At 36.5% G+C, this 1,108,299-nt stretch overlaps 9 protein-coding genes and 5 long non-coding RNA genes across 94 annotated transcripts; 8 read left to right on the top strand and 6 right to left on the bottom strand.

The window, feature by feature from the left end:
• The first annotated feature begins 65,463 nt into the window (after positions 1–65,463).
• LOC147653052 (uncharacterized) lies at positions 65,464–105,592 on the top strand. The gene is made up of 8 exons (XR_015287042.1): positions 65,464–65,878; positions 76,780–76,973; positions 78,570–78,687; positions 80,124–80,197; positions 81,114–81,328; positions 92,319–92,412; positions 98,948–99,144; positions 103,703–105,592. It is a non-coding gene; the product is annotated as an uncharacterized LOC147653052 (long non-coding RNA).
• A 125,382-nt stretch (positions 105,593–230,974) lies between these two features.
• Positions 230,975–659,746, bottom strand: SPOCK3 (SPARC (osteonectin), cwcv and kazal like domains proteoglycan 3). 7 transcript variants are annotated; one of them, XM_086890368.1, is made up of 17 exons: positions 659,505–659,746; positions 646,192–646,253; positions 623,899–623,974; positions 618,816–618,907; positions 412,960–413,110; positions 412,261–412,382; positions 395,634–395,704; positions 393,977–394,159; positions 333,910–333,955; positions 322,059–322,173; positions 296,637–296,763; positions 279,693–279,807; positions 252,600–252,719; positions 242,042–242,263; positions 235,476–235,538; positions 234,163–234,300; positions 230,975–233,137 (listed from the first exon to the last, which is right to left on the bottom strand). In XM_086890368.1, the coding sequence occupies exons 8-17, from the start codon at positions 394,157–394,159 to the stop codon at positions 232,968–232,970; spliced, it is 1,299 nt and encodes a 432-aa protein (XP_086746494.1). In that variant the 5' UTR covers positions 395,634–395,704; positions 412,261–412,382; positions 412,960–413,110; positions 618,816–618,907; positions 623,899–623,974; positions 646,192–646,253; positions 659,505–659,746; the 3' UTR covers positions 230,975–232,967. The 7 variants fall into 7 exon arrangements, with proteins under 7 accessions (XP_086746494.1, XP_086746499.1, XP_086746496.1 ...); XM_086890373.1 differs by lacking the exons at positions 412,960–413,110; positions 618,816–618,907; positions 623,899–623,974; positions 646,192–646,253; positions 659,505–659,746 and adding an exon at positions 538,011–538,249 and having other exon boundaries at positions 393,986–394,159; XM_086890370.1 differs by lacking the exons at positions 412,960–413,110; positions 618,816–618,907; positions 623,899–623,974; positions 646,192–646,253; positions 659,505–659,746 and adding an exon at positions 538,011–538,246.
• ANXA10 (annexin A10) lies at positions 635,200–659,263 on the top strand. Of its 3 annotated transcripts, none has more exons than XM_023924923.2 (12): positions 635,200–635,248; positions 635,342–635,410; positions 642,004–642,085; positions 644,009–644,103; positions 648,221–648,334; positions 650,164–650,254; positions 650,631–650,710; positions 653,391–653,444; positions 653,575–653,668; positions 655,037–655,132; positions 655,756–655,814; positions 656,863–657,141. In XM_023924923.2, exons 2-12 carry the CDS (start codon positions 635,393–635,395, stop codon positions 657,058–657,060), a joined length of 981 nt encoding a protein of 326 aa, XP_023780691.2. In that variant the 5' UTR covers positions 635,200–635,248; positions 635,342–635,392; the 3' UTR covers positions 657,061–657,141. The 3 variants fall into 3 exon arrangements, with proteins under 3 accessions (XP_023780691.2, XP_086746503.1, XP_023780692.1); XM_086890377.1 differs by lacking the exon at positions 635,200–635,248 and adding an exon at positions 657,780–659,263 and having other exon boundaries at positions 635,306–635,410; positions 656,863–656,985; XM_023924924.2 differs by lacking the exons at positions 635,200–635,248; positions 642,004–642,085; positions 644,009–644,103 and adding an exon at positions 657,780–659,263 and having other exon boundaries at positions 635,306–635,410; positions 656,863–656,985.
• On the top strand, positions 659,706–671,553 carry LOC111927893 (uncharacterized). Of its 4 annotated transcripts, none has more exons than XM_086890356.1 (9): positions 659,809–660,388; positions 660,485–660,640; positions 662,454–662,540; positions 662,729–662,962; positions 664,287–664,309; positions 665,175–665,320; positions 665,887–665,978; positions 666,075–666,170; positions 667,261–671,553. In XM_086890356.1, exons 1-9 carry the CDS (start codon positions 659,834–659,836, stop codon positions 668,896–668,898), a joined length of 3,027 nt encoding a protein of 1,008 aa, XP_086746482.1. In that variant the 5' UTR covers positions 659,809–659,833; the 3' UTR covers positions 668,899–671,553. The 4 variants fall into 4 exon arrangements, with proteins under 4 accessions (XP_023780694.2, XP_023780693.2, XP_086746482.1 ...); XM_086890357.1 differs by having other exon boundaries at positions 659,811–660,388; positions 665,175–665,308; XM_023924926.2 differs by having other exon boundaries at positions 659,706–660,640; positions 665,175–665,308.
• Positions 671,554–672,818: 1,265 nt separating this feature from the next.
• Positions 672,819–684,797, bottom strand: LOC147653051 (uncharacterized). Its single transcript, XR_015287191.1, has 4 exons — positions 684,642–684,797; positions 676,686–676,804; positions 675,421–675,526; positions 672,819–675,244 (listed from the first exon to the last, which is right to left on the bottom strand). It is a non-coding gene; the product is annotated as an uncharacterized LOC147653051 (long non-coding RNA).
• On the top strand, positions 684,558–870,902 carry PALLD (palladin, cytoskeletal associated protein). Of its 10 annotated transcripts, XM_086890293.1 has the most exons (24): positions 684,788–684,941; positions 685,578–685,730; positions 688,720–688,953; positions 691,867–691,940; positions 692,066–692,913; positions 749,548–749,726; positions 752,019–752,085; positions 752,667–752,772; positions 753,741–753,815; positions 755,084–755,225; positions 756,772–756,795; positions 765,228–765,347; positions 766,121–766,433; positions 831,847–832,542; positions 846,139–846,274; positions 848,624–848,725; positions 850,573–850,794; positions 855,659–855,808; positions 859,648–859,742; positions 864,771–864,903; positions 865,886–866,093; positions 866,805–866,970; positions 867,712–867,845; positions 868,806–870,902. In XM_086890293.1, exons 5-24 carry the CDS (start codon positions 692,117–692,119, stop codon positions 868,976–868,978), a joined length of 4,038 nt encoding a protein of 1,345 aa, XP_086746419.1. In that variant the 5' UTR covers positions 684,788–684,941; positions 685,578–685,730; positions 688,720–688,953; positions 691,867–691,940; positions 692,066–692,116; the 3' UTR covers positions 868,979–870,902. The 10 variants fall into 10 exon arrangements, with proteins under 10 accessions (XP_086746418.1, XP_086746420.1, XP_086746419.1 ...); XM_086890292.1 differs by lacking the exon at positions 688,720–688,953 and having other exon boundaries at positions 684,558–684,941; XM_086890295.1 differs by lacking the exon at positions 688,720–688,953 and having other exon boundaries at positions 684,854–684,941; positions 691,867–692,075; positions 692,179–692,913.
• Positions 760,128–762,403, top strand: LOC147653050 (uncharacterized). Its single transcript, XR_015287193.1, has 2 exons — positions 760,128–760,174; positions 760,430–762,403. It is a non-coding gene; the product is annotated as an uncharacterized LOC147653050 (long non-coding RNA).
• LOC147653049 (uncharacterized) lies at positions 863,921–864,865 on the bottom strand. Its single transcript, XR_015287194.1, has 2 exons — positions 864,749–864,865; positions 863,921–864,308 (listed from the first exon to the last, which is right to left on the bottom strand). It is a non-coding gene; the product is annotated as an uncharacterized LOC147653049 (long non-coding RNA).
• Positions 870,903–879,851: 8,949 nt separating the features above from the next.
• On the bottom strand, positions 879,852–887,608 carry CBR4 (carbonyl reductase 4). 5 transcript variants are annotated; one of them, XM_023924933.2, is made up of 6 exons: positions 887,587–887,608; positions 884,417–884,558; positions 883,741–883,861; positions 883,134–883,270; positions 882,397–882,531; positions 879,852–881,026 (listed from the first exon to the last, which is right to left on the bottom strand). In XM_023924933.2, the coding sequence occupies exons 2-6, from the start codon at positions 884,556–884,558 to the stop codon at positions 880,848–880,850; spliced, it is 714 nt and encodes a 237-aa protein (XP_023780701.2). In that variant the 5' UTR covers positions 887,587–887,608; the 3' UTR covers positions 879,852–880,847. The 5 variants fall into 5 exon arrangements, with proteins under 5 accessions (XP_023780701.2, XP_086746504.1, XP_023780702.2 ...); XM_086890378.1 differs by lacking the exon at positions 887,587–887,608 and adding an exon at positions 886,431–886,543; XM_023924934.2 differs by lacking the exon at positions 887,587–887,608 and adding an exon at positions 885,893–886,287.
• On the top strand, positions 886,122–902,000 carry LOC111927896 (uncharacterized). The gene is made up of 6 exons (XM_086890380.1): positions 886,122–886,619; positions 892,922–892,970; positions 893,696–893,773; positions 894,257–895,737; positions 897,387–897,467; positions 901,181–902,000. Exons 1-3 carry the CDS (start codon positions 886,122–886,124, stop codon positions 893,698–893,700), a joined length of 552 nt encoding a protein of 183 aa, XP_086746506.1. The 3' UTR covers positions 893,701–893,773; positions 894,257–895,737; positions 897,387–897,467; positions 901,181–902,000.
• Positions 902,001–903,481: 1,481 nt separating this feature from the next.
• Positions 903,482–987,535, bottom strand: SH3RF1 (SH3 domain containing ring finger 1). Of its 3 annotated transcripts, none has more exons than XM_086890360.1 (12): positions 987,070–987,535; positions 984,982–985,464; positions 935,697–935,972; positions 934,871–934,966; positions 928,762–929,064; positions 927,835–927,945; positions 920,110–920,264; positions 917,537–917,707; positions 917,114–917,373; positions 913,574–913,932; positions 911,598–911,932; positions 903,482–906,110 (listed from the first exon to the last, which is right to left on the bottom strand). In XM_086890360.1, the coding sequence occupies exons 2-12, from the start codon at positions 985,360–985,362 to the stop codon at positions 905,942–905,944; spliced, it is 2,616 nt and encodes an 871-aa protein (XP_086746486.1). In that variant the 5' UTR covers positions 985,363–985,464; positions 987,070–987,535; the 3' UTR covers positions 903,482–905,941. The 3 variants fall into 3 exon arrangements, with proteins under 3 accessions (XP_086746486.1, XP_086746484.1, XP_086746485.1); XM_086890358.1 differs by lacking the exon at positions 987,070–987,535 and adding an exon at positions 986,784–986,945; XM_086890359.1 differs by lacking the exon at positions 987,070–987,535 and adding an exon at positions 986,447–986,746.
• Positions 986,961–991,965, top strand: LOC147653048 (uncharacterized). Its single transcript, XR_015287192.1, has 2 exons — positions 986,961–987,065; positions 989,839–991,965. It is a non-coding gene; the product is annotated as an uncharacterized LOC147653048 (long non-coding RNA).
• A 12,436-nt stretch (positions 991,966–1,004,401) lies between these two features.
• On the bottom strand, positions 1,004,402–1,046,774 carry NEK1 (NIMA related kinase 1). 50 transcript variants are annotated; one of them, XM_086890343.1, is made up of 36 exons: positions 1,046,530–1,046,654; positions 1,046,068–1,046,132; positions 1,043,363–1,043,511; positions 1,043,186–1,043,282; positions 1,041,956–1,042,009; positions 1,041,127–1,041,224; positions 1,039,529–1,039,612; positions 1,039,071–1,039,138; positions 1,038,868–1,038,954; positions 1,037,742–1,037,796; positions 1,036,175–1,036,375; positions 1,033,640–1,033,700; positions 1,032,517–1,032,674; positions 1,030,199–1,030,258; positions 1,030,020–1,030,067; positions 1,029,856–1,029,927; positions 1,026,688–1,026,869; positions 1,026,474–1,026,605; positions 1,023,060–1,023,162; positions 1,020,045–1,020,128; positions 1,019,384–1,019,467; positions 1,018,800–1,018,892; positions 1,017,637–1,017,732; positions 1,016,979–1,017,152; positions 1,015,471–1,015,539; positions 1,015,160–1,015,388; positions 1,013,955–1,014,110; positions 1,013,092–1,013,274; positions 1,012,383–1,012,503; positions 1,012,098–1,012,180; positions 1,010,971–1,011,188; positions 1,010,165–1,010,319; positions 1,009,090–1,009,301; positions 1,006,927–1,007,060; positions 1,006,515–1,006,647; positions 1,004,402–1,004,580 (listed from the first exon to the last, which is right to left on the bottom strand). In XM_086890343.1, exons 6-36 carry the CDS (start codon positions 1,041,199–1,041,201, stop codon positions 1,004,567–1,004,569), a joined length of 3,624 nt encoding a protein of 1,207 aa, XP_086746469.1. In that variant the 5' UTR covers positions 1,041,202–1,041,224; positions 1,041,956–1,042,009; positions 1,043,186–1,043,282; positions 1,043,363–1,043,511; positions 1,046,068–1,046,132; positions 1,046,530–1,046,654; the 3' UTR covers positions 1,004,402–1,004,566. The 50 variants fall into 50 exon arrangements, with proteins under 50 accessions (XP_086746469.1, XP_086746429.1, XP_086746431.1 ...); XM_086890303.1 differs by lacking the exon at positions 1,041,956–1,042,009 and having other exon boundaries at positions 1,046,530–1,046,754; XM_086890305.1 differs by lacking the exon at positions 1,041,956–1,042,009 and having other exon boundaries at positions 1,013,955–1,014,107; positions 1,046,530–1,046,754.
• On the top strand, positions 1,045,791–1,107,994 carry CLCN3 (Cl-/H+ antiporter 3). 6 transcript variants are annotated; one of them, XM_086890363.1, is made up of 14 exons: positions 1,045,791–1,045,937; positions 1,056,883–1,057,058; positions 1,084,645–1,084,802; positions 1,085,732–1,085,831; positions 1,087,411–1,087,598; positions 1,088,238–1,088,360; positions 1,089,678–1,089,884; positions 1,091,430–1,091,510; positions 1,092,746–1,093,291; positions 1,097,269–1,097,455; positions 1,098,486–1,098,884; positions 1,100,639–1,100,855; positions 1,103,155–1,103,230; positions 1,104,887–1,107,994. In XM_086890363.1, exons 2-14 carry the CDS (start codon positions 1,056,899–1,056,901, stop codon positions 1,105,043–1,105,045), a joined length of 2,601 nt encoding a protein of 866 aa, XP_086746489.1. In that variant the 5' UTR covers positions 1,045,791–1,045,937; positions 1,056,883–1,056,898; the 3' UTR covers positions 1,105,046–1,107,994. The 6 variants fall into 6 exon arrangements, with proteins under 6 accessions (XP_086746489.1, XP_086746491.1, XP_086746488.1 ...); XM_086890362.1 differs by lacking the exon at positions 1,045,791–1,045,937 and adding an exon at positions 1,046,778–1,046,916; XM_086890365.1 differs by lacking the exon at positions 1,103,155–1,103,230.
• Positions 1,107,995–1,108,299: the final 305 nt, after the last annotated feature.

Below are 1,108,299 nucleotides of genomic sequence, written 5' to 3'. Positions count from 1 at the left end.
CACTGTTAGTGATATATTACTTTTTCAATGCATCCTTCATATTCTTTAAAAATGCTTTAAGATGTACTGCTTTCAGCTACCTAGGGAACAGTTAGATGACTAATTGCATTGCTTAGTGAATTTTTCAAACAGAGAACTGAAGACAGCCTAAGAAGTAGCTTGCTTTGGTTCCTAGTCACGTATTTCTAGAGTAACTACCCATTTGTGAGAGGGGTTAATGTTTTGCTATAGCTCTTACAGGTATTTTTTTTCCTCTCTAGCACTATCAAGTTTTTCTGCTCTAAACTGTATACTTGGGACAACATTTTAATGTTATTCTGCTTGATCTAATTCAATGAATCAAAATAATAAGCAGCTGCTTAATACTATTTCATGGAATCAGGATGAATGAAGTCTGATTAAAACAAAAAGAACAAAGGAAAATGCATTTTGCAAGTTATTCCTTGTTATAAAATATTCTCATTTCCCCTGATTTTTCATTCTGAGTTCACAAAGAAAATAAGATGTGGCAGTGGCAAAAAATATTTACGGTACAGTGGTATTGGGTGAACAGCAAAAGGAAACATTACCAAGGCTTGAGTCTCTCCATTTGGATCCCATTTCTTCAATTGTTTTCCCTGGTTTTTATTTATAACCCATCAAATCTCATAATAATGCAAGATTAAGTGATATGACAGGCAAAAAGACAGATGGCAAGGGTTTTTTGTGTGTGTGAATGTCTTCAGTGGCCTTCAGATGTAGTAATTCTTGTTGTGACTGCTGAAAAGGATCCCTGAATTTATGCATATATGTTAGAGAGTGTTTACCATGTGATAGCAATATCTGAAATACAAGGAATGCTAATAATCATTAGGAATATAAAATCTTTCATTGGCCATGCTCAATGACCTTTCTCTCCTTCCACAGCAGTGTTTTCTAGGGACGTGTCAGGTAAGTGTCCACACAATGAAATGCAATGAAAGGAAGTTATAGTGAAAAAGGAAAGATGATAAAGACATTTTGGCTCACATATGGCATGTCTTTCGCATGGAGTTGAGAGAGATTGTTTAGAACATATTACAAAAATATAAGTAGGAGTAAAAAAACAAATCTGAACAATACAACATTTAAGCTGAGTGTCAGGAGACCTCTTTAGTGTTAGAGACAGAATAGCCTCCCAAGGATGATAGTCCCATCTCTCAAATATCAGGAGCTATATCGTACAGAATGTTGTCTAAGGGAGAGAGAGAGCAATACCCAAAGGCACCTTTCAGTTATGAAACTCACTACTCAAATTTGTGGAAAACATTTGCTGTATGTTCAATTAATTTAATAGTAATAGCAATACATCTTGTAATTGAAAGAACTGTAGCTAGTGAAGAGGAAAACACTTCCAGAACAATAGAATACAGTAATGACTCATATCTGCAACCTGGACATCTTGAGTAATAATTCTCAAGTAGAATATTAATATATAGCAGGTTTTGACAGTTGTTGAGATGCCTTTATGGAGTTGATGTTCCAAAGAGCAAAAGCTGACTTTGAGACATCTTTCCTAATATGCTTGCCTTTCTTATATTGTTGCTCTTTCTTCTGATGCTCATGAGACAAACAATTTTAATTATTAAAATCCATAGCCTTGACTGTGTTATATGGGAAGACCATAGAGAGCTGAAAATATTAGCTATTGATAATTATTTACTTAAAAATTCTTAATGTCATTATGTCAGCAAAGGCAATGTTATAGTGAAGACACTGAATCAAACATCAAATATTTCCAGGTAATCACAGTAGTAACTCAGTTTTATCCTTTTAATGTGAAACTTCCTTGAGACTGCTGCATCATTGACATAATACTTTTTAAAATTTGCATTTAGAGTAGAAAAATCCTGAATTTTCTAAGTCAGTTTGCCCTGTAGGACATAAAATTACATTAGTGCTAATTTTAATTTACAACTGTGAAAAGTATGGGCTGATTCATTATATCATTGGAAGGTGTTTGGTTTTTTCATTAATGCTATAAAGGAGGTTCTTAACATTTGGGAAATTTAGTGAGTGCTAATTGAAATTGGAGTGTGGTAACCTACTGTAAGTCCTATTAATGGTGAGGGAGGGAGAGATGCAAGCAGGGAGGGGCAGCTCTCAATGTTGTTTACACAAAATCTGGCTCTCAAATTCTCTATTGCAAAGGACACGTTAGTGTTATGTTTATGTATAGCCACAATGAAAGTTCTGCTGAGAATGTTTCAAAATACTTTTGTTTCAGGAAGCTTCCAGAAAATACGAATTCCAGTTAGCACAGCCATATGAATAAAGATCAGACTTTTATTATTTAATTTTTTTATAAATTTGTTTTAGAAGCATTGATTCCAAGTCTTTCTTAGTGTTGGTTTGGCAGAACTAAGAATGAGAGGCTATTGGGTTTGCCTTTCTGAAAAGTCCTTGGCCTGAGGATCTCCTTTCCTGAGGAGACAAGCAGACTAGATGGTTAGCTTCCCCCTTGAAAAGACAGTTTGCAATCCCTGCAGTTGCTGTTCTTCACCCAAAAATCTTGGATTGTTTGGTGGATTCAGTGTTTCACCCTGGAAACAATAGAAAAAATATAAATACAAATTGGATTAAATTTGTTTACTTTTTACTGAGGCTACTTAAAGTTGTAACTTGTAGCAAAGAGATTTGTCAGAAGTAAGATCACATGTGTGCAGTTGCCTCTCTTTGTTTTCTTGATCACAGCATATATCCTGTCTCTTCTGGGAAGCCACAAATTCACTGCTTTTATTTAAAATCTCAAAGCAGATGACATTGCAAGAGCAAGTTGGAGAAAAAAAGGTTTTGAATCTCTAAGCTTCAATTGCTAAAAACAATTTGACATTGTCACAATGTGTGTTCATAAGGACCTCCTGAATCTGAAAATAGGATTTGACTACAGTGTAGAATGACTGAGGGAGAACAGAAAAACTGAAATATTGTTATAAAATATGGTGGTGTTATTGCTTCTGCACACAAGGGAAGTTCTTTATTTTTTTATTTTTTCTTTTGGTCATGATCTTCACAGCAGTTTTCATACAAATACAGAAAATACCCCAAATGTGTCCTTTAAAATCCCTTATTCTGGGTGAAGTTGTTGAATGAAGAACAGCTGTTTGAGTCCTAAGTGAGATTGATTGTTTCAACTGAAAAAAAAGTGTCTCTGGAAATAGTGTTCAAATGAAAAATGTACGCTATTGCCAACATCCCCAGTGCTTGATGTCCTTCCAAAAAGAAGGACTACAGTTGCCTGTTATGGCACCTCATTAAATACTATGTTCTGATACAAGTCACCTGAGGAATACTTCAGAATTTGTTGTTCTGTTTCCCACTTCATTTATTCAAAGTGTAAGAAATACAGTGGAAATCAGACATGACTTCGCAGCAAAATTTATGGTAGGATAACATCAGGATTTCATTTTGAAATAGATCCCTGGCATGAACAGTAGAGTTCTGAAAGAGACCTACAGTTACCCCAGCCTGCATTCACATCTTGCCTGCTTTGTATTCTGTCATATTTCTTCACTGAACTAAATTCCCACCCAGAAAATCGTTTATCAAGATGCTTTTTAAAAGTTGGTTTCATCTTTCCCACTGGAAACTTCTTTTGAGGGAAATTGTCTCTTCTAGACAATCATAAGTAACTGCTCTTTAATTAGGCATGAGGAAGAGAAAGACTTTGTTTATACTAATTTCAGCTAAATCTTAGTGACTAGCATGGCATAGTTTGTAACATTGTTTCTGTTGATTATTCCCTTATGGACTCTGAAATAAATTGTGAGTGCTTTGAAGAGGATATGTTGGATGGACTGAATAGGAGTGAGCTATGTTGGTTAGCTGGCTTCTTTTATTCCATTAAAATGCAGCAATTTCCATTCTGTTGATCATGTCTCAAATATAATTCAATGCAAGAGTAGATCACCAACTGCTCTTTCATTCTCTAGCATGCCCCTGCCTTCACACCTAGCAGTACAAGTTGCAAATGGACAGTCTCACTATCTTGTTTCTAGGATAAAGGCTCTGATGTGCAGAGTCTTCAGTAACCACACAGTCACTAAGAAGAAGCAAAAATTAAATAAAGAACAGGATTAAAAAGATAATCTTTCAGCAGGATTTTGCAAGGAAAAGAAGGCCAAAAAAAGAAATAAAAAATTAACCCGGCGTGAGAGAAATCTAGTGAATACATGAGGAAATGGAAAATTTCCTAATACCTGTCTTTCTTAAACTGGTCCTTTTCTGTTGCAAAGAATATGTGAATGAAAGGATGAAACTGAGGCTGAGAAAAATGTCAAGAGGTTTGTGGTGTGTTTAGCTATAACAGAGTTAATTTTTTTCCCAGTAGCTGTTTTGGGGCTCTGTTTTGGATTTGTTCTGGAAACAGTGTTGATGACACAGGGATGTTTTTGTTATTGCTAAGCAGGACTTGCACAGAGTCAAGGCCCTTTCTACTCCTCACCCCAGCCAGCCAGTGAGGAGGCTGGGGGTGCACCAGGAGTTGAGGGGACACAGCTGGAACAGCTGATCTCAACTGACCAAAGGGATCTTCCATGCTGTAAGACATCATGCTGAGCAGTAAAAGCTGGGAAAAGGAGGAAGGGGAGGACATTTGCAGTGATGGCTTTTAAATTCTGCACCAAGGGAGCATTTCATGGAAAATGGAGATGGGAAATAATGGTTGTGGCCAGGCACTCCACAAAAGCTTCAGTGACATTTATAGAGGTAAAAGCATTTCATGGAGGTTTCTTTGAATGTCAGTCATGTTGTTATTACTCACATTTTTCTATTGATCATAATATATCACCAGACTGCATTTGGCTCAGATTGGTGGATGAATAGCAAACCTTTCCAGTTTTGAAAAAAACTTTATTGTCAGTTTTTTTTTTTTCTGTACAGAATGGATTTAGTCCTTTTTACCTTATTTTTATGATATCTACAGGCTATACCACTCTTCTCATGGGCTGTGCCAGGACCATGTGTCATTCATTTTGGATCACGTGGTCAATATAGGTAACGTCTAGTCTGATTTATAGAGCTGATGATTGCTATTAATAAGCATCAGGCCTAAACAGTAACTTTATTGCTGTATACCATAGCAGGGCCTAATGGCCATATCCAGCCAGTTTGTGGTTTTCTAGGGTCTGTTTTTCATCCTACAACCTTATCCAAAATACCTGTATGTGACTCAAAAAAAGAGATAGTATCAAATCATTAATTAAAGCTTGTGAGAAAATTTGTTCCTATAACTTAAGTGATTTGAAATGACTTTATTACGTGCTGCAAAAACATAAATAAGATACAACATTTTTCCTGAAATGCTATTAGCTTTTACTACTTTGTGTGATGGATTTAGCCCAAAGATCATGTGGAATTTTGAATTTTTTTGCTATTCTTTAAGAAGGCATGCCATGTCTAAGAATAGATAGACACACATACAAAAATGGGATAACATCTTGACATTTTGACATCTATGGAAGTAAAAAATGCAACACCACCTTCTACTGGATTCCATATTTGTCATATCTATTCTAAAATAAATCACAAGCAGCTTTACTTTGGAATTTTCTTTGACAAATTCTGGACAGAGAAAGCACTGCACATTTGTCTTTAAAACTCGTATCAGAAGGAAAAATAATTTTTTGTTTGTACGTCAAGAAACGTAAATGAATAAAAAAGTGGTCATGTGAGTTTGGGGGTTGTTGGATTTTTAAAATTTTATTTCCTATCAGGCAAAATTTCAGGAATATTTCCTTTAATTTTCTATGTTTCAGCCTGTCAGTTCATTTTTTCTTTTTTCCAAAATGCAGTTTATCCATTTGTATCTCTAGAAGCAAAAACATTTCTCTTATGGGGAGCCAGTCTGTCTTTCCTCCAATTTCACTTGCATACAGTTTTCAAGGAAGACATATTTTTATCTGAAGAGCAGCCTTTTCTAATCTGAATTTAGAGCACTTTATGATTTAGCAATTTGCTTTTCTCCTGTCTTAAATATTTATTTAATCTGAAGATTTATTAATGTTATGCCTTTTATTCTTAAGCCTGCACTTAACTTGGACTGCAAAAGGTCTTTCTGGTTTTCTCATTTCCTCTAAATTCAAAGATAGTCCATATTTCTTAGAACTCTACTTCCTTATTTATCTGCCTGTCAATCATTATGTCTCTTGGGACCACTAGGAAATCAGGTCTTTTTAGCTCTCTGTGCAGCTGAAGTAATGAAGTCCTGCTCTGGGGTTGTGCAGGTCAGAATTTGACCCTTGCAGTTTATCACCCAACATCCTTCCGGAATGAAAAGACTTTAGCACCATTTATCTACTTATTTTTAACACACAGATCAAAGTTAATATAAGGCATCTTTGAAATTTAGTGTAACCTTTAAGTCCTAAAGGAAAAAAGATGGCAAGCCATTTGCAGATGGCACTTAGAAATGCATTAGTAGACTCAAATATATACTTGACTGAGACAATAATCTTCCTTATGTTTGAAGGAACTCTTCACCTCCTGTATCCCATTCCCTTACAGTTCCTTAAACAAGTTTTTATACAAGTGCCAATAGGCTGTGTGTAGACAGGGTGCTGGAGTAGTCTTGGGGTATCAGTGATGTGGAAGAATGAGGCTGAGGTGGGAAGGGCTGTTTGAAGTCCACCATCACTAATGGGAAAGTGAGAAGTTGTCATTACACCATTGCATGGAGTTCTCATTCAAACTTCACCTTTGTTTACTGGCTGTCCTGGTGGAGGGTTGAGAGAGAACAGCAGAGCAGTGCCTGCGTCATGCTGGATGCAAGAAGTGAATGGGATTGATGCAGCCTCTTTTCTTGCTGCACTGGGAGGAGACCATACAAAGCAGAAAATGAACTTCATGTGGTTTAGCTGTGGAGCATTGCCTCAGTTCCTTGCTACCTTTCTGCATCTGACACAAATGAGAAATCCTATATTCCTGTACCATTCTTGGGCCCCAGCAGCCTGTCAGGAAAGGGGCTAGAAGGTACAAACCCCTACCATTTATATAAATCAACACCTACAGCAGTGTATTTGGAAGAAAGGACAAGAAAGTAATGTCCCAGGGTGGGAAGGGATTTGAAAGGCCATATGGTAAGGATCCAAAGGGCTGTACAGCTTAATCCATGTAGGGAATTGGCAACTTGACTCAAAATCCTTTGCCAAAATAAAGTAAAAGCCAACAATGTTGACTTTTGTGGTCTAAGCCAGTGACCTGAGTGCTATGCTCCAAGGTGAGTAATTTTAATTTCTAGAGGGATTTGTGATTGTATCTCATCTTTAGTTGCTTTAAAGTTCTGGGAAAATGAATTTGTACTAATTAACTGCAATTTACTCTCTTTTAAATTACTAGATAGGGTGAGTTGCTTTCTGCATGTTAGTCCAGCATCTAAATGCACTCTTTTCTCTTTAGGATTGCATCGTAGGTTTGATGCCCAGTGTAAAGAATTTTTGTCCCCGTGTTCCTGCTTAAGAGAAATTGCTCCCTTTTCCTCTGGTGAGGAAGATGGTGAGATATCAAGTGTACTAATCTTCATTTTAATGTCATTTCCACCTAGTCCTTTGGACTCTAATGACTACAGGAAGGGGTCCTCAACTCTGATGGCCAGTGGCCTGTGGGGCTGCTGATGTGTTTGGATAAATATGAAAGGAAGAGAGAGGGTATTATGAATCACATCCCCACAGGAAGAGAAAAATTAATTATAAGACTCAAGGACACCAGTTACTGAGTTAAACATCTGTTTACACCTACGCACAAAGGATCAACCTTTGGCTCATGCTCATATAGCCAAGGGTCAGGGTAGGAAGATAGTGGATTTTGTTCTGGAGCATGAGATGAACAAATGAACACAACTAGTGTTCTTGGCTGGATGTTCTGTTTGGATACACAAAGAGAAAAGGGAAAATTCTTGTCAGGAGAAAATAATGACATAAAGCAAGGATTAAGCTGTTCAAGAGTGTTCCTCATTTTTAAAGAACTGAGAACATCAGCACAGATAAACCTTGTTGCACTGTTGCTGCCTCCTTAGGCAAACTGCCTTTGCCATCCTAGTGAAGTGCTTTCCACTCCTTCTAGTGTCTTCTCTCCTTTGATGTCTCAAAGCATCCTACACTACCACTCATTAAAGGGAAATCCCTTTCAGAAATGGCTTTTGGGTTTTGGCCTTATACCAAGGCAAGGTGAAAATAAAAAAAAAATTTTTTTAATGATCATATTAATCTCAGGATGATTGAGATCTATTTAAGATTATTTTTCCCTGGAAGGTGTTGCTGACCACAGTTGCAGACCTGCCATAAAGAACAAATATTAATTTACCAGTAGATGTTGCTCTTATTTCAGCAGCGGATTGCCCTCAGAATATAAAAACTAAATCAACGTTTACTTTTGCACAACAGTCAAGTAACTTTGGTAATGACAGAGTCTGAAAATCTTGTGTGCTCTGATAACAGGAATTGCTCCTTTGGCATGCCACCCTGAAAGCAAATACAAGTCATCCTGTCACCTTTTGTAGCACAGTGACAGTCAATATTTCTGTTAGACCTGCAGTATTGCCTGAACAGGTAACCTGGCAGCCAGCATCTCAACTCCATAAGCTGTATAAGAAAAATAAATGAAGAAAGACCCACAATGGTCAGATAGTCAGATTCCAAGAAATAATAAGTACATCTTCCAAACACATAATTTTAGACCTTCCTTTGGTAGCAGATATTTATTGTGATACAAAATGGAGCTGGTCAAAGAGATCACCAGTCTTGCATTAATTGTTTTGTGATGATGTGGGTTTTGCACATTGAGTCTAATCTAGACAATGGCAGAACTTTACTACTCGTTCTGTAGACACAAATTAGATCAGTGGATCACTCCCAGAGGTCATCAATGAAGGTAGAGGAAAAGCCATCTATAAATGATTCATTTCAAAATAGATAAATGCACTGCATTAATGTGGGGACTTTAGGTGGGATTTAGGCCACTCCATGATAGCAGCACTGGTCTCCGTTTTGTTCTCAGTGGAAGTAATATGAATTTTACCATTGAATCAGTGCAAAAGATTTGAGTCAACTTATGAATAAACAAAAATGAGAACAAGTTTGCAGGCAGTCTTCAGATGACTGCAGTCTATGTTTATCTCACATATTTGTAAACAGGATAGTAGGTTGAAGTGCAAGTTTATAAACCTTGGCCTGAGGTATGTCATTTTCTTTTTACAAACATCTCTTTGGCTACTGAAGAAGAATAACCTAGGTAATTTTAAAAAAAGGACTTGGAAATTTTTGTCCCTCCATCTGTTAACCACTTAACTCATAATCCTGTGTGTAATGCTATTACAAATGCATAAACAATCACTTCAGCCTTAAGCTGCGAGCACTGCTTAAACAATTTAGGAATATATTATTTCCCTAGCAAGGACTATGGCTTACAAAGCACATACAGAGCTGCAGCTTCCTATTTCTCTTCATTACATATGCTGACAGCCTTCAGATAATAAATACATTGTTGTCATCTGTGAAGCAGGCAGCATTAAAATGAGTAGTGACTTCCCCCTTCTCCGTGTGCGGCTGTTTTGGACAAGCTCCAAATGGCCTGGATGCCCTGCTGTTCATGTCTAATTGTTTTCTGTGGGGAAAGCAGTTTGTTGAGGGCATTTCAGGAAAGGGGAGCCAGCAGCCAGTGGCTCAATGACTTTTACACTAGACAGCATGTAGATGAGCTAACAGTGTTGGCTGGGTTAAGAATCACTAAATATTGTGATCAGCTGCTGCAGGCATGAAAGGGATAGAAGAGCTGTTGTGAATAAGATAAAAACTTTATTTCTGATTAATCCCTCTCCCCTTCCTCCAAATCAAAAAGTGTTTCCCATATTTACCTAGGGTTTTTTATGACTTTGAAATTTCAGTGGTGATGGATTAGAAATAAAGCAGTGCATGTCTACTGAAATTAATTGATATACAAGTATTTCAGTTCTGGTTTCAATCTTGCTTTGTGTCTTTTAGATAGGAGAAAGTAAAGAATGTCATTTATTTTAAGTTTATTTTTGGTATTTCATTTCAGACTACATTTGGATAGCATTTACCCAGGAGATGAAAGTGCTTATGAGTTATATGGTGTTTTTATTAGTCATTTGAATCTACCTTAAATATGTCCAATACTTGAGAAGAAGCTAAATTTTGAAATGAAATGCTATCTCTAATCAATTAATTGTTGTTTCTGGTAAGTACATACCCAGCATTTCAGAAGTAGCAGACCTTTTCAGCTATCACATAATTTTTATTCTACTATTCTATTCTCTTCCTCTGCATGAAGAAAACAACCCTTGCTCTTTTTCACCTCCTAGATGGTTTTCAACTTGAGCAAATGAGCTATTGAACTGAAATAACCGGATAGCAGAAGGAACTGCTGGGGCTAAAAGCTAGTTTAACACTTCAACAGACTCTGCTTTAAGGTGATTAGTCAGTGTCTTCCTCCAACTGAGCTGCTCTGCTTCCCTCAAAGCAGTAGCAATACACTGTTGCACGTACAGATGTATTTTTTAATATGTAATACCGGACTTAGAATTTTATGAGATTTGCTCTAAGTTTATTTCTTTAATCTTGTTTTCTATATGGAAAATGTAGGCCCTAAACAGTCTCTCCTCTCTTTAGTTTTAGAGCTGTAAAAGCTGTTGCTGTCCTTTTTTGGTAGCATTTTTGTGGTCTAACAGGACATTGGTGCTAGAGCATGGTGTTAGCTGGAAAGCTTCAGTATTGCTCTTTTCTTTTAAGAGGTGACTACAATTTTGACTGAGGCTTGGCAAGCTTTATTATCACAAGGATGCTGCTTAAGTTGATGCTCTACTGAGGTGTCTGTATGCCTGGCAGAAAGCAGTGCTCTTTTGGTCAGTGCAGTGCTAGGTGATTTGTCTCCCCAATGATCAGAAGGCACAGGCTGACCTAAACCTCCTGTGCATGTGACCTAAACCACCTTCCCTGCAGCCCTCCACGAGCATTGGTCATGACCTGTCCTCTGATCCTCATGTTCACATTCCTCCCTTATCCTTGGCCATGCAGCATCCTGTGATTAACAAGTTGATCTCAATTACTTACTTTTGACAGGAGTGTGTATTTTGTAACATTCTCCTGACCTTGCTAGCACTTTCATCTTGTGTAAACAGTTTATCTATCAGTCACAGCTCTGTGCAGTCCCTTTTGGCCAACACTTGAGGCAAAGGTTTTATGTGAGCAGTGGGTGGTCTGAGCTATGTTCCAATGAAACTGATACCAGTGACACAGAAGTGTACCCTAAAATGGGTGTTGTAATTATTTAGGATGGTAAAACTTCAATTTAAACAGCAGTAAAATAATGATGGTGTCCACGAAGTAACTAGAATGCTTTCTTTTCCTTAAAAATCTAATGAAACTGATTTCCTTATGGTGTCCAGTTGATATAAAGGGAATGTCTCTGTTTGTCATGTCTATTAAAATATTATCTCATATACCTCCAAGTTTGAAAATATCTGTTTATCAAAAAATTTTGTGATAAGACAAATAAGAAGCTCCCATATTGATGATTTATTTATTTTATTGGTGTTTGGCAGTATGGTTGGCTAAACACCTGAGACACAATCTGAACCTGATTTTTTGAGATAGAAAGGTAATTAAAAAATTTAACACAGTTTCCTAAAATGCCCAGATAATTGCAAATATTTTAGATACCCTCTGCATGTATATAATATATATATTTTTAAGAACATACATAAGATTTTAGTAGAAAAGTGTAGTGGAAACCATCAGACTTGGCATTTGAGTCAGTAATATTGAATTGCTGCTTTCCCCCTCTCCATTTGCATGTGCTTTTGGTTAAACCCATAATTATCATGATTACTGGTCTCTTCCTATTCACTGCCAAGAAGAGAAAGTCCTCATATCACGTGTGTGACTTTTTGGTTCCCCTGTGCAATCCAACACGTATTTCCTGTTCAGTTGTTCCCTGAAAAGATTTAACAGATTTCTTCATGATCTACTTCTTCCATTTCATCATTTTTTTTGATTGGAAGGACTTTTGCAAGGATGACTTTTTTTGAGCATATCTTGTGCGTTCTCCTTTAATAGGAAGCAAAACATAGCTGTATAAGGGAAGTAAGAAACTATGGTGTGTGTGTGTGTGTCACACACTCCTGTCTCAAGGAATCTTGCTTCTGTTAGTGATTAAAGGTAACCAGCAGCCAGCCCTTCAGCAGTCCCAAACAGGCAGGGGTAGCAATTACACCCTCTTTATGTTCTTCCTGGCCAGATGAGCAGAGTTAGGTGGTTGTGATGAGAAGCAGAAAAACGGAAAGAGGTATTTTATTTTTCAGGGAGGGGAAGAGGCCATCAGGTCATTTCATGGTTTAGCAGCCTGCACTGGGTGCAGTTGAGACTTCATTGATTTACCCGTTTCAGACTTTTGCAGTGACTTGTGGTGTCCTATAGGACTCGGGGCTAAATTCCTGTGTTTAAGACAAGTGCTCCCTTTTTCTTTGGATTTAGAGAAGTAAAACATTGATCCCATGTTAACAGCTCAGAAGAAATTCATAGTTTTGAGATATGTGTGCTTTTCCTATGAACTGAGTTGCTTTAGATAATTTTAAAATAAACGCAAATAAAGAATATTTAATGAAGGAAAAAGACACATTTTACAAGTATAACTTCTGTGAACACTGAAGTAAATATATTAGAAAGCTGATGAAAATTTTGATTCTTTCTGTGTTTTGTTGCTTGTTATTTATTTGTTTGGGAAGTAAGAGATTGCTCACATTTTTAATGTTGGGAGTGACCTTTGTGATTTGAGTTAAAAACAAATGGAGCAGAGCAAATTACGAGGGCACCCAAGCATGTTCTCAGCTTTGCCATACTGAAACATTTGCTTGTTCTGCAGGGGCTTAGGATTGCAGCCCAAAGGCTTTGTGAGATTGAGGACCATAAAAGATGGAACAGGTGGGAATGCCTCATCTTTCCCTGTAGTAACTCTTAATGTGCTACTGCTGCATCTTTGGGGCATTTTTGTAAAATATGTGCATGCCAAACCAAAGAAAAGTAATGTAGGCTGTATGTCAATGAGATGGCAATACAATTACTTGTTGCAGATGATGCTGAACAGTACTGCATCCATCTGCTCCTATTAAGTGAAATGAGATGTACTCCATTCTCTTTATGGTTAGATGACAGCAGAACGCATAACCAGGCGTGTCAGAATTATTGGTTACCAGAGGCATTATTCAGATTATTCTATCTTTGTTCTTCCACAACTCCATTCTTTTCTGGCTTTCTCTATACACATCATATCTCATGAATTCTGCAGTCAAGAGCACACTGTTTTAAAATAGCCCTAAGATTAATGCCCATGGGTTTTCAGCAGCCATTTAGAAATACTTTTTTTAAAAAAAAAAGTCTTTGATATCACTTCAAGTGCAACAATTGGACCACAAAGTAAAGTAATATAAGAAATCTTACAAAGTGTTTTTTTTATCTAAGCTAACCAAATTAAATCTAAGATAATGAAATTATTAATGTGGTTTAGGTACTTCTGTTGAATAAGGTTCCTCAGCTGCGTGCCATGTAATATTTATTACTTCTAGCTACTCTTAAGTTTCTGATCACAGCAGCTTTAGTTGCTGAAGCAATCTGTAGCCCTACCACCACTGTAAAATCACAAATGAATGTGTTCTGAAAACAGGAGTGCCTGGATTTAAATTGATGTAGTATAGGTACACCTTCAAAGATTTTTTTTCAGATGAACTTCCAATGAGATTTCAAACCAATCTTTAAACTGTGTTCTTAATCTTTTTCTGATTGCAGGTTGAGGTGCCTCACAGCATTGGCTGGTGCTTTGTACATATAGTGTTATGTCAAGGAGTACTGAGGTGTGAAAAACTATGCAAAATTATTAATGAAAAATTATGTTATTCTTAATTTTTTTACCCATCTCTACATGTCTTTTCAGGTACAAATCTTTGAAATACCAGATTTTACTTTTTTATGTGACAGATTGAGATTCCATTAAATGAGGAAAATTCTTTCATTGGCCTGTGAAGTGCTATAGAGATGGGACTGAAAACACAAAGTCTGAAGAGTCACCTTACCTCACTTCACTCTGCAAACTGTTATTTGGGATGATTCTTCACTGAGGGTTGTAAGTATGAGCTGAAGGCAAACCTATTTTATTTCACTGGAAGAGACATTAATTTTCAATCTTTTCAGTTTTCACTTTCAAGTTTTCAATTTTTCAAGAGCACCTGAATGTAAGTTATCTAAAATATATTCCAAAATTAAATAGTTCCCATGGGGATTTGTGTTTAAAACCTTATAAAAATTAAAATATAAACTGAAAGAGTGAAAGTTTAAGCCTACTGTTTAGTTACTGCAAAAGGGAGATAACTTAATCTGCTTCTGATCAATGTAAATTGGATCTGCTTCTAATTCAGTGTAAATTTTATTCCATATTACCAGACTTTTTTTGTTAAATATCCATTATGGAAAACTAGTTCCTTCTTTGAAGCCTTAAAAATTGCTAAATATCTTTAGGTGATAACCTTTAGTTTTATGATGCTGTACCTCTAAAGTCATGCTGGTGTGGGTGTGCTGAAGTCATTTCTTAGGACAGGAAGTGTTAGAAAATCGTAGTCAAGAAAACAAAAAAGTCAGTGTCTTTTAGCTGTCATGCACAAATGCTATGGAAGCAGACTCATCTACCCACCACTTTTAAGTCTGAGTTGTTCATACTAAGTTCAGTTGTGTCATTTATACATTCTCGGTGGGTTTGCTACAAATGTCTGTATTCTCTGTTCCATTGCAGAGTACAAAATTAAATCTACTATGCCTGTGACTTCTCTTTGTGGAGAGGCTGGAAAAGAAGGTGAATACAGTATGCTGTATATTTTGCATATTTCTGCAAATCCAAGGTCCCAGCTGAACTCCATGTACAGAAAATGCCTTAAAAGACTTTATTAGAGCTCACAGTGGTGAGACTATGCAGACAACCATTTTCAATGACTGGTTGAATTTAGAGACAATTACTTACTCTAAGTTATTGGTCTGTAAAACAGCCCTGAAAAAAGGAAATTGTTTCAGAAACAGACTGCAGATGGAAGAACCAGGCGTCTGAAGCATCTCAAGACCAGTAATCCTTGTGTAAGGATAGAGAAGACAAAACAATCTCTCAGACTTGGTACAATATTTAAAACCTTGGCTTGTAACTGAAGGCCAAGACCAAACATAGAACGTGAACTAAAAGATGCAGTTACCCTTCCATATCCAAGAAATATTTTTCCCAATGAATACAGCTCCAGCTTCAGGTCAGACAAAGTGTATTGCTGCCTCATAGGCCTTTCAAACCACCTTTCACACTGCTCTTGAATAATGCAAATAAGCCAGGTGCAATTTGCTCAGAGTCATGCAGAAGAAACATGGGCAAAATTGCAATTCTTTGAAAAACATTTATGCCTTAGACAAACAAAAATGGTACTGGAAATTCGCCCAGGGCTGGAACTATTACACACTCTTCAGTTTCTTGATGGGGAGCAGAGTTCACACAGGAGTTTGTAGGAGGTGGACCTGCTGTTGCATCAAATCCCATAAAAACAGCCAGTCTTCTGTCAGGAGCTAATTCCCACAAAAGTCTCTCTCTCTTGACTGGCTCAGAAATGTGTCAAAACCTTGACAAAGTATGTTTTAATCCCCTCCTGGATCATTCCAGCCATTTTTTGATTAGAGATACAGAAAGTCCCAGTGAGACCTGGTGTGGCTTCTGAGGACAGGAGGCTTTGGGGAACACATTCTTCACAAACGTTTGAAAGTGTAGTGAAACAAAGTAAGTGTTATAAGAAAATGCTGGATGGGAAGAGGCAGGTCAGCGAGTACCTAAGAAGATGAAGACTATTCAACAATGGAATATGACTTCAAAGAGCATGTGAGGATGAGAGGTACACAAGAAGTAAGAAAAATAAAACTGGTTCTAAGTGCAGCTAAAGAAAAAAGCAGCTCTTCAGTTCTTTTTCAAAGATGTGAAGATAAAGTTCCATTTGAATTAGGAGGTGAAGAATCTGTGGGGATATGGCAGTACCAGGATGATGAAGGAGGAGACTGAGTACAGTAACTTGCCCCTGAGTCCCCAGTGAGCTGCTGACAGGACTTGAGGCTGTAACTGCAACCAGAGATGAAGATGATTTAGAGAATGGATTTGTGCCAAGCAGAGAAATCTAGCACAGACAGCTGAGAAATCAAACGATATGTAATATGACCATAGAAGAGGAAAGAGATTGTGGCTGCATTCTAGGATCACATTAGAGACTGAAAATGATGAGAAGAGCAGCTTTTTCTGGTTTAAAGGCATTCAGGTACATACTCTTAATCATTAACCAAAATCATACTTGATGGGAGAGTCTACCTTTTAAAAAATGTAAGAAGTTCAGACATAACAGGACTCAAAAAGTGAAAGCTTTAAAAATCAATTATAAAAGAAAAAAAAAGTGAAAGCTTCAAACTCAGAAAAAGTTGAGGGGCCCATACAAGGTTTCATGGTTCCTGCTGAGCATAGTTTTAATAAGTCATGAGCAGGGAAAACAGACACAGTGGTGAATTCAGGGAGAGAACACTTGGGGTTTAATTTAAAATTTCTTTTGAGGTGAAAGTTCTGGCTGAGGTGAGAGGTTCCTGCCCAGCTGGCAACCACGTGTGGGCAGGATCTGCTGTCCATGGGAGCAAGCATATGTCACAGGCCTCCTGTAACTGTGATTTACTAGCTCTTGCTCCATTGAAAACATGTGATCTGGTTTTGGTTTGGCTTGAGACATGGGATTTTAATAACTCAAGTGGCAAACCTGTCAAAGTGTAATAGGATCCTTTCAGTCAAAAATCTGCTTGACTGTATTTATCTGATTTTTTTAGGCTGCTTTTGTTAATTTGGCTTCACATTTGTGACAGCCCATTTGTACTCTGAGATGATGAGTAAATATGTGATTCCTCTTCCCTATGTTATTGATATACTTCTCTTTTATTCTCTTGTTAGTTTCCTCCCTAAATTAAGCATTTCTAATCTTTTCTTGACTACAAACCTCCACATGTCACTGAATAATTTTTTGCTTGTCCCTTGGGCTGTTCTGGTGCTTTTCCTTGGCATTTGTTGATGTCTGGAAGCAGAATCCTCACTGGCTCAGGAGAAGGAAGCCAGCCTTCATTGCTCCTCATAAAAACACAACCATTTTCGTAAAGGTCTTATAGGCTGATTTGCTTTAAGTTATTAGGTGGTGAAAAAGACAATGGCAAGTGAGAGATAAATTTGACTTTTCTGTCTTGCTTCCAGATTTGAAGGATTTTACACCATGACTGAATAATAGAACAGAATTCATAACTGTTCTAAACAATTTAAAGCAATTAGTTTCCTCGCAATTCCAGACCATGATTCAGTCGCTTTGGAGTTACTATACCGTAACTCTGACAGAGTAATTGTGACTTTGGAAAGTCTGGAAACTTCCCTGGCATAGACACACAGAGTCAGCACCATCATTCTGGAAAATGTTGGGTTTACTGTGCACATATTACACAGTGTGCTCACACACAACTCTCCTTGAATCTACTGTGCATATGCAGTACGTCATCGTGTTCTCCATATTGGAGTGCCTTGAAAGAAATAGAGCAGTTCTAGTTTTCTTTTTCTGGATAGATAGTCTGTCTCCTCCTTTCTTGAGCCACAGGGATCCAAGATGTTCTTTAGCAATCAAGACTGACAATTGAAGACAGCCAGGGATACTGCAAAAAAATACAAATGTCTCTAGCATGACTAAGGCACTTCTTGACTGTCTTCCTTAGCAAAGTGGTCACAGTGTGAAGTGACTAAGCCACTGTAAAATCACAAGTGAGAGAAGGCTAATTATAATACTAAATATAGTTTTTATTTCAGGGTAACAAGACCAGATCTATTTTGCACCTTCACCCATGATTTATCTCAAGTAAAACTGATATTTAGCCAACAGGAGCTGAACAAATGCGATCAAAGCACTTAATCCTCTGCTATACTATTATTAAAATGCCTCAGCATTATCAGCTTCATTCTTGTTCCTTTTGTGCCATTTTCACAGCAAATAATAGGACAGTGTTGTCATTTTTTGCTTTCCTCATTTAACAGAATGATTAAATACAACTGAGCAAATGTTCCCTATTCAGACTCACCAAAACAGTTTTGGTTTTGTAATGCTGGTGGCAGATCATTCTGAAATTTCTGTTGGGTCTGAAATGGAGATACAATTAACTTTCTTCCATCCTTTTAGGCAGCATTATAGGTAATGACCAATAAGAATGTGAATTTTGAATAACCAATTATAAAAGCTTAGGGCCCTATTTTTTTGTATGAAAACAATTGAAATAGCACAATTTATTTAATGTTGTCTCCCATATTTATTTCTTCTCCCCCACCATATTGTTAGACTGTTTCACTCCTAAGACAATATTTTCATTCTCTCTTTTAGCTACCCATATTTCTATTTAGCTTTCTCCTTTTCCTTTGCATAAGAGGCACCCAAGGTCAGTGACCCTGATAAAAAACTGTCTGTCAGGACCACATGGTGGGTCCCTTTTTATTTAAGAGCACATCAGAACTAAACAAAAATTGCATTTCTTCCTTTACAGTTTGTTCCTCTTCTGCGTGGTGTTTATCTTTTTTTGATGGACCAAGACTTCAGAAATTAACATCACTGTGATAAGATGTAGCATCAATAATTCATGTAGTAAATTTAATTTGCAGAAATTTGACTGGCAATGACTTTTGCCTCAGTACTTGAAAAAATGAAAATAAGCTACCAAAGCCATTTCTGGGCCCTGCCATGCAACTTTATTGCACTAGATGTCAGTGTTATACTTCTTAAAATAATGGTGATCATACAAATGCCATACAACCTAATGCTCAAAGGCTCTTAAAAATCTGCTGTGTATGAGAAGGTGTGACCAGGAAAGCATTTAATAGCATGATGCTTCTTAAAAGTACTCTTTTGTTTCGATTTGTCTAAGCCACTGTTCCTGAATACAGAATGGAAAACATTTCTTCTCTTTACAGCTAAAGACACTCTAATTGCTGTGGATGTGAATGCTTTTCAAATAATTTCAGTGCAAATGCTTTTCAGTCTACGAAAGCTGATTTTTAGCAGTGAATGTTACTGAGAAATAGCAATAGCATAGTATAGCAATAGTACAGCAATTTCCATATTGACTAATGAAAAGTAGAAGCTTATCTTCATCTCTCTGCTTTTTAAAAGAAAATGCAAAAGGAATGCAAAGCCATTATACTGACAGAAGCTAGTAATATTCAAGTAGATGAGTACTCATACCTGGCTTCCTCTTTGACTTTCCTTCCACATGAAGGAGTAAAAACCTAGTAGATGTCAATCCAGGATGAACATTACTTCCAATATCTGAGAAACATTATTAGATTTGTATGTTAGGCAGCAATTGACAAGATTAAATAGCTTTAAGGTTGAAGTGTCTTAAGTTCAGAGAAAAAAAAAAATTGGAGGATGTAAACAGAGCTGCATTTGACTGATGTGTGCTGTCTTTGGGTTCTCCTCAACTGGAGGTGCATGTCACCCCTTTAGAGTATTTAAAACCAATATCAACAGCCTCCTCTCTCTTTTTTTCCCAGCCTGTTAGTCAAGCAGATCAGATGGTATATCAGTTCTGTGAGTAGGTGATGAGTGATCTCTCTACTTCTCAACAGGCAGACATCAATTCATTTTGGCATGCCAAAAGAGATGAGATAAGCTAGGACTAGCTAGATGTTGAATTTTGGAGATATGAGCTATATCAGTCAGCCTTTGCTGTCCAAAATTTCTTACTCTACAGTATGCATAGCAGAGCCACAGCCCCTTGCCTCTCAGGATGTACTTCCAGAGAGCAGCTTACCTTGCCTATGCTTAGACACAGCAGAGCATCTCTGTGGGTGTGTCCCATATGTGTGAGAGAAAGTATTTAATGAAAGTAAGATGTTGATTTTTCCAACAAGGTCTGAAACAGTATTTCAGTTTATGCTGCCTTTTCTCTTTGTACATTATACTGACAGAAAATCAGGGAGAACAAGCAGTTCACATGCTTCTTGGAGCAAAGTTACCCCCAAACACCTATTTAGATTTCTTACATGCTTGAGATCCTGCATATAAAAATTGTCATTGTCTTTGTATATACACCTTACATGACAATCTCCAGCCACCTTTTCTGTCTGGTTCAAATTTACCTGAAGCCTTTGCATCTGCTACTTCATTAGCGTTCATATGTGAACTGCATTTTTAACCACTGCTAGACTTCGCCTTCAAATTCCTTTTTTCCTTCTTAGTTCAGCAGTTCACATGCAGAGAAAACTGATCTTTAGTGTCTTTAGGTAGATATCCAAAATCAATATTTAGAAGGAGAACATAATCCCACTGAATTATTCATAGTCATTTAATTGTTCCATTTTAAAGAAAAGAAAGCAGTTTGTACATAGAAGAAATTAACAATGTGAGAAATATTTACTTGCTTGCCTAAACTTTCAGGGAATCTTGCTTTGTTTTCATCTGAGCAAAGGCATAGGCATTTTTAGCTTTGATCTTTTCTTATAGTAAAACCACCCAGGAAAACATAAAGACATTATCTGTTCCACCTGTTGGATAACAGGTAATTTGTATTTGAATTTGTAATATCCTTGAACTTTAGCACCAGACAATCTAGGCTCTACTTCAGCTAAAAAAAACCCCACTTATTTTAAATGTGTATTGATCTAAATTATAGAGAATAATATTAATTATGTTTGACTTTGTTTAAATTGGAATTACTTCTACAGTTAACGTTTCACAAAATAGGCTTTTAAGAACATTTTCCATCCTTATGTGCAGTGTACAGCAGAGTAACTGCATTCCTAGTGAGAAATAAACACTTTTCCTACAGGTGTTATGCCATCCTAGCAATTACCTTGAACCAAAACGGGCTGCAGAGAATTAAACTCTATCTCCTCCTCATGTGAATTCTGAGCTGCATGTCTGAACCATTAGAAAAAGGCAAATCTTTGCAGGCAGACAGTCTATTATTCAGCCAGCTGAGTGCACAGGCCAGAGCCAGAGGGCAAACTTTCACTTGACTAGGTCACTTATTTCATCTTTACCATATGCAGTGTTTACATAAGGAGGAGGATTTTTTAAAATGACTCACTAATTTCCTAGCTCAGTTGGCATGTGATTTCAATTCAGGCTGCTCCAGGAGTATGAAAATCCATAACTAACTGCAGCAAATTTACAGCTCCAGTATTCTGTGAGAGAGGAAACCTTTTTGTTGATGGTTTTGCCTCTGTGTTTAGACAGTTTGATTTTCTCACTTAACAATTTTGCCTTTATAGACTGCTAAATCTATGACAATCTTGCAATAGTGTAGAGAGATGCAGATTTGGAGGTCTGTTTTTTTTACCCAAATATCATACAAGCTAGAAGTCCTTCTTGATTAAGTCCTGTCTTACCCCATCTCTGCTGAGGGAAACAAGTGGGTTGTCACTGGAAGTAGTTCATGCTGCTGAAGACTGTGTATGCCCTTGTATATGTTTATTCTTTCCTTATGCCCTGATACCAGATGACTCCTGAAACAATCAATTGAAGAAGTTCAGTATTTTTGATCATATTTAAAACAAACCAACCACAGCAAAATAAATAACATGCTGCTAAATATTACTGAGGAAAGCAAGTAAATGTGGTGCACATTACAGTAAAATTATTTCCAAAATGTAGTATGAAGGTGTCTGTCCCAAAAAATGTGAAATTTAAGTTGCCGAAACTCTGAAATTCCTCTATAGAAGAAAATAGTATCTTCCTGTCAGCTTACAGTATGCTTGTGGTCCAATGCTACTTTTGCATTATTATATAATTTAAAATATCCTCAGGAAACTGTTAGGAAAAATTATGTCTGCTACGAAGAAATGCTGACTAAACTAAATGCATACAAATATAAATATATCTATATATATATATATGTACATTTTTGCCTTCAAGTAAATCCAAACTCCTATGTGAAGTAAGAAAATTTAGTTCTTTTCTTAAATGCAGTCTTACTGGGTTCTTAGGTTGGATGTTTTCAGATATAAGAATACAACAATCATTATGATTTATTAAAAGCTATGTCTGTGGGTGTTCTTCCTAAGATTGATAAAATAGCGGAGCCCCTACATGAAGAGAGATCACAGGAACATTGGTGATTCTGTGGAGTTCTGATTAATAACAATCATCTTGCAATTATTCTTCAAAGACAACATATCCATGTAGCATTTGTGTTTTGTTTTGTAGACAGCAAGTAGCCATTGAGGAACTCAGTGAAACTTTGGCATACAGTTAAACATATGCATAGAGATAAGGACCTTGCCAAATGATCATTTTTAAGGTGTGCAGATGCTGGCATGTGATTTGGCTAGCTGAGAGAATCACAAGAAACTGCTGGACATAACATGAGAAACTGCTGAGCATAAATAACAGAACAAGAACCTCACAAAATTGAATATAGGACCTTGAGGGAGGACAAGATTTCACAACTAGTTAAGTGGGAGTGATATGAGAGACTGCCATAATTTTAGAGGAGCTGTGGGGACATTTTGGAGAGCTCACTCTTGCAAGGTCAAACACACCAAGGTGTAACTGCTTAAGGTGACCTAAAGAGGGTTTAATGTTGATGAGAGATGACCCAGCAAAGAGCTAAAGTGGATAAAAGAATTTAGTCTCCTGCCAGTAAGATGAGAAGCATGCTCACCAGGCTGAGCCAAATGCCTGATCACTGGGGGCTTTTCCTATTGCTATTGTCCTATTGTTTTTCACTCTCTGCACTTTCATGTGTAGGAAACATTTAAGTGATCCAAGTGTCAGAAACTGGAAAAGGGGCCACAGGTAGACCATGTGTGTGTCTATGTGTGCTGGTTTTAGCTGGGGTAGAGTTAACTTCATTCACAGTGGCTGGTATGGGGCTGTGGTTTGGATTTGTGCTGAACATTGGTTTTGTTATTGCTGAGCAGGGCTTGCACAGAGCCAAAGCCATTTCTGCTTCTCATACTGCCAGGCTAGGGAGGAGACACAGCCAGGACAGGTGACCCAAACTGACCAAAGGGGATATTCCAGACCAAATTACATCATACTCAGGATAGAAAGAGGGGGAAAGAAGGAGGAAGGGGACAATATTTAGAGTGATATTTTTTGTTTTCTCAAGTAACCATTAAATGTGATGGGGCCCTGATCTCCTGTGAATGGCTGAACACCTGCCTGCCCATGGGAAACTGAATTCATTCCTTGATTTGCTTTGCTTTTGTGTGCAGCTTTTGCTTTCCCTGTTAAACTGTCTTTATCTCAGCCCATGAATTTTCTCCCTTTTACCCTTGTGGTCCTCTCCCCGATCCCACTGCAGAAGGAGTGAGCGAGTGGCTGTGTGAGGCTTGGCTGCTGGCTGGGGTTAAACCACAGCTCCCTGTCTGTGTGTGTTTATTTCTGTGTCATTCACTAGGGAACTTCAGCCTGGACTGGGTGGGTGAGTAGAGGCAACCTGCACCTGGAAAATCTCAAGCTCTGAGCCAGTGACAAGGGCCCCAGTGGTCAGGCATGGATAGGGGATTACATGAAAGCTAGAGAGGGACTTTATACACAGACATGATAGGACAAGGGGAAATGGTTTTAAGCTGACAGAGGGCAGGTTTAGATTATATATTAGGAAGAAATTCTTCACTATGAGGGTGGTGAGTTGCCAGAGCTAGTTGCCCAGGGAAGGCGAGGTTGAATGTGGCTTTGAGCAACCTGTACTAGTGGAAGTTGTCCTTGTCAGTGGCAGTGGGGTTTAGTTCTAGATGATCTTTAAGGTTCCTTCCAAGCCAAAACATTCTATAATTCTTTAATTTTATGATTAGAAGGAATTTAAGCCTTTATTATCCATAAAAAATGTGGCAGTCTTAGACATCTAGAGAGTGAAGCTGGAGAGGTGATACATGCCTTGGCTCTCTGTGCTTACATGCCTTGGCTCTCTGTGTGTAAGACTGGGTTTAATGTGGATGCTGGAAAAGGCACTGCTCTGCCTGTGTTAGCCTGTGTCTGCCTCTTGCTGCTTGACCAGACCTGCCCATGGGAAGAGCAGAAACTGCATCTGTCAGGCTGGGATGGGAGAAACCTGGATTTGAGACTTCACAGGGCTTAGCTCTGGTGGGTTGAGAAGGAGGGATGGCCAAGTTCCTAACGTGCATTTGATTCAGCCACTTCCTATCAGTCATGAAGTCCATCTTCAGACTGATGCTAATACACCCTTACCAGGATTAGCAACAAGAGACAAATATCAAGAACCACTTGTCATATTTCAGAGGACTGAATGGATGTGCCTGGAAAGGTAGAGGTCTCTGGAAAGATAGAGGTCTCTTCCTGCATTCACAGTATTTATGGTGCAGCTTTACAAGACTTCACCAACTCAGAAAAAGACCGATTTTTTTATTTTTTTATTTTTTTTTCATTTAATTCTGAAGGAAAGAATTCTATGCCTAAATTATCAGTCTACCAGAAATGGGAGAAGTGCAACAACAAACACAGCCAGTTCATAGTATTTCTTTGGCACTTGATTATTTATATTTTGTTGTCTTGTTCTTTTTTATTTGGGTAACAAATATTTATTGCCTCTAGCAGAATCCATCTGCACAAGAAGGAAAGATTATCAGTAAATGGCAGGAAGGAAGTCCACAGGTTTTAGATACATTTGTCTGGGGATCTGAAATTGTCTTCAAAGGAAAATGGGACCCAGAAACATGTCAGGGTCCAGATTTCTCTTTAGTGATCCCATTTTGCTTTTTTCCCATTATGTTTCACATCATTCATTAAGGAATTTATTACAAACTCATGCCTATGACAGAAGACTGAGGAGAAGAAATGGGTGTTAAGTTACAGAACATATGCACAGTATATGAAAAATTGAAATTGTAGAGTAGCACATTTCTGTCTTGTGGCTGAAACAGGTAAATGTACAGGAAATTAACAATGCGGAGCAAACAGGGATATTATTTTTTAAACCAAGTTACCCCTTGTTTCCATTTTGCATTTCTTGTATTGGGGTTTACATGTCAGGACAATGATGGGAAATTACTTGATGCAGAGAGGGAATAGAGTGCCTAATAAAGGGATCTGGACAGGCTGAATCAATGACCAGTCATATTCAATAATACCACTGCCAGGTCCTGCCCTTGGGTCACAAAAAAACCAAGCAGACTACAGGCTTGGAAAAGAGAGGTAGGAAACCTGCCCAGCAGAAAAGGAACTGGGAGTGCTGGTTGATAGCACCAGATGCCAGTGGCCTTCTTGCCCACGAGTCCCATCCTGCTGAGCTGCTCTCAGGACACTCTACTCCAAGGCTGTACGGGGTTGTTGCAGAACAACAGTCCTTTCTTACATGTGCTTCTTGCCTTCCAGAACTGCCTTTAAATGATATTGTGACAAGCACATTGTGACACAAGTTCTGGGGAAGTTTTCCTCATCTTGCTGCTTATCCATCCAGCAGTTCTGCCTCTCTTAGGTGCAGAGGCAGTGCAGTAGTTTCCAGCAGTGCCACGAGAGCTCCCACGACAAAAGGAATGAACTCAGCTCTGTCCAGGTAAGAGTGGCCACATAGTTTTCCTGTGGAACCCCTGCAGTCTCTTATCTGTAAGAAGAGAGGGTGGCGTTGTGTGAGTCCTCCGCATAGAGCACAAATTGGCTAAATTCTAAAAGCTACAATTCAGTGGTGTTTCCCAAATAATCAATTATGTCCTACCGTTAAAACAGAAAAAATCTTTGCAAGCTCACAAGGACTTGAAGGCTCAGGGGTTGAAGGTGTCTCTACCATGATAGCAGGGAATAGGTTTGTGGCAAAGAGGCCTCACAGAAACAGCTGTGTGATAAATTAGAAAAATCAGTACCTACTCTGAATACATACCAACAACTAATCAGACATGAACTGCCTGAAAGCTCTGCAAGCGTACCTATGAGACTTAGTGTGGCAAATGCATAAATAAGATCCAGGGTATCCTAACTTGAAGGTTACTTCTACCTTAATGTTGTCCCACAGCATGTACAGCTGTATATATAAGGGTCTTTTACTGCTTGCCTAAGTTTTCCCTCTCCTTTTCTACTGTATCTAATCCGTGTTTTAAATTCTAACCACCTGCCACCAGAGTTCCCTAAGTGTTCTAATAATTCAGTGCTGAGCTGTGGGAAATAGAAAGATGTAATTGAAAGTTCTGAATAATCTGCTACAGAAAGTGCAGGTCCTGTGCTTGGCTAATTGTCAGTGCTAATTGATAATGGTAATATTGTCTAAGCACAATTCGGTCTGGGGGAGGAGGCAGGGGCTCAAAACTGTAAACTGTGTGCCTTTTGCCTATTACACTGCTAAACTTTTTAAGCTTGTGCATGGTGTAGAAGGAAAGAGAATACTCAGAGAAGACACAGAATTTTTCTTAAGAGGTATCAAAAATAGAGAACTAAGATTTTGAAAATAAAAAAAAAATCCTGGGCTGTATGCTTTAAACTGGAAAAAGAGTCTGCTTTCTGAAAATTACTCACATTGAAGATGGACATGTTTTTTTATTAATTGGTAACATGCAATACATGCAGTTTTGAATACAAAATCTTGTAGCAAGAACATTTATCTGAGTTAAGAAATGTTCTTGCTTATTTGTGGAAATAACAATAACAGCAAGGAGATAGGTTTTCTCATACAGAAACTTTCTACCTTATGACATATAAGAGAGTCACAAATAAAATCATGTTATCCTTGCAGCAGAAGCATTCAGTGGAAAGAAGAGCTTTCTCTTTCATCAGTGTCAACCATATCGTAGCAACAGCCTTTACTCCCCACTTGTAAATTTTTTAAAAGCTACCCTTAAACCTTGACCTATGATGCATCTCCTTCACTGGAGATGTGTCATAAATAGCCACAAAGCTGCTTCATTATAATCCTTAAAATTCCCTTCTACTCACAGAAAACCTTGAACAAAAAGTGTTCCTGATATAGAGGGATGATTGTTAATCCTGGTCAGTAGAATTCCATTTCTATCTAATCCAGGAATCATTTATTTGTCTAACCAGTAAACAGAAAGTTCTGGTTTTTTGAAATGTCCATTATTTTTTCACAGTATCTACCTGTTATCTACGGTCTGTCTAGTTGTGGAGTCTCTGCACCAGAGTCTATTTTTCTAATTTGTGTTTGTGCAGACTCTTGCACATTATTGGGTTGGTTCTTGACAAAGGATTTTTTTTCATAGAGACAATATAAGTCCAAAATAACAAAGTAATTATGTTACTTTATTCTGCCATGTTCTATTAATTGTGACACATAGTCTTTAAGACCCTATCTTCATTCTTGGGGGGCTGGGTAGCCAGAGAAGAACTGGTTTTACTATTAAAGACTGAAGTAAAGAAAGCACTACGTATCTCAGCCTTTTTATCCTCTTCTGTCACTATGTTCCCCTGGCATCCTGGTAAAGGATGGAGATTTTCCTTAGCCCTCTTCTTGTTACTGATGTATTTACAGAAACATTTTTGTTGTCTTTCAAGCAGTAGCCACATACATTTCTAGCTGATCTTTGGGCCTTTTGATTTTTTTTAACCTGCATAACCTCACAAACATCCTTGAAGTTCTAAGTTGCCTACCCCCTTTTCCAGAGGACATCAACTCTTTTTTTCTTTTCCTGAATTCCAGCCAGTCCAGTCTCCTTGCCTGCCAGCTCATCTTTCAGCTCATGGGGACACCCTTCTCCTGCACCTTTAAGGTTTTCTTGAAGAATCTCCAGCCTTCTTGGACTCCTCTGCCCTTCAGGACTGCCTCTTAAGGAACCCTGCTGGCCATTCTTCCAAACAGACCAACACATACCCTCTGAAAGTCCACAATGGCAACTCTGCTACCAGAAAAATGGAGTTCAAACTCTGGTTTTCTAGGCTTTTGCATTAACCTTTCCACCACAGTGCTATTCTAATACACAGGAGAAACTCATGCAGGCTCTGTAACACAGATAAAGCTTAGTTATTTTAATGCCCATGGGATCAAAAAAATCTTTCAGTAAACGTGACTAAGCTAAAGGAGATGGCTACTCTTGAAAAGAAAACAAAATTATAAAGATGCTATCTAAACACAGGGAAAAAAAAGAGGTAGGATAAAGCAGGAGATGGAGAGCGGCAAAGGAAAAGGTCCTGACATGCAAGTAACTATGAAAGAAACCTGTAAATATGTGAAGCCATCAGCTTCTTTGAAGTAACCTGCTCTTTTGAGACAAAATCATGGTGGTGTTTCCTTAAAGTTTCATAAGAAAATGTAAATATAAATTTATTGTGGAGCTTTTTATACTTTTTTTTTTTACAAAAACTTAAAATGAATTTTATAAGTCCCTGGACTTATCCAGAAAAATAAAGAAGGTAAATATTGGACAGACTATACTACCTTGCTGATTTTCCTAGCATACTTGTGCTGTGTCAGTGGTGAGAAAGATGCCAGATCCCTTGTCTTACTAATGCTTTATTTTTTGCATCATATATAAACCTTGTTCAGAAGTTGTTCTAGTTCCAAAACAATTCATTCCTGAAGAAGGAATGCATTAAATTTTAAAAAAAAAAATTAAATATTACTGCACAGCCAAGAATGGCAGCTGAATATTCAGACTAGATTATGTTTGTTATCTATCATGAGACATCACTAAGCACTAAGTTATAGCAGCAAGAGGGAATGTGCCACATTGATGTGGCCCTAAAATTTCCATTGCATCCATCTGAGACCAGTGGCAAGTTCTGAAGGGAGTTAAACTAACAGCAGCATCAGAACTGGAGAAGAGGTACCGGGTTTGGGCTAGCAAAAGAAAGGAACATGGCTATTGCAGAGCTGCAGTGTTAAAGCTGATTCATGTGAGCTCTCAGTGCAATGTCTATTCAACTGTGTCAGGTGGAGCACATGCAAAAGCTCTGAAGTGTCAGACTTTGATGTTCAGGAGACAGACTCCCCTTTCAAGCTGAAGTGCAGAACATAGGTTTGGTGGTAGAACATGCAAAAACTGAGCAGTCTGAGAGTGGTGATGACAGGTATTAAGCGGCCTGAACATTGTTGAGTAGTAAAATATCACTCAAATGTTTTGGCTTTAAAAAGTCTTAGAAAGCAGACTTGACATAGCATTGATATTTCTGTTTATATCTATCAGCAGGAATTCTGTCCTCAATGATACCAACAACTAAAACACAAATAATGTCTTGGTATTATATTAGATTATATATCTAGAGATCTACATATATCTATATATGCAAATTTTAATGGAATTTGCTGTTTCGTATAAGCGATGCATAGTTAGAATATTTGCCCTAAGAAATTGCTTTTTTATTCCTGAGGGTTTTTTTTTCAAATACACATGTGAAGCAATTTCATGGTAATTGTAGACCATTGAAAGTTTAATTCTATGATACATGCTCCAAAGAGATTAATTTTGCTGTTTTATCAGGGTCACCCCAGAATCTTGTATTGTTTTATTAGTGTAGCTTTAAATGTAATTTTCCACTTGCTGCTAGGATCAGTTTGAAAGATTCAGTCTTGTTTCTTTGTCTTATTATTTCATGAGCAGTTGAATGTCAAGCATCTCCTGGTGTCACTAACAGGAGCTGCTCCCTTAAGTTAGTGAGAAAAGTAATGACCCCGTAAATCAATTTATGTCTGAGTATGTACTGCTGTGTATTCATGCTGCTACCTGATTGATTCTGGTTGTGAAAGTCACTGGAGAAAATACTTAGCTGTCATTACACATTGACAGGAACAATTGCCATAAACACAAACATCCCCAAGCCCCCAGACAGTTTTTAGAAAGGTCCTTATTCTTTAAAGGTAAAGCATTGCATTTTTAATACTGCAACACTTAAAAGCATGTCTTTTAAAACGCTTCAAAGCAACCTTCTCTCAAAACGAACATGAAAGCAAGCACAGAGGTAATTTAATATGTGTGAAGATATTTGATGGTTAAAAGGTATCACTTAGAAGAGCACAGCAACATTTTTTGGGAACACTCAGCATCAGCATTCATAGGGCATAGAATGTTTCTCCTTTTCTTAAAAAAAAATTATGAATGCAACATTCCTGACATTAAGAACAGCAGACAAGACATTCAGCAGAGGGCAAAGGGACAGAAAGTGTGCATAGTGTTTTGATGAAGCAATAAAAACATAGATCATACAGAGGGCTGATAGGAGTCTGAATAAAATGGTAAAAATCATGTTGATGACTGAAAGCCATGGCACAAATTACCTTGATTAAGATATTGTCAATGGCTTCAGTAGGGACAGAAAGATGAAGAAAATTCTTGTGATGATATTGAGGCTCTCAGCTGTTTGTGGAACTAGAAGACTATGGAAAAATAATGCTTAATCTAGGAAAGAAGAAAGAAAATTTTATGTGTCAAACTATAGCTGTGTCCTTTTAAGAGGAGGAACAGGTGGGAGGGAGTGGAGAAAAGGACCTGTCTTCTGGGTTATGCACAAAAAGGACCTGTCTTCTGGGTTATGCACAAGGCTGGAGATGCCCAGAGACTTGGTGAGGGAAGGGTTTGTAAGGGGTGAAAGGACCTGGAGGAGAAGACAGGCCAGCAGCAAGTTGCTCTGCCTGGAATGATATGGTGGTTCTGGATCAGACACAGAAATACTTATTGTTTCTGCATCCATCTGTCAGATGGGCTGGGGGAGCTAGCAGGACCTGGAAGTGGTAGCTGTTAATCTTTGCTCTAGAGGGCTGATGGTTTTGGTCACTGCCCTTCATTCCCCTGGTGCTTAAGGAGACCTTTTGCCAAGAGTCTCTACAAGCCATAGAATCTGTTGAGAGCAACCACAGTGGCAAAGTCTGCTTTTGGGCCACAGAGAAAAAGTTTGGGCTCTTAGCTATTTCTAGAGTTGAGTAGCATGAGTTTTAGAACTGACTCCGTCAATATCCTGTAGATAGTTCATACCTGTGTTGAATTGAAAGAATTAAAGCACTAGGGTAAGATTTTTTGCTGCAGTTTAGCTACCGGAGATGAAGTTAAGGAGAAGAAAAAACTTACTTTCACAAAAAACAATTTATAGGCCTTTTTATTTTCCCCTGTCATTTTGAAGTTAGTATTTTGAAATAAGTAGATGTATTTCTTTTTTTTTTTCTAGGAGAACTGTGAACAAAAAAAAGGACAAGCACTAATCACACAAATGTCTATTGCCACTGAAAAACCACTTTTTCTTTGGAAAAGCCTTAATCCCAGAAGAATTCATGTGACAGAGAAATGGTAAAAGTAATGAAGAGAGTCTATACATTTGGATTTCTTCATACAGGGACCTCATTTGATGAATATTAAGGAGGCTAAATGAAAATTAAGGTATCTATGAATTAAGGCTGTTGCATGCCTTGCAACATGAATTACAATATCATAAGGGCTATAAAGATTTGAAATAATTTCTGCTTCACTCATACTAAGATACTGACCTATCAACACTAAAAAGCAAAGCAGAAGGCATAAAATAAGCAGGTATTTTTTTCTCTGATTATAGCAATATAAATTTCAGCTGTTGTCAGAATAAAAGTTGCATATTTTCTTTGTATTGCTAAAATTCTTTCCAAAGCACACAGGAAGCTTTGAACTTTGAATGATACTTGTGTTTAGAAGCTATAAACTCAGGGGAGTTGATCATGATCATGGCATGTACTACCAACCTTATAAAGAGATCTTGGATGGTATTTGGTTCTCGATAGAAAATGACCAAGCTGAAAGCTGAAGTAGAAGAAATTAAACTCAAAAGAAGGTGCAGGCTGTCAGTGGTAACATTATTTTGTTTATCAACTTACCTAGAAAAGTATTGTTCTATCAATAATATCTTGGACCAGTGGAGTAAAAGAGTACAACTCAGGAGTGCTATAGCTCAAAACAGTATTCAAAGTTGTGTATCTCATTTGACTATTGTTTTCTGTAAGGCACGTGAAGATGAGATAGTTTCCATTCTCCTCTTTAGATTTAACATTTCTGGCTTTATAAGAGGTGGCCAGACTGGCAGCCCTGGAGCATGAGCATTTCCCTTTGTTTGCACAACAGGGACCACACAATGAGCTCCAGTGCACACATCCTTTGTAATAATCCCGAATGCTTCCCGTAGGGTCCAATTCTGTGGAAAAGAGGGTGATTTCTTGAGATATATCCATCCTGCAGGGGGACAAAAAGGTGGAGGCATGCCAAACAAATCTAGAATACTCTCTATCTGTGAAAGGGAATAATTTTACTAGGATTTAGACAGAGGACTAATTCATATAGCCACTAATAGTCAACAGATGGTAATTACTACTGGCTACTAAAAGCTAGGTCAGATTTGAGCTCAATGACCCAGAACTAAATGCTCCATATGCCATCACTGTGCTGTCTGGTATGCTCACTAGTTCTGACCCTCCCACTGAAATAAGGCCTTTCTCTTCAAGCAGGAAGCTTCAATGTTCTCAGTTAGATGAAGCAACTGCTTTGACATTTCTGCTCTGCTGTTGGTTTTAACTCTTGCTACATGCTGTTTATAATGCTTTAGTTTTAACCTCGGGGTGACCAGGGAAAACAAGACACTGTGAAAGAGAGGAAGTCATGGAAAGATCATAGGGCATCTCCCTAAATCCCGGTCAGCCTATGAACTAGAAATTAGATTAGAGTTTTTTCCTTCTCACTGTGCTCTTCATGGCCTTTTCCAAGGCCTCAGGTGTTAACTAATTGTTAGCTGATATCAGTCATCTTGGGTGGTACATCTAATAACGTATCTTTCGGTTAACTTAGACTGAAACTGTCTGGATTTAATCAGTTAGGTATAGCCTGGTAAAAATCTAGCTGGGAGTTGTTCATCAGCCACATAGTGATGAGCAAAACAGCTTGCTGTGTCTGGAAAAATATGAGTATTGCTTATTCTCAGGACATACAGGACACATAGCAAATTTACACACCCAGTAAGTTACATGATCTTCATCACTACAGCATCTTGTTTTTTATTTTACATGTACATAAAAACTCACAGTGCTCTCAGGCATTAATTTTCAGCAAATTAAGAGTTTGAAGAAGTTGCTGTGTAGTAAGGATTGAAATGTTGCTCCTTTAAGTGACAATTAATAGGGAGGGAAGTTTTCTGTGTGTAGGAGATACCATGCCTCCTCTGTTTTTAAGTTTCCTGTCTAACAAAACACTGTCTCTGCTGCCTGCTGTAACAGCCAGAGGGATTTTAGAAGTCCTGACCTAGGCTTAAAAGTCACTATTAATTACACTACAGTACCAAAGTCATACATTTATTAATGCACGGGTTCTTTTCAGTCTTCTCAGGAAATGGCCCTGAACTGCTATTGTATTTATGATATGCCATATACATGATTAAGAATTTCCCTGGTAGGAAGCCACATGTCTTCAGCTGCAGATACAGGATTTATTTGGAATCAGATCTGCTGATTGTGGGCTTTCTGAAAAACATGTATTGAACCTTTTATATAATTTTTTTCTGCTAGCTATTACGGTTAAGGAAATACCTGAAAATGCATACAGTGTTTTCAGGACATTGCTTCTTTCTTTGACTGCTGCAGGGCAAGCACTTCCATTTTCATTACTATGGCCTATTTCATTATAGTATAAACCTCAACCTCTTGGAAAAAACTTGTTAGCAATTACATAACAACACTGATGCTGTATTTTATTTTTCTAATTTATTATGTGTAAAGTCCTGTAGCTATGTGTTAATAGTTCTGTGTTTCTGTGTGGCAGCTAAATAGATAATGTGAAATTTCTTTTTTTTTTCCCTTATGAAGCTCATAAAATATCAACTAAAAGGCCAATATATGCATTAATAGAGAAACAGCATAATGTTGTATCAGCAGGTCTTATTTCAAAAATTAAAACAAAGGAAACCAAACAAAACTCTTGTAATACCAGATCACTTTTAGATAATGCTAACATATGAGATACAGCAAATAAACTGAAAAAATTGCAGTTTTATGTATGAGGAAGTCAGCAATAGGATAATAAGCCACAGAACTATTAAAAAAAAAAAAAGAAGAAAAAAGAAAACAATGAAAAAACCCCAAAATATTTTTATAAGTATATAACTCTAATTGCAAGAAGATGCATAAGTGTTTAAAGTTTCCAGAAAAGTACCATAAAGACACATTGGATGGTGCAGAAAACAGAAAACTCAATTTGTGACTGTCAAACTAAAGTGTTGAAATTCCATTTTCTTCTCTAGAGTACCACTGCAAGGCATGTGCTACATTACTTACCCCTGCCTTATTTTTTTCCACAAAAAAAAACCATTACCAACCGGTGCGTATCAGCAAACAAATTAGAATTAGTGGCTAAAGGATGTATAATTAAATGTTTCTTGTATTTAAGTATTTTCAAGTGGGTTTAGTATCTATAAGTGTGGAGAAGGTCTGTGCTGTCACACTGCTATGATATTTTGCACACCTGCTCAGTGGTAAAATATCTAGGATAAAACCCTTGTCCCACTGGCATCAAGTAGATAAACTTCTGAGGATAAGACTAAGATTTGCTTCTCATTTGAAAATTCCCTTTGTTTTATAATTTTAGATACTTAAGAATCCAGAGCAGTCTGTATTTAGCATGAAAAGATCTCGCTGGGTTTTCTTTTGTTGAAGAAAAGAAACTCTTGTATAAGACTGATTCATATGTCTGATTAGAATTCTTCATTGCGGCTTGTCACAAGTACTCTGAATGCATCATCCCAGAAACTGCTCAGACAATATAATAATTGCATATGTGTTTTGTGTGAAGTTGGAGGCTCTTGAAATGCAGCTCATTTTTTTTTAAGCAGAGCTATTTACACCTTTCTTCTGTTAGATTATGCAAGAATTATTCCCATCAATCATTAACCAACTTCAGTTTCCACAGCAGTAAACGCTCCTCCTGCTATCTGTGGCATCACTTTGTATCTTGTTATAGGGTATCTTGGGGCTGATGTCTCAAGCAAGGCAATTGTCAACAGTTACCACGAGCCAGAAAAACTGAGGAGCAGTAAAATAAAGTGTTTGATTCTTTGAAGGAAATTGAAACATGCAGTCAGGAAAAAAATAAAGTAATTAGAATATGTTAAAAAAAACCCCTCCACCCCCAACCCCACACATGTCATTTCAAATGACACACAAAATATTTTACTAAGAAGACTTTGCCTTTTCTGCCTTTTTCTTCACCTCTTATTTTTTCACAAACCAACATTTTAAGTAACATTAAATCAATTAATAGGAATGTCAAAGTAATCATTTTCTATCTGTGCATACCAAACATCAACTGAATCACAAAAGACTTAGCTGTCAATCAGCACAGCTAAAACACTAATGGGTATCGTAATGCAGAGCATAATCTTCATGTGCTACAGCTGGGTCTTGTGCATGGGCACAAATTGATGGTTAAGTTAATGCTAGATTTCCAGTCTTTCACTGATGTCTTAATTCCTCATTCAGACTGAGGGATAATTACTCTTTTGCATGTCAGCTCATTCCAAAGCTGCCCCGAATTCTGGACGAAACAGAGGGAGAAAAAGGAGGGGGGGGTGGTGTGTGCTGTGGCTTCTCTGAAACAGCAAAGGTGCTGAGTTGAAATTGGGCATCCACAATGGAAAAAAATATGAACAGAGAATAATTAAAGATGGCATTTTGGGGTTACAACTGTAGAGTGTCTGTTCTAACCAAAATAAAATTAAATTAAAGCTGAAAGAAACAGCTGCACATTAAGCCCTTTTTAATGTTGATGCTAACTGAAGTATGGATTTGAGTGAGTCCTTCCTCAAGGTCCTTGCCTTGTATCACTGCCTTATTGTATAATAAAAAGGATTTCTATTTAAAAAAACATAGTGATCACTCATGTATATGTCCTCACTGTACTTCGAGAAGGAAAAAGTATTTTTCCCATTGTAAGGCTCTTACAGTGATGCCAAAATAGTTAGAAAGGCTCCTTCAAAAATTAATATATAGTCTCCAGAAGCAAAATACCCTCTGTTTTTAAGTGGAGGAATGACTCTATGTGGTATACTTTAAAAGTAAAGAATTATATTGAAAATCATTTTAACCAAAGCTGTTTTCTCAGACATATTAATTTGTTCCACATATATTAGCTTGTTTATAGACCTCTTTCTTTTTCATTTAGTCAGTTAATACACTTAGATGGTGAAGGACCTTGTCCTGACAGCTTTTCTTATTGGAAATCTGATATCCAGGTTGTTAACAAGAAAAATCTTGTCCAGGAGTTACTTGGTACTGAGTGGTATGTATTTAAATCAGAAGCCATTGCTTTGCAGAGATCTGCATGTACTCCCTAAAAGAAATAAAGCAAACACGTTGTCCTGAAAATAATGAGAACCTTTCTCCTTACTGCAACAAGAGAGGAAATTTTTAACTAGATTTATTGATATTGGGTGTTTTAGTTGGTATTTTCTATGGCTTTGCCATCTTCCCTGTGTTGGTCATCAGGTTAAGACAGTACTTTTCACAGCACAGTTTCAGGTCTGACTTGGATTTCTCTTTTACTCTATTGGTTGTCCTTGTAATGATGATGAAGAAACACTCAATTTTACCTGCTGTATCAGTTGTGCTTAGATTAGCACTGTGTTTTCAAATCTAGTCTCCAGATCAGCCACACAACCCATGCTTTGCTGTTACATCAGGGAAAGTTGATTGGCTGCATAAATCTGATCCCTTGAGAGGAAAATGTGCTTCAAGTCCTGCAGGGCAAACCCACTAAAATTACCAAGTGTTCAATCTGCAACACCAGCCACAGCCCAAAGGTGCGTAGCTGAAATGGCCATTAGCACCATTTCTGTTGATCTTTAGATCCAGTCCTGATGAGCTGCAGCTCCTGTTAATGTGACGTGGCTGTTTGCTGGCTTGTCAGCAGCCTATGCAGACCAGATAGAGCTGCCAAGCTAGAGACAGAAAGATGCTCTTGATGAGTGAACTGCTGATGAACTATCTGGTATCACAAGGTGAATGAAAAAGTCATGGCAACATGCATATTTTTTCTCACACTATCAAAAGGAATAATAGTAAGCAATTATTTCAAATGTAGCTTAATTATTCCGTTAAATTCATGGAAGTCATAACGACAATGTTTCTGCTTGGCATTAATGACAGGGTGTGGCCTTTGGATATTTTCAGGAAAGTCAAGTAGACTTTGGATTAAGGTTAAGAGATACTGCCCTTGAAAGTGCTTCTGGACAACTGTCAGTCACATCCTTCCCTGCTCAACATGACTGCGAAATCACTTTGATGATTATTAAGGATGACATTGGCTGAATTTGCTGGGAGAGTAAGACAGTATTTGGATTAAAATAAACTCTGAGGGTTAACCGCCTTAGGCTCTACCCAAAGTACATTTCAGTACATTTGGTACACTGGAAAAAGGAAAATAAGAACAGATTTGTATTAGATCTTACAATTAAGGAAATGAACCCATGTTGGTGGTACAGGTTCAGAGCATACGTGTCACCGCATGCCTTGCTACAGAGTAGTACATGTACTTTACCAGTCACAGCTGCTAAAAGACTACAAGTTTCCCACATTAATTAGTTTTGCAGGAAGTATTCCTGTCCTGGTCACTTCATTAGAAGAATATACCTACTTACAGAGAGAATAGCCTGCCTCTAGGGTTCACTGACAAATTTTTCTGCGTGACCCCTCTGCCTCCTATACCTCCTGTGCAATGCCAAGACTAATAATTAATGAATTATTTTTTAAGGAAGGAAATTTCACTAATGAATGTTAAAGTATTCAGTGCTAATGTGTCACCAAATACATTGTTTTAACAATTTTCTAAAATATTCTGGCTTTGAGGAAAATTATCTTCCTTCCGCTTTGTGCTTTATTTTCCAAGGCATCTAGATTTACATATGTTTAAAGACCCACTGAAGCTAAGAAAGAGATAAAGCAATGCAAGGTATTATTTTTTCTGTTTTTGCCTTCTATTGTCTTTGAATTCCATTATTCTATTTTCTAGTGGTGTTCTGGATTTTTTGGCGCTCATTAAAATTTTATAAATAAAAGAAATAACCCAGTGAAACAATGAAAATTCTCAGTTATGGAACTAAGGTTAGTCTCCTGACAATAGAGGCAGGTAGCTAGCCCTTACTTTCACTGTGCAAATCCATTTATTTTACATAACAAATGGAATCTTGGTCCTCTCTGCTCGTCTGCCTGTCTCATATTGATATGTAAGGGAGTGCTTATAAGCATTTCTTCAAACATTTTAGGGAAAATAATCTGGGTTAGTATAAAAAACTTTTATAAATTGTGAAGACTAGCCCAGCCGATTTTGGTTGAGGAAATCTAAAACTATTCAAGTGTAGGGATGGAATCTTCAACAGCAGACTGGTAGACAACTACTAGAGGGGAATGCCAATAATAAGTTATACACTGGGAATTTTGGGAGATTTATATCGTAAGTAAAAATTTCAAGGTTAGTGTGAAATATTTACTATAAGCTTTGGTTTGTGCCACACTATTATTCTTTTATTATTTGTATTTTATTATTTTCTAACTAAACTCTGAGGGTGATTAGACTTAGGGGATACTTATTTTCATTGAAGGTGATCAAAATGTCCCCATCCTCATGTTTCCTTTTCAGTCATTTTTTCTAAAGTATGTGTTTGCTGCTTGTAAAACCTTTTAGAACCCTTCAGACATCTGATGTTTTACAGAGCTCTCCATTCACACACATCTTAAAAGGGGTGTTGTGGTTTAGGTAGAGCTTCCATTCGTGGGATACACAGGAGAAACATGTTACTGAAAGGAATCCAGGTGGATAGCTACACTTTCATGAGAGAAAGAGGGCTTTGCTATGTAGGACACTTAAGACTCTTGGAAATCTATTATAAGTCCTTTCAAGTTCCTGAGCCTCAAGCTGCCATTTTACAGGTAAATGTACTTCAAAGGGACAATGAGGTCAAACAAGTGCTAGAAGCTAAAAATCCCTCAGATGTGATTCTGCCACCACTTGCAATTTGCTGTGTGAAATTCAGTGAGTTGTTCGTCTGTGCTTGAAATTATTCATCCTTACCACAGAGATAAGAAAACATACAACTTCCAGATGATGGAAATATTCCAAGACTTAATTAATTGTGCAGTCCTTTCATGAGAAAAATTGCCTTTGCATAAAACTCCAAGACCCTATCCCCACCTGGAATTAGTCAGAGACGCTTACAGGAATATTTTCAAGGTAAATCAAACTAAGAGCAAGCTGCTTCCATTCCAAATAACTAAGCTTTGGCCTATTTTTATGTATAGACAAGCAATATAAACATCAGTTTATAATGTTCTATTATTATAAAATGATCTGCAATCAATTATTTATATTCAGAAATATATATTTTTAAGAAAGAGGCATTGAACAGTACTATTGAAAAATCATATTAAGGAAGTTCAATGATTCCTGTTGAGATTCCTGTGATTATACATAAGCTAAGCAGAATTCAGTCTTTTTTCAGAAACGTTAGTTTAAGCAGTGACTGAAGGGTCCTCTGGACATTTGTGTTCATAACCTACTTGTATACATTGTGCTTTCATTACTAAATATTTTAAACAAAAAACTGTTAGTCTGTCTTTAGGTATCTCTTTCAAAGTCCTTTCCTGAGAAAGAGGTGCCAGCAGACTAGGTATCAGGTTTCGGGGTTTCTAGGTTCAGCTTTTTGGAGTTCTAGGCTCAGCTTTTTTGGGTTCTAGGTGTTTTCCTCATTAAATAATCCAAACCAAAGTCAGTAGTTACATAGGATTCAGATTTCCTTCCTCTCCCTGCATTTTAGAATAGTAATAAATTTTGGTAAGTGATACAATATGTAAAGTATGGTCTGCCACTCTTGGTCTCCTGAAAGCCTTTTCTGTGATAAATTGAACATTGTATCATATCTCAGCACAATCAGTTTCACAACCAGCAATGTTTCACTTTATCATTTATCTAATTTTACCATAGTACTTTAGGTCCTAAGATATTCTGTGATTATTTTTTAATATTAGTAAAGAGTATATTGAGGATTAATTCAATTGAGCTCTCACCTATAGGCACATTTTGAGACATTGTAATTTCAAACTTGGAAGCTCCCAGAGAATGTCAGACATTTTCTGCTCCTGTCCCCTCCACCTTTTAGAAAACTTATTTTAGAAAGCAGTCATTTACCTGGAGTTTTAAATATATGAAAAGAGCCTTGCAAGGATTTTTTTCTAGCTACAAGATTAATTTCTTTTGAAAGTAGTATTGTTCTATGACAATGTTCTCAAACAGTTTGGGAATGGGAAGAAATACTTTTTTATTTTTTCCTGACTGATTTGAACCCTGATCTTTGAAATGCAAATCCGATTTTATATTTTAGGTGGTAGAGGCAAATTTGGGTTGTTTTTTGTTGCATGTAGGAACTCTTTCATGATGAGCCAGCATAATGATCATATTTGGATGCAGTAGCACAGCATAGATGAAACTGGGCTCCAGGGCAAGGAATGAAATCTTGTGATTTGTTCAAGAGGGCTTGATGCTGATCTTCTGCCATCTTCATAATCTGGCAGCTGGCTCTGGCCTGTAAGCCCTCAGAGAGGAGTTGTACCACACACAAGAGGACTCATTTCTTTAGGTTAGTGTGAAGGGGAGGGAAAGGTATAAGATGCATTTGAGAATGTTTTCCCCTCTAAAAGATTTTCCTTAACTTTTAAGAGGCAGGAAAAGGAAATCTTTAACTGGTATGAATTCTTATGGCTATAACGGCTGCTCTTCTCTGGTAAGAATTTAGTCGTTGCAACAAACACTGGGTTGCCGCGGAACAAAGAACAAGAGTGGTGCAAGAACACAAATGGCAGGGAGAAAACATAAAATCCTTCTCAAAAAATAGCTGCAGAGTCCTTTGTGACACAATGTATATACTCAGACCCAGTTTATGTACTGTACTGTATTTTGTCACTTATAATTTTTCTCTGCATTAACCTAGTCAGTCCCTTGGTTCTTGGTGCTGCTAGCAATTATGGTTGCTTTTACAGCAACAACAATAACTTGCAGTCACTATCAGATTAAATATTAGCATTCTCTTCCTCAGAGAGTTTATATTTGCTTTTGATGTCAAGACAAAGACTATCACTGATCTGTGATGTCTTTACAAAGACTCCAGTGGAGACTTTGAATGTCAGTAGACTACACTGGGTGGGACTATAATGAATGTAGAACACAGAGCCTTGATTGTTTTAGTTAATCTAAACAGATATGCTGCAGTAACATTTATGTTTTCTCCTGTCATTGCTGTGTGGAAAAGGTAGGACTCAATATCTCCTAAGTGCGTAAAAGTACAGCAAGGTTCAAGCTCAGCATCAAAGTTGAATTGTCCAATTTCAGCACTTGCAGATGAAGGTGTCTGTTGTGTATCATGAAAAGGACTGTCCTTTCGGGAATGTGAGCAGAAAGCAGTAGCTCTGACAGTTCTGTTCATTAGCATTTGCCTGCGGGTAGTGATCAAAAGTGACTAACATGACAGAATGGATATTTTCTGCACCAATTTTTTGGTTTTTAGCACTTCAGGCATTTTGGAATATTTCTTCAAATGTCCTGAAATCTGGACTGCAGTTGCACTAAAGTGAACTCAGCGGTGCAGATGCTGAGGGGATAAATACATATAATTCATGGTTGCTCTGAAGCTGATGATAACATGCTGTAAAGCTGAAGATAACAGATAATATTTCCAGGGGACTGTCAGCCTTGAATAAGCAGAACAAGGTATGCTCCAATCTCCTTACTTTCTAGCTAACATTTCTACAGTTAAGAACTTTGCCATGCAGAAATTGCTGTCTGGGAAATTTGGATCTGCAAGGTGTCTCATTCTGCATCAGAGAAAGGAAATAAAAATCCTTCATTATCTCTTCCTCTCTCTACACCAACAAACACAGACAAAGCTCAAAGAAAGAAAAATAAAGAGAAAGAAGGAAAAAGAATGAAAGAAAGAGAATCACCAGTCATTTCCTATGTTTTCTTTGGATTTCTTCTTTTCCCACTCTCTGGTCAGGTGTATAATAAAAAAAACAATATAGGGGAGTAGTGAAAATTGGGTTATGACCTGATATTAATCATTACAGGGCACAAGCTAGTTTTTCATTTCCAGGTTATAGTGATGCTGCCTGCTCAGCTGATGTGATATAACAGTTATTCTCTTCTGCTTGGCTGCAGAGACTTTGCTGTAGAAAGCTGGCCACCCAAAATATGCTTTAGGGTGAAGAGGTCTGTCTCTTTGTGCCAATTCTGCATGTGAAAAGGTATCTGCAGTGCCTATTTCAGAAATATGTCTTTCCTCCTAAAAATCCAGCTGTATTTGTCATCATTTTGACAGAAAAGCTGAAATATTTGTCAAATGACAACTCAATATTGATGCTAATTAAAGGATGTTGAGAATATGATTGCAAATTCCCATTACTGTTCTCTTTTATAACATCAAATCTGTACATTAAGTTACCAAGGACAAGTTTTTCCAAGGAAATAAAACTTTTTGAAATGCTGACATAATAATGCTAGGGTTCTTACTATCATCCAGGGAGTCACCTGCATAGACTAAACCAGCACAACACATAGAGAAAAAGCTTTTCCCTGATAACCTCACTTTACCACTGCATCTTCACAACCCTTCTTCAGTCTGGCTCTTGTGGGTTGATTAGACGGGGCCATTTCTCTGTTTTACATTGATTTATTCTGTCAGGAAAGAAAAAAACGTCTTCTGTCCCAGGAAGGTGAAATGGAACTTGGAGAATTTTGCTGTTCCCTTATGTTATAAAACGTGAATCACCATCATTTTGCTCAGCTATATTTTCTTTCTGAGCAATTTGTTAGGTTTTTGTTCAGTCCCTTTCAAAAAGTTTTAAAAACTGCTTTCATACTAGGATATGAAGGATCATAGGAACAACTTTACGAATGTTTTTCTCTCTAGTGGTATAAAGAAAATTCTTGCCACATTCTTTGTTGAATTGTATTTGGGAGTTATAAATGTAGACAGAACTATCTGTTTCAAAATTTGGACAAATAGTCATGAGGTTTAATCATGAGTAATATTAATAGGTTAATAGTAGGTTTTTTTGTTATTCATAAAAAGCAGGAATACTATGGATTTGTCTGGTCAGCCATGTTATGTTAGTTCCAGACAGCAAGTGTGTAGTCAGCTTCTCTTTTACATTTCCATTGATATGTAGGACATTGGTAGTGTGAATGGGTGGAGGATTTTTATTTTGCCATGACTTCTTGGGAGACACCTAGAATCCTGGAATATAAGTTTATCAGAAAAAAAATAATTGATTTCCAAATATTTTTATATTACCTAATATTTACTAAGATAGAAATCCATGTTCACAAAAAGAAACTCAGCATGGCAGTTAATTCATGACCAACACAGACTCTATTACAAAGACCAATTGGTCTAGTAAAATTCAGTTAATGAGTATAAATTATTTGTTTGCTAAAATAAGAGAAAGAGTATTTTCAGAAGGATTAATTTCTCAATCTCACTGAAAACCTTGGTAAACCACTTACCCAGGGAACAGCAGTTTCAATCCATGACTGTTCTGGAAATAATCTATAACTATGATGATTTGTCTAGACAAAGGGAGATTCTTAGTGAGGAAATGTTACTGTAGATATTCTGGATATTATATACCAATTTTCTATTATTTAGGCAGTAATTTATGTCTGTCTTAAAATTTCATTTCTATATTGGCTTTCAAATATAAATCCATACAAGAATTTTATGAAAGTAATATATTTGTGACATAATACTTCTCTGAAAAGTGCTTCAAAAATCTTTTGCAGATTATATCATCCTGGCACTTTTGTTGAGCATTTCATCACATATCCTCTCTTTCTAAAAAAGATTCTGTGTCTGTAACAGTAACCAATCAGTAAATAATGAAAAAGAGGAGAGGGAGAGGGAGAGGGAGAGGGAGAGGGAGAGGGAGAGGGAGAGGGAGAGGGAGAGGGAGAGGGAGAGGGAGAGGGAGAGGGAGAGGGAGAGGGAGAGGGAGAGGGAGAGGGAGAGGGAGAGGGAGAGGGAGAGGGAGAGGGAGAGGGAGAGGGAGAGGGAGAGGGAGAAAGAAAGAAAGAAAGAAAGAAAGAAAGAAAGAAAGAAAGAAAGAAAGAAAGAAAGAAAGAAAGAAAGAAAGAAAGAAAGAAAGAAAGAAAGAAAGAAAGAAAGAAAGAAAGAAAGAAAGAAAGAAAGAAAGAAAGAAAGAAAGAAAGAAAGAAAGAAAGAAAGAAAGAAAGAAAGAAAGAAAGAAAGAAAGAAAGAAAGAAAGAGAAAGCCAGCCTTGATAAAGTAAGAGTTGTTGAGGGGAAAAATTATTTTCAAATAATATTTATTCTGTAAAAAGGGAAGAGAAGTTTGCAGCACTTCCTTTACCAAATTTCTCTTACTGTGCAAACTGATCTGATTTTCCTGATTTTTCCTGGGAGGTCAATCTAAGTGGTGATTAAAGATGCACAATTACTTATTATTGCCCTAAGCAACAGGTTCTACACAACAAAAATTGGTACTTAAAAAAAAAAAATATCTTCTATTCCTAAGCTTTTCTACCTTTCTGATGACTTTGGATACTAAGACTTCTTCCAGTGCTATTAGTGAATATGTAGAACCAGGTCTCAAATGTTTAGCAAGCTCCATTCTACCACTTTGTCCAGGTACATTTTGGGTGAAGTAACAAGCCAGAGTAGCTGTTATGAAAAAAGATGGAATAATAGAAGTAATGAGTGAAGGTCCAGAATATTTCACTATAAAGTTAAACACATTTATTATGATAGTTCAGGTACAGATGAACAATATTTGGCATCAATTTTCATGCCATTACCAAATTACATGCTAACCACCATTAACCAGCAGTATGCTTCAACCTTTTCTTCATGATCAGACATAAATCTACAGTTTTGTATCTATATCAATTATTGTTTTTCTTATTTCCATTTTTTGAAGCATTGCCTTGCATATTTTTTTGTTCCTCATTTGTACATGGGTATGTTAAAAAACTACCAACTATTCAGTTTTTTAAAGTACTCATCATTTTTCTGACTGAAACATTGATGACATTGAATTCTGACATTTGTGTTGTTAACTACATTGACAGTGAAAATGAGGTTCCTATCTTAGAAAATGAGTGATGATCCTTTATTTCAGTATTTTTGCCAGACCTTTGCATCTTACTTTAAACCAGACCAGCTGTAAATTGTTGGATCATATAATTTTAGTTGAAATACAGTAGAGGAAAATGAACAAATATACATGCCCCTTTTCAGATGAATATCTCAGCAATATGCTCTATGTAGGTAGCAATTGTGATGAGAGCAGCAAGTTCTGAGTTCCATGTACTGCTAAACCAAATTCTCCAAGGAACAACTGAGGTGAACATTCTTCCAGAACTCTATCACACAACCACTATTGTTAGTTAGGGTTGTTTTAAATACTAATACATCTTAATTTTAAATTACAGTTAAATTATGTTAGTGGAAAAATAAGGCTAGAATTGTACTCGCTATTCAACATTGTACTGATCCTGGGCATGCATTTTTCAACAAAGGGTGTATATTTTTTTTCTAATTAGAAAAAATACCAAGCAGTCCAGAAAATTCATACTTTAAGTTTTAGAAAGCTCAGACAAAAGGCAAGAGCCCATTGACCAAAATCTACCAAGAACAAAAACTGTGGTGTTAGAAAACTGTTATACAATTATTTTCATTTGGTTCTGAATTTCCTATCACTTGGGAAATCTTCTAGAAGCTGAATTTTTTCAGCTTCTATTAAATCTTAAAAATTAGGATAAAAAAACTACCATTAATTCCTTGCAAATTGGATCATGTCCCTACTGTGTTCCTGTAAATAATAGTAGGTTTTCAAATTAATCCTGTCCAGGCTGGGAGGTGTATTCCAATAATGTGTCAGATTTATTATTTTGTGCTGGCCATTATCCAGACTATTAGGGGGTAGGGGGAGGCAGGAGAGGGGAAGGAAGTTATGGGGGACCAGGAAAGGAGTAATTTGCTAAATGCATATTTATGTCTTTACAGGAAAGATCAAATAAATTGGGATGGGTGCACTGATATGCAATGCAGAGGAAAAAACCAAAATTATGGAAGCTTATGTTACTAGTAATGGTGAGTAAATCATACAGTGTATATATGTTTAGAAATTGAACCTTAAAGAAACATCAGAAAAGATGGGAGTTTTCTTTGATAAACCCTTTCTTAATGACTTCACTTTGTAGTCACATGGCTATTATGAAATAATGACAATATTTTCATTAAGTTTTAGTAGCTAGAACTAAGTTGCTGCCAACATTCTGAATATGTTTTTTCCACAACCTGGTACTTTATATTTTATAACTTTTAATTTAAACCAGAAAAAAACAGAATAAGCTTATATATAAACTTGTGTATGTTATGTACTTAATGTGGAACAGACTTTCTGAATTGAAGTCTTATATTTGATGTTTATTCAATGAAATGTTTATTTTGCCAAAACATGAGGTCTCTCTCTGACTCATAACATCTTTTAGAACACAAGATGACAAAACATGTTTCCCTCTAGTTTTTCCAGCAGCCATCATGATCTATGTGATCAAATGCAAGTACTTGAAAAGTTGTACAGCAGAATAAAGGTGAGGCTAATACTTAATGTAATCTGACTCTTTTCTTGAAGAGTCTGCATGAGCTATCAGACAGTTGAAGCACAGAAAGCGGAAGTAACATTTCATTTTGAACAGTTAGCCTTTCATTTCTAATTTTATTCCATGAAGTAGGTTTCCATTATTGATATAAAAGACATTAAATAATCATATTAAGGACCAGTTTAATTACACACTGAGAAAGAACTTGAGAAAATAGCTTGCACGTTCTCTCTGTATGGCAAGATAAATTCTGTATGTTTCAGAAAGCCAACTTTATCTGATGGATGGTTCTCTAAACAGAGAATATTAACAAGCAAACCCACTCATAAAGCAGTTGAACTTTGATGGGAAACCTATCTGAGATTTAGTACTGTGCCTCTTAATACTGATGCTCCAGTATTCTGATGCTCAGCTTAAAAAGTGAATAGGCTTTTCAGAAATACCTGTGGAAAAGGCCAAATCTTGATTTTAGTGGTTTTACTGACATAGGTCATGATAGTCTTATGGCCAGAGAAATATGCATGTCTCAGAATTGTCCAGAGCATTTTTATAAAACTCACAGGATTTGAAAAAGAGAGTAGTCTTTTGACTACCTTATATTTTGCTTGATACCCCTTTCCTAAAAGATTATTTCTTCTGGTTTAGGATATCATCTTTAATGCACAGTATTTGATTATCTCATCTGTTTCTAGACAGATAAAAATATCTTAGTAGATCTGTGCTCATTATCACTTGATATCAGACATGTTTGATGAACAGCACTGGTGCTCATTCTTTGCTCACCTTTTAGACAAGCTTGCAATGTACAGAGCTTACAGCATAAGCACTGATGCTTACATTTAACACTATTTAACTTCAACAAAGCCCCCTAGCAATCATTTGGCATTCTGGACTTCAGGTAGCTATTTCAAAATGTGGTTAACATGCTGTAAAAACTGCAGAGGTGTGATTTGTTAAGCTATTTCTGATCAGTCTTGAAAGAGTTGCCATTAAAGGAAATACCGGAGGAAATCACAGTCATTGTGTCATACTGTGTATGACATTAACAGTCTCATTAACAGCATATATGGAATCCATACATACGTATCTTATCACATGGAAGAAACCAGATAATTCTGAAATTAGTCATTCTTTTGTAATCATACTTCATTTAAGATATTTAATAAAAATAACCTACTTGATAAAGAGGTTCAATGACGTATGGCCAGACCAGAACCTCTGCAGGCTACTGCCTAAGCACCCTGAAATACTTGCGTGTGTTCACCACATGGACAAGCAGACTAAGAGTATCTATATCCTTAAACATTAATATTTATTATTTGTATGCACACACTCTTGGGATTTTTGTGTGATTTCTAGAATTACATTTTCCAGATTACTTCATTTTCTAGATAAGAAAAACCATAAAGTGATGGTAAACAGAATGTCACTGTCAATTATTTGTGTCAATCACATCTTCATGGTAACCTAGCAGGAAGATTCAGGAGGGCACATAACTTGTCTATCAGTTCTAACCATTTCTAATTTTTATCCTCTCCTTTAAATTTGCATTGTAATTTACATTCTCTTTCAACTCAGAGGTTCCTTTTCCTTTTGAATGGATATCACTAAAAGGTAATAAAGAATATGTAAATCTGCTGTGCTGTTTTGTCCTAGGATCTTGGAGTGTAGAATAAATCTAATTGTTATTACTCTTAAGATTTGTACTGAAAATATTTGCAATGTTTACTTCAGCTAAAGAAAGTTGACATGACTTATGTAAATTAGTTAAGAGAATGTTCTGTACAGCTCCTCCATAACATCTGTATTGCTAGCTCCCCTTCTAGACCTCATTTCACATGTATAAAATTTAATCAAAGTTCTGCAGATTAAAAATTAGGCATGGATGAATCTCTTCCAAATATAAGTTTCTAAAAGTTTTTCTCAAAGTAATTCTCAGTGAATTGAACCAATGTCCCTTTCTCAATTTTTTCTCTGGGAGTTTTTGCATTCCTCTCTAAATTGTCTTAATGGCCTTGAAATTATCATGCGCTCATCACAAGCCTCTAAAACAAACCGGCAAAAGGGTCTGTAAATGCTGATCTGTTCTCAGTTTTTGCAACTTCACTACTGCATCATTTAGAAAATACTGTGGCAAAGCTGCTAACAGGGATGTAGATATGATGTTACAAAGAGGTTCATCTCAATGCAACACATTAAGATGAGCTCTAATTACGATCAACTTTGAGGGCAAATTTCTCAAGGGGACTTGGTTATTAACTGGATCTCTGCAGGTTTGCTTCCAACTTTCAGCTGTTTCTGATGGTTGTATAATGTCCATGTAGCTGCTAAGTTTAATATTCAGATGCTGTTTAATATTCAGTGTTTAAGTTTCTGTCAGTAGATTCCTACTTACCTTCTACCAGCTATGCATTTACATGCCTGGAAATATTTAACTTTAGATGTTATTGGGAATGTTGTACCACATCAAATAAGCTTTGGGTTTTGGACCCCAGACAGGAATCCAGAAGCCTGGTGTTCTGTTTGTCCAGATGTTTAAACTGGCATTTTTCCCTTCTGCCCTGAGTTGCCCCAACTTGATTTCTGTTCAGGATTGGCAGTCTAAAGGCAATGCAGTATGTCCTTAAACTGAAATGCACTATCAGCAGGCTACAGTGTGGGACACCTACTGCAGATTCTCTTCGCGATAAAAGGTAAGCATGTTTCAATGTTCATTTCTCTTTCCCCTTCATTTACCTTCCCTTTCCCCTTCTAGCTTTTGAAGGGATACCCAGGCAAACCACTTCAGCTGTGTTCCGTGAAACCATTTGCAAAAGAATAGTGAATTCCTTCTTATTACAAAATACAGATATGGATATGGAGCCATGAAGACACTAACTAGCAGACTTTAGTCATGCCATTCTCTAGAAAGCAGGCAGGGCTGTATTGCAGCACCTTTCCACTCCAGAATAATCTTTCTGACAAGGTAATTAAACAGATGAGGGAAGCGGCTTTATGCTGGATCAAGGAATACTTTGCAGAAATACACCATAACAGTAGAAGTTGATTAGCTGATCTCAGTTTCTTTTACAGTTTTCCTCTGCTGTTTTCCATCTGAAGTACACTAGATACTATGGAACAGTTGCTATGGAACAATAGCAAACAAAATGACAACAACAGAGTCATTTACATGGGTCTAAGCATCCTGATGTCCACTGGTGCAGTAAAGAGCCAATTTATTTAATGGTAGGAGTATACAATATGTATTTGGGAAACACAGAACAGGAGATGGTAGAATAAAATGCAAAGATGTCAAGGGTCCTACTTTTCACCTTGTAAAGGAAAGAAAGTAATGATCAAATCTTATCAGAAAAATTGCCTGAAATTAAATATCAGGTGGAAATAAACAGGAAACAGTATTGTCCTGTTTCCACAGGTCAGTATTGTCCTGTTTCCACAGAAATAGTGCCAATATTTCCTGTGGGAAGAAGGTATTCTACTTTTGCCATCATGCTGTGTCAAAATGCTTTGCTTTTGGTAAACTCTCAATGGCATGTTTTTCCCAGGAGCTTGCCTCATGGTGTTAAAAGTACTTCCACAGCCAGATCTACACTGGTATGTTGCTTTCAGTTGGAGACAGCCTTGGTATATTCTTAATGCTATTTGGAAATATAAATGGTGGAAAAAAGTTACTTCCCAAATCACCTGTACAAGGATTCTACCAAGAATTCTTACTGGATTTGTCTGCATCATTTGCCCGCTTAAGAATTTTCCTTTCATAAATCATAACATTCTGTTTGTTGATAAACACATAGAAATGATGCTGAAATACAAAGAATCATTGACCAGAATGTTATGGTAGGTCACATAATAACTCTACCAGATATGTGGTCCAGAGCTTTTTGAACATTTAAAAACTATTTTCTAAGTGTATGTTAGTAGGGTGTCTCAGTTATAGCTTACATATGTTTTTGCATGTAATCTCTTAATTTAAAAATGTAGGCTGTTGCTCAGGTTTATTTCTTCATAGAGTTTATTGTCCAAATTTTTTGTTTCTATGCTCTTTTAAGTATGAGATGGTTAACTTTTTATGAATCTTGAGTTGTCTAATAGGTCATGTAAAAAAAAAATGTTATGATTTAATTTCAAGCTTAAAAAATGGGGAAGAATTAGAGGATAATAAATTTTCACTACAATAAATTATTAAAAAACATATTAAAAATTATTATAAATACAGTTCTAAAATCTATGCGCTAATCATTTAATATGAAGGGGCCAAGTAGAGTTTAGCACAAAGTTCCACTGAAAAATTAATTTTTGGAGGAATTAATTGTAGATTCATAGGACATAAAATACCAGACTTAGTATGTAGGATGAGGTTTCTATTCGTGAAAGAACCTCCAGATGTAAATTCATTATGTCCTGTTAAGGAAAAATTGCAGGCCTTGTCATTTATATGATGAACTTTGACTTCATAACTGTTTTCAGAATTTGGGCAATTAGCACAGTGAACTTTCATCTTTGCTTCAGTTGGATAACACACATTTGAAATAGCAACTTATTTGCATTTCATTTGAAAGGTTACCATTTGATGACCCAGCAAATGACACAGGTCTGCTTTCCAAACTGTTGATCTCTTTCAAGTACATTAGCTTCAGATGTTCATCCATCTGTAGATTGTATTCAGCTTATTTACATTGCTGGTTTTATGAGAGGGAGGGTAAGGATATATGCGGTGTTATGACATATGAATTAGAGAGAATGCTAAAATAAAGAATGCTTTTAAAGAATTATTAAGCTTGCTAATATTACGGAATACTAAAATGAATATAAACCCATAAGACTGCATTTTAGACTGCATATTTTATACAACAATTATAGTACATACTTTGATCTGAAGTCACATAAAGATTTTGATTTAATTTAGTCCTCCATTTAATGTACTGTAAGTTCTTTCTCTTTAAGCACATGTATTTAAAAAATCAGTTTTCACTTTACTGGCTATGTAAGTTTTTCTGTCAGTTTTTCTCTGTTTTTGTCAGTTGTTTTCATCATAGCCACTACTGTTTCATCTCTCACCTATCAATATCTCATCTTTTCCATATGCCTTAAATGAAATTTCCAATACCTCCTACTATGCCCGATTATATTCTGTACTGTTATGAGTGAAGTCCAAGACTGTTAATCCTCACTCTCTGGAAGATCACCTTTAGGCAGAAAGACCAGTGTCAACTCTAAAATTCTGATCAGATGGTCTACAATTAACAACATTTTCTGTAGGATACCTAAGGCTCATCAAACAGTTGGGAGTCCCTTCCAGACCGTTGCATTATTTAGAGAATAATTCTCTATTGGGACTGCATTAACAATTTTAGACTGAAAAATCTTTGCATTAGGACAATTTTCATTTACATCTTCTGTAGTACTGGACAGATGGTCATTTAATAAATTATAAGGATGCATGAGAACACAGCAAACTTTTGTTGTAACCCAAACTGAGTAAAGCTTCATGTGAAAAGTAGCTCCTCTGACTGCAGCAGGAAAAGAACATAAGATGTCCTTCAGTGCTCAAAGATCAGCTAGAAAAATTACTTCAGATCTTAGCACTGGAAGCTCAGGTAAGCAAATTCCAAGGAGAAGAAGGATATTCTGTGACAGAATCTTGGATTCAGACTGAATGAAAGGAAGGAAAAACCCAGTTTCTGCAACATGTTGAACCACTCAGTAGGTATTTGAGATAATTCATTTTATATGGCTCTTTATGTGGACTATTAAATGTTTTCCTTTTATATCCAGTTTTCCAAATTTCTTAGATGCATGTCATTTTATTAATGGATGGTGAAAAGCATTAGTCATTTTTTTTTACAGTACCTAGTATGATTGTTGAAAAATACATTTTACCTTTTAAAGAAAATACCTTTCATGACAGATTTTTTTTTTTTTTAGGGAGGGGAAAAGGTAAAGTTACATGTGGTGTCATTTCATGTTTAGATGGAGTTTGAGTGACTGTAGTCTTTAACATATGTAGGGGCATTAAAAGTAACATATATTTCCAAGTTAGCGAAGCAAAGTTCAGGTTTCAGTTACCATCTGGATAATTTCTTTGTTCCATGTCTTCCTTAGAGGATACACCAAGCTTCCTCAGTGTTCCTGTCCCTAAGATGTGCAGGCAGTTTGTCCCTGGTGAGCTATATCCAGTGCATGAACTCCTTGTATAGCAAAAGCTGTTCTTATATTTTGCATTTATTTTTTATCTTGACAGATATTCTGTTACTATTTTTATCAAGTGCTCAGATTTCAGCTGCTGAGAGAGATGTGCTAAAGGTTACAAAGCAATTGAAAAGCTGACAGTTGATTAGGACATCTTGTAAATTCAACTATTCTGCTGTTTGCTGTGTTATACAGCAGAATTTTATATTGTTAGTCTAGGATATCATCAGATAAGAAAATCTTCAACTAATTTGTTGATACTGAAGATTTCACATCTGCTACAGAATATTACACCATCAACAAAACACATTCTTGCAACTATTAGCAGTAAAAGCCACTACTGTGTTCCTTATGTGGCAGCTCTTATCTGTGCCATGTCACAGATAACATGACATGTAATTCACTTTTACTGTGTTGCTCAACGGTGGTTAACTGGAATCTCCTATGTTCTTCTTCAGAGCTTGAATTACCTTTTAAATGCCAAGCACAGTGCAAGTAAATATACAAGTACAGATAATGTGTAAAAGTACTGCAAGTAACTATTAACTATGGCATATTAATTTATAGCTGTCAATATTTTCCTGTGTGAATTCCTTGATCCTTGCTGGATCAAGAGAAAGAAAATTCTTTTTAGCTGTAAAATCTGTACTCTAACAGTGACTCCATGTAGGAGGCTTTTATGTGTAATGCATTGACAGAGAATGATCTGCTGCAAAACACAGCTGTGCTCATTAGTGATAACATTTTCAAAACAATGTTCCCAACAACAAAGTTGCTCAACAGATCTGAGTTGCAGTTTACCAGAAACCCTACATTTAGCTTTAGTGTCCTTTGTTTCTTAGATCATTATTTTCTGCAACGATTATGGGACTCATTCTCAAAGAAAGCTCTTCACTCCATGTTTAATTACCCCAGTCTGTAGTTTGATATTTAAGGCAATCGGCTTCAGCAGCTCTTCTAGGGATGAAGAATTGATCTAGATGTAAAACCAAAGGGGCAAGTTCTTTGGTTCCTAGGTTAGTGCTAGAGTGTTTCCATCTTCATCTGAAGCAGGAATCTGTTTCAAAGAGGTTACTTTTGGCCTCATCTGCTCTTAAGGCCTTGATATCATCCACATTTCATATGATTAGATAAAGATATATATCAAAAGAGCGAGATTGGCTACCAGTACATTTCTGGTAAATCCAAAAGTGAATGAGGAAGGATAGAAAAAATGGGAAGAAAATGTGAATAAAGGTAGTCTAAAAATGTTCCTTTTTCTTAGATTCAAAACCTATCTCTAAATGATAGTAGTATTATTCAGTTTCCTTCTAGAAGGATAGATGAGAGAACAGAATATATTATAAAAATTGTAAGCATGGTAAAATAGTACCAGTAAACCCTATATTAATAGCCACAAGCATATACCATAATGCTGGAATGACCAAGATGGGAAAGAACATGAAGAGATTGTTAAAATAGATCATGATTCAAAAGATAAAAACTAATTTTAACAATACATTAATTCCATTTTGAATAAATATTTCTTTTGCTGTGTGTAAGATGTCTTTAAATGGAACAGAAACCAGGGTTGTTACAGAAGAACAATTTAGAGGCTCAGACGTCTACATTCCATTTAATATTGAATTCTAGACTTTCAAAGATATTTATACCTCAAAGATAGTATCTCTTCCTATTGCAGCCTTTGGTCCTATCAAAAGTAATAAAAATGTAAATAAGTGAACAGTGCTATCATAATTTTCAGTTAGGGGCTTTGTAAGTCAAGAAAATCAAAATTAGATTGAATAACTAGTTGAAATCTTTGAATCTTCCTGTCTCAACTGCAAGGAAAAAAAGCCCAAAATATTAAGGTGGTCCCACCTGTTTTTTTTTGTGGTCATGAATTTTTCCTTTTTAATATTAAATGAGTATGTAAAACCAAATTAATTCCTCGACTCAACATTTATTTGCTATATAAAGCTTCAGCAATAATGTGTTTTCCTCTTTCATTCTACTTGAGTTGATTGAAAAGTTTTACATATTTACCAAGCTCACACTTTGCCTGAGTTAATGAATTATGCAATTAACCATGAATGCAATTTCCTTCATTTTACAGTAATAGCTTTAACTGTGAAGTGTGATGCTATATAGAGAAATCTCATTCATAAACTATATTACACATTAGACAATTTCTTATGTGGGTGGGTATTCCTGGGCAAACATCTCAGATGAATATGGTAATTTGTCTAATAAACTATTTCTGGGAAATTTTTATGCAAGGGTAACATTCCTTAGGTACCATATTTTCAGAGGCATTTTCATCAGGTTAAGTATGAGCAGGAAACCAATGCTATATTTATATGTACATTGGAAATATTCTACTAAATTATCTTTTTCTTCCTTATGGTAGGTTTATAAATATATATGGACACAAAGAAAGTGGCAGAGTATGATATCAGTAGGTGCTTAGCTCTTATAATTCTACTGTGAATCATTTAGTGTAGTTATCCTCAATGATGCTCAGATTATTATGGTGGCAATACTAAATTCTTTGTGTTTTAAGATAAGAACTTACTGGGAAGGAAGTCACAAAATTTTTTTTTATTTTGTTACTGAACAATTCTAATGAAGTAATACAATCAGAAATCATTAGTATTTTACTGTAAATTAGTATTTTACCTTTAGTTTGAAACCAATCTGTGATCCCTAAAAAATTAATTGCTCTGGGCACACTGTTTACACCAAGGAAATAGAAAGACAGGCTCATGAAGAACTCAAGAGAGCAGGGAGCTAAGCCATCATGTAACATTATGGAAAATCTTATCTTTCATGTCTCTTTTTTTCTTTTTGCAAACTTTGTAACAAAATGTTCCTGTGTTAATTGTGGCCAGCCAACTTTCTTATCTGTACCTGGCTTCCATTTACTCAGAGTCAGTGTATAATTTATAGTTTAGACTTCAATGGTTTACCTAATTTACCAAATTGCACTTAAGATTATTATCTACAGCAGGCTTCTCTTTGTATCAAAGTGCTCATACGTTCACATCATAGATTCTATTTTGACTGATCTCGTAGGTCTTTGTATATTTTTTGTGATTATTTGGTTAGAAGTGGTTATAATAAATTTAGAAAAATGGACACACTTGTGTTGTGCTTGGAATGGTCAAACAGCCATTTCAGAGGTGCTCCTGAGATTAGCTGTAATGCTGGGAACAGTCATCTCAAAGCAATCTAGTCTTTCATCACCTGGTGTGAGTACAGTCCAGCCTGCTATTCATCTGCCTGGCTGTCTGATTTGCTCTGGGAATCTCCTGCCTCTCTGAGGAACTGGGGACTGGACACCCTTGGCACAGTTCAGAGGCCTAAACAGAGACATTTGGTGTCATTTAGGATGCTCAGGACAGACAAGAAGTCTGCACAGTAGTCAGGCAGATGAGTAGTGGAGACCTCCACGTTTCCAGGTGTCTCACATGACCTTACTTATATATCAGGGGATAGCTGAGTCCAAACATCATCTCTTTGTGAAATACTCAGCAGGAATTTGTGACACGGTGAACTAAAGGGCAGCTAAATGGACAAATTGCGAAGGGACTCTGCAAGATGGTCTTTTCTAAGACCTAGCAACCATGGATGTCCATTTGGAGGCTGCCCCACTGTTTACTTCATCCATATCAGAATCCCTGGTTATTTAGAAAGCTTGTTCCAACTGACATTTCTTTTCCCCAGGCTTCAAACCTCGTTTTAATATTGGCCATTATGTTTTAAGTTATTTTGCCTTTGTAGCATACAAATTGAGCTACAAGTACAAAATTTGCATTGGAAAGAAATAAACTTTTGGTTATAGTTTTTATGCAAGTAATTTCTGAAAATTCCACCTTGTTTGTTTGTTTGCTCTTAACAATATCCTGCTTTAATAATGAAACAACAATTTCCAGTGAATTTTCTAGTAATTTTTCATTTATTATTTAATGGCTTGAGGCAAGACTGAAAGCAGTAGCCATTCTTCCAAAGCAGGGAGCTGCAGTAATGATAAGTCTCTTTGGTATTATTGATGCTATGAGCCATTTTCAAAAGTTTATGATGCAGACATGCAAGCATTAAAACACACAGATATTTTAAGAAATTATATATATACACATACACACACGTATATATAACAACCGTTTCTAAAGTCCTAATGCTTTCCAGCCTGTATCTGAAAACAATTGTGTAACTATTTCATGATTTTTCAAACCTTAGAACATGCTTGTCTTCCTTGAGCATCAGGTATTTTTCAGGCCCTGGATGACTGTAGCAGGAGCCATTTTATTACTTTACCCTTTTGCTTGAGGATGTACCCTTTTGCATGGCATGTACCCCTCTTGTCTTCCTGTAACCATTAGCATTGCTCCCTCTTTCCTCTTGTCTAATTTCAATGTCCAGATGGTTTATTTTAGTTTTTAACTTTTATGCAAGCCGGGCTGACTAAACACTGATTTCTAAAACATTCGGATTTCCAAAACGTAAAGACAGCACCCTGCAGTGTGAAGATCATTCTTAGACATGCTCTTTTTTCTTTGCTTGTCTTTGCAAATTCTCTCCTCTGTGCTTATGTAATGTGGTTTTTAGAAATGTATCAGAAGTTATTAGAAAAAAATCAGCCAGGTGAAACTGAAATTAACTGCTGAAGACTTTAATGCTTCTAACATAGCTGATACCAGTGTAAGCTGTATTCACTTCTTGTTGGATTCTGATGGAACCCAATTTCCTAATACTATCAGGTTTGAGCCTTATGAGTATTCAGTCAGTCTGGACTATGCCTAATTTAGGTTTAGATGATAGATTGAGAGAAACAGCCTGCTGCTGGAAGTGATTTGAACACCATCAGCAGGGCTTGGTTGGTTACCTGTCCCTTCATGTTATACTCAGACTTTCAGTAGTTTTCCAGAAATTAATTATTAGACTCCCAGCAAACTTCCAACAAAGTACTGCAGGGAACAAGCTACCATGTGATGGTATATCTTAATTCAACTTACTTTTATGATCATATATGATAGCTGAGTTAGTGTTCCCAGCATATAGTTTTTAAAGTAATTAAAGTAAGTTGATTAACAGGATGTTAATGTTCAATACTCCTGAGACAGAAAAATATGCACTGAATTACTGAGTAACTGTAGATGAGTAACTGTCATATTTAGTAAAAGTTGTAACATTTCAAAGATTTTTTTTTTTCCACAATATTGTAAAGCCCCTCGCATCTGCTGCCATGCAATGTTGACACCAGCTATCAAGAGTGGTAAAAAAAACCACTCGTTAAAGAGCAAATGTGACCAAAGGAGATTGTCAAAACAGTGAAACTTTTAACATAGCGAGAAAAGGAAGTCATTGTAGAGCAAAGTTATGTTGGGGAAATAGTCGCATACTTCAACATATTCTGCTATTCCCCTATGTTACAATTTGTGACACATCTCTCTAAGCAGGATTCAGTGAGGCAGGTGACAACACAGAGCAAAAGACACTCAGAGATCAATGAGAAGAATGGATGAGCCTGAGAACTGGATGCTCAAGAGTGGTGAGAGTTTTAAAATTTTGATAGCTTAGAAACTTCATCCCTTAGAAGTCAACCTCAACAGTTAATCTTGTATGCCCTGGGCAAAAGAAATTAGTATGCTCAAACAAAGCAACCTAATGTAAAGACAGCTAGCAGAAGCAGTTCTAGAAAGAGCTACAGAGAAACCTTACCAGTCCTGTATTCTCAGTCAAGAGACAGAAGTCATCTGAAGTAGGAGAAATAAAAAATTAAGGAATTATAAATGCAGGGGATGGAAAAGTACCCCTCTGTTGTAGTCTGACCCATACCAATGTAGTGCATAGGGACACCACTTGAATTCTAGAAGTTTATGGAAGTGTTAGTGAAGGACCTTGTAACAGGTAATGATGACATTAACATAAATTAACTTGGTAGCTAAAAAAAATGTAAATTGTTCTCATCAAATAACAGGGAATTACTTATGCCATAAAACTGTGAATCTAATTGATAAAGGGGCTCAGCAAAAGTGTGTGGAATGCTTTCATGTTATAAAAAAACTCAAAGAAACACGTTAGAATGTTTCTCTCTGAATTTTAACTTTAATGATTAATACTGGTATTAATTGTTATTATGGATGGTTAATGCAGTTTTTGGTAGGGAATAATAAGTGTATGCAAGATTTCATAGCAGAAAAAATGGCTTGGGATCTGTAAAACAGTTGGAAATCCAAGTCCTTGCTCTTTCCTCTATATAACAGAAAGCAATCCTGGGGGTGTAAGATGGAGAAGAGATTTGACTTTCAGATTGCACTGTCATGAAAGAAGGCTACTCAATACCCAATCCTTCATTCCAGCTTGTTTTAATAGAAAAAAATGAATTTTTGTTTTGATAATATTCTATCACATTTGTTCCAATCCAAAATTTAAAAAATAATTTAATTTTCAGAAGTTGTCAGAATATAGAAGAGTCATTTTGATTATTATTGCTGCACACCAGGACTCAAAGCACCACAACTTGCAGTCGGGGTCTAGAGGGAATCTGTGTGACTTGCCTCTGTACAACTCCCTCTCCCTTGCTATGCTTTGGAAGAAAACTGCTGAAACAGTTTGGATTCCTTCTAAGACTATAGACACTGCACCCTGGGGACAGCCTGCTCTCAGAAAGCAGAACATTAATTATGCTGTGCAGAAAACATGCGTTCAAGAAGCCACAGAAGTGAAAAGAAAAGTGGACTAGAGGAGGAAGACTCAGTTACCTAGCTAGTTTTCTAGCAAGGATGGTAGAAATCCTAAAATACTTTAAAGCAGTACAGAAACAAGTACAGTGGATTCTGCAGAAGTGGTCTGTGAAGCAGACTGGTCCTTTAGCACTGCAACAGCTAACAGTGAAGAGAACACGAATGAAAATCCACCCAAATTAACTTCCAGGAACTGTACAGAAGTAAGATGCAGACAATAGTGAACAGTAGCACCATAACCTCCACACAGGCCTTCTACTGAAAGGGTCAGCAAGGTGTTAGAATGGCACACTAAAATGGTGACACCTCAGCCATGATTTCTCTGTAAGAATAATTCTTAGAAATAGGTCGTGCATCAAATAGTACCATTTCCTTAAGCTTATAATTTCAATATTTATGAGCTGATTTGAATCCCAAATCAAAAAAGAAGTGCATTTGTGCAGCTGTAGAAAACAACTTATCTGATGCATAACTAATTGCCTACAAAGGTTCAGCTGATTTCCTTGCCTCTCCTTCCCCTTCCGCCTCATTCCCTATGCATATAAGTTGGTAGCAAAGTTTTTAAAATATAAGTAAGTTTTATAAATTCTGCTAAATGCTCACAAATCATTTTCACTTTGAAGAAACACTGAGATATGGAAAAACACAAAATCAGTGTGAGATAACTGCTTTAAAGTTCTTTTCTTTTTCCAAGAACCATGACTTTTGTTTACATTCTGCAGCAGGTCATCTCAGGTCTTGTTCTTTTCTGCATGATTTTGGCTTTTTCAGTTCAGGAGGAGCAATGTTTGTGCTTAGCTGTTTCATTTTTTTGTTGTTTTTGCTTTTCCCCATTGTGTAGCTTTAGCTGGTCCTCCTATCTTTAAAATATTCCAGTGTTTCTTGTTGTATATTTTTCATCTTCTAGGTACATATGTTAGAAAACATGATTGCATCCCTGTGCAAAATACAGGTTCTGTTGCTGCTTGGTAAGTGGAAACAGTTCCGCTGGAGGTGCTGAATGAGGAAAAATGGCAGCTCTAAATCATGATTTTTTTTATTTCAAAGAGTAGGATTTTAAACTCAGGTATTTTGAAGTGACATGTGGCATGATTTCACCAGTATTGTTGCTTTCAAAAAGCTTCAAATTAAAAAGCCACTGCAATGGTCTTCTCTTAACCAGAAATATTTCGTTCCACCATGTGGTGGAAGACAAGAAAAGGTATTATGGGGACTTTGGGAGTGATCCATAGCAATTTTCTCACCTTCTATATTGAGGAAAATAATTATTTAAGATAATTGAATGGATGGATGACAAATATTTCACTGTATGAAATTTCTGTAGATAAAATTCCTGAGAGATTTTCTGGGGGTTGTGCTTTTGTTTGTGGTTTAGTTTTTTTGTTGTTGGTTGGTTGGTTTTTAATTTAAGGATTCAAATGAACTTATATCGGTTTCAAACATCTCTAGGAAGGTAGGACTAAAGAATAGGGGGAAAGGAAACCGTTTTAGTATATTTTGCTATCTACCTCTTAGAGACTTTGAATTGTGAAGGGAAAAGATGTTGCTGACCTTGAGGGAGCAGAAACCAAAATAGTCCTGCCCCTGGTAGCTCCCTGTGAAGAGAGCTACCCTGTCAAAACAGCAAAGAAGTGCCACCAAAACAGACACACTTAATACAAGTGTCAAAGAGTTATTAAGGGGTATTCAATATTTTTTGTGAGGTAGATCTGACTGTGGAAAAAAAATATCATGATTGCCCAAGAAGTTCACATCCCTTGAGTTTGGTGTTTCTGGGACTCTGGATTGCTTTGCTGAGAAAGGTATTTCTCACTTTCTTCTGCAGCAATTTCAATCCATGTTTACAGGTTCATGCCAGATGAAAGACTGTTGCTATTTTTATTTAATATCTTGGCACTCTGTATTCAGACCCAGGTTGTTCTGCAACAACAGATTTTCAGACATTAAAGGAGCCACTGTGATACCCATCCAACCAACTTATTACACCACCCCAAAAGCTCTGCAGTATTTCTGCAATGAATGTTAATTTTTTTGGAGCTTGATAAACTTATTCCTAAAATCCTGCTGACTATGTTAGAGATTCAGCACTTTGATTTATGCCTTGACATTTCTGTCAAAGCATAAGTCCTCAAACACAAAAACACAGAACCAATTATTGTTGATTCACTCATTTACGGTTATTACTTTCTTATAATTTGATCCTTGGCAACTTTTAAAATAATAGCATTATTTAAACACTTCATAGTTACTTAACTCTGGAGGGAAATCTCCAATATACTTGAGTTTCTGATAGCATAATTGTTTCCATGACATCAGTGTGGTAATTTTTAAGTGTTACCTACTGCTGGTGAGGTGGGTAGCCTGAGGGTTAATTAGTGTTTGAACATTAGTTAGAAATTGTTCTTACGTCAGAAAAACCTCATGTCCACGTGCATTATGAACATGAAAAAAATTGTCTTTAAGTTCTATTTTTTTATTCAAACCTTGTCTGTAGCTAATACATAAGTCCAAAGCAGTCACCTAGCAGGTTTTAGTTTTGATAGCCTTCTTTGTAATGTTTTCACAGGTATTTCCTCAGAAGAAAATTGATTTATAATACCATGGATGTCTGGATTTCTGATGAATGTTGGTCAACACTATATGTTAATAATATCGGTCAAAACAGCCAAAAATTAAATTCTCTGATATATGATCAAGCACTCAGTATTAGGGTTTTTTCAGATTGTCTTCAGAAAAAACTACACTTCAATGCACATGTATTTAGAAATCAGGTTTACTCCAGCTTTATGGTAAAGGGTTTTTATTTGTTAGTTTTTAATAGTGGGATTATATTCCTATCTATTGATCTAAGAAAGGAGAAATCCTTTCCTAAATGTCCATCATTTCAATAATCACTCATTACTTTATGTAATTGTTAATTAATGACAAAAAAAAAATTAAGTATACTCTTCAAATATGGAGGACTGGGGTTTTTATTACAAAAACCATAAAAATGCTACAATCCAGGCCTCTGTTTGTAACAATGCTTCTTTTCAGGTTAGATTCCTCATGTTCTGGGGCTTTTTGATGTCCTATTCTAAGCTGACAGGAACATAAGGGTATATAAATGGTCTAGGTTTTATATGGTTATAAGTTTTCTTTATGTGACGTGTTGGAATTCTTTGGAATGTTGTATTTCCAAGAATTAGATTAACAAAGATCACACTTATTGTCATGCAGAAGTGATATGTCTCAGATCAATAGATTTGTGAACTAAGCTATGCCCTCTACTCTGAAATTTCAGAAAAGAATTGCACCTTTTTTGCCATTAATATTTAAACAGAAATATTAAATTTCAAAGTTGCATTCCTGCTGGATTGGCAGTGAGTAGGCAAGTGACTCTGGGAAGGCTTAGCATGCCAAGGAGTTTACAAAGAGTTTGCAGCTTATTTTTTCCAGAAACACACTTCTAACATTAATTTTGCCCTTATGCTCCTCACAGTTCTCTTGTATCTGCATGTAAAAATCCTTTTGTTTTAAGATATTTGCCTCTCTTTAACTTGAAGGGCTCATTATTTCTGCCTTTTGAAATTGCTTTCTGTGTTTGAGGCATTGGAAACTATATTTCACTAGACTACTTCATCCAGAAACAGGTAAATATAAATGTTTTTATTATAGTTCCAGGAACAAACATTGTTTATTTAAATGACTTCATTCTTCTCTGAATATAAAACAGCCCTTTAATGTTAGCTCTTTTGCATTTCTCTGGAGCAAATCTGATTTAATTTATGCTAAATATAATGGGACACCTGTGTGTGCTGGATAAAAGCTGGAGTATATAATATTAGATGGAGAAATTTTACATTCTAAGTACAGAAAACAAGCAGTAAAGCTCTGGAAAGTCTTTTAACCTTTTAATTGTAATTTTGAAATTAAGAAATCTCTGAAAACAAAAATCTGTATGACAGCTTTAGCAGGTAATAGGTGACAGTAAAGATGTAAGAAGTATAAAGAGAAGAATTTCTATGCTGTTTTGCCAAAGCATGAGATAAATTTTAACCCAGTTTCTCATGTGCACTGAAGTTCATCCCATGCAATGAAACCTAATGGATAGACTAAAATATTAAGAATAAAGTAATTGACTTCTGATTATTTTGTCAATCTCACAAGCAGTAAATTGGAAATGTCATAAAATGTTTCACTGATTGTGTTTCAAAGAAAGATTATAATAGAATCATCTGACAGTTTTTAATTTTTCAATGAGAAGGTGATCAGGGGCTTTTTTAAGAGTATGATATTTGATATTTTAAAATTTCTTCATTTAGATGGAAGAAGAAGGGATGTGTGTTAGAAAGGAAGAGTGTTAGAACTGCAGGTATGCCACCAGCTACCAATTGTGCTAATAATGCAGTTGTTAGAAGAAAGGCCTCAATTTTAACTTCCATTTTTTAAGATTTTTTTAAGCCTCCCTTTTTTTGACTTTTTTTGGCTTTGTTTTTCTATTTTTGGGTTCATTATACTGTTGAAATTATATTCCTATATTATCTATACAGGGATACCAGAATACACCTTAGGAGAACTGTGTGTAAAAGAATGGTAATGGATAGAATTTAACAGCTTGAATGTAAGATAAAGTGTAACAATTTATTTAAGAGATGATACCTCAACAATAAGAAAAAAAGCTGGACTTTCCTAATGCATCTGTGAGTCAACAATTTGATTTAGGATGAGAAAAAATTAAATAAGACCCTAAGATATATGAAATGTGAAGTATCTCCACTGAGGACCAGGGACTACAGCCTCTATTAATTATATAGAGCTAACAACATCCCTGTACTAATCATTGCTTCAGAAAAAAGAACGCATAAAATAATCAGCCTGTCTTATAGGGTGAAATTTTAAGCAATAGAAAACTGAGTTTGCAGAACCATAAGGGAGGTACCATTGCTTCTGTAACTACTGCAAATGGATATACATCTTGGAGGATGAACAAAGGCTGCATCAAAGCAAATAAGCATAATTGTGTGAGGGCTGAAAACTGCAGAAGACTTTTCTTCACATCAGAGAGAGAGGTTACAGCTCCAAATAAGTGAAGTAAAAGCCAAAAAAGTTATTTATTTTCAAGGGGGAGTTGAACCAATTTACCAAAGGCAGTATGAGATGTGTTGCCTGTGAAGGAAGCAGTCTGGACTCAATGCAAGGGAGCTGCCTTCGGATCCTGTAGCGGTGGGTCAATGTAATCCTCTAGGCTGCTGTGTACTTCTCAGAAAGGGGGACATCATAATGACACTTACGCAGTTACAGAGGCTTAAGTGCATCAGAAGAACAAAAGTAAGATGTTTTAAAGTGAAAACATTTCTTGCAAATCATTTTCAGCAGAGGAGAAAGTCACTATGAGGAAAAGATGCAGCTTTTCCATGCTTATACTGTTATATGTCTCCATTTTTTCCTGTTATCGTGGCTCTTGGAGTCCAGTTGGTGGAGCTGGCTGTTTGATGCAAAATGTATCTGTTGTTATGGTGAGTATGCAGAACACTATGGGGGAAAAAATTTAATTTCATGTAGGAAAAGGCTGTAATTGCATCTTTCCCTACCCTCTCATCCAGAGCAAAGTTTTATTATCAACTTCAATGAGAAGCAGGTGGATACCAAGCTCATTAGAAGTGGGGCTGCAAACAGCTGCTTTGGAAAGGAAATAGAGAATATAAAAAAGAATAGTGTTGTAAACAACAAACTGAAATATTGTTTGAGTGGGATCAATAGATGCTGGATCCAGCAGTGCTAAGGAGAAACACAGATTTCACTTCATAAAGTTTATTAGTTCTTCATTCCTTTTTACTTCCGAGTAGTAGTAATGGATTGATCAGTTGCACTTGGAAGGATGGATAGAAATGAGCTGGCTTGCCCCAACTTCAGCTGTGGGTGTTTGCAGCAATGAGAATAGGAATCTACTCCAGTTACGGTCTGGTCTCTCACCATCTGGCCTTTTGGCTCTGTAATGTGCTGACACTGCAGCATCTTTGTGAACCAGCTGGCAAACATTGCTTTGGCTTCCACCTTCCTCCCAGGAACAGAGTCTGTCAGTTTCCAGCAGTGACAGGAAAGCACAGAGCTGTACTCTAAAGCCATTAAGATGTGCTAGGACATCTCAGTTCCTAACAGGCTTTCCAGAGCTCTTGAGATGGGATATTCTCATTCTACAGCTCAGCATGTATTTTATTATTAAATATATATAGTAAAAGAATGCTTAAATGCAAAGCCAAAGCATAAGGAAAAGTTTTCATGTTAAAACACAAAGAAAAGGATGAACCTGGAGTATGCACGGTTTTGTGGGTAAGTTTTTTTTTATTTCTGCCAGTAACTCAATGTATGTCTCAGAGAAACACTATGGCCAAAATCATCATAGTAACTTCAGGCATCAAAAGACATAATCTTATTTTCAAGGTTCAGAGCATCTACAGTACCAGTTAACATGAAGATGAGCAGTACACTTTCATTTCCTCAGTAATAAATATCTCATGGGGATATTATAAAGCTTAATTAGTTAAGAGTCAAATTTCCTTCTGTGATTCCCCTAACTTCAAAGTAGTTTTACAATCTGTCAGGAGATTCATAGTTGGGAAGTATGTGTTACTGATAAAACTTTACCAACTGAACCAAGAATCTAGATTCAGCTGGATCCTAGCTCAGAGTAAATGCTTGTTTCATCCTGCCCATGAACAGGATCGTTAGACAATGCTCTCACATTGTCTATCACATGGAACTAGACTTTGAGATGCAGACAGGCTTGCTAATAACACACACAGCATTGTGCTCAAGTACTTCAAGTACTCAGTGAGGACTCTGTGCAATATTTAAATACTGTTGTTGTCATTTCACAACTGAAAAAAAAAAATAACCAAATTTTCAAATTAAGCAAGCATTTTTAGTTCAGACTAAAGGACAATTCTCTTCAGCCTCATCGATGGCATACATACAAATCTTCCTAATCAAGAGTAGTTCCGGTTTTAAAGGGTTTTTCAGGCAAAACCCAATGTCCAAGTTTTACAAAGTTTCTTCTGATGGTACTTTGTTGTCAATTTAGCTGACTAATGTCATTCACTGTATATTCTTTATCTCTATATTGTTTATCATTAGAAAAAGTGTTTTCTATTACATTAGCTAAGTACACAATGTAAATAAACATGTTTAAATCAAATTAATCGAAAGTCTTGGAACATATAAATCTGGTTGCTCAAAAGTAGTGATAACTTTAAGAGGCTGATATCATTCATTGGAATTGAACTCACTAACACAAAGAAACTGAACAATATTAGAACTAGTTGAAACTTCATTGTATCAAAATCTTGATGATGATCCAACGGCTGGAGCACCTCTCTTGGAGGCTGAGACTTGGAATTGTTCAGCTTGGAGACAAGAAGGCTCTAGGGAGACCTTACAGCAACCTTCTGTTACCTAAAGGAGGCTGCAAGAGAGCTGGAGAGGGACTTTTCACAAGGACATGGAGCGACAGGACAAGAGGGGGACAGCGTTAAGATGAAGGAGGCTAGGTTTAGATTAGATATTAGGAAGAAAACCTTTACTGTGAAGGTGGTGAGACACTGGAATGGGCTCCCCTGAGAAGTGATGAATGCCCCACCCCTGGAAATGTTCAAGGTCAGGTTGGATGGGGCTTTGAGCAATCTGGTTTAGTGGAAGGTGTCCCTGACCATGGCAGGGGAGTTGGAACAAGATAATTCTTTTGTTCCCTTCCAGCAGAAATCATTCTATGATTTTATGAAAATACAGATGTCTGTGATAATAAGGAATCTTACAGGCTGCACAACTTATGTGCTCTAGTGGCTGATACACACTCAGTGTTTTGTGCTGTTACACTGGGGGAATGCCTTTCTAAATAAAACCACACTCTGATGTTCTGAAGAATGACTGAAAGGACAAATGCAATGTGTTATGTTGGCTGTAGAAAAAAAGTGGTGTCATAATTGATGTGTGTTATGTGAGGGGGATGTTAAGAAAAGAGTCCAAACTGTACCGTTTTTCCATAATTTAGATAATATTGTAGACATAGCAGAAATATAAGTGCATTTCATGGGAGATTGATGTGACTTTCTGCACAACTGTTTAAACAGGATGTGGCATATTTATCAGAGGCCAATTTACACTAGTAAATATGATTACATTAGAGCAAATTAAATATATTTAAAAGAGGAGAAGAGAGCTTTTTCTGTGACTTTTGAAGATAATCTATTTGTTATGTTGCAATGAGTAACTACTGTGACATCAAAAAATATGAAATAATGCCAAATTTTATCTGCATCTGGGCATGGATAAGTGCAAAACAGATCTCTAGAAGCACTGGAGAAAGCAATGAAGAAACACATGCAGAAAAATATTTTTTCATTCAAAATTTTTGTTCTCACTAATGACTAAGTAAATATGTAAGTAAATATGTTGTTACTGGTGAAAGTATTGAAAAGCAAATAAGATGGAAGTAATAATCCACAGCCACAGCAGGATGCTGAGTCATTTATTATTGATAAAAACTAGCCACAGACAAAATAATTATTTAATAATTTTATCTTTTAATTGATACAGGCTGCCCTCTTCAAGTCTACTACCCTTTACTGTTTTTTTCCAGAGTGGCAGCTCTGAATTCTCTTGGAACATTCTTACCATAAAGTCTTAAAAAAAAATTAATCAACATTTTGCATAAATCAATTATTTTAATGTATTCAGTTCACTTTTTCCTTCCAGATTCTTCAGTTATTCAGAGGTAAATGTTTCATGACAGCTTCTATTTCTTGAGCTCTGTTTTCTGTCTCTGTGTGATAATTGAGGCAGTTATGATATTTCTGTAGAATACTCATTTGGGGTTATCTCTCCCTCTGTATAGTTTATGTATTTATGCTTTTCCTTGTTACCACTGAGTATCTGAAATGGTGCTAATCTGTATCTAGTGGAACAGTATACTTTATATGAGGAAATACAGGCATTTCAGATACATATCTACACTTGACACAGGTTTTCTGCAGCTTGTTTTGGCATTGTATTCCCCAAACCAGAGAGATTCTCTAGATTTTCTTGAACATGAAGCTGTTTTGAAGTCCTAAAAAACAAGAACATTTTTACAGATCAATACCTTGAATTTTGTGCACTATGCCCAGTGAGACCATTACCTGGAGCTCATTTATTTCTACTAAGACCAAGAGAGAAAAACAACAAAAAGAGAGTAAAATCCACAGTGCCTTCCCAAAGTATTCATAAAAGGAAAATTAATGGCAACATCTCACCGGAATCAAATTTATATCTCAGATTCTCTTCTTGCTAGAGAATTTATGAGGAATGTACATGGCTTGGGGGTCTCATGCTGATAAATTATGGATGGACAGAGCACAGAAAGAGCAGCAGATATTATGTTGAGAAATCGGTTTTGTTTGCAGTGTCAAGAGGCTGGGAGTGGGGTGTTGTCTTGTGCTTTTTGGAGGGGACTATTGTGAATAATCATGAGCTTTTAATAAATTTCTTGTGATGTGCAACCCTCCTCACCTTTTTATCAGATACAATTATCAGAGAGAAGTATGAAAAGGTCTGCGGTGTTGTGTGTTACAGGAAATGCATACAAAGGGTGTAGCTACCTAGAGAGTGGAGGGGAGTTTAAGGGAAATAGGACAAGCATGTGCTGACAAACCACTTGAGAAGTGAGAGGATAGGAAGGAGATGTAATTGGCCCTGAGACTCCAGAGTGCTGTACATCCAGCACAGGACATGCTGAGAAATGTAACTGGAGGGAGCCGAAAGAGGGATATTTGTGCAGACTAAGTCCTTGCATTAAGATACCAGCCTCTCTAGGGTTCCTACACGGGGGGAGAGAGAGGAACAGGAACATCAAGAAAGCAAAAGAAGCAATTCTCCTCCAAAGCCTAATTTACAGCAGGGGGATAATATATTCCCTGCTGCACTGTAACTGGCATAAACTAACCACAGTTTGTTTATTTTGATGTGGTGTTTCTGAAATTACATTAAAGTTTTCAAGTGAGTTAAAACTAAAAATTTTCCTCTCAAAAAATTATTCCTCCCAAAAAATTATTACATGTGTGATATTTAATCACACATGTATTTCTCCTGAAATATAATTTTACACAAGGAAAACTGTGTGTTGATTCTTCATGTGGGTATCCTCAGAATGGTAGAAAAATTGATGACCAAACTTCGACAAAGACCATTGAAAGTGTTTGTTGTGAGCAACATGCAGACACCCTTCTGATCCTAAATGGGCTGCTGCAGTCACCTTCTGCTTTCTGTTGACCTGTCAGAGACATATCCCACTATTATTCTCAGGAAAAGACTTATGTAAAAAGTGTTACATGATTTAACTGCACATAAAATTCACCTTGAAATAATTGTCAGGTCCCTAAGGCCAAGCCATAGGTCTGGCTCTCACCATTGGGCAGTGTGCTGCTCAGTGACAGCCTCTAACTTTGTCATGCTCAGGGAAAAGGCGTTTTGCAGGAAAGAGACAAGAGAAAGGGCATATGAAGAAATATCCTGCAGCATTCTTGGAAATGACCAATTTGATTATCTGGCCCAGCTACTGGTAATGTTTGTTCAAAACGGTGAAATATTTTATATCCTTTTTGCTGCTTTTGCATCATAATTTCCTATGGCTTCCGCAGTGCAGCAGCTGTAGCAGGTGGTAAGAAATCTTTAGCATCATGTCTGACTCTTTCCAGGTCATCCTGTAGCAATTTTTAGCAGGGCCCAGTTTGTCTCTCAGATGAAGTTTGGAGACTGAAGGGAAATTAGAAACATCTGAAAATGGATTGTCATGCTTTTCCATACAGAGTAAGTCACCATTCATCAAGTCTGACAAATCAATAAATAAAATAACCTCTCATATTATTAGAATAGTGAGTTAAACATTATTTTCAAAGTGTTTTCATTATGTTCCTACTCTAAATGTTAAAGATAATGGGCTTATATTATTGTAAGAGTCTGGGAGAGAGAAACTCATATACTTAGTGTACCTGAAAAAGCCATGCTGCTGCAGCTGCTAAAAGAAAGATAGGAAGAAGATGTCATGTACACATTTCACTTGTATAGTTACTATCTTATTTCTCCTTTTTATTTAAGAGTCTTATTTAGCTGTGTAGTGTACCCTTCTGTTCAAGACTATTACTTCCTCTTTATAAAGTGATACAAAGACTGCAATCCTAAGTACTCACTGGAAAACCCAATAAAAGAAATATTTTGGCAATTATGTACCATACTTTTTCTTAATTTGCCATTTAATAAGTAACATCATGACAAGCTGTTAACAAAATGAATTAAAGACATATGGTAGCCTCGTTGTATTTAACATATTCATCTGTCATAACATTCTGCTATCATTTAATCCATTATATCACGTTTGTAAAGTCAGTACAAAGTTTATATATATATTATTAATTATAATTTTATAATTTTAAGGCTTTTTACCATCCAGAGTACATTGCCCATATTAATATGTTTTTTGGTTCCCAAGCATTGCATTTTCTGTTACTGATAAAAAAGTCAGCATTTAGTTTTTGGAAGTTTATGGTGTACTTAATTTGTTAGACCAGTGCTACCAAAGCCTTAGAACTACAAATATATGTTACATTTGTATAATGTGAAAAAAGCAGTAACACTGAATTTATTAATTGATAAATATTATCCTCTTAAAATAAGTCAGAGGTAGCTGTGTTTCTTAACACACAGTCCTTTTTTCCTCCACTGGACAAACAAGTCTAAAAACACTATTTACATGAAGAGAAAAGTAAATTCAATTCTTATTTATAGACACATTAGCTAAAAATATAAATTTAAAGCAAATTGAATGATCGTTGAATATAAAGTCTGACAAACTGATTTCTTAAATTTTCCACTTCTCACTCCTCTTCAGTCTGGACTCAGTCATATAGGTGGTATTATTTACAAGAAAGCAAGACAGATATGCTGTGACTCTACAACTTTTCTTTGATTTTTGCCTTTGAATTGCACAGATAGGAAATACAATTTTGAGCCTCTCATTGCAAGAAGGACATTGGGGTGCTGGAGCATGTCCAGTGAAGGGCAACAGAGCCAGTGAAGGCTCTGGAGCACAAGTCTTATATGGATCAGCTGGGATTTTTCAGTCTGGAGGAAAGGAGTCTGAGAGGAGACCTTATCACTCTCTACAACCGCCTGAAAGGAGGCTGAGCCAGGTGGGGGTCAGTCTCTTCTCCTAACCGCGAATGATAGGATAAGGGGAATTGGCGTCAAGTTGGGCCAGGGAAGATTTAGACTGAATATTAGGAAAAATTTCTTCACAAAAAGAAGCATTGGGACAGGCTGCCCAGGGAAGCTGTTGAGTCACTATCCCTGGAGGTTTTCAAAAGATGTGTAAATATGTCACTTAGAGCCATGGTTTAGTGGTGGACTTGGCAGGAGCTTTTAACAGCTGACTTGATGATTTTAGAGGTCTTTTCCAACATAAACAACTCTAGGATTTTGCACAGTGTAATTGATTCAGCACTGAAGTCAGGAAAGGCAATAAAATTACTTTCGTTTTTCTCAATACAAAGGAGGTAGAAGTAATTGTAGTCTTATCATGGTACATATTCATTGTAAAAAACCCTATTAAGACTTGAGATATAAAAGATTTTGAACTTTAGGGTAAAAAGAGTTCATGCCTCTTGCTCTGCAATTGTGTTTATTGGGTATGAATGCATGCCAACTTGAACATTTCTGCCAACAGAGCAAAGACAAGAATTAGAGCACTCTGAATCTCATCAAAGAGGGGTGAGCACGCACTCCTAGTCCTTAGGATTCAGGCTGTTAGTGTCAGGCTGAGTCACATGTTTACGCACTGCCTAACTCAGTTTGAAGCACCACTGACACTTGAACAAAATTAGCCACCATCTGTAGATAAACAAAATATGAAGAACTACATTTAATTTCTTATTCTGTACTCGCTGCCCAAGATGTTTTAATGATGAATGCTCATATATTTTTCTTGTACTTAGTGTAAGAAGAGTAATGCAGCCTATTCCACTAGGTTTATTACTGTTATTCAGATTTCCTCTGGGAATGTTACACTGGAATCATCCCCTAAAATCTTAATGTTCATTGCATCTTATTCTAAGCAACTGCCCAGATGATAGCACACATTTAATATAGGCATATATGTACACACGCACCTATATATTTCTATACTCTCTATATATCTGTATCTATAACTAATACTGGAAACAAATGCATGACTCATTTCTGGTTTTCTCCCTTTAATTCTTCTTTATCTCTTTTGCCATCAGGAAGCTGTTCTGTTTCATTACTGCACTTAGAGACAAATCTACAGCCATTTGATTGGAAAAAGCAGAGTTACAGATCTCTTCTCTCAGTTCTGTCCCCTGGGCTATTTCTGCCAGAAAACTGGACAGCAGCACAGACACAGGACAGACATGCCTGGGACATCAGGGAAGAAAGAGTTTCTGTACAGTCATGGACAGCCACATGAGGGAGTCTGACCTATATCATTTTATCTACTTCAGCATAAATCATGCATTCTTTATTCAACAGCATTTAAATAATGTAGAATACATCTCTGCTCTTGTACTTGCCAGGAAAACCTCCATATAGCATCTCTTTTTTAAAATGTAAGCAATAATCTGAACAGAAGGTGGAAAACAGAAAACAGTAGGGAATGGAAGCACGGTCATTACCTTCCCCAAACCCTCCTTCCTCCTTCAGGAGAGTGAAGAAAAAGCACCTATCATGTCTTTTGTTGACTGACCTCATATCTTGAATATCACACCTCATATATTTTTCTTTCTCCAGTATAGTAAAGTGAACTGATGTTCATTATAAACACGATAATAGATGTGCATATAAATGGTCTGAGTCCTGCAAACACTGTAATCTGCGCTATTTTCAACCTCAGGCTTTTACTCTGCTTGGGGACTAAAGTGTCTAAGTATCATAGATATGTGTGTAGCAAAGTAATTTTAACAAGTTTCTCTCGTAATCGAGATCTGTGCAATTCCCACAGTAACTGGGATCTTTGGGCTGGTAATGCACTTACAGATAGAAAATAAGTAGGGCATAACCGGAAAAGGCTGTGAAAATTAATACAGTGCAGTAAAATGAAAACTTGTGCATACATCTCCTCCTCTTAACTCTGCTTGCTTTGAAGATGTCAAAAGAATTTAAGACTTGTTCCTCTGATCTTGTCGTTCCTTCCCTTTGAATTCCCTTTACAGTACCATGTACCATCTTTTCTCCCTGCTGTTTAATCTCAGTCCTCCTGATATTTAGTAAGTTGCTAGCTAACAACATGGTTCTTACATGCTCAATAGATACTTTTATTCTTTCTCCCATGCTGTCATTTTGGAGCTAGGGGACCATCATGATTATAAAATATGAAGCTGCTTGCTTTCTTCCTGCAAAACTCTTTCAAAGTTCCTCTTATTTGCTTTGTATCCAAAAAGCAAATAATGAGTAGACAAGTGGTGAAGAGAAGCATTTAATTTTATGTGTCTAATAAAACAATAAGGAAATAAATCTAAGGCAAAATATAGACAATGTAGTTAAAAAGCTCTATACACTTCCTTGTGAAAACCTTCTTATATTTTGTTACTTCACTTCCTTCATGTTGATAGAATGTAATCAAGATTCCTTTTTTTATTGATCTTTTCAAAGAGAAGAAGCCCAGCAGTAAATCCTCAGCTTTAATTTGCCATGCCTGCTTTTTCAGAAAGTACCATTTGCTTACATGCCCTGCCTAACCCTGACCACCGCTGACTGTGTGATGACACATCTTCCTTCAGTTTCTGATAATGCAAAAGCAGCCAGTGGAGTCACTGCTGGGAACCACTGGCTGTTTGACGACTACCTGTGTTATACAACAGTCTTTCACCTGACATTCTGGTCAAATCAAACAGGCTGCTTTCTGGCCAAGGAAGAAGAAAGGGCATCATTCTTTTCCTGATTTGACCATTTGCTTTTCCCTTTTTTTCTGCCACAGGAAAACTACTTGGTTTTGTTTTTGGTTTTTTTTATAAAAAAAGCCCAGTAGTGAGACACAGAAAAATATACAAAGTGAATACTAATGGGAAAACATCCGTTCTTATATTTTTAACCACACAAGTTTAATGTTTGATCCACTGTGGTGGTGAGTTCTGTTCTGTGGAAGGTTATTATCTTCTACTGTTTAAATTTAGAGTCACATTCTCAAGCTCAAAAAAGACGAACACTTCAGGCAAAGTCATATGTAAAGCCTATCATTTCTAAGTCTTTATTTTAATGTTTCTAAGATTTCACTTGTAATCACAGATTTTTGAAAAGAAAATAAATATTTGACACGAATACTTAATAGAAATTGAATTCATTACTCTTAGTAACATTAGATGAATGATGACTTATGGGTATTTAAGAACAATAAAGCAACAAAAAAATAAATCTAGAGATTAAGCCAATCTTGCCAAGAAATGTTTATTAATGATAAATAGAATCTGCAGCTCATTAGTAAATGGAACAGCAAGAAATTTTGATGTTATTTCTAAAAAATATTTTTCACTGTAAAATTCTAACATTTTCATTTAAAATTGTGACAGCTGTCTTGCAAAGGGAGGACTGAAGAGTAGATGTAGAAAAGATAATGTCGAATTGCCAAAAAAAAAGAGTTGGAATTGGATGTTAATAGGCTGGAAAAATATTGTTATGGCAGTTCTTATTTTTTATTTTGTTTCTCATGAATCCCAGGGTAATATTTTAAGATATAATTATTTTTCCACAAATATCAAGATACATTTTGTTACATATTTTAAACAGAAGCAAACCGAGTTCTGTTGTAAAATTAGTGATTCAAGGGGATTTTTTCTGCTTCTCTCTGTTAGATCAGGCACACCAGGGGTTTAATGAAGATACCCCAAGGAGAGGAGAAGGCTGGTAGGTACCACATAGAGGGTTGTCAGTAATGAAGATCTGTAGTGGCAGAGGGTCTTTGTTGTTGCTGAGTGTCATCCTGGTGGGCTCTTGGGTAAATCAGGATATTTGGTAACTATTCCTTATTAGCAAAGTCAAGCCATCATCTTACTGGGAACTGACATGGGATCTGACATGCTGCACCTTCTCATACCCTTACTAGGCTCCTAACTGGGAGTGCTAAAGAGGATCTACCTTTTCCACACAGCCTCCTTGAAGGCAGAAGCTATTTCTCTGTTAAGAGTGGACATCTGAGTGATAAGAAGGATTTCCTGAACTTCATGTAGTCATCTTCTACATGCAGACAATGAACTGCACTTTGTGTTAGCTACCTTGGGAAACTGGTGGGAAGTCAGCAAGAATGAGATGTAGACTGCAGCCCTTGGGAGTAGTAATCTAACCCCAAATGTGTCTTCCCTTGCCATTCCACCTGTACTTTTGCGATGCCACAGGATGCATTCAAAAGCTGTGGCAAAATATGGCCAGGGGATTTGGGCCCAATGGTGCTGAAGGAACTGGATCCTGGTGCTGTGGACTGGACACTGGATAGGAGGCATCTGTATCCTTGTTCCTTTGTGGTTAAGGTGCCTTTAACAGGGCCTTCAGGAAGGTTCTTCTTGGAGTTACTTGGCACTTGGATAAGGATTGCAGAATTTTGTGTGAAAAAATAGCTGTGAGCAAACAGTTGATTTTTTTTAGGCAAAAGGGCTGCTTATTTCTATAGGCTGTGGCAAAAGATAGGTATTTGTTTTCTGTTAACATGATATTTTCATGCATATGTTAATAGCAGCCATTATATAGCATTCATGAAGTTTATTCAAAGAAGTGAGAGCAAGTTTTTATAATATTCCTCACTTATATTCAGGAAATACTCAAAATCACATCTCCAGAATAATTTTTTGATATTAAAATTGCGTTTTTACTGAATATTTTTTATTTGCCCTATAGGATAATTTTAGTCTAAAAAAGCCTCATTTTCTGCATCAAATTGCAATCACACCCCGGATTTTCCCATAGGAGAATATTTTTTTCATGTAGGAACAGAACTAAACTGATCAATGCTTTCTAGAGCAGTGAGAACCTCACCCCAGCTTACAGTGAAGGACCATTCCCACAGGCTGGCATGAACAGGCTTTGCTGGTCTGTCGGCCCTAGGATTGCAGAAGAAGCCCTCAGACCTGCTGAAGAGTGCATGTGGAGTGAAGTTGTCTGATGTTGAGGTAGCTGATGACAAATGAATGTCTTCATCTCTGCAGACATTTTCAAGCCTGGCTGTGGGGCTAGCAGGGAAGCAAGAACTTGAACAATCGGCTCACAGCAGCCCCACCAGAACAAAAGACTGTTGTTAGTCCGTCTTTTTGCCTGAAAGAAAAGAGTAACATATTTATCTCAGAAAGAGTCTGAATCAATATGCTTCAGCTGAGTATCCCAGAGACAAAATTCTCTAAAGGTATATGTTTGTTTTTCTATTGTGCATTACTCTGTCAGAGAAAAAAATATTTCAGAAAAGAACAGTTATTTCCTGTCTATCCCTTCCTGCACAAAACAATTATTTTACTTTGTTCTCTACTTTTAAAGAGCTCTACAAGAGTTAATTATAAATATCTTGAAGTACATTTATTGTCATTTGAAAATGCATTCTTTTTTTGGCACTCAGTCCACTGTCAAGCTATAAAATATTAACAGTATGAGCAGTTCTCAATTGCTTTCTTGGCTTTAAGAACATGTTTTTAATTTCTGAGTAAGGGAAAGAAAACAAGTGCAAGGAAAGTTGAAGGTTTTTCCCTTAAAGAAAAAAAAAAGGAAAAAAAGGTCAAGTAAGCCATAGGAGTATCCTCCTATGATTATTCTGACATTTTCTGACTCATAATCTACTGGGTGTTCACTCACCTCTTGCAACTTGAAAGTGTCCTTGAGATCTGTAACTTCATCTACATGCCAGTCTGCCAATTCTATGCTCTTTAAAGTGGAATTTTCATTTATGTCAAGAGCTGAGCTGCATGGGGAGTAAAAGTCAGGAAATATCAGAACTTTAAAGGATATAAAAGAACAGAATTGCCTTTGATTTGACACTAAAAATTAGGACTTGAGCTATGCATGATCTGGGATCCATGGTGGGGGTTTGGACCATGGGGTTCAGGCCAGAAAAACAGAAGTAAGCTTTTTATTCCTGAGAAAATTATGTAATAGAAAAGGAAAGTACTTGTTGGGATTGCTTTCAGCTTTCTGAGTTCCAATCTGATTGAGCAGCAGTAGGAACTAAAGGGTTTAGAGCCTATAGAGTCACAAACCAGCAAGAAGGATGGCTGTGGGTCCTGCTGACCTTCCGTGGCCTGACTCTGGGGGGCGGGGGGGGGTTCTACAAAACTGAAAAATTATGATGAAGGTTTTATTTATTCTCATCCACTCTCTGTCAGTTTGCCTTTCGCAACAACTGCTTTCCTCATGTAGCCTGACTTAGTTGAAAAATTGAATGGCCCTACATGTAGCTCTGATTGCTCACAGGCAAATTATAAACTTATCAACCCAAACACAGCCTGATTAATAAAATTATATTACTGCCACAGATCCTGTTTCCAGAACCTGATCTGCATTAAAATTCAGAGTACATGACTTGGAATCTCTATCAATGGAATAAACTGCAATACTTCTTTGGAGGCTGTTTTCAGTCTTAAATTTACAATATTGTTCCATTTTTCTAATCTTCAGAAAGGTCAGTTATGAATTTGAAGTTATTGATTACACACTGAAATTCAACTCTTGTGATCCTCCCCCATTCAAAGCTTATCTTATTCTTTAAAAGGGTGTCTTTAAGTTGCTTTCATTCTCACAGGCTTGTTGCAAAAGCCTGCTTATTGTCACTGACATATACAGAAAGGTCAGTCGATGTTTGTAATGAAGATGTGCATTTATCAACGTAGGTTCCTTTCACCTCGTTTGCAGGAGGAAGGTAAACACAGGTTTCAGAAGTACAAACATCACCACCCCCAGGCCCCCATCCCCAAACAAACAAAAGTCTAGATTGTAAAATATTTCTCTTCTACAGTTGTCATCTACTGGTTATAAAGAAAATTGATGTGGGCATCCGCTCATATTCAAGCAGTATCTGGAACAGAAGGCAACTTTCTCAAACATTATTGATCCTCAAGGAACTTTGCACAGAGGTAAATAAGTTGAAGGGTTTAAATATTTTAGTATGCTATATTTCATTTCAATAACTTTAAATAACCTTCTAACTGGTCTTTACCATATCTAAACTGCTGACGACTTTCCCTGTTGAGCAATGAAAAATTAAGTTTAATGTAAATTTTAACACATTCAAACACCTGCAAGCACACACTGATCAAGTGTCTGAGAAATCATTTGTTCCTACCACTTAGTACAGAGGAGTATTTAGTCGAAACATAGTGTTACTCTGCACAAATAATTGAAAGAATCAATTGTAAATATCAGTAAGGACAGTTTTAAAATAGCCTATCTTGAGGAGTGGGTTATGTACACATCTGTAGTGGTATTTAAAAGATAAGTGGATGTGGTACTCAGGCCCATGGTTTAGTGGTGTATTTGACAGTATTAGGTTAATGGCTGGACTGGATCTTAGAGGTCTTTCCCAGCTTGAATATTTAAAAATATTCTATATATATGACCATATGAAAATATATATACAAGTCACTGTCCTGCGCATGATATGCAACAGTAACATTTTATGGAACTCTGTCTGAACATGTGACTGTGTTCTCACCCAGGTTTGGCCTCCTTCCTTTTGCTCTACCCTCTGATCCATCACTGCTTTACTTCTAACATTAAACTGTTCAAATGAGCCTCACAAAAACATGCTTGAAGAGTGAAATGACACAAATACATAGAAATCCCGAGATTTTTTTTTGTTTCATTTTCCCCATGCAGTTTTTTCACATCTGGTGTATGTGGAAAGAAATATGTGGTCTGTAACTTCAGTGTCTACAAAGCTAAGAATAAATAGAATTTGATTTTAGACCAGGGCATAATCTTTCTCTTGCCTTCTTTTGGTAAAAAATGCCATGAAATCATTAAAAAGATTCAGGTTCACAGGAACATTTTACCATTTACATTATATAGCTGAACAACTGTGAGGATGAAAAAACATCTAGCAGACTCAAAATGCATGGTTCATTTCCTTAATCTGAGAATTTTCTTCACTGAAATTTTACTTCAGTTTTAAAAATTTACCAGATTTAAGCAAACCTCATAACTGATATGAAACATTTGATTTTGGTTTGCTTGAAACTGCATAGACATGTTTCTATTTTTCTCTCTGTGGTCTTTGTCAGACTTTTTTGATCTTTGTTTAACTTCTAATTATATAGATAATAAAAAACATTCCCCTGAGAAAAATGCCTGAGTTGAATGAGCACTGTTTTATCTATGAAAATCTGCAGACTGTAAATGATGTGGGACAAAAGGAGACAGTATTAGAATAAATGTAACTTTTTGTTGTGCTGTGTCACATGAACTCTACCAAATCAGCATTCTAGAGAAGAAAAGCAGAGGAGACAGCAGTGCTATAATGCCTATTGACTGAAAGAAGAGACCAAAGTGAATTCTTCTGTCATGTTCACAGGGAAATGCTGAAAGAGATCTGGCTTGTACACCTGGGCCAGCATATTGCACAAAAACAAGCCATAAGGCATGAGGGTAGGCAGGCTCCTTATTCCTGTTTTTTTGCATACCACAAAGTTTTTTGAAATCAGGGAACTTGCAAATAATTTTGGTGCTGTCACACCCCAGTGACCTAGATTCATTCTGTTGTCTTTGATACTTGCATCCTGCTGAGTTGTTTTGCCCTTCCAGATCTTCACTCGCTGCAAATTTATATGACAGCCCTGTCTTGATCTGGATGGAGCTTCATCATTTACATCAACAGGGTCTGATAGGTTCAACTTGGACACTGTCATACTTCTCCTGTAACTGCTGCTAAGACCAAGAGGACTATTTGCATAAATAAATATTAATTAACTATTTCAGGGTATGCATCTCCTACTGCAAATTCCAGGTTAGGTGTAACCTCTATGGTTTTGTTGAAATTATTTTGTCTTAAAAGTATTATATATCTGTTGCTGTGAGGGTTTTTTAAGGCTATAGTATAAATATTTAAATATTTATACAACCTCAGTCATTTATCTCCTGTAAGAGTTTCCAAAGATCACTATCTAAACTTGATGAACAGGAGACTTGTACACTCACTGCAGAGAATTTGGTCTCTACTCCTTGAGGTCTGGCTGCTGAAGAAGTGCAGTCAGTGTTGTAGCTCCACCACCAAAGCAGCCAGGGAGAGAGGAAGGTCCGTGCTGGTCCATCTTGGCAAGGGCCATCTGATGTTCCAAGACTGTTTTAAGGCCAGGAAAATAGAAGACAAAGGCCGGAGAGGGTATTGGTTTGTGGAGACAAACAGAGATCTCAGGGAATGCCATTTCACTTGCTTTATTCATCACTTTTCTCAGACAAATGATTTTGAGAGAAACAGAGTAGAAAAGCAGATTAATCATGAGCACTTATTAGTACCCTTAACCTTGTCCTTACTCACATACTATTCCTTTGATCTTTATATCAGTGATATGCCCAAGACTGACTTCTATGCAAGAAACTAGTAAGTATTCACAGAACAGATCACTAGACATGTCAAGAGTCATAATAACAAGAATTTGAAGAATGCCATAAGATGCTGCCTTGAAAAGAACATCCATGCTTGAAAGGATAGACTGGAAACACTGCTGATATTTGGTGACACCATAAGCAGGACGCAGAGGCATGAGAACTTTCTCTGTGGTAAGTGACAAAATGCTCCAAATTGGTATTACTTGTCTAGATTTTTGTCCACTGACATGGCCTTACTTTTATTTCTTGGACAATCTCTAAAATCAAGCTTCTCAGAAATATAAATGTTGTATGGCAATGTAACATCATTAATAATGAATGCAAATTATTGAGGATACTTTGTTACTTAGTTTGAAAGAGAAAAAAAGATCATTCATTCAATCTGCATGACAATTAGAGATGGGCTGAAAAATCACATCTATTAACAGCAGCAGACCTATGGTTGTCAGGAGCAATTATTGTTAGCTTGTTTTCTCTCTTTTCTTTTGTCTTTGACTTTCTTACCAGTTATGTCCTCTAAATGCTATGAAACAAAAGGTATAATTTTCTTGTAACTCCACATTGCACTTCAGCTCAAAATCTAACATAAAATCACAACTTTCCATGACCAATTTCAAACAATTCCACTACCATAATTAGTGTACTTGTAAAGCAGTTAAGAAAAGCTGATGAAAACAAAACCAGAAAGTAGTATTTCCAAGGCAGTGGTATTGACTGATTTGTGCTATGTGTTCATGTTCAGTGTGTTCTTGTTTCTCTGTTCATTTTTCTTCCCTGCTGAAAGTTTTGCATCTATGATAAAACTAGTATATTTAGACCTTGATGACAGACAAAGTGAGAAATGAGAGTAAGAAGAAAGAGGCCTGCAAAAGGCTCTAATTCAGCACATTCACATCCTATGTTAAGGTTTGAAAATTTACAGGAGAATTATTTAGTTTTCTTCCACGAATCTTAAGGAGAACTTGAAATTTTAAAATGCATATATAATACTAAGACTATTTTAATACATCAAAAGCAGTTTATAGGTCAACATTTGGGAAAGCAAACATTATCTTTAATGCTTCTTCATATTCATAGTTTTATCTGGGTTTTTTTATGTTGCTAATGACTTTAATCATCTGAATTTAATATATGGGTTCAATGGACAGAATAACCATATTAGCATAATTAAAGTATGTGTATAATGTAAGAGCTATAATGATTGTGCAGTACCAGCCTGAGGCTAAATATTTTTTTATTAGACATGGTGTTCAAAAGACAGCACTACTTACTTCACAGTAAGCAATCCTCTGCAGCTATTACTGCATTTCATGGACAAACTCATTGACTGTTCACAAGTGCAATTCTTTTGAAAATTATTTATATGGCAGATTGCAATGTTTCTACATTATTGAAATAATTAAATTTATCTAAATGTTTCTGGAAAACCTGGGTGCATTTCCTTCTTTTTTAAGGTGGAAATACTTATAAACTTAGTTCCCATTCCAATGGAGTTCTGATTGTTACTAGTGAAATCACCATACCATCTTGCTTCAAGCACAGAGAAGATACAGTAACACACATCAATCAGGAAACAATAGTTGTCAAAATGTTAGCAGCAAAAAAAATTGCATTCCCTCTGATTCTTCTAGAATCTTGACATTTGACCTTACAATTTTATGATCAATATTTTCTGTTCACCACTGCTTAAAATAGAAAAGGGATGTGATGAGAGCAATGAAAAACAAGTTATAAAAAATTATGTACTGATTAATATTAATATAGTGCATAAAATCACCTAGAATTAAACAGTTTCTTATGGCAAAGCTGTTTTGCCGTGCATGAGAAAGGTCAAGACAATGACTCATTGGGAAACTGGCCTGTCCTGTAACACAAGCAGTTGCACCAACATTAGTCTTTAGTCAAATGCATAATACTCTGTTCCTATCTAATCCAACCTGTAAGACTTTCCATTTCATCTACAAAACATTTATCTACACATTGGTTATGTAGTTTCAAACAGGGCAAAAGTATTGGCCTTCAAGCCAAAGGATTAACTCACAGAAACTTCACAAAAGCCAATCTCACAAAGTTAGAGAAAATTAAGTTCACAGTGTCACAAATATCTGGATCTTTCTGGCACAAGAGACAGAGACAAAAATATCTCAAATCTTCATTTTAAAAAACTGCATTCTGAGAAGCAACAATGCTGGCAAAAATCTGGAAGAACGCTTGAGGACTGGAAGAAGGCAGTGAAGATAAAATCCACATCAGCTTTGGCAAGGGCAAGGAACGGGGACTCAGGGCGCTGGTGTACAACCAGCTTGGTGAGAGCCAGCAGCGTGCTCAGGTGACCAGGGCCAGTGGCTACTTGGCCTATTTGAAGAATAGTGTGGCCAGCAGGACCAGACTGTCCCCCTGTACTCTAGAAAAACATATCCTGTGAGGAGTGACTGAGGGAACTGGGGTTGCTTAATCTGGAGGAAAGGAGGCTCAGGGGGAACCTCCTTGCTCTCTGCAATTGTTACTTCTCTACAGTTTCCATGTTGCTTCCTACCTGAAAGGAGGCTGTCTTGAGGTGGGGTTCAGTCTCTTCTGTCAAGTCTCATGTGAAAGGATGAGAGAAAATAGCCTAAAATTGCACCAGGGGAGGTTCAAATTAGATATTAGGAAAACTTTTTTTTCACTGAAAGATTGGTTAGGCACTGGAATAAATTGCCCTGGGAGGTAGAGAAATCTCTGTCTCTTGGAAGTGTTCAAGAGGCATCTGGATGTGGTGATGTGGTGATATGGTTTAGGGTTGATTATGGTAGTGCTAGGCTGAAGGATGACTTAGGTGATCTTGAAGGTCTATTCAAACCTTGATGATTCTATGATTTAAACTATTTTACATCTTTATAAACTCCCTACTTCAGTGTCTCCATTTCCCTGTTGAGAGAAGTGAGTGTTTCAGTTGTGTGTAGTATCTCTATGCCTGGACAACATTCCTTGTCTGCTAAATATATTTGGAATAAAAAACCCCAAATATTTGGTACTAAAAAGAGAAATCATAGGTGAAAAGAAGTGTTTTTCTAGGATGTAGTAATGGATCAAGATATCACTTTGCCATAGGTCAAGTATAACAGTCTATAGAATTTATAGGTCAAAAGTGAGTTAGGTGTCAATTTCTCTGTAGATTTTTCTTATCCTATACATTGTTTAACCGTGGATTTCAGTCTTGTATTATCTTTAATATGACAGAAAAATACTGAATCCAATAAACTGGCTTAGAAAAGTGTGTGTTAATATCCAATCCTGCTCAATTAAGCCCTGCAGAAAAAAAGTTCTCTTTTAGAGAGAAGATTTTATTTTTTATTACAGATTTTTTTATTATTATTATAGAAACACTGAGATTTCCTTTGGCAATCCCCTATTTTCTAAAGGAAAGCAAATAAGCTACAGACAGAAAATACAGAAGTATTTTCTAAACATCCATGAAAGTCAAGTCAAATTGGATTTGTCTGAAATGCCTATGGTAATTGTGATTAAACAGAATACTTAAAAATAAAAAGAAAGGTGGATTTTTGGTAGAAAAACATTAAAAACACTGCACCAGCACTGTTATGAATGTCTTAATCCCTAGTCAGGGTTTTTTTAACTTCATTTTAGTGCTTTTTTTCTAGCCATGACTCAGCTGCTGGGGATAATATTGGGGTGAAAAATAGTTTATCTGGCTTTGAAAGATTCATTTGGACAAATCTTATCCTCTCCAAAATCAATTACTACGTTTTCTATTGTCTACTGAATAATACATAAGTGGCCCAAATGTAATTCCACTGATGTCTGGTGATTTCTTCATTCCTGCAAAGGAGATTTTGTTTTTCACTTTAACAGCTCATGATTTATATTAGTGAATAGATTGTTTCTTGGTCCCCAAAGACTCTTTACAAACAACTCTGGCCTCTCTGGCCACACACTTCTATCCTTATCTATTGTTACAGCAGGGCATTAACATGCTCAAACAATGGTTCATAGGCACCAGTGTTGCAGCAGAAACGCTTTTATGTGGTTTGGTTGAAAGCTTTTTTCTGAGGGATAATTATATTCCTAGACATTAACAAGAAAGAAAACGAAATTACACTTTATTGAAATACAAATTAAAAAATTGGAGAGAGGTACTGCTCAATAGTAGTTTGCTTCCAATAAAATGTAAATTCTGCTTCACTAAACCACATATTTTCCATAAATTACTGACCCATCCTATATCAGAAGTAGATTCTTCAGGTTTTTCAGTTTCTGGTTAACTCATTTGGTGTCATGGAGATTTCCAAGGATATTGTCTCTTTTTTAGGAAGAGATGCTCTGAATAATCACAGTCTACATACCCAACACTGAACAAAAGATTAATGCTTAGTCAGTTTTCAGACTAATCAGTAAACTGGAATCAGGTGTCACAACGTTGGTGACACTGTGCTTGAACCATGTCTCAGAAGATTTAACAATAGCCAACTTAGACAACTCACTGTGCAGTAACACCAAAGGACATCAAAATGCTGGAAACAACACAGCAATCAAAGGGGTAAGCTAGTTGAAGAAATTTAGTGAAGATGTGGGAGTGCCTTAAATCCTATCCTGCCCCAGAATTTCAGCATCTGCCTCTAGTCTGTGGGAGAGCTGTATTCACTTTCCTGCTGTTAGGATTTCACTAAATAATTATTGCCTGTCATACAGGCAGTACTTGCTTAAACAGCTGGAAGAGTGGGAAGACATTTTCAGTTTCTGTATATATTACCAACATAATCATGGCTGCAGCAAGGCCCATGGGGCTTTTCTCTCTTCGCATAATTTTTCTTTATTAAGACTTATGATACTTATCAGATGTATTGATATGATAACCATTAAGAGCTTGTTAATAGCTCACTAGAGTTATGTTCCATAAGAATCTGACAGAATTATTATTTATTAAAGTGATGCAAAATCCTTGATAATGCAATTTATAAAATAGTGAAATCATTGTCTTTGAGTGGTGGGTGAAAAACAGTGCCAATAATTAAATTCGAAAGATGGCTATCGGAAAACTTAACAAGTTGGATAATTTGCAGCTCCTTGTTAAGTGAAATCCTTGATTAACATTTCCCAGTTAGCTGCCAAGAGCATTTATAAGGTTCATTAGAAGAGGCCATTCAGAGTAAGAATATACTGACAAGCGAACTGGAGAGAGTATCATAGAATTTTGGTTTTTTTTCAATATCTATTTGCATAAAAAAACAGATCTACCAACAATGCAGTACATTTCTGAAAAATTACAGCAGGAATGGAATAGCTCCTCCCATCAATACATGTGTGAACACACACAGAGGAGATTATCTAGCTGTCCTTGTGGCTATAAAATATTCAAGCTTCAATAATGGTTCACTGGAAAAAGATTATACCAGTGTTGTCATGGCCCCAGCAACATAAGAAAATAAGTAGTCTAACTTCTTGTGATTAAGTTTAGGAAGCTGATGTCCAACCCGATAATGCAATTTATGTGTTATGTCCAGAATTTATCTGTCAGTGGATACATGTGTCATTGTAACTGGTCTAGTTTTAAAATAAATGTTCAAAAAAAGCTAAGAGGAAACATCCATTACTTCACCTCTGCCATTACTGCTTAATGTTATTAATTTTCCCTCTAACCAGATTTGCATTGATTTTATGATGGAAACCAGTATTATATCCTTCCTCTACATTTAGTTAAAAAAAAAAAAAAATACAACTTTTTTTTTCTTGTGTTCAAGTTGCAGAAAGAAACTTGGATTTTCTTGCCTGCAGATGAACTAAAGCACATTCTTGAACATCTTCTGTTATTTATACTTGTCTTTATTCACCTGTGCCAAAGATTTAATTTTAATGAAACCTTCTTCATTCATTACATAAAAAATGTTGTTTTAGTGGTTTTCTTTGAACTAAAAGTCATAACCTTTTTTCACTGTAGATGAACGAACAGTTCATCTACATGATAAGCATATACATATAAGCATTCATGGAGTGAATTGCTTATATGATAAGGAAATGGTTTTAGTCCAGTGTCTAAAATGAGACACAAGAAAACAAGAAAATCAACAAAGGGGAAAATCTACTTTGCTATAGTTCCTTTTATTTAAGCACAGAAATAATTACTATAGGAAATATTAATAGCATAACATATCCTTTTGAGAGCTGCTTTATCATTCAGTACTCTGTTTATTGAAGGAGTTGAACAATTTTGTTCACCACATCCAAGCACTTTATCTATGATAAATGAATGAGAGCAGGGGTTTGGTCTCATGAGATACTGACTGAGGCTAAGCCTAACTGAACAGAATGACACTGTTGCTGTCATGTGACAAATTTTATTTAACTGGCCCAAGTGAAAGAGAGAAGTAAATAGGAAGCCTGCACATTTTTCTTTTAATATTTTTTAGTTAAATTACAGAAATCAAAAACAAACCTTTACTTGAATTAAAAGGTTAAGCAAAAAATTAAGGAAGTTAGTAAATGATTGCGTAATGGAAAATGATGTTTTGTCTGAAAGCATGCAACCCTTTTCAGCCGATGACCATGTTCTGACACACCACACACAAGCAAGGGAAACAAGGCAGATTTAGGTTGAATTTAAGCCTGACAAAATAGCATGTGACTGATGGGGATCAGGAATTTGTTCTGTGACCGTCATGTGCTTTCTCTTCTCCATTAAAATTTGTGTCTGACCACGCAAAGTTCTTGGTATATTGTAGAGCCAATGTAAAACTGAACAGCTGAGCTGACAGCTGAGGACTGGCTTCAAAGGGTCTACCAGTCAGAGGTGTTTCAGGAAGCTGCTGCTCTCCAAATTGCTTGTTACAAACTCTCAGCTGGTTCACCAGAGTAGCTGGGATTAGCACATGCTGATAGTCCAGTGTGGATTCATGTCATGGAAAAAGCTGTGAGCTGCAGAAAACTCTCCCAGCACCCCAGACAAACTTTCAGGTTCTGCTAAGAAGGCCGGTGTAAGACAAACACTGTCCTCCCCAGTAACTGCTACAAAGAGGCATGGTTTTCACAACAGCTGTACACAAAAAGTCAGAGGAGGAAATGGGAAAAAATTCTAAGTTATAAAATCTAGATATAAAAATCAGCATTTGAGGCCATAGGAGTGACAAGTTATGTGAAATATTTGGGTTTGGATAAGGGCAAGAGAACTGAAGACAATATCTCCAAGGGCATAATTAAGAGGTTGTGAACACAATGAGAAGTCCTGTAAAACACAGCCAGAGATCCAATTTGTCATCTCCAATTGTCATCTCTGTGGAGAACATATGAGGCAGCATGATTTACTTCATAACAGAGCTTTTGCAAGGGTTGTTTGGAGCAGAAACTTCTCCCAATCCTATTGGAACAAGGAAAAAACACACCTTTCTGTACTCAAAGCCATAAAGTACTGATAAACAGCTCTGCAATTGTTTAGACAAGAGTTGAATTTTGACTGAAGACCCTGCACACCTTGGGGTAGAGGAAGAAAATATTCACAGGTATTGGCCAATAAATCTTTCATGTGTCTAAAGCTGATGGTTTGTGAGAAAGTCTGAAAGAGGGGCTGTCTAAAGCTGATAAAGTGCACTGATAAAGGATTCGCTTCCTATGTATCTAGGAGCTAAACCCAAAAAATAATTATTTCACAGTCTTGAAGGTATCTGGTGTACTGTCCAATAAAATATGATGAAATTCAAAGAGTGAAAATATTCTTTTTTCATTTCACTGAAAGGGAGGAATCACTAGCATATCAAATATGACAAAATGCAATGAATATGTTTAGGAACTGACAGAAATCTCGGAAAAGTATAATGAGAAAACAAAAAACGTGAAAGAATTCTAATAATCTCTCTGGATGCAGGTAAAAAGTTAATTTGTTGACTTAGTGATTAAATACTGCTTTTGCACATTTCATTTGTGGAGCTGAAATTAAATTTTTAAGTATAGAAATATAAACACAAATGTATAAATAATTGTATAAAAGAACTTAGGTTTCAAGAATAATTTTTGTCAAGGCATTATTTTATTCAGTTAATATTTGACTTTAATTTAAACCTACATTCCAATATAAAAATATGATTCCCTGAGGAATTAATATTTTATTTAAAACAACTTCATTAAAAACTAAGATCTTAAATACAATATGTATTACCAAAATGAGAATCAAAATTGAGAAATGCATTATAGTTAGCTAAGTATGCTGAATCACATCCTAACATCAAATTGTCTTCCATGTATTCAAATAGTTCGATTCTACTGCTGACATTTTATGTCCTTTATAAGTTTGGTGAGATTTTATGTCCTTTCTAAGTTTGGTGGGGTTTTTTAATGTTAAAACATACAGGCAATTTTATTTAGTTCACTTTTTTATTCATTGGAAATTAGTTTGAAAAAAATTACTTTTAGAATAATATATCTTTTCCTGGGGCTTAAAAAATAGATCTCAGAACTAATCTGGGTTGTATTTTCTCATCTATATTTGCATTTCCTCTATGTAGCCTTGGGGTTTTTCTAAGGCTGTTGGGAATCAACTTTGATAGACCATTGTACCTCCTATAACCTTTTTGTAGTTTCTGTCAATACAGAATGAAAGACTGGAACTTGTATTACCTTGCACAATTTTAAAATTAGTATTTCAAAGTTAAAAACACCAAGGCAGTTGATATTATAAAATACAATCTACTTTTCCCTTTCAATTAATAGCAGCTATTTTTGAACTTCTTCATATAGCTTTCAGGGTATGGAGTAAATAGATCATTCTCTATGAACTTTTATGTAGAGTCAGTTTTACCTTCAGATGTGAACATATGAATAATATTCAGTGAGACTACTAGTAGGATGAAGAATGCTTAGTGCTAGTGAGGATAGCAAAATTATGCCATAGATATGAACTGGAAATCTTAATTCATGGTCAGAACCACTTTTATTTTTCATGTAATCAAACTGTGCCTGAAATAAACTTGCTGACTAGTAGAAATAACTAGTAAAATCTCCTCATTAAAGAGTTGCTTATTTGCGTCAGTTGCGCTGAGGGTGTTCTAAGGGGCTTTCTGTTTTGTGAGTCAAACTTGAAACATAGCACAAGGGTATAAGCATGTAATTAAAAGACAGTTATGTATTATTTATTGTAAACTGATATTAACTATGAAATCAAACTGAAAACCTTTATATAGATGCCATACTACATTAGGAAATCAAGGGTTTGGTTTTCACAGGATTAGGAGAGACCTAAAAGTACTGAGATACTATGGCAGGAGATATAGTCTGAGTGGTGTTTGAGCTTCATTATCCTGCTGTAAAAAAGTAATTAAGTTTGAACTTCACTACCCAGAAAACAGAGCTAAATGCCTGTCTTCCCCATGCTGTGTGAGAACTGTAACAGATGGAGGAGAAAAGACAGGCAGGCAGCATTCCTCTGAGGCTTCTGACTTTTGTATACAAGCTAGGTACCTTAGTGATCGGCACTTGAGACCGGTGTCTCAATATGGGAAAATCTGAAAATCTTTACCATGGAGAGGTTAATGCCTGAAAATTTTGAGACTCAGTTTTGAATCTGAGTAACCAAGATCCATTTTAAATGGCCTTTAAAATCATTTAAGGAGACAGAAATTGGAAAAATACCCCCAAATGGTGCAGAATTAATGATTCTGGAAATGCTAGTACGCATGAGTAATTGTATTTGTCATCTTTAGAGGACAACAGAATCATGCTTGTGTACAGATGCATTATGCCTATGATTTTTTGTATTCTTATGATCTTAAGTAATCCTTAGATGAAGGTTCAGCTTGGAAAAGGAAAAAGAACATATTTTCATGCAAGAGCTAACACATTCTTGGCTCAAAATGTTGTGTCAGATCAGATTTCACATTTCAGATAGTTCACATGGGACAGTTACTTTTATCACAGAATCTGTTTGTTTCCTTAAAATGTTTCATTCTGTTACCTTACAGTCTATAAAGGCTTTAAGACTTACTGTGACACATCCTTTACTTTCTGTATTCGGTTATGTAATCATTGTTTTTTGCCACTCAAGAAGAAAAGTATTTGCATTTATTATGTAATACTTGTGGTTTTGTTTTGCCAAGTGCCATAGAATAAAATCACCAATTTCTCTGAGTTTAAGAGTACATCCTTCAGTTTAAGAGTAGTTATACAGCTATCACTGTAACAATGTTATAACACCACCCCTAATAAACCCTCACTATAAAGAAACCAATATTTCATTGGTTTTGTTTAGAATATTCTTGTATGTCTTTGCTGACAGGTTACTGGTAGTTGAGCTTCTCAAATTTCCATCTTTCTGGCCAGTTTTGTTTTTTTGCCAAGTCCACCACAGTGTTTGCGTTCTAACAAAACATGGGGAAAAAATTCTTTATTACATGTGTTTGTAATTAATCTTTTTGTCAGATTAGGCCTCTTTGTTTGTACATCTTAGTTTTCAAGAAGGTATTTTCACCTTGAATTAACTCCTATTTAAACATCAATTCTGTTTATATTTTAAATTTCAATTTCATGTGTAACTATGTTTAGCATCCAGAACACTGTCTTCTAAATGATTGTGCACATTGGCATACTTTGAATTATACACAGCAGAAATGAAATTTCTTCATCTTTTCTGGCAGGGAGGTTTTTGCACTCTTTTTTTTTTTTCCACTACCTAGTGTAACTGTCTCTTGTCAGATGTTCTGTGGGAAGGTAGTTTTGGTTGTTATGCCAGATGTGATGATAGTAAATTATGGAATTACAGCAAATTTACATATGAAGAGGAAGGACACAGCGTGTCTTCTTCCTGACAAATTTTCTCCTGCAAATCAAGAAGGTACATATGTAATCTTGAAGTTGTACACAGCTGATGCAGAAAAAAACCTATGGGAAAGGGAGAAAGTGATAGCTCTTTTAAATAACAAAACCTAGCTTTTCAATCCTTTGTGTTTGAAAAAATATTGCATGGCCTATAAAGGAAATTATGCTGCTCTTCAAATAAGTATGCATTTTTTTCTGATGGTAAGGAATAAAATATATTAATTGTGAATTAACAGATCCCTTAGCACAGGTACATTGTAGCTTGTTTTTAACTATATCCATGTTAGCTGTTCCATCACAAATCTCTAAATATTGCATCTGCCTTTTCTTAATGTAAATCCTTATCTGAGGTTTATCCCATTCACAGGGCCTCATATTTTACAAAGACATCCCCTGGAGCTAACCACATCTCTGAAAATCATGAAACCTGTGCCAGTTTTTTTCCCCAGCCACTTCTGAAGGTAAAAACACAAAATAAAGGTTTTCTACATAGTTTAGCTAATTTTAAAATAGCAATGTGATTCTTTTCTTAAACTCATATGAACTTAAATAACTATGTGCATTATGGATGCTGATTGTTGGATGAAAAAACATGTTCCAATGTCAAACTTTCTGTAATAAGTCATATTCAGACTTCCTGAAATTCAGCTGCCTTTTCATGTGATTTTAATTGTAAACATTTTTTACTGTCTCTTCATGTGTACAGATTTTATTTTTGTTCAAGCTATTTGCCATTATGTTCACTTCCACTCTTATTGGTACACTTAAGGAGTGATTATAATTTTAATCAAATAACTGTAATTTGAATAACTAAAATATCATGCATTAATTTCCCTGTCTTATACAGTAAAATAGAAGGCTCAGCTTGAATCACATATACTCTAACTAATTTAGGGCATCACCACTGTCCTACCACTGTGACCCCTGTCTTGTTATTGGGTGAGAAAAGAGCGAGAGACAGGCACTACTAATAGAAACAGTATTCCCATGCATCCCATCCTTATTCCAAACAAGCTGTGAGAACAGGCTGAATGCCACGGGCAGTGGTCATCTGCACAGAATTTGCAACCTTGAGCTTTTCTGTACAACCACAACACTTACTATGTCAGAGCAGGCCAAAGAATAAATCTTATTAGAGTGAGCATACCTTTATTTTTCCAGGAGTGATATGGTCATATGACTCTCAGCATTAACAGAATTATATGTGACTGCAAGATTATACTAAAGAGAGTCAATATTATTTCAATATTATTAGTTAAAGAAAGACACAGTGATGGCCACTAAATCATGCTGCTGTCTCTAGGCTTTATACATATAAAAACAAAAAAATATGTTTTCTTTGCTGGAAGACTTGTACTTCATTAACATTTATAATACTGACTTTAAAAAGCCAGCCAGTTGAATGAATATCAGAAAATGTGTGCATGTATTTCAGGGCTTATGTCTGTATGTTTTACCTCCATATCTGCAGCTTGATGGTGCCTCCTGCCAGGCAGGACTAGATGTGACTGGCAGCCACACTGGCAGAAGAACAGAGCAAAGTGACTTTCTGCCCTCCTTCACATCAGCACAAGTATTTTTGCAAAATTGCTAAAAGGACAGCCACCTGTATTTATGGCCCACCCCAATGACCGTCCATTCATGGATTTTTAAGTTGGTAGGCAGCCAATACCCATCCTTCTTATTTCTGGACTGGAAACCTATCTAAATCAGCTAGCTGTGAATCAAATCTCTGATCTCAACCTCTAAATGTACTTGTCTCACCAGAACAAATCCAGCTGCTGATTCTTTCTCTGTACAAATCCAGTCTATTGCATAGATGCCTTGAAAGATGCAAGACTTTTACTGTGGGAGAAGTAACAGTTTCATTTCTTAAAGTGTGATTGAAATATCAAAAGGCACAAAGCCTCAGGAAAAGGCTTTAACAGCTGCATGGATATTAAGGAAGGCATCTGTGAAAAGATGTAAAACTTGTAATATTTGCTTGCAATGTGAACTGGTGATAGACTCTTTCAAGAAAAGAAATGACATTATCTGTCTTCGAACTCAGTGTCTTGGGCCTTTTCAAATCTGCACCACTTAGAGTAAACCTGAACTGAAATCCAAGTGCTTTTTGCAGACTTTGGAGGATAGTTTGTCATATGCTGATTTGCAAGATATTCTAAATATTTCAAGAAGATCATTCTTAACTAACACAATACTCAAAAAAAGAAAAAATATTCATCTGTTATATTTCATGTGTTGTCTTTTTTTTCAGTTTAAATACTTGGGAGAGTGTTCATGGAAATGAAGTGTAATTGTAATGACTATATGAGGTTCTTAAATAGTTCAGCTGCATATTAACATATAACAAGCAACAAAAGGCATTTATTGTTGCTCAAAATTTTGTGATAAAATCTTTAAGATTACTGCAAACAATTAGCTCTACAAGATTCATATACTAGCATTGATTGCTCTCTTGCTATTAATACAAATCAGAGTTAAATCATGAAAAAGTCTGTGTCTAGTGAAAGCCCAAGAGGTTATTTTGGGGTGGGGTTTTTCCCCCATTTACTTTATACATCTCATCTCTTTGGTTTCAAGATTGTAATTGGATGTTCTCTGAGCAGGCTGGCTTTGTACTGAAAATCTGATAAATATTCTCATTTAGGAAATCAAACATTAATGAAGTTAGCATTTTGTTATTGCTTTTATGAAAGCCAAAGCCTGTGAAAATTTGTAGTAGTAGCTGCTACTGCTGTCTGCTTTCCATGCTTCTGCCACTCACCTACCATTAGAGGAGGATTATCTTCTATTTTCTACATGTAGGTACAATGAAATCACCAACAATTTAGGCCTCTTAGTAATAATATTCTGTCTTAACACAGTACTAGCTTTTCATAAATAAATTAAGCTTTCTTGTCTATGAAGATACCTCTGATTTTAGTCTGGAGTCTGTATGTGAGAAAGAAGCATTACTCCTGTTACCTCCACCATCCCCAGTGTGACATTTGAATAGATGGAGGCCTTTAGGATTTCCTTTCTCTATCAGAGGTTTTATCTGTTTTCTGTTAGCTTTGATTTCAACTCTATGGTCTCATGGCTATTTCTCAGTAAAACTCCAGTCCTTTTATCCTTCTAGTTTATTGGTGAGCACATTCCCTTAGCTTTCTCTTTGTCAGCCCAGCTGCCTGCATCTTCTCCTTTGTGCTCTCCCATAAGCTTCACCTAAATCCCTTTGATGACACCAAGCACATTTTTCCTTTGCCATTGTACTTCTTCCTTGCATTTCCATCGATGACATTGACTATTTCTTTGACACATTTGGAAAGCTGTAATCACACTCTGAGAAATGCTTTGTGATTGTTGTGGTGCAGCTGCTTCCTTTTCCTTTAGATCTCTCCAAAATCCTGATAGGACTCTGCCCTCAGAACACATTCATTATTTTATGTATTTTTCCTGGAGAAAGTAACTTCAACTCAGTGCACCTGAGGCAGCAAGCTTACAAAACACTCTGTAACTCCACGTGAAAATGTAGAACTATGAAGGATGGTATATGTGTGTTTGTATGGGCTAATACGCCTGCCCTGGGGAAGCACCCTTGGAACGGTTTTTGGCATAAGGCATAAATGACACTCAATAATGTCAGAAAAAAATGTTAATGCAATAGCTGTTCAGATTTGTGACTCCTTTTGTACCTGACCAAAGGGACAAACCTTTTTCCCTCCTATATATTACTATAATCCTGTTTCTGCTGAAATTAATAAAACACATGGAGTTCAATGAGGAAAAAAATAATGTGGGGGGTTTTTCCCCTTTTTTCCCTTTTTTTCTCCCAATCACCATTGTTTCTTTTACAGTATTGCTTAAAACTTCAGCTAAATTCAGACTAGGGGCCACATAATTTCTACAGAACAATATTAGTTTTTACATATAAAATATATTCTTTAACATATTTTAATAAAAAAATATAGTTTTAACAGACTTGACTCAATTGGAGGTTTGTAGACCAAATAATGGTTTGTATAACAGTGTGTTAAGACCAACAAAAGCATTGCCTTCACTTTGCTTTTTCTGCATTTTCACTAAAGCTTGTAATGGCATCAAGAAAGATGTTAAAACTTTAGGAAATAGTTAAGTTTTTTGCCTTTGTAGATATAGAGCTATAGATAGAAAGATAGATTAAAGCTGAAACTTTAATCCTATAATTTGGAATACATAGTTTTTGTGATTTAATTTTGCGCCATTAGCTGGTGTGCATCTGGAATGCATTTCCAGATTGAAGTCACCAGAGGTGAGCTGCAGGTGAGGTGTGTCCCCCAGCTGCACTCCACAAACAACATGCATGCTGAAATCAAAGGTGAAGCAGTCTAATGGTTAGAGTGGGATGGTTTATGCATTTCAGTTGAAGCCTTGTATGTTTTTTTTATTTCTGTTGTTCCCTAGTGCCATGCTAGATTTCTCTGTTCACAGTGTGTAATAATTTCCATTGCAGAGTCTGTCAGATTTTGACAAAATCTCTGTCAAGCTCAGTGTAGTTCATGTGACAATAAACAGAATTCCCAGCTTTGATCATAGACTTAGTGGGATATGGTAGTCAACAGCTTAAATAAAGGGAAAATCCTGCCTTAGGGGGAAAAACCCCAACACCTCAGTTAAAAAAAATAACATACTTGAATCTTCTCCTGGATGCAGATAGAGCCTCATTTTTTTTTCTTCCAAAGTGAATAAAGTGACAGTCTCTATGACGGCAGAGCTTGTTTGGACTTTTTAGACAGAGTCTGCATTTTGTGACAGGACAGTGAACTTACTGCTGAGGGAAATGCCTGCTCACAGTTGATGGATGGTTGATGTTCCTTTGGCTGACCAAAGCTGAGAGTTTCAGCCATGGCATTGAGCCCAAGGAGCCTGTTAATGAAGAGGGTTTTCATGAATTTTTTTGGAGAGGGGCTAGCTATAAAAAATGGAAGACAGTGGCTAGTACTGAGCCATTGACAGAGAAAGAAGGGCACAGGAAGGTCGGTCATAAGATGCTGAGATGTACAACATGCTGAAAGTGTGCTATCCTTAAACTAGATGATCTTTTAGATACTGTCCAATCCAAACCATCCTATTCTCTGAAAAAGTCTGCTAGTGACAAAGAGAGTAGAAAAATAACCTTACAATACTGAAGGATGTGGAAAGTAAGTACAGAAATAGAATATAGACTCATAAGGAAGGACAGAAGGGCAGGTGATCACATGGGGTAGAACAGATGCAAAAAAGAAAAAATCTGGAGAAAAATTAGGCTGATAAATGCAGAGAAAAAATGTGGTTGTTCTTTCAGTCCATGTGGCCTTAAAACTCTTTGATGCTGTTTGTAGTACCTTTCTGCATCTGTCTTCTTGAATGGTAGCAGCTTCTAACAGAGCTTGAATATAATTTCTTCCATTTTCTCATCTTCTCCTTTAGAGAAGTCTAGACTTCATTAGCAATCATAAGAAAGAAGAGTATTAGAGATACCCAGGAATGCCATCTAGAATGAAACAGGCAGGTGTGAAGCAGAAATGATTGACAGTAAATCAGATGTAGGAAATTAATTGCCAGGAACAGATAGAAATGGGGAACTGGGGACTGAAAATTACATGGATGTGAGATGGAAACATATTTGTACAATATTTCAGGTGCTATAAGAATAGACAGCAAAATCAGGCTAAGGAAAATCGTAATAACAACATTTTTGAAGTATAATTTTTAAAAGAACAAGAAATTAAAGTATGTTAGACAAGTCAGAGTCTTTTGTAGAGTATTTGCTGCGATAAACACATAAAATATGAGATTTGGACTGCATGTGGGTGGTGAGTTCAGTTATGGAAATACCTCTCCTGAATAAAGATAAGCACAAATTATGTGAAAAATTAAGAAATTAAAATGTCAGGAAAAATATTATGAAAAGTAATAATACCCATAAATAGTGTAATGACTTTAATAAAAATTAATTAATTCTTTCTTAATTTGTGAAAAAAACAAGTGATGAGATAGAATTTTACTGAATCAATTATTTTCTTAATATATGGTTATAACAGACTAATTTTATAGAATTATAAATAACATAAATTAATGTACGTGTGTTGCAGTGGAAAAGAAGATTGACTATTTAAAGCTATCTTCTCAGAATTTGCTTAAAATTATATTTAAATAAACCATCCTTAATAATTGCATAGCTGATGATCGAAAATGTTCATCATTCCAATATAGCTCAGGACTAGGGTAGATTCAAAGAGGCACTCTGTCACACACAGGTGTTGGAACACAGGGTGATTAATTCTGAATTCCTTGTTATCAATGTCACTCAGTGCATGGGGCTTTAGACTGAGTGAGGGGCTACCTAAAATTAGCAAAATTTGGCTTTTTATGGGCCCTTCAGCTTGTCAGTAGGAGCTGCTAATGACAGTCTGACTTTAAATTACTGCTTTCTAGGGTGGAGGTAAGATTTTAAGACTGCAGTAAGGTTTTCCTTAAACTCTGCTGATTTAGGGAGGCAAGAGTAACCTTTCCTTTAGAAACTGAAATGGAAGAGAAATAGGCAAACTCCCTTGGCTCCTCAGTGAAGTACTTATTGCTGTGAGTTGATTTATCAATTGCTCTTTTATAAAAATTTCAACCACATTTCTCATCTCCACAGAGTTATACTATTTATTCTGAAACTGGTCCTAAGAGAGGGACTAGTACTATCCCTATTCCTCTTTTAAAATTGTGTCATTATGCAGAAATAAATTCTGAGATTTACTAGGGCAGAAACTGAGTAACAATCAACATGATTCTATAGCCAAGCAGATAAAGGTGGGAATCATATTCCAATCTAATTCTACTTTTGCAGATTTTCCAATGAGACTTGATTACATCTGTATATATGTTTCCCACCATGAAAAAAAAAACCTAAACAAATTTGGTATGTCTATTTAATTTGGTAATTCTATTTAAGAAAGCTGCAATTTAAACCAGTGAAATTTACTGTAATTCTGTATTTCTTCACAGTCATAGCCCACGGTGTAAATCTGTGCTACAAACTTGGCCAGTCTGTTGTAGATATGACAGATGGACTTTGCTGGCTTTGGACTCAACTCTGGCTCTGCCCGAAGCACAGAACTGCTGCTTTGCTCCCCCAGACAAAGGCTGCATCACGAAAGGTTAAGAATTCACAACCTGACTTCTTTGCTGTGCTCCACTCCAAAGTAAGTGTTTGTCACCAAACCAATATCTTTCCGGCTATTTCCACCTCCTACATACGGGCCACAGTTAAGGACTCCCCTGTCACACTGCTTCTCTCATTGTGCTGCATCTTTGGTAGTTTGGCAGAGACAAGAAAAGACAAATGAAAATATTATCACTTTCCATATAATCTGAAATCTCATTACTAGATGAAGCTACATTTTAATCAATTGCTTGATAATGTTTCAATAATTCAGTATAAAGGGCATTTAATTAACTGTAAATAAAATAATAACATTTTTAAGGTTTCTGAGGATTTAAATTTTAAAGAATATTTCATTCACACTGAATAAGATGCAGAGGACTGTCTGCTATTAAACCCAGAAACTTGACATAAAATCTTGACTACTTTCCAGATATTGCCACAGATTTCTTGATTTCCTTGGGTAAGCTATACATTTTTGTTGTCTAGGAAGAATATTAGTGGAAATTTTCCTCTCTAAAACACAATGCCATCTTTTTCTGTTGTTAATCTCCTGGCCAAATGATTAAATTTTGCTGATACCTCCTGGACGCCTTTGGCTTTATGCCCTTGTATTTTAGTAAGAAAATACTCTTGTCCCAGGAGCCTGAAGCCCCATCCCCCAACTTGCCTTCAAAGATTTCTACAGAAATAGGAAATTCAGAATTTCTCTTTAAATCAAACAGAAAAGTGCATCTTGGCATTTTACAGCCAAGCCACAGTCACTGTTCACAGTCCAATACATCAGGGAGTCATGCAAATGCAGATATTTTGGCATTGATCCTGTGCCAATGTGCCTTCCTTCTCAGTAGGCTTTTGGTCTTCTCTTGGTATACCAAAGAAAACTTGCATCTGTTCAGATCATGGATAAATCAAGTTCCTGTCTACCACCAAAATACTAATATATAATATCAGTAAAAAGTACCCCAGAGTCTTGGTGGACTAGAAGTAGGAGGAAGCATTTCTTTTTCCAATGCAAGGAATGCCACTTCTCCAAGGACAGCAGTAAGTTTATACCTTGGATTTTAACCTAAAGAGTAGATTTATCTTTAGCATACTCCTCAGCACAGTGCCAGTGATAGTCAGGGCACCTGGCAAGGTGTCATAGGAAAGATTCATGAAGGCTTGCAATTTCTTACCCTGGTGTTTTTAAACATCTGTTTTGACCACTGCTGAAAACTGTATCTTTCATTAGACAGACTTTTTCTCCGACCTAGCATGTCAACTGTGTTACAGTTGTAAGTAATTAAGACAATTGATATACCTCTTGGTATACTTTTAAACCCCCAGGTTCCCTGATGATGCTCATTTTTTTCTGCTTGAATGAATTTACATGACGAAGATATACATTTCTCCAGAAATATCTTCAGTCTTGAGCAGTTTTCAGAATTTTTAAGAAAGAATCTTCAAATCTGAGGGCTTATAATTTTGGAGTATCACAATTAAGTCATTGCTCTTTTTGGTTATTTCTTTCTTGGCACGGGAAATTAACTAGGGAAGTCTAGGGAGTGGGAGGTAAAACAGAGAACTTTTAGTGTGTCAGTTGAAGACAGAGCATGGCTAGATTTGCACTTCAGATTGTGAGGGAAATACATGCAATAAAGAATTTATCTTTTCAATTCAGTAAATAACTTTTGTCCTTAGAATATAAAAGTGACCGTAAGAGGTCCCTAGCTGAAATGCAACATTGGATCCCACAGTAAAAAACATAATTAAGGAATACTGGCTATATTACTGCACAACCCTTTCAAGTCTAGATGCATTACTACATCTGAAAAGGACTCTGTTAAATCTTATACCTACATGCTAAGTATTAATCACTTAAGACAAATACATCTTTTTTTACACTTGTTAGTATTGTCTCAAGCAGTTTTCAAGTACTGTCTCTTTATATTTTTAACCAAATACAAAATAAAACAAAAGCTAATTAAGTTTATGCCAAAAGAAAGTATTTTATACCTGAAAACAGGTGTAATACACCTGTTACCTGAAAAAAGAAACAGGGCTATTGCTCCAAAGAAGAGAAAAGCTTGAAAATGTATTTGAAGTTACAAATGGCACACTTACAAATCAATGTTTTTGCTTTGTTAAATGGTTAGTTTCTGAAATTATACAGCTTTTCAAGTGTTTCTCTGTAATTTTATACTTCTCCTTGATACCATTTCAGAAGGTAATTAAATGCATCTTTAATCAGGCAAGATATGTAAACCCATGCTTGACATAGGGAGACGTGCTTTGCAACAGAAGATTGAGACTGAGTGAAACATTTCTGTACATTATACCTGGCAGCTGCATTTTAGTATTTGAATTTTCAGGCATAGGCTCATAATTTAGCAATCCCTAGGTTGTTTGCCCTTGTGGTTATGTCTCCATTCATGAATGGTAAGTTATTTTCTTAGCGTGATACCCTGCTTTTCTTACAGCCCTTTCTGAGACTGTCATACCCCATTGGCAAGTGTATATAGCCCTAACATAGATTGCCACAACTCATGCAATATCACATTCACTGGCAAGCTCTCATAATCACTAATTTTAAAAAGGAGCTTATTTCTTCATTCAGTTTATTATGATAATCTCAAATATAAAGATGAGGGGGAATAAATGAGTTCCAAGTTAATATATTTTGCCTCGGACTTGTTCATTTAAAGCAAATTGAAAAAAACCTGCCCTGTGTGAAATTATTTTTCTTTCATTGTTTCCAGCAGCGGTTTTTGCCTTTCCTATACAAATGCAATAAGGCAATTCTGAAATGTATGTGTATATCTATACATGCACCTGCTAGTGCATGGTTGGAAATATGGTGTGAGGAGGCTTTTCTTTCTTTGAATTTCTATTCTTGTTTTTTTTCTTTTGAAAACTCCTTGATAATTCTAATGTGCATGGTACATTGCGGAAAAATCAATTTTCTTCTGCTTTCTGAACTGTTACATTTATGTAAATAATAGCTCCATTCTCTGTCAAAGGATCAAAGGTTTCAGTTGTATCAGGAACGGTATTTTTTATATATCCATTGGAAGTAGCGAGATATAATAGCTCTTATGCTAATGGTAGTATCTAAGTGAATAATAGGTTTCTTTTTTATTTCACCTCCAGTTCAATTTAAAATACTGAAGAATATGTTAGAAACTAGAATCATAATATACTGGAAACAATCTGCACAAATGAAAGATGGAAAATGTTTTTTAGGACTTCTTAAAACTGACTTATTTCCATCTATTTCCAAATTTCATTGTCATAAACCTAAAAATTAAAGGAAATTTTGAAACAGTAAGTTCCTAAATAATATGTGCTGAAATAAATCATCTGGCATCATTACTGCTCAATCTCTGATTCCACATTTGTTTCTTCCTTATGGGTCCTGCGTCTATTTCCTCTAACAGTACTGGTCAAAGCAAAACTAGATATTGCATGTAAGTTTATTACAGCATCTGCTCCTGGTGAAACTGTTCCTGATGACCTCAGAGAGTCAGCCACTCCCAGGTTTCCAGGGACTTCAATAGATCATGATGCTGAAGATACCGCTGGGTTGGCCTGTCGTTAAGGAGCCCAAAATGCCATCCTGTAGTCAGTACAGCAATTAATTCTGTCCTTGGAGTAAGCTCATGCTTTGATTGAAGTGACCCAGCAAATGTCCTCACAACATCGCAAAGAACCTGCAACAGGACCGAGTCTCTGGTCTGAGACCCAATGTGAGAGAAAAAACCATTCCTGCATACAGCCAAGTACCCGTATGACAGATACTGGATAGCTACAAGGATCTAACACCTGAACGTGTGTGGGATTGGGAATACCTGCCTGAGGCCTTCCAGTTACAGCAGGCAGGATGAATGATGGCTTTATACATCTACCTCCTGCCTTGTACTCTGATGCTCATGCTTCAAAGGATGGATGGAGCACATGAATACTGGAATAGATTGAAGGAAGTCACTACCTCTACAGATAAAACAATGCCTGTCTCAGGGCACCAAAGAGTAGGTTTCTTACCCTGAAGGATTATGTTAGGAAACAGAGCAAACTGCTCTATTAGGGAGTGCAAGCCAGAAGCCAATGGTAACAGCCAGGCTGGAAAGGCAGTGCCCTCACCCTCAGGTTGAAGTCTCTCCTCACAGTACCCCAAGGAAAGGGTTCAATAACCAGATTCAGCTAACAGCCCAATGATGAAGGGGAAAGTCTGTAGTGAGGAGATACGCCTGAGGCCAAGCCAGAATGACAAGTCAGGAAGGCAAGGAAAAATGCAATGCCAGGCACAGCATACCTCCACCATAGCTCAGGCTAGAGCAAGAGAATAAGTGCAGCTGCAGCTTCTGAATTAATGCTCAGGAGGTTGCATGGGTTGGGGTCCCAGCTAAGACTTTCCACAACTTCACTGTTTTTATGGCACTCAGATCTAATCACGCACAGTTTTGCTGTATCACCCAGGCAGGTAAACATCCAGAAGAGGAGAGAAGAGGTAAAGAGAAGAATCACAGACAAAGACAGTTATTAACTGGTATAGTTAATATAGTTAAACACCATTGAGAGGACTATAGCTAATATCACTTCTTGTCTCTTGATCGTAGGTGGTGACAGTTTTCATACCTCACCAGGCTCAACATGCATCTGTCAGCAGCACTGGAATTGTCACCACAGGACTGCAGTGAAAACCTTTAAATGAGGTGTGCAAAGTAAGTAATGAGAGAAGCTTCATGGGATAGGAACTTTAGGAACTTATATACCAAGTAAGGGGACTTATGTGAGATACAGAAGAATTTACAATATCCCGAGCAAGAACACCTGTTTATATGAGCTAAGCATGCTGTTTGTGAACTCCCAATGGATCTGGAGGTTTCTCCAATTTGGTCAAAAACACATGTACTGGATGGCTTTTGGCCTCAAGGGCATGCCTGAGGGCAACACAAACATTGCCTTTCATTGGGTATTGCATCTTGGATCCTGCGTGTTTGTGCAGAGTTGTCCTGTTCACTGAACTAAGCAACCCAATGAAGTGTCATTTGTCCCTTAGCCAGCAGCATAAAGTTCATTATTCCTGCATGATGACATAGAGCTTCAAGGAGAAACAAGAAGCCCTTTGGGGAAAATCCATAGATTTGTAGCTCAGGAGTCTGTTTTGGGATAATACAGTGCTGAACTGGTGTAAGTAGAGACGCCTCAGGTTTTATTTTCTTACAGTTAAATCACAGAGGTTGATGCACAAAACTGGTCCCAAGGAGGATGACAGGTTAGCTGTGGAGGGAAGAGCTGTTGAAGAAGACTGTGTCTTCGATGCTTTTTTGTTATGGGGAGACAGACCTGCTATTTTCTGGGCTCTGGAGAAAGATTGGGATGGTGTGAGGGGAGGAGTTTAGAAGTAAGTAATGTGCATAGTCATTGTCACATTCCAAATACATCTAAAACAGGGATGTTATGAAATGAAGAATGTAAGGAAAGAAAACACTGTGTGGGAAAAAGAGCAGATAAAAACAGTGAATAATGGGAAACCTGAGAGAGGAATAAAAGACATAAAGATGAAAATTGTGTGAGAGAACAAATAAGCAAATACAGAAAGATAAACTGAAGTTCAAGGGATACCTTTTCAATCAGCTTTTAAAAGGTTTTTGAATTAATTAATAGCAAAATTATTTGACACAGAGAGAGCTATCTAAGTGAATATGGTTGGTAGAACATGTACTAGTGTTTATCATTTTGTATGACAGCCATATGAGTTCTTTCATTAATTAAATTACTGTGCATTTTAGTGGCACAATACCTTCTGAAATCAGGAGCAATGCCTAACCCTTACCTGACAGCTTGACACAGTTAACATTTTGGAAAATATTATTAAAGACTGATTGAAATGCTCTCTGGGTAGGTAATATGAAGATATCATAGAAGGTCATACCTTCTAATACCTTCAATGTTTTTCAGTATCTTTACAAAAGTACATATTAAAAGATTGGTGTCTCTCCACATCTGAAATTCAAAAGCCACATATTTTGATTGAGAATTAATTGTCAAATTTTTAATTTGTCTGAAGGAATATTATATTTTAACTAATCAAATGAAAAAGGAAAAGGAAAGATCAATTTTTGACACTGAAGCTCTCCAGTTTGTCAGTGGAAAATGATTCACAGTGGAGTATTATCTATTAATGATCAATTCCTTAAAGCAGTCATGTATTTAATTTTGTATATGCAAATAAACCAGTCAGCTGGTCAATTAGTAATATTAGGCATATGCATATGTCTTTACATATTTGGAGCTTAGTTATTTCCCAATTTTTGCCTTTCAGTTTAAGCTTATTGTCTAGACAACATAGGTTCTGACAGCCCTAAACTACTATAATCTTCTTTCATTTACTCAACAAATGTCTAAACCACTTTTAGACAATTTTTTAAAAACTCTTTCTTGAGAATTTGTACTTCAATGTACATCATTGATATTTCAGCACAATAAAATAAGAAAAAGTGACATGTCTCATATCTTCCATTTTAAAAAATCCACAAAATAAGATCTACATAATAATTCGTAAATGCTAGGTTTCAGTCCTTCAAATTATTTATGCTTATGTTGATCTCACACCTGTGAGTATTTGTATATGTGCAGAATCAAGGCCATTGGTAGGAATTTAAAACTATTTGATAACAGACTCTACTGTCTATGTGGCTCTCACCACAAAGCAACTTCACATTTTATGACTTTTTGCATAATGCCAGTACTGAAAGAGCTATTTTCTTTGTTTTGAATACTAAAATGGTGTAGAAGTTTTCAAAACACTTTGTTGACTGCCATGAGAAAAATATATTCTATAATCTAGGTAGAGTTGCCTACATACTACTATATGTATTTATATATAAAAACATGACCAAACAAAAACCAAGCAAAACCACAACAAAAAAACACAAAAAAAGCCAGTTAAATGCATGGTTGAGATATTATAAACATTATAAGCAGTGTTGCAGAATACCTTTTTTAATAAACTGGTAAGCACTTTTCATCATAGATAGAACCATTGCATTAGGACTTTAGATGCTTAAAATAACATTTCTTAAACTCTCAGGCAAATCAGAAGCACGGTTTTACAAATACAGTGTGACACTCCCACTTTGTTTCATACATGAAACTATTCTTTTGCCCACTAAAAGAGCAGGGTAACCTGGGATTAAATAAATAAATGGAAAAAAAATGTGAGTTTTAGGTTGTTTTCAAAATGAAGAGGTAGCCACATGTTATTGGATAGATAATTTTATATCTTTTCATTTAAGTAAGCTGGATAGTCAAAGTATTTTTAGTCCATTTATGAGTCAAGCAGAAACAGATACATGGAAGCAATTAATTTTGACAACAAACCTTAAGCTTTTTATCACAGTATTCTGTAATGCGTTCCAAGTTCTAAACAGCTTAAATACAAAAATGTCAAGTAGTGAATCTAGTTTGAAATACAAACATGAAGTCTGACTTGCCTTAAGCAGTTCAGATAACATGATGTGCTGTTTCTCAGTAAGAAATGCATTCAAATGTGTTTTTCATCATTCAGATGATGCACTGCCATGGCACTACATTTTGAAGGTATTCTCTGATTTTGCATGCCAGGCTACTGACACATGAGCATCTTTTTCCTGTTCTTTGGCTGAATGTTTGTAGATCTCAGACTCTTGCTCCAATGTTGTCAGATGTCTTTATAGACATTCTTCAAGAAAAAGAAGTTCAGTTTTATGGTTGAAGTGGGCATCACTTTCCTGCCCATTCCTTACCAACATTTTAGTCAGATACTGAATTAACTTTCAATTTCTGTCTGCAGTTTTCTAGTTCAACTTTCAAATGAAGAAACCTTTGGGGTCTTTTCATTGTTTATAAACATTCTGTCATTTCCCCTTTGTAGACAACCATGGGGTTTTTTTCATAATCCTGATTTTTGTACGTTTAAAGCTTTTGCATTGGTATTTTTTCCTTTCTGTGAAGTCTGTATGCTTCCTTGCTAAACACTTGCTCTTGAACTTTGTGCAATCTTTACAGAAGAGCTGTGGATCATCATGGCTAACAATAGCTTGAGAATACTCAATGACGTAGATTCAAACTTAAATGGAGAAATCTGCAGCATATTATTTTTTTAATGCACCGTTTCTCCATTTAAGTTTGAATCTACGTCATTGAGTGTTCTCAAGCCATTGTTAACCATGGTTAACAGGATCCTTTCTTATGTATGAGGATACCATCTCTACAAAGAAGGTTGGTATCCTGTTAAAGCAGTAGAGATCCATGGCAAAGGATAATTAGAAACAATCATTAAACCCACTTGTATGGTGAAGTCAGAAAGTCCCTTGGATTCAATTAGCATAAGTGATCTGATAGTCAAGATGCCTTGGCAGGAAAAAGCAGAGCTTTGAAGATTGCAAGAAAATTGAATCAATGTTGAAATATGAATGTTTGTTTGTGTGTTTATATAATGTTTAACTGAATCATTGTAGTAAAAAATTACTAGCTTTCCTAGAATGGTGTATAAACTTGTGTAGCCCACAGTAAGATTGGATTCTGACCACTGAGTCAGCTGTCCCTGTCTCTCTCCATCGCCAATAATTGGTGCTCACCATGTAAGGAAAAGGACTGGCCTAACTGGCTGCAGTCAGTGTGCCCCCGGAACCGATCGTGGCAGTGACAGAACCACGTCTGGGCCCACAATCACCTGATCAGCTGCGACCCAACAGGTGAGCCAGGGGAGTGAAATTATGGGACAGAACGTATGGGAAGAGAGAGGCGTTAATGAAACCATGCTCGCTCTTCTGTGCAAGCATGGGTCCCCCATCCTAAAGCACAACCTTAAGTCACGAGTCACCATGGGTGTCACACATGTTTCCCAGTGCCACTCCCTCTTCCATTTTTACCCTCTGCTCTGCTCTATGACCTAGCCACCCTTCCTGGACATGAGCCAGAGCTGCAAATGCTCCCTGCTTGGAGGGTGGCCATGGACACGATTTAAAGGGAGGGGGACAGTGAGGCTGCTCGTGAGGCTACCTCTGAGGCAGCCCCAGCAACCATGCCAGACCAAAACCTGCCCAGATCCTGCTCCCTGTCTTTAGATCTATTCAACAACCAACCAAGTTTATATCTTCACACGGGCTGTTTGCCTTCTTGATTGTTGTATTTCTTAATTGCTTAATATTGAAAATGAATCATGACCTTGCTATCATTTAAATCCTTGATATTTTGTCATGATTTCCTGACTCCAAATTAGAGCTGAATCTTTTAAATGTACATGGCAAAATTGTAGCCTTCAGCAAAATGTTTCAGCTATGAATTTGTCAAGTAAGAGAAAACAATTTTGACACATTTAGACCCTTCAACCTTTTATGGATGAAAATGAACAAAACACTCAACAGTACGAGGGAAAAGACTAAAGGAGGGGATACTTGGTAGGTCACAGTTGTCAGCTTACCCAATATATCTCCTTAAGTGAGCAAGGGGAATGACAAAGCCATTTGTAGACATCTGCAATTCCAGTTTCCAATTAAAGAACATATATCAATTCTACATATTATCCTGTCGTGTGTTCAGAAACAAGAATTCATGCTGGAACTTAGAAAACAAGAATAAAACAAACAGCATGCTAGGGCTGCAAAAAATCCATTCAGGATCATGTTTAGTCTCAATATATGGAAAATGTGCATATATATTAAATAAATACTTGTACCTGATCAATACCAAAAAATAATTTTCAAAATTTCATTAGAATTAAGACAAAAACTGTAGATTCACAAAATTATAATGGAATTTCATTGGATTTTTTGTTGTTTTGTTTTTTGTTTTTATTTATTTTTATTTTTCATTTTTTGTTTTTTGGTTTTCTTTGTTTGGTTTGGGTTTGGGGTTTTTTGGGCTTTTTGTTTGGGTTTGTTTGTTTGTTTGTTGGGGATTGGTTTTGGGTTCTTTTTGGTACAAACATATAGCCATATTTATAGGCTTAAATTTGCTACACAGCAAAAAAATAAAAAAGAAATTTGTGGCAGAATTTGCATTGGCCACAAGTGAATTTTAAGAAGACCCCAACTCAGAAAGCCTCTATTCCTGCAAATGAGGATTGATAGGTGTTTTACTCTCAGGCCCCAAGTCAAGGAATCAATAACCTGGGATATGCTCTGGCATATATTCACCTCAATTCCGATATATTTAAACCACAGTAAATAAAGACATAATAACACCTGAATTTACAGACTTAGCTCATTTAAAAATAGCTTTAATATTGGAGCTGGTGAAAATGTTTACCAATGTTACCATGTTCAAATAGGGAACACTATGCAAAATTGTCACTATTTTTGAAGTGGTTTCACAGCAGAGAAAGATATTAGTGCTTACAACAAAGCTGCCTTCCAGGCAAAGGCCAGGGCATTAGTATTCAATAGACAAAAAAATAAAAGGTGCAGGTGGATTCATTTAGGCAGAGAGTAAGAGGCTGAGATGGGCATAGCTCAAAGGAGAGAAGTGGTACAGGTGTGTGCTATACTAAAAGTGAGTTTGTACTCTGCATTTGCAGATCTTGTGCCAAGTGCTTGTATTACTGATATGGAATATAGTGTGGTGTAAATGTGTGAGAAAGGACTCTGTTTAAAATTTTGGCTCCTAAAATGAAAGTCTCACAGACTTCCCAGGGCATTTGGGCCACACAAAGCTGATGTTTCATATTTACATCACAGGCTGTTATGCCCTGAGTGCTTTCTATGATGTTTTTAATGAAGAGAACAGACAAAGGCAGCACTGTAAGTCAAATTCCCCTAAAGACAATGTAACTAGGCCAGCTGACACACTGAGGCCTTGCTGAATAGAGACAAGTGCTGCTCATCCCCCTCTGCACACTAAAAGCTGTGTCAAATACCTAAAAGCTTTGTAATGCCCTTGCAGTCTTAAAATAGCTCATGTCTGTGCATGCACTGTGTGCTTGTCTTTGATCAGATAGACCCTTCAGAAGGTCCAGCTGCTGGAAGATGACATGTACTTTATTTGCAAACTGTGCTTAGTTTTCCCCAAAAGCTTAAAAAATTCCATGAAATGTAGCGTACTTTCAAAGAAATAACTGGAATCACTTCCTCATAGAAACTTTTCTTCCTGATCCTGACCGCAAAATATCTAGTGTGTAATCCTGACCCTGAAGCTGCTATTCCCCTTCTAAGAGATTTGGGAGAAAACTGGGTGAAATGTTAGAGATATCGAACAGCAGACTGCCAGGGATCTCCTGTGTCTGTGTCCATGTGTTGTGTGCATATGTGCAGTTCTGTTTCAGCTGTTCTGAACTGATTAATGAGTTTTCTCAGTTACCAGACAAAATCATCACTCCGGGACTAAAGATGCTGGTTCATTTCTGTAGGGAACAAAATGTGTCACTGAGACTTACCAGAGTAAATGCAGCAGAGTGCAGCAAGGAGTGCACCCCACTGAGTTCACTCTCGGCATTTCCTAAAGAGCATGTATTGTAAAAATAGAAATATACTTTCAACTACCTTGGGTTCTGGTAAGTTCCTGAAGGGTGGGAACTGTGCTTCCATTGTTTTTGCCATCAGCTTCTTTCAAGAACATACATTCAGAGCAGGAACTCTGAAACTAACTCTTTAATTCAAAGTGCACAACTCTTACAGGGCTCATGGCAACATGTTGTACATCTTTAGTTGTAATGAGCAATGTGCTGATTTAAAATTGTGTAATGATTTCTATGATTTCAATGTAATCCAAAATGCTATACTCCAGTTCTCATGGTCTGGCCTGTCCCACACTATGAGATCACAAGTTCCTAGCTGACCCTAGATCTGAATGTAGGACTTCTGCTGACAGCTGCAAAATCTGGTGTAATATATGATAGGACTAAAGACAGAGAGTAGATTTAAAGTGACAGAAGGTAGGTTTAGATTAGATGTTTGGAGGAAATTCCAACCCAGACCATTCTATTATTCTATATTATCTATATTATTCTATAAATGCCCTGATTCGAGCATAAGCAATAAAAGGTAGTGAGTATAACCAATGCAACTGAAAAATCGGATTTGTTTCTGTGGCAGTGACCTAACAGAGTGGTACAGAAATGAATCAATACTAAAAATCTGCCTGTTTATGTATGTATTATTGCATAGAGGATATGCTTTACTAATATCCTTGGCACAATGATAAAGAATTTTAAACTGCAAAAGGGAACTGTATATTCAACACAGATATAAAAAGGAATGGGAAAGTTTCTTTTAAAAGCCTTGGGACAGAGCTGTAAATATGAATAACATCAGCAGGTTAGATGCATTTTAGAATCCAGACTACTGCTGTGCCATGCCTTAACCAAGCAACTTTAAACAATGGAGTTTAGAATCAGAGTTTTTTGAGTTGGAAGGGATGGGAGTTTCAAAGTCTGGAGTTGTTGTTGTAATCAGAAATGGCTTTTTAAAAATTTTTTAGAAGTTGTACATAATCTATCAATTTTACTGGGTTTCACAATGTACCCTAAAGCTCCACTTTTTTATGTAAGCAACTGGTTATATCCTTCTTCATCAAGGTCTATTTTACAATTTTTGCTAGTAGTCTTAAAATTTTCTTCACTACCAGACTCAGATATGACAGGGCTTATGTTCAAGTAAAGCAATTTCGAAGAGAAAACAGCATTATTAACCTCTGACCAATGTGTAGCATTAGAGTAACAAAGATATTTGTAGTTGTATTAGTCTAATTTATTTCTACAGTAATTGAATTCTTAAATTTTCACACTGACAGAGGGTAAGACCTATGCCAACATTTAATCTGAGATTTTCAGAAAAATTGAGGATAAATTTAAACTTTGATGTATCTTATGACATTCCAATTCATGCCCAATATTCACAGCAGTCAAAAATAGCTCCCTAGGACTACAACAGGACAAGTTCCATAGCAGCTGTCAATATTGCATAGCCTAAAAGGGTTTGGCAAGGTGACTGTTCATCACTTCTAGATTGGCACATATTAAGACTCCTGCCAGTGAAATACACTCAATTTCACTAGCTGACAGCATGCCCCTGGTATATCAGCAGAAAAACATGAGTAATATGTAGAGACTTTTCAAAGATTGGCATTGTTTATATTTTCCTTAGTATGTAGTTATTATTTTAAAAGAGATAAAATGCTGGAAAGGACTCAGCAAAACAGACCAGAATGGAAAAAAAATTAAAAAGGACAATAATTTGATAAAGGGAATTACTGAAATTGGATATGTACCATTGAGAGAAAAATCTCTGGGGATATGGGATAAACTACTCTGCCTAGGGTTAGGGTTATGCTAAGGCCTGGGTTCAGAAAGCCCAGAGTTCAAGAAACATTACAGCTGAAAAAGGCATGCCAAAGTGAACACAGGACTGCCACAACATGGATGGAGAGTCTAGGTGGAGACTTGGAGAGTCTTTTGCAGCTGCAGTGTGTCTGGAGCTCTGGGCTTTGTGGTCTTCTAAACCCTAACCCTAGGTGTAACTCTAACTCTAGCCATAACCCTAACCTTATGTATAACCTTAACCGTAGGCTGAGCAGTAACATTAGTATTTACTGTGGCTGGTGCCAAGAAAGTATTGCAGGGAGGCATGTGCTGGCAGTCTTTTTTTCCCCTTGGCATGCCTTTTGTTGCTGCAGTATTCTTGGAGATCTGTGCATTGTGGTTTTCTGAACCCTACACCTAGGTGTAACGCTAGACAGCAGTAAATGCTGCATGGATGTGTGGCTGGTGCCAAGGAGAAAGGTGTGGAGGGAGCCACGATGTGGCAGTCCTGTGTTCCCCTTGGCGCTTCTTTTGCTGCTGCAGTGTGTCTGGAGCTCTGAGCATTGTGGTCTTCTGAACCCTAATCCTAGCCATAAACTTTACCCTAGGTATAACCCTAACCCTAGACTGAACAGTAAAACTAGTATTTGCTAAGGCTGGTGCCAAGAAGAAAGTAGTGGAAGGAGGCATGTTGTGTCAATCCTGCTTTCCCCTTGGCATGCTTTATGTAGCTGCGATTTTCCTGGAGCTCTGGGATGTGTGATTTTCTGAGCCCTAAACCTAGGCCAAACCCTAGACATAGACCTAAGCCTAGACAGAGCTGTAAAATTCTCATGGTGTGAGGCTGGCGCCGAGCATAAAGGTGTGGACAGACCCATACTGTGGCAGCCCTGTGTTCCCCTTGGCAAGGCTTTTGCAGCTATAATACGTCTAGAGTTCTGGGCTTTGTGGTCTTCTGAACACTAACCAGAGGCGTAATCCTAATCCTTGGCAGAGCAGTAAAACTAGTATTGGCTAGTGATGGTGACTAGTATTGGCACAGATGCTGGTGCCAAGAAGAAAATAGTGCAGGGAGGCGTGTTGTGACAGTCTTGTGTTCCCCTTGGCATGCATTTTGCAGCTTCAGTGTGACTGGAGCTCTGGGCTTTGTGGTTTTCTGAACCCTAACCCTAGGAGTAACCCTAACTCTAGGCGAAACCTTAGAAGTAGCCTTGGCTGGTCCAAAGCAGAAGGGTATGGAGGGAGACATGTTGAGGCTGTCTGATGTTCCCCTTGGCACGCCTATTTTTAGTGCTCTGTAGTAAAAATACTTTAGACCAGCCTCAACCAAGGTTTTTTTTAAATACACAGGAAGTATTTAAGGGGGCGTCTAGGGCATGTAGGAAAAATTATGGAGGCCAAAGCTTAATTTGAAATTTTTTTGGCAACTTTTGTAAAGGGTAAGATAAATTGTTTTTATAAATACATCAATGGGAAATGGAAGGGCCCAACCAACCTTTTTTCTCTATTGGATAAAGATGGGAACTTAGTAATTGCAGATGAGGAACAGGTACAAGTGCTTAATGCTTCCTTTGTCTCAGTCTTTAGTGGGAGAATGGCTTGTCCCCAGGACAATGGTCCTCCTGGGTTGGCAGGTGGTGTCAGGGAGAAGAATGTTTCCCCTGCTATCCAGGAGGAGGCAGTCAGAGAGCTGCTGAGCAGCTTGCATGTTCATAAATCTAGGGGTCTGGATGAGATCCATCCATCCCATGGTGATGTGGGACCTAGCAGATGGGCTTACAAAGCCACTCTCCATCATTTACCAATAGTTCTGGCTCACTGGTGAGGTTCCAGATCTGGAAGCTGGCCAATGTGATGTCCATCCAAAAAAAGTGTAGGAAATAAAAAATAAGGGTGGGAAAGAGGATCCTGGTAACTATAGGCCAGTTAGCCTGACCTCAGCACCTGGTAATGTAATGGAGCAGTTTATACTGAGTGCCATCATGCAGCACTTACAGGATGGTATTAGTAAATTTACAGACGACACTTAGCTGGGAGTGTGTTGATCTGTTGGAAGGGAGGAGGGATCTGCAGAGAGAATTGGAACAATTGGATGGATGGGCGGAATCCAGTAAGATGACGTTTAATAAATCCAAGGGCCAAGTCCTGCATTTTGGCCACAATAACCTTTGCAACATTATAGGCTGGGGACGGTGTGGCTGGACAGTGCCCAGGCAGAAAGGGACCTGGGGGTGCTGGTGACAGCCCGCTGAACATGAGACAGCAGTGTGCCCTGGTGGCCAAGAAGGCCAATGGCATCCTGGCCTGGATCAGGAATGGTGTGGCCAGCAGGAGCAGGGAGGTCATTCTTCCTCTGTACTCGGCACTGGTGAGGCCGCACCTGGAGCCCTGTGTCCAGTTCTGGGCCCCTCAGTTTAGGAAGGGCATTGAGACATTTGAGTGTGTCCAGAGGAGGCAATGAGGCTGGTGAGGGGCTTGGAACAAAAACCCTGTGAGGAGCAGCTGAGGTAGCTGGGGTTGTTTAGCCTGGAGAAAAGGAGACTCAGAGGTGACCTTATCACTCTCTACAACTCCCTGAAAGGTGGTTGTGATCAGGTGGGGGTTGATCTCTTTCTCCAGGCAGGAACGGACAGAATGAGAGGACACAGTCTCAAGCTGCACCAAGGGAAATATAGATTGGATATTAGAAAAAAATTTTTACTGAAAGAGTGATCAAGTACTGGAATTGTCTGCCTGGGGAGGTGGTGGAATTACCACCCCTGGATGTGTTTAAAAAAAGAATGGATCACCCAGCCATGGGTGACCAGTCATGGTCACCCAGTGCCATGGTTTATTTGAGGTGTTAGGGAATGGACTGGACTTGATGGTCTTGAAAGTCTCTTCCAACCTAGTGATTCTGTGATTAGAATAATAAGGCACAGTGTGAACTGTGAACAGAATCCTGTCTTCCAACAAGGCACAGTGTGAACTGTGAACAGAATCCTGTCTTCCAACAATGCTGTGATACTTCCCCCCATGACAGTAGAAGAGCACAAGCATAAAATCACTACACTGTATTTATCAAGAGCACCCTGACAAAACAGTGTGATACCTCAAGGGCAATTGCACACGGGTACACAGAGACTCAGATTCTATTCAGAATACTGATAAACTGTACTGCTTAAATTAGAGTCTACAACTATTTTAGCAATCAGGAAATTTGTTGTGAAAACCTTGGCCAGCACATTGGAGCAATATGAAATTCAGGAAGATTTACCAAATTAAATGCTTGGATTAGGTTACTCACCTCAGAAAAAACAAGCAAGTAAAGCAGTAGTACCACAGGAGAAAATTATGGTGGCAGATAAATAATTACCATCATTCAATAGTGTAATATTATAGCACAGAAAGAAGACATTATTCTAAGGTGTGTTAACAGAGCTGCTTTATATAATATATGTCTGAAAATTTCAGAGACTGGGAAAAAAAACTCTTTTCTATAACAGCTCTGGCTTTGCTCAGTATTGAATAAGAGTCAGTCTTCTGTGCAGTGAAAATGTGTTCCTCTGTTGTACAAGTGTCATACAACTAAACTATATACTGAAATGTTATGGAAAATTTACAGTAAAGCTAAACTGAAGATTTCCTAATGGGGAAATTCCTACTTTTCAGGATATAACCCCAGGAGGTCCACTTATTTGTAAGGACTGGATGACATTTTTTATTCAGGCAACAGCACTATATTAATGGGAGAAGTTACTCTATGTAATAAGGACTGAACTATAGTCCAGAACAGTCACTTTCCCAGAGGGGCACACAGCAGCAATGTTTTTAATACCATATAGATCATCATCACAATGTATTAAATAGGTAGTGATGGACTGCTTTTTTCCATAGAAAGACTGTAAATAGGACACTGGAAGCTGACTGTCAATGAGTCAGGAGTCACAGAAAACTCCATAGTGAAAGACAATTAGAGTCCTTGGCTCTTAATTTAGCCCTTATTAATAAATCACATCATAAATTGCCTTAAAAACAAAATTTTAAAATCAAATGTAACTGCTAATGTGTATCTCATTTTATGTTGCAAATGAACTACATGAGTCTAAAGCAACAAGGTTGCAGTTTAGGTGCAGTTTAGGTGAAAAACAGGGCATGATACAGAAAGGCTGAAGTTATCTTTAAATGCTTTCAGATGACTCAGATTGTTAATTGAATGAGTGTTTTGCTGCACATAATTGACAGGACTTTTTCAGAATAATAAAAATAAAGCATTTGAGAGTTCCATAAAACCCCCTCTGGAGAACAGACCTAGCTTTTAATAAATATCTTTGGGGGTTCTTGATAATCAATGGAAATGGGACTTTGGGGACTAACCTCTCTCTTTTTACCTACTGACAGTGTAAATGTCATGCATGCTGCAATGACGTGTACAGAGAATTATGCTAGTGTCTGACACACTTTCCTAATAGGATCTAAGCACGTGGATGAGAATTGTTTTGCTTTCTCAGTCCCAGGGAGAGTAATTATTTCTCACTTCCTGGTCAAAATATAATCTTAAATCTGACCTCCTCAAAGCAGTGACAACAAAGCCATTATAGCTAGCATCTCCATAAATGACATTCAGACAAGGCTTGTTTTGGATCAGGTCAGCTTTCCTTCAACAGACAAGTCAGCCCTCATGGGATATCTCCAATACCACTATGTACACAACTGTGTGTGAGCATTATTCAGTATTAGATAAACAGGATTCTAGCTAAAGTAAGGGGCAGTGATAAATGAATTGAGCCTGAGGGGCAGCTCCCCTCACCAGATGAAGTACAGGCAGTGAAAACCAAAAAATTCTTCCTATAATTCATTAAGTGTAGGGGACAAAGTTTTCATTGTTTTGCTCATTTTGCATGCTGTTGGAAAGGAGAAGATCACTTCCTACACAAGAGATTCAACAGAAATGAACTTTCTGACATGAAGTTTCCCTCTGCATTTAACAGGATTAGGAGCTCCAGAGTATCAGTGGATCTGCTCCATTTTGGGTGTGGCTGCAGTAAATGATGATATGAGAAAAGACTCATACAAAAAAAGAATTTTTGTGGGATTTAAGGTATGTATCAAAACCAGTTTAGGACTCCTGTCTGATATTCTCATAGGCATGTCCACAAGACACAGGTATTTAGATGTTGTGCTTATTTCCTATACCCAAATATAATTCTGCTACTCCTGTAGTGTAGGTACTCTGCCTCATCTGAAAGGATGGTTCACAACTTTAAAGGGCATTATTACCTCAGAAGTATAAACTTCATTATACCTACAGGGACAGTGCCAGAGATATGTGTATTTCTTTTATGAGGTTAATGGTTTCTGTAGTGATTATAAGTACCTAGTACAGCTGGAACAACAAGTACCTAATTGAAAATACACTTCCTGATTAGAGATTCTCATTAGTACACAGGAATCTCAAGTGCAGTGAAGCCAAGCAAGATAGTTGTGAGTTCCTTAAAAAAATAACACCAACAATCTTTTGAATAGCTCAACTGTCATAGGATCTAGTTTCTCTATGGTTTATGAACTGCATTTCTACAGTTCATTTTCACAACACTGCCCATGCTCATGCCAAGCAGATCCTAATTGTGTTGTATGTAAGAGGCTGCACAGCTGAGGCTATTCCCACAACAGTAGTCAGTCTACTGCATATAGGTATCACAAATTATTTCACACTTTCTTCACATTCAGAATGTTGTGTTCCACAGTACTGGATATTCTTTTTAAAGCTTCATTAAGTGGTTAATAATCTTGTAAAAACAAAACTGCCATCTTCGCATCTGTAAGGACCGCAAAAGCAGTACTACTCAGGAACTGCTGTAGGAACTAGGAGAAAGTACCAAAACAAAACATATTTCTTTTTCAATTTCATGACTTTTGAAAGAAGTGCACTGATGACACCTTTAAATAGAACATTTTCACTCTCTAAAATGAAGTACATTATGTGCATATATTGCTGATTCCCAACAGGTGTCTGCAAGTTTGATGGAATGAAAGAATTAAGTCTATATTTAGTTTGGAATAAATATAAAATGCTAGTACATCCATTCATAACTCAAAGAGAACAGTGAGGCTCTTTTGCCATTCAAAAAAACCAGTCATAAATGTTTGCAGATTTTCCAATGCCTTATTTACTTGCCTCATTAAAGAGGACATCTGCTTTTGCAAATGATATTTAACTCTGTGACTGAACATGTGGAAAGAAGAGTTAAAGCAGGAGGGAGAGGAAAGTCTTCCTTTCTCTCTCTCTCTCCTTTCTGATTCCCAACATATCTGGATTAGCAATGGTCTGATGGCAGTTCATACTTTTTGCCAAAGGCAAAGGAACAGAAAGGAGAACAGGGCTCTAAAACTAAGCTTACAATACACTGATAACTTCAAAAAATCTGAAATGACTGGGGAAGGCAGCAGCCTTTAAATGGGATGTCTTGGCAACAACTTGTCCATAAACTACCAGCAGGTATGACCCACCTAAAAGGATATTTATCATGCACTGTCTTCCTCACACATTTCTATTAAACATATACAATTACTTGTTTAAAATTTACACTTTTTCTTAGTAAAAGGCACTGTATGGCTCTACTACTCAAGAAAGATGCCTGGGAAGCTGCTTTCTTTCCTCTAAATCTTCATTGTTACAACCTTTTAAAATGTTCCATGAGGAAACTGGCTGCTGTTTCCCCGTTAGAGATATCCTCCAACATCTGCCTGCAGGGCTGGATGTTTTGTCAAGCTTCTGCCCACCCCTTTCCCTAGTCAGGCTGTGGCTTTTCTCAGCCTTGCAACCTTTACATGTGCTGAGAACATCAAGCCCATCGCATTAGTGTAATATATCTTCTAGTAGAAATTAGACTTGACTGAACAACTAATACTGAGGGATAGTTTGTTGTTCCATTGATACCTAATCTTGCTGTGACTATCTAACAGTCTGCATTTTATTTCTAAAGTAAATTGGCCAGCTTTAGCTTCCTTCTGTTTTATCCCTTTATACTATCTCTGTCATTATTTAAGTACAATAAATTTCTATCAGCTATCTTCCCTTGTATGCCCTGGTTCACTGTGTCCAAGTTATCACCTAAATATTTTATGGCAAATTAAATAAATGAAACTCAATTAGTATTTATGGGACATGTCACTCAGAAGACCTCAGAAAACTCTTCTGAATCATGTTATATTTACCAATATCCTTTTGAAATTGAAGATCTCAGAACTGGATGCACTAATTCTTTCCACAGTTTCTGAAACCTTCCTGAAATGTGATGTCAAGGCTTCATGATTAAGCATCTAATGATCAAGATTGAACCCATAACTTGCATGTAGTTTCTTAGTTTATAGTCTAAGTCATGCTTGTTTAGAGAAACAGACAGCTCTACAATTTGATGTGACAATGTATACATGGCACAGACAGGGATAACCGAGCCAGTCTTAGTCTAGGCTGGGCAACAGTGAAACTGTAAAGAGAGTTGCTCTGCCTAACCGTACTTATTTGTCTTTTGAAACCATGATATGGCAACTTCACAGCTTTTGCTAACTGAGCTGGATAGACTACATTTGGCTTTTCCAGTCTGACTTGATTTTGAAATTTGACTTTTAGAAATAATACTGCCACCACCTTATGCACATTCAGTGAGGGGTAAAAATACTGTGTCTCAAATCACCATGACTCTTTAATTTAGGGATAGGCAGATGAAGGATTATAGAGATGTTTTAACTACACCTTAAAATGAGGCCAAAATGCCCATAAAACCTTAACACTACATGGAAAAAACCGCATTTCTCAATCGCAAAATTTTAGTATGCATAAAGAAGTTCCCTGTAAAGAATTGAGCTTTCACCATAGCTTTGACAAAGGTAGTCACTAAAATCAATCAAATAAATCAATCACCATGTGAATGGTATGATTAAAATAGAGAGATGTCATAGGAACTTGAGAAACTACAAATAAAGCCTTTCAGCGCCTGCCTTTTTTTCCCCTAAGTTCATTTCTTTTTACCTTGTCTTCAATGGTTTCTTTGTTTTAGTATCTCTTTGCAATCCACAGTTCTTTTGTGTTCAGTGTGAGAGATTTACAGCTGCTATATATAAGAAATAAATGCTTAAGCTGCACAATAAGGTCCATTGTTAGAAGAAATTCAGATTTGTACTTCAAAACTAAATCATCAGTGCAGAGGTAGACATTAAGATCAATTATCTGATTGTATGTTGATTTTTTCATTAAATATTCAGCTCTGGCCAAATCCCCTCTTGGACTCTTTCATTACAAATTCTAATTAGTGAGATATTTAATGGCCTAATAAGAATAAGAATAACATTCGGTGATAGAGCTGTTGAGGGACTTATGCAGTACTTACCTACCACGATTCATGATTTCCATCTTGAAATTCTTTCTCCTCCCTAGACCTTCGTCTTGGAAAGCTGAGGAAAGTCTCCATTCTTGATTAATCTACCTAACTTAAAGATGGTTTCCTGATTAGATCATTGCAGGATCTGCAAAATTTTGTGTTTGTATTGTCTTTTATGGTAAATCTTTTGCATTAAAACACCAAAACCAGACCTTTGAATTGATGTGTGGGGACACATCTGTGAGAAAGGAACTTTAGCTGGAGCAAGAATTGTGTACAAGTTTTATACATCTCAATGACATTTACATCCCAGGCTCAGCTGTTAATGTGATGAAATGTCCTTGCTGTGTCTTGAAAGGAAGAACTGAAAGTGCCTTAGGTTGTTTCTTGTTTTTTTAAATAACTTAGGTCTCCAGCTTTCAGATATGGGATGTTAGGTTTGAGGAGAAATGCCTCTCTCATATCCTTGCATAAGGCTTTAGGGTTACCCACTATGCCTCTAATTTCCTAATTGCTTATATCCTGCTATAAATCCCTTCCTCAGGGACCTCATTTCAAGGCATATAGGGATCATGGGAATGTGATTTAGTTTGAGAAACTGGACTGTGACTGACAGGCACCTAAAAAGTCTAAGTATGTAATAATATGAAATTTGAGCAGTGAATACTGAGCACTTTGCTTGACTCCAAAATTAATTTCTCCTCCTTTTAATGAATATGTAATTACTGATATACTGCTCAGCACAGTGTTGTAGGGAAGATTTTGTTCTTCATGGACCCACAGAAATTGTCTTTTGCTGTTCTATAAAATACTGGTTTGTGGAGCAGGAGAATTTTCTCCTATAACTCTAGTAAGTCTTCTTGGAAACTTACAGTTGATTCTGAAAAATAGTGTTACTGAAAATATTCTATTCATTTTTACTGTATAATATACTGTATTCAAAGTCAAGAACAAATGAAAATGAAATTAAAGTATGTCCTTACTTCTGTGAAAAAAGTAGATATATAATGTGCTATTAATTTTATAGCAATAAATACATACAATTTTCTTTTAAAAAAGGTAATTATTTTCTTGGATACATAATTTTATCAATTTTTCAAGTTTTCTCTCTAATTTATTTGTTTCTAAAAAAAAAAATATTGAAACTTTAATATGAAAATGTAACAACATTTCTTAAAATATTCCCCTTTTTTATTATCCAGTGACCATCAAAGATTTCATGAATATGATATCACTAAACATAATAATGCTACTATGTTTTTAATATTATACTTAAGGAATGGAACTGCATAAGATTGTACTAGTACTGCATACTTCAACTTAATTTCAAATTATACTGATATTTAATTAACTCTAAGTTATTCCTGGAATATGAAATAATTAAGTAGTTCAAAATACTTAATTTATATCATATTTAAACAAAACAACTCCTCCTCTGTAGTTTAAATGAAGATGCTGAAAATAAGAAAAACCTGTAAGAAAGATTCAGATATTAAAAAATGTAATAGGAGATCAAAAGTTTTAAAAAATTGAAAGGAAATAGTTTATAGAGTACTTCATAATTTTCTCTTACTATACATATTGACAGGAATAAATAAAAACTTCAGTGCTACACATCAGGAAATTTTAATGCATCAGTCCTTAGAGATGAGTCCATCTAACTGAATGAAGAAAGTTTTGGAATTTAATGACTAAAAGTCAGATTTTTTAGAAAGGAAAACTTCCATCTCATGTAAATAAGTATCAGAAAATAAAGGTATTAATTTCTGAACTTCTAATTTCCCCTATTTTGGCACACCGAAAATTTCCATTTTCAAGACGGAAACAGTTTCCAAGATTGTCATTTGTTGAGGGATCACGGCAGATAGGTAAGGTCAAAGATTAAAAAATTTCATCAGCACCACTGTCCATAATTTACCAAGTCACCAAGGACAGTCAGAAACTATGTTTAGGCTGTGCTGTGTTGGGAAGGTAATGGAGTAGGGATTTTTAAAAGGTACTTTAGGGCCAAGGTATTAACAATCTTGATCAAATGGTACATCAGCTGCACACTTGACCCAGTTTGTCCTGTGCTTTATAAGGAAGATAGGTAACACATATTATGCTCTGAAGCTGTGTATACTTTTCTTCAAATTTCTGGTAACTGGTTTAATTTGTTAGAAATCTTAGAAAAATATTTTTCTTCCCCCCTTTCTTTTTCTTTTTTCTGTAGGAACAAAGGCATTTTTTAAAAATTAAATTTTTACTTTTGAAAATTATGATGAGCCATTTTGCAAGTATAGCCTAATATAAGAACTACAGTTCACAAAAGTAATTTTTATAGGCATCTTTTCTGTAGTGAAAACTTAAATAAGTTAGCTCAGACTTGTTTCTTACTTTAGTAACAAAGACTGATATTTTAAGTAAGGTGAAATAAGAAGCCTTCTCTATTTCAAATTAAAATAGCTCCATTCTTAATGTTTTATATCTGTCTGCTGATAAAAAATAAGGAACATTACATTTTAATGAAATTGCCTTCAACATAACAGCAACTTTTTGGCCTGCAATTAGTATTGCTGCAACTAGTTGATCATTAAAATGCATAGTGATTCAATTATATTTCTTTTGTATTTACAATATATTACATTGATTACATTAGATTAAAGTCAGATTGTATTTCTCTTCTGGAGTACACAATGTAGTCAGGTCACTGTCATGACCTAGTCATCATTTTATGTTTATGTCATTTAGCATTTGTTTGACATGTTTGTACCTTCTTGCTGTCATAGTTTAAAGATGTTCTGCTAACCTTTCTGTTGGTATTTCAATTGAGGAATTCAGACACACTTCATCCAAACAAAAAGAGCCTATAGACCTGTATAAGGTCAACAGAGGAAATAGAATCTCCATGAAAGCAATTCTTTCTGAAAGCCTGAGCTTAGCTTACAGCAAAAGTCCTGTTTCTGCTCAGTTTATGTGCTTGGAATAAGCCCTATTTTTTGGAGCAATGTGCAGTCTGAATCTAAGAGAAAGTCAAATCATTCTGAGTTGGCTTATTTTAACTGTAGCTCAGTTAACAACTTAGCCATAAAAATATATAATGGTAGCTTATTAATTTTAATAATTGATGACTGAAATACAAAAAAAAATATTTCATTATTGTTAAGAATTCCTTCTATTGTTTTCAAATTAAAACACTGGAAAACCCCACAATGGTCTTACTGTAGAAATATACCAGGGAAAATCCGTAGAAGTAGATTTAATGAAATAATTTAGCTTTTCCTTTGGCCTGAAAGAAACAATGCAGCATTAGTTTTCATAATGACTGCTCTTTTCTAAATTCACTAGTGTTTAAATGTGCCTGTGGGGCTCTGGAAACTGGATCAATACCCAACCTAATGAAGTAACTGAAGTCTGCATGTAGGATGAGATTTACCTCTAGAGCTGAAGAGCTGGCCAAAGGTCTCTTTTGTTTAGATGGAACCAAGAGTTTTTTCTGACCCTCCACACTGTATTAATCTAACCTTGAAGAAAACCTTTCTGCAGCCTTCACATTTCACAAGAGATATGTATATTTTACTAAAAAAGCCTCAGGTGAACTCTTTTGAGATTGTATTTCAGGATTTTAATTTTATTTTCATATTAAAATAATTGATAAATTTAAATTCCCATTGAATGAGTTCAGTGCTAATCGTACATAAGAATAAAGAAATTACCACTGAATAGCAGCTTATTTTCTCTCTTTAATGCCCAAGAAATGCTCAAAAAACCCAAAACACCTTACTTTATGGATATGGCTATGAGATGCCCTTGAACTGCACCATAAGGAAAAAATACCACAACGAGCCAACCAACCAGCCAACCAACCCAGTCTGTAAAAAGTCTTTCAAGTGATGGCTCCCTTCACTGTCAAAGTGACAATGGAATGGAAAGTGACAAAAGAAATGGAAATGGCTATTGCATTTGTATTTGTTTGGTTTGTCTCACTTTTCTAACACAAGAGGGCCTTTGCTAATGTGTTGAGCAATCCACCAAAAGCCGTGGTACAACTGTTCCAAAGTGCTGCAGAACTTTTCTTCTGCTGCTAAATGAAGAGCTCATCTTGGCTGTGGCCAATATAATGTTTGTCTGATTGCTTGGCCCCTGACCGAGGCGTACATTTTCCATTCAATTCCACTGATGGAAGAGAAGGCATAAAACACCTTTTCCCTTCATCCACTGTAAACTAGCTGAGGTAGGACTCGGCTCACTCAGCCATGTACATTCCAGCCTAGCATGGAATTGTCTCAGCTTGATGCCATAACTTTGCATGGGAAAGTTGTATTGAGTGTGTAGCTTGAAAAACATGGTTGCATATCTAGAAATACTTTTAAACCAAATATAAAAATATAAAGTATATATTTTATTAAATTAGGCTTGCAAAAAAATCTATAGCTGACAGAAGGGACAATCTATCTGTATAGGCAAAATACTGCATACTTGCCTAAATACAATTTTAATGGTTTTCAGCAGTATATTTACAGTGCTAGTGTAAAACTCAGACTTAAAAGTAGGAGTAGATTGGTCCAAAACTAGGTTCAGAATAATGGACTGTGAAAACCATGAGCCATTATATCATGCTTCATGTAGCCATAAGGAAACGGAGAAAAAAAATAGAGAAGGAAAGGAGAAACTGGAAGAAAGTTATTTCTGGGTAATGGAGTCCTTTGCAAAACAAATACTGTTGCTGTTAAGGTAGCAGGAACACTTGCATTCACCATTTTTATTTAATCAAGGTCCTTGAGGTAAGTATCCTGAGAAGTAAAGAAATACACAAAAAGTGAGTAAGAGGAACATCTCTTCTTTGTATCATGAGTGTATAATACTAAGGATATCAGAGTAAATTAGAATAAAGGACTTTGGAGTAAGCTTATTTAGCAAAAAGGAAAGAAAGGGAGCATGAAAAAAAATTGTGGCCTGAGGTTTTGTTACTCTTAAAGATAACTTTAACGTATATACATGATCATGAGAAGAAAAGATGATAAGAAGGACTTCAAAGGGAACTTAAAGGTGAACTGCAGTGGCTGTAAGCAAACACAACTATAATGAAAATTTCTTTGGAGATTTCAAAGATAAGTATGAGAAAATCATGCATCTTGTTTTCTATGTACTGAAACATTTTGCCATATAACAGATATGACAGACATCTGGTGTGACAAAGTGTTTGACAGCAGCTGAAAACAAGCTGACACTTGAACTGAAGGGCAAAATAATCACCTTATCTTCCTGCTTGAGCTTGTACAAGCTTTTTATTATGTTAGGGACTGAAAATTCTTGTTTGCTTGCTTGTTTGTTTTCTCAGTGAGAAATAGAGTGTGAAAAAATAGGTTAGAAGCAATGCCAAGTGCACAGGCTGTTCAGTCCTCACAGTCACATCTCATGTGGCTTTCAGGATTAGCTCTGCTTGCAGTGTATGAAAGACTAAGTGCCGCTACATCACAGCATAACTCAGGCTGCCAGCCACCATAACCCTGTACAATGAAGCAGTACTATTTACTATTTGCACACCATTTTTTAGATCAATTTCTTTGGAATCAGGAGAAAAACAGTGCCTTTAATAGAACTAAGATGAAATCTTGCTGCAGTAGTTTTCATGACTAGCCCTGTGAATTTTGTTTTTGAGAAGATGGGTGACACTGTGAAATGCTGAGCAGGTTTGGGTAGACAAGTGCCATGTCTGACACCTGTCTAGAAAGTAATTTCCAAGAAGGTCTCCCCTGCTGAAATTTTCTAAGAATAAAATTCAAATAACCATTTTAGCCCAATTTTCTGTTTAACTTTGTGACAGCAAGTATCATTAAGGTAGAGGAAAAACTTAAGTATTACCACATCAGTCTACAGAGACCAAAAAGGTCTGATTTTCCTTTTTTACATGGAAATAAATAGAAAAAATTACACAGAAATAAAAGGAACCATGGGAATGTAAAAGGTGTGCAAGGTAGGGGAGAATTAAAGAGTTTAATTTCGATAGGGCATGGTTATTTTGTTATTGACCCAGTCTTCAAATTGAATGCACTGGCTGTATGACCCGTTAAAATGACATACTTTGCTCCCCATTTTTTTGCTAGATGCCTCCTGGATATTTGTCTTCCTGAAGTTTTGCTATGCCACCTGTTACCTGAATGTTCAAGTGCATCATGTTTCTCTTCCACGACAGCAGCTTGCAGTCTGCTAAGAAGGAGTAAGCAGTCTCAGTTTTCAAGATGGTACAAGTATTTTACTTGGTTCAGTTTCTAGAAAAGGTATGACAAGTATATCTTTTTGCCTCTCTTCTTTCTCCATTCAAGAAGAGGGAATAATCAAACTGCTAGGAATTTTCTTTGTGTTTTGTAAATATTCTAAATGTTTTCTTCTAGTACATATTGCTATCCAATAAAAATAAATCTTTTTTATAAATAATTAGATACATATCCTGGATACAGTTTTTTTCAATTGAATTTCAAATTCAATTTTTGATTTAACAGTTGAGTAGAATCAAAGACTCATAGAATCTTCCTAAGATTGCCTTTAAAAATCTACAAATAGGAAAGTAAAAAGTTAGGGCACAGGCTTACTATTTTTATCTTATATCAGTTGCTTTACCCATTTCTGATATGATTTTTTAATGAAATTTCTAAGAGGCTGTTAAATGGTAACTTCAGTGATACATAGAGCTGAAGAACAGGAAATCATTAATAAATAGCTGGAGCTATAAGAAATAACATTTTCCTGAGCAAAACATGATTCCTCATAATAAAATATAATTTATTTAAATTATAACATTGTTAGTCGATACCAGCAGTGGAAAGAAATGATAGAACGTTGTTAATACCTATGTTTTGTTTCTCTTTATCAAAGACGCAAAAACACATTAGCCACGCTATTTCCGTGGTTCAGATACAAAATGTTATGGAATTTATGGGGCAGAAAATTATGCAGTAAAATGTTAGAATTGTTGTCTTCTGCCTCCTGTGCTCAAATCTGGTGCCAAGTTTTAGCTTTTAGTAATCAATTAGGCTTGAAAAGGCATTATTCGTATTTCTCTGATTGTCATGTAGTTGATTTCTACTAACTCATTTTTAAATAAACGCTGTTGTTCTTGCTTCTACTCTGATGTTTTTGTTGTGCTGGATTTTTATGGTTCCGGTTGTACTTTGAACCTTGATCATACTCCCAGGCTTTTTTCTAAGTTTGTGAGGTTTTTTTCTTTCAAAAAGTTTCAAAGTGCAAGCCCAAAGTGAACTCCTCTAGCAGCAAAAATAATTTTTTATTCTCATTCACTCCAAGTTGTCAGAAACACAATTTCTATCAATAAATTTCCTTCCAGTGTTTCCATTTTGTTTTGTCTTCGTTGCTGACATTGATTTTGAGAGAGAGGGAGAGATATCTCAGAAATTGGTTTAATTATATAAGCATGCCATTTCCTCCAGCAGGACAATTTTGGCTCAGATGGAGATATATGTTTTATGAATAGTTAGTGAAAGAGCATTTGCTTCATAGTGTCTTTAAGCAGAAGCAGAACTGTACAAATAAACCTAGAACAACCTGTACACCCCACCCTTTTTCATGTCAATCTGAAAAGCACCTGACAGGGAGCCAAGAATACAATAGGAGAAAATGGTAATATTAGAAAAAATGTATATATTTCATTGCTAGGGCTTTAGTTAAAGATCTTCTTTACAGTGCACAAAAATAGCTCCTCGTTGAATTTATATAGTTCAAAATAAAAGTTGAGCTGACTCGTGTCTCTAGTTAGTTGGCAGAGCAAAAGAGCTAGAAGAACCACAGCATTACAGGAGTATAAAAATATCTCCCATCTATGGGACTTGCCGTTTGCTGGTCTTGTCACAAAATGTACTTGGAAAAAGGCTGTAATCCAATGATGTTGTAATTACAGAGAATATGGCAAGGCGATCTCCCGCCTCCTAAGAACTGCTATGATGACCACTATGAAAAAGGCAGCAAGAGTTGCAGTGTTGTTTTGTGGGGAAAAAGCAATTCTATGTGGAAGTTGAATCTTTGGCTTTCAAGGCCATAAGTAATGCCATGCAGCTGAGAAAACAACTGCAGTACCCAAACAGTGCAAAACCAGCAATTTTTGTTTTGATCTATTTCCAGATGCCCAGGGATACCAAAAGATTTCTGTACATTTTAAGTTACTCAGTCTGCAACTTCATTATGGTTTAAATAAGACAGAGCTGTAATTGTGGCAATGTCATATCAGAGATGTCATATTGGTTGCCCATGAATGCAGGAATCCAATCTTGCCATTGCAGATTGCATTCCCTACTTATTGCAAGTAAATAATTGCTTCCTCTTCTGCATTCTGATTCTCTAAGGTCTGTTGGGATTCAGCCCTTTCTTGTAATTTTTCATTTCACTCACTAAATGATTTTCAAATGTAGTGCAGTACAGCATGCAAATACATGGGAAAAGTTGTTGTCAAATGACTATATTCACCAAGGAGAAAAGTCCACCATAAAATCACTCTGCAGGTTACTTTATTTTTAATATTTCTCCCTGTAAATATAGTGCCCCAAGACACTGAGGCAGCTGGAAGTAATGAAATGTATTTTTCATACTCTCACTTTTCATTTCAATGTATCAAGCAGCTCCTTAAACTGCTATTTTAAACTATTATGTCTTATTTTAGAAAGCCTTTATAATAATGGTGAATAATTAGAACTTAAAGTGCTTGCTATTTGTAAATGAAAATAAATGCTCAGCCCTTTTTGGAAAAGCCATTTAAAGCATTCTTTTTAAAAAGTCATCAGTTTTGGTTTGTACTACGGCTTTCTTTTATTTTACTCAAAGTATATTCCCATAATTCAAAATGATGAATTATTCAAAGGGCTACTGTAGAAGAAGTAGTGTTATGCAAAGAGGATGTATATATGAAAGAACAGGAAAATAATTTTTCATCTCTATTTTATTCTTTCTTGCTAATGGATGAGCAGAGAAATGAAGGGCCAGATGCTATTCCACTCTTACTCCCTACTATCCATGTAATTTGGGCATTTGTAATATCTTGGGGTGCAAGAAGTGCCAAAGGTTATAGACCAAAGTTAAAAAAACAAAACAAAATAAACCCAAATTAAGAAAAACAATAAAGTGTGAAGTGAAAATGGTCTTTAGAAGAAAGGTCACCAGGAGACAAATTATCCATTGGTAATTTGAGTAAATGTATGGAGATAGTAAAGAACAGATTCAAATGTGCCATTGGCATAGCTCGCCAAATAAACACAGACCATGTCACATTTAGTGGGAAGAGGCTTGATTCTGATCTGAGAAATAAGCCAGCAGGAACATACAAAACTTTCAGCAGTATCTGCTGAAATCCTAGGATAGGTTCCATGCCCTTGGCCTCAGTGCTGCTAGTTCTAGGAGCAGATGTTCCCACACACAAACTGGAGGCCTGTTTGAAGTCTGTTTTTTTACAGGACAGTCAAGCAACTGATACCATGACCAAAGCCATCACTTTATTAAGTAAAAATTTGAATATTTCCTTCTGTCTGGGTGACTCCAGTGGCTTGTACCAGGACAGCACTACAATTCAGAGCTTTTAGAAGAAACTTATGCATATCTAGGTATCAACACATTCTTCAGAGATGTATGGGAAGTAAACTAAATCATAGGCTATAAATTATTAAGGGAAGCCCTCCGTAATTCCATAAAATAAGATGGCCTTTAACTAAATATGGCCCAACAAAAACCAGAGTGATAATCAGAGATAGCCACCTATGTAAAATTTAGAGAAATGCACAATTTATTTTTTTTAAACATAAGAATAGTAAATGTTCTGAAATCTAGACTAAAAGCCATGTGAAAGCCAAAAATCTGCATTTTACCTTGCTCACATATTCCTTGTCTATAGAATTAGTATCTTGGTGGCATGCAGTAAATTATAAATATTCTGAAAATAAAAATCAGGTTTAGGTTCACAATGGAAGTTATTTTAAGATATCCAGTGAAAAACCATAGTGTGGAATGACTGCATACACAATTTATATCATATTTGTAAGGAAATTTTACTGGCATGGTTTTACATTTTCCATGTGTCTTTATTTTAAAGAAGCTTGTAGTTAACATATGAGCAGATCATTGCTGAAGCAGAAATTTTCTTCCAAGAACCAGTGGAAGAGATGTTATGGTACAGGAGAGTTATGAAGCAGTGTATAAATGGTACAGTAGGAGGAATAAAGTTGTCACTGTAAGATTTATGGTTCTAATTCAGGAGAAGTTAAGGCTTGTAAAAGCAAAATTAAAATACGTACCTATGTCCAGTGCAGCATTAGACAGCTAAGTTCTCCAAGCATAGAGAAGCAACTCAGATTCAATCTTCACCAGCTGTGCTTTCAGCACATTGGCTTCTGTAAATCTCTTCAGTTTTTCACTTTTCTGAATTATAGGAGGTCAAACGCCAAAAAATAGTTTGTGAATTGCTCATGGTGTGGCAGGGGCCAGTATTACAACGTCTAAATTCAACTGGTGACTCTTAACACATGCTACGTATCTTTGTTGCTTTGTTTGTTCACTGGCTGCACAACAACAGATCTAAAGATAAGATGTGAGTATGTATATATATAGAATTTGGTCCTCAAAAATGCGTGGCTGTGTAGATAGGTTACCTTAGCTATACTATTTTTTTCTTAAAAGGAATTCACTGGGTAGGTAGACAGGTTTCAAAGCAGGAAAAAAAACTAAAAACCATGGTAATTTGTAGCTCAGTTCTGCACTTACAGAATGACAGTCTTTTCCTAATACAGAACACGAATGGGATTTTTTTTCTCCAGTTGTACCTTACTGAATAGAGCTCTGAGATAAAGAGATTTATTTTTATGGGGTGCCAAAAACAAATTCTAGCTTCCTCAATGGTCCCACAGTACTTCGGCTAGACATTAAAAGCACAGTTGTAGTAAGAAACTGCTTTGCCTTTTATCATCTTAGTTATTGTATTTTTAAGATACACAGTTTAGCGCTGCTACTCTCCTTAAAGACAAGTAAAGAATATAAAAAATAATAAGATAAAAACACAGCTGCGTGAAAATACACAACAAAAGCAAAAATCAGAAATGCTAAAAATGAAAGGACACCTAGAGACACTACCAGCTGTAAGTCCTACACAAAATAAGAGTGCACAGTTATTCCTCAGAAAACTACTGTGAAAACATGTTTCATCAATGGACATTTTAAAGGATTTGCAAGTTGTTAAAGATCATGAGTAAAGATCATGATCCAACTGATCACAGTTGGAATTCCTTGTGCATTTGGAAGTAATTTGTCTATGTCTTAAAATTGTTTCAATTCTCTCCAAGAATTGATTTTTAACCAATTTTACACATTCATAGTAAGACATGTGATGTAAAAGTTAAAAAAAAAAATTGAATAGTTTAATCCCCCTGCACAAAAATTATTGCCTTCTATATTTCCTATCAATGAAATTTATTATATACAAAACATGGGATAATATTAAGCTTAACAATTCTAATCTTGAAAGTTAGAAGACAATATAGATGTACAAGAGCAAATACTATATAAATTTCATATAAATTTGGGTTCTGGTATTGACACAATATAATTTTAATATTTTACTATTGTTTTAGGTAAGAATCCTTTGTAGAAATATTTAAGTGCATTTAAATACGATCTACACTTGGCATTCTGGGTTTTATTTTTACAAAGTTTAAGAAACATTTTGAAATCTCACCTTTTTTTTTATTATTAAATCAGTGCAAGATTATCCCAATGAAAATGCTGAACTTAAGTAAGTAGGATAAAAGGAGTAACTTCTTGTTTTGCCTCTGCTATTACTTTGCTGCAGGCAGTTTTCTATAGAGTGGAAAACTCAAGGTAACTTGTCAATGAATGTAGACAGGTACATAAAAAGCAAGACAAAAATATCCCATGACAGCTTATAAAACTTTAGAGGTGGTAAGGTTTTGGAAAACATTTTAGAAGTTTAAAATTAATTCTTTCTATATTTTCCTTAAGCTTAGACAAATTTCAACCATTCTTAAGAAATTCATTTTTTCACATTCTGTGTTTAAGTGTTAATTAGGCACTTATTCACAGTTTATTGTTATGGGGAAATGACAACTAAGCAGTTTCACTGCTTCAGAAACTTTCAGCCAGTGACAATATTACACATAAAAACTCTACAGAGAGAACATATCTGTTATACAACTGCCATTAATAGTACTGGTACCATTACTAGCAACATCCAGTTGAATGCCCAAGATAGATCACATTACCATTCATTCATTCATTCATCTCAGATATATAGGCTAAACCCAAGACTGACAAATCAAATAATCTGTAATTTAATAAGGACTTCCAGACCCAAACCCATTAAGATTGTTAAAAATGGAAATGTCCCGTAACGTTGCTGTGACATTGTAATGACTAAAGCAGCTACACATCATTGTAATCAAACATTTTCGGTGCCTTTTTCTTCAATCATTGGATTTCCAACTATCTAATTTAAGTGGATGGGACCTGCTGTAGCTATGTCAAGCTATTCATTATTTGAATAATGTCCAAATGGTATAATTTTAATAGTAAGAAGTAGGATATTCACAACAAATTCTACTATTCCCCCAGACATTTGCCAGCACATCTTATGGTAAATACATGTGTAGCGGTTTCAGTTCACCAATTTGAGTTTCCTGGCTAATGCACCAAATAATGTAATGGGTTTAGCTCTGGCTAAAATCACCAGTGCACTTACTAGAACTATTTAGCAATTTCCTGCTATGAGATATGAATTAGGAGGAGGGTAAAGTGGGTTCAAAACATAAAAGGTATAAAGAAAACTTTATTAACAGAACTAAAAGAATAATAAAAATCAGAATAAAACAGTCAGATTTCTTTTCCTCCCCTGCCTGACTTCTTTTCTTTCCCAATTGACAACAAAGAGACAAAACCTGGGACTTTCAATCAGTTATCACCTCTACAATAGTAATTCATCAGTTCTTGTAGGGAGAGGAGTTTTCACGTACCATGCCATGGAGACTTCTCCACAAGAAACAGTTCTCTCATGGCTTTTTAATTTCCACAAATAGCAGCTGTCTGGAAAACCTGCAATTGTGAAGCTCCTCCCATTTTCACAGCCTTCCCACAGCTGAGTTAATGGGCCATGTCAGCTTATGGGGTACTATATTTAAGGAGGAACTGTTCAAAAGCAAGTGTTCTCTTCATCTATCTCTGCGATCATCTTTATCTCTGGGAACAGAGGTCTTCTCTCCCTGGGGGCAAAGGATCTTCACTCTCATCTCTCTGTTCAATCTTCCCATGGGATCACAGCTACTTCAGCATCTGCTTTGCTTCATTACAGATGCCTCTGCTCATGTCTACAGTTTGAACACTCCATCCCCCCAGACTTTTTAATGAATTAAAGGGATATTTTAGTATATCATAGTCCATCTCCATGGCCTTACCAAAAGAACGCTCAGCCCAATACTAAGGCATCTCCTCATTCTCCTTCCATCTGGGACTTGACTCATACTTAACTGAACTTGGTGCCTTCATGTTGGTCCTCTACATGTTTTCACGCTGTCCTTTTCTCTCACTCAACAGAGGATCAAGGTTTTGCAAATTTTATCTGTGCAGTGAAAGAGTTAATATCTTGCCCAGGCCCTGCAGATGGCCATGATGGTTTCTGCTGGGCAGTGGCCGAAGCAGTCACGGTGATGGATTTCAGACCGCGTTGGGGCTGTGCCAAGATCTCAGAATGGCAGTGTCCATTCTGGCTGCATGACTGATCTCTGGCCTCCACTTCCTTCAATTTCAGCAGTCGCCTGGCCGTGCAGGCCGCGGCAGAGAGGGCCTGGCCTGGCCCGGAATCACTCCCAGAGGCCAGCACACCCCAGCTCAGTTTGGGCTGCCAGCAGAGCAGAGCTTAGTGTCAGACAAGATGTTGTAGCTGCAGCCCGGCCCAGCCTTGGCCAGACCCCTGCAGCCTCCCATCCCCTGCCTGGCCACCGCTACAGCCCAGCCCAGCCTCACCAGGCCACACAGGCCGCAGTGGAGTGAGGCTGGCTCGATTGGTGCCCAGATACCTCTTCAGAGTCAGAACCAAGAGAGATGGGCTTGCCTGACTTTAAAATGTCAATCTCACTGAGGTGGACACAGCTTCTAAATGGTTTAATGAGTTGTCAATTCTCAGAGCTAGCCAGCTATTGGTTTTTGCTAGGCACAGAGGAAGCTCTTAGCAGCTTCTCTCAAAAAGATCACTTCAGTGGGTGTCTTCTTCACTCCTCACTAAATATCAATTAAGATAAAACCAGCACAACATGACATTGTTCAAAAATCATTGAGGTGAAGATTAGGATCATTTAGTTTCCAAGTTTCTGAGATTTGGGTATATATGTTAGGTAGGAAACATCATTCTTCTGAAAACTTTCTAAATGTATTGGAAAGGTGCCTTAATGCTTTTCCTTTTTAATTGAAGATAAATTTAGTTTTCTCTAATCTGTAGGTTGAGTAGATTATTGGCTCAGAGAATAAAATGGCATTTTAAAAAGAAAATAAATTAATATAAAAATAATATCAATAAGAAATAAAGGAAGAGTGAGTGATCACCCAATTCATTTCTGCTGAAAAAGAATCTATTTCTGACAGGCTGTCCAATTATGCAAGTGTATAATTTCTTTGAAAGACTTTGCTTTTTGAAAGGTGCTAGCTGCGGCAAGATATTCACCTTAACAACATTCCATTTTAAGATTGAGAATACACAAGAAAATCTGATGTCAATTTTTTTTTACATCATTTATAACTATAGCTAGGAGATCTATTTTCAGAGAACAGGTTTGACAGCCATTTCTCTTATTTTTATCTGCAGTTTGGTGAATACACTTTGGTTTATGGTTACTAGTCATCATTTTTGGAAGAACATTGAATATCATCATATTACTAGTACACACTGCTTTAATTTTGCTTTTATCAAATGAACTAAATAATTTGTTAGTGTTATTTTGTGCAGAACAATAGCCAGAAACAAAACTGAAAATATAAATTTCATTCATGGAAACTGAAATGAGAATGGCAGGATTTGGGTAGAGATTTGAGACAACAGAAATGACACAAGAGAATCAAGACCAATTTCTCCAAAGTCACCCTTGTTAATTTGTCCTAATCAGAGACTAGGAAATATTGATGTAAATTCTTTATCACAGGTGGCCATTCATCCATTTCTGGCAAGAAGATGCATCAAAGAACAAAAAATACAGCAGTAGCTAAAGCACAGATAATGTGATGGAAAAATACAAGCAGAGTGTGCAGTTAAATATAAATGAATGAGGCAACTCTCTGCAGAACTGAGTAGCCAAAGGGTTATCCCACTAGTGCTGCTGTACTGCAACATCTTTTTAGTTGTGCTTCTGTTTTTGGTTTAGCACTGAAGCTGTGCACTTATTCTATGGCCTTGGAACAACTGGCTATTACAATGGGCTTGGAACAACTCCAGAGAATGACCAAATCCTTAAATTCTGAAAGAGGACCAAAATGAAACATATTTACATTCATAAGTATCCACCTACAATAACATTTTGAACAAAACTAAGTGCTTATTGTGAAGTAGGACTAGGGCTAGCACAAAATGAGAGGCCAAGGACATGCTTGTCACATTGAAGGGTCTGACACAAATGCAGGCAGGCACTTCAGTCTTGCCAGGCAACAACTTCGAGGGCTCTCAGGAATTTTTGTGAAGTGAAAAGATCAGGATTTCCCAGTGTATGGGGAAAAAGGCATGTAAAACTTATGAGGTAGTGACAGAGAGTGAAAAAGTCCTTTATCAACATCTACTTGCCTGCCAGTTCAGAGAGAAAACTGAGCATATAGGTGTGGTACACATTTTACCCAGGAAAGAGAAGTCCCAAGAAATAGTTTCCCTTCTCCCATTCCTCTTGTTCTCAGCCATACTCAGACCTTCACCCTCCTTCCTATTCATTCTCCCAAAACTATATTATTTTGGGGCACTGTAAAACAAAGCACTCAGCTGATCTAAATAAACAAATTGATTTTTTGTTGTTGTTGTTTCCAAGCAGGGATAATTTAAATTACACTTTATATCACAATACCTGACAAGTTGTATTAGTAAATACATACACATATATTAGTAAAACATACACATCAATACAGTGAACAGCTGTTGAGAGTAGCAATGATGGAACAGGTCTCCAAGACAAGAGGTAGATGTTCCACCTCTGGAAACATTCCAGGTCAGGTTGGATGCAGCTTTGAATAACCCAATCTAGTTAATGGCGGCCCTTCTCATCACAGAAGAGTTGGACGAAATGAACTGTAAAGGCCCCTTTCTACCCAAATAGTTCTGTAATTCTAAGGCAAAAAGAAAAATAGGAAGGGCAGAAATTTTTCAAGCTATCTTCATTGCTGGAGGTTAAAATGCTCCATTTTTAATGCTTTCAATGCTATATGGCAGCTAGCAATAAAGAGGCAATATTTTAATAGCTTACAATATGGAATATATGCAGATGACCCATGAAAACCTGAGTATTAAACCTTTGAATAAACAGACCCAAATGAAGTAAATTGCAGCAGAGAAACATCAGTGCTGAAATGCATTATATTTTAACTTCTGTACCAAAGAGAGCACAGTTTGAGATTCCTTTGTCTTAATACCTGATACTGCACATAGTATACATATTTTTGAGTAGGTTCCCAAAGTTAATCTCTTTACTAAGAGAAATTATTAAGAAAAAATATGACATGCTCCCAATCATTAATTTTAATTTACCTCCAATTAATTTTTCTCTGGAACAAATTTTCATCATGTGAAATAATTGTAGTATGTTGGCATTTAAACATGTCTTTAACTGCAAATTTAATAAACATAAATCATATTATCCACTATCAAATTGGACAAATTTTCTTTCTGCAAAACAGTGTTTACATGAATTTAACAAATTGTATTTGAATAGTTCTGACTTTAGAGAATTTCACTGTACAATCAAGTTAAGCTTATGAAATTAAAAATATGTTTTAAAATAGATGCTGCATTCATAGAGCAATTTAATAATGTTTCCCAGTCACACATGTAACCTGCCTAGGCAAATATTTTTAAAATATATATATGTTTAAAAATTCATACTGAGAACTACAACATTGAAGCAAAACATTGCAGGAAACAATCCCTACATTTAATAGTAGTAAAACCCTACATTTAATAGACATTTAATGGTAGTTATACGCAAGACAGTAAAACAAAAGACTGGTACGAGTAGTTATGACTAAATTTTTCCTGTCAAAATCCTGGGCTGTCTAGCATTAGTGCTTTAATAATTCCTGCTATGCAAGCATGAGCAATAAAAGTGTGTATGAGCAATGCAATGGGTGTTGACAACTTATGCCATGGCCACCAGTCTGTCCACAACTCCCCTCTAGTGCCTCCATACAGAGAGTGAATGATGTGGGGGACCAAAGCTACCACTCTGTTTCCAGCTACATTTCACGCTTCACACTCAAAGGAGCCCTTTCCTATGTATGTGCAGTTTGTCCCTGACAGATGCAAAAGAAATGAAAGTTCAATGTTGTATTTGCCCAGGGTTTTTGTTTCATGAATTACTGCCTTTGAAAAAATAATATTGATAAAACCTAATGATCTTTAGGAAAAAAAAAAAAAAAAAGAGCTTTTGCTGTGGCCCAAACACCCAAACAATAATGCTTTCTATCATCACTATTACCTCCAGCAGGAAGCCAGGCACTTGGACAGATTGTTCTGTAACATATTTACTTTGATTAAATATCATTTAAACAAAGAAAAAGATTAAAAAGGTGATGGGTGGACCCACATACATTATAAATAGTTCCTCAGTTTCTAATATCTAATGAAGTGATTAAATGTTCTTACTGTGAATGGCTGGTCCTTTTTATTCTGAAATAAACCATAGTACTTGTACTTCGGTTTTCCATGTATGTATTTAAGTCTGAAAGCGCAGAAGGCAGTAATAGATGGGGCAGCAATCTCATGCTTTTTGACTTATGACCTCAGTGCCTTGCAGTCTGCCTTCTTTATGATTTTTTAAGCACTGGAGATGTTTCATAAGATTTCTGAGTCACTCTTCAATTCCAAAGTGTATTCCTACAGGAAATATTTGCACACTCCTCTATGAGTGAGACTCAGTTTGCAGACTCCCCATGAGACTAACAGGAAGGACTGTTAACACTGGATCTATTCTTTGTATTTACACTGTTCAGAACTGCATGGATGATTGAGAAGAACATCTGCAGTTTCACTAAAGCACAGACTTCATTTAGATAGCAAAATTTTCAGTTATTCATCACAGTCACCGTTTTGGATTCATCATGTGCACTCTGTACTGCTGCAGTTTCAACAAATTCACAAATTTATGAGAGGAATGGAACACCTCTCTTGTGAGGAATGGCTAGAATTGGAGTTGTTCAGCTTAGAGAAGGGAGGGGTCCCAGGAAACCTCTTTATGGCCTTCCAATACCTTGAAGGGACTTAAAATAAAGATAGGGACAGACCTTTTAGTTATGCCTATAGCAGTAGGACAAAGGATACTTATTTTAAACTGAAAAAGGGTAGGTTCAGACTAGATATGAGGAAGAATTTTTTTACCATGAGGATGGTAAAACACTAGAACAGGTTGTCAGGAGAGGCTGTACATGTCCCATCCCTGGAAACAACCCCTTTGAACTTTTTTTTTAAACAAGACTCATTTGAATGATATTTTATAGCACAATGCCCCTAACAGTTGCACTAGTACAATATACACAGCAATATCAATGAACAACAGCAAAGAAACTATGGCTGCTCAGAGAGGTGGCACCCCTGAAAACATTCTAGGTCAGGTGGAACAGGGCTTTAAGCAACCTGATTTTTTTGAAGATGTTCCTGCATATTGCAAGGGGTTGATTTAGATGGCCTTTAATGGTCACTTCCAACACAAACTACTCTATGATTCTATGAAGTTCAATTCAAATCAGTAGGAGATGTGGCAAGATTTTGTTTATGTCTCTCAATCTACTTGTTGTGCTGTGAAAATTTTATTTCAGGAGCATTTGAGTAATTTTTTATTTATTTTTTTAGTTGAGGATGACATCTTGTAGGTACAGGAAAAAAACAGGAAGAAAACTAGGAAAAATCACTTTGGAAGAAACGAGAACAGTGTGAACATTGCAGATTGGGACAGGAAGGCAGAACAAGAGGGAAAAGAAATGCAGACTTCCAAAAACTTCCACCCACCCAAACAGCCTAATATGTATCTCACACCCTGACACCTTTGCTAAACCATGCACAGTCAACCCTACCAACTCCTTCTAGGAATTAATTGAACCCACATTTTCTGACTTTGAAGCCAGTATACTAAATTCTATGTAAAGAGTGGAAATCTAAAAACTAATAATTGTAGTAAGTGCCCATGACCTGAGTATTTTCAAAAGACTAAGCTCACTTAGAGAACATGATGTCAGCTCTAGGGTCCTTGTCAGCTTTAGCTGGAAAATTATCATGGAGCTAGGACAGCACATTGGGTCAATCCTGGATCCATGGAAAATTACATGTGTAGGCTTTCAGGGAACCATGGAGCTGAACTAAATACTGCCTAAGGCACGTTCGACCCTCCAGTTTGATTTTGCAACTTATTGAGGCCTTCACAAGTCCTTTTCAGCTTTATATGGTTGATGTCATCTCAACATCCTTAGGCCTCTATATTGGAATGTGACATCTTAAGAAAAACTACCAGCTCTGTATATATTTTCCATTAATATCTGAACTTTTAAATCTCTGAATTACTTTAAAGATTTAGCAGAAAACAATTGGGTAAACCACTGGCATTCTTCCCTCTCATAAAGAAAAGGCACAGAGATTCTCTGAAATGTTTGTCATGTGTTCAGTGAAAGCTAAAGGGTATTCAAGTGTAGACTTCCTAAAGTTGGTATGACTAAGGTAGACCCACTTACCTCATGTCAGCAGCAGTTCTAAGACTTGTCTAGCATTGTGCCAAGAATGTGTTTAGTCATTGTAACCCCTTCAGGACTTTCGTTTGGGAGCTTAGACAGATCTCTTCATTTCTTTTCTTTATCTCACCTCTGAGAGCACATATGGTGTCAAATCTGGGGGAAAGACCGTTATTTCTGGGCAGCAAAATAAGCGTGCAACTAAAAAAAGGTCATAAAAGCTCACTGGCTGTGAGCAAAGCATTTACTAAAGCTTTTTTCACCAACTATACATTCCTTGAGCTCTTAGGTAGCCTAATAGTTGACTGAAAATTAACTCAGAAGGAATTTATTTAGATGATGAAGTCTTAGGTATGTCTATAGCATTCTTGAGAGCAAAAATTAGCATCCACTGTAAAAATCACACTAATGCCCTTCTTCAAATTAAATATCAAGATATTTCAGCACATCATTTTCCACTTGGCTTCAAGAAAACTGGCCTTCACTGTAATCATCCTACTGGTTTAAATGACTTTATTAATGGAGACTTTGGAGACTTTATTAACGGAAACTAATGGACACTGATGAATGACAGTGAGTACCAACTTTCCTAGGTGTCACTGACAATATTCAATGTGAATTAGGTTTTTGGAAGAATATTTTCTGAAAGTGTGTTAATATAGATGGTGTAAAGTCTAACAAAGTACTTTTTGTACTTGTACTTTTCAAATTACCAGCATCTTTTCCCTTGTCTATCTTTTCTATCCTCTGAGCTTGAGGGTTCTTCAAAAATGGGGCATATTCATGCCAATTTTTATTTTCATGTCCTGCTTTTAAGAAGTGAAATGTTTCAAGTAGTTTAAAGTAGATACGAACTCTATTGCTGAAGCAGACGTTGTAACAACTTGTTACAGGGACAGTTGCCGCCTCAGTGAATACACTTATGTGGGTGCTCCCACAAGCCAGTCCCAAATGCCTCATTTGGAAGCTTCACACTGCAAAAAAGATGTGGCACTTGATGCACAGTCATTTCTTGAATGTGCAATATCTATCTTATGTGTGATCATATTTATGTATCCACATAGAATCTCACTCTCAGATATTTGTTCCTCTTGTTCTACAGAGACCGTGGCTCATCGCTGCCTTGTAATCATACATGCAGCTTGTAGGTGCAAAGCACTGGAGAATATGCATGGAACAGCTCAAATCTTGAAGGTAAAATATAGGTTTTTTAAAAAGTGATATATTTTTGAAAATTTCACACTATCTGAAATTATACCAGAGACTGTAACTTCTGCAGATGTTGGACGATTGCTAAGAAAACTGTTTTCTGTCTTCATATTCTGATCTTCTGAGTAAAAGAATCCTTTCTATGATTCAGTTGCATGGAGACAGTGATTTCCATCTTCAGAAACACTCTTGGCTCTCCATATTTAAACAACACGTAATAACCACAAATAATTCAATATACATGGCTGATTCAGTTCATGTGGGTCTTGGTACCCTGTGATACTGTAACAATGCAGGTTGCACAAGCCCTTTCAAAACTGTAGGCCAGAACTTTGCACTATGGTCTAATAGGTATTTAATCTCTAGAAGCATAGTAGTTATAGACAAGTAGGAACTGAGTTACAGGTGAGTAAGCCAATGAATTTATAGGTGTTTCACAGATTCTCAAGAGACAATGATTTGTCAATCTTTTTGTTTCACTTGAAATATTACAATAGTTTGTTAGCAACGAGTGTAGCTGGGAGTAGTAAGAAAGTATTACTCTAGTTTGACTGTATAGATAGAGAAGCTAGCTGTGCACTTCAGTGTACACTAAATTCAAATGCAATGAGGTTAAACCCAAAGCAGCTTAGTGGGTATTAGAGAATGACCTGAGGATGGGTTGCCAGTAAAATAAAGACAACATTATACCTAGACTGAATAAACTGGAGATTCTTTCAAGTCTTCTAACGCAGAAGACAAAAGAGAAACGGTGAGAGGTACAATAACCCCATCATTTCTGAATGGGCACAATCTCAGTGCAGTCAGAGTTTTATGTGGTCTTGTTGAGTTCTTTTGAGTAATTTTCTCAGATGAGGCTCTATTTTTTTTACTATTGCTCTTTAAATTCTGACTACATCTCTCACAACATTTATTTCACAGCTGAGGGAGTCTGCATGATTACATACTTTCATATTTCAGGAACTACAAAACAATTGCCATGAATCTCTACTGTGACAGCCAAAGTCTGTCTTTATGCCAAAAAAAATTACGATTTTTTCTAAAGCATCCTTTTCAAACCACCTTCACCAAAGTCATGCAAAACATGTTTCAAAGATGTAGCAGAAAATAATACACTCATAAATAAAACTCACATCTTCATGCTTTAAAGCAGGTTATAGATGATGACTATAACATTAACAGTGTTGAAAACATTAAGAATAGGGTTTTTATAGAAATAACAAAGTTTGACATATGTAATCTTTGATACAAATGTAATATACCAACAACATATAGGCAGCTATAAATTGAGATAATTTACAAGAAATGTTAACCCATGTATAGATGAAGCATTATCCAGAATACAAATCCACTTGCCTAGCATGTGCATTGAGTCTACATCGATTCACAGTCACACTTGAAACATGTAGATTTTTTTTATGTCATCATACAATTACATTGGCTCATTATTAGGTACCAATTGCACTACCTCATTTATTAATTCCCAATGCTGTGTTCAGCACTGTCAGTTCTCTTTGGATCTTACTACAACAGGAAACCACAACATTTTCTGAATGAACTTAGAGGGGAAAAAGATTTTCTTAGATTGCCAGAATGCTTTCCTTTATACTGATGACTATTCGCAATGACATTTTAATGAGAACTTCTTACATCTCAAAGCCAAATAATCAATAAAGGGAAAACCATATAGAGTATTATTGAAATGAAGAGCTAAATGAACACCTTAGATTATTAAAATCGCTCTTTATAATTTTAGATTTACATATAAATATATATTTAGGTCTGACATTAGAAGACACACTCTGAGCTAAGTTGCAGCCATACCATCCTTTCTGTTTCCTACCCAGTCTGCACACTGATGTCATGAGAAAGGGCAAATGTTAGGGTTCTCCCATCAAGGCTGCAGCTACCTGGGCTCTGGTCATGTCTCAAGCTGTTGAGATACCAGCACTGAACCCAGTGCATGGTAAGTCTGGCTGTACCTTGTAGTACCATGTACCCTCTGTTTGTGCTCTCAGCCATACCTGAACCTAATTTAGAGTCGTTGCCTGGGTGAGAGTAACAGTCCAGCCATGGCAACATGAAGCCTGGGACAACTGTGATGGCAGTGTAGTTAAGGGAGGTAAATTATTCATGTAGAGGTGTTAGAATGCAGTGAGATCTGTTTTTCACATTCTTAGAATGCATTATCTAATCTTCCTAAAATGATTCATGTTTTCTGATGTAAGTTGTAAAGAGCAAAAGCATTGGAACAATGAGTGTCTGTGAAAAAAAATAGAATGAGAAACATCCTCTGAAAAGTAACTTGGGAGAAAGATTTTTGACTCGGCCATTTTGTACATTGAGGAAGATACATTTCTACTACTGTACTAGTTTGAATGGGGTATAAGAAATGACATGTCACTTTTGTCATGAGTCTATCCCATGCCCATAAAATATGTATGAATGAAAATGAAATCCTTACATGGCTGTATAACATAGCTCAGACTGACAGGCTAACATAGTTCTAAGAAACAGCTTTGGCTATCAGAAGGATGAGGGAGAACTTTCCCATTTATGGAACCACAACCAGCTCTGCTACAGCTAAGTAAACATTAGTTTCTCATGCTGTATATTAAGCATTGTCTGTGACCCAGTTTTGACAGTATTGGTCTTTTCTACAGCACAGCATGGTTTCAAATCTCTTGCTGCATAGGACACCAGACATTTCAACATGATAAAAAAATATTATAGTAGAAGTTACCTCATTTTGCCTTTCAATAGTCCATCTGTCCTGCACTTCTGGCTGAAGTACTCAGGAGTTGTCTTTGGCATGAACACCAAGTGTTCCTTTCTAAACTAAAAATAAGTATTTCTGTAAACAAAACATAAATGCTTTCATTAGAGAGATCTTTTCATTAATACAGTATTTAATTTCCAAAATTTTACAACTATTCTCTTTTGACTCAGCAGCCATCTTCCAACTACTAACAGGATTGATAAAACCATTTGCAGTTGGAACAAAACCACGAATTTTTACTCTCCTTGAAAAACCATGAAAATTAAGAAGCTGTTTTTCAGAGATGCTAAAATTTGACAAATTGAACTTTCAATGTACACTTGGAAGACCAAACTCTTGACATGAGAAATAATGGGAAAAGGGATAACTATGCTCTTTCTCTAAGCACCTCAATTATATATATGTATTTCATTTCCTGCATAAACAACCTGATGTCAACTGTGCGGTCTCCGTAAGTTTAAAGGACATTTGTAGTATATGAATTTTTCTATAGCTTGCTTATTGAAGAGAGGGGATATTTGCAGAGCTTACTACTTGGCTTTAAGGTTATTAGTAATGATAACATGCTAGCGTCCAACAAACTGGACTCCAAGGAATGAAAAAAAATAAGCAAGTGTTGTTTGGTAGTATCTTCATTTCTTTTTCCCTCAGAGATTCCTAAATAATACTTTTTTGAAAAACCGTTTTATATTTATGTAATATTGAAAAGAGATTCCATCATTTCCCTGGGTTTTTTTATGGTGCTTCAACAGTTCAAATCATCTGCCAGGATATTAATTTTACTGCAGGAAAATAGTTAGTGCATAGGTTTATTTCTGGTTACTTTGGCTTTTTTCAGAGTATGTTTTCTACAGATCTTAATAGCTTATGACCAACAATTGAATCATAAAAGCAATTTTAGGTAGGTGGGCAGATGGTAAATGGATCCTTCACGAATGTTCCAGAGTCCTTAATGAATAAAATAGGTACATAAACACACATAATGTTTGATGTTATTTCATATTGTATCAGATTTCATAGAATATTAATGATTTCTAAAGCACATTCTATTTTCAAATAAGTAGGGAATCATCATAAGTGCATTAAATAGGAAACAATAATTTAATAGCTATGTAGTTACAATTTGCAAATGCAGTCATATTTTGTAATTTAGTCAAGGTGAAAAGTCTTTTACCACACTTTCATAGAATATAGGTTATATATGTAACTAAAACAGGCATAGCTCTGGCTTACAAATGATATTATTAATATTTTATAGTGGTTTTATTTATTAATGGATTTTTTTATTTGTTAAATGAGAAGTTGTTTTTATTCCAAGGTAAATTTTTTTTAAAAAAAAAAAGTCCCTAAAAGCCATAAGAATGTAGGGGAATGCTTCCAGTATCTCCATTTAAAGATATAAACACAAAGAGTGTTTAAACCCCAAGATTCAAAAGCGTATACCAAGTCTTATGTTTCAGAGAGTGAGATAATTGTATCCAGTTGTTTTGATTAAAGACTTATTAAGTACTGTTAGTAATGGAATCTCAAATACACATCTATATAGATATATTTTGATTGAAGTGCTTCTTCTGTATACATACACACACACACACGATCCTTTTTCAGTGTTTTCTCTATTAAAGAAAGTACCTTCATTTAGTTTTAAATTGCTTCTGGATTAGGTTTAGCATATTTTAAAGGAATGTTTTCAGCTCCACTTTTGCCTGAAAACTACCATGACTTCTGTTCTATTTTTACTAACCAGATAGTTTTAAACATCATAAAATGATTGCAGAAACAGTATTTGTTCTGCTGGCTCATAAATTTTTTGTAACATGACCTTTGCTTAGTGATTTTGTTAAACTGTCCAAAAAGGTACACTATATAGTGCATACTCTATTACTATCTGGATACTTTCTTTCATTAATATCCCATTGCCCTGAAGTATTGCCATCACTCTCATGTAGGATGGTTTGAAAAATTCAGGTTTGTCAAAGCATTTAACACAGTTTCTCCTGGGAGCTCCACTTCTGAACCATGTTAACATTGTGAGAAATCTCAGCTCAAGGAAGATGGGTAGGTTCGAGCACAAGGTTCTCATATTTATTCGCATTCCCAAAACAGAAAGGCAAAACCAAGGCAAAAGTAAAATATAGAAAACACACTTAACCAACTTAAAAATTAATTTCAAAGAGATTAAAAATAGGACATACTACTTAAAATATATTCTTAAAGCTGATGAAAAGACCAGACCTCTCTGGAGTTAAGTACTTAAAAAGATCCCCTAAAATTAAGTGTATATTAACTTAATTTATTAAAATATTGTGAATAAACTGAATCTACAATAGGATGTACTTGGCTCTCCTCTCTATCTAACTTTTAATTTACCACAAGGCTTTTGGCACCCCTATGATACCACAAGTGTAAATTGACATGACCCAAGGAATTATTTCAGGGTTATTATATTGCATCCAAATGACAGTGCAGGCCCACAGACTGTTGTAGTGGTGCTACTGATGGAGTGGCTTTTGTAGCTACAGTGGTGGGATGAAAGGAAGGAGAAACAGCTTCTAAAGGTAAAATCACTGCTAAATTCCCATTGTGAACATCAGAGTTTTTGGAATAATGAGCTGCTTGGTCCACACAATAAAAAAAGATGGGGGCTGTGGAGGGGAACAGGTTAAACAATTCAGTGAATTGATACCTCTTAAAATGTCACAGGTTCAGGGACCTGTATCTCAGAAAGTCACACTGGTGCTCCATTATGGGGGTTAGGGGAAATGGGCAGAAGATGCTGTGCTTGCACAGCATCCTCTTCGGAAATTTTCAATGCTGTAAGAAGAGGAGCCCTGAACCACCCAACTGTGACTTAAAAATAATCTCTGCTTGGAGAGGCAGACCAACCTAACTTTTTAATGCTGCCAAAACCTCTGGTTTCCTCTGTGTAGGTGGTAAATCATCTCCATAACCATAACTCTTTCCGCACCTAGGAAAAACTCAGCTTCATGCTTCAGGTGGACTGGGACTAAGTTTTTGAGTACTTCTGTTCCTAAAACGTTCAGAAAAAAATGACAATGGCCAATTTTCCTTTGTCCTATGAAATCTCTGCTAATGTTTACATGGGCCAATTTGCAGAAAAGGCACACTACAAAACTGTTTGGTCCTTTCTTGGTTATTTGAGTGTTAAAGTAACAGGCAATGGCAGTGTCCATGCACCATTGTGCCTTTGCACTGTTCTTCTATGGATAGGTTCCAAGAGAAAATACTCATCATCTCCTATTCTAAACCAATTTTATCTTTGCAGCTACAAATATATATATATGTATATTTGTGACTATATTTTTTGTCTGCTACATCCTGCCTACTCACACAGCATGGTATTCGTTCTTGCTAATCTACTAAGGTATTATGATTCGGCAAGAAATTTCATGGCTAAAGTATTCATGTTTGTGATGGTTAGCAGAGGACTTGGGTCAAAGGAATTTACTAATTTTCTTATTCAGAATCTATAAACCTATAAGATTTTGACTCACGTACATAGTACACGGCATTTCTGAAAAACAGAAGTCTTGGAGATTATGTCCATCTCATTGCAAATATTGTGTAATACCTAAGTTTAACTTGAGTATACTTTTCTCCTTTCTTTTGAAAGTCCAAACAAACATCAATGGTGTATTTAAACACTTCAATGAGGAAGGCCCAGGCTGAAACCTAGATTATTCATGTCATTTAGTTAATTATGGTCATATATGAGCTCTTCTGTACAGCCTTAAATTCCCAACCCTCAGAATAAAATCAAACAGCTGACTTCTATCAGCAGCTCTCTTGGTTCACTTCAAAGGAACAAGTAATTCAGAGGGTGAGGAAAAGGCCAGAATTTATTCTTCTCAATATAAAACACCCATTTCTGTCAGTATAAAAGAAAAATTTAACGAAATGCCACCTTGTTACATATTCTGTCTGCTACCAATATTTTCATAAAATGCCCATAAATCTGTTTATAGTGCATTCTGCTATCAGCCACAAGTATATGTCCTGTGAGCCACTGAAGTAATTTAAGAAATATCCTGAATCACAAGTTTACAGAGCACATAGAACATAGCTATCAGACTGTAATAAAAAAATTGAAACTGTTTTGAATCTTTACCATCAAGAAGTCAATTGACTCTCCTTTATGGGAGGAAATAGGAGCTTTCTCAATATTCTTCTTACTCAGAGTCTCACATATCTGTGATACATTAGGTGGCATTCCTGTTATGAAACTCCCTCAGACAAGCTATATTGCAGCAGTAAATTCTAGATCTAGCCCACAACGTTGGAAAACATTCCTGAACAGATGGTTTCATTCAATAAAACATCAAAGTACCATAGTAAATAATGCTGTGGAATTTTTTTGCCAGTCATTTTGCAGTGCCACATTAAACATTTCCAGAGGCAGCTGAAAGTGAAAGGGACAGAAACATTTGGCAGTGAACAGAGTGCCATAGGGCTGTTTGACTGGTGATGCTGAGACCAGAAAAAGAATTGAGTATTTGAGTGGCACTTCTTGGGATGCTTTTTGACTTGTAAGGAGCAGGGAGTTCAGGGCAGTTAGGAGGTCATCTGCTATTTCCCTTCCTCTTCCCCACTGCAAAGAATTTTTGGTGCCTCATGCTTGTTTCCTCTGTTGACTTCTTTCTCTCTGAGGTTGGGGAAGAGAAACTTGATGTGACATTTGCTTGCCTCACTTGAGTGTCTCCTTTTGGAGTCAGCACGTTCTACTGCCTGCAGGCATTAGCAGAACACAGTCTCCTCCAAAATCAAATTCTTGAAGATCTGAATTAAATATCACCAAAGTGGAGCCTGATTGTGGAATTAGCTGGCTTGCCCATGCTGTCTATGTGTCTTATAGTTGGTATACTAAAAGTAGAATAGCTATCAGTACTTTGAGAGTAGACTGTATCTAAAGTCAAAGGCAGCACGTAGAGGGAATTATCTAGCGAACAATCCACAGGCTTCAGTGTCCGCCAGTTAAGTCAAAAGGCGTGAAACAGTACATGGCAGTAAGCCTCAGAAAAAAACATAAAATCAGTGCTTGGTTTGTTGTATCCTGCTAATTTTTTTTTACATCTAAAAGTGCATTTTAGGAGGGACCACAATTTTCAGATAATTCTGTGAATTAAAGGTTAGGATGCAACTCTACAAGAAAATATCTCTTAATATTCTTGCAATGGGCACAGTATTGCATAGATTAAACATGCACGCAATTTAGCAGTTGTAGGACTTCAATCATAAAACCAAAATCAGCTAACACAAAACATAGTAGCACTGCCTTGGACTTTTCTGAAGAAGATTTGAAATGTAAAGCTCCTTCCCATTAATATACAAGTTGAAGGCAGTTTTCTTTCTTCCCTCTCTTTGTCCCAAGGAAGAGAAAAAAAAAATTTAATCAGTTGCCAACATAAACTAGCTTTGCTATGGCAGCATTCAAAGCTCTATCTTCTGTTGTATCCATTGGACACTTTTTTTCACTGTCATCTCCAAAAAACACAATTCAGCTGCAGCTAGAGGTACAGCAGTCACATCCCTGCCTGATTCCCAGTAGTTCCTGCACTGGATATGAATTCTCATTATGTAACACACTCAAGCATGGGCCAAACAACTGCTTTTTACAGAACAGCCTGCGTGTGAGTCAGCAACAAAGGCAAACCCAGGTCAAGTGCGGAGACAGCGCGTGTTACTCTGCTACACATCCAGACCCCTAAGGATCTGGACACTGAGAGGCCTGGAAGCTGTAGCTCCTCAGCCATGCACTTTGCCTGGTTTCCATGTCATCAGAATTCCAGTGGGCTAAAGATACAGAACTGTGATAAGAAGAAAGCAGGCAAATGAGAGAAGCATAAAATGATGCAAACAATTTTTTCAGCATTCTGCCTGTATCTCTCCAGGAGAAAAAAAAAAAAGAGAGAGAAAATTAGGTATAAACACGACTTTTTTCTTCTTTACTCATGACACATTTTAATGAGATTTGAAATGAGCACAGGAAGACAGAGCAAGATAACAAGGTTATCTTCAACTCTGAATCTTCACACTATTTATGATGCTAAATTTGCAGGCTATGCTGCTCACTTACATTTCCATAAAGTAGCATAATAAAAGAAAAAGAACAACTAGATAGTAGCAATTTTTCTTCTGAACTGTCCTTTCTGAAAAAATATATACAGTCCTCTGGGTTATGATATTCTTTTTACCTCTGCAGAATAATGTCCCTTTTGTATTTTATCCCTTCTTTGTGCAAAGATAAATAGAATGTATGTACATTCAGACTGCTACTCCCCTAAGTGATATGAGTCATTCACACAAGCATCTGTACCCCTTAAGGGACTGACAATGCCTTTTCCTCTTAACTCATTAATTTTACTTTTCTGTTATACTGAAGAACTGCTAATAAAGTAACTTTTCTCAATTGATATTCAATCTCTTCTGTGCCCCTGCAGGCACCTCTTCTTCTTCAGGACTAAAAGCACAATGTGTTGAACTCTCCTCACAGATGCCATGATGGAGGCATATATCTTTTAGCATTCACTCCATCTTCCTGAAATATTATCTGTTTTGCAGATTGCAAATTAGGACTAATGGCCGGGTGCAGTGTGTGCAACAGTAAGAAGTTTTAAATGCTTCCTACCACCATCCAACTTACACATGTGTCTGCTATAGTACAGCTACAAACTGGCTAGCTATTTTCTAAAGCAATTTTTCCTTAAAGCTCTCAGTTGTAGTTATTATATAAAATCACATGACTTCATTAGAATTTAGATATCTTTCCTCTGTGTTCCCAGGTTAATCTTAGGAGTGGCTTTTAAGCTATGGCAAACTAGAAAAATACATTTCACCAGTTCTATTATAGCTTACTATATTAAAAAAAAATAAAAATGAAGGCACACAAAGGAGAGCATGCCCTTTTTCATTACATTTTTTTATTCTTTGCCACTATCACATTGTTGCTAACGATTCAGTTTTCTGGGCTCTTAATGTGAGGTGGAAGAAGTTACCAGCAGAAGAGTACAAAGTCCATTGTGTTTGACCCAGTTTACACTGGTATGATTTTATATCTTTCCTAGTCTTTCCTATGTTTATTAAAAATGTCAGCATTTTTGCAGGTGAGGGACAAGACAGCTAACACAAATATTAGTTGATTTAAAGGGAGCTTGCAATCATTAATGAGTGACAAATGTATTCCAGAAGCTCCCTTAGCCCTTTCAGAAGAGATGTAAAGGTAGATTATATTATATTACTGAAAACATGACATAGATAATTGTAAGATTAATTGGAAACTCAAGTTCTCTCATCTCTGTTGAATGGAAAACATCCCAGTTGTTTCACCAGTCTTTGATCAGTATATCTGTCTTTGCAGAGACTAATAAGACAACAAAAAAGCAAGTAAAAGTTCATATTTTAAGTAGTTTCTCTAGTGTTTCTGACACTTGTGAAACAAAGGCAGTACTAAATATTGATAATCATGTCATTTCAAAGAGAGATAGACATCTTTTTCTCATGTATTACTCACCTCAATTAATCCCAAGACTAGTGCAGTGTGGAGGAATTCTTTTCTGTGGAGAATCATTTAAAGGTTTAAATAACTGAAGGTTCAGAAACTTCACGTATAGTAGCATGAATCATCATAGCAACACTTTAAAATATCACTTTCTTTGAAATCACTGCTTGCATTTAAAATAAGGCAATAAGCTACTTTACTGAATATAATGGTTTTTAAAAAGACGTAAACTGTGCCGATGGGATGTATCTGATTAATGAAAACTAGGTGAATGTAAAGTTCTGAGACTGTAAAGTGGCTGTACATGTCAGTGCAATATAGTCTGACAGCCTTTTAAATCTCAAGAGGTAAAAAAGAGCAAGGATTAGGAAGATTTGTTTAACACAGTAGGAGTACTTTCTGGTGAACTCATACTGAATCATTTTTCTTCCACTGTATAGAAAGCATGCAAAGAAATATTCTAAGCATCCTACATGTCCGGTCAAAATGGGCCAAGAAAAAGACCCAGTATGTTCTCAATGTAGCAGACACTACATGGTAGCATGGTACAGGCCTGTACATGTAATACTGCCCCCAAAGGACATCCCAGCTGGAGCCTCTAAGATTGAAGGGAAATGCCAGTTCTGCGAGCAGAGCGTACCAGCCTAGTCCACATTTTGAGCTCTATGCTTCTCTTAAGTGGCCTCACCAAGAACACATTTGTTAGGTAATCATATGGTCAGACTGAGGGTCAGCAGATGAGCTGTCAAGAGTGAATGCTTTGATCCAGCTATTTGCCTCCTCTTTCAAAGAACAGATACTATTCTCACTTCCTTAGCATCAGAAATAAAATTATTGTGTCCACATGGTATGACAAAATTCATATTTTTTCTGGAGGCTGTCTCTTACTCCTCGATGATCTCATCAACAAGCACTTGGATATCATCTCATAGGTAGCTCAGATGATAAATAAGGCATATTTGTGTGAATATTACAATGATTGGTATTTTTTATTAGTACTCACTCAGAGGAAACAGACATGATGAAGAGAGTAGCATGATCCCTGGAAGAAAACACAAATGGTATTTCTCAAGTGAAGTTATATTAAAGCAAAACAACAAAATAATGACAATGAAACATAATTCATAAATGAAATGACAATGAAACTAAATTAATAAAATGTATCTGGCACAAAGTAATTTGGTCCCAGATGTTCTTTTGCTTTGGAACCCAGAATAGAAAACATCACTTAAATTCATGATCAATAATCATCAGCTATCATACACTGAAACTCATGCTAAGAAACTAGACAAGGGGCTAAAATCCAGTTTAGGTTTTTATTTTGCTATCCAGGCTCAGATGTTCAACAATTACTGTACATTAATAAGCAAAGAGCTATTAGAAGGGCACCACAAATAAATTATCTGACAGAGTTTTTTGCCTCATTCCTCCCCTCTGATTTTTTTACTCATCTCTATAAAGACTGCTGGAAAACACTGTTCATTAGCTTGTATTGTGTCAAACAGATTTAGATTATTTTATTCTGCTCATAATCATTTGGCTTCCCCCAAATTTCTTTAACAGTGTCACTTCAGGAATTAATTTAGTTTAGTTTTTTTTCTAACTATGACCCATCAATAAAACTTCACTTAATACATTATGTGAGCATTGCATTTTGGTGCCCCTCTGTTTACAATACAGCTTCAACTCTTTGCCTTTCATTATTAATACAGCAAAGTCTAGTGGCTTATATGCCTCTTTCTTATAAATTGTGTTTGGAAAGGAAACATTTGTTAAGAAGATACTTCCACCCTTATAGAAGTAAATATCCTTTGGTGTTTTGAGTCTTACTTAGTTATGTCATATATTTATTGCCTCTGTTGTTATGGCACAACCCAGGTGAAGAATGAGCAAGGTAAGTGTCAGTAGCATTTGAGGCATGGAAGTGCAAATGTGCTCCATCCCTTATTAGAGCTCCGTTCTGTTAGAGGCTGTAGAAAACACCTGTGGTGGTTGCTCTCTCATGAAGGATTTTTCAGACCACCAGCTGAGAAAAGAGGGAAGTATTGCTACACTTTTGGGAAAAAGAAGCATTGGAAGATGAAGGCTAAAATTCATAATTGGCTTCAAATCATATTTACCCTGAGGAAAGAATCAGGCAGAGATTCTTCCTTTATCACTAGCTGAGGTGGCTCCCAACCATTCTAAGTGCCAGGTCAGGTGAACTTCATCACCATTCATTGATGGGGCTCTTTGCTTTTGGGATCTCAGCAGGGGACACTCATCTCATTCTTGCCAAGCCTAAAGCTGGGTGATTTGGGCTGGACAAAGTCTCAGGCTCTTGCATACTGCAGAGGCTGAGAGGCCTGAGTGGGTTCAAGGGACAGACAAGTCAGATAGCCAGTATACAGATTACTGGTTGATGTAAAGATACTTTAGTGGGCTCTTCATTGAGGCACAACATAACAATTCCCTAGCAAGATATAAACTGGTAAATTTTATTTCTACTTTGAACCTTCACAAAGATATGCATCTTTTCTATATGTAGTGCTTATGCTCTATACCTCAGACCCAGAACTCTTAACAAAACCACTATCACATAGCTCACAAGAAAGAGAAGGTAAGCTGACTTGACAGACATAAACTATTGAATCTTCAGTTTTGTAAATGTAGACCAGAAATTATATCAGCACAGATATGCTGGAGCCACTAATGCAAGCTAAAGTTACATCTAGTTTTTCCTTTCTTCTATCAGGAAGAATGACAAGTTTTGAACAAAAACACAAGAGGAAAGGAAAAGTGTGTGTGTATAGGTGTGTAAGAAACAGACTTCCAAACTCACAAGCTCTCTAGTTCCTTTATAGAGCACTTCAGCTATCAGCAATTTACCCTTGGAAAAGGAGCTGTCAAGTAAATGTCTTTCTGCTCACATCATGTGGTAAAAATGTAAAAGGTAAAAATCCTGAGCTGATCTAGGTCTCATGATTGTGCAGTCAGGCCTCTTCCCTGCAATCAGTGTTGATGAAAAACTGATTTTTGTGGTACTGACAATCTGACGGTACTAAAGTAAAATCTCCTAGACCCTCTAGTAATGAAAAATTATCTAAGTGAAAGGAAGAAAGTACAAAAATAATTACAGGCTTCTATTTACCTTTAAAATTGTATAAACATTTTTTTTTCTCAGTAAGTGAATAGTCCTTTTTATTTTTGCTTTCATTAAACATACTTTGAAGGACTACAATGTACTTTACCACAGTGGAGCAGATTGCATCAGTTGCTTCTGAAGAAGGCAAAAAGCCTTGTCAGTGGAGTGTGGAATAGAAGACAATCAAAGTGAAATCAGGTTAAAGTGTCATTCACCTTGTTGAATCAAACACTAACAGAATATTGACATATTCTACAATCTCTTCTTAAATTTTCATTTGGGATGTCCATGGACAATTTCTGAGTAGCAATATTCAGTTACATGTATCTGAGTGGTGGTATCTGTACAGAAATGTAGGAGATGTTTCTTCTTTTTTGTTTTCTTTGGTTTTTTCCTTTGGCCAGAACACTGTTCCAATTTATGATGTCGCAGTGTGCTTGGCCAAGTGGAGATACAGTACAAGGCTGGCTGGTTAAATTTATAGAGTGGGATAGTTTTTCCCTTATGTAGCAGTTTCTTCATAACTTCATCAACATGTGAACAGAACATCAGCTGGTTCCTTGTAATTGTCACCTCCCTTACTCTCTTCTCTAGTTTTCTCTGATAAAACATAGGATAAATCTTTTATTCTGAGGTCCATTTCAATGTGTAACTGAATTTGCATCCCATCTCATCACATTTAAATTTCTATTTAATGATAATTAGTGAGTAAAAGAGGTAGACATTCTCCTAAAAAAAATGAAAGGGTCATAATTCTTGAAGATCATTATGAGTTCCACAGGAGAAAAAATACAAATAATGATAAAAAACCTCATCTCCATTTAATCCTTGAGTTTTTTAAAGAGGAAGTCAATTTTTCCTCCTAGTTAGAGTATCACTGCTGGAGGAGATGGAAATAAGTGTCCTGCTTTCACTTACCAGAGATTTGTACTCAAAGCTCCTTTGATATCATTATATTTTGAAAATGTGGAAGCAAGCTGTTTTCAATCTGTTGCAAAACTGGGGGAAAATTTTCAAGAACCTGGAGGGTTTTTCACTTTATGTGAAGGTCAGACAGATGCTGTGTACTCTGTGGCAGAGGTAGAGTGGGCAGAAATCACATTGTACTCCCAAGGACAGCACTTCAGGGTTACAAACGTAAGACCTGCTGAGAGTAAAAATGATGCTGGAATTTTAGCAAGTACTGTGGCTCTGGAGCCTAAAAGTGGATAGTGGAAATCACAGTCAATTTGTTTTTCAGGAAAAAAAATTCCTTATTCATGGGATTAATCCACACGCAGACCATGCATGAATTTATGCAAGAATACAGAAAGATGTTGAGAATATGTGAAACAAGGAAGTTTTAGCAATTGTGGGGAAATTTTTCCTGAGTTAAAGAAGCCTTACAAATTTATTTCAGAAAAAAAAAAAGATATTGCTGAGAGATACAGTGAATAAGAGTCTAAATTTACTGGACAAAGGCACCCAGAGGCTCCTATCTGGCAACATCTGGTCCAATTCTGAAGGAAAGAAAGGCCCCTCAGCTCAGGCAGCTATGCTATTTCACTTTGTATTAAATGCAGCTGGCATATGGCAGGGTTAGTTATGATTCAGAGAAAGAGCCTTCAATCCTAGAATAAGGATTCTGACCACTGAAAAAAATAATTTAAATACATAATCTTGCTGTCTTCACAAACCTGATGCCTTTGAAGCTTGAAAAATCTTTGTCCTTGTAGTTTAAAAATGCAGCCAACAAATAGAAATCACATGGAACTAAAAGAATCAATAGAATAAATAAATTTTAAGAAGGAAAGAAATACATCCAGCTGTTAAAAAACCCACAAATGAAGACAATTAAATAGTCAAAACTGAGAAAATAAAGTACTTTTGACTACCTCTGTGATTCTATGTGCCATATGACCTTTCATTTTATTATAAAAACAACACATAAATACACAAAGATCTTTTACATCATTGGTGTAAGCCACTGTTACACTGCTTATATATAATTTCCTCCAGAAGACAGGAATTATTATTTATTGAGATAATTATCATTATCTCAATAGTTATTCCACATTAAATCCCATAATGAGTAACTCCAAATTTGAAGCCTGTATTACTTTAAGGAGTCTTTTGTGCATGCCTTACCGAGGAAAAATTTGTAAATTTATCACTTCAAAATAAAAGTATTTAAGATATATATCACTCGAATTAAAAGAATATATCAAATTTGAATGTTGGAGGCTTGCTGCAGATGTTGCAGCACAGCTGCTCGATTGCAATGTTGTCCCAGCATGGGCTGCAGCCTGGCCAAGCTGCACCATAAAAAGCAACCATTTCTTTCCAGATGTTTAGAAACCAGGCTCTTTTTCAAGCTTCTCTTCCTTTCTGAACATCAGTTCACTGCCTTTTTTTCTAAACAGGCATCCACCAGCTTATACATTCAGATGCACAGTCGCAGATGGTTCAGAGACCAATCTGCAATTTACCATAAGAAAGTTGAGCTGATTTAATAATGAGCACGATGTAATGTAAGTACAACCCACGCTGAGTGGATTAAGGAATGGCCAACTGACAGTCATCAAAAGCATCTGTCAGAGGGAACTGTCACAGAAGGAGAATTTTTTTTTCTCATAGTACTCAGACTCTTCAATCTAACCCTTCTAAAAAAAAAAATCACTCCCTGTACTTTTTGTGAATATTTAAAAACTGAAACCTGCACCTGAAGGAGGTCTAAGGTATAATTTAAATGTGAAACCTAAATTATGATACAAACTCCTAATCTTGCTAAGCTTTAAGAAAATCTCACCCTAGAGCATTCCAAGCCACATTTTAACTTCAAAGTTTCCAAGAAATGAATGATCTACCCTTTTTTCAGAATGGACCCTTTCTAAGCACTCTGATATCTATTTTTTATTTTAACTGCTCAAGCTCTAGAAGTCACATATTAAGACACATCACAGCAGCTACAAAGGACACTCAAAAATTTAGTTGCTGACACCACCTAGGCAAAACTGATTTAAAATTGTTTAATGCTCATGCTAGAGTTGCTCACTATCACATGTAAAAGAAAAATTTGAACTTTAATGATTTGATATAATAAATCCCTAAGAGATTTTTCTGATATAAGCCTATCTCAATGATTAATTATAGCTTGACTGTTTTAGAGGTTTACTTTAAGGTAAGGTTACATATTAGCAGTAGATAAATTTTGGGTTTTATTTTTGGTATCTGTGCAATTCTCTTTCACTTCCTGTCCTAACTGGAACTGAGCAAATATTACTTCTCATGCCATTTAAGGGGTTTTGATTTTATTTTAGTTTGCTCCTTTGGTTTTTTAAAATTTTCTAAAGCTTTTCACATCGACACTGGAAAAAGGTTTCAAAGTGATAGTCCCTAATTCCATGGTAGCAAAATCTTAGATACTTCTAATTTGTTTTCAGAGAGCATTTGTTCGACTCTTCTCCCTCATAAAAGACAAATGGCATCACAAACAATCTAATTCTGGGCACATTTTGCTGTTTATTATACCTATGACCTTCAGATATGGATGTTTGAGTTCAATAATTAATGTAATTACTACATAGGGATTTTTCCCTTATGATACTGAAATTTTATCTGAAGTACCTGAATGTAAGCCATTGCCAGAATACATTCTTCATAATGGTATATTATTTTTCAATAAACCTATATCTTCAATTTTTTTTATTTTTGTGTCTGTTATCTCTCCTAAATAAGGAAAGAATAACCAGTTATTGATATGTCTTTGTGTGTTTAATAGTAAACATCAGATGTATAATATATAATTTTTATTTTTATCACTTAAACTGTAGGTTTTTCATCCAGGATGCAATAGGGGCTTCAAAAATATGATTTACTGTCTTTCATTAATCTAAGGATCATAGGCACTTGTGCTTTTTCTTGGATATTCTGAAAATGCAGTTAATAAATATTTTAAGTACAGTTTTGTCATGATGAATAAAATTAAATAAAGCTATCCCAAATAAGGCTTAGAACCAGAAATTAAGGCAGTATTATTACTTACACCATCCAGGGAGGAAAAAACCCCAAAACATACAGCAAAGAAATCAGAGAAAATAATTCATAGCATCTTAGAATCAAAGAATGGTTAGGGTTGGAATGGACTTTCAAGATATCTAGTTCTAACTCCCATGCCATGGGCAGGGACACTTTCCACTGTATCAGGTTGCTTAGGGCTTCATCCAGCCTGGCCTTGAACACTTCCAGGGATGGGGCATCCACAACTTCGCTGGGAAACCTGTGCCTCTCAACACTCTGAGTAAAGAATTTCTTGCTAACATCTAATCTAACCTAAACCTGCCCTCCTTCAGTTTAAAATTATTGCCCCTTGTGCTGTTATTATCTGCTCATGGAAAAACTCCCTCATCCTCTGTTTGATAGACCACTTTAGGTGCTGGAAGGTGGCAATGAGGTCTCCTTGGAACCTTCTCTTCTCCAGGAGGAACAACCCCAACCCTCTGTTGCAGGACAGATTGGGAGCTTCAGATGAAATTTATTAGAGAAACTCTCCCTCTGAATTACAAAGTGCAGAAAGGACCCCCTTATAAACTTCTCAGAAAGGAGCCTAGGGGAAAATGAAGCCAATCTTAGCCTCATACTGTCAATGGCTTAAGTCTAAGAAATTGTAGAGGTTTGCTTGAACCTTGCACAACTTTGTCGTACAGGATTAATAATTGCATCAAACCAGGCATATTTATATAAAAGCTCATTTATATAAATAATTTGTTATGATAAATGACTAGACAAAAATATCTTAATCAGAATTATTTACTAAACTTTATAAAACCTAAAAATACCAGTATAGTATAGTATAGTATAGTATAGTATAGTATAGTATAAGATACTGCACTATATCAAAGTAATTATATTAAAGCCATGCCATTAAAGCTACTAAAAGAATCAATAATTGAAGTAGAGATTGATATACCTCGCCCATACCACTGACCATGAAATCTCTTTCATTCAGCCTGTCTTCATAGAAGATATATTCCCACCTCTTATCACCTTTGTAGCTCTCCTCTGAACCTCTTTGAACAGGTCAATGTCCTTCTTGTGTTGAGGACCCCAACTCTGGATGTAGTGCTCCAGGTGGGGTCACAAGAGAGCAGAGCAGAAAAAAGAATCACCTCCGTTGATCTGGTGGTCACCCCTCTTTTGATGCAGCCCAAGATGCAGATGGCCTTCTGAGCTATGAGTGCACAATGTTGGCTCATGTCCAGCTTTTCATCCAGGAGAACCCCAGCTCCTTCTCTGCAGAGCTTTTGTTGATGCTTTCTACTCCCAGTCACATCTCAGACTGCCTCAACCCAAGTACAGCCCCTTACAATCAGACTTGTTGGACTTCATGAGTCTCTCATGGGCCCACTTTACAAATTTGTCCAGGTCCTTCTGGCTGGCATCCCATCCTTCTGTTGTGTCAACTGCACCACTCAGTTTCATGTCATCTGCAAACATGTTGAGGGTGCACTCGATCCCACTGTCTGTGACATTGACAGAGATATTGAAAAGCACTAGTCCAAAGACAGATCCCTGAGGAACACCTCTCATCACCAGCCTCTGCCTGGACATAGGTGAGGCTCACTGATTTTCCTGTCTCCCCTTTTTAAAAATGGGAGTGATGTTTCCCTGAAAAGCACAATGTTTATTGAGCATTTCATAAATGTTTCCCTTATATCTGTTCCATTCCTCCAGTGAAAACAGCTGCATGCAGCTTTTACTGAATAGCTTAATGATTCTATAATAAATAGTCTGTCTTCAGATTCTATGTAACTATAGAACAAAAAGAACAAAGTCCATAACAAAGGCAAGTCAGAAATACTTCATACTTCACTCTATTAAAAGCAGCACAAACAGCAACACTTTGAGCAAGTTCTTACTGTGTCCAGGGTCTTGCAAGTAGGTCACAGTTTGATACAACGAAAGTGTCTCTGTTCTTTGCCTGAGGCTTGACTCTGATTGTTGATTTAATGTCTTGTTCAAACTTCATGCTTACTATTTGGGAACTGGAAGCACAAGATGGGACCAGAGCTGGGAGACTTTTGACATTATCTACTAGTTTCCTCAGAACTCAGTGGAAAAATCTACTTTCTGATCAGATTGCTTCTAATTTGAAATGGCAAAGTTTGTAATTTATTGCCAGGAATAACATTAATTAGCTTCAAAATTTTGACAGATATTTTTATAGACTTCTTAACTTGTAGTAAATTGAAGATGAGACAAAGAGAGAGAGAAAATAGGTGCTTATTTTGTCCCTGGTTCAATATGTGGTGAGATTATTTCATACTTATGAGCAGCCAGTGTTTTGTTTTGGTGGCTGATCACTGGTATTTATGCAAAAGACCTCTACTGCACGTGATGTTGCCATTCTTGCTGGCAAAGTTTAGAAAACAGTCTAATCCTATAAATCACATTTGTCATTTTTAGTGGTAGGATTATTCTGACCATAGGTCAGGCATGCAATTTTTGTCCAAATTCTAGTTCTCTTTTGTCCCTATTTTTGGGAATAGGATGTCTCTAGGCACTACCAATAGTGAGCTACATATTACCCTGTAATTATTTCTAACTCTCAAGTATTTCAGTGATGCATTTGGAAACATGGTATCTCAGCTTCTATGGCAGCCAGGCTAAGGATGGAGATGAGAGGCTCTCAACTTCAGAGCAGAGTCCCAAAGCTCTGAAACATTGTCTGCAACACTACCAATATTAAGGCCTACCCTTTAATCACCTAAGCTGTGCATATGGCTCTCCAAGCTCTACTTCAGGGAAGTACAATCAATTCCCAGTCTAGGAATGATGCATATTTGTCAGACTGAAATATTTCTGCCAAAATTTTTGTTTGTTTGCTTCACAACAACATCTAAGAGAAAGGAGTTAGGGTTCATTCCACAGAGGATGATGAATAAACACAGATGACCCATGCAGGCAATGTCTAAACTCCAGCTGCAGTGAAGACCTGCTCATCACATCACCAGTGAATAAACCCCCAGTATTTACTTCAGGGTGACTTGAGCTGTTCTCTTGGCTTTCTTGCCTATGTCTACATCTCACACCAAGGGAGGTTAGACACTTGGAAGCAGATAGCTAAACTCAGATGTTTTAATCCTGTCCTTCCCAGAGCAACCTCATGAAACAGAAAGGAAACAGCTGTAAAGAAGCATCCATGGTAGAAAATTACCAGTTTGATGTGTTTGAGACAAGCTATGTCAGCAGCAATAAAACTGCAGCCCCCATTGCTGCCCAGTCATCAGGCCTCACCCATAGCCTAACCTCAAAGGAACTGACTCGGAGGAAGCAGTTTCATTTTCCTTCCTCTGTTCCACTGAGCCTGCCAAACCCAGCCCAACTCTGAAGATGTCTTCATGACTCAGACAATTTTCATCAAAAAGGAACCAGATTTATTATGCTCATTTGGTTATTGCTATCATAAAAAACTGAAGAAACAATGAATCAAATCCAGGCCTGGCATAAGTACAGACTGCCCCAAAATAACTGCTTGGCTTCCCTCTGTAATTCAGTATGCATCCATTCATCAGTAGCCTTTGTCTGGTAGCCAGTTTGGAGCTCATGGGCTGTGTTACAGGCCAAACCAGTTTTGATTATTTATTTTTTCAAATCAGTTGCCGTGAGAAAATACAAAGTAATTCACGAAAGCCACAGTGTTCTACAAATACTCCAGATATACCCTGGTCATTAATCCTACAAACTTAATAAAAGCCACAACAGAAAAGAAAAACAAACAAAATCAGACTGCCTAGAAAGCAGCTTTTTAAAATCAAGCACTACTGCTAACTCAGTGGTCAGGTTTTATTTTTAATACTTTTCTGTTCTTTGAAACTGAGAAGAATGAACATCTATAAAATATGATATCCAGGAACATTCTTTCTTGTCTATATTAGAAGAAATAACTTTCTTGCTTTTGTGTCTGTATGCATAAATTTACAGTATTATGTGAATTTCCAAAAAGAAACTCCATTAGTTCAGTAATATCTCTCCTCTTTCTATAAAACCTGGATAAAAGCATTCTCTGGGAATATTAGATGAATTAGAATGAGATCAAAATAATTTATAAAATGAAATGTTTATTCTCTGACTTCACAGTGTTCATACATATCTAGCCTTTATTTTTTTCAGAAACTACATATTTTTAGCCAATCCATCTTTTCCACTTGAATCTAAAATTATTGTTTCTTCTCACACAAAAACATTTGACAATAACCACTGCTGCCAATTTTGGTCTCCTTGATTTTCCTAAAACCTAGCACTGTTGGATGTGTCTAAATATACATGTGTTTGGCCAGATATATTGCTGTTTTAAGTTACAAACAGGTGTTACAAACAAGACTAGAATTTTCTCATGTTTTCACCATTATTGAATAATCTCCTTTCTTATTTGCCTTGTTCTATATTTACAAAACTTTTATGTATATATTGCTCAGCCTCTTTAAAACACACAAGTTCATTGTTGGTGTAAGCATGTGTTCCCCTGCAATTTCACACATTAAGTTGAGTACACACCCTACCTTGGAGACCGTCAGTACCACCACAGATCTAGGCCTTGATCTTCCTTTGGTCAAGGATGCAGACTGCACTCATCAATCAAATTGTTGACTTACAGGACAATTGGGTAGGTAAGGCATGAGTAGCCATTTCACTTGTTTTGTTAAGGCAGGCAGGCTGTTTACAGGGTAGTAAGAAAAGTCTTATCTGGGGTAGGAAAAACTTTCCAGGAAGACAGGATTTCCCACCATTTGACAGATTAAAGGAAATCAACTCTAGGTAGTAATAATACTGCCAGTAATTACTGGCAAAAGACAGTGTCCTGTCTCCTTTTAGCACAAAAATGTTAAATTTATGTTTTGGACAAGTAATATTTTAGTAATTAATGAAATAAATAAATAAATAACAAAAATAATGGCAGTTAAATTTTCCCCTGTTTTGATTTGTATCTCTCTGTCCAGAAATTCAAGAATGAATTCAGCAATGAAATCAGAGTTTTTAAAAAGTTATATTGGTTTATGTGCTGAACTTCACCTTCCTTTGCCTTCACAGAATGCATAGAGGTGTCTGGTAGATCCAGATTCAGAGAGTGGATTAGGAGCAATGATCTGGAGTTGACTAGCAGCAAACTCTGAGGGTAGGGGAGGACACATAAATACTCCTCTGCTTTTTTTTTTTTTTTTTTTGGTAGCTACATGGCTAAGGATCCATTAACTCTAGAAGCAGTTTTTCAAGTGTCTAGATGGAGAAACACTTAGTTTTACATAACTAGTTCGATTATGTGAATTTCATGCCCTGGACATATATACTCAAATAGTAGTATGGTACCATTTATTGCACATATATCAATGCATAAATACAAAACCACAACTATATGTTAAATACAGATTCTTAAATAGAGCTGATATCTCCTGGAACACAATAAAATAATTACCACAGTGCACCATAATACTAGCCCTGGCAACGTTTGGGCTTTCAACCATGTCTTTCCTTCAGATTATATGCTGAAGGATTCTAGTACTTATATTTATCTTGGGTTTTTTTTTTTTATTGTTTGTTTCTGAAAATGTTAGGTGGAAAAATCAGGCTTTTAACAGCGTGGAAGCCCAGAGTTACATATAGAAGTCTTTAACAGTGTACATTTTTGTTGCCACAGATCTCAATCACCCCTTTGTAGAACATGGATTGGGTCCTGGTATCTTATTTATTCCACACATATAACTGCCACACCAAAGATCAATGTATTTCATGACTCAGTAATGATTAAATGCAGTTCCCAAAATCTGAAGATTAAAAATGCACATTTCATTAATTTTTTTAATAAGTTGATATTTTGGTAATGGTTGCAGACATAGTGGCTGAATGTCAAATATTAGATGAAATAAAAAGAATCTATGTAATTTAAACTCTATTGATAACTGAGTTATGTTAAGAACAAATCTATGCACAATAATCATCTTGCATTCATCTATTAGCCTGTCCATGGATCTGTGTGGCACTCAGACTGCCTTTGATTTTCCTGCACAGAACATTTTTCATTCATGAAGCAGTACAATCTTATTAAAAATTAATTTAGAAGCATGTTTAAAAATTAAACATATTTATGAGTTAGGGCTGCAATGATACAGATCTTAGAGAATAAGTTTTGCTAAGCTGGAAAAAATGAATGTGAAGATCTCTGCTTCTACCTGTTCAGCTGTAAATATTTCTGGTGACACTATTAGCAGACTAGCAGATCTCTTGAACTGAACAAATTACCGCTTTGCTCTTCTTCCTGCTGTGTTTGCCAAGAACCACCTGTGCAGCAAAACAATTACTTTTTGTCACTTTACCCTCAAGACTTTGGGATTATCTGGTATTCTAAAAGTTATTTCTTTGGTAGTTGCATAAATAGGTAAGCAAAAAAAAAGGAAAAAATAAACAAACCAAAAAACTCCAAGCCTTGCTTTCCCTCCCAGTGGGTTCTTACCTTTTTTCCATCAGAAACCAGAAGGCTGAACAGAAAGCAGAACAATGTCAAACCAACCTCAGAAGCTTCCAGCTCTTTGTCATCCTTTGAACAGATGATTTTCAAGCTTAGTTTGATTTGGTAAGGATGGCCCACAACAACAGAAGTGATTGTTTGTGCCAAGTTATGTCATTTACAATTAGCTTGAAATGAGCTGCCTAGACAAAACCAGGCTTTGTTTTTGAATTTGGATTACCCAACATGTAGGACTTTACTTAAGGTGACTTCCACAGAGTACCAAGAATAAAAAAGGTACAGATTTTTATTAGCTGCGACCAATGACAAAATTTTAAATTACCACTGAGATATATAAATTTAACTGAGATGTATATATAACATGATAAGTAATATGGGAAATATGTGATTGTTTACACCAGCAGTATAACACAAGGGAGTGAGGAGCAAGGGCTGATATCCCCATGATGATCATACAAAGTAAATGGTTCTTTGTAAGAAAAGAACAAGAACATAAAAGCCTTTCCAAACTGGAGATTTGGCTGGATTTGATTATTCTGTGTAAATTAAGAATTACAATAACTTTATACTATATTTATACTTTACATTACTTTAAATATGTTAACTCACAAGATTACTTCTGTGGGTCTACACACTCTTAACAGAGTTACATATACAGAGAATACGTGTTCAAAAGTATTACAGCAAAGTTATTATATGAAATATGCATGATAATCATGTAAATGCAGATATTTGAGATTTTTTGTTGCTTTTTGTGTCAGGCTAGAATACAGGAAGATTTATCTCATGGGGATTTTCTTAAAGTAATTTTGATTCCAATCCCATCCAAAAGTTGTGAGGTTAAAGATGATTTGGGAAGGGTGGGAAAATGAGAACAGAACCGTCATAACAGTCTTATACTGGAATACTCAATTCAGAACTATCTGAAAGAACAAATAATGTCTCATGAGATACAAGAATAAATTTCCAATTTTAATTCCTTACAAGAATGATGAGAAAGAGACATATGGTGTCTTCCCTCTGGGCAACATATTCTAGCGATTAGAACAAAATCTTTTCTGGTTTAATCAAGCTTTTTTCTCTAAAAAGTGTAACAGTTCTTAATGAAGGGTGGACCTTACACCACTGTGGCACGTACTGGCTTAATTTAACCATAACATGATTTGAGATGCTCTTCATGTTTCCAAATGAGAAATACCAAAACCTGAGATTTTTCTCCCCAGTGTCTTCCTACAACTGTCTTTTTTTTTTCCCTAAGCTAGAGAGAGCAAGTCCTGACCATAATGATCTCAGGTGACACCATGCCAAATCCTTTCCCAATGTATCTGAGGTGACATGACAGTACATTACACAGTGAAGTAGAAGTTACCACCATTGTGACCTGATGAAACCTAAAAAGAATGCTTTAGCTTTTATATTATAGATTATTCTGACTTTTAGCTAGATAAAAGCAGAATACTTTTATCCAGCATTTTCATTTGCTGTTATCCAGAGAATAATAGGATGACAAAATTACTCCCTAGAATTTTTGCATACCACCAACAGACAAGATACAAAGATATAAAAATATTCTCTGTGGGGATTTTGATATACAAGGCATCTATGAAAGGATTCAAATGCATTGTGAAGTAGAACGATTTATATTTCAATTTTTGCATAAATTGATTGCACATAAGAAAAAACAACAACTTAGTCTTAAATCAAAAAAGCTATATTTTAATCTAATGTGGACATTTTTCAAAGCCAACTCATATTAGTTGAAGGTTGAGCCCTTCAGACATTATCCACCATAGTTAACCTCACAGGCTTTAATGGGATCATTTGAATATGATGACTATTTCAAGGTGAACGGGGGGGGAAGGAGCACGTCTCAGATATACGCAATAAAGTGGACACAAGGAGAAATACTTTAGAATAATTTTGTTTTCCTAATATAAAACATTTTTATATTATCTGAAAATTTTGATTTTATCAGTACTGTTGAACCAGGAAATATATTTAGAACCCTCTATTTCTGACGTCATCCACACTGATTTCCCACCAACGTGATTTCATATAATTTAATTGTATTATTTTTGTTTTTCCTCATTGCAGACAGCCAGATCTAAACCCTTATTATCCCTTCAAATAAATTGCTCATTATTTTAACAGCTTCCTGCAGTCAGAGTTTCTCAGCATGTATCACATTTCTTTTTCTTAAGATAGAAATGTAAAGCAGCTGGGGGTCTGCCTGATTTAACGTCCAGATTTGCTTAGAGGAAGCAAAGATGATTTTATGTTTCTCTGTTCACTGATGATATGTGGTCTTTTAGCTTCTTCAACTATATTTAGAAGGACTTATCAGGCAGCATAAGGCCAAGTCTCAAACAAGGTAATCAAAGTTACTCATGACCTGCTGGGGAGCTTCAGCCACCCCAACACCTCCTGGGAAAGTAGCAGACCGAGCTGCAGGCAATTCAGAACACTCCTGGAATGCATGGAGGATAACTTCTTGAGCCAGCCAACAGACAGCTCAACAACCTCTGCCAGAGGGAACTCAGTGCGGGATCTGACCAATATACGGCAGGTAATTGGGGACATCAAGAGTTAATTGGGGACATCAAGAGTGGAGACAGCCTGGGCTGTGCTGATCATGCTTTGGTGGAGTTTGCAGTCCTGAGGGATATGGCTCAGAAAGGTGTGAAGTTAGACCCCTGTACTTTAGGAAAGCAAACTTCAACTTTTCAAGGATATAGTCATTAAGATCTGCTGGAAGACTTCTCTCAGGGACAAGGGAGTGGAAACAGCAGGTCTTTAAGGAAGTCTTCCACGGAGTGTAAGAACTGGCAATTCTTATGAGCGAAAAGTCAAGTGAGAGACCAGAATGGCTGAGTAGAGAACTGCTGGTCAAAGGAAAGAAATGCACAGGCAGGGGATGCAAGAAAAGGTAGCCTGGAAGAGTATAGAGATGAATTTTGGTTGTATAGAGGTGGGACAAGCTAAGGACAAGCTAGAACTGAACATGGCAAGGGATTCAAAGAATAACAAGGGTTTCTATAGGTATGCTAACCATAAAAGGAAGGTGAAAGAAGCTGTAGTTCCTGAAAAACAACAGTAACAAACAGTAACAGTGGATTAGGAGAAGGCTGAGGTAATCAATATTTTTATGTCAGTCTTCAATGGCAACCTCTCTTTCCACACCTCTTGAGAGGATGAACAGCAAGATGGAGACTGGGGGAGCAAAGATCAGTAAGTAAAGATCAGGTTTGTGACAACTTGAGGAACCTGAATGCACATAAATCTATTACATAGAACTATGAGATCTAGCCCAGAATCCTGAGGGAAATGGCTGATGTTGCCAAGCCACTCTCCATGATATTTGAAAAGTCATGTCAGCCAGGTGAAGTCCTAAGCAACTGGAAAAAGGGAAACACTGTACCCATCTTTAAAAAAGCTTGGATTTTAAAGGTGTGAGTTAAAGCTAATCCCTGAAAAGAGCTATGCACATACTTAATTTCAGCACAAGTAATCCTGCTTAATTAATGAGTATTTGAAATGATGCTGAAATATTTCCACATCAGAAAGGTGAAGGCTGGATGATGAATCACACAAAAATTTAGTATTTTATCCCCTATTTAGAAGACTGTAGTGGTAGCTTATTTCAAGTGTGAAAACAGAATTATAAATTAAAAAAAAAACACAGATGAAAAGGCAGGCCAGGACATTTGGGGAAGAATACAAAAACTAAAAATTTCTGCTCCTAACTACTTTACTTGGAAAACTAAAAATAAAAAGCAAACATAGATCTATATTACTTGAAAACATATATTAAACTTTTGCATATTTCTGGCATAACACAACAATTTCACTTATTAAGTATGGCACTTAACTTATACTTTTTTGTATAAGTTAAGTTAAAGTTAAAATGTACCTTTACATTTTTTAAGCTGTAAGTTAAGGGTACATTTTTTAAGCTGTAAGTTGCCTACTTCCTAATTCTAGAGCCTGTCTAGAAAAAGAAGGAATGATTTTGAATTTCTTAATAAGTGTCCACATGAACAATTTGTCTAAAATAACACCTTCACCTAAGCCAAATAATTTCTGGATTAAATGGAAGTGAAACACATCCTTTCTACAATTAGTATAGGACCTTCTCTTTTTAGTTCCCCATGAAGAATCTCTACTAGACGAATCAGTACACACCATGGAATAGAATCTAATAAGTTCAACAAAGAAACAAGATTATTATGTCTTAACTGGTTTAAAGGGATTTTAAGGGCTCCTGCTGAGCACTTAATACTTTGGACTTAGTCTCCTACTGAGGTATTTTTGTCAGCCAGAGATAGAATGGGAATTGCATCAATGTTTAATTCTATTTTGGTCTCCTTGTTCCATCTCAGAGTGGGTTATGTGCAGAATTTCTTGTAGGAGATACTCTGGTGACATGGTGTATTGATACACTGATGCTATAGTGGATATGGCTGTATGTGTCTGTGAGAGATACACCCAGAGCAAAGGAAGATTAGGGAATGATCTCGCCTGCAAGAACCAAAATCTCCCCTATTGCCCAGCTGTTGGTTTTCTCTCTGGCTTCTGCTTGGGCTCTGCACCTGGCTCTCTCCAGAGAAGTTCGTTTAAAGAAACCTTGCAAAAGGTTATAGGAATTTCACAGCATGAGTTTTAATAGTAAAACCCTCTGTAGTGTAAACAATTATTACAGTTTCTACCTCATCTTGGATAACATCTTGGAGTCTAAAAACCACCTTCACGAAACACCATGGGCAAAGGTTTGATTCAGTTACTTGAATCAGCTTAAAATCTTAAGATTCCAATGAGCTTTGAAAAGAGAAGCCAATCTGGTGTCATCTCTAAACCTTCTCTGGCTTCTGAAATGGATCTGTGTGGGTGGTACACACTGAAGGATAAACCATACACTTGTGCAGATTAGGGGAGGGTACCCTAATAAAGTGGGAAACTTGAGGCTTTCCCAGAAGTCGTGTCGATCTGCTCCAATACCATGTCAGTGAGAAATATGTGATTCTGGGTAGAAGTGGGTAGAAAACACTGGGTAGAAAGCCATTCTGAAGACAAAATGAACCAGGCAGATTATCCCAGAGGCATGACTTTAAACAAAGATAGGTTTTGCCAGCCAAACCAAGTGAAGAAAACAAATGAACTCAAACTGACAACCCTCATGATAGTAACTTCTAAGTTTTGAGACTTAATCATGCTGCATTTTGACAGATCACTGATGAAATCTTTCAGATTTGCCTTGTCTATTTATTAATAGACATCTAATGAATAGCATATAAAGTAGGCTTGTTAAGTATAGTGCTTGCTGACAGTTCAATTTAAAAGTGAAGGGTATAGAAAATTCACTCCAGAGCAATTGTCAGTTTTTCCACAGGAAAGGTCTACTTTGTATTAACAGCATCTACAGGTCTGGATGTTCTCCATCTTCATGACCCTGGCTGCCACAGGGATAAAACAATTTCTTTAGCAAAGAAATGGTTAAGCAGCCAGGCAAATATTACTGGAATTATGACATTATGATATTAATTTCCTTGCTTAGGAAAGATAATTAAAATATACATTCTAAGGCGTATCAGTTATATTTGAAACTGATTTTATTGCAATTTTGTATTTTACTTTCTTTACAATATGACCTATGAGAGGAATTATTAATGTCATTAATTTAAGCTATCTCTTTCCCCAACATAATACAGCATGTAAATAGTAGCATCTAGCATTAAACTTACAAAATAAAATGCATTTTTATGAGATGTTTCCTATTGAATCTGGAAACAAAGTATAACAAAACAAAAAATCCTTGCAGAATGTTCAAACCTTTAAAGAAAGAGAATAAAGCAGATTCAAAGACACATTGTTATTTTTATATTGAAATATTTATCTTCTCACATCCAAATACCTAGGACCATAAATACCAAATACCATAAAAATACATTATACATTTTTAGCATTGCTAAAAAGCTCAGTAGGACAAAATTACTGAAATACAAATAGAAAAGTTTATGCTAAGAAAAGGATAAAGCACTAATTTTTATTTCTTTTAATATATATTCTAAAGGACTATGGTTTTTGTGAAGGAACCTTACAGGTGGCTTTCATTTGCAGTCTCCCAATTTTTTGACCTATGTTTGTTTAAAAAATTAAAACTCAACTAGTTTTACAATTATATCTCTCAAAGAGGATAGGGACAAGTGGGGCAAGAGCAGATCAAGTGTTTTCTGATGGGCAGGCCAGGTTATCACTAAAGAACTTTTGCCTCCTCTTCACAAGATCTTTTTCTATCCTTTTTGTTTTTTACCTGTTACTTAATAAACTTACTATGGTTATGAACTCAGATATATTGCTGTCCCTCATTGTGACCTACGACCATGGCATGGGACCAGACTGGTGAAAGAAGATTGGAAGTAGAATAAAGGCACATAGGCTAAAGGGGGCAAACGAAAAATACAGAATGCATTTCAGCACAGCCTAAAATAGGCAGAAATATAACAGACCATGAGGAGAAGTCATCATTGTAAAGGCACAATGATGGCACTCCCCTGTTGTGTTTTTTAATAATCAGCTAAATTAAATAGTCTACAGTGTCCTTCTAAGAGGATGAGCTGCGCAGTGATAGGAAGATGTGAAGAATACTAATTTTGTGGAAAGGATGAATCTTCGAAAGGTATCACTTTCACATGAGAAAGGAATAAAAAAGGGAGAAATTTTTAAAAGCCTGTAAGGATTTGAAACTACTCTGTCTAGTATCATGTTGAAAGATTCAACACATGCAAAGAGTCCTTATTTCAAACACTGATTCTAGTGGTGTTCCAAAATTAATTAAAGATTTTAATCATGTTGATGTTAATCGTGATTAGTAAAATAAAAATATACAATAGATAAAAAAGGTTTCATAGGCTTATGCTGTTTATATATAGACGTACTCAGGAAATTCTAAATCCAAGACTTTATGTAACTTTAGCCAGAAAGTTATGTCTGAAGTTTTAATATAGATTTTTCCCTGCAGACATAGGGATATGTTGCATGAAAAAAAAAAGATTCTGAGCAGTAAGGCAATAAATACTGCCATATAGAGAATCCAAAGAAATTTCAGCTGTTTCAATGCCCACAGCAGACTAAAGAGTGGTCCCCTGAAAAATTACAGATATGAATACTCCATGACTTTGCAACCTCTACAACCAAAGGTATTGTGTACACTGCTGCCAAATTACACTTCCAAGTTTAAACAAAGGGTGACATTTTATATTCAGGAAGGATATGATGGAAATGTGGCAATTCAGCATCATGGAAGCCTCTTTCTTCCTCCACCCAATCTTTACTCATATAGCAAGAAAATGGTCTTTCTTCATAGCTCTATAAGAACTAAATATAGATGAAGTCATAGCTGTGTCAAGAATTCAATATGTGTACCAATGAAAGATTAATTAATTTTAAGAGGTCTCTTAGCACAGAAACTCCTCAATTTGATAAAGAAATCCTAAAAAAAATATCCTCCCTCAAAAGGAAGATGTTGGCTCTGACTCTACCTTAATTCAAAGGAATCCATCAACACACAGCTGCTCCACCAAGAGTCAATGAATGCTGACCAGAGCAAGATTTCCTATGAAAAAGTCAAAAGACTATTCAGGGATATCTATCTGATGGCTGAACTCATCTCTTGTCTTCTGCAGGACTACCACGTCTGCCTACTGTCATAAAAGGAAACAGGTAAAACACTGTAACAATCACTTATTTCTTTATAGTTAGAGCTGTTTGTGAAAAATATTGTTCCTTAATCTAAAAAAAATAAAGTAAATTCTCCACCATTTCAACAGCAGCGTCTATATCTGACTGCTATACAAATTAGAAGTTCATAGAGGTAATGGCCTGTATCATTTGCAAACCTGTAAGATGAAAACAACAAGTTAAGAGAGATGTGTACTCAAGGGGGAAAACTGCTGTTTAAAATGTTGTTCTAAAAAGAATAAGCAGTGTAAAACAAAGAAGGAGTCATACAAACTTAATTGTACATGGAATTATTTGAAACACTCTGGAAATTTCAATAAATATTCACTGATTCAAACATTTCCAGGAAGAAAGTAATATGCAGAGCTGCTGATCTTGGAGAGGACCAGAAAAGTAACTGTCTAAATTCCTAAAAAAAAAATAAAAACCAACCCAGTAAAAATTACTGTGCCCACAGAAAGATAAAAAACAAATTGAATGGACATCAGCAGCCAATCTCGTAAGTATCCAAACAGTAATTTAAAAATCTAACAACTTCACTGCCTGAGGAGGCTGCCAAAGCACAAAGTCATTTGTTAGAACAAATACTTTAGACAGTTGGAAAGCCAGATCTGTGACAGCTGTGACAGTCCGATGACTTAAAAAAAGGAACAAGAGAGATATGGCACTTAATCAAACTTGCCAAGAGTAAAACACACTTCTCTACTTTGCTACTTTAAAAGGACTAAAGAGCCCTCAAGTTTAATACAGCAAATGTATTTTTCATCCTGAATTTTATCATTCTGAGGGACAAACTTTCAGTCAAGTCTTTCCTTCTACAAATATTTGTTGCACTAAAAAGATAAAACTAAAATTATTGGCTGCTGATGCATTTCAGAATAACAAATAAACTGATGCAGTTGGGGTGGGGGTGGCTGTATCCCATCCCTTCTGAATCAACAGAAGGTCTGAAAATTCTCAACATCCCAGACTGGTGGGACAGCCAAACTCTTTACAGGTCCTTGAGAAACTTGCATGTTCTTAGACATTTGGCTACTGTGACTCCAGCACAATATTTGGGATCAAAATAAATGACAGATTTGGGATAAGGGAGTTTATTTTGGTTATGACCCACTTCAGACAGGTAGAAACCATGGGAGTCACATAAGGATGAAAGAGATCTCCCTCCTGACCTGTCTTTCCAGGGCTCTGGCTCTGACAGCATTGCAGTCTTCTGTGGTGAGCCTGCAGCAGCCCACAGCTCAGCCTTCTGCAGACTGAAATGGCTCAGATCAGCTTAAAACCTTCAGTTCTGTACAGCATGTCCCACAGGTGCAGACTGAACAGTGTGATAGATATGGACATGGCCTGGGATACCTACAGCCCTGGTCTTTGGGATTCCTCGCAATCCTGGCATAGCCAGGCTAGGCTGGTGAAGAAAAGGAGAGTGGGACACACGCATATAAGCTATTGCAAACATAAAAAATATTACTCAGAATATTTCAATTATTACTTCTGGCTCTTGTATGCACATTTCAATTTCCATTTATTGATGGGAAATAATTACTGACACTTATGAGAAATTTGTGCAAAGGAAAACTCTTGAAAAATACTCATTTGGGTCCTTAGGTTCATTGTGGAAGACTTTAATCATTGCTATCACAACTGTGAGGGCTATAAACAGTAAATCCAGTTAACAGGAGCATAGAAGAGGTCAGAACACTGAAAAAATGTTTTCCTTTCATACTTGCCTTCAAACTCAGACCTAGCAGTGACTTCAGGTTCATCAGTTTACAATGGATACCGTAAAAAAAGCTCCATCATACTTCAAATCATTCAAACAGACATAAAAATATAGATGTAGTGGACTATATCAGAGTAAATTACTTTTTGGTCAGTCTCAGCCTGTGATCCCCTAGTTAGCAATAATGATAGTTACAGGATATTTTTCAAGACTTTGTCCCAAAAGTATAAAATTCATATATGTATGGCACTAAAAACACCACATCCCTTTCAGCTTTCACATTCTGCAAATCTTCTTCATGTCTCCATTCTAGTTTGTATCTAGTCACATTTTGGTCACAACAGCTCTGCCAGATAGTTCAATTATTTAAGGAAAGCCATACCAGTGTGTCTACTTTTGTTCAGATTTGTAATCCAGATTTTATTACCTTTTTAGAGGAAATATACAATCACCTAATTTCCCTTTCAGCAGCTTCAGTCATTTGCAGACAACTGTTTTACTTGTGGATTATACCAAACCACTCAAACAAACAGGGCTTTATAGTTGAAATGTGGATATAGTTTTCATGTGGATATTTCCAAGTGGATAAACATGACACATTGTTTCTGGGTTCAGACCTGTTCCTGTCACCATTCTGGTTTATGTATTTTCCTTTCAACAATGAAGTTCAGCTACTTTCACCATGTTGATTGTTTTTCATATTTTGTTGCCCACAATGACAAATGCCACTGAACTATGTCACCATAAAGTTGTCCATGTGGGTTTTGTAACAAAAGCAAAAAAGGTTCAGAGATAAATGATTTAGTCTCTACGGCTCTTGGAAGTTGGTCAGCCTTTGACTGCTGAAAGATTAAAGGAAATGCATCTTTCTCTGAGTAATGAGTGAGGAGGGAAGAATCTATTTCTTAAAACTAAAATGTCACCTAAACTATGGATCAGCTCCAATAGGGGTTTCAAGACGCAGTTTTGTAGGAATTTGATAGATTTCACATCATTGGCTGACCGATTTATTTTCTGCCAGCCAAAGCAATGTTTGTAAACTGCACTACTTGGTGACTGATGATGCCAAGGGCAAACAATGAGCAGAGAATAAGAGAAGAGATGAAAAGAAGCTCTGCTGGCATAATGAGAAGAAATGGTCCTTCATCATCCTATCAGGCCTATGGCTCTGCAAGTTATAAATCACTGTCCTCTGCCTCACAGCCTGGGATAAGGACAGCAAAATAAATTCATTAAACTAAAGTGTTCAGAGTGCTGCATGTATTTTTATGTGGTAACAGGTTTGTTTTCCTGACAGCTTTACAGAAATGCTTCTTTTGTTGGACTTAATCCATGCAGATATAAACTGAGCTGAGTTCATGATATACATTAATATCTATGCAACAAGAAATGTGAAACACACTTTATTTGATAGTGTAAATCAGTTTCAATACCAGTTTGAGCTAAACAGTACTTTTTCATCATCTCTATGCCAGATTCAGAAGACAGGAGCACTCTACTAGGTCTCATTTCCTTTTGAATAATTCAAACCAAATGAAGATTGGTTTATGGTTTGCTGCAGTTTGAAACTCTCAAAGTAAGTTTAATAAGAGAGTTACTGACTTCAATTGTTTGTTTTGCAATCAGGATATTATTAAAACTAACTGTAAAGAGGGCTCTGAACCTTTGATTTATAGTATTAGAGAAGAATTGCTCTTTGATGTGATTCATATAACAACATCATATATAGATACATATATATTTTTTTTACAGCCTCTAATGATTTTTTTTAATTACTGATGATAATGAATGGCTCTTCATTGAATGTTGTGTATCAAAACACTTATCCTCCCATGAACAGACCCTTTTTTGTATTATTTCTCATAGTTTCTGTGCATTCAGAATTGCAGTCTGTAAGTGAAAAGCAGTTTCAAGGTAAATAGTTTTGAAATTAACTCTTATTTATATTGCAATATGATTTGCATATACATACATCAAGTAAGCCCAAAATTAACTGCTTTTGCAAAATTTCTCAAGAAACTACCCTCATCATGATATAATGTATGTATCATACTTATCATTTCTCATTTCATATGTCAGGAAAGAATTAAACACTGCTGTAAGGCCATTTAGTTTTCTTGTGAAATAGCTTTCCTGTGTAAAGGTTTGATCTGGAACTAAAGACACAAGAAATTCAGTGTGCAGCATCATAAATTATTAACACTGATTAATGAAACTCCTCTGTCATTAAGCACTCATAGTAATATTTAAATTCAAATTAAAAGTTTTGAAAATTCAGTGTTTTCTTAAGAAAATAGATAACTAAATTGTTTATAATAAGGAATTGAGAGAAAGTTGGCAATAGGTTGTAAATCTCCTAAAACCACAAAACCATTGGGAAACGCATTCTTATGCATTGATTTGGAATATATTGAACTAATATTAATGTTTTATACTATGAGTATCCCTAAAACCTCTGCTGACCCACTCTGAATCATGCTGTAGGCTTCAGGAGCACACATAAAAAATACTAATCTTTCAGAAAAACTGTGCCAAATCACCCAAGGTTTTAGGAGGATTAGATGGAAAAGATTCAGACTCTCATAAGCAATCAATTTTTTACTGCAAGCATATCCTTTGAGTAGCTACTTCTTTATTTAGTTGCTTCAATTTTATTTTGTTCTAATTGGTTTAATTGAAATGGAAATAACATTGCTAATAAATTACTAGCTCTGGGATTCAGATTACCTGTGTTCCCAGAGGACTTTTGAAGTTCAAATATGGGCACTTGTTCAGAAAAATCTCTAAATATGATGCACCAGAGGCCACAAGGTCTGACGTGGAGCTGTTTGCACAAAGACTACATTATATGATACAAGTACCTGAGTTAAATGTTATTTCTGAAGGGAGGGTGTAAGACCAAAATGTACTTACCTACTAAACACTCCTCTGATGAGCTCTCCTCTGTATAAATGGGAGAGACAAACAGAAGGTCTAGTCCATAAGTGCAATTAGGTTAACTGGTGGAAATCATAATGCCTCTAGCAGACGTTCGTTGTACGTAGAGCGTAGAAGTGTGCCCTGTAGTCCAGCACTACAGAGAAGCATTAATTCAACCACTTTCAAAGAATGAAATCATTTCAGAAAGCAAGCTGGTTATACAACTTCGTGATGAGTCACTACCTTGAGCAGTGCTAAAAATTCCCCTGGGTACAATGATGCCCCATAAAGTCCATAGGCCTATAGTGTGATGGCTAAAATCACTGGATGGAGAGGCTGGGCAAAAGGGGTGGTTCAGGGGAAAGGGAAGAGAGAGAAGGACATCGGTTATCAGCAGATGCTAAGAAATCTAAACTGCTTAATCGCAATCTCTAACATACATGATCAGAGTGCTAACCAATAATCAGCAGGAGGAAAACTGATGGCATTGCCAAGTCTCTTTGAATTAACAGATTCACACTGGAGAGAAACACCTAAAAACCCGAGGAAAGTTTCAAATGTGGGAATACTTATGAGACATTAGTAGGGATCTCACAGAAGCCAAAGTAAAACACTGTTAGAGCTCCTGGGAGATATAGATAATGGCAAACAGCATGAGATATTTCTATACCACTCCCTTTCTAATCCAAAAGTAAATGTTTGCCAGGATACTAGCAATCCAGAGATGATTTTAATCCAGAGAAAAGGACAACACTTTTGTTGTGTGTAAAATACATTTGCTTCCTCAACACTAGGAAAGATTGGGAGCAACATCAATGGGAAAATGTAAAAAGAGAAATGTATGTGAATCAAAATACAAGCTACTTACTTTGGGATATTTGGAGGCCTGATCTTAATCAATCATAGTTCCCCCACCATGAAGGGACAAGTGTAGCCCAAGCTCTTCTGATTCAGTACAAAGTAATGAACAGCTGTTAGAAACACAATAAGCATGCATCATGAATTGAAAAGAAGAAAAATATTAAAACTAAGAGAAATTAAATATTCTAAAGCAAATTGAGAAGGGTGGAAAAAATGAAAGAAGCCTTATGAAAGCACAGAGAACCAAAGAAACATCAGCAGTGACTTAGGATCTTTAGCAGGTGATAGCAAGATGCTAATAATGACAGAGATCACGATAAATAGTATGATAAAAGTGTTTAAAGTTCAAGTATGATAGCTGAAAACCATATTAAATTTTCCAACCATCCAAGTCTCATACTGCAAAATACTCACCCATTCCCCAGAACCAGGAGTGCTGCACCTCCTCATTCTTCCTTGCAGCACAGGAGGTGCAAGCGGGTGCCCAGGCAGAGGGCTCCCACCATCACACAAAATCATTAGGGCATGGATGGGCTGTGAGCATAGCTAGGTGTAGTTTTCTCTGTGATCCTCTTTCCATGACTGGAAAGTGCAAGTGGTTGTGTGATGGATTGGGAATAAGGGGCTTCTCTGAGGTAAATAATTTTGGTGTTTTTGTTGTGTTTCTGGTGCAATTTTATAACACAGTAATACCCTTAGGAACTATTCCCATTTTATTAGGATGTTCACATAAATATTGAAATATCTTGCAAAAAACGATGTGTCTTTATAGGAGTATAACTGCTGTGAGCAGAAAACCATATTAACGGCATCTGCTTATAGAGGTGTCATTAGAAAATTATATATTCCTATAACAATGCATAAGATTAGAGAGCATATTTGAAATACCATCAAATTAGAGTGTTTTCTGCCTATGTGAGTGGAATCTAAATTACTGAACAATCTAGTTGGCCTTTAAGTTATAGTAAACATAGACAATATGTCTATGTAGACATAGACTAATTGTCTCAAGACAGAGCAATTCTCTTGCTCTTCAGTAAAAAATAGTAGCCTGGCAGGCTAGGACTCCATCACCTTTCCTGGACTGATTAAGAATTTACTTCTGTATGGTATTGTTACTCTTTTCAGCTGGAAAAAATGTAAAGGGAATAAAACATGATATATCATTATTCTGCCAAGTTTGATCATCCAAGCATGTTTTCATAAAGAATTATCCACATGCTTCTTTATTTTCTGAACAAAAATCTGCGTGAAGGGTTGTTTTCTTATTCTTCTGGATGAGTTAATCCAGAAAAAACTAGATGTAATTTCCTGTCTAATAGCTTACTTCCCAATTATATTTCTGACCCTTCACAGAAAAGGATTTTCATTTTTCCGGAAAGGAAAAAAAGACAGAAGGAAGGAAAATGTCTCGGAACTGAGGTGACCTCTTTGCCATACAGGGAACACAGAATTACTGTAATGTAAATACCTTTGTGCCATCCACACATCAGTCACCTCTCCCCACACTGTTAGCTATCCCAGAACTAAATTCCAGCTACTTACAAGCTTTATGTCTATTCAGTGATCCATAGCTCTCACTGCATTATGAAATCAGAGGGGAAAAAAGAAATTTATAGTCCTAGTAGGAACCAAAAAAAAAACACATTCATGAGTGCAAGGAAGGCTCATTTAACACATGGAAGAAACACTTCAAGAAATCTGGCTTTAGAGAACCCACAGCACGTTCTTTCCTCCATTTTATTCCAACTTCCAGCATCTTTCAAATGTGTTTTATGAAAATTTCTAACCTCACAAGGAGAGTAATAATCAAATAAGGCCATAAAAACATTTTCACAATGTTTCCGTGAGTAACAAATGAAATTCTGAAACAATAGAAATGTGTTCTTCCCAAGTGTTTTACTTTTAAAAAGTATTTCTTGTTGAGTTCTGGCTATGTAAAAAGTGGTATAAAAGCAGTATTTGGAGGATGGGTTTCTAATTCCATCAGACAGAAAACACTAAGGCTCAAGTAAAAATCTGCTATTTTCAGGTTTTTCTCATAATTTATGTATGTTTAGATATTGGACTAAAGTTAATGGCACAGCATTATGAATCAATATTAACTGAAAATTAAACAATTATCAACTAACATTTGGCCAACAGTATGATACAAATTGGAAGGTAAGTTTTATGCAACAGAAAAAGAAACAAAATTACTTTTTAAAAGGACTTAAATACATTTTTGAAATAAATTAATACAATTTTAAATCCCATCAAACTGTAGGGATTATTTTAAATTAATCTTTTAAAATCCACTTTTAAAAATCCTTCTAGATGTAATCTATGGTTGAGATAAAAACCCAATTCCATTTTATTTTTTCAGTTGTTTATTTTCCTGGCAAAACAGACTATTTTAGATCACACGAGCTGCTATTAGAGTCAATGAATAATGATATCTCTTATGCAGCAGGGGCTTAGTCAGTCCACATCATCTGTGGTTTATCCAAGCGGATTAACCATTTATAATCAAATCCAGGTGGATTAATCATGCCCTGGATTCTGAGGAAGACTCAGAGCTGGCTCTGTGCAGAACCAGCCCAGGTCGTCTGGGCTTCTTAGGGCAGGTGTGGTGTAACAAAGGCACTCTTCTGTTTCCAGGCCACATCACACACAGGAAAAGGTTCATCTCTTCTCCACTCTGCGTAATTTATCAAGCCACACCTGCAGGCCCAAGCTAGTCATATTCACTGCCAATTAGTTATCTTGAGCCCATGAAAGTATTGAGAAATATGATGCAGAGACATGGGTGGTCACATGAGGTCAGCTAGAGAGCTGTAGGATTTACCAGTCCCCCTTCAGGTGCTTCTGCAGCTCAGAGCAGCTGTGCATAAAGGACAGAAACAAACCTTGGTTGCCAACAAACGAAACACTGGCTACATTTGTTATGGACCACAAAACTTGGAAATTCAATGTTTGTTTTGGTACTGTCCTCCCTAATTAAGTGACATAGTCAAATTCATGAAGTACTGCACTAAGGTATAACCTTGGTGCTACAGGAGCAGAGCACTGGGGGCTTCACACGGTGGGTGCCTCTGAGACAGCGCCGTGTTACGGCTGTAAACAGAGCAAGCCTGAGCTCCTTGTGTGGGAGAGAAAGACAGAAGTCTTCCTGAGCTAGATTCATCACCTCATATCTGTACAAGGGCTTTCTACAAAATAGGTCACGATCTTTAACTCTGCTCTCGTTTTCTGCACTGACTTTCGTATGATAATTTGGAAGGAAAGAAAAAAAAGAAAAAAAACAGGTAAGAAATAAGAGTTAAGAGGAAAAGCTCATTTGCCTAGTTGTTTCATGTAGAACAAGTCAATTTTCCTCTTGGCTTACAGCAAATATTTTTTCATCACCTTCCTTATGTGCAAAACATCTCTTTTGGCTATAAAATCTAAGTGACAGCTGAAGGTGAATAGCATGAGTTCAAAGACTAATAGGAATATAAAGCCATTTGAATTCCACACAACAAAGACAAGCAGTTTGCTAACAGATCACAGACACAGGAAATATTTTTGTTTTGCTTACCAAAAGCAAGTCAACTACATGGTTGCAATGGAGTATGAGTAAATTGTTCTTATAATTTCAATGATATCTCTGACATGTCATGTAATTCACTGGGCCCACACACTGAAAAAAAAAGCCTGCATCGTACATATGACAGAAAATTTTGCTTTTTTATTGCTTCTCAGAAATTACTAATTAGTTTTAAAAGCCTAAAACAGAAACAAAATCATCACCGGTATTGTCCAGGTTTTTGAAATAAGCAAACTTTTATATAATTACTTGAAGGTATTCTTGATTATGAAAAAAAACCCCACATAAATGCAGATTTTGGAAACCAGCTAACTCCCTTACAAAGTTTCATCAACAATCCTGAAATCATTTATGTGTTCAGACATAAAAGGGATCTTAGTAGCTGCAATTGCATATTTTACAACAGTCTAATTAAAGCCCACATCAATTATATATACTGTCTTGTTTACAGTGAACAGACATAAATCAACCTAGGGAAAAAAAGCAGGCAGTCTATTTCCTCTCCCCACCTGCTGACTCTACTGCCGACAGCTTGAGGAGGGGGCAGTTTCACAAGACAGAGGAATGATAAATTATCTGAATTTCTACTTCTGCACCTTTGGACTAGACTGGCTTTTCTCACACATCCTTCCAGCTCTCCAAATAACAGCAGTACCTGTACAAATAAGGGTGGCACTGATGCCGTGCGTGGGTAGGTGTGTCTGACCACTGTGACCGCCGAGACTGTGCCAGCAGATTCTATTGGTAATGAATGGAGTACTGCTACAGGAAAGATCAATTCTTGGTTACTGAGATCCTCATCTCTCTCAGCTCTGGGAAGAGAGACACCTTACCTAAGGAGAGCAGTGCTGCCTGTGTTTAGGCACTGCACACACCTGCCCTGCTGAGGGACTGTGGTGCTGTGGCTGTTCACAGACAGACAGACAGACAAACAGACAGACAGACAGCTGTGCTGGGCACAGCAGTGGACCTGGGTAGCTGCAAGTCAGCTCTGGCCCTGAATCTGAGAGAGAATTTGGGTGACCTGTGCTTGTGCTAATGAGACCTGACAAAACATGAAGTGGGCTGCTTACCTGCAGAGTAGAGCCAGAGAAGTCTGGCTCCAGACATCCAGGAGTTTGGGAAAAGACAGTTACTCTGCCTCTTTACACCATCTGGAAAGATGCATTCACCTCTACCTATTTTGCACTCAATTACTTCAGAGTGAAAGTAAACAGAGCAATCTTGAATATTAACAAAAAGCAACCTGGAATTCCACCTCCGATTCTTCAAGCAACTTCAGTTCTAGAAAATAAAAACCATGATGCTGCCCTAAAAAATCACAGCCAGGTACAGAAAGAAGTAATTGCTTCTAATGGTACAAATGCACACCATTTCCCATTCTTTCCAAGAAATGGTGGAAAATACTCACCAGGACCACAGATGGGAAATTAATAGAGTGTCTCAAGTTTTGTTTATATGTCCCCTGACACAGAGCTTCAAGTAAAAATAAGCAGATAAAATGAGACAATTTCTGAGAAACAAGACACGGACCTCTAGATGCTCCCAAGGAAGTTTGTGGGGCAACCAGTTGTTAGCAGGGGTTGGACTCAGGGTCACACTTCTTGCATCAGCGTAGGTGCTCTGACTTGATAGATAGTGCAGGAAAATGAGGTATCTCAGGAAGGAATCTGCAGAAAACAATTGACTGAAAAGGAATTAAGAGCAGAAAGGACCCAATCAGCAGATGTTCCCAACAAAATTTCTGGTCTAGTTATTCAACTAACAATAACTTCAATAATGTAGGGTCATAAAATGAAGAAATTGACTTTAAGCACATTATGGACTTGGCATTCAATGGTATATGGGATCTCTCCTTTAACTTGGAAAGAACATTAATTTGAATTCGGGTTTCCCATATTCTGTTTATGTTCTCTGAATGTTAGTGCAAGATTCATATAATAGTTTAGGCTGGTGGAGAACCCCCAAGGTCATCTAGTCTAAGCTTCTGCTTAGTAGAACTGATTTCAAAGGTTGTTTAGGACTTGAGGCAGTGGGAAAAGCTGTAGTGTGCAGATTCCGCAGCCTCTTTGAGCAAGGTGTCTCAGTGTTCAACCAATCTCGTTGTGAAGCCTTTTTTCTCATGTCTAATCTCAATTTCCTTTGTTAAAACATGCAAAACCTGAAACTATTGCATCTTTATTCTTTCAGTGTTCACCTCCAAGGTATGTTAAAAACCCCATCCTTTCTCTTCAGGTAACCATGAATCTGGGCTCCTCATATTCGTGATTAGCCTAACCATTGAACTAAAATTTCATTTTAAATGGAGAGTTATTAATTTCAATACAAATTAACTGCTGCATGTATATGATGGACTTTATTATTTTTTGTAATACATTACATTGCTTGTAATATTGTGTGACTGGAAGATTTAGACACCAGGTCAGTGTCAGATCATTCCCCTATTCATCAGAAATTGCGCTTGTTACTGAATGAAAAACATGCCTAAAAAATTGAAGTTTTCCTGCTGTACCTTCATCCTGACATGTACCATGTCACTGTATATGGAAAAATGAAAATAAAAAGAATACCATACACCTCTGCTAAAACAAGTCAAGGGCAATAAACCGTACTGGTGATTACAGATTCTAAGTGCTCATATGAATAGTGTGCCAACACTTTTTATAAAAAGTAAAAGGAAGTGAATTTTTAAGTTAGAGACAACTAAATGTCATTCTCTTTTCATTCATTTAAAAGCAAGATTATTCTTGACCTTTGGAGAAATCCAAAGCTCATTGTAAAGAAAATCAGTAGCTGCAGGTTGTACAAAGTTAAACAAGAACAAATCCATTCTAGTACAATAAGCCAAATTTAATATATATTCCTCAAGGACTTTTGGTGTCACTTGCCACATGTTTAGAGGTGTCTTACACTAAAAAAGTTATAAACAAGATATTATTTTCTTAATTAAAAATTGTCCTTCTACAGTGCAAGGAAAAATGTAAGTTATCTCATTGCAATTCAAATTCAAAATCTAGAATAAGTTAAAAAATTGCCTTTGTCTCCTTGGAAAATTATAAGGCCAGTTTCTGATACAGAAAATTCAAATGATGGTGGTGTTTTCCCGTGGTGACTGGGAAGTAATTGAATAAGATAAACAAAGGTGAGCATTACACAGTAAATTTTTCAAAGCGTTATTTTTACTTATCTGAATAAATGAGAAGTGGGCTTACACCCCTATTTACTCTTGGTCCTATCTACATTAATTTTGAAAGGTGAATTATCACAAAACAGTTCTGCAGTCACTAACATTCAGTGATAAAATGATGAGCAAATCTGCAGATAGGAAATAACTTTCTAAACCTAAGCAGAAATGGAATGGTATTTTTGGAGGCTTTTGGGGGAAGCATGTCTGATGTTTTGTTGTCTCTTTGTAGTTAAGGTATGGAACAGCACCCCAAAAGCCCTGTGATGTTTATGTAATGCCTACTTTTAAAGGGCTTCTGGAAAAGAAAGAACCCCCACCTTTTCTGCTCTTTCTTTTTAGCCTTCAGTCTTTTCTGTAGATTGTTGTATGGGAATACATAGTGATGACATCAATATTCTTTATCAAGCATCTACTCTTTGTGATTGTGGAAGAATGTCTTTTCCTGACACTTTTCACTCTGTTCCTGAATCTGAAAATTAATTGTTAGCGGTAACATAAAGTTGGATCCACACACAGAAAGGATTGGATAAAATCTATCCACTGGTTCTCATACATTAAACTAACATTGAAATATCAGCACTTGTTACTGAAATATCAATTCTTGTTGGAGAACTGCTCACTCCCCCCCCTCCCCCCCACTACCCCTTCCCCCCCAGAAAAATGTCATAGAATTTCACAAAATACCTGAAGAAATCAGAAATGCATTCCTGGTACATAAAGCATGACTGATAGAAAACTAATATGTGTTTAATTTGAGTTACAATGGCAAGATAGAAAACGAGATGAAGACAACAAAAGAGGTGTTAAATAAGACAAAAAATAAAAAAACAAATTAGAAATGCATGAGAGCAAATGAAGAATGGATCAGTGAATTAAATTATAAGAGCAGGAAAAACTATGAAAAGCAGAGTAAACAGATAAAGATTAAACAGCATGAAGACTATGAAGCAGTAATAGGATGAGGTGTGTAATGGAATCTGTCACATATAGTAATAGAGAAAAGCAAAAGAAGGATATAATTTGGAAAGAGATCAAGTTTTTGACTTTGTAAATATTACTTCCTTACAAGGAAAGTGGTCATTTATACCCCACATTAAGAGAATATTTTATTATATCTTCAGTTAAAACATAATGCTAGAATCTTCATTTTTCATGTAAAAAACTGTATAAACTAAAAACATAATAAATAAATAAACCCCCCACCAAGAAATCAAAACAGAAGATGCTGCACTGAGGTGGTCCAAAAATATTACTTTTGCTCTTGTGGTACTTCAACACTGAAGTTCTTAAATGTTGAGGCTTATCAAATTCAACAGGAACATTAATCAGTCAATAAGGGAAGGAAACAAAATATATTGAAGCTGTTCTTAACTTTTTCACCAAGCCTAATACACAGTCTTAAACTTAGATGACATATGTTTTGCAATGTGGAAGAAATTGTAAAAGTGGGATGTCAATACCAAGGAAATTGAGTCAGAAAATGAAGTTGATTACTACATCATGAATTTGAGATTAACAATTTGAGAAAAAAGATTGCAGTTTTTGTGCCTTTGAAACATACAGAAAAAACAGTCCTGACAAACATTGGTACCCATGGCTTATCCAGGGAAATGACGCAGGGTCTGTAGCAGGAATGCATGAACTGAAGTTTAAATGAGACCAGTCATGAAAGACATCTGGGAAACAATGTATTTGCAAAAAAATGTAATATTAAATCAATCAACAAAATTTGGATATTTCTTCTTCATTCTTATACTAATATGGGATGTTGATTATATAGGCTGAACAGGGTTTTTTTTGGTTAATTTTATATTCATCATTTCAATTAAATACACAGAGTGCCTGTGTGTGTACAGGTGTCTACAGCAATTTTTTTTGGTGAGCTCACCTACTGTCCTCAGCTGTTAGACAAAAAAATAAACTATTGCTACTAGTGTTGTGCAAGGAGAAGGAAGTCAGCCTGCTGCTGTATGCCTTCTAACCCAGAGCACAGACTAAAGGGCAGAAGACCTAAGTACGCTGCAGTGAAATGGAAACATCTTGGAAAAAGGTGAAAAACAGTCAGGGACAAGGAAACCTGGAGAGGAAAGGGAACTCAATGAACTGGTTAATTCAATGTCTTTACAATCATCCCTAATCTGACCTTCGTGATCATTGCATCTTAAAAAAATTCTCTGGAGCAGTTGTCTGGCCCCATTTATTACCATTTCTGTATGTTTTGTAATAGCAGAAAACATGATTCAAGTGTATTTAGTAGGGTATGCTGCATAAATGAGGAGAATAAAGTTTCTTAGTTTGTGAAATAAGAGTGACAATAATCTGTGCAAACAGAGATCATCAGGGAGAAACAAATGCACACACTTCAAATAACCAACCTGGAGTCACAGATGAGCAAAGGAGATCAGGTAGAAATAGCGTCAAACTATTTCATCCTGACTTTAAGAGTTTTTAATGCAATAAACATTATGTAATTGTTATTGATTCACCCATTTTCTTTTTTAATTCCTTTTGTTAAAATGGTTCCTAAAGTCTAAATAGAAATAGTAGCTCTTTTCATAGCACCTATAAACCAGTGTTTTAGGAACTGGGGCAGCTGGCAAGCTAGGAAGGAAAAAACAGGGAATCAAGGAGAAATAAAGGTAATAGAAAATGTCTTTTGTGAAAAAAAATCTGAAATACCACTGCAGACACCATAGGCATATTGACCTTTGGAAGAAAGAAACTGCAAGGTAATATTCTTTTTGTATCTAACCCCATCTATGGCAGTTTTAATATCTGTATTTATGGAGACAGATCTCACTGGATATTAATCTCCTTTTACCACTATCTGTATCCTGTAACCTCTGCCTATTTGTCCTAAGATTCTGAATGTCTTCTTCCAGTCCTGATCTTTTATTGAACTTTGGCAGGTGTTTAGAATGCCATAGATAATGACAGAAGTTTGTAATTGCTTATCCAGTTAGTGGCTTGTTTAAATATTGGAGTTTATAAACCAGCAGCATTGTGCTAGTTCAGAATAGTTGGCATTTAAGAGACATGATCTTCTGGTATTGTAAGACCCTCACAAAGCTAAGGTGAAGATATGTTCAGTGGATATGATCTAGATCTATAAGCTTGAGCTGCAAGTGCAGTACACAGTGCACTGTATTTATACACAGTGTACTGCAAAGTACTCTTTTGGTGTAGCACATGAAAATATCCTCAAAAGATGAAGAAAACATGCTAGTGTCCACTTTGTTACATAAGACAAGTGTAATTGTGAACTATTGCCATCTATAGTTTCATGACATCTACTGATGTAGTATCAGAGATCAAACTATGAAAGAAGGAAAGAGTACTCTGAATAATGAAATACTATTTATAAGCATGGTCTCATTTTGTAAGGACGATGTGTGGAAAAGACAAATAGTTTAGCTGTGACTCATAGTCAAAGTAATCATGACTAGAATTACAGGTAATTATCATTTCTGGGAATTTCACCCCTGAGTTTGGACAAAGTGTCAAGGACTCTTGATTAGCAATCTACCACCTTTATAATGCTGTAGAAGGCACAGGAAGCAAAGAGGGCAGTCAAATCAACCTTCATTAATCTTGTATGCTTAAGCTTACAGCTCTTGTATAAATCGAAAATTAGGATAAATTACCAAGAGGCAGTGTTCTGCCAGAAAAAAACAGTCTCAACCACTTTTTTTGGCATAAAATTTTGACAGTGTTTTAATCCATATTAACTGTCTGTGCTATATTGTAAGTTTATGTCCCTCAAGCAGATGGCACTCCAATTACTCATAGTTGTAACAGGCTTTTTCCCCATGATGTGAGCTAAATTTTAAGCAACAAAACAAAATTTTAGAATTGCCTTCAGTTGGTGAGCTAACTGTGGAAGATTCCTTAATCCTTCTACCTGTATTCTTGTGGAAATCCTTTAGGTCTCTTTTTATGGCATATTGTTTCCTCATTATATCATCAGATGTGTTTTCATTAAGTTTGAGACAGATACATCAAGCTGCACAAATCAAAATGTCCCTCAGATACAATTAGATTTAGAATAATAAATAAAAAAGATATTGTAACTCAAAATGTCTTTCTTAACTAGGATATGTGTCTTAGAATATATCCAGTCATCAGACTCAAAAGCTCTTTTAAACTTTTTTCTTTAGCATCCTAAATGCTCACAGGTCTTAAGGAGCAGTAGCAGGAAATATTTTTGAGCCACCAAATTAAAATCTGAATTTGCTCCTGCAAATCTTAAGAGAGGCGATACTCACTTCTGATGGCAAGGTTCAGTACATCCTGCTAATACTCTTATGTATTGTTTTCTCATGGACACCAAAACCCAGGTTTTGAGAACTCTCATGGTTATATTTTTGCATTAGTTTCTGAGAAGTGATGATATGTGTAAATCTCTCACTGCTAAAGTAATTAGGCAGAAAACTGGGGTTGAAACAGGTCAACTGAACCAAAATAAATAGGATCTGGTTCCAGTGACATTTCTTCTGTTAGATCTTAGAAGTGATAATGAATAAAGAAATATTAAAACAATGTGATTTTCACTGGTAAAGGTTGCTATAAGATATATAGGACTGAGCAGTCTGAGCCATACTGGAACATTTAGGTACAGGTCATTCTGAAGCAGAATCTCCTTTTTCTAGGTGGAGGCAATTTATAAGGGGTAGGAGATTCCTTAAGGACAGGGAATATTAATAAAAAGTGTTATTTTTGAATTTTTAAATCAATGCATTAAAAAGGAACATGTGAAAAATGCATTTGAAAATGTCAGTGATTGAGGAGGAAATTACCCCACCTAATGTGTCAGCTTATGCCAGTTCACCACAGAGACAGCCCACAGAGGAAAGGAGGTCTTTGAGTGGGTATAAACCACTGTGATCAACTGTTCACAGAGCAAAGCTGTGCCAACACAGACAAGCTTCTCAGTTTGCAGGTCTTGGTAAAAACTCCACGGAGCTGATTATGTAAAGCTTAGCATTAGCCTGCAGCTACTGATCATAGCAAAGACCATTAATTCACATCCTCTAATAACAGAGAGGAAGGATGTGTATGGCACATTGATCTTCCCTGTGTTAACTTCTGCCACTTCTGTGCTAAACCACAAAGAAGTTCCATAACCCTTTCTGATTTATGACGTAGGAAGCTCTAATTCAGACTTATTCACTAGAAAATGGGCTAATTAACTTCCACATAGCCTTGAAACACAGAGCTATTTTTTTTAGAAAAAAAATAAAAACGTGTGCTTCTGCATTTAAAATTGTGTGACCATTTGCATGATGTTATACTCTCCTATCAGACTAATGAAGTGGCTACAACTAATAATCTAGTCTCAGATAAGTCTGAATCCCAAATTTAAAAGGTATTAGATCAAATTTGAAATCAAAGCATTACATTTAAAGGCCAGATTCTCAGCAAGCACAAATGAAGCCATGAAAACTTATACAAGATGACTGCTGGGCTCTTATTCTTAAACACAGGCACCTGACACTAAAAATGCTTGGAACTCTTTTTGCCTTTACCACACTGCAATTATTTTAAGCAGGGTCAACTTATCATTTTATTAATTTTTTATTGCTGCAGTATTATACTTATTAAAAATACCAAGAACAATCACTCATCTTGTAAATCTCCTTTCTTGCAAACATAATAAGTAGCTATAGTGCAATGTATTTAAGCACAGAAAAAAAGTAATCAATTCTGTGAATTTTATTCACTGAATGGTAGTGGATCTGCCACTTTTTTAATTGTCCTTTCCCTATTAATTTAATTTTTATTTGTTATTCTAATGTACATGTTCTTCTAGTCTGTATACTAAAGAGATACCAAGTTTACCTGACACTCTGATGCCATGTGCCATCTGGAAGGTCAATTTTTCCCCAAGTCTTGCAGAAAAATCCAGATTTTTTTTTTTTCTCTGGTGTCACCAAATTCCGAAAGTCAATATTATAGGAAGTATTACCACTGTGCAATAACTGGGATTTCTTGTAGGCTGTTTTTCCACTAAGTAATTTACAGGACTTTGCAGTCTTACATACTCCCAGCAGGTCAACATTTTACCTTTTTTTATTTTAAGGCCACTTCAAGGAAGTTTGCCATTTCCTTTCAAATTCACTTTGGTTGATCAAACATACCCTGGGTAACAGAATAAAAAAGAATTATTATTAACTGTCCTGTTAAAAGTTGCCCTGCAACTGTCAAAGTTTATGCTTTTGAGATTTCAAACCCAGTGAAATGATCATTCATGGTAGACACTCTGAACATTGTTAAAAGTAGGGACAGTGAATTTTCTTCAGTTGGGTAGATTTTTCTAAGCAGCAGGCATATTCTGTCATTTCAGATACAAAGTCTGTTTTCTTCTGCTACTCACACCAGTAAAACTGCAGATGTTTATTCCTATATTATTCCAGAAGACTCAAACTCACCGTATTCTTCAGAAGCTTTTCTCATTTTGTTCACCATAACAATTTTTAAAATAATACTCTCCAGCTTGACAGGTAAGCTTTTCTTGTACTTTGAGGTTTTGGGGTTTCTTTCCAAACTATGTACACACATGGTAGTCAGATTTATCATAGCTGCAGAGATTCAAAACATTTTGATAGTGTTTTCTCCAACCAGGGCATAGTACAGGGTATCATTAAAATAAGTTATGGAACTATGTAATGGTGCATTTTGTCTAATGGTAGGGAATAATTAAGCTATAAATACATGTTTAGATTATATTAAGTGGCATATTTTCCAGTTGATGCACAGGAAATTAGCCTTAAAAGTCCTATTAGTGTTAAGTGGAAGCTGTATTACTAAATGTGTTTGCATCACTTTAAAGTTTTATCACTTATGTTAGAAGTAGTCATGAAATGCAGTGAGAGGAAAATTGTACTTTTCTCACCATATAGATGTCAGAGTTAAAAAAAATATATATAATCTGATAATCACATTAAAGCATAATTTGTAACTTCTGCTATAATAATTCATATATATTTCTCTGTCAGGTGCAACATAATTCATCCTCTGAATTTGAGACAGACGGTAGATTGAAGCCATGTGCTATCAACCACTGAACAAAATACTAGAGCCAGCAGCTTCAGGATCCAAACCTGCTTCTTATTCTCATTTCTTTTGTTAATCTGACAGATTTATGCAATCAGAATGGATGACACCAGGGTGGAAAAGTCACTTTGTTTCTCTGTTGGCCTGTAAGAAATTATCAAAATTTTTGCAAAAATATCACCTGTGTAGGAGAGAGACTGTCTGCTCAGAGCAGAGCCAAAGTCACAAGTCTCTGCCAGGGAGCTTGCACAAGTCTGAGAGAGCAATTGTCCCTTTTGTGTAAACCATGGTAAAAATCTTCATAAACAATAATCTCAGGTGATCCAGTTAAATGGAGTTTTCGTATGCACAGGCACGGGATGCAAGCACAAGATTTCAAAACCAAAATTAATGGAAAATGGGAAAAGAAGTAAATATATACTATATGAAAGCAGGTTAAAGTGATACAAGAAAATGCACATATTTTATTATTCATGCCCTGAAGAGTTCCTTTCTCCTGAAGATCCTAAAGAGCTACAGGTTCCAAACATGACAAGCCAAGTATCATTTTATGTTTCTTACCTCAACAGTCATGCAAACAAAGCACCTATGCATATGAAGAAAAGAATTAAAATGAAAAGTCTGGTTTTAAAAACTAACTCTTACAAATTAATATTTAAAATGCTTAAATCAAAAACTTAAAATATACAACATTGATACCATTAATAAATTACCATGACACCCCCCCCCCCCATAAAACCTAAAACCAAATAAAATAGCAGTGTATTCAAAGTTCAGATTTTTCTTTTTAAAATGGCTGAACAGGCAGGTCTATGATAAATTCCTAGTCTGCTTTTAGACCACATTGGAGCTCTCAATTGTAAGGATGAAAGTCAACAGAAACACATGTTTTTATAACTATTGTTTTTCAAAAATATTGTACTTTTTAAGAAAAAGATGCAAAAAAATTATTTCAAGAATTATTTGTATTTCATTTTGGTCATTACAGTTTCTAACCAGAAAAATGCAACTTGAAGTTGTTAGCATTTCACAATGCTGTGGAGTTTGCACAAGTCATTATTCTGAATGTCCTCTTGCTAACTTTCTCTTGTGCTGAGGAATAATGATATGACGTTTCCTATCACTGCATCCTTTGCTATTCAAATACCTTGATATGTCTTTCTGCAATCTAGAAATTGCAGTAATGAATGAAAAAAAGCCCTGGAATTGACTCCCATTCACCAGCAGACAGTCAAAAAAAAAAAAAAAATCAATCTCAGTGCCCTGAAAGACAATTAGTGCAGATCTCATATCCTTCATCCCCGGATGTATCCATTCAGCTCTAAAGGCAACCTCGGGCATCTCCCACGCCTCCCATGACACAGCTACTCCAAGCTCCACACCAAAACCATAACCAAGGCCTTTCTGATACATGCTGTTAGTGCTGCTTGTCAGCACCTTTGATGGATATATACCCTGGGAGAGAAAAGCAAACATATGGCAAAAGCAGAGAGACAGACAGGAATCATCTGCAGCTCAGTGCATCACTGCTTGGTTACCAACTGCTGAACTAGACCACTGAAAAACCTGCCCTGACACACAGACTCAGAACAGTGCACACAGAGATGCCACTTTGCATTCCTTTCAAAATAAACAACCCTCATGTATATTAAAGTATCAATTAAAAAAAAATAAAATTATTACATACTGCAGACTATCTTCTGGGAAAATAGGCAGTCCTAATTTTAGCCCTATATAGACAAGAATATATTTTATTACACGTAAGTACAGTAGGCTTAAACCAGCTGATGAATATTGATGTTAACTTATGAAAATTCATAGTTTACATGGTGCATAGATAAAATAGGCACACAATTCTTCGCTTGCTATCTCACCATAAAATTCATCCTTTCCAAGTTGTGCAACACAGGGGAATTTCAAGCTTCAGGATTTGGCGTACATGTACCTCATAGATATTCCATCTTCTGAATGGAATCTCCTTCTGGAAAAGTGTGCCCTGTGATAAACTGCACACAGTAAGATTTCCCATTTCTTAGGACAGCCTCTATAAATGTAGATAGAGTTTGTCTCCCCTTCAAGTAGAATGTTAGCACATAAAATATTTTGCCATTTCTATTGTAACATTCCCTGGATTTACTATGACCCAACTTTTAAAAGCAAGATTTAGTTCCACGTTTCCATTAAAAAGTTGCTTAAGGGACTGAAAAAAACCCCCTTATTCTTGAATAAATACTCTACATTACAAACTTGCCATACAATCTTTTTTGTGAAGAATTATTCAGATAAACCAGGTCAGCAAACTGACAGAATAAAATATCATGTATTTATTATAAAAACAAGTTGAACTGTACACACACTTCCTTCTTTGTAAAGCTAAGTAGAACCTTACATTTAAGAAGTAAATATGAAGCCTATAAAGCTTCAGATTTGAAAAAGTGATGGAGGTTATATGTTTCTGGACCCTACTCTGGGAATTTAAAATGATGTACATTATCAAAAATGGTGCTGCATGCACTAATATGAATAATATTTTTCTTTCCATAGCACACATAGTGTGTGACCAATCCCATAAATAAAGCCACATTGCTGGTGATTTCTCATTCAAGAAAGCCTGCCCCATGTGAGATTTACTGAGAAAGATAGACTTTAAAATTGATGGCATGCTGTGAAAATGTTGGTTTGTATATCATACATAGTGCTATGCCAGTTGCAAATTTTGATTTTTTGTGTGATTTTGGCAGTTGAGAAATGTTCTGGCTCAACAACACTAAAGACACAAAAGCCAACATTTATCTGCATCGTGGGAGAGGCAGAGCACAAACCTTTATGTTCTGCTCTGCTTCATGTATGCTTCATCCAGCTTCAATGAAACAAGTCTCAGCTGTAGGAGAACAACCCTCTGTGATGCGGCAGAAGATGACCTCATCTCCAGCATCTAATGCTAAAAACAACAGAAAAGATAGAAAAGCTAGGCAAAAATATTTTTATGCTGAAGGCAACCATTCACAAAGGTTTGTGGATTGAAGGAAATCTTTCTGCTCACAGCAGAGGACCACTCTGCTGGAGGAGATATTGTCAGAATTCAGGCAGAAGCAACTTTATAACATGAGCAGTAGCACACTCAGCTTGAAGGATTTAAGCATTCAGACTTCAGAAACTTTGAAATACCTCCTATTTCTGAGTTCTCAATATGTTTTAAAACTTCTACTCACTTTAGAAAAGTTGGTTTGAGAATTGCTTCCAGCAAAAAAAAAGAGGAACATATCAAACTATCCTATGTCTGATCTCATTTCCATCTCCACTGTGCATATCCCAGCAGTTTCTACATTTAATATGGAAGGGAGAATCAGCCATACAACCTACCTTCCCATGATGAACAAGTCCATGTATGTATCCCTGAAAAAAGATATGATGTATTCAACACAGTGTTTCATACAGTCTTCATATGCAGGATTCTTACGTTAGTTAAGTTGTAGCAAGAAAATATGATCTGAGGGGACTTTTTCATTCAGTCCTCTCTTGTCACAGGCAACTGCATTATATAGTCTTGCCACATCAGTTTCCTCTTAATTCTAAATGCTATAAAATAATACAGCATCTAAATACATGCTTGTAAATGCCTTGCTGTTGGGAAACTGTGGGCAGTCCAATAAAAAAAAACAAAACAAAACCCCAACAACAAAAAAATAAACTCAGGAAGATATTTGGTTTCTTAATGAGGTATAACATACTTATTTCTTGGACTAGAAATAGTTCAAGGTTCATTAGTATGCTTTGATATTATTTGAGAATTATTATTTGAATGGTTTGTCACACAGAAAAAATTTGTAAAAATACTTGTAAGATGAGGATCATAGAAATACTGCAAGTATGAGTGCAATAGATATTTAATTAGGAGCAAAAAAACAAGGTATTGGGAAGCATTCATTAATTAGATGCTTTGAGTCATAAAGAGGTTTAAAACAGAGATTTAAGCAGCTTTATTCACGAGATGTCACCTTTTACATGTGTTGGCTAACTTGTTCTTCTTTATCAAGTAGGTTGTGAGTACTTATGAAACGTTTGGTTCTGTCTGTCACATAATTGTGCTGCTTACCAAAACAAAACAAAAATTAAAATCCCATCACCTGAAATGTGATGACAAAGAAGCTTCCTTTGATACAGTTACAGATGTTTTCACTAAGCTGCAATGACATTCTCTGGCAGAGAAAGATATATGACTTCCCTTGTACCTGGACTTCCCATAGTGTTGTCCCTAATGTATTCAGCACTAAGTCTTTGCCAATGACTAATTCTTGTAAGAAAATATCAAATAGTAAAAGTCAAACCAAAATATTTTCTAGATTACCTAACCAATTTATTTTCTAAAATTTTCAGCCAAAATCACTTTTAATTGAAAACATGCAGGTATTTTAAGCAGCTTTATAATGAAAAGGAAGTGTGAAAACTTTTTCTGACTTCCTCATGTCCTTATTTTTAACACCTTCGCTAACGAGAGAGTATTTAAACTGATATCAAAGTCAGATTAACTCAGAGCAGCAATTCAAAACCACATCAATACAATGGCCAGGGTGTAGGTCTGTGATGGCAAAATTATGACTCACAGGCAGAACACTGCTCACAGGATCCTCTCAGGTTGCTCATTTCTCCCATTTTCCACAATTAGTCTTCTCCTAGGCTGACTGGAAAAGCAACATGTGATGCAGTTGCTTGCAGCATCCTTTTAAAGTGGAAAAACTGAAGATCACTGTTTGAAGCATGAGATTTAATTCAAGTTACTGAGGCAGCAAAACCCAGATAATGTTAATTCAGTGTTTTTTCATCACCCAGTAGTAAATCTTGCAGCACCAAATTAAGGGCTGTTAGTTAGATATTTGTTTTAATGTGTCTTGGAGAATACATTGAAGTTCTGGCTTTGTTACTATTGCAGTTAAAAACTTTTTTGCTACCAAAAATAGAAGTCAAATAATCAAACCTCAGTTGGTTCCTGTACATGTCTATTTCCAGCAATTATACTGCATTAGTAATACATTAAAATTCTCCACAAGCACAATCAATTCTGAAGTTAGTTAAATACTAAGCTTTTCCTCATTATAATGCCATTAAGGATGGAAGTGTCCCTTGATGTGATTAATGGACTCATGCAGAAATTTGTGCTAAGCACCAGTCCATTGCTCATAGTTGGTTTTTTGGTGGCATTTACCTTGTGTCTTTTGGGGACCCTTCCTAAACAGGCAGGATAGCTTTACCTGACTCCAGTAACCTATGCAGCTGGGAGAACTGGGTACTGAACTGCCTGGCACTCTGCTGAAAGCATTTAATTATTATTAAGTAAACTTATCCTACCAATAGGACTGTAGATCTATTGAGTTATGTGGTGCTTGTGGGAGGAAGCTGTTCAATTAGGAGTATTTCTTTGCTTTGATTTATTTTTTTTTTACTTTGATTTACTTGATTTACTGAGATCAAAGTGACTGTGCTGCTGCCAAAACCTAGGCAATGGCCATGGTGATGTATCTCAAAGAGCTTTACACTCAAGGTCATAGTAACATTGATTTTCTTTTAATATTCCACTTTTATTTTAAAGCACTTCTGCATTGTTTCTTTCCTCATTATGCAGTGGGTCTTCTCTGTTGATTTTTAGCACGCCATTATTTCAAGACTGACTTTTGTAGGCTTTATTTTCTTGTGGTTACTGTTTTCGTGTGCTCTCTCAGGAGGTCTGTTATGGCAGGAAAATAGACTCCAAAATGAGCATTTCACATTGACAGCAAGGTACGAGTGGGGTTTCCAAAAATACTTCTCTGGTGAAGTCCCACTGGCTCTAGTAGGAGCAGGATTGACACTTTGCCCTTTAGAAAATTCTGTATAATTTGTGACTGCCATTGCAAACTTGACTCCAGACTGTCACAGCCATAGAGGAGATGTTTGCAATGTTTGGAATTCCACCGAGTCCATGGGTGCTGAAAAGGGGCCACCATCAGAAGCAATCCTCTAATGATCAAGACACCTTTTCTTCAGCCAGCAGAGTTTATGCATTCACAGCCTGGTGTTTCTCACTCAGATGCAGCTGCTTTCATTTTGTTTTGTTTATGCTTATGAAGAATTGTGAGTGTTTAAAATTTGAGTAGGATGTTAAAATGGATTCGTGAAAGGAAAAGCAAAGAATGTATTCTGACAATGCACTTACAAGTAAATAGCCACATGCTAATTTTGGTTTTCAGGAAGGGTTTTCTTTTGTCACTACAATGAAGATACATGATTGATTTTCAATCTCCTTCAAAGTAGCCTTAAAAGTATTCTCAGTATTAGCACTGAGAAATGCTCAGTATCCATTAGAAAAGCTAAGAACTGATTGATAACAATGGTAATTACAGCAGTTTAATCAATACTGAGGTTATTAGTATTTTGCCCATTTGTCAAACCTGAAAAAAAAGGGTAAATAATACAGACTGTAGGAATACTTTTTCTTCAATTTGTGGTATATAAAGGTTGCTAGAAACGTGGCCTCATTTTGGAAGGCACACCTGACATTTCCTAAAGGCAAAATTAAATGGGTCAGAGAAAAATCATCTTGAAACATTTTCATGCCATGAGGATTTAAAATTATTGCTAAAGCCTGTGTCCTATCTATGACAAGAACAAGAATCTGGTAGTTGGTCATTTTGGCAACATCCAGGGCCTTGACTTGTCAGGTTACTGCCTGAACATCAAAAGAATTGAAAATCTGAAAATAACAAACCTTTCATCTTTCCCCTCATGTACTGCAGTGACTTTCTTCCCTCTTGCACTCCAGGAAATCAAGTTATGGAAACTGCTGGTTTTCCTGAGTCTGAAGTACATTGCAGGCACAGTTTTACTGTGCAATCCCCTCTAAGATCTCTTACAATACTGTGAGATCACCCAAATTTTTTGTTACAGTTTTGAATTTTCCAAGCTGATTTTCTAAGAAGAAAGAAAAAAAAAACAAAAATTGAATGTTTATTTAACACAAGATGACTTTTTTCCACCAGTTTTTCAAAGTTACCATTTCTTTTAAACCATTCTGAAAATTATTCTTCAAAAACGTTTCACATGCCCTCCCTCTGAAGTGTCCTGCTTACTGCAGTGTGCATTTCAGGAGCTCTAAAGCTCCAAGCCTCTTCTGGACTGGCTACACATGCCAATAGTGAAGAAAATGTCACCTATGCTAGCACTTCAAAAGTGTTCAAACAAAATCTTTACTCAATTGGCTGGGAAGAAGAGAGCACATTTAACAGTTTTAATCATTCAGTAGGTAAATGTTTGAATGAAGATTAATGAATCTGTATAGAGTTGAAACAGTAAGTGCAAATGTTAGCACTTTCCTTTGTTTCTAGTTAAACTGAGCATTTAATAGAGCTATACAAAGTCTTAAATTAATTTATTTTCCAAATTAATGTTTAAAATGTTTACATCTTCCTTTCTTCCTGGTCTCCTCCTTAGAACAAGCAGGCTGGACAATAATATCAGATAGTGCACCATCATTGCTGATCCACTGGCATTTCCTTGAGCAAGAAATGTACCCACATTCAGAAATTTAACTTTGGAAATGAATTCTTTTCATACTGAGCTACTCACTGGTCAGCTACCACAATGTAATGTGAAAAAGAGGAAGGGAGGAAGCTCCACTGCTTCTTACTGGCCACTGAGAGGGGAAAAAAGAAAAAGTGATGGAAAGGTGTGAAGAACTACAGAAAATGAGTGGAGATTTTAAGGAACCAAGCATAGGATTACAGTTGGATTAAAGTCAATTTTCTATCCTATCCTCCAAGCAAACAGAAAGCCCTAAGCATATGGAATACTTTAGACTGAAGGAACTTTTCTATCCACTGATAAGTACCTGTAGCACTCATATCAGTAATGCCAGTAGTGTTAGTACCAATAATTTTGTGCTTTGACATAATGAGAAATCTTCAGAGACATGACTTTATTACCTAGTTGACTTCATAAAAAAATCCTTTGAGGAAAAATAAATTAGAACTTTTAGAACTTTTACTTCCCATTTCAAACTGTGCTTGGGTTTGTCACTTATTTTGCTTTCAAATAGTTTGATAAAAATATTTATGTTGTTTTCTTATTTTTTCATTTTCTCTCTCTCTTTTTTTTTTTTTTTTTACATATTAAGAATTTAATTATTTTTTGAGGTAGGACTAAATGCAAACTGTAAAACAGTCCAGAATTTTGTGTCTGTCAGTCAGCTCCTAGTGAATTTCCAAGTGACTTTCTAAGCTCTTACCACTTAGAAAGGATAGTGTGTCTCAAAAGAAAACATGATGATCAAAATACATTAAATTTATTAATTATTTAAAAAACTGGTTCAGCCAACTTATTTATGACTAAGCATATTATTAAAAAAAGTTGGCTGTGAGCATGCACAATGGAATATACTTTCATAATGAAAAATAATTCTTGATGTCTTCCTGCATATATTACCATCAGTGAAAGCTTACCTCTGCTTTCTAACAGTGAAGTCCTGTCACAAGGCAATATCTCCTTCTTGGAGCAGAGGAAGTAAAAGAAATGCAAAAGTAAAAATATCTAGCAATATAACAGGAAAAAGCAGCTTATATTAATACTTCTATACATAAAACTGTTAGTGGATTTCGTAGTTACAATAATGGGACTGAGAAAAAGATCAGCAAATTAATTATAATTAATGAAAATTAGCCTCCAGGCATTCACAAAAATAGGAGATTGATTGCTTTCTTGCATCACCTATAGTATATCACAGTCAAAGCACACATCATGTAGAAATCTAGTTCAGGGCCAGAGGAAAGAAACACAGTATGGGCTTGTCACAACATCTAGAGAAATGGAAAGAGAACAGAGAAACAGAGGTAATTACCAGTGTAATAGGTATTAAGTATTATTACTAGTAGGGAGAGAGTTTGAGGCTGTCAGCTTTTAATTGGCTCAATCCAAAATTCACCGAAGGCAATGAAAAATCTTTCCAGCTATTTCAGTGGGACTTGGAGTAGTTTTCAGTATCTTACAACAAAGATTCAGCTGCCAAAACAATTATTTCTTCATTCATCCTAGTAAGTTTTCTGAATAACTTTTAGTGGTTATTAGTGCTTCTTAAGTTTCAGAATTATTACCAAGGAAAAAAAATACTTTATGAATGTACTTCCTCAGAATATGGTCACTGAACAAATAGGAGAAAGAGAAGGTTTTGTAAAAAATATTTAAGAGAGCATCACAGACACATTTCCGTTCTAATTACTGCAAGACTTGTCATTGCAATATTTATAATCCATTTTATATATAAAATGTGTGCAAGGATGAATTATTTTAAAAGACCTTCTACAAGATATTGTATATAAAAGATATCTAAAAAAGATATATCTACAAGATACTCTACAAAGAGTATCACCAGAGATAACCACTTTTTTTTTATTAGTATTAAATCCTTGCTCATGAAAAAAGACCTTTTTATTATATGCTTTGTGTAGGTATTGCACAGAGAAGCTGTAAAGAGACACAGCGAGCACCTTTCTAGACTCCAAACAATCTCCACATTTCAAACTATTTGTATCTAAGCATCAGTTCTCCTTTGAGAGAGATTTTCTCCATCACTGTTCTGAAGGCATGTGTTGCCTAAATGTTGCAAAAGGGAAACATATGGAGAAGCAAGATGAGGAAGTGCTTAGAAAAGCCTCAGTAGTAAAGTAGGGGAAATAATAGCACAGTCTTAGCAGTAGCGCTGCTGTTCTTGTTTTCATGAGGTATTTGCTCAAATATATATATGAATATATCATGGTGTCTATACCATCTGTCATTTTGCACATGTAAAATCATGCACAGGTCTTGCAAAAACAGTTGCATGTAAATCTGCTTCTGTGGGGGAAAAAACCCTATACCAGTATCTATTTCAAAGTAACATTTGAGTGGAAAAAGGTGAATCCTCAATAATAAATGAAACAAATTAATTTCTTTGAGCATTTCAAAGGAATGTCCCAAATTCAAGGTCTTCTTGTTACTACTTTCTGATTTTTGTCCTCTATTAAAAAAAAATTAAGGAATTCTTTGCCCTCCACTGGCTACAACCTTCTTTAAAAATCTCATTTCTGAGCAACATCGGTTTCCCTGACATTTATTTGTAAAGCTCTTTACTGTGTAAGAGAAAGCACAGAAACATGAGTAGAGGCCAATGTAATTTTGGCTGATGAATCTGTTATTTCAGAGCTCTGGAGAACCCACATGGTGACAAAGGCATGTTAGAGAAAATAATTTAAAATTTAAAAATTTTCACATACAAAAATGAATGAGGTCTGCGCTGAAACCTAATAAATAAGTATAATATTTATATTATAAACTATCATGTCCTTGGGCTGGACTGCTTTATGGTATAAGTAAAAATATTTAAAGGCATAGAAGTACTTTGGACAAAAAGCAGAGAAAAAGAATGCATACAGATACACACGAAGACATGTCTGGCATAAAATCTAACTAAAAGTCATTTTTCCTATATAGATTCAACTTTTCTGTTGAGACACTCAAAGGAAAGGCTGAAGAGAAGTTCAGAATGGAGCACCTACATAGTTCATGGGAGGCAAGAAAAAGGGTGGTCCAAACAGCATGACATTTTATAGATTGCTTCCGAAGAATACCTCTGGTAATTCCTAGCTCTTAAATCAGAATGGCAAAATTTTTTTCCCTAACTTTGAAAAAAGGACACTCACTGATATGGAATATCCATTTTTTCTTCATTTTTACATTTGTATGTGATTCAGTGGAAATTTCTGCATTATCCCTTGGTTATGCCTCTGGTTCTTGGATATGCTTCTGGCAATATCTCACTGTCTCATCCTATATTAATTAAAGATTCAATTGCATATGCTTGTTATTTTTCTCTCTGTCCTATATATGGGTAAGGATTAATAACATGGGCACCATCAATTATATATACATATAATTTTTTTTATAAAAATAATAAAAAAATTTATATATATATATATATATATATAAAATAATATATATATATATATCTACTGTGCCTGTTTATGTCTAAGACAAACCTTCTGCTATAAGATGGGAATGTAGCACCTCAGCAGGAGAAGAGAGCAAATGCAGAGAGGCTGCCTCCTTCCTTTGTCATGTTGGAAAGTCAAGAGATGAAAGACAGAGTAAACAAGTATTGACAGAGCTAGGAGCAAGAAAGATGTATATAAATGAATAGCTACATGGAAGTGTATGTCAGTGCCTGACTGTAGACATACAGATTTAGAAATTATTTAATTCAGTTGTCTGGCAAACAGTTACTGTGCAGGGGAAAAAAAGTTCAGAATATGAACAGAGAAGAGATAATTCTGGCAATGTCTTCTACAAAGAAAAGATTATATTCAAGGCCTAATTTTGCTGGTTGTCTAAACTAGTAACTACTTTTCCTACATAAGAAAAGTCTTGTTTTACAAAATTCATAAGGAATTATGTGACATTTTGAAGGAACATTATATTATTCTTTACTGTCACTGACTTGTCACTATTTGGCCAGATCACCAAATGCTCTACCTACTGTTAATGGATATCTTTGATTTCCTTCTTAAGTACCTGAAATGGTTATTAGCCTGCTGATAGCCCTAGAGCAGCTTTAAGGAAAGTAATCTTCAATAAAGACACATGTTATCCAGCATTAGTCACATCAACAGGTATATCAGATATGTCATTCAGGATGTTCATTTCCTGAGATTTGAACCTACTTGATCTGAAGTTTTTGCCAATGTTGGGTGGAAAAACAGCATCCTTTGAGAGAGATTTTATTTTGCTACCTGCAGCAGCTTTTAAAGCTTTTAACTCAGCAAACATTTCTGTTTCTGTTGGGGTCAGGACAAATCTTTTTTTTTTTCCTGTGTTTTGAACTCTGTATGTGATACTTAAATGTTTCAAATAAGATGCTCTCCCAAGAGCATTTATGTTGGCTTTGTCACACTGAGTAATCAGGTCTTGTTGATTTTTGGAAGCTGTCTGCTGTCTCAGGAAAAAAATCCGCAGTTTTATCCTACAGTGACAGATGGTTTGGTTAATAAACGTGGCAAGTGCTCCGATGGTGTCAGAGGGCTGGCAGCTGGTACTCCAGGGCACAGTACGCAGCAGCGTTGGCTGCAGGGTCCATGCACTGTTACAGATCCATGTATCTATCTATAATCACCTCTCCTCCATTCTTTCTGAGCTGTTAAGAGAACAACTTGCCACAGACCCTTTCAAATGTCAACGGTTTGTGAAGACTCCTTTGTAGGAGGAAAGTTTTCTCCTCTTCAGTAACACAGAAGGAGCAGTGACTCACTGAAGAGGCTTCTTTTAAAAACTTGGAGGAGGAGCAGAAGGTGCAAGCACCTAGCTCTTCCCCTCTCTACCTAGTAAAATCATAAAGACCCTTCAGGGTCTCGTTTCCCACTCCTTGCCTTTGTCATTTCCTCAGACATACCGCTTCCTCCTTGGACATGTCCACACAATTAAGAAAGCACAGGAAGAAGATAAAGAGAAGAAAATGGCATGAAGTGATTCCCAAGTAGCACAGGTTTAGCAGAAAAATGTTACTGTAAAAGGCTAAAAAAGACTGAATGTGTCAAAAGATGAGTTTAGGGATAAACTAATGGGTAATTACAATGAACTAATTATCAAACATGAAGTTGAAAGACTCCACATAACAGATTAGAGCTATTCTTAATAATTTTCAAATGGCTCCTTTTAAACAGACTATTCTTAATAGAAGGGAAAAGGTATATGAAGGGGAGAAAAATAGGCTGTCCAGTCTATTCTCTTAAAAGTCAAAATTAAATAGTTTTATTTTTTTTTTCATAAAAGCTTTGTTTCTTCTTCTGTCTTTTTAAAGTAGTAATAAAGGGTTTTGTATCTTGAGTGCAGTATTTAGCAGAAATTTTACCTTTTGAGACTCATGAGTTTATAACCTTGTATTTTTTACATATAAAAAATATAAAATAGGACACACTGTGCACACAGTGCATGAACCATGTTCCAGGAGACCACATCCATGAACAAATGTAGGCAGTAATTCTAAAGGGGGACTTATAAATACTTTCCAAATATTCTAGGGACATGGTCTCCATTCCTGTCACATTGAAAGAAGAGAAGTAAGCAAAAAAAGGTATTTCATAGAACAGGAGCTGAGCTGTAGCAGTACAGTACCAGAGACTAGCAGGCTTTAAATATTTAATTAGTCTCTCTAAACCAAGAGAAGTTTTAAAATTGAATGGTTACACTTTCCTTTTCCCTTCCTCTTTCCCTTTTTTTTTTAATGACATCTTTAATTTTTCTTTTTAAACTGTAACCTCAGTGATCAATATGCAAAAAAGACTGCAAAAGCCCTTTTAAGGATAGAAACTTAGTCACCAGAGCATTTCTGTTCATGTTTCTAAAGAATCCAATCCCTCACTTGATAACAACACAGAACAAGGTAACAAGACACTTGGATAATGCAAAAAAATCCCCAAAAAACCCAGACCAAATAAGTAACACTGCCTAAAAGCAGCTGTTTCTCTTCTACCCACTACCACCTCCAACTTTCAATTCCATTTTGTAATCCTGTGAATTGATAAAGTGATTAAGGCATGGGATTTTTATTCCCTTACCTTTGCTTATGGAATATGAATAAAACTATTCTGAGCAACACAATTTGTTTCTCCAGGTGTCTTCTTCCACTTCTAATGACAGCTTTCTGCAAAGTGCCCCCTTTGAGGAGATGGACTGGGTTATTTACAAGGTGCTTACTATCACTTCTAAACCAGGTGTTTCACTACATCTAGAAAAAATGGCCTGTTTTATGTAATGACATATTTCTTAAGCCTTCGACAAACTTCAGCTAAGTTACCTATCAGCACTAATGAAGTAATGAAAAGAATAACTGCCCTCATTAACATTTCATGTTCTTTTTATATTCATCAACTCCATATTGAGAGATTATTGCCATGGAGAATAAAAAGATAATCACATATGGAACAGGCTGCTGTTTTATGAACAGACCCTGAGTGTCTGAAGGAGAAATGGTCACCCAATAACTACTCCTGCAGCTGAAACAGGCTAAAGTTCAAAATTTCCATATTGCAACACCACAAGGAGAAATAGTTATGTCTACTGCCTATCAACTTCACACCAAAAGGTAAAAATCTACCAATAGTACTGAGAAAAGTTTGATACACTAAGATTCACTTAAACCATTTGCTAAGGTGTATTTGGAATTCAAATGTACCATTGTTTGTGGGAAAATACAGGGAAATATCTCAGAAACTGAGTCCCTACTTCAGATGTTCAAGTGATGTACCATTTCTTATATTTTTTTTTCAAGATTAGCACAGGTTTGTCACATTTTGGCCGAGATTGGCTTCTAAGTGCACTCTAATTCAATGCTACATCTAATTAAATGCCCAGCACTTCATATTTCTCCTGTAGCAAATTCACAGGGACTAAACACGTAACACATATGTGCCTGGTCCACCTCAAACAGGTGCTTTCACCTCCATTTTCCTTTTTCAAGACCTGCTGCAAGGTTTTCTTTCCCCCCTATAAACAAGCTTGTTTCTTCTTTGCTCTTTAGGATACAAAAATGTCTGGTCTGAAACCTGAAATACCATTTTAAATCACAGGAAAGCATTTACAACAGATGAAATGGAGAGAGAGGGGAGTTTCATCTGAAAGGATATTGGTTAGCCTCATGTATTGCTCACCTCACAGACACTGCATATCTGGGATAAAGAAATGCCAGTTGTGCTGTAGTTGCTTGCACACAAACATACAACAGAAACAGGAAATATTTTAACATATTTACAATTCATTTCTTCAGGTAGGAGATCACAAGGTACACAGGGAGATGGCTTATATTACTTGTTGGTAAACTGCAACTCAAAATATATTTTCTAGTTTAATTCCTAAAGCTAGCTGGCCAAACATTAAATGTCTCATGGGATGCCGATCGTCATCTTTGTTTACAATTGTTAAATGACATCACAGAATCACAGAATGGCCTAGGTTGGAAGGGACCTTAAAGACCATCTGGTTCCAGCCCCCCAACTGTGGGCAGGGACTCCTTCCACCAGACCAGGCTGCAGTCCCAGCATGGCCTTGACAACTTCCAGGGACTGGTAACCTGTGTCGGTGCCTCACCATCCTCACAGTAAAGCACTTCTTCCTAATATCCAGTCTAAACCTACTGCCTTTCAGTTTTAAGGCATTCCCCCTTGTCCTGTCTCAACATGCTCTAGTATATAAAAACATGCTAAATAATGCTTTGAAGGCTGTCATAATATTTTGCTTCCAATTATGGGCACTGGTGTAGGAATTCACTTAGTGGTGAACAACAGAGGGGTTGGCCCAGGACATTGCCTTTGCAGTCAGTCTGGATGAAAAGGACTGCTGTTCCTCACCCTTCCTACTCCCCACGGCACTGAGTTGTAAGTACTGAGTTGAAGCACAGAGCTTTAAACCCTGAATTTACAATGGCACCTTCCAAAGCATTCAGATTATATTTTTTGGAGAGAATTCTTAAAAAATGACTATAAATACCATACCCCAGCTTCCTTAAATGTTATTATTCAGTCTAGGAATACTTCCCCCCCCAAAGACTGGCTAGTTTTTACAAACCATTCCTGTTGGAGAGGATGTCATTTTGTTATCTTAAAAACAAAATAAATAAGGAACAGATTTTTGCCATTCATTTTTCATGTCATGAACTAAGGGTCGTGAAGGGCCTCTGAAATTCTGGACTATTTCTTACCTGAAAAATAAGTGTTTCATCATCACAGTCTCATGGTTAATTTTTGTTTTTCTTTTTTCCCACTCAGAAAAGTGAGGAAAATCCTGGTTCAGAGAAAAGCTGCAGTTTAAATACAAGCACTGGTAGGTGAAGTGTGTGGGCTTCTACTTTGTTAGTCTTGGCAAAGAAATTAAATTACTATCTGAAAGGGATCACAGCAGTGTATTGCACCTTTCATACGCAGCAGAGCCATGAAAAGAGTGAGAGAAGAGAGTTGCTTTTTTCTTCATAAAACATCTGACTTACTCTGACAAAGATCATGACAGATTAGTGGCTGGAACATGAAGAAAACAAAAAACTGCTATACATGTTATTTTTTTGTTTTTTAACATTCAGCTCTAAATAATGCCTTCCTTTTGCTGTGTACAGGTGACAAAGAGCTGCTCAAAGAGGTCTTTTCTGACTAAATGTCTGAAATAAATAGTAAATAATGCCATACCATTATGCAAAATCATGCAAGGCAACAACATCACATTTTAAAAACCTCTTAGAGAGTTCACTTTCATCTATACTACATGAAAAGAAAATCAATTCTCCTTAAAAATAACATAAGTGATCTAGTAATTGAAGCAATCTTTCCAATACAGCTTGTGCAGTGACAGGAGAAAATGCAAAATATTTTTTATTCTCTAGAAAATGGCTCAAAGGCAAAGTGAGCATAGCCCTTTGAGACCTGCAATAACCTACAATGAGGGCAATAGCCATCAAACAGAAAATATAACAGATGGCAGCATGGTTGCTTTCCTCTCAGATACAGGTTACTGAACAGATGCCTTTAGGGCTTAATATTAGATATTTTTTTCCCTTTCTTCTAGACCACGCCATAGTTTTGTGCACACGCCATTTATAAAACAAATGCAAAACACCATAGGGAAATGAATAAAGTTTCAAATGGCAAAATGTCAGCAGAAATACAAATTTACAGAGGATAATGTGATTATCAATGTTTGTATACACTGAAACATAACCTTACCCTTTACAGTCCACTGTATCTATCACACATAATTTTGAGCTATCTTACACAGTTGAAAAGTATACACATAAAATCTGTTATAAACCATCTATTTCTTTGCCAGAAAGGTCAACCATCCAATAGGCTAAAAGTCAGCTCTCTTGCTTACCAGGTTTAACCACTCAAAAGCAGCATGACTAGAACAGAGAAAAAATTTGTCATACACAGCAAGCAGGGATATTTCTACGAATATCTGAAAAGATAAAGCACACAGAGATATAGATCACACATTGGTAAAACAGATAACAGCAAGAAATATTATTTCTATCTCCTCAGGCACTACAGAGTTCATAACTTGACCAAGTCAAAAATGTATCTTCAAAATATGTTACGGTGCTTACACAGATCATCCTCCTAACATGGATTCAGTCATGATAAATTGCTGTGATACATAACGAGAGCCCTAAGGACATACTAGGTTTTCAAGATCCTGACTCTTTTCTCTATGTGACAAGACAAAATACCTACACAAATGTCATCTAACAAAGGCACACAAAAATCCACTTGACTTGTCGGTCTGGCTTTGTTTGGGATTTTTTTTTTTTTGTTTTGCTTTTTTTTTGTTTGTTTCAGGGTTTTTTGTGGTTTTGTTTAGTTTTTGGTTTTTTTTTAAATAAAATTCTTTTAGGACAAATTACTACGCTACCCAGAAAATAAAAGAAATAGAAGAATCTTCTAGAGACTAGGCCAGTCTCTCTTTCACAATGGGATATTTCAATAATAAAAATGTGTTTTCTTCAGGGTATTTTAGTAAATATTTCTTAGAACAGTATTTGTTTTTTGTTTTAAAACAGTGTTCCTTAACCAAGGAAGAAGAGCGTTTAACAAATAAACAGGGCTTCCCTGTTTAAAAGAAGAGGCACATTGTTTACAGTAAAGAAACATTCAGATGGAAAGTACAGTGACAAGTGGGCATCACTGTCACTTCCACCATTTTGGGGAAGGAAATGAAAACTGTATTTTTAATAGCCTGGAGGAAAGCTGGAAACACACATGAATAGTGAAATACCAGAAAAGAGATATTGTGTGACAGAGTATTTGCTGCAGCTTATGCTGCTTTGCCAGAAATGTGGTGTCAGGAACACCACAGGGAACCTTTCCCAAGTTTCACAGAAATTTTGACATGATATATTTTCCTAGGGAAAGTAGGATAACCTTAAGTTGAGGATGAATAGACATGGTTTGCTTTCATTTTATTATGAACTTCTATTGACCTTTTATATCCTCTTTTCTCTGCCTCAATTCTCCTTCAGCATTGAGACTACTTTCCAACACATTATAAAATGCTTGGACAGTGAGATATTGAAGGTCAGTGGAAATCCAATAGAAAGGCAAATTTTAAAGCCTACCTCAAAAAAATTTTAAGCACCCTCAAAGAAATAAAGTAATCTAGGTTTAGGGAAATTCTATAGCTCTCTAGACTGTTTTTCATCATGCTTGAGTCACCAATACATTAGCTATTAATCACACAACAATTTATTTTCCTGGATGCCAATTAAGGACACACCACCATCTTTGCCATCTTATTTGAATTATTAAAACAAAATATTAAGAAAGTTAATCACAAAACAAAACTTATCCAAGGTGCCCTTTAGAAAGTAGCTACAGAGTATGCTTTCTTCCTCCTTTCCTCTTTCAACATCTTGAAGTATTCTCTTTCCATAGTAAACGCGCTGATATTACCAAGACAACTCAGTAATAAAAGGATTTCACACAAAAAAAACCTGATAGATTCATTCACAGGAGAACTTATTCCACGATAGAGACATAGATACTAAATGCAAATGCTGAAAAATAACTGATAATTGTTTTAATTGTAGTCTGAAGATGCAAAAGACTCACTCAGATTAGCCAAAAGAAACAAGGCTGTGCCAGCTCTACAGTAGCAGGAGCACTGTGCTTCATTTCCAGGCATGTAGATAAAAGACAAACACTGAGTTAGTGGAAGAGAATTGTAAGCTACATGATCACTAAGTAAGGGTGAGAAGGACAAAACTGGAAAGAAACTGGCACCCAGGTTAGCAGGTTTGCACTTGGCAGTGCTCTCAAGGGTACACAATATGATATTGTAAATATCTGAAAGATAAACCCCAAGCGTTTGCAGCAGACATAGTGATATGAACAAACCATTGTAAAAGGAGTTGAATTTATCATACTGCTGGATTTTCTTTGAATGAGGAAATTCTTAACTAGATTGTTCAGATTTCAGACACTGAAAGCACAGCTTTTTCTTGCCTCCTTTTCAGTACAAAACATTCCAAGAGATGTGAACCCTCCCAAGTCCCCTTTATTTTTATGCCTATATACAAAAAGTTAAAAATATGAAACTAACATAGGAAACTCCTTGATTTGACATTCAGACACCATCCTGCACTGAGCTAGCAATATAAGTAAAATTCAGGGCCTATTTGCAAACAAGAAGTTCCATGGCTGGAGATATAACCCATCACCAATTACATGCCTCATCTAGTTGAAGAAAGGTAGGCTGACTTTGCTAGGGAAGTGCAGCAACTTGAGCCTGCAGGGACCATCGATTCTGCATGTAAAATATGACAGCAGGCATATAAAACTGCAGCAAAAAATTTAAATAGAAAGAAATTATTTTTTCCCTTCTCTCACCATCACTTCTTAATCAAAGCATGTACTACATTGCAGATTGCAAATAATTTTAGGGGTGGGGGGTGAGAACATCTGGGTAAAATTGTCCATTTTCTGCTTATGTTAACATTCATTCACTTGTGTGTTACCAGACTGTTTCAGTGTTCTGTGTCTAAGGAAAATAGTCTAGTTGTCTTCTGGAATCCATTTCAGCTTTCCAGAGGTAACTGCCTTTCCTCTACATGTTCATTATTCTGTGCTCTGCAGGTTTTAGTTTACTTCATTTCTCTGGATTTAGGCTGTGTTGACTTAGTTTCTTCAGTCATATTAGCACAAAGAAAGTGATGCTGTTAGTAGTCAGCCCTTTCCAGAACCAATGTATTTGGTATATTAGTTTAAAAGCCATAAGGTGAATAAAAATATTTTAGAGAAGTCACATATTGGACAGGTATTTTAAAGAGCATAAAAAAAGCAGGATTCTAAGCATACAATTTTTTCTTCCCTTCCTTCTCGTCTTCTCTCTTTTATATGAATGCTTTAGTACCTAAGAGCAGGTAAGCAAAGACACCTCATTTTTTCTGTAGCAACCTTGCCTTTTATTATTCAGATGCAGTAAAAAATGCCTACTGATATGAAACAATATCCATAACAACAAAGCATAAACTAGATTAATTTTTACTTCCAGAATTCATTTAAGACTACCTTTCTTTTGCATATAGATAAAACAGTACAAAAGGAAGGCCTTGTGAAATCATGGCTCAGGCCTGTTACTTTGGCTAGGTAGAAAAGAGCTGTGGGAAAAAGAGCTGCATTAGAGGCAGAAAAAACAGTTATATAACCATTTATTGTTCACATTGTGGTGTATGGTGGCTGGCTGAATTATGTTTGTTATGATTTAACACTATGTAACTGATAAAGGCCTAACTGCTTTAAAAGGCCTGGGTTTTGTGAGACAGCAGCTCTCCTCTGCACCTGCCTGGGTCTCTGCATCACTCTGCTTCACACACCTTTCTTCAGTAAATTAAATAGCAAGAGTTAAAGTGCTCCCTATTGAATTGGTTTAAGCAGAAGTGACAATACAATCTCCAAGAAAGCATAGGAATGTTTTCTAACCAAAAAAAGGCATAATCCCATCTCAGTCCCTCAGAGCTGTCAGGACAGAGCACCTCTGAGGTAGACACAACAGTATCTGACAGTGTCTGTGGTACCTGGTGCTCCCTGTACGTGATGCTGTGATGAGCACTGTGCAGAGGAGGCAGAACTCTGCTTATGGGGGTTACCATACAGGATAAAGCTTGGAGGCCTCTTCTTCCTTCTTCTACTTCTCCTTATTTTTAAATAGGAACAAAAACAAAAGCCAACCCAAGAGCCACCTGTCAACCTATAACTTCAAAGGCAGCAATACCAGAATTTGTGGCTTATACTGTGCAGGAAAAATGTTAAATATATATATAAAACATTAAATATACACATATGCATGGTTGGCCAACATGCCATTCTGCACTACTAGTGATACATTAATTATTCTTCACAAGACCTTCTCAGAAAAACTTCTGCCTAAAACAGAAGAGCTCACACTCTACATGACAGCCTTATTTGTTCCCCAGGTACATGGCTGAACATGTAAAAAAGCATTTGCCTTTTAATACAGTATTTGATATTAAAAATTATAAAAATTATTTCAGGGGTTTGAGGTCTACCTAACAAGAGAACTGTGGTCTGTTTTCTTCACTGTTTATGGTTCTGCCAGTCTTAGTGTCATTTGAATAATTCCAGTTCTCTAGGAAAAAAACCCAACAAATAAGAGAAAAAACCCTCTAAATAGTTGATATGGGTCCCCAGTAGCAAAGAATTAATGAAAGGTAAAATAACAGATGCTCAGCAGTTTGAGTTTGTACCAAATATACTTCAATAATCCCTACCAACTAATTTCTAATTTCATCAGATTTTACGAATGCTTTATTAAAATATTCATACCATTATCAGTCAACAGGATTCCTGACATTTCCCTCCATATAAGTTAATATTTGATTAATCCACCTAAATTCCTTCTGAGATGTTGGTTCAAAACTTCTTTCTTTTGGTAAGATGTTATTAGTTGTCTAAAGTTAACAAATCTGTTTTCTTAGACTCCTGAAAACAATTTATTATTAATTAATATAGATATTACTGCAATTATTTTCAAGCAGTGAATCTTTCTAAAAATTATACTTATTCTTTCAGGGTTCAAGGAAAACAAAATATTTAGTATCTTTTATACAAATGTATTTGTGTCAAATGTCTGCTACATTATTTAAAATACGGTATGATGAGAAGCTGAGTTATCCGAAAGTTAGTTCAAAAGTGTTAAGGCAACTTCATATCTAAAAAAAACTATCTACTAAATTTACACCCTGAATAACCTCATGGGTCACTTTCACTGATTTTTCTAAAGATGTATCCATGCTGCTGAAAGAAAAAACCCCAACAAAACAGTAATACATTCAGTGGTTTTGTAATTTCCATCACTGAAGCACACTTCAGGGCAGCAGGTGTACTAACGTGACAGAGGAGAGTTTTGCTCATTAACTTCAGTGGTTTAAGTTAGAATAAGCTTTGACCCTACAGCATTATCTTCTAATCTTTAGATGAAAGCAGGAAAAGCTACTTATGATATACCAGGAAAGAGAAACAGATGTCAGCTGCTGACCACAAAACAAGTCTTTGATATGCCAAAAAAAAGAAGTGCTTTCCAGAAATTCCTATTAACTCTCAATTTTGAACACATCTCTACTTGCATGAGCCCAAATATATAATGTGTTTTTTTTCATTCTGGGTTAAATGTAAACTCTAACCTGTTTCAATTCAGTCTTCACACAGATAAATCATTTTCTGCAGTGAAGGATTTTTCAAACTGATCCTATTTAAGAAGCGTTATTGAACTTCAGAAGAAGAATGTATCTTCAGCATCAATAACTTCAACAAACACCCTATTCTGCTGTCACAACTGCCAATTCTTTACAGCTTATGTATTTGTGCTACCAAATATTAAAAAAAACGTAACCAAAGGAAAAACATGTTCCTTGTTCAGACACTCACATATAAGCCCTTCTTTTGTGTTTTTCCTTCAGCTGAGATCTCATTTCAGGAAGATGGATGGGGAATGAGTACCACAGTCCAGCAACTATTATAAATATTTCACCTGTGCTTACAGGAAAAAATAAAAACTTCCTCTGCACAAACACTTCAGAAGCTTCTTGAAGGCACTCTGTCAGACAATAGAATAACATGAACAGTGGATGAAGTAGATCTATGTTCAGACCTGAAGTACTGCATGAGGGCATCCTGTTTGTCCTCAGTTTCTGACCTGTGCCCGAAGGAATACAACTGTCCTGAGGCACACAAGCAGAACTTATTTTTTGTGAATGCACATAAAAATATGTGCTTTAACACTGGGAAATGCCCAGCTGCCATAGTTACCAAATTCAGAGAAACAGTCATTCAACCCAGTATAGGTTTTATTTCTTGGCTACACGCGAAACTACATGAGAAAAATCACTGATGTTCTATACTCGTCTCAAAAAAAATAAAAAACCCAACAAAAAAACCAAACAAAAAAAAAATTGAAAGAGGTACCTGGGCTTCCATATGAATTTTTTTTTGAATTCCCATATAAAGCCAGAAGCCTTTACCATTTTAAAACACTACCAAGCTAGAAACAGCAGATGAAACTCTGCTGTGTACAGGCTCAGCATGGGTAGGACTGTTCTGACTTGGGACAAGAGTGCCAAGTGTCACTATTATCTGATTTTGCCATTAGTGCTGGAGCATGTTTGTCCCCATCCTTGATGGTAAGGCATGGTTAGAAGGAGGCTTATCAAGGCTGCTTACCAAGAGCTTGTTGAGAAGAGCACCTTGTTACATAATCACCAGCTGCTGAAGGAGATACAGACTGGGCTTGAAGGGTTCATGCATCTTTTATACTGTGGATAGATTTTAGTAATGACTATGTTTATTCTGCCTTCCTTTAATATGTCTAATGAGAAAATGAATAGAAAGGTAATATGATAGTGACAAAACAGACAGATAGTGTCAATGTTTTTCTGTACTTAAGTCAATAAGCTGGTGAACAAATGTGTCTAGAGGTTCTGCTTCCATCATTCACCCCTCAGCTGGCATCAATGATAGGACACAATGGTAATGCCAGCCTGGCAGAAACTTTGGTGTTTCATTTCTCTACAGTACAGTTTTACAGAATTTGCTTCAGCAATACAGGGACTTGCAATGGCAGAGACCACAAAACACCAGGGCTGACACACCTGTGTACTCCTCCGTGTTTTCCTTCAGGCCTTCCAGGTACTGCTCACATATGCACCAGAAAAAAGTATAGCTGGAGGCAAGGCAGAGCCCTTGAGGATCAGAACCATCAATAGTGATACTTGTAAGTAACAAATTAATGATTTAAAATATAGATTTGGGGGGAAAAGCTTTTGAATACTAGGACAGAACTCACTTCACAAAATGAATTTTTATTCCCATCAGCTCCATTCAGATAGATGCCATCTTTCCTGCTACTAAAGGGATCTATACATTCTTATGACCACCAGCTCTGAGAGTTTTTCTGAGAACTATTTCCCCCAGTACATCATTATAAGTTTGTTTTTAAAATGACTTATAAGTATCTAGGCCTGAAATACGCTAGACTGGCAGTTAAGGAAGTTCAGAGGAAGAGAAAAAGGTGCTAGGCCTGTCAGGCTGAGACAGCAGAATGTTATGAATGCAGTTACCTAGCAAATCTGCTACAGCAGAAAGTTAAGCAAAAAGCTGAAATCATCTTGAATTCCACAGTAAATCTGAGTGTGGAGTATTTCCACTAGAAAAAAAGTTTAGAAGCTTTTTATTGAGACCAACTGAGAAATTGAGAAATTATTACATGGTAAGCCCAAAAATGTCAAGGTCAGGTAATTATTTTTTTAAAAAAAATTCCAGTAAAATTGTCCCTCTGTAAAGGTGTCAAATTAGCACAAAATTTAAAGCTGAACAGTGCCTCCACTTTGAAAACTACGTAAGAAGCCAAGTATTAAGGTTTATGTAAATATTCAGTACCAAAGTTTGAGCCTGAATAACAGAACAAGAATGCTTAAAACATCCAGGATTTTTCGCTTCAGCACATGGATATCTGAATAAACAATCTCTTTCAGATAACATGCTTCATCTGACTGGAAACAGAGTAGGTCAGGGTAACAAATGATCATTTTTTTTATTGTAGGTTTAGTACCGACTTGCCTTGCCTCCAGCCAGGAGAGGGTTAATCTTTTGCAGTAGCTGGCAGGACAGTGATACCACCTCATGTCAATTCCAGGGTCAGGAAAATCGACTCTTCCAAGGAGAAGAGGCACCTTCTGGCCAAGAAAACGTGGCACTGGAAGATGTCTGATACTGTTTATTGTCACTGTCTCTGCAGTGAGCGATCTTGCATATGAATCACAGCCTCTTTTGTACACATCTGTTATTAATATTTTTGCTGTTACTGTTTGTTTACTTATCTCATTGCTATTTCCAGTAAATTGTACTTATCTCAACCCATGCTCTTTGCCTTTTGTTCCTCCAGTTGGAAGGGGAAGAGCAAGTGGGGCATGTTTTTTTTGCGTCAGGAGTACTAAATTGGAGAATCCCATTCATAAACCACAGCACTGTTAAATGATTCATGTTAAAACAGTGTAAAAAGATGACCACAGAAATCTCATTTCAATGAATCTCTTTGGTGATGGCCTCAGTAAACCTTTCAAAATCCTCACAACTATAGAGAGTACAAAATCCTTTTCCCCAGTGGTGTTTTTTCCAGATAAACACATTTGTACATGACACACATTTGAGGAAAACAAGCCTTAGACAATAGATTTAATCCCTTAGTCTCTCTGGGCTGCAAACTTCATTCACTACAAAACAATTGAAAGAAAGGCCAGTCAATCTGCTAAGGGGAAATGTCCAGCTCCCCAGCAATTGAAGGACTGGTAGATGAGAAAGAAATGTGCACATTTGGGAAGGAAAGTGGCTAAGAAGACTCTGATGTCCTAATGGTTTTTATCTAGAGCTGGAAGGGCACAAGCAGGAAAGCACGCCTAGTTTATTACATAACAGCAAGATGCTGGCACTTCTTTGTGGCTGAGTTCTCATTTCACACACCCAGACTAAAATCTTACATGGCTATATATTGGTCTCCTACCTTTCTATAGGATTAAACGTGGTAAAATTGAGCATTAGACCCTTTCAAAATTTTCATATCAAAGTGCTTTAAATGAGAGATGAATTAGACCATCTGGTTTAGGGAATTCAAATGACTTCCCACTCGCATTTGGTATTTAACTATAATTAGACCAATCTATCTGAAACTTTTCACTAGACAAACAAAAATGCCATTACACCCTTGTCCTGCATTTCTGTCCTTGCACACCATAATGCAGTCCTTAAAGTACAGAGCTTTTGTTCCCTTGCCATCCACAGAATATTTTCACTGGCAGAAGTTGGATATCTGGAACAAAAATATTTTCTCAACCTGCTATTGGCTCTGAAGAGGAGTAGGATGAAACTTCCCACTGAATTCAGCTTCACCTCCATGCAGCAGAACAGCCTGGGGGATAAAAACCCCACTGAACTCTATTAGTTCGTAGTAGAACTGTAGTGCCGAAGGGTCACAGGCTGCCCATGGATTCCAGAACTGGCATGTGGTAACAAATGTGGATCCCACAAGTTAATGTCCATTTTTAATTTGATTTTACAGCACAGCCATCGTGTCACAGAAAGAATGAATATAAATCTGCCTCTAACAGATATTCACTGCTTCTCTGTATAGAGTCATATAGAGTCATTTGCCAATACCTTCATTACAGGACATTACCAAATTAACAGAGGAAGAGTTATTTTATTTTAAGCTCTTTTTAGGCCACTTAATTTTTTTTTACAGCAATTCAGGTGTAAAAATGTGAGAACTCGCTAATTATTATGTGTTTAGGGGATTAGCTAGACTTCTTTTTCTTACATTTGACAGGCAAATCAGCTTTGCGAGGCTGTGAAGTCTTCAGTGATAAAATGTTCCTCTGCATGTTGCCATTAATTTTTTATTTTTTTATTTTTTTTCACTGCAAAGCAGGTTGAAGTTTCCTAGACCTATTAAGAACTTTTTTTTTTTTTCTGGGTGGTAAAAGGATTTAAAAATTTGCTTTCCTGCCTGTCCAATGTTAACTTATCAAGATACTATGGGGAAGACTGAGGTTCAAGATTAGTACTAAGAAATATCTAAGGTGAAGGAACATGACCTTAAAGGAAAGATGACCTGCATCACTTAGATTACAAAGAATTTCCTAAATGCATTTTACAATATTTAGACAATAAGGCAAGACTAACTTTTGCTCAGGACATTTTTCTGTTCTCTCTCAGACAAAAATATTATTTAGTGGACAATGAGGAATTATTTTCAAATTCTGTAAAGACTTCAGTTTTGCTACTGAATCACAAAAACTTGTAGAGAATAGGCCAAAGGAAAAAAAAATCTGGTATCCCATCAATCATCCTTTTCCTTGGAAATAATACAAAAAGTTTCTCTTATCCTTAAGCTGCCACATGACATTGTAACTACTCACTTAATCAGAGATCTCGCAGCATGCTGCCATCCCCAGTCCCTGCTGTCACTAGCAAATATGTCTTTTTTCTGTCATAAGTGTGGAGTTACTCAAATCCTCATTCTCTTTACTGCTTAGTCACAATAACCTTTCTTTCCAGACAGCTAACATACAATAAATACATAAGCTACCTAATAAAGGCAGCAAAAAAATAAAATAAAAAAATTCAAAGATTTCTCCAGTGGTTTCATTTGTACTGGCTAAAAAAACAGTTATTGAGAGTCCTTGTGTGCAAGAAATGGGGAGAGCATTCTTTTCTCCTGTGACTGGGCTTCCTAGTGACATTTGCTTCAATATTCTGGGTGAAATCCAAATTACTTTTACAAGTAGTCCAATGAAACTATGGCTATCTGTTCCTGAATGGTGAAACTAAATGAAGCTTTTAATCCCAGATTTATTTTAAAGTCAGATTGCTAGTTAAATAAATCAAGCAGCAGGAGAAAGAAACTGATTACTAAAGCCATTAGCAGACAGGATGCATAGACATAAAACAACAACATGAAAAACTTTGCAGTAACTTTCACCAATATGGAAATGGTAAAAACTCACAACTTATTTTTTACTAAAAGAAGAAAAAGCTAGATCAACAAAAAGTATCAATCAAGTAAAAGCCTTGAATTAGAATAAAGTTTCATTGAACAGTAGTGATCCACAGCCTACAGTAATCCTTGATGAGGACAACAGTTTGCTTATATTCTTGAGTTATAAATAAAAAATGGCATGTGTCATACAGAACAGTCCTATTTTTGGGAGAGGGAATTCTTGTGAGCATATTCGCACCAACTTCTGGCCTATCAATTCAAACTTTGTTCTATAAATCTCATCTTCCCCCTGTATCCTGTCTCCACCAAAACACCCTTCTCCCCAGAAAAGTAATAAAAAAAAAATTCTCTGGAATTCACCAAGGGCCAGCAGAAACTCTTATCAAATAGGAACATGTGCCTGCTTTCCCTATGAAACAGCTGGTTATTCTGATCTGTATCACATCAACACATGGATGGCTCAGAAAGATCTTGGCTCCATTTCAATGAGTGCAATTAAAAAATTGGGGCCCCAAATAATGCACGCTGTTTTCCAGCACTCTCTAACAGCAAACAGGTGAGGAAGAAGGGTTAACATGTACCATCACTTTCTGCAACTCCCTGAAAGGTGGCTGTGGTCAGGTGGGGTTGGTCTCTTTCTCCAGGCAGCAGCTGACAGAACGAGAGGACACAGTCTCAAGCTGCACCAAGGGAAATGTAGATTGGATATTAGAAAAAAGGTTTTTACAGAAAGGGTAGTAAAATACTGGAATGGTCTGCCTGAGGAGGTGGTGGAGTCACCATCCCTGGATGTATTTAAAAAAGAGTGGATATGACACTTGATGCCATGGTTTAGTTGAGATGTTGGGGCATGGGCTGGACTCAATGATCTTGAAGGTCTCTTCCAACCTTGTGATTCTGTAAAACCCATCTAAGATCAATGATGAAGAGCCAATAGCAAATGTTTTTATTTCTGTTTCACAGAATTACAGAATGGCTGTGGTTTGAAGGGACCTCTGGACATCACCTTTCCCAGCATTCTGTTCCAGCAGGATCACCTTGAAGTGATCCAAGTGGCTCCTGAATGCCTCCAAGGATGGAGGTTCTAACAATCCTACATTAATTTCAGAAAAACTATGTTCACAATGAAAAAATACAAAGTTGTCCTCAAAATGATGCAGAAAGGAAAATAAATTGTGTTTTGTTTTTACTTTTTAAATTTCTAATGAAGATTAAATCTAAAATTTTTGCCATAAGGTATTGTTGTTTTTTAAATAGCTTTTAGGATCAAAATTGCTGATGGCCAAGATTTTAACAAGATTAGTGGTCTATATGATCAGGAGAATAACTTAAATACAAATAGAATATTGATAGATTTTTCAAAGTTATTGAGTAGCACACATATTTAATATATGTACATTTGTGTAGTACTTTGCATATTTCAAAAGTAAAATGGGAAATTATGTAACTAAATTTTAGAAAAATCTGGAACATATGCTATATAATAAATACTTTATTTACAGCAATTATTTCTTTTTATTGAATTCTTTGTTTAGAAACAAGGCCTTCTGGTTTGTGTATTGCAATGGGGGATGTATGACTACCCTTTTGTAAGCAGAAGTTGAAATTTATCTTCTGTGTGGCAAACACGTGCATGTAATATTCCCTTGGTTCTGGCATCTAGTGTTCATCCAAGAGTAGTCACTACCACAGCATTTCTGGAATCTGCTTTTCATAGAATGAATCCCATTCTGAAGCAATAACTACAGCAATACACATTTTCCACTGATAATTTTCATTAAACACTGTTTTCACAGATAGCATTAGTCATATCCCTGGTGCTAACCTTGCAATGTCAAATAAAATGCAAATGTTTTATTTACATTGAAAAGTTTCAGATGTTACCCTCAAAAATGAAGATGATAAATTTTGGTGTTCCAGAGGTTGCACTTTAAAAAACCTAAATCTGTAAAGTGCAGGAAGACATTCAGTGACACTTTTGTGGGATGACACTATCTTTCTAAATATCTACATGCCAAATCACTTATTTCTGGTGGACTACTAAGAAAGAACAAATCCTAAGAACAAACTAGTGTAAAACATCACCACTACCATGTGAAACTCATTTAGTCACTGCTCTTCAAGCCAACAAGTAAATGCAAAAAGGAAAGACAAAAAAATGAAAGACACAAAAAGGGAAAAAACCCCAAACAAACATTTAAAAATTAATTTAATAATTTAAAAATTATTTCATGGGTAGAAGTCCTGTATCAAAGGAAACAGCTTCTGAAAAATGCATATAAAAGAGTACATCTAAAGGCAGTACTAATCCTTTTTCCCTTCCATGAAACCTTATTCTCTTCCACAAATCAACACATTTGGTCTTATAAATAATTCTCCAAAGAAAATAAGGAGCCTGAAAAGGCTAAATAAAAACAAGTAACTTAGAAACTTTGGGCAAAGATCTGTCTGCTTTCCCTGAAATGTCCCTCTGGGGACATAAATGGGATTTGACCCTAGGTGAACTTGGCCTTGTCCCTAAATACATGCTGTGCACACTGAGGAAACACGGCTTCCTGAGATGGGCAAGTGCCAAATGAGAAAATTTTGAGGATTGACTCTGAGATGAAAGAATTTTGGCAGCTCTTAAAAAATTTTAGGTCTGTAAAGTGTATGAGAATGTTTCCAGGTGAGATTTGCGGTGTTTCCTAGTGTTAGTAATATTAACAATAAATTCTAGTTACAACACTGCTAGCATAGTCACTACGGTATTATACTACTTCCATTATGGGATTAGGCAGATGGTGGCAAGTGCAGTTTTAAATTAAATTAAAGAAACTATGAGATACAGCTTTTGTATGTATACATTTTACCCTCTAGGAAAAAAAGAAAAAAAGAGGGAGGAAGAAAAGATAAAAAAATCTCTTAAAACTGCCTTAGTTAAAATAGCATGAGTTACATTTTACATAGTGAAAAAAAAAAGAGTTTTCAAATAATTTGAAACTAGCATTTAACCAGGATTGACATAAAAACTTAAGTTCTAACAGGAGTACAGCATTAAATAATTTCTCATGAAAAAATAAAATTACATTTGAATTGCTATAAAGGCCTTTTTCTTCACAACCATGTTGGAGTAAATTACCAGTGACTCCTTTATGTCAGTCAAATGCTATTAATGTGAAAAGCCTTAGTGAAAGAAAGTTCACTATTTTTACATCAATTTTTTAAAACACTGCTGATGAGATCCTAAGGTAGGATAAACCAAGCAATGGGACTCAAGGCAATGTGCAGAAACTGATGCATGGTTAGTTCCATCTGAACATGAGAGAACTTTTTTACTGTGCAGGTGAGTGAGCACTGGAATAGGCTGTGCAGAGAGGGTGTGAAGACTCCCTCACTGGAGAGCCATCTGAACACAATCCTGTGCCGTGTGCTCTGGGATGATCCTGCTTGAGTAGAGAGGCTGGACTAGACCAAACCACTGTGGTCTATTCCAACCTGGACCATTCTGGGATTCTATGCAATTCTATTACACAGAATACCAATTCCAGCCAAGAGATCATGTAATATTTTTCTCCTGAGATGTGGATCCAGATGTGGGTTTCCCAGTGCTGTTTGACAAGTAAAGGATAATAAGCCCCTAAGGAGCTCTTGCCTACCACCATGTTTCCCTTTGAAGAATTTACAGTGGAAGTCAACAATGGGAAGACATACAAACTGATTATTTTGACTTTTGTAATTTGACAAATTTCTACTAGACAAGCCTCCTTTCATGGAACATTCCAAAGAAACACGTGTGACAGCAAAGAGGTAGTATAAGAGGGAAAAGAATAGTGTAAACTTTTCAGAGTCAATTGTTAACTCTCAAAGAATATGAAGTAGGCCATCTGCTGCTGCATAAATCATATCTGAAGAGTCTTCTGCTTAAAGAGATCTACTGAGCATATGAAACACTGAAACCAAGAGCAACCTTGGAGCCTCCTGACTGCTGCTGTAATTCCTAGAAGAGTGGAATTTAGGGACAAGAAGGATAAAATGAAGGTGTAGAACACATGTAGATGCATGGAGAACCGATTTGTGCATCAGACAGCTATTAGCGATGATCATTTTCAGTAGATAGTAGCTTAAGAGAGTAGACCAATGATCAGGTTCTTCACAAAGAAAAAGAATTCTCACCACTAAAATCACATTTTAAAATGGGAAAAAGATACTACAGTTTAACTAAGTAAGAAGATATACAGCTGAAAGTCATACCTGTTCTTTTTGTAGACAAGGCAAATTCTTCAGAGCATGTGTTGAATGCTTTCTGATCCTGCTAAGAAGACGCCACTTGAAGGCCAACTTGTAGGTCAGGAGGAATGTGTTAAAAGTTCTGGTTTGGTTCTTTTCAACAGCTTCAATAAGGAAAGTCAGGATCTACCATATGCTTACACAGTTTGGAAAAAGATTAGAAATCACATTCTGGAAAAATGAACCAATAAACCTGAACAATGCCTAGAAGCATATTTACAGAAATTAATTTTCTGAAAAAAAGGGCAGTCTTATAGATGTCATTAATGGCTGTTGATACTATTGTTTATGTGTGTGTGTAGTCCATGTGCTGACCTTCTGAATCTGTTTTAGGGAAGAAATGACAGTACCTTGTCTAAAACCAGTATCTGGTCTGGTGACATTGAGAGGGAAGGGCCAGATTAGCACTACAAAAGAGACCATACTCCAAAGAGCTGTTGTAGGGGACGAAGAGAAACCGTAACTATTACCATAACCACTAATCATTTACATTTGTTTCCCTTCTTCATTTTTTGCCAGCTAGTGTCTGCTGATAGCACTGCAAGGTCTCTTTACTAATTCACAGCTGTGGGATGGCCTTCCATGGGGTAAAGGCAAAGCTCAGTGGACATCAGTTCCTTTGGTTCAATGCATCACATCTTAGATGCTCTGGCATTCTTATACTGAGTTGATGATTATACTTTGTGGCACGTGAAATGGGTCCTACAGAACTTAAGGGAATGGAAGAAATTATACTGAAGCATATTAACACACAAATTAAGTACTGAAAAAAAATAATATAATTCACATGTTGAGAGTTATCCATTCCAATCACTGTGTTAAGGGAGAGTAACTGGAATTTCTTCCCATGAAAAATATGTCGCTTTGGCAATTTACAGATGTTTGCTCGATGAGCTGGTGTAATCCCAGAAGTCTTTAAATTAAATTTTGGTTACAGATTGATGCAGTCAAAGATCACAAAGAACTGTTAGTTAAGGTAAGGAGGAGTGAGAATGGTGTAAGGCTTTCTGACCCCCAAACTCTTTTCCAGAGTTCTGTTAGGAGTTTAATGTTCTTTATACTTCTGCCCTGTTTTCTTCTCCTGTTTAGAATTACTTTTTTTTTTTAAAAACAAAAGCTGGGCAAAGAACACTTCAGAAACATTAGAAACAAACCTCATAAGCACAGTATTTATTTCTTTTTGAGACAGATAAAATGGTAGGGAAAAGCAGCTGGCTATTTTGGGCTGGCACAACTAGCAGAAATGGAAAGTTGGCACACCTGACAGAGCAAGTATCTTTTGTGAAGACAAAGTAAAGACACCAGAGGGGCCACTGTTGTGAGACTATCCAGTCTGTATAACCTCACTATGCCAAAAGAGAAAAAACTTTCTCTGTCTTCCACCACACTTGGGAAAGCATGAGCAGCAGCACTGCCTCAAAGCCCTTCAGCAGGCACATGCAGTTCCCCTTCTGCAAACAGAGTCTGTGTACAGCTGAATCCTCTGTGGCCGGGTCGCAGCACAGCTGAGCCATCAGGGAGGGCAGCACAGAGATGAGCTGTGCCAGGCAGCAGAGGTTCCCAAAACCCTGCTTGCTCATGACAGCACCGTTCACTCGGTGTACAGGGGCCTGCACAGCAGCAAATAATAGGAATTTTGTGCAATTTCATCCCTACCACTGAAGATTATTAGACCTCTTTTCCCCCATTGTTACATAATGGTATTCAGGAAGCAGTGGAGTGGGAGAAAATTTAATACAAACTGACCTTTAATAAACAGTAACAGACATGTTACAGATTTGAAAGGGGATAAAGGAGCTTCTTTTACTCACTTCCTCATAATTGAGATCTAGGTAAGGTAAGACAACAGCTAACCAGGCAGCTAGTGCTTATGGTGAAAGTCAGATCTATGAATCATAGGAGTGAATTATAAATTAGGGCATCTAGTCATTACCTCTTTAAAGGCCTTAAGACATCCCTTGCGTCAACACTGACGTTTTTTATCTTCACAAAACTGATATAGGAAAGAAGGCAGTACTTTTTCTGCTATTATTGCTGATTCAAATGAAGGTAACTATGCAGGAAGATAAAATAGCAACACCATTTCCACACATGAAAATCAAGCTATCTTAATGGACAAGAGATACCACTGTCAGTGGTATTATTCCAATTTTATGTCAGAATCTGAGTAAATTGCCATTTATATAAACAAAAACTCTGGGCACTTCCTTGTACTGAGTCCCACAAGCATTGGTAATGGACATACTAAAGTATATCTGGACAAACACACGCTACAAAACTCCTTCTGAGGTAAGACTTAACGTGTCAGTAACATCCTCCACTTCTGGGCTGCTTCATGGTGCAATTCCTACAGATCTCACTGTGGGAACTGAACTCATCTCAGCGTTCATGCGTAATTTCTGATGTGAAGACAAGCTAGAAGGCTACATAGGCTTATTAAACATATGAAATTATGAGGGGAAAGAGCAACATGAGCAATGAACTTAGAATCCTGATTTCTTTTTAATTCAATGACAGAATTAGTCACCTACTCAGATACATAGCTGCTGTCCCAATGCTGTCACATTCTAATGTTTTTCCTGCCTTCCTTCCTTTGAATTTGCCTTACTTTCAGCACTACTATCTTGGGTTGGTTTTTGTTTTGTTTTAACTAGGAATTGTCTTTCCATGAGCAAAGATTATATTCAGACACATCATATTCAGGTGTACTTTCAAGGCATAAATTAAAACCATGGGAAGGTTTTCTTTACAAAAGTACTAAGAGTAATCAGTCTTATCTAAATCATGCACTCGAAGCTGCTGTGCCTTCCAAAGAGCCTCCTTCCTATATTCTGGCAGGATTTCTAGATTCTACAGATCTTACTGATGAAGGCAGTAGTCTTGCTCTCAACATCTGATTTCTGTCTGGCAACTAGTCCATGTTTCCAAACACACAGGGAAACTGAGGGAAACAAGTTCACTTCCATGTGAAGAAATACAGACAGGTACCACCATCTTGTGCTGTTGCAGTGCCATTTCACACTGTGCACACTCTGAGTTACACTAACCTAAAAACTGGTGACATCCACTGGGTCACAATCACAAAGATGACACAGCAGAGACACTCGCTTTGTGTAAACCTTCACTGCAGTAAGCAAAGGTGAAAACCTCCCAAGACAAAATAAATACATAAACTTCCTATAGATACATTTATTTCTTTCAGGTGGCTGCCACAGATGTTACAGCAGTAAGAATTCTTAAGTGAGTTTTAACCATTTCATACTCAATGCTAAAATGTATGCCTCCTACGACCCAAGCATGGTTTTTACAGCAATTTTTTACTTTGGGTGAACTGGCTTGGATTTTACTGGTGCTATCTGTAAAACCATCTCAAAGTTTTGTTTACTTCAATAACGAATGCTTACACTAAAAAAAACCATATAAAAACTTCACCCAACAGATCCTGGATTAAAGCATGTTTCAGTTCCTTAACACTAATGCAGCACAATGGAATTAATGTGCATTAAAATAAAATTTACTGCAGAAGTATAATAAAACTGAACAAGTTCTGAAGATGTTTTGCATAATGCACACAACCAATAAAACATGACTTAAACTGTACTTTCAAGAAATTGCATTATTTTTAAGAAAAAAGGAAGAATCATGGCATTATGACTGCAAAACTGGATTCTTCCTATACATTGCTATTGCCAGGTGTTTTTTAGAACAGGTGGAAAGCTCAGTAATCTTTTCTAGGTTTCAAACAAAATCAACATATTTTAATAACCAACACTCTCTTACACCCAAGACTCAAGAAATCATCTTGTGGCCCTCCAGCCTCCCCAGGTATATGGAATCCATCAGAAGCATTACATTTACAGCAGAAGAGATCCAATCTCCTCACAGAGACCAAAGATCAGACAACAATCTCACAGAAACATATTAGTATGTAAGTCTGTGAAGTAAATAAAACTATGAAAATGGAAAGGAATTGGAGAGTCTTCCCAAAAATGTGTATTTGACATCAATGACAAGACCTCCAGAGCAGACCCATCGGTGCCTTGTGCTGGCTACAACCAGTTCTTTCAAAATGACACTTGCCTGATGAGCAGAATAATGACCTGAACTGGAATTGGAAGGACCTGTACTGATCTTTTCTTTTTTTTTTTACTTCAGCAGGCTGCTGGATGCTCCATGAGTTTACAAAACAGCTGTGAATGTTATGGGCAGAGAGGCTGAAGAGGTGATCTCTCTGTTCATCTTGATCTTAACCGATAAATTTCAACCACCTTGGTAAAAATGGTTACAGGCATGAGCACCAGTTTTGTGCATATCCCTGTCTGAAGCTTTAATCAAGTTTTGCTATGGAGTTGTGTGGAAAGCTCGTGAAAAAAATGGCCACACAGATATCACTTGTAACTCACCTTCAAGGAGACAGATACTGTACAGAAGTCTCTTTCAGGATTTGATTCAATTAGCATCTGAAACACAATAAAAAATTCAAGTGGAGGTGTCATCTTTTAGGCTAGGCAACTGTTTCCCATTCTTGCTCTGGTTCCTTAACTTCACAATAATTTCTACTGCCATTTGACTGGATGAATTAACAAATTAGCAAACTGTACCCCTCCTGCACAGCAACTACAGAGACACTGTGGTAACAGAAATCCAATTGTGACAAAAGGTTTAATTCAGAATTGTATTTGCCTTCAGGAGGTGGCTTAGTTTTTTAAAACTTGGTGTTTTAATTACTTACCCAGTGGTACCTGGTTCAGTTAGATTCTTCCAATCTATTGTATTTTCTTGTTAATACCAATCTCCCTTCACACAGGAACTTACTGACAAACTATTGTCCACTGCACTTGCTGAAATGAAATTGTGAATATTTTGCAACTAATATATTTAAATTAGCTGAAAAAACAGTTAAAAAATTACAGTATTTCAAATAAATTTGTAATGCTATGGCTTTATTTAAATCCAGTTTTCAAAAACGTTTAGTAATTAGAAATATGTTCACGGCTCTCAAGAAGAATCTGTAAATAAAAGTACTTTTTCATTTCCTCTGAAGCATAAAGCTAATCCACATCCTGATAACCTTTTATTATTCTACTGGGCAGTGGAATTTTTAATTAAGAATAATGGAAATCCAGGTCTTGTCCATGTGCACAGAACAGGCAAAAATTTTCCTCCTATCAATTATGATCCATCTTCTTCCATCTTGTACAATAATCTGATTCTTGTATAAGCAAACTAATGACACTAATTAATTTCCTTCTAAACTAAACACATCCGTGCCTCGATCCAAAATACTCTTTTTAAAGACTATATAATTTGGTATTCCTTATTTTTCAATGAAACTAAGATTTAAAATTCCACACATTCTCAGAAGAGCACAAGGATTTAATCACTGTGTCTGAAATCCTCCAAATTTATATCATGATCTGTGCCTATCTATAAATACATGTGCAGAACTGTAAGATCAAGAAAAAACAACAAATGACGGCAACACCCTAAAATTAGTCAAGGACTCCCAACTGCTTCTTTGCCTGACTGTAGTCATGAGGACAGACATCTGTGCAAATTCTTGCATTTTATGGAAAGCAGGAAAAAGCTTCTAAATGGTTTAAGTTTTTAGTATGTTTATATTACCAGCCTTTAATTATTCTAGCTGCTCCTGATTTCCTGCATTTCTTAAATGTAGGAAAGAAGCGCACAGTGAAGTAGTTTCTGGTTCCTTTGGTATCATGAAAGGTAAGCAACAGCACCATACTAATCCACAGACAGTTCCATATCTTTTACAAAACAGAAGGATGTTTTCAAAGAAGACTTACACTGTATCAGCCTCTTCTCTGGCTTTTCCTCAGGAATATGTAACAATCCAATTTTTCGTTGTTTCTCTGTCTTAGTTTTGGACTATAAAAATGACCCCAAATTATCCGTATTCCCCACTGTCACTGTTCTTAAGTGAATTTAACTATCTTGAGTTACTTCTGAATTTATGCTAAGTAGCTTTAATACTCAGGGACTATAATGCATCTATACTCTTTCAGTTCAGTGGGGAATTTCCAGGAAAGAAAGAATATAAACTTCTTTCAGGCTTTTCTGCATGACAGTTGTTTTCAAAAAGGTCTTCGTACTGTAATCCCTTTAGACAAAACACATTATGAATTCTCCTTAATTCTCTTAATATCACAAGTTTTAATGAAATGCATTTCCAGTTTGTCATCTAATAACCATTTGTCACATACAAAAAATTCCCCACAACAGTACTTACTGTGTCAGCCAATAACGACAATGCTTTTTCTTTAGCTTCTTTATTTAAAATCAGTTTATATATCAGTGAATTTCAGTTATAACAAACTGTTCTCTCACAAAATCCCACTATCAGAATGGTAAACTCTTAACTATCTTTATTTAAGAAAATAACACAACTATGCCCCACAGATTATGACAGAGCTTGAAAAGAAGTCTCTCTCTTTCTTTACTATGTAATGAAGACAATGTCATAAAAGTACATAACAAAGCTATAGAAAAATCAGGGAAATTACAGAAAACCAGAAGCTCCCTATGTGTCTTGCCCTACTCAATTATTTTTTAATGGAAATAAAACATGAATGGCTTTATTCAAATAAATACATATTTTATTAGGTAAAATGCATCTGAAACATGAATTCTTCCTGATTCTAAATTTCAGACTACGTAAAAAGTCAAAATGATGGGCTATGCTGGCCAAAGGTTGGTTACAAGAGTTTTTATTTTGCAAACTATACAGAAACAGTAAAAAAGAAAATGCATTATACTTTTCAATATTACATAAGATAAACATTAGATTTAGTATTTAGAAATAATTCAAATATTATTTAGAAATTAATTCAAATAAGAATCTCATTTTCCTTTTATTAATGATGGGAAACCAGTGATTCATTTTTAAATTATACAACCTGTAGTAATACATTATACAGGCCATGTCAATTTTATTGTGGGCAGAAAGAAACAGATAGGATATGAATGAAGATGGTGGAGTCCCAAAATGTCTACACAATTAATTAACATGCTAACATAAATACAGTGATTAAAGTAATTTTCTCTACAGTAAAATCTTAAGTGCTACTCTACACAATAAGTATAATCTAGACCACATGGTAATTACATAATAATAGGAAAAAATTAAAATAATCCATTTTCTTCATTCCAGCAGCAGTACCTATACTGGTATTAATTTGGTAATTGGGTGTGCTTAGCTATTGCCTAACATCCTATACTGGTATGCATGCTAAAACCTCTCTAGTTCTATTTTGCAAGGCACCTTTACAATACGTTCTATAAGTTTCTGCACTAATAACAGAAAACAACAATGAATTAAGATAAAGAGCAAAACTATTTCCTGAAATAAGAAAATAAAAAGCATCATTATACATTTATTAAAAACTACCTTGGGGCAAGTGACAATACTCTGAAATACAGTCATGTATAAAGGTAATACAATTTTAAGCAAATCTTTTTCCCAATGTAAATATTTTATGCTAGTCTGATTAGAGAGAAATACAGAGAAACCACAAAAGGTGAAGCAATGTCTAAGTAAATAATGATAAAGCTTATATGACCTTGACATGAAACAAGAAAAAAGGACAAAAAAATTTTAGAATTATAGAACTGGTGCTTGTCCATGCTACTGCTTTTGAAAAACCCTTTCAATAATCTAGCCATTTCCTAATAAAAAGGTAACTACAAATGCAAACCCAAAGGAGGACTTTGCTACAGTTCTCCCTCTTGATTTTTCTCCATACCTTCGGTAATTAAAGGCTGGCTGTGATGCTACCTGTGCACCAATGTTTTTTTACCGCAATACATGTCTGATTCATTAAATGGATAACTGCAGGGCCTAAAACACTGACAGAACTGAAGTTAAGTCACAGTATGCATTCTGAAGAGGACATGCACAGTTCCAAGTAAGGGCAAATACCTTTTCAGCAGAATTTTGAAGAGACTGCTTGGCTTTCTAGTGTTTTGCACATAGATATATTTTCAGTAGCACATAACATTTTTTTCTTCAGGCTAGAATTCCAATGTGTTCTCTTCAGCGCAACGGCATTTAAAAACTCAAAAGCACATGATATAATTATTCTTATTTAAACAAAAGAAGTCTATGACTCCAGCTGCAATGTTTGAAATAATCATACAAAATATACATATTTGTTAGAACCCTTTTGATCTCAGAGAGCAAAGGGATTTTATGAAATATCATCTTGTGAAATTTAGAAAGGTACAACATTATGGACCTCTTAATATTATCAAATATATCCATCATGATCATCGTCATCATCATCATCATCCCCTTCATCTTCATCATCATCTTCAATTTCATCTTCATCATTCATAATTTCATCTTCATCATCTTCATCATCTGTCCATTCATGGAAATCACCAGAGGCAAAATCACCTGAAGTCTCTAAATCAATAGCTAAAAAGGTATGATAGTTATAGAAAAGACTCACAAGGTAGACTACATATTTACAGATTATTTTACATAAGCATACAAAAGGCACACCAGAGTATTTACTTTCAGGACAACTACAGAGTGTTACATAAAAACAAAATATAAATAATATGACGATTCTTTTGTCATAAAAAATCCACCTCAATTTTGAATTAATTTCTCAATGCTAACAAAAGGAGACAAATTTTATGGATTTGTAGAACTATAATGAGTGCTAGGAACAAGTGAAAAGATTTAAGTCCAACTTACAGATGACAATAAGGACTACTGATAATATACCCTGACTATTGTTCACTTCTTACATATTGTCTTGAACTATATAAAACTGTCCATTTATCTAGGAATGATTCTGCATCAGATGGACAACAGGCCTGAGCTTGTACCTCAAATACTGTGTACAATTTACTCTCTGCTTCAGGCTATGTTCTTTTGTTAGAGAAGAAGTGAAAAGGAGTCATGAATGACTTTTGTTTTTGTTTTTTTTAAAAAAGAGGAAAAGTACTTTTTTTTTTCATCTTTTATATCTGGGACATCAAATAAAGGTGACATGGGAATTCTTGGAAGAAGCTGCACAGTGCTGTAGGGAAGGGAAAAATAAGGGAAGATTTAGTGTGCTAAAAAGTTTTGGCAACTCCCTCAAATATAAACTGAAAAAAATGTCAAATAGAATCCACTTGCATGCCAATTACCCAAAGGAATTTCATGAAACATTCTGGGACTTATCTAATGCTGCTCTAGAAAATTAATTTTTCCTGGGTTTATATACACTATGCCAAGCACATGTAAGGAGTCTATTAATAGTTGACACAGTGACAGGAGCTCAAAAAAAAAAAATTAAGCAATAACAATAGAAAATTATAATTTGTTTGGTTTTGTATCAAAATCCATGTAGTTGGGTCCCACACTTCTTACTGAAGAAATTTAACCTGGTTGTCAGTCAAAGGGAAAAACACCTCTAAACTGAACACCACAGAAAGTTCTTAACTCACCACATTCTGCTGCACCATTTGTTCTGGATCCTGACACTTCATTGCCATATCTGTCCACACACCAGCACTGCCCTAGGCTTCCGTGGCACTGACTTGGTTTGTAATACCCATCTTCATCACAGTAGGGGATGTATTGCCCTGCAAGATAGATAGATAGAGAGATAGATATAGATACATATGTTGAATAAGTGTATTAAATTCCATGTCTTGGCCAATGTCACAATTATAGCAGAAAGCAACTACCTTTTGCTGCTTCATCATTTCAGACTCTAAGCTGACTGCTTTAGTAATACTAAATTCAGTTGACTCAAAGTGACTAAAAGTATCAAATGTGGGAGGGAAAATGACACAAATCAGTCTTGGACTGATTTCAAGAAATCAAGTGAGTGATCTTGCTTTAAATTTTTGGTTGATCCTGTGATACATATTTCTTACTCCCTGAATATCTTGGTCCAGATTTTCACTGTATTCTGGTGAAAGGGTTGAAATGTAGGGCCCACTCCTGAATGGGAAGTTCTATCATCTGTGGAGTACAAAGTCTGAATAGTAAAGGCCAGACTTCCTGACTAACAAACTATCTGCTACAAGGAGTTATTTGTGTTTAATATGTATTTGAAAAAACACTTATTTACAGACTAAGATGTAATTATTCCACCGGAGAAGATGAATGCAACAGAACACACCATAGAAAACTGTAAAAAATTGATACTAAATTTGCATTTACATGTATAGGAAGGGCTTATTTTGTGAGGCAGTGACTTGCCTACAGCTGAATAATCCACTGTTTATCACTTGGACCAAATGGAGACCACAAAGAACAAAATATTCATATGCAAGCATTTGAAGTGTATAGTTCTTGTCAGAAACCATCTTTATGAGAAATAAAGATACAGTTTTGACTGCTTGGGTCCAAGCCTTTTATTTCAGCTTTTACAAAGTAACTAGTGGTAAATGAAGACTTCACACTTCAGAAATAATGATGCAGTATAAACTGATTCACTACAAAGACTTAAATTACTTACAGAATATTACAGTTAAAGGATCAGCAAAAATACTACTTTAGAAGTACCTTATGCTGTCCCTTCTGTAACTGTAAAAATGTACCTTCTATCAGGATAATAACACAAATGTAAGAGCTTTTGGTAGGTAACATCATAAAACCAAGTTTAATAGCTTTCAAAAATTTCATAAATTTTGTTGCTGAGATTTACTGTGGTCTATCTTCATTGGATTAATATTGATTTTGTGTTGCTGTTTAACTAGGATTATTTATGTAAGTAATAAAACCTTCAAAAGAATGATCTATGGCTCACCTAGGAGCTTCTTTCCTCCTTGCTGCTTCTGAATGTTGCTGAGTTCTGTTTGGCAAGGTGGGTCTAAAAGGACATAAAAAATGTTGAACAGGTTACACAGTATCTAGGACAGACAGCACATGACTACATTTCCAGAGTTTGCTATGCTGTAAGGTCACTCTAACTATTGATCTTATGGAACACACACATCTGAAAAAAAATCATAACCACACTTTGCTACAGTTCCAGAACTATGAATCTGCACACCACCATGGATTTGTCTGGCACACCACTCCCAGTTAACTCATCTCCAAGTGAGCCTCTAGCCACTAGGCTGGAAGACTGAGGAATGCTAGACCAAAATAGTAACTCTATCACACCCTACTTTACTGGTCTATAAAAATCAGTGCAACTGCTTGCTTCATGTATTACCTAAAAACAGGATGGCTCTTTAAATTTCCTCCCTTTTCTCGTTTTTAGAAGTTATGTTCCAATTTTGTATTTCACATACTACACACTAAGAAAATAAGACCTTTCTCTTCACTGAAGCCCGCAAGATTGTGATTCTCTGGCAACAATGTAAGACTGGGTCCCCATGGGTACGAAACCCCATGTGAATCAAACTAACTTAGAAATGAAGGCCAAACTTTTGGTAAGTTGATGATTCTAAGAAGCAGAATATGTATCAAAATTCAGTTTTCCATTCTTCAGCTACAGCTTGTTCTTGTTCTGAATAATTTCATTTTTTACTGTCCACAGAAGAAAGTCACAGTATGCCCCATGAAAAGAAAATAAGATGTGAACGTATTTACATCACTGTTCAATATGTGAAAGAATCAAAACCAGAAAAGCACTAATTAATCTCTGAACAATGGCACTGCATACCACATTAGACCATTATTAGTACCAGGGCATTTCTCATTCTGAACCAGCAATGGAATTACTGAGTTTACTCACAGGTGTCTTTAGCCTGCACCATTCCCAGACAAAAATCTTACATTCCATGAATATTAATTGCATTTTCCATTTTAGCAGACTCTGATAAATTATAATACATCCTGCCATGTACTTAACTCAAGGATGCCTTTTTCTCCATGCAAATAGAAAAAGGTGTTTGAGCTGGTTTAAAGATGAGTAAGACTGGCCCAGCCCATTGATGCAGAACACATATAAGATCAGAACCCAGTCACTATGTAGGGCACACTGGTGACAAATGCCTAGATGAACAGCCTAATTATTCCCAACAGGCCATTGGTTTTATCTAAGAGAGTAAAAAAAAAAAAACCCTAGTAGACAATAATAACCACTAACTGGCAGCAGGCTGTTCATTTCTCGTTTTTATATTTTAAATAACATTTATATATTCAATACATTTAAAGAAGCTTATAAATGTTTCCAGTGGCCTCAACTTTAGTGGGCCTGGCTTTCCACACTAAATCTATAATGATTCTGTGAAGGCCTTAAGGGTAGGCTCCACTTTCAAAATACTGTCAACAGCAGTCTTAATGCCAGAAGAATTTTTCAGGAGTTGTCTTTCCAGACAAAAAACCAATTTATCTGTGTGCTCTTGAAAAATCCCTGAGATTTGACATCATTGGGTCGGTACTGGATTTTAATAATTCAGCCTCTGAGTATTTGTTGAGACAACATGAAGTTTTACTTTTTTCATTGTAAGAAGTACTTTGAGGATGATCATTCTCACTATTTCATTACCTTTCAAAATGAAGGTTTCTGTCTTTCCCAATATTTGATGATTTTAAACTCTTAATGCTACAACATTCTGAGGATAGATTATTTCTTAACTAAAGGTATATTCTACTACCATTAATCTAATAAATGATAGTCATTTATCATACAAATATCACAGGTTATAAGGACCTAGGAATTGGATGAATTTGGCAGGGTTAGATTAATGGTTGGGTAATGTCACAGAATGATTCTATTCTATTCTATTCTATTCTATTCTATTCTATTCTATTCTATTCTATTCTATTCTATTCTATTCTATTCTATTCTATTCTATTCTATTCTATTCTATTCTATCCTATTCTATCCTATCCTATTTTCTCCTCTTCTCCAAAAGAGATGGGAAATACACCAATGAAGAATTATCCAAATAGGAAGAATACATGTATTTTTTTTCCATGAAAAATAATCCTAAATTAAAAACAGAGATATGCACACATGAACACTAACACGTGGAAATGTAAAAATTATGAATAATGCCTAAAAAAATATATATATAGCTATAAGTGTTTGGTGGCATAATTACAAAAAGGAATACCACTAACCAAGAGGTAACAAGGCAACATGAGGTAGTTACTTACCCAAAACACTCTTCATCTCAGAAGTTAGGTCTTCAAGATTCACACTTAAGCTTTGCTTCTCAGGATAAAAGCAGCAAAAACTCTTAACAGTACTAAATCACTTTGGTGCTTAAAACTTTCAAAGAGAATGGTAGGCTAGAAGTTCAACCAACTCCTTTTGGCTCACAGCACAATTCCTTTTTCCTCTCTTCCCAAATCATAATGACTCCCTCTTTATTTGCAGCTTAGTTCCTAAGTTTGAAAAGCTTTATTTTAGATTTCTGAAGTTATTTCAATAAAAAAAAGCAGTCACTGGTCAACTTAAGACAGTCTTGAGCCAAGGAGAGAAAAAAAAAAATCTTTTACAAAATTCAGGGTGGCAGTTTCTCTTGAAATAGCAATGAATCTGACATGAGTCTGTCTGAAAATCTGAATACAAATAAGGTATCTAAATCATCTTCATCCTTAATCAACTTTCACAGATGAGGCAGGAATTGTCCTTCTGCTAGTATCAGTGCATGGCTGGGAATGAATCCTGCACCACACACCACCAGCCACTCACAGTTTGCCAATGCTCAAAGTACTGGTGCACACCAGAGTATCCAATGTTATTAACGTTGGCCCTTGAGACATCAATATCCAGTCATGTCAAGAAGTGCTTCAAGGTTGGCACAGTTAAGCTTTGATTTACCAAAATAGCACATTAACAGATGAACTGGAGTCAAACTGGTAGGTTTGACAAAGAATGTCTATGATTTTTAATAGACAGCTCCCAAGGAGCTGTGACCCATACAGTGAGCCTCCAACTTTCAGAGATTCTCCTTACACAAATATAAAACAGTGATTTTCTTCACCTCTGAAGTAGACAGTATTTGGCAGAGCCCCTAAGTTCTGGAATACGGTCCACTGCAGATAAGGCTGCAGTGACATCTTGCCTGTACTTGGGGTCAGGCATTGTAATTGTTGGATGGCCATGGTTTGTATTTCGGGGATCTGAAGCATCAATACTACTCTTCAAGAAGTCTTCCAGGGGAGCTCATTTATGATCATCATTTACCTAGACAAAAGCATGTTACATCTTCCTTTGTAACTATCTGTAAATATATTTGAAGTCCTTGCAATCTTATGACCGGCAAATACAAATCATGGTAATTATCAATTCTTCTGTAAAGAGGGACTGTTTTTAAAATCATGATGATGTCTTCAAGGAATGACAGACAGAACAACATCTAAGAAAACACACCTAGAGAAGTGCTGGACTAATAGATCCACGCAGAGGCCTGTAGTAAAGAAATACTTTACTGCCAAGCATTAATACTCTCAGCAAAATTGGTTGCTCCCCTACTCTGAATTAGTGATACAACAAAACAAGGCTGCAGTAATAGATTACTGGCAGAAAAAAAAAAATCAGCCTGTAAAAAGGCCAACATTGCAAAGGCTTCAGCATTTAGGTAAGCACTAAAGTGTCATTGAACAGCTAAGAAAGTTGAACAACTAAGAAGATAGGTGCTGAAACACTTGCATGGATTGTTGAAACTGGAGCGCCATAGTGATCAAAGTGTACAGAAAGACTTGCAAGGAACGCTGGAACAGTGCAGATTTTGATGTATTGCAGAAATGCATTTTAAGGCCTTGGATATACCTCAGAAATACTGAACTACATTTAAAGCAGAGTAAGGGTAAGAAAAAATGCAATAAGCATCACTGGATTGTACCTCAGTGTCTAACCATTCACGAAGGTGGGACATCTACTACAGAAAGATAATCCACAAGAAAGATCTGACTTCAGGATTCATCAAAAAGTTGCCTATATTGACTAGAGGTAATTAGCAATATTCAGGTATAGGTCTAATATTCAATAGGTCTAATGTAGTGCAATCCAGCAGAAAGAAAGAGTGAGAAAAGTTTCAAGTACTTGTCCAATCCTGACAATCTTGCATTGTAAAACTAAGATCAAAGACCATGAGGACTTCTCAGATAATGACTCCAGCAAATACTGTGCACTTTTAAAAAGCATAATGAAATTGCTATCCCAGTATGATATATATGATTGACTAAATTTTGTATTCCTTTAGAACATTAATCAACAACAGTAGTGTAAAGCCACTGATCTGCCCAGAAAGCACTACTACATGGCTTGAAGCATTCTGTTAATATCAACTTATTTTAATAAACATCAGAAAGAAACTGCTGAAAGTTTCAGAAAGGCTTAGTTAAAGGCCTTATTTTGATCATTCCATCAAGTAAAACATAACCAGACATGAACATATTCCACGGCTCGGCATAACAATGTGAATTACAAACAAGAGAATTCAATGGGTCACTAATTCACTAGGGAAGTAGGGCTCAGACAGTTGTGCAACAGCTAATAATAAGACATGACAAAAGAAGACTGTAAGATTTCTTCCTCCTTACACCAAAGAACAGAGAATACAGATTTTGATGACATTGTTCATTTTGAAGGATGAAGTGCATGTTTAATGTGCAAGGGCTGCTGAAACAGATTTCACTTCATATACAGTATTTAGGAGACATCTTTTTACTATATACTCAAACACACTGTGGTATCAAAGACTATCTAATCTGTTTGAAAACACCACCTTACATTAACACCATTATCAAGACAGTGAGGTAACTGGTAAAAAGGGGAAGAAAAGCTTGATAATGTTGAGTTCTGCTGTGTGAAGAATCAGTGTCACTGAAAGATGGATTTGTTGGAGTCCCATTTCATAATGTTTACATCAGTCTTTACAATACCATCCTCAGGTTCTAATAGTACACTGAGCTAATATTATGCACAAAATGTGTTTATTAGGTAAGAAAATGCAAAATTACTTGAAACTGGTCTGTGGAAGGGTTTTCTTAATGCCCTGGTTATGCCATGCATACATTATATGGAATTCCTGGAAAAAACTTTGGACCATAGTAGGCCACGTGTTATTTGCTGTACTTCCTCTGGCAACAGGAAAGAATTATACTGCCATCCAAAGACTAAGGGTATTTATAATTAAGCTGAAATTATTGTGGTCTTTTTTTATTTTATAGACAAATGAACAAAACATGTTATGTTCTTTAAGAGGTACATTACTTCTGGGATGGGCTATTATAAATTTGCTAGTTTTGGTAGCACTATATACAGGCATATAAAAAAATCCAGCAAAAGTTATTGTTCTATTATAAAACAAACAAGATCTTTTGAAAGCTTAAATGTTAACATTTTAACAAAAAAGTTAACAAAGTAGAGATATCTGCTATTTAGTATTTATCTACAGAAGTACAGCTTTATTTTTACTTATATTTCCAACTGGCAGACGTGGCATGATAAAAACCTTGATTTTCACAGAAATCAGAATGAAACCATAAATGTTGAATGCTAATGGAATTTATCATGAGTTTTAAGGGTACAAGTGAGATTTAAAAACTGATACTAAAACTTTCAAAAAGGCTGAATTAGCTTAGCAAACTTTCCACCAAATCAGTTTTATCTCCTCTTTTGTCAGTAGAAATTTGAACCCTAGTTACTGTTTATCCTTTAGAAAAATGCCCTAATGTTAGTAAGAAAAATGCAAGGGTTATTCTGACCAACTTCACACATTATTCAATGAGTGAATTTCTTGATATGTTACAAGTAACTTGATTATATAGTTTACGTGATTTCTCACATCTAAAATTGTTATATATTCCTCAGGAAAACAATGCTTATAGGTTGTGTTTATTTGTCTAACCAAAATTACATCAGAATATTAACAAGAGATTCAAGTAGGCAATAAAAACCAAGTTGTTTTAGGTCCAAATGACTGGAAATAACTTTATCCATAATGTTCATTCAGCTATTTTATTAGGCTCATTGAACATTAAGATACCCTACATTAGCAATAAAAAAGTTTTTTTTTTTTAATGTAGGCAAAGTAGACTGTGAAAGAAATAATTTAAGCAATTTTGTTCCTTATTTTCATCTCTATTCCTCTACATACATACTAAATTTTGGCATGGGGAACAATATAGCTGCAAAAGCATTAGTGGCAGTGTTGCACTTTATTTAGAATCCTTGAATTTCTAGCAAGCTTTTCCATTTAGCCTGAGTCCTTTAGCCTTTTTGTTTTTTTTGGGGGGTGGAGGGTTTACTTCACTTTAGGTGTTCACCGTATGTCACAAACCTTAACACAAATTCATTGCACAGCATTTAAGAGCTTGTAGTTCACTGTAATCTTCTTAATATGTTAATAAAAAGATAAAGCCCAACAAAAGGTCAGTCATATACAGGTTGATCTCATCTTTTACCTTGCTGTCTTTGGAAGCAGTAGCACCACTCATTGTTAGATATCAAACTGTCTTTGTACGTGTCACAAGAATTGAAGAAGGCCCTGGTGCACGGCTCGTTCTTGTCCAGGTAAATGCTTCCAAGTTCTGACTGGTCCAACAACAGGTCATAGTTTGTGTCGAGCCTATTAAACATCCAGCCGAGGGAGTCTTTGCAAATTGGCAAAATGCTGGTATCAAATCCTAAGAGGCAAAACAGAAATAATAAAAATTATATAGGAGGAAAGCTAGATCAGCTGCTGATCCCAGCCACCACGAAAGAATGCTGCATCATGGAAATAGCTCTGGTGGTACATAGATAACATAAATCAACAGTGTATGTTACTGAAATGCACACAGAAATTATATGTCAGATTCACTTTTAAAGTCACTAAATTAACCCGCCAAAAAAATCAACCCTACAATCAGCCTCAAAACATTCAGAAATACGAGGTTTTGTGTCAAATATTATACGTATAGCATGCACATTATGTACAATAATAAACGATATACAATGTTTTCCTGAAAAATAATATTGATGAGGAATTTAATTGATATTATAAATCAGGAGAATGAAACTTCAGTGGTTTGCAAAGTTTACAAAACCAAGCAGAGAATGAATTCCAGGTAACTTGTAGGAGTCTGTGCTTGGTTTTTTGTTTTGGTTTTTTTTTGTTCTGATAACATACATTTAAACCTATGAAAAAAGAACATGATGGTTAGTCTCAGCAATGCTTTCAAAATTGTATTTTATCTTTACATGGTGTACTTTCTGTCTTGGAGGAGGCCATGGAAAAGATGATTGCTAAGAGCAGCTGGCTGCCAGTGTCGTACTTACCTACACACCATACACCTTCCTAAATCACTGCTCGAAAAAATGGCCTAATGGAACAGGCTGAGTTAATTACTCCTGTAGCAACACCTCCCATTGATGTTTCCTGCATGAACTTTAAAGTACATGCAGACTTGCCTATGGACATGAAAGGGAAATGCAGAAACCACCACGCCTTTTGCCTCTGTTGAAGCTGTGAGCTGCAGATGATACTAACACACTCTTTCTCTGGTTCATGTACTGTGGATCATGCCACAGGCCAATGTGGCCAGGCAGGCAGTCAAGTATGCACCCTAACACAGAACAAGATTTAGTGCTACTAATCATTATTCTTCTCAAAATTTTAAGTTAAAACTGAGCATCGAAAAAATGAGATGGGTAGATGGAGATGGCTATAGAAAAGTTGACATGAGTGCACACAGGAATTCCCAATTTCTATTGCTCTTTAAAATCAAGCCTGCCTGCTTTTGCTGTTACTGACAACAGTAAAGAAATCTGGAAAGTGCTTCTATACTGCTAAACAGGTTTCATCCAATAATCACATTTAGAAGTCATTAGATATATGACTTATGACATAAGTATGACATATCATATATGACATATATGATATATATGTCCTTTTAGATATATATCTAAATGTACTACTCTGTGGTAGAATGACCATCTCAGAAAGAAAAAGATAGCTGATAGCATCAAAACTCCCTGTGCAACTCAGATCAACACATAAAATCCTTTTCCACAGAAATTCTAAATTAACTATGAATTCTCGTCAGGGTGATCTCACTTTTTCTAGTTCCCTGATGATCTGCTGCATTATTTATTATTTTTGTTTGATAGAAAGAAGACAAAAAAAGCAAAAAGATTTAAGCCAGCCATTTCATATTTATATAGTTTTCAGGTGTTTAACACAACTTAGAAACATACCATATCATTCAGCCAGAGATCTCTTTCCCTTCCTCTTCAGCCCCTTATAAAACATCAGGACTAAACTTACTTTCTGTGGAATACGAAGAGCAGAGAGATACAGGACCCAACTGAATGAATAAGGATATAGAGTACAAGTCTTATGCAACCTTATCTGTAAAAGGTATCAGAATTTTCCAACAGGTGTTTCAGACCAGAAAAAAACTGGAAGGTTCCTCCATCTTAAAACATTTTTTTAAGGATTAATGTTCAGCGTAACATTATTTACCTGCAAGGCTCTGCTCCTGAATGCCTCTTAACACATCCTTTCTTAATTCTGCTTTTAGCTAGAGATCCTCCTCATGACCTTGGGTACCAGAAGAGGTCAAATGAAACATAATGCTGCCTATCCTGCCTTTTGTGTACCTGCATCACAGGAGAAATTTTTATTATACTGAATTTAGCACTCTGAATTTTTTTTTTTTTTCTGAATTTAGCACTCTGGCCAGCTCACCGAATTATAACAAATGAGGCAGAAATAGAACAACTATGATTTTAACTAATTAGATGCCAACTAGAAGGGAATTTAAGATAAAAGCCACTTTACATAAGATGTATTTAAGGATAGACCTTGGGGGCCAAAGTAACTGAAGATAATACTTCTGCATGTGGAAATTCAAGCTTAAGTTTCTTGAAAGAGACATCACTTTCAAGCTTGTGACAAAATATTTTTAAATCAGCATTTGTGGCTCATGCTGGCAAAGCTCATATAAAGCATTTGCATTTTAGGATACTAGAAGGTAGTTTTATGTTTTTAATAAACTACACTAAGGAAAAGCAGACACCCCCCAGCCCCAAACATCTGCTTAATTTACAGAATGGGAAGGGACCCATAAGGATCATCAAGTCCAACTCCTCAGTCAGTTTCAAATTATACTCTAAAAATAAATAAATTTATCTGAAAAATAGTGAAAGAGAACTGAACATTTCAAAGGTGTATACACCACTAAATTAAGGTTGGAACAGTATTATACAATTGCATAAGATCTTATCCCTGTGTTTTTCTTTATTTCCTTAACTATCATTAGCCTGTAACTGGAGTGCATCCTCTGTTCCCATTCCTCAATTTTTTTCTCACTTCTTTCTATACAGCTTTAAGATTTTTGAAAAAGTGATATTACATTTTTCATAATTAAGGACAAAACTTGAAAGTAAAAAAAATTGCATTGGAGTCAGCAATATAAATAAAAGGCATATCATTTTATTATAGATCACTGATACTAACAGGCTAGCACCAGAAAAATGTTATTATGTTATAATATTTTCAATAAATCCTGTCAAAGGTCAACATAACCATAGCTGAATATTTAAATATAGAGTATGAAGTCTGATATTTGTGACATGGTCTTCCTAGAAGATGAGAATATATTATTCCAGTACATCAGAACTAATAAACCTACTTCAAACAATAACATTTCATATAAGAAAATCTTACATTTATTAAAACTGTCATAACCTATCTGTTAAATAGCATCAGATACTGGAGGAAAAAAGTACTATGGTTCATGGGGGTCTAACCTTCTACTAAATAAATGCTTGATTTAATAATTTTAAAACTGATCATGTTTTACCTCAAAAGCAATTTATATTTCTTTTATCAGAGTTCAATTCTGAAGTAGTTTGTATTTTCATTTACAGCCCAGATATATTTGGTGTTGTTTTTACTAGTTTTGTGTTCTTCCTCTTGTTTAGTATATACAATTTTTTTGTAAATAGAGAAAAATCACATTTCATCTTAGTTTTCATTGGTCTTGTTTCATGAAGCCAAAGTCTTTCACAACCATCAGTCACTGCAATACAGAACCATCTGAAATCTAGCTCAAATATTAGCTTTGCTCAAATAAATAAAATAAATAAATATGGCTCAAGTATTTCAGAGGTAAACCAGGCAGGTCTTGACAGAGATAGAAACAACTTTGTCTGATGTAAAATGGAGCACTCCATCTCCTCCAGAACTGCTACACCAAAGAAAGATCATCGCTTTGGGTCTATATACACATTACCAACTCTTTTAGAGATTCTTGTGGTAAAATTCTTGGTTCATTTTAAAAGAACCTTTACTGAACTGTCCAAACTTATATAATTATCAGAAGTACCTCCTCTCAACTGTCTCAATGACTTGCTTCCTGTATGGTAATACTGATAAAATAATACATCTTGAAGGTGATATACTTGGGTAAAAGAGTCAGAAAAGCCTTGAAGAATGTATCTAGAGTTTAATATCTGCTAACATGGTTTTACATGAAGGTCTGTATCATCTGAAGGTGTCAGATGATACACAACTAAGAATAAAAAAATCACCAGGTGACCTAGATCTCAGAAATTATTGCCCAAATCACATAATACATATATTATCACTTGGAACCAGAATGCTGATTTTACACATTTTTCACGGTTGTAACATAAAGCAATAAGCAGAAACTAAGGAATAATTAGTATAATTGAATGATAGTAATTTATTCTTGATGATTAAGTACCAGGACAATACACTGAGGAGAGCAAAAACTACAGTTCAGATGACTAAATTATGAAAGATGTTTTTCTCTTTAATTTTAACCACTTACTCAAAATCTACTTCCATACACCATAATGAAGTGAACTTTTATGCAGCTATTTCTGAACACTATCTAAAAACATGAAGCACCAGTTCATGCTCTTTTCCTGGTCAAAACAATCACAAGGGAAAAATTATTAAGAAATGTAACCATCCTCCATGGCTTACATACTGGAAATTCAAAGCATTTGTTCAAAAGGAACCAACAGAAATGTTCCTCTTTCTAGTTATTTCTTGGGAGAATTTCATCTCTTATCTGCTTTTCAAGGTAAAACCATTGTTTGCCTGCTTATTAAACACATAAGTAATATGCACATTTGAGGAAGCCAGCTTTTGAAACCACGTGGAAATCAAACAGCAGACATACACAGGGCTCAGATATTGCATTATACAGAAATTGGTTATGTAAAATGCCAAGAAATGCACAATTTTTTCCAATTCCAGCGTGCTGTCTGAAGCAATGAAAGATACTGGCAAATCAACACATGCACCCTTTGCCAGACTCCTGTCTGACATCTAGACCATGGATTTTACCTGTTCAGTGTGCAGGCTGCATAGCAAGAAGGTTTTCTCTTGTAATGGATTTCTGTAATATTCTGTTTAGCAGAAAACCTTCAGTCAACAGCATCTCTCAGCTGAAAACTACTGTGCACAAGTTGGGAAAATGTTTCCCTTCTTAATGCAATGAGGACAGGGCAGAGCAGGAAAGACTAAAATAAAGAGGGCTAAGCAGAGGTGAATGCTTTGGTACTTGATCACAAAAATGGTGATCTTGGTGAGCCTGATTTGGCTCCACAAGATCCAGGGGACAGATTTAGGCATAACACTCTGTCCCTTGTCTGAGGCTGTAACACATTCCTGCTCACTAAGAGCACACAGAGAGGAGCAGAGCCCAGGTTAGGGTAAGGCACAGAATCACAGAATATCCTGAGCTGGAAAGGACCCAGAAGAATCAGTGAAGAATCAGTGAAGACCAATTCCTGGCCCTGGAGAACATAGAGAAGGTACCACAGGTATTTTGATAAACCTAGGAAAACTGACTCTCATGTCACAACAAAAGGTACAAGAGAAAGAAATTAAATACAGCTTCAGTGCCCCTGTGAAAGTTTGCATTCTGAAGCCTCCTCCAGAAAAATTTTAAGTGAGGGGGAAGTGGGGGAAGGGGGAAGCAACATAAATCCTATTCCTAAGAAGCTATCAGTTTCCTAATATATTGAGGGATCAGATAAAATTTGTTATTTGGGACACCAGATTTACTGGAGGAGTGACTGTTAGAGGAAAGAAGATAACTGAGGAAAAAGTAAAGTAAAGTACAGTACAGTAAAGTAACCCACATGTTTTATTAACAGGAGTGACTGTTAGAGGAAAGAAGATAACTGAGGAAAAAGTAAAGTACAGTACAGTAAAATAACCCACATGTTTCATTGTGTGTAAGGATAATTCTGTACGGAAGATTGACAAAAAACCAATTTCAGTCAACAACACTCATGTGGTTCATTTAGAGACATAGTTTTTAGTAGAGATGGATCTATTAAAATTCCTGTTCAGAATTAATTCTGGCTGGATTTCTTCTTCCAGGCCCTTGCATTGAGGGTGCCTTTGCATGAGCTAACCTGACACACGCAGAAATTCACTGGAAGAACCTTTTCTTTCTAGTAAACAAGAACTATGGTTCAGGTTGTCAGCCTATTCGACTTTGCAGTTCAGGTTTCTGAAATAATCTCAGGAATTAGACAAATTCTGGAGCCATCAGTGTTTTGAAGACATCAAAAAACCACAGTTCTTTCCAGCTCTAGGAGTTCCTTTCTTATTCTAGGAGTAAGGAAAACCCTATTATTCTCATGAGTTCTGTTTGTATATCAGGGTTTTCAAATATGCTTTGGCAGTGAAGATCAGGGAAATATAATTTATCACTGCATAATATCAGCTTATCTCTTCATCAATAAGGAACTGAGGACAGTCAGAATGAAATGAAAATCTTCAAAAACAAATCTGAAGTTGCTTATTTTATTGACTTTTTTTAAAAAAATTAGTCTTTTCCTACTGCAATTTTGTATAGGGATTTGTCAATTATAGTGTAATAATATCTTACTATGCTATGTCCAGACAAGGCACTTATAAGTAATCTGCTTTCAGACTTCTTGTATTTTTAGGTTATTTTCAAAATTATTAGTGTATTGGACTCCAAATCATCATATTATTACCAAGCCATAAGAAGAGTCTCCCATTTATTACCTTTGGCCTCTGGTCTTTCATCTTTTAACATGACAAGGTAGACAAGTATTTCTCAGAAATAGACTGCCTGTTACCAGAAATATTTCTGGGACTATGGTATTTTTTTTTTTGCTTGCATATGATGCATTCATTTTATGTTTTATCATACAAAACCAATACAGAAATAAAACAAATATTCTAACAGACTTTAAACAGGTATATAAAATGTCACTTATTTTTTCTAACTCCACATATTCTGATCCATAAACTAAAAATAATGGGTGTCTTATTGCAGTATGGGAGTCAAATTTACTTTTCCCCTTTGTGTCATCTATTTAGACCATAAATGGCCTGAGAAAAAGATTTAAGTGTGTATGCAGCATCTATATTACTGATACTTTTAGATACGTTACATTTGACCACATCTGGACCCAAAAGGTATTTTGGAAATAATATCCTATTATTTTTTGAAATATCCTACTCTTGATTTTTCATTCCGCTTTGGAAAGAAGTGTCAGTAATACAAAATTATCTTACTTTGTAAACGAACACAGCAATGTAGGCACCTGACATTTTTAACTTGTTAACAGCATATTGATGGCTCTAGCAGAACACCATTGTTAGGTTTTTTACGCATATTAATGATTGTATGGAACAAAGTGGATTATTTATTAGCTGGAACAACTCTAAAAAGCACTAGTGAGGCACTATAAGCTTGCACCATGCCTTGGTCAGAAGGACTGTGCTCAAGTCTTTTAAAATATCCCATCCTAAATGCCACCAAAGTGACTGAAATATGAAAAAAAACCTAAAATACAAAGAGACTGCCAGAGAGGATGCCACAAGTTGCTGCTTTAAATGCAGAATGGTTTTTCAGTGAGGAAGGAATTTTCTGATAGGAATACAGGAAAGCCTAGGGGAAGAGGGTGATAAAAAGATTTTTTAACTCCCCAAGGGTAATGAACAGCTCCAGGGATCTCTTAGATCAGACTCTGAAAGGGGAAGTCGCATTCAGGTGGCTTTTTGTTGCAGCTGTTTTACTGCACAGACCACCATGTCTCATGTGCTAAGTGTAGAGTCGTTAGGCATGATAAGAATTTCTTTGCAAGTTTTATTTCTAGCTGCAGCTTTCTGGCACCTCCAAAATAGGGACTGGGCAGTATCAGTATGGCCTGGATGCCCTGAGATACTTAGATATCAATAGGCCTGATGTCTTGGACCTCCTATGACTTTGGAAGCAGCCATCAAGGGATATTACTTGAGAACTTTGCTCTTCAAGAACAATTTAAAGAATTTTTTAATGGTATGAAAAAGGACATTACCATGTTAAATGGCTATCACATTTTTTGTTTCTTTATGCATTTTCAGGGACATAGTGATACAAAATTTTCTTCTTCTAAACAATAGACTTGTTCATTTCTCATAAAATGCAATATGTATTTTGCTGTCTTAAATGAGAAATTTTGAAGTACAAAAATTTACATAACAGGAAAAACATACAGCACTACTGAAACCAGTTTTAAAATGATTTGTGCATCCCCAAATCTACAAATGAAAAAAAAACTATTACTGAACATACATTCATTCAATTGGTTTCTGTCCATAGATGGACTGCCTTCCAGCAGTAGCATGTCAAATTATTACAAACATTTAAATATTGGCTATTTATAAAATCGAGTAAATACTGCACAAATAGGATGTTTATATCTAAACAAGTATTTTTTCACTATATTATATAGTGCCACATGCAATTTGAGTAACTGACCGCAGTACTGAAACATTATCCACTGAAAACTTATTGTTCAAGTATGAAACACCGTAGGTTTTTGCTGAATACCTCTTTTTTGAAAAGAAAAAGAAGAAAATATAGGACAAACTGAATGTCTCACATGTAACCGTTTTGTAAAACTTGATTTGCTTTATTTTAGTAAAAAGAAAATAAGCATTCCAAAGCCCATCATCAAAGTTCAATCAAATTTAGAATCAGTAATAAATTAATACTTAGGACAACATTCCAAATTCTGATACCATGATAAAAACAAGTCAAAATTTATAACAGGACGATATAATAATATTGACAAATGATTTAAAGTCAGTAATATATAGGAAACAGAATTTTCCACAGAGATTCCGATCTTTTACCTGCTGATGAAAAAGAGCCCTGCAAAGTCTATTCTTAGCCATCCAAATCAGCTCTTGATTCTATATCTCAAAAATGGCAGAATAGCATGCAATCTAAATTGTGCCTTAAATTTCATGTACCTCCTAAAATATGTGCAGATTCTGTGCAATGCCAAAGGAGAGAACTTTATGACTTGAAGGCTTCCAAAATTGAGTGCCAAAAAATCCACAAGATTCTTCTATTTCTAGCCTCATATATTAAAATCTTGAATCTTAACTCTAAATATAGTCTTTGATTGCTATTATAAAGTAAAAATTTGCAAACAAACAAGTGACATAATAAATATGATTATATTATATTCACATTCACATCACAGGACAAATCCCTGTTTCAAGTAGACACTTTAAGTCTTATCAAAACTACCCGTGTGCTTAAGGATAAAAGCCAAGGTAAAAATCTCGCTGTTAAGAACTTTGTTTGCACTGTATCTCAATGTATTCAAAGTATTAATTATAAACTTTACTTTCTTGCATTACATGGAATCCAATTTCAGGAAACACCGATTTGTTATTTATGCAGGACATAATACTTAATAGCTATACAGTTGCTTCCTTTATCACTGCCCAAATTTCAAAGTCAGAATTCAGCAAGAAACAGAATACTACATATTTCAATTAACCCTTAAGTGAGCAATACAATAACCAACATAATTAGATACACTTTCTTTTTAACTATACAACAAATTCTTACTTAATGGCTCCAAACTTTGTACTTCTATTGGTTACTCTACTGCACAGGAAGCAGATCACCTGCCAATTATGGGCACTAAACAGAATGTAAACTGGAAATATATGGGTTTAAATGTAATTTTTTTCAGTATCAATAAAAAGTCGCATTACTGTACTACCACCTTACCTCAGAAACAATTTTTCTCAATGTTAAGAAAAGTATTCCCAGATAAGACAGAACCATCTTTAATTCATTCTGGTTTACAGAATTATTCACATTTTCTTAGCATGAAAAAAATCACACAATGAAATGGCATTTCCAATTAAGTGAAATTAATGTATTTCTTGGAAAAAAAAAAAAAGGAAAAGTAATGCTACAAATTGAAAGAAACAAAAGCTAAAAAAAAACTCAAATACTTAAAAAGCTAAAAATAAAATAAGTAAAGTAAGAAGCCAGCGGTGGTCACGTTCTGTGAAATATACTCTGGAAGAATTCATAATTTGCTCTTTATAATAACAAAAGGTAGAGTTCTGTGGTTCATGAAATCCATTTTGACTCCCCTCACAGTAGGACTTCACTTTTGGAACTATTAATGCACACTTCAATTGCTCTTTTAAAATTACATTTTAAAATGTGACTACTTTCCACAACAAAAAAAATCTATTTAAATATTTGAGGGAGTTAAAAAATTATGCCCCCTACTGTTTCCACTTCATTAGTACTCCTTAGACTTTTCCAGTTTCAAGTATACCCTTAAAAATTCCTTTTACTTACAAGCTTCTTTTCCATCTATTTTTCTGTACCAGTACCTACAGTGACATCAACTAGCAAAGATGGGTCACACATAATTTAAGCTCCTTTATTTATTTCCTTTAATTTGATAGCATTCACAAATTCAAGCATTGTGAATGGTAGCTGTCCTGCCAAATTATATCGAAAACCTAAAGTGAACATCTTACATTAGTATTAAGCCATAAATAGGAAACAAACTTCAGATAAGCCCAAAGTTATAGTTTTGCACACATGCCTATTTAAAGCACATGAGAATAAAGCAGGTCTTAGCAATGGAAAAACAACAGAAAAGGATCAAAAAAAACATCAAATAAAACAAGCAGAAATCACTTACTGCTTCTTTCAGGCCTTTGAACAATCCTAGTCTTCTTATTCTGAATTCCACTTTCATGAAGTGCCTTAAACCAGTCTCTCAATCTGTTTGCAACTTCCCTGAATTCCAGGTCACTGCACACTAAAAAACAAAATGCAGAGTTGTTTAATGGTTTTTCTCCAGGGTGCTAAATAGAACTTTTCAAATAATGCTAAAAAAAATTCCCCTAACCCCCCCCCCAAAACCAAACCCCACATAATAATACAAACGTGTATGTTCCACAGCTTTTTTAATTAATTTAATTCAGTTGCATTGCTTAGGTATGCCTGCAAAAGCCAATGAAGATCCTCAGAAATAAATACCTGCTGAAGGTCCTCAGAAATAAATACCCACTGTATAAAGGAATTATAAAATTACTGATACCAAGAAATAGAAAACTTCCTTTGCAAGCTACTATAAACAGTTGTAGCACAGGTATTTTTCACATCTTACTGCAGATGAGGCTGAGACACCAATGACAGTTTTTTGTCTTTTCATTTCCATGTTCATTAAGGCAATGCTAATCTAAGTCCTGCCAGAATACGTCAGAGGTTCAATTTAGGCAGGTAATAATGAACACCCAACCTGCTTTCCTATGCTGAGGCATGAAAAGAGGAAACAGAATTGACAGCAGAAGTGTTTCAGCAATGTGCTGGAAGTTTATACCATAGCATGGAGTTTCACAAGCCGAACCTGTGTGCACGCGACGGCAGACAGGCAATTATACAGCCACCTGGTGATGGAAAGGATGGATTCTTTGACCAGAAATAGGGAAGGCAGAAAAAGTACATCAGACCAAAGAGAGCATCTGTAGCACCAGGAGCAGCAGATTAGTAGCAGACTGGCTGAAGTGCTGTCCAGCACTGGCAGTTTGTAGAGAAGCCAGCAACAGAAGTAGATATCAGAGAGAGAGGTGCCGGTAAGAGGCTTAGTCACTGAGAAGACAAAGAAAGGGCACGCTTGAAGCAAGTAGACATCCCACCCAGAACTCCATCTTCCCATTTGTTTGGGAAAAGCTAAGACAAGACTAAAGAAATGACAGGATCTGGAAGATGAAAAGAGCAGAAAAGACACCAGATGCATCCCTGCATTGGTAACCTTGCACTGCCATTCTCAATAGCTGTAATTTCCAAATTGGGATCACTTTCCAGGTCAACCAGTAACTAAGCTACAACCTGAAGAGCTCCTACCTAAGATGGCAGAGCTTCACAGTGACACTCTTGAAAATAAATCTCCAGTTTGCTTACTTTTCCTTCATTGTGTAGCAATCCAACACATTTAGTGACATAGCTTTTTTAGCACTTCATTAAATTGAACAACACTGTGAAACACCTATTTGTATTTTGGAATAGGACAGAAACATCATTATGTCAACAGCTATCAATACCTGTACAACTGCACGCATCTAAGCACAGATTATTTATTCTTTACTGAAGTCCCTCTTGATGCTTTGATTCTATCAATGGAAGACTAAAGTACAATTTAACTATACATATATTTGCATATATTATGGATCGACGTTTTTATAAAAATTGTATTTGTGCTTCTCTATTGTGTAACAGAATTATTTCTTTCCTGGCAATTTATAGGGTGCTGGAAAAAAAAGTAATGATAAATAGGCATGTGTACTCAAAAATGTATTACAACAACCAGATGAAAATGGTTTCCTGATCCAAGACTACGTATCATAATTCAAGCACGTGGGATTTCCATGTCTGCTATAATGACACCTTCCTGTACCAACTCTTGCAATCAGCTGACAGCTCAGCACAAAGAATCTGCTATTAACTCGAGACACTCTGCACCTCTTTAATTTCTCCTTCCATTACAGCTGTATATTGGGTTTGTACAGCCAGGTTTAGGTAGCAGGAGCCTACAGGGGTGGCTTGGGTGAGAAGTTGCCAGAAGCTTCCTCCATGTCCAGCAGATCCGATGTCAGCCGGCTCCAGGACAGACTGACTGCTGGCCAAGGCCGAGCCAATTAGGAATAAGATAACACATTCATGTTCAACTTCATCTCCTGTAACAGAGATGATCAACCAAACAATCCTTTCAACTAGAATGCTATTTGCCATTGAAACATGCTCACTCGAGGTTATACCGTATGATGAAAAATTAGATTAATTAGTTGATACATACTTTAAAATGTTTAGGAACTTTTTATTCCAGTGATGAGCTTGTAAAGATACAGACTAGTGAAATTACTGAGCAAAATTTGTCTGATTTAAAATAGGTCAAGATGAGGTAATTCAGATCTATTCAGACTATTATTTCACCTGATAAGACTGGGAGATGAATCTTTAATGGTGAAAGACAGACAGTAAAGGTTGTAGAAGGTTAGACAGTAATCAAAAAATGCATATTAAATCACATGAATCCACTCAGGAACCTGCCAAGAAGTACTTCTGTTTTTGTATAATGCCAATGCAAGGCAATCCTATTACAATCAATTTTAGTAGCCATTAAGAGAATTAGTACAAGGTAATACAAAGTCACTAGCTCAAAGGTTACTGGAGTCTACTGTCATTTCAAGCAATGAGACTGTCTCCAAAATTAACAGCTATGGCTATGCAAAAATAAAATGAAGGTATCTTAAAATGTATAGGTACTTAATCCACATATATCTTTATGATAAATATTATTTAAATGTTAGGTGGAAACAACTGTTCAATCTGTTTTCACATACAGTAAATGTTATGATTTGTGTTGGCATTTGAATATATTTTACAGATTGGAAGTAAAATATTTGAAAAGGCTGTATCAGCCTGAGTTCTTCTAGTGCCTTTCAACTCAAGCTAATTAATGAAGTAAAAAGAGTGCTACTGAAAACTGTAAAGACATGTGGAACATGTTTTAGCACTAGCATAATGTATTGAATTCCCTAACATATTTAAACTAGTCTTAGCTTCCTGACATAAGAGAAAGTAAGTTATTTTAATAGTGCTTCCTTTTTATATAAACACAGACACATAAAAAATTATCTGTAGCTTGGTAAGTATTGAATGGACATGGACATAATGAGCACACTGCAATACTGTTATATGAAGCAGTATCTTTCACTAAGTAAAGGGTCAAAAAAAGATTTAGGGAAAAAAAAAAAGAAAAGAAGTGATACCGCACACTATACAGATGCTCTTCCTCAGTACACACAATCTCATTCAATCAGGCAGGACTATACTCATAAATTCATTTATACAATAAAATAAGCAGGAAGTAAATATAAAGAGAGAATATAGAAAACTTGAAGAACGGTACGTATCAACCGTGCTTTAGAGTCAACGTGTAATTACTTCATGAGAGATGGGCAACTGAGCAATCAGTGTGTACCCAAGAAAGACTTATTGCTATTCAAACTTTTTCAACATACTAGAATCACTGCATATGACTTTAAAAAACATTGTAATTAAGAAGCAATATGATATTGTTTGATTCCCAGAATCAAACAATGTCTCCATAATTAGTTCAGTCTTACTCTCAGCTAAACGTAGGTCTAATTACATCAGGCTGCTCAGGGCAGTGTACAGCCAGTCATTCATGTCCTGTGATCATCATGCAATTTATGTGAGGGTTCCTCAGCCTTTGAGAGACAACCCCTCTTTGAAAGGAGCTACTATCAACTGTTCTGTAGCTCTGCACTGTTCTCCCTGAAAAGTACAAGAGTACTTCCTCATGCTGTAACTTGAGGATTGCATCCATCTGTCCAGGATTGCTAGACACCCAGAAACCTGGTCAGAGCAGCAATTCTCAATCAGCTGTGAACAGGATTATTAGGAGTCATCACCACAGCTGATGCTCATATAGCCCAATGCCCTTTCAAAGTGTTACCTACTAATCATGTACTATCATATGGCTGTATGGTAAATGTTGAGCATCTGTTCCAGCACAGGCACTTAAATGTTCTTCTGAAAATACAGTAACCCTAGAACTGCCACCAGAACTCAGTGCTGCCTTTAAAGACATTATCTACTATAGTAAGCTGGAACATTACAGCACACGTAACTACTCAATGACAGTACTCTGCAAGGCTGCCATTCTGCAGAGGTTTGTGAATTTAGCCCTGAGGAACTGGTTACTTGGACTGAAAATTCCTGGCTCCAGAATAAGGGCTAGTACCCATGTGGCTAATTCTAAATGTCTAAGAATTGTAGGCAAGTGACTTACAATTCCTGCAATATAGAGCAGCACTTCTAGCTCTGCATCATCTGTCACAAATGGGAAGAGTAACATATGGCAAAAAGAAATGTGATAGCAAAACCCAATAAATTTGGCAGAAGGACAAAAATCCCTCCAAACCTGTAACTAAAGGATGGGACAGGCATTTCAGTCATCTTTTTACCATCCCAGATATACAGTTAGAACTGGTTGGTTTGTTTTTTAAAAAAACGCTGCAAACTGAAAAAATTAATACATATATTTCTATTTCTATAAGCTGATATTTATCAGCCATCTGCTAGCTCTAGGGCCAGTGATTTTAGGAAGATAATACCTTGACATTAACAAATAAAAGCCCTTCGATTTCCTTACTATTTAACTAAACATAATGAATTTTCTACTTCGGTTAGTCTATGTTATGAGATAATTAATACAAAAACTGCAGATACCGTATCAGGGAACTGCAGCTGCTTATTCTTACTGCCCCAAATTAATGTTCCATACAGACATTCTGCACATGATTAATGCTTCATAAAATGCAAAATTATTTCAATAAATTACATTTTCATAAAATAAATCTGATCTTTTTGTGTCCTCACAGTTTTTAAAGACCTCACATTTAAATACAATAATAATTTCTGAGTGCGGGAAAAATAGTAATAACCACAACACACAGAATTTTTGTGCCAAGTTGCTGTCTTCAACTTAAAATACATGAACTTACAAAGACATTGCAATTAAGTAAGACAATACTGATTCTTTAATCTCTCTGAAGTATCACAGACCTATTGTGGAATTTGCTAATTTATTTTCTGAAGGACAGTCAATGGCTTCCTTTGCTAACTGCAGCTAACCTTCAGTGGTGGCTATCATTATCGTGCTCTGTTATTCCAAACTATTAATTTCTGATGATGAAAATGTTATTAATCTGTAAATTGCATAGTTATGAACACAGACAGCAAAAGAAGATAGCAAAGAGATGGTCCACTGTATTATGCTATATTCCAAGATAATTTTCAAATATTTCTGTATATTCAATTGAATCCAGTATTTCATGTAATGAAAGATGTGGGAAGCATCAAATAGTGACAGACCAAACTTGTGTTGGTGGTGAAAGCTTTCAAGGAAACCATAAACCAAAGATATGGCAGTTTTCAAAATTCAGTTTTAGGGATTCCTGAAAGAACTACACAGCTCTGGGACAAAGCCTGGATGTTTTCTTCCCTTAAAAGTCATGACTGACAGAGACCTGTAAAGACTTCTTGTATTTGACACACAACCCCTTGACATATAGTAGACAAAAGTAAAAATATCACTGAACAATGCTCTTTATAATGAAAATTTTAAAATATATCTATATTATTTCACCATTTCAAATTCGGTATTTTCTGAAATCAAACATGTTCTGTCCTGATAAAAGATGCTAAAAGTGCATTACATCACAGAACCTATAAGGGACTGATGGACCTTTCTTTCTATTATGAGAAAAAATTATTACTTCTCATACACTTGGTTTGAACCTTTTCTCTGTCACAGAAGGGCAGGAGAATTGAACAGTGGGCTGAAAAATCACCCTTTAACAGATATGAACTACAATCTGCACTACAAGTGTCTGGCATAAAGGAATCTTATATCATATTGAATCCCAGTGAAGTCTAACAGATCCAAGGCTGCATTGCAGCAATTTACTTTATTCATATTTAGACTGTGATCTGATGCTTTAAACCACTTTTTATTTATTTTAACCATTTGTTTGTGTGCTTCTTTTGAATGTTTAACCATTAACATTGCTGTTAATCAAGTAAAACTGTTCATTAAAGAGCACAGTTGCTTGTAGACCTTTCAGAGAGGACCAAGAGGGCAGAATTACTCAAATTTAGCTAATTATTTGTATCTTCCCTAAAGTACAGAGGTAGACAAACTCTTTCTCTACTACTGAAGAAACCCATGACAGTTTATCCATTATATAGTAATGTAACAGCAGGACCCAATTCCTCTGGCCCAGAAATAACAGGCAGTGTGACGCAAACTCTCCTACACTACCATCACCTCAGTAAAATCAGAATGCTGGTTCACTAAATGCAGTCTGCAGCTGTGTCTCCACAGAAATTCACTAATCAAAAGAGTAAGGAGAAATGCAGAAACTAATGAGTTTAAAAAAGAACTATTAGGGCACAAAACCCCAAAATTTTTACAAATGCATACACGACGTATGTTCGCAAAGTGCAATTATGTTTTGTTAGTCTATGCATTCAGCACTAAATGGATTGTTCATGAATGTCTGATATAGATCAGGGAATTTTTCTGAGCTGTATATTCATAGAGATAGGAATTTATTTAGTCTTGGTAATTTCTAATGTGATTATTAACATATATATGTATGTATTTTAAATCAAAAAATATTGCATTACCAGCAGCAATCCCCATATGTGTTAGAGAGAACCTTTAACACACTGACTATACTGTATATGACATAAATCAACATCAGATCCAAACCAGACAGCATGAGGGGTCAGTCTTGGTATCATGATAGGTTTCAGAAAATTCTTTTCCAGCCCTAGTGTTCCTGCTGGCCACCTGCAGGCAGTGTTGTCTGTGTGTTGACTTCATAAGACAGAAGTTTGCAAAAGGAGCTGCAGACAGAAGGCACTGATAAGCACCCTGTGTATGCAGAACACAACAAAGCTCTTTTAAAATCCTTACCCTTTCGAAATCAGTAGTAAAATTCTTGATGACTTCAGTAGTGCCAGAATTTCACCCTCACTTGGCTGCTGTCTAGGCCAACTACTTGGTTCTCTGAAGAGGAAAGGAATGCTAACACTGATCAAAATAGTGATGAATGTTTAAACAATTCTGTTGATATTTTTCACAATGAAAAATTACATTTAATATTTTTTTCAATCTATTAAAAGAGAAGAAAAATATAACCTTTTTGTTTAAAGAAATATGACATATTTTGAAAAAAATAATCTGCAAGAAAATGTGTTGAATTTTAGACAAAATCTATATAATTAGAATGTACATTGTTTTTTCACATGGTGATTAAGAACCTTTCAAGGCAAAAAGAGTATGGGCAATTAGAGATGCCAGGTAGTAATCTATTCAGTTATAATTTTACTTGTTAATCATAAGCCATGAAAGGCATTTATACTAACTGGTTGTGCTGATCATCAGCACCACTGCCTGCAGCCGAAAAGAACTGCCAAGTATCATCAACTGTAAGCCTCTTCACCACTGCATCTGAGACTTCCAAACTACTGTCCCTAATAATGGCATCACTGTTTTGTATTGTTTATAAAATCTGTAGAAGTCTTTAAACTGTCAGTGACATCAGCAAGAGTCTGAAAATAATGCATCAATACCTGAGACTTAAAAGTGAAAAACAAAACCAGTACTTTAATTATTTTAAGAAATAATGAAATACCTACTGATACTGGTTTTGAAGACAGTAAGAAACATTCATAGTGTGAAATTATGTCTATTTTTTGCAAAGATTTTTCTGTTCGCTGTCAAAAGACTCTTAACACCATTTTCTAGCTGTTATTCTTTTTGTTACAGAAACTCAATTTCATGCATGTTTCTTTTTGCCCTTTTTGGGCCACGGCCTTAGAAAAAATTTGTATTTCTGAAAACACATCAATAACTACAGAGAAACATGCAGAAATATATCATAGTTATACCTCAATTTCAGTGGTCACACAAAGGTTCCTTATTTCTTCAACAATGATCACCATTAAATCAAAATGGCACTACAGAGTCCTGCCAGATTATTCTATTCTATAGGGCCAGCTGCATCATGAGGCTGCTCAGGTAGTTTCAAAACATGACAGCCACGTGTGAATTCACTGTGGCCAAACCCCATGTTTTGTTACCACTGCACTGAGCTCAGAAAGTTGTTGCTTTTCTGTCTCCATGGCCCATTTCCTCACTTTCAAGATGTCCATAAAGTTCCTTAATGACTTGCAAACAGCAAATTCACATCTAGAAAGGTGAAGCTGTGGCAAAGCAAATGTGTGCAGAGATTACTGGACTCAACAGCAGGCGCTACCACCAAAAAAATTAACTTGCAGTACAACGGGTCCAAGTTTAAGAGTTTCTCCATGCCTCTTATTTCATTAAACTAAAAGAAATCCTGGTTCCGTTTTGTGGGAGTTTTGTCACTGATTTCAGTATAAGTTTTGCTTTCAACACAGAAGAAAAACCCTTATTGCTACTGCATAAAGCCTCAAAACTTCCTCCTGGTTTCACAGTTGTAATTTGAAGGCTATTGCTTGAACACCTGAACAGACTTGGGATTTTATTTGCTTCTGTCTGCATGTATTAATTGATTAATTGAAAGGACATCATCCACATGTTTCTACTTTAAGAACCAACACTGCTGTTATTTCTTAATATACAATCAACTTACAGAGAAAAAACACTAGTTTAGTCTCATTTTATACTGAATTCTTGTTTTAGAAATGGAATTTTCTAAGTTTCTAGGGCTGCTCACAGATTAGTAAGGGTTGGTAACTATGATGAAAAATAAATATTACATAATCCTACAACATGCTGTACATGGCAGAGAGTATCTTTTTTATCATTTAAAACCACACCTGGAAGTCTAATAGGACTGGATGTACTGTGTAATTTTAAAAGGTCATTAAATGTAGAGAATAATTATATTGTGGGGCTGATACTGCTCAACATCTTTGTCGGTGACATGAACAGAGGAATCAAGTGCACCTTCAGCAAGTTTGCTGACAACACCAGGCTGTGTGCTGCAGTCAACATGCCAGAGGGAAGGGGATGGCATCCAGAAGGACCTTGACACACCTGCTAGGTGGGCCCACACAAACCTTATGGAGGTCAACAAGGTCTTGTGTCACAGCAATCCCAAGCACACCTACAAGCTGAGTGGAGAAGGGACTTAGAGGAGGGCTGCAGAGAAGGAATTCAGAATGGTGGTTGATGAAAAACTCAACATGAGCCACCAGTGTGCAGTCACAGCCCAGAAAGCCAAGGGAATTCTGGGCTGCACTAAAAGGAGCATGACCAGCAAATTGATTATTCTCCCTGTCTACCCTGATCTTGTGAGATCAAATCTGAGTACTGCATCCAGCTCCTGTGTCCCCAAAATGAGAAGGACATGGAGCTGTTGGAACAAGTATGAGGAGGACCATGAGGGTGAAAAAAGGACTGGAGCAAATCTCCTATGACAACAGCTGAGAGAGTTGGGGCTGTTCAGCCCCTGGAGAGGAGACGGTTGTATGGAGACCTCATAGGAACCTTCCAGTATCTCAAGAGAGGCTACAGGGAAGCTGGAGAGGGACTTTTCATCAGGAACTGTAGCAATGGGAGGAGTAATGGGCACCAACTGAAAGAGGGGAAATTTAGGTTAGACACTAGGAAGAAATTCTTTTCCGTGAGGGTGACAACATTCTGGTACTGGTTGCGCAGGGAGGCAGTGGATGCTCCAACCCTGAAGGGTTCAAGGCCAAGCTGGATAAGGCCATGAGCATCCTGCTCTCTTGTAGTCTCCTTCAGATATTGGAAGGCTGCTATAAGCTTTCCCCAGAGCCTTCTCTTCTCCAGGCTGAACAACTGTAGGTCTCAGTCCTTGGGAGCATCTTTGTGGCCCTCCTCTGGACTCACTCCAGCAGGTCCATGTCCTTCTTATGCTGGGGGTCCCACAGCTGATGGCCATGACTAAATAAATTTTTGCAGGACATGATGCTGCATGGTCAGCAGTTGCCACTATGGTAATGTAGTTTAGCATTCTGTATTAAAAAACTTCAGTACAACTTCAGCTATTATTTTTAAATCAGTCAGCACCTTGAGCTGCGAAAAAATTTCTAAAAAAAATAAAAATTACACTGAAACCTAATGTTTCCAAGTTGATAAGGGAAGTTACAATAAGAACAGACTTCCCACCAAACCCAAAGGCGTTGAATTTGCAATTTAAAATGGTATCAAAACTGTAGTTTAAGCCTCAGAACACAAAAATAAACCAAAAACTCATTAAAACTTAGAACTTTACAAGAAAATTACTTTCTTGTATAGGCTGTGAAGAACAAAACATATAAAAACCATAGAAAATATTTTTTTTTTATTATCTTCCAGATACTAGAAATTACATCTGTGAATTTTGCCGTTTGTGCCTCAAGGTATGCTATACTGCATTTGGGGTAAATCTATTAAACAAGCAAGTAAGTGGGCAGAGTCCTAAACAGAATCATAACTTAGCAATCAAATTAAAATAATGTCTACTCACTTAGAATAGTATTTCACTTGGAAGGGACCTACAATAGTCCAGATGCCTGACCATAACTCAACACATGCTATTGAAGTCATTGTCCAAATGCCTCTTAAAGGCTGACAGGATCATTGACCACCTCTCTAGGAAGGTTGTTGCAGTGTTTGACCACCTTCTCACTAACAAAATGTTTCCAAATGTTCAGTCTAACCCTCCTGTGGTACAGCTCTGAAGCATTCCCATGTGTCCTGTCACCAGATAGCAGGGAGAAGAGCTCAGCAGCTCCCTCTCCACCTCCTCAGGGAGCTGTAGAGAGCAATGAAGCCACCCTTCACCTCTTACTCTTCAAACCTGACAAGCCCAAAATTGTCATCCTCTCCACACAGTACATTGTTTGCTCCCCCTGTCACCAGTTTCATTGGCCTCCTCTGGATTCATCCAAGGACCATCATATCCTTCTTGACATGTGGGGCCCAGAACTGCACAGAGCACTCAGGGTGAGGCCCCCCAAGGCTGAATGCAGCAGGACAGTCACCTCTGTTGGTTGTCTGCTCGTGCTGAGCTTGATGCACCCCAGGATGGGATTTTGCCCTCTGGGTCCCAGGGCAGCCCCTGCTGACCCACACTGAGCTGCTGCTGACCAGCACCCCTGGATTTGTCTTGGCAGAGCTGCTCTCCAGCCACTCCTCTCTCAATTTATACTTGTGTCCAGTACTGTTTATTTCAACAGGAGTCAGCATGGGGGAGTTGTGACCAAATAGTATCAATGTACAACACCTGGTCCACTGAACGCAAAACCACTCCTGCTATCACCATGACACTGCTGCATAAATTATCTGATGCAAACAAATAGCTGATTAAAATAAATTAAATGAATACTGAATGTCTAGTCATTGCCTGAAGTCGAAAAATGCCTGAGTGTTATGTAAGTCTCTTAAAAGAAATTAATAAGGAAGGAAACAGAAACCATGACATTTTCAATACACTGATATTGATCACCTGTGAAGAAGATGCAGGCAATAGCTACTCTGATTATTCTGTCACTCAACAGTGATGATAATCAGAAGAAACTTCCTGAGGATATAGGCAGTGGTAATGGCCCACAGAGGAGCAATTCACACAAACTCTCCAAAATCTCCCTGAAAGGTAGTCAACTAGGTATATTAGGTATCTATATTTTACTTGCTTCCCATTTACTACACACACACAAAACAGGTCAGCTCTTCAGCAAAAGATATGATCATACATAAATATATGGCTGAATACAGACAAAAAAAAATAGTGAGTTTCTCTCTTCTATCTAGACAAGGCAGTCAAGCACCCGCCTTGGTGGGCACAAAACTATACTCCTGAGCCGAAGACTTAATTAAAGAATCATCATCTCCTTGTTATTCCCATTTTCTTTCTTCCCCCTTTTCCCCTTTCTAGGTTGTTTATTTCTTTAGTCCATCACATTTTGAAGTGTCAAGAGCTAATGAACCACACATTATTTGCATTTCATTGTACAACACATAATCAAGGTGTCCCATTTAATCACTTTGATGTAGAAATTTTCTTGTGAAATCAAGTATTTGTCACTCAGCACATATTTCTGTAACAAAATATCTTTTATCATTATCACACTGTTACTGAATGATTCTTTTCCTGGAGAAAATAAAATTTTTTGAAAATATTAATATTTTGAAAAATAGTACAATGTAAAACTTTTTTTCAGAAAGATGAGATGCTGAACATTTTAATCTAAAGTAATTGATCGATATTTTTCCAATCACTACAAAGAAATGCAGAAATATGCAATTTTTGAGTTCACATACACCCCTTTTCTCTTATAGCATTGAAAGAAGTAAGGAAATTGTTTTCAGGTAAATGTCCATTTTTTTGTACAGTCTGATATTGCACAGATAAAAGTTAATTCAACGTTCTAAAAAATAAAATAATGCAGGCTAACACTGAGACTCTCATAGAAAAAATAAGACCTCTGTAAAGACCGCAATAGGCAGATGTACTTTGTTTTCATTGTTACTGTTTGGCTTCCATTGCAAGAGAAATTTCTTGTCACTCAAAATAACATTAATAAGCATTTATAATGCTTGATAAGCATTTTATATTCCATTCTGATTCACGTAACAGAATGACCCAATGTCCACGTGATACACTGGAACGAATTGCTTGATCACATAGGAAAAGAGTTCCCACACTTCAACTTTTTAGAATGCTATTCTTTATCTACCCCAAAACTCTGTAAATCAAAAGGAAATTCAGATTATAACAGAACAAGAGCAGAAGCTCTGACCAGACCATTTCATGTTCAGCTCTCCCAAAAGAGTGTATCATACAAGTTTCAAGTCATTAAGCTGCAAGCCTCCAGGACACACCAGATTCTCTGCATGTGCGCTGGGAGCAATCTGCACATATGGACTGGTTGTTTGCCTGGTGCTTAACAAACACATGCCAACACCATCAATCTCTTTGCAAATGCCTTCTTAATAGATATATGCATTTCTATTTCCATTGTGGAAGTCCTTAAACCACAAAAGGGGCATACTTCCAGTCTGGAGAAACTTTGCTTTGAGTTGGAGCAATAGGGAAAAAAAGGAATAGTAGATTGTGCAATTATTCCATGACCCCTGTGGTAACGAAATTCAGTATAATTTTATCTTCATGCTGTGTGTAGTTAATTTGCTTCTACATATAAATATATATAGCTAAGGATTTAAAAATTACTTCCAAGGCTCCTTGTGTCTTTTGTCCAAACATCAAGAATAAATCATTACCCACTAAAATGCTTCTTTCAGATTGAACTGAATGTTATATCACTGTGCCTGAAGCAGATGGAAAACAAGGGGTATTTTTGTGGGCTTTATGATTTGCAAACAGTTTTTATGAGTTTGTATTCTGTAAAATATGTTGGGTTTCAAGACTACTATTACTACTACTACTGGTCATAGTTTTCAGTATCTTGTACATGAGTATGCTACCCTAATAAAAAAACTCACTCAGTTCCACAGAATAGTTTCAATATTCTAGGTGCTTCATATATATATAAAATATACTTCATTACAACATCTGCATTGTGTGTGCGTGTAGGCAAACAATATTTTTTTCTAAGAGATTTCTCTTAATGAAAGTTAGCATATAAATCTAAAATCACTGTAAACTGTATAAAGTTAGCTAGGAAATTTATGGATTGACACCATCACTTTAAAATGACAAAGAATCTTTTGTAATAAATGTATTTTGAGCTATAAATCACATTTTCATGACTTTCACGCTCTATGTTAAGCTACACATTTCTCAACTTGCTCCTTAAATGCACTGGATCAGACTGTATTTCTTTCTCTATATTTTGGCTAAAATAGAAAAACATGCATTTGCACACAGAAGCAAGTGCAATATTCCTTAATATACATACATGTGATATAGTTTTCAGATCATTTAAAAAACTTTTCCTCTTCCATATCTCTTCAAGGCTAACCAATATTGTCTCACTAATTGCCACTGAAGGTGACAAAATCACTCATGAGGTTCTATTATGATAAACAATTTTGATTAGCTAATTATAATGTGGACCTTTTAATTTTACGTTTTTTGCATCAAAAGAATTTCATATGAAAGTGCTTGGACAATTTTCACTGAGAAGAAAATAATGGGATCGTATAAATGTGAATAAATACCTAGAGGGGGGACATAAAAACAGAACCAGGCTCTTTTCAGTGGTTCCCAGTGACGGGGCAAGAAGTATTGGGCACAAAGTGAAACAGAAGGTTTCTGCTGAACATGAGAAAAGAGTTGTTTGCTTGAGAGTGACTGAGATGTCCAGAGAGGTTGTAGAGGCTCTATCCTCTGAGACATTTTAAAGTTGTCTGAACATGATCTTGAGCAACCTCTTCTAGGTGGCCCTTCTTGAGCAGGGGGTTGGAGCAAGAGCACCTCCAGAGATTACTTTCAAACTCAACCATTCTGCTAGTCTGTGATTCTATAATACCAGTGTGCAGCCTGGTAAAAGTTCGGTAGCAGAAGTATTTGACTGATAATTTCAAACAGCTCAACAAAAATCAATTCAAGTGATGGTATAATTTAATTCTCAGCTCCCTGGCATCACTCACTCACATCAATGAACTTCTAACAACCTGCCATGCAATGCAGGAAAAACATCCTGTCAGACTGGCATCTTACACGACAAGATTCATGTTGCCCACAAATGAACACTACAGAGGTGCTGGCTCTAACTGGTGCAGGCTGCTAATCCTTACAGTCACTGAGAGCTCTCACTAATAATTAGAAGACCATCTGAATGAACTATGGACATGGTACATCAGTGCTTGCATTACAAAATCTACCTTTAACCCTAGTGAATGAAATTCTAGAGACATCAAGAAATAAACACATGTACACAATAACCTTGTGAAGAATAACTGCATTGATCTCTAGCTTTCTTTTCCTAAGCTGCAAATTGTCACAGATGTCCGTCTGACAATTGTCTGCATCCTTTAGCCCTGACACACTACATATTGTTGGCTATTGTCAGCTTTTGACTCAGAAAAAACACTTTTAAGCTATCAATCAGTAACGCTTAAAGCTGGTGGACAACTCTTCTAAAATATTCCCACCTGTAACAATTTTCTTTTAAACTGCTTTCCTAATGTTATGTACCCTGTTTTCTACAAAGTCTAGTTATGATCCAAAGCTCAATCCAACAGTCAGAAAAATCCCAACTGACTTGGATATACATGTATAAAATCTATTTTTTAATCTTTAATAGATTTAAACAGGGTAAAACACAAAACCAGAAAGTATTACTATTTTCTTGCTTTTTCTGAGCCACAGCAGTATTTTGTTCACTTTGCTAAAAACTATACACTCTTCCTTTTCCAAAGCTAAACCTTTAGAAAGAAGGTAACTATATAATACCAGCAATTTAGTGGCCTCTATCTTCAACATATCTTTTAATCTTCTTAAACTGCATATCCAGAAATACTATAGAGGTTGATCACCTTCAAGTACTGATCTTAAAAGAAAACTAGACCAAAAAAATCAGGTTCCTGCAAGACATAGTAAAGTTCCAGAAAACCTTCAGCCACACCTGAATTTGAGACAATACTGCTGAAGAGACCAAACAGAAAAACTGTCTTAATTACTTTGTTTCCACTTCAACTGGCTTTACAACTCTCTTTTTAAATGATTTGTGCTCTACTACTGTTCTTAGTATTTTAAAAAACCTCTACTAAAAAGTGCATAAATAATGCAAAAAATATTGATGGGAAATATTACTGAAGATGAATCAATCAAGGATTTGTTATGACTTATACTCTTAGAAATGGTAAATAGAAGATTTGTTTGCTATTTTTTTCCTACAAAAACGTACTTCATCACTAGTAAATCACAATATACAGCCAATTAACTTTAGAGGGTAGTTATGTTTTAAAGGTGCCACCATGCTAATGAGCCAAAGCTTAACAATTGGACAGAACTGAACAAGTGCTGATGCCTGCATGTGAGGTGGCTGTAGCACTTGATGTTGCAGCATCAGCAGAACAGTTAAAACTGATGCCACAGCTAATTTCATGGATCGTGGTGCCTTCAGGAAAGAAGTTGGGTTTTTTATTTTCCATGAAGACTTTAATGTTTTATTTAGAGAGTTTCTGACATGTAAAGTAATCTGCATCTGTGATATAAAATAAAGATATCAAGAAAAAATAAAATTAGAGTTGTATTTTGCAATGCAGATAAAAAGCAACATAGTTGGGTAATTACTTTGAGGCACAAAGGGTTGATCTAATAATTTTATTAATACATGTTTTCATAATGCAGATTCATCAAGAATACAAAATAAATCTGTATTTACAAATACAAAACCTGTCTTCTTGGCAGAAAAAAACATTCAAGATATGAAAACGTATCATGTGAAGTAGATTAAGATCATGCTGACATTAGTACATATTCTTACCAAGACTCAAGTAAAGCTGTAGTAACCTACATAAAGACTCAAAGCTAGCAGGACTATCGTGCATGCAAAGTAAGGATGGGAGGGTTTTGAAAATACGTCTTTCTCTTGCTTAAAGACACTCATAAGCATGTAAAAATTGACCAGGAGAATTATTGTCAAATAGCTTTCTTCTAATACTGTTGATTTTTTTCAACACTGCCTCATCATTTCAAACTTCTAGAAATTATCCCAGCCAGAAATGAGTGATGTGAACATGGTCTAGGGTGTCATCGTACCCTCAGTGTACAGACATTTTCAGAGTATCAGTGAATACACACAATCACATTAAAATGCTCAGCAATGCCTCAAAACTTTACACCAACCAAGAGAACAATGTTCTCAACTGTGAAAGGAAAGAGCGTTCAAACTTTTATGTGAGAAGAGCAAAAGTGAAACAGTAAATCAATAGTGTTCTTCTGTCTGCCTGCTCAGGAGACATGAGAAAGATTTTTTTAGAGAAAACTTCTACTTTTATGTGTAAGAACTGATTATATATTTTACTATTGAAAGAAAGAGGATATTGTGTAATCAAGCAAGGGCATGCTGATACCAAGTAAACTTTTTTCCTTGCATAATAAGTTAGTGGAATATTTGCTTAAAATTAGCTCAACTAGAAACCAGTCACCATGAAAGAGATCAGCTTCAAAGAATAAATGAGATACATTAAAAAAAATAAATTGAAAGAGCCACCATATCACCAGAATATTAACAAATTTCTGTCAATTTCAGTGTAGCAGCTGTAGAAACATCAGCAATAGCTGCCAAAGACAAACATTTCAATCCCTGTCTTCTAAAGGACTTTGATATTTTAAAGAAAATACCAAACTTCTGGCAGCTATTAGAACACTTCAGAAAAGTGATACTGCAACTGTTTAACAGGGAGCACAGATAGCACAGTTGAAGTACTAAAGTAAATAGGATACTGAAGTACTGAAGACTCAATTAATATTACTGAGAAGTGGTTGCTGAAAGGTTATCACATGTTCTTTAAATACCACTCAGCTTACATCCTATCTGAAGAGGACTCCATGGATCTCATTGATCCACCTTCAATACACTACTGAACCATCATCAGTCTGTCCCTGAGCTTCCTACGGATCTCAAGTAGCTTCACCATTCAATAAACTGATACTTACAGAAAAAATAATTCAGAATTAGGTTATCCAATTACCACGTTTTATCTTCAATAAATAAGGAGGAGAAAATTAAGTAATTTAAAGTAATTACCTGATTTACCAAAAAACCTAATTTTTCTAGCAGTTATCTTCCACTGTTGAGTAATGAAAGACTTTTAAATATTACTGCATATTGATGGTATAAAATACTATCAATAAAAAAAATATTACTATCACATCAGTAATTGAGACACAAACATAAAGGCATCCTTAGCTTATTTGTACATTGCATGAACAGAAAAATAATGCTGATCCAGATACTTAGCATATGATCTGCATCTCTTTGTTTATTTATTCTCAATACAACTACTGTGACACACTTGTAAAGCCTTTAATGTACCATAAGATGGGCAAGGCCCCTTCGTTTACATAATTAAGGCAATTATAGCCATTATAATTGAATGCAACACTATTTTAATGGTCTGGACTATATTTAAGCTTCTGCTTTATAATCCATGGAAGCTGGTTGGCAATGTGCAAAAGAAAATAATGAATATATCCTAAAAAAGCATGACTGCATGACTTCCTAAAATAATTTAATAGAGTTTGTTGTGCTACACAGATTAAACTTTCCAAATAATTTGCATGTTTTGGGGACTCTAGAACTGAATTTGCTCACTAATTGTTTCAAGATCTAAGTAAAAATTAGTGACTATAAAACCTAAAATGAAAACAGCATTAATTGTTTTCTTCCATCATAACAGCTTGGCTAACTCTCTTAAAATTGCAGGAACATACACAAAGCCACAGGCTGATGCACTGTAGATAGCTTTTTCACCTCTAAAGGTGAATTCACCATTGGGTTCATTGGGGCTTCCCCTCCTACTAAAACACAAGGGGAAAGGAAGCAAAGAAATCGATCAAGCTAAACAAACTTTTCATAATAAATCATTTTAAAGCAAACTCCTATAGAAGAATCTCTTCCCCTGTGAAAAGTATATGAATACTTTGTAGTAAGAAAGAATGCAACTCTGAATGACTGATTACTCATCTTGTATATATTGAGTCTTTACCAAAACAAACTAGAGTATAAATGACCCTTAGTTTTGGAACAACCTCAAGAAATCAAGGATTACAAAAAAAGCAATGCATTCTAAGCATTCACCCCATGTGCATAAGCTCTCTCCCACATACTTACAGTGAACCAGCTAGCTCTGCTTGAGATGGAGTTTGGGAAGTTCACCCTGAATTGCTCCCTACACATAGCATGGACAAGGTATGCTGCCATGCTGTGCCCAGCCTCTTGAACATGCACATCTGTTTTCTAAGCCACAATTTGCACAGGACATGCATGCCCTCGATGTCCTGTGATAAAAAGTACTCACACAATGAGCAGAGATGCAATGCTGACATTATTTTAGGAATCAAAAACTGTATTACACAACTATTTTTAACACAAGGCCAGATCTTCCAGTTCAACACTCACTTGTTGGTAACAAGAAACATGAGAAGCAAATTCTCCAAGTGCAGTCCACCACAGTAGGATAGAACTACTTTCCACAGCACTGAGACCTCAGGAGTTTTCCAGTTAAAAGTAAATTGGTGGATGTGACGTACATACCGGGATTTGACAAAACTGTATAGATTTGAGTACCCAAAAGCTTCCAAAATCAGCCATAGAAAGCGGAAAGACTTGGAAATAAACAAATGAAGAGCAAAGACAAGGAGATTCTAGAGAAGATTGCAACTGCAAAGGTGCTTGGAACTGTGAACAAAGAGCTGTTTCCAGTGATGGGTATGTAATATTCCCATTTTCCTGTTAGTGTCATAGCTCTCTGCAATATGGACAACCAGCACTCAGCTAACATTCCATCCTCAGTATTACATTTCATCCTGGAAACAATAAAATGTTCTTCAAAGCATTCTCGAGTATGTTCTGCAATGTTACGGGGATTATTTTTCATAAACACAGCATATACACTATAGTTTTTTTTACAAAAACAGTATTATTATTGAATGGGCAACCTTCCCTTAATCCTTCACTTCTTCCTTGTAACAGTCAAGCTATACTGAATTTTAATTAATCCTGCAATTATGATTTAATTGCAGAGAATATCAAAAATCACATCACTGCTCAAGCACATTCTACCTGCTCCCTTTTTTTTTTACACTATCAGCTCCACTCTGATGTGAATTATGAGTATTTTTTTACTAGAATGTCTCTGCCTCATTGCTCTACCTGCATTTCTGATATCACTTCTTTTCTGCACAACACATACTTCTATCACTTGTTCCCAAATATTCTAATCCCTCTAAGAACAGAAAGAAAAAAAAAATTAGCCAAAATGTCATCTACCAGTATACTAACCAATTCTAGTTATCCTTTTTGAACTATAAAGGTGTTTTAAATGAACACACGCTGTTCCATGCAGGAGAAGTTTGAAACTATAGGAGAAACAGGCATCAGGAACAAAACAGAGTCACTTCTAGAGTCTAATGAGCTTTTACACAGCTGCATCTCCATTTCTCCACTTCTTCAAACACAGACAGAGACCCCTCATCACTCCCACATCACACATGGACAATACCTGGCAAGCACCCTATAAGACTCCTTTCCAATCTTTTCCAGCTTCCAGAAGAAGCAAACCCAGCTATGTGGGTGTGCTCTGGCTAAGCCCAGGCTAGCTGACAAGGGAACCAGGGAATGAGGGCACACAGCTAAAACCACTCTCATCCCAAACACATTCTCTATCATTCTACACCACATTAGATTGCTACTAACCACACTACTTTAGATTACTATTAATTATGATGGAGAAGTCTCTTTTTAGAAAGTCTTAGCATGGAGCTTGAGTAATGAAAAGAAGATACTGTTGACAATTTTGTCTCAGTGTTACTTGAGAAAAAAACAGATCTTCAGTTTAAGAATGTAAAATACTCATGCAAAAAAATTATCATAGCACTGATGAAACAACCAATAAAATTAGCTCTACTGAGTTTCTGTTATTATATGAACACAGTAAGGAATCCTTATAAATGCCTTTTACAAATACAGTAACACCTAGCAAATTCCCTTTCAATCATAGATACAGAAATAATTTACATATACAAATGAATTGTTGCAAATATTAATCTGCTATCTCAGAAATAACCTACCATTTATAAAATATCTAGTAAAGCTCTAAAATCTGGTAAAACAATAGTAGTTCTTATTAAAGATCAAGTAAAAAATGGTCTATCATTCACCTTAGATACAATAGAGAAAAAAGAGGACATTCGTAATTAATTAGGCTGACCAAGTATCAAAGCATCAAAATCTACAATGCATCAATTTTCACTTTATCTTCAAATAGCTTCAAATCATCTATAATGTATATACTTACAGCTCACCATTACTGTAAATGTGTGCAACGAAGTAAAAAAGGTGAAAAAAAGTAGCTTGGATGCTTGGACAAATACAGGTCTAAGATGAATAGCAGTAAGATTGAAAAGTAAAAACTATGTATTCTAGTAAAAAAAGTAAGAAAAGTAAAATGAGCATTCACTTGTAAGTCAATACCCTCCAAAGAACTGCAATGTGTATACAATAGTACATTTTAGTTTCATAGCACCTTTAAAATTAAAAGGTTTCAGAAATAATAATAAAATAGTGTTCAGAAACATTAGTAGAGTAAGAAGGCATACGTATGGATAATGTCTTTTCTTCTAATGAGGAAACTGAGTCACAATGTTATAGCCTATTTAAATTTAAATCAATAGCATGATTCAGGCTGGTGCAAGCAGTAAAGGCAAGAGGAGAAATATGGCCCAGGTTCAATTTTTGTTGTGAACCCACAACAACACCAAGCTCAAGCAGTGTATATCAGTAAAGATAAGACAAACTCCTGGATTCGAGTGCTTTCACTGATATCACTCATCATTACGCTCTTGTATTTCAGGCTTCATCTAAAGACCATATTGAGAAAAATCAGCAAAATTTTCTAATCAAAATTAAGCAACCAAGAAAGCATAGAGAATTTATTTTATTGTTGCATTCTATAGAACTGTAGTAAGAAGATATATACATATATATCTTAACGAATATATATGTATGGCTAAGAAGAAGAGTAAACTAGAAAGCTGACAATCACCTAGTGCGAATTTAACTCAAATAATACCACCTACACTCCCAAACTACCAAGACCACCTCCTTCCATTTACTTTGCATATTCCTTTGAGAGAGAAAGTTAACTGAATTAACTGAGAGCAGTTTGCCTGTGATGAGAATCAGCACATTTCCCTTTGTGCTTCTTTCTATAGGCTGTTCACTTTACTTTCTGTAACAAGCATGACAGTGTGAAATTAAATGTTACAATTATACCTTTAAAAAAAATAAACAAAACATAACTACCATACTTGTAAATAAAACCCAAACAGCACTGTAACATAACAGCAATTTTCTTTGGTGGGTTATTTTTCTTATATTTCAAGTTTGAAAGTTAAATTTCATTTGTGACCACACAGCATGAACCTCTTCAACTTAGAGATGGTAGTTTTGCTCACTGTCTCATACAAATGGCCACTTACGCCTACCCCACAACTGGTCACTGATAATATCAAGCCTAATTGGCCTAGTACATGTTGGTTTGAACATGGGTTTTTATTCTACTGATGTCCTGTAATTACTTTTGAAAAGAGATAAAGGGAATTACACAACAGTACTAACTGCCATTGAAAGGCAGAAATACAAAGTAGAGAATAAGGAGTAAACACTGGAGTGGTATTTTTGGCCCTCAATCCCTTTATTTGTGAAGTCTGGAAACCAGTTTGTGTTCCCTCTGAAGGTAAACAAAACAAAGGCTCTTTTTTGGCATCTATATCTGTGCTAAATGAAGAGTAGTGGAGGTCATGTGTTAAAAAGATGATGCTATGCAAATTAAACCAGAGGATTTGAGAGAGTGCTGCTTGGTTGTTTGTCCCTCTATTTGTTTTTCAAGCACTGATGCACACAGAATGAACCAGTATCCACAGTGCCTTTAATCCTACTGTGATTTACTTCCATCTCTACAAAGCAATTAACAATTCAGCAGCATTCAGTATAAAACAGGATGCAGCTGAGAGAGCAGTCATGTTCTGTGATTAAAGTCTTTCAGATATGCTAACTTTGAAAATACTTTGAGGATGCAATGTTGCCTTTTCACCTCCTCCTGCAAAAAGCTTAGAGTCGAAGAGTATGACATTTGTACGTGCTTGTTTGTTACCTACATAGTCCTCAGATGCTAAAAAAAAAAAGAAGCCCTTTTTTTCTTCCATGAGAGTAAACATCTTATTAAATCTAAGTCTAATAAGCCTAAATCTCTTATTTTAGTGAAAACATTGAATGAGCTCTTAGCACAGGATTTATTAGAGATTAACTCAAAAATTATTGAGACTGAATTCTTCTACTTCAATAACTAATAAAAATACATATTCAGTATTTTACCAGCAACAACACAGCTTTTGCCATTTTAACTGGGCCTTCAAACAGGCCATGAGCTTTTCGGTGACTTCATGTCCCACCTGAATCTTGACCCTATGTCAGGGCAGAAACACAGCCTCATTTCTGTGATGGAGATATCCAAAGACATAATTGAGAAGGATGCTACAGTACTCACCAGCCAAATCTTTGAAATAGACTGTTTGGGAAACCAGGATCCTGCACATGTCACAGCACACATTTGTCAGAATGTTAGTGCAGCTCGACAGAAAAATAAAACAGAGCTCTCTGTCAAGATTTTTAGTTTTAAAAATAATTAAACTTTCCCAATGTATGTACTCTGGAGCATAAATTTAAGAAAACTGATAATGGATGCTTTTCTCAGATACCTTTGGAAGTCTTTAACTACAGCTAAAGGGTGTCAGCCATACACTCATCTGCTGACAATATTTCTGCAGAAATGCCTGTGGTCTTCATTGACCACACTTTGCATCATGTGCACTTGTTCTTACCCATCAGACTGAAGAACAGGACAAGCAAGGGACAGGGCTTGCTCCATCTCAGACCAAAAGGACGATGACCACTATTTGAAAGAAAAAAATGTGCCCAGACACTGCCAAGGGGACAAAAGAGTCCTCAGATTTGTTAAAACGTGCCATGCACAAAATCCTTCCTAGCTTCTGGTTCCACATAAGCACTGAAAAAAGCCTCAGAAGTGCTTAGGAAAATAAAGATCTGTAGATTCCAGCTCAGTGAAATCCTTTAATTTACAGCTGTGCAACTCAGTATGACCTGGATACCCCAAATCCTGGCACATACTTGAAAAGGAGATTGGGGCAAAAACAGGACATGAGGCAATGGTTATGCTTGGAAAGGAAGATGCTTATTCACATGTCTTATTTAACACCCCTGTCACAAGAGGTGGAGCTTGCCATTCATTCTGCTTCACCTTTTCTCATTGTGCTTCTATGCAACTTCCCAAGCCCTCCCTCTCTTCTGTACTCCCCATATTAATTTATTTTTAACTTTGTGTTCCCCTAATACTGCCTCTAATGCTCTGCAGATGTCCCCCTCTCATTTGAAACCCTAACCTTGTCTTTTCTGTCTCTTTTTAAAAATTACAGTAGTACCAATTGCAGTTTATAGTTTATATGATACCCATTGCTTTACCTGAATTACATTCTTGACATAAGTCAAGATTTTTATTTTATTGTGGGCTTTTTTTGTTGTGGGGTTTGGGATTTTTTGCTTGTGACTTTTATTTTTCTTAACAACTTGCACATCCTACATCCAGATCAAGTTTTTAGCCCTTTCATTTTTGGATTTAACCTAAGAGACCCTGCACATCTACTGGGTTAAATGTTTCTAAATGTATCATTAAAATGAGACAGCCTCCACAAAAGCTTGGATCCCCTCACCTGCCTCATGCATTCATCAGAGAAAAGGATTAGACAAACTTCATATTCACTTCCAACTAAAAGGACACTGTGATTTCTTTAGTAAGATCACATATATTTTTAAGAAGAAAATCTGTTTTTCTAAATAGTGGTTTAATTTTGCTTCCCAAAAAAGTATAGGGATTCACACTGGGACTATTTTGGGAAAGTTCGCAGGCATAGTTTGCTCTCCAGATACACCCAAAAAAATCAGTAATTTCAATCTGAAAAGATGAACAATTGTCCTGAACAGCCTAGGTAAGGGATGTATTTTAGGAAACCCTTACTTAAGTTATCCCTGGATAACTTAAAATGAGAAAAGGAAGTGTAACTTTACTTTGACTTTACTGTTTGACTGTTTGGTTTCATCACCTGACATATGTCTGTGCATTTTAGAATCCCAGAACCATAGAAACATTTAGTTTGGAAAAGGTCTCCAAGATCATCAAGTCCAACTACTGTAACACTTTCCAGAGCACTATTTAAAGACAAAAATTGTAATCTTACAGCTTTTTATTAGAAAAACTTCTGATGTAAGAAATTTCGTACTCTGTCACAATAAAAGCTGAAATTTCACTGACAATACTCAGCTCACTTTCATGTTTCTCAAGTTTCCTGGCTTTTGGCCTTGTAAAGAAACTATATTAACAAATTTCAGCATTGCAACAAAATGTAGCATTTGGAAAAGCCCTGTATTTTGCTTGCTCTGACAATCTGTCAGGACAGGATTAGTGTTAATTCCTACACCCAGGAGACCTTTTTTCCTTCTCTTTTACATAACTAGGCATGAGTAATCTTGACTTCTTGGCAACTGAAATCATCAATAGTTCATTCTTAATTTTAAAAAATTCTAGTTTTGGAAGCAAAAAAAAAAATCTCTAGCTTTTTTTCAGTGTTATAGCACAGAAGTATGAAAAATTAAATATGCTTGAAAGAATACACACAAGGACAAAGATAACTGCATCAGGTGAAACAGCTTCCAGCAGAGAAAATGCTGATCTTATTTTGGGAAAAACTAAGGGCAATGATAGCATATTAAAAGACTAACACTGAAGTATGTGGGTCTACAACTCACAGAGAGATGCTTTTCGCTTCATTATCTTAATTTCACTTCATGCTCACTGTTAAGCAAATATTCTCATATCCTGGAAATACAGAAATTACTGCTAGAGAATGCTGCAACCACATTAAGGTTACACTCACTGTGTGTCTTATCAAAGGGGCTCCATTAACCACATGATGCCGAGTCTTCCACTACTTTTTATTTTGTTCAACAATGCAAGAAGATGACATATTTAACTATTTATTTTCAAGATATTACATGAAGTTGTAAATTAATGCTTTAAAAAACATCAAGACTATAATTTTGCAGAGGGGTTACAGCACAGGGAGTATTTAATTACATATATTCAATTAATATTTAATTACGCCATCAATTTTATTGCCAGAGATGAAAAAAGGGACCTAAAAAAGTGTTTCAGTGCAGTTTTTTAATTGAATTGTATGCCTGCACACAGTTTAATCTTTGTAGTGGTCATCTTCATTCATTGTTAAAAGAACATTAATTTGTTTTTTAAACTAGGAAAAAAAAATCATTTTAGCAGTAGCTACAGCTTAAAATGGAAAGCAAGACAAGACTATCCTGCACAATAAATCTGGAATAGTGCCTCAAACTATAATGAAATATCAATGTTAATGCAGTAAAGCAGTATTTGTTTCTTTTACTGTTTTAACGCTGCTACAGGAAAAAACTCATCATCTTCAAAAACTAGTTTTGCTGTATTTTCAATGTATTTTACTCATCAAAAGTGTTACTATACAGAAAGAACAAAAGATGCATCTATCAGTGATCAGTCTAAAGAAATTTTAAAAATCAAGACCTCCAATCATGCTTTCCTTGACAGATTCACTTCCATGGTAGCCTAAAACCTCATGACAGCTCTCTATTCAGAAGCACCAAAGATGTGTTTTGTAAATGCAATGTAAATAATAGTAATAATAATAGTAATATAATTTAAATAAATAATATTTAAATAAAATGTAAGTAAAAATTAAAATGTTTTATGTGGCAGCCACCTTCCATAATCACCTGGGAGCTACTGAAACACAAATAAGCTTAGCCACCATTTTTTCTCTCCAGTTTGTTCCAATGCACCAATGGCTAAGAAGCAGTGCAAAGCAACCTCATTTTCTAGCAGCATAATCTCATTTGTGGTCCAAAGGGAAGCCAATTTACTCCCATCAAGCACTTTCTAAATGAACTCACATAATACAGACATTACTAACAGTTTTACAGCTCCACTGCTTGCTCCTATAACCAGCAACAAGGACTTATAGGTTTCCTTCCTTTCTATCACACTTTGTTTTCTTGAATATTCAACTGAAAACACTGAGGAGCAAGGAATTAATTTCTAGTTTTAAATACACCTATAAGCATCTCAAGGAGTATTCAAACAACAAATGAAAAAAAGAACAGCAGAAACTTATACTAAAATAGCTCATTTGAAAAAATACCATTGTATTTTACTACAGGTACAACTCCAAAACCCTTGTCAAAGAAACAACCTTGAATAAAATAAAGCTGGTTTTATTCAAGAATAATGAGTGTTTCTGATAATTGTAATATTCCATGTTAAAAATCTTCCCTCCTTCTGGAAATGACTATTAAAAATATTACACAAATTACCATCACTCACCTCTCCTGTCATTTCTTCCTGCATTTGTGGATTTGTCAGAAGGGCAAGGGCAACGTCCTTCACATTTCACTGAAATTTGTTTTCCTGAGACACAGGCTTGATAGTCTAATTTGCACTGTAAGGAGACAAAATGACTCATTAATATAAACATCTCCTATGTCAAAAAATTCTAGTTCTAAGAAATTTGAAGCAATCTTTCATGAAGTGCTTAAATCTTTGCAGACAGGTGCAAAGGAAAATCTTCTGCAGAATATGCTACTTTTGTAAAAAAAATTAGATTAAAGAAAGGTACAAAGTTTTGGTTCCTGGCTTGGCTACCATTTCAGACGCCACTCAAGCATGAAGGCACTTGTGGTGTGAGACTGATTGAATATCCATGCTAAATGGAAGTAGACTGCATTGGTTTTATCTGTATTCTGTGAGCAAATAAACACAGCAACAACATTCATTATTGATAGGAAGCAATAAACAGTCAATTTTTATAGAATTTATCACTGAATTTCTATCTTTAGGATGACAGTATCCTGGTAAAAAGCATTAATGAATAAAATGAAAAGCTCTGCCTAATGTAATTCTGCATAGTGGCTGTCTTTTCTGATACAGAAAGAGATTCATTTGTGAGGTTCTGTCTGTGTACTTACATCTCCAATCCAGAAACCACATAAAAGCTAACTATATCTGAAAAAAAAAATTGTTTTAGGCATATAAAAATAAAGTAGTTAAAAACCACATACAGAGAAAATAATATCATTGTAAACCCTCACTCTTATGGAAAAGCTGAACTTTTTTCCCAATAAACAGCTCTTTGCATAGAGATCTTTCTCTGGGATGTTTTGTCAATGTATTATCAGGAAAAACATAAAAAAACAAGGTGGGTGAAGCATCTACTAAGATGCTTTTTCCAAAAGTGAAAGAAGAAAGATTGTTATGGAGAACACTTCATCCTTGAACAAAAGATGCCAAACGTCTCATTAAATAGGTAAAGGACACAGAAGCATGAGTCAGAAAACCAGTTCAAGTCACAAATGAAAATATGAAGCGTTTCCTATGCATCACAACACTTCAGAAAAATCTCACCAGAATTTGTCTCTTTTATTCCCTGAGTCATATTTTGTTGGGGTATATAACTTCACTGTAATGTAGTTCCATTATATGATTTTCAAGATTTCCAGAGAATGCTAAAGTCAAAGTTTCTCTCTCTCCTAAAAATATGTAAGGGCTGGGAGCACTGTAGCTCTGTAAGAATCAAGGTGGCTCCTGAAAGACTGCACTTGATGTTCCCACTAGTATGCAGATGTAAGCACTGTGAATTTACAGAACATCAACTTTTTAAGCTGTCAGACTTCCAGTCTTGCCATACTCTCATGTAGTTCTATATCTTGCATAACCTGAAGTACATCGCTGTATCAAAATAGTGTATTTTTGCACCACTGCCAGTAGTAAAAAGAGAGAAATTATTACCTCATATTTTGTGTACTTAAAGTAATTACTGTCAAATAAGTCATTATTGTACTTCAGTTTTGAATGTGTTATCTTTTGCCAAAAAGGCATGGTTAAAGGAAAATGACACAAACAGAACCTTTTAATTCTCAAGAAAAACCCTCCAACATAACTGTTCCAATTGCAAGTTATATAGCACTAATAGCTCTTAAAGGACTGGAAAATGGAAGCAAAGCAAACACCTGCCCATGCTGATATTGAAATAACCAAATACCTTTTCTATCTCAATTTTCCTGGCCCTACAGGAAAGTGCTTGCAGCACTATGATGCCCACCAGCCCTCTCTCCAGAAAGTGTATGACCTAATTTATATTTTAATGCTCAAACCAATATTTGGAGTTTGTGGAATGGATTATCACTCAAATTTAATATTTGTCTCTGTAAAAAGAGATGTCTTTCCATTTTTAATATCTGAGAGCTTTTATTATTCAAATTTAGTAGCATAAGGATTCAAACCTACAGATAGGTGTGCTTTAGGCTTTGATTACTCTACTTGGTGAGACCACCATCTAATATTTGACATATAAACCCATTCCAGGTTGGATTTACTGAGAAACAGAGTATGAAGAGTGAAGCACAAAGATGGCAATACATTTATTTAATTTCTGAAGATTTCTTTAATCCTTTTTTTGAGAGGTTATATTTTTTCAGACTCCAATGCTCCTAACTTTGATTTACTTGAACATTGCTCAAGAGACTAGTGAATACTTCATAGGTGCTTCAGCTAGCATCATGAGTTCCAAGTTTAGTCTTTGATTTATTTTTCTTTCAAGTTGTCTACTCAGTCCTATTTGCAAAGAACACTATCCTTTTTAAACTCTAAAAAAACTTAATGCTCAACACCTGGCACAGGCAGAGATACATGAGATCCTGAGTGCAAGGTCAGCACACAACACTTCCAAACCACTACTCTCATTCACAGGTATGATGAAGTTTTACCCTAGCTGAACTCAAAGACAGGAAGGCAGCAGAGACATATTCACTGATTTCAGAAACAAAGCAACATCATGGTGCTTGCATAAGCTGGAAATGAATCAAGGCAGTTCTGACAACTTCCTTTTAGCAGCTAGCAACACCTGGAATAGAACTCTGGTTCAAACCTCTTGACATCATTCCCCAGATTAAAAATGCACTAGGATACTGTAAAGATAGCTCAATTACATAAAGGTGAGTAAAACTTCCTTCAGTGCTACTCTTAAACTGGTAGAAGAGCAAGTAACATACTTGAAAAACTCCACAGAAAAAGAAATCACTGACATTCGGTGTATGAGGCCACAATGAGAAACAGTAGTCAAAAAGGAGAGGTGGTGTGAAAGGGTTCATGCCAGGGTAGTAACTCAAAGAGCTGCCCGATTTCCTAACCAGATCTCTCTCCATGACTTTTCAATGGTTTTGGCAATCTGAAGAATTAACAGGAAGCTGGCAAATGCTGACCCAGTCCCACCTGCATGCCTGGTAAAATTAGGAAGATTATTCTGAGATTTGCAGGAAGACATATGAAGGACAATGCAATCATTGGTCACAGTCAGGACAGCTTAATGAGGATGAACTTTAATGAGGATGCCCAACTTGACAATTTCCTTTTACAATGAAGTTACCCACCTAGCTGACCAAGGGAAGCCAGCTGATATAATCTTTTTGGATTTCAGTAATGTTTTCAATACTGTCTCTCACAGTGCCTTTCTGGACAAAATGGCCAGCAGACAGCAGGATAAACCCATCACATGATGAGTGAGCACCTGGCTCATGGGTTGGACACAGAACACCGTGGTGTAAATGGGATGAAGTCAGGCTGGTGACCCATTACTACTGGGGTTCCACACAGCTCCACTGTAGGGCCAGTGCTCTTCAAGGTCCTCATAAACAACTTGGATGCAGGACTCCAAAGTAGATGAAGTCTGCCAATGATATTTGACTGGGAGGAGCTGTTGACTGCCTCCAAGGCTGACGTGCTGCAGAGAGACCTGGACAAGTAAGAGAGGTGGGAAATCACCAACTGCATTAAAGTCAATAAAGAAAAGTACCAGATTCTGCACCTAGAATGGGACAACCCTGGATGTACAGAAGAACTGTGAAATGAATGAGATGCTGGAAAGCAGTGCCATGGAAAGGAAACCAGCCAGGAGAGCCAGCTGTGTCCTGAGGGGCATCAGGCACAGCATCACCAGGCAAGGGGGAGGATTGTCCCACTCTGCTCTGCTCTAGGGCAACCTCACCTTTAGTCCTGTGTGTTTTGGGTGCCACAACATAAAAAAGATATTAAGCTATTAGAGAGCCACTAAAGGAGAGCTGCAAAGATGGTGGAGAGCCTTGAGGGAAAGCTGTATGAGGAGTGACTGAGGTCACTTGGTCTTTTCAGACTGAAGGAAACTGAGAGACCTCATTGCAGTCTGCAGCTTCCTCATGAGGGAAAAATGATGGACATGCACTGTTCTCTCTTCTGTGGTGACCAGTGACAAGTGGTCACAGCACCAAGCCTGACAGAGCTCAAAGCTCTCAGGCACATGGTGTGATTCTTGGGGATGTCTTGTGCAGGCCAGGAGTTAAACACAAGGATTCTTGTGGGTCCCTGCCGACTTAGGTTGGAATGATTCTAGAGGGTTGGAAGATAAGCTAAAGGATATCCTATTAAACATGGAAGAGTTTTAGAAGACAGAAATATAATAGAAAGCCATAATATTAAAATAGGCTAAAATACAACGTAATTCAATACAGAAAATGCCATGGTCTACTGTTACATAGACAAAATAAGCAAGGTATTAACAACAAGCTGGAGCAACTGGCTAGACATCCATTATAAAGGGAAAATAGAAGTCTAGTGATCATTAAGAACAACTGAGTGGTGTTTTATATATTACCAGGATATATAAATGCTAGTGCAACCTACAAAATATATAAGATACTTTCACAAAGCTGTGGCAGCACTGTACAGCTTGTGACAAGGTTTCAAACAAGACAGGATTTAATTGAAAAAGTAGTAACAGGAAAAATGAGAAACCTAGAAAATAGTCACCAAAAAGAGACTGAAGGACGGGGTCTTAAGACAATTCATGTAACAGCTGTCAAATAGGCAAAAGACACCTGAAAGGTACCTGAAAAGAATACCACAATGAATGTTACAAGAAATAATTGTCTTAAATTGCTGCAGAGAAGTAATAAATTAGATACTAGGTAGACTTTTCAAGAAGGGTAGTGACTTCTTAAATCGCTGGAGAAGCTTTTTAATCTTCGTAATTGTCTTTACAACCAGGCTTAGATAAATCTGTCAGGAATTACACCTGTGTAGCTTATCTTGCTTTTTGAACATGGATGGATCAGATGGCATCAAGCTTATTCAGTTGTGAAGTACAGACTTGCTCCAGGAATGAACCAGTGTCAAGAGATTATTGCTTGCATAAATCCTGTTCATTTACTGAAGAGTTTGAAAGATGTGTAATGAATGAACTAGGGAGATGGCAAAAAAGGAAAGAAAAGTAATGCTTGTACTGGTCTGTTCATCCTAGGTAATTTTAGCAATATTCTGTTTGGTACTGAGTGTATTTGTGCTCTCCTGAGCTCCTGAAAACCTGACATATGATTTGAGAATATGGTAAATATTTTCAGATAAATTAAAACAAAAATTAGTTGAATATATAAATGCTTTGCAATGTGAAATATGAACAAAAAATCCTTAAATTGGATATCCACATCTCACATATAATTTATTTGCTTTCATCTGCAGAACCATCATCTATCTGTAAAAAGATATATCACACAGAGGGACAGTGTGTGAGACAGCTGTAAATTAGTTGCTATTTGCAGGCTTTTCAAAATGTACAGGGAACAATGACATATTAAAGTAGATGAGAAATTTAGTTTAACTGTCTGGCTACCATATAATAAAAGACATAAAAGTGTACTGAAAACAATTTCCTGATTAGAAAAAAGAGAGGTTATGTCCATTCTGTATGTTATGTGAGTGAAGAGCCCTCTGGAAGAAAGCAACAGAATTAAGACTGCATTTTAAGTCTACTCAAAAGGAAAAAGTCCTTGTGCAGCATTGACTCTGGCATTTCCTATAATTTTATCAATCTGCTTTTTCTCACAGACTTAATTCTTCTCCTTTTTGAGAATGCTACAATCTCAATGCAAGTTTTTCCACAGCAGTACTGTCTTGCCAGAAGTATCTAGTGGCTTTTAAACAAAACTAACTCTAAGTAATGAGGACGCCTGTGACTTCCCTGGCAAGTAAAGAACAGAGGCTCATGAACAGAAACCTCGAGGTACAATCTGCAGACACTCGCCCTCCAATCACTCTTTTCCATCTGGATTCATCCTGGGCATCTGGAAACAGATCTGGTACACCTCTACAGCACACAAATCTTCAGAAATTAGCTGCCAGGATATTCATCTAGATGTCCAGTGAATACTGTGTCCATTATGTGCTTCAAGCCCTTCACACTGAAATACTGAAGTTTGGCCAGACACATCAAAACGTCCTTTTCTAAACAGATGCATATCTATAATACAGGACAAAATGTGAATTCACTGTTAAGACTCTTTCAGATATTTTCATATGCTGAGGTGCTGATACTTATAGAAATGCTTTCTAGAACAGCATCATATTTATTACGGAGCTTTTAGAAATTACTTTTTAGAAAACCAATAAGTAATACTTGTGCAACTGTAGTGTCACATCTTTGAAAGGTAACCATTGGCTTTAAGTGCACCTTATCTCTATGACAGCTCTGTAGAAGTCCTTGATGTTTTTGTACATTTAAAAATCAAAAAGGGCATGCTATCTAATTCTATGAAAAAAATACACACATAAATGATTAAATTCAGATTCCCCTTGATAATTATCAGTTCATATGCTACAAATAGAATTGCTGGGTTTATCTGGAATATCCTTTCAAGTCTGTATGTTCCCACCAAAACATCCTCACAGTTCTTTCTTTCCTGTATTTTTTCTAGATGATCATTCATGGTCAGAAGATTTCTGTATGAAGCAAGCAACAGGACCTCTGAGAAAAGAGCCTTTTCTGCTAGAAAAAAGGTATATTTTTTCCACTATCATTTTATGTTTCACCTTTTATGTTTCTGCCTTTTAGGCAAGAATCTTTCCCATAGAGCTCCATATTCATGCATCAATACAGATATTTTCTATCTCGTTAGAAGCTGGTAACTCTGACAGCTGAACAGATAATCTCTGATTACTCAGTACTATGTGCTTTCAACTTCATGATGTTTTCCTATCCACGTTCCCCATTTTCAAACTTGATTCCTCTTTCACAAAGCTTACATACATTCCCCAGCACAAAATCTGCCTCTACAGTATTTTGTGCAAATTGTTATGTGAAATTATGCCCTCAGATTTGAGTCTAACTCAAATATGTAAAGAAAGTATCGTTATAAACTCAATTGGTTGTTCCTGTCACCAAGCATAGGGGTAGGGTGGGTAGGGTGAGCGTTGATCAGGTACATTCCAGGTCCAGTTCAACACAGACCATTACCTGATACAGAACATGGAAGAGAAGTAAAAGACTGCTTCATGCAATCACTTTAGGCTGGCGTAAAATGAAGGTGAAAATATGGCCAAAGTTAGTGATGTGGTAAAAAAAATTGACAATTTTATGTAATTTTGAACTTTGTTACAAAAAGCAGCCAAGAGGGTATAGAATTCCAAGCCAAATGCACCTAGGTATAATGATAAGAGACAACATTTTCAACTAATTCAAGCTTAAGAAAGGAAAAACTAATGTGTAAATCTATCCGAGAAGCATCACTCAGATCTACAGATGCCTTTTTGTCTAATCAGTAACCTGGCTAAGCATGTGTATTATTCACCTAAAAAACAGGAGTTTGGATAAAAAGCTTTTCAGCAAACAAGTGCTACTATTTAAAATGAAAACAACTGTTGAATATATTAACCATAAAGACACACAACTAGCATTTTAATCAGAGAAAAACTGGAAATGTGTCTATTGAACCAAGACCCTAAGCAAAGAAAATTTTTTGTGGTTGAAAGACAACTGATGATACATTGCTTATGAAGCTATGAATTAGAGAATGCTATTTTCATGACAGAATGAAAACCTGCATGCAGAGGCTTCTTCCCACCCACCTTAATAGCTCTTGTCTGTTTTCTTCAGCACACTGCAGTGCAATAGTATAAAATTAAAAGCTTGAAATCATTGAAATCAGGTCAACTAGATATTCAGTCTTTTTCAGACACCCTAGAACACATATTAAGTCACAGAAACATGCCAATAGATGCCTACTGGGATTATTCAAATTAGGCACCTACTTATCTTTGCTTTCCTACTTAGAGGCTCTTAGAGACACATGATGCTTAGAAGCTTCTGCAAATCCTTCAAATAACTTATCTGCTTTTAAAATCAGCTGAGTTTTTAGACACCAACTTGGTTTGCAAAATATATACCTCACTATCTCATTTTATACATACTGCAAACAGGCTAACTAATATTTCATACCATCAAGGAAGAACACAAACCCTAATTAATGGTAAATCCCCACTTGAAATACACTATTCCTAATAAATTAAGAATAATTAATAATAATGCTTTTAGTATTTGTGTAAAAAAATTTACTCTCACATCCAAATTAATATTCCAATATTCCTTTAATGCAATAAATTGTGTAAAAAGATATTTCAAACAAAAAAAAATTACTGTGTTTTTAAAAACTAATTCACTAAAGGGGTAAAAAATATATAACGATGTTATACTGTGCTCTTCTTCCAAAAATATAAACATTGATACAATCTGAAAATTTACTAAAAGCTTCTTGTAAGTACACTTAACACAAAAAAAAACCAAACCAAAACTCTTTCTGAAATATACAAGTCTATACTTAAATCCTATAAATTTTGGCTCTTATTCAGAGCTCTTGCCTGTATAGTCCAAATCTCAGCACTTCATCAGGCTCCTTGTTTCAAACTTCTCCATCATATTTAATCCCACCTGAGACAGAGATTCACAGAATGTGACTCAATACTGTGTGTATGTGAGATTTGTGGTGTACCCCATTGCTGGCATTCAGTATTTTGCAATTTGCAGAAATTTCCTTGAGAGATGGAAAAATAAATATTGCTCAGATAAAACTAACTTTACATTTTCAAGTTCCCACTACAAATTTTAAAATTAATATTCAAAGAAATTTTTTACAGGTGAACAAAAACATTTCATTCTCCTACACAACCATCTTAAAAAACAGCTGACTATATTGGTTCAAAAATCAGCTAGTAAAGCTCTTCACTTATTTTCATCTGACATGCAAATTTCTGAATAATGGCAAAAACAAAATAGAAGTAATGGGAAAGCTGTAAAATCTTGTAACAAGACACAAATGGCTTCTAGAAGTGTGGAATTTTTTGTTAAAACAATTTGCTTATTCCTTATTAGCATGCATTGTCACTGTATTTTTAATGTCATATGACTTCCTAAGCCATGCTGGCTGATTGCATTGCTAATTAAACAAGTTCAATTTTTCCAATTATATCCAAGTTGAAATATTTATAAAGTTGTATCTGTGCTAAAATAGCATCTAAAGGGCATGCTAATTAGTTTCAATTATAGGAAAAATAATAAAAATACTAAAAGTAACATGCACAGACCTAGACAGTCCATACTGGGTTATCCCATCAAAGTTTCAAAGACATTTAAACTATTCTTTGTAAACTGTGGTGACAAAGGGAGGGGGGAAAAAAAGGGGAAAAAAATAGAAAAAGGAAAAAAAAATAGGAAAAAAGTGAGAAAGCAAATTAAAAAAGGAAAAACAGATTTTATATAGTTAGTTACAAGTAGGTGAAACACCGAGGCACCCTAGTTTTCTTATCAGCCTGTACAGCTCTGTCCTTTTCTGCTCACCTAAAAATGTATGCTAATACTCATTTGAGCTCCAAGTGCTAGAGTTAATTTATTAAACAGTCCAAAATGCAAGGCTCCATGTGCTATCAGTGACAAAAATATTTATGAAATTCCACATTCATACCAGTTTTCACTCTGTCAGGAAAGAAACATGGTGTTGTACAAGTGGTAATTAACATTCCAAAGCATGACTGCTTTTCATTGGATCACATATCTCTCCCTGAGCCTAAAGAGATGCATCTTGTGTGGAGAGACACAGAACTGCACCCAAATCTTTCCCCTCTGTGCTGTTAGTATGATTTCCAAAACATGCAAAAATTTTCCTTGTTCTGTGCCAAACATATGTGGATTAAAACTAGGGCAATACAAAGCCAAATTTTTCATTCTATGTTTTGAATGAAAAGCCACAGTGACAAATTTTGCTACATCAATGCTTATTTTTCTTTTCCAGTAATTCCATGGTGGCCTAAAATGTTACTTTTTTTTTTTTTCTGTTGTTGTTTTGATACAGAGGACCTACCTCTGATAGTCATATGTCTGAATTTGTTTTCAGTGAAATATCCACATAGCAATTGGCTCACATTTATAGTATTTCATTGTGAAGCTTGCCAGAATTACAAATTTAAAAAAAAAAAAAATCCAAAATGTGAGACATGGAAGATGATTCTTTAACATTACAGACATTTTTTCTCATTGGAATCTGGAAAAAAAAAAAAAAGACTGAAGCCTCTGCTTTCTCCAGGCCAACATGACTAGTTTATAGCACTACAGCACTGCTGGTCTAAATCTCTGTTATAGTGTCTGAAACCTAAGTTTCATAGTATTTCAGCTTCTTTCTAAGTGCAAATGTGACTTGCATGAACATCATGTAAGAATAGCTTTTTAGAAGCTAAACACTTTTTTCTGTTTGACTACTAAATTAAATGTTTGAAAAATTTTAAGTTGAATAATTATCTTCTTCCTAGTAATTTTCACCTTATTTGCAGTTCTGTAGCAAATTGCTAAAGAATGCTTTCACTGGGCCAAGATCTGAGGCAGTTATCATTTGCCATTTGCCTCGCAACTTCTTTAACCCCACTCCTATCATAGATAGTTACTATAAACTCTCAAAATCTGTTCCTTAGGTTAACGTTACTTCGCTTCACTCCATCTTTAACTATTCTGTCTCCCTATTAAGAGCTTATTTTCCATTTTTTTAGAAATAAATGCCTCAACAGTAGCCTCCCAAGACCATAAAAATCCTCTAAACCTATTTTACTATCTCATCCTTATCTTCTACTCCACCAAAACCACATGCTTTAAAGAGCTTCCACTTGGTAAATCTGAGGCAACTTTGTCTCTTGATCTCCTTCTTGCAACTGACACAGCTCATCTCTAACTTCTACACTGTTTTCTCAGTGCCTTAATGTTTCAAGCAACTATAAAACATAAGAACCTTATTAATTGTCTCAACACCCCTGACCATTCTCTCTGCTGGTTTCTTTACAGAACTGGTTTCTGCTGCACAAGGCTAGCTATGCAAGTTCCTGTGTTCAGCTCCTTTGCATTTCTGCATTCACATGATGTGGAAACATTTTTCTGGAAAATAATTGCTGTGCCAAAATGATTCGGGATTATTTTAGCTGTAATTCTAGTTACAACATTTTTAATACTATTTTCAAAAGATTAACTTCTGATGGTTAAGCCTCTCAGAGAAAGACTGTTCTCCACGGAAGTATGCCTCTAATGCAATCTAAAGTTTAAGAAATCTGAATCTTCAACTAAAATCTCCATTTTCAGAAGTGTGATTTCTCTTATTTTGCTGGCTGTCTCATTTGACAGTTAACACACAAATTTATATTCAGAATTTTGTATCCATAACCTACTGGTGTGACATGAGAGTTCTTCAATAAACACTGATACTTCTTTCACTTACCTCTTTGTCCTACTCTTTTACTGATTTTTCCTTACAGCCTAGATGATTTCTATTCTAGGAAAACATAAAGCCATTTAAAAACACACACACACAGAATCACAGTATGACTCTATGTTTGAGGGTTGGAAGGGACCTTACAGATCATCTAGCTCAGACTCTCTTGCCATGGGCAAATAAATCTACTTTTCTCAAAGTCCCTTCCAAGCTGGCCTTGAACACTTCCAGGGATGGGGTATCCACATCATCTCTGGGCAACCTGTGCTAGTGACCCATCACCTACATAGTAAATAATTTCTTCCTATACAGAACCTAAATCTACTCGTGGTCTGTTTATAACCATTCTCCCTTACCCTATCACTACATGCACTCGCAGAAAATCTCTCTCCAGCTGTCTTGTAGGTCCCCTTTCTCAGCTCCTCTATCACTTGGAGAATGAATTTCTCATGAATACATTCCAGGGACCACCTGGAATGCTCCTGCCCTGCTGTGTTGTTCCACCAACAGGGCAGCTGAAGTACCCCACGAGGACCAGGGCTTGTGAAAGTGAGGCTGCTCCTATCTTTCTACAGAAGCCCTCATTCCCAGTTTTTCCTGGTGGGGTGGACTGTAGCAGTCCCCCAGGTTAATGTCACCTGTCCCTGTCTCCCTTTAATTCTGACCCTTAAGCTTGTGGTCAGCATCTCATCCATTCCGAGGTGGGCCTGCATTTAAAGAAATTACACTGATGAAGCCTTTGGAAAATATTTTCCAGTCCATAAGGTCACATTCTTTTTATTTTTTCTGAAGTATTAAAGTTTAGGTATCTCTTAATGCAAATTCAATATATCATTTTATATTAAATGAACATGATATTCTGGAAATGAAAAAAGGAATCAAATTCAATTATTGCTTGTATAAATAGCACATGTATAAATGTATAAATCATCCTAATCTAGGAAATACTGAATTGATCAGAATTTCAAAATATTAAAGCTTTGTAAAGCATTTTGTTATGTAAGCTATTGTTTTCTTTCTCTACAGCTTTAGAAGCTATTTATTTTGAATGCAGTAGATAAAGAGGAGATCAGTTATGTATAACATTATATATTTTGGAATTTTTACTACATCAGCCTATCTGAAAATCTGGATTAAATAGTTAGTCATCACCCTTATGATATTTCTCTGCCTTTTTTTTTCTTGAATACCACATCCTATCGATACAAAGGTTCCAGATAAAATTTCTGGCCTTTCTGGCAAAAGCCATCCATGTTTTATTTTCCAGCTATGACCAATCTCGTTTCCTTCTTTTATTATTGTTTACCATTTTAAGCATTTAAAGAATGAACAAGCAGTTTCTACTATTTCTATAAAGACTCAAAGTATACTCCAGGATCAGTCAAGCATGATACATTTTGCTTTCATCATTGTCTATTCATCAGTCTCATCCAAGGAAAGACTGTTGGTGGAGCTTCTTAAGGGGACAGAATAGGGCAGAAGGAGGACTAGCCATGATTAGTTGGCTTTTTTGCGGGTTTGTTTATTTTCTCCCCTATTTACCAACAACTTTTTTTTATTTGCCAGTGTACCTCAGCCACAAATTCATTGTAACAGTACAACCCAGACTTGGTCTGTAGGTGGTTTTAAATTATTCCACTTATAAAGGGGTGATTTTGGCAGGGTGTTGCTTGGGCTAGAGACACAAATCGTAATTTTTAGATGCCCCTTTTGACAAAATCCACGTTTATTAGAAAAACAGATCCTTGCTGGTTGAGCACCTGGAAGAAGCTGCTTCTACCAGCTGCAAAAGCAGAAGATCTGTATGCTGTCAAACAATTTATTTCAGAGAGATTACATTATTTTATTACTAAAGGTGGCAGGCAATGATTTAACCTTATTATTTTTGGCAAGATTTCAATTGACAGTTAAGTCTACAGCAGATTGCTTAGTAACAAGGCAGATAAAAATGGAAAGGCATAGTGGATTAGCCCAATTTAAGAAGTAAGACTGACATATATTGAATCAGGCTTGTGAAAAATGCTTTCATTTACTATTACAAAATACCCATTTTGTAATAGGAATTCTGTTTCTAGCAATCTCTCTTGAAGTAGAAAGAACTTTCAACAGCTCAGGCATGTGACCTGAAAGCTCACATTACACTAATTGATTTAATTCAATTTAACTTATATAAAATCAAATTCTTAAAATAACATCAAACATTAAAAATGCCAGTATGCATTTTTTATGTTTCTTCCCAACAAGGTGTCTTATACCAAACACACTGCTAAGAGATACAGATTATTAAGTTAAAATTTTAATAATACCTGAAATTAATAAAGATAGCAATGATTTTAAAAAGAAGAATGTTAAATACAGGATGTCCTGAGAATAAAAATTTATTTCAGATTCAGGAAATATGATAAACAAAACTTGAATGGAGTATTAAACTCTCTCCTCCACTCAGTGCAATTTTATCCCAAACTCTTTCAAACCTCCTCACAGAAAGGAATTGTAATTGGGGAGACTGATAAGTGTATTTGAATATTAAAAAGATCTAAATCCACATACTTGTATATCTGTGGAGTCTTTCAAGATTTTTATCCTCTTTCTGACTACTTTTGTATACAGTTTGCATCTTAGTCTGAGAAGCTAGTTTAGACCCATTACTTTTGAAAAACAATTTTTATTGCTATTTACAAATACAGGGTTTTCATCAATAACGTGAAGCATTCATAGGTAGGAGAAAATATATTTCAAAAAAATTCACTATCAATATGAAGACATCTTGAGGAAATTGTTGCTAGTAACAGAACTGCCAAAGTGATTCTGGCATAAAACCATGGGGCGATGGGCATAATTTAAAGACTAAGTTATTTCTGCTGTGTTTTCAAAATACTGCAGGCACTGCTCATTGATCTCATTTAAGGTTAGATTTTGCTGAAGTCAAACTAATCATCAACTGTGTTCAACTTACGAGAGAAGACTTCAGCCTATTGTACCAAATACCAGAGCTGAAATCAAAATATGCAAAATCCACTCAAAAGAAGATTCATCTGCATGACTGTGGTTTTTTTTTCCCTCTTGGCCATTTTTCTGACAGTCCAAAACAGTGCAATATGGGAGAATTGTTCCAACAGAAGAATCTAATCCTGAGCATCACCATCTCATCCCAGTTACACCAACTTTACAGCATGTGCTGGACAGCAGTGAGTTGCCTCCCTGGGTGAAAGAGCAGCAGCAGCTGGATTGCTGCCTCAAAAGAACCCACCTGAGCTGCACTTCATGTCCTTTCATTTCCCCATTAATCCCAGGAAAGATGAAGCTAGAAACAGGCTGTGTTTTTCATGGAGGACGTCAAGTATATAGGGGTACCAAAGCCTTGTGAGACAGCACTGCTTGACAATTCCTAGTGTAGAAATGCATACTGCACTTTCAAGTGCCAAAGTTTAGAGAAATGCAGAAGGTAAAAACAGACCAACTGTAGAACACATGCAGTATTATTTAAAGGCCATTAAGTAAAAATTGTGCCACTACTGGGCCAAGGAAATGGCAGGATGTCTTTATTCTGAATTTCTTCTCTCACAATGATTCACATCCACTCTGATTACTCAGCATTTCAGCATGTAATATTTTTATTTCAACATTCTTGTAATGCTAGTAACAAATATCTTACATCTGCTACTTTTCTTTTACACTGACTTCATGAGATTAATTTTGAGCTGAAAAAAATAAACATAACCTGGACTGCAAAAATGAGAGGGAAACAAAATACCCTTACCTGACTCTGGAAAAGCTCATTTTAGGAGACAACTTTAATTTCTAGATAGTCCACCTATTATATCATCTTTTTTTTTCCTTGTTTGCTTTCCAAAGCAAAACACATGTATGAAATCGCTATAGCTACATAACTTAATATAAGCATTTAATGGGCTTGTCCTGAAAAAGCAAAGTTATACTCCCAAAAGAACATCCATCTGACAAATGTCAATAGCCTGTGTTCTACAGTACTATTTAATGACTTATTTCCAGGAAATGTATTATACAATATTCCAGAGTCATTGATGAATGCTTTCTAAATACAAAAAAAGTGCTGTGTAAACTCCAATTGGAACTTGATGACACAATGAAACAAACTTTGCTTGGAGTACAAGAACACAAATATTTGCCTTTAGTCAATTTTTAAAACCACTGCTCTTGAAATAACCTGGCAAGGACCTCTGTTTTGATGCAACTGGTAGCACAGAGTATGAAATCCTCACATCACTAAAAAGCAATAAAAGTAAGTATTTATAGGCTAATATAGATATTCTGTGGCAATAAACGTTTTTATTATTAAATATCCAAGTTACATTAGAAAATGTTTTTCCTACTAAGATTTAGGACAAAAGCCTAAGTATTGTCAGGGTTTAGGAAGCACTAGTTAAATCTGATGTTTTTATTTTATCAAGAATAAAATACCCTTGGAGAAGATACTTAGTGTTCAATCTAACAACCAGTCCCTCATGGAAACTAATTCTTTTTTTATAAACCTCATATGTGACTACAGATGTGTAAACTTCAGATGCCATTAATTTGTGATTACATAAAAAAACAAACAAAAAAATATGGAAACTTTAAAACTTTAGATACAAGCAAATATCCCTAAAGTATTTTGTTTAAAATGCAATATGAAATTTTTTCTTCAGAAGTAACAAACACAGAGGTTTTTCATCTCCATCAATTTAATCTATTATTATACTTCTCTTGAAGCACTGGATATTATCTACTAATGAAGCAATTTGTTAGTGTAAGGACACAGTGTCACTAAGACAGAATGCGGCAGCTCCTTTCACACCACTGAATTACATGCTGTTTCTGAGAAAAATGGGTTTACCAAGAGCCCACACTTTTTTCTGCTAAAGAAGATTCATTTATTAATATTGGCTGAGCTTTCTTCTGCTCGAAGTTTTAATGAAGGATGCTAAACAAATTAATTTTTTTTCAGCATTATGAAGTCCCTCCATCACAATTTAATCTCTGCACTGTACTAATGCAGTCCCAGAATTTTTGGACTTCAGCAGGAGCAGCACAAAATATTTAATCCAGACAAGACTGGGTAAACTGACAGTAACATTTTAAAATTACTACTTTATCTCCAAAATTTTATGAGAGAAAAAACATGAGAGTTAAGGACTAGAAAAGGAAGATTTGATTGATCTTAAAACTCATAATACACTGTTGCAAGGAAAGATATGCAACACTCATTTACACTATTACTTTTTTTTTCTGGGTATGTTACACCTCTGTCTAAGTGCCTGGAATTTGAAGCACACCTTCAATGCTCAACTGGAAAATCTGACTTAACATGCCTATTCTACCCCCAGCTGGAGACAACCAACACTTTTTTGCTTACTCAAAACCCTGGTTTCTTGTCACACTGCAGAGCACTCAGTGTGCTCCATTATACTGTGGAGCAGTCTTACACTGCTGCCTCAGGTATTACTGCTTTATGCTATTTAGTGTTTGCTACCATTTTACTTTTACATCATACAAAACACTAGAATTGTTGCAGGTTGCATTCTGCAGTACACATTTCAGCCAACACAAATAAATATTGGTTTGTGTTACAATACATTATTTTATTTTCCAAGAGCTGGAATTGACTGGAACAATGAAAGATTAATTTAGTTCTTTATTCAATTCTTACCTGAGAAGAATATGTGTGACCATCTGATCCACAAACAGGATTGGTATAAACTACTGGACACTGCTTGCAGTTTGATGAAATGGGACCACCCCTCCACTGTTTATGGCCTAAACCAGCCTCTTTCATACTGTAAGTAAACAAAAAGTATGTAATTCTGATAAACAGTAGTAAAAATAGAACATATTCAGGGTATTTTAATGAGCCTTTACAAACAGCAAGCCATACATAATTTGAACCATAAAATTTTCTTCTTCAGAAAGCGCTGCCAATGCCTTTGGCATAAACTTCTCCAACTTTGTACTTTACTTACTGTAGTGATATTTGATGCCTGTATATTAATTTATTTTCTAAGACATATAAATAGAAAAGGATGATTAAGGTAATGCTTTGGGGACTATTACACTTATTGACCAGTGAAAGATGTTGGAATTACTTGGCACTTACTCTTTTTGTTATTAAACAGTATGAATAGAACTTTGTATCAATAGTTCAACTGGTATTTTATGAGGCAACATTCAGGTTTTAAAGATCATAAATACTTCTGTAGAAACAGGGAGGTCCTACTGGTCCTACTGTTTGCCCCACTCTGGACACTGTCTTTCACTGTTCACAATTTGCAAAATTCAGTCAACACTCTATATAAAGTTCAAAGGGAAAAAACCAAGTTAATCCACTGGAGCACAGAATCAATCTACACAAGCATATATGTACACACTCTTATAAACAGAGCTAGATGGATTATTTCGATTTAGGAAAAGGCTATGCTGGGTCAGACTAAAAGTCTAAGATAAGTTACTGATGCTTCTTCACAATACTTCTATAGTTTTCAGTTTGTGATACATGGCCATCTTCAGTCAGACATGCTTTTACTCTGTAGCTTTCAATTCATTCTTATTCAATTAACTTTTTTCAAATTTTTTTTCAAGCATGAAAGCATTTAGCAGCCACTGTATCCTGAAACAGCTCCTTTATGACCTAAAAATATATGAAGAAGTTACTTCTTGCACATAAATTAAAAAATTAACAATAATGCATGATTTTTATACTGGGTTTTTTCTTCTTGGGATCTTAATGAGGAACCTAAAATTGATTACTCTTAGAATACAGCAATGGCTTATCAGGACACACACAAATGTTCAAACTTACAAAATCTCAAGTCAAATATTCTTTAATAGAGCAGAACTCCCTCAGAACTCCTTCAACTCTTTCACCTATAAAGAACTATTTTGCTAATAATGAATCACTGTTTGAGAAGAACTTATCTGGACTAATAAAAAGACACATGGGAAAATAAACTCATCCTCTGGTTTTGTTTTACAATGAGCAAAGTAAAAGGCTAAAAGCACACACTTAGCAGTAAACTGGTGATGATAAAAAAAATCCCATTTCCAAGCCATGCTAATGTTTATAAGATGTGAATAATTTTAGCTGTGGTCTTTTAGATGGGAAAATAAAAAAAAAAAAACAACACAACAAAAAACACAGGAATCATAGAAGTTTAAACTCAGGTTATGCTGTGTAATGAAATTTTGAATTGATTTGAAGAGATTTTACAGTGTAAACAGGAACCTGAAATGCTGTACACAGAAGCTGTCAGTTACTATTGAAAAAGCCAGAAATAGCTTTAATTATATGCAGCCTAATGAGTAATAAATTATCCATACAAGATTTTATGTCCACCAGGTAGTACTAAAAAGGAAACAATTCAAACATACCACCTTAATTAAAAAGTAAAAATCTTTTCTGATAAGTTGCATAATTTGAAGACAAAGTAAAAATCATTTCATTTCTATTATAGTAAAAAAAAAACTGAACTGGTATCTTTGCTTATGTACAATATGTAGCAATAATTGGTCTATTTTTGCTCCTTTCACTTGACTGAGAGTTTTCCAATCACTCACATGAGTTCCAGCATCATTAGATTACATAGTTGGCTGCATCTTTCTCTAACTTCTTGTTACTTTTATAGCTCACAATTATCCAGAAGTGGCCAGGTAGCCTGAGTCTACTGACAGGAACAGCAGCCCAACATCAACCTGATACAATTTCTGTTTATCAGAGATACAGAAACTTTAAAATGCCGTACAAATCAACTGCAAACAAAAGCTCCAGACATCAACAGAGAGGAGCTCATGGGCATCAGCAAAAGCCAGACTGGAAACAGAATTTGTGAGACACACAGGGGGACTTGGTGTAGATGCCTAAAATATATCAAAGAAAGGACTAGTGGTATTTAGTGTTTTAGCACATATACACCCTTGTGCATGCCCTTGATGAAAACAAGACAGAGAATGAAAAAAATCCCTCCTTTTAGATGAAGAGAAGTAAAATCACCTGAAGGAAAAGAAAACAGGCGTCTCAGAAAGGATTGCAAGGACAATGGAAACTAGAACAAGCTCAGAACATAGAAAATGCAGTTCTGTGATGAGTGGAGAGGTATGAAGAAAACAGAAAATATTTGATATAGTCAGATAAAATACCTTCCTCAACTAACCTCTGCTTTGTTAGGCTTTTAAATGCAAACTGTCCCAGGGCACTCATTTAAGCTGACAAGTGTCAAATTTTCTCTTTTACACAGAACTCCTCTGAGAACTTCAGCAGATCACTGTTACAAAAACTGACTTCTATATAACCAATAATATTTTTATAGAAAAGAGATAAGTCTGTATTTTTCCAAAATTGTAATGAAAGGCAGAATGATAAAGAAATTATAAAAATAATGATACTTTGAAGGAATCAGTCCAGAGAGCCAGCCATGGGAATAATTTGTATGGATATTCAGAATCTGTAGTACAATGATGCTGAAAGTGGACTGTATTAGCAAAGCTGCTGAACAGGTATTTTTGACTGACTTGCAAATACGAAAAGTCAATTAAAAATATTTTTAATGCTAGTTATGGTAGATATGTGCATTTCATAAAATACCTGAATAATGCATTTTACTTGTGTATTCAAACTTTTCCTTTCACCATTATTTAACTGTATCAGATTTATTTCTGTTGACTGTTTCCTTGTAACCATGTGTTGGAGTTATGTTTTTTACAGCTAGGCAATGATTACACAGAAAAACTATTAACATGGAAATAAACAAGAAACTACTGTGATGGTAAAAATTATCTTGAGATATGATCACTGCTGTATGTCAACAATATTCTGAAATAGGCACAAAACTGTAACATATATAATTAGTTATTACTTATGTGAGCTATACAGATAAAGCAATATATGTTTACCTTTCCAAATGTTAAGACACTTAAAAAAAAAACCAATGAGGCAGTTATTTCACTTTAATTAATCACTTGTTTCTTCCTTGTATTTATTATAATTCAAGATGCAAGAAGACCCAGATCACTGAAACTTGCAGCTAGTAAAATGTTGTCATTTAATTTTGCGATTCTACTGCAATCACTATAAATGTTCATGCATTAGTTACTATGCTGTCACATTAAATACATGATGTCATGAGAAAGTCAACCTCTGCCACCAAAAATTTCCTGAAAAGGATTTGGTACCTGTCTTGTAATAAAATAGTTATTACTGAAATAAGTTTCACCTTATCTGATATTGTTGATACCTAAAGGGTAAAATTAAATATATGGGCTTAATTTACCAGCAGTGCATCTGATTGCATTAATTTGCATACACCAAACTGTGCATGCCTGCCTAGAAACATAATTAGCCAATCTGCCCAATTACTCTAGCCTATGTACCTGTTTGCATACATAAACTTACCTTCCTGTATACACAGTGATTGCGCCTGCAAATACTTTGAGAATACTTAATGTAACCCATTTTAAATTTAGCTTTGAGAAACTCTTTGGCAACATGACTTATTTAATGACATCTATAAAATGCATGAGTGCCCAATTCAATTGAAAAATGGTATTTTATAGCTAGATTTGATAATCTTCAAACACATTTTTTTCAAATACAAGCTGGTTGAAAAAAGTCTGAGTTTCTAAAAACTAACCTTTGAACAAACTCTTGTAACTCTTCTCTGATAACTACATTTGCATCTTTAGGAGATTTTAGAGTGATTCCAATTTAGAGAGTCTGCCTGATTATGTTTTGCCATGGCCTTTGGGGGACACAATCAGGCTGTGTCAGATTAACATAATCAGAAAAAAACACTTGTATCATAAAATCTAAATTGCTTTCTTTAGAGTTGCCTGAATTTCCTTCAAAGTTGTCTTTTCATGTAGAAGCTTCTTAGCAGAAAACTATAGTTGTTAATATATTACTAAGATGTTTCTTTCAAATGACAAAAACCTCTCAATTCATTACTGCCAGTCTTTTTTGAGTATATTACTTTTACTTGTTTCTTTACTTTGCACTATTTCTAACAAATAGAAGAAAAATCCATCTGAATAATGTAATAAAAACTGAATTAAACTGAGATAAATAGAACAAAAATTACTAAGATTAATGTGGCAATCAAAATAAAATATATTTTAGCAACTTATAAATTAACACTTTTGGTAAGACATTTCTATTTATTGATAACCAATATTAGTGTAGATTGAATGAGCTAGCAAGTATACCATTTTAATTAGACAAAAAAACCCAAAAACTGCACCCCAACACAGAAGTCATAGGATCATAGAATGTTTTTGGTTTGAAAGAACCTTAAAGATCATTTCATTGCAATCCCCCTGCCATGGGCAGGGACACCTTATCCTAGACCAGTCTGCTCAGGGCCCCATGCAGCCTGGCCTGGAACACTGCTAGGGATGGGGCATCCACAATTTCTCTGGGCAACCTGTTCCAGTGCCTCATTACCCTCACAGTGAACAATTCTTCACTATTTTTCAGTCCCATCATTAAATGCCCTTGTAAAAAGTCCCTCTCCAGATGTCCTGCAGGCCCCCTTCAGGGGTAGTACAAGGTCTCCCCAGAGCCTTCTGTTCTCCAGGCTGAACAGCCCCCCATCTCTCTCAGCCTCTCTGTAGGAGATGTGCTCCAGCCCTCTGAGTATCTCTGCAGCCCTCCTCCGAATCTTCTCCATCCCATCCACATCCTTCATATGTTGGAGACCCCACAGCTGGATGCAGCACTCCATGTGGGGTCCAACAAGAATGGAGTGGAGGGGGAGAATCACCTCCCTCAGCTACTGGCCATGCTGCTTTGGATGCAGCCCAGGATAAGCTGGATTTCTGGGCTGAGAATGCACATTGCAAGCTCATGCCCAGCATCCCCAAGCCCTTCTGGGCAGGGCTGCTCTCAATCTGTCCATCCTCCAGCCTACATTGATACCAGGGTTTGTCCCAACCCAGGTGCAGCACCTCACACTTGGCCTTTGGAATCTCATGAGTTTCCCATGGGCTTATTTCTGGAGCTTGTCCAGGACCCTCTGGGTGGCATCCTGTCCTTCAGGAGTGTCAACAGCACCACACAGCTTGGTGTCATCTGCAAGTTTAGTGAGACCCATTCAGGGGGAACTTCCTGCTTCCTGTCCAACATTATTTATGGATATGCCTAATACAGATCTGACATAGTTCCATGCATTTCCTATATATCTAACTAGAAATGGACACACACATATGGCTGAAGCACATTTTGCTTAGCAAGTCCTGGTGACGTGAAAAGCAATCCTGTGTATAACAGACCTCATTTTCTGTCACAGAAACAATGCACTCAGATTTTTCTGAAGACAGAGCTGCAAGTTGACCCTTAGCATCTATAATAACTCTATCACAATATCTGTTTAAATTAGCAGATCGACAAAATTACTTCAAGAGAAACAAGTGAGGCATGTTTGCATAAATAATACCTAGATAATAAGACTATTAAACAAATTAATATTTACCATTTTTACCCTAGACTTTCATTTACTGGATGACTTCTGTGAATGTTTTGCCTTTTAATCCTACCTGCTCTACAAATCCCACTGGGAAGTCCTGAGCTATAGACGTCAAAACTTTAGACTCACTGACTAAAGGTAAAGAGTTGAGCATAAACCATAATCTCATATCTAGGCATGCTGGTCAATGAAGCAGCAAAGCACACTCCATCACCCCACAGGTATCTGCAGTTCAGACCATGAGAATCAAAAAGAATACCAGATTATTTCCCAGTTAACTCACAGCTAAGTGTCTAGCACACCACTGAGGAAACTACTAAATTGTGAAGAGAGCTACCAGAAATTAGGTAATGTGGAATCATGCAACGTAAGAAAGCTAAAGCTGCAGACAGAACACAGATTGTTGAACAAGGTCCGCCAGGAGTGGAAGGAAAACAAGCCACAAATATGAAAAGTTATAAAATCATAAAAGCAAAAACAGAGACAGAAGTTGAAACAACACCGAGGATCAGCCCACTTCAATAAGCCATGGAAGTCAACAAATTATACTTGGACCTGTCTGGCCAGCAAAGACCCACTGAGTATCTGGGAAGAGGTGGAGAGCATCATCAGTACAGCCTAACAGTAAATTAGTCCCAGCTAAATATTGTGTCCATTGGGTGATAATTAATTTTATACTTTTAGGTAGCATGTATTCTGCCTACAGAACCTTTGTGCCTTGTAAAAACCACTTGAATAAAGTGCAAGGATTGCAATGATAGCTTCACAAGTTAAGCATAAGCTGGAAGGAAACCTTGGATGAAACAGATGTCTACACATGGCAAAATGATCCACCTATCACAGGATGTCTAATTTTGATCCTCAGCATAGTTATTTTGGACTCCAATGTAGGAGCTGGAGAACGGTAAAGTTACAGAAAAGCCTCTTTTAATTATTTTTAAACTGTATGAAAATGTATGAGCATTTAAACGATAAAAATACTTCCTTTACTAGATATTGTTTTGACATATTAGAGATCATTCAAAATTACCACTGACTTCATAATTTTTAAGCTTATCAACTCACCTATTGTTTCTCCTATTTCAAGTTTTTAGAGGACTTCCTGTACTTCATATAAGAACTGACCCAAATATGACTTCTTTCCTTTCAGTGGATATATGCATTTTTACTCATCCAACAGACGGTAAGAAACTATTGATCTCCTAACTTAAAAAGTTACTTAAGTGTAACTAAAATTCAAAAAAATAAAAGGATTTATTTTCATCTATAAAATCTTAAACATTCCACAGCATATTTCACTAATAATCAATAGTTAGATTTTTCACAACACAAACTGATAGAAATAAAGTTGCAAAGATTTGAATAGCTGCAGTGACTACATGGGATGCTCACAGTTCTAAGTCATTCCAGAACTGAAGCCTCAAAAATTTAATACACATTTCAGTTGATATAACATATACACAATATTACAAAAGAAATTGAGATTCATACACACACATATACCCCACTTTGCTAAAGCAATTATGTATTATTTTAGAAAGATTTTTAATAGTGTATATTAACTTATGAACTTAGACTTCACCTTTTGGTCACCAAGATATGCAAATGTCTTTTGTAAGTGCTTTTTATGCTAATCTAAGTGCTTGACCTTGTCATAATGCAGCATTTTAATAATTTCTTAGAGATACTTATTACTTTTTCTCAGAATGGTTTTTATTTTAAAAAGACAAAAGGATTACCAAACACATTTCAAACTTATCGTTTTCTACTTTGCAAAAACAGAACTTTATATAGATTTTACGTGTGTACTCAGCCTTACAGAGTTTACCTCTTTGAATATATTCACTACATATTAGTTCTATTGTAAAAAGACATCAATTTGTGTTCCAAAGGAAAGCAGACATTTTTCAATGTTTTCTAAAACAGATAACACAGAAGCAAAACTAATCTCTTCTTTTACACATTATTTAATAAAGCAAGCTTTTTTTTAAGGACAGCAAATAGTTCTCTTCAGCTAACAGACATAACTTTAAGAACTACATCTAGTAACCAGAGAATTGTGTCACATCTTAAATTCTTAGTAGTTTGCTGAACAGGAATCCAAGATTTCCTAATGGTAAGGAAAGTGCAATAATTGCATACTTAAATGGGGGTCCTATGTATCATCATGTTTAGCAATTGCAAAACTGCAAGGTAAGGTAATGGATTAAATTTTTCAATGATTATATCTGTATTACAGAGGGAGAATTTGAAGTTATAAATTCAGAATCTGTTTTGCATAATATGATGCTTTCTGTTACCTGCATTTGATAGTTCAATTAAAGGCACAGTTTTCATTAGAGAGCATCTTAAAGCTTCTGATTTATAATAAATGAGTGAATAAAAATAATTTAAACATAAAAAGCAAATTAAAATAAATGAAAGTCAAATAACTAATAATCACTTCTACAACCCAAATAGACAAATAGTAACACTATTTTGACTAATATTACTATGAAGATGTCCAGTCCTTCAACACACTACATTATGTTGAACATAATTACAGAATAATTTTCACTAGAAAATAGATACTTTTCCTATTGGCTCAAAACACTGGCTGCCACAAGAATGTTCTTTCATCACTATAAGAATAAATTGATATTCCACTCATCAGATTCAGAACCCTGCAGTGTGATTCTCATGCAATCTATCTTTCTCATTGCCTGGCAAGTGCAAGTTGCACCCCTGCTGCCCACGCTCACAGCTTTTTCTTCCCTCACACAGGATCAGTCACAGTGTCTGCTTAAAAAGAAAGACAGAAAAGAAGGAAGAAAAATCCATTTACAAGCATCACAGTAATCAAAATCTGAAAAAAAGATTTTCATTGTCTTCCTTTAATATTATCAACATATGTCTGCTCTATTAACGACTTAAATTTATCTTCTCTATACTCAACTCTTTAGGAAGGATTACAGGTAGAAAACACCAGTTATTGATTAATTTCAAAAGAATAAGTAATACTAAGTATAGAAGGTAACTAAAGAAACATACTTTGAACCAAAGCTGAAAAACTGAAGGAGAGGCATAAGGAGCTATATGTCTCTCCAGATTGCATTTAACAGTTCTGAGTTCTTCATTGCACCTATAGAAAATAATAAGCCACTTCTACAAAGAATACATTCAAAGTATTCATGTTCAGGGACCTGAATATCCCTTAATTGCCTAAGTTACTCAGTGTTGCTTCAGAGTCCCTTTATGGCACAAAACCTTGCAGCCATCCATTTTAACAAATGTTCTTTGCTCTTTAGCACAGCTTTAGAGTGAGTGACACTTCCCTGCTCCCCAATCCCTGCTTCAGCTTTTACTGTACAACACTTAACTTCATTCATCAGTGTGTCCATCTGTGTGGTTGATGGTGCACACACCACCTACAGCTCAGCTTCTTAAACCTGACAGGTTTAATTTATTGTTCTCCCCTCCTCCAGAAGTACCACAACTCATTTGTTTGAACAGTAAAAGTGGGTTTTTTTTTACTTTAAACTGCTATATTACAGGCACTGTGTAATGTAATTCTACCTACCCTGGACACCCATTTATGTTAACCAACTTTGAACTTATAATCCATCTAAATCAAGAATAACTCTGCTAAACAAGAAAATCACATAATAGATATAATAGACCTCTTCATGTACTATTTACTTCCTGGTGCTGAGCAATACAGTGGCACATAGGAAAAGGACAAGGGTAATGTCTTTACACTGAAAGAAGTTAGTTTTCCATCAGATATGGAAATAAATTCCTCACTATGAGGGTGGTGAGGCACCGGAACAATCTGCCCAAGAAGTTGTGGATGGCCTGTCCCTGTAAGTCTTCCAGACCTGGATGGATTGGTCTTTAAGAAACCTGGTCTAGTGGTAGATGTTCCTGTCCATTTCAGGAGGGTTGCACTACATGATTTCAAGGTTCCTTCCAACACAAACCATTCTATGAAGAAGGCTTAAAATAGGTCAGTTGTTTTGATAATTTTACTGCTAGAATTGTTTGCCCTTAATTCTACAGCCAAAGTAATTTCAAAAGCATAAAGATAACATGCCTGTGGTCACAGACTCTAACACATAACATACACGGACAGAAAATTGTGTTATGCAGTGGTGCTCAGGATTACAACATCTATATGGTATTTAAATTAAAACTAAAGAACTATTATCTCATAATAGTTTTGCTATTGTGGTTACTCTAGGTCACTTTTGACAAAGGCTGTTACTGGTGCTGTTAATCAGGTGCTAAAAGATTGCTGCTTTACAGTTCATGAGTTTTTAAGAGAATTATCTATGTCTGAGAATAGGTACCTCATAAAAATTCTGTATTCTGGCACTGGTTAATAGCTATGGCATGTCTGTGAAAGAGAGAATTCCTTTAGATCATGTAGACAACTGTCACCTTACTGTACTGTAATCTTCCAAGTGCTCCTTAGAGAGATGGAAGAGCACCTATCAGCACCGATTTTCTCACTCCTGCAGTGGGAGAGGAAGAGGAGACAAAACAAACAAAAAAGAGACAGAAAGGCTTTTCAGCTTGATGTCATCTCTTCCGCCTGTAGGATGTCTTCTGAGTTTATGAATTATGTCTGGTAACATCAGAAAGTAGGAAGATAAAGCTGACAAGCTTTTATCATGTAAAGGTCTGCTCAGACAAAACATATAGCAACAAGTGTATGGTAAATGAGCAAAAACAGGTTGTCAAACAATTAGCCATGGAGGATCATCTGCTGCAGTATACGAACTCATTCTATTTATATTCTTTTATATTGAAAGAACATAAAATTTTCCTTTTTCTTTTTTCTCTTTGCTTACTACTGAAAGCTAAGTCTGTCACAGGTTGGAGTGTTTCTCCTCTAATCTCACACAGTTATCTCAGGGCAGAGCCTGCCTAGGCAATGACATCCATGCATGCCATGATAAGCCCAAACCATCAGCGAGTACCATTTCTGTTACTCACTCACTGTGCACCAGGTCTGTACACTGTGGTCACCCCCATTGGCAAATAGGCAGAAATGCACTGAACGAGTATCAAAATCTGTTTAGATTCATTTGGATTCTTCATGGGAAAAGAGGGAAAAACTGGTAAAATATAAAACCCAGTTCAACAAAGCACTGCACCAGCTAAGAGCAATGCCTGCACAGCCTCCATTTTATCTGCACATTGCTTGTGGTTGTTCTTCAGACCTTGACGATATTTTGCAACAATACTGATGTTCCCTAAATGGTAGTTTTAATTTGTAATACTCTTTTACCTCTGATCAAATCCAAGGATCATTGACAGAGACTCTCGCTGGGGGGAAACACTCCCTTCACAATTAGGAAGCAATTTAGCTTTTTTTATGTATTGGCAAGTGATGATTTTTAAAACTTGAAAATATTAAAATTTTAAATAATATGTAGTTTGTTTTACTTGATTAATCTGCTTCTGTCATAGACATATTAAACCCACAGAGATAGATACAGTTATTGCTGTATTGGAAATAAACTAAACAGTTTAAAACAAAACTTTGCTACTTTCATTGTCATCTATAAATGAAGGTTTTTTTAAAACATAAAAGATTATTTGTGCTATTGCTCAAGGCAAGAAAATCAAAGATTTAAAGTGTGAGGTTTTCTAGTCTGATAATTCACACATATAAATAGATCATTTTACAGATGAAATTTAATACAAAACAGACATATCCATGATGAAATATGTGTGCCAGAATATCAGTGAAAAACAAATTGTCAATAATACTGCCAAAAGTAGTTTTACTAACTACTGTAATGTTATTTCACATTATTTAGCTTAGCATGACAGAAGTTCACTTTTATTATTTACACTGGCAATATATTTCCCCTCATGTCTCCAAGAAAAAACAAACTCAACTTGATTCCATAAACTAATCTGATAGGCAAACAACTGGACATTACTGATTTCTTAATGGCAGGAAACAAAGTTATATTCCAATTTTAATACCTTTTTCTTTTCTATTAATGTTCATAAACATCAACAGTATAGACCCTTTTTCTTTCTTCCTTCCTCAATTACTCTAATATTGGTCCCATAAAATGGTACCTAAAGGATAATACATAATCTATTTCTTCCCTATTGAAGCCACCATAAAGCATTTCTTAATGGAAATGACTGCATAAATAATAAGCCATGCTGAGTGAAAACATGAAGTACTGTGATGAAGAAAAGAGAAAAATGGACAAGAGATATTTGAAGAGAGAGAAAAACAGTAAACAAAACTACAAAAAACCCCAGAAATCCTTAAATAAACAAAACCACATTACAAAAGGTAAAACAGCAATACTCTATATTGCTGGGATGGTAACACAAAGGGAATTGCAGTTCAGCTTTTAGGGCTCTGTACTTTGACGTCTTCATTCTGCAGCACACAGAATTTGGAAAATTCTCTGAGTATTTCAAAAACCATTCCCAACTGTTCAGAAAAACTGAAAAATCAGATATCTAAGGCTTCACCTTTCCCTCTGCTTAATTACTCCTCATGGGTCTACAGTTTCATACAACCAGGGCCCCTGCTGGTGCCTCAGCTGGACACCATTGGTACTCTGCATACCGTAACACAGTATTGATCCTGTGATTCAGCTGCCTAATTTCATCTTCTAAGTCATGATTCTGAAAAACAAAAAATTCACCACTCAGCCTCACAGCTGAACATGTTTCCAAACACTTTGCTTTAGAAGACCAGCCACAAATTCAGCTCTGAAGTCCCAAAATCGCTATGCAGTAAGCATGATAAAAATGCTGTAGTTATATGGGAAAAGGAAAAAATATTCTATTGAGATATGAAAAATGGAGATAGATATTTTCTGCCCTGCTGTGGGGCAAAAGAAAGCACTTAATAATCTACTTGGAAAAGCTTCTGTTTGCACAAAAGAAAGATTTTTTTATTTAAAAATCCTGAGAGCAGACAGTGATGCTTTTTCCAGTGGCATTTTTCATCTCTACTACATAATTTAGCTCAACTTTTATTTTTATTGTAGTTTGAATCTTTTTATATCTAAATTACTTTGGTAAGACAGTAAATTCTGGTCACTAATTGGACTAGTGTCCAGTCTGCTGATCAATATAGAACCTCCTTGTAGAAAGCAGCTGGAAAACCAGAAAGGAACAGCTCCATGGAACAGCTAAAAGGAACTTAGGAGTAAAGTGAGGCAAAAGTTACAACTCTACTGCAAAGAACAGGTTTGTCACATGCCAGAAAAATCAGCTGTCTTACCTCCATGTTGGCTTAGAGGATTGCTCTAGCTCTTCATGCACACATTTCTCACCCTTCCTTTTAACCACAATGCGGACCAAGAGCTCTGTGGCAGGAGTGTCTTTCAAAATTAAACTGGTGCTTAAAATTTGTTTGGAATCTGCTGCCTCATGTATTCTCCCCTTTCCTTCATTATGGGAGTAAATTAAAGTAACCAAGCAAGGATTACAGAAATAAAATCCTGTCATACTCACTCTTACAAAGTTAATGCTAAGTTGAATGCCCATTTTCCAATGTCTTCATCCTAAAGATGTCTCTTTAGGTCTTTGATCCTATTTTCAACAGCTCAGAAGCGTTTCTGTTTCTGGTATATGTCATTTCTCAAGGTGGCCATAGATAACAGGGCTATTCAATAAATTGTGAGACCTCACTCAAAATGGTTTCTTAACATCACAGACTACTCTCTTTAGCATTCTTTACAAATTTCCACTGTTTTGTTTGCTTTTGCATCTACTGCATAGGTTTTTCATGTTCTTCATAATGACCCTTTGTGTTTGCTTCTCAGTTGAACATATAAGCAATTACTGATCCTATCAAAAATTATCTTGTTTTACAGTCTGAAGATAGGAGAGGTGAATTAGAGCATGACAGAAATATTGCAGTGTAGGTAAAAAACCTCCAGCATTTGTACTGTGAAGTATGAAGTTAGATGATGCCATATAACTTCTAGATATCAGTACACATCCACAATACGAAAGAAATTCCATTTTCTAGATATCTCAAATGTGTACAAAAAAAAGCTGAGGTTACCCTAGCAATGTTACTATTGAGAGTTCTCTGTGAAAGAACTGTATGGGTAGAAAGCTCAATAGTATAAAGATCTCCAGTGTTCACTGAAATAATGAAAAAGGGAACAGCAAGCCCTCACCTCCCACTTCCTAACATGTATGTTTGTTTTACGATATCTAAGATCATCCAGAGGATCTTGGCTGTACCTTCATACCTCTGAGAGACTCCAGTAGCATACTACAAATATGCAAAATCAATCACTGGATCAATAACCTCAGGATATCACTTTCCTGTAGTCTTATATTTATCACCCTACTCCCCAGCTTAAATCCCCTCTCAGACAATCTTTTCTCTTATTTGCTTCTACCTTGCACCAGTGAGTTTGGGGTTGAAAAGGAGATGATGTCTGGGGTTATCTTTAAAAATAAGTCCCAACAAAAAAAGCTTGGAACATGGTTTGTGTTGAATTTAGGGATCAAAACTTCCAATCAGCTTTTGCAAGTATGCAAATCTTTGTACTATGAACATTCATTGGCAATTTATGTGCAAAATGTGAAGGCAAAGGAAAGGGGAATGCATTCTTCAAGATGTGCTAATGTTTTCAGAAACATTTAGGTGCCCAGATCTTCAGCTGATCAAGAAATGAAGTGATCCCTAAATTACAATAATTATCTTAAATGTTGACACATATGAAACTCTCTGACAAGAAAAAGCCCACGTAGGTATATTTCTCTATGAAACATCTTTCTCAGAGGCATTATTTCTAAGACTCAAAAGGCTGTATTTTACAACAGTTGTTATTTTAGACTCTGAACTAAAATAATCTACAGTTAAGGGAGAAAGAATAACAATTAGAAAGCAGAACAGAAAAATTATGTCCCATACACAGTCATGCTCAAAAACATGAAGAATTAAATAATTTTAAATCACAGTGAAAAACTAAGCATTGATTAATACATATCCTCCAAGTTGATAATTTTGGATGGCTTAATCCATAGGTGCTATGATCCAGTTCAGTGGTCTCTTAATCTTTCTACCCCATTAGTTAGTCAAGAAAAGCTGTCCTGAACACAGGAGAGAATTAATGCTGCTTCTTCTTCTGTGTAATTTTGTTAGTTTGGTTTGGGATGGTTTTGTTTGTTTGCTTTTTATTGCTTTATGGAACAATCTAGGAACTGCAAGCCTGTGTCTATTAGGAAAGTGATACACTGGAAACATTACTGCTATTGCATCTGCAGCTTCAGGCAACACTCAGTCTATAGAATTAGGATCCATCCTGAATGTTTTTCACTTTTGTTATCTTGTAAAAAAACTCTACTATTAAAAAATGCTTATATAAATTTTACCCCCAAAGTGTATCTGTGCTTGAATGTTCAAATGTACCAGTGAAGGTCTGTATTTGAAAGAAGCATCCCCCTCAAAGGAATTGAACCAGAACACCCTGGAGTCACAGCTACTCTCAAGTTCAGGTTTCCTCAGGTGTAATCTCTTCTTTGCCTCCCTCAGTTGTTTTGTTTATACACAATTTGAGTCTTTGAGTTTCTAGATACAGAATCTACGTTGCCACACATCATGCAGATAGTCTGTGCATCTACTATGAACCCAAACCTTTTGAAACCTTTAGACAGATAGTGCCTGGAAAAAGGCAGTGGTTCCCACAAGTTTAGGAAGCTTTAAACTGAGCCTTAACAGTACTGTGATTATAAGATTTTTTCACTGTTATTATCACTACTAATACAGAGATGCATAGGCATTTTGGGAAAAGTACTTATGTGGTGTAAGCATTTCAAGTATGTAAATTTTGACATAAAATGAAGGAAAAAAAAAGAAAAGCTGTCATGTTTTTTGTTTTGTTTTTTTGTGGGTTTTGTGGGTTTTTTAGTTTGTTTGGGTTTTTTGATTTTTTTTTTTGTTTGTTTTTTTTTTTAGGTAATAGGGATATAATATAAAAGATATAGTAGTCTGTGGCAAAAGCCACGCACGTAAGTAAAATACTTCTGTTCTCCTGTAGAAGTCTACAGCATTTTGTAAAGTAAACCTACTTTAGACAATCTGGACACACTAAAAAGGTTTTGGCATTTGATTTTAAACAAAAGATAAAAACACTGCCAGACACAAAACCCCTGTATGTAATTGACCATGCAACAAACACGAGTATTTAGAGACTCCTGACTTGCCTCCTGAGTACACTATTTGATTTCCAAAAGCAGTAATACATTTTACTGTAAAGTAGCAATATACGCACATACTTCACTCGATGATGACAAACACCTCCAGCTACTACACTTAATGTATTTCTCAACATTGGAAACCTTAAATGTATTGTTTTACATAAATGGGAATTAGTACAATGCTTTCTATTCCCTGAACAGTGCTCCTACTCTGTTTCACACACTATCCTTTTCCCACCACTGGTACATAAGCAAAACAACAGATGTATTCAGAGCCTATAAATGCAACTTATGAACCACAACTTTCACATAAAATGAAATGTGCAAGAACTGATGCTAGGTAGTAATAAAAGCACCTCATTATAACCAAAATCAAATTTTAAAACCTGTGAAAGAACCCTTCATATACAAGCATCCTGAAGTTATATTGTGTTCCATTACCTAGTATTACAGTATTTCAGTAATACTGAAAGAAAAAGAAACAAAACCAAATCCCTGAACACACAACCCACAAAGAAAATCCAAATTAAGCACTGATTACAAATGTTTGCATCAGCTATTTTAGAATTGATAATATTTTCTAATAAAGCACACTGAAAACTGATTCTGACAGCTAATTTTTAAAACACCATAAAAACATATCACAATCTTAACAGCTATTTTTGGGAAGTGGCACTGAACTATTTTTGACTTCACTTTGCCTACCTTTTCTAATAAAGGAATATCCTAATATTTTATTCTTATAATTTTGTATTATTTCAATGTTTATAGTTGTACACAGTGAGTCTTATTGCTGTGGACTGCAATCACAACTTCATAGTTGAGGGAAGGAAAGTAATTTTAAAGCACTGACTTCATCATTCTTCCTAATCTTTTTAACAAAAAAGCTATCTTTTAAAGTAGATTCTCAGGAATGCTGTGAAGAAAACACCATTTTAAAACAATACAACAAAAGCTGGCACACCATTTTTTACAAACAGGACAGTATGGTAACATTCCCCCAGGATTAGTCAAAATTGTACACTCTACCAGCAAAGCTGTCCTAGATAGTCACATTTCCTAGTCACATTCTTTCCTGTTATCTAGCTTATGAACACCAGTGTCCTAACTCACTGCTTCTTTGGAGATAATACAACCAAGTGTGCCTTCAGCCACTAACAGCAAGGCAGAAAGAAATACAGGGAGCTGAAATCTGTTTTCCTGAAAAGAATTCCAATCTTAATATTCCTCTCATTGAGGAATTTCTAAGGAAAAAATCTCATGATCTTGAAAAAAACCATCATTCACACGGATTACCCAGTGCACCCTCTCTCTCCTACAGGCAACTGAGAATCTGAACAAGCTTCTTGCTGGAGCAGCTAGAAAATGAGCAGGCCCAGGACTTAGTAAATTAGAAGTCCATGTGATTCAGTCTAACATGGGGCTCCACATTTTCCTTAAAAAAAGGCGTATCATTGATTTTTGAATGGGGAAAATATAGTGGACAACTGCTGTTCTGTTAACAAGCAGAATACAAAGGCTCTCTTGAAGTCTATTTAATTTCAAGTCTGCTTTACATACTAAAACAAACAAACCCAAACATTAAAAAATTTGTATTTTTGATTTTTACAGAGTCTGAGGAGTCCAGGGGATGGATAAGTTGATTTTTTCCATAAGGACAGCAATTCTTGAATTTTGAAGCTTGACAACAAGAAGTATAAATACTGTATGGCTTAGTAACAAACTTAATAGGTAGTAAGGCTGATACTGATACTGCAATGCAATCGACACAGGTGTCTTCCACATTTAGTGAGAGAGAGAAGGAATTCCATCAGAGGATCCTGTTTTCCTCTAGCTGTGTACCCATGATTCTTACAAACATGAATGGAGGAAACACAAGCTCACCAAGGAATTAACAGGCTTTCGCAACACATGCAGAATGTATGATGCACAGTCTTAGTTGCCTTTTTTCCTCCCCAATGCAATGAAATAGAGAGTAAAAAAGAAGCTTCACTTTCTCACTTTAATAAATTAATTTGTATAGCATATAAAAATCTCTAACATAATTCAAATTTTTACCTCTCTTAAGCACATAAAAGTCCAACTTATTTTCTCAGCAAGTTCTATTAAGCTATGGCTAAGCAAATTTCCTTTTCAGTACTTTGTAGAGTGCAAGTATGATCACAATGGCATAGTTACACAATAATTGATCTAATCAAAGCTATATAATGTTAGTATTGTGAAGGAAGTAGTGTTGCTCATTAGCCTATTACAAAAGAATTACTGTAAATTCAGCCTACATGCAGCATCACTTCCTGTGCAAACAAACACAGATAATGCAACAAGCTTGAAACACTGCCAAGCTGGCAGACTGGCAGCACAAATTATGCAAAGAACCAGAAAGCCTTCAGTAGATTCAATAGAGCTTGGAGGATAAGAATGATTAAGTGTTTCTGTGTACAACTACAAATCACAGTAATGAATCAGACTAAAATTTCCAATAAGGGACTTAACTGCACCAGCTGGCCTTCTTCAGCAGCATTATAATGTGAAATGATGACATCCTAAATAGTGGTGTTTGCAACTTCACAAAATCTGCCCAAAGCAAGTCTTTTGTTTTGCTTTAGTTTTTTGAAAGCTTGTTTATTTTGTTGCGGTTTTCTTTTAAATAATAAAACATTGCAGCACCAAAAATTAAAGGAAAGCTACAAAGCTATACTGTTCCTTCTTCTCTGCTTCTTTTCCTTTTTTTCTAACCAAATGAAAAAATCTCCCACATCAGCCCTAATAGATTGGCTTCCAAAACTGCTCAGACTACTTAATACAACTACAGATTTGCAATTACATCCTTTTTCTTTTTCTAATCAGAAATTTTGTGGTAACAAGTCTAAAATAAAACCCCTCTTTCCTTTGTTGCAAAGGAGGGGAGATAAAAAAATACCTCAGGTTCAAAAGTATGATGTTTTGGAAATATGGGATAAATGTACCCATAAAATATGAACAAAAAGAATGCATATTCTTTCATATATATGCATGTGCACATATGTATGTACACATGGATTATATACATCTGTGCATTTTTCTCACATAGGCACAAATAAGCCTCTCACATATTCGGACTTCCTCATTTTTTCTGCTTGGGAGCATAATCTCAAACCATGCAGTACCCACATTAATAGAAACAAAAGAGGTTTTGGCTTTCTTTCACTGTGTTACTCTGAGCTTCTGTCACATCATCCAGGCTAATCCACATCATGCTCCAAGGCCCAACACTCATCACCTTCAAGCTAAGACAGAACTTTTTCCTCAAGTTAAAATACTAAGGAGACCAAACACAGCGAAGAATTTCTGATAATCCACCTCATATAAAATGTATTTAGACAGATTTTCCAAATTGTTCAGAAAACTGGAACATGACAGAGTCCACAACAAGATAATGGTCTAGATGGCCAATGACTTGAACCAAATGCACCTCAAAATGTCATTTAAACCAAAACCCTGAAGGAAGTGGTAACAAGATTAAATGCCATCACAAAATCTATGAAGCTATCCAACTCCTCTACCTTAATAAACTAGATTAAGTGATGTAACATCTTCACCACTATCAGCTTCTGTGAGTCTGTAATAACTGAAATTCTTTAATATGCTTTAATAGTGAAACTGTCATAACTTGAAGACTGCATCCGTAGGCAGAAATATTAAATAATTTTTAATAATCCCTAAATTCAGGTCCTACTCCACACAGGCTTGGGGCAGGGAACCATTGTGACTGAATCTAATTTCATTTCACAGAACTCTGAAGAGTCACTAATTCTTAGAGACTGAATTCTGTATCATTAGGCCTTCTATACTGCTCACCTCTACCCAGCTGTGCACCTTACAGATGTTCAGTCTGCACATTTTCCTGGAACCTGCCTTGTGGAGCTCCAATGGCAAAAGAGCCGCCTCTAATTTCTTCTTTCTTGCTTTTAACTTAGAGAAATGATTTCTTATTGTGACTCTCTGTTCATGACTAGCTAACTAACTCTTATTATTTTCCAGGTGATCAATATGTGTAATTGAAATGTTTTTACCATTAAAAAGTCACCACTCCTACCTTAACCTTTAATAAAATGAAATTATTTTTTTTTTTTTAGAATTGCTAGTATCACCAGAATCTGTGGCTTAGCTAATACTTACTGGGAACCAGTAACTACTGCTTCCTACTCTGAAACATAAGGATAAATGATTGGAGAAGGTAAAAAATCCAAAGAAATAGGGAGCTCGATATCACCACACAGGTAGGTGCTGTCAGGTCTTTTAACATTGTTATTCCATCTTAACATGCTATGGCACAGACAAATGCAATCTATTTCTGCCATAGCAGGGAACCGTGGTGTCAATCTGCACAATTCACATAAACAAACTCATAAGAGCATAGCAGGACCTTCCCAGCTGGGCAGGAGGCATTATGTCTTGTGGGGAATTCATAAAAGAGACAGATCTGCATCTGCCCAGAAAAACTGCACACACCTGCAATGCACTGAATAATTTAATGCCTCCAAGCACTGATTGATTAAATGTATCCAATCAATTTTACACAGTACTTTTCTTTTACTTATGGAAAAAGAAAAAGAGACTGGTTTTTATCAGATTCCACTAGGATCAATGAGTAAGTACAAGATTAGTCACTGGGTTCTAATATATAAGAGACACTGAGATTTACCTCAGACATGATTTTTGGCCCAAAACAGTTTCACACTTTCCTAATTTTCAGAACTTTTAGACAAATCATGTTAAGAGAGTCTTCACTGGTTTCCAGCTGTAAGCAGTCAGATCCTGGAATGGGCTGTACAATAACTAGGTCTCAACTGAATTAATCTCCTTTATAAATTGTCTCCTGCAGATGATTTGAAAAAAAAGCAAAGAGAAACATTTCAAGAAGACAGAGCCTGCACCTCCTTTCTTTCACCTTTAAGTGCTAGGCTTAAATATTTTTTACAAACATGGAGTACAAAAAGGATTCCAATAAAACTAATTCACCTGAAAACACAGGCACTGTCCCATGTTTACTGTTAGGCTTACAGTAAAATTCTCTGCTGGGCAGAAATCCTTCCCCATTTTTTCAAGTTTTCCTGCCCTTCAATTGCAGCTAACCTACTGCCTCAGATCTTCACCTATACACTGCTTAGTTTATTTAGTACTGCAGCCTGTTATTCACAGAATGCCAGACTTAGCAAAAATTACAGTATGTGTCAATATCATAATTGTCTGTTTCAAATCTAAAAGAAAGTTAACACACTATTATCAGGGCCTGTAAATCTAGGATAGGCCACTGCTGGACTAACTTTTCCAGTTTACTGAGCCCGGTTAGTTACTAGCTTGCATGGACTTAATGAGCTCCTGTATATTGTGGTGTCTGCACATATCCTTTCTTTCCTCACTCAAAGTGGCAACAAGAAGTACATGGATATTTACGGATTTATTTCTACCACCTGCTGCTCTAAGTATACAAAAAGCATACATTCCATTGTGGGCATTATGAAGTGTCCATTACCACCTACAGTCCTCTCCTCTGACTCATCCCTTTTTATTCCTGTCCAACTGTCTCCTGGCAGAACACTCACATAACTGCTTTCCTCTTCCCCAAGCTCACAGGGGTGAACTTGTATTTGCCAGAGATTCTTAGTACTGCAGATGCAAATAACTAAATCTCCTGAGAGTGAAGAGATTGGAAACTAAAATGAGTAAACGATTTCCCTTAGGGTGATGAATATCCTGCCTGTCACCATAACACTCACACCAACACATCCCAGTAGAAGCAATACTGTATTTCATATTCTGTGAGCTGTATTTGTAACTGAATAAGGTATATTCCAAAGCATTTCATTATTTCACGTAAAGACCCTTTAAAGGTTTTCCCCATAAAGCCCTTTCACTTAACCAATAAAGATAAATTGGAAAGCACAATGGAATGGCAAAACACCATTCAGCCAAAATGAAAAGTTAATGACAAATTTCCAAATTTCAAAAAATCAATGAAAGTTTTATTTTACACACAGTTTGAGCTACCTTTTTATGATGCATTCTAGCGACAGCAGATGCTCCCTTTCCACATGGGAATAATGTGAACAACATTTATATACATATCCTGCATGTTTTCCCCTCAAGCACATTATCTTTCCTTCAAAGTACAGAGCTAAGTGTGCAGCACACAGAACACAGCTTCCGACACAGAGCCAGCAAAGATGCAAATGCTGTTACCTGCTACCAACAAAAACCTTGCTCCTTTAAGCACGTCCCTGTGTTTTAAAAGTCCTGGTATTTCCAACTATTCTCATGACCAATGATTTACAACACCTATTACATCTTTTTGTCAAATGCTATTCAGACTTTCCAGGACAGCACATAAAGGAAGCTCTTGTGCTGCGGCCCTGCAGGAGAGTGCTAGAAGAGGACTTGCCATCTTGGCAGCCTACCAGAAAAGGAAATGAGCCTTGAGAGAAGACTGAGGGGAGACCATGATCTCAGCTGCCATGGAAACTGAGGAAAGAGCTAAACCATAGGCTTGCCTGACCCACAACTCCGTGAAAAGGACAGTGAGATACAATAGCTGGCTGTGAAACCATACAAATGCAAGCACACTGCAGCAAGAGCACAGTGCTGAGATCCCCAAGCCAATAGAAATTTTAATACTTCTGAAAGCACAGGTAGAATCATCACTAAAGTGTGCTGTCACATTAATTAATCCTGTTGGGACCTTGTCACTACCAGTCTTGTAGATGGCTGGGCCCTCAGTAATCCAAACTGGGCTACAATAATTTGGAGATTGTACTATATAGAGAAGAACAGCTAGGACAGCACAGACTGAATAACAATGGATATGCCGATGTGGGTTTTTTGCAATTTAATTTCTTACAAACAACAAAAGAAATCACTAAATTGAATCCTCCATTTGATACAATTATCAGTCTTCAGTGATTAGCAATTTCCCTGTTTATGCTATTATCTAAAGAAAGTAACAGAATTTATAAATAGAAATTTATGAACTAGGTAATAGGGCTGCTTGGAAATGCTGCTTCTAGTAATTGAGAATTCAACTGTAAATCAGAGCATTTCAAGTTGATGACACTACAGAAAAATCTATTCAGCTGTAACTGTATTTCATGCCTCTTTCCCCGGGGGTAGCCCAAAGTTGCCCATAAACTTTTTATTTATCTTGGAAGTGTGCACAGTATCCACTTCTCTGACAGTCCCTTGGGTATCATCTTTGCCACTGTATCAATTCAAGTATTTTAAACTACTTTCCCTGTGCAAGAGTCTTGGGGAAAAAAAAAATCTATGGATCTATACAGCAAATATGTCCAAATTAAAATCTATGGGCAAGCTCTTTATGAAGAGTTCTCAGTAATTCATGAAAAAGGTCTCAACTATTTTTTCAGAAAACATCCCCAACTGCCTTTTCTTAATTATTCCTATTATCCAATCCTAGAACACCACACGTGCACACACACGAACTAGAAGGACTACTGGGATGAAACATTTTGCTAATGTTTATTCACAACAGATTACACACAAATGATACATTAGTAATGGATACTGGTAGATAAGTTATGTTATCAACTGTCAAGTTATGCTTTCTCATCTAATTTTTACCAAGACTCACACTGAGTGGACTGAACCTTTGGGAATTCTGAGAAACAGATGGCCCTACTGATAATCAGCAGGCAAACTGCAGATACAAGTGAAGGAGTAACATGTTAGGCAAAGAAAATCTCTAGTGGTAAAGAAACCCTGCAGATGACTGCTTGTGTTTATGATAGTCATACTTTAATCCCACCATGTTACAAAAAGGTCAGAAACTGCATGAAAAACCTTTTTAGAAAAAAAGCACAAACAAAATTATTTCTTCTTGTATGTGGTAATCTGGCAGAACAGGGAGATCTAAGCTTGGGAAAACCCTGCCATGGCTTGGCACAGGTAGGCAAAAAATTGCTTCATCTACCTTACAAGACTAGATTTACAGTGCTTTTTACAATCATCAAGTTGCTGACATTCCAAAGTTTCCCATTATTGACTGCCTTGTATTCAGGCAAGTTTTGCCTTTTAAAATATTACCTTTCTAAAAGAGTACAAGAACTGTGGGAGGAATAATACAGGAATGAAGGCAGATGTCAAAAACTTTCTTAATTCAACACAAGTATGCATCTTCATCTAATCTAAAAGAGTTTTCAGTCATCATCTACTGCATGTATACTTAACTAGGAAATGTCATTATTTTCATTGTTTTCCATGACATGTAATACCTCTTAGAAATTTTGAATTATTATGTTGTCTCTTCAGAGTTAACACTCATAATATTCCTGAAGCTTCACATGCAGTTGAAATCAGACTACCTACCTTTGTCTGATAATAATTCTTGCACCATATATAGTACCTTATCAAACTAAAATGTCTAGCTCTACACTGAGATTGTTTAATATAAACAGTGTAACTCCACAAACACTGTTGAGTTTTTTGTTAATTAAGTACAGCTGCAGATCGAGAACAGTTTAAACTTTTCCTTTCACTATGTACTATCTTGCTTGTTTGAAAAGCTCCAGATGGATGTATTTAACATAACCAGACACTCAGAAGAACATTCCTTGTATCATTCATAAAACTGTGCTTGAAATGATCCTCTTCCAACACACAAGGAAGTCTTATTTTCTCAGCTCTTTTCAGCCCCTACTGAGAAAAGTACTTTAACAGACACTTATTTAAATCAATTTATTGAAATCTAACCATTCTACTGTGTCCTGTTTCCCACAATGAAGCAGGGAAAAAAAGAACAATCTCAAGTTGAAAATGCAATTTGACTCCATCTCCACAGCAAGCAACAGTCATGACTCAACTAAGTGTATGGTTCAGGTCCTACATATTCTTATTTCTGCCTCAGATAAAGCCACAAAAATACAGTAATTCATTATGTATTTTCTCCTTACATTTAACCAGTCCAGCATGCAAAGAAAATCAGAATGCACAAAAGAAGAAAAAGAGGGGGGAAAAACCCCCACTAATCTCTAACTTACACTGTATCAGGCTGTTACCTACAATTCAGCAGACAGTTTTGAGTTCTCTAGCTTAATATAAGAAGTGATGATGTCAAAGTAATGTACAAAAGTAGGATACTATCACAATCATTTTATTCATTTGATACTGGCACAACGGCGATTTCCCTAAATGTATTTGTAGCAGCAGCTTACAATATTCAAACATGTATACCTCCTAGTACAAAAAAAAAAAATAGTAAGCATTATTATTAAATTATGATTTAGTAATGACTGCATAATGACATACATAATGACTTCTAAAACCCACTTCTACTGTGCTCATATGTTGTTAAGTAATTAATCTAATTAAAATGGTTTTATAGTTTACAAGTCAGTCATGAACACTACAAAACTGTCTATAGGATTAACTTTTGAAGTATTTACCTGTGTGTAAGCCTTCGGTGACTAATGCAAACTGCAGTTTGTTGATCCTGTGCAACACAGACTTTATGGCGACTACATTTCATCTTCAAACATGGATCTTTAGCCGGATCTAAAGCTGAAAATAGTTTTAGAAAGTTGTTAACAGTTATCTAGAATATGAAATTAAGGCAAGAAACACCACACACAAAACCCACCCAGTATGTGGGTTGGCCTGCTGCTTGTACAGTGCTGGACTGAAAAGAACCAGGAAAAAATACAGCTGTCTTGTAGGTAAAGTAAGTACTCCCTGCTATATTCATTTAACAATTGCCACTCTCTGACTGCAATCCCCAAATAATGGTATTGCCACCTTGAAAGCAGTTTCCCTTAAGTGCTTACTAAGACACAACTGGGCTCTTCCTACTCAACATTAAGTGTGAACAATGACACTGAACTTTCTGAGAAATTATTACTCAGATGAGATTTCAGTAAAAGAAAAAGTAAACTAAAATATGCAGGTAAGTGATTTGTGTGACTCCATCTTTAAACATCAATTCTACCTCCTTCTAGGTTTCCATTTCTCTGCTTTGTGGTTTGTTTTTTGATTTTTTTAGCTGGTCCTTTAGTCATTATCCATAATAACTTTAGAATTCCAATTACAAACAGTGATTTCTGGCTATAATACTGGCAGAGCCAAATAATGTTTTCTGTTGCTTACTACTAAATTTGCATTTTTCTGGAGTAGCCATGCCTACATGGCTATAATAGCCATGCATCTGACAATTTAAGCTCCCACAAAAGATAATCAACTTCTCCATTCTCTGATCTCCATAGTGTCCTTTCAGGTAATCTAAGTATCCCAAAAGTGATTTTTTTTTTACCCCTGCTGGTACCCTTTTTTTAATCAAGAAAGCTATGAACAACTGGAATTCAGTTTTCCTGTGTTCTTCACATTAGCGTATTACATTCCACTATTCAGCTTTATTTCAGAAATGCTCTTTCCCCATTTCTTGCATCTGCTTATAAAATACCATAATCACAGAATATTCTGAGCTGAAAGGGACTCACAAGGACTATCAAGTCCAACCCTTGGCGCTGTACAGGACATTCCCAACAACCACACCATGTGCCTGAGAGCAAACATTTGCATGTGTATTTTCGGAAAGAAAATTTATGTTTCTTTTGTTCTTCAGAATCAAAGTATTAACCACATCTCATGTGACCTGACAGAGGACATAAACCTAAGCCTGATAACCATGCATGTACCCAGAAAACAAGAACCAAGTTGATCATTAGTTGCAGTTTTGATTCATGATGTTGTAATGTTGTGATTAAATATAGCCTGAACAGTGACTTCAGTTTTCTTTTTCAATAATACATTCAGCTGTGCAAAACAAATATATCATATTATCATCAAAGCAGAAAAGTGACAGAATCATTAGTGTAATAATTCAATGCAGACAGAAAAGAACTATTTTGTTAATTGCAGCAAAAGGTATACGAAAAGATGTATTCTTCTTCCACACATTTGTATTTCTACAGTAAACTAGCCATAAAACCACCACCAGTAATCCAGAATAAAACTGATTACAACAATTCTATATGAATGGGAAGCAACTGCAGCCAAAAAAAAAAAAATTCCTGAACTAGGGTTAGAGAGAGTAAAAATTAAGGAGATCATATCCTTCTCCAATTTACTTTAGATTTTAGATACTCTTTAAAACATTTTCTCTGCATTAAGTCAGGCAGAATGTAATGCCAGACACTAGTAATCATTTAAGGTACTACATCAGGGAACATACTTCCCAGAATGTTCCCTGATGGAATCACTAAAGTAGCAATAGTGGAATATGGTCTATCTTCAAATAACTCCTCTATAAAATAAAATAGGTTAATGAAATAAAAAACACATGACTAACAGAAATCTGGAATCATACAAGGATGCTGAGTTAATACCAAGTAGGAAACAGGTTTCAGGAAAAAGGATGAACAGTGGAGATTATGTAATCATTGCCACTGAAATGGTTAGTTCATTTCTAAAGTTGTTGGGACTCTGAAGGTATGTTTTGACAATTCCATCAAAGTTAGTTAGCCATAAAATATGGTTTTGGCATTATGTTACATTTTGACAAAACACTACAGGCAGAACCCAACTTTACAAGCAAGAGATGGTAATTTTCCACTTTGACTTCATGACAACATGAGGATGGGTAGCAAACGGAACCCAGTACTTTCAGTATTTACTGATATAAATCAGTAAATACTGAAAGTCTTGGTTTCCATTTGCTAATATTATCTTCTACTATTTGCCGACTCAGTGGTTATCATGCCCTGTATGTAAGTAACCCTTGATCACCTCAGATGAGGTATACACTCACAAGGTAAGCCAGCAGAACCATGAGTGCCAAAATCACAAGACCATTTTTATATTCGAAAGCATGTTCAGGACTCATAGTCCTGCCACTGACACTAACTCACATTATCACTCCATGACCTGCTGAACTTGTTCTGTGTCAGCTGTGAGGTCCCTGTAGAAGTGTTTTTTCCTCACCTTACGTGTGACACATGGCCTCCCTTTTCCCAGTTTTTTTCATGAAACTTTCTTAGTTACCAAACTAAGTTTTGCTGGTACAGAAGTCAGAAGAATGTATATCCTTGGAAACTTTTTTTTTTTTTTTAAACAGCAAGGGGGAGATCAGATGAAAATGTAGATTTTCGGAATGTGAAAAAGTGAACTAACAGAAGAGTCAATGTCTGCCTGGACTAACAACATGCCAGAGGATAAACAAGAAAGAGCCCAGAAAGAAATATTGCTAGAAACCATGAAAACCACTGTATGTCTTTCTCTTTGAATATCAGATGCTCTAGTCAATCCTACACTATAGAGTGCATAGCATCCACATCAGATTGCATTAGTGATTTTGCCATCTTTGAAAAGACTGAAACTATTTACTTATTTACAAAAGCATGGAAATGGCTTGCCCTTCTTTTGAGCCTGTTTTATTTGCTACTTGGAACTCACAAATTAATAAGTTTCACGAGAAATAAAGGCTAAACCACAAGAAAAACAGTTTTCAAAACCAGGGTCTGAAGTTCTTCGTGCTGGGGAAGAACTGTACTCCCCTTACAACGCAGCGACACATCTGACTGTGTCTGGTCTCTACAAGGAGTCATCCTAAATATCTTACACTGCTATGAAAATGCATAAATTTATTTGAGGAAAAGTATAAAAGATTTCCACTAAACGTGTACTCATTTATATAAAGAAATACATGGCACTAAGTCTTTCATTCTTCTATCCATCTTCTAGTTATCCCTAACAAAACATTCCTGGCATTCCCCTACCTCAGAGTACACAGACAATACTGCATGTTTCTTTCTGTTTCTGCCAAAATAAGCAGCTTTGAAGAAGAACAACATTCCCACCAAAATCATCAAAACCCCCCCAGTAGGACTGATGTATTCTTTGCAGCTATTGTCTTCAACATGAAACAGGTATCAATCCATTTTTTTATCCAATTAAAATTTACTAAAATCTCATCTTATTTATGAAAATTAGAGGCTTCCACCCATAATTGAAGTGCAAACATCAATTGTACAGCACAATTACACTGCTAATGAAAACAGGCAAAGGTTTTCACTATGGAGAGGAGACTCTAGACGTAAGAAATATATTTATGTAAGTCTTGTCAGAAATCATCTCTTTACTGCTGTATCAGCTGACTTCCTACAATGTCACATACAACCAGCTTCTAAAGATGCAGGTCAGATCTTAGCCTTAACAACGTGATAATGTTCAGCTTTACACAGCTTCTAACATTCAAAAAAGAGTACTTGCTATAAATTATTGGTCCACATGCCTACTTGACATTTGTCCATGTGTCTGGCTACAATACCATGAAACATCACATTAACTACATTTCAACAAGCAGAAAAATATCGCTGTCACAAAAAGTCTATCAAAGGTATAAAATGTTTTTTAACATCTACTATTTCTTTAAGAACTTCCATTGTAAATAACAAGTTGCTCTGCCATTAGAAACTTCAGCTGACTTTGACAGATTAGTAGGGTTTTGTTCTTCTGACAAGGAAGCAATTAATATTAAAAAACTTGATTCAACTATTACTAACAGATCTACTTATTTATAATTCAAATTTGGGAAAGAAATTAAGAAAAACTTCTGATCATCTCTTCTGTAAGCCAATTTACAGCTAGCACTCCTGAAAACTGACATTAGTCAGAACATCTTTTTTATAAGGAATATATTAGGAAATAAAGACTAGCAAACTGTAATACAGGAATATTCATAATGGCAGCCACTGTGGCAGAAATCTGGGTAAATTATCATTATTCCACAAACTTCTGAGTGCATTCTAACATGTTCCTTACTTTCCACTCCAAGTAAAATGAAAGGTGAAAAAAAGGTAAGGACAAAGTTTTCAGACTTAAAGTCTATTTTCTTCCTCCAATATTCTGATTCATTTCTGATGAACACAATGTTTCCATTTACCAAAACTTCAGCTATGGTTTGGTCATCTCATGAATCATTTAATTCCACCACTTTAAAAGTCAAGTCTTGACTTCTTTGCCTACAATGTTTTCATATTTGACAATGCAGGGAGAAAAAAAAATTATATTATCTGAAAATTTTAACTAAAATATTAATGATCATGTCAAATGCCTAGGTTATAAGCCAAGGCAGGCAGCCGTAGAAGGGAATGACTCATATTGCCTCCTTTGATAAATCTCACAATTCCTGAAGGTACCTAAAGACCACAAGTATCTTTACTTCTCCATTTTGAAAGATGACAATTTCTCATCTGCTATAGCAGGATTTCTCACTGACAAGTGTTGTGGGTCTAGATAACTGCAGAATCCCAGCACCACAATTTCCAGTAACAGGAGGGTGAAAAGCAAGGCAGAGAACAAATACTCAGCTGATACTGTCAGCTAACACAGAGACCAGACAAACTTTTAATTAAAATAGTGGTAACAGTTATCTTTCACCTAAATTATACACTGATCAGCATTCAAAATTTGCATGCACACACAGACCCTCTTTAGTCACATACGGTTTGAACCAACACTGCTGTGGATTCGTTACAAGAAAAGCCCATCTTACTATGCAACATATCTACTGAGAATAAACACCTTTTAACTTCAACATGAAAATGAATCACTCTGCAGCTAGAAATCTGAAATTTATAAATAAAAATAAAAGATTAACAAGAAATAGCCTACCTCAGTAATTTGATGGGAGCATTCTGAAAAAGAAGAATCTCAAATTTTTGTTTCTTTTTTCAGGGACTGTATTTGCCATGTAAGATTCTGTATATAGCCTAAAAAGCAGAATGGGTAACTACAGCTGGATGTTCACAAGAAGAATCTTCCTGAACACTAGTTCCATCTGGACACACAAATCTACAACTTCAGTAAGAAGTCTAGAGTGGAGGTTTTTCTGCAGGTGGCCAATGAAGTAAATTAAAAGTTTAGATTCAAATCCCTGAACATCACTGGTTGTCTAGTCTGGTTTCTAACTTGTGAGCAAGTGCTTCAATATTTAAGATAGCTATTTGCATGGAGGTAGCTTCTGCCAAGAAATTCTCCTCTCACAAGTGCTCAGAACTCTCCATACTGATGGTTCAAAGACAATTGTGTAAAGTCTCTAAATCCTCTGTAAAAAAGCACCACTGTTCCTAATGCTCTGTGAAACAAAGCTCTGGGACATCAGCAACAAGTTTGTAGCTGCCCTGCAATGGTAGTTATGCTACTCAAAAGCTCTGATAAGCAAAGAAACATCTAATACTAATTTATAACCACCTGACATTGGTTATAACCAACTGACACAAAGTACTGCATATTTCGATTTTGCTCACTGCTGCAAATAAAGTTTTTCTAAAAAGGACATGAAAATGCCATTACACTGATTCATGACATGGTACCTGGTATTCTAGGTACTGATAATATAATTTAAAATAAGTGCTAAAAAAATAAAATTGAATCTGCCAGTCTCTGTTCTTCCTCTGGAACAAACTCACTAAAGCTTTATCTCTTTTACAAAATTTCAAATACTTGACTCATTCTTTCTCCACCCTCTTTAAAAAAAAATCATCTTCACCAAGTCACATTTTTTTAAGCTACTTGTGCAGTGACTACATTATAAGAAATTCTCCCCCTCACAAATACCTATGATCTCTGCTTCGAAAACATTCACACTTTTTTTTGTGTTTTGGGTATTACTTGAAAGTTTACAAGAAAATAGGTTACACTTAGCTCAAAAAGTGATGCAAATGAAAAATTTCACATATTCAGGAATCAAATGCCTCCCCTATCATTATTGTTACAATTCAGAAATGATCCTGTTTATTTAAATTGCTAAAAAGCATAGTTATTTTGGGCTCAGACTGGTGTAAGTGACAACAAAATTAAGACAATTATATTGAGTTTCTTCAATATATAAGGAGCTCTAAAATATTCTACGAAGATACCCAAACCTACTAAGTCAAGGAGAAATACAAGTGCACACTTCCCTGGCATACTTTTTAAGTTTTCAACAGCTTTAGAAAAACACTTTTGTTTTTTATTTTTGTATCAAAATGTTCATCTTCTTCATTTGGCAGAAAAGAAATAACACCTTAAGACTACTTGAACATTCACAATAGTGATACATCATCAGCAAACAGTTAAGCATTATATTATCCTTTCCTAAATACACTAAATCATAATTTAGAGACTTGCTAGCTGGGTTAGAACTGACTTCTGGGTTCTTCAAATTGGGCAACAAGGACAAAGAAACATCTGCAAACCTGCAAGAGCAGAAATGCATCTCCCTGAAAATTCTCCCACATATTGTCTCACTTGCCAAGATTATTTTTGCAAAACATGCTATAAGATACAGCACTGGTCAAGCCACATCTCAAATCCTGTGTTTAGTTCTGGGGCCCTCTCTGCACTGAGGTGCTGGAGAGTGTCCAAAGAAGGGCAACAGAACTGGGGAAGGGTCTGGGGCACACATCTGAACATGTGAGGGAGCTGGGGTTGTTTAGCCTGGAGAAAAGGAAGCTCAGGAGAGACCTTATCACCCTTTACAACTCCCTGAAAGGTGAGAGTTGTTTTTTTCTCACACCTAATAAGTGATAGGACAAAAAGGAAATGGCCTCAAGTTGCACCAGAGAAGTTTTAGATTGGATAGTACAATTTATTTTTCTCTGAAAGGGTTGCCAAGCATTGGGAGAGGCTGCCCAGGGAAGTGGTTGAGCCACTGAGCTACGGAGCCAAAAGATCCGTAGATACTCAGCAATATGGTTCAGTGGTGAGCTTGGAAATACTAGGTTAAAGGTTGGACTCTATGATCTTAGAGGTCCTTTCCAACCTTAATGATTTTACTTTTGTCTCTTGGAGAACTCTAATTTCTGTATCTCATTATGTATTCTTAAGTTACATAGGGAATTTTAATCATAATCACATTTTACTGTAATCAACTTCAGCTTTTAGATTTTTAAACCAACTAAACCAGAATCCAGTAGACTATTCAAATCAAGTATCCAATACATCAGAAATATATCTGCAAACAAAAATTACCAGGAAATCTACTTGTGGTAAAAAACTGAATTATAACCTCCACATAAATTCAGTAAGAGGTTTGTCTTAATATTCTTTTATTTGGAAGTTTAATAGGTCAAAAAAGCAACTTCCATCTAAAATTTCAGGTTTTCATTCTTCTATTCAAGTAAAACTATGTACAGCTTTTTTTTCTTCTTTACAGTCTTTTCTTATTGTTTGGTTCTTTTAAAGGGATTTATTAAACTATTTATTTTTCCCTCACCAATAAGCTGTAATGTTATTTCCAATTTCATATTCTTAAAACATACCTCTATTAGGTGCTTTACTTACCTTCATATTGCATTTCTGTGGCAAACAAAAGCAAATTAGGCCTTTAAATGAGCCTGTGAAGAAGAAGCAGTCCTAGTACACAGCAAAATATTTTCAGGTACGCAGTACTCATGGACTTGACCCTTATCTGGGACATGCCAGCACAGTAGAGAGAAGCTGGACTTCTAAAGTGAGAAATTTGCAGGATTCAATTTTAGCAGTTTTGTAACTGCAAAGAAACAGTTCCACACACCCTTTTCTCAGCACGCTGCCAGCTTGAGAAGCTGGTGCTGTACTCTGGACAGTCACTGTCACCCTGCAACACATTTCCACTTTTCTGACATAACTATTTGTGGGTCTGAACAGCCACCTGAATCCAGGATTTGGCCACGTTAAAAAACAAACAGAAAAAAATACTTCTTACTTTATCTTATAATAATCCTCAATATGGTGACTCTGGACCTTGCATCTCGGTATAAAGCAAAGATGTCAGGACAGCAGGAATAAGGGCTTAGGCTGCTACTGAAAGCAAGCAAAATCTCTTATAATGGGCTCAGTGTAGCCTCAGTAAAAATCCTTTCTACAGCCTCTTAAAAATAGCTATAAAATTTAGATTCCATTCTATGATAAAATAAATACTGAAACAATTTTCAAGCCATAACTAGAGAAGCAGAAGTGTTTTATCCAGTGAATCTGAGTTAGGAGTCAAGTCTGTGAATTGTATAGGACAAGGCACATCTGTGATGTTACCTCAATAGATAAATTTACAAAAGAGAAATAATAAAAGAATCATTTAAACACAGTATCAGATAATTAAGAAAAAGCACCATGGAAGTGTTCCTCAGGCATCTACAAGAGATCTTTACAGGCAAGTACTAGCTGAAAGCATCATAAAGCAGTGGGAATCTGTTTAACATAGAATTTAGTGTACTTCATTAGTGAGCAGGATTCCTAAACAAACCTAAATACCTGAAACTGGAAACTGTTTAACAGATTAAATATGGTTTAGTCTTAACAGTAAATAAGCATGAAGTATTTTTAAAAGCTTTCCAGTCCTGGTCTTTTTGAAATTCATAGTGTCCTCCTACATAGACACCATTATTTCTTTATCTGAGACAACATTTTAAAGTGCTACGTGATAAATTTTCATTACAAAGTACTGCAACTTATCTTGAAAGTGATGGACATATATTTCTAGTTTAAAAAACATCAATAGTTCTATAAAAACTAGATCACGAGAGCACATATCAAATGTAGCAGAGTTAATTCTACAAGACTGTTTTCCATCTTCAACTAATGGATCTTCATTAAACTCCCTTATGACTTCCCAAGGCTTGCAAATGAGTGAACCAAAATTATTTTACTGAATATGACGTTAAATTATTCACTTCACAGTACAGAAATGTATTTGCAAATTATACAGATATGTTTGCATGTATTTGGATATCCTTAGTTACCCAAATTATTACAGAACCAGGTAGAAGAAATAAGTAGAGCAAAAATGCAGACATTGAACTAATATAAATGAAACAGTTTCAAAATCTGGTTTTGTTGTACAACACTATCTACAAAATTTCTGCTGTAAACAGACATCTAAAATAACCTGATACTACAAAAGCCAAAAATAATTCAATGGAATGGTCTACAAGAAATGCTATAAATACATCTACAAACCAACTATACCTTCAGGGTGTTCAACCTCTGCAGAAATGTCATGCTGCACTTTTTCAATTACATGAATATACTCCACTTTTCCTCCACAGTACTTCTGTTGAGCAAAGGAAAACATCCTTTCCACTTCACAAAATTACACTAGTATCTTTGTGCATGTGATTTCATTCAATAGCTACACCCTCCAAGCTCTGCTATCATCTGCAGTCTAAAAATAAAATGTACCAGAAGTATTTGGTATATTTTCATCTGATATAAAAGTGGTGTATGAATAAAATGTGTCAAAATATTGTGTGTGTGTGTGTGTGTGTGTGTATGGGGAGATCAATTTGAGTAAGCATTGATAAAATGTTGATAAAGCTACTGAAGTAGTCAACTTTGAATAATCCTAAACATACAACATTCTACTTGCTTTTTTCTAAAACTACTGAAAGAGCAAAACCTGTCTTTTAGCAGTAACTAAGTATGTTAATGGAACACACAGGTTTATTTCAACAGTAATACATGCACCACATATTTGTTTATTAACAAGTTACACTCTGGTATTTATAGAAATACAAAAAAATTTAGGGGTGTATACACATATACACATATATAAAATGTACAGTCAAAGCATTCAAATATGTTTTTGCTATCTTATAAGGATATAAGCAAACAAGGGCTCAATGAGAACAAGTTCTCCTTTTCAAACAAATGTCATATGTTGCCTTAAGAAATGGTGTTGGTGGATTGCAATGCAAATCATAGTATTTTTCCATCTTTTAAAAGAGATTTTGCAGCCCAGGAACAAATACCATTATATTTTCATTGTAAGGGCTACCCTTCTCTATATTTGGACATGTATTTCCATATAGAAACTCTAATTAACAAAAACAGAATTACACAGAACTCTCTGCATGAGCAATTCTGACATACTCTAACACTTTAACATAAGAAGGCCTTTCAAAATGTACTGAAGTATAGAAGAATGAATAAAAACACTATTCACAGAATCATGAAATAGTTATGGTTGGAAGGGATCTTAAGTATCATCTAGTTCCAATGTCCCTGTTCACTGCTGCAGTAAACCTTCCACTACACCACGTTACTCAGAGCCCCATCCAGCGTAGTCTTGAACACCTCCAGGGATGGAAATTTCACAGTCTCTCCAGGCAACTTGTTCCAGTGCCTCACCCAATCCTACAGGTAAGGAATTTCTTCCTAGTATCTAATTTAAACCCAGCTTCCTCCTACTTAAGGCTGTTTGCCTCTTTTCCTATCACATGTCCTCGTAGAAAGTCCCTTCTCACCAGCTTTCATGCAGGCCCCTCTAGGGAAAACAAGGCTTAAGTTAAAGACACTCACTGTTTTTAAAATATGTATATATTTTTACAATTTGTATTTACAATAACCAATTCCTTGAACCACAAATTTTTAAATTTAATAATAATAAAATTATTATAAATAATAAATAATATCCCTCACAAGACAGTTCACATTGTGGAGAAAGTTCTTGAAATGTAATAAACTCTATCTTAGCAACACATTTTTATCTTAGACTCTTGTTTACAAGCCCCTGCACCATTTCTTCATTGCATTAATGCCGCTGGTTCTATCAGAAAAGACAAAGTCTTTTCTCAGAGAATTTCTCAGAGCAATTAAAAGAAGTATCAAGATTCTCAGCAATTTTAAAATGGCAGCAATACACTTTGAAACAACATATATGAGGGGGATTATATTGACAGTAAATATTAAGTTCCAAAGCCTGGGGAGGGAATGAGTAATGGGAATATTTGCTGCATTTGATCACAGTATTCTCAGCCTAAAATTGTTGTACTGCAGCATTCCCAAAGCTCCAGCTGCATTTTGCCTCAAGATGGATCACTTGAACATGACAGACTCCCAAAATTGGTTTTCTATATCATCTTTTAGCCGATGGATATAAAGAGACATTCAAAATCTTAATAATTTGTTTTCTTGGCTGCAAAAGACAAGTATTAGACTGCATGCCTGTTTTTCATCAGATGTCCTACTGGAAAAACACAAGTTCTTAACTTAAATATACAAATAAAACAAAACCTTCCAAACCTCATGTTTTTCCAAGGGAAACTTTTAAGCTACTCTGGAGGTTTCTAATGCTCCCATCTCTTTCTCTAATCAAGAAATGTTTGAAAAAATCACAGACATACAACAATGATTAGACTGAATTACTGGTCCTCTTTAAATCAATTATTTCAAGACAGAGAAAATTACACAAATTAGCAGAATTCTGTTAGTATTCTAGGACAGAAGCACAAATACAAATACTTAAATTTTATCCCACACAGGCACCTGAGAGGGGAATCTTACCTTGATCAAATGGTTTACCCGGACTCCACGTACGAAAATAATCATCCTGGAGGGGGAGAAACAGCCAAAATTTAGTAAAACATAAGGAATCCATGAAAAGCTCACAGTATCATAAAAGACAGAAGAAGCATACCAACCTCTACTTCCTAGAAAACGCAGGCAGCAAAATAAAATAAAAAAAGGAGAGAAAAAGATTACAGTTATCATGATGGGACAAATTACTTATACAGAATAAAACAGTGTAATTCAGAGGCCATTTGCATCACTCATCAAGTAAAAATGCCACTCAAAAATGTTACTTACACATTTTAATGTGTAATGTAAAAATGTAAAATAGAAAATGTCTTACAGTACTCACATAGGTAATGTTTCTAACATTGTTTTTAAATGTTATGACAGTTTTCCTGTACTTTAACTTCAAAGGTATTGAAAAACTTGATTATATTTTCAATGAATGATTTTTCAAAATTAAAGCTTCAAAATCATAATCAATAAAATACAGCTATTTTAAACAATATGTGAATTTTAATAAAATAATTTGCTATGTAGCTTTAACTGCATCAGTAAGATCTTTCATTTAATCAGTCTAATTAGATCTATTTTCTACAAATCATCATTATAAACATAAAATATCTTCCTAATTATGTCATCAGCTATATTAGGCTTCAATTTCAAGACGGAAAAGCTTGAATTAAATAAATGGCTTTCAAGATTATGAGAAATTTGATAATAAATTACAAATTATTGGCTGAGACAATAGATCAATCTGCATATCTCAGATTACAGGTGTCATAGAAAAATGGCCAGAATTATTTATTATGTCTTAATCCAGCTAACTATTCTCTAGAAAAAAATATTTAAAAGACTGTACCAAACATTTTAAACTCTGTATAAATTAAACTTAACAAAACACAGTGGGTATACTGTCAAATCCAGCAGTTCCATCCCACTTGATAAAAGATCACTGCAGTAATCTATACCAATTTTAACTACTGAGAAAATGTAAATCTCATACAGTTGTCAAAGCCAGACAGTAAGAAGTTAAAAATGATCAAGCATCAAACATGGCTTTGCAAGTACAGAACACTTGTTGGGTTTTTACCCCAAAAGAAAAGGATAAAAAAAAGTAGTTGCAGCCTAAACTGTATTTGACTGATTATGTTTTATTAGCAAAAATGTTGTTACAAAAATTTGTGCTTCCAAAGAGAAAGACAGAAATTAGCAGACTGTAAAAGTACAAAATAGAACTGTATTTCTGTACAAATTCTTAACCATTCCTTTACTCTGGTGCTGAACAGATTAACAATCTACAAATCACTTTACCTGATTTGCCTTTTTAATTACTATATTTTTAAAGTAATAAAATACACACAGGTGTATCTTTTTTAATCACACACGAAGTAAGCAAGAATTACAACTATGATAGTATTTTTCATATATTCCTCCTAATAGTCACTATGATGTTATTCCTTCAGGGGTGTTCTGAACAGGTTTAAACCAGCTGTAAGGCAATGCTGTTCCAGGAGTCACACCACAGAGGCAAAACTTAAAATTCTTGAAAAAACATCAAAGTGATAGATTTTCTTTCCATGTCTACTAAATCAGCAATGTTCATCCACAGTGAGCCCATGCAGAAAATTGGGTTGTTATTAAAATGGTGAAAAATTAGAATATCTAGAACATAAAGCTATTAGAACAAAAGAGAAGTCATCCTGAGCGAGACAAATATCCACTCCAAGGCAAAGCATCCTGCATTTTGCTTAAGGAACAATGTACAAGTGGGGCTTGTATAAATTACATGTTCTCAAGTTGGCCTCAAACCATCCAGAAGATAAATCAATTCTTGTTCATCTCTATAATGCAGACAACTTCACAGATCCTGAATATAATATCCCTCAGGCATTGCTAGAATTCTTGCTGACTTACTTCTGTCTACAAAGCAACTCCATACCTTTCTTGTTACCCTTCTGTGAATCTTTTCCAAGTCTGTTTTCTTGGCAAATAGAATTGTGCAGAGCATTCAAGACGAGCAGCATTATGGATCTATACACAACACAGCGTTTTTTTGCTCTGTATTCTCCCCAATATGCCTACCCCTCTATTGTCTTTGTAGGTTGTGTCTGGTTTTGCTCTTTTTAATTGTATATGACTTGAATAGTTTGCATAAAATTTTCTATCTTAGATACAAAATATAAATACCCATAAACCATATATAGCTATACTGATTTTCCCTAAAGAATTCATCTTTCCCATCAGCTGCTACTTAAATAAAATCCACTGTTGGGTATGTTCAATAAAACCCCTATGTGCCTCTACAAACAATTAAAATTGTTAATCAGTTGTCAGATTAAGTAAAGAAATTGTTTCAATAAATTATAGCTTCACAATTTTACAAATATTCCTGAAGCTGTTTAACCTTCTGCATAAGAACCTGGCTTCCTCTTACATTCAGACCTTTCCTGATCTTCAGTCAGTAAGTTTGATTATAATAATGTTCAATATCCTCTACAGAATGTAATCAAGATCATTATACAACGTACAAAGCCTCATTTTGTAATTTTAACATAAAAACAGAATGAAGGAATACACATTTTACAGTGAAGGCTGGATAGCATCACAGCATCCCTAGGTAAAGTATCCTTTAACAATCTATAAATGCAAAAGTCAATGTCTCAGGATCTCAGGACAGAGCCTGTCTCCTGAATTTCCTTGCCTTTGTCCTGAGCATGTTAAAGGACGAGTTGAAAAAGTACACAGAATAAAGTCCCAGATTTGTAACAGTAACCATACCAGTTTTCCAATGTTTTCCAGCTAAAGATATTCATACATTTTAAACAGAAAATTCATCCCTACTGCTCTACTTGAAACTATGTGAAATGTCAGGATTTCTTTCAAGTGTCTCTTTGAAAGACACAAAGCACTTCTAATAGCCATGGATTTCAATGAGTTTAATATCCATGCCTTAAAATTATGCATGTTTAAGCATTACATCCATTCAGGGTCATAGTGATGAAGTGTTTCTAAGAACTTAAGCTCATGCTACAATTAAATATGCACTTTGAGACTAATATTTTCATGGGGTTTTTTTCCTGAAAAGGTCTTACTACTACAAAAAAAATCTATGTTGTCTGAAAATCTGACAACCCTACAAAAAGAACCAGAACAGCAGCCTGATCAGCAAAGATATTAAAAAATAGGAAAAAAATATATTCTGCCTTGAACATTTTTATTGCTTCTTTCTGGCCTTCAATATTCTTCCATATGTATTCTCACATTGTTAAAAAGGAGTTATTATGTAAGTTTTTAAAAAATACACATTTAAATATGGTGAGAAACAAAAAAGCTCCATGAAAAAAAAAATAATCAAACAAAAAGCCTAACCCATACATGGCAATGTAGCTAGAATGCAGCAGAAGTTTTCACCTTTAAATAGACACAGAGCCACTGCTCTTCTTACTGTTCTTACTGCTTTTCTTTCCAGTGTAGCACATTTGCTACATTATTTAACCAATCCCTCCTCTGCAACATTTTCTGTAGATGCTGCCATCACTTGAACAGAAATTTGTATTCTAAAGAACACAGTAATACATGGTTGATAAGTGACTCAGAGAACAGCAGGTGTCTACGGGCAAGGAAGGATGTTTCCTCACAAATATTTTCAGACCAAGGTTGACCTGAAAAACTGGATAAAGAAAACTCATCCCTTGTTTTGTATCCTAAATAAAAGCTAATATATTAAAATAAAAGCTGATTTGTAACAGAGAATCCATTAAAACTGAAGCAGTTTTCTAAACTTATAATTATCTTTATATTTTATTGAAAAACAATTTCACCGCTGCAGCACAGGGATACTGTTATTTATGTGACTTTCAAACTACCAGCTTTAGAAGAAGTCTAATTGTCAACTGCACAATGTCAGACTTCATTTATAATAACTTTACAAGAAACAATACTTTCTAACAGTTAGCAAAGCAGGAAAGACAAGATTTCCTGAACACTGTTCAACACTGTTCAACAGTGTTCAACAGCAAACTTAATTCTGCCTATACAAAATTCCACTCAGATTTTATATGACTTACCATAATGCAAAAAATACATTTTACTGCTGGCCTCACTCTTGCTATAGAGGGGTTGGTTTGTTTTTAACAAAGAAGAGTTACATACTTCAGTATGTAGAAGGATATGGAATTGCATTTGATAATTTTAGAAGCAAAGGTTTTTCTGGCTGCACATGCTCCCTAAAAACTTAAAACCTACAGTATTTGATTCAGATTTTTTCCTCACTGCCATTAGCTGCTTTCCTATTGAGTATTTCACTCTTTATAATTTCAAGGAGTTCTCAATGGGCTTTCCATTGCAATTCTTCTCTCTGCATCTCAAGTACACACATCTGCTTCTCATCTGATACGAAAGCTCTTTACCTCTTTTAGGCTAGGTCTTTGCTATTTGGTAGCTATGCTATTTTCAGACTCCACTTCAACAAGCCAACTCAGTTCAGCCAACTGTCCCACATCGCAGCTCTCCTCTTGTCTCAAGCTCACTTCTGCAGAAAACTTGAGCTCATCAAGTATCTCTTCTGCCCCAAACCTCCCCAGAGTCTAACATATATTTGTATCCCATGTCTCACTGAAAGAGCTGGGGTAGGGTTGTTAACTGATACTTCTGCACCAACCTCTTTCCAGTGCTGGAAAAAGAAAGCACAAAATGTGTGCAGAAATGTTTATTCTGCTTGTATTTTGCTCCAAGACCTCCAGTCTAATGTCAGTAAGACTGTGATTATCCTACAAAGCCTTAAATTGCTGGTCACATGGAGAACTGTTACAGGAATAAAAGGATGAGACAACAAAAACGCTGCCATCATATGAAAAATCCACTAGTCCTAAATAACTGTAGTTTCCTTAAATAAGAGAGGGCCTCAGACAACGAACACAGAGTAACTAACACACACACATCTAATGAGAGCACTATCCCAAAACATAAACCATAACTGAGGAACCGAAAGTTGCACCAGGAAAACACATTATGTTTATGTACTGGAAAATTCCTCAACCTGAAACCTGAACCAGTCTGGAATTCTCATCCAGGATGCAGACATGCTGTTCAGCAGCATGTGGATACTCACTTGCCTATCAGATGCTGGTTTTCATCTTTGCTGACGTGCAGAGACATCTGATCTATGTGAGCCGTGTGAGCACTCTGCTGTACAAATGAGGAGTGTTAGCTTAGCTAAATGCAGGATAGTGCACACATGAGAATATGGCAGTTACTACACTCCCCAGAACCCTATTAACTATCACAGCATCTCACATATCTCAGAACATCTGTGAAGGCAAGAAGCCAGGATGAACCATGTGCTCCTTAGAACATTTTTCGCTAATTGTCCCAGGTGCATTCAATAGGTTGTGCTTGATCTGTCAGACCTTATGTGATATCATATAGCTACAGGTCCGCAGTAGAGGTAGGAACAGAACTAGTTCCAGGAGGGCAGGAACTGCTGTATCTAGCACATCTTTTTGGCTCAATACTTTCTTCTCAACAGGATCTCCTTTTTCTCACCAGCTGAAATACCATAAAGCCACATTTAATAACTGCACAGAGCAGGAACCCTTCTGAATCAGTTTAAAAAAAAAATCACATTTATTACACTTAGGAAATTAGAAGAAAACAAGTCCAGAAGATATTTACAGGCTAGAAAAATGGTGACTTCTGCAAGCTTTGACTGCAGATTAAGTCTCCTATTAAAAACAATCAGTTTAGCCAAAAACACCAGGAGTTCTGTGCTAAAAGAGCTCAGATACAGATAAAGGCAGTGGCCCTTCACATCAGTACTTCTGAGAATCAAGGAGTCAAGATAACAATCAGTTTAGTAGCTCAAAGAACCAACATGAGAAAAACACTAAAATAATGAACCACCCCAGAGGTGATATAAGCATTGTTCCTCTGGCAGATAAAGACATGATCACCTGCAGGCAAGACAGACCCTTGCTGCAGAACTGCTCTGCCGCTTGTCTGGCACCCAGCCTCCATGAGCGGGGTGCAGCCTGACAGGTGAAAGGACACTGGCTTGCTGTTCAGTGCCAGCCTGCAGGGAGGCTGATGTCAGCTTCCTCCACAGCTCCAGCTTCAGTGCCACCCCTGAGGCCTGTATTCATGGGGCTGGCAAAGCACAATTAGAATCAATAGCTGCTTCCAGTGACTCTGGCACTCAGCTCCAAGCATTTAATGTTCATCCCGCTGCCTTCCTTTGCCTCGTGTTTCTAGTACCATTGATGAAGCTGGGCTAGGAGCCACCACTTTTCAGCCCTCTCTGTTGCACAGCTCCCATTCAGTAAGATTTCTGTGGATGCTATTTTGTACAAGCAGAGTTACTAACAGCAAGTTTGAATAGCACAGTATTTGAAATCACTTGTCAACAAAAATACCAAAATGCTCACTAAAGCATATATTCAGAAATATGAAGAAAATAATGAAAAACATTTTGAAAATAAAGGAATTAATATCAAAGCACAAACATTGTAACCTTCTAAGCTTATAGTAAAATTTAAAACATTGTTTCTTTAAAAGTGCACCTCATATTTCTCATCATGAATAAAAGAAATAATGAACCATCTTTTCACTACAAATTCAGAAAGTTCTGGTCATTTCCTCCTATTATACTTTCAAGATTCAACTTGTGAAGTTTTGCTAGACAAGAGGAGGGGGAAAAAATGAGAATAGATTATATAGATGAGGTAAAAGACTATCTGTGGGACTTTCAAATGCCTGCTCAGGCATTTCATACGCCTGTTGCTGTTCCATTTCCTCAGGTGTCACTTCACTAATGCACCAGCAGCCCAAGGCAACAAGAGTAAAAATTACTCCCTGATCCTCTGCATACAGTTCCACAGAGAGCCAAGCACCAGACCACGCAGGGAGCTCAGATCACCTGTCTGGGGCTGAAAGGAATTTACCTAAGTATGTTGAAAAAGAATGACAATATGATTGTGAGGCTATGGTTTGTGTCTATTAAAAAAAAAAAAAAGGATGAACTGTATAAAGGAGATCTCTGGAAATTAGAATAAACAGCTAACATCTTAAAAAACAGAAGCTAAGAAAGAAATATTCAGTGCAGAGACACACCAAAGGTGCTTTACCAACCAGAGAGCCTTGTACAATGAAGTAGCAGTTTTGTGCACAAGGAGACAATGGAGGGTGTGCTGCACCTTCTGTATCAAATGCTGCACTATTCCACATAGTGGAAATGACAGGAGCTCACATAATTCAGCTTTTCAAACTCTTCTCTCTCCCTCCCCCCACCTTTTTTGTATAATGCAGCAATAAAAACTTGCATCATATTCAGACAAAAGTACTGTAAGATGTGAAGGACACACACAGGGCACAAGGACACTAACAGTCTGGGCTTTAAAGGTCTATTAAATGTCTAAGAAAGGATTTGTAAAGGCCTTGGCTCTTACACAGTTTTTGGGAAACATTTTTCAACCATATCTGACCACAGCAACAGAAGGAAAAAAGTGCTACTCATAAATTTTCATTCAGGAAGGTGAAAATTTGTCTTTTTAGCATGTCAGGAATAAAAACCAGGTATCACTTACAAAACAGACACTACACCACTGTTGACATTGTTTTTGTTTGTTTATTTTTCAGCCTAGAGAAAATCAATGACAAAGATAATCATGAGATCTACCATATCATGCCAGTTGCATGGACAGAATTTTGGTATGTTTCTCCCAGCAGAAGAGAAAAAAAGCCTCTCATACTAATGCTCAGAACAATGTTCTAGTCTACCTCTCATTGCCATGGAGACAAAGAACACCCTAGAGTGTGAAAACAGTCCAAAATGGAAGAAATTTAGGAATACAAAATATGAGAGAGGAATTAGAGTGTTATTGTCATTACAAAGCAAATGAGAACAGATGTGTCAAGAGAAAATGGGATGGAAGGAAAAACACACGTACACAACATGCTTGTGACTTAACAGAGGGGAAGTACTTAAAATTACTGGTCACAGTTCAAGAGGGCTGCACAGATATTAAGAAAATAATTGCTATCTAAAATTAAGGAATTTAAATAAGATGTCATGCAGTTTAATGTCAACAAGAGAACAAGTATATAGACAAGAGAAAATAAGGTTGGTAAGAAAAAAAACCTATTAACTCAGTATCCCTTTTGAATGCAAGTATACAGAGAAATTCCCACACTTTTTGCCAACATTAGAAAATTACAAATTTAGCAAACTGAAGAACAAGACAGAAGAAGCACATACAGATTTCAGGATGATAGATGATTTAGTACAGTAGTGGCATCATCATGTGATTTGGGCAAATACATACTTCAGCAAGCAATGTATTTCTGAATTGGGCAGAATTATTAGATACATTTGGAAAAGATCAGCTGTCTGAATGAAAAAAAACAGTTACTATACAGATGAAAAGAATTTCACTGGCATATCTTTGTTTGTTTAAACAAATGAACCAAGTCCAGGTTAATTTTGTAGAAAAATATTTGCAAACCAAATGTCCCATGTGCTTAAGAAGAAATTTAGGCTTTAGCTTATCTCCTTAAGATATGTACTTCACAGCTACAACTTCTTTTCAAAATCATTCCAGTCTTTGTAGGAAGAAATTTTAAGATTTGTCCTCATTCAACCTATATTTAAAGTGAAATATAAGTCTAAAATTTACAATATTGCTATATTACTTACCTATTCTGAACTTTGTCTAATTAGACACTTAATTTCCAAGAAAAGCTCTGTTTATATTAGTGGAGATTAATATAACACCACAGTATTTCTCAGATAAATCAAGAGAGGCTGCTGTCTCAAGGAGCTGTCTAATGTTCCAATATTTCAAATACTAGTTCTAGCATGTCCACAATTTAACTGTTTTTTCCTCATTCCTTAAGAGACACCTGACTTGTGACATTTTTATTACTGTATCTGCTAATAATAAATTGCAAAAATGTTGACAACACTGTACAGTCCAATTATTTCCCTCCCTTGACAAAAGCTATGCTAAGGTAAGGCAAGAAAGTTGCAACAGTTTCAAGTAAAATGCATGATGGTGATACCAAGTGGATAAATAATACAAGAAGCTTAGGCTGAATCCTACTGTTAGTGAAGTTCAAGAATCCCAAATAAAAGTAAAGTAATTTTAAAGAAATAACTGATGCTTTGTTTCGAGCTGCTATGCCTGTGTTAAAGTGAGTTAAGGTTGTTTTGATCTCTTAACCATTTGTGGTGAAAAACATGTAAGAAATTCCCACATGAAGTAAATCCTAGGTAGTTAACATGCATTAGAAGTATTTTAATATATATTAACTTTCCTAAAATACCAAGAAAATCAGGATACGTTACAGAGAAACACTGAGTTAAAATACCCTCCTTACCATCTACAGAAACCATAAAAGTTGAGGAATTGTGGCCTTCCGCTGTCTCTCAAACTGCAGCTGTAGGCTTACTGACTGCAGGAGCAGCAGCAGCAAGAAAGGGTTCAGAGTGGTTCAGCTTCCCTATTAATAGTCCCAGATACAGCAAGACATCTGTGTATGGGACACAATTGCTTTGCCCTCCTGAGCCTTCATTTTTCAGAAGCTGATCTAGCCCTAGTTTTAGTCCAGAAGTTTGGGAATAGTTCTAACCAAGCTTCTCAAAGTCAGCTCCTACAGTGCTCTTCTCTTAGGCATGTAAATTTACCAGGTATCATCTGCTTATTTACACATATCTTACCTCAGCAAGCAAGGAAAAGAAAATGAGGGTTCCTCTATCTCCTAAACACAAGTAGAGATACTACCCTTAATGTCATCCTTAACATCTTTATTGAGCAGAGGTGACAATATGTGCAAACCCACACTTTGGCACCGTCTGTTTTTTATGACTGTTTTTAATCACTAAATGTTATCTGTCAAATCTGCTGCATCAGAATAGTCTTCTTCAGGGAAATTACTGAAGAATGACTCTCCTCCAAAATGGCTATCTTCCATTGGTTCCAAAGGAAATAAAGCCATTAGCTGTTTTTCTTAAGAGCAAACACTGGCTTCATTTTCGTTGTGAATAACAGCAGCTATTCAGAAAAAAAAACCTTTTTTTTTTTTTTTGCAGGGCTCCATAAGACAACATTATTTCTCAGACCCTAAAGCAGTAACTTTTACTGATGAAGCCTAAAGAATAAATAAAAGCATTAAAAAGATCAGGAAAGGATCTACAGGGTTTTAAGTACAAGTGGAAATTTAGAAATACAGGCATTATTCTTTTAATAAATTCACACAGGATAATGAACAAGTATGTCACCAAGCGCTAAATTTCTTGAAGGAATTATTCTTACATGCAACCTAAATTTATCTCAGAGTAATGGACTCATTTCTTGTAGATCTTAGTGGCTGCATTATTCTGAAATATGTTTTCATATGCACTGTAATATGAAGTTCCTGCTTTATACGAAAACCTCCAATCAACCTCAGCATGATGTGCTGTAAGATGTCCTGCAATACATCCTGTAGAGAAGAGCAAACCAAAGATCAAGAAGCAGCCCATTCCTAAATGGTTTCCAGAACATTTGTATAGATCCTCTGATAGCAGACATCCTGAACGTGAAACAGGACAGGACAAAGTTCTATGGTAAGAAATATCAGCAAAGACCAAGCACAAGTAAAGAAAGTCTCATTATCTGCGTTTGGAACAGATGAAGGAAAAACTACCCTAAATTTAGAAACTTTTGAAAGAAAAAAAAGTCTATTTGCTGGTATCCCTGCTGGTGCAGAAATATTTTCAGACAAGATAAATAAATGTTTGAATGCTAACTCCCTTTCACTGATTCAATTAAAGGACTAGTTTACCCACATCAAAATTAAAAAGTTATGTTTATCAGAATGTCTAGATCTTAACTGCAAACTGCCAATACCAAATATCTTTGAACTGTTACAACAAAATACCATGACAAAGACAATTATTTAACAAAGAAATTGTATCATGCTACTTTCACAGCCTTACTGCGCCCCTAGCATCATCCTCCTTTTCCATCTACAAGAGCATTCTGTTATCTCAGTCCCTCAGGTCTTATGTCAGGTTATTATGGACTTTAATCTCAAACCTAGCAGATTCAGACCTTGCCAGGATGAGTGACAAAGGATAATCCCAGTGGCTGCAGGAAACCCTGCTGATGCTTCAGTACGTGACACACCAAGTCTATGCGGAACCCACAGAGGAGCAGTGTACTAGAAAGGACTATGCTGTTGGAAGTATTTTTACTTCTGAGGAGCTTAACACTGAAGACTTGACTACTTTACTAGGAGTAAATTCTTAGCAGTTGCAATTACAACTGACACAACTCCTCACACATGCACGCACATGCACCCCCCTGAAAAGGAAGATTAGCCTTTTTGGTATCCAATTAGGAAATTGCATTCTGCATTCTTGAGTTTGCCCTCTGCTTCAAGCACAGTGAGAGTCTTCAATTTGCCTTAAAATAGAATTATATTGCTGAGCACTAAAAATCTGCTGCATCCTGCCCCAGAATGAGATTAATTTCAATGTTGCCAAATGTTCATCATTTGTACAACATACAGTGCAATTTATTTGGGGATCTTTCCAAATAGAAGGCAATTTGTGAACTTCAGCCTCTTCCAAATCTTTCCTTCACTCTTAGCTTCTGGTTAAGCCCTGATGCAGTGCTCTGTATTAAGGATGACAAAACACAGAACTCTCTACTCTTTCTCACAAAAAGTTATTGTCTTTTCCGTTCAGAAATTTTCTGCAGTACTTTAATAAGACTTATTATTGTTAAAAGCCTAAACCGAGCTAAAATGATAGAAGAACAAATTAAATGTTCTTTTTATAATATCTCTAAACCCCAGTCTACATTCTTGTAAGAAATTCCATAGCCTTATGCTGCCAAAAAAAAAAAAAAAAATCACTGAAAACCACCTCACCTCATTTTCCATTTTACTGTACCTAGTTCCTAAGCCTATATTTCAGGAACATTTCCCCACAGACTTGACCCAAAATCCACATATGCCTATTAAGGTTTTCCCAAATATTTTTCTCACCTTAGGAGCAGGCTGCACCATTATTTTAATCACTAGAAGAATTAAAAAAAGGTCACACTTAAATTATGCAGAAAAGGAGACTCTGACATACAACTAAACACAATGATTTGTTGAGCATATCCAGCCTGCCTGTTGTTGAGTTTTTCACACTATCCTAAACTCTAACACAAAACATAATTACTCATCTTTTACTAGCTGGAAGAGGGTGGAATTACTTGCCACTACTTGTTGTTTACACAGAGGATCTGTATTCAGAGTTTACTTCGTAAGGAAATACAAAGTAGCATAACCTGCCTTATTAAATTATGCTTCTATCACTCCTTAAACACATTCTCTTCTTTCCTTATTACAGTGATGTTGCTATAGAAATTAAGTATTTTTCTAAACACAGTTCATTAAATATGGCACGTCAAATTCAGCAAGGTACTCTATGTGTCTGCCAGTAGCTTTCCTGTCCAAGTGAAGTTTGGCACAGAGGAGACTGATCTAGTAAAAAACAGCTGAGACCTCCCATTTCCACATAGGGAAACAAGGTAACAAAGAAAATATCATGGATAACTATTCTGTTAATTTAATTCCATGCTGATTCTAAAAAAGTACACTATATAAGTGGAAGGAGAATCAGACTTTCAGTCTGCATGTCCTCTTTGCCTGACATTTCCTCGAAATGTTGATGTTAATATTTCATTCCAGCTTGTTGTGTAAAGAGCACGGGTTTTGCAGCTATCAAGTAGATTGAAAGGGTACAGCAACTAAAACCAGAAACACTTTAGTTGTAAAAGCAGCTATATTTACAGAGAACAACAGCTCAATGCAGCAGATACAGTGCTAATGACAATTTAGAAAATTGTCTGATCCACCATAAAACTGATCTCTAAAATACTGCACGTATCATTGCCTTCCTCTGTCATGTAAGTTTTGCAATAAAAAAGTTACAAACCAAGACCAGGGATGAAATCCTTAGTGCCCTTATTGTGTGTTTACCTACAAACTGTGTGTCAAATTGTCTTAGTTACAGTGACAAACAAGCAGCAGCAGAATGTCATGGCTGTCAATGGGCTAGTTACAAAAAAAAAAGTGACATACCAAATCTTCACCGTGAATTCAACAATAAGAACTACAGCTAATACTTAAAAATAGATGCCAACTCCCTTCTTCAGTTTATGGAAATGCTTAGTAAAAACACACTTTATATAAAAACTGCAATCATAGCTGAAAAGAAATAAAATGGCCTGAAAGGGCACTCAAGTACATTAACATTTCAGTTCATTTCTTCTCAGTGATACTTTAAAGACAGGTTGAGTTCCCCTCTCAACTAGTCCTATTTTGTCAGGATTAGGTGATAGAAGCAAAAAAAGCAAAATGTTTTCCAGGTCAACAGCTATGACCTACTGCATTGAAACAACAATCTTCCTTCTTAAATACTTGAGAGAACCTGTCTGCTTTGGATTGTGAGTTGGGAACTGAATCCTTATGTCAAGCCTCTGCATCCAGAGTTCATTTTCCTCTGCAGATCTTGAAATACTGTAGGAAAATCATGGTGCTTTGAACACATTACATTTTGTCCTAAATCCTCTACGATTTTGGGAGAGATGGTCCAACCACGCTGTTAGATCCACAAGTAGGTAACACTGCACCAACCTCACTGGCCTGGGATTGTGTTATCTTCCAGCCCCTCCCTCTTGTCAATATGGAGTGAAATTTAGAACTATTTAAAAAATAAAGTGTTGCCTCAGCAACATCAGTGTCACAATATTTAAAAGGCTCAGAGGAGAAATATGTCTCTTAAGCTGCCCTGCTGAGCAATTGTAACAAAACCTACAGATAAAAGAAAGGAGGTAGAATTAGTCTACCCTTTGCTGTTAGGATCAACACAGAAACAGATGTATTTACTCTAATGAGATAGGGAAATGACTGCACCCAAACCAGATAAATGAAGACAGCAAGACAACTACAACAAAAAAGCAGACTACCTTTCTAAGATATAAAAAAATGTGTCCATCCTCCATTCTATATTCTTTTTAACTAGACTAGAAAGCAAGTTTCCTAGTCTGATAGTGGCACTTAGCAACAATTTCTAAATTTGTAAACCAGTGCACAGAGCTATGTGTTTGTGGCAAGGTACACATAAATACACATAATTTTTCTCAAACATATTCTGCAGTTTAACTTCTGTAATTATGTATAATTTGTGTTACATCTAGAAAGAAAATTACTTATTTATTGTATCATTCTCCCTCAAGTACTTCCTGTACCCTGCTAAATAAATAAGCTAGAAAATAATGGATAGTTGTACATTCTGACTTAGAAAAGAAGTGAACATCTTGTAAACTTCCTCAACAGAACAGTACCAGATGTAATATTTAAAGCTTGCAATTTATATTCACAAATTACACAAAATACTATCAAAAACTGTTTAGTGAACAAGGTTTTAATAACTTCCTTGTATTTCTGAAGTATAGCAAAGTCTCTTAATATTAATTTTCCATATAATCATAGAATAAGTCTAGGTTGTAAAACACATCTAGAAATCATCCAGTCATAACCATTGCTTAGCATGTCCAATTACAAAAGGTTGCACAGTCATGCCTAGTCAAACATTAAGTACCTCCAGGAACAGAGATTCCAACTCCTGCTCTGGGCAACCCATTCCACTGTTTGTCTACTCTCACAAGAAACTGTTTTTATTTCACTTAATTAAGGCATTCATGTTGTAACATGTCCTTTACCTCCAACCCCATCCCTGCCTATCAGTAAGGAGAACAGCCTGGCTCTACCTTCTCTAAACTACCACAAAGGGCAGTTGAAAATAGAATAAAATCTGCCTTAGTCTTCACTACTTAAGATTATTTTCTCATCCTCCTCTCATGCAAACACTTTTCAAGGATGTTCTAAACATTTCTTGAGAGCCATTAGGCAAAATCAATTAAGTCCATGCTTTCTTATTCTAATGCACTAGATACTCAGTATTAAAACAGATATCCAAGTCTGGGATTTAAAAAATATCTGTAGCACATAAATGAGGATCACAACCTAAAAAAATCTCTTTTTTACCCCCTCCATATAGCTAAAAAACAAAAAAAAAAAACAAAAAAAAAAAACAACCCCACAAAAAAAATCCAAAAAACCTAAAAACAAACAACTCACAGATCTATTTTCTGCTGTGAGGCCCTAGAATATAGTCAAGTCAGCTCTTCTTCTACAGCATAGATTGAATACTGGAACTGAGTCTATGAATATCTTGCCAATTTCTGAGTTGTTACAGTGTATTAGCATCGACAGACCTTATTTTCACTCACACACAACATTTTCAAGATTACAGCTCAACAGTTCTTTCTAATAAAGTATTTCATGCATGATGTTTTGTATAATAGCTGACATGCTTAGATAATATTAAAATGACCTATGAAAGAACAGAAGCACAACAATATCTGTAGTAACAAGACTAGGGTTAATGGATTTAAACTGATAAGAGCACAAAAATACAGGCTAGATATACGGAAGAAATTTATTTGGATGAGGATAGTGAGAAACTGAACAGGTGGCCCAGAGAGGTGGCAGATGCCCTGTCTGAAAACATTCAAAGCCAGGTTGGATGGGACTCTAAGCAAACTGGTCTAGTTGAAGACATCCCTCTTATGGCAGAAGGTTTGGCCTGAAGACCTTTAAAAGGTCTCTTTAAACATAAACCTAAACTATTCTATGAGTTTATGAAATACACAGAGACTTTTTTTTATTGAAAGAGCTATATACTACTACATAACATACTATACTTAAATATGATAATACTTAATATCAAAAGACCAAAACTACAAGAACTGTTCTACAATGCCAGCCACATCTTTATTTCAAATCTCTACTCAATACATGGCAGGGTTTTGATTGCCTTTTATGATGGAATCTATTCAGTAAAGAAAAGCATGTATTTCCATGTTCTTTCTGGCTTGACAGTACTGCTTGTAGCTACATCAGGATCAAAGGCTGCACTTGTTTGCAAACTTAAGCTCTCTTGTCATCTTCCAGATCCCAATTCTGTGCATTCTCTAAAAGTGGCAAACAACACATTTGAACTTAATCATAAATCCTGTTGAAGAGACTCCCACACTGTTAAAACTCCTTTGGCTTTCTACCCCAAGTCCCTCTATGCTAAGTTATCTTTAAGTTTTCAACACAGGGAATGAAAAATACTTGCTTTGCTTTACAGTGAAGGAGGAAATAGAAACAATACTGACCTTTCAGTCTGGATGCATATCTGCATGCAGATTTACTGCCTGAATAGCTTTGTCTGATATTAAGAAATTTTTTATCTCAGAGCTAGAGTTCAGCTTTTAAAGCACTTACTGGGGCAAAGTGCTTTTCAATACCTGTCCTCCCACTACACGTATCATTAGCCTCACTGCAGCTTTCCTACTTACACAGAAATATTAATACTAGTCCTGGAATTTTACAGACATCTGAACGTGGACAAGCACTTTTCACAGTTCTCACACATAGAAGTCAGATTCAAAGAATTCCACTGTATATTATTGCCATCATCAGGATAGAAACCTTCACTAAAGCACTGAAGTACTTACATTATAAATAAGCAACACATTTTTGGAATAAAATATCAATTTTATAATAGTATGCTTTGTTTTGGTTTTCACTAGAAAGTAGAGACTGTGTCTCAAGTGGCTAGTGAAAACTACTCATTTACTAAAGAGTCTGATGGCTTACCATGTACATGCACACAAATCCAAGAAATTCCTCTTATCTACCTGCTATCAGATACCAAGCCAGTTATTTTCCATAAGTGTACTGAAAGCACATAAATCCTGTTTCAGAACTGCATACCGAAGTCCATACACATATTCATTACACTTAAACAAATAAGCATCTCTTTCAAACTTTGTGTTTAATTCCACAGTAAAATGTGGCAATTTAGACAGTTTTGTTAGGAGGTACACAGATACACACATACACCTATAAGCAACATTACTAACAGGAATATGTACCTCTACATAGATCATGTTACATTTTTTTAAATAATCCGCATTTTCGTTTGTAAACATATTTATCTAGATTTTTCTTTTTCCTAAAAATTGAGGAATATGAAAATGAAGCAGAATAAACAAGTTAAGGCACCCACTTAAGCAACTGCTCATATTAAACTACTAAACACAGAAACAGAATTGTCACAAGAAACACATGAAGAAAAAACTCAATCTTTAAGTCTACAAGAAGGAAGCACTGAACAGAATCCAAAAGCCTATTTTCTGACTCTTTACAAACAAAGAACAATTTAGGACAATATAAAACAACTTTAAGACTTGGATCATTTACTTTTTCACATGTGTGTTTGTACATGTAGCACATACTTGCACTGCTGTCACTTGAGTTGCAATGTAATTCTACCAAAGATTTGTGCTAGGCTGGTATCTCGGACAAATCAAAATGCCTTAAAAAGCATAACAGAAGCAAAAAGCCCAGACAAACAAGAACAAAAAAAGACACACTCAAAAACTACCAAACACAAAAACACATAAGACATTCTAGAGTTTACCAACAGCCTACTTTAAGATGTGAACTTGAAAACAATGATGAAGTTAATTCAGGGAACTATCAGCATCTGCATTTTACAGGATCAGAGAAAGGCAAGTTCAAATTGGCATGAACAGAACAGTATATGGAAAACTGACCAAGTTAAAAAAAGAAGTTGACATTATTAGAAACACCTGATGAAAGAAAATTTGGACAGATGTGCCAAAGTCACCAGCTGCATATAATCACTGCAAAGAACACTTAAATCCAGAAGTACTAGCAGAGTTAGGCATATCTCTGGGTGAAAATACTCAGCTACACTAAACAAGATTTAAATAAACAACAGTATCAATCCTTGTACTCCAAGCAGTCAAACTAACATTGCTAAGGATGCTACTAATATACAGCTTATTGTAAAATCCCTTTATATATCATACAAAGTTCCTGCCACACTAGCCAGTCATATCCTTGTTAAATACATGTATTTTTTGTTCAGTTTCAATAAGAAAGATTGATTTTCCATATTTCCTTTATGTCAATATATAATTCAATGCATGTAAGAAGATATTCTGGTTTAGTTTCACCACTTAAAACAGCCAAAAGTAAGGAGATTTATTTTATTCATCAGCTTTTTCCGAACCCTAAGCACTTCAACATGTTACTGCTACTTACGACTTCATAATTTTCAGCACTCAATTTTAGGGTTTTTTTTTTTTTTCTTCCCCGAACTTAGGGCACTTCATAAACAACATGGATGGCATTACACCATTTTGAAAGAAAATAGGACTTTATAACCATGATGCCGTTTATTTACATGGTGTTATGGGGCATTATCTTTGCTCATACCATAAAAATGCATACTGAAAACTCCACTGATCTGACTCAGATCTGCTTTATTCTTGTCTTCCCAAAGAAGGATCAGAATAATTCAATGGCAATATTTTTACAATTAGACTTGATGATCTTAAGGATCTTTTCCAACATTTTCCTCTCCCAGATTCTAAATCAGCCACTGACCCATATTAAATACTCCACGCCTACACCATCTCCATTATAAGCATCTCCATTTAAACATCAGCTCTCTTACATATACCACCATGCAGATATAAATCAACATGACAAAATAATACAAGATTTGCAGTCTATTATTTCCACAAAACAGTCCAAGAGCATTTTAGAAAGAAAGGAGAAATTATGGCCACACATGGCCCAAGCTCATTCAACTAAAAGGAACAAAGAAAATCAAAAGGGGGAAGAAAATTAATTTTAAAAATGGTATCACTGAAATTGCTCCAAAACAAAGCAATTTTACACTTCACGTGTTCAGCTCCTTGCTGCCAGCCGACTTCTCTTCTGTCAATTCAGCTTACTGTAAATATGAAAGTTTCAAGCATCTTAAGGTTTGGATGAAATTTCTGTTGAATATTTTGTACAAAATGTGCATGCTTTGACTGACAAAGCCAATTACTTATTCTATCTATTTCCAACAAGTACACCAGGAAGAAATTAATTCTTTAAGCAACTTATATAATTTATGCCAAGCACCAGTCCTTCCATCCCTCTGCAATGAGCTTCAATGCTCATTGCTCAGGCTGAGTTTTTGACAGTGCACAATGCATCCTTCCCCCAGGTTATTTCTGTTTTGTTCTTTCTTTAATATCTTGTAAAATAAATAACAGCAACAGAATTTTAACAGCACTGCTGCTTGCCTTTCTAAAATGGAATACCCACTATCTGGCCATACATACCAGAAAAGAAGATAATCATCTACAGAAAATAGGAAAAATAAGTACTGCAAAAACAAAGTTTAAAACCTCATTTAGTGAAATCAAAGAATAACCACATGTCAAGCCCTACTTGTGCCCTATTATGAAATTCCTGAAAGATACTGAGATCTCAAAGATAAGGACAAAGCAATCTGCAATCAGAGAACAAGTCCTCCTTATCTATACCAATCATCAGCTGGCAGTTTTGTCAGCAGCTCCTCAAAGTGTTGCAGCAGTGATATTCCACACTTATGGCTCCAGCCTATCTCAATTAATAAAACCTAATACAATAGTTCTATTCATACAATGCACAGTGATAAATATTGAAGACTGGGAGACTATGTTTCAGAAGAGGGCTGAAAAATCCCAGTTAATTAACAGAGGTGCTGGTTGTGCTTACTGATCTGATTTATTTTTTTTTTTTAATGTAGACAAAAGTAAGAAAACCAGAATGAACTGAAGTGAAGACAATAAAAAGTAAAGAAAAAATCATGACATGTTTGGTTTTTTCCCTTAGTTTTGTTTCTATTTTTTTTCTGAGGTGAATTTTGGTTTTTAGTTGCCATCTTGATTTTCATCCAGTAACAAGGACAATTACATCATGAACTATATATATTTTTGTCTTTAATGCACTGGAAGCAAATAATGTGTCCAAACAGCATGACTGTTATTATAAAATAATAGTTTAAGCAATATATTTCAAAACCATGAAATCACCACCTGTTTTTCAGAGTTCTTTTTGGTCACTAGTATTGGTTTTGGAAGCAGATTAAATAAAAGATTCACCCAGCTTGTATGTTTGCTAGGACTGGAATAAGCTCTGGAAAATAATTTTTTAAGTTTCCATGTGACCCTAACTGTTCCTCCTGTGAAACTCAAATTCAGTGAAATTGAAACAAATTCAACAAGAAGCACCTCTTTTCTGCTCTCAAAATGTATGGTTACCCACAAGACTGAGAACTCACCTACATTTCCACTCATTATGGTACACAGACTTTTCCATTTTCTTTATTAAAGCTATTCTACTATTCTACTAGCTATTCTGCTAGTCTGTGGCTTTACATTTCAAGTGAATCCATCTTGTATTCATTCCACTAGAGTTCCTGTGCATTTAAGTATTTCCATTGACATAAATGGTTCTGGTTTTAGAATGTATGCCACTGTATGTAGGCAACTAGCCCTGCCACACGGAACCATCTACCCCAACTTCCATCTCCAACTGGAACCAAGAACAGACAGCTGCAGTCTGTTATTGAAGTGACACAGACTGATCAATAAACACAGACAGAGGTCTTTAGAGAAAGAAAGCAAAGCAACATCTTTCTCATTACCATTCCTTCTCCCTATCAGAGTCCTCCAATAGTATTTTTTTAAATGAAAATTACTTTTTCATACACTTTATCACTTATTTTGGTCTTTTAATATTTATTCTAATCCTATACTATATCTTGAGGGATAAGAAGAAGGGGAATGACAATGTACCCGACAGAATTATACAGAAACTTAACCACGTCTTCTAATTTGTTTTCTATCATTTTCTAGTAGTTGCTAACATATGATTTGACTTTCTTTTTGGTCAGGTGGTTCCTATTAGTAATAGTGATGTCCTGTAACTCGTCATCTGAATTCTGAATGCATACCAACTGAATGCACACTTACAGAAGAAACACTACTCAAAATTAATTAGAATTTTCCACTATTTTGTGTTCTCTCCTTTATTCCATGGAATTATCCTACAAAGTTACAACCAAGTGAAAAGAGAGAGAAAATGAAAAGAATACTTAAATACAATTCAAACAGTGTTGTACTGTAAAGAACGTTATAAACAAAAGTCAAAAGTCTTAGGTCTCCAGTGTTTTTAGTTCACTGACAAACAGCAACTAAAAACCAAATTAATCAATAGTGCCACAAGAAACACAGCTAACAATGAAAAAGGATAAAGCCCTCAATATTGCAATTTTAACAGGATCTGTGGCAAAGAACCAGGGTACATAGCACCCTTAATACATAAATACCTGTAAAGTATCAATTCTTGAAGCTGTTCAGGCACACAACTCTGCAACATGTTATTAATTACAGCAAAAGTTTCATAGAACAATTTCTGTAACATCTAAGTTTATGTAAAGCAAGAATCTGCCAAGTGCACCAAAAAACAAAAGTCCCCTCCAATACTCATGATGTGCAATAATTGTGAACATGTGATAGTACCCATGCTGCACAGATATATATCTTACTTTAAAAAAAACCAAACATATTAAACCAAACTTAAAGTCTTCATGCATACCTTACCCAACACCATCATTTTAAAACCCCATGAATATATTACGCCAACCATTCTCAAGTCAACAATTTCAAGTATTCAGCACATTTCCATTAAGAAATACCATATCTCACGGCATTTCTTTGATAGTTGATCTCATTAGGATTCTAAAATGTCTGAGTCATCCTTTGTTTTGTCTGTATGCCAAATCAAGTACTGACTTTGAATGAGGGAAAGGACAATAATAATTTTAAAAGATTAAACTATAATTAAGTTCATCAAAAAACAAGTTTTACACATGTATTTAAATACATACATAGAATTAATTATCTATTAGGTTATCTGCCTTGACTGCAGCTGTTGTGGTTAAAAAGACAGAAAACAGACTAAAAGAAAAAAAGAGAAAAAAGAAAGGAATGCAAACTGAGTGGGACAGAAGTCTAAGTACTCAACACAGTCTACACTGATGAAGTGCGTAATTGTCCTGAAGAGAGGCATAGATGTGGGGGAGTACTTCAGCACTAATTCATCATATAATGCTTCTAAATTAGAAGTAAAATGGGAGTCTGAGAGAAGCAACTACCTCTGACTTCCACAATTTATGAACAATGTATGATTACAGTAGCAAATTTAACTTTGAAAAGTGCTCTTATAGATAGAATAAAGACAAATTTTCTTAATGTCTTGTCTCTCACAAGAGACAGGCTTCATATACGGACAGCAATGAAAGCAAACATGGGAGAAGCAATGAGGAGGCAGAACTCCAGCAAGACAGGATGAAAGTACTCAAAGATAGACACTATGCAAATAGGAGCTGGCAGCAGGCTGTACTGAGTCTGGCTGGGATGGAGCTCATCCTCACACAGCAGCATGTACTGCTCCATTCTCCAGGTCCACATTTGGAAGCTTCAAGTCTGAAGTATCCATGTACTGCTATCAGAGCACATCATATTATTGCACAATATGCATTTTCTTCCAAGCAATACTTATGAAGACGATTTATTTTGTTCAAACCTAAATCATATGTTTCTTTAAAGTATAGACTGCATCTAAATTAAAATATCTGTAATCCTAAATCTAGCATACATCTTAAAGAAAAAACCGATCAGATCACAAATTAACTTCTTCCTGTTTAAAGTCTTTTTTGATGTCACAGTGATATCACACATAGGTCACAATCTACATAGTCTGTATGGTACACAAGCTCAGTTAGCTGGGATGAAGATGATTGATGTATGAAAAAGCCTTTGTCCTACAATCATTTGTCTTCTGTATAAAGACAGATAAAAAAAGGGAGGGGATTTTTTTTTTAAAGACACCACAATTAAACAGGGTTTTTTTAAGAATAATGGCACTTAGAATTGAGAGAAAATCCAGTGATGTCCGGTCTATAACCACATGGTAACTTTGAAATCGAAAGACTGAAATTGCAAGTAGCTATTTGCAGCATTCAAACAGTCAGAGAGAAACTGGCTCTTGCTGAACTTTTAGCAGTGTAAGGTTCAAGTAAAGAATACTCAATGCTTCCTTTAAAGATTACACACTGGCAAGAGACCCACGTAAGCTCTGAAGACCTCAAAGAAACTTCATAATGTTAAAGGTGACACAATTGCCCGACTCTGCTATCAAAGTAAACAAGTTACATTTTACTTCAATGACTAAACTTCAAGATTACCTCACTCCTTCCTATAAACACAGTATTCTGGATTTAAATATATACCTACAATGCAAACATTTTTTCACAAGATGATAAAAATGTATCGTAATGTGATTAACCTGAAAACATACATATGCTCACTGAAGAGTGGCAAAGCTCTGGCACGTGCCTACACATTCCGTTTTGCCATCACCATCTGCCAAATTGTATCTACATTTTAGATTATTAGCTACAAAACAGTTTCATAACATGAGCTTCAGTTATGTCCACACTAAACAAGATATAAATCCAGAATTACTGATCACATTCCACAAATATACTTCACATGCTCATCCTCTAAATTACATGGGAGTTACTGAAATCTGTGTGTCATAATTTTGTTTCATTTATATAAAACCTATTAAAGAGATGGAAAAACTAGAGTAAAAGTGTAGAATATTAATTTTGCAACTTTGCAGGTGGATCTGCACAATCTTCAAATTCTTTGTCTCCTATTTGAAGCCTGTGTATTTCAAAACACAAGGCACAATTAAGATTTCTATCCACAATTTTGCCACATTTCGCAAACTCACTATTGTACTATATAATCACTGGGGGCCCATAATATCTACTAAAGTTTTTTTCAGTGGCCTCAGTATTTTATGATTCCTCTAAAATTAATTTAATAGGTTCTTCAACAGTCACTTTTGTAGCTTTTTTTCCCCTCCTTACCCTCTATATTGGTTGTTGCCTAAATTTTCAGAAAAGTGCATATTTCGTTGATGTTAATTTTTTGAAGATCAGCGGTTTGTGAAGAAAACAAGTAATACTTAGCTGCCTAAAAATGCAGATCACTGTATAAAATGATTCTATCTCAAATACTTGTGATGGAAGTGTACAATTTGCCTTTGAATAAAATGGACCAACCCATGTCAGAACGCGCTTCTGGAGATACTCATCTGTCTTTCTCACCTGAATTGCTCTATGTCTCTCCTGGTTTTTTTAACAGCAATACATCAGTTCATTCTAGTTAAATCTGATGCCAAGTACAGAAGAGCCTACCTTATAAAAAATGCCTAAATATAGCCCACAAAGTCTAAATTCAGTCATGACTACAACAGTTCAGTTTTCTGCTTAAAATAGATTTCCACACAAAACAAGGTGGCAAGTAATCTACCAGGATAGTGCCTAATGAGAGCTAAGTTCAATGTGACTATCAAGTTCACTCTGAAAATATGCACCATAACATTATTCTTTAGTAAAGGCCAAAGATTAGAGGACAGACTACACACAAAAATTACATGAAGGTAGGATATGAAGAGCTAAGTACTCAGTTAACAAATTCCTGGGTAAATCGCTGTTTTATCCTTTTTCTTTTCTGATAATCTGATGAGGAAACAGCACTGATAAAATTCAAACACCTGAAACTCTGAGCGTTTTTAAGTACTGCAGTACCTCCTACTTTTTAAGCACTGCTTTTAAAGCATCTAAACCAGCTGTTAACCTGAGGGAAAGAAACAAAAAAAACTGCAGAATTGATTGTAGCTTGATCAGAAATGTTAGAATTATTTTATTGGTACACAACAAAACCCAAACAAGCAATGTAAGTGAAAAATGAGATTTCCTAAGAATATGACTGTTTTCTAAGTAGCAGGAACCCCATAGCCACTCATAATAGTTAAAAAACCCTTTAGTGCTTGAGTAGAAGAAGACTAATATTTTCTTAAGTTTTCAGAAGGAGGAAAAGGGATGACTGACAGACACAGGTACAAATCCAGTGCTGGGAAATCCAAAATAATTGATTAAGAAGGAAAAAAAAAATTAATATATTCTAAAACTTAAGGAAAGCAGGAGTAACTTTATATTAAGACCAAAATACAAACCGAAAAATGTTTTTTTCTTCATTATTGGATGCAAATGTTTGTTGGTTAACTGTTGAATATCAAAGTCAAAAATATCCAAGAAAATTTTTGTTCCTCATTCAAGTAGAAGCCAAACGATATAGTCATAGCTGGTGAAATCCTTTCAACTCAGAAGTATCTTAAGATCTATTTTAACTAGAAGGCCAAGTCAGCTCCTGGTTAAATTCTAGGGAAATACAGATTATTGTATATACATTATTACATTACAATATATTATATATATTGTAATTATGGTCCATGTAATTCAGTTAAATAGAATGCTAATCTTAATTTTTAAATATCCATATGGGACAAGGTCTGGAATACCAAATAAAACCATTATCCAACCAGAAGGACAGTAATTTGCATTCAAAGCTGCAACTACAGCCATGAATGGCAAAATAGAACACAAAAAGGGGGAGCAGTTATAGCACACTACAGAAATACATTAAGATGTATTTTATACATTAAATCTGTAGCACTACAGATTTTCAGAGACTTCTTTTTAAAGAGGAAGCCTCTATAACTACATTAATGCTTTTATCTGCTATTTTGATTGTTCATTATCACCAACTATCAGACATAAGCTGCTAGACTACAGAGACATTGAGCTCGACTTGTTTTACCTTCCCTCGCATACCTCATATAAAGAAGTCACTACTATGGATGTATGAGACTTTCTTTTTAGGATCATTAGGTTGCTGACCTTGTACCATTTTTCATTTTCTCCATATTTTTACGCAAAAAAACAAGAAGACTGTAGACAAAACAAGAGCAAGAAAGAACACAAAGGGCAAGCCAATGGCTAGCTTAACATCTCTACAGCTGTGCATCACTGGCTTCACTTCTGTAAACAAAGAGTTTACGTTTCAAACACATTTCATACAAAGTTATAAATATATTAACAAGGCATACAGTTGAAGTCCAACAGAATAGCTATCTTCAAATCAGTGTCATATACACCATACACTACCTATTCCTTAAAGCTTATTTGATTATGAAAGAAATACTAAAGGAGAGAACTAAAATACAGAAATTTGCATGCAATCTTATCAGAATGTACATATTATAGATATATATGATGTTTGATATATGGACTGAACATATTGGTTCCAAACAGACTTGTTCTTGTATAACTTAAAGGAAAATTGATCTTACTCTTTCTGTCAACTCTGGCACATTGTAGAAAATATTCCAGAGACATTGATACAGTTATTTCAGACACTATTTTTCAGGAAGATGAAGTCCAAATAAGTTTTATTAGAAGCCAAGACTAACCAAGCCATAACTGACTCCTGAAAAACTCCAGGTTTAATTCAAATGTGGAAGAACTACAAAGCAGATTGCTAATAGCCAGCATCACAAAAAGCAACAGGCATCTGTGGATCTGTCTATCAATGCAGGCATTGGCGTTTTTTCCTCTAAAAGATCTTAAGCTTTAAATCCCCACAGTATTTACAATATCACACAGACCAAGTGGTTTATTTTTAGAACAATCCACTTAAAAGACCCTAGAGAAGAGATACAAAAAGCTGAATGAGTCTAACTACAAATTTGATTGCATTAGCCAGCAAAAGACAATTATACAGTGGATGCAGACTATTCCTCCCTCAATAATTACTTCATTAAGGTACAGTCTATAATTCACTAAGTGCACATTACTAAAACAATAATAATAAAAAGAACCTTGAAAGTAAGACTGTTTGTTAAACAAACAAGCAAAACTGCCTTCAAAAATGCAGGATTACATAGTTAAATATACACCACATGTTCATAATGATAGAAGAACAAGAAAGTTCAAAATATCAGGTTTTTAAAAGAAAACAAAGCAAGCATGCATTCTATGACATTAAGGTTCAAGGTATCAACAACTTATCTGAGCCAGTTTTGAAACAGTCATAAGGAACACAATTACTGAAAGGACAGTTTTTCTTTCCTATGTTCCATCTCATGCAGAGGCAGCAAGAACATCTATTTGGAACAGAAAAGAAAGAGAATGGAAAGCCATCTATGTCAGTTTTTCGGATGTTACTGTTACTGTGTGAACACAACATTTCTGGGGAATTCATTTGTTTCAATAATTCAGTTGATGAGTCACGAATCACCTCCTGTAGAGATGTTCACTATAACCTGTTTGAGAAACATAAGTAACACACTAATAAATACATCAAGCTCTTATTTCTTAAGTCACTTTTAAAAAAACCTTTTCCTCTCCAGCAGTCATTTGGAAGAGATATCCCTGCACTTACTCAAGAGCATAAGCAGGTAGATTATATCTGACTGAGAAGAGAGGGAAAATAAATATTTATTAATAATACAGATAAAAGTTCAAACAGGAGTTTGGAGAAATGCCATTAAAAAAATTTCTAAATTAATTTGAAAATATGTTTCAGTATTCAGACAGGGAAGAATCTCATGTAAGACCTAAGGTATGCATCCTTCAATCATATATGCCAGAAACACCATTTGAGTTTTAAATATGAAATTGTACTATAATAGGACTTTATTTTATTTTTTTTTTGCTTGAAATAACCAAGTGTGTATTAAGGTATTATAAAATTATCCACACATTATTATTATCATGTTATGAAAATTAATGCACACTATTGTTCCAATTGTAATGTCATCAATTCTTTCCCATAATTAAAGACTGCCTGCTACAGGGGAACTTCAAAGCCCTTTCTTAGATATTCTGAAAGAACACTCCCAAAAATTATTTTTTTTAATTTAAAACATCTTATTTTAATAAAAAGTATATACTGAATACGGAGTATTTTGAATAAAAGGAACAGAATATACATTATGACACATACAGATTTACAAAAAAAATAATATCATATAGAGGATTCTGACTCTTTACATGCTGTATTTTAATTGAAAAGAAAAGCATTAAATGTATCAAATGAGTCTTGCCTGTTTGATACACCTAAGACGAGGCACAAGCAAGTACTTGAAGTTTGCCAGCTTTAAGAGAGTTTTTAGACTTTGTGTTTTCCTGGATGTTTTAATGACCATGGGACATACCTCCACACAATGACACATTCATTTTACCCACTCGACCTTTCAAGAGAAAACCTTTGTGAAATACAATAGATGTGGCCAAGATGTTGCAGAAAATATATCAAACGGCCACTAATGAAAATGGTCCTGTACTACAACTCATGTTAGTAGGTAGCTGTATACAGATGTAGAGGTTCACAATCTTCCTCTGCAAGACATTACAGAAATATTATACTGTAAATATAAAATATTTTATATTATGTTACAACATAACTACAAAGCAGATACACTGAAAACTTGTGAAATGCTTAATTTACCTTGAATTGATTTCAAGATCATTTTCCATCTATTAAGTTATCTAGTTATAAAATGACCAATTCTATTTGAATCAAATCCAAAATTTTTACAGTGACATGAATCCCAAAGGAAAAGCTCAACAATTATAAGTGTTCACAAATAAAGACAGAAAAAATACGATAAACATATTATTATTTATATGTTAACTATTGTCTTGCACATAAATCCACAATTTCTATAAATAAAAGCTACTCAATATAGATCCTGTCAAAGCTTTTCTTTCTATCTGTAATATCTCATCTATCTTTGCAGTGGCTTGACCCAGGCCATACTGAAACTTTTACAAAATAAAACTAACTGTGGCCAAGAAGCCCAGATTTAAAAGGAACATATCACATCATAGCTTGGTACTGAAAAATACCAGGAAGAAAATGCACTCATCTAAATTCTAAAATCAGCATGAAAACACCAAATTAAGTCATTGTACCATTCCCTTCCAACAAGATATGCATTTCATTACATGTACTATTTCATCTGACAGCCATAGTTTTATGTCAAATAGGAAAGCTATTCACAGAAAGACAAAATTAAGATACATCTATCAGTACACAATGAGAGAAAATAACAGCCATTTAAGCTACTAAGATTGGTGACTATAATCAATTCCCTGCTTGTTAAGCAGTTGAAAGATTTAGAATAGATGGTTTTATTTGTCCTTACTATATTTTAATTTTATACATAATTCTCCAAAGAAATCTACCCTGTCTCTATTTCTACTGACCTAAAAATGTATGAACATTGAGATGTGTTATCTTTCATACCTAAACTAAGAACAAATTCAGTACCTGCCTCAACAAAACTTTTGTGCAATTTTGTGTAGTAAAGTGGTTTGCTTTACAGAGAACATAAATAACAAAGTTCTACCTAACGTAAAAGAAAACTCCTGGAATTACTTTGAGTTACAGAATAAAATTGTATCTTGTTTCAAACATACAGGAAGAGTGTCAGTGTCTGAAGCATCAGGGAAAAGGACCTTAGAATAGTTACTCCCAAACTTATATGACTAAAGGCTTCCTATTGTAAACAAGAGTCTCTTTGATAGCCTCACACTGATTAATGCTCTTTCAGATCATGAAAAGAAGCAAAAGACTCACAGACGATCTGCTCATGAGTGCCATCAAAACCCATCCAGCAGTGAGATGTAAAACCAGCCTGGTGATGTTTTACATCATTCCTGTCAAACATGCTGTTTCAAAGTTGGTCTTTCAGGTTATTTATGCTACACTGAGCCAAGACAAGACGACCTCTTCAGCCAAAAGGAGTATTTTCTTTAAAAAATATTTACCATTAACGCAGAGGAAAAAAACAAACCTAATTACATTGACATGAAGAATTGCAGCTGATTTTCAAGAACATACAGAAGTGGGGAGCATGCACATGTAGTTTGCCCTCTGGTGGCCAGCTCCAACGCTGGCTACGTTTAGACAAGGATGCACTTCGGCATCAGCGTCTCTGGAAGGCAGTAGGTATCTTACAATTACTTTTAATTTTTTCAGTTCTTCATCTAACCCCTCATTTATTTTTAGCATACAACCGCAGCTGTTAACTTGGTTTTCCTTCTACAGTTTCCAGCTTTGAGTGACACCTTTGAGTGTCTACCAAACCACTTGTACGGATCCAGTCATTGGCCAGGTTTAAGGTATTTTAAAAACTAACGGAATATAACTTTTCAATCTCCTAGAAACATAAGAAGGTGCAAATGGACAGCAGAGAGTTTTCAAGGACAGAATAACAAACTGATTTATGCCACTAGACTTCAGTAAATCAGAGGATAAAACAGAACTCCTGAGAAAATTCCTGGAGTTTCTCAAAAGCACTTGTGAATTTGTATGTATAGGTAAGTGACAACTACCACTCCAAAGCAAATCGTTACCACTATGAACTTCTTAGTTTACAAAATTGATTCAGTAGAATCTTTGAGAACATTTCTTGCAAGAGATTGATGAAAAAACTCACAGCAGAACAGAACAAACCTGAAATAATCTGTAGCTACTAAGTTGTCAAATGGGATAAGAAGCCGTTTCAGATTCTGCAGGAGATCGGGTCTGACTGCAGAATAGAAATACCACATCAAAAATTTCACAATTTTCAGTTCTAGACAGACACTTAGTCTGATAAGCATTATTTGAGAATATTTGATTCTGAGCAGCAACACATCAAGTTGACCAGTATGCAACAGGAGACCAAGCTACTTAAAAAATAATTCCTTTCCATTTTCTTCTCCCCAAATAGCAATGGTCTGAAACAACCATATTCCTCAACCACACACTTCTCATCACATCCAAGATTAATGTCATCCTTCTTTGCAAGCAATGAGCCTGGTAGATTCTCAAAGGGGTTTTCTTTTGCACAAAGGGTTTCGAGTATATGAAAATTTAAGAGAACTCAAGAATTCAAGAGTTTGCTGGAAACACAGGCTTTATTTGCCAACAGCATTGACATTAACAGTTTATGGCAATTCAGATTTCAGGCAATCCTGCAGCCCCATTATTGCAACATCCAACAAAAGTGTTCTGATTGCAAACATTCAAAAAGCTGCCAATTCTGCCTCACACACTAAATAAATGCACAGAGGCACCTACCTGAGGATTTGGAAAGACCAAAAGTGAGATGAGAATATGTTACCTTCTAGCAACTGCCTACCAGCTAAAGCAAAAATTGTAAATATCTGCTTGTGTATTCTGTGCAATACAGTCAAGTATAGGGGGAACTTCCATGTGAAACTAAGTAGGGGGAAAAAAAACCTAATAGACCCCCAAAAATATTCCAGTGACTTGGGTAGTAAGACGTATTGTTGCACCTGAGCCAACTCCTCAGTTTAAAACAGCCTACAATGAGCATGGCCTCAAAATTACAAAGTCTGTCTCAATAATTGGTTTTCTAGATTAATTGGGGAACTATAGATAGAATGATGAAATAATTACCCTCCTTAGCTGCTGTACTGGAGATTTGTAACATCTTTTCCCTTACACCACTTTTGTCAAATATCTGACTATTTGATTTGTATAGTGAAAGATTTATGAAGGAAAGAACTGATGCAATGCTGATAAAGCCTGTAATATTATTGGCTGCTCTGAAGTGCCTTTGTATCATTTTGAAATGACAGCGTTATGCCTTCGTGGCTTTTGCTTTTTTATCTTAAGTAGTTTTGATTCTTAAGTACATGGTGGAGTAAAATGGAGAGTATTTGTTACAAAAGAACAGATTTGGCAATACACATGTTACACAAAGCCTTCCCTTTCCAGGTGTATCTTTCACATATGCAAAAAGGATTACAAGCCAGACATTTGCCAGCAATATAAGCTACTGTAAAAAATTCATGGGAGGGGAAGAGTGGTGAATGCCCCAGAATATCTGCCTGGCTTTTCTTCACACACTTCTGTAATATGATGATCTAACCAGTATGCAGAGGAAGAAGTCATTTTAATAGTCCTGATCCAAGGTTTCTTCACCAGTCACATTAATTGCAGCATCAAAATTTCTTTCTTTTTTTAATAAGAAACCTTTTGAATCTGTGCATTTCTTCCCTCTCAGGAGGAACGTGGTATTGCTTCCCATCCACTCTATAGGACTTTGTGATGTTTTTCAAAATACAAAGTACAAAAAAATACCAATTTCTTTTTGAAGGTATACACTCTGTACAAGAAAAACATACCCACACACAGTCAAAAGAAATCCTTTGTTTAGAACTCAGATTAATCTAGAACTATAATAACCTAGAATAAGAAACTGGCCACTGACAGAAAATACAAAAATAAAACTGGAGAACTGCTCATCTTAACAATACTGATTAAGTAAGCTTTCTTTCTGGGATACTGTTAGACAATAGAAGCATTCTATCCAGATAAAAAGTAATGCCAGGGCTCTTCAGAACAGAGTAATTTGCTCTCAATGGGATTAGAGAATATTTAGGTTCACTAGGGAAAAGTACACTTCCAGAAGGAGAAATAAGACATCTACCACCAGATGGTTACAGCTCTGTATGACAAAAACTCTGAAAAAAGACCTTAGGATTTGTCAAGAACTAGAGAGCTCATCTTCAGGCTACCCTAATATAGGAGAATACAAATCTAAAGCCTGAGAGTTCATTCAATTTGAATAAAAAAAACGAGTCAGACTTCAGAATAAAAGACTACTTTGCTGTAAAACTGCTTTGCCATGTGGCATTAGTGGATAAACTGTTCTCTGTAACGACAACTGTAATCTATTAATTTTAAATTACTGCAATGAAATGACACTGGAGGTTTTAAAATATAATTTCTGACTCCATACAAATACATTTTTTCTAGCTTCACTAAAGTAAATAGGAAGATGGGACTAAACCTACTTGTAACCTCCTCCACACTTACTCAAAAAAAAGGTGAGTTTCAAGAGCTTCAAAAAGAAAATTGGCAAGAGTATCAAAGTTAAATGCAACTTTTATAGACTGAGGCATTAGGATCTGTAGTTAACATTTCCTATCCCAGTCAGATTTTTGAAAAGGCTGATGAAACACTCAAAAAATACGAAAGATCATAGGAAATATCATAGAATATTTTGGGATGCAAGAGATCTTAAAGATCATCTGGGTCTAACTCTCCTGCCCATGGATGGGGAACCTTTATATAGACCAGGTTACTCAAGGCTCTGTCCAGCATAGCATTCAACACTTCCAGGGATAAGGCATCCACAGCTGCTCCAGGCAGCATTTTTCAGTGTCTCACCACCCTCACAGTAAAGGACTTATTCTTAACATCTCATCTAAACCTCCTCCCTTTCACTTTGAAGCCATTCCCCCTTCTCCTATCACTACATAGTCCTTATAATAACTCCCTCTCCACATCTTTTGTAGCCCCCTTTAAGTACTGGAAGGTTTCTCTCAGGTCTCTCCAGAACCTTCTGTTCTCCAAACTAAACAACCCCAACTCTCAGCCTGTCTTTGCAGGAGAGGCACTTCAGGCCCCTGACCATTTTCACAACTCTTCTCCAGACTTGTTCCCTCTCATTCATGTCCTTCTTATGCTAGGGACCCCAGACTTGGATGCAGCATTCCAGGTGGGGTATCATGAGAGCAGAATAGAGTAAGACAATCACCTTCCTCAATCTGCTGGCCATGCTTCTTGTGATTCAACCCAGGATGTGTTTGGCTTTCTGGGCAGAAAGTGCACATTATTCATGGGTAATGCTGAGCTTCTCATTCAACACACTGAGTCCTCCCCAGGGTGCTCTCAATCCATTCTCCACCCAGCCTGTATTTGTGCTTGGGGCTACCCCAACCCAGGTGCAGGACCTTGCACTCAGCCTTGCTGAACTTGATGAGGTTCACACAAGCCTATCTCTCAAGCCTGTCCAGGTCCCTCCGGATGCCATCCCTTCCCCTCCAGCATTATGATCACACCACACAGCTCGATTTTGTTGGTAAACTTACTGAGGGTGCCCTTAATCCCACTCTCCATGTCAACATCAACAACCTTAAACAGCACCAGTGCCAACACCAAGCCCCAAGGAATGCCAATCATTTCCCTTTGGACGTCAAGATGTTGACCACAACCCTTTCAGTGCAGCTATCCAGCTAATTCCTGATCCCCTGATCCACCCACCAAACACGTCTCTCCAGTTTAGAGATGACAACATTGTGCAGGACAGTGTCATATGCTCTTAACAGTTCCCAGAAGTAATCCCATCACCAAAGGCCATTTGGGGTGGCACCAATCACTTAAAGTTTTCAGGAGGAACTTCTCCATGACCTTGCCAGGCACTCAGGTAAGATTGACTGACCTGTGGTTTCCAGGATCTTCCTCATCTCGCTTCTTAAAAATGAGAGTTATGTTTCTCCTTTTCCAGAAGGAACTTCACCAGACTGCCACAACTTTCCCATATATGATGGGTAGTGGCTTTGCCGCTTCCTTGGATGGTTCCCATGGGATCCATAGTTGTATCTCATCATGGACCCTCAGTTTCCTTTAGATGGTCTCATATCTGATCTTCTACAGTGGGTGGTTTTAATTCTTCCAGCCTCTGCCTTTGCATCCTGCAACCCAGGCCAGTGTGACCTGCCAGTGAAGACTGAGGCAAGAAAGTTGTAAAGTACGTCAGCCTTCTTCATATCCTGTGTGACCCGGTTCCCTGCTTCCTTTCAGAGAGCTCACCTTCTCTAATTTTTTTATCAGTAACATATTTTCCTGTTGCCCTTGATGTCCTTATCCAGATTTAAATTTATCAGGGCTTCAGCTTTCCTCACCTGATCACTGACGCTTCACACAATTTCTGTTTTCCTCCAAGGCTACTTATCCCTGCATCCACCCTCTGCAGGACTCCTTTTTGTGTTTGACTTTACCTGTTCACCCATGGAGGCCTCTCGGTGATTTTGTCCAAATTTTTCTTTGTTGGGATACATCGCTCCTGAGCCTGGAAGAGGTGATCCTTGAACTGCCTTTTCCTTGAACCAGCTCTCTTGGGCTTCTCTTCCCTCCAGGGCTTTATCCCAAGGTACTCCTCCAATCACATCTCTGAAGAGGATCATCTCTGCTCTCCTGAAGTCCAGAGCAGAGAGCTTGCTGTGCGTCTTCCTCGTTGCCCTAAGGATCTTGAACTCCACCACTTCATGGTCACTGCAGCCAACACTGTCCTTCAGATTCACATTCCCCATCAGATCCTCCTTGTAGCTGAGAACAAGGTTCAGCACAGAGCAGCCAATGAGGAGAGGTGCTAACACTTAGAGAAGGAAGTTGTCATCAACACATTCCAGGAATCTCCTGGAATGCTTATGCCCTGCTGTGCTGTCCCTCCAACAGGTATTGGGATGGTTGAAGTCCTGTGCTGGAATCAGGATTTGTTAGAATGAGGCCACTCTTACCTGTCCATAGAGGGCCTCATCCCCTCGGTCTTCCTGGCCAGGATCCCTGTAGCAGCCCCCCAGTAAAATTACCTGTCCCTGCCCTTCCTTTAATCCTGACCCATAAACTCTCAGTCAGTTCCTCACCTGTCCCCAAGTGGAGCTTAATGCACTCCAGACGGTCATGGACACAGAAAGTGACACCCCTTCCCCCCATCTCCCCTGCCTGTGTTCCTAAGGCCTGCATCTTTTTCCATTACAATGCTCCAGTCACAGGAGCCAACAAAAAACATCTGTGATGCCAAGAAGAGCATAGCTCTGCAGATGTGCACACATTTAACTCTTTAATTCTATGCTACATGCACTAGCAAAGCGGCATTTAAGCTGGGTCCCTATGAAGTTGACTTATGGACTGGAATTCTTTTGTGCTGCCCTTGAGGTCCTCTCCTGTTCTCTGCATACCCTCCCCAGCCTCTGGCTTCTCCTCTAGCTCTGATATCAATCTGTTAAGAAGGGATGGATTGCAGTTCCCCCTTCCCAGCAACTTTAGCTCAGCAGCTCTCTTCACCAGCTCAGCAAGCCTGTGACCAAAGGTACCCCTCCATATCTAAGTTCATCTGAAAGAAACACAAAAGTAAAAAATAAACTCTTAGATTTTCCTGCAGTGTACAGTAGCAATTATACTTTGCTTTTAAACACAAAATCATTGACGATCATATTAACATCTTAATTCCTCTGAACTATACAGAGCACCAATTTTAAGTTCCATAATGTATAAAACCATCATTCTGTATTTAAAACAGCTCCCAGCTGTTCAAAACTTCTTTGCTCACTTTACTCCATTAAGCAAAGCTTCCATTTAATGCACTCGAATTACTTTTTAAAATTATTTTACATATAATGTAAATATATGTATGTATAATATATTAATTTATAATTTATATTAATAATAGTTAATAAAATAAATAATTAATTCACATAGTAATTTATGTAAATAAATGTATGTATAATACTTTGGATTCTTCTTTCCAGAATATCTTCCTGAGTATACCCTGTTGCCCAAAACCACCTTAATTTTATAAGCTAAAGACAAGCATTCTTATAGTCCATAATAAGACTTTTTGACTAGCTAGAAAAATAAATTCAAGTCACTGAACGTTTGCTAAAAAAACCACTCACATACCCCTCTGCTATTCTGGCTGAAGGAGAAAGAATGTTTTTTAGTCAGAATGTTTCAGGCATTCATAAGCCACCGAAACCCATCCTTAGCATGATGCCTCTGTCTTCACTCCCATCCCCCTTTCTAAAATAAAGACTCTTAAATTAACACTCTACATTCAGAAAACTCATACTTTGAGCTCTCATTGCCTCTGAGGCTAAGGCTTTGTAGGACAAGAAAAAAAACATTTGCAGTGAAAGCTGATTCATATCAGAAAACATGGTGAAATAGTCACAACTTTTTTTTTCTTTTTTTTTAACGTTTGTGGTATTTTGGGCTAAAATCTCAAGCTTTTATATTTGCATAGGTAGTTTAATACACTGTGCAATTCTCTTTTTCTTTTTACTCAAAAACAAACAGTCATAGTGCAAAACCTACAGGTTTCACAATATTTGTTGTATGTACAGTAGAAACTTCATAAATACTACATAATGCATCCCTAGATATCTGGAGTACAGCAGCTAGTATACACCAAGCTGTTTCATTTACTTCAATTCTTGTTTTCAGTTTTCTATCCTTTTCTCCTTTCTGGCTTTCCTATGCATGGATATATCTGTATATTTTCCCTTGTATTTGTGTCCTTTTCACATAATTTATGAAGTTAAGGGTTTTTTTAAACTCTGGCCTTATCTGTTTTCATTTCCTCTTCAGAATTTACTAACAATCCTTCAATTCATTGCTCTGATCAGCAGCTTTTAGAGGTTCTCCCTGAAACTATGGAATATAAATGGATGTGGTTAGTTGAGTGACAGAAGAGCAATTCACAGCTACAATGCTACACTTCCTTAACAAGCTACAGCACACCTAAGAATGTTCTTGCTGTTGCTCCCTGGAGAAACCAACACCCACTCTGCAGACTGCAGCACTACTGCAAAAACAGAATTTTTGACAAAATACATATGCCTATGCCTCCTTCAGAGAAAGCACTGTAACACAGTACACGTGGGGCAAGGGAAGAAGTGTTCTGAGACATTCATATCCAGAGTGCATTAATCAGTGTGGTCTTCAAGGACCAACCACAGCACACTTAAGTACTCTTAAGTATTTCAAAGAATTTCAGGTCATGCCCTTTATCAGTTCTCTACCATATTAAAAAAAATCCCGTTTAAACAAGCTATATTGCAATATTTCATGTTTAAACAAGCTAATCTGAAGATCAGACACTTCTGTGAAAAAAAGAGAAACAATTGATTAACGTATCTTCTCATACAGGTGTGCTCATTAAAAGGTATTAATGGTTTATTAAGTATATAAATTCAGCAACAATTTTACTGAACATCAAAGGATAGAAAAATAAAAAATCCAGAAAAGTTCCTGTAGGTGATAACTCTATTTTATTCTTCAGGAAGAAGTAGAAGTAGAAAGACTCTCAAGAAGTTGGAAGTAGAAGAATGTTGAAACAAAATAATTAAATTTTTAGTAACTACATAATAGCTATACATGTCGGGGCTAAAGGTTTTCAACTTCTTTCAGCAGTATAATGCTGCACTGTAAAAATAAAATAATCTGCACACATAAAACACCTCTTTTACATGCAGGTTCACTACTTCATTCTTCACATGCTGAATATACAGAACAACAAAGAACTGTCTTTCCATCAACTTGTACAGAACACTTAAAACAAGACTAGTTGTACCTAATCTCGGTGTTTAAAAAGCACCTGTTCCATCTGTACAAAGCATTTAGGACCTCCAACCTTCCTGACAGAAAAAGGTGACCACTTTGAAAGGATGCAATGTCACACCCAACATCACAACAAAAAAAAACTGTTTAAAGAAGAAATTTGTCTTTACTTCCCATATAAAGTGAGTCTGCAGAGAATGTGCTTATGCTAAGCTTCTACACTACTGCAGTTAGGCAAGCTGAGTCCCAGCTTCACCTTCTGAATAACCATTTCACTTCTCAGTGGTTATCTGGCCAAGCAAGGAAACCCCAATTATCACCTGACACACAAACCCAGCAGTGCTTCACCTGGACAATGTACAAGTTTCCTTTGTTTTGCAAAATTTACCCAAAAAACCAACACTACTTTTCCAAACATGGCTATTTCAGAAGGAATGGGAAATGGAAAATGCTTTTTGTTGACATCGTTTTGTCCCTTCCTGTTGCAGTACCATGGCCTTTTAAATCTAGGTAACAGTTTAAGGCTGGAAAATTAAGCAACTCCACACAAAAAGAAACAATATATTACTATCACAGTTGATAAAACCTCCATCAGAATTGGCTTTCTGCAAGCTAGAAAAAAAAAGTTCATTTATATCTGGGGTTTTTTTCTCTGAAAAAATTGTTGAAAAATGTTGATATTTTTCTAGGCAAAACAATTCATTATCTCCACTTGTAACATAGTAATATCTAATTTACATTCTATTCCTAAGGAAAGACAAATTAATGTCTAGCCTCAGGTGCTGGTGAAAATAATATTCATAATTTAGAAGACTTGAAAAAGAGAAATGGCTGAAATGTAAGGATAGAAATCCTGTAATGAAAATAAGGGGAAATAAATTCCTGGTTGTTTAAGGAACCAAGGTAACTGTCCTGGCATGGAATAGTCTTAGTTCAACAAAAGCCATGGAAATTATATCCTAATTTTATTTCTTGCACAGTTATAATTTTAACGAAAAAAATGAATGCATAAAGATATATAAATTATACAAAGATTTCTCGAAATTTTTCCACTATTAGGGTGATATATGTATCTATCCATGAGGAACTGAACAATATCTTGACATCCTTGAGAAGTAGCTTTCTTGTTTTCTTGACTTTTCTTGAACTGGCTCTGTTTTCTGACCTTCTTGGGACTTGTATCCCAGTGACAAAGATACAAATTATGACAGAAGTCACGACGGGTAATAGAAAAGAATAGCTTTATTTTTTCACTTCTATTACTTCAACCAGAACTTTTCTGAAATAAAAATTAAAATCCCCTCTTGTCTTATCACATGTTGGATCTTAATTTATCTGTAACAGGATGGGGCTGCAGGTAGGCATTCTTTTTGTTCCGCATCAGTCTCCTCAGTACAAGGTGAGACATGAAAGATGTTGAAAGCTGGTGCCATTACAACAGCCGAATTCTCTTGGTTACAATGCCTTTTTCAAAACTTTCTAGCCAACAGCATAATGTTAAAAGCTTACAAGCAATTGCTTAAGCCAATCATTAAAACTACATTTACACTTTGTTTCTAACAATGCCTGCTTGTCAGTTTAAAAACAATGGATAAAGCTTCATTATTAAACTTACATTTTTCTATTATCTTGCTTATTATATTTTCTAAGGCCAATCTCTACACAGTTCAAAAACATAGCCTTATTGTCTTCTGTCCTTGCATATCTGTATTCTTGCATTCTTCTACTCTGAGATCTGCTTTCACACAGCTTCTGAGTGTTTTTTACTTTTTCCATTTCCCACAGTTACAGGACTCTTTCTTCCACCCTAGCGCTAAGAAATGCATGAAGCTTTCAGGTAACTGATATTCAGATTAAAGCAAAACTCCTCCTTGAAGACTACATTCATAACTATGAAAAATGACAATAAATTATTGTAGAGTTACAATTATCTACAGTGGAAATTATCTAGAGCAATACTACCAAGAATCAGTCAACACTGGAAAACTTGACACAACATATTTCTGCTGACCACTGCCATACGTGATCATGTAAATGACAAAAAAAAAAAAAAAAAAAAATCAGCATGCAAGAGATGGGGAAGGAAACAGTAAAATACAGGCACAGGAAAGACAGAAACATTAGTCAAATATTTGTATCTCAGTATAGCAAAAGTCAAGTATTTCCTATCTGAGGACACCTTCAGACCAAATTACCGGGGTTGAAGATATACAGGTACAGAGCACAGTCCTTGCACACACCACACAATCTGATTTAAGGCAGAGATGGTAACATCTCTGATGCCAGTCAGCAAAAATAACATGATCATCTAGAGCTTGAAGTCTTTTCATTCCTCTGATGATAATGCTAGCAATTTACTCCTGCCTGTATTGTATTTCTAGTGATTTGGATGGAAGGAGAAAGAAACTTAGGTGTAGTTTTAAAAGGTTCATGCAAGGAGGAAAAGTGAAGAAAACACTTCCTGAGAAAGCAACTCAGTCACTTGAGAAGCAGAATTTTTACTCACAGCAGATTTGTCCTTTCAAACAAGTATAGTATTCATTAAGTTCATTCCCTTTTTAAAACAACTCTTCCTTTTAATTACAGCTCAAATTATGTGGAAAAGTGATGACCTTTCAGGAGATAAAAACTTCAGCAAAATTTCTCCGTCTCCAACTGTCACATTAATCAATGCTGAAAGGTTTAAAAGACTTAAACAAGTCTTACTAATTCCTCCATTTCCAGACAGCTCGCAATGAAAAACAGAAAACACAGTGTAATGCACAGGAACACAGTTAAAGTAGAAGGGCTACTGTAATATTAACTAATAACCCATATTTTAACAGAAATTACATCACACTATTCTACACACGCTTGAGGAGTCATAACCTTCTCTTAAATACTCTTATAAAGTGTGATAGAAGAGTGAGAACAATATCCAACCTCAATCACGTGCTCTCACCTAACTACAATCTTTCATTTTGGTACTTTGGGGTCGAGCTTCTCATCTGTCCTTACAGAAATAGGGGAGATGCAATAACCTTAAGCAAATGAAATTACACCTTTGAAAGTATTTGAGCACATGTCTGTTTCCCTTAGGTTGCTCTGTCTTTGAGAACCTTGAAGAAACACTTCAATAGGAAGAGATTGCTCCCATTTTGATGCTCAACAGGCAACTTACTTAAATATTATGTGCCAACGTAGCAGAGGATATGAACATCTCAAAAATGCTTTCACTCAGTTTGAAGTTTTCTCCCTTCTCCAAACACTGTCAGAAAAAGACAAGGAAAAAACCATCTCTCTCTTCTATTTTCAAGTTTTCAGTGCATGTACACTTATTTTCCTCTCTCAATTTAATCCTTCTCTTTGCTCTTCACTCTTTACCTCAGAAGTGAGGTTAACTGTGGCCAAAAAAGTGCCTAACTAAATTTCCACCATGTATTGAGGACTCTTTTCTCCTCTCATACTTATTTCAGTTGCTGGAATAAAAAGAGTCAAAGAAAACATGTACTCTGAAAAATCAGAAAATAGCCACTTCTAACCTTTGGGGGGTCCTGAATTAAGTTCTAGCTGAAATATCAGAATTTCTGTAGCAGTACAGCCGATTTATGAACAGCATTAGTAAACAGAGCCTCTGATCTGCATGGGCTCTTTGTCTGATACTCCTAAACATTTGGAGAGCTCTGAAGCACAACTGAAAGAAAAAAAAAAAAAAACTGGAATGTGTCAAATATATTCTTTGAAAAACTTTATTTTCTTCTTCATTTGAATTAAAATTTAGTTACCAAGTCAAAAAAAATTAGGACACCAACAACTGAAATATTTTTTCAAGTTTCAGGTTTAACAATTAGTATGCTAAATATATTTGGAGCTTTTTTGGTAATAGCAGTGATTTTCAGTTGCCTCCAAATAATTGCACACCAACAACCTACTTTTACAACACTGCCACTGAATGTTTTTTGGCTTTGGAAAGCAGCAGTAACACATATCCTGCTAGCCACAATACATACAATTGTTTAGTGGCTGTTATTCAAAAATAAGGTCAATGGACTAACCCCTGCCCACATGCAAGCTGGCTAACTGTTCTGCATTAAGTTTTCACTTGGAGGTGGTAAAATAAGTTTGTATTAAGCTACTTCATACAAAGGCATTTAAGCATTTTTACACAAAATGTGTAAAACTACACATTTTGTTCAGTTCAAGGTACCACACAGATCCATTCAAATCACCTCTGCACACCAAATTCAAATGCCAAAATCAATGAAAGTGTGAGCATATATTGCTTTTTTTTAGGCATTGTTCAGAAACAGGATAAACTTGCTCACTTGTTTGCTCAATGCCCTGCATTCCTAGAGCTATGCTATTTTTGTATTATTATTACTTCCATAGCCTCACTCATTACACATATCTCTTGAGAGCATTTTGCGGGGAGATACCACAAAGAACAGTTAAAGCATTTCCCCTCTATATCTACTTATTTTACATTCATCATCATATACATGCATCAGTTGTTGACAGCAATTTTGTAATCAGGACTCAATTCACAAGAATACTCTTACTTCAGATAAATATTACCTGTTCCTGTAACTATTCAACGTGAAACTCAGAGATGAACCACTGACAGAAAAAGTGCTCAGTAGAAATTAACACCTATAGGAGTGACAGATGCCCTGATGACAAATACTTTTTTAAGCAAATAACAGTTTTAGTAAGATCCTCCATTTTCATTTGGAGACAAAAATTATTCCAAGGTTCTCTCTTTACTCGCTATAATTGATACAGAAAGGATAATATGCTGTTGATTTATCACAAACTGATTTAAGTCTCCCTAACATTCCCAGCTTAAATATTTCTGTATGAAAAATTAATTATACACATGACAAACTTAACAAGACAGTATTTTTGCAAGAGTCCTTTTAAAGTAAATAATGCAAACTTATAATTTTTGACTGCAAGAGAAAGAAAAAAAACAACAAAACCAAACAAAATGTTTTCATTTTCCCACAAAATTAATTTATGCCACACCTTATACGGCAAGGTGTACAATAAAAAGAACCTACACCACCCTTTTCTCAAGCTTAGCTCTGTAATTAGAATTACAAAAGATGTAAAATGAGCATCCAGCCTCATCTTTTCTTTCTCACACTCTAAAAAAGAGAAGAATATTAATGTCTCAGATCTACATTTAACAGTCAAAGGAATTTTATACCAAAAAAATCCACCGTGTACATATGTATGCACACACTAAAAAAACAAAAAACCAAACAGCTCCTCCTGCAAACAGCTACAAAAAGCCCCGTTGTTTTGTACCTAAATAAATCTAAACCACCTAACATCGGCTTTAAAAATCTAGCTATGAAGAAATTACCATACTCTTGCTATAATTTTTCACATCAGTGAGAATATCCTTCTAGTGCTTGTTGTATATATATAAATATCAACATTTTATTTTCCTGTTTCCCCTAGAGAACTCAGCTTCTTTTGTTTCATTAGTTATCTAATAAAGCAGTATGAAAGTAAACACAAGACACAAAGATATGAAAAACATTGCAGTAGACCAATAAAAGTAAACAGGAAAAATATATGAAGATGTAAAGTATATGAAATTACTCCTTAAAACCAGAAAGAAAATATTAAGCATATTTACTTTGTCCCTTTAAATAAACTATGTATGTTAAAGGATTATTCACCAGGCAACCAAATCCAAATGCCAACTTAATAGCAAGAAAACTTAATTATACACAGCAAGTTGCTTCTTCTTCAGTTGCTTACTCATTTGGGTTCATTTGGGCATTTTTAAAATACAAGCTAAGAATCACATATATCTCAAATACAATCAATCACCAAAATCCATCAAGAAATACGGTGCCTACCGTGAAACCACACTGCAGTATCTTGCTTTTGCTCCAAATTAGTAATATGGGGCAGGAAGGTATTGACAGAAACTACCAAGAAATGCACTGACCACAGGAACAGCTCTAAGAATTGGAAGTGCCCAACAGCACTCATACATAGCAATACACCACACATTTAGTTTTCACCAGGTATTTTAGAGGGGCTTTTTTAGAACAGTCTGATAGAGTACACCATTTTTGTTCTTAGGTCAGAGCTCTACCTTGAATTCAACTACAACCCATGAGAACCTTTCACATACAAACAGTACTTTTGGTGATTTTTTTCTCCTCCCAGATAGTGCTGTGTAACATTTAATACTACAAGTCCATGAGCATGCAACTAACTTTCCATACCACATTTCTCTAACTTCACCTCCTACAAAAAAACTCTTAATGAAGAAAAGTTGTTACAGTTTCAAACATTTCAGTGAAAATCATCAGATCTGCTGAAAAGAATTAATTTTACATCAAAAAATCCACATTTTATAAGAAAACTATACAGAAATCTCACTGGATAAGGCTATTTTCTATCTAGAAACTGAGTGCTTTCTACACATGTTCAATTTAAAAGCTACTTTCATCTTCTGCTGAATTCATCAATAGCCCTACAATTTCTGAAACAATTTCTTATCAACACAAAGCTTTCCCAAGATACTCAAAAAACATACAAATCTATTTCAGAATAGTGTTTTCAGAGTAGCAGCTCTAGCTGAATGCAATTGCATAAACCACAGGAATTGGCTGCTAAAAGACACCCGGCCTATAGTTCATGATATTCAAGTTACATTTCATATAGTAAGTTCTCCCCTAGGATATAGAAAACTGAGGTCATGCTCTTTGATTTCTGCTGTACTTGATTAGTTACTGCTTATTCTTCAGCAAGTTATTGAGAAAGAGCTACAACAAAAATACATCTGCAGAAGAACAAGTAAGTTTACAAACAAGGTAAGTTTCTACAACTCATGTACTGTAAGCCAGTGTTCAAAATAAACTTGATTTGTGTGTTACAGAAATGTTTCAATTTAAAAGAGCTACAGGAAGGGGTGAGTGGCTTGTGTCCAGATATAAAGGAAATATAGAATTTTAAGGCACAGAGGATAACAATAAAAAGAAAGTAGCAGAAACTGAGTATCATCTTAAATTCAAAACTTTTAGCTTTACTGCTTAATATGAAGTTTTGAAATATGTCCAAATAACATAAACTATGTTAACTACTGAAAAGGTTTTACATTTCTTGATGTATATTCCACTTTAATAAATTTTAAAGTATTGAAAAGGACAGTGTTTTCTCAGGATAGTTGTACCTGCAAGTAACAATCTAGAAAATTAATGTACATGTGTTTACACACCTGATCTGATATTTACTGGCACTAACATTATTTGCCCCTGCACAGCCGATCCCTCCACAAATTCTATGCTTTGGATACTTATACTACCTCAGTAATGAGGAACTTAATTTAAAAAAAGGTTGCAAGTTTCAGTGCTGGAAATACCCAGTGGTTTTAACATTTTCTTAAAAAAGAACCAAATTATTTCAGACACCACAGCAGTTTGACAGTTTATCATATTTCCTTTTTCTGTGTGTATGAAATGTGAATTAGGCTGTCAAAGTAACTGGTGCTACAATTAATCTTTCCAAAGTAGCAGAGCTTAACTTTCTGAAATGTCCAAGTAATACAGTCCTATCAAACCCACCAGTAAGGCATTACCTACACCAAAAGCAAACAATTCAACCAATTAATCTATTAAAAAACAACCCCACACTATTGGAATGAACAGCAAAAAAAAGAAACTGGCCAGACAGTAATGATCTTAACACAAATTAATCATCTTAATGGAATCACTACAAGTGATTTCACAGGAAGCTTGTTCACAGGCTTACATTAGCCACAGGCTGAAACTCTTCACTGGAAAAACAGAGCACTCAAGATGGGAGAAATTCAAATATAGTTTGCAGAAATCAGTCCCAGTAGTGATTAACTAGGATGTGATTAACTACACTGTCAGTTTGGTTCAACTGAGAAATCCAGTGTCAGACCCCCTCTAAGAATGATATCAACCTATCCAAGTATCAGTCAATGGTACTGGACTAAAACTGAATCTTTATAGTTAAATGCTATATTAATAAATAATTATACCTGACCATTTTATCACTGGTATTTCAGGATACACTTAACATTTTCAAACATTAATGGTTATTGTGAAAATTAAGAGTTGGCACTCAGTCTTATTTTCATCACATTACTAAATGATTTAAGGAAATAAGCAAGTTATTTTTAGTGTAGTAAAATACAGACTCCTAGCAATTAACTAGGAATTTGATCTAGCAAAATAATCAGATAAATTCCACTTCTCCAAACAATATAAGAGGCTGCCTATGGAGGGTAACTAGACATCCATGAGGTAAGAACTCCAGGTACTTACATGCCTTTGGATGAATATTTGCTCACAAATTTAGTTGTTCCATTCTAAGAAGAAATCATGAAACAATACTCATGTGATCATAAACCAGCAATTTTTATTTAGAAACCCTCTAAATTGCTCTTAAGCTTTCTCCCAAGACTGATGATTTAATTGCTGTGTGCAAGAAAATAGAGAAAACAACATAAATTGAACAATGACATTGAACTAGGTGAGAAATCATAAATCAAAGAACAATATAGAATAATTATTTCATATTTGTGGGTTTTTTTAACTTTAAAGCAAAAGTTACTGGGATGATGCAATACTATTTCATATTTAGAAAAACACTTAAGTATTCTGTTGTTTCATAAGACTTCACATATTTTCCTCAAACTTTTCTTAGAAAGCTAATACAAAGTGTTTGAAGATTTCAGGATTCTTCCCTGTCCTACAAATCTACTTGGCAGCCAGTCATTACACATACCTGCTCCTAATGCCTCAAGCCAAAAATTGCTCAGAACAGCAATACACAGCTAAATAACAATATCTAGTCCTTAACTAATTCTACACTGCTGGAGTAAAACCCTCAACCTCCTTTTAATCCCATGTAACTTGATTACTTCTTAAACCTTTTTCCCAGGGAACAATTTACACCCTTTAGAGGACATTTTCTGTGCCAAACTGCCCTGGTTTATAATAAAAATCAGGTACACAATTCCTTCTAAATGAAAAATAAAACAAGAAAAGCCCAACCAAATGACAAAAATATCAAAGTACCTGTATTTTGAAAAGCAAAGAGGCATTATCTAAGAGTCACAGTCAAATTTCCCAGAATATACACAAACAAAACAGATTCTAGTTATAGATATTTAACTTCAGCAAGCACACCATTTGCTCGAATCCTTCTTTAAGAAACTTAAAAGCTGCAGGAAGAAAGCAGGAAGACTTCCAGACTCATATACAGTCTACTTGTCAGAAAGGATGAAAATAGAACACAAAAAATTCTTCCAAATTCATGACCTAAGTGATAAGACCGGGAATTCTGATCTGAATTGATACTCTAGTTTTTCACATAAGATGTTTTATTTCTGATACAATGCAACTGTACTGCCCAGCTTTCCACTAATCTAGGTTCATGGAGGGCAGGGAGTTTACATGCTCACTAACTCTAGCCCCAAGGATGGCTGCTGCTGTTGACCTTCAGTTTCAGAGTTTATAGTCTCATGCATTTAACTAATTTACTTATTAATTAACTGTTTAAAACAGGAGTGGTATTGATTTAGATCCAGATTGAAAAAGAAAGAAGCTCTTTCTTCACCCCTTTTTTCAGTTCTGTCATACCAAATACATAAACTGGTATAGAAAAGGCATAAAATCACTGCTTCTTGCCTGGAGACTCCAAACAACACCAATACTTGAGATGTTTATGGGATTGACCAGGGACTTGAACCTGGTTGTAAAGGTTGAATAGAAAGGGACATTTATCACTGTGATCAGTGTCAAAGAAATCTCCATATGGATAAAGTACCTGCTGCAAATCCCTACAGCTGATAGAACAGAAATAAAATTTTGACTTTAATTTTATCCTACCCTCATTTCTAATTTTCTGGTGAATGTCATAAAAGGAAAGTGACATAAAATATTTTTATTTTAGTGAAAATATTTAAACATGGACAAGTCTAGTCAAGGAGGGAAATAATAAACAGCTTAACATATTTCTGAATAAAGATGAGGAAAAAATACAAATGTTAGAAACATCTAATAACTGAGAAACTTCTTCAGAAAATAGATCTGAGACAGGTATAACAGAACTTCACTTAAAATGAGTGAAATAAGCAGGATATACCATAATATGAACAGAGATTAGATAGAGACTTCAAAAAATTCAGTTATAATTATACAATGGTATATCTTTCCTAAATCTGGTTTTGACTTGTTCTGCTTACAGAATTGTACCTTACTTGGGACATTTAAGAATTAGTGATGCCAGATGATCAATCTACTCCTGCACCAGGTGAAAGAAACAACTACTGTGTAAATCCATCCCAGGACTTTGTTTTGCCAACAACCCTGTGATTTCCCACAGAATTAAGCCACACAACAGATGCTTTAATAGCTCTGGCAAAATAGGTTACTCAGCTTTAGTTTTTAACAATATAATTATCTATATAAATAACCTTTTGATACAGGATGAAAATCTTGCCTCAGAAATACTGTCTTGCTATGCACTGTACAGCTTTTTTAATGCTTGTCTGACTTTATTTACTTCTACTTCATAGTTGTCACCCTCCAATTTACTTGACTTTCTGTACTGTTTTGCAGAGTGCAACATGTGATTCATACAAGCTGCAATTCACTCGAGGAGCTGGGCAAGTAAAGGCAGCACAGAGGCACCTACCTACATCTCCAAGAAGCAATGCAGCAAATGAATCAGACACAGACTTTAAATACACAGACAGAAATCCTCGAAGATGAATTAACCAAAATGAAATAATTTGATTCAGGTCAGTGAAACTGAAAGATTGTTTTGTACCCACACTTCGCAAATGGCTGAAGAGGGAAGGCGAAGGGGAAGAGCTGCAGAATAACAACTTATTCAGGAAAATAGTGTATTGAAAAGGAAAATAAAATCCCCAGTCAAACACAGCAACTTAACTAAATTTAAAAAAATAATTTTTGTTAAAAAAACACGTTTTCATTGTACTTCATAAGTTGCAATGACCTTGCAATTCTCTTATACCTAATAAAGAAAAAAGTAAAAAAAAAACAAAAAAAAAAAAAACAAAACGAAAAAAAAAAAAAACAAAAAAAAAAAACCAGAACCCCAAACAATAATCTCTGTATGTACAATACTTTAGATCACTAGAGAGGTTTCTCTAATGAAAAGGAGTTACTGGATGGATGACTTAGTTCGTTCTCCAGTTTGTCTCTTTCCATTTTTCAAAATGCAAAATATATCCAGAAGTCTATTTTATAGACTCAATGGTCAAATAATGATTTGAAATAAGCAGACTGGCATAATTCCACCTCTCACAAACATCAGTGAACATATCCTCAGTGACCTCGATCAGACAAGATCCCTTGCAAACCAGGTTCAGATCCAGTCTAATACATCATCTCAGAGAAACCCCCAGTGAAGATTTGATAAAATGGAGAAAAGAGAACAATCCTAAATCTTCAAGCAGAAATGTTTCACTTCCTGAAAAATTCCTTAAAAATACACTATTACAATAACTTTCTTTAACAATTCAAACATTATAGACTTGGCTGACTACACATTGTATTGAAATTATAATTAATTCAGCATTATGAAGATTATTTTCTTTTTTTTTCCTTCATTTTCCTTCAGTCAACCACTTCTCTTGATCAACACAAGACATAAAATAATACATCACAATGTCTTTTGTTTCATCCCTATGCTTGATTACTCTTGGCAGGTTTTTTGGTCTAATGAGCAAGCTGTTTGGCTACAGCTACCTAAATTAAAACAACTGAAAAATTCATTTGTCAAATCTGAAAATACATCTACTTAATTTTCAAGTTTAAATTTGTTTTATTGCTGTATGAATGAATGATGCACATTGACATATTTTAACTCAGCTGTATAAATACTGTGGAAAATTTTACAGCTATAGCAATTATAACTTCAACTTTTCTCAGAAATCAAAAAAAAACAAACATCCTTCTGATATAACTAAGCAAGAGCAGGATCTGTGTATGGGGGAATGAAGCATGTCAAAATTACTAACCATTATCTGCATTAGAATAAAAAGCATAGATATCTCTAGAAGAAGCAGCACTAAACAGATATTACTAAACAGATGAACTTTTTATTATTAATAATGTTTGACAGCAATTTGCGATATTTTAGGGGAAAGATTTCCTAATATTCATGCTGTTGAACAGTCCAACTACACTCAAATTGGGCTGGAAAGCCACAGTCCAATTGTAAAAAAATTCAAGATCCCCTTACTTTCCAGCTAAAGGACTATCTGTTTGACAAGAAGGATCTTTTTAAAATCTAAACTATGTAAGATGCCATCACATTTTACAACCAGATAAGCACTGTTAGAATCAAGTATCAGCTTTGCTTCACAGAATAATTTCTCACATTTTCTTTAAGTATTATTTTTATAACTTCTCCCACCTTTCTTGGAGAAGCTGGAGTTCAAACAAACATTTTCTTGACAACCTCTAGTTCGTAGCAATACTTGCCTTGTTCTTATGCGATATTTATAGGAATGTAAGAAAAGATGTAGTTCTTCCAGTCAGTGAGCTGAAACTATTGCAGATAACTGCCTCACAAATCTGAGATATGAATTCAGAATTATTATTCCATTCCACACACCACAAACATTGTTAAACCTGTGTCACCTTCAGTATATATCCAAAAATGATCTGCAATCCATGGGATATCACATGGTAAAATAAAACTGCAGACATGGTGAGATTGGACCTATAAAATATTTCTAATATCCTGTGAGGCATTTTTCTCCTCAGAATGAGGGATAGACAGCGCAAACTCACTTTTTCTTGATCTGAGGTACCAGTTAACGTAAACATGTGTGTGCTCTCTCACACACACATGGCCTCATTCACTTATAATTTAAAAAAAAATAAAAATATATAAAACCCCACACAACAGCTCAACTTTTCCATGTGCTGGACCTCAAATACTCTATAATATTAGTACTTCAGAACCTTCTAGGGAAAAAATGTTATTGTCTTCCAGTGAGTTATGTTACTCAAAAATGTCTTCTTTTTATAGCTGTGCTACAATCCAAATCTAGAAAACTTGGAGGAAAAAAGGGATAGTTTCATACACCCTAAGAAATAATAATTTTTACATATGAATGAAAAGAGGAATTAGAGGAATTGTAAATATTCAGCATATGTAAAAATTATGATAAATAAAAGACAGAAGGGTATGGTAGCTTTTGTCCAAACTACAGTTCTACCACTGTGTAAAACCCAGTTTGTAAATCCATATTCAGTTCTACTGAAGAACATTGAAATGTTTTGAGGTTTTATATGTCTATTCACTCTGCAGTAAAAATCTACATAGTTAATTCTACTTCTGCATATCCCTGCCTCTCCATCTTTTTGAGACTACACCCGCAGACCTCACAGAGAAATCTCATGATTCATAATCATGCTACACTTAACTTGGCTAAGACATTGCTTACAGTAACTACAAGGCAGTCTTGGGCATATACACATGCTTTGAGAGCATATTTTCTTTTGACAAGTCCATGAATATCAGCAGATATCACAGGTGGAGCCATTTGCCTCTTTTTCTAACATAACTGAATCTTTCTTAATAGTGTGAAGAAATTCTGTCCACTCGTGCCCCCAAGTACCAGAGTTCATCAAAACAGGACCTTGTAACTGCCTACCAAGAAGTCCTAACTAAAGTTAAAAATATACACATGTGAAAATGAGCACATGTATGAAAAATTGAACAGTTTAACAGTTTAGGAGAGAACTGCCAGATTGAGTAAGATTTAGAAAATAGTTACATACTTAGTGTGCTTTAATCCAGTTCACATATGAAATATTGTGCATTATTTGCAATACAGTGAGCCAATCTGACAGCCCTTCGCTGGCTTTGTAAAGTAGGCACTCTTCACATTCATGTTTTTTGTTCATGGACGTTGCAAACAAGACTGCCTACCTATTTCTTAATATGCTCAAAGATTTGTACACCAGATTAACACAACGAGTATGTATCCTGATGATTATCTTAGTGAAAATTCTGAAGCCATTTCTCTATTTTCCCTAAGATTTGAACTGGTTTGTATTCCAACACCAACTGTGATTTTTCACATAAAAGCAATTGGCTTCTATTGACAACACACCAAGAAAATTCTATGAAGATGGTAGAATAGAAATCCTTTTAAACACAAAATTAGCATAAGAAAAATCAAGCACTCATTTCAGTCATTTTGTATTTGGGCCAAAGAAGGAAACACTTCCAGATCAGACCAATCTGAATTTAAATGGTATTCTTCCTTATTCTTCTGCAAAACAGTATAAATCTGTTGCCTAGATCATCTGGGATTATTGCAGATAATTAATTCCCTCACAGTGCAGGCCTTAGAGAGCAAACTTTTATCTGTGCCAGCAGCACACGAAGATTCCTGAAACCTGAAATGCTTTTGCCAAAGTAGAATTTTTGGGTGCAATATAATCTGTCAGGATATAAGTAAATAAGCCACTATACACAGGCAAGCATGTTGTCAAATCCAATGGTCTACTCTGGTCCTGAACTTTAAGAATACAAGGAGTTCTCAGAGCTTGACAAGGACTTTCTAAGTCTGACCAAAGTGTTTCACTTACTCTGTTGCAAAAGGCTGGAAGGGCACTTTCTACAATGGATTCTTGTCACTGCTCCTACCAATCAATTGTTTTCACTTCTAAGAATCACTGCTTGGGTTTTCTCCTAAAGTGATGCTCCAGTCACCAACTCAAGCCCTGCCAAATCCTCAAACATATATGCCATTAAATATAGATCCATACTCTTCATATTAATAACTTCCCTGTGTTTTAATGAATAGCTGGTAAAAGAGATAATTTTTCACGTGCAGTAGCATATAACAAGGAGTGAGTTCTGTACTTCGCACTGCTATGCTACATAGATTTAACAACTGGAATGAATTTCATCATCAAGAGCAAGCTCAAAATTGTCAAAGGAGCTTGTTTTCAGCAGTATATAGGCCCCAGTAAAAGTGCATTACATAAAACTGATGACTTGCAGACTTTCTTAGAGAGAAACTGAACAAGCTGCAAACTGACTCTCTTCTGAGCCAATGATTATGTATCACATGAAAAAATAAAGAAGTTAGTTCATAAAAATTTTCTGCAGCAAAATGTCAAGCACTGGATAGTCTGTAGTAACAATATATTAAGATAATACTTTCTGGAAATGGTAAAATACCAGAAAGTTTGTATGATTTTAATCTTTTAAACCCATTATATTATTGTATTCTGTTAAAGCAGCCACTTGCAAAGAGAGTAACAGAGCAGTGAAATTCACATCTTCATCATAATCTGAAATCTTTGTCATGGGTTATAATTTCATTTTCTCTCTCTCCTTGTGTCCTGACCAAGGCTACTACTTTAAACTGCACCACCTTTTTCGGTACATCATTAATTCCTACATAATTTTCCCTACTGCCATCTATCACTGTGAAATGGGAAAGTATAAGTGAAAAACCATTAAAAAAATCTAGCAAATAACTAAAGAATGCCCAATGAAGCTCTGATCACTGATATAACTAGCCACTAACTTTTCTCTTTCAGAAATCAAATTTCAAGAAATATGAAAATTACAAAAACTTTTAATACAATCCCCTACACTGGCATTTACTAGCGTTACCTCCCTAGTATTTGTTTCTAAAGCAAACAGGCAAGATTTTTAGCATTAAGTATAGTGGGACTTACAGATGCAGAAAAATAGACACTCTATGGTTACTAAGACATGAAAATAGGACAGATATTATATATCCAAATAGGATAATAGATATAGGATAATAGAAATACAACAAGGAATAGGAGAAACACCATTCCAAAACCAGTATCAATAATTTTTAAAAGGCCTACATTAGAAACATTGACACAAACCAAAACAACATCTATTTTACTAAAGTACTTTTTCAATACTGATAGAAAAGTGATAGAAATACCTTGGTTAGAATAAAAGTTTCCTTATGCTTGAATACATGGGAGTTGCTCTGAAGCTAGGTTCCAAAAAAAGTAACTAGCTGCGGAAAGATTTTCTTATTTCCTTCAGCATAACTTGCAGGGAAGGGAGAGGGTGCAGGGACAACGCAAACACACCAGGAGTCATGACAACATGGACATGACACAGAAACAACACACAACCGCTTCAACTCAGGCGAAGGAGTCACGCTCAGAAACTGCCCAACCCTTGCAAACGCACTAATCTATTATTTCTCTTTTCTGCAGATAGTTACATCAAATGTTTCAATTATTATGAATTAAATAGAAACAGGGGAGATAGGAAGAAAGGATTAATGGCATAAGTCTAAAAATATTCCAATTCTGCTCAATCCACTGTTTTCTACATTCTGCCACCCCTTACAAAAGCTCTTAGGCATCTTTCCCTTCTGATTGTAAAGCCAAGATAGCCTATGCAGTTTCTGTTACTGTTTCCATCTATTTGTGTATTACAAAGCTATTTATACTACACTATAATAAGCACAGATGGTTAGAGTCAATCCCAATAAGATTTAATGGAAAGACAAGAGAAGACTGGGTATCCGTAGCCACTAAATAACCTACAGCATATAAAATAAAGATTATTCTTCAGAGAAAGGAGATAAAGATAAGATGAAACAATGTTATCAGCTTTACGTTAGATTATGAGGGCAATCTAAGGAAAAGCACATTACCATTTACTTAACTTCTAAACTCTAGCTATATAAAGAGCTTCCAAGTTAATGCCTTCCAAGAGACATTTAAGAGTTCAGTGTTAACAACAGTTTGAGATCAGTAGACTGCCTTTTCAGACACAAAAGTATTTGGCAGTAGAAACAGGCAGCAAAAACAGACCATAGGAAATGTGAAAGAAAAAAGGAGTCCATACCTGAGAATGAATCAAAAGCACATATAAAAATTAGAAACCTTTGTTTCTTTGTTTCTAATACTGAAGAAAGGAAAAAATAAGATTTCCATGACTCTTTCCCATTATAATTTATTACATTCAATTTAGAAGTTATGAACAATTGAACAGTTTTTAAATTTCCTTAATTAATTGAAATTAATAAAAATTCCTAACACTTTCCCATATTTTACAGTTTAAGAAAGAGTGTTCGGGTCCTTATTAGTTTCATTTCAAAGGCAGTAATTACAGTTGAAGGTACAAAATACTTATTCTGTCAGACCTCCTAGGCTTCAAAATTATTCTTCCTTCACCATATTAATAAAACTCAGATCATACAAAGTAAGTCATGGAAAAAAGTGACCGATACTACTTAAGAAGTGCCCATAAGCACTTCAGCTAACAGACTGGCACGTGGAAAAGATTCTAAGCCCCATTTGCAAAAGTAACTTCACATTATTACAAGATCTTGGTTTAACTTAGGCTTAAGGCAACATAAAAAAGAAACAGTTCATCTTTCATGTTTTGCAATTCCATTTTTCTCCTGATGCCATGGTCATGACATATTTATGTCATAAGAGAGCTGCTGTACCCACTAATACGTTTTCTTTACCCTGAACCATAAAAAGTACTGAAGAAATAAGACCACCAAACCTTTTTTCACAACTAATGAGTAAACATGACTTAGAGAAAAGACAATGAGTGTTGCATTATCCAATCCAAAATGCTGAACTCTTCTACAGTATATTTAGGATCCTCCATAAACTAGGAGGGCTTCTTGTCCATTGCAAAAGTCTTGTTGAACAGAAGACCTCCTCCTCAAGTAAAGTTACTGGTACTCCACTCTGGAAGCATGAAAACTTTCTGTATACTTACATGGTAATCCCATGGTGAAGTGCAAAGAACCTGTGATAAATCCCTTTTAAAAGGGCCTTGGCTTGCTCAGTTGTACGAAGATGTAGTTGTGATCCACAGCTGGACAGAGATGTTCTGCCCACAACAGTAACACACAGTTGGCATGGAGCTTAATTGAGAGGCAGTGTTTGTTTTTGAGAAGCCTTAAACCTCCACAACATACAAGGGAATAATTAATGCTGGCTATTACTGAACTTGATATGGAGACCTAATATTCGATTTATCTCCTTTCTAAACACAGAGGTTTAATTTCCACTAATGTTGAAAAAATATACCCTTTACATACTTCCAAAAGACTCCTCCAGAATGCCAATACAAGTTGCCCAAGCTTGCCACATCTTGTAGAAGGCATGATGTTTGATGGTCAATGTGAGAACACTACACAGCAAAGCAGAGTAAAAAGGAGCACTTCCAGTACAATTTTCCTCTTCATAGCTGATGGGTTTTATGGTCTGTTCAATTTTCTTCTACCTTCTTTACCCTTGATAACTGCATTAATGTGGTGGGATGATAGTTAACACTGTAGTATGATGCAGCTGGTTACAATGATCAACCAACCCTATTATTTCACAGCAAAACTATGACACAGTTGGGTTGTGGAGTTCATTTATCAACTTAAATTTGAAAATACAGCAATCACTTAAATTATGATCTTTGAAAAGAAAAAGTATATATCATTAACAAGCAAATTAGAACCCAAAATCTCTCTTCCAGCAGCAAGTAAAATTTCAAATATAAAATACAATCTTTTTAATGAACACAAATGCACAAGTTGACAGATTTACAGCATTATGCATAATGAAGGTCTGCTGGGTAAGATTTAGTTCGTTCAAAGTAGGAGAGTATAAATGTAATACCATTTCTAAACCACATTTTTCAAAAAGAATCATCTTTATTTCAGACAAAGTGGAGTATATGTATATATATTTATCAAATGTCTAGTGCTATCATCATAGATAAAGCCATTACTACAAAGTATTATCAATATAACAAAATATGAATGAAGAAGATAATCCTAACAGCAACTACTGAAAAGCCTCAGTTCGCAAGCCTGAAATAAACAGAGGATACATTCCCATGGACTGGAACCTCCCAGCATCATGACACCACTGGCTGCAGCACCTAACCAGGCAGCTTGGAAAACCTTAACCACATCAACCCTGAGACTTTACTGACAGATGTGACTAGTTGCAGCTACTCAGCAACTGGACTGCAGCAGCAGTAAGGCAGGGTTGAAAACTCTTCTTCCCCCACACTTCAGGCAAAAAATAAATGTACCCTCATATAGAACTCAAAATGTTGGACATCACCCCCATCTTTAAGATGGAAAGTCTCCTATTTAAAAACAAGACAATTTTTGCACAAGAAAAATAAGTGGGAAGGGAGGGTAGCCTCTAACATACATCTAGTTTCCCACTGTTACATGTTAAGGCACAGCTCTTGCCCAGACCTATTGCATTATTTTCAACAGATTTGTCAGAATGATCAAGACCTTTCAAAAGAATTGAAGAGTCAGTTACAGATCTGCCTGTACAAAGTACTGGAAAGATCTTAGGCAATAATCCCACATTAATAACACTTAATGACAAGACTGACATTTTAGAGGATGTTAAGAGAGCTAGGTTTGGAGATTGGCTTGGTTTTTGTTTTTTTTATAAATAAAATATCATATCCTGGTTTATCACGTTCTGTAAGGGTTCCCTTTCTGAATGACTGTGTTCTTTCTCACTGTGATCTAAAACTCTTAAGAAACTGAGCCAATGAGCCAGAAGTCAGGGTCATTATCTTTCACATTAATCAGTCCTGTCAGTTAAGTCTTAAGTTAAGCCTTTAAATACTTCTTTTCACACCAGAATTCCATCTCACCCTTACATCTGTAGGGTATTTAAAGCCTGCAAAAATATCCTACTCTGACCAGAGAATTAAATTACAAACACAGGCCTTGCATACCTTGATTTTAACTCTGCAAGACAGTTACCCCAGCATGTCTCAAATGCTGCTCTCCTGTTCCTTAACAGGAGGCCACATCTGAATCACTAAGCACATTGCTAATCACAATTTCAAAACCAACAAATTACAGTCACAAGTAAATTCACTAATTATATAAATAGGCAGGATGGTAAAACTTCTCCTCCACGTTATATTTACGTATGATAACTGGTAAGTGTTCTTACAAGATATTTTTCTAATGCATTCTTGTACAGGTAGATTAACACAATTTTGGGGGGCTGTTACAGTTCTATGTTAAGAATTACTGAAAACTACCCATACTTTACTGGGAGAGCCTTGTAAAATTAAGGAAGTATTCCAGACTGGGTACCAGTCAATAATAGGACATAAGCATTCTGCACAAGAAATGAAAGCATACTCTTCTCCACTGAAGCACCAGCCTTATGAAAGCTACAGTGTAAATATAAGCTAGCATATTTACAAATTGCCTCAGAAGAATCAGTATGCAGTACTTCCGCAAAGCAGTCAGTCTTAAAACCCTTGGGGACACCTACTTGTCACAAAATAAATTATCTGGCTAATATCCAATATTACAGTACATGGCAGTGGGTACCCAGGAGACGGGCATTAGAGAGCACGTAGCTTCCTCAGCCTTGCAGGTTAGTCCTTACATAAACGACTTTGCCCAATTATAAAACATAACTAATGTACGTATTTTGGAGTTTTCTAGCAGCAGCCTTTAAATCCTAGAACATTTCTATAGCACCAGATTTTTGTTTGGTTTTTTGTTTGGTTTTTTGACTTCCCAAAATCACAGGTCCCAATGCACAGGATACTGAACAGGTATTTTTCACATGAACCTAAGCCTTTTTTTTTAAGATATTCAAGGCAAACAGAAATATCTGACTACTGATTAGAAGTGCTCTCAAACACCAGAATTATGCTGTTTAATAAAAACTATGGAGAAAATAAGTTCTCCCACAACTCTAGTGGTTCTTTCCTAGTTGCTAAAGATAAATAGCCAAGTCTGCATCCCACATGCAACACAGACATAAAGCTAGAAAATACACGCATCACAAGACACGCTAGGTCTCAGAAATACGAGACTTCTTTGAGACATTTACTTCAGACTGCTACAGCAAACCGCAGTCACCACCAGGCTGCAGAACAAGAAGAAACCTGTTGCCTCTGAAGTTGCAAACCAAATCAATGCTTTACCCCGAATCAAAAAAATCCAGTAGGTTAAACAGTAGAAAAAACAGAAAATTATTTTGCATGGCTGGAATTCGTATTTTTAAAAATGACACCGACGGATGCAGGATAGAGGATGATCAAAGATAATATTTTCTTCTGAAAGAAACGTGAACGGCTTTTGAAAATAGGTTGCGTTCCACTCAACTCGCAGCAAACGCAGCCCAAACTAGGCGCACAGTCGAAGCACGCTGAGGACAGAGCCACCTTACAGCGGCAGGTTTCGTAACTGATGAGATTCGGGTCAGGCTGGGGCCGCTGCTCCCGGCTCCGAGCACGGCGCTCCGGACACCGCGCACCGCCGCGTCCAAGCCCCGCACCCCTGACCCCGCAACCCCCGGCCGTGAGCGCTGCCCCTTCTCCCCCGCCCTCCCTGCCGGCACTTCCGACCGGGCACGGCGAGACGAGGCGATGCCGCCCGGCGCCGCTGCCAGGTGCCCGGGGAGGGAGGGGGCTCTGTCCCGGGCGGCACTGGCGGAGCGGCGGCGGGGCGAGCCCCTGCCCCGGCCCGGCGCCCCCAGCGCATCCCTTCCCGCAGCGGGGCGGGAAGCGGGAGGAGGGAGGACGGACGCGGCTCTCCCCCTGCACCGCCTGGCACCCCGCAGGGCGGGAAGCGGCTCCCGCGGCCCGGCCCGCTGGGCCCCGAAGGTGCGGGCCGAGCGCCCCTCACGGCCCGGGGCGCGCCGGGCGGTCCTGGCCGCTCCTCGGCGGCAGCGCATCGGGAACTGCCCGGCGGGACCCCCGTCCTCCTCGCCGAGGTGCCGCAGGCAATTATTTAAGAATCAAAATTCGGGGAGAAAGGGGAAAGTTGAGGCTGTGCCCCAGCCCCCGCTCCCCAAGGGATGCCCTACACCCTGCAGGAAGGGAACCAGCGGGAGCGGGCTGGGCGCGGCTGCCGGCCGGCAGGGTGGAAGGGCTGAACTTACGTCTCGGAATTTGTTCCACTGCCCGACCTCCTTGTCGTACTGGGAGATGGTCGTGAGCCATTGTTTATCGTCCAGAAAATTGCCGCTGTCCGGTCTGCCCCCGGCCGCCGCCGCTGCCGGGCTGCACCAGGCTGCTGCACACACGCACACCAAGGCTGCCGCTGCCGCCAGCATCTGGGCGAGAGGAGACACGGGCAGGGGGGGGTTACCCACAGCGGAGCAGAACCCCGGCCGGGGGCTGCCGGCGGGGGACGGGACAGCCGCCCGCGGCGGGCCCCCTGGCCCACCTGAACGCGGCGGGGGGAAGGGGAAGGGGAGGCTGCCCAGCCCGTCACCTTGCTGCGCGCCCCGCACCCGCGCTCCTCGCCGCGGCCGGAAAGGCGGCCCCGCGCCCGCTCCCTCCCCGCACGCGCCGCCGTCTGCGGCCGCCCGTCCGTCCGCCCCGCTCCCGCGCCGCGCGCGCCGCCCGCCCCTCGCCCCGCCCCGCCCCCGCCCCGCGCCGCGCCGCGCGCCGCACCGGGAGAGGCGCGCGCCCGCCGCTCCCGCCCGGAGCCCGGCACCCCGCGCCGCCGGGAGCACCGGCACAGCCCCCTGCACCGGCACAACCCCCTGCACCGGCACAGCCCCCTGCACCGGCACAGCCCCGCCGAGACCCGCCCGGTCCCGCAGCAGCCGCGCGGTGCCGCCGCCTCCCCCAGGTCGGGGTGGATGCCGCTGGAACTTCGCTACAGCTGCGTTGGCACCTCGCAGCCCGAGTAAGATCGGCGCAAACCCCTGGGCGGACGCGATCCCTCAAAACTCCCAGTCACGTCAGGACAGAACTTCCCGCGCCCTCGGGGCAAGGAGAGGCACAAGCTCGCGGGTCGCCTCCGAGTGCTGATGGAGGCACACCGTGATGCCGCCTGCCCGTGTCAGCCCCTTTGGTACGGATCGTGCACTCTTCCCTCTTCTTCTGGCTTTTGTCTTTTAAACGGCAACAGTGTGTTAACTCAAAGGCTTCAATGACATTTGGTTGCTTTCCCGAATTAGTTAAGTTTAATTTAGAATAGAGCAAGGGGCAGAAATAAACAGTTCAATTACCTTTCCGGCATAGCTGCCTCCATATTTAAGTTCTGACATCCTGCTGACCTAATTAATCTAATTTTTAATGTTAGCTTTATTCCCTAGACTTGAGTAACACTATGCTTTTTAGATTTGTATTAGCTGCGTGTTGCAAGGTTTCGGTAGAGGGAGCGGGGCAGAGCCTGCGGGGTGGCCTCTGTGGGGAGATGTGTGGAGCTCTCCCCTTTGGGGAACAGCTGCCTCCCAGCAGCTCCACACTGGGGACATTGCGGCCACAGCTAAGCCCTTCGGCAGAGCTGGCGGTGCCTCTGTGAAAGGACAGCTAAGAAAGGGCAGAAAATGCTGTGCGGAGAGAGGAGTGGGAACAGAAACGGTGAGAAACAACGGGGAACGGCGGGGCCAGAGAGAGATGAGAATGTGCTCTCCATGGCCGAGCGCTGGAAGACTTTGCCAGAGCAAAGGGAACCCAGAGAAACTGTGGCAAGCCCAGACCGGAGCTCATTTTCCTGAAGAAAGCCAATGGGAAAGCCATGCCAGTGCAGAAGAAAAGTGTGAGAAGGAATGAGCTGTGCAGAGAAATTGTTACCTGCTGACTCTACGTGCCCCCAATTCTCCCTGTGCTGGTCAGGGAGAGAGGAGTCTGGAATTAAGCTGAGCCTGGGAAAAGAAGGGAGAAAAGTTGTTGTTTTAACATGTCGTCTTCTTTACCACTACTCAAACTAGCTACTACATTTTTATTTTAATTGGCAATACATCTTCTCCCAGTCAAGTTTGTTTTGTCTGCAGCAATAATCGGTCATCAGTATTCCTGATTTTATATTAACCCATGAGCTCTCTCCCTCCAGTTCTTCCTATACTTGTCCTGCTGGGGAGAGGGGCTGTGAGCAGCTGGGTGAATGTTTGGATGTTAGCCAAGACTAACCCACTGCGAGGCAGCCAAGTATGACAAGTACACAACACTCTCAGTGTAGTTGCTGAAAGTATTTTCTGTGGTAAAATACAAGTTACTTTCAGACTTGGAACTAGGGTCAAGTCCATCAAGAGATTCTCTGATGGCAGAAAAAAGCCACTTCATGCAAAAGGAGAAGTGATTATGAGATTGCCACTGATTTTAGCAAGTTTTTATTTTGGTCATAAACTGTAACTACAGACAGATAGTAAAGTATTAATTAAATCAAATAACCTACATCATACAGTACGTAATAGATGCCATTTTGTTCCTGAACTTGTATCACTAAAATCCATGAAAATCCTGTCACCCTTATGACAGAGATGATTGCCAGATTAGGATTTATTTGTCTGACCCTAAAAATGCTACCTATCCAGAATGACATTATATTCTATAATAAATGAATCATAAACTTCAAAGCCAGTGGGTAGAGGGATTGCACAGTGGCTAAATAAGAATCGATAAAACAGTCATTCTGAGGGTGGGTTATAGAGTCAGTGCTTTATAGAATCATTCTCTGACAACCCAGTTTGTATTTGTCAGTCTTAATGTTAATTTTCTACAAATTGCTTTGCCCTTTGGGAAAGAAGAAATTTCTCTATAAAGCTGATGTGTTGGGGTTTGGTTGTTTTTTTTTTTAAGAACTACTTATTTAAACTTTTTTTAACAGCATCCCAGTTCCTGAATTTGTGTTTTCACCTACCCAGCAATGAAGGTGATCTATTTTGGTTTGGGTTTGCTCCGTCTGTATTTGACAATTTCATCCAGATAATATTAGTTAGTACTTTCAAGTTATTGTTCATCTTTCCATACTTAGAGAAGAAGAATAAAAGTGGCTAAGATCTGCATTCAGCAAAAATCCTCAGAAAGGGGAAATCTCTTATGGTTTGAGTTTTAAAAGTTTCACTGCAATTTGTCTAAAAAGTGATCTTCAACACCTATGACTGCAGTTTCTACTGACAACACATGCTAATGATCAATTATATGTAATTTTGCCTGAACCAAGCTATTTGAAGCCTTTAATAATTCTAAATGTATTCCTTATAATTTTAAGCACTCTGATCTCCACATAATTGGTTTAAGAGCCTCATTCTGATCAAGGACTTTACACAAGTTGGTAATTCCATTTATTCAAGCACACAATGATACTTGATTGAAATGGCATTTTGAAGATACAAAACTAAGAAATTTTTTTTCTCAATAATTTTACTTCTCTTCAAAGATTAAACTTATGTACCTTGAGAAATATTCTTTATTTTAAATGTACACACATTTCTTACAGAAAATGTAACTATTGTTACATACTGATGTGTTTAACAATAGCATCTTTAAGATGTGACAGGGAATCTGTCACTGAAGCAGTGGTAAGATAATAATACTAATGGCAACAAGAACATAATTTTGAACTGAGAGTTTAGAAACTCTGCCTCACAGCTCTTCAGAATTGTCCAGTCAAGAAGCATTTTTGCTATTAACAAAAAAAATTTCTTCTCAATTACAAAATATGATCTATTTTGCAAATTTTTGGTAACAAGTATTTTAATATTAAAACTTACTAATTTAGAATAATAACTGTTCAGGTTTCTTCCCCTCTGAGTAGCTGATGCATTCTACAGGGAGGTAGCAATAAGGATGGTATAGCCAGTAATATACTTGTAAGTTACAATACTGGTGTGAATAGTATGGTTGTTGCACAAGGAAAAGGATGGAAAGAGAAAAAAAGAGGGAGTATGCATTTAAATATGTATTTTGCATACTCACCTGTGTGTTATGTGAAAGAGCATTGCGATTATGTAACATATGCATGAAGATATATATTGGAAGAAAAGTTTGTATGTATAGGTTACTGATGGAATAGAAGTGACATGCTGAGAAATTATTAGGAAATGCAAGGAAATTTATGTCCTGAACTGTGTCACAAAAGTGCTCTACTCACTTCCTGCAAATGAAGAATATGTTCACTTAGGGCAATTAAGTATGGAGTTAATTTTTTACAACTATTTTAACTGTATGGGCTGTGTTATTATATTTGAACAAACTTATTTTGAAGGGAATCCCAAGGGAACATCTAGGTATCCCACTGCCTGCAGGCAAAGCCAGATATACCTTGTCACTGCTGGCAGATGTCGACCCAAATCTACTTCTAGAATCACCATCGGTGGAGTCTGTCGGTGATAGAAACTCCACACTGATCCGTGTCAGTGGGTTCTAGTTTTACTAGACTAATTTTAGAAGAGGTTTCCAATACCTGAAACAAGGTGGTCTTGCTGCAATTTAAGCTTTTAACTTACAGTGAATACTGTTCACCAAAAGCATGAAGAACAAATGACTCTTTTCCTCTGATCAGCAGCAGTCTTTCCCATACTGGAAACTATTCACTCTGTAACCACTCTGTATTTCATCCTGGTGATACGTTTATGACCATATTTTTACCCTGTTCTTTTAATCTTATATATGATTTTGGTTTCTCTGATCACTTTATTATCCACTGAATGGGGCTAGGAGGTTTTTCCATTGTCAATGTCTAGAACACCATGGAGTAGAGCAGAGGATTTACTTCATAAACATAAATTATTTTGACTTGATAGGATTTGCATCTTTTTCAGTATCTTCCACACATTTAGACATAGTGTGCTGAATTACCTGTCCCTGCATTTTCTAGAAACTGAGGGTAGAATGACAAGAACTTAATTTTCTGACCCTTTTTCACCCACTTTTTGAAGGTCCCTTTTTTAAATAAGCCCTTTAATTTCCTTTGTTTTTTTTAAAGTCACCTGGTAACTGCTTGTCCTCTACAGTTTCTCAAAAGCAATGACTAAGAATTCTGAGACCCTTTCAAACAATTCTGTGAACATTCAGAGAGAATTCATGAGATGATTATAACAATATCATTTTTACAAAAATTATAAAATAGATTAATTACAGACAAAATCTTATCTAAGCCCTTTTTTTTCTTGTAAATTTTGTGATGGTTGAGTTAACCGACTATATGCCATTAATGATTGGTGCATAGGTTTTAAATTACTTTTTCTTACCTTTCTCTCCTTACTGCATTCTTCCTACACAATGGGACTCATCCCTTCCTTTCATCTTCTTTATAATAATACTAAGTTTGCAATTATTTTTTATTAACCTTGATGTCTTTTGCTAGCTGCATCTCAACTTCTCCTTGACTTTTGCTACTTGTGTCTTGGACTGCTTTGAAGTATTCATCTTTCATTCTTCTTTGACTTTGATCTTCTACTTCAGGCCACTGCAGACTTCAAGATTTAATCTATTTGTCTTCTATGGCTTTCCCTATTCTTCTGCTATTACTGCAATTTAATCCTCAATATTTTTTTCTGTAGGGTAAATGCTCCAAGGTGCTCATATTTCTCATTCTTCATGAATTTTATTAGACTGCTAAACACCTGTGGATCTCTGCTAACATAAGTATTGTAAAAGGCACAAACCACAAAGATCCAGAGAGCATGGCAGCTGAGATGGTCAGCATTAAGGACACATCCATCTGTTTATACAGACAGCTTACGTACACTTCAGAATAAGGCATTGTTATGTGGACCTGTCCAAGACCAGAGGCAGAAGACCATCTCAAGACAGGTAGGTCTAAGCAAAGTCCTCACAAGCTTACAATTGAAACAGAAAACATCTTAGTGGTGTGACATCTCTGCCTGACACTGCATCTAATCTTTCTGACATTCTGTATTGTCACTAAAGGACATGAAATGATTCACATGACCACTCTCACTGTCAGAACAAAAACCCGTCACTTTATTTTCTGACTCCGGTATTTATAGATTCTCAACAATGACCAGGGATTGGATAATTAAGTTACCACCTTCCCAATCACACTGGTCATGCAAAACGTCCATCAAAAGACATTTCTTAGAAGGAATGTGATAAACAACTTATGTTTACAGGATTTTCATGGGAAAGTAACTAAAACTATGAAAACATTATCAGAAAATTATCAAAAAATTTTCAGGGTGACACTGTATAGCCCCAACAATCACAGCAGATGCAACAGGAATTCACAAAAATGGATCCTGGAACTCAGGCCTTCAAAAATACAAGAATTTCTTCTTCATTCAAATTTGTTAAACGCAGAAAGATCTGGATTTTTATATAATACAAAGTGAAGAACTTCCCCAACAAAACTCATGAACTGAGATTTGATCAAGCCTATTCAAGAAAAATACCTTGTCTAGAGATAAAATCTGAATTTTTCACTTTGACTGCAGAATATTTTGTCATTGTCAAAATTAAGTTTATGTCTCTAGAAAAGCATGCAATGAATTTTTGTATTTGCTGTTGTTCAAAAATTCAAAACTCTTTTCTTGTCCAATGAACAGTTTAAAAACTGTATGTTAAAATTTACAACACAATAATAAGCAGTGCCTTGATGCCAAGGACAATCTTCTATCTCTACATATCAATTCTTTTAGATGCAGGAACTCTTCTCATCTGACTGTTCTCAGTGGATCATAAAAAATCTGAAATTTTTCCTGTCCTGGAGTTTTACGTGGTACACATCACAGCTTCCAGAAAAAGGCAAATGTCTCCTTGTGTCCTAGTCCCAGACACACCCTTTCAAATCAAATGCTATATGCAGTAGAATTTCTGTGAACAAAACAGTCATAAAATCATAGGATTGATGAAACTTCTAAACCAATGCCTGTTAAGTCCTTCCTGTGTTATTCACAGTCTCCTTTAGAAGATGTTTTCCTACTTTAAGCATCTCTAGTTTACTTATTCCTTATACAGAAGTACTCAGCTCTAAGAGCTGTGTCTGATTTTCAGATCTGGCTTTATTTAAGCACCAAAATATGTTTGGCATTGAATTGACATTTGTGTGTTGGATAGTGATGTGTTTTAACCACCTCACACCATCAAATCTCAATAGGAGCAATTCAGAAGTTGGGTAGGACATAGGTACCCTTTGTGAGCTTGGACTTCTCTAAATTTCTTTCTCACCATTTTCTATAAATAAATATTCTAGAAGTTTATGGAGTAGGTTCGCAGTTTTCTAGTTCATATCCCCTATAGTTTACATTTTCCAAAGTATGTGACTGAAGAAGGTCTTCCACATGTTTTTGTTCTCAGGCAAAAATTAGAAATTAGGATAAGCAAAGAGGATGTGATACTGCTCCTATTTTTACCCACTGAAATTTTCCTGTTTGCTCAAATATGTTGGTCAGAAATATAGATGTACAATTTGACTTATGCTCAACAAAAGGTACAGTGGGTGATAGTATGATATGAAAGGTATATTTGGTTTGGGTGACCTTATTTCACTATGGATTTTCAGGCCTGAAGTGAGTTATAAGAATAATTTTACAAATTACCTAGGGAGGTAATTCTAGTGCAGACAAAACTAGAAGATAAAGTATGTAATGAAACTTTAAGCTTATAATTCTTTTGAATAAGAATGAAAATAACATGGAAAAAAAAATGCATGTTATATAGCAGAAGAGTTTGGTTGTTTTTTTTTTATTTTCTGTCTGAAACACATGCTCCTGTTTTTCTTCACTATGTAGATCACCAGAAGCTTTTAAGAAATGTCTCTGCAACACAGTTTGAAAAAAACATTAATTATTCTAATCACTGCGGTTGATTAAACAGGTAGGGGACCCTTTTTGATTCTTCATTTACCACTTTCTCCTCCTTCCTGAGAGTTCTGCACAGCTGGAGATTTTCAGCCCCATTGTAGCCTCCTCATCTTAGTAAAGTTCTTTTGGCATGCTAATTAATCTCCTTCCCAATATTTACTCTCCCTGACCACAAGCTATTGTCTGCTCTTACATCTTATTTTGAAGAGACAGGGTTCTTGAAATTCTTGAATGCTTCTCTTAACAATAGCTCTAGCCTATACATAATGTAGCAAGCAAGAACATTATTTAATGACAATTTTCTAACCTTGAGACTGTTTTCATGGGGTTTTTTTAACACATCACAAAACTGCTCTTCTTTGGAGTTTTTCTGTGCAAAATTTGGGTATTTTTTTTTTTTTTCTGTTTTGCCAGAACACTAATCAAAACAGTAAGGTTTACTCAAATACTTAAACCAACTTAATCCAATTTATCCAATACAAAAACATTCTGCTTTATATTATATCCTCTTTCAGACTTTTTTGAATCCTATTTATTAAGAAACTAATATTTTCTTGTTTTATGCATGATGTCCAAAGCAATTGGATACAATATAACATATCTTGTTATTATATACTGGACATACATTGGACATATATTGGTTATATATTGATTATTACATATTGAATATCCTATCAAGCTTTGTCTTCATAATAGACCACCTATCATGAGACATTTCTAATGTATTCATTGCAATTGGGACTGTTACAGAGGATTCAATAAAATCTAAATAATTCCAGTAATGTCTGAAAATGTTCACAATAAGGTGTCATTTATGAAGAAAGCTACCCTTTATCAAAATGTTTTACGTGAGAAATACAAGAAACAAGGCTCACGTTTTTAGACATCAAAGATGGGTAGCTACGAATTTAGCCTAATGTCATGTCTCTGAAAGATTTAAGTCTTTACTACTTAAAAGGGAACTGGTCTTCACAGAAATCTTCACAAAAGCAAAAGCTAAGCTGATCACAACAGAACCATCTCGCCTCTTTCTTCTGTCAGTAACTGAGCAAAGGCCTTTCCCCACAAGTATCCTGTATTTTATAGTGATGACAGGTTTATATGCAATACTTTATTGACTAACGGTAGGCTGATGTGTTAACCTATGAAACTAGCTAGAGACAGTTATATTACTTAGAGTTTGGTTGGACTCACCATGCCACCTCCACCTAAAACATCTCTACTTTGAAACCACAGAATCATTTAGAACAAAAGACATTTAAGATCATCAAGTCCAACCACTAACCAGTGCTGCCAAGCCCATCCCAAACCATGGCTGTAAGTGCCACATCTAAATGTCTTCAATACCTCCGGGGACGGAGACTCAACAACTTCCATGGGCAGCCTCTTCTAGTGCTTGGCAACCCTTTCCTAACATCCTAATAACACCTTGAAGCTGTTTCTTCTTGTCACTTGGGAGAAGTGAGCAACCCACACCCGGCTACACCCTCCTTTCAGATAGCTGTAGAGGAACATAAAGTGTCCCCAGAGCCTCCTCTTCTCCAGGCTCAATAACCCCAGCTGATCCTCATAAGATTTGTGCTCAAGACCCTTCACCAGCTTCACTGCCCTTCTCTGGACCTGCTCCAGCATCCCAATGTCCTTTCTGTGTGAGTTGCCCAGAACTGAACACAGGATTTGAGGTGTGGCATCACCACCAGTGCCATGAACAGGGGGACAATCACTGCCATGGTCCTGCTAATACAATCTGATGCCACTATTTCTGATACAAGCCAGGATGTCACTGGACTTCTTGGCCACCTGGGCACACTGCTGGTCAACCAGCACCCCAGATCCTTTTCCAACAGGCTGCTTTCCAGTTGCTCTTTCCCTAGCCTTCAGAGCTGCATGGGGTTGTGGCTGAAGTGCAGGACCCAGTACTTGGCCTTCTTAAGCAATTAAACAATTTGCCTCAGCTCATTGATGCAGCCAGTCTAGATCCCTCTGTAGAGCTTGCAACCCTCCAGCAGATTAATACTTCCACCCAATTTGATTTTAATCTGATGGACTGCACATATTCAAAAGAATTTTGCTATTAAAATCAAGCTTTGCTTAGTTAACATGATTTTGGAGCAGTGTAAAGCATTAAAGGAACCTGTATTACAACAGAAAAGGAATCTTAGTCAATTTTACAGTTCAACCACATCTATTTTTGGCTCTGTTTCTAGACCTGTTCATTCTAGACATTTCAGAATTACATGGGTTAACTGGCTTATTTTTCTTCTGCAGAACCGCATGTACAGTTGAAGCCAAGTCCATTCCTAATCAAATACGTAATTTGACAGGAGTACACATTTGTGCCCATTACGTTAATTTGTTTTGGGCCTGTAGGCGCTATCACACATGCTGTATGTCTTACCTTGTTACCAATTCAGTCAGAAGTGAGAGGAGGCTACGCAATTAAGTACAATTTCTTCACAAATAACCTCCATATAAAGTCTACGTCTCTGAAATTATGTTTCTTTTTTTCTTATGAATGTGCTGTAATTATTAAACCTTCTGTATAATTTAAAAGTAAGTTAAATTCATCATATATCTTGCAAAAAAATATAAAATAAAATTTTTAGGGTATAACTCAGAAGAGCCTCTGCACATTTCTACACAACTTTTAAACATGAAAATATCAAATTTACTGCAGGAAAAAACCTCACAGTGACACAATTCTTCATGGAAATTTCATTTATTAAAACCACCAATATCTTTCTCATATTTCTGTCTTTCAAAATCACTTCTTTCCATTTAATTTAATTTTCTGTGGTTTTCAGAATAGAGATACAAAGTTTTTCTTTTGCCTATTTCTTTTCATCTTTTTTCATCACTCCCTTGTTCTCTCACTTTCTTCAGTTAACTGCTTTGGCTGTATTTTATCTTAATAATCATATTTATTATTATTCTATTTCAGAAGTGGAAAACTGATGTGGAACAAGAACACCACAACAACAAACACTACTGCTCTAGAGTAGAGCTGGCCTTCCAGATTACCAGGACTGATGAAGCTATTGGGAGTAGATTGGTACTAATTTATAGATTATTGCCGCTTCCAGCCTGATCTCTGTGTATTGACCTGGACCTTTTGAATCAGCAGCAATGTTTCACGACTGGCAGCTTGTCTTAATCAAGACATCTAGGAACTAAATATTTTTCTATATGATCATTCTTGTAACTATTATGATTTTTTTTTGTCACCTTTAACACATTAAAAATCAGGGAAAAATTTCTAAAGCAAACAAACAAAAACAAAAACCCTATAGCCAAAAAATAAACCACAAACCACCAGAAAATAACCCAAGGAACATAAGAAAGGAACTCCAGTTCCACGGCGCTCCAATTAACAAGTAATCCAGGTAAACAATTAAAATGTGTTAGTGTAAAATAAATAATTTCTTGTAGGAGGATAATTCTGCTTATTCTGTGGGCATTTTCACACAGCGAAATTTAACAATTTATCCAACCAAACTGAAAGATTTCATTTTGTTGAAATTTAGGTGACCCACAAAAAAGCAGTTTCCATCATAATTAATTGGCTGGAATTTGTAGTTTCTGTATTTCAAAGAATACGTTTTTGAGTCCTAGACTCCGTGATAGAGTCTAGACATCAAAGTCTAGACATTTAGATATGTCTAAACCTCAAAGGAGACTGTCATGAGTTACAGATGATCTAGTTTTGTCACAGAGCCTGGTCAAAAACCTGGAAATTTCTAACCATCTGGCTTCTTAGGTAGACCATAGGAGAGAATAGGAACACAGAGTTTAGACAATAAAGAAGTAATTTCAAAATACCAGTAGATGCAATTTGACATTCAATTAAAATTAATTTTTCAATTCAAGGCAATTAAAGCACTGAAATTAGAAAGAAAAAATAATTTCTAAAGTTAGGATTCTACAGGTAGTTTTAGAACATTGATGTTTCATCTCAATTTGACATGGAAGAAAATGTGAAAGGAATGAAATATTGTACACATTGTGAGGAGTCTGGAAAGCCATTTATAAATCTATTTATAACTCACATGCCCCTTACTTAAAGATGATTTTCTATTAGTATTGTCTGTTTCAAAGGGCACAAGATACCATGGGGAGAATTACCATAATTCCAGTCTCAAATCTAAATCCCTCTGAGATGGCAGTTTTTCAGCATCCATAGCAAACATTTTCTCCCTAGCATAGACACATAGTATGCCAAATGGCTGTGCATACAGAGGAAAGCGGGGAGAAGATGTTGCTCGACCTCCTCCACTTAACTTGACAAGTATAGGGCTTTAAACGTCTGTAAATTACCCAGAATTTAATCCAGCTAGGTTTAAATAGATTTGTCACAGGTTTAAAATTTCTACAGTGTATTTTGTTATCCTATGGTGCCTTTCTGGACAGCAGTGAAGATGCTACTGTCAGTCTGATGGTAACACACTAGGCTATCCCCTAGATTCAGCAGTACCCTACCACTAGACCTCAGTTCCTCCAGAGACTCTTAGAAGCTCAACAGAAATGCAGAAATGTACTGACACAGATGATGGAACTTCCTTCTTTCTCCCACTTTGCATGTGGCTAGGCTGCATACTAGACCATAAGTTGACCTTCTATTAATAGCTCTTCAAATAAAAATTGTTGGGATATTTTGTTAGTTTAAAACATCATGTGTCCAAGAGTTTCCCAGTTTATTAAAGTAAAATAATGGTATGTTAATACACAGCATACTACTTTTCATTTTTAATTTTTTTATATATCTATGTCACCATAATAAATTATTGTGATTTACACTTTTATTTTATTAACATATATCAAACCCATTTTATCTATACCAGCTGAGGAGAGTACAACCTGATCTCTCACTGCTATTTGGTTTGGGATTTTTTTTTGTTTGCTTTGCTTTTTTATTTTTTATAGTTCTCCTCGCCTTCATATCATCAAGGTAAACACAAAGGATCCCAAATTTTCTTTCACCTTCAAACATTGCACAAGCAACATAATTTCCCTATATTACAGATAATAACCTAGAGTGCTCCCTCCTTGCTCCAGAATTCATTTGAAGGAAGCTGCCTGTCTTTCAGAGAAACCCCCAATATCCAGCATAGTCTCTCCAAATACCAAATATCACTCAAATTGTAAGAGAGAAAGAAGGTTGGTCCTTTCCAGATTTTTTTTACTTCTTTGTACAAGGGCAGTTCTGGATTGTATACAGAAATTTAATTTTCATGTATCACTCTGAATGATACGCTCAATAGAAAAAGGGAGAGTCAGGATCAAAGAAGCTGAAACTTGCCAGCATCTTTGAGAATCCAAACCCCAAACTGTTAACACCTTTGAAGGAAGGGTTGCATTGCATTCATTAAGGGATGCAAATCCAGACTAATTGTAGTAAATCAATGTCTGAGGTTTTCCAAAATCGTGCACAGCATCCAGCCTCATGTTTATCAGAACAATATCGAATAATTACCTAATTTTAATAGCAGGGTCTCTATCAGATTTAGAGTTACAGAACAGGAACAGTTTTAGCCACATGATGGAAGACTTTCTTTTAATCAAGGTGGAGGAATGTCCCCATTCTTCATCACTCTGTAAGTTTTTGTATTGGTGACCACACATCAGAGTCAATGCTGAGGCTACTCAATCCTTTCTCTTTGAGAGAGATTCACAATAAACAATTACATTTTTACCTAAAGTACCCTTGGAAGAGGGAGAGAATCATGCACCAAGAGAAGTTTAAAAGCCAGCAATGAGTGAATGACATAGACATTCTGGTTTTTGACATCAACTTGAAACTGTCCCAGTAGTCTAAAAATTAACTCCAAGATAGACCATAGATCTCAGACCAAACCAGAAGCTATAGGGATAGGTAGTATTTTGAGACATGGCACAGACATTTTTTGACAGTGTCATAAAATTTGCACCTAGGAAATAATTTTGATACCTGTTCTCAGAGATTGTTCTGAAAATGGTGCATAGAACTAGAACAACAAGCAATTTTTATCTCTCACATTAAATTAGGTTGCATTGATCAATATACACCAAGTCGTATAATGAATAGTGCAGAAGTCTGCACTAATTGCTAAAGACTTGAAATTGTGTTTGAACCTGATTATCCCTCATCCTAGGCCATGTATGCAGATAATATAAAAAATGAGAGTTATAAAGCATGCAGTGAATTATTTTCTCTTAATAATAAACGGGTTTTTTAAAATATAATTGTTCTTTCCATAACTTGTTCAAAGTGTTTTTACCAACCTGAAAAAGTGTGTGTACATCTTGACTAAAATGCCCATTGTTCTAATTCCTTATTAGATTTTTGGAGTGAGGTTTTTAAGAGGTTACAGCAAGTGAAACTGAAAGGTAAACAGTGAAATCTTTGGGGTTTTGATTTATAACAGATTCACGTCTTTTAGTGCTACTGCTCCATTTTTTATTTTTTTTTTTTACTTTTTGAATAGCAGGTATTTCCCTTTTCATTTCTCCATTTCTCTGATCCTGTTCAGATATACTCACTAGACAAGTGCTTTATGCAGCTGGGAATGAAGTTGTTTTGTCCTGTATACAATGCCAATGCACTCACAGGGAATGAAACACACATTTGGGTTAAAGGCCTGAAGAATAGTCGTGGTTAACAATATACATACTCTGAACATTTGGATAGCTTTTATCTTTTGTTCATTTAAGTCAAAGAGTAGTAAATTATAAATTTCTTCAAAAGTATATGGATAATAAATACGGAAGTATTAACTAATGTTAGGTTAATGGTTACAAACTGACAATGAAAATTAAGAACATGACAGACTTATGAGAGCATCTTTGAGCTTTAAGCAGGAATAAGATATTTAATAATAATCTTTATTAACTGAAATCAAGGAGAATACATTAAACATTCCAGTTCCTTAAGACACAGTCATTTCTAAATTAATTTTTAAATTGAATTAAGTCAAAGATTCAAGAATTCTAGGAACGTGATTGAAAGTTAGCTGCCAAAATATTCTTACCTTTTAAAATGTACTTCTAGAAACCTCTTTAAGTAGACCTATGCTAACATCTCACCGGGACAGCCCGGAATGTGTCATTTGTGTCTCTTTCTCGAAGTACTTGGGAGAGGATCGCCCCCCGGTGGCGGCGGGGAACCGCATTTATTCCATTGACCCTCAGTCGAGATGGAGATGAAAGCTGAGTAATTACAACTCTGCTACTTGCTCGCCGTCCCAGAAATAATTCTTTCCATCCCTCGTTTTAAAAACATAACATTTAATTTCCTTACTAATATTTTATTTAGAGAAATTTGATATTATTTGTGTTTCTGTGTGTATTTTTGTTTGTCTCTTATATCATAACTAGTTATACCTATAAAAATTCTTGATCCTGGAAGCCCTGCTTGCAGATACCAGAACTCATGCCTTTACAATGATCCTAAGGTTTTCTGGCACCCCGGTGTGACTGCAGACATGTTTCAGGACTGCTGCTCTTTGAAAAGCTAATGCAAGAGCATCAGTAAGAGCCATGTAGCAGATTCTTGTAGTGACCAGCATTTTAATGTCCATGGAAGTCCACTGTTCAGCTCTGTCTTTAGAATCAGCTGTGTTTCCTCTCAGCATGACATTTTCCTGCTACAGCAGTGCAGCAAGCAGGCAAGCAGTGCTATCACCCTGCAGTAACACGATGGCAGACCCAAGTCCCGTAGTCTTCCCTGCAAATCTCTGCTTCCTTGGAAGACAATAGAAGCTGGAAGTAAAGCACTGTGACAACAGCTTATCTTCTCAAGGTGCTTGAAAAGCATCTGCAATTGCTCCATGGATATCAAGGAAATATAATTTTTCAGAGTGTAAGCCTGTTAGAAGTTAATAGATCTATGTAGGTGTGAGTAGTAAACCAGATTATATGGCAAGAGGAAGGCTGCCTCTTGTTAATGAAGAAAATATACAGGTCATATAATCAGATATTATATTAATGTTGTTAGCAATTTAATGGAAAATGACTCAACATACTATTTCCTACAGATAATATTTTGCAGGAAAGATTTAAGGAAAGCAAATTCATTGTTAATAATAAATCCACTGTCATGAATACAAAAGGAAAATTTATGTGCAGGTCATAATTCTGACATAGCAAAGGAGGCAAGATCAAAAGAGATGGTTCCTGGAGAAAGTAGCCCAGTCCAGAGATGTAATGAGAAGTGCAACAGGATAGTTTGTCATTATCAGGCAGCAAAGACAGTTTCTGCAAAGACACCCACAAAACCTCCACATCTGTGGAAATCTTTGTACTTGAGCTGCCTAGGAAATACATTTCAAAGCAGCAAAGCCATCCACCCAAACTGAGACAACAGTTCACTAGATCACTAGCTCACTTAGAAAAGGGCTGAGTTCAAATATACTATAAGGTTAAGACAAAATCTCACACTCAATTTTTTTTTAAAATATGAAATAGATGAAAGACTACTTTTCATAAGCTTTGACTGTTATTGTTAATGTGTCTGGGCGATGTTATTGCTTGTGTCTAATGCTATACTGCATCCGAACTTTAATTTAAAATGGGCTTTTGCAAATCATTTACTATGTGTGCTTGAGCCAAGTACAGCAAACAATTACAATGATTACCTATTTTTTTACTCTTCCAGAGCTGCATCACAGTATAGAAGGGATGCCTGGCACTCTAAGGCATTCTCTTACATCACCCTCAGCCATGCACACTAAATGAAAGGCTTCTATAACTTCTGTCTAGCTGTTGAAAGACCAGCTTGCTGTCAGCTTTGTATTTATTCTTTCCACTTAACATTTTAATCTTTTTTGTTTTTAACAATGTCATACTCCCCATCTGTGGAACAGCAGACAAGGCCCATAAAGATAGTATTACTATCAGCCAGATCTCTCAGGGCTTCACTTGTACTCTCAAAAATACCTTGTACACACAAACAACATTAGGGATTGGCATGTTGACTGTATCCATAAACACAGTTCTGGTATCTTGGTATGTGTTAGCTCTTGTTTTTTAAAAGCATTGTTTATAATCATCTTTCTATAGGACTCAGTATCTCCATCTGCACAACTCATCCTGGTTGAAACCACTCAAGCACAGAGTTGCCTGTTTCCCTTACACCTTTTAGTGCTTCTGTCCATAAGAGTCTCAGATGAGGCAAGCTCCATACTTGAGAGATTGGCACATACACAGTTAATTACATTGTTAATACTTCCTAATACTGCCAAGCTGTTTTTCAAAATTTTAGAAGCACCAGTTCACAGGGTGCAGAACTAGTTGCCAAGTGTCTGATAGAACCTGAAACAGTTGCATGCTTTCATCACCTTCAAGTTTCTCATTCCCAAGCTAATACATAGTGGTTTAGTAACTGAAATGCTGTAGAAACCAGGCATCTTTTTTCTAAAATGGCGATGAGAACACTTTGAGCTGCACAGGATCTACCTTTGTGAGCACAGTGAGGGCAAAGGGCTGTCATAGGGGAGGGACCATGGGAGGAAAGGCCTTGATGATATGGGATAAGATTGTAACAGGAAAAGGAACTATGACTCCTTGGATTAGAACACCCTGAATTCTTCACATGAAGTGTTTCCACCCAACAGTGAACTAGGTGAAGGTATGTGAGGCACAGAAATTTCCTGACAGAATTTTTCTTGAGGAGAACATTCTTAACAAGGAGATAAATCTAATACAACATCTAGATCAGCACCTGCTGTTACCTGCTTACAGGCAAAATTTCCCAGTACAGATGTGACTGTAACTGCAGGAGACTTTTTAGAACCTTGGGGATCTTTCTGGATTCCTGTTTGTTTTCCCTGGCTGATGAGCATAGGTTTTGACAGAGGTAATAGCAAATTTATAGATACTATGTTCTGCTGTACTGTGCATGTACTTGTTTGGGTTTTTTTTTAAACTATGGACTTTTATCACAAAAAGCAGTTAGTATAGCAAATTTTGCATAAAAGTAAAATGGCAGTCTAAAGCTCTTTCTTTCCTTTCTCCTCGTATTAGCACTTTCACCTCCAGGCTGCCAAAGGAGTATGCAGCTTTTGAAAGTGTATCTTAATAGCAGAAAGCATCTACCTGTCCATCAGTTTCCTTACATTAAAGTAATTCCTCTTGCAACTATTCAGTGATTTCATTATCAGGACACGCTTTTCCCAAGTGCTACTGGATACTAACATGGTGCTAAAAGAAGCAACATGTCCTTCCTCCCTTATCCCATTCTTTGGCTCAAGAGTAGCATGCTTCAGAGTCTCAAAGATGTTAACAGGACATCTGAAAAGTTTGAATAGTCCTCACAGAACAGATGTTCTCTCAAAGCAATCACAAAATGCAAAACATACTACAAGTGTGCAATTTATTTTTGCTGCATAAAATATTCTAAATTTTGTATTTGGAGATGAATACAACATTTCCAGAAATTCCATTAAATTGTTTATAAAACAGACTCTGATTCTACAAATGCAATATTATTTTTAAGGTATACATTTTTACCCTGGTTTTTCTTTCTTGCTATTAAAAAACATCAAACAAGCCAAACCTAAGAGTTCAAATTGGCATTGCTAAATTTAGCTTCTGCATAATCTGGATGCAGTATTAAGCACTTAAATAACAAGCCCCATCTCACAGAACACAATACAGGAAACTGCATAGCAGACTCAACTTACCTTGTAGAAAGTCACTTGTAATGCAATCAATGTTGAGTGGACCTGGGTTTTTCCACTGAGGCAGAGCAAAATGTTGGCCTCTTGTAGAACTTCTGTCCACAGCTATTGGACTCAAACAACTTCTGGAGAGTGGAAAAAGTACATCAGCACTACTAAGCTGCTTTTTGTCTCCCAGATAAACTGTGCTATACATACTTCTCTCTGTTCCTCTAATCCCTTCAGTGTCACACCTAATGCAGTCTACATTGATTGAGCTTTACAAACACTCCTTGCAAATGAACACTAATGAAACTCTGAAGGGTGTTATTGTTTGTGAACAATAAGACCTTCTCTTAGACAGTTTTCTTGAAGTAAAATAGGTGAATTAAGTGGTTTTGAAGAAATATTAAACCATGTTTGTGCCAAAGTACAAGATCATCAAAACTTTCCATTAATCAAGATTATGGTTCCAAATTTGACCTAGCAGAACTGAAAAGCAGTAAATCTCTGAAAGTACTCATCCACCACAGTATTTTTTAGCTTTCTTTCCATTACTCAGTAAGTAATTTTCAGCAGTCAAAGGCTTGGCCTCCAGGAGTTTCTTGCTCCTGACTGTCAACTATGGTGTGCCATATCAAGATTGTTAAAAAGGGAGAAAAGATACTGTGAAATCTTAGAGGAAGTTACACTGTTTCATTTTTAAGGATAACTCAATTTCACCTCTTTTCATTCTCATTGTCTTCTTTGCCATTGGTTTGATTACTTTTTCTTTCCTCTGAAAAACTCTCATTTTAAGATGAATTCCATTTCCACCATCCAATTAAAGAGGAGTGCTCTCTCCTTTCATAGATAACCTCATGCATATCATTGCCTGAAACAACAAAGTCATCAGTAAGGCAAGGACTTTGCAAGGCTTCTTAAGACACTGTGGGACAGAGGTGGAAGAGGGAAAATCTGAAAACTGACAACAGAAATAAGACATTTGATTCTTTTAGTTACTGTAACTGGAGAAATTAACACTCAACTGGTAAAAAAAGAGCTAAACAGCATTACACTCTACAATGACTATTATTTAAATTTAATGACAGTGTTCATTTTTTTCTTACACCATTTGGAAATGGCGTAAGCCTAACATGAACATGTTAACCAGTTCAAATTTCCTCCTTCAATGTCAGTATTTCACATTTCAAAACTTATGACATCTCTATTAATAATGTAAACTTATCTCATAGTCAGAGTCCAAAACAGATTTAGATGTTTCAAATTTGTAAATCGCTTTGAAGCCAATAATGTACAAACAAAATATGCATATTATTGAAAAGATGCTCAGGTTTTCCACACAATTTTACTAAAATCCACGCTGCATGCTTTTCCCTTTTCAGCATAAAATCAGTGGGATCTCACAATATAAAAATTACTCCTTTTCATATTCTTCATAATACCATAACACTTCTTAATATTTTTTAATCTAGTATTTGTATATCTGTTTCACAGAGAAGTTTATCACATCAGGTAGAACAGAAAAAAAACAAAACAGTATACAGCTGAGAACTATGTAAACATTTCCTTATGCACAATTTGGTAAACACAGTACATGGTAAAAGCTGGAAAATGTTATTATATTCTTTTGCCCTCCCTCCAGCCTGCTGTACATTGAAGAAGACTTCACATCCATGGCTAGGTCTGTTACACTCTTTGGGGTTTTCTTCTTGTTCCATGTCTAGTGGGTTGTTTATGTGAGTAGTTACAGAGTTTAGATGCATAGCAGCTGGAAAACTTGAGTTCATGTCCATGGTAACAATCACATTTTCACTGGAAATATCAGTTACTTTGAACACTTTCTACATTCATGTAATTATGATGGATGTAGAAAGCATAAAGTATTGTTTTATTAGAATGTAGGGTGATATTAAAGTGCTGTGGAATTAATATAAAATGGTATTTTGAAAGACAACTGATAGGCAAGAGTAGAAGTAATTTAAATCTAAGTCCTAGTACTAAGGCTATTTAATTTCTAACTAAATGAGATCATTATTACTAAAGGAGGTTTTCATGGCAACAGTCTGTGATTACTTCTAAAAAGACTAATTCATTGCACTATTTAGTACTGGAAAAATGAACCAAATATTTCTGCAATTTGTGGAAAAATCAATGGAGAAACTATCATAATGGTCAGTATATTTTATTTGCTTATTTATTTAGTTTCTCAAGAATCTAGGTTTCAAAATTAAAAATCCCTTATAAAATACATTAAAGACTGTATTAACATCCAAATGTATATTAAGCCTGGTACAAGGGTCCTATTTCTTGTAAAACATTTTTTTCTTTAATACTGTATTTTCAGATGAACCACGGTATTTCACTTCCTTCTCTCTCCTTTTAATTGAAGTTTTACACAGGGAGGAGCTGATATCGGGCAACACAATGTCCCTTCCTGGAGAGACAGACCAAGTGAAACTGAGTCATCAATTCCATTTCTGTATCCACTATATGCACATCTATTTAAGACTTTTCGTTGTGACCTTAGTGGGCATTATTTGTAAGCTGATTCACCACCAGTTAAAGAACATTGCTCTAAGGTGCATGATTTGTCCAGCTGATTCTTTAAATCACATTCAATACTTTTATTTTGTATTCTGCTATTCAAGTCTTGCAGTTTTTCAGTAATAATAAAACAGGTTAGAGTTTTCAACAACCTCCTGCACTTCATACGTTTTGTAAATCCTGCAATTTTTAGAAGTACACTTTTGAAAAGCAAAATTTAATTTTCAATATATCTTTTAGACCATAGTTTGGTAAAAGCAGTTTAATGTTTAAAAAATAATTTTTCCTTTAAAACATTGTAGAAAAAAATACTAGTCCCTAAATGACACAGTTTTCTACTGACTTCAGTCATCTCTGGCTATGACCTTGTATTCCTACAAAAAATACTTCTAAGACTATCTAGATGCTGTTTCAAAATTAAATATATATTTAGCATTAATTTCACCTGTACTTTTTGGTAAGATATATGTTTTATTATACTCTATGTATTCATATACTCCACATGTACATATAACAAAAGGGCCTCATGAAAGCTTGTGAAATCCAAGATACAAATTATTCTAGGGATCTATATCAATTTGGAAGAGACAATGAAGGAAAAAGCAGGATACAATTCAGAGCTAAAACTTATTTTATTAAAATGAAAGAAACCCAATTAGAATGACAAAAACCTAGCCAAGAGCACAAGACCCACTGAAAGGGCTCCAAGCATTCACAAGATCTACTAAGAGAATATGAGTACTTTGTCAGTCTTAAAATCTGATTTGTTAGCAAAAGTGAATCTGTAAAACAACACTGCAAGAGAATCACAAAGTAAGCAGAAAATGCATTATTCAGAATTCAAAAGGAAATAAATAGAAGTGTAATCAATATTTTTTTCTTCAATACACTCCTTGAAAAAGTTTATTGCATGTTGAGTATTTGAAGTACCTAATGAAACATTCAGAATGTGCACAATGTCATAGGAAGAAGCCTTCCCTGCAGCTAAAACAAATCAGAGAGAGAAGTGAAAATATTTCTGGGTAAATGAACTCTTAAAATGAAAAATGGGACAGCCAAGTAGAGAAATAGCACCACTTTGGAAAGAATAAAAATATTCTGAGAAAGTTATTTGAAAAAGTTTCAATATATTGTCTCATAGTGAGATTGTACAGTCCCAGAATTTTTCTCCCAAGTTGTGGTGAATGTAGGTCAGATTTTAAGTCGTGCTGCTTGTTGAACATTTTGGTTTATTGTTATGCAGGTTGTGATGATATCCCATGGTCCGATCAATTCTAGCATTGCTCTATGCTGTATTTCTTTTCACAGCTGAATGGCCATTAGCTCAATTCAAAATGGATTTTTCAGAGGAGAGACCATGCATGGCAAACAACAAATACTGTTATCTGATGCACAACAGGAAAATTCATCTTGAGATAGTTCTTGGAATACCTGGTGAGTAGGTTATAGTCCCTGAAAGTCTGAAGGAGAAAGCATGCGGAATTTTTCACCAAGGTAAGCAAATATTATGTTTAGCCAAAGAGGACAAACTAGCAGATAGATCAGTAAATCAGCCTGAATTAGCCCACCCAAGACACTGAGGCAGGCTAGATCCAAAGCAATTTACTTTCCTTCCAGGAACTAGAAGGCAGCTAGGGAAATAACTATGATTTGCAGGGTAAATACTCCCATCTTTCTTCATTCATAATAAAATTTAAGCTAACAATTTGATCCTCAAGGTTTTATTTAATAAATAGCTGTGGAATGATGTTTTGTACAGGGATGTTAATCACAAAGTTTGGAAATACAATAACTAAAAAGAGATATTGTGTAGCTTTCCATTGTGGACAGTTACCTGTCTATCTGCACCAGCTCTTCATAAGCCATAATATTCTGACTTTATTTTTCTTTTTCCTTTTTAACAGCTTAATTTTCTTTGCTTTAGTTCCTTTCTTACAGCAAAACATTGAAAAGATAATAGTGTGTACTGTTTAATAAGATTTTATATTTCATTTATGCCTTCTCTTTTTACTTTGTCTTGCTCTAATTGTAACTTCTTTTACTTCCTTCTCTAAAAAAATAAGAAACTCTCCATGAGTGTAGAAGACATTTGACTCTTGATTCTAGTTCCTTCCACTACTGCACATCTAAGTGGAACTGAGTCAGTGAATCTACATGCACTTTAAACTGAACTATTTGAAAGATAAACGACATCCCTTTTTCCATCTCATTCTGGTCTTACCTCTCCAAGTATCTGAAATTAGAAAATCCCTCTTTTAACCCAGGATCTAACAGCATCTAACACACAGCACAGATGATGATGGTCAATAATATTTTATTCATATACAGTTACTATCCATTTTTAAGCCATCTTTGTCTTAAATATCTTCAAATGAAGACTACACTGAGGTGGGGAAGAAGAGGAAGGAAAGGTTATTTTAAAAAAGAAAAAAAATCTATATTCAAGACTGCGAAATTAAGCTTCTAAATAACTATTCATAAGCTCTAGCATAGACAAATACACTTGGAAATGTAATGCATTTTATATTTTAAAAGTTCTTAAGACACTGTTATTTCTAAAATTACTTTCATACAGATTTTATCTAAAGTCTCTAAATTCCCTCTCTAACTTTAGTAGACATCTGTATAGAAATGAACTTCTGAACAGCAGGCGCTGTTCCTGTGAAGTGCTGATATTTCCCTGGTCTGGTGTCTGATCTGATTCCTTGGTGGCCTGGAATCTACCTCCTCTTTCTGTGGCAAAATTGACTTCTTCCCTTCTCTGCTGTTTCTGTGATTCACTGGTGTTAACTGAGCCTTTGCACAGAAGAGAGTGTGCCTAAGATACCAAGAATCCCATTTAGTTTTCTACTCCAAGTAAATAATTTCTCACTATTGCGCATGTTAGGAGCAGATAAGGGACTCTTAGATGATATGGAGACAAGATACAGAAGGTTTTACTGTTGTTGGATGATTCTGGAGTGGCTAGGGAATCCAAGAAAAGAGGAAGAGGTTTAAAGTTATCATTTGTACCTGAATGATTCCTGAGTAAATTCCATAAATTCAATTAAAAAGTATCTTAGAGAGGAAAAAAAAAAATTACCCATTAGACCATGTCTTGATTAGGAAAAATTCCCAATTTGAAACCTGAAGGCTGTGACTTAACTAGCATCACCGATAACATGAAAGGAAGCTTCTTCCTTTTTTCTATGAGTCTAGAATAAACTGAAAAGAACAAGGAGGATGCATATGAAGCTATACAAAATACCTTCTAGCTCACAGATATTACAATGGTGGCACTGGTCTGGGGCACTGGTCCTTTGCACTGATCACCACAACAGTAATGTCAAAATTACATGCCTGCCCTATGAAACCCTATGTCTGAAATAAAAACATAAGGAGTTTTTGTACAGCAAATAATAACTCGTAGCTTTTAAAATAAAAGAGCTTATCTATTTCCATCTAAATTATCAGGCTGGAGCGTGGTGCTGGGGCTGGTGTATATGTGTGTACTCAGTGCAATAGGCAGCAACCAGTGCAGTGGGGCCATTTCAGAGATACATCTATTTTCCTCATAAATACTAAACTGCTGGAAAGTCAAGTTGCTAGAACTTGAGTAGTTCTAGCAGGAAAAAAACCAAAAAAACATGAACAGAAAGTTCACTCTGTGAATATAATTCCAAATTTTAATTTATGCCATTCTTGGACTATCATGTTGGGGGAAGTAAAGCGGAAAAAGATTTCTACTCGATGGCAACAAAAGTTTTAAAGCAGCACAGTTTGAGCACAGAAATATGCTTTGCAGAGCAGAGCTTACTTTACTGAATATTTTGAGAAGTTTCCCAGATAATAAATCAGATCAACAGATTATATGAAAAATGTCTTCCAAGTGGGAATGGTTCACAATTATTCCTTGTATTTGGGGAATTTCATCATTTGTATTCCCTTTAGCAAGACTGTTGTGCAGCAAAGGGGTTGAAGATGAGGGAGAGAATGCCATGCAATTGTGCTGGGTTTTGACTGTGTAAAGACAGACTAATCCATAAACCTACAAGTTTTCTATCCATTTTAGAGAATTTCTTAGATAGGAAACTATGGCTTTGGTAGTGAATGGAAACTGGAAAGACTAACGTGTTCAAAGATGAGTTCAGAATGAACAGGTAAGACATTCTTCTTCAAGTTCTTTGAAGATGTAACTTTTAATATAGATAAGGGAAACTAAAAAAACTAGCTCTCTGAAATAATCAGATAGCCTTTCACCACTTCTTCTACATCAAAAGGAAAAATAGTTTAAGTAGGGAGTTACTGTGAATAATGTGTAACAGTCATTGGAAAGAAAAATGAGACAAAGTTACAGAACTGAATTTCTGGTAGCTCCACACTTGAACACTGAAATATTTCTATACTTATCCAAGCACCAAACAAACTCCTTTTTTGTTTTTCTTGGGTTTTTTGTTTTTTTTTTCTTTAAACATACATGTAAGTTTTTAAACCAAAACATTTTGTTCTTTCAAAATAGCTGAGCTGGGAGACAATAATCTTGGTTCCCTGCATTGTGAATTGTGAAGAGATTATTATTAGATTATATCCCATTAGTAAATGGTCCATGAGAATGGAACAACCCACCATATTTATCACCTACACATCAGCCTTGTTTGTCCCGGGTCAGTGCAGACTTAAGAGCTCTGCTTTGCTTTTCAAATATGATCAACATTTCACACCATTCTGATATCAAAACTTTTCACAGCTCTACTGAGAAGATCCTGTTCAGAGTCAGTATCTGATATCACCAGCCACTTATCATCGCAGCATGTTGGCATTGTAATGTTGTGCACTGCTTCTGTCACTCTTTTGAGGCAGATAGCTTATTCCAGCATTAAACACTTAGAAGGCACCGATGCATTTGTTTAATTAAAATCACATATGGCTCTTCTTCATCTGAGCTTATATGACTGGCAAAGAATTTATCCCAGAAGTTGCCATAAAATTTGCTTTATCTTCCTTGCAGCTTTCCATCACTGAAAGGACATGTTCTGAACCACAATCCCAAAAAATGAGTTTTCCCTCATTTCTTCAGAGATTTTGTTTGTTATTTAATTCTCCAATTACTTTAAATTTTATTTTTCAGTTCTTTAATATTTTACCCAATAAATGTTTATTGTACCAAAAAGATTTTTACTTCTTTGATTAATTTTTACACCGTTAGGAAGTGATTTGGTCTTTACTACATGAATTAATAACATAAATGAAAAGATTCTCCTTTTTCAGAACTGATCAGGCAATCAAGAAGAGGTAAAAGCCTAAATACTAGATTGGATTAGAGATTAGAGTCAGTTCTCGATTTCTAAATTGAACAAGGATATTTGAACTTCTGCTTTTATTCTAAACATCTATAATTTAAAGACATCAAAGGTTATCCGTGACATATGTAGGCTACAAAGTTTCTTTAAGTAACATCCACCATGTCCCAAATGCTGAAGGGAAAACTGAGAGCAGAGCCCGGTCTCCTTTACCTGCCTGCATACACAAATAGCTGATGGCTGACCTTATGTACACACCCCTCACTTACTTAAAATTCCCACCTTACTTTTTTCCCCACTTTCTTTGAAGGATCTTTATCTCAAGGAGGGGAAAACACAGTGTATTTTTATTTGTCAGCTAAGTGAAATAAACTCCATTGACCCTCATACACAGAACCAACCAGCTTCAAGTCTCCTTCCTGTCTTCTCCAGTTTCCCTATGCCAATTGTTCCTGTACGCACTGCACTTCTTTTACCTACTTCAGTTCCCTGGGGAGAAGTTTGTACTCCCATGTAGTAATATGTTATTCTCCAGAGAAAGATCCCTTTTCATTTTTTCCAGTCCACCTATGAAAGAGGCTGGAAAACACTGTGTAACCCCTGTGGAGGTTATACAGTGGAAAGACCTACTGTTTAATGGAACACAGTGTCCTGAAATACTAAAGCAACTAAGAGGTAATAGGAAGAAGGAATACAAATGGATGGAAAACACATGAAGCCTCCCTTATCTACTTCCAACAGGCATTAGAAATGGAAAAAAAAATGGTCTTTCAATTTTTATTGCTGAATTTGGAATATGTGGGTCTAAATTAGATGCTCTTGCTCCCTGTTGCTTTATGTAATAGATAGAGAAATTTTAATGGACTTACTGATGTCCCAAATTAATTTAGTTTCCTAGTGATCTAGTTAAATGTATTTTCAAACTGTTGAGATAGCTTAAAAATCAATTTTGATACCTCCCTAAGCTCTAGCAGTTCCTATTTGCTCTCCCAAACCAGCTGGGAAACAGGTGGAACAGCAAGCTTTCTCTCATCTCGGTATGGAAGGAGAAATTTCTAGTAAAAATTCTTTCATTTATGAATTTCTTTATATTCTGTAGCAGCTGGCTAGAAATAAGTGTCACTATTTAAAATGCACAGGGCATGGTTCAGGGTGCAAATGATGCACTTATAAATCACACATACACACACTTCTCAACTTCTTTTCACTCATGAAGCGTTATTACACCCCACATGACAGAAGATGAACACTGCCAACAGTGTGATAACATCAGAGGCATCACTTGCAACTAATTCAGGAGTCACCAACAGAAGCAAAAATGATGAAAGAAAAAGTTATAACCATGTGACAAAGTAACAGTTAGTGGTATCTTAAATGCTTGATATAATAATGAAAAATAGACCACAGAGCACTGGACATCTCTTTGAGAAGTGTGGACATCTCTTTGAAAAATCAGGTCAGAGCAATAAAGCTTAAGAACCCAAAGCATGATAAAATGGCAAAAGCTTAATCTTTATACTCACTTTCTATGCACTTTTGCATGACTGAAGGAGGCTTTGCTTTGCCTGCATTTTAAAGTACAATGTAATATAACTTCTGCAAAAATGTGAAATTTATTGGTGATAAATCAGATTGCTTATGTTTTATAGGAGATACTGTTCTCTAGGTATATTCTCCTCAATTTCAATAGTAAGTACAGCTACATATAAATACAGAGGAAAATGATTAAAATATTTTCTCTTAGTTCACATATTTATAATCCTAAATCTGTAGCTGACTTGTTTTATGAATCACCTTACTAATATATCGTGGGAACCCACAGAGAGAAAAATTACATAGCTGTCAAGCTCTTCTGATGATTAGTACTTGTACAGAGCTCAAAACTCTTAGATTGTATCTCCAGAGGTCTTGCTTCATGAGATTGCAGTATAAATAGCTGGTTTCTTCAGAATTATTTGCTGGATTCTTTAGGGATATATTAGCATATCAACTCTAAGTCACTGTATACTGCTTGTGACCTTCTTTCTGAAGCAGGAAACTTTGTTCACAGAAAAGTTCCTTTGAAATATAAACTAAAATAGGTTACTATGGCCATACCAACACTCAAATTCATCAATTTGTAGCACTGTTTTCATATAAAACTGTTCATATTTTATATCTAACAATAAAAATGAAAGTATAAAAAAGTCTCCTTCTGAATCTTCTATGCTTTTTTAGTGTTGAACAAAACCAAGATTTAATGGAACATTAAGGTAAGACTTAGCCTACAAGCCATAATTTTTATTTTATGTATTAGCAAATATTGAGTAAAACAATCTCCTACCATGATTGTTGCATTGCACTGTTGATAATTTTCCTAGCTGGGTAAAGAAGTCTCTGTCAGTCTTGATGAAAAGTATATAATCATTATTCTGAACTGCATTTATAATCATCTTCATTTTAAAGTTCCTGCTTTTCTTTGCCATGGCCAATTTTCATTAAAGCCTCCTGCTGCTGTTCATTTCCACACTACACTCCAGAACTCCATTTCTAGGCAGGGAACATCACAATCATAAAAATTTCAAGACTGTTGAATTGCTAAGTTTCCCCTTTTGCAGGACAAATCAATGTGTATACGACAAAGTAGGCAGTCTCAGTTCTAAGCCACATGGATCACCCCTACTGCTCTTTGACCAAACGCAAGGAAATCATTCCAGGGCAAAACAACAATTTTATTTTCTTTGCACTTCTGAGAGGAACACTATGATAAACAACTTACTGAGTCTTCTGTATTTAATTTGGATTGTGCAACGGGCTTGTTGCTTTGCACAACATTGACAAAAAACAAACCAAACCAAAGACACACACACACACACGACTTCAAATGAGTACAAACCCTCATCCTGATTGTATTCTTGCAAAGGCTGGACACATACCTGAGTAATGAATGTACTTTTACCCATTCTTTCCATTTTTTAGACTCACCTCAAGTGAATCAGCCACTCCCTCTTGCTAACCAAGATGCCTTCAGTAAACAGGGTATCACAAATTATCAAAATACCATCAGAAGACAACAGACGACAAAGACTTTCACTGGGAGGAGCTGGCATGCAAATCAAGGCTCAGAGCTAAGCTGTTGTGCCTGGCCCTAGCTGGAATTGTAGCTAGGCTTTCTGTAGGGTAACCAAGCACAGGAGCTCTCAGGCTCACGCATCTAAAGTCTCTCTCTAAAGATCTACCTTCATTCTGGTTATAAGGTTCTCCAAGCAACATAGTAAGAACACATCTTGGTTAGTATGAAAACATAATTAAAAGCATGAAAATTTAAAAATACTTTCTTAATAGCTTTTTGATTTATTAGCTGAGTTTTACTTGTTGATTGGTTTTGTTGAATTTGTGATCTTGGGTTTTTTGTTCTTTGCTTTTACAGCAATGGGCTGATACTGTTAAAAAGTAATTTAATTGTTGTTATTGTAAAGCAGAATTTAAAATTACAGTGGATTTTAGTATATGAGTTATGGCCCAGGTTCAAACTTCACTTATATGGCTCAATATGGAACAAATCTGATGTAACAAATCAGCCCCGTTCTCCTAATGGCATAACTAGATCTCACACTTCACAGCTGAAATGCTATTATATATGCTACAATATACTTGCTCCCAACAGCACTGCCAAAATTTTAAAAGAAAAATCTTAAAATTCAAAATTAAATCAAAGTATTTTATACAACTATTATATATAATTACTTTTTTTCAACTTCTCATATGGTGTTTTTATTGTTGTAATCTCAGGTATGTTTTTGTTGGCAGGAGCCACCAATACATTTGAAAAGCTTTGCCTTAAATTGCCTTTCTATGCCATTCTGCATGCTTGGCCTAAACAGAACAATTTTCCCCCCCTTAACTACTTTAAACCACATGGAAAGAAAGAAATTGTAAAACATGATTTCCCATATGAATTATCGCATTTCTTGTGATTAAATTTCAGGCAGTTATAATGTTATCTGTTTCTTCTGACAAGTACAATTATTGTTGGCATGTGCACTCAAATTGTATTTCACTTTCTGAAAAAAGAGCTCATTACAACCGGGAAAGTCTCTAGTAAAAGGAAGGCATAGGAAAAAGTACTTTATAAATATTGACTTACCCTTAGTACCTGTCAGCAAAAATGCAAATGGTCACAAATCACAGCTGTAGAGGAAATACAATAAAACTCAGAAACAGATAGTATTATACACTGGCAACAGTAAAGTGATTTCCAGATTCCCATTTGTCCAAACTGAAATCAACCTAAACAAAACAAAGATTCTCTAGATGGATGTTTTTTTCATAATTAATATATTATTTTTTATATATATATATTCTGTATCATTATAGGGTAGAATATTTTATATCAATGTTGGTTTTGCAAAATAGTTCAAAACCAGCTTATAGTTCATAGTTGTCCTATTCTGTTCCTTGCCTGGTATATTTGACCACAGATGTTGAAACGTTTTAAATCACCCATGATCTAAGGATACAGCCTGATTGCTGATCTGAACCTTTCTGCTGTTGCTCATTGTCAAGAAGCAAAAATTTTACAGGTATGATACTGAGCAGTTAGTTAGCAAGTGGATCCTTCCCTCTTGAAGAAACGGTGTTCCCAGACCTTCAGAGGACCTCCATACCAAATATCATGTTTCCTGATGCCTTACAAATGAACTTACTGTTCCAGCAATAAGATTGAGAACATGGAATAAGATTTCTGAGGCTACTGGGGAAACAGTTCTTTCTAAAATCAGAATTTAAATATTTATAGGTATAGAACCTCAGTGGTCACTACAAAAGACAGTTTGAGGAGAGAGAGGGGTGTAGTGCAGGGTAGGGAGAGTGCATATGCATTCACTGCTGCATTCCCTTCCCACACAGTAAATTAATTCCTTGAAAGTTTATCGCAATCACTGTGAGTCGTTATCTGCAGTGGCTTAGTACAGTTCATATCAATTTTCCCCACTCTCAGTTCCAAGCCTGCAACCAGGACAACTAGGAATGCCTCCTGACTCCTCAGGTGAAGCCTGAGCTCTACTGGGATCTGTTAAAGTCTAGCACTTCACTAGGATCAGAACTCTTTTGTCCCCATTGAGCCTCTACCTGGAACATTTTGCACTCATGTAGCTGATCACCCAAAGCAAGCTAGAGGAAGATATATCCTGTACAATGGCTTTTCCAAGTAGATACACTGGTTATTTCTGTAGAAATCCCTGAATTAATTTATGATTCAAGTCTCAAGTTGGCTCATGGTTTTGTTTCTGTTATGTGGATCTTTTTTATTTTAAATCCCATACAGATACAGAATTAAGTGGCTCATAGACATGTCATGTAGAAAAATAATTCAAAATACTACTTTATTATTTTGCCTTATGCTTCCAGTCTTTTTTTCTCCTCCTGAACAGAGACCAACTTCATATACATTGCTGAGACAAAACAATTTTAGGTTTCTTTTTCCCAAAAATAGTTTTTTGTTACAGGGCAGAAAAAGAAATAATTCAATTTTATATTTGTTTTTTTCATAGCAGTTCCAGGCTTTTACTGACATTATCATTGCAGAAGCACAGCCATTTAACAGACTTCAGAGATTTTATTTAGTGATATCATCTGTGCTTTAACTACAGGTATAAACCATGATACGTGGGTGTGACACATATAGCAAGGACTGGCTTTTACCTACATGAAGATATTTAGAAAACACTGATTACTTAAAAAAAAAAAAAAAAAAAAAAAGGCAAAAAACCCCACACATGCCTTTTTTTCCAAATATCCTGCTCACTCTAATATATCAAAGGTTGACTGAAGAGCAAACATTGTATGGGACAAAAAATACAAGAATGCACGTTTTATCAAACTTATAGAGAAAAGCAGGGCAGGGAGGTCAGTTGTAAAGGTAACAAATGACAGATGGTAAGAAATACAGGAAAGTTACCCTGTTCGTTTTGCCTGTTAGATGAATGATGTATACTGCTGAATGTCTGTAAAAAAGTTTCATGAGATCTGTGAAAAATGCAGGGGTATTGTTTGGGAGAAGAACTGCACATCTGGAACTTGGGAGACATTTCTAGGGGTATTTACAAGAAGCCTCAATTTTCCCCTTAGATAAATCAGAAGGATTTCTGCCACTGGCTTTAAAAGGGAGTGAGATTAATCCTTTAGGTTTCCTGCCAAGGGAATGTGGAGCAAGGCTGTCCACGTACTCATATGCCAAATGGGAAAAAGTAAAGCAGGTGAATATTTAATATTTTATTTTAATACTTCAATAAAGCACTGTCATTCAATATAAACATCCAAAAATGAGAGCACTAAAAAAAAATTTAAAAAAATTAAAAAAACCTATTTTTTAAATATATGTATCTTATAAAAATGTAAAATAGTCTACGAAAAATACGATCAAAATTTGCAAGGAGAATAATAGAAGATAACTGAAATTCACCCAAGGTGAAATTAAAAGAAAATAGGGCAACAAAGATCAATTATCAAGTATAATTGAATAATCAAGAACAACAGAAGCAATGAGAATAGTTTTAAATATGGAATACTCTGAAAAATTGAAAGGAATTTAAAATTCCTAGGTGAATCAGAAGCAGAATGAAGAATAAGAAAGAGGTTGTCTATTATAGGAGAAGAGAAAAGAGAGATATTCATACACACAGAGAAATCTCACTCCAGGAAGATCTCTTATAGTATGCACATGTAGTTCTTTAAAAGTCAGAAAATTAACTGGATGTGGCTATGCCACTTTCAAGCAGGAATTCTATCATGAGTCTGGATCAAGTGTTCCTGTAACTACTTAAGATCTACAGTCTTAGAATCTGTCTTTGTTCCATATAAAACACGGTTTTGTTTCTTTCTGTGCTCATTTGTCAGCATTAAAATATTTTCTTTTAAAATTTGAGATAGTTTACCTGCTCGTGCAGCTTGTGTTGGACCACATGCCACACGAAGCCTGATTCATGTCACATACTTACTATTTGGTCAGACATTCTATGTCTGAAAAAAATTGCACTAGAAGATTCCATGAAGGAATATTTTTTCAGCTTAACTACAAAAGTTTTTGTATTTGTTTTTCCCATTATATTGAAAATGCAAACATTAAAGCAGTAATTCTTCCACTGCATACTCCCTTATGTACCTCTACTCCCACAAAAATAAAATCTGTTGGTTCCCTGAAGCATAAGGCCAAAGCTGTGTGTCATATTATTGTACTTAATTATTTCAAAATTGCTTATTCCTCTTGCTTTGGCACTCAATTCAAAATAAATGAGGGATTTTATATTGCTTCTGAATGTTGATGTAGGTTGTAATAGTAGCAAGCAGCAATATATTTTGGCAGTTCTATGGAAATCATCCAAAGTTTGCGTTTAATACTTCCCGGGTATTCATTTAGGCAAAATAGCTAAATACCAGCCATGTGTTTCCATTTATTAACAGTCCCTCAGGAGCGCAGGCAATCAAAGTCTTGACTTAGTGACTTCTCCAATTTGCTTATAAAAGTGTTTGGTTTGGAGATTTTTTCTTCATTTCTGTCTGTAGAAATGTATTTATTCTAGCAAGGACATACTGTAAAGAGAGGGGACATGAGACTTGTATTTGTCAAAATTCCCTGTCTAGTCCACAGTCTCAAGCAGAGCCTTTAACAGTTTCATTGTCATCCAAAATGAGATTTAATTCTAAGTGGGATGGTGCATCATTCCAGTTTTCCAAAACAGGTTTTATGCTGTAATTTCTTAAATTCTTTCAGATATCTGAAGACTTACAGAGTTCCCTCAAGATGAAGACAGAGATCTTGAACTTGCTTTTACTTTCTGACCTAAGCCTGAAGAATAGGAGGGTTGGGTCAAAGATGTTTGAAACAAAAAGCTGTTTTGCTGATGAGATTTGCTTTATGGACGTGGAGAGGTTCATGCTTCCTAAAAGCTGAAAATTTTCACTATTAAATCAGGTTTTCACAACAAAATCTCCTGTTCAGAAATGGCAAGAAGAACATATATAAGCAAGACCAGTGATGATGCTTCCTTGTATATTCTCCCTATCACACAGATCAAAGTTCAGAAGGCAAGCAATTAATAGAAAATTAAACTTCAGCTAGGGAATGGAGTGCTCTTAAGCTTCAGCATAGCACAGAATGAGGTGTAAAACACAAGTGTGGTAATATACAAACTGAAAACCTGTGTGCTTTTCCTTTTTCTTAGGTAGAACTTCTATATTTCTTCATGCCATAAAATTCTTATCAATTCATAAATAACTACACATAAAAATGATTAGTTTCAACTAACATGATATCTCTGATACTGTAGCAGAAAAATAAGATCACACCTGGTAAACCTGTCGCTGCTCAGCAAGAAACAAAAAAAAATTCCTTGTAACAATAATGTGCCACTATTGTCATTAAAAGTACGGTAATCCTCTTGAAAAGAATAGTTGATAAGAATACAGGAGAAGCTGACCTTGCTGGAATTCAGCCCTGAATTTGTTGCCAAATTATTTGTGCCAAAATGCAAGAAATTTCTTTGGGTTACAGGACTGAGGCAAATGAAGAGCGTATTATGCATCCTAGGTACCCAAGACAAGTTCTGCAGGGGTTGGAGCTATGCATGACATTAACTATTCCATCAAGATTTACTATATGTTATTAATAAAAAAAATATTAATTCACCATAGAATCCTATTGCTTTTTGTACTATAAAAGTTTGCTATCATCCTGTCTTGGTTAGATGACCAGCCAGCCCTAAAGATAAAAGTACTAAAAATGCAAATGGGGAATTGGAAGACTCAGATAAAGGAATGGCAGATTTATTAAACAATTACTATATATTTTCTGCCCTTAGATGAAGAAAGAAGATTGATGGACTGCTGTGCACCATATTGAATGGTATAATACAGTTAGCAATTGTAGTGCACACCCAGCAATGGAAATGGGTCTGAAAAGATCAGTCATGTATTAAAATAGACAAAGTACTCTGTCTAGCGACACATTGCTAAGAGACTAGAAGGAAATGAAGATGGAAATGAAGAAAGTTTTTTTGTCACACTAATCAAAAGCCTGAAAAATATTAGAACATTACAACTACCCAGAAAATAGCCATAGAAGAGACTCTGATGTTTCAGACCCAGTCTGAAACAAAACTATCGTGACACCTTCTTAATTCACAGCCAGGAAAAAGAAAAACTTTCTGAAGAATGAGCCTTCTAGCACTACCTGAAATACCACAATAGAGGTGCATTTGTAATTTCCCTGACAGCAGGGTGCAAAAACCAGAATTCTCCTGGTGTGTCATGGCATAAGCTTACTTACCCTGGTACTTCAGAAGGTTTTGGTGCATCCACTGATCTGTATATCATGGCAACAAGACTTCTGACTTCTGGAAGTCCAATGACTGCAGAGCAGATACGTACAAACCATAGTCTGGCTTGAAGAAAAAGCAGAGGTAGAAAAGCTCAGTAGCTTTTCTTGCCTTGAACCTTCAGTATTGATTTCTCCATACTACTACTTTGGCAAAGAAGTAAATGGAGATTTGAGGTATTTAATAGTACAAGTTCACATCCTGCACATTAAGATTCTCTTTTTATAAAACTTAATGCCACCCTCTCATAAATGACAGAAGATACAGTTTTAAGGAAGTGTTCTTAGAAGGATAATGTCATACTTGTAGTACAAAACCAGGTTCAGTGTCTTTATAAAGTAGTTGAGCACTACTGAAGAAGGATGAGCAGTTACAGACATATTAATACCAGATTTAGTATAAAGGATATATTCCACAGTGAATGAAAAACATGCTCTGACAGAGACCAAACATTAATTTAAAAGATAAATGTCCTCAGTGACTTGCAGGAAATTTTTAAATGTCTTACCATTACATCAGGCATGTGGAAATACTGCATACTTCAGTTTTTCAGAAGCATCTGATAAGAGCATACTCTGAATGTCACCTAACAAACAAAAAAGGCAAGGAGGAGGCATAACAAAAGATCCCAGCACCATTTGTGGGGTAAGAGCAGAGCTGAAGTAAACAGAAGCTGGTGACTGGGTTGCAGGCCAGGCCACATGTCCTCATGAGGAAGCAAAGGAGGTGTTCTGCTATCTCCTCAAGCCCTCTGTGTGGGAATACCAGGCATTTTGTGCATGAAGCAAAGGACTTCTGCAACAGACAGAGTATCATTTTTGCTCCCAGACAGGGAGGTGAAACTGACACAAATTAAAGGGAAGAGAGATGCAAGATACTCCACAATAAGAATGAGAGAATTTGCTTCTCCTCTGATGTTAAGCAATGAGTTGTGATTCAGTCCTTCTCTGATCCCTGCTGCTTTCCAAGACTGTGAACTCCTGAGTTGTCAGAATCCTGAACAGAGCTGCACCAGAATTGCCAAAGGTGGGTTTATAGGATCAAATAAATGTATTAGAATGAAAACAAAACCGACCAAAGAATAACAAATAACCAACCAACCACAAAACTAAAACACAGCTTGCTGCTTGCGCTCTTATTATTTTAAAAGTAACTTTTAATTAAAATTATTGTCAAAGTAGGACAATTGGTATTTTAAAATACATTGGAAAGGTCTGCAATTTTGCATCCACTTAGAGAAACTGATTTGTTGTAGCCTGTTAGGAAGTGGGGGCAACTGCCTGGCAAGAGACATTCACATAAGATGCATACAGAGAGAAAACAACGTGAGCACAGTAAGCAAGAGAGCAAATACATTTTTGTAAGAAGAGGATGAGAATATGGAATAAATCAGGCAAGTGATATCAGAATTCCCTGGGAGTGATTTTTCCTAGAAACCCCACTGAATAAAGTCAAGCTTTTCAAACCATGAACCTTGCACAAATGCAATAAAGTAAAATCTTCCAAGACCTTATTTTGCACTAGTTTTCTCCACATGGATTTTAATTAACAGGTGGGCCTGTTTTCTACCAGATATTTTATTGTTTCAGGGATTTAGAACATGTGTAGTGAATAAAGACAGGGGCTTTCCCAGAGGCAGAAGCTGCTCCTGTGAAGAAGGACACAAATGCTGAACTGGATGCTACTGCTCTATCTGACAGGATCTATGTCCACAGAGCTGTGCTGGCTCCACTGAGGCTAAACAAAGCAGACAAAGTGGAAATGCCATACGAATGCAGATCTGCTGAACTCTGCATGTAAGCAAAGAGCTGTAACTGTGCAGCAACACACTAATGGGAACTGTGATAGAATCACAGAATCGTAGGATTTTTTAGGTTGAAAAATACCTCTAAGATCATCAAGTCTGACCATTACCCCAGTACTCCCAAGACCACCACAAAACCATGCTCCTAAATGCCATATCTATGTATCTCTTTAATACCTCCAGAGATGGTGACTCTACCACTTGGCAGCCTGTTCCAGTGCTTGACAACCCTTTCAGTGTAGAAATGTTTCCTAAGATACAGTCTAAACCTCCTCTCACACATCTTGATGCCCTTTTCTCCTGTCCTGTCACTTGTTAGCTGTGAGAAGAGACCAACCCCTCTATAATATCCCTCCTTTCAGGCAGTTGTAGAGAGTGACAAGATCTCCCCCAGATTTCCTTTTTTCCAGGCTAAACAACCCCAGCTGCCTCAGCTGCTCACAGAAGACTTGTGCTCTTCCTTCACCAGCTCCATTGCCCTTCTTTGGATTCTCCAGCCCCTCAATGTGTTTCCTGTAGTGAGGGGCCCAGAACTGGACACAGGACACAAGGTGTGGCCTCACCAGCACTGAGTTTAGGGAGACACTCCCTGTCCAGATCCTGCTGGCCACACTATCTCTGATTCAAGCTGATGTGATGCTTGCACAGTCATTGCTATTAAGCTTCACAGCAGGATACCTATATAGTTTCTACTTATATACACACATCTTGAGAATCTGGAGTTTGAGTCACTGAATAGTCACTACTGTGTCTAAAGCTGATCAGAACTCTGCTTTCGAGGCATGAAGTTTGCAATGCAAGCTCTGCCAAAGAGGAAAGCCAGAAGCTGTTCCAATATTGACGTTACTTGATGTCCCAGGTTTCCTACCTGGGAAATGGAACTAATGGAATAATATCCCTTTTCTCAGTATCATGAAAATTAGTCTATGCATTTGAATAGGATAAGGAAGACTTACAGAAAAGCATATGGGTAAGAGATTTTGTACCTCTAGGAGGATTAGACTAACAACCAGTAGATAAATTTGAGTGTCATATAATGAGCAATAAGATTAAAAGGTTAACTAATGGTTTTTACCTTTTAATTGCAAAGCATATTCTGCATATTGAGTAAGTCTAGGGACTTAGAGGGGTTAAGAGAGCAGTGTGTGGCCACATTGAGGTCATTGCCACTCATATATGCTCAAAATGACAATGTTGAAACGATCCTGGCAGTAACCATTCTGAAGTATTTGACTTTGCAATTCTAGAAATAAAGTTAAATTCTTTAAAAAGGCTACAAGTTGGGCCATAACTAATGCAGAGAAGCCAGTCTGTCTCCTAATACATTTTTATGATGCTCTTCTCATCTTCTACTCTTGCATTTTCCCAAAGGGCAGAACTTTCCCCTTGAATCCAAAATATGTAAATAAACCAAATGCAACACTATTACCTTCCAGACATACAAAGGCCTAAAAATATGTCACAGAGCCAGCACAGTAGTAGATCTATAGCTAACAGGAAAGAAAAATGAAGCTTGTATCAGGTTAAAATAGATGTCCAGATGATCTTATTTCAGAGTCTGTTTTTTTTCCTTGTCCCTATCCAGTCTCAATGTAAAAATAAATGAATCTATGACTCTTCATGGTGGTAACAACATATCCTAAATACACTGCTCTCTGTCCCTCACACCACTGCTCTTGGGCTCCCACTTGTAATCAAAACCATGAAGAAAAAGGCTCTACTCTTATGTCAGACCTAGCTTCCACATGGACAAGCCCTTTTACCACAATTGCCTGGAAATGTAGTCATGTTAGTACAACCAGAATTTGTATCTGCTGGGCAACACATTAAAAAGAAAAATCAGTTGCTATTGGACTTTTAAGTCCAATAGGTTCTTATTGTGAACAGATAACAACACAACTACACATGACAATGACTTCATGGCCATCACTGTTTCAGTGTCAAGCTACCCTTACCCACTAACAGACAACACTACTTTTACTATCAATTTAATCACAAGAAAATGATAATCTCATCACCCATCAGTATCAATTGTGCATGGTGTCAGATCAATTTGAAGAAATAATTAGTTTCTGTAGTGGAATTCCCCAGGTAGAGTATATTAGTGCACACATTACATAGTTTTCATTTGAACATAAGCCGTGTAAAATTATAAACATATGGGTGCAGAAGTACCAAATAATTAAGTATAATAATACCAAAAAGAAATACCAAACCAGAAATAATTGAGCAGCTTTATATACTCAGATCTTTTCATTGCCCTCCTGGCAGCCTATCACAGAAAATACACATTTTATCCTCATTCTTTCACAAGAAGTTTAATAAAGAGCAAAACAGAAGCATTATTTTCATTTTGTTTTGCAAAGGAAGTGTCTGCATTACCTAGTAAACTAAAAAAGGATATGAAATCTTTGTAGGTTTGTGTGTGCACTCTGAGAGAACACAGGCAAAGCTGCAAGTTAGGCTCCTAAGCATGACTGCAGGTACTCATGGAAGCCATCTTTTAATGTTGCAGGATGTTGACAGTCTTTCTAGTTCTCTATTTAAAAGCTCAAAATGATGCTTTAGCATATAAATAGCTTTTTCAGGACCCAAATATACTGGTTTGAGTCCTTACATGTAGTACTTAGATGTGCTGTTAGAGAGCCTCTATCCCTAAACACTTTCTATCTCACTGTAATGTTAAAGAGACAAGGCATTTAAAACCACCCAAAAATATAAGTTCAGGATGGAGTTCATAGAGCAGTGAGTTTGATGCAAATAAATTATTTTTCAGATTTTTTGATTGTTTATTTTTTCTGGAGGAATAGTTCTATATTATGACCTGACACCAAAAATAGGCTAAATTTACTGTATTTCCTTTTTTTGGACTCTTTAAAAAGCGTTCAAGGAGACCTGGAGGACTCATAGATTACAGATTGGAAGCCACTGTTTTAGCACCCTGCTTCTTCACCATTAGAAACCATAGAAGGTATCTGAAGTTTCTACCCTGAGGTGCTCTCCCAAAGGCAGCTAAGCTGTCTGACAGAGAAAAAAAAAAAAAAAAAAGAAGAAGAAAGAAAAAAAATACTTCCATGCCTAGCCAATGTTTCAGGCCTAGTTATGGGGCACCCCTAGGGCAAAAGTGCCAGAAGCATCCACCAAAGGACTAAAGCATCCCTTGCCCTAATTTCTACATCTTTGCAAAGCTTAGGTCTAACAGTGAGATGGTCAGACTGGGGCAGCTGCATGACTTCATCAAGCAAGAGGCCAAGCAAATGCCACATCAGAAAAGGAGAAGGTAGAGTTTTAGGGGAAGATGTCTGCTAAATGGGACTTTTTTAACAGAGGTATGGGCTTGAAGTCTGTTTCAATTCCGTTTTAATGTTCACTGTTTTTCTGTATGACTCAGTAAGACTTGTAGGCGCCTGTGTATTATTGAAAGTCAATGAGAAGGAAGTCCTGAGTCACCAAAGCACTTTTTTCTTTATTGTTATTTCCATTAAGCAGCATGATGTAATTATTTAAGTCAAATACTACGGCAAGATTTTTACAGCAGAGAGATACAAGACTTTCATATTGACATTAGGTGAGTAAAAACACAATGTTACATGAGTTTTATAATCCTAATAGAAAGGAAGTTAAGTAGTCCTCTGGACTATTGAAGCTATCTAAGATAAATGAAAATATTAAATTCAATTATTAATCTGCCATGTCTCTTTTTTCTTCTCTGTGTACATAATTACTTTTTGAAAGCAACAGAACTTATTTTTTAATTATTTTTTCCTGCACATCTTTTGTTCATTATTATTTGACTGTACTTAGAAAAAAGGAATTGTAAACCACAGTTGCTCTTTGAAGTACAGCCAAGCTAATTACACAAACAGCAATATAAACCAAACACAATTCAAGCAATTTTTAGCACACACACATACTCCTTTTTTGCTTATAGAACTTCCCAATTTGTATTCTGAGACCAAAATAGCAGTCTTTTTCTCCTACAGACTTAATCTTAAAAGGTATACAAGTATTGGTAGTACACACTTTGGAATGCAATCCAAGATATGCAACTGACAGCTCAGACCGCCTGCTGTCCTCCACTGATCGGAGATTCCACTGCAGTGCTGTAAGCCTGGTATTGTTAACTGCAGGAGTGCAGACCATTAAGTTTAGAGACAGCATATTTAAATTATTTTTTTCTTTCTTACTGAAGTTTGCTACTAGAGAAGAACTTCAGCTTTGAATTGTGAACTCTGAAACAAAAGGGAAGTATCAAACAATTTCTAGTTTTGTAGCTAACACTACAACTTCTGGAACAAAATGAGAACTTTCAGATCCTAATCCAGAAACTTAGTCTACAACAGAAGGCAAATGTTTCTCTGCAATCATCTGAGAGTCAGCAAGCAAGAGGTTCAGCTGCAGAATCAGGAAGCGCAAGGGATACAGCACAGTGAGTTTTTTAGCATGGTGCAGAGACAGAATTTGGTCTGCTCAGGAAAACTTAGTAAATATGAAAGAGTGAATGGGCAAGGACAATAGGAAAGGGAGAAAGACAAAGAGGCCAAATGACTTGCCCAATTCAAATATCTCAATCTGTCTCGCTCTGATACCAGCCAGCGCATGTACAGTTTACCACTTATTTTCCATTCTGCAGAGAAATCAAATATTCTGCTTTTTTACTACAAGAGCTTCACGACCCATAAACTCAGTTGTATCAGAATACAATTTCCTCCTGAAGCAATGCCACCACTCCAATTTAGGACACCTACGTGGAAGCAGCTTCCATGGAAGTGCTTTTCCGCAGAAGCAACCTTCTACTGTAAACACACAAGCTTTCATAGACTCATCAAGCACACCAGTCCAACACATCTGCTACCTTGTTCTCAGGTCTTGAAACCTGGCCTGACACCAAAGCCTCCTACATCAGCATTAAAGTAAGGTGAGCAGTCTGGCAAGAACACATATCTCTTTTCTAGAACACTGCCTCAGCTCTCCAATATACAGCTCAGTCTGACAACAGCAAAGCAAATGGATGAGCAGCATGCTCTCATGTGCAGTGTGATCAGTGCTGCCTTAGTCACTAACACATGTTCATTGCTGGCTTTGTTGTACCTTGCATTACCAGTACCAGTATCTTTGCCCTATTCTCAATGAAAATAAGAGCAAGTCACAAATTACTATACTTTCAGGTAGAGGTAACAATATACAATGTGTTTCTACAGCACTGAAAAGGAGGCTATACAACATCCAACATTGGTAAAGAGCTCTGCAAAGTTACAGGTCTTTATAGGAAATCAAGATAGCTTGGGCATTCAGAAAGATCTGGCAGACCCTTCACATATTTAAGTAAATCCCAGTGCTGCACTGCAGAAATGAAGCTATTGCTATTCCACTGCAAGGGCAGGCAGTGAAGAGACAACCACTTCTGCCACCTTTCTGTGCACCTTTGCTTGTGGCACAGCTTTAGATTCCCTTCCAGCACAGAGGCAGCTCAAGAACAAAATAGACACACCAAGCTGAGAGATGAAGAGCAGTAAATACTTCACTAACCTCATCTCCTTTATGCCTAAGTGACCCCTTTGGTGGATGAAGAAAAAGCCAGGTCATGCCTTTGGGTCCCAATAACTCCATGCAGCACTACAAGCTGGGACAGTGCCTGGGAAGCAGCCCAGAGGAAAAGACCCAGGGGTGTGGTTGACAGCAGCTGAACATGAGCCAGCTTTGCCCAGGGGGCAAGGAAGGCCAATGGCATCCTGGCCTGTATCAGCAGTAGTGTCGCCAGCAGGAGCAGGGCAGGGATTTTCCCCCGTTTTTCATTTGGCACTGGTGAGGCTGCACCTCGAGCAGTGTGGCCAGTTCTGGGTCCCTCACTACAGGAAACACACTGAGCTGCTGGTGTGACAAAGGAGCTGGTATAGGGTCTGGTGCACAAGTCCCGTGAGGAACAGCTGAGGGAGCTGGGGATGCCAGCCTGGAAAAAAAGGAGGCTCTGAGAAGACCTTATAGCTCTCTGCAACTACTTGAAAGAAAGGTGTAGCCAGGTGGGGTTTGGTTTCTCCTTCAGATAAAAAGTGACAAGAGAAGAGGAAAGGGCGTCAGGCTGTGCCAGATGAGGTTTAGATCAGAGATTAGGAATGACTTTTTTCACTGAAGGGGCAATCAGTGATTGGAACAGGCTGCTACATGGTAGAGTCACCATCCCTGTCGGTACTTAAAGGACATGTAAACAAGGCACTTAGCCATGGTTTGGGGCAGGCGTGGCAGTGCTGGGTTATTGGTTGGACTTGATCTTCTTAGAGGTCTTTTCCAACCTAAGTGGTTCTATGATTCTATCCTCCATTAATGCATGAAATGCATCCTAAGGCTTAATGCACTCAAATTAGAGACCCCTGCCAGGTGATCACAGAAATTGCCTGGCAGTTTTTCCATCCCAAATGTGCTAGATGCCAAGAGGGAAAGCTTCCATTTCTTCAGCTTCTCTCATTTCTTCCAGAAAAGTCCACTTAAACTTGGAAAGGATGCAATTTCACTTTCCAATTGCAGGACACAATTTAAATGCATATCTATCACTGAGAATAAATTATCTTAAGAAGTGCCAGGAGGTCATGATGTTTATTCTATTTATAATTGCTTAGTTTTCATTTTAATTTTTCAGCTTTTGTTTTATTTATTCTGTGGAAGATTCTTGTTTGTGTCTGGTTTGGTTTTTTGTCCGTATTGTCCTTGTTACATAATCTTCATTCTTCAGTAACATAAATAGCCTGAAACTAGAAAACAAAGCCCTTTGAAACAGAACACCTTCAGTACTTACCTTTCAACAGTGTGTATCATAGTTACACATTCAAGTCCATAGACTAGCATGTCCAACTAAGCATCTAATTATGCTGATCAGTGCCTTTGTCCATTTAAATACCTGAGGGAGGCCAGTTTCTCTTTCTGCAGTCCTTATTTAGGCACACATTGATTTAAAAAAAAAATAAATTGATAAGCATGAGCTCTGTGTGATATTTTTTTTCCACTTTGCTATTTTCTTAAGTACCTCCATTACTCTTACTGTTTTCCCAAGTATCAGGTATTGATATACTTTAAATTCAGAGGATAATTGAGTCCTCAGTTAAGTGCACAATAACCCAGGCAAATATGCAGTTCCTGATATGCTCTAAAATTTGTATTTCTAAGTAACACGCAGTATGTTTATAAATTACTGGCCTGATAAAATTTACTTTGCTGATACACATTTAGCTCTGTTTTCAGTCATTTCTAGCAGGCTCTTGGGAAGAAACAGATGACTAATGCATAACAAATTCCAAAGTGCATAGATATATATAAATCAAGAAGAAAGCCAAACCACCAATGTTGCATCTTAATTTTGAAAAAGGATAGGGAATTATGGAAAGGAACTTTTACTCTGATGAGTTTTCAATAGCCTGTATTTATATTGAAGGCTTTGGGATTTCTTTTACCTGAATTTGTAGATGCTTCTTCACGAAGTGTTACTTGTTGAATATAAAGCTCAATGCAGCTCAAATAAAATGCTGTTTTATTCATTTGAAAGAATAAAAATCTCCTAATCATCATTATTTCTAAATATTTAGATTTTCTCAAGTGAGTTATCTTACATATAAGGGATAACGTTCTGTTACATGAATTTGCACACATCTCAATTACTGCCTTTACTGCAACTTCAGTGCTTTCAGAAGGCATCCATTCTGTTTTGCATGTAAAAGTTAATCCTGAGAAAAAAAATCTGTTGTTAAATCCCGATAATAAACGTGTGTGCTTATACTAAATGGAAGCCACATATGCATGCTGGATCTTAACCCTATGGAGCACCATCTGTCTACTCTAGTTGGATGATATGCAACAGGGCAATGGATGAGAAATAATCCTAGTCATTCACTTAAAAAGAAATAGTTCAACACAGCCTTCCCTTGCAACACATTAAATACGATAGCCAGAAGTGGCAGGGTGCTAATTACTCTAGTGATGTGATCCATTTTCTAAATAGTGAGAACATCAATAATTCAGTGGAAGTGACTGTTAAAAAATTTAACGTCTGACAATCTGAGCCTGGCAAATAGAAAGGTAATCTTTTGTGTCTACTAGTTGGCATTCAGGGCTTTCTTTTCATTAGAAAATATAAATGCATTGTTCCTGCTTGAGGCAGTCTAGATTATGAAAGATGGCAGATGTATAATGTGTCTAGTTTTGATTGTTCCAGGTAGGAAGGCAGAACTCAGCAGACAAAAATGCAGATGCCACATATTTAATGAAAATTAGGTTTACAAATATGCTTAATAAAGTCTGAATGGTTTCTGCTAATAGTAGCAGCCCAATTACATGGAAGTGAGTATAGCTACATTAACATAAAGATATGAAGCAATCAGGTGGCTCTGCTGGCTGGATATTGCACTTCCAGTTAAGAAAAATCCCCTGCTTATTCACAAGAATAAGAATTCATTTAGCTGTTGGCATCAACATTTCAGAGAGAGAGCATTAACAGCTACAAAGTCAAAGCATATTGAAGGAATGGACTGGCAAGGCACTCTTAGCTTACATAAATTTCTAGCTTTTATATTTCTGCAGCAATGTAAACAAGTGATAAAAGCCTTCCTGTTTAATCGTGTCAGACTGTAATTCGCAGGTATACATTGCTGGAACAGAAAAAGTTAGAAAGGTATTGCCTAGTTTAACCAAAAATTAGAACATAGGTACCTGCATAAGCTACAACTCTGAAGAAATGTTACTGGTAAGCTATTCCAAGGTATTGGAATATCCCATTCTGGCAAGTCCAGTCTCTCAAAATCAGTGACAATTAGGTGGTCAAATAAGAATTAGGTTCTCAAATAGCTTTGTGGATATGGGCTTATGTCCCAGACCTAAACAGGTTAAATGCTTCAATTAGAATTTAAGTGGATCATAATATAACAGTCCTACTACAAGAAAATGGGTTTAGCAATTCTATTTCTCTCCTTTAGCTGCTCAAACAGAATTTTAATGAAGGTCTTATAAAACAATCTCAGCATAGACAAACTGCTTAAACACCCAAATCCTTGAATCATCAATATTTCAGCCCTCATGATTTTTCTCACCATAGACCAACACACAGAGCTTTATATTGTTTTCAAAGTCCCAAATGTAATCCCTCATTAAAATTTAGATTGATCCCTAAAGAAGATACTTCACACATTCTTGCTTCTGATAACTGATAATTGAATTTTATTAGTTTTATAATTAAAGTAGAAGCTGAGAGCATGCTTCAATTATTTGCCACATAATGTGATGCACTTGAAATTTTTACTTTCCAAAATTCGTCTGACATTAGCTGCTACTTTTCATTTCTGTCCACTCAAAGTTTAACATTTCATGTTAACCTCAAAGTCTTCTCACAAGCACAAGCTACCCATAAGCAAAGAGTGTCTCTAGTCCAGGATTAACAAGTACCTGCAGATACCAGTGATCTTAAATTATTTCACTTTAGGCTCTTGAAAGGAAATTTTTCTCTTATTTATCTATCCAGACCTCTTCCAAGGTAACTCAGGTTGAAATTCAATCATGCAAGTAGTCACTTCTCAAAACTTTGGGAAAAGTGGAAGTTATTTCTTTTCTGAGAGCGGGTCCATGAAAATCCAGAAATAATCTCTCAAAATTTAGAACAGCTTATGTGAGAATATGGGTGATCTTGTAGCATGTATTCCCTATAGAGCCAAGATCTAAATGGGCTGCATGCATGTCAGAAAAAATGTATCTGTGAAGTCAGCTGAAAGAACAGTTCTCAAAAAACTATAAACTGGTAAAACCTTATGCCAGGAAAACTGTAGACAAAATCATTTAAACTCAGCTTGAATGATGAGATAGGAAAAAAACCCTCAAAAATATTTATAAAAACTCCACTAACATTAACCTACCCACAGTGAGTCTAAGCAAACCATTGTAAAAATCTTGCAGCATACCTGATACATTAAAAGATCTACATTATTTGTAAAGAGATGATATTTTGCATGAACTCCTACCAGAAGTGCCCAGCCTCTATAATTAAAGGCTGACTTTAATACTTTATCTTCTGTCTGGATCATTTAAGGCTTATTAAATCCTGCAGTTAACAGTTAACCAACTTTGATAATTGTTTTTCTCAAAAAAAAAAAAAAAAAATCAATTTTACCTCTTTTCCAGTCACTAAATCAGTGTCTGGGAAAAATAAAGACATATTTTCATCCCTTTAGATTTATTATTTTTTTTTATTCTCAATAATCACAGGTATTCTCCCCACATATTTTAGTTCTGAGAATATAGTCCCTTAAGTATTAAAGATTATTTGTGTAAGTCAAATGTATATGATAATAGGGAAAAACCTAACCGAAAAAGAAAACACCACAGATACTTTGGAGATTATTACATCTCTTCACTAGGAATCAGCCCCATCTGAATGGGAAATAAAGAGGAGGAAAAACCCAAACACATAACAAAAAAATCCCCCAAAACCCTCCAACAAACAACAACCCAAAACAAACAAAAAAACAAGAAACAAAGATACCCACTGAGCCATGTTCTGTGGCTCAACTGCTTCTGACAACATAAGCAAGGACATGAAGGGAGACATTTCCCAAGAGTGCTAGTAGCTCAATGTATAGTAACTTTCGAGGCTTTCCTTGGGGCTCATCTTGTTTTCAAGGCCAAATTAATCAATGTCCCCAACTAATATTGAAAGAAATGCATTTCTGGGGATGTAAATTTCTCAGTGAACAAAAAACTTACTGACTGCAGCTGGCTGGAGCGCTGGATTTTTAGGCAGACATCAAAAATGCAAAACAATTATAATCTAGTGGAAAATTAGAGTTAAATTTCACAATAACATGAATATTTTCTGGGTTTTTTCCCTGCATTTTGTGTGAATATATTTTTTAAGGCCAGCTTGGATAAGGCCTTGAGCAACCTGATGTAGTGGGAGGTGTCTCTTCCCATTAGGGAGGGAGCTGGGACTAGGTGATCTTAAAGGTCTATTCCAACCCCGTAGAATTCTATGAATATTATATGGAATTATGATGGTATGTCAGCATAATGTTGCCTATGTGCAAAGATAACTGGATTTTAGTAAAAATATATACAAACTTAAAATTAAATCTTTTAAATTTTTTTTCCCTTGAAAAAATTATACTCTCATATACTCAAAGCATATTGATCCACTGTTCTGAATATTAGAAATGTCAAACTCTATTCAGCACTGTGTTTTATGGAAGTCTTCTGTAAACTCTTCTTCCCATTTCAAATTAACCTACAAAATTTTTTAGAAGGCATTTGCTAGTTTGCATCAGCCCATATCACCATCACTTAGTGTACTTCCAGCTGCTACCCTGGAGCTACTCTGGCACAGGTTCCTTTAATCTGTACTGCATCCATTACTTTGCACAGCTTACCAAAGTCTTGGTAACTTTAATATTTAATATTTTTTAAAATGTTGTTCTGTCCCAGTTCGCAGATTAAATGCTGTGTGTGCCTATTCGAATCCTATGTATTTGGTATTTTTTGAGTTATTCCTTTGTATTGTTATAACCTACTAAACATGAACACAAACTGTAACAATTTAACTTTGGAGAAATTCCTAGTGCCCAATTTCCAACTATTATATATTTTGATCATTTACCTAAATATTTTTTTTTGATATTTTCCCTGCAGTAGTTAAAATATTTACCATGTAAAAATTTTCCTTTTATTCCTCTGCAGTTGGTTAAAGCATTGCTTTTATGATAACTCTAAAGGTCATCTCCATCAGGCAGCATTAAAGGAAATAATCTATCACAGATGTTTGTTTCCAAAACAGACTACAGAGAAGTCATCAGAATGGTACTGTGATTTTGTTAACTTTGGGGAGTGTTTATTATTTAGCTGTCATCATTAAAAATTCAAAGCGGTGCATTGGCAAAGCAATCTGAAATGAGATTCTCCCACCACCCACATTTATGGGTAAACAACTGGGGAAAGATGGATTTAAAAAAAAAAAGTGAAGAGAGAACAGGTTGCCCTTAGAAACAGTAACTTTAGGCACTCCAAAAGCTGCAAAATTTGACTTGAAAATCTACAGATTTACAGTAATTTTGTTTCCAGAAACTTTACCTGACATAAACTTAGGTAATTATAAGAAATAGGAAAGAGGCAGTGATTTGAACATCATATTGATCTGAAGAGCTGAACTCAAGATTTGGACACAACCAAGCTCCTTTGGGTTTTTTTTTTACCTTAAAAGAAAGATCTCTGTATTGTGCACCATTAAACCAGCAACAAATTCTTTGCACTGGTGTGGCATCAAGTAACACATTTGGCATGACCAAAACCCTTTATTGTCTCTTTAAGTCCCGTAGGAAGGGGATAAGTACCTCAGATTTCTTCATTGATTTGAAACTGAGACTGTGTTCTTGAGATATGCAGGATCTGCCACATCTGTCCTTTTGCCAGTATCCACAGCTGCTCAAAGAAACTGAGAGGTAAGAGAGAAAGGCAGCTCAAACCTGCTCTTCATCATTGCCACATTCCCAAAAGGGACACTACAGCTCTGGGCAAGAGCTCTGTGCGATTTAATTTTTTTCCTTCTTTTTTATTCAAAATTAAATTTATGGTTGATTTCCTACATCCTACTAAATTTTACTAGGAGACTGTCTGAAGGGGCCAGTAAAGGAAGCTAGAAAGAGGAATGTACTTGAAATGTTACCCTTCCCCAAGTTTAGACATTGATTTATAGGATGTAGAGAGCCCATCTGTGTGAACAGGCTTGTCAGCACACATATTTTGAATTAGAGAAACAATTCAAAAAAACAAGACAAAATAGAAAAGAAGTAGTTCTATTCACCTCACAATTTTGTCTTCAGTAGTTAAAGAATTCACAGGAAAAAGAATAAGCAAAAAATCCACAAGCAAACAAACAAACCCAGTTACCCTAGCCCAAGAACACTCCCCCTACTGAAACTGTGATAAAACACAGGAAGGCATTTTAAGGCTTGTAAACTTAAATTAGTCATCCCTATCAATCAATTAGCACTTAGCTGAGGATTTCCAACCCATAATCTAATTAAGTGCCGTGGGCTGAGTGTAGCTACCCAGACTCTGTTGTCAAAGGAACACCAGCTTCACCTGCCTCTATGGGAGTCACTCACTGAGGGCCTCTTGCTGCATCACCAAAGTATACAAAAGGAGCAGACAACATTTTATTTCTCAGTTTAAGCATCTTGGTTAGAATTTTAAAGTTCATAGAGATGAAACTGAGCTATAGGATCAGTAGGCTTAGAGAAAAAAAAAAAGGTTTTACCAGCTTGGCCAAGCCAAAACCACCATTTGTCTCATATTATAGAGAAACGTGCCTGTATAGAAAATTGAGTTAGCTTCCCTCTAAGTTAGGAATGTGGTCTAAGTGAATTTCCATGACTGAAAATTCATTTATTCAGCCATCTCATGAAAACTAGTGAATGACCTAATATCTGTGTCTATGATGTAAATCTTCTGTTGACTTATTTTTGTAAAGCACTTGCCAGTCATGTACCATATGTTATAAAACCCAGACATCCTAAAAACAAATATCTGTTCTCCATATGAAAAGGAAAGGACACCACCACAATCTACATCTGTTTCAGAGTTTATCAAAAAACATTAAACCTATAAAAAACTAAATTTGAGGTTAGAATAAATTCCTCGGTTACTAATAAAGAAATTAAAGTATTCTATATATTCCAAGGAGAAATGTGATATTTGAAGGCTTGAAGTTATATTTGTTCCACCTGGTATATATTGTTAAAATCTTGGTGCTGCTAATTAGTTAATTCTATGCAGAGACAGTAAATAGTGCCTCTACTAGCTTCAGTGTTGTACCTGTAACTGACATTTTTGTCCTTCTGTAGGGCTCCCCCCTTTCTCTGCCTCAGTTTCTCATTTGTTACATGACAAAATCACATTTTCAAACTTGATGGGAACGTTAGTACTGCAGTATATTAAAAAGCTGAGGGGTTCAGATATTATACTTGAACAGACTGTACAAATTGTAGTTCTGTCATCTGCATTTATAAACACATTAATGAAGATAATCGTAGAATTATCTTTGAAATCCACTTTGAGAAAACCATGGTGGTGTTGATAATCTGTTTACTTTAGTCCCATAGGAAAAATGGCATCTGTAGAACAAACCACTAGAAAATAGAATAAAATATTACCTTTTCTGTAACACTCTCATTTCTCTCCTCTCTGTTTCATATGCTATATTTTCAAATTCCATTAATTCTATTTGCACTCCTTCAAAATTATCCTGTCAGGTTCTTCAGTTCCATTCTTTTATGTTTAAATCAATAATGTGGAATGAAGTGTTTTGGAGTTGAGGGGACTGAGGGGTTCTGCCTGCTGGCTGATATCATTGCTCTGTATTAGCATATGTTTTCAAAAGTGTGTAGGCATATTCAAAGAAGTCAAAAAATAACTCCTAAAAAATGCTACAAACCTAAAGCTGTAGCCATCTGGAGCAAGAGCAATGCCTGCCATGAACTTACATACCTCAGACTCTGAAGGGTTTTCAAGCTGAGTGAATTCACATCTGTCAGAGAAACAGGCAGAATTTTATGCAATGGAATGCAACATGGCACCTAGATGCAATTAGAACTATAATTAGAGAGCCTTATCTAGTGTGCTCACAGTAATCTGGGATAATTTTTTTTCTGGTAAAGGCAGAAAGGAAGGCCCAGTCGAGAACTGAGGGTGATCTAGTGGCTGTTGACATGTTATCTCTTCCCCAGGAATGGCTCCTCTTGCTTGGAATGACCCCAGGCACAGCTAGCTGCTGCTGTTCCCATAAAGCTATTTATGTGTTTCAAAGCCAAAGAGGAACTGTTTCAGGTTCTTAGCCATATATCTTACCAAATAAGGTTACCTGATTTCCTGATTTCCAGCATAAATTGCCTCCTAACACAAGATGTACATTTATTAATGCTGATACCCACTGGAAATCTGGTCCAGCCACGTACTCCCTGCCTGTTTTGTTTGATTCAGAGAATTAAAACTTCAGTCTATGGGTCTGAGACCTCACATGGGCAAAGCTGTCCATTCCATTCCTAACCAGTATGTGGACAGATTTGTCATGGCAGAGGCGTAGTGTGAAGTGGATTCTGGCCTCCCCCCAGCTGAACATTCAGCAGTAAGATGGGGCCCTGCATGGCCAGCACTGTTATAGGGGCTGTCCATACATTGGCTCCATGCCCAAACATCCTCAATGAACAATTACATCACTTTAGTGTACTCTATCATCTATGATCATCTCTTTCTCCGAATTTTGATTTGTATTGTTAAATCTCTAGATTCAACATATATATGAAAATGAATTTGGTATAAAATTCACATACTAAAAAGCAGCTAAAACGGCATATTTTACCCATTGTCATTTCACAGTATGGATAATTGAGATTTACTTACTATGCCATTCTAAAAGAACGTAACAAGTAACATTAAAATCTGTTTTCTTTAGGAGCTCTTAGAAATGACAAGAATCGTGTTTCTAGAGTTTACATATGTAAAGGAGTGATTTTAAATATTTCAAGGAACTTGATCAAATTTCTCTACCTGCAAAAGACTTATCTTTGTGAAATATTTTCCTTTAAAAATATGAATACCATTATAGAAGGGCAGGGCACAGACTCACTCTTCTTGACAGACTCAAGGTAATGATTAATGATTACTAAGAGAAAAATCTGTCATTATCATTTTTAGTACTCAAGGGAGGGGACAGTAAATAAGCCACTGAGTGTTCAGAAACAGTGGTATTTTTTGCAGGTGTTGTATAAAATAATTTTTAATAACTGTCATCAAAAGCACGAAGTTCATCAGCTGTCATAATGAAATGACAATATATTTTGAACAAAGCTGTAGACTTATAATTTTAAAACTGAGTCTTCAGTATGTGAAAAATCAGGAAATGAAAAGCAAACATCTCTTCTGAATTCCCTTTTTGTTCCCAGGCAGGCTTACATGAGATAATTGCATGAAAATACAACCAGGATGCTACATAACACCTACAACAGCTTAGGAAGAAACCATTTCATTATATTCAGGTTTTGAAGTGTAACAGGCAAATTTCTGTAATCTACTGATTTAGTTATTTGACTAGGAAGACTGAGGTTCTCTTGTGGAAGAATCTGAGGAAGTGGAGTGGAACAAAAAGAGTATTTCCTGACAATGGTCTTTGATGTTCACAGCAGACTGACAGAAAGGTCCACTATCAGGAGAAACAGTGTCCCCAAGCTGAGTGGTATGTCTGTGTCTCCTGAGCATCTCCCCTAGTTGTCAAAATACAAAGTTGAGACTTGATTAACCTGAATTTCAGATAGCTTGCTTCACTCAGCAACTGAGACAGGTGAAGAAGATTCATTCTGCCTGTTCCTGTAGCCCAAATGAGACAAACAAGGTCTTATCAGACAGCAGTAACACAGCTGAGATTTACCGTGGGTTTGAACCCTGCACCATGCACAGGTTTGCTTTTAGCTCAAGTGCCCTGTCACCTACAGTCAGGGTCCTTAAACTTCACCTGTGGCAAGTGTGCATTAGCAGGTGACAATTGTGTCCTTTAGCTGGGGTTACAGACAGTTGCAGCTGACTTTAAAATGCTTAATTTTTTTTCATTCAAAAATGTCTTGTAGAATATAAAAGCAGTTTATTCTTTATTAATGAACACATGGCAAATTAAGGAGTTCAGAATGGTTATTTTTTAATGAAAAATACGCTTGAGTGCATTGCTGTTATACAACTGACATCACGAAGAAGAGCAGGACTTTCGAAAGCATCTTTGGAAGTGACTCTGTTAAGAACACGTGATGCTTTTAATCCATTAGCTTCTGACTTTTGATGTCAATTCCTGACTGCTTGAAGCTAGTGGTAGAAACTCCAGGTATTATAGACAGGCCACAGTCCCTTTCCTGATGTAAGTTACAATAAAAATACAAACATTTAGTATTTACATGCTTTATTTTTTGGCTTTTCTCTCCTTGTGTCATCACTAAGCTTAAAGAAATGATTACACAGTTGATGTGGATTTGAAACTCTCTGTTTCAAGAATATCATCTTTCATGAATCTAACATGTTGCCCACAGCAAAGAACTCACTACCAATATGAATTACATACATTCAAGAGAATGATCTCAGAACTGGAAAAGATATTGAAAAGCTGAAAATGTATTGAAAAATACATTGACTTAGTGACAAATATAATTCACCATAAATAATACTTTTTCAAAAATCAAAAATGCCAGTGCCATGTTGTTGCACTAAATTATGCAAGGAGAGTGCCTGAGGCACAGCCACTACAGAACTCTGGAAGACACATTTGGAGATACACCTTCCGTACTGCTTTATTGAATATCACTGTATGCTCTTCCAGTCCATGGTAATGGCTCTGGTACCTCCCACAAACATGATAGAAAAAAAAAATTAACTACTACTCTGCTACTAGGAAAAACATCACTGAGAAGCATTTATGGGTTTTCATATCTAGTTCATACAAATTTAAAGACCAAAGTTTGTATTCAGTATAAGCAAGGGGGTAATTTGGCCAAAAGCTATAAAACCTCGTATACAAATAATAAAAGTGTGACTATCTATATGAAGTATTTGTTGTGTTTCTGGAACATGGAGAATGTTCTATCAGCTCAACAGAAAATAATAATCAGAGAGGGATCAGAAAGTTGCATGGGAAAATAATATTGTGGAAAAAGAACCTACATTTAACCGATTTTTGGAAAACAGTTTACAGATTTACTTTAAATATATAATGATTTTTAATATAATGATATTTTTTAAAATACAAGCATGATAAAGGATTCACACATATTCAGGTCAGTAATTCAGGTCTCCCTTTCATTGAACAGTAAACACCCTTACTTTCACCAATGAGTCTCTATGTTCAGACCAGCCACCAGACCTTGCCTTCTTGGCCTGTGTGGCAATTCAGGAATGCAAGCTCAAAGTCTTAAGCCAATGAAGTCAACAAACCTTCCAAAAAACAGGAAAAAAAAACAGCTTGAAGGTTGCAACAATCAGTCAGATTAAGTGCTGTAAAGACATGCTTATCTTACTCTGCTAGCATCATTGTACATCATTGTTGACATACAAGAGTCTAAGACAAAATATTTCTGTATATTTTGAGTTTCATAAAGTTAAAGTAACAAAGACTTACAGAAGCAAGTGCCTGACAAGAAAGAAGACCAGACTACATTTTTCAGTTTCTGATCCACAGATCCTCTGCAGCTGACAAACATCAGACATTCAGATATATAGGACAAGAGTTGGTTCCAAAACATATCCAGCATTCCATGCGTGCATTTTATGGAGGTGTTAGGACCATGAGACCCTTGAAGTAATCTCTCCTCATTTTTTGCCCTTTCTCAGATCAAACATCAGCAGATTGACCATTTTTTTCAGAAAGCAAGTGTACTGGTGTTTGGCAAAGCATTGAGAAGATTCTTAGCCCATTTTGATGATGAGTAGAATTTTTTACCTGCACAGTCCAGTACTCTGGTGCTTGTTTTAATACTGGGCCCAGACATAATGTTAATCAGAAAATTTGAGGTGATTACAAGCTTGGAGATAATAATCTAAGGCTTTATCTTTGAAAGGTAAAATGACAGACACATTTAAGCATAACTGTTGTTTTCAGTTGTTGTAAAGCTCATGCTTCCCTGGGGAAGTACACAGACTGCAAAGTGAAAAAAAACTGAGTTTGATTTTACTTAATTAAAATATAAGAAAAAGATATTAATTGGAGTGGAAGTTATATTGTAATTATTTGGAGGATTTCAATTAAAATAGAGTGCTCATTTCTTGGAGTCTAATTCTTGTGTTTTTGTGTGCTCAATAAAGATGTCACATATTAAGCTAGAAATCCGGTGGGCAATTTACATTTTAATAGCTCAGAAGCAGGTTTCTGTGGAGTGCTGTAGAGGAGCACATCTCTCTTTTGGATTATCCAGGCATTTATTATGTGCACTAGTCATCCAAGATTTTTCATGATGTTACTTTTTCCAACAGAGTTTAAGCTTCAACAGATCCACAGAAGACAGCCATTCAAATAATATAAAAACAGAACATATGACTAATTAGATAAGGCCACGTCTTGAAATACCTTTTTATCCATCTGATTTTCACAATCCTTTTCCCTTTAAAAGAATTGTATTATTACCATTCTGCAGTGATTCTATTGCAATAGAATGATTCGTCTTTCAGACAAAAGTATGTCTGAGAAATTACTAAAAATTCACCTTCTTTTTTAGCAACTAACTTTCACCATATTTTCAGTACACCACTTAACCTTTTCTGTATGACCTTGAAAGAGTAAAAGTATTGACTAGCTTCACAAAGCCCTGTAGTTCAACACACCTCCAGAAAAGAGGTCCATTACCCCTCCCCAAAGTTACTCAAATCGCTGTGATATGAGCGCAATAAGTGCGCAATAAGTAAAACCTGAACATTAAGAAGCTGTGCTATAACCACAGCTCTGTTTTTTGCTCTGCCAGGGTTACCAGTTAATACACCATGATGGAAATGGAAATGCAGTCAGCAACTGCTCCTGTACCCATTTAAGCTCCCTTGTTAACACACACCACTCTTTGGGCACCGGACACTAAACAGCTGCTTGTTCCTTTTCTAATGAAGTTGTCCACAAGCGTCTGAAAAGTGGTGTCCCTGAGAGTACAGCTTCAGTGGAAACAAATGAATTGCACGGATTTTTCAAGTGTCATTGAGTTTGTCTTCCAAGGAACAGTATAGACTTACTGCAAAACCTCTGTCAGTGCTTTACATATATGTTCAGCTGATACATTTCCCATTTCCTCAAACACTGGAAGCAATATATTCTTTATGTATTGTACTGTGTATGCCTATCACAAGATGAGGGCTATTTTAGCTGTTCAACAGCATTATGAACAATATTTTTAATAGGCTTTCAATAACCTTTTCAATGTACTATCAAGGAAATGAAAAAGACTATTGTATTTTTTTGAGAAAAAACCCAAAACTCAAGAGACTAAAGTTCAAGTCCTGAAGAAAGTAGATGTTTTAATTCAATGATACTTCTATACAATAAAAATATTGTACAGAATATTTCAATGGTTATTTTACTTCCATGTTCTTAAGTTACAATTCCTTTTTATTACAAAGTTGTTATTGCCAGAAATAAATTGAATTTACTTGCTCGGTATAGGAAATCTGTAGCCTTTTATGTTTTGAGGGAGACACTAATAGCTCCTGAAGCAAATAATAAATAATATTAGTATCATTGTAGATTATTGCTGACATTTCTCAGTGGATAGATAGGTCTTACTATGCCAACTGTTTTAGAAAAAAATTACTAGTAGAAAGTAGTTGTTTCAGTGGAAAGTTTATTCAAAATCAACAATGGTTTTGAAGAGAAAAATAATAGATTCTTATAATATCCGACATATATAAAGTACATTGTTGGTTACCATCAAAATTAAATGTGAGAAATGTGAGAAAAGCAGTATAACTAAAAAAAAATGGTGACAGTATCAGTATCAATTCAAAATGATATATGCACTAAGCAAGCTGAAGAGGTAACTTGTAGTTTGTGTCAGCACCGTGAAGTATTGCTGGACCAGCAGTTTTCTTTTAACAGATGTTTTACTTTGACCTTATTAGTTTGGCTTTTGCAAAGACATAGCTGTCAAATTTACAGCAAAAATAGAGGAAGTGTTGATCCTACTACTCAGTAGTGCAAGGGACATCCTTTCTTATTTTTCCCCATCAGCACTATTTTATATCAAATTAATGATTTGGTATGATTTTCAGAACAACAGAATTACCACAGGGGGGAAAATTGATACATTCATGTAACTTAGCATGAACACTTTCACTGGAACAAATACTTTTAATTCAATATTGAACTAAAGAATACTATTTTCCTCATTCCAGTTGTCTTACAAGATTCCTACAAGATACAGGTTAATTACCCTTTTTATTTTTTTAAATTTATGTTTTAATGCTATTACCAATAGTCATGATGCTTCTTCAAATTCTGTCTTTACCTGAACTTACCCAAATGAAGGCTAACACTTGTTAAGAGTAATTATGAAGTGGATTATAATCCACAGAGGGATAGAAGAAATTTCTAAATTCTGCACTTGAAAAGAGACTCAGAACTGACCCATAGGAACTAGAGGGGGAGGGGGGAAGAGGCATAGTTAGTCTGTACTCCCACATTTATTGCTTTTTTCCTTTTCCCTAGCCAATTTGACATCTCTGAATTAGCATTACTTACTGACTCTTTACTGTTTATCATCAGCTATTGCTCTAAATGGATACTTTTGAATCATTCTCCTTAATACTATTTCAGGAGGAAACTTTAAATGTGCTGCTTCACAGTCTAAATTCACTTGTCCATGTCTAGTGCAGACATTTTAATTATGATTCAGCTATCTGTTCTTCTCTGATATCCTTGGGGGACAATGACCCATAGAGAGTAAGTAAATAGGGCAGAGGAGACCCACACTTCTTTGCAGTAGTGACTGGAGGGCAGGCAGGATACTTTAATACATCTAAACTGCCACTAAATGCCAATATTTATGGGAAACCAAATTTCACTCTTAGAAATTAAAGATGGAAGAATAAAGGAACTTGACCTGCTCACTCACCTTTTAAAATGATCTTTTCCAAATGAGGTTAAGGAAGACAGAGTATTGATCCCTACTATGGCAAATAGAACCCTCGGCTGTGAATCTCTGGCAACAGATGATAATTAATAGGAAAGACTCTGTGAGTATTTAGAGGAGGATGTGCATCAAGGGCATGTATAACACAGTATGAAAAAAAAATTCATATGATGCACCAAATACTATTAAGAGGACAGAGTTAAAAAACTATTTAAAAAACTTTCCTGGCTCATAAAAATCAAGTTGCCAAATAGCCTTTCAAATGATATTCCTCTTTGCTTACCCTTCTGCTTGAGACTCCTGACCAAACAAAACAAGAATGGATTTCTAAGAAGTGTTTTATGAAGAATGATCCTGCACTAGAAGAACAGAGACGTCCCCACCCAGAATATCTTTTCTGATCCCTACTCACTGTGTTACATACAAGAATATCCAGTCAGACTTTTTCCAATACCATATGCCATTAAAAACATGATTCATTTTCACCCTCTGTTTAAGCTGTCTTGAGTTTTGTTCAGTTATTAAGATCCATGGGGTGTACATATGGAGATGCTACTTTTCAGGGGGTAATAGATAGGCAAGGAAAGCAATCAAAGCATACTCCATATTCTTAATTGTTAATGTGTTCCATCAGACAGTTTGGGTTCTTCAGTGTAAGGCTCATTGGAGCAATGCTCAGGCTGGGTAACAAGGGCTCCCTCCTGGCAGAGCAGGCAAAGTCCTCTCACCTTGGAAAAAAGGCAGGTTACCCACAGAGGTGCAGGCCATGCTGTCCTACTTGCCCCCAGCTACCTTTGTCACCTAACACATGTGGCCAACACAAAAAAGAGGAGATGAAGAGACAATGAAGTCGTATCTCAGTCTCCTGGAGTTCAGTTATGACATTTTGGTGCCTTCCTCTTGAAATACTCCTAGAGGATGGCATGGGGTTCTGTCACTGTAAGAAATTCACAGGCCTAAAGCATGAAGAGCCCATCCTCAGTAACAGTAAACCTTGGCTAGCAAGGTTAAGACATTCAATTAGGGGAGTCTGCCACTTAGATACACAAAAAGACTAAAACTGAAAAGCAGAAGCTTATCTCTAACCCTGGTAATTTAGCTGTAATTTCTTCTGCTGTGACCTTCCTGTGAAGTGCTTCCAATAGATATGGGGCCTCCACAAAGAGCATGACAATCACCCAATAGTTTCTGTCTTCTCCAGCGGAACTAATTAGCATAAAAATCAATACACAGATTCTGCTTAATTATCATCAATAACTCTAATGAGTCATTAATGGTAAAGGACCCTTATTTTTCAGGCACAGGTGAGTTTTCTTGGTTTAACATACCTAAAAATTACTTCGGGTATTTGCTTTTGCATTTGTATAACATTCTGTTTGGTATAAACTCAGAAACTTCACTGAAATGGTAAAAAATAGAAACTTTTGACACATTACAGTGGAAAGGAAAATTTCACTGCAAAAAATTCAAGAAAAATGAGCATAATGGGAAAAAGAAAAGGAAAACTACAGGAATAAATAAGAGAAATGTATGAGTGAGGACAGAAGAATGTAAACTTACAGTTCTACGTGTATTTCATGGCTATCCACTCAACTCCTGCCTCATTTTGGTCTAACACAATGCTCATGGTAAGGCACCATGTTTGCTGAGAACGGCACCACATCAGCTTTGTTTCAATGAATGTGTTGTCCTGTAAAATAAAGAGATCCAGTTGGATAAATATTTGGTCTAAGTGAGCAAGAAATGTCTGTGAGCATGGTAGAAAAGAATATACAGACAAATATGAACAACTATTTCCAAGATGCAGTTTTATCAGGTTTTTGATAATCCTCTAAAGCAGATGTTCACTAGGATAGTATATTAGTAAATGCCTTTTATGCTTCTGGGAATTATATATTATATTTGAGATTTAAAATATAGTCTGTGTGTGTTACCTACAAGAAAGGTAATTTAACTCCACCTGCAAGAACACGAAAAACAGAAGAACTACAAAAAGTGTATTTTTAAAAATACATATATTAAACATATAGATATATGTTTAATCTTATGCATTTATTTCACCATATATAAGTACAAATTAATTTGGGAATTAGAAAGTCTTCTGTGACTTTTTAGAATGGAACAAATTTACTGATTACATATTATTTCTTTTCTTGTAAACTCTCATCATGATTAAAAGAAATATTTGCACTGCTGAAGAAATTCTAGATCTTTCAAATATATATTAAGAATGTTAGCAACAGAAATAATGACAGCCCATTAGACTAATTATGTTATGGATATAAATACGTGTGAGTCTCAGAAAAACATTTCTTTATTTAATCTGAAAATCATTATTTTTATTTAGAAAGACACTTCAGTCTGCTGGCATGATGAAAGAGTAACATATTCAGCACTCCTTGATAAGAGTTGCTGAGTTATTAGAAATAATCCTCATCCAGTATTGCCTGTTTTATTTTACAAGGAATTTGTACTAAAAAGTTTCATACCATAGCAATAATCTCCTCCACCAGGAAAAAAAAAAAAAAAAAGCAGTATGAATAGGTTACAGGCAAACATTTCTAGAAAAGCTTTGAGTCATATAATGTAAACAAATGCACATAATTTTTGTAAGTAATAGTAAAAGCAGCAGTAGTAGTAGTACTAGCACAACTTTCTTTCTCCTACTAATACCAGTTTAGGGTGAAACATCTCAGAATCTCAGGACCTAAAAAAATGGGACTACCATTTTCAGAAATTTGAGTGAAACATGGGAACAATACAGTTTTTATAAACAAATTTTTTAAGTTTGCAGGTTTGTGTCTGAGGTTTGAACTTGATCCTAACTTAAAGTGTACATAAGCAACTGGAGCAAAATGTAACTGAAAGAAAACCTGGCCTTGCACCATCTGAGTATTGTAACTTAATGGCTTCACAGAAATTTTTATAGGATATTACAGCATTGCCAAAATTATTGGTGAACTTTGCAGAGCATCTGAATCTGCTGCTTTGGGACTTAAGCTATTATAAAGCAAATTTGGAAGCATAATTTGCTTTATGTACAAAGTCCTATTCCTTTCCTCTGAAGCCTTAGTGCTTGCCTGGACAACTGGTTTGTCATCTCTTTCCAGTTCAGATATTTACTTTACCAAAAGTAGATTTTCCAAATTACAGCTCTTGATACAGTTTCAGCTGGCATCCACTGTGCATGATTTTAACCATGATTTATAACTGGGTTTAATCCAAATATATGATATGTCACTTGTGTAGCAGACAACCTTTAAATGACTTAATATAATAATAAAAGCACTTGCTGTATAGTTTGATAATTAACTGTATGAAAAAACTGAGCAATTTTTCTGCTATAGTTTAATTTCCAAAAACTGTAAATCACCTATAAGCTGGTAGCCTATATGCAAATACTGTTTGTGTACTGTAAATTTTCAGTTTCCCTGTCTTAATTTACATCCTTTTTATTTGTCTCATCAAAATGCACATTTTTCCATTAAAATGGTTTGAGTAATGATATAGGGATGATATTCTTCAGGGCCTATTTATTTTCAATTCTAGTCACCTGTGAATTATATATTCTTTAATACTTGAGTGAAGACATGCCATTAGTAAAATCATAATAAATATGACTTGTTATCAGGATACAAATGGTAAATAAAACTATACTCTAAAAATGATGAGCCCCCTGGGATGAGTTAGCCTATGATTTATACTAGGCCCCTGAAGACTATAAGGCTATGACAAACCATTCTCATTACCTATGCTCTGTCTGCATTTATCTGTTGCATACTTCAGGGCAGACAGTTACACATTTACAATATGCTCATTACAAAAAAAGAAGGGCAGATAGAATTACAATGGAGTTTTACACCATACTTAAATAAGAACTTGAATGGTCAGATTTCTTATAAAAAATATTGTTAAATTAATCTAAAAAACTGCTAGCAATATTTCAGCAAGAAAAGTAAAAATACCATTGCAGAGATTACTCGTGTCAAACAGGCTCTCTCCTGAACACCTCTGATTTGGGGTGAAGATGGGGGAAATCTTCTTAGACTGGGTCTAAGAATTTTCCCTGTGTGGGAGGAACTTCAGAGCAGATCATCACCTTTCACTCCAAAACCTCACCCTTTTCTGAGACCCTTTCCCAATCTGTGAGGACGCAGAGTAGTTTGCAAAGGCTTGAACATACTATGCTGTTTTAAGGCAGACAGTATTTTCCTCTCTGTATAAAAAGAGATTGTATCTTAGGGGAATTTTCCTGTGCTGTATAATAAACTCGCCTCATGTGGCTTTTTTTCTTTTATTCCCTGCTATGTTTTCTAATATTTTACTATCCAATAAAGCATAAGAACAGCAGAAGGTAGAAATTAAGGGAAATTCTGCCAATTCTCACCCAATAAGGTGCCTAGCAAAGTTAGCAACGCTGAATGTGTGACTTGAAAGCTGCTCTTTAATTCAGCACAAGGTAGCAGTTGCTAATCTTAAATATCTCACAAAAGGAATATTGCAAGCCTGAACAACATTAGTCATGGGAATTTTCATGAGTTCTATGTGCAGATTATATAGACTATATTTGCACAGAAAGAGCAAGAAATTAAGAGTTAGGGGGTTTTTCTGTATAAACAAGTGATGTGCATTTTTCCTTCTACAAAATAGTAACTGTAAGCAAGAAATTTTTTATCACTCTCCTTTCCATCTTTGTCAGAATTCTGCATCATAGCCTGTCTAGGAAACATTTCCTAGCCTCAAATCAGGTTTTCCACTTGCTTTTTCAAGAGAAGTTTGTTCACTTGGGACCATTTTACTCTGACTGAGCTACATCTTAATCAGCAGAAAATTCACTGAATAGACTCAGTTTGAATTCTTGTTCCATCTAGTCACACTCAATTGAGCATAGATACTGGTGATCATTAAAGGCCATGCCCCTCTTCTGGCAGTTCTGTGGAAAACGTCCAAAATCCACACAGTGACTGAACTTTATATTCCCCTGAAATGAGAGGTGTGCACTGTGCAATGAGATGACCTGCTGCTGCTCTTGCCCCAGCATACTCACACGTGGACATTCTCACACTTACAGCAGACCGCAACAAGAAACAGTCAGGAAAACTGACAGCTACAAACTTTAGGCTGAGTAATCCTACCAGATGTACCTGTTATCTCAGCTTGCTGGGAGCACGAGACACAGTTGAAATTCCTGGACCCACTAAGTCAAAGGCTGCAATCTCCACAGTGGGCGTAGGTAAATTTCATGTTTTCCGCTCAGTGAGTTTTCACTGGGAGTTTTAAAGAGAGTCCAATCCAGGATGAAACATATGTATGCTTGTATACCTGGGACTTATTAATATAAATGTCTCCTTTGTTTCTTGGTATATTCTCAAAAGGTTTCAACCATTCCCCTCATCCATAACTTCAAGACAGCTTTATAATATTTGCATTAATGCAAAGAAAAGTATTGTCTTGAATATATCAATGTCATTATATAAAGCTCTAAGATATTTCACAATCTCATCTTTCAAATGGATATTAAAAAAGGCAGGGGGGCTCAAAACTCATTTACATGTAAAAAAATATTCAGACACTGCCTTCTGATCTCACTTCAACAAAAATGGTATTGATTGAATCACAGCAGAACGGAAAAAAAAAGTCCAAATATAATGGAAATGAAGTAAATAAATTTCTATAAGAGGGTGACAGAAAAATATTGGAATTTTTCAGGTTCTATGTTGACCTCAGAGAAGAAACTAGGTATGCTTTAACCAAAAGTATAGAAGCAAAGTAACAAAAAGTTCTGATCTTCCCAGTGATTCCAACAAAAGTAGTTCTTAGTCATTAAGAATAGAGAATATGCACTAGGGCATGTATTCCATTTCCTTACCAGGCCAAGACACTTTGGCTAACGTACAAGTCATTTGGAAAAAAAAAATCACATTTTTTGTGCATAATAGTATAACTTGTTTAAATAGCTTTGAAGTAAGAGCAATATTGGAACATAAGGTAAATAAGCTCATACTTTAATTATTCTACTGTTTGGCTCACAAAGACTTTCCACAAAGGTTTACTGAGAAAGTGGTACATCAGCTCACATTATGAGTGCTGGTTTTGCAATGCAAGAAGCCTGTTTATTTATTTATAAGTGACAGCTTAGATTCTATCAGCTGCAGCATTGTCAGGCAGCAACAAACAGCTGACTCACAGACGCTGAGGGGCCAGAGCACGTTCTGGCAGAAAATCCTGCCCGCACAATGGCCAAGACAGAAATGAGGTTAAATCCAACCCTTATGGTGTCACACAAAGCTGCAAAATTCACCTTTTTGGTAAAGACTTCTCCCAGAATCAGTGGTCTTAAAACACTTCTGTAGATAGTCAGTTTTCTTCCTTTCAGCATCTTGCTCCAGATTTTTCTAATCTCTGAGGCTTTTACTGAGGATTTTACCCTCAGGCAATGGTTACCAATGTTTAATGTAAACAGCCAAGCCCAATTATAGGACTTACCCTGGTGTACGGTGAGATAATAAGGTGCCAGTTCACAGTGCATTACACAGGAAAAGAGCATGTCTCCATTTTGCTCCCTGTTCACTGTTGGCTGTTAAGGGAGGTAAAATCTCAACATCACAAACCAGCGACAGACGAAACTGAAGTCATTAAATAAAGAGTTCTGTGTACTTTCAGACCGCAGACACAACCATTACGGCAGACAGCATCTTTTCATACTTGTGGATATTGGGCAGATATTTAAATTCACAAGAAACAGAACTAATAAGCAGGAATTTCAGGAAGTAAACAAGTAGGTTATTAGATCTGCTTACGACAGTAGATAATAATCCTCATATACGTAAGGCATCCAAATATCGTCACTGCAACCGATTATCATTTGCTCTCCCATTTTTTCCCTGTGCATTTAATAACATTTACTAAGCAAATAAAAAATGCATGAAGCCCTAAAATCACTCTATGAATGCTAATATGTCAGATTTGTTGTAGGATTATAAGACATGTGAAAAATATTTATAATCCTTCATATAATGTCCAAATGGGGTAATCTGTATAGATTCAGACTGTGGAATTGTACAGAATATGCCACCTCTAGCTACTCTATTCACAGAACAGGGTAATTTTTTCACAGATTATTTATACAGTACACAGAGAAGAATTTGAAGTGATTGAAGAGGCTGCCAAATACCATACTCTGCCTTCGGGATATAGATGATACCTTTAAAATGGGTGAAAGGCTAATTAATCTTGAACTGTTCATGGATGATGTATAAGATAATATGCCTTAGCCTGACAGCGTTTTGGAAAGGCAGACAATTAAAAATGGAACCACGGTTTTCTTTGCAAGACAGCACACATACAAAAATCAGACAAGAGAGTTTAATATACAGATGCATGAGAATTTGAATGCCACTTGAAATACAACTTGAAACTCAATCTTTCCTGGGATTATCATAGATAGCTACAGGGAAGACTGGTTGAGTTTGGCAGAATCTGCAGCTTCAGGCCTTGAACAGGTATTTTGCTGGGGGGAAAGGCTGCTATACGCATTTTACTGTACTACAACTTTCTAGCAATAAATCTGCTGCTTTCTAACAGATGCAGCATTCATGGCAAATTACAAGTGCATTCTTCAATTCTCTCAAAGAGAGCCATCAAGATATATTCATCCCATAACGAGGCAACAGTCTTTACTGTTTCATTTATGCTTGTTCAATATATGTAAACACCTATCATTATTGTTCCAATTCCTTATCATCTCTAAAATGATTTGACAAGCTTCCTAAACAATGAAGTCAACAGAAGTTATGATTTTATCCTGAGTGAAAGAGAATTTAAAGATTTCATGTCAAATAAGTCCAAACTTAGAAAAAATAGAGAAAATAAATAATAGAATAGAATAAATAATAGAAATAGAAAAATAAATTGCCATACTTCCTAGATGAATTTTGCAGCTTGCAGTGTGCTTAATGGCTAGATTTTTTCCTGTACTTGATCTAAGAGATTTGACTGACAATAATCAAGCTATTTTGTTCCACAGAAATACTATGTGGAAACTTTTGGAGTTATATGAGTAACAGACAGAACGGGTGAGATTTTTGGATCTTTTTGTGCTTAGTGCTAAGCTTTCCTCTTTAGGTACTGAACTGTAAGAAATATATGGGACATAAAAAATTAACAATATAAGCATCTTTTTCCAATTGCCTCGATGGGTAGACATAATATCTGAGTATATCAAAACTAATCTGCATGAAATTTTACTAGGACATTCTTCCTGGATGGTGGGAGAGGGCAAGGCAGAGATGACATGGTTTTATCACCCAAGAGAACAGGCTTGTCTAATCTATAAATTTCTCTTTCACATATTTTTTAAGAACATTCTCCTGGCTTACACTATTTCATGCTGTACATAAAACAACTTTAAGTGCAGTCAAAAGCAGGATTTTATTTGCAATGACATTTGAAAGAAACATTTGCACTTTTGCAAACGATATCAAGAATGATGCCTAGCTCCTGTTTAACCTGCTGGAAGTTTGATTACTAGCAACTCTCCAGATGGGTCATTGCAGTCCCTACTATCTCACTTTTAACGACTCAGCATGACACTACATAGTAAGAGCACATGCCTCTACCAGTCAAAAATCATTTATTTATCATTTACAACTCTCCAGAATTTCAGTAGCACTCAGGCTAACATAATTCTCATACAACTTCCTTAACACGTCACTGTTTGAAGGATTGGTAATGAAAGCAGACACCACATACTTTTCTAGGCAATCTACCACTTTTGCATTTGTACCATTTTTTGTACTTATTTGTCTAGGTACTGGGATGTATGAGAGATGTTTGTACCACCAATATTTCTGGGACATGAACCATAATTAAGCAAGTGTTTAGTTCTGGAAATGTCAGCTTAAGAAAAATTAATGAGGCTGTGTCAACATTCAATGATGCAAAGAGACAAATGATGCAACATTGCTCTTTCATTACTGCCAGCCTATAAAAAGTCTCTATTTCTATTTTATAACTTTTTTTTCAGCCAAGTAGCATGTTCTACGGATAATCAGTAACTCTAAAACTGAGATAAAGATATCAGGAATGAACTTTTTTACAAATTAAGCCTATGTAAACCTCTCATTCTTGCATCATGAGATACCATTTCTCCAATATTATGAAGTAAAGCTGTATTTAAATATTTTTTCAAAGAACCTTACTGTATACAATAGTATAAAATATAGTACAATACAGTAAAAATAGGCGTATGTTGTTACCTTGTAACAACAAGTGAGTAAGTGAGTGTAAACAATTTTACTAACAAATTTATTAGAATTAGAGAAATACTCTTTTTGGAACTTTGTCGGTGACTTGATAGCTATCATTGCATGAGGTCAATAGGTGACTGAACTATTGTGAGTTTAATTACTCCTGGTAAAATATTTAGCAGTTTCTGAACAGAAAAAGACTTTACAGCATTTTAAGTGCTCGGGTTAACTCGCCCTGGGACTGACATACTAACAGCACATAGTCTCCAATTTAATCAAGTAGTTTTTGCTGTAATACAAGTAACTGGTCCATTATTAACTCAGAAGAAAGTCTGTGTTGGTGTTAAGAAAACTGAATGCTGCTTTCCAAATGGAAACATGGATAAGGTAGGTAAAAATTCAAAAGTTGGTGTCTGGCAAAGAAAAATGGATTTTGTAATCAGAAAAATAATAAAAGGCTAAAAACTGGAAACTCCCCCAAGGGCCATCAAGCCCTGCTATGACAAAAAATGTACACAACAAATCCCATTTTAAACTAATAAGAGAAGACCAATTAGTTTTGAGGGCTTCCTTCTCCATTGCTCCTGTTTCAAGGCTGTTCCAGAAGGTAACTCCTACAGTATTTATACTTCTTTTCTTCTTAGAATATAAAATATGTTTACTCAGGCTCATTACTGTTATTGTTAAAGCTTTCTTTACCTTCCATCTTAAGTAGCAGCTTTCTGTATCAATCTGCTTAGCCAATCAACCAAAGGCATCAACAGGATGTTGAGGGAAAGCAATCCTACCCTCCTGTGACTGCCAGAGGGTCTCATGAATGGTCAGACTGGAAAGTTTCCTTAACATAAGCTAAGCAGGGATCTTTCAGTCTTGCCCCAGAGGTATGTCCTCGGCTGTCCTGATCACTCCACATGCTCACTGGAGAAACTTTCAGTTTAAAAGTTCACTATTTTGAAATCCGTAACTTGTAACTATTTTCAAGTACAAGCACATTTGAAACAGCAAATTACTTGAATCAGATGGGACTGGATCAGGAGTAGTAGTCTGTAGCTGTGATAGGCTGTGGCTATAAGAATGTTAAGAGAGAGGCACCTGCCATAATGAAAGAAGACTCTGAAGTCATCAGGCTATAATTTAATTTTCTCTTACAAGAACAAACATATGTCATGATTGTGAATTAGGAGGCAGGGATTTATTTTTGCTGGGTTCTGTGTTTCTCTTTAACCAGATAATTCTTGAATTATATGCATGAAAGTATGCTAGTGGTTTTGGAATATGACCATGATTTCACCAAGACCTTTTACAAAAACACAAATACTTTCTCTGTCTTTGAACTTCCACATTCTAGGAAGGCTTTTGTCTTTTTCAAAGCTCTATTACATAGAGATTCAATTATTAACTGTATCTCTGTCTTTATCACTCATTTTTAATTTAAAGTAGACTTTTTATTATCAGTTCATAAGTACCTGACCTTGTACTAGAACATTTCATTCCATTTCTATTAATGCTGTTTTAAGGTCACCCTGATCTTTCTATGTATTATTCTCATCTTCCTGTGAATTTTCAGTGTCTCTTGATTTTGACTGATTGCCAGATTTTTCTATCTGGCCCCTGACATTTCAGTAGTACTTCATTGTTTCACATCATTTAGGATTATGTGGATCACTGAGAAACAGTGGCAAAGAGCAGGTGGATGAAATACATGGAGCTGGTGAGAAACACTGATTTTACTGACCGCCACAAAATTAGGCACAAAGAAAAACAGCTGGAATGCCACTGCTCCATATGGGCTCCAGTGTCACATCAATACATTTTCAGCATTGAAATGAGATCTATTATTATTTCTTATACTATCAATGATTTTCAAGTAAAGTCACTTTCAAACATTATTCAGCCAACTCAATACATAACTCACCATTAGAGCTCAAGTTTCTAATTTAGAATCCTAATTTAGGTATGATAGCCAGTGCCCACACTTACATGGAATTATCCTGGACTTTTGTGACTAGTTTCCAAGTAATAGAAATCAACCTAATCTAAACTTTTCTCCATACAGTGGCACTTTAAAAGATGAAAATGAAAAAAAAAAAAAAAATCATTTAAATGTATTCATCAACACTTTGGAATTTTTCCAATGGATTATTCCATCGACTTCTTTTTAGCAGATTTGGTCCTCTTAATTTGAAATTGAACATCCATAAAACCAGTATTAAAATACAAGTACCACTTATGTGAGCAAGTGTATTATGCACATCAAACAATACACACAAATCCCCTATGTGCATTTTGTACTCACAATACAATACAAACAATGGCATTTATTTAGCTACTTTACATACTTTGGTGCTTTAAAATGATAACAAATAATTTAATTTATACTGGCCTTTATCAAGGTACTTTACATATAAATGCCATCCCAGTCACAGATTAGGACCCTTCTCTTCAGGATTCAATTAAGAAATATTTTCTAATATCAGTCTTACTCAGTCCAATTTTATCTACAACAGCATATTTTCTGTCTTAAAAGGATAATTTATTTATTGCCTATTCTGTCAAGGTTATTTTATATTAAAAATCTTGTTGATTGTTTTCAGTCCCAATGCATGTGTGATATTTTTAAAAAGAGATGTGAGTGGGTGAACAGAATGGTTCTTTTTAAATTAATTACCTTAAAAAAATAAACCAACCAAACAAGAAAAAACCCAACAACTTGTATCAGTCAATACAGAGCCTTATAACCAATACAAATCCAAATGGGCTGGACAGAAAAGTGCTGTGGCTCTGCTGCCATGCACCTGTATAGACATCCCTGACTGCTGCTCTCAATCCTTCGGTAGCAGAAAGGATATTATTTCAGGATCACAAATTTTTCTGTTTCTCTACAAGATGCTGGAATGAAGCATCAGCCACATCTCTATGTCACAATTTTCTGCTACCAACTTGCTGCAAAATTTGGGTTCTGAAGTTGTAGAGGGGATATTTGGGCTGTAGTAAAGAATAAAATAGGCAGAAAATGGTTCCTTTTGTTAAACCACCCAAACAAGTATCAATAGGTACAACATGGGATTTTGCAACCCAAATTCTATTTCTGTTCTACATTCTACTTTCATAATCATCATAAATGCTTTTGTAAGCTTTCTTAGATTGAGTAATAATTAAAGAGAGTGATGTGAGATTTAAGCACCTGAGCAGGAACTCAGACAAAGTGCACTCTTAAAATTTGTGGGAATATGAGAAGGATATACAGCACCTCCCAGTGATGGGGCACTGGGAGAGAACGGAAGCATGTTTCAAATCAGCCAGGGAAAAGAGCAGGATATTTGTTGTATCCAGGGAGTCAAAGACAGACCTTCAGGATGAGAAATACAGCTTTTACATGCAAACACAGAAAGGAGAGTTTTGCCTTTCTGAAAAGGCAAAAAAAAAAAAAAAAAGAATCTTTCTTTCCCCACCTCTTTCAAAGAGATATGCAGCCTGGAAGCTGTAGGCACTTCCTATTGTGCCAGGCACTCTGTTTCTCCATCTGCATTTTTCATACACTGTTTCTGCAGTGCATCTGTTTTTTCAAGGCAAATCCAGCATTGTTCAGTACACATATATTTCTGTGTCGTGCATCTGTCTATGTAAAGGAGATGAACAACATCCTTCAAGAAAAATCTTAAAGAAGAATCTAAAAGGCAATAGTTTTGAATAAGAAATATAGCATTTTCTTTTCATGAGGAAATGAAAGCAACCATTCTTCCACAGAACACCCACAGAATCAGCTGAAACATTAATAAGCAAAAGGGAACCCATACCAGTTCCTTTGCCTGCTTTATTGGCTGTGCTTTTCCATGAATGGCAGAAGATATAAATATTACTGTTAGCCTTGGGGCTTTCTTCAAAAATGCTTGTCTGTATCAACTCATATTGTGAAAAAGTGTCAGTAGCTGTGTTAAACCACTGCAGGCTGAAACTGAAAAACGGCACAATAATTTTTTCAACCAGTGCATGCAAGATCAAAGCTGCTAAGAGGGGATGACAGGTGGCATAAACGTCCCAAGGCCCTGACTCACTAGACACATAACAGCATCCACTATAACTCTAATAAAAACAGTCCCAGTAAAAACATCATAAAAAGCAGCAAGTAGCCTGTTATATCTTTGACCTTGGGGTCATTTCACCAAGAGATCATCTGGCAGCCCAGTGAGAAATGTGTAATTGTATTTTATTCTCACACACTAGGCTGAAAGTGTCAGATATTAAAATATCAGAAAGACATTTTTAAAGACATATTTATATTAATTGCAACAATAAAATCAACGCCTAAGTATGATCTCCTTATGGAAACCCATTTTCAAAGAAATTATATCTTTTTACATGACTCTGCTTTTGTTCTGCAATTTTGTTAATGTTATGCTTTCGGACTTGTAGCTCTTACTTCAGTTAAAATAATTATTTAGTTATAGTTAGTAGTTAATGAAGATTAATGCATAAACTATGTGATAATTAATAATATTTTGTAGCAGGTGGTACAATGTGTCAAACCTAGACTTCTAGTAAGCTCAGTAAACTAGTAAACTGATAAATCATATTAATACTTGTAATTTAAAAATTAAAATGACTATACCTTGTCTTTGAAGAAAGTTATGAAAATAAAATACTTTTTTCTTCTACATTCTGTAATATGTTTTTTTCAATTTATTTTTATCCAACTATAATCATATTGGAAACAAATCTGTCTAACCTAACAGTTTTTATATGGACTACTTGCAACATCTTGAAATATATATCAAAGCAGATAGATGAGTGGTAGTTAGGTATCTACTTTGGAAAGAAATAGAATCATGGAACTAATAGGAGAAAGGATTTCAAGTATCAGTACTACACAGATTAGATTTAGGTGTTAGTTCTTTAGGCTGAAGGAAAACAACTTGTCTTTTCTAACACAGTACATAAAATGTAGTGATATTCACTGTGATAATAACCCAGAGGCCTTAGGAGACACACAAAAATGCAAAGTTCACACAGGAAAAAATAAGGCTAAAGCATTATTTATAGGGATGTGCTTGGGCCCTTAACCTGTAAATAAATCATACTGAAATTTTTTCATGTGAATGAAGCCTCAGATTTATTCCTCCAGAGAAAGACATGAAAGCCAGCACTGCTTTGTGAAGCAGACCTGGTACAACAGTAGCTTGGAGGTGGAATGGAGTTCATTTGAATATTATTTAAGCACCAGCTCTGCAGTGTTTAAAGCGGTCTTATATCAGCCCAGCTGACCTTTGAGGAACAGATATAAGCAGAGCTGCAGGGGAAGAGGCTTTGCTCTGCAGGGAATAAGGGTACATACTCCCAAAGCAGGCTGTGAAACCCTACTTGTTCATAAGAGGAGGGTGAACTGGCCACTGATTAATGGCTGTTTTCAGGCATACACAGTAAATGTTTACCTGTTGTTTTCAGAAGTAGCGCAGGCAGTAATTAAGCACGTCACTAAAACTTCACAACTTCACTACTTATTGAGCGTGATCAGCTGGGCACTGATTTCCATGAAGTTGTTTTGTACCACACTACAGCTCAGGTTTACCATGTTCTTTGCAAGTGAAGGAGACCCACTGCTAAGTCCTGGAGAACAGCTCATGCTGGGGCTGCTGTGTCACATGCCCTGTGAGGTCAGAGGCACATCCAGAGTCCTGTGCTGGCGTCACCCAGCTGACAAACAGTGTCCTGCTCCACCTGTGCACCTGAAAAAGTGACTCTTGCCCAGAGCTCCTGGGAGACAGACACCTCACTGTTCTGCAGACAAACCAGTGACTCCTGGCATGCAGGTCTGGGCGTGCAGATTATCCAGGCACATTTCTCACATATATTTCAAGGCCAGTGTGCTCAGTGTAAAGAATTATTTTTCACATGCTCTTTACACCATGGTTAAATTTGAAAATTCATTCTATCATTTAAAAACACAAGTTTTTTATGAACTTAAACACCCCAAGTCTTCCACATGATAATTTTGGATGGACACATTCTTCTGACGCCTAAGTTAGAAAGGTAAAGATAATATTTTAATGAGATGAAAAAAAAAAAAAAACCACCATCAAAAAAACTCCCAAACCCCTACCAAACCAGTTCCCAGACATTTCCCAACCCAATCATGCTTTGAGAATCCTAATGTTGACTGAATAAAGCAGTGAGTCTCATCATCAGACAGTTACTGCACTCAAGCTGAATTGACAAACGCTTCCAGTGCTTTAAAATGTATGTAGGTCTCTGTCTTCAGTTAGTGACTGCTTCAGAAGCCCAAACAGCAAATGAAAGGACAAGAGACTGAAAATCAAAGCCCAAAAGGGGGATATTACTCTGTCAATTTCAGTTTACAATCTTTTTTTAATTGCCAGATAAACACACTGGTTTTCCATCAAAGCAAACAAATGTGTTTTTGTGGAAGAGACATTGCTCTTCCTTCTCCTTTCCTCTTACAGTTATGCAGTTATGAAGTTAAAAGAACAGACAAGGAGAGGCAGCAAATCTTCTTTCCTTAAGTGAACAATTGTTCAGGATTCTTAACGTGATAGTTCATGTAAGGCAAGTAGTAGTTGCCCCTAAAATAGTTTGCTGGTAGAGACTGCGTGTTACTACAGAAGCACATAGTGCCTAACATTTAAAGAAAAGCAAAACATAAGTTTAAAAATAAATCAGGCATACTATATGTTTTACAGGTGTAAGGATTGCTGTTGTAATTTTGCTCAGTGCTGTGAGAACATGTCCTACCTGCTGTGCACAATACCTGCTGATCAAGTTTCACAAGAGCAAATGCAGCTTCAGTAGCTGATTTCTAAGAATTACCTGTTTATCACAGAGACTACTATAATTTTCTCTCTCTTGAGAGATATGATTATTTTTTTGCCTTCTACCCTTTTATGCAATACAGCTACTTGTCCTGTATCAAATGCCTGCTTGAAAAGGTAAATGCTAATACCAAATAATTTACATAAAAGAAAAACAAAGCAATTTTTTTCTAATTGTTGGCATAAAGCAATTTGCTTTTTGAAGCAGTAAAGATAATTGGTGACAATATTGTTACAACATATTTAAATGAGTAAAGCATTGATCCTACAGGGGAGCATAATTAGCACAGCAGAAGTCATGTGGGGAGTGACTTAAAAAAATTATTGGAAAGTGACTTGAATTTTAAGTAAGTTATATTACTATTTTTATAATACTACACATATTACACATAGAGTTGCCCAGATACCAAGACACTGAGTCTTGATGGAATAAAGAAGAGCATGAGCTACAATGATTTATTTCCCTAGCAAATACTTTAATAGGTATTTTCATTATTATCCTTCCTGAAGAGACTTTAAAGGCAATGCCAGGAGGTGCAGCCTTGCACGTTGGTTTCAAGCAGTGCGGCTCGGGCACCCCCCACACATGGCATTGAGTCCCTAGGTGGCCCAGCCCAAAGGTGGCAAAAGAGAGGTAAGGACAGCACAGGAGCTGCAGCCCAAGGGCTGAAAGGGCAGGGAAGCAGGACTGAGCAGGAAGCACCAGCCATGACAGCGGCAGAGGCAGAAGGAGCAGGCTCATAATTGAGAGCAGAGTTGCAGGATCCTGAGTGCTGCCTCTGCTCCCAGCATGTTGGGGTGAGGAAGGGAGGCTAACACCCCCTGCCCATGTGGAGCACGTTCAAGAAGAAGGAAGAAAAGAGGAAGGCAAGATCTTATTTTTCATTTAAAAATCTACACTTAAACTAGATGATGTAATGCTTATGTTATATAATTACAACTTAAATCAAAGAAGCCAAAAAGCAGATGGGCTACTGCTATGATACAAAGTAAACTGGGAGGCCCTGCAGACCAGTCTCTGTGGGTTTGGAAAAGCCTCCTACCAAGGCAGCAGGGAGGGGTTCCCAAAGTGCCCGGCACCTCCAAGTGCCAGCAGAGCACAGCTGCTGTGGTCCACAGGTGGAGCTGGGCAGCCGGCTGTGCTGAAAGAGCACCCGGAGATGTGCACAGGGTGGGGCAGCCAGAGCTTAGAAGCATCAGGGAAGGTCCCACACACTACAGAAGGGGGATGTGATGACACACTAGCATTCCAGGGGCTACCAGGAGGTGACCAGAATGTGCTACATCATTTTGAATGTGTATGGGTTCCCCATTTGTGAGTGGGGAATTATAGAAACTGCTTTGACTCCAAGTCTTTAAAGTAAACAGTACAGCTGTATTAACTCTTTGATATTAAAGATGTTGCCAATGCAAGACTTAAATAAATGTGAGCAGCCTATGCAGGTTTGGGCATCATAGTATGAAGGGTAGCATCTTATCCTCTGATTTTCACATTAAAGGAATGTTTCCTCAAGTCTGAGCTGAAGTAAAACTGTGGCTCTTTCAATGACAAGTAATCATGAGAATGTGTTGGATAGATTCTGCCCAATTTCATTCTACCCTGACAACTGACACAGCTTTCCTGCGATGCAATCATGATTCATAATTTATAAATAATTCATAATAAATTGTTCACTTACTTTTCTTAATTTTAAGTAATCACTGTGACAAAACTGTCTAATTGAAATCAGCAATAGAATAAGACTCAAGATTCCTCGGCAGAAAGTTTAGATTAATATGAAAAACATATTCTAAGTTGCTATACTTGATCATTAGGGAAAGCTGGTTAATTACCATAAAGTGATTATGACACAGGCTGAAGTATAAACTGGATTGAATCCTGTGATCATCGATGTGCTCAGGAAGTCTGGTAACTAGGCTTGTCATCTCTAGAAATTATACTTTATGAGATCTCTAACCAAAGCTGGCAGCACATCAGAGAGGAGATGTAAGACTGAAAGGAAAAAAAAGGAAAAAAAGAGTAGAAATATCTCTCAGCTGACAAGTCTATTTCTCCAGACAGACATTTTTATCCCAAAATCTAGGTAAAAATCCTGGGAAGGAGAGCCTCACAATCACCACCATCTCACTGAAGCCAGTGAGTTAGGACCCTCCAGCTCTCACAGGTGTTTGCTTTGCTGCTACAAATACTGGGACTGCTCTAAGCGCAACTATTTTTTTTCTCAATTATTCAGCTGCCAAACTTCAAAACTTTGCCTTGTGCTACATAAAAAATAGAGAAGTTGCAATCTATCATGCCAATTTACAATGATGATAGAGGAAAATAGCCCAAGAAAATAAAAGAAATCAAGTTCAAGCAAAGGATTTTTTTTCTTCACTCAGTGTTCACATAAGAGCACTCATATCAGTGAAGTAGTAGGGAAATAAGGAAAGTGGATGGAGACATTTTTAAGAAGAAATTTCAGGACAAAGTGGGTGATCACTGTTCTCAATTGGATTAAATGACTGTGAGGTATATTAAGCATTATGGGAAGAAAGGGTAAATAGAATTAAGCTTTGAGAGAAAAATTCAGAGGGTGCTCCTACAGTACTATTGCTCATTGATTAGGCTTGGAAGCTAGGAAAAAATTTCTTTTACATTTGAGAACTAACAAAGATATTTGGAATGAACCAAGACTACCTTCCTTTTCCTTGCCTTTATTTTTTTCAGTGTTTAGGAAGTGATTATTGCCCAGTTTCTGCAGACACTGTTGAACAAAGCTCATGCATGGGAGCTGCCCTAAGGTCAATGAAACTAATCACAATTCACATGCTTACAGCTAAATGCAAGCTTAAATTTAGCTGTTTACTGAACCACTTTGATGGGTTTTATTTTGTACTAGGTGGTTGAGCTTATGCAAACACAACATATTCTTGCGGGTCCTACTTACAAAAGCTTCAAAAAATCTTTTTGTAAGTAGGTGCTGCAAGAATATGTAGATTTGACACGTAGATCGAAATCTACATGACAAATCCAGTTTAAAGGAGGAGCAGAGTATCTCTAGGTCGGCAATTTTTTAATTATCCTCTTAAAAAAATAAAGACATCACAATACATTATTAAATGGGCTCACACTGCACTGATGAGAGCAATTTCTGTTCACACAAAGCTTTCCACTTTCATTTGTTAACTCATTACATACTACACTTCAAACTTTAAAGCTATCACATAGTCTCAGGCCAAAGAGGTATGTTCCTCTAAAAACCAGACTGATTTGTCCATTTGTCCAATCTTTACTAACCATCTGGATAGCTAATTCCTTCCTTTGGGCTTAATGCTACTCTTAATAGCTCACAGTCACTATTGCCAAGGTTGCCACAGAATCATCAGGAGATAAGGGAAAGTACTTCTAGACATCTTAAGCAATCTTCCTTCCTGCACACATTCAGATTTTATGTCAGAGCACAGAAGCACCCTTCCCTTCTTTCCCTCTCAAATTAGGTCAAGTAAGTGGGATCAAATATGAGGCTCCCTCACATCTCATTGCTAGAGAAGTGGCCTCTCAGTCTGGTGTGTGGGAGACATTCCCTCCCTCATCCAACTGCTTAAGGTCTCATTGAGATTGCTGTACTTCTCCAAGTCATACCTTTCTGGCAAAATTATAAACCATGGCACAAGAAAAAATCACAGGTTTGCTCTGTGGCCATTTAAGATGCAAACAAATCAGACTGCTTGAAGTGAGAGGCTTTTACATTTACCCACTAGCTACTAGTGGGAGAACACAGCATTGCTGACACATTTATTGAGTGGTTTAAACTTACTTCCATCTTTAAATTAAAGCTGCACATAAGCATAATGTTTCACAAGTTGCTTGAGAGAGTAGTATGGGAATTAGAGGCTTAATGTCATTACCACAGTGAGTGCCTTTCTCTGCCCCACTTGCAAATGCAGATATATAGCAGTGTTTTTCAGTTTATGAGGAGACTGTGCAAAACAGATTTACAGAGAACTTCATCACACACTGACTTCTGTTGCCTCTAGAGCTTCTTTAATGTTAGCATCATATGCTTTTCAAAACTTAATAGATAAATATTCCCTTCCCTCACCAATTTGCATCTTTGAAATTTCATGCAATTAAATTTCATCTAACTTCTTGCCCTTCCATGATGATGAGTTATGAACTGCACAATTCAGAGGCATGAATTAAAAAAAAAAAAAGCCTTCAGAGCAACATCAATATGTGAATGAGTATACATCTTACTTCCATTACTCTTTTCCTGGTGGCAAGCAGAATTTTCAGAGAAAAATTGCTAGTGGATAATAAATGTGATGCCTGGTGGTCCTACAACAACACTACATTATATTACCAAGCTCAATTAAGGTCACCTTGATATAAAATTGATATGGGAAGAGATGAAGAAAGGAAAGTAAAAGGAACACTGAATGATGCATAAATCTGGGGAATAGAGTTATACAATGAAACTAGGCTTCTTTTTGAAAATGGAGAGACAAGAAAAGAAAGATATGGAAAACTATGAAGACAATAGGAAACATAAGCATAACTTCAGGTACCTAGTTCATACAGTATGGACTGAGATGTTAATTTAATGAATCCCTCTCTTGAAGTTACTCAGTAATAAGATGCACAAACCGAAGTCATTACAAAAAGACACCTCTATACTATCACAGATAAACTGTAACCAGAATGCACACTCTAAATCTTTGTTTTGAGAATGTTACTAAGACCAAAACAAAAACCAAATCCAGTAAGTATTTCTTGACACTGTGAAAAGCTCTCTGGTAATCATACAGCTGATGAACAATAAGCTAATCCAAAAATAAACTTGTGAAAAAAATACTGTTGTAGATATTGATAACTATAAACAAATACAATGAACCAGAATTAAATAACTCCCGTCATTTAATTTAATTTAATCTAATCACTAGGTTCCTATTGAGACACAGCCCAGCTCAGCAAATGGCAGTAGGACAGTATGAAACTCAAAACACGCTGTTACCCCATCCCAAAGTGTCAGCCTCACTAGCAAAGCTGGCACTGGGGTCACCTGGAAGATGAAGCGAGTTAAGTTGGAGAGCTGCTCTCTGACACCATGGCTGCACATGTGTCAGCACTGCCTAAGTGGCACAGGCAGCTTCAACAAAGTGAAACGAGGCAGGGCTCAGCTGCCTAGAAAAGACAACACTACTGGAAAAGCTGTCATTGCAGAGAGCTCCCTGGAAAACCTTTGCCTCCCTTCTCTCCTCTGCAAAATGAGTCACATATCCTTTTTGCACTCTTCTGTGTCATTCCTTGCACTGACCCAGAGTTATTTACCACCTAGAGAGGAAAAAGTAAATCAGAATTTCTTCTTTATGTTCAGTTGTTGAGTAATGACTGTAAAGTTACAAAAGGATGGAACAGAAAAGTATATACATAAAAGCTTCACATCCTGGAATTTTCTGTCTCCTTTAAAATTTATGATGATTTTGTATTTCCAGCATTTATTTGATGATGGTGACATGAAATGAGAGCAGCTGAAATTTCATAGTGTAATAATTTTAATGAACGAAAAATTGACATATAAAAATATGCATCTCCATCTGAATTCCTAATCTATGAAATTTGGCAAAACTTTTCATTCAGAAATAAAATGGTGCTTATGTTTGTCCACAGAACTTTAGAACTTCAAAGAGATGTGGGTTTTTTCTGGGATTTTGTTTGTTTGCTAGTTTGGGTTTTACTTCTTTTTATTATTTTTTTTACTAGGGGCAGGGTGGCATGATATGCTTTCTTGTCGATGTCAAGTTTAAGATTTTCAATATTCATTGTAAACAGGTTAAACAGGTTAAAGTTTATGTTCAGGGAAGGCATTCCAGAGTATTTATTTTCTGTGCTGCAAGAGTGGATAACTGTTCCTAATCTGAGATTATTTTTGTGGACCATGTAAACTGAAATAAAAAAAAAACAGGACGCAAAAGAAGACAGGAAAAGGCTTATGTTTTGTTATATCAAATGGCTAACAGAGTATTGCCAATCTGGAAGGGAGCTGATGAAACATTTTATAACAGGATGTTTTCTTTGAGATAACAGTTTTCTCTGCAGGTTCAGTCTTCAGTGACTAGAAAACATCACCTTATTATATAAAAGAAAATGGAATAGCAGTTGTCTAATGTGTGTGTACAAAAGTGATTATATATAGCAGCAGATGATGAACAGTGAAGAATAGATTATATTCTGCCATACTGGCAACATGGTTCAGCCAAGATCATTTTAGAAATTTCAGCATAATGAATAAAAAACTGAGGATAACAGTGTTTGTAATTTTCTTATGAGTTCTTAAGGCAACGATCTAACATAATGTCATCTTCTAAAATTTAATCAAAAAATCCTAAATTTAATCCTTAAAAAGGATTTTTCCTTGATGCAGCCCAGGCCAGTTTCTGTCCCAGCAGATTGGTGAGTGAGCAGCTGAATATGGTTGCAGGAGATGCCAGTCCAGTCCACAAGCACACCTATGTGGTGTGTACTCTGGTGGATTTAGGCGATGACAAATTTAAATACCTGTATAAGGACTCCTCTGCAGTCCACTCCTGCCAGAAGCTAATAGATCATGAATAATTGAGGCATAACTGAGAAAAGAATGTATTTCATGTGTTTTACTACATGTTAATATAACTCTATTAAAGCTGCTGTTGGGTAACCTCTCAGAGCCTCAGCAGTGTGTCCTCTTAGAGCCTGTGTCAGATCTTTCACCTCTTAAGTTCTTCAAAAGGAAAGAAGAAAGGTGCTTCACTTTTACTTGCAAAATACCTCCCAAATTTCACATGTCTGGCTGGAATACATAGCACAACACCCCACAGAAGGGTTGCATTGTGCTCTCACATGCAAATTTTACTTTTTCTCTTTTTTCCTATTGTTCCTTCCTAAAATGCAAAGTAAGAGCTGTTTATATGAGAAGTGAATTGTTTCTATTTTTGCAGGGCAGTAATAACACTAATATCTTATGCTCCTACTTTTCTGCCATTTGAAAATTTCAATTCCAATCTCCATTTATTCTTCTCAGTGTGGTTTACAGACCTTTGTCCCTCAGAATCTCATAGTGATTTAGTATATCTAGCCAAGCAACCCCCTGTGAGAAAAACCACTGCAATTATGTTATAAATGTGAAGCTGCATCAGAGAGAGATTATAGGTTAAAACTATGCAAGTGCATGGGTTTCATCCACGGGGCATTTGAAAACGACATGCTGTTCAAGTGGGACACATAAAAAACCCCCAAGCCATAATATTACATACTCAGCTATTAATCAAGAGAAAATGTTAGGGACAGTAACCCCCACAGATTGGTTCTCTAATACACACAGTCCAAACAGAGATACTTGGCATGCAATAGGGTGAATAGCAACACAGTTTATACCAGTCAAAGCCTTTTCCTCAGAGTTACAGTAACTGATTCAGGAGAGAAACATATCTGCATACTGAGCAAATCTGTGTAGAATCAACTGGAATAAAAAACAATATAAACTTCAATCTCCTGACCAAATTTACTCCCACTTGTTGTATTGTTTTTGAGCTGAAAAAGTGCTTGGTTGAGAATACAAGAGTGAATTGGACAGCAGGTTCACTTTAACAGGACAGCTGCTTCCCTAGCTGCAAACACATAAAGTGAGGCACTTTCTACAGTGTCTTAAATTAAATGCATATCATTCCCCACATAATTAAACTTATTTTTCATATAATTCCCAGAGCTCCCTTCATTTCTAAACATAAAAATACTTATGCTGTCTCCAAGCAATTGGCCTTGACACTATTAATTTGTGGGACATAAAACAACAGACCATGTCACAGAGAAGTAAGAATGCTAATTAAGCACTTCAGCAATTAATTTTAGTTTTTGAGCTTCCATCAACACAGGCAAGCAAAACCAGAACCCCAACAACTGTCTTCTAAGTAGATTTTTGAAAAAGATATTGCATATGAATTTATCACTATGAAGGAAAGCAAGTCAAATATGTGAATATGATTGACATCTGACTGTTATATCTGAAGTACATTATTTACTGTTCGGTTTACGTCCGTTATCTGAATATTTCTAGTCTGTAGCAGAGAGATAAAGCTACCATTTACTCATCATTCATTTAGTTGTTTGAGTGCACACAACTCCACACATTATTTAGTTTATGGTAATTTAAGAAAAAATATTTGATAATATTTGATATTGATACTTGGAGATAGAATAAGAAAGTAAATTAGTGTGTACAAATCTGCACAAGCTGCTACAAAAGCAGCCTAAATCCTCCTAGTTTTACTCAGGTGACTAGGAAGTTACGCAATGGAAAAGTCAGAGATCCTAGAGGCAGATGGTTCTGTGAGAAACAGACCTTTTTTACAGGCAAAAATCAGGCAAGTAAGTTTGCACACAAAGTAGCCTAAAGTCTAAAATAATGTGGATTAAAATGCTAGCATATTGATCATTAAGATCACTGTACCATTATAAAAGATAGTAAAATCAGGATTCAGCACCAGGATGCTGTCCCCAGGTACTGAGTGTGCATCCATGCAGGGCATTCTGTCTGCAGTGTCCAAAAGCTCCTGTAAGTACAGATTAAATACAGATTTTTCTGCTCTAAAAAGCTAACTATTTATTACTTGTCTTCAAAATAGGCTTAACTATTGTATTTAAACAAATATATTTATTTTTTTCATTATTTATATGTGCACCAACAATATATTTTATATTCAAGAATCATACAGATGTTTTGTGTCATATCTGAATTGCTTCTCTTCCATTACTCATGTTATAGACCATTAAACTTTTCAAGTAAAATTTTTTTCTTATTCATTGTTGTGAGAATTTGGTCCATTTGAGCTCTTTAGTATTCTACTATAAATGTCTAGTAATCTACAGAGAGCTACAGATCACAGAATCTCAGAACAGTCTGGGTTGGAAGGACCCAGAAGAATCATCAAATCCTGCTCTTAAGTGAATTGAACCCATGACCTTGGCGTTATTAGCACCGTGCTCTAATATATGGCCCTATATTCATAAATTTTATTTCTAGATCAAGTTCTATTTGTAGCAACCACCCTAAATCACTCAAAATTAGATCTAAGAATGGGAAATGCCTTGACTTGTTCCCTTCATCAATGGCCCAGTCTCCAACATTCTTTAAGTTGTCAGTGTTTAGATGTCAGAATAAAATACATTTCTCCCTAAGTGGCAAAACCCCTATCAGACTCAACAGAATCTCTTATTTCATTTCATACATCAACTGCCACTCCATGCTGAAATATGGAGCACTATAGCTTCCTAAAATAAAAAAAAAAAATATAGTTATTGAATAAACAGCTGCTGGCCCTAATCACATTAAGGTGGGATGGTGGGTTTGGGTAAAAAATCAAATTTAAAAGTCCTATGGCAGATTTTAGCAGAAAAGTTTAAAATTTTATAGTATTACTAGTGCTGAAAATACCCTGAGGAAAAATGAATGGACAAAATCAATTGTCTTTTAAATAATGGCAGAAATTGAAATAATATCAGATCTCCTTTTAATCACATTTCTGTGACCCACACCCTCAGCTACTGAATGCCCTTGTAAGGCTCTCTGAAAAAATCCCAAGCAGTATGTTTGATTATTTAAGGTTACATCACAGCACCACCTGTCACAAGAGCATTGTGCTCTTTTGTTTGTAGAATGCTTTATCTGTATGAAAGCACTGCCTGGAAGAAGTGCCTTGAGAATGTGCAGGACAGAGATTTACTAATTCCAGAAACAAGAGCACGCTGGAAAATAGATACCACAGGTGACAGATAACCCTTAGTTATAAAGCTACTCAAAATGAGGAGCCAGTTGTGTAAAAGGTTGGCATATATAAATTTAACAGCACATATTCATGGATTTTCTGGCTGGAAGGGATTATTTGTTCGATATTGTTTAGCTCGACTCAGTGTGTATTGCAGTTCTCCTGTACTAGGTAGGATCTGCCATTTGTGCTTAGCTAGACTATGAGTTCCAGGAGGGCATTCTGTCCTGATCTGGGGTATCAAGACATGAAAAAATCATGACTTTCCATGAATGCTTGTGCCAAAGATTAATAATCCCCAGCATTAAAAAAACCAAACAAACAAACAAACAAAAATGGGTATAGGTAATTTAAATTTGTCTATCTTCCAGTCACTAGATTACAACAACCTTTTGCCAAGTCTGTTAAAAAGCTTCTTAGTCCATTATAATCTTGAAGACTCTTAGTCACAATAATAAAAGTTTTAGAATACGAATCAAAGAAAAAAAACCCACCACTTTTCAGATCCAGATGGCTATCTTTTCTACTCTAAGATATCTTTTTGAATCAGCTTCACAGTTTCTGATTGCATTATTACAATCCTTTGAAACTATGGATATTAGAGCTATATGCAATATCCTGGTCATATGTCCCAAAATATACCCACACCTATTTGCAAAATAATGTATAATCCTACAGTCTGCCTTACACACCAACTCTATTTGCTATTAAGTCACTCAGAGAACTCTCAAGCAGCTGCATGCCCACATTGCACCCTTTTCTGGTAGACATCACTTTGGAATCTATTATTGCTTTGGACTATATCCAGGCTGGTCTCTCAGACTGGATCTTTCTCAATAGTATGGTTGAGAAACTGATTTTTAAAGCATGTTCTTCATCTGAACTAGGGTATCAATACAGGCACTTTACAAAACCTAACTGGTTTCAAAGTCACTGCTTTCATGGACAGTGTCTCTAAACTTGTGGGCTGAACTTCTTGTTCTTAGATGCGACTTGTCTTTGGTTCCAATAAAACACCCAGTCGCAAATTCATATTAACCATCTGCTTCTTTTAATTATTTTTTCTGGGTTTTTTTGTGTCTTTCATGAGTTTTATCAGTAATTACTTTATAATTACCTTTTTTTATTATTTATGTAAATCATGCAAAGCATCAGGCTGAGTACCAAGCTGAGTACCAATTCTGTAACAACCATCTCTGGATTTTCACAAGAAAGGAGAACATTTTACATCCTATACTGCTGGAGTCTGCCTGTGTCCATCCAGCCAGCTGCAGGAACAGCCTTGAGAGACCTCTGATAAGACCAACCTAGGATGACAGAGGGGGGTGGCAGGATCATCAGGGAGTTAATTATCTCTAGTAAGGAAACCCTGAGTTGCCTCAGGACAGGCCCATTTCAGCTGGCAGTGGACTCTGAGGGACTTGTCACTCAGGGGAAATGGCAGACCTCTGCTTTGGCCATTTATTCTTGGGCTGCCCACGTTAAAGGGCAGGGAGAATGAGTGACAGATGGACACACATTGTTGAGGAACAGATGTTGTAAAAAAAATGTCTTTGCTACTAATGAAACTCAGTAAGGCAAAGAAATAATCATCCTTTCTCACATTAGCATCATGAAGGCCACTGAAAAATTAATTTATTCAGATAAATAAACATATTTATTCTTTTAAAGAATGAAAGAATGGATAATTTATCTTCCTATTTTATGAAACAACCAGGTTTCCATGAGTGACTCCACACTCTTTGTAAAATAAAGGTAGGAATATCATGTCAAATTAATTTTACAAATGTTCATAGGTTGGACCTTAACCTATGAATATCAGTTGTAGGGAGTGTTTCCCATGAGCCATGTGATTAAAGTACTCCATTCCTCCCATAAGACTCAACCAGCACCCCTTTCCACTCAGAATCAAAGGCTTTTATAGCATACAGCCTGTCTGCCAGATTTTGTCAGCAGGAACAAATGGCTGTGACCAACCGTGAGATGAGGATAACTGAAAAGAGCACCATGCAGGAGCAACTGCGAGCAGTAAACAGCCCTGTGAGAAAACAAGAGGATGAAACAGTGGCAGCCAAAATAGTTCAAAGGAAGGAACTGCAGGAATGTCAATGGGACCAGAATGCTTTTCTACATCAGAAACAGTCAGGCAATTTTCTTAAATAAAGCAAGAGACAGCACAGGCTCAAAATCCAAAAACTTCTGGGCTCTCTGGATTCCTTCCTGTACTTTTCCAACATACAAAAAATATTAATTTATTTTACACATCATTCTCCATTTCCCACAACTATACTGTTTTATGGGGCTGACTTGCCAAGATATATTCCTCATCATAAAGCAATTTTTTTGGAAATGGCACTTATAAAAGACAGAAAGTAATTTATATTGATAACAGCAGTGGGAGTTTAAAAGCTCTGAAAAAAGACAGTACCTTTTAAAACTACTTTTAACCTTATCAGCTGGCAAGAAAGAAATCTGAATTTCACATGAGTTTCTCCCACTGAAGCTGCTGGGAATGAAAAGTAAGGACTGACTCCAAATATTTTGCACTTACTGAAATAGTATGCAAGCTACGACCCAAGACTAAGACTATAATGTAAAATAGTAATTCTTAACTTATATTTTCTAATTATTTCTATATTGGCTATTATCTGACCATAGTTACAATGGATTATCAGATTATATTGATCCAATTTTTTTTTCTCCAGAGGTGGGCTATACAAATCAGCTATTCTGGTAAGCACCAATACTTAAACTCCATCCACAAAATAAACTTATTTGGTATGGGAATATTTGTCCATAAGTCCATTTTATTTCAAATTAAACTTAGTTCAATTGTTTACAAATGTACTCAAAAAGCAGACAGGAGTACTTTCAAGAAATTATAGAAGGACAGCACATGTAGTACTTGTCTGCACAGCCTCCTGTTTAACAGGGGATGTGCATCTAAAACACTGCTTTTTTCCTCCCTGTTCTTACCTTTGCTTCACCTCTTCATTGAGCCTATAGCTTGTAAATTATTGCTTTGCCTTTATTTAAAATAATAAAGTTTGTTTATCAGGTAAAAACAGATGCTAAAACTAGATTCTCTAATTATCACATAAAATGGATCCATACATATTTATGACTTTATCAGGTAATAACAGGTACTGAATATTTATCCCTCCAGTCACAATGGCTACATATTACAAATTTATGACTGCACAGTATCTACTGTGCAGTCATTTTCCAGTAGGCTCAAATGGACAAATCTCACTTATCTCTCCTGGGGCAGTGATGTTTTCTGGGTTTGATTTGGCTACATTCAGTTTGTGTAATCACAACTGTTATGCCATTGTGGTGCCCTCAAAAAACACATACAGATTAATACCCAACAAATTTCAGATTTTGCTGCCAAGGACCTCTGTATGTCAGGATGTTAATAAACACACAAATTAAAATTATTAAACAGACAAGTGATACTTCCAAATCAAATGAATATATTTTTCATGTGACCTTGAGGTACAGCACTTGAAGCATCTCATAAGTTTTCCACGATGATGACCTAAGATGAAATCCCTATAGCAAACAATAAAATCCAAAGCTTTCTGTCCCTGGATAAGTACAGGATTATTTATGTTTCAGTGAATATAAAAATAGCTTTTTCCCTCCTTACTGAAAGGAGAAACTTCACAATATGAAACTAGGTGTCTAAGCCAACCTGATCACTACTAAAGCATGTATATACTTTCTCAATGTACCGTAATCACGGAGTACAGTACCTTTACAATACAAAACAGCTCAAGTTTCTATTACTAGGTTCTTATAGAGCACACTCTAGCTAGCACACAGTGTGTGAGAGGTTATGGAAAAATCTGATAACAAAACTCCAAATCAGAAAAATTGCTTAAGTAGGAGACTGATGGGGCAAAGTAGACAGCAAGTATTACAGTAAAGTATCTGACATTGTTATCCTGCTGTCAGCATCTCCTCAGTCACCACCTCTCAAGCCAAACCCAGAGCAAGGGTCTTGGACCACTTCAGCCTTGTATCACACCTAGATAAATTGTTTTGAGTATAGTGACTGTAGTAAAGCCTAGCTCCCTACAGCTTTGTGCCCTTTGATCCTTTATTTCTTACATTCAGCTTCCTTTTTCCCTCCTCCTACCTTCTTGTGTCACTTCAGTGAGGAAGAATCAGCACGTTCTGCAGCTGAGAGCTGTAAATCTACTAAACGAGTAGCCAACACATCTGTGCTGATTAACCAGCTGGCTGCCACCAAACAAGACACAACTGCCTTACTCTGTGTGCCTGCCTTTTGTAGCAGCGCTCCTGTTTCCATTTGTTACCAGTAGCTTCCTGTTACACTAAAGCAGTGCTCAGGCTGAAATCTTCTGTACTTTGGCTCCAGTGGCACCTGCACAGCTCCACCTGAAGTTACAGGAGCCGCGTTTTGGGCTTTCCTAAAAAAACTAGTACAAAACAAATGGAGCCTAGTCACACATTTGTTAAACTGTTCAGCCATAGTTTTAATGTATCCTTCTGACTGAAAAAGGAAAAATATAATAGCTCTTAGTTCATAAAATGTTATATAAATAATTTAATTTTTTTTAGTGGAAAGGACAGTCTGGTGACAGAAGCAACAAGAAATTTCTAGTTCTGTCTTCAAAGCATAGTCTGAACAAGACTCATAAATCAGGAAATACATCAAATATTTCATTCACAAATGTATGAGACTAGAAACTGATCTTTACATGAGTGCCATGTACTCAAATACTTGTAAGCCAGCAGGCTTTGGAAATATAATGCATGATGAAATAATTAAAGAAAAAAATTACAGTTAGCATGGACTATTTGTTTCCTGTTCCTAATGGGAACATTTTCCACATCGTTTCAGCAAAGGCTGGCAATATTTGAAAACAGGCAAAACAAAATTGGCAGACAATTAATAGCCTCATCATCAGAGAGAAACAAGGGAAGTAATTAACACTTGCAGTCACTGGTATTGTTTTAATATATTCATTTTCATTTGACAGTAAGAACCAAGAGATTTCTTTCCCATTGTAAAGAAAAGGTGAGTCATACTGAGAGTAAAAAACTCTCTCAGAATGAAGATGAATGAGAGCTTTCTATCCCTGTATTCTGATTACAAAATTAAAGCCCTCAATTAATTAAATATCCCTATGCATAGGAAGTGTTCTTTGCACAGTATCCATTGCTTTAAAGCACAGATTTTTAAATTTTTTTTTTTCTACAATGTGAGCAAAAATGAAAAGCTAAATCAGCTTGTAAGTGCCTATGAACACCTAGACATATGTTCAAAATGCAGTGATATATCCAGTCATTTCTGTCTCAGGGCTTTCAGTTATTCTCCTTCAGTCTAAAAGAACTATTCCAGTTTTTCTAAATCAGGATTTATCAGTAGTGGATCATGATTTTGTCTTCAGAAATCTAAAGGGAATTCTGGTCCAAAGTCTGTTGAATCTCAGCCATTACCCTAATCTCTGTTCAAAATACATTCCCCTGTGTTATGCTACAGCACAGAAATCCTTGGCTTTCATTCAAGAATATAACATGTCAGCTTTTGGAAGACTCTTAAAGTGATTATGTGTGCATATTTAAATGTGAAGCATGAGATCATCAGTCCTACAGAGATCATTGGGATTAACAAGGCATCTCTTTTAATTGAACAAGGCAACTCTGTGAATGAGCTCAGCATCTTTTTGCAGTCTACCACCTTGAAAATGCTATACCATCTGCTTCTCTTATAGTTTTAATTGTTTTTCCAAAGTGATATGTGACATGTTTGCAGTGCATAGGATATTATGAAAAGGAGATTATGATAGACTTTTTCATTATTCAGGGTACAAGTATTTTTGAATGTGGGTATAGCAAGAGAGGTATTTCAGATGAGAACTTGTCTGTGAAAAGAGCATTATAATAATGGGAAGAAAAATGTCAATGCCAGTTTTCATACTTACACAATGGGTATTGATGGCTTTACCCCTTTGCTAAATTTGATTATAATGTCTCCTGTTCTTGGTTTCAAAGGAGGGTGGGTAAACTATAAGAAACACATGACTGTCCACCACCAGATGCATACAATTCTTTTTTATTTTACCTGGCTATTCCTATCCTTTAGTACAAAATTGGGTGCAGATAAAGAGGAGAAAGTTTGTATTTTAACAATAGAATTCTAAACTTCAAAGCAAAATTGAGAGATTGACCTTTTGTTGCTGAATGTCAAAATTATTTGCTCAAATCAATGCTGATACATAAATGTCATCTTAATATGACTGCAATAAACAAGCAGATATAATAAATTAAACTAGCATTGTCTTATTATCACTCAATAACAATAGTCATTTTACTTAAGCTAGTTTGACACTGCTCTAAAAATTTATTCAGTGTTAAAGGGAATGAGACTTGTTTCAGGCAATGGGTGCTCAATCTTTTGTTAGAATGGCAATTTAGGGAGCTTACGGTTTTCATTTTATGCATAATAACCTTCCATCAGAGCATGCAAATAGTCACAGACTTGCATCTGACTCTCATCTCAGCTTTAAACCTACAAATACAGGGAAAATCTCTTACAGCTCCAAGGTGAAACCTTCCCAAAGCCAAACACTAATTTTCAGGAAGTCAGATCATTGGGGCCACAGAGGATAAGACAGTTTTAACTCTCTACCCAATAAAGCATGTTGTGAGGAGTATACTCACTTTCACAGACTGCATATTTTTCAGTAAGCCATTGAATAAAATAGATACTGACATGATAGTAAGGGTGACAGTGAGGAAGAGCTTTATGACTTGCACACCCAGACTCAATGCTGATATTTGGAATTTTGTAACACATAAAAGTATACCATCATGTCAGGCGCCTCAGAAAACTATGCAGTAATAATTTTCTTATTCATGTACATAACCCAGGAGCTTTATTTATAATGGTCATGTTAAAATGCTAGTAAATAAAACTTAGTAATTAAATACACATGTTGGTACATGAAGATATCATTAAAACAAATTCACTTGCAATATGCCATAAAATTCATGGGCTTGTATTTTATATCAGACCTTGGCAGAGTAATTAAAGAATAATCAAGCCGTTATCAATAATTAACATAGTTAGCAAGTCTCTATGATATTTGAAATATGAAAATCAGTTGAGAATTTTCAGCATTTGGCATGATTGGTGGGTTTTTTCTCTCTTGGAAGGAATTTAACAAAGAAGCATGTGAGAGCAAGAGCATCATTACACTTACTGGAAATCAAAGAAAGATAATGAATGGAATAAGAGGTTAGAAATCAGGAGGTATCAATTTATCTTCCTCATTATGCTCCATTAAGTGAATCCATGCTATCAAATAAGAATGATTTTGTACATTGATGTAAAATTTTTCTTTCCAGTTTGAAATTATAACCTCCAAACATTTGTATGGGCTCCTCAGCTCCAATATGTTTATGACAATAGCCTGAGTTTTCACGCCTTTTTAACTCAATTTGGACTGAAGCCCCAGAAAGTATTTAGTGTGGATTTTGTCTAATTAAGACATTTGAGAATTTTCCAGTAAAGGATTTTTTTTCCTATAAAATTAAGATATATCAGCAATGGCCTTTTGATGGGAACATGAAGTTTTTGCAAACTTTTTCTAAGTCAGAAGCATGTGTCCATCAGAGACCATCTTCAGTTTTTATCATCCTGACGTGTATTCAGGTTCCCAGACTGAGTCTGTTGTTTTAAAATAATTTCAGGAGGCAGATTAATCCATTCTTGGGAACTTACAGGGTTTGAGTTGCCTTCCTCCAAAAAGGGCAGATAAAGGGAAGGAAATACCATTTAGGATCCCAGGACTATCAGCACCCTGACTTTCTGCAGTCTACCTTTGGGTTCCTGGATGTTTAGCACAGCATCAGGTCTATGTCCTGAGTATTTCAGGTCCAAGCAGAACTTCATTTCCAGCTTTACAGAAATATCTGAAGCTTACCAAACCCTCAAGAGAGACCCCAAGGCAGGAATTCCTTGAACAAAAGAAGGAAGCAATCTATTCAGGAAGAAAACAGAGAATTCTGTGATACCCAACAGCTAAAATCAAGCAGATTATCATTATAAGTATGATATCACAATTATATATTAATTTCTGTCACAGGGAAATAATTTAAGCACTTTATTCTTTTATCCAGATGTCTCTTGCAAGCAGCCCATACTGAAGAGACTATTCCAAAGTCTACATGTCATGTTCCAAACTTTATTCTTTGTGCATGTGAATCATGACTAGACAGCCTGAAGTATGTATCTATGCATATTTAGGAGGAGCAGGGCTGGCTCCAAGGAAAAAAAGGATACCTTTGTGGCAGTGTAGATGTTTGTGCTAAACTGTCAGATAGACTAAAAATAAAAACAAAATCCCAAATGGTTAAGAAACAATCCTAGAAAGATAAGCTTGAATACACAAACTGAGCATGAAGGGACAGTAGCCTTTCAGATGCCCACCTGTTGGTTATATGACTTCTCTACAGGAATGCATGAATATGAAAAATGTTTCTAGCAGCTTCAGATGCTATGACATATTTTATTTCAGCTTCCAGCACAAAGAGAAGTATAAACACTGTTCTTTCCTCACATCACCAGAGAATGAATTCTGCCACTTGGGAAAGGAGAAAACAGAAACCCATGATCCCTTTTTCACACAGTATGAGAACTAAAATGACACTGAATATATGCATCTCATCTAAAGGAACAAACAGTATCTACATCACTGTCATCAAACATTTTTGGGAGCTATTGCATTTCAGATTTTTTTTAGTTTTTTTAAGAAGAAAACAAACTTGTGTGTGAATGGTGAAACTCATTTTGCCACACTTTGGACTTGAGCATGCTGCACAAATAAAGCATGTCCATAATTTTAATTGAAGTATACTGTAGTATCTTAAATAGTAGCATGAGTCTCAAAATATTTAGCAGTTTGCCATTATCAGGGAAGCTTTATTCTTTAAATTCTCTCCTTTTATTCTATTTAGCTATGAGAAACGTATTAATGTTCTTCTTCTTTTATTCTTTCTTGTGGTTTTCATTATTATGTTCTAAATCTATAATGCTTTATTTACTCTATTTCATGGTCCAGAGCCTCTCTGCAGTTTCTTCTTTCTGTGTACTTTGCAGAAGAGCCACTGGAATAGTTCTATGATTCTTTTTTTCCCTGTCAATTACTGATAGTACATTGATTGTACTATTTTTGCATAGAAGAAACGGTTTTTTTCATGATTAAATATTGTTCTTTAGCACAGATACAAACAACTATAAAACCAAATCTCCACTGCAGTTATAATTTTGCTTTCCTCAAGAAGGTATACTCTGCCTTTTCTTCCATATTTGGTTTACATGTGCAACCTAATTTGGGTAATGCAAGTGAGTTATAACAGTAATTGTATCTTTCTAGCAACTACGAGGTGCTGAAACAATATTACATAAGCATAGGCATATAAAATGTAGTGTATCTCCTAATGCAACATTCTAGAATTTGTAGTGTAGAATTTGGGTTTTAGTGTCTGGAATTTTTGCTTGCCTTTTTCTAAAGGAAAATATACAGTATCCTTCTCTCAAGATGAACAGCTAATCAACGAGCTAAATGACAAATGGATGTTATAGCAGTATTAGAAGAAGTTCTGCTAAAATTACAATATGATGGCAATCACAAATTATCTCTCAAAGTGGCAGGTATGTCTCAGTGTAGGACCTATAGCAAATTCACCAAACTCAGAAGTGTTTTTGAGGGAGTAATATTGGAAAGAACTCAATTGAAAGCTTCTATTGTAAGCTCAAGGCACCAAATACCTACAACGAAATTTTTTTTTTAAAAAAAGAAATATCATATGAGAAGTGAAGTTGATGTAACATGGAAACTCTTGAGCATCTTCAGTACAGAACCTCTTAACTTCTGGGTACTTTCATATGTATTTCATAAGAGACATTTCTTGTCTTCCCTTGCTTCATGGTGTGGATTGCCTGAGGTTCCTGTTGCAAGAACCAATCCAGATCTTTCTATTCCCCTGTGATAGACTATTCAGACTATTAAAAGCAAAAGAAACCCTGACAGTTGGCCATATTTCAATACAGAAGAATAAGTAAAAAAGACTCTTCTCACTTCTCCTCGGAGAGCTAGAGGACTGTGAGAGAGGAAAGTGGCTTACTGCCCTGCTACTATGTGCACTTGCTGAGGGCCATGGGAAAGTGATGGAAATTACACCTGAAGAAAAGAGTTTTGGTTTTGTAGGATTTGTTCTTCCAGTTGGGTTTTACACAAATAAGATGAAATTTGTGCACCTGACAAAACTTTGATTATGTCAAAATAAGTACCTAGTAAAAAAAAATTGAAATTTGTGAAGTTTTGTTAATCTAAAATAAACTAAGAATGTGACAAAGCAGTACCATGCCATGTGGAAAGCTACTGACATATTTTTGGAGAGGAAGGATAGTATCAAGCCTATGAGGCACACATCCAAAAAGGTTTAGGCTGGATAATGTGCAGGGAATGAGAAATGAAGCTTCATAGAGAAAATATTACCTGTAAAGAACTGAGAAGATGTTTTAGCAAATGCATTTTATCTAACCTTCAGTCTAATCAAGGCAAGAGTCTTTTGACAAATAAAAGCAAATAGCTAAGCCTTCACAAGCAAACATCTGAGTCAATTAATTTTAGATCACAAGTGACTCAACTAACCTATAGCACCACTCCACTGTGACACACAGGGAAGAAAACCATTTACTCTGGGGTTTCTTTTCACACTGCTAATCTGTGTTAAAGATTAATTCATACTTAAATTGTTAGTATCCTCTGTTCCATTTGTAGACAAATCTTATGAGACTCTCTTTGACACAATATTCAGTTTCCTTACTATTCTACATTCACTTACATTCAGGTTTCTGAAAAAAATTGATCTTGGGGATGGGCAACATCCCCACTGTCCCAAAGGTGCTAATGCTGTAATAGCCACCAAAAAAACAGCAACTCTTACCTGCCAATCAAAATTGTTACTAATTTGCAAGAGCATCTAGAAGCCTTTACTATCTTCCTAGAAATCATTAAAGCCTTGAAAAAGAATTGTTGTTTACATATCAAAAAACTTGACAAGTTTGAAATCTGAACATAGTATTTCTTTCCATAGCTGGATGACATGATAAACAGGGTTCTTCCTATTCACCATAAGAGAAACAAATGCAAGCACTGAAAAGGAGTACTTAAAACAGGAAAATAAAAAATGTCGATGAAATCTCTCATGCTAAGAAGCTATGGCACTGATTTAATTCTGTGTTCCACAAGAAGAGTAAATGCCTGAGTAGTTACTACTGGATTCTCCGCTTTAAATCAACATAGCAAATCATCTAAACATCTAAATCATCTAATCATCTAAACACTGAAGGGTTTACTTTTTCATTATGAAAAAGTCAGAGATGTGGGCAATTGAATTATGCCAGTGAAAACACTGTGTATTTTCATGCATAAAGAGATTAATTTAGATCATAGATTTTTGTCGAATGTCTTTCTTCTTGTTTCAGAAATGTTTCTGAATGCCAAAAGTAAGTCCATACTCTAAAGGTTGCTTTAAGCTGATTAGATGGTCAAATATTACCTACTTAAATGAGATAATGACTAAGAGATTAATCGAAGGTGAGGCAATATACTATAGATCACAAAGGAAGAGGCTGTGAGATGATTGCATGTTACCAGTGCAATAAAATCAAGAGGAAAAAAGTATATATCACTAGAGGTTTGCCAGTTGGAGTGGAAGTTAAATGAGAGATAATTTAATGAAATATTTATTACTGACTGCAAGATATGGCTTTTGCATTTTCCCAAATGGGGCTACTTTGAAAGGTGTATTGATTAAACCATGTGCATTATCATGCTCATGTTCACAGCAAATCCAAATAACTTATCAAAGTTTTTATATAATTATAAAGCCCCTACATCTTTTGATAGTTATGATACACTCTTGAATGTGTGTTGTTTATAAATGTTAAGCTTTAGTGCCTTACAAGTAAAAAATGTCACCATGGAAAGGAAAATATACCAGTGTATATTGTCAACATTTACAAAAGCGCTTCATTTAGTAGCAATAAAGTATTTTGCAAGTAGTATTTTATGTGTATTTTGAGTATAATAAGAAGAATATCGACTCAGTTCCTGGTGTAACTGAATCTTATTTAGCAAAGCTTATGTTCATTTTTTTAGGATCCCCACAGATTGTTTTATACCATAGACAGAGTTAGCTTCTGACCCTCTTTCCCTTAAGAAAGTTAAGTTAGTTTCTTCCTAACTTAAATAGTTAAGTGAACAGGGGTGGATTTGCTGAAGGACTTGAGAAGGCCACAGTTGTATTAAGATCCCCATTTCTGCAGTGTCTGAATATCACACCAGGTGAATGCATCTACGTTCACAAGTCCTTTGCACTGCTTTTCAGAATTTCAATGTGATCTGAAGCACAGTAAGCCAGACAAACACCAGTTTCAGTTTTGCATCTCTGCTATGTGGTTATGTTACAAAATACAAATTAGAGATTTAATGGAATCCATAAATTTTTGGTACCTGATGTGAAAAACCCTCTGTGTTTATGATGAACCCCAGAAAGTGGTATAACCTGAGCTGTGATCAGAATAGGTCCTCAGTCGTAATAACTTTCAACTGTGACACAGCACTACCTATTCCCTAGTGTTGCTTGCATTGAAAGCGATACTATCTGTTAATGGGTATGAATCCATATTCTTTCATCTTACTGGCACTACTTATTATGTTCATTTCAATTATCCTAAAATCTGATCATAATGGGCACTGAACAAACATGTAGTCTGTGTGTAAGACAGTAAGAAAGAAAGAACTAGAACTAAGAGGCTTGTGCTGGGCTCAGCCTAAGGACATAGCAAGAAGATCAGGGGATGTCAGGGGAGGGACATATATAAATGTTTATGAGAATTCTTCAAAGAGCTCCTCCAAAGCAGGAAAGCAGTGCAGGAAAAACTGCCACAGTGTTTGAAAACTTGGCAAGTGGATGATGGATAAGCAACAAAAAGAAAGCTCATCCCACACACAAGATAAAGCAAGACCTAGGACGCTAAGAGCTGCAGAATTCAATCAACTTGTGCTTGAGATAACAAAGAACCAGAAAAGGAAACAGGGGTTAGAAGTCAGAAGTTCGGAGGAGAAGAAAAATAGTCTAACAGAATGTTCAAACAGGCATGTATCAGAATTCTTCGTGAATATTGCTGTGACAAAACCACATTTGCCAATGCTGAAGAAAAGCCATGAGTGATGAGGTCCAGGACACCTTAAATTTTGTGCATATGTTGGATAACTAATGACACAACTCTATAAAATTGTGCAGGCAGACAAGAATAAACCATGCTGGTTATCAATATTATGCAGAACAGAGAATATTTTAGTAAACTGGACAGAGAAATCCATGGGTCCTGATGGAATGCCTGTTGAGGAAATTGATATTATTGCACTATTGATTATGTTATTAATAATGAACACAGTTGGGAGAGATGTTTGAGGACTGGACTGTACAGTCTAAAGGGTTAAGAAGCAGGACCCAGAAAACTACAGGTTGGTCAGCCTGACCTCGATCTCTGGAAAGGTGATGTGGCAACTAATTCTGGAAATCATTTCTAGCCACATGAAAGACAAGGAAGTGATTAGGAGCAGTCAGCATGGATTCATCAAGGGTATGACACACCTGACTGGTCTGATAAACTTCTATGATGAAATGACTGGCTTGGTAGGTGAGGGAAGAACAGTGGTTATTCCCTTCCTAGACCACAGCAGGGTTTTTTGACAGTGTGTCCAATAGCGTACCCACACAATAACCCTTCTTGAGCTGGGGGCTGGACCAGATGACATCCAAAGGTCCCTTTTAACCCCAACAATTCCATCTGTGAAGTCAAAAGATTTTGATGAAGGATGGGATATAACATCTGAGGCATAGTAATAAACATTTTCTGAGATTAGGCCACATTTGATTTGAATAAATCTGAAACCACAGCTGCCTGAAAAATGCTGTATAGATCACATACAAGAAAAAAATGGCGAGATTAAATATCACCTCAGTCTCAAAAATCATATCTGTGTGGCACTCATCTTCAAAACCTCTCTGCTACTTCTTAGGTGCACTGTCTTCCAAAAGTTGTGTTTCATAGATATATTATCTATGTTATTTTATGTGCTACGGAACTACACTCTACTGTAAAACTTCCATTTATCTGTAAAGGGTTCACAGATGTTGTGATAGAGCCCAGCAGGTGAACAGCTGTGACTCTGAGACTTGATATCCTCTAATGCTGGACTCATAGCATTTTAAAACACAATCTATTCACATGTATAACATGCCCATAGTAGTTTCCTACTAAGGCTTTTTACCTATTGACCAACATAATTTTTTCCCCAGACTAAGAATGTGATAATTTGGTTATAACTATCTGTTTTCTCTCTTCTGAAATATGCTCCATTTACACACTTGTTGCTTCTTATGCTGGATATGTTTAATTAAATTTCTTAGGAATTATTTTTCTTTTTTCTGGTGTTTCTCACTGCATAAGGCCTGCATACTTAGCAGAAGAGTCTTTGAACAGCATCTGGCTTGTGTATGGTTTATGATAGAGCAGAATTAGTGAATACAGACTGAATAGATCAGACAACAATAACCATTCAGCTTCCTGACATGTACAAGGTAATTAATAGGCAATGTGGCAAAACAGTGGTATCTACTTATTTGCACCCAGCTAGTGAGAATGAGCAAGACCAAGCACTGGAGAAAGAGCCAAGGCTCTGCTTCCACCATTGTATTCTAACTGGTGGAACATGCAGAGGCATATACAGAACGATTACAAGATTCACAGAAAAGTTACAATTCAGAATTAATATCTTTGAGACATGATGTCTCTTCAGGATACTTATAAATTTTCCTTGTTAAATATGACTTCTTACTCATGTCAATGTTTAAAATTTGAAGCTACTACTAAATATTCTGTATCTGTTCTTGCACATTTGGTATTTTAACCTTTGACTTAACTTCAGGTGTGGTTTGATGTGGATGAACAAATGATCAGAGTACAATCTACCTACCTCCTTGTATTTGAAAATTTCTTTGCCTCCCACTTATTGATAGAAAAATTACATCAGGATCAGGAGTTTGCTGCTAACTCCATCATCATCCAGGAGACTACTTGTGAGATGGTTCTTCTATCCCAGAGTATATCTTCAAACTGGCAAGATGCCCTATCATTATACCACTCTTTCAAGTGATGACAGTGTAGTTCCATAGCAAGACAATGCTCCATTACTCAGATTTTCAGAACAGTATCAGTGAAACTGCTGCCTTACCTTACACAAATGTCCCAGGGGAATCTCTAAACCAGCTAAACTTGTCATCTCAGGACTGATTTATCTATTGGTTTTAGACTTTTCCAAGCAAAGTATACTATGTCCGGAGTAGCAGCCAAGACAGAGGTTATGACAATCAGTTCCAAAACTGAATATCTGAGAGTTTCTAGTGATATGACCACTGGCATTAAGAAAAGCACCAAGCATGTTGGTCCCATGTAATGCCCATGTATGTAGCCAAGAAGCCTATACAAGACAAAGTCCTCAGACATTCCTCCTTCTAGTAGGTGTCCCTGCCCATGCCAAGGGTGTTAGAAGCAGATGATCTTTAAGGCTCCTTCCAACCAAAACCATTCTATGCTTCTGTGACACTTGAGGGCCACCATCCAATGCCATTTCTGTCAGCCATGGCCTTTAGTCTGTCTGTCCTCACCCTCAGTCAGTGCCTGTATCAGCAGCATTCATGGCTGCTGGGTGACCAGCACCCAGACATTCTTGTTGGGCCACAGTCACACGCCCCTGAAACATATTAAGCTAATAACACATTTAGCATTGCCGTTGTAATCCTCTAACAATGGCTGTGGTTGAGAAATCTGAACAGTCCTTCCATAACCATCAGCACAGATAGAACAAGCCACCACACTTTTGAGATAAAGCAGCAATGTAAAGGTTTAATGTTTTCTCCTCAGGGTCACCCCATCCCAGACCAGAAACTCATCCCCAGGCACTGCTACTGCCTGTTACTGCTGACACATACTGGTGTTACTCAGCTCATGAGGACTGTTCAATTAACAGCATTAAGAGAGGTTGTCTTTTTTTTTCCCTCAACAAGTCTGCATCTTACCTCAGATTTTTCCAAACAGCTTTCTTCCCTTCCTAGTCAACTGACAGTATTTTTTTCTGCAGGTGGGTCTCTATAGCTTTACATCCGTAATTGCTGCTGGAGTTAATTCCTTCCCTGCTATATAGTGCTTATTGATCCTTCTCTCCACAAAATGGTAATTTTACCCTAGACTATATTAATCTACTTTGCTTATGAAGATGTCAAGATCCATAATATCTATTATTTCTCTCTCTTTTAGTAGCCAAATTATTATGTCAAATAAGAAAATCAGATAGATTTTTCAAGAACAAATCAATGTTTGCTTCTGCTTATTTTCCGTACATTTGTGGGTTGCTCAGTAATTTGTTCAAGTACCTCCTAAATGAACAAAACAAAATAGATGGGTCTGTAATTTCCAGAGACCTCTAACATTCCATCATATATAACCCCCAGACTGGGGAGTTCTACACTACAGGTACTTCAGTTTTTCAAGGATCTCACCAATTTTCCACTAGCTCCCCCAAAACTCATTAGAAGTTTCGGCAAGACTCTTTAAGTATTCCAGAGTGAATGTAATCAAGGCTTTGCTAAGTTGAAGCTATTTAATGGCTGTATTGTTTATATAAAAATTACTGATCCAGTTGCATAGCTCATAGGACATATTTAGACATTGTTTTAATATCAATGGAAAGATGAATTCCTTATGAAGGTGGGTAAAAGCTTTAAAGCTGTCCTTTGACTACACTGCCTTCTACAACCACCCCAGACCCCTGCGTATTAACTCCCTCAAGGAAAAGGGCTTATAGTGAGAATTGTTAGATAAATACTTCCTTCATCTACACTGAAAGAGTTTATCCTTGGAAAATGTTTGATATTGTTGATTTTTTAAATTGGTTCTTTTTATAACTGCATTTATCCTGCATTCCTGAGCTGCTTATCCATTAATAAAGCAAAATATTACATCCTTTAGAAATTTATAGCACTTGGCTTTTTAGAGAAAAAAAAACAACACAGTAGTGCAGCAAATGTTTATTGCAGAGACCTATGTGGCACAATAAATACTCTAATAACTCTTTTGGAGACCAGCTTCTAATAAAAAGGAATTTTCCACCTTTAGAGAGGTTCCTCCAAGAATTCTTACCCATCTATCCATTTTTGTCTTTGAAGATCATTACCTCTTAAAATACCAAAAGTTGAATATCTCCATTAAAGAAATTGTGAAAATATATATTTTAAAGAGCTTTTACATTCTTCAATTTTAATACTATTGAAGTTTTCCACTGCTACAGTGCTGGAATTGTTTTAAATACACATACCTGAAAGCACACAGTTCTCACAAAATAGATTTTACTAAAAGACCATCCTAGATATATTTGTTGATCATAAAGATCTGTTTCTATCTGTTTCTCTGGTTTTAAATGTTCTTCTAGTTTCCTTCTAATGTTATAAGTATCAAAAAATATCTTCACCATAGTTTTAGATTATGCTGCAGGGTTGATGAATATTGTGACTCACAAAGAGGTTTGTGTGCATTAGGATTTTCCCTTTGCCTCAAAGTTTTTCATTACTCAATTCTCTGAAAATTTTAACAAAATAATAATTTGATCTTACACATTACTTTAAGAAACTTGGAACAGTTTTTTGTGGTGTATGTAGTTTTGTTTTAGTGAAATCTGCAACTTCCACAGGCATCACAGATGTTTGGGTTTTACTTACCACAAGTTTTAGTAGATGGTAATTTTTAAGCAACATTTGAAATTCTTTTGGTGTTATAGGATCAAGTGATGTTGCTTTATAGAAACAGATCTTTATGATCAACAAATGTATCTGGGATAGTCTTAACGTAAATGCAAGCATCTTGTGAGAACTGTGTGCTTTCAGGTACATGTATTTAAGACAATTCCTGCACTGTAACAGTACAAAACTTCACTAATTAGAAGCACATCTTGTTTTGGCACAGCATCAACAAATGTCTTTTGTTGGCTATAGAACAGTTTAATTATCCTTGGCAGTGAAAGTTGCATTTTCTTGATTAGTACTACTGACAGTACCTTTGAGGAAAACAGAAGGAACTTGGCACTGACTGCATCTGGAGTAAAATTATAGACAGATTTTTTTCTGCATAAATACCATTCCTTTTTTAAACTTTCTTTCCATTGTTGTCACATAAAACTAAGCCAAATTTGGGATGAGCAAAAGAGTTAAAATTGATTTGTTAAAACTTCAGACAATCTTTTGTTGGAGATATTAAATGAGGAAAATTTCAGAGAAGGCAGAAATGTAGTCCTTAGACTGCCTAGGAGAAAAATTCTCAGTTTCTTAATCAGTACTTTTTATTACAAGATCTTGTACTCTGACAACAACTTCACTATTAAATCATCAGAATCACAGTTTGTATATGCTTTAGGTACTAAAATTGTTATGTTAATTGGCATATTAAATAGTAATACTATAGAGAACAAGAGGAAAGTGAATACACAATTTACACACAATTTGATGGGTGAAGGTATAGGTGTTAACATCTTTGAATGGGTCTTAATGTCTCTGCTAACTCTGGGCAGCAGGCTTGTTCCAGACCCAACAGCTTGGCTAATGAAACAGACAAGGGTCTGCACAAGCCTGAGTTTCTGAGCTTTGGGGTAAAATAGTAGGTTCTAGGGAGGAATATGTGGTAGGCAGTTTGGGAGGGCTGGACCTTCCTAGTTCCTCAGCCAATGGGAAAGGAAGAGGCAACCGGTGGTCAGGAGTTTAGGACAAAAGGAGGCTGTACCCTCCAAAACCTCTAGAAAGGAAACCCCACATGTGTGTGCCCCAGTGGACTCTCTGCCTTTATTCACATAGAGTTGCAGCACCCCTGTCTCATTTTTGGACATGAATTTCTGGTATTTATGGATTTTCCTGACAAGGATGTCTGAAGTAAGCTTTGATAACATTACTTCCAGCATAGACACAGATAACTGATGGCATAAACATACCTCCTTAATTTAAGACATGGTCCAAACTTTTGATGGTGTGCAGTCTACAGGTACCTTTTTTTTTGTTTATGTGACAAAATACAATAAAGTCCCAGAAAACAGGCTTCTCTTTGGGATGATTTAAAAAAAAAACAAAACAGACCAGTACACATTCACTGTTAGTTTTCACTCGAATGGAAAAAGTTTAACAGAAGGTATATGAATCTTCACAGGCTAGATCATGCTAGTCTACAAAGAAAGGGAAGAATGAGAAAGCAGAGAAAAAGAAGCAAACAGAAATCCACAAAACTAAAGCCATAAATATCTTAGTCTTCCTCTGTGCTATTTTTTTTTTGAAGTATTTTTTTTCTGCATTCTACTGTTTTGGACTTTCTCAAGGAAGGAAAACCATAGCACACCTCAGCATTTAAACTGACTATGCAGCTTTGCTGTGTGTACTAAGCTGTGTCTTCTCCCACAGACCCATCAAGCTGGCAAAGGATTGTGTGAGTATAGTAGGTTGGACACTATTCCAGATGAACTAACATGCTAAATGACTCATAAAATGTTTCTGAAGGAAGAATAAAAATAAACATGTTGTCAATATCATACCATATATCTGAATTCATGCACGTGCAGAAACATTTTCTGCTTTGAGAATTTGTTCCTATAATGTATAGGATACCTTAGTCATAATCCACCAATGGGTTGGTACAGGAAATTCCAGCTAGCTTTAATATTAGATAATCTCTATTAAAGGACTTTTGGTTGTTTCATAGTTACTATCTTACAGAGCCTTAGTATATTGAGACTTCTGGTTTAAGGAAGAAAACTAGGAAAAAAAAACATGTCACCATGTAAGCTGTTAATTTAGTCTTGTTCCTGAATCTCCTGAATCTATTAGGTTGCTAGCTTTTGCAGAACTGACCACAACAACAAGGCTCCGAGCTGTCTCTATGTGGCTGCAAGGAGCTGGACTTGAGGTTCAGGGTGCGCAGCTGGCACAGATGGGGTCCTGGGCAGAGCCCACGCTGTCCACTGAGCCTCTCATTCACACCGACACCCCTCTGAAAAGCTGTTTGGTTGTGTTTCAGGCAGTTGCTGCTTTTGTAAGATGTGGGCAGACTGCAGGTCCTGACTATAACCCTAACTGAAATATTTCCCTATTTATGACTAAATATATATATGTGAAAGTCTTTTTTGACAGGGTTGTAAAGCACGGTACAATGAAGGACTAAGACTCAGTCCCAGGATATTGGTTTTCACACATATTTTGCACATCCTGAAAAATTCAGTAATAATAATATGCTATGGTAGTGACACCAGATATATATAATTCATTATTTCTCTCTCAAACTTATTTCATAAAAAAAAATTTATGAAAGTCATTCTTCTAACCCCACAACTACATATTTAATGTCCTCACTGTTGTGAAAAAGAAAAAATTGGTTTATGATCTGAAGAAATATCAGTTTTATAAAAGTTATACAGGAAGATTTCTTAAAAAATTTGCCTTTAAAGGCCCACTGAAATGAATCAAGTGTCCAGATTTATGCCAATTATTTCAATGAGTATATTTATAGCTATTCAGTATAAAGAAGATAAATTAGCTCCTTCAGCCTACAAAAGTGGTGTGTTTATCTAGCACTTATTACTGTCATAAAACACTGATTTAATTCAATTGGCAGCAGTGGCAGGATGATTTCATAGTGTGATTATTCAAGACACAAACAAAGGATTTTTTAATAGTTTTTATTATTATTTTCTTGTTAAAAATGTATAGCTTTTCAGACAAAAGTGTATGATATTTTGAGACTAAAAGCAGCAGTTAACTTAGTCTTTATGTTTTATTCCCCATCTAACCAGTTTCCCAAAACTACATGACATACAGTTTCCTATGTGATAACTATAAAACAGAGAACAGTATTCTTTTTTTTTTTCCTTGGGAAGGAAATGCATCAGTGAAGAGCCTACAGCTATTTACATTACATGCACAATGAATAAATAACTTCCATATTCTCTAAGCCCATAGAGAAACATGGGCTAATTCATTAACTCTGTAAGTTAATAAACATATGCCTCCACTGGTTGTGAAGATGAGAAACACACACAGACCAATTTCTGTATATATATAAAATTAACATCAGCATGAGAACTGCATAAAGAAGGGGATATTTTTAAACAGGAAAATGAAATTAGCTCATTGTTCTATGTAAAATAAATAATGTTTACACATAGAGATGACCATATTTTACAGAAACTGAAGTCACAATTTCAGGATTAATGTCCTAGAAAAACTAATCTATATATAAAGAATGTCTAACACACTTTATCAAAAGGGTCATTAATCTTTTTTTAGAGAGGAAATATATCCACTGTCTCTATTTTGGAAATAAAGTTAATTTGTTTTATTGTTTTCGTTCTATTTTTTGTAATAAAGACCACTATAGTTTGAATTGTAAGTGGTAATATGTAATACATAAACCCCTAGAAGTATAAAACATAAAAATAGCTTTTGTGTCGTTGCTTTCCTTAAAGAGTATGTTTTCTAGTTAAATAGTACATTTCCAAGCAAGTGAGCTCTTAGCCATCTTAATCCATTTGCATTCTGTTGAGATAAGTTATCAGCAGCTCAGTAATTGAATTTCTTTCTAATTCATATGGAGCCTGCCTGCAGGGGACACATTAACTGCTAGGCCCAAAATTACATAAACTTTACAATGTTCTGCTAGAAATCAAACAACAGAAAGCCAAAACAAACACACAACAAAGCTTTGAGACAACTGAATTTTAAAGTGTATAGGTGGGGGGATGAGAGTCACAAGTCTATTCTTGAGATTCAACTTATCCAGTTTACCCAACTGGGTTAAAAGCTGCTTAAAATACATATCAGCGAGAGTATACACACAATGCTGACACTATTCTAAAACAGAGGTAATTATTCTGTAGACCTGAAAAACAGAAATACTTGAATGGAATGATGAGTCTGGAATATTACCCTTTCCTGTGTGGTTTGCTTTCCTAACAGCCAATAAAAGTGAGTCATTGAACATCTCATGTGAGAAACAGATATATAAAAGGATATGTGACTACACAGACATGGTTCCACAGAAAATGCATATTTCTACAGTATTAAGCCTAAGATTGTTATGTTTTAAGTGTAGCTGTGTAAAACATCCTTGGCAGATAATAAATCATAGACAAACCACGTTAGATTCTCATCTATATTGAGTTTTGCTGACATGTCTCTCACCAGTACTTTGGTATCAGCTAATGCTATTTGTGGATCCTGCCTTTGAGCAAACAATCAGTGGAACTATAAAAGAAACATGAGTCCAGCTCTTCCTTTTCTGCTCCCCTCTACACCTACACCCAAGACTCCATCAGCAGCACACTGCACCAAGCAGAAATAATAATGTTAAGGTGAACACCCAAAAGCTCCTACTGCCACTTAAATTGTGTTATTATCATTCATCCTCATAGATTCATAGAATGGCTTGGGTTGGGAGGGACCTTAAAGATCATCTAGTTCCAAACCACACCACCATGGGGAGGGACACCTACCACTACACCAGGTTGCTCAAAAGCCCCATCCAGCCTGGCCTTCAGCACTTCCAGCAATGGGGTAACCACAACCTCTCTGGACAACCTGTTCCAGTGCCTCACCAAACTCACAGAAAATAATTTCTTCCTAACATTTAATCTAAACCTACTTTCTTTGAAGCCATCGCCCCTTGTTCTGCCACTACATGCTCTTGTATACAGTGTCTCCATCTTTCTTGTAGGCTCCCTTCAGGTACTGAAATACTGCAATTAGATCACCTCTAAACATTCTCTTTTCCAGGTTGAACAAACCCCACCTTCGCAGCCTTTCCTCATAGCAGAGGTGTTTCAGCTCTGTGATCATCTTGGTGGCCTCCTCTGGACCTGTTCCAACAGGTCCATGTCCTTCCTGTGCTGAGGACCCAGAGCTGGATGCAGCACTCCAGGTGGGGTCTCAGCAAAGTGGGGCAGAGGGGAGAATCCCCCCTCTCTCCCTGCTGCCCACACTGCTTTGGATGCAGCCCAGGACACGTTTGACTTTCTGGGATGCAAATGCTCATGGCTTGGTCATGTCCAGGCTCTCATCCATCAGCACCCCCCCAGTTCATCTCCCCTGGGCTACTCTCAACCTGCGCACCCCCTAGATTTTGTTGGTACCAGGTGTTGCCCCAACCCAGGTGCAGAACCTCACACTTGGCCTTGCTAAACCTCATGAGATTCCCATGGGCTCACTTCCAGAGCTTGTCCAGGTCCCTCTGTGTTGTGCAACACCTTTGGATGGCACCCTGTCCTTCAGGAGTGTCAACAGCACCACTCGGTGTCACCTGCAAGTTTGGTGAGGCACACTCAATCCCTTTGTCTATGTCATTAATGACTACGTTAAATAACACTGGTCCCAGTCTGGACCCCTGAAGGACATCATTTATCACTGGTGTCCATCATGACTCTGCACTGTTGACCATTAAGCTCTGGATGCAACTGTCCAATCAATTCCTTTTCCACCTAACAGTCCATGCATCAAATCCATTTCTATCCAATTTATAGAGAGGGATGGTATGGGGAACAGTGCCAAAGGCATTACAGAGTCCAGATAAATGACATCTGTAGACCTTCCCTTGTCCACTGAAGGAGTCATTCCATTGTAGAAGGCCAATGGGTTGGTCAGACAGGACTTACCCTTGGCAAAGCTGTGCTGGCTGTCTCAAATCACTGCCCTGTCCTTCATTTGCCTTAGCATAGCTTCTGGGAGGATCTGTTCCATGACCTTCCAAGGCACAGAGGTGAGGCTGACAGGCCAGTAGTTCCCAGGGTCCTCCTTTCTACTCTTTTTAAAGATGTTCCCCTAAAGATGTAAAAATGTTCCCCTTTTTCCAGTTGCCTGGGACTTCACCTGACTGCCATGACTTTTCAAGTAACATGGAGAGTAGCTTGGCAACTACTTCAGCCATTTCCCTCAGGATTCTAGGATGCATCTCATTGGGCCCCACAGATTTATGCACTTTCAGGTTCTTCAGGTGGTCATAAACTTGATCTTCACTTAAGAGGAAAGACTCCACATGGGTCTCAGAATTCTCCTGCAGTTTTCCTGGATTGAGAAATTTGTTCTGCTCACTACAATCCCCTGTTCTGCTGCGGAACACACCTGGATACTGGAATACAAGGAATACTGGAGCTGTTCACCTCAGTGAAGGCTCATCCTTGAGCTACAAGGGATTCAATGGACTTTATCCTTCCAGTGATGGCAATTCAACTTGTTTGAGACTGTGCACAAGATGCTACTGCTGCTGATTTCAAACCCAGGATATTGTATATGGATAGTTGTTATCTTTGAACATGATCATACTCAGATGGCTTCCTATGATTTACAAAGCTTGCTTGGACCTAAATTGTAATTAGGCTTCTAACTCCAATGGCTTATTCCTGGTATTTCCATTTGTTTTTAAGATTTAGTGACAAAATGCCACATTTGGACTCACCAACCTAGAACTGGGAGTGACTACTAAGAAAACTTAGAAGCTACATTAATCAAAGTGTTCTCCAACATAAAGAGTCAGAAGAGAAAGCAAAGCAGCTATTTCTTGGCTTTGATAGTTCCTTTAAGCCTGCTGAGCACCAGGAAGAAGAGGTGGACATCTTAACACATTTTGCAGATTAAATTTTGACTGGACTTGATCAATACTTTCACATCAGTAAGCTGTATTGCTTCCAGCAGAACAAAGCAACTTCCCTTAAATATATGGCACTGTCAACATTTAAATGTTATGGACCAGAGATGTGGCTATATCACTCTAGGATACATCATGACCACCTGTCAACTTCAATTTTTCTCATTAGCAGTTATCTACAGTTAACAGCAGCTAAAAATAGAAGAGCCCCACTACTGTTATTCTCTGCAAATTCTTGGCTGAGGTATCTGGAAGTAATTCTCAGCCTGTGCTGCTATTGAATAGCACTGTGGTGCAGACAGTGTACACATCCCTGCATCAACTGCAAAAGGGCTTAGAGATATACAGCCATGGATCTTTTAATAAAATCTTTCTTCTCCCTACTTCCTCTGCTATCTCAAGCATTTTTGTCATATATAACAAAAGCAAATCTCTATGTTTTGTAATAAATGTACAAAACAATCATGGCTTTTCAAGAGCCCTAAGTATGACACCCGTGATTTTTATTTTTTTTTCATCCCAGTAAATATTTGCAAATGGGAATGTGTGTGATCTGATTCTATTTTTTTTTTTCCTAATAAAACAGGTGGTAAACACAGATTTTTACATGTCAAATGCTGGCTTTACTAAAGGGGTGCTAGCACTCCTTGCATTGTCTCCAACAAATATTGTTCAATCAACAAGTCACAGATTCAGTGAGAATAAATTGCAAAGAAAAGTATAGGGGATATGAAAATGGACCCTAATCCATTAAAGAAAAATGCTTTTGAAACTTCAAGTGTATGGTTCCTGTGAATATCTTTTCCTGAATGTAAACCTTTTATTTTTCCACTTCTGTTGAAAAACAGAGATGGAGAACAGTGAACCTCAAGTTTCTACAACAGCAGTGTTGCCTGCCCATGAACCTAGATTGAAAACAAATGCTTCTATAAAATCATATTTCCATGGCCTCTACAGAGTAAATGGGCTGATCCATTGACCCTTCTGCAGTGTTTTAACTATATATTTGTTGTTTATGATTTTATTTTTCTAGATCACTGTAACCCCAAATAAACAGTACATTAAGAATTGAAAGATGAAGCGTACCCTTTAGAGTAGCAAAGAGCATCAGTACTAACCATTATTGTAGCAGAAATGTGAGATAAATGTGAATTGGTGTAAAGGATAGAGAAGCCTATAGAGATCTAACACATCAGTAAACCAAATTAAAGCTGTTAACTATATATTGATGAGCTGGTTTGTCAGTTATTGTTGAAGCATTGCGGATGAAGAATCACTGAAAATGTTTCTATATCTGAGAACTGGAAAATGAAGCTTGTGGATTTTTATTGCCAGTGATACAAATTTAGTGGTTTAAAATTGATAAATCACACTGCTTTTTCTTTATAATTTCTTTAGTGGCAAAGTCCATAGCTCAGGCTAATCCATTTTAATGAATGGATTCTGCATGACTACAAAGGACCCTAATTTTTTTTTAGACTGATCGCCTGAGCATTACTCATTATACTTGTTTGTTCAGCGTGGCTTTGTTTTTCACATCATTTGAATTACCATTCACTTACGTTGCTGCTAGAGTTAATCTACTGCATCTAACAGGTTGCAGATCTATTTGAAATTAATATTGACCTATTTCTACGTTTTCTTACAATTTTCCTCTGAATTCTTAGGGGAAAAAAAAAGAGAGATTAGGAAAGGGGGACAGAAAGACATATATTTACAGGTCACCTTTTTTTTAGTCTGAATAAAGCTGGAGACAAGGAGATTTGGATCAATATGATCTACTAGAATATCAGTACTGATCCTCTTCTTGTTTACATTGACAAAAACAATGACTGACAAAATTGGCAAGAGAAAAGCCTGAGAATCTTAACTTAATCAAAGATTTCAGAATATTTCTAGGGGAGTGAAAGGACAGGGCTTGACCGAAAGGAGCAATGGGGCCTGGCATAGCATCACCCATAAGAAAGCCTAACTGGCAAAGATTGTCAAACTGTGCTGGCTGGGACACTGTTAGTATCACTACATGTGCAGCCTTTCTAGTTTGGAGCTCAGGGATTCCTATTAGGGTTGTGGGTCACCTAAAACTACATGCACAGCACAGCTTTGTGAGAAATTATATAGAAAGGTCTCTCCAATTTTAAATGCCTCTGCAATTCTGTGGTGGACATTAAATGGCAGAATTTGGAAGAAACAACAGAAAATGGAAAAATTATGTGGTTGTCAGGCTTTGGCCTGGAAGGCACTAAAGAATTATTAGAAAAAGATACTATGAAAAAGCTCATCATATCTATGCCTAAGGTTTCGATGAGGAAAATTAAGACAATATAAAAGATGTATTTTCTTCAGAATTTGAAAATGGGCCTTTTCAAATTTAAATTCAAAATACATGCCATGGAAGTTGCTTTTATGGACTTAAGTGATGACACATTAAAGGAAGATGTAGGGAAATGAACAATAGGCAGTAAATCCTTCCATAGTGTAATAAGCAACAGTAAAATTAGATTAATTAATTTTGTCATCTATAAAGTCTCTGCAAAGAGCACTACATATTTTCATAAAAATATAAACTGGCATAATTGGATACTTACATCCAAATTCACCCACCAGCTTAGCCAAATACTCATCAGTTCAAAACACATGAGTAATGGTCAAAATTATCCCACTGTCAGAATCTAAGAAGACTTAATTGTGATTAGGATTAATATCCTGTGGGAGCAACAGTATGTGTATGTGTTTCTGTAAGTCCTGTTGTGCTATACAATAGACTGAAACAGGCAAAAGAAAGCTAGAGAATTTCTAAGGAAATCAAAATCTAATCAGAAAAAAATAGTAATTAGAAATTTATTTTCAAGAGTAGAAAATAGTTCTTTGATGCTTAGGGATAAAGGTAATATCAAAAGGGATAATAAGAGATATGTTAAAGGTGAGATAGTTTCAATAACGCAGAGTATAAACAACAGCGTAGTTCTTATTTGTAAGAAAACACAGGACTCAACTTGCAAAGGGACAATTCACTTTACACACCAAGCATTTTGATGTAGAACAATATGGTGAATAAATCCAAAACCCCACCTCAACACTCAGAATATGAAAGCAGGTATTGACAATTCCTTTAAGGGAATTATTAAAAGAGGGGGAAATAAACAAACAAAACCTTTTAAACAAATGGTCTCCATAATATAGAGCTTCAGAAAAATTTCCTGAGGCCATGGGAGGAGGAAAGTCCTACTACTGCTTTTGAGAAAAATGAAATGTAACTATTGTGAAATGTCCCATCTCTTTATATTCTACAGAGTTTCAACCTTATACTTTTTCAAGACACTTCCTGCATAGCCAGTTTGTGAAAGTATCAGCTGGATTCCACGCAGACAGGTGACCTAGGATCAAGTGTTTTCAATTCCCCAAGACCCCGACAGAAGATGTGAAGCTATGTAAAACGTATTTTCTCAAAACTTTTAAAAAAACATTTATGTTTTTTACAGATTGTAAAATGGTCTCCAGGTTGAAATGACATCATTTTAGAGCATAGTAAAATTACTAGAAAGAACTGTATGTCAATATAGAAGAAAATATCTTCCACTTCCTCTTAAAGTAATTTTGGATTAAGCATATTTTCTGTACTTTTCTGTATACCCTCACACAGAAAGGTAAGACTATTGATATCAGCTTGTTAGGCAGTTAAAATTCTAAAATATCGTGTTTTCTAGTAACAATTTGATATGACAACAAATCAACTAATGGATATAAATGATTGTTTATTTACTTTGAAAGTAAAAGTAATTTTCCATGAAGATTAATTTTATCTAGAACACCTGAAAAAATACAACTTCAGTTGTAAAACCTTTCAGTTTTATGCTGGCATGAGAAAGAGCAAGTAAATAAAAGGCAAGAAAAGCTCCTGAAACAGTTTGAAAATGACATGTTAAGGAGAATTTTGTAATAAGGGAAGAATTACAGGTGGAGAAGAAAGGCATAAATACAAACAAGAGAATTTAAGTGGGAGAGGTAGATATTTAAAGACTCATAGGAGAGACACACATTGTACATGTACTTCTTAGAGAAGTGGTTTAGTGGTAAACAGTGTCAGGTTAATGGTTGGGCTTGATGATCTTGGAAGTCTTTTCCAACTTAAATGATTCTCTGATTCTATGATTTTATACAAAACAGTACCTAATAGCTCTGAATATGCACTAGTGTAAACAACAGTGAGAATCATATTACAGTAAGTTAAGTTAGCTACAGCATTTTCTGTTAAGCTTACCAACCTGAATCAGTTATAGGACAGACAGTCCTCCAGATAGACAGGTTATGCCTGCATTAACACATCTCCCTGGTCATTAAAACAAAAAAAAAATAACCAAAAAATACTAAAAGTAAACTAACAGTAATATATTCCAGCATCAAAAAACATACTGTAACCAAGTAATGAATCTTTATAAGGGTCTTTCTTTTAAAGTAACACTATCGTTTTAAGACAGATGTTACAGCATGTAGCCAAGATAATAATGCACACATACACACCAAAGAAGTATTTTCTGTGTCAAGTGAACAACTAGTGACCTTAAAATAAGCATGCAGAGTACTGACTGTGGAATACCAGGAGCTTTGGAAGCACAAAGCATAAGCACAGGTTGAAACCTGAAGGGCTAAGACTATGGCACAGATGGTCACGTCTTGATCAATCTGAGTGCAACCCGGGCAGGGACTGGGTTTAGAGCAGAACAGAAGTAAGGCCTGTGGCTCAGTTGTGCTCATGAAGTCATTAGTAGGTTCTCAGAAGGGTGTGTATCCTTAACAGTAGAAAGAGAAAACAAGAATCTCTGACTCAAGGAGACTACATGGATTGCAGAATGGTGAGGGAAACAGGAACTTTCTTTTAAATTCTTTATCACTGACTATTCAGTGATCACATGACCTAGTCACACCTAGAGGTGTGTATCAGACTATGAAAATTGTCCATGACTGATCACCTGCAACAAAACCTACTGCTTGTGATGGCTCCAAACATTATAATAAAATATCCTGAGCAGATCACTCTGCTAGCCTGTACTGTACTACTATATATGCAAGCGTTGTCTTATTATTATTGAAGGGAAATGCAGTTTCACTTTTGGTCTAAGGTCTTGATTGTATTTGACCTGTCTGGTCATTCACTTTCGAGGACTGGCTGTTAAACACAGATGCAACAGTCAAGTTGTAATTTTTCTTTTTATTTTTGAGATCCTAGCTTTCAGTGCTCCAATAATCCAAAGGTATTGAAGAGTAAAAAGTCCAGCCTGTTATTTCACTGGAAATATGTAATTACTGTCTAATGCTGTTTGGCAAAAATCATATTAAGACAACAAAGGAGTAGTTTTCCACTCTAATGTTCAAGCACATATTGTATTATAAACTCAACTGTATCTTCTTCTTAAAACTCTCCTTAAAAAGGTTATTTCTACTTCAGATTCTGCCTCCTTGAACTGTGACAACAAAATTCATTTTGCCAAAATTTAAGGTTATTTGGAAAAGCTATTTTTGATACAGAGACCTCAAAAAAAGGTGCTGCTCATCTCATACAAAATTTCCTCCAAAACTCCTTTAACCTGGTCTATCTCAAAAGCAGCTTATCTTAGTAACTGGAAAATAAGGTTATTTGAAATGTGTGTTGACGTTTAGCATATAGGGGCATTCTTCAGAGGGAAGAAAGTTTGTATAAGAAGTTATTAAGTAGTAAACCAGAAATGTCATTTATCAGACACCAATATAGCATATCAGTATTTGAACATCCAAGGTCAAGAAGAGAGGCAACGTGTCAGAGCAATGCCTCATCTCTCACTGTGAGCTATGTGTAATCCTGGCATTTTAAAAACCTGATTTATTTGATTACCTAGATTACATACATGTTTTATACCAGGAAATGATAGTTCATTTATGTACCATTAAGAAAGGCACTGAGACTCTGCAGGAAAGCATCCCTTGAAATGCCATTTATTGGAGCTAAAACTATAAAGAAATAGAGGATAGTATAGACAATCCTAAGTGCATTCACATGCTGGAAACCCTGATGTGCACAGCACTGAACAGATGTCCAGCGAGGGCATGGCATGCTGTGCAGACCTCATCCATGCTAAGGCAATCTCATTTTAGTCTTTTGTGTTCTTATAGGATTTTCTTTAGAGAAAAAACTCTAGCTGTAATTTCTACTACCAAATCAAAGAGCATTTCATTTGACAGCTTATTGCTGTATAATGACCAGCACTGGGTGGGAGCTGCCCAAAGACAAAGTTCACCCTGTGACCAGGGGATATGCAAAGTCCAACACTGGCTTGGTGTGCACGCGGTACAACTGGCGGAGCACAGCGCGGGGCTGCACCTACAGACTCATTGGTACAGGGACCATTGGCTCCTCAATGAACAAAGGCCTCCAGCCAGGATTATGGCAACACAAATTATTCATTTTGAATGAAAACAGAAAGGAAGAACAACCTTTTTGGATGTGTGGTCTTCACTGACTTGGCCAAAGTTGGACAACTATTCTTTGAAAAGTCCAAGTCTAGCAAATCAGTTCCTTGATTTGCATTTCACATGAATATAGCAGAAATAATTGTTTTGCTTTTATTTGAACAACAGAGTTGTTTGACATTTAACTTGGGTAAAATGACACACTTACAGGTGTGTAAAACAAAAAAACAAGCCACAAACAAAGTAACCTAAAAAAAAAACAAAACTCAAAAATAAAATTAAAAAAAAACCAACCTTTGCCTTAAAAGGTAAACTCCTAGGTTAGAATTAAGAATACTTAGATTGCCACTTTTTATCATGTTACCTCAGTCAAGTTGATTCATGCTTAATTAGCTGGACTTAAATAGGAACACAAGCTATATGCTAGGCAGGAACCAGCAGAGTAATTATCTTTTATTATTCCACTATGATCTGCTAATTTTTAAAAAAAGTCTCATAGAAGCATTTTGACTTCAACTTTATACTTGATAGCTGACATGAAAACTTATATTCTGGGGGTTTCTTTGTGATATATTATCTGCTTGGGAAGGTGAGAATTTTATGGTTCTGAACTGGTTTTCTCAGCTCCTTAAGTCAGAAAATACTGAATAATTTTATATACTGTGAAATGGCTCAAATCACTGACTTAAGAGAGGTCCTCTTTATCTGTGCAACACTGACATGAAAAGTGTCTTCTTGATTTTCTTGCTGAAACATATTTATGGTAGAGAGACTTTATACAGCTCTACAGTTTATGAATTACTGCACTGTTTCCATGGATACTTCTCAATGCAGGCACAAGTAGTATCATTAAAGTGGAAGTTGAAATTCTCCAAGAACATCATAACTAGACGTTTTCATACTCTGACACCCCCATGATTAAATTTGAATAAACTACTTGAAATGGAAAGGAAGTTTCCAGAATGTTAAATTAAAGCAGATAAAAAACCCTATCTTTCTCCCCATCTTCAAGCAACTAATTTGCTTTAACTTATGGTCTGTACAATCTTTAAATAATGGTTCTTCCTAGGAAAGATGATTCACTAAGGTAGAACTGTGTTATTGTACCTCTGTGATTTTTTTTTTTTTATATACCTGGCAAATGTACTTTGTCTTATTTGGCATTAGTTATGTAACTGCATACACACTGAGCAGCTGAGCTGAATATTTCCCTAGTTCAGAATAATTCTTTGCTGCTATAAAATTTTCCTCCTCACTTCTCTCCAAGGCTGTCGGTGCCAGGAAGGAGCGCAGCCAGCAGACCTTTTAAGAGCGTGACGCAATGTGCTGATCTCTGACATGGGAGAACAGTTCTGACTGGCGCCATCCAGGATGGCTCTTCCAGCTCTTGAGAGTACAAATATCTCAGCCTCTCCTCTGTCTTCCTGCTTGCTAACAGAAGCTATTCACAAATGAGAAGGGTGTCACATGTGTATGGGAAAGGAGTTGGTTTCATCTTCCAGCTGTCAGTCCTGGACATCCACCCCACACTTTAAGAGTTAGCTTTAAGAGTTTTTACCTCTTCCAGCACCCCCATCTTGCAGTCCATGTTCTGCACTCAGACACATGTACACAAACCCTGTATTGTCATGGTATCTAAATATTTTTGTTGTCAGAAGTGAGCTTTCATGGAGGAAAAAGGCTAGAGAAGAATAAGGAATTATGACTGCATGTTAAGGCAACAGTGAGCCAACCCTGAAAAATATAAAGCATTGCAAATGAAGATATGGGTGCTTAAGGTGATGACTGGTAAACTGCTAGATAATAGACTAATGCAACATATGTATTATCTGGCAGTGAATTACCATGGATTCACATAAAGACACCAGTCATGCTGCATAATGAGGATGTACATGATGGAAAACATTATTTATATAGCATTTAAGATGTCTCATGCTAACTGAATGCCGAAGTGCTGCTCTAACACATAGAGCCTGAATATCTCTTTGACTTTTGGCTAAATCAGTTAGTAAGTCAATAAAAGCATGAATGTTTTATAGCAGGCAACAACCTTCAGGAAATAAATGGTACAAGATACAAAGACCTGTCAGAATTAACTGATTAAAGATTCTTAGGCACAGGAACACATGGATTCATTCCTTGGAGCTTGGTCTGCTGGAGAGCTGAGCTTTACCAAATGTTTTTTTCAACACTAGTATGTAGAGTTTTCCTTTTATTTGCCATTATTGCTGAATAAAGATGCCTACATATAAAATTCAGTCTTCAGCTGTAGACCCTACAATACACAGTTGTCATTATGGATTTGGGGAGAGACAAGATCTGTTTAGAGTAATGCACCACATTCCAGAGGAAAATATAGAATACTTTTCAAAGGAAAGCTTGAACAAAATAAAAAATTTGTGGTTTTTAATCAGGAGAATATCTTTGGTTTTCTCTCCTTTTGGCTTTTTTTTTTTTTTTTTTTCTCTTCCTTATCAAACAAACTTCATAATGACTACAAATCTCTTGTTGGACTGTCAGTGATACAAATATTTCTCTTCACTACTGACTTGATACATCAGCCTCCATTCTGTTTTTTCAAGTCTCTTTAAACTGACAGTAGACTGACTGCCTTTTCTCTGAGAATGAGGTAATGTGTCAGGAGTAGTCTTTGGGGCACTTAGCCCTGCATTTGCTGGGTCAAGCATTCATTCATCAAACTGCCTGGCTATACTGACTGCATAGCACCATAATGATCTTCCTTAACTACTCACGTGGTCTCACAGCATCACTGGAGATAAGTGTATAAAATTCATGCTCCAACAGGTCAACTGAAGGTGCGATATTTATTTTTTTTTCCTTCTCTTCCAGTAAGCACATGACTGTTGTTCTGCCTGACGCTGCTGTGACGATAGTCTTTAATTTCCTGTGGTACATTCCATCCCTAAAACTAATAGAAATTGATAGCTTGGATAATACCAGTGGCAAGACACAAACAAAACATGGCTGCAGCACTCTGGAATAAATAAGTTCTATATGAATCATGTTCAGTATTTGACAGGTGAGTGTCTTCCCTTGAGAAAGAAATCAGTATAAAAAAATCTAAGGGGGAAAAAAACCAACAAACAATACCATGCTGTCTAATGCTACTCTTCCCCTTCTCAGTAACAAATAAAAACCAAAGTTATTGCTTTAAAAGTACTCCCAGTTCACCCTCTGCAGTATTTCCTGTAACTTTTAACATAATTTTGAATGTTTCTTTCTCTTCTATACACTTTTTCCCTTTCATTTACTTTGTCACTTTCTGAGATCCTCAGTATCCTGTGCAAAAGTTTGATCAAGTATGTGTTGAACATCTACTCCCTTCCACAAACCAAAGCGGAAGCTGTTCTGTTCTCACGTTTTCAACAGTCCACAGCTTATCAGTTATAAATTCAAAGAAAAGACTTCAATGAATTAGTACCAAAAAAAAGGAACTGATACACAGTCAGAATCTGACATATTTTTCTCTCTCTTTCATACTTCTGCTGTTTTCTGAGAGAAAACTAGAGCTTTGAAGAAACAAATTTGAAACTAAATAGTAGAAGAAGTAGTTATAGATGAATTTAATATAAAATGCCACTGGCATTTATTGCTTTCTTAATTTTTCATATAACACTTATGTCACCAATATCATGACTTACTATCTTGAGATTTCACCTGAGGATCCCAACTGATCTACTGATTTTCACCCAAAGATGTGACATTCCCAGACAGTGTATGTCTTTGTGTGCATCTGTACATGAGGGCCGTTAAAGGTTTCATTTGTTCAGATTTACAAGTATAGAAAATTGGATCTTCTGCACCACTGGTTGTTGGCTATAACAGACTCTCCATGACAGGGCATCAGTATTTACAGTCAGATGACTGTGAAAAGGTAACTTTACCTATTAACCCTTTCAGGAACTATAAATAGTATGTGATGTAACATAAAATCAAATCCAATCTCTCAGTAAAAGGAACTGAAAAATAGAGATTTCATTATCTCCTGAAGTGGAGGTACATAAATAAACAACACTCGACAACCTCACTGGTGGTAGAATGATTCTGCTTTTTACAAAGCATCTTCCTGTCACTGCTAGGATAGCAATGGACCATGCAATCTTGCCTTTAGGCCAGTCCCATCTGGAGAATCTCCTTTTCAACAGAAACAACCCATGTGTAGCTCTCATAAACATACAGATTTCCAAGTGCCAAAATGGTGAATGCGGACTATGATTTTCAGAGGATCCTATGTAGATTTGGATCCTGAGTAGATATGAGGTATGATGTAGATTCACGTGTCCCTTGAGAGCTTAGGAAAATTCCATCCTGCAGACTCTAGGAAAGTGTTCAAAAGCTTCACTTGATTATGGTAACATGCTCCACATCAGGCAAAGTTCATGCAAAATAAGGCAAGTGCCAATGACACCTCTCAAAAAATTTAAAGGAATGGTAGTTAATAGCAATAATGATTCCATGATTTTAATAATTCTGAAAGGCTGAATTTGCAGCGTTTACTCCAATTTTGCTGTAATCATGACATCAGTAAATAATAATTAGGCACTGAGCTAGTCCTGAATTTTCCATCATTTTTCTTTACAATTTAACAATGTAATTGTATTCTAATTTATGTACTATATTCAAACTGTGCCCTACATTATAGGTAATTCACTTCATAAAGCCAAGATCACTAATTCAATCCTCTCCTCTAAGCCACCGTTTGGTCTTAAACAGAGGTTGGAAAGCATCAAGTATTTTCAACTCCAGAGGTTCCAAACCAAGATTTCACTCTCTTTTCCAAATTTTATCTTAGAGGTCATGCTCATGGTTCAACTAAACTGAATGTTTTTCTAGTACTATCAGCAGCATCATTTTTTCAGACATTATCAATGGGTGCAAAAAAATATATTCTTATTCTTTTAGAATACAATGTTTCCAAGGTAACTGTACCCGGGAGATCTACTAATAGCAATAAGTGGAAAATAATGTAACTTCTATTTTAAAATCACTTTTCTAAAGGGAAGAGGAATTGTATTCCCACAAACTTTTTCCTTTTTAACTCTGTCACTCTCTTTAACAAAATTTAATGCTGAGGGTTTATATATAATCATGTTGGCAACAGACAGAGAGGATGTATGGGCATGTACTGTATTATAGTGTTTAGAGTTAGCTCAGAAGAAAAAAATTGGGTAAAACTTAGTTATGTTTTATGGATGGTCAAAATGCTTCAGATAAAATTAGATCCACCACTAACTTCTGTCCAGATGTCAAACCAAACTGGCACACTTTTTTTTCAAATAAATTTTAAGTTTTTAATTTTTGTTAGAAATAGTTTTAAAAGTGTTAGAGATTATTTCAGTAAAACATTGAGATTTAAGATGGAAAATAGAATATGTTTAGAAGTCTATCAGTCAGCCTTATGAAGTTTATGTTAGACTGTCTCTTGAGAGCTTAAGACCATCACATCATGCAAGATTTCCAGCAGGGTTACTCTCCTATGATACCCAAAGGCACATACAAACTAAACAAATTGCAAATCCAATTACTTACACAAACATTTGCTCAATTGCTTTAGGGAAACATGACATTTATGCATACAGTCGCAGTGTTCATCTTATACACAAGTCTTTAAACACAGCCTAATACAAATATTTAGGTTTTGTTAAAATGGCAGAGGTCGTCAGATCTGAGGTTTTTGGGGAACCCATGCTAGTAAGCAGCTTAACTTATTGGTAAAAGAAATGATCACATTTTCTAGTGAAATGCTAACATAGGATTAAAATGAAGTATGCACTGAAAAATATATTTTAGTAACTTCTATGACAATGGCTGAACACAACAAAAAAAAGAAAAAAAAAAGAAAAATAATTAGTACTGCCTGCAAAAGTAAAGCGGAGGAAATCCAAAAGCAGAATTCTTAGAAGTGCATTGGACTACTTTTTTTTTTTGCACATAAGGGCTGTGGGGACTAAATGAATTTTACCAGAAAGAAGAAAAATGTCTACTGGTCTTATTTTACTTGATTCATCTGAATCTCTGATAAACAAATATTTAATTATATTTAATTAAATATATTATATTAATGGGATATTTTAGATAGATATTTATGCTAGATATTCCCACAATTTTCATCTGAAATATCTGTCTAAAGCTGATAATAAAATAAGTTGGAATCAGATTTTTATTTCAGCCAAAACATGAAAACATAGCCTTAGGTCTATAGAGTTCTGTGTACTTAGTATGTAGCAAGAAGAAGCATGAAGTTGTTAACAGCTAAAACTACATTATGTTATAGTTTTATTCATTCCCTTTTCACCTTGATCAACTGCTACTTACTCTTTGTCTAAAATGAAGCTTAGCAACAGAGATCTTCAGGGCAGGTGAACAGGAGCCAATGACCAGCCAGTGTCAGGCACTTAGTCACTTTAACAATGGTAAACTGCAGTTCAGAGTTCTTTGTAACACAGATGGGGAAAACAAGCCCCATTTTGATGCCCTTGGCCTGTATCTGCACCATGACATAACACTGTGCCCACTCACTCAGCACTGCTGCATTAAGTGCAGAGCAGTAGGCTTGTCATTTCAGCACATGAACAAACTGCTGAGTCTAAGCCACTGCGCAATGAGAATGCTTTTTTCAGCCAAGGCATTACACTGAACAGCCTAAATAGAAACTATCACAAAGCTAGACAGAAAATTAGGCATTTCATATGAAATGACTTGAAAGGCACACTGCATTTGACTCATAAAGATCCTTCTTGACAGACTAGATTTTACTACTTTTACCCTGATTCCCTGGAGTCTGACTATGGATGATCCATGTCTTTCCAAGAGTATGCAATAAAAGTAGTACAAAAAGTTTAAAAAGTTAAAAGTTAAAAAAAATGATGCAGTATTCCACTTTTGAACGATATAGACTTTCAGTGTAAAAACCCTAAGAAAATAACAATTCAGTCAGACATGATGCACAGATGAGGAAAATTTATTTGTGTACAAGCTAGAGGGCTAAATGTTCACATCCCAGATTTCTTACAAAAACAACAGTGTTGCAAAAGCAATGTGCAAGGGCACATGATCAGAGCAGCAATGAGTAAGTAGGAAGGTTAGGAAGAATAGCCAGCTGCTCTTTTTTGTGGTCTAAAGGGACAATAATATGATTTATATTAACATCACAGGCTAGCAGGAGAATTAAATCAATTTCTTAATAACTAAAGGGCATATATAACTAAATAAGAAATAAGGCATCTAAAAAAGCATTGATTAAATTGGCCTGTAATTTTGAGCATAAGTAAAAAATTAGTTAAGACAGATGGCAGAAGAGTAAAAGGAAGTGGGAGAGAAAAAATGCAGGAAGAAGAACTAACTGACTTGAGGTTGGAGCTGGAACTTTATATACTTATCCAGCAAACTGAGGTGTTCACACATATCCCATGAGGTGATATGTGCCAAATAAAGACCACAAACTAATGTACAGAAATTCCTCAGGGCATGTCTCATCAGGGATGCTGAGTCTCTGTGATCAGCATGTTCAGGATGTGATCACTGTAGCAGCAATCAACTCCACAGGTAAATGACAAATTATAAAAGCTCCTCCGCTACTTTCAAACTTGCAGCCTTTTTCCTTGTTCTCAGATTAGGGGAAATGGAGCTCTTGCTACACAGATATAAGCCATACATGGTTTTACTCATTCTGTGGTGTTCCCTGTTTTCTCTCTCCTCCCTTCAAAGCCTGGCTCCAAAACAGATCAGTGTCTCAACAAGTCCCCTCAGGATTTCACTGCCGAACTATGATGCCCTTGTGCATATACATAATTTCACTGGAAGGGTAAGAACTCTTTGAGATGAATGTACCAGTAATTCACATGAGGCTGTAATACCATATTATTACATTATTTAAACATCATGATATCTAGCTCTCCTTCTCATTGTAACTCAAAGGAATAAAACTCATAATCCTTTACCTATACTGACTCTTACATTTTTTTTCCCGAGTTGCTACATTTAATCTTGAGCCCGGAAGTTTCTAATTCCTACCACTCTTTTAAAATCTACCTTAAAATCCTCTACCGCTTGTTCATTTTGCTGCCTTTATCCCCCTTGAAATTCTTCATGATCTTCTCTAATCCAAACAATTAGCAGCTATCCATTACCAACTCTCTCATCAGAGATAATGTACTTTCTGGATAATTAATACAAAACCTTAACCCCTTAAAATCCATCAAGCTCTAACAAGGTTGTATGCAAATAGCCTAATTTACTGCAGCCATCAAACTGCCTTAACATAAGCTAGAAATAGGATCAGTTGTAAATTACATTTTCTCTTTTATGAAAGTAGCAGTATTTTGCAAACTGGATCTCAATCCAGCAATTAAAAACCAAATTTTTGAAGAGTAATCCTGAAAGCATACAAGTGAGCATAAGCACACACCATTAAAAGCAAACCCACTTAATTCTATTTGTACTAAAATAGTGAAAAGAACAAAGATCTCCTGCAGAGATTTTGTCCAGCATCATCACAAATAGAGTAAACAAGGCCCCCAAGAGGCCATCTAGATCATTCTGTAGCTTCCTGTGTTTTACAATGCTCCAAACTCGTCTCTCGTGTTTCCTCATTCTCTTTTTCTCCCCCTTGGTTAAATCACTCCAGTTAGTCTGCCCACTGTTCATTTGCTCTGTTCTTCCCCACACACACTCTGTAGTGTGTTGCCTCAAACTGGCTCCAATCTTAATGATATCTCTATCTCCCCCAGCTGGATAGAGAAGAAAACAATTTTTTGCCACAGACATTCCTTTAGTTGTGCCTGTTGCTTATTATAGTAGAATGATGCTGTTGACTTAGTCAGACTAGCTAGTCCTTCATGTCCATTCCCAAAAAACTTGCCACTAGTTCTCCAGAAAGAACTTATGTAGTTGATTAGCACTGCTTAAATGGGAGATTGCATTTACCCTTATTACATTAATCCAGTCATTAATTTTTTTCTTATGATTTTTCAAAGAATAATTGAAATTCATGCCCTGTCTTCTAATGTGTTTACACCTTTAGCAAGCATAATCTTTATTCTATTATTTATGTCTTTCTTATGGGCCTAAAAATGACCCTCCCAGAATGCACTGGATGTATGTATTTTTTTTTACAGTAAACACTGATTCTTTTGTGTACAGTCAATCAATGAGTTTTACATTTACCTTCTACTAGCTTAACCTAGAATATGTTTCCCTAGCTTATTTATGAAGATGTCAAAAGAGACAGACGTGTCTTCCTACATTGAAAATGAATGACTTCTATGGCTTTGTAACTCACAAAAAGGCCTGTTTATCTGTTAAAAAGGAAATTAGCTGGTTTTTGACAAATCCGAGTTGCCTGGTGCTGGTTTCTTTGCAAACATCCAGGTACTTGCAAATAGTCTCAATTATTTTTAGATACTGAAGTTGAGTGGTTTGATCTAAAACTTCTGACCTTGGCTGTCCCTTCCACTGCTGTGTTTCCCTCCTCAAGTAGTGGAATACTTCCACCTTCCCTCTTTGGAAGTTAAAATCCTCAAAGACAACAGCTGAAAGTTTTGAAAAGACATCAGTAATTCCTTTCAGCTGATCATGTGCAATGTATGACATCATCAGCCTTCCTATTGTGTGTTGCCACTTCTCATACTTTGCTAATAGCCACTGCCATAAAAATTAAAGGTTTAATTTTTTAGGTTATGCACATTTTGAACTCTGAATCTACCAATATCTGTTCCTAATGGATTTTTGATTTTGAGAAATAAAACTAAGTAATGTACTTTGAGATTAATTCTGCTCTTTCCATTTACATTAATTAATCCCCCTACTGTCTCACTGGATATGCAATAAAACAGGTACTCAGAGACACTGAGAATAAGACAAAGGAGGCAGAACTTTCTAATCTTTTAATCAATATAGGGCCATGAAAAGTATTTGAGGGTTGTTGTTTTTTCTGAAAAGAATTACTGCAGTAGTTTTTCCCTTTGTTAGGGTAGAAGCCTGGAGTAAAAAAGGTCAGTAGCATCCCTGGGGTGAAGCACAGACAGGCAGAAGAAGAATCCAAACAGAGCCATTATGCTCGATATGCTGAGACATAATTTTGGGGTTGACAGGGACCTTATGGTCCTTGTCACCTTCCTGATTTCCCGAACAAAAGGAGATCAGCCCATGTACCTTCCACCATCTTCCTGACAACCACCACTACAACCTCACATTCTTTGTTTTTCCACCATTTTTGTTTCCCCCATTCCTACAGACACTGAAAGGAAGCACCTCCTGGCATGACTGGGTACTTAGTAAAGCAGAACTGTGGGAAGATGTACCATGAAGACTCTTGCACTGGAGCCTAAACCTAGATTCAGCCCTTAAAGTTATGTGGCCTGTGACACATCGGTGAAATTTAGGTTTATTTAAAAAGAAAAATCTTAACTATAGAAAACTCATGAACAGAAACAAAGATGATACTGCACTGCAGTATCAGAAAATTATTTTAAAAGCATTTGGTATCCATGCAAAATTCAAAGGGCAAGCTTGTAATTTAGTATTTGTTTTCAGTGAATACAGAATTGGAGGTGGTGCACAAAGTAATGGCTGAGTCTATGGAAATTATTATGCAAAAAACTACAACACCCATTTTTTCTTTGGTATTTATGATCATAGAATTACAGACTTGTAGAATGGGTTGGAAGAGACCATAATGATCACCTCATTTCAACCCCTCTGCCATGGGCAGGGGCACCTTCCACTAGACCAGGTTGCTCAGAGTCCCATCCAACCTGGCTTTGAACCCTTCTAGGGATAGGACATGCACAGCTTCACTGGGAAACCTGTTCCAGTGCCTCACCACACCCACAGTATGGGTTTTACACACAGTAAAGACATTCTTCCCACATCTACCCTGAGCCCACTCTTTTTGTTTACAGCCATTCCACCTTGTCCTATCACCACATGCCCATGTTAAAAGACTTTCAACCAGCTTTCTTGTGGGTCCTCCCTCAGTATTGGAAGTCTGCTATGATAACAGTGAATATATTCATTACATGCAAATATTCACTTTCTAGTTTACTTAAAGAGTTAGTTACGCTTTCTGCATTTACTGCTCACTTTTGATAATTAATGCTTTTTGATTATTGTGTGGAAGTGGTCTTTTAAGCCATATGGATTTTCATCCCTGACTGGATGACTGAAACATGTAAACAGAATCGTCTAACCTTTAAACAAAACAGACAGGTTTAAAATTTAAAAAAAAATGCACAAAACACCAAAAAACAAAAAGCAAACCCCAAAAAATCCCTTGACAGGTGACACAAATTTAGAATATTCTGAATTTTTTTTGCCATTGCTGTGATACAAAACACAGCTGATCTGCATTAACATGAATAAGTAAAAGCTAGAGTAAACCCTGTTTTCTGGAATACTTACTAGTTTTAAAAAAAACCCACCCTGTGTCTCGTAATGAGTTACCTGCCTAGTACTAATAGCACTCTTACACTCCTGAGACATGCAAGAGATGAAGGAATATGACTTTTTGTACATATTCAACCATGTATGTGGAATTTATGAGTATCATTTGGGATTCCAGAAAGCTAATTTCAAAAGCAGAAGGATGAATAATCAAGATTTTAAAAGTACAATCCGTGCTTCTTGCACTTTGGATTATATCCTAGTTTCTGTTAAGACTGAGCATCTAACTGACAGGAGAACTTCACCCTGCCAGAGAACCTCAAACATTTCACCATTCTTTAGAATTTTACAGAAGTGTGGATGATACCTTCTTTCTCATGCTTAAAATTATATACAAAATACATTTTCAAAGGAGTATTTTTTTATAAAACCAGAGGAGAAAAACCTATTGAGTTTTCTACATTACACTTACACCTACTTGCCCTTTATATCTTCTTTTGATGCCATATAAACTGAGAGTCACGTAATTTCAACATTTCTTTCTGTAAATAGAAAGTAATTTCAACATATTTCAATACATATTTTTGTTTGGATATTCAGCGTGAGTGAAGTTAGAATGATTCGTTCCTACCAAGATTCTTTTTTACTGCATCATTAAATCCATAATGTAAAATCAAACCTACATAACATAATTGTTGGAGGGACTGGATTGAAGGCAGCATCCTGTCAGAAGTTATAAAAAAGGCTGACTGTGACAGTAAAGCAAGAGAGCAATTGAGAAAAAAAGACTGACAAGGGAAAATGAACATTACTGTTTCTGCAAGATCTGAAGAGTACAGTGAGGTTTAGAAGGTTTCTATGACCTGTTAAATCTTTTCAATAAAAAGAAAATGAGCAGGGCATACTTGTTAACCTGCTAGCTATGCATATGATTGTGGTGCAACAAGAAATTAAATTTGTCTGTATTATTCTTTCAGGTTCCACTGAGGAACAACCAGCCACAGAGGAAATACAGAGTATGGTGAAGATGGTTTACAGCAGTATATTGCAGTTACAGATCACACCACTGTCATTTAAAATTAAAGTCTTAAAAGTCTATACTGTAAAATGCTACACTGCCTGTAAAATACATGAGTTGCCTTTTCTGCAGACAGAAAAGGTTTTCATAAGACATAGCTCTGGCCTCACACAGGTTAATTACAACTTCTGAGGCCAGATAGCAAACACTTTCAAAAAAATATTACTGTAATCTTTTCTGCTTGCCATAGAGCTTGTCCATCAACTGAAAAGCTGCTTTATTTTTAAGGAACTCTTTCAACCCATGTTGAAGTCAAAAGTCAGACTGGCAATGGGAACTAGCTTGGGATCTTAATAACATTTTAACCCTTGGCACTGTCACAGTTGATGTGCTTCAAGGATCTAGACTTAACACTGATTTCATTTTCCGCTCCTTTGAAAGATGTGAGCAGGTAAAAGGTATCTTTGACATGTTTGTCTGAAGTGTAAAGACTATGGCTGACAGCTTCATTCCTGAAGCACAATAGAATGTCTTGACAGCAGGAGTAAAGCCTACCTGGGCATGACTTATTCGGAGTGAGCCTGAGGCTAAGGAGCAACTTCTACAAGTGCCAAGAAGTGGCTCCAACCTTACGAACCTCCATCTTCCAAAATAAAGGTTTTCTGCTGAAACCTTGCCTCTGCGAACATGTGCTTTCAGAAATACATACATTAAAAAACCAGGCCCCTGTCAAAACAAATATTTACTCTAAAAACAAGGCTGTCCAGTCTATCACATTATCCGGGTAATGACAGGAGACAATGTGGAATTAGTAGAAAGCATCAGATTCATCATTCATTACACCTAAATTACACTTACGTTCTTGAAAGATAGAAGTTTGGAAGTGTGAGGGCAGAGCAGAAACAGCAGTTGAGGAACAGAGGACAATGAAAAATAGACACACATGTGCTGTGCCTTGTTGTTTAGGAGGCATGGTATGAGTAGGTGTGAAGGGTGGGAGGAAAGATCCACAGAGCTGAGAAAGAGTGGGACAGATTGTGAAGGAGATGGGAAAAAGGGATGAAAAATTATTTGTATAGTAAATTAGATCTGGCCTCATAAGCCCAAGATAAGCACTGCCCAATTACACTGCCTCCCCTTACATGACACCCTGAGACTTTGCTTCAGGTAGTGAAAGACCTCCATGTGCTCACTTTAAAAATATCACCCCACTGCACTGTTGAATCCTAAAGTGTTTCCTTTATGGTAAGTGACTAATAAGCATAACAGCCTCTAATGAAGAAAAATTAACAGTGCATAAATAGTGCACCGAAAAGCTATTGTAGAACTCCACAGCTGAGGAGTTATGCAGTATCATTAAAGGTTTCTTTAGATGAATGCAGTGTGACTTTGGAATAGGGCTGCTGTAAAAATATTAAAAAGCAAATTATGTGCGACAAGTATTTGGCGATTTCCATTTTAGAAAAAAAATTCACTGTGCATACAACATGCAAGCTATTGCTAAACTAAACAGACAAATTGATAAAGCACCTGAAAAGATCTGGAAAGGACAAGAAATCAAAATTGAACTTTAAGTACTTTAAATGTGCAAAAGCTGTGTACTTTAAATGTGCAAAAGCTGCAAGTTCCCAAATTCCCTTAACTTCTTAGCTAAGTGATACCATAGCCAAATGTTTCATCAATCTGCAAGTGCCATATTTATCACAATGAACAGGCTTAAGAGCTTGCACGGTATGTAAAATGTCTGACAGACTTAAGAAGCCTGCCCTTCCATTGTACATCAAACCACAGGAGAGGAAAGGTCTAAGACATCGTAAGAGGTCATGAAATGATTCAGAGATGATGAAATCATATCCAAGGGTATTTTTAGAAATGCTCTGAGAGTGATTCAAAACATACCAAAGAACTGGTCCAAATTAAACAGTTCTCAGACTAGAAATTTGAACAGCTTGTGAAGAACAAGAAAGTAAAACTTAAAATCCTTATCAATATCACAATTAACAAAACAGCTATAATGTTCTTTCCTCTTTGCTACTATATAATAAGTTGCTGCAATCAGGGTTATGGGTTAATCAATGGGTTAATCAATGCATGCTATGTAGGGAATTTCTTATGGTATGATTTTTGAAAGATGTTTAATTTTCATTCACAAGGATGTAACTTCTACAAAATAAAGAGAGACAATTGCTTCTCGAATGAAGGAACATTTCTTCAAAAATGGAAATTACTTAAATATAATTTGCTCATTTTCTTCCTCCAAAATATAAGCTGAAAAACTGTTGCATAAACTAAATATAAAATATATAATAGTTAAAAAGGCTAGTTCATACCCAGTCATATCAGCCTGAAATAATATGATTCTCTGCTGATTTCTGCAAACAGAGAAAAAGTAAAGTCATTCTTTCCTCTCAATTAGAAGCTCTATGGGAGGAATTAAGGATTTGGGAGTGGGAGAAGAGTTTCTGAATTGTTTTCTTTTAACTAGAATTAAATAAAACATGTTTTCTTATCTAATATCTATTCAAAGATGCAAAAAAGTGCTGACCAAATTATTAGTACTACTATCTAACTCTCAAGTGTCATTTCTACACACTAACTAAAATACTCTATGCAATCCAGTAGGACATATCACACAATTGGAGAAGTTTCCTCTAACTGCAAGCTGGATAAGCCTAGCACTGAGGCTCATGAACTTAGCTTAATACAGCAGTACATTTGCATAATTGTCCAAAGATTGTCCAAATTAATTGAGACACTGGTCTTCTATTCACTGCAAGAGGATACCAAAAGCACATACATCCACTAAAGACACTAAAACAGAATATAAGTAGCCTGTATTCCAGCAGCAACACAATTAATATCTGTATGTCGATAACTATAGGCAGGATCTTTCCTCAAAACATCCAAATATATATGTCATAGAATCACAGAATCATACAGGTTGGAAAAGATCCTTAAAATCAACAAGTCCAGCCATTAACCCAGGACCACCAAGGTTAATACTATACCATGTTGCTAAGTGCCATTTAAATACCTCAAGAGATGGTGAGTCGGTGACTCAACCACTTCTCTGGGCAGCCTGTTCCAATGATTTGAAAATATTTCAGTGAAGAAATTGTTTCTAATTGGATAATCTAAACCTCCTCCGGCCCAATTTAAGACTATTTCCCCTTATCATATCACATGTTACCTGGGAAAATAAACCAAAAACCACCTCACCACACACATTTCAGGCAGTTGTAGAGAGTGGTAAGGTCACTTCTGAGACTCCTTTTCTTCAGCCTAAACCCCAGTTACCTGAGCCACTCCTCACATGGCTTGTGCTCTGGAGGCTAATTTCATTTGCTTCAATACAGACAGTCTGAGGGACAGGAGAAAAGAAGAAAGTTGTGAATGAGGAAGAATTAATGACAAATAAAGATAAGCTAATGATAATATAAAGAAATCTAAGCTAAGCAGGGACAGGTCCACATGCAAAAAAGGAGTCATACAAGCAGAAGAAATCAGAGACAAAAACAACTTTTTAATACGCAACACTGAATTGCTTAGGGCAATAATTTCAATGTACATTATTAACAACAGCTACTTTTTTTTTTTCATATACTTTATTTTGTAGACAGCTATTAGTATTTTCAATTTCTAAATAAGAATTAGCATACTAATGAGCCTGATCCAGATCTTACAGAAGTAAGTAAAGCTCTCTGTCAAGATGGAAGTAATCAGTGTGATTTGTAATATGCTGACACTCTCAACTGGACCTGCACATCGAGAAAAAGAAGTTGCCCCTCTAAATATCACAGATGTAATTTTTATACTTACAAAGTAGGAATTTATTTAGCCTTACTTCAGATAAATTAGTGTCTATGCAATAGATTGTGGTCAGACCATCACTTCTCTTAATAACAGATCCATGAAGACCTACTAGAATTTGCCTATTTTTTAACAAAAGTTTAAAAGGTAAAAAATAAAAAAAAACCCACAAAAACAATAAAAACAAAATTATTGTTTTCCTACTAAATCCCAATACAGTCAGTTTAAGCAGAGAAATTATGAAAGCAGCAATTCAAGATCTCTGAACTATTAATAGCTGTTCTATTAAATAATAGCCAATACACTTCCATCATTAAATCACAAAAAGTTTATCCCTGAATTTTCTTCAGACAGCAATCTGATGTACACACAGAGTTCAGATTATAATTTTACACACCAGTATGACTGGGGGAGTATACCAGAGACCTACATAAGTAATCTGAAATGCAGGGTATGACAAGAAATAACCTACAGAGTGCAGTCAGAAAAAACCAAGATCATCAGTAGCAGTGAGCTCCTGTCAGTCATTCTTGTCTACAGTTCCTGCAGGAGAGCGAATATTTGCTCAGAATCGCGTATTTATTTGCCTGCTGTGCTTGTTTTGATATCCACCTGACAATGTGTGCAGAATGAGCGGCACAGGCAGATGCTGAGGAGTGTCAGGGCTGGGATGAGATGAGGGCTGCCTGCATTACCATTTTAAATGGCCTGCCTGCCGAGTGCTGTGATTTCCTTCCTCCCGTACCTGTCACGCTTCATTAAGCAGCCCTGTGCTGCCAGAGCTAGGCTCATTCCCTTGTTCTGGAGACAGCTTCGGCTGCCTCCTCCTCCTGCAGCGGCAAATTCGGCTCCGTGCTGTGCCCAGGGCGCCGTGCCCGTGTGTGCGGGGCACGGACACACCCGCAGCGCCGAGCACAGGCACCGTGCCCGGCCGGGCGCTGCTGCCTCCTTCCAGCCGCTCCTGGGCTGGGGCTCAGGACAGAAATCCTTTGTTCCTCGCTGTGCCATCGACAACGCCTCTGAGGCAAGCGAATGCTCCTAATACACCCAGCCTGCAATTCCCACCAGGGTTTTGACAGCAGGCCTGCGGGAGCAAAACACCACCTGCAGCTAAAGCAAAGGAGTTCGCTCTCTTTACATTTATAATTTATATAACGACAGAAAAATTGAACAGTATGATCATACAGGTAATAGAAAACCTGATCGTTTAGATACACAGTGATAAAACAACTTCTTTTTTTTTCAGTTTAACATTCAGTAGTGGGATTAGCTTTTCCAAAACGTAACCAATGCTCTGAGATGAGAGAAAAGCCCTGTTCTCAAATGATGCCTGTTTGGAGAACAGCCACTGCTAGATGAACATTCACAAATATTTCATCTAACTCCTTGCATAAAATACACCTGATTCTACACTCTACTGAGTAAATAGTCAGTTTTCCTGGTCTCGTGCACCTTAATCTTTTGAGCTATGAGAACTTAGTTGACTCAAATTAGCAGGACATTTGTCAAAGAGTGGACAGGAGCAGTGAGATAGTGAATTCTCAGTCATGCTCTCTTACCAAATGTAATGTAAATAATTAGGAATAAATTCAGTTGATATATGTTATTTTACAGCATACTTCTTTGGAATCCTTTTCATTGCAAACTACAAAGTATTACAGTGCATTCTGAAGAGTAAATTTATAATTTTTTGGAATCTTTTCCCCCCGGTACTGGAGGTTGATGTCTTAAGTTTTCAGGTATTTTCTGTTCTCTGGTGTGCAGCTTTTATTCAGGGTTACTAGGGCAATGAAGACACAACAATCCTATTCCAGTTGGGGACTCAAGGACAATTTTTGCAAACTTCAGGCTCAAAGTATAAACAACATGAAAAGGAGGGCGGACAAGTGGGACCCCTGTATGTAAATGGACCAAAACATATAAAAATGTGAGATCTCATGACTAGGTTCTCCTTTTGCTTCCATCTTGGAGCCATCCAGGCAGAGCCCCAATTGTAGCACTGGTACTGCCAGGGTGTGGCCTTTGAAGGCCTCAATAAATATCCTTTATCCCTCTTAACTCCATCTAGCCTCTGTTTCAGCTCCTCAATGTATCAGGGGAGTAAAGGTTTAAGGTCTTCCCTCCCTCCTTCCTTCCTTCCTTCCTTCCTTGCTGGACAGTTACAGAATACTTAATCAGCAAGGGAAGGTTCCTCAATTTTCTCTCAGCTATTAACCATTTTTTTGTTTTGAAACATGAAAATCTTGATGCGTGCACACAGAGCTGTGTGCTGTGTAAAGATGGATTTATATCTAAAATATCTTTGTAATATATTTTGATTTAATTAATGTTATTTTTCTCGTATGCAGAAAATGTATATCAGAAAGAGTTCCTGTAGAATCAGGCAATCAGGCAAGATGCATGGTTTGATATATGGACTTTTAGAACATAGTTTTCGTTTTCCTTGAGATTAAACACTTGAGCACAGTTCCCAGTGCAAGGTCAGGTGGAGGAGGCAGAGCTCTTACTTGTGACCTTTCCTTGCTGGACCATGTTTCTGGAGGGTTTAGAGTATTGAACAGCTATTTCAGTAAAGGAACTGCTTAAAAAAACATGCATTGTCTTCTTCATTTGCCTTCCTTTGACACAGTTCCCCAGGCCCCTACATGAGACTAAGGTTTCCAGAAAAACGTCATGGAATCACAGAATGGTTTTGGCTGGGAGACATCTTAAAGATCCTCTAGTTCCTGCCTCACTCCCATGGGCTGGGATCCCTTCTAGTAGACCAGGTTCATCAAAGCCCCATGCAACCTGGCCTTAAACACTTTCATGGATGGGGGCACCATAACTTCTCTGGGCAACCTGTTTCAATGCCTCATTACCTTCATAGTAAAGAATTTCACCCTAATATCTATTCTAAATTTCTAGCCCCTTTCAGTTTTCCAGCAATTACCCCTTGTCCTATCACTACATGACCTTGTAAAAAGTTGTTCTCCAATAGCAATGTAATTATCACAATGTATTTTATAGTTATTAATTCAGTTTTTCTGAATGATAAACCACATCACAAAACCTGGTGATTCCTAAACCTATGAGAAACCTGTACTTGCTCTGTGTGGTCAGCTTTGTAACCCCTTCATGCTAATAATCAGTAAGAAAAGCACCACTGGAAAAGCATTTTGAATAAACATTGATCATAAATTTGTACTTTCCTAATAAGGAGCTAATACAAACTGCCCACAACACTGGAACATTGCTCAGACATGAGTCAAACTTATGAACAGAAGATGATACAGAAAATGCTACAGAATAGATTCTAAAAAAGCAACAGGTTCACTTTAATGATAACTCAACCAGCCCACATACTGTCTCCACGCCTATGGTCTTCCTTAATTCCTTTTCTGTAGCTGTGTATATTTATGCAACAATACAGTCTTTCACAGGGAGTTGTTTTAAATAGGAGGAAAAGTGGAATGCAATGAAAAGATACAGACACTTCATTCAGGCTCATGGAGTTGATAAAAAATTCAGAGACGCTGCTTGATACAGTGCCATGAATATACACTGTAATGGCTCTGCCATTATATAATTATAGTCCCTTCAATAAATATGAGATGCTTCATAACATTTACACCATAAAGAATGTCTTAGCCTTTGCCTTTCTATAGTTTATGAGCACCATCCTTTAAGATCAAATAGCAGTTACCGACTCTGGGTGGATTAAAGCTTAAGCGTTTTTTTCAATATGAATGATAAAAGACTCATTTTGTTTTCTTTTACATTGAAATGTTAAAATGCTAGTAAAAGCATAAATTGCATTAAAATAGAGCTTTCTATGAATAACAGAATCACTGCATCACAAAAAGGCAAGAAAATAATGCATTCATTTTCCACATTCTCTTATAAAATCTATAAACTATAGAGCCCTTCAGGGAGTATTAGATATAATTTACAGTATGAAAAGCATGACTTTCAGATAAGGAAATTAATCAGCATGAGTCCTGTGGATCTATTAAATACAGATAATAGTTACTGAATGTTTTTAGGACCCACAATCAATAAACTGAAGTTTCTGTCCCTTTGTGACCTCTCTGGACTTTGTAAGACATAGTGGGACTCTCTTGAATTATTACTTCGGTCATTGTAAAAAGTGACACTCCAAAGAGCTGTTCAAATTGAAAAGTTTAAATTTAAACCTTACTACCAATTTGAATCAATTGTAATTAATCCATATATTTAAAACCCTTCTCATCACCAGAACAAAACAACCACCACTGTGAACTTCTACTGTCTATTCAATCAAATATCTATCTATCTATCAGTCTGTCTGTCTGTCTACCTATCACCATTAGCCCTAACAACAGAATATCAATTTTACTGGCCTGCTTTCAGACACTGATACAATTGCCAGGTATGTGCAGGCCTTCCTTGCCCATTCAAGCTGGGGCAGGCGATCCCACAGCCAGCAGGGTCTCCGTGTGGGTGGATTCAGAGATGCTCATGTCACCAGGATGCTCATGTCACTTTGATTCTTTAACTTCCAGGTCTCTGGCTCTAGAAGACACTGCTGACAGCCAAGAAAGTGAAAACAGGATACCAGAGTTTTTATCATCTCTGCTTCAGGGCCAGATCCAAGCAGCTTCAACCTGTGAGATCACATTTTCTAGCAGCTCTGGCCACAGGACTAGCACAAAGCAAGCTCTTGCACTTTAACATCTGAATATCAAACCAATAAGTCAGGCTGTGGGCTCATGCACTTAATTCAGAGTGATCTTGCTCATTTTTATTCCCCAGATGGTTCACTTTTCACACAGATGTACTGTCCTGTCACTTCAGTGGCTCCAAAATTATTTATTCTCTCTTAAACTGGAGTTATAAAATACAGTTATTCACCCTAAAGGAATAAATTCATACCATTTTAAGCAAGAAAGAGATCCATTCCCCTCATCTGGAGTCTCTTTCACACATTATGTTCTACATTGGGCCTTGGCAGGATGAGATACGCCTGTGCTGCTGGAGATGCTGTCTTTCAGATAATGAGACATAAAGCCAAAACTGTCACTTACATCACTAAAATACCTCATAGCACTTCTTTAGATGTGTTTCCAGGACATAGAAAGAATTATACCATGAAGAAAAAGAGGAACCCAATAAATACCCTTCTAAACTATAAAATTATTACTAGTAGTCTGCAGTAGTGGAAAACTACAAAGATCATATAGTCAGTAACTTGGATAACTCAAAGGTAAGTAAGCGAGAAAAAGAGCTCTGATTTTCAGCAGCTTCCACAGTAAAAACAGTGAACAGAATTTAGTGTAAATTTTATTCATTTCTCAAAGGGAAATTGAGTTAGCCAAATAGAACCCTCAGTAGACTCTGACTTAAAAACTAACTAAAGACTCATAATGAACTCTAGTGAGAGATGTGATGAAGTCAGCTGTTGAGGTAACCTGAGGTAAGCAGATGAAACACTAATTTAATAAAAGATTTTTTTCCAGAAGTAACAGAACACAAGTCAGAGATGTCCACCAAATGGTACAGTCATCAAAAAGCACAGAGAAATATTATTGCACATCATTGTTGTCCCTTACATTTCTGAATTTACATTAGCAGCTTTATTGAGATGAGACAGGGATGCCTACAACTGCCAGAAAGTTTTCATCAGTCTATAATGTCTGGAATTAAGCTATACATTTTTTTTCTCAACATTGTATAGTCTCCTATCACAGATGTTTTCCAGAGTAATTGCTTGTGGATACCAGAGTCTATTGGAAGGAGAAGGTCTCTCTTTTCTCTACTTAAGAAGGCCCCATCATGGGACAAGACTGGACTGTTCCAGATAGCAAAGAGGTCACCTCACAGTAATAACAATGTGACACAGACAAAAATAAGCATTAACAATAGGATTTCAACAGAACACTGGCATCCTATATAGCATCACAAATGGTATTGAGAAAATAGTACTGTCTCTGCTGTAAAAAAAAACACTCATGGCTCAAATTTTCTCTAGTTTTTTTACATTTGTTAATAAATCCAGGTTATGGTGATACATTAATCTGGTGTCTCCTATTTATTCTCTCTGCCTTCTAATAGGAGGCATCCTATCCTTTTCAGTCAAAAAAATACACTAAGCAATTGATTCTATGATAGCACAAGGTCTTAACAAAATTTAATCACACAAGTTGGGCATTTATACATGAATTTATACAAAGTGATGAATACAAGTATTTCTAAATATTCTTTTAGATTCCTGAAGAGCCTGACAGGTTTCTCTGAGCAACTGGCGATGCTAGTAGAAATGCATTCTTGACAAGACTAAAATGACATAAACATGTAACTACATATTGCAGTGACTACCACCATAAAATCATCACTTAGTGCAAACCAGAAAGATTTCACAGAGTTTTTACAAGGTTACATCAAAATGCAGCTGCTGAATACCAAGTCTACTAGCTACAGTTTTCTTTTTGTTACATTTATGATAGCAAATCCTGATAGAAAATTTTGGGGTTTGTGATAAACTGTGTAAGCTAAGGGAAACAAATATGAAGCCTTTAATTGAGAAGATCTGAACATCTGTTGACTTAACACATGAAAGACACACGTCGTAGCATTCTCTCAATTTTCTAGAACATCCACACTTGGAAGTGGTAGTTCACAGAATGCTTGCTGTGCTCCTATGCCAGACAGGGAGCCAACAGAACAGAGAAGTTTCTTCTGAAGTTACACTTAAATTCCTAGATGCACATGAGAAAACCCAGAACATTTTTCCTAGGTGAAACGATTATCATTTCTAATGGCTACTGCTTTTCTGTGAAAGCATAAAGTTCCTTCCTGCTCCTGAATATCCAATGCACTTCTCTCAGTTGGGAGAACTGCAGAGTCACAAGAAATAAGTAACTTCATATAAAATAATTTTTTGACAGAAGGCTTCATCTTAGAAAATGGATTCCATGATGGCTTCTTTGACAAGCATTTGCTTAAAGCAACTGTACAGTAAGGTCACATGTGATATTGACCATCCCACCTGTATGAAAAGTAGAGACACACAGGCAGAGTCTCTAAGTGTATTTAGTAAGACTTCTGGAAACATAGCCCAAAAAGCTACTGTGGAAAGCTTGCAGGCTTCATATATTCACTTTAGATTTGCAGATATTTCTCAGGTCATTAACAGTGCCTCCAGTCATGAAGACTTGGGCCCATATTTCCAAATCATCAGAAATTTATTTTTGATACGACATCCAGCATTTCCTCAAACAGCATAAATTATTACAGTGCATTTAAAGTCATGCATGCATGACAGCCTGGATATGTGCAGCATGCCTGCTGTACTATGTATATGCTATAACTACCACAGGTACAAAGCACACTTCCCCGCTTTATCAGGTCTTCTTTGAATGTACTATAATGTTTTTAGCTGGATATTCTACAAGGACTGTGGCAGCTAAACACTCCTTTGTTGTGTGAGGATGCTCTTTACTTTGCTATTCACTGAGTTACTGAATTTATATCTAAACGCACACCCTTTGAATTTGGCTATTAATTCTAGATATTTTTTTACAGTGAAGAATCCTCATGCAAAAAAACAGCCAAACCACCTGAATGGTCTGCCTGATAGAAATGATGGAGATATCAGTAGATACTACTAGTGGGAAGGATTAGGGTCATGAGCATGCCGAATACGCACAGATGCTCTGGCATAATCTTTGGCACATCTAAGTCTCTTCTGTCCATGGTGTTCACTGAAGATGTGTTGCAGCTGGTGCACAGGGAACTGGGGATCATCTGTGTGTCACTGATGCTTGCTGAGAGACTTAGCTATCTTAGCTCTCAAACGCAGACACTGATGATCTAGGAAATGAGATGAAGACTGAACATAAAATTAGCATCACAATGACAAAGGAATGCATTAAGAATATTTCAGAAGTCACTGAAGTTGCTAATTTGTGGTAAAATATCTCCTTTTGCTATTCTACTGGAACAAATACAGGATTAATATTTGTAAATTCATATTTGATTGGGAAAAGAGAAGTATGACTTGTCAGATTAGTATTTATGCATTGTGGTGGATAAAGGTGAAACAAGAAATAAAGGTGAAATGTGTATATGACAATGCTGTCATGTCTTTGTTCCTCATGAAAGTGCATTTTGTCCATATACTGTACACCCCTGCTATCTATTATATTTGCAGACAGTTCTTCTTGCCCTTTCACTGCCTCCATGTCCATCATCATTGCTACATATTTCTGCAAATCTATATATAGTTTCCAATTAATATGTATGGTTTTCTACTGAAGGTGAGCAACTCTACTGGAAGTTTAAAGCAAAGCCTTTCTGCACTGTTACCTACTGTCAAAGTTCAGGCACAACCTTTTCTTTGCATCAGTCATCATCCTTCAGAAGACCAACCAAAGTCACTTAGGACTATGTATGTGAGTCTTAAAATGAGATGTGATCAGTCCAAGAGAAGTGGGAAAAGGAACACATTTCTGAAGCTTGCTCCATCACCAGTCTCAATGGAAATGATTGTCAAATCTGACAAAACTGAGGGAGACATTTTTACCATGGGAACAGGCAGAACATGACAGATGGCAAGGTATGAGAGTCTTTTAGTGAGAGACTGTGTCTGAGTACTGACAGATTCCATAACTGAAAGTGTTGTGAGGAACAGCCAGCTTGAAGCAGTCAGCTTGAGGGAACTGCACTGTGTTTTGCCAGCTAAAAGAGTCTATTTGCCTTTTTAAACTTTTTTTTGTTTTGTTTTTTGTGCATGTCTCAACCACATGAAAGATATGAAGCAGTATATGGGATAAGCAGGAATATTCTGAATAGCTGATCTACCATGGAAAATTCTGGGTCTGGAAATCATTTAACCACTACTGAAAAATTATTATGCTTCCCAGGACAGTCATTTAAGTGATTAAAAATACTTTTCAGCATCAATAAGCTGCAACCATGTAGCAATAGTGAACACATGAAATTTTTTTACTTGGAAATTAATAACTTGTTTTTTTAATTCTTATCAGTTAACAACGCAGAGCCCCACAACACTAAGGAATTATTACAATGCCAAAGACTTCACCATAATCACCACCAAGTATCATTAATATGCTAAATCTTCAGAATGCAAAAAGTTCAGTAATTGTGTTTAGTATTTTTTAGCTATATGAGTAGCAAGTGACCTCCACGTCACACCTTCCCTTGCAGAGGATGGCCAGAGAGATTATGACCTCTGCTTTACAAAAGAGTTTCATTTTAATCAGACAACTCTCAGCTTCCAGAGAAAGTAGCTTTTGTCAATTATGATTACACTTGTATCTATGCCCCTGCACTGAAGGAATCTTCTTCTCATGATTTGTAGACACCAAGCCTTCGTGGAAGTAACTGGAGATGGATTCAGAGAAATATATATCCACTGTCCCCACAGCCCCTGCTCAGAACTCACCACCACCAGGAAATTCATGTTCAGGGGAAGGATGGCCACAAAGTATATCTTATGAATTATAAATCTATAGTTCAATACAGTCTTTACTTAACCTGGTCTTTCAAAGCATCATTTGTGAGTGCTCAATAGAAAGGTGAAGGACCAACTGCAAATTTAAACATTTTAACAAGCCACATATGTAGAGTCTTAAACGAAACTCTTCATGAGCATGGCAACAATTTAGCAATGTTCATCACTTGACCACATCCTCTAAGATATGTAAATAAAATATACCTTAATCTATATAAAATTTGAGCAATCCAGTTAGCTGCATGTCCTTTTCCTCTTTCTAGTTTGCTTTCTGTGATTAAATGTTGATACCTTTCTAGCAAAAATGCCTCTTCTATTAAGTTCAAATTTGCCAGAATATCTCCCTACATTCCTGTTTTGTCAGAATTCACAGTATATTTCAGTGGAATTTTGACTAAACAGAGACTCTGGGCCATGTATAAATTTACAGAAATTTGGCCATAATGCATATCTGTTTGTATATACATCTCATATGTACCTCTCCCTCTCAAAATGTTACACACTGAACAAAACAGAGTGACACCAAGTGAATCGCTAGTAAAAGAAAATACATCATCAGAGCAATGGAACTAATTATTCCTATTTTGTTTCAGAATATTTATACGAGTTGTCCAGACACATATACTTGGAACTGCCAACACTATTTCACAATAACACAATCACTTAACAGTGTCAGAACAGTCCAACTGTGGCATGTCTTCACAGGCCTCACCATTTCTCTCTACCCCTATTTTTTGGTTTTTTGGGTTTTTTTCCTTACAAGAGAAGAGTTCTAATAAGTCAGAACAGCACAAATTTTACACATAGTTATTCAAACAGGGTTTTTTTCTCCTATGGTTGTCCATGCTAATTGCTTACTAGCTATGCTATTTAACATTCCAACAGTTTGCTTTAGTTTGCTAATCCTTATTATCTTTCACAAGATGCCTACAGGATCCCATTACACATACATTCCATGGAGCATCCCTGGCTAACCCAGCAGGGTGAGATTCTGATGATGATTACAGTAATCACCTACAGAAAGTATTAGACTATAGATCAACACTGGATCTAACAGAAATCTTATACTGTGATTAACATGACAATGTAATGTGTGGAGATCAGAAGACTTTTAAGCATAACATCATCTTTTGATAACATAACATAACATAACGTAATATAACAACATAACATCTTTTCATCATTTTCATTCCAACTTACGTTTGGAATCTAATCTTCAAATATAAATAATTTTAGAGGTAAAAGTAAAAAATAAACTGTGGTTATTGAGTATGATGTAGACAAAAGACAAAAAGACTGTATTATCAGTCAGAGGTAAATCACTTAAGTCATACAAATACACACATTCTGAGTTAGTGGGTCACTTAGTGGTATCCAAGAAAAAAAGCCTGAAGTTACCCTTCCTCATCAGCAAAATGATTCCAGCATCACACTTGATGTAAGGACAAAATATGGTCAAAAGTGGTCATGGGCTCTTCATCTGCCCTCATTTTGGTCCAGATCATAAAGGAGAAAGAAAATCAGCAGGGGAGGCACTCTTCATCTTAAATGGAAAGACAGAGAAAGAGCTCCAGGAAAAGAGGAAGAAAGAGAATTACCGGGTTCTTCCACTTACTGTGGTCAGGATGTTAAGAAAGAAAGTTTTCTGCTTCCCACAGCAGAAGCCATGAGCTATTTGCAGGGCGTGTCGAGTGGGTCAGTCAGCTTTTAGTTTTTCATCCAGGAAGCACAAGCTACTTTGCCCACCTATGGGCATTTAAGATGCATTATTTGTCATTCTGAATTGTGGCACATACCTGAGCACTGGTAATGATTTGCTTGTCAACCTCAACAGTACCACAGTGAAAGGAGGCAGGAAGAAAGGAGAAAAAACACCAAAAACAACAACAAAAAAAACCCCTCAGCTACAGCTTAGCAAATACGTTGCAGTCAAGTCATTAAGCATGAATAGAGAAGCATATTACAAGTCATTACTCATTAGTAGGAGTGAATACGTTATTTGGGTTTATTTTTCAAGTAAAATGAGGTGAAAGCTACATAATAGAGGGGCAATTGTCACAGGATGGATGAATAAAGCATCTAAGCTCAGCGAAGAACTTGCTGAAGAGGGTAAATGTCACAGATGCACTGTTCCGAGCAAACATCTGCTATTGAGCGCTTCGTGTTTGCCCTGAGGGTCTGCTTTTGTTTTCTGAGGCTCCCTAAAGCTGGGGCTGAGGTCGGCAGGGCTCCAGGGCACGCCTGAAGCCCAGGAACAGTAAGAAGCAATACACTCACCTGTCAGCTCTCTCGCACGGAAGCTCCCATGGAGCTGAGCCGGGGCTGGCTGCTGCGGGCCCGGGCTCTGCCCCGGCACTGAGCTGTGCTGAGGGGATCCGGCAGCAGGGGCCGACACAGGCGGGAAGGGAGGCTCAGCCTGCTGGAGCCTGTCGAGATAAAGGGTCGGCAGCAGACTGCCCCAGGCCCTGGGATGAGGGATCTCGTGTAGTTAGGGTGAGCAAAAACTCACCCACAATGACCCCTGGAAAGCTATATGTTAATGTCACTAGAAAGTTCCATGGTTTCTTTGTTGTTATTGGTTTAAATTTACTGCCTTGTTTTACATATTCCTAATCCCTATTTGTTATTGGACCCTTACCCTCAGACTCTGCCCCTAACCTAGTTTATATAAATTACTGTCTTACCCTGGACCCTGTGACCCCTATACTGCTGTCTGGCTTATGAGCTTGTTGTTTTTGCATATTAAAGTATTTTATTTTGGGGTCACCAGATCGTGCCATCCCTCATTTTATTGCCACTTTTTTGCGGACCTAGCGCCGAGAGTCCCTGAGGTAAGGCCCATCTGGGCCTGGTGTGTTACATCAGCCCAACGCTGTCTGGGACCGCTGCTCTCCAGGGTAGGGATTGTCCTATGCTTTTCCACAGCCCTGATTAGTACCTGCATATTCACAAAAGCTGTGACAATTCACAATGTCCTCCGCCCCGGGCCTATGGATAATGGAGGGCCAAAGGAAGTGGAAACTTGAACTTCCCAAGGAAGAATAGTTTTCTGAGGCACCAATGAAGATGTATAAACAGACAGAATCTATGTATTAAAGGTACACAGAATTTGTTTCCTGGGAGGTAAGAGGCAGTTCTGCTTTGCCTTAGGAACAGGTCCCACTGTCTCCTTCGTTAGGCAGAGTTGCATTGCAGGATTAGGGCGCCTGAGTGGTGAAGGACAAGCTGACAGGGCACACCAGAGGATCCACCTGGAAGCAATCCTGCAGAAGAGCACACAGCAAGAGCAGGGAGAGCACAGACCATCTGAGTCCTGAGAGAAGTCAAGCGTCCTTTCTGCCTGCTCCATTCCTACTTCACAGGAACACTGTCTTGCAATGTCAGTGTCTTGCTCAGTGCAAGCCACAGCTTGTCTTTAGCTCCTAGGACTCTGGGGTTTTGAAGGGACGCATCTCTCAGCCTTTGCATCCAGGTCGAGTTCCCAAAACTATCAGCAGCAGGGAGAGGAATTGTGTCTCTCACCAATACTGATGTTCTGCATGCAGAGAAGGGCAAAGCTGGATCCCTACGCATAACTGGCAAGCAGCTCAACAGACCTGCCAAGCAACTGCCCTCAGGTAGCCCTCAGTTACAGAAAAATAACTATTAAATTATATATTACTTCTTTATCAAAAGGCAGCAAAATTATTATTCAGAATACACAAAGAATTCATTATAACATGTCACTTTCTATAGAATCTTTTTTTCCTTTTATGCAACAGGAATGAAAATGAAACAAAAATGCTAGTTTCATGTGCTTTTCTTCACATTACTATATAATTAAAAAAAAGGAATTTCAAATGTGATTTAATTTAATGTAATTATTTCAAATTGCACTGTAAATGCTTTAAAATTAAATAATCACACCTAAATGTCATATGATTACATACATTTCTCATCTACCAAATTTTTACCACATTCCTTGAGCGTATATCCTCTTATACTAACACAGAAGTGTATATATTTACCTGGATTTCTAACTATTCACTTCTATTTACCTTCTGGTTTGAAATTATTAATTCAAGTAAAAACAAGTATTGGACATAGGAATAATGATTTTAGAAGCAAAAGTGCTATTTTCAGGGTTTAAATCAAGAACTTCAGAGAGATGCTTCCATTCCTAACTATGTTGTAAAATGGACATAAAAATAAGAGGAACAGTTTTCCCTTTTTTTTTTAATGCTTGGAAACATTGGGAAGAGTGAAAGAGTACCACTGCATTTAAGAAAATGTAAATTTTACTGGCAGTAGACATTCAGGTAAGCACAAAATAGACCTTGCAATTTAAAAGGAACGTAGGTGAATCACTGCAAGAGGGATCACAGCCATTACACATGCTGCTGTATAAATCATGGCACAATCACCCATGTCCTAAATGAATTTCTGAACATACAGACTCTTACTTTATGAGTAATGTATTGCATTTTGATAATTGTACATGGTGGTTCATTTTGTACATTATTTCTAACTCTCTGTGGAAACTAATCTATGTTTCTTCTGTGTTATGAATCAGACTACTACTTCTGTCAATACCCTGTCAAAACTATGCAAGAGATCATACAAATTTTTGAGTTTCATTCAAAACTCATCTTCACAGGAATAGATGAGTAAAAATAATAACAGAAGAAGGAATTTAAGAAGGTCAACTGATAGAAGAAAATTATTCAAAATTAACACTTCTGTCTGCTTTTATGTGGTGCTGTAATATAAAATGGCAGGCTGTAAACACAATCATTGTACACTGCACAGGTTTATCCCTCCTGCCACCAGATGGGTTATCAGGAGGAGTAGGGGAGAGAGGTTCTTTTTCACTCATGCAGAACTTTGCTTATGAGTGAAAAAAACATCTAAATGCATGTCCAACACTAAATACAGGCATACATATGGGCTATGAGGCAGCATAAACACATACTTAACTTTGATTCTCTTCACAGTTTAGTGTCCTCTATGAAGCAAACCACTCAGAGAAGAGCATATACAAATGGCTAATTTGAGGAGTTTGGCTTTGAACTTGAGAGAATGTTTCTTGGTTTGGCAGGATACTCCAGGTAGAGAAGAAGAGCCATACACAGCAGTATAACAGCAAACTTGCATTTTTAAAAATTCAAATAGTACCACTGGGACTCCTTACTGATTAAACTTAGCAGGTTGATACCTCCTCACTTTGAATCCTGATCTATCACTCAGGCTTTGTGTTGATATCAAGAATGCTGAGGTAAGCTCAGTACTTCTATGCTTTTATCTTCAGAAAAACATTTTATTTTATAATCCTCTGCAAAAAGGCAGGTGCAGACACTACCATTTATATAATCTACCTTCTGAACATATTTACTAAGACAGCAAAAATAAGTTTACTAATGTTATGCTTTTACAACTTCCATCAGAACATTATTGCATAAATTACAAAATGTAATGCTGAACAGCCTGCCAGAATCAAAAAGAAAACAAATCAATAGTAAGTAAATTAACTACCTCCTCATGCATATATATACATGTAAATAAATGCATATTGTTTACACTACTCTAAAGATCAATAACAAATTTAGCACATATGAATTGTGGAATATGTATGTAATAACAGCACTGTCAAAAGGAAATAATTGATCATGTATATATATAGACTAAAATCCAAGCACAGGATTTTGAAATAGCACAGAATGATAACAGCATCCTGATGTCTATTCTGGCTTGCATATAAGTAAAATAAAATATCAAAAGTAATACTCTCAGTGTACTAAATATAGTACTGTGAGACTGGAAAAGTTGGATCAATTTAATATACTAATAAATGCCCTAATAAAACTGACCTTTGAGAAAAAGAAGGGAAAAAATTGTAAAACTTCTTAAAATGAACATAGGTGTTAAATGCTAATTCTATAAATCCCTAAAAATCATTATTGGTGGATTTAGACCAGGTCTTTAGATCAGGTTTAAAAATTATCTTGGTATCCTTCCTTCCTCCACTTCCCTCCCTAGCTGGCCTTGTCATTGTGTTGACAATAGACCTTGCTATTCTTCTTCCAAGGAGCAGTGGAATTTAGCCCTTCCATCCTAATCATTCGCTGTTATGTCAGTAAATTGCACATTTCTTTGTTATAAACCTAGCATGCTTTATACCTTCTCATTTCTTCCCTGACTTCACTGCAAAGGTCTCCTTACAGCTTTGCAAAACTCTAGCACAATCTAGGAACGAAGGCATACATGCTCAATCCCATGTTACTGCAAGCCATGACACTTCTATCAAACATGGACCTGAATGCAGTGAGCTCACTGTCCAAAGAAGGAAAAGAGTCCAGTGGAGGAGAAGTGCAGAGTCTGACAGGTCTCTTCTCAGGCTGCCCTGCTTTCCCTCCTGAGGAGGAGAATATGGGCTTTTCTGGCTCCTGTTCTAGAGGATTTCCCCAGCTCAGATAATCCTCGCCATGCTATGGCTACTGCCCAGTGATGTGGGCAGTAAATGTCCCTGTATGAAATAGTTTATTTTATTCATATTGTGCCATAAGCTTTGTCTCACCCATCATTCTAACCAAACCTGTGACTTACTGTTCACATTGGGTGATATCCTTCTTCATCCAAATCTAACCAGTGAGCAAATTTAAAGAGGAAAAAAAATATTCACAGAGTTTTGCTGTAACTCTGCTAACACCCATCACCTTTCACCAACAGTACACCGTCTGCTCCAAATTTCTAGAGTTTTGACTGACTCCCTGAACGCTTTTCTGAAAGGCATGTTAAAGCACAAGTATGAAGCAGAACTTTCATAAAGAGAGCTTCAAATATAATCTCTCCCTCCTCTTTATCAAGGACTTTCAAAAAAATCTAACAGTTCTCCATCATATATTCAATTACTGTATAAAGAACCATTACAGAACAAGCGTTATTATGGCCACAACTGTTATGAGTCAGAAGCTGAAGTCTGCATTTGCTATAATGAACAAAAAGAAGATGGATCTCCAGGAATTTGTCATCATTATCAAAAGGAAATACACGTTTCTTTGCAAGATCATAACTAGATAAAGTCATCATCAGTCCAAACTGTAATACTGGAAGAAAACATTTTCTTTCATAGCTTATCTGAGAAAGACTATAGAAAATGAAGTAAAGTTTCTTAACTTTCTTTATAGTATCTCTAAAGATTTTAATTTTTGAGATGAACCATTAACCAACAAATGTACCACCCTGTATTATGAGGTGAAAACTAGGCAGATGTAATGAACAAAATTATAAACACCATTAAAAAATCCTAAGGTTTAGGAAAAGTTACCAATCCAATATCTATTAGAATAACAGTTTTTATTCATGAGTTCAATGGCAGTACTCTATGCAGTGTCTGAAAGACAGATTAATTGTGTATGGACCAAGGGAGATGTCTATGACATAAGCTTTCAAATGCATAGGCTATATTTTTATTTCTTAAGCAATTCCTGATGGCTATCTCCTGTACTTTAATGTAGAGTTCAGTGTAATAGGTTAGGAAAGCACTTTTTTACTCTATAAATCAAGGAAAAAAACTGTCTGTGCTTTAAACATATCAGTCAGAAGATACTTCTTGAAATGTCTGAGCTAATTACAGAAGGGCTGTTGTTTCTTGCACCATGGATACAAGACACTTCATTATTTCATTTGTCCCTTGAGTAGGAAACTTTCTTACCAGACTTCTCTAAAAAAAAGAAGTTTTTAACAAATAATTTCAGTGACTCATACTGTTTCTCATAGCAGAAAGAAAACCACCTCAAGAAAGAAGACAGTATCTTGAGTCACTGAAATTTTTAACTGTAAATTAATTAATCACATATTACAGAATTTACCTTCCAAAACCTAAGACTAAGCTAAGCTAAGCATAAGCTAGGATAAAAACAAGCCAGTAAATAATTCAGCACCACACATAAACCACGCATTGATCATCACTGTTCCTTGAACTATCCGGAAGATAGCCACTAGAGTCCCTCATTTTATTCAAACAGAATCTTAAAATTCAGCTAACACACTCAAAATGAATGTCCATGAGCACTTCAGCTAACTAAAAGGTCTTTTCCAAGGTATATGAAATCTGATGACCTATTGCTAAATACTCCTTTTTTGCTTCACTCTGTAACTAAGTAAATTTATTATTCTAGTTTTATTGCAGTTTCTTTTCTTCTTTTTTTGGAGATGCTGTTATATTTTGTATTCATATCACAAGTGATTTTTTTCTTTAGATGGAAATCAAATCTAGTTTATTTTATAATACTCTGAAACAAGACAGGAATTAACCTTAACATGTTTTAAACAAAATATGTTTTTGCAAAAAAAATTATATATATGGAAGATCCCAATTTAAATTTGAGACATTTTATTTACTTATTTACTTAGTATATTACATATATTTCTACTAACTTTTATTTGTGTGTTGTTCATTCTTTTTATAATACAGTCTTCTAAAAGAAAAGACAGTCGGGTAGGAAACTACCATGAAAATTTACTGTGCCTTCAAACATTCATGATGTTTTTTCTGATGCATGTTAAGCAATTTCAGGTACAAAGTCAAGTAAAATAAATAATAAATAAACCTAAACAATGTGTAAATATAGTTGGGTTGACGTACCCAAAATCAAAAAGTACTAAGCATTTATGCGTGGTATATTATGTAATACACAGTTCTGCATGGGAAATTCCTCTATGATTTACAAACTCAGTTCAAGTTTACATTCATTTTGATTATTTCATCCATTTCCCTCCTCCATAATGATTCCTCTGTACATTTGTGAGGCAGCAGATCATCACCCTAATTGTCCTAACATCTCATCAGATTAACTGTTGAATTCATAATAATGATGAAACTTCTCAGCCACCACATCACTAGCTCATGTCTTTAAATAAATCACTGGCTGTCCCAGCATCAGGCATATTGAGGCTATGTAAAACACACTGACCTTCTCTTGGAAAATGACTTCCTAATTATCTGTGTGCCAACATGTGCCAAGGCATCACTGGATAGATAATTTGCTTATTCTGACCATTCATAAGTCTGAGGAGATGGATACAAACCAGCTGTTGCTGCATTTCTTTGACTTCCTATTTCCAATATTGGGTTTTGAGGAAAACTAGTCCAATCACTCTAATTTTAAAGAAAGATAAATCTGTATTTTCTTCTGTTTCAGAATAATAATTCAGCCAAATACAAATATAATGGGGCTGGAAAATAAATCACTGGAGAAAAAAAATAATGATGGAGAGGGGCACAACACAGGAAAGTGGGTTTGGGTTATTTGGTTTGGGGTTTCTCTGGAGAAGGTGGTATGAAGTTTTTTGGGGGGGGGCGAGGAGATGTTGCTTTTTATTAATTTTTAAATACACTTGATGTGTTTATACTCTATGTTAAATTTTGCAATTTCTTACAGTATTGGAAACAGAAAAGTATAAAGAAGTATTTAGAAGAGATGGTAAGTGCAAGAGAAAATTAGGAAAAAGCTGAAATAAGCACAAAATTAAAAAGGAAAGATAAAAACCTCACATAGAACATGAACATTAAGAAAAGGTAGGAAAGAGTCATGCTGAAAAACTAGCATTCACTGACAAAAGGTCAACAGCTAAGTTTTCAATCATCAAATCAAGTTAAATTCTCTCTTAGCAGCGAACATCCAGCTTGGATTCCTCTGCTTGAAGAACACAGCAAAAGGATAGGAACTATCATTGAAGCACAACATGTTCTGAACTTCTTTCTAATTGATTAAGCACACCCAGAACTGTGCAAGAAGAAGAGAGAGCTTGTTCGTTCTGGTCTGCATAGATGTAGAGCAGCAAGCTCTCTGTCAGATCTGCTGACATCCGATGATTTCTCTCTCTCCTTGAGAACACAGTGCTTTACATACAGAAAAAGCTGTGGAGAGGGAAACCTCATAGTGACTCCACACAACCCCCTCCTCCTTGAAACTCCCTGAAAGCAGAAGTGTTTCACAGCAGTTGCAAGCAGCTTCCAGAAAAGATGAGAAAGTCTGCAGTAACACTTGCAGTATGTTCTGTCTGCAGCATAACATTTGCCTTCAGGGAGGATTTTTAGAGTCTGAAGAAGCCTAGCAAGAATTTAGGCTTTTGTTCAGGAAAGCACTTGAGTTCCTACTAATTCTTACTGAATTCAGCAGTTCTTAAGCTTGTGCTGAGCTTTTAATGAGCTGGGTGGTGTTCAGAATGTACTAAAATGTAGTTCAAGTACATTATAGAAACAAGGCCTTGATGGTTGTAAAATTGTTTTGTTTAGTTTGGGGGTCCTTTGCATGCAAACTATAGAAATAGACACTGCAATAATTAATCCTACATATGTTCAAGAAATGCCAACAATCTTTAAAATATATTGGCTCTGAATATTAAAGGATTTCATAGTAACAGATTCAAAAATAAATTTACCTGAATTATTTATTTCTGTTATTAACTTATTTATAAGCTACTGGAGTCACCTACCTAAGAAATAAGCATTCTCTGTGTAAATAATTTACATTTTAAAAGTTGTTACAAAATGTGTGATGACTTGTTTATGCAAAACCTGATGGGGGATCATTGTAAGGATGTAATAACTGAAAGCTATTACCTGCTCAGGAAAATCAACTTCTTTGCAAATTTCATATACTTACAAGGTAGGAAAAGTTAAAACATTAATGTTCCCATAATAAAAAAGAACAGGTTTTGTTTATATACTTGTCTGCATACATGCAAAAGTGCACATATGTGACTACAAATAAATACATATCTTTATATATAACTGTGCAAGGAGGTTGATTTGCCTATCAGCACATTTTGACATGACTGATATTCTGAATCAATGTTAATATTGTTCTCCTTGACACAAGATTCACTTAGATATTGAATCTCTTGCCCGCTTTTTCCTTAATTTTTCAAAACATCTCTCTCCAGAATCCCTTCAGGATATTCCTTTGAACCTCCTCTTTAAATGTGTGAAGAACTTCAAAGTTCTGTTAGTAGTTTATGAATAGCATGATGGACTGGGGTCAGTTCACAACTGAGTTCCCAAGGCAAGAAAACTAGATGATGGAAAAGACAATATAAAATGCCTCCTTGCTCAAAAGTTCACACAGAGACAGGCTCTGCATGCCTTGTTCATGCAGGCAGTCCCCTTTGAACCCAGACCTCTCATTGCCTTGAGATTTTCATAGTTGTTCACAGCAAGGTGGATAAATGTCAAAGATGCCAGACCTTTAACCTAGCAGCAATTTATCACACTGGGTTCACTGAGCCTCCAATCAGACATGGTTCAACGGAGATGGCTTGCAGTTCCAATCAAATACAATTATAATCAGATACAATATAATCAGACAATGCCAGAGCAGTCCCAAAGCTAACTGGCCAGCTGTCTATGCAGCTTACTTCCTGAAGTGTTCCTCACTGTTTAGGTGCAGGACGACGCAGTAGCTGATGCACCACAGGGAGTGCCCTGACAGAGCTATCCATCCACCCCACACGTCAACCCCTCGATTCCACCTGCCAAAGCACTGGACAGACCACTGAGGGAACATCACAGAACAGTCTCATTAACAAATGCTCTTGGTTGTTGTCTGAGGCGAGTGCAGAACAGGCTTGTGGGCACAGTGGGTTCAGGCTGTCCATAAAGACAGTGCAGTTCAGTCTCCCTAGCGTTCCCATCTGCCAGACACTGCTGGAACCAGCCAGCTTGGGCAAGTGTAGGTTTTGCCCATGAATAATTAATGACATCAAGATTTTCTTGGGTTAAATGTTCCACTTTTGTGCTTCCAAACTTAAATCCAGGTTTTTGATATAGCACATTTATGGAGCAAACTTGATATAGAATGTCACATCTAATTCATTTGATTCAAAATCCTACATTGATCCAAATGTAATATTTAGGAGTACTTGTCCCTGCCATCACTTTTGCTTACAAAAAAATATTCTTTTGAGCTATATAAAAATATTAATGAAATTTTTAATTACATTTCTAAACCTATATCGTGTACCTAAATCTGCTTGACAGAGCTGAAAATCAGGCCACCTATTTAAAGTGTAAAATAAATTATTCAGAGAGAACATCTGCAAAATTATAGCCTATTTCTTCTTTCCTATCTTCTGTTGTTAAGTATTCCTCCCACCACCATTTTGACTTCTTTTCTGTCTTTATGTTTTTCAAACAGCCAGTATTAATAGCAAAGAATTACACCATACATTTATCGTAGAATAATAAAAAATTTTTGGTATCAATTATATATAAAATGTGTGCTCTAGGGTAAGAAATATATATTCATTTCTACATTGGTCCACACAAGTCAGTGAATTGGCTAAGTAAAATGAAAGAAAATAAAAATGTAGGCAAAGAAGTGTGTATGTGTATATGCAGCAGCCATTGTCAACCTGAAAGTTTGGCACAAAGGTCCAGACTCTGTCCAGAAGAGCATCTTGTTACCAGTAATTTTCTTAACTTATCAAGATGATCATCAATGATGATTTGCTAATGATGATCATACTTTTAAATGTAAATTATGCCTAGGTCGAAATAGTGATTTAATGACATAAAACTCAGTATTAATGCTGTAATTACTTCTTTCATAGGCAGATATTCATCAGCGAATGCTCACAGCAGCATGTCAGCTTCTCATGCCATAAAACAAGCTATGAAAATACCAACGTCTAAAAGAACCTTTAAAGGAGATTTATTAAAACTCATCCATAATTTTCATGGCTTGAAATGAAAGAGCTTGTGACCTATCCTCTTACATTAACACAGTTGCCTCTGATCAGCATTGCTTTTAACTGAAAGTGACTCCAGCTTATTATTCTAAAGAGATATCTGTGAGGACTGTAGAATGGGAAGCACAATTAGAAAACAGCTGCTGTTTAGCATTTGCCATAAAACTTCAAGATTCCTAGTAGGTGTTCTTTAGAAAAAAGTCAATTAGTAATTTAGAGCAGAACAGAACTCATCACAGTTTCTGTCCTCAGTAGCACCAGGGGACTTCTCTTTGATTAGAATACTTGCAGTGGGGACTTCCTTTGTATCCTTCATAATGGAGTTTACATTGTAAAGACTTTTTTTTTTTTTAACACTACAAAACTCAGAGCACTGATAGACAGCTCTGTCTCTCATCTTTATCTCAAAGGACACAGATAAAGTCTGTTGTCAAATGAGTCAGTAAGGATGGAGGATAATCCCTAGCAGAGAGGCTGTTAGGCAGATCAAAGATGGAAGTGTCTAAACACAGGGCTCACCTATGTAATTAATTGTGTTCATGCAGAAGTGCTGAACCGCTAACACAGTCCCTCCATCCTAGCATATTGATCTCCAGGAAACAAACTATATCCTGTGTAGTAATTGCCCAGAGATTTCTTCTTAATATCTCAGCTAGGTATCCAGGGGAGCAAAGAACAGGGAATATATACAGAATATATATCTAGCGACTGCAAACAGCAGCCCTGGTGGTTCCACCAGTGTCAAATTCAATCAGATTACAAAACAGCTGCCATTGCTTTCAGGTGGGATGTGAAAAAAAGGCATTTACCATTACCCATGTACTGCTTCTGCTTGTCCAGGAGAAATGTAAAACTCTGACTACTCACAGTTGTTAAGCAGCAGAGTATGACAATGCAAAACCACAAAATCTGACATTAATAAATAAGAGGATCAGATCTGTAGGCAAAAGACACTAGGCACACTGACCTCCACATTAGAGGCTGATAGAAAATGATACTGATTGCAAATATTAAATCAAGCATATTATACTAATCAATTAAAAGGGCTCCTTCAGTACATTCACAAACTAGAGGCTGTTAATTTGTAGTAATATGAGTACAATCAAAGACACTGACCTAATTTCTGACTGCTCTAAACAAAGCTTTGTTTAATTATATACCAAGATTTGTCATATACCTAACACGCATTAAAAGCAGTTGACAGCATGCACTTTTTTTCAGAATACTTCTAACATCACACAGCTAAGTGTTTTTAAGATACTTGAATTCTCAACTGGTTGATATCACCGAACTACGACTGTCTGCGAGCTGTGATCTAAATCTTCCCATGGCTTCCCATTACACCTTTACATTCAAGCTGATGAACAGCAATGTAGGCTAGGACAAGGGCCCACTGCAGTAGTCAGAGGCCTCTCACTTAAGGGCCCTGCACTAAGGACACAAGCTGTAGAGGAGACTCACTGCTGCCCTGCTGGCTGTCTCAGGTGGTGGACACAGTGAGGATAGTTTTGACAGTGCCTGTAGAAGAAATGGTCATACTCAGCACTGTGGATAGAGATCAGACTGCTCAACAAACATCCGTCACCCCTTCTTTCTTCCATCATTGATTATAAGGCCTTTATACCTCTGGTATAACTTCTAGAAGGGATGAGAGGAATAATTCTAAACTAGCTCTTTCTCTTTGTTTTGGCGAAAACAGTAGAGGTTTATTTTCAGTGCTTGATCATCTTCTTTGAGACACACATTGTCCCACTGAACTTATTTCAATATTTCCTGTTAAACACATACATGAGACTGCAAGAGAACACCACAAGCTGACATCCTGTGCAATCAAATAACAGCTTCAATGCAATATAGAGAGGGTTTCTTTCCCAGACGTTGTGTTACAGAGAATCTGACATGAATTCTCATTTGTGCTGTGGTTTTTTTATAGAGAGGATGCTGAATCAATAATTTGCTGATGAATGTTTGGAGGCTGCTAGCAGAGCTACTTCACTTGTAAATAAACTAATTTGTTCACATATTTTAAAAGTGTAAGGAATAAGGAATATCCTATGGGATTTTCATTTACTAGTTGAGCAAGACACATTCAGGTAGGAATGTAACCAAAAAAAGACAGCTAAATAGTAATGTTGTTCTTTATTTACTCAGCACTTACTATCATTGCCTGTGGTTTAATTTGCAATGATATTAATGAGGCATACATAAAAAAATTACCAGCAGCTCTTCAGGAGATTGCCTAATATGAATTGATAATGTAAGGAGTTAGTAATACCTGTCCATAGTATTGTTAGAGCACACTGAACCATACACATTTTCATTCATTTGTAGTCAGAAGTTCGAATGTATATGAAACTTCTAAAATGCTTAAATAGCAATAATAAGGCATCAACACAGCCTCAATCTAATTGAGAGGATGAGACAGGTCTCCAGTTTGGCAGCTGCTGCTAGAGCAGAAGAATTCGGTTATCTTATATTCAGCAATTCATCTTGCATCAGAATTTTTTCTGTTATTTTTCTATAAGCTTTGCTAAACAAAATTGAAAAACAAGTGTTATTGGCTGAATATAAGTAACATTTTAATATTCTGAGAAACTGAGTATGAAGTGCTAGTAAGGTATCTTTGTAAAAAAATGCCACCAAAAGAACTTTATGTACTGCTGCATAAGAATGTAACACTTTGAAAATGTTTCTGTGTCATAGCACAATGATAGTTCTTGAGACTCAACTCCTGCAGACTGAAAAGAACCATGCTAACATCAGGAATGTTAGCATGTGGATTTTGGGAATGTTTTTTGATTTTCTCAGATTTAGGCTTCTTTCTAACATCCTCATTTTATTTTCCTCATCCAAGATATAAATTTGCTTGTGAAGGAAATCAAAAGCCAGATTAGAAGTATAAACAGAGTAACTACATTTTCAGCTGCCTATGTACTTTTTGCACTTTTTATATGCATTCCCTTGTTTCGAAGGTTGAATAAGGGGAACATTGTAGGAAGAATCTCAGCTTTTAATGAAAAGCATCTACACTATGAAAAAAACTCAACAGCACCTCATCCTGAGGAGGTGTAATTTCTTCCTTTTTCCTAGCTTCTGGACTTATTTAATATGGAAAAGCTGAAACAGGTGGAACAAGCTGAAAAACTACGGGTATCTTCAGGTATAAACAGCCATCACAGAAGCAATCCAGCAAGATCTAAAACCATAAAGAACCAGCATGAGTCTGAATGACACCTTTGGAGTGTAACATGCTATAAATTTAGTCCCAGTCACATAGCATAGTCAAATAAATACTAGATACATTATGCCAAAAAGTGTATTCCCTTCTCTAAAAAACAAAATCAAAAACAAACAAAATAAAAAAAAAAAAAACCACCAAAAAACTTACATGGAATGCCTTTGTAGAAAAGATTATTTCAACAACTTAGTGCAGCACTACCAGAACTGAAATTTCCACTGATTAAGAAGGTTTTATGTGGAGGCATAACCAGAGAGAGATGGAATCGAATGAGCTCTATTCATAAATACTGTCAGACTTCAGGACTGACAATTATTTCAAGGCTGCTGGTTAAGTAAAATACCACTGCTCATACAGATTACTATATTCTAGTTAAGGCTTTATGACTCTCTTTCGAACTTCTTTCACACATAAAATTGTCAAATTGTTTAATTTCTGTTCTGCTTAAAATCCTTCTTTCCTATTTGCTTTATAAATAATATTTATTTTGGTTTTTGTTTGAATTTTATTGATGGGTAGGGCAGGGAGAATTTGTGGCCTTTATTTGAAAAAATGAAAAAATCTCAGTAAACTTACACCCATCTGAATATAAAAACAAGAACTCTGAAAGAACTTTGACTGTTCCCACTGCAATTATTTCAAGTGGTTAATAACAGGGTTTTATCTCCTTTCTTGTTTAAAATCAATCACTTAAAGGAATAACTTCCAAGAAACCGTCCAGAAGTACAAGAAGGCCTTTGGTTTGGAAAACATGTTATGTTATATCATATGATTTATACTAAGAAATATCTGGGTTGTGAATAATTAATGCAGAGAAAGTTTTTCTAGTAATAGTTATAGCAAATTGGGTAATTCTACTTTAAAATATTATTTGTTTCACATAATTTTATGTCATCTTTATGATGTGTCTCACAGCTGCTTGTATTTTATTATGTCATTTTCAGACTTTGCTGCTGCATATTGATATGAGATTTGATACTAAGTATCATAAACTAGTGCTCTGTAAATAAATTAAATCAATATCAAAACAAGTAAAACATTACAAACTGTATTTATTGCCTCTTCATGTGCTATGACATGCCAGAGAAGTTCACTCAGCATTGATGGTTGTCCTGCTTACTTTTGGGTATGCTGCTCAGCAAACTTCTATTTACTTGATCTTATGGAGCAACCACAAGTTAGTTACTTCTCAATCACCTGTGAAACTGTTTTTCTTAATGAATTACATTACAATCCCACTAAAGCAGATGTAAACTCTCTTTAAGTAAAAAGCTCAAGTTGAAGGTATGGGTTTTCAAGCAGGATCTATAACCCATCATTTTACCAAAAAAGGCTCTCAGAAAAAAATCACATTATATTTTGCCTGAATACAAAATACAAAAGCATGCATACATCATTTTTTTTAGATTCTTGGTCCAACATAATGGAATCCTCTGAAGTAAAAAGTCTTCTGGTAATATTGCTGTTCAATTTGCTGCACAAGAACAGCAGGGTTTGACTGGTCTGTGACTGTTAATTGCCTCATCACCTTGCTCTGGACCATTACCACAGACAGAGAGTTTTAATTCAGGCATTTAGATGACTGAACCAGCCCCTTTCCCATATTCCCATGGGGTTACACTGGCACCTCTTGTCAAGGAAAGAGGGGGAATTCCTGGCTTCTGCACCCTTTTTCCTTGGGCACAGTAAACCCAGGAATGCACACCAAGCTCCATTGCTGCAGATCACCCGCTTTAAGGCTAACACAAAAATGATCAAACAGCTTGTAATTTAAAAAAAAATAGAATTTATGTACAATAATCAGTTCCTTGAAGCACTTGAATTTATATGAAAAATATATGAAGAACAAACTGAGAGTGAATATGTGCAAAGATACTGCTTGCTGAGTTAAAACACGATCTTTGAATTATCTCAAAATGACTATAACTTTAATTTGTTCTGTGATCTCTTTCTTTGGATTCTATGGCTCTGAAAGTGGAATGATGCCATGTGGAATGATCTTCCATAATTTGGTTATTTAGCAGCAGCTTGTGACTGTGTCACTGACTGTGGCATCAGGGTCCAGATAAGAAGGCAAGTAGTAATAAAAACTTGGATTTACTGCATCTTAAATGTAAAAAAAAAAATTGGGAGAGGGTTGCCAATGTGCAATTTATGAAGAATAGTGGCCCCATAAAAACAAGGGCAAAAAGTTTCACTGTTTATGCAGGTATGTGGTTAGTCATTATTACTTTTTACCCACATGGAAGTAAGGAGAGTTACAACTTTCTGCAACAGAGCACCATCCTCTAGATATTTGTACAGCCACTAGGTTTTGGTTTAAGCTTTTATAAAAGTATGAAGATGTCAAGGTACTGTAATAGTTCTAGAAGTAAACAGAAGAATAAACATATTTTCAGAAAGGTCAAACAATCATTTACTGTAATTGTTTTTTATTGTTTGAATGCTGCATCTAACTTTCTTGGCAACGTTTCAGAAGATGCTTAAGACTCCTTTCTGTCATGCTTAGGCTTCAGAGTGAAAACCAATGTACTTGTTGCTGGGATTTTTTTTGACCCTTAACTTTATATTTTTTAAATTATGTGAAGGAAGAGAGAAATACTGTAAATATGCAGGGCTTGGGAAGTAGAATCTAAGTACCCAATGAGTACATCCCCAGGTGCAGGCTATTCATGCTTGAAGGCAATGTTTTGGTCCTTTCTTGGAGGTTTCATCTCACAAATGCATTCAGAATACAAAGACCAAGTAGTCAAAAGGATAAAAGCAATGCTGCCTTTGTCTGTTTGGAGGCCACAAACGCTACAAGAGCCCACTTCAGAAGCCAAGTACTTATCTAAAACAATAAAAAATGTCATAAACAAAGCAGTCCTTGAAGAGACAGAAGAGGTTTGTATTCAGATGTTGAGAGAAAACATGAAAATTTAGCCCTGGATTTTTCTCTCCCGAGAGCTGAATCTCCAATATTTTGCTGGATTTCATATACAGAATGAATAAATATAAGTTTTGCTACACTTGAATAAGTAAAGTTGCAAAGCTGAGATGGGAAAATAAGGGCTGAAAGGAGAAGATTATTCAAAAGCTGAAATTTCTGTTCAGCTTGCATTTTCCACATCTGTTGTTTCCTTCTTATTCCCCAGCTCAAACATAGTGAAAAGTTGCTCAGATGAGCAGGCAAGAATTACTTAGACACACAGCATAGATTAAAATGGCAAACTGCCACAGTCTTTAGCACAGAGTCACAGTACTGTAATCCTACCAGGCCTAAATTGGATCCAAGGTAGGTTTATAGGATAACACAGCTAAGGAGAAGGGGTGAAACCAAAATCTTTTTGTCCACTCAGCTTAAGTGTTGTGCCAAGAGATAGGAGTTGCTTCCCCTAGGACCAAAGGTCTGGCCTTTATACAAAGCTCACCCATGCAGAAACCTCTTGAGAGACAGATCCTGGCACTCTGATGAAAGGCTTGATGTCTTTTACTTTACTTCTGCTGACTGCTGACACTGGACCTCACCTCCTCACCCCCCACTTCAGGTGAGCAGCAATGGATATGAAAGAGCATGGTTTTTATCCTGATGTTATTAAAAAAGCCAGGTTGGCCAGCTCTAGCCCATCTAGCTGGCATCGTTACACAGAGGGTCATTTTTCTTCAAAACACTATCTTCTAGGCCAGCTTATATGAGGGTTAATAAAATAACCCTTAATGGATCTCTAAGAAAGGACAGAGCTCGCTCCCTCTCTCCTACCTGACAGGAGGAGGGCAGCAATGAACTCAAGAGTTCTGAGGATAAAATACATTCATTTTAGTGAAAACTCAAACACCAGCACACCCTAAAGCTCCACTGCCTACTCATGGGTGCAATAAGAGACAGACTGCCATATTATGAAGGTTGGCACTAACTTTTTTCATGTATTTCACTGCTGCAAATAAAGGACTACTAAAATGCATACAAGAGAGCAGTGCATGAGGCTACAATGTTTGATAAAGACCAGGCTGCTAAAACTGAAGTTGTCTTCTAGAAGACCTAGCTTTTAAAAAGTTTGGGAAACTTTGTGATAGTCACTGAGTGATGGGAGTGAACAGATCTAGAATGTAGAAAGTGTTGGTAGAGAAAGCAATGTTAAGAATTGTTAGTTACTATCTAGACACTACTGAGGATGGAAAATTCCTTGAAAAGTGTTTGCAACAAATGTTTATTTTTTCCACACTAAATGTCATCTTTTAATAGAATGAAGTGTCTGATGCTTCATGGAAAACACCTCTGTGGAATAATTTTGTTCAGATTGCTAAATCTTGTGCAATCTATCCTCTACACATGCAGAATATATTGCAAACATCAATAATCCGCTGCTTGGCATTAGTACTAGATGTGTGAAATCTGGATTTGAGGTTTTAATTTTTTAGGACAAAGCCAGTGGAATGACACAACTTCTGCTTTTTAAATTAATGTCTAAGTAACGGATTTCTGAATAAAAGTATATATCCTTGTTGAGTACAAGTCTGATCCAGTGCAAACCTGGTCTCAATCATATTTGAGTGTTAACTGGCACTTAGGCATGAGCTGTGGCATTTCAATCACTTTGGACTTGGTTCATGCTGCGTATTAGCAGGGGTAATCTTGTATTTGACAGCAGATGATGGGGCAACTTTGGATTTCCATACAGGCTAAATTTGATTTTTTTCATATCCATTGTCCTTGATTGATCACTGACTAAACAAGTTGTTAGGGTTTCTATCTATGGAATAAAATTGCATGATCTAAAGGTGGCCAAATATAGCCCATAAAGTTATTTTTCAAAAAGTTTTCACTTTAAATAGGTAGATATATTTACCTGCCTGGCTTAGCTGCATTATGATACTAAAGATTCTCTGAAACAAAAATATTTCAAAAGTATTATCTCTTTTCATTTACATTTGTTTTTATTCATCACCTCAGCCTGCTTCTTACTCCAGGGAAGAAAGTGCCTTTTCCATCTAAAGGGACCTCTCATCATTAGTGATGGACTTAACACCTCTGTCCTCCCTCTGAGGAAAGTCTTTCCCTTAAAAGTTTTGCAGTCAATGGATAGGGCCATTAGTTTCTTTCTTTAAGTTTCCTTTGGTGTTTTATTTTTCATTGTGAGGTTGTTATTTTTGGTTTTTTGGTCAGAATCAAACTTACGACAAATATTTCTCCTTCCAGTTCCTGTGTCTTCACTGATGTGTCTGAAATTTAATTTTCCTTGATTGCCAAAGTAAAAGAATTAGCTGGTTGAAGCACAGCACATGAAAGTTTCCTATTCTCTCTGAGAATAAAAGTCCATTCATATAGATCAGTAACTAAAAGACTCATAACTAACCTCATTTTCAGGACTCATCTCAAGGCAGTAAGGACCAGTGCAGTCACCAGGGCTGTAGGTTTTGGCTCCCCAGCTGCAACCCAAGGCACTTGATGCTAGAGGTAGGCATGACAGAAACTTTTGCAGGAAGACTTTTGGTCAGATTATCCCTGAGAGTTGTCTAATTTCTTTCTCCCTTGCATCCCTTCAATGGTCATTATGATAGTTCTCTAAGTTGCACTTATACTAGACAAAATAGTTTAACTGCTGTTAATATTAAAAGCTGAAAAATTCAGTAACATGGCAATCTGCATGCTGAGATTACAATATGGAATCACCAGAGGAGATATGTTTGATACATTTGGTATCTACCACAGCTTAAGATGCCTCTGCCTTTTTCAAGAAGCAACTCAATCCCACATAAAAGGCAGACTGCTGGAGTTTTGATTGTACAATATTATTTTGATTGTACAGATATTATGCCACCTCACAGACATAATGATTCTGGATTCACAGTATCTTGCTTGCAAAATCACTCTATGCTTGCAAAATCACATCTGAGCAAACGAGAATCTGCTTAGCATTGTCTCTAACATGAAAATGCAGAAAAGGATGGGTGGAAAAGATTATCATTAACTTATCTTTGCTTATCATTAACTCCTCAACATTTACCACCCACTTCTTCACCTGCCCCCCAGACTGTCCGTATTGAGGCAAATGAAAGACACATTGTATATGGCATTTAGGGTTCAGAGCCCAAGTCTTATGAGGAGCAGTTGAGGGAGCTGGGGCTGTTTAGCCTGGAGAACAGGAGCCTGAAGGGAGAGTTTATTGCTCTCTACAACTACTTGAAATGTGGTCATAATGAAATGCTTGTTGTCTCTTTTCCCAGGTAGCAAGTGATAGGATGAGAGGAAACAGTTTCCAGTTTCACAAGGAGAGGTTTGAAGCACATATTAGGAACACTCACTTCACTAAAAGGGTTGTCAAGCCCTGGAACAGGCTGCTTAGGGAAGTGGTTGAGTCACCATACGTTGAGGTATTTAAAAGACCTGTAGATGTGGCACTTATCAACATGGTTTAGTAGTGGGCTTGGCAGTGCTGGGTTAATGGTTGGACTTGGTGATCTTAAGGGTCTTTTCCAGCCTAAGTGATTATGTGAGTCTATATATTCCTTGAAGATCTTGAAGAGCACCAGTCATGGGCATCTCAAATATATGCTTCACCCTGAACTCCAGCACTACAGAAAACACATGCATGTGGACTTTGTCAATGTGCACATGAACACCTCAGCTACTCTACTTCTACTTCAGAGGAAAGAATCACAGAAAAACTTAAGACAGATCTCTGGAGACTATAAAAACTGAGCAACTCAGCACTTCATCAACCTGCCCAGGATCCTACCAGGTAAAATCTCATCCACAGTCCCTGAGGCAATATGTTTCAGGGCTTGGCCCTTCCATGGCTCTCAGTACTTCTGTGAAATTATGTTCGTTGCTATAAAGATTCAGAAATAAATACATGAAAAATAATTGGGGACTTCATCTGTGCTTACAGCTAATTTGCTCTCAGCCACAATGTGGGAGCAACATTATATGTTATATATTATGCATAAAGTAGTTACTGTAACACCATAAAAATAAGAAACCAGTTCTGAAAAATCATTTTTGTCACATCCTGTATCTGTGCATATTTTAAAGCTCAGATTTCTTAGAGAAAAGTAAACTCATTTTCTGCTATCCCTTTCTGATCTCTTGACTACGGCTCTCTATATTCAGTAGTAAGTCATTTTCAAGGCTCCAAATAAAAAAATTGCTTTCCTGATAATTTTCTGAAATATGCTATAAAATCTGATTGCAATGATATTGCAATTGCATGATATTAGCCAAAGAGACTTTTAAACCTCTGTTCACAAATTAATTTTCTGAAGATAGTCACAGTTATGAACAAAATAATGCATGCTTATACCTCAACACAAGAGTTCATGCCTAAACACTGTCCTTTTTGCATGGCAGCTTTTAACAGCAGGAAATAGTTCGTTGAATTGGCTTTCATTATTTAGATACTGTGCTGGTTTTCTTGCTAAAGGTAAGTTTCATATAGGTTTAATGTCTCATTAACCAAGAGACATTACAATCCTTTTTCCCTCTCTATCTATCTACACATGATGGCTCAGTCCCACAGTTGCCACTTACTCCAGCCTACCTGTTTAGAGATTTGAGGACAAATTATGTAAAACACAATTAATCCTTTTCCTCTCAATCTTAGAATTAAGGACAATCCAGTTTGAAGACCAGACCAATGCTTAGACTTTACTTCCCACTAATGTGAAGATAACTAAGTTCATGAAAGTTTCCCCATTTTTTAGTGGATGATGATCATGATTTCACAGTGACTTACTTGATTACACTTTTCCCCTTTTTATCTGGAGGACTGCTTCTTAATGTCACAGCTCTTCCACCTTTAATTCTGGTGGTAGCACTGAAACCAAAAAAAAAACAAAGGAGCACAGCTGAACACCGCCACACAACAAAAAGAGAAAAAAATTTAAAAAAGCAGAAAAAACCCAGAAAATAAAAAAGTATAATTACAATACCAGATGATACAGTATGATACTCTGTATTAAGTGTCTCCAGTGCTTATGTACTATATAATACAGCCCATGAAAACCACAGAATTCTGTGGATTTTGTGAATATATTTTTGGAGACTTAGGATGTGCTTTAGAAATTTCACTATGTACAACTACTTGAAATTTTGCAGAATGTCCAGTAATTTTCAAAGGTTCTGGTTTATTTTTGTTGTAGAGAAGGCTGATGGTTTTATGTTGCACAATCAGAGAAGTTCTGATTCAATAACTAAGAGAAAGATTTTTTAATTTCTGTTCTATTTACAATACCATTAATCCTTATGTCAATACTTAAATGAGTATTCATTTAACACTGAATTCCCATATTTCATTGAGATGTACAAGAAGAAGACATGCCTTAATTAAAAGGAGGATGGACTGACATGAAAGTGGTGGGCCTGTGATTGTTAGTGCAGAGGGAAATGAATTGCACTCATTAAAGTAGAATGTTGATAAGGGCAGGCTATAAATCCGAAAATAGGTTGCCCCGGAGATGGATTTTAGAAATAATTTTCCATGCAAACCAAGGACCTGACAATAAAAACAGTGACAGCATTGCTTTGCACAAGAGGAAGAGATGTTCCTTTCAAAAGCTAAAGACAAAAGCCACCTTCTTTATAGCAAATATATGCCTGCATTTAAAATGTTATCAGGGAAAGCAATTATCATTAAATAGATAATACACTTTGATTATAAAATAAATATGACAAGAATGGAAAGAACAAGAAATGATTGTTGAAATATGAAATTTAAGAAAGGGTAACTTTCAGAAATAGTGCTTGTTGTATTTGAAAACTTAGTTAAGCTCATTTTGCATGAAACAAAGGCTCAAAGTGAATGTTTATAGCACATCCCATTATTATCCATTCTCTTCTTGATCCAGAATTGTGTGGCACTATAAGGAGAGCTGTAAAACAAAGCCTCTTTCAGAAGCTCTTCCTAGAGGTGCAAATGATGTAATGACCCTCAACCAGACAAGTTTGCATTTTAGTCTAGACTGAGAGGACAGTGTAAAATTATAAGTCAACAGAGCCCTAACCAAGGTGGAAAAGAGAACAAGCCTCTCTGCTGGTACACACTGGAGGATCATAGATCTGGTACTTCAGACAGACAAGCAGAGAGATTTGGAACAGGTTTACTGTGAAAAGAAAAGCTTCAGAAACTCTCTAAAATAAAAAAGGCAGGAAGTCACAGAATTAAGAAAACAGAAACAAGGAAGAACTGAAAGTAGAGTGAAGGAGATCATAACACAAAGGAAAGTGGTAGCCAGATAAGCAATTTGTTGTCAGTGGCAGGCAAGAATTAAAGAGGAGATTGAGGGTGAATCCAGTTAGCATGCTGGTTTTGACAAAACATTCCAGCACCCCAAAGAATGTGTTTCTCTTTAAGAAGACTTTTTCTGCACAGCCTCATAAGGAAGAAGAAAGTGACAAGGAAAATAAATGTGCTTCAGTAAAAGGAAAGAAAAAAAAAGAACAGGAAATATGAGATAAAACTGCAATAACATGTACTGCACTCAGCTTAAAATCTTTTAAAAATAATCAATAGAATCAATGGTTAGTTTAATAGCCTCCATAACCACTGATCACACAAATTGAAGAATTCTAGTAAAGATGCGGATAGCAATGCCAGTAGCACTACAGACCTGAAATAATGGAGGTGATGTTTTTCTGTTGTAATGCAAAGTAACACCTGCCATTTCTGCTTAGCAGAATTGATTCCATCGAAGATCGTTTGTTCCTTTGAGCCAGTTATTATGTTGCCATAATAATTTTCAAACACTAAATATCAAAGAATATTATTTAAAAAACCCACTCTCTTCTGAAAAGCTGCTGATGTAATCCAGAAAGGATAAAGTAGTACTATGCCTTCATATTACTAGAACAAGCTACTCTATCTTGGAACGTTTTAATTATGCAAATACATGGTAATTTTTGATTCAAGGAATGTTTTCTTTTACTCTAAATTTGGCACTAATATTACTGTGACTTAAAAAAATGATCCCAAACAGTCATTTGGATAAATAATTGCTACTTTGAAATACGTGTAAACACCAGAGTTGCACAGTAGAAGAATGAGCCAATTACTGCCTTTCAAAACATGCAAACAAAGCTGCACAATCATCACTTTTCTGGGTCTTTACAATTACCCATGCTGACAATGTGGCCAGTGTAAATATGTCTGCTCAGCTGCTATTCAGTTTATCCCTTCTGACTAAGACAGTTTGGAAATATTGGTTCATAGTGAATGAAGAATGAAAAGTTCTTAGTTGCAATTATAAGAATTGAGATGCCCAAAGTTCACGGTCAAACTTTAATCTACAAAGAATACCACAAAAGTAGCCAAAGAAAAAGAGAAGAGCCCCTCAAAAAATTCACACAGCTACTTACAAAAACTCACAGAACCAAAAGAATGATACTGGAACAGGAAAACTACTCCAGAAACAGAACTTTCTCTGTAATCAACTTCCACATTGTGCTAAAAGAGTACGTTAACCATACATTACCCATGACCAGTAGTCTAACAATCTTGGGTGGTGGGGGGGGGCTACCTATGGCAGGAAGAGGTGATGCAAATATCCTGAAAAAAAGACTGAGAACAAAGTTCTACTTGGATTATCACGTACGTCTGTCCAGGAGTTGTGATTCACTCCAGGTAAAGCAGACCCGCTTCCTGTTCTGCAAACACATTTCTCATCCAACAACATCTCTGGATATTGTTCAACAATCCCACCTTCAGAAACACTTCTCACTTCTACATTAAATCTCAGAATGAAGATTACTTACTGCTGTAAGTAAATATACAGTAAAGAAAGAAACTTGCAAAGATAATAAAGGGGCAAACTGGGAGCTCTGTATTTTGGGAAAAAGATTATGTGGAAATATGCATACATAAAAACTGTTCTAATTTCATCATATATTAGTTTCCACAGAGGTATTTGGAAAACTAATAAAATTCATTAAATCATTTTCTCATAAAGTCAGCAGTGGTTAAAAAATATTTTAAATGTATGATGAGCAATGCAGGTCAGCAGAAATTCAGTTTTCCACTGGGATAAATGTGATCTATGTGTAGAGGTGCTGAGCAATATTTCCATTTAACTTAGCTGAATACATGCATTCTTCATAAACTTGAAAATTCTTGGAAGGAAAAGAAAGAAAATTAAGAATATCTGAATTGTTTCAGGGTAAAACACAACTGCTGTCACCAAAGAGGAAGTCAAAATATTAAATAATTGTAGCTTTTTCCAGTCTAGGACATTTTGTCCTGAAAAGTTTGCATCAAACTACAATAAAATACAGAAATCACACTTGAAAAATCAACAACCATTAAAAAAAATATTTTGAGAGACAGCTGTAACAACAAAAACATAGCTCAGGGAGGAGAACCCAAGTAGACTTCAAACAAAGGTAAATACTTCCATGACCAGTCTTGCAATTTTGCATCTCTGTAAGTTGTTCCCCAAACAATTCTTTAGCAATGGCTTGTGAAAGTTGTGGGCCACCCCACCCTATGCAAATCACAGCTTCATCTGTTTTCCAGTGTCCTCCCCATATATTCACAACCATGGGTTGTTCACTCTACCTTCTTTACTTAGCACTACAACTACAGGACAAATTTATTTCATTTTCTTAATAGATCTGTTCAGATCCATGTTCTTCTGTTTGCCTACCTCTTCTCTGCACAGGATGTGGGGAGGCAACCCTGCCAGCCAAACAGATGCACAGGAGATGGTATGTCATTGTTCAGGCTAGTTCACAAATTTCTCAGTAGCTTGGGTATTACAGGTTAGTACATTCTGTAACAATTAATATGAAGTGTCATAAACTCTGTGTGGCTGCATCTCACCAGAATTTGGAATTGTATTGCTCTTCTACTACTATAGAAGGCTTCATAATTTTCTCCAAGTGGCATGTTTTTAAGCTCTATATATGTATTTCAAGTTTCTGAAAGAAAGATATGGTTTAAATTTAGCTAATTAAAGAAAGAGACAGATATAAAACATTCTTGGTGGGTAAAAGATTTCCAGTCTATACATAACAGCAATTACAAAATGTGTGATTCAAAAAAAAAAATGGACTCAAATTTCTCTGCAGTTAAAAATGTATCCCATCTTGTCAACACAGTCTCATTGGTCCAGTTTTTCCCAAGTGTAGTCGAATGTAAATCACACCTTTCCCTGCAGTGCTGAGCTTAGCAAAAAGTAGATCCATTAACCTGGTGGCTAGGAATATTTGCAATTTCTTTTGTTTCTGTTGACAGCTTCTTATCAGTTTTTCTGTCAGAGATTCTTTACACAGTACTCTTTGTTCTCGGTTTTGATTCCTCCTTTAAATTCTGGTATTATTGCTTTTCTGACAGCTAATCTCCATTTCCCTTTAAGTGCAAGTATCCCATCCATTTGCTGTCAGAGAATTCTCCTCCACAGCTTCCCATTTAGCATCTTCTAATACACCAAAAAATGAATTATATTATTTTAACCCTTGCCTTTGTCTCTGCTTTGGATGACTTATTTTACAAACTGGTGATGAAAATCCAGTGTGGATTTTTGGCTAACTCCCTGACTTAGCAGCTCAGTTAGCACTGGCTGCGTACCTAATGCACAGCCTGCAAACCAAAGAGAGGAAGAAACTGTAAGAGCCGGCAGAGAGATGGTGACTTCAGATGACTCTTCTTTAAAAATGCTGTTTATTCTATAGACTAGATTACGGAAGTGGGGGTCATGAGTAGTCCTACAGCTATTGGCTATAGGTGAGTTGTGTCCTGAAGCCCATTTTGTTCTGGTTACAATGCATTGTAGTTCTTTCTTTTGCTGTGCTTATTATTACATAACAACCAATCAGCATCATACACAATACCTTTACATTTACATATATCCTATCAAAACTGCTAAAGTTACCATATTTTGTTAGTGACTAACCAATCATCTGAGTTACATATTGCATATTAAACTTTGAAACTTGTTTTGCAGTGGAAAATTCTTCCTGCTTTGATAAAAAACATCTTTCTGTCTGCCTATGCTTTTTTACTTGGTAGCAAACATGCTTTGTTTGAAGACCACTTAACCTGTTGGACTTCAGCATAAAACCTCCTTCTAACTGACTAAACCTCTATTCTAAACCTTCCAACTCAACTAAACCTTTGTTTCTCAGCTGTTTCAGCAACAACTGGCCCTAAAAACATCTTTTTATATATCAAAGCTTCCTTTCATTTCTAGAGAAGCTTCTGCTAAGCATTCATATCTGTAAAACTTTTCTGGTAAATTCTCATCCTTCCCAACAAGAAACATCCTTCCATATGCTGGGGGTGCTCACCGAACAGTTCAGCAAGTGAACACAGTCAGGCAGTGTTTTCCAGATTTTTACCAGATTTTCACACTGCAGACATATCCTTTACCCTGCACAACTTTGCACGTGCCACAGGAGAGGCAAATTTTAAAAATTATGAAAGAAGACGGAAGCAGAAACGGGAATATGATTCAAATGTCTTGAACTTCAGTTCACATTTCTAGCTATGAGAAAGCATTTCTCCTACTCTTTTCCTCTGCTTAAAGCATTCAAAGTACTCGTGTGCAGAGACCCAAGAAATTACGCAGCAATTGTATCTGCTAATGTTTTGCTCTGATATAAGACTGGGCACAGACAGAAATTATTCTTGAAGGGGTGAGACCACAACAACTATAATTGCCATGCATTGTGAAACAGTACATTGTTACAAACAATCTTTTAGTAGAACATCAGGCCGTTTGCTGACTCTCAGTTGTCTGTGAGTCTCTTTGTAGTTGTAAAAATCATAGCACTGAGCTAAGCATACTGTGCTTTTACCATATGTAACTATAGCAGGAAATCTACTTCAGTGCAACCTGTCCTACCAAACATTTTAGGTGATATGCTGATTTATTTAAAGCAAATGCTGTCTAACTTTTATCAACCATTTTATATCCTTCTACTTCCAACAGTGCAGAAAAAAAATGCTAACAATGTTGGTATTTGATATCTCTCTTTGTTGATATATTAATCTACGCTAAGCTCATGTTGTTAATCTTTCTAGCAAAAATAATAAATGATTGATCACAGACTTTCATTTAATTTTTTTGGCCAGTGATAAACAGAGAGTGATGTTTGCTCATTTTTAATACTGCCATTTAATAATTACTTCCCAGTTTTAAAGATGCTTTTGTTATCTTCTATTTCAAACAGTTTTTTCATTACACACCTTTAATGCATGAGTAAGTGTGGAATATTAACATTAACAAACACTTTGAGCTGAAGTTTCCACAGTAACTTCCATCCATTACTTTGTATGCTTATGTTCTCTAATTTATGCATTCTTAACATCCTATTTCTGTTATTTTTTAAACAACAAGCAAATAAAAGGAATTATCATTATTTCTACATTCAAGCACTCAAAAATGTGATAGGAAATCTGAGCACACACACATCTCTTGAGATAAAAAAAATTCTCAATACATACTTAGTATGCAAAGTTAAACTATTTTGCTGAAAGCCAGATTAAGACAATGGTTTCTATTACTGCTGACACATTTTATTGCAACTCTAGCTTCTTAGAAGAGTAGAGAAAATTTCCTCTTATCAGCCTTCACCAGAAGTGAAGTGTTACACTGTAGGGGACATGCCACACTTTCACGTGTCTTTTTTTCTCTGAGAAACAGAAGGGTAGAAAGACAAGAGGATGTGGTTCATTATGCAAGAAGAAGAAGCATGGATAAGGCTTCTTGGGACTTTCAGATTCTTTTGGCATCCAGAAAATGCCTAGAAAGGTTTTATCTCAAACGAGTTTCTCAGACACACAACTGTTTGCTAGGTCTTGGTCAAAAGCAAACTTACACATATAGGTAACGAGGACAGGTTGGATAGACCTCTGAGCAACCTGGTCTAGTGGGAGCTGTCCCTGCCCATGGAAGGGGGTTTGGAACTAGGTTATCTTTAAGGTCCTTTCCAACCCAAACTATTCCATGATTCTATGACTCAAACTTCAATGGGACAACCACAAATTTAATAAGGTGCACAAAACACTTAAATACCAAGGCTTCTAGTGTGGAGGATAAACTATGTCAGCATGTGCTTATACTGTGATAGTACAGTGGAACTCCCATCCTAATTTTCTTGGCGTCCACACCATAAAAATTCCTATGACATTTCTAGCACTTCATCAGCTAATACTGAATTGATTTATACGGTATTTGAAAAAATGACAAAGATTCACCTGTCTGCTAAAACAAAGTATAAATTTGCGTATCTTGAGATGCAGAAAAACTTTAAGGAATTTATAAGTGACGTCCTCCAGTGATTTAACAGTTGCTAAACAGTGTATCTTCTCTATTAGTCTTATGTCATTAATGAGAGAGAAATTAAAGCAAAACAAGAATGTAAGGAAAAGAGGGAAATGAGTAATAAGAAAAAAAAAAAAAATGGGCTTGCGAGAATATGTGGTGCTTATTTGTATGTCCACATAATTGAAAGGGAAAAGAAAGCAAAAACAGAAAGAAGAAAAAAAAGAGGGTAATCAACAGCCTTTTTGTGTTCATTTTCTGATTTTGCAAATTAAAGTCTTTTCACTACTGTTGTCTTGATTTTACACACTCTCAGAAAAAAATTAAAAAACTAGATAGAAAATATCTGAAAGAAATATGGAAAGTTCTAAACAAAGACAGGTTACCAGTATCACAGGACAATCAGTTTCTGAAAATGAATGATAATCTTGTTCAAGGCCCACAAGAAAATCGAAAAAATAAGTGTAATGTCTTCTAAGTACTTAGCCCACTGTATCAGATCTGTTCTAGTAAATATCTGGGACTTCTATAAGCTCTGAAGGATGAAAAAACTCAAATACCATTCATATCCTTTTCTTCTTCTCAATTGAGAGTTATTTTGTACTTGCATTGGAGGAAAAGTTGCCAAGGTGGAAAATTACATTGTTATGAATCTAATAATTGTAGACTAGAATGACAGAAGTCCCACCAACTTTTAGGTGTGTTCAAAACTATTTACTATTAACTTCATTAGCACAGCTCTGAAAACCCAGCTCAAATACTCTGTCTTTATGGATTTTCATGATACATTACATTCTAAAGTATTATTCTGCATCCTTTTCAGTCAGCTTTTAAAACTTCCACCTATTGCAGTGGCATACCTTGTGAACATCTCCATGATAGAGCAGAAGAGGTGTATTTCAGAGGTATTTAAGTGACTTTGCACCTCAGTGAAAATTTAATTTTCAAAATAAGTTTAAGGAGTAGGGGAAAAAAAGAGATTTCTGAACAATTTGAAGCATGCAGAGTTCATTCATTAAACCAGAATTGTTCTCACAAGCAATCATCTGGAAAAAGAAAAACAGCTTTAATTTTCAAAAAGTTATAATAATGGTAAGCAACATTGTTGTGCTTTATGGTGCCACTCATTTCCAGGGATTATACTGAAAACTAATTTTTGTCTTTCAAAGTAAATAATTATGGGAGCACATTTTATGATTTTTTTGGATAAAAGGCTTTGCTCTTCAAGTGTACCAGTGAACTAAATGGAGTTGACATTCCAATACCTTGTGTATTTCTTTAATGACAACATTCCATTAGTGTAATTACAGCAATACAACATAAAGGGGAAAAAAAGTTAATTACACAATGACATATGTTTCTGATTCTAGCATTCTTCATTTCCACCAAGGTACACTTGAACAGCCTGTTCTTCATTTTAATAAACTGTTTGAATTCACAAGACTGCATCTACTGTATCTGAATTGTTGCTTACACTTGAAAAATAAGAAGGTAACAGTAACAGTAATAGATTGATTTTAATGGTATAATCAAGATCAGCAACACAAAAAAGAATTCTGCTTCATACTTTTTTGAATTGCATAGTTCATATACAGCCAAATCATATTCAGTCAAAAGGGTATTGATTTTGCAGAGGGGCATACATGTGAGTTCACCAGTGCAGAAGTATCAGACACCATTTTCAGTCAAGCGATGATGCAGGCAATCCAACCCAAAACTTTCTGTTGTAAAACTTCCTATGTCTTCTTGGACAGTTTTCAGAAAAATTACAATCTCGTCATTAAGGATGTGCTTCAGAGCAGGTGCATTATCAGGAGGGAAGTATGTTCCAAATTCAGAGTATGACAGGCATGGTACACATGCAGCTATATGCCATTGATGAAGGAAGGCAAAATAACAATGTCTAAATAAAGAACATCCCTTAGGTGAAGGGAAAATGCAAAACTTTACATTAATCTGTTTATAGATTTATAAATATAAATTAAAAATTTAAATTATACATATAATTTATAATTTACATTATAGATTACTTCTGTCAGGAAGGTTGGGTCAGAAAAAGAACTTGAGCTGGTATTTATAAATTGTTTGGTTTATACCTACTTTCAATAAATTGATAAAAGTTTATTTGAAAATACTATAGAGGAGGAGAACTTTCAGTTTAAAAGGTTATCTCTAAGTTTTCCCATTTAGCAATTTAATGCTAACAAAATGAAATTTTATTTTCTCAACAGAAATAGCATGGCTGCTTATGGTATGACAAGGGGGTTCAATCCTCAACCCTATATATTTTTTCAAAATATTTCTTGAACAAAAGTTTTTAAAGGGCCTATTGTTCTGAGAAGCACCCCTGGCACGAATCATTGCAGAAAAAGAACTTGTCAAAACAGAAAAGATGGGCATTTCCAAAATGATCCATACAATTGGTAAACAGCAAATGTTAAATTTCACAGAAAGCAGTTGATACTATTTTGCTTCTTTTTCAGTTCCAGAACATCATAATTTAAATGAAAAGAAAGCAGAGAGAAAAAAATTATCACATTTTTCACTTGCCTCTTCAGAAATTGAGGGAGGAGGAAAAACAATTTTTGCTGACACTATGAGAAGCTGTTGCATTTTTGCATGATACCAATCATCTCCCAGTCTGGTAGTCAAACAAGCTCTGTTGATACATATAAGATTCTTGGTTTTATGTATAAACCACTTTCCAAAAATATTTAATAGAACTCTTATAAAGATTTATTGCATGCAAAGCAAAACATTTACAGGAAAAAGACAAATTATTTACTTTTAGACCTGCTAGCTTCTATGTATTTCTGAAAGAGTACTTTTGAGCATATTTTCCTTCTCTGTTACCTAATTAGATGTGTATGGAGAATATGCCATCTCAGAAAGAAGACCTTTAGAGTTTTTCACAGGTATTATTATTTCTCTGTCCTCATTGATATTCAATGTTGATGCGACTCAGACTTGAAATTAGGTATATACTTAAGTAGTCCATTGAATGGCTTTCATACTATACTTGGTTGACTTCACTTGTATTTTTCCTTATCTCATGGCAGACAGAAAGAGGCAGAACTACAAAACAGAGCAACTTGTAATGTTTGTCCACACCTAGTGTCGAGGAAACATTTGTAAAGAGCTTACAGAAGTTTAATGATGCCCTAATCTCTAAAAGTTCAAACAATATGGATTGTTGTATAAGCTGTTGTGTCAATAGGTTGTTTACAACCAGAGGTATTCTTACAAAGGACAATCATAATGTCATTACAAAACTTGAGATAAATTTAAAACACATTAGATACTCTTTCAATATAAAATTACTCTTGGTTTTTTTGTAGTCATCTCACTACTCTATGTGGATATGGTAAAGCCAGCCAGACAATAATTTCATCTGTTAAGAGATTTCAACATAGCACAAAATATAATCCTACAAAAAGACTCGAATTTCAGGCCAGACCTGCATAGCTATGTTACTTTGGCATTTTGCCTGGGTTTCTCTGCCCTTGAGAAACACTGCTACACTGGTTGCTGTTGCTCAAATTACTCATTCCTAATTGGTACCCATTAGGCCTTTTAGAATCTCAGAAATGTATGCCCAACATAAAGCAGCAACAACATACTGGATGTCTGTTTAACACCAGCACATTTTTGTAAGACTGGTGCAAGGATGTGTAGGAAGCCAATATGCTGTAGGGTGCCATTTGTTCTTTTACTTTGCATTGTTCTTTGTCCGCTCTCAGCTTCCTCAAAAATACTGAGACACTGATGCTTTCAGTCTGTGGAAGGTCACAGGTCTATCGAAGTGTTACCTTCCACAGATGCAACATCTGGTATGCAATACAGGAAACCCCACCTGCAGCTCTGCCAGAGCATACCCATGAGGACAGCAGGGACACATTTTTCTCATTTAGCCTTAATGTTCACTCTGGGGTTTTTTAAAGCAATATCCTTCATATGTAGATACTGTACATGTGGGAGATAAGTCTTGCATTTTTTGTTTCAAGGTACAGTTCAGCTCAGCCTAAACTGCATGAAGAACAGTTTTGAGGCATTCCTCAACAAGAGCATGTGCTAAATTACTGGGTTTTCAAGAAATGCAGACCCAGAGCAGAGTCCCCAAATAAATGTTGCTGACAACACTTACATGTAAAGCTTTTATCACTCTGGTAAGGGAAGACAGACATGCATTCAGACGAAGGGAAAAAATTTCTAACCTCAACGGAAAAAAAAGGTAAAAAAAAAAAAATGAGGCTTCATTCTTGAAACAAGAGCCCTCAGGGAACAGCACAATGCTTCCAATAGTTTGTCCTTTTTTATAGAACAAAAACATAAAAGAAGAAATTATGTTCTTAAGCTAGTGAACCAATGAAATAAGAAGATATGAAGAAAGCACTGACAAATTATTTTGGCAGCAAGCTATCTCCTTCAGAGCTCTCTTTTGTGCTGCCCTGAGTCTAGAGAGAAAACTCATTGAATTATTGTGAGATTTTAGTCTGTGTATTCTAGAGTTTTATGCATGTTTGGGAAGTCCCCAGGGGAAAGCTTTCTGCAAATTCAGAAAGCATTTCTAATTAATTAAAAAAGCTTTTGTTTCCATGTTCTTATTGATTTTTTTTTGTGACATTTTCATGCTATGGCTTCTTGAATTATATATAGAAGCCATTAATCTGAAGAAACTGATGAGGATTTTCAACATTCCAATTTGGGCACTGTCATCTCCCTTTAGGCAGCCAAACAGCTAGCCTAATTTTAAAAAATGATGAGCATCAAGAAGTTTCAAATGACTTCCAAAGAGCTGTCTTTCTAAAGTCCTATCTAAACCTGCAACCTGTTGTTCACAGCTGCAGATGCTGAGGAAAGTAGGAGTGAAGCATAGCCCAAGTATATAGGTATGTCCTCCTGGGTGCCTTCAAGGTGTTCAGCATTTGCAGCTCAATTTTATCTGCACTTTAAGAAGCATTTCTGAAAAGGTGAAGATCCTATTTACCAGTCCCAAAGGGATGAGAGAACAGAACTTTGGGGGGAAAGACTGTTTCAAGCATATTCCTGTATGCAATCTCCTCTAACATCATATATATATATCCTCTCTTTTGTTTTCTTTTTTTCCCAGCTTTCTCAAAGCATTGTACCAAATACATTTTACCAATACCAAAAACCATTTACAAGCATTGTACCAAATATTTTCTTTGCATTTACTAAACTGATTGAAGGACACATATTTTTTAACTGCCTCCATAGGATTTCTGCCCTGCCTAACCTATGAAACAGCATGAACAATGAAAGTCCCATCAAATTATGCCACTGAAAGTTATATTACATAAAATAACACCAATAATGCACAGTCCACACACCTAACTGTAAACATATTTTGATAAAAATAAACTCAGAAACTATCTGAGCAATAACTAATAATAAAATAAATCTTAAAGAAAAGAATGAACAGAACATTACAGAAATAAGGGAGTACAGCCATGCCTGAGATAAAATGGCTACCCATGCTATTTGACAACAGAAATCCAAGTATCTAAGAGGAAAGAATACTCTAAGCCAAGAGAATTATGAGACAAAACTGATGGATAAGGAGAGTGGATTCATACTTCATGTTTCTACTCACGTAACTTCATAAACTGTATGTGTTTCAGGAAAAATGTAATAAAAGAGGGAAGCAGCAAGTCATTTTGCAGTCTATAGTTTCATTACTAAATTATTTGTCTTTCACTCCCCTCCATCCTCCAGAATGATCTGGCATCTTCAATGGCAAAGTGGATGTAAAATGCTAAAACTAAAAATATTTGCATCTTTCTGGAGCTATTCCATGACTACATGCACTTTGGTTTACTATAATGAAAATATAAACTGTGTAATACAACAGGAATTAATTTATTATGAACAATAATGTGAGTCCAGAAACAAGAACACATCTTTGTAGTTCTTCTTTATGATTCAGTCTCCCTGTGGCTTGAAACACATTCATCAATCTCATGGGTATTTTTTAAATGCTGTAAAGTTTAAAATACAATTTAGTACTGAAAATGTATTAATGAACATAAGGAAGGGGTTCTTAAGATGTACCATTGTGACACATGTAACACCTAATTCAGGAAAAGCCCTCTGGATTCATTTCAGTAAGCTGTTTTCTGTGCTAACAATTTTGTTTTCTAAAAGAACAAAATTAAATTAATACCACATATGTTTCAGCCATTGAAAAATAAGTCCAGTTCCAGAGATGCAATATGATACAATCATATGACAACAGCAGAAGAAAGTTCAAACAAGTAATGATTGTTTTGTGTCTCACACCAGCCTCCATCCAAGAGTACTGAATGCTTATTTCTATCCCAAAATTGTGAGCTCTCAAGATAATATTTTATATCCCAGCCTAGATGAATAATCATGGGAAATGTTTTCACCTTTGTAGGAAACAAGTTTGATCCCTAGCCTGAGATATCTATGCTTGTCACTTGATCAAAAATTCATGGTAGCTGGTTTCATTATTCTAAACTCCTGAACTGGTATTCTCAGTTTAATTACATAATTGCAAAAGTGTACCATAATAAAGATGCCAGAAGAGCTCAGTTCATACCCATAATAAACAGTTTAATTTTATTTAGTAGATTAAATAGTTTTATCTGGTTACTGAAACAGCTTATTCATTACCTAAAACTCCAGTTCTAGGAGTGATACCATTCTGCTTTGTTATAATGGTAGCAATATTTTATGCTAGCTGATGTCACTTTCATGAAACACCCTTTGTCCAACATTATAATGTCTTCTTGAGAGGTCATGCGGTGATATGTATGTGAGGTCATGGCTGCTGAGTTTCACACAAGATGAAATTCACTGAGGGGACAACAATATCCACAACTAATACCATTTTTATGAGACACCTGGATGGTATACCAGAATAAAATATATTTCTTCCAGCAAGATTTTTTTTTTTTATCTGGGAACCTTAAAATGAACGACATGCACAATAAAAAGTCTAAAAAGTGACTTTTTCTACAGACTGCAACTGTTTTCCATGAAAATAGTTCAGAAACAAACCACTCCCACTGTACCCAAGCTACAAGTACATCTGACTATAAGAAATACACTAACATGGCAATCACATCTGGAGAGCTGAAATGTGGACTACTTTCACTCAAGTTACATCTGTTTAAGTAGCTCAGCCTTCATAGAAAAGTGACCAAAATTCTACACATACATTTTGAATCAAAATAAAGGCATGTCACTAGGAGATATATTAATTTCTTAGATTTTTTTTTTCTGCAAATGCATTAGATTTGGTAAAATACAGATTTTTTTTCATTAACTGTTTTTGAAAAACTATACTATTTAATAGTTTTGGTTTTATTTTAGAATTGCCTACCAAAAAATTCTCCATTGCTGTGTAGCTAGGAACATACATACATGATTCTTCTTTGACTTAAGCTAAAACAAATCTAGCAATCTAGAACAAATAGGTGGTCTGTGCTTCTAGTTCTGTTCTGTATTATTCTACTATATTTCAGTTTTATCTAACATTGAGGGAATTTCAGTCAGAATGGAAGACAGAAGATGTTAGTTGCTTTTCCTGTACAATTAAACCTGTTAATCCAGAAGTCTTTAAAAAATCATTGCAAAAAAAGATGCAATTTATACATAATGTAAGGCAGGAATGTATCAGTCTCTCAATTAAAAATTAAGGAAGCTGAGAGGAGATATCTTAAGAGACTTTCTCAAGGTCACACAAAGTCAGGAAGAGCCTGCCAGTAGATCTTCCCAACCCAGAAAAATAAACAATCCATAGACTTACATACATATCCATGTATCTGTGCATGTTTTCAAAATACCGTATATTTCCTTTAATTTCAGAACAATTTTATATTCTCAGCTGTAATGCTAAAGACAAATAATCAGTTTTCAGGCTCTTGAACAAACTGGGTTTGAATGCTGAACTCATGAAGGACTCAGGAGAAGCTCACACACCACTCTACAGAGGCAGTCTGACACTAAAATTTTCAGGTTGATGCAGTACATAGCATAGCGTGTACTGGTTCTGACACAGGAGGAACATTATACCTTAAACACCATCTCCCACACAAGTAATTAATGAAAAATGGTATCTTTAAGTTTCCTTCATTTATTTCTGACATTTGACAGCTTTGGAGAAAGGTACCGTGAGAAGTTCCTTAGTATTTTATTTACCTTCTACAAACAACAGGCACAAGTAACAAAGAGAGTTTCTTAAAAGTAGGTGATAATAAAAGGCAAAGTTAATTACTGATTAATAGAAAAGCATATTGTTAAGAGACAAGGTATGATTGAGGTCATACATTGCAATGATTAATGACTGTTTTCCAGAAAACATACACTGAAAAATTACTTGTAAAATTATGTTCCTCTAAGAATTAATTAATCTAAAAGCTTTAAGAAAACATAAAAGCACAATAATCAGGAAATTGGGTAAGAAGTTTTCTCTAATTTGTAAAAAGAAAATTTGTATAATTGAGTAGTTTGAGAGTAATTAGAGCTGGCAAAGCTTTCAAACAAGAACCAGCTTAAGAACTGCGTACTAGGAGTCAGTTTTTAGATTATTTCCCAGCACACTTATTTGCAAAAACTAGCTAGAATTGCTGGTCCGGTGTTTTGGTATATGAAGGAAGCAATACTATGCATATGTAAAAATGTGCTCTGAACACACCCCACTATCAGCCTGCTGTCTGTGACTAATGGCAAAAGAGAACTTCAACCACATCAGGTTTACATTCCAGCTTGGTTTATAGGCCATGTGTAAAAGACCTCAGACAATGTTCTGCATTAAACTCCTTTTAATATTTCAGAAATCATCCTCCTGTTTGTGATCTCCAGAAGTGTCATGTGAGGGAGTTAGTGATATTTTTTTCTTCCAAAAGTTGCAGTGATGGCCACATGTCACCAGAGTGAATGATTGTGAGGAGCAAGCCTAACAAATCATCTACAACCAAATTTGCAACACCACTGTCTTCTACATGTGGGAGACTGGAAAGAAAATTTACCTGTGATGCTACATAAAATATTTCACAGGCCACATCTGGCCTACAGCATCTCGGATGTGAATTTATGCCATAATAGAGGGCTTGAAGCCCTGTATTGGAGGATGTGAGAGTGTTTTGCAACAGTGACTGCTGCTTACTAAGTGTTTATATACCTTTCTATGCCATAGAAAGAGCTACAGATGACCAAAGCCAGAGTGAGATTTTGAGGTGAAGAAACACTGAATAACTGGGAAAAGAAAATAATGTCATTTGAGATGTGTATTGTTTATTTCAGGTTGCTGCTATAACAGGGCACCAAATACAGTATAGCAGAAAATCCAGAATATAGAAAGTCCCAAAGGAAGGATTGTTCATGCAGTATAGAGTATGTAGTTTATGAATAGTAAATTGCAAATACTGCAAGACTCAGCCAGGGAATGTGTATTTTTAACTGGAAACTGCTATAAGGAATCGACTTGCTAATAGTGATGATATGTTTGTTGGGGTTTTTTAAAACTGTGTTAGCACAAAACACAACTTACTTGTGAACTTACAAACTGACAGTGAGGACACTTTTACTCTACACAATAAATAATTTCTAGTTTTCACCTCTTGTTGTCCTGCACAAGGTTATTAACATTACATTTTACTTCTGAAAGTCAAAATCCCATGACTCAGAGGCAAGCTGTTTTCACCTTCCCCCTCCTTGTTTGCACAAATAGATATCTTGTGCCAAAATGTAGAGTCTATACCAGTCAGATTCAAAAGTAAATTTGAGAAAAAAAACCCAAACTTATATTCCCTTCAACAGCCTTTGGGACAGTCTACAGTTTTGATTAGCAATTGGAAATGCAAGTATGAAGATACACTTGATTTTTCTCTCAAACAAACATTCATATGATTTTGGTCTGTTAAAACAGATTAACTAGCCCATGAGAGTTATTGATAGACTACATTAGTAACTTAGCAGATATATTAGAAGATATTTTGAGTAGCATTATCATGCAAAAAAGGGCTAGAAAAGAGATATATATTATATACAGACATGCAAATGTCCAGGGGCTGAGAGATATATACCTAAACTTAGACTTTTTTTTACATACATATGTGTGCATGAACAGTGTAACAAGATATCAATTTCCTCATTAATACTTTACTGTTGCATTTTCTAGGTTCAACATTACTAATGGTAAAATCATCCTGAAGGATTTGGTCCCTATATTCCATAATTAATTTTCTTCTTTACTTCTGCCATAGAATTCTGTTTTCCTAGATTTCACAGTTACACATATGAAATGGTTTCCTATAATTGAGTTTCCAATGCTGTCAAACATTACTTTAAGAACATGGACCCATCTCTGGCAAAAAAAAAAGAAAAAGTTATCTAGAACCACTTAGTTGTTTCTTGCTTTGCCATTATCCAGAATAAAGTATCCATCTAATTTTGCCAAAACTTTAGGTTAATCCTACTGCCTGGGCTTTATCCCATGACAGCATTGCAGTCACCCAGATTCAGACTATATGTCACTCACCATGCTTAGAACTACTGCATGACTCAGTTGTAAACAAACAAACAACAAAAAAGGCTACTTGTAAGTTTGTAAGTCATATTCTATGCTCAGATGCACCTGATACCACCATTAAGATCACAATATCAGAACACACTGATGATGTCAACAGTTTCCCTTTTAGGGGTTTGTTGGCATTGCTTTCTGGAATCTTTTTCAGACAGTGGCTGAACCTCACAGATTCCATCCTTTAAGGAATCAATGTCAATTTTTCTTCGGCTGGCTGACCTAGATTTGAGGCCTATATTTCCTCTTGCTTATCCATTATCAGTGTCATAAATAAATCATGATAACATTCAAACTTTTAAACCTGATAAAATACTGTTTCCTTATATGACCTTTCTCATACAGCATGTTATCAGATTCTGATATATACTGTCCCATGATTTCACAATTTCTTAGTCATTTATTTTAAAGTCTAATTCTTATCAGTTACTTCCCTCCGCAGCTTCATGAGCAGTTAAAAGCTCGTCACTGCTTTTCTAGATTATATCTTACATCATTCAATATCCTACCAAATAGTTTACTCAGAATAGTCTCCAGAAGTACTGGGTGTTCTTTCACATATGAGAAACACCTGAATAATAAAAAAATTACATTCAGGATTTTTCAGAAAGGTTTTCTCCTAGAAACTACAATTACCATTTATTAGGGCTGGCAGAAAGTTGAAAAATTCAGGAGAAATATAATTTCTTCCTCTTTATTGCTTGGATACAGGAACTTTGCTCATAGGGCCAACATTACATGGTAAGGTGAGTAAAGAGATCTTGTTCAGTACCCTCTACTCCTTGCATAAATACGTGACTTGTATTTTAAAATTATCATTCCATGTACTCCTTTAATTTTGCAACTAAATCATCAATGCTAAAAAAAACACAAAAAAAACCCTAAAACATATAGTTCTCCTAAGAAATACAAGCACTCCTAGAATTTTACCTTTTCCATAGCAGACTTTTACTAGGAAAACTATTTTCTACACAAGGCAACCCTAATTTAAGAACTTAATTTTGTCAGTCAACATTTTAAATCAACAGTGAGCAGGATAGTGAGAGGAAAGGTAGTCTGAGAACTGCTGCTAGAATAACTGTGCAAAATCATGTCTGAGTGAAGGACACAGTGTGAAGGAAATTTAGGCTGATATCTCAGAACTAAGGTGAAAAGGGGAGAGAGATAATTTATTCATCATTTTAGAAAACTTATTACGAACATACGACAAATTCTGTAAGTCAACACAATCACATGCAATACATTTGACTCAGTAACAGAAAGGGAAATATGGCAAAGCCTGAAGATGCTGAATAATAATCTGGATAAATCATTCATTGACAGCTCATTTATGATTAATTTAAAAAAAATTCTGTAGAAGCACCAGCTTTTAAGTTTGCCACAGTTCAGTTCACTGTGGTTGAAGAGACATGCTGTGATCTGACCAAGCTTTGATTATTACTGTTGTACTGGTTCCAAACTGTTTTTAAGCATGGCAAATTTCAAATAAAACATTATATAAGCTTACCTGTGAGCTGACAACTATCTTTTGCTTACAAATTTGGGTGATCACAAGATCAGTTCTATGGCATATACACTGCAACTATTCCTACCTTGCTGCAGATAACTTGCTGACAGCTGGTGGTAACATGCACAATACACATATTAGCTCTTCCATCATTAAAGTACCTAAATTTTTCAAAAGATGATGATGAAATCACACTTCTTTCATAATTAGTTTACTGACCTAGCAAATATATCTAACATTACTACAATTTGTTCTGTATTTTGTCAAAATTTTTTAAAAGAATATCCATTTATTTGTTCATTTGGATTAGGGAACCTTTCAGTGCATTTAGTCACAATGGATTTTAGAAGCTGAGAGAAACCCATGAAAAAACAAAAAAAGGCAAAACAAGAAAACCTCACAACAGCCACCATTTGAGATCAGTTGTTATATAATTCATGGCAATTCTGAACAACAAATTAAGATTAGATATCTGGTTTAATATAAAAATATTTTCATATATCATAAGATATAGTCTTCATTCATTTATAGCACTCCATTAATATTAGAGCATGTATTTTCAGTCTCCTCCAAGAAACAAATATATGCTTCTATAATTGTATAGCTAAGAAAACTAGTTAGATATGGTTTACAAACAAGACTTTTTTATCAGGAGCTTTGTGACAGAATGTGAAGAATTTTAAAATGCTGAACTATAGTTGCTTAACTGTAAAACGACTCATCTGTCTGCTTTTGTTCTGAAGAGCCATTCTAAATACTGCAAAATTTGACTGTGTGTATCTGTATGCCAGAATGTACTAAACCAATTCTATCAGGTTTCCATAGATGAAAGAGATTGAGATGAAACAGCTTCTCACACTCAATCTGGTCTCTTTGATTACATTTACAGACCCTCCAGTCATTCCACAACCCCACCAGTCCTTTACTACTGCTTTCAAGCTGTGACAATTTAGATAAGTGAAACATTAAATAGCTCATTATAAGTCCACTTCTGCGCCATAGGAATTGATGGCAGCATTGCCATAGACTTCAATGGGAGTTGGATTACAGTTTGAAACACATCACAAATACATTCATCGGAAACATTTAAAATTCAGAGACTTAGAAAACTTCTTCAAATCAGTTATACTGAACCATTCTTACTACAAATCAGGAAGAGGTGGCAGGCCAGTTTTCAGAGTACTACAAAAACCTATTGAAATGAAGCTTTACTCATTTTTTACTCATATTTTCATCCAAATCTCTTGATACAGCTTCTGTGTCAAGAAATCATCAGGAAGTGAAAAGACTTTTCCAACAAATTTAATACAATAGAATAAAAAGAGCGGGGACAAAAAAAATCCAAATTTTTTTTCCAAAAAAGGCAAAATATTTATCTGCCATAAACTCATCTGCTACAAGGAAGCTACCAGAATGCACATAATTCAAGGTTCCAGCTTATAAGAAATTGCACAAGCAAGCAGCTTCTTGGTAATTTAGTGTAAAAGATAGTAGTCCAATGTAGTCAGAATGAGACATATTCCAAGTGGGTGTGCATTTCCTTCTCTTTTAATCAGACCAAAGAGGCAAAGCCTAACCAGCCTATGATACAATAGACAGATTCTAAAGAAACCAAAACAGAAAGACACTTTTACCTCTGTGTTATTCACAACAGCTCTTCTACCTGACAAGTAGTTGGTTATTATATATGAGAGCCCTTAATTCCAGGTACCTTTCATTATGCCATAATGCTACCATCCAGCATAGGTAAGGAATTTATTTATTACTTATCTATTACTTTATTTATTACTTTATTTTATTACTTTTTAAGAGGAGGTAGTGTTGCATGGCAAAATTGTGTTATTGACAAATATCAAACAAATGCCACTGTAAAACTCAAAAGAAAAAATAGAAAAAGTTTGTGATAAATGAATCATCATAGTTTTCAATAGTTTATTTTCAACTGTATTCAAAACAAGGAAACTGACTTGAATTCCTGAGAAATCTGGGGAAGAGAAGATGTATGGAAGTTCCTGCCATATCTGCCAGCTTCTATATGAGCTTTCATATTAAGTGAGCTGGAATCAATTCATTAAAACAATTTAACTTCTTAAACAAAGGTACCAGGAAAGCAAGCAGTGGAAGAAGTAGTTTCAAGAGAAAGAACACGACATATGGACTTCTTTTCATTTGACATGGAACTGTAAAGAAATGGCTAATATTAGAGTCCCTTGTGAGGCACTGTGGTCTTATGTTCAAATAAACCAGAATAATACCTTTTCTAGTGTTTTGTAAAGTATCTTATAGGTATTCAAAGGTTTCACTTAATTTTTTTGGTTGACAGAAATAATCAGAGATAAGCCTCAACTATTATTTTTAAGTCTTGTCAAGCAATTTAGCTGATCTTTTAAAAGATCGCTATTTTAAAGCCTGGAGTTTTACCGGCTACATCTCAGCCCCAGTGCTTAAACACATACCCTAACCACAGGCCAGGTGCATGCCAGAATAAGAGATGAACGTGCACTTTAGTTTCCTACAGCAGAAAATCTGGACATGTGAAGGAGCAGTAAGTTTCTGTGCACCTCCATGCAGTCCTCCTAGGTTTACCAAGGAATGAGGACTGGGCATTACTGTGCCAACTGTACCCTTCCGTAAATGTAGACACAGCCCTTTTCCTCAAACTGTCTAAAGCAGTCAGAGGTACCAACACTAGCACAAACTATATTTATAACAGTTCAAAACTGAATCACAAACTTGATGAATGACTACTATGTAGCACAGGTTTAGGCTTCTGCTTCAATTTTAGGCAAAATTTCCAAAATCAGTTATATTAGGGGATGTACATTTTGGAACAACTGCAGGAGACGTCTGGCCTTGAAATGCTGAATATGTTCTTATATAGTTTAAAGCCTCATTTTTAAGTTAACTTAGTTCAACAAATACTTTCAGTAAAGCAAGTGCCACAGCATCTTCTTTCTTATAGATACCCTTGAAGCCTACTTCACTGGAAGGATGAAAGTATACTGCAAAGCATTATACCTCCTGAAACAAATCCCTTTTGGCCAGTACAACTGCCAGATCATAGCAACAGACAAAAGAAAAGTTTAGATTTGCATATTTGTGTGTGTACATGCATGGAGACAATAAAACTGAATCAGTTTAGAGGGAAGCATTATGCTACATTCAAATGTCAGTTTACCACTTTTCAAGGCTAAAGATTTCTTGGGCATCATTTTCAAATAATCTCTAAGGACTTGAAAATTTTGCAAAGCCCTGGTTGTATTTGAAGTACTCTATGTATTGAAACTGCAGTTAACTCCAAACTGTGTGACAGAAAAACAAAACATTCATATAATGTTCAATCTGAACATTTATTAATTTTTCTCAACAACAAAATGCCAAGGCTGATTGAACTATTACAGCAATTTTAAGGTGATACAAGTTCATTAATCTGCTCTGATGACAATGGAGGCTGATGCAGGCACCTTGAGCTAGAAAAGACGAGGCATTGTTGCAGGAATACCATATTACTGTCCTGGAACCACCTCATTATAAGAAGCATGTGAAGACAAACCAATTAAGAAAAAAATTTTTATTTTCCCCCCACAACAAAATACAATAATTAGTCTTTTTTGGCTATGTCAATAGAGCATAGACCACTTGGCATACTGCTGTAAATGTAAATGTCTGTAGAGATTTATTCTTCCCAAAGTCTCCAAAATACACTCAAAGCTTGACAGATAAGATGATGACGATAATAAACCATTTATCAAATTGAAATGCAGTCACTCTGGGGTGAGCTGTGATAATAATACTTTCTTTGTGTTCATTGTACCCCTTAGAGAGTAGCGTTATCTGATTGGACTGCAGCTACAAAATTGCTTCAAGATCCATTCCAACAACTGGGAGAATTTTTTCTGATTTATGGGGGCTAAAAACCAAAGGTATTCATGCTGCTCTAAGTGTCTGCATTGAAGAGAATACAGATTTTTCAGCATAGCACAATACTACAAGGAATGTAACTTGTCTGGAACACAAGGTTCTATTGCGGTATTACAATGCTAAGACTGAGACAGGTGCTGGCCAGCCTCATCAGATCTCATGAAAGTTTTTTTAACATTGCTAGATTAATTTCTAGATTTAATTGTCTCCTCTTCAAAATGAGATAATGATCACCTCCTTTTACAGACTCTACCCAGGTTTTCTTTGGTTGCCTTTTTCTTTTTTTTTAATAAATTCATGTCCATTGTATGCAGTTATTTTACTGTCTTGTGAGGTTTAACAAGTTCTGTATGGAAATGGGAAAAAAGTTTTATTGTTCGATTTATTGAGATATATATATATATATATCCTCTATGAGAACACAGCATGAAGCATTATAGTTCTTTTAGCTAACTAATATGCTTGAAGTGTCTCACTGCATAGAAGGCCTAATAGCCAAGGAGATTTTATTTATATATATATATATATAAGAGTAAATCTTGATAATAATAGTTTTTCCTTCACAAAAATAAAGCTCATCTTTTTCAAGCATTGATATTGCTTGATATTGATATGTCATCCCATCTTTATTTACTCTATTAAGAAATTCGAATGTTGATACCACATGTTGTACCCTTAAAAATATATACAATTGTAAAAAAAAAAATGGTTCATTAATTCCTGAAAATCCAAATTTTAAACCAAGGACACTAGTGTAACAAGTCACTGTTTCTTCTAAATAATATTTAAGCAGGAAAAAGCATTATTCATTCTATTGACAACCCTTTAGTTTATATAACAGAAATTTAAAATAATCCAAAGGATCCAATATTTAAATCTAGAGCTTTCTCTGATAGAAGAGCTCAGTGTTGTAGAACACATCAGCTAGCAACATTTCACTGAACCATTTTTGCACTTTGCTCATTGTAACTCATGACCACTCACCCCTACACTGACACTCAAACATGAAAGAACAAATTATGTGGAGGAGAACGTCACCGCTTTCTCTCAGTAAATATCACTTGTCACATCCCTAGAGTTAAGGCTGAGAATTAGACAGACTTTTTTTATCACCTCACTACTTTCAGATGGTTTGTGGAAAAGCAGAATTACTGGCAAAAGTGCAATGGAACCACGTAACAGATGTGCCTCCCAGACACAGTCAGGGTTAGTGCTAAATGCTGCCCAGAATAGCTTAAATACCACACTCCTTCCCATCAAGGGCACAAGTCTTCACTTCATTTTCCTCCACTAACTAAATCTTGCTGAGTTACTTAAACCAACATGCAATTAGTTATGCTCTTGTTAAGCGCAAAACACTAATGTTTTGCCTATTTTAATGCTTTCTATCTATTGCAATTTTCCATAAACTAATATGCCAATACAAGCGAGATATACTGTACACACTGACACACCCCTGCATATCAAGTAACTAGTGAAATAAAAAACTCAGCTCATCTCTCTCCTCAGATGTGCTATTCATTGCTTGAAACCATGTAATTGTCAAGTTAAAAGTCCAGATTTTATCTGGGTCAGATTCACTTGAACTAAAAATAAAACTTTGTTCTCTGAAAGCATTCCAACTAGAACAGGCATTCCCTTAAGCCCATAAAATAAAAATAATATCAGCATCAGAGATACTAAAACATGAACATAGAAATGGAACACTGAAAGGATTTGAGTTATTTGAATTTGGATTATAAATTCTACATATGTACTTCCAACTGCTTACTTTACAGCAATATTACTGTAGTGGATATCTCTCCTTAGAAACAGAGTCAGCTTTCATTCAGCTTTAGTGGGAACATTAATACTGTAATTTCTTACCACTTTGCAGCTTTGAAGGATGACAGAAATGAAATACAGAGGCAATTATTTTAGTTTCTACTGGAATACCAGTTTTCTTTTATGTGCACTTAAAAAAATCCAGTCTGATATATCTAGAAAATTCTTTTCAGCTCTTTTTATATTGGTGATGCTAGCCACACACTTCTCAGTGATTGCTTTTTTTTAGTGCAATCCTTAGGTTTTACCTAGTCTACTGAAAAAGCTACCTACAAAAGTCTCAGTTTGCATCTCCTCCAAGCAAGCTCCAAATTTCTGATTTTGTTCCATTCTCATCCATTCCAAGATTAGGAGTCACTCAACAATAACACAAAGAGAGTTTTGGTGGTGAGAGGATGTGTCTCAGACACTTTGAACACGGATGTCCTTCCTCTCCACCTGTCCTGATCGGACACTTGAGGCTAGGTTCTTTTTCCCCCTTGGACTGAGGCTGATGAGTGAGAGGCAGTTTTCTCTTGTTCAGACTTGGTTGTTTATTCTTCTTTTATCTTTATTACATATATACAGGGTACAAGGAGCTATGTGCATGAAGATCGAAAGGTGCAAAATGGCTAACAAAGAACTTCTTCAAGGTCTTTTATATGTCTGTTTACCCAATTAACAAATACCAAGTAAATTGTTTTTCTTGGTGACCCAATGACCCAACACCTGTCTGCTGCACTGCGGCATTCTCTATCCAGTCACTTCCTACTACCCAAAAACCTCTAGAAGAAGATGAAGAAAAAAGAAGGAAAAGAGACAACACCCTAACTCCTCCATCTTGCCTCTTATTTTCTAAACTAGCTTAAACCTTTAACTTTCTCTCCCAGTGATTTAAGAAAACTGTCTAATTTACACACTCACATTTTCAGTTTCTCTACTTAACTTTAACAGTTGTCTCCATGGTGTTATGTGAAATTCAGTGTTTTCTTGGATGTCAGAGCCAGCTATCCTAGATAAGGGCACACACTCTGGGCCTCTGACTCAAACATCCACCAGCATTTTCTCCTCCCGGGGGTGAATTCCCTCCTACTTCTCCATTTGTGAAAGGGTAAAACAGATGGGCAATACTACTAAGGAGACTGTAAAATGTGGATTTAATAACAGAAAGTGCTGAGATGACCCAACCGATTAAAACCAACCAGTCAGAAGTCAACTATACCATAATACCCTGCCCAAGGACTGCATATCCCACTTCTCCCAGAAGCGTTGCCTGAAAAGGTCCAGGCATCTACCACAGTCTTCTTTCACAGTATTTTTCAACTTTAAATGTAATTTGCACAGGTGATAGGTGATAAAATGCCAGTTGTGGAAGCAGGCAGACTGCAAACAAAAGCTCTATTTTTATGAAATAAATAAACATCAAGGGCTTCCAACCTTTTTATGTTAAATCATTACCTGAGCCAACAGCATTTTATCAAAGCAGAAAAAGTTGGATTTGTACTGATGGAAACAAAAAGAAAATAAAGTTACACAGTCCACTCATTCTGTTGCCCATCAGTGCTGTGTTCATATAAATAATCATGACTGTCAAATTTCTCCAGCTTTAGGCTTCTTCTGGCAAGTCACAATAATAATAGCTTTTCAAACCAGAAGGAAAAAAAAGCACACATATCATTATTATGGTGGTCTATTTCCCTGTAATCCATGATTACAGGATTGCAAATGAAACTGTTTAAGGCATTAATTCAATACAAAAATAAAACCACCCTGTTAAAAAATTAAAAATCAATCAAATTTTATTTTTTTATTTTGGAAGCCTTTTGGAAATTGCTTTGCACAGTAGCTGAATGGAGCCTAGACTTGACAGTTCATCTTCCCATATCTTGCAAGGCAACAATGACTTCCAACCTATGTGACCTTTCTTTGATATATTAAGAAGGGAAGTATACATAGGTTCTTTACCATATGAGACATGAAAAGTCAGCTCCAAAAGTCATCAAAATATTTGCCACACTTAGGTTCTGTTTCTCTGGGTAGGATGTTAATTTTTCCGTACTGGTAAGGATTTGCACCGCATGCAATGAAAAAAGCGTCCTTGATAAAGGTCATTCTCTGTATATTGTCTAAAATTTCCTTTCTAAATTTCCTCAGCATTTTAATCTTATCACACTAGGTAGGAAGTAACTGTGACTCATACTGTACACACCTCAAGAAGGAAGATAAACATTCGAAGGTCTGCTCTGTCAATACCTGTTACATCAAAAAACGACCAATTCTCCTGTTCCATTTCCACACATTTTTTTGCTTTCTGTAACTTGCTTCTCAGGTTATTCATTATCAGCTGTACTTGGTGTTCTTTTAATTTCTTACCACAGTTTTTTCTTTAGCTTTTTCATTAGCTTCTTTTTAAAACACAGGCAAGAACCACTGGATGCCATTACCATCCCAATTGCCTTTCCCTCCTCTTGCTAGAGATATTTTCATTTTAGTAACATCTTTACAAAGTGATAAGTACTAGCTGAAGTTTAGATGTGTTTGTACATAACTTCAAGGTGGAGAGGAGAGGAATAAAAATGTCTGCTCAGTCACCAAAGACCTGCTGGAAACACACACCTCTTCCTAGAAGAACTTAATTGAACCAAACATCATCTATACATATGCCAAACCAAAAAAAAAAAAAAAAATTAGAAAGACTAATTTTCACAAAGACCTAGAGTTCATTTTTTCTGAACAAAGATGCTCACACTATTGCTTTTAGTGTCAAAGCTGATCAAAGAGAAAAGCCAAATAGAAACAAGAAAGCACAAGCTTCCCCGCCCCGAAACTGAGGTGTTTATAGAAATACCAATGCCCATCCTTGGCTTTAGTTAGATGGAAGCCCCTCTATGCTGCTCTCATGTGATCCCACCTGGAGTGCTGCAGCAAATTCTCCCCAGCACAGGAAGAACATCAACCTGTTGTAGTGAACTCCAGAGTAGGCCACCAAGTTGATTAGAGAGACTGAGAACTGCTCCTATGAGGAAAAGATGAAAGAACTGGGATTGTTCAGCCTGGAGAAGAGAAGGCTTCATGGTGACCTAACTGCAGCCATCCAGTACCTAAATGGCACCTACAAGAAGGCTGGAGAGGGACTTTTCACAAGGGCACATAGTAACAGGACAAGGGGGAATGGCTTCAAACTGAAAGAGGCCAGGTTTATATTAGCTATTAGGAAGAAATTCTTCACTGTGAGGATGGTGAGGCACTGGAACAGGTTGCCCAGAGCACATGTCCAGTCCCTGGAAGCGCTGAAGACCAAGCTGGATGGAGCTCTGGGCAACCTAGTTTAGTGAAAGGTGTTTCTGTCCATGCCAGGGGAGATGACCTTTAAGGTCCCTTCCAACCTGAGCCATTCTGTAACTCTACGAATATGCACTGCCTACTCTATTGCTTCTCCAGTGACTAGTGCCCAGTCTAAAATGCTGGGAATAGAATCACCAATACCCATTGTGTCATTTATTTAACAAGGTATTGTGTTGTCTTACATGAGTTAAGAAATTGTTAAAGGAGGCTAAAGGAGGGCAGGAGGATTAGCTAAAAGGGGGTTGGAGTTTGTTTGTTTTTTCTGTTTATTTCCCCCTCTCCTGTTATGGGACAAATTGATAATTTAGGTTTCATTTGTCAAATTTGCTCCAACTACTTCCACACTAGCTGTATTATACTAGTTCTTTTGTATTTTGGAGCAGTTGAGATTTAATTATATCCTGAGGGTATTTTTCTATATCTTCTGCAAAGTTTTTCCTATTAGTGTTGCAGCGCCAAAAGGAACATTTTCATTATGCCGACACTTCAGAGAAAAAATAGGAGACAATTCTGTCTGCCCTGTAAACTTATTCCTTAGAAAGACACAAGCACAAAGAACAGTATGGACTCTTCCTCATTGTATCCAGTAATTGATACAAGAGGCTCAATCCAGAGACATTTTTCAATTGGGTAGGAGTCACCTGAAAGATGGCAAGGCAAGGAATGGCAAAGGAGATGATCAGCAGTTCATTTGGTACAGAGTGTGGATCAGCAGATTGGTAAGAATAGAAACTGTAGAAAAAAAGGTCAAGCTATTATCCCATGGCTCATAAGCAAGAGGAGGTCAGAGTGGGGAAAACCAGTTTTGTGAGAATCTTTTGCTGTCACAGGCAATTTCCCACTGCTCAGTTGAAGGCACAGTAATAAATAACAGCTGTAGCTAGATATGATGTCTCCATCTTCTGATTACATTGGAAGCAGGGAGAATAAAGCAGGAAAAATCAGATGCTGCTTTGGCTTTGCATATGATATTGGCCTTTGTCAGAGGCAAAGTATCAGTGTATCTGAATCTCTGGGTTTTACATTCCTATCTAATGAAAAAAATATCTTTAAGACATATCTCCCCAATATTTTTGTTTTTTTCTTTCTCTCTTTCTCCTCCCTTACTAAAGCAAGAAATAGCATAAGGCAGGGAGATGTGTTGTATTTGAGATGCCCTGAAAACTAAATTTGACGACAGAGCTTGTTTGAAAGTATAAGCTGCAAAATTTACACTAGAGAAGAAAATATGGAACCTTCCAGTAGAAAACTAATCTCACAAGCAAAAAATTAAACAGGTTAAAAAGTAGTTTGCCATTGTCTGCCAATGAAGCTATACTTATTTCCTCCTCTTCAAAGGGTGAGATGAAACCACAATGAGATATTTCACTTTGAATGTTTCTTTCTGTCACTGAGCTTTAAAATCATGTTCAGAAGTTAAAGAAAAGTTGTGATTGCCTCTTTCTGTAAGGAAAATCTCCTTTCAATAACTTTTTTGAATATTTTGGAAATCTGAGCTTGCATTCTAGAGCTAACATTTACCATGTGCTAGATAAGTAAGATGATCCTAAATTAAAGAACTTTGTATGTTCTTTGAAGCATTATAGTGGTACGTATCAGGAAGACTAAAACATGTGATTGAATCCTCTACATTAAATTAGAAGTTTGCATTTTACATCTGGTTTATGTAGAGAAGAGAATAACATTGTTTACAACTACATCTGAAAAAAAAATTAAATCAAATGTTTATAAAGATAACAAAAGTTCTTTTCTAAAAAGAATATCCTGTACATATAATATCCCTATAGAATTTACACACAATATCCTTTCAGATCATCATACTAATGTGTACATTCGGTAAATTACAGAATAGTCCAACAATGCCAGCATGCTGGAGACAGGATGCCAGGTGTAGCAAATTCCAGTTCCACCCACAATGACAAGGATTTTTCCACTTCAAAATTACATTCTTCCTTCATGACTTTTCTTGTTCAAACCCCTAAACTATTTTTTCCTTAATGTTTTGTTAACAAGTATTTTCCAAATGCTTTGAAAAAAGTATTAAAATTTTCTGTAAGCAAAATTATTTTAACTTGATTTAGAAAACTTTTTATACTACTTACAATTTGGAGAAGGAATATACAAATCTTAAATACCATCTTTAAAATTTTACATTTCTAGTGAGGGATCATACTAATGAAAAAAAAAAAATAAAGAGTTCAATAATTACAACATTTTTTCCTTTAAAGTAAAAAACCCCAAACAGTTACTAATTTTTCTGATAAATTCATCTATCCAATTCCAACATGTACATATTTTCTACCTGCAGGGCTTGTGAATATTTTGAAAAGCTGTCAACACTCTAGAATGAAAGCAACCCTAAAACAGTTACAATCATGGAAGCTATCAACTACAAATCTCCCCTTAAAATTAACCTTATAAGTGACATCGGAGTTCATTAACTTACGGGAAAAGGACTTCTATCAAGATTATTTGTAAGTAACAGAATCATTCTGAAGTCTGCAATTACCGTATGTTTCAACATGTCCATAAACTTAAATAGAATAAGCATTTAAGAAGCAGGATTTCCATTCTTCATCACTTGAATCAACTGATTTATGATGTAAGAGTTTCCTAGTCTTGACTCTAATGGAAGACAAGGTATGTTTGAATCATATTTTACAAAGGCATTATTTCTCTTTCCTTGAACAACTCAGATGACTTACTCAAGCAGAAATTCAGATTTATTTTTTTATTTTGACTCTGGAGTGCATGTGTTCAATCCTTTTTTGGCCAAAAAATGCTCTAGCTGGGTCTCTCAGACAAAGGCTGTTCAGGCTTGAAAGTCACAACCTACTCATTTGCTCTTGAATACTTCAGGAAGTTCAGGAAGAATGAACATCCTTCACGCTTCTGGGTTTCCTTAGGGACCACATAACAGCTAAAGGAAACAACATGAAGATTTTTTTTTTTTCAATAAATAGTCATCTCACTTTTGTTGCAGTGATTAATGAAAACATAAACCAAAAAGCTACCAGGAAGTCCTAACTAAGTTTCATCATCACGTATATCTCTTTAGGTTTTTACAAACAAAACTGCCCTTGACGACAGGGCAGTCTTTTCTATGCTTTCTAAAATGATTGATTAAAAAAATCCTCTTTTTTTTTTAGTCTAAATCTTGGTCCCATGACTGAAAGAAAATGTTATTTACAAAGGGACCAGACACATTGCCTTTCTGTTCAACTCACTGATACTACTTACATTTTGTCACAGTATCATTTGTACTAAACAGTTTTAAGAAACAGTAAAATTACTATGAAGCCATCAAAACTAGCATTTATGTCCCTTTTCCTCACCTGCTAATTGAGTGCTATTCAAGCCTCCAAAAAAAAAAGTGTTGAGTCACAAAGCATCAGCTGCTAAGCATTATGCTGTAGAAAGAGCTTTTATTTCCTGCATTTTAACCAAAGCATTCAGTTGTCCATCTAAAAACATCTCTAAGCAGAGGAGGGTTGACTATGAAGCACACCTCTCAAGCACAGATCCTTCAGGAACAACTGACAGCCTAAAATCTATGAATTGAAGTTGATGGAGCAGCACTAAAAGAAGTCTGATGTGATTCCGCAGATATTTTCTAAAACCCTAGAAGCTAACATCTGAAGAACAGTACATAAAAGAGGCAAGACATAAAATCCCATTAGATAAGTTATACTTCAGAAAATCCTGCACTGCTTTTATCTTTTATCCTCAGCTATATAGAATCATAGCATAGAAGCACAGAATGACATTCAGTCACCACCCTTTCAGCTTTGAAAAAAGACCAGACTACAGTTTTTGTACCTAGGTAGGTTTCTTGAAAGATTAATGTAAGATCTCTCCAAGCAACATCATCATTACACTGATTTCTCTAATGGTGAGTAAGTTTTAAGATCAGATGATTGGTGTGCCCTCAGGGAACCCAGATTCACCGTTCCTTTCTTCTCTGCTCTTCCTAGATGCCATGCAGAGCAGTCTGACAGAGGAAAGTGTTCTACTCCTGTCGATAAGCACATGCTAAAGTGGGACATGTTCACACTTTGAAAACTCTCATGTTGTCTGAGCACAGACTCACATTCACCAATCACATCTGAAGAGCTGTTGGAAGTCCACTAGTGTCCATTATAAATCAAAATTAGAAGAAATGTCCAAACTCCTCTGAAATCCAGTCGACCAGAAAACACTCAAACCCATTGATGGCTCCATTCACAGTCAACCATTAACTGCTGTCTGGTACCGGGCCAGTTTACATTTACAACTTGCTTAGGGTCACTAACTTACCATTTTTTGGAATTCATATTTCCTTGACATAAATAATCCATGACTGTGCTAGCAATGACCTCTTATGTTTGTGTCTAGAGATGACTGCAAAATAGACACACATCACAGTTGTGTGTCACAGGTCTCTTTAGAAAGGAGCTCTCACTCAGCGAAATGTAAGGCTCTCTATTTCAAGCTGTCCTTGAGACTAGAACAGAGGCTGAAACACTTAACCAGCATGTTTGTACTTCGGTGCTATCTGCGCCCAAATTTTGGTCTTTTTACTTATGTTCAGCTTCATCTGTTGACTTCACTGCCTTGCTCAGTACCTTGAAGTTTAATTAAGAACAGTAGTAAATGATATAGTATCTTGCAGTTATTTTACAGAAGACATGTTTAAAAAGTTTGAGAAAATTTGATAGAAATTAAAAAGCAGCTTGTTTCTTGCTTCGGTTGTCTTGTTTTGACAGCATCTCCAGCATCTGCAGGTTTAATTTCTCTTTCGAGCTAGAGGCATGAAGCAAAATGCCAAAGAAAAATATTTTGTCCGGACTCAGCTAGTAATTTTGAGGTAATTACAGTGCTGAATTTTCAGCCTGAAGTTTTCCAGGTAATTAGAGGTTTTGGTTAGCTGCCTTTCTTTAGTAAGTATTTCAATTCCAACTCATCTCTGCTAAAATAACCCCCCAAGCAACACCAAGAACAATATTCCCTGGGTCAGACTAAACAGTTTTTTTTCATATAGCCTAGTACTCCTATATCTTTCCTAGAAATCTAGGTAAATAAACTGAACTAGTTATCCTGAGTTGGATAACAGCTCCCTATGATAAAGCATGGCATTAAAATATTTGAGGCCAAAGAAATCAGTTATTCTTTTACTTATTTTACAGTGTTTCATCAGTACCAGAGAGGCAGTCACAGTTCATCTTATCAGGTGCTTCTACACTAACAACTGGCTTACAGTGGTCACGGTTAATTTTATTCTGATGTGCTACAGCCCAAGGCTCCACCACATTGCTGGTAACCAGCAGCCAGGTCTGCACCACCCTCTAGCCTGAGGTCACACACACAAGTGCTCAGAGAGAGAGAGGCCCCTGGAGAACCTGGCAGCCTTTCCTCACAGAGTGCACTGAGTGGGACCCCAGTGCCCCATTTTATATGTGGTTTGAAATGCTGCACCCCACTGATACATTAGAGTGCGCACTGCATGAATCCAGGTACAAAGACTAGGCCAATTTGTTCCTTAAAAGATCCTTTCCAAAGCTCTAAACCCATGCACTCACTCTGCTTGCTAGTAAGCCAATGTTTAATACTCCCAAGTGAGATCAATGACACAAGCAGAACTTTAACTCCTGGTCTCCATGCTGATATTTTCATTTTCCATGCATATAATAAGAATCCCATACTGAATGCATAAAGGTACAAATAACCTTCCACATACTCAGACTTTAGCAGTGTTTTTAGTGCAGAGCAACAGGAAGAATATCTGCAGATCAGCGCAGCACAGGGAGAAACATTTTTTTGTTGTTTTATACAATACCCTTTATACAGCCAAAGTTCTTCACTCACACAAAATTAAGAACTTTGGTAGGCTTTGAGCTCTTTCAAATAAATACTTTGAATAACACTGAAATAAAAATTTTCAACTACATGTGTTTTGCATATTTTGAAAAACAACAACTAAATATTTCAAATATTTCAATTATTCAGGACTTAAACTGGCTAAGCAGAAACAAACTTGCACACTGCTTCAGATTACTTAAATGTACTCTTCCACTTTCTAAAAGGGCTGTTAAAAATTTCAGCTAAACCTAAATAAGGACAATGTCAAAAAGCGTCAAAATGGCTCATATATACCAATGATATAGAGTAGATGGAATCAAACCACTAATTTTAGAAATCCAATGATATATTTTAAAACAATAGGAATATTATCAAACTTTAGTAATTACCTTTTTAATATCTAACCTTGAACACTGACAAGACCCAAAAAAAATCTTAACCATCAGCTATGGTAAAATCTACACTTTAAGTATGGATTAATTATGAAGTGCTATTTATTTCTTTCATATAGCACTTAAAGCAAGGAATATGCTTTAAAGGATTAAGTTTTGCACTTTGTCAACATACTGAGCTCACTATCAAAATATCATCACCACAGCCAGCAGAGTGTTTAAAAAAGCCAGAACTGCAGCAGTTACCCAGTTCTAAGTCTCATTTTATCAAATTAAGAGCCTAGTGCTGCACCACTGATTTAATGAACACTTTCACCTTTTACATTAATGGCATCTCTTCAATTCCCTGAAAAAACAATAACATATTATGGATTCACAATCAAGAAAGGTTTTGTGACTACAATTTTTTTCCTATATCTCTCTGCTCATAATTAAGATTTAAATTCTTTGCACTGTATTTGGGTTATAAGCAACCCTCAGATAGTTTTTAAATGAGCTTTAATGATCGACCCACACGAGGATTTTGAATACTAACATTATCAATAAAAATGGTTTTATGAAATATGCCAGCTCCACAGATCTATTCCTCATAATATAATGTTATTGTTATAATTGCAAAGATCTACATCATCCTATGGGCAGAGGTAGGTAGGTATCTGTTGAAAAAAAAACATTACATTGAAAACAGAACTACAAGGCTCATTAGTATTTCCTGCTAATATACCACTAAGGCTGGAGTCCCACAGATCTTTTCTTGTTTACTTCACCTTAAAAACATTCAAGAGATGTATATCAAGTACCACTGAACATCCAAGTAACATTTGCACAGACTGCCCATGCTGAAGGACAGCTATTCCTCTTCCACCTACTGGCATATCGCCCATGACAACTGTTCCTTACAGCAGTAACACTCTGTACTAGTTAAGCATCAGCACCCAGTTTCCCACTTCTGTCACTTAGGTAACAGTGCTCCCCTTCTCAAAAAACCAAAACAACACACAAACAAAATCCCAAACTCATTTCACAATGGCTATGACAAAACACAAAAAAATTATATGAAGTAAAAACTTGTAAAAATTAAAAAATGGGTGCACACTGGAATAAATTTAATTCACAAGTATATTTGTACCAATTTAGCTCTACCCTAATCAGTGGTCGTACTGCACTTCTCCTCCAAAAGGCAGCAAACCAGGTCCTGGGCAGAGCTGTCACCTGGAAAGCCCCAAGCAAGCTTGGGGAAGGCTACTAAGGGAGGATGAAGTTCAACCATGGCAAACACAAGGCCCTGCACCTGGGAAGGAAAAGCAAGATCACTCAGGCACCATCTGCCTGGGGGGAGCTCTCTGGAGAAGTCCCTGGGGGCTGCCAAGCTTTCTAAACCTCTTGGACATACCCAGGAGTTTACTGACCACCTTGAGCTTCTCCAGTCACCCCAGCCTTCATACACCCCACCCCTCAGGTTTCAGAGCTGACCAGCCCAGGAATTCCAGCCTTGGCAAAGGCTGCAGCATGCTCTGTAATCCTGTTCAAGACCTAAACCAAATTTCTGAATTAAATTCATTCTGGGGAGAGGACCATTAGAGACCTCTACAGTCCAAATTTTATGATCAACATACATCCCCTTTTTTTCCCCTCAAAATGATTTACAATAGAATTGAGTAACATGAATAAAACTTTCACTAACCCAGTGCTTTGGATTTTATCATCAAGAACACAACTGATACGATTGATATAAAACAACATCCAAAAGCATGCAATACCCTAAAATGATCTTTAGAAAACATAAAGGAAACAGAAGTGCGTTACTTTGAATAAAGCATATTATAATGTATTTAAAGTATTACAGAGCTTGTCTTTCAATAAGTAATTTACAGAAAACAGTAAAGTCTTTGTTTAAAAGCAACATGTTAAAAAAAAAATGAATGCATATAATATAAATAAGATTTTTTGACTTTTCTTCACTAGAAAAGGAGATTGCTCCCTGAAAGCACTGTGGCAAAAAAGATGCCATCACAACAATTTAAATTGTATTCTTCACAAACACTGCACCGCTAAAAGTTTATTTTTCATTTTTGCAATACTTTCCTCATTAGCTTTTATATGCTGGCTATCTAGCACATTTAAAAAACATAGAAAAAATATATGTGGAGTCTTGAGTTGATTTTAAAATCAATAGAGGCCTTTGGCGTCAGTGAAGATGAACACTCTGAGAAAGAGACAAGCCTTTATCTTCAATTCAACACTGAAAATATCTAACTGAAGTTACTTTTGGTCAGTGCTGACATATTCTGGGCAGCAAGAAAGCATTACTTGAAGAACCACTGCTGCCATCACGTCATGTACACAAGAGAGGCAGAAGCTGGACAGAACATAGACAGTGGCAACCAGTGTTTGGGACCTGGTTATACCAAAAACCCTGAAACACATCAATATATTAAATTATCCCCAAAATATACATTCTATTTGTGTTTTAATAGCTCTCTATAATACTTACTTTCCTTTATAAAAAATGTGTTTTCTTCTGAGAGCACTTGCATCCAAACAGGAGTTCAATTTTCATAGAATCCAAATTGAAGTGTAGGGAATGCAGCTCTCCCAGAAAAATCAATATTCAGTCACCAGGATGCTTAGCTTTACATTGGGCTGAATGCAATATGAGCTGGGCAAAAGTGCACAACTTGCAAGTTTGCAGGAATATATGTGTAGGTCAGAGATTTGTTCAGTACAGATGTCATAAACTTGAGCATATTTAATAAAAGTAATACTGCTTTGTTTAAAGTGCTTTATATGTATTAGAAAGCCTTCTTTGTTTAGAAGGTGATGTTTTTAAGATTTTTCTTCATGCTCTGTACATCTTTTAACTATTTTTCCTCATTAGTAAAGGCATTTCCTCCTTCAGTTTACTCCAAAAACTTTCTTCACAAAGGCATCTGAAATCCTCAATAAATTATTTTACAGCATTTCAGATACAGAATTCAACCTCAAAGATCCAGTCCAGAAAACAATGCCCAGAGTCACATTGATTGTTCTTTAACTCCCCTCTCCAACAACAATCTTCAGTTTTCTATACTGAAACGTACACAAACTCCAGACTGTGTTCCTGTGTGCTCAGTAGGAACTCAGTAGACTGCAATCTCCAGTAGTGGGGAAAACAGAAGCAACAGCTTAACTAGCATTCAAAGGGATGACAAGATTTTCTGCATAATTACACTGGTGCCAATCTCCACTATACTCAGAATTAACAATATTCCCCACAGGGGAGGGAGGGTGCAATCCAGTGAAAAATTTACAGGATTTAAAACATCTGCATTACTCAATATACTGGTTCCTATGAAGAAGACTAGGAAAATTCACACAACCTTGGGGGAGAAGAGGGGGGTTGCGGAAGGCTTTCCAATTTTTGTCATCATGTTTTTCTCCACCCACTATTTTACTTGGCTTTCTTGTCTATGCCAATTGTTTAAAAGTTACATTTTGTGACTAAAATCACTAATTTAGCAGAAAAATTATGCTATAGCTATCAACAGTAAAATCACTATATATATTTATAATACAGAATACTCTTTCTGGCCCAGAGGATAATAAAATTATTTTCATGTTCCCCCTACTAGATGGAAGCAAGCTTATTTACACAAATAGATATATGTATTATTTGTTACACAAGAATTTTCAAATATTCCCTTAAACAGTATTATGCTATTTTCCTCTAAAGGTAAAACCAAGTAGATCATATAAGTACAAGACAGTTTCTGCTAATGAAGACTAGGAAAGGCCTCCTAGATCATGAACATAATTTCTGTGCTGGAAAAGTCAATCATAATAAATTCTCAAGATTTTTGAAGACTCTTGTGGAGAAAGAAGTTGAGCTTTTTTTCTTTTCTCCTACTCCCATCAAGGTATGCACAAAAATAACTTCCTCTTACAACTAGATTGTACCCTAAATTGTAGCACAATTCCATTGTCTCCTAACAGAGTTATCTTCATTGTCTACTTCCTTCTCTCTTTTCCTTTTATTTTACCCGTCTGCATATTAACAAAGAGCAATGGCATGCCTAGATAGGCTCAATTTTGCTAAAATGAGCAAAACCAAAAAATTCTGTGTCCTAAGATGCCTTCAGAAATGGTGGATGAAAAACAGCTTTGACTGCAATTTCAGGACTGTACACGTTACTGCAAAGACTTACCTTCTTCTTCTGGCATTAGTATTTCAGTGTTTTCTAGCTGCATTTTATATTGTTAAATTGGTAATATAGTCCTTTTTCTAAACACCAGTGATCTGCAAACCTAATAGCAATTCTGGAGACCAAGTGCCTTGTGCAAGGAATAAATGCCCTGCGACCTATCCCATTTTTCAGCTCAGGTCATCTACAAAGAAAGGCAAGACCCAAAGTCACTACAAGACTAGAGTAGCTGAACAGACACCATAACAGACCTCCTTAGTCTTTGTGAGTATCTCTCTGCATTAACTTACCTAGAGAATCTATCACACACATACAGCCTAGGATGCAAGACATTAGAGAGCAACACTGCAGAAAGAGACCTGGGGGTCCCGGTCAGTGACAAGTTGAATAGGATTTAGCAGTTCCCTGGCAGCCAGGAGGCCCAGCCCTGTCCTGGGGGGCATCAGGCACAGCACGGCCAGCTGGGCAAGGGAAGGGATTGTCCCACACTGCTCTGCACTGGGGCAGCCTCGCCTCAAGTCCTGCGGGCAGTTTTGGCTGCCACGATACAAAGATACCAAGCTGTTAGAGAGACAAGAGGAGGGCAACAAAGATGGTGAAGGGCCTTGAGGGGAAGCTGTATGAGAAGCATCTGAGATAACTTGGTCTGTTCAGCCTGGAGAAGAGGAGACTGAAGGGAGACCTTATTGCAGTTACAACTTTGTCACAAACAGAAGCCAGAGGGACAAACACTGATCTTTTCTCTGTGGTGACCAGTGACAGGACCCAACCTGATGCTGTGTCAGGGAAGGTTTAGGTTGGATACTAGGACAAGACTCTTCACCCAGAGGTGGTTGGGCACTGATCAGGCTTCCTAGAGATGTGATTACAGCACCAAGACTGATAAAGCTTGAGTTTTTGGACAAGGCTCTCAGGTACATGATGTGACTCTTGGGACTGTCCTGTACAGGGTCAGGAGTGGGATTCTTATGATCCTTGTGTGTCACTTCTAGCTCAGGATATTCTGTGATTCAAATTTGTCAAAAATTAGACTGAAGCATGAAACACTTCCCAATGCTACTGATTTTTAATTAGCAATCCAAGACTGAACTTTTTTTTTCCTTGTGGCTCTTCTAAATCCCTGGGGCAAAGTCGATTATCCCAAATGGATTTTTCACAGTAATGCTAAATTGAGCATCCCAAATTTGTAGTACACTAATTTAGCTCAATTTGATAAGTGTTTTCGATCAGCAAGCCTCAAAGTGCTTGAAGGGGAAGCACGGGGCTACTCAACATGAGTTTAACTCTGTAGGTTTCAGATTCGAGAACAATTCATGAGTTGAATTTCTCCTGTCAGGGTTATTGCTCTTGTGCAAGAAATGGCATCACTAACAGGAGTGAAGGGAACATGAAAGCTAGTCCAGATCAAACTACAAATACACATAGTCTGGAACACTATGTCTGGGGACAAGAGAGTTCCCAGCACAAGGCCCAGAAATTAATCTCTCGCACCTCTAATTTCTTTTGTCATCTTGTGGGAGTCAAAGTTAAAAGCAAATGAGAAATGGAGGTATTGTTAATGAATTAGTCACACTACTTACTGAACCTGTCTTGAGTAAAATACATTTTATCTGAAATATTTTGAACCAGATCAAAAATCTACATACTCTTTCTCACCACAAAGAAAAAATAAGCAAGTTGATCAGGGATCAAATTAGACAGTTCAAAGACCCTTTCCCAAGGCCTACACCAAACATGATTTATCATGAATGGTTGAATAAAAATCTAGCAACTTACACACAAAGAACGGATTCAACATTTAGGGCCCTGATTTCAGCTGCAGCCTGAAGATCTGCTTGAAGAAAAAAAAAAACCAAAACCAAAAAACAGAACAAACCAACTACCTAATACTCAAAACACTAAAACACTCAAGAATCATTTCTGTCCAAAGCAAATGCAGTTCTAATTTACATCGGAAGATTTTGCACTCTGAACGTCACACAGTCAACAAACCTTGCTACTACCTACTGTTTTTTAAGGTGACCCAGTGCTCCAGAAGTGTACTTTGAATGCTACAGATGCTGTCCTTGTAAGCCCCTCAGATGTCTCACCTGCCAAAGCTGCTATTTGAAAATCAGATTCACCTTTTAGTAGTTACATTTTACTATTCACTTGCTGTGGTAGAGTTAGTAACAAAAAACAAAAAACAAAACAAAAAAAAAAAAAAAACCCAAAAAAAACCCAGCATAATGTTACATCATACATTTTGCTTTAAATTCTTTCTAAAACTTGGTCTGAACAAAATTATGTCATCTTCAAGAGCCTTTAAGCTTGTGCTCTGAAAATAATACATGCACAGGACATTATGGAAGGCATGAAGATGGGAAGAATCATACTGCAAGGCCTTAGGACTGGCTTCGGTAAGTAATGCATTATCTTGGGTGCCTCTAAGAGCCCTTTCTTCACAGTGATTGCCAGGTTTGTTACATAGTGAGGTATCCCTTGCTGAAGAGGAGATTTTGAGCAGCTTGTCTTAAATATATAAAAACCCCACACCTAGATATCCACAGACTTATATGGTGTACCCACCCCAACTAAAATAAAAATTGGCATTTTTCCTCTATATTTCACTGTAGTTGATACTTTTCTCCCTACATGCATCTTTGTGGAATAACAAATTCCTCTCTGATGGCTCATGCACATTTAGGAAGATTGAGCCTTCATTACCTAATAGAATATACAGGCATAGCAAAAGAGCATCACAGTTCATCTGATAGCTACCCTGGCTATTTCTCTTTTATACTCCTGTAAAACAGCCCTACTTGCTGTCAATATAAGGACAAAGAGCAGTGTTGCACAACAAACTTGGTCCTTTTTACTTGCGTTCAAAGTTATGCTCATTAAAAGAAGTTTACAATTATTCAGTGATGGCAGCATTCTGAACTTCCATCACTCTTCTCCCCAAGTATGCACGTACAGAACAGTACATAACAAAGATCGACATTTATGCACAGCACACAAAAAAGCAGGAGGGGTTTTTGTTTTTAAGATGACACTACACTTTATCACTTCCAGAAGTGGTGAGAAAGCAATTTTCCAAGTCTTTGACTTGCTTTCATTGTCAGGAAGGATACTGAGTCTGGGGCCAGGGGGTGACTCAAAAACAGTGAAGAACTCAGGGATGGGCAGCTATGAAAGCCCTTGAATTCTGAGGACAGCTGTGTCAGCCAACCTGCAACACAGGCTTGTCGGTATTCATTATGGTGTTCCCACAGCAGAAAGGAGCTTAAATGCTCATTAAACCTGGAATTCTTCCAGACATTAAAGCAGTATGCTGACTTATCTAGCCTTTCAGATATGCCAGCAGCATACCACCCTCTGGTTTTTTATGAGTATATCACCTCTTCATTGAAAAGTCCCACATCTAGGCCACTTCCTTAACTTTTAAAAAAATAAATAACATCTGTTATGTTATTACTACTCCTGGTTACTCACACATAAATATATGTGACACAAGAATTAAAAAATCTTTATGACAGCACTGCTTGATCATTTAAACACAGATGTTCTCCAAGGACAGTTCTTCATTCTGACTGATCTTATGATAGTAGCTTGCAATAATTTCCAGCAGCTAAATTGCTAAGGAAGACAGGTAAAATTCATTCAGTGCTTTCTCAATATTCCTTAGTCATATAAGCAATTGGTGTTTTACCCTATTCACCCAGCATGACAGTAAATGAAAGGAGATTGCAGTCAGATTCTCCAATCTGCTCCTGCCGTGCTGCATCAATACGCTGCGACTTACCCTCGGCAGAGCGCCAAGCCTCACTCCAGTTCTAAATAACATTGCTCCCCCTCGGTTTAGAGGTTACTATTTCCTGAATAAATCCCTCCACTCTATAATAAAAAACAATGTCTTCTATTTCATCTTATTCAGGGTTTATTTTCTTAGAACTTCACAACAAAACTCACCAACTGTAATCTGCCTTCCTATACTTTATGTGATTTTTGATAGCAAACATTTACAAACAGACAAACTAAACTCAAAAAGCAGATACAGGAGAAAGTTTCCTAAATCAGTATTTGACTGATTAATTTGAACCACTTACCAAATTTATAGGACACATGAGAACAACTCTCAGCAACTTAATCTGAGTTATTAGTTTACAGACTTGGGAAGGTGTTACAAAGCTCAAAGTGAAGCCTAAAACAAGAGAGGAATATACAGAAGGGAGAAACATCTGCAGTACTACTATTATAGTACTACTACTATAAAGTACTACCCCTATTTTCTCCTAAAGAAGGCACAAAACTACAATGAACTTTGTTTTCTTCATTCAACTAAACATAACTTGAAAATAATACATGCAATATCATACTCTCCTCCCCAGCCCTTTAACATATTTCAGCAAACATATCCACCTGGCAGTCAGTTAAGATAATTATTCCTGCTGCCATCTCCTTATGCATTGCAATAGCTTCACCTGCTCCTTTTAACCTTCCCTGAAACACTTGAGATGTTCTGAACCTGGCTTGGAAATTAACACTTTACAGGTTTTTGATTTGTGTTGTACGTGCTCCTGAATTAGTACACTTACATTCTGAGTCTCTAAAAGAAAACACAACTATTTGCAAGTGATAAACTCAAGTTCAGATTGTACAGAAACAGCATACATTTCTTGGGTAAGGATTTTTGACAAATTGAAGTACAACCATATGATAAAGCATGGATATAAAATTCAGACACCTTTGGTTTGCTTTTTTTATTGGTGGTAGCTTCATTGCACTCACAATCAAACATGAAATTTAGACAGTATGCAGGATAATGTCACAAACCAGTATTTACAAGTGAAGGAATGGCACTGATAACTGAGCCCCCATTTGTTCTGGCCATGTTCTCAGTCTATAATACATCTACCTGGCAGGTTGCTGAGCTAGAAGGAGTAGCTTTATTAAGTCATGAAACTGAAGATTCCTCCCCCACCACAGAACTCACAGAAATATCCATACATACGTGCCAACACAGATTCAAAGTAATGTTATAACTTCTTTAAAAACCAGATGCCTATTTTTAAAACAAAGGTGTGAGGAACATTAGTGGGATTGGTTGGCAGCATATACAATGAGCTGTGGAATTCTAAAGACTCAGAACTGAAAATGCATATTGAATAACTAAAATAGATTTCTCTAAGTTCACTTTTTTACTCAGTAAAACTTTTTTTACTCAGTGTTATAAAACAATGAAAACAGTGCAATAACCGTATTACACTCTCCTTGAAGACCCTGTACATTGTAGCAGAGCCATAATACAAACAATGAAATGGCAGTTAACAGAACTGATAGGCAAGTGAAATAGAAATTAATTTCTATATATTTGTATTTATATATCATAAACTATAGCAGTCTGTCAGAAATTGGTCACTGGTATTTGTTGTTTTCTTCTCTACATTTGCGTGTGTTAGTTTTGCCTACATTGACTACATTCTTTACCTTTTACATCTCTTTTATAACTGCATAAGGAATTTTACCTGTGCTCATCGCTTTATTCATAAAAATGGTGTTTTGTGCAAACAAACCACAAATTAAAGATATCACACAGTGTCCATTCAGGTGGGTTAGTGACATGAAATGTGCCATTGTACTGTATTGGAAGCCTTTACAGAAAAGAGTCTTCATTCTGAACTGGTATTAAAAGGACCCAGAGCCTAAGGAGAACCAGATTAATGGGACTTCATTTCTCTGTGTGGAGACAAATCCATGCCCAGCTGCCCTATGTCCTTCTGCAAATTTTCCTGTAAGAATCACAGAGGTCCAATGCAAGCTTGTTTGAGAGTAAGCATCATAAAATTTTGTCAAGCTACAAGAACTTGAAAATCAAATTCCAGCAATTGTATATCAGACAATTTTCCACTCAGATACCTTCCATTCTTCTCCTCAATACCCAGTATTTTCTGTTGCACAGTAGTTTTAATGTGTCACTAATAACTTTTATATACACATGTTTATAAAGTGCATGAGTTCAACTCCTCTAAGCTCTTTTAGCAGTGACCAGTTATGTACTTGTTTTTTTCATTTTATGACCAGCCAGATCGTCTTAATTAAGGGTTATTTTGCATATGCAAATATGCTTTTACAACAATGAATGAGAATACCATACCTGGGATCTGGGATCTACACACTTGGAACAAGCACTGGGCCTTTCCCCACACCACTACAGAGCAGGGCAATGACAAGTTGAGCATTTAGAGATCAGAAGCTGCATCAGTGGATAGAGTCTCCCGGCTGCCAGAGTCAGAACAAAGGCAGAAAAATAGCTTCTCAGATATATGGTTTCTTTTCATACAGCAACAGTTTTGCTAGTGGCAAAATAACTTCCTACAACTATGCCTAGATCATCTGCAGACAACCACTTTATTTCAGCAATTCATGCAGAGGGAATGGGCAATTTTTAGGAAGAGGAAAATTGTAACCAATTGCTATGATGCTTTAGGGACTATTCCTCAGAAATAACAGGTCACAGAATGTAGCTAGAGACAGCGATGAGTTTCAGATATCTCTATAGCAACTACATTTATTTTTTTTAAAAAAGAGAAGTAAAACCTTTCTGCATCATATAAATAGTAGTGTCTGTCTCATGCAGTTAGATTTTTGTGTTGACTGCTGCATGCATATCACTGCTGCTTCTTTAAAACTGGTGCTTGCATCTTCTGACTACAAAGAAAAATGGTGTCTGGCTGCAGAGGCAAATTAAGTTTTTGCACTAGTCTCCATATATTAGTAATGTTTCTGCTAGGTGCAAAGAAACAGTCATTTAAATATAACTTATAAAACATGACTGTTTTATAAATTGGAAAAGAGAATTCTTTTCTTAAAAAAATTATAGCAGAATAGAGTGAATAACAGATATCTGAGTAAATACAACAGCACTCAATTGAATCAAACTCCGATTCTCTTATTTCCCCAGCTGACTGAATAGTGGAGTATTTCTTTTCTCACCTAAAATATAATATGTTAGAACCAAACCCTCACTTTAGTAGTGCTGGTTTTTTCCTAGTTCCCACAGACCTAAATTTGTAAACTCTTTCACGGAGGAAACTTACAGGAAATTGCATTTATGCTAAAACAAATAATATGAATTATAAGCAGCTTTCCTAGCTCCATACTGATGGAGATAGGATGTTTCCAGAGCTCAATCTCACCTAAAGATCACCTTGTCAAGCAGTGACTTTAGAACCTGCAAGTATGGAAGCTGTAAAGTGTAAGCTAAGCTGGCAGCTGAATTGCCAGGGAAGAGCCACATCACTGTGAAGTAGGAACCAGCACGCGGAGCAACACTCAAGGCAGATCAATATATTGTACCGATCTGCAGGTCAAAAACAGTTTTCCCTTCCTGGCAACTACTAGTAGAAATCTTTGATCAGAAACAGAAAAAAGAACAACAACTGCAGTTAAAGTCATGAGGGGGAAACAAAAGAGATTTCAATCACAGGAGATTTATGACCAGCTGTTCAAACTAGGCTGTATTTCTGAGCACAGGTGATCCACAGAAGAAAAGGGCCCGCTTTACAAAAACACAACGTGCTTTTAAAGAAGGCTGGATTGTACAGTTATGCCTACTGCACACTGCTGAGGAGATTCAGATCTTCCACACAGGCTTGCTAGCTAAACTCTGTAGCTGAACTGTCTGAAACTAGAGATTACTGCCATGGGCAGCAAATAACTTGATGGGTCTGATTCAGTTTTCTGATTCTGGAGTACAAAAGTGTTTTCAAAACTATCCTTGATGAGGGAATTCACACTCATACACACACACCAACTCCTCTTTGGATTTTTTTTTTTTTGTGGTTTGGCTTTTGTTGTTTTGGTTTTTTTTTCATTCACATATTCATTTTTAAAATATATATCCACCTGTAAGCTTTGGGTTCATCTACTTTTATCATCCCTGAGTACTGTACCATTTCATTGCAAAAGGGAAGAATTTGATTCAGGACAGATGACCTATTTAAAGAAGTATTCATTAGTAACAACATTCCTTTTAGAAATTACTAAAAAAATATTAACAACATTTTCAGCATATATATCTTTGTTCTAAAGAAACAAACAAACAAACAAAATTGGTTAGAATTTTGCAATAGAGAAACATACAATAACTTAAGAACAGATTTCAAATGGATGTACCCAGAGTATTAAAAAAGTTCAGGTCCATCTTGAAAAGCATCTGGATTGGCTGAGAGCTCATCACAGCCTCATAATTCATTACGTCTCTGAAAATTTTGAAGTCTATTCTAATATTAGATAGCTAAAATAGGTCCATAAGCCTCTAACTCAAAAGGAATTTTTGCTTCTAGTAGCCATTCTGCCCTGGAAAAAAGCACAAATAGATCTGCCATCGTTGCTTTGTATGGCTCTACAAGGTTTTACAAATATAGATGCATCTGAATAAACTACTTTGTAATTAAGCTAGATGACTTTTCAGTCTATTTTTTGAACTACTTGTAGATCACGTTTTGAAGCAAGCAAAGTAAAAAGGTAACTATTGAACAAGTAAATTCAATCTGTCAGATTTTGAAGAAATCAGTGAACCACTTAAGTTCTGGAGAAACTGTATTTTTTTAATTTAAAAAATTTTTAAATAATTTGTCACCTTTTAATATGATTCTACACAGCAGCGTATTTTTAATATATTCTCAGAGCTGTATGAAATACAGAAGTAATGGAGACAGCATTTTCAAAAACCAAACAATCTGCATTCAGACAAGTATTTTTTAATTTTCCAATAAAATTAAGCCTCAGGAAATTTGGTTTGAAGGATGACCATTCTTATTTCTTTTCATCTCTGATGCTTTTAGGAGGCTGAGCCTCCCATAAGAAGTTTCTTTCCTTTGGATTTTTTTGGGGTTTTTTGGGTTTTTTCCCCTAGGTTTTTTGGTTGATTTCAGGTTCATTTGTTTGTTTTTATACACTTCCATACATAGGATGTTGCTTCACAGCACAAGACATTTCTGTTTAGCAAGACAGATTGTTTGTGATGGGTAATCAATACTACTGTCTTAAACCATTCCAAATGCTGTTTTCAGGCCTCAGATTGATGTTTCCACAGTTACTTTAATTCAGTAATTATCAGTGGAATTCCTTTTTACCATTATTTCTTATGCGGCCCTGAAAGTGGTAAAGACTATAAAGCTGTAAAAGGAAAAAACTATTTGCACTAAAAATTATTTTAAAAAATTAAATACTGGAAGCTATAAACCAATGAACATTGACATTAACCAGGAGATCCAGAACCAAGAGACCTGGATTTTTCCTAGGGGCATAATAATAGAGTAACAGAAAATAACCAATTAGGCTGCTAAAGGCACTCCAGTTTTTCTTCTGTTTATCCTAAAAGTGTATATGTTTATAGAAGGAAGTTACTTCCAGCACTTACTCCCTTTCACACTGGTATTCGTATTCCAGGCATTCCCTTCAGATTACTTTCCTCAAGTACTCCAGGCATAAAAATATTGTAGAGCAACAGAAGTCCTCTTCACAAGAAAAATCATAATCAGGAAACCAAATTTATCTTTTAATCATATAATAATTTGTACACCCATCTAGTTATTTTTAGCAAAAGTCACTAGGAATCTGTCACTGCCAGTCTAGATATTATTAAAAACAAAGAAAAAAAACCCCTGTATTTGCTAAAATAAATATAATCACAATTCCTTTAAGAAAACTTTTTACAGAATGTAAAAAGCAATTACCTGTATGTTTAATTACTGTCTTAATCAGATTCATTTGCCTAATGTGTCTATTTTGCTTAGCTTTGTATATCTTCCAGTCCAAGATCAGGAGTCTATTAAGTAGAGCAAAGGAAAAAACATTATTATTTTTGTAGTTTAGTCTATCACTGGCTATTAAGCCCATGATAGCTATCAGAAAGGTCCTATGCGATAAGATAATCAGTTTGTTTTTCCAAGGAATTCAAGTAACACAAAGATAACAAAACCAAATTCATTATGCAAATATAATCACTGCCTTTGCCTCACCTTGGTAATCATTCTATCTCTAAAAATGAAGGGAGAATAGAGAAAAAAATATTTTACTCCTTTAAATGTTGGTAGTTTCTCAAAAATCACAACACTGACCCCACTTCAGCCATTTAATTTGTCAAACATTGGTTGTCTGGGCCACATCCAAAGCTGGTGCCGTCTTGGAGCTCCTGGGAACCACATTCTTGCATGGTGCCACTAGCCAGAAGAGAGCTTCTAGTTCCAGCTTCTCTAGGGCACTCTTACATTTACACATTTCTGCCCACTGCTAAGTTTTCAGAGCTCTTTTCCATTTCTCCACCATCTGTAGTGGTTTAGCCAGCAACCAAATGTAACAGGTAAAAAACTTGTGGGTGGGCTGAGATTAAGACAGTTAATAGGGAAAGTAAAAGCTGCACACACAATCAAAGCAAAAGAAAGAATGAATTCACTGCTTCCCATGGCAGGCAGGTGTGGAGCCATCTCCAGGAGAGCATGTGTGATGGTGATTTAGAAAGACAAGCACCATCACTCCAAATATTCCACCCTTCCTCCTTCCCCGCTCTTTATACACTGAGCATGATGTCATATGGTGTGGGAATGACCCTTTGGTCAGTTGGGGTCACCTGTCCTGGCTGTGTCTCCTCCCAGCCTCCCATGCACACCCACCTTCCTCACCAGCATGGCTGTACAAAAAGCAGAAATGGCCTTGGCTCTGTGCAAGCCCTGCTCAGCAAGAACAAGAACATCTCTATGCTACCACCACTGTGTTCAGCACAAATCCAAAACACAGCCCCATACCAGCCACTGGGAAGAAAATTAACTCTACCCCAGCCAAAACCAGCACTCCATCTCAAAAATTTAATCACATGCCATATCCTTTCCTCTGTTCATTTGAGCTCCACAGGTTCATGTTAGTGACTGAAGCCTCCATTGATTTACCAATTATTAAACAGAAGAGCACTGAACTACTCCCTCATTTAACCTGGAGGAAAGAACAGCTGCTCCAAGGAGTTCAGACCCAAACCATAACTGTAGTTAGCATGGAAGTGATTCAGCCTTGTGAGTTTAGTAATCAACTTGGTTGAAGCAATAAGCATGAGGGTAAAGAGTAGCGTTAATTTACTTGCATACCTGTTCAGCCCTCCACTATTTTTACTTTTCTCCTATACATTCACACATTTGAAGTAATCTGAAAACACAATGTATTGCAGACTGTTTTCAAAACTGAAATGTGACTGCATATGCACAACAGGTATGCACACTGGCAAGAGTCAAAAATGGAAGGATCACACTCATCTTTCTCACGGAAATGAAAATATATGATGTGATTTATCACCTAAGCTAGTTCAGTTTAAAGTATTCATAAAAACTCTCCTCAGACAGTTAAAAATCTGGAAATGTTTATAAGAATATTAAGCTCAGAACTCCAAATAGTAAAAATATGAAGAGCCAATATATTACTTTATTATTCTACTATCTGTTACATGGCATGTAATTGCAACTTGGATGCCCATGCAAGATGTGGCCATAGTTTGTACTCCTTATTCCCCGTAGTTTTATTAGACCTCCTTTCCTTAGAATTTCAGTGTTAATGAAAGTAATACTTGACTTCCTCAGGGAAGATCTTAATAATGCTTCTACAGAGTTGGATTTTTGTACAAACTGTTCAGTTAATCTTTCCTATCACTTCGGCAATAGCAAGCAGTAATGGAAACATATAGAATCACAAATCCTACTGCCTGGAAATTCTTTTCAAATACTGAACTCTTTTAATCACTTCTTTTAATAATGACCATATGCAACATAGATGCACAAAGGTAAATATAAGAGAAAAATAATTTGTGAACACATTTTTGAGTAAATATTGATCAAAATGTGGTATTTGTTTATGAAAATTTTCTCTTGCAAGAATATTTTATTTCAAATAGTTATTGAAAGTACCACAACAAAAAATTGTATAGCATGGAGGAAAATACCAATAAAAAGAAAATTGATATTCAGAATAACAGTAATTATTTTCTAGCACATATATGTTGCACATAAAATCTTGTACTGCAATCTTTCTATTTATTTAGGTCAACTTATATTCTAAGATGATTATAATGTTTTATATAGTGCCAGTATTAAAATTTCTTGTACTATATACAATGTGTTCTAGGATAAGTTACACATTCATTTATTTTATGTAGCTATATGTAAGAAAATCGTAGACAGTGCAAATATGAGGTAATTTTCTGATTTTTAAGAACACTTGATTAGGTAATCTTTCTCAAGTTTCATCTGTCAGTTTGGAAGGAAAATAATATTTTATACCCCTTTGTGGTTGCTTTTTCTTAATGCCAAGATCCTTCCAAGGAATAAACTTCTAGAGAAGAGTGACTACTCTTTTTTTTAATCCTGTTCTTTTTCTGTTGAGTTATTTCATTAATATTTCATCTGAAGTTACTTTTTTGTATAGCAAAAACCTACTCCTGAAGATACCTTACAAGATTTCTCCTGCCAGAAATTTAAGACAGATGATTTATTCTGTATCCTGTTTTTTAAGAATACCTGATTTCAGCATTTTTTTTAAACTGGGCGTTGTTTGCCTTCTGTTCACAAATTCAATTACCCTCCCTTGATATGGAATAGTCTTTTACATTATTTTATTTTGCAGTTTCAAGTTTTCTTCCTGATGGTTTTTGCTTGGCTTGTTTATTTAAATCTTCCTGCCATCTTTTTATGATGTGTCAGCAGGTCTTATTACAGGGGAAAAAAGAATCAAGAAGTAAAAGTAGCCTCAGTTCCCACTTGGAATCAAGTTAAGCTGCAGATTTCTTCTTTTCCTGCCAAGTTCCCAAACATAAGGGGCTCATTCCTCACTAGAACAGATGAAACGTCATCATTCTTGTATGGCATCAACTGCAAAGAGAGCTAAGAAAAGGCAGCTAAACAGTACATGAGTAAATACTGGGTGACAGACAGATGCTGACACACTCAGCTAGGTTTTCATTTTCATATCCCAGAATAAGAGTGTGAACATGACTATGTACAGATAGGTCCCAGAAGTCATTAATTCAGCCAATATTGACATTTGAAGATTTCACTCAAGACACTGATAATCTCATATGACACAAATAACAATTATCCTAAGATAATATGAAATGACCACTGTGAACAAGCACATTTTTGATAAGGGTGTCTTTCATGTTGTCTAAAAATAACACTGATTTTGCATTAACAGTAGGCCTAAGCATTTCAGCCCCCAGGCAATTCACTGTTTGCAGTTATAGTTAGACCTGCTCTTAAAAACATAAAGTGTACTCTTGCTCCTCACCACCTCAGAGGTCAAGCTATCTCTCAGACACTCTGCCAGGAATAAATAGATCATCTTTCAACAAATTCTTTTCTATAATTGTCACTTACGCTGCACACATACTGAATTTCTGTCTTCTTTCTCATTTCCCTGGCTGGCCTCTTTCTATTCTCAGGTCCCATCTTATTTGGTTACAAGGACTTAGAAGTGAAGGTTAGACAAGATGTCCTGCTGAAGAGTTGAGTTGACCTAGAAGTACTGACTCAGCAAGTTTTCCTGTCAACAATGATTTTTCAGTGATGTCAGTCTTCTTCTGGAGAAAGTGTTCTACTATGAACAAAACCTGTAACATCATATATTTATGTGAATTCTTCTGAGACACCACTTGCTGCCCATTCATTGACATGCTGGTAGAAATATGGAACTAGAGTTCTTAAAACTGTTTGAAAAACAGAAAGGGAGGCACTGTAATTTTGAATCTTGCTAGGATACACAGATGTCACTATCAACTAAGCATGTGTCTCCCTCTACTACTGCTTTGAAAGTTTAATAAAAGGTGAAATTTTACTTTCCAAAGTCTGCTGCAAGATAAAAAAAAACCCGAAGAAATTGATCATGAAACAAACAATGTGATGATAAAAGACCATCACAATGGACATGGAAGCAATTTAGCAGAGCTGCTCCTGCTCCTGGGTGGATAAATGGAAAGTTGCAGCTGATGTATTTGTGTAGTTAAACCCAGCATTTAGATCACAGCCAAAATTCTAAGAGGAAGAAATGTACAAGACCATGAAAAACAGATCTTATGTTGAGGTGCACTGAGGCAAAACCTTTATAAGAGTCTTCACTCAACCAGTTTCTTCAAAACTGTAGATCTCAGGTGCTTCACCAACACCAGAATGAATCCATAAGAGTTATGTCCCAGAAGTGTCAGGGAGCTTATCAGCTTTGTGAATTTTAACTCTTTTTTTGCATTGCAGCACTATTCTACTTCTTCTTCTTCTTCTTCTTCTTCTTCTTCTTCTTATTATTATTATTATTATTATTATTATTATTATTATTATTACTATTATTTTCTGCATACATGTAATAATTGCATTTGGACCAGTAATGGTTCTAGGATTAGACTGTTAAGATTTCAATTATGTTAGCAATAAATTCCTGGGTTTATGTGAGGTGTGTCTCATTTCTGCCCACAGACAAAGTTTGGAGTACAACAGTGGTTGGCATTTCTACCTACATAGTAGTTTGTGCCATATAAAATTATAGCCCCAAACACCCTCCTCATCTATAGGTATTTTATCTAAGAAACTTTTCCAAAAACAAACTCACATTATACAAATATGTTTCTTTTCACACCTTCAATTAGAATAATGAAATCATAGAATCAGTAAGGCTAGAAAACATTTTTAGGATCATCAACTATATGTACACCAGAGACCTAACACTTATAGGTCTTCATGGTCCTGGCCAGTTTTTTTCCTGGGGTCAGCTCCCACATTACAGGCCCCAGAGTCCACTTCATCTCAGTCCTGGGTAGCAGTTATAGAAGAGTACCAGCTCCCAGCTATACCATGCGACTCATAGATCCCAACCCTGACCTGTGGACAGACCTCCTGTCTGCCTTATCACCACAAACCCAGCAGGAAGTCTCAGTTGTTGCTCAGGCTCGTCTCTGAGCTCTGGTCTGACCTGCTTGCTTGATCTAGGTCCTTGGCTGGCCATGATATCAGCTCCCCACTCAGCTTCCCATCCCCTAGGGAGCAGACAGACCCACTGCTCCCTGACAGAGTGCATCAGTAATTAATCTCTTGCTAAAGACAGATATTGATTTTTTCAATAATTCTTTTGAAATTCTGTGACATACATATTAAGCCTTTTCACTGCACTAGGTCAAGGTGCCGACACCAGTCACATCAATCAGCCAGGTCAAAATGCAAATTTTCAGCCTAGAAAAATGTTGCTACTGGAGTTGGTTGGTTTAAGGAACAGTCTTATTTAATATTTTCACTCATGGCCTTGGCTGGAGGAATAGATAGATGTATTAAAGAGTTTGATTAGTGGCACAGAGTTGACAAGGATACAAAGGAAAGCAGGAATATGCTGGGGAAAAGTAAAAAAAAAAAAGACAACCTGAAAAACTGGAGTCGTACAAGCTGAAAGAGATCTAACACAACCAAACACAAGAATAGGAAGATAGCAGCTTCTCATATGACCTTCTACTATGAGCATAGATAATAACATCAGCTGAACATGAAAAAGGAGAGACCTTAATGGACTAGTCCAATGTCTGGTGGCTGCACAGCAATGTTATAAAATGTCTCTCCAAAAGAAAAATATGAAAAAAAGTAGCCTGACTCCTGTGACCAGAGTGCATTAGATGAATACCTGCAATCCATTCTCCATCTGAATTAAAACATGAGATTATTCTCATTACAGCACTGATGATCTTACAGTATATCCACTTCGAGATAGGTTTTTTTGCCACCAGAAAAACATTTAGCTCACGCCCCCCACTGATGGCATGACAGCACTAATCAAAACCACTGGCAAAGCACATTCTTTATTAACAGTCATTTCTGTGGCTTCTTTGAGAAGTGGTAAGTTAGTCACTTTTCTATTCTGTCCTATGCTTACTAAACACAAGCTTAAGAAAGGAAGTTTCAAGGCCAACCTGAATTAGTGTTTTCTGGTCTGGCCATTTTTCCCCCCTCCCTTCATTTAGACCATCAATAGAACATTAGTTGTGAATGGCTGACTTGTTCCATTTCCAGCAGATACGCTCCAGACTTACTGCAAGCCTTTTCATTTTGAAGATGTTTTTGACACAACATTGCTATGTTACCATCTGCCTGAGTGACAAATCCCAGAAAATAGCTTCACTGGGACACTCTCTGTCCTTTAACATGCAATCTATGCTAAACCTCTAGAGGCAGTTTTAAATATCTTCAGCCCAAAACACTACAGCTTGCACTGTATGGAATACATTGAAAACTTATACTAGAATATACAGAAAGAGAAGGCCAATACAGAGAAAGGAAAGTGAAAAACAGATACAGCATTTAGTATTTATTAACTAGGACAAAAAAACCCCAGACAGCCTACAATCCAAGCCACACTGTTTTCCCTATCTTGCAATGGTTGTCATAAAAAGCTGCAAGGAAGCAACAGGAATGAAAGAAGTGAGTCTTCTCCCTTGGAGGTGGGCTAGAAGTCTGAATGTTTTCTGTACTTCATAGTAAATGCTGAAAGAGCAAAGGTCCTTTACTGCCATCACCTGGCATAAATGAAACTAGAAAAATAAACTTTTCAAGCAATATAATCAAAACTCATTATTATGTGCTGTTATGCAGTAGAATGACAATGTAGCCTGAGATTCTCATGAGAGTAGTCAGAGAAGCAGTGAAACTAGAAAACAATATCTCTCAAGAGAAATATATAAACCTTCATTCAACATCTGCACAATAAAATCAAGCATGATCTCTGCAAACACAGATACCATTCCACACCCCAGCAGGGCCAGGGCTTCCAGTCCTGGTGTGCTCACAGAAGGACCTGTAGAATTAAACCTGAAGTTACCAAGCTGATAAGAAAATAAAGTACGACTCCAGAATATTTTTGGATAAAGAATGTCAGAACGGAAAGCAGAATGGACAGATGTATCAGACACAAAGGCAGTGGTACTGTAAAATCTCCATTGGTTGATAATGGTAAAATTTAATGATCAGTTTTCTTTGTCTTCCACACTGACACTAAAATACGTGCAGGTGGTATTTGGAAAGATGGCACTAAATAGTATTCTAATCTACAAATATATGCAATTTGTCAGTTCTTCAGTAAATCCCATATAGAAATATATCTTACAGCTTGGAGTGACACACATTGCTACAGCTGAAACCAACTGTAAGGAATGCAAGAGACCACAATCACCAAATGTCCCTCATCCTCCACTGCATAATCATTCAGGATTACGCTGAGCTGCTAAATACTGAAGATGCACTAAAAAACTAGTAAGAGCTTCCCTACTTCAACACACCTCTCAAAGCATTTTTGGGTCAAAAATAAAGATTAATCCACCAACTTTGTATCACCTCTCAGAGATTTCTGTATCCACTTTTTTAACTCAGTGCAGTGATTTAGTTCTAAATAATACCTAGATGGTATGTGGACCAGCTCTCTGTTGTTTGCTGTTCATATATATAATTAAGGAGTTTTAAGACTCTCAAAATAACATGGAGAGAAACATCCATAATTCTTTCAATTAAGTTTGTGCTGTCAGGAGAGAACTATTTCCACAGCTTTTCTATAATAGCTTTTCACTGTAGTCTTTTCTTATTCAATAAGGTAAATAAAAATGACACTAAAAATGTTGATAATGCATTTCAAAATCTGAAAAATGAAAATTCAGAAAAGCTGCAAATTTGAAGAGTAAAAAACTCAAAATACTGATGTAATACAATAATTTAAATATTAGCAAGAGAGGAAAGATGCATAATAACTGTCACTTTTATGTTTCTTGAACACCTAGCAAAAGCAGTCAGCTGAGGCTTTGATTTGAACAGGCAGTAAACAGGTTAGGGACCTGTATTCACTCAAGTTTTCTGGATGCAATACTAGTTAAAAACCTAAGCATAAAATTCCTTGGTATAGATACCTATGGCTCTTTAATATGAGATAACTATTCTTAATATGTTTTTTCTCTTTTCAAATATAGTCAAAAACAGAAGAGGACAACAAAAAATAAAAATTAAAGCAAAATGTACAGACTCAATTCAAGTTTTAATCAAATCCTTGTGCCCACATTTTGAAATTATTTCTTAGCTGTAATACCCATCTCAGATCAAAAATAACATACCTCACAGACAGAAAATCCAGCATAACAAAGGTATTGTGTGAGGGAAATGACAATATGAAGTATAAGAATAGAAAAGGAGCTCTGTGGAGCTGGAGAGCAAATGGTTCATGCTCTACACGAAGAGGCCAGCTCATGGCAGCACCCCTGAAATGGCACTTCTGTGAGCTGTGCTACAATGCAAAGTCACTGCTTGCACACAAAAATATTTCCAAATGTACTTTTGAACATTTACTTGGGAAAAAGCCATTTAACATCTTTTCCCACAACCAACTATCAAATACAGGAACTTGTCCCAAAAGAGAATCTGCAGTGAAGACAAATTTTGAAAATAAACTAAGATGCCAACATTAGTTATGAAAACCAGCAGAAGCAGAAGCATCAGCATAACCACTAACTTCAGTTTTGCATGCGTCTCCTCAGCTTATAAAAGCAGCAAAGCACCTCAGGGAAGGATTTCAAAATGTGCTAAAAACTGCAGAAGCCCATATCCCACTGGAAGTCAGAGATTTAAGGAAGATTATTAAGATATTTAGATAGTGTTTTGTTGGTGGACCAAGAGGGTAAAATTTCCGATCTTGGCTTTGTCACATATACGTAGAAGCGAAGAATCACAGAACAGCGCAGGTTGGAAGATACTTTTGGAAATCATCTCACCCAAGTCCCTGATCAAAGCAGAGCCACTTCTGAAGTTAGAGCAGGTTGCTCAGGTTCTTATCCAGACAAAATTTGGAAAGCTCCAAAGGTGAGTATTCTGCATGCTTTGCAGATAACTTCTTTCACCTCTGGCAGGTCATACAATCTGACTATTGTCTGTAAACTGGAGTAAGAACACAACCTTACTTCAAGCAGTTTTACAAGAAAAAATTTAGTGCCTATGACACATTCATTGATTAGATCTACATACACACATAATCAATGTGCCTAATTCTCATGCATTTAAATGTATCTCTACTAATATTTCAGAACTTAGAAACATAATTTGAAAATGTCATGGATATCAAATACTTCTGCAAGACAATTCTGATTTAGAGATCCATTTTGTAACACTTTTGCATAGAACAATATTTGACATTATAGGAGAAACTGGAATCACCTGCTTTATGAAGCTCTACAATACTTTATTATTTTTTTGAAAAAGGTAATAAAAACTTCTTGAGAGGAACTGTCCATTACCTTGTTTTTACACAGCACACTGAAGAACAAGATTTTTCACTTTCCTGTCTTATTCCCATTTTAGTTCAGGCCTTTTAGAGCTGCTATAAAGCAAAATTGTAATAGTATCTTTTAATAAACCCATTCAGACTTTATAGGCAATTGTTTCTGCCACAGAGTGACCCTCCCTCAATTCAGGCACAGTTGCAGACTGCCAACAGCTTCAGTCTAAAACATTTCCTGATACATTTTCTGTAGATGAAGTTAATAGCCCTGAGTCCTTGCCTCAGGCCATCAACCCTCTTGATCAGTCATTAATCCCCTGAAATTGCCCAAAGCCTCGATTGTTATTGCTTAAACAGTCTAAATTAGGTTTTGAACAAACAGAGCAAATGAAGGTCAATGTCAGGAAACAGAATTCAGTAAAAATTAAAGAAAATTTTGGGAAGCATATAATAGGTCTGGATCAGTTCAAGGGCTACAAGGACTTGATCACAAGATTCTCTGGTTACTGAGGAGAAGACCAAAAGAACAGGGAGTTTGACTTCAATGGTATTTAGGTCAGATATTAATGGTAAAAGTTCTCAATTCTTGCACAGGGTCAGGCCATAAAAGATGCCTGCAAAGTCAAAACACTGAAAACAAAATATAGTTGCACAATATTTTTAGTTACCTGGATGTAGATGATGCATTTCAAATACACTTTGTCACAGAATTCTCTCTAGACTTTCCAAAGAGAAAAAGAATTTGGAAGCTACCTTTATGATATATTTTGCTTGCCTCTCCCTTCCCACCACACAGAGACAAAGGAAAGCATATAGCTCTTCAATGTTACAAACTATATATGTGAATCTTTGTAAAATTTGTTGTTTCCTTACCCTATTCATTCTCCAGCCCCATTAATTAGTCATTTCTATTGCCACTAAGCAGTTATAATCAACATTCCTAACCAAGAAACAAGAGCATTACTTGCCAGGTGTCTTTAGTTTAGTTCATTTTTCCAAATGGCATACTCAGCTGACCATACCTGGCCCACAGAGGACTTCTGCAAAGGTGAATCCCCCACTTCTGCAAAGCCAGTTGAGGTTGCACCATGAACACCATCTTCCCTTCCAGCTCCTGGGGAATTCATACATGAGTGGACATCACAACAGCATATGGGCTAGCGAGGCTTAATGAAGCAGAATCAGCTGAAACACAGTACAAATATTTAACATGAAAGCAAAAGTAGAGCACAACATTCATAAACCTAAGCTGAACAAGACTTCCCTGGTTACAGATTGTATTATATACCTGAGCAGATCTTACAGAGAGTAACAGAGTAGAACTGCAGAAACTCAGAAACATTGATAATAAACTGGGATTGCAGAAGTAAAAAATACAACATGTGACATCTGCAGGAAATGTCAATGTCATCATTTTATAGATCATTAAGTAACCAGTGAAACATGCAAGTTAGATAATGCTTAATAACTGGGTGAGTAGGACTTAATGAGGCCTCATCTTTGTCACTTCAGCCCATACAAGGAAACTAACAGGACAAAGAGAGCAGATTTTAACCTAAATTCAGTATTTCCCATATGTTCTAGAAATGCTGTGTGAGTAAACTTCCTTGCTTTTGCATGGTTTCTGCTAGAGCTCCTCCATGTTGCTACTGTACCAATAAAATGGTGTATTACACAAGTAAATCCACTGGCTACCACTACAAAGCAAAGATTAGGCTGAAAGGTTTGTCATTTTCTTTTAATCAATATATGATTTCAGTTAGTGATACCCACTTTCACAGCTTTCTAATGCAGTATAACAGCACAAGAACTGTGTGGGCTCTGGTCACACATAATCTATACCGCAAAAACCAGCTCTTGTTATCTTTTGTGAGCCTCACAGACTGTGCCTGCCACAGAACTTGGCAGATATCATACTTTTATCCTCATTTCCACGTTTGTCTCAGATAAATAATTGCAGCAAATGGAGATCCTTATGTACTTAACCCATTCTGCCAACACATCCCAACTTTTTTACTCCTTACTCAGCTATTTAGATCTTGGGACGGTTATACACTTTGCTCAAAATCTATCACTGTCTATTTAGTCTCTTATTAAGCTGGTATTATACACCAACTAATGGACAGACACAGAAAAATATGCTAAAAGCAACACATATCTATATTGCAAAATATTTTCATCTCCTTTGATTAGTGCCTTATTCTGGACAATATGCTTACGACCAAAATTTGTGGCAGTCAAAATTTTCTTTTTTTTTTTTAGCCTGTTGCAAATAAAGATTTGTCAAGATAATCACTTTTACTCTGCTACTACTGTTTGCTAATTCAGACAAGATCAAGCTAAAAACATCTATGTTCCCAGAGAAAATGAATGGCACACTGACCAAAAGTAAGTCAAACACAGATGACCAGCTCTGTACCAAGGAAATAGGGATTAGCTGTTAAGTGCCATGTCCAGCCCAACTGGCCTCTGTCCTTCAGCAGTCTCTGGATCAATGTTAGCAAATTGTAGTCAGAGCTAGGTATTGTTTCAGAAAGTAGGCTCCCACATCAGCAAGAGCTGCTAACCCAGCCCCTCCTGGCAGCATCAGGAAAACATCTGCCTGGGATCCTTATAGAAGCCTTATGGAAAGCTTCCACCCGGAAGGCTGCTCCCTCACTCAGCAGTCACCCAGGAGACAAAAGCATTCTCCTGTGGTTATGCAAATGCAGATACAGTGGGGTTTTTTTATGAAGGGGACTGGAGAGGAACAGGCCCACGTGAGAGCAAGACGAGGGAAACCACACCTCTGTCTTTGGAGACCCTTTGAGCACTCCCAGCGCCCCTTCCTTACCAAGAATCCCACCTCACCAGCAATCTCTGGCCATCCACCATGACCCACTGGCCAGCTTTTGCATCACTTCTGAGCTTCCCAGATTCCCTCATGTTCTTCCAGCAGACCCTCAGAACCCCTATGAGTCTCTTCCTAGTCCTCCATGCCAGCCTCTCAAAAATTCCTCTGTTCCTCAGCCCCAAATCCTTAAGTGAAAACATAATGGTTGCATTTCCAAAAAAAAGCAGGAAAAAAATATGGAAAAAATCCAAAAATAATTTGACAGGAAAAAACCTGCTATATTCTTGGCCTACTTTTGCACTTTTTTCCAAGCATTACTATTGGCCATTCTCTGAGTCAGGAAATCGGTCGGACATGCTTTTACAGTCATGGTCAAAAACAAATGGTTGGTTACAAAAATTTTTAAAACCACTCATTTTTCCTAAGCAATTATTTTCTCTGTCATTTTGTTTGGTGATGCCGGAACTACTGATCCTGTAAGTTTGACTTTCCAAGTAGCTGTCACGGAAATTAAGGGGATCTTGCAAATTATTTATTCAAATATTATAGATGGATATGTCACATATGTAAACCAAAACCAAAGGAATTCTATGAAACTGAGTATCTAAATTAATCCCTGAAGAAGCAGTATGTATAGTTTTGTAAGTGCTTACCCAAAAAAAAAAAGGCTTTGAGCTTTCTGTTTCGTTTACGTCCAGATAAAAAGAGTAGCTGTTATTAAACTTGTGATAGAGGATCTCAAGTCTCTTGATTATATTCTCTTACAAAACTTTCTACCAGTTTGAACGTCTACATCATTTTACAGTTCTTCTACTCCAGATGCAGAAAATTTCTCAGACTGACTATCTCCAAATTAAAACAGGGCAAGGGCAGCCATTGTATCTATTTGCCCATTGGGATTTACACCTCATTAATCAATATAGATTGCATACAGATTAATAATATAGCTAAAGTAAACCCCTACATCCACTTGTTTTTGCATTTACTGACTTCTCTTTCTTCAAACTCCTGATTAGCTGGAGGCATCAGAAGATTATGTCACCCCTCCATTGCTGTGTAGGAGAGAGACCAATCAGAATCCCACGTACTATATTTATAGCATCTCCAGTTAACATTTTAGCTACTTAGGATTAGGTTCTCAGCTCAATGGCATCTCATCATATTTCTAAGATATTTCTATCTATAGAAGTTCTGCTCAATTCACTTACATAGGAAACAAAAGCTTTTGCTTTCAAAATTACAATTTGCTACATGCTTCTGTATTTTAAACTTCAAAACCTGTTGGCTACAGGCTCAAAACTGCAGTTATTTGCATCTTTAGGGTTTTCTGATTAAGGCTGTGTTTCAGTTTGGTGTTTTTTAACTAAGTAATTAATTTGTGGTAGCCAAGTTTTAAAAAGAAGAGTACTTCATCTACATTTTTTATAGATGCTCCTGCCAAGATTTGAAGCGAGATGCTAGAAGTGTAGGAACTTTGAAAATCAGTATACCTAATTAGGCATGAAAATGAGATCTGGGAACTATATGTCATGCATTTCAGTTCTGAAGTCCTGAAACAAAATTCATTGGTATATCATCAAATTAACTTCATATCAGGGTTCTGCTGCATGATAATATTGTTAAGACTAAGATTTTCAGAAATATTTCTTTGAGAAGCATAAATGAGTACAGTGACCAAAAAAAACCCACAGGATTTTAAATTTTCGATTAGACCTATGTGAGCTGCTCTCACTTTAAAATTTTAGGATATTAATACCCAGAATTCTGCCCTAGCCTATCAGGTAAGGTTTCAAGTGATATATCTCTACATGGAAAGAATACACATGCAGTGGATGTTGAAATTTACTGGTATTTCTTCATCTACACACACCATTTGAAATGCTTATGAATACAATAAAGTATTTTGGATCCTTCAATATTCTTCTTCATCCTACTCAGACACTGTAAAATTATAAGGAAATACAGAGACTATAGGCACAGTAGGTTTGGGTCTCCTTGCACATTGGTCGATGACCTGATTCTTGAATTTTTTCCCCCAAATCTCATGGAAGAACTACCTTAGCCCCAAGGAAAATGTCATTTGCTTTGCGGGATTTTTCACTTTCTTACCTTCCAACGATACTTGCACAACTAAAGAAATATTCCAAATCTGGAAAAGGAAAAAAACCCACACAAATCTATCTGCTTTCTCCCTAAGAATAATTTTCTTTATCTTCTCATCCTTCCAATACTGGAAATAGTGAAAGTACAGCCTATAGCTGTAGCCAAGGACTCAATCATGGGAGAATAATTACAAGGCTCCAGTGTCATTTCCCCTTAAGACACATAATGAAACATTCATTTCAGTTGCCTACACTTTTCTCTTTTCCTATACTAAGAAGAAGTGGGATGTTAACAGAATAATGAAGTAGCTTTATCCTCCTTCCCAATACTTAGTGTCCACAATAAAACAGTTGTGGGAGGACAGAGACAATATTTGTCACATGTTGCACTTCAACTTTTAAGGATTCAGCAGCTTCCATTTACCCTTTCACACAAGCACTGCCAGAAAACCTCCAATGAACTACTCCACGTTAACTAGCAAAATGTGTGTAATTATCTAATAAATAGGCTGATGGATAATTTTGCATAATTTTCTTCTAAAGCATTACCCAGATCATCACAAAGTACATATTATTATAAAACTGGTTTAGCTTCATATACAGTACATATCACTCTAAGTATTTAGGCAGATTTTTACAGCATTATTAACAGAGATTAACAGCATTAACAGCAGGTCCAAACCCTGTATTTTTTGCAATCTATTAAACTGCACAAAATACACCATGTGTTTCTACACAGCTGCACAGCTATACTGGTTTGGAAGCTGCTGCTCTGCAAGTATCTGCTATTCAGGTGTTCATTTTTCCACATTTCTGTTCCAAAGCGAGTAAAATTGTATCCTTCCTGCAGCTAACCAAATTTAATGTGTATTCATAAGAACTATTGAACATAGATTCGAAGTGTGCTTAAAAGTAAAAAATAAAATAATTTTAAAAAATAATAAAAAAGAAGAAAGTAAAACTGTAGGATGTCTATGTTAAACACGCTACTTTCCAAACTATTGTACCTGGTTAAACCTAAAAGGAAATTGTTTTACCAAGAAAGCTCTGTTTCATGAAAAATATTTAGACATATTTATGTATTCTTTTTTCCTAAGATCTGATAACATATCGAATTCCCCTGAATTGTAGCATACTTAAGTTCTGCTTTTAAGATCAGTGTGGCAGTACCTGCACAACCAAGAGTCTCTTAATGAAGATCAAGGATTCAGCAGCCTTTCCCCCTCAAACTGTAAGAACCATTCCACTGTAGAAAAAGCCAAATATCAATAATTATGAAATTAAAAAAAATCAGTCTCTCAATTATTCTGCTATTTTAAATTCTATTTATCAATTTCAAGATGCTTCTACATAGACTGACAAAAGGACCTGATTCAGTGGTAATATTATTCATCACAGATATGTAGATATGATTTCAGAACTGTATTTCTAAGTCAGTTGCTGTGTATTATGTCATGTAAGGAGCTCTCATAGTGAGTTGTCAGCAGCACAGGCCTTGATGATAGCTACGTCATCAGTAAATAAGGAAGATGAGAAAGACCTATTTTCGTGAAAGAAATTTAATTTTATTATTGTGCCATGTTAAAGTTCCACGCTCTTTCTACACTCATGAAATAATGCTGGTGGGGGCTGGGTTTGAACTGCATTTCTGGGACAATTCACAGCAGCTGAAAAAATTTGGAGTGATAGGGGAAAGCTGCATGAAGCTCACAGAGCAGCAGGTGATCCCTCCTGCACCAGAAAGCACAAGTTTTCTACACTGTGAACTGTTAATTTGGGTGCTGAGAATGGTGCCTGTCCTCAGAAAAAGGCCGAGCAACTTGCTTCAACTGGAACTGGCTTCATCTCCTTAAAAATAGTTCCCTGGTTCACAGTCTTGATCTGTCCCTTTAGAATAGGAAGATCCTGGCTACAAGTAATCTGCACAAGGCACATAGTCCATTGCTAAATTTCCAATAACGGGGAAATGTTACCACAACACAGTGAAGCTAATTGGACAATGGTGTAAACATCATCCTTCCCTCTTTAACTATCCATGGTGGTATAGTTATCATAAAATAATGAGTGAGTCAAGTAAGGTGATTATGAAGTTTTACTATTTTCAGAGAGTTGTAACAGCAGCAGCCAGACAAGCTGAAAATGTGTACTAATTGAGACACTACAAAAGAGTTAATTAAGAAGGGCAAAAATAACAGCTGGACAGAAGACTTCTATTGTCCTGTGATTTCCCATTGCCTATCATTGCTGGGGAAATGAAAATGAAAATCCTTTACAGGACTGAAAACAAAGCTCATGTTTTACAGATTGACCAAGAAACAGCAAGATTTACTAAGCTGATGTTTCTTTGCACACACTTTCAGGTAAAGTGAGTAGAGGATCCACAGAAAGTACTTTGGCAACAGAAGCAGGGAGGGTGGGCAGAATTTCACAGGAAGTGCCAGCCTTGGGATACAAAAACATTTAGATTGTCCTCCTCCTGAAGAGGAAAATGCTGCAGCAAATAAAGAACAATTAAAAATAAATAAAGCAAACAAGTAAGTTTGCAAAATGTATTCTGAAATGTGATTGTGTGCTTCACAACATTTCATCAGAGAAATGTTTTCATCTTTACATGAATCGGATGAAATAAAACCACTCTTTCATGGTTAAACCTTGTCTAATAACATAATTTACTCTCAATGATCTAACTAATAGACAATGTAGTCCTTCTCAAACATTGGAGAAGTTTTATTGCTGTTGCAGCACCCCACATCCAGATCAGGCCCAGGGGATACAAGGGTCTGTGCTGTAATCCTTCCTCTGTAATCCTTGGTGTCAGTTCCTCACCCTTTATAATCTTGGTTGTCTAACAAAGTCACAGCCTACCTTTGACCCAACACAGCTGCCTCACTCTAACTCAGACTACTTTTCACTTTTGCACCAGCTAAAGATGCCCAAATGTACCAAAATGGAAAAAATGCTCTTCTAGTGAGAAAACAGAGGAGAGCAAGAGAAGCTCACAGCAACACCAGCCAATGCTATGTTACTATTCTGGACACCTACTTTACTAACAGTTGGATGCATTATCAAACACAACAATTCCTCCCATCGAGGCAAGATAAGAACTATGCCAGGCAGACAAAAGTAATTTCAGTGACCTCAGGAAAGCTGGTGCAAATTATACCTCTAGCTATAGATCACCTTCAGTGGTGTTTGTTTAAATGTATTCTTATAATTAAAAAATTCCAATACAATAAAGATACACATCCAACTTAATTTCTTGAAAAATTTGCGAGTCCCTATTGAAATAGAAAAGATTTCTCAGATACTTTTTCTTTCATGAGCTGGCTTCAGAAGTACTATATAACAGGGTTGCCATCTCTACCTCCTGCCTTTAGCCTTCATTACAAGAAAACAAAAGTCACTGATGAGCCATTTAGAAATGTGAATGTGCTGAGAACAAATACCCACTCAGAAGCAAAAATCAAGAGCACGGATCTTAGCCTAAAAAAAAAATCAGCACAAAAGTCAGCAATTTTTACACCTGAGAGGAAAATTAATGGAACCTCTGATAGAAGGACTTAAGCAAACCTGAGTTTCAATCAGAGGCTTTTTTCACAGAATTCCTAATGTCTTCAGTTATTTTCTTTCTAAGGAAAGAAGATTCCTAAGAAGCCTTGGGCCTATTACAAGCCACGGGAAGATCAAATCCATTATGTTGGTTGTGAAAGACCAGCAGTAAATTGTTAATTAAGATCAACATAATTTTTCTAATGTTTTACTCATGGGATTATCAATGTTCACAAAGTCCTCAAATCCCTTTTTTGCCAAAATTAATAATTTACAGGATGCATCAGGCAGTATCTAAAAATATTCAGAAATACCATTATACAAAAGGATGTCTGAAGTGCTGTTCAGCAAGGCAAAACTTAATGCATTTTGTCTGTCTAAAGTGCTGCCCTACATCTACAAGATGGGCCTTTGCCAGTTACCATGTAAGTATTCATACTTACATAAATTCATACTTGCAAATTTTAATTGTCCATGCCGCATTTATTGTTCAGCATCTTCTTCCCAAATGCTTTTGAAAACCTAACACCTCTTCTGTTATCTTGGAATCAGAGAATCATAGACTTGTAGAATCATTCACCTTTGAGAAGTCCTTTAAGGTCATCAAGTCAAACTGGAAACTCCACTAAACCATCTACATGTATTTATGGCCAAGCCATGAGCAGCCAGTTTCTCCAGGAGAATGCTGTGGAAAATGTGTCAATGGCTTTTACTAGTGTCTAGGTACACAACATCCACAGCCTTTCCCTCTTCCACTAAGTGAGTCACCCTGTCACAGAAGGTGATCAAGCAGGACCTGCCTCTCATAAACACATGCTGGCTGGGCCTGATCACCTGTTTGCCGTGTATGCACTGCATGGTGTCACTCAAGATGATCTGCTCCATAGCTTTCTCCAGCACCAAGGACAGGCCTGCAGTTCTCTAGTTCCCTGTGCCTTTGCTGCCTTATGGATCTCCATCCACTGAGACAGCAAACCCAAGGACCTCTCTTGCACACCATCCCCCAAACTTTGGCATGCTGCCTACACATACCCCTCTGGTGAGCCTCATTCTATCCTTTACCTTCCTCAAATATCTTTTAAAGCTCTTCCAATGAGCTCTGATAACTCTTAAGCTAATGAGACAGTGGTACCCCACCTGTCACCTGCAGGCTTGGTGTGGCATAAACTGACCCATGATAGAAAGCCCCAAAATTCTGCCTGTGACAACTGGATCAGAGCTAGGTATTGATCAGCTGGGTCTTCCTGTTTTCTCCATCCTTCACTGCGCCTGGAAGGAGAGAGGAGGACACTACTTGATGTCTTGATCCCTTAACCAGCTGTCCTAAGGCCCTAAAGTCTCTCTTGATTGCTCTCAGACTTGTTATTATGGATAATAGTCTGATGGCCATACCGGGGCAGAAAGATCTCTCTTCACATCTTTATCCTGGACCCCAGGGAGCCAGCAGACCTGCTTGTGTGCATACAGGGCCTTCTGTTCCCTTCAGAAGGGAGTCTCCTTTAACCATGACCAATCTGTTATGAAAGCAGCTTTGAAAAAGGGTATAAGGCAACTCTGACTCCTCCAAGTTTAATGAACTATCATCCTTGTTAACCATCATTATTGTTCAGTTCTGTTTGTAGATCCTCATACCTATTACGTCAGCACACCTGGGAAAGTGGCTAAGGCATTCACCACAATGACTATTACTAAGTCAAAGTCCTCACAGAGCTCAAAATTTCATTCTTTGTTCTCATGTTAGAGGAACAGCGTAAACCCAGATGAGTATTAGTTTCATTTTCCTTTAAAATCCATCAGTACTTGTATCAACTGAATGTTTCTGCTTTTTCTTGGTAGTATGTCAGCAGATTCATTTGGCCAGTAATACTCCTGTACTCACATTTGCTACATACACCCCAGCCTGAGCCACCGGCACAAAGCTGCAGAGGCTCAGAGTCTTCTCATAACTTCTGTCATCATCGACTGGAATTACTAATCCCACTGTATACTGAAAAGCAGGAGTATTTTTGTAGTATGTGAAGTAATTTCTTTGTGTCCTGCCTGGATTTTGTGCTTTGCCAAGAAAAGTTGACCTATGGCTCTCACACTAGGGCCAGAGAAACATGGAAACATTTGTAATCAAAATTTTGGTCAATTGAGGTTCAAAGATAAACAGCTATCAGAAGTGTAAACACAAGGCTGTATTCAAATTATAGTCTCTTCTGTGAAATCTTCAATCAGTCAATGATGAGGAAAATGTCAGATCATGGATATTGAATAAAAAACATAAACTCTAATATTCAAGGCTGAAATGTTTCCATGAGTCATCTATACACTATTTGGAAGCAGCACACAACAGAAAAGAGGGAAAAAAGGCAGCATAGAGAAAAAGAGATTCACTGACTGCAGTTTTGATAACAAATTTTGCAGAATTTGGACTGAATGTTATTGAAGTTACTCTAATTACCTTTTTATTAGAGATTTTGCACAACATCTAGAAAATGCAAAGACACTGTTACTGAGTAGGTTTCTTAGCCTTTGCCTTTGAAAGCGTTCAAAAAATTAACATGATCCTTCAATACAGAGATCAAACCAATCATAAGTGAATCCTCCATTTGCCTCTGAACAATAAAATAAAGGGTACTCATACCTTCATTGCCATGGAGATATTGCATATCAAGTTTATACTGTTTTCAGCCTAATGTAATGCTTCCTTCCTCTCACAGTGAGTTATACTCACAGAATAATGTATTGCATACAAGATAAGGACACATGTGCCAGTTCTTACTTAATGGTCTTCATGAACAGCATCAAAGGAATTTTACAAAAGGTAATGTTATACCTACTTGTGGAGGGAAGATGGAGACAGACAGGGCTGTTAACTTTCCTATGGAGCCTCAGCCATTGGTTGCGTATCTAAAAACACAAAACAAGTATCCCGAAGTCCCCTTGGGGGCTTTTTTTGTCTTTCTCACAACACTGAAAATGATGGCCAAACTATAGAAATTATAACTTCAAATTATCACAGAAAAGAGCCATGATCTCAATACTGGGCAGTAGTTTAAGATGATTCTTTCTTTTCATGGCCAACTTTGAAAAGTTTGGCTTATGTTACTGGCTATGTCTCTAAGCTTTTTTGCTTTACCATAGTGGACATAAATAATTAATTTTTTCAGATGAAAGTGCATGTGCTAGTGTCAACTTTACTCCAGTTACTAGGGCAACAAGGAGAACACACTCAAAAAATGCACAAGCCAGATAAAATCAGCTCCTGTTTATGCATGAGTTGTGATGATCAGCTTTGGCAAAGAATTTAAAAACAGATGACTGGCACTAGGCTATTAAACAGACAGTGTTAATTTTACTCTTTCTTCTCCTGTATGCACTACATTTCACTTACATCCTTTCAACTTCACTTCCTAGTAGAAAATTGTTCTAGCTTAAGTATGGAAGTTATTATCATTCCTTCCTTCAGATTCCGGCATCCAAATAAATGAAACTTCAACAGTGCTTAGCATCAAGCAGCTTCCAGTCTCCAAGGCTAATAGAACTGCTAGGATTAAAAGTGGTAAGAACAGGCTCAACTATCTGGAATAATGTAGGCAAAATATCATGTCATTTTTATGTGAAGCAATTAGATAGTGAAAAAACCAGTATCAAGCCTTACATTGAACTAATCAAGGCTAAGTTATAGCATCATATCAAACCTTTATTAAACTAATCTTTGGAAAGCAATTCTCAGAAGTTCATTCACTCTATCAATAACACTTTAGTCACAGTGGTTGCAGTTCTGCTGTAAACAAATTGCTAATTGTATTTTTGTCTTTATGGTGAGAGACATGCTAATGGATTTAAGCATGTCATTACAACAGAAGAGTCCCTCACAAGAAACAAAAGCTCACAAACAAGCTACTCTCTCCAGCTAAATCATAGTTGCCTCACATACACACCCACAGCCACTTCGCCTCTTCCTGAGAGCTTGCATTGGAGAGGAGCAAAATCCATTGTCAGTACAAACATGCAGCAGGGAAATGTTCCATCATCTGCAAGATCAAGTGCTTGCATAATGGAAACAGTGCTTTAATCTGACAGCATACAAGAAATTATACATTCATTATGATTTCTACAGAGTCCCTGTAAATCAGTGGTCTATAACCACTAATTCATTGTATATGCCGATTTTGGCATAACTCCCAACACATGATAAGACTTAAGAACATTTAAATGAGGATTAATATAGAAAGTTACAGCAACATCTTCCAAACATATGTGGGCTTAACAAATTTCCTAAATTCACAATATTTATACTTTATTTGTATACATTTCATTTAAAAGTAATATGATATCTATGAGAGCACAGTGAGCATTTCATTGTATATATAAAGTAATTCTTACATGTTCTTCATAAAAACATCATATTCTCCAAGTGCTTTCAGGGAATTATTTATGTATAATTATCTGATTTATTTTTGAAACTGTTATTGGATAAGTAACATGTCTACAATTCATATGCCATGAAAGCAATAAATCTAGCAATAAAATACTCTGTTAATCAGAACCAAAAGTTCATCCTTGTGTTTTCATAAAACCGTGTTAAATATAAACTGATACCATTTTATCAAGAATGCTATGAAACACTGCTGCCATCTACACAAATTAGTATTGAAATATTTGGTATATGTTTCCCTTTCATTTTGCAGTAATATTTTAGGCAGTCGCTTTAGGAACATTGCTGCATGATAATTATGCAGCTTATTGAATTTTCTTGTTATTTTTTCATTTTTGTGTATATTTTCTCAAAGGAATGCCTTTTTCTTCTGCTATGGTTCATTAGCAAAAGTTAATTCTGAAAATTTAATAAAACAGGGCATTTTTGAACACTATGATAAACATCCAGGAGATTGTTTTAAGTAGTATTCAGAACAAGTCTCCTTAAGCATAAGAAAAAACTTCTAGGAAGACTCATTTCCACTCACCCATATTTCTACTACCTTACCATCTAAGTTCCTAAATACATCATAGATATATTCTGTATATTCTATAATTTTACATTTGTCTCAGGTAAAAATAATTCTCTCCACAAAAAAAAAATCCTAACTCTCCTGCTCAACCAATCTATGAACAGCTAACCTTCTTTTTAAAAAGTCACTAAAGAAATAGCTCATATACTGCTGGACTACAGCCAGTTTTTCTATGTCAGCAGAAATATGTTCATACAAATATTTCCTTTCTATGGTGAATATATTTATATTTATATTTATATTTATATTTATATTTATATTTATATTTATATTTATATTTATATTTATATTTATATTTATATTTATATTTATATTTATATTTATATTTATATTTAATTCCAGAAAGTCAAAAACATCAGTGCAAACTTAGAATAATTCCCCAGTATCCAATTCAATGACATTCAGGACTGAGAAGCAGCCTGTAGGCCCAAGTTTTTTCAGTTTTTTCCACTCATGAAACTGCAATTCTAAGTTATATTAACACAACAGTGAGACCAGAATTTTGCACTCATTAAGTCACTGCGCTTCTGCTGCTCCTTTATATAAAGCTACACCCACTACTACTTCTCATTACCACTGTTCAAACCCTTTTCTCTTCTTCAATAGTCTGTACCACTTCATGTGGTCAGCCTTCTGTCGAAGGCTATATCCCAAATGGGCACTGGCAGTCACCTACCCAAGGCACACAGTACCAGCACCTGAGTCCTCACAGTATCTCAGATTCCCTCCTGTGTACATATACCATGCTCAGAGCTCTTCTCAGAAAGAAAGCAGAACTTGGCCCTTGCAACCCTAAGGGGAACTGAGAGGTAGATAAGTGTTCAAGTTCTTTTAGTAATATAAATGAATATATGGGAGTTGCAAAAGTTAAAATTTGAGTCATAGGTCCTACAGTGATTCACTGTGTTAAGGTATTTAACATCAAATACTTAATTTAATCATGGTGATTAACATGCTCCACACATTCTACACAAGCTCCCAGAGACACATTTTTCAAATGCTCAAGGCTGCTACTACAACACTAGAGCTAGAGATTACCTTTCCACCCCTTCTTCTTGACCACTGTACCATGCTCACATACTCTGTGCTCTGGTGAGAACTAGAAATTACACTACAGAACTCCACTAGAGAAACCACACACTCAGCAGCATGAAGTCCCTGTTTGCAGCTGCAGTAATACTGGACAAACAGTTCAATTATTTGACTACTCCAGAGCAGTACCTGAAGATTACTATAACAATAATGTGAATTTTGTTTTCAATTTATATGTTGCTGATACACTGGAAGCTAATTTTCAGGGAAAACAAATAGAATAATTTCATATTTAATAATATTTACATCTTACTTTAAATAAATAAAAATTTTTAGATGGATCCCTAATAAAAATTGATTATATTTCATTATTTTTTCTTAAGGTTTTCATTAAAATAACATGGAAAGCTTAAGCATATCAGTGAGTAGGACAGGGGAAGTTTGAGGCAGAACCATTGGCACAGGTGAGAAATTCCACTGGTTGTAGGGACCTGAAGAAGAGGAACCAGCCCCTTGGTTTGACAGAAAATAATTAAGACTGTCCAAAAAAGAAGAACAGGTAACAAAGTGAAGGAGGAGAAAATTAACTAAGAATAGAAACAGGAAAATTTTTAACAGGAAAACAAGGAAGGAAAGCAAGCAACTACCCAGAACAGTAATGAAAATCTCACTCAGTAACTGTGACAGAACTGAAGATTAAATAGAGGTGAAACAAAAAAACAGGCTTTAATCTGTCCAGTTCATTGTGAAATGGAATAGTTTTTTCTTCCCTTCCCCTTGCAACGTCTTTTATTTTCTTCAGCTTTTAAGGTCTCTTTTACTGTTCTTTAGTCTAAAAAACTAAATGTTTCCTCATAATTGCCACATAAGTAATTATTGCTTTGCCCTTCTGCAGTATTTGCAAGTAGTCTTTTTTCATTTTTTTTTTTTTTTAAAGTGAGATTGCCAAAACCCCTGGGAACACAGCTTCTTTGGCTTTCCCCTAAAAGACAGGATAAGCTCCTCTCCTAGAAATGAGCCACACCTCTGACCTACTAAGTTTTGAAGAAAATGTGAAGGTGCGGCTCACTCTGGTACACAAACACTGGTTCCATTCTGCTGAGCATTACATAGACAAATATGTTATTCATTTCCTTGCTGGTTGGCCCTGCCTCTCACCTTGGGGAAAGAGATGGCAGGAAAGCACAGCCAAAGGACATTCAAAGGGATAAGGAACTCAAAACCTTTCTCCCCTTTTCTCTAGACTCTCAAAGCTTTTCTCTGGAAGTTTCATTATAAACAGAATTTATATTTATAAACAGTAACCAATGAAGTTCAGTAACCATCACATTATATGTCAGGTATGAATATTTCATAGAACAACTGCTTTTGACTATTTATTTATACCCTATTGTTCTCGAATACTTGAATGCAGACTAAAACATAATCCTGTAAACTTAATCTGTTTTCTGTTGCACTGAAGATCAACTGTATGACATTTTAATCACAGCAAGAAAACAGACATAAAATTAAGAGTCTGTAAAAAGATAGGCTTAAAATATTCTTTTATTCTTATCACTGCTTTAAAACATGTATCATCAGGAGACTGAAACCTACTCTAGGTACCACCTTCAGCACCTCTAACCAGACAGACCAGATTCTTTATGGATCATTTTTCTTACCTGTATAGAGGAACTGTATTCCCCAGGGACCCTCAAAGACCACTCAAGATAGAGAGATAAAGTATGTACTTGGTCCAATTACAATAAATTGAAAGACCTACCACATCCCTTATGAAAGAAAAAGAGAAAGGAAAGCCATGCCACTGCAAGCCTGTTTCACATGCGTCTTTGTGAAACTCTTCCAAATGTTTCTAAGGATGCACCTGTAGCCTTTACATATAACATGGGCTGACATGGAAAAGCTTATACACAAATCAATATTGCTGTGTTTATACAAGCCCAGAGATAGCTTTAAAATATCAGAAGAGCTGCTAAGGTACTACAGCTCAAAAAAAAAAGTATTTATTCTTTCCAAAAGTGTCCTAAATTTTAAGGGAAAAAAAAAAACAACATGCATGTTTTAATGTGCTCCAAAGACAGTGATGGATACACTAAGAAAACCAAGAAAATTTGGAGTAATTTAATTCAGATTTTGAGCTACTATCACTGTACGACTATTGGAAAATATTACCCCTCTGAAGTGGACTCAATCAGGATAACAGTAGCCTATGCCTTCCATTCAATTTGTAGTAGAGGATATACAGACCAATTCTACACCTCTATGTTCCTCTATTTTATATTCCTTTGGGGAGTGTGTGTGTGTGTGTGAGAGAGAGACAGAGAAAAAACTTCATGTTATTACTTCATTGTAATGTTTTTTTTTTACAATAATAGTTATCATGAGCAGAAAAATATGGTATTAGCTTTGAAAAAATATGAGTTTACTGTCAGTTGGATAGTTAAGATTCTGTGTAAGTCCTTGAATAGAGCAAACAGTATAGGATTTTTGATCAGCTCTTTGCAGGATTTTGCAGGTTGTAACTTGCATGAAAAGATTCTCATTTAAAGAGTTCCACTAAGGCTACCTAATTACTCTGGGTAACTTATAAGGGCTATAAAGCATCTTCTTGTGCATGCCAACTACAAATAGTTATTAGAGCAAGTGATGAGCTGAGTGATTTCAGCACAAGGAAGGAAAAAAGGAACTAGACCAGATCCAATCCGAAAAGTAAATCATTAACACAAGCACTTTTGATAGGTGAGTGTTTCATTCTGAATTCTGATTCCTAAAATCAACACAGCAGAACAGAGGGTGTCGTGCTAATGACTCTGTTTACTTACATTATAATCACACTTATTCAATACATGGTTAATGACTAAGCACACGGTAAATCTATAAAGCCCAAGGACACAAGGTACCAAGAGGTGTTCTGCTTCATTGTTACTTTGGAGACTAAGGTACTTGGTATCAGTTTGATTGGATTGCTTCTCACAAGTCTCCAAAACAGAATAAGGTTTACCTATAAAAATCGTATTTACTCTTACTTTTAGTCTAGGGAAGCTACTATTCCATCTCAACAGAACTTGAAGACTCATATCAAAATGTATTGCGGAGATTATGTGAGTATAATTATTTTTTCTCCGAAATCTTCCATAAGTTTTCATTCCTCTTGAGTTGTCATCACATGTGTTGGGATCCATTTCCCTTCACTGGTAGAAATTAATCATAGGTGAAGATAATTTATTTGTGATTTGTGTCTAATCCTGGTGTTACTTATATATATCAAGTGTGTGAAATGAAGATTAAAATATAAAGAATTATCAGTTCCTATCAGCCACATAATTTTACACCTTTTGAGGTGAAACAACTCAGGACTCCTTGTAAAGTCCTTTAGGTGGGTTTTCTATGTTTGTGCTTAGCTGCTAAAAAAAGAAGCTAAATTACATACTATCACCCAACTGAATTAAGGATAAAATTATGAATTTTTCAGAATATACCTATTTCTGGCACTGTTTCAGGGGGGGTTATGATTTGACAAGACCATTTGTAGCTGCATAAAGTATTTTAATAGCTTTATAATTTATAAACATTTCGTTTTGTTCATAGCGTGAAAAAAATTTTACAGTTAAAAAAATGCTACCTCTACAAGAGCCACAACACAGGAAGAGTTTTCAGTGATTTTTCCCCGTCATAAAGCTGTACAATATATTAAAGGCTTCACTAATGCTCTTTGAGAAAAAAATGTTTATAGTGAAATTTTAAATCTCCATTCTGGAAACTATTGGAGTTACTATTTCATGACAATGAAGTATGAAATTTCTCTCTGTACCTGGCATACTGATCATTGTGTTCTCTAAGGATTTTCTTTCAATTATTATTGGTATGAATAATGATTCATTCCTTTCGAAGGCTTTTTACATGTACATTTCCAACAAACTTACAGATCAATATGGAATTTTCTAAAGGATAAATATTTTTCCCTTTCTTATTTTTAATAGAAAGTATAATTGGCTAATTATTCCAATATTGCCAGTAAAGTATTACTTCTGATAAAATTATATTGAATATATTTGCTTTTCTAAAGTGAATGCTATTGTAACAGTATTAGTAATATGTTTGGTTTTCTGCAGTTTGGGATCTTATATCCTTTAGTAGACAGTTAAGAACTTAAAAGAGATTTTCTTCTTAGTTTCTTTTTTCCTTTTTCTCTTTTAGTTACAGTGATTCTGTAATCTATTCCTGACAATTTAGGGGAGACAGAAGAAATACTATACCTTGAAAAGGCAGTAGATCAGTTTTAGTTGGAGAAGTCAAGAAATACAGTTTCTTTCCTTCTACTGATTTATTGCAACCAATTATATTTAAATAATTGACACTGCATCTGTATATACTATGTTGTCTGATATTAATGGTAGTACCTTAAAAAATAACTTCCAGAAGAAATTCTTTAAAGTCATTACAACTGGAAATTATCATATTTGCAATAACAACACAGCATTTTGATAGCATTATAAAGATACTCTAATAGATAAGACAATTTTTAACTATGGCAGATGTTTACAACGGTATGTAGGCTTAATATAATGTAACCATTACATATTAATCAGCCTAATGAACTATTTGAGCAGAGGGGACACAGGTTCCTAATTCTGATAACACTGAATTACATCAAAATGCCCCAGAATAAATGGTTTTAATACAATCTCTATATACCCTCTTCTTCTAAACATAAAAAGGCACACTGATAAACCCTTTGTCTTTTCATCATCAGAGAAGCAAGAGAGCAGAGAAGCAACTGTAGACAATGGGGAGCATATCAGTCCCAGGAAAGACAGGAAAACCTGATTACAAGCTTTTTCTGAAAAGTATTGGGAAGGATTCTCAGGTTTGGTAAATTTTTACTATTTATTCCGATTTCCATGTGTTATGGAATGGAAAGGCAGAGAAATTAGGTATTTTTATAAACTATATCACTGGATCCTAGGAACAGACTTCCCTGCTGAGGCATCCAGACAGAATGGGGACACGTAAGGCAGAGCTGCATGTAAACATTCTCCCCTGGATGCTGCTGGTATTTCAAGATAAAGTTGGTCATGGAGCAGTGACAGTGTTCTCTGAAGAGACTCAGAAACAAAATAGCAGAAAAATCACTGTAGTAAATCTCAATCAAGAAAACAGGGCTTATACAGGACTGAGTGGTGAGATTGTTGCATTAATTTCTTCTCTACTCTTCTTTAACACTATTCTAGATTGAGAAAAAGTCTTAGAAGTACACTTTGGACTTTGAGATATTTTTCAAGGAATCCCAGAACATTGAATATACCACTAATTCATAAGCATAAGAAAAATAAAATTTAAAAAAAAAAAAAATCTGAAGTATTACTTTTAAAATGTGCTTTGTTCTTTAAGATAATCTTCTTTATATTTTATGCTACCCATACCAGTAATTACATACATTATCTGTGAACAATCAGATAGGATGGAGTCCCTCAGGATGAAGAATGAGATGGACAAACTTAACAGCAGCAGCCCTGCCAGATTCAGCAATGCAAGGCACCATCATTATCATAGATTACATACAAAAAATGGTTCCCTGTAGTAAGTATCACACGTAAAACTACCGGAAATTAGACAAGATGAAATCTGTGACGTCTCTGAAATACATATACAGAGAGAGATTGAAGGCTTTGGAGAAAGAATTTTCTGTTTAGAAGTATCCCTTCCACTACTGTATCATATATTATTTAAATTAAATGTAACACATACAATAAACTCACAGCAAACCAAAATACTCATGAAATTTTTATTTAATAAAGTTGCACACAAAGGATATATTTTCAAAAGTATAGCTAGCTCATAGCATGTGGTTAGCTAATAAAGAAAGCATTTTATTTTAGCAGACATTCCCTATGGGAAATATTCAGACTAAGGAGTCTGACTTCAATTGTTTGTTATCAGCAGAATGACTTACTGAACAAATATTATTAGAAGGTTGTTCGTACTTTAGAATGCTTTTTCCATCACAAGACTGAATTGCCTGAAGTTTACACATCATAATTTGATAAAAGCAGCCTCACCTTTTACTGATACTTTTGTTGAACTGCTTATGACTTTGGTCAGAAAAAGCTGTTACTTCCTTGCACATGCACAGAAGGAAGGTAAATTTCAAGTATCATTTTCCAGAACCATTATAAATTTTTCAGTCCCTTTTCAATCTCTTTCATTGTTTTGATTCATTCCACCAATACCACACAAACCTGTTCTGCTCAGCTTATTTTGGCTTACAAGAGAGTTAAAAGAACATGTGCAAACATAGAGGGATATGTATAAAGTGCCCACCTGGGCCACCTCTGTGGAGACAGATCTGTGTTCTGAACATGAGGATATCTTGAGATCAGAAAGAGGAATAAATACCTTAATGTCAAAAATCACCAAATCACCTCTGGAGATTTACTTGCCTTATCTTTAAGTGCTTCGACACTTCATGAGAAAAAAAGCAAAATATTTTTGATTTTTTTGGTTCTGAAAAATAGATGTTCCCTTCACCAGGATGCTGCAGAGGAAAGACAGTATGAAAACCATTTTTCCATGTTCAAATACAGCAGTTTGTCTAACCCACAAAAAGGCCAAATTGCTCTTGGAAATTACTTTCCTCTGATGCTTTTTGAAGACATTTTCTTTGTAATGCAGAAAAGTCTGTCATACTGAATCCTAAGCTCGCAATGAAAGCTCTAGCAAACTGATGACTATGTCGTAAGGGATGCTAGAATCCAGATATCAAAATTAAATTGTGCCATTCTTCACATCTTTTCAGTGACTATACCAGACATTTCCCATGTTTTCTTCAGAAAATTTGGCTCTATTGGAATGCAATCTCTTCTGAAGTTCTGTGAAAATATTGTTCGGTGGGTGTGAGGGAACAAAATTCTATTACCAGTTTTACAATACAGCAGTTGAAACTCAAGAGTCATTTATCCCATTGGCCTATCATTAGCCAAATAATACATGCAAACTTTGGACTCAGCCATGGGAAAAACCATATTTTACTTAGCCAGTGGTTGTCTCAGAAAGGATCCAATGCCTTGTGAATGTAGATGGCACAAGGAGAGGAAATTAACTGTAAATAAGCAGAAAAACAGAGACAAAAGAATCAGGAAAGAAAACCAACTTGTTTTTATCTGCAATATTCAGAGAACAAGTTGACACCCAGAGCATAATGCAAGTTTCTTTATTACTCAATCCCACATTACTGAGACTAATGTGAGTTTCATAATGTTTACTTATTTAAAATATTTTATTGGAGAAATTCCTCTTAATTTCTTTATTTGAAATAAATTATAGAATTATTAGGTTGAATAGAGAGGTGGTAGGCCATCTACCCCAGCCTTTGTTTATTAAGGGCAGGAACCAAGATCTCTCTGAAATCAATACAAATACTTCCATTGATGCTATCTGTGAAATTAGGATAAAGTTCTCGTAATAAGAATGTTGAGCAGTCCAAAAATGTCCCTGCCCTTCTCAACTTACAAAAATATTTCTATTACTTTCTCACAATTTGTTTTACTTGTGTGGATGACTTGAGGAGCATTGTATTTAGAGAAATGATATTCAATGAACATAAACTCTTCTTCTGACATCACCAAGACAACCACAATGCAATTTTCACTTCTGTAGATTTAACTTTGCCATGAAGAGCAATTTCTGCTCATCCTTGTAGTCATACACCTTAAAGCATGCAGAAGAAAGGTCATGAGACCATAGTGGTAATTTTCCTATGCTTTCCAGAGCTTAGGGAAGCAAAAAATATTGCATAAGTAAAATCAAAATGGCCATAGACTCAAAACTGGTCATGAACACAGAAAAGATCAGTGATTTAGCTGTTCAATGTGTGACACCACAAACCTGGATATGTGAAAGGAAATACTTTGAGATAACTAATCTTTACAGGAACTGAGCCTGTACAAAGCTGATGCAGAGATGAAGAGTCATCATCAGTATTTTAAACTACATTCAAATAAGTGCACACGTCCTATGTTTTCTCTTTTCCTCACCTCCACCCTTCTGACCAGCAAGGGCTGTTATGAATTCTTGATTTCTGAAGCTAATATCAGTGGATCCCTATTCTACACATACATTAAGTGCCACATGAAGCTTAGGTTACACAGACAATTCTCACAATGAAAAGGAAGGCAGGACAGAGCATATATTAAGGAAATGTCTGCAATTCACTTTAGTTACAACAACATATATTAATCTAAAAAAATTAGCTTAAGTGTCACTGTATGCTCTATGGTCAATATTTATCTCCCTATTTACAAAACACTTCTTTTTCTCAGCCTTTTCCCAATTGGTTTATGTGTAAAAAGGCCCTACATACTTTATGCTCAGCTGTAAAAGTTGGGCCTTGCATTTAAATGATGAGCAGAAGGATGTCAGTCTACCAGTGAGTGCTTTTTTGTGTACAGGCATGCTGGTCTTTTAGTACTTTTTAAATAACTCCTCCAAAAATCTGAGATTTCTGGCTATGCACTTTTTCTCACTCAGCCACAATTTGTTCATACCTTTGCTTGGTAGGTTCAAAGTAATGATCAAACATATCAAGAAATGGTGTCTTCCTTCTCAGCTAAAATACACAATTCTATTCTTGCTTGGTGCTTTTTAATTCCTCTGCTTGGATTTCAAGCCAGGCAAGAGTAATTAGTGGCCATGCACAAAACTTGTGTGTATGTCATCTTGTGTGAAGGAACAACGTACAAAACACTTCCAAGTGTATGTAAAGCAGGCAAGTAAACAAACAAATTAATTAGCAAAATCCATGTAAGCCCTGATTCTAGGAAGTATTTGTAAAAATACCCCATTCATACTTATAAAATAAATCCCATTTTTATTTGAAATGTAAATATAAAGTTAGTGGTGTTAATTTTAATCAGATGCACTGACTGAGTCCAGGAACCATCATAAAAGAGAACCTTTATATTTGGTACATCAGGTAAAGCAGATAGAATTCTCAGGTTAACTAAAGAGGTTAACCAGGAGACAGAGATAAGTATCTGTCAACCTCAGTTATTTTCTCCTGTTTGTATGGGTCTATGTTTCTATTAAAATTAGTTCTGTTTATTATTCACAGATTTATTAGAAAGAATAACAAAAAATACATTAAATAAAGGATCACTGAAATTGAAATAATTTAATCAGTTACAAAGCAACTAGAAAATTTGTGTTGTCTTCTACATGGCAATCTCAAAATTATCTCATACTTGGCAGTAACATCACTGCTTTAATAAATCACCAGGTTTGTAAGCAACCTATGGATCTCATTCATCATTTTCTCATTAGGTCTTTTGAATTAGAAATAACATGAGGAATAAATACTGAAGACTGTCAGGGATACCACAGATTAACTTTGAAATATAAAATAATATTTTCTCAAAAGGTTGGTAAAGAGATTTACATTTTAATGTAAATCCTCACCATTTTTTTTCCTATTCAGGCCTAACTCATGCTAGGGGCAACTTCCTCCAACATGGTCTGTCTTCCTATAATCCTTAAACTGCAAGTTTAAGTTCTGTTTCATAAATCAAAAACTATACATCCTGCTCCCCATGAAGCAAAGAAAATTAAAAGTTATTTAAATTTGGTTTGCAACAGAATCACGCGTATCATATTAAAAATGTTAAACAACTGAATTAAAGTCTATTTTTTCCTTTTGTAGACACAAGGAACAATTCTCCCTGCTCCAAATTTTAACCCTATAATGGATGCCCAGTTGCTAGGAGGAGCCCTACAGGGAATTAGTGAGTATCTTGACAGATTCTAACACCAATTTCCTCTTTTTCAGAAAGCTTTCATAAAGCATTAGGCAAAATATGAACTCGTAAAATTATCACCACCTATCTGCAGATTCTTCAAGGAATCATAATAATACATACTGATGATGTCCAAATAAATCATTTGCATCTACAGGAACTAAAAGTTGATCAAGATTAATCTAAAATCCTTACCAACACTGACAGTAATGAACATTTCATTGAGAAAACAAGAAAAACAGAATTCTATGTTACATCACTAGAGTGAGGCCCAAGAAATGAAAGGATTTTAATTGTAACTTCAACAATTAAGTGCTACCAAGATCTGCTAGGTCTCTTAATCAGTCATAAGAAACAAAAACAAATGGAGTAGAAAGTTTAAAGAATTCATTATCTTTGCAATTTTTGCTTTCAGTGTTTGTTCCAAAAAATCTTTTGTTCACAAAATCATTTTCCTCAGTTCAGATTTTTGTATTTTCCTATTGAACTTTATTGGTATTGCCAAGGGTCAAAATATTGATCTATTTTTTTTTTTTTTTGTCTGAAACATTTTTTTCACTTTAAAACTGTTTTCTGTATCAGAGCTTTTATATCAGCTGGGCTTTTCACAAGATTGTACAGCACCAAATCTTGCATGCTCTTTTCATTTTTTTTAATGAAAATGTGAGGACTCAGATTTAATGTTGAATGAACCATAATAAGAATTATTCAACAAGGGAAATCTGAATTATCTTTATGATCAAATTGGCTACAGATGAAAAGTTTTAAACATCTCCTTACACTTCAAACAGTACTTTTAAGGTAATGTTGCTAACATGAAAATATAGAGATGATATTCTTCATTTAATACTCTAAATTCAAGTACATTAACCTTAATTTTGGTCTTCCTATCAAAGTACATGGAACAAAGCTGCAATTTAAATGACAAAATAAACAGTTCAGCTTCAGAGGAGGTAAAGTCACCATATCCTTGACAGGCACTGACACTCTGACCCTCAATCCTGCACAAGACATTCATTCTTATGAAGATGTTCAGTCACCTCTGCTGTCCAGCTGATACCAGTGGTAATACACAAGTGAATAAATTGTTATATTTATGTTTTTAATATTTCCTATATCTGTATCCTTCTCAGTTTTTACTATAGAGACTATGAAAGCTGTAAAGATTCCTAGTGATAACTGTTTTCTGAAAAGTAAAAAGGAACCATTATGTACAATATCCCAACCCTTAGGATGCAAAAACATTTCAAAACTGCAAAATAATTTTCTAAATATGTTAATTATATTACTTTTCATAAGCAATAATACTGATTCTATAATAGTGATTCATTATAGAAGTATGTTCTACCTATTAAGCAAACCATCATAGGTAACATTCAATAAAATGCCCTTTAGAAATGGAATAAAATACTATATTTTAAAACTTCATAACTTACTTTATACAGTTCCTTTGAAATTATAACTTCGAGTTTTTTAACAAATAATCTAACAGCAATTTGTCATCCCCATGAAAGAGATCCCTAATTCTTAAATGACAATTTAATCAAAATCAACAGAACACACAAGTATGACTTCCAAGGCTCAGCCACAAATCCTGCTACGGGGCCTAGTTCAGCATCCATGAAAGCCTCTGTTTTATCAATGCTTTTAAATCCATTGAGCTTATGAGAGGTGATGATGCATCTGGTAGCAACACTCAGCTTCACTTTTTGATGGTATTACACCAGGAAATGCAAGATACACAAGCAGAATAAATATAACTGATGTTGTTAAATATTAGTGGGATATTAGTTTCTTGATCATTTTTTTCAAAAAATTAGTATAATCTTCTTAAACAAAACACAAGCAATCACAAATATAAGTCATTAACAGCAGTTTGTTTATTTAGAGTCTATGTCATTTCCTTTTCAGGCTGCGAAAAAGATGTGTTGATTGAAATCCTAACTCAGCGTTGCAACTCCCAGCGGCTCATGATTGCCGAGGCATACAGAGACATGTACAGCAGGGTACGACAGAAACACTTTGTACTTTCATTAGTTCTTTCTCTCCTGTCTCCTGTGCAGCTGTCAGCCCTTCTCTCAGGTCAGTCACTGGAACCACAAGCCTGTCAGACAGCTGGCACAACAGGCTGGCACACAACTTTGCTTGTTGGCTATTGATACCTCTGATGGTACCACCTTGTCATTTCTACAGCAGAAGTACTGTCTGCCACACACAGAGTTAAAAGAGGACAGGAAAAGTTCCTTCTACAGTCCACTCTTCTCTATTGACCAACCTAAAATTTCTGAGCAGACTTAGTTCTTCCTTTTTTGGGGTTCTAAAATACATTTTTTAAGTTTTTGGAATAAATCATAAAATAGTATTGCACAGTAAATTGTATAGTACAATAGTATTGTAACCAAAGAAAAACACCATACAAAGAGTTATAGGCTTTTTGTCTCACTCACATAATGATTAATGTTCGCATCTCAAGCACTGACATTTTCACACCTCATTCCATATGATCTAAGATCACTATATCACTATAATCACTAAGCACAACACTCTTCTGAGCTGCTTAAAGTTGCGAATCTTTGAAAGGTGTCCAAAAATTTTAGGACATAAAAAGTTACTTTTTTAAAAAAAATGTATTCTGTCTATACTTACTGTATATAACAATGTAATTTTTTTTTATCCGAGTTCTTAAACATACACAGAAATAGACATTCTCATTATATTTCCAGATATATTATTGCTAACCAACTAACTTCGGGAAAGTTGCAATGCCTGCATTTTTCTTAGCTGCTACAGCTACATAAAGATAAAAATAATATTAGCAACACCTTTTGCAAAATTCCTGTGGAAGTCATGAAAAGCACAGTGTGAAACTAGATATTATTTGATTAAATTGACTAGACATGTCCTTCCCCTGAAAGAAGCCAGACAAACACTTTGTAACAAAATCCAGTTTTCTTCATTTCCTGAAGCCTGTAAAACCAAGGGCTCGCTGGAAAATTCCTTGAAGGCCGGTGTCTGCTTGCCATTGAATCGATCAGCAAGAGTGAGAACAATGAGTTCGCATAAATGCTACCACATGGCCATCTCTCTTAATTAGGGTTTACTAGAAACAGTTCATTCAAAAATTCCTCATTATGTGCTTCTTTTACACCACCAGTTCATTAACCAGAAGAACACTGTATTTTTTTTCTTTGGGTAGCCACAAAGTTTTCTAGAGACAACCTTTGTGCCAACTCTATACTAAAATACCTCAAAACCACTGACCCCTGCATAAGCTCAAACTGTCCTAGAACTGGAGAAAAAAGAGCTGGATTTAATCAGTGTAGTGGGTTGATTTTGTGTTGTTACTCCTCTTCAGGAGATCAATGACTTTATTTGGACTGTTAGAAAAAAAAAATTAAACACAATAGTTGCAGTATTTTAGATGTAGCCCTGAATGAATAAGTATATTTTATAGAGACCATAAAAGAACAATAAGTGAATCACAGCTATCCACCTTCCAACGACTGTTACAATGACTTAAATCAGTGCACCTAAATTATTAAACCTGTTTTTCCTATTATGATGTATTTATTAGGTTACTATCACACATGCAAACCACACTAGTTCAGTGTTTATTCATGCAATATTCCTCACTGAGTTTTAATGTCACTTAGAGAAAACTAAAGTATGTCTACCGAAATCTACCCAAAGTGCCTGTGATGTGAAGCACCCAAGCCCATTCTTTCCAAGTGTTCATTTATCTCCTTCACCACTGGACAGTCATTCTCTACACCATCCATAGCAGCTGGCTGGCTTGTTTTAACCTTTTCTCTACAGTGTATCAACTGAACCTATCACTTTAAAAAGGGAAAATATTTAAAATCTTTTTATCATGTTTTTATCTTTAATTTCTGCTATCTGATACATGAAGATGATCTAGAGATAACACAGTATCACATTAAAGAATTGGCAAATGTCCTTCAGGAATGCAGTTCGTATTCACAGAAAACAATTATTGACTTGCTCACCACTAATGTAGTTGGCTTTTCTTTTCAAATCAAAAAAATATAAATAAATCAATGAGTTATGAAAACATATCACCTTTAAATTCATACCTCTTTCAGCCATACGAGTCAACATGAAGTGCTGTAAAGCCAGTGGACACAGACCCAAAGACCTAGAAGAAAGAAAAAAGCCAAAGAAAACCTCAGATGTCCATTTTAAGAATATCAGTCTCTAAATCTATGACTTATAATGGAAAGGAAAGCCAAGAAAACGGTTTCATATTCCAGCAATAGACTACAGAATATTCTAAAAATCATGGAACATACTCCAATACACCCACAATTTTAATTCAAATGAATTCATTAAGCACTGGCTATACTCTACAGTGCAAGATTCATCATGACACTCTTGACACTTTCTAAAGAAACCCCACCAAGAATGTGATGTATCTTGACTTGAATTGCTCCAGTTGTGCTTTGAAAGACAACTCAGCACACATCACACTTCCCTGGCTGTTATTTGCCCCACTGGTTATATTGCGTTGAGCAAATGCACCATTTGGCAATCTCAGTTTATGAGTGGTAAACACCACAGGACAGAGAAGAGACGTGGCAAGGCAAAACCAGTTTTAACCTTCTCAGTGCAAGTCATGGAAAACCTGTTGGTCCAATCCTTTTCCCTCTTTATTTCACTTCTCAATCTTCACTGCTTAGTATGGTAGCCACTATGGCCATTCATTAGACAAATGTAAACTGAGACACATCAGAAGGAGAGAAATATTAAAAAAATAAAAAAAAATACCTGAACTAGCTGCATGATTCAGACATACAGAGAAGTTTTAAGATTCCTTCTTACAATTAGCCTTCAAGGATTTCTTACAGCAAAGATGATTAGGAAATTAAAATAATGACAACTTAGAGTTGTCTTTTCTTATTTCCAATACTTTCTTTAGTTCTGATTGCAGGAGTAATTTTTAAGTAGTATCCGTTTGTATTATTAATCCATTTTCCCACAGGCATGTTGTCAGAAGTAAAATGTCTTAATTAATTAATTTCTACTCCATGTGTGATTTAGTGATTGTCAAATGAATCTGAAGTACATTTGCTGAAAACTGTGTGTGTTTCTTCATCATAAATTTAATTTTTAATATGCATATGTCATCCTTCATTGCTGCTCTAGCTATTAAATTAATTATATTCAGAAATGTATCAAAATCAAAGTACAGACCTGAAAAGAATACAGTTCTGGAAACACACTCGTTTATATAATGGAAACTGTTTCTGGCATGCCTTTCAATTCAAACATAGACTAGAATATATCTTACAGGTGTCTAGTGCTGCACAGAAAATATTTTTTAAAAGACTGCACAAGTGTCCTCAATCAGAAATGGGAAACATCAATAATAACTTAACAAGATTTTGGTATTTGCAGAGTTTTGAAGGTTTCTACTAGGAATGGGGAGAATGGGGAGGAAACTCTGATCCATTACTCAGCTATCTGGCAAGAAAGATCTGAGAAATATGAGGAGGAAAAGGGGTGTTCCATGTTATTAATGCAGCATCTATCAAAAATAATGAATTCAGTTTGAATGTAAAATATAACTTAATTGAAGCACATAACCTTCCAGCTATCCAAAGCTGATATTTTTATATACTAGGAGCAATACAGACGATTTTTCTTAAATTATTCACATCTAAATTGTTTGGTAACACTGAAAAAACCAAAAGAAACCACCTGTGTTTTATGAGAGCCATCTTCTTACGGTGCTTACCTCTCTGGGATTCACACAGGGAATATGTTAAGGGAAGCTGCAGATGCTATCCTGTGATACTAAGTTTTTCAAGACCTTAATAGTTGCACTTAAACGACTGCATTTTCTTCTCTGTTCTAACAAACTGAAAAACCAACAATCCATTGTGGCCTACTGGCTTGTGCACCTATTCTCATCTTGTTCACACTAGTAGAACAAGCACATACTATTTAAAAGAATATTTGTTTACTTAATCTTAGCCAGAATTCATCTTTAACAGTTCATCCTTAATCATTTACAGGGAAAACCACTAATAATTTTCTAAGATGTTTTAATAAAGTGTGACTCTAGAGATAATCCTGTCAGTGAACTTTCTTTTTCTTTTCAAGGATCTGATAACAGACATAAAAGAGAATCTCTCTCATCACTTTAAAGAAGTTATGGTTGGCTTGATGTATCCACCTGCCTCCTATGATGCCCACGAGCTTTGGCATGCCTTGAAGGTAATCTTCATAGTCAGACTTGTTTAGAGTTGCAGTTATTAATTAGAGTACAGAGATACGTTAATTTGTTATTTTTGTTTTTACATTTCATTGGTTGATAAACTAGAGAAAATTAGTACACTGGAGTAGTGTACTATCATATAGCCCGCTAGTCAGGAGAAATACAGTGGTGTTTCAAGTTTATTCATTGGTATGCTAAAACTAGCATAAATAATATCCTTACCATGGAACAAATACAACCCATTTAACACCCATGGTAAATTCAGAAAATGAAGAAATATTTATACAGGGACATGTAAGGTGCTGTTTTTGCAAGCACTTAAGCATTTATGTATGTTACAAACCAAATTTATTTCCACAGCCAGTGCCATGCAGTAAGGCTCCACCTCTCTAAAGACCAATACTTCTTTAGCAGAACATGTCTTTGCATAAACACTTACAAATTACTCTGCGACAAAGCAGTGGTAACTCCACTAAAACAGAACTGATTTGCCATTTTGAAGAAAATATATCCTTTTCTTCCCTGGATCTGAGACTGCAATCCTCACACAACTGAAGTTTTAAAAGAAAGAAAGAAAGACATTTTTTCAAATATCAAGTCATTAAATGGAGAAATTCATTCCCACAGGGCATTGTGGAGACCAAAAGCACAACGTAGTTCATAGATGACTTCAATATATTCTTTGAAACCAGGCTGACTGTTGGCTATTGAAAATAACAATTCTTCTCAGGAAATTCCTGAATTACCAACTCCTAAAAGACAGGAAGGCATATCAGAGTTCAATCCTGTTTTCATTTTCTTTCCATGAATATTTGCTACTGTCTGCTGTCACAAGGAAGACACAGATTACACGACTTTGGGAAAGATGATTTATCTTGCCAATTTTGAGAATTCTGCCTCCACCCCCCCCACACCAAAAAAAAAAAAAAGAGTTAATAGTTTTTTCTTGTTCTTCAGACACTTAATTTCTAGAACTACTGGTATGTCTTTATTATAGTTGGCATTAAAAGGATTTCAAAATATCATTGCTAATAAAGGAATCTTGTCTTTCATTAACATTATTGACAAAACTGCCAAAGTTTATTATTTCCTAAATGTGGATCAAGCTCGAACTTTCTTACAGTATTCTATCTTGACCGGGATTCTTATGGCCAAGGTAAAAAAAAAAATCAGCTCATGTGTATCCATGGGCTCTGAAGTTCTCCATTTATCTCAAATGCACAATAGTCATTAACACTATCCATGTGCATATCAAAAGCACCACATCCTATGTCAATTGAAGTTTACAAAATTAATTCACACCCTATGGGAAAATACAGTGATTTGCAGCACTGCATGTACTCCATGGTGCTTTCCTTTAATACCAAGTTCTATGCTAGATATTACAGATTGTAGCATCCCCAAAAAACTTTAAAGAATATAAAAAAAAAAGAAGATAAGAAGATAGAAGACCAACATAATATCTGTGCTCATGTCTGCTTAAGATTTCCTGAACACTTGCTAGGGATATGCTCAATCTTTGCTTCTGATTTCTTTCAGCAAACAATAATTCTTACTAAAGCTCTGAAATTATTCCCATTTTGTTTCAGTCAACACTAGTCTTGCTTCATTTCCCACTTGCTAACGTACATGCTGAAATTCAGATTTAGAAATGTATTTGAAATATGAGATTTTAGTACTAAAGTAATTTAAACAGGTAGATTATGCAAAAGTACACTACAGTAATTGCTATTATTTTGTTATTTCTGACAAGGACAGCATTGCTTTCTTCTAAAAATTGGGATTTCTACTACATGACATCTTTTCATATTCACTTCTTTCTGTACAGGGCATAGACACAGAAGAAAAATGTCTAATTGACATATTAGCCTCAAGATCAAATATGGAGATCTTCCAGATGAAAGAAGCCTACCTAATGCGTAAGCTTTTTTACCAAGTGCAGAGCAGCAGCTGTACTATGTGTGTTCTGGAGGTATTAGCACTTACAAAGGAACAGAACTACAAAAAATGACTTCTCAGTACAGACTGGTTCCCTTACCACATCCTCTACCATAACTATATACAAAAGGTTGAAGCAATGTGGTGGGTGGGTGGGCAGGCCAGTGGGGAAAGTGGCTGAGGGCCCCCAGCAGGGCCAGACAGATGTACCAGCCCCACAGCCAGGTCCTTGTAGAACCTGCCCAGGTTACACTGGACTAGAATAAACCTATTTAACCTTTATTTGATAATCTTCATTTGTACTATTCCGATCATGTTCATTTGTGATTTAGATTGTATGTTTTTGGTTTAACATAGAATATAATACCGATCTTCAACAAGATATTGATTCTGAGACTTCAGGTCACTTCAGAGATACACTCATGAACCTTGCTCAGGTACTGTAAAAATGAGAACTATGACTTATATTTCTAAAAGATTCATAATAACTTTCAATAGTATTTGATAAGTTTTACATTTTAAGGTGACTGTGATTAAAGCTAGTTCAGTAGGGCTGCACCTTTAAAGAGACAGGAGGGAAGCTGATGAGGAACAGAAACTGATTCCTTCATCTATTCTGACTTAGACTTTGGATAGCAGATGGAAGCAAAGGTAAACAAATTATTTTATAAAGTCCCATTGGTATTCAACTGCCAACCCTTTGCTCCATCTGTCTCATCTCAAAAGGAGAATACTTGCATGTACAAATGTGATTGTCATTTTTAAAAGCATGTGCTTTCACCATTATCAAAATATATTATAAGCCAGTCAGACATTATGAGAAAATAGATATATTCACATTTGACTAAGAAATAAAGAATTAAAGAGTTTACTGCTTAAAATATAATGTTGTTTGTGATACTGCATATGCTAAAACACAAAATGCTAGCACAAAGACAAAGGAATTATCACTTTTACATACCAACTTTTGCAGTTTTACCAGTCTGTAGTTTATACAACAAAGAGGTCATCCTTGTCATTCTCATTGTAGTCACTGTGCTCATTATCTTTAAAAACTTTTGTAAACCAGAGTAACAAATAATGGACTGCCATGAGATAACAGCATACATAAGGTGTATCTGTAATTTTATATATGTGCATGTCTGTGCAAAAACTTCTTACACTAATTTGAAATAACAGTAGGCTTCACTGAAGTAAAAAAGACAGAGGTTTCAAAAACAGAAGAGGAAATATAAAGAGGAAATATTTTTTTCTTGCGCTGGATGTTTTTTCACTTATAATAAAAATTCTTCATTGCTTAAAAATTAAGAGTTAGAGATTAAGCAACCTCACTTCTCATAATTATTAAAACCATGGGACATACTTTATCCATCAAATGAACCAAATTTAAAATAATCTCAGATTATATATTACCAGTCCTAATTTTCTTAAACTGCAGGTATTGATAAAGAGACCTAAAATCAGCAATTACATGGCTAAAAAAATCTGCTATTTCACTCAAGGAAGAGTTGCAGGAAATTTCATCTTGACCCAGTTATACTGTATACTCCTGAAGATTGTCAGTCAAATTGCTCATGCTTCATATCATCTTATATTAAAAGTCAGTGATACTTCATTAAAACATACCCTTTCTAGTTCTATAACCATGCAACACTTCCAGTGCATCTTTCAATGCTTTTTTGCAGAAAACCTCTGCTTTGATTTCTATTAAATCAGACTACTGAGAGAAATCAACATGCTCCACATATGCAGGGCAAACTATTCAATTGCTATAGTATTGTATTTATGGTTTTCATGTCCAGTCTGAGGCAGATTAGAAGTTATAGGTTAGGGTCCTTCCTAAAGAAATTAATAGAGTTATAATAGTTTCAAATTCAGGCTAATTAATATTCTAGTCTGAGACAAACAACTTATTCTGATTTTCTTTTTTTGAGTATTAATTGAAATATGATAATTTTCTACAATTTAAAACATAATTATACAAATGTTACTGGAGAGAGTGGGCATTTGACTCATGTAGAGTATTATTAAAGTTATTTTATTGTTCACTGCCCTGTCTTTATTCCTTTGTTTTCTTGTGTATGTAATTTTATACAGCCATTCCATCATAATACACTTCAGATAATTTATCTTACTACTAGAAATTTAACTGTGTGAAATTCTCAGCATTTAATTAACATGCAAATTAACATTTTTAACAAAAAGAACTACAAATAAGTCTTTCTACAAGCTGAAAGCCAATACCTTATTTTAATCCTCCCCTTCACATGTAAGGTAACATGACTGTAAATTTAAACTAAATTGCTTCAATCACATATTATTAAGGCAGTAATTTACATGAGCTTCAGATTCTTAAGAGTTCTGCAAACAAGGCTGATTTGTATCCTTACAAGATGACTAATGGTTATAAAAGCAATTCCAAAAGTAGTGTGCTCTTCGCTTTTTCTGACTATATAATTAAGATCATAGTGTGTTTACTAAAGAATTTTGCTTGGGTTGTGTAACTGGAAAGCTATTAAATGTATGGGAAAATTGGAAGTATTCTTTTGGAGTTTGTGTATCAAAGTTGTCAATTTCCTAGTCTTGGATCTTAATTTTAGACAATGATTATGAGCAAGCAAAATCTCCATTATTTGATGAGCTTGCTCCTATGGTTTGTGCAGGAAGAAAAATACATTGAGAAAATATTATTTATGGTAATATGCATATTGATAAGAACTAATCAGTGAATGGAAAATGTTACTCCTATCCTTGTTTTCCCCCCAGTTACATATTAGAGTAAACAATATAACATCCATAATTCTGAAAATGGTGGTGGTCAGGTAAAAAGTTATTTAAAATAAGACTAAAAATGGGATAGTTTTATCCATTTCCCCCACTTTTTCTTTTTACAAGTCTGTTTGTCATTCCAGAATTCCTCTTATTAAAGAAAATTAAGACACAATATGATAACTTGCAGATGTTGTCCACATTTGCAAATTCAACCATGTAGTATACTGATCCAACCTAAAAGTCTGTGTTATCCCAAGAAATTAATCATAGCTTCATATACAGAGAACTTTATATTCCTACAGTAGTTTAGTATTTTGAAGAATATGTATCTCTTTTTTGCCTCAGGGAACAAGGATGGAAGGATATGCAGACCCTTCTACAGCTGCTCAGGATGCAATGGTAAACATGCTCAGATATGAAGTTTTCAAACATTAAAAAAAAAAAAACCAGAAAACAAATGTTGAAAAGTGATTTAGGACTTACTTAAAATATTTTGTGTGGTTCCCCCCCCTTTTTTCTGATATATTAGATTCTATGGGAAGCATGTCAGCAGAAGACAGGCGAACACAAAAACATGCTGCAAATGATTCTCTGCAACAGGAGCCACCAGCAGCTGTGGATGGGTAATCCAGCAGTTCAGCTGTTTCAACACAGAGTGGAAAGGAAAAATGTGACTCACTAAGAAGCCTATGCTTTACATGCCAAGACAGTCAGTGTGCAGCAGGACATTAGCCTGAAACCTAAGTGTGAACTGTTGGAGCTCTCAGACTTCCACTGATGTTAATGGGAATTTGGAACTAATGCAAAACTGAACTTTGCCCGATGACTACTGACAGCTGTAAACAGAACAGGCATCAGGATGCCAAATAACTCAGAAAAGAATGTGTGACCAAAGAAAGGCAAATGTTACAGCTGCACTGTCTACACGACACAAAAGGATGAGGGAGATTTTTCTTAACTATTTTATTCATTTTTCCTAAGCAACTCTAAAGGGAGAAAACACCTTGGGAGAGCTGGATGGAGTATTTTCAACAAACATTTGCATGTGAAAACACATTCCTGTGTTGAAGCTTTTCCCAAGAAGTTTCATATAAGTTTTGGATGGGAGCACTTCAGTGTTTACATCTGCTCTCAAGTAATGAACATAAACACAGAAACACAAGAGCCATTTTCATTTAAAACAGAAAATCAAACATAGCTACAGATTGCAGGAAATTTATGTGAGCTCATCCAAATCTTCCATTGTAGAAAATAAACCTATTTTATCCAGTGACAAGTTTGAATTTCTGCTCTGCAGTCGAAAAACAGTCTGTCTGCTGACAAGTTTATCACTGTGCAGCCAGCTGTATTTCTTACGTCAGCTTCCAACAGTAGCTTAGAACTACTTTGCTATCATGGATCAACAAATTCATTCAGCTGATGATGACAGGATTAACACACCTGCTCTATGTTCTGCTCTCTTCCTGATCTCTGAGGGCCCTGCCTGTACTGTAGTCCTCCATAAGTTTTGTAGTCAGCAGAAAAAGAATTTTCCTCCTTCCCTAAGAAAGCACACCCTGGATATTTGTGTGTCTGCATATCTGTATCTTGCAGCGAGCATGCACGTCATGCACATCCTGGCTCCTTGCCACAATCCAGGAATCTTGCCAGTTTTAGCCAAGCCAAGCAAGGAAGTTGTCTTACTAGTGAGTCGTTCTTACAAGTGTCATAAACAGATGTTGCTAGATATGTGGTATGCATTCATTTTATACTGTAGGCTGATGAAACCAAGGGGGAGAATGTCCTAGAAGCCAGGTTTCAGGCTATTCATTTAGGTTGCCTGACCTGGGCAATATAAACATAATGAAACACTAAGAATAATAAGGGTAAAAAATAAACTCAATAGTTATAGTACTGGGGAGAAGCAAAGGAAAAATAAAGATAAAAAAAGGCGAGTCATTATTAATGAACCAAAATAAACAAGACTTTTTTTCCACCCCCCCTCCCCCAAGTTTTCCAGGAGTTCCAAAATATCTCTGGGCAAGACATAGTAGATGCCATTAATGAATGTTATGATGGATACTTTCAAGAATTACTGGTTGCAATAGGTAATGTAAAGACATTATTTTTACTAGCAGCAATCTCTTAGTATATTATCTCTTGTGCATCAAGAATATTATTTTTCTGATAATTTATCCACTGTAATCTGCTATATTGTACAATAAAACTTTCAGAGATAATTAGAAAAAAAATATTTTTACTTTCCCATCTAAAAATTTATCTATGCAGCACTAGCTTCTGACTGAGCAGGACTAGTATCTACTTTAATTGATAATAAACTTTGTGTGATCAATGATAAGGGCATTTTCAACTGATTTTACACATATTAAATAACCAGCTAAGTTTTCAGGACTTTGGTGGTATATAAATAAGTTCCAAGCTTTATGTACATTTGTCTTTCATTTATAGAATATGGATAAAAATATTTCCACAAATAGGACATGTGAATGTATTCACTGATGTTTAATAGGCCCTTTGATGCAACAGCAATGAGGACCCACCACCAAACTTTCAAAATTATCAATATAGTTGTATTAGTGAATATCAGTAGCTTAATTTTATCCTGACGCATGGACAGCACTATTTAGCTTTATTTTTCAAGGAGTCCAAAGCCTAAATAAATTATTTTATAACAATCTTCTATTTACCTGTTGCAACTCTTCCCTCCTAGTTCTCTGCATTCGTGACAAGCCCTCCTACTTTGCTTACAGGCTTTATAATGCAATTCACGTAAGTAGTCATTATACTTAATGTCATAAAAAGAAACTTCCCTATTTTTTTTTTGTTTCTTTGCTTGTTTGATTCTTCCTAAACAAGTAGTTACAAATCAGTCTCTGCAATCTTTAAGGTATGATTTGTGTGTTTTATTGTTGTTGGTACCTACATAAATTTCATAGCAGTAGTGCCTAAGCAACTAAGCAGTAAAAAGTGCCTAAGCAGGAGAAGTAAAAGGTTAAGTATTTAGATACCTTAAAAAATTATCTGTCTGCTGTCATTTTTTTTTTAATTGAAGACTTTTTTCTATGCATGGTAACTCCCCCTGCTGTACATTATTCTTACTACGTTATTTTTTGTCTCTAGAGATTTAATAAGTATGGCTAAAACTTAAATAATAAATTAAGGTTACACAAAGACAAATGGTCATATTTCTTTGTAGGACTTCATGCAGATTCTTTTATTTTTTTTTGTGTAACAGCTAACTTCTTTTGACTTTTTTGCTGCCACTAGATGTCCCCATTCTTCACACAATGACATCATGAAACTCTATTTAGAAACAGTTAAAATAAAACACATCTAAACCCAAACTATGTAAATTCTAAAGCTATGGTTAAGAATCTCACAGAAATCACATGAGGCAGCAGTTTTTGTGAAATAGATTACTGGTCTCATTATAGTTTAAACAGACTCCACAACAACAGTCACAACTGCTAGTCACAAACTGAATTCCTAAGAATACGGACAAAAGTTTGTCAAATTTTCTTTTTTAAAAAATTTCAGTGCATGGATAAATCACTGGCATACGGAGATACCCCGTTATTCAGTTACATAAATTGTATTATTTGAAATTGTATTATATGAAAACTCTGTAGGATAAAATCCTTAGACTCCTTTAACATCTAGAATACCTTTAGGGGTAGACCTTTTATATGTTATATACTTATATATCCCATATGGGTATATATTGTCTTTATCTGTTAAACATTCATATGAGCACACACAGATGGGCAAACTATCAAGTTTCCTCTCATTTTCTTTTTTCTTTCTTTTTTCATTTTAGGACTTTGGGTTTCACAATAAAACAGTTATTAGGATCCTCATTGCCAGGAGTGAGATAGACTTGATGAACATACGTCAGCGATACAAAGAGAGATACGGGAAATCACTCTTCCATGACATTAAGGTAAGTTTTTGCAAACTTCTGCATATATTCAGCACTGGTATCACACAGACTGTACCACTCTGTTTAACCATTTAGTTTAAAATAAAACAAACAAAAAAGCAAGGTGTAAAAACAATAGCACATTGTCAGTGCCTCAGTTTGATTTGAGCAAGCAATTCACTCTCAACTCACTCTCTGTGATTTTATCCTTCCCCAATGCAAGATGTGTATGTAAACAGGGTATGACAGTGTGTGCTGAACAAGAGTTTGTATGAGTGGTTTCTATACTAATTGATAACATCTCATGTTAATCTGTAAGGCTAGGCTGGCACCACTTTTGTGCAAAACTGAAGTAAATATCTTATTTTATCCTTGTGCTTAGGTAGTACCTTCACAAACCCTGCTCCCCTTGTACTCCTGATCTGATTTTTAAAACAAAACTTTGATTCTGTTTAATTGCACAAAAAAAATGTCTCTTGCTAAGACACTACCTGTTTAATGTCACTATAATCCATCTGCAAGATGCGCAGCAACTTTACAAAATCACTTATGAATTTTTGGTATTGAACTTGAGAATTAACAAATAGATTTGATCCAGCCTTTCAAAGACAGATTGTTTCAAGGTGCCCAAGCAACCAAAGGCCATAGCAAGTGAAACTGAAAAAAATCTCAGCCTAGAATCCATGTGAAAACAGTGTAATGTTTTACAAAATCTTATAATAGTCTAGTCTTTGTCATATACCAAGAAAAGAAAAATTCAGAAAACCTACAGTCAGAGAAATGTTGATTTTTTGATTTTTTTTTTTTCCTTGCAGCATTTTGCTTCAGGGCACTACGAGAGTGCTTTACTTGCTATCTGTGCTGGTGATACAGAAGATTATTAAGAAGATGAACTCTGAAGGCAGTGCAAACCTATTTTAAATAGAAATTGAAGCTATACGCAATGCACTAACTGTAAGAGATCCTTATTTCACATAATAAAATGGCAAAATCTGTGTGTACTGCACTTTTGCTAATATTAAATATTTCTTGAGACAGGAAAAAATATTGGCAGGAACATGGTGTTTCCCTAGTTCTAATTAATATTTCTGGTTTTATGAGTAATGTAAATTAATGGAGCAAGTGGAAAAATTACTCCATATAAGCACTTATTTATCATTTAGTGTCAGAACATCCCAAATATTTATCAACAGGCTCTGGAAGAATTTATTCACTTTCACACTGGAGAGAAAAATAATATTTTGCTTTATTTACATTTAACAAGAGGATTTCTTCCTTTAAGGATTTTTTTTTTTCCTTCTCTTTCCCACTTCCTATACCTCATATTTTATGCTCTTGAACATTGTAATTTTAGTTACTATCAGAATAAGCATCTGCCCCCATCTATTATCAGTCACTCACCAGAGTGCTTTTATATTCTTTTACCTAGTTAGCTCACATACTTAATGGCCTTTCCCCCATTCTGCTTGAAACTAAAGTAAAAATTAGAATCAAGTACTCCATCCATTCCAGTGCCATGCACTGGGAAACCTGGAAGATGAAGCATTACCTAGCTTTAAGCAGAGAAGCTCCAGAGGATTAAACTCTGAATTCCACTTTTACCTATCTCATTTTAACCATTAATATCGACGTCGGAGGCATACTATCTCATACTACATATGAGAGCACGGAGGCATTATCCAGGATGCCCTGGGTGGTACAATTAAAGAATTGACTGCTGCCGGGTAACATTGCACCTCCGAGTGAGGCTGAAGGATGCGGCGCTCCCTGGAACACCCGCGAACAGTCTGAGATAGCAGCTGGTGACAGCAGCTGGAGACAGCAGCTCCCACAGCAACAAGGAAAGCCAACAGAGCCCAACCTCGACTTCTCGCCCCACGGAAAAACGTGACGCTACTTTAAATATCGCGGCTCTGTTGAGGGCAGCCTATCCGTGAGCCTTCCAGCCTCCGCGTATGTGCCTGCTGTCAGCCTCTCACGGAAACAGAAGTGAGGGGAAGTTCACTAAAATATCTGCCCGTGGCTTTTCTCCCGCCGCCACAAGGTGTCCAACTGGACACAGACCTTCGGGGTGTTTTTAGAGAGGAACTTGCTGCAGGTGCAGTCCGTGTGACCGAATAAAGCAGTGCTACAGAAAGGCACAAATAAATACGTGGTTGTTTTTGTGCCGTTTGCACCTGTCGCTTCCCTCAGCCTCTGGAAATAACACCTACATAATTACAGCGTATCTGGCTTCTTTGCAAATACAGACATCGTGTTACAAATATATTGATTTATAATAAAATTTCTTTCAAATCTCTCTTGAGTTTGACTCACTTCCAAACACTTCGGGCGGGTAATAAAATTGTTAAGCCAGAACTTTGGAAAGAACGGCTCTGGGAGTAAAAATGGTTTTTTTAAGAAAAAGTTTGGGGGGAGATAGAGGGAGAAAGGAGAATGAGCTGAGCACTGTCCCAATTGCTCAGCACTAACATAATTCTAAACCGAAGTTACGTTCTGATTTTGCAACTGTAGCTGGAGGTTGCTCCCAGCAGCCGTACCTCGGCACTGCGGAGTCACTTAGTTTTAACTCTGCAGGTTTCCAGAAGGCAGCAACGACACTTCTCAATGGCAAACGCGCCGAGCACCCAGGGCTTCCCGAGCACCCAGGGCTTCCCGAGCACCCACGGCTTCCCGAGCACCCACGGCTTCCCGAGCTCCCGTCCCACCACGTGAGGCGGGAGCTCCGCCCAGAGCTCGTCACAAAATGGCGGTGGCGGCGCTAGGACCGCGCGGGCGCTACGGCGCGCGGGGGCTCGCGCGCCAGGCATGAGGCGGGTTCCAAAAGTCTCAGCCCCGCCCTCTTTCCCTCGCCCACTTTTATTGAAGAATGGCGATGTCAATCTCGCGCCTCCGCCTATTGCCAACGCTCCTCTCATCGTCCCGCCCCCTGCGGCCGGGCGCCACTTGTTGGGAAGTTGACGGCTGGAAGCGGCGTTCGGATCGCGGCGCTCCGGGTCCTGGGGCAGCCCGGCCGTCGCTCCCCGGTGCTGTCGAGCTGGAAGTGGCGGAGCAGAGGGACGACCGCGACCCAGAGCAGCAGCAACGGGAACAGGAGCGGCGGCCGCTCGTCCCCTCGCTGCCGCCGATGGAGGCGAGCCTGACGTGCGCCGTGTGCCTGTCGCTGTTGGAGGAGCCGGTGACGCTGCCGCTGTGCTCGCACAACTTCTGCCGGGGCTGCGTGCTGGAGTGCCTGGCCTCGGCCGAGGCCGCCCGCCTGCGGCAGCTGCAGCGGAGCCCGGGGCAGGCCCGTCTCGGCCGCGGGGCGCCGGGGCTGGGCCCGGGCCCGTCCTGCGCCCGCGTGCCTTGTCCGCTGTGCAGGAAGCTGTGCCTGCTGCCCCGCGGCGGCGTCGCCGCCCTGCCAGTCAACACCACCCTGGCCGAGGTGGTCAAGCTCTACCGGTCCGGCGCGGCGGGCGCTGCCGCGGGCGGGGAGGCGGCGCTGGGGCTGAAGTCGGGGTCCGACCTTCTCTCCCTGCAGGCGTTCGGGGGAAGCTGCCAGAAACACCCGAACCGGCCGGTGCAGCTCTACTGCCGTATGTGTCGGCAGGCGGGGTGCGGGCAGTGTGTCTCCGAGGAGCATCAGGGCATCTTCCACTCTGTCAACCTCATAGACACGGTGTACCAGGAAGAAAAAGTAAGCGTGCCGCTCCCCCTTCGCTCTAGGGGCCTGGCTCTAGGGGGTCTTGCTGTCCGCTGGAGATCCTACCAGGCTCGGGTTGCTTTTGCTCAGAAACACAGGAAAAACCGCGGCGTGCTGGGCAGGAGAGGGACAGAGGTCTTGTGCGTCTTTGGGGCATTGAGGAGTTGTTTGTGGACTGACAGATTGTGCCTTTCTGTGCCGCCGTCAGACTGCGTCCAACGCACATAGGGGACCAGGCGGTATTACAGTAGCAACAGACCTGAACCCAGTTTACCGAAGGACCTGGAGAGTTGACTTTGGGATGGTGTCGGGGTTTTTTCATTTGATTCGGGGGGGAGGGGTGTTGGTGTGTGGTTTTGTTGTTGTTTCTCCAAGTTCAGGAAAAGCCAACAACTCCAAAAACCCACCCACAGATGTTTTGTTTATAGGCTCTCTAGCTGCGATAGGTAATTTGGGTCACAGATAATTACATATTTAGAGATAGATAGTTTGGGTGAGTAATAATAAATGTATAAACAAGATGCTTTACGAGCTGCATAAGAAGGCAACTGTCTGCCATAATGGTTGGTTGCATGGTTATACAAGTTGTGATTTTTAACAAAATAGGGACTATTTGGGTAGAATGAGCTTTTCATGCCCTGTTCAAATTGAGTGCAGGGTGACAGTTCTGTTGTGCAGTAACTGAAACAACTGCAGGGCAGTGATGAAAAAAAGTACAAGTATAAAAGTTTAAATACAGCACTGACTATTCTTTAAGACAGAAGTTGCTTTTACACTGATTTTCCTCCTGCCTTTCCCATCACCATTTGTATGTCACTTGGGAAACCAGAGGGAAAGAGTGTTAGACGTACTACTACATAATGTAAATGAGTGTTACTGTAGAGAAATAAAGGAGGAAGACTCAATGCTAATATTAGTTTAAACTCAAACAGAAATATCTTGATTATGAACAACTTTCTGTTCTAGCAATATGAGGTATAAAAAGAAAAAGTATCACACAGGTTTTTGCCAAACTGGAATAACACCATTAAAACTTGTATTGTAGAAGATGTATGTGAGGGGAGAGGTTAAAAAAAGCCTGAGGAAAACAGTGTTTTAACTACAAAGTAGTCATTCTATCAGTATGCATTGTAGATGAGTCTAAGAACATTACTTTGAGAAACAGCAGAAGAAAGTTTGTGTGCTGATCCAGAAAAGCATTAAATGTTATTAAGTGATGTTTTGAATCACAAGGTTTTTGTGATATTGTTCAGAATATCACATATATAGGGTTGGAAGGAACCTCTGGAGATCATCCAGTCCAGTCCAAACCCCTGCAGGGTCACCTGGAGCAGGTGACACAGAATTGTCATCAGGTGGGGTTTGAATGCCTCCAGAGAGGGAGACTCCACAACCTCCTTAGTAGGCAGCCTGTTGCAGTGCTTTTCCACCCTCCATGTAAAGAAGTTCTTCCTCATGTTGAGGTGAAACTTCTTGTGGTTTAATTTATGGCCACTGTTCCTTATCCTGTCTTTTCAGTGGGCACCACTGAAAAGAGTCTGGCACCATCCTTTTGGCACCTGCCTTTGAGATATTTATACACATCCATAAGATCTCCATTCAATTTTCTCCAGATTAAACAGGTCCAGCTCCTTCAGTCTCTCCTCATGAAAGAGATGCTCCAGACCCCTGATCATCATTGTGGTCATCCACTGGACCCTCTCCAGTAGCTCCTTGTTTGTCTTGTTCTGATTCTAGATAAGCAATGAAATAATATTTATTTTATGGAATGGATAAAGTTGTAATAAGTGTTTTAATTGTCTTGCAGTTAACCTTCTTTAGCACTCTGAAACAAATGAGGATAATAAATGAGAAGCTGGTGAATGAAATCTCAAAACGGCCGAATGATGCGGACGTGAGTTACAAATGCGGGATATTCTGTGTGTGTGTGTCTTTGTTTTTCTTCTCTTTATAGTTTATTCACAACCTGGAGCATACAGGTGCTCCTTGTAGTATAGGTGTACTCTGAGCTTACTTAGAGAAGTGACTCTGTGGGGACATTGCTATTGCATTGCATCTGTTCTTGTGTTCTTGTGCTTCTAGATGATGCTGAAAAATGATGTGGAGATAATTGAGCTGAAATTTGGAGAAATTTTCAAAACTCTAGAAATGAAAAAACAGCAATTACTAGAAGATGTTGAAAATCAAAGAGGTAAAAAAGAGAAAGAATTTCAGATTTGGAAGAAAATGAAAGAAACTCACAAGAAGACAATTGAGAATTTTTTTAAGGATTGTGAAAAGCTTGTCCATGAGTGTGATCCTCAGTGTTTCCTGGAGGTGATGGCCTTTTGTTTTTGATATCAGTTATATAAAGAACTCAAATAGAGCCAGCTGTATTGTAGATCATGATTATAATCAGTCAGGAAAAACAAAGTCAACAAATTAAAAATATAGATTAAAATTACTTAACATGTCATACTTTTTTATAATAATGATTTTCATTTTTAGAAAAGTTTGAAAAAACTTTGTATGCGGCATATCAGTGATTTTTACTGTTTGCTTTCCTAAGAAACAGCATATTGCTGATTTCTACAATGGGTCCTTTGATGCCTCCTGATAAATGGGATGCTAAGAAAGTACAGAGTTTGACTAAGTGCCTGGTAACAAGTTATAAAGGAAAATTTGACCTTTGCTTGAAGTAAAAGCAGCTCCCATTTTCGGAAGAAATACTGTGATTCCAGTGATTAGCATGTCACTAATCACTGCCACATCTCTTGCTCAACTTCCTCCTTTTCTTCCTGCTGTCCCTCCTTCCCCTCTTTTCTTGTCATTCCCCATCTCATTTTCATCTTCTTCCTTCTATGTCTCCTGGTTTGCTTCATATTCTGCCTGTTCCTTCTGTTCTTCCTCCGCTTTTGCCTTCTGTTCTTCCTCCACTTTTGCTTTTGGTTCCTTCTTACCTTCCTCATCTTTTTCCTCCCATTCCTCCTGTTCATCTTCTTCCTCTTTCTGCTATTTGTTTTCTTGCTCTTCAACTTAGCACCTCCCTGTCTGCCCTCCATAACAGTACATTGGTTTTGTTGTGTAAAGATCCAGTACAGTGAGATCACCAGATTTCTATAGGGCAGCAGTTCTAATCCAGCCAGGATTTTTTTACTTTTTTACTTTTCATTACATGGTCTTTGGAAGTCTGTCTTGGTCACGGTGCAGTGCACTGCACTTCTTACCACCATTATCTGCCTGATTTAAAACTAAAAGACAGCTTTTTTTAATACTATAATAGCATATTGAGAGCACATAGCAGAGGCTTTCCTCTCCAAGAAATACAAAATAGACCTTCATTTGAATGTTTACAAGTAGCTGAACTTATGAAACTGATCAAGTGGCCATATAGGCAATAATTTGAATGCCTTCATTTGGCTCTGAAAGAGTTATTATTGTATTTATCACAAAATTTTACAAGATAAATAATGCTCACATACATACTTCTTTACATTGGGGTATTTTTGTTTGGTTGGATTTTTAATGTTAACAGCTTTATTTTTTCTAGTTCTGTGAAATGAAAAGAGGGACTCTAGTCTCTCATGCATTTTGATAAAGCACTAACTTCCTGGTAGTTGGAGAAATGCTTATATCTTACAAATTCTTGTTTTATTTATAGGTTGCCTGTGGCTTGAATACAAGGTATATTTTTTCATGTTTTGTTAGTTCTTTAGTTTTCTTTTAGAATTTTAAGATTAAAAAAACAGCTACATTTGATATTATAAGATAAGCAATTTAAAATTAAAATAGTATTGAGTAATTAAGAGATTATAATACTTTCAGATTTTTGGATACCAAATATTCCAAATTTTAGGAAATGTATCAAGAATTTGAATGACATACTGTCTGGAATTAGAGATAATTCAGAAGCTTGGTCATCTCCCTATTAAAAACGAAATAGAGAAATTTATTAATACTTGCTGATTAAATATTTTCAGATATCTTATTTAAACTCAAAAACACTGAAGCATGCTTGAAGCTTTTACAGAAATCTTTCAGTGTAAGAGAGTGTATGGAGATTCTGCAGTATCTTTGTTTTTGCATTTGTAGCGTACATACCCTGTAATGTCTTCTAAGGGTTCTTAATTACATTTCTTAGAACCTCTTAACCTGTATTTAGAAAGAACATTGGAAATGGAGTTCTTCAAAATACATTGTATTTCAGATTAACATTAGCAATGCCCTCTGAAGAAAGAGAATAATTTAGATGCAGGCAATGTGCACTAAGGAAAATGGAGGCTGTAATTATTTGCTGACCAGCACTACTTCCTGCAGTTTTCATTGATTATGAAATATAATTCAAGTGAACAAGTTCTCAGGGGAAAAAAGAATCTAGAGGACTTGAAATTTTATTGTATACATAATTTTTCTGATTCCTTCTCCTTTCCAGTGATTTCTTTACAATTTTTTTTTTTTTTTTGTATTAGGCAGGTATAATTTAGCTAGCATGTAAGCATGAAGAAAAATGTTTAAGTTGGTTCATTTTTGGTTGGTTTTTCTTTTCCAGAATGAAAACTCAGCTTGATGTGATGAATATAGCATCCAATTGGGAAAAACCACCAGTATATATACCAAAGAAAATAGACATCAAGTCTGTTGTTAATGAAATCTTAGCATTGGAGTTAACTCCTGTTGATGCAGGTATTGTTCAAGGTGGGGAAGAAGGACTTAATTAGGACAAGATTTGGGAAGTCTAGAAACCTGGAACTTGTGGAACCAGTTACTAATAAACAATTAGCATGGCAAACAAGCAAGAAAAAGCATCAGAGCAAATTAAATGCATGATAAATTCATGAGGGGTTTTTAAATGCATTTTATGAATGTGCTATCTCTAGGAAGTTCCTAGGCTGTGTTTTTGGAATCTGCAGTACCGTACTTTTCATATCCAGCTGAGAGCACCGCTGTCAGAAGTGTGTTGCTGAACTAGATGGGTGTTTGTTGTAGTGTCATACGAATGTTGGCTATGCTCACATTAAGTGCCTTTACCTCACAGGAGGAGGTGTTACATTTTCTGTAATGCCAGGCATTTTCAGCATTTAAAAAAATGTCTTACACAGGCTTTTTGCTTTATATCACAGAAAATTCAGCAAGGGCTAGGGTCTCACTTAGGGCACTGTATTTTTGTTCTTAAATGGAATCTGTTTAGGTGCAGAGGAAGCTTTCAGTGTTTTCTCTATTTAATATATTGTCCATTACTATCCTTTTGTTATTTCTAATAGAGCTACCTTATGACGGAAATGAGAGCTCAACTCTATTTAAAGATACCTTAAAGCAGTGGCAGGACCAGAAGAATACACCCAACACGTTTCTTGTAAGTTATTGGCTATGTGGCCTTCAGCATGGTACTATTTTGTCTGTTGTGGTTTATCAAAATGAATTATGATGTTTGCTGCAAAATATTTTTCAGCCTGTAGCAGGACAGGATGAAGCAGACGGTAGCAAGATCCCTACTCGCTTTATGTCAATATCAGAAATGTCAGAATTTCAAAATATGAGCCATGAGGTATGATTGAACATCAGTTGTAAGTATGTCTAAGTTACTATGTGTTGTGATGCAACTTTCTAAATAAGCTTTTAAAATGTTTTTCAGTTTCCTCAGTAGCAAGTTACACTTCCAGTTCTAGAATGAAATCTGACTAGGAATTAAAGCTGTCAGAATTTTACTTTTTTTTTTTTTTCTGCCCTTAGAAAGCTGAAACTTAATCTTACTACTCACTTCAAATACTTACCCTTATATTTAGTGTGGCTTTTTGAGTCACATCTATCTTTGAGTCTTTCTAATCTGAATAAACTGCCCTAGTGTCTGTTTGAAGAGGAAATCATCTGCCTGTATTCTGTTTTCTAAAGAATAGAGTTGCACCTTGTAAGACTGCATAATAATTTGACATGAAACTGAATTCAGTCTCTTTTTTGCTTCATTTTGAATTATGTAGTCATACAACTAGATTTTTAATTTTTTTTTTTACTTGCTAGCAGCTTCATGTGGGTGGCTGAGTATTGTTCTGTACAGAATGATTCCAGTTACTTAGTGAAGCATGGCTGGCAGTGAATCACATCATGCATGTTCTGAGAATACCAGTGGCAGATGATAGAATTTTAAAAGTTTCTTAGGTCCTTTAAATATAGCATTAATTTTTTTTCTGCATTACTTTGGAAAATGCCTATTTTCTATTGCCATTAAGAATGCAATTATATGTAATAACAAAAAAGAACAAAAACTTCACCATCAAGCTTAATTTCAGATGGCTATTTTTATGAGAATTTGATTGACAATTTGTTAATATCCAAGTTAGTGGTTTTTATCTATTTTTGGTTTTGATAGTGACTTTAAATACAGTTTTCTGTAGTCTTCTTTCAAAACCTACTTTGTTATCAGGATTCTATGTGTATCTTGTTCAATTGTCTATAGAGAACTTTTTTCTGTAATGACTTGTGTCCTGTTGCCTTCCAGTAGCAATGGAAAAATACATTATAAATTCTCTAGAATATAGGAATACTTTTTTCAGTCTTAGTCATACAAGAGTATTATAACCTCTGAATCCACAAATGCCATTTTAGATAATGTGATTTTTTTTTTTTTCCTGAAATTATAGGAGTTACGTTACAAATACTATATGGAACTTCAGAAGCTCACCAATGCGTTTAAGACTCAAAATTTCCCTGCAAATAAAAAGTATAAATTTGTAGCTGCTGAGGCCTCCAAGAGTAAGTCCTCAGGAACTTCTTTTATATCTGTACCTACCAAAACAAATAATACAGATAAAATAAAAATGGGAACCCTGCAAAGAGGAGGTGGCTTTGACAGAAGAGACTTTTCTGGAAGCAGTGCTCATAGCATCCCATCCACAAATACCATATTTTCTGAAACAAATGGTGACTTAAATTTATTTCATGAGGGAAGTGGCCAGGAAGTATCCACTCCAGCCCTGTCAGAAACCTCTCCAGACTTGTTAATTAAAGAAAAATGTCCAAGACAGGCATCAGTAGGTACTGTTTCCAATGAAACAAATTCTAGCACTTCATCAGACTTAAAGCCAGCAGCAACAGTGGCTGTTACTGTTTCAAATTCTGAATCTGTAGATGTTTCAGCAGAGAGACCTTCAGGTGTGCCTTTTACTTTCAGTGCATCTAACAACTCACTACCAAGATTTAGTAAAGATAGAGGTACATTTTCCTTTAAAAAGCAAGACAAGAGATGTGCTTTCCCTCAGTTTTATTTAGGGAGATGTGATAAGGTGGATAAAACCAATAACCAGGATAAACATGGTCATGAAACCAAGAACACAGTTTGTGATGCTTCAACAAGTCCTAATTTAGACTCAGCAGAAAGTGAGAAACCACACATTTTGTTTCCCTTTGGCAATTCAGAAGGAGATTGGTTTGCAGGATCAGAAGTTAGCAATTCATGTAAGGTGTTACCATCATCAATTTTAAGCCAATCTGAGAAGCCATCTGAGAAAAAAACATTATCTCACATGAGGGAAAAAACAAAGGAACCTGCTGGATGTGGTACACAGAAACCTGTCTTAGGGGAACAAAAACCTCACGCCTCCGAATTCACCACAACTGTAGCTTGCAGTACTTCAGAAACCAACACTGGAACTGGGCTGAATGATGTCTCCAAGACCCCACTTCTCACCACTAATGGTGCATTTTCCTTCAGAAGTAACTTTCCATTGCCTTCACCAGTATTTTCATTTGGAGGCACTGGCAGAAATACCTCTGATTCGCTGACTTCTTCCATGTTTTTTTCTGGACACAGAACAGAAAAAATGGATAAGGAGAAGATGAACTCTCCTGAAAAAACGCTTCTAAATCTAGGGAAACCTGTATCTTCAGAGTGTGCAGAGCCTGCTTCTCTTCATCCAAAATGCGATGGTTCATGTTTGCCTATGAACTCAGCTAAAGATACTGAAAGTGCAGAAAGACTTGGTAATGGTAATGCTCCTTATCAGCCTTTATGTCCAGGAGTTCTTCCTGTTGAATGTGAGAATGCATCTTCCACTCAACTCACTACAACAACACAACAACAAAGAAGGGTAAAAGATGAAGAAACTGTTGCTGAAAACAACTGTGTGTGTCATATAAGGGAGGATAAACCTAAGCCTGTACAGTTCCAGAGCACAGCTTGTTCTGTTCCTGGCATGTGCAGTGATCCATCTTTAGGAGGTTCTGTGCTTGCAGTAAGTGAGACAGGAGGAATGCTAAGAGACAGCACTTCTGACACTTAAGAGTTAAGTCAAACATCTGTCTCTATTCATACCAGCCATGCATCAGAATATTTTTCTGTTGCTGAAGACAAAATGTCTGGTAGACAAAACTCAGATGTGAAGACAAACTGAAAAGGAAAATAAGCTGGAATTAAATAAATGCTACTTAACACATTAAAAGGTGGGGATACCTGTGATTTTACAGCTGTTCTTCTCCCCACTTTTTGCCAATCGAGATATCTGTGTTGGAAACGTAATTGTTTTTGAGCAGTACAATGCAATGAAGTGATTATTGTAGTATAGTCACAAACTCGAGAAACAACCAAAAATGTCATGTCTTGTTCAAGACCAAAGCATGGCTGTAGATGCTGCATCTTCAAGAATGCAAACTATCTGGGGTATGTTTGGGGGATGGGGAACTGAGGTGTCCCAGAAAGTGAGTTGGGTGAAGCCTCAGTGGTAGCAGGCAGTAAATTGCTGTGTACAGCAGCACTTGCACTTGAATGGGTAAGAGAATAGCAAAGAGCATTCACCTCACAGGCAGGGAGAGAGAAGAGCCACAACAAAAATAAAGGATAGTGAAGGCGTTACTAAAAATTGGTTTTCTTATCTCCCCTTTATTGTTTACTTTTCTGTGATGTGTTTAATATATGTTGAAGGTGTGAGTAATTTCAATAATTTCTCTTGCTGTTTTGAAATGGAAGCATCATATCAGTATTCTTGTAACACACTGCAGAAGGGTGTGAGCTACACTTTTGGAGGGCTGCTTCAGGAAAAAGAAACATCCAAATTAAATTTCAGCTCTTTCTGGCAAGAGTTTGGGAATGCTTGGACAGATTAACTTGCTGTTTTATTGAAAGCTTTTGGAGAACCTAGCTTTTAAAACACAAAAAAATTCTTTTAAAATCTGGATGCAATGACAAGAAAGAAGGAAAACAGCACTTCTCACTATATATGTTAATGATTTAGAACTCATGGAATTTTTAGTCTAAATATCGATACAAAGGATAAAAAGATCAATTTAAAAAGATTCTGTGAGATAACTGCTTTAGTTTTTGGAATACAAAGACAGTAGTACTGTTTCAGAATAAAGCTCTGTTTTGTTTGCTGTTCATGTTTCAGTGAAAGCTGATGCTAGGCTTTAAATGAATTCATTCTGTATTAGATAGATATGTCAACTGGCAAGTATTAAATCAAAATGCAGGATATTTAATATTCCTTCAGAAGTTTTCACTGGCAACTAGAAAAATCAATAATCTGCAAATTACCACTGTAACTGTAAGAAAAATAGTACTGAAATTTAAATCTCTGCAATACTTACTAATATACTTAATGTGACATAATACTTAGAGAAACTATTCTTGTTTCAGGAAATGTTGATGTAATTTCATTTGTGTTCAGTTCTTGGCCTCAATTTTTGTGTGGCAGTGCATTCCTTTATTAGATGTGCTGAAAAAATAGCTTCTAGTATTTATAACAATTAATAATACTACTTTTCTGTCTGTATTATAGTAAGGAAGGTTGTGAAATTCTCTTTATGGTTAGTCTTTTAGTTCTTGATGTTCATCTCTTAAATCTTACTGTATTTCAATTTTCTCCTAAAATTTTTTTCTGTTGTTATCTCTAGACATTCTTCTCATATTCTGCATGTATAGGAGAGAAATGTTAATTCAAATCACTGGAAGACAAAGGCTGAGTGAGATCATAATGGCAGAGAGGGTCACAGGTAGAGGTTGGTCTCACTAATACAAGCAAGAGAAATTAAACAATTTTAGAGTCAGATGAGGCACCTGTTAAATTTGTTACCAGAATGTTGCAGAAAATATGTTCTTCTGCATATAAAATATCTTCTTCTGTGACAAAGAAGTTCTTAATAAGCTAGGGCTAATCAGAAACTATAAAAAATTTTTGAAGCTTACATATTTTCAACTATCTTCTGTTAATATTTGTTTCACGAGAGTTTGATAAACTTCCATGCAGATACATTGCTTCTTGACAAAGTCAATGAAAAGTGAAAAGATGTGAAAGTGAAAAGACACCATTATGGACTCATAAAGCAAATAGACTACTATATACAACTATATACTACTATGAATGTAGAACCTGTGGGTGAGGGGTTTGCTACAATCCTAGGACTGCTTTTCAAGCATTGTTGTCCAAGTGCCTTACAGCTCAGCATTCAGGTTTTACAGGGCTGATAAGATTCACACAGAAACCCCCAGCACTAAGATACTTGCCCACTACCTTGGCTGTACTACAGTGACCCAGAAGGGAGCCCTTCCCCCGTTCCCTGAAAATGCTGTGAGGTACAGAATAACCTCTGGGTCTTAGGCATGCCTCCTCTTGACTATTGTAAAAATCAACCCTGTCCTAGCTGGAAGCAGGACAGCCAGTGATCTTGGATGAACACCAGAGCTAATTCCAAGAAACGGGATTCCAAGTTGTCCTTAATGTGTATTTTGCTTATTATCCATAGAGAATAACTTACAACATTATCTTGGTCATGATCATAAAATTCTGTGTGGCAGTGAGGACTGATGTCAAAGCCTCACTCTCCTATGTTATCTAAACTTAGGTATGTGTGTGTATTTTTTTCAGATTACAGGTACACAAAAAGGCAGTGTTAAAGTGAAGCATTTGAGAACTTTGCCCATCCTGAAAAATAACAAAAACAAAGACAACAAAACAAAAAAAACAAAAACAGAACAAACAAAAAAAAAGCCCAAAACACCCAGGGAACAATATATTCTACTAAACTCAGTAATTTGTTTTACATTTTTGTATCTTCCTGATTCCATAAGATACAAGAGGTAAAAAAAGAAGCAGTTCTACATATGGATGGAAATTTTTATAAAACATTGCTATACTGGTATAAAGCCCTCTATATATTTCAGATTTTGTAAACTAAATCTGCAGGCCAGTTAGAAAGCTCTTATAGAGGTTCATGAAAACAATACTTCATGATTTAATAGAAACCTTGAAAAACAGTTAAAACAATTTATTTTATTATAATTGCTAAAGTACTTGTTGAACATACTTCACAAAGGAGCTGAAAGTTTCTAGTGCTGTCCTCCTGAGAGTCTTATCTCTCCAGCTGTCACAACTGTAATGTTTGTTCAATATATATCTGGAAGCTATATTGGCATATAGGTCATTGCCTGAAAAAAAAGTGCAGCTGAAAGATGAACTGAATTATTCAGTTTTGTAACTAAATAAAAATGTAAAAAAAATGAAATTTATTAAAAACAATTTTTTAGTTGACATTAGAGCTGGTAAAATGTCAATTTGTAAAGGTTAACTTCCTGAAGTAAACTTTGCATTATTTTTTAATTTTGGTTTGTTTATTATTGTATTATTGGTTATTAACTAAAGCTTTATTCTGAAGTTGTATTTGATAACTCAGATCTAGTAACTTTCTAACTTAAAGATTGCTGATCTGTGTGGTAAGGGTGTTAAGTACTGCTGCTTTGGTTGGTTTCTATTCTTCAGGTAACATACTTCTGATTCTCATCAGTTTTCTTCCCGCTGTTTGAACGTCAGTAGAACATTATTATTTGGATCATCACAGTTCACTCCGACTTGTTCTGAATTAATAAAAAAAAAGGGGGAGCTTTGTTCCCTTTTAAGTTGCTTAAAAAATGAAGTATGTCTTGTATTCTAAAAAGCATAAATTTGTAACACCAAATAGATTTAATAAGGAGTGAAAAATCCTTGAGTGCATAGTCAGCATCTCTTTCATTTAACCTAAAGAAAAAAAGATCGGATAGATACACACTGGAACTGTTTAATTGTTAATAAACCTTGTTGTTTAGGTTGGGTAAGGATGCAGAGAGCATTTGGCATGACCTCAAGTACTGACATACTAGTTCCCTGGGATCATTGCAGATCATGAGCAGAGGCTCATGTTTCTGTAATTATATTGAGCATGTAAGACTCATAGGTAGTATTAGAAAAGACAATTTATTAATATTATATTGAGAACATGCTGTCAATGGTTTAAATAACCTGTTGCAAGCTGAAGTGGAACACTGCAGACAAATCTGGCTTAATTGAGCAGGAGACTGTGTGAATTTTCTATTGATGAAGACACTATATTTTGCAAAAAAGGACCACTGATTACTGAAAAGGAACTTAATAAACTCAGTTCCTTGTAATTAAGAATACAACCTGTTTTTTTTTAATACAGTCAATATTTTGTTGAAATACTTCAATTACAGAAGGTTTTGGGCTGGAAAGGATCTCAAGGGCCATCTAGTCAGTCACCTGTGTTGGTGCAGTCTTAGGCACAAATCCAGGCTGAGCAGAAAATGTATTGAGCCCTGCAGAGAAGCACTTGGGGTGGCAGTTGATGAAAAACTCAACACAAGCCAGCAACGGTCACTCACAGCCCAGAAAGCCCACAGAATCTGGGCTGCATCAAGAGAAGTGTGGCCAGCAAGTCAAGGGAGCTGATTTCTTCCCATCAACTTTGCTCTTATGAGACACCCCACCTGCAGTAGAGTATCCTGCTCTGGTGTCCCCAATAGAAGAAGGACATGGAACTGTTGGAACAAATCCAAAATTGTTGACTGGATCATCTCCCCTATAAAGATGGGCTGAGAAAGTTGAGTCTGTTCAGCCTGGAGAAGAGAAAGTCACACAGAAACCCCATAGCAACCTTCGAGTATCTGAAGGAGACCTGCAGGGAAGCTGGAGAGGATTGCTGTCAGGAAATGTAGTGATGAGACAAGTGAGTATGGCTTCAAACTGCAGTAGTAGGTTTTGATTAAGGAAAAATGCATTACTGTGAGGGTGGTGAGGCACTGGAACAGGATCTCTAGAGAAGTGGATGATGTCCAGTCCCTGAAAGTCTTCAAGGCTAGGTTGGATGGGGCTTTGAGCAACCTGATCCAGTGGTAGGGCAGAAGTGCTTATGGCGGGGGGGGTTGAAAAAAGATAGTCTTTCAGGTCCCTTTTAAACCAGGCCATTACAGAATTCTATAGTCTCAACTCCCCCTCTGTGGGCATGGACATCCTTCTCTAGGCCAGTCCAAGGGGTGTCTCTCAGGGCTCTACCCCAGGACCAGGGCTTGTCAGTGCCTCTGTCAGTGACACCCAGGGGCACTGAGCACCCACACATTTGAGGGGGACAGGAGGCTAAGCTGGGAAGGGGCACCATGGAATGATGGTATCATCCAGAGGCACCTGGACAAGCTTGAGAAGTGGGACGTGAACCTCATGAGGTTCCACAAGGCCGGCCAGGTGCCAAGTGCTGCACCTGGGTCAGTGCAATTTGCGAGTCACAGATGCTTCCAGGTCAGAAGAGACCTCCAAATCCCTCAGTTTAGCACTGTCTCCCCAGCCACTCCCACCACCTCCAGAACCAGAACTTGGTTAGCTCTTGGGGCTTTCCCATGTCCTTGCCCACTTCTAGGAGTGCTGGCCAAAGGGAGCACAGAGCCCATGCCTTTCCTCCACAGCCCCTGTAGGCAGTGTTTCCAGCTGCCATGCATGGGCTCCACTGGAGAGTATCTTTCCAGAACAAAGAAATCAACAGCTGTAGCAATAATAGCAATGTATAATTATGTGGTACTTTGGCCAGTTTTTTCTGACTTTTACCATTGTGTAATAAGAATTTCCTGTGGCAATAAAACTAGGTCTGAAGGGAAGTCATATTTTCAATCTATTGTTCCAAAGGAAAAAACACTACCACTATTTTTTGGTCTTTGCTCCAACCTGGGTCACTGAACAATACAGAATTAAATAAAAGCAGCCAAAAGGATAGGATTATTTTCAGCCTGGCTCATATCAGTGTTCCATCCCTATACTTTTGTACCGATACAAGCATCCGTACAACTACATTTACACTTTCAGCTGATAAGCAGCAGAGGGAGGAAGAGCTGCAATTTTCCCACTGCACACATTGCATTTGATAGTGAAGCACAGGTTAGTGTGACATGAGCTGATGACAGTTCATTGCAGCTGCTGAGAACATTTTTATAACACCTCTACTTCAGCTCTTTCACTCTCTTTCTACAAGTTTTTCATTCCCAACTACACAGCATCATCCCTTTCTTAGTGTAGTTTCTCTCATTCATTTGCTGATTCAACTCACTAGGATGGTAGAAAACTATTCACATCTTTCTTGGGTTAGTTCTCTCCTGCAATGTCTTCATAAAGACCAGACAAATACCAGAGCCAGCATGAGATGGAGCAGCTCACACAGCTGGTAGAGGAGAGGAACAAAACTAGGGTGACCATTTCTTGCTCCAACAAAATGTTAGAATGTCTTGGCTCAGTCTTTGATGATACTCTTCATAAATCTTCAGGGAAAAAAAATTTGCCAAGATGTTTACTTTCCCATTTATAACAATGGTAACGGTAGGGACTGAGGACACAGAAAAACATGACATGAAATTTCAAATACAAAATTAGGTGCCTAAACTTAGATGCCAATCTTTAGAAACATAACTGTACATTTAACATAACTTCAAAAGATACTAATATTTGAATGAAAGCCATTTAGTTTCCCTTATTCAGTCTAACATTGTAAGTATTATTTACTTTGTTGGTATTTTCTGTTTTCTTCTTCCTTTAGAATCTGACAGCAAATTGGAGATTTCTTCTTCTTTCCTCTCAGCATGTTGCCACTATCTATTGTAGGAACAATCTAAAAAAATTAGAATACAATACATTGTATTAGTTTTTTAGATTTAATATAGCTATACAAACTTGGAAGCCTCTTCAAAATGACAACAAGATCTAGTGCAGAATCCACAGGTCAATGGGTGACTTTATGCCACTAAGAAACACATTTTTTATTTCCATTTGTCTAACAGCCATTGGGCAGCAGACAATTAACAGGGATCTCTGAATTTTACAGTTCTTGATTTTGCAACATAAGTATGTCTCTTAGGGTTTTCAAATGTTGCTGCTTTCAGATTTTAAGAAAAACAATTCCAACTATGCAGCAACAAATACATGTAGGAAAAATGAAAAAATGGAAAAATGAAAAAATATTAATATTATATTATTATAATCTGTGAATAATCCAGACTGTCAAATTTGCGAATCCTAAATATCTAAGGCATTTGGCGATTCTCTGACTATCTGTTGTCTCCAGTAAATCATGCTATTTATCCAGCAGAGGATGGATTCTTCTCATGCTTCAGTAGTTCTTAGATCTTCTGTTCTTCTGCCTTGGAGGAAAAAAGACAAACAAAAAACCCCAACAACCAATGATTGTCAGATTCATTAATTTTACTTTCAAGAAACATTCCCCTAATAGAAGAAACTCTCAAAAATCAGTGATTCTCACAGATGTCCCAATGTGTACAGAAATCAGCATACAGTAGGTGTACTTGAAAATGAAAATGCATGCATGTTCTCTCTGCAAAAGTACAGCATGCATTTTCCTATGATCTCCCACATAATTTTTAAGCCTCCAGTCCTACAAACCTTAGGCACCTGCTGATCTGGTTGAATAGTTACTGATGTCAGGTCACCCTTAATTCAATCATTGCTTCAGGTGTAATTAACAGTAGCTAGTGACTAGGTCTAAATGTCTCAGTTATTCTACACTAACTGATGATATGCTAAACTTTATCTGTTAGGTGATACAGCTTGAAAAAAGAAAAGCTGCAAGTTAGTATGCAGAAAAGTGGACATTATTGGTATGAAAAAGTCAAACCAAAGGCTCCTGCAAGTGTTTATAATTTCCTTTCATTCCTAGACAGTATATCATCAAAATTGCTCAGATCAAGCAGCTTCAGCAGCCTCAAACTGAATGGCCTGGAGGTCTGCGCAATCACAAAATAGCAGTACATTACCTGCACCAGGTCCTGCACTCCTTGGCTGACACTGCTGAGGGGGATTACTAGAAGAGAGGCCATCACACCCAGTGGATGCACACCTCAGTCAGGGACCTTTTTACACCTTATTGCTCATCCTGTGAAGAATGTATGTTCATCATCATTGCTAGGAATTTAGTAGAAACAGAATGTACTGAGATGTGCAAGCTTGACATAATTACACTCTCAAAAAGCACAACATGGGTCTATTGTGTACCTTACCATGTTGAAGCATTCTTTCCTCTTCTGCTACTCAGCTGGCCCAACATAATCTACAATATACCTATTGTGAAGAACAACTTCTTACCAATCTCAGCTGATGCCAAGCTCATGAACTGTTGTTATGCCTAGAAAACTCCTCAGATACAGAATACGCCTCTTTCAGAAACTAATTTGCTTGAAGTGATCTGAGCTGCACACAAAACTCTTCGTATGAAAACACTACCATTACAGTAGACAAAGTTTTTAGTGTGTTCTTCTCTAATCTTCACAGAGTTCATTCCTGCTATTCCCTCCAAAGAAACCGCAAAAATATGTACATTTACCTTTATCTAGGGATTGTTCTTTCCACAGCTGAAACCAGGCATTTCTGCAGTACATTTCACAGAATTACTTTGGCATGTTTCCAGGAAAACTTTTACCTTATTTATTCCAGACCTAAAATTGTGTTTAATTTGGTTGTCAATGCAAAGCTTTTTCAATTGTTTCCACTTTTTTTTAATTCATCTTTTATCCTTTTCTGATTTTGTTCAATGATTTTCTTTTTAATTCTATTGATTAATCAAATTACATACGAACTATTTATGCAATTTTAGCTAAGAAATGCTATATGTCTTCCATAAATTCCAAGTTCATTGTTTTATAAACCTGATTTATGTTTTCCATTTTCTCTCATATGAAATATTTGCAAAACAAATCATAGTCAGTGCATATAGCACCATTAGTAACCCAGCAGTAATGAAACATACCCATACACCATGAAGAAAACATGTCCAACAATAAAGTGATATTAAGGCTTTGAGAACTCTTTGATTTTTGTTCTGAATAAAAGGACACAAATGTACTTCACCATATGGGTGGGTTAAAATAAAACCCACACAAAGCAACAGTGATATTCAACTGATTCCCTCACATATTCAGTCTAAAATATTTTCTTCTGTGTTTCTATTTCTTTGTGTTTCATATTCTATGTCCACTTTTTCTATTGTGTTATTCAAAGTTTTAAATACAAATTTATATGTTTTCACTCTGTATCAGCTACTATAAAAGTACATTTAGAATAAACAATGATTTAAAATGAAAAATATTAATCACTCATTTGCAAATTAAATATAATAATAATAATAATAATAATAATAATAATAATAATAATAATAACCTAAAGCACTGATTCTCTAATATGCATTTTCCATTCCTCTGTCCTGTCCCAGTTTCTGAGTATTAGAAGCAAGCAATTATTCTACCCACATAATAGTGTGAATTACCCCACTTTTACGCCTTTATTCCCATAAGAAATCTGAAAAGATGTGAGGGCTGCAATCTCAGTAAAGGGCCAATACTGACCCATTGTTATCACTATGCACCACTAAAAAAACACCAGATTGAAGAGATTCATGATGAAGGCTTGTTAACATTTTGAACTGTACTTTTGAGGAAATGTGTATCTGGATGTAATAAATAACAACCATTCAAATGCCAGTGTACAAGGCAGAACCTATAAACCAAATTAAACTTACACACAAAGATCATACGATGAAACACTAGTCCATGGAACATACATCTGTGCAATTCTAAAAGTTACATTTCAGAAAGTCTTAGCAAACTATCACAAGGATTATATAATCATGCCCAAGTATCTCTTTATTCCTTTCTTTATTGATTTCTTTATTCTTAATTCTATATTTATTTATATATTATATTTATTTATTCTTAATTCTATATTTATTTTCAAGGTATAGGAATAATAATAAGGCTGTGAAATCAAACATTCAGAAATCAAATAATGATGAAGTGTAAGACTTTGTCATGTAAACCCTATGCATTCTTTATGAGACCTTAGCAGAGAGGCAGATATCCAGTCTGTACAACTAAGAGTCTGGACAAATGTACAGTCTGCTTTCAAAGCTGTTACATTTAGGAATTTAGAAGACTTCTGAAAGGACTAAAGTTTCTCCTAGAAAGGCATTAGCTTCTACTTGACTTAACAACTGACCAAAATTTCAGGTATCTGGTTAAAAATATATTCTAAGTTACCTGTCCATGTAGAATGATGGCAAAGTATCAAAACAATGACGTCTTCTCTAAAAATGGTGCAATAAGTAGAATAAAAACTCTATAATAAACATTGCCAGAAAAAAAGGAGTTTAGATAAAAAGACCTTCCTCAAACCACATTAAAGTTTGATACAGACAAAAGAGAATTAGCTTCCTTCCTGGATTTCTGATTGGGCCATTTTTGTGAAACTCACTGACTAACTACTCTATTTTCTCTCCAAGAAAATGTATTAGAAAATTCTCTGCATTTTTATTTTCTCCTTGGTCCTTTAAAGACAGTAATTTTTCTTACAGCTTTAAACTGTGAGATTGTCATTATCATTTCCATTTTGAAAACAAACTGTAGATGCCATCACTGTCACCTCTCAGTTCACACAGAATTTTTAAAAGGGGTGATTTATCTCCACATATTACATTTTCTGTATATTTGTAAGGAAAAAAAAATCTTATGAGCTTTATTAGTTAAATAACTTTATACATTAAGTCAATGAACTTTGAAAGATGGCAGCTATTGTTAAAGGGTTTTTTACATTATATTTACTAATTTACTTCATAAGGGTTTGAAGTCAATGCACAGCAACAACCCTATGCATAGTCTCTGACATCTCTTCTGTGCAACTCCCAAAACTGAAAACTCTCACTCACACCAGTACAAGTCACAGAAAACTGAAGAGCATCAAAATCGGCTATGCAGAAAATCCTCGGGGCTGGAACCTCTTCACTGCTTGTTGGAATATTACATTCATTCAATTTGTAGAACAAAGGTAAGGAAAGAGTTGTTGGTCAAATATAGCTAAATGTTTTCAAAGGAGAGGTGATAACTTCTATGGGTTTTTGAGGTAATCGACTCTGTGTTTAACAACTCACAGACAGCATTTCCCAAGGCAAAGCTTTAGATGTTGATGATTCCTGAGACTCACTCACAAGACTGGTTTCAATTTAGGATTTAAAATGCATACTCCAGGAAAATGCTATGAAAAGTAGAGATAAGAATGATGTATTGGCTCGTTTATATAGGTATTATATATCAGCTGATCACAAAACTGTACAATATATTCTCATACAATAAGTACAATTGTCTCACAATAATATAATTTACAATAATAAAAGTTTTGTGTTTGCTAATTCCTGAATACTGTGTGTTTACATATTGTAGCTGTATATGCATGTATATTTTTCAATTATATTAATATATATTATTATTATATATTTAAGACATTTATTATATAGTAATTATTATTCCAATTCCATATAAATTATATCTAAAACCTCTTCTAAAGCTGCTTATATCAACACAAACTTTAACTCTCCAGTCTGTTTGAATCTGAGTGGCAACAAAGGGAATTAAACACCTTGTTGTTTGGTTTGTTTTGGTTAGACCACCCTTCCTTCTCTCCTGTTACATAAAGAAAAACCTAGATTGGTTAGTTTTGTTGAATCCTAATCTTGCATACTAGATATGCCTCTATTTCTATATGTACCACATGTGCAACAGTACAGTTAATGCTTTTGCAAAAAGTTTTTTAGTAACAGATTTATTGCCTAAATTCTCTGGGTTATAGCCAGGTTTCACCATTGCCCACATTTCAAAGCAAATAATATATGTATTAGATTGCCCATACAGCATCTTAGAATTTTAGTCTTGTGATAGTATTACAAAAACCTGCTCTTTCATCTGCCAGGTTCTTTGGATTTAGTCAGGTTTTGATGGCAAAGCCAGAAATTATGTTCCAAACAGTCTGAAAGTGGTGTTTCCAGTAATCCATTTAGATGAATCATTGTTTCAGTGGCTCTCTCAGCTCTCTCACTCATGCTTTTAATTCTCAAATGCATAATTGCATCATCATTAAAGGGTAGTTGTCTTGGCTTTCTAGTCTGCTTCCTCACAGATCTGCATTTTTCTCTGACTCGTCAAATATTTTGCATGATTATCAGTGACATTTCACTTTTTAATGAATTCATTAGTTCACTGATCAATCAGTCTGACTCCCTTTTCTAGACTAATACCAGCAGGCCCATGTAAGGGCCAGAAAACTGTTGCATAAAGAACCACTGTTGTATAAAGAAACTCAAATGACATCTCACTGAACAACTACAAAATGCGTGAATTTACAATGAATTGTTCCTTCTTTGATACAGAAAAACCAATACAAGGTCCACATCTGATGCTGGAGAATTAAAGCATGGAAAAACATATCTTAGATTAACTGCGTATTTTGCCTCTTTATCTTGATTCTAATCAAGATATCAAACATGAGAGAAAGGAGGTGTGCTCATCTTACCATGCATTTTTCATGTTTGATGGTGAGTAGAAGCCTATCATGTTTTGTCTGAAATATATTTTTAAACAATTATTCACAAATGCCTTCTAAATGAACCAATTTGCTTCTGCAACTTTTTTTTTTTTTTTTTTTTTTTTTTAGAAATAATCACTCTTTAGGAGAAATAAAAAGCTGGATCCTGTCTAATTAGGGACCATGTTTAACAGCTTGTTTAACTTAAAAAAAAAAATCTGACTGTCAATTTTTTTCCAATCCATCAGTGCCTAAGTATCAGGATTGTATCCCATCAATGTTCAGTCATTAGCTCTGAAGATGCAATGCCTAGAGAGAGAGAATGGATTTATCAGTACAAGATCAGTACTCTGTCAAAATTTTAATTCTTGCTTTTGATGGAACCAGTGGATTCAATTTCAAGCTCTAGAAATTTACTCCAAAATTAAGAAATACAAGCATTCTCAGTACTGCCACACAAGTTGTCATTGCCACTGAAAGGGTCCTTCTCTCACAAGCTTGGAGGCCTACTTTGTGTCATTCCTAAAAGTACCTATTTTTAAAAATAGTTTGTTTGCTACATGATTTCTCTATAAAAGGAAATTATTAATATATTATGCAATAGTACATTCATGTTTGAAGGACATAGACTCTTTAAACACAACCTATTTATTTGTAATTCAGAAGTACACAGAACATTTCACCCTGGGAAAAAAACACATAGTTTTAATTTTAAAGCACTAAACGTTTGCTATTGTAGAACTCGCCACTCCCAAACTGTAAACTCAGGCAGTTGTGTTTACAACCAACATGAATCAGTTCTTTGTCTGATCGCTTCTCATTTCACAATAGAAAGAGATAAAGGAAAAATTCTGTTATATTTTTACATGGTATAGCCTAGCATAAAACAAGTAAGTTTCTGTTCCTTGTCTGTGTGATATTCACCACGTCTGCAATATTTCTGCCACCACCTTTTTCAGCACCTGTCTGTTGGCCAATCAGAAAAAAGCAAAAGGCCTGAAGTCTCTCCAACTCCAGAGAAACTCTTTCCAAAAATATCCCCAAGCTAAGTGTCTCCCTAATAGGAGCTACTGACTGACAAATCTCTCAGCAGTTCATTCTAAATAGCCAGCTGTGTTTTAACTTTTTTATTTTTTTTAATTTAGTTCTACTGAAGCTAACAGCGGAAGTAATCAGCTGTTCCATGTTACTCCTTCAGCATTCATTCCTCTTTCCAGAAGTATGGTTGTCACATTCTTGCACATTTGTGTTTATTAGTGCTATGACTTCTGGCAGCAATACACAGCTGTCTACCCCTATCTGGCATCAAACATGTTTTTAGGTGGCAGGTAGTAGTCTTCCTACAGGCCACAGGAATACATTTGGCATAATCAAAAGACAGTGTGCAATAGCTGTTACAAAGGTAAAGCAATGTAAAGCTGTATTACAATAAAAGCAGAAAGAGAAGTAAATATTTATTTTCCTACAGATCAGCATCTCAGTTTGATGAAAGAAGCACATTCCTTTTCAAAGTTAATCCCCTAGCAGAGAAAGAAGCTTTTATCTGGTGTTGAACTTCAGCACTGTCTGTGCCTGCTCAGATCAAACACATTTCACATGCTAAGAAGGAATACAAATACACGACTGGCTATGAATATAAACATGCAAAATATGCACTATAGGCTTACAGCTAAAATTGATCTAATAGAGATCATTCTCCTCATGAAGAGGAAAGTCTAAATCCCAGCATATATAACATTAAAGGACAATATCTGATGCTATAAAGCATTTTTCTCACTGCCCAACTATGGGAATTTTATGATATGCATAAGTACAAGTAGTTTTTTATATAAAAGAAAAAATCAGCTCTGTTTGAAATATTATCTTGACAGAGGTAGAGGTAACATCTGAAGTGAATAGGACTGCAGCACTTAGAATTAAGCAGTTCCATACTCCACAGGGTATAGAGGGATGAGTAACTTTTCAGATACAGCACAGGTTATAACAAGTGTAATTAATTTTAAAATAAAAGAATTGGTAAAGTCATAATGAATATGACTAACATGCACAGCATACAGGACAAAAATCAACTGAGAGAAGAGTAACATTTAAACCATTTAAGTTAAACAAAACTAGATAAAATTGGAGCTAAGGTCTTGTATATGGACTTCTTAAAAGAAAACTTAATTTTGAGACTAGTGTTAACTCTGCTTTGCAGAGTCCGGACAAAAATTAGCTACCTAACATCAATGGGTTGCTTTTCTTCTTACAAACAGCTTGTTTAAGTTAGAGCGTTACTTTTGTGACACAGATTATCTACTAGAGTGTTTTAAATCTACTTTATTTCCCTTATTTTCTTTAGAAAATTATGTAAGACTACAATGAGCAGATACAGCTTACATTTCTTGAATTTATCATATAATTTCAAATCTTTACATGCTAGACTATACAATCTTGATTATATTGCCATGTGCTACACTGACTAATTCTATCCTTTCTATCCTTTCTATCCTTTTCTCTATCCTTATGAGATTGCATTGGTCCTGCCTTAAACTTTCACTCATTTCCCTCTTGCTTCTTAATTCATCATGAAACCGATTTCTTCAGTTTTTGTACTAAAATCAGCTGTTACCCAGGGTTGCTTAAATTCTTATTTATGTACATTCCCAAATGCTAAAATGGAATGTGGTTTTTACTTGAACCACAGAAGACTGTCAATTCAGAGTTTGTTGATACCTCATTTCCTTTCTTTGACACCACTAGACATGACGCCTTAAATATTCTATTAGAACCGAGCAGTGGAAAGGCCTTCTCTAGATCATCTCACAGTGGTGACCTCCGCCAGTGCGGTGTGACCCCGGTTCCATGGCACGGCTGTGGGCCCAGCGGGTGCGGTGTGACCGCAGCTCCGTGGCACGGCTGTGGGCCCAGCGGGTGCGGTGTGACCGCAGTTCTGTGGCACGGCTGTGGGCCCAGCGGGTGCGGTGTGACCGCAGTTCTATGGCACGGCTGTGGGCCCAGCGGGTGCGGTGTGACCGCAGCTCCGTGGCACGGCTGTGGGCCCAGCGGGTGCGGTGTGACCGCAGTTCTGTGGCACGGCTGTGGGCCCAGCGGGTGCGGTGTGACCGCAGTTCTATGGCACGGCTGTGGGCCCAGCGGGTGCGGTGTGACCGCAGTTCTATGGCACGGCTGTGGGCCCAGCGGGTGCGGTGTGGCCGCAGCTCCGTGGCACGGCTGTGGGCCCAGCGGGTGCGGTGTGCCGCAGCTCCGTGGCACACTGCACAGCAACACATCCCTCAGGCCGTGCTCGGCCCGTTGGCACCCGCTGCCGCCACAGCCGCACACACTGGCAGCCTCCACGCTCCCCGCCCCTCGCCACAGAGCCTCACCCTGCCTGCCCCACCAGAGCAGCCGCTCTCGAGGGGTCTGCCCGGCACCTCTTCACCTCCAGCACGGTCGCCATTCACTGGAGCGCACTCGCTTGTCCAAACCCGGGCCCCGTGCGCGTTTTCCCCTCAGCGCCTCACGCACCACAGCGTGTGAGTGCAGAGTCTGGCCAGGGAGCGAGGCAGGCTCAGAAGCCAGCGTGTCGTGGTGACATGGCCATGAAGGGAGTCTGATAAACACAGGGCCTGGCAAGAGGCAGGCTCAGACAGCACCGCCTTTCCCAGGGCACTGCCCGCACGCAGGTAACATGGACAGAGACATCTCTAGCCTGGGCACAGTGTTTATTGGCCAAGATCAAACAGCTTTACCCTATGTGTCACCTTTGTGGTAAATCCGTGAGAGCACAGTGTGCTTCCCAGCTGCACAAGTGTATTAATCACATTGCACAGGGGTGCCAACTCCTAACAAAATTCCTTTGAAATTTTAAGAGATGCTGGGGGCACTCACTGGTCAAGTAGCTGTTTGTAAAAGTGTTCCATTATTACCTGTCCAGGTTATAAAGAAGATGGCATCTTGAGACAGAATGATGAGTGTTCTAGTAGTCGAGATGAGGAAAGCAGAATGACAAGTTTCTCAATATGAGGTAGTTTGCCTCATCAAGACCTCAGATAGACTATCAGTCTTGGACTGAGAAGTTTTCATCTCTTTCCCAGTTTACAGAATAGTATTAGTTATTTGTGAGTTACTTAGCCTTTCTTTCTGTTTTATGGTTTCCTATTCACAGCTGTGGTAATTCTAGAAAATTGTAGTATTTTTAGGTTTATTGATGTGTTGTTACTTGCAGCCCCTCAATCTCTTTGTTGATGAAATACTCTGTAAAAGAAGGCTAGGAGTTATTATTACTGTTCTTAGTTTAACAATTGCTGTGTTTCTTCCAGACTGATTACCAAAACAACTGCTAGCAAAAGCTGAAGGTGTATAAGCTTTCCCACTGCACTTCTAAGAAAATCCTCAGAGAAACTTGGGAAAATTGTATTTGAATACCATTGACGCTGCTTGCTACATTTGATACTTTGATACATATATGACAAGTAGGTACTTCCAGTGCTCTCTATGAAAACATAGATTAGCTCTAGCTAGGAGAAAAAAACCAATTTACTATGCATTTACAAGCACAATTATATATTTTTGTGCACACTGAGGGAAAAGTAAAGAACAAAGCACGTATGGCATCAAACTACAGCAAGACATTGACCCAGTCTGTTTAAGCACAGGCAACCAGATTATTTTTTTGCTCTTTCAAAGGTGGAAAAAAATGTCTGTTAGTAACTCAAAATAACTGGAGGTTTCTGTGGCAACTGGTAAAGGAGGTTGTATCTCTCTCTGCTACTTAAAGTAGAAGCAGTTCTTAGAGATTTCTATTTGAAGTTTGCATACTGGTGTTTGACTTCAGGTCTTGGAAAGGAGATTGCCTATCTACTTGTATTTGATTCTATTGCTTTTTAGAGTAAGATACAAAATAACAAGGACCATAACAGAGGTGTTCTGCTTTCTCAGGTAAGTACATTAATCATTAGGGTAAAGAGCTTATTACTGTATTTTGCTTTTACTCAATTAACGATGAAAATCTTTTGCATTATGTAACATCTTCATAAGATGGAATGGAAAACTTGCACAACCAGAATAGTTTTATGGTTTTTGGCATGAGATTTGGAATGATTCGAGCTGACTAGTGTTAGAAACTATTATTAAGGTTTCAGGAAAACTGCAGCTGTGTTCCATCCAATCTACTGGTAGTGAAAACTGTTATCTCCATGAGTTCTGTTTATCAGCTGAATTTTCCATAATACTGCAATAGGAATAGAGTAAGAATATTATCTGTATATCTCTAATCTTGTTTGAGGCTATTATTAATTTTAAAATATTATATGCAAATGCTAAATTGCTACATCATTGCATATTAAAGCATGTTTATCTTGCAAAATGTGTAACTGCTCCAAAGTTTCAGTCTGTTTGCCATTTTTTATAGTGTTATAGTGCTTTTACTACTTTTATAAAGAATACACATTATTTTTGCAATAAAAATTGAAGTTCTTGATTCCAAAATTAAAGATTTTACAGATTACAGATTAATTACAGATTAAAGGATATAAGCATTCCCTAAATTATATAATAACAATGTTCGGAGAATTTATTCATGGCCTAATAGAGCTGTATAAAACCTTGCCCTATTAAGTTTTCAAGTTATGAAGAATATTTCATTAACAGTTGTAGAAGAGTTAATTGAACACAAATCTTTCACTTTCTGGGTAAATGTTTCTATCATGCTGTACAAAAAGTATTGGGGCATACTTGATTTACACACAACAATACTTTATTTGTATTCAAAAAGATAAATTTATTTTAAAATATCTCTGCAGGTATCTACTAGCAGATATATTTTCTTCCCAGAAGTGAAAATTTAAATACATAATTGCAAGAACCAGGATTTCATCCACCCACTCCCTGCAGAAAATGCTGAAGATAGCCCAAGGCAGCTTGTTGCTGTTTATATGCAAGCTATTTTTGACTCCCATTTGAAGGTGGCAAAACGCATTTAGTGGAGAAGCTGGGTGCCTGAAAAAGGACCTTGATTTTACTTTGTGGGGTGATTGCTTAAAAATTAGGGATACAGTGGTTAACTCTTGGACAACCAGCTCCTTCTTTGTGCACAGTTTTCGGCTTGAAATTTTTAGAATCATGGTTCTGTTCTTATTTGCCACACTGAAATCACTATAAAATGACATGAAATAAAATCCTTTTAACTAATTTCATTACAACATTGTAAGGATCTCAAGATGCAAAAATGGTGCTTGTGTACATTGTGAAGTATTCCCAGTCCAGCAGTAAATCTGTTCAAGCTGTGATTAGGGGACAGTAATTGCCTGCATGAAAATGCCAAGATGCTCTATCACCCACTGAAATACAATGTGTACTTTGGTACTGGCACTTGTTAGTACATAAAGATGGTCTGGATCCTCTTGGGAGCTCTGAGTCTCCTGTGCACTTCTGTCACAACAGTACATGTACTGCACTCCAGTGTTGCCAAGGAACAAATTTTAGTAAAAAATGCAAGGCAGTATCTAGAAGATCTTGAGCTAAGAGCAAATGCCAGTGTACAAAATAATTTCAAATCTGAGAGCAGATATAATGGATGCTGGCAGAAGGGATGGAGGTCTGTAACATCTCTTTGGAGCTATAATTTCTTCTATCCCCTCTGGAGCATGTGACTCCCAATAGGTTGCAATCTGGCAGAAACCACGTTGCCCACACATTGCTTTTATTTCTGGAAACTATGTGATAAAGTCTGTAGATTAAACCAACAGCCTTCATGTTTACTTCTTCCTTTCACTGAGTTTTAACAGAAATTATGTGCTTGAAAAAGTGCTTCTGGACAGATTTTTTTTTCCCTGGGACTAAAGTCTCACAGGAGGTTTAATGAGGTGAAAGTACTTTCTTAGCAGAGACAGTAAGGGAGAATTGGCTATTACACATTATGCTCTACAACTCTATAGAAACTAAAAATGTATTTTGATTGTTTCAGTGTTAATGCGTGTGTCAGAGTTGTGGGGTATTTTTAAAGTCCATGCTTTCCAGGGATTTTTTGTGTATTTTATGAGGGAGATGCTTCTTTTCTGATTACAGTATTATTTCACTTGAGATGTGAAATTCAGTAAGTTAATTTATTTATACAGTGTAATATATAATTACAGATTAATAATTATAAATTATTACAAAATTTGCCATATTTCTGCTCGTAACTCCAAAAATGTTGAGTCTTTTCCAACCTGAATGATTCTAACTTCTCTCTTTTCTACAAGATTTTAAGGTACACAAGGAAGCTATTGATTTTAAACTATTCTTAGTAGAAAAAGACAATTATTTTATTATCATGAAAATAATTCTGTTTAAAAAATTAAAAATCTACTACCATAAAATGCTATAAAAAGGGAATGGCTAAGTTCTCTGAATTTCTGAGTTGTAAGCACACAGGACTTTGTGCCACTTCCAGGCCTAACATTGCTTCTGCTGGAATTCCAGATAGTGGCAGTCTGCTGAAACATGAGTTCAGTTACCAAATATAGCTGAGTGGGGTACGAATTTCATAGTCGCAGAGGACGGATGTAACGCACAGGCCACAGTCTTCTCGACCAAGGACCAAGAAAACTGTAGTGAAGAGCTGGAGCAGCTTTAAGCCTATTCAGATAGAGAAGGAGAAAAACAACTTTACCTACTATTAATTATACTTGAACTCTTCATATTGAACTGCTCATTGTAAGATCTGGTTTATATTTTCTGCTAAATGTAATTGTTGCATTTGTGGAGTATTTTTGCAGGATTTCATAATTCAGAGAAAAACTATGTGCTTTTTTTGTTTTAAAAAATCTTAATCGATACATTTCATCCTTCATATGATTCTTTTGAAGAGACAGGCTTTGGGCGATGTTAAGTAATAATTTTTTATTTGGCAGGTTCTGAAAATTGAGGGTGTTTATCTTGAAATGAGTCCTTTAATTTTCTATGTTTTTCCGTATTTTACTATATATCTTTTCAAAACCTTAATTTGATTGGTAACTCTGTTTTTTTCTGAAATTATCATAATCCAGTACATTTCAAATTTAATATTTACCATATGATTCTTTTGAGCATCTGTACTGGGTTTTGAATAAGTATTTAAACTGCATGATAAAAAAATGTGATTTTACTTGGGCATAAATTTTAAATATATACAAGTAGGACTCCATAAATAGTCTGTATGTAATAATGTTGACAGAACAGTGTTTACCTGTGTGCAGCATTGTATTTTATGCTTGTGTCTTTAAATGATACAGTATATGGCTTTGCAGGTTACCTAATGAGTAAAGATGATGAAAACTGTTATAAATACATTGTAGTCTAACTTGGAGAAGCTAGAAATAGCATTCAAAATTTCTAATTATGATCTTATAAGCTACTTGATAGGGTTAGTGATACTTAACCTCCAATTCACTGTGGTTACAAGTTTCACTAAAAGAATAGCAAGTTTATGTATTACAGTATGGCTGAAAAAGGTCTTTCTCCTGGAAGCTTCTATTCAGCTTCCTAAAGCTGGACATACAAATCCATTTTCAGGCACCTTCTCACCAAGAAGGCTTATCAGCATTAGAAATTGCCGATAAACCAGCACATTTGAATCCATCAACTTTATCTAAATATCCAGGTATAGACTGATTCAGCTAAATTTAGCTGAAAATTTAGCTTTGAAAATTACAATGTATGTAGCCATTATATTTTTCTAATGACAAAGCTGAGTATTGGTAAGAATTATGTTAATTCATAATATGTTAATTTTAATCACCACGTTGGGTGGCTAACAATAAGTAAAATTGTCCTCCTAGCCATGAAACAGCTCATTGAAACATTAGAGCAGCTCGGTGTTGGAAGTCAGGGAACTTAATCTGCGTATGTAATGTGTCACTTTGAGATGTGAACAAGCTAAGAAGCAGTGTGTGTCAGATTTAAACAAAGATATAATTTGAAGGACGCATATTTACATGTTGTCTAAATAGCACCTTTGTTCATTTGAATACAAAGTTTTAAAAAATAACTAAGATTAGAGAAGCAGAAACTCGGCAGGTTTAACCCTTATTTTCCTGGCATTCATCCAGTTTATGCCTGAACAGCTGAGCCTCTAGACCAACTGTTTGCTGGGCTTCTCAGATTCTTTCTTTAAAGCTGCTATGTGGTAGTCAGTTATACTGTATATACTTTTTTAGATTTTGTTGACAAGAGATTGGCATGGTTGCTAAATTTGTTGTCTTGTAAATACAGATAACAGGAAAGGAAGATGTAATCCCAGAAAATAATAAACTCATCCCTGAATTCTATAAAAACATATATCAAATCCTAAATGCTTTGGGTTTCTTATATTTCTCTTTTATGCGTTGAGTTGTAATCTGTTGGCAAGAAAACAGGCATATCAAGAGATACATATGCTAAGCCAAGAATTCTAATAATCTATCAGTCATTTAATGACTACATGCTGGGTAAGCCCTGGTTTAGTGACTAAAGGTAATTGGAGCCTGCACAGCTGATGTAAAATACATCCGAGTGCATTGCATGATTGTCAAGCCATTTCTCCACTATCAATAGAGAATTAAAGGAAAATATATTTTTAAAATCTTATGTAAAAAATTTTTCTTGTAGAAATTTTTGTTAGAAGAAGAGAATTTTTCAGGATAATTAAAACCTCTGATCTTCAACTTAATTAAATGCTCTGCAGAAACAATAATTATATTCCAGAAAACACCAGCCACAATCTAGTGACCAGTTGGTAAAATACATTTCAACAAGGAAATTTTCTGTCCAGTCCCTCTCTTGGGGAAAGTGTGGTTTCCTCGATGTCTTGTTTCTTGCTGACTTTAAAGAAAGTGCTCATCTTAATTCTGAAGTCATGTTGGGAAGCTGGAGAGGTATAAGTGCTTCTTTGCTTTGTGAAACTGTTACAAAATATACATTATACACTTCCATTGTGCTGGTTGATATATAGGTTTTGAAATCTATTTCTTCAGTGCTTTACTTTTAGCATATGGTAGCTTGATATTTTATTTTTCAGTGTTGAGGAAAGTGCTGCTAAATTGGCAACAAGTTAAAAATGCTAGCACAATAATTAAAATAATATTAAACACATTATCAATGTTAAGCAGAAAGGATGACTTGGAATTTCTAATCCAGATCTCCTTGTGTGTATCCTCATAATGGTTTCAGCTTGGACACTTCTCTCAGAATTTGATGGTTTAGTGTCTGGAAGACAATGTTATGGGAAAGAGGAAAGTAAATATATTCCAAATATCTTCATAAGGCTAAAACCAGGGAAAAAAATGAAGCATTATAGCATTGATGCAAAATAACTAATCAGATGTGAAATAACAGCATATATACATATTGATCCAGTGGAATCAAGATTATGCTAGGCAATATACAGACAAAGTATACTTCATACTTCTGAGGGAAGATTAATTAGAAAATTGACTCCTAAGTGCTCTCATTTCCACCTAAACAATTTGCAGTCCTGGTTCATTCTAATAGATTCCAAAGTTTATGGTATGTCATGCACCATTAGGTTCTGCTTGTCTTCCAGCTTTGTGTCTAGTTTATGGGAACTAGGATATATCTCTTTCATTAAGCACTTGTTCTTTTGTCTTCCAGGATGCAAGACAGAAGCTGTGGCCAGCCATTGCCTCTTTCTTTAATGCTGAAGGAGACTTATTCTCCAGAGAAAGGTAGCAGTAAGGGATATTCTGAGAGTATGTCGGAAGCTTCATCTTACCGTGACTTTTTATGTGATTCCCTGTCAGACACACAGAATGGTGAATTTTCAAATGAACTTTCTGCCTTCCTTACCCAGGAGGAGATAAGTAAGAGCCTTGACATAGCTCGAGAAGCCATTGCCAATTCTATGGAGGAAGATGAGAACACAGCTCCAGACTTTACTCATTATCTCAACACTTCTCTTTCTAGCCCTTCAGAAAACACTTCTTTCAGGGACACCGACCTGCATGAGCAAGACACTTTACAGACATCTCAAGCAAGCAGTTGGACTTCATCTGCTGCAAGTCATGTTCTCCCAAGGAATCAGGAAGATCAATCCACTGCACCTCAGACAGAGGATAGTTTTGTCACAGTTTCTAGGGGACAAGCAAGCACCTCACCTTTTCTACCTGCTAGTCCCAGCTTTGTCAGAAGCCTGAAATATTCAGAGAAAGGTGGTCCATGTATGCCTAAGACAAGCCCAAACTCTGAATCAACATCCCAGGGGGAAGCTCCTTTCAGGAACAAGCTGTGTGACAAAGCTGCCACATTCATAGAGGAATTATCATCTATATTTAGGCAGGCAGCAAAGACAAGAGGCCGTAGTCCTGATGGGGACTCTTCTTCTCCAGACAGTGGATACCTGTCTCCTAATAAGAAACAACCAGCTTTAAGTACCTTGGTGAACCAGGAGTTTGACAAACCACATCAAGAGACTGAGCCTGAGGAAAAATTATCTGGAGTTCATCTGAATGAAAAATACTATTCTGGAAGGGGGAGCATCATGGAGAGCAAAATGGTCCTGTGCCGTCCCTTCATCAACATGGAAGAGCATGAACTTTCACCACCTCTATTCACTCAGAAGCTCCGGAGCCAGGAAGTTGCCGAAGGAAACAAAGTATTGCTGGAGTGCAGAGTTGCTGGCAACCCAGTCCCTGATGTCAGGTAAGTGTTAAGTCACCAGATACCATCACCTGATTGTGGGAGATACCTAAGGACAGATATGACAGTGACCTGCCTAGAGGCAGTCACGTAAGAGCAGTCAATCATGCAGTTTTACAAAGCACAAAGGATTAACATATTCTAATGTCTTTATTTCACTAGAATGTTTCATTCTATTTGCTTGGGAAATTAAATTCTACTTGAGTTAAGAGACACATGGCAAAATTTGAAACAGAATTGGCTCTAGCAACATTCTGTGTGATTGTTACATCATTAATCCAGGTAAAAGAAGAGACTACTTGCTCCTAAAGAGCATATCTCGAGAAGATACAGTCTTTAATTAGAATGTGTCCAAGATCCATGTAAACTGTTTTTCTGAATCTTAACTCGGGCAGAATCAGAAAATAAGAAGGCTTTTAATGACTGAGAAAATGAGTAATGAGAAACATTGCTGACATAATAGTAGATTATTGCAAAATCAAGTATACTTTTAAGTAATCACATCAGTATAAATTAATTTGTAATTTCTGTCTTATTTCCCTTTTGACACACTTAATTGTGCTATGGTAGCAGTCTATAGATACAGCCATTATTGAATTCTGGAAAATATGATTGATGCTAACTTTTTGGGCTTTTGCAAAGCTCCCTGACAGTCAAATGAATACACTTTAATGGTCCATTCTCGAATTGGTTTTATTTAATAATTATTAATAATTCTCCATCTGGTAACTGAAAGAAGACACATCAGTTACTATCAAAAATTACTTTTTCAAAGTTTCCACTAAAAAAAAATTCCCCCTTCATCTCTCTTTCATTATGGATCTTCAAGAGAGGAAAAATACAGCAGCTGCACCTCAAAAATTATTTATTTCGGAAGTTTATGCACTGCTTTTGCTCGTCCTTTCTGTAGTGACACCGATTTGGCTGAAGAGGTCACTCACACACAGCACGGGCAGCACAGAGCCCTCAAGTAAGCGCTGCTGTGGAGCCAAGAGAGCAAAAAACCAAGGCTCGCTCAGGGGTTAAGAGACAGCAAACACTTGAGTGATGTTTGGGTGAGACTCCAAAGTCTGAATGTTAGGGAAAGGAGATGGTTCTTTCCAGATGAGAAAGCATGCAGAAAAATATATAGTGGATTTTTATCTATAATAGCTTAATCACTTGGAATTTCTAAACAGTTTCATAGTTAGTATCATCTAGGCACGTCACTGTCCTTTCTTGATATGAAAAGGAGTTTTATAGTGTATCCTATATATACATCCAGGAAACAGTTAATTTGCTGCAGTGGAAAAAGACAAGCCTGTTTAAAACCACCCACATATTGCAGAGCAAGTGAAGAATGTCTGTGCTACTTTCAGAAATATTTTCTGTAAATGGGAGTTTTATATGGTTTAAAAGTAGAGCAAAACATCAATGATGCAAGAATAGTTGACCAGTCTCTTGTATTTTGATAATGAAAATAATCCAGTTTTCTAAAGCACTTTTCTTAGACAATTGTTTTATTAGATTGGATTTCTGGTTTGTAATATATGTGGAAAACAATCTTCACACCATTATCATACTAATTCAAAATATTTACAGTTTTTTTAAGAAACTGGCCAGAAAAACAAAACGAAAGTGTAAAAGATATAAGCTTTTTGTGAAGACTTCTGAATAGGTAGAAAGTAAAAATGGATATTAGGGAAGTATTGTATTGCATAAAGAAGGGCTATGGAACAAGCTGAACAGTTACCTGCTGTGAGAAGTGTAAGAGCAAGCCATTTGGCACATGCAAAATCTGCTGAACAGGAGATGCAGATGCAGGGCTGCCATAGTCTCTACATTTGCATATAGCAATAAAATCTATAGAAACCAAGCTTCAGCTCTTCAGATTTTTCCCAGATAAACCAATTTCAATAACGTAGCCACTGCAAAGGCTGTTTTTGGAAGTCTGTGTGATAAGTGTGATTAAAGTAGAAAACAGTTAGGATTTTTGTGGGGTTTTTTTGTTTGTTTTGTTTTTTTTCCTCAGCTGGGAAGAAAACCAGAAGCCACATTTCCTAAAGTCATAAGTAAGTAACAATTGTTTAATCACGACAAGAAACTCACTAACTTATTTCACCAGGCACTCAAAAAGTTGTCCAGCACAATAATGAATACAGCTGATATTTAAGCAGCATCAAGCACTGGCAACTATGAAATCATCCAACTGACACCAGAGCAAAAGGCCTTCAAAAGAATCAATATTTTTTTCTGATCTTTTAGCATGTTACTGCTTTTCTATGCCTCACATTTTATCCTGGATTCAAGTAATCTTTATAACTGGCTTTCTTCCCTTTTCATGGCTTTTTCTGTAGCTCAACTTTCAAAATCCTCAGCCGATACAAACTTGAGCTAGAATCCTTCTTTATCCTGCTACTTTTCTTAAGGGGAAAAAGAAAACAATGTTGCAGAATCTTAGTATAATTAAAGAAACCATTAAATGTGGTGTAAAGACGAGGTGTGTATTTGAAGGTTATTTGACTATGAAAGCCTCTTAAATTTTCAGTTCTTTAGATGATCATAGCCATGCACAAGTGAAAGTAAAACAGTGTGTGTTATGGTCTGAGTAATGAAATTTGACTAAAGTAGCTTTGTACTACAAATAGAAAAAAACATAATATTTTGACAACAGAGCTTACAACTAGAATCTTAGTGTTGAAATCCAAAAGAAAATGATCAGTTAGATTTCAAGAACCTTTTTTCTTTTTCAAAGTTCAATGTCTAACTTGCAAGTTCTACTAGCAGAAAATCAGATTTCTTACAATGAATATTTTGTCACTGGTCAGAAGAATTCTTACATTTCTGAGCAATCCAGATTCCAGCCTAAGACCTAGGAAGTTACAGAGTGATTTGAAACATTCTAGGGTATCTGCCTTCTAAAGAAGGTCTAAAATATGTAAAATATAAGTTGAAATAAAATTTCTGTTACTCTCAAAACCATTTTATCAGTCAGTAGCTGTCCTTCAAAGTGCATTAGCAATGCAGTGTTTAAAATACTCATATTAGCCTTGAGCTAGCTAAAGCAAATCCCAGCTGGGTGTGAGTTAGACCTCTTCAGCATTTGCCTCGCCACCTGAATATTTAATTGCTTCTGAGGTCTGCCTGGAGCTGTAAGCTGTGATTAAAGTATTTTTTGAGGTCTACCCTGAGCTGTAAGCTGTGATTAAAATATTTACAGATATTCACCCAGTTTCTGTAGCACAAGAGGTATTGAAATGTTTTGTACAAAATATATTATTTTCCTTTTTCCACAGCAAACTGGTAAAAAAAAAATAATCCAAATTAAAAATAAGGCATTTTCCATATACTACATGACAAGAACAGATTTCTTTGCTTTAAGGAAAAATTTGCTCTCATTATAACCCTTTTCTTCTTGTAAGTGCTGTTTGTCTAGATTTAACGGTAACAAATACCTAAAATCCCCACCTAGACACATTATTTGCATGTAACCCAGAGCTGTTCTTAGAAAATATAGAAACAAAGGCAAAGTATAATACTTAAATTTATAATAAAACCAAATTATGTTGATTTCCACAGCTTCAAAATCTTACCCAGTTTTACAGACTTCAAAGGTCTTGAAGACTAAAAACATTCAATAAACTATGTCACCACCATAGTCCTCCCATCAGGCACAGTTGCAAAGAAAACTGAATGTATTGAACATCAGATTAAGTCATGCTTAACACAATTCTGCACAGCTGTGTAAAACCCCAGGTGTACAGGACAACAGTGATTAAAATACCTACCCAGCAGCTGGTAGTTTTAAATCTTGGAAATGTAAGAGGTATCACTGATGTAGTTTCTGCTTCTTTACTGGACTTGATTTGAGGTAGGAAAATCTGTGGTTTAGAGACAGAATTTAGTTTTGTTTCTTGAAGTCTCTTAGGAGGTAAATTTTGTAGTTGTAGTGAAACACCAGTACCTTGGTGAGAGATAAAGATGTTCTACTAATTCTATAATGGCAATGCTTTAGTACTACTTATTTTTATCAGTGGTTATCATATTTTTTTATGTATGTGTGGTAATGGGATATGCTTTATCATTCTAGGTGTCCTTAGTTAAAAACAAAACCTGTTTCACAAGTGTGTTCTTTGCTTTCTTGTAGAAATTCTTTAATAGTCATCTTCAAAATTGCTGTGTTACCTTTTTATTTGTAGAATCTTCACTATTTAAGTTAGATTTTTAATTAGTGCAGGTCCTACTTTTCATATATTTTTATATATATTTTTATACATTTTAGCCTATATACATACTTGTGTTATTGAAGATGGAAACTTTAGTGAAGATACTTTATGATGAATTTGTTTAAAGTATTTGCTAATTCCATTCTTGCTGGCTTGTCCCAGACCAGAATTTGCTTCTGAACAATGAAATGCTTTATGTGAATTAAAACAGAGTTTAGTAGATTACAAGAATTATGTTAGCTACAGTGATTGCAGAAATACTTCGTAAAAGATAAAAAAAGATTAGGATGTATTCTGTGTGGGAGGAGAGGGCTCTTGTGACTTGAAAATGAGTAACAGCTATATATATTATTCTTATACAATAAAAAAATCAAGTCTTGAGCTTTGAGGTGATTCTAATCTCATTAAGAATTGATATAAAATAATTGCACAATTTATGCAATTGTTTCTGCTACATTATTTCAGTGTTATTATAATCGTTTATTAATATTTAGAATAGTGCAACAAGAAATAGTGGTTTTCTTATTATCCAGCCATTTGTAAATGATGTCTCCAGAATATCTTGCATTTATTTCCTAAGGGTAATAATTCATGAAGTTAGTTGTCAAATTGCTCACAAATATAAACATTTTTCTTATATTCTCTCCATAGTTTTCTCTATTAAAATGCTTTCCCAATAAACATACTTTTATACAGAAATCTCACATAGTCCTCTATTAATCTTCTCAGAGTAGAATCCTATTAATCAGTCTTCTTACTAGCCTTTTGCAGAGGGTGCTTGTTAAGAGTGGAAGAATATTCTTGTAGATAAGAAGTTCCCTGAGTAAAAAATGTTCTGTTTGCAGATCTGGATGTTTTTCCAGATGTGTATGGAGGCAGCATTGATAAATATCTGAAAGTGTTAACAGCATGCTTATTGCTGAGATTAAACCAAAAAATGTTGCTGTTTTAATCTGGCAGTACACTCATTTAAGAAATCTGTTCAGATGTAATATATTGTCATTCAGGATTTTATTAGCACTCAAATGAAGATAAAATGTATATCAATATGAAAACTGTATGTCAGCTTCCTCAATATTTTTCTGTCATAATAGTATTTTTTTCTTTCTCTTAATAATGCCTACTTTTGTTGGGCTTTTTTCTTCATTTATAAGTCAAAATAATAACTATTTGCAGTTATTATTTTTTTTAACCCTTCTTCCCTTCTCATTTATTTCCTTTTATACTCTTTGTTTATTGGACCATACCATGCCATTCTTGTGGGGTTTGTTTGTTTGCTTTTGCTGATTTTCAGGTAAGGCCTGCCCATCTTCAGGAATCCCTGGAGTTTGAATTTTCTTTCAGAGCAGATCTGGAACATAGTGTTGAAAGTCACCTCAGTGACTTGTGAAACTGCTCCTTAATTCTCCTTGTCTTAGAACAGTGCTCTGGAACTAGAGCTAGAACAGAACTCTGGCTTTGTTTGGAAATTGAGGGGTGATAGTCCAGCACAAACGGTAAAGCTATTGCAGTGGCTGCCTATAGAGATTTGTGGCCTGCAGGTATTAGGTAGATAGCATGCATCTTTCAGATATTTCCTTTTCCATTCTCCATTCATTTCCAGAGTCCACACCCTCTGGATTTTCTGCATCTGGGGAAAATATACAGTGAAGTTAAGGCTTGTGTAGGTCACGTTCCCACCTGCTTTAAAAAACAGTGTGGCTTATCTGAGCAATGCTAGTGCATTGGTTTTCTTAATTCGTAAGTAATAGTTCTTTTACCTTAGAACCACTTGGAAAGAAAGTTTGCCATGGTGCTCCTTAAGAACAGCATTTGGGAGACTCTTGTAGTATATAATTGTCTGGTTGCAGAGAGAGGGCACAGCTTAGTGCCCTGTGGGTGTAGGCAGGTTGTTACTCTATAGGAATGACACCCTTGCTGGGTGTGTGGGACCTAACCCAGTGTATGTACCCATATGTGCTGCTGGTGATGATGATTTTCAGAGTGGGGAGAGGGATTAGGATTGCTTTGTTGATGTACTGCATGATACTGGTTTATGACATGGTAATGCCAAGGGCAGTGAGGGTCATTAGGGATGTATATTCAGTGTTGTTCACCTGTCTGGGTCTTGTCCCATACCTCTGGGTATCCATTATTAATCATACCCAGCCTATAGGAGAAACAGGAGGAGGATTTTCCCCAGCCTTCCACCCCCTTCTCCTTCTTCAGGTCTGCTATAAAAGATTTTGAGAACTTTGGATTCTCTTTAGATGTTAAGAAAACCATCTTTCACTAAATTGTTAGCTCAATCCATAAGCTTTTGTTCCTCCCTCACCAGAAGGGGAAAGGGGAGTGGTTTATTTGGGGTTTAATTTGCTCCTGGAGTTAACGCACAATAATGATAACCAAATGTTTTGTTTGAAAGGGCAGAGTTTTTTTACTTGCTTGCCTGTCACCACAGAGTACAGTATTTAAAATAGGTACCTGAAAAGCATGACTCTTTCCTATGTGAAATGATCTTTACAAAGTTCAGATTGTGATAACAGTAATTATATAGATCTTATAAAATAGACAAATTGCTAGAAAACAGAGCAATCCACTGATGTTACAAAATGAATATTCGGAGATCTAAAAGAATGTGTGGATGTGGTTGAGAAGGTGGCCTATGGGGGCACAAACTCTTTACTTGTTGGATTTTGTAAAAGCCCCAAGGAAGATCTGGACACTGGGGTTATTCTTATGTTGCATTTATTTATTGTCTCTCTAGAATAGTTTTGACTACATGATGTAAGCATTTCCTCACCTTTGTTATATAGGCTCTGTGTATCATCAGGCTCTCTTTCTTTGGAGCTGTCATTTTTCATTAATGTGGAAATATCTTTTGTCATTTTTGGGGTTTGAAAGTTTCATACTTTGGTTTTGGTTTTTGTGTGTGGTTTTTTCATCCTGAGAATTGGAAGGATAAAGCCTGTTAGGTGCATAAAGATGAGTGCTGCAAGAGGCAGTTGTGAAAACAAAGGGATAGTTATTGGAACTAGAATTACTCTCTTAAATTGGAATTAGGAAGAGAATTTCAGCTCAGGTACTTTATTTTTCTCTGTTTGTGAATGCCAGTGTCTCTGGTTTAGTTTTTCTGATTGTATTACTGAAACTTTAAAAACATCTCAGTTCACTTCTTTATTCTTTTATTTTTTTTCTGCTTCTCAGTAAAATAATGCAGATCTAAAGTTCCTTTCTAATGCTCATGAAATAAATAATGTATGAACTAATATTTATAAAAAGACTCAAAGATTAGATGAAGATGTTATCAAAATACTTGATGGCTAACATGAAAAACTTAAAAGTGAAGTAATAAAAATGATGCTGCTATCTACATAGTGGAAAAAAACATAAAGGACTTTTGCCTTGTGTTTACATAGGAATTGGATGAGACTTGGATGAACTTTGAAATAATGTGGCACCACATATCTTCAGAAAGCTCTTTCACTACACAGGCTTTGTCCATGTTAAACATTTTTAGTTTTAAAACAAAGTTTAATTGAAGTAGTTTTAAAATACAGATTTCCCACAAAAGTGGTGCTGAAACAGTGCCAGAGGCAGAATTCCAAGAGGCTGCTTTTACTTCATGAGTTTACTTCATAAATTTCAGAATTTATTTGTATAAATCTTATAAGCTGTCTCTGGGCCTTTCCAGTATTGTGCAAAGCATCAACAGCCAAGAAGTCTGACAGTGAGAAAATACATCAGCAATCTGCTTGTCATGGACTAACTGAAAGTGATCTGTGAAAAATAAAACTAAATGTAGAGGCTAAGTAGAACAGAGGCGGGAATGAACCTGCATGATTTAGGCCTATTTTACTTGTACTGAAAGAGAAGACAAGAGTAGTGAGGCTTTTCACAGAGAAGTGTTTGGAATAAGTAATTCTGGCATAACTACTTATCAATGTTCAACAGGTACGAAGTGCTATTCCAAATCCCATTTTAAATATCATGCTTAATACACTTTGACATGTTTGCTCATTTGCCTAAAGGCAGTACCACATCTTGGGTTGTTTTAAGCTTCTTAAGGGCAATTATAGCAGTTTATTAATGTTACTTAAACAGGACGTATCTTTTTAAAACACAATACATTGCTTTAAAAATATAAATAAATGCAAGTATAACTTTGAAACTTGATGCTTTAAAAATTCTTTCTAATAAAATACAGTGATGTCTGAAATATGCTCTGTAAATGCATTCTTGGCAATGTGAAAGCTATGCTTAAAGATACGGATAATAAAATTGAACAAATAGGACTTTTCTGCAAACATTCATAGCTGATGGCTGAAAATGTTTAACTTCAGTTTGGGCTATTAGAGCTGGCAGGGTTTTGAGGGAGGTAGGAAAAGCTATGGACTAAAAGCTTATAATAGAAGGAGCATGGAAGAAACAATGTTAAACAGCAGTGAATAATGAGCTTTTTTTATTGGTTCTGGGTCCCATCTGGAAAGTGTGTTTTTTCTAACAAGTGTTACAGTTTGATCGGGCTCTGATAAGTGGGCTGGAACCGTGGTTGGTTTACTTGTAAAAGGACCTGCCTTTCCAGCCCATGCAATGGTAAAAGAAGGAATAAAAGAAATTCCCTTGCCCTCCTATTCCCTGTAACATAAGAAACTAAACAAGTCATAGAATCATAGAATAACCTGAACTGGAAGGGATCCATGAGGATCATCCAACTTCAAGTCTTTTTCATACTATCCATATTTCCTTCCCTGAGCACAAAGATATAAAGAAGGGAGGAAAGTTAGGTTATAGGAATTAGCTGTGGAGGTTTTTGTACCTTGTACCATTTTGCTCACATTTTGAGGTGTGTGGTGGTAGAAGATCATCAAGTAGACATTTTGTCATGAATTTTCACATTCCACGTGCTTTAGGAAAAAAGTGAAGATTAAAAGATTATTTGGGGTTTTTACACTTTGGGATATTTAAAAATTATGTTATGTAGTGAGGAGATAGAAGATAGAACAAAATTTGGAAGCTTAGCTTTGTACAGAATCAGTCTTTATTAAGATATGGTCCCTTTAGATATTTAAGTGTTTCTTAGCTTTTGTCCTCAAGAAAAATTTTCACATGTTATAATTAAGAAATGTACTTAATTTCTATTTCTGTGTCTCTGTAAGTTGCCTTACCTGAAGCGACTCACGACAGGAGAACTGATCAGTAGGAATAGGAAAAAATTGCTAACTAAAACAGTGAGTGACTCATTTAAGTATTGAAAACTTGGATCAATAGCCATATGATCAAGAAATTAGCATATTTCTTAAATAAGTAGGTAATTGGGTAGAGAAGAGGTGCTATTTTATTTAAAAAATCAAGATGAATAATTCAACTAGATAATTTCACCTGTATTTACAAAAGGTAAAGTTGCAGAAGTACCTCACTGAATTACTGCAGATTCAAAGTGTTTGGTATTGACCTGTTTCCAAGAACTTTATTACCTTCAAGTAGTGTGCTACCATTTGGTGTGATACTACTCAGCATAGATGAGTGCACAGTTTAAGACTGGGAGTAGTGTGAACTTGAATAGATCTGACTTCCTGTGGGAAAGGGAAATAAGTTAAAGTGCCTGGGAATTGGAGGTAATTAACAAGTAGAATAACTCTTAAAATACTGGGGTTCTTTTTTTTCAGCTACCTGCAGGTCAAAACAGAGACTAGGAGATTTAGGATTAGATTCAGGGTAGATTTTAGCAGACTAAAATTTTTCTGCAACAAATCTGTTATGAAGACATATCTGTTATGTTTCTTTTAGTCTAATGCTAACATGCTGCTTCAAATCCAAGTGATTCATCGTTTAATGTTATTAGTATTATGTACTTGTAATTCATGCATACATTAACATTATAAAAATAGCTTACTTTGCAGTTATGCAGTGCCTTTCACGTGAGCATTTTGGTGCTTTATAAAAAGTTTGTATAATATGTGAACAGCTTTTCTTTATCTTCTTTATTTGATAAAGCTCTGCTTTTCAGGTGGCCAAAGGAAAATGTTTAGACAAATGGAAGTTATCTCTCATTTATAGTACAACTGATTGGTACCTACTGCTAACTATGAATTCTTTTAATATTACAGAGAATGTGAGCACATTGCTCTTAGAGTAAGTTAGTCAATCTAGAGTACTGGTTCCCCATTTTCAAGCATGACTAAGAGAATTTATCCTAATCTCTGTGAAAACCAAATTTGGTTCTGTTTTTTTGGGAAAGACCCATGTTCGGGCATGAGCATTTTATAGTACATGTTATGAATCTCTTATGAACTTGAGAAAATTCACTTTTTCCAACTGAAACATGTTTTCTGATATTCTTCATTTTGTACAGACACTTGCCATATCTGCTTACCCTCCACCATCAATGAAACTAGCAGTTGCAGTAATCTCAGAAGACCTAAGGATGTTCCTTTTTTTTTCTTCTTAAAAAAATTAGTCTTACTAATCTAAACATTTGCAGCAGGGATTATTACAATCCCTGAAACCTGACTCAGTGTTGTAATAGGGTTTATACAGCTGCAAAGAAGCATGGGACAAACAAAAGCATGGTAGTCTAGAAACAGAAGTCCTCACATAAGTTAAAGTTCTGTTTATACCCATTTTACATGGTGCTCTATTAAGTTTGCTTTCCCAGTCCACAGAAGTTTTGAGAAGCAAGCTGAAGGCAAAACCGTTATTCTGTAAATACGTTGCTGTTTGCTGCCTCAAGAATTGTAGGGCTAATACCGAGGTACGTAGATTAGAACTATTTATCCATCTTACTGCAGTTTTAAGTGAAATGTTTGCTTTTAATATTTACTGAAATTTGCATAGTGGTGGCTGGCAAAACTGTAGTGGCACTTTTGGCAGCTATCTGTGCTTACCCATGCAATGGCTTCATTAGATAAGGAATGTCAGAGATGAAATAAGCAACTCCTGATTCCTTAGAAAGGCTCTCCACACAGCTAATAAAGATTCTTGGAATGCAAAGGTCTGACAGTAGGAGATATGAGGAACCACAGACCCTATGCGTGGCTCTTCCCAAATATGACTAAGGCATTCTGTGAATTGGCAGTGCAAGAAAACTACACTGCATGCAAATGAAATGGAAGAACTGAAGAAGCAGCAACTACTTAGGAATGCTAGAGAGAGGCCTAAGGCACAGCCTTTACTGGTACTTTTTCTTTGCTAGTACAATCTGGATTTGACATCTCTTTTAGGACTCCCACTGCTATCATCAAAAATCTGCTCGTAAGATCAAACCTCCTTTTCATAAGTGATGAAGCTGAGGTTACTGGGAGCAGATTTAGAAGGAATACCACAATCTGACTCATTTTCTGCCAGTCACATATTGTTTTTCAATAGAAATATCCTTTACTTATTTCTACTAATTAAATGGCAAGTCAAACATTATAGAGAAGATACATCAACATAGAACAGATGAAGTTCCTGGTGTTTAATTGTATATTTTTTGTCTATATTACTAATGGAATATTCTGCTTTAGAGATTGATTTTAGTAATTTACAGAAAAAAACCCACACTTTTTTTTTGAAGAGCATTTAATACTATCTGTGCCTATCCTTTTCTTTGCTTTTCCTAAAACACATATTTCGAGTAACAGCGATTTCTTTTCTCAGAAAGGGCAATTATCTCTGAGAAATAGAGTGCCTTCATAACCCTTTATGTCTGTCTACCAAGAGTCTTCATCTCTCCCTAATTTTTTCTTTAGGTATTCAGAAAATTTTCTCTTTCACAGCATAAAATAGTTCCACTCATGCACAGGATCCAGACTCTAAATCTCAGATTTGGTCTGGTTTTCAAATATGACTTGGAGATTGAAGCAGGCTATAGAAAATCAGCTGGCATGTTGGTTAGAACAAGGAAGCTCCATCATGTGTTACAAGGTGTTTTACTAAGGTGCTTATTCTGCTCTCACTAGAATGCAATTAAGACTTTTAAGTAGTTTACTTTACTTTAGCCTCTTGCTGTCTTTTTTTTCCTTTGTAACTGCCTCAGCTGAGCAAGTGCATTTAGTTACATCTAACGTAGGCTGTCCTCCATTTCCATAGAGTGATGTGGATTTTTCTTGTCTTCCCACAAATAGAACAAGTCCGCCCTCAATATGAAGTTCTTGATATGTGAAATGTGTTAAGACTTTCATCAAAATGCTGTTCTGTTGTTCTGTAGAAGAACTCTATTTCTTTTAGTTGCTTAGTAAATTTTCAACCTTTGAATTCTTTCTTGATTGCTATTTGGTGAGTAGTGCACAGTGCATAGCTTCACACCATTTTATATTTGCCTTCCATATTCTGTTGGTTCTATTTTCTTGTTTACTCATGCAATCCTAATGAGCAGCACATACAATTTCTTAGTACCTTTCCCTATACTCAAAATGGAAACCATCTAGTTAGTTATATAATCTCCCTCAAAATTGTTGGTCATATAGGAGGCATCTAATAATAGTCTTTGAACAGAAATGCTTTTTTCCCTCATTGGTCATTAAAAATCAGTGACAAAATCCACAGCTGACTTAAAAATCAGTAAAGATTAAAAGATCCATGTGGACATTAAAATGGAAGCATCAAAAACTTTGAATATGTGAAATGAAAGCTCAAAGATACTGGAGCATGGGAGCTAATGGGGTTTTTTTTTAACACTATTCTACTGCCCATTCCATGTATATTACATGTATCTCTTAGGTGTAAACATGGCACTGAACATTTCATTCAAGCCTTGAGGAGTGTAATTCTTAACACCTGCTGTCTGAAGTAGAAAGGATTTCAGTGGTGACTTAACACACATGTAATCTTTGCTATAAAATAATTATTTGCACCTTTGTTTAGAATGACAGTAGGCTATTTAAAATGTGGAGTTTTTTTGTTGGTTCTTTGTTCTGCAGTGTATCGAGGACTAACATAATTTTCTCAGGAGGAAGACACGTAACTGTCAATCTCAGGGAAATTCACATATTTTACCGTAAAGAACTGTGCTTACTTTAACAAAAACTAAAAAAAAAACCAAACCAAAGACAAACAAAAAAAGCCCCCATAAAAACCAACCAAACAAAAAAACCCCAGTCAACCAAGAAACAAAGAAACCCAAACCATGACTTCTCCCCCCCCCAAAAAAATACCCAACAAAAATCCAAGAACAAAGCCCAGTGGAGCAAATTGCATGGCATTATTGAAGATTACTGAAACAAACATGCTGGAAATTAAAATAAAGGAGTAGTGGTTGACATACATGAATATATTTCTGATCTGTTTTAAGAAGATGCTATTTATTCAGTTTTAAGACTAGATTTTTTTTGACTACTTTAATTATTTTCCATGTTTATTGTAGTGAATGTAGGTTTCATATTTTGCTTAGTGTATCACCATTATTATTTGAACTTTATGCCTGAAAACCAAAACATATGAATAAGCGCAAATGAGATTTTCATCTATTTGAAGTCCTATGGGGCAGTTAAAAGAACTACTTTGGTTTTTTTTTAAAAAAAACAACCTATTTAACACACAGTATCAAATATTCAATCTGGCACATATCATCTTGACTTCCAAGAAAACCTTGTATTGTGTACCAAAGGGAAAAGGAGGAGGAGAATTTCTGAGGCTTCTACAATACTGCAGGCAGCTGGTATTCTAAAATTAATCTTTCTTGCATAAGCTGAAGCAGGATAGCTTCAGCTATAAGATCAATTATATCAGATGTTCTGCTAGGTTTATTTAGTGAGTCTTATAGAATAAAACTGAACATTTTCTTGGCTTGCTGAAGAATGGAATGACAAAATATTTGAGAATGACCATTTAGGCTGGAGAGAGATTAATTTCCAACAAATGCAGTCCTTCTACATAATAGTTCTGGGAAAGTTTTAAATTATTCGTGATATTGTTAGTTATTCACAGTTTGTCAGGGAGGGGAGGAAAGATCTCTATTTTAGTACTGCCTTTAATGCAAGCTCTTGTACTAGAGTTCTCTTAAACCCAAGGTCCTGAATAAATAGAAAAGCACAATATGTAGAAAAGCACTCCATTGCAAAGGGACTTGTTTCAGGCTGATGATAAGTCTTCAGTCATATTTTGCAATGGCTTTCAAAGTTCTAATTCTCATTTAGTAATATTTAAAGGTAGTTAAGTAATACAAGAGGAAGTTGTATGGTAGGTTGATTTTCAAGTCCATCAGTGTTTAAAGGGAGCAAGCAAGAGACAGGAAGGCTCTTGACTGTTATTTCAGTATTCTAACAATATTTCCTACTTTAAAGCTTCAACAAAGCAAGCATGTTGCACAATTAGTTCAAATTTCAAAATACCCTTTATCATAAACATGGTTCCGTAAACAGGAAGCTAGGAGACTGATTTCAAGAGTCTTACAGATGAATGTACTTTTCACTTATTTCTTGGGCCTTAAACTTCTGTAATGAGACTTGAGCACCAGTGAGAGATAACTGTGGGGCAGGGAAAGCTAGTGAACAGAAAAAGTTTTGCCTTCTATCTGATGTAACAAGCTTACAGAACTAAAGAAATCTGTAGAACAACAGATGTCATGGTCCCTTAGTTACGTTTTCTCTTCATGGGCCACAAAGATATCACATGATGCAAGAAAGGCAAGTATCATTCAGGCCTGTAAGCATAACGCAGAGCTGGTTGGATGGACCTTGGGGTTTGCAATATTATTATTATCATTATTATTATTACTGCTGCTTCTCCTGATCTTGTGAAAGTGTTGCAGTTTTCACTGGACTTGAGTTTTACTGCATTTTTGATACCTCTCATCTGGGATATAGAATTTCATGAAATCACTCTGTTGTAGAGAATGACTATGACAAGGCTGTGGTGGTTGTAACCAGAGCATCATGTCCCATTCCATAACTACCATTAGAGTTTAGAACTCCTGACCCTTTTATTCTGGTCCTTGTTAACAAATCTGCCTGTACCTGCTGAAGTCTGTTCCATACATACAAAGAGACACTGTTAAGAAAAGATGATAGTCTACCATGCTTTCACAATACAGTGTTTCTAATGTAAACCTCTGTATTGGCTACTTGATGATCAAAAAACCCATTTCTTCCAGGGAGACAAATTAGAGATGCTCTGTGTAATTTCAGTAAACCAAGTAAGTTCTGTAGAGATTCTCTTAGATTGAAAACAAAACCTTTTTTTTGTTGCTTTTCTGCAGGAATCAGGAAAGAAACTTCATGTGAGAAAAACAAATGATGATGCAATTTTTCTAAAAGTCTCTGAACAGAGACTTTTCTTATTTGCATGTGGTTATATTATTTCTGTTAGTGCCTCTTCTTGATTTTGGATTTAGAGAAATAAAACTATCCTTTCACTTAATATTTGAATCCCTTTCACTTTTCAAACTTTGTTTCATGAAACCTTATAGCCTGAGAGCCCTTTGAGAGTAGTCATCATAGATCTAACAGAATACTTTTGATATTTATCACAGCATGAAGGCAAAACGAAGAAATGCTGAGATTTAATGATGTTTTTCTTCAGAGCAGCTACTAAAAAAATACCAATGGAAAAAATGTTGATCTGTGTTAAGCCAAATATTATCTAGAAAGGAAATGTTTTGATTATATTGTAGTGGTATGAAATATTGCCTAAATAATGAAAGGCAAAAGGATATGGCCTTTTACTATATAATCTCTTTGGCCATCAGCCAGAGCAGGAAATTTTCTCTGGGAGAGTAAAGGTATCGAGTAACTTGAAAAGTAATATATTTTTAAAGACACTAACTTCATTTCACACTGCTTTCTAGAATTGGATTGTCACCTTAAAGAACAGACTTCTTGTTTGAAAAGTTGACTGCAGTCTAACTCTTTTTCTGTATTTATTTTAAATATGCTTTAATTGGATAGGGAAGACGGAGAAAACTACAGAATACCATTGTTTTAGTAAGAACCTTTATTACTAGTGAATAGCAGTATACTGGGAAATGTACTAGAGAACAGCATATATTATTCATGACTATAGCACAAATGTGTCACCATGAAGTCAAACACCAAAACACCATATATGCAGCATTTTATTTAACAGAATTGACTCTTGGCACAGTCAGTGTCAGCAATAAGTCCTAAAAAGTGCAGTGAAGTGTCCTGCAATTATATTCTGCTTCTGTTTGCTGTACCAAGTGATTTCGTTCACTTTTTTGAAAGTCTTTGTGGCAAGAGCATTGCATGAATGAATCTATACAGAACTAAAGCAGAAGGAGCGGGGACAAAGGGAAAGGCTGTAGATGGTTGGAGGGATTTCAAATCAATCTTGAAAGGATTTTGGCTACTGATTGAACCTCTAAAAGAACTGTTATTGATTGTACAGAAAACTGCATGCTGTTAAAATTTGAACAGTGAAATAGGGTTTTGCTCAAGACAGTTGCAAATGATTGACTACTATTCTACTTGTGGGGACAAAGCTACCACAGTATGTTATTATGTACTAAAAAAGTTCTGTTTCAGAAAGTACACCAGTTTATAATGCTTTTGAAATGTCACTACCTGTATTACATTTGCTATATGAATTGTGATAGTGAATAACTGAATAATCACAATATTCACGTGCCTTAAAAAGCATGAATAGGACCTGGTGGAATAGGAGGAATTAAGACTTAGACACAAACTTTCTATTTCATCAAGGCAGCCTGATCTCCCCTCTCTTGTTCAAGTAGAATACATGTTACAGCAGAAAGTGCCTTGAAGGGAAGGTGAGATTCCTTCTTCTTTATCAGTCTCATGCAGGAGTTCTACCATGGATAGCATGGGAGAATCAGCATCAGTCCTGTTAGTGCTGTGTGCATTCTGATTCATAATGCCAGATACTGTAATGACATCACATCATAAATTATTTCTTTGGGGGCATCCACACCTCCCTAATTGTCTCTATCCTTTGAAGACCTGCTGATTACAGCTTCGTTATCCCTTAACTTCAAAAGTTCCAACCAATTAAAAGGCTCTGGGAAGGATTTTGTGACTGCTAAGGGTGTGGGATTTTTAGGTTTTTTCTTTTTAAGAGAGGAATGAGCAGAATAGTAGGTGTTTAGTTTGCCTGAATTAAAAGAAAATGGTGCCCAGTAATATATATATTATCCTGCCAATTCTTTAGGGCATATTTTGAAATTTGATACAGGGCAACCTTTGTGCTAGAGATGTGCCTTTTGCCACTCCTATGAAAATCCACTCAACTGGCCAAGTTGCAACCTGCAGTTCTTTCTGGATTTATATGTAGTTCCATGATTGAGGAATTTTTCCCTAAAGCAAAGATTATGTATTTTACTTGCTATGTTCATGTTCAGAACCCAGGCAGCTTAAAGCCTTTGCAGGCTGGTGGATTTCTATGCTCTCCATTAGGCTAAAGAGACTGGGACAGTTTAAAGAGAAGCTTTGTCCAGGAGTGTAGGGTGCACTTAGGATCAGCACTGAACGACATAAGAGGCCACTGTTCATAGCTGTGAACAAGCTGGGAGCTGACCAGATAAAAGCTTTTGAAAATCAGAGCAAGAGGGAAGGACAGAGTGCCTGGTTAAGAATGTTGGAATTGCAGCCAATAAGTATAAGTGGAAGGAGATGGAAAACAAAGAAAACTGAACGAGAGGTCAGAAGGCTGTGCTAGGAAATGTGAAGTACATGGTTTAGGGCTGCCTATATAAAAAGATGTAGACATATAAAGGATGGGACCAGGATGAGTGGGGACAAAAGCATTCAACTCTGACTTGCTGTTTAGTAAGAATTGCTCATGGTAGATTAAAATGTTCTGATGTGATTCCATGCCTTTTGTAATGTTGTATGATAGAACTTAACTTGTTGGTTTGTTCCAAGAAGCATAAAAATACTTCCAGTTCTAAATAATTATTGAAGTTATAAAGTTAATGACTCAAAATGTCGAAAACCAAGTTTCACTCAAACAGTACACTGCTTTATGTAGTCATATAATCACATTTGCCCCGTCCCCCATGATCTTATTCAGCAGATGCAGTAAAGGGTTAAAATCAAGAAAGGAATTTTTTGGGGTTCCTAACTTTTTTTTGTTGCTGGAACTGGAAAACTAAGTATTGAATGAATATGTATAGTTACTGAATGAATACTGAAAATTACACATTATTCCAGGTAATGAGGTTGGTGTTTTCAGCTGCAACTGAAACTAAGAGAAATTCTTCTCTAAATACATACAGCATTATTTACTCTCTGAATAAACCAGATCCTAAATATTTTAAATTGAATTTTGCAATCCCCCTTTGCTAAGCAGTGCTAACACTTTTTATCTCATTTTTAGTTCTGAAAAGAAGTTGCTTATGAACTGTTCACGTAGAGGGACATAAAAAACCAACAAATACTAATAGTAGTTTTAAAAGTTGGTAGACATTATATAGCAAAAAAGTACAAATGTTATTTGATGAAACCAAGGTTCTGAAGGAGATGGAATAGGGATAGGCATGGATATATAAAGTTAAGGACAAATGGAGAGAGAACAGGCTCCTCTCAGTCTCTCAGATCTTTATTTTTGCCCTTCCTGTGCTATTAGTGTATGTTGGAAAAAACCTGGTAACAAACAGTTCCATCCTTTCCTCTCCCAAACACCATTATCTGCTCAGCTAATTGTCTCTAGAGTATGTGTTTGCTATTTGGCATTTCCTAGCATCTGAGTGCTTAACCTCTTAGCAATGATTTTTAATGCACTAGGCTTGTATGCAATGCCTTTTCTTTCCAAATATAATACTGAAAGCTCAGAACTCTCTGTCATTACTCATGAGATGCACAAAGTCAGCTTGTCAGATATACAGCTGTTCCAGCTGACTTTTAAGAAAAAAATTAACCTGTGGTTTGAAAATATTAAAATCCACTACAAATTCTATGTGCTATTTGAAAAAACATGAGGTATCATTCCTCCAAATCTGCTAAAAAGAAAGGTCAACAACGATGGTATGGAAAAAAGGTTTCTACTAAATGCGTGGTTGCAAGGCATGAGTTTAACATTCTCCAAGCACATAAAAATGACCAATTTTACCTGTGGGGGAGTATTTTATCAACACATTTTATTCTAACAATACCCATTCTTATCAACCTAAACCAGGTTCAGTCTTGTTAATGGGATGATTTGGCAATGACTTCTGTCTACATAGCAACCAGCAAATATTGTTCCAGTGGTCCAAAGCAGCCAGTGAGAGGCAGGACACTCTGGGGCAGCTTTACTCATGCCCATAGCACAGTGCTGCAATTCCTCCTCCTGACAACCCCCTCCCCACTTCACGGATGTGAACATTTTTCAGTATGATCTCATCTAAAAATCTCAAATAGTTGGCACTTTTATGACAGGAAAGTATTACAAAGTGCTGAGACTTGCTTCATGAAGAATTTAGGTAGGAAGCAATTTTAATTTTCTGTTGTTAATGACTTACAAATATGTACCAGAAAACATAATTATGCTAACTTCTTAATTTCAGTAAGAGTTCATGTGTGCAGTATTTAGTGTTTGCAAATCCTCATTGTCCTTAGGGCCTCTTAGTGGAAGTGCACTCAGCTGATTTTTATTGATCATAAACAGGCAGTGACTGGGAAAAAAACAAATCTTTTCACTACTGTTGTTTATAAGATTTTAACATCTGCCACCAGGTAATACCTCTCATTTTGTTCTGCAGTTCTTTATTTTGTTGCTGAAATGCCCTTACTTCACTCTGGATAGAAGAATAAACTGTGAAATGCTATATTTTTCCTTTTCTTTTTATATTTTCTAAACTTGGAATATATCTCTTTATAATGGAAATACTTAATCTAGCCAAAGAGATTAACTATGTAAGTAGCAAAGTATTTGGAACATTTAACATGGGTGGTTTTTATAGGTATCTATCATTTAATGGTGTTTTCTATGTAAAAACAATTTCTATTATAGAGATTTCCATCTTCGTTTTAATTTAAACCCAGTATTTTGAGGTTTTGAGTGAAGTTTTAATAAATATATATTACACCAGTGGATAGGATAAAGAATATCTTTTTGCATATATGATAAGGAATTTAGGTTTTAAGTCCTTTGGGGCCAATAGGGAAAAACGTTACCTTTACTTTTAGTTTAATTTTTCTTTTAGAAATACGGTTATTTCTAAATACTGTGTCTGACTTAAGGAGAGAGGCAAAATGAGACTGTATATGCCAATAGAAGAAACAAAGGTCCAAAAATACAAAAGTAGGGTTTCTTCCTACTTCTAAACTCAAATTTTAAGCAGAGGTATTTTGAATTTAAAGAGTTACTTGAAGTTTAAATTTTTAGCATTCAGTGTAGCTGTCTGACTTCAAATTCATGAAATAAAACCTGCCACTTTTCATACATGGATCCAAACCAGTAGTATCATATTTTCAAAAGCTATCTGCTGTGGACCACTTTCAGTCAGAACTGTGAAGGTATATTGTATTAGATTTTTTTTTTCTGAAGCCAGAAAGAGCAGTTCTTTGAATATGCAGTGTCCATACAGAGATTATTCTTTATTCAAATTTTTAATACAAAATAGTTTCTTTTGCCATAAACTCATGCATTTCGTATACAGCATGTTCTTGTTCTAATTCCTTCTGATTGTGCAGATTTCATAACAATTTCAGTAAGTCACTTAAAAGGATCAGTCAACTTCATCTGAAGACCAGAAAGCTCAGTGATATAATGGTTTCTGCTCACAGTCCTTAAACATGACTTGCATAGTTAAATTTAAAATTGCTTGGGATCTAAAAATCTAAAACTGCAATTACCATTCTATACTGCTGACAAAGAATATTAAACAGATTTTTCAGTTGAAAATGTTTCTAAGCATAGGAATATGCTGATTTTACTTGAATCTCTTGCCTTGATTACTTCCCTGAAGTTTTGTCTTTACATTGTGGTTTCTGCCTCACTTGGTTCTACTCCTGAATTTAAAGTGAATTAATGTTTACCCTATCTAGAAGACCTTTTGTTGCAGGGCTTGCCAGCAATATTTGTGTTCTGTCTAAGAGAAGATCATAGAAACATTTTTTGGATGCTTTTACAGGAAACAAAACTGGCATGAAATTTAGGGTGTTGAAGTTCTACCATTTATGCTAGCTATTTATGACAATTCCATCATTAGGCATTAATTCTCCATCATTAGTTTCCCCATGATGATCTTGACTTTGTGGAATGAAATGAGTGTTTAAAGACTATGAAAATTAATATCTAGAAAAGGAATCAGTAAGCTTCCTTGCAGGTAGAGTAAAAGCACTGGTCACAAAGCATTTTGTTTTCATGTTCGTTCCTGGATAAACTCAACCCTATTAGGATCATCATGCTGCACATTACTTGTACCAGAATTGCATAAATATGGTCCCCGTAAGACAAATTTTGTTTGAGATATCTCACGTTGGGAGACAAAACAGATTTAGTTTGTGTGGTAGCAAGATAACAAAGAGGTTCCTTTCATATGAAATGTGTGTCATCTTACAGCAGTAATTCTCCCCCTCTTCACTATGGCAACACAAAAATGATGTCATTATATATTGCATTTATACATGTTTGATCTTGACCTTCCCATAGAACACTTAAAGAAATTCAAGCCCTGAGTTATATGGCTTCCTTTGGATCCAAACTGAATTGTGTTATTTTAATTAGCATTTATAGTCTCTGATTTCCACATCTTGATGACAGATTAGCATACCAGCGGAGTGATAAAATAAGATTAAAAGGTAGACAAACCTCTGTTTTCATTAAGCCTTAATGTTACAAAAGAAGAAAGGAATTTGATCATGGAATGTTCCTAGATTAAAGATCTTAATAACAAATTTCCATGATATTTCTTTTAAGCTATTAATTGTTTACCTCTGGATTTGGATGTATTAGGAACTTAGATTTTTGACTTGTTGTGAACCATTTTAGCTTCATAGCTGAAGAAAGCTCAAATGCTATGGAACTAAAAAAGGCAAGTGTGACTGCATGCCTAAATACTTCACCTAAAGAATTCTTTCTTTCCTTTTTGTTTTTCTTTTTTTTAGTCAAAACATTCTTATCTGCTTTTTTCTAAGCTCCATCGGGCTTTCGGGACTGCATCATTAAGAGCTGATTCAGATTTTAAATAGGTAGTTATCTATTATAAATTAACATCTACCTTAGGCTCAGGAGAAACTACTAACAATTTCAGTCTTTGAAAAGATGTACAAAATGAAAATTACATAGTAAGCTGTTAGGTCTTTTTTTTTTGGTCTGTTTTATTTTGGTGGGTTTTTTTACTTTCTGACTACAACTATTTGTATTGTATGCAATAGCATCTCAGACTAAATGTTTATATTTTTATAGAGCTAAGTCAGCCAAACTAATTGCAGTAAATAAGCTCAGCATACTTGAATTCAACTTGGCTTTTGGAACTATGGGCATTTTGATGATTTGAGCATATATCACACTGACATATCTGAAAATGCAAGGGAAGCAGTTTTTGAGCTTGAAAGTAAATTGGCAGATATTGTTATTATTCCTGGATATCCCCTCTAAATTAGAGTAGTAGCAGGTGCTAGTAAGCTCCCATCATCTTATTCCTAGAAGTACCTACATTGATTGAGAAGAGATCCAATCAGCATAGGTAACCAATACTGAATATTATCTATTTTGTATTTAGCTTTTCCAAAGTATCAATGTACACTCCATAAATACATCCCTCTTTTTTCCAGAGAGTATTGGAAGTCCTGGGCCTGAGGGACTGTTTAAATCTCTGCCTTCAGAAAGCCATCAAGGAGGAAAGGCCATGTCACATTCTGTAGGAGTACAGGGCGTAAGGCATAGTGCTGATTTGGTACACAGGTACTGGGCAGGAGTTACTTTTGTATTATGTATTAATAGTAAACTGGGTGCTCCTTTGTATGGATATATGTATGTTTTGGTCTTCAGTAAGTACTTTTATGTACAGTAAGTTGTCAGATGGGATATCTGTTATATTCCTGATCCTGCCCTGGCAACAAAGGCTAGAAGTGTTTTCAAAACACTGCACAGACTGGTTGGGAAACTTATCAGTCAGCAGGAACCATACCCATGGGATTTTGAAAGCACTTTTTTTTTACCAAACCTACAAGGCAAAGGCCTATGCAATATAGGACTAGGATCTTCTCATAGGGTAAGAGGTGATAGGGATTTGGCGTTATCAGTTCAGAAATAACTTTTTTAGAGACACATCAAATTTTAAGATCACTATGAATGAAGCATGAATAAAAATGTGTATATAACCACCAGAAGAAATAGTGTGAGTGTTGAAAGAATGGCCTTAAATGATAGTAAAGGACATAATTCCCAGCTGATCATATGTGAAATTCTGTGTTGCTTCTATCATAACCCAAAAAAACCTCAATGGTCTTTAGCATTTTGTCAGTGGAAGACTGTCCATTCTGACAACAGAAGGGTGGGAATAAGGTAGTATGTGCTTTTTGTGTTAGCCCAAAAGAGAAGAAATCTTATAGGAGAGTCTCTCCATTAAAAAAAAAAAAATTGCTGCAGATGAAGAAGCTTCAAGAAAACATGACAGCTTGATAGCCAGCATCCTTGTTTTCCACATTGCATAAGAGAGATCCTGGCCAGACCACTAAATACATGGTTTGTTTCTTGTAAATACGTGGGTGTGAGAGTATATTTTCAATCAAGAGTGGATGAAAGCTACAAGGGAATGACTGTGTAGGTAAAATCAAATTACCTGGAGACACTGCAAATGCTATTTTATCTTCTATAAGGTTTTGCATAGAGATTTGTTATACCAGTTTTCTACACATCTACCTAAAAATTGTGAGGGAAGTGTTTAATTTTAGGTATGCACAGCTGACATAATCATACTGAAATTTCATCTCACAAAAAATAAAGCTGAAAACAGTGTTAATTTGATGCACTTTATTCTGCAGGAATGGTCTTGCAGCAAAAAAAAAAACTCAAACATCTGACTGTACTACCAACTCTTTGTTACACACCACTGCAGCCATTTTGCAGGGAGGGCAAATACTATACAATATTTAGAATTGTCAGTGTTCCAAACACTTGAAGATGTCATCTTACACTCTCATTTTATGAAGAGTGTTTACATCAGGGACAAATCAACTTGCTGTAGAATTAGCATTTTTGGTGTAAGAACAGCAGATGCATGTAGCATTCCAATTTAGAGCTAAATAATTTGTTAGTCAAGTCTTTCTCAATGGTCATGTCTTTGATACTAGCTGCTACTTTGATATTGATACTAGCAAGCCTCAGATTGCTACTCTTTCTTAAATATTAGAGCACCCATTTTAAGGAGCACTTCAAGGATGCTCAAGGAAACTGTTGGTGTTTAGTCCACATGTTAAACTGAAACTTTTACAATATGCTAACTAATACATATAGGTCCCATTGCCTTGTTTGGGAGGGAAAAAATTATGTAATGTCATATTTCATGTAACTGTCTTTCTAGCTGGTGTGGTATCAGCCTGTCTTCTCTCTGGTGATGACTGAAAACTGATAGTCCAGTCTCTAGGATTATCACTGCCATTAGGGTGATGTTATATAAAATACACTTTCTTAGAAAGGAAAGCTGCAAGCAGGTGTACTGAGTGTAGTTCAATTCTTAGTTTCATCCTCCCATATGTTAATTCTTATTCATCACTAAATGTGACGGGCAAAATTTTAACTCAAAAAAATTGGAAATGTCAGATTATATTCTTTCAGTCAATTGTAGGATGTCTCATCTTGGATACTTGGATATAAAAGGATATCTTAGGCAGAAAGATTGTCAGCCCTTTGCAGATTGCTTATGCTTCTTATGGCCTGGGTTTTGTGTTCTATGTAATATGATATGTAATATGTATATGTAATATATCTTCAGACATACTGTTTTTTATACCTATTCCCCTTTTTAAATTTCACTTGACTTGACTTTCAGAGACCTGTTGATACTATTTTGCCAGATTAAAGTACTCGAAGCATAACATCTTCATGCCACAATGCCCCTGTCAGCAGCAGGACAGACGCTCCCTCAGACGCCTCTCTACTGCACTCTAGTGTATTGTCCGGAGATTTCCCCCATCCTATGCGAACACACAGTGCTTCCAAAATTCTCATGACTTTTGGATGCCAAAAGTTGCTTTTTCCCCCTCTTGGTTTTCGATACAAAATAAAAAATATTAAAGTAATATGTAATATTCTGTGGTTTTCTTCCTCCTTTGAGATTTGCCCTCTATTGGAAAGATGTTTTAGTGACCTTATGTTAACAAATGGAACTTCGAACTGCCTGCTTTCAGTTGTGTGCTGATGCTTTCAGAGATCTAATGCAGCTTTTCAAAATGAGTTACCTGGAAGAAGATTTCAATATTTATCTATTAAACTTGGAGTTAACGTTGCCTGTACTTAGGTGCTTGAAAGGATCTGACTTTTGAGTAGCTTATCTTTGCATTTCTTTGACTAGGGAATGGTGCCAATGGTGCTAGGTATGCTTTGTGGTGACATTGAGCTGGGATATCCAGAACATTTGCATGAGAATCCATATTACACAAGGGGTGCAAAATCCAAAGAAAAGCAATCTCTTTTGATGGAGATAGGAGTCTGAGTGATTGACACAGACTGTGGGCAAACACAAAACTGTGTATGTAATCAAATTCTGTCTAGAATACAAATAGCTGTTAAAAAAATAAACTAAATCCAAATTAAACCCGTCTTCTTCTCTGTAGTCTAATTATTTTTTTCAGGTAGCAAAAGGTTGGCTTGCAAAAGGAAAAAAGCTGAAATTCTTAGCAGAAAATGTCTTTTAGCTTTGTTTCTGATAAGCAATTTGAACAGAAAGCAAATAACTTATTTCTTAGAAATATTTCAATCTTATGCATTTTAAAATGGATATGTAAATCTAAAGGAAAAGTCTTTCCCTCCTTTTAAAAAGCAGTGCAGCATTAAATATGGACTGCTACTGAGAATTTGCTGTAGAGAAGCAAGTTCTTGAATCTTTGACTTTGTGATATAATAATGGATATGAATTATTTATCTCACTTATTGGCTGACAAGTTTTTGGTTTTCTTCTCTCTCTTTGGATTTGATAAACATGGAAAGGAAGTCAGAAAAGTTTCTTGGTTTTGAATGCCTCTTTACAGGGAAGGTCTTCAATATTTTAGTACAGAAATAAAATAATGCTAGCAAAATTGAGACTCTGCAGTTTGAGGTGCTTTATATGAATCATATCATGAGCTCTAAGTAGTTCAAAGTCTTTATAGTCTTGTCCAGTACTTCAGCTGTACAAGTCACTGCTCTCATATTTTTATTCAGTGTTGCATTTTGAAATGCATACATTTTAATATAACTGCTTTTATATATACTAACAATTTTAATGAAAATATTGTTCGTGTGTGTGTGTATGGACGTGTTTGCCCCTTATATTAGAATATTACTTCATTTCCCCAGTAACTTGGATTTGGAGCAACACTCATTTGACTCTCCTTGTCATTCAGCAGCTTGCTACTCTTCCAAAAGGCAGTAAAATAAGAGGGAGTGCAAAGTGGTTCTCTCTGAACAATCTAGAACTATCCAGGCTCATCCATTCTTCCCCAGATTTGAAGGGTGAATGCAGTCTAGCACGCTACATGCTTGACAGATTTAGAAATGCCCAGGTTTCCTTCCAAAGACACTTCTGTTGAAAGGCACTTACTGTGCGAGTTCTCCTACAGACAGCTGCCCCTGGAACAGAAAAGCTGCTGATGGAATCACAGTGGCACAGACGGATTTAACTTGGTTTATGTGCTTTTTTGGTTATTTTCAAAGTGGGTAAACTGCCTATAGAAAATGGAGTACTGTTACCTAACAACTTTAATTTCTTCGTAAGGCTAGAGCATAGCAAAATCTTTCTGCCTCCACCAAAGGCCCCAGTGTTTGTAATTGTGTAAATATATAAGCAAGTGTAAATTTGTTTCAATTCCTCACATGCATGGATCACTGCAACAAGTAGTGAAAAATCAACATTAATGATGTCTGTGACAGACATAGTAAGGGGAAAAGAGAAGGAAAAGGAAATAGTTTTGCATTAATTCGCTACATGCATAAAATAAAATGTTTTTCATTTTAAATATGAAGTTGGCATTTTCAGTGGTATCCAGAGGGGAGCTTGTGACTATGTAGAAGAGATGAACTATCTGTGTCCTGAGAGCTCTGACTGGTATGTGGCAATTGGATGTTAGTTCTGGCACTGTGTGGGCTTGATCATCTGATGAGTCTCTGGCACAGCAATCTGTGGAGCAAAGATCTGTGAAGACATCAAGGACCTGGCAGCATTGTCGGTATCTTAACAATACAACAAGCCTCGATTTGCCAACAGGTATGGCTGCATGAGTTCATTCACTGAAGGCAGAAACAAAAGCCAGTTTTTCAGTGAGAGGGGAAGGAGAACAGTCCTGCCAGCTGCATTACTCATTAGTCCCTTCAGCCTAGCTTAACCCTTCTGTGCACAGTGAAGCTGTGAGAGAGCAAGGAGCGTTCCAGAGTGTTCGAATGCTTTGTGGATGCTTTCTGCATTTGTTCATCAGCTGCTATAGAGCAGCTGGCCATGCTGCAAGAGGGAAACTCTAAGAATGTGTTTCCAGAACTGCTTGGGCAGTTTGCCCTCCAGTTTGTCAGGCTATTGTTGAAGGTACAGATCCTGCACTGAAGAGCAGCAGGATATCTGCTGGTTAAGAAATTTGTGATAGTGTATGCATGGAGTATCCATTTTTCAGCATAAATCCTATTTGCTGTGCAGTTACCCCAGAACTTGCATAGCATAATGATGTGAAATGTAACCAGGTTCTGCCATAAAATACACATGCAGTCTCTCATGGACTACAGAAAAAACCTTAATTTTAAAATCCCATTAGCGACAGCAAAATAAATCTTGAGCTTTGGTTACTATTGGCTAGAAACACTATCAAATCCAGGTATCAGCATTCATGTACCAAAAATTCTCTTCTTCAATGTTTGCATTAAAATGCATTAGAAGAGAAACAGCATCATGTTTTCAGTATGATTTTTCTGGGGGTTTTAATTTTATTTTTCAATTTACCAATGAGTTCATTTCCTGAACTCATTTTCCTCTGAACTCAGGAAAAGAAATATGTGGTTTACCTCAAGTTACTTTTGAAGAATTACTACTGCATGGTTAATCCATCTGAATAGCATTTTTAAGATTTTTTCAAATCATGAAAGGGGATTTGTACCAGAAGTAGGTGAAGCAAGCAGCCTGGTAAAACTCAACCTTCACTCCACAGCTATCCAAAGAGCCAAAGCAAGCTTGAATCTATATAAAAAGTATTGATTGATGTTCAAGTGAGGTCTGTTCCAGGCAATGCATGAACTGGGACCCCCTTACGATCCCGTCAGCAGTCTCTGCTAGGTGATCTATTGGGAGGTTTTTCCCCCACCCAACCTAATCCTCAGTGTTTGTGCCAAAATATCTTTTCTGGAAATCATCCTTTGAAACATTACATAGTTTGTTTAAAAAAATTATAAATCAGCTCCAAAGTGAATGCAAAGAATAAGATTTTATTTTTTAAAAAAATTATAAATAAGTTATATTTTGACATATTATTTAAATTTATTTTTAATTTCATTTTTGGCTTATATCAATGCTTCCTCTATGCCAAATGATAATTCCTAAGTTATTGCTAGTCCTTATTCTCTATATTCAAATGTAATTTCTGGGTTTTTGGTTTTTTTATATAGAAAATACTCTAACCTTAAAGGGAAATGTAACTTTTTAATATAATGTCTCAAAATATAATGTCACAAAAGTGTGAGAAGGGAAAATTGTGGCTACCTTTGTAACTTGCTTTTAAAAGACCAGTAGTGATAGTTTTCTTTTTACATAAGTAGAAATGTATACTGCTTTTGCCATAGCAGTTGAACATGGATTTTTGGCTTAGTTAGGTTTTACTCCTGTCTAATAAAAAGCATTTGTAAAAAAAAATTATGTTTTCTGTTTAAAATAAACTCAAGAATTATTGGGGTTTTGGAAATCTAAGTCTTGGTATTCTGGCTATAAGAACTCCTTGAATACTGATTAAATTTAACATCAGAACCCAATAAAGGTTTTTTTCTTCAATTTATCTGCTTTCTTTATGGAAATTTATAAATGCTGGCTAACCATCAAATCTGTTAAATGCTTCTACTGCTTAGAAAACACATATTGAAAAAATGCAGCTTAAGCTAATCACTCTCTTTCTTTAAAAGGAGGTTTTTCTTCCCATTTGAAAGCTTTTTGGTTGCTGGTTCTCAACATGCTGTTTGCTGAGAATAGAATGATTTATTTTTTTATGGTGAGAAGGGCAGGATGGTTATAATTTTGCATGGGTTTGTGGTAAATAATGCAACTTATTTTTTAATAGGTGTTATGTGACTTTCAGGGGATGGCAGATGCCTTGCTGCCAGTTAAAACCTTGATCACAGTCCAAGAGCTGAACCTTTAGCACATGAGAAAAAATAGGGGGGTTCTTTTCCTGCTTCAGCTACACTTTATTTAATTCTATATTTTAAAAAATGCTTGTTGTTTCAGTGTTACATATCCTTTTATTTAAATGGTAATGCAGCAGTTGCTGGTTTGTTTCATTTACTGTTTCTTTCATTAATAGAGGCTGCAGAAATGTATTCTTTGAAGGACCAACTAAAAAGAGATAAATTTATTCCTATACTTTTGAAAAGAACTGTGATTTTAAAAATAAACCAGTAAACAAAAAATCCCACCTTCAGAATATGTGGTGGGTGAAAGGATTTGGTCCCCATAGACCTTTTGCTGTATTGCTACATTTTATTAATTAATTCCTGACAATTACTAGATCATAAGATAATGATTTTGGCATCACTCATATTAAAAACAAACAAACAAAAAAACATTTATAAAAACAGAAACTATGCTAAGAACTAATATAAATAGTTCTCTTTTATAGACTGTCTTCTTCAAAGACTCTTCGAATTGCAAATGAACAGGGGGGAAAGAGTATATTGTAGAGGATTTAGTGGTGATTTTGTTACTTTAAGGAAAACTACTTTCTCTTAGTTTAAGCACAAAGAAATTTTTTATGAGCTGCTTCTTACTTTGACTTCTTGTTTCTTAGCTAGAATGGATTTGGTGGTCAGGTGGCAGCAGCATTATCTGCTGACACCAGTTCACATAGAGAAAGAGGTACTGGTAGTGTTGGAAGCCATAAGAACTGATAGCAGTTGCCCAGCTTCCACAGAACACAAGAGTTGCACTGTTTCTTGGAGTCTGGTCAGTTGTCCTGACCATTTGCCTTGTCAGACTGGAAGGAAAGACTGTGAAATGCCTGTGGGTCCAGTTTCTCTAGTAATGTGAACATGGATTTTCTGCACTCTGTTCGAGCAATATTTTTTCCTGCTATTCTTCATAGATTTTCATTAGTAAATAGTAGTAGATAATGGTAGAAAATAAAACAAAGGGGGGGGAAAAGGAATGGAATAGGGGCAGAACTAGGGAACATTCACACTTCAAATTATATTGTAAGATTGGCAACAGTTTTTAGATGTAGCTCCTTATTTTTTACAACCAAAGCTTATGCCTTTTTCTATTTCTGTACTGGATTTATAATTTCTTATGTAAGAAGGAATGTAATTTACTTTAACATCTTTTAAAGTATTCGCTTATTTGTGAAAATCTTCAATTCTGAGAATATGTTCCCTATCCAGAAAGACTGAGTTTTTTATTTTCTGAGAGAATATAATGTAGAATCATTACCAATTTCAGGCTCTAGATTTGTATTTTCTCTCAACATGAGAATGGAGATGAAGTAAAACTTCAGATAAGTAGAAGCATCAGAGAAGGCATAAGATTCTCAGACTAGCTAGCAATTAGAAGAATAATTCCTATGAGCAATAACCTCAAGCAGAATATCTGAATTCTATGAATCATATGGACAGTGCGTGAATGAAACAAGCAGATGAGTTGAGTTTTGGAAATGTTTGGTTCCCTCATCTCCACCCTACCATTATCCTAGTCCATGCATCCTTTTAAAGTGCTTTTATTTAATCACTAAGCAATTAAAATGGAATCTATTTCAGGGCTAATTATTATATACTTATCCTGAGATTACAATGGATTCCATAAACAAGGAAAAGTAGATGGTTCTGGGAACAAATACTTAAGCCATTTGACTTGTTTGGACCTGGGATACCTGCATATATTCCCCTTAAAAGTAAATTAACTTCCACTGAAATCAGATATAGCTTCTGATTTGGCAAGTAATCATTAATGACTGATAAAAGAGTTTGTGGGCATTTTGATCTTTGGGGAATTCCTGTTATCATTTAAAACACAGACTCAACATTCTTCTCTTGCTCTGAAATATCAGTCATGTTATTTGACTGACATTCAGACCTAAGTACAGATGAGGAGGATTTTTATTTGTGTAATTGTAGCAAATATGTATTTATCTCAGTTTATGTTATGATGCAACTATGGAGAATTTGGAAAACCAAGCTTGTCTGATCACATACTGTTTGTGTGATACAAAGTTGGAGAGCATTTTGCTTATAGGCGCCATTCATTTTAATAGTTACTGACTGAAAATCTTGTGATTTCTTTAAAACTTCCATATAGGTGTAGTGTTAATTCTGACCTTGGATTGTGTGGAAGAAGTCTCATGACTTAATTTATTCTGAGCTACCTGAACACATGCCTTTTTATACATAGCTTATACAGGTGCTTCTAATACCTTGTTCTTCATCTCTATGGCTTATAAGTGAATTAACAATGTTTATAAATAGAAACCCTGGAGAACCCAAAGACAGAGATATACATATTCTTCTGTCTTTAAAATAAGAAAATATTAATGCAGGAAAACATTATGAAAATTTTGTTTTTCCTCTGATTCAAATCATAGTTTCTGTGAAAGTATATTGAAAAAAATGGGGAAGGAGGGAAGGTATATTTACCTGAGATTAAAATTAACTTGAGTTAAACCTCTGAGGAAAAAAATGCTTTAAAATTACACAATAAGTCTAACTTTCAAAAACGCCTAATTGCTCTTTTGGCCTTTTTAGTTTTGGAGAATAAAATTTAAGCAGTAAATATTTTCAAAACATGCAAATACTTCACACATTATCTTTACAGAGAAATAGTCCTTTCATAAACCTATGCCACAAAATCACTTTCACTTTTTAAAATAACACAAGTCTTTAGGTGGAATGGAGAGAGCGAAGGAGATGATAATAAAGGCTTTGGGTCAGTAGCCACAGAAACCATCAAAAGGATGTACAGATAGAAAAAGCAAAACCTTTAAATGTTTTATAATTAAAGATAAATTCAGCCTGAGTCATCATTTAAACAATTTAGGTATGTAGACTGAAAGGAAAATGTTTGAATTAGGAAAATACAGACTGTCTGACCTCAGTCTTCTATCTTTTTGTAGTTTTCACCACTCTTGTCTCTTTTATTAGATTATAGCACTTGTCTTGCATGTGCTCCCTACATCCAAACAGTGTGTGACCTTTACTGCTGAGTGCCATATTTGCATAGGCTATATTGGAAACACATTTATTTGTGTGTACAGAATACATGACACTGAAGTTAAATTTCCCTGTTTACCAGACTATATATCTAGGAAGTGCTCAAAAGAAGAGAGTAAAATGTGTTCTTTCCTCTAAATACATGGCTACTATTTTATTATACTGTTATTCTTGGGAGACAAAAAATAAAATGTGACGGCTTCTTGATGCAAATAGTTCAGGAGAGTCTGCCATAACCCTTCTGAATGGGCCTTCCCATACAGTAATATGAGAAAATCTTGATTTTTAAAAGCTAGTGGCAGCAGTCAGTTCATACTTTACTTTGAACATGATGACCAGACTTAAAAACTTTTTAAAATCTGTTCTTTTTTGCTGATGATAATTTAGATACATTTATTTATTGCTTCAAAAATTACTATAACCATCTACTCTGAGCACAAATCAATTTATGATGCCTATATCCTACTGGTCAAAGCATTTCTAACACCAAGTGTCTCATTTCTGCATGTAACAAGGATGATATTTCGATCAAAGAATTTCTAATGTTCATCTTCTCTTTTTCCTTCCTTCTTTAACTAGAAATGAGAACATTTGGGAAACAAGCTGAATTGTGATAGATCTTCATCATAATTTGAAGCTTGTAGCTTGTTTGTATGTAGAAAATAAGACCTTACTTGGAGCAGATCAGCTGCAAATTAGCAAATATGCAGTTATTGTAGGTTTCCCAAATGACACAGGGTTGCTTTATATTTAAGTTAAATAACAACGATTCTAGTGAAATAGTTTATGCAACTGGACCCCCCAAAAATTCAATCTTCTTGTTCACTAATTAACCAATAACAAATAAATCTGGGGTTTGGGACTTTTTTATGTGTCGCTTGTCTTTCATCTATGTAGACATCAGAGAATAACAAGAATGTAGTATCTATGCTAGTAATGCTTTTTGGCTAAACATTGTGGAGTATCAGCTACTGAAATACCCAAACTTAATTTATCATATAATATTGGAATTTTGGGTTGTCTGGGTTCAAATTCTCCAGAAAATAGCTTTGAGTTTGGTCATGACAACAGAGGAAAAGGAGGTGACAGCTCTCCATTGTTCTTCTGTTTGCTTGCTTGCTTTTTTTTTCTTTATGCTGTATAATTTAGCTGAATTCATAGTCTTTCAGGCCTGTGCTTTTCTGTAACAGCAAAACAAACTCAAATGTCTGGACTAAAACTAGGTTTTGGACTAACCTCTCTTGTGTGGAGACTGGATTACATAGCTAGCTAAATGTGGGCTTACTGTTGTCCACTTGAAGAGTGTTTTTCCAAGGTGGAGCTGTAATTAGCCAACTCAGCAAATGCAATGCAGCTGATGTTCAAGATAGGAGGAGGTGTAGACTAAAAGCCCTCAGGTAAAAGCCCTCTTATCTGTTCTTGATCTTTCCTTACCTGTGAAATTTGTCAGGTTAAATTTTGTCTGGCAAACTTCAAGACAACAAAGGAAGCCAAGCTTTGTAATGCTACCAAGTGCCCACAGAAAAGTACATCACACAGTAGGACTGAACTTCCTGATACAGATCTTGGATTTACCATAACTTTTATGGCCTTCTAATATATTGAAATTCAGTCTCTAGTGAATATGCAGGAAGGCAAACTTAAATCATCATAACTTTCTTCCTTACATTCCAGATGGTTTCTATAGGCTTCTAAGATTTACCTTCAACATTGAGTGTATTTGTAGTTTTAAAATTTATCATAAAAAATTTTCTGCTAGTTGCTTTGGAAAAGCACTGTAATTTCTTTAATGTAATGGAAATTCAGGGAAATGTATTATATCTGTTCTATGAAACCTAAGCTCCTATCCAAAGCTTCATTATTTTTACTGAAGGATAAAAGAAAAGTAGGTCCACAAGTACTGACCCGGGATATGGAAATGACTGTGTCTGAGCTACACTGTCTCCCATATTTAGGAACAAAGTCTTGTATAAACAGGTGGCTGGTTTATGCCGTCATTGTTGAAACCAACACTGGAGTCTATTTTTTAACTAGTTTCTGCCTTCTTTCCCACTGTTATTTCTGTGGTGAAAATTGGTATTTCAAAACTATTCATCATTGAAGTTTACCAGTTTTGCTTTTCCTAAATACTCAGCACCACATGAAACACCTCAGAATCATGGTCTAAACTAATCTGCATGAGATTAAATTAAACCTAAAATTGCTGTGATCTTTCTTTATATTGTAATGTTTAAATTAAAACTTAATTTAATGCTTCACAGAGAGTATCACAATAAAAGTATGACTTGCATTGTGTTATTTCACAGTATTTTGAAGGGAGTTCCTTGAGACTGAAGTCCTGTAAGACTGAGTAAAGATTTTTCAGAAATGATAAGTAATCATAGAGACTGTTCCTGAGTTTACAAAGAGTTTTAGAGGTCCTCAAGTTGATTTGACAGAAACCAGGTTAAATGCATGTACTAAAAAATAATATTGTGGCTATCACGAGATGAGCTTAGTTGATCAGAGCACAGTGCTAATGATGTCAAGATTGTAGGTTCATTCCTGCTATGGGCCATTCACTTCACTTGGACTTGATGATTCTTATGGACCTCTTCCAACTCAGATGATTCTGTGATTAATGGGTTGTTATTTTTCCTTAAATTTTTTCTTCATTTGTTAATGACTATTTTTAAGATTTTTGAAAGCCCACAATTATTGAAATCGATATTCTGAGGGTTTTAACAGAATAAAAAAAAAAGTAGTCACAGTAGTTACATTATAGCTTTCTGATTATTCATGAAGGAAATTTTTAAATTTTTTTTTTAGGTGGTATTTTCTTGTTTGTGTTGTGTCATAGATGTTGATTTTCTTTTTGACACAATATTCTTCTGTATGTGGAATTTGTTTTAAATAATTGTAAGAAAATGGGGCAAATATAAATGATATAAAATTTTTATATCCCTATTTCTGCATTACATTGTAAACTTGCAACATTTGATATTTTGAAAATCAACATTAAGCAGTATCTAGGACTGGAATTTAGGAACTTCTGGATAGGCAAATGTGACACTGTTTTTTCTGGTGTCAGAACTAACTACTAACTAACTACTTTAGTATTTTCTGGTTTTTCTCTCCAGTTTGCAAACAAATGCACAGTGTGAAATGCACGCTGGCCACAGTATCATCAAGGAGATTGCTACTAAATCATGCATTTCGTGACGCGTTCTTGTAAGTGTACAGCTCCCCAGTTACAATTTAAAAGCGCAATCGTATGAGCTGCAGGTCACAATAGAATTTTTTCTTTACCTACTCCGAGATCAGAATCTCGGGGTAGAGACACTCTCAGCACATGCGATAAGAAGAGAGAGAATGAGGGGAGACGGATCACTACTTGACTTCCTTCGTGTTATTTTTGGATATGAGTAGCATTCCTCCCCTTACACACACCCTCCTTTCCCCCAGCCCCCATCTCTTACACGCGTTACAAGCTCATGCAAACACTCTCACGTACTCTGCAGCAACAGCAAGAGCAACAGTTGGACTGGAGCCAGAGGACTTAAACTCCGCTTCCTCATTGCCAGCAGGCTTTGTTCTTTGGACTCAGTCAGAACTAGGGAGAACGTCTTCATTGCCGGTCGTGGTGGTTGGAATTTGGCAGTTCAGCTGTCTATTAAATTTTTCTGTGCTCCTCTGCGGACTAGGCTGAATTTAGTGCAGCAAAACTAACAGCCGGGGCTAGTCAAGAAGTCAAGGACCCAGAGACCATCAGCTCTCAGCCTCTTTGCGGGGGTGGGGTCCCTCTGTGCCACAACGGTAAGTGCCAGCATTAAATGTTTATAAAGCTGCAGGAAACTATAAGGTGCTTTAGCTTACTACAATAGAAGGGAAAATGTACGTGAGTGAATCATACAGTGTGTGCTGTTATAGTGGTCTTGGAACAGTGCCTAGCAGTAAAATGTTCTTCATTTCTCCCTTTCCAAAAGGCTTCATAAGAATGTATCTGTTTTAACAAAATTCTAAAGTGTCTGTACAGTTTTGGAAAGGTTTCCAAAATGGCTTTATTATTAGGTTTTCTGCAAACCTGTTTTGTTTTGAACTATTTCTACAAAAAATACAGAATAACTTTGGCAGAGTAACTCATTTGTTTTAAGTGCAAGAGCTGAACCTGGGAAGTAAAGGTGTTCCATCACAGAGGATATGGGCAGAACTAAAGTTCAGGAGGATGGGGAATGTAAAGGGATGATAGGCATCCAAGGACAAGTTTACAGGCACCCAAAATAAGTTTGTTTTAAATGACTGGCATTCATTCAGAGCATATCCCTCCCCCTTTCTTTCCCCAGCTATTAGGAGCAAAGTGAATCTCTTTTTAAAAACAAAAAGCTTTGAGAGTCTACTGTTCTAGGGCATGCAAGTGAAAACTAATGTACAGTGTAAAAAGAGTGTAGGCTTGAATAAATGACTCTGAGAGAGGACAAGAGTCCTGCAAAAGAAACTGTTTTCCTCCAATATGCAAAATGATTTAGTTGTTCTTGCTTTTTCAAAGTGTTAAGACTGCTGCCTTTTAAGTTTACGAGCAAAATTATTTGCTTTGTTACAAAGCCTTTTTTTATCTCTCAGTATTGTCTTTAGGAAAAGTTTTATGATGGTTAGAACAGAGGCAGATTAATCCAAAGGCGTTGCTTTCAGAAATGCCATCTAGCTGTCAAAGGAAGTTCACTGCAGGGACCCATTTGTTTTAAAAGTACTGATAAGCCCTGCTATCAGCGTGCTATTATGTCTTGCTCTGTGGGTTATCTTAATAAAGTGATAAATTAGAAAGCCTTGAAATCCAGAAAGTCAACTGTATAATAAATTTGACAAAGGGGAAAAGACCAGGTGACTGAATGTACTTATGTACTTTTAAAACAAAAAGACCAAGGAAACCTTATAGGCACAATAGACCTGAAAGGGGGGGGGAGGGTGGAATTCCCTTCCCTTGCCTTAACTCTGGCTCCATCAGTTACTTCAAGTAGTTATTCAAATATTTTTTGTTGACAAAGTGCATGTTCCCTCTATCCAGTTATTAACTGCTGGTGATCAAGTATTTGTGAAGGTGAATCTAATCACATGAAAAATATGCTGAATGAGCAAATGTGTGCTTGGGCAAAGTATAGCCTTCACAGTCAATTAACTGTTTGTTTGAGGTCTATATGTTTGTATTTTTCTAATTTAGAAACTCAAAACCAAAGCTTTGTCGTTATGACTTTCACCCTCCGTTTGGGAGAATACTCAGTTTGGTGTAGTAATTGTTAAAAATTATCTGCTAAATTATATTTCTATTGATTGACTGTGAAACAGTGCTCAGCAGCACAGTGTGCAATTAGGATGTTTGGGATGTTTAGTACACTTTGCTTGCCAGGTACTAAGGCATTTCTTTCTGTAGTAGTTACTAGCTCTATTTATGGCAAGTTATTCACTGAATGGAAATCACACACTAGAACTAATAAAGATTGTTTTTCAGAGCTAAAAATGGAATATTGTTTTCCTCAGTTGGACCCCCCTCTGCCAATGGCACCATGTCAGGTTGCCTCAGCAGCTGCTTTCAGTTTCACAATTTACATGGGTGCTATAATGACATTTTTTCTCATTGATGTGGTGGAAAATTTTGACATCTTTATGCTGGTTTTCCTGCTTTGATATGTTAAAGCATATTTTCTATTGACTGTGAGGTTTGGCAATGAGTGTTGAGTTCAGAGATGGGCCTGTACCAAAATCCCTGGATTCCTACATCCATGAAGTATAAGAAGGTTAATAACTGGATCCAAATGTCTTGGCTCTGGTCTATTCCTGTTTTAAAGCGCATCGCTTTGGCCACATGTTTAAATTGTTTTTGAGGTGATTAAGACTGAAAGAAATCTTTCAGGCTCCAGACACAGTTTTAAAGAGGAAATGGCATTTAAGAATCTTACAGTTATTTAAGCAAAGCTTGCTCATTTGCTGTTTAAATGTGACTTTTAGGGGCCCCCAAGGACCTACATTCCCTTTCCTCTGTTATAACTTTAGATGTAAGTAATATTTTGGAACTCATGAGATGTGCTGAGGAAGCTAAGGTGGTTTTGTGCCTGTCCTTTCTATTTGCTCAAGGAGACTGGTGAAGAGGGCCAGCAGCATACATTCAGGTAATGCAGATACATCAAAATGGCTTTTGATCCTGACTGATCTGCCTATAAGCTTTTAAGAAAGTGCCATGCATGTATATACTAAACTGCAAAAAATTGTGGTGGGCCATGGTAAGAAATACTGTAATGGGGTGTAGGAGGCTGCACAGATTGCTGCTGAAATGGTGTATATTCTGCTTTTTTAATTGTTCAGCTTCTCCTGCTCTGGCTAGCTTAATGGATTTAGTGGCTCTCTGTGAATACAATTACATATGCATCTGCCAGCTGCTTGTGGTATCCCTGCCTCAGCAAGAAAAGCTGTTCTTTGGCAGTGTTGGCTCACTGTGCTTTGTGGTACACAGCACTGATTTATTAGGCAGTAGATGCATTTTTTTTCTCTCTTTCTTGAATGATTGAACTATGATGTCACTTTTTGTCTTGACTTAAACCTTTTAGAAAACTTTTTTTTTTTTTTCTGCAGACTATTCTCTTAACACTAGGAAAGAGAGAAATATCTCAGTGTTTGTTGCAGGGCAACTCTGTCTACCCCAGCACATTCCAGGGCCACCGAATCATTTGTGGTGAGAGTGATTCAGATCTGGTTAAGATGATTTAAAAGAGAGGTTATGGGCATACTGCAGTTGTGCATTTAAGAAAATACAGAGAGTTTTTACTGCCTGATTGAGACCACATGGCTCCAACTTAGACTTTTTTTTTTTTTTTTAACATGGAAATCATTGGCTGGATGTACTCAAACAATTTATTTTTTTTTAATTGCCTAGAGGCTGAGAGTTTGGGTCATAGCATTTAATGGTAAGGTCAGGGTTAAAACAAATAGTTTTTAGTGTTCCTTTGAATAAATGAAAAATAGCTTCTTTGAATATTTTGCATGGGATGAAAACATGCTTCTCTTAAAAGAGAGCAAATGAATCTCAGGAATTCTTTTGGACATTACAGGGTAATTTGTGACCTGATTTGAGAGTGAGAAGGATAGAGATAAGGGAAGATCTCCCTGTCATAAATCACAGTAAATATGTTCCACTCCAAATATATTATGGAAAATAGGAAAAGTAAAAAGGAAAAACCTTTTTTTGTTGCATACAATTTAATTGCTTAGTCTCAGCATTTTGTGCTGCTCTTAAGAGGATTGAAAAGTTTATATAACCAAACTCTTTTCAAATTGTTGTAACTATTACATACAGTCTATGCCTACTATGAAGAATGAAATTGTAATAATCTATATTCTTTTTATGCATATTCTTTATTCTAAAATTCTCTTAATAAAATCTTGTTCTTCCCTCAGTTAAAATCTTGTTCTTCCCTCAGTGCTCTCACTTCTTTCTTTTCAATTATAAGATCTTTCCCATAAACTGGTGCATAGTTTTGATGTAAAACTTTCATCAAAATTTCCCTCAAATAAGAGTATTAGATTATGAATGTTATTTTATATGGATACTTCAGAAGTGAGAAAAAATTCCAAGGTGTTTAAAACATAGACTGCAGATCAAAAGTTACAGCGTTGAAAAACACGGTTTATTCTTACATCTGCTTGGAAGATGAAGTAATGATGAAAGGCAGTTCATACACTAATTCACTGTAATTTATCTAGAAATAATACAGAAGTCGTATTCTACAACAGGAAACCAAATAAACAATAGTTATGAGCTTTTCGCTATTTTTAAGGATTGGGATGGTAAATTTAGCTAGGGGAAAATGGGGAAAAAGAAGAAAATATCAGTCATGTAGCTGTGTACGTCCCTTTCAGTTAGTTCCTTGCTTAACATTACACTTAACATTACATCTCTCTCAAATTTACAGACCATGTGTGAACTTTGTTCTTAACTTTAAAAAAGTCTGAGAACTAAAAAAAAAAACCAAAACCCAAACATTAACCAGAGTTCATGAATCACCATTAGTTAATTTCTGCCTCACATAAACTACAACATAAATGTTTAAAAGTTATTTGCAGATTTTTGTAACTTTGGAGTGCATAATGCAGGTGGTTAATTATAATTATTTCTGAATAACTGCAGTGAGAATTAATCAGAGGTCAAAATATGTTATTACGGTGCATTGACATTCCTGACTGTGGTATGTTAATTCGTTGCATCAGTGTTCAGTTTTACTGAGTTAATGCATATAAAATACATAGAATCAACTAGATTTGGTTTTATACTACACAATCCTAATTGTACTGTGGATAAAACAGTACAGTTTTTCTAGAAATACACAACGAAGCATGGCCTTGAAGATGCCCAGTCTTAAAAGCTGGGATCTTGTGCCTGAAGTCCTTGAAAAATTCCAGAGTCCCACAGTGCTTTAGAAATCAAGTGAGGCAAAGGTGACAAGATTTTGCTGTGTTGTACAGGTGAAAATATTCCTGTATCTTCACATATATACCAGAATATCCTGTTCTTTGAGACATCTTTAGGCCAGCTTTTATAGGGTATGTACATATAACTGTGTACAGTTGTTCATTTGTTACTACGTTAAAAGTTGTCATTCTTCCTACATGGTGACTACTTATATTTTTTTTTTCTGACTGTAATGCTGGTGCAGTCTACACTGCACTGTGCATATATAAAACAGACGCCCTCTCTTTAGTCAGTTTTTCAAACAGGGGAGAGAGGTACATTGGGAAAGGAAGTAAGAATCAAGGAATTCCAGGATTTACAGGGGTCATAGCAAGCATATATAAACTTGAGTCATTGCAAAGAGGAGTAGACCTTAAAGCAGTCTTGAGTGGTGATCCTCATCCTGTTGGATTCCTAGGGAATTTTTGATTTTCCATTAAAACCTGCTCTTGGTATTGTTTCTTATTTCAGGTTTCATAATGGTTGTGAAAAATACACATGATATTCTTAGAGGCATGGCTGGCTAGGCCTGTATATGTCAGTAGTTAGGAAGAATCTTGAAAATTTGAAAATAATCTTAAAATGAATGCTTGGAGGAAGCAGGCACTAGTCATAATTCTGCAAATAGTCACCAAAGCATAAAGCATGGGTACATTCATGCTCTAGGATCATACCATATTTACAGCTGTCCAACATGGATCTAAGTTTACCTGATAAAGCTGAAACTAAGGACTGAAGTGAGAGCTGGGCTGTGTCGTGCACCTAGTGAGGTGTGTAAAGGCACTTCAACTGACAGCTGAGCAGATAGCATAAGTTAGTTGTTATTATTTGAAGGTGATGACTAGTCCTCAGACCTGGCTTAGGAAGTGAATGTAATCCTCTCGTAAAGGAAGATTGCTTGTGTGTTGTAAACTGTACAGTACTGCAGCAGTTAACCCCAATGACAGGTATCTCATTGTATAAACTGAGCAAATGAGCAAATCAGTCAGATTTTGCCTATGGAATGTAATTTCAGAAAAGGAATGCTATGTGAAGGATGTGGAGGAAAAAGTGGCATAATTTTTTGGTAGAACTGAGGCTCCAAAGACAGGCAATTTTCCTTCCCCACCCTTTCCTTCTGCTGTTTCGACCAGACCTTTTTGTATAACACACTCTAAATTTGTCTTAGGACACCACAGATGTTATCCCAGCATCCAGAGTCTTGAATCTTATTTTACATCTTCTAATGGATAACTTTTTGCTATATCTATGATTCTATTTGCCTCTGAGCTAGAATATAAGAAATGCATAAAAAAATATGCATGCTACAGAAAAGTACTGTTGCTTGTAAAAATGAAGGCTATTTACATAGAGATCAAGCCCTTTTTTTCCCCACAAGCAACTGTGAAAATTATCTTTGATAATATTACATTATGAATCAGAACAGGTATTATCAGTATTTTGCTAGTTAATGTTGGAAATTAATTCAGAAAGCTTCCAGTATCCTGCGGACCAGAAGGCGTAGAAACTAACTTATTAAAATTCTGTCTGTAAATACATGAAATAAACACAACTGTGTCAAATGTGTGTGAATATAGGACATTCTAATCTTGAGTTCTTTGATGATGATAGTTTCCTCCATTGACATACTAGCCTTCCAAGACCTGTTGCCAATATTGAAAACCGTGGTCAGAGCAGGTCTGAGGTGCTTGTTCTCTACATCCTATGGCACTCTGAAGGCTGATGCCAGTTGCTTCAGGCTGAGTCTCACTGAGTAAATTTGACTGCAGTCATACTTAATGCAAGGCACTGACAAAACAGCTGACAGCTTCCTTGCTTTGTTGTCAGTTACCGAGCTACTGAATTGACCCAAATGAATCAAGTATTTTGGCTTCTGCTCAGCAAACTTACACTGACTGTCTCTAGCTTAGAAATAATCAAGTAGTAAGAAAAAGGGAGATGATAGTAGAAATAGTACCTATTCTTATATATATATATATATGAGATATATATATATATACCTTACCCATGTAAGAATTGAATCCTTTTGTAATGGCTATGTAGAGTTTAATTTTGCTTTTAATTTGATCTAGTTTAACTAATGTTGCAGATGCCAATTAAAAGTTTCTGTTCATCTACTATCATGTAGTACTGTCTTCTATAGGCATCATTTAGTTGTGCCTATAAAAAGCACAGTGATGGCAATATATATCACAGTTGATGTAATAGCTTTCTACCTTTCCAAACATTTGAAGATGTTTGCCAGTTTTCAAGGTAAACCAAAGTTCCATGGTTACCAGTTCCGTGTGTTCAGTATGAACAAGAATATACATCCTGAATGGAGGTTTCCTTTTACTTATTTTTGATTTGCAAATAATTAAGGTTTCATAATTTAATAATATTGGTTTATTTTCTGTGGACTACAGTGGTTGGTCTCAAACAGTTTTCATATTCTTCCCCTTTTTAAGTATTATGGTTCTGAGAAGAAGTATTACTTATCTCTTGTGTCAGCCTTGAGATGCCACTAACTCGCCACAATTGTATTAAATGCAATCTACCTTATGTGTTGAATTCAAATTGCATAAATCCAATTTCATCCTTATAACTTTACATATTTTTTTCTTACTTTTAACTCTTTACAGTCCTTCCCTCAAAGTTTAAAATGTTATTTCACTGGAAGATTATGCATGGCAATTCTGGAATAGGTACCCTTTCCCATGAATGCAAAATAATGACAGCATACTCTTTGAAAATCCATTTTTGGCTGAAGGAGCGTAAGTGATAGCTAAGAGCGGCATTTCAGTTATAGGCACTATGCATTCCATTTCAGCTAGACAAGGAATCATGTTAATCCTACAAGCCTCAACAGTTCTTTGTGTTTGAAAAATGTTCAGCATTTCATATGGGATTATTAAATGCTTTTTTTTTTTTTAACCTTTTTTAACCATCTTCATTGCTTTTAATTTTTTTCTTTTCCTTCCTTTCCATGCTGATCTTTATTTCCTGTTAAATACCAGAAGTGATAATTATTTAAGCATAGGTCTACATATCCCAAGTGATGGTATCTTCACTCTAAGTGAACAAAGTTACAGCTATTTACTGCACTTAGGTGCATGACTGCCTTCAGACTTCATGGAAGGTAGCCACATAAAACCTTTCTGCAACAGGCAAACACACCCCTAAGAATGAAATTCCAGTATTTTATTAGCATGCAGGGCTGTATTATAACTTACATCCATCTCTTCATGCCAGTCTGCTAGCTTCCAAAAAGATTGAATAATTTTATGGCTAGCAGTACATCTGGTGGTGCAAGGTCAGCATCTGCTCTTGTTGTAGAGACATGGTCAGTACATAGAAGGTGGCCTTCAAGTTGAGACAGTAAAAATTGACTTCTGAGACGGCTCTTACCTTTCTCGGGAGACAATGGACAAAGTGCTTAACCTCAGTTTCTCAACAGTAAAACATACCTAATTATCTCACGTCAAATTACTGTTTCAGTGCTTAAAGACCTGTTCATTGAGCTTTTCTTTAGAGAAACATTTTTATTCAGCTATTGCAGACACAAGAACATTTATTGTGCAATTAGATTCTGTCTAGACTGTTGTTAACATGTAGTCCAGTGCTTATATTCAATAAGATGTGCCATGTGCTAGACCTGTGGAAAATTATGGTGAATGTTCTTACTGAAAATGCACTTAAGGGTATGCCCAACCTAACAGAATGAGAAAAATGGGGGAAGAAATGGTGGAATAAAATGAGGGAGGCCTGGTATGCTGCTTTAGTGGACTCTTCCAGCATGCTCTGAAACTGAGAACAATCTGAATGGAGCCAGGAATGTTGTCCCTAATACCATATGTGTGTTTTTGCTGAAGCACTAAATTTATCTCTGTTCTCTTATGCCTTATGTACCACTACTGTACTCTCAGTACAGGGCTGGATGCATTTGAGGACTACTTTTTAATATGTTTGGGATATCTTTCTGTAACTTTGTTTAAACAAATATTTGAGGATTCTTCATGGAGTATAAACCAGGCAGAATTTCCTGGATTAACTTTGAAGTCCATTTTGGAGAGAAAATTTGTATCTGTGTATTACCATGTATAGCAAAATCCATTAGCTACAGGGTGAAAAATACAGAGCAGCATCTCTACTTTAGAAATCTAGCATTCTGATTTTTGGGGGAAGAGATGATAATCTTTGCATGAAACAAAACAGCAGATAAATCAATTTTTTTTTGCTGGCACAACTACAGACACAAGAGAAGGGGTCTGCTTGACTTACTGACAAATGAATTAGTGGAACAATCTGAAATGCAGATATGTCTACTACACTTTGACTTCAGGGTAAGATGTTCCAGGCCCCAGAAGGAAGTTGTACAAAACCAGTCAGTTTAATTACTTGTCAGAATGAGAGAAATTATTGCTCAGTGTCTGGCTTTTCATGCCCTAAAACTATAGGAACTCCTGTGTAGTAACTAGTTGAATGCAAAAAGTGCATGTTTCAGGTGCTGGGGTTTTTCTTCTGTTCAGTGCTGAATTCTTCTGTATAACGTCTGTCATAGTTCTGTCACAATCCTCTGAAAGTATAAAATTCTCAAAGGGTGGTAAATGAATGGCTTTGTCTGGTAATCATTTAAACTTGAATTGCATTAAATAATTAATGAAAGCATCTACAGTAATATTAAACACAGAACTGTAGAGCCAGATATTATCAAACATTTTATGACTGTACTTGATCACTCATCACATTTATAAACTGTTTCGTCTTTGTGCTCCGACACATGAAAACGGCTTCCAGGTTTATTGGCAGTGGAGGCGAGATATTTCAGTGGAGATCAAAATGTAGAAGATACTTCAAAAGAAAAAAAACCAACTTGCTGTGAAATACGAAACCTAAAAATACAAAATGAGAAAGTTACATGGAATGTTAAGGTTATAAATGAATGTAAGTTGATCTTTTACTCCACTTAATTCTTTCTGTCACTTCCTGCTCATATCGTCTACCAATTTTAGTGTAGTCTTCTACAATACAGGTAAATGAATCACAAAACTACTATGGGAGCATTTTTCTTCTGTATCTTTCTTCTGCTCATTTGCTTTTTTTTTTTTTTTTTTGCTGAGTAATAATAGAGAATTGAATTTGTAGATATGTCAGAAGACCAAAGAATTTTCATTTTCGATGCATTTTAATTAATTTTGGAAGTTGTAGACCAGATTATAACTCCACAGAATCCACAGGTTTTAGTTTGTGATTTATTTTTTTTTTCTGAGACCAATGAAACCCAGAGAGGTTATAGATACTTTAACTACTGTATTTATGAAGCAAACAACCATTTTCCAAAAGTAAATGGTATCATTTGGGACAAAGAACAAGTGGGAATTTGAAACTATTCAGTTATTTTGCCATAGCTTGTATTTAATAATATTGAAAAAGAAAATATTGTACTATACATTATGGCGATATCTACATATATATATCTATATATAAACAACTGTTGGGTTATTACAAATTGGAGGTATTTCCAATGCAGTATCTTTTTCCCCCTAATATTTTCAGGCTTTTATAATTAAATGTTGGGGTCTTATAGCTAAGGAGAACAAATTTCAGTGAAGGGAAGAGCATTTAGCAACCTGAAGTTGAAAGTATTTTATTGTGACACAATATTGGCTTTAGTCTGAAGGAAATTTATTTCAGTTTTAACGTGTAATGAGAGCTTGAAAAAAATAAAATACAGTCAAGAGCAGCCATCCAAGTTGTTCAGTGATTACGTTCATTACTGAAATACAGAACTGTAATTGGAGCAAAGAGTTCTTTTGATTCTTCAGCTGTGCCAGAAAGTGCCTATTCTGAATTTTCAGGAAAGTAACAGTTCTCAGTCATTCTGATTTATCCTTCTTAAGTGTAGCTAATCTGTAAGACAGCAGAGTTATTTCTTAGGCACTTGCAAAGAGACTCCAGCTATGTTGGCCCAGACTCCCCTGGATCTCAAAACCCCTTTTTAGATTTATCCCAACGGCTGAGTTGTAAGTGGTGGTAGTATGTATATGTGGCAGGAACTCAGTTTTAGTCAAATAGTTTATATAAAATTTTCTTCTATGAACATTCAGATGTCAGGTACAAAATATTGCTCCAGAAAGTGAAATGAGAATGAATTGTCCAAGAAGAGATGATGTAGGGAAGTTGATACATTATTTTTAATGAATTGTAATGCAGTAAGTTTTCTAAATATTCTGAAGAAAACGACTGATGTAAAGAATCTCTCTAAATTAACCTGCAGTTATCTAATGAAGCCAACAGCCCTTGACAATATCTTACAAATAGAAGTGTTGAAAACTTAATATCTTAAGTTGCATATTATTATTCCCAGATTTTTAATTAATGCTTTTTATTCACATGTACGAACATGGTCACATAGGTTTTATATGTATATATATGTCCAAATTCATTAGTTATAGAGATCGGTCAGTGAAATGAATTATTTTTGAATAAGTAGCTTATGTGTCACAAGTAATCAACATTCCTGTTGTAAAGAAGGTGGTTTGCAGTTCATAAGGTATAAGTGGTCCTTGAATTGCACAGAATTGTCACTCTTTCTTGATCTGATGATTGCAAAAATATAGAAGAAACTGAATTATCTATCTACATCTATTTGTCAGTTAAATTGCAGTTTCTGAAAGTGACACTTCTATAGCACAGGCTTGTGGCCAAAGAGGGAAAAGAAAGTTCTGTAAAGGGTTTCTGAAAATGTGAAATCTGCAGATTTCACCTACATCTGGACAATGCTTTTGTCTTAATAAAACATATATTTAAGAATAGTAAGTACTTTGTATTTTGCTAAAGGACAAAGATATGGGAAAAAGATTAATCTTCTGCGGCAAAGGGTAAAGATACATCAACATAGGATGTGGAGTGGGGTTTAAGCTTTGGGCTTCAAATATGGAAAGTAAGTTATTCAGCATGCATTTTGGCATTCTGTTATTTCAGAAGGTTGACTATAAGATAAATAATATTGTTTTAGTAGAAACTTCTTCAAGAGATATTTGTTCATTCTGGTTAGAGAAGTAAGCATACAGATTTTTCCTTTAATGTTGACTGCTTTTTGACCAGTTAAAGAAATATGATCTCCCTGCTGTTCTTTTTGAATAAAAACAGCTGCACAGATGTCTTTGATCTGCATGATGAAACAGGATTACCTGAAATGTGGTATCTCATTTGGATACCGTTGATACATTTGCGAAATATCATTTGCGCCAACACCACAGTGCAGTCAACAAGAGTCACTTCCCTGTTTTCTTTGCTGTATTACATAAATGTACTTATGAGATTTTGAAGCCAGATAAACAACAGAAATGCTAGATACTTTTTGTTGTTTTTATGTTAAATATTTATGTATCTTCCTTATAATCAGAAGATACTAAAAAATCACTAAAAAAATAGTGAGCATATCCAATTATATAAAAAGTTACTCCTGCAAGAAAGTAGTGAACATTACTTTAACCTCCTACACAGCTTGTTATTACAGAAATGTATATTAATCAGAAATCAGTATGTTTGGATTGCATGTAAGTCATACAGCAGGTACATCTTTTCTACACGGTATAATATCTCTGATTATGTACGGAAAAGATTAGCATTAAACTTCTGCATTGTAGGCATGGTGTGTAATTCCGTTTTATTTGTTAAATCTCATAATTGTTCCCTTTATATCCAGGTATTTAATTTCTGCATCGCGGCATGCGTATCTTCCAACTTCTATAACACTGCAGGATTAACACAGAGGCATGAAATTGACAGCAGTAAAATTTTTCTAAATTAGAATGTGTTTGTTTTATAAACACATTATTTTCTTTAATTTTTCATAGTACATAATCAAATTATGATTAATGTAAAAAAAGCTCAGTTTATTTATTTAAATTACTGTTCATGCTTCTCTCACACCAAGGCAACTACTTGTAAACTCCCAAAAAACACTGCAATCCACATATGAATCTAAATACAGCTGTAAGCATTCCATTAGAAAGCAATTAATAAAAATATCCATTTGTATTTCAGTTCATATTACAATGCTCACAGTAGTGTTTTGACTATGATGCTCTTTTAAAAATATAACAGGAAACTGAGATAAAAGGACCTGAGGAAACAAGAGGTAGCTGCCTCAGTTAATAATTTGTAGGAGTGAATTTCAGCAACTTGAGAAAAATATATTTTGTATCAAAAATTCTTATTGTGCCTAGGAATAGTTTAGCAGTAGCACAGTTGAAATCAGCAGCATGCATTATACCACTGCCAGAAAAATGAAAACTAAACACTCTTAAGTGTTGAGCAAATAATTTAAAATTCTCTTAGTCCAAAAAGTAAAAGAAAAGTTCTCTGAAAGATTTGGTGTATGGAAAGTTGTATGGTTAGAAATCTTTTCTTTGCTCAGTGTTGTGTTCAATTTTTATACTTTCTAGCATTGATTTTGTGTTTTCTTGTGTGAATATCTCTATCATTCAGGTAACTAAAATCTTCCATCAAAAATATCTTCTTTAAAGCTTCTATATTTAAAAGCTATGAAGGATGGCCAACATTTGCAAAGTCAAGGACAAGATACAATCTTGAAAAAAATAAAAATTTCTAAGCTAATTCTGTGATTTTAAGACAGAACAATCACTTTTTAATTAGGTGTACACATCTGTGTAGGGCTGTGGAACATTGCAGTACCCAGAGAGAATGACATGAGCTACAGGCTATAACTCTGAGCATCTTGTCCGAAGCTATCAAAATCTCAAGCTAACTTTCAGATTATTTTCCCAGCTGAAACAGAGTAGAATCCTTGTTCCATGGGTAGGTGAACGGAAAGAGGCTTGGAAATCCTACACAAGAATGTAGGGAAGATATTTTCCTAATGACAGAAATAAGCTAAATAAATCATCTTTGGAGTTACTGCAGGTTACAGTCAGTGACAGGCCATTGCTCACTGATCTGGAAGCTTTGTAGCCCATGGCTCAGCTGGTCTCATCTGTTACTTCTGTACCCCTCCACTTTGCGTCTTTGCACAAAACATGATGCAAAGCTTCTCTTCAGAGGAAGCAGATTTAACCTGTAGGAAATGGTAGATGGAAATGTTGATAACGTGTCTTGAAAATACAATGAATTTGGTATTCTCTTGCCATTTCTCTGGCACTTTAGGATGACAGTTTTGGTCTCCAAGTACCAAATTGTCTGATTTGCCCAGGTGGATGTGAAGTCCTCATGGAAATTTGTGAGAGCTGGGAGAACACTGTGCAACATCTGAATAATCAGTTAAGTCAGTTAAATTCTTGTACATTGCTTATAACATAACACACTTTTCATTACAAAATTGACTTCTATAGCTTTCAGTATATAGAGTATATATAGTATATAGAGATATTTTTAATTGCTTAACTGAAAGTTCAGGCAAAGAACCAGCATTTATATTCAGATTTATTTTTTTTTAAATTACATAATATAAAATATAATTTTTAAATTTTTTTAAATTTAATTTTTTTAATTATATAATATAATTTTAAATATAAATATTTTAAGTATACATGGTGTTATTCATAACTCTCCTATGAATTACCTATACAAATAATGAAATATCTATTGCACAAAAATTGGGCAGTGTGTAGAGAATTAAAAGCATCTGCATAATTTGATTTCTGCAGTGTACTCTAAATCCTTTATGACAAAGCTGATTTCTTTTAAAAATCAGTTCAAGTTCTTTAGGTAGTAATGTTTTATTGTCTGGAAGTGTTGGACTGCTTAGTTTCAATGGAGAAAAACAGTATTGTGATGGAAATGCTGACTCTGCCAGTACAGGAATGTCAGAGTATTTCATTTTGACTTTTCTTGCTGGACATACTTAACACCGCTAAGGATAAAATTACTTTTTAATTTACAACTTATCTCTCTGCACTTTCTGTAGTGGTCAGAGTTCCCTATTATAATTTCTCCCTAAGGCTATATCTTAAAGTTTCACTTCAGCTGCCATTTTAAATTAACTTTAAGACTGTGCAGAAAGGAAAACCTCTCTATTCCTCAGTGACTCTCAAAAAACACAAGTTCCAGCAGGATTATGCATTAGAGAGAACCTTGAACTGTTTTTCTTAAGACCCTTGTGCTTACTTAGTCAGTGTACTGTTCAACTCTGTTTATATTTTGTTCAGGGTCATTAAAATCCCAGACACACGTGCTCCTATGTATTTCCATGCATGGAGGATTGTGAGGGCATAAAGAAAAGAGGAGTGAATAGAAAGCATATTGTGTGGCTTGCTACTTGATGTTAGCGTGCATGAACTGCTGCTCACCTGGCATCTGACTGTCCCTTTTTGTTTGCTGTTCTGGTTTTGCCTCAGTGTAGCCAGCAGAAAAGCAAAGAGGGTATGAAGCATGAAAAATGAGTACCTAATCATTGTTCCTCTGCTACCAAAATATTTCTGCCTTGTCCTTCCTTGTTGACTTTCCAGTCTAGTGATTGTTTCACTGTCTGCATTAAATATTTAATTGCTATCATTTCAATGTACAGGAGATACAATATAGTTGTAAACTAAGCATAGTTGAAAAAAAGAAAGGCAAAGAGTGGAAATACACACAAGAAGAGAAATGGTGGAAAGAGAATGAAGAAGAAAGTAAGTAAAGACCAGAAAAATCAAGTGTAATTTGAAATTTGGCAATATGCAGAATGACTAATAAATTTGATTTCAGTTATATAAAATGTATGTTCCCTTTTGTTTTTTGTTTTTTTTTAAATTGGTCAGCTGTTATCTGACATCTTGCAGTAGTTTCTGTTCTTTTTCAAGGGGACAGTTCTTTACAAATTGACATGAATGGTAGCATGGCCTGCAGGAATGTACCCACGGTGCAAGCTGGAAGTCTTGTTCTGTGGACTGATATGTCCACATATCTGAAAACCCTTTTGGTGATGTCTCTGCCTGTTTTGTTTCTGTTTGCACACTTAATGCAAAACTGAGAACCTGCAACAAAGGGATAAGGAAATGGGTTGATATTTTTACACTTGGTATCCAGAAGTTGTGAAAGAGGTGTCTTTTAAAAACAATGGTCTCTATATAAAGCGTCTGCTGTGCGTTTGTTCCTTCGTGTTATTTTCACTGTCTCTTGGGTTGGGTTTGGTTTGCGGTGTTTTAACTCTCCAGAAATATTGTTGCCTTCTTGCAGCTAGAAAGTAATCCTCTTATCCCCAAGAGGATCAGTAGGCTGGAATAGACTGGACATGAATTAATGCTGCCCTAGTTAGCATAAAACTGGAATTTTCTTGTAAGACTTGCTTTGTGGCTATTTTTCTGCGTCTAGCCATGAGTCCGGGTTTCTTTGGCTCAGTTTCCCTTTGATAGTGATTTGTTGCTTGCTTTAGTATCCATCTGCAGAAAGAGGGAGTGCTTCAAAGATTTATCTCTGAATCTTTTTCAGTCCTTAGAAGCAGAAGATTCTCTTCTGTGTGTATATATATATATATATATATATATATATATATATAATGTATTTAAAAGATGAAAAAGTAGAATTCAATCTGTATTTGGGAAAAAAATGCTTCACTTATTTTTATTTGATGGCCCTTTTTTGAATTCAAGAACTGTCTTGAACTCAACTGGCAAGTTATTGCTGAATATGTATTGAAATTGCATATTTTCTTATTTACCTAATTTTGATGTAATCACCAGAAGAAATTAATGACAAGTAATCATCCTCTTCTATCAACACGTACACAGAAAAAAAATACATTAGAATAGGAAAGAGAGTACAACTAAGCCTCTTCCAGTGTTCGTCATTTCAAATACCTGTGCTCTTGCCAATTGTGAAGGTGAATTCTTCTTTCCACAATGAACAGTGGAGTCCCACACCAGGTGTGTTTCCCATGCATCAAACATTGCCTTAATGATAGCTGAGGTAATTTGGTATTGAATTGCTTACTTATGTGCTTTCCTCTGGGGCAGATAGTGTCTGATGTAGCGGGTCAGGACTCGTTTTCAGCATGACACTGATGTGATACAACAAGTCTTAATCTCAGCTAGTGCTGACGAATAGCTCCCACTACTTGAGACTGACCATGTGTATGCACAAATCAATGGAAAATGTAGAACTTGTCCTTCTAAGAAAACAGTTTACTTATTAAATGTTACCTGACAAAAATATATAAAGTGATTTTTTTTTTTATTTTACTTCAGATTCTTATGCTTATGATGATTTCTTATTCATTTTGTGAACATGGAATTTAGGAAACAATAGAAAGCCATACAGCTTGCATGAAACTAAAACTGGATCTGTCTGAGAAAATAATTAGGCTTGGAGGAGAGGGTTTCCTTTGCAGGATGTTTCTGGAAAGGAAAGAAAAATAGAACAAATGGTTATGTAGGGCCTCATATTACAGGCTCTTGTCTGTGATTGTCTAGAAATTGAATTAACCTCTCTCTTGTGCATATTGTTTAAAATGTAACTTAGGAAAGGCTACACAGAGGTTAGGACTCTGAAGGGCTAATAATCAGAAATAGTAGCAGAGGTCCTCACACTGGTAGAAGGGGACAACTTGTGACAAAAGGAGGGGAAGAGAGGGAAGAGAAATGTTAATTTTGGCAGTAGAGCTGACAGAATAGATTTGTCTCCAAGGCAAATATGTTGTAAAAGTAGGCCAAAGGGGTCTGCTGAGTAAACAAATGGAAGTTTGTTAGTTCTTTCCAAAAATTATACTTTATGTGTGCACTATCTAGGCAACAGAAGACAGAAAAGGAACTTAGTATTATTTTAATTACTGAAGACAATTGCATATAGCTTTAATGCCACTACCAACTGATGCTTTTGCTTTCAGGAATAAAACATCTATTGTTCATAAACACAGAGAGCTTGCCCACAATTATGATGTTATTAAGGGGACTTGTGTTCTGGTAGGTTTCTTAACTCTGCATTCTGAAGCAAGCATGACATTCCAAATTTTACAATGTAATATTTTTAGAAGGATGTTTTAATACACTTTATGTTAATTGCATAAAGTTTGTAATTAAAAAGAACAATAAAAGTGAGGCAGTTCAATTTTAAAAGATTCCTCACTGATTGCTGTTTTATAGTATCTGTCATCCTGCAGTGCTGTGTGCTTTTCCTAAATAGGTAGAGAGAGTTCTGTAACTCCTTGGGGTTATTTAGGTTTTTGGGGGTAATGGGAAGTCATCTGATAGAGGGGAAAAAAAGTTTTAATTCTGAGATATTACTGGGATATAGCTGCAAAAATTGTCTCATCAACATGTACAAATTAAAGGAAAAATACCAAATTTTTGTGGCAAATTTAAAGTATTTAAAAATTATTTCTAAAAATTTGGTCTTCTTTTACTTTGCATTGACTATCCATAAATTTCTGAGGTTATATTTTTTAATTTAAAAAAAAACATACTGGAGAAGAAAACTAAAAGTTGGAGGGGGAAGATCCCTTTTTAGGCTTTTTAGTTAGCAACTAGTCAATAGTTGCTTATTTTGTCCTTATTCTCATTAGAGCAAGATTTTAATTTTGGAGTGGCAGAGGAAGAAGGAAAGGAGGGAAGGGAGAGGACAAGGAAAAACACAGATTAGTATTATGGGGTGAGAAGAAGGGAAGAAAGAGTGGTAAAGATCAGAGTGGATTTGCAGAACTGGAATGAGAATAACAGCCCTGGCAAGGCTTGGCAAAATTTGTTTTCAGGATATAGGGACAATTTGAGAGCAGAAGGATGGTTGCTCCTGAGTGATTTTCCTTTAATGACTCTCCAGCCTGCTTCCCCTCCCTGCAAAAATGCACAGCAGACACTATAAACCAAGAATTACCTACTTCTCATACTTGCTGGGCTGCCAGAGATAGAGATAAATCAGGGCATAGCCTAGGGCAATAGGACTACCTGAGATGAGGGCATCAAACAGAAAAAAGGTGGGAACAGGTACTTTGATCACAGCAGTATGGGCTGAGAACATAGAGCATTTTACACTGACAAATGCTTGATTGACCTGATGTAAACAAAATTATGCTGTGCTTTTACCTACTTGTAAGTCACCCTAGATAAGTGTCTGTTTTGTCTGTACCTAAATCCAGCACTTTTGTTGGGGCATACCTTTTTGGTACTGGAAGATGTAATACTTACATATTTAAAAATCCAGGCCTAGGAAAGCAGTTTGAGTTCTTGATCTAAAGCAAGAGTAAACCTACTTAAAGCTTACCAATATGGAAACTGTGTCATGGAATTATGTTATGTTGAGTGGACAAGATGGACAAAAATCCTAGAATCACAGAATGGGTCAAGTTGGAAGGGACCACAGTGGGTTATCTGGCCCAGCCTCCCTGTTCAAGCAGAGCACACAGCACAGGATTGCATCCAGACAGTTCTTGAGTAACTCCAAAGTGGGAGACTCCACACCCTCTCTATGCAATCTCTTCTAGTCACCTGCACAGTAAAGAAATTCTTGCTAATATTCTGGTGGAACTTCTGTGAATCACTTGCCTGTTGTCTCTTGTCCTATTGCTTGACACAACTGAGCAAAACCTGGATCCATCCTTTTGATACCCTCCCTTCAGATACTGATATACGTTCATGAGGTCTTGTCTCAACTGTCTCTTCTCAAGGCTGAACAGGCCCAGCTCCTACTCTTGTATGAGAGATGCTCCAGTCCCTTAAGTATCTCTATTGCCCTCTCAACAGGAGCTCCAGAAGCTCCATGTCTTTTAAAAGTGTGGGATCACCTTGACCTGCTGGAGTGCTCTTCCTAATGCATCTCGGGTCACCATTGGCCTCTTGGCCACAAGGACACTGCTGGCTCAGGGACAGCTTGGTGTCCACCGGGACCCCCAGGTCCTTCTTCCACAAGCTGCTTTCCTGCAGGTCAGCCTCCAGCCTGAACTGATGTCTGGGGTTTTTCCTTCCCAGGTGCAGGACCCTGCAGTTGCATCTGTTGAATTTCAGCTGGTTCCAACCTGCCACAGTCCCTCTGAAGGGCTGCACAGTCCTCTGGGGTATTGGGTACCAGCTTTGTGTAATCAGTGAACCTGCTGAGGAGGCACCTTCTCATCCAGCCAAGCCGTTGATGAATAATACTAGGCCAAATATCAGCCCTTAGGGGATACCACTAGTGACAGGCCTCTAGCTAGATTCTGTGCCACTGATTACAGATATTTTATGTGCAGAATCAATGGGGTTTAGGTAGATGAGAGTGATAAATTATATCAAAGTGGATTAGACTGTGGTCAAAACAAGCCAATGCACAAATTATGAAGAAGAAACACGTTTACCAAAACCTGGACAGGAGATAGTTTTAAGATGTAGATGTGCTGTGTACAATTTTCTTAGTATTCAGAAATGTCTCCCTACCTTTTAAACAAAGTTTATTCTAGCAAGTTATTTCTTTGTGAAATACTTTCTTTGTTAAACGCTTCAAAGCATCCTTTGCTGATTTCAGTAGCAATTTAGATTTTTGCAGCTGAGTGTAATGTCTTCTTGTGTGCGATGAGCCTGAACCAATCCTTTATATTCTTTTTTTGTTTGTCTTTCTAATGTGTGTGGGCTGCAGATGGTTCTGTGAAGGAAAAGAACTCCAGAATTCCCCTGACATTCAGATCCATTCTGAAAGTGGAGGACTTCATTCACTAATTATAGTAGAAGCCTTTGAAGACGACACTGGGCGCTATACTTGTCTGGCTTCAAATTCTTTTGGTTCAGATAGCACATCAGCTGAAATATTCATTGAAGGTAAGAGATAAAATAATAAAATACTTGATGCATATAAGAAAAGATAGCTAAGCTGAAGATTACTTTTGGTTCTTTATCTTAACATTACATTCAACATGGTGTTCCTCTGCTTTTCTTTAACACAACGCATTTTTAATTTCACATCATATTAATTCAGATATTCCAAGGAATGTATCAGGAATTACTGAGTAGATTGCTATTTATTTAGGGTAGAAAAAAAAAAGAATAAAATAGAAGGAATATCGTTAACTTTTAAGCAGTACCTCTGTAAATCACTAGTTAAAGATTTGATCAGTTTTGAGCTGCCCCTCTGTGCAAAATTATGTGGCTGCCCCAAATGAGTCTTCTTTAGTCATGTGTAAATGTACTATAATCCATTATCTTTGGTATACTGATTTTAAGTCAGATTAAAGTCAGTCATAATGATTTTGTCCAGAAACAACTGCTCATTATTGTCAAAATGTTTCCTGACTGCAAAATTAGTCATAACTCAAGTATTGTTTTCTCTGAGAAAAGTTAATATTAACCATTATTGAGCAAAAATAAATGCTAAATTGAAACAAATTTTAACAAAAAAGTGTGAATGATAAATTATTGCCAAAAATAATGACCAATGAGCAAAATTATTAAGTTATTTTTAGCAGAGAATTATATTTCAGGCAAGATTATCATAACATACTGATTTTTATTTAATTCATACATCTCCAAAAAAATTGGGTACTATATGTTCTTTTACTAGTTTTGTAACTCATTAAAATTAATTTAAATGATCACTTGAAAGCATAAAATAAATTAACATAAAAAATAGTCATGAGAAATCTGAATAATGACACATCAAAATTATTAAACTTTTCACTTTTAATTAGCTAATCATAACAAATGTACCTTTATAGGATTTCTTTCATTATGTTCTTTATTCTCAGAAATTTTTAATGCCCCTTTGGGATATAATAGCAAAATTTCCAAGACTTTTCTGAATCTTAGAGATTCTAATAAGGGTTTTCTTTACAGAAGTAATCATGATTTCAGAAATACTCGGGTATAGTACAAATATATATTGCTGTGTGAAGTTAGAAGGAGAGAAGCAACAGTAAAAGATGAAACAACTAGGTAGAGAGATGCTGTGAATAAAACCATTATTTCTTTGACATCTGCCAGTCTTGCTATATAGAAGTCCTGTCTTGAAGTTTTATAATGTTACTTTGAAAGAGAGAGACTTGTCCAAGGCATTAGGCTCCTCCCCTGTCATTTTTAAGGAAAGCAGATTGACACACAAGCATTGCTTTGTACATTAATAGACTTGATACCGATGCGTCATACTGTCTTTTGTGCAGCAGGCCCAGCCATGCAAGACCTGGTTGTTCTGTTTTCTTAAGAAATCCTTTCATGTAGACCCACTTTGATGACTGGACATGTACTTCTCTCTTCTCATCTGTTCTGTGCTACTTATTGCTTTGACTCTTTATAGCATAAACTTTGTAAATCATTAGGGTACTTGGGTATTTCAGTCTCAGCATTGTTTCATTGGAATCCATCTATGCTAGACTATGCATATTGATTATGAAATGCTTATGGTTTGTATTAAACATACAGCTATCCATATGTATGCACAAATTCCTTGAGGAATAATATGGACTGCATAAATGTCTAGAATAAATGTGTGCAGTATCTGTTGTTAGGAAAAACTAGGACAAAGGGAATAAATGCTTTCATATTTTTTTCTTAAGTTAGCTCAGGGTATTGCCAAACACATACATTATATCAAGACTTCCACTGGCAAGAAATAGCAGTACATAAATGTTATGTGTAGGTTAATGTAAATAGTCTGAAATGTGGATATCATGGGCAGCAAGTTTAGTCTGAAAATGTCTTGGTGTACTGCGTTGCTCTTACTGAAGTTTGAAGATTTGTTATCTATGTATAAGCCATATGTTTGCTTAACCTCCAAATTTAAAATTTAAGTAAATAAAATTATACATTTTCCATAGAGCAATGGTACTCAGCATTTTTATTTTTTTTCTGTCTTGGCCATATTTGTTTCAATATGAAGGGAGACAGCTAGGAGCCCAGGGAGTGCAGTGTGCAATTAAATTGGCATGGTTATGATTTCTGTAACTGTCCAAAGTACATAGTTACAATCTTTATCAGATAAAAAAACTGCTGTATTTTGTTACAGAGAGTTCTCAATTCTTGAAGTGAAATGCAAAATTATCATAGTTTTTTCTTTCAAATTTAAATATTGAATAAATCAATAAAAAGATATGAGATTATTGAAAAAACTTTATTTTCCAGGTGCCAGTTCTACAGATTCAGAGACTGAAAGTTTAATTTTCAAATTAAAATCTGGAGCTATGCCACAGTAAGTGTGTAAAGCGGTACCAATATTGTGTAAATGTTCTTAATATGGGATACTGGAAAATCTTTGGTAGTTTTACAGTCTGGATAAGCATCTGGGGTACACTTGTGTATGTCTTGTGTTTTCCATTTCTGTCATGTGATATAAATGTGTAGTATTATTATTGTAAATTGTATTAATTTGCTTGTTCTGTCAGAGAAGGCTGGCCTTACCCTGGCAACATACTTGTTGATACCAACTTTTCATATTCACAAGTAAGTCAAGTTAACCAGATTTTCATTTGTAGTGGCCCAGTTCTGTGCCTCTAAAGAAATATGTAGGGGACTACAATTAGAGAAACAAAATACATTTTACTTTCATCTTAAATCGGTACTTTCTATTGTGTGAGGAAGAGTAAATTAGCCAAAGGTTGTGTTCTACTCAAGCTTCATCTCTCCATCTTGATCTTCATCATTCATGTTGATCTTTTCAGTTGATAATGACATATTTAAATATGTAGGAAGTACAAGGTGGCTTACGTATTAAAAACTAACACATTCTACTTTTAGATCCTATAAAGCTCTTCCTGGGTTTTTATTTTTCAGGGCACAAAAGAAAACCACTTCTGTTTCCTTGACAATAGGGTCTTCTACACCAAAATCAGGAGTGACCACAGCTGTAATTCAACCCATCTCTGTGCCCAATCAGCAGGTATTTTTAGACACCAGTTTTTAAATTAGTATTTCAGATTTTCTTCCAAGATTTGTCAGAATCTTGACAGAGCTCAAAAGCTCTGTAATTTTGAGGAATTGCGTTGTTAAATTGTAAACTTATATTACTATATTAAGAGTAATGATTTTTAAAAATTAAGTATCCACTGAATGGGACATAAAAGTAAGTATACATATGGATTCTTACATAATGTGTATATTAGACAGAATTTGAACAGCAGACAGATCTGGTGATGATGAAAATTATGGAATTTATCACTTAAGAGTGACTTGTTCAATCCCAAAAGAATGTACTGCAAATGAATGCCTGTAATATTTTTTAGCAAAAGTTTTTAATTTTGTCATTAAATTTAATATTGATTTAATATTAATTAATATTAATATTCCCTTTTAGAGAAAAAGAAATTTTACTATCTAGATGTTAAATATAGAAAATTGTTGTTCATTCATTTGCACTAAGTCTTTAATGCCAGTGTGACTGGCTTAAAATTACATGTAAATCATAAAATACTAACAAAATTAATATATCTGTTAACCTGTACACAATAAATTCTTTCCCCTTTCTTCGGCTAACCTTGATAATCTTTTAGGTCCCTGGATTTATTTATCAGTGCATCAGTGAAGGGATGTAGTAGCAGGAGAAACAAAAATACTTCAGTGCAAAGGATCCACTTGAATGTATTAACAGGAGTCAAATTCTCAAGATACTTTTAGCCAAAGACAATTGGATAAAAAATTCTCATTGGGAGTATAGAAGCCTTCAAAGCTTGCATTTTGATTTCAGAAATATGACAGATGTAAAATAGTGATGTCTCCCAAGAATTATGGTGGAAAGAGAACACCATAAGACTGCACATGTGAGAGTTTGCATTTTTGCATATGTGCAAGGGCAATGTCATTGAAACTAGTATTGTTTCCATTTTATAGCATTGTTGTATTGCTCTGCAGGTTCAAAGCCCTACTTCATACCTGCACCATCTGGATGGACCCAAGCCTATCTATTCTGCACCTATTTTTACAAAGGTACGTTTTATCCATCATGATTTTTTATATCATACTCTTATAGTCTGAAAGAAAATATCAAAATTATGTATCCTAATGCAGGAAAGTTTGATCATGTTCAAATTTTTCAGTATCAATGACTTCCTAAGAAAATAGTTTTCCACTGCAACAATGAATTTCTTATGCATTCTACTAGTGAGATTAAATTATATTCTGTATGAGTTTGTCTTATGCCCATGACTGTTCTCCATTGATAAATCTTCGTAAAATATAGCAAGGTATAAGCGCTAATTACATATAATAGTCTTGACAAAGCCTCATTCACAATAATTTATCTACTCATAAGAACAAATAACACAGGCTTTTTAACTCTGATTTAGAAAAAGAATTGTAAGGTAAAAATCATAGAACTGCTTAGGTTGGAAAAGACCTTTAGGATCGAGCCCACCCATTAACCCAGCATGACCAAGCCCACTGCTAAACCATGTTGGTAAGTGCCACAAAGTGCTACATCTACATGGCTTTTAAATACCTCCATGGATGGTGGCTCAACCACTTCTCTTGGCAGTAAATTAATTTAATTGTAAATTAAATAAGACAGGCTCTACAGAGTAAAAAAGACTCTTTGATTTATAATATTAAGGTATTTATATTAATATTAAGATAGATTACAAAGGTAAAAATAGTGGCTATCATTTGTCAGTTTTGTTACTTAAAATACTGTGTTTCCCTCTCACTGCAGCTCTTCATTAAAGATCTAGACTTTTCCAAATTTTTCACATATGTACAAAGATTTATTACATCCAGAGTACTGTCTCAGAAGCTATCCATACACTAGTTAATATATCCTAATTGTATTTGTGTCATCTAATTTTGATTGGTTTGTTATATATGGCTCATGAAAAGCAGCTCCACTTTCTAGAGCTGAACCCAAAAGCAGCTCAGCCACTGTCTCTGGATTAATTCCGTCAATGTGTAGTTAGTTCCAGAATTTTCATTTCAGTTTGTGGAAGAATAAAAACAGAAAGCTCAAACTGCAGTGATCTGCTTGTGTTGAGGAATTAAATACTTCTGCACTTTTCTTATCTTTGGTCTTTTTAACAATGTATTTGTAAATAACCTATTCATTCATTTATAACTATATAGATGTATTAAATTCAATCATAATGAAAGAAAATCTCTATTGCAAAAAATGTAATGACACAATAAAGTTGAATTACAAAGGGAAGACTATTTTTAAGAATGTAAAGTGCTCCTGGTTTGTTTGAATTGTGATGTTTATATTTCAGGAGCTACAAAATGCCACAGCATCTGAAGGACAAGTCGTGGTATTGGAATGCAGGGTCAGAGGACCACCTCCCATTCATGTTAAGTGGTTTCGACAGGGCATTGAAATTCAAGATTCTCCAGACTTCAGAATTCTCCAAAAAAGTAAGGCAATGTCATGGTTTAACTTTGGCCAGCAGTTGAGGACCACACAGGTCCTCATTCACTCTCCCCTAGTGTGCTGTGGAAATGAATTGAAAAAGTAAGAGTGAGAAAACTCATGGGTTGAGATACAGTTTAATAGGCAAAGCAAAAGTCTCAGAAGCAAAGCAAAGCAATCTTTTCACCCCTTTCAATGGGCAGGCAGGTGTTTCTGAGGAAAGAAAGGTTCTGTTAATCCTAAGTTGCTTGGGAATACAAACGCTCCAACACTGAATGTTACCCCTTCCTCCTTCTTCACCCAGATCTATATGCTGAGCATGATGTCACATGGTACGGAATATCACTTTGATCAGTGCAGTTTGTTTGTCCTGACTGTGTTCCCTCCCAATTCTTTGTGCATCCGCACCCTCCTCACTATCAGCAAGATTCAAGTAGCAGAAAAGTCCTTTATAAAAAAAGTCTCTGTATTACCAACACTATTTTAAGCACAAATTTTAAACACAGCCCAATACCAGCTACTGTGAAGAAAATTAGCTCTATCCCACTTAAAACCAGGACACTGTCCACCCTTTTATTCTGTACCATTTATGTCATGCTCAGGTCCCACACTAGCCAAGAGATCCTCATGAACCACCACTTCTCATCCTTTGGTCTGATACACATTCCCTTAGTCTATCCCCGTAAAATTTCACAAAATCTACTTTGAGTTCAGTTAGTCCATGTCTTTGGGCTCCATCTATTACAAAGGTCCTCAGGACAGGAGAAGTGGTGTGTTGCATGGACTTACTGAGCACCAAAGCCAGCCCAGGCCAGGTCATCACTGCCCTTGCACTGTTTCTTGTGAGGGCTTCTCCTCAATTGTTTCATGTTGTTCCTGGTATCGTAATTCCTATAACATGCAACTCAAATCAACAATTTAAAGGTATTGCCATTATAATCTTCACCTGTGGTCCCATTGGACCCTAGCATTGGGTTTAACATTGGAATTAACTGCTCTTCTTGTTTCTAGCCTGGCTAGCAGCAAGAGATTCTGGCTGTCTTCATCTCAGTCAGTTCCAGATGTACTGAACACCACCCCAAGTGAAAGCCAACTTGGCCTGCTCTCTGCTGCCAAAGAGATTGAAAAAAACACATTAGTGATGCCAGTTGTGGCATCCCACTTGGCTGCCTTTGACTCCAGGTCATATTGAAGTTCTAGCACATCTGGCTCAGCTGCACTCAGCCACAACCAGTTCAGGCAATAATCTGAAATAGCTGCTTTTAATATAGGATGGAAAAAGATTATGAAACTAGTCTGTCAGGATTCAATTTTGGACAGAGTCCTTTCCTCTTCCCATTTCAGTGCTAATGGCTAGAAGTAATAACTGAACTGCTGCTACTGACAAACAATTTAAATCTCGCTGATTTTGAAAGGTGTGCACAGGTTCTCTACTTATTTACAGCTTTTCAGTATAATATGTTTGTTCAGTACACTGATATTTATTAATGCAATCTCTAATGTAATTTTTCTTGTTTGTTTTCCCTCCTTATGATATGATGTGATATGCAGAGCCACGATCTGCAACTGAACCTGGTAAGAATCATATGAAAAACTAATCTCTTGATTCACTAGCTCTTTGAGTTTGTACTGAAGCCATAAATAGAAAAGTGTTTCTGCTGAACATTGGTAAATTGAAACCCCCTTAAAGACAATGCTGCTTTATCACACCTCCCATACTGTACTCTGTCCTTTACATCAATTCCTTTATTAGTTAAACAGTAAATTCCATTTAGAGCAGCAAGGAGAGTAAATGGTTTGCATGCTACTGAGAGAAAAAGGACAAGTCCCACGAAATTCCATTACCCAAATAGTGCTCATAAGAATTACATAACACCCAACCGCTAAGTGCTAGTTTAACCAATCCAGCTTGGCACATGTGATGTGTCTTAAACACCAGTAAACCTGATCCTGAAAAAAAAAGAAAAAAAAAAGCACTGACTGAATTTTTCTAGCCAATTCACAAGATAAAAGTCCTAGATTTCCACAAGTAAAAAGTGTTTTTCCAGCTGCAGGTTTTCTCTGTCTGTTTCACTTTCCCATTATACATCATTATATACTAGGGGAGATTCTTGAATAGTAAGAGGATGCTAAAAGACTGAGAATGTTCTTTAATGTTTCTAAATCAAACATGTAGAAGAGAAGACAGCAATACATTCTTACTTTGCTTTAAGAGGGTGGCCAGTTGTGCTTTAATATTCTTGAATTTAGAGAGAGTTTTAATTATGACACTGAAAAACCCAGAAAAGCTTTCTGTCTAGGATCTGAGTATTTCTGAAGTATCTCTGAACAATGTTAGGAGTGGGGAGATGTTTTAAACTCTGAGGAGTTAAATTGACAAGGCAGGATAGACCCAGCAGCTGAGAGATATTTATAATGTAGCACTGTGACTATGAGGATACAGACTAGGAAAAATGCAGCTTTCCTTCAATTTTTATGGAAATGAGAGGAAGGAAAGAGAGAAAAATATTTTCTTTCTCAGCTATTCACTAATTTTCTCGCTACTTCACAAAATTGTTTTATACCTATTTTGCCTCGTGTCTGTTATACATATAGATTGCACACACACACGTGCACGCTCTATCCTATCAGTTAACACTGTTAATCATGGTGTACAACATCATCAGCTCTAGTATTAGCTGATGCCCTGAATTCTTGTGACAGAATGATTTGATTTGTGGAGGCTTGAAATGTGAGCCGTTTGAAAGAAAGAGTAGTATTGGAAAATCTAATTAACCTCTAATGAGGAATTAAAACATATCCAAGTGCTGCAATGGGCTATTAGTACTTTACAATCATAACACAAACTTTAAGGTTTAAATATTGTAAGTTAGGGTACAAAACAGTTTCAAGAGTGTTTCAATATTATATCAAGTCTTTGGATATGAAAATAAATAAGGGATGATAGGTTTGTGTTGAAAGGGATGATAGGTTTGTGTTGAAATATGTTTAATACTTTATCTTTCTTTGAACATTCTCCTGTAACATGTATTACAGAATAAATCTCCCAGTTGAGCTGTTTTCTTGATATCTTAAAAAGAAAAAACAATCTGATCAATAGGTTGACTTTTTTTCCCCTTCTCAGAGGAACATTTCTCCTGTCAAAGTACCAAAATCTTTTCTAGGTTTAATCGCCCAACATTATGAGAATCATACCTAGTATATCTGGCTTGTTCTTATTAGGAGCTTCTTTCCTGCAAAATCACTTGAACTGTGTTCAAGCTGTCCTTTAACATGATAGATGGTATCTGAAAGGAGTGAAATTTTACGCAGAAGTTTCTAAGAAGTATGAATTTACCACCCAATCTTAGAGTTTTTAATAACCAATTAACTCTTAACTCTTCTGTCAAAACTCAGTCATGAATTAATTTTGCTAATTTTTTTTTTTTACCCTTTCACCCTCTTTAGTAAACCTAATGAATAATGCTAGATGAACTAAATATTTTAGAGCAGGAATGCAGCAGCATCTAGTAGAAAGGAGAAGCACTTTTTTGCTAGAAAGAAAAGGTTTCCTTTGTGTAAATAGCTGAGTACAAGGAAACCATACATTATGCTTCTTGCTAGAAGATTTTTTTTTCCATGAACAACTGATTTTCATATCATTAGTTGTAAGGATTGTATAGCCTCTCTGACAGTTATTGGTGTGGAAGAAGAATGTTGATATTCGTTCACAAAACTATCAATTTGCTTTCATAACTGCTACCTGAAATAGGAAATAGGTGAGATTCTGAGTCCAATGAGATCATCCCTTTGCCAGCCCTCTCACATACCTGCATATCATCATGTTGAAAGTGCTGAATATTCTCCTACCCATTTTTGGCTAGCTTGCAGACCCTGAGAGAAGAAACCTTCTAAAGGGTACCAGGGAATGGATTCTTATATGAAAGGTGCGTTTCTTGAGTCTTCTCAAGTACAGAAAAATTATTTAGTGTTGAGGCATCTCATGTTCTCAAGGGATTTGGCAAGACAAGAATAGGAAGACATCTCAGTTTGGTATCTGTATTGTTACAGTTTTATAGACATAACGGTAGTGAATGCCTAACTTCAGTCTGTCTGGTTTTTTGTTGGACTATTTCTTTTTTCATGCTTGTAATTGTGTTGCAATATATATTTATGAGCACCTTCCTGTGCTTTCTGCCTGTGAAGGAATTTCATTTTGGTATTTTTTTTCTCCCTGGATTCATTGAGCTAAGCACTATACTATCCCTAAAGATTTGTACACTTATCTTTTCCTACTAAGCCCTATTAAACAATACAGTATCTTAAATAATGCGGTGTCTTACACACTACAGAAATTAATGATGGTACATTTACTGGCTTATTTGTGTAGGGATTGACACTGTGCATGAAAAGGGAATGTAAATAAAGTTTGGGAAAAGTGTAAATATTTCCTTTTGGCATAAATAATAAGCAGTGTTTTGTATATTAGTAGTACCACTGGTAATAAGTAACACTGGGTTTTAGAATGTCATGAAGAATCTTCCAATTTGTTCAACAAGAAGCTGGATATGGGTATCAGAAGTGTAATAGATGCAGCACTGGTTTGTGATGTAATTCATGCTCTTAGAAGCCAGACTAAACAATGCCTTCAGAGGAAATTTTTCATGAGCAAACACATAATTGCTATTCAATGCAGATGGTTAATACATATGCAAGATTGATAGGGAAGCATGCGTACCCTAGATGAGTATTCAGAATTTTGAAAGATGGACATGTTTTCTAAAGATTTTTCCAAGTGTAAAACATCCATGAAATTTTACATAAATTGTAAGAAGCTGTAGTGTGATTTTAGTTGGTGGTTGTCAACTAAAGGCCAACCATCAATAAACACTTTATAGAACTCAGTAACATTGGTTGTCCTTTGATAGGTCAGTACTAATGATTTAAAGGAAAAATATTCCATGAACTCACACAGGTAAGAAATTAAGAAGCAAAGAGGGGGTTTTGGCTACTTTTTTTTTTTGTTGCACTCTATCTACTCTAATGTGTTTTGCACTCCTTTTTCTGTCTAGACAGAAATCAGTTTGCATTGCAAATCCCTCCAGACTGCTTTGTGAATTAATAGCTAGTCAGATTACTTAAAGCCAACATCACAGTTTGTCAAATTACCTGTTCTATACTTCTTTCTTGAACATTTTGACTTTATACTGATTGAATCCTTCAAAAACAGGCTGCCGGAGAGTGAAAAATCCCATGGAATCACTTGCCAGCTGTTGATATTTTGACCATTACTCAGCTGTCTGGAGACAGCCACAAACTGTATTGAATTACATTAGAACGATTGTCTAACAGCATGTAAGAAGAAAACTGTATGAAGTAATTTTGCTTAAATTGCCAGGGAATTGCCACATCTACATGATTTTTTTTTCCTAAGCACAATACTGTGTATGTTCACCAAACACATCTCAGAAGATAATCATCACTTCTCTTGGATTGTGCTTTCTTGTTTCCTGTTTAACTGCTCTGTTTCAGTCTCCACTCTAATAAGTAACTCCTTTAGAGATGCCCCTCTATTTCTATATAATGTTTGAAACTGAAGATATATGGCAAATGTTACAGGAATCCTTATTGCTTCCCTGTATCAAGAATATCATCTTTTTGGTAGCTGATGAAATTCAAAGCACAGAAGCTTTGTTAGGTTAGCAGGTATGCCAGATTCTTGCACTTTTTAGTGAAAACAAGAGAACTACGACTAAGGGTTCTTCTTTCCTGCCGAGCAGAAAACAAGGGCTTAGAGAGAGCAATCTTCTATTGAGCCATATCTCAAGAAGCCAGATTAAGAGAAATACTGAAAATGGACTAAAAGTCCCTTTCATTTAAGGTGATCTGATCAATTTACATATTATTGCTTGTCAATTAAATTTTCAGTTGTACTCTGTGCTCCCAAGATGCCCATAGAATTCTGTTCCTGCCAGTGACCTCATCTTAAATCTGACTGCTACAACTATCCTTGCTTGTTGATGCTTCCAAATTCAAAGTAAATATCTGATCTGTTTTGTACTACGTGATTTTTTTAAAAAATACTGTTATTCTTCTCCAATTGTGAACATTTAAAGCTTTTTCGAGTGCAGTAATACTTGCTGCTGTTTTGCTGAATGCATTCATTCCAGCCTTGATGTATGTACCGAATTTAACTTCAAACTAGGTGGCTTAGGCATCTACAGTATCATAATTGACTTAGGGTGAGCTTTAGCATAAACTTTTTCTTGACAGTGATAAATAGATTAATTTCTCCTCAAATCTGAACAATGTTTTAGGGGCTAAAGTCTTTCTTGCCATAGCAGTGTTCCCTTTTATTGTACCAAATCTGGCCAGATAGCAAACATCTTAGTTAAAGATGACATACCATGTAACCTAGGCTCTCCACCTTAACACTGCAATTTATTGCTCAAAATCACATTTGCTGTTGTTGAGGTTTCTTATCAGTCTTTTGTAAAGTGCTTTTTTTATCTTTTGAGATAGCGTCAAGCATAGTTTGTGCATCTTCTAAAAACTTTACTCTGCATTCCTTGAGTGATACCAAGCTTATTAAATAAGCCAGAACTGCTGTCTGACTGGGTAAAGGTGTATGTGATAGTGATCATCATAAACAGGCAAATTGAGTACATTTTTCTGTTACTTTATTGCAAGCTAAGGCATCTACAGTTCTGCTGTACTACCATATATTATGCTACTCTGCATATTCTTCTCTATTTACATGCTTCTCTATTCTCCTTAAATAAAAAATGCACAGATATCTAGATGAGAAGCAAGCTGGTGGACCTATTGCTCTGGGTTAGAGTTAAACACTTGTGGAACATGAGGGAGGATAAGACACAAGGTGTCTACAAGTTGGCAGGATTCTGTTTTGTTGGATTTTTATCAAGAAACCAGAACTGTGACTTCCCACTGTCTCTGTGTATCAGAAAATTTACAGCTTTGAACCTACAGCTATGGAAATTGCTCTGTTCATTGCATCGGAATGATCAGCTACTACCAAAGGACTGTATTTATTTCCCCAACTGTGTGTGCATTACAGTGGAGGAAGCTAATGGTCACATTAGAGATGAAGCTGTAGATATAAGAACTATTCTACTTTTAATGTAATACAGAGAAACATTTTGTAGTAAACACATTACCACTAATAAAATTTGTTAAAATGCAAGTTTTCTCTCTTACCAAAGTTTATTCTTCCTAATGGACTCATGAATCATAAAGGGAAAGAATTGCTCTGTAAAATGTAATCTTTCTTTCTAAATAACTGACAAAACAGTCAAGTACTTGCATGCCTAAGCATTTTACATGTTTCAGTGAACAAAATGCTTTTGTATTCATTTAGTCAAGTGTTAAATATGTTTTAAGGCCCTGAGAACAGCATTTCAGAGCTGCTTTCTGGAACACATTTCTGTGATGAAGTTACTTGTCAGCTGATGATCACCAGGAAGTAGAACAGACATTATTTCCCTCAAATCTTCCAATTCTGCTTAGCACATAGTACCAGAAAGTAAAATAGTTACGTAAGACAGGATGTAAAGGTAGAAAAATACTCAGAACACCGAGTATATCCAGAGTGTGTTATGGAAATCTTGAAAGAACCTTTCTTTTGCCAAATTAGTATTTCATTTCTGTGTTCCACAGTAGTAAGCCTTTTAGCAGGGATCTGGAGGTGCGTGATTCTTGGCTTGGAGGAGGAAAATTGATAAAGAAGATGGCAGCGTGTTGTTCACACATGCTTTTTGCCCATGCTGCCTTTGATTTGTTCTTAGGATTTTCATGTTTTCAGTTTAGGCAGTTTTCTTATGATTGATCACAAACATGTTGCAGTTTGTTCATCTAGTTGAAAAGACTGAATTTTAATCTCTGATTATTGTCATCATTAATTTACTTTAAAAATTTTTTTACAAAGATCACTGCAATCTACCATATATAATTTTACAACATACCTCCTCAGTAAACAAAGCACATCATTGTAGAATCCATTAGAATTCTTTTGTCACTGAAGGGTGAAGATCAGCTCTTATGTGATCATTTTACACGCCTAAAAATCTGGAAGAATGTAACACATTAATTAGTTCTGCTATTTGAAAAATAGGCGTTCTGCTGGTTGCTATGTTTCACAGTGTCTTTGCCATCATTCCGAGAGGAGTTCTCAGCCTGGTGGAGTCATCTTCTTTTGCAGTCCTGAAATAGCAGCTTCCAGCATTCTGCTGTTAAATGAACAGGAAACTAGAATGCTGCCTGTGTAAGATTACATCCCCAGGGTCAGTTCAGTCCAGGAGTACGCACGTGTGGTTAACAATACAGCTTCAACTGCTTATGACACACCAAGGCTCAAAAAAAAGCTGATCTCAGTAGTTCAAAAACTAGCTTGTGTTACCCATTACTTTCCTGATAAGACCTTTCATGAGTCATTAATCTTCATCTGTGTTAGATAAGATCCAACGTGCTACAGTATTACCAGACATGACTCTTGCAGCTACACAGAATGACTGGTTTGTGTTGCCAAAAAAAAGGCATGTTCTGCTGTCTGAAAACCAACTCTGAGCCAAATATTTAGTCAGTCATTCATTTTTAGCCCATTTCCAGTACAGGAAGTTTTTGGATACATTGTAATTTATAATTGGAAAAAATTCATAACTTTTTTGTTAACTGTCTAAATGAGACAGTGGTCTGACATTCCACAGGGAAAAAAAAACAAAACAAAACACTATTTGAACTAAACAAAACACTATTTGAAAATGTTTTCCTTATTTGAACTATAAGAAGTGAAGTTGACCTTACTGAACCTCTTCTACAGAATAATTTTCATATGGAAGTTATTAGATTCTAAAGTGCTTTTCCTCATTTTACAGTATGCTTTTATTAGCTGATTTTGAGATAATATATGGGATTGTGTGTGTGTCCAAAAGGCAAAATGCATTTTTCTTTTTTTTTTTTTTTTAATTAAACTTTGTTATAAAACTTCTCTGCTTTGGTTTTGAGACTAAAAAATCATCATAAACAAAAGAAACTCTGAATTAATTAAGGAGACATGCTATGTAGCATTGTCCAGATATAAAATTGTATCTGTATGTTGTGTAAATAGTAGGATTATTTAAATTGTCTGTACTGAGATAGCTTTAAATAAAACAGTACCATTACAAGCAGAGATAAAAGAAAATTACTTATTTGAAGAAACTGAAAAAAATATGCCTAAACAGTTAAGTGTGCCCATTGTAAATGGATAAAATGGATTTAATAAAAATTACTGTAAGACCCAACCTAATATCCTTTGCACAAGTTTTCTGACAGAAGCCCTGATATAATCAAAGCATGTACCATGGCTTGCTAAAGTAGAATGAACAAATTTAAAACATCTAAAGAGTATGTCTGGCACAGCATTCTGAAGGGTTTTTTGGGATACTGGTTTTTGTTACATTTTTAATGTATCCATTCTCAGTGCTGTGCAGACAGAGACAGATTTCCCATACTCTGCATAAGGGGAATATTTACGCATCTGGAGTTTTTAGTTCTGGTTAGTATATACAGAAGAGCTAATTGGAAGTGGTGATGTTTTCTAGTTTTACTAGGAATGGGATTTTATCTGAATGTTACATTAAATACAGAAAAAGAATTCAGAGAGAGAAAGAAAGAAATTAATCGTGTGACATTTGTACTTACGGTATTATTTAGAGACACAAAAAGAGTTTGCAAAGAATTTTTTCTGGAAACCATTACATTCGTTTGTGTTAATCAGTACTATCCTGCATTAAAAAAACATTGAGTGTATAAAATGATTGCACAGACTTGTAACTGCAAAATTACTGTTCAAGCCAGTTTGGAAAACTTAGCTTGATGAATTTACTTCTTTCAGATGCAAAGTAATTTTCCTTTAAGTCATTTATGTTGGAAGTTCTTGCAGCTGGTGTCCTTTTAACATACAGTGCAAAAAATACTACCTGGTACTTTAAATAGTTGGTGATGCACTTTATTTTTCTGTTTATTTACAGAAGAGATATGTACACTTGTAATAGCAGAAACTTTTCCTGAAGATTCCGGAATTTTCACCTGCACAGCAACAAATGAACATGGTTCAGTAACAAGCAGTGCACAGCTAACTGTCTGCTCAGGTATGTGACAAAGAGAAAGAGGAGCTTTTAGTCTTAGATCTTACATAATTAATTTACCTGTGAAGTTATCAGTCTGTTTTCTTTGTGTAAAATGGCTACTGAAAGACATGGGGTTTGTCAAACTCAGTGCTTTCACATAAAGCAAAATGAATGTTTCTTATGTTAATTTCCTGGTTTAATACTTTTATTAATGTGAAATACATTTTTAAAGTTCTGCCACAGGCCTGAGTATTTAGGGTTCAAGACTAGATAGCAGCAGAGGCAAAATTGAAGAGATGAAATGATGCTACTAAAGGTGGACTTCTGTAAAGTAAAACATTGTGACATGGTATGTTTAGTTTTTTGATATGTTTCCATATATGTTGTCATGGGATGCACAAACCCAGCTGCCATTGCAGACTTGCCATGTATACATGTATTCTTCAGCATTTTAAAATTATTTGTTCCTCGGTGATCCTGAAACTCCAGGAAGAGGAAGTCCTGATTTAGCTGCTGTTGCTCATACTTGCCAACGTTAGTTAGTACCTTAATTCCTGAAATAGATTTAGAGAGATCCACAGGGTTTCTGGTTATGCCTTTTACATGGGGCAAACTCAGAAAATGAATAGCCATCCATGTATCTAATTCAGCATGAATTATCAATAGGAGGACTAGAAAAATACCTTCATAAAACCTGTGATATTTCACCTTTAAAAAACTGAAAATACACCTTGTATTTACCGTGTACTTTGTCTATGACTTGTTGAAGAGACATTCTTTTTGATTTCTTTTAGCCAACTTGGAATGCTCTAGCGATGATTTCCATCGTTTCTCACCACTTCCTCCAGTTGAAATGAGCTCCCTTGAGCTTCCTTCTAAGACACATACAGATACTCACCCAGCAAACAACACTGAGTTGAGACCTGGTGTGATAGACCTTCAACAACAGCTGAATTCATCTGAGGAAAAATCAAATGGCATTCATCCTCTTCATGGAGTAAATGGAATGATTAACAGCAAGCCAAACGGTGATAAATCCATCCCATCTCCAGCTGTCTTGCTTTCACCCACAAAGGAGCCACCACCTGTGCTTGCCAAACCAAAGCTGTGAGTATTTCTGATTGGGTTTTTTTGTTTCCTATAAACTTGACATTTGTTGACAGCAAATTTTTGCCTGAAGCAATTTAGCATTAGACAAATGGACAGTCCTTTGAATGTGCCTGTCCCTTGAACAGTATTCCTGCTGCTGTGATTTATGTGCCAAAGAGCTGAATACAGGAGCCACTTGTTTTCTTTACGTAGTGCTATGTTGAAGTACATTCTCTGTCCCAGTGCCTTTAGAAAGGTTTAAGATAAAGTCACAAATGGAGAAATACTGCGTGGCTCTTGCTCTGTGCCTTTTTTTCCCTAGTCACTGTACCTAAAGATCATAGTGGCCTGAGAGTTTTGGATGCTATTTGTATTTCAGCATTGGTTAGGTCTGTTTTTTCTGCATGTGCTTCAGTATGTGTGGTCAGTGGATAGTCAAGTGTGTAATGTTTTTATTATTTCTTATATTTATGTATAACACATCTTGTTATACTGTCAGCCAGATTACAATAGCTCTCTTATAGCTAAAAATCTGAGAAGGCAAAGCTCTAGGAAAGGAGAGATAAATGAGTGGTAAAAAAGTTACAGTAACATTTTTACCTTTTGTTAATGGTGATACCTTATGCATAAGTGATGTTAAGAATATTTGGAGTGTCATGAACTAAAATGCTACTTTGTTTCATTTGCATCAATAGTTAGAAGGAATTGTAAATTATAAAAATGTGTTTAAGAGGAAGCATGAAACATGGTCTTCAAGCTTAGCAAGATTATTTGCTTTATTCCATGTTTTCACAGGAAACTTGTAAAATATAAAAATGCTGTTATTTTAGCACTCATGTTGAATTTAAACACACAAAAACACATTTGAGGCAGCAACCCAGCAGTATTCCCTTTCTATCTTCACCACTTTTTCTTTCAGTTGCTCTTTGTCATTCTAAGCAGTCTCTGGCAGCTGTAGAAGGGAAAGAGGAGTGGAAGAATTAGAAAGACAGAGTAGTGAAATAACAGTATATATGGTGGTGGTTGCATGTATGGGAGGGAGGTTGGTGTGAATGGCAACTTGCAGATGATACATGATATGGAGTAAGCCAGCTGGTCCTGTACCCAGCATATCTGTTGCAAGACCCACTCATGAAGAAAGGAGACAGTGGCTCCAGCAGAGCCATAAAAAAGAAATTGCACCCCAGAGCTTTCTTTCCCAGTAGTAAGGTGGCCTGAGATAAGGGAAAGAATGTAGTTTGAAAGATTTCTTTTGTTCAGTTGTTGTCAATGTTCACTGCTGTGCATGCAAAATTTATTTTGTTTTTAAACACAGAGTCAACGTAAAATACAGTAATGTGAAAGAGATGCTATTACAAAAGTCCTTTCAGTTGCTGATGTCCAAATTGATGACCTTGGAATCCCTAGTGTAATTACACTTGATTCCTATATTTTGTGATTAACTACACTTGATGCGTAAGACACTGATCTTGATTGCAGTCAAGATACATGTTTTATTTGGCCAAAGGCAGTGTTAGTCTGTGCTGCTGTCAGAAATTGAAATCTTGCCTTCTCCTCAGCCAAGTATTTTGCTCTCAAGCACACTGATAGCATAAGGAAGGGAGAGAGTGCCAACAAGAGGAGAAGAAGAAATGTCTGACTGCAGAGATTTGAAATCAAGTTTTGGCATTTGGAAAACTGCTTCCCTAGTAAAAGTTAACAAAATAATGACATTAAAATTAGCTGAGTAATAAAGTAGCTCTCTCAACCATGAGAATGATCTCTCTTGAAAAGAATTAATCTATGGAATTGTATCTGTCCATAGAGAATTAGTTGATAAAATCAGTACGTGCTAGCAGTCAATAAGGGCAAACACACTTATTATAACCTTTTTTGAAAGCTATTTAAATTTTGAAATTGTTAACTATGGACAGAGCCTTAAGTTTCTGAAAATCATTAATATGTTTATTTTTCAGGAAGACTGGTTTTAAATTTCAAAAATAACCTTTTGTTTTCAAATTTATTTTAAATTAAACATTACTTAACAGGTTTATCTGTGAACTCTGAAAACAGTTTCTTCAGCCAACATTGAAAGTAATGCAAAGGATTTGGGAATGATAGGCTGGTTTTTGTTTTGTGTTTTTATTATTACTTTTAATTTAACAAGGAGCGACTGAATACCTTCTTGAAGTATGAAATACATTTGCATTTTGGCAATGTAGCTGTAACATACACCTATAAATAATGATTTATCACAGTTCAATCTAATGCAAGAGCAGACATGCTACAGAGAGTTACTGTAGTTGTTTTCAGGCTTGAAGAGTGTTTTTAAAGTCCTAGAGAACATTCAGGTTTTGATTACAGACACTTCAATAATCCTTAAGGCATCATTAGTTGTTGCTTCAGTCTGGTGCTAAGAATATTTAAGAGTTTAATATGACAATATAAAAAAAAATGTGGGAAAAATGTATATAGAATTAATTGGGGAAGTAATTAACACCAGATATTTTGCTAATATGAAATCTAGAAGACAATTCTAAATATGGTTAAAAGGCATGATATTTTGTTGTGGTTTTTTTGCAACATGCATTTCTGTAGAGTGGAAGGACTGTTGAACTGAGACAGAAAAAATTCTGTGGTTCTGATGTCTGCTGCAGTGACCAGTTTGAGGAGGTTGAACTATTCCCGTGCCTTGGACTTTTTCAGTCTATAATGCTGTAATGCACAGTTGAGGTTTCAGAAGATCCCTACTGATGTATGTTATCTTAAGATATTTTGCACCTCTCAAAATTAGGCAAATGGTGTTAATACTAATTTCAGTGTGAAGTCTGTGCATGAAGGTTCTACCTTAAAACCCTTATAATCCTCAGTGTAGGTGTTTTCAAAAAAGACACAACATTGTTCTGTAGAACTGTATATAACATGTCTATGGTTTCAAATGGAGAACTTCCATTCAAGTGGCTTGGTATTACTATTATTTTTCCATGTGTCTGTTAAAACAGTAAGAGAAAAAAAGATGGTGATTGTATGGTTACTGGATGTACCTGTGTGATGTCTGTTGGCTTTGTAACAAGTCATCATTTTAAAGTTCACAGACAGTGTAGCTGCAGTGTGGTACCAGAGCTCCCTGACCAGAGAGCTTCTCTGCAGTTGTCTCGTTTTCAGCCTCTTTGTGTTGTAGTATTATCCAAGTCTGTCATATACAATGACCACAAGGAGCATAAGCTTAAAGGGAGTTTATGATTTCCATAATAATTGCATTTTATATCTGCAAGCAGTAAGAAACTGCTTAGAATATATCGAGAAGAGCTGGATAGAAAAACAATATGTGAGAAGAGGCGACAGTTCAATTATTTATGTAACTTTACATTCATGAACAAAGGTCCATCCGTATCAATTTCGTTTTTCATCTGCTGTGCTCTTTCAAGGTTGATAAGGACCTTTGGATCTTTATCTTGCTGCTACCCTCAATAAAACCTTGATCTTCATGTTTTCTACTGTAGTAGAAATAGCTAAAGCTAACTAAATTTACTAAAATGTAAATCAGGATAACTGCACATGAAGTTAATCCCTTGATAATAGTACAAGTCCAGAGCATTTTCTGCATCTGTTTTCACAATTAATATACGAATGATTAATTTGTAATCCTTTTTTTTCTCTCATTCTATATCAATACATTTTTAACAGAAGTGGAGTTAAAACAAGGAAAAGTTTTGTGAAGTATTTCCATTTCAGTGATCAACAAGAACCTGGACTAGGGTTTATAATTTACTAATAAAAAATAACATAAAAATAGAGGAGGCTTTTTGAGAGAATATATTAACTAAGAAATAGGATTTTTCCCTATTTTCTCAGACTCATTTCTTATGCAAAAGTTGCAAATCCTGAACAGCAGTAAAAAATGTTATAAAGTCTTCTGGTATACCTGTGGACTGAATGCAGAAGATAACAGTAAGTTTAATACAAGGCATTAGTTGTTGTTTTGATGATCTTGGATCACTCTGAAAATCTCTCTGAGACTGCCGGAAGACAGAAGAGAGGAAATAGGAAGTGTTATGAAATACAGGTTGAAAGTCACATTTCATTGCCTATTTCAGATCAAGGAATAGCATGATCCAAACCAGTGGCAGTTATCGCTGAGAAATTTCCTTTTTACTTGTCTTTGTTAACATAGTGTCAAAGGGTAATCACAAATGAACTTTAAGCCTTTTAAAACCTGCAGCAATAGAAGTCTGAATTTCTTTCTAACAATAGATGTGAAAAACAAGAGAGGTTAAAGGTGATACATTTATTTCTTAGTTTTTTTATCCTTTGGGCACTGATGTTTTCTGACCCAAGTAGGTGGAGACACCTAAGTGTACATCCTGCATACATAAAAACTAATTAGTATTTTAACCAGAGAAGTCAAATAACCTTGAAACAGTCATGAAATACATGTACTGTGTGTGCCACCATCATGGTGTGTGCACAGGACTTTAGTATTTTTTCAGATTTATAATTTAACACTGAAAATAATTCAGTTAATAGACAAGCGGGGACATGAGGGAAATTAATAGAATCATAGAATGGTTTCAGTTGGATGGACCTTTAAGGATTATCTAGTTCCAGCCCCTCTGGAATGGACAGGGACACCATCCACTATGCCAGGCTGCTCAAAGCCTGTGCAACCAGCCCTTGAATGCTTCAAGGGATGGTGCATGCAGCTGCTTCTGTGGGGAACATTTTCAAGTGCCTCACCACCTTCACAACAAAGAATTTCTTCCTTATATCTAATCTAAACCTCCTCTCTTACAGTTTAAGCCATTATTCCTTGTTCTATCACTGTTATGTCCCAATGGCTCCAGATTTCCATAGGCCACTGGAAGGGCTGCTCTATAGTCTCCCCAGAACCTTTTCTTCTCCAGGCTGAATAATCCTGGCTCTCTCAGCCCATCTTCATAGGAGAGGTGCTCCACACCTCTGAGCATCTTTGTGGCCTTCTCTGGACTTGGTCAGATGGGTCCATGTCTTTCTTATGTTGGACACCCCAGAGCTAGATGCAGCACTGCAGCTGGGAGGCTCACAAGAATGGAGTAGGAGAGGAAGAGTAAACTGTCTCAAGCTACTGGTCATGCTTCCTTTGGTGCTGCCTAGGATCTGGTTAGTCTTCTGGGCTACAAGTGCACAAGTTCAGCCACTTGCTTGAGCTTGTGATTTTTAAGCTTTCAGCTAAACACATGCTTTAAACTTGTAAAAATCTTTAGTGCTTCCAAGAGTGTTCTCCCTCTCTTTTCTGCCTGAGTGTTGGTTTATAGCTCTGTTGCCTCTCTCATACCTTTGTTACCAACTGTCACCACCAGTTCCTCAAGGTACCAAGAGTGGGCTTTCTTTCTAAGAAAAGGATAGCAAAGGTTGGGGGTGGGGTGTGGATTGTGTATATAAGGCAATTTGTTTTTTTCTGTAACAGGGTTGAGTAGAATACTATGCCAACAGTTTATGATGCACCTTTGAACCAGAAAATATAGCAGCAAATGTTGTACTATCCATCTGCAAATAGCTTATGGACAGTTTTTCTGGTAATCATGAACTAAAAGCATTGAAATGAAACATTTTGGGTTTTTTACATTTGTTAATTTATTTTTTTTTGTTTCATTCCTTCTCACCTAAATAACTGGGTGGATTTAATACTTGGAAATTATCAAGCAAAGGAAATCCAAGTGGTCAGTTCTTGTAAAATGCAGCATTTTCTGAGAGGTTCTCAGTGTTCTGGATAGGGAGTTCCTGCAGAAATATTCAAGGATTCTCTTGGTATCACTGGATAGAAATCTCAAACAAAATTATTAATGCTTCCCTGCATGCTAATCCTTGCAGCTTAAACATCATATGTACTTAATTTTTACATGGCTTTGAATATGGTATGAAACCACATTCTCTTGGTATTCTTTCATCCCTGACCATGTAAATATACAATCTACATATAATTTTGAAAGTGTAAATATATCATCTTATGCTGGTTATGAGGAAGAAGATGGTGGGAAGGGATATAGTTTTTGTTTTGAACCACCTTTGTTTACTCTGTCTTGATACAGCTCACCCATTTGCCAGGACTGCTCACTTCAGCCGTAGAAGGTAGAAGATAAAGCTGAAAAACTGAAACAGTGGTGTTCATAATTTTGGGCTTGGCTTTCAGGAAAAACTAAATTTTAAACTCTCAATAATAGTATACCTGTCATCTTTGCCTTCTGAGTGACTTCCTAGAAAAAGGTCCCATCTGATTCAGGTGAAGAACTTTTAACTAATACAGCAGAAGGTTACACTGTCACTTCTTTGGCACCCAGGTCTGTTGAGGAATTTCTTCATACAGCACTAAGTATTCTAATCCAAACTGAGAGACTGGGAATCCTTACTCAACCGAGATATGACATGGGAATTGATTAATACTGAAAAATACAGTATTTATTTTATAAAATCTGCTTGTTCCTTTTTGTTTTGATAGTACTTTCTATGATTTTGAATTAGTAAACAAATTTATATAAAAGATAAATATCAGTTTATGAGACAGAGAGAGGAACTGGCCAAAGCTTGTTCTGCCAGTCCTCATTTTCTTTGGAAAATGTGTTTGGTAGAGTCTGGATAGATAGATAGATAGATAGATAGATAGATAGATAGATAGACAGACAGACAGATAGATAGATATAAAGTTCCTTCTGATAACATGAACTTCAAAATATTATGGACATTACAGTACTTTATGTTAGACAAGCATAATTATGTGAATGGTAGTTGGGTTAAATAGTTATTATGATTGAATGGGATTTCAAAGCTACATGACTTTGGCTTGAAATCTTCAACAGTATGAGGACTGATTAGTAATTGTTTTATTATTCTTTCCTTCAAGAAATAATAAAAAAAAATATTTTGAGGATGTTTTTAGCAAGGATAACTTCTAAATAGCTCATTTACTGCATGTTTTTTAAATATATAGCCAAAAACATAGCTAAATATCTAAACTCAAGCTAAAGTTGTTAAATAGAAGTTCAGGTGCTGGCTGCCCTGAAACTCCCAGCGCCTACTCTTTAATAAACTTGTTCTTGGAACTTATTTTATCATAGAAACCACCTGCAATTACTCCTACCCATCTACCTGCAGTTGGTCATGCCCATGCTTTAAAAAAGCTCTGCAGAAGTGTGAACCCATCCTTGAGTAAGGAGACTTTCTGGACCGGGTGCTAGCTCATGAAGTTTAATGATAAACTCAAATAGTTATATGGCTACTTGATTTTGTTATTTTTCTGTTCCCTCCTAACATAGCCAGATTTTTTTTATTATTATTAAAGTGATGCAATTATCTGATGGTTTCCATGCTTTTTCCATCTATGATTGTAAACCAAGTTTTTCTTGTATGTAATTTCAAGTTTTCATTATTGTTCTCAGGTATATCTGCCATTATCCGTTGCATTTACTTATATTAATTATGTTTAAATTTTGTTCCCCATGTTGAGAAATGCTTTCTGTTGATGAAAACGAGAGGTTGGAACTCAGTGGCACTGGCTTTTGTCTGGTTCAGTGTGCATGCCGTGAAACTTAGCTACAGAATTTCCATATGCTATTTTTTTGTTGAAAACAGAATCAATAGAGGTAACTAAATATATCAGAGAAGACCTAAGAGCTGAGCAAGTGCTTCAGGTCCTGCTCTGTCAGCCTTATTCTTGTTCTCAGAAGCCTTATTGCTCTCTCAGAGGTTTTGTGGAGGTACAAATGGAAAAGACTTATCCAGTGGAGGGAGCTGTGTTGCTTGAGATATCTGTTGAGGAAACAAATTGATATTTTCTAGAACATTGACAAAAACATGTAAGAGACAGGGGCTGGACCACTTTCAGAGGCCTTGTTTATATCCTAGAAGGAATACCAAATTGGAAACACAAGTCTAGAATTTGGCTGCAGAGGCAAAATTCAGTATTTGGTTTAAAAACAGAGGTAGGGAAGGGAGGAAAAAACTCCAAAGCTAAAGGCTAGTTGTAGAACACACAATAGTTCCACCACTAGTGTAGAAAGTGTCTCCAGGGGATGATGAAGGATTGTCCTTAGTATCAAGTGGAACAGTTGTTTACTAGAAATATAATCACTCTTTTATCTTTTGGGAGACTTGATAATATATAGTATGTATGTAGCGTTTGTCTGAAAAAGAATAGTCTTGGAAACCTGACTTGGTTGGTATCTGAAATGTTCTAGAATTCCTGCCTGACACCTTCTGTCAGGCTTTTAGGTATCCTTGCCAAACTCTGCAGTGTATTTAGTAAGAAAAATAACTAGCCTATATGAAGCTAATGGAATTGGACACCTAGTAAACAGTGAGAATTTTGCTTCCAGGATGAGATCTTGGCAGCCCTCTTAAAACCTTTCAAAGGCACTGCATTTTTGTTTATTTTGACTAATTGTTACTGCTCATCACAGACTTATTAAAGCAAATCTTTGTGATGTTTGGTTATACATATAAAATATTTTTATTTTTCAAGAATGTGAAGCATCAACTCGGTGCAAGTTGTATTCTGTGTATTTATCTGTATTACCCATTATGTGACATACTGCACATACCTTTACACAGGCAAAGTATTAGTTTCTTGCATGTTCTTTGAAATTGTTTTCTCTTATCACCATTATCCTGATTATGTTCATCTGTACTTCATGAAAAGTGTTTTAAAACACATTTCATGTCCTCCTACATTTATTTCAATGACACAATTTCCACTTTTCTTTTTTCCCTTCTTTTCTTTCTCACTCCCCCTAACAATTTTAACTGCTGTAATGTTCCTGCATGTATCTTCATTCTGTTTCTACATCCTTTTTATGAAACATATGTGGACTGTGTTTTTTCATGTTTTACTCAAGTGCAAGAGTTTGTCAATCAAGATTTTGCTTGCCATTCCCCTGTCTCACATACTCACCTCTCTGTGGTAAATCATTTAAGTGATAGACATAAGATTGTTCAGTTCAAGTCTTCTATAATACCTGAGCTTTTTTTGTTGTTTTTTTTTTTTTAATTGCAGTTAGATAACTAGTGTGGTACATGAATTTAATTTAACATTGCATTTTGGACAAAATAAGTTTTCTATAAAATAACTGGCAGCTGCAATTGTATGTCAGAAAATAGTATTCAGTAAATTTATTGGGGGTTTTCACTGGCTGTCAGGATTCCTCAGAAATCTGAAGATTGTCTGTAAGTTTACAACCTAGGAAATAATATGAAATGCAATAAGGAAAATAAAAGAAGTCAGATGAGAAAAACATGTTTGCAAATGGAAGTACAAATAAAATAACCTTTGATTTGTTGACTTTTAATCCCCAATTCTCTATGGGATGGTGTCTGTATTATTGTCTGTTTTATACAGTTGATAAATGTCAATCCATGATAAGCTGATCTGACATCCAGAGAATGATGTAGTAGGTGGAAAATCTGTTTAGGAAAATGGGTAGAATAGCACTAAAACCTATTTAACATTTTCTGTTACATCTGTCTTATGCCTGTGTCGCAGGATTTTCCAAATCCATAAAATAATTAAAAAGATAGGAGCTATTTAAAAAAAACCAGAAGCATTTTAGACTGAATGAAGAAGCTTACTCAGTTAAAAATTTTATGGTGATATTTACAATGATTGAAATTCTTACCATTTTCAGTGCAGTAGTACTGAAAATTTACAAATATTTTCTATTTTTTCACTGTTATTCATTTCATTAAAGTCAATTTAGTACAAGCAGTAGTAGTTTACTCAGATCCTGCTGCAGTTGTTGATGTTTTTCTGCAAAATACATTTCACATTTTCTGTGACAAATGGAAATGGGAGATAGTAATAACAATTCAGAGGGAAACATTTCTTTCTTGGATTTGTAAAGTGCAGTTAAAGGAAAGACTCCTAAAATTTCTCTTGTCCAAAAGCTTTTGTTAAAATAACTGTAATAGGAAAAAAGAAGTTAAAGTAACTAGAGCTTGAAGTAGCTTTTCCTTCATTCCCTTTCCCTCACTTGCTGTTGCTCATGCTTTCTCACTCATACATGCTCTCACCCCTCTCTCTCTTTCATTCTGATGGAAAGTCTTCACAATTAAAAGTCTTCTCAATTCAGACAGATGTTAGCATAACCTTCACCAATTCAGGATAAATACTGTTTTGTATTTATTGCATTATCATGTCTTCATGAGGCCTCAAAGGGTTCTTAGAAGAGTCAGAGTAAAAACTCATATTTTCCATTTCAAATACAATAATGTCAGATTTACTGTAGAAATTACTTTTCTGTCAGTTTTGTTGAGTTGCTGCATTCATTTTCCTGCTTGGAGGAATTAAATACTTGCATGATCCTGACAGATGTATAAAATGCAAATCAAATTGCTTAAGTTCTCAGTGGGTGAGAAAGGCAGTGTAGAAGCCTAAATTTTTAATGTGAATAATCTGATTAAAGAGGTTTAATTAAAGACATTATGGAAAATTATTTTGGAGGACTGGTATGTTCTTCGTAATATTAAATGTTTTTACTGATTTGCTTTAATAGAACTGACATTACAAGGCCCTGTATTTAGTTTTCTAGAAATGACTGTGTTAACAATATGCTTAGAGTTTGAATAATTAAGTAATTTTCTTACCTATTTGAGTGAAAAATCCATTATGTTTCTTTATTGGTCTCATCCATGATGTAATTCCATAATCATGTTCTGATTTATTCTGATGTTCTCAGTTTGTGCAAGTGCTTATAATTTCTCTATGTCTTAATACTACATTTTTAATATATGCCTGTGAAACAGTGTGTTGACTGTCTAAAAAAACCTGTACGTGTAGCTGTGGAATTGCTTATAATCTGTTAGAGCTTCCTAATATGAAAGCCATCATATAGCACCTGCCGTCTTGGAACTGACGTAGCGTGATTAAGATTTTGGTAAAAGCAGAACTTCCTCTCCACTGCATGCAGAAATGGATATGATCTCAATGTACACACACAAAAGTATACCTGGATTCCTATTTTATCAGTTACTAGGCGCGATATTTTTCTTGCTGATAAACCAGCTGTTTTACCCAAGGACCTCCCATACAAATTATAAGATGATGATAATTTTTGAATGTGGAAGATGTGATTTTAACATACCAAACTTTGGTTCTAGTTTACGTACATCTAAATAAAGTAGAAAAATACTAGAAACATATCTGAACTTGCAAGCGGTATGTGGGATATTTAAAATTTCTTGCTGATTGCAGAAGGATACTTTCTCATTATATAATTTTCTGCTTATTCTGTTGGTGTTAGAGACAGACAGAACCTGGAAGTAAATGCTTTCCTATAGTGTTGTGTGTGTGCAGTATACGTGCCAAACATTAACAGGTACCGATCTTATGGCAATTTATCTAAGTTTATCTCCTGGACTTTCATTAAGTACCTTACCAATAAATGCATTGTGCAAGTCCTTTGGCATTTTTTCACCTTTCCTATCTGTACCTGTTTCCTTTTAAATTTCCCCCTGTAACTGATTTCTTAAACTAAGGAATTTTTTTTGTCTTTTGTTTGTGCTGGCAAGTACAGTGCAATGTTATTATTTTTTTAATTTGGAAGACAGTGAGGGAAGTAAGCTTAACTAAGCTTGAAGCCTATAGAGTTCTAATGAAAACCTGCATTCAGAGTACTTGAATGCCACCTCTTGCTAGTTCAGATTCTATGATAGGAATTGTTTAAGCAAACCTTGTACCTCTGCAGAATCTCTCCAGGTTTCAAGAATAGCAGTAGGTATGCAGGTGGTGATCTGATCAAAGAGTGGTACTTTCTGATTCAGTAGCAGTGTATTCTCCCTGATAGGTGAATAAATTGATGCATCAACAGCACATTCCAAAAGATAAAGCAAAATGGAATGGATTGCTATGTTGTAGTTTAGGGAAAGTTTAATGTCTGCTAGATAGCACCCTACCTTTGAGAAAATGACCTGTTAATACTCACAGAGAGAAGCTCAAGCAGTCACAAATTACAACTGCTTTATTGCAGCATTTTGCTTCTGATTTCACCTAAAGGATGGAGGCATCTTTGTTTTCCAGCTTTCAGAATTCACTAGTAACATTTTCTGTTGTGTCACTTTTGGGAAAAGTGCTTTTTATTTTATAAATAAATATTCAAAACATATAAAATGGGAGATGTTACTGTAAAGGTCTTTGTTTTCTGACAACTAATTGCACCAACATGCATATTAATTACATCTTTAAAATTCATGAATTTTCATAACTGCTTACAGGATAAAATTGCCATTGGAGATTATACAGAAATGAGAAGTCCTTTGAAATGCTTAATTTTGGTGGTTTTTTTTAATAATATTTGTAGTATTTTAAATACTTAGGAAATAATTATTATATTGGCTTAGATGTTATTCAGTTGCTGAAATTGCTTAGAATTTTGAGTTTTGGATGCACTTCAACTTTTGTTTACTTTTATAATGCTCACTGGGAATTAACTCTTCCTCCCTTAAGTAATGTAAGATAAGCAGTGTTTATGTCAGAAACAGAAATTCACAACTACCCTTTTGGTTTCCTTGCTATCATGTTTACTTAACTCTCAACACAATCTAAAATGGACTTCAGTGATATTTCCAGACTTTGTTATCTAGTGAATTCTTGTCTGAGTGAAGTTGCCAAGTCAGCCCCTGAAGACAGAGCTGTGTGCCTTCAGCTTCCACTAAAATATGCAACATGATGCTGGTATCAAATACCCCAGAAATATGTGTAAAAAATCCTCAATGTGCAGAAGCATCCTTTTATCATCCACAGCCATTAGAATTATGTAATGAGCCTCTTCCTTGCTTCATTAAAATTACAGGAGAATTTGATGACATGTGACAGCAGAGGACTGTATGTCCTGTATACAGAACACCTGACTCAAAACAAAATATTCAGGGGGTGGGAGCAAAAAAACCCCAAACTTTATAAATGTTCAGAATTACAAATGCCCAGCCTGGCTGTTGCTGTAGTATAGGTAAATATTAAGTTCTCTTTTTTTTTCTGTGTTTGTGTAAATGAAAGATAAACAATTGCCAACTTAATTAAAGATAACATGGTACATAGGTGAAGGTCCCTGAGACAGGACTCTGCAGTTCTGATGCTGATGGTGTATTTTTGCTCTGGCCAGTTTGTTTTTCCTTTGTGAATACTTGTTCCTTGCAGTAGAAACACAAGAGGCAAAAGAGAATTTGAGTTTTTCTGTCACTACAGTTTTCATACAGTTTCATAATTGACTGTGGTTGCAGTAATGTATTTTATTGCAGAAGGCTATAGATATGAACTTTTGAATTTTATGTTCCCCAGACATATTTTATAACTTCATTACATCATGAAGTACTAAATACTATTCTCAAAATATTCCAAGAATAAGAAAAATCTCATTTTTGTAGACAGTGTCTGGCAATGAATTCCATATTTTATCAGAATCTGCTTAAAGTGGGACTATTAACACCTCATTTAAGAAGAGAAGAAATGTAGGACCATTATAGGACAATTGTTTTATCTTTTATACACATGAATTTCTACGAAGTTATCAGCATACAAATGACAGAATGATTTAATAAGGCAGAAACCATATGAGACCTTCAGGAGAGCATTTCTGTTTAACCGGTGTCAGGGATAGAAGTTACACAAAACAGGGTAGTCCTCTGTGCTGATTGGTAGAGATATTTTAAATATACCTCCCAATTCTCTGTGCATATTAAAAAGAAAATATTGAAGGAGTCTCTAAATAGCCTTGCTGTGTGTTTTTCTAGTGCTAGAATGAGAAGTGAGTTATTAATAGAAAGTTACTGATACAAAATTGTAAAAGACAGAATTCAGTCATCTTTGTTTAGGGTATCTAGTTGCTTTCCATGAATTTTTCAAACTGAGACTCAAAATCCTTGAAACTTTGGATTTAAGACATGCTTTTGAATATGAGCACTGGAACTTGGAGAAAATACAGACACATAGGTGTTTTGCTTGGTAACTAACTGAACAATCTGCAAGAAATGCTATGAGACATAAAATATAGTTCATCAAAGATAGCCAAAGGACAAAGAAAAGGGGTTTTGTTTTGTTTTGTTTTTAAAGTAAGCTGAATATACAAGTGGATGAGCTTCTGAGGCTTTGATGTAGCTGGCTTTTTATATGAGGTTTGTTCTGCCAGTTCTGACCAGAACAGAGTATGCATGTCAAATCCTTTTCTAAACAATCCTCTCTGATTTCTCCCAGAGAACCAGCCTTACTAAAGCAAGTCAAGGTTAACCCTTATTTAAGAAAAGTATAATGTAAAAGTTGAGAGAAAGATTGTAGCTCACTAAATAATGCTTCTAACAATAGACATCGATTTAAGTCATTAAATAAATTATGGCATTGATTCCAAAATGAGATAAGGACAATTCAGAGTAAATACCAAATTACTAGAACAGATGGTAATTACACAAATCATCCTTTAGTTTTTTCTGTAAAAATATTGAAAATATTAATTCAGAAATTAATAAGATTTTATAGCTGAAGAAAACCCAAATTTTCTGATAAAATGTGAGGTACATAAATGTGTTTCTTGTATTCTTTTACTACAACCATACAATTAATATGGGTATCAGTAATGGCATAAAAGTAGAAACTTAGAAAATATTTACCTCTTTAATAAATCTTGGTACAGTATGTCTTTTATGAGGAACAAAGATGAGGACAAAAAGAACAGTTTTGAAAGATTTATTCTTCTGAAAAGACATGCACGTGATAAGAACCTCTGCTGAAGCCATATATATGTTTTATACTCAAGCAGTGAAAGAACAAGCACTGGATTGCCAAGCCTGATCAGGCAATATTTGGACTGAAATATTTAGAAACAGTGTCATGGATAATGATATTCTATAAAGCTTTCATATAGAGGTTAATATGTAATAATAGATTAGTATGATTTTAGTGAGAACATTGTGAAATCAATGACTGGGGATTTGGACAACATAAATGTAACTAAAGGAAATATTAAGGATAGGAAATAGCTGTTTATACTCAATTTGTTGCATACCACTTGTATATTTCATGTTTACTCACCCATGGAATGTTTCAGAAAAAACATTGGGAAACTATATCAACTTTTTGCCAACGGAAAATGCAGTACAGCGTTATTTAAGGACAGAATAACATTTTTAGGAGTCAAGATTTCAGACAGTAACTCTGTCAACTTTGGATGTTGGCTGTTGGTTTTTGACCTTGTTGAAAATAAGCACAAGTTCTGTGAGTTCTTCTGTACCCATTTGCTCTTATTTGTCTGGGAATCCATATACTTTTAAACAGTGTAACCAGTTCTAGTTATTGCTATATGCCACCTAGTAGCCTACAGAAGTTAGAATCTCTTTCTAGACACAGTAAAAAGATTTCTCAGAAGCTGTCAGAAAGCAGTTGGTTTTCAGCCCAAGTATTTTACTTTAATTTTTATTTTACTCTAGCTTTAATTTGTGGCTAGAATGAAGGTTATTAATTTGAAATTCAGAAAAAGTGAATAAGAGAAATGTTCTCTCTAAAATGAGAAATAAGTGCTACCAACATAGAACATCTGATATAAATGCTAAAACAATTTTGAGAAGGCTAAGGTATTTTTGAAAATTTTGTTTTAGTAAACAATGTCAAACTTTACAACTATCAAAACCATAAACTTTCAGATCCCCATTTTAATTTGCAATTACTTGACTCTGATTTCCTTTGGCTTTACTGGAGTATCTACTTAATACCCTATGTGTATGGAGATTCGTGGAAAGAGATTTAAAAACTCTGCAATAATGCAGCTCATTTTAGCCAGAAATTAGGATGGATTTTGTTTTTGTTTGATACAAGTAAATACTACTTTTTATTTTCTTTCCTTTGGAAAGTTACAGACTTTTGCAAGACCCTTTGAAATGAACTGTATATATTAACATGAAAGTAAGGAGAATGGATTTTTCAGATACTAATAATTTCGTCTCTTCTGAATGTTTGCAAACCATTGTAAGTTTCTGTAAGTTTTAAGCTCCCAAAAGATACCTTAGTCTTGTGCTGCTTGGAGTAAAATCCAGCTGTACTTCTTACCAGTCCTCAGAGCAATGGTGTTACACACATCCTGCAGAATGTGGAAATAATAGGGTTGTCAGATCCTTCATTCTATGAAGAAAAATTATCTAAGATGTAATTTGATTAGCTCTGTGGTTATGATATTGGGTAGTAGTGTGTGTGTGTGTGTATTCCTAAGATAATTTTTTTTTGAAGATTCCTTTGCTTAGAAATATTTTCCAGTATTCAAGAGGAAATCTCAATCTTGACAATTTAGAAATTGTGTATGATAGTTATTGCAGTCAGCATGAAGTGTGCTAAATGTGAGTTTGCTTTTGATTTTCTGATGTTTACCTGGAAAATAGTTTTGTGGTCATTTTAGTTTGGTAAGGGTTTTTTGGCTGTTGCTCTGTGTTTTCCTGTATTTGACAGTTGTACTGAAGATGCATCCCTCAAGTTAGTTCCATGTTTATTGATGGAATAGATACAGTATATTGCTACTCTAAGAGTATTAGAGTGTTCTCTAATACTCTTATGTGCTTCTAATTCTCCACAGATTCAAACTTACTAAGACTGGACCTTTCTCTCTTGGCTTTGATTGCTGAGAGCTGTGTCTACACCTACCTTCTCTACATCATTGTCTTTCAGGAGGAAATCTGAAGAACCCACTGTCTCTCCAGTGGGGTGGAGTATGAGTCTCACTGGTGAGGCTCATCTCACATGGTCATTTAGAGATCAGTCTTCACACGGAGTTCACATAATCTGTTAGAAGTCAGGTTTTAGCTATCTAATCTAAGCTTGCTGGAACTGGAGTTAACTTTGTATGTGAGTTAATTTATATGCCTAGATAAGCATTATTTATGACAAAATGAGGCTGCTAGAGCAGCACAAAAAATGTAAAATTGTGATAGTGCATTTACAGTTTGAGCTTCTTGGCAGTACATCAAGGTCCTTTTTATATGTGACTATTCTTAAATGAAACAAAAAACCTGTAGCTTTAAATGGAAACTACATTTGATACCCTCTTGTTTTACCAAACAAAGATGGTAGAAGATGTTTTAGGTAGAGTGAAGCTAACTCTTTAGAACTGGTTTGTTCAGTCAGAGACAGCCTGCCAAAACAATGCAGATTAACTCCAAATCACTTGAGATGTGCTCTGGGAAGGAGGAAAGACAGCAATTGTTTCTAGACCAATTAATTACACATTTAGTGTTACTGTTTTTAGTGGGTGGTTTTAATAACCAAATGACCCACAAATACTCCATGGAAACCTTAGAAAAAATACTCTGATGAACATTTTTACTGTGTACTGTGCAGCTTCGATCTTTCAAAGAACTTCTAATGCTAAGAATCATCTCAGAGCAAGTCATGGTCATAGCAAGTGAAGGAGGTATTTTAAACTTGCTGTAGCAAACATAGTTTTCTTAGATGGATGGGAGTCTGAAATATTTCCAGTAGCTTATATTGTTTTTTCTTTCATAGTTTTTTTTTTTTATGGATTCTCAGTAAGAGATAATGTTAGTGATACACATTCCAGGAGGCCTTTTCTTCTTTGGCCTACTTTCAACATACCAGTACAGAAAGATGTGAGAGGATTAGTCTGGGCTGTAGTCTCATGTATGCACTTTCAACAAGCGTAAGTCAAAGCTGCCATCACCCTATTCTGGCTTTTCCTCTGCCAGGCTGATTCCCTGGATCTTCTTTGCTTGGATCAGATAAATAGTAGCCCAGGATGCCGTGTCAGATGAATAGCAGTAAATGCAACAGATTCCTACCTAAATGCTTGTGCTGGCACTAGGGTGGAAATAGTGGGTAGTGGGTTCTAAATAACAATGACACCTTTAAACATCTCTGTGTGAAGCTGTGACTTCAGAACTCCTGCCATTCCACTAATGATGCTCTCCTGCTCACTAATTCTACTGGAAGAAACATTATTGTTGCTGTTGGGTTTTTCTGGTTTGTTTTTGGTTTGGTTCTTTTTATTATTATTTTTCTGTTTCATGACAGTGCAGTATAAATGGTTTTTAGTTTAACAGTAAGGATTTCTGGCCCAGGATTTTTATCCATGAGTTCATCTTCTCCTTATGTTTCTGATTTTTGTTTCTCATTGAGGATTTACAGTCCCTTGAGGACTGGTAACTGAAAAGATAAAGCTGCATTAAGAAGTATCCTAGAAAATCAGACTCCAAAGAAACACCTGCAACTGGTTTATCTCTCTGTTAGTGAGTCTCACCCTAGGCTTCAGAAAAGTATGAGAAAATGCTTGCTCATCTGGAGAGTTGTAGAAAATTCCATAGGGATAGACCAGTGTAAAGCACTGTTCCTTTCCACTTATTTTGTTGTCCTTTTTCCTTTTCCTGCCCACCCCCATCCTGCCTCCCACCCCTCAGTTCTTGTCTCTTCAAATATAGTAGCCTCTCCCCAAATTCCTTCAATTTTTTTGCTCTTTACTCAAAGCCAGACAAGCAACCTAACTATGAAAATTACCAAATGCATGCCCTTTTCAGGGTAAGCTTGTCATTGCTTCTATTGTACAGTGATAGTGCTACTTCACTAGGGAATCTTACATCTTGTACTTTAAGTAACAGTTAATTTTTTCCAAATTTATGCAATGCAACTGTGAATTTTGCTTCATAGGCCTACTAGTAATTGATTTGAGAGAAAAGAATAAAAATTGTGAGTCTCAGAGGTGATAGAAATAAATCATAGTAATTTATTAGAAATATTTATATTACATGACAGTCAAATTGCACAAAGAGTTGTATCAACAGAGAGTTGGGAAACTGTCGCAATGGAGCCTAGAGGGATGATGAAGTGACCGAATAAGAGGGAAGCACTCAAATTCCTGTAATTACTGATGGAAATATTTCTCTTCCACTTAACATTTCCATTCTTTGTCCCCAGCTACATGTTGGTCTCCATCAGATTGTGCCAAGACCAGCTGTATGTGTCTGAGACATTGAAACCTCTTTACAATGTAATGCAAACATTTATCTTCTATGAACATCATAATAAATCATATAGAATTAGGATGATTTCAGGCATAGAGACACTTCACAAAATTATGTAAGAGGTTAGACTGTAAAGCAAAAATTGCATCAAAGAGTACTATCTGAGGCAAAATAGTTAAAGCAGTCAGAAAATATGGCAAATTTTCTTTCCCAACAAGTAGATAATTTGTATCTTATGGTTACAGTTCTGTATTTTACAACTTATGTTTGCAGTTGAGTGTTTTCCTCAGAATTAGAGAAAAGTAAATTAGGTCAGATAAATAAGGACACAGTCATGCCAGCTTCTTATCTAAAGCCTGGTCCATGTGCAAAAATGTTTAGAACTTTTTTTTTGTTAGCTGTCAAAATTTCATCATCAAAGGAAGTTTTGCTTTTAGTGTCAGACACCAGTATGCAATATTCTGACTTTTTGAGGCCAATTTTGAAAATGGGTCTGTATCTGTGTTCTTCTGTTCATAGCTCTGCTTTGGGGAAAAAAAAAAAAAGGAAGCAATTTCTTAAAAAAGCAAAATGTATGATTGCATGTAGTGTTTATAGTAGCAATTAGTCTAAACATCCATAAAAATGGTTGAAGGGTATCTGTGTTTGGATATTTGTGAGTGGCTGCAGCATGGACCCATGTGCATTGATATGAACTGTATGCTGCAGCTGGTTTTTCTCATTCTGAAGATGTGACCCTAAAACTATTTCTACAAAGGGAAAAAAAAAACCAAACCAAAACAAACAAAAACCTCTAAATATGCTCCTACAATGTCTTTCTTTTGCTGAAGTGGCAGTGTGAAAAAGGGCACAGATTAAAATTTCCTGGGCAGATTAAAAACATTGGGTGCTCCAGATAGAACAATTGAGCATTTCAGAATGAATTATACTAACTTGGTAAACCAGACTCTTCTCCCTGTGGGCATGTATTTGTTTGCATATATTTATCAGTCTGCTTGGAAACAGAATGAGAAACATTCATGCATTGCCTTTTAGAGAAGAATCTGAATGGAACTTTTTTTGTTATTGTGTTGGGGGGAAAATGCATCCTAGGGAAGATTGTAGCCACTACTGTAAACTAGGAAGAGACTGTAAAGGTGCTTCTTCCCACTGATTTTCACACAGTGTGAGTTGCTAGTTCATCTTTCCTTTAGATAATTCCATGCTGCAGTTTAACAGTGAAGCATGTCTCATAGTTTAAGCTCCCTAAGGGAGATATTTCAGGAAACCCTTACTTGCTTCTAAGTAAAGTACTTATTTCTTTATTTTCACTCATGACCACACATGAAGCACTTCAGACTTAGTCTGATTGCTAGGACTTTAGCAACAAATTCAGTGCTTTCAGAATTAAAAGTTCTTAAATTAATGGCTCAATTACTACATATAATATTTTAATAGCTAACTTCTCATGAAAGAACTTACTGGTTTGTTAAAGTTATGACCTTATAGCCTCAAAATCAGGTTAGGTCTGATATTAACTGTGGTACTTCACAGGGCACACAGTGCAATTACAGCTACTGACAAACTGCTGGAATTCTCTTACCTTGTGACAGGAAAAACTGTTCCAGCATTTGACATAAAGCAAATGCTTACCAGTCATTGTGTGAGAGGTTGCTTGCAAAGGCGTACGTGTTGTTCACACTGCTCAGTGCACACAAAGAAAACTATATTAGGAGCCTGCTCACACATCACTGATGTCGTTAGTAAGGAGGCGAGTTCTTACAGTGGATGTTTTGATTATTGGTCTGTGGAGCCTGAGAGCATTTCAGTGTCCAGGTGCCCCATCAATCCATGTTATGATTTTATCTCGTGAAGAGACTCAGGGTGCACCATTCGCTCTTCTCAGATTTTATTTCACCATCTAAGAAGACTGATTTTCTTGGTTTTCTTCTACTTTTGAAGTCCTTGCAAATCAATGCTATTGGACAGTCCTAATTTCTAGGCCAGGTTGCTTATTAGAACTCTGAATTGAAAACCAAAATACCAGTACAGAAAACTTCAGCATAGCTTATACATCTCCTTCATGTCAAAAGCCAAAAATATTGCTGAAAATAATGAATATGTAATCACATTTTCCATAATGAGGAAAGTGTCCTGCTATATGTTTGTTCAAGAGTGTACTGAGGATTTAGGTATATACCTTTTTCACTTAAAGATCTCCTTCTTGGACAACTAGAATGACAGTTCTACTGTTTTTGCTGAGTTATTTTTACTTTCTAATTAATCTGACATATATTCAAAGGGAAGCTGGTGCCTATCTTGGTTAATTATGGATGTCTGCTTATATCTTTGCATAAAGATTTAAAGTAAGGCTGTTTGCTTTCTATGGCTATGAAAATATATTGTCAGGAGTTCTAAAATCTTGGGGAAAATTTGCTTTTCAGTAAAAGCAGTAATGGAATCATAGTCATTCACTTTCACCCACTATCTAGTAGGCTATAAAAGCTGGAAGAAGTTTTTAATGAGGAACAATGCCAAAATACTGATTGGTGAAATTGGGTAAATAGGGAACTGGGGAATAACACAATTTTTAATGACCTCCACATTTTGATTTATTAACAGTTCACACAGAAACTGTAGATTTTTCTTTAAAATGGTGGTTGTAACCATGACATGCCATGAAGATTTTCTGCTCTGTGCTTTGGCTGTTCATTTTCTGGGCCACAACAGTCTCACTAATATAACCTGTGTAGCATTGGATTTATTTTCATGTACTTCCATTTTACTTTTTACCCAAAATTATTCTCTATCCTAGGGATCAAGAAGTGGTTCAGACTGAAAATTATTCATCCAGGCCCATTTTCAGCCATATATAATAATTACTAAATCACCTTCAGTTCTTTTTCATTGTTTAAAAAAAACACCCAAAACCAACAAACATTTTGGAGTGATCTACCTCAACCATGAGGTGGGAAGAGAGGAGAGCTTTATCTTACGTCAGACAGAAAAATCACAGTCAAGCGTTGAAGCTCCTAAAGGAGGGATCTGAACAAGATAACTGTTAACAGTGTTCTGGAGAATGTCAGGACCGACATCACATCAATCTATGTTCTGGACCAAGTATGAAGCAGTATTCCTGAAATTTATTTGTGGTTAGAATTACTCTCATGAATTGGCCCAGCATTACAGTTTAATCTTAGTGTATCCTAAGGAGTTGGTTGCTAATTAGTTATAAAGCTTAGATAAGTTAGTGAAAACCTTTCAAGATAGCTTCACTTCCTCCCTTGCCTTGCAGTGAGACATAACCTGTCTCATGGAAATGGAGACAGATGGACTGCCCTACAGATCTTGGTCCAGTGACTTGAAGCTGAAGTAACTGGTTTAGATTTAAGGCCACTGCACACAAATGAATTTAGTTACATGACTGAGTTGAGCTGAGATGAAGATTTTCAGAAACAATTGTATGTTTTAATTCATTACTGTATTCATTAAGCATGAATTATAGACACCAGACACTTAATAGTGACTCTTTGTAGATGGAACCTGTGGTTGCCTTATGCAGCTGATGCTGCCAGACCTTTCAGTGGGACTGTGGAGGGACAGAGCTGGTGATGCTGGAGGATAGGGCAGCATGTACCTTGGCAGGTTTCTCTCTGCCAGTGTAGTTATCAGTGCATTCCCAGGGTGAATGTCATTGTCAGTGAGGGAGGTTTGCTCGAGTAGGTAGGGTAGTGTAAATTATCCCTCCCTCCAGCGACAGAAGTGCAGAAACCAAGTTGTTTTGCCAAGTAGGGATCTACTTCTGTTCCTTGAACTGCTTGTTGCAGGATTAAAGAGGGAATGAGGCTTTTTTTATGACTGCCCACATATCTAATATCCCACAGATGTTTTGGAGAAGCAACAGCAGAGAAGTAATATTTGTTAGTATCATGGCCCTTCTTTTAGCCATATGAAGAAGAATTTGAAATGTACTGCTTACTGTTGTTAGAGAATGACAGTCACCCATATTAATTCACTTGAGAAGCAGTTTATAGAAAACAGTATTTCTTAAATTGATGTCGGTATTCAAATACTGTTCATATCTGTCTCCCAAGTGTTATATGTGTGCTGTTGTAATCTTGATATGCTCTGTTTTCACAACTTCTTCCTAATTCTTACTAACATCAACATTCACATCAACATCCAAAAAAGATTATCTACCTCTCCAGCTTTAATCTGAGAAGTCAATGTATGTTTAGTAACCTCTAATGTTTATTTAGTAAACCATTCTACACTGTATCAGGGGGTCTGTAAGATGTAATGGCACATGTGTGCCATTGCTCTCAGATGGGCTATTTTAAGTTTGCAAAGGAGGATCAGAAGGAAATTGTCTCAATAGAGACAAAAAGGGGTAATAGAAGAATACTCTGGTTCAGAAATGATGACCTGGCATTCTTAAGTAGGTGGAATTCCTCTCAGTGAAATACCTGTGACCTGCTTCTCAGTCGAGTTGCTATCCCTTTGAGTTTTATGGTTTTCTCTAAGAATTATTTTATATATTCTTTATGCATTGTTTGTAAATCGCTAAGTGTGAAGGTTTATGGTTTTTTCTTCTCTTCATCAGAAGTCTCAGATGGCACATACACCTTAAGGAGAGACATAGCAGAATTTAGTTTTTTCATGTTGTTTTCAGCAGGTAGTTTTTTGTCTGGCTTATGCTGCATCAAAGGCCATACTTTGTGACAAAAATGATAAACTTGTATTCCTCAACCCTCACCTTACAACTTCTCTCCTGGCAAAGGCAAAAGCAATCATGCAGCCACATGACTAGATCAATTAAGCAGCTGATATGGTTGAAAAGTAAGAATAAAAAAAACATAAAAAAAAAGAGGAGTTAGGTTTTTCGCCAGATCACATCCTATTTGGTATTGGCCCAAAGTAACAGTGAAACTGCATTTTTATTGTGGAATGTGGCTTCAATATGTCCCTAACAAAAATCTTTTATATGTCACTCTTGGTACAGAGTATTTTAGAACAGGGGTTGTTGAAATACAAAAATTAAAAGATATCACTGACTGTCCTGTGCAGTCAGTTTCCTTGGGAAACTTTCTTGAACTCACTGGCAGTACTTCATGGTAACATTTACTGTGTTGATTCTGACATGACTCCCTGCAGAATAAAAATCTTTACATAGGTTAATGTTTTGTAAGATTTACAGGAATTCTTTAAAATTGCCAAATACCTGAAAATTTTACCAGAATATATATTAGAAGAAAATCAAGGGGGAAAGAAACCACTTAGAATTTCCCATTTTATTTTGTGCAGTTGTTTTCTGTCCAATTCATGGATTTTGTCATACACACGTTATATTATCATGTGAAGGATTTATTGATCTTTATTAGCAAGTCTGTTTGGACTGATTTGAAAGGTAACATTATTAAACCGATCAGAAGTATTATGCCAGACGTTCAGAGAAGAACAGTCTGTTTTCTGTAGTATGACTATGTCTAACACCACTTCTTAAAGTTGTTTGTTTTGTAAAGCACTTTCATACTTGGAGAATATTTTTCAAAGTTACACCATCGGTATGGATCCACAGAATTCTTTCTTTGCATTTCCAGCTGCTCTATAATAAATTCCATGTGTGTTTTAGCTATATTTGTATTGATTTTTCAGCTATGCTAGCTTATATCTGTCCCCTGCCTTACTGACCCTAAAGTCAACCAAAGTGGTGGGCATACAGCCAATTTCAGATGGCATTTGGTTAGTTTACTCCCTTTTAAAGTAGTTTAGGAAATGTTACTCAAATATTTTTCTTTTTGTCAAGACTGTTTAACTTTCACAGTTTCACCCCCTTTACTCTGAATTTCCTCCTACTCAGTATTTTTCCAGTTCTAGGGAAAGGGATTAGAAATATACCTAACGTCTACTTATTTTCATTGTAGTTTTCTTTCCAAATTTCTAGGGTTTTTGTCTAGCTATGGGGTATTTCCCTAATCCTGGGTTTGTGTATAATTTTGCTTTGTACTACTTTGCATTTGTCTTCTAAGACATAGTTATATAAACCAAACACATAACCTAAACTCCTAACTTTAAAGGGAATTAGGCTGTGCAAGGAGTGCAAGACCAGGCATTTGGAAAATGGTCCACTGGAATTGCTTTCTTTTGCCTGTACAATGAGTATTTGTCTTAAAGAACTTCCATGGCTCTTGGAAACTTATTTCCCTTCTTCTTAGGTAATCTATGTTCCATTAGAATTTTTTGGCCTGAAGTCAGCTGATCCTATAGGCTTTACTGATGTGTGAGTTGGTTGGGGTTTTTTTGCCTTCTGTTTGGGTTTGCTGGGGTTTTGGTTTTTTTTTCCTTTTACCATTTTCTGAAATGATTCATGCTTTAGTTTCCCAGACCAGTGACCAGAATTGCAGCTCCTTGTTTCAAAAGCCCAGACCTTTACTTATATGTTGTTTTATTGCAGAATGTATGGGATGCTGTCTAGGCAATATCTGATTAAAGTATGATAAGAATGTATATTTAGTTATTAGACTTATCCAACTTGCTTCATTTTTTGAGAATCACATCCCAGATCATATATTACACCATATTACTGATAATACCAATCTCCTGGCAGTAATATTTATGGCATATTTTTTTCTCATAGCTTACTGGGAAATTAAAAAATAAATAAAAATACTGTATTGCCTTTTACAGTGGGACTGTTTCCTAACCTCATTGTGTGTTGTATTCTCTGGAATGTGTACTTGAGTAAAGGAAGCTATACAGTATTTCTTAGAAGAACAAGCCAGGAAATAGTGATGCAAATAAATCAGTCAGACACAGGCACAGTTTTGAAGAGTGAGCTGGTGTGGTTACCTAGCTGACTGTATCCAAAATCCAAAAAAGAATTGCAGTTCTTTAAGGTGGACTGAGGGGGACAAAAGATCCTTAAAACATAAAACAGAAAGTGCAAGGAAGAGCAAGGAATTTAGGGTAATAATGAGATCCTGACTTCCTTGTGTGCCAGTGAGAAGGCCTGCCATCAATAAGGGGAGTTTGTGTGCAGCAAATAATTCAGAGATCCATGGTCAGATTTGCTCCTTTAGTCATTGACAAGACTCATTTTGGTGTGGTTTCTGTTTCTGGAGTTGTTTAAACATAGTTTATTTTGTTGTTTGTACCTATTGATATCAGTAGAATGTGAATGTGTAAATAATTAGTCACCAGGATAGCTGTGGTACCATGAATTGAATTTGCTGCTTAAGAATGCTGCTGCAAATTGCACTTGCCTTCACAGTGACTACTTGTAGAAGTTCATGAAACTTTTGGCATCTCTGGGCTCTGGCCTGTAGTACTCCTTTCAGGGTATATCTTCTCAAAGGAACTTTGACCTTTAAAAGTTGTGGTTGAGATACAACATCCCTGAGCATGAAGTACTCCTTAATCAAACCTCACATCAAAGTCTTTGTCATGTTCTGAAAACAGCTGTTGTGTGTTGTTTAGCTTTGTCAAAGAGAGGTCTCTCTCATGACCTAACACTGTAAAAAGGAAAATATCAAAGCACCTTAGCACCTACATTATCTACTTCATTCTCCTGATTAGACTCCTGTGATTTTAAAGCCTAGTTCCAAATTCAAGTAGGATCTTAAAAACTAATTATACCATGTGAAAGCAAAATGTCATTCATAATAACTCATATAAGACAAAAAAAAAAAAAAAAAAGCCAAACAAACCACCAAAACTATGATTTTTGCTTTTTTTGCAGAACATGGTCTTTTTAAGCCATGGAAACTGCATATTTGCAAAGTTGTTGTACCTAATGAAAATCTATACAGATAAATGTAATTTCAGTGCTTTTAAGAAACGCTATGTATCTGCTTCTTCACTGACCTTTCAGAATATTTTACTAGAGGATACACCATGATACCTGTTCAACCTTGTTTTTAATGATACATTCAGTTATGGTTTTATTTAAAGTTTTACTTTAACAATCAAAAATACTCCTTTAGAGAAGAAACATATGCAGTATACTTCAGAATTTTCTGGATATCTGCAAGTTAATATTTATACCCTGCAACAGAAGTGTGGACATTTTATTGCATGTTTTAATTGAGTTGAACGAGAAAACCACCTTTTTAAGATAGAATTGCATAGTAAGAGGGGTAGAGTTTTTATTGAAATTCAAGATGAAAAATCACAGATCTTTAAATGTATGGCACAATCTTGTTACCATTTGTGGTCATGATAAAAAAAAAGAAATGGGAAAAAATGCCCAGCATTCACTGGAAGCTAGATTGCAAAAATTAAGTGATTAATGTGAAGTAATTTAGATTAAGAAGAATACATTTTAGGGAGGCATCAAAATCTGCAGGCTTATGTCACACTTCACAGATTTTGCAAAACTGTTCCAATAATCCTGCTAGAATGAAATGTAGCATTTTAATATTCAGGCTTACTGCAGTATAAACACACTTGTCTTACAGTACTTGCTTGAAATTAAGTTTTATGATTCTATATATCTTTGCAGTTTATTTTCATCTCAGCTGAATAACTGATGTATGCAAAACTTGATGCTTCCCAAATATACTAGTAAGAAGCCCAGAAGATCTATGGTGCAAATTCTATCAAAGGATTTCTATGACAGTTGGACATGTAAGACTGGGTCAAAACCAAACTTAAAACTAATTTGGATGTTTGTTCATCCATTTCCATCCAAATATATCTCAAAAATTACATTAAAATGAGTTTATAAAGTCAGGTACAAGAAGTTATTTCTTTAGTCTCCTGTGAGTTCCTTTAATCTCTGTTCTCTCACCGCAAAGTGTCTCATCAAGTTGCCCTGTGGTCATCTTGAGCAAGCATTGGGAATGAAGGCAAGACAAAGTCCTTGCTTTCACTTCTTCTGCCTTTTATCTGTGAGTTAGGACGAGATGTCTAGAAACACCCTGGTAAGCCAGGAACAGTCCAGAAATCTCACATAGGCCACTCTATATATGTGATTCAAGGACTTCTGACCCAATGGAAAAATATGTCTGAAATGATGATGTCACACTAAACATGTTCAAAGCTGAATTTTTGGTAGCAAGGGGTTTTCTTGTTTCTTCTTAAATAAAAGAGCTTGTAATCAAGCCAAATATAGACATACTTTAGTGTAGACAAAAAGTCTTATTTCTGGCACTATTCAGATCATCTGTCAAATAAATTATTTCTCTACAGAAGTGCTTGCATGCTATAATATCCTTAAGATGCAGTGACCACACCCCTTAATTAATTTCAACTTCTTAACTATAATTTCAAAAGCAACTGATTCCCACAAATAGAAATTTTACAAAGAGGTGAGAAGCTGATTGCAGGTTCTTCTGTTAGTGTGCAGTGGACATCTTTCATAAAAAAATGATGTTACACTTTCAAGAACACATTTCTGCAACAGACTGAATGCTTTCTCCATGGAAACCATGGAAAACGTCCTGGTGGGTTTTGCACCAACACATTTGGCATAGGGTGAGAGTTGTGCTGGATTAGTGTCTCTTTGGTTGCCATACAGAGAGGAATTGCTGATGCAAGATGTTTTGTTCTGTAAACAGAGTATCGTGCAGTGGTGAAAGAGCTCTCTTAAAAAGCATTTTGTTGCAGTGTACAGTGTTGGAGTGGTTCATGTTCCACTAAGTAAGGAGAAATGCTAGTCAACAGCTTTTCTGTATATTTTAGAACAATTTCATTCCTTTTTCTAAGCCAAAATATAGCCATCACCATTATATAAATATAAATCTTACTTGAGAAATCTGGTTCTCTTCCTTCATTTCCTGTAGCATGTTAGCTGCAGCTTATTTCAGACTGTTTTCTCTTAAGGTCCCAGAAAATGTAAACAGGGCATAAAAATCTTGTCTACAAATCTTCTAAGTATCTGAACTCCCACAAGGAGTACATTACCCATAAAATCAGTTATTGTAAATTACTATTTAAGTTTTTGGGGGGTTGGTTTGGTTTGGATTTTTTTTGTGTTTTAATGCCTAGGAAGAAGAAACCTGGTTTCTAAAGGACAAAATTAAGTTTTGAGCATGTTGTGCTTTGACAGCCCCAGTCTTCATGATTTTGTTATGTCTTCATCTTTTTGTTATACATTGTGGTGGATTTTGGGTCCTCAAAGCTCTGTTCAACTTGTGAGCATCCAAAAAACATGACTCTACAGATTAAGAAGATCTCACTGCACCAAGAGAGCTGAAATTATTTTGTATTGTTGAGTTAATTTTGCTACAGTATTGCTTTATTCTCTGTTAGCAGTGTCTGATCTATTTTTGCCCAACAGACTGAGACGAGTCAAACTATGGAATAAGACCAGGTTTTCCATTTATAGTCAGCTTCAATTTTTCATTTTTTCTTTTCATTCTGCCGCTCCTCACAGCAGTCTGTGCTTATTTACTATTTACCACTTGCAGATATCACTAGTTATCATTTAACAAAGTCATGCATTATCTATTTCTTTGTAAAACCAGACTAGAAACAACTTGCAGTGGTTTCTGCTGCTGTTCTGTGTATTTCCTCCATTTTGATGAAAACATGTTGGCAAATTTTTTCCAGATCTAAATGCAATGGGGCTTGCCAGCTATGCATATGGAGAACAGTGCTTCCTCTTTCCACGAATTTGTGTCCTGCTCTCTCAGATGTGCATTATCCTTGACTGCTGCTCTAAATATGTCAATGCATGACTTTTGACCACTCATAACTACCTTACATTTCAGAGTTGCTTTCATACAGATCTCTCCCAGAATAAGTTTTAGAACTTCAGCACTGAAAATCCTGACAGTATTATTTTGATATGAATAGACATGGGTTTCTTATATAATTAATGTTGCTTGCATGGATTTATAATCAGAAAAACATGCATTAAGATTAAATGATAATTCAGTTGAAACTATAAACTGATGTGTAGTAATTATTGTTGGACAGTTTTGCTAGTGAACAAACTGGCTAGTGTACAATTGGGCCTGTTTTATCAGTTATAAGTCAATGCCGAGTCTCATACTTTGGCAGGGAATTTTCTGAAGATCTGTATTAAAATGTATTATTATCAGTGTGTGTATCTATACATTCAGAATATGTTAAGATGTTTAGTCTGAGAAATATGATTATGTTATTGAATATGTTTTACACTCTCGCTAAATATTTTAATGCTTATGCTACAATGCCAGTAGTTTCTTTTACAAGGCTGAACATTAACACAGAGAATCAGTTTCAATTTACTGATAAAATACTGCGTGTTTTTTCCATTGTTTTCATAATTCCTTTAATAACAGTAAAGATTTTTTAATTTTTGAATTCAGTTTTTCTGAGCAGCAGGTTGAAACAGTTGTTGCCAGTACTCTAAGCTTGGTAAGTGGTTGAGCACTGGTGCCAAATACTTTCATATTCAGAGGATAAAACTACTCAGGTCTGTTGGGTTAATGATGTGGTCTTTTATGGCACATTTCTGTCCCACTGCTCATGCAGAACCTTCTAGTTTTTAACTACATGAAACTACCATAACGTGAATGTGGGGCTGGACAGCATGAGGACACCCTCTGGCAGAAGTGGAGACAGGATGTGGTGTGGTTCCCGAGGTCAGTGCTTCAAATCTGAGACAGAGACTGCTGTGGCTCAGTCTAGTTGCAACTGTAGATTTACAGATGTGTGAGATGCGGAGTAGCTGGAGTGAGGGGGCTCACAGGGGGAGGTGAAGGAAGCACAAACTAGCAGGTACGGAAGTGAGAAGATGGCATAGGGAGTAGATATGCTTTACTTGCATGGAAATATACTTGCAGATGAAAGATTGCCACTGGGGTCAGTGGCAGCAATTTACCTATCTGGAGTATTTAGAGAGACAAAACCTGTACTCTGAAACCTGTTTGACCAGACAGAGAGAGTACTGGAACTTTGATTCAAAGTCAGTTGAGTAGTTGAGTTGAGTAGTAACTCCCAGACCTTTGGGAGGTCACCCTTTCTGCAAGGGTAGAAACCTAAGCTTATGCATTTATCTTAGATATTTAGATAGCTTTCTTGAGAGCATTGCCAGTTTCTGTTGCAGCAGAGACATTCTGATACTTGCAGAAGAGCAAATGTAGAACAGTGCGTCAAACGTTGAAGCATATGTCCTCCTACCCTGAACATGTCTCTTGTGGTGTCATTTGTTCCATTCAGATGAACTGATGTCAGATCACAGGGCCTGGACAGTAAATTGCTTGCAGAATCAGCAGTGAGTTATTTGTCAGTAGCCTGAACACCTGCTGAAGATGATGGAGTAGTTCTGAAATAAACTGGTACTTCTGCAGCCTTTAGCAGTAGAAAGGATGAGCTTCATAGGAGATCACATTTTGTTTTAAATTACTATTTGACAATGCTATATCTTTGTGACCTTAGTTTAATTTATTCTTAATGTACTTCTGTATTTTGGATTTTTATTTTAGCATTTTTTTTGTCCTTAAGGAATGTTTTATTTATATTAATCTTAAAACAGACAACTTGAAACCTGATCTTTCTGGGCATAAATTCTTCCAAATTGTTCCTGTGTATTTCTTACTTTGCTGAAAATGTTTGGTTTGTTTGGTTTTTTTCTGAGGTGAATGTTAGTGTGCTAATTTAAGTATGTAGTGTAATTATGATGATGTCAAAATATTTATTCTTCTGTTATTTTATTAAGCTGTTTCCTTATGTCTTTCTAGTTTGAGAGTTTCTCACAAGTAAACAAACTTGTTCAGGCCTCTGTTAAGGGCAAGAATGTGGTATAAAAATACCAGAGTCAGTTTTATGTTGATCTGGAAGTACAACTGACTTGGGTGCAGCTGGAGTCCTATAGGAAGGTGGTTATAAATGCACCTTTGTATTCTCTGTAATTATTTTTTTTTTTCATGCACTTATGCCCAGGAGCAGTCACTATTGCCCTGTACATCAGTGACTTAAAGCAGTGCTCTCTGTTCCAGTTCACTACTTGTTTTCTGCTTCAGCCAACATCCATGGGAGCTTGCAACAATGGAAGGAGTTTTAGCATTATTTAAGGACTTGTTTTCATAACTTAATACTAAGGAACCATATTGAGAAATACAGAAAGGCTTCAAGATTTCCAGGCAGAATTAGGAAGTTTGAAATTTAACTATACCATCTTCTTTTTTTCCAAATGTTGTTTCTTGTCATACTGAATGAAAGGACTGTCTTGGAACACTTTTATTAGTTTTAAATCACTGCTTGGTTAAGGGTATTCCTTTTAAGGAGTAACAACTCAATAAGCTCCTTAGTCAGATAACTAGATCTCTGGATCAACTTTTGTTTCAGCTGTCAGTGTGGACATATTCAGTATATATTCTGTAGAACTGCTGTCATTTTCTCATTCAAATTTAAAGAAAGAAATCACAAGACTGCTTTTTGGTTGGGGGTTTATTATTGTTTTTTATTTAAGCGTTCTTCCTTGCTTGTTTTGGTACAGTTTGTCAATTCTTTGTGAAGTACCTGAAGTGCTACTTTAATGCTACTAAAGTGCTACTAAAACTAAGTATCAAGCAACAGTAGGGAGTGTTCCCCTAGCAAATTTCACTGTCTTCCTGCAGGTTAGCTGCTCTTTTTAAACGCTACTTCTGAAAGTTTTGGGATATTTTGAGAGCAAAACTAGTCTCTCTTTCTTCACGTAGCGTAACAGAATAGTAACTTCTGAAAAAGTATGTAGCATTGTTGAGGGATTCCTTTTCTCTGCAGAAAGCACCAGTGAAATCCCCACAGGACACGCTGTAACCTGTTCTAAAGAACAATGCAAAACATGACAGGAATCTGTGAGTTTTTACACTGGAGCTTCATAGCTTCATTTTCCTTTGTCTTGTTGCCAGTGGTTCGCAGACGCAGCCGGGGCGGCTCGGGGAGCGCTGCCGCTCGGGGAGCGCTGCTGCTGGGTTAGGCGCGGCGGCCGTGCGCTGGGAGCGAGGCTGCCGCAGGGCAGAGCGGAGCGAGCCGCGGCTGCCGGAGCTCCCGCCCGGCCCGGGAAGCTGCTCCTTACATGGGCATGGCCGCGGCCGCGCCGCTCGCCCGGGGCCCGGGCGGGGTGGCCCGCTGGAGCCGGGCCGGGCCGAGCCGGGGGCGGCGCGGCCCGGGGGGCTCAGCCAGACAAAGAACAGTCCCGGCAACCAAATAAGGAAGTTGGAGCTGGAGGATTTCAGAATAGGAGCAGAGGGGGAGATGCCAGGGAAGCCGGGGAAGCAGTCTGTGTGCAGGGATCTGCTCTCTGCTGTTACCAGCCGAGTGGTGAATGCAGGGGATTGAGGCTGGCGGACTTTTCCATATCCTTCTGTGATCTTCAGCCAGCAAAGTTAAGAACTCGAGCTGTGTTTGTCATATTTTCTCATGTTTCTGAAAGCCCTCTACAGATTTTTGTTTAGAAAGGAGGGGTCTTTGGCAGCCCGTTGGTTAGCAGACTGGAGATAAATGAGTCATCCTTTGCCAGGGGGAAAGAAGAGTCTCATTGCAGATAACTTGAAGCATTACAAAAACATATTAAAAGTTTCTCTCTGCTGTAGTGTTCTAATGAAAACTTAGAAATTAATCTAGAAAGGGTACACAGGCACCCCTGAGAGTCCAGGTGTCTTTGCAGTTCAGAACAGTAGTAAAAAAAGAGAGAAAATAAAGAAGGTACTAGGAAACCCTAAAACTGTCCTGACAATTCAGGTGGAAAAGCATTTCATAGCAGCATAAAATATGGAAAAATGTTATGGGATTTCAGAAATTCAAGTTAGGTACTGGTTTAAACATAGGTGTAAAATTCATGCCCTGTGATCCAGTGTCTTGGGACATTGTTCTACCTACTTACATGGCTGAAGTTAAATGGTCTTATTCCTGGTGGAAAAACACATGGAACACCATTGACTTTTTCACTTCAAACCTACTTAAAGCAGGAAGAATCCACATAACAAATATTCAGAAGGCAGAGCTATAATCTCTGCTGAATGTGTGAAACCTAGAACAGAGAAAACTAAATAGCTGTGGGCACGAACTTCAGTAACATTTAACATACTGGCCTGGTTTGCTCTGGTTTCAAAATGTTAGCAACAGAGTGTGTCCTAAAGTCACAGCCTTTATAGCAAACAATTACATGCACAGTGAGCTTGACATCCTGATGAAAGAAAGTAAGTTATGCCTTGATCTTGAAATTGTGACAAGATCAGCTCATAAACAGCTACTGAAAAACATTTTAAATACAGTAGCGAAGCCTGGCTCAGAAGAAACAGCTTCTTTATCTTTCTTGACAGGCCTCACAATTACAGCAGCTGTAAGTTACTGAAGTGTAGCTAATTGAAAGATACAACACACTCAAAATTGCTGTATCGGAGCTATTAAAGAAGGGAACGTCGTGTTGAGATTTGAGCTCAGAGCTGGGAAGGACTTAGAGGTGACATTAAAATTGCTGTAATCATCTACAACTTTTTATAAGCCTTCTAACAATTTTAGCATCTGAAGTACAGGTAGACCTGTCATAAATCCATGGCAGTGCTTGTAAAAGCGTGTTTCAGTATCACAGCTGAAAAGTGTTATGTCAGCTTTACAGTGAAATAAAACCTGAGCAGTGAATGGGTTTTTTTCTAGGTTATACTTTGTTGCATTTAATTTCCAAAGCTCTCACACATTGCTGCATCAGTAGTTCTGCAGGCCAGGAAATCTCATGGATTACTCATGGATAAAACAGAGCAATCATGTGGGCACTGAAGTATCTAGGAACTTTAAGGGAGTCATTGGGATACGTGACTTCTCCATATGCTTGTCGTTCAACCATCGCTGTTCCAGTTCCTTGTTAGAAAGTGCCTACAAAGTAGACCCATAGTTTTTCCTGTGCTGTCATACGGGTTGCATAATAAGTCAAATCAACATAACTTATTTTTTTACCCTGAGGATCTTTGCTATTTTAGTCTGAAAGGTGAAATAATGGTATAACAAAGAAGACTTAAGTGTGAGTCACTTGGTCGCCATGTATGTACACACACATGCAAGTATACTTGTATTTCCACTAAAATGGTAACTGCTGCCTTATGAAAATTGTCTCAGCAATAGAAACTTCTGACTTTTGTTTTTCTGTTGGTACTATTAGAAGTTTGGACAGAATTCTTTTGTTGTCCATGTTGTTAAATCGTGTTTTCCTAGCTCAGAGACTGCGGTATGATTTGCTATCAAGTGTTGGCCCTAACTGTGTTTCGCTTTTTGTAAAGCATATAACTTTAATGGTATGTATTTGCAGAATTGAAAGTGATGGGAAATGTTTGCCTAAATATTCTTTCTTGCAACAAACGTGTGATCTTTTTTCACGTTTGTGATATCAAATCACACCAGGGCGCGTGAAATCTTATAGCACTTTCCAGAAAGTGCTAAGGACAACAAAAGCCACAAACAGGTTAGTACTTCTGGTTCAGACATTTTGAATTTCACCAAACAGAAATAGTACCAGACAAAGCAATGTACAGTAACTACCTCAGTGTCTGCTAACACCAGCCAAGTTAGGTACTACAGGATACTTGAAATAGTGCTAAATGCTTTGGACTGGCACATGTTTGGTAACTACCATTTCAGAGGTATAGCCAGTCACTTTTGGTTTTGGGAAATCCTAATTTGGGATTATGGCCTTCTAAAGAAATCTCAAACTCTCACTCATTCCAAGAAGATCAGTGTCCTCTTCTGGCTTAGGAATCCACATTCAAAGCTGTGCAGATGAGCTTTGACATTTTTGTCAAGTACAGTATGGAAGGTGATGTAGTTTTATGGAGATACTATTTTTGTTTGAAATAAAAAATTTTAAATCTGCAATGGTTGGCATGCCAAAGCTTATTTTGCGCAGCTAGTGTAAATGGGATGCATTTCCCTTATGCAGGAAAAACAGGGAGATTGCTGAACTGGCCTCCATAGATCATTGCATTCAGTAAGCTGCGTATAAATCAGTTTGGAGGCTTGTAAACTGTTTCAGTTACCTCTTTTGATCTTCTTCTTTTCTTTTGTCAAAACATCCTTTTTTGATTTAAAAAATTTGAGAGTTCTGGTCTTAACTAGTGTGACCAGAATTACACACTCCAGTATAGCTTTAAATGTTTCAGTTAAGTCAGAAGCTACAATGCTAAATTTTTGCATATCATAATGAGGAAAAATCAAGGAGCCAAGGGTAAGAAAGGAAACTAAAGTGTGTCGTTTTTTGTATTATAGTAGCACCTGGAAAACAGCTGTTGTGAATCAAAATATATGTACACTATTAAAATACACTTCCTTCACTGAAGATACATCGCAGGCAAAAAAATTGTAGTTAAATGCTACAAATTATTCTGTAATAGTTTAAGAATTTGACAGACTGTCTCATGAAGTCTATTGAATAATTTTCATTTATTTTCACTCATTGCTGAGGATTTATTGTAAGGTTTTCTCTCTGCATTTTCAGCTTTTCTTTCCTGAAGGCATCCTTTTTCGTTTTTGTGCTTCAAACAATACTAATTTCATTTTATTTACAGGATGATTTGAAAAGTAAAACTTAATTTTGTGAAGCTTCTCAATGCTAGCAGGAAAACTTCAGGCAGTTTGGTGTTTGCCTGCTTTACTAGTGACATCTACATTATCTTCCCTAGTCCGCAGAAATCAATTGTTGGGCTCCTTTACTGCATTTTTCCAGAAGCTGTTTGTTATCATTATAATTATGTTTTGATTATTTCTATTAAATATTAGGACTTAATTGGAGTTGTAGGCAATTGTCTTTTTAGGTATAAATTATTTTCCCTCATTTTGGTTTGCCAGTCATGCTGTAGATACAGTTGGAAACTCCTTAAACCAAAACCAAATGTTCCTGGGACTGGAATTATAGGCAAAGTTGTTTACAAGAAAGAATCACAGATCATATTAAGTTAAGCATATGGTTTTACTTCTTTTCTCTTTGGATCTTTATCTTGTAATGTGCCTTATGCTTGTTTCCCAGTAAGCTGAGCTTCATTTTCACTTTCCATGCCCAAATATGCTGTGGATTCAGAGAAAAGCAAGTGTCTTGAACTAAGCTGATGTGCACAAGCTGTCTCTGCTTTCGTCTTCCATCCCCATGAACTTAACATATGCATACACACACAGACGTAAAATTCTTATGTGCAAAAATTTTAAGAGCTGTGGTAGAAGAAATGTTGGAGAACTTCTTAATGCACATCTTTGATGCAATATTGTCTCAATGTGTTACAATCAAATACAAAGCAGAAGGTGCAGTTAAGAGATGTGAGGTCCAGGTACTGTTTTTCTATCACTGACTCTTCCTACTGAACATCAGTCCGCTCTTGTTGTGTGTGTTACATTATCTGCCTGTTACAGGCCAGAACAGAACTGTGTTCCACTTTTTAGCTAAAATACTATTCTTGACAAGCATACCTATGAAAAATCATAGAGAGACCTGATCAGCTATGAGTGATACTCCTTTTATCATTGTCCTATCTTAATACTATGTGTATAAGCTGCCATGCTTCTTCCCTAGAGTCATGTACCAGAATTGGAAACAGGATGCTAGTGCAGTGCCAGCCTTCCCACTGCTGGGTTCTGACATGCCACTCTGTTCTAGCAGTGGGGAGATGTTTCATTTTCCCCAGCCTTTTTCCTAATTGGCAGCATTTCTCTGTTCTTCCTGTTATATTCTAGAGTGACTGAATGATGTGGAGTGAGTTCTGACTCCTAAAGAGGGCTTAATGGTGAAAAGCTATGCAAGGGGTTTGAGTAAGCAGACAAATTTTCAGTGCTTCCTTGTTCTGCATTGTCCACTGTGGAATGAAATTTTTCAAGTAGAGGTCTTGCTCATCTTGGAGGTTTGTGCCAGTTGGGAGAAAATAGTTATGGAGAAGTTCTTGTAAACAAAACAGATTTCCAGGCATCCAGAGCTGAACTGTAATACACGCTGATTGGAAACTGGAGCTCAGAGAGGAGAGAGGATCACTTTTGCTTTCATCTGCCCTAAAATCTTTAAACCCTTGTCCAGGATGTTGAATAGAGAGATAAAAGGCAGCATCTTCATACACTTACTTGCTGCTCATCAGGTAGAAAATGCAAGTGATACCACTGATCATCTCCATGGAATTGAGAATAGTGGTTTTATAGGTGTATCTTCTGAGATTATCTATCTTGTTTTAATCAGATGTTTACGTAGATGTTACTAGTGCTTAGTTGTGTTCTATGATTGCTTGTTAAACTGATGTTGGCATGTAACCTGTAAGAAAGCACTGGATCCAGACCAAGTGGCTTATAGTAGGAGGGATATGAACCAACAACAGAAATCTGACACTCTATCTCCTTGTGGAAAAAAAAAAAAAAAAAGAAAAAAAAAGACAGGGGAAAAAAAGGAATTACCTACTTCAAATTAACGCCTTAGTGGATTATGTAGTAGTAATTAATGTATTTAGAGTAAGTGACACTCAGGAATGTTTTGCATAATTAGGTCACAAAACAACTAGATGTTCATACATACAGTAATTTTTTTCTGATCACTGATGCTATTCTTTGGCAGGTGAAGAAGGCACGGGAGACTATTTGTAAAACAGATGACTACAGTGCAATAACATGACACTTCTTTCCTGAAAAAAATTCTGGACACTTGGGGTCTTGGAAGTCATGAGTAGTGGCATAGGTGTTATTTTAAAAGAGCTAGGAGGTATTAAAGGGCTTAGAAGAACAACTTGAGGCATCGCTTCTGCAGTATTACATTAAACGTGTAGCCATCCCACCGGCTCTGTCACGCAGACAAAAAAACTATGTGGCAATGGTGGAAACTTTTGCCTCGCAGAAGAGCTGATGTAAATTCTCGTAGCAACACTTTTGTGCAGCCGTATGGCAATATGGAAGAGCCTGGGATATTTCTCTAGGCTGTTGAAGCGCCTTCTCAGGTTTTTCTGCCGAACTTTCCAGCCTGGGACCCGAGCATTTTTTGGCAAAAAGTGTACTACAGAGCCACAGCTCTGAGGGAGAGTTACTAAGACTTGGGCTGCGGCAGCGGGGAGAAACATCCCGATGGCGACTCTCCGCGGGAACCCCACGTCTCCCTGCCGTTCCCGGCAGCCTGGAAACGCCTCCCGCTCGCATCGGGGCGCCCGGGGCGGCCGCGGGACTCTTAACGTGAAGCTGCCGGAGTGGGACGCGCCGGCGGCGGCTCCTCTGTGAGTCACGGCGCGGAGCTGCGCCCCGGGCCCGCCCTATATAGCCACGGGTACCTGCGGGCGCCGCTCCGCTCCGCGTCCCGGGAAACCTGCGCTCGGGAATGTGAGAGCTGCCCGCTCCGCCGTGCCGAGGTAAGATGGCAGGGCGCTTGCAGGAGTTCGCAGTGACGTGTCTTCTTCAGATAAGGTGAACGCACGGCAGAAGCGGTGAGGGGAGGCGAAAGGTCAGGGCACATGAAATCACGCTGTAATCAGACCGGGCTGACGGCCTTTCTTTCGGGTATTTCTACTTTTGATCTACTCTTTCATGCTCTTGCAGTTTGCCTCATCGTCTGTAGTCGCATTCCAGTTTGGCTGGTGCACTTTATTTGCAGACCCCGGCCGTCCCCTTGGTGTTTCCAAACGCAGAAAGGATGCTTTTGTGGCGGCAGCGACTGTGCATCTCTGTAGCCCAAAATCGGTCCTTAACAAACATGATAGGGCGGTAAACTATGAACGCCTTCCCAGCCTCCTTTGTACGGGACTTCTGTAGGAACCCAGTGATAGTTCTGGATAAGAGAGTTGGTAATGGGCAGGAGACTTGATCTTTTAGAAGATTTACTGCGACTTCTTACCAAAATTAAATTAAACATCGGAGTTTTGGGTTGTCCTGTGGAATTCATGTCTATAAGGAAGACATATTTGGTGATCTAGCAGTTGATGTACTCTTGCAGCTTAATTTTTTGTCTAATGTTTATCTCTGGGTGTTGAAAGGAATTTTGTGTTACTTAGTAACTTTGTAATTTATAATAGTAACAGTTTTGGAGGTTTTTTCCCCTTCTTTTCCAAGTCTGCAGCACACGTCAGGCATTTGTTTGAATTTTAGTAGTGAAGACAAATAAAAAAAGGGGGAAGAGGGAAAAAAAAAAAGAAACTTTCCTGGCAGTAGGCACATAATTAGAAAGAAGGCTGGGAAAAGTAAGACTGGCCTTTTTTATAATGATGTGTTTACAGAAACTTGGAAAGCAGAGATATGCATTGGCTATCAAAGAGAAACCAACGTCTGCTATTGGAACATTTGGGTCAGCTTTATATTAAGGAATATGGCACTGCAGAGCACACATCTAAAAATAGGAGTGGACACAGCCAATGTTTCATTAGGCTTTGAGGTCAAGAAACTGTTTTTCCATGGTATTCTGTGGCTGTATTGAACTGAAACCATGATTCCTGTGAACAATCCTTATATTTCTGAAATTAACTTCATAACTTCATTATTTTCTTATATTTCTGAAATTAACTTCATAAAAATGTATTACATACTGTGCAAAAAGTTTTATCTTCCCTCATAGGTTTGTGTGCACAGAGATACACTGGATTCCTAGGGTGGGAAAAGTTATGATGATGTTCTTTAAGAAAGCCCAGCAGTTTTCCAGACATTCAGAGCTGGTCTGTGATTCATAATGCATACCAGACATAAAAGGATTAAGATATGGAACTGATAAAAGAGGATGGAAAAAAAACCAGAAAGAGTTAAATGGTTATGTCCATTGATTGTATCTTAATCACTTCACTATGAAAATGGGACCAATAGTTTTGAGAACAAGATTCTGAGAGATTGTGTTGCATCCTGTTTTTGGTTGGGGAACAAAATCCGAAAGAACTGTCTGTGAAATGATGTTATGGTACTAATCTTCTTGGCCAGAAGGAGAAACCCTGTGGGAAAAGGTGGAGGCAGAGGGATAAGAGTTTGAATAAAAGAAACTGGAAATATGGGGTAGGAGATATACAGATGATCCTGCAATGTTTGAAACACATAGGAGTATGCAGGTAGGATATTGTTGGAATTAGGAGTGTCTCATTTGGATAAAACAAATCCTCATCTTTGAGATAGTGGAAATGTGATAGTGGATGTCATCTTTGAGATGAGGTTTCTTTCATCTTTGAGATAGTGGAAATCTGATAATCACAAAGTCAGAATTTACCAGGTTATCACACACTGCAATCTGACGTAGCAGTTTTCCTAAAATTGAAAAGATGGATATGTGGTAAAGGTTTGTTAGCAGCTGGCGGATATATGTCGCATAACTTTTCTTGTAGCTGAGTCAAGGACATTTTTTTAGTAAAAAACTGCCCTGAAAATTTGAAGTGTGTTTTAACTAACAATTAAAAAACACTAATGTAAGATAAATGTTTTAATGCTGTTGTACTTACTGAAATCCTAGAAAATTCTCTATTATTTTCAAAATGTTCTTAAGTTTCTTCTTTTCTTTTTGGTTTTTTTTACTGGCAAAGCTCATCTTGCTTGACATTCATGCACCAATTATTGTGGTAAATCTGATGAGTAATGTTCAGCTGTTGGGCTTTAGGCATTGGAAGACCAAGGGAGCAGTCTGCCTGGAATTGACCTGTGGGATGCTATGCTGGTCAGCCTACTTACATGGAGAATTTCTTCTATCTATCTTTCTTTCTTTCTTCCAAAGAATTTCTTTCTATTACTCTTTTTCAAAATAATGCATGAGAGACTTACCTTATTGAACTTATGTGGTTCTCAGCTGGGCAGAGTAAACAGATTTTACTTGTAAAATCATGTAGTTGATAGAAAATATTGTATTCCTCAAACAGCAACCTAATTTCTCATCCAATTCTACTTAAATTAGCTGCTTTGCAGTTTTACTCATGCCAACACTCAGGTGAATCCATGTGCCTGGGAGCAGAGTAGACTGTCAGTGAGTGTGATGTCATGTATGTAGGTTTTTCCTCTGTGTATAGCATCATTTTCTGTAGATTATGAATACTTGTACACACTACACCTGAAAGACATGAAGATAAAGACCTTTGGGTTTAAAAATCTGAGTTTCTAATCTGAAAATGTGTAGATAAGTGCATGGAGTGTAGTGCGAAGAAACTGTCTGAAAGGTGAAGATAGCATATGCAACATTACTTGCATAATTTCAATATAAAATGTTTTACATTATTGCTATGTGTTTTTTCATTTGCTGTTTACTGCTCAAGAAAGGAGTCTTCAAGTATGTGGGGGTCATACTGGACCTTTACTGATCTGCAAAGGGTTGGTGACCCTAAGGTTTTGTTTTCCCAATAAAAATTTCAGGATGATGTAGAACATATAAATTGACTGATAGTCCCAGATATATTCTTGAGAATATAATAATTGACTGGAAACATTCCTGCTTTCTTAACAGATAGCATTTCACTGCTAGATTAAGTAATGTAGTTCCCTTTGGAGTGTAGTGCCCACTCAATAATAGATGCATTTGGAAGAATAAGGAAGAATATGTATGGAGTAATTACTAACCAAATTATAGTATGCCTAGAAGACTAATTTTAACCTCTTACCTGGAGAAGGTGAAGAGTCTTGTGACCACAAGTGTCTGAATTTTTTTGAGCATTATAGATCATTTAACATTTTTGTATTCCTATAATTAAAAATATAATTATCATAATTAAAAATATAATTATCATGGAAGAAGAACCAATTATTAAGGCAGTTCTTTTTACATGTGTAGTCCACTTTCTGGATTAGCGCATGAATAGAAAATTTAGGAAATACTTTTCCTCCACATTTCTGTCTAGACCCTTACATGGTCTTTTTCCCACCTGCTTGAGACATTCTAACCTTTGCCAAGGCAGGAAGTCTGTATTTCCTTTATTGAAGCAGAAAGTGATTGTAATTAGTGTATTGTGTATGGCACTCCTCAGCACTTCCCCCTTCCACAAAGGCAAGGAATTTTAAGATAAACAGCACTTATTTTTATATCAATAAATAGATATAGTGGGCTGAGTTTCTTGCTGGGCCTTTTCTGCCTTGTGCACCTGTGTGAGGTGAGCCAAGAAGCAACTGAATCTGCTTTCTCTAGTTTTCATAATGTGCATATCTCTCCAGTGATAATTTGACTAAGAAATCTTTGATTAACTTAGATTATCTTAAACCATTGTTTGTAGCAGTTACTCAGAATTCTTTCCAGTCCTACCCAGGACATTCTTCTGAGCCTGGGAAACTGTATTCATTCACATCAACAAAATATGTTCCTGTTGAAATTTCTCTTTAAAATGGGCTTCACATTTTGTTTGTTACCAATATCAGAAGATGGTCTACACTATATATGGTAGAATATTACACAGGATAAGAAAAAACAATTTTTCTAATTTTTTTCTTTGAAAAACCGATCTTATAGCACACTTCGCTGTAGTGTCTTTCAAGCAGAAAGCAGTAATGCAGGGTTGAGTTCCTTCCTCAGTCTTAATAATATGGAAGATTTACTTGGTTGAAGGGTTGAGTCTATGCATCAGGAGCTTCTATACTTCATTGCCAAAGTGCCCAAGTTCTGGGTAAAGATTTTTTAGAAAAAGACAATTATTTGCAGACATGATGTGTCAGCCAGCAGAAATGTACAGGAAAAGATTTTTTTAGTTTTCATTGGCAAATGGTTACGTTTTTTTTTCCAGGCTTAAATGTAAAAATAGATTAGCACACAAAAAAACTGTTTTAGTGGAGTTAACGTTTATACCAACCATATAACCCCACTGAATTCACAGTAAAGACTGATACTTGTTTTGTACGCTGCTGTACCCATTATGACAACACTGAACCTGAGGTGTGCGTGTAAATAATGGGAAAACACAGGGTATTAAATTTACAACATTCATATTTAGTTTTTACAATCTCAAGTGGATTTCTTTCAATCTTAGCATTTACAAAAATTCTGTTTGTTCTAAAGCATAAGGCCAAGAAGGCTGATGACTCTGGGCCTGTATCAGCAATAGTATGGCAATAGGACCAGGACTGTGACTGTCCCCCTGTACTCTGCACTGCTGAGGCCACACCTTGAGTATTGCATTCAGGGGCCTCTCACTTTAAAAATGACATTTGATGCTGCAGCATGTCCAGAGAACGGCAACAAGGCTCATGAAAGGACTAGAGGACATGAGGATTGGCTGAGGGAGCTGGGGATGTTTAGCCTGGAGAAGAAGAGGCTCAGGGGGACCTCATTGCTCTCTACTAGTGCTAGAAATGAAGTCTCTTCTACTATACCTGCAGTAAAGGATCAGAGGTAATGGCCTCAAGCTGAGAAGGGTGAGATTCTGATTAGATATTGGGGAAAAAAGTTTATGTGGTTTAGAAGTTACAGTAGTCATGCTGGGTTGATGGTTGGAGCTGATGATCTTTGAGGTCTCTTCCAAAATACTGAATTGTGATAAAGATTCAGTCTGCTGGATTTAATTTTTAAATTGCAAATTAAAATGAATTCCTCTCCAATGATTAAAAGAGATGTGTATCAGAAAGGAAGAAATGCATGCAGGCAGTATCTGGTAGATTGGACAAACTTCATTAGGAGGTACTGCCTGGGCTCTAGTGAATAGAAAAAAAGAATGGAATATTTAGATTTTTTTGTACTTCTTCTGCTACAGATTCATTTAAAAAATATGACCCTATTTCTCCAGCCACACTGAATACAGAAATCTGGTTTAAATCAAGACCCACATGTGTTATAGCAACTTTTCTCAGGAGAGCCAACCTGCTGGGTTTAGGCCAAGCTTTCAGCTGAGCTTGCTCAGACCCAGTTTTGCACCTTACTCACAGCTTAGAAAACTTATCCTTAAAATAGCATAATTCTTTTTCTGTAGTTGGATTTTGAAGTATTTTTAAATTTTTACTCTATGGCTGAATTCATTCTTCTGAATAGGTTGTATCACAGTATGAAAGGACCCATTAGAAACAGAATTGTTTATTTCAGTTCTAAGTGCCATGTGTGTATGTATATCCAGATGTGTGTAAAATGTTTCTAACTTCAAAAAACAAATTATGCAGAATTTTTTTTATGAGAGAAGATAATGCAAGTCTGTTTCTAGTGCAAGTCTGTTGTCCTTACACAACATAAAATCTCTATCTGACTTATGAGGGTGCTTTGTTTAAAGCAGCTATTAAAGTGAAAAGTATTTTAATAGCAAACTTTGGCCAGCGAGGAGATTCACCAAGGCAACATAGAAAGTTTTGCACAAATGAAAGTTGAATTTCCTTGCTCAGAAACCCAGTGGTGCTGTATTTCTGTTAGCCCACCTCACTCTACTTACTTTGGCTCTGAAATACAAAGCCTTGTTTTACAGTGTTGGAAGGTTTCAGGAGGGCAACCTGATTTATGGTTATTTTTGTTTTGACCCAAGATCTAGTAAAATTTTTTAGTACAAGTGAAGCTTTGAAAATCCCAGGGATGATCATAAGATTTTGTGGATGGGGCATTTTCATGCAGTCTGTGTGTGATGTGTGTTTTGTGTTAAAACTTCCAGGGAATTTAATGAAGGCATGAGGTACTTGGTATTATGTTACTGATGGTGAGTCTGTTGCAAAATGCCATTTATTTCTGTGCAAATCTGAGGTGCCTAAAACCAGAATTACATAAAGAGTATTTAAAGGGAATATTGATGTCCACACCTTCAGACATGCACATCAACAAATGTCATTCAGAAAAGACATTTTCATGAAAAGACTGTCTGGGTTTCAGAGGGGTTCACCTGTATTTCTCAACTGACAAGCTACCAGACTGTATTTTTCTCTATAAACTGTAGATTATTTTCCTTTCCACAATACATCTCTTCCTCATCTGACGTGACCAGTTTCTACTTCTTTTGTTTCAAACACTACCTGATAATTTTCATATATCCATGGCAATTCTCACGTGCATGAGTTTGATGTCCTGCTGAATAATGCTTATTTTTTCACATATTACATTTGTAGGCAATTTTATCAGGCAGTAGATTGCTATACTGCTTGGCTGTGCTCTAGGAGAAAGTCTTGGTTTCCTATAAGACTTTATAGTTTTCCTGTCTTGTTCAAAATCTGGAGATCTCTATGTGATGTAAAAAAGGGAGACACCTCTTTTGTCAGTGTCTGTAGGCATATGAAATACATAAGGTGAGACTGTGGAAATTCATACTGTATTCAAAGTACATTGTATTGTCTTATGAGTCTCTAGGATGTTACATGTGGTTTCCATTCCTTTATCTTTAGTGACTTTTGAAATTTCTGCTATAGATGTTACAATTATTAACTGTTTAATGAGTGGTTCATCAGGAATTTCTGGAAAATGATTGCTTCTGTTTTCTGCTTTGTATTAAAATACTTCAGCCTTTCATTTATTTTTGGGTTTTTTTTTGATTTTTTTTCTCATTTGTTTGTTTTTTGAAAGAGAAAAAGATATCCTATCAGTTGTATTTCAGAAACACTTGTTTTGACACTGCTTTCATGGATATGATGTGAATATCATGGATATCAAGTGAATTAGATGACTGCTGCATGCACATTTTCCACATAGATGGAGAGAAAAAAGGAGTGTCTGTTAAGATAAAATCAAAATGATATGTCAACATTTTCTAAAACAAAGGATGAACTTTCAGCTATTGACTCTGAGGTTACATCTACAGTTGTCTGTGACCCATAAACAGCAGCAAATTTAAGTGTTTCTGTGATTTCAGAAATAAAAATTATACACTGATTCTAAAACTAGGTTCCCACATCTCCCATCCTTTCAAAAGTTAACGATCATGTTGATGGATAGATATAAAGAGACAATTAATATAAATAATGACATTTATCTGAATCACATGAAATACCCAGGAAAAGGAGCAGGAGGCCCAGAATCGGGATCTCTGCCAGGTTTCTCTCACTGTCCTCTGTTATATGGCTGCCATCAGCAACCAGCTGCAAGCAACACATCAGCCTTCTCTGCAGCCCTGGCTGGAACATATTGCACCAATCTAGGCTTGATGTCAAAGGCATGTCATGTGGCATGCGGACTGGCGCGTGGTGGAACCATTCCTGGGATGGTGAAGCTTAGCACTGACCACATGCATTGCATGTAGCCCAAAATCAAGGACTTGGTTTCAGCTCAGAGGAATCTTTTAAGGAGGAAAGCAGTGCTTTTTGGAGCAGGAGCTGATATCTTAAAGGAGCAGGGGTTTGTGATTGTCTAAGTTGCAGCATATCCAGCTTACTTCAACAAATGATCCCAGAGATTCTGCAGGATCACAGAAGTATTAAGAAATGTAGACCCCAGAAATACACATAGAAGTTGTGGAAGTTTGATACAGGCTACATTTATAAATGAGGGTATTAACATGTGAGCACAAATGTTATGAGTTAGTTTTGAATTCTTTGATATCCAGGTCTTGAGATGAAGCAAGCGATTTCTGCTCTTCTTTAACAGATCTGATTATTATCCATGGGCATGACTCTGTGTGGTGAAATGTTTGGTTCACAAAAAAATATTGAAATCTTTAATATTAGATTGAACATGTTGTTTTACCAATAGGCAATAAAATACCTCTGATTTCATCCTCTTTTGGCTGCAGTTTGCTTCTTCTGCAAGTTTCCAGACAGACCTATTGTATCCTCACTTTTAACAGTTCTTTGAAACTGTTTTGTGACTTCATAAAGTTAACATTCCTGTTGGGTAAAAATGTTGGACTTTTTTTGTGGTAGAATGTAGCTAGAAAAGAAGGTGACCTAGGGGCAGTTAATTATAATAAATTACAAGAAAGCTCTGTTGACCACTGAGGCTAATTGTCGGTTTGTAACTAAAACACAGCACTTGCATTATGTCCTTTTTTGGGTTAAGAAGATAGATGTTTGTGCTTTAAGCATTTCTCTCTACAAATGCAAGAGACAGGCCCTGTTTACTGAGTGAATTCTTGTATGAGTACTGAATCAGAGGAACTGTTTGCAATGCTAATATTTAAGGAACATGCTCATTGATAAGAGCAGAACTGAATAGAATTGGAATGCTTTTAAGCGGGAAGCTGATCAGCAGTAGATGAAAGCTGAGGGAGTTGAGTGAATTTGTATGAACTCTGTGATGCCCAGTGTTTTTGCTTAGTAACCTCTCTTTTTCTCCTAGAAGATGTATTATGTCTGCTAGAATTTCCAATCAATATTGATTGGAGCAAAGTTGATTATGCAGAGTAATGGAGGATTGACGAATCAGAGTGAAACTGGGATGTTTGGGAGAGATTTGTAAAACTTGCAAATAGTCTCTTTCTAATTAACAGAAAGGCCAGGGACCCATATAAAGAATGATACAAGACAGAAACTGCTTGTCTGAGAGATTAAAATTTTCACAAATTCATAATTAAATAATGCTTACTGTGCTTCCGAGTTATGGAAATTCTCTCTGTCATCATTGATGATCTCTTTGCTAGAGGTAGAATCATGGAATTTTGCTGTCAAGCTTCCCAAGTTACTGATGTTAATCTTTCTGGTTGGTTTTTGAAATTGTTCTCAAATGCTTCCTCTGTTTAATTACCTCAGATTCCTCAAAAGTTGTGTTACAGTTTGTTCACTGTTTTACATGAGTTTGAAAATGTCTTTGTTGTGAGACTTATGAAAGAATTCTGATAACTAATATGGTTAGTTTCTCAATTAATTACCCTTCATTTTGAAAACTTTAGGGTTTGCTAAAATTACGGACCGGTGGTGAAGTTTGTAGAATAATTTATCACTAACTCACTAACTGCAACCTGCTTCATTAAGGACAGAAAAGAGGTAGTGAAATAGTATTTTGGATACTGGGGGACATGAAAAATGTATTTTCCTTATTGAGAAGCAGTTTGATGTTTCAGAGTTTTCCTTGAGTGATCTTGGATGTATCCATTCAGGTCTAAATTAATGGTTTGTCCAGTAAATTGTTGAATGTGCCTAATAGTCTTACCTGTAATCAGGTCTTGCATTGCACAGACTCCAGTCATATGAGTATTGCACGCTGATGTGCATGTTGGGTGGACAGGAACATGTTTAAACTAAACTCGTGCTTTGGGTTACATGAAAACATTTCAGTGCCTTTTTCCACAAAATATTATTAGTTTTGCTATTATGATAGTACACATTGTCCAGTGTTTCTGACTATTGTCTTTCTACTCAAATTCTCATTGAGGTGCTAACTCTTAGGATTTATCTGTGGCATGTTTCGATTTTTTGCTCCCCAGTAAAATAAGGATTACATTTACTGTTGTTGGTGAATTTACACATTGGCCTAAATACTGAAAGATAGGTAAGCCACCAGAAATAATAGTGCTGTACATCATATCCAGGCTAAGTTGGACAATGGCTAGGAATAACTCAAAGTTGTAAAAGTCTCTAGGAGTTACTTCATTGTGTTCCATTGACTCTAAACTTTTGCTGGTTTTGTTCTATAATAAGTATAAACACCTAAGTAGTTTGGAACACCTGTTGTGGTAGGAGTTTTTTTCTGATATAATTTCACCAGCCCAACTGCTTCCTTCAGTTCCAGTTTCATGTTTCCTAGCCCAAAACAGAGGAGAAAGCAAATTTCTAAACTGTAGATGAAAAGTACTGCATAGAATTGCTACAACTGGTTGCTAAGCCAGGGTTAACTAAGTGATAATTAGGTGGAATTGAAGGAGATACCTTCTGAGTTACACAATTTTAGGCATTTTAAACTATTATTCAATTGATGTTTCTTCTGAAGCTTCATTGTGTGAGCTGTCTCAAGATTGCATAGAAAAGACCTTTAAGATCATCAAATCCAACCATTAACCCAGCACCACCATCATGTTCACCATTAAACCATGTCCTCAGGTGTCATATCCACACATTTTTTGAACACTTCCAGGGATGATGACTCCACCACTTCTCTGGGCAGCTTGTTCCAGTTTACAGTTTGTAAGAGTTGTATATTATTGCTACCTTGGACATTTAACAATAAAAGTTCTCCTGAGCTTGTGAGAAATTCTGCCATACCACTTATTCCCATTTTTTGAAGCAGATGATTCATCATTCATCACTCTAATTTAGACTACCTGGATTTTTATGCCATGATAAGCCTTCTCTGTGATCTGAGTATTTAATTAAATATTGGAAAAAACTACAGAGTGACACCAAAGGCAGAGATTTAATACCCACCAAAAAATTCTTATACTCCTTTATATATAGGGGCATCTTCCAAGCACAAGAGAAAGATTTCTGTATTTTCACTGCTTCAACGTGCTAATAAAGGTTGATGCAAAAGGTAGCATATTCAGACACTGTAAAATGTTTTCTGGAGAGAGTATGGAGACAGATTCACTTCAGTCACACTACCAAATGCTTGTCAGGTGCTTTCCATTTCCATTGTTACTGATAGGACTCAACCTAGGACCTAGGTATGAAACCTTTACATCTTCAAGAATTTAGATACCGTTTAAGTAACAGCAAATTATTGAGATACTTCATTCTCCTTGAAAAAAATAAATATTACTCTGAGAGAAAAAACTAATTTTTTTAATGTGTTTCAATACATGAATGAATTTTATACATAAATTTTCAAATTTCACTTGAATGAAGTTAAATTCATATGAAAGTTGCCTGATTTTCAGGGCTGCTAATTACTGTTTCTCCTGTTGGTTTCAGTGGTATGTCTGCGTGCTTGAACACACAGGCCACTGGTTTGAATTGCTGAATTCATTTACACAAGTTTGGAAAGCAGTTGTAGCTTGATTTTTCTGTGATAAAACAAAAAGACGATTGGATTCAACATATATGTGCCCAGCTAGCACATCAGTTCTGCTTGTGGTTACTTGCATAATAGTGGGGGGGTGGATGAGTGAGAGCCTTGTAGTTGATTTTTTTCCATTACACCTAATTTTAGCAGATGTTTTCTCTGATTCTGAAATGACACAGCAACACACAGTATGGCAGTTGAAACCTAAGAGTTACAACAGCTTACTTAGCAGGAACTCTGTTGTCCAATCAGCTGGTTTTGGTGAAGTTTTATTGTAATACGATTCAATTAATGTTAGATAAATATAGGTGCCATATCATTTTCAATTTTGTTTTGAGTTTAACTTCATCTGCTTTTCCTGATGTTTTCTCAAAATTAGGCATTAGTTGAAATCACTGCTAAAATGATAGTTTAGAAAATGAACCCTGGCTGGTGCTAATAATCCTAATATTGTTTTAGAAAAAAGAAAACCTAATTATGGAGTAAGTAGCCAATTAATGGATCAACAAAAATACACAAAGATGAAATTGGCCAAGTGAATATTGTTATTTATACCTTCATCATTCGTGCAATCAAGTCTTAAGCTACACGTCCTCATTTTTAGGCCTGTACTGTGTTCTTGGTAAGAGTGTAATATTGCACAAATACCCCTATTTGAAATCTTTAGCTAGTTCTAGCAATGCAGGTGAGATTTTCTTGAACTATTAATTGAGGATAATTAATTATTAATTATTATTAAAATAATAATAAATAAAATATAATAAAATAAAAATACTTTAAAAAATCATTTTAAAACCTGGCACTAACCAGCTTGACACTACTTTTCTCTCATTATAAACTAAACTTTGGCTTTACCTCCATTAAAGACTTCATTTTTGTGGCATATATTTTAATTAATTTTTTGAATTAAAAATGTATATGTGAAATAAAACTTTAAGATCTTATTAGGTCATTACCATTGAGAGAGTAAACAGCAAAGTCATCGTATAAGAAGGGATGTAGAAGTTCATTCTTATCCTCCGCAATTACCAACTAAAGGGAGTCTTTTGCAAACCCTGCCTTGGCAGTGTGAGCTGAGAGGTCCAGCTTTCAGGTGCTTGTTCCTGGGCAAGCAGCACTTTGCTGCTGCACCAGCAGAACGCTTTGGGTGGCTGCTCTTTAGTCTGAAGGAGTGAACAGGCTCAAGACTTTAAAAAACCAACCAAACAAACAGATCTACCCATCACCCAAAACCAAGCCACAAAAAAAACCAACCAACAAACAAACCCTTCAATTTACCCAATTCTATGTTGACTTTCAACTTTTAAATCACTTGCTCTTTCTGCTAGGGTCCTGAGCTGTTGTGCCATCACAAATGGAAGTGAAAGTCTGGGGTTGGACATAAGTAGTATTAAGGGATGTCTTATGAAGGAGGACGGAGAATTCATGGTATTATAAGATCAGGTGATTGCTAAGTGAGAGCAATCACAGTGATACTCACTGTAGCTCAGCTTATATTTAATTTTTGCATTCTTTTGCTAGATTAGTATTTTCTTTACTGAGAGACACTGATGTAAACATGGCAACAATTACTCTAAATTTTTAAAGATTGTTTGCTGCACAGCTGCAACTGAAAGCGGTAGAAGCCACTCAGTGAACTTCTCTCAAACGTTTTTGGAAAAAGCAGAGGACAAAACGACCTACCATGACTTTTTGTACTGTGGTAAATACATTTTTGTGTTCATGTGTGTCTGTGTGACAGTGCCTCAATAAATTATGTTCTCAATAAAATTCCATGCCAGCAAATACAGCATGCAGACTTGAAGGGGAAGTGAATTTTTGCTCGGCAATATGCACATTAGAAATACAATAACCAGAATTTATGTTTACATTAATTACAACAGGAACATAAATTTCTTTGGGCTCTTTTCTTCTTCATGTACCATGTGGATTGCTTTTCGTCCCTCAATATATGACACAGTGAAGACTAGCAATCTCAGTAATGGATGAGAAAAACTGAGTGCAAGGACTTGTCTTTTTCTCAGAGGAACCTTTTAGGTCCACTGGGTTTTGCTGCACATATAATTTATTTTCATTGTGTACAGTCAAAAAGTCCTATTGTTTTGGTGAAGAGCTCAGCCTATGTGGGTGGCAACATCTGTCTCTTAGTAAATAAATATCATATAATAATTGGCAGTAATTAATTTATTCAAAGTAGAAGATTTTGTCTTTTTGAGGAACACACAGAGTAAGCAGCAAATGAAAGTACGATAGATGTTTGTGTCCCTGTCCTATTTATATCTGCTGGATTAGGCCTCTGTTTTTAATTTGTTGGTTTCTAGAGGAACTTCTGAGTATACAGAAGTAGCATCATAGAAATTAGAACTTCATCCTTTGCTTTTTACGGGAATTATGTACATTTTACACGTCTTTTCTCAGACATTATGCAACTCCCTTGCTCTGTGGTTGGTGACATTTAAAAGGTGGTTTTTGCTGGAGAGTTTTGTTTCGATGTTGTGTTGGGAGGTCCAGTTTCATGTTCTAGCCCTTTGCAGCTAACTGCTGGCCTTATATGATGATCCTCGCTGAAGAGTTTGTGGACACTTGTGAGTGTTTAAAGCAAGATGTTAAGTTGCAGAGAGGTTTCCTATTAAGGAAAAGTGATGTAATGTCAGTGGAACACTGCCAACTTCTCTCTGCTCATTTTATTTATATTAGCTGCATACCAAAGAAAATGCTCCATAAAACACAAGTGAGTGCTCCTTTCTATATTTAGCCAAGCTAATATACTAATACCAGGAGATTATGTTTATATGCAATTGAAAGAATTATAAAAAGATTTGGGGGCATCTTACAGAAATAAAAGAGGTTGAACTTGGGAAAAGTAAATGCTAGATTTGCTCCTGCTGCATAAAAACACTAGGGTATTTTTTCAACATTTATACTTCCAAGATATATATTTTTGTGCTGGAAAACATTGTTTAACATTTTAATTGAACTATTTTGCTGATTGTTTAGGGAACATAAAGTACAAGGAAGTTAATTACATTGATCTGAGCCTTTTTAGTCTAAGCAATGCAGATGTCTCACTTTTAACCAATTGGCAAGATTGATGTGATTAAAACAAAGCTTGTCATTCCTAGTCTGAAATATTCACATTCCTCTTCATACAGAGTACAGTGCAACACTGTGCTCTTTTGGCAGTTCTAAAAATCAGTTTGGCATGTCTTTGTTCATCACCTTCTCTGACTTTCTTTAGAACTACGTTTTAAATGAGTAAATGAGTCTCCTTTTAAGCAAGTAGATTTTTTTTCCCCCTGGCTTTTGTTCAACTCTTTGTTCTACAGCTGATGGTGTTGATAAATAATCACAAGATTTCTTCCTGACTCTAACAATGTTACTTCATAATGCTGTTAAACAATTTGACCTTTTCTGTTAATTCTACTCCTACATGGTGACACTAGCTGGGTGTGGTAGTGTTGGAACTATGGATCCTCCCTGGTACTAATTCCACCTAAAAGAATATTCCCCACCAAGAGTAGCTGAGTACGTTTGTTGACTGATAAATAAGAGCAGTCATACTAGTTAACTAACACATAATGTATATGAAAAAAAAAGGTACTTTAATAAATTAAATGCTAAGTCTTGTGTGAGTGTGAAACCATGTGATGAGTTCTTCAGTTGTCTCATGAGCTAAGTTGTGGGTGGGGGAAAGAATTTTGGGTAGTGTTATTTTTATCTGCATTACTGGGAGATGCGTTGAACATTTTATATGTTTTCTGCTCAAATCCAAGTTGTCTGTCTTCATTTTGAAGTCTGTGGTTTACTGGGATGACTTCTAAAGTCAGTCTTGAAGGGAGTTTTCATACATTGTGACGTTTAGCATCAAATTTGCACACTCTGAAGTGCACTCTGGAGGTTTTCCTAACTCTCTAGGAGGCTGTACTACTAGTCATGTGAGATGCCAAATAGGATTGATGAGAACATTTGCCTGTCCTGTCTTTTGACTAGAAGAGTTAGAGCAACATGACATCAAACTGAAGGCCAGTAGAAAAAGGCAAATGATCTTTTAGTCATATCACAAATTGGGTATTACTGTTTCACTCATCTGGGGCTTGTTTTGGAAATATAAACCTATGTAATATATAGAAGATTTGAAAATGATTGTGAGGTTCTGTTGCTATTTCCAAGTATGCAGATCTCATTCATTCTTACTGATTCATTGGGGAAGTAGATCATGCTGCTAAAAATCATGAGAAAAAATTTTGAGTCAACCAAGGGTCGAAAAACATTTCCTTCAATTATGAGTTATATGAAACTAGGACTTCTGCCTTATGGATTCCTCTTAATTTCAAGTATATTTTAAATATTAGACAAATTTAAACCAAACAAAAAAATCTTGAATCATAAAATGCCATTTCTAGTATTAGGCTCTTGCAGGCAAATGTTCTCCCTAGTGTGGAAGATCAGACATAACTAATCTGTGAAGTATTGCCTGGACAGTGTACAGCAGGAATTATGTGCTATCAATTCTTGCTTAGCAAAGTTTGTTTCCCCATTTTTTAAACTAAGATCTGGTGGATTGCTGATTATTCAAGGAACTTTAATACTGAATTCTTGAAGTTCATTTGGAAAACTGCAGTCTCTGAAGGTTTATGAAATGACCAAAAAATGGACAGCTTCAAACAACACTGCCTTTAGGGCGTGAGAATGTAATTAGTGTGGTAAGTCTGAGTGCATGGACTCATTACAGTCTTGGCATGAGAAAGATGATGACTGTAAGGGAATGTACTTGTTTTCCACCAAACAAAAATACTAAGCAGCAAAGTCTTTCTGTAATTCTGGGTACTCACTTTCCCTGATAGATAGCACAACTAGTTGGACAACTTAAATGTCCTTGCCTTATTTTGTACCATTATGACAAAAACTACTGTTTTTTAAGATTCTTTCTGGTTTCTCTAGCTTTTTGGCTTTTTACTTATTCATTTTTTTTGCAGTAAGTTATTATCATATTTTGTATGAATTATTGAATCAATTAGCTGACCTCAAATTATCCAAATGCTTTTGTTGTTGTGTGCACTTTTGTTCAGTGCTGTGCTTGAGGTTTCTACCTGAAACAGAATAGAAATAGGAGGATCCTTCAAGTGAGAAACAGAATCAATGTACTGTGTAAATTTACTTGTGGCTATAGAGTAGCTTAAGTAAACTGGCCCAGAGACATAAGAGTCATGCAGGTTCTGACACCTCAAATAGCTTTCCTTGAGTTCACAGTAGAAAACTGTAGTAGACGTTATTTTAGAACAGTGTTTTCCAGAGAATGAAACTTAGTTTTCCCAAGAATGAACCACGGTTTTCCAGAGAATGAAGCATGATTTTCCAGAGAAGCTAGCATATGTAGTGAGATAGAAGGTAAAGTCATGAATTTTGATCTGAGTATTGCTGAAAGGGACAGGATCATGTGGAAAGTCATAGTGAAAAAAGGAAGAACCATATGATCCACACTGATGCTGACTTTATTGCTACCAATACTGGTATTGTCAATATTCTTCTGTCTTTGAAGTAACCTGAAAGTCCTAAAAGAAATATTTGATATGGAACTGTTGGTTGTTTATCAAAGCACAGCCTGATTTTTCTCTTGCTCTATCTCAGCTGTTATTGATTCTTAGATTCTTAGAGTATGAGCTGTTGTGATACTTGTACAGAAGGTTTACACACAGTGTTGGCTTCATTGTGAAGGATATGTGTTGCAACTTCTACATCTTGCTAGCATGTACAGTGATAGAAACAAAGCATGGTTTCCTTTTTTCTAATTTCAGTTTACTAGCAGTGATTTACCAATAGTTTCGAAATGTAATTTAAGTAGTCTACTTAGGTTAAGGAAACAACTTATTTATAGAATCATGTAGCAGTTTGGGTTGGAGGAGGACCTTAAAGAACATATAGTTCCAACCTTCCTGCTGTGGGCAAGGAATATGGGCAGGAATAAAGTCCACATACAATTTTGCATTCAATGTAATTGAATTTCAGTGTAAAATTTTTTAATTTCAATGAAATGTAAAAGCGTTTTACAATAGGGACAATAAGGATAAAACAAACTTCTGTTGGTCAAGATAAACCAAATGAACTTTACTCTAGGAGTAGGTAAACCACTCTCCTTTGTCATCCATTCTGGGATGTTCATTTTAACATAAGTCTTATCTTAATAAATATGGAAAAATATGACTTGAAACCCTTAAATCAGACAAATTCTGTTTCTAATGTTCTTTCTCTGAGAGTGTCCAGCTCCAGGCTTAGAAGGCGCATGAGTCATCAAAATAATGAGTCCATAAAGAACAAATCTTCATAATTGTCAGACAAAATTGTTTTAAATCCTGAGAAATACACTTTGTAACTAGCTTTTTACAAACTACTCTGTGATCAGGCTGAAAGCTAAAAAAAAGACATGTTTGTTTTGTCTGGGTGGTTTTTACTGCAGGGCAGATGGGAGGAGTGGAATTAATTGGTTTCTGGAGGTCAGCTGCAGGCAATCAAATAGGAGAATCTGTACTAAAACACAGAAAGAGTAAAACTGCTAACTAGGATAGGTCAATATATTATTTCTGAGTATGAAAATGTTAAATAATATGCAAGATACCCTATTTTGGACATATATTGCATGTTGTGCACTTTGAAAGTGTAAAGACAGCTTATAAAGAAAACCCTATAAATCAAATAAATTAATTTTCAACATACTTGTTTAGAAAGAGATGTGTTTGACTTACCATAAATTGACACACAAAATAGAAAGTCAGAACCTCTTGTAGCATACATGCTTAGTTTTAAAAGCATCTTAGATTATATGGTTTGGCTAACACTTCATGGTAGTTTATTCATTGTATAGCCTACATTAGCAAATAGTACACAGAAACAAGGGTGGCTCCACAGAGTGAAGAAACATGTTGAGGGCGTGCACACTTACCTGCACACTTCAGGGTCATTGAGCTTGGGGTTTTGGTTTTTAGTTTTGGTCTACCTCTAGTCTATTCTGTGAACTGAACTTCATTAGTAGCTCAAATTGGTTAGTTCATTTTACTCGATAGGAAGGGAGTTAATGTTCTTAAGAGGCTTCTCATATCCATGAGAAACCAGAGAAAAAGGAAGTGGGAAATGGTTGGAAATTTGTTTTAAAAGGACATTTCTGACCTAAGCGAAAACCCAAATGTAGATGTGTCCTTACTATTCCCTTAGAAGTGCCAGGTTCCTTGTTTTTGTCTAGTCACCATGTTGGTCACAACTTTATTTGGGAAATAAAGAAATATAGTTCTTGCTTTCATTTTCTCTGTGTAAGACAGCTGACTGCTTTCACTGAGAGCTAAGCAACATTCAAAAGAATTTTAGGAAATGAACCAGCCATTCATACTAATTGCCACAGTATTTTTTCTATTGTTTATTTGTGTTTACTGCTATACGTTTGCCTGTATGATTCCTTCTTTTTTATGTAATTATACATCACTTAAGATGCAGCTTAATACAGAGAAACCCTTACTATATGTCTCCCATACTCAAGCTTGTTTGCTATAGTAAAAAACAAATAGTACATGAAGTGAAACATCTTTATGGAATGTATTTTCACTCTAAAGTAAAAAAGAAATTATTTGCTCTGCCATTTATGCATCAGGTATCCCTTTTAAGCTTTCCAGAATACTTAGCTAGCAGTTAAAAAAAAAAAATATAAATAAATTCACCATTACATGACTATATCTATTTATGAGGAAAATTATATTTAAAATTATGTGTTGCCATTGCAAGAAGCTAGTTCAGGTTGTATATCAGTGTCCAAATCTGTGTAACACAAATGCATTATTTATTTGTGATGACATGGAATGTCAATAGTAATGGTCAACTCCGTTCAAATGTTCAGGAGCACAATGAATTCCAACTACTTAAAAGTAGGTTTTGACTGCAGTGACATCTATGCACAGATTTTGCCTTTGCTTAGTAATCCTGAAAGATTACTATTTTTTTATTTTTTTATTTAGCCAAGCAATGGGGAAATTATGTTTATAATTCCACTGCAAAAAGTAAAGGCTCTGCATATCTGAGGGTGCTTTAGCAATATTTTGGGTATCATAATTTTTCTCTGACCCCTACACCCCTGCATTCTAAGTAATGATTTCCTACACTTTGGCCAATTCAACTGCAGATTGGAACCTGTATTGTAATTAATGTCTCGGTACAATTTACCTCTTAATAACATAACACTTTTAGCTTTCTTTGTCAGTAAAACCTGTTGGCTGTGTAGTATTTTAACTGTTATATCCATCACTGAATAGCCTGTGTACTAGTTGTGCAACACAATTGAATTACCAAGCCAGACAGATTTTTGACTACCAGACCAGTTGTTATGATCTAACCCTACCAGAGATATGAAGTTTTGCATTTTTGCTAAAGCTGTATTGTAGCTTTATGACTTTTGGGAACAATGAATGTGCACAAGAGCACCATTTCCTCTCTTTCTGTACCCAAGCTAAATGTGTTATCTCACTGGTGCATGTTTTGAAAAATGTCCCGGCAGTAGCATTGAGGGGTAAAAAATGGTTCCTGTCTCTAAAAGAAAGGCTTGTGTTTGCTGAATACTGGCACTGTCTTTGCTGTTGGTTTCCTTAGCACAGAAATTACCTTGATGTGTTTCACAGATAATCAAACCAGAGTGGAAAATGGGCACAGCTACAACTGCCACTTTTTAGGATAGATAGAAAAGTTTTAACAGCCAAATTACAGCAGGACTTCCTTACAGAAGAGTTCACAAACAATGCAGACGGTTTCCACTTCTTGTATGTGTGCATGAATTTTTTCTTAGATGAAAAGTTAAGCTCACCTTCACACTGTGCTCATAAGACAGTACCTGTGTTAGTTCTTGCAGCGTATTTCTTCTTCTAGGGATGTGTTAGGTTACATTGAAACTAATTATAATATCAACCAGAAAAATGGAAATTTTTTTGTGCAAATCTGCATTTTCAGATTGTTAAGCTTTGAGGGGGAAGTAGTGAAACTGTTAAAGGGTTTCAACTGCTGGAGATGGTTCCTAGTTATTGTTCTCCAGTTACCCAGCATGAGGTTTAAATGTAATGACAGCCTGCATTCTCCCTGTAATCTGTTAGCATAGACAAAATATACCTCTGAATATTTTCATGTTGGAACACAAACTGGTACTTGTTTCTGTGTGGTTTTTTTGTCATTTGCCTATCCCATCCCCTTCATCACCTGCTTCCCCCCCCATTTTTATTTTAACTGATAATTCTAGCCTTACATATATAAAAATGAACCCTTGCAGCATTTAAAACAGCCTTTTTAAATTTTTTTTTTTTCATTTTTTTTTCTTTCACGATGTAAGGGACTGTTCAGCCTCAGAAAACCTAAAGCTTGTCTAAATGTATTTGTATTGATACAGTCTGGAAGCTATCTGTGTGCTTTGTTAAAAGAGGCAACTATTCTCCCTTTACTTCACATTCTTGCCTTGACATATATGTACTTTTTTAACATTTCTAAAAATAAGCAAACGTTTCTCCAGAGGATATTTCAGTTGGAATTACTTTTGTATTCTGAGTATTTTTTTTCACTACATCTGTTAATTAATTCACTGTCAGATTACGTTAGGTTTTGGGGTTGTTTTTTTTTTAATTTTTAACAACTCAGTAACTGACAAGTTTGGTAGAAAACTTTAAATTGTATTAGGAATTTTGTCAAGAATAGAATTCCAGATATCTGTGATTACTAGCACATTTTGGATAAGTTGGTATGTATATTTTAGTTCCTTAAATAGCAACTGTCAGAAGTAGTGAAGAACATTACTAATTTTCAGCAGGTACTGTATCAGTACAATACACATGTTGTGCTTGTAGAAAGCAAATTAAATATCTTTAAGAGCTACCTGGCAGATCTGTCCTGCCAGCTGCTGGGAGCCACAGATGCAGAAGCAAATATCCAGTTTGGCTGCCCAGGAGCTAGAGAAATATAAATATATATGATATATTCCAATTTTAATAAATTAAGAAATTGTGGAAAATAAATAATCCGGGGTTCTGTTATATAACTAGAGAAGTCTAGAGATAAATATATCTAAATGTACACATATGAAAAATACATTTATACATAGAGAGCTCTTGACATGGAACTCGGTGAGAAGAGGCCCTGCCATTTGAGACAGTATGATAGTGACTGTCTCCCTTTTGGTAGAACTTCAGCATAATTCTGAAGCAGTAATATTGAGTTAGAAGCTAGATCTTCACTGGAAAGTGGAGTTCATGGAGGTGTAATTGCTACCCCAAATACACAGACATTTTCTGGCATTGTCTTTGATTCTTAGAAAAATAGCTCAAAATTTTAAAGTTGTTCTTCATTGTTATTATTTTTCATTTAAGATATTCCTATACCTTCATTTGAGTTGTATGTTTTGTACATTTCTGTAGAACTGCACCATCTGTTTCTCAAAGAGCAGGTCACTGTTAGGATTGTGAAGGGACTGGTCTGCTTTTGCTCAGGAATGAGTTGAGACAGAAGGGAGCTCATTATTCTTCCATACCTTAGATAAATAGGACTCTTTCTTTCAAACAAAAATTGCTTTTCTCTGTCTGCTTTCCATTTTCTCCTTTTCTTTTATTAAGATCAGGAGGGACAAAATTGGGAATTTTACAAAGTTATAGAAAACATCACTTAATCTTGGTTCTTTACCTGTGGTCATTTATTTCCATTTACTTTGTATACTGTGTTGTAAAACACTGACTAAATTTCAATGCCCTTGCATACTTTGTAGTAGGTGTAACTGGGGGGGTGGTAATTTAATGTACAAAGGCTTCAAGGCTTGAACAGCATTTCTCTACCTCTGGAGAACTGCCCCTTCCAAGAGAGCTAGTTTGAATAGAAGGGATTCCATATGAACTTTTGTGTTTAAAGGTACACAAAGTTGATGATTAAACTGCAAACAAAAATATACTTCCCAGAAGAGGGAGAGACGCTGCCTCTTTTAATAAGCTTTATAATGTAAGATTAAAGTAAAGCTGGTACATATCCTAATAATGGGAATATGTGAATGAGCCTAGGAGTGAAGTATGAAGGATTTACTGCTATCTGCTATAATGTTCTCTCCAATCCCGTAGCCAGATTGTGTTGAGACTTTGAGAGATGTACAACTACTACCTATTCCCCTCCTCGACTCCACTGTGTTCAGGCACTTGGAGTTACAGTTCCTGATAGGGGTTGTTACCAGTTTAATTCTCAGTCACAGACTGCTCTGTTTTCAAAACAATGTCATACAAAGTGGTTATCAGGAAGAAAAAGCATTATGAAAATGGGATAAAAATATAAACCCAGCCTATTGTAATTTAAACCAAGTACATACCTCAAAATATAATTTCTCAAGTAGCAATTAAACTATGGTGAATGTATTGGCACCCATAGCTGTCCACCAAGAAACATAATGTCTCATGTTTCTAGTTTTTGCTTTTAACATCTGTTTTCAAATGTTTCTTGCTGCCCCTTAGCTCTGAAAGTCATCACCTTACTGAGCACATTCTGAGTGCCCGGTACCAAACCTGTGCACGAAGCTGCTCTTACAGGCAACGTGTGTCAGAAACCTCACCTCTTTTGTAGCTAATGTCTGCTTTCATTAACATCTTACTGCCTTACTTCTTGCATCTTTTAACTGTTTTAGCATACCTATTAGGTCATCTGAAAATGTATTTTGGTTAAGAATATCTGGTATTGGAAAAACATCACAAATTCTAAAGCAGAACTTCTGAACATATTTATGTAGTACTAGGCCTGCTTTTCAGTGAGGTGATGAAATTTCTCAATATTCATTTTACCGTAGCTATGGGGGGTTTTTTTTCATGTCTTACCTTTACCATTTACTGATTGGATTTGCTAAGAAATTACTTTTGAATGCTTCTTCTTATATTGTTATAATTAATTATTTGGCAAAACAAAAAATTCCACATGAGAAAATAAGTTTATGCTCTATTGTTTAGACAAGCTTGATGTGTTCCCTGAAAGCATGTGTGCCCTTTAAAATTACAAAACATATTTCAGCTAATTGGAAGGAGGATGTAATTACAATTAAGTTAGTTTTTCTTGTATTCTCATCCAAAAATTAAACTCTTTTAATTCCCTTCTTTGTTTCACTACTAATGAGGGCTGATGCCCTTCCATAATTTTGGCAGCTGGGCTCCCTGTCTTTGTCATAGCAGTTATCTTTCATGGACTTACCTATGTAGAACTTCCACCACTGATGGTATCATTCCAAAGAAACACTGGTGAATTGATAGTCTTTTCTCTCCTTTTCTTCTTCATAATGACATATCTCTAGGATACTTCTCCTCCAGAAAATAATGCAGCTGTGTCTGATGTTAAAAAAACAGCTCTGAGTTAGAGAACATCCCTTTGCAGACAAGGACTGTGCGCTTTTACAACTGGCATGAAAATTCGTTCTAAGATGGTCTTTGTGGGTTTTTGCCCCATGGACTGATGTGATAATGGTTGTATTTGCATGTTATTTCACAAGCAAACAAACACTCGATTTATGTGGATTCTAAGCTGACCAAAAGCTATTCAACTGGAACCAGTACTGTCCTGGGCTAATAAACCCCAATTTACAGGCATACATATTCCTGCAGCCTCAAGTCAAGCTTAGTGTGAGAGGCAAGCAAGTTCGATTTTGCCTGTCACCGTTTTGTAGACATACCCTGGATCTGGTTTCTGCTTCTGCCTGGCAGGGTCAGCAGCAGTGCAGCGGCAGTGCTGCAGTGCTGCACTTGCATTGACAGGGCCATAGATGGGCATTTGTGGGATGCTGCTGGCCAGGCGCTGCACCATGTGATTTGGCAAATGCAAATATAAAGGTCTCCAGACATGACACTCCTACTTGCTTTCAGCACATGTTGGATAAACATAGGAGTGTTGGAGACAGCTAAGTTTCTTCTATATTCAACACCTCATTTACAGTGCTAAATTTTCTCCTTTTTTTTCTTTTTTTACCTTAGTTTGTCTGTGATAAATAAAAAATGAAAAAAATTCAGGGTGATTATGATGAGAAATGAAAAAAAACTATTCTTTAATAATTTTAAAGGTATTGGACATTAGTCAGCAAATATTCAGGCCAAAGATGCAGAATGAGGTGAAAGTAGTAACCTTACAGGGTTTTCTCTGTCCAGTCAGAGGTGACATGAACTGTTCCTGTCATCAACTAAACAAGTCGAATGCTGATGGGAACTAAGATTGTGTTGTTTTAACCAATTTAAATAAAGGCAACTGTTAAGTAATTTCAGAATAAGTTTTCAGCCTGCATGCTGTGGAGTGAAAAGTTGAACTGTTAGGGATTTAGAGTCTCTATTGTCAACATTAAAAAATTAATGATAAAATTTACAAAGTGAACCATAACATTTAGGTGTTCTTGTTGCTAATTTAACTAAAAAAGAAAAAGTTAATCGCCCTTTAAGTGATGAAATTTGTATTGTGTGCTAGAATTGAATCATCTTTACAACAACACCACCAGAGAAAGGCAACTGTTAAGTATAGTAACTGATTTTTCAGTTTTCTGCCCTAAAACAGCTTGCTTCCCTTTTTCTTATCTAAGCAATCTCCTTTGGCCTGAGATAGTAAGCAGAATTATTGTCAGAAAACATTTTCTGTGAAATGTAGATGGCTGGAATATCTAAATTAATCTTCAAGTGGAAAATATGATGTTATTGCCATTTCTAATTTTGTTGCTATCAACAAAAATATATTGTTGTGCCAGAATCATACATTCATAAGCCATGCATTAGGCAGACTGCTTCTAAAATTTCTGCTTAGATGACCTAAATTATATATAAACAATGACATACTTGTATACAGTAAAGTATATTAAATACACAGAAAAGGTATATGTGCACATGCTGAAGCTTTGTGGATATCTGGAGTATTGAGATAAAGTTACATTTTCCAGCTGAAAAACAATTTTTAAGCAAGTCATGGATTGTCACATGATAGACCACACAGTTAATTTTGAGCTTAATGTCTTCCAAACAATTGTATTGAGACAAAAAAAAAAAAACAACCCAGTTCTGATTTGCTTCACTGCTGAACATTGAACTTTTTTCCTTCTTTTTTTTTTCCTTAATTAAGAGTTTTGGGTGCTCCTTCTCGTGAATTTCTGCATTTCTAAATGAACTTCTTACTTCCATTTGAGCTGATAGTACTGCAATGCCTCAGAACCATATTAAGTATCTACTAAGATTTGTCTCAGGACCTACAGTTGAAAACAAAATTGTGGAGAAAAAGGGGAACTAAAGACCTGGGAAAGCTCAGTTCACAGCTTCCCTAGGTTACAGATGTTTCTCAGAAGTCTTTGCTCATCTACATACATGGATAGTTCAAACACAGAAGTTGGTCCCTTGTCTCCAAGTACCTCATTTAAAATATGGCTGTAATTAGGTCTGTCTGATTGGCCCACAGAGGCTACAGCAGAAATTCAGATACTGCTGAAGTTGTTACTGGGTAAATATTTCAGCCTTATTATTGAAACAGGGCCATCGAATAGAAAGTGTAAAAAACAGAGAAACCTTGTTAAGAGTTTCAGTACTTTTACCTTTAATTCCATTGTCTGGATTGCTCCTTTAAAATATCCTAAGTGCTTCAAATTGCCACATAATTTACCTTTTTGAAGAATTGATAGTTCTGTTAAATTCTATTATGTAAACCCATTTTCCTTCATCTTGAGGACAAAAAAATGGACTTTTGTAGCAATGTGTTAACTCTGAAGAAATGGGGTTATTCAACATATATGCTTTGAACTTTCCCTCTCTTTCAATTTTCCTGGACATAGATCAGTGGAACTTTTATTTCCTCCCCAGCCAGCACAGCATGTCTGATCATCTTTTTGTCTATTTTTCCTTCCCACAGGGACCCCAAAAAAATACAGCAGCTGCAGAACCAAATTCGTCTGGAGCAAGAAAGTGGACAGTGGTATCGCCACCAGCAGCAACCTGATCATCAGCAGCACCCTCCCTCTTCTCCTTCCTTTCCTCCTCCCCCCTCCTTCCAGGAGCTTGAGTCCAGCCAGTCTGCCACCTCTCCTGTGCCAATGAGTATTCTTAACTCTCATACTTCCCCAACCATGCAATCTTCCAGTTCCTTCAACTACGCTCGGCCTAAGCAGTTCATTGCTGCCCAGAACATCAGCCCTGCTTCAGGTTATGTGACTCCATCTTCTGGGTCATCTACATCTAGCCTTCCTTCTCCTATGTCTCCAACTGCTTCTCAGAAACAGTTTGGGAGAGTGCCAGTTCCTCCCTTCTCTCAGCAGTTTGCTCCAGAAGGGGAATATGCCTGGTCTCCATCTTCTCCATCCCCTCCACCCCCACCTCCACCTGTCTTTAGTCCAACAGCAACATATCCAGTGTGTGATTCCTTTCCACTTCCACCTCCTCCACCCCCTCCTCTTCCTTCACTTTCTTCACCTTCCCACAGCCTGTCTCCAACTCCAAGATTTCCTAATTCCGGCCAGTCTCCAGCAGCTTTTCTCAGCTCCATGCTGCCATCCCAGCCACCACCCATTTCTGTCAACGCATTAGGCCTCCCGAAAGGAGTGACGCCTCCGTAAGTATCAGCTGATGAGCTCTTTGATGTGCTGAAGATTGTAATGAAGATTATTGCACTTGCTTCATTTATACTTTTCTAGGGTCCTTCGCTGTTAGCTGTTTTCTGAGAGGGAGAGATGTATGAATAAATTGCAAATGCTTCTGTGCTAGAGATGTGAGATAGTTTTTTAACCCTCACAAAAGTGAGATTCTGAAAGAGTCCTACAGTAGGAGCACAAAAGATGAGAAGCTGAAGCTTTGAACTGGAGTTTGAGGAAATATGAAAGCAGCAGCAAAATGCTCTGCAGGCCCAGGGCAGTGTAAGGAGATCCAAGAAAACCTTTTTCATGGCCCAGTTCTTTTAAAGTCTCATATTCAGTGAAATTTGCAGTTTGTGTTCCTATTACATCTCCAGGTAAAGAAATACCAAGTGAAAAGAGAACCTTTAAGAAGTCCCTATAGCTTTGTGATACTGAAAATACAAGGTAGTAAAGTACACATCTGATAACAAAGTGGTCTAGGCTTTGGCTAGAGATTATGTTCTGAGGAAGTTTGAAAAAGTGTTTAGGGAGGGATTTAGAATAGCAGTGCATAAAAACAAACAGAATCCCTATCCCGAACAACTCTGTACACTAATTTTCCCCTTTTGTCTTCTCTAAAGGCCAAAATAGTATTTTGGAGCATGTCAGCTCCCATCATAGATCAGTTTGTCTTTCCACTGGCACTAGATGCTCATTCCATCCTTAGAGAACAAAGAGACATGCTAAAGAACAAAAATGAGAATAGCTGTATCCAAGGCTTATTTATAACTTTGTCCAGAAGTTTGTCTAAACATATCTACAGTATCTAGGTGACTTGCTCAGCTACATACTGTTGCAGTGGGAACTTCTGTTATTTCAGTCCAAGATATGAAAAGAAAGAGAAGGAAGAAAGAGGACAGATATCAAAGTAATAAGTCATGTATATGCTTTAGAAAGCATTTCTTTATCTTGATTTGTGTCACAGCTCATTATGGAGTCTGGCCACAAAACTTTTTTAGGAGAAAAATTTAAAAATGGTGCAGTTTGCCCTTGCAGTCATAATAGTTGTGATTTTCTGTCTTACTGTGTCCTTTGCACTGGCTGAGTTTCACTATTGATACTGAGCACTGAAAATTGAATGATTAATTTACTGACAGCTTGTAAGCACAGCCCACTGAAGCTTGCCATTACCCTTGATTTTCTAAGAAAAGGCTCTAGTCCAGCTATACAGTTCTGACAAGAAGTGGATTCTTTTTTGAGTTCACCTCTGTGTGCTGTGAGGATAATAGCAGCAACTTGAGCCTCCATTGTGTCCCCCTTTCTCTGTTATGTGCTTATGGATACATGTTCTGAGTTGAAGCATTAGCTGTGTTCTTCCTCATTCCCTTTGATCTTTGGACAGAGAAACAACTCTGCAAAGATTTTTGCCCCTTCCCCATGCCCCTCACTTCCCCAAGCGCAGCAGCCAGTCTGGAGATGCACATGATGGTGTGTCTATCCATATTCCTCCCTCCCCCACCCTGACAAGGCAGCAACCTCGGGATCTGAGCTGGGGATGAGGTAGTTGGCTGTTTTTCTGCATTCCCTCAGGAAATAAAGTCCAGATGGGAGCTGGATTGTGTTAACTATACTGAATGTACGTATGTATAATTTATGTATATATATATGTGTGTGTGTGTATATATATACACAGTGAGCATTTGTCATCTGAATTGTAACATTAAAATATGGTAAAATATGTACTGTGTGATGCAGAAAAGCCATAATCTATTGTTATGTATCTTTGATGCCAATTTTTCCCTGGCTTCTCCTTTTTCATGTTACTGTGTAGGTTAATGTCTGGTGCATCTTGCTGAGTAAATCACTCCGTTTCCCATAATTCTCATACCATTCCTGAGCCTCCATTTTCCCTTCAGCTTTAGGTCTCTTCTGCTTTGTGCTATAGGCTCAGTTATTTTTTTGGACCCTTTCACTTTTTGCTGCTTTTCCATTGTCTTTTGCTCTGTCCTCAAAAGTCCTCTTCAACACGTTTATCTTTCCAAGACATAGTTTCTGAGCTTCACACAGTATTCCGTGATTTCGGCCTGTAGTCTCACCGTTTCGCCATGATCTCCAAGATCTATGAAAATGATACTGTTTCCTGACAGTGTGCTTTACAGACTGGGTGCAAGGAATAAATTGCAGCATTCAAAATTTTGCTCAGCAGCTGAAATCCTAGTCAAGCCATTTCTCTTCAAAGACTTTGTCTTGCTAAATCTTGGCACAACTGCAGATCGGCTTCTCAAAAGCAAAACTTGGTAGGCATAATTTTTTTTCAGTTTTGTGTTGCGATAGGAGCAGAGTAAAGGTAAAGTAATAAACATTGCAGGTTGAGGCAGTAATTTTTGGAAATGGTCAAAGGCAGGTCAAAAATCATGGGAGTCTGCTATAGTCTTCCTATCCAGAACGGTGATGCTGATGAGTTATTCTTTAAGGAACTAAGGGACATCTGTAAGTTAACCACTCTTGTCCTTACAGGGGACTTCAGCTTAGCAAATGTTAACTGGGAATACCATACAGCTAATACAAGCAGGTCCAGAAGGTTCCCAAACACCTGGATGATCACTACATGGTGTAGACACTAAGGGAACCAACTGAGTAAGATTCCCTCTGTGATCTGCTCCTCATTAACAGAGATGATCTCATGACTGAAGTGGAAATTGGTGGGTGTCTTGGCCACAGCCACCACGAAGCAATTAGATTTAAAACTTCAGTCTGCTTAGGAAACTAATGAGTAAGGTCCCCTGGGAAAATGTTTTTGATGCTGCTAAGATCCATCAATGCTGGTGACTTCTTAAGCACCGTGTCCTAAGGGCACAGGAGCCAGCAATGCCAAAATGTTGGAAAAGCAGGTGAGGCAGAAAGCCAACTTGGCTTGGCAGGGATTTTCTTCTAGAGGTAAGGCAAAAAAAAATGTCAATGTTCGACCAGCAGAAGCAAAGTTAGATGACATGGGGGGTCTTCAGAGATGCTGCTTGCCTCCATGGGGAGAAAATTGACACCAAAGCTCAATTAGAGTTTAAGCCAGACAGTACGGTGTAGCACAATAAAAAAGACTTTTAAAAATATGCTAGTAGCAAAAGGCAGTCCAGAAACAGCAGTGACATGTTAAATTATGAGTGTGTTCACCATATGAACAGGATTATAGGCAAGGCAGAGGTGGTTAATGCTCTCTTTAGTCTTCAGCACCAGTCAGGGACTATGTGGGTCCCAGTGCCCTGAGCTGAAGGACGAGAATTCTGAGAATTATAAACTCGGAGTCAACTCTGAACTTGTGAGGGAATCACTGCTCCAGCTGGATCCCTGTAAGTCTACAGGCCCTGATGGGATTCATCCAAGAATGCTGAAAGAGCTGGCTGATGTCATTGCAAGACTACTCTCAATGACTTTTTGAACTGTTTTGGGAATCTGAAGAGGTCCCACTTGACTGGATGCTGGCTAATGTTGTCCCAGTGTTCAAGAACAGCAGGAAGGAAACTGCCCTACCAGTCTCATTTCAGTGCCTGGTAGAATTATGGAGAAGATTACTTTTGGAGTTATTCTAAAACACCTGAAGGATAATGCAGTCATTGGCCAGAATGGCTTCATCAGGGGAAAGTCCTGTTTAATTAGCTTAATTTCCATTTATGACAAGGTAACCCACCTAACTGAGAAAAGGAAGCCTGTTCATGTAATCTCTTTGGACTTTGGCTGAGCTTTCAATACTGTCTTTAATGGTGTCCTTCTGGACAAGATGTCCAGCATTCAGCTGGATCAGCACATCATATGATGGGCACACAAAGCACTCACAGGTCAGGCACAAAGAATTCCAGTAAACAGGGTTACGTCAGGCTGGCACACAGTCACTAGTGGGATTCTGCATGGCTCCACTGTAGCACCAGTGCTCTTCAAGGTCCTCATAAACAACTTGGACCCAGAACTCAAAGGAATACTAAGAAAGTTTGCTGGTGATACTAAACTGAGGGGAACTGTCACTACCTCAAGGGCAAAGAGGCCTTGACAAATAAGAGGGGTTGAGCAATCACCAATTATATGAAGTTTAATGAAGATAAGTGCTAGATTTTGCACCTGGAACAGGGCAACCCTGGATATACAAGAGGACTGGGGATGACAGGCTTGAGAGCAGCCATTTGGTAAGGGACCTGGGGGTCCTGACTGATGGAAAGTTTTGAATCACTGTACCCTGCCAGCCAGGAGGGCCAACCATGCCCTGGGGTGCATCAGGCGCAGCATCACCAACCAGGCGAGGGAGGGAATTGTCCCACTCTGCTCTGCATTCAGGTAGCCTTGCCTCAAGTCTTGTGTGCAGTTTTGGACATGACAATACAAAAAAGAAAATAAGCCATTACAGAGAGTCAATAGGAGCCCCATGAAGGGCTTTGAGGGGATGCCGTATGAGGAGCAGCTGAGGTCACTTGGCCTGTTCAGCCCAGAGAGGTGACTGAGGGGAGAGCTCATTGCAGTCTGCAGTTTCCTTATGAGGGGAAGAGGAGGGCCAGGCACTGATCTCTCTGGTGACCAGTGGGAATGGACCAAAGGGAATGGCCTGATGCTGTGTTCAGGGCAGGTTTAGGTTGGATACTAGGACATGGTTCTACACCCAGAGGATGGTTGGGCACTGGAATAGGCTCCCCAGGGAAGTGGTCACAAGCCTGACAGAGCTCAAGGAGTGTTTGGACAGTGCTCTCAAGCACACAGTGTAAGACTTGGAGTGTCCTGTGTAGGGCCAGGAGTTGGCTTCAGTTTTTCTCGTGGGTCCCTTCCAACTCAAGATATTCTATGATTCTGTAAAAACATTTCTAGCCCTCTCTTCAATTCCTGTATTCTGTGGATCCATGAACAGTAAATACCATGCTAATGTTTCAACATTTTCCTTGGTTTTGAACCCTGAGATTCTGTGGAAGTGACCACATTAGCTAAACCAGTTTGAACCAATGAATATTCTTTCCGGTTAAATTTGGATAGATTTGGGAACATTGCACTGGGAATTGTTAATTTGTTTGGAATGGAGTTTGTTGTGGTTCAGTTGTTTTGGATTTTTTTTTAACTGCATGTGGTCTTACAGTCTTGTGTGTATTATGGGAATACTTATTTGTGAATTTACTACATTTTACTTGGATATCTGAAACAACAGAAGGCAGCTTTGTGTCATTAATACCTACTAATTCATATTTAAATATTTTAAGCATTTATTTGCAACAATATGGTGAGTGATTCCCTTGAATGAATTATATCTCAATTTTCCAGTAAGCTCTAGATACTTGGTAGTGACCAGCATTTTCAAGCTGTGGCTGTGGTGGTGTTAGCTGAACAAGCTTTAAAAATAACTTTTTTTATTATTGCAGTCGATTTGGTAGACTTTGTGTCTTTCTAGAGTATTGTGTTGTGAAGCAGAAGAGAAGTGCTGGTGGAACTGCCTAGCTAATTATTTAAGGGAATTATGAGCACTTGTTAGTAATTTCTGAGGTAAAACTTGGCTGGAGTAAGTTTGTTGAATACCATTCTTAAAAATCTTAGTTCTTTCCTTCTTTACCTAAAGAAAACTCTAGGGTGGGTGGGTGGGTCTGTTGTATTTAGATTAGCTTTTGGTTGCAAAAGACTTTCAGAGAACAGAGTTAATGTGACAGAAACATAGTTGAGGGGGGTTAATTCACAGTTAAGTTTCTAGAAACTAGAAACTGATCTTCATTGTTCCTAGAAAAAAACTCAACATGTGAAGGAACAGAAATAAGCATACCTAAATGTTCTAGCTAAGCACATATATTTTTTGTTTACATGGGCATTTGTGAAAGCACAGATAATCCCATGAGAAGGTTTTGGTGACTATTTAGTGAATATTTGATCTTAAAAAGTATAAAACCTGCCACCAAAGGGTGTGGAATTATCCAACCTGGAGAAATAGAATCTCTTTCTAAGTATGGAAAATATGTATTGTTAGCTATACATATATCCTTTTGAAGGCAACTTTAAAAATTAATGATTTTCCTTAAAGCAGACTTTTTCTTAAAGTAGATATCTTCAGTAATACTACCTTAGCTAAAAACAGGAAAAAATCTGACTGTACAGAATTGGTGAAATAACATGAATATTGATTTACTACTTTCTGAAAAAGGATGGAAAATGGAAAAGAAAGCATTATTTGAATGCAAGATTGTCCAAATTACCTTGTGCAAGGTAATTAAATAAGCTGCTTTTGTCATTCTACACAATATTTAAGTGCTGTCTCAGTGACCTTTAGAACATTAAATCCAAACCATAAAGGAGATTATGTGGTAATAATGAGAAAAGCAATATCAGAAAGAGATTGCACTTTTCTCCCCTTTTAATCAGAGCTGCTGGTCTGTTCTTGCAGCTATATACTATGACTTGTACATTGCATTCTGTTCAATGGAATTGAAATAAATATTTTAGTAATTATCATGTTCCTTTAGTCAAGTGGCAATGACGGTAACCACTCTGAGGAAAAAATACACTTCTCTGTCTTTTTATCTTAAAGCCTCCCAGCACAAATACCAGCTTTCATTTCAGAGTAAGCTGCATTGCTGTCCTATGTAGATGGGACTTATACTTTTCCTGTTTCTGTAAGTTATGCCTGTCACAACTGTAAAAAATGGATGCTATCTACAGTATGATTGATGTGAAAATTGTGATATGTAGGAGGAAGTACCTTGATTAAGAGCTCCAACATCAAACTGAGAAGACAAGTCAGGGTGTTTCTTTGCTTCTGAAAGACTTCATCTCTCTTTGCTGCATATTCAGTCATACCTGGAGGTATTCCCAGGTAATACATCAGGAAAATATATCTAAAGACAATTATTGCTGTAACTGGAAAAAAAATCCAGAAAATATCAGGGTTTGCATTCATTCTCAACCTCCAATTTTCTTAAGCTATTGCTCCTGTCCATTAAATCATTTTTGTTTAAATTTTCTTGAAAATTTTCTTTTTCCATAGCTTGGATACTACTTGTGGCAACACATGAGGGATTTAGCTGTGGTATTAGATCAATTCTTGTTGGTTGTGCTAAGAAACAGTTTGTACTGGGGGCTTTGTTTTTGCACTGTTTTCACACCTTTTGATTAGGCATGTGCACGTGATTATCATAAAATACATATCTATATCAGCTTTTCTGAAACATGATGAATGCATGTTAATTCCATTTGACCTTAGAAGTCCAGGTTGTGCCCCAGCTCTAATCAATTAAAGCTGTGCAAAAATAGAGATCAAGGAGATATGGAGACACATAGACATAAGCCAAAATAACAGTATCCTGACAATCATTGCATCTGGAAGTATTAATTTTCAAGGTATTTTTATCCAGTTCTTTTTCAAAATGGTATTTGGAGATACTTAAGAATATTGAAGTTGGCAGTGAACTTAGAGAATTAGTAAACATATTTCATTGTTGAGAAGATAGAGAGGCTGTTCACAGCATGGCTTTGATGCTTGTTTTGGTCTGCAGGTTTTCCTTTTCAGAGGGCTGAATTTTAAAACTTAATTTTAAACAATCTGAATGCCACAAAAACATTTGTGAATGTGAAAGCCAGGTACTATGCTTGATAGTTGCAGAGACCTTAACCAGTAGTACCACATCAACTGGAAATGGGTTAATATTTTGGATATAATACCTTTTCCCAGTCCAGTGTAGCTTTTTCTTCAAATGCTTCTCGCAGTTACCTGTTCTTCCAAAGATATCAGGACTATGAGGATTGTGCCAGCCTTTTCTACATTCAGGAGCAGCTGGTGCTTTAGTTATTTCTTCTTGAACATCAGTTCTAGCATACTGCTGGTAACAATCAGAAATTCAGATAAGATTACAGATTACAGATTACAAAATAGTCATTTGATTTTTAATTTGATATCAAAACATATGCACATCCTTGGAAAGGCGAATAGCACTTATGTAGCTATGGTAACCAGTGCAGCATGTGGCAGAGAGATAGCTTGCTCAGTAGGGGAAGGAACTGAACAAGGGAATGAAAAAGTAGTTATTCTTCTATTCATGGGTAAAAATGTCCTTTAAAATATAAGCTTTAGAGAAAAAAAAAAAAATTGGTGATAGTCATGCACTTTGTAGGTGAGTTGTACTCTTCGTTATCTAATCATTAAGAGGGATCAAACATATTCAGAAATATATATTATTCATGTCAGTCTTAACCCTATTCAATGCTGAGACGTGTTTTATTTTCTTCAACTACGGTTTCAGAACATTGGGTGGTAGAAATAATTGAACTGTTGAACTGTTGAATGAATTGTTACATTTGTTCCATTTGCTGGAAGTCATCTGTAGTCAGGTCTGTTCCTCAGGCATTCCCTTAATTCAGATGCATGTAACATCACATTGCTGGACACAGCTGAAGCTCCTGGTCTCCACAGCATGTATGACAAGATCAGACTAAACCCATTTTAGTATGCAGCTGCAGCTTCAAAGTTTGTGACCTGATACAGTTCTTGTGGTAACTTTGCTTTTACAGTAAGTGAAAAATGTGTGAAGTGAGCAGGAATTAGCTGTAGTTTTGGAAGGCTTTAGTTTTAAAGGAAAAAAAAAATCAAGTTACTGTTCATTACCTCAGTACCAGAGAATTAATTTGGATTTCTGTGAAACCAAGCCATATTGGCTGCAAACAGGAATTTGTTCTTGGAAGGATAACAACAGCCAGCCTGTTGCCCTTGTTTACACTGTAAAAGGTACATAGGAAAAGAAGGAATTGCATCCAGCATGCACTCCATGTAATTAAAACATGAAAAGTACTGCTGGTTTGGCCTTCTTTCTAAACAAATGTCAGGGCAAATATTCAAAACTAAGGAGAGCCAAGCCAAGGCTGCAAAAAACTTTGCTGTCAAAAATCCCTGTGTGAATTGAGATGACAATTTTGGCAGTTTCATTACACCCTTTCTGACCAGAAGAATTCAGACAATTGTGCTTTTATCTGTATCTGGATTCAGGCCCCCACTGACTTAGGTGATGTGTATTTCAGAGGTGCTTAAAATCCATATGAGTTGCAGCCTGCTTCTCAAGGCTCTAAGTTTCTCTGCACGTTTGTGGTGGTGGTTGTGTGCTTGAGACTGATGCTGTCAATAACCTGAAATATGCTTTTTCCTGCTACCTTAATGTAGTAAATCTGAAATCTGCATTGGGCAAAGAATGAACATATGAATACATAAATGAATTGACAGATTGTATTTTTTTTCAATATTATCCCTGAGAGAAGACACAAAGAAAGCTCATGCGTCACTGAGGACACAAATCTTTGGAGCCAAATGCATCCAGATAAGGGCATGTAAGGATGGTGGAAAATATTTGCAAAAGCAGCTGAAGAAAGTTTGCTGCCAGGCTGTCTTACCATGTAAACCATTACTCAGGCTGAAAGGATCTGTGCTTTGGAAGATAGATTTACTAAAGTCGTCCTATTTGTTATCCTTGCTTTGTAGATGTTTTAAAATTCATCCCAAGAATGTATGTCTGAAGAGTTAACTTGCTGTGGGGGTGTGTATGTATGTATGTACGCATATATATATATACACACGTATATATTTGAAGTGTATATATTTAGGGAAAGAGATTCTGAAGAGGGGGTGGAAACAGAGCATCTGCAGGAAGAGCTATGTTTCCTTATGCACTGCTTTGGGATTTTTTTGTCCCTATTTAAAACAGTACTGAAAGAGGAGGAGAGAAGCTCTCTAAAGGTATTTGAAGAAATTTTGACTGGTGCTCGCTTTTATAGTTAAATTTTTGAACCAGCTACTTCCTTGCTTAAATACAAGATAATCTAGTTTTCAGGTAAGTTCCCTAGACCAGGTCTTGGTTGACACTTCCACACCGACTGTGCACAGCTCAGGATCATGTTACACAAAACCAGAGATTTGGAAGGTTATTAAGGAGTCTGCCTTTCCTGTTAAAAGTTACCTAGGGATCCCCAGGCCATTGCTGTCATATTTGCATACCTTGTTCTTAAATAAAATTCCTATGTAGGTTTGCTACATAACTTGCTCCAGGGTTTAAATGTCACTGCTGTAGGGTGGAGAAAGGAGAGTTTTACATTGTTCGTGTCTAAGCTAAGCCTGTTCTTCTTCAAGTTACTGTGACTTACCATCCTCAATGGACATGAAGAATGATTAAATTCCAGCTATTTTCTGATGTCAGAAGCTATTTTCTGATGTCAGCTGTTGTCTGATTTCTGACATTTCATTTGATTTGCCTATCTTCATTCTCCTAATTTCCTAACTAAATGAACAAGAATTTTTGCCTCTGTGTGTGAGACATAGTTTGTTGCAAAAGCTGTACTTTTAAAATACTTTTAGTTTTCTTGTTCTAAAACTTTCCAGTTTGCTGTATTTTTCTTGAAGTGCAGTGGTAAAACTGGATTCAATGTCTAATAGGAAGGAATAAAGGAAAACAGCTCAGTTTCATGTCTTATGCTGACATGCCCTGGCATTATATTTCCTTTCTTCTTGAAATAATAGTGTTATTTTCCAGGTTTATGTATGAGAGTATGAGAATCTCATAGATTCTCAACAGATGCTTAATGTATTAACCCTAATTTTCCATTAGCATTGCTTTGAGCATTTTCCTGAGTTTTCATCATTAGAATACCTCTAGACAAATCATGAAGATTATTGTGACAGTTGTTACCTGCAAATGAATTGAGAAATGTGTTTCTCTATTTTATTTTTCCAATTAAGGCCAAAATCTTAAGTGCTCAACTTAGTATACAGAGTTCTTTGAAATGCCTTATTGGACTATATTATTTCAGTTTGATAGAAAAATAAATCACTGTTTCTTTCTGAACAGCTTTTTCAGACTGAATAGCTTTACACAGCCAGATCATAGAAATGTCAGCCAGACTCTGTTTCCCTGATTTACTAGGGAACTTACTGCAGCTCCTGAAGGCTAACTCAGAAGCCATAAACTGAAGTGTATTAAAGCTACTTCTTGTTGCCTGTCTGCATGCTCTTCAGCCTGACAGAGAGATAAACATGAGGTTTGACATGATTCAGTTTTCATTTTATTACTATCCTACATTGTTCAGAAATGGATTGTGATATTGTTTTTCTGTGTTTAGTATGGATGTTGAATTTACTGACTTGTAATTCTCTGGGTATTCATTCCTCTGTGAAAAATGTGTGTATTTGCTTAGGGGTTTTTGTTTTCAGAGATAATCAATAATGCTTCAGAAAATCCATTACTTGAAGTCCACTCCCAAGCATGTAGCTCATCTTTTTTTTTGTACACTGTTGTGACTTACTTAGGCAAGTATATTTCACCTTTACAACCAAAAGAGTCCCAAGCACAAGCAGGCCTTAATCTGGTAAAACTCTGAATATCAGTCCAAGTATGGAACTTAGGAGAATGAGAAATGAAAGCTTTTAATGTTTCACTTGGAATTTTCAAGGGATGATGCAAGTCTCCATTAAAAGCTGGCACAGGGTAAAGCCAAAGGTGATGCTGAACTTGAAATTTGCCGCCTTGAAGTTGGCTGATTTTTGGGTTGGGTTTGGTTTTGCGTTATTTTTGTTTTGTTTTGTTGTTATTTGTTTGGAGGTTTTAATTTTTTGGGGGAGGAGTAGTCTAAAAAGTGACAAAATTTGGTTTCATGGCAATGCTGGCCTGGATAATTAAGGGTAGAGAGGTGAAGGGAAAGACTGTTAAGGGGAGAAACAGATGGCATCTGTCCACTGGCCTTCCAGCAGATGGTCAAGCCTTCCTGAGGGACATTCTCTTCTGATGCCCTCTTCCCACCTTCTCCTGTCCATCTTCCTTCCATGTCTTCCTTTACATTTACTGCACCAAATTTCTGGAGTTATTGATGCATCTCTTTCTTGAAGAGACTTTATCCCTTTCTCTTAACATTCTCTAACTGTCTCCCTGTAGATGGGATAGTTTTCCTGTCTCTTCTGCGAAACAGAGTGGGGGAGACTTGTTTTCTTATTTGTGACTGAGAAGACCCCCAGCTGAAAGCTGAGGCAATTGTTCTACTTGGTGATCACCAGCTAAGAAATCAGTATTTCTAGGGCAAGGGATGTAGTTCTCTGTCTCTTTGTAAAACTGGGCAAATGTCTGCTCTTATGCTGTGATTTAATGTGAAAATACAGTTCTTTTTACAAGAACTTCACTGTTTTCACATTTTGCATTTACTTAGAGCAACGGAATATAAAATGCTTTAGTTAGGAAGGTTTCCAGCTATCGTCTTCTTCATCTATTCAGTTAATTCCTTTTGGGCTTTTGATAGCATATATGTATTTTTTTATTTTTTCTAATGCTAGAAATTACAATTGAAAGCATTTGCTGAAGAATGAAATTTCTCTAACCATAGAAACATAGAATTGAATAATATCCAAGAAAATTTGTTATCTCTATATGATTCTAGTTTAGAATTTTGGCACTGGTAATTAAATTATTAAGTTATGCATTGGAAATCAATTTACCAGTTATATGCTAGTCTGATTTTTTTTCTCTCTCTGTCATCTGAGTTTCTCTATTTATCTGATTCAATCCCATTTTCCATGTCATTCTCATGTATTTTTCTGAGCCCTATTTACTCAACAAAGATATAAAACCCCTGTAAACTAATATTGAACCAGCTATCAGTGTTTTAAATGATGATGTGTGACTTCACTGAAGAAACAGGGTGTGCTACAAGTTTCAAATATGATAGCAATGCTGATTTCTTCACAACTGTGTTAAGAACAGCTGATGTCCAGTAGAAATCAGCCATGTTGGGTATTTCCAGCAATAAAGCCATCATAACATTACTGAAAAGTGTTAAATATTAGTGCAGTCTGGAAGAACAAAATTTCCTGTACTGTTTAAGAAAATGGGAGTGAAAATTGCTGAAAGTTTAATCCTAACCTATAGACTGGTAAGAGGAAAAAATTAGCCCTGTGAATGTGAACTGCTAAATGGTTGCTGTTCCATGAGGAAATCTTGCTGCTGAGAACTGCTTCACAAGGAAAATTTTTCTTTTTGCCAGTGTAACACAGACTCTGTGAATGGCTCTTTTTTGAGCAACAACATTTATATGTTATATTTACATGTTGCCTTATGGGTATGTGTTCACAGAGATATGAAGAATAAACATGAAGTTATGCAGTGTGTATTACAAAGTTGCTACAAGGAATTAGTTAATAGATAACGTAAGAAATTAATAATTAACTGCCTTGTCTTACATCTTCCTGATCTTTATTCATCTGGTATTTCATAGAACCTAGTTTATCTTCCATCCCCACTTATCTAGTCATGCTTTCTCTTTCATGTTTCCTCGTTTTGCTTTATTGCCACTGCTCATCAGTTTCATCTGTGAGTATATGGTGTTTACAGCCATTGCCAAGCAATCCTGAGGGCTATTTTAACTAAAGCACAAATAAAGGATAGTTTCATTTTTGTCCTTAAACTAACCATTTAATCAGTAGAGTTGGTAGGTACACTATAGAAAGATGTCAGGCCTCTAATTTCAGAGACACAGTGTTGTTTTCTTCATTAATAGCAGTGTTTACAAATAAATTTCTAAATACGAATGACTTCAGGAAAGCTCATGATTTTTTTGGTACTGTTTTGCAGGGGATTTCCCAAGAAAACAGGCAGAACTGCTAGAATAGCATCAGATGAAGAGATTCAAGGGTCAAAAGATGCTGTAATTCAGGATCTGGAGAGAAAACTTCGCTTCAAAGAAGACCTTTTGAACAATGGGCAACCGGTAAGAAAACATAAAATGCCCTGGGGAATGGGAGTGGCTGGGAGTGGGCATTATTGGTAGTTTCTGAGGCATGCTGCACATAAAATAATTGTTGTAGATTGCTTTTTATGTATTTATAATTTTTACCTGAATTTTCAAAATTGCATTTCTAAAAGGAATGATAGTGTACATTTTGTTCTATCATTCCTTCTCCTGTTTGACAACATATTTGTACTTAACAAAGCAATGGAGGTCGCAAAAATGGTGAATTTGCATAAGAAGCCTGCACAGTCTGTATCTCCAGGACTTTTTGAGCCTCAAGGGCCATTTGCTTTCAATCATTCATTACTGAGTGGATGAACGTGCATAGCTCTTTTTCAGTCCAGGCTTATTCTACCTCGTGCTCAGCCACTGGACGATGGGGGATGCAATAGGCGGTAACTGGACATCAGAAAAGGACAAGGCAGTTCATCATAAAAACAACCCATTAGGATTCAGGCATCATTGGATTTTGCCATTGGAGGGCTTCTTTTGACCAATATAATTTTGGCCAGTAGAACAGAAATAGCCTGTAGTACTAACTTACAGACTCAAGAGTTAATGATCTGCTCGAGGAGTCAAGAAATGAGGTAAAATGAGAAAATGAAGCAATGGAAATGCACAGCCACAAAGATCTCTTTTCATTTTTATGCACTTAAGATACACATGAAAGATAAAATACCAAATTCTTCATGCTCAGATTTGAAGAGAAGCAACTTTTCTAAGATTTTTTTACAGTTATTAGGACACTATCTTTAAAGAAGGAATTTCTTTTAAGAGGAAAGTAATTTTAAAAATGTAAACTGTTACCCCTCTTTTGTCAATAAAATGTTTTTAAGAAACATCTGAATACCTTGGGATGCTTTTGTGTCACTTAGAAAGGAAGTGGAATTTTATGTTTCTCAGAACAGTGTGCAGAGGTTTATTAAGTTTGGTACTAGGTCTGAGCTATGAACTGTAGTGGTGTAGTTCAAGAAAGCCCATTGAGTCAGACTGTCTATCTACAGATGTTTGATTTTGGTTCTTAATAAGGTCAGTGGAGTGAAGTAGGGAGAATATTCAGAGTGACTGCTGCTTCTGTTACCCTTCTCCATTGACTGCACAGTGTTTGGCAGTTTTCTGTAGCAGTTAAGCAAAATCTCTGTCATAGTGTATTAGTTCCTGTATTTTCCAAGGAGGTGGGCTGAGAATTACTGTCAACGACTATTTTGGAAATGAGGGAGATGAATGTCCTGGGCAAATGAATGGAATGTCCTGAGAATGCCCACATGGCCCAAGGTGAAAAAAAGAGACACCAACTGCGATCAGATGATGTGGGAGCTTGAACTAAATAAACTCTCTTTCGGTGCTTGCCTTGAGGCTTTGGCCTTGCAGATTCCTGTCTTGGGTAAGTTCTGTATGTGTAATCGTGGCCGTGGGCACTTGAAGTGACTGCAGAAGAAATAGAAGTGAAGAAAAGTTCATGATTTTCTTAGACACTTGTAACCAAGACAACACTGCTACCTAGTTGTCATGATTTTCAGCCTGCTGGTTTAGCTACAACATGACATTAAAAAAAATAAATTAAATTAGATTTTTTGAAAAGTGCAAGCATGAGGTAATGTTTACATTTTCCAGTCTTCATTCATTTTTTTTTTTCTCTTTAAATGAGGTGTTTCATCATGAAATGAGTCTGTCTTCCACAAACTTGCATTTTTTTGCAATGTTGATTTGTAAGAAAGTGTCTGAAATGCGTTCATAAATGCAGGAAGAAAATTAATAATGAAATAATTGGTTTATACATTAAGGTTTTCTTTTAATTTGCTTTCTCTTCTTAGTGTAAATTGTATTTTATAAGCTGTCTCCTCAATTTCTGAAAGAGTAAGAAGAAATAGAAATTTAAAAATCTTGAAGAATACATTTTTCTGTATTTTGGACAAAACATTCAAGTAGAATAGAATCTCCTTATCACTTTTGGCAGTGTTTTCTGCCTTGTGTAAAATGAGCACAATGACTTGGAGTAAGATTTGGGATGATTTGATATGCCCTCTTCTGATGGCCATGCTGATTTAAGCATCTCCTATTGCTCATTCCTACCCAAGTCCCTGGCACGAGGATGGAAACAAATGGCAGAGTCAAGTGCAAGGGTTGCTTAAACCAAAACAGATACTTGTAATACTAAAAAAATGCATTACAAACTGTGGTAGAAAATTTCTTTTAGAAACATATTGCTGCTCTCTTTTATCAATCTTACTTTAAGCATTGCTGACTGTGTACTGCTTTGTAGCTGGAGAAACAATATCTTTTCTTTCTTTTGCCTCCCCTCTCACCTCCTTTTTATTTTTTGTTCAGAGATTGACATATGAGGAGAAAATGGCTCGTCGATTGCTGGGAGCAGACAGCGCCGCAACTGTCTTCAATATACAGGAACCAGAAGAAGATCCTGCTATACAGGTGCCACATAACTCTACGACTTCATAGGAAAAAATGTCTTTCAGTTTTTCTTTTTTACAGACTCTGATTGTCATTAAAATAAAATCCTACATAAGGCCATAAATATACACAAGATAAGATGGGTATTGATTACAGAAATCATGTGTTACCTATTAGTGCATTAAACTGGAGGATCACATGTCTATTGCTCAGTTTTTCCATAAGGTTGAGACTTCTTGAATGTTTGCTTTCTGCTTTAAACTCTTCCATTTATCCTATTCTGTCCTGACCTTTAAGTCTCTCAAGGCAAAAAATACATCTACTATCTTGAAACTATCATCTTTTTATTTGTGTGATAGGCACTTTTTGGGTGCAGACCAAAACCACAGCAGAAAGTCTGCTTGAAAGGCCAGGTACACGCTCTTCATTGTTCGGATGCCAGAGCTGCTATTCAGAAATGTGCAGCATTCATTTGCCTATGGTGCTGCACAAAGTACGTTCTCTTGAAAAGAACTCTGAGGAACTGTCATGGATATCTTTTGGTCTTCTTTCTGCCTCTTGATCTTCTTTTCTACCCTTGCAGGAAGCTCGCTCTGTTGGCGCTTCTGTAGTGAGTCCTGTGGATATTCAAAAGGTTAACATTTTCACCTTTTTCTGTCTTTTTTTTTGTCTATCTTTTTTTCTTTCTCGTTTTCATTCTGCTGTTCTTGGTTAATAACAAGAGGTCATCTAGCATTAATAACTGTGGAAATTTGGCTGCTCAAGTTGTTCTAGAAGCCTGTGTGAGTGCAGACAGTTTAACAGCAATCATTGTGTGCTCCACTATTTTTGTGCTGTAACAATAACATACACTGATATGATACTAACTGTGTCATGTACTTCACGGTTTACTTTTATGGTACACTTCAGGAAACAAAGACATATTAAAACTACCTGCAGTTTATAAGGTATTCCTCTGCTTTTCTATTTTTTGTGATTATTGAGGATTATGATTAGTTCTGTAACTGATGGTAGAAAGATGTCATGTTATTCTCAGACCAGAGGCAGTGACAAAGGATGGGGATGTGAAAGGATGCTTTGCATGAGATGCATGTTCTCAACAAGGGTCAGAGACAATGGTCAAAGGTAATTTGAAAGAGTGTCTGAATTTCTGCTGAAGCAAATAACAGTGTATATCAGTAAATCATAACAAATTCAAACCAGTCATAGTGTTTTACACTTGATGACCCTTTCTGCTCTTCCTGCTAATATCTTCAATACTGTTATGATAAATTTTGTCCTGCACAAGGACCGTAGCAACAGGAGTAAAGGGAAACAACTATCATGGACTGCCACTGTTGCCATTTTCTCTTATTTTTTTCCTCATTTTTACAGGCAACTGTAAACAAAATAATTTTTTCCTTCTGGGTTCAGCCTCTGGTACAGTTCTATGCAAATAGCAGATGTGAACCATATGGTCTTCTAGCCATCTGGAAACAAAACCCACCCTAAATCTGTCTGTACCCTCAAGGAAATATTAGCGTGTTCCTTTTGTTTTTATGAACTGCCTCAGAATACTTTTATTCTTATAGGATTTTTTAAAAAAATGGAAAAGCAACCAATGACTTTCTTTCCCCATATAAATTAGACCTTAAGACAACATGAAATACAGTTTTTGCCTCATACCAGATGTCTTGATTGTTTCATAGGGAAGTTATTGGAGACATGGATTATAGTGTTTTTCTTCAACAAGATACATTTTCCTTTTATATGTAAAAACTTAATGGATTGTTAAAGATCAGTAAAATAAAAGATTCCAAACATTCAGAACATATCTTCATAAGCAATGTGTTGAAGCTGGACTCTAATATCTGCCTCTTGTTTGACAGGAATATAAAGTCTCCAGCTTTGAGCAAAGGTTGATCAGTGAAATTGAATACAGGCTGGAGAGATCTCCTGTGGAAGAATCAGATGATGAAGTGCAACATGGAGATGAACCTATTGATAACAGTATGTCACCATATTTTGAGATAAAGCTGAAGCACTACAAAATCTTTGAGGGAATGCCAGTCACATTCACATGCAAAGTGGCAGGAAATCCAAAGCCAAAGGTAAGGAAAGATGGTAAATATTTCTAGAATGTCTTGGAAGAGTTCTGTGTTGGTACCTTACCTTCAGGCTCTGGACTCTGTGGACTGTATCTTACAGGAACAGGAGTTATTCACACTTGACAAGAAATACTCCTAACTGGCATAAACTGCAAATCTCATGTGGCATAACTGGAGTTACGTAGTCAAAAATTTAGTAAAAAAAATGCTACCATGAGGCTTCTGCTCTCAGTTCTCCTGAGACTTCTCAACTATTTTACCTGGAAGTAATGCTTCTGTCATTTTCAGAGTTACCTTCAGGCTACATTTATAGCACAGAACACAGTGCAATGCTAGAAAGCCCCACGTGAGCTGGCACAGGAGTCCCAAAAGCCACCTCATGTTGCTAGCATGGGTAATTAGTTCAGGCATGGCAACATGCTAATGCAAAAATCTGTGGGTTCTAATTCAGAAGCCAGCATGGTATCTCTCATTCCTCAGCATCTACACACACTAGCAAGACTAGGTTTTACTGGAATGTAGGAGAAGGCGTAATAAAATACCATAAGCTTCCATATATCCCAGCAGCAAGATGAGACATGATTGTGAGGTTTTAGTGATGAACTTCTGAGGGAGGCTTGGGCTTGGGAAGTATTTCCTTCTAGCAAACGTAAAAGTACCAGTTGCGTGATGTCAGTAGTTTGGAAGAATGCCCTCCTTGGGGAGGTTGCATACAACCATTTCAAAAATTACTTGGCAATCAACTGACTGATTGTGCCTCAGGCAAATGGCAGCAGCTTCTTCAAGTCCCTGGCAAAGCCAGTGTCTTCCCCGTGAGGTCCTCACAGCTCTCACAGTGACCTCTCGTGGACAGGGGCTCTCTCAGACAAGATCAAAAGATGCCCTATCTGTTCCATAAGAGCTTCATGGAAGCACTCACATCCAAATCTCTCACCTAGTGTAAGCTTTACGGGTACTTACGATTTCAAATAGAGATAAATGGAAGTAGCTTTACATGCCCAATGATATGTGTATGATACTGTACCAGCTGTTAATTTTTAAAAAAAGGACTTTATGAGGTAGCAGAGGAAGAGAAACAGAGAACTAAGGCTTCATCTACATCAGCAAAGAGTGCAGACCAGAAGAAGAAAATCCCTAGAATGAGACATCTATCCCTGCACACGTCAGAAGGTTTTACTCCACACTAGCTCTAATCTCGTCCCACAGACTGAAGCAGATGCACATTTGATGAGTTCTTGGAGCACATTTTTTGGCTTAGTTTCATCTGAAAGGAATCCAGTTCTGTGCTCCAAGAGCACAACATTATGTGAACCACTGCAAAGTGGGGTTGATCAGTATACTTCTATCTAAAAAGCACTCCTGCTTCAAACTGAAGACACACACACTGAGAAGATAAGCCCAGTCTGACTGAAACCAAACTTTTCATGTTTAGCATTCTGAGATGACCGTAGGCAAGAGTCTGTTTTGCTGAACAAGGGTGGAATGCAAATGGGTCTATTGCTGACAGAAGTGCAGTGTGTGCAGAGATACTCTTTCTGCCTGAGGCTTATGACTAAGTTGCTAGATGACCTATTATGAGTCAGCCTTAGTCAACTTCACCATTCCCTAATTTCCACAGTTTCCAATTAAGGTGTAGTTTCTCTATCTGATTTAAGACAGATGAAAGGGGATGTCTCCTTTCTCTCACTGGGCGGATAAGGATTGCACAGCCGAGAAACCGCATTCCTAGTACTTCCCCTAAAGCACGCCCTTACAGAGGAGCATCTGATGTGAATGCCCTGTGATTCACAGCGATGTTCTGTTTCCCTGCAGTGTCAAAGCGTGCACACGAAGAAGTGATTTGCTCTTGCACCTGGAACTCTGGCCCTTTGTTCCATTCACTCGCAGATGCTTTGTGTAATTTGTTAAGTTGCTTGGGATGGAGCCAATATCAGTCCTGTTGTATGGCTACTTGTTAGCCAGGCTTCGCAAATGTCCGAGGCCCCTCATCTGCCAGAGCATTCCAAGACAGCAGTTTTGAAAAGCTCAATGGCTGAGGGCTGCCCTTCTGCTGTCATTTGTTGAAGCTGGAAGTGTTGCTTGTGAATAAATTTTTTACTTTGGCAAATGAAAAGCTGGAAATAATTTACTAACTTGAAGCTCCTCCCTTCTAAGTATTCTGTCAGGTCTGCCAAGGAATGGTTTTGGGAAAGACTGTAGTGTTTCTAAAATCTGGCATTCATTACAAGGGATTTTTCTAAGCAGAGTTATTGGCTTGATTATTTTTTCCCCTGAACATGCCATGTAAATTGAATACTGATGTGCAAATTCTGTCTTCATATATGACTTTTTAAATCTGAGCCTACTCTTTCTTCTAACCTTTGGTGTAATGTAAAACTATTTTCTCACCAAAATGAGAAACCTGTGGTGCTACAGGAGGGACTATGGAATACTTCTTTTTAAGAGATTATTTCTCCTCAGAATTTAGACAATGCCATACAAGAGGTTAATTGAGAAACAAATGTTATATAAATCTCATACTGAGCACTCTTCACATGGCTGAATATAATTCTTGGGTGATTAAAAATGCCTCTGTTGCCCAAGATCAAACCCTCCCTTTGTACTGTGTGTGCCATTGTATTCCTAGTCATTACACACTGGTTTCTGAAAATTTGGTGCAAATAAAAGTAATCCAGATGCAGTGTTCAGTGCCTATGTAGTTTAATGGTACATTTATTAAAATTTATCCTAGAAAGAAAATACTTCACTGCAAGGGCCATTGTCTCCTGCAGTGGTAGTGTTTTACTTATTAACTCCATGTCAGATAAAGGTAATATTAAGAATTTACTACTCACGTGGGATGCAAATGCTTTTAAAGTTAGTTGAAATAAGTTTTGGACAACATATACATGATGTTTGGATAGCTGGTTCAGTTAATATTTGTGTGTATTTCCATGCATGTCTCCTGATACTTCTAATAAGTGTACTGTTATTAGTTACTACTTAATGCAGTAGATTTCCAGGCAACATCATGACACATGTAAAGCATGCAAGTTAAAACTCATTTTTTGCAGCAAGGTTGCTTTAGCACCCATTAGCATGTGTATATAAGTGATCAAATATCTCCTATATCTCCAGTAAGTGCTCTGTCAGCAGACAAGAAGACATGACTAAATCTTTTGTTCAGGCCACAGAGTCTCTGCAAGGCTGCTGACAGATGAAATGGGAAACAAGCATAACCAGCTATTGAGGAAATGAAATCATTTCAACTTACGCACAATGCTTTTAATTTAAAAATCATACACAGTAATAAATTTTTAAGGAAAACTTCCACTCATTTTCACAAAAAAAAAATCTCCATTCTTTTTTGTGAAATTCAAAAGTATATCCTTAACTTTCCCCCAGGTGAGTGAATTTTAAGCTTTGAAATGTTGGCACATATGAAGAACCCAGCAGATTAAACTCTATCAGGAATGGAATTGCACATTGCTTTGTCACTTCATTTTTTACTAGAGAGTCAGTACCCTTTCTTCACTCTTAAGCCCTAAATTTCCACTTCAAGAATGAGTCTGAGCAAAATGTGTGTGTTTTTCTCATGCTAAATAGTCCCAGCAGGACCAGGTCAAATACAGCTGTACTTTGAATGAGTTGGCCTCGTAAAAATGGTGTAGGTATCTGCACTAGTAACAGTGGTGTAGGCACAAGTGTCTCAAATGCTGAGCACGATGTTATGTGTAGTACACCCTTCAGAAACGACCAGTAAATAATGTTCTACTTAAATAAGGGTTTGGGCAGCTGAGTACAGCTTTCCTAGGATAACATTTTTCAGATATTCCTCTGTGTGTGTTCATGCACACACAACATTTACTTTTGATTCCAGCAGTTATCAGTTTGGGATTTTACTTTATTATTATAATATTTTTTTTAAATCCTGAAAGCCAGGTCAATTTTTTTTTCCCTTCAAGTTTGAGGCACTAAAAATACATTTTTTGTGTGTGTAATTCATGGATTACTGTAAGATATTATCCTGCATACATCATTTTTTTGGCTCACTGAAAGTATATCTTGGGTCAGCCAGAGAATAGAATTATGTATCAAAAGTACTGGAAAAGCCCTCTGTTTGATAGCCAATGTAACTGTTCTGTGCAGCTTGGAACTGTGCTGGTGTTGGCATGCAGTTATTAACGGATGTCGATGTGCTGCTTTGCTTTGAAGTATTTCCTATTACTTTGCAAAGCTGTCCACTTGCGTAGCTGGCCTGTCACACCGGGGTGACATTGTTAGTTTCAATCATGTCGTTACACTGAGCTGGCCCCTCCACACACTGAGCTGCTCACTGCCAGCGGGAGCAGCTCTATCCCCTCTGGCATTTTGGTCCAGTCCAGTCAGCGTAATGGATATGAGACAAAACGGGTGTTTGAACAGTGAGATCATTGCTTCTATTTTATTCATCATTGAATTAATTAAGCCTATCATTATCTTGGGTTTTTCATCTGTTTTTATTTTCTGAAAAGAGACCAAAAGCATTCTCAAGTTTTTTTCTACAACTTCTCCAGCTTTAAGCAAAATAAACATAAAATTATTAATCTCTGAAATTAGTAATCTTTTCTTTGTAATGACATTTAGTTTCAGTTCTTGAAATGTTCAGCCCTTATGCACCTGAACATTTTGTTGGAAAATGTTCAGGCTGTTGTTTCTCTTTGGTCCGCTGATAATCTTGTAACTGTTCATGAAAGTGGCTCATAGAAAGAGGAGCTGATCAAAGCAGTTTTCTTTTACTACTTACCAGAGAGTTCTTCAGCAGTTAAATTTGTTAGTGCTATTAAATGAGAAATTATGACAATGAGCACCCACCTCTTACCAGCTGTGCTTTGTTTTCTCTCTGCAGATTTATTGGTTTAAAGATGGGAAGCAAATTTCTAAACGAAGTGATCACTACCGAATTCAAAGAGAACCTGATGGAACTTGCTCACTGCATACTGCAGCCTCCACCCTGGATGATGATGGGAATTACACTATTATGGCTGCTAACCCACAGGTAAATGAAGGTTTGGCTCCAGAGCAAACATCCTTCTGGACATAAATCTTCAGAAATCTATCTCATCTCACATATGCATGTTTTAATTAAATGATGAAGTCACCATAAAGTATGCAAGTTAGATTTCTGTTTTCATCTTGCATCAGTAGGGTGGGACTTTTTTATCTCCAAGAGATTAGCAACTCAACAGTAGTTTTTTTCCTATGGTTTGAGGTTTCAGGGGGAGTGGTGTCATTTTTTAATTACTCTTCCACTAGTTGTTTCAGCTGATAACATTTCAGTATTATAACTGAGCATGAATAGCACGTATATATAAAGGGAGAAAAAGATCCAATTTACCAGCAGAAGTACCAGTCCAGCAATTTAACTTTCTTTTGTTGACCCTACTCACTGACTGAGGCCCATTTTTGAAATTAGTGGGAGTATGTCACACCTCAACCTGCTTACATTAGGCAGATTGCAAGTCTGTAAGGCAAAAAAAAATCTATCATATTATGTAGCAGTCCTGTGTCGATCTTAAACAGTGCTTTTCTGAAACACAGTGTTACTGGTTTAGCAATGCCATTTTTTCTTTGCAGATTTAATACAAGAGCTGAGGGTACACAGCAGAAACCCACCAGTTCATTAGACATAGCCAAACTTACAGGTCATTCATCCTATGGAAGCAGCTTTTTCAATCTACTTTTCCCACACCACAGCAAATTGAGGGGAGAGAGTTGCCTGTGAGAAACCAAAGTAGTAACATAACTTTTGGGATGTAATGAATTATTTTCTTGTGCAGTGCCAAATATCTTGCCAATACTAGGCCTGCAAGGAGAATTGCACTGTAGAATAACAAACTGTATCACTGAGACAGAGTTTAATCTAAGCAGGAGTGTTGTGCTCTGTTTTGCACGTTGCTAGGTTACTCAGCATGACACTGCCATTTTTGTCTCACTCTTCAGCTTGTCAGTCCTGCTCATACTGCAGAGGGCTTGTGAATATAAGGGGTTGCACACAAGGGCAACACACAGAGCAGCTTTTGGGTAGATTCTATGAACTGAAGCGCTTAAATATGGGTGGTTTAACTATTATTTCTACATATATAACTAAAATAAATACTTATGAAATCTCATAAGGCTATGGAATTGTTCAAGCTGGGAGCTTTTACACATAGATGACATTGTTACAATACTTGTTACCATTTAAACTGTGAAATTTCACAACAGGTTTAAAAATACATGCATGCTCAAGGTAAGAAACGGTTCCTGTTTATCTTCCTCTAAGTGTTGTCTCAATGCATGCACAGAATTTCACTGTGTAGTGTTACCGTGTGATCCAAAATCTTGGAGAACTTGGTGAACAAACTGCCTTTGTGTTTGGGCACTGTACTCTGTCCCTGAATATTTACAGCCTCCTTTGGAGCATTTGTTGTTCTGGATAATGCTCATTCAATGGCACAAGAGTGACCCAGGTTACCAGTTCTGGTCATTGATGGCACTACTTTGTTAGTGAGTTTTTGGATGTACTAAAATGAGCTGGGTTTGTGCAGTTCCCAGCTTGGAGCTTGAAAAAGCAGCTTTGTTAAATGATAAAATTCTGTGCTTTTGCTTTTTTCCCCTCTTTGGAGAAGAACCAGAAGCATCTTCCTCTGGCTCCCCTAAACAAAACATCTGTGTTTCACCAAGCCCATTCTATTCTCTTTTTTACAGTGTAATTCCCAAGCAAACATACTTATCTCTTCCACTATTTGCTTGCTTTTACTATGCATTTAACAGTACAATGGAGGCAAAGAAGGGCTGTGAGTTAATGTACTAGCCTTTCACACTCAAAGATCTGGATTCCAATTCTTTTAAGTCATCCTGAGTGGAAATAATCTTGGCAAAGTCTTCTCAATTCTAATGGAAAGTTGTCCACGTCTCAAAGCTATCACAAACTTAGGCAAATTTGGCAACCATTCCTTAAGAAAGCGAAGTACGTCAATATAAGGGAGCTCACATCAGAACTCCGATGGACTGGTAGATATTTGCTAAGTTGTTGCTGTGTTTGATCATTGCTATTGGAATCACCAAACTCTAAAGCAAAAGATGTGTTCTCAGCTGATAGAAATTGGTTCTTTTAAAGCAAAGGATTCAGTTCATTAAAGCTCTGCCAGTTCATGCCATCTCATGACCTGGGCTAACATAATAGGATTTATGTTGTAAAATGCCTTGTTGACAGACCCTGGAGATCATTCATGGTCGTTAACACCGCAGGCCCCATTGCCCATGGTGTAAAGTGCAGCAAGCTTTACTTAAGAGTCAGAATTAAAGTTCTGACACACCACTGGGGTTTGTTGTAAAATTTGCTATAGAAGTTAATCCAGAGCAAATGGACCCAGGGCCTAGACAAACACAAAACCTTGCCTGGTTCAGGCCTTTAGTTTGAAGATATCCCTTAACTGAGCTCTATGGGCTCTCATCAAGTTCTTATTTTCACCTTTCTTTTTATCCCAATCTCTCTCTGCTTCTTTGCATTACACACCCACAGTCCTCGGGCTGGAGTTCCCTTAGTTTCTAGGACATCGTCTCATTAATTACTTCCCACTCATGTCTTCCTTCCTCTTCATCCTGTGACTTTTCTGAAATCTTTGGTTTCCTGCTATCATTCCTAATCTTCACTATCCAAATTCCCTTTGTGAATTTCCCTTACTGCGCTTTGTGTTTCCATTTGTGACACCATCATGTATTGAGATATGCAGAAATGATCCCAAACTATGTGTATTCATCACCTGCCAGAAAAATATTAATATGTAGTGGTAACCAAAATAGAAATCCATTTGTTCCAGATGTCTTTAATGATCTTGTAACACGAGGGGAAAAATAAAGCTTTTACATAAGGAATTGCTGTGGGTCTTGCACAATGGCTTATTTTAATGCAGGGATTTTTCTTGAGGGCTAAATGGGTCATGGGAATAGAAGTGGAACACAGACTTCATTTTTAAGTGAACACAAAAGTTGTTGCTATTTGAAGGCTTCTTGTGAGCCCAGTGAAATTGTTTTTTGATGGGCTTTGAACAGTTCTTTAAAAACAGCTATTTGCAACCCCAAAAATACTGTGATAAAAATATTTGTTGCTTTTGTGCTGACAGACTTGAGTGTGGAACTCACAGCTTAGAGCTGAAATACACTGCAAAGCTGATGTGGATGTTGCCTTACTGCTACTAGCCCAGGGGGCAGAGCACCACCAACCTTACAGGGCAGTTCCATCCCAAATCTGTTAGGACTAGTGCTTGTGCTTTAGAACCTGTCTTCTAAAACACAAAGTAAAAGAAAAAAAAGGGACCAAATACACCAGAGCTGTGTTTACATTCATTGAAAATAACCTGAATTATCACCAATGTCCATTAGCAGAGCTGTGCCTTTCGGTGCAATTCCTCAAACCAGGTTCACTCTGCAGAGAGGACCTGTTAAGTACCTGTCAAATTATTTTGGTTTTCACATTAATGAGGTTTTTTTTGAGTTGTGGGCCCACCAGATCAAGTAGAGCAATCCACTTTGGAGGCAGCTGCTCTGCTGTTTACTGCCAACAGTCCTCATGGGCCATCTTCAGGACCTTGAACTTGTCATTCTGCTCACGTGCCACACAGAAAACTGCCCACATCAATAACAGTCAATGAGAACTTCATTGCCAGTGGTATTAGCAGTCTTTTATTTAAACAAAAAACCAAGTATTATAGTCACAGTCATTCTAGTCTGTTCTGTGTTAGATTGGAAGCTAATAAAATGGGTAGGCAAAAAAAAAAAGAACAGATCAGGTTGAACGTTTATTATAACATATTTTAAGTCTTTTAATGTTCCTTCTTTCTATCATCCTAACAGGGCAGAGTAAGTTGCACAGGCAGGCTCATGGTTCAAGCTGTAAATCAAAGAGGCCGCAGTCCTTGGTCACCTTCAGGTCAGCCTCACATAAGAAGGTATTTGATGCTTTTTTTTTTTTCTTTTAATAATATGGATTTTGCAGAATAACTGGGGTAAGGTAAAGAATGTGAGGTAAGCAGATAAGTTAAAGGCATGGCATTCAGGAAGAAATGTGACCTCTGCTGTCTGAAAATTGCTGCAGAACTTGCACACTCAGAAGTATAAGCAACCTCTGAAATGACATGACTTTTAAATATCTTTAAATTTCCCTGTCTCCTCATCCTTTTTCTGTGGTGTTCACTAGTTACTCTGTATCTCAAATTACACTATCAGTTGTTGGGAAGGCTCTTGTCACTTAGGATTTTTAAAAATATTTCATGTGATTAGGATTCTACCAGGAACCTCCAACTTCTGCAGCTTCTAGGAAGTGTTCATTTAATAACTGCATGCCAAAGAGATTTATCAGATTTATATTAGAAATATTTTAGTATTTCAGTATTTAATATTTCAGTTCAGTTTCAGTTCAGTTAGAAGGAATTATGAGTCAGATATCAAGTATTATACTTATCTTTGGTGAGTTTACCATTATTCCCATATGAAGCTATGGGTTAGGTTTTTGGGCCATATAAGGGAATTTTCCCTTCAAATATTTTTTTTTCTTTGCCCAAAGCATTTATGAGGCTGTTTAGCACAACTAAGACAGCTTTAGATGATACAAAAAAAAATGATTTTTGGTACCAGAACTGTTTTCAAGGGACTGTGAGGGCTCTGGTTTCTGGACTCTACTGTAATGAGGCATGTGCTTTGCTTAATGGTTCCAACAGCCATATAATCTCAATATTACCCAATTAATATACAGAGTACAAGTAATTACACAGTCAGTGTACAACCAGGAAAGGATTTCTATAACAGTACTGGTACTAGTGTGTGATGTAGAACTGCTGCATATAAAACAGGCTCTCTTCCCCCTTCTGGTAGCTATAAAGTACTTGGAAGTGAGGCTGGTTGGTTAAAAGATCTTGTCAGTCTTATTCCTACATGGAACAAACTGCAACCCTGAAAGCATTTCCCAGCATTTCTCTGAGATGGCCACCAGCTCCCTCTGCAGTGTGACACCCTTTGTGTTAAGCCTAAAGCTCAGAGTGCCTCTGGAGGGGAATATCCTGCCAGGCTGCACTGTGTGAACAGCACAGAAAAGTTTGGGACCACCTGGTGTAGCCTGTCCAGTCACTAATGCACCTTCAGATAATGGATAAAAATGGAAAGTCCATGGGAAAAGGAAAAAAGGGAAAATGTAGAATCAAGCTTCAGCTGAATGAGTCAGTGCACATGGGGTTACAAAGGGGAAAGACCTTTAAAAGCAAAGACAATGGGAAGACAGGTAGGGGTGAAAGCATCAAGCAGCTGCCACTCCTGCAGTCCTGAAGGATAAAATGTGCGTCTCTCTCTCTGTGATGGACAGAACCCTCAGGTAGTAATAGAGGAGGCTCTTTCCAATCTCTCCAAATGCATTCAAAGTCCAAGGCTGCTTCTGGCTGGTATTTTATTTTCTAATGGAGACAGGCACTCAAGTAGCTGCTATTGCTTTGGGTTGGGTGTTCAGTGAGTAGTGAATTATAAATAAGGGATTTCTGTACAGCAGTTTAATTAAAATTAGGGCAATTATTGGGGATTCTTATTTCCTGTAAAATTACCATGAGAAGGGCTTACGCCATTATCTTTGCTCTGGAAGAGCAGTTTCTGTAAGCATTCAGCACAGAATCTAGTTTAGTGACAGTTCGTACTACTCCCACCAGAGAGTTCACACAAGACTGATAAAATGGAAGCACATAAAACCTTCCTAAGAGACTCTTGCCATTGGCTTTTCTAATGTAATATCCCAAATTACTGTTCCCCCATATACTATGGTATTTGTCATGTCTGTTGCCATTGACTTTTGATAAGTAATATTCCTATGGTATTACAGTATCCTTTCTATAAGCTTTTCTGCTTGAGAGTAACAAAACAGTTTGCTTCTTTTATTACGAGTGTAATTATTAGCTTAATGAACTTTATGACTTGTTACACTATTGACAGGCTTTTTTTCTGAAATACATTTCATCTCTTACAGAATGTGTTCTGGCAGAACTCTGGGGTTTTATTTCATTCTTAATATACTTTTCTGAAATTTGCTTAGCTGACAAACATCACTTTCTTAACATCACTTGATATGGGTGGCTACTTGAATTTTCTGATGTGTACAAAGCTTGGACTCAATCCCTTAGATGACAAGGTGTTCAAAAACATTGTGTCACCTAAGCATGGCAGCCGCAGCCTCAAATTTAAAATGCATGAGAAAATAATCTTAAAATGCATGAGATTTAAAGAAGATTTAAAAACTAAATATTCCTATCACCTTGCTCTCAATTAGGGGATTAATTTGAACTTAATCTCCTATATTCCAAATTAGTGATCGTTACCATATGGTCAGTCATAAAGTTTTCTTCATCTTCTTGCTCACTGAAATTCCCAGTGCATTGTACCATACCAACCCGTGGAGTCTCCCCTGGACACATTTAGTACATGATGTCCGTTCTGCTGATAACTAATCTCTGCACTGTGATGTCTGCACTGCAACTCCGAAGAGCACACAATGAATCCAAGAGTTATTCCAGTCTTTTTGTCACTGCTAGACATCTGAAGCTACTTGGCTCTAATAATTTCATTATATTTTAAAACCACAAAATATTTTAGAATTGAAATTACTCTAGTTTCACCTTTCAAGGCAAAGGCTTAAAAGAGAGTCTGATTTTAGGGTGAACTTACAAAGAGGAAAAAAGAAATGCAACATCTGTGGTCACAAATTCTTAACTTCTTTGTTTTCCATTTTTTTTTAGCATAAATTCCCCCCCCACACATTTACCAGTTTAGACTAGTGCTGCCTTTTCCTGCAGCTGCAGCAATGAGATGGTGGCTTTCACACTCCTGTGGTGCCAGTCACCTGTTTGGCAGCTTCGCAAAACTTTATGAAGCACCAGTTACTTGTACTTTGTTGGCAGCTTATCAACAGGATGCTTGTCAATAACGTGGAGGCAGATTTTGCTCAGGTTGCTTGCTCTGTGCAGCACCCACTTGACTAGATACTATCATTTCTAGTCAGTCTTGAAGAACTCATTACCAAACATCAGTACACTTGTTCCCTATTGCTCTCCATCTGCCATCCCATCTACCAGCACAAGGCATCCATGCCTCTGAAACTGATCAGAGTTGCTTATGAGCAGCAGTGTTGGACCTACTGAAGTAGCTTTAGACATGTTCAAGTGGCAAAAACTGTGAGGTGCTTCAGACATGGATTTAGGTACCTGAATAGTTACATGAGCTCTTAGTGTGTGCAGGGATGTCAGTCTGTGTTCCCCAATTCAGTATCCAGACATACATTATTAAGCAGTATGGAATGGATATCTACACAAGCCCCCCCAGCTCTTCCATTTGCCCTTAGTTACAGCTGTCGGGAAACTGTTATGATCATTAAGAGAGAATACATAGCACAGGTGATGCTTGTGAAGTCAAGCGCAGCAATAGCAGAGAAAAGGGCAACAACAGAGAAAGGCAAAATAAATAAAATTCAAGCAACTCTAATTAAACTGCAGCTTCAGTGGAGCAGAGCGTGCAGATGGAGTGTTTACCTTCCATGCAGCAGTACAGCATCTTGTTTTCAAAATGTAAACATTGAGGGTTTTAGGCTCTTTTTTGTTGTGAATTATTTTAACCTGGAGAAATTACCTTGGGGAGTAGAAAATGTATATGGGCACCTGTACTGCAGCAGAGACACTACAAACAGCGGCCAAAACAGAAACACTGGCAAAAATTAACATCATGTGGGATTCAAAGAAGAGAAATTCACTGTAATGTGTTATTGATAAAAGTGGTCTTTGGAGGATATTTGAGTAGCTCCTCTCTTTTACACGGGATGTTACTGTGGGCAGCAGCTGGCTCCAGAATGGAACCCATTGGAGCTGATCAGGCAAGGACAAAAGTGGACATACAATTTTGTTTCAAGATTTTTTGATTACTAAATCACACAAATGGAATAATCTAATTTCAGTGGAAACAAAAATGTAGTTAAATGAGGAACCACTTAAAAAAAAGGTTTGATGGATTAAATTAACAGGCAAGAATAGCAAATGCTGAAAATGGATTAAATGATGTCGTGGAATCTTAAGGTGCTTGATACTGTGTATGGAAACAGGAGTTATTTTTCTTTCCTTTTTATTATTTATCAAACTGTTTATGATACCTTTATTAAAATTATTTTTAAAATATTAAAAAAATATTAAAAACAACAACAAAAAAACCCCAAAAAACCCCCCAAAAAAACACAAAAAAACCAGCAACCAAAGTTATTCTCCCTATTGCTCACAATTGAAATCTCATTGTTTCAGTTCCACAATTTGGTGGCATTGAAAATGTTCAGGAGTCTGTCATACAAAAAAACTGTTAAATGAGGAATAAATATATCCACAGCCATTCAATACACAGAATTTTCTGTATAGTCTTCACTAGTGCAGAAAAAGAGAAGACAAGTCTGATGTGAAAGTTCTCTTGTCAATTGAGATGAGCTAGCTTTTAGCTGCTGTTATTTGCTGAAAGGGAACCATGATTAATTAACATTCCATGTACTTTCTGGTGTAATCAGCAGCAGTGAGGGGATTAAATACACAGAACACTAGACATGGGGAACTGAAGCTACATGCTAAGGCCTGTCAGTTTGTTTTATCTGTATTTCAGTGATTTAAAGATGAAACAAAAATACTGTCATTCATAAAATTCATTAACATTACAAGCTATTATTCTACAGCAATGTTGTTTTATAGGTCATAGTTTGTCACAACATGTGAATTAAATGAAAGTAATCAAATAACTGCAGTGTCATGATTAACTCAGTCTGGGCCAAATGCTACCAGTGCATGTGTGTAAATATGGGGTGATTACAATATTAGTCAAAGAAGTGGTTTAAAATTTAAACCAGTCTTATAAGTGATTATGGTTCTTCTGATTTAGCAGAGAAAAAAAAATAATTTACCTTTATTTCATGTTATTTTAAGACCACGATCTCGATCAAGGGACAGTGGTGATGAAAATGAACCAATTCAGGAACGATTCTTCCGGCCTCATTTTCTGCAGGCTCCTGGAGACCTGACTGTTCAAGAAGGAAAACTATGCAGGATGGACTGCAAGGCAAGTGTCATGCAAAGGGTAGCAGCAGCCTTTTGATAACATCAGCTGACTCAAAAACCACATTGGTTTCTTTTCAAAGCAGTTTTGCCTATTGGCAGTTTCAGTGCCTGTTAGTAGGGTAATTAATCTCATTGCTTATGAGTGAGTATGTGGACAATAAAAGTTTGCCTCCCCTCCAATGAAAGTGCTTCAGGCAAACCTTAGAGTTCACAGTAAACTGATTTATAGAATTCAGCTACGCTGGGGTGTGGAGGGAAGCAGCACACAAAAAAAGACAATAAAAAGACAATGTGTTTCTACATTTTAAGTCCTTTTACTACTTAAGTTTTGAACCCCGTTAAAAGTTTCAAACAGTATAAACCTGATTTATGACTCTGCTGAGCAGAAATAGTTCAGGCTTGTGTGACTTGTGTTTACTTTATGCTGACCTATTTGGGAGAAGCTGTTTTCTCTGAAGCAAGCTCCCCACAGCAAGTGGCACAGCTTTTAAGAGTGTAGACTTGTCCACACAGACCAAGCTGTGTAGGTGGTGCTGTCACTAGGGCACACCTCAGTGGAATGCAGTTTCAGAGGTCAGTAGTTAGTCAGCTAACATCTTTTTGTCTGCAAGTTTTCCAAAAATAAGTTAATCTAGAAAGGACTATCTTCTCATTCCACCTGAAGAGCAAACAATAAAAAAGACAAAAGGTGTCACCCTGCCTTTTGTTTTGCAATGTATTATTATTTAGCTTCTAGCCTATCTACACATTGATCTTTTTTCAGTCGCGCCCAGAAGACATCATGGAATTCAGGGAGTTGGCCAGAAAGTAAGTAAATGACTACAACTGACTCAATGTGTAAATCAGGACAGAATTGGATCTTTAAATCTTTTGGTACACTTGCAGTAGCAAACCAAACCAAACTTCCCTGAAATAACAAGTCAGGACTCCTCCAGTGTTTCATGTGACTAAAAAAATTTCCCACTGTTCTCTTTACACTCAAGGTTAGTGGATTACCAACTCCAGACTTAAGCTGGCAACTTAACGGCAGACCAATTCGCCCTGACAGCTCTCACAAAATGTTGGTGCGTGAGAATGGGGTGCACTCCTTGATCATAGAACCAGTCACATCCAGAGATGCTGGAATCTACACATGCATTGCCAGCAATCGAGCTGGTGAAAATTCATTCAGCCTGGAGCTCACTGTTGCAGGTAACATCTTCATGCTAAACTGTCAGACTGAGCACTGCCAGGATAACATGAAAAAATGAAACATGAATGACGTCAAATGACACATGGGGGGGCGGAGGGTAAGAAAAGGAAACCTGGCAGTAACAGAAGTATGGTGTATTTATAGGTGAAATATTCACGTTATGTTGTGGCATAAGTTGACTGGCATGTAATGTCTGTGCACAGAGTTATGAAAAGGGGGCTGCTGGCCTTGAAGCCACAAACCAGAGTATTTCCCTAGATGTTTTTTCTGTAATGACAATCCGTGCAGACCCACGCCTAGCCCCAGGCAGCCAGTGGGAATGCTTTGTGCATTTCGCAGCATGTCAGACTAATGGCACTGCAGACTTATGGTAGAGAAGGTCCTTCTTCAGTTAGAAGTCCATGCTTTTGTGGAATATGGGAAAGCACTTTTTACCAAGCATAGTGCAGACAGTTTATCTAGTTGTCATGCTCTACTTTTCAATTATTTTAGGAAAAAATCAGCTCTTTAGCATTCACTTTTCCCCCTGTTAAAATAGTGATAGGACTGTTTTCTTCAGAGGAACCAGGACTGAACTTCATGATTAATGAAGACAACACTTACATTTCCTGCCTCTTAGGTCTTTCATAATTGTTTTTAGCACACTGCTGAAAGAAAGGCTATGTTTTCATAGACAAATGTCAACATAATTGCAATCTTTATTTTCACAGCTAAGGAAGTACAAAAAGCACCTGTGTTTATAGAGAAGCTACAAAACACAGGTGTGACTGAGGGATTCCCAGTGCGACTGGAGTGCCGAATCTCAGGGGAGCCATCTCCTCAGATATTTTGGAAGAAAGAGAATGAGTCACTCACATACAACACTGACCGAGTGAGGTTAGACTGGCTTAGAATAATCTCCCCATGTGTAACTTCAATGATGATTTATCTTGTTAAACAAATAAAAACCTAAAAGGTCACATGAACATTTTGTGTAAAGGGTATGTCATAAATATTAACTAGTGATTGTAATAATTTATGACATTTACTCAAACTTGCAGCCAGCTTGGTGGCTGAACCAGAAATAAAATGTTACTTGTTTTCCATCATTAGACTTACACTATTACCTTTGCACTCTAAGCAAGTGGAGAACTAGTTTTACTCTTCCTGAATCAAGACTACAGAAACTTGCTAGTGAAAATCAAGGCTCCAAAGGAACACTGTGCTTTTCAGCAGAAACTCTGATTCATAATTCTGCTGTACAGTTAAACAACTAAGATTCAGTATTATATATTTTAAGATCTTCCTTGAGTTTCTTTACCCTTTCCACAAAAAGTCTGGGTAAGATCTGGTGATCCTGCTAGTCCAGATGTCTTAATCATAATTGTGAAAGAAAAGTTATTTCATGTGGGGTTTTTTTCAGTTTTCAGTACAGGATATTAAACTGCCAAATTGTCAAGCATACTCAAGCCTTTATTTTCTACTTGCTCATTTCAGAGGAAGTTCCATTTGAATTAAAATTTTAATTAAACTACAATCAACCTGTAACTGAGATTGGGTTGATTTAGAATGCAATTTTAAAATAGCCTACACTGGTTTGTGATTTAAATAGTAATTTTCTACTCTTCTTTTGATTAGCATGCACCAGGATAACTACGGCTACATTTGCCTGCTTATTCAGGGAGCTACAAAGGAGGATGCTGGCTGGTACACTGTTTCAGCTAAGAATGAGGCTGGGATTGTGTCTTGCACTGCCAGGTTGGATGTTTATAGTAAGTAGTTTCAATTTTCATGATCATATTAATCCCCCTAAAAGCAATAGCTCTATAAGTTTTGGGTTGTTCACAGAATGGTTTACATTGGTCTCTCTTTCTTTTGTTTATAGTTTCTCCTCAATAGTAAACATCTACTTCAAGACAACAAATGCTCTGTCAAAGTATATTTCACTATCTTTCAGACACCTAAAGCAAAACAAGCTTGCATGCTTTCTGATTTTGCTTAGTACATTAAATATAACTAATTAACAACAGATAACAGCATGATCATATGATTTTTGTGGATCATTATTATGATTGTTTTGCTGGCACTTCCTTAACCTTTAGTTTTCTTTTGTACATTAGTCTGTAATACACCTGTGACAGCTACCAAAAGAGTAGTACATGTTTTTATGGCTTTCTGCTTAATTACTCAGTTTGTTCCAAAGCAGCCCCACCCATAGTGAATGTTTCCTTAAAGAAGTGTCTCTTACCAGTCTTCCCATAGCAAGAATTAAGGGTGGGGGGAAGGGGAGAGACTGATAAAGGATGGTTTCTGGGGTGGTGCTGGAAGTGGGAATTGTAAGAGATTTGGCTCATCATTCTTCAGCAAGGGGTGGCAATGGCAACATATATGCAACAACTAACCCTAGAACAGGCCTGTTACTGTAACAGGTGTGCACAGAAACAACCTCCTTTGCTGTCACCCTTCTCAGTGGCACAAAGAAATCTAGAAAACAATGCCAAAAAGTAACACAGACTCTTATATTTACTTACCACATTTGAAGGTGAAACTAGATGCCGAGAAAAAAACACAAAAAACAATGCCAAGAAATTAAACAAATTTACCTTTGATATAATGGTTTTCTGCTTCTCAGAAATTACTACCTCCTTCACAGAGGGTTGACTGAGCATCTGGCACACTTAGATGCACAGCTCAGGAAGGTTAACACTTTTTCTTTCCTTTTTAATCTGTAGCTCAGTGGCAACAACCCCCTCAGCAGACCAAGCCAAAGAAGGTGCGGCCCTCAGCCAGCCGATACGCTGCTCTCTGTGACCAAGGACTAGACATCAAAGCAGCTTTCCAGCCGGAAGCAAATCCAGTCCACCTGGCAATGCAGCCTGGCCTGGTAGAGAGCGATGATCTGTAGATTCAACTGCTGCTTCCACCATTTTCTCTCAAAGCAGAAACACTGAAAGCCATTGCCTTGACCAATGATACTCCTATGTCACTTTATGCAAGGGCAGACACCTTCATGTACAAAAGATAAACAACAAACACAGTAACCATATATTCCTTATTCATTATACCAAATTAGAAGAATAGATAGATTATTAATAGAAATGTACACATTGCACAACAAATCACACTCACCAGTTCCTTTACCTATGTTGCTTCATATTCCTTTTCATAGAGGCCAAAATGCATCAGAGAGATTCTTCACTACATACCTTTGTAAGCAGTAGGTGGATGCTACACAATCTTAATGGTGCAAGATGTTTTCTTCAAGGGTTATCAACAGTTCTAAAATGGCTACACATTCTGACAGCTACAATGAACAAGTGCAATATTTTAAGAATAAACAGGAAGGGACAAGGAAAAGAAATGTAAGCAAATGCTGTATCTCTGCAAACTGCTTTCTATTCAACAATGAAAAAAAAAAAACAACTTTCTGTCAATGCTGTTTATATGGACATCAACACCCTAACTTGCAATTCATTTGTGTTTTTCCTTTTTGTCATCTTGGAGGAGGCTTATTTACAAACATGTAGCAGTGGAGTCTAAGCAGAAGTAATTTTACTTCTGCAGGACAACAAAGAGTTGACACATAGTAACAATCTATTCCAGATTACACAATGGTAACTAGATGGGAAGAAATGCTGATAGTATAAACCACTGCAGTGAGCTACTGCAAGGGGTGGGAGGGGGACTAGGCAAGAGGATGAAACTCTCTGGATTTCTGGACAGCAGTGTGTAACCTTGTAATACTCCCGTTAAAGACTCTGAAATTCTAAGGGGAGCTGAAAAATAGGGAGTGTTTGTATGGGATGTTTGACTGTTCAAAGCTTGTATAATATGATGAGGATTTTAGAAATGTATAGTAAGTGAAAAATGGGTTGAAACTGCAATATGGATTTAAGCGACAAGTATACACCACAGGTGATAGCTTTGCAAATCTGAGGAAGTAGAAAATGAAAACAGGCAAAAAAATCCAACTTGCTTTTTGTATTTTCTTCTTAACATGTCTCTGGTTGATTTTATTTTTTCCTTCTCCTGACCACAGGCAAATGTCAACTCTTTTAAAAGAGGGGTGAAGTCTGTGCACCATAGGTGAAAAGCTTGAAGGCTGTTTACAGAATGCAAGGCAAATCCACTTGGAAGTGGAGCCCCACTTAAGTCACACCTGACTAGGTAGTTTTAAATTAGAACCAAATGAATTTCAGTTGAAGGGGAGGGAAGGAGAATGAATGGAAGAATTACTAGGCCTGACAAGGAAAATGAGTGTTTGATGGTACGAGCTACAATACTTTGCTAGGAAAGGAAAGCACTGTATTCCTTATATGAAGCACATATATGGTATCTTTCATTATTTATAATAAAAGTGTTGAAATCTTTTATCTCAGTTCATTTATTCAGAAGTCCTGTACTTAGGGGTTTGTTGTTTTTTTTTAAAAAAAAATTTTGTAATTGTGTACACCATATATTGCATTACTGCTATACGTGTATTGCTTTGTAAGTACACAAAGTTTGTTTTGTTTTTTAGTGACTAATAAAACTTTAGCACACAAGGTAGTACTATTCTGGTGCAGGATATGACTAGTGATGGGGATGGTTAATCTAGATTAACATCATAGTCTGTCAGGTGGGAATAATCTGATTTTATTATAGAAGTATGTCATATCTTTTGCCAAATTTTCCTCAACTGTGACATGCTAATTTACTTTTTTATTTAGCTTCACTAGCATTATTTTGCCACCTTTTATTTGTATTTATAAAAATGTATTATCATTACGTTGGACTGTTGTGCTGATATAATGTGGGTTTAACATCAATAAATATTACACAAATAGAAAGTTTTCCTTCTGGTAAAGATTAATAACTATTTTGGTACAAGCATTGAAGTGTAAGATTTGGAAATTTTAAATATTATTAATACAGATTAAATGAAGCCTATAAGCAGCATCTAAAAACTACTAGAATTTATCAGAATAATCTGCCTGTGACCTGGAATTCTTATTTGAACAGAACAGAGGAACATTACTCATAAATTCTGAGAAACTTTTGCCAAATAGAAGTACTGGAAGATACTTTTTTTTTAAAATAGGTTAGAATACATGCAGGTCTTGTTTTGTATTTCAAATAATTGCAATACATCATCACTTTACAACTGATTCTAAGTAAAAGGCATGGTCTGAGCATTGTTAAATTAATTTAAGAACCTGATAATAAGACAATATAAAAAATTTTAAAAATTACTTACAAAATCCTGACTATTAACTAGTTTCTTCTTATCAATGTGAAGATACCAGGAAAGATGTAAGATTATCCATTTTTTCTTTTGGGTTTACACTTCAAGCATTGATCACTACGAACAGGCTTATGTCAGCAATTAAGTGAGCACTGACATTAATGGCAGTACTGCAACTGAAGTCACTGCAGTTGTGTCTGTTCACAGTACATTTGGCTTTGGCTTGGGGACTAAAAAGCAGACTGCTTTTTGAGCTTGCTGAAGATGAGGTCATCATCACTTTTTGCCTCTGTATATATGTACAGACACACTTAAGTAGTAAATCACATCTCTAAGCAGCAACGCTGTTTTTATGAAAACATTCAGCTGTGCTGTTACTTAGTTACTGGGACTGTTTGGGTTTACAAAGTCAGAGATAGAAGCGTGGCACAAGCAAATTAACTTCTCAAGCCAAAAATCAAAAATTCTTGGAAGCATCAAAGTAACTTTCAGAAGTTTAATCTTCTTCCACATAGTCCAAAGACAGATAGTAAGATGAGAGTGTACTTTTTGTCATATTTTAAGACCAAAAATAGGACTTTTTGCAAGACTTCCAGCTCAGGTATGGGAAGACTTTAAATTACTTAGGAATCTGTTAGTCCAAGCATATTCACAGCAATCAAAGACTCAATGCAACAACGATCAGGATGACGACAGAAACCTTTCAAGAATACCAACAGTGAGGTGCAAAATTCCACATGCATGAAGATTGTTCCAGCTGGTGGAATAGTTTACAGCTTAGCACACAGTGCCCTTATCCTACAGCTTTAAGGCAATAGCAACAATTAGTTAACATTCACAATTTGCTTGCATCACAGCTAACTGGCAGCTGAGGATCAAAACCAGTCCAACTTGAAACCCCAGCTTATAAATCATTGTTTCTTTCTGCAGCACCACTTTCAAAGTCTATTTTAAATCACTTAGTGTGTATGCCAAGAGATGCCTTGATCCCCCACATCTGGACCACTACATCCTCACCTCTGCAAGTAGCCCAAACAGATTTCATATGTAAGTACTTCATGAGCTCACATTATCCAACACACCATGATGCTGAGGGGATGAGCTGCATGCTCTGACTGCATGATCCAGCTGCCAAACTCACACTGTGCACTATAGATAAATTCATGCATGGACTAGAAATGCCTGCTTGGATTATGCATATTGGCTAATTCACTCCCTCACCATTCAAATGTAGATGCAAGGAATAGAATTTACTGACATTTATTTCATTCTCCTGAACTAAAAGAAACAGCCTTTCCTCTGCACAGATTTTCTGTTTGAACAGAAATACAAGCACATAAAACACATCAGGCAGATGGAAACACAGCTCCTGCCCCAAGGAATTTACAATGTATTCCAAACAGCACACAGTATTCTTTGAATTGTCTTAAAGCTTGCAACTCTAACTCAAAATTAAGCCACTTTGCATTCCCTAACAGAAATTATTAAAGTATAAAAATATCTAATACTGCACTGTATCTCTACTAAAAATGTGTTTGGAACATAATGCTCAGTCGTGTCTAGAGCAAAAAAACCAGACAACGAGCAGCAGTACCTGTACAGCAGTGATTTCAGCAGCCATACAGATGAACTCCAGTTCAACACCATCTAGAAGGAGAAATTTTGTACTTTACAGGACAACTGCAGTGTAACAGGTTACCCTGGGGATTGGCCAAGTCTTGTAACTGCTATCACTTTTTAGTTCTGTAGTAGCATAAATGGTCCAGAAACAGCTGCAGAACAAGAAAGCAGAAAAAAAAAAATAACAGTACATGGCAATTGCACAGAATGATTACAACACTTACAGAAGGAGCTCTACAACTCCCTTCACACCGAATGGATTATGGTAGGTCTTTTCTCCTGTGTGTTTAACAACAGCTTCAGGGAAACATATTGTCAAGCTTTTTTTGGACAACTCTTGGCCCAGACATCACAGAGTATTTGTAGACAACTGAGGGTACAAAACCCAGACTGCCAAACAGGACCTTTCTGAGCTACTGCAAAAGGTGCTAAAAATAAGGTAAGACTTCCTATACAACAGGCAATGTACCTGTAATCTATTGCAAATTAAGGATATCTTCATGTTGGTGTCCTGAAAATTATGGTGAACCGTAAAATTACAGCTGCTCTCTGTTCTATATATGCATTTCAACAACAGAGCTACAAAAGTCTGCATAGAATATATGTGGTTCCAGTCTGCTGCTGGCAGGGACATCTCACCATCCAGAATCACACATGCACACTAAATGACATTGAAACAAAACAAGAGAAATTACTATACTCCTTTGAAGTTGGGGAAGTTTTCAGTAGAAATTTACCAACTATCTGAAAAAGTAGGATAAAAGGTCGTATTGAGAGGAGCAGAATTAAAACACTGCAACTGAGAGCTTTTAACAGGTCATTGGCATCCAGGTGTTGACAGTATAGCCTCCAGCACAGAGCTGGAACATGTAGTTTAATGCATCCAGCATTAGAAATACCCAGCTGGGAGATTTGCAAGTTAGAATTCACAAAATATCAAACTGCTTACTAAAAGGCTTCAACAATACCATATAATCAATTTGCAGTTACTCTTAAACAAACTGTTCAAAATCATACAGCAATTCCAAACCCATCAGCACACTACAGGTGTAGGGGCACCTCAGTACCATCAGCCAGCAGCCTGGGAAATGTTGAGGAACATCCACACAACTCCATCTGTTCAGTGACATCTGCCCCCCATGCTCCCACTGACACTGCCCTAATGTGAGTGTAATGATACCAAGTAAGCTCTGGTGGCTTTTACTTGGGTGTGGTCTCATGGCATTTGATACTGACATACTCAAAATGGCAATTTTGTTACATACAATGAACAAAATATATCCCAGACCTTAACAGATATGAGCTGTTAACATAAAAAAGAAAAACAATAGTTGTCCTTATAGTCATGCTGATCCAAAGATATCTGACAAGGTACAGGTAGCATTTTTTATTAACAGATGCATCTACAGCGAAAAGGAGCCTTTAGCATATGATCTGAAATTGAACACAATGCATGCATGAAAATAAAATATAACTTGGGACTTAGCAGAGTTCTTCTTCAGGCACTAAGCACACCCAATGACTTCTCTCCACAATTACACTTGACCTGTCTTTTCAAACACTGATTAACTGAATCAAGTGGGTGCACCTGGCCTTGAAGAGTTCCTTTTCCATTTGCTTTACTTAAATGAAGTACAGAGAAAAAAGTCACGTAATTGCAACAGGCAATATACATTTCAGAGTCATGCAATACAACCTCACAGTGTGCAACACATAAAAGTAGGAAAATTTGTCTTAGAGCAATGAAACAGATTTTGCAGGCTGGGATTTAGATTTCACTGATCTCAGTAGGAAATCCTTTCCATCTTTAGAAGTCATGCCTTACAACGCCCAGCAGATCAGGATATATGGAACTGGATTTACAAAACCAGTAACAGGGATGCCAGACACCAGCTTTGCATTTACACAGGCAACTCCACTTCCCTAAAACAATACTCACCAAGTCATTACCAATATAGTAATGCCTTAGGATAGACTGCCCTCAGGAGGCCACAGTGAAATCTCTTCATGGGATACAACCCTAACTCAGCATGCACCAACTCAGCCAACATTATATACATCTGTTACCACAGTCTGCAAAAACTCTTCCCTGCCAGAGCTCCTCCACACAGCTGCAATATGGTAAAAAAATCCTAAACCAAAACCACCTCATGAACATTTTATGTGTCCTGCTACAAACTTCTACTGACAATAATCTCAGAACAACAGATGGCTTGTGTTGGAAGGAACCCTGAAGATTATCTAGTTTCAAGCCGTCTGCCATGGGCAGGGACACCTCCCACTAGACCAGGTTGCTCAGAGCCCACTCCAGCCCACCAATTGCAATAAATGCCTCAAGTGCAAGAGAAGACTGTGTTATGACAGTGAGTTCATGACAGCAAATTCTAAGTTACAAACGTACTTCTTTAGAGAACAGCAGAAGTAAGGCTCCAATGACCTACCTAGGGCAAAAGAAACAACAGTAATCCATCATCTTCCCAAAACAATGCAGAGAAGACATACAAAACAATTTACTTCCTAGGTCTATAACGTGCTTCAACTAAACCCCAGAACATGCAAATCACACTACCTATGAACTTTGAACTGAATCAAACCAACAGAAGAACAATTTTACATTTCCTAACTTGGCAGTGACAAGGCAGGTCACAGTGATGAGTAAAAACTGCAGTACACAACCTTCTTTTAGCAACAATATCCTCTCTGAAGCAGGAAACCAGATGAGCAAAAACTCACAGCAATAATTATGGGTGAGTCAGAAAGAAGGTTGCTGTATAAAAAGACTGCATGCTGAATTAAATGACAGCTGGAAAAGCAGCCACCCTCAAAACATTCCTTGATAGTCTCTTTAGAAATTCTGTGGTGGTAGTGAAAGGCCATGTAGAAACCAGTGACATGGGGTGGGGCAAGTGAAAAGATCTGGAATAAAACATAGAGTAAGTTAAAGACCACTTGCACTGCAGCCTTCTTTAAATGCTCCCAAAACTAGGTGGATGAGGCAAAGTTTCAATGCATGCCTGAAAAAACAGTTCTAGAAAGAGGACTACAGATTCTTTAGAAACTACAGAAACATGGAGTAGTGAGAATCCATAAAATACTATTCTTAAAGAGAAAGAACAAGCAAAGAGATGTTGCTATTTAAGAGATTATAGGAGAGTTTTAAGCAATATAATGAGTGAAGAAATACCAGATGGGTAAGAGCACATTCTCTCACTTCCATTAGGAATGGAAACACAGAAATTATGTATGTCTAATAAGATAGTGGACTGAAGTTTTCAAAATTCAATTGAGAAATTATTGTAAGTCATTTGTGGATGTCAAGTGCAGTCTGACTTGCAAACACCCACATGCAAAAAAACCCCAAACATTTATATACAGCTTGGCATAAATGCCAGCAGCACAAGACATGAAGACCAAATATCTGCTTTTAATCAAGGACAGTGACAAACCAGACAGACTAGAAATATGATGAAAGTAAGATTAAGCAAAGTAAAACATTGATACAAAATATGTAGAAGAGTCATAAAAATAAATATCAACGTATTAAATAATGCAATCCAATACCGATTGAATTTCCAAACCTAGCTGGGTAAACTCTGTTATTAGACAGCATTGGTACCCACATCATTAAGAAGGTGACCATAGCTATGACATCTGAGACGTGTAAGGCCAGCAATGTAACTGTGATGACAGACAGAAATCATGAGTATGTTGAATAAATGTCACACTCAAGAGGCTGAGATCACTCTTTTAATATATTCTTTTTCATGCAGCTAATCAGGGCCACCCAACTCTGGCTGTAGTCACCCCGACTGCACAAGGCCTGAGCCAAAATGCTATTTTCAAATAGTGTTTTTTTTAATGGTTTAAATAGTTGTTTTTTTTTAATGCCAGTTTATTGACCAAGTTTATTAATAAAGACAGAAGTCCATTACCACAGACTTACATAAAAAAGAAGCAACATATAATCAGAAAACTATTAAAATGAAGCCAAAAAGACAAGTCAAAATCAAGATACAGTGCCCAATGACAACATTAAGATTGAATGTACTGAACTTCAGTACAATGACTTTAAATACACACATCAAATTTAACTTATTTTTGTGGAGAGGGGGAAGCTCCTAGCATTTAAACATCAACCTTTGTAAAACCAGCAGTCTAGCTTTAGGAGTCAAATGCAATCAGTCACTGAATGTAACATTTAGAGCCAGATCAGAGTGCAGAGGAATAATCTGCAAAAGGGCACTGACAGTGACCAGCACCTCAGGAACAGGAACCGTGCCTGAAGAAGACAAGCAGATGGTCAAAGTAAAAAGCAAAATGCTCAAGGAAGGAAAGACCACTGAGGAGAAAAAAATCCCCATACTCTGAACAAATCCCTATGATCAGTTTCTGGTACCATGCAGGAACTTGAGGAGAACCTTTACAGGCAATTTGTTCAAGGTTTTACTCATCAGAGCACAACATCAGGAAAGATTACAGAAGAAAGAGGGACAAATGGAGGAAGATGGGGGCTATCATTCCTCAGTTCTAAAAGAAACCAAGTAAATGCAGTTTGAAACTTCTGAGTGAAACCTGCCTCATTATCAAGTGACTGGAAGCTGGCAAAAGTGACAGCAAGTTTTTGTGATTTCAGTGGGTAGAACAATCATTTGTTTTTTAAGAAGAGATTCCAGAGGGATCCAGGGAACTAAAGACTAATAATATTTTTCTGTACATAGCAAAGTGTCAGGAATTGTTCTAAGGCCAAGAAAGCAACAGGATAAACATACACAGTTGCTTTTGCAAAGGAAAATCATGTTTTATAAACATTTTAGAGTTCTTCTAAAGAACTTAAAAGAGATGAGAGTACAGAGATGTAATAATGGTGCATGCTTGAAATTGTAAAAGGCATCTGACACATTCCCTTGCCAGAAACCATTAATGATGCTGTGCTGCCAAAAGAAGTTGTCATATCAGTAAACTGTTTAAAGACAGAAGACAAAGGGCATGAATCAGCAGTTGTTCTTTCCTAAGGACGTGCAGTGCCAACAGAACACCACAATTTCTCTGTTGGGGCAGGCAAGGTACAACCTATTTCTAAGGGTTCTGAAACAGCAGTTTCTGAATGCCACAGTATATTACAACAACACTAAGTTACTCAAAGTAACAAAGGGATTAAGGAATTAAAAAATTGCATAACTATTTCACTTAAAAAAATGTGTTAAAACCAGCAAACTAATCTCATTGTAGATATCTGAGAACAATTCATGCTGAAAAAAATACAAACATTTAGACTTTTGTACATATATATTGAAACGGACTCCAAGTTGACCATTAATTATTTGGGACTGGGTTATTGTTTTGAAAATATAACTGCAAAGGTTAGGAAAAAGCAAAACACTTATGCATAATTTTTGGAAACAATATAAAATAAAACATAGAATGATTTAATTTTTTTTAATAGGTCCGCAGTGAATTCTGCAAGTAGTTCTACCTGTTGCTCCTTCCTTGAGAAACTGTAAAAGTAAAACGAAGTTCAACTAAGATAATTCAAGATACAAAAGCAACAAGCAACTGTATGGATGCAAGGAATGTATGACTCTTCAGTACAAAACAGAAACAACTAAGGCAGGCAGGATAAGATAGAGGTCCACAAATTCAAAAGCAAAACAGAGAGAGCACCAGAGGGCTGTTTTTAATGCCTGCCTGCCTCAACCAGAGCTACCCATCGGGTTCAAGCATCCCAGTCACAAACTGCTGGAGGTACCAGAGTCTTCTAAGAAGACACACACCTGATCTGTTACCTACCCTGCACATTCCCTACTCCCCTGTCTGAGATATCACACCAGGACAGACAGGATTATGTTCACCAGTTTTCAGTTCTAATTTACCAGTTTGATTAAAAGAGTCAAAAAAGCTTTTTAAAAGTATGATTTAAAGCTACCAACACTTCAGTCTGGCCCTATAGCAACAGCAATAATAAAAACATAGTATGTACTGAAACTTTCTAAAGAAATTACTCTATGGCATGCCGAGATTCTTCTGACAGCATTATTCCAGGTTTTAATTGCAAAAGTAAACTAAAAATTCCATTGATAATAACTTATTTAACAACTCACAAAAAAAAAACACAAAAAAACAAACAAAACCAAAACCAATAATAATAATAATAATAATAATAATAATGGTCAGAACTCACTAAAAGAGAATTATTTCTAGTTTCTTAGGTTTGGCTTTTGGTCAAGATATGTCACACAGGGTCTGTTTGTATGATACCAAGGACAGATATGGGCAACAGCCAAGTCACTGACATATTCCTACTTGACTAGTGAAAATGTACCAGTTGTCCTTCCTCACTTTCAGTGCCCTTGAAAAAAATTCTCATAATCTCTGGCCAACTCCTTCTATTGAGGAAAAATGTAATTAGCAATGATATTTTTGGTGCAAAGACACATATGATACATAACAGCGATAACAGGAAGTTAAGGATTCCTGGAAGGTTACTTTGAGGAGCCTTCTGTATTCCAAAGTGAATTATACAACCAATTGTAAAATCTCCTGATCATACAAGTAGTCCTTGCATTATTTCTCAATACATACCTGCAAGAAGTTTGAACATGCACTGTTTTCTGGCACAAAGACAAAATTTCTCAGCTGCACAAATGAAGAAAATCTCCAGCTTTAAAGACTCAGTTATCATCAGGGAGATCTCTCTGTACTGAAGTAATTTCAAAAGCTGAATTAACATCTGGATCATGATGCAATGAACACCAGAACTAAGAAGTGAAGGTCCTAAACCACATTCATAGTTTTCTTCAGAGATAATAAAAAACATCTATTATCAAAAGTTACTTGAGCTCAATAGAAAAGCCTGAGGTCAAACATTTGGTAAGTTTTCAGCAAAACAGAAACACTCAGAATCATTTACAGCAGAATAATTACTCTGCTTCAAAAGTTGCTTTGAATAAAATAAATGGCTATTTTATTGACTATACATACATATGAGCGAGCATCAACAGCTGAACAGTGTTCATGAAGATACAGAGCACAACATACAACACCTTCATACTTCATACTCTGGAAGTGATACATATTCTAAACGTCTACTGAGTCCTTGCAAAGTGTCTTAAACAGCACGGTCTGCAGCTGCAGTGTTCAGCAGTGTGTGTGCAGCTCAGGCTGAGAGTATGAGAGGATTCAGATGGAATATGAGAATATGAGAGAATATGGAGCATATGAGAATATGCTCCAGTGCTCTAGCAGTCCTTCGATGGGCACACTCAAGAGCCACTGGATTGAGAAAGTGCTGTACCTACATTCAGGAATGGACCTGAGTAGGCTTTGTCTTTATGAAAACACATTGCATATAATTAAATCTTCTAAAGGTAATTCAGGTATGCTGAAGATCCAGAAGTTCCTAGCTTTGTAGTGTCAGGTACAAACAAACAAAGCTCAAAGGAAACTCCTTGCTACTTTGTAGGGACTAACTGATAAGAATGCAAAACTATGCAGTTCACAATCTTTGCCCTACTTGAAAAACTTGATGCAATCATACCTGCCACCCAATAAACATGTCTCTGCACTTCATTAACCTTTGTGTAACATGATAATTCAAATAAAATCTCATTTTATCCCAAATTAGAAAACAGGACTTTATAAAAATACAGTGCTTTAAAAACGTATCAGCACATTATTAAAGCTACCACCGTATCAAAACCAGATCTTTTTCAAATTGTTACATACACAGGCTTTGTAATACCAAACAGACTCTTTCAGGCAGCTAAACACACATGTTGCACTTCGCTGCTGCTGAATTTCTCTTCTGACTAAATAAGACCAAGTCAATTATGTACATCAATCTTCAAACGATTTCCAACCCCCTCCCTTTATTTAGTACATATTTATATATTATCATCATCACATTAAAGCAGTCATTTCTTCAAGGTATTACTTAGGTCATAAGCTGCAAGCCTCCATCTACAACCAGAACGCTCCCTGTAATATATGGGGATTCTAGAAGAAAGACAACAGCTTGTGCAACTTCATGAGGCTCTCCAAATCTTCCAAGGAGAATTGCTTTCTTCAACTGATCTTCTTCCAAATGAGCTGTCATCTCTGTGTGAATAAAGCCTAAGAGCAGAGAGATATATGAAGGGTTACCTAACCTTTGACTAAATTTATCTAGTGGATTTCCCACTGAATTTTACAAAGTGAAATCTATTACCAGAATTCAGCACCAGCCACCATTCTTCAAAGTCTCACAAAGCAGCCCACATCATTTGATGGCCAAGACCACTTTTTTATCTAACCAATAAAATACCTTTCAGTTTTGGAAGCAGTGATGCAACAATCAAAATGCAAAGATCTATAGAAGTCCATTAAAAAAAAAAACCAAACAAAACCAGAAAACCAAACAAAGGGTAACTAAAATTCAGTCCATAAACTGTATTTAGTATCATTTTTCTGAAAGACAAAATATACTCATTTCACCAAAATGTTCTCAATAAAAATACGAGCAAAATGTCTGGCAAGAAACCCTCTCAGACTTTAAAATGTTCGCATTATATTTCAGAACTTAGAGCAGTGCTTGCATAGCTTCTATTAGAGCACTCATTTGAAGAACATTTCTTGACATTTTTGAAGGACCTTTTTACAATTTTCCATTATCTGAGAGTTGGCTTTTTCACTGCTGCACAACTCTACACATAAGCTGCAGCTTTATAAAGAGCTGATCTTACCTGCTTTCTAGCTGCCATCAAGAAGGGAAAGTCTCCCTTTTACTTTCTACGGTAAAACTCTGTCCCTTTATGATGGCTGTGGATGAGCTGCTCAACTCACTAAAGAATAAAAGTATTTTTCCTGCCTAGTTCACAAGCTGAACAGGTTCATGTAGAATTCTGAAAGGCACCAGAGACAGCAGAAGGTGAACAGCAGTGTACACAGTTATGAGTGGAAAAATGCAGAAAATGCAGAAGGGATTTGTCCTTAAGGGTGGCAGTTCGCTTGAACAAGACCATCTTATGAAATAACAGCCTTTACTCACAGAAATAACTTTCAGGACTCATTCCTTTTACTACAGGGAGACAGGGGTGCTTTTATGACAGCTTTCTCATGCTCTGCCATGGTTCCCCAATAAAAAATAAGCACTCTCTAGCTGGTGACAAGGGTAGTTCTCTGTCTCTATTTAGATCTAATCCTTCCATCTGCAAGGATAGCAAGTTTTGAAGAAGGAACAAAGGAAAAAAAAAGACGTTTATTATGTCATAATAGATAGAGGAAAAGGCAGATTCACTCTTCCAAATTCCTCAGTGTTCCTTTAAAAAGACTGAAGGTATTATAAAAGAATGTATTATACTTTACACAAATAAAAGATATTAAAAATATTTACTTACAAAGCTGAGGAAAGTAAATTTGTCTTAAGTTACTTTCAGAGTACAAGGAATATCCACAGTCTTAGTGAATTGCAACAGTAAAGGATGCAGGAATTCCTTGAAACTAACCTGGAGCAACAACATTGACTCGAATTTGCTTTTTTGCTACTTCTTTAGCAAGAGAGCGTGAAAATCCAACCACTCCAGCTTTGGTAGCACTATACACACTTTGACCAGAGTTGCCTTTAAGTCCTACAATACTCCCTAAAATAAAGAAACATCAAAGAGAAGATTAAATGGGTAACTTGAAACTTTGTACTAGCTTTATCATTTTACTTTTAAACTTGGAATGAAAAATGAGATCACAAGGAAAGAGTAAAACATGCATAACTTTATGCACTTTAGCCTGCTAGGTTAAGCAAATCTGCCAATTAGCTGTGATTTTTCTGCAATCCATGTATCTATGTTGACCAACAGGCACCAGAAGAGTAAAATGAAGGCTTTTCTAAAAAAGGTATCCTAGCCCAGATTAAATAAAGAAAGGAAGAAACTAACTGTACCTATCAATCCTTAGTTAATAGCCAGCAGCTGGTAGATCTAGATATTGAAAGAATTGGTTAAGAATAGCAAAGCTCTTTTTTCAATAAAATATCAACTCTGAGGTGTTTATTACTGTAAAAAGCTATCTAGAAGTTGCTGAATTTACACAAAAGAATAAGCATTCATAAAGGAATTCTAAATACAGAATTTCTAAATATAAGGAAAAGGAAAATAAGTAAATTGTAACAAGTAATGTGATATCTTACACCTGCTAAACATTTCTAGACTAGTACACTGAATTCCACTGGCTTACACAAGCAACTTACCTATATTGACAATAGCACCTCCCTGCTGTTTAATCATGACCTTTACAGCGGCTTTGCATGTCAACATTGTTCCCAACAGGTTCGTGTGAATCTGGGCTATCATATCTTCAGTCTTGGTTCTCAGTAACAAACCATCCCTGATAAACAACCAAAAAAACCCAAAGAATTCACTGAACAACCCCCTGATCATGTTTACTCATAAAAAAAGACTGTTGCACAGAATATTAATGGGGGCGTATGAGGTTCCATACATTCGAGCATTCAAAATGACAACACTGCAAGAACTACACATAGGAAAAAAAAAAGTTAGCCTTGCTTCTGGCCACAAAGCCTCTTTTGCTGAGTGGTATCAAGCACTGTTTTGAACCATTCTGGAGGGAAAATTGGAAGAAAGAATAGAGGAGGAACTCAGAATGCAGAAACTACAGGAAAAGCTGTATCATCTGTTAGCATTTTACTACCATCAGGAGCAAAATATTGGCAAGCACTTAATATTGTTTTCAGATGTGCTCATTAATAACAGTTACTAAGCACAAAGGGCCAGAGCACCTTACAGCTGAGCTGCCTTCATCTAGAATTACTTATAGTCTTGTAAGGAGTAACCAACCTGTTGATCCCAGCTGCATTAACCATGTAGTTAATAGGACCCAAATTCCTCTGCATCTCCTCAAAAGTCTTTTGGACTTCTTGTTCACTGGATACATCACAGCGAAACGCCAGATGTCCTGCTGTATTGAAATATATATAATGTCAAAATAAACAGTAAAAGATGTATTTAATTCATAAACCTTCTTCAGAATGTATCAACTCAGTTGCAAAACAGATGTTGAACTAGTTATAATTTAAGGAACCTATTTAATCCCCAGACAATTAAATAAATATTATTTTCAAGTATTGTATTCATTAGTTACGTGACAATTCCTTGCTTTAGATTTTTTGCCTTTTGAAATGGGAAGTTCAGTGTGAACTGAGACTGGTCTCAGTTCTGACTGGTTCAGGAGCTGAGGGTGATCCAATTCACATCACCTCTATTGTGACCCCAAACAATTCCATTCATCTTAAAATTCCCATCATGCAGATATAATAGGAAACCTACTTTCTCAACCACTATTGTGAAAACAAACCAATATAAACCAAAAAAACCCCAATATAGCTGTTTTTTAATATTTCTCAGCCTTTATTTTCCTTTCATCTTGTTAAACACCACGGGGGGTTTTTTTGCTATTTTCCCAAGTCACCTAAGCACGGACAGCGAGGTGGTAACTGCACAACAGCATACGTACCACCAAGGTTATGGGCAGTGGTCTGGGCCACGTCCAGATTCCTAGCAATGATGGCCAGGCGGCAGCCCTTCTGCGCCAGGAGCTCTGCCACAGCTTTGCCTATCCCACGGGATCCTCCAAAAACAGCACAGACCTTGCCCATCTTCAAAAGAATTCACAAATTGCAAATAAACCATCAACTTCATGTCCAGTACAGGAAGACATTAACTGCTGTTCTTGTCAACATCACAGCCTTTACCTGTTTGTAGCAGTCTGTAATAGCGGGTTACAGAATTGGTGATTTGCTTTTTATTCATTCATTCATATTCTTTTTTTATTCAAAATAAACAGCTGAACTAAATTAGACACCACTTCTAAAAATGGAAGTTAATTCTTAAGTGTTTCTGAACTGGTAAAAAAAAATAAAAGCATGCGCATAATCCCTCATTCCAATACTAGAGTTACGGTAACTCTTATTCAATTGATGAATTATGTGATTTATGTACCTAAAGGTCTATAATGTATCCTTCAGCTGCTTCTTCAAACCTGATGTACTGGCTGTAATTATATTGTTCTTGCAACCAGCAATTCATGTGCTGAAGTCATTTAGCCTCAATGTCTCACTCCATCCAAAGTATCTGTGTTGGACACCCAGTGCAAATGTTGCTGAGTACAATTTGAAACTATAGCATCTACACTGGTTTAATAATGTAAGGCTGTGCTTTACCACTAGCCTAGGGTCTTTTGTTTCTGATTTTGAAGGAAGAAAAAAAGCTTTTTGAAATATGAAATGATTCTGAAGTAGCTAGTTTTGATGTTTAGAATGGAGTACACAAAGAAAGTACTTCTGTAGAATTGTCTTTCATTCTGCAAGCTCTAGAAACCAGTCAGCTGTTTTGGGATTTCCTGAGGAGACAGAGGCAGAATCCAAGCAATGATAATGAATCTTTTTTCCATACATTTGAATAAATCCTTTTTGAACCCAATTATACTGTCTTCATCCTGAGGCAACAAGTTTTATTATTTGTGGCAAAGTACTTCCTTTTGTTCTTAATTTGTTTTCTGATTAGATAATTCTATGTGTTTCTCCTCATACCTTCCCCTTACTGTTCCACTCTCCATCTGTATCCTCTTTCAGGTCTATTCAGTTACTCCTACCCATATGGAAGATATTCAATACCTCACTAAAGAGTGCCTGAGTCCTTAGACCTTATCCTTGGCCTCACAGAGGTCTATTAAACCCTTCTGGATCAGCGATAATCGGAACTGCACAAGGTACTAAGTGTACCAGGCCACCACCAACTCATACAGTGGCATGATAATTTTTGCTCTTCTGTGACAGAGTCTGAACAAACAGACGGCCTGACCTTTTCCCTAACAAAGTGTTCTCAAGTGCCTGGAACCAACCCACGCGTCTGCTTTCCACGGCGAGTTCTCGGAGCAGAGAAAGGCCCTTGTGCATTAAGCAGGCATTCACAGGTGGGGCACAGGGCCTACCTGTGGCGCAGTAACGCAGTCTGCTTTAACACATTTAACTCGAAACGCCACACAGGCTGCCTGGAGCAGTGGCTTGGAAAGAAAAGCTGCAGGAGTACGGGCCTGCTGTTTCCTGGATAAATAATGGAAGGGAACACCAGCTGTATCTGGAACAGGCACATGCCGGCACCTCTATCACCTCTGCTCTTCTTTCAGAGCGAGTTATTTAACGCGTGACCCCGGGGCTCCAATGGCACCCCCGCACTGCGCTCGGCCCAGCCCGGCGCCTCCCTCCTTTCCTGCCCCGTCCGAGCCGGGCTCCGCTCGGCCCCGGCTGCAGGTGGAGCCCTCAGACAGCGGAAAGCGGCGCCGGCCGCGCCCGCGGGGGACGCCGGGACGCGCAACCCGCGCGCGCCGCCGGTGCCACGGTGGCAGCGCGGCAGCTCCGCGCTCTCCCTGCGCGTCCACCCCGCCCCGAGCCAGGCGCGGGCTGCGCCTGCCGCCCCGCCGCGGGCACAGGAGCAGAACGGGAGGACGTGTTCCACGTGCGCTCCGGTACCTCCCGGCCGCCGGCTCGCTTCCCTCACGGAGCGCGGCTCCCTCCCCAGCCAGGCCGGTTCCGCTCCGCGCCCGCGCACGCGTCACGAGGAGCGGCGTGACGTCAGCGGCGGGGCCAGCGGCCGCGCGCCCCGGCGGGAGAGGAGCCGCGGGCCGGGGCTGTTCTCGCTGGGATTTCAAACGCCGTAAGGTAGATAAGGCAAAAATAGAGAAACGTCTTGAGACTTGCTGTTCAGGAACCAAAGCAAACTTCAGAATATGCAATTAAACTAATTCAAATAAACTAGTCTGTTATAACACTAGCGCTCTTCATAGTTATGATCCGTGTCTGATAATGTGCTGCAGTCACAAGTGTGTTAAAGTCACACACACTAAGTAAATTTTATCCCCTGAAGAATGCTAATAAAAGCTATCACAATTTTGTATAAGAGTACAATTCAGATTTTTTTTTTTTTTTGAGAAAAATTACTAATTTTACTGTTATTATTGTTAATTAGTTTCCACAGAGTAATATGTTGAAATCCTACGGGAGTTTCTATGAGCGAAGTGGGATTGTAACTTCATACAATTCTTGCTTTTGACTTGAAAGGTGTTTTTCAGAATTTCAGATTATAAGTGTTTCCAGGGAACTGTAGAAAATTTAATATTAGTTCTATGCGTGGAAGATTCTTCTTCCACAGATTATTCTTTACATATAGAAGAAAAAGCAGATTTAGGCATTGGTGAACAGGTGAACATCTGTAAGAAAAATAAAATTTTGAAGCAAAGCTATTATGAGAATTAGTTTCTTTTAGGAAGTATATTTAGATTGCAAGCAGCAAAGAGTGAATGAGATTTTGTGATACTATGACATTTCTGAACAAGACATATTCTGAAATCCTGGAGGTGCCAGTGATTAAGAAGAAAAGGCACTGACAGATGAAACTATGACTCAGAATAGTCTCTGACCAAGACTTCTGGTACCTAGCATAATTAAGGACCAGGACAGCTTTTTCAAGTAAAGCTTATAAGGAAAGTAACAGAAGGCAAAAAATTGTCCTTAGTGATGTTTTCTGAAATGTTTATACTACAGAGAAAATAAATATGAGCATTGTATTGTACGAGGACAGCAGCAGGCAGATTTTAAGTGAAAAAAAATTAAGTAATTATGACTTTACCTTATTTCTGATCTGTGTCCTTATCCATGCAGCTGACCTACCTTTGTAAGAAAGTTAAAGACTAATCTGTCCTGTACTGTTAAGATTTTGCTGACACAGAGTAAGCATGAGTTTAGTGTGGGGGTTTTAGAGTGTGTTATAGTTGACAAAGTAAAATATCCTTTTCAAAACTTCAGACAAGATTCTATTTAATTCTTGTTCATTACCTTAGTGTTTAAAACAAGATGTGTGTTCGTTCATTGGCCAAAGTGACATTAGCCTTTTTTTTCCAGATGCCTGGTTAAATCATGAGATCAGATTAAGCAGAGTTCATCTGAGCCAGTTTATTCACACTGATTTCCCATTAAAGCTAGCGGAGTGCAAGAGACTGATCAGTGTCATAATGACTACCTCCCCTTTTGGGGGAACAGTAGCTGGTACAAGAACCTCATCTGATAGATCTGTTCCATCTATTGTGACCAGATCTGTAAAAGCTAGTTCAGTACTGGTCATTATGATGCCTGGCTTACTATTAATGTGAAAATATAAGCTAATGATTCTTGTATGTCTGTCTGTGTGACCATGTACACACACACTTGGAACCTATCCACGACGTACAAAATGATGCAGCTGTCTGTCCTCAAGCCTAAAGCATTCAGGCATTAAAAATATTCCTCTAAGGGTTATTTATTCCTTAAAAAAATTTTAATAATTCTCCCACACATCCATGATATAGCTTTCAAGTAAAAATTTCTCTATTAACATGGGAAAAAACAGAATATTCTCAAACAGGAAAGGATATTTATTGTATCTAAAAGCACAAAATGCAAATCAGAGCAGACTAGCACAAAATAGGGGCCACTGTAAGTGAGGCCCCCTCTTATCAGGTATTTTAAATTCCTCCAGGGTTTTGATTTAAGGCAAGACTTACAGAGGAACTTGAGTCTAATCATTAATCACAGTGGTGCCTGAATCTCTGGCCTCTTAAATTTCTGCCAAAAGTCACAAGCAAAAGAGCAATGCTGCTCTAATGTCCAGCAGCATTTTCATACTCTTGTATGAAAGAGTATGAAAACATACCTCCTACATTACATGGGTTTTGTGTAAGGCCTGGGACAAACTGGAGAACTGGCTGCACACGTGCTCAGTCCTGTTTTAAACAAAAGCCTGCTGTTTGGAGCACTCACCTTCAAGGAAAGCTGCTTTCAAGTCTCCTTCCTTACTGCAAACATGGTCACTAACTTCAGTTTTTCACCACTGAACAAGCTTGTCATAGCCATCGGTCTGAAGTGGTTTCAGTTTATAGGAACGAGAACAAAAAATTAAAGTGGGCCAAGGAGATTTGACACTCAAGCCAGATGATTACTTGTCCGGAAATGTAAACCCTTGGGGATTAAGCATCAATTGAAATCAACATTCAAGAAACTATTTTGCTTTTCCACTACTGTATTAAAGATGACCTCCCTAGCTTAAGCAAATCTGATGATGGGGGCATGTATCTGGGATACAGGAGTCCTGAGCTTAGAACAGAATTAAGCCAGGGAAGAGCTTAAGAGGTTTCCTTCTTTCCAGGTCAAGTGATAACTCAGTTCCAGGTCACACAGTCAACACACTGCCATGCATTTCTTCCTGTAAAAAAAGGGTGTAACTGGACTAGATGGCTCATTTTAGGTGAGATCTCAGGGCTCCTCATCATTTTCCACTTTGCCTAGACAGCTCAGCACTGAGACTGCTGTCTCTTTTTGTTCCCCTTTCTTCAGGAATTCACTTGTCATTTACCTTAGGAAAAATCCAGTCTAATTACTAATTTCATATTTATATATATGCTGTATACATGCATACAAAATATATAAATCAAGAACTAACAAGTTTTGTGTTGCAATTCTCAAATGTCTTTGATACGGCCTCGGCCTTCTCAGCGCTTCTCGGTAAGTGACACAAAGCTGAGATAAACTGCTGAGGAAAAATCCAACTGCCTAATTGTATCACAGAAAAAAACACCCATCTCCTGCCAGGATTTTGCCACTTGGCATACTTTTCCCAGCCATACCAGTTCAGATATTTAAGTGGCCAAACTGTCACACTTCTGCTCTTAAGTGGTCTTTTTTTATGACACTGCAGTCTGTTTTGTTTTTCTAGACCATACAAAATCTCTGCAATATTTGTTCTTGTGTGATAACAGCAAACTTTTATCATGCCAACATGAAGTGGTTTTATACAGCTTACATGCCTTTTAAAAAATTGAAAACTTCTTCCTCATAAGAAATTTCTTTCTGGTACCTCTGTGACAAGTATATAAGCTCTGTGAAAACTCTAAAAACAAAACACAGCACCAAAACCCTGAACAAAACAAAGCTATCAGAACCTTGGCAAATTACCTACTGTTTTCTTATCCTCCCGGCTAAACAGGTTTTCCCACTATGACCAGGATTATTTCACACGTCAGCATGAGGCCCATGTTTGAGTTAGCACGGTCACTGAACTGCTGCTGCTCCCAGTGAGAAGCCAGGCACACCATGAAGGGAACAGAGAGGAGCCTGTATTATTGCTGCTTCATCTGCTGCTAAAATGGAACACCTCACTTCCAGTGCTGCCCCAAGGCACCTGACATGTTAAAATAAAACAACCCCAACACCGCCCACCCCTGCAAAACTATCTTCAAGAAGCATTTGTTGCACATTCAGCCTCTGTCCATAACTCCTGTTCATAGACACTGGGCACTCCTACTGTGTATCAGTGGACTTCAGATTAAGACATGAAATCTAGGATCTCAGAATGTCCTGAAATCTCTTACTTCTTTCCAGGCATCCCACTCCATATGTACACCACAGAATGTATCAGTGTTTAGCTCCTAAGTCCCAAGCCAGGACTAGGAACAAGGAAGAAATAACCAGCTCAGCCACCCAGGGGGTGAACTCACCACTTTCTGTACAGCACCTCTTAGACAGACAGTTTTTCAAAACTACAAAGTGTATCACACAAAGCAGTCAGCATCTCCCAGCAAGGCAATCTGGAAAACAGTCAAAGTTGACACCACCACGGAATGACATGTCACTCCCAGAAGTCTCCACTGACCATTTTGTATAGAAAGGATATTTTTTGTGTGTGTATTGCATATTTCATAAATGTTAAGAATATCACTGGAAGTCTGGTATAATAACATCTAAGAGTTTTGCAAAAGTGTTTGAATACTCCTGAGTAAATAACTCTCCTCCTGCTCTCTCAGAGGCAATTTACTTTTAATTATATCTAATATACTCAATACTTAAATGAAGTAGTCTTGGGAACTTAAAAATAGATAAAAACCATTTACAAACATCTACTCAAGATCTTGCATAATTTGCCTTTACTTTACATATGAACAACATCCTTAACTTCCCCATTTTGCCTTTCATAGCCTCATCCATATTCCCATTCACGACATATTTATATAAGCTGCAAAGTAAGATTCATAGCAAATAATTTCAAGAATTAATTTATCTTGTAAAAATCTCTTTAATACTGAAATTGCTGGTGAAAAATAAAGAGTATTTTTGAGAAGTATTCATCAGCAAAGTTTTTCACTCCAAAATATAAAAAACTTGCTCTCAACATTAGGATTAACAGAAAAAAGTTTTGTCTAACCAGACAAAATTTTCTTCCTGTTATGATGGAGCAAGTGGCAAGGTTTTCCTGCCATAATACATCACTAATCATAGTCTCAGGTTTTGAATCTCCACCAATGGTATGGGCAAATCCAAATTGTTGCCCACTTTGGTCCTGTGATGCAGTGTCCAGCAGTCTCTCTTTTTTCAAAAGAAAGTTTACTACATCTACTCATATTTACAGTCAGTAAACTCTTTGCTTTGTTGAGGAGGGGGAAGGAGGTGGGATGTTGGGAGAAGTGGGCAAAGAAGCAGGGGAATAAATACAGAAAGATTTGACCAAGTGATTTGGATTGAACTCATTAGGGTAAGAAAATTCAGCTAAAGGCCTATGCTGGAGGAATAGAAAAACATAGTTAATAAGTAACAAGAGTTGATCCTTCACCTCCCTTATGAGAAATTTTAAGGACTTACATAAAGCAAACCAAAGCAAATTCTTTGTTTCATATCCACATTAATTAGCCCCCAGGAAACAGTAGATCTGAGATACAATGGAAGTGAAATACTTCAGTGATTCCCCCAAATACCTACCTTGACATGCATAACATTTATGAAGAATGCAAAAGCTGTTTAAAGCAGGAAACTGAAGGCACATCCACAAGCAGTCACTGTTTTTATAGCCTCACCTATTTTAGCATACATTCAATATGTGACCGTGAATGTGTTTTCAAGGGTAGCCCTAATGAGGCACAAATCTACTGAGAACAGGAATACCAACTTAATGTAGCACATCCACTTATTGACAGAAAGCAGCAAGTCAAGGGACTGTGTAGTCATCCCTCCATAATTGCAAATAGCTATGATCCTAAACATGAGGACTTAACTCTGGCAAAACTTCAGCTGATGATTTGCCAGCAATGACTGTTGAACACACTTCGTAATAAAATGGCAACTGTGAGAGTGCTAGTGACAATCACTCACATCTCATAGACTGCTCACCTCCTTTATCTTCACCAGTATTATAGGAAATGTCAAAACCAATATTCTTTAGAGCTTGTTACCATTTTGCAGCCTGAATACATAGAGTAATGCTTAGAGAATTTTCAAGGAACTCCCAACATTCAATTTTCTCTATCAGATTGTCCTAAATAAATCTGGTTTTGTATCACATCTTCTTGCGGAAATACTTCGCTGTCATTTCATCTCACTCATGTACTCAACTGAGCAGCTGGAGACTTCATCTTCTTGTGGCATACAGAAGCCCTTACTGTTGTATGTCCTTCTAATAAAGTAGTCAATCATAATAACACCCAATCAGCTGGTTTAATGAGGTAAGAATTAGGTAATTAAAGGTGAAAAGATATTTTCAGATGATTGCTTACACCATTTTTTAATTTATCTATCACAGTGGGTAATTTCTTTCAATAATTATCAGGAGAGATTAGCATCCTTGGAAAAAAAAAGCTATTGTTCACACCAGACTGTCATATAAGTAATGTTTGATTACATAAAATGCATACCTACCTTATTTCAACAGCTGGGCTTTTTTAATCATCCCTCATAGAGGTTTTGATTCATAAGATCACAGTTTGCCATGAGATTTTACTAGAAGTCAATCATTTTCTGAGCTCCCCATAAGAGGTCTGGTATCCACTCCTGCCCAACAACACACAGTTAATAGTGTGGTTTGCAAAAACCCAGGATTGCACAGGCTACCATCTCTAAACTCCAGAAGGTGATTTTGTTATTAATCCTATATATTAACTTTATAGGAAATGCAATGGAAGAAGGGAGGAAGAGCAATTCAGATCAATCCAGAAGGTGTGTATTTTACCATCAAAAGTGATGAACAAAAAGTCTGATTCAAAGCTACACAATACAGGCTGATACGGATGTAGGGGTAATACAAGAGCCTGGTTTGATTTCTTTTTTTCCCAGAACATGAAAAATTTATATATATATATATATATATATATATGTGTGTGTGTGTGTGTGTGTGTGTATATAATTCTTAGATATTTATTTTAAATATACTTCTATGGTTTTATCTTCACTTGCCTAAACCTTCTGTACTTTTTCTATCCTGAACATAGAGAATATACTGTATACTGCAAATTGCAGGGGTGGATTATCCCCAGCCTGCTGTAGATAAGCTCTCCTTCCAGTAACAATTCAGCCTTTCTTTATCTGGTTTCTACACATCATGTTCTTTTTTCTTGACAAAAGAAACACTCCCCATACAAGATTTTTTGATGGATGTAAAACTTGTATACCATTGTTTGTTTGTTTGTTTTGTTGGTTTGGGGGTTTGTTTTTGTTGGTTTGGGTTTTTTTTGTGTTTGGTGTGTTTTGTTTGGTTTTTGTTTGTTTGTTTTCTTAGGGAACTCTACATTTGCCAGAAATGTCAGTTACTAAGAGCACTGAAAAAAATAATGAATAAAATTCAGGAATCAAGTAGATTTGTCCATGTTCAACATTTTTTAAAAGAAAAAAGTTCAGACGTTCAGAGAGTATTCAAGCTAACGTTTACCTCCTAATTTTCACAGTGTAGCTGCTAAACCAGAAAAGATGGATACATGAAGACCATGCATTTATCAGAGATCCTGCTATTTTCCCAAAACCAGGTATCTGGCTTCTGCTTCAGGTTGGCTTTCTGTAGCACAACGATCATTAGCCATGATTTTTTAAGCTGAACCTGCAACTTCAACTGATCTTTTCTCTATTTTCCTTCTATAAGGATAATGCTTTTTTGGTTTTCTCTCTTCCTAGTAGATAAAAGAAGAAAGAATGTGTCTCTCTATCTAACATGAAAAAGAGGAACCTTTGTCTCTAGCCATAGTCTTTTCCTTAATACTGCTCACAGACCGGAGATTTTCATACAAAATTGCCTGAATTTGGACTCCTGCGACTGTCATTGCGTAATACCACACTGCATCACTCAGATTATAATTATCTTATACAAGTGGTAACATCTCTGCAGAGTGTGCAGTGTTTACATAGCACAGTTTATTTCTGTTCACTTCACTGAATCATTGTTGAATTTGAGGATGCATTTCATAAACAATTATTCTGCTCTAATAGTAACAAGTAACACATTTGCTTTACAGACACCTCAGAGAAGGACTCCTGTCAACATGAATTGTCTGTCATGTGCTTTAAAATGTTTTGAAAAAAAATATGGCATGCCATCTGGCTCCCAAGCACCCATTAAATCCATTGGAATATAAGTGTTTAAGGAAGCTAACGTCACATGATGCCCACAAGAAAGAAGAAAGAAAAGAAAAAAAAGAAAAGAAAAAGAAAAAGATATTTAGAGATGATAAAAAAGAAAAAAAGGATGTGTTTACAATTTAATTTCCTACAGCTAAGATTATGCCAGCCATTTCAGAGAATAGAGAGAGATGACAGCTTCTGTTCCCAGGAGGTTTTGGTCCAAAATTACTTTCCATGTGAAATGAAGAAAAAAAAAAAAAAAAAAAAAATCCAGCAGGGGAATGGAATGTTAACACCATAGAATATTTAGGTTCCTCAGGGGAAGGGTGCCCCCATGAATTGAGAATCAGAGGGCATGGTACAAGTTTCTTTTAAGACTTGCCAAATCACTTTGTTTTTCCCCTCCAAATGTCAGGTCACCCATCTTTAATTTAGGCTGATGACTGTCAGCTTCCCATATTGGCACAGCCCTAGGCAAACTCTCCTACTACATACTTACTGTCATCTTCTGGGGAAGCACTTTTAGGCCCTAAAGTAGAAAGAGGACTGCACCTGCAAAAAATGAATTGCTGAATAGATACAGGATTTAAATCCCATCTGGAAAGGCATTCTCTTTTATTAGAGGAGGTGTTTTCTTTGGTCATAATTGATCCAAGCAACCAAAATTACTCTACAAACATCCTGAAGGTTAGAGGGTACTCACTTTGTGAAACTTCCCCCAACATTCTCACTTGTCTGTAACTAAGTGGCATTAAATCCATTGATTCTTATCTAGAGAAAGCCAGGAATAGTAAAAACAGGCCTCTCTCACTTGTCAGTCTGGACAATGAATGCAACAAACAAGAGCCTAACCATGAAAAGGTAGCTAATAATTTTGTTCTTGGGAAACTTAAAAGGATGTAGATTAGGAAAGGTTGGGGTAGTTTCCAAAAAGATATAAGTGTTTAAGATTTTCAAAAATCCCAAAACAACCCAGGTTTGATATTAACTGTGTATTTCATATAATTTTTCAAATAAATTAATTGAAGTTTACTAAAAACAGCCAGGCTGTCATTTGCTGGAATATGCAAGCACTTTGCAAAAACAGAGGCTTTTTTTGTGGTGCTGTGAATTTATGTTCAAAAGCTGTTAAATATATGTAAATAAACAATCTGATAAATACATGTTAAGCAATTCTACTTATGACACGTTGGTCCATTGCCCGATGACATTGATGGAAGAGAAAAGAACAAGCTGCAGTCCTGCAGAAAAGAGCCCAGGGAGTAAAGGGAAGGAGCACAACAGATAACCAAAAGGGGATAAGAAGAAAAAAACAAGAAAGGCCTCGTCCAGAAGACAGCAGGACACCATCTACTGAATGACATGTCGACTAATGGTAGGTAAATTTCCTCCATTGTAAGAACTGGGTAATGTACTTACTGACCTTATCCAGCCTCTCTGCATTTTCTCAACTCAATGCATAGCTATTTTTAGCAGCAGTACTCTGCAAAATGTTTTATAACTCATTTTGGCTGTAAAGCTGCATCCAGTTGCAACATCCTTCATAGCTTTAACTGTTTCTTTGAATTCACAGAACTAATCTCAGAGCTGTGGGATTTTGTCGGCCATGGATTCCTGAATTAGGGGAATTGACTAAGCCTCTGATGGAAGCAACCAAGAATGAAGAGATAGAGCCTATTAAATCCCAGGGAGGGATCAAGCTTTTAAAGCAATAGAAGCTAATATTTTCAGGATATTTTTTATTTGCACCCTACAGACATACATTTTGTGAAACTATGAGGAAATTTGAGTCTTGTTTTCTTTTTTTTCTGAGATATAACCAAAATAATTTTAAAGATCCAGGCCTGACTGGATGGGGCTTTGAGCCAACCTGGTCTCATGGAAGATATCCATGCCTGTAGCAGGAAGTTGGATCTAAGGTCCTTTCCAAACCATTCTATGATCCTGTGACTCACAAACTTACCTAGCTGAAGATGTTTCTTCTTGTTGTTCAAAATAATTGATTACTTCATATAGTTTGTGCTGCCAGGTAGATTACAAATGTCCAGTCATATGTTCTCCTGTTACCCAAATAAAGTCCCCTGAAACCTGAAACAAGACATTCTACAGCTAATCTGCACATCAGCAGAGGGCCTGCATGAACAGAAATGCCTGCATGGTTGAGAAGGTTTCTAAATGAGGACAAAAGATTCTAATTCATGAAGCTGGAAATCTTTGTGTTTTTAGCTCAGTTTTCTCTGAAACCTCTCCGAGAATGACAGACTCCTTTACCATCAGCAGTGTTTTCATAGCTTCCATTGTAACAGGTAGGAAAGACAGCAACAGCCAAACCACTTCATCCCAGTCTCACCTCTGAAATGTTTGCAGAGATTTTGCCAAACTAATTGATGCTCTTTCTGTATACTGCATGAAACTACATGTTTTCATCCCAAATATAAAAGAAAGATCTCTCATGGAAGCTTCCAGACCCCTACTTTATTTCCTACTTCTTATTCCCCCCACCCACAAGCTTGTGAACATAAAATAATCCTGAATCTCATTCCAAGATTCTTTATGTCCCCATCTTTTACACTCATTGGATGGCAATCTGTCCTCCACCAAAGTGCAGACAGCACCACTGGTCTGTCTCAAGAACCAGCCAGTTATTGATGTTTTCAGGCTGGCCATCTCAATAATACTCCAACACTTGCTAAACTGTTCTTCACAAAGCCAGACCAGATTAAAAGGGTAAGTACTGCAATTCCCATTTAGTTTGATCAGGTAAAAATTGCTTCTCTTTTTTTGGTTTGGGTTTTTTATTTTTTTTTTATTTTTTTATTTTTTAGTACAATGGAAAAGTATCTCCAATTAGAATATAGAGAATACACCCAAGCTCTCCAAAGCGCTGTACTTTTCTATCCTATGTGTTACAGTATCCAAGAAATCAATTTCAGGCTTGAAATGTCAATTTCATTTATTTTTGCTGAATCAGAAAAGCATAAATAACTTTTCTTTGTAAGTAACATTGTTTTTTTCTTTTCTTAGAACCACACCATTATATTTCCAGGATGGTCCAGAGAGAAAAAAACACTAGGATTCAGTAAAATGCCTCATCAGACATTTAAGGTCATGTTTAAATCTACTCTTGTTATGCAAAGCTTTTGTTCTTTTTTGTCTGTTTTGTTTGGTTTTGGAGTTTTTTTGTTTAGTAACACTCCAATGCACTTAATCCTTTATGAAATGAAGGCCTAGGAGGATAAGTGGTACATGTGAAAAAGACAGAAAAGGAGGCATAACATCAGGGTACGTTATAATTAGCCACTAGACATGCTAGTTTTAACTATAAAAAAGTAATTTAAAGTTATAAGCAAGACATTACATTCATGCCTTAGGGACCTCATTTATATTTGGAATTACTATTTCAGCATCTAATATCTCTTCCAAAAGCATTCTATTGTGTTACCAAATATAGCTGAAACACAACATAAGCCAGCTATATAAGCTTTTGTAAAGTTGTCCATAGTGCCTTTAGTTACAAAAACATGGGCTTTCTATTTGTGTCTTTTGTAATGCCAGACAGAAATGAGTTTTTAATAACCAACATTAACCAGATGTTGACCAGAATCTAATATGTGCCCTTGAAAAAAACCTATTTCCTTAAAAATATTGCTTTTGACAAGATGCAATAAAGAAAACATGCAGACAGGTACATGACATATCTTCAGGCACACACAAATAACTCTGAGTTCCAGCCTCTGATGGCAGTATCTGATGATAAAGAGGCTCAAAATTACAGGTTTGCTAATTTTTCCCCAAACTAGATCCTGCACTTGACAAAAGCTACTTCTTGTACTTAGATTTAGCAGTTACTCGATAGAAACAGGGCTGTGGGCTAATTAAATCATAGCTGCACAAGTACACTATTACTGTCAGCTATAAGACTGTGATACTTTGTACTCAAAACCAAACCTGTTACACTGATTGGCAAAAAGTACGAAGAGAACAGATGGAACAATTCCCACATCATCTCCTTCATCAGTACCATATAACAGAGTCCACACAACAAAGGTTTGCCAGCATAAACACACCCCAGCACTGAGACACATCCTCCTGATTGACCATTACTCATCAGCATGACCTCTGAAGAGACATGACAGCTCCTCACAGCAGTTTGTGCCATCAGCCCCAGCTGTGCCAGCACTTGGGGGCTCTGGCAACACAGTTGTCAGCAGAGCCTCCCTAGACATGAAACCAGCTTAGTTCTGTTGTGGTCCTCATCTTCTAACATCCAAACACTTGGTCACATCTGCTTACAAACCTCCCTGAACTACTGTGGGAGAGGAGTTAGCATCATTTACAATGGAATAGCATATTGTAAAATAAAAACTCCAAAATAGTTGTGGTCGGACCAGACAATGTTTCACTGATCTCTGTAATTACTGGGCTGTTTCTCCTCCCACCCACTCCCCACTGGCACATTCACTGCTGACATGTCAGCCTTTACAAAGAGAACTGTGTATCTTTCCCAGACTCAGAAACTGATGCTCAAGCCTGCTGATCCTGTGCTGAGAACAGTGCATGGTGTTGAGAAACATCATCTACAGAATTTTATATTTTAGTAGTTAACTTTTCTTTGATCATCTCAGTTTTCACTAACACTGGCAAATCAGATAAACAAATTACAAGAGCACTGTTGTGTTTTGCCACTGTGGCCAAATTTTATCTGCATTTGTCACTAAGTTATGTGTATTTCCTTAACGAGGAGTATTCTAGGTAAGGTAAAGAACAAATAAGAAATACATCTGCCATTTTCTTAAGAACAGCTATGGCAGACCTCCAAACAGCGATATGGATATCCAAACAGTGGCATGTACAACTGGACCACTTCAAATTTGGTCCTGAACCAGTCTCTGGTTCTTCAGACAGAATTCCAAGGCCATCTTATTCTTGCTCTCTTTTTCCTGTTTATTGGAAAATAAAATTAAAATATTATTTATTCTCAACAGACACTCTCTAGCTTTCTGATAATTTTATGTCTGTGGCAGAAACAACCCATTCAGTATTAAGAAATACATTTGGTGCAAGTATTCAATCACTGAATGCCTAGGCAGGATGATTTTTTTAACTTTTAAAATGCTTATCTCTTAGCATGTGCTCTTATCTTTCATGAAAATGCTGATCTTTACAAAGCCCAGTAGTACATAATTTTAAAAAACTATTAAACTTTATCCTTATAAAAAAGCTGTATTTTGTATCGCAGATTTTAAATTACTGAATGCAAAGAATTTCAGTGACTGCAGGGGCAAATTGTTACTTGTGTACTATAAACTTAGAAGCTGGATAGCAGTATACAGTAATGCTTTGATAAGCAAGAAAATAAGGAGATTTTCCTGATATGTGTGTATTCAAAAGACACCCTAAGATTGCCTATCAGAGGAGTGGAGAGAAATTCTTTGAACTGTAAACTTTTTAGAGCTAACATTCTTCAGCTTATTCAGAAGTTCAACCAGCTGAAATAAGAAATTTGACCTAGGGCACATCCCTTGTTGTGGAGAACAAAGTCGATGACCACTTTAAAGTTATTCTGCTGCTGACTCATCTCCTCTCCCAAGCATTCGCAGATACACCATGAGAAAATACAGCAGCAACTAACCACAAAAGATTTTGGGACTAGCAGCTGTAAGCCAACCAAAGCCTACTATGTAATTGTGGATCTGGAAATTTATACGTTTGGTTGAAAACTGAGCAAGCCTTCTATGCTTTACAGTGCTGCTAAAAGGCGTCATCTTTGATCTAGTGCCTCAGCTGTACCAGTGGGACAAATGTTTTTGAGAGAAGCATAACACAGCCAGAATAGCTCTGTATTTTCCAAGTATGAAAATCATCCAGCTCAGTTTCTTTCAAACATATTCATTCCTTTAGGGCAGATATTTTCCTTCACTATTTAACAGTAGGGGGCATATTCAGTGTATGCCAGCAAAGTTTAATGAAATCAATGAAGTAGCACTGATTTAGAGTAATTGAGAATCCAACCATGTGTTCTAATGCCAAAGAATCTGGATATTTCTAAGGGCTTATGTTGATTTCCTTTCTGGGAAGGGGGGAAAGGGAAGGGGGGGTTTAGGGGAGTCAGGAATTAAAGTCCATTTGCTTTATGAAATGGGGTTCTATCTAAGGTAGCAGAGTCAAGAAAACACCTGCACAGATATTTTAAAACCCTGTCATTTTTCTTTCTGCCTTTGTAGTGTATTTGAAGTGTATTTGTATTTTTGTATTTTGTCTTGATGTGCCAGCCAAATTTCCACTCTCTGCACTGCTGTACAGGCTGTTCTCACTACTCTGAAATGAGAATGTAGTTAGTGTTTGGACATCCTGTGAACTGGTTTTGATCTGAATGACTACTAGATGCAAGCATCAGAAGGCTTCTGGGCCATGTAACCTGAACCATGTGGGCACTAGAGTTGGGTGCACAGTGCAGCCAAGCACTATTCATTTACATGTGCTAAGGGGAATTTTAAAGAGCTTGTTAGAACTGTGAGTAATTGAAATCTGGGGCTAATGTCACTGCGTCTAAATTTTCTTTACTCCACTGAGTAGGAACAGTAGAGCAGTTAAGAACTGATTTTGCTACTTTTTAGCAAAATAGTATAGCTGAGAGAAAAGAGTATAGTAGAAACAACATAGATAATACTTTCTGAGATCCGCTAATATTATGTAGAGTGCAACCACTCTGATTTGATAGGCACACATGAAATACTCATTATGTAACATTTTGAATGGCTTTTGCGCATTGCATATTGGGTATTAGCAAATTCATTTTGTTTTGTTCCTTTCACCAGGATGATTCTGAACAAAGTGCTCTTCAGCTGCTAAAATAGATCAGCTAAGTCTCTCTCTTCCCAAAGAAGGTGGGCTTGAGGAGACTCCTCCTAGAAGAGTTTAGATGTTGATGATCCTACTTGAAGGCAGATCTAATCCATCAGTATACATCTTCAAACTCACAAAAACTCATAAACTTTCACTTTGAAAGCAAGTTTTACACCATGTACCTCAGAATCGTCAATTGGCAAAGGAGGAAACAGATGCAAAAAGGTGACACCTCAAGTTTTCAAGAGCAGGTGCTTACCTCAAGGTTGCCAACAAGTTTGTCTCCCAGAAAGTAAGAGCTGTTTGGATGACACTGTGGAAGAAGAATGCATTGCATTTCCCAAGAGATTCAGTCCTACAATGTTAGTGTTACTGCAAAAAATACATAGAAAGTGGACACTACTCCTGTTTATTAATGCAAACCAGCAACTAAATTCAGAAATACAGATGCTTAGTTTTGGATTTCAAATGTATTTGACAGAACAGCAGTTGTTCTAGACACGAGCACCAAACAAATACAAGCTTAAGAGACTGGATAAAGATGGAGGGCTGCATCTTCATCCTTAGATACCCAAGTTCTTCTCAGGTCCTTTCACCGAGCTTGACTCTAGTAACTAAGGTAAGATCACCATGTTAGTTAAGATTCAGGTCCCATATACAGATCTTCCAAATCCTTTTTCTAATTTTCTCCCACATCTAATATCCATGTTCTCATCATTCATCATCAGCATTCTCAGCTCTTTTGTTCCTGTATACAAATACTGCAAGTATGCAAATAAAAAAGAACTACCATTAGTAGTGTTGTTGTTATTCAAAAGATTTATGACACTGGTTTTGTTCAAAGCAAGCTTCAAGTCTGCTTAAGATTTACCATTATTAACCAAGTGTAGAGAATGAGCACGTGAGCATGATTTTAGAAGTATACATATTGCAGAAGCATAGTAGGAATCCAAAGAAATTTGGTATATCCTACAGAAAGCAGTGATGCTACAATTGTGTACATATATGAAAGACTACACTGTAGGAGCTTTAATAATGGCAGACACAAATCTTTTTAACTAGACAAGTGGATTCTTGTGTTTCATTGAGGTCAATGTGCACCTTTAAACACATTTGCTTAAAGCTACTTGGAAAGAACAAGCCAGATATAATATTTTGCCAGCTCTCTAAAAGAAGCCAGAATGCTCAGAAGCCATCTTTTTAAGCCTATGCAAAACTATCATAATTGTCATTACTGCTATATGGCAGAGGTAATGAAGTGAGGGTGAACAGGATTTCATGTACCTTTGGCAAGCCAAATGTTAATAACATTATTAGAATTACTCAATAATTACAGTGCAAAACAAGCAAACAAACAAAAAAGCCAGCCCAAAGAAATAATCTTACTTTGGCTACACAGCCATGTTTGTATGTACTTTTCTTCTATGGATGCACTGATGTCAGACCACAGTCCTGAAAAAAAAATGAAAAAAATCTTTCTTTTCTATACACTCCATTTCTACAAATTGTATTGCATTCCCCCCTCCCCTCAACCCCCTTAATTAAGGAAGGTTAGACAAGATGCTCCTTCTTTCAGAAAGCACCCACTGCTGCACCATTCACTGCTAGTACAATTTAGGTTCTGCTTGTCAGTCTTAACTAACACTGAGCTTATCACAGTAGCTGCAACATTTACCAAGTCTCAAACATTTGCAAACACTTTTAGGTTTAATTTCCATTTTCCCAGAGGCCACGTGTATATAGCAGACATGTAACCACATGCAAATCAAGGTCTCCTCGTTAGCCAGTTGCTGCCTGACTGCTGTGCACAGAAAACTTCTTCAGGCAAACGAGTCTCTTGCCAACCAACACTTCTGCCCACAGTGGAAGTTCAGACAGATGCTTCAACCTCTCCCAATATATCCACAGCAGGTCCATTACCCCAGACACTTCTTCCTCTAGAGAAAGCAGTTTGTAACTATTGTGCACCTGATATTCTGTTGTTGAGACTGTAGTTCCATCATGAACAAACTGAGATGGAGTTACCTACTCTTTTCTGAAGTTACTCACTGAAATAAGGGGTTGGGAAAAGATCAGCCAGGTCCTCGGTTCTCTCTACAGTTTTTGCATTATAGTCATCATTCCAAGCTTCTTACATTATGGAATCCAAACACTTTTTCTCTGTGAGCAGAAATACCCTCCTAGGAATTTGGAAATTAAGTTCTGGGAATTTTACTGGCAAATTCTTTACAAGTAATTTATATTTAATGTTTGCATACACTATTTGCTGTAACTGTTTGCTAAGAAAATATTTATTAGGATCAGAAGTTTAACATAATAAATCAAACACTTAACATTCACTGGACTTCAAACATAGATATAAAATACCTTACAAAATTATTTTTTTTTATGGAATTACACAAAGCAAATGCACAGGGTTTATCTGTTTCTACACTGAATTAATCCCAAGCCAAAACCAAAAATAACCCCAAAAGATCACAAAAAAAGGCATGATAAACTGCATTTTTGTCATTGTTGCACTGCTATGTAATAAGCCCTTTTTACAAACGTTTACTCAATGTTAAAAAAATCAATTAAAAATGTATTCCATCTAACAGAACTATTGGATTAACAGCTGATTTTTAACTGACTTTACATCATTAAATTCTATTAATAGAGGTACTTTAGTCACTTAGTTTAAAATATGGAGAGTAGAGATAGAAAAAAATTAACCTTTAGTAGTCTTTAATATAAAATGCACTAAATTTTCCAAAATAAGATTACGACACACTAGTGCCAATTTATGCTGACGAAAGCTGATATCAGCTTCTTTCTAACTAAAATTAATTTCACAAAACCTTTATATATTACATGAATATTCAAGTAAACTATTTAAAAGATTTTAAAATGCAAAAACTGAATGATACAGTGTTTAAGAGAGATGGTTAATTTGGGAATGCTGTCATGTCCAACTATATATATTTATATATTTTTTATTTTTAAGACCATCACAATACTACCTGATATTGCAAGAAATCTCTGTAATTAACATTTGATATTTTTCAATGTATAACTTTAAGAAAATTATAAGTATTTAACAGATCACTGTACTGTGCGACACTGAATCACCTTACTGGCTTCCCTTTGTAAAGTGCTGAGCAACAGCCAAATTAGATCAGATTTAAATGGAGATGATGGTGTCAGTGTCTTCCAAAAAAAAAATCACCAATAAACTGCTATAATCAAATAATAAAATAAAAAAACAAGTTCAGTTGAGTAGCGTGTGTTCACCAGTGTCAAATCTCAAAAAAACCCCTGAAAGACTAACAACATACTTCTTGCAAGCTGCATTCTTTCTATCTATCAGCTGCAAGGACATTAAAAAAATTTACTAATGATTCAAACACTGGCCACCTTCTCTGGTTGAAGGCGAGTTACTCACTAGTTTTGGTCAAGTGGCTTTTGGGAAACTTTCAGAGCAAAATAACCAGCAACAGGAAACTGGAATGGAAAATGCCAATCATGCACAGTTACATTACTGCAGGAATTGAGTAACACATGCAAGACAAAGAAAAAGTCAGAACATAGCAAAGTAGCAATGGTTAAGAAGTTAGTAAAGTTTTCACAGTGTTTCATACAGCCTTTTACTTTAACACAAGTGCATCACTTACCACCACTACTGCTCAGACATTTTAAAACATCTCTTGGCCATGCAGATCATTTTGAGAAGAAAACAGCAAATTACACGTCTTAGGCATTTTTAGACATTAAGTACAACTTATAATTTTATTTTTATATTCAGTCTTATCAAACAGATGTTTTCAAGTTATATTCATTCTATGTGTTGGGCTTTAACATTCCTTCCAATTTTGTTGGATCCTGAGCGCTAAATGCCCAATGAACTGGCCAAATACACAAAGCTAAGCTTTGCTCAAATAGCCAAGTTATTACATGAACAGAAGGTATAGGGGATTTCTTGTTGGCACTCCTAAATTTCTTCTTTCCTATCCTTGAGATGATCCTAACCTTGAGATGGTTTTGTTCAGTTGTTCACATAAATCTTTGCCTCCTGGAAACATTACTCTACTTAGGTGATTCATGAAGAAGTAAAACTAGACTCAAGAACACCACTGACATTTTTTTTTCTCTGTCCAAAGAAGAAAATACACATCTTTTCCCCATTTGGCAAATTCTATTTGACGCCACATCACCACCACTCAACATTAACTCATACAACAGAGACTTATTCTACTGTCAGACACAGCAGGGGAAAAATGTCCAGAGGATAAATGGGAGGCTCTTTATCAGATATAATTGCTTGCTCATAAGGAGAGAATCCAGCTTCCCCTTTGTTATTCTTTCATAAATTAATAATTTGTTAAAATCATAGTCACAAGAATTTTAGCTATTACACAAAATTCAAGTTTAAAAAAAACAACCCAGGAATAAATTAGTTACAGCCTTGTAAACAATTGCTCATTTATGTAACATACTTGGGGAAAAAAATTCCTCTCTATAATAAATCAGACAGTACAAGGCACACATCACACTTAAGAATTCAAAGTGATAAAACCAGCAGATGCCTTCATCTCCTTTGTTCGCTGGTGTAATTGTGCTATAGACACTGTAAAAATATGTAGATTTTTGTTTACATTACAGTCATTTGAAAATATTTCATGACTGTGCTTTTTCTGGCAAAATATTTGTGCTATTTTACAGTACAGTATGATTTGAAGCTCTTGGAATGGATCTTCTCAAATGTTCTCTACAAAGCTGCCAGGGAAAAGGCCAGTCTTTCCATTTCGTTGCAGAGTGCCTTTGAACCAGCCATCCTCACGTTTTTTGTGTACAAAAACAATGTCACCTTCCTTAAGTTCAAGTTCTGCTTCGCTCTGAGGAGGATAGGATACCACAACCCTGTACCTGTGTAGAAAAAAAAACCACATTAATTTAAGTTCTTTTCTTTTGCCCCGCCCCCCCCTTTTTCTTAACCCAATACTTTAAAAAATATTTTATGTGCCTGCTGAAGATTATGAACACAGGAAACTGTCTAGAACAGTTTGCTGAGTATGTAACAACTGAAAAGTATCTTGAACAGATAATAACAATAGCAACATAATAAATTTAAGGCAAATTCATGCATCTCCTATGATTTTTTCCCACCAAGATCCATGTTAAATACAGACAATGGTTAAATACCAGGAGAAAATTGTAAACATTTTTTCCAGTATAAATTTACAGACTCTTTCAGGCAGTGTGATTCAAAAAGAATCAAAGCATTCATAGAAGTAGCTAGGCATAATTTTACAAATGTATGTTTAATTTTTTATTATTCCAGTGATGGCTCTTAAGGAAAGGCAAAGAACAAAAGGAAGAAACCAACAAAACCTATTAATTTGATTTGCTGTTTGAAATAATTTTCATTTTCCTTAGAAATTCTTCAAGATAGAACATATTCCATTTATTTGGACACAGCTGCTCAACTTGTGTACTACTATGTTAAAAACTATATTCAACACAACAATTTTCTTAAACACTTGGCACAAAGTGCATTTTTTGAGTCTTTCACAGTAAAATCATTTTTCAAATATGAGTTCCTTAAAAGAGGCTACAACTTCTCTGTTTTTAACATGCATAACGCCACTCAGTCTCTTCCACAGTTTCAGTTCACATCAACGTAAAACTCTATTACTTCATAGGCTGATAGCTATTATCTTAATAAGCTTAAAGTAATTTATTATTTTAATAGATTAAAATAAATGAACAATCCGATGAAAAGACAAATAATAGGATATAGTCTAGTAAAGGATGGAATGCTAATTATAGCTCAATACACACATAATAAAACAAGTTAATTCTGCAATATTGAAGCAGGCAAAGATACTGTGTTATAGTAGAATGTTTTGCTTAAGAACATATGAAACAAAAATTAGTCTGTCCGTACTGTTAAAAGTATTCAGAAAAGTGTAGCTGCACTTTGTAAATAAAGTCTCTTAGAAAATCTAAATATAGCAAAACATATTTGGACTTAATTACTTCTCAAATGTTATTTATTAGTGACTTATAAGCGATGACTGTTTCAGTTATGGCAATCCCCAGATTTCAGAGCACTGGAATGATTAGATTCATGCTTTGTAAAAGCTACCAAGCCAATTACAAGATTTATTAGTGTACAGCTCCAGAATGCCCTGCATCCAACCTAGGCCTGCACTGACTTCTGCTGTGGGCAACTTGGGTTTTAATGCTGACTTAGGAAATGAGAACCAAATATTTTTAATAGACTGTAAGTTAAACTGAGACTGTAAACTGCTTGAGTTAAAAGAAGAGCCTTTACTCAGGACAAGGAGTGAAGGATAAAGAACTGCAGTAAAGCTGTGAAGAACTTCCACTGTTAACAAGAAGGCTGTTCCCAGGCTGAAAATTAACCAGAACACTACATAGTCTGTTAAAAAAAACTAGTTTCAAGAAAGAATACCTGCCTGCCTCATCTTGCAGTCTGTCAAACACTGCCTTGTAAATGTTTGATTTGAAATATGCTTGTTTTCAGTTTCTAATTCTGTCTGTCAGTAACCTCAATGCTCCCCTGAACTGATAGACAAGTCTGTTCCCTGCTGCTTGCTCCCATTTTCTCTTTGTCCTCCCTAGAGGATCACCAGCTAGCACAGAAACAGCTGTCTTGAGCTTCCCATACAGTGTCCAACAACCTCTGCAGTAATTCGTTTCTTCTTGTTAAATTTTAGATTTTTGGTTTTAAAACACCCCTGGTTTTCAAGTGCCATTTTACTGTATTTTTTAATTTTTAATGAGAAGAAACTCATCGGGTTTGAACCTGTAAATCATGTGTCCTTCTTCAAATTTTCTGCCACATTTTACAAATTCTATTTACCCTAAGAGAAGTGATCAGACCCAGATCCATCACACATTCATACAGCTGTCTATCCAGATCACCCTGGATTAGCTATGGAACAAAAACTATTTTTCCATTACTTATTTCATCATCTACAACATATTGCCAAAACTACCAATTTCATGCAGAATAAAAAGCTTATCTCAAAAAATGCTTCATCTCAAAAGTTCATTGCAAGGTCCCTGAAGAAAAAACAATAATATTTACTAAGCATGACCTATGTTTTGGAAAATCATGTTAATTCCCACATGTTTGAATCTTCCAAAATGCTTCCTTGTTTTTCTTCCTATTCAGTATTGGCAAATGTTTTTGGTGACTGAAGGTCAAATTTGTGTATCTTTTGTGGTCATTTAATATTTTACATGCACCTAAACTGTACAACTATGAGGTTTTTCCTTTCTTTTATTTTTCTTTGTCTCTTATAACATTTTCCATTAATTTTCCAAATATTATCCTAATTCTTTTTAATCAGCTAGTGACAAAATGTTACTATAAAAATAAAAGTATTTTTGCTTCCCAGAAGTAGCCAATATATTTGCCACTGGTTGTTTGCTGATATTCTTAATGTGTCTGGCTATATCCGACAGTGCTTTTGCTTTGTATTTGTGAATTTAATTTTTACTTTTAAGAGGGTGGTGGTCTGTCTTCATATTTCTCCATTCTACTTTTCATTTTTAATATTGACATTTCTCACACTTTTCAGTAACATGGGAAAGATTATATCTTTCATGTGTTTCTCCATTTCTTCGTTGCTTCTGTTTCACTGGACACAAAATACCGCTTTTATTTCTAACTAGTTGTGGTTGATTTTTGGACAAGTATTTGTGGTTTTCCTGATCAACAAGTGGACAATAATACTTTCTCACATGCAGAAAATTTTAGCTGAGAGAAACACAGAAAGCTGGAATTACTATCATTACACAAGTTAAATTAATAATTATTGCTGAGCTTCTTGATTTAGCCTTTTTTTTCTTACCCTTAGAATTTTTACTTTCCAGCTCAAGTGTGCCCTGCTATTGTGCAGATCTTGTGTCTTCTGAGTGGGTGTCTCAACTCCTACAGATCACCAACGCCCATGGAGGGCAGAGGGATTCTCAGCATTTAATTACCAGCATTAAATGGTGCCAGATGTGGTAAGGCTTGCTGCCCTATAAAGCCACAGGGAGCAGATGTTACACCAGTCATTTTGTGGTAGATGAAATTACTTAGGTCGCTTTAATCACAGAACAAAATTACTGCTTTTCTTTCACTGTAACTGGATGAAAGATTCATTTTATAATTTAGGATATGCAGTGATGTGTATTTAGGTTCAACTTCAAGTCTCTAACACCACTGTGGAGTGCTGGGTAGTTTATTATTACAATACTGTATATTTATTGTAAAATTTAAGTCTATTTAAGCAACATTTCCCTCTAAAAGAGAAAGCTCATGACAAGACCTTAAAGTTTTCTTTTGACTTTTATGGAAAAAATAAACTCCTCAGATAACTAAATTCCTGTATATTCACAGCATAGCATGTCTCACTCTGGGAATTTCAGGGAGCTGGGTCTTTCTTTGTAAAGAAAACATAATGATCTTTGGCCTTGTCAGCACTGCATCCATACAAGAAATCAGCCCAAGAAAACCTAGGTATTGTCTGGAGAATCAGAAGAAATGACTGAGCCCCTGCCCAGTCACGTGAGACTGCAAAGTCTCACGTGACTGGGATTCTCCAAATTGGAATTCTACAGTTGTATTGTAATCTGTGACTAGAATTGTGAGTTATAAGAGCAGAATAATCTGAGGAGGAGATTTCTCTGTTCTTTAGCTTTTTGTTGAGCTTATCCTCATGAATATTTCCCTCCCCAACTCAAATTTTCACTGAAGGTGCCATATGACTCTTACCCACCACATCTTCCAGACTGCTGAAAATTAATCAATGCTTACAAATTACTTTGAAGATACTGAGTACAATGTAAATTTTAAGTATTATTAGCCATCACAATTTAAGAAATTCAGCCAAGGGAAATGTGCAAGGGCACATCAGCAGGAAAAAAAATCAACCCTGTCCTCAAAAGGGCAAAGGGACCTCAGATGAAATTCTGTCTAAATACACTGACAAAAATTTGACAATTCTGCATGACTACCCTGCGAATTATTTTGTAGCAATGCTTCTTCAGTAGCAATTACCACTTAAATAATAGCAAGGATAGAATGTTTTAGTATATGTTATTACTAGAGCAATAAAAATATACAGCATCATTTTCTGCAAGTAGTTTTGAGAAAAAAAAGTCCATCTTGGAAGTGAGAAAACTGCTTTTTGAGATGACAGAAAGAGCTTTACACTAATATGCATTGGTTATGCTAGAATGAATTTAATATTATTTTCATATTCAAAGCATAAAAACATATTAATGTGCCAAGCAGAATTACGATAATGTGAAAATGAATGATGTTATTCTTAAAGAAGAATCTTTCAGGTTTTATTTTCCATGTGTAAGTGTAAATCTACTTCACAAATTCAGTATGAAATAGAAATCTCCTTTTAGGAAATTGTGTAGGAACAGAAATAACATTTCAAAAATATTTGAGGTATGACAGAAGTGAACTAGTAGAAAATTATATAGTGTCTGGATTTTAAGACACGGGTATAGCTTAAGATAGTGGACCTCTGGAAGTACAACAGGATGCCCACATGAGATAATAGCATCAGAGCAAAGCCTACAACAGTCAGCTTCAATCAGTTCAGTCCTAGAGCTGTTAATACTGTAACTCTACTATTTTTTCTCTGTACACCACACAATCCTGAAGCTGCTCCAAAAGAAATCCTATGACACTCTTCATACTTCTTGTCTGCTACCAGGAAGAATAAAAGATCCTGTAGTTAGAAAACTGACACTTCCTTCACATTCTACTGAGGACTGGAAACTTGACAAAGTATAGGTGGACACAAAAGTCACAGAACATTTAAGCAACTGCCTGTCACTCTGAGTCCAGACAAATTTATGTTTCTCAGACTCACTTGTCAGAGCACACAGGCTACCCTAGAGCCTGTGTAGATGCACAGCCACAGGACATTCAGGCAGTAAAAAGTATCTTTGCAAAAGATAAAGAAATAAAATATTAAGAAGCCTACACATAGATAGATACAGGTCTCAGTCACCATATATTTAGGTTGGCAGTTATAAACTGCTAATAAGCAGGACTAACCTGATACTTGTAAGAATATAAGGTGCTTCTGTTTTGAAAAACAGGAGGCCTCTTTTGTCTACCTCAGTTCTCACATCAAACCTGTGATCATCATATTTGAGTGTCTATTCATTCAAAAAGTTTGAAGTAACATGAAAAGTAAACAAATATAAACAAGAGTATTGGTTGATAAGTAAATAAAGAATTGTTAAAAGGTAAGTTTCATCTTGCTATAAAATCTCCGCATTTTGAAGCAGCTCTAACATACACTACAAGTGTCAGAGAATGGATTTTTTTCTCGGTTTGCCCAAGTCTAGCTGCGTAGGATAATTTACCTTTCACACACAAGAGGCCTGGATTCATTGAGGACCGGCCCCAGTGACGAGCAAGGCTGCCGAGGCGGTGGGGCTACTGGGACAGAGGGATCCAGGGAACTGGCTTTCCGATGCTGTGTCTCCTGTGCCAGCCCAGAGGCCTCGGCATCAGTGGCGCAGGAACCGGGTTTGCTGTGAGCGCCTGCTGACGGCAGCTCCGGCCCCATGGCGCCTTGCAGGGTCAACTCTGCTGCGGCCTGCTCAGCCTCCAGGGTGGGCGATGCTGGAGGTGACAGTCGAGGCTTGCGTTTAGTGGATGCTCCAGAAAGTAGTTTCAGCAAACCTTTCTTTTCTTTCTGTAAACAAAAGCAGTGCCACATTTTAGAGCAAAACTCTCCCATAAAGAGTTGAATGCTTCTTTCTGATAGGTGACATAGTGCTTAGAGAGGACTCAGTAAATTATGAGGACATACTTGATATTAGAAGGATAATGATGAAAATTATAAAATAAAAATAAAATTATTAACATTCTAAAGAGAAAAACAGCAAGTAATTTAGATCATAAACTAGCTAAGTCCCTTCACTGTGTTAGGTTAAAGTGTAATTCAAAATGAAATAGCTCTGTCCCAAAAGGCTGTCTTAGAAAAAGGTGTGAGCATTTAAGATACCCACAACAGGAATCTATAAAGTAAAACATTTCATTAACATGGACATTTCTAGAAAGACAGAGTCACTTCAAACCAAGCAGGGAGAAAAGTCTGCTCTGGAAGCTGCTGTTAAGGTAAGTTTAGTTTATTTATCCTCCTTTAGTAATGGAAGACCTTCATGATTTCACAAAAATTTGCCCTGAGGCAAATGCATTGTGTTTTGCTGCTCTGCTAAAGGGGAGGATTGTAAACATTCCTTTTGCTTGTCCAGACAAGAATACCTGAAGACTCTTACCTACCCTGAAGAAAATTATTTAAGTAGCTTTTGTGTTTCTTGTCTTATTTTTTTTTTAAGGGGTGTGGTGGTGATCTTCTTACCAGCCCTTTGACTGAGTGAATTTAGTGCTTATGAGAGGTGCCAGATTTTAAGCCCTGGAGACAAAAATAATATTTAACCATAGACAGAGAAAAGCATGAGCAATGAGAAATTTTTTTGATAGCCTGGGATGTAGTGGATTTAGTGAATAGAAATCCTCAGTCCTTTTTCCAAGTCTCCAATACCTTAGAGCCATTTCAGCAAAAATCTGCTATCTAGCAAATGTCAAAGATAAAGAGAATATCAGAAAAATTAAAACAATCCACCTGTATTAGCATCATTCACCTTAAACTACAAATACGTTTTCTCTAAGGGCACCTCAGTCTGATTTCAATGTCTATGGCTAAAGTAATTTTAAAATAAAGTTCTCGACACATCCATTCAACAATTATCAACAGAAAAATAACTAAAAAGTGGCTGACATTAGTGTACAGTTTAAGATAATCTTCATAAACTTCACTAAGGAGTACATGTGGCTGAAGCATAGTAAGGTTAAGTCTAAAACATTTGAGATGTAAAGATACTTGTCACAAGGAGAAAAAATTTCTAGCTACATCACAACTGTAAAACAAAATCAATTACAAAGCTTGAAGAATTTTTCTGACAACAATATAATCACATGGCTTGCTGAACAGTGAGAATGAGTTTACACACATGGGAAATACTTCAAATAGAAGGAAGGAAAGCAGAATCATTAGAGACTCTGCTGTCCTGCATTTAAAAATATGGTTATGTGCATTCTTCCTTTGTCCAATAAACATTGCTGGTAATGTGTTTTTTATAATATCTCAGTGTGCCTGCTTAATAAGAAAGGTAACCTAAAAGAATTCTGATTTTAATTTAATTTTGTTAGACTGAAATTTTTACATTCCTGCAAGTTCATGTGGGTTTTTTATGTTGTGTTGTTTAATCTCTTAAAAGATTGTGTGATGAAAATAGGAGAATTCAAGGGTATAGTTTTATTCTCTACCAACCTTGCCATCCTTGTCTGTTTTACTGACAGCAGCATTTCCACCAGCTGTTAAAGCACTCTCTGGAGATGCAGGAGCTCCAGGGTGAGTGTTTGCAGTCTTTCCATTGATATCTCCCTCCAGAGATGAAGCAGCAATGTTAGGAGAATTCAAAGAAGCTGCTGTACATGCCAGTGGGATGGTTGAGCGGTTCACATTCACAGCCGTGACATAAGCAGCAGTATTTGGAAGCTGGGGCTGGAGCTGCTGGGAGGCAACAGAGTGGTGGGGAATGATCACAGCTGCAGGAATAAGGCATGTTGGACTTTGTGCTTGTATGGGCGTGACTGCTGCTGTAGGTCTTTCTTGACTATGTGAGGCAACTAGAATAAAAGAATGAAATGTGAGAGTTCACCTTTTTTCACAAGACACACAAAGTGAGGTACAGTTACTGTGTTACAGCTAATCAATCACAACAACTTTTCTTCTTACCTTTAAAACTTCCATTTAAACTACTATAATGACATGATACACACCACCAAACCTATTTCACCTGAATAAAGCAGTTGCACATGCTACTCTATTTGCACCAGTATGCAACAGCAGAATAACAGCACTGCAACTTCTCTGTTGTGGAGAAATCCAAGCTGCTAAGTCAAATGCTTCAAAGACAGATGCAAAGTGAAGATTACACTTTAGTACCTAAGAGCTAGCTAAATACTGCCTGGAACTTGTTTTCTCCTTTTAATATGATGTGTAGTTGTCAGGATATATAAAGGAAAGTAGAAAGAAACACACCTAATAGAAGCTGCTAAAAATATAATTAGATTGTTTCCCTAAACTATTCACAAAATCCACAACAGATTTCACAGGTCTTTCAAACAATAAGCACAGTGGCAATTACTGCTATGAGTGCTTTCTCTGAAAAACGTAAGCTGTTGTCTCTTGGGATGTTCAAATATAGCAAGTGCATATTTACTCATACCCCTGTGAATACAAGGAACATCTACACTGGAAGCTGGAGAATAGCACAGGGCTGAGTATATTAACCTGGGTTGCAGTGTAAAGCTGCACAACACAGAAATCTGCATGAACTGATTTATGCTTTCCAAGAAGTAACGCTGCTGTTAAAGTTATATGGTCAATCATATATATGCATGCTGTTAGACCATTTCCATAGCTTGGGCATCTCTACACCACTGCGTGGTATGAAATGCAGACACCTTAACTGAACAATATGAGGTAAAATGTCACACTCCAGTGCTGTATAACCTCTCTCCTTCAAATACTTTGAAACTTTCTATCTATCACTTATATGCTATGTCTAATTTTTTTATAACTTCTGCTGTAGCAAATCCATCCCAACTCTTGAGTAGCATGAGCAATTCTAAAGAAAGATAAGGAGATTGTAGCAAGATTTTTTCTGGTCAAAAAATAACTATTAATGCTGGCTTTTGCTCATGAGACAACATCATTTTTCCTAGAAGTAGCTGCTATTCTTCCAAGATATGTCTATACTCACATGCAATTTATGTATGACAAGCATGAAAGAGCTTTCTGGTTTTGTTTTCTTATTGCTGATGGAATTGATAGGAAAAATGCTTCAAGTCGCCCTATCTTCATGCAGATTATCCTTTAATGAAATAGGTAGAATGTATGTTTTCTTTATAGGTCCTTCCAATCAAAGGAAGCATACTCCCTCACCAAAGGTGATGTCAAACAATGTCTCACTGAGGTAATTTGAAGAATGGTCCTTGAAGCCCTGAGCTAAACTGAAGCTGAAGCCCTGCACTAACCCGTGAAGCCTCACCCAAAGATTAACACTCAGCAAACGTGCTAAGGAAAGCTCAAGAGGATCATGTTTCAGATGTTTACTACAAAGTTCTCTGTAAAACATAAAGCAGCCATTATTGCTTCAGTGCTCTGGTCCTTATAAGGGACAGATATGTATTTGTGACTAACAGCATGCCTTTGCAAAATTCAATGCTAAGTTCTCTGTGATGAGAGTTCAGCCCCTTTGAATTTTTCATTTTGGACCTGAAAAGTCAGTGGGAAGTATGTTGTCACATTTGTCAGCTGAATGGAAATGTAAAAGCTTATTCATCTTGACAGTTGTGCAGAGATGTAGGGACAGAAAGGCCTCTGGAGCCCACAGGAGCTTTCTCCTTTGTGTTGTCACTTGCAAGCTCCTAGGCAGCTCAAAATAAGGGTTTAGAGTAGAAAACACCTGTGCCTAAGAGGCAAGAAAGTACAGATGCTTTGCTTAGTTTCTCTTACCAGTTGCCAGCAGCATCTGGTTATTTTTATTTAAAGGCAAAGAATAAAGTTGTTAGAGAGGACTAACACACCTGCTCCAGCTTCAGATCAGACTGGAGGAAGATGGGGCCAATCAAGGAAATAAAAACTAAAGACATATGTACACATCCTACCTTCAAAAGCAAACCTGGTGCTGACATCTGAACATGCACAGGATGTTTTAGGAGATGCATGACTCTGAAAAGTGGGCTAATCCATGGATCTTGAAACTGTGAGAAATAACCCTTCTTATGGGGATAATAGAGTATACCATTATCATTTTTTGCTTTCTCTTTGCTCTGCCAATAAGAATCCTTTGATTAAAAAAAACCTCTTGTGTCATGACTCTCAGTCAGGAGATCACAGACCCTAAATTCAAGGCTGGAAGGGGGAGCATTTGGATAGTCTGAAATGGGAGTTTTCCTTTTTTTCTTTTTCTTTTGAGGCCCTTGAAGCAACTAGAACAGATGCAGCTCCAGTTGTGTGGTATTTTTTTAGCCTGGCAAATCCACAGAGGAGTGCATGGATTTGGTAAACAAAAACTTTTGAAAACACCACTATCAATCTTTTTGGATCTGCATTTAAAAACAAGAAGGCATGTTCCACTATGATGTGGCCTGCCCCAGAGAGTAAATGACACCTTTCAGAAACACAGAGTTTTATTACATAGATTGTATGGATCTTAAAGCCAGTATAGTCTTAGTATTTCAGAGTCAGAGCTGAAAGAAGTTGCAGCCAAGGTTAGAGAACAAACTGGAATGCCTAAGGACCAGCCCTGAGCCAGAGACCTGAAAAGGAACGCTAAAGGTATTCAAAGATGTTAGAAGATAATTTGAAAGTGAATACTAAATTAGAGCAATCTGTAGCTCTTATGCAGTTAACACACAAAAAATAAGCTATGACTCAGATGTTCTTATCATTTTTATTACTATATGAATTGCATATGAGTGGGAAAGCTCAAAGAATGTCCCCATCCCAGATACTGCTGGAACAACAAAAAAAAAAAAAAGAGAAATTCCACCTGAAGTACTTGCATATAAATTCCCTATAGTGGGAGTATGTACGTACACACAGTTGCTTAGAGAAGAATAATAAAAGATCTAACAACTCACACTGTTATTTCAGAAAACATTCAACTCTAAACAATGACATTAAGAAAAGCTTTAAAAAACCTCAGCATATACTTGCATAGACCCTCACTCTAGTCATTTGTCAAGATGGACTCTACAGTTTGCCTACCACATGTAACAAATTTTGGAGTTTTTTTACCTGTTCTAACTGCATTTCGAGCCTGGTTGACTGTCATTTGTCCTGTCACATGCATAAGGACCTTGGTTTGCGGACTGGTTTGGATATGTGCTGCAGAAACAACTGCTGTGGGTACTGTGCTGGAGCTGACTGCCACACCATTCCCCTGGAGCTTCTGGGATGTTCCACTAGCAGTGGAAGGGCTGACCATAGTCACCACTCGTCCTGTTTGGCCAGCAGTAGACATGGGAACTTTTGTTTGTGATGCACTTGTCACCGTCCTGCCAAAATTTAAAGCAAACAATAAAACACAACTGAAAAAAAATAGCTAGTTTCTAAAACCCACAGATCTTCTATTATGCAATTTTAGCATTTAGTACGAGAGCAGAATAATTTTGGATTTGAAGCTAGCTAAACTATTTAGACATTTGTATAATACTGCACCTTGTAACTGGAGCCACATAATTTCCAGGAAAAACACCAATCTTGCTTGTATGCATGGAAGTTCCCTTGAACCAGCCATCTTGGCAGCGTTCAAATACTAGGAACATTTCTCCTTTCCGTAGTTCCAGTTCATCTTCTTTTCGAGGAGTGTAGGGGTAGATAGCAATATACCTAAAAGACAGGAAAAGAGATGCAAGTGAAAAAACTAAAGCAGTTCAAAACATCACTTGTGCCACTTGTGTGGCACAGAGAGTTCAGTTAGAGATCAGAAGGCATGGTAGAAATGGCTGTGATAATCCATCATACCATCACAATATTAAAACAGAAGTTATGGTAATATTCAGGGGAAATAATGAGAAAAATATCCTCTGAAGAACACTTTAATGGAATGCAAAAGACTTTTAATAGGACTGTCCATTTTCTTAATGAAATTAGCGATCTTAATTAAGTAGGTGTTCATCAAGTACACATCTCAGCATATCCCATCTTTCTTTCCCTACACCTGCTTCTCATATCTCTTACACTTTGTGACGCATCGATTTCTTTTTTATTTGGAGAGTTGGGGAGAATTTCTGTTAGCTGGGAGTGAAATATCAGTGTCAGAACAACATTTCAAACTGCAAAACTGGAAGCTCCAGTGCAGACTTCAGTGCAAAGAAAAAGATGTGCTACTAGAAATTTAAGTCTTTGGGTAAGGTGGTTAGCAGTTAACTTGCTTGTAAAGTTTATTTCCTTTTATGTTTTCTAAGCAACACTAAAGTATAATACAGTGCATTTGAAATCAGTTTGAGAGTTCAGAAATATTTGGATTTTTTCTTGTGAAAAAATTCTTGGAAAAAAACGTTAAAAAAAGCTGAAGTTCCTATAGTTGCATCTTGGAATGTTCCTAGGGAAATTTTCAAATAGGACTGCACAGTTCTCTATTACTATAAACTGATTCTTTCTAATAATAAGTTTTAACCACCACTGTGTTCTATTTTCTGACACATTTGAACCTGAAAAAAACATTTGAACTATATACATATATACATACATATATATATATATATATTTATATATTTTATATATATATATATATATACACATACATTATTGACCCAGGCCTGTGGAAAATACCATTCCAATAAATCCTGTTTTCTCTAAAATATACTTTTCACAAGAGGCAGCCAAATAAGCAGCTTGGTAGACTATCCCCTTTTATGAAAAAGGATCCACAGTTGCTTGCAGTGCTAGTCTTTCCCACACCCCTTGTAAACCCAGGGACAAAAAAATGGCTTTAGAAAACATTCTTTCATCAAAATTGTCTCTTATGCACAGTAATAGCATTAACTGCATGCTTCTCCTTTCTGCATTGCATTTTTATTCCTTGCTGTCCACCCAAGAAACTTTGCAATATCTACAAAAATCCTTTAAAAGCAATATAGGTACCCAAAGCAAGCAAAAAATACACTTTAAAGGCAACATGTGGTACAGACTGGCAGCCAAAGGCTTCACCAGTACATGATATAGCAGTGATCTACAAAGCCACACACTGAAGCCCTATGGAAAAGCAATTGATCTGCTTTAATTGATGTTCATTAATTTTCCCTTTAGTTAATTTATTCCAAATTTCATTAGTATCCTCATACAGAGCAACCCTTTGTATATGGAGGATGAGAGTAAATGAGATGGGAACTTGATTAACTGCATTAGGTGCAATAATCCATAAGAACCAATGTTAAAACGCCTGACACCAAGAAACAGCCCAAATCCAGATGCACCTGCAATACAAGAAGGGTGCTTTTTTGGAGTGGGAGGACAAGAAGGACTGAACAAGAGCAGTCCTTATTCAAACATGTCCCGTTAGATGGTTCAGCATCTCCTGAATTTTACATTTTCTTTTATCGTTCTTATTCCCCAAGCTGCACACAAAGAAGCTTTCAAGAAGAAAGATGTTGCTAGCAACACATGTTAATACACCAAATATTTTCACCCGAAAGGAATGACGCACGTTTGCTTGTATTACAAGTGTGAAGACATAATGCTAACTAGCAGCTTTCTGCCTTCATTCCGAATTGCCACCCACTAATTAAGTGCACTGTAGAATCTTCAGTCAAATTTCAATTGCAACTGACACAAGTAGTCTGACAGTAAGACGTTTAACAGTCTAAATTAAATACAGCATTTTCTGTGTTTTGGCATAAGTTATTCCATATGAGAATAGCCTTTTCATACCATACATAATGGAAAACATTGAATAAATTCACTCCAGTGAAATGACACTTTTGAGTTATCCAGTATTCAGTGCTAACGTAAGGATTCATTCATCTTCTGCATGATAAATACTTTATATTTTTGAAGTGAGTTCTTTCTATGCACAGCAACAGCTGATTATATTTATGTAAGACACAAACAATGCTCAGCATGGAGCCTGTTTGGGGACATCACCCTTCTGCATGCTTTTGTTCTAAGCTGCATGCTTGGCTTTTTGGCAATTCCAGCAGAACAGAGCCAGCTGCTGTGCTAAACATACAGGTGAAGTTAGTGATCCTGTTCCATTTTTCTGACTGGAGAAAAGTTTTAATTATACTTACACACTTGGACGAGTTTGTTGTCGTAAATGTGCACCTTGGTCAGTTGATCCTGATGCAGACCTTTGTATGACACTTGTAGACTGAGGTCCAGAAGTGGCCGATGCAATGATTGCAGCAGACAAGAGAGGTGGTGGTGGAAGTGGGGGATTCATACTCTGATTTTATAAGAACAAAAAAAATAGCAACATATGATCAATATTGTTTGATGAGTTCAATCAGCTGAGAAAAAAAAAAAAAAAAGCATGATAGTCTAAGGAAGTGGAAAAAAGGAACTGAGTCCAGCATTGCTTTACCTACTGTTACAATATACCTGGAGAGTTAGCTTTGTCTTTATTTCTCTTTTTTTCAATTTAAAATCTTGAAGTTTTGGCAGCTAAGTAAGCAAGTGACAAGCAATTCCTCGGCACAGGAAAAATGGAAAGCGCTGTTTCTAGTTATAACATGTTTAGGATAGGGCTTGACAAAAATTCAGAACCCTTCTAGGAGGTAGATTTTGCATCCTGCTGCTGACTACTTCATAATGTGATTGTTTTTGTAACCTGAAGCTGAAACATAATATACAATTCATCTGCAGTGCACCCAAAAGCACCCCTTCTGGGGGAAATTTTCTTTTGATGTAAGGGTTACAAAAGCAAGCACAATATGAGACCATAGTCACTGAGCTATTGTTACCTCTTTCTCCTATTCTTCTAGTTTAAAGAGTTAGCTTTTGAAATTCAGTATTATCAAGACTGGTAATCTTTAACAAATACCCCAGTAAAAAGGCACCACAGATCATAATGGGGGTTCTGCCTACAGACCTCTGTGCCTTTTGAGAATCAATGGAGCAATTGTTACCTTCTGCTCTGTAAGGCCTCAGAGAATTCTTCAGGACCCTGTGTACTGACACTCCTGGGAAAAGGCACTCACAAAAGCAGAGCTTTTCCTTCCCCCCTTCCAAAAATAACTATTTGTGTTACAACACACATAAAAAGAGTAATAAAAACCTCCCACCTTAGAAAAAGTGAAACTGAATTAATTTCAAACATAATCTTTCTAAAACTCACAGAACTAGAATATTAATTAACAAAATATCCTGAAGTAATTCCTGGCACTTCAATACATCAGCATATAAATGCACAGCATTACATTATCAGTTTGGAAAATAGGTAATTGAAAGTAATTTTAATTCCCCTCAAATACTTCACTAAGGGTTTTGCCTTTTTTTTTTTCTGTTTTTCTAAACAAAAAGCTGTATTGAAACTGAGATTTAGTTCTACACTGTGTGATTATTACTTCACTGCATTTGGTGAAAATGTTAATAAAAAGACAGCTCTCCAAACTAGTTTTACACTGCCAAGTAACAGTAAAGTACTGCATAATTAAAGACTTCCAAATCTAGAGAAAACTGATCAACTCTTACAGTGTTTCAGTCAAAATTGTTATGCTTAGCTATGGTTAAATATATATATTGGTTATATATTTATATGGTTAAATATACAAATTGCATGATATATTGTGAATATTCCTATTTTATTTGGAACTCTTTTTCTGGTCATACATTAACACATTCTTAAGACCAAATAGACCTTCTGTATCCAACACTAAACAGAAATGACCTGTTGGACAAACATCACTAAGAGCTTTGATAGTAATAGTTTTTTACGAAAATGGCAATTGCGTTTGCTTCATATTCTACCCAACAATTTCTTGAAGTATCCATATAATTCACACTGAAATACCAACATTTCTCTTTCAGCTCTTTTACAGCTGAAGTTATTTGTCCCTCCCAGTCAGACATTCAACAAGTGTCTTAACTGAATCCAAGCTGAATGCAACCTATCAACAGAATAACAATTAAAATTTATTTTTAGGCATCTAGATTTTTTTATATATGGTAGAACTAGTAAATCCACATTAGGAGATGGTTAGTTGTAATTCTTTAAAATTAAACCTACTCGTGCACAATATCAGGGTTGTCATGGTTCCATACTCTCTGCATCTCTAAAGATGCTGTACATTTCATTTTATTCATTTGAACAAGTAATATACACTGAGGCTTTAGCTGCAATAAAGGCACCTTCACAGCTCTGTTTTACTCTGCTTTTTTCAGGTTCTGCTCCCCTCTCCACGTCTATCAGTATGGTAATGAGACCAGCAGTGAGCCGCAGACCAATTAAACTCCCAAAGACTTGGCAAGTACCAAGAAATCTAAATAAACTACTTGATAGACATTAGAGGACTAAGACTCCAGAGCACTGCTGAAAACTCAGTAAAATAGATCCAAATTATCTATTTTCAAGAAAATAGATAATTTGCCAATTCGATCAGTAGCCAAGTTTTCACGAAGTTTTCTGGCATGTAACCATTTTTCTAGCTGTTTAGAAACACACCTACCTCCAGGGCACATGCTAGTTTTGATGGTTCCCATAGTCAACATTCCATGAAAGAATATACACAAACCACATGTGATTCAATAAAGTATGCTCAGCCATAATTAAGAGTATTTTACATAGGTGAGAGGGAAAAATTGAATGTTTCTGCAACTACTTTTCAGACACCAAGCATACTTTCAAGCATATAAAACAGCAAATAAATGATAAATTCTTTTTTTGAATTGGATGATGAAAAATTACATAATTTGATAATTAATGTCTGTTACAACTTCAAAAAGTATCTATACTCATGGTCTACAAACACATGAATATTACTAAACTTAAATATAATTAGGCTGCATTCCCATATCAGTTAATTGAAGATCAGTAATCACTTCACTCAAAGAATAATAAAAGGCACAGCAGTGGAAAAGAACATTCATTAACAGTCTTCACTCCCACAATGTCTAGGAAAAAATACATGGCTTGCAAAATTCCCTGAGGGCTAACAAATTAAGGCTTATGTTTAACAAAATTTCTAAACTATACCTTATCAAAAACAGGTCTCTCACACAAAACCTCATTGTTTCTTCCAGCTGCTTCCTCTTCACAGCAAAAGTTGATTTGAATTTTGGTTGATTAAAATTAGGGCAGTTCTTATTAAAACTTCCTGACTTACACTATTGAACTTACGCTGGAACTACATAAAAGAGCTAAATGTCATCGGTGTATTATATAACCCTCACAGCTTGTGCCTCATTAATAATAATTCAAACTACCTTATACTCTTCAACATAAAGAGCAATTTCTCTTTTTGTGCATGTACAAGAGAATAAGACCAGAAAAAAATTAGGTATTTTTTACTTTTTGAAACCTTCTGCATGTAAGTGAATGCAAACCATCCAAATATAGACCATCTATTTCTGCTAGTTAAGTGCACACACCAAGACGCCATTTCAAAGTCAACATTTCCAACCTGTAAAAGCAGCAATATGGACATCTAGGTCGAATGCAATCCAAAACACTTTTCACTTCTCAAGAGACTGTAAAAGCAGACTGAAAGGAATATAAGTTATCTCTTATTGCTAGATAGTTTTAGGTTCTAACTTTGCTGTGGTATATTTCATTTGTTTTTCCCATATCATGGTTCAAATCACATACTTTAAGATTATTTTTCACTAAAATCTATGGCAGCTAGATCTCCTCCAGTAGATAACTACCTTATAAATTACATCCAAGAATTTCTTTCCAAGTGAATGAACATTACATAATTGCATGTACATATTTGCACCCAACATCTACTGAGCTTGACATCTGTTATTTATATTTTGCAAAGAACTTTAAACATACAAAACATCTACAAGCTTCAAAAATGCCAGATAAGAAATGGCCAAGATAAACAGACCAATTAATGCCCCAATTAAGGGTAAAGCTGTGGTTGGAAGTCCCAAAGAACAGTGTAAGAGATAATATCACAGCCAAAAGCTCCAGTTGTGAGAAGTCTGTCAGTTCACAGGTTCTTCAATTTCAAAGAATCAAACATCAAAACACAAGGCAAGAATAAATGCTGTTGTCTGAAGAGCTGCTGAACCAAAATAAAATTTTGAAATAAATTATCACAAGTTTTCTGGATGACAATTAAAATTTGCTTAAATGATACAAGCAGTAGAGAGCATATACGGCCATTTGACAAGAGCACTCTCACTCCTGAAGCTTACTTGTGTCAATTTTGGCTGAAACTTTGTAAATTATTTACTTCATACAATATTGGGCACCAAACAGCATCTACAAAACATTATTATGGACATAATAAAATTAATACAATTGGAATTTTTGAACCACGAGAGCAACATAAAAAATTAAAATGCAATCCTATACATTTACACAGATAAAAGAGTCACAGACTCCCTTGGGCTAGGAATTAATCCCAACTGTCTTGGAGAAACTTGGTAGACAGCAAAACAGCTCAAAATATCTCCTGTTGACAATAAAAATGCCATCTTATCTCTTACAGGAGATATGACACTAGATTTTCCTTGCTTTGAGATTCAGGACAGATGAATGTAACAAAGATTAATAAATTCAGAATCACTGTAAAGGAATATATTCTTGTCCACAGAGGGACAATCATGCTCATCCTCTCAGATTTCTTTTTTCTCCCTAAATCTGAGTTTAGCATTATATAAAAGAAGTGTACTTCTTGCTTTCAAAGAACAGTTACTTTCAATAATGTTATAAACCCCAAGACGACTGATCGGAAGGACATCAAATAAACTACCTTCATGCGAAAGAGAAATGCATCCTGTTCCCATCCAATTTCCTTGTCAGTTGCTTAGTATTCAGAAATCAAGAAAGAAAGCTAAAGGGAGAAACTTAGAGAAATACAGGAATTTCTACTTACATAATCAAAAAATTACAAGAGCAAAAGGACCCAAGCCAACCACTTCTAGTGTATTAAACATACAATCACAATTGCTCCACAGCTTAAAATTAATGCTCAGAATGTCAGGAAGGATATTTCCAGAAGGAAAACATCTAGAGAAACAAGAACATCACTTTATCTCTTGACTGGTCAGGACTATTTTGCACATATCTAAAATGAAAACAAGAGTTGATGAAGCAAGAGGAAAAGAGTAAGTAAAAGATACACCTCACAGTCTGTGACTTTACAAACTGCGTATCATCTGGTATCATCTACTGTAAAAGAGCACAGGAATAACCTGACTCTAGCCAGAGCTGCCAGCTTGCGTTTTAGTCATGCTGAAAAGAAGTCAAGGAGAAATAGAACATTATGTACAGAAGGCTATTGACTTTTAAAGAGGGTGGCAGAGAATAATTCAGGTTCTCAATGGGAATTATGTGCTTAATTGGAAACATAAGCAGGAACATGATTATCACAAAGAGAAAGTAGCACCCCAAGATACAGGACAATCATACGGCAGGAGTTTCTCTCCATGCTGCATTTAGCACTGCAATTTAATTCCTGTGAATAACCATGGTGAGATCACCTTTGAACAAGCTTAAGCAACTAAAGCACCTGAGGCGGTTTAATGACTGCACCAGCACCAAACGAAAGTGTTTTTCCATGCTGGCATCAAATAAAGAACTACTGATTCTTAATAACAAACAGAAGTGTTTGTTATTGGGAGCCAAAAAAAAAAAAAAAATTTAAAAAAAATTAAAAAAGCAGCTTCTGATAGAACTTCTGAAATTCTGAAATTATGCACTGAATCCTGTCTGCTCAATCCTCTCCAAAACTTGTGTATTTCATAAATTAAATAAATTATTCATTGTTTGCAGCATATATGCTAGCTAGACTCGCACTCTGCCTAACAGCACCTAAGGTGATTCTGTTTGCTCAGTTCTGACAGGTATTTTCTGAAGGATAGAATGAAAGAAATATAAAAGACTAAATGGATTACTATATAAGCAGCTAATTGTTTATAGTATAAGATGTACATCTCATAAGCAAAAAATGACCTGAGGGCCCTTCCTGGTGGATATCAAGTCAAACAAGAGCCCACAATGTACATATGTTGCCCAGAGAGGTTGTGAAGTCTCCATACTTGGAGATAGTCAAAATCTATTTGGACACAGTCCTGGGCAACTGGCTCTAGGCAGCCTTGCTTGAGCAGAGGAGGTTAGACTAGACAACCTCAAGAGGCCCTTCTAAATTCATCTGCTCTGTGACATTAAAATACGAATCTAAATATAATGAGATTATTAACTGTTTCCAGATTAGCATTCATTCAACAGTAGGATTATACAGATAATCCACAGATTGAAGGAGTCAACAATTTATCCACACTAAGACAAAGCATTGCTACAGCCCAATCTGCCTTACTCAGTAATGCAGGGCAAAAGCATGTGGTCAAAATAACTGTCAATAAAAAAGTCACCTGTCTGAAGAGCAAAGAATATGAAATACATTTACTTGGATGAAAGCAATTACTACATCACAAAAGATGAAAAATTGTGGCATTAGGGTTGATATTTAGCTAAACACAAACTTTATGCTACATGCAGGCAGATTTTCAAGATATAAGAATCAGATTTAAAAGATAAAAGGGTTATACTACCAATATCTTCTTCACTGAAAAGGACTGTGCAGTATTGCACCCACTTTTGGTATGTGTCACTATGTATGTACTATGCCAAAAGGAAGTACTGGAGATAATTCAGAAAACAATAGCATCATAATTTAAAGGACTGAAAACTGTATTTTAAGAGTTCAAAAGAAAGCTATCAAAATGCAACCAAGCCACACCTAAGCATTTTATAAACAACAGAAAGTGGATACCAGATGACAGACAATTCTGCCCTAAATTTTTGCAGACAAATATGTAAAAATGATGCAAATTCCAAAAGCTGAAAACAAAACTAGACCCATTTAGCAGCAAGGCTATTCATCATATTTTACTTGGTTTAAAGACTGCAAGGATAGACACCTAAACAAGGTCAAGTCTCAGGGCTTTTTGTTTGGGTTGTTTTGTTGGTTTTTTGATGTAATTGAAGATTCAACGGGGCCTACCACTTAACAATTAAGGTCAAAATTTTAGACTGAAAGAACTTAATTTCAAGAACTCCTATGATTTAAATAAAGTCTCATTAATATCCATTAGAGATCTCTGAAAACTGGTATCCGCAATCTTTATTGCAGTAAGGCTCTGATGAGAATAGTATGATATATGACATTCCACAGTTTTTCTAACATAAGAATGAGAATCTAAAGGATTCCAGACTTTGGAAAGAAATCCTGCACTTTTTGAAGAAAATGTAATTTTATTTGTTTGAAGGAAACAGCATTGCAATGCTTCCTTTAAAAGACGGCCATTTGCTACATGTTTTCCTACTGATCTCCAAGAACCTAACTTCAACATGCTAGACACGTTCTTCATCTGCCACAGGTGTACACACAACTAAAATCACCTTATTTAATGAGGAGACAGCAGACCTTTGAAGCTTATTTCAGATAATCTTGAAAATCTTAAGTATGACAGAAACACCTGGCAGCTGTGGTCCCAAGCTGATGTTTTTTTAGAACCTGCTTGCTTCCCCAAACTTTCCCCCCAGCATAATCTCTTTTCTACTCATGCTTAAAAGAAAGATCTGGAAGGAAGTGTGCTTCTTGTTTTTACTACAGAGAAATTACTGTAATTTTTCCAGAGGAAAAGCTGGAGAAATGGATATGCACAACAAGACTGTAGCAATAGGGCTTTTGCTATAGTAAAAATCCTACCATTGTCTATCATACAGGCACAATTCCCATAAAACGGTAACTTCAAATCAATATATGGGAACTTGAGAAAAAAAAATTCTGTACAAGACCAAAGAAAAATTGTAAGGCTGAGTTTTCTTAAGCAGTACTTACACCAAGAGCAGCTTGGTAGGTAACTTCCGAAGGGAAGGTGAAGGAAGGCCCAGTTGTGACTGGGCTGCTGGGGGGTGGAGTCACAATCAGCCCTGTAGTGCCAATATGAACCTGGGAGAGAGAAAAAGCCCAGCAGGGTCAGTTCTGTGTAGTTTAGTAAGAGCTGATTTTGACAGAGCTGTAAGCTTCATGGCCAAAATCACCAGTATTCTACTCCTTGCAACCTTCAACTAGACCTAACTTTTAGGTAGATACACAAACAGTGTTGGATCACACAGCCCGCTTTTAAAACATACTTTTAACCAGTGTCAGTTTTCCTTTCCCTCCCCCCCACCATAAAAGGCTGTCAGATCCCAAAGATGTGCCAATAAAGCATTTTTATGAGCTCAGGTAAAACATCACCAACTCTTGGGCTCCATTGCTCTCTCCTTACTCAAACTGTAATCACTATATGAAACAGCCAATTTTTCACAAAGTACAAACAAATCAATAAAGTCAGATAAATATTTCTATGTACCACAACCAGAATAATATGCTACATTTCTGTAATTTGTGTAATCTTCAAGTTGAATGCTTTACTTTTATAACTTGCACTTTATTAATATTTATCATTATATTCAACTTAGAAACAAAGAAATCAAGAAATTCAATCATTCCAGTTTCTAGTTTCCACAGTTAATAAAAACCTTTGTGGCATTTAAGAATACAAAACTGAAAAAAAAAAAAAAAAAAAAAAGCCTACAAGACCAAAACTATTTGCTATCATTATATAAGAAATGTTAGAACATACTTTCATTAAATGTGCTCAAGTTGGAAGATAAGTTTTTTGAAAGAGTATATTTAATATCAATTATATATAATTAACACCTTGAAATAACTAATCTGACAAGAAGCATTTTTAGTTATGGCTGATTTCATGTGAGTTACCTGAGAGGGGGCACTACAGGACAGTCCCGTCAGCTCACTTATGCGGGCTGCTGCCGTTGGGTTGCTGGAGCTGATGAGGACAGGAGGACTGATTTCCATGGAGTGGCGATTCTGAGAAGACTGTGAAGCCTTGTTGGACATGGTGAGGGAGGTAAAAGAGTGTCGTTTTTTGGTGTTTTTCTTAGCATCGGTGTGCTTTTGGGTTGAATTGTTGTGGGCTGCCCCAGAGGTACCTTCTCCAGAGTCAACAGCAGAACCTGAGGGCTTGTCCAATTCTATCAACTGTTTGGCTGCTGTGTTAAACTACAAAAACCAGTGACATGTTAGTATTTTTTAAAAATACTTCATTTTATTTTATTTTTTATTTTTAATATTTTCAAGTTTTAAAAGTCATCTGAACCTAACAAAACATTTACTTTCCTTTTATTCATATGATAATTTCAACAATGCAACTGAAAACTGTGGCATACCAACCTACTCTACAAATCAGTCAGTAAAGAGTGACAAATCATTCACTACAAACTCAACACACTTAACTGTTGGGCTGGTCTGGACTGCCCATCAGAGGTAAAATTTCAGTCAATGAAGGACATAATGCCATAGTCCAGACATGGATTAATTCAGCAACAACTACTGCCTGTGTCATCTACAAGTCAGACTAAAACACAGTGGTCCCCTTTGAACTCATATCAGAAAAATCTGTGTTACAAAACTTCTTGGATGTTTATCATTTTCAGCCATTTTTTTGTTTTGTGTATGACATAACCGCACACATTTGCATACAGACTCCTGAAGATATTTCTCCTAGCGCTCCTTGGTACTTGTGCACATCTTTAACACTACCAGCAGTGAAAACACAGGGTTCCTAAATGCAGGTCTAAGAACACAGTAGGACAGACGAAATATCCAGCTACATCAGTGTACTACTGCCTGGCAACCTATACAGGCATAAGATGGCATGAGGAGAAAAGAAATATATATGGGCAATTTTGTGGAAATATCTTCTCAGCTTCTGAACTTTCTAATTTAGAGGCACCATCTCTGTGCCATTTTTTCTCTTTTTTTAAGCTTAGCTAAAGAATTTTTGCTCACAATGAGATTTTCTATCTGCTAATTTGTGACAGTACTACATTAAATGCAAACAAATCCTTCCTTTCCAATGAAGAAATAAGGAATCCCATACATTTTCTTCTTACAATGAAATATCACCTTTATGATGGGAAGGAGGAGAGGAAACCAACAGACAAACCCTCTACACTTTTCAAAAACCCTTTAGCACTATTAGAAATAATAATGTCAGAGCTCTCATGTAATCATGAGTTGAAATGACACCAGCACCAGTTTTCTGAACCACGTACCACTAAATATGAATACTGTTACTTGAAAAGTGTAGCTGGTTAGGAAGAAAGGAAAAATCTTTTCTGAAGGACATCAGGATGAAAGAATGAAATTAGTCACTGTGGAATTACTACTTCTATTCTTCAGCATATTATTTCTTCTATTTATTTTACCATTTTACTGCAAGTCTTGAGATACCTACTATGCTCATGTAAAGTTTTAAAGTAGTATTCTTCCCCATCAAAACTTTACTAGACAAACAGAAAATCATTAATCATGATAACATCAGCACAGATTTAAATGCAGCTCTCGCAAAAGACCAGCTTAAATTCTGAACATAAGTAAGTATCTATAGTTATAGATATATAAAGTAGTGTAAAAGAACAAAGTTGTTTTTTTTAGTATAGAGGAGGTTAGCAAGTGATATTTGAAAGATGTCCTCTGGAAGGAAATTTCATGCATATGGAGAAAAAAAGATGAAGTTCAAAACCAGAACTACTGGAACAATGAGGAGTTGATACAAAAACCTTCCAGAAGAGGAAGAACTACGGAACATACTGCAGTAGAGGAGGGGCATAATGGGGGATTTGAAACAGGATTTGAAGTTGAGAATATAGAATTTTTTCCTATTGTTGGTCCTTTAGAAGGCAACTGAAGAGAACTGAAATCACAGAATCATTTGGGTTGGAAGGGACCTTCAAGATCATTAAGTTCCAACCCCTCTGCCACAGGCAGGGATGCCTCCTACTCGACCAGATTGCTCAGAGTCCCATCCAACCTGATCTTGAACACTTCCAGGGATGGGGCATCCACAACCTCCCTGGGAACCCTGTTCCGGTACCTCACCACCCTCACAGTAAAGATTTTCTTCCTGATATCTAATTATAACCTATCTTCTTCCACTTTGAGTCCATTCCCCACTGTCCTGACACTACATACTCTTGTAGAAAGTCCCTCTCCATCTATCTTGTAAGAAGGAAGGACAGGAGAAGCCAATGTCATAGCAGTAAACAATTCTACAAAAAAGGTGGATGCTAAATTTTCCTTCCTGCTATTACTCGAGATGGATCATACGGGTCAAAATAATGTTGTATTACTTGTGTATAATAGAGGATATAAACATACTGTTTTCTCCAATGAAGCCCATTATTTAGATGTTTATTGAATTTTAAATTTAGATCAAACATACTTTAAACAGACCAGTGAAAACATTATTTTGTTACAAAACAGTGATATAAGGCTGAAGGATACGAAAGTAGAAAATAAGACCAAAAAAAAGCCTAGTCTGCTGTTCAGCTTGTCAGGGTCTTATTTGTCATCATGACAAACATGCAGGCTTTTCAAAGTCTAATAATTTTATCTATTTTGCAGATACTATTTTTTTCAACTCAGATTGAAATTCTTCATGTCCTTTCTGATAATCTAGGTATTCCATGGCTGCAACTGTTTCTATTCTTAGGTAATCAACATCCTTATTTGCAAAGAACTACACAATTGGAGAAGTTATGGGATCACAGAAGAATGAAAAGCAAAACCAAAAGCCACTTTGCTAACAGCATCCCAAAATACCTGTTACACCTAATTATATTTGTTTACCTCCAGAAGCTATCAATGCCTGCAGAATCTGATTACTCTATACAATGAACAACCTAGTAGGGAAAAGTTAAGGCTTGCCCATGGGATCAATTCAAGACTGATTCAAATATAAGCATATTATATATTTTTTTGTGTGTTTTTTTGTGCAGAGAAGTAAATAACAGTTGCATGAATCTGGAGATGGAAGAGAACTGATTACTGGCCTCTTCTTTGAAGTAACCTGAGGACAGCAACAGCTGCAGAATATTTTGCAGAGCACAGTTTACTTCTCTTCCTTGAGAAGAGAAATTAAGAACCTGCATGCATTCTCCAATGAAATGGCAAGCTGACATTCAAAGTCACCAAGGGACTGAACTCAAATCATGCTACAAAGTGTTTCAATCTAGCATTCCTTTCTGCAACAAATACCTATGTATCTAGGCCTGCAGTTCCTATATCTGTTGTTTTCCTTAACAGACATTTTCATTGATGCTTCTTTAATCTTTACATTCACTTTTTCTTTTTTTTTCCCATTCAAGAGATTTTTTCCTGTATCAGGAAGCCTGAAATCCAATTCCCTTTCCCACCAAAGTCCAGGAAATGGAAGAATTTTCCAAACATGGCAGGACAGAGGCAGCTGGCTGAGCCACATCTCGGTGCCCCAGCACAGCTGTGGTCAGCACACAGCTTTAGACCATCTGCAGGAATTACCATGACTGCAAGGTCTCTTAGAGTTGTGCTCTGCTACGCTTATTTTACAAACTAATTCAGGTGTTCTTTACTCACACAAAAGTAAAAAAAAATGGCATTATTTTCTATTGACAATTTGACTGAAGAGTGATTCCTTTTCCCTGATTTTTATTCTATTCTGGGCATTTTTTTTTGTTGTTTATGAAGTGTTAAACTAGGTCAAAAGATCCAATTTGACGTCTAAGAAATGTATATTGTACCCAGAACTGTAATCTATGCAAAAAAATTATCATATCTGTTTAGTTATGAATAATCTTTATTTTTGGAACAGAGATAACTGTGTTATCAGATTGAATAGAATCACTTTTAAAATTTCTATTAAAATGTGTTCAGTCTTACTTTTATTATTATCACAAATTTAATAAGTGAAAGATAGAAAATAAAAGATCAGAGTAGTGAACATTGAATCATAAAAAGGGCAGAATTTGTCCTCAAATACAATCAGAGATTTTCATGGACTTCAACATTATCTAAAATTTTATCCTCAGTGTACAAGAAACATCACAATCATTACACCTATACTACAGAATAAACATCACATACTATGCCCATTTTATAGTTAATGAATTCAGAAAACCTCTGGTAAATGGAGCTACTGATACACAATTTTAAACGAAATTTTGTGGACTAACATAGAGAAGGTAAAAGATATGTCTGTCATTATAACATAATAGAATTCCCTAAAAATAGGAAATGATTACAGAACTGGGGGACACTATGAAACCTACCATATAAAAATCTCCCAAAAATATTAATTACTTCTCATTTTCATTCTTTCATAAAATAGGTAAGAATGGTTTTCTATACTTGTTTCTATCAGTTGGCTGTATATTTTTCAGAACAATAGTTATATACTCTCAGAAACCAGGCATTTCAAAATTCAAAATGCACATCTCACTGCCCTCCACCACAGCGTACATTTAGTTTAGTATCTACTGAAAAAAACCACCTATCTGATTTGAAATAACTCTTAAGCCATAATTTATCATTCTAGACCTTCCATTCCACTTTAGCGGAGATTTGAGAATGTGTACTGGCTTATGTGTTGATGCCTTTTCTAAAAGGGTTAACGGAAAATCCATTTTCTTAGTTGATATAATCAGTTTAAAAACATTAACAGAAATACATTTTGTGATTTTGATATATTTTTCAAGGCTATTTCTCCTTTTTTGCAACTATTGTAGTGATAGGAATGTAGTTGTTAGCTAAACAGCTCAAGTGGCAGCCCGAGGAAAGGGCTTTTTCTAACAAGACTAAGTAATTTAGTTTGGAAAAAGCACTACAAAAAGCTTTACTGGCTGGATTGAAGGGACAGTTAATTGCAAGAAGCTAGGAAAGAATACCCAAGGGCAAGAAATTGTTAAATTGGCTTTCAAAAACTTCTTAAACTGAAGCCTAAAATTGCACTGAGCAAGTTGAAACTTTTTTTTGGTCTTGTTTTTACAGTAAGGTGAAATTTTCTATCCCCAGGTATACAGATCCTTACATCAAGCTATAAAAATAAATATGTGTATTTTCCCTTTAATAAATTTAATTTTGGTTGAAAGCAGTAATGTTTTCTGAGGTCCCCATCTCATCATAGGATTCAGAGACTGAATCAATAAAACCTGACTTGATTCTTAGTATGGTTACACATTTCTTGTATGACCTGAAGTACATATTTCTCATTCCAGAGATAATGTGAAAATACTGTTTTCATTCATCACTCTTCCTCATTTTTTAAATAAAATACTGTCGATGCAGGGAAGTGTATCTTATAAGTATTCACAGCATACCTATCATAACAGGACAAACACTATTCCAAACCTTTGTATCTTTCTGTAATGCAAATTTGAATAATCAATGTGGCTGTATACATGTTCCTAATCGCTGATGTCTTTCTTTATAAAAGACACAGCAGTCAATTCTTAAAATTTACAAGGTTGGGGAAATTTTCTCAAATGCTATCTCCTTCTGTAAATTGTTGTAATACATATGAGAAATGCAGGAAGATACAGAAGGTTTAATATATGGCTCTATTGATGAAAAAGCCAATCCTTTACCTGTTTAACAACAACCGATATCCTTTGATGTCCTAGTTGTGCTAATTTGGTTTTGAGAGGCAGATATTAGGGACAGTGCAAAGCTAACCATTTCTCTGACTTGCTGACTGCTTTAATTTTCTGGCTAAGTATGGCTTGGATTAACTGCATGACTCCAGTATTAACAAGAAAACATAGTGACTACCTCAAATTCTACTAATCTAAATTCCATTCAATAAAAATAGGTATCAAATAGCTAAGTGAAAATCACTGGTGAGGCCATTAACTTTCCCAAAGAGAATTTTAAGTCTAAGATTATTTATATCTCAGGTTATTTTAGAATCATCACCAGTACGATTACTTTTCCTTTCAGAAAATTAAATACACAGTGGGCACAGCCTTACTGAGGACCCAGCTTTACTCACCTCAACATATGAAATTGGAAATATTCCTATCTTGTCAGCCAGCATTCCCTCTGCCCAGTTTTCATCCACACGGCGAATTACAGTCAGAATATCATCCTGTGTGAACATGCAGTGATTATGTCTCCCAGCTTTAATTTAACTTCTCATTTAATTTTCCTCCATAACACAGGAGGAATCAGAGAATACAGGGCATGGACAAGAACCGCAGAGAAGGCACACTGTAAGAGGAATATGCTGCTTTTGGGGTTGAAGTCAGCTCAAGCTGTTCTTTTTCCTATTTTGTCAGAGTTCAGCTAATTGCTCACATCTTAGTGATCTGACTTTGTCCTTAGTGCCACTCTTCCTGTCATGTTCAATCCATGTTACTCATCAGCCCCTCTCTCATTCCTTGGCATTAATCAACAGAACCACAACCATTTTCCTTCTCTACTGACTCATTACCTAACCTTCTCTGGATGTTGTTTTTCTACGTAAGAACTAGGGTCATGATTTCTTTCACATCTGCAATTTGAGTGTTCCTTTAGAAGATGGAATGTTTTCAATTCACAACATAGGTTATTTCTATTAAATTCGGAGCATCACTACTGCACTGACAAAAAAAAAAGCATTCTCAGAAATAAAACATCAGAGAAATTATATGTAATTTAGAAAGAGAAGGCAAAACTATGGGAGAAACACTTCCAGAATTACTTGTCCTTTTCATATGTGTGCAGCTTCAGAAAGCTTTTCATGAGAAATGCAGGTAAGACTACAAAACAGTTGTATTGTTTCTTATCCAAGTGAATGAAATTATTGGAAGAAAATAGTAATTGTATTCTCTTTTTACCTTTGCAAATGGTAAACAGTCTTTATCTGCTTCCTTGTCTTTTACTTCAAAATCATAAAGTGCTTTGCACTGAGGCGGAGGTTGAGGTAAAGGTTTAATAATCTGAACAAAATTGGTAGGAAAAAAGCCATGGATGCCATTGACTTCTCCATGATACCAATTTTCATCCACCTGTCTGCGCAAAATGATGATGTCACCTTTACTGAATTTAAGATCTCCAGGTTCTTTTCCCTCGTAGTTATACAATGCTTTGGCACATGGTAACTGAGGTACACCCTAAAGAAAAAAAAAAATAATAAAGATAATTAGAATTAGATGAGCATTACTAAATAGAATTTATATTGTATTTTTGGAGAGTATGAATGAAACCACTAAGTGTGAAATTGCAAAGTAAAATCATATACATCGTTTATTGCAATGATTCTACTGATTTTACCCACACAAGTGAGAAGAGCTTCAGTACTCTGCAGTCTCAAGATCCCTCTAAGTTTTATTATGATTTTTTTATCATACAAAGTTGCTAGACACAGGAAAGGCAGAAAAACATAATACTTTAACCCTCATGCACTAATTCACTAAAATTGAAAATTTTAATTAAAATTTTTAATTTAAAATTAAAGAAAAAAAAAACAAAGCAAGCAAACAGGAAAGCAATCTGACCACTTGAGAGACCACTGGCAGAAAAATGCTGCAAGAAAATACAACATTGGAATATAAAATTTGCTATAAGACCTTTATGGCAGTTTTCCTGCCTTTCTTATTATCTTCCTCACCTTGTTTACTCCATGGGTAGAGAATAATAAGGATGAGGACATAACAGAGGTGTTTTCCACCTTGAAAAACAAATCTCAGTTTATTAAAAATGAAAAAATTTCATCCTGGAGCAACTCTTTTAATTCAATTATTTATTTGAAACCACAGCTGCTATGAATTACTGGAAAAAAATCTGTTGAAGGTGTGCATCCTTGGTTTTCCTTCACTTGATTCCTCCATAATATCTGAAAACTACAGATCATTGGGGCTGCTCTTGAATGCATATCAGAAGGATTGGAATTTAACACTGCCACCCTCCCTTATATACATTGCAGGTATTATTTTTTAATTGCTCAGCCTGTATCTCCAAATTTTGCAAGAGAGAGCCATAAAAATCTACAACTCTAGTGTCAGGGCTACTGCCTTCAAAACTCTCTTTTCTCCAAATTTAAGGAATTACCACTTTAAGTCTGTCCGTTGGGCAGAGCTTTGATCATGTACTTCACATTTAACAATATTTTATCTTTCAATATAATCCAACTTGTTTGGACAGTTTTCATTTTTATCCATGCATATTAATGTCTCAAATGTATAAATAATATCTCAAAGATTAACTTCTCTAGTTAATATTTTTTCTATATCAAACAGTCAAAGGAAAACCATGTGTATATACATAGGTACAGAGGAGTATGATTTACATATGAATACAGGAAAGTCAAAATTCATTCTATTGTCTCCAGGATGAATATGAAAACTATTGTATTAGCAGGATACAAGCAATTCACAATTGGTGATCTCCAGACTGAAGCAAATAATATGTTTCTTCATGATCCCACTTAATTGCATCAGTGCACAATGATGACGCTCTGTACAAACCTGGATACAGAAAAAGACACCAACTAGAGAATTTGTGGGCCTCAACTGAGGGGAAAATTAATGGTCAAAATAGAGGAATTAAGAATTATATATATATATATATATATATGTATTTTTTAGTTTTATGTTCTCTGCAAAGTAAACAGACAGAATGAAGGAAGCAGTCAATGTGAACAGAGTAAGAACAAGTGCAAAGAGTACTATGGGGGAGAGGAAGCAAAAAGAAACACACCTCTGAACAAGAGAGGAAACACTGCTTGCTTATCCCTTTCCATCACAATAACAAACAAGCAAACAAACAAGCAAACAAAAGGATTAGAAGCCAAGAATTACTTGACAGAAAGCAGGCCCCAAGCAATTATGGCTACTACAGGATATAGAAATCTCTCTTGCACTGGAGGTAATAGTTTGACTTCTCCCAGGAACTGCCCCATTGTCCTGGGAGAAAGATTTCTATGTCTTCTGTTTTTCTTATGTTTTCTGAAGATTAGGTTTTAGACAAGCTTTTGTAGAAAATACAGTTGGAAAAAAAAACTCTTTAGAAAAGACAAACAAAACAAGCCAGGAGTACCAGTGCAGATCATGTAAAAGCAATCAAACTCGTTAGTCATAATTTAATTGCTAGAATTCCATATTGCATTTATACAGTTTATCACAAAGGCTCCCACAAACAAATCTGCATACAAAAGTACAAACATCTGTTTATGTTTTATAGGAAGTTCCTTTCCCAGTGTAAAGGCTGAGTTTCTGCAAAGCTTGTTTCCCACGTTAAATAGAAATGGTTTCAGTACATAATTCCAAATAAAACAAAGTTCAACAAAACACAAAGTTCCCAGTTGCTCTGCCAGGGATTAAAGAAAAGTAGTTAAATGACTGAGAGGAGAAGTGGATGACTTTTCCTTCTGCCCCAGGGGGAGGATGAAGTGCAAAAGAGCGGGTGCAATGGAGAGGGCTGCTTTCAGGGGTACAGGATCAAGAGCCCTCAAGCACCATCTTCACATTCCTCCTCCTCTGAGCAACCTGGAGCTGCGGCTCATGGCCGGCGCCTTCCGGGCCCTTGTGCTTAGGCAGCTTGAGCCCCCCTTCTGCCCCTCTGGCTGCTCACCAGCAGAGATGGCCATGAGGATATGCTGAGCCAGAGTTTACATTTCACTCCATGTCTCTCACTTGGCTAAACATGAAAGAAAGGCTTTGGAAGAAAAACTTTGCAGCCTACCCTTAAGTTTACAGCTGCCACTTACCCTGCCAGCTCTTTGAGTAAGCAACAACAACAATAACAACAAAACCAAGATAAAAACCATTTTAGGAAATTAAAATATAAAATCTAGAAAGATTCCAAATAACAGGTTCTTACAATTTTTTCCTCAGTCCTTATGCAAAAATATCTGAATTTCTAATGCTAATGCTGATAGACAAACTGTTTAAATTAATTTTTAGCTAAGGCATGGAGATACATGTATTTTCACATGCCAGATTCCTTTAAAGAAAATAATACATGATGACATCAAAACAAATGGCTTAAAAAGAATATGAAACAATGCATATGCATTCATATATATGAGGCTCAGGTTCCTCAGTTTTATTCTCCTAACCCAGATATTTTATCTTAGAAACCTACAGAATGCACAGTTTTGCTCTTTGGATTTAAACTTTTGTTTTCAGTCGCCTTATTTCGAACTTTATTTTTATTTTTTTAATGGGCAATATGCAACTGTATGTATTTTTCATAAGCTTAAGCCAAGAGAAACTTAAGCCTGTGGAGAAACACGAGATCTGATTTCCTTTAAAAAGGAGTTTCAGTGGCAGAAGCCCAAATGTAAATATGCTTACACTGGCACAAAACAGTGCTCATTCTGTACTTACTGCACTTGAAGAACCAACATAAGCTAAAGTAGCAAAAAATAGTAAACCCTCTCCCAAGGAAATGAATGGAACAGATACTGGATCATCTGCGTCTCTGTTTCTTTCGAAGCCTCCCAGACACAGCACTGCCGGTTGTCATCTTTCCAAGCAAGGCATTCCCTGTTCTCTGGCTGCAAGATTGGGAAATGGCCCGGGCTTCCCCATGAGCTAGTTGAATTTACCCAGAATAATTACACTGGTTTCACCTGTCTGAACCTCTTAGACACTGAGTGTTTTCAAGAGGCCAGGAAGTAGTACCTTTTATAGAAGTACTGCTTATGTTGGTAGTGAGACAGACAAAAACACTTTTCTGAAACTGGCTACAAGGACAAACAAAGCTCTATCAGCTTGCAGAAAAATCCAGCCTGCTCAGATACCTCAGCAGCAGTTTTTAGGCCTACCTTCCTTTACAGAAAATCTAAAAACTGGAAGTTCATCCATGTCACAAGAGGATCTTTAACAACCATTAACTACAACTTTCTTACAAGGAAAGCCAGAAAATTGATTTTCCTTCACCTACATCTTCGTTTTTTTTACAGGCAGTTCCTAAATTAAACCAAGAGTCACATTAATGAACATGACAACATGAGAAACTATCACAAAAACATCTCAAATTACACAGCAATTGGAAGTACAGTAAGTCTAGTGATACAGAAGTACTTTTTTCAGTCAACTCTTTTTTTTCTCCCAAAGAATCAGTATTGTAAGACATACCTGATTGCCAATGAAAGGTGCTTTTACATAAGGATAACATAATGCAAATGTTTGCAGTCAAAACTTGCGTTCAAGGCAGATTGGGGTCAAGTGAGTTCTTAATGTGTACATTCTCCAATAGGTACAGGTAAACCTGAGATTTCATATATAGTCTCCTAGTCATTCAAACCTTTTGAAGGACAATATTGCCTCTTTTAATCTTCTGGTCTATTCTATTTCATATTATTGCTTTCTTGATTCAAATCTTTCAAATGCATCCTTCCTATTAGTTTTTTTAAAGTGTATTTTTGCTTTCTTGCCTTCTTTGGCTTTACTAAGCTGTCCAGACAGTCCTGCATGCAAAAACATCCCCTTTCACATCTGTATTTTTTATGTCTCTTTCATCTCACTGGCTCCAATAAGTAGCTTCAAGTCTTAATTTATAGCCACCTGATCTGTGTAATTCAATTTTCTTTGGTTCAGCCTCCTTTGTTCCTTCTCTGCTTGCATTTAACTTTTCATGTACTTTGAGACATAGAGCATATGAAAATACTTTACCAAAGACCTTTTAAACTGCTTATATTAAAATATGTGTTTCTTAAGTAGTATTTCTTTCTAAAGGAAGGAAATATATTCCCTGTATTAAGATACAGGTATATTGCCTGACAAAATGAAATACTCGGTTTTGTATGACAGACCAACCTAGAGGAGATAACATTTGAAGCTAAACCTCCCTGTTTCTTTTTGAGGTCCAGAACAAGTGTTTCCATAAACCAGGAAGTATGTTAAAAGCTGTTTCCCTGCATTTACTTTTCTCATCTAAGGAACAATTCAAACGAGGTCAGATTTGTGCAAAGGAAGTCTGACTTGGGTGTTATTCACCTATACGCAACACTAACTTGCTAGCATAATCATCTTTATGTACTTCTGCCATCAGAACTATCTCAGAAGCCTGCAGAGGTCACCAATACAAAGGAAGTTTTTTCCTAGATGAAGTGTCTCTGAGGTTCCTGCTATCTGGATGACAAAAAAGTAAGATATTTTTATTTTAGGAGGCTGTATCAAGTTGCCAGTATGCTGTAATAACTATAAAACCAAACATCTTTGGTAACATCTCATATAAATTACTATTGCTCTACTGAATACAGTAAACCGGATTTTGTGGTTTTTTATATAATAGTTCAGTAGATTAAAGAAGTGAGCAATGTTAATGTTGGTCAGTATATTCATGTCTACTGGTTTCCTATGATACAGTTGTGCTAAATCTCATTTTTCTTCACACACATAAAGCAAATAACCACACATTTGACTTAAAACAGTGCAAATTTCCAGTTGTTTTGAAGTGTTATATTCAACTTTAGTTACTTGCTATACAGCTTTTTATTTTAATAGAAGTTTAGCATCAAGAGGAAACTAGAAAGTCAGGTTACCCTGATCAAAGAGATCAGGTATGAAAGCCAATTGTATAACTTAACCCATATAACAATCATAATTTTAAAGAAACATTACTTTAGGAAAAATGCCAAGGTGCACAATAAAAAATATAATCAAGCCAACATATTTATTATGCTTGTGAAAAAGTTGAAAAACTGCAATCAGTAAAAATTTTAGTATCTTGATAAATGAAGAAATAGGATTACATTTTTACTGTTGCTTAATTCAACTAAATTTAAAAATTCTTTAGTAGACTTTACTAATTTTCAAGGTTTCAGCCATCTAATGCAGGTTGACACACCAAATTGCTCCTAGAGCTCTTTGTCTGACTCTTTTGAGGACTTTACCAGCTAACTTTATACTTAGTAACTTGCAGAAGAATTTCACAGCACAGACTCAGAGAAACCTATATTTTATAGCAGATGGGTAGCTTCTTTATTCATGTAAGCAATGAATATGTGTTCTTACGTGTTCTTTTGAGGTAAATTCTCAATCACCTACTAAAATAGCCATTTTATTAAAGCCCTTTTTGCCTCCTCTGTCTTAATAGCTTTCAGAAGAAAACATTTTGGCATTTTTTCTTGTCTGATGTTCAGAAATAAATACAAGGTTGTTTAATGTAAATATGAGCAACTCTTTCCCACAAAGTTGTTTTGAAATTAAAAGATGGAATACAGGAGAATGAAAGGAATTTTAAAATGTTGCCTTAAGGCCTAAGCAATCACACTAATAATACGGAAGGCTAGGAAGGGACATTTACAAAGCTTTCCATAGGCACTTCTCCCAGTTCCTTTCTGTGTCACACCTCTGTAAACACTTTTTTTCAAATTAAAAATATGTCTTCAGACTGCTGTCTTTTTTTCTTTGCCTAGTCAAAATTAAAATTCTCAGCTACTTCCTTTCCCAATGTTTGTTAAGTGATGAAAGTTCTGAACACTTTCCACTGAACCAAACTCCAAAATTAATAAAATAAGTAAGTAAAAAATAGGAGAAAGTGGAGACAATAATTATATCCTGCACACAGCATGTCCCCAAATACTTCAAATGTACACACTTGACAAGTTCAAGATTGCTTCTTCCATAAGCAAACAAAATGAATTATGAGAAAACTGCTCTGCACAGGAAAGACTGAGGAAGAAGTAACCTTCCAGACACAGAAGAGAACACAGGTTTGTATTGCTGTTGATTTGCATACCAAACAATTCCATTCTGAATCTTTGAAAACCTTTTTATTGTTTACTACGAAACAATTTTGCTTTGAAAAACCCCAGATTCTTGTAAGAATCTAAAACCTTAAATTGTGTGCTACATAGAGTTAGGATGTTTATATAAAATAGCTGTTTCCAAAAGCAATGATTTTACTCTTGTAAATGAAAATACACTTATAAGCTGTTGCCCCAACACCACTGCTCAAACTGAAAGTGCCACATTCGTTTTCCCTTGGTATGTTATAACACACAGTTATTTGATGTCTCCATCAAACTTAATTTTTCTTGTCCCAGTGCCACCATACAGCAGTGTGGATCTCCTAATCTCTTTTAGCACATCAAGTTAATGTGCAGCACAGGTTCACGCTGCACTTAGATTCTCAGTGCAATTTCCAATGCACGTTCTTTTCAGGTAATATCACCCATAGCCTCAAAGACAAGAACACTGCATACTGCAAGAAGGGAAAACATCCACCCCTCTTGGCAAGGATACATCGACAACTCGGAGACTGGATAGTGGGACTTACTAGTCCTACTCTGAAATGCCACTAACTTCTGTACATCCCTGAAGAAGTCTCAGAGCATGATGTTAGAATATATCTAATATTCCTCAATCATATCCAATTTCCCATTGTTAAAATCCCCATGAACATCCAAAGTTCCCACAAAGGTGGGAACACTGAACACTTTGGAAAGTTTTGTTGTTCCAAATTCCGCAGAAAATTACCTCCCAGTTATTATTTTCATGTTTTTGAAGAACAGTTTAGAAAAAAAAAAAGGATGCAGTTGATTACTAATCCACTAATGTACTTTTATTTTTTTCTAACTGGCTTGAAAAAAGTGACTTTATAATTGTAAAACCAACTTTTTTTTGGCAGGGGGAGAAAAGGAGAACATGAAAAATATATAAATAAATAAAATATATCTTATATATAAAATATATAAGAACTGGAAAAATATAGAGAGAAAAGAAGCAAACAAATTTAAAAATATCAGGATAAAGTATATGTGGGTCAGGAGCCTAACAAAGACCTAGCAAAAGACTTTGAAATAGTATGTCTTGAGTACTTAACTAAGATACATATATTCATGAAGCTCAGAGTACAGAACTATTTGACTGTTCAAAATACCTAATTGCAAGATAGTACTTTCGTGTTTATCAAGAAGCCTCATTTTGCAAAGTTATCTAGTAAATGCCTTTCAGAACTACTCACTCCCATCCAAAATCTGTTACAGGAAGTGTGACAACTTTCTGGTGCCAAGAGTTTCTTAAATATCACTTGCTTTTTTTGATTGTTTATTATGTGAACATAAAATCACAAAACAAGAGAAAAGAAAACCATTCTGACCACTACCAAAATACAGATCACACCTCAGTGTTAAACTCCTTCCCTAAATTCCTTCTTACATAGCTAATACATAGCCCTCCCTTTCACTTTTCATTTTAGTTTCCACATAAACTGGAAATTACACATCTTTAACATTCTTTTGCTGCTGACTAAATTTATACTTATCCTTCTAATACAGTGATTTTGAATTTACTTTCACTGTCAAAAGCCATAAATGCAATTGCTTACAGATCCAAATAATTAATTCCCAAGCAAGACATATGCCATTCTGAGCTCCAAGTCCACAAAAAAGAGAAATTATCACATAAACTCAGAATGTTTTTCTTTCCTATTGGCTTAATGGGAGGCAGCTAGAGAAGCCACAGACCCTCATATACCCTTCTACAAACAAAGTATCTATAACTTCAACTGTTATAATTCTAAATCTGCCCTACCAGAAAGGGGGGGGGGGGGGGGGGGGGAGGGGCTGAAATTCACCCTGAAATTCACCCAAATATCCAGAAAACGACATCTTGCTGCAATCTACAGTCAGTGGGTCAGACATACCATACATGACAGCTGGTGAGATTTCTGCATCATATGTAGTAGTTCAAGGGATACTGTCAACAGCAATCTTAGAGAAAGAATCCATCTTGCAACACTTAAAAACATCTCCATCTGGTTTAATGTAATTTTTTTTTTTTTTTAATACATTAACACAAAACCTCATTAGAAAGGAATAAAAGGGAATCTACATAAACCCACAGGGCATTGCTAACACCTAGAAAAAATTCCATGATTAATGCTGTCCTACCAGGCTGTGCTACGCTGGCATAGTGGTAACAAATTGAAATATGTCATCTGCCAGTCTTTTCATGGCTAATCAGAATACATTATCTTCTTTCATTTTTTTGCATTAAACAGAAGTCATAAATATTGGAAAAACAGATGCATTTTACCAACCGCATATCAAATTCTCACACAAACTGAACTTTACAGCAGCACTTTACAAATCACTTTACAAAACACATTCTGCTTGCTTATTTTACAAGGAAAAAAAACCTTAATCTGCTTAGTGTAGAAGATTGGAACATTTGGTTTCTCAACAAATCACTGGGATTCAGGAGGCCCTTGTCCATACTTCAGGGAGCTGATATTTTAACAGAAGTTTCAGAAGTTCCAGAGGGTTTACCAACAATATAAAAATTTAAGAGTAATGCTCTGTATTATTCTAAAGGTTTCAACACTTGGAAAATGAACATAAAGAAGCTTCAATGTGATGTGCAAATGAATACGTTTACTTCTTCCACCAAGAAAAGGGGAGGGAATCCCAGATGAGAAGACAGACTGAAAAAAAAACTGGCAAAAAAAAAATGAGAAATGAGATTGCTAAAAGCAAAATCTTACTGAACTTTGAAGGTGAGGAGTTAGAACATTATACAGGAAGAGCAAAGCGAGCAAATGACTCTGAATAAGGGAGTGACTTGGTGAGATTATTCTTGGTGAGATCAGCATGAAGAAATTAAATGTTCCTTTAATCTCTCAAATACTTTGCTGCCAAAACTTGGGCAATGGGAGAACACAGAGCTGCAAATTAAGAGGTTGCTGCATATTTTGATGGAAAGCTATCAAGGTTGACAGGCCTGACTTTTTATCTGAGGATGCTTTGCTTTCCACTATGATCAAGTGTGAATTTGTTCCCCACCAAAACAGTACATGCTCTAAAATTACAAAGGCACGTTAATGGTATTTAAAATGAGAGTAACCACAGGCATCTCTTCTGTCTGAATTTGATTTTACAGTCCTGAGATAGCATCTGACATTCCATTACCTTCTGAGAGAGTGTTTTTAGGTTTATTTATCATCACTTCCACTATTTTGTAAATGCTCAGGTGCTTGCACAACCTTCTGAACGAACCCAACATCACCATCACACATTCTTCTCAGGTATTCCCTGCAAAGTTCTGTTGCCAGAAACTGGTGAGACTTTTCTTAAGCTTGACTTAGGCCTGGTATCATGTCCTCTTTCTCTTAAAACCCTTTCACTCTCTTGAAATTCATTTGGAATCAATTTGATTCTTTTAATATCCTGACTTCAAAGAGCTTCTTGCCTATTGCAGAAAAGAAAAGGCGCTAATCTTAGATGCCACTGTAGCATACACAAATATATATCCATTGCATATACAGAGTAAATAACAAACCCTATTTGCTATTTATTCTTACTCATCTTTTAAATTTTTCATGCATCAAAGCAAAATATTTTTATGGTACTCTACTTGAAGCAGCTGGTCGGCATTCTAAAAAGGCAACTAATCCTAGCTGAAATTACACATCTTTTTTTAAGATTAAGTTCCTGTATGCTCTTTATTATAATAAAAGCACCAGAAGAATGCTGCATTAACATTTATCTCTTATGCAGTGACAAGCTGGAGTTTGCACTTCCTGGTTATTTCATCCAGTTTGTAGAAGTAGACAAACAGCACACGAGCCTTCTGCTCAGTTTAGCACTACTTGAACAGGGTTGAACACATAGTGCCTGCAAGAAAGGATTATGCTTTGCATTTCATACTGTTCAAATGAATCTGTTTTAGCATAGAAGTATTACTACAAAAAGCCAAACCAATCTGCATGTCTTGAGTTATGAGGTCTGAATTGGTACATAACTGCATCACCACACTATCATCTGCTGTCACTGTACCTGTACAAGCCCTCCCTGACTTCTGGCCTTTTTATCCTATACCTGCATGCTCAGTGTTTCTCAATTCCTTCAGCATCCTTCATCCTTACTTCCACCATCCCCATGCTTCCTTTCTGCAGGGGAGGTCAGTGAGGAGTTCAGCACTTGGCACAAGCCGTTCTGGAAGCCTATCCCACCACCCCCGCTCTCCCTGTCCCTGGAGATGAATTGGCTCTCCCCTGTAAGTAGTGCAGAAAGCCATATTCCATGTGTTTATCTTAATTAACCCCTTATTCCATTAAAAGTTGTCACTGGTTTTACATGGCAGCTAGTAATGAAACAAGATGATGAACTCCAGCACACCCTGGCCAGTTTTCCTCCCAAGTTGCTCAAGCCTAGACTGTACAAGAGTGCTTAATTCTTACAAAAACTATCAGCTCAAAGGAAGCAAAATCTCTCAGTATTCTAACTCCACCGTCAGAGGCGGGGAGAGTTGCATAAGCAATACACAAAGTATAACTAGATAACTCAGGGGAGACAGATAAGGATTTTCCATTTTGCTTTTCAATGCAATTGTTTCTCCAAAATGGTTGTTGTGGTTTTTAAGCATGATAGGTGAGGAAGGGTTAGAAATGTTAGGCAATAGGAGGCTTACATTGCAAGGATAACCTGTTCACCTCTCAGTCTTTTACTGCAGAAAAAGTATCAGAACTTGGGCCCAAAGAGGTTGTAGTTAGCCTGACTTTGCTTACACCAGTCCTGCTCCTCTACTCCACTTGCACTGTTACCATTTTATTAATAGTTGGTTACAATAAGCAGAACAGATTGCACTGTGACATAGAAACTAGAAACAGTTAAATGAATGATCTTTCAGCAACTGTGTCTGCATTCACTGCGGAAGAGGAAGCGTGACACTAACAGGTTGATCATTACTATGCTATCATAACACAGATTAAATCTTTATGTTTACATATGATTTCATCAGGAAATCTTCCACAATGTTTTTTGGTTTTTTTTCTGTTTGGTAGACACTGCTTATAAATTGCAACCTTTGAGTCTTACATGCACAAAGCAGCCTCTTGAAGGTAGTCCTCTATTTCAAAATACCCATCCTTTCTACTTCAAGCAACAATTTATTAGCAACCCTACTCTATTGTAATTTGCATTTTACTAAAAGCCCTTCACCTCTGTGAATGTTATGAAAATTTTGTAGTCACTTTGTAAACAAACATCTTAGACAACAATTCCTGAGTTTCTGTATCTATAAAAAAACTTATTTATACAAGGGTTGGGTTTTTTTACTCTCAAGTATTTGAAAAAGTTAAGAAAGTATTTTTTTTCTCATTTTTCTATGATATAAACACAAAAGAAACAATCCACTTTTTCATCCAGTTGAATAAAAATGACCATTTTACTTCCACACCGAAGAGGTTTTATATTTTATACTATGAACTTTTTCAGAGCCGCTTATAGTTTTCGTTTATGTGTTCATGCCATAAATGAAAATGTATGTTTCTATATAATGATTTAAATCAAATAGCTATATGAATAAAAATATTTAGTAAGTAGCATGTTCTAGTACACTTTTCTTTATTTTTTTTTTTTTTCCATTTTGGAGCAGCCTTAACATAACATATATAAACTACACTGCTTGTTTGATGAAATTAAAATGGAAGGTGTTCTCCAACAGTGCTCTACTCATCCAAACATTCCCTGGAATCAGAGTAGAAATCACTCAAAGTATTACCTCTGAAGAAATACAGGCTGTGGCCACCAAGTCCTCAGCATCCACTGTTTTTCTTCTACGGATCCATTCCCACTACTGATTACAAGTAATATAAATCCAGCCAAAGTTTTCCCAGCCCAAAGAAGTTTTCAGTCCTTTGGTTGTAAAATGTGATACATGCCATGATCTAAATGGTTTTTTTTAAATAGTTAAAGCAGTTCTTACTCTAGCCAGGTTAATCTCATTAAAAGTTTATTCCATGGAAGTTAATTTCATTATATTCTTCCACTGTACAAGGGCTTCCTGTCTTTCAGACTCCATAGTAAGAAAATAAAAACCATCTACTTACATTAACAGGGATTGCACAGAATAATTATGTTCCATAAATAAATATTCAAAAACAGCTTACAAGAAGTACAACCTTCTCATTTAAATAAATAGTATTTTAATTAAGCAAGTGTAACCATAATGCATTATTATGGGAAAGCACTGCTCTGGAGCCAAGAGTTAAGAATCAGATAGGATAATGAAAGGCTGATGGCTTTTAATTCTCTCTCTTAACTATTCATGCTACTCAACTGGTTGAGATATATTTGGAAAGCACAATTCAGTCATCCTGCTTCAGAGTTCTCTGACTCAGACTCCACTAAGGCCTGGAGCCTTGTCTTGAAGACAACTCCTGGAGCAGGACTCTCAAACAAAATGAAACTCCACCTCTTTTTGTCACCATGGTAGGACAGCTTGCACCTTGAGACCCAGCTGCTAATGGAGTTGGTTTTGTTCAGCTCCTGTATGAGACTGTAGCTTATTTATACAAAATCAAATGGATCAAACACTCTTAAAAGAAACACAAATATGTAGGAACAGTGCTACAAATCACAGCAACATGAACACAGCCCTCAGCTTTGTACTCACTCAGCACATTTATGTGAATTACACAGAAACAGGGACCTGAATAAGGCCCTGAATATTTATTCCTGTAGGTACAAAACCTGCATATGGTGAAACAACACTCATATTAGGTCATTGTACATGCTGTCATCATACACTTTCAGTGATTCTGCAAGGTAAATACTCTTCAGCCACTGACTTTAGCTCGATGTGAAACTAATTATCTTGTAGCAAAAACCCCCCCTCCATGTTTCTCCTAACTAACCTTCCTGTCAAGTTTTCTTGACATTCCAGTTTTTCTCTATTCATTCAACTCTGTTCTCTCTTTTTCGGATTACTGAGGTTTAGGATTTGATGTGATCCTAGACACAGTTTTGGAAAATGTCGTATAGAAATACCAATCAACGTATATCATGACATTCTGTCCAAAATCTGCAGCAGCCTTCAACAGAGCTGACTTGTAAGTCTGTTCCTGCACTGCCTCAAAGCCAGTATTTAAGGTTGTTTCTGAAGAGCCCATTAAGGCTGTGATGCAGAAGAACGCTTTTTTCAGAAAGGCACCAAGATTTTAACTGAAAACATTGATAGACAATTTATCCATTAGGATATTTTCACTGGCATCCCTTGCTACAAAGATTTAGATGCTTCTTAATGCACTTGGGCAGTCGTGGTAACTTTAGTCTGTTATTTACTATCACTCTTCTGATTACAAAAATCTGTCATTTATATTAATTTTGCTATTCCTTCATTTGGTCACTCGCTATATGAAACTTGCACTGCTAATTATTTTTAAGCTTTGGGAAAGTAGCCCTTTTTGAACCACCAAACTTATATATCAGGAGTTATTTATATTGAACAAATTGTTCCTTTTTTATAAGCAACTTTGTTTTGAACTTCATTATGACTGTCCAAAATTACAGGATTCCTTGACTAATAAATTATACTTCAAACATAATTTATAAGGTTCAATACATTCTAGAAAATGAAAATAAAACATCTATATTTTAGAAATTATGTTAATCCAACCTGCATGAGATCTTCAGAATAATTCTAATATACTGAAGAGTTTCAGTCTGAGGCACTGCTTCCTTGATATCACATTAAAAGCTTAAGCAATAAATACTTTTTTTTCCATTTTTAAGCTTTTTAAACAATTTATTTAAAGAGTTGACAACTAATTACATATAATCTTTCTCTTGGCCCTCTTCTCCTTCTAATACTATTTAAGCTCTTCTCACCTTTCCCAATAGATTAAGTTTACCCAAGTACAAAGTCACACTGATCCTATTTCATAATCTCTATCAGTCAGGAATCCTGGATGACAGCATCCAGACTGTAAGAATACATACACAGAGTCTGTGAAGTGCTATTCCTAAATGCATTCAAAATCTTTCCAATGCAACAAGATATTGTTTGCATTTATCTGCAGATACTTTCAGTGAAAAACAAAATTTCCAATATTCCCTATTCCGGAAGCAAACTCCAAGAAGGTATTTGGAAATCTGGGATTTGCCAAATCAGAATGGTTACATTAATTATATCATTAATGCCTCTGCACCACACAAAGTAAGATCTCTTGAATATTAAAGAGGAATCAAGTCACACGAACACAAGTTCTGCAGCTGTGCAGTATTATCACAGAAATGGCATATGAATTACACTTGCACCAATTTTCATGTGCTTTCATTATACAGTCACATAATTCCAGTTTCTGTGACAAGTCCTCTGATTTTAGTATTTATTTCAAAACTCTAGACTTTACAGTCACTTAAACATACACCCTGATGTATTCACAAATAAATTGAAATCCCTTTTAGCCCTAGAACAAATAAGGTTTCAAAATGTGGAAATAAATGAAAGTTATCACCAATTTTGACATTTTCTCTTCTATAAACCTGAGTTTGTAAGGCCTCCCTCTACCATCCTGAATGTTTTGAGTTGCTGGAAACAATGACTGAGTAGTCTTAAACATTATTTATGAGACCTGAAGTGGAAGAAGAAACCAGGAAAACAACTTTTCAAAGCTTTGTCTCCTCTACAGGCAACTCAAATCTCCCCTATTAGTAGGCTTGTCTGAAATCTCCTCTGGATCCCTTAACAGTCTGTATATAATTTAGGAAGGAAAGGCCAAAGGAATGACTTTCTGTAATGATTGTAACAGGAGTCCTTATTTACTAAAACTGTAAGACTTTTCACTTTTTTCAGTTCCCTGGATTCAACCTGTACACTTTGCAGACTGAGGAAGAAATCTAAAGACAAAAAAAGAAACCACAGATTCTCTATTTAAACACAGCTTAAGATGCAAAAGCAATGCTACTACAGTTGTTTTTCCAATATATCAGTTAAAATACAAAAAACCCAGGAATTTTCTTTATTATTATGTTGATTATCTATAATAAATCCCTGGCAAAGTTAAAAAAATTAAGAATACATAAGGTTTAGCTAGAAAAAATACCCAAAATAGTGCCTTAAGCATGTCTTCATTTTTTATTTACATTTTTAGGGAACACCAGGGAAAGTCTCCTGTGGCACATATCAGGTTACTTTCCTTGTAACATGTATCCATTTTGGTTAGACATGCACATGATCATCCCCCAGCACAAACAAAATTCTACCCTTCAGAAAAAATTAGTGTGACACCATGGTGCTCCTAAGTATTCTGCTGTGTACATGCACACACCTCATTTATTATCCACACATCAGGCAAAATACATTGCAAATTTATTACATTGCCTAAAGGAAATAAAACACATTATCTCATTATTCAAGTGTTCAAATTTAATTTCCTTTCAGTTTTTAAGTCTATATTAGCAGTTTATGTTTACTTTGAACTTCCAGATAAATAGTAAATAATTAGCTCTTCATAAAAATAATTAGCTCCTCATACTCTCTTCAAGAGAGTATCTCCTGTGCTCTTCGCCTCACACAGTTTTTGTAGTTTTCAAACTTTCAGCTGGGAGGGCTTAGTACATCTTCCTATTTGTTTTTGCAGAGCTATACTGCTCAATAGTTTGGTAACATATGGTTTGACCTCTGGATGTTCCAATTAAATCATTTAGATGTTATGAAATGTCAGACATTGCCTCTCCTCTCCTTTAAAAAAATAACAAAAAACAAAAAACCAAAACCAACCAACCAAAAAATACTTTTCTGGAATGTACTAATGTTGTTTGAAGCAAGTAAACAAAGCCCTGTATTGAATTGCCCTTGCAAATGCACTGCTAACTAGTTAAAAGTAAAAGCTTCTCCAGACTTGTAAAATGTAGTACAGCTTGGTTTCCTAAATTTCCTTTACCTAGATCTCTAACACTATCCCTAAAACTACCCCCACACAAATGTTTTCTGTTAAATTCAACATGAGTCTTTGAACACTGTACAGAGGAGTTTAGCATAAAAACATATCAGAAAGAATGGCATTTCAGAAATCAGGATTGTCATCATTACAGATCAGGATGTATTTTAAAAGCATGTAATTTATTTTCTTTTAAAATATTAAAGACAACAATAAAAAAAAACCACACAAACTTTGGAATCTTGTTCTCAATAGCAACTGTTATTGTTAACATCTGCTCTAAACATGAGCAAGAATATAAACCTTAATAATGTAGATGAAAATTCCAAGATCCAATATGAGTTTACAGAAGAAAAAAACCAGATTTGTATGAAATGTTCCATGGCTCTTATGGAGCCAAAGGCAATTTTTAGCTTGGTTACATTTGAAAAGGAATCCCTGCAGTCTTGGCCAGCTCCACTCCTCTCTCTATCAAGCTGCATTAAAACAAGCAAGCGCAAAAAAAGGCAGAGTGCCACGTTAGTGCCATCCTCTGCCTGGTTCCCTGTGACTGCTGGCTGCTCACTGAGCACATGGATAATCTGACACCAGCTCCAAGCATCCCTGTTCCACATGGCTGCTAGGGGACATAAGAGTGATAAAAGGACACTGGCAAACCCCAAACACTATGGGACCAGTTAACACAGAGGAAATGAAGAGGCATCACAGGTCACTCCAGTATTGGTACAAGCCTAAATCTTTATCTAATGAAAGCAAGCAATCTCCTTAAAAGGAAGATTGAAAGCTGAAATGTCCTGCAAGAAAGTTACATTACGTGCACAATCGGAGAAATAAGGTACGTGGTTTTCTATGCTTCCCCAGCCAAAGGGAAAAAGGAACAGGATCAGTCTTTTCCTTCGCTTGGGTTCAATGGTTTGACTGTTGCAGTTTATCACTAGCTAATATTCAACGCATTGAACAAAGACCAATCAGCCAGTAAAGGGAAAATTGCTAGAAAGCAAACAAAGAGGCAGGGTACCAAACTGACAATCACAGTATAACCACAGCTTCAGCAACACACAAACTGAGATAATGGGATTCACCTGGTCTTTCTAGGGAAGAAAATTCTCTGCCTGTGCTTCCAGATAAGCCCACACAGACCAATCACTTCATTTACTGACAAATGTCCATTATCTTATATTCGCTTTGTTACATAAAATTATCTGCCTTGATAGGGAGTTACAGATCTAGACTTCCTAAGAGAAAAGCTCCTAGCTGAGAGGACAGTAACAGGCAGACTCAACAGTGTAAGACAGCCATCAAAATCTAGACTGCAGCTACCCTGCAGCTCCTTGAGCAGTGACTACTCCACTTCCCTACAAAGGAGAAAACCACACCTATCCTATCCCATCCCTACCCTATCCCATCCCCTATCCTCTATAAAGCAAGTCTCATTTTGTGAAACATGTTACAGGGGGACCACTGAGCATAAGGATTTCTGATAAAAAATCAGAAATTTTTTGCTCAGAGCACCAGGTAGCCTCAACACTTGCTGATCAGAAAAACTAGAAGCAACTCATTAGCTGGCTCTTAGTAAGGACCAGGACTACCCATGTACTCCCAAGTAAAAGCTCACCTTAACAGCTTCTGGCACAAATGACATCATATTGACTTTAGCTTGGTTTGTGTTCTCAAGCTGTAGCTAAAGACTTCAAATTTGGCAGTCATTCACCTGAAATAATTTACTGCTTCTTCTGAACTGTTACCTTCAATTACATCAGTGTGGCTTCACAGTCAGTGAAGCAGGCTGGCATCCTAAAAATACCAGACAGGCTGTAATGGCTTTTGAAACCTCATGCCTTATCACAGCAATGAAATTCAAGAACAAACACAGAAATACAGTGCTTAAAATCTTATCTACATGACATACTTAAAGTCTTCTACAAGAATGGACTGTTTCCTGCACTCAAAATGCCCTTCTAGAGAAAGATCTCACATCAAAAGCACGAAGGCAAAGGATCCTGGTCTAATTTCTCTTCGAAGAGGTGATAATCTACTGGTTGATCCACAAGACAAATTTCAGATTTTCCAGAAACTAAGCTGATGTTTTGGAACACAGAATGTACTAAACTACTTGTTTTACAAAACCATAGAGAGATGATTGTCCTGTTACATCACTCCCAAAAGGTCTTTGTAATGATACTTCATTAACAAACGTTCAACTAAAAGGCCTCCTAGAAGTCAGCTTTTTTTCTCCTTAGATGCAATTCTGATACCCAAGTTAGCCCAGCAAGTAACAACTCAAAGTTGAAATATTAAGCCTTTTTTTACTGCTTATTATTGAATTACATTAAATTATGTTAATATGTAGAATGCTAATATAGTTTCTCAGCTTTAGTCCTCTGAGGTTATATCAGTAAAATACAAAGTCAAAAGAAAAATTAGTCAGAACAATTTTAATATATTTGTACTGTATAAGATAAAACATAACATGGATCTACCTCTATACAGACACTTTGCCTTGGGGACTTTCGCTGTGTTCTTATATATCTATGCATACACAGAGGCTATAAGTATAAAAAAAAATTGGCTTGAAAATCTGAACATAGCAATAGAGAAATGAAATTTCACCTTTTAACACTAGAAGTTGAAGAAATCTGCACTTTTCCAAGAGTTTTAGATCTCCACAAATTATTTCAAGCAACAAGATTATTCTTGTACAGTTGTTTGGTGCTTTAGTAGATAAAAAATTATATATATCTCTAACTCTCCTTAAGTATCTCTACTGTCACCGTGACTGCAAGGACTTGCAAAATTTGCCCTCCTCTTCGCATCTTTGTTACAACTGGTCACCCGTGGAATAGTTAAATACTTTACAGGTTAAGAGTTCTATGCTTCTCCTGTGTTCAATTCTATCTTTTGCTCTCCATAAACTTCAACCTGCTCTCTTCCAGTCTTTGAAGAAGACCAACTTTTCTTTATATTCCATTCTGATAAAGGGTTCAAAAAATACAGTATTATTTAAAATCACAAAAACTAAACAAAGCCCTATTAAACTTATAAAGCTGTTAGTTTAACCCTCTACCTTTTAAGGATTTGAATTAACTTCCTTTTTTTTTTTTTATACATTTACCAAACAAATAAAGTGATGTTTTTAATTTAGATGGAGTTGGTTTTTTCAGTGTTTTTTTCTTTTTCTTTTTTTTTTTTTTTTTTACTATATCTAGCAATTAGTTTATTCCAGCAAAGACAACAGTTCTGTATCATTAACACTCCAAATATTTGCTGTTCCCTACTGCATTACATTTTTTACTATATAAGTAGTATTGCTTATTTAAATCCCTTGGAACCTTGATTGTTTCCAGGTACACAGGTAGATCAAGCTAAGTGGAGTGAGGAAAGGACTCTTTGAACAGCCTGAGACCAGAAGAAGCTTCCATAGCAGAACTCCATACTCAGGCCAACTGAGCAAAAATCCATCTCCTCAGGGAGCTCAGTGATTGCTCTGACAAAGTAATAGATAAAAATCTGCCCAACTAGTCCCTCCCAAAATCATCAAAAGCTCAGTTTTGTTGCGTTTCATCCAAAGACGAACTGATGCCACAGAGAACTGCACTATGAAGAGAGAAAGATCTATGCCAAAAGGCATTTGAATTTAATTTATTAAAATATTTATAAAAAAAAAAAACTTAATCCAGAACTTGAAGAAATGAAGGATGAAAAAGGTAGTAGGAAAAATGAGAGAGATGATAGGAATGGCAAGCCCTGTGCAAGTTAGGAGATCCCTCCACAGAATTAATACATTGTTTTTATATTTAAGAGAAAGGGCATTGATAAGACACATTTCAACAAAAAATAAGATTTGAATCTAAAGACAACTTCTCTCACTAACTTCAGGAAGTGTTAGTATTTTGCCTTAGCTTCAGACTGAAAAATCATGCAAAGATTTAATCATTTTCATAAACTGGACTGATAAGACCCCCAATTTCTGACAGCCAAGTAACTAGCTCAAGAAGTGCCATCCTACAGATCATCTCAGTATCTCCCCCCCAGTCCCTTTTTACCAAAAGGATAAAAAAAACCCCAGAAATCTGTAAGATGCTTGACTTCATCTGTTCAGACAACAGGGGAAAACTAATAATCCAAGAAAAGCCCTCTCTCTTAAGACAGAGGAAAAACATATAACAAAGGGATTGTATTTTACCTACTGGCGTTGTGCTGGGATTTGAAGAAAAGCATTTTAGTCGAGCAACAAACAACCCCTCCAGACATAGAGAAAAGCTGGTCTCATTACTTCATTACTGGAACCAACTTACATTAAGACACAAGGTGGTTCTACTGCCTCTCCCTTTCAAACATAATTTAGATTAAAAAACCAGTAATATTACATACTCAAGTCCTCCAAGTTAGTAAATTCTTAGAATGCTTGCAGAACTTCACATTATCCCCCATCATAACACAGTCTCTAATTATATTATCACTGTTTTAACTTTGAGAGAAGACTGCATTACATTATTTTCTTCTCATTAATCAGTGATCATAAATCTCCATGTCTTACTCATTTGACTAACCCAGAATACCCAATTTTCAATTTCACTTAAACAGTTTTAATTAAGTTAAACAAAATTAAGTTATTAATAAATATTCAAAATTGTTTCGATGAGATGATGGAGTGTTATGGATGGATGTAACTTACATTTTTCAGAGAGAGACAAAAAGTTAATCTAAAGTCCTTATTCCCTCTAGCAGAGACTTGTTTTGCTCCTTTTTCTCTAGCTTTCCTTTCAAAAATACAGAACACTCATTTTGTACTTCAGAGTTTCACACAATAGGTACCAGTGATGGCAAACATCAACATGGTAAAACACACAAACATACACACTTCCATGAAGGAAACTCTTGCAGACTTATGAATGGATATGTTATGAGTTAATATTGAAATGTCTAAGAAATCTGGGGGGAGAAAGACAGCAATGCAATCAGTAATTCAGACAGAACACCTGAAGTACTCAGCTAGCCAAGAGACCAAATGATGCTCTGTCTGTATTTAAACAGGAGGAACGTTTTCCCTTTCCACTCACAAACAAAAACAGATAAGGAGAGCAAATTTATTGTGAATGCTTGAGACAGTATATTGATGGGATCACTAAAAGTAGCATTGCCATATCAAGCTTTGCATTATGGTTGTCCAATGTGACCTATTAAACTCAGTCTTCTTTGACAATGGAAAGAGATGAAAGTATGACTTTTGCAAGGAAAAAAAAAAAGAACAATTGCATTTCTGGTTTACAGCACTTTTCTGGCCCTGCCTACCTGAGTCAATCACATAAATTACCACTTGGAGAAGAAGAAAAGGTTTACAAGCAATTGTAGGAATGAAACAACTCAAACACAAATTTTTAGAACACAGCATCATTTATATCACATGGGCACATATCAAATGCCCCTTGCTTTAAGATGTACAACATCTGTTGTCTCCTTAGACTTATATTTTTAGTTAGCTATAGATAATCTCATATAAATACATTTGTCCCCGGAGAAACCATCTGCAATATGCAAATTTTACTGAATGGAGAACATTTGGAGGATTATTTTCTAGTTGCCCCTTCCAGACAGTCTCACTTGTTCCTTCCTCAAGAGGTACTGAGCTCCACTTCCCCACGTGAGTAACTGAGACTTGACTCAAATACCATGACCGGGCATACATACATCATCGTACTTTCAACAATAAAAACTCAGGCGCAACCTAAACTTTAAAGCTGAGGCTCTAAGACTTAAAGCTTTCAACTGTGGAACCTTCCTAGCTGTCAAAAAGAATAATTGCTATAAAAAGTGAATGTGCACATCTCTCCTGTCATCCTCCACATTCTACTCGAAAGCAAATATTACTAAAAAACTATGTTCCACGAATGTATTTTCCAGTGTTGAATAATCAACAAACTCCAGAAAACTACTGCAGTTAACATTAGAAAAATACCCTCCAAACTATTAAATGCACCATTTAAATTCATTGTGCTAAATACTTTCTCATTCTGACAGAGCATTTTGAAGCCTGACTCATAGTTTGGATTGTAGTATGTGAGGCAGGCAACATGAAATGGAAAAGCTAATGTCCATTAGCCTAGCTATTTTCTATATACTGTTTTTATATTAGCATTTCTAAGTGCCTATGAATTAGAAATAAGCTGTCTCCAGATGTGCAGCGGGACTCCAGTCACTCTAAAAAACCTCACAAATTATGTCAGGAAATCCAAGAAGAAGTAATCAGTACTTCAAAATTATTTAAAGCACTGTTAATGACTATGTTATTATAGCTTGAAAAATGCTTTTTAAAATCACAAGTGATGATTTAAAAATGCTCACACAAACACACTATGGCAATGCACACAGACTCCTCTTAGGAACTGCTTATTACACTAGTAGTCAGCATCTGTACTATGGCAGATTTTGTGCATTTTATCACACCCATAACAACAAAAAAAAATTAATCTTTTAATTAAAAATTAAAATTATTCTTCTGTTTCCCAAAACCAATCAGCAATGTAACATTACAGTTTAGTTAGCCAGTGTTACCAGAAGCCAGGCAAATACTCTTTTCTGGGTGAACAAGTGCTAGTACCCATTCATATTTTGGCACAAGCTTGTTCATTGGCAGCTCGACATTAAAGCAGAACAGCAGCTTTCTGCAATAATGGTCTACTGTGTTATTTTAATATGAAGCATGTTTTGGACACTGAAGAAAAAAAAGGGAATATTAAAACATATTAAGATTTTTTCCTGATGATGCCTCAAAACATGTAGTTGAATGCATTAGATAAACAAATGTACGCCAAGTATTGAGTCTTAGAAGGAAGCACTTTGGAGAATGCTGAAGGTTAGATTTTGTTTTGTTTTCTCCAAATATTTGTTGCAGGGAATACAGGCTCTTGAGAAAAAATATGCTTTTCTGTTGGCCCTTATTTTTCCCAGCAGACAATAGCTGCTACTGTCCAGCATTTAAATGACCTTTGCCCTGCCCTCCTACTTTGTTTCCCTTAGGAATGTCATTCATCCTTTTGTAACATTTTGCAACTCATTACTGCCTTACTTTTTCCTACCACTTTTGTTCTGGTCTTTAAAAGAGAACATATACACTGTTTCTGTCTAAGGAAAAAAAAAAAAAAATTAAAACGAAATCAGTAGTACCTGGGAGAATGTCCAGAGCCAAATATCCATGTCGTACTTCAATATAATTGGAGTTTTTACCCATAAATTTACCAAAAGTAGTTAGTGAACTAGCTGTAGACACAACTGATTACCACATTAAATACAAAAATTAAGGATATTTCTATTTTTCCTCATTATCTATTCTCTCTCATTGCTCCCATGTCTTCATGAACATTTCATCATGCATTTGTAAGGGAAAAGAGGTTGCACCCCACTGATCTCAAACCAGTCTATATGTGATCTTTGTATACTCAGACCTTTCCTTAGAAAACTTGCATTTGTTTAGGAGAGACATAATCCTTATCTACGCTAATAGTTTTCATAACATATTCTCACTGTTGCTATTGCTTCTTCTGATACACAGACAAGGAGCAACAAAGGCAGACCTTCTGCTTTTGTAACACACCTGTGCAGCTGAATATTAGAGAGACTGAACTTCTTTTAATAACCACTCCTCACGTATACAGAGGTACAGTATGTTTGAAAATTTCTTTGAAAAAGTACCTGAAAAGAATAATTTCAACTTAAGAGTCTAAAGCAACTATACAAGAACATAGTTTTCACAGTCAGCAGTACAGACTGACAACATTTTCCTTGACCACAGTTCTTTGCCTAGGAGTAGTAAAGATACTGGTAATAAAACACGCAGGTATTCAAAGATTACAGGAAAGTGGCAGCTGCAAAAGTACAAAATTTTGAACTATTTTAGAACTCCTACATATTGAAATATACTTTGGCAATGAAACCTAACTTTCAGAAATACATGAAGAGGGAATACAAAATTTAAAATAAGTGGCTTGAATAATCCTTCTTAAAAATAAGCATTATATGGAAACATTTACAAAAACTTACTGTTACAAAAATGATACAGAACATTATAAACAACACATTGACAATTTAGTTAACCCAATGAGATAGGCACAATTTAAACCATTGCCAAAACAAAAAGGGTTTATACAGGATATGGGTGGGGTGACACTAAAAAGATTCAAAATTACAACTGTATACTGTGAACCAGCAACCCTGCAGGAAAAAGTATTTCTTCTCCTTTTCTTTTAATTCACCAGATTATTTCTCTCCATGCTGGTGCTACACACTAGCAAGAAAAATGAAGTCTTTGTTTCCAGTTTTTTTTTTATTTATAGTTCTGTGCCTCCCAGAGCTCACAGCCTCACGCAATGAAAACTGCCACTGGAAACATTGCGACATCGTGTCAAATCACACAAACACTTACTTCCACATCATGCCCAACTGTGGAAAACCAGAGCTCTCTGCTATAAAAGGATAGCTGATACGTTGCACATGGTATTTCATTCTCTGTGTTTTTTCTTTTCTGATTTTTTCAATCTCACTTAATAACCCAGCTGCCAATCATGGTGCCAGTAACCAGTGAGAGGGCTTCACATAGCCATGACAGCCAGCTCTTGCCTAACATCAGGATTTAAAATGGACCCTCCTGCAATCCACCCCTCAATTCAGAACATCTCAAGCTTTGCAAACAAATAAGTGCAAAGATCAGCCCAAATCATTTATCGCTTTGCCAACTGGCTCCTCATTCCTCAGGCTGAAATCCTTGGCAGTTTAGCAGAGATGCTCTTGTCTGCCTTCCAGCTGCCTGCTGGGACGAGCAGTATTTACCATCTTACTCTTCAATCAGAGGGCAACAAATAACAGCATGAGTTAAAAGAGGACCAATTCCCATTCTGACAGGAGTATTTGAACTACTGTCTTCAGGGAAAAAATTCAAATAGCCTCCCACATACTCACCAAAACTCAGTGTTAAGAGTAGCTTTAATCTTTTAGATGCAACAGTGAAAACCTCCAGCCACTTCAGAGGAGAAGCAGTCAACAGCCTAACAGTGTCTTCTCCAGGGCCCAGCTGCTGGCAGCACACAAACCTGCTCTGCCATGAGTTTTCTTTCTGGAAAACTGTTCAGCATTTCAGTGCTGGAACACAATAATGTGAGTCACTCTATTTGAGGACATGGTTTTATTTCAGATTAACAGGGGGGAAAAAAATTGACATTTTAAAATTACAGTCTTAAATTTTATATTCATAAGTGATCATTTAGGATTAGATATGCACAGGCCTTAGTGCTTTAAAAAATATTATAAATTCATCTCTGCACAACTCAACATGTGAGGTAAGTTATGCACCATCTATCAGACAAACAGCAATTCCAATCATATTTAGTGTGATTTCAACACCACTCAATTTTTCAACTCCTTTAGCTATAGACAATTTATACAGTTTTCTCATTAAAATGTGCCATCTATTCTAACTACATATAATGAAAGGTTTCTGGCTAACACCAGATGAGAGATGTAAACTAAAACCACAAGAATGTCTAATTAAGAAGAACTAGAAAATTATTAAATCAATTTCAGTTTGCCTTACCCTTTTACTAATATAAATATTTTTTTTAAAGTGAAACACCCGACAGAAGTAAAAATTAAATTTACTCTGTCACAATATTTTACAATAACTAAAAATCTGAAACCTGAAAAAATAATTGAAAAAGTCAACCTGTTTTAGACTGTCTCACTACGAGCCCCCAAAAGGCACAAAACAAGTCTGCTTTTAAAGGTTAAGATGATAGCATCACCCATACATGATAGATCATATACTGTTTCTATGTTTCAATAAAAATAAGAATAAATTTTACCCAAAAAATCCTCTAAGTATTGAAACATCTTAATTTAAAAGTGATATTTACCTTAAAAAATGTAGTCAAATGTAGCAGCCATTGAAAAAGTTGTGCATTTGGGTTATTATAAGGCTTCTCTTCAAGTAGAGAATCAGCTTAAAAGAAACACCCTCAGTTTCAAACAAAAAATATTGGATCCCACAGTTCATGGTTTACATTTGCTGTATCAAAACTTGCCTAAAGTGACCCGAAACATGTTATTCAATTCCTATTTTGGATAATTGTAGTAACTCGGAACAGCACGAGATGCTAATAGACTTCAAACAAGGAGAGCAAAATCTCTGAATTTTAACCGTTGGGATTATTCGTAGCACCAGAACACAATGCTACTTCTCTGATCACTTTCTCTGATCAGCTGAACAAATTCTGACAGGATGTTTAACATCACACTCTGAAATGACACACATTGAATTCTAGCAAACATCATACTACAGAATTTTTACAACTAGTGTGCTAATGTACATAATTGGTTAATTCAACTCTTTCTATTCCACCAAAGGATAAGACTTTCTACACTTAACCTCCAGATTTCACTAATTAGCCTGATGTAAAGCATTGAGCTCTGTGGGGATATCACGCTTATTAATTCAATGATAGCTAGAGTTCCAAAGAAGCACCATGCTAAAGAAAAAATAAAATCCTATTTGCACACCTGGTAGGAAACCAGTTAGGAGAAACCTATAAATATACCACATATTTTAGGAAAGATTCATTATAAAGTGAAATTAATACAACAAAATTTTTAAATACATGAAGAAATTAAACAGAAGTTTGATTTTATTCTAATATTATTATAACATAGAAAACCTAATGTTGAAACTATAGTTACTGTACTTAACTGACAGCATGCTCTGTAGTGATTTAGTATGTACTTCTCTAAGCTTTTATCGATCTCAGCAGAGCAAACTGAAACACGTGTGTATCCGAGGCTTTAAAAACCGTATTGTAAGATCGCCTAGTGCAAGTAATTAAGGACTGCACATGAAAAAGGCTAAAGACAAGACTCTATGCTACTTTAATTACAGCTTTCTGAAGTGAATACTCAACTGTGTATTACTAAAGCTGTATACATACAGCTAGAATAAGCAAAACACCATTTTTCTGTTTACTGAATGCATAAAAGAAGTACTTAAATATTAATTTAAAAGAAAAAAATCACAAACACAGGATGCTATACAGGTAATCTAGTTCATGCTAAAAAAAAAAAACAACCGGATTTATATTGCTGTAATCTACAGGGAGTTTGCAACCAATTTTGCCAAGACTTGTCTATGTTCTTTTAATATTCTGTTTGCCATTGGGAAATTTCTATTCATTCCACTTCATCAGTACAATGATTTCCATTTCAACAAGTGTGTAGATACAATCTTTAAAAAATCATTTATGAGTAAGCAACCTTAATTTCTTGTACTACAGAGTTGAAGAGCAACATATATAATTTTAAAAATACCACACAATATTCTACTGTAAACGCCATCACTATGCAGTACTTCCATGTCTTACCATATCCACAAACATTTGTTTTAAAATCCAAATGTTTTGTAAGTATACAAATTATACATGCCTATTTCATTTAAAAAAAAAAAAAAAAAAAAGAGATATGCAGGGTTTCTAGAAAGACAAAAATACAAGAGAGAACAGACCTACTCTACTCAATATTTAAAAAAAACAACTTTTTAAAAATCAAATTAGGCCTCAAAATAAAGTTAGAAATATCATGTCCAAAAACCAGCGCTGTTTGCTACTACTAGCTAATTCAGCAAGTCCACTACTGAAATCAGTAATCTGAAATTTCCATAAGAAACCACAGAATCACAGAATGGTTTGGGTTAGAAGATCAAGATCATTTACCTGCAACCCTTCTGCCATGGGCAGGGACACCTTTCCCTAGACCAGATCACTCAAAGCCCCATCCCAACCTGTCCCTCAATGCTTTCCATGCTGGGTCATCTCCAGCTTTTCTGGGTAACCTATTCCAGTGTCTCACCACCCTCACAGTAGAGAATTTATTCCTAATATCTAATGTAAATTGACCCTCTTCCAGTTTGAAGCCATTCCCCCATGTCCTATCACTTCACAGCCTTGTTAAAAGTCCCTCTCCAGCTCTCTTGTAGGCTACCTTCAGGTACTGGAAGGTTGACCTAAGGTCTCCCTGGAGCCATTTCTTCTTCACACTGAACAATTACAATTCTCTCAGCTTGTATAAAGTCCATTCTTTATAGGAAAGACCTTTCAGCCCTCTGATCATAAAAAAAAATTAATGCCTGCTTGCGTAAAATAGCATTATTTTTAATCCTTGTTTAAGGTGTAGTAATTTTTTGCTAAAAGTTTACCATTAAATGAATCATACTTCATTTATTTAATAAATGAAAAATAATTTGCTTTGGCAAAGTATTTCTTTCTGTAAATTACGATGACAGAGACATCTAGTTGCACAAGCTAGAGAAATCCATTGTTTCTCTTTTAGGGTACATGGATGTTTCCTCATTCGAATATCTAAATGCAGCACAAGATGATTTCTGCCTCCCCTTAATCTTAGGTACAAAGTAAATAGGCAGTGGACTTTTTTTTTTAAAAAAAAGGAAAAAACATATATTAATTTCACAGATCAAGAATCAAGACTAATTCAAGCTCTCTGGAAGACATTACTACAGCATCTAAAATGTTACTGCTTCTATTTTCTACTCCTCTTTCCTGCTGAAGATTATAGTCCTTTTGGCAAGGACAATAGGAAAAAACCCCATGTGCTAGCTGATCAGCAGGCACAGCTCATGACCTGCCCATTAGCCTAAGATACCTTTATCAGTAACCTTAAGCAGAAGACAGGAGTGATAACAGTTAAAATTGCTACAGATAAACCTATCAAAGATCATGATACAGCACACTAAGTGATCTGACCCAATGTCATATATTCAGCTTAAGAGCTGGAACTTAACAGTAACTTACAGTCATAACTACAAGACTGTAATGAAAACTGTAGTTTTCATTAACACACTTTATTACCAGGGGCAAAAAATGAACTTTCTGAATTCATCCTGTAAATTGCAACTTTTTTCTGAGTGCTTCCAGTCCTTCCTGCTTTTCCATAATGTCCAACTCCAACCAAGCCTACAAAGAAGTAGAAAAACTCTACAGCTTTCCAAGAATACTCTCTCTTGCAATACAGAATTTTTTCAAATTCACATACTGTTATATTTTTATATGTCTGGGCTGGGGAACAACCTTGACCACAGGAACATGAACTAAAAGAATACTTTTAGATTTGGTCTAGAACACTGATACAAGCTCATCTCTTTCAACAAATTCAGTTGGAGTTGATTCTTTCTACCCATCGTAGCATGCTTATTTTGCTTTCTTTAAAAAAGCACAAATTCATCAGAGATACCTTGTATATGAAACAGTGAAACAGTGGCTGAACACTTAATACACCAATCAATATTTATGAATGTATGAATACAATGGTTACTAAATATAGTAGAATGCTGATGGTGTTGCTGTGTCTCCATCTGCATGTACAGGGTGAATTGAATAACAGCTTCCTAGTACAACCTATTATTTGTTCAAAAGGAAACAAGTGGCATCCTACCTCTGAAAACATGTTATTTTCACAGCTTGCTACACTTGTTGCAGTGGACAGTAGGATAAGCTACTCTGGTAAGAAACTTTGGCAGAAAAGGCAAAAACAAATGAGTGGTGTGTAAAATGCATCATGACTACAGGAGACGGCCTTGTGAATCAGATTTAACCTAACTGTCCTTCAACCACTCAAATGTACTTGTTGAGAATTACAGGCCTCAATTCCCCATCTGCTGGAAACAGGATCTAAATGGTAATCCAATTCACTGAATATATTTCAGAAAGTATTTTGTATCATAGTATAATCTTTCTACTAAGGGCTCAGACTTCAATGGCAAAAAAACAAACAAAAAACAAGGAAAAATGGGGAAACTAATAAAAGATTATTTGTTGTGACTCTTCTCCACAAAAACTTATAAATATTTGCATCACCTCTTTTATAAAGAAATATAACTTGCCATAAGTTTATCCACCAAGTGAATGGCTATTAAGAAACTAAAAAATTCTTATTCGATAATAACTTATTTGCCTTTTCCACAGTTGCTTACAGGATGTGTTCACTGAAACTAATTTTCAGTATCCTCACTTATACACTTACAGAAAACAAGAAATACTAATTTTGCCACAATAGAAATTAGTACTTAATACTTTCCCACTTCTAATGAAGTTATACATTTTTAAGAGCCATGTTTAAATAATGTATTAACATGCAACAAAGACCTAAAGGATCTTGAAGCATCAAGCAGTTTTTTCCTTATTTATATCACTGAAGACCACAACTAAACCTATTTTATAGCTTTCTTCATCTACATATTAATTTATAAATAAGACCAGTCCATTCAAGATGAAGGCATCAATTTGATTCGTCAATCACTGCCTTACCCAAAAATAATTCAGGGCCAGGAACTACAGGATAGCTCATCCTTCTGTCCCAACCATTTCCAAAATAATCTGTGAGTCAGAAATATTACTAAAAGAAGCAATTTCTACAGTAGCTTGGAATCCTAAGCTCTCTGTGTCTGACGCATGAGGTTTTCATAAAAGAAAGACTTCTCCTCCACATCTGTCAATGAATATTTAATCTCATATTATCTGATACTATCCAGTATTGAGTTTTAAAAGTTTATAGTCAAATAATCTTAAATCAATTTTGAGTATTGAAACTTCCAATTCTTTTGGAACATAAACACAATACTGAAAGCAAATATAAATGATCTTAAACAAAAATAAGGTACAGGGACTCAAAGTGGCACAGGGCACTAACTTGTTCACCCAGCCAGCATGGTGACAGCTCTTTCCTTCCACCCTCTCTTTGAATTAATGTAACAGACTGATCTTCATCTCAGAAATCCAGGTAAATCTAAGTACCGACAGTCATTCATTGAAAATGTCTTAAAATTGTGCCCTCTAAGGTCACTGAGATGCTTTTTAAGAAGCAAGAAAAACAAAAAGCTCAAAATTTTCACACTAATTTTCTCACTGACTTAAGAGTCAAAACCTGCTTAACATACAAGGAATTTTGGAAACATTTAACCTATGATTACTATTCACTCTGCATATGATCTCTAGCTATGGCTAAAGGCTTTTGTGCCCAATTAAAAATTTTACTTTTTACTTACTTCATATCTATTTCAATCCTATTACATCATAATTTTAGCATACTGCCACCAGTGGCACTAACAATGCCCACCATATTGAGCATTTAAAGCAATTTCACCTTGGTGAAATTAAGGAGGAAAAAACCCATCCTTCATGCTGATTTAGAGGCATCTGTAGTAAAGTAATACTAAATGTAGCTGAGCTTCTTGAATCAGAAATGCGTAGTAGCCCTGGTAGTTTTTTTTATTCCCTCTTCATTTTCTACTGGCCTTTTGTTATTGACTCAAATAACTATTTTTCTTTTTCTGGCATGGCCTGCACGAGAGTAGAGATGACTTACAGCTCTTCAGCCTGTAGCTGGGTGGATAGTGCCCACTTCCCACAAACAAGAGCTAGAGAGTCTACAGCTCCACATACTGAGAATAAAAGGCCTGTGTATTTTGGGAGGTACTCAAGACACTGAAATACTGGGTAGGGGGTTTTGCTGTTGTTATTTTAATTGACTGTCCTATTTTAAGGGGAGTTTTGTGGTTTTGAAGAAAAAACAACTTTTAAAGGAATCCTCAAAGTAACCATTTCATCTAGAGAGGATTTCATACTGTAAATACCAGTGAACTAGTCTTCTGCAGTTCAGGATTTCAGGCAGCTGTGAAGAGGCAGGATTTCAGACACCTGCAATTTTTCAGAGATACCTATGGGCTACCTGCAGTGGATCCCTATGGAATAGCAGTCATTGGGAAACCAAAATCACAGTTCATGTATGTGATCAAAGCTGCAGTATTTAGCATCTTAACAGTCAAGTCTTTGCCAGTCTAGCAAAAGACAGTAAGAATATAAACACAATTGGGTAAGAGAGAAAAAATTTGATGCTGCCCAACCAACAGTAAAAACAGTTTTCTGCAGAAGAGTGTTATGGGATACATACACTTCCTGCTGCAAAAAATATGTCTAAAATTAGTTTCAGAGACTAGCATTTAAATTAAGATCTCTCACAAATAATTGTCATGGAAAGCACATTGAATTTCAATTCAACAAGAGCAAGTGTGAGGTGAGGATTCCATTAATAAATTTTATAATTAAGTCTACTCTGATTAAGTCTACACTCACAAAGGCTACTGCTTATTAACAGATCTTTCTCATCTCAGCAACATATTAGCTTAAGAGATAGATGAACAGCTTATTTTTACTGTTAAAATGCTGGAGGCTAAATTTAGTTTTTGACAGTGACAGCAGCTCTGATGTGCCTTGGTGGCGCATTTCATTGCAATGTTATCGTTACGAACTGGAAAATCCAAACACTGAAAGTATACGCAGGAGAACGCTGGTGGATATGCTTAGCATTTAACAGTCTTGTCTATTCAAGGATGATTCACTTCAGAGAAGCTTCCAGCACAATGTCACTTGGAATAAGAACTTCTAATTTTGCCAGCCTTGGACTAAGCAACATCCAAAGCAGAGTAGTGATGTAAGCTAGACTCCAGTGTTTTGGGTTCCACCTCCAGCCAAGAACAGGCTGGGCCATACACTGGTAATAACCTTGGCAGCGCTCTCCTCTGCTTCCAGCACTGCCAATACTAATGAAACAAAACTAGACACAAGAGGTTTCTTAGAGACTTCGTGTTAATGCTGCCTGGCTGGAATTATCTCTAATGCTTGTACTAATTATCCCTGAGTAGATTAGACCAGAGAGCACCAAGCCTGTCCAGCAGTCCTTTCTGTGCACACTCTGCTTGGTGACCGCAATTCCAACCTCAAAATTATATTAAATGCTTCACACCAACAGAAACTGCAACAAAACCATGAGTTTAAAAATTGTTATAGCTACATTAAGACAATCATCACTGATGCACCCTGATTACAAGAGATTAAAAATACATAAACTCAAGCAATACATAAAAGTAATCCACATAAATAAAAAATAAGCAAGTGATAAATAAAAAAGTAGAAAGCAAGCAGTAAAATACATCCGTGAAAACCCTAGTTTTCCATTTTATTTGAAATATTGCACAGAGAAATGGAGAACGTGCAAAGGGAACAAAGGGATGGTTTCTACACATCAGTGGTTCAGCTTTCTAGTGCCAACATTTTACATGGCCCATTACAGGCCCTTTTATTCCCTCATCTGCATGCATCAAGTAGAACAGTTATTCTTCATCTAGAGCCATGATGAGCATGTACTTGTACTTCTCAAAAATACTATTATTTTTCTGCATAGCCTTAGTTCTCTCTCCTTTGAGGTAGAAGACTGAGGTTCTATTCTACTTTTTCAAAAAAGAAACAAAGTAATATTACACTGCTCAGTGATTCTTCTCAAATACAGATTTACTACCAAGCTTTCAAACACTGTGCAGTAACATAAAGCACACAAAATTTAATCTTTTTTTTCTTTTCCTACCACCCAGAAAGAACATACTTGAATATGAAAAAGGCTAAATACAGTGTGTAAGGTCATATAAAAAACTCAAGTCCACATACATCTCAATGTACTTCGATCTTAGCATTTTTAAGGGAATAAAGTAAACTAAGTAAACTAAGATTACTGCTTTTGTTATATTTTCCTTCAAATTCAATAGCAGTCATATAATTCACACAGAATCACAGCAATACAGCATACCTGAAACATAATATTCTAAATTATGTATGCTTCTAATGCTGCCATTTTAAAAGCAGTTTGTTAAAAAAATCCCTTAATTTATGATTTGCCAAATATTAGTTTCTTTCAAAACAATAATGCTCCAACATCTGAAAGCTTATCCCAAGAGATACTATTTTCTCATTAAAAACAGAAGTCAGAAACAAACAATTTTCTCCTTAATTAATCTCATCTTTACATGAGGAAAATGAGAAGAGAAATATCACAGCTAAGCCAACACAAACAACAAATGTTATGTTCCCCATCTGATAGTCAAAAAGTAGAGGAAAACCACACTTTGAGCCATGGTTAATTAAGTGCTTTCTAGACAAAATATGCACTCGGAATTATTTTACCTCATCAAATTATTCACTGTGGATACAACCAAGGAGATTAAAAAAAAAAAGAAAAAAGGTTCTATTTCCATAAAAAGCATCATTCATACCTGAAATACATGATCCAACACGGCATGAGATCTAACCACCAAACCACAGACGTCTTGGCATGGATTTCCCCTAACCTCTACTGGAGCACTGAAAGTGATGACAAAACAGTTCCCTGGCTCAACGACCCCAGCACTCGCCTGGGATGTGAACAGTGGGGTTTTAATCCTTTTTCCAGTGAATATTTTATTTTCACAGAGCAGAACAACTTCAGTTGTTCCCCTTTAGAATGGGGGCCAAAAGTCTACATGATTAAGCCACTACAATCACTGGTACCAATCTTCACAGCACATTAAATACTGAACCAAAGGCTGACTTAACTTAATTAAGGTGATTCACTTAAGTCAGACTTAATGCATACTGACAAAATGACAAAACAGAGAAAACACGGGACTTCTATATCCAGTACAATTTTTTTCAATGCTTTTTGAAAACACTGCATGCAAAGACAAAAAAAAAAAAAAAATCAGAGAGATAAAATACAAAATATCTGTTAGCCCTCAATCTAAACAGCGAGCCAACATTCCTAGGTCCATGCTGACTCACCTTCATTAGAAAGACAAAATGAAATTCAAAATAGCATTTACCAAGAGTAAAATCACTATTTTATCCGGAACTAACATGACCAAGAAACAGCACCCTTTGCAATTTGTTGGTGCTACCAGAAATGACTGTGCTCCCAAGAGTGTCATCTGTTGCCTTGATGGCTCATGCAAAAGCTCTGATGCATTTCTTCCTTCTTGTTAACACTCTCTCAGAAATTCCATTTTTCTTCAGGCGTGCACCAGTGACCCAGCTCAGCTGTTTATGGTCAGTTTTATCAGTCTTCATAGAGTAGTCTTCTCTGTTCCAGCCTTATTCTGCTGATCAGTGCCCTTAGCAGCAGCTTTATTGCTTCAGCTACCAAAGGAACACTACGACCAATGTCCCTCTAATGAAGGATATCTACTGCACTTACTGATTTTTACCAGATCTGTTTTTATGGAAGTCATTAACACTCCTCTGTATTCCAACAGAATATTTTCCAATGTATATTTTAATAGCAAAGTTCAAAACTGCAATTTTATTTCTATAGCTACAAGAACTTGAAAAATATAAACATTGTGAGTGTTTACGTAAGGCCACTTTGGACAGATTTCACCCATTAAATTTTATATGCTGAACAGACGAAAGAATGTGCAAAAATGTATTCTTGTTTCAAAACACAGAACAAATCAAATGCTATTTCATTTTGACCAAATACCACTACTAAGACATTCAAATTCATTTATCCTATAAAAACCAACTACCTTCTCCAAAAACAAAGCACAGTTTGGCATCTAACGGTATGTATAATTGCAATCCACACCCAAAACCAGAGTTCTGTGGCACTGACAAAGCCCCAACAATCTGGTGCCAAGTTTGGTCTTCTTTTGCAAAAGCAAAGGGTTTTCCTCAAGTTAAAAAACCATACTCTCACAGAAATTTCATTGCCTCTATCTCTTTCCCAAAAATGAAACATGTGGAAAGAATATGAATCTCAGCTTTTAAACATATTTATGCATTCAAGTCTAGAAAACTAGTGCATAACTTGATTTTGGTTTGTATGAAATCTTAAAAATTTTTACTGAAGTTCTAGCTTTGAGCACCAGAGGTACTTGGCTTCCCAAGAATCAGATACTGCTCCCAGGAAGATGCGGGGTGCTAACCCTGCAGTGCAAATAGCTATAGTTAGAAGAGAGAGCATGATGATTTCTTAAACAAAACTGCAGCCAGTGTCCAGATCTGAGGATCACACAACAGAAGTTATCTGTTTAAGCACAAAGAGGATTTCTCCAACATCACAAGGTATCTTACGCAAACCAAAACTTACTAATTCCTGAAAGCAACAACTTTAAGGTTTGCTTGAAACACACAATGTGAAATACTGGAATACTTTGTTTTCATATACTTTTGAGACTAGGCTGTGGTTGCTGCATACTGGGCTAAAAGGTTTTTCGAGCTGTAAGACATGCCTAACTACAATGATAGAGTTAGTGTGTGGTTTGATTCAGATAAATTACCTTGAACTTCAATCTGGCTATGCACAACTGGGCTCCAATCTGACTGTATCTAAGTGAAGCAGCACTGAAACCCCTTGTAAGAAGACAGAAAATTTCTCACAGTCAGAGGTTTCTTCCAAGGACTGTACCTCTGAATATTTTAAGTCCGTATCTTCTATGACTGCAAGTACAAAACTATCTCTGAAATAATTTTATTTCTTTTTTAATCATTTCTAATATAAGCTCTTACTTGCGAACTGAGCAGTACACTACAGACAAAAATATACACCCACCTAGGCAACCACAGCCTACAAACCCCAAGAAAATGGGCACAAACTTCATCAACCAATCTCAGTAACTCATGTAACTCCCAGCAACATCAAAAAATAAGGAATTGTGTGGTAGAGCCTAACTGCAGACATTTCAAAATCTCTAAAAGGAATAAGGATGCCACATTACATAAAGTTTTACTCAGAGAATATTTTTTAAATGGCACCTTTTATGTAAAATTCCAATTGCTGCAGGGGAAAAAAGGGAACACACACTTCCTGACAGTTGAGCTGGTTTAACTCATACCCCCATCTTCCTTGGATTCTTTTAGTGCAAACTCAGAAAATCTGAAACAATATTATACTTTAAAAAAAGTCTCCCTACCAAACACTACTAAAGCAATAATGAATATTCCTTATTTAATTAAGACATAGTATTCAATACTGTATTTTTCAATAGAAAACCCACACCACCTGTGTATAGAGTGCAGAAGATAAACAGTTTCTCTTCCATGCTATTCAAAATAAATTTTGATGCCTTTCATGTCATTCCATTAAATGGTAGGGTGATAAAAAACAAACAGGAAAGCATAAATGACATCAGTTCTTTGTTGCAAGCAACACAATTCTGAACTGAATATATGAAAAAGTACCATTTCCTGAGAAAAGAGCATAAACCCATAACAGGAGCTGAAGTCAGAAATAAGCTTACCTTGACCCTTATGTTTCTTTCTGGGTTCAGAGGTTTCAATATAAGAAGATAAACATTTACTGAAATTTTAAACTACTTTGGGAACCCATGTCCAGAAACAGCCCACTAGTTATGCTATTTGTGCACTAAAAAACCAATTCCCTTATTAGTTAAAATAAAAGTAAACAAAATCCCCCTTACAGAACAAAACCAATATATTTTGAAACCATAGTTCTGGAACGATAGTTCTTTTAATGGTATTACAGAAAGGTGAGCTGCTCCAACAGATTGAGAAGATGCTGAAAATATTCCACTGTTTTTTTTGAAGAACATGTACCATAAAACCCATTCTTATCATCACAACTGAATTCAAAATAATAGATTTCAACCATGCTCTGTAACGCTAGCATGTTCTTTAAATCCTTATTTTCAGTTATTACTAACTGAAGGAATAGACAAAAGTCTGAGGAAACATGGAAGCAAGATGAAAGAAAATGCCATCAAATCAAAACAGCCACAGATAATGTTTATTTCTTCTTCCTTCTTTGAGAATATTTTTCAATTTCTCAGCAATTCCTAGGACACTAGCCCCCCTTTTCCTATATTTATTTTGAGTTCATTTAATCAAATACAGAATTTGTAGCTTTACTGGTTCCATAAGAACAATGAGAATACATTATTAGTAATAAAACAGGCATTTTCAGAATGTTGTGGAGAATCTGTAAGTGCTTGAGAAATATGCCAGAAGTAATCCTCAAAGTTCTGAATGGAAGTTCTTCAACCATTTTGGAACTGTACTAGTCTAAATGTCACAAAATACACGACACACTATTACAAAATAAACAATGAAAAATAAAATACGCAGTAATGAAATACATACATACTGAAGGAAATGATATGGCAGGTGAGTCAACACACATTCCTTCCTCACCTCTTGTCTAGCCAACACCTCCATAGCAACTTTTCTATTTTGATGTTCTCCAAAACATCATGATGCTCTCCTCAAACATCAAGCTACCTCTTCAGCTCACTTCTGCAGCACTCTCCCTCACCAAGACTTGAATTCAATTCCAGTGAGCCAAAAGTCATTTGCTTGATCCCATCTCCTCTGTAGTATTTAATTGGTCTATTGATATGTTCCAAGCCTACCTATCACATTTTGTTTTCATTCAACACCACTGTCCCTCTTCCTCCCTTATTACTTGACCATTCAGGTCTTTATCACCCATCAATACTGAAATTTCTCTGCTTTTCAGCCATCTCCTTCCAGAGGCCTTCTCCACCCTTTCCATGAGATAAGTGATTGCTTTCATGCCTCAAGGCTAGATGTGTGCTCAGCTCTTCTGCTACCCTCTCCAAACACAGGGTCCCCTTTCCATCTCCTGGACCTGGTTTGAATCCTACATCAGAACAAGTTCCCCAGGGAAGTGGTAGAATCACCGGCCCTGAAAGTGTTCAAAAAACAAGCAGATGTGGCACTTCATGGTATGGTTTAGTGGTAATAGTGATATTCAGTCAAAAGTTTGACTTGATGATCTTGGAGGACTTCTCCATCACTAATGATTCTATGATCCACTTCCTCTGTTCCTACTCTGGTGCTGTGTGAACATGTCTGGCAGAAAACCTCCTGTTAGGCTGAATTCCTTCATTACATACGGCTTTTTTTTAGTTCCTTCAACACCACTACCTCAGGAGTTCTGCCCAGGAGACAGTCACAGCTTAAGCTCAGTAGTGTTAGAAGAGCCAAAACTGAACAGAAGCAATATACAGAATGCAGTGGCAGCCAAGGCCACATTATTGGCATAATATTTTTTGTGGTCTTGAAATTCTGGTCCATAGACTCCTGATTGCCTGAAAGATTTGCAAAAATAGTTTGTGAAACAACCATGAAATTTGAATCAGCATACGCACAATAGCGAGGAAACAACCTGTTATTTTTACCTAACTCATTCTATATTTAAAATTTAACCTAATTTTATTGGGTTGCAAACCAGGAATTAATGCATTTTTGAAAAAAAAAATCTTTATTTACTCTTCCTCCTCCCAAAGAAAGAGATAGTAATTTCAACTTGTTCCTCAAGTTGCAAGTACTGTGGTACTGCATACAGTGAATGGAAATTCAGATCAGAATTTCTCAGCTTTAGGATCTGTCTTCTGAAAGATTATCTATTCATCTGCTTATTGACTATCCCTGCCCTGCTTAGTCCCAAAACCTAAGAGGATTACAGAACCTGGTAGCAAGGCTGAAGGCTTGTTAACTTAATAAGGCTGTGGATTTAAAACTGTGTTAAATTAAACAGGTTTTGAAAACGGCTTAAGCCTGCTAGTGTGGATAAGATTTAAGAATCTCCTCTCTTTATCTAGCTCATAAGAAAGACCATGTGAGAGAGAAGGGCACTGGCACACATGAACAAGTGAAGGTCCATGAGACATGGATTCTCCTTTAGCAAGCTCTCAGCTTCAGAATAAAAGCTTCTTCACTACTCAGAGGCACATTACCACAGTGAGTGAACTCTACTGGATTTTTTTTTTAAATCAGCTACTATAACAGCTATGCCCTATATATGCCAACTCAGATTGTCATCTGATGATCTTTGACTATTTTTCATTTTAACACTTTTTAAAGTCAGAAGTGCTTCATTCTTACTCTTTTAATATAAATAAAATACAGACTATAACCTAAAGGGCTAAGATAGCACACAAAAAAAAAAAAAAAATGAAGAGACATGTTTCAGATTATTCAGTATTGATGTTCTGCCACCTCTGTGCATTCCCTCTCTTGAGTTCAGCAGCTTGAAAGTCTTGTGGAAATGAGTACTTTTGTCTTTAATCAGAGCTTTTCAAAAGCTTGTCTTGTAGAACTGTGGTTCACACAAGGTAAAACAGTGGTTCAGTTCTTTAAAAAGCTTTCAATGCACATGTATATTTTGAAAGCTTAGACACTGAAAAGAGGAAATCAAGAGAGGCAATGTGCACATCTTTCCTTTATAAGAAAAGGAAAGCAGAGTTACCTCATCTTTCTGCAACACTAATGCCATGAAATAAAATCAGTTTTAATAACAAAGAAATGCTAAAGACTAAGGTGCACTTCAGGTGTTACAAAGTCCAACAGGACACTTGATGCCAGGCTTACCTTCTGAACAGCACTGGCAGCAGTCCTGCAGAGAAGAGAATGCTATCTATATTAATATTTAAACAACATTGAAATGCTTACCTTTGATCAAAATGAATTTATGATTAATAGTCTACTTCCCAGCTAGAAACTATAAAACTACACTTTGCACATTTACAGAATATAAAAATGGACTATCTATATTTGACTCAGAAAAATCAAGAAAGATAGAAGGAACAGTTAAAACACCAGAACAGAGCTTCTAGTTCAATTAAAAGCAAAAAAAACCACAAAAAAACCCACACCATATTCAAAAAATTAGATGTGGAAGGCCAAGCATATCAGCAATATTTCAAACACAATTACTGTGTGAGAGGGATGGCACACAAGAGAATCTTATCCTCATTTGCAGGAGATCAGACACATCCTTGCAGGTTCTGGCTTTTTAATACTTGAAAATTTAAGTGTTTATGCTGGGCAGGAAGGGGGAAGGAGGGGGCAGAGGGGATTAATCAAGAACCAAGTAAGATAGGAACAAAGACCTAGACAAGAAATTACTTAAAATTCTAAAGTGCTTATACTCTTACACTACAGAAACTTAACTTTGGACAATAAACCACATACTTAAGTGACACAAGCCTAAAATGAGAGTCACAATCGAAAGCTACTAAGCGTACAGCGGATTGTTCAAATGCACCACAGTTGACCTTCGTGTACCTAGCAGGCTCAGATTCTGAGATACTTTGGCAACAGTGTCTGTAAATTAAACATTGACTTCTATGTTTCACTTCTCCTTCAAGTGGAGAACCCAAACCTGTAGGTTTCCCAGAAACATTGAATGACATTCTAAAAATGTGTATATAAGCACCACAGACTTCAAAATACTGGACTTGGATTTCTCTCTTTGGAGTGATTTCCCTTATCTCCAGGGCATCTTTCTAAGTCCCAACAATTTCCTGACATTTTAGAGGATGCAAATATGAAAGCAGACTTAACCAACTGCCTCTGTGCTGACCAGCTCGGGTTCTGCATACAAACTACATGGCAACTCTGGCAATATCCATGGGAAAGGGATAAGTGGCATGCTCAGTGCAGCAAAGCTCTCTAAGCAGGATGAGCCCCAGTTTTCAGTCTGACAGTCAGAGGACAGTACTGTCATCTTCCCCTCTATACCTAAGAAAGATAAGGAGTGCAGCAAAGAGCACTTGGATGTATAACTCTCCCACCTCAGAGCCACTTGCTTTCTAAAATTAATCCAGCTCACCTCAAAGAAGCAATTCTCAGTCCAAAAAAAAACTGCTCTCCAAAAAGTCTCTGATTTTGTGATGTGAAAATAAAAGTAAAGGATTTGATCTAGTTCAGCTGACCCAAGAATTCACTGCTGATTTTCCAAGACAAGTTTTTCTGTCTAACACAAAGGGATCTGACAGGAAATGAGGTTTAACAGATGCACACTTTTCCTCTGTGAAGGCAGTAACAAAGCGTATGGATGAACAGGGCTGACCAGTGATATTTCAGCTTTAATTATTGAGAAACATTCTTGCCCACACTAGGATGTGGATATAGTCAGTGATTTAAAGGAGAAGAAAAAGAAAAAGCAAAAAGGAAGAATAATCCCAGGAGGCTAGACAATACATTAATATTAACTTATATTTTATGCTCTTCATGTATTTGGCAGATCTTAGTCATAAATACTACAAGATTGTACGTAGTCCATATACCTCAATAAATTTTTTTCTTTCTTATTGTTTCTTTTTTGTTCCTTATGTCTGATACAGTCATGGACAAATGGGACACAAAAGGTAAGAAAACTAGATGTTTCTTGGAAGTAGTACAGTAATATCAGAGGCAGGAGGTTGTTTGAAAGGAAAATAGTGGAGCCATAGAAAAGACCAAGGAAGTGTTAAGCGTATCATAAGGAGAAGGCCAAATACAGCACAAGGGGAAGTTCACTGAAAGAAAGACAAACAACTGATCATAACAAGTTTCCAATTTTATTATCACAGCTGCAGTTAAAGGCTTTCTGTTTTCTGCAGTTCCTATCCATGCACTAAACACTGAAATTCCATTAAAAAAACATTTCACTCAGTTGAAGGAGGGGGGAGAAGAAGAATTTCTAGTTGACCCCATCCTAACCAGCTCTTTGTACCATACATGACGCCTGTTAAGCCACTAAATGCATTGCAGAAAGCCAGACACTCTGCACAGAGAAACACAGCAACAACACTGCTGACTGACTTTTCTAACCAGATCTTGGATCACCTACATAAAGCAATTTTATTGGTACTTGATTTTTTTGGTAATATGAGAAAAAATTCAAGAACTTTTATTCTCTCTAAAAAAAATCTGCTTCCCTTCACAAGCCCATTAAAAGAAAGGGCTTGAGACTTCCTCTTAGTGCTGAAGTTTAAATTTTTGAAATGATCAAAGCTTTTGAGTAGAGCAACTCACTGGCCACATTAAAGTGGAGGAAAAAAAGACGCCATTTTATTTCATGTAGGTGGTTTTAAACAAATCTGCATAAATGGAGGAATATTAAACTGGAAAATGACGGGAAATAGAGACAGCCCTCTCTTCCACATAAAGACACAAAAAAAAAAAAAAAAGACCAAAACAAAACCCAACTTTTAAACAAATTTCAAAGGGATTTCAGATTTCAGCATCACATGTAAATAATGGACTTCTTTTTTAGTTTATAGATCATTCAACTTCGAAATCTAATTGTTTTCCAAAAAAAGGTATTACACTAGTTTGACAGCTATTTTATCAAGCAGATTAATGTTAATTGGCAGGTTAAAGATAGCTATGCAGGTTCAAAGCATGGAATTCAACATTTCTGAATTATCAACACAGTTTACACTAGATATTCTCTTCTTTTTCTTTTCAAAACACACTCAGATCTACACACCAGTGTGCCAGTCAGATGCAGATTTCCCTAGATGAAGGGTGGACTACGACTTCCACAGATGCTTCAAGTGTCTGGCTTTTCCTCACTGGGGTATGAATGTGATTTCCTATTGAACATCCAAACAAAATTAAATCCTCTTAACAATGTGACACTAAGCATTGCACCATCTTTGGGACAGGAAATGGATTATGAACAGTTCTCCAGTAATGTGGAAGTCAATGATTTAGAGTTAACAGCAGGATATACTGACCTCAACTGAGACTGTGGAACCATTGTAAAACAACCATGGATACATCCAGTATTTTAAAAAAGTCAGTGTCTGCCCTGGAGAGCATAAAGTCTAAACAGTGAGTCACACAAAGAGAGTACTATCAGTCATATCTGCAGATGGGAAACAGAGGCACAAAGAGCTTTGAGTGACTCTGTGCAAGGTCATAAAGGATGTCTGTAGCAAAGCCAGGAAGAGCCCGGAAGCTCTCAATCCAAGCTCAATGCCTTTGGATACAGAGACAGTTCTTCCTTTTGCTTATCCTCCTTCTCTATCTAATTATTTATCTCTAAAAGGGAACACAGTAGCACCATGACAGTCAGTCTACTTTCCTTTTATATTTTTGATCTCCATTAAATTTTCCCTAGTTTCATGTAGGGTACAACAGTATTACACAGAAGTAACTAAAATTGTACAAGCAACTGTAAACATAAAAGCAGAATCTCAGCAAACATGAAATGAAACAAAAGCATATATCTGTGATTTTCAAAGCATCACAAAATATTTTCTAACGATCACTCCAGAACATGAATAGGTATCTATCTCCAGATTCTCAAATGTTACTTGGGGAACTTCCCCCACCCCATTCCATCATCTTTCCCCAGATTTATATGCTAAGCATGATGCCATATGGTATAGAATAACCTTTTGGTCAGTGGGGGGTCAGCTCAAAATCAGGTACCATCAAGTAGTGATTCTCCAGCCTATGATCACAAATAACAATCACAGAACTAATTTCATTAGCCAGTGTTTTTTGCATGTTTTTCTACAACTACTTTTTCCTTTAAATGGGTATCCTTTACAATCTGGTCTGTTATGACAATGGGAACCTCTTCTAAGAGTACCCCTCCATCAGACCTTTACTGATACATTTCTTTGTATTCTCTTATTCCACTAACTCTTGTTTCAAGATGATTTCAACATCTGTTCCAATCTACACCTGCTGCTATGCTTGGTGATCCCCATATTTACTTACAATAATGTAATAAAGTTACTGATCTATGAATGCACATTTTCCATTCTATTGTTATTTTCTGGTCTAAAAGGTTATAGGTTAAGGTTATAGCTTAGCTTATAAAAGCTAAACAAAATTTTAGCATTATTTTCCTTGTTAAACAAACATGAAAATAGATGCATGGATTTACATGGCATGGCACCACTGCTAAGCATTAGGAGAAACTCACGAAACTATCTCCTGTTGAGGGTTTTTCTTTCTTCCTCAGTGTAAAAGAATTTATCAGAAACAACTCAGATGCTCAGATGCTAGTGGCTCTATCACCCTTTAACACCTAAAGGAGCATTTTCCAATAGCCTATAATGACTCTTTACCCTCTCATTTCAAGTTGACTTCACTGAGAATGCTATCTCCAGAGGTTTCTAGGGGCCTCCCAGAATAAAAAACAACCAAAAAGGGAAAAGCTTTAGGACTTTTACATTTCACTGTAACATTTCTTGATAAGATTTTCCACTAACATACAATGTAACATACTCACTGACATACAGTGTAATATAATGAAATTACACCATCAGTTCTTACTCAGCTCTATCAGGAATGGCCAACTTTTCTTTTGTTAATGGAGATGATTTGAATTATCCTCTTAGCTCTTCCTGCAACATTTGGCCCAGAAAACAGCTGAAAACTTTATTACAAAATATTTTCAACAGTGATGAGATTTCAGACTATCTAGACAACTCTTCTCTAGGTTCTATGGAAAAGATAGCCCTAACTTCAAAAAGCTGGACTATCAACAAACTAGAAGGGGACTTAGCATGTCTTAGGCAAACACGAATTCAAAAGAAAAGTTAAACATGGATCATGTTAAATCTGTCTAGGACGGAACAGCTCTCCAACATCTCACAGCTTACGCACACAGCTACATTTAAGACTTCTGCAAAAAACATACCCTTGTAAAACTGCCATTAGGAACTTAGGATAATTCTTGTTTGACACACTCTGTGAAAATGAAAAAATTAATAACATGAGCATAAACATAAAAGGATGAATGCTCTTTTGAAGGAAACAAGGCTCATGTGATCATGCAGTCCCTCCACAGCCCTCAATAACTTCCTCCCGATGACCAGTCCCAAGCAGATTTGAGAGTAGGCTTTGGCTCTTACAGCTCTTCCAAGCTGTCAACCTAGCTGAAGGTTTTCACTTGAAACAAAAGGAGAAAAGTATTAAATTCACATCCATACCAGAGAGAAAGCTGCAGTATGTGTATAACTGTTTGTTGTCCCATGCAAGCTGGCTGCCTAGAACAGAACTGCTGGACAAACAACAAGTTTTCTATCAGGTGCAGCAGGATGCTGTCCAGCCAGTACCAGGAAAAGGCACAGGAGGCTTTATACATCAAAACAGCAGGGGAACAAAACAGATTAAGAATTTGCACAGAGAAACTGCTGTTGTTACAGCAGTGAAAGCTTACAGAGGTTACAGAAAGAAACAGGGTTACTCTAGTGGGGGAGATACTAGGCACAAGATTCGTTAATCCCCGCCACCCACCCAGTTCCATTAGTTTTAAGACTCAAGAAACCATTTGTTTGTTTATTGCCATGTGTCACCACATACATACAGAGAATGCAATATACTGTGCAATTACAGGGCTGGCCACTCCACAGTCATTGATACAGTTCAGGAAATCATGCTGCAGTACATGCTATATTAACCTTTTCTGAAAATTATGGCATTCTCTGAAAGGGCATTTATGAGCTTAGTATTACTTCAGGCACATAAGCACAATGTTTATGATTTGACAGCCTTCATCCACATTCACTTCATTTAACATAACAGCAACTTTCATTTACTAGCTCCCCTTCAGCAAAATTAGTTTAGGAAATCTGACTCTGCCACTCATCTAGAAACAGATTTTCCTCTTCAATTCCCAGGGAGGAACTGTATTTGCAAGCATCTTTATGTTAGAGTTAGCAAAACAAACATGGCATTCATTTCAACGCTGTCCATTAAAGTGGCATTTTGCTTTCTGGACTTTTTTTTTTTCCAAACCACTTTTCATATAGAAAATGGAAAAGTAGTTCAATATCTCCACCTTCTTATCCATCAAAGTTGGCTCATGTTCTTAAAAGTACTGACTTCCTAGTAAAAAAGGCTCTGGACAACGTGGACAAATGATGAGATCATCATCTTTCCCTGTCTCCCAAAGGAAAGAAGGCACAAGAATGCCTGTGAAACTTCAAGAATTGGAATAAGACTTACCGTAAAAAACTGAAAACTATCATTAATATACAATGAGTATCAGTTAATTGCCTGAAGAATGTATATGGTCACAGTTTTAATGGCGCATGGTACAGCATAAGCTGAAGGAACATTGCATGTGTTATCGCTTTCTACTCTGTGCAACATCTGGAAATGCAAATGTTGCAGAACAGGATATTATAGAACATTTAGAAAAAAGAGCAAATATTCCATATTCAAATTATTTTGTCTAATAAGGCTTTAAGAAACTCTGAAGTATGGTCCCTCATGTACAGTGCTGCATTGGGAACCTTTTTGGAGGAGAAGTAGTCTCTGAAAATACACAGTTATTTACAAAGGTCAACACAAAAACACATAAACAAATTATAAGGGTTTTTTATTTTAAATTGAAGAGCATTTGCAAATGCAAGGTATCATGATAAACACCTTAAAGTTCTGGAGAAACCAGACTTGTTTTGATACTGCTGATGCTTCTTTGCAGTACTCTTTAAGGATTCTACATTCTGGAAAGAAAACTCAGCAAAAGCACAAAAACAAACCACTAACAGAAAAACCCCACAGATCACCTTCTCTCGTCACCAGTTAATATATATACAAAACAAAACTCATTAGAAGGAAGTGAGTTGATAATTGTAATTTCTGTATTCTAAAGTAAAGAACCTGATGAGATCTCTAGCAAGCAGAGAAAGCAATATCACCTGATGGAAAACCAACTGCATTTTAAATCCTTACGTAAACTTAAGAGGTGTATCTAAGATCTTTTGGAGAGATTCCAATCATTTCAAGTACAACTGAGGAAAATCAGTGTTAGGCTTCCTTCACTGGGTAAGTAAACTAAATAATTCAGATACACTTCAAAATAAAGACTAGTCCTGCCAAAAATACGTTCAGGTCATCTTCTTGGAACTCCTTAAGACATCTCATAAAAATCAAATAAACTCCACAAGACGGAAACCACATAAACCATTCAGAAACTCTACTTCAAACACAGAAACTCAAACTGGGCAGCAAAATCTTTCAGAGAAGCTGTCCTGATTTGTCATTAGATAAAAAGAACAAGGTCTGTCATCTCATAAAATTACGCTTCCTAACACTGGTTCTAGAATGAATAATCATAAACGAGGCTACTGAATCTTGATTATAAGGTATGACAGAGTCTACAGGTTGCATAGCTCTTAGGAAGGAATTAGAGTATATAAAGAAGGCAATGTCTTCCCATTAAGACATTCCCATTAAGATCTTCCAAATCCCCTAGAAAAAATACTTGAGGAAAAACTAATAAAGAAATTATGAGGACTAGGAGTGCAAACAACTTAGCAGATTGCAGGAATTCAAAAATTTCTTTTTGAAGGAATGAAAGTAAAAATTTTGGTACTTACAAGCTAGTGGCAAGATTTCTCTCTCATGTTTAACATTCGTTATGTCTAACTTAAAGGCAATTTACTAATTATAAGACTCATTTCAGAAAGTGCATGAGCCAAAATGAAATATCTAGTCTTGCAGTTGACAAACTTAACACAATTTCAAACGTTCTTCACAAGACCTCTATCCTTAATAATAAATTAACTTAAGCTTTCCATGTAAGTTACCTTGCTCTATTTGACTGTCTTTGAACTGGACAGTTAAGGATTTCTTCTCCTTGCCTCAAAAACTGAGTTTTAATAAGGAAGCATTATTAGTATTCATGTAATATTAAACCTACACTGATAGTAACACTGGCATGCTTTACTAGAAATCTACAGAAATTCTCAAAATTACGTTGTTTTGCTGTATTAACTATATGACCGTCCTTATCCCAAAGCAGAGGCCATCAACCGTTTTGAAATGGTGCAGGAAAAGACAGGGACACAACAAAATACTGTCACCACGTGGTACTTACCCTAACAGGAGGGCTCCGGGCTTGCACCCTTTGCTGCTGTCCAGCTTGGGAGCCCTGCAGGTCCTTTGATCCACAATTAGCTACAGTGTTGATGGGGACCCTTAAAGCGTTTGTGCCAGCAGTCCCACCGCCGGGTTTTCGAGGCCTCTGTTTGATGCCATCCAGTAGTCTAACAAGCAAAATATTACTGGGAAGCTCGTCAACACCGCAGTCCACTAAAGTCCGGCACTCGGGACATCGCAGCTCATTGCGAGAGCTCACAATGCCCAGCAGGCAGCGTTTACAAAACGTGTGTTGGCAAGGCAAGACTTTTGCAGAAGCATCAAGGCGTTCTAAGCAAACAGGACACTCCAACAGATCCAGCAAAGCCGATTCATCCATTTTCCTTGTATTACTTAATGAAAAAACAAATCTTTGCAGAATTTGTGTGTTTTGAGCACTGCAAGGGTGTCATGTTACATCCATTCCTCTTCTGACCGTGCTCTAAAATTTTTTGAGGGGAAAAAGGCATTAATAAGCTGGAAAAAGTCAGCAAGACCATTATATATGAATGAATTTGTTCATACAAAGAGCAGAATAACAGATCACTAGACTAATTCAGTAGACACGTTCAATAAATGAAACATAAATACAGTAATAACAATCTACATTAAGGTATTTATTTAAAATATTTTAACAAATGCTAGCAGCTAAGATTTTAAAATTCAAGTCCCCATAAATTTCAGTCTGAGTGATTTTATTTTTTCAAATTATTCCAGAACAAATATCTATCCTCAGTACAGCAGTATAATAAAGCTTACTTTCCATAGTTCTTAATACATCAGTATTCTCTGAACATTTGAGATGAGCTTTCTTTCACAAGAAGATGGCAAAGGTAACTACGAGGTCCAAAATCACACAGTGTACACCAACAGGGCATAGCAAGGCGAACTACATTTATGCCAACACTAAACCAACAGTGAACTACATTTCTACCCTTTCTATGAAAACTACTGCAGCACATTACACAGCTCAGCCTTGAAAACAGCCTCCAGCTCAACAAGGTTTTAAGCTCACCGCAAGCAGTGACAAGAGGGTTCATTACAGTGCCGCCTTTAAGAAGCGCTTCAAAAACTATCGCGAAGTGATTTACAGCAGGAAGTGCTACTGCCATATCGTTAGGACAACACGAGCGCTGCGTATGCGGCCACAGAGGCAGGGGCGAGCCCCCACAGCCAGCCCCAGCCTATGCAGCGAAGGGCTGGGAAAGGGAGGGCGGGGGGGAAAAACCAAGCACCACTAAACAGTCCTTCTAAAAAAAAAAAAAAATAAATAAATCTGCGAGGAGTCACACCAGGATACTTCACGGGCAGAAAAAGGCTTGCTGACCTCGGCAGTGCCCAGCGCCGGGCGAAGTTGAGCGCCTCCGCCCAGCCCCCGCAGCCGCCTGCGGGAGCGGCTCCCGGGGCGCTCGTCCCGCACCTACCTGCTCCCGGGCTCCGCGCCCGGGCCGCCTCCCCGATTCACTGCTTTATATTCCCCAGCTCCCCGGGGGAACAGCGACCCGCAGGCGGGCGGACGCCGCGGCGGCGGCGCGGAGGGGTCCCTGCGGGGACACGGGGCGAGCGGGGACGGCTCCCCGGGAGGCGGGGGCGAGCCGGGGGCACGGCGCTGTCACCCCGCCCCAAGGCGCTGGGCAGAGGGAGGAGGGAGGGAGGGGTCGGGCCCGCGGCCCCTCAGCCGCGCCGATGCCCCCTCGGGAGCGCAGGGGTCCCCGGGGAGCTGCAGCGCCGCCCCCTCCCCGTCCTTCACCCGGCTCTCACCGTGTGGCCGCGCCGCCCCCGCTTTGTTCCCGTGAGGAGCCGCCGGCCCCACCGGTGCCGCTCCCGCCGCGGCAGCGCCGAGACTCCCGTGCCCTCCCCGCCCCGCCGCGCAGGGGCCGCTGACGCGAGGGGCGGCACCGCCCCGCCCGGCACCGCCCCGCCGAGGGGCCGCGGGCAGGGAGCGGGGGCGGGCCCGGCGGTGCCCAGCGGCAGCACCGCCCCTGGCGGGCGGGGACGGGGCGTGGGGCCGCCTCGTCCTCCGCGCCATCCCCACCTCGCTAGGTACCTTGGGCAGTGGTGGGACGCTGGGAGAGCACGGGCGGCTTCCTGGGACGGGAGGATCAGGCGCTTGCCCCTCGCCTTGTGCGTCGGGGGCAGCCCGGACGGGCACCTGGGGCTGCCGCCGTCTGTGTGGGGGCGGCGGCGAAGGAGGAAGAGGGACGAGGGAGGGAACGAGGGTGGGTGGTCGCTCGCTTCTCGGAGGGCTGCCCCCGCTCGCTGTCTGTGGTAAGTCGTACCCAGAGCGCCGGCCTGCGGCTGCCAGGCCCTACAGAAGGAGGAGCCGGGGTGCCCGGAGCCCGCTGCCGCCCGCCCAAGGAGACTCCTCATGCTGGGCAGGCTTGTGCGGGGCGGGGGACCCTTGCTGAGCCCCCCGGCTGTGCGCCCGCAGGTCCCGGAGGCTCGGTGGGACGCGGTGAGGCCGCGGCGGCTCCCGCTGTGGGGGATCGGGCGGCGCCGTGCCGGGCACGGGCAGGGAAGGAGACGGGGCTGCCGGATCACGTCCATCGCTGCCCTCGGTGTGGCTGTGCTCCTTCGGGCCCTTTCGGCACGCCCGTGGTGTGGTCGAGTGCAGCGTGTCCATGGGCATGGTTAGCGCTGGACTTGGCAGTGCTGGATTAACAGTTGGACTCGCTGATATTAGAGGTCTGTTCCAAACTAAAGGGTTCTGTGATAGGACTGCTTAATTAAATAAATTATGCCAGAAAATCGGTAATCGCCTCGCTTCACACGCTTCCTTCCACCCTCCCCCCACCAAGAACCACACACCTGTGTTCTCAGGAGATGATGCACTTTCTTTTGGGGTGTTTTGTGTGAGATACTTCTCTACAACACTGTGGCAATGAAGGAGGAAGTAAACCCTGAGATACATAAAAATTACCATAAAACAAAAAGAAGTTAAAGCCTGCTCTTTTTAAATTAAATGAGACCCCTTGTTTATGAGTGAGGAAAAGCTAGGCAAAAGTTTAAGTTCCAGTTATTCATCTTGCCAACTGCAACTCAAAAAGGAGGCAATCCAAAAGCTTGTGTGTAGTTCAAGCTTTCAAGCTGACTCTTAGGAAGTGGTATGAAACTGAGTCAAGGGAAGTTTAGGTAGGATGTTAGGGAAAGTTTCTTCATGACCCAGAGGGAGGTAGGGCACTGGCACAGGCTTTCCAGGGAAGTCATCACAGCAAAAGACTGACTGAGTTCAAGAAGCATTTGGACAAGGCTCCCAGGCATGTGGTGTGATTCTTGGGACTGTTCTGTGCAGGGTCAGGAGCTGAACTTGATGATCCTTGTGGGTCCCTTCCAATGCAGGATATTCTATAACTTTAAATTTGCTGCCATCCTTACTGAATTCTGTGTATACATAAAAAGCTGCCTTTTTTCTTTCTTTTTTTTATTTCTTTTTCACGCATGGATTGTGTAGGTTTGGACAAGCTGATAGTGTGACAGGCTTTTCTGTCTTTCTGGATATGCTAACTTTGTTGTTTCTAATGGTAACGATATTCTATGATTATTAGGATTTCCAAGTACTCATACTGCATCTCCAATATTTTATTTTATTTTTCAGTCATAGTAGTGGAAATATTGAAGCAGCTAAATATGTACAGTTCATTAAGAAATAAGGTTTCCTCCCCCATGAATTCTGGAGTTTAGGAAAACTGATACAGATGGATTTCTGGTCTATGTCTGTGCTTTCCAGGGAGTATCGTAACATAAATAGCAGGGTATAAACATCTGATACATAAGAATATTCCTATGTCTCATAGTATTCCCCTACCTTGCCATGTTTGTGCTGTCGCTGCAGAAAAAAGGATAATCAGTACATTTGAAACAGAGACTTGTTGAATCTAAACAAAGTCTCATCTTGCAATTGGATTTCACTTTTGGACATAGCTTCTTCAAAAGATCTCATGGTAATAATTTGCCAGCCTTTCTAGCACAGTTTTGTAAGCAAGACAATTACTGTTGTCTAAACCTAGTTTGCTGCCTAAGGAATGTAAAATATCTATTAAAACAGTAAAGGAATTTACACCAGTGGTGTACCAGGGAAGCAAGATGAAAGTTCAGGGAAGCAGGATAAAAAGATTACCCCTTTATCAGGGTTGGTCTTTGATAGTGTTTTATGTAAAGTCTGTAAAATACTAAATACTTTGTGGAATACACACCAAAGCAGTAAATACTCTGAGAGTGTCAGAGTAAATATGTAAGAGTATCAGGTAAATATGTGTAGTATCAGGTAATGTGTTATATAATACATATATATAGTATCAGTAATATATATAGTAATATATAGTATCAGGTAATATGAAGAGTATCAGGTAAATATGTTACTTCCTGAGCAGTAGCTGTAGTTAATTTTCAAACAGTTATGATCCATGTAAAAAAACGTGGGGGTGTGTGCAGATGTATGCCACTGCCTTCTTACGCAGTAAATGTTTGACTCAGAGAGGCTGGAATACTCCGGTGCCAGGACTGAAAGGAACAGAATTGCTTTCACACTGAAGCATTTTTCTTTCCTACTACCAGCCATAAGCAGGGAATTGTACTCTTCAGACATTTTTACATGAGAAGGCCTCACTTCTTGAAATCGTCCCATCCTAATGCACAATTAGTTCCTTGTACAGCTTTTACTGAATACATGATGCAAAGGGCAGAAATCCTTTAAAAACACAGATTTGAAAGATGAGGCCCTCCAGTTACTCAATCACCTGGATTTCTACAATTATAATGTCTATTAATATTTGTATTTTACACATTTTTGGTGTAATGAATTTTTCTTTTGTTTCAGGTACACTCCTTTTTTTCCTCCAATGTACGTTGTTTCTCCTCCTGGAAGACACCTGGAAGCTGTTGAGTAAAGGACAGTAGGAAGAACAGCAAAAGACAAAGTCGGTAGCAAAAAGAACTTGTAGCACCTTTTTTTTTCCTTTTTTCTGTGTCAGCATCCTTTGTGCTATTAACCCACTGTGTTCTCTGCACTCCTTCTATTTCACCAATACCTTCCTTTTACTCTCTGGGCCAAACAGCCTAGAGGCCTCTCCCCGTGTCTTCAGCCCACTCTGTTGAAACAGTCACACTTTCTATTTTAACTAACTCTTACTGCAATAATTCCTGTTTCTGGCACATTTCCAAGTACCCTTAGTTTTACTTCTGTCTTTAAAATGTGAGACAGTCTATACTGTGCCTGTTTTTGAGCAACACTGTTTAATTGATAAGCTGGCAGCTTACAAAAAGAAAGAACAACGTCTGCTGCACCCTTTGCTGTAGGAGGGACATTCAATATTAGATTATTTTTTTATATTACTGCTGTTCTCTATAAAACCTTTAGAATCTTAATAACTTTACAGATATTCCATCAGGTTTTGCTAAGTAATTATTGTGAAGAGGGGCTAAGAGATGCACTCTATAGTCATCTGCATCTAGTTTCTTAGGAAATTTAATGGATAAGTAGTATGGGATATTTCAAAATTGTACATTTTTCAACATGCAAATCTTAAACGTAAAAACATTTGGTAATGCCCTAAATACACTAATGCACTACAAAACAACACCAGGTCCAATCTTCATTCTAATCCTACAGAATGTCCCTGAAGATTGTTACCCTGGACAGCAGGGATAATCCATGTGCCTGAAAAAATCATGTTAGTACTATATATATTTAGAGTAATAAAACAAAACTGAGTGCCATGTAGAAAAATGCAGGCCTGCAAGAATAAACATATGATGGCATAATTAATTGATTTGTGAATTCCATCCTGTTAGTCTTCAGATAACTGCAAAAGGTTGAAGCATAATAAGACTCATAAAACAAGAGGTGTTACGTCCTATCAGAAAGAAAACACAACAATGTCTTGTGGCAGTCATAGTCTGCATTAATTTTATTTGTAGGTTCATAAGCATGTTTTTGTTTTGAGCTACATTTTTGTACTAAAATACTTTTAGAGCTTTTTTAAATTTAATTTAGTCAGGAAAGGATCCTAATTTTTCATTTGTAATGATCACATTAGCCTGTCTTTCCCATACAATATAGATCTCAAGCACAGACCAAAAAGGTCAGTCTTATTTCCTTGTAAAATAACCTGTGGAGACATAGTGGTGATCCCCTTTCAAAAGCCATGAAAAATTCCTATTGACAACCCTTTAGTGAGACTTTACTGCTGATGGCTGTGCTGATCTTTCTGGCTTTACATTGGCAAGTACAGCACATCATGAAGGATGGTCCATGGACAACTTTCTTCAGTCTGGTGGAAATGAGCAGAGATGTTCTTCAGTGACTTCATTCCTTTTTCATTAAAGAGTTGGTTTTTGGGGTTTTTTTTCCTGTGGTTTTTTTTTTTTTCCTAGGTTTTTTTCAAGGAGCTAAGGGGGGATTGCAGTTTGGTTTTGCTTTGATGTCTTGGTTTTTTGGTTGTTTTTTTTTTTCTGTTAGTCCAGCTTTAAATTACCTAGCTCAGTTACTGCTGGCAACAATTCTAGCAGCAAGGAGCTCAGCATGGTTGATACTGATCCAGTTGGTTTGCTGGCAAACTGAGTTTTGTGCTAGCCTTAATGCACTTTCTAGGTTATGAACTAGTTTAAACTACATCAATGACAAATGTGCTTCTAAGGCTTTTGCATCCTGCCAGAAGGATCTCTGCTGTTCTGGTATTTGTGAGGAGCTGGGAGAAAAGACTTGTAAAACTAGAAGCCAAAATATACTGAAAGCACATCTTTATGCTGTGTTCTAGGCATCCAGCTTTCTTGGGTACAGTATCATTTGTGTATTCATGTAAACCGGTTCTTGTTGATAAGGTGAACCTGAGATTGTAACTTTATACATATCGCTGCTATCGCAGTAACTTAATTTGAGTCACAAGGAGGAAATGTGCAATACAAAAAGTGTCTGTGGCATTAAAGAATAAACATGTTACAAGTTCTCAGTGTTTGATAGAGCTTTTTGTTACAGGACATTCCCACTAGGTTAGTCAGTCACAGAAAAACACTGGGCTTACGGGTGCTTATGATCCCCAGAAACTAGCTGCATCATTCAGTGTTGTACGCTGTAGAAATGCAGTAAGGTGTTGGTAGTTGCTCAAGAACTTGATTTAAATGCTCATTATGCTGATGGGAACATTGTGCCTGCATCTCATTAACCAGCAAGCTTGAATTTTCCCTTACTACAAATAATGTTAAAGGAAAAACAAAGGAGAGTGCATGTTTAAAGACATTAAGATAGATGGTACAGCTGAGAAGATTTTAAAAGAGGAGCAGAAATGTTAGAATACATTCCTAATAAGTTTATTCCAAAATCAGAGTACCTTTTTCCTTCCTTTCATACAGCTGATAAACTACAGACCTAAACTGTGAGACTGCAGAATTTGGCCTAATGCTTCTTTGCCCCTCTAGAATTAGTGCTCTCTCCACAGGGGAGATTCTAGTGGGAACAGAGCATACTAGGTTGTGTGTTTAGTCCTGCTCTAGAAATCTCCCAGCCCCATTAAGGTCTGGTCTCCCAAAGATTTATAAGTGATTCAGGATGTAGTTTTAGAATTATTGACTGCCCTAGACATTTTGGAATGCTTACATGCTGTTTTAATAGTTTGCTATATTGTTAGCAAATTGTAAGCTATTAAAAAGCTATTAGTATTTTTCCCACTTGCAAAGGCTGCATTCCAGTCACAGTGTAAAGCTCTTTCATATGAACAGTAAACCAATAATCATATAAATATTGAAGTAAAATTATCATGTTAGTGACTCTAGACTGAGATCAGGCAGAACTGTTATAAACTACTTCCAGTGATAGTGAGCTGGAATGACTAAAGTCCAGTTTTATCTTTGAGGAACACTGTGACAAGTGTTTGGAGCTTTGGACACCCAAATGTTATTCAAACACAGATGAGATGATAGGCCTAAACAATTCTTCTTTTTCTTAAATAAGCAAAAATATCATGGAGGATATTCAACATTCATCAAAGTTTACTTAGTCTTCATTACCACACCTCATTACCAAAGTATCTGAAAGAAGCCAAATGCCGGGAGACCGAATACTTGGCATGTATATTTTTTGACAAAAAAAAAACCAAACCAAAACAAAAACCAATAAAAAAATTCAGTTTTAGATAGGAGAAGAAACTGCTGAGGAGAGTCAGAGGCACTTTTGCATGTGGGCTGTGGAGAGGGAAGGAAGTTGTGAGTTTTAGAAGATGTATGTATCCATCATGTCAGGTGTACAATTCCTAGATTCTACCTTTTGTTATACGTTGTATTTCTAGAAACACACTACAACTTCACTCTCTAAAATCCTGTGAGAAGGCAAAGCTAGTCAGTAAGTTTCACATTCAGGGAAGAATTTACAATACTGTGCTATTTTATCTAGAGGGATCCTTCAGTCAACCATCCAAGAGCAAACATCCATGGCCAAAGCCTTGGAGTCCTTCAATCAGTAGCAGGGTGGAACCTCAGATCTATTCACACTTTCACACTAAATAAATCTTTAGAGCATATTAAGCATTCTTTTCAGTCTTTCTAGATGAGAAATTTTCATGTTCACTCAGAACATAGGCTCTGCAACAGGTCATGTAAAGGATTTTATTTCTCCTTTGGGTAACTGCATGACAGCATAATGAAAATTCAGAAATTTCTGCAGGTCTTAACAAACAGCTTATCCAAAGTGTCTTATTCCAAAAGAAGTTATTGGAAGTGGATTTACAGAGGCGTAACTCTTTAAAACCATTTATGCTTTTGTGGTCATGAAAGCTAAAGTGTGACAAATGTGTAACAATAATGTATCTGTAGTGTGGTTTGTGTTGTTTTATGATGAGTCCTGCAGTTCCTCCTACTGTCCAAATCAGGCAATCTGTTGAAAAGTACCGTAATCTCTTCACCTTCTCTTCTGCAGGGAGAGTTGGTTTGGGTTTTGTCCCAGAAGAGTCTGTAGCTATGTTACACTCTCAGGAGACTTAGGACTCAGACTTAGGGACTGGTAAGACGCTCCAGGATAAATATGTGACCTCTTTCCATGTCACATGGATTCATGAATTCCATGAAATTCATATGTTTTTACAGCAAAATCTACAAAAAGATTAAATTCTAAACCAAGTTATTTTAGAATTTCATGAGCTGCAACAGTTTAATAGTTTGCCAAAAAAAAAAAAAAAAGTTGTCATGTTAGTTCCTAAAAGCATGCACAGCTAGATTTTTTTTTTTTTTTCCAGAGACATTTATTTCCCTAAAATAGCATTCTCTTACTAAAAGTGCCTGCTGGGCACAGTTATGTTACAGGCAAGTAGGATTATCAGCATGTTTATTTTTCAAATATCTCTGCCACACTTGAAGAGTTCTGCTGTGGTGTCATACATAAGTGATGAGATAGGTTGTGTAAGAGTTTGTGTACTAGGATATAAATAATTAAAATGTGTTACAGCATTTAAAGTGCACTACCATTTTAATTCCAAACCACTAAAGCAGTATCCTGATAGCAAGGGAAAACATTTTTTTTTACTTTAATATCCCTTTTTGGAATGTACCCTCAACATCAAGGAAAGTTGCAGCCCCATTAGCACAAATGAGGCCTCTTGGCTGTCTGAAAGGTACAGAAGCTCCTTTACAGCTTTCGTTCTCTGCATTTCCTGGTACACTTGTGAAAGGATGTAGGCAGAAGTTTGGATGTGATCAGTGTACCAGCCATGTTCTATGCTTTTGTCTGTGATATCTTGGAAGCAAAAAGCAAGGATTTATGATGTAGCTTGACTCTAAAGAAAAGTTTTTACTTACACTGAGATGAAAGTAAGGAAATAAAGGGACAAGTTCCCCAGTGACTTTTTGCAGAATCACTATCGTTCTGCTACCACAGTTCTTTATAAACAGGGGAATGTAGGAAAAAGGACTCCAAAACTATCTTTGTTCAAAATATGATTAAGGAAGTGAGATAAATTTATGGAGTATTCATGGCACTACTTTGAATTTCTTTTACAAAGCTTGAGACTTGGCTTCTAAGTCAATAAGGACATTGAGACACAAAATTAATTCTCTGAGGCTGCTAGCACTACAAGGCTATATAATCACTCTGGGATTGCCAAAGATTTCTTTTTTTTTTTTTTAAGATTTGTGTCACTTTCACTCCCACACATCTGGCAAGAGAACTCTGCACTGGCTTAGCTGAAAAATCTTATCTCATAGATCATTACTAGCAATAAATTCCAGCTTTTGTGCTTACTTATATTGTCCCACAGCCTGGAGTCACTGATTTTGTAGAATTAGGAATGTGGGCTGTAAAATATTTACTCACTAGCATGTGCCCATCACCAAAAGAAACCCCAATCCCAAAAAAACCATGCCATGCCTCAAAACCAAGCCTCAAGCTTTCTCATTGTGAAATCAGCTTTGAAAATGTAAATCACATGAAACTGGCTCTTGAGGCCAAAGAAAACAGGCAGCTGGATTCCATCCCCCAGCTAAGAATCAGCCCTTAAATACCTCTTAAATAGACACTTTATATGAGCTATAGTCAAACTCATTTTCAAGTAATATTTTCCCACATGTCCCAGAAAATGCAAACAGCAACTCTGGGTGTGGATGGATTGGGACACTGACAATGGGTGAGTATGCCAAAATCCTGAAAACTGCTAATGCAGTTCTACCACAATCCATCTCTAAGGTCACACCTGTGCTAAAAACTGATGTATTTTTAATCCATGTCATATTCCTTATATATAGCTAAGCAGCTAAGGCAGCTGTGTTCTAAAGAACTGTCAGCAAATGGCCTGTGCCAGGTCTTTTCCTGCATACCAGTTCACATTGGTGAGCATTTTTTTCTGGTATTGTCTTCTGGAAACATTCTTGTTTACAGGACTTATTGTGCTGATCCTACTTACATGACAGGCATGGGGAACATGAAGGACGAGTTACCTCATACATGGAAGACTTGACTTGTGGCAAAAAGGACTGGGAAGATAAGAGAAAATAAGACAAAACAAGGACTGGCACAGATGCATTTATCTCTACAGGTTCAATTAAATAATATACTGGGGAGGATGCAAAGGAGCAAGTCCTAGTACTAAACTACAGATCTCCAGTTTAGCAACCTGTCTCTTGGAGTAGAATTAATCCTACTATTAATCCTACTATTAACAAGCAGAATCAAAGTTAATAATGACCAGCAAGTGTTGCTGGGAAGCAAATGTGTTCTCTGGGTGCGGGGGAGTATGGTATGGAGATACTTGACGCACAACATACCTTCATATCTCTATTCCTCATGATCAGATTTCAGAGGAAAAATTAGCAACTGGCATATAATAAAGCCAGAATATTTTCCAAAAGTCACAACAATCATTCTTGAATAGTTTACCCCAGCAAAAATATGGCGGAATAACCAATCAGCTTATAATGAACATGAAATGCCTTTTCCTCTGTTTTCATAGGACAAATTAATGTTGTGACTCTAGTGTTGCAGTACACGTATTAGTTTTAACCAATATACCAGCACAATCCAGGAACAAGCTGTAACTTAATTTTTGGCATTTGTATTTTCAGTTTCCCCAGTGACTATTAGTGAGTGCATGGAAGTGTTTTTTAATCAGTCCTCATACACATTCACATACCCAGCCATCAAGATTGAGGTTACTGTGTTACAGCTGCTCTGGGAACCTTAACTCACCTGCACTGACTTTAGGAGGATTAAGTCAGAAACAATACTATTTTAATGCCATTTTTTTGTATTTACTTGGCAAATACTCTTGTTAATTTAAAGTTTCCCATGGGAGATGTCAAGAGGTCACTGAAATTCTCCTGGGCAAAGGAGGGAGAGTGGTTGAAACCATGGCCTCCATGCTGCTTCCTTCAGTACTTTTCTTCGTGTCATTAGTACTGCACTTGGCACTTTCCCCCCAGCTTCCATTGGAACAGGGAGGGAGCAAATGTAAAAATGTTAGTGAGAAATGGAGGCAAGAAACACAGAAAAGGCTTCCCTGCTGTTTTATTTGGCTACTTCTAGGCCTCAGTAACAGTAAACTTAGCCACAGAAAATTAGAGTAGAATATATTGTCTAGTATGCACAAAAACTCCCTGATGCTTTCAGTGCATTTTTTTCCACAGTACATTCTATTATTCTACACAGTCTTATGGCAAATGATCACAAAGCCTTCTGACCTCTCTGTTATCCTGTGGCAAAAAAACATTCCCTAAGGCTGAAAAAGCATCTAAATTTCCAGAAATGAGGTACCTGCAATTTCCATGACCGTCAGTGTAGCTGTGAGCAGCATATTCTTCAGACACCACTAAGACAGAAATGCAGAATGGAGGGATAGGGGACACCCCACATCTTACAGGCTTGCCAGTCTTCTGAATTTCAGCTGAAAATACCTGAGTTGAAATGTCATAGATAGCTTTGTTAAAACTAGTGACTCTAGGAAGTGATCTGACCTGTGTCATACTATGGATTAGTGTGATCCTCTAAGAAGCCTCCATGGTTTATAGTGTCATAAGCCAGGAAATTACACAATTAGTAAATTATTTCAGTTACACATTTCTCACCTTTTTAACTGCTGTAAGGCAGAATAAAACATTTGTGGGGATTTTGCCAGCAAGCGAAAACAAAAATAGTGCTAAGTAAATGCATTACAACTTGATTAATGCAAGATAAACACTATAGGCTACACAGCTTTTGCTTCTCAGCAGGCCTATTTCACATTGTATGTTCATACGTAAATTTCTCTTACTAACACCGCACAAGCAGTCTGGCACCATCCTTGACAGATGAGCTTTAGGAACTGTTACAAAGTGGTTTAAGTTATAGCTCCATCTGTTATAGCCTATCCTTCTGATGGAGATTGTGTTCACTGTGGCAGAATAAGCAGAATGGAAGACGTGTTCATATCCTCACCAACTGCAGCTCAGAGTCTGGTGCTTTGGCTCACACCCATCTTCTCAGCAATTTAATCAATGATGCTCTGCTTCGTGACCAAGCATGAGGGTGGGCGAACATTTCCTTCTGCTGGTCCTGATAATCATCAGCAGAGGGAAAGAACAGACTGTGGTGAACAGGAGAAGCTTAACAAATCACAGTGGGATCTGACTCAAGCTTTCTTTAATTTTACTGGGAGGAAGAAGGCCTTATGACAGTGCTCATCCATGCTCCACTACTGTTACATACATCTAGATAGAGGTCGTGGTGGAAAGTCTGCCCATTATGGATCTGAGCAAAGTAGTTATTTCTGTTATCACTGCATGGCTAGCAAAGGTTGTGGGCCAGGACTGAACTGTGCTTTCTTTCCCACCTGGCAGTGTCTGACCTCACGGTCTGTGGAGTCAGAATTTGCTGAAGTTTCTGGACAAAGATGATTGTCCAATGAAGAGAAAGGGATAGTGGTCATGGGAGGAAAGGTGACAAAGCAGTATTAAGTGAATAGAGTGAGCTAAGTTATTCAGGACATTGCAATCATTAACTGATGTACTAAAGGCCAAGAGGGAAATGGATATAGAGTGCAATAAGGCTTTTCCACAGCTGGAAAAAAAGTGCTATATAAGCTAAAAATCATATCAGGGATATCTTAGTGCCTTTGAAACAATAAATACAGGTCTAGTAATTCAGGCTTAAAACTACTGAGTATAAAAAAAATAGAGTATATTCATATTTCTTATAATTAAAAGACATAAAAGTATGTCCAATGTTACGTCCAAATACACTCTATTGAGAAGCTCAATTGCCCGAGACTTCATCTTTTAGGTTCCTCTTACAATGTTTAAAGAAGAGGATTAAAATACTCCAAATGGCTATGTAAGTTATCAAAAGTAATGTCTGTAGGAAAGGCTCAATTAAATGTGCTACATTTATGGCAAATTAATTGCATTTTATTTCTATCTTTCAGATACCTTTATCAAGAATTGTTACAGATTCCCAGAATAAATGAGGTTAGAAAAGACCTCTTGAGATCATTAATCCCAACCTTTGACTGAGTATCACCATGTCAGCTAGGCCATGGCAATAAGTGTCATGTCCATTCTTAAACACGTCCACACAAAGTAAGAAACAGATTTTAGAGGAAATATAACAGCTACAGCAGTTTATAAAAAGTAGTTTTAAGCAGTGCTCAAGTTGGTAGAGCTCCACAATAGACAGTCGTGGCTTATCATTAATGGCATCTCAGGCTTTCTGTCCTTTCTGTATCTACATCAAATCTATAATTTCAGAAAAAGGCTACATATCTTAGTTTTGCAAAACTTCTCTGGCAGCATTCAGAATAGTTGTTGCAGCAACTATTGCTATTTTGCAGCAAAAAAACCCAGTAAGAACATTTGATTGCTGGTGGGGAAGCCAATAGGAGGAAAGTATGGCATCCCTGAAGTATTGTTTGAGATTTAATTTTTTTAAAGAGAGATAGAACCACAGTCTGTTAGCTTACAATTTGAATTTAAGGAAGTTTTATTCTATATCAAGGACACAGCCAAAATGCATACTTCATCCCTTCCCCTAGGGGAGAGATTACTGTCAGGACTGTGTGCAGGATACAGCAAAAATTAGGGTATGCCAAAGACCTGATTGGTTCTCTTCTCCTCAAGCTTGTCTACATCAGCTCAAGCCACAGTCCTATTTAAAACTGAACCGTATTTTTTCCTGGCTGACTACAGTCCCTAAGGGAACATCCATCAGCCAAGCAGAAGTGAATCATGCAACGCCCCAGCCTCACTTGACACAGTCAAGTCCAGGGATGACTTGAGAAAGAACTGTCACAGCCATACTGAAACTAAGCAAATGCTGCCTTGCTGGAGTTTTCCCACTCTGCAACCTGCCCATGGCTTTGGCTTGTGTTGTGCAGCTCATGAGAAAAAACTCTCCAAGTCTTTTGCTCAGTGTGTTATCTGAGTTGTGTTGTTAAAATGAGAGTGAATGGAATTGGCTAAATCCCATCTTGATTTTAAAATGTCTTGAAAATAAAATCTGGAAGAGTGCACCAGATCAGAGATGCAATTTAGGAGCAGCAGCTGAACTCACGTATGTATGTATGTATGTGTGTATATATATATATATACACATACATACACATATACACACACATGCATATATACATGTCTCACAAATAACTGCAAATAAATATATCTTGGTGGAAGTAGCTAAATTAAGGCTTTAGTTGATGAAGAAGTGTTTTTAAGACTCTTGCACAAGCCAACCATTCTAAGTGCTACAATTTGAATTGATGAACTCACCAGCTCAGCAGGAAAACATATCAACTTGAAAATGCATCTAAAGTTGAATTGCATTAACATACAAATTTAATTTAAAGGAAGCTCTTTATGGGTTTTAAAATGACTACTTAAACTGTACAAAATGCTCCATTTAAACTGCTATGATAAAAGTGGCAAACAAAAAACAAGGTTTAGGAATGCTAACCATTGATTTCTATTTCACGCTAAATTTGAGTCTATATGGTTCATGAATGAGCAAATGGTAAAATAAGACTTGAGAAAGCACACAGTTATTTGAAAAGAAAAACATTTAAAAGCACTGAAAAGTCAAATTTCTGTATTTGTCTTTGGTTTATCACAGCTAATAAAATTATGTAGAGTATAGCTTTATTTGAGCTTTGATGTGGTGCTTTTAGTGGAGACAGAAGTCAAATCAGTAATTTAGTCAGGGGCATGCTTCTACCCCAGCCACTGGCAGAGGGAAGATTATACAGAGCCCAACCATACATTTTTACTGTGCTAGAAGTGTTGTATTTTACTTAGATTTGCATCTAGTCATTTGGGGAAACTGGACATACTGTGCTATAAAGCTGCTAGAGAGCATCCAAAGCAGGGCTAAAAAGGTGGTGAAGGACCGTGAAAGGAAGTCATAGGAGGAACAGCTGAGATCACTTTTCTGTTCAGGAGAGTGAGGACAGACCTCATGGCAGTTACAGCTTCCTCGTGAGGGGAAGAGGAGGTGCGGGCACTGATCTTTTCTCTGTGGTGACCGCTGACCCGAGGGAATGGCCTGAAGCTGTGTCAGCGTGGTTGAGGTTGTACATCAGAAAAAGGTTTTTCCGCCAGAGGATGGCTGTGGACTGGAGCAGGCTCCCCAGGGAAGTGGTTAGAGAGTGACTGCCAGAGTTCAAGGAGTGAGTTCACATGGTGTGATTGCTTAAGGCCAAGAGTTGAACTCTATGATCCTTGTAGGTCCCTTCCAACTCAGGATATTCTATGATCCTTCTATCCTCCAGGAAAAAGAATGCAAAGCCTTATAAACAGACAAAGCATTGCATTTACGGGTATTTTTCAGAAAACGGCCTTGTACAAGGAAATCAATCAATTTCAGGGCGTTACGAATTCCTGCTCCGGCTCAGCCTCGCCGCGCTCCCCCCGGCGCGGGCCCAAAGCCGCGCCCGCCCGCGCGCTGCCCCCTGGCGGCTGCAGGCGGCGGCTCAAGGGCCCGCACAACACCCGCAGCCCCGCTCGCCACCCAATTCGGGCAACGCTTTCAAGCTTTACAACTATGAGCGGAGTGGAGAACGCGTGTTTCAGTAAACACACAGCATTTATGCTCAAATGACAGAAAAGAGAGACCGAGAAGCAGTAAAAGCTGAAGGAAGAATCGCTAATAAATAACGCAGATTTCTCAAGTGCACCAAGAGCCTTGTTAGGAATGAGGTAGACTGAACTTGATTTAAATCAGCCCATTCACTTACCAGACCACAGAAAAACCTGTGCTCTGCTTTGGTTCACCTTGCCCAACCAGATAACACATTTTTCTGGAGTCTCTTCTAATAGTAACTTCAAATAGGCACTCAGAATTCAGCAAACTGAAGAGCAAAAGCCTCTTTGGGCTCCGTTCTTCAAAGATTTTAGGCATCAGTGCTCCAGGTAGAGTACTGTACCTGTTCAGCTCAAACCAGCTCACTGCTGGGGGTGTTACTCCTTTCTGCTGATGGTTTTTTGCTTGTTTGGATGTTTTGGTTTTCTTTTAAACATTCCCCAACTGAACTTTGAGTTGGCGTCAAGGGTCAAGAAGCAAGTCTGAGGACAGAGACATCAGTGTTATATAGTTCAGAATATGTTTTGTGTGAAAAATACCATTCCATATCTCAATTTGCTATGTATGCTGTGTGTTTGTAGAGCTACAACAGAAAATTCTTCAAGGTGAATGTAATATGCACACAAGCCAAATGCCCAACTAATTTCATTAAATCACATACAGACCAATTAATTATCTTGCAGCCACACTGTCCTTGATGTCATTGTAGAATATGTTCAATATGGATTTAACATTTCAGATGAAAGTGCTCCTTTTGCAGACAAATTTATTTACTGTGTCGGCTTTAAGTTAGCTTTTAAGAGATTTCAAGGATATTCAGTCTTGGGTGGCAGGTTTGAAGATTATTCTTGAAAAGCTGTCCACAATCTGCATGTAATTTTCAAAATATTAATTGGTAAAAATCTGTTTGTAAATCTTGCAGTGTGCAGATTATGCCCGTTTTCTCACCAGAACCAAGCCAGTACACTGCATAAAAAATTAAGACTGTCAGTAATGATACGACTTCAATTTAAAAGAAGTGAACACAGCCCAATCCTTAACTTCAGTAAGTCTATATCACCTTAAGATGATTCAAATCCCTAGAGGACAGAATATACCAATTGTGTATTTTGTTGTTTCCATACAGTTATTCTATATTATTTTAAATCTAAAGGTTTTGAGTCCTCACTTCCTCCAAAAGATGGGCAAGGTATGATTTGAAAAAATCAAACCTGAAAAAGGAAAATAATTCAGAATCATTCCTTAATAGAGCCTTCAGGGTGTATTTCCTAAATGCCATGAGTGATGTGCTTATGAGGATCATCCGTCTGAATAGATAATGCAGCAGTTAAAAGTGAACTGGAAGAGAAGCCTGGTAAAAAGTTTACTGTGGGAAGTTAAGAAAAAGGAAATAAAAAAGGAAAAGGAAAGAGAGGAGAAGCAGCATAGCCCAGAACCAACACTGTTTCCAATGACTGATCATAGTTTCCCATCAGATGAAGTAAGAGGTGTTTATCAAAGAAATAAGGATATAAATAATAATCTATTAAAGGCAATTTATTATTAATTTTATTCTCAATGCAGATTCCCATAATACTGCTGAACTAGAGTAAGTTTGGTACCTGTCTAAAAAATTAATGCTCCTCAGTGGGCAAAATTTTAATAATGACACCATAAAACAATTATACAAAAATCATGTACATATTTTGACAGTTTAAATAATAAATATATATATATTTGTTTTTACTTTGTGGAAAAGCAACTCTTGTCAGTTTTAGATTGTGACTGGTTGTAGCTGAAAAAAAAAAAAGAAACCAAACCTATTTTTCTCCAGTACGGCACTTGGAAGTTTGACAGTTCATCAAATTCATAACAAGAGGCTTACTGTAATGGGTAAACCAGTAAAGCTGATGCAGAGACAATGACTGGAAAGCAACAGAATCCCTGATGTCTGCCCTGTATAGTACTGCTTCAACACAAGGAACAAGGAAATGTGTGTCAGAAGAAAGCTGGTTTTGCTTATATGGTAGTGCAAACCAATTTACACAACACAGGAGCCAGGAGATGTGAAGTATTACACAGCACTTGGGGCTGCAATGTTGCATTTCCCCCTGTGGCTGCTGAGCAACAACTAGAACACTCAGACTTCAAAGCTAAACTGGAAGCCCCCTCCCCCTTCGGTTCTACGGTGTAGCACATCATCATTGGACAGATTACATAATTCAAGAGAGGTAAACAACTGGGATTTTTGGGAAGGGGATAGCAAATGGGAAGAAGAAAAAGAAGAAGAAAAATTTTGGAAGAAAGAGTATTCTAGCTCCAAATGGATTTCACACCCCCACCCCCAGACATTTCAATGATGACTTATGTACCAGTCTGTCCTAATTCAGAAACACTGTCAAGATATTTCAGATGTGACAAAAGCCTTCAGCTTCAAAATACAATAAAATTGAAATACTTAAACTGGACCACTAGATTAAGATACTATTAAAATACAACCATGAGGGTCAATAAAAGCAAAACAATTTTTTTGTGTAGGTGTAAAGAAAAGCTACTTAAAGTAAGTGAATAGCTAGATGTATTTCCACAACACAGTAATGCTTCCAGCTATTCAACCATAGCAGCTATCTGTTCATATGGAAGAAATTCTGTTTTAATTATAGGTCCCAGTTTTGTATCAGAATATATACAGGTATTTCTTTCTTTCTTTTTTTTTAAATTTGAGAGGTTACAGGTTTGGGGGTTTTTTGTTTGGTTTGTTGAGGTTTTTGGGTTTTGTTGATTTTGTTGTTGTTGCTGTTGGTTGGTGTGGGGATTTTTTCGTTTTGGGCACCTAATATTTAAGAAACATGTATGCAAATCCACACAAGAGAACTCTAAAGGTATCTCAGTTTAAAAGGCATATTTTTTTCTTTTTTATACAATCAACATTCTTTTGTGAAGTCTTGCCTCTCCTGTCCCTTGTTACATTCTCCACTACAATTTGTTGTTCAGCTGTGCAGACTTCAGACACCGATATGTAAAAAGCACTAAGGAATTTCCTGAGTCAGGTTTATTCATCATTACCTGTAAAAAGTAGAAGAGGGGAGAGACAGTGTGTAAAAGAGACACACATAAACGCAAGTCAAACTAGAGTTACAAAACAATCTAGAAACCACAATTTAGTAAGCAGTAACACAAGAATCCACTAAGTCTGTCACCAGTGAGGTGACTATGACCAAAGCTGCCTTAAAGCGCTACACACAAATATTGACCATCGTGTCATCTTGGATTAATGAATTTGCACCTCAAGTGGCCTGCTTCAGCTAGAACAATCCTCTTAGGAAAGAGCAACAGAGATAGTCTCCCATCATATAAGGTTTTTGAGACAGAAGCTCATGAAGATCCTTCTGTCTGTCACTTGTCCTCTATTCACCCCTATTAGCATAGGATTTTTTAAGTGTCTGAAATGTATAGAATTACTTTTTCTTATCATTTTTTGGATGCTACCACAGATTCGTAAAATACAGAATTAGAACTGAATCTAATAAAAATAACCACTTGTTAATCAGCATTTTGCAAGATGAAAGTCAGCTCATTTTAATAGGATTCACTCAGACAACAGCTTATAATTTATATGCCAACATGTCAGCAAATTTTAATTTAAGCCTTTTAGTACTAGTTTTAAAATATCCTTAAAGCAGAGCAGCAAGCAAAAGAAAATGGTTACGCTACAGTAACCATTTTTTTCCTATTCTACATTGCCAGTCTTTTAGACACTTGAAAAATGAACTACTGTGGTGTACCTTACCAAACCAGCCACTAAATTAATAAATTGTGCCTGAAAAAATATTTTTCAGACATTTTTATGTCATACTTCTCTAACACAGCATGAAAACAACATGAACTGATTGTTCTTACCTAGCAGTTCTATATGAGTAGAAAAAAAAAAAATCAGGAAAATGCAATTTGGATTAGAATTTAGGAAAAAAAGATTGCTTTTATAACTAGTTTTAAAACACCCCCCCCCTTAAGTATTTACATATAAAAGTCATAGAAAGCTGTACATTTACTGGGCCTTGCACTGCTAATGCAACACATTTGTAAAATAATGAAAAAGATGCAGAAAGTACATATTGGTTAACATGCATTAAAATACTTTCTTGAAAATTGAAATACATTAAATGGTGATAAAAAGCCAATATATTATGCTTCTGATTTCTATAAAACTAATTAAAATTTTAGATTTCTTCTTTTTCCCCTCTCCAGTGAAGGCTTTCACCATTAGTAATCTAAAAATACGTAACAGCAGTTACATTTTGGACATGAGAGAAATGAAAAAAACCAAACCACTCCCTTGCTGATGGTAGTCTGTGTGGTTTTCATAAGAGTGACTCTGAAAGATGGAGGAACATCCATGTGCCTTGCAACCTGTGCTAAACCGGGCAGGGCATCAGAGCAAAAAATTATTTTCATGTATTACTGAGTAACCAACTAAGACAGATGGTAGATACACATCAAGGTGTTCTGAAAAATGCTAATTATATGATAAAAAGCTCCATGAAATTTTCAGAAAAGGAGTGATGTTGCAACCTATTAAAAGTAACATTATAGAAAGCATAATACTATTTCAGCTAAAAGTCCATTAATTCTTAAGATAAAATTGGTATTGATTCTGCAAGTTTTGTGCTGTATTTCCTTTCCCCCATCTGTGAAACTGTTTTACAGAAATTAAATAATTATATTGTACCTTTTATAAGCCAATTATTGTTAGAGTTGATTGTACATGCAAATTCTGTTAAATCAGAGTGGTCAGCAAAGTTTGCCACATTTTATTGCAGGAATAAAAATATCCTTTGTGAAAAATTTTAATTAATTTATCCAATCAATATACCAAAGCACAGACATGCTCTATATTCTGTGATACTTTGATGTTTTAAAAGTATATTTTGAATCTATGTTGTATATGACCAAGAAAGAACATAAGACAGGCCATAATTGCCAGTATACATTGAGATTACCTTCTTGGTAGGCTCCATCTGCCATTACCAGGTGGAGTATTTTGGCATACAGGTGTTTGTGTTCATTTCCAAGGACAGTCTGAACTATGGTTGAACAAATATCAATATTTTCATCTTCATCTTCAAGTATAGCCTAGGGGAAAGATCAAACCATGTTTCCAAAATTAAAATGGGTATAAAATTAAATAGTTTAAATTTATTAAATGCAGTTCATGGTTAAACTGAAAGTTTTTCTCTTTAATCCACTGGCTGGGCGTTTTCTCTGCTAATAATTTAGTGTGCCAAAACAGATTAAAAGACTATAGAAAAAACCTTTTACCCTAGTCACACAAACAAATTAGTTAACTGGCATAGCAAACAGTCCTAGGTGCTTGTTTCTTAAAATATTTCCATTTGAGCTTATTCCACAAACCTTTATTTTCTCATAAACTTCAATTAATTTATCAAAGCCTATTTCCTGCTCCAGGTTATATCTCAACTCTTCTAAATGGCTGAAGATACTATCACATTCTTCACATTCACTGGCAATCTCTCCATCACTATTATCTAGAAAGAAAGAACACAACAGTAAAACCCCCTCAGTTTTCCTACATTCTTAATGTTGCTTTTAAATCTCTAAAACAAACATCCTTTAAAAGCAATCAAAACGGTAAGCTCAGGAACACTGGATAATGTTGGCAGATGTTCTGACAATGTGAAAGAAAATAGGAATAGTCCCTTTCTTGAAAAAAATCCCAAATGGGAAGTGTCCAGCTATCCCCACTATATCCCCACTTTGAAAATTAGCCACAGGGTTTTTCAGCCTGAAGGAAAACAAGGTATGGTCTTAAAGCAGAATCTTGGTTAGCAAAGCAGGTCTTATTCCATACCACCACACTATAAATTTCTGAGGTGAAACTCGTGAAGGGTTTGGTGGCTGTCCACACAAGGGAAAGGAGTTCTTTAATGAAGCAGCTGTCTTTAAGCAAAAAATAAGGACATGTATGTTACCCATCCATTACTTTCTGCTCTGAGATGCATCTTGTTCCATACAGCAAGTCTAAAAAACCCAGTACTAATTTAGCTACAGAGTTACTTGTTCTATTGTAAGTGCATCTTCTTTGTGTAGCAAATTGAGTATGCCAAGTGGTGCAATAAGACACAGGAGAGAAATCAAGATAATTTTGCTTACAGGCCACAGAAACCTTAAAAATAGGTTTGTAATGATAAAACATTAGGTAAATCTAATAAAAAGGATGTTTTAAAAAGTGCAAGACAGAATCCCTATGTAAAATTCCATTGTAAAATGCAAGAAAAAATAAATAAGCATTCAAATTTGGAGAGAACTTGTCTATCAGGGAAAAGCTCTATATATTTCAGAGCACATAATATCACCTGGTAGATATTATATCAGGTGTAATATTACCTGGTAGATCACAGACTTCATGAGTTAGTATTAGAACTCTACCACTTTGAATTCTTATATATCATTACTGTAAGATATAGTCCTGACCAAATCACATCCTTCATTCAAGTATCAAGAGTCAAATCAATAAGAAATTATCATTAAAATAAAAAGAAAAGTTGTATATGGGTTAAAAACTCATTAGATTATTTCTAATCCTCTATTTAACATCTAGATCTTGAGCAGATTTTATCTCAAGTTCTATCTGTTACCCTTTTGAAGGCTGGTCTGCCTTTCTACCTGCCCCAACAATTAAACTTGAAATTCTTATGGAATATCTAGAAGGTAGAACACTGGCATTATACACTAGCACTTGCAACAACAGCAGAGCCATAGACAGAGATAGCATTGTTATCAATGTATAACATCAGCATTGCCACAGAATTAAAGTCACTAACAAAGTTTATTTTACCTGAAAATAATCATTGGGATGTATTATTAGATGTTCAATTGGTTGAAAATTTTCTTCAATAAAAATTACACAAAAGCTTAGTTTTAGATGAGTTACCGATTTCTGCATATTTTCATAACTATATTTCTAATTGCACTTAATTTTACAGCAAGAGTAAAATTCCACAAGAATTTAAAATACAGAAATGAGACTTCAGGATGTTGTGCATATCTAATGCAAAATGCTAAAAGCAGTAATTAATTTATCTGTCTTTTAGTCTGACTGCATTAATACCTAATTTTGGCTAAGAACAAGGTGAATAAGTTCATGTTCCTACTGATTTGCCTGTTAAATTACTTAACTGTAATTTAAGCTGAATCCCAGATACTCCAGTCATGTCAATTATTATTTCTTTTTCATACTTACAGCTATAAATTATTCAATGCATACTGTCTTTGATCTTCCTTGAAGCCAAATTTTAGAGAACTTAGAGAAAAAGGCACTTACTATCACTACACAACAAACAACCAAGCTTTAATTTTCAACATGGAATGTCACTTAGATGTTGACCTTAACATTCACAAAGTCTGAATATTATCTGATTTTTTTTAAACTTACGTATAAAAACTATCAATTAGACCTTTACTTCATTTTAAGTCAATGAAGCTAAAACATTTTTCTGTGTTTGAATTTTTTAAATGAATAAATAACTTATAAAACAGGTATAACAGAAATGATACCTGACTGCCATTCTTCATTAAGAGCACTTTCACTGCTGGGGTTATTTTCATCTCCTTCATCCAGCTCAGTACCATTTGTTATGCATTCCATGGCATTAGCCTTTAAAGTAGACTCCTCTTCTTCACTCAATTCCTCACTAGGCTGCTCCCTAAGCAACTGTTCCATCGAATCCCGGAGCTCCTGCAAATCTGTATCTGTCTCTCCAAACATACTAAAGGATATAAAATTTTATATAATTAATTCTTTGCAAGACAAACCCTGTAGAAAGAGCTCATTTCTTTTGTTCAGCAGCAAATTAAAAAGTCAGTCTAGCTGGAGGGGGAAAAAAAAAGATGCCCTCCAGCCCCCTCACCCAGCTATTTGTGACTTCAGTCCAACATGATTACATCATTGATACCATTGTATCATGCAACTCACAGCGAATAAACAGATATCCCACAGTCTCATAAAAAGATAATAAGTCCTCAATTCAACTTTATTAGTAAGGTAATTTCAAAAGCCTTGTATTTGTGCACTATTATGGAACCCTAGCAAATAAAACATTTCGATTCAGATAAAAATGTCTTTGAAGCAAAAAAGAGATCTAGATCTAATCAGAATAGATACACCAGAGTATCCAAGCTGTGAGGAATATTTAATTCCAGGGTCAGATTTTGAAGCCCCTAAAAGAATTTGGGGGACTTGAAGACCATTCTAATACAACAGTAGAGGAGATAAATGAGAAAGATTCCCAGAACATAGAAAGAAAGGAAATATTAAAGAAATTTTTACTTCTAAAAGAGCAATAGCAACCAACTTTGAGTTGCTTGAGCAAAATGCGAGCTGCAGACACCAGACAGAATAACACCTTGGATAGATTTTGGGAAGGAAATTCAGAAAGCTATTGTATGCAGTATACCCTATTAGCTTCGCAATTCTCTGGAATAAGATTTGAAGTCAATGGTGATTCAATACAAAATTTTTAAAATCTGGATAAAAACTCCTTGCTGGCATAGTGTGTATAATAGTGACTAACCAAAAACATTCTTGATCCAAGATGCCTGTTAAAATAATTTATAAACTTGATACACTCACATATCCTCAGAGTCAGAGGGTCCTTCTTTGGCTTGCTCATCTTCCGTATCATCTGTTTCAAGATTATGTTGATGCTGCATATCTGCTACACTGGGAACATCAACTAAAGTTCTGTACAATTTGTAAAGATCTGGGAGTGAACATGTCCTCAGCATCTACAAAGGCAACAGAAAGCCTGCTTGGTAAAAATATTAAAGACAGTTTGAGTTTACAAAATACTTCAAAATGAGATTTCACTGTTTTTCAAGCTTCCTGCTTCACAGCCAGAAGCTGTGCTAGTGGATTAAATCCTACAGGAAAAAAAAAGACTTGGTTATCAGAAATGACAAGACATCCTTGCTCCTCTCTTCAGTGATTGTTTATGATTGCAAGATAGTGATAATTCTAATTAATTTAGATTAAATAATTCTTAATTAATAATTATTTATTTATTATTATAATTAATAATTAATTAGATAATTTAGTTAATTCTAAAAAACTGCACAAAACAGAGAAAGCTGATAGGGCAAGTTAGGAATGTCTTCATGAATTCACTCAGTAATGTCTCAGAGAAAGTGTAAATTCCTCCACAAACACCTGGAACATAGAATGCTGAATGGTGGAACCAGGGACTTCCACTGCTGCATGAGACTTGCTGATACCATGAGCACAAGTAAAGTTGAACTACAGGGCAGACATGGCTAGACAAATACAAACACCTGCTGAAAGAGTTGTGCCATCTGTTCTGGCTTCAGTCAACTTCAATAAGAAAGTAAGAATAATACTATACAACAAAACACTGTTTCTTTTCAGTTTTTTAAACTTGCCTTTGGGTCGTTTGCATCAAAAAGTCCTGTAGAAAGTCCAATCAACAATGAACTTTTGCCTTTATTTTTTGCTGGTGATATGGAACGTGAACGAGGTACAAAAGACTCCTCCTGTGAAGACTGAGCTGACAGAACTGGTGAGGCTGTTGGAAAAACTGTGGGCTGTATTACTCTCTGGAATAAAGGTTCAGCTTGCTGACAGTCGCTGGAACAAGTTTCTGATGTGGTAAAAGAAAGTCTGTTACAAATCTAACTAGACTACAACCCCAAGATACTTAAGGAAAGGGTAACTGTGTGAATGTACATAACAAATTTCTGTTATACAATTAAAGGGAAAAGTAGATAGCACTTTAAAAGTATTAAAATAGTTTTGATTGTTTTAGTAAATACAATTACAATGTGAAATCTTCCCATTTTAACTTTTGGAGAATATACAACCTCAGCTATAACCTGTTATGTTCTCAGGCTGTTTTCTCATTATCCAGTCCATGTCTGATACTGTGTCATCCATTTTCACCTGTTGCTTATCACCTTCTACTAGATTTCTTTGAAGTTATCTCAATATAATTTGCCCAGACAGGGGGAAAAAACCCATCCAGTTTGCTTAAGCCACCATTAACTAGATGCAAGAATATGACAAATGATACTTGACAGTATTGACAATGTTTTTTCTGAAGTTACTTCCCAGACCTCCAAGAACAAGCAATTCTTCTATGCAATAAAGATAAAAGATTGTCATTAGCAGCCACTTAGAACATTGAGCTGCAGCTCAGTATTTGTGTAATTAGTGTATAAACAAAGCAACAATTCTATTAAGTAAATAATCAGATCTCATAACACCCTAAATAGTCACTTGAAAAAGCTGTAACATTCAGAAAGTTGACGCTCATCAGTATGGGCCACTGTCCTGTTCATCTACGCACAGTGTAGCTTTCCTGTAACATGTTTTCCTCCAAAGTGGCAAATGTAATACCCAATTTGTCTCCCTAATCCATCAGAAATCTCCTTTTTAGACGTAAGAACTGAAGAAACAAATAAAAACTTGCTCTTTCGGGGTTAATTAAGAAAGAAGGGACGGCTCAAGCACCCCACATTGCCAAGCCATGGAACATGAGACTTGCACTGACCTGCTGGAGGTTCCTTTTGTGGTTGCACCTTGTTGAGCGCTGCTTTCTCTGAAGCTGCCTCATTCATTCTGTCATGTTGTGCCCTATTGTAACACATCACATCAAGGGGTAATACCATGTAAAAAATAATCATTAATCTATTGAAGTCATCAAGTGCAGTAAAACTAACACAGCAGCAAGCAATGAAACTTTAGCTAAATGTTATTTTAACTGACATATCTAAATAAAACTCAGTTAAAGCTCAGTAGTTTGAACTAGAGAGAGAGGTCAGAAGAGAGTACTTACGTATCCTCTTTCTCTTTTACCCACACTTCATTAACAGTGCTAGGAAACTCTTTATTCTCCTTACTCTGGTGCATTTTATCTTCCATTTCTTCCAGCACCTCTGCTTCCAAATCATCAGGCTCTAAAATTAATAGTCATTTACCTTATTAAAAATTAATCCCAACCAAGGAAAAAGATGGGGGAGTATACAATTTAAGATTACACTTAAATCCTTCAGCTTTAATAATTTTCTGCATTTTGCAGAAACAGCAGAAGTTTTATAATCCCAGAGCTAAAAGGTTTTATTCTCATACCAGAAGAGTATCTCAAAGCTCCAATGAACTATGTCTTCCAAAAACCTCTGTAACATGCCCCCAGAGATAAAAAGGATGCTGGTATCATATAGGGAAAAAGATTCCAGCAGAATTGATGGGGAGAAACAAACCAAAACCCCACCAAATTAACAACAAAAAATTTGAAGCACTTTGGAATTCTACTTGTACTCTGAATTTTTCTACAAGGACACAAAAAAATGTTTCTGGAAATTTACTAAATACACTACCATATCAGATTACAACACAGGCATAGAAAGCATCTAGTCCTACCTAAAATGTGTTAATAAAAAACTGCACATTACTTATGGGAAGATATAAAAGTATACAGGATCATTACTTCACTTACTACATTCAATAAACAGATTTTAAGAAGAATTACTGATGAAATGAGTTACCGTGCAGCATAATAGGTTTGTTCTGCACCAGGGTGGGTCCAGTTGCTTGAGATTCTTCTGGTAAAGTCACAACAGACTTTGTAACACCAACTGGTACTGAAGACTGAGCCCCAACAGGAGAAAAAGCCTTTTCTTCCTTCTCCTCTGATAAAGACTGATGATCTTCAGGAAGTTCTGCAGTACCTAACAGAAAATGATTCTATTATTTAAACAGTGCTTCACCATGTCTGGATAATAAACTACAATGTGGCTAATAAGGTAAGTTGGGAATTTTTGTTTCTTTAAAGGAAAACAGAAAAAAAAGTTTGCATGCTTTTAATACTACTATTATGAAGAAAGCTAGGAATATTAAAATTTGAATTTCATATGTTACATCATCATTAGTAAAAGTTTATATTTGGAATAAATGTAAGTCCTTTTGGTCTTAGAAAGAATGAAGTGCAGGAGTTGACCAGGAAAAGAAAAAAGAAAAAAAATAAAAGAGAAAAAGAAAAAAAATCAACTGATATGGTTAAGTCACATGCTGCCAACATGTTACAGGAAGCATCTAATGCAATATTCAGATGATGACATCCTTTCACAAAATAGGATTGTTTCTATTAAAAGGCAAAGTTTAAGACTTTTCAGTAAAATGAAGATCCTTTCCTTTCAGCACACCCTGGTTAATTTCTTACCACTTCACTGAGTTTGAAATATTTTGGTGTCCTCCAGTATCAGCTTGTGCTTACATTCAGAACTGAGGCAACACCCAGAAGTAGAAAGCAAGAGAGAATATAAGAATATGCTTCTATTACTTCAGAATTTTTCTCAGTAGATAAACTCTCACTACACTTGCAGTGCAGATAATTATCGACTATGCTTACCATTTATCTCATCTTGTTCCTCAAGTATGTCAGTTTGCAGCTGCAGCTCTGCTTCTCCTAGGATCCTCAGAACTGAATCAGTAGGACTTTTGCCCCAGACTTTCCTGTGAGGTTCACCAATATCTAACTTAATTACTTCCCCCAGAGTTTGACCTGCTGGGACACAAACAAAAAATTTTCTAAATTAGATTTTTTTTTTTCATTTTCTATATAATAAATAATCAAACAAACTACCTCCACAAAACTTTAAACTAAAATGGCTACAAAACCTGAACTCATGTCACCTCACCCCAAGTCAGGCACAAGACTGTGCTTATCTGGAGTTTGTCTTCTGCCAATTCCAATCAATAACAGGAGTTATTCAATACCAGTTGACATATGCAACTGAATAGCAGCAGTAACTCTTTTCAGAAATTCAGGCACTCCAAAAGAAAGCAGTATAAGAAATGTTTAATACTGGCATGGAATGGTCTTGAAGTTTACTTGACATGGTAAACTAGAAAGTTTCTTGTCTTGCTATCCTTTGACATTTATTTCTGTCAATTCTCCATCCAAGGAAAACAGAGTAAAAGATTATAACATTCTAGTACTATAAAACTACCACATAAAGATGCAAGTCTGTCACATTCTCAATGATTATTACTTTCTACAATATGAAACAGCCTTTTAGTAAGATATACTGAAACCAGGAAAAAGGGCTTCCAACCAAAAGACCAGAGAAGGCAAGTAGAAAATCTGGAATGACAGTCTTGATTTAAGAAAGGAAAAAGCTAAGAAAGTTTCAAAAGAAGCAATAAATATAAATTAAGAAAAAACCCTCAGTTGTTTTTTTTTTCCCCATTGATAACATAACAAACCAGAATTTTCAAGTTTAATAAGAAACTTTCATGTGTTTTAAATACTTTCTATTCTTTCTGTTAAATTAGTGTCTATTTAAAAAACACAAAGAAAGTAACCATGCATTTAATTAGGTAACTGTTTGTTGTTGAAATTTTGAAATTATTGAATCTCCTACAAGCCATTTAACTACTCAGCCTATACCTTATTCCTTATTTAAGGCAATACATAACTATCAGCTTTTTAGAAGTGGATGACATGTAACTGATAACAAGATGATAATAATGAAGAGTACTTGTTTTATAAAACCACACTCGGCAAACTGATTTACAAATATCATGGTGGAGAAAAAAAAAAAAAGTACTTACACTCTGCTCCAGAGAGAGAATCTTCCATTGATAACTGAGCTAGAGGAACAACCAACTCAGATACCCCAGATTCCCATTTTTTGCGATCTCCCAGAAGTGGCTGGTCACCTTGTTCCTTACCATCTTCAGATCCAGCTGATTCAGAGGTATTTTTACCCTCCTTTTTTCCTTTCTCATCTTCTTGAGCTTTAAGATTTTGATTTAATCTTCTCAGAATTTCTCGCTTACTCTGAAAGAAGGACCAACATATGTACTAAAATAGTGCCTTTCTTAAAGGAACCCTAAATTAAACTGCACATAATTTGACATACTTGTATTGCAAAATCTGGCTTTTTTATTTCCTCCTCAGATTCCTGGGCAGCAGTTATTACATGTTCATCCTTTAAGTCCAAGAAGCATGAAATAGAAAGTAGAAGAACATGTCAGAAAAAAATTATCTTGAGAATAAAAATAGACATAATAAAACTTTTCCAATACCAAGTGCCAGTTGACTGAAACAGAATGCTTGATTATTTTGTTTTATACTTTCCCAAGGACAGAATTTCAAGGGCACCTTCCATCTTTGAACCAATCACTATCTGAAAGTGACGAGCAAATGAATCACTCAATATAAACAGATAAATGAGATTTCAGAGCACGAAACACAGAGATAAAGCCAGATACAACCTCTATGGCAAGATGCCACCAAATTCCTATGCTACAAACGAGTAATTCTACAAGAGAACCAAAAAAGTGGCAAGCACAGAGTCAAGAATAATTTGTGAAGAAAAAACAGAAGGGAAAAGAGACAAGTGATATGTAAATAAGCAAACTACATACTGAAGGCAAAAATGTAGAATTTATAATTGGTGTACAAGGCTTGTATTCTCCAATTCCAATTGCTCTGTGTGCTATTTTTCAGTTTGTTATAGTCACTGTCTTGCATTACTGTGAGACAAACTGTTCATGTGGAAAAGATACGCTAATGATTTAAGTATTTGTCCAAACATGATTTATTTTTCCAGCTATCAACAGACATCTTTCAGTGTATTACATTTTAGATCTACTCTTTAGTGTAAATTTTGCTCTATTCCCTTAGTCATAGCCTTCAGGGTTGAATACAGTGTGAAGTACTACACTGCGCTGAAATTTAGAAACAGCTTAAGTAAAAGTACAAAAACTAGTATTCAAATTAACACAGATTGTGTTACAAATTTAAATTGTACAAGGTTACACTCATCTGCTCAGTTTCACAATTGTAACACAAAGCAGTTGAGGTAAACATGTAAATATTTACAATATCAGGACTGAGAGTGTGCAAAATAGAAATTAGGATGCTCTTTTAGACAACAAGAAGAGACAGTACTAACAGATTCAAGAATCTCAAGATTTTTCTTCTCTGGAATATGCAGCTCATTCAAGTTCAATCAATCATTAATATAACATAATCCTAATAATTCAAAATTTATCTACTCACTTCCACCAAGTAACCAACTCATTAACTCTCTCTTCAAGAGGCTAATTAAAATGCTGGAAGTTGATGTCTTCTTCAACTAAACATAACTGCCCTGATCAAAATGGAAACCACAGCCTAGGGTTCATCATAAGCTATTTTGTTCAAACATGAATTTCAGTTTTAGCATACAGATGTGTTTCAACAGCTTCCAAGCTTTGTTTTCTTTTTACTTTTTTCTTTTTTTTATTTCTTTCCCATAATTAGAAGCAACAAATGACCTTCACAATTTTTTTCTACCTAACCTATACATTTTCTCTATATTCTCCTTCCAATCAGTATCTATTTCCTTTCCATTCATTTTACCCTCTTAGCAAAAGTACCTACCACACCCACTTCCTTCAAAGCAGAAGTCATGGAGATGACAGGTACACCAGACTTCAATGGAATTTGTGGCTTAGGAAGAACTGCTCCAGGCTCTTGTAGTCCATCCACAGAACTATGTTCTGTATCTTCCACATGAAAAGGCACATTAGGATTCTTTACCCCTTTTGCAATCAGCTGGATAGATTCAATTTAAAAAAAAAAGAAAAATTAATTTCAAGACTTTGCACCTTAAACACCGTATTATCAATTAGGCTCATGTAATCCTTACAAAAGGACAATAATGCCACACATTCATACAAACGACAACTACCCACTGCACATCAGTTTGTCAGCTTCACATCCTGCTTTTTCTAGTCATAATATCACTTGTTTGACTTGTTGATCCATAGCACACAAATGTAAAAGAAAAAATAAATTTTGGTCATTAACACACCATTAATAAAATAGTTGGGGTGATCCTAATGATTCTTAGGTTTGGTGTTTTGAAGTCTTCCTGTAAGCATACCTCATGTTAGGCTTCTGAATAGGGAATTTTGACTGACACAAGATACTTTTCAATTTCAGAACTACTTGTCTTGAGAAATCACAGTACAGGATTTTATTTATACAAAGATATGGCCCTACAAACTTCGACTGCATGTAACATTTATTTTCTTACATGTTCTTCCCAGGCTCTTTTCTCTCTTTCATACGCTTCCTTTCTCTTTCGCTCCAACTGTTCCTTCAGAACTGCAGCACGAGCATTTGCTTGGGCCTACAGGAAATAAGCAAAAAAAAAGACCAACATAAAATCATCAGCAACCTATTTCATGGCACATTTTAAGAAGGAATATTCTTGGATTACTCCTCTCCCTTTCCCTCAGTACTGTATAGACTGTGAAAGGAGGACTCCACTGACAAAATCACCACACAAGTATAATAACTGATCTTTTATGTTGAAATAATGGCAACTCCTCAAAATTTAATTAAAGTTCTTGATTTGCATGGTTGTATTTTTAGTGTACATTGTAATCTTAAACAGAATGACGTAAAATTATAATCTCTACTTAAAATTAGCTTTGAAGCCAAATGCATTAATCAAAAAATAATTGAATATTCAGTTTAATATTACCAATATAATATAATCAACTTACTCAAACACAAAAAACTTCAACTGCTGTTTCATCTCTAGTTTTCAGATTAGACATAAGGTTAGCTTGGTTTTATACTGTACTTTGCATATGATGGGGAAAAAAATCATAGTATAGATAAAAGCAATACTTGCTATGTATAGTATTGTGAAATAGTTATTGATATAAAACCATCACATGGAATAAAGTTCTAATCAAACACTGGTTTTCTGTGAAATGCATCTGTTTTAAATGTAATCCATCACAGGGTTATATGACTCACATTCCAATCCACACATAGCCCATGTCGGCCCATTTAAGGAGTTTTGCCTTCCTTTAACTAAAATAAAGCTATTGTCCAAGGTACATCTTCCTTACACTTTCAGCCTCAAAATGCTGTTTTAGTTGCCAAATTGCCATTAGGACTAGAGCTACCCTAGAGATAAATCTCAAAGGCCTGGATAGGGAAAATCCTTGACTTGCAAGAATAGACTACACTATGTCTCAGCATATTTAAAAATTGCCAGGACAAAGCAGCTGAACAGAATTGTTCACTCAATACAGGTAATTCCTGGCCCCGCCACACCCCACCCCACCTTTGCAGTGGATACATGAACCAACTACTGATAGCAAAATGAAATATAAGAAAATTCATGAGGTATAAAACATATTTGACAACAGTAATTTCCATCTCCTCCCACTCCACACTTACCTTCTGTGTTTCTATCTTCTTGCGTTTCAGTTCTGCCTCCTCACTAGAGTCCTGTCCATCAGAACTGGCAGCTTCATTCTGCAAAGTAAAAGTCTTCAGGGAATTACCATCAGTTCATGTATTTAAAGCCTGAGTGATACAAGTGCCTACTCAGAATATTTTAATTGACTGTATGACTAACATGGGTCAGTTTCACTAAGTAACTCCTTGCTTAAATGCAATGTCTACTTGAACAGAGCTTAATCTCTGAGATCAGTGGAGGTTTTGTTTGTTTGGTTTTTCAGGGAGGATTGGTTTTAAAAGATGTGAAGCTTTAATAAGTCAGGAAAAAAGTAATGTGCCTCCTGTTGCCACAGGAAAGTGGCCTACAGTGCTGGGCTCTCACCTGCTGCATCTCATCACTGCTGCAAGTTCTGCAGGTGAGGTACACAGACAAGTTTAATGCTCTAAAATACCAGTTTTTTTCACAATATGTGCTGTCTAAAATATATGACTATATAAAACTGCCTAGAACAAAAGTCTTCCATCAGGGGTAAAAGAATAGAGCCCACTTCAGATGTATTTAAGATTATTTATAAACCAACCTTATCTCCACGAAGTTTTGCTCTAATCTGTTGACGTTCATTAAAGTTCTGTAGCCGAATCTGTCTCAATCTTGCCAAATATTCCTAACACAAAGAAATGAAATAAGTTTCAGCTCTATGAAAACTCTCTCCAGTACAGTTAACTTAAAATATATCAGATTCCACAACTCTCCAGTACAGTTAACTTAAAATATAACAGATTCCACAAAAAACTGGAATGGGTGAACCACCCCCCAACATTATTGTTATCACTTCACTAGTATTTACTAACCTCCAGAAAAATTCTCATGTAAAAAAAAGAAAGAAAACGAATGCATGTTTCTCAGTATTAATTATAACTACATTTTACATTACTGAAAGCTAGAAAATGATGCATTTATCACAACAGGATTAAGATATAGTGATACCTATGAGTATCATATTCAAGAACCTCTCTGAGATGGATCAATGTAAGCAACTATAATTTTGATTATTTTAAAAACAAAAAACAATTAAACACACTCAAACTTTAGTACATTAATAGTAAATTATTTCCTAGAAATGTAGAAAGTCCTTTAATTTTGTTACACAGATGGAACCATGCAGGGAAACAGGGCACAGTCAAGGACAAAATAGTGCTATTTTTGTGATGAGCCAAGTGGCAAACATGCAGCAAGCATACCTCTTCCTCCTTGTTTCTGGATTTCCTTCCTCTTGCAGAAATGGACCTGCCTCCATAGGTATCTGCCACGTTTTGCAGTGTACCCTGTTTGCCATTTAATGGTATGAAATTTAAGGTGGCTGGGGCAGTAAAATTATCTGCTTTATCCAATAACTGTTCACTTATAAGAAACCAAATCCATCAAAGATCTGCAGATGTTCGGAAGTTAACCAATAAGTCTTTTTCACTTACATGAAACATATGACAGCAGTAACTAAAAACTCTTAGTAGCCAAAGAGAGAGAGATAAGATTTCTCAGAATATAGTTGCCTTCTCCATTCAGTTCTGATTTTCTCATGCTATGTTAGAAAACCTAAATTGTGATATGTTTTCTACATCTGGAATATATAAAAATGGTGGCACAGAGTTGGGATTTCTGTCATTGCTGAGTCAAGCCTAAAATAGAAAGTGGAATCTTTTTATGTTCTTAGAGTAAGCTTTTTTAACAATGATGACTCAAAAATCTAATAAAGCACTTAAATATATACATTAAACCTAACAAGCTGTGCTAACTGTCTAGTGTACATGCAATGTATAGACTTTGGTTCACATGATGTACTCTGTGACTTTCCACCAAAAGGATTTCAACCTTTAAGGAAGTTCTGTACAAGAATCATTTAACTTCATGTTTCCTTCCTGGATTAAAATAAAGAATACTTGAATTATTTTAGTAATGATATACCACAAATTTTTGCTGAACAGGTTAAAAATTCCTTGATTTGTGACTGTGACATACGATAAAGACAGCAAGCACACATACACGTGATAGACCTGCCCTATAACATGCCAGGGGCTTTGGCTTTCTTAAGCTTGTGCACAGAGAAACATAAGTAATACTCAAGTGATGCTATTGACTGAATCCAAATATTCTGGTTAAATAATCTCTCAAATTGAGAAAAATTAATAGCTTAAGGAAATAGCACATTGCTGCACTTCTGTGGTTTAGTGATCAGGGGATCAGAGAACAAATTAAAGGAAGCATTTTGAATAGTTCCTATACATTCATAAGGGTTCTATGAATGCTGTTTTCAGTTTGAGCATTAAGCCACACAAAATGGAAAAGAATATTTTCCATTTTCATCTTTCCAGAAAATATTTTGTTTTATTTTTAACTTTTTAACACATGTTCCTGAGCTTTACAGAAGCTTACTGGCACTATTGAAGGAATTTCACAGTTCTTTGTTCTAGCATTGAAGTTATTTTAGGTATTTCCATCACTGATGGTGATTTATATAACTGCTCTTAAGAAAGAAACCGGAAGCAAGATTTTTGAGAACTGATTGGTTGTTTTTTTTTTATAGATCATTAATTTTACTCATCTGCCTATATTAAATTTTCCAAGACCAGGACTCATGTTTTGCAAAGCCACACAGCTACAGTGAAGTAGCAAATTAGGTCAGCAGCTGTCTTAAAAAACAGATGTCTGAAAGTACCATTGACTCAACTACTGAGTCAAATTTAGACTGTCAGTTGAAAATTAAAGTTGACAGCAATTATATTTAATAGAAGCTGAGTAAATTAGTGCCAGTCATCAGACAAAAGGCTGATGATTTCTCCATTCAGATCAACACTGTCCAAACAACAGTCCCATCCCTATATGAGAACAACTGCCAGCTAGTCAAATTATTGTCCTGCATAAATAGAAGGAAGCTGTTGATAACTTCCGCCTTTAATGGCAAATTCAGGGATGCATTTGGTACTCTGGCATCAAGTTATACATCTTAAACATCCGGAAGTTACTTTTTTTAACTCTCCCTTTAAAACTCTCTCTTTTTGAATCTCCCTGTTTTATTATGGGAAACATCTAAGAATAAAACATTTAGGCTCATTGAACACATTAGAGAAAACTAAGAAACAATAACTTGAATAGTTTGGTATTTTAAATTAACTGATCTTATAAATTTATATCAATGCCAACTAAGTCAAGAACAGAAAATAAAATGGAAGCAGGTACTACTAACGACTTGTCCAAGAAGAGGCACTGACAAGAATTGCTTATGTTTTTCAAAATTATTTACTTGAATAGACCCAAAGGTCTTGAAGGCTTTAAAAACAGAGCCATAGTTTTAGAGAGGAAGACTGATATTTTAAAACATATATACTAATCTAAGGATACTTCACCATCAAAGCAGTGAATCAAAGTACCTAAAAATTGCTAACTGTAAATGAAATAAACCCTGACATTAAGACGTGCCTTTAAATCATAATCTGATTATCAGGTATAACTCAGGAAGATACTTCTACAAATCTGCAGTTGGTTTCATCTCACTGCTACTCCAGCACAGTCAGTTCAGTTTTGGGAGCTGACAAAGATTTTGTCACTCAATTGCATATGAATAGTGCGAAATGCATGCAAAAAGTAAAATCCTCCATGTTATCAAAACACACAGTCATTTCCAATATATGTTTTAAACAAACTTCCTAAAGGAATAGTGAATTTAGAACCATAAGCATAAAGAACATTTTATTACATTATCTTCTACTTAATTTCTAAAGAGTAAAGGTTTTATAAAGGTCAACATTGATGGACACAGATGACCTTATAATACCCTTTCAGTAAGCAGAATGTATTTTCCTAGCATGCACTACTACATCTGATCATTAGCTGTAACAGTTTAATAAAACTTCATTTTTGGTTCAAGCTAGTGTATAACACAAAGTTCAATTTTAACCAAGACTCAAAAGTATAGACAGAAAAAAATGTAAATAAACCTTCTAAAATTCACAACAGCAAGTTAGGCACATGCAAACAAAGACAATTTCCTCTGTTAGTAAGTTTAAAGTGATGAGAAATGTACTGCACGAGTATGTTATGTTTTATCAAAATTAGCAATAAAATGCAGAAAACGTATGTCCCATTCTCTTTCCTTTTCAACACTTAAGGAAAATATTTAGTCAACACTTCACTTATGATGCTACTTCAAAGACTCACAAAGCATGCTGAAACAGTAATACACTGAAGATCAGATTTCATACCATGTGTCCCTGAGCTCGAGCTTTGTTTTCCATAGCTTCTCTCTTTCGTTGCCAGAATTCTTCAACTTGCTTTGCTCTATCTGCAGCTATCCATCCTTTTTGCCTGAGTAATTTCAACATAGCAAGATGAAAGTCTCTGAAATATGACACTCTAAACACTCCCACTCCCACTGTCCTCCTCCCCACATTTAGATTCTAACTAGAACACACAGGGGAAAAAAGTAACTTTATATGAGTAAGGCATCTTCAAAAAATGCCTTTCATCAGCCAAAATACACTTCCACAAAATGGAGGAAAATAGGCTTAGTAAAAGTGAGAAGAACTATTAAAAAAATAAACCCTGTATTGTTGTCTTTCCAGATTCTTGTCATCAAAACAAAAATGAATTTCAAAACACAATCTTGGTATGATTGTTTCTGGAAGTGTCTCAGCTTCCTTCATTACTGTTATAATTTGTGAAAAAGAAGACTCCTTCAAGATTTTCCTTCAGAGATGAGCAAGAACTCATCACACGACCCATTCAGTAAGGTTAATACTGTGACTGCCATTCAAGACTCTCCTACATTTGCAGTAAGAGCTTCCACCACTTAGGGAATTACTACAGTGCTACTATTCTCTGAGTGTTCTGGCAATTCCTTTTAGGGAATCCTGTGGGATTTTTTTGGTTTGTTTTCAAAGGGTCTGCGATGGAATTTTCCTACCCTAGAATTAGCCATAACAAGATTATTGTTTTTTGACAAGTTTCACCCCAGGTCAGGGACTTGCTTGGAAAGACAAGAAGGCTGCGTTTAGGTTACTGTAATTGAGTATACTGCAACTCCACAATGAATGAGTACATTCATAAGATCACAGAGGAACCAGATTCTGACAAATGTGTTAGAAGTAGACCTGGAGAAGTTTTGTACTAAAATAAAACCAAAACACTGAGAAATAGTGTAAGATATCTACAAATGGTAGAATGATGAGGCCTTTCCAAGGTTCCCCCAATCTCCTTTAACTGAGGACCACTGGGAGTTTGTCAACAGTCAGGAAGAAACGGGAATATACTGACAGAAATAATCCATTAGGCTGAGGCAGTTAAAGAATCATTTTGCAATATGGGAAGCTCTATTAACTCTCAATGAATTAGCACACTAATTAAAATACTTGCATTTTATTATTTTGCCCCTTCACATCCCAATCAAAATGGAAATTATTTTTTTTCTACATGCTACAATTCGTTAAAAGTATGATAGAGATAAAACCACTGATAAAATAAAACAAACACTGATCTGAAAAGGCAAGACAATCCACACAGGCATTACTGGTAAAGAAACTAACACTTGACAATCTTTGTGTACACATACTCTATTCACTGTAAGATTTTCACTCTATCTTTTAACTACATGTGAACTCAATTGGTGGATAGTGAAATCTGTGCAAAGCCCTGCCATGCAGCTGAAGTTTGTCACACATCATGAACCTTACAGTGTTGGAGGAGAGGTCTTTCCAAAACACCCCAAACCAAGACAGTCCTATTTGTCTCAAATCAAATTCACAGGAACATCTTACCTCAATATTTTATGAATATTTTATGAAATTGTTTTTTCTGACTCTAATGGTGAGTGACTCATTTTGCCAAAACATTTCAACTAAATTTCTTCTGGGCTGCACTTCTGCCTGAGACAATTTTTCAAGACTGTCGACACTGAATATTTTTAATACAGTGGTAGCACAATGAGAAAGATTTCAACTTGAAGACTTCTCAGCTTCTTCAATATATACCTAAATTTATTATCTTTAACAAAGTTCTTGTTATTTCAATTCCTCCATTGAGTGAAACATCATGAACACTTGCCTTCAGCTGAAAGAATTAAGTACAGGATAGAAATATAGCTAGGCAGGCTATGATAATAAAATAGCTTTTAGGTAAACCACAAATTCTTAACACATTTAAGATGCTAAGAAACAGCACCTCAATTTAAGGCTAACAGTAATCCAGTTTATAAAGAAACCCCAATCTCTACCTATTTTGAAACTTCTGGACAGTGTTTTCATTGAGTGCTTCCATATTCACGTATTTGAGAAATACTGAATTGGTTTCTCTTCCCAGTCTCCATGTTATGAATAATTTGCAGTACATTGCTATAGTTGCTCTCAATTTTAATACCTTTAAAAGAGTTCATCCAGGTGTAGACAAATATAATCTAATATTTTCAGACATACAAGTCAAACTGTTTCCTAATCTAGGCAAGAGCTGGGGATTGTGTGCTTTGTGTAAAGCACTGTGAATAAACAGAGGAGGAAATACATTCAAATACAGCTGGCAGAAGTTACCTTCCAGTACTGGGTTGTACCACAAAGAATTTTAGTTATCTCACAACAGTTCAACCTACTATAAAGAATATACCTTGGAGCTTTTAGAATTGTAATATCAGTGTTAAGAATGATGTTATTGCTGCAAATTTTAAAATAGTAAAAAAAATCTATAATTGTGAATGCATATTATATTAGACCATAAAATTGAATCAATTTAGTCTACAAGAATAAATGGTTTCTTTGGCCACTTCCTTTTTCTCACATTAACTCCATTTATTTCTTCCTCCATGGAACAGATAATTGGCTCTGCAGAAGCTCAAATAATAAAGGAGAAAATTTGTGCCCCTCGGAAAGTCAGTTAGTAACATTTACAGTACTGAACTTCCAGGAAAATGGTATTTTCCCATTTACTAGTCACAACTGCAAACACAGTTCTTTGAGCAATATTACAAGGTCTAAGGGAGAGCAAAGAAGTTTTTAAGAAGCTATTTGAAAGAGTGAAAACATTAAAAAGAAAATTAGAACTTGCTTACAATCCTTTTTTATATAAAAATACCCTATTTACAATAATTAGACTTAGATCTTCTAATTCACTATTTGAATACTGAATTAGAAGTTGCACACCATTATAACACCTGACATTCACATCTCAATGAAGAAAGCTTCTAGAAGTTTTCCACTGATCAAAACAGGAACCAACAATTCTGGGATCATTCGAGACACTTTGCAATACTACAAACACTTAGGTGCAGAGAAGGCAGGAAGAATAAGATGATGGGAGAAGGAAGCATCTTGTCAGGTAACACAAAGTGGAACAATGAACAAAGCAAAGGAGGAGGCTTATGTTGTTATCTGCAACCACATTAAGCCTATAATTTTGTCTGAAATCTACTTTAGGTACATTTTCTTAGTAAACTATTTTTTCCATTATTGGAAGCGCTAAGATCTCCATTGGCTCTAAAAGAATTGTGGTCTGTGAGGGACTAACACACAAACAGACAGCACAATACCAATGAATAGAAGTGATTTTGAGCCATGCTCAACTACTAAATGAAACCAGACACAGAACAAGAATCTAACATGTAGGGACAGATTCATGGATTATCATAGTCCAACCTGTTTGCATTGGCTTGTTTAGACACCTCCTTCAATCTTTTCACTTTTTTCCTAACTGCACCAACATCAGGTAAATGGTGATGACCTGCAGGTCCCTTAGGAACTCCTGGACGTGTTCCAGGTGAAATTCCTCTGTAGACAAATACGTACAGTAACTTTCATTACTTTCATCTAAAGCAGAACATGTGTAACTTCTAATGGAAGGTAGCCATACCTTTCAACAACTCCTCGGTCTTGTAGTTTTGCCCTCAATTTGGCTTCCCTCTCTTCAGCTATTCTGAAGACGTTTTCCTTTTGCTGTTGCATCTGGTCAAAAATAGCATGATAATGCTCATAGCGTCCTCTGGAAGACACAGGCAAAGGACCAACACCACCTCCACCAACATAATATGGTGCCTGGAAACCAAAAGGGGTAGGGCGGAAATCTCAAATACTGGTTTTAATAGGCTCTTCCAATTTTTGCCTCTTCAGCAGAGTAATAGTATTAACATATTCTGCAACAATTCTAAAATGGTCCTAGTTCTATCCCTGACATGCCCCTATTTTAATGAATTACAAGATAGCTTAATTATTTTTTTGTTGTTTTGGTTAGCAGTCAAGAATAAAACACCATTTTAGCTTCCTTTAAACATAGTCCAGTTATACATGAGCCATCTGACTCGTGTATAAATCAACTGACGTGTAAACAGAGATAGATAATAAATACTACATGTCAAAAATCAAAGTTTTAGCAAAAAAAGTGATACAATTCCAACTGAAGAATTAACAAGTGTTTTATAGCCAAATACACATTTTTTTCATGAAGCTGGAAACAGCTGAGCACAGTTTTAAGTTTGCTGAATGGCACTAAGTGCAGCTTTATCTGAGAACCCCCATTGCCACCAACCTATAACTTGGTTTCCATCACTAGACTTGAGATGCTTCTCTTCTAAAGCTCAGATCAGGTGAACACCTACCACAAGGTACTGCTTTATGCAAATTAACCCTGTAATTCTCAAGGCATTAGAATTCCTGCAGAATTTTCAAGTGAAAATAATGAATAAAATAAATGTTTCAAGCAGCTGTGTACAGTAATAGCCAAGGATGGATGCAGAAAATGTGAAACTGGCAAAATAAGGTTAAGGTTGTCAGCACATGCATAAAAATGTATCCTTTACACCTGCGGGAAGCAGTCAAATAGCCCATGGTAGTAAATCTATGGAATTTGTTTAAACAACAGTGTCAATCTTCGTCCCAGAGTGGTCTGAAGTATAAATTTTAGTATAAATTTAAACAGGTGAGTAAAGATGTGACAGATTTAAGACTGCCTGTTTAGAAGTTCTTGAGGAGACTATATATGACAATGGAATTGATCTAAATTCTGAGTTTCAGTTGCTCAGTGCCCACCGATGGCTCCCCATAATCCAGATGAGAATACTAAATCAAGGATTTATCTAGGCATTCAAACAAATTTGCAGGTAGACTGCTGATCTGAATAAAAATAACTATACAAGACTATAGTTTCTACAAACAAAAGGAAAAGTATTACTTTGGACACTATTAAAGGTTTCATCTATCATTATTTGAGTTCAGGTTCCAAAATCTAAATACTAGAGAATGATCATCATTCTCTAGGCAAATGATATAAAGCAGGTGCTCATCAACAGTCTGGAGAAGTTACAGCTCCTGCTAGAACCACAAACGCAAAGCCAAACACTTGCCACCTCTTTCTCTGCTTTTCCTCAGAAACAGGTGCCAGCCACCAACCCGAAAAGAAAACGGGAGGGCAGAATCATGCAGTGCATGACTCTGTTGTGCCTTTGTAAGAGGTTGTATGGCTTGGGTTATTGGAAAGCTTGAACAATTCTATTCAACAGCACTGTCCGGGACTTGCTGGACTTACTGCTTTCATGCTGGAGGAAGGAAAAAGATAATGAAGTCAAGAATATTATAATAGTATATGGAAACCTGAAATGATGATAAACTAGTATCCTGCAGTGTGATTTGTACTCAACTATCCAATTTGAACAAAACATCTCAATGATTTTTCCACCTACCATGACGTTTTATACCAGTGACACTTGGTGAAAACAGACACACTTACTAGCTACAGTTTTCTAAATAACTAAGAATACAGATAACAATGCAGCTGGAGCTACGACAGAACAGTTCATATGTTCACAGTAAAACTGAGTTAATCAGAAACACTGTTCAGGGGCACGTACAGCTCTCATCCAAATGTGAGGATGCATGCATATCACATTGTATGGAAGCTTGTGTTGGTGCCTGCCAGTTAGACCTTGAAGGAGAGGAGGACAACAGAGGAGGCAAATTACATTCTCTGATTTTTCTTTCATTAAATCAGCACTCTGTAGTTTTTAAAGTCTGGTATGCTTAAGTTTTCACTTATATTTAAGCTTTACTTATAAGATGTATGGCACACATCCAAAGATGATATTTCTTTTGAAATTAAATATTTAATAAGCAGCTACTGAAACCTGGTTGGTTTGTATTCCTCATTTTTGTACAAGGAATAGCAATAAAACCTCTACCCATTTTGACTTTATTGCTTAGTCAATGCTTGCTTACAAAAACCCCACGAAACATGTTTGTGCCCAGTGTTTTCGTAAGACTCATTAAGACCACAACAAATCCCTGTGTTTCAATCCGATTTCTATTGTCAGACAGATTTACACCATAGCACTACTTAAATTCCTGCACTGGATCTGTCTGATGGAAGCACCCAGACCTTTATATTCAACTAACTTTATGAGACTACTTTCCAGGACAGTTATGTTTCCATGAAAATATCACATGCGCAAATAGGGAAAAAGAAATTGTCATGGGAATCAGATTAAATTATGCACAAAGTGAATGGCTAAACAGAACACTGCATTAAAAAAAGAACTGGATTTACTCAGAATTTTTTACCCCACTCTTGAACTTCTTATGAACATATAGAAACTCTTATGTTGCTAAATAACAACGAATGTTTAGAAGCAAGTGTTTAATACTGGGAAAGAGGTCCATTACTATAATATGAAAACCTAGGAAAAAAAATTCAAGAGCAAACTTGAATGTGAAAGAAGCTGTTCATGCATACACTCAGCACAGGAAAAGCAGCAAAAGCAGGTGTGGAAATAAGAAAGTGGTGCATGAAAACCATTACTGGCAGAAAGAGAAGAGATTCAGAAATTTAGGAAACATTAAAAATGAAAATTGCACAATCTCCAAAAGGCCAGGGAGGAGCTTCTACAGTCTATCTCAAATTATCCACAGATTAATAATGGACAACCCCAAGAGCTGACCTCCAAGGGCAGATCTTTCTGTAAAGAGAAGACCATTTCATGTAATCAAAGGAGGGGGGAACAGACTGCATCACATTTCTGCATCTGCTGCCAACCTTAACACCACTTGCACCTGAACCAAGCACATTCCTCCATCCTTGTTCCCTGGCTCTGTTTATTCGTTCCATCTGAAGGAGAAAACAATACAGGAAAACAAAATTCAAGGAGCCACTAAGTAAAAATTGAACTTCACTCTTAACACATTTTAAACATATTTTACCCTTTCTTTTTCCAATCTTCTCATTTCATCTGCCTTCGGTAAACTGATCTGCAATGCGTAAGGATTAAAGATGTTAAGGAACTGGGAAATCAAACCACTGCACATTACACACCACACCACAATGTATTTCATTAAAATTACTATGGGGGAATAAGAAAAATCTAAAGACTCTTGTCTACCTGCTCTCTCTGGCGTTTTTCTTTTTCAGGCAATTCTAACCTTTTCTTTTTTGAAGGTTCCTGAAAAATAAGCATATCATTTGGTACTTACTACTGAGCTGTTACTCTGTCAAGTCAGGTTATTGATCCAATTGCTGGTGTAGGTCAACAAGGATTAAAAAAAAAGAAATCACTGCTATATAATGTTTGGGAAAGAAGATGAGGAGGAAAGGTTTGAAGGTTGTATTTTATCATTCTTGCTGTGGACTTGGCTTTTGCTCAGTTTGAAAACAGATGATTTCATGATAACTCAAACGTTTTCCTCCTTTTTTCTAATGGAATAATTTTCATCAATGGGGTTGGAAATGCCTGCATAAAAGGTGAAACTTCAAATTAGACAGCATGATGCCAGAATGAGAGAAAAATTCTATCAGAAAACTTATTCTTAAAGTCACAACTGAGTGTGCACTAAATGGGATTTGAAATACTTGATTATTCAGAAGGTTTGAAGTGAAAAGCACTGCTATGATCTAGGGGTACTTATTCATCATGTTCTAAAAGTTCTTCAAAAGCTCAAGGCAGTAATTTTTAAATCTGTTTTGTCTTAATTTTTTCTTCGCTGGTGGTATCATTCTTCATTACAATCTTTTCTTTATAGTAACTATTTGATGGGCCTAGATATTAAGATTCTCTTTTTCGGAGAAAAGACTTGGTAGGTTATCCTAGGGCTCTTTTGCTTGGTACTTCACTTGATTCCAACTCTAACTAAGGTTCTTGTTACCTCTGACAACACAGTCACCACTGAATACCTGCTAAAGAAGCAGCTATAGTTAACAAAATGTGCTGTTTACTCTAATCTTCTCAAAAAAGCCATTATTATTTTTAAAGCTTTTTTTTTCTGGCCATACTAGAACACACAGAGCTTCACAGCATTTTCTTTTGACAACATGCAATCCTGCCAAATGGGTACCTTAAAATCAAGTATTGTGTAAGTTGGAAACCTTCAGAGACTTGTAATAATATAATGTTAAGGCAAAATTACTAAATAAAGGAGAAGATTCTTACATGCCCCTCTGAAAAGCCAGCTAAGAGCTGCAAGCTCAGACTCAGAGAAGAAAATTTGTATTAAGTTGTAGCCCTTGCTTCTATCCCACATCTTATCACTACGTACAATTCACAAAAAGACTGTCTTAAAATAGCAGTATTAGTGACTCGCTCCACGTGGGAAGAGGGTATTTCCTCAGTCTGCCACATTAAGTCTTGGGGCAAGTTGGATCAGTGTTGGCTGGTGAAACTTGTGAGAAAGACCCATAGATGGTTCTGCAAGCAAGCCTTAAAACACATAAACCTCGTGATTTCACAAGGACACACAACAAGTCTGCACTCTCCTTTCTTGCTTTTCCAAACTGTGTTTCATGAGCCAAGGCTTGTGTGATCAATGAGCTTTTCTCTAAACTTCTGATAACTGTTGACCTTCACGGATTATTTGTATCTCAAGGATAATTTTCTATACACCTACAACTTTGACAGATAGATAGATAGAGGTCTCAGTATTGTGTTCTCTGAAGTGCCATGGAAGAAGAAAAAAACCCCAAAATGAACCAAAAGAAACCCCACAACAATGTTACTTATTCAGAACAAAATCTGAACTAGTTCTCTTGCTGAAGCAACAGCCCCTTGGTTGCTAGTTGCTTGTCATGTGCATATAGCTCAAAAGCAGCTGTTGCAAAAACAATTCCTGACCTTGCAGTAATTAATGGAATAAAGACAGAGAAAATAAAAGTTTTATGTAATAAGGAATACACAGAAGACAACAGGAAGAAAGATCAGAAGTACTCTATGATGGTATACAGAAAACTTTCTCATTAGCTCATGGAATTATATCTGGGAAACTCCTCTTTCAATTACACAGTTTTTCTGGCTGACAACACTTTGTAAAATGGCTAGAAAAAATTTGCATATTTTGAAAATTTGAAATTATTTTGGAACAAAGAAAAAAGATGCAAAGGTTCTTATCCAGTGTCAATGATCTTGGTATACATGACAAGCTTCCAATATTTCTTAGAGTGGTTAACACCAACAAAGCAAACAAAAGCACACAAATGTAATCAGCCTCAGAATAAAAACCCAAGCCTAAAGTAGGAGTTTACAAAAATTATATGAAAACCAACTAAACAAACAATCAGTAATGAAGCAAGCCAAGCATTTAAACTACTAGTTCTACTTTCTCTGCAGGTATATGAGGCGTGTCTACATACCAAGACATTTTGGAAAGGAAGGCACAGTACTTAAATAATGTATGAACAAAACAGCTCAATTTAACTAATTTAGCTTCTTACCTGTTTAATTTTAGTCAATGGCTTCTTCTCATTAGGCTTTTTAGGTACACCACAAGACTTCCTAATAGTTAAAGGCACTCCATATTTTGCAGCAGGTTTGGTAATTTTCTGAGCTGGTGCAACTGAAGTCAGTGTTTGCTCTTGAACTGGTCTTTTAGCTGAAAAGGAAAAAAAAAAAAAAATTAGAAAAAAACTGGTTTTGAGCTACCCAGGCTGGCCAGTTGTAGTGGTTGGCTTTTAAATCTTAAACCTTCAAGCTAGATAACTGACACTTAATTCAGCTGCCTTGCTTTACTGCACAGTGGTGATGCACACAGTGAAGAGGTTTCCTAATGGAATGGAGAGAAAGACTTGTCTCCACTAACACTGGACTGAAACCTGCAATGCTAATGGCAGCAGAAGATGAGTTTTAGAAGAGCTTCAATGGCCTTCAGGGATACTGTTTTCCCCACAGAGTTTCCTGAATACACCAATATTGTGGGTTTGATTCTGTGTTAGCAGGGCTCTCTTACCACAGAACAGGAGGACAGCAACACTATCAAAAAATACCAAAGCCCTTGCCAAAGCCTCAAATAATTACAGGGAAATAGAATAATTGGAAAAGATATCTAGGGAAAAAAAAAAAAAGGCAAACTAACACATTAAAATGAAGACAATCTCGACAGAATGAATCTACTTTGTTACCATTAGCAGAAATTTTACTGAATTAGACTGAAGCCAGGGTTTTATCTTGGAATCTCTCATGAAACATCCTGCATTTTTTCCTTAAGAAATCATATTTCTCATTAGCCACTTGTCATTACTAAGGGATATAAATAAGCCATATGAATTAGTTCTATTATTTGCAGTCTACACCATCTCCTTAAATTTTGGAAGTGTAGCATACTGAAAAAGGAAAAAGTATACTTAATATATTACAGGCCCATAGCTTGTATTTGCATTATTTGTACCCAACATATGTCCAGCTCCTCAGGGGAGGGGAGGAAATTGCTTCATCTCTCTTTTTTCCTGAAAATTCCACAGTCAGGTATGAGAACACATAAAAAAAAAAAAAACAAAACCAAAAAAACAGTAAAAGATACTGACTGAGCTGAAAGCAAAAGCAGTATAGACACTAACTTACCTGGTGAAGCATGTGGTCCAAACTTGTGGAGAATTTTGTGACTGAATCCTTCTGCAATAAGCTAAACAAGTTGAAGAGTTAGTCAATAGTACCTGTGACCAAAGTTAAGAAGAACTCATTTTCAGACAAGTGTGCCATTATCAGTTAGCATCTAAGAGCACTTACTGTAAATTACATTTAAATGAATACTCAATTGATGTATTGAATATAGTATTACCAACACCAATATGAAGCTGGAGTATTTTTAAGCCTTTTTGGCATAATTACTTAAAGTTTAAAATTACTTAAGTAATTTTAAAAAGCAATTTAGTCTGACTTCTGGATGGCACGTTATCTCATTTATGAACTAGCTAAGAATCTAGAATAAATTTAATGTGAGCACCAACACAATTTTTTGCGTAATTCATTTTAGGTTTCTGAGTAGCTGCCAAAGTTCACCTTAATTTTTCATACAGCTTGTGTCAAAAAAATAGTTCTTTAAAAATGTTTGCAGTTTTAAAGTGTTGCTACTCTTTTTAAGATGGGATGATGACCACATATGTGGAATCTGGAAACACATATATGGTGTGCTGTCAGGCATATCAAATTAGCATAATAAAACACAGAAAGCACTTTTACCAGGGTGAAAAATTTGAGACTAGACAAAGAATATTCAAGTATTAATAAGCCATCATCTTAACTACTGTAGGTAACTCTGAAACAAACACCTCAAAACCTATATAGTAGAAATGAAAAATAATTCAGGAAAAGCAGTAAGGAAAAATGAAAAGTGTCAGTTTTGGAATAGTCTTTACAGGATCTTGTACTACCCAGATTCCTATGATTTGTACCAGTCAGTACATTGTACCAGTCAGTTACAATGGATGCTGAGGAGTTAAACCTGGAAAAAACAAAAACAAAAACAAAACAAGAACCAAAGTGCAGAACTTATGACTCTGAACATGATGGCAGAGCAAATTTTTCATCTATAGAGTCTGGCATCAAAGATTCTCTAAGCCAGAAGTCACACAGTTTCCTACAGTTTCCTACTAATGGTATTTCAGTGATCTTGAAGCTTTTATTTGAGTGGTAAGCTATAGCAACTGAAGTATGATGTTTCCATAATAACACCTTTAGTGACAGGAAAGAAACAAAGAGCCCCTTCCCCTTTCTAAAAATTGATGCTAATTTAGATCTGCTCTTTAATGCAGCTTAGTAACCATGAAGCTTAAGAAAGAATTTACATAAAAAAACCTGTAAGACTGATTTCATGACATTTAAGAATAGGATTTCAGCAACAGTTGCAACATCCTGAAGATATCAACTACCTGAAGATACCATATTTTTAAACTGCAAATAAGGAAAACTGAGGACAACAGCATGAGCCATGGATGATACTGAAAGAAAATAAGCATTACAGCTGTGTCACAAAATTACCACCTCCTGGTGAATATGAATGTACCAGATGGATACATTTAGTAAAAGGTGCTTTCTGTGGGTTTTTTTTTTGTTGTTGTTGTTTTAAATATTAGATAACACCTCTAAGTCAAAACCAGCTGTGGTACAATTGGAAAAATTAAAAAAAAAAAGTATTCATACTCAATCTAGGACAAATTAGTATCACCATCTGGTGATAGAGACAGCCTATTACTAGCCTATTACTGATTATACTTTGACTAACTCCAAATAAAAATTTCACATCCATTCTAGCTACTGGAAATAAAATCAGATCAAACTATTACTGTTGCAAATGTTAGAATAAACTTATCTGTAAAGATTTCTGAATTTTACCTTTCTTCGGGACTTCAGTATGAAGTAAGTTGAAAGTCTATTTCAACACAATAGAAATTCCAATTATATATGGACTTTTCATGACATTTCTTTAGTTGTGAGTTAGAAGCCATTAGAATTATTTATACAGAACTTCCTCTGTGTCCTTTCTCTTCTATATTTATTTACCTTATATCAGTTCCATTATTCACTTACTAATCAATCTCTTTTGACTAGATTCATATTAGAAGGACATTATTAGATACCAAATGATATGAATAGATTTCAAACAGAATAAGAAGCAACCTTTTGGAGTATATACACATGACACATTTAAACCTCAAGAAATTTAAAGATGATTTTACTTAGCATTATTTTCCAGAAGAGGCTCTCAGGCCATTCCAAATCACAAACAAAAAACATATTGAAGAAACTCTATACAGCAACAATGCTGAAATAATTAGCAGCAGCATTTTATGAAAAGATGCATATCTGAACAAATAATCTCAGTCGTGATTCCTCATAATATAGAAAAACACACAAAACAATGCACTTCAGAAAATGTCACTTTAGATTTACTTATGGAAACTACCAAACACTTAATAATTTGAGACTTTTCTTTACAGTTCATGGTACAACTATTTTTTCCTCAACTAACCCTGTCTATAAGAGCTCTAGGGAATACCATTACTCCAGTTTTCCGTGTAATATATTAACATTAGAATAAGGAAAAATTAAAGTCCTATGATGTTTTTAGAAAAGCTAGAATTAAAACTAACGCCATACCTCTGGTGTGAGAAACTTTTCAACCCGTTTGGCTATAAAGTTTTTCTCCAATATGGAGTTTACTGATGGTCTATTCCTAGGATTCCTTTTAAACAGCTGTGACAGCAGATTACGTAGGTCGTAGGAGTAATGCATAGAAACAGGAGGAAAAGGTCCAGAGATTATCTTCAGGACCAAGTTCTTCATGTTACCGGCTTCGAACTGTATCACACAAGGAAGAAAACAGTCATTCTTATCGCCTGTCTACATGCAAGGCTGCACATAAAGATGATGAGGAAACCAAACTAACAGTACAGCTTCCTTTGCCTCAACATACACATTTTTAAGGTCAACACCAGCAGTTCAAAATAATCTGTTGCCAAGTATTCAAATTCCAATTAAAAATACATCGCAATACAGGTATTTCAAACTATGGAGACATAAATGTTGCTAACAAGTAATTATTTCCCTCCAGATCTAGACTGACAATGATATATAACTAAGGAAAAAAATAATTATCTGCTTGACTTCCTCTTCCAAAGGCTTTGAACTACAACAGGCCACCTGCCTTTTTTAGCATTCCTCCATTTCAAACTACAGAATGTAAAGTATTCACATTAATTCAGGGTGAAATCCAAGGGAATGCTTAGATTTCAGTTTAAGCTCAGGTAACAGAGGGCACTATTTCAACACCTTTGTACTATAAAAAGAAAACAATACATATCACCCAGCTTACAGAAAACAAATTGTTGACATCAACTCTCAGAAATTAAGTGTTGTTAGCAGTATTGCCACATAAAAAACCAAGCAAGAAGAAATTACAAGAGGTTGAAACGAAATTAAATCCTTATCTCTTGAAAAATCTCTTTCCATTTTCATGATGTTAAAATCTTTTTCTTTTAATAAAAATGGCTACTAAGAGAATCCAAACAAAACAAAATCCACAAAAAATCCAAAACAGGAGAGAAAAACCCCAGAATTTTTCTTCCCTTCCTAACTGAAAAATGGATGATGAAGACACACTCTTCAAACTACAAACACACGTATATGGAAAAAGGAAAAACTGGAAAATGGCAACTCCTCCACCTTGGGAGTTTTTTCTAAGCACTATTTCTGTTCTACACAGAAATACATTAATCCATCTGCAAAAAAGCAAAATCCAAATTCAGACTTTCAATGAAGCTTTCAATAAATTCAAGCTTTTTTGGGAACAGAATCCAACCCAAACCAAACAGCCAAAACCCCAAAACCCCCAAACAACAACAAAAACAAAAACCCCAAACCAACCAACCAACCAAAAAAAACCCCACAAATGCCCCCCACTATTCCTAGTATCCTTTATTACAAGACCAAACAATTTTTTCAGCTAATACAACCCATCAAAAACAAGATGTTTGAGAGACTGGCACAAAACAAAACACCAACGAAAAATATTGGCTGGCACAGGAGACAGATGAAAATGCTGAAGATTATTTTCAAACAGCTACCATGAAAGCCTTTCATCAACTAAAATATATCTGCATAACATCAGAAATAAATTCTGTTTGAAATCACTACTCTTCTAGAGACACACGAAGTTTCTACTCACCGCATGTTTAAGTGTACACATTTCATAGAGAACACAACCAAGGGCCCAGATATCACTAAATCAAAGAGAACACATTACTTCAAAATTTGTTTCTAGGTTAACATTGCCAAGTTACTTATATCTGTGAAATCTGTCTCTGAAGAAGAAAAGGGTGGATTTTTGAGTGTGTACAAGCTCCCCTCTACGGACTGCTTTGACCCTACAAAACCCCAGGGAAACAAAAACCCCAAGACCAATTCATCAACCAAAATAAGGCCACCCTGAAAACCAGACAATGCTATTTTGGCTTCCAGTTTAGAACCACATCAGCCACAGAAATTAGACTAAATATGGAAAAAGGCTTCTTTTGTTTAAATATATAGATTTGCTTAAGATCTTTGAATTAAACAAATAAAATAAAAAAAAAAACCCTCATCACCTAATTCAGCAAATAGAATTCCCGAAGTCAATTTGTTCTGTTTAGCAGTGACTAAACTTGCCCTCACTCGTTACAGGATTTAGTTAGAACACCATTGGATAACAAACCCCATGCAGAAGAAATTACAGGGAAGGAATTGAAACATTTTTTATCTCTTTAGAAATACACTGAAATGAGTGTAAGGCACTCAAAGGAACAAATGCAACTGCTTTGTGTTTACTAACAACTTGCATGCTATAAGCTACAGTAACTTACTAACAGTTGTTAAATTACACCGGGACACTGTTACCAGGTACAGGCTGCTGCTGTTACCAAGTACAGGGCAGCAAAGATCTAAGCAAAGTATCTGTAGGACTACTTTATCTGGAGCAAAGCTGAGCCACCCATCTATGCACATCATGTGCTCAGATAATCAAATTGCTGTATTTCATCCTTAACAGAGTTTCACATCGGTCGTGCACAAATGAAGGCAGTACAAGCACTGTGCAGATAGGCCAAATTAGAGCCACAATTAAGAACACAACTAGATCTAGAACTTGGAGTATTAAGCTAAGTCATCTCTCCATGTCATTGCTTTCTACTACAGACCTACTAAGGTGCCACCTCTACAGTGAAGCTCAGTACCTACTTGGGTAACAGACAAACTAACAGGTGTCCACTCATTTTCTTCTTTTTACCAAAAATGTTTAATAAAATCCTTATTAGTACCTTTTATTGTTGTAAGGCTTGTTCTGACATATTTCAGGCGACAAATAGTATGGTGTTCCTATGCAAGTGCGTGCCAACTCTGCAGTACTAAAACAAAAATAAATATGGATGTTAATTAGTTAATTCACATGAAGTGAATTGTTTTCTGTGATCAAAGCAATTTAAATTAAGTCAGAGGAAAAACAGTATCAAAAAGGAGTTACCTGTTCAAAACTCTGGCGATTCCAAAATCTCCCAGCTGTATTGTTCCATCTTTGGTTAAAAATATATTCTTGATATAGAAATGTTAAGAAGTCTGTTAATTAAAATATTCATACAATTGCATACTTTTTGTTCTCTACATGTTTTGAGAAAAAGAATCCCCCTGAAGTCATTGTTATTGACTACTATGGAAAACGAGACTCATACAAGTCCTACTTCATTAATGTAAGAAAACACTACTTCACATTGTCAAACATAACCCTTTCTGTCCCCACACAAAAATACATGAGTAACACTTGTAGTTTCATCAAATGGCCTCATCTGTTTGTACAAATATATATACATCCCGCAGACTGACGAAGTGTTTCCAGTATTAGAAATGTTTCCATAAACAAACTAGGAAGCTATGAATGCAATCACTTTGAAAGACAAATCAGCTGAAAAATAGTCACCTACGTACCTGTGACTTTATGTCGCGATGCAAGATTTTTCTATCATGTATGTGTTTTAGTGCTAAACAGATTTGTACAAACCAGTCCAGGATCTATTCATGAAAGAAAATGCAACATCAACTTCGTCATTTATCTGAAAACTTCCCCTCTTCACTTATACCACACAGTAATTAAAAACTTGATAGTACTACCTGTGTAATGTAAACCTTCTAATGAAAGATGCTTATTACCCAAATTTGATATTAAGCTTGAGACTACTATTTTCATTATGTATTATAAACCTAGCAGAGGTATGCAATATGGATTTGATTGGCTAAAATGCCTAAGATGTGGAACTTCCAAATTAAAAGACTGTAATTTTGCTATAGCCAATGCAAGTCCTCTTGTAGTCAGTTAATTGACCAAGAGTCCTAAGAAGCTTAATGCTCACAGGAACACCTATTTTAAAAGTAGTAATTTTGTGTATCTTACCTTAAAAAGAAAAAATAATACAAAGTGGATTTTGATGAGAAAAGCAATAAATATGTAACTAGAAGATTATGAATAAGCCAACAATGCCCTTTTTTTGGGTCAATTTGCAAAAATCACAATTTAAGAAGTGACTAATGAAAAGAACTCTGCCATGTGAATAAGAGTTGTACATTCATTACTTAGAAGTAGATACATGAAAAAATTATAGTAAAATGCAAGGCATAATTTTCACTTTTCCACTTGAAGTCCTTCTTGTAAAAGTGAGGTCAAATGAGAAAAATTTAAAGTTTTACAAATTATGTCCCAAATGTTTCATATACTACAAAGGCTTTCCAATCCCAGGTAAATTAAGATCCTACTAGACGCGGACAGAAAAGCATAGAAACGATTTATATACAAAGAAACATGTCAGTCCTAATAAAAATCCCACCCTGAATCCTACATAACTTATTTTTACTTAATTAAATCAAATCTGTACTTAAAATCCTCTCATTTATTCCAAACCATGTCACTTCTCTTTCACTAAAAATTACTTTATAACCAGTCCTGTGGAAAAAGAAAATGTATTGGAAGTATATCAGCAGAATATTAAATTTTTATTACTGGCAAAATGAACTTGTGAATGATCCCAACTCCATATTTCATATAACAATATTTATAGTAATATTTCATATTATTATACTTACAAAGTATATTATTTTATGCTTATGACACATGAAAATCAGTATTGCAACACAAAAATCCTACGCCATTACATCTTTAAAAACATTATTTCAGAGGTTTAAGGATATTCATGTTGCCTTTCAGTACTTTTCATGTCTCACATTTGGTTTAATTCACAAGAGATCAAACTTTTAAAAGCATCTTACACATACAGACAAAATCTCAAGTAACATGCCCAGGACTTCCAACCATATTTTCTTTCTGGGTTTTCTTTGTGCAGTTGGTTTTTTTGTTTGTGTTTTAGTTTGGTTTTGCTTTTTAATGATACTACATTGACCAATAGTAACAAGAATGCCTATATAAGAATCTCATTTTAGTTTAAGCAGCCACATTTATAACTTGAACCAAAATAATTTAAAATTCATGAAAAAGTATCCTGTAACAAAACACTATAGCAGCAGTTTGCTGTTACCTGATCTTCAGAGAACGGGATTCCTTTCTGGGCATTTATCTTTTTAAATAGGTCTCCTCCTTCACAGTAATCCATCACTATGTACAGACAGCCATTTTCTGTAAAGTAAAAGACAAAGAATTTCAAAGAGACAAAAACAAGACCCTTCTTTACTTAACTTTCTAAATATCTTCACTACAGTCACAGAAAAAGCAACAAAAATTTTACTTTTTCACATGCAGCTTCAGACGTAATTTATTAGTCCATTTTTTACAAACTTCAAGCAAAAATATTTATTATTTTGAGTTTCACAACCTAATTTTCCCATTTTGGTAACTTTGGACTATTTTGATAGGGGAAGAAAAGAATTACATCTACTGTATCAATGCCCCAACGTGGCGTTCAAAACCACTATGAAATTAAAGGTGTCATTTTATGAATGCAATATAAAACCAATCTTCAAATTTCTTTCAAACATCCTATAGATCCCCCTACCCTAAAAATAGGGATCTTAAGTTGCCTCTATTTGCCTTGTTCTTTCTTGGAATTTTACCTGGACTTGCCAGAACATGACAGCCACCAGCTTTCATACTAGACATGCAGTTTATCTCAGTCTGAAGAACAGTAAGAGAACTTCCAGCAGACAATGAGAGATGGAAACAATTATTTTCTCATTTTTGAATGAAATCTCAGGAGACTTCAAAAAATCCCATGCAAGTTTCCAGTAGGAGGTATGAACAAACATAATACATTTCATTCAAAGTTATGGTTTTCCCAGTTACTGATGAAAAAACAGATTAGGCAGAAGCAAATTGCAAGTTGCCAAAAGCGTAAGAACTACACTACTCACATACTAGGCATGATTTTGAGAAGAGATGAATAACTGCAGAAAATCAGTCACATGCTGCTCAAAAGAAAAAGAACTCCTATTTTATGAAAAAGTTAGTCACAGCACTTAAAAAACTTTGAATTAAAATAAATTTAATCACCTAAGTCACTTAAATTTCACTCCCACAGAATGCTTCTGAAATCTGCCTTTCAAAACCTCAAACCCTTAAAGCTGTTTCTCTGTTTGATTATTTTATTATTATCTTTAATTAGTATTATTTTAGGAGTCTGGATTTCTAGCATATTTTTTGCTGAAGTTATTTTCTTATATAAACCTTACATTCAATGTATTCAAAGTCAATGTGTTCTAGCAATAAAGATGCAACACAAAGTCTTGTGAATTATGGATTACAGGATCTATCTTGTAAGAAAAAAGCAGTCTTTAAGGAACAGGCCTCTACCACAATGAAGAAAGCAGTATGTATTTATAAACCAGAAGTGTGGCTACGTAATATGATTATGTCTCAAAAATCCAATTTAATGAAAAGAAAAAGTGAAAGCCCCAGGCAAAAGACATAAGAAAGTCAGAAGAAAGGCAGGAAAGAAGAAGAGACCAGAATCTCTAAACAGCACTTCAAATAATATTTAGGGGCTTTTAATAATATTTTAGATTTCATAATAGATTTTTGGAATCTTTTTTCTGTTCTGCCAATTTCCCAAGACATTCACTGTGAAGACCGTGTAGAATTATATTTCTCCTTCCTTCAGTGAATGATGAAGTAAACAGTCCCATCTATTTTTCCAGCTCTGAAAGCAATGATATGGTTGCAGTTACTGAAGACTGCACTCTAAGATAACAGAATTGGACATAAAACTGCTGTTGCTAGGTTATCAATATCCAAATTTAGACTGTAATTTAACCTACACAAGCATTCCAGTTGCTGGGGTATATTGAAGGAGACTTATGCTCTGGAGAAACGAGAGAATATCTTTCATTTAAGCATCAACCAAAAGCAATGCATGTAAGGTATAGTCATGAATATTTGTTTATTTGTTGCCCTTTTTCCTGAATTACAATTATTTTTAAACATGAATGGGAATTCTGAAAAAAAAATATGAAAAATAATAAAAGTAATAAAAGTATGAAAAATACTAATAAAGAGAGAAAACTCCCTGACTTTTAGACTAAGTACAGTAAGTAGTGCACAGTCACTCATGTTACTTCAGGTTCTACTGTTTTAGTTCATCTTACCTTCAAATGACTCCCTATACAGGACAATATTTGGGTGTTTCATGTTAGCCAAAACAGCAACTTCTCTCCTTGATTCTTCTCTCTCTTTATTTGACATCTTTGGAAGGAAAACAATGATTTGTGAGAGCAGAAACACAAAAAGAACGGATCATGAATTTATTAATAACAATCACTCACCTTAGAGATGTTTATTTCTTTAATAACATAGTGTTGTCCATTTTCTTTAGCTTTGACAAGTATTGCTTTCCCAAAAGATCCTTCTCCAATCTTCCGTACTTTGATATATTTATCCATAGTTCTTGTCTTACGGCATCCTTACTTGAGTACTGGGAAAAAAACAGCACAAAACAACACAAAAAAAAAAAAAAAAAAAGTGAGCATATTTAATTAGGTGTACTTAGTGATCAAGCCTAATCAAGACATAGTATCTTTTTTTTTTTTACTCAAAATGTTGATCCATTTGTCTCTTCAGTTGCTTTCCTGTAAATCATCTACTCTTAGTCTCAATTCTATTTTGGTACCATTAGCTCATTTTGGACCAACAAGGACTGCATAACTAAAACCTGTTTCATGTTTCATTTTGACTAAAAAGGATCTGTTTTGTCTTTAAATAAATCAGTGCAATCAGTGCCAAGACTTCCGATTCAGCTGGCATACAAACATCATAGAGCTATAGCCCCTGGTTAAAAATCTTTCATTCAACTTTACTTGGAAGAATGGAAGCAAGGGGAATTCCTATGCATTGTTGCTTTAGGAGTATTAAGTCCAGCTTTTTTATCACTAAAATGAAGCCAAAAATGGACTGAATTGAACAGATCCCCATCATGTTTCAAATCATTATTCAATACAGAAAGGTGTGGCCTGAAGTCTGACTAAAAGACTCTTCATGTTGTGTATAAAACAAGTTATTACAAAATAGCACAAGTCACTATTTTTCATGTACTATCTGACCATTTACACTACCTTTTCAGATTAAAAAGAACACTCAGGTGAATTTTGATGGTGTTTAACATTCTACATTAAAAAATACTTTGGTGAAAACTAGGGAGCTGTAAGCAGAAACTATGGCAATATACAGATGTGTCAGAACAGCACAGGGAACAGGCAAAACAAACAACAAAGTGACAAATGTCAGAGCAAATTCACAGTAGACTAAAAGATTACACTTTTTAAAGCAAAAAGAGCTTCCATACCCTGAGGAAGTTTCCATAAGCTGAAAAAGACAAAAGAGTCCTAAGATTTCTTCACTTAAGCCTCACTTGCAAGAACCAATAGCATGTCTGCTTTGCTGTATCCAGCTTCCTTGCAAGATGAGATCCTAGTAGCTGAGATCTAAACTTCACACATCTCACAATCAGGGTGTCTCCTCAATGAGATATATATATTTTTTATTTTTTTTTAATTTTTTTTTTACAGAATTACCATGTACTAGACAAGGATGCTGCTGAACAGGACCTATACTGTGAAAGCAGACTAAAGCAGAATAAACTTGATTAGCACAACAAGGCAAAAACAAGAGGGATCTAAAGCAATGTGTTCATCAAAAGAGGAGATGCGAAGCCTGCTAAGACTAAGCATAACTACCGGGAAAGGAAAATTACAAGTTTACAAAATTACAGATTAAAATTACAAGCCTGCAGTGTCTTGGTAAGGTTGGGGCTTTTTTCTTGCAGTACATAAAGACAATTTAATGCAAAGTTGCACTTCTAAACCTAAGAAGGACTTGGTATTAAGTTCAAAATTCTCTTTCAGTAAAAGTTCAGCATGTGGGACACAATTTGAACTTCGCATGACTCTACTGAAGTTCTCTTTCTGCCCTACTTAAGAAACAATCAGGATTATTCTACAGTTAAATCAGCCGCATTAGGCGTTGTGGCTTGGGGCTGCTTCTGCATGCTGCTCCGTGCAAATGCAAATGAGCAGTAACCAGCCTTTGGGCGAGAAGTTACAGTTCAGTCAAAGCGGGTATATAATCTTCTATGAACTAGGCAGCTTATTTTTACATGTGGCAAATGAAAAAATAGGCGTCCAGAGAAAGGACATCAGCGCTGACAGGGCGTTGTCTTTTCAAGCTCAGGGCAGTCAGTTCATCCATTACAGACACGCAGGAAAGCGCCGAAAGTCACCCCCCCGAGGCAGCGATACCGTCCGGAGCGTACGGCCAGGACAGGGCCGCGCAGGGGAGGGGCAGGGCAGGACACGGCAGGGCAGGGGCCGAACTGGGCCGCGCTCCGCAAGCGGGCCCCGCCAGGCCGCCGCCCCCGCACAGCCAGAGCAAGCCCAGCACCGGGGCGAGAGGCGTGGCCGGGAGCCCCCGCCGCAGGGTGGCTGAGAGAGACCACCCGCAACCTGCCCGGCTCCCAGGAGGGCGGCCCCGCCCGCCCCGCCTCAGCTTACCCCGCTCCCGCCCCGTCCCCACCCCGCCATACCTGCCCGCCGCGGCCACGGCCGCCCAACCTGGCCTCGCGCCTGCCAAGGCCCCGCCCCCTCCGCCCCTATTGGCGAACCCGCTCCGAAGCTTGGCTCCCATTGGGCGAGCATACACCGGGGCGTGGCCGCGGTCCTGCCCGCCCTGTCCTTCTTAGCGGCACTTCACCCTGGTAACGCGCGGCCCGGGTCACGTGACGGGCGGGGCGCGCGCGGGTGTCAGCGTTTTCGGGAGAACCCCCCCCAAACAGCTACAAGTGTTTCACGAGCGACGCACACCGCACAGCCCGGCACCGCACAGCCCCGCACAGCCCCGCACCGCGCAGCCCCGCACAGCCCGGCATCGCGCAGCCCCGCACAGCCCGGCACCGGCGGTAGGTGTCTGCCCCAGGACAGCCCCGGGGCGGCGTTCCTAGGGGGAAACGTGCCCCGGCGGGGCTGAGCGTGGCGCTTACCGGGGAGGGTTGGGCTGCACCTGTGGCTCCTCCGTTCCCGACTCCAAAGCGCGCCTTAATGGCACCTATGGGCAAAAAAACTCGTGATTCACAACGCGCCTCTCAGTCCGAGTGCACAGGGCACGGTGCCCTCCAGAATTGCTAGCCTCGTACATAAACGGAGCACAGGGCATTTCCCTTAAGGATTTTGAAATACAGAAAAAAAAATAAAATCCACCCCTCGACTTGACACGTTTTGGCGGAACTTTCATTCGCTGTGTGTTAAGTGAACGCCACACTGCCTCAGCAGCTCGGCTAGCAGTACCCAGGAGTTCCATGCTCAGCCCGACACCTGCGTTTTGTCTGCAGATAAAGCCCTTAAGCTTTCGGGGCCTCCGCAGCGCCTGGAATTTAGAGGCGGCGCAGTTTAGCCCGAAGCCGAACGATGCCGCAATGTACCCAGCATCTCCCTGCCTCCTTTACCTGGGAAACCGCCTCCACCTCGTTCTGAAGCGCGGTCCTACCTCCCCCTGGGCCCTCAACCCGCCCTCGCAGCGAGGGAGCCCGGCACGGGCCCCTCCCGAGCCTCCGGGAAGCCGCGCCCCTCCGCGGGAGGGCGGGAGCGGGGGCTGGACTCGCGGCGGGCGGACCGCGGGAAGCAGAATCAGCAGTGACGGCGATGCTGACCCCGGCGGCCCGACAGGCGCCGATTCTGCGCGGTGGGAGTCCCCGCCCTCCCCGGGCCCAGGGGGCGGTGCCGGGCGGCGGAGTGGCCGTGGGTCTGGGGGCAGCTCCCGTGTCCCGCCGGCGCTCGGAGGGAGGATGAGCCAGCGCCTCCCCGGGGATCAGCGGGCGGCACCGCCCGCGCAGGTACGGGCAGGGCGGAGCGGAGCGGGGCGGGGCAGGCTCGGGTTCCCCCGCGGCCCAGGGACACGGCACGGCAGCGAGAGGGGCCGAGGCGGCGGGAGGAGGGCAGCCGAGCAGGCAGCCCCCGCCGGGGAAATGGCTCTGGGCGGCCGGGGGCGGGAAGGGACGGCCGTGGTGGCTCCTCGCGGGTCCCTCACCTCGTCCGTGCGCCTCCCCCGAAAGGCCGGGATGACGGGGGGAATGCCCCGCGTGTTTATGCAGCGTAAACACGGGATGCTTGCACCCTGTCACCCCATCGCGGTGTTCTTCCGGGCAGCGCCTGTGCGCATACGGAAAGCGGGGGGTCTGCGGCTGGGAATGCCCAGGGTCTCCTCCCCACGTAACCAGCGCTCGAAGGATTATTCTGCATGAGTTGCTCGCTTTATGTTGGCTCACGGGTTTGGCTAGTAGGGCCGCTCTTATACAAGGGAGAGAGGTAATGGACTCTTATTGGAGCCTCATAATTAAATGGGTGTGCAGGTAAGCGAGGTTAAAACTGAATATTGACTGCATTCTTTCGTATTATCTTCTCTGCTTGTCAAAAATTCTTTCCCTCCTTAGCCAAAACCGTGGAAATGGTTGTAAAACAACTGTGTATCAATTCTCACTTAAAATTAATGGCTCTGAATGTGACTGTGGAAAATCGTGTGCTGATAGTGAACTCTGTTCAGTGCAGTGTAGTAAATTTGCTGTGTCACACTTTAAAGTATTAAACTAGGTAAAATAGGGCCTTACAACCAAAGTTTAAATGTTTCCAGGGCTAGCCTATGTTAGAATAGATGCTTATATATTTTTGGCAACATACTGGTAGATGGTAGTCATTTGGGTGTGAGGACTTGCACCTTATTTTTGGAGGTTGTGGGACCTCTGAAGTTTCTGGTGTAGAGTCTGTGGAAGAAATTGTCAGGTGTACTGGTTTTTTTTGCTTTCAGATGGTTTTTGATGGACCTGTGAAGGGGTTTATTTTCAGTATCCCTTAGCAACAGAGACACTTCTTTGCAGATACAGCTATTTGAACGAAGGATGTGTTGTTATGACAGATTTGAAAGCAGATAGTCATCAAAACTGTTTTTCTATTTAAGGAAATGTCAATATGCTGTAATGTAAAATTTAAAAAAATATTTGTGCATTATAGGAAACATACCTTTGTGATGCATAATAAAAAGAGAGCTTACAGCTGCCTCTATTGGTTTTGCTAAGATAAGTCTTTCACTTGGCTAACTACTGTAAATTTGATGTGTTGTCTCTGGCTGGCAAAGAGGTATAAACTTGCTGCAAAGTTGTCAGAGTGGGAAGGAGTTCTGCTCTGGGAAAACTACAGGTAGTAGCTTGAAACTCACATCTTGAAACACAGTGACTCTGCATCTCTCTGCAACACATGTGAAAACAGAATTTACATGGTGTTCAGAAAAATGGAGCTTGTTTCTTGTTTGCTTTTGTTTAGTATTGTGGTGTGTTGATTTAGTATATGTGGTGTGTTGATCCTAAAAATTCTTTATATGGTATATAATATAATTTATATGATAATTCTTTATGATAATAGTAGATGTCATACACAATGTCTATTGTAATGTTCTAGGAGCACATTTTACTTGTTGCATTCCAAGGTTTTCTTTGCCCAAATTTTTACAGTGCCCTCTTTGAGTGGTTTACTATTCCACTCTTCTCTCTGTGGTGCATACTTGAAAAAGTTAAAGTAATCCTGGGTAAAATTCCCCCCCCGCCCTTTTTCCCCTCTTCTCCACTAGTAATATGAACAAGCCTATCCAAAGTCTTGACCAGGAAAGATACTTGAAGCTGTTGGCCTTTGCTCTTTGTGATTGCATAGCTCTGAACCACTCTCTTGCACACCAAGTCTTTGTAGCAAATTGATGTTTAAGTAACCTGCAAGTGAAAACACACTGCTGATTACAAGCAGATGGGTCTGGCTGTGTCATATATGTTCTCCTGTTCACTGAATATACAATTTGACTTCTCCACACCCCATCCCCCCCCCCCCCCACTTTGCTTTGGGGGCTCTGTGTGTGTGTGTGTGTGTGTGTGTGTGTCTTACCTTGAACATCAGAGTTGCATTCCTTGAGTGTAAAGACTAGAGCCAGCACAACTGCTCCAATTTTATAACTATTGCCAAAAGGCATTCTAGGAACACTGAGATAGTTTTTTTCCTGCTCTTATTTAGCTGACTTCATATGCATGTGAATAGGTGTAACTGAGCAGATCAAGTTTTCAGGGTCAAGTCTTACAATAATTTGGCAGTAGGGATATTTTTAACTTGGTCATAAATTAAAAAAGTAGAAGCTCTACTGCTGAAGAGATTTGTGCCAGAAGTGATAGTGCCAGTTTGAGTTAATTTCCTAATTCAGACTATTTTGCATGTTCCTAAATTTCTTGCTTTGGCACCTGGACAGCAGCAGTAACCCAGTAAACTCCAAAGGTTGCCAGCAGTGGCAGTGATCATGTACATGGAACTGCTTTTGTACTCTCCCTGCTTATCTTCCTGAAATAAAGATTTCAGCTTAATGCTTGTTAGCAAGTTCCCAGTTCTGTCCTCCTTGTTGCAGTTGTTCCTTTGTGTCATAACCTGAAAGTGGAGGTTCTATGTTTTCTGACTTGGTAAAGCTGTTCAGGTGTCAGGTCAGCTTTTTACCTGTGCTTGTGAATGAGGAGGCTCTGCAATACAGTACTTCGTGCTTGTTTATGTGCCATGCTTTGCAAACTGAAAATGCTCAGAGTAGTAGAAAGTCAACAATTATAAATTTTTAGAGTTGTTTAACTTGAAACTTGTTTTTGAATTTTGGAAGCCTTTATAAAATCATTTGGGAGAACAAAGTCTAGACAAAACAATGCTCATTTAAATTGATTATGATATGAGGGTTATAAAACAGATAATATTTTTTTTCTGCTGGGAAAATATGAGGAAATGTGTTTTGCTTTAAAAACATAGAAACTTAAAAATGTAAATTGTTGTGATAGTAATTATACTTAATGAACTGATATTTTTTATTACTGGAGAAGGGAGTTGATGAAGTAATTCATAGGCTTCACGTGTAATAGAAAGAATTCTAGACAAAACTGTGAAAATGGTTACAAATGTGTTTACATCTGGAGTACCCTTATTAGTTTGGATTATCTAGTAAGTAGTCTTGAGTGTATATTCCGGGAAATGAGTGTAAAGAACAGAAACTGTAGCTTCATAGTGGGTTACAATAACCAGCAATTATTTTTAATAACTTGCAGAGAGTCTAGTCAGGTATTTTTCCCTTGAACTTTTTAGGCATTCAGCTGTTTTGTTTATTAAGCATTTTCCTCTGGCTTTCTACAGGAGTAGACTGTGCTTACTTTCAGTGGCTATGGAGGAGTAGGAAATGAAAAAGTGAATTAAGTTTGGTCCTGAAGCACAGACCCTTTGATAAAAATAACCTTTGCTATTATTTTTTCTCCTTATTTTTGACATATTTTGATAAGTTCCTCTAAAAATTTCAGAGGAGATGGAACTCAAATGTGTATTTTGCAAGTTCATACTGCAATAATGAAGAAATGCTTCCTAATTGAAATAGTAAAAAATGGCATTTCTCTTTGTTTAAATTCAAGATAGAGCTACTGGGGTGATTTCATATTTTGACATCCTGCCAGTGTAAATTCAAGTACTTGTTTTCCTGAAAGATAAGTTTGTGTTTGAGTTCCTTCCACTTTTATCTTCAAAATTAGTGTTCTCTGCCAGATTTCTTGGTTATAATGTGTTATCTCAAGTTTTTGATCTACTGCAGCTTTTTCCCCTGAGTTTTCCGCTTTTAATTTCTTGTGTATATGTTGGGAAAAAAATTCAGTTCTCCACGTGCTTCCAAACACATTCATTTTCTGACTTTGAAAAGTGAATTTACAAATTTCCAGAGTATATCTAGGAAAGAAAACTGATGATTCCTTTAATTTGACTTTTTGCTTCTTGTCTTTCAGACAACCTTAAATTATTTTCAGTCTCATGAACTTACCAGTTTTCTTCTGTTTTGTGCTGAGATGTGAATTTTCTTTTAACTTAGACAGTGAAACTTTTAAGACACCTGAGGATACCTAACAATCTGTGCACTAAGTGTTTATGTCACAGTGTTTATTACTACAGTTAGAAAAATCTCAGACAAATTTTAAAGAATTTTTTTTTTCCTTTGGATAGGTAGAGGATGGATTATTTTTAATAAATTTGATCTATAAATTCAGTGAACTGACCTCATCTCTGTGATAATATAACATATCTAAGATAACTCACCTTTTTTGCAGTCTGTTAGGTAGAAGTCTTTTAGTAAACTGTAGCTGATTTTCCTTTTTTTTTTTTTTTGGTAATATTAAAAAATCTCATGCATGAACCCAATTTCTTTTTTTCCTCATAAAATATGAACCGTGAGTCTTGTTTTCAACTTGATACCACTATTGAACAGTAAATTTCCCTCGTGACTCTCCTGCCAGAAACTTGTTTACCTTTTGTAGACCCTGACAAAAATACAAATAATTTTGGAAGATGCCAAAGTTTCAACGAGGTTTTACAACAGGAGAGAAGAATATTCAAGTGAGGGGAATTTGCTGTGCATCGTGAACTGCTAACACTCTTGATTTAGTAAATACTTTGCTTTTGGTGCTGTTTGTGCATCTAGGGCTTCACTGCCTTTTGATTTTTTTAAAATCTCATTTAGTTAGAGCATAATTTTTTATTAAAAAGCAGGAACGGGCTATTAACAATCTTGTTTTTTAACATCAGATGTTCTCAGGTCACTCTGAACAGATTTATATATTCATTTAATCCTTAGAAAATTATTAGAATGGCTACTAGTAATGGTTGGAAGTGCCATTTTTAAAAATTAAGGTGGCTTCTGTGTATCTAGCAAAAGACATCAGCCACGAGTCAGATCCAGGTGTTGATCACAGATCAGTCCTTAAGACTGTTGCCTGAGAGGATCCAGAGCAAGAAACAGAGCAAGCCTATTCTCAGGGCTCCAGGCCTTGAAGTTTAAATAGCTGTATGTACTGCATCTGTCAGTTTATCACTCTGTTGCTGTGATGTACCTCCCTTAAGGGGAAGGAAGCACTCAAGAGCCATACATGCACGTAGTCAAAAGGAACAACAAAAGTCAGAGGGTCTGCAAACAATCAGTAAAGTTTTGTTAGTGCATTACACGTTTGGCATGAAAGTTGCTGTGTTAGTCTATATAGGTGCATGGCAGTGGGTTTTGCATAAAGGGATAGGGTGAAAGGGAAAAGAGAGAAAAAGAGATCACTAGTCCTGCTTCCAGCATCATTCCAGCTGATGAGATGTCCTGGGGGTGCCCCTGGATTTGCTGGGGATGCTTTTTAATATATAGGTTTCCTCACCAAGAAGGCAGGTTTCTTGTTTTCTGTGCAAATTACCCATTGCATGCAGTCCATTCTTTCAGACTGTTCTGGAAATGGGCTGGAGAGCTCCAGGGGTCTTGGACAGTCTTGATCTGTCTCTATGGTCTGTGTCCACACCTTGGCCTCATTCCTGTGCTTGTGCTGTACTGTGTTGTGCTTCTGTCTGTGAACTAGACCAAGGATGTTTGTCCCAGAGGTGCTGCCCTACCTTTGCATGGCCCTTTCTCCAGCCGCATCTTGTTCTTTCTCTTGTCAGTACTAATAATTTTCTCTTACTACAAATAGTCCTTGGTTGGCTCCACAACCATCCAGCTATCACTGTTTGAGACATACACATTAGTCCCTGATCTTCTTTGTTTCCAGTGACCAAAGGCTTGTCACTCCTAAGACAGTACACTGGATATGTTCATCTTTGACTGGTGTTTTCTTCACTTCTTTGAAGCTGGAAAATTGTTAGTAGGGAGAGTAAGGACCAGGAACCACCAGGGGTCCCCACAAGATTTCACAAGTAGTGATCCTGTGCCTGTGCTGTGTTTTGGAGAGCTCTTTAGGATTTTTTACCTTGATCTCAGAGGCTTTAGTGTGTCCCTAAAAAAAATTTAATTCAGACCTTAAAAATCTGTGGTAGATGCTGTTATTGAGAAGACTCTTTGAGTTAGACTCAGAATAGTGGTGCTTTTTCACATTCCAATTTGACAATCCTGAAGTACATTGAACTATAATGAAATTGCCTGAAAGATTCTCAGCTCAGGTGTAACCCTGAATTTAGGAATCTGTTCACATAGTTAGGGACTGCTCAGTGCATTTCACTGAAAAGCTGAAGAAAAGTAGTATGATTGGTGAGATTTATGGTCATTCTGGTGATGTGTAAAAGCTCTGCTCTGTTGTTGATGATGACTTCAACACAAGTCCGCATTAAAAAGGTGCAAAAGCCTTTAAAAACTGTGAAGAGACACTGTTGCAGTATCTTATCATCAAACAGAAAATTAACCAAAGGCTCAACAAACAGAAGTTATATTGTCTGTAATGGAAACTGCAGTCATAGTTCCTGCCCTTCAAAATAGGAGTATGGATTTAACCTTTCAGTTATCTTAATGAGTTGCTATGTTATTTCTCATTTGAGTATGATCACAGAAGGAGCACCAGATTCTTTTTATTTTTGCCAAGGGAGCTCTTCATCTTTTCTCTCCTGGACCGAATATTTGCATCTGTAGGTACTGGCCCATTAGTTTAGAAACTAGTACTGTAACTTATATGTATTTTCATGCTAAGGAACTACGTTGTTAGTTTTTTTTTGTTGTTAGTTTTTTTTTGTTTTGGTGGGTTTTTTTGTTTGTTTGGGTTTTTTGTTTTGTTTCCTTCTTTTTAAACTATTGACTGAAAACCCCTCCAAGACTTTAGCACTCATGGAGCTGCTTGTTACTGTACCTCTGTGGGAGACTACTCCTCAACTCTGATAGAGTTTTTTCTAATGTATCAATAAATGGTGGTAGTTTAGTAAGTTTAAATTGGAGTTTTCAGATAATCCAGGCAGTTCGGTTGAATGCTGTTAAAGTATTCACATCAATAAGGTGGTGAATGTGAAATGCTATTAAAAGTATTCATGTTAGTGACTAGGTGTGAATGAAGCAACGCCTTCCATCAGGTAGGCTGATATCTTTGTGCCAGTGGGTGTAATTCTTCAGCTGTCACATCTATGGGTAGCCATAATCTTTCTGGTTATGACATTGTAGGGAGTGGAGATGCAATGGTTTTAAATATTTTACAAAAACTAAAGTCAGTGCCCCTAATGTTTGGCATCATATGACCAGAAGCATGAGTTCGGTATTCATCCGGTAATTAGTCTCTCTGGTTTTAGTGGTTGGCTTCCTTTTTTTGTTTGTTTTGTTAAAGCTGAGGAGATAAAAAGTACTGTCAAAATGAGTATTTATTAAAGGTTCTGCTTCTGTGAAGATAAGGTCTGTAGTGATGATATTCTATACTGGTATTTTTCATAAAAATGAAGGAATTTTTTGAGCTGTTGTTATATTAAGTGTTTTTAAAGAAGATTGTTATGATTCAGTAGAACATAAATATAGATATAGAGAGGTTTTGGTGCAGTTTTAAAGCCAAGACTGTGCTTTACAAGTATTGTCTTTTCCTGTGTTCCTTTTTCTAAGTGATTCTGTTCATATTTGAGTATGTCTTTTTATTCCATGAGTGTCAGCTTTATTTTGGAAGCAGCTGTGAGTGAAACTAGTCTAAGCTTTACCTATGGATATTTTTGGAAACTGGCTTTTTATCTTCTATTTCAAGACAACCTAGGAACCTACTACATAAACCCAAATAGTTTTTTTTGATTTTTAAACTCAAATAGCTTCAGTTAACTGGCAGTGCTTCTCATAACATTTTTCTACAAAGATGACCTAAAATTTGACCAAGATCCTTTCCTGAGGATCACAGAAATGTTTGGGTTTAAAGCGACCTTAAAGCAACATCTAGTTGCAGCTCTCCTGCCATGGGCAGGGACGCCTTCTACTAGAAGGTCGCTCAAAACCCTGTCCAACCTGGCCTTAAACATTTCCTGGAATGGGGCATCTACAGTTCCTCTGAGCAGGCTGTCCCAGTACATCACTGCTCTCACAGTAAAGAAAAAAAGCTCTTGATGGGTTTTTTGAGTGCTACAGAGAACGTGCCTATATATTTCTGTAAAGGTTAGCATAAGCATTCCCTAAATTTTAAGTTTGAATTATTGAGTATCCTTAAGAATTTTTGTGGTTGAAGCTTCACTTGGAGTATTAAGATTTTTTTTTTGTGCCTTTTTGCAAAGAAATAATCTACTAGTGGTCAAAAAAAAATACAGTGAGAAATTTCTCACAATTCATTCATCCATTTTCCAAATCTGGAATTTGGAAGATGAGTGATGTTCTCATACTGCTTAAATATTTTCGTGTTGCAGACAGAATAAATAAATTAAAGCTAAATATGCTGAGTCTGTGGTAAAAATGTCAATGCAATTTTCATGCAGGTGAGACTAAGAAAGAGAGTGGCCATAACATGGCGTTTGTTTTAGAAATATTTTAAAATTCTGGTAATTTGAGTTTAAAATTTCTTTCTGAAGGGCAGATCTATTTAAAAACTGAAAGTGATGCAAGATTTTAAATTAATTTAATATGTGAGGTTTAGAATTCATTGATAAAAGCTTAATTCTGCTTTCATCTTTTGGGCAGGTGTTCTGACATAGACCCCCCATACATACATGGATACATGTTAAAATTTTAATTTAAGAATGGGTGTGGGAAGTGTCTCTGTCACATTGGTCTGTTCTTAAAATATGCAGTAGTTGGATACTTAAAAATAAGATGATAAATATATATGGAATGCCTGACTATAGCGAACAGTTACTTTTGAAAGTTCTTAACAGTTAAACCATTACTCTTTGGTTCCTATCACCCCATTTCCTCTCCTGTAGAATATATTCTTATGTATAAAGCTTGTATAGATAATTTTAATTTCATCTCCTTTTGTTTCATGGATACATAGCATTCTCACCAAGTGCTGTACTCAAGTAGGGTTTGTTCGAAGAGATATGAGAGTTAAGAGGACAGATGACTCCCTTTTAATTGTTAGTACTGAGCAGAAAAATTGAATTTTAAACAGATTTTTTAATTAATCAGGATTCTTAGTTTGAAAAAGAGCTATTTTGTTAAGATCAATCATTGTGGTTTTCTATTGGTTTGTGGGTTTTTGTGTTGATTATGTTTACTGGGTTCTTTGTTGTTGGTGGGGTTTTTTTTAGTTATTTTTGACTTTGAAATATTTAAAGCAAATTTGTAATCTGGAATCTGGAAGAGTACTTTAAAGTTTTCACTCTACCCCCCTTCTGGGGAAATAACAAACTTTAGCTGACTTTTTTTTTTTTTTTTTCCCTGACATCCCTTTGCGATACAGAAAAGTGTTTTTGTGGAATAACAGAGCACATTCTGGAAATTTACCGATTGCTTGGATCAGCTGTCAGCAGTGTCTTGTAAATCTGGGTTTTTACTGGCCTATTTTGTCTTTTCCATAGACATGTCTCTGCAGTGGAAGTGGTTCCCTCAGCTGACTCGCTTCTCTGCTTGACCTTTTAATTGTAGAGCTTGAAAGATATGCAGGATGTCTGACATTGGGGAGCATAAAAATGCCTGTGGTACTAGACTGCACAGCCTAACATGCTTTTTCTGCTATTAATGTAGCTGTTTGTTCACTGTTCTCCTTTACCAATGTACTTCCTGCCTGCGCTGTATTCAATTAGATTTTCCACAATATTCTATGGCCATGTGCTCATTACTTTCTTTGCTCTCTCTAGTCATAAAAGGTAAGATATCCTGCTTTAGCTCTCTGTTCTTCAGTTTGATTATATTTGTTCTGTATTGTTGCTACCTTTTTGTAACTTGTAGTATTGTCACCATAACAAGTTTTCCCAAAGCATGAAATACTCTTGTTTGATTTTGATAGAAATTTATCGGTGTTTTTATGAATATTCCAATAGGAAATGATTTTTTTTTTTTTTTTCAATATATATACATACAGGTTATAAAGCAGCTAAATGGAGTCTGAGCAGCTGTTTCATAGAGGCTACTATCGAAACAGTTACAACAGCATAACCAGTGCAAGCAGCGATGAAGAGCTTTTAGATGGAGCAGGTGTAATTATGGATTTTCAGACCTCTGAAGATGACAATCTCTTGGATGGTGATGCATCCATTGGTAAGTTAATTTCAGCTTAAAATTTTCTCTGGGTTGTATTTTTGTGTGTTGTAGGGTTTTTTTGTTGTTTTTTGTTTTGGTTTTATATGACCAAATCTGATCCTTTTTCTGTTAAGCTAACCTGTCCTTCAGAGAGAGGCTTTAAATCTGAAAGGTTTAAATTTAGACTTTAAATTAAAAAATTTAAAAATTCTTCTGTGTGCTTGCCTAACAATTACATTGTGAGGGATGGCTTCTGATACAAGGCAGATATTAACATGCTGCTGACAAATGTAAAACTTGCTGTCAATTAGAAGGATGGCTATTCTGCAGCTACCTGGTCTTTCTTCACTTTAACGGGATTTTTGAACTCTCAATGTGTCCAATATTTCTTCGATGCAAAAATTAATAGGCTGTTTTAATCATTACTTCTAGAGATAAATCTGTTTTGCTTCATTCAGCTTCACCTCTGTAGAAAAGAGGCAAAAATAGAGGTGTTGTTAGAAGTGACAGAAAACACAATATGAACTGAATTTTTGACTAAATAAAAAGTTGCAAAGAAAACTTTCTACTCTGAACACTATAAAAGCACTTAAGTAACCCAAAGAAGAGGGAACTGGGAACCCTTTGTTTTTTCAAGTTTAAGGAAATAATTCATGTAGTGAAAGTATTAACGTTGATTTAGCAATAGTCAGAGGTGCACTGAAGGAGAGAAAGAAAGTAATTTCTGTTGAAGATACTAAACTTGGTTAAATGTATAGTCTGGCCACTTCCTCTCACTTTGTTTAAAATCAAACTCTGCTTCCTGGATTTTTTATTTTTTTTTTTCTTTTTTACTGCCTTTTCCTATTCTCCCATTAGCATTTAGTTGTTTTCCTTCCCTGCAGTGTCTCTTCCTCCATATGTTTTGTCTTTGTTGCACTTAGCAGTCGGATGCTGGCCCTGTACTGATGGTTGTGCCATTTCTTATAAGCATCCTTCTCACCTGTATTCCTTCTGTCTGATTAGCTATGTCTTGAATGTGCAGTTGTTTAACTTGTATACCAATACTGCTATCAAAAGCCAGCACACCTTCAATCTACGTATTTCTTCTGGCACATTACTTGGAGAACACCAGCGTGCTTAAGTCTGGTGTTTAAGAGTTGAGAAATTATTAGGTGGACAGCTGGCTTCTATATATAATTCTTTGTTCTAAGTATCTGGCACTTTTAATAAAGTGAGTGCCTTGCTTGTCTGGCTTGTATTTACAACCTGTACTGAAAGTCTGAAGCTACTCTGGTTATTGTTCATATAAATAATTTCCATCACTTCAAGCATGAAAGAGAAATGAGTTTACAGTAAAATTAATAGTTTCAGAGCCAGTGTTCTGCCCTTTACTTGTTGTGGAATCAGATCCATAAATTGAGTCCAAATGGATGAGGTGGTTGTTTTGATTGGATTGTCAAAATCAGTGCTAAGTGCTGCACATGCCAGCAGCTCCCATCTTGTTCTAACACTGAAGTAACAAAATGTGGGTTGGTACATAAATATGAATGTATTTTCTTTCCTAGAACTTTATTTATTTGCAAATGACTTACCTGCTTGCCCCAGTTCTAGACTCCCTGTAAAAGGCAGCAATAGTAATAAGCCCTATGATTTTATTTAAGTAAATTTTCTCTACATGGACAATGTTTTATTGTACAGCAAATCACAATAAATATGTTAGTAGTAGATTGGAATCTGATGTTAGTTTTCATTTTAGGGTGGTAAGAGCTTGCTTCGAAAAATGTTACGCATAGATTTCCATTCAGGAGGTGAACAACTGTGTTTCTCATTCCTTCAGTGTCCAAATGAGTCAGGTTTTTTTTCTTTTGTGTTTTTAATACAGAAAATATCGTTGAGAAGACCAAACAAGGGCTTTCTTGCATGTGCCCATTTTGTAATTCTTTCTCACTCACTTAGCATCAAATGTTTGGGTTTCGGTATTATTATTGTTACTATTATTTAAATGCTCTCATCCTTTAGCTGTATTTTTGTTAAGTCTAAGTGCAGATGGATTCAATGTGGACAATATGGAATGTTTCCAGCCTCCTGAGGAAGGGCAGGACCATCCCAGTAACTGGAACATTACATGCTTCTCAGATCTGCAGGCCCTCCAGAGCATGATGTAAATGCAGAGGCCTCAGGTCTAGCTCTGTGCTTTAGCAGGCTGAACCTGCCAAAATCAGGACCCCTGTTTAAAAGTATGGTGTGGCTTAAGTCCGTGGGACTGGAAGAATTTATAAGCCTGGTATCTTAGCATCATTAGTAAAATGGCAATAATGTATTTGTAGTTAAAATGATTGTGGAAATAATGCAGATAGATTGAAAACTGCATAACTGCAGAATGTAAGATGGTGGTACAAATGAGCACAGACATGAATTTATACAGTCTGCATAATCTGCCATGGACAACAGAATGCACATCAACATTTTACAGTTTATGTAATAAAGTATAGAATTACAGATTTTTTAAAAAATCAAGACCATACAGTGAGGAGAAAATGAAGGATTAAGAAATATTCTTCCTTTATTTTTCCTCTTTTTTCAGCTAATGAAAATGGAAACATAAGTTGCACATATGTTATGTAGATGAAAGTCGAACAGTATGGAATTTCTAAAGTAATTGTAGTCTTTCCCTCTCATTCAGAGGGTAGTAGGTTAACTGAAGAAGTCTGTTTATTTCACTAGGCTTGCTCAGTCCCTTGGCTCTCAGGATAGCAATTCTTTAAAGCTGCACTGTACTGCTATTCACATTACCACTCATACTTAAGTACTTAACTGAGGTTTAGAAAGCCATTGGAGCACTTACACAGTGGTGAATATGCCTTCTGTTGAAAGCTTGTGGAAATTGGATGACGTTGGGAAGCAGTGCTAACTTCATATACTTTTTGTCTTATGTGGGAAATCTCTTGATGCTATATGGGATAAAACAAATGAATGTTAACTGAAACCAGTAATCAGAAAGTCCTGTCACCTAGACTCTTAGGTTTCTTTAATATTTATTTGATAGCAATTTGTCTTTTTATTGTCGTCTTATTTGAAAGGTTGTGGACAGTTCTGTGTTGAGTAATCACCATTATCTTAAAATCAACGCTGTAAAACAATCTTGCTTTTCTTAGCACTGTCTGAAAGCATGTATGTGACCTGTCCTTTAGTGTCTTATATGAGGAAAATACAGAAATTGTGATGATGTGGTATTGTAAGCCAAACAGATATATATGTACAATGCCTGTTATGCTCCCCAGTAGCCTTTTTTTTTTTTTTTTTTTATGAATGACAGATTTTCAGTGGCAGTTTTATGGAGAACAAGTAGGTATCACGAAATTGTGAATTCTTTGAGTGTAGTGTATTTTATGATGGTAAATAATTACATTGCCATGCATATGGGGGCTTGGATGGCTTTTACCAAAGCCCTGCCTTGAAGGGACGCTGCCTGTCAGCTTTGAACAAAACTTGCTTTTGTTGTTTATCAAAACTTTGTACTACCGAAGTTAGTGTTTTTCCTTGTTAAAGGGCTGGCTAATGAGTTTGATGATTTTATACTGAGGTGGAAACATCTGCCTCTTTGTATGGAGGATGTGTTACCAGAGCTTGTACAGAGAATGTACATCCATATCTGTGTTTTATTTTTAGACTGTTTGCCCTGCTTCTTGCTAGGTCAGTTTAAAGATCTTGTACTTAACTCTGGAAAGCTATCAGCTCTTTAATAGTTAAGTCATATAAGCTAATATTTACTGGTTTAAATTTTACAGAGCTATACTATTTAGCTTTTAAAGAAAATCTTACACTAGGATAGTTCATTATCATTGTTTCCCATCAACTTAGCAGAGGGGAAAAAAGAATTCTTTCTAAACAGAAATGAAATCTCCAGAATCGAAATATAGTATTAGATTAATATTTTAACTATGGAATGTGATGAGAATGTCTAATCAGTTCTTTTTTTCTCAGCAGTGGTTTGCCTTGCCTGTCCCCAAAGTTTGAGAGAATCACAATTCTTGGCTATTAGCTGGGCTTGAAGGGTGTTATAAGTCTCTTCAAAAGTTCAGACTTTTTCCTTTTATGACTCAGGGTTAGCCAACCAGCAAGGTATGAGAGGTCTCCATAATTTTGCTCAGAATTGAGGGCTCTTTATATGATAAGAGAGGACAACATCAGTTTTGACTTTTTTATTTAAGTGTAGGGCAAGCTCAGTAGGAGGTGGATTTTTGTACTTTTGTCAGACTGCAGTTTTTTTCAAGGCACTTTCTGAAGTCAGATGATTAAACCTTATTTGCAGTAAAAATGGTTTGCAAACAAATGACCTCACTGGTGTTTACATGTCAAGGTACTTTGATCTGTCTGTGGGAATCTAAGTCCTGAATGAGCTTGGTTCTTCTCAGTAGCTATAGAGACTCCTGCTTCAGTTGAAGGAGCTTAGTTGCTTTATTTTATTTTATTTTTATTGTGAGTGTAGAGACAGTTTACAATTTGACATATGGTGTTAACATAAAATTGGCAATACTTAACCTTAGTATGACAACCTGTAAACTGGTAATTCAAAAGCTGTTGCTACAGCCGCTACTCTCCTTACTACTATCTCATTGCCACTGAAAAAAGAAAAGAAAATGCCAGCAGGTCATAGTGTAAAACACTGCATCTCTCCTAAAACCTCCTTAACCTTGATTTGGAGTCCCTTGCCTAAAGAGAGAGACCTAAACAATCCATTTTCAGTGCCTTAAATACTGATACTAAAAATCTTACAATATTACATCATTGTTTCAGGAACAGAATGCAACTTTCAGCAAGTGCAGGTGATTCAGTATAATAAAGAACTTTGTACACAGGAGTGGATCATTTTTCAAGCAAGAGCTAGTTATCTTTTCCAACAATATATCAATGTTGTTTCATATGTATGCTTGTTTCTATTTAGTTATTGCCCTTTATAAATAGAAGGAAGAATTTAAAGAAAAGAACAAAATAGTTTACTGTTTTGGTTGTATTCTTTATATGTGGAAATTGCATTAATGGTTCTTCCTATAGTTCACAGTTGATATGAAGAAGAGTCTTTGATGTAATTTTGCACCACTGGCATTGTTTTTATTATCCATCCATTCCATCCATGTGTTACAAAACTGACTTGGCTGAATAGTCATTATGACAGTTTGACATATCACTTTCCTAAGTTACATACAGGGTATTTTCCAAATTAGCAATATTTGCATTAAAGAGCTCATTGCCATTTTTAAGGCAGGAGTGTATTCACTCCCAAATGATGGCATACAGATCGAAGCATGAGATAACATGACGTGCTGTGATCACAAGGGAAAGCATGAGGCACAGTGAATTTATTGAATTAAATTAAATTGTCAGTAAATAGTTATAATTCACTTTTTTTTCTGTTGCATTGTAGTTAGGTTGCAGACATTTTGCCTGTGGTTCGTACTACTAATGCAGCTAAACATAGGATATCAGAAAGTATCAAACTATGATTTCTTCTACTTTTTTAATTAGTAATGCATGAAGTTGATTTTTGCCCACCTCTCTGGAACAGAAAGTGTTATACATTATGTTTACATGGGTAACTGGGCTAATAAGCAAGGTTCTTCAAGGATTTAAAAATTCTTGTCAACACCCCTTCGCTCACCCCCCCCCCCCAACTGAAAGATTCTTAGTTTAAGGAAAAAAAAATGTTTTATCTTAGTTAGGAGATGTCATTATTTAATGAGTGAATGTCAATGAGTATCCATTTATTATGCCAGTGATTTCCTGATGAACTCTAATGTTTGTTTGGTTTTTTTATTGTAGTTATTGTCCAAAATGTAAATTCACTTGATACTCTTGTAGTTGAACAGCCTGTAATGATGCTATAGTGTTAGTTTAGGCCTTCAGGTTATAAATGGCTTGGTGTGGCCTTAGGCTTTCTAAGGGATAGAAATTATGGCACTGTGTGTAGTGTTTTAGTAACCAAGTAGTTTCTTGTTCTTTTAAATGTTTGAAAACAAATAATTATCATTTAAATTTCTCTTAAATACCATGGTCAGCTCTTTGAGGACTTGTTTGTCAATCCTACTAACAATCCTTGAAAGGTCTCACCAGTCCTTCCTGCCAAAGTTTTATTTAGCATGAGCCTGATGCTCTGAAAGAGGATAAATTATAATACTAATAATCCATTCTTTCCATCTTTCTGATACTATATAATTTTGTTGGCTTTCTTCTGCAGCTCTTCTGAAGTGCTTAAAGCACATTGGCTTTGTCAACAGATGCTGCTGAGGAAGTTCTTCCCAACTTGACAGCTTGGTGTAGTGTTAGTATGTGTATGTCCTTCTCCCAGACTAACTGTGTGAATAGTGTAAAGTGAAGGAATGAAAACAGAGGAAGTGTGATGCATATATGCAGAAAGAAGAGTCTGAAATGTAGAATAAAATAATTCAGTATAATATGTCTATAAAATCTTTAAAAACTATATAGACTTTTTTTCTACAGATTTAATAATATTTAATTTATCCATTTTTGTTTTGATTTGTTCTCTCAAGCCAGCCAAAGAAGGCAGATAGGATTTTAACCAAATTGATGTTGGGCTGTACTCTTGTTTACTGCCTTTGAGATTATTCTTGCTTACCAGCCTTTTAAAATGAAAGCTTTTCATCTGCTTGGATTAAACAAAAATATTAGTCTGAAAGACGATATCACGATGTCCCTGAAACAAGAGAACAGCTGTACTGAGTCAAACCACAATCTACCTAGCTCAGCATCCTGTCTCTGACACAGGTTAAAAGTTAGTGCTTAAGGAAGAGTAAGAACAGGGTAAGAGATAGACATCACAGTCCTTGTACAGCAGCTTTTGTCTAGCTGATGGCCTCTCTCATCTGAGTGGTGGGTTTTCATTTTAGTCCTTATCAGTGTATTTTTCTTGAACTGAGCTTTTCTCACAAACATGGTTCTTTAGCACCCAGATCATCCTTTGCAAGCTCTCATAGTTTAGCTACATGTTATGTAAATCAACACCTTCTTTTCTTTCTTTTGAATCTAAATCCAGGTACAAGTACTGCTGAGAGCAGATGTAAGTGCCAGAGTCTTACCTGGGTTAACACTGGCCCATGTGTTAGTGTGGACTGACACGTGGATCTCCTTGTCACTTATCTCCTTGTCACTGCCTTGTATGGCATAAATGCTTAAGCTCTCTTTTGTGATTTTTAATTTTCATCTACAGTTATAGCTTCAGAAAATATTTCTGCTGATACAAAAAGTTTTAGGGGATATTATTAGCTTATTGAAGTGAAACTGCTGTTGATAGGAAAAGGTTTGATATGAAACTAGAACAGGGTGACCTGAAACCTGGATGACTTGATTGTTGTGCCAAATACACAAATACCCTGATAAGCCTATCATGCAGTGGCCATACGTATGTAGAAACTAACAAGGATTAACACATGAATTACGTGGTGCTGTCACTGTTATTAGAACAGATGGTGAAAATTTTATTTCCATGGCTACTTATTTTTTCTTCTCCTCAGTTATGTCTTTTTCAGGTTGAGGTCTTCTTGTTTGCTTGATATGACCTTGTAGCTATCCCATCCTTTGGATTTTCTTCACTGCCCCTTTCTCTTTCTAATATCTCTAATTTAAGCAAGGGGTCAGAACACAGCATTTGGAGGATGGACATGTCCTAGAAATGGAGTAGTTTATTTTGACCACTACTAAGTACTGAGCCCATAGTAAATGGAATTCAAATATACCTGACATAATGTGAATATTATGTATTAACAACATACAGAATTGCTGTTGACACTATGTTCACAAAACTTATTTATGAAGAAGATGTAATATTCTAGAAAGTAAGCTTAACATATATATCTATATGGCTGTTGTGGTTTAGGAGTGGTACTCCCCAGTTTAGTTCTCCACTGAGACCTTCCAAATCATACTGCTTACTCCACCTTCCCCCTGTTCCTGCCACCCCTGTGGGTGGATGGAGAGGAGAATTGGAGGAACAAAAGGCAAAAATCACAGCTTGAGATAAGAACAATTTAATGGAAATAGCAATGAGATAAGAAAACAAGAACAGTAACAGCAACAATGGTAATAACAAATGTTTACCAAAAAAAAAAGAGAATCATTCACATGCAAAAATTCTCACCTCAGAGCCTCACCTGACGGAGCCCTACTGCGGCCATGTTTTCCCAAGTGGAAAGGAATACCCATCTTGGAGATTAGAGAGTCCCATTTCTCTGCCCCAGCAATGACATGAGTATGGAATGACAGTGTCTTGGTTGTGCCCCTCCTGCTGAGCTGGGCCAGAACCAGGACAGTGCTGTATCTAACACCTTGTGCTAGAATTTTATCCCCTGCATTAGGCTTCAAACACCAAATAGGAAATAGTGGCCAACAGTAAACAACCCTAAAACAGAATAAGGGCAGTGGAGCAGATAAGACATAAATCCCTGTATGCATTTAGGTATGAGGAAAAATAGAACAATCTGTGCAGCAGAATTTTGGCTAGTCTGAGAAAGGGGAGAAGTGAACTTCAGGGAAGGATGCCAAATCTTCCTGTTGATGTATTGTAACTATAGCTTTAGCAAATTGGAGTGTGAGAAGAGAACACATATGCAGAGGTGAAAATGCAGCAGTACTTCTTTTCTTAGTAAAAGCCTACCCTGTAAACAAAAAGTACAGAAAAATATAGAAAGTAGTTAAGAGGCTCTTAGAGAATCAGAGAGAGCAACTTGTTTGCAGAAAATAACTTGCTCTTCTTCCAAGTCCTTCTCATGTGATTAATACAGAGAAGTAGATATTTCTAATGTCAGTGTAAAGCTGACCAATTAAAAAAAACCCACCACCAAAAAATAACCCAAAAAACAAGCAAAGAGAAAAACCAAACCCCAAACAAAACAAAACCCCAAAGACTAAAAAGACTAACTTATCACAGCTGCTGTGTAGTCTGTTGATGTCAAGTGTTTTCTTCCAGCCTCATTGCGTTATATGTTAAGTAGTGTTACAGGCAGGCCCAGAAAGAAGTAGAAAGAAAACTGAGATACTAGTCTTGTTTTCAGTGTTTTGGGCCAAGATGTCAAACCAGTCTTTAGGGACCAAACTATTTTTTCCCCCCCTCCACTTTATTTTTAGTCTTAGGTGTTAATGCTGCATTATGATTTTATTATTTCTCCTTTTTAAAGTCTATTTTTTCCTTCTGCCCTGAAGTTTTGCATGGCAGTGGGAAACCTTTACTGATTGGCAGTGAAGGTTCAACTTGCCTGAGAGGAAGTCAGTCTCAGAATTGATTACACAATGTGGTTGTGGCTATGTGACCTGTTCTACTGCATTGTTTGCTGGTTGGCTTTGACTTCAATTACCACCTTCTGTGTCTGGACAGTGAATAAAGCACCACTGGAAGTTATACAAAACTGTAGGAGTATAATACAAAAACCTGTGGTTGGCCAGTAAAAAGTGACTTTACTAGGTGAGAACCTGAACTAAAGTGTTCTCTGGTGGGTGAAATGATTGTGAGCAAAATTAAGTAACAAATTTGTGGGATACAAGTAATTATGAAAAAAAGAAACTGTGATTAAGAAGGTATTTTCTTCTATAATAATACAAATATAATGAAATGCAAATAGGGAAAAATCTTACTATGTATTACTCCTGTATACTTTCTTCTGGGCTTTTTTTTTGTACTTCTGTGTTGCTTAAACCCCATCTGCCTTAAACTACTCAACAACATATGCCATAAATTTGTTTTCTCCTGCTTTTATATTATATATGGTCTAAATTTTTTCCTGATATCTGTCTGCCTTATTGGAGCTTTTGATGAGATGGCAATGGTAACAGTCTTCTATATATAGCCTGATATATACTGATCAAGGACAGAATTCTACTAATGAAGGAATGAAGTTCAAGACTCATATTCACAATACTTATAAAATAATTTATCCTTGTTTTTTACTGTGTATCAATTTGAAGTTATCTATAACTGTACTTTTTTTCTCTCTCTTCCCATCCTCCACATTTTCTGTGTCTCTTTGTTATATCATCCTGGACCATGTCTGGGAATTAGAACTGAGAGAACAGTGCTTGTCCTTTTATCATCTTTCACATTCTTGCAGCAGGCTCTGTGTGACCCATATGAGAAAGTTGTATGATTTTATGCAGAATGAACAAAAAGTCAGGCTGAAGGGGCTGCAAGATAGTAAACTGAGACGTTAAGAGAAGTCAAGCTGGTAGAGTGGTTAGACCTGGGCTTAATTTGGCTGCATGGCTTGAGAAAAGTGTTAATGAAAGAAGAAATTGGGAGAAGAGGCAGGAGAGGAAAGATGGAAAGAAGTACTGAAGAGACACAGAGGGTTTTGAGACATTTTATATATACTTTGGGCACTATGTAGTAAGATGGTTTCATGCCCACCCTTCAAGAGGAGGTATATATCAGTTACATTCAGAATGGTTGGACATGGTAGCTACTTTGGTGAGTGCTCTATGGGTAGCATTTTTCAAGAGAGCGTTATCTTCTAGCTCTGCTGAAAGAGAAGCTTTAGTTTTGAATAATAATAGGAAAGAAAATGACAATTAAGAGTCACCAAAATCTCTTGCATCAGTCACACTAACATTTGTAATTACAAGTAATTCACGTTTTTGGTATCTGTTATGCTGATGAAATCATTCAACATCCTGAAATTTCTATTTGTAATTTCATAAAAGATGCTATTTTAATTTTCATCATCTGGTGTGACAAAGTTACATAGTCTGTCACCTAAACAAAGCAAGTAATTGGGAGAAGTGAGAGCATGTTTATTTTACATGTAGCAAGGTGCTTGGCTGCCTTCTTTAAACCTAGCTTACCTTTTAATATGGTATGGTGTGAAGTGCTTCAGAGTTAAGGTCATCCCTCCAGCTTTGGGTAAGCAGGCTGTGATACCTCTGTTGTACTGCCTTTCTTTTCATTGACCTTGTTTTGTCCCATCAAATCCTATTTCTCTGGGTGTATCTGATTTGTATAACCTCTGACTTCTTCTTATATTGTCAAATACTTTGCCTTGAATATGATTCTTCTCTTTACCTAAACTGGAAAAGTATAGAGAGAGGAAAAAAGTGTCTTTTGTCATTCTTGGTATGCTATAAAGGTGTGTCACCTGTGTACATTCCAATTATTTTCAGAACAATGGGTTTCTGCAAAGACAGGTGCAGAAGTTACGGTTAACCACAGCCTATACCTGCGGCGAACAATGGGAGCGCTCAGATGTGTGAAGTTATTTGGGCATGGAGGATTTCTGGGATTGAGACTTCAGTCCATAATTACTGCGATGAAATTTGGAAAACAAGCTGCTATACAAACCTGCTGCTTATGTGTGAGCTGTTCTATGTAGTAAAGTGACAATTTGAAGGGGCTCTTACCCATTTAAAATAAGGCTATTGTTAAACTTGCTTTAGGCCTTACAAGTGTTCATAATATTTTGTACTCCATAATACCCAAAATACATATTTAGCTAGAGACACCATTTCACTGGCTATAACTTTGGAATTTCCAGAACTTAACAACAGAAATAACTGACATACTTTTTGGGCTATAAAGTTGTCAGACAGTTCAAGCCATGCACTTTTTCAGATCAGGTAGAAAAAGCATAATTTTGAAAGATTAAATTGTATAGGTGTTTAGATATTTTAAAAAAAAAAAAAAAAAAAAAGACTGATTGTCACATAAGTATGCATGGTATTTTCTTTCTTAAGAAAACCAAAACAACACAAAACCTAAAATCACCTTTCATGGTGTTGTAGGAAAGGGAATACACACAGTGATGATGGGTATGAGCAATGAAAACAAAAGCTGCTGATAACTGAGAAGGGAAAATGATAGTTCTGCTTTTCAAAAGTAGACAAAGGAGTGTATTTGGGAGCCAGTCTATAAGCAGTGACCTTTGAAGAGCTAGGTTTTTTTAATATTAGGTAGACTCTTCAAATTTAATGTAGCAAAGATGAAGTAATGATGAAGTAATCTATTTTATACTGCAGACTTCTTGTTATGACTTTCTGTCATATCCACAGTTGATCAGATATGCTCTCCAACAAATTATATCCTTCACCTTTTCCAACTCAAACTGGATTTCAGTCTTGGGCAGAAATTTTGCATTCAGCTTAGTCCAATGAACAGGTTTAGGCCAACAAAACCATTTGTTTGAGCCATTTCTTCGCTATGACTGATTTTTATTACTAGTTGTAAGACAATCCAGGCTTTCAGTAACCAAATCAAACTCCTAAAGTAGAGGTGATTTTCCAGACTTTGTTAACGCAAGTCCTTTATATCCTTTATTTCATATTTTCTCAAGTATGAAGTTGAATTTATAGTGTTGTCATCTATAATCACCATATAATAAATGGACTAACGGTTCATTCTGTAATAATTCTTGCTTCAGGTTACAGAAACTGTTGTATTTCTTCCTGCTGTGAATAACTTTTTATTTAGAGCCTTACAATGAGATTACAGACTACTTCCAGGTTCTGTTGAGGTAAGGAGTTAAGAATGCTCAGGGATTTCTGTTGTACTTCTCTAGAAATAAGGGGTATGGATAATTTGAAATTGAGGTGCTTAGATTTGTCTTTTCACAGGCAAAAATAAATGCTGATAATGCATAATTGCTCTGAAAATTTTGGATGTACAAGATCTTAAAGATTCTGGGTTTTTGTTGAAAAGGTTGTGGGAGGCCACTCTTAAAAAAAGCATTTGTTTGTATAGGTGATAGCAAATGAAGCTGTTTTTTAGAATTGAGTATCTGTGGCTCAGGGATTTCCTTTGTCTTGGAGATAAGGTAGTCTTTATGGCTTTGAAACATATCTTGCTATATGTTCATCTTCCCCCCCCTTCTCACTTGTTTTTCCACCTATAGAGATACCAGCATTTTATCAATGTTTGTATCAGAGCCATATTTTTAACATTTAATATCTTTACAAGCCTGTGAAGGAAACGTACTGTTTCTTTATGTCCTGTTCTGTCCTCAAAATGATCATTTGCAGTACACATCTTGTAATATTGGCTTATAGAAGAAATTACTTGCCTAAGAAAATATAAGGGAAAATATTTAAGAAACTAATGCATTTGAAAACTAAAATAACTGTCACACAGAGGTGCAAAGGTATACACAATAAAATTAATTCCTTGTTTGCTGTGTGAATGAATTGGAAGCTGGGCCTTGGTACAGTAGGCATGCAGTATATTTAACTTTGCTGCCTGCTGAAGGGGAAGAAAAACAATATGCATGCCTTCCACCTTCCATATGTATTTCATTACCAATGGACTACCTGTAGAAATCTCATGTAAAATAGGTTTCTTATCAATTTTTCTTATCAGCAATTGCAAGATAGGACCAGGACGAGATCATATATTAAACATAAAATGGTATATGGATTGATTATGGAATAGTATGTGCTTCAAATGGAAGCATGTAGTCAGTGTGAGATCTCCTGTCTTTAGATACTGGCTGTTTGAAGTGCTTGGGCTTTGCTGTAGCAGCCACTGCTTGATGATGCATCACATGAATGCCTTGCTTAGCATTCATGTGGGTTGTTGCCTATTTTGAGCCTGTGACTTTTAAGGGACTCAGACCATTTTATCAATGTGTAGAGTAATGCAAGATAAGTGTGGATTTGTGTTTATTACGTTTTCTTCCGCCCCCACCCCAAGCTTGGTAGTGTGAGTATGGATATTACACGGTTGTAATACCATAATAATAATAATAATAATAATAATAATAATAATAATATTGAGACGCTACTCTAGAGAAGTAATTAAATTCTTGTTTTAATTTTTTTGATGACATGTTCAAATCTGTCAGTCACTGCTATAGGACTGAAAGTTCTATGTGAAGGGGCGTAGGGGGTTGATGAAAGTGGGGTGAGCTGATCCTATGGAGCAGAGGGGTTGGCTTTTTGCAGGTTATGTTGTTGTTCCCTGGAGGTAATCGTTTTGATGTTAGAAAAGATTAAATAAAATGCTTAGGAAGGAGGCTTCTCCCCAGCCCCCAGCAATGCATGAATCCTGCCTTCAGGTACAGTGCGGTTATAGGTGTTCAGAAGCGTCAGCAGGCGTGGTTCCAGAAAGGTGCAGGAACTATGGGCAGCTCTTTCGTGGCAGGTTCGCCTGTTTTTCTGAGCCGGGCCCCACCGTTCACCTGTTGACAGGGTGGCAGCTTTGGCGGGTTTCCCTGGGCGAGCGCATCCTTCCCGCCGTTGGGCCGGCGGGGCCGGGCCCGCGCCCGGTGGGGCGGTTCTCCCCGAGCTGCAGCGGGCGATTTCTGCCCTCTCTCTCCCGCCGTGCCGCCGCCGTGCCGTCCGCCCGAGCCGCGTCCGAGCGGCGGGCGGGAGGCGCAGGTGCCGGGGCCGCCCCGCGCTGACATCAGCGGCGGGGCCGAGCCCGCTCCGCAGAGCCCGGCGCCGCAGAGCCACGGCGGCGGCGCAGGCCGGGCCCGGCCGAACATGGCAGCGGCCCCCGCGGCAGCCCTTGCGTGAGCGATGCCGCGGCCCTCCTGAGCCGGCGGGCGGGCCTCGTGTTCGTCACGTCCATGGATGTCTCTTCCGATCCGTATCTGCCCTACGATGGAGGGGGAGGAGACGGCATTCCGCTCCGGGAGTTGCATAAACGAGGTATGCCGGATTGGCGTTTGGCTTACTTGTTTGCATAGCTGTACGTGCGGGACCGCTGTCCGCGTTCGAAACAGGGACGTAAAGGCTTGCTAATTATCGAACCGCTTTGTTTCGCCTGACCGGTGCCTTTTGTGGGAGGAGAATTCAGTTCTGGCTGGTTTCTGTGTTGTCGGGGATTGTTTTCTCTGCGGGCAGATCAGTCCTGCTTCACATCTCATCGCCCTGTGACTCCATCTTCGATATGTGGCAGCCTTGCCTTTCGCTCTCTCCCGTTTTTTGTTTTTTTTTTCTTTTTTTTTTTTTTTTTTTTGTGTGGTTTTTTTTTAATCAATAAAGCCATCTCGTGCAGGAAAAGAACCCTCCAAAAACTCTGTTTATCTTTGACTACTACCAAATTAGCTAGAGTTACTAAATAGGATATTTACGTGCGTTCCACTAGCATGAATAGGAGCAGTGTTTGGCTTTGAAGTTTCCCCTACCTGGTTTTAAGACTTGACCGGTTGTTTCCGTCTTGGATAAGCCGAGGGAAAGCTCTGCAATGTTAATACGTCAGCTCAGCAAATATTGATGGACTCATAAGGAAGTGGTACTTTAGGGTAGGTTCTTTACACTATTGCTTGTAAGGAAGCAGATTTAGAAAGAGAAGTGTTGTCAGTGTTTGGGTTGGGGGGGGGGGGCGGGAAATCCTCTTTTGAGCTTAAATTTTGTTTCTCACTGCAAATTTTAAGCAGAATACATTCTGTAAAGGTTTGGTTTTGTCCTGAGAAGTTGTAGTAGGAATAAAAATTATGCCTTCACGTTCTGAGGATCTAAGTAGATCTTCTTCTTCGGATCGGATGGTAACAATGTGGTATTTAAAACAACAAATGTAGTGTATTCCTACTTTTGTTTAAATTGGGCAAGCTATAATTAGAAAGTTATCAACATTTTTAGCTGCTGGCGTAAGCATTAGAGAGGAGGTAGGCTGAGAATAGATATATGATTTACATAAAATTATTTTTTTCTCTCCATGTAATTTATTGATTTGCATGTCCATGCAAACTTATTTCTGTAAATAAAATAGCTCATCATTAACATCTTATCTATCTTTTAGTAGTTACATAGAAGGTTATTTGTTGTCTTTTTATGATTCTTAGAAGGTTTTTTTATTTCAGCATATCTTAATGACATCAACAAGTTCCAATATGAGTTATTTTAGACAAGCAAATTTTACATTGTTTACCAAGTGCTAGATAGTTCTCTAAGATTCTAATACCAATTCTGACAGGATTTCCTGAAAGATTTGCAAAATGTGAATTTGGGATCTTACCAAGGTTGGATATAAATACTTGAAGGGAAGGTGCAAAGAATATGGGGACAGGCACTTCTCAGTGGTGCCCAGTGACAGGACCAGAGGCAATGGGCACAGACTGGACCTGGGAGGTGCCCTCTGAACATCAGGAAACAGTTTTTTACTGCGAGGTTGACTGAGCTCTGTAACAGGTCACTCAGCAAGATTGTGAAATTTCCTTCCTCAGAGATATTCAAAAGCCATGTGGACATGGTCCTGGGAAAGCAGCTCTAGGTGGTCCTGCTTGAGTAGGGGTCTTGGACAAGATAACCTCCAGAGAGCCCTTCCAACCTCAACCATTCTGTGAGTTTAGATTTGTAGATAGATTTAAATATGAGAACTGCAAAACAGTCCTAACATGACACTTGCAGACTCTGCAGTTATAGTTAGATATTGAAATGTGATCAGCTATATATTCCTGGAAATTAACAGGTTTTAGTTGATTTTTACAATACAAAAAGTAGATATTTGCAGTGCAAAGTGGTGTCTGGCACACTGGAGTACTGCTGTTAAACATAATGTTTGCAAATACTGTAATGAAAACTGTGGAGGATTCAGCTAGGTAGTTCCATTGTGATGACACTGCTGGGGGCTGGCAAGATAATTCCCAGTTGTGACTTGTCATTTTTGCGGTTTCACTGAATTCTGTTAGGGCTTGTGCTTTCCATGTTCTAATACTATATTTCAAAACAAATGTTACTGGCGCTTCTTGGGCTTGCTTTAGTGAGTTTAGATTAAAAAAACCCCAAACAATCAACAAAAACCTGAATAGTATCACTGTAATGTCTTGCAAGTCTGAATGTTTCAAGTGCTTATCAAACCATGACAATGTCTTATAAGAAGATGGCTTCCGACCAGTTTGTTCCAATAGCTGTAACCAATAGATGTATTTCCTGATGGTTGACGATGTCACAGTAGTGTGTTATTGTGATTCAGCTATTAAAACTCAAAATACTAGCAGACAAAACAAGAAATTGAAAGTAAATTCTTGACATTACTTTGTGTATCACCAAGATTTTTATTTTCCTCTCATGTAGATTTCACAGCATTGCGTTAACAAGCTCAAAGAACGTGAGTAAAGATATTCCAAGAAAGCAGAGTTAATTGTCAAAGGCTGGTGAATTTTTTCCCTTCTTCACATACTGGCAACTCATATGTCCTGCAGAATAATGTTTGCATCATGCAAAATTGCTTTGTAACATCAAAGCGTTTCTTGCACTAATTGACTGCAGTGGCTTGCCCAAAGTAGCTGTACCTCAGCAATTATGAAACTACTGTTTAAATCATCAGGGGTCTTTGAGGTTTAATAAATGCCCTTCACTAATGTTCAGTGAGATGAAATACAAAGTATTATAATACATTATTATTAAAGTCCTCATCTGTTAGCTTGCATTAAGATTTTTTTTCCCGTGCAAGTACACTATAAAATATCAAATGGAAAGATTTAAAAATACGTATTTATTAATTGTGTTTATCTTCTATGTTGATTGCTACTACTATCTCTTAATAAAAAATAAGCTAGACAGATACTATTGAATACTTTTTACCAGGAATTCCTTTGACTCGTGCTGTCCTAAGACTTCTTTTTATGTGATACTAAATGCATTGTTTCAGACCTACTTATCCTCCCTGACACACAAATAAAAATCAGGAACACAGTTCACTTCTGCTCTCTTTACTAAATTACAGTTAAAAATACTACTTCTCAGAAAAGGTTTAAGAATTCTGATTTAGGATTGTGTATATCCCAAGTAAGTGACATGTACATTTTTGTAAGAACTTCTCATATAACAAACCATATATACTGCACTGTATGTTGTGTAAATAAATTACTTGAGTTGCCCTTGAATTTATTTTTGCATAATTTTTACTACCTTGACCCTTTTGAAAGTTCAGAATGATCAGTATCTTGCTTGTCTTTCAGCTGTTCACATACATGCTCCATTCTGATTTCCATACCCCTGCCCCTCTTTTTATTATTCCTAAATAAGTATTCATTTTAAACCACTTCAAAAAATTTAAATGTGAGCAATAGCTCTACATGTATGGTGGCTGGGCTACCAGATCAAGTAAGACTTGATCTTTAGTAGGTACAAGCTTTGTTGAATACCAGTTATTTTCTATATACATATACATAAACTTGTCTTAGATTTAAGAAATTGGAAGTCATCAAGCAAAATTAATGAAATTTTGTTTTGCTAATCATCTCTGATTGAGGTAGTAGCCAGGAGATGTGAAAACTACATATATAAAGAACATGCCAGATTTACTGGTGACTTAGTTTTAGTAAAACTCATTTTTTGGGAGACAAAATAAGTCACAGTTTCATTTATTGTGCACCAGTCACCAGCCATGAAGGTGCAACTTCTCTTGCTTAGACAGTATTAATAGTAACATAGGGGAAACCTCTCAGCCACCTGGAGCCTCACCTGTTACTGTAAGCTGTGGGGGAGAGAATATTTAATAATATCCTAGGAAGACTTTGAGTCATATGTATAATGAGCCAATTCAGATCCTCTTAAGTAATAAAACGTGTACTTTGGTGTTTTAGGCTGTGTTTTTGCTTAAGGGCCTCTTTATGTTTAAGAATTAGTAATAAATCAAAAGTCAATACCAGTGTGACCTTTGAAATAAATGGGTATGAAAATTGAGTACACATGTTTAGAGCTAGAGCTTGACCCTGAAATTTTATTGTTTGCAGAGGGAGAGTTTAAAAAAGTATTTTTCTAGATTTTTTTTTTTTTAGATATGTTTTCTAGATTAGTTACATGTTCACAACAGAAAATGTGAAGATTATTATCATTCTCTAAGTACTTTGAAAAAACATAACTTGGAGAAACTCAATATGATTATGGCACTGTATTTCTGCTGTGCTTTGTCTTAAAGTTCCTTGTGTAAAAGTGGGATAAGGATTTTCAGTGATGATTTTAGCATATTTGACTTTGGTCATTAACATAAAGTACCATCAGATGTAACTAGAGTTCATTTAGGTAGTAACAAGGTATCTGTCTGCATGTGCTGTTTAGCTGGTAAGGTTCTCTATGAAGCATGTTTCTCAATTTTAGAAATATTTTTTTATGCATTTTTATTTGAGCTATTAGAAAGCTAATGAACAGACCAAGATTATGCCCTCCTTGGACTTGAATATGGTTTGATTGGGATATCCATATTAGTCGAATTATTATTTTTACTGCATCCTGTCTTTGCCCTCTAAAACAGCATATAAGTAAGTTGCTCTTACATACATGCAGCAGCAGCGCTTAGAAATACAAATATCTAAAGTTTTGGTGTTCTGACTCTTACAGCCTTGGTCACTGTCAGATCATAGTTAACTTCTGTTTTGTAATGTTTCCCTTATCTGACTTCATATATTGTTATACCTTCTATTTTTCTCATCTCCTTCCTCATTATTTATCTTAAATACAAGTTTTAAATTTAGTAGTGGGAGGATCTTAATAACTTTTCACTTACATATATGAAGTCCCTATTCATCATAGACATAATTAAATAAATATAATCCATCTGCCTTTATGACTACAAGAAAGGAAATTTATAACAATAAATCCTTCTTTTTTGGTGCTGCATCATAGAAACAGAAGTGTTTGTTTCACCTTAAGTGAAAAGCCAAAGCTCAGGGTTTGGTTTTGTTTTGTTTTCCCATGTCCATTTGTGGCAGTCACACCTTCTGCAAAAGTCTTGGTTTAACTCTGAGGTGCTATTATTGAACTTTGATTTGACTCTAATTTTAAAAGGTTATTTTTAAACCCAGATCTGTTTGGGGGCAGATGAAATGGATAGTATTATTATTGCAGTACTTTGGTAAGTAATATAACTTACCCTTACAAGCTCTTCAGAACTTGTTCCATTGTTTCCCGTTTATCAGATTTTTTCAGCTGATTTTTTTCAGTTTGTGTGTATAAAGTTGTGTCAATTTTACGTGCATTTTGATTGTAATGCAGAGACCAGCTTGTTTGAAAGCCTTTGATGTAGTTATAAGAACTAACTGAATAGATGTGCTGAAAATTCATAGTTGCACATAAAGTGGAATGGATTACTTGATTACAAAGACTTTAACATCATTAATCATCAACAGTAGCAAATTAAACTGGCATTGTGTGCAGTGCTTCTCATTCTGAAATTTAAAAATTGCTTCTAGCTAGGAAAAGGATATAGTACTTAATGACTCTTTTTGAGTGGTTACAGACAAATTTAAATAAACTGATGATTGTTTCTTGTCTTTAATTAAAAGCCTCATATTTGGAGGTCTGAATATGGAGACAGAAAGAAACTGAGGCACTAACACTTACCTCGTGTATAACAATCTTTGTTACCAGCGCAAGTGATCCTTACAGTGTGTATTGCATGCAGGGTGCTTCCCTGCCTCCACTCCCCTTGCCACCTAATACCCAAGGACACACGGGTGAAGCAAAGCCTTGGATTAGAATCTGGCCTCTGGAAAGCTACAGCCCCTGCTGATTTTAACACTCAGCAGATTTGGATGGTCATGTCAGGAGGAGCTTATTCCAGCCTTTACTGTAATCTGGCTAGCTTAATTTTCACTCCCAGAGGTGCATTTATTTTTTTTCTCTCCTCCTTTCACACTGCTGGGAGTAGCCCAAAGGAGACACATTGCACTGCTGTCAGCCATAAGGACAGTGGCTGAGGCAAATGCTGTGTAGTTGTGCATTGTTTAGAAACAGGGATGGGTGAGCAGCAGGAACTATTCTTGTAAGAGTATGTAAGAGTATGTAAGAGTTAGCAATTGCATAGCTTGTAGAGAAATACCTTTGAGAAATTAGGTCTTGTTATTGCTCTGCCATTGAATACAACATTGACATTGTTTATCTGTTGTTGTTTTCACAACTCTGGAATGTTTCTAAACCTTTGGGAATTTTGAGCTCTGTGAAATAGATGTTACTGTATAGTGTCTGGACATTAATATTTATAGTTTTGAGTTGTTTCCAGCAGAAAGGTATAATTAAAATCTAACAAGGCCCCAAGGGTGTATTTATGTATTTCAGGATAACTAGTCTGACAGTTTGTTGCTATGGAAGGGGGTGAACTTGTTGCTCCCAATCTATTCTCTTAGTTTTTGCCCTTGCACTGGCTCTGTTTCTTCTCCAACAGCACAGAAACTTGATTCCAATTCCATATAATGGCAGGTTTTTTTGTTGTTGTTAGTTTTGTCTGCTTAGTTGGATTAACATGTTGGCTTGGTTTACCGTGCAGTCAGATCAAGGGTGACAGAGCTGATCCAAGGGTGAGGGTGGGAGTGTGTTACCAAGAACGGCAGGGAGGAATAGGGGGAGCAAGATCTACTCTTTATGTGCTAGCAGTCAAATAGATCAGTTCAGTCTTACTGTGTAATTATGTCTCAAGAGGTATATCTCATTTCTTAAAATAGAATAAGGCAATTTAGGCTCAGCTTGAGACAATGGTGTATTTTGTGATGTGCATTGAGAAGATGGGAATCATGCGCTGTGTAACATATAGAAGGGGTCTTAAGCTTTATCATAAGATTATGGCCCGTTGTTAACTCTGACAGCCACCCTCTTGAGAAGCCTGTTCATGTCTCAGTTCTGTACCTTATTCTCTTGCGAGGGTGTAGCTGTGAGGATTTGTTCTCTAGGTGATACTGGGTAATTGTTCAGATAATCATGTGGGGGATTACCACATGAAAATCTGTTGTGTGTCGTTTGACTATCCAGGATGTAGCATTTGTCTTAGATCTTGATGTTTCTCTTCTCATTATTTTTATGAGAAAAGAAGGAACACAGCCTACAAGGAAAGAGTTGGGGAGGTTTGTTAACAAGTTATGCATTAATCAGGAGCAGCATGTATGTTGTAAAATCCCCTTCTTGTGTGAAATAAATTAGCCATAAATTTACCAGGTATTTTTTAAAGAAAAAAACCACACCTTTCATCAGCTGCATGTGTTCCAGGGTTTCTTTAAAATTTGAAATAAATCTCCTGACTTGGAAATAGACAAAGCAGTATGGGATTACTGCTGCAGGATGTGAGGCAGCCTTTAAAAGTACTGTGCATGGCTTCAGGATTGCTGTTTGTAATCTACATAAATCAGTTTTCTGTCATGCTTATCATAGTTCCAACATCAATCAAGATTAAATACTGCTTGTATGAGGCATATCTATAAAATATGAAAAAAGAGATATTCCTAATGCCTTATATATTCCCTGCCTTAATGAGGGACAAAAAGGCAGGGAGGAATCTTGATATATAAAGCAGCTCCTGTAAGTATAGCAAAATCTTAGTTCTGTAATTCTTTTCCTAGTGGTTCCATCAGGAGAAACCAGCTAGGCAAAGCAGGAGGTTGGATCAGTGTTGGGACCCAGCATCCACTGAGTATAACTTCATGTTCTAAGGGAAATGCAGAAGAGCAGTATGCTAGACTGTTTGTTTTTTGTCAGACATCATATCTTCTCAGGCAACTTTGGATTGCATTTTTTACATTCTCATTAAAATAGAAAATAAAAAAATAAGAAGTCCTTCACTTCTTCAGACATAAAAGCTTTTTTATGGTGTTGGAATCCACTTATCCACTTATTCTGGTTTCATTTATGTAGAATTTTTGTTTTTCTTGTACTTCATTCTCATTGTTGTACAGTGTTTTCCTGCTAACCTTAATGCTTACTACATTTTTTTTTCTTTTAACCTTGTGCATTTTTTTTTTTAACAACTTCAGTTGAAACAGTCCTTCAGCAATACCAGAGCTGATTGCTAAGAAAGGGTTGTGCTCAAAGCTTGAAATTACATGCATAGAAGGATAACAAAAGTCAGCTGCCTTTCTAGAAGGTAGTTCATTTAAGACTTACAGTGACTGAATCCCCCAAAAGAGTTTCCTTTTTCTGAAGAGGCACGTTGCTTTTACTGTCTAGAGACTTGGCAGTCTATAATTGCAGCAGCTAACAACAGTTACATGGTGAGATTCAAGACAGCCAGAAGCCAGCACAGCTTCACCAAGGTTCCTGCCTGACCAACCCAGTGGCCTTCTATGACAGAGTGATTCCTTCAGTGAAAAAGGGAAGGGTTACAGATATCATTTATCTGGACTTCTGTAAAGCCTTTGACATGGTCCCCCACAACATTCTTTTTTCTCAACTGGATAGAGATGGGTTTAATGAACAGGCCATTAGATGGAAATTGCTTGGATGGTTACATCCATAGGGGTCAATGGCTCAGAGTCTTGATGAGATAAGTGACAAGTGGTGTCCTTCAGGGGTCTGTATTGAGACTGGTGTTAGTTAATATCTTCAGTAATGACATAAGTGAAGGGATCAAGTTCATGCTTGGCGAATTTGTAGATGACACCAAGCTGACTGGTGCTGTTGACACTCCTGAAGGATGGGGCACCATCCAGAGGGACCTGGACAAGCTCCAGAAGTGAACCTGTGGTAATCTCATGAGACTTAACAAGACCAAGTGCAAGGGGGTGTTTGGTGGATGAGAGGCTGGACATGACCCGGCCATGTGCACTTGCAGCCAGGAAGGCCAAACATGTCCTGGGCTGCATCCAAAGCAGTGTGGGCAGCAGGGAGAGAGGGGGGATTCTCCCCTCTGCCCCACTCTGCTGAGACCCCACCTGGAGTGCTGCATCCAGCTCTGGGTCCTCAGCACAGGAAGGACATGGACCTGTTGGAACATGGAGGCCACTGTGATCATCTGATCATAGAGCTGAAACACCTCTGCTATGAGGAAAGGCTGCAAAGGTGGGGTTTGTTCAACCTGGAAAAGAGAATGTTTTGAGGTGATCTAATTGTTGTCTTCCAGTACCTGAAAGGAGCCTACAAGAAAGATGAAAAAAGACTATTTACAGGAGTGTGTAGTGACAGGACAAGGAGTGGCCTCAAATGCAAAATAGGTTTAGAGTAAATATCGGAAGAAGTTCTCTACTGTGATGGTGGTGAGGCACTGGAACAGGTTGCCCAGATAAGCTGTAAATACCCTAAGCCTGAAAGTGTTCAGGGCCAGGTTGGATGGGACTTGGAACAACCTGTCTAGTGAAAGGTGTCCTTGCCCAAGAAGTAGATGATCTTTAAGGTCCCTTCCAGCCTAAACTATTCAGTGATTTTGCCTCATTTTTGCAGTGTGAAAGACTGTGTGCCTTACAGGGATTCTTATGAGTTATACTAAGCTTCTGAGAGGATCAGTATACTAGTGTTTCCCTCTCTCTAGTAACATGGGTTAGTTTGGAATAGCAGTAATAATGAAAGTTCTGCATGGCACTTTTACCATTAGCTTCCAGTCTCATAAAAACTTAAGCAAACTCATATGTAACAAAAAGGCTTTACTTTCTTTCCAGCTCCAAAACGGCTTAGGTGTCCACATATGAACATCAGAAGTGTTCTCTTATAGTAGCTAGAAGCTATGCCCATACATCTTGTATGCCAAGTGCTTGTTGTGGTTTTTAAGACCAAATCTGCTTCTATTTTGGTGAAAAGCGTGTAGCCAAGAAACGTTCTTGAAAATAGGGAAAGAGGGAGAAGAAGGAAGGGGAAATATTTCTGAAGGTTTGCTAAGTGCTACAATTTATCTCTGTAATGATGATTTCCTGCCTGGTAGTTAGAATGTTGTGATGAAGTACTTGTATTCTGGTAAGGGTTTAACATTGAAAATACATTTAATAACACTTTGGAGCTGGGAGTAAATAGTGAGAATTTGTGTGTTTATGCTGATGAGAATCATTATCTTCATAGCTGAAAGGAGCATCTTGCTTGTGAAATGCTAGAGAAGGAAGGGTAGAAGGGGAAGCGAAAGCCTGGAAGAGTGTTGAGTCCTAGTAAAAGTACATTTCTCTAAAATCTCCTCTAGAACAGTTTTACATAGATCTTAATACTAGCAGGAGAATATCATCTCAGACTTCTGTATCTTAGATACAGTGCATCAGATTTTGTAGAGATGTCCTCTTCATGGTCCTCTAAGGATGCCTTTCTACCATGCTCGCTGCTGCCTGTTTTCTCACTTGGTACAAGATTACAGCTATTCAGCTATTGCATCAGGCACTCATGGCAGCTCTTTCTTGGTGTTCAAGAAAAGCTCCTCTTTAGCTTCTTATCTTCTGTGCCTCTTCTTCATCATACAATAATCACTTATATCCCAGTCTTTGGTGTGCCAGCAACTGTTGGCAAAATAGGAACTTGACATAGTTTCAGTGGGAATTTTACTTTATCTATGGCAGTGACCATCCTTTGTAGTCTAGTCCAAATTCTGCTATGGGTTAGGTTCAATGAATATAGTGCCATCTCTGATGATGGCATCCCTGATAATCCTGTGGAGGGAATTCCAATTTAGCACCTTGTGATATGCATAAAATAACCTGTTACTGTTTGTGATACATTTACAATCTCAACTTTCCTTTGCCTTCTGTGGCATAGAGTTGCATGCTCCTTGTAGTTTGATATTGCTTCATACATAGCAGGGCATAAAACCAACTCCTCCAGAGCAAAGACAATCTTTTGCCCAACTCTACTCACTCAGGTTCAGGAAACTGTGTGATCACATTGTAAGATTAATAATTAAGCTGTGGGTGAGGTTAATTTATGTCCCCTTGCCTTGCCAAAAGAAGCTGTTCTCATGTAAAAATAGTATTTTAATAATGTATTCTGTTTCTGTCTTAATTTTGAGAGCTAAACTAGTTATTACACTGTGAATTCTGTATCTCTTCCACAAGATCACCTTGCCCTTTCAGCTAGCCAGACATGTATCTTAGACTTCTAGTTGGGACAATTGGAAATGGCAAGAAAATTGAATCCCTTATCTTAAAGCAATGTTTTCACAATCACCTCTATTAGCAAATCTGATTTAAATTGTTGTTCTTGTTAGCCTTTTATTAATGGAAGCATAGGTAATGCTTTGTTAAGACTGTCTTAAGAGAGACTAGCAGCAGCTTTGGGAAGAGATTTACAGGGCTTAGCTATGGGAAATAGATGAGGGGGACTTTAGTATGGCATAGATTGGGGAAAAAAGTATTAAGCTAAAGATGGCACCCATGCTCCTGTAAGAGATTGGTGTTGGTGTTATTGGGGAGCTGTCTGCTACATTTGCATTGTCTTCTGTACTTTTAATCTTTATACAATTTGTAAAAATAGTTGTTTGCGTATCTTGAAAATTACTGATTACATTTTGTCTTAATATGAATTTTATATTATTTTCTTGTTTTGTCTTTTACCACTAAGAAAATGTCAGAAATAAACAATGTATTGTATAGTAGGCGTCAACCTGACATCTTAAGCAATAGATGACTGAGGCACCACTTTGTTCAGAGTGTAATGCCAGGTTCTTCAAGATCTTAGAATTCACATTTGTAAAAGGAAATGGCACATTTTACTTATGTATAAATCTAATTGTGAGTTCTTGTGAGGGCTTGGGCTGGTGAACTCAGCATTTGTAGCATTTGGAAGTTTACAGGTAGGTCCTTTGACAAGCTTTTTGTTTGTTAGTTTTGGTTTTTTGGTTAGTTGGAAATTTCTGTTGACAATGCCAAGAAGCTTAATTAAAGAAGCTTGGAATTAAAAAAAACAATCAACCAACCAACCAACAACAACAAAAAAAACCACCAAAATCAGCCAACTAAACAAAAATGCACAAAAAAACCCCCCTCAAAACCACAAAATGAAACAAAAAACCCAGCTTAAAAAATCCCCACTTATCTAAACATCCAAGTGTCAATCTAGTGAAATGAGTTCTGGTGTCTGTCTGAACTAATAGAAGTCTTGGTCAACTTGAGCCTACGTCTTTATGAATAGAGATTACTATGGTGTGCCATATACTGTTGGGCAAATTATTTTGTTCTTAGACAAGTGAGAACTAAGAAAAAAAGCCAATATATTACAGAATTTATGAAATTTGAAAGCTTAAAAAAAGTAAAACTTTCTTTATTCACTTTTGAAAATGGAAAAATTCTCAGTATCCCTCTTGCTCTTCTTATTTTGATCAGTGCAGTAAATATTAGTGGGTCTGTTGCTTGTGAGGAAACTAGCTAGTGATGGCAAATTAGCAGAAGATACTTTCTTTATACAATATTTCAAATTCTTCATGACTGAGGACTGTTCGTTGATTCACCTGAAAAAAAAAACCCCAAACAAAACATGAGTATTTGTTTGGCTTTTTGTTGCTTTTTAGCTGCACTTACAATATGTTAATAGTGTATTTTAGGTTTGGTTTAGATGTGTGGGAGAGATTGGTAATCAATTGAATGTGTATTTAGAAATAACCGGTAACATATGAAGGTACTGTGAACTTTCTAGCTAATCATCCTTGCTTTGTTTTTGTACAAACATATTTTCCTCTGGTAGTTCATAAACTGAAGTAAACTTCAAGTTAATTGTGTCAAAGCTGTTCTTTTTTCCCAGTTGTTTCTATTGAAGTTTTTCTGGACTCTGTACACAAAATGGAACAATAGGGTGACTGGGACATTCCTATTTCACCAATGGAAACACAGAGTCACACACAAATTTAACTTACAGCTGAATGACAGTAAAAAGGAGTGGCATGCAACACTGAGAGACCTAAATAACAATACAATATGCATATTATGAAAGGTGTCTTAATTAGGTGTCCAGATTTTTTTTGTGCTATGAGCATAGTGTGACTACTTGTATCGTAGAATTAATTTATTCCTGTGTTTCTCTGCTGCAGGAACTCATTATACAATGACAAATGGAGGAAATATCAACAGTTCAACACACTTACTGGACCTTCTGGATGAGCCAATTCCTGGAGTAGGAACATACGATGACTTCCATACCATTGACTGGGTTCGAGAGAAGTGCAAAGACAGAGAAAGGCATAGAAGGGTACTTGAGATAAATAACAATACTTTTTTGGTTGGATGTTGGAGTTAAGGCCTGATTAGTAGCACATACAAATACATGCTGTAAATTTGTACATAGTTACATCAGTTAGAACAACTTGAATATTGTTATACTGTTTAAAAAGTACTGCTTATTTGGATACCTCCAGTCTTGCAGCGTTATTAAAACTTGGAAAGGAAGCAGGAATTTGATAGAGTGGGAATAGGTCCCTGCCACCCAAATACCATTTTTAAAGTACTGCATTTTTTGCATGCTAGTATATTTAAGGCTATTTTCCAGTGTAGATGTATTTTCATACTGACTGTAGATGCTTTTATTCTGGCACAAGTGTGTCTGTGCCACTGCAGCTGCGTGCACAGAGTAAATAAGAATAATGTAAGAATAGCAACTTTTTCAGTACAATAACTTCACATGTCATTATTAATAGTTGTCTTGGAGTACCATAGGGTAGTTATCCAATTACTTGTTTTATTTTACTCTTATTTTGGTTTTTAGTCTAAAGATAAAGATGTTTGTATTTGAAGTAGAAGTTTTGGAATTTGAGTCATATGAAATAGCTTATTATTAGTATGCTAACAGTTTAATTGAGGTTCAAAAAGTCTTTAGTCTGTAGGGGGAAATAATGTTACAATTCACGTTTTAGGTGCATGCCATAGAAAGTAATCACTTATCCTAATAATATATTTCCTGGATTTTAATTATTTAAATTAAGCAAATATATGTTTCTCTGTCAGTTGCTCGATGGCTGATTGATCTATGCAAAGCACTAAATACAAGCAGAACACTTGTAGTTTCAAGAGAGTTTATTTGCCTGCACCTTGCATCATGCAATTTGTCATACTTCCTTTTTTTTTTTCATTATTCATCTTACCCGAATACATACAACTCTACATACTGATTTCTCTTTGCAGATTAACAGCAAGAAGAAAGAATCAGCATGGGAGATGACAAAAAGTTTGTACGATGCATGGTCAGGATGGTTGGTAGTCACATTAACTGGTTTGGCATCAGGTAAATGAAAACAAAAAGGATTACTTTCTTATATTTGTCAGCGAGTATAGTCATTGTGTTTTTCCTCTGTTCTCCACCAACCTAGCTAAGAGCTGGTTCAGTTTACTGCACCAATTCCGTAAGGGAAGAAAAAAGTTGTCTATCCTGATTTACATTTTGAGGTGAGGGTTTACTGATCAAACGGGAACCAAAATCCTCACTGAATTTAGAGAGAGTTTCTCAAGTGTTTTTGAATTTCCACCTACTAAACTATCAATGTTCTTTAATTCTGTAATTGAGATTTATGTTTTTCCTTTCTGTAAAATTTTGGTTTTTACCTGTAGGTTTTCTTGTGAAAATGTTGCTTGTAAAAGTAGCTCTGGTATGTGTGTAGTTTTGATAAGCACACTTCCTTGTTAAATATGTGTTTATGGATAAGTGAATGCTAGCTATGTGTTTATGTTGTACCTTTACAGACAGACCTTTTTCCAGAGAAAATACTGATTTTAGCAGGTAGTTTGTTGACTGATACTTAAATTCTCTCATTCCTTTTTAACGTATTTTAGAATTAATTTTACAACTAAAACCATCAAATAGTTTGTGGCCCAGCAGTCAGGCAGTGCTGCTCCTTTTTCTGTTGGTTTAGTTTGAGGTGACTAAAACCTGCAGGAAGGAAAGGCCACAAACTTTGTGCCCAGTTTTTTTAAAAAAAAATATTTCAAACACCCATATTAGATTAAATGTTAAAAAAATTAGTTGTGGAGTAAGGCTATGCCTATTAAAAATCATGGTAACAGTGTAATTACTGCTTAGGTATATACATAATCACTTTCACAAATCACATATAAATATATATGCAAAGTTTGTAACGTATTTATATACTTCTGGATGCACAAACCAGGAATGTATAATTACTGGAAATTGTTTCTGATCATTTCAGTGGGAACATGCAGTGTCATGTTTTCAACCTCCTAAGCCGCTGTTTATTAAAATTCCTTTATTCTGTTTCTGAGCAACAAAGTGAGCAAATTCTGGCCTTGAACACTGGAAGGGTTTTCAGTCTCAGATGCCTTTTCTTGTATGTCTAGTAGATCTTAAATGGTACAACCTTGAGTTCAGTTACAAGGAGATCTTATATTTATGTGTTTTAATAATTTGATTGAAATTCTGTTCTACTGAAATACTGCTTTTGACATGCCAACACATGGGCTAGAATCCTTTTCCACTCTTTCCAGCAGGCTTGGTGATATATAAACTGCTCCATCACAAAAAAAGTAACAGTTCTATTTTTACTTCTGACTCTTGGTTTCAGTGGACTTCAAGTGTTGGAGAACTGTGGTATAGGGAAAAAAAAGAAAGAAAAAAAAAATCTCATTTAACTTGAGAAACATACAAAGTACTTAATTCTTCAGCAAATACTAGTTATACTGTAATGGAAACAGGATATAATCCTGGAAATCAGTAGTATATTAAATGTCTATTTAATTAAGTTTACTGTAATCACAATGTACATCAGTTAACAGAAGCACATACCTTCGTTTTAGCTATGTGTGTTATTTCTTTTTATCAGAGCATTAAAACAAAACTATTTCTGCAACAGGGGCATTGGCAGGATTAATTGACATAGCTGCTGACTGGATGACTGACTTAAAGGAAGGCATTTGCCTTAGTGCTTTGTGGTTTAACCATGAACAGTGTTGTTGGGGTTCAAATGAGACCACATTTGAAGAGAGAGATAAATGTCCGCAGTGGAAGACATGGGCAGAACTAATAATTGGACAAGCAGAAGTGAGTATTTTTTGATGATCTTGTTCAACAGCTTGGCTGAATAAGGAAAGAAAATAATGGTCTTAAGGTTAGGATTCTAAACATGAATTTGGGTTGTACTGTCTGTGCCATTTTCCAGCATTTGAAATGATTAATAGATTATAGTGTAATGAATGTGTATTTCATGAACTCCAGAGGGCCTTGGAGTATTGCAGATGTAAGGAAGTTATGAGAATATGGAACTGTAAATGTGAGAATTTCTATTGTTGATCATAGCTGTATGTAAATTAAATCAATTTATGGTGTTCTCTAATAACTAAGAATAGATTTGTTTCATTTTTTCTACCACGCTTTTTAAATAAGGAAGATTTACTGAATATTCACTAGATTTTAGCTGCTATTAGCTATTAAAAAACATATCAGTTTTTTCTTTTTAAGATGAAGTGTTAGGACACTTTCTACCTTTTTTAACCCAGTCTGTGCTGATTTGCAGTGTTTCATGACTATGCTTTTCAAACAAAACTCTGTCTCGGCAATAATTACTGTGCTTCAAAATGTGTGTATAAATGTACCTGCTGCAGGAGTACATCTGGATTATTTTAAGTAGTGATTTTGCTCTAATGTCAAATCCATTTTCTGACTTCTTGTTTTTGCTTTTAGGGACCAGGTTCCTACATAATGAACTACATAATGTACATTTTCTGGGCATTGAGCTTTGCCTTCTTAGCAGTTTCTCTGGTGAAGGTATTTGCTCCCTACGCCTGTGGCTCAGGGATACCTGAGGTGAGGTCTAACTAGCATATATATATATATATATATATATATCTAAAATAGGTGTTTCATATCAATATGTAGATTAGTGCTGCCTTAGTGAGTTGGGGGAAGGCAAGAGGATGCACCTTGTGTCTTTGGAGAAATACATTAATACAAGCATTCAAATTGAAAACATGTAATTGTGCTAATTGTGTCTGAGAAAATATCCCTAAGTTAAAAGGGTCTCCTGAGTTGGTAAATTCTGCTTCTGTCAGGACCACTTTTTAAGGAATTTGGATTAGTACACTTCTGAAGAATGATTTCCAAACCTCCCCTAATCCCCATGGTGATAAGAGAGCAGTGACTCATTGACACAATATGCATGGGTCGTTTAATAGAGCAATCAGTCTTTTGTTGCGATGGCTTTTTTGCCTTAACTAGCACAAACCAATGGATGGTCACAACGTGAAATGTGTAATATCCTCAATAACTTACTGTTCATAATTGCTGTCTGCTACTATCCACAGAATGGGAGAGAAAAATTTAAAGTCAAATCAGTTCTGGTCAGTCTTAATTCTTCAGTTTTTCTGTAAATACTCAGGTTTTTTATCCCCACTGTTTAAGCCTGGAGTAGTTCTATGTCATTATTCCAGAAGAAATTCCATCTTAAATTGCTTTTCAAATCCAGCTATCTTTACTTTCTAGACACAGCTGCCCAGTGTTTTGTGTACAGCCTATTTGTGGACATGTTGTCCTATGATAGCTGTATATTATTTACTCTATATGGGCATATTTTCCAGGGTAATATAGCATTCTTAAGCACAGTAATAGCTTTGAAAAGTGGCACATTTTTCCTTGTGGAGATAGGCTGATCTTTTCCATCTTTGTGTGAAGAAATCTACTGTTGATTTTTATGCAGTAACAGTAAAGCATGAAGAGAGAACACGGGTGATATTGGTGCAAGTTGAGATATTGCTAGAATGGTAGTAATGCAATGATTTTTGCAGTTTTATTTTTCCTTTGGAAATTTTCTGCCTTTAGCTCAATAATTTACATCAGAAATTACTGAACCCAGTTTTAGAAACTGCTGCTGATTAGTTTTTTGCTAAATGTAATTGATAATGTAATTGTATGTTACTATCCTATATAACTATATAACTTTTAGAGTAAGTTGCAAGTAAGTAGATAGACTCAGTGTGGCAATCTGAATGATGAATGTTTTAAAGTGTGACAAAGTTAGTCATTTGAAAAGGCTGGTTTTGAAGTTCTGCAGCTAAAATTAAAGGATGAATTATTTTCTGAAAAGTGAAGAATGCAGTAACAGATACAGTTTTTTATTTCTTCCAGATAAAAACTATTTTGAGCGGCTTCATCATTAGAGGTTACTTGGGAAAGTGGACTTTGATGATAAAAACAATTACTTTAGTCTTGGCTGTTGCATCAGGTTTGAGTTTAGGAAAAGAGGGTCCTTTGGTACATGTTGCCTGCTGCTGTGGGAATATTTTTTCCTACCTCTTTCCAAAATACAGTACAAATGAAGCTAAAAAAAGAGAGGTAAGTTCTTGAAAAATCATTTCCAGAATTTACTGAATATTGGTGCATTTGATTTGTTTAAAAGATGGAATTTGTTCTCTTGGACAGTGTTTAGTCATTACCAATAGTTATTTATTATGTTAAAAACAATGTATTATCCCCAGCATTCTCACAGGTAAATAATTTCCATGACAGAGTCAGTTTGTATTTTTTCCACCTCAGAGATCATTTGATTTTATTTAAATTCTTTCTGTACTTGTCTCTACATTTTGGTAATTGATGATTGTCTTCAATTGTGAGGACAGCAGAGTACTCTGAACCCATGAGCAAAGTGTTCCTGGTGACAGCATTGTTTTCTGCCCTGTTTCATTTTGCTGTTGTCCATGAGAGTGTGGTGGGTTGGTGCCAGCCAAGCAGTTCTCTCACCCCTCTGTGCTGGCAGGACAGCAGGAGAGTAAGATGAAAAGCTCAGAGGTCAAGGTGAGGACTGGGAGATTCTTCACCATTACAGGCCAAACAGACTAGTCTTGAGAAAAGTTACTTGACGGCCGATAGTACAGTAGTGAGAAATGAAAACAAAACTAAATGTATCTTGCCCCCACAGTCCCTTCTTGAAAGACTCAGCTTCACTCCTAACTATTCTATCCCAAAGTGTACAAGGGGATACCTTGTCTCTGCTGCTCCTTACTCTTTCTCTGCTCCAATGTGGGGCCTCACCCACTGGAGACAGTCCCTCACAAATATCTTCAGCATAGGTCCTTTCCACAAGGTACAGCCATTCAGGACTGCCCCAGCCTGGATCACCTGCTTCTTGCAAGAAACCCCTTCTCCTACTTGGGCTCCTTTTCTCAGGCCATGGCTCCTGCCAGGAGCTTGCTCTGGCATGGGCTATGGGGTGAAGGTCTGCTCTGCCATGGTCCTCCATGGTCTGCGGGGAAGCAATCTGTGTCACCTTGGGCTTTGCCATGAGCTGCAGGGCAATCTCTACTCCGGCCTCCTTCTCTCCAAAGTAGTTCTTAGATACTCTCCATCCTTGTCACCAGCTTTGCTTCTCTCCTCTGGATGCAGCATAGCCAAGGACTTTGGTGTTCTTGACATGTGGGGCCCAGAACTGCACAGAGCACTCAGGGTGAGGCCCCCCAAGGCTGAATGCAGCAGGACAGTCACCTCTGTTGGTTGTCTGCTCGTGCTGAGCTTGATGCACCCCAGGATGGGGTTTTTCCCTCTGGGTCCCAGGGCAGCCCCTGCTGACCCACACCGAGCTGCTGCTGACCAGCACCCCTGGATTTGTCTTGGCAGAGCTGCTCTCCAGCCACTCCTCTCTGAACTTAGACTTGAGCCTGGTGTTACTTCATCCTAGGTGTGCAGCATTTGGACTCATTAGATTTCATCCCATTAATCACTCTTCGGGGCCTCAGACTGTCTAGATCCTTCTGCAAGGCCTCCTGTCCCTCAAGAGCGTTGGTGGCATCATCAGCAAACTTAGCTTGTAGCTGTAATGAGATTCTGTTGTTCATGTTTACAGCATAGACTGCAACAAACACTCTCACCTTTATTCTTTTCCAGGTGTTGTCAGCTGCCTCAGCAGCAGGAGTTTCTGTAGCCTTTGGTGCCCCAATTGGTGGAGTCCTTTTCAGTCTGGAGGAGGTATGTCAAGAGATGGCACTGAAGAATAAATATTTTTTAAAATCTCTCTTTGTTTAAATAATCTCAGACTCCTTTAAGCTGCTGAGTCTCTCCTAAGAAGGAAGTTTTTTTTGAACCCTTATTTCAAAGCCAAGAGTCCTGTTACCAGCAAACTCCTAAAGATACTTTTTCCTTTTTTTTGAATGAATGTCAGCTTTACTTTATTCTCAATTATTTTATTCTGGAAAAGGGTTGAGTCTGTTTATAATTATAGTTTACATATAGATAAAGACAGCAGCTTTTAAGTCTAGGAGTTTATTCTGAAAAAAAAATTTAAAAATAGGGCTCTAAATTTTTGAAAAAGGCTTTAGAAACTTATTGGACAGTTTTGTAAATCAAGTTTTTAACCATTACTTAGAGCTTCAAATACTAAACACAGTTGAATATGATAATTATTGAAAGGATAAATATACTATAAAACTTAACTCCAAAGCAAGCAAATTCTCTTCTCCAAAAAATGCTTTATGCATTTATTAAACACATTAAAATTGTGTTTTAATTGTAATTTTCAAAATATGTAAGAATGTTATTTCTATCTGTGGCATTTTTAAAAACAACTAAAACCCTAAAAATCTCTGAATTGAAAAGTAGGGAAAATATTCTTCCGTGTATTATTTTGTTATGTTCTTCGGGGATTTTGAGGAATTCCTCTGTTGCCAGAAAAATGCAGAAGAAAACTGACTCAAAATTCAAATCAGGCTATGTGGGGCTTGAGAATGACATTGCATGTTCTGTTTTGAGGCCTTTAGTTTGGTTTTTTTAATTCGTTTTAATCATGCTTCTTAATAAGAACAGATCTGCAAGAAACCTTTAAATATAGTTGAAAGGAGATGAAATATTATCAGGAAAACTAAAACAAGAGAGTGCAGCTAGTACAACCAGCTAGCTCTGGTTCTCATGAAGGCTGATAAGAGACAAAAAGCAGAGCAGCTTCTAATCATAAATTGCAGTACATCATTTCCTAACAGATTTAAATGAGCAGTGGTTTTCAACATTGCTGTAGTATTGACTTAAAATCTGAGTTGTTGAGCTTTTTAAAAATGTAGAATCTGCTAGAGTGCCAGTGCTCCCAGTGATAGGAATAATTTTATTTTAGCTTATACCATATGAGCAGCAGTATTCTAACACATGCATAAACCGGTCTTGCCAGGTTTTTAATTGAATCACTAATAATTCTCTTGTATTGTTTCTTGCAGGTCAGTTACTATTTCCCACTGAAAACTTTATGGAGATCGTTTTTTGCTGCTTTAGTAGCTGCATTTGTTTTAAGGTCCATCAATCCTTTTGGTAATAGCCGCCTAGTTCTTTTTTATGTGGAATATCACACTCCTTGGTACCTTTTTGAACTGCTTCCTTTTATTCTTCTGGGAGTATTTGGTGGGCTCTGGGGAGCATTTTTCATCCGAGCAAATATTGCATGGTGTCGCCGACGCAAATCTACAAAATTTGGGAAGTATCCTGTCCTGGAGGTTATTATTGTTGCAGCAATAACAGCTGTGATTGCATTTCCTAATCCATATACAAGGCTCAACACCAGTGAGCTTATTAAGGAGCTCTTCACAGACTGTGGGCCATTAGAATCCTCCTCGCTCTGTGACTACAGAAATGATATGAATGCAAGCAAAATTGTAGACGATATTCCTGACCGTCCAGCAGGCACTGGAGTCTATTCAGCTATATGGCAGTTGTGTTTAGCACTCATATTTAAAATAATCATGACAGTCTTCACTTTTGGTATCAAGGTAAGCATGAATGCAGTTAGTAGAATGTCTTCTTTGACATTCATTTGATCATTTAATTATTGCCTTTCTCATTTCCCATCTCTCAAAGCTAGAAGCTTTGTTTATTTTTTTCATGTTATTTATTTTAAAAAAAGGTCTTTTTACTTTTGGTTTATATTAATAAGCAAGTTTTGTAGTCAACAGTATTAACTTTAATTTAATTCAGAATAGCCTTTTGTTCATCTGAATAGAAACGTGCTAAATGCAGTAGGGACCAGTAAGTGTGTGGATGGATGGCTGTTTGTATGGGCCTGATTAAACAATAAGAGATGATGCTAAAATTTCCAAGAGCAAAGTTCAGCATAACCACTCAGGTTCCCTAGTCCTGTTACTTGGAAGAAGAATAGACTGTATCCCTTACGCCACTCATTGATGGTAATTCTTATATCCACTGTCCTCACTGTTTTTACATAAACGTAATTACTGCGGATAGTAAAGAGAGATGATGATTTCTTTTGCTGTATTTGCCAGTATTGCATGTCATGAGGAGAAAGTGGGCTTTGTTCATGTGACTGTCATGGGAATTTTTTTCTCCATTACAAACTGTAAATTTTGGTTTTCCCAGTTGTTTCATAGATCTGTTTTGGAGGTGGCTTCAGCTTCTCCCCAGTCTGTGGCTGTTTTCTGAATGATGATGTATAACTGTCGTGGCTTCATCATTTTCTGTCTTGTCAGGCTCCCTTCATAATTTTTTGCAAACTACTTAGCAGGATTTGTGTTTAAATTTGCCTTAACTTTTCTGTGTAAGTTGCTGTTCCATGTAACAGCATGCATAAGAAAACACTTTCTGTGAGGGTGTTTGATCATTGGAATATGCTTTGGAGAGAACATCCTTGGAAATACTCATACCTTGACTGTTTGCAAGCCTGACAGGCTGCTGTAGGTGACCTTGCTTGAGCAGGGGTAGACAATCTGGGGCGGTCATCTTCAACCTCAACTATTCTGTAACTGGTAGAACAGTAACGTCATGTTGCTTTTCTCATATTTTGATATTTTAGAAGATGTTGCAGTTTGTTATTTGAAGTTATGTTCTATATGTTGGTTGGTGGGTAAGAGGAATCTTAGAGTGTGTGGTTTAAATGCTGGTCTTCCTTAAGTCTGTAATTTGGACAGTGTTCTGTGATGTGACTGCTTCCATCCGTTGTTTAGTTCTGTATTCACTTACTGTGTTTCATTTATACTAGGACATTATTTAGCCATTCATGTGTTTATATGCATCTGGCTCTTTTGCATGGGGTTGTCACTACAAGGTCACACTGCATATTACAATTCACTGGTTTACAGAATGGGAGAGCTTATACTTCATTTGGGTTTGGTCATTTTCTCAGAACTTCAGCATGGTGGAAATATTTTTGTGAAGTTGTGAGAATATATTTATTACTTTGTTAATAGGCAAGGAGTCCTGTTGCTGTCATTGATGGAACTGTGCCACATGAATTTCTTGGAAGCTTTAAAGCATGTTGGTTAGTTAGAATTTTAGCCAGGATCTGGAGAACAGGATGTTGCTTTAATGATACTTATTTGCTTTAGGCTTTATCTCTGCAAAAGAAGTAAATTCAAAATAGAAGAAAAAAAAAGAAAATAAGTAATATTACATTGTCATTTAAGTCATTATAAAGGGTCTGGTGGGCTCTGCAGGTCTGTTCCTGGAGCTGTAGCCATCTACAAACACACATCTTCCCCACAGGAACTGCTTTCCTGTGAGGTGAGCAAAGCTACCCAGCTGCTGCTAGTGGGGCAGAGTGATTCCTGCTGCTATTATTGCTGTGGACCAGGAGGCTGATATGGCAGGGGATTGGCATTTTTTGGTTTGTTTTAATTTGGTTTTTTTTTTTTCTTTTCATGCTTTTGTACCTATATTACACTACTTATTATCAGTAGATGCATTACTGTGTCTAAAGGCTGATCAACAGGAGGGAAGGAGTTACGGTTTTGCCTCAGAACATGACTGTTACACAGCTGCATTACCAAAGCAGTGGAAAGTTGTACCCGTATCCTAATCCTTGCTTCTTCCGAAGATGACACATGTGATACAGAACAAATCTTTTTCTCTGGAGTGTTATTTGAGCTTGCTCAGTAGCAAGACCCAGAGAAGAAAGCTGAGAAGAGGGAAAACTTAGCTGTTTTCACTTGTTACTCTCTGGGAGGATTCCTCTCCCCTTTATGATTTTTGATTCATGAGCTTATGTGAACAATGGACCTGTAAAATCATAGAGTTAGACTTGTAACCATTATCTGCATATGATGGGAAGAAGAAAAGGTCCCTAAAAAGTTATATTACCAAAGGACCAGAAATAATTTGAATGCAATTTCCACACGGAGACTGAATTTCTGTGACATATTGCTAGCACAGTAGGATCTGAAGCAGTTTCAAAGATTTATTTAGTTACTTTTTTATTGGAAATATGGGATTTTTTTCAGGGCACTGTTGTACTTTTCACCAAGAAAGAATTTCACTGAGTAAAAAAAATTTGATTTTAGCAGTTAGGAAGGGGCTTAGGTGCATAATTAATTGTGGGAAATAACAGCAGTGGTATAAATGTGCAATTTGAATACTAGACTAAAATGATATCATTGAATATTACCTCTAGAAACACTGAAATATTAGGTAATTCAGTGTAGGAATTAAGGATTATTAAACTTTTTCTCAAACCCATGCAGTTGACTGTCTAACACAAAGTTTGTTTTTCTGTGGTTTGTTGGCTAGAAGTCATCTTTGCAAACACAAATATAGACAAAATATAAGGTAATAATGATGATGATAAGATATATTTACTTTTCCTTGGTTTGTTGTTAGAAATCTTCTTTGCAACCATAAATACAGACAAAATATAATAATACTAACAACAACAACAATTCTGAAATACATTTCTGCACCAGCTATCGAATACCACAGCAAAAACCTATAGTTTGGAATTCCACCACACTTACTTTTCACAGCTGTACAGTACAAGAGAAGTTACATGATCTGTCCTTTTACAGCAGTAATACAATATTTAATTATGTTACTTCAACAAATGGGATGAGGTGCATTTAGACAAAGTAAAAATTCTATTCCTTTTTTGTAGTCACATCTGTTCATCAGTCACAGTATAAAATATTTTGATGTTAACAACTGCTGTGAAGAGAAGGAGCAGGCATTTACAGTTTAATGAGACATTTAGGTACCAATATGTTTTTGGAAAGATTATCATCATAAGGAGAAGAAAAGATACGCTACAGTTTCTTTATATGCTGATAAAAGCGAATTTCCAATAGTATTTTACTAGGCCATGGCTGTGTGACAGAGCTTTAGTTAGTAACAAAAAAGCATTTTAGGTAACTAAAATGACAGTAGGAGCTTCTTTTTTCTTTAACCTATTGTTTACCTACTATTTGCAGTTGGGATTATCTTGCCTTTTTCTCTCTTAGAGTGTTTAGCATTCTATATACCCTCATATCTATAAGAAACAGCAATAATAGTACAAAGCCTCTTTTAAAAATCACCTGTTTAGTTTATGGCAGTGTCAGGGAGCAGTTTAGAAAGGCAGTCCTGTTTAGTAAGTGAATGTTGACTCTGAGGAACATGAAGGAATAAGGGAGACAGGAAATTTTTCATTATGATTAGCATTGCTCACACTGGACATGCACATGGTAGAGAATTGTGCTTTTGGCACTGAGTCTCATTTGAGGTCCTGTATTGGTGGTAGATTTTCTCTTAAACACAGTAAGACATAAACAAACATGCACATAAAATGGTTTCTGCTAATCAGGTCAATCAGAGATATTGATAGCATTCTGTTAAGTTCTGCTGACCTTCCAAGGTCGCTTTACATGGTTTTAACCTGACAGGTTGAGCTTTTGCATCTCTTTCAGAATAAAAATATAAAAAATCACTTGTTAAGTGATGTGTCAGGTATGTTTCCAGCACCATGACAACAGTTCTGTTTTTGTTGCAGGTTCCATCTGGGTTGTTCATACCTAGTATGGCAATTGGAGCAATAGCAGGAAGGATTGTAGGAATTGCAGTGGAGCAGTTGGCTTACTACCATCATGACTGGTTCATTTTCAAGGAGTGGTGTGAAGTTGGAGCTGATTGTATTACACCTGGTCTTTATGCCATGGTTGGTGCTGCTGCATGCTTAGGTAAATAAAATATGACAATAAGTATCTGATTTCTTCATATATCAAAATAATTATTAAAAAAAATGAATGTAGATATAAACTTGTGCAGTTTTGGAACATCTATTTATAAGATCTTCCCTCCAGGATAATATGTTTGCATCTCTACATATGACCCTCAAATCCTTGTGATCTAAGGAATAATGTGAAATCTGAAATGATGAGAAATGAGAAAATTTTAGTAGTGTTTACTTTCTCTTTTTGGTATCAACAGATGTCCTTACTACATTGGTCAGAAAAATCAGTTCCTTGAAATGTATGATGTAGAGCATTTACAGTGTCAAGTACAGTTAAAATTATTAGCAGGAAATGGTGTGATCTGCTGCTACATCTACATGAATTGCAAAAATGTTCTTGAAATTCTGGTTTTTAATAGTGCAAATTGAATCACTCATGAATGCACTGAAAGACATTTCATATTCTTTTATTGAGTGAAGCTATGGCATCGGAAACCTTAGCAGAAAAAAATAGCAACAAAAGAGTAATGTAATCCTTTTCTTCTGTTGTCCAAGAAGGAGATTTCTTTTCATCAGCTTATAATTCTGTTTATCTTTTAAGATTAAGCAACAGCATTAAATTCCTAATCCTTTCGACAACATAGCTGTTGATTTGCTACCTGTGACTTTTTTGCATCTGTTCTATTTTTTTTTTCAAATTCTTATCTTACTGGATTTCTTTGTATTTCACAGTACTTTTAACCCTGATGTGCTATGGAGATACAGTTTTATTCTTAGTTTACGTTAAATAACTGTACATATTTTCCAATTCCCTTTATTACCTCCCTTTCTGTGAATTTTCCCTAAAACTCTCTTTTTCACTTCTAAAAGTTTTGTGTTAATTTTCTCTGTCTGCTTCTGTTGATATTACACAGAAGGATGTTTGTTAGATGATCTCTCATGTCAAGATTGTTTGTAGATCTCAACAGGAAGGCAGAAAATTCTAAAATCATTGTTACCTGATACTCAGATGTTACTGGCTATCATTTTCCTTGCAGGTGGTGTGACAAGGATGACTGTGTCCCTGGTAGTTATTGTCTTTGAGCTAACAGGAGGGCTGGAATATATTGTGCCTCTAATGGCTGCAGTCATGACCAGTAAGTGGGTAGGAGATGCCTTTGGTAGGGAAGGCATCTATGAAGCACACATCCGACTGAATGGGTATCCTTTCTTGGATGCAAAGGAAGAGTTCACTCACACAACACTGGCTGCTGATGTGATGAGACCTCGGAGAAGCGACCCACCTTTAGCAGTTCTGACGCAGGATAACATGACTGTTGAAGACATAGAGAACTTGATCAACGAAACCAGCTATAATGGTTTTCCTGTTATTATGTCAAAAGAGTCGCAGAGACTAGTGGGTTTTGCTCTAAGAAGAGATTTAACTATTGCAATAGGTAATTAACTTTCAGTATTGCATTATTATCTACATCAGTTTAATATGTTTTATATTATTTTATATTTTAAGCAGAATTTACTCTGTATGTTTCTTGATTTAAGTATTTGATGATATATTTTCAGTAACAGGCTCTGAAATTAAGAAAATCCTCATTTCTTTGTCTCTGTTGCAAAAACAAAAGTTGCCATGCTAGAGTAGGTCAAAACATTATCTGACCTGGTAATTTTTAGTTTTCTGAGGCTTTTGATAGTATCTTGTTTCCTCAAGTAATGCTATACTAAAATTTGTCTTCAAAATTGAGTAATTCTCATTTTTGACCATCAGTATTCTGTGAGAATTACTGTTCAAGTCATTTTAAATGTATATCCTATTTCTTTCTGACAGTGTATTATTTACTTTAATTATAACAACCAAAGTTGTATTATGGAGAGATAAGTGCAATATTAAGTATTTTAGGTTTGTGTTTTTTAACCTGTTTGTGTAATGGGAAGTTTGTCCCTGAGCACATGAGCACGCAAGCCCTGTTTGGGACATCTCTTTATGTGTGAATGTTAGTGCTTGTGTGATACTTGTGACAGTGCTTTGTGCACTGACAAGAAAAATTCTGTGGATTTTGAGGCTACTGTCATAACCAAAGGAAGAAATACACTGTTACATAAGAAAATGTTACAAAACTGTAACATTTAGTGCATGAAATAAGTGATAGAAGTTGCATCTTAAACTACTTTTTTTTTATACATAACTCTTAAACAAACACAACTGAGAAAGGGACAGAAGTCTCCAAAAGCTTTTTTGAAACATGTTTTATGAACACTGCTTACTTCAGTCATATTTTTGCCTGTATGTAATGGTATTACATTACCTAGGATGTATATGAATATACAAAACTTGGAAATTATTACCAACACCATACTGGTTTAAGTTTGCATTTACTTGAGTAGATGGAGGAATAGCAGAACATTCTTAGAGTACACTTTCACAGGAAGACTCAGTTCAGCTGCTGAGATTATACAGTGAAAGTTGTTTAGTCTTGGGTTGTGTCTGTTTTAAGTCATTGTGCCCTGGCAGCCAGGAGGGCCAGCCCTGTCCTGGGGGGCATCAGGCACAGCACGGCCAGCTGGGCAAGGGAGGGGCTTGTCCCACACTGCTCTGCACTGGGGCAGCTTTGCCTTGAGTGCTGGGAGCAGTTTTGGGTGCCAGATTATCAGAGGGTTATAAAGCCACTAGAGATCATCCAAAGGAGGTCACTTGGTCTGTTCAGCCTGGAGAAGAGGAGACTGAGGACATACCTCATTGCAGTTACAGCTTCCTTGTGAGGGGAGGAGGAGGTGCAGGCACTGATCTTTTCTCTGTGGTGCCCACTGACAAGACCTGAGGGAATGGCTTGAAGCTGTGCTCAGGGAGGTTTAGTTTGGGTAATAGGAAAAGCTTCAGGAGGCTATCAAGTGAAACTGGCTTTTACCTGGCAGTTTCTTCAGGAGCTGAGTGTTATTTTTTTAGCCTTTCCACCACTTTATAGTAAATAAAAGTTACTGGTGTGAGAAAATTAGTTGAATAATGACTAAAGCTGAATGGCATATGGCTTTTGTGATTTTTGCACAACCACTTCCTGGGAATAAAGCAGTGGTTCTGGAAACGTATGTGAGAGCCTGGTAGTGTTGATTGAGCTGTCTGTCTGCACTAACATCTTACTCCAAGAATGTAAATTCTTCTTTCTCTGCTGTTTTTTCTCCTTCCCTTTCTTTCTTAAAGAAAGTGCTAGAAAGAAGCAGGAGGGGATTGTTGGCAGTTCCAGGGTATGTTTTGCCCAGCATACCCCATCACTTCCAGCAGAAAGCCCTCGACCTTTGAAGCTCAGAAGCATACTTGATATGAGCCCTTTCACCGTGACAGACCACACACCAATGGAAATAGTAGTGGATATTTTCCGGAAGCTGGGTCTGAGGCAGTGCCTTGTAACACACAATGGGTGAGTAAAGTGACAGCAATGCTGTGCATTTTGTCAGATACAGTAATTTTTGCTTCCAGGATCAGAGTATTTGAACCAGGATATACACCAAGATCATGGTATTTGAACTCGTAAGTTTGGTATTGCAACTGAGGACCCCAGCTGTTCATTAAGAATGTGCTGTGCTGTAGCACCTCTCAAATTCTTACACCTTCCTTGTATTCCAAGTAAGCCAACAGATGGTTTCAGTCATTTCATGATGTTGTGTTAAAAATCTACTGCCATTCAGCAAGCTTGGTCTGTGCAGCTTGCTTGTGGAGGAGAACAATGTGTCTTGCAGAAATTTAGTCTTGTGTGCTGCACAGTCTTAAGGCCTGTATTTCCTGGTTATTATCTATGTTCTGGCAACATGCAGTGTATCAGCAGTTACTGAACATCTACAAATACTGGGTTGATAAAAGAGTAAAGGAGAAAATGATCCAGTCAGTATCTCTTCTTCGGAGTCTAGTGATAGTGATTACCACCAAGCTTTTGTTTTTTGGAATACTAACAACTAAACTGCTGCTAGTTCTGGAACTTCAATCTGCAACTTTTGTTTCTACAATTCAAAATATTTCAGGAAAGTAATTTTAAGATTTAGAATGTTTGTAAATGAGACTGTTGGGAGTTGTCCTGTGATTATCTACTGAATAAATCAGCCCCCAGCATGGAAACTAAATGTTCATTGTAATTGCCTCTTATCTAAACTGCTCCTTGTTTTTTTTTTTTACATGATCTTTTTCTGTGCAGTGGTTCCTTTAACATTCTGCTTTCTTGTATCTCTTGAGTTAAACAGTTGACATGCAACATCGAAACTCCTACCATAGTATCTTGCTTTCCCTTTAGCATGTCTTTTAAGGTACCAGGGGAGTGAAATGTTGTCGGCTCATTCATGTTTAGGATTGATCAATGTCCTTGGGACAAGAAATCTGAAATGACTGGGACTTTCGTAGTTTTTCTGTGGGCAAAAAGACTGCTGCTGTATGTGGCGAATTTTTAAATATTTCATTGGTTTCCAAGTTGGGGTTTTTTTCAGGTGTGTTTTAAAACAAATTTATTTAAATGTTCTCCTGCCTGTTTGTTTTGTTTTTTCTTTCTTCAATGCATCTCTGTGTGGAATGGCAAGTAGTGTTTCCAGAAGCCTTTCTCTGGTAGGGAAAGGGCATAATTATCTGACACTTAGAAGTTAGTGTGGGCATACAGTTATTCTTGTTTTGGGGAGGGAAATTGGAATCAACAGAACATCACTGAAAAATATTTACTGTAGTAATTTTTGTCATAGTTTCTGTTGTTGATTGCTCAAACATTGACACTAAAATCTTCTCTAAAGAAAGTTTGATTGTGCAAAGCTATATCAAGCTCTACTATAAATTTCTAACTATTTTGTGATAAAGTAGCAGGAAGTATGGCTGGCTTTAATATTTATTTTATCCTACTTCAGTTTACAAATTTGTGACATTCCATGAGCACACTGTCCATTACAAGAAGAGCAGATCATAAATACTGGTACTGGTGGTGTTTAGCCATGGCATATAGCCTTGTGCACATCAAGGACTACTTCATATTTTGGCTGGCAGATTTCCTGCAAACTGAACATATCTGTTTATAAAGCCTTGCATCAACATACTGGTTCCAATCCAATTGGATTGTACATAAATTAGTGCAGATGACAGAAAACAGAGCCTTACTCCTCCAAATTTGTACCAGAATATCCAATCCAGGGAGTTGCTCTTGATTTGTCCTGTCATGAATAAGAAATTTGTCTGAATTTATCTGTTTCTAAGGACATCAGATAGCTCAGCTCTGTAGGACAGATTCAAACCTCAGTTGCTATGACTTTACATAGTTATTACTTTGGCTTGTTAAAATGTGAATAATTATCTGTATGTGTGAGGAGAAATAACTATTAAACAAAGGAAATACGAAGTAGATTTTTGTTTCAGTGCCTTTAAAACCTAAAAATATGTGAATTTAGGGGTAAGAGATATAGTTTGCTACCCTGATGTGTACTGATACGATAAACATACTGCTCTGGGGTGGTTGAAGAGGCAGTTGTGTTCAGCATTTTGGGAGAAAAAGGAAGAAAGGAAAAATCTGGAAAAGGGTACTGACTTTCAAATAAATTCTCATTTGATTATCTCATTAGCTTTCCTGCAACCATTCTTTTTTTTTTTCTTCCTTTTTTATTTTTTTTTATTTGCTCTAATTCTTTTTCATTATTAGAACTTTTTTTTTAATTTGATTTCACACACAGTTATTAGCATAACATAATCTGTTGCAGGATTGTCTTGGGGATCATCACAAAGAAGAACATATTAGAGCATCTCGAGCAACTAAAGCAGCACGTCGAACCCTTGGTGATTAGATATATCAGATCTCATAATTAGACACATTAGAAGTCAGGAAGCATGAAACTTGTGAACTGTTCAGGGCTTTTACGACATCGGCTGAACAATGAAATCTTCTTATGCTCAAAATTTGTATTAAACATAAAACAACATACGCAAAATCCTTTTGTAGAAATGAAGCTGTAAATGTGAACATACTGTTAGTCACAACATTAAAGGAAAGTGAACAGTAAACTTTCTGATACTTGTGTTGTTGAGATCACATCGATCCAGCTGGTTGATCTCTTGAATTCCCCAGGTGGGAAGGTAGGCAGCTAGGAATACTTTTTCCCTGCCTAATGCATATTACGATTTTCGTATATGCCAATTTATTTTTCTTATTTGGACAGCTTTAAATAGCTGTTAAATAGCAAAGTATCACATCTTTTGAGAAGCAAAGATAAGCATGTTTTAATTGCACCATTAGATCTTCCCTGTAATCTCCCCTTTATCAACATGATTTTTAAAAAATATTATTTTTAGCAAAGTCCTGTGATTTTATGTGAAGTCTGTGATTCTGCCGCTGTTACCTACAGCAGTCAGTGTACTTCTTTACAAAATGTGCAGTGATACCAGCCACCAAGTGGCCTGCCACTATGTTGACTGTTGACTTCAGAATCTAGATATGGTCTTAACCATGATGTTGTGAACTAACCCCTTAGATAGGTGGTACACTTTGTCTTAATTTGGACATGGGTTGCTAGTTCCATGTCTACTAAACATACCCAACATGTTTAGCTGCTTATGTGCAAAACATGCTAATTATGTTCTCATTTTATGCTAATATTTCACAAGTATTTCATGCGTCCTTTAATAAGACAAATTGAAATGTACTAACCAGAATAACAAGGGCAGCAGCTCATTCATTCTGCTCTTTGCTTCTCTTGTGATATTATCCTTTTGGACAGTCTCACTCTATTTGATGTTTCACAGTTAGTTTTAAAAGACCCTGTCATAAGAGCACAGTATCTAAATTGAAAATTGAAGATTTTATTATTCACGGTTTTTTTTCTAAAGCCATGAACTCCAGAAACTAATTAATTGTTGTTTGTCATACAAAACTTTCATGGCCAGTACAGAGTGCTCCTATGAATATATTCAATCCCAGCCAGTGTGTTAGACTGGGAGGATCCTTCTGGTTTAAAAAAGGAGGGGAGTTTGATTTGCTTGGTATGGGGCCATCAAGCGGTACATCACTTCTGATGGCTAGGTTGGAACATGCCTCCCTTATGAAATGGGATCACTGTCACTTCTCTTTCATATCTCTCTTTTCTTTGTCCCTCTTTGTTACTTTTTTGTTGGCATATGCTAATCAAAATTTGATTTTTGTAGAAACAAAAAGTTAAATAAAAATTGTAATGGGCTCCACTTGTATGACTTGTATTTCATTAAAATGGACTACAGCTGTCAGAGACCATCTGATACGGTGTCTCAGCATTGCTGTGTTTTATCAAACTGGTGGTTCCTCAACATTTTGATAAATAAAATGTTTCTTGTTTAAATAAGAAAATCAGGCTGTTTACTTTTGCTCTATTCCTGTCAACAAAAAGGACTTGGCTACAGATTTGTTCCACTTCATTATTTTCCTGCTTGGATTAATATCAATCTTCCATTTATCCTTTTCAGGCGCCTCCTTGGCATTATAACAAAAAAAGATATCCTCCGTCATATGGCCCAGACGGCAAACCAAGACCCCGCCTCCATAATGTTCAACTGAAACCCATAGCTGAGGAGAGAGAGGAAACAGAAGAGGAGGTTCATTTGTTGAATAGCACAACACTTTAGTCTGGGGGAAACTTCTAAAATCAGAGACAAGCTGGGTTTTTACATAGCAGTGCTGCTGGCAATCAGGAGTCAGTCTGGGGGAGTGTGTGGCGAGGAGGAAGGCTGATGGGAGTGTGGGAAGGGAGAGCTGCTGTCCTGCACTGGATGCGTCCCGAGACATCAGGTCTGCCATGATAGTGCAGTAGGTGAGCTGTGCAAAATGGTGCCATTCTCCAGCCCAGCCTGGTACTTCAGCATTGAAGAGATGTGTTATTAATCCCTGTTTCTGGAGGGATCATTCTGAATTGAGCCATCTTGTGGAGACTGACAGGTCTTGCCCTTTTTACCATTGAGAACTGTTGTGTTAACTCATGAAACGTATTAACTATTACTCGTCACCTTTCTACATTCCAGAAGAGCTTTATTTCTCTCTCTCCTGAGCCGTAACAAAGTCACTTTAAAATTGGTGTGCCCTTTTGAAGCAGTTGTTTCTCATATTGAGATGTACTGTGAGTTACTGAGGTGTGACCACAAGAAGGGAGGTTTTTCTTGTGCCATTAAATGTGTAAGTTTGTACATCACAAAATGCTTGTGGCAGTGCAGATCCACTGCAACAAAACCAGATTGAACAGGTAATACTCTGCGAGAACCATGTGAGACTTCTTTCAATCCGTGTGCTGTCATGGTATGAGAAAACTAAAACCAGATGAAACCAGTATTTAAAAGAAAAATACTGGTTTTGCTGCAGAAAATATCGATAATGTGACCTGGTCTTATGCAATTTTTGTATTATCAAACACACTATGATATATACCAATGTTGTGCAGTATAGGGAAAAATACTGCTATTCTACTAGTTTAAGAGCTGGAACAATTCTGTATACGTGTATCTGGTAAAAAAAATGCATGCTTCAACACTGGAGAATTTTTTTCCCCCTGTAAAATTTGAGAATGGTCATTTTTATTTTTTCTTCTCCACAAAAGATGTTCCACTGCTGACATGGTAGGAAGAAATGTAACTCATAATTTGCACTAAATGTATATTATTTTTCTTGAAGTTTTACCATTCTTTATTTATATTTGTATAGATTTAAAAAAATCTATTAAATATGAATCAGTTAATATCTCACATAACTAATTACCTTTTTAATGTGATTTTATAGAATAATTCATAATCCTCTGCAAGTAGTGGAGGATTAGCAAATGTTTACAACTAGATGAAGGGTTTCAAGAAAATGGCTTCTTTATGATCCAACATACATACAAGCTCATTTTCAAATGTAACTTTCACTGCCGTTACCTTGGATTTCCTTTTTTCTTTACTAGCAGATAACTGGAACACTAATATTAGGATTTTATTAAAAAAACAAACCTGCAGGGTTTTAAAACTAAAGTTTTAAAAGGAGAAAGCAGCTATTAGATTGCTTTTGACTCTTCTTTTCTCCCAAGCTTATAAAGGTGTAAATTATATGTAGTCACACCTGAGCAGCAGGGCAGAATTGAACCCAGTACTTGAAACTTTGGCAGGACTTTAAAATTCAGCAGCAACACACACACACACTTGGAGGTGAACTGACAGACCCCTAACTTCTTTGCAGTACATTGTTTTGTTTCCTATTCATTTTATCACACCATCACCAGAACTGCACGCAGAGAAAAAAATGACAATATGCTATAAGCCTAAATTAGGGAGGGAAAAAATTTAAGAAACGTGGCTGACAAAAATCCTGTTTTGTAATGTGGGGTTGGATAAAATTTCTTTCTTTTAACAATTATGCTCACAAGACTGCAAAAATGGCAAGAATATAAACACTAAAAATCTAACATAATAACCTTAAATATCTCTAAGGCATTCATCACAGTTACCTCAAACATCTTTATTCACAAAGTACTCAGTATGATTTTATCTTAAGTACAATAACACAATGAACCAAAATTCTGGCACTTTTGATGAGTTGCCCAAATACGGCTGTGCTTAAGTAAGTGCACTGTTAAATTTTAACTGATTTTTCCTAGTAGAAAAACTGCCATCTACATTTTATCATCTCACCTCTAGCAGCAACTGGAACCAGTACAAAGTGAAATGTGCCAGGGGGATCACAGTGATCAGGCCCTGTATTAAAAACAGGTTTGGAAATGAAACAGGGAATTGGGCGATGTAAAAATGGGAGTATGGCAACAGCCAGCTGTACTCTTCCATGTGAAGTCAGTGCTACTTGTTAAAATTTTGTTCTGTAATATTACATAAGCCTGAAGAAGAGCAAACTTGAAAAAGAGCAGGATTTGGCCCATTGACAGAAGGCAGCTCTGGAAGTTGTCTGTGACACTGATTTCTGTTTTTTTTTCTACAGTGGAAGAATACAAACTCACTACACATAGAAAAATCAGTTTAAATCAGTTTGAAATCTCTGCCATGTCTGATGTTATTGTAAAACACTGCTGTGTGTACTGTATTAACTTGCACCTAATTCTAGAGACTGCTGTCTGAATTAAAATACAGTTTACACTCCTGCTGTGTTTCATTTCTGTGTGGATCCTGAGTGCTGCACATAAATTGTGCATCTCTGTTTACCCTTCTTAACCTGCTAAGCTTTCCCTGTTGACATTTAAAATGTCTTCTGGTAAACATACAGTAGAGGTTCTGTTAATGAAGTATGTGTGCCTGTGCTGTGCAACAAAAAATTTCTAACGTGAAACTTGCAGCGCCTTACTCAAGCTACTAATTTAAAAAGAAAAAAAAAGGTGGTGGATGGGATGGGAAAGTGTCAGCATTTTTTTATTTTTTAAATCATTCAGATACTGGCTCATGAAGAATGCATTCTTTGTTAATCTGTGATGTTGCCTAGAGCTGTATTTAATATTGATCTTAATGTTTTTATTTATAATAGTGTGGTAGAACTGCATATCATTACAGTAAAAATTCTCATTACTGTGATGATTTAATCAAGCATTAAAAACTTCTGTATGACCATTTACTGTTCTGTCATGTTTTCTCATTGTTTTCACAAACAAGATTTGTGTTGATTTTTTGCATTTCTTTTCCCTGAGAGAAAATTAACATATAGGAATTTTACATATAAAACTAGTAAGAAGATTTGACAAAAAGAATGGAGTTTAGGAGACGCAGTATTTGCACTGCCTGGTATCCAGTTGCAAATCCATAGCCAAATCAACCCCATCAAACCAATCTGCCTTAAATGTTTATTTTAGAAAAATACCTCACCTAAGATTTTGATTTAATTATAGAATTAAAACAAAATATTTGATCCTTTTATT

The sequence above is a fragment of the Cyanistes caeruleus genome, chromosome 5, assembly GCF_971803275.1.
Source record: "Cyanistes caeruleus chromosome 5, bCyaCae1.hap1.1, whole genome shotgun sequence".
NCBI lineage: Eukaryota > Metazoa > Chordata > Aves > Passeriformes > Paridae > Cyanistes > Cyanistes caeruleus.
The sequence above is the reverse complement of the archived record's forward strand: the minus strand, read 5'-3'. Positions and strand labels throughout refer to the sequence as shown.

What these genes read in the sequence shown, in the direction of transcription:
- SPOCK3 (XM_086890368.1), bottom strand. Translation starts at nt 394,159, where the DNA reads ATGCTGGCGGCAGCGGCAGCCTTGGTGTGCGTGTGTGCAGCAGCCTGG. An exon ending in TCAAAGGCCTGAAAGAAGCA is followed by an intron (nt 242,264 to 252,599) that starts GTAAGTGATTTC and finishes TTTGCCTCTTAG; the next exon opens with GATTTGATACCAGCATTTTG. An exon ending in AAATGGTGCAGCAGAATGTG is followed by an intron (nt 233,138 to 234,162) that starts GTGAGTTAAGAA and finishes ATACCTTTTTAG; the next exon opens with CTATTGATTTAGAGACTTCA.
- ANXA10 (XM_023924923.2), top strand. An exon ending in CACTCATGAACCTTGCTCAG is followed by an intron (nt 650,711 to 653,390) that starts GTACTGTAAAAA and finishes TTTTTGCCTCAG; the next exon opens with GGAACAAGGATGGAAGGATA. An exon ending in GGCTTTATAATGCAATTCAC is followed by an intron (nt 655,815 to 656,862) that starts GTAAGTAGTCAT and finishes TTTTCATTTTAG; the next exon opens with GACTTTGGGTTTCACAATAA.
- LOC111927893 (XM_023924925.2), top strand. Translation starts at nt 659,834, where the DNA reads ATGGCGATGTCAATCTCGCGCCTCCGCCTATTGCCAACGCTCCTCTCA. An exon ending in ATACACCCAACACGTTTCTT is followed by an intron (nt 665,979 to 666,074) that starts GTAAGTTATTGG and finishes AATATTTTTCAG; the next exon opens with CCTGTAGCAGGACAGGATGA. An exon ending in TTCAAAATATGAGCCATGAG is followed by an intron (nt 666,171 to 667,260) that starts GTATGATTGAAC and finishes CTGAAATTATAG; the next exon opens with GAGTTACGTTACAAATACTA.
- PALLD (XM_023924927.2), top strand. Translation starts at nt 691,868, where the DNA reads ATGCAAGACAGAAGCTGTGGCCAGCCATTGCCTCTTTCTTTAATGCTG. An exon ending in AAATCTGGAGCTATGCCACA is followed by an intron (nt 752,086 to 752,666) that starts GTAAGTGTGTAA and finishes TTTATTTTTCAG; the next exon opens with GGCACAAAAGAAAACCACTT. An exon ending in GGTCAGCCTCACATAAGAAG is followed by an intron (nt 859,743 to 864,770) that starts GTATTTGATGCT and finishes TGTTATTTTAAG; the next exon opens with ACCACGATCTCGATCAAGGG.
- CBR4 (XM_023924933.2), bottom strand. Translation starts at nt 884,558, where the DNA reads ATGGGCAAGGTCTGTGCTGTTTTTGGAGGATCCCGTGGGATAGGCAAA. An exon ending in AATGCAGCTGGGATCAACAG is followed by an intron (nt 883,271 to 883,740) that starts GTTGGTTACTCC and finishes GTTGTTTATCAG; the next exon opens with GGATGGTTTGTTACTGAGAA. An exon ending in AGGTGCTATTGTCAATATAG is followed by an intron (nt 882,532 to 883,133) that starts GTAAGTTGCTTG and finishes TCTTTATTTTAG; the next exon opens with GGAGTATTGTAGGACTTAAA.
- LOC111927896 (XM_086890380.1), top strand. Translation starts at nt 886,122, where the DNA reads ATGGCACCCCCGCACTGCGCTCGGCCCAGCCCGGCGCCTCCCTCCTTT. An exon ending in GGGATTTCAAACGCCGTAAG is followed by an intron (nt 886,620 to 892,921) that starts GTAGATAAGGCA and finishes TTAACTTTATAG; the next exon opens with GAAATGCAATGGAAGAAGGG.
- SH3RF1 (XM_086890360.1), bottom strand. Translation starts at nt 985,362, where the DNA reads ATGGATGAATCGGCTTTGCTGGATCTGTTGGAGTGTCCTGTTTGCTTA. An exon ending in ACTGTTTACCATTTGCAAAG is followed by an intron (nt 934,967 to 935,696) that starts GTAAAAAGAGAA and finishes ATGTTCACACAG; the next exon opens with GATGATATTCTGACTGTAAT. An exon ending in CCTGTAGTGCCCCCTCTCAG is followed by an intron (nt 927,946 to 928,761) that starts GTAACTCACATG and finishes TCTCTCTCCCAG; the next exon opens with GTTCATATTGGCACTACAGG.
- NEK1 (XM_086890303.1), bottom strand. Translation starts at nt 1,043,479, where the DNA reads ATGGATAAATATATCAAAGTACGGAAGATTGGAGAAGGATCTTTTGGG. An exon ending in TGTGTACACTTAAACATGCG is followed by an intron (nt 1,036,376 to 1,037,741) that starts GTGAGTAGAAAC and finishes TGTGTGATACAG; the next exon opens with TTCGAAGCCGGTAACATGAA. An exon ending in CAAACCTATTATGCTGCACG is followed by an intron (nt 1,012,504 to 1,013,091) that starts GTAACTCATTTC and finishes TATTAATTTTAG; the next exon opens with AGCCTGATGATTTGGAAGCA.
- CLCN3 (XM_086890363.1), top strand. Translation starts at nt 1,056,899, where the DNA reads ATGGAGTCTGAGCAGCTGTTTCATAGAGGCTACTATCGAAACAGTTAC. An exon ending in GGATGGTGATGCATCCATTG is followed by an intron (nt 1,057,059 to 1,084,644) that starts GTAAGTTAATTT and finishes TCTCTGCTGCAG; the next exon opens with GAACTCATTATACAATGACA. An exon ending in TGGTGCTGCTGCATGCTTAG is followed by an intron (nt 1,097,456 to 1,098,485) that starts GTAAATAAAATA and finishes TTTTCCTTGCAG; the next exon opens with GTGGTGTGACAAGGATGACT.